Raw genomic sequence first — 928,375 nt, forward strand, 5'->3', positions numbered from 1 at the left:
TGACGGAATCTACGCTACGGATAACTGTCAGTAGACTGTTGTAATTATTCAAGCGTTGTAATTCAGACCAACATAAATATAATTCTAGCTCGAGATTAACGATAAGCGAGTAATTGCAGGGACAAAATACTTATAATTGTTGAAACGAGACAATGCTAAATTTCAAGACATCACGAAAAGCATAATCCTTTAGATTATTTTCATTATTCTATTCATAAAATCCAAAAATAGTTTGCCATTAATTAATAAATTCTATAATATTGATTTTTCAATCAATAACGCAATTTATTTAATATAATATTCTCGCATATCGAATCATATTATTTAATATTTATTTATTTTTAGTTATCGTATATCTTTTTATATATAGATCTTTAGAACTTGAAAAATATTATCACGAATCTTTTCCCATACATTCAATTAAAAGAGAAAAAAAGCAACGACGAAATTTATTATGAAGTTGCATCAAAAATTAATCGTGAATACTCACGATCGCTCTTATAAGCTGCTTTCGCGCAGTACAAGTACCGAGAGCTCTTCTTGGAAGCACGCTCATTATTTAAGACGCGATGATACGCATCGTGAAAATGTCATCGCCGATTCGAGTCGTACCGCCGTTGTCGTCGTCGTCGTCGTCACATCGCCGTGCTTGGTCGAAGATCAGTGATTTCTCGCGTGCGCGAGGGTGGCAAATCGAATCTCGGAGGACGTTCGCGCGATCAGAAGAAGATGGAAAAGCGAGGAAAAGTCGAAGGGCCGGGCTCGCCCGAGGGTATCGAGAGGTGAAGAGGTATAGAGAAAGCCAGCCGGTGAGGGAACGAAAGAGGGTCGAAGGGCTGGATGTGGGTTTGGGCGACGTGCGAGCGTACAGAGGGATCCAGAGGGGTAGGGTAGGGTAGATCGTCGGAAGGGTGACGAACGGGGAGGGTTGAATCGGCGCTTGCGTGGTAGCCGGTCCTATCTACTTGTCAGCCAAGCAAAGCTGCCACCACCCCGGTGCTTTGCCTCTCTCTCGCTCGCGACGCCGCGCTACTCGATAACAAACTCTACAGTACCAGTACTGTCACGGTACTCCGGACCACCGGATCGCCCACTGTCCGTCGCCGATTACCGGTGGCACATCGGTAACGCAAACGAACGTACAAAAGGATCGCGATCCACGCGACGCTCTTACAAACTCGCAGCTACGCGCACGACAAATTTGGGACTTACATGCTTACGTGTAATTTCCTCTTCGTTAATTTCGCGAGAGGACGTGTGCAACTGGGAGACCTCTCTCTTCCGACTCTCGCGTTTCCTTTTTTCCTCCCCCCCTCCCCTCTCTTTCCTCTCCCTCCCCCCTCGGAAAGAATCCTCATGCGATACGTCTTCGATCGTAGCGTGCGTCAAGATGCGCGTTGATTGATCGCAATCGCGAGGACTGACCGAGGCAACTTTGAAGTTTTATTCTTCCTCTTTCAAACTCTTCTGCTCGTTCGTGCTTCCAATTTAAAACTTGCATTTGCGATCCACTAAATCCATATTTGTTTTCAAAAGTTTATAAGATCAATTAAAAAAGTTTAGTCGTGATGTTTGATACGTATGTATATCTAATTTGCAAAGTACTACAGATTTAAAATTGCATCTTATTTGGTTACTCAAGTAGGTAAATGGAACTTTCAAACATGAATGTGGGTTCAGTGGATACAGGCGTTATTTGGCAGATCCAGGACTGAATTTCCTACGGGCTAGTTTCACCAACGTCGATTAACGCAAACCGTGATTGACTGAGGGTTGGCTGTACTAACGTCGCTTAGGTTCTGACATCGGTTAAGTCAATTTTCTCTCTCCCTGTTCATATCGTAGGTAGAACTATGATCTACAAAGAGATAGCCATCGCTGAGCCAGATTTGCTCGACCTACATGATTGATGCAATTCGGCTCAACTTCGTTCTCCATCTACCTTACAGAGAGAATGAATGACGTGATGATTAGTATAATCAGGGAATATTTCCAGAGAATATTCCCATCGACAACACGTCAAATTATATTCTGTATTACAACTGACACAATCAGCAAAAAAAAGGATTAATTAAACTATGGTTAGCGTTAATCAACAAGCCAGTGAAACTCGCTTTTTGAAACTTGGCTGTCTTCAGCCTCGAAATAAACGGTCGACAGCGGAATCGTCCGTCCACTTTCCCGTTCTCTTTTGTACGCTGTTGGTTATGGTGTATAACTTGTTGCTCGCAGGCAAACAAACGTGCAGTGACCGCGGATTGCAATTTTACATCTTCGAACCGGTCATCGATAGCAGATTGCCATGCTTGCTTTCGGAGAAGCCTTTTTTCTATAATTCCCCGTCTCCGTTCGATACAGCAATAAAAATGAAGACCCGTCGACACACGTCTGTTATTCAGAAGTGATAGAGGATGAGAGAAAAATCGAGGCAAAGAGAAAGAAAAGGAAGGATAGAACAGAAATATCGTAAAGGATATACGGTATCCCGATCGTATCCTACTGTCGGCCAAGCTTCCTCGTTATTTGCGGCTTAGGATGGCTGTGGAGCAAACATAGCCGTCGCCACCATTCTCCGATATTTGCCACTGCGATTATCCCCTTTTCTCTCACAAGATCATGGATATTCGTCGCGACGATCTCCCTCGATCTCCGAGCTGAGAACTCGATTGCTAGCCGATTATCGCCACCGGCGGAACAGAGGTATCAGACAAATTGAAAAATTCGGAACCATATCCCTCGAGTCTTGAAATCTCGATCTATTCCTTCGTGAGAGAGTTCGAATCGACTACGGGATATTATCCACTGATTGAGATTATACCGCGGAAATGAAGTTCCTCTCGGTTTAGGATAATTTCCAACTCAGGCGATCTTAACGTTGATCGTCCTTCGAGAGATCGACATCAAAGATGCTTCGTAATGAAGAGATCTATTAGAATATGACAGAAAAAGAAAGAGAGAGTGTATGTGTTTGCATAAACATTAGTTAAAAATTATGTGGTTCATTTAATATGCTGCCACTTTTCAAAAATAGAATTAAAAAATAGAAAGGATCGCTTAATTCTTCGCTAAATTTTATTAAGTTCAACTATTCTTAATAGAGATCAATCTACGCCCTCTATGACAAAATAACATCTCGATAAAGATTTACATTTTGCAGCAGGCTTCATCCGCATGTTCTAGTGCTTATGTTCGCTTTGTGCCTCCTTTCTCGCATACTGCAGGAAAAATTCGATTTCGTAGGATGGTGCGGTGGGATGACAAATTGAATTTTTCTCAGTTGTCCTCTACCGATCCCAGAGGAGCTCACGAAGTCCGTCCTCACGAAGGGTTTTATTTATTAAAAAAGGGCAGAGTCTCGTGCTAAGGCGCGCGCATCTCACTGTCGAGACTGACACTCGATTTCAGGAAGCGAGCAGCAAGCGCGATAAATTGACCGAGTAAACAAGACGAAAGCTCTTTGCGGTTTTCCCATCGCCATCCCTCGAGAGAAAGTGAGAATTAACTAATTACTGTGTTAAATGTAACTGGAATTGTACTTTTCAATGCATTCTTATTGATAAAAAGCGTGTGTCTCGTAAAATGTGAATTGCCGCGGAGATTAAGTAGTTACGGATAGTATTGGTCTGACCATGACCGACTTTTTTCACTGTTTAAAATTCAACCGTTGACTGGCCGCTTTCTTAACGAAGTTTGACGTGAGAGAATTAAGTAGCTATCGATAATAACAAAATTTAATTAATACCCCATCGCGTTTCTTTAAGATATTAAATGTTTGTTAAAATTTAAGTGATATCGGATTAAAATTGAGTAGACGTAAATAAGAACCTTCTTCAAAAATACTTTTTTGCGTGAATTTAAGTTATTCAAGATTAAGTTATTCAAAGATTCCTATTCTTTTTAGCATCTTTATTAACAAATAAAATCTGAATAAGAATTTTTTTCGTCGAGTTTCGATTGTTTTGCAAAATTGTGCTTCTACTTTTTTAAGAAGTTTCGCTAATAATAAATGCATCCTTTTTAATAGCGACTGTGCAATAAAATTAAGAAAAATAAATATTCAGGCATTCCTTGAAATATACCTCACTCTTAACTTTGCAGCGCCGAGAACTTTTGTTAGGCGCTTCTTGTGTCTTGGCAAACTGCACGAGTTAAACAGTTACGAATTGCTTACACTCGACGGTGTTACCCGTATTTCTCCCGCGTCCCAAATCCCGTCGTCGATTTGTAACGTTCTTTATTGCGAATGGATTTTGGGGAACAATAAAATCTCAAACTGTTACGCTCGCCACTGGGTGAAACTAATTTTTCTATCATTCAAAGCTCCGGCCATGAATTCCCTTTAAAGCCGCGCGTTCTGGAAAGCTGATGAAAAAAATTGAGTAGTTAAAGATTAAAGTTCATATATCGCTGATACTTTTTGTCATTTTATAATTTTTATTTTATTATAGTTAAATTTTTGAGAAAGGAATTATATATAATAATCATAATAATGTAAATATCAATTGTTAATATTAATTAGAATTTTATATATATATATATATATATATATATACATATATATATGATGTTTTATGTACGTAGAATATTAATTATAAAAGAAACTTTAATTTAGTTTTATTGTCATTCATAGTACCTATTATATTTTTATATGTATATTATAGAAAAAAATATCGATAATAGCCTTTCGCAAGATGCAAAAATACTTTAAATAACTTTTTTAAAAAATATCGTTCTCATATGCTTTCAGCAGTTCCTTAATTTTTTAACAAAATAAAGAGACACAAGCACTACGTTCTTTCGGGTAGATTTAATTCGCATTCTTCTTGCCGAGGATCTGCCACTGATTTGCGACGCTTTTTCGACCGCAGCGAACATTCCGAAAAGCTATGAGAACTTAGGAATTACTTCTTCCAGTGAACTTAACACGTATATATCTTTCAGCATCTTTAGCGAGAATTCTTTCAGAAGTTTCTACTAGAAACGCTTGGAAATTTTTACGCTTGATTTTTTTAAGAAAGAATGTTTCGTACAGTTAAAAGTACCTATAGGATCAGCTAAACATGATCTTTCTGAGATTTTCATAAATTCCGTTATCAAGCAAAAAGAAATCTTGAAAGATAAATAGTCAGATAATTCGTTCAGATTTGACTTATATTTCGCGTACACTTCTCTTTTTTTTTTATAAATTAATATAAATAATCGTAAAAATTAAAGTTCACGCAGCTATAATATATCATAAATCGTTTCTTTCTTTGCTTATTTTACATACAAAAATTTGGAGGATTTAAAAAAATTGTAATTTTTAATGTATTTCTATGTATTTTTCTACATTCATCTTCCTTTACCCTTCTCTTAATTAATTTTTCAATGTCCAGCAATTTCTCAGGCAATTCTCCAAGGGAACATTTTCTCGTTTTCGATCCCTTGTAACTTCATTGCTTACCAGGCAGCTTTCGAGGCCTTGTTGCACGGTAGAGAAAGTTGGTTTCCCTTTGGGAAGACGATCATCCAAGAATGGGTTCTGTTACACGCTTTGTTTGTTCCTTCCCTAAAAACATCGGTTCGGCCCGGCGACCGTTTAATTTTCCCTCAGTGCGCAATGTCGGCAATTTCCGAGAGGGTCGTTAACACAGATCGCCAATCCTCCTTTGTGCTCATCGCCGACAGAAAGAGGTTACGATCTTCTTATCGCAAGCAACTAACGTGACACTCTTTCGGATTTATCAGAGCAAACAAATAGAGAACGCATACGAGACTCCATCAGAAATAACAGACTTAGCAATCTTTCAGAAGATTCAAACCGTCATCGTATTTTTTCTATCACTCTTTCTTTTTTGCCTTTTTCTTCTTGTTTCTCTTTCTCACTTCAATATCGAAAGAACGACAGGAGAAAAGAGGGGCCAGGGCGATTAATTGGAAAGCCGACGCGGGGATTAAAGATCCTGGAACCGCCCTTTTCTCTCGCAGCGGCAACGGCAGTGGCTCTTAACTGAAATTACGTCAATTGCGAGTGCGGTTGCACATTATCGACCAACGTAATTGGGTATTCGTTAGAAATAAATGGCCGTTAATGCAATTTTCGGCAGATATATCTCTCCCTCTCTTTCTCTCTCTCTCTCTCTCTCTCCTCCCTCTCTCTCTTCTTCTCTCTCCCCCTTTTCCTCTCTTTATCTCTCTTACATCTCCGCTAGTAATGTATACTTATCCAAGTCATGCTGAAATCAAGAGAAACATTATAAATCCAATAGCGTGCGTGGTCCTTCCTCTTTCACAGTAATGATCAGATGATTTAATCATTTACTGCACCGGCGAGAATCACCGAGATGCTAACGCGCTAACGGAGGGAAAACTTGCTACAAATCATCGTCGCAAAAATCAAGCACGATGTCGTCGTTGCGATATACCACCATCTCGTTGTTGTCCCAGCATCGTTAACACCGAAGACGGTCTTGTGATAAATTTCCAGCACATAGCGAAATAAATTGCATCGTGGATCATCAGGTAAGTTCCTTTCTCTATTGAACCTCATGTCGTAAAATTATGAGACTTACAATAGAGGTGAAAAGGAGATCAGTATAAAATTTTATTAGTTACGAAAATCCTAACAAATTTCAAAATATATATATCCGATAAAATGAAAGTCGTATCACTATAGAAACAGATAAGAATTTTCATAAGCAGAATATAATCATAAGCTTGAATAAAATAAGAGCATTCAATTTTTTTTTACTTCTTGAAAGGGATCGAAACCATATTTTTATCTATGGCAATGTTCCAAAATTCACCGCCAGCGTTGAAAATCTATAGTTTATGTTACGTGCACAGTAATTTTCAGCACTGACGGTGAGTTTTGGAACACGGCCTTCGTTTTAAATTTCAGTTCTATCTCATATGATGCTCAAAATAATTGATTATTTCAACAAGAGCACGAACGTGCTAGTCATTGTCTAATATTACAAGTCTTACGATTCCACGAAATGCGATATCACGTTTCAAAATTTCCTATCACGTTTCCACGTACGATTTCATGGCGGTTGGCTCGAATGTTGCCAGTAAACCGACGATACTTTCGGAGCGACCTCATGCTATAATGGCGGTCGTGTAATTATCTGCGATGCGTACTGCATTTAATGTTGTTTGGATGTCAATGCCGCGGGCAGAGGGGCAACGGGATTGGTAATTGTTGTTTACAACGCACTGCCGCGCGTCATTGTGCTATGATGATGGTGTCCTGATGCATAGTGAACGTTACGTTGATGGGAATTGACGGATTTTATTAGCGATGCAGAAGAGAAATTGATCAAATTGTCAATTGTCACATGTGGCTTATCCGGCGTGTACGTTTTAACAAAAAAAATTTGTTCCCACATGTCGTCGCAAAGTGTTGAACAGACAATGATTCAAACAGAGTACATATTTTTTATTAAATTACTTGACGTAATTGTTACGTGTGATTATTCGACATATTTTCATAATTTTTCTTTCTTTATATTACTATTATTTTCGTTTATATCTTAAAAAATTATTAATCACGATAATCTAAAATATAAGCAAAGTACATTTAAAAAAATGAAATTATTTAATATAATTATTTTGAGATAATTCGCCATATTTTTCACAATTTTTTCTATTCCTTATATACGTATTATTACTATTACTTTTTTTTTTTAATTGTCTCTAATTTCGTCACAAAGTTACCGAATTATCGAACAGCATCACGGTAATCGAAAATACAAAAAGTACATTTTCTTATTAAATTATTTAATATAAATATTACGTGATAATTCGAAAATTATAATTTTTCATAATTTTCTATATTCTTTATATTGCTATTACTTTCGTTTATAGTTTTACACACATCGCAGTCTTGATATTTCAATGTAGAATTAATTGCAGCGCGGAATGAATTTCGCCATCGCAAATAGCGATCGGCTTAAATCCGGTTTACGCAAATAACCCGATTCAATATACTTTAGCAAACAATGAAATACCTATACCAAACACAATTGCTATATATTTTTAGGATTATTTCGACGATCCGCCGTGAATGTTTCCCGTGTTATTTCAATGGTGAGATTATTTAGAAAATTATGCGATCATTCCCGTGTTAAATCATATTGCGCGAAAGTACGATTAGAGCAACTACGGTTACGCGATCTCTCAATTCCTGCGAAATTCAATATTCTAACGTCGAATAGAAGTGGCCCTGTATCTTCTAATGTCAATATGTATTATCTCGGCAGCTGCTCGCCTATGTATAAGGGTTGCACATATCTTTTGCGCCCGGCGTGCACTTTTCGCACGAAGCTGGATAGTCAATATCGTCTAGATAGATTAACGATCGAGTTGTTCACACTAGATTGATATTATATTTGACTTTCTACCGATCCCGCCGTTCTTCATCACTGCGTCACCACGACAGGGAATTCAGCGCGCAGTTAATAAGTAATAGCAAAGTCAAAGAGATAAGCCAATAACCGACGCGCGATCTTGTTAAATCCAAAAGTTTGCGCTACGTCCACATTTCAACGCTGTTCCTTATTAACTTGGCGCGAACAGAAAAAATTGACACGTATTCGTGCATAAATGTATTATAAGATTTGCATTCGTTATTAAAAATAACGTTTTTTTGGTGCAGCGTAAAATATAAATAAATGTACTAACCCGTTACTGTACGTCTGTGATATATTTTTTTCATTATACCTTGTATAACATCGTTGTAAAAAGATAATGGAACACGTTCGACTTTTACATACGAATAACGCCATTACAGTCTGTAATAAATGATAGACACGGGCAATGTCGACATCGAAAATATTTTTGACACGCTCTGCAAAAAGTACGAAGCAAATTTTTGGGGACACGGAAAATAAACTGCCTGAACCTTTTTCACGCTTTGAAATCTAGTTTTTCCGCATGGAACGCGGTACAAATGTATCTCGGTTGAAGTATCTCCCGTGACGTAGAGGTGCAAAGCTTATCCGTTCCGGGCAGCTTTTGGTATTAATCTGACTGGGCATAAATCTTTCGCTAATCCACGTAACGGTGTAACTCCCGGCTAACACTACATTGACGTTGTCATTGTTGCTGTAGCGAGAAATACGGAACTTGTTGAATACACGTATTCGAGAGGTCCGCAGTTACAGAGGAGTAGCTCGAAGTACTCGCGATTACCCATCCGCTTTTATAGCCGGTCGATCGACCCTAAGTGCTCCCTTTAAAGGGAGAAATCGAGCAATTCACGGATCGCGCGCGCGATACGACTAATTTACATTTTAACCGGCCTGATTCCCGGGAGAAAAATAATTGCATCGATTCCTTTTAACAACTTGGTAACTGCTTTGCAGATTATCTGTCTTACATTGACGGAAAAAATCCATATTCGTTTTCTGTGAAAAATAATCTTTCTTGTAAAAAAAAAAAAGAATTATGCAATCGTCCACAATTTACCAGTTATCTTTTGACTTGTCACCAATTATACACTAAAGTAGTGTATAATTTTGCTGAAGTAAGTACTTACAAATTCAGCTAAATATTGATCTAAATATAATTTTATTGGACTATTAAAATGATTATGTAGGATACTTAAAATAGTTGGTAGGACGTCAAAACTTTTTGCAGCATTGCTCATCAAACACTTAAATTTCACACATAATTAGTTTAAATAGTCCAACAAGATTATTTTCAGATCTGTATCTATTTAAATCTTTAGATATTCAACAAAATCGTTCTTCCTGTGTAAAAATGATATTAACAAATCATAAATATTTCATCATATTCGATTTTTATCGATACGATGTGACTACTTTTAGCTAAACCTTCACATCTTTTTTCGATCTTAAATCACTATTAACTACAAGGTGCGGAATAATTCAGACATAACGCGACAATTTTTTACATTTGCAAGGACAGTCAGTTTTCACGAGAGAACGAGGTCGGACGGAAGCACCGAAATTTTTCCGGAAATTTTACCGCGACGATCTCCGTCGCACGTGACGATTGAATTTGCCCTCACGGTCGTCGAAAACAGTCACGCAGCGTTTGCAGACTAAACCGAGCAATCTAAAATTATAGGAGCACCTGGACGGTGACGTTGCATATGGGACAGATAGGAAGATTTTATCTTCAGCCGCGCGCATCATTAATTTTCTTTCTACAAGAGTCAAGAGAGCTTTAACTTCCCGTTGAAAATACAAAGCCGGACATCGCGTCATTATCACGTGCGCCAGCGAGTCACCGCGACGATGTCATGACGTAATCTTTATCCTAATAAGTTAACACTCGCCATTGATTGATGTTTATTTCGGGGATGGTATGCCGTAACCGACTTGCATGTTAATTATCGGAGCGTCGCCCTACATTTTGCCATGCGGAAATAATCCGCGGCATCTCGTTTCCGGTTTCGGATGGAGAAGAGCAAGGGGCGGTTGACTGGCCAGAAGCGCACCTCGTAACTTAATTAGCGGGAGGAGCTGAGGTCTTTTTCCATCCGCTTCGATCATTCGCCGGATACAAGCGATTGTACAAAGTGAGGCGTTCCGGCTGCAAATTGAATCTTTCGTATCCCGATTTTACTTCTATTTCTTGACAGGATAATTCAAATTTCTTGCATTGGATATAAAATACTATTGCTTAAATATTCTTTACTGTCTTTTTATATTTCCCTCTATATTTTCCAATTACAATTTTTTACTTATACTATTTAAATAATAAATTGATCTACACTTACATTTGGTCCATTTGGTATTAGCTCGTATTGGCATTATTACCGCATTTGATTTTTCTCTCTCTGTATTTTTTTTCTGTTATATCTCAAATTTATGTTACTGTCATAATTTATAAAAATTTACATTAGAGAAATACTACTTTGAAGAGAAATGCTTTAAATTAATGTTATTTAATATATATATATATATAAAGCTAAATATTTATTCCTTTTTATATCCCGTTACATTGCATCTCGCTTGCCCATGCCCCTGCGTCTATCCTTCCATAAATAATATTCTTCTACCCTACATTATTATGCTCTTCGACTTTCATCCTTGACCATAAATCTCTTAAGAGGAACTCCACGTGAGAGAGACACTCATGAATTAATTATTTTTTCGCATTCAGTAGCGCAAATTTATCTAGCTCCACACAAATCGAATAATATCCTGTTTTCAGTATACAAATCCGGTGTTTCTAAACGGAAAAGTCACTTCACCTGCCTCGTTTCCTACCTACTTGTACATTCTAACTTGGAATCCTCGAAACCCTCGGGTCACATTCGAACATTTGCGACAACACCGCACAACCCGATTGAATATAACTGAATGGAGAACGTCACCGGCGCGCGGCGCGCGGCGTTGCGGGAGAGATGTTTTCTCTAGCCTTAGAGAAACGCGCGCCGCTCGTGCTGCGTTCTGTATTTCGTGTAAAACGATGTAAAGTATATACCATGACTTCAAGTAGTGTGAGATTTTTAATCTTGGGAAGAGCTCCGTCCTTCCGGACGGCACACCGGTAGAGAATACTGCGAAACTTTATCAACCGTACCGTCGGAGATGGGCCGTCGTCGTTACTTACAATTCTCCATTATTAATCGCTACGTCGACAGTGCATTATAATTCGTCGAGCTGCTATTTAATTTGGCGAACGTTTAACCGATAATTTTTAACCGATAATTACGAGACATTCATTTTACGTAGATATTTCGTAGATATACGCTAAAGCTCACGATGTACTTCAATAAACGTATATTGCGTATCTTTTATTATAGAAATAAATGAATACAGCACGAAGGCATTACATTTTATATTTATGCGGCAATATACATCTTGGCGTAAATTAATTTGAAAAGTATGAATTATTATGTGCCCTTAGTGGATGAAGAATGTATTAATAAATTCGCGATATCTTTGCAAAGATTTAAAAAGATTTTCCACCTTTTCAGAAGCTTCTCGCTTCAAAGGAGAAAATGTAATGTAATATCATTTTTTCATGAGAGAAAGAAAAAGAAAGATAACTAATTATTAATTTATGCTTGAAGACATGTTACTTAAATTTTTTAAAGATACCACAGCTCTATGAATGAAAAAGGACGTAACAAAAAATAATTATTAATTCTTTAACATTAAATTAAACGTGGAGACGTCAAGCTTAAAATTAAATTTCAATTTTTAAGCGACATTGTGCATTCAGAAGTGAATTTGAAAAATACTCATCATCCAAAACTCTCTATCAATTGATCATAATTCTTTTACTACTCGCGGAATAAAACTGATTTTATTCCAAGGAGAACGTATAAAATATACCGCTGTATTATGCAAATCTGCCACTTAATCCATTTGTTAGAATATTAACGCGTTTCCGTTCCAAGCAGACAGTCGAGACTCTAAACGTGAGGGAATATACTATCCACAATGTGACATCCGTGTCCACTTGTATATTTAAAATTGCCATGCGACCTTTACGCCTCGTTCGCAAATCATACGGGAATTTACGCTCGTAAAATTCATTCTCAACATTTCCGCCAAAAAGTAACAAAAGACAGAAGCGGCAAAGCGTATAGCGATAACGACGACGATGACACGCGAATGCCACCTCAGAAGATATACCGGAGATACGCCTTAACATACTCTTCCGCGAATTCACGGTTAGATTTTCCGGTGTGTCGCGCGGAAATCTTTCAAGCTCCGCGTAAAACTTTACCGCGATCTCATTTTGCGTCGACCACATTTTCACGCTTTTACGCTGACGTATTTTCCCACAGACGTGCATTGTTCAATTCGTATTTGCTTCAATTCGTTCGCGGGCACGAGGCAACCGCAGATGGGACGTATCAAAATTAAATAAAGTCTACATCAGACAGCTTTCTCGCAAATGCGCAATTCATAATTTAGTGATTAAACTAAAAAAAAAGGAAAAAGGAGGAAAAAATTTCGCAAAATGATACATAATATAAAATTCCTATATAAGCTTATTTATAGTAAAATTGTTAAATTTTAAATACAAAAGCGGAGGAAGCCATATTTAGTAAAAGTGAATACTTAATAAAATTTTTGCATGCATCTTACAATTTCCAGTTCAAGCAAATTGCGCGCCGATTATTTGTCAATCTTGCAACTTAGACTTAATTGAAGATGGAATAGATTTTAATTAAATAAATAACGTAATGATGTAACAAGTACAAATAATGTCCATTAAGATCATATTAGGTGTTGGAATTAATTCGTAGCGTTTTACAAGTGATGGGAAGTACTTTCATTAATGTATTTTTTAATGCTCATGTGAAATAAATAACATTCTTTCATTAAAAAACGCTACGAATTAATTCCAACACCTAATATCATCGTAAAATGTAAGAAATACAAAAAATATTTCTTATAAATCATTTTGTTAAATGTCTCTTCTTCTCGTACATTTATTATAGGACATAATCAAATCATATTTCCCACGGATATAGTATATAATCTCTAACACACTTATTTGATAGCTTAAAATTAAGATGTAATAATCTGTAACGGTAAAATAAAAAAATCACGTAGCAGAGCGCCAGGAATTTTAATTAACGAAAAAATTTGAATTAGCACAACGTGTGATGCGAATTATGCGATAATTTCTCGCTTGCGATCTCGCTCGTCGCAGTCGAACGAATAGCATGTATATCTCGTTATGCGGCTTGCAAAATTCATGGAAAAAAAAACTCGCCCGAGATTGCGCGCCGGGATCGTTAATTGATAAAACTAATCACGCCGTTCGCGCGCAACCGCGACGTAACAATTGAACGGTTCCCCTCCCCCTCCCCCCTCCCCCCCCCGGAAGTTTTGACGTGGTTTTTCTGTCAATTTTGAGTTAAGAGTGGATCATGAGTGCGCACGTGTAAAGCCATTTTGATGTAAAATGGAACTCGTCTAAATGGACTCCAGCGGTGTAATCGGGCCATGGTCGTGGCGTTTGTTTTGCAGGATACCTCCGCCATTGACGTCACTATACTGACGCTGTAAGCGGTACATCAGCAACACTAATTCATACTCAAAGAAGTTGTTGAGACAATATTATTGTTGAAGCAATATGAGTGAAATGTGTTACAATGTGTTTTATGAATTTTCCAATAATGTATTCTGGACGATAAATATCATACAATATTGTCATTACATATTTGTACATTATAAAAAAAAATCTCCGATTTTTTCCAATCTTAAAAAGTCAAATTTTTCCAATTACAAATTTGAAAAATTTATAATTACATTTAGAACATTGTTTCTTTTCGTATATTTCTAAATCTATTTATCTTCTTACGCAATTAATTAATTCATATCAAAAGAGTCCTTTAAAAAATGTTAAGCAGTTCTTTCTTTAAAATTACCTACAAGCAATTCAAAGTCTTTTAATACTCTATTTTAAAAAGTGCCTTGAATTACGTACGGTCTTAAAACGACACATCAATTTTTTCCTCTTACGCAGTTAACTAATTCACGTAGGTTCCTTTAAAAAATCTTAAGACATAATTTATTCTTGAATTTAGAAAATTGCAGGCAATTCAAAGTCCTTTAACTTTCCGTTTTAAAGAGGTGCCTTAAATTACACCTTAAAACGACACGTCAATTTTTACGTTCACACCTAGACACAGCTGATCGCGTCTGTAACGGAAGCGAGATGAGGATTTAGCAGCCTTCGTCATTAAAGTTCGAAGTTCATTAGAGGTTCTCCGGCAGAATAACTTTCTCCCAAGTTGTTACACTGTTCGCTCCCTCTTGTGCGCCTCCCCCGCCACCCCTGGAGAACTTAAAAGTCTTGTTCTCGGCTGCTCCTCTTCTAAGAGGAGAGATACCTCTCTCCCCTCGACAATGTCTTCGGTGCGAGTCATGTCATTTTAATGACACGTTTCCGATTGCTTTCGTCGAGAGAAATGTCGGCGAGGAGCGTCGACCGATGAACACTCACGAGATTAAGGAGAGGATTGAGTTTAACGTTCATCCCTTTTTTTTCCCTTTTACGGACAATGTCGTGACGGAATGATATAATACTAGATGTCAGCCGGTCCCTGTCTCTTGTTTGAGAAGGATATATAAATTCGCCTTTGAAAACTAATAAAGCTTAATCTAGATTTATAGAAGGTCGTATCCGAGGATGGCACCGCAATGCATGTGGCTTGGTTTTGGAATTTTGATGAAATTGTGTCATAGCGAGGAAAGTATAACAATGCATTTACAACATATACGCGTATACACTCGTATGTTGTACACGTAACATGGGTACATGGCGGCTGTACATTTTCCGTCACAACCGATGCATTCATAGAACACGCGCAATTGACAGATTTTAAAATCTCCGTAAATCGGATAATTCCACGCGGGATATTTTTTTTTTTTTTTTCAGTGGTCGTAGTTTTAACATCGATACAGCGTATTTGATAATTGGAATACTACGCAATTTTATGCAAGCAGGGGGGGGCTGTAAGATATAAAAATATATATCATAAGCACATATAAATTTGTAAAAATATAACGTGAGACATGATATCTCTGAAAGTGTTATTTATTAAGCTGATATAAATAAAATAGGTTGTAAACTGAGAGAAAAATGTTTGATATTTGTAACTATAATTATATTATTATAATTATGATTATTACTATTATATAATAATAATAGTAACCGTATGTATAATTCTAACAACAAATGTATACAGTTGGCAACTTAAAATGACTATACTTACAGTTATAATAACTATAAAAAAGTTAAAACTATATTTTTTATGGCTCTCCCAAAATATAACTAAAATTATAGTCATTTGAATCATGTTTGTAGTAATTTCAATTTTTTTATGGCTATAATAACTGTAAGTAGTTGCTTAAGTTTCCAACTATATATATTTGTTGCTAGAATTATACACCTACTTACTGTTATTATTATTATTATTATTATAGAAGTAATAATTATAATTATAGTAATATATAATTATAATTACAAATATCAAACATTTTTCTCTCAGTGTTTACTTTCATACTTAAATTAAATATAACGTAATTTCATAAATTATAATAATAAATAAAATAATCTAGCTGCGATTGTAATCATGTAAATAATAAAATTTTATACAGAATAGAATATATTTATATTTATATATAAGTAATATAATTAAAAAGAAATTTAAACAATTCTTAATACGTGTAATATTCCAACAAAATTCCCATCACTAGTTATTATTACGACATACATTACGAATAAACAAACGTTTGAATTTCTGGAATAAAATCCGCGTGAACGGATGGACGTTGACGCGCATTTTAATTAACGTCACTTCTCGACGAAATAATCTACTTTTTTTTTAATCTCTGTTATCATGCCGCATACAGTTACGATGAACTGATCAAAAATCCCATGGATTTTCGGCGCCGCCGTGGGTTTCGACCGCGTTTACGCGATGCGTCCGAATGCGTTCATCGATCATGTGCGAGAGAGTTAAATGCACCTGTGTGTCGCTCGCGCAATTTGACAGGGCGGTGCTTTCAGAAAATCGATTTGCCGGTAACACGCGGGTCGATGTCACCTACAAAATGATGCCACATCAACTGTCATAGACAATTTATTACCGGCCTTCCAAAGATCTTTTTACTTACTGTAATTGCAACGTCGCGCATGGTACATGTTCCGTTGTTTTTATATTCATTTTCTCTTTTTCTCGTTCTCTTTCATCCAAGCAATTCTTTAGAAACGTAGATCATAAGGATTGCATCGTTTCATATTCTCGTTTGACGCGAATCCGAGCTGGCTCGGTTTAGATATCGCTTACTAGGCGAAATAAGAAAAACTTACATCCCCGACAATGTACGCCGGTAAAACTGTGTCGCGAGCATTTTGGTGGACTGCACTTTTTAGCGAGATCGTCGGGACACAACGTATGTCGAAGTAAATTTATGAGCCAATCCGCCATAGCCATTAATTTTTGCATCTCGAAACGACGTACGGGGTTTCTGTTTTTAACATAAACGTAATTCGGTGGAAGAATAATTACTTGAGTTGCGCAATTACAACGTTCGTTTATTTTCGAAAAATAAACGAGTATTACTAATTTTAATAGATTATTATAAAATTTACAAAAATGGAAATAAGTTCTCTACGCAGGAAATGTGTATTAAGTTTAACATAAATAAGTTAAGTTTAACATAATGATTATGTTAGGAAATAACAATATTACATAAAAAATTAACACGAAAAATATAATACTGAAACAATTTGTAAGTAAATTGCGGAAATATATTTAAATATAATTTAATTATATATTAAAATTAATATCTAAATATAATCTGATAAATTTATTTACACATTTATTTTATTATTATAAGGTTTATATTTTTAAATAATTTAAAATATATAAATTTTATGTCATTTGTTACTCATAAATTGTATTATTTTAATTAAAAATTGAATATCAATATAATATAGAATATTTAAATGACCACATTATGTTAAATTGACACTTGGATACATTAAAAATGCAATACAAAAATTTTAATAAGAATCGATTTTAACACAAATACAATTTTTAAGTAAATACTTCGATTGACATTATATATAACATGCGTGTTCTCTTCTTTTTTTTTGTAACTGTTTATCAAGAGACATTTATCAAAATAAACTTCTTGCAGCGCATTACAAATATTCTACATGATTAATCGGTTCTCTAATAACGACTTATTTTTGCGTCAAAACAACACCCGTCTTAACTGGAACCATTAATTTTGCGGTCACGTATTTTAATAATCGTGGAATTTTTAAATTATTTTTCATCACAATCTTCCACAATGTTGTATTTTTATCCTCCTATTGTAAATTCTGATGTTCTTTATTAAAAGAAACGAAAGACGTACTTTCAAGTAAGTTAATCTAACGTGTTTCTGTAGCACTTTTGTATACGTAGATAACAATTTCGTTTGTGTTCTCCTGGATCTTCCAACAGAACATCCCAGTACGAACGCGACAGCTTGACAAAGCTATATCTTTTGCTCCAAGTTTGCAACGGATCACTTTTGTTTCTTTTAAAAGTAACCCATATGGATAGTTTATTGCTCTGTCTTTAAATGACAGAGACAAATACTTTCCAATAAGATTTTTTAAATGTTGCACATAAATGTGTATAACGTACTCTTACATTAATCGGCCAAAACACATTATTGTTATCATTGTTGTTTTCTTTGAATAACTTACATTTTATACTCTGCATATAAAAGAGGCATAAATATTAAAATATTAAACAATATTATATATAATATGCAGTGAGTGTTATATATTTAAAAAATTTATCCAAATCTCCCCTCGTACGCAAATTTTTTAATTGCATTTTGAAGGTTTTCATCGGTTTATTAAAACTGTACTACACGTAGCCTCTGAGAGAAGATTCTAATATCAATAAAATTTAATATTAATAAAGTCTGTCTTTATTGACGACAAAATAAAATAATTACTGCAATAAAAAAATTGTTGTAATGAAAAAGTTACGTTATTAATTATACCGTTTTAACATTCTATCAAAATTTTATATTTTAAATTTAAATCATTTTTTAAATGAATTATTTAACGTAATATCAATGTTTTATACAGTATTACGTTATTCCTATTTTATGCATGCACAGAGGTGACTTGCAATAGTTTGTCGATACAAACAGCAAGGCAACAGCCATTCTTTCCGAATGGCTTATAGGAAAGACCGCTTTGCAGATTATTAAAAGCTACCGTCAACTCAGATTCCGTGTGACAGATAGGAAATGCCTATAGCCGTTAGCGTTCTCCATTTATCAAAAATCGTACACGCTACGTCAATCTCGGAAATTGAGGCATCCGTCAGTACACGTCTTTTCCACGGAATACTTTAAAATATCTACAATACATCATTTGCATGTATCTTATTTTATGCGTTCATAACGCATTTTATAAGATGCAATGTAGTATAAAAATAACTACATCCGATTCAGTTTATCCGATATGAATGAATATGAACTTTGAACACCGTAAAAATGATATAAATGCAGTGCTGGAAAAAATCTGGTTGTATATAAATTGAAAATCTAGTAGATTCAAAAATTATCAAATAATCATCAAATAATACGAACAATGAGAGCGTTGCACAGCGCAATTTATATAACAATTTTAAAAATTCACATTATATATTAAAAACAAAGATTAGTAGATTCAATATATCTATGGAAAATAAACGAAATCCTCCTAAAAATTATCAGATGATTATCTATTTCCTTTCTGGTAAATATATCAGAATTTCTTAATAATGATAATGCTAAAATAAAAAGGAAAGTCCAAAAATGACCAAATGGATCATTAACTAATGGGAGGACGTATATTATATCTAGTTTTGTATAATTATATACATTTATTATATTATAATTATATACGAAAACGATCTAGCTATAAAATATCCAATCCAATTATGATAATCAGAAATTCTGTTCTCACCAAAATGCATTTTACCATATACGTTTTGTTGATATAATTAAAACATTTTTCTCGATGAGCGTAATCTATTTCATGAGCGCAATATATTTCGTACAAAAAACGTAATATTTATATCAGTCCAATAAAAACATCGTACATCCGATCCTCTTTATAGACTTGAAATATTAGTTTTCTTTCAATCGTATAAAATCAGAAAACTTTCTTGTAATATAAAATCGAGAGGAAGAATATCAAATTCTGTCAGTGATTGTGGAAAAAATCGCGATATAAAGATTTATTAGAATATTCGATGTAACATATAATGTATCATGATAGTGTATCGCGTTTTATTGAAAATACAAAGTTCGACTATCTCATTGACAATATGTTGAAGAGAAGATAGTGAACTCTTCGCGATTTATAATACTCATTTCGGGTTGAGTTAGGAAAAGCCCCGGCACGAGGAAAGTTTAGATAGTTGGCCCAGCGGAGGCGATCTGCAACATCTGGTTACTGTGTAACTTAGGGATGGTGATGGTATTGTAAATATGGATATTGCAAACAATTATCCTATTCGCTTCCGTGATAAACGGCATTTCTCTCGCATAGATTACACATACTACTTGTGCGGTATTCTGCAAGTAATTTCTCGAGTAATTCTAACATTTCATGCTCGTTTATCAGTACGATATTAATTGTTGATGTTTATTACATAATTACGATTCCATGAAAAGATAATTTATATAATTTATATAATTTGCCTTTGAAATAAATGTAAATTATTATTGCAAACACATATGTATTATTTTCCAATCCAGCCGTGGCTTTTCCAAGTTTAATTACTCTCCATTTCCTGTTTCGCAAATTGTATCGGCCCGATATGGAATATTCCACGCTTAATTTACATTTACCACCAGTAAACGTTTCGCTTTACCGTTCTACAATTTCCTAAAGTAGTAATAAGTCACTTAAAAATACTTTTGCAAGAAGATAACACCCAGGAGACAGACCGGATGAAAAACGATTAGCGGAAGAAGCGCCATGCTATCGCTTATATGAAGCCGGCGTGAATAACGACTTTCGCCACGTTTAATGTATTACTGATCACGAACCGTGTTTTATGAGTTTGATAACGTCGACGATACACAGCGACGGAAATTTGACACTTCCAAACCTATTGTTCGCAACTTTTTTGTTAAGGATCAAAAGTTGTATCATTTTATGCAATTATTAAAACATATTTATACATTTAGTTTATGGCAATTATAAATAGTGACAGCGATAAATTATTTGATTTAAAATACGTGCGAGAATTCAATAATATCAGATAATTAAAATAATTAAATATAAATTTGTATCAAAAGATGTTATATATGTATTAATATTATTAACAAATTTAATCTTTTTTATGATGCAAACGTAACAGAGCGTTTAATTTTATGTCATTTATTTAGCGACGATATTTGTTGTTGTGCGGATATATGCAATGTGATCTCTTCATGAAGTTAACAGAGTTTGTAGAGATAAAAATAGAGAATGTAAATATGAAGTAATAACTGAATATCGATTCCAACGATATATTTTAACGTTTTAATGACGTATCAGTAACAATCTGAGTATTTTTGGATTATGACGTATCGTTCCGGTCACTTCACATTACAATCGTATTTTTCCTTCTAATAAATAATACATATGCTGTGACGTGCGAGTTGTATGCATAAATAGATTTTTGCATTTTATTCTGTTTATCTCACTTATCAATCTGACAATTAATAAAAGAATGCATCAACGAATATTATATTAAATTATCGCCAATCGACAGATATCTCATATTAAGCTTCTATTACTCTTCGAAATTATTAAGATTCATTCACCCCTTTATAAGCATCAAATTTTTTCCAACAAGCACATTTTGAATATCTTTTCTTTCAAAAAAAGAAACTTGAACGTTATGAGGTATCGATATCAGACACAAGGTGCTAAAACATAATGACATTGAAGTTGTCGTGTGAAGAAGATTAATGTAAATTGTTTCGAACTTGGGACAAAATACACGTCATTATGCGATAGTCCGTCTATCTTGCAACTACAACGTAGTAATTGTACATCGTATCATACTGGTGAGAATTATCCGATTGTTATAACATTACTCCACACGGCGAAATGTATTCGCGCGTCTCAACTTTTATAAAAGTACACCTTGCCCTACTTTGATAGATATGTGGTTAAGCTGGTAATGATCTCCATTTTGTGCCTTATCGCGCGTACGCCTGCAATGGACGAGAAAGTTTTTTTTTTTTTTACAAAAATGACTTCATTCTGAAATTACGTCATCCATTCTGTGGTAAAAAATTTGACTTTTCATAACTTCCTGCATAATTTAAAGCAATTTCTTTATAAAAAAAGGCACAGTTTAAAGTAATTTTTTTCAAAAACAATTTAAAACATACAATTTACCCATAAAAAAAATTTCTTTCTTTTAATATGCCCTCTATGAAACAGATATCGTCGTCATCGCAAAGACCAATTACGCTCGAAAAAGTTCTCGTATGCAGCACGAAGGGTGATGCCAATTTATCTTTATGAGGTACCGCGAATACAGCACTGAAACGTCTTGCAAATTAGATCGCTGATACCGTCATGGCCCAAACCCGTTTCTCTTGTCTATCTGTCTGTCTATCTCTCGTTTCGTCGTATCCGCCGTGCCGTACGAATAATAACGAATCCAATGAAGCGAAATCTCGAAGCGGCGCTACGTGCGCTCGCAACCGCTGAGAAATATCCGCCGCCTGTAGAAAAATGCAGGACGAAATCTCTTTACCTGCTGCTTTTCTTGGTAGGAAGATTCCGCTTGGAAAATTGCGACCCCTCCTCTCTTCATGTATACGACGAAAGGTTCTTCCTTCCTTCCTTCTCATTTTCTTACTCTTCTTATCGCGTATTGCGTATACGTAGTATCATATTGAACATGCCGTACGCTTCCCCATACATTATCCCGTTCATTCAAACAAGTGTATAAGTCACGAAAATTGCATGCGTGACTACTCCCTTTTTCTCTCTTTCTCTCTCTATTCATATCGAATTCAATTCGCTCGCGAAATTGTTCCGCTGATCCGACAACATGGCAATAAATGCAGCGAATCGAAAGAAATTCAAGTGTGACGCGAGATATTTCAGCGATAGTAAATAGAAATGTCATCTTTTAATATATTAAAAGATTAATAAAAATATTCAGATTATCCAGATCATGTCAGTGATATCGAAATCATATATTAATATCTCGCAGATTATCTACAGTTTTTAATCGAACAAATTTAATATATTTATAATTTTGAGAGAAAATTGGTCATATTTACTTTATAATATATTTCTATCTACTCTATATACATTAAATTATATTTAATACGATTGTTTTGAAATAAAATAAAATATTCATTTTTTTTTATCTGTAATAATTATATTGCAGATAAAAACACTGCAAAGAAGAGTTTGATTTTGATTTTAATATATTACAATTGAAAGAAAAAGAGAGTGAGAATTAATTATTTTTTTAAATGAATCTGAAAATAAAATAATTATGTTGCAGATAATTTTACAATTCAGAAAAAGAAAATTATTTTTTAAATAAATCTTTCTTCTGTGATATCAATACCTATTTTATTTATTTTTTTTTTTAATATTCGAATTATGTCATAAAATTAAAAATATTCGTCATATGAAATATCCAAAATAATTATTCGTATTCGCTTTATCTGGTCTGTAAAAAATGATGTTGAAATCGATCTTCGTGCAATTTGCTTTTCATATAACATATGGTATTTTTGCAACATTTCTAGAATAATAGCCAATATATGTTCAGAATTACAATATAATTTCAATAGAATTAATAAAAGAAAAAATAGGAATTATAAAGCTTATTTTTAACACAACCGAGTCAGTGTGTTTTCCATATTAGAGTGTAATTGCTTCTTGTACTACGTATCTTAAATGACATTCCACTCTAATTGTTTTCATATTAGAAAATTATTTTTTACAGTTGTGTATTATGTTCTTGAATCACATTCCACTCTAATTGTTCTCTAATTGTTCTCATATTAGAAAATTATTTTTTAGAGTTGTGTATTATATTCTTAAATAAAAATACAATACTGAGCATTTTACAGACGATATAATAGTAACATAAAATCAATATTTCAAATTTTATTAATATATTCTTAATATCACCAATTTCAGTTGAGAGAAGATAATTTCTCGTAAGAACTGAAGTGGTTAACTCTTGATTTCTCACAGAAAAGCAGCAGGTGGTTTCTAGATGCTTGAGAAAAAAAGGAGTAGATAGTCTCGGATCTTTAGTAAAGAAATGGTAAATGGATTTATTCACTTTTTTTCTTGTACAAGTAGTAGCAAAAGTTAGATGAGTAGTTGGATTTGGAGATTTAGTAAAAAAAGTGCAATAGGATTTAGAACTTTCTAAAGGAGACTTAGATAGCAATCATTGGTAAAAGTTATAACATTTGATACGGGGTTCCAAATTTTAAACATACTTAGAAAAAAGTTAAGCTGATTGAAGACAAATCGATCTTGTAAGTTATACAAAAGCATTCCGAGTTTTTAGTTTAATTTGCAACCATGAGCTTCGTATTTATTCACAAAGAGCGTCACTGTCTATTTCGTGTTTCATTTACATACAAATTGCTACGTATATAAATGCATGTTTTCTTATCTTTGCAAAATATTTTGAATAGAATTGTATACAATGGTGCGCCATATGCGTCTATTTTCGATTGCAACAATCTTCTTTGAGGCATATTTCTTGCACACTTTTGATGTGGCTTTTACACCTTTCCATCGGGCGAAATTCGCTGAGTGCTGGCTCTGCGGGTCGAAATAGGTAATAATCCCTTGATACTTGGGATACGCCGAGCCAAGAACGACTTTCCACAGCCCCAGCGTTGCATTGCCTCATTCGCCTCTTAAAAGCAGCACTCAACGGAACTCATCTTGGTATTAACGGTGTGAATAGCTACGGCATGAAGATATTTGCGCTAATGAGCAAAAAGTGCTACATTGCATATAGGGTGGACCAAAATAAATGGACGTTTCTAAGACCTAATTTTAAAAGGTGACACATATTTGACGGATTGATCACGCAATTTAGTTATTATATTATGTCTATATATCGAATAAATGCATTTTTAATAATTCTGTTTAAATTGTTTTATAATAAATAATTATTACTCTTTTAACACAGGAATAGTCACATGTGTTTTTATATCCCAGCGGTGAAAAAATATAAATTGTTATAAAATAGTGTTTTGTTACATATTGTTTAATATATTTTCATTTTTTTAAATAATTTTTATGACCCTTTAAATAAACAATTCCATTAAAAACCGGCAATAAACAATTATTATATTAATTAAGATATTTATTTTTAAAAAAATACTTTAAGATATTTATTTTTTAAAAATGTCATTTAACATGCACTTATTCCGTTTTAATTTATTTGTTTTCCACTTACTTTTTTCAAAAAATTGTGATTAAATCTATGTTCATAACGTTTTCAAATATTAACAAATTGAAAAATAATCAATAATATTAGGTGTTGGAATTAATTCGTAGCGTTTTTAATGAAAGAATGTTATTTATTTCACATGAGCATTAAAAAATACATTAATGAAAGTACTTCCCATCACTTGTAAAACGCTACGAATTAATTCCAACACCTAATATATAATATATTGTTAATAATAGTGATTTTAATTGGGATGTAAAAACTTCAAGCGATTGTTCACATAAAAAAAAACATGATGGCTATTCTCGGGTTAACAAAAATTATTTATTGCATAATAAAATGATAAGAATTCCATAATATACTTTATTGCTCAATAAAGTATATTATGGTATTCTTCTAACAAAGACGTATCAGTATACGACAAATTTCATTCTCACAATGTGAGCAGCACAAAAATTTGAGGAAAAATTCTTTGTCTATCGCAGGTACACGTCCAATACAAGTGACTGTCATTTGTAAAGCAAGCCGCGCGCAGTCAATTCGATAAATGTCGAAGAAGTCGGAGATCGATTCACATACATTGATAGCTAGCTACCTACGGGATGGTCGCGTTCAGACTTTGTAAAGTTCACGCGAGCCGTGAACGCGGATGTAATAAGACGAAGTCTTGAATGGGACGCTCTAGCAAATTGAAGTTATCGGATAACTCTTCTCTCTCGCCTTTGTCATTCTGCATAGTACAGTAACAAAGACAGATAGGACATGCTCGCTCGGAACTCCGTCTACATTTCGCAATTTTTTAACTTCTCATCCGTTTGCCTTAACTTCATCTATCTGCCCTTCTCATCGCACCCTATCTACATTCATCGTTGTAGTAACGTGTTGCCGCAAATTGAAGTTACTAAAGTAATTTTTTTCTCGTTCCGTGCTGGCGCTGCAAAATGGCTTGTCGGCAAAAATGATATAAAGGCAGCTTTCCCTTTTCACCTTCATCAACGCTAGCCACACATCTTCATCGAATTAACAGGAAAACTTCATTTATATTCGTAAACTTGGCATGTTGATTTGCGTGATTATCCAATATTATTTCATTTTTTATTATACTTCTTTAAACTTGAATATATAACATATTCTCTCTCTCTCTCTCTCTCTCTCTCTCTCTCTCTCTCTCTTTCTCTCTTTTAATATTATCATTTTATTCAAATAAATTAATTATAAAAATTAAACTTTTTAACGTGGATTAGCAAAAAATTTTAATAAGATAAATATATTTTTATTCGCAAAGGAATACATTATTAAATTTATACATTATTAAATTTATAACGTCAAATTATACCCAATTTGAATTATTTTTATAATAATCATTTTTAGGTCGCCCCCTGCTTCTACACATTGTTAATTTAACTAAAACAATAGAGTTAAACAATGTAACTCAAGGAAATATATTAAATTTGATTCAAATTTAGTTTGTTATTTACTAAGTGCATACGTATGGACGTTATTTACTTGAAACCGCACAAAAGGATTGATTTACATTTTGATACACATGGAAGTTAAAAATAACAGAACGTTATTTAAACTCAAGAAATTGGGTTACCAGTATTCCTTTGACATCGAACAGTGTAGTTTAAATTTAGTGATTCCTATTTACAAAATAATAAGGGTTGGGTTACAATATCTTAAAACAACTTTTCCTTTAGAACTTCACATTTCATTGCAAAGTGTCATGGATTTATTCGATTGGAGAAGGATATAGATGAGTGTTGGTAAAAGTTGGACACACATGAAAGACGAGATCGGTGACGTCTATAAAAGAATTTTAAACTTTTATCGCACTAAGGTCCACGGGCAAGTTTGATCATGCACCCTATGGTTCTTTCTTCTCGCGGAAAATATCGAAGGTTGGATCGATGGCGATCGATACCGTGAGAGGTACGCGATCGCAGAAATATGTGCGCAAAAAGCAGGCAAACGTTAACGCAGCCGAGGATAATCTTGTTAGAGCAGCATGACGCAGCCTCAAGTCATCCGCTTCTTTTTTACGACGTCTATGTGCTAAGGGGAAAGCGTCGGGGAATCGACGTCTCTCTCGTGATATAACAATTAGGCGTTGCATGTAAAGTAAAAATTTTTTCGCGAATATCGTACCTTCCATAAAGGATCGTCCGTGTTTGACGTCGTGGATTCTTACGCTCGCGCGACACGGCGCGACGGCGGAAAGATTGAGATTCGATAAGCTTAATTGCGCTCCACGTGTTGTAAAGCTTATATTTACCGACGACGACGACGGCGGCGACGACGACGACGACGACGACGACGACGACGACGACGACGACGTCGGTGAAGTTTGCAAGTTATAACGGTTACACGTTTGCTCACCGCGCGCTTACGTGTGCGGCATACGCATCACTCTTTCGCATTATCCGTGATCTATTTACGGAATGTTACATAGCACGCCGCATTATATTTGCCTCCACCTCGTACCGATAATGGCGACCGATAAACTACGTTGCGAGAAAAACACCTCGGGCTGCCGCGGCTTGTAAAGAACAGTTCAAGTTTTCTCACGTCAAACAGGAGAGAGAAAAAAATTCATTAGAAAAGTCTCTCTCATTTTTTACGATCGTGTCGTTTTAAAGTTGCTCACGCCGGCTGTTATCCCTCATTCTTGTCTTTTCCAACCCGTCGCTGACATTTATTTTCACCCAATAAGAGTTGATGAAGCGTCGTTTACAGCCTTTTGCGTCCGATGAACCGAGGAGTTTTTGGATTCGTGCTTTGCGCGTTCCCGCGAGCATTAACGCGATGAAATTACAGCACGTCGAATCTTTGCGACCGTCCGCGAACGTAAATCCTTAACTCTTTGCGCTCCAAGTGGCAATTAGGTTGCCGTTGAAAGCGCTGAAAGTGATTCGTCCTGCAATGGGTCGCCTACGTATTTTATTCATCCGGTTGAGCTTTCAACGCTTTTATTAGGATACTTTCTCTAAGCAATAATCAATTTACGGATCGTTCACTATCGTAGACAGTATTACTAAAATGTTATATTCGCTAATATAACGCAAATGTTCGTTTCTGTTTGTAATAATGGCCGTTAATCTCTTTCATAACGCGGAAATCACTACGGATAACGCGGATTGACTTTTATAGACGTCGTAAAAAGTATGTTATGCTTTATTTTGTCCAACGAACATTTCAGAATCTTTGTGGCCGGTAATTTAATCGTGGTTATCCTAATGTTGACACCACCGTGATATAGCTGCTGAAACGTAACATGACGTCAGTGCCGGAATTATGGCAGAATGGTTTAATGCCAATTACTCTAACGCAATCGTTTTTAAATATTCAAATTTCATTTGCAAAACACTCGCGTGTACGTAGCTGCACGTATCGAATTTAAAGCTGTAACTCGATCTGTTTTGCGGCACCACATTGTTCGTGGAAAATCGGAAAATTCCTCAGGCGAGCTTCGCCGGGGTTTACTCAGTACAGAATGCGTGTTCGATAAAATTTCATATCCACCGGTGCGCCGCCGGTTTTCGTAGTCGTTTGTATCGGTCTGTCTCCCTGTGGCAGATCTGACATTACACGCGGGTCCGCCCGCGAGAATATCCCGCTCATGAAACATTTATGATGCGGAGAATAGGAGAAGAGAAGAAGCCCCGATTTCACCGCGCCATACGAGATCAACGCTGCCGATTTCGGGTCACCACTGTGAAGGATGTAAATCGCGCGTTGGCGTTCGATAGCGTGAAAAATAGGATATCGCCCGATATGATATCCTAGTCAGTTAGTCGGATGCCAAGTATCGAATTTTGAACTAGGTATGCAACGCGTTTTCGGATAAACGATCGTCGGACAAACGGCCGATCTATCGTTCTCTGTATCACGTGGTATTGACAAGAGTTTCCGTTAACAATCGTAGGTATATATATATATATAACGCCGATAACGACGCTGAAATATAGCAATAAAAATTATTAACGCTATTTCAATTTTTACGAGTGCTCTTCACATAACGAGCTCTCTTAACAAATATAATTTAATTATTTTCACCTGCGATTGGCTTTTATTGCAAATCGATAAAATATAATTGTTACCCGTCGTGATTAAATCTCCTCACCCTTTAATAAAATATTTGTCACGGGAGAACCTTGATTTTAATTAAGCTCCACTCATCGTATGTATTTTTGAAACACTCGTCAGATTTCTATCATGCGCATTAGTTTTTATTAATTACATTGTGTATTTGTCATGAGATGTTTTGTAAAATAGATAATTCAGAGCTGCGACAAGCTGAATTCTCTCTAGTCGAATTAAAGCTTTCCGGTCGATTGAACATTTTGTAACGAGACATTTTGGATGAGACTCCACCGCAAATGCATCGGTATACGCGCGCGACAATCTAATATTTATTATAATCACACGCTAAATTAACTCGCGTATAGCTCGACTGCACAACGTTCCGTCGGTGAGAAACGCAATGGCATCGTCGAGAACGTCGACGTGCCGTCAACGGCTGCACGTCGCGTCGGCCAGGAGAGGAAAATTCACTCGGACAAATTAATTAATTTGCGTGTGGTCAAATGAAAAATGGAGAATCAACGGCGGTAGTCGACGGTTTGCGGATCGTAGTGCAATTTTGGCATGATTCTCTCTAATCCGTGCAAGGATCGCGATAAACGAGTCTCTTCGCAATCGCAACGTTTTTCACGATCAAGCAATAAAAAATCCTCGTCATCCCGCCCTTTAGCACGGATTCTCTCATACACGGAGGGACTTATTACTCTACCGCCGTATCAGATATCGATTCCCCTTCTCCACCCATGAAATGGCGTTATTCGTATCAGCCATATCGCAGCGGGACGCGCGAATCGAGCTCGCCAATATATCCATGCAAGCGATTTCACGAGCGCGAACGTCGTCATCAAACATCCGCGTGAATGGAAAATCAAATCGCCTTCTCTCCTTTTTCCTCCCCCTGACATAGCGCCACGGTATTACCTTCTGCTAGTTTCCTACACGTACGCGTAAGCTTTAGCGCCGAGCGAATTTCGATAAACACGCGGACGATATTTGACGCGGAGCGCGAAATAAAAAGTCGCAGAATTGTCACACGCGATGATGATTTTAACTCTCGGCGCAACTAGCTTATATTCTGTTGTATATCAATATCGCTGTAATGTCCTCAATTAATTTCCAAAGACGATTTTGCACTGAAATATTTAAAAAATCAGCTAAATACAGAATAAATAATTATATATAAATAATTATATTATAAATAAATAATTTTGCCATTAATAATTACATAAGTCGCTCAAACTATTTGTTAACATTAAGAATTTTTGCAGCATTGCTTGAAATTCCCACATAATTATTTTAATGTTCAAAAAAATTATTTTGAGATCTGTATTTAGTTGAATCTTAAGATACTTGAGCAAGATCGTATTTTCTGTGAATGAAAAGAATTACTACTTCAAAAAATGATGAGATTTAATTAATCTGAATGACGAGATCTGAATAATTGTTTAACCCCCAGAGCTGACCAAATGACAATGGATTTGTAAGATCCATTTAAATTATGTTAATTAAAAAGTATCAATTAATTTCAAACAAAAAATAAATGCTAAGTATATTTATCCAAATTTTGAATATAATATTAAAAAATTGAATTGTTTGACATTTTTAACAAAGAGATTTATAATTGAAACGGTCCAATAGACTCTCAACTTAGAGGGTTAATTAAATTGCACATTGAAAACGCACTAATTTATTTCCTTTTAGCGGACTCGTGAAATAAAAGTGCATATAAATTACTTGCCTGTTTTTTAGTAAACAAACATAGAAGAAACATAAATTATCCTCAAGCTTAAAAACATTGTAATTTAAATATTAAGTTAAATTCTACGATTAAATATTTTAAAAGCAATTACTTAAGTAACGTGCGGGTAATCACGGTATACCGTTGTACAATTGTTCATCAAATATACAACTGCGCTTTAATTACTATCGCGGTCTGCATTGGAGCCATCCATTGCACCGTGATCTGCACTAGCTGATTTCTTTCTCTCATAGATCACTGACGGAGATATTTCATTAGTACGTTTTAAACACATCTGACCTACATCACTACGAATTTGATATGCTAAGCTGCCACCTGCGCCATGACTCTCCATAAATCTTCAGCGTACAAGCGACCGAGACAAACTACGTCAGCTTCCAACGCTACGCCGAAGATCTGCAGCCATCTTGGCAGCCGAATTCAAACATTCAAAGGGTGAATTACATAGCTAAGTCGGGATCTTAAAGCGACAAGCCGCAATTTAACCGCGCATCGATCGGGCTGTCGTTTATCAAATGTATTCTATGCAAAGTCTCGGTTCAGTTTGCCATGTGGCACGAGAACCAATAAAAGACTTTCGCAAAACTGCCCTGCTACAACTACTTTTTGCACTCATCATATTTTATGTGCTTTCCATGTACTTTTCGTGCTTTGTGAACTTTTTATATGAAATAGCATCTTGAAGAAAGATTCAACGAAACGGATCTCTCTGAGAATACTTTCGTGTCGCTTGGGAAAATACGCAGATGTTGCAATTCGTCTTTCAGCGCCTCGCCGTTGCCTCGAATCGACATATTAATTTTCCTTAAATAAGTACAAAGTTCTATGCTCGCTCAAATTTCCAAGTAAATGTTTAAATTATTAAAAAGCAAACAAATATTTCCCGCTTGATGTTCGTCGCACCTCGAGTCAATTACTCTCTAACTTCACCCGATGTCGTCAAATAATTAATCAATTAAGATCGCTTGCGTCCCCTCTCGGCAGCGACATATTACATTACAGCAATTAGAGTAGATGAAGAAAATTGCACCCTCAGCGTCTGATTCACAAAGGTTTCCTACTATTGCTATATGCATTCACACATATACAAAAGTTTTAAGCACTCGCAACATGAGAAGAGCACACCAACACAATATTGAAAGTATTGCCTTTACCTATTCTCGTTCAATTTCGAATTCCGTTGTCTTTCGACGACGAAATGTTAGTCCGAGTATCCGGGTCACTACTTGTCCATTTATTTCAGAGACGAATAAATAACAGCGTCAATACACGGATAGCTGCTGAAGAATTCTCGAATTCAGTCATTTAGATTAACGGTACACGAAGTTTAGACACATAAACTAGATAAATAACTCACTGATTGTATATGTGTGGAAATGCTGTTAGCTTAGCATACGTCGACCTTATCACTAATTTAGTTAATACCATGTGGAAATGTATTCCTTTTGAACCTTAACTCCTTCATCCGTGATATGTCTCGGCACATTGACAAATCAAACTTTTTCATCAAAAATCTCCATGGTCGGGTAGTTTCAAAAACTTGTATTTTTCTATTTACAATATACCATATGTAACATTGACACAGTCAATATTTTACTTTTAAATACCGCAGCATATGTATGAAAAATGTATTTTTTATATTACAAAAATCCTTTTTCTCGTCTATTAATATCTAACGTTTTTTTAAAATTTTGCATGTATATCGCTTCTTTACTTTAAAAGCGACACAACTAAAAAAAAAAAATCAAATTTCTCAGAAAAAAAATTATTTTTTAACTTGATAGAAAAGTATTGATTAATCAAATAATATCGGTAAAAGAAATATATCCTTAACATGATCAAGTGCCATTTTTGTCATTTTCGTTTCATAACTTTTGAAAACTTATTATCCTTTTTAAGTTATAGAAGAGAAGATGATATTACACCCTAGTTACATTTTACACAATAACTTTGTTAATAATTAATATTTAAGTTTAAAACTTAACAATTACATTAATTTATTAAAATGTTGAACCAATTCTGGACTTAAAGTTACGAAATATTTATTACTTAGAATACTATTAATAAAAATGTAGTGAAATTGCATGACTCGAAAAAAAATACGAATAGTAATGTGGTTTTCCATAAAAATAATCTTAAAATAATTTGTTTAAAAAATACTTATTACAAAATTAACAAGTAAAATATTTTAAAATATATGCAAATGAATGTATATACATTCACATAACTGCTGCATATAAACTGTTCAGTACTAAAAATAGTACACGTAATATAAACTATAGATTAACAGTAGAGCTACAATCGATTATTAAATAATTATTTTGATATAAAAACCTTAAAAAAAGAACCGTAAGTAATCAATAGAAGGTCTATTGTGTGATGCTATTGTTTAAATTTGCATAATTCAAAATATATACAATCAAATAAAATATTGAATAGCAAATAACACACTCAAAAATACATATATTCGTGTGATAATACGCTTAAATTTAAGAAAAATGAGGAAGTAGGTGAAATTAAATGTACCTCACAAACGTTTCGAAATACTTGAAGTAAAAAATATATTATAAGTGCTAGCTATTGAGTATTGATATATCAACGTCATGATGTAATGGCGAGCTACTGAATAATACTAATTCCATAAGTAATCATTAGGATTTGCTATATAATAGCGGAGATATTAAGGGAGGCCACAATATATACACTGGCCATAATACCACCTTCTCCTCTAACTTTTTTTTTTAATCATCCTTTTCAGGATCCTTTCGATGATTTTTATTTTTTTAATTTAAACGTTTTTTTATGTTAAAATTAATTTACTTATGGTGATAAATGTAAATAATGTTTATTTAACTCATTAATAATAGTGATACAAAAATCGTTTCTTGAATTATTATTATTACTTTTGAAGTAAGAAAACAAAATGCCCTAGATTTAGGATTATTTATATACATCTTGGATGTAGTATGACTGGATCGATTCTCAATCCCAGTCGTCATCATTAGCTAGTTCCCTTGAGTCTTGTTGACGACTCGGTTAACTTTGGTTTCAAATCTACAGTGGGTTTTGTTTCTTAATCGATTTCACGTTCTTTTCAAGATAAATCCCCTCCGAATTCTTTCGTAATCTTTAGCATGCAACTGCATGTTTAAGAATTGCTTTTAAACTTTCCATGACACTTGTTTATCTCAAATACATCATTATTTGTTTTTGGGTCCAGACGACCAAAACTTTATAGACGATCACTAATTACAAAATGTAGTTTAGACATATCGCAATTTTTTTCTTGCGATAGACTGGATTATTAAAATAATTTTTCGAATATTAACATAAATTTCCAAACACAATTTTAAATTTCCGAAATTATGGATCTTTAAAATTTAACGATACTTACGCAACATGAGATACACGCTTCTTATGGTTCGCGTACATTAACGCTAAGATTAGTAGTAAGGTGACTATCTTCAAGTACTTAGCACGATCAATATGCATGCCGCTAACCAGATCTTATATTCCAGCAGCAGCAGTCGCTCGAAAGTAAATAGCCCGAATATGCGAGAGATTTACTTCGCGACGCGATTAAACTTACAACTTCTAACGACATGACAAGAAAGCTTGCACGAGAAAATCTATATAAGACATTATTATTCGTGCATTATCAGCAAGAATTATACAAAGACATACATCTAATAATATACTCGATGGCAAATGTTAATATTTCAAGTAGAATACATTAAAGAATTATGATTTTGTACTATATTAACCCATCAAATTTCTTCAAAAGTTCTACGAAATTGTAAAATTTTCCATGGTTTTATCAGTAATAAAAGTGATAAAAGCTGTTGTTATTCGAGCTCCATTTATTTTTATATATTTATGTATTCTTAAACTAGACAACTTTTTTTTTAGCACGTCCTACTTATTTCAGATGTGCATAATGCGTTGGTGGTTTTACGTTCAAAATGCGAATGTCTTTCCTAGTACTGAGACTTATCCAAAAGAACTAATTTCGTATTCGCGGAGATAAAATACGCGGCGATTTAATGAAACGCACCGGTGTAATAAAACAGTAGTTTCCCGAGAATTATGATCGTCTAAAATCCGCTTGCGATTTCTTCCATTTTAACCGTCTGGTCTTAACTGCGCTCGCAAACCGTGTTCTCATCTTTAAATACATCTGGCTACTAATGGCAGCATTATCGGCTTAAATAATCGTTCCAATTTAATGAAAATTAATTCGAACCCATAGTAATTACTTCAATTTAATCAAAAAATAAAACGGCGCTTTATAGGTTTTCTCATTATCAATTTACACTCTAAGTGCAATTCATACTCTAATTGTAAATATAAAGATATTCAAAATTGAGTATAAAAATTTTGCAAAAATATTTTCTGCGATTCAGTTTTCGAAAAAGGATTTACTTCAAAAAGAAATCTGGGACGCCGAGTATTACGTATTAAATATTTGGCATGAAAATATGTTTAGCAAAGTGCGGCTAAAAAATCGCATGATTTTTTTTGAAAAAACAAACTTAACATTTTCTCAATTCAGCTTTGAAAGTCATTGCTTTCTCAATGTGATGTTCCCTATCTTGATTGCTTTACACTTCGATAGATCGCAACCGTAATAGCCGAGGTACTCCGTAACGCACTTAAATTCCCGTACCGATTACGCTACTTGCATCAATTTATTTCTGCTTCTTTAGTGAAAAAATTCAATGCGCGTTAACGGATAAAAAGCTGTTTCAATTACTTTCTTAATTTCCAATTCGGTGCAGCTGCACCGTAAACAAAATTAATTATCGACTAAGCTAAGTAACCGATCGATTGCACATTATGTGTACGGTCTTTCTAAGCCTTGTTATGTTAGAACAAATTTACAAAATTCTCAATAATTTTGCCGATATAAAAAAATCTTCATAATTATTATCTTTTCATATTTAAACATTCATGCAATCCTTTGCTCTTTCCTCTTATTAAATATTATTATACATATATTATATATATATTTTATATATATATATTTTATAATTTTTTAAAACTATATATTATTTTCCTGCTAAACATATCGTACGTTCTACGAAAAAATGTTGTTACATACTATAGTTACAGTTGACCCAGTTTGGATAGCCTAAGCGTTATCGAGAAATTACGATAGATCGAAGCTTAATAAATATTTCTGTGCTGCTAGAAAACTATGCGGACATTAATTTATGCCACATTAGAGAGAATCGTTTAATTTTCGTTGTTCGAAAATAAAGCATCGGTCAGGAAGAATGTATCAAGAAAGGTCCGTCTACCTCTGAGCTCAAGTAAAATATTATGCGGAATTTTGCGTTTAATCTGAACGCTGAAAATTATGTTCAAAGAGAAGAACAAAAAGCAGTTGGTCGTATAAGAGGGTGGAGCAAAGGGACGGCAACCATTCAATGTTAAAGGAAAATCGTCATTTTATTGAAATGAGGTGTTTTCCGGGATCGGGAAAAAGATCTCACAAGAGAGAGAGAGAAGAGAGAGAAGAGAAGAAGAAGAAGAAGAGAGAAACGAGCACCATAGTTTTATTCCTCGTCTTGGAACACTGCCGATGATACGCTCGATATAACATGAATGGCGAGGTAAATAAAGGAGGATGATCAACACGACTGGTAAGTAAGCAGAATGCAGAGGAGAAGATCTCCTGGACATTTTTCCACGCTCTTACACACAATAAAGAAGTTTAGAAATCGAGAAATACAGCGATTTAGTCGCGCAGAAAATACTCTTATCACACTAAAACAATTTCTTTTATTAAATAATAGGCAATGTATTTTCATTGTTTAATCTGTCAATTTTATATATATAATTTTAATTTATTCGTATTAATCCATTTAATTGCGTATCTGAAATATTTCTTCTTAATATTACTCGATTAAACAAAATAAGATTGTAGAATGTAGAATACATGCATGCATTACGAGATGATAAAGAAACAAAAAATACATACGTATGAAACAAAAAATCTGGAACAAAGTATCTATTTATAGCCCCAAGAATATATCGGATACTAACAAACGCTTTTCTATTATAGAAAAATGATTGACAAAAACCGAAAAAGAGAATAACAAAAATTAAGTTTTATTTAGAACCTAAAAATATTCCCTGTACGGTACAAGCACGACAAGTGTTACAATACTTGTGCACGTACATCGACACTTCAACCTGCATGCAGACACGGCATTTTTGCTTCAATTCCAACCTCGCAACGCGACGAGAACAGTTATTGATTCTCGCGATTTCAATTATAAATTCTTAATGACGCGGTGAACGAATTCTCTCGACAGTTGGCCACGATAAAGTCATTTAGTATAGTATGTGCTTGACGCATTCCAATTTGGTTCTGCGAACAATTTGCGTGTAAATAATTGCATACGCTTAGGTATCCCACGAATTCAAAGAAGGAAAGTGCAAATGTAATTCACTTTGCTTGCCCTCCAAAATTAATCTATCCAATACCTAACAATTATACCGTATATGACGCGTAAAACATTCTTTATTCGATTTTGCACGAAATATTTTAAAAGGCTCCTAATTGAAAATTCAGTTATAATCTATCGCAGCTGAAATTTTCTAATGAAGTTTATTTAAAACTACCTTAATTAAAGTCAACTAAATGAACTTTTATTGATAAAAGGAACACTTAATTAAATTTTTCATCATTATGAAAATACCAATTGTTACAAAGATATCATGTTTTTCATCATTAAATATATTTGTTTCACGTTTAATGAAAATTTTATTAAGTGTACGCAAATCACTTTTCAAATTTCAAAGCACGGTAACCGAGCGTGGAAAATTTTATATAATGGTGTACCGCTTTTTATATATGCAATATTTATGACATAGTCCTATTAAATTTTTACATTTTGAAGTTCATTTGAAGTTTCGTTTAATTATAATTAAAAAATGATTAATTGTGACATTTAAAATAGTTTATATTATATTTTCTTGCATTTGTAAATCATGAATTATTTTTGTAAAAAATAGAAAAACATTCATATATACAAAAAGAAGAACGAGTCATGTTTATTACTGTAGCAACTCATACAGTATGATTTTAAAAAATTCTATCTTCCTTTATTCACAAAAATATTACACAAATAAATACTTGCGAGCACAAAATTTATAAAATGTAATCATTCTGCAGGATTTTCCTCTTATGACAGATTCGTAATTATTTTCAGTTAAAACCAAAAAAAATGTCAATTTTGTAAACAAAAATTTGTTTAAATATTGTAAAGTATAAAAGACTTTAAAAAATAATTATCTAAAAATTTATGAATCTAATTTCACAAAAAGAGATCTCATTATGTAAAAATCTAGAATGTAAAATTTGAATAATATCTAAAATTGGAATGTATCAGTCGAAGCTAATGATAATGAATCAATTTATGAACTTTTTCTTTATCACTAGATATTGAAATAAAAACTGCCATAATAATTATAATTATTATAATTCAATTGATAACGTCTACAACGAGAGTTAATTACAATTGCGAATGTCTATCTATGCGACAGGTGAATCAGTGATAGATCCTGGATGCGAGTTGTCGTCGTTAATCAAATTACGTCGTTTACGTTTCTAGGTAGCACGTAACATTACTGCTATCGGTCGAGCCGTCTGCCAGATGATTCAAAATACATTATCACGAGATAATGTAAAGCAAATTTCTTGCAAAGTGGTATCACTTTGGGAAAATCACCGACGAGATTTCGTCGACGTTACCGAAGCATCGCAAATATGCAAATATGGGAGTTAGGGTAAACAATTTAGTGACAAAAAGTGTATTATTTGTAGAGTGTATCATATCTAATTCTATGAAATTCCACAGAAAAAGTATTCTAAAAAATTATTGGTTGCAAACAGATATTAATGAGGAATTTATATAATATAAATTGACATAAAATAATTTTTTAGAAAAAAAAATTATCCTAAAAATATTTCTTGACTTTTTCCATTTTCCAATCTCTTATAATCTCTTATAAAAACGTTTTATCAATTTTGTTTTATTTTAATTTGGAACAATTGTTAATTTTGCAGACACAAGTAATGGATCCATAATTTGCTGATTCTACAATTATATCGGAAGGTAAGCTTCCTACTTCGGCTTTATCGCTTTACCTAGCGCGTACCAAACTTTACTTTCAGCTTTCTCCGTATGAGATATATTTCCCGGAAAGTAATTTGGTGCATAGTCTCTGAAGAGAGATATATGAGATAGTTCTATAGCTAGAACGTCTCCTCCTGCGCGTAGCAACGTTGAAGAGAGTTTGTAGTAATTACAGAAAATTAAAAATATGAGCATCATAGAAATTTCACGTATAGCAGCACGTTTGTAATATATACCGTACATACGACGAATGTATCGCGTGTCTAATTAACGCGTACGCTTAAACTTCCAAGTATTGTGTTACGCGTATCATGCTACAGTGAAATATTATGATGCCTCATAAAATATCATGTTGAAAAAAATGACACAAACTGTCAGCTATGAAACATTAAACCATAAATGGATATAATAAACATTTGTATAATAAAAGCTAAATATAAAAAACCGCAAAATTTAATAATAATAAAAAAAAACAAATACACATAGCTCAAAGAAAAATATGCATTAAAAAATGAATAATTAAATAACAGTACTGGAATAAATCGACTTTAATCCTTCTGTTTGTAGGATACAGCATCAAGTAGCCTACAAACAGAAGGATTAAATGATTAATCTTCCTTTCAGATTAAACGAATCGATGTAGATAAAGGTCTCGGCATTTATCCCACACAGAGAGAACAAGCCATACGCGTGGAAAAAAATACGCAGGGAACGCGTAAACATGCTGGTATCCGGGAATGCAGGGTAGATAGAGGGTGCGATACCCATAAGTGAGATTATACATCATTCTGTCAGACGTACATCGTTAGAGGCATTTATGTCCCGACACGAACCGTCTTCGAAACGCACGCCTGATGGCACATTTTTTTTTCTACGCTTTTTCTTCTTCCTCTTTCATTTCTCTCGTCAACCCTCACAACCCCGATCGTCTCTCGCGTCTCCGTTTCTCGATGTCGCTTCGAGATGCGATTCGCACGATGCTCCTGCGCCATTCAAAAAGTCAACGTACGAATACGTTTCTTGGATTACTAGATTCTGCTCTTCGCTCAAAACGACTTCGCATAATGGATCGAATGGACGGACGTTCGTGCATCATCCCTCCTCTTTACCTCATCCACACCCTATCTCGCATCACCCTCTGGTCTTCTCCAGCAAGAGCTAAGACCTCTCCGTTTCAATCTCACTCGACATTATTACGTTTTTCATCGCTACTACTACTCTCGTTAAATTCCGTTCACATAATCCAAGATTTTTCGTCTCTCGGTCGAGCTAGGATTTTTATGATATATCTATCAGATAGATCGCGCGGTTTCCAAGCACCTTGCTGATAAGTCACAAAGAACTTACAAAATTAGACAAAACCTAAAGGAAAGAGAAATATTAAACTACTGATCATCGTCAATTTTTGTTCGTTTCTTAAGTCTAGTCTATTTTTCTTTGTATTTTTAATCTTAAAATAGTAGAAAATATTTTCCAAGAATATTTGTCTTTTCTCATTGTATTACGTCATGCTGCAGTGTCTCGGTTGATTTTTTTAATAAAAACATCGATATAAGCGGTGGAGAATTTGTTCTACGGAGCGTAGAATCTGTCGTTTTACGTCATAGGAAAACCTCGTTTCCGCTGCCGCGTTAAGCAGATAGCATAGATACGTAGTTGCTGGCGAAGCAACGTGTTACCCGTTCAAAATCCTTGTAACATCAGTACCTACTATACCCGATGTAACAGTCGTCTTCTCCGCCATTTCCCCGGTCTTATTGCAGGAAACGTCGTTTGCGACGCCGGAATCGCGCGTATGCGTTTTCGCGTATCAGCGTTGCAGCTCGAAGTGAAGGGCGGCAGAGGCGTCACGATGCTAAAATGAAGATTGAACGCCCAAATAAATCTGTTTCGACGCGGAGCCAGCTGTTTCGCGCGTATTTTACTCGCCCTTCTCCCTTCTTCCTCCGCCTGTACTATGCGTAATAAATTCAAGCGCGAAAATTTTTCCTACAATCGCCAAAGCTAATCAATCTATCGCGTTCGCTCGATATCTCGAAATATTTTCTCTGAACGCGAAGAACGATGACCGATAACGCTTTCGCAAACACGGATAGACATACATATATTTTCATTTATCCTTGCATCGTAATATTTTTGATTCACGTCTTGAAAATGTATTCGACTCGATACTTATTTAAATGTTTATTAAAAAAAAAAAATCATAATTCAAATTTCCTCTTTTCGTATATTATGTGATTTAATAATGGCATTATAAATTTTTAAATATGTAATTTTTGATGTTATCGTGATTGATATACACACATAACTAAATTTAATATGAAATTTAAAAAGCTCTCAAGATTACTCGCATCTTTTTATAGCCATCAAATGAGGCAAGGAAACTGAACGATGCAGAAAGATTTAAAAAAGGAGTGATTTTAAAGTAAAATGTGAAATGTTAATAACGGAATAAATTACATTTTCATCGAAGATAGAACAAGTGCAGTTAACGCTAAAGTTCGTGATACGTCATAGCGCCAGGAGCTAATAAAAGCACTCATTCATTCATTCATTCATTCATTCATTCATTCATTCATTCATGCTATACAACAAGGAAAAATATTCGCCATTCTGTCTTCAACGTTGCATGTTCAGATTTATACCACTGTATTCCGAACTATTCGTACACGCGACGAATTTCGTGCTCCATTATTTGATTGCGGGCTGTGGCGCTCATCAGCGAAAAGCACAGCAGGACACATCAAGGATGAGGAAAGAATATCGCTAATGGAGGTCGTGAGATATTAGCGTGCTATTTTCTCGTGCGACCACCGAAGTTTCCGCGACTGCGGAAACGCATGCAGTGACGTCGCGCCGGTGACCCGAATCGTGTCGACGTGCACCAATCTGCAACGTTTATGTGTTGGTGACTCGAAATTTAGCCCGCCACGAAAATCCAGTCTAACGAATTTCTAGCCTTACTTTTTGTATCCTGGCATAAAATTTTCGTGCCGCCTCGAAAGTTTGATAACGTCGTTACTCGCGCGCGTTTGCACCACGTCCGTTTGCATCGCGCGATGAATTCTTTGCAACATTTCTTCTCGCCTGCCCGTTGGAGAACTGTGAACCCGCAGGTGTTTATAGCGTGCCCGAAATTAGCGGAGAAGTTAGTCGCCCGACTGCTATTATGATAAATGCGCGAAAGTGTCGACCGCTCATAAATGCGCGATATGTCGCCACCTTAGAGAAGATGTGATTTATTAATCGCAATATAATTGAGATTATATTGATATATGTATATACAATTTTAAGTCATTCATAATAATTAAAAGATAATTAACAAGAAGATAAATTTATAAACAATAATTGGAAACTGACGTCGTGACTTAAGTACTCATATGATAACTCGCAAATTATTAAAAATTTATAGTATTAATATTATATGTAATATGTATATATTAAAAATTTATTTCATTCATTATACATCGTTAATTATTATTATATTATATAATAATTATAAAATAATAAAAATGTATTATTATTATTATATAATAATAAAAATAACATAATGCATTGTAATGAATTTTCAATTTAATGAGCTTTTACTTTTTTGTTCTTTTCATTTACAAATCAACAGTCAAATGTGCAATGTAAAAAAATTTGTCTTTTTCAAACATATTCGGAATGTTATATATAAAATTTAAAGCACATTTGGATGAGCAGATCAATATAAAACAATTATTATTATCTAATGAGATACATTATTCGCATTATTATAAATTACATGTCTAGCCATTTTCAGCGAGTAATTTTCGAATTAATCCAAGGGAAATAAAATATGAAAATCTGTAGAGTGAAATTGCAGCTCTCTCTCTCTCTCTCTCTCCCCCCCCCCCCACCTCTCGTCCACTTTGTCGACAAAATATTTTATGGAATTCAAATTTGAGAGGAGCTCACGTAGCGTTTATGATCTTACGAAACTCCGCAAAGGTTAAATATTATTCTCCCCGCGTATTCTGTACGCATAAAACGTGCATGTTGAAATATGCTTTTCATATGCGAGCTAAATGTCAATCTCTCTTGATTTTTTGTTCGGAGCCCTTAACTCCAACTTATGGAGATCCCTCGAATCATGTAAAGTAAAACTCAGTCTTCAATTGTGCGTTTTCTCGATACTTCAAAGTTTACGTCTTTTTTAAAAGCTTTCCATTATAATGGAAAAACATGACTTCTATTTATGAAATACATCCTCCTCAGCCGTAGCATCAAATATCGAAAGATAGTCAAAGAAAGACGTCAAAGCAAATTTTCTTTTCTGATTACGATTCCATTTTCTTCCAATAGTTTCCATTCGAAATGCTATCCGACATCTTTGTAAAAATACAATTCACCTCCTCTCGCGAAATATGCACATATCTCATACATACTGTTTATTATGCTGCACAGTTTTTCTTTATACATCTAAAGTTGTCTTGTTTAAATCAATATATATAAGAAAATTTATTACAATATCTGAATAATTTTTTATAATTTTTTTGTAATTTAGTACACTGAGAAAAAAATACTTTTAATAAATATTTAGTTCAACACTGCCAACTAAAGACAGTAAATAAATGTTTGTTTAGTAAAAAAAAATGATTGTTAAATCACACAAATTAACATTTCTTGTATCAAATAAATATATCTTTACATTTAATAAATATTTAGTTGGCAAGTATTCAACTAAATATTTATTAAAATTGACTATATTATTTCTCAGTATATCATAAAAAATCTATCTTTCTAAATTGTACTTTGAATTTTTTATCAAACATGAAAATATCTATTCCGTTGTCTATACTTTGTTACGAAAAGCACGTTTACAGTTTAAGCTTACACAAGCTTTAAGCGAAGCCGTTACGTCCAACATAGATCAATCTGCACCACGATGACATCATTACAACTTCATTTATTCCACGTGATTTACCCTTAGCTTAGACATCGCCGGGAGGGGGAATGAAACACGATTTTAATCTCGGATCTTGCCTTCTCATGGAAACAGCAAGTTTAGAAGCATCAACGCACAAGAATATCATCATCCTCTATGTTCCTCTAGCGAACAATCTTCCCCGCTATCTTCATTTCGTCTAGAAAATATAAAAGAAGACCCTACAAAGACATCGCAGGGTCGACGAAAGGTTTGAGCGAAAGATAATATTTTCTGGCTTCTAAGCGCAGAGAGATGATGCCCCGCGCGTTGATCCTCGTGTCCGCATTATGGACATTCTGATTGAGCACCACAATTCAACCACGATAGATTCACCTAGCACTGTCCTCCAACCAGGATGATGATTATTCCGTGATCTAATAGCACGTACCGTCGCGCCCATTGTATGTCTCTCGGAATAGTGAGACGTGAGTACTTCCAATGCGTGCAGCACATACAGGATGCTTCTGAAATGCTTGGTCAAATTGCGGAAATAAAAGAAACGAAAACAAAAAGACATAGTGTAAATTGCAGGCAATCCGTTAAAACTTTTTACTGTCGGAGACATCGTTAATTTCTCATATCTGTGTTCATGCTTTTTGTCTCAAAACGACGTTGGTTTTCTAGCAAAGTTTGAACACTTGCCATTTCACATTTTCGTTTAACCTTCTAATTTAGATTGGACATTTGTTACAATCAACAATATTCGCGAGATATGTCTACAAGATACAAATAAAACACAATTTTGCATGTTATCATTTAAAAATAGTGCGTTTCGGAAACCTCACAAAATTCGTCATTCGCTATCGTCGTTATGTTATGTAATAGTAGCATCATATTGTTCAAATAAATAGATGATCGAGTCACTTACTTTTGTGATTTCTGTTATTGCTTTATGGCTGTACACATTTTATTGCGGGCTGCTGTTACAATTTTATATCACCCTGAGAGATATAAATCTGTCGAGAGATTGCTAGCATATTACTCATTGTTTTATACAAGCCGGAGTTTTAGTATTCAATAAAACATTTTTGATAAAAAAAATGTGGATAAAACAGAGAAAAACATTTTTAAATATTCTCTTATTAAAATTTAGAAAATTTTGAAGTTGCATGCAGTTTTATATTAATATCTTTTATTATACTTATTAGAATATTTAAATATTTCTCTATCTGATTTTATTAAGTAATGTATGTACTTAGTAATTTCTACTAACATGACTGTGTAAAACCACAGTTATGCTAATAGAATACAACGACATTTTACGCTAACAATAAGAATAAACTGCGGACCTTGTAAAAATTTTAATTTTAATTAATTTACTTAGTTTCTTAAAAAAATATCTTAATTAATTTTTATCATAAGTTGACTAAAAATGAAAGAGAAATATTTTATACAATAAGTATACTTAATCCTTATGTGTCACATGCTATAATAACATGAATGCGAATATATATGTGCACTGCGCAAACTACCAAGCTTTGAATAAATTAGAATGGTACGCTTCTACATGAACAGAACGCAGTCGCTTATGTTAGAGCTGGATTGCAAGCCTAAACTATCTGCTGTAAGAAAATCGTGTTGGCGAAACTTACTACGGTACTTTTCGTAAGCGCGTTAAGACAGTCCTTAATTATTCGGAGTTTGCTTTGAATTATAGATGCCATAGATGCGTCCAATACATATAAGCGTAACCTTAATGTTGACGGAAAGAGCTACTTGCAAAATCTTCGCGCTCACTAAGTTGACGGCAAATTGAATCAACAAATTTATCGAATTAACGGCGAACCACGAAAGTGGAGGCTAACTGTTTCTCGTAAACGTAGCAACTTTATGGCGAAATCATAGACGCAGTAATAACAATAGACCGAGCTGTATCAAATAGAGAGAATTAAACAGAAACATAGAATTGCCATACCATTCTCTCTCTCTCTCTCCTCCCCCTCTCATTCTTTTTCTCTTTCTCTCTCTTCTTTTGTGTGCATGGAAGCTTAGCAGGCTATCCCTTTTCTTGTTAGAGAGATACAGAGATACAGCACATAAAGTCCCTAAAAGTAAGAAGCCGGTTCCACCAACGCCGATTAATCCTAATCGGGATTAATTGTCAACTAATAATTGGTCAACTTTATTAAGCAGCAAATGAGATTGATTAATTAACACCTATGGCATCCATAAAGTTAACTGGCGTTGGTGAAACCGGCTTTAAGAATTTAATCTCTTTCCATGTTGTCTTATTTTTCATTAGCTTGATGAAAAATAGAAGAATCAATCAGATGATAACTGAGCGTGAAAAAATTGAAAAGCAAATGTGAAATGCGTTATACAAATGCGTAAGTACATGTGTACGTATATGTGCACATACACATACAACCTTTTTGCAGGGAATAGAAGTAGCTAGTTATTGTAACTGCCATTAGTTAATTACTTAGGTGCCTTGTTGTAATAACAATGCAAATTTTTGTAATAATATTTTTATAATAATGTAATATCAGAATTAAAACTGTAATAGTTATAACTAGTCAATAATTATAATAGTGGGTTGAGAAGTCATTCGTTCAAACAAAAACAGTTTTTGTAACTCGTAATTTGTAACTCATTACTTATTTTTTTTTTTCAATAGCGTAATAGACAATTTATTTTTGAAAGTGACTTTTCTTTATAGCGTAATCTCAGGGTTTAGTTAGTTATCATTACATAAAAAAATTGCAATATCATTATCAAATTATTATTATAAAAAGTAATAGAAAAGTAATGCCTATTTAGATTGGACGCAACAAGCGCCAAGCAGCGGAGCAGCAATCAATCAGCAAAGCGATATTTAGTAGCATAAAAAGTACTGCCTTGTTGGTTTGTTGCTGCTCAACTTGCTTGACGTTTGTTGCATTCAGTCTAAACTAGGCATAACTCTTCCATTCCCTGCCATTTTTTCAAACTAGAACATTGGCCAAACTCTTACTAGGGACTCTGTGGCAACTGTCTTCTATCTCTTTGTAGGTGATGTTTAAGGTTGCGTTTAGAAACTTCACTCGAATGCATCTAGGTATCATTCTATTCTTATATAACATTCGGTAAATAACAAGGATAAAAAAGATATACTTTGAATTTCTGAATGCACCCCAGATCTTCCGCTTTACGCTCGGTCTATCTTTTCTATATTTATAGACGAAATGTCGTGTAAACAGGCAATTTTTGAAACGTGAGCTGAGAGAACAAAAAATTCGTTTTTTACGATGAAAATTCAAGAAAATATATCTGTCGTTTGACCATGCTGCGATCTGCTGTTACGACAATGTCGATAGTCTCGTCGCATCACTTGTAACGAGGAGTGACATTTATGTCTCGGGAGCTTAAAAGTCAAGACAGGAAAATCGACTTTGGTTCACGAAGATCGTATAAAACGTAAAAAAAAAGGTGATGCGTGTATTTTGTGGCGACATTTCCCGCACCGCTAAAACAATTCGTACTTTATTGGATCTTAAAATTTTATTCAAGTTCAATCTCGCGCTTTTTACGACACAAGATTACAATTTAACGAGGAAAAAGAACCGACTAACAATAATCGAAATTATTATGATACTAAATTGCAAAAAAAAAATAAACACAGGAAAAAAAAAGAAAAATTAAAAATGAGGAAACAATAATCACGTCGTGTCTTCTCTAAGCTGTAGAGTGAAAAAAAAAATTTTTATCTAATCCAAATATATAATGTTACTGCAATGCGCATTTCATAAACACGTACGAAAGTAATTTTCGACATTACCTCGCTTAGTCAAGGGAATGGAAATGAGCAGAGACTACGTCATAATTATAGTATTCATCAAGGAATATTTGCATCATTTACCGGATAAGGCACTGCAAACGGTAGAATTCCGCACGACGTTGCTTAACCTGCATAAATCCTCGCATTGTGTCACTATTAATTAAGTCGATTGCAGCTGACCTCTTATACGTTACAGATGTCATAGTTCTGCTTTTGATTGTAGGTCAATTGCGCATTAACGACGAGTTAATCACGAGTGCACCCCCAAGCAGTTCCAATCCCACATGGTCATAAATGAATTATTTCCTAATGCGTACGCCCAATGGTTACGATTCTAATTAATGATTTAAGCGTAATAATTTGCAAATCAGATCGTGTATAATCTTGTCTGCGGCAAAATTTTTGTAATAATGTTACAATTATAACGATTTAATGATCTAAATTTGTCACGTGGATTTAGATTTTTAATATTTTATTGTAGTATATGAATTATTACATGTGTTTACTCTTAAAAAATAACTAACGTACGATTTAAGCTAAATGTTTGGAAATATTTTTTAAAAATTGAAACACTTTTTAAAAATTACTTAAATATCCAAATAATGTATTTTTTAACATAATAATTCTTTAGATCTGAACTGTTACTGAACCTAAAAAGTATTGTTAAAAATACATATTGTTATTATGAATATCTATTGAGTAAGTATAATCACAAAAATGTCAAGTTTTAAAAAGTATTTCCAAACTTTTGCTGTGTGTATATTATAAATAATAAGCTGCTTTCTGATTTGACGCTCAACAGATAAAATACTTTATTATATCTCATGTAGCACAACTAAGGGTTTAATTATGAGATGTTTGATTTTTTTCTTGAGAAACTTAAAAGCGCATGTAACATGAAAGCAACGAATTAACTACCAGTGTCGGCCTTTTGGACACAAATTCCAGGCGGCCTGCGTCCTGCAGAGGGGTAAATTAATGTAATTCCGTGCAAGTGACAAGCACACCGTGCCGTGGTAATGCACATATTTGTTCTGCCGAAAATACAGGCCGGGCCATTCCTGAGGAATAATTGAATTCCCACGGAAACGGTCGCGAGACTGAATTACGAAAATGCAGTAGAGATGCACAATGTGGGTGATTGGAAATGCAACGAGTATGTTGTTACCGAACGAAGATTGTGTTATCGAATAATTCCATTTCCACGAAAATAAGATGTTTTAACGAGTAATATTTTTCATTCTAAACAAGTCACAATTCTATTGAAGCTAAACAAAAATTCATAACGCTACTTCTAGATATTTATATCATATCTAAATATTTTTGGCCACTATACCATTAGAGAGATAGAACAAAGTTTCAGCTTTAAAAATATGTTTTTTGAATTGCGATATAATGATTTTTAATGGAATTATGAATAATCAAAGTCAAAATGTTTCTTTTATTTAATTTAAGATAACTTAGCAACAAAAAATCTTAGGAACATTTTTGAAAAATGATTTTATAGAGAAAACTTTAAGCTCTTACATTAGAAAGTAGAAAATTTTTGCAAGTTTTCTTTGGACACGTGACAAACCCACAAAGTGAGAAGAAAATTTCCCATTTTATCCAGTTCGTAGTTTTCTATGTATAAAAATTACCAAACTCACAAAATTCAATAGACTTTTCGAAAGTAAAGATTTTAAACTTTAGAATTCTTATTTTTTTAAATTTTGTAACGAAGTTATAGATAGCTGCTTGAATTTGGAAATTCGTAGCGCTACAAACTTTTATTCCAACCTAATAGTTGGGTATCTTTCCATGTTTAATCTCGCAAATACCTACAGAAGGAGAATACATAGAATCGAATAGCAGAGCAGAATCGACAAGACAATAATTTTTCATCTAAATTCCATCTAAAAAGAAACCGACAATGTCATCAAGAATAAAAAGTGTTATAACAATAAAAAAAACATTTTCATATAAAAGCGACTTTTTCTGATGGCAGTTTATTAAGTTGCGACAAATACAACAGAGCACGGATAAGTCTTTAATGTTATAAAATTGCGATTTACAATCCACGAAAGTTCATATGGCGACGTATTGAAACATTAAAACACGAATTATCTCCGAAGAAGTTAATGTGAACTTTTTCGTAATATCATAAGATTGGTACGTCAATTAAAAAACTTAATTATGTCGTGCGTGTCGTATCACTTTCACGTGTCAACGAAATTGCGCGAGGCAATTTGTTCAATGTTTAACGAGCAAACTTCTATCGTGCCGATGATGCAGATCGATTCGCCGGCGACAAATTGATTTCGTGCCTGAAAGATAGCCATCAGCAGAGTTTAGGAAGGAGATGCGGAAACGAACTTCTTCACGCGCACGTACAACCTCGTGAAAAGAAGCCTTGAAGACGGGAATCGTCGATCACCTCGTGATGCGGATCGCATCACGCGCAGAATAATGGGCCAATGCAAGCACGATGGAAATCATTTTCCGGAAAGTATTAATAATTACGATCGATCGGATATTTATGGAAATAGCGTCGGCGACAGCGATACGCGGCGCTCTCTTCCACTAAGCCGATTGCGAAGTTTCGCGACGGCGATAGCGGAATTATGGGAAGAAAGCAATAACGACCTCAAGATTTATGATATAGCACAAAATATACCCGGCTAATGTCCCCGCGGGGTCGCCTTTTACTTTCTGCCTACATCTCGTGCGCGAACGCAAGGTAGGTATCCACTAAACATGATAATGTCCATCGTTTTTCTTCTCGAAACGTCGCCCGGTATTATTTTCGAGAAAAAACGCGAATCGATGCTTTTAAAGCGTAGGTCGGTGCTTTTAAAAGGACTTATTCTCACGAGATTGTAAAAGACTCGCTGTACGATGGCCTCCGCGCCGCTTTTCTCACCTTCTTGTCATCGTCGTTCTCTACGAAGCGAGACGATCTCGCGCATCAATCACGATAACAAAACCGCGTCAGAATGACGGCGAGATATTGTTGCTTCCCCGAGAAACTACAAATCTCTTTTTTTTTAACTTTCTATTTTGCATTGCTTCATCTCAATATGAAACGCTCGACACTTAATTACGGTATAAATTCGTTTATTTGCGTCTACATTTCGTTCGCAAATAATTTAATTATAATTAAATTAAAATTAATTAAAATATTGTGTAAGAAATGCATCACACAGGCGTACATTCGATATGTATTATAATACAATACACAATCATGTACAACTGAGAGTTAATTGAATGATTAATTCTTTTATAAGCTATCAATACGCACGATTGGAGATTCATTTTATTAAAATTGGAGCAACTCGATATTAATCCTATTATCCAAGTTAATTCCTTACTACCGAATGTTCGATTAACCTCGTTTCTCTTCGTCTCTCAACTTCCTCTCGCCTATTTAGCCCTCACTAACTCTCGACGGTCGTATCTCGTCTTCTCTCACCCGCCTCTCAGTCGTTAATTATCTTAGCTAATAGTATTCTAGTTCGATTATATTGTTAAATATCTTAAATATTTCTCCTGTGCTATCCTATTCCTTAGATAGCTATATATTTACTTACAAATTTTCGTACATAATAAAATATATACATAATTTTATCGTAATTTTTATTTCCTGCACTATTTTATAGATTGAAGTTTAGAATTTCTAATTTAACTAACTAAGAACAGAATTAATTATACTGTCACAATCAATGTGAATTCGCGATTGATTGATGTGGCATCATTTAACATAATAAATAATTGAAAAAGATAATAATGACAACGCGATAAAAATATTAAAAATTATTCAAAATTATAAATCAGGAAAATTCGTAAATTTAAAAAAAATTTTAATTAGTTGTTTGACATAAATTATGACTCATAACGTCCAAAAACTTAATGTATGTATGAATAGTATAATATATGTTCAATAAAAAATGACGAGATCAAAAATAAATCTTCTGTACACATAATTATAATTAAATTTTTCATATTTTCAATATATGTTCACTCTCGTAAATTTAAAATGATTTTATAAAAAATATTTATACTGTAATTTATACTATAATTAAATAATAATAATACAATAATATTATTCAAATATTAAATACTCAATTAAATAGTATTTTTAATATAAGTGACATGTAACTAATTATATGGCATAAAATATGTAAAAATCGTATCTAATCGACAACAGTTACATACATATACTTCAAATTAAATATTCTGTGTGTGATATATTCATCTGCTTCAGTCTATTTTAAGACAACGAATCTGTATCATATTTTTATAATGTTAATTTAACATTATACATGTACATAATTCTGAATATATTACATTTCATATTATTTTCACGATTCGTTACCTCCTTTTAAAATAAAATTTAATTAATCACTCACCGATACGATGTGCAACAATGGAGTTGTAGATCATATAAAACTGCGTTATCTGTGAAATAAAGAATCATAAATAAATATACAAGATCCAAATTACAGCAACACCCAAAATAATTAATATTTTACAAAATAATTCTCATCCATATCAAATTTTACACTTGTACTTCAAGATATTCCATTATTCATTTAATAGAATAATTATTTTGAAAATAACTATTATTTTATAAAAGTAAGTTTTGTATTTCATAAATAAAACTCTTTTTTTTCCGTTTCTCTTTAATCATCCAAATAAATAAACCGAGTAAACAGAATGACTAATTTGTATAAACAATATAGAAATAATTACTCACCCAAGTTTGCTCCACCAACGCCGAATGCATCCCACGCTCCTCTTCCTCCTCTCAAGCTTCTTGATTGCAGTTACACAACACGCACTCGCGAAAAGCTGGTTAATTACGAGCGCAAACTCATTATTGAATACGTTAAGGAATACAACGATCGCGATACGTTAAGTAATATGTCACTTTGCACGGCACTCCCAAAGTTAAAGCTAATTAAAATTCAATTTGGTATAAATTTCTACAATTTCTACCACTAAGAATGGAAGCGATATCAAACGCACCGAGTAAATACTTGTGCACATTTATATGTTAGTTATGACTTGTGGTGATATACTATTTTATAGATACAGTGAGAGCAAAAATATTCAATTTATTCGTACAAGGAAATTTATTATAAAAAAAATCTTACTTGTAGAAAATAAACATCAATTAACAATTTTATACAATGAATACATTCCGTTCTAATAAACGAGCTTCGCATGTATTCTTTATTTTAGAAGCTAAATTTCTCGTCTGTACAAATACTTTTTGAGCATACAATTTTTAATAGATATTTTTCAGATAATATATTTTATATAATTAATATGCATCTTTTTGGTATGTATAATTTAAAAAAACATACAGTCTATTTTATTCTTTACGAATAAATTGTTAATTATCTAACAAGAAATGATCGTCAATTAAACATCGAATCGACGTCAAATTGATGTTGAAATCGTATTTATTCGACATCAATTCAATGACTCATTTTTCGCTGGATAATATTTGCTTTTTAAAAATAAAGATCTTTTTAAAATATTTTCTTTGTACGAATACTTTTTGTGCTCACTGTACGTAAATTTAGATAAGAAATACTTTTGAAGTGACTAAAAAGTCAGATTAATGTAAGATATATTTAAATTTAATTATCACTCGTAAAATATTGTAACAAAACAACGATTTCGTTGTACAATATTTCTGTCCCGCTTCGATCTCTTCAAGCAAATAAATCGTGCAAAAATATTTACTCCAATAAATAGCCATTGCTTATACGAGTCGTTAAATGCGAGAGTTAATTAATTACGCGTCCGATAACAACTAACTGTTCACGAGGAATGATCGCGTTCTTCTGTAGCTCTTGTCATGAACGCGTTTCGAGGCATAATAATACACAACACGGAACGTTGTGTCGTTGGAATTTAAACCGCGCGGCGTCCTTGCATAAATAAACAATACGTACGCCGGAAAAGGAACTGTCGAGACGCTAGCTAATTACACCGTTGGAAATATTAACATGCGCATTATAGAATATGTAAATCGAATATTCCGCTTCTCGAATTGATTCCTAACAATCTTAACGCACAATATGAGCTCATCGTTTTAAATTATTCAAAACAAGCGACGATTCGCGTATTGCTCTGGGCTTTTAATCCGAAAACGATAGACAAGTTATGTATAACTCGACGATAAATTTAAAGCGCGATGCTCACGAAATTTGTATCTGAATTCAAGAATGGTCCGAATGTGACGAAATAAAAAAAAGTATGACAAAACATGAATTTATAATTCTCATTGCCTCCATTCCAACAGCTACATATTTTAAATAAACAATAGCGCGAAATATTAAGTGCGATAAATAGCCGATGATTTGATGTATATATGCAATTATAACTTATATTAATATATAATATTGAAATCCTGATAAAAATTTATCTTAGAATTTTTATACGAATTGGAATATTTTTCAGAAATACTCAAAAATAGTCGGAAAGTTCACATCTTCTCTCAGAATTTTTTATACATATGAATTCTGAAATATTGAGATTTCTCATCCCATAATTTTTAAAAAATATTTTGAAATTTTGTAGATTTTATAACATTTCATCAGAAATTATACTTACAAAAAATTATAGAACTCTTTCGATATTCATAATTAACATATATTTATATGAAAAATTCTAAGAAAAATTTTCACCAGGGAACCTAAGTGAAAAACTCGGAATATTTGATCTACATTAATTTTGAGATAAATAATTCACACGCACGAATTATTTTATAATTATATCGAAATTGTAAGCGGCACGTGCCGTGACTTGCTTGCTCAAATGTCAATATCTGAATAGTATTTAGCAACTTTGTATATTCACAGATTAGGGGAGATCTCTAATTAACAAGGGTAAATACAATATTAACGTTTAATTTTCAAAAATATTATTCCTTTTAGATGTTTTATTCCGTACTTTCTTTGTTCTAGTCGTGCCAAGAGGTGCGCTGAATTTTAGTCAGATAAACTAAAATTTTCGTATGCTTAAATTTTGATTATTGTCTAAAAAAAAATCCTTGCTTACGTATTAATTAAATGATCATACTACCACTTACAAAAAGCAATATATCTAAATAATATCTAAATTTGAAATTACAACTGCGTTTTCAAAAAGTGTTAATTATATCTCGATCTCCCCTACTCACTTTATCAATTTTGCATGATAGAAAGTACAGAAATGCATTCAACCGATTGCTAATATGTACATGCATACATATGTATACATGTTGTCTATAAATGTATCACATAATCTGACAATGAGTGTATCATGTAAATGTACACCCAGAAAGGATGTTTTGTTCAATTTAAAGAAATGTTTCTTTGCTATACGGTTAAAGAAAAAATTTCTTTGATTTGTGAACGTCATTTCTTTGATTTAAACATTATTTTTTAGTGTTAAATAAATAAATTTTATTCGATTAAAAAAAATAATGTTTAAATGTTAAAGAAATAACGTTCACAAATCAAAGAAATTTTTTCTTTAACTATATAGCAAAAGAAACATTTCTTTAAATTGAAGAAATCTTTTCTCTGGATGTATCAGATGAAAAGTATCTTAGTCATAAAAAAATTACACACAGAAAAATACATATTCTAATTGAATATTAATTATAAATTTCAATTAAGTATTTCAAAAGTTTATATTGTGGCGATTATATTACCACTTTGTCTGCTAAACGCGCAACAAGTCCTCGGAAATATACACACGGATTCTTAATACATATAGGAGGCATCGCCGAGTGGCTTGTCGCTCGGTGCACTTGACTCGTGATCTATAGATCTGGATTCGATCCCATCTTCGCCCATATACGCGATTTTTGCATTTAAGGAGCCGAAAATGGCTCTATCTGGTGATTAAGAAAAGCCAGCGCCGGATTCGGCGTTAAACTGTAGATCCATCTAACTGACTCCGAGAATGGATAAATCTATTATTATTGAAAGTGAGAAAAACAAGCGAGCCTCTGCTCTTCGAAGAGGCTCTAAGGCTTGATACATATAACGTTCTGGCACTATGATCTCCAATAGAGAGGTCTAAAAGTCAACCAGGGGATATAATATAATACATGTTACATACTTCGTTCACGAGACTAATAGTAGCACCTTTAAATTTGACAGTTACTTTTACCATTCTTCATATCGCTCATGCATTCAAAGAGAAATAAGACAATGTATAACGCATTCACAATTATACACTAAATTATAGTTAAACGATGGCTCTAAAATGCATAATTCCTTTAAAAATTTGTAAATGTATTTAAATCGCTAAACCGAAAAATTTTAAATTGTTAGAATCATAATAACAAAGATGTGATAGCAATAAATAATGACAAAAACTAATATTTTGCGAGAGAAGAAGATTCGGGAAAGTCACAAGCGACCGAAAGTACGAAATCGGAGAGTCGATTTTGAAATACGATCCTTGTAAAACATGTGCTTCGAGATAGTTAAAGCTCACTTATTCATTTTTTTCCGATATAACCGAGGGACTCCCGCGTACACAGATCGGATATAGTTGTCATGCGAGTTCGTAATTTCATTATTTAATCGTAAAGTCTTACCAAAAAAGAAAACACTGTGAAATAAAGATGAAGATTCTAACTTTAAACGATTTAATTCAATTCTTGCCTCCAACGGTCACATCCCGGTATCACCAAAATATATTCGCAAATTATTAAGTTCATATGCAAAAATGGAAGTTATGTCCCTGAGATTAAGAGAAGAATTCCGATGACGCGCGCGATGACCAGGCTTGTGAACATTTGAAGGGAGGGCAGGACGAAAATCCGCCTTGTTCGAGTCCAGTTTTTCTCATATTTCTATTCGAAGTGGCTTGGACCATTCAAGGCAGACTAAGCAAGGGAGAGGCAGAGGATCGACGTGTTGGAAATGTGGAGTTGGAAACGAATGCTGCAGATTCCATGGACCACCAGACGTACCAATATGTCCATCCTTTTAGAGCTGGGAATAAAAGATCAGACTATCCACTATGTGTAGCCGACTACTATATGGCCGATGCTTCGGTCATATAACCAGACGTGGAGATGACAGTCTTGAAAAATTAGTAATCGTTGGCAATGTCGAAGGAAAAAGATCACCAACCGATCCCCACAACCAGATAGATAAACCAACTAAAAGAAGACAACTAAATTCTGCAGTGCAATAAGGATAGCCACTGACAGAAATCGATGGAGACAATTCGTTTGCTTCCAAATTACATCAAACGGAGATTTTTCAATCATAAAGGATCGACTTGAAAAAGAAATCATAAGTTCATCACAAATATCATATTTATCAAAATATATATTTTGAATCCTAATAAATCTAAAATATATTTCAACCAAGATTATTAAATTAAAATAAATTTAATTTGCTTATTATATAAAGTCGCTCCTTCGATAAAATTTTAAAATGTTATTTTATAATATTCTTCAAAAGAAAATAAATTCTAAGTACATAGTAATAATTAAATTTTTTTTTAATTTACAATAAGTATAGAGAATTTTCTTTTAAAATTTACCCTGAAAATGTAGTAGCTCTGATACAATATTTTAAAGATTTTTTACCATGCACTTCAGTAAAATTAATCAAACTTATTTTATATTTTATTGTAGTTTTATGAATGAATGAGAGAGATTTACATTAAAATTCTTCGAAATACAATATTATTCCACAATCATTTTCAGGGTAAATTCTAAGAAAAAATTCTCTCTGTATATATTTTTAAATTGTCAAAAAAGCATTTTTTCAAAATAAATGTCACTAAAAAAAATACTTTTCTTAAAAGTACATATTTTTCTGTGTGTATATAAAAATGATATATCATATAAAAGTATTGCTTCATAGCGGTTTTATTCATTTTGTTAAATTATCGAAGAGTATAACAAAAAAATAAAATGCAGTATAAAAAATTGCAAAAACTATAGATCAAAAAGTAATGTTCATTGAGCTGTGACTATCTGTGTGATTTAGATAATACGTGTAGATATAATTACAATCAAGAATAATTACTTTATGGCCGTAATGCCTGTTCTATAATAGAGTTGCAAGCCATAAGCCGTAAGAAGTCCTAATCGATTATTTTTTTCATATTCGACTGTGATTGATCAATTTCTTACGGCTTATGGCTTGCGACTCTATTGCAGAATAGATTTAACTCTTATAATTAGTTTCAAAGATAAAGACAAAGTAAGCAATCTAGTTAATGTACAAAAGATTGTAAATATAAAAAAACCTGCTACGAACAAAATAGACGTACGAATCTATCGTTGTCAAATTATTTTATCATAACGCTTGATTGTTAATTATAAATTTAAAAAAACTGTCGTGTTTTCTAACATTTGTCGCGCTCGCATGTCAGCACTGTAGACAATGGATACGATATGCAAAGCGACTTTTAAAAATATCACGACCTGCTCGTTCGAATGTCAACGTCCGAATAATATTTAGTGACTTTGTGTACAATGCGCGCAACAACAAACTCCAAATATTTCCTTTTCAGATGTAAAGTGCGCGAACGTACGTATTTCTATAGTATACTCTAATTTCCGTTAAAATAAGTCAAATGGAAATGTGTAATGCCTTGTTGAACCAACTACTGTTATACGTGTGAAATTGATTTATTATATTATTAAATGTACATACGTTTTGATCCACCATTTCGGATTCTTTTCAATATAATATTTAAAGTCCGTCTAAATATCGTTTTGATTACGTCATTTATACTTCCTGATATAATGATATAATTAAAGTGTGCGATAGAATGAAGCAATGGTTAACTGTTTGATCTTTAAGATTTATCTGATCACTATCTTTGACTATCATTATATCAGAAAGTATAATGACGTAATAAAAGTGATATTTAGACGGACTACATCCAGTGGTTGACTCAACAAGGCATTATATATTTTCATTGATTTATATCAACTTTACGTACCATTGCTTTCATATTGTTAAAGTAAGTACTTTTAATTACATTAAACAAATCTTACAGGCTGTATTGCTAATTTTACATTTATTATACCATTCTAACGTTAAAATAAGTACTTTCGACTATTATCAAACAGATCTTACAGGTGTATTACTATTAAATGACAAATTATTTTGACTGATTTAGAAGAACATAACCATTTAGTGTAAAGTATATTTTTACATATGCTGTTCACGTTCGAAAGTGCGGTTTAATGCATATAAATGCAACCGTGGATTCCTGAAACGTGCATAATTCATTTTATACCTTTTATCAACCTTTCCACTTCTATCGTAATATATCTATGAATTTCGCGATAATAATACTTTTCAACGATGTTCTGCGCACTCTACCATTTCTGTTTCAAAATTTATATGCGCAGTATGCTTGACGTAAAAATGGTACAATAAATATAAGAGAAATGAATACCGTCCGCGTAAAGTACAATGTAGATATTAAATCATACAAGTTTTACATTAAATTTTTTTGTTTTTCGCATGATCTGTCAGACAACTTGAATTTTATACTCTTAAGCCCAAATAGTTGTATTATATTTTTATTATATTTCGATTATTCTAAAATCATTATACACAGTCATAAATTTAATTTCTTCTTTCTTATTCTGATATCTTCATGGTCATACTTCAAAAAAGCTATACTACTGGTTACTTTGGATAAAATGATTCGAATCATTTTTGAAGTGTTAGTAAATCAATAGTATTAATTCCATTGACTTCAAAAAATTACAATATATAATTTCATCCTTTAAGAAAATGGAACAATAACCTTGTAGTGAGAAATTCAATTTTAACATTAAAAAAACCGTAAACGAGTTAACTTCGGAAAAATGAGTTTTATTACTGAAAAAATTATAACTTTGTAAATTTATAATATTTTCAAATGCATATTTCGCCTAATCCTCTTGAAATGATTTACTGTATGCTCCGATCATTTTGACCTACGGTGACCATGAAGAGTTAAAAATGTATATATATATATATATCTCTCACAATTCTCCTCTATATAACATAATTGAACAACAGGTATATCAAATTAAAATACTGTTAAACGAGGTCAAAATAAAAAAATCATAATATAAAAAAAATGGAAATCATGAGAATAATAATTTTGAATTACAAGCAATCAAAATTATCCAATAATATCGATAAATTTAGTTAATTATAAAAAAATTTATTATTTTAAAAAAATTATTGGATATATCTAATAAATTTTTATGTAATCAGGATAAATACATCTGTCTTAGAAATAATATTAATAAATTCACAATACATTGCTTAATACGCACAAAAATAATTTATTCATTGGTCAATTTAAAAAAGAGCAGATTTCTTCGTAAATTTATTTTGTAAAACATTAAATTGTGAAAAATATGCTTAGCGTTAGACCCTATCATGTCTCTTGATATTTCGAAATGATAACAAATCGACTAATATCGCCTTGAAGTTTGTCGGTATTCTGTGCACTATGCACGAAGTTTCAAGTATTATTCGAGTGTTGACATTCAAGTGAGCATGTCACAGTATGAGCAGCATATCTTATTCATCATCTATCAAAAAGCAGTCGTGATAAATACTAGAAATAGCTTTCTACAACATATACAATTAGTAATCAAGCATAAAATCATTTTGAATTCATATATTTCGCATATTTCGTTTGTCATGCTAATTTATAAGATTTGCGAATGTCAAATCTCATAAATGATGACGAGAACCTCTGTACTCCTTTCGAATTCTCTCTACTTCTGTTGCAACATGCAAAAATAAAAGGACAATAGATAAAATCGCTCGATTTCTTCAAAAAAATTAATTGTAATGTAAATTATAAATAATGTTATAGTTATTTGAGTCGTTATAAAAATAAAATAATTATAATACAATTGATATTAAATAATTAGAAAAAATATCAGTAAATCTATATATATAATTTGTTACATTTTTTAGACAGAAATCAACTTATTTTTCGCATACTCCTATCGCGATTAATGCAAAATGTCATGTAATTATTCTGATAAACAATAATAATAATAAGCAAGCGTAATAAATCATATTATTGCAAGTGTTGTGTAAATGCAACAAACGAATCTGAGAGCAGAAGAAGACCTGTGGAAAACATCAAGTGGTAGTGCTGTAATCAGAACTGAGTAAATTATTACTTTTTATTTGTTATTTAAAAAAATAATTATTTGTAATTTCATGTACAAGTAAAGATAGAAAAAGATTTTTCTATTTACTTCGAGCATTGCTACAATTTAGAAATGTTTCTGTTTTTTATAGCTTAACATGATTTCAACGTAAGGTAAGATAGTTACGAATATGATACAATTTTAAACAAAATAAAATAATCCAATTTTCGAGGTTCAAATTTTCGAGGTTCAAATTCTTATCTCATTATAAAAAGTATTAAAAAATATCAAATAAGAAAAAATCAAATTTAAACTTTGAAAATTAGATTCAAATTTTATTTCTTTTAGAATTGTACCATGTTAAATTGTACCTCTAGTCACAATTCCGTTAGCTGCGTGTCATATTGAGATGACATATTATCTTTTAACATATTTAATCTTTAAGTTTGTGTTACTCAATCAACTTAGTAAATATTTTATATTGCTTATCAACTTATTAAATATTTTATGCACAAATTGTTAGACACAAAAATTTTTAGAAAACGCTATTAAAAGAACATCATAAAGATATAACTCATTAAAAATTTTATTTGATTCAATTCTTTATAATAAACTTTTATAAGCAAATTATAATAAATTCAATTTTCAAATTTATTGCTCAGAAAATTAAAGAGAAACCAACGAAGAAAAAAAAGTAAAATAAAACTTAACAAGTATAATATCAATACTTTTATAATATAATATTTTTAAAGTTTTTCATGATGTTCACATCCTGATATGAACAATAAAATTTGAAATAAAATATTTACATATTATGTACATAAATTTTTAAAGATAAATAATTATCTTGAACATAAAAAGGAAGATAATAAGTTACATTTTATATTCTGTCCCTTCCTAAATATATTGTTAATAAAATTTAAGATCTATGATCTGTCTATAAGTTTTTACGATTAAATATACACGCTAATATAATAAACCAATATTTAGAGATTCTTTCAATATGCATTTTACAAATTTAAACGATAGATAAAAAATATCTCACTGTCAGAGAAAATATTTAAACTAACTTATTTGATAAAAAAATTGATTAATATTTATTATTTATATCTGTTCTTATAATAAATAAATCAATCTTACTTTCAAATTTTTTTATAACTTATCCATTTTTATTCATTAATAACTTGGTTTTATATCAGCTAAAATAATAATGCTAATGAAACCTGAATTTCAACTATCTCGTATATTGCGATAATAATATTGCAATATGCTCCGCAACACTCCAGAATAAACTCCAGTACATTGTCACTTTTTTATTAAAAAAATATTTCATTTTTCTTCCTCAACTACTTTTCTTCCGACATCCTAATGATTTAATAATTCTTGCTGAGAAGTTAATTTATGTCTACGAGGTACGGATACGTGCAAGAAGGAAGCGTCCCTTCTTGCAACATCTTTATATCGTGTGAGAGTGTATAGGTGATGTTATCTACATTATTATACGGTATCGTGCGGAAATTATATTGCAGCATATTGCGCCGGACTGGCAGAGTGGTACGTACACGCAGAATGTTGCACGCAGTCTATTGATCCATATTTTCTTGTCTCACAGCGTGATTTACAACCACCGCTGGGACAAACGCCAAATTGGACAATATTATTCCCACAGAAAACCGAAAGACGGATTATAATGTAATCGCTTTTTTGATTCTCTGTTCAAATAATAATCTCTAAAAATAAAATAATAATTGTAATCCTCCATATTTAAAAATATAAAAGATTATATTACAAACATTAATTCTACATTACTTATTTCGTGAACACGCAGTATACATTTTTATGTAAACGTGATACAATAAAAATCGAAAGAAATCTTTATCGGAACTACATGTCGAAAAGAAGAGAAAAAACTTATATAAAATACTCTTTAATAAATTTTCTTTATTGTTATAAAAGGAATTGTATTCAAAACTATTTTATTAAAAAGGAAAAAGAGCTGACTTATCTTTTAGTATTTATCAACAAAAACAGAAATTGATGAAGCTTTATATAATTTAAACAAAGACGATCTTTGTTCCGTAACGTAGGATTAAATTTTGTGAAATATTATCGTATACAGCTCGCTTAGAATTATTCTCTCTGCTATCTCGTCCGTGCGCGTTGTTCTTATTCCCTTACACCCTATACATCTTCCCAAACACGTACATATTTTTCCGGTTTATCGCAATATAACTTAAAGCAGGTGTATGCGGCTTGTAAAAAGCGCCGAGTGTGCGACGGGGAAATCTGGCTTCTTCACCGTGCTCGGCACATCCGTAGTGCACTTATACACGCATACACGTCCCACGACTATGTTAACGCGCGCGAAAGCACGTATGTATCCGTAGAGTTGCCGTTGCTGCAACGAAATCTGCCCGAGTCGGCTTATTCGGCCGTCGTAAACCGCGAGTTATAATACGCCCACGCTCTCTCACTCTCTCTCTCTCTCTCTCTCTCTCTCTCTCTCTCTCTCACTCTCTCTCTTTCTCTCTGCGGCGCTTCATCGGAATATAAAGCTAAACTGATATTCTCTGGCAGGCTTTCCGTTTATGGCAGCGAAGGAGATCTACGAGAGTTATGACGTACGTTTATCCGAGAAATATTAAGGAGAGATAACGTATCACTTATCGGGGATCATGCCCCGCCACCCTCATACGCTCCAAAAACAGATCTCATCACGACTGAGCGGATCACCGACGGTATCTGAGAGAAGAGATGGAGTATCTTAGACGTTATCCGTGGGACTCGTAAGGAGTTCAGCAGCCGCGCGAACGTAATTCAAGTTTGTCCGTCTTTCGGGTCAGTGCGCCTGTCTGCGCTGAAATACCACGGAGATACCTTCGAGCTGCCGCTCATTCGCGTAAGAATGGCCAAGTTATAATTACTGAACGGAATCAAAGAGTACATCATCGTGGGAATTTCTTTCTGGAGAAAGAGACGATTAATCAAATAGATTACGCGACTTGAATTATCCTTTTCTTTTTGTTTCTTTTTTTTTTCATGGAAAGTAGGAAATGATGATTTGTTAATCTTCGATTACTTCGGAGAATTATACGATAATGAGATCTCGATTTATGAGAGTAGCAAGCTATAAATAAAGCTTAATTTTTTTTCTTAAACTTCTCTGACGTCGGAAAAAAATTTTTTTTAATAGGCTTTATTTTTCTAAATTGTGGTCTGATGTCAGATGCAATAACGCGGGTCGTCAGCGAGATTAACAAAAATCCTCGGACGGTAGATGACCTGTAATTTTTTTCATGCGACGCAAGACAAAGAATGAAAGAGCTTAGTTAACATGCATACTATATTTATTCAAAAGTTTTCGTCCGCCAAGTTGACGCCACGGGAAAAATATGGTTGCATAATAGCAAGAGTATGTGCAGTATAATACTCTTAAATTAATCTGTATAAAGATAAACCGAGTAAGGTTTATTTTGAGATAGCGTATCTCTTACAAAGATGTTTATTGATGAGACAAAAAATTTTGCATTACGTTCGGACAATTAAATTTTGCAATAAAAACACATATCGTCAATAAAAAATGACATTGAATCAAAGATTGATGTAAAATTATCTTTTAAAAGTGTGAGTTTCAGTGATAATTAAAAATTAAATATTTGAGGATTTTATACGCACGTCTGCGAAACCTTGATGGTTCCGGAAAATGCCGTAAAATTCGTTCCGTCGTTCTCCGTGAATGTCTCACGCGGATTACCGCGAAAAGCTCGGAATTCTGACGTAATATGCATCACGTAAAATTAGAACGGTTTTGCCTTTTATTATATGCACGAAATCATAAGAAATTGTAGAGAAATGTTATGAGCATAAATGTTAATGGTTATTATGGCAGCAACTAAAGAATAAGCAGTAAAAAATTGTTATTGACTTATATTTTCCCCCCCTCTCTCTCTCTCTCTCTCTCTCTCTCTCTGTCTCTCTCTCTCTTTCTCTCTCTTTCTTTATGTATAAAAAAATTAATTCATATTTTATCTATACCATTTCATTGCATACAAAATTTCTATAGCTTAGTTTTCATAATTCAGTTTTTATTTGTAAATTTAGTCTGTTAAAAATATACTTTCTTATTAAGTTAAGTCCAATACATGCGACGATAACTTTTATAGAACGTTTTAGGCTGGATATGATCAAGTATCAAGTCCTCCTTTACACAGCGCGGTGCAAGCTATATTATTATTATTATACTGTATATTTATTATATTTTAAAAAAATATTACATAACAAGGTCTTTTGTTATTCAATACAATACTTTTGTTATTATATAGGAGATAATATACAACAAACTATGGATTTATAGATAAATTAGTTTGGCAGGTAGTATTAATGTTATGACGAAGTTGACAACCTCAAAGTTTCTGCGTAAAACGCACACCGCTACGTTCCATCGTTCGGAAAAGCCGAGCACATTTTATGCAAGCGAAAACTTTCAGTCAGGCAAATTTACAGAAGATTACGACAAAGTTTTTTCATAATGCCAAGGTAAAAGTAAGATGGATACGAATAGAGATGTGTAAACCGACCGGCATCTTGCGCTGGATTACATCAAAGCAAAATCGCGTTACTGATACAAACTTACCTCCGCAAATGTTTTTCTGTTCAAAACAACTGCAGCGTGATAAATAATACAGTTACGCAAATTTAAATTACAAAATATAATTAATTAAATGATAATTAATAAACATAGACAAAATGTATGCAATTATGAAACTCAATGTGATTAATATCTCATATTAATGAATAATGTATATTACAAAGCATATCAATATAACGCTATTAAACTACTATGCTATGTAATTGAAACAGACAAACATGATGTAGGAATAATAAATGCTTCATAGTTCAAAGTTTATATTTAATTATTGTGTCAAGAAAATGTTAAATATAATTTCTTTAATTAATTTCCCGTATTAGATTTTACATTATTTAGTACATTCTTGCTGTAAATATATAGAAACTTGCGTCTCAATGCAACCTTTAAATAAATTTAAAAGTAAGGATATTAAAAAATTCATTATAAAAATTCATTTTTAGAAAAGGGGATACAACGTTTTTTTATAATTAAAATGAAATTACTTTTTAAATAATACTTTTAAAGATTTAAAATAATTTTGATAGATTTGATTTAAAAAATTTTTCAGAAAATAATATAATTTTAAATACATAATACAGAATTTAATTAAGCAATAGTAAATTAAAATCAACCGAAAAATGTTCAAACATAATAAGCAAGGAGGTCATATCCGATAAAAACTTTGGTGCTTAATAATATTTTTGAGTGAATTTTTACGATTTCCAGTTCAAGCAAACTGTACGTCAAATATATTTGTGGGTCTTAAAACACAGTTAAAATTTAATTAATTAATTAATACAAAATTGTGTAATTACACTAATTAATTATATTGGATACAATTACGACCGATTCAAGCATCAATTGAACAAAACTCGACTTGAACATAATAATGCGATATTACACGCTCAATTCTCAAAGGGCTTTCCGTTTAACGAGAGAAATATTTTCGTGGAGTAAAACGCCGTTCGTAAAATGTAAGCGCGCATTTACTCGTAAATGAGAACGACTCAACCGACGACGGCACTTTCATACATATAAGGCTGCACTCCTTGATGTTCAAAGGACTGAAAATATACAGGACCGACCTCAACTGACAGGTTAATACGACAATATCGTCGAACTAATACTACAGATACGAGCGCGCCCGACGCAAGATCATTGAATTTCAGAGGACATTTAATAATCGGGCGGTTGGTCTCTCTGTTCCGAAGTAGAAGTTCCAAAGTGCCTGCGATAAACAAGTGCCTCCAATTGACGTCAGTGCAAGAATCTAAGCAACCGCATAGTCAATGAAGGAGACGAGACCGAGGAAAAAGCTTTCGTTGAAATCGCTTCGCTCGTAGCTGGATTACTCGGTCAGAGGAAGGAAACCGACAACTAGTCCGGTTTTCACGTAGCGAAATCTACTTGTACGAGTTTCCGCAGAACGTCACGATTGTATGGAGAGAAGCAGTGGTCAATTCTCTTCCAACCGACAGCGTTTCCATTCGCGCGAATACTCTCGCTGCCTCACGATTCCAGCACGACTAATTCTTTACTGCGAATTTCACGAAAGAATCTAAGGAGCAAGTGCAGAAATTCATTATTTTTAATCATTACAATTTTCGATCAATTTATAAACCCTAACCATTAACTATATCTCTACATGGAAAGAATGATTTTTAAAATATCTAAAAAAATTTAGCTACATAGATAAGTCTAAGACAATAATTTCGTTAATCTATTCTAGTCTAAAATACAATAATTATGTAAGACGCTCGACCTGGTTCCGAGAATATCAAAACTTTTTGTAGCATTGCTCATCATACTTGAATTTTCTACATAATTACTTTGATGATATAACAAAATTATTCTCCAATCTGTATCTATCTAAGTTTTTAGATGCTTCAGCAAAATCGTTCTGTCTATATATATGGAAAAAAAGAGGACAAAAAGAAAGATAGAGAGAAGGGAAAAAGAGAGAGAAGTACTAACAGATGTACTTAACGAGCCGAAAACCTCACAAAATAATAGTGAGGTAGTATGTTATACGCTGCCGCAAACAAACTACTGGTTAATACGCGGTTTTAATTAGACGAAGTATCGTAATTAGTAGTAACGTTGCGGCTATAAACTTGTGCGGCTTTGAGATTACCTTCGTTTGCGAGCTCTTATGACAATCTCTCGATATATTATTCTGGTAATTAAGATGATTTTATAATTAATTAAACGATTAAAACTCATTGAAAGTCGATTTGAAAAAAAAAAGTTTGCGATTATTTTTCCAACCCGTTTCAATATAACTTATAGATACTGCAGTATAATTCAAATTACTGCCAATTATATGAAATACAATTGAGGCATGCTGACATATTTCGTTCCATTGTGAATAAATTTGCTCTGCGTATAGCCAGTTTTAGCTGCTTTTATTAAGGGTAGTTTAAACAATTTTTTACATTAGAAAAAGACAGAGAAAAACAATTCATGTTAACTGATTCACTAATTTTGCTTTGTCCCCTTTCATGAATTTTAAAATAAGAAATAAAAGTAAATCAAATTACAACTATAGATTGATCATTTCTATCTCTTTTTAATAAAATAAAGTTAAATATAAATTAATTGTCTTTGGATGAAATCAATTTGTGGCGATTGAAGAAAAGAAATGAGAAATAGTCGTCATAGAATTCACAAAGTTTTCAAGATGGTGATAAAATATGATATTTTTAGACATTTGATTAATTTAGATCTGGAAACGTAAATGACTAAAAATCGTGCAACGATAATATTATTAATAATATTACACGACGTTTATTTGGGATCATATGAAATCTTTCTAAGATATCGCCGCGTTATTCGAAGGCGCTGTCGAAGAGGCCTCTTCGGATTTAAGTGGCTTTGCGAACGGATATTGTGGATCTCTAATTTATGACGAAGACGGTATGCGAAAGGAATTTCTATGGTATAGCTCACAGGCAACTACGTGTTACCTGAGAGGTAACCAGAGAACAGCTAAGGCGCCCCTGTAAATTATTTGATTAAAGAATAGGGAAACAGCTGCTCTCTCCCATAATTCTTGAAGCAATGTCGAGGCGCTAATTATTTTTCATTACTAATTATCAAAATAACTCGCTCGTGAAAACTTAAAGGGAAACCGCTAGTAATACAACATGATGTATTCAATTTTCTACACCATAAATAAGATACACAGGGAGAAAGATTTTATACTTATCCTTACAAAGCCGGCGCAATTTTGGCGTTTCATTTTAGCAATAATAAAATACTATAATGACACACAATATCGTCAAGAAATATAGAATAATTTACAAAAGTTGTATACTTCTTTCTTTTTCAGAATTGAGTTATGTCAACTCCACTTTAACAAAACCGTCGGGATTTCTTCGATAATCCTTCCTTTTTCCTTCTTTTCCCAAGCATAGATATATAACGATGATTAAATAGTCCCTTCAACATTCACAAACCGTTGTAGCATTGCTTAAACTGAGTCGATGCTCCTTACAGTAAAGTATCTTATTACCAAGCTCGTTCTAAGTCTCTTATTACCGATCGTCAAAATGGTTCGCATCTTATTCAGAATTTTAATGTAAAGAGTAAATTACAATCCGCCGACGCGTTTTTATTAATATGACATAAAATTATTACACTGAATAATTCCGATAAAACAAAATGAAAATATATATTTATATAATATATATTTATTTGAATGTAAATTTTTTATATTCAAGAAAGATTATAATAACACAATACTGGCAATTATCTAATAATAGTCGCATATATAAATAATTATAAATATTGCATAAAAATTAAACTTTTACGTAAGACAATGCAAGAACGTCTAGTATATTTATAATCTTTGAAAATCACAATTTCCGGGAGTAAGAAACTTACATGGGTTCAATTTTAAGCTTTGCACGAAATACCCATTCTTAGTTAGGTACGAATAGTTATCTCGAGACAGCGATGTTTCGATTCTAGAACTACATCTACCAGTTGAAGCAGCATTACAACGAAACAGTCGCGTATAATGAAGTGTACACGTGCAATGTAGCGCAACGCCGCCCTACTCCTAATAATGCTCTTGCATATGTATTTATAATGAATTTCGGGAGCATTGTGCGAACATATCATGTGTTTTCTAGGCTGTAAGAGTTGCCTGCAGCAACTCACATCGACTATAAATCATAGTCACTGTCGAGAAAATTGTAGATATAAGAAACCTCTTATATACGAACTTCTAAGGTCTGACCATAATCATCCTTTTCTACTGAATCTTTCATACTACAATTTTCACCATTATAAATTACCTTCAAAATTAAAATTTGCACTTTTTGTTAATTGTATTTATATTCGTTATTGTACGCTCGTACAATATTTAAGAAATGAATACTCTGCAATTCTTTTATTAATTATAGTTCATATCGCCGCATAATATAATTTCAAACATAATTTTATTAAATACAGTCGTGAGAGATAACTTTAACTGCAAGGAAATGTTGTAGTATCTAAAATATGATTATTACTTCAAATAAATTTTAATAAAATAATTTACTATTAAATTAAATTTATCTACAACTTCATATAAAATGCCAAAATTCTTGTCAGAATTTTTCTATATCTACTAATTCATATTTAACTACTACTTTAAATTAAAAGATTTAGATACAATCTTACTCAGCTAGAATACTCACGCAGCAATTTTTTTTTGTTACTTATTTCTACAAAATGTTATTTGCATAGAACATTGCGTGTGTTTTAATATACAAAAACCAATATATTCTCTCTTTTTTGATCGCGCGTGCGTTACATCGACGTAAAGCTCGCTGCGCAAAAATAGAACGAACCACCGATCGAAACGTACCGAAAAAGTTGAACGCGTAAAGTTCGCCGCATATATAGGTCGTCGAAAAATTCCGGGCAACGTTACGAACCCCGTGTGTGTCTGCCATCCGCAACGTTGGCAAAAGTTCGAGAGCTGGGAGTGCAGCAGCTTTGTGCCTCTGTCGCGCACAGCTTTTCATTAAACGCGCGCGTCGCCTTAGTCCGTCGCGCCGTTCACATTTTCGTCGCGTTCCAAAGAGAAAGAGAGAATCCTAGCACATACAATTTTGGCGAACGAACGCCAAAATCTCTTTTCCCCTCCATCGGATGCCACGTGAAAGTCGCACGTGTACTTGATAGAATGTAAAATTTAATAGGTCACACGCGCGCACTCACGCTCTTAGCATTTTTTTTCTTTACACAGTTCATAGCTAGGATGTAAAAGCGACAGCGTGTACAAGAGTCAGCAGTCGGCTGATACGTTATCAATTACAGACACGAATTGACAGAAAGAAGAATTGCCAGATATCGCGATATTGGCCGACATGCGAAAATTCGATGAAGCCCGAGAAGCGAGCGTGGTAACGATCGACGAGTGAGCTCAGGTTATCGGTGTTCGACCGTAAGGTCTGTGAGAGGCAAGCGAACGTATACCTTAGTGGAGACGTTGCTACACTAACTTTCATGCTCGTCGAATTGCACGGTTTCACCCAAAAATCCAATACGATTCTGACGGTCCAATACGCCTCAATAATTTGAACGTGGATCTAGATGAATCTATTACGATCTTCTATTTCAAGCTAGTTTAGCGTACGCAAATTCGATCTCAATGACAATCTACGTTCATTTTACTTGCTTGGGATAATTGGAACAGAAACTATTATACAATTATTGTCGGAGAGTAATTTGAGAACTTTGGATATTAGCCTATTGTGTCCTAAATGGAAAATCCTTTTCGAAAAATATCAGAAGATCTTTACAGGTAAAGAGAACTGAATTTAATTCTGAAATTAGTTTTGTTAAGCAATAAAATTTAATTATAAAATTAATTAATTCAAGGGAGTTGGTAATGCTATAAACATTGCTATAACATGATAAAATTGTGAGTTTTTACTTAGATCTGTCTATTGAGATTTTTCATATAATATATTAATATTAATTAATCATATAATATAGTCAGTTTTCTTTATGAAGTGTAGAACTCAACAAAAATATAAACACGGGACATTGTATCAGAATTTTTTCAGTTTGTATTATGACAACCAAGAAACGAAATCATTTCATAACTCGACCTTACACTTGTCATGAACATATAAACAGTGCATAGATTGATTCCCTATGGGCCATTTCTAAGCTCAGGTTGGTCGAAACACTTGTTGAACGTAGCGTGAACCCCTAATAATCCTCTAACCAAATTGTATGCTTCGTATAACCCACATCGCGTTTCGCTCGATGGCGCGAGATTGTACGCGTAACATCGTGTAAATTTTTATTTTCATTGAATGAATTGATTGAATTGTTTCGTCATCCAGTGAGCAAACAAGTTTGCATATACAATGTATATAAAACGATGAAACGCGAAACAAAATATATTCAACGATATTTATAACTAAAAAGTTATTAAATTTCTAATTGCCCACACAGTTTAGTTAACAGAAAGATAAAATAGACATATCATGATAGAATTTTATATGTAATATTTTTTTTATTTTAAACGCATGCAGAATATTGTTTTATAAATTACATGTATAATAATTTTTGTACTATTTTTGATTGATACTTTCCAAATAGAACAACAAATCATAGTAACGTCAAAATGACGACAAAATGAATCTAAAAGTGATTTTTAATAATCATTTTGGAGTCATTTTTTTTTAATGTAATGTCATGCTGTCATGATTTTTTATTTCTGTTTGAGTTTGGATTTAGAAATTCTTGTCGTTTATTCCTCAAAAATACTTCACTAAGTTCCGTCATCTCTACATTTCAAAATCCTAAAATTCAATATAATGCCTTTTTCCATTTTGAATAGTCCAAGAGAGATATGTATGTATAGGTATGTAAAAGAAAATAAAAATCCTCGCAACAACTCAACATTCCGCGATCCCTCTGGACTTTACAATTCACAAGCTGGTGTATACACAGTGCACAAAAGCAAAAACAAAAACGCTAGTTGCAACAAACGAGTCGCGAGATTGCAGACGAGGGAGAAGTCGGTGCAATGAGCACGTATGTACTCGTTAAAAGTGCAGCATGGCGTGGCTAAACTCCAGAAGTCAATAAAGAGAGTGGGTAGGTTAGCGCAATTGCTATAGGAGCAACAAAATATTTCACGTCCGCTTATGGAGAGTGACCTCCGTAGGCGAGGTTCGTAAAGTAATATTGGATTACCTATCGGCAACGTGAGTATTTTCGTACGTCACACCGTACATTATCGATGCTTTTACCGTTAACGATGAGCTTTTAGAAGCCCCTTTTCGAGGTATCGTACATACGCTTCACGATTCTCGCGAGGAGGACGACGATGAATGACGTGACATCAGAAAAAAATGTTGCTTTCGTGATACTTTTCATGACACTTTTCGCGACGTGCGGCAACACAATGGCAATTGTGTTAATAAATATATACATATAGTATATATTGTGCATACGAGAATCCAAGGACTCCGAAGCACGATATGTGTATCGACGACAAGCAACAGCTGGGACATTAACCTGGATACATGAATATAAGTTCATATCGCCAATAAAAAGATAGTCTCTCTCTATCGTATAATATTAGCATTACGTCATTCGATCCTCTCGAGTGTGCCCGATTTTATTAAAATTCTCCCGCGCCTGTGCATCCGATGACGTTCAAGTAAGGGTAAACAAACACGTCACTTGATCACTTAGGATCAATATGGAAATCCTTTTTTTGCATTGTTATCGTATATCCTCGTTAATACATGTAATTAAGTGTAACAGCACAACGCTGCATATGTAGAGATTTCCTGAAGGCCATAAAGAGGAAGGATATGTTATGTTTGTAAACTGATGTTAAATATGCACATGGGTGTCAGAGTGTTAAATAGACAGTGAAGGTAAAACCGTAGCCTCATACCAAATATAGACAAATGTCGCCTATTATTTTTACGTGCATTCTATTAATAATGAGATAAAGGATGTACTGACAAAAAAATTGAATTTATTGACGCATGTATAATAACTATATTGACGACTACTTGATGAAATATAAACGATTCATAATTTTGATTAAAATAAGAAATTAATTGCATGAATTCTGGTGAAAATAATAACTTTTGGTTAAAATACCAAATTGTTTAATTATGAAAGTCTGTTTAGTTCTATCGATATTCCTTTAACCATATATGTTGCATTAATTCATGCTCTGTTATTATAGTTATAACAATCAAACATTTGAGTATTATATTACTACATACTGTACTAACCAAATTCCAATCGGTAATATCTAAATGATTCTGATTGCGTACCAAGATATTTAATTATAATAATCAGAATTTTTGTTCATTTTTATCAAAATTTACTTATCCAAACATATTGTGTTAATTCAATCTATGATTATTTTTTCCATGTGCCTATTAATTACAGAAAATAATCTTTATTGGAAATTATTCAGCGCTATTGATAATATTAACAGAACAGTTTAAAAATCCATATTGTCGTCAGCGTAACTAAATCCATCTTTTTAGAGAAAATCTCTTACAATATCGTATTAATCTCGCTAAGTGCATGATTACGCTACTCTTGTGTACCGCTAACAAGCAACAAGCGTCATTGCAACGCCTCTATTACATTTTCTGATATGTGAGCTATGTATATTGTTCCGAAGTTTCTGGTATACTGTGGTATAGTACGTGTGACTAACTAAAGGAGCTATTACTGTATACTGTACACTCGCTGACGGCGAAGTGTCTGTCATCTCGCGTTTAATTAATTACACGTGAGAACTTAACGTCGCGCAGGCGTGTTTGCCTTGGTGGTACTCTTGGCGCGATGTTACAACATTCGCGCGCATCATCGTTACAAGTGGTATGCCACGATACTGCCTGTGTAATTAGATTTATGATCATGCTTTGGTACCGCTTAATTCTTCACCTTATAACGGCCACCATGGTTAAAGTTTCATTAAACTGAAAAAGAGAGAGAGAGAGAGAGAGAAAGAGAGAGGGGGAGAGAGAGAGAGAAAGAGAGAGAGAGCCTCGGACCAGATATGTATGTGTATGTGCACTAGTCCGCGTAATCGCGCATTAGCTCCTCATGTAATTATAACATAGCAATTAGTCAGCGCGAAAGCGGACTCGACGCTCCGGCTGGTGGCTTCGCTTCTTTGCTGGAAGACCTGCGACCGCTGCGGTTGAAAGTTTTACGAGCTAACATTTTCGCATCCCATTTTTCGTCAACCGCATGGCGCACCGTTCTACAAAAAGGAAATCACGCCATCCGGTTTTAGACTGCCGTTCTTCCCGACCTACGTCACTTAAGCTTAAAGTACGTCTTGCAACGCAAAATGAATTAATTTAATATCAACTTTTTTAAATTATCACATTTTTATATAAAAGTGTCGCAAAAACAGAGAGATTACAAACTCTAAATTAAACATTTAAAGTAGCCAATGTTATAGTAATAACAAGTATTTTGTTATTGTTCGATATCTTTAATATAATTACACATGGTGTAATAATAATAATATGCTTCAAACGTCTGTTTATTTGTGAAAATTGCGATTACACAAACTCAGAGAGAAATCCATTTTGGGAATGACAATGACTGATGTATCCATGCATGAAGCCCGCAACTGTACCGTAACTATTCATCTAGTTGTATCATACACAAAATCTACAATCGTGTTTGCCGATTAACGAATTAGTTAATCTAATCTCGAGTTCTTCGGTTACGCTAAATGGATGTAATCCGATATATGACTAACACAATCGTGCTTGCAATTTTGCAATAACTTTGCGGAAATTCGTAACGATAGTTTGCTGCATTGCGGGATTTTTGCAGTACTTAAAAAAAATAAAATAAAAAGGAAAAAGAGAAAAACGAAATGGCTGGATCATCGCTACTAACCGAGAGGAAATCAAACTGTGCCATTCATGATGTTGAAAGAGCATAAATTTCAGTAAACTTTTATCCTTTTCCATCATCCCTTTCGTTCAATTGATTTTTACCCTACTAGAAAAAGATTACGTAATCACTATTTCGAAAAATTTGTATGAAACTGCTCGTCTTTTGCTATTCTATTTGTAACAGGAAATTACATAACCGAGTCACAAGTTCTCCATGTTTCTACTCTCTATTGGTTTAGACCGATTTGGAACGATTCAAAAGCCAAGAACGTTCTCAAGAACTCTATAAAAGCAAATGCAAACGGAATATATATTTTCTCTTTGATTTCCTGACCTTTCGTTTGCAATCAACTAATACATAAATTTACATTTGCTTTGCGGAAATATCAAAGCAATGAATTACAAAAGTGGTCAAATCATGAAATTCATATAAGCATCTTTTTTATAATAGACAAAAATTCAATATTTCTAAAATAATATATTTTAAATTTAATCAATACGTTTAAATTGTCTGAACAGTCTTTAAGATTAGAGAAGATGGTATTATGGGTAGATTGTGGCCTCCCTTAATACATATCTCTATTATATAGCAAATCCTAATAATTAATTATGGAATTATTTCAATAGCTCGTCATTACACCATGACGCCAATATACTAATACTCAATAGTCAATATTTATAATGTATTTTTACTTTTAAGTATTTTGTAACGTTTCTGAGGTACATTTAATTACACTTATTTACTCATTTTTCTTAAACTTGAGCGTATTATCACACGAATACACGTATTTTTTAGTGTGTTCTTTGCTTTCAACATTTTATTTGATTGTATATATTTTGACTTAGACAAATTTAAACTATAGGCCTTTTGCTAATGTGATCCTCTATGGATATTGATTACTTATAGCCTCTTTTTTGAGGTTTTCATATCAAAATAATTATTTGATGATCGATTAGTTCTACTGTTAATACTGTAAAGTTTATATTATGTGTACTATTTTTAATACTAAAATTTTTAGTACTAAAAGCGTTTTTTCCTTCGAATTATTATGCAATAAATCGCCACATTTTTATTAATAATGTCCTAAGTAATAAATATTTCATAACTTTGAGTCCAGAATCGATTCGACAATATTTTAACGAATACAGTTGTCAAGTTTTAAACTTAAATATTGAACTTAATTATCAATCAAATCAGTTTATTGTGTAAAATATAATTGGGATGCCATAATACCACTTTCTCTTATATGTATTTGCTATAAAAAGTCAAATTTACATCACAACATTTTTACATCGCGAAGAAAAAAGCAAATACAAATAATTGTTATAAATTGAAAAGACATTAAACTTGAGAGACTAAAAGTGTTCATTCCATATAAGCTATTCCAAAATGTTTCAAACTGTAGATTTACAAAGCCCAAAACGCTTCGATGAAAAATTTGTATCAGAAATAAAAAGCAGCTTTTCTCTCTACCATTCCGTTTAAATCCGTTGATCGATATTACGATACGTCGATTTTAAACGAATTCCAACATGGGACGATGTGTCTCGTAAACGAGCGATGACAATTCGATTGGCTTTTAGAATTATCACTGGCGACGAAACGCGAAACGCATCACGCGACAATCGTCACGGTGATAACGATCATATCAGCGTTTATGCTGTGCGAACGATTATGCGAACAATGATCTGTGTCGGAATCGTCGGTCATACCGCGAATGAGTCCGCACGGACGCAGGATGATGGGAACGAAGTGAATGCCGGCTCATCGATGATCGTTATGCCGATTGTCATCTCCGGAACGTTATCCGCGCGCCTTGCGAATGTCTCATATACGTATAATCTGATCGTATGAAAAGTTACACACTCTTTAAACATAAAGTACTTTTAACTCTTAAACGTCTTTTCGGTATTGCTACAGTGACCGTATTTAAAAAAAAAAATAAAAGACAAATTAGAAAATTTTAGGCCTATGTTCTTATGTTTTCAAATCAATTTGTGACTGTCAAGAATCTGTATTATAAAACTTTATGGCACAGTATAATCAAATTGAGATAATGCGCAGTTTTCTGATAGTTCAAAATTGATTCGACTGTATTGGAACAAAACCTTAATCTGAAATAATAACAGATTCGAAATAATAAAAAAATGAAAACAACTCTAGTTTGAATAAATTTAATTTACAAAATTAAGAAATATAATTAACAAAGACAAATTGTATTTATATGAAATCGTAAAATATTTTCCACAAAAAAAATTTGTAAAAATTTGTTCACACCACTATAATATAATATTATTAATATTATAACACCACTATAATATAATATTATTAATATAATATTATCTAGACATTGGAATGCTAGTTAGAAAAGAATTTCCCGTAATGTCAAAATAAAGGATAATAAAGACACAAAGTTTTGAAGAAACAAATAAATCTAAAGGATAGCTACCTAAAATAAAGGATTGTCCTTTACAATAAAAGACAATATGATCACTGTAGGTGTTGCATATATTCCACTTATTTTTTTAATGTTCGGTGTTTTTTTTTATAACTTTTGTTTATAATTTTTTATTCAGTAAAAATTTTTTACAGTATGTTCATTTTTATGAAAGTTATATATAATTAAATTGGATATACCAATATGTTGCTTCCATAGTGAGACGTTTAACACTGTCTATTACGACAATCATATATAAATAACACATGCATTTTCTCATTCGAATGTTAAGAATCTTACCTTAAAAAAATGGTGCTGGAGTTTGACAATCATGGATTCAGCAAATTCGGCAATCTAAAAAACAAAAAATCAATGAATGAAGAAAATCGTTTTTTGAATAAAAATTTTAATTTTAAAAAGATGATACAATATTATACTATAGTATACGTATAATATAATATATGTATATTATATTACATTAATATAGTAATGTATAATTCTATCATTAATATCTTGTTTATAATTAATATAAAGAATAAAGAGAGCAAGAGATTAAATTTAAAATAAGATATATTGATAAGATATATTGATTAAAATATATAATCTCTTTTTTTAATGTATCTTCTTTTTATACATATATAATTAAGTAGTAATCACAACATTATATATATTTTACAAGTTTATAAATCTTAAAAGAGGAGAGTAGCTCGACAATTTTTAAATATTTTTTAAGAATTTGTATAAATATAACTACTATTTTTTATTTATTTATTTATTTCTTGACATGATATAAAGAGCTGTAAAAACTTTATTGATGTATTGAGAAATTTACCAATATTTGTGCTTAAGCGACGCGCTATTAATTCATAAAGCTAATCGTCTTAACGCGTTCTTTGATATTCCGTAAATATTACAGCTCGATAATGTAATTTTATGATATCATAGCTTTAATGCTCAACTTTTTTTTCTAATATATCTGTGCTTAAACTAGATAATGCTTCTATATTATTAGAGAGTTCGCCATAAACTGATAAGTTTCATTACTCTATAATTCGTGCAACCAATTGCGTTGATTGAAATTCTCGGTGATAATCGAAACAATTTATAAACCTCTTTGAATTTTGTAAAATCATCCGAAAAGCTTGTTATATTCACTTCGAGGACAAATTGAGGACCAGTGAAGTAATATCGTATTACATCGGAATACCTGTTGCTTTCATTGGCCACATTCGTTCGCGATTCACTGACGAAAACTAGCGAATTGCAGTCACGAGACTTTTACGGGGAGTCTGTATTGAGTTAACGATTAACGTTTCTCTTTTAGTTCGCTTCGTAACGAACCTGCAGTTTCTAACTTCCAAGAATATCTGATTTAACAATTGAGCTCCTTTCAAGAAACGGAAAATACAATATTTCACATTTTTGCATTGAATACTTTCTTAATATGTAAAATACAATAAATAAATACATGCATACATATGTTAGTTTTAGGTACAAATGCATAAACCTTATATTATTTAAGTAAAGGAGCCTGCACAAATTTTATTTTATTTAAGGATAACAACAATTAAAATTTATCTTTAAAATGTCTCTGAGTGAAGGCCTACTTAAAAAACAAAACGTACCATTAATGAAATCTTGGATATTGTAAAAATTCGCTTGCACCAAATACAATATAAAGAAAATAATGTATATATACATATGTACGTGTTATATTATTTTCATAATATTACATATTGTTTTTTTGCGGAAGTGATGTAACGAATTCTAATTTTCAAACTTCAAATAATGAGAAATTTCCTTTTTGCAAGTTACGTCCATTGATACTTTTGATTAGCCTTAAAAGAACTACGATTGAAATTTTATTCAATTCGATCAAAATTCAATTTCCATAAGATTTTTCCTATCTAGGAGTACAACAAGAAAGTATACCTTCCTAAATTACTTTACCAATAAACTTCTTATCCAATGTCGACTAAAAATTTATGTTATAAATTCTATCAACGCATAATAAATTTGCTAACAAAAGTAGAAAAGCTCTTCAATCAAATAGTAAACGGCGTAGCCAACTACCAAAGGTAGTCAAATATTGAAAGTTCTGAACATTTTTAAAAATTTAAAATTTTTCCCTTTTACAGAGATGCATTCTGCGCAAAAATATTTTTCTCAATAACCGCATAATATCTGCAAAGTGTCGAAATATTTTACAAAATGCGTGTTTTCCAATAGTTATCGTACATTCCAATATATTTCAGACATAAAACGTAATATTTACTGAAAGTTCTATCCTGCTTTCTAAATGCTAGTATTTTACGAATAATTATATCTACTTTACTTGAAAAAGTTAGCTAAAATTTAATAAAATAGCAAATCGTATTAATTTATAGATGAAACTATTCCAATAAAGAATCATAATTATGATAACACTATAATATATACGTATCAATCTATGTATCAATAAAATGTAACCGTAGAATATAAATATAAATGATAAAGAAATTAATAATTTCTTATGCAAAAATCATCTTCTGTTATGTTTTACGTATGTAACTAAAAAAAATTTAAAACGTAATACGAAAATAAATCCAATGTTCCACACGAGCGCGCGTTTAGCGAAACGTTGTACTGTTATATTGGTTTGATTGCATTGTGAAACTTTTTCTCAGTTATCGCATGTGCATATATCCTAATACAGTTCACTGCCTTTGCGTGACCCATTTTATTGTAAAGAAGAAAGAATAAACATTCGACGAATAAAATATAGGGAGCTCATTGACGATTTTTAACGAATAGTTACCTTATTCAAAGTATCGCTGCGCGACGTTGATGCATGCTGATGATAAATGTTGTAATTTTAATACACATACGGAAAATAAACTTAGAGTATAGCTTTTACATATCTAACGAGCAGAAATTCTTTGTACACTCACGATATTCTCTGTAAACTCTATATCGGGAAACATACAAATATTACTACATGCAAACTTGGACTGCAAACATGTAATTTCATGGATTGCCTTTGGATGAAACGTTCAGCTATTCAGTTTATTTCAAATACTCCTTCGCTGAACTTTCCTTTAACTTTAAATAAATTAAGTATTTGCTCTTATTTTGTTCCATCGTTATCAAATTGTTATAATTAGTGTTATAAGTTATGATTAATTCTATTCTTAACAATCTCTTAAGATATTTTATTATAATTTTTTTTTAACTCGATTAAAATAAACTCTATTAAGCAAGCTTAAAGTGTATTAAAATTGATGATTGTTGAAATTTTGTTTTCAAATTACATATTAATAGAACCCGAGTAATACTAACGGAATCTATACATAGTTAAAAGTAGTATATTTATTTATTTTTTTATACTTTAGAGGAGAAGTGTCATACTAGATTCGCGAAGTTAGCATGCCGTATTTTCCATTTTGATTTTTTAGTATAAAAAATACGGAATTTTTTTTATATTTTTATATTACTTTTGGGTATTTATTAAGTTAGCACGACATGCTATTAAAATAAAAAAATTATGAGTTCCAATAGCATTTTTCATAGTTCCAGTTCCTTATAAAAATAAAAAGAGTTCTGCATTTTACTAAAAAATCAAACCGAAAAAATAGCAGCCGAAACTCTGTTTAAAAATATAATAGTAGAATATATTATACATATATAAATCTCTTTGCTAAAACTAACAAGAAATATCACTGAAATTGCGATAAATTATCAGTACAACACTTTTTCTCAAAGTAACGTGCTTTTATATAAACTTAAGCTAAATACTGCTATAAAATTTAGACAGTAAAACTATTTAATCCGTCGAAGACATACGTTCAATAAAATAGTAACATTACAAGAGCAATAACGTTATGGAGTAAAGCATCAAGATTTTTTGGCTTCCAGTTTCATACAGCAACAGGTATAAAGAAACATAGTATGGTAGGCGAGAAGTGAATCCGATAGATTCTTTATCTCATGTACCTTATATAGACGGAGTAAATACTTAGAAATTGATTTTTCCAGAGTTTTAGAAGTTTTTTTCAAAGTTTTAGTAACTCGTCTTCGAGTATCGTATTTTGATAACTCGGAGGTTAAACATCAAATTTATGTTTAAGATATACAATTCTTGATACAATGTTAACATATTATACATAAATTTAAAGTCTGCAAACAGTAACGCGGAGATTTTTACAAACGTATCTGTTTCTACAAACATTAATTATAACATTTCTGTCATGTAATGATATTTAAAATAAATATTTTATTTCGAACACAAGTTTTATTCTGAATATTAAGAAAATATCATAAAATCCTTCTGATAAACAATGATTTTATCGAAGCAATTTTGCTTCATAAAATTAACACATCTTAAAAAGATTCGTTTCCTGTAAGGGCTTGTAATAAATTAAATATATATTGCGAAGACTTATTAATTAATTTTTTAATTATATAATCTTAATATTATAATATCCAATAAAGCTTCCCATGATTCACGTCGAAATCAAGCTAACATCGATTGATTTTTCGGACTGTTTGATTTAATACCGACTATATTTTCTAGAGAAAATCGACGTTTTATCAACGCAGCATTGATAAAATGTCGATCTTCTTTCGAAGATCAATAGAACATCTAATAGATATCAAATCAAACAGTCCTAAAAATCAATCGATTTCAAATCAACTTGTCAACCCGGGCCGATTTTATAATTATAAGATGTATTTTTATGACATCCCTATATTATCCTTATCCAGAGCCAATAATTTCATAATATTAATCTTAATTTTCTATACAGGCTCTAGTAACCGACCCAATAAATATATGTATAACAATAACATTTACAACAATAATATTTTCATTAATGGCATTTTATTATATTGCGTTTTCATTAATAACATTTTTGTTACATAAATACATTGTATTCATTAATGACAATTTACTGCTTTTATTCCGACTCTAAATGTTAGATATATTATTACATAAAATTTATGAGAGTAACGCCATATGGCAATTTCCAGTTGGCTAATTTAAGCAATTGTAACTAATGCTTTATATTTCAATGGAAGCAATAGAAAAGCGATCTTATAGAAGTTTTCTTATCAGCTTTCATAAATGTAATCATGACGGCCATTATAGTCAGTACCATTTAAAGTTTTAAGCATGCTAGAAAAGATCGAATTATACAAAGGATCGAGGGTCGTAAATACGTGAAGCATTTGTAACAGTTTAATCCTAGAGACGATAGAATTACGTAGGCACCGAGACATTCGTAAATAGTTTCAAGTTTTCCTATTAATCCTTTGAAAAGAGTATAATGCATATTTCATTAAGTTCTTAAATAAAACTCTCTAATTCACTGAAAATTGAAGTAAATCGTTAAAACTCATCCTAACTACCAGAAAATAGTTCCTTCGTGCGCAAAGCGAAGTTTTAAACACAGATTAATTCCGACGAATCTGCGCCATGAATATCAATCAGAAGATATTATCGCGTCATCAAATTACATAGTTTTTAATGTTTATATGTTAAATAAATACAATATACAAAGAAATCCAGGTGTTAGAAAAAATATTTTTAAAAGTTTTTTTTCTGTCTACACGATAAAACATTTTTTATCATATTTCTTTCACTTAAAAATATTTACAAATATTACTTTACGTATAAAACAAGTTTCTTTCTATCTTATACAATAAAATCTGTATTGTTTATATTTTAATTCAATATGCGTTAAAATATATCCGCATAGATTTTCGTGTAGAGCTATAATAGCTTTAGAGACATGTTTAATGTTCTGTTCGCACATTTAAGGGAATGTCGAAGTCGTATAGATTACATCAATCATGATATGCCCGAACTAAACGCGTGTGTCGATGATATTTCGTGATTATCGTATTAGGTGACTATGATTAATGAGATATGATGGATCCATTTCCGGACTGCTTGATAAACTGTCGGTAGGATTTCGGACCAATTACACGCATGGATAGCCTCTGATATGTCAAAGCATCGAGAACGTGTATTACTCGATCGCCCGAAGACACTGGATTTCGGGTAAACACCTCTGCACATGTGGGTGGGTACCTCTAAGGTTACTATACCGTTACACACACGCGCGCGTTGGAATTAGCATATGACATGTGTGTCCTAGAATCACGATAATGATCCGTCACATTGATTCACCTGAATAAGGACGTTTACGCGTAAGAAAGTCGCTTTCAGACTTTTGGCGAGAAATTGAAAGTAGTTGACCTATTATGCGCTGCACGTTAAAGTTAAAAACTTCAACGTAAATAGTAGTCATCTAAGTACATTATAAGTTTCAAAACTATTATATTCAAGTACACGTTCTCGTGAAAGAGATTCTCTTTAAAAACGTACAACATCAATTGTAGAAAAAAATCAGACGAAACGAGAACGTGGTGGAATGCGCGAAAAGTAAAATTGGAAAACTTATTGTAAGTACTTTACTAACCACAAATTGCTGCGTTTTATATTCCGGTACCAACTTATTAAAGTTTTACGATTAAAAAGTTTCTTAGAAACTGTCTTGTTTCGTCCTAGGCTAGGTATTAAGAAAAAAAGAGTTATTCGCGAATCGCTTGACGATTTTTATCGGCAAAGATTTTTCACGGTATCGCCACGAATATTTCATTGACGGTACGAAACAAGTTTTCTAATAGTAATATACGATATACTATTACGCGAAAACCATCTTATCGTGTTACGTTGGTTCCGCAAACGCATAATGTAACGCAGTTATGATGCCGGGAAGTGCATAAGTGCAGTCAGGTGCAACAAAGAGTATGCATACGTACGATATGTATGTATACTTTATATTGTGTATGCTGTATATCCTTTGTCGTACACATTTGCCACCATATCGGTATACGTGTACGCTTCAAAGTATACTCGACGACAGTGTTTTCTCTCAATTTTCGTGACGTGCGCACAGCTGAAAGCACTCGGTATATATAAACTTGTCCGAAACGAGCTTAAAATAATCATACTTCATGATATATGTTATTCCCTTTAACAATAAAAAAAATTGCGGATTAAAAAGTAAAATTTCATGTACGCCAAAGAAATATGCTCAGATACACAACTGATCCATTTGAGCTCAAAAAGTATTTACATTCTCGAGTTCTTTTTGAATTAGCATAATCTATTCCAAATGAACTCAAAAGAATTTCTTTCCGATAGTCAACAAAGGACTCCATAAAAATATATCTTTTAAAACAACATCTCTTAAAATATACTAAAAAAAGATACTAAAATTTAATAAATATTTGTTGAAATAGTTCTAAGTAAATATTTATTAAATGTAAATATATTTATTTGATATAAAAATCATTATAATTTGATTTAACTATCATTTATGTTTCAGTTCAAATACTTATTTACTATTATTCGAAGATATATATATTTTAAGGTTTAAATTTTCTTTTCAATGTAAAATTCAGATTTCGCGTCATAAAATATACGCTTGTAGAATACGTAGAGGAAAAAATAAAAATGCTTTTATTATATAATTCACAAACCGAGTTATCGATTGAACTTGATCGGTTATTGAGATCCGATAATCTCAAGGTACATATTTATTAGTGTTTTGTGACCTTGCAAGTGTCTCGTGAATCATATAACATATACGTATATAAAAAATATATAAAATATGCATTTGAGACATTACCATGTCTCTTGATGTAAATTTAAAGTAATGTGTGTGTGTATGTGTGTGTTTCAGCAATATTTTTATATTTCAATAAGAACATTAAACATTTCGTTCAAATTATCGGAACAGTAGAAACAGAAAGAAAGTAACAGAAAGAAAAAAATTAGATAGATTTAAAATTTTTTAATATATTTCGAAGTTAAATAACAAAATTAAATTCCATTAATTGGAACGAGTCTGAAACTGATATTCTCAGCAACTTTCTTTGAGAGAAAGATTAGCAATCAGAGTTGGATATTCAGAGGGGAAACTTACAAGTGGAATTAAATGCACCTTCAAAGAACTAATACAACCCACGGGAGATAAGACGCAGAATTATCTGAGCAAAAGGATTACTTCATATCTAAGATTTGTATATATACGAACAATTGCAAATTGTGCAACGACGTGCGAAATAGTAGCGCTTATCTATTTCAGACTATTCTATATACTAGAGAGAAACAGAGAGACCCTGACTTTTAATCCTATAAATATAAATAATGCCTTATAGCTGCATCATAGAAAGGGAATATATGACATCCTGCTACAATTCATAAAATTTTAGTCTTATCGAGCTTTAAATAATGCTATTACTCTCGAGAATTACATTGCCATGACGATTTGCACTCGCGAAACAGGCAGTTATTTTTATCTTGACTTTCTTGACGGGACAATATCTCTTCTTCTTCACCGCGCTCTCCCATTTATCTCGGTCACAGTTCCGCGACTTGGTCGCGGTGGTGAATTTGTACTGTCGAATACCATTCTCTCGACGACGAAGCGTTCAAGCTGTCCGAGACGTTATTAATCGCTGTATCGTTTTAACCACGTCCAAGTAGAAAATTGGATTTCGTCGGCAGACGCGCGATACATGTCGTTCGCACGCACGTCTTGATAAATTGTCATGAACTTCGTCATCGTTGTGTGTTGTACGTCACCAAACCTGCCACAATATATACGTGTACATTTATAATAATTTCACTCTACATAACATTCATAGTCGACGTGATAACACCGAAAGTGTCGTCCGACATATTTGTATATTAACCTCTGTTAAAGCGGAATACACAATAAACAATAATAGTTGAACTATGCTCACGCGCGCAAAATATTATTTATTATTTATTAATACTAATTCAACCATATATACGTAAATAGAGTTTGCTACAAAATCTTAAATAAATGTACGAAAAAATATGCTTACATAAACAATATAATTAACCAGTTATCACACTAATGCGAATTCGCACCAGCAAAATTTTCACTTCGCTGTAACTTTTTCAATTTATTGCTTTCTTAATTAACAATTTTTTGCAATAAAATATTTTTGCTTAATTTTATTATTACTAATGGGTTGTCAAGAAAATTTTTAAAAAAACCTTCCAAAAACTATATAATTGAATTACTTTTGCTTTTTTCGTTTCAAAGTTACACGTGATGAAAAATGGAAAAGCCAAATTCGCACTAGTGTGATAATAGTGTGACCACGACTGAAATTTGGTAACTGAAAGTTAATCCTCTGTCGGTTTAAAGGCACCATCGATATTTTAATTGCAAACTATAAGCTTTAGTAGATAAATTTAAATCTGTAAAAAATAAACCGATTTCTATGATAGTAAAAATTCGTTAAAGCTTTAACAAATATATCAGAATTTTTTCAGAGTTTTATATAATCCGGAACAATAAAAAAATTTGTTTCGTTTCTCGAAGACTCCTATTCGTAACGGATGAGTTAAAATTCCATGTGTTGCGGAGGGTTAGATAATAATTTAAATTTTTTTATCTTTTTTAACGTAAAAATAAAATGTAGAGAGACTTCCTTCATTAATTAAGAGAAGAACTTTTTGATGCAAACTTTGTTAGTATTTTTCTCGTACGTACTTTACGAACACCGTGTAGGAGCTTGAGATATAGTCGAGCACTTTCCACTTGCTTTTATTGCAACGAGAGGGAATGTTCGGCCGTAAGATGCAAGAAGAGAAGGAGATAGAATGAAGGAAAAACGGTTAATGTGATGTACAGTCCATGAAAAAGCGGGAGAAAGCCGAGAGGATTCTCGCACAAATGACGATGGCGTTTCACTTACCGCAAAACAATAGTGATAATATCGTGTACAATAATGGAAATAGTTCAGGAAAATTATAATGGGCCGGCAACTCTTACAACTAATGTTAAATGATAATAATTCACGTGTGCTGATTAAAATAATTTATTAGTAAACGTGTAATAATAATGAATGAATAATGAATAATTGTATAAACTTTTGTCACACATGAATTAATATTTAATTTTGTATCATTATTATTATATGTTTTGTATTTATAAAATTCCGTACAATTTTAATATACAAAATATATTTCATATATAAAATTTAAATTTACTGTATTAGAAAGTTATATTTCTCGTACGTATTTGATTTGTAAGATTTTATTGTAACATTGGCAAATAATTTCAATCCCTGTATATTCGCAGTATTTAAACCATTGGATATCTTTTTATTGTCCACTTCAGTCAAAGAATGCATGATAAAACGAATGTTCAGTAGTTTTAGAATACTCTTTGTAATAAAACAAACATTGAGTTCTAGAAACTGTATTATCCCGTTTTACGTATTCTTGCGGTTGGTTCAACAACGACAGATCTTCCTGCGAGAAGTCAGTTTTTATTGCCCTCTCCGCGTATCTTGGAGGAAAATTACGTCCTGGTAGATACAGGTCCGTTTGCGTCAGACGCAGCATCCAGCGTATCAAAGTGAGATTCAAACGCCCGGCGAGCTCCTTAGTATGTATTTCTGCACGAACTCATCGTCCAATACTTACTCGACTTTCTTTTACATCGCGGTAGTAATTTCCTTGTATATATATTATATCAGCATCTCGGACAGAAGCTTCACTTCTGTTGCCCAAGCGATTATCCCGCGATCGACAAGTCACTTGTCATAAATAGGGTAGTTCAAAGAAAGACCTAATCATAAATAACAAAAAACATCTCAATCGCTGATCTACTTTAATATCGAAATAATTCTACCTAATATATGTTTTAAATATTAATGGTTCACGCATTATTTTACTTAAGAAAATATCTTATCTCTGTTTTTACATTTCAAGTTTAGCATTTCAGTTTATATTCTTCGTCACACCACGTGATAATAATAATACTAATAAAGGGGAAGCTTAACTGTATGAAATGCAAAATGACATGCAAATGGTTCGGTACATATAAACGTTGCTGATCCAGATTTGGCTGTTGAACACGAGCAGCATCACTACTAGACGCACACATACTATATTTACCGAGCTCGTCCGTACAATAGGAGGACCCTAATTAAGATTAGACAGCCGATACGTTGGTAGAATACATCGAATCGTGTACATATCTTGTAATAGAATGTTAGCAAGATTTTATCAAATTTTACGTAAAAATAAAAATGTAAAATTCGTCATACATATTTTAAGTAAAAAGACTGCAACCTTTACATATAAAAAAGAGATAATAATTAATATAACCGAGATAAATTAGAGAAAATGTATATCATTGGAATTATTTATTTTTTAAATTAAAATTTTGTGAACCTGTTTCTTAGATTAGAGGATTATCAAATTTAATTTTCACTTTCAACATGATGAAGACAGAGTCTTTACTGTAAACTGCACAGACAAATATATGTATTTGCCAGAGGCAATTTAGATTAATGCTCTTGATTAAATGGTCCGGATCAGATGGACAGCGTTGTAGATATGACAGACGAGCTGCGATTGCATCTGATAGGAACACATAGTAACCACCTGCCGAGCGTTTAACTCTCATTTTGAAATACCGCTGCATATCATCTTGGCATGCTGCGTGCGCGCAATCCCGTTGTACTAACAAGTAGAATATATAAGGTTGTATATCATCATACAATCATGTTACTGTCGTGTGCATTCGAACTAACTTTATGATGTATTATTTAATATCTACTTTGTAATATATAAATTACTCGAGAATAATAAAGGCTCTCTAGAGAATATATATTGATCACAAGTGCCAATCAAAGTCAACATTAGGTATTTGTACGCAAATTCAAATTCTTTATTAAATAACACATTAATTAAATTAATTATTTATAATTTTTATTATTTGATAAAGAATTTGAATTCGCATATGAACATCTAGTGTTATCCATAATTGGCTTTGTACCTTTGTGATATATAAATTGTTTATTTGCAAAGCTGATTAAATATCTGAACAGTGCTCACTATTGCAGAGAATACGTAGAAAATAATAATAAAAATTTTAAATATGCGTTTATATCTTAATGAAAAATTGTAGTTTTACTATCGGAATAGAATTGCAATGCAAAATTATAAAATATTTCTACAGTATTTTCAATAGTGTGAAATTCAAAAAAATATATTAATATTTTGTTTGAAAATGAATAAAAATTATCCTACAATAAACATTATAAATAACAGATAAAAATCAAGTGCAGCAAAACTGAGAAAAAGCAAAGATTAAAAATCGTGATAGAACTCTAGTAGGTAGCTGTCTGAAAATCGCAATCATGCTTGTGTGACGACGAATGCGCAGAATTTTAATCCTTGTCGCGCTGATATGGCGCGTCGTGTTGACGTAAAAAATATTCGTGATCGACTGGTCATACAGGGCCGTTACAATAACGCTTGATGTTACGTCAATAACAATCTAGGTCACGCTGGAAGATTTCGCTTATTCGTAAAAAGTGGATTGAAGTTTTACAATTTCACGTAGAAGTTGTAGCAAATCTACGAGGGCAATTTCCGATAAACTGACATCGCCAAATTCTAAACCTTGAAATCGCTTTTCTCGTCAGTGGCGAATGTCAAACAAGTACTTTTATTACTTTTGACTTTATTCTAACAATATTATTATATGTATTTTCTGCATATCATAAATTGACATATCTCAAATTGAAAAGTTATAACTTTTGCTTTGTGTATATTAAAATTTCTTATTATTTCTCGTATAAAGATTTCTTAGTTTCCATTCTATTAATTCTTTTACGTATCATTTTATCATTCCACATAACAATTAAAATTCGTGGTAAATCGATTCAATATAACATTCAGATGTATATTTTTTTAAACTGAGAACAGGCAACAGATGCAGCCTTTAAAGGTCAGTCAAGCGTAACCTGAGTAGTATGTCAGTTCGCCAATAAATATAGACTTCTGTCAGTGCGGATAATTAATATTGATGCAGATTTGGTTATCCCGCAATTCAATAGTCCACGTTCGATTCAGTTCACGCCTTATATTGTATTCGGTTGGTGAGAAAAATAGACTAAAGAATAGACAAGAACGCAGCGGACGGATGAAACGCTCTCACTCTGTCTGACGCACAATGGTCTTTTACTACTTGAATTAGGCCGAACGGCTGAAGAGCCAACGAGAGTCGCGAATCCAATTTACATCGGATATCTCTAAAATTCATGCAACAACAAGGTTTTGTCCTTGCGGATATTATTAGTTTCATCACATAAGTCCCATCTTAAATGAGGTTTGTAAAAGATACATCAAGATTAACGTACACCTGGGTATTACAGAAACTGTGTTCTATTCGCGAGAATCCTGGCAGAGTTCGCCATCCAATTTCTATGTTGTATGCCTAGGCAAGGTCGGATCTACATGTCCCGACGGATTTAATTTAAAGTTTGTACGTTTTATTTCACCGTTTGCGATGAGGTTCTTACGCACGAATGAAACTTTTAACATTTACCTTGAGCAAACGACGCGCCGGAAGTTTGACTCGCAAACAGAGAGAATCCTCAGTGTCGGGCCTAGAAGGTCGGTTGGCAAAGTTTCTCCTCGCGGGTATCACTTGTTCACATTACGACTTTCGTGAGCGAATCTTTCGAGCGTACAGGTTGCAATTTCCCTTTTTAATATTACGACGATACGCGACATGCGATACATATGGACAGAACGCTCTTTAGCATTCCTCACGTCACGCGCAAGACGCGCAAGCATACAGATGCAAGCAATATCAATGCTTTCCGTTCTTTTACTCTGTACTTTTTTTCTCGCCACTTCTTTCTTCTAACTTTCAAAATTTTCCTACTTCTTTTCAAAAAGAATGAAAACTTTTAATTGTTCTTTTTTATTAACTACTTCAAATACAATACATTTAAACTTTAGAAAACAATTTGTTGCTTCCTTCTATTTTTAATTCTTTTTATTCTTTTCATTTTGTGTGTGTGTCTTAATTTTCAAAAACTTTACCTTTCGGAACTACAAAAAAAGGTAAAATAAAGAATATCCTATTTTTTATATATATTAATTCAGATTGAATTATTTAAGCATTAAAAATCTAGTTTTGACCATCATGGCCATTACTTTTATTTATTATTGTTAAATTTTCAAATGTACGGTCCACTAAGACTCTTATTATTTTTGCAAAAAGAAATGTGGCAATTAGATTGGCACGTTGCGAAAAGATGCTTTGCTCTAACCGCGGTGCTTCATAACTGACACGAAATTCGGATCTTGTAGCTATTCCACTGCATCTCTATAATCTTCGAACACGACCGCTCCGGAATTGCATTTACCAATACCTTGCAATGTCCGCAAGCGATCTAAACTCGACGAGATTCGCTCTAGACGCGTTCAAAGTAATAAGAAACAATGTAGAACAATAACAATGTACGGTCTAAGAGGCTCACTATGTTGGATATTGTAACATTCACATCACAAAATGGGATATAAGATACGTGCGTAGATTTTCAGCTTCCTCGCAGGAAGAAATACATATTTTTCATCCCATTGTGCTGAGCCTTTGTGAATGTTTCGCGCAATAAATAATGTTTATTTTACGTCATCCCATTGCATCGATTTTCTATGGTTCGATCGAATAATACGGGTCCCGCAATTGAGAGAATTCGCTTGAATTAGTGCATCCCAAAATAAATTGCATTAATTACCATTGTACACTGTACGCCGATTCTATTCTTTTTTGCGAAGATAATCGTGCAAACAACGATGAATGCTGCTCAGATACCAACTGTATTCTTAAATCGAGTGGTTTTAAATAAAATATTCTTCCAATGTAAAAAAATATTTTTAAAAAAATGATAATTTGACAACATAGAACAGTTTTGCTGAAATATTTTAAAATTTAGCTTAATGCAGATGAAAATAATTTTACTAGACCATCAAAATAATTATGTAGGATACTCAAACTGGTTGCTGGACTGTCATAATTTTTTGCGTTGCTCATTATGCTTGAACGTCATACATATAATTATGAGTCTAAAAATTATGTTCAGATCTGTATCTAGCTAGCTAAATTTTTAGATTTGTCAGTAAAATCCTTTTCTCCATAAAGTAAAAAGATTTTATATAAAATGAAACAAATTATATAAAATATAAAGTAGTATAATATTTTTAATTAAACATAATAAATATAATATTATTATAATGTGTAGAATATAATCGTGTTAAATTAGATAAAATATTTTCTCGTCGTTGAGCAAGCCCTATTATCTTGAACTAATATTAAGAGGAATTCGTATAATAAGTTTGGAACTCGAGCAAATTTTAAAAGGAAAAATAAGATGACAGTTTTCGTCACTATGCAATTATTTGTCGTAAAAAAGCGATTTTATCAGCCTCCTGAAATGGGGATTCACCATCCATCGCACTAAATCACTGCCAACGCTCATAATTATTCTCGGTTGTCCCAAATTGACCTGGTACCTGTTGACCCTCGAAGATGATTTGCATCAACTTCATGCATACCTATCTATTCCCAAACCGAGTCTACAACAAAACGAAGGCAGGTATTTGGGTCACGACAAAGTAAATGGGCAAATACTAGAATATAATATTGAAACCAGTAGCACTTGGAATTATTCAGAAGAAGGGAAGGGACTCTTCAATTCCCTAGCAAATATCTACGCCTGATTTAAAAACGAAGGATTCGCTCGTTTTCGCAAAAAATCCCTTCTTTCTTCTCCCAAGGACGACAAATTTATGACTCAAATTATTCCTAACGTACCTCGTGCCTCACCTATAATGTATACTTTTACACTGCTATGCTAGAATTATTTGTATTTTCAAAAAAATACAAATAATTTTATAATTAAAAAAGTTATTAAGAGAGATGAAAAATAGTCAATGTAATTAAATATACATAATATAATTAAAAATAGATGTATTTTTAAGAGAAATATAAAAATGATTTTATAACTAATAAATAATAAATGCAAAAATATATTTATATATAAATATGTAAAGGTTTCATCAATATGTGATCTACTAACAAAATGGCTTCAAGAATAAATAAAAAAACAAATTGCAAATGTAAATCATGACACTGACTGTTAATAGTGCTTTATAGAAATAATATTGATATTATATAAATTAGATAAATGAAAAAATTCATAATACACAGCATCGGTTCACATTGACAATTTGTTTTCGTCTAATTAAATTTAACTTAATACTGAATGCGTTTAATAAGAACATGTCTTCTTCAATCTAGTTCGTGTACGTCCCGATAAATGTCTAGTTACATGATTTAACAGTAAAGTTTGGAACCTTGCGCGAACTTAGCTAAATTAGCGGCATGTATAATATATCAAATCGCATAGACATACGAGATTAATTTTAACCTACTCGCGGACTTTACTAAGCCCAGGATCAACGCGGGTTTAAACTCAATCTCTGTTAAACGTACATTGCAAAATCAGGTGTGATACGAGACTAAAATTGGCATCATTCGAAGTAAATTAATTGTTATCTAAAGTGTAATAATATTACTTTACAGATTTTCTACGATAATCTCTCGATAATGCCCCGCGGGAATCTAAAATATCCAATTAACTCTTGCAAACTAATTCTTCGGCACACTGTCTTAATTAATACACTCAATTACAAAATTATATTTGCCTGTATCGTATAACGTAATACAATGTATCAAATAGCATCATGCTAATTTGATAAGGTATGTTACTCAAGTAAAAATCATTTTAAAAGACAAATGCTTGGTCACAGAAGAAAAATGTTTATTTCAATTGTAAGGGATCGTGAGAGCGGTTGTTACCATGGAAAATGTAAAATATCGCACAACGATAAAATATCCGTACATGAAAAGTAACGTGCAGGGCTGGGTCCTATGCAACTGCTCGATCTATCTGCCAGACTTTTTCGGAGAAACGTTGGGCGCTGTATTTGACGCGAATGATTTAAACGCAAAGTTAACAGAGCAGAATTTACGATCGCGCAACATCCTATCCATATGGTCGATCAATCTTTAACCGTGTTCATCTCTCCTTCCCAAAATTTATAATGGACATGAAGGGAAACCAGGCGATATTTTTCGATCGATCCAGTTGTTGCTTCCATATGTAAAGAGTATGATGTTTTGCAATTCTCCATATTCAGAAATTTTAAAATGATCTTGCAAATATATTTTACAATCGTGTTTTGTAAATTTTGCGCGCAACGTCAATTTATTAAAATTAATTTTGGCAACGTGCATCAAATACGATAGCGACTGAACTAAGTAAACAGTAATAAAAGTATAATAATAGGCATAGGTCTAGAACTTAACTTCGCAGCAATCCATCGCGAATTGCTACACGCGTATAGATAATTTTCCGACTGTATGACGTAATGTATCACATAAGTTTTATAGAACTAAGGAAAGAAACTCGCACAACGTGATCGATTGACTTAAGCTTCGACACTCGACTCATTTCTTAAAGTAGAGTACTTAGAGGGAGGAATTGAAAATAAGCGAACGCAAACAGGAATGAAAACGCCGCGCACATTATTTGAGGACACGGGCTGCAATTTGACGGTGAGTTAATGTATTCCATGAATAAGATATAACAAATTCGTTTACTCGAAATAAACCGGAACACGTGACGACGCATACGAGTTGCGTCATTCCTTTTCTCGTTATTTTCTTCGCTAAAATGTTTGCACACCTCGCCGTTTCCACATAGTTGGAAGATTTAATATTCTATATGCATCGCGTATGTACGTGTAAGAGAGACTGGAACCGTCGCCCCACCGCAAAATGTATAATGTTAATTATCACGTCAAAGGGAAGAAAGCGGGAGTTTAATTACGATGGAATATTTTACTTGGCGTATATATCTTACTTCTCTGCGCTAATTGTGCGCCAGCTCTGTAAACAGATTTCTAAACAGATATCATTAAAAAAAAAAAGAATGTATGACCGCTTGGTTGTGCATTCACGATCGCATTATAAGTGTGCCACTCACGAAACCGACCGCGTAACGATCGCCCGTGTTTCGCCGCTTTCACGATGAATAGAGATGCACTCGTATATGCAATGCGCACGGTTTAACTCTTTTGCGACCGAGCACTTGCCGCAGTACGGGCTGTTTAATTTCACCGTATCTCCGTACTCTGATTGAGCCCTTTTACCATCTTGCACAAAAGCAAAAGTCAGTGGCATTGGAGTACCATCTATTCTTAACCAAGATGCAATGCTAATGAATTTCTTGTGTTAAGTGAGATAATTAAAATATTCTCAGGTTAATATTCCTGTTTATGAAATTTTAGACGAAAAGTTTAATCGGCATTCATTGAAAAGAGTTGTATTTCAGAAAAATATTTTGCACACTCGCGAAATTTTATGCCTATACTAATCTATACTGATTCAAGCACTGAATGATTTAAACTGAAAGAAAGGATTGACTGAATAATGGCATAACATTTTTAATTGATTGCAGCAGCCAATTAAAAATGCTATTTCATATTTATCTAATTTGCTGCAGCCAAGTCTTTTCTTTCGGTGTAGGATAAGTTTAGAAAATTAGTTATTAGGAGAAAAACGGAAAAATGTTAGAGTTTTACATGAGATTATCAATAATTAGTAAATGTGATATTACTGTAAATTAATTTAAAGTGTCTGAGAAAATATTACAATATTTAAGATACAAAAAATAAGAAAGAAATGTATATTTAGATAATTAGTAATATTTATGTACCAGATTAGCCATTAATTATAAGATACAAATGCAAACATAAGAGAAGAAATTGTATAAGCTAAAGTAATAAATATTCTGTTTTACTAATCTTCACTGTTTATGTGTAAATAAAAAAAGATGAGAATCATACATCGTAAACGTCTTATTCCAACGCGCGTGGAATATTTCGTAATACTTTTCGCCGCATTCTTTTCGTAATATGCTGAACTCTAATAAAAATTTTCATATCTGAACGGAATGGTCGTTCGGTAGCGACCAATTTCTTTCATGATATTTGTAATCAGGAATTCCAGTCAAGTTATGCGATGGACTTATTCCACCAGATGGTAGGAAAATATCCTTGAAAATGCACAGGCCTTAAAAATACGCATAGTACATAAAACTTTAGCGAACACTAACGAGACGTTTCTAGTTTTACGACCATCTTTCCTCTGTTCTAATAAAGCTTTGTTATAGTAGAGTGTTATATAAGATAGAACTCTGAATACTAAAAATTATAAAAATTGTGTTATTTTTTTATTCTTTTGCGTACTTATATCGATTATATTTTATATGAAATGCCTGATTGCGCACAAATGAAGTTTTAAAAGCCAATTTAATATTTAATAGTCCAGATTAACGTGAAATTTTATATTCATTAAAGCTTTGATTGGCTTACAATTAAATAGAAATGCATTATTGTAATTGGTAAAATTCCTTTTTCGTAACATTTAAGACAGTCTATATAAAATTTTCTAAATTCGCGAAGATACATCAGAGCAAATTTAACAGTAAGCTAAGTGCATGCACTTCTTGACTGTTGTTTCCATAGTTCTCGAAGTATTTCACAGACTTGCATTGGCTAAACTTGTCTTATAGAATACCTTAGAGATATATACATTCACAAAAGCAAAAAGAGGCATACATTCACAATGGAACATTACGTAAATGTTCGTAATAAACATTAATATTTAAAATCAACGGTTTGCCTCCTTATGGGAATACGAAGAAAGTGGATGTGAGCCAAGTAGACGAAGGTGGAACATTACAATAATGCCGAAAGTTGTAGCGACGTGCATTATTGCGATACCGATGCAGCAGCACTCCCTTGGGCGGCATATTCGCCATTGCAATAATGTATGACGACACGCCTTTGAACATCGAAACGAGCCTTTGAAATTTACAGTGCAAATTCCAACATCTCGCGCCGCATTATTGCAAATGTCGAATATCATTCCCGACGGAGCATAGTACCGAAGTACAGTAATATACTGGAATCTTGGAACGTCCCTTCTCTCCTGCACAGCTAAGATTAAGCGTACGACTGCATTCTAATAATAGCAACATTCTAATAATTTATTGTATTAGCTCGATAATTCAAAAAGAGCATATAAGTATTTTTTATGAAACTTCTATATAAAGAATGCTCTCTCTCTCTCTCTCTCTCTCTCTCCCCTCTCTCCCTCTCTCAAGAATACAGTGTTAACCATTCAAAAACATTAAAAAATATTTATTCAAAATATTTACATTAAACATATTTTGGTCCATATTTATATCCCACTTTTATCAATAAATTCCCGCATTTTTTTTTATATAAGTAAAGTGCGAATATGAACTTTTGAATCTTTAAACCTATGCCTTTTGTTTCAATATAATATTTAATATTTCAAATTTGTTTTGGATTTAAGTTGGAGTCACGAATTATACTACATAAAATAAAAGTTTAATTTAAATGTGCTTCTTTTATTTTCATAATAAATTTGATGTATTTAATTGCACATGCTGTAGAAAACGAAAACAATTATATTTATTTATTCTATTTTGTTTAAAAATAGCTAAAAAAATAACACTTTCTACAGTAAATGCAACGTAGAATTAAACATTCATGCAGTGCAACGCATTTCATTCGTACATTTCATACTACATTTTACAATTTCCGTTGCAATTATCTATAAAAATACCTGTCCGTATACAAATTAAAGTCTTTTAAACTCTATTTCTATAATAAAAATGTTAAGATTTCACAATCTTTCTCGAAATAAAAAATATTTTTCTAATTTATATACGCATTTTTTTCAATTATGATTAATTTCTGTAAAAAATTATATCTTCAGCATTCTATCCAGTTTTTACACAATTTAGGAAACATAATGTAAAAAATTATCACTCATTTTAATCTTTATAATATTGCTGGCGTATATATATATATATATAATTAAGAAGTGATGTACTCGCACATTAAAACTGTTATAAAAGTATCCTTAACAAGAATAAAATCGATGCAAATTTATATGGACCATGAAAATTTGTTGGGATAAGCTAAAGTTGTTTCACGCGTTATTAATTAATTTTACGGGAGAGGGTCCGTGGGAGAGTCTTCGTGAATATAGAATAAAACTCTGCACTTTACATTATCAAGTGAAACCTGCCAACCCTGTGACACATTAACGCCTTCTGCACCGCACTCGGCCTCGAAACTACAGGAATATTAATCAATTTTCTAAACTAAAGGCAATTCTCTCGCGTGAACGAGCAAACGTCAGTTTTTAAGAGCATAATGTAATAATCCCCAACAAATATTCTACATTCCCCGAGATGTCTTGTTTCCGTACAATTCACTGTTTCTCCAGGGAAACCATGATGTATCGGTTTACTCGACATAAAGTCGTTTGTGTAGAACGTAAATCGCAAGAATCGTTCGCGTATATTTCACCGCTTCTGACGTCATAATTCAAGATGGCTGGCCTAGGTGTATTGCCGACCCTTAATCTCATACAACTCGTACAACAATGAGATCGAAGAATTCAAAATTACAGCGACGGTACGATTAAATGGAAGCAAATGATTATACGGCTAATATGCAGCGCAGTCACTCAAACGATCTGACAAATCACGCCAATATAATTTCAAACAAATGAAAAATTTTTTTACATTTTTTTCACTTATATGTCACAGTTATATTACTTGTTACAATAAAAATAAAGTAATCAATATTATTTCGATTAATGCAATAATTTATAATAGGTAACAAATAAAATTTGACATTTTCAATAAATTGGAGAGTGTTCAAACGTAGATAAATGATACTTAAAATTTTCAATGTGCAAAACGATCATTTTTCGTTTCAAAAATAGTGCTTTAAATGTAATATGTTTGGTTTACAAGAAGCGAAAAATATACATCCATTTCGTCATTTGCCACGAGCTAGTTTACTCAACGTCGTAAATGAGTCGACAAATATTATGATTTATTGACAAATAGTAGTTTGCGAGTTATGTACATAATTACGAATTTGATTGCAAATACAAACAGGAGGGTACATTAACATTATTGTTCGCTTGTAAATTACTACGACTGAAATTTTTCAAGCGATGGTAATCGAGATTGATAGGAGTTTAATAATGCATCAGAGCGGCATTAATCGAAAATGCAATAAAAAATGACGAAAAGGAATTTAAGCATGTGTATTATAAATTATTTTAAAAAAACATATACGCTCAGTTTATTATTAAATTTTAATATTCCATATCACAGTTAAATTAATTTTCGAATTATTTTTATGTGACGGCACAAAAAAGCTGAAAATTAATGAAAGTGTTGAGGGGATTTTTTTATTTCTTTGATATAACAAGTGCAATCCAAATATACTGACATATAATTAACGAATGTATGCAACATCGATACTTTAATTAATTTAATGATACTTAAATATTATTCGTTATTCTACAAAAAATCTCATTTTGTTAGTATAATAAAACAGGAAATAAACTTTGAATACATGTAGCAAAATTGACGAAGGTACATCTACATTCAATCTTTAATCAATAGATTAATTAATATTTATTGCTATTATCCGATAATATTTTAGTAACGTATCGACAGGATACTGATATGTAATCACCGAACCTCCCCCCAGCAAAAAACTAATATGTATAAAGAAACAATTGGAGCTTGTCTCGGATGAATGTCGACCGGTGATAACAAGATTAACGCCTATGCAGGTATATAGCATAGCTATCAAACACAAACGGTCGTCAATGGGCGGAAATTTAGCAATATTGGGGATCGTTGTACACAAGTGTCAGTCGCGTCGACGATGCATCTACCCTTGTCTGTCGGTTTTGATTGAAACAACAACATCTCTCTTTTAGACGGATATCGCTTCCGCACTTGCGTATGCTTACAATTTGGTTGCGTCCACAAATATTGAATCCCTGTATCAAATATACAGCTGCAATTCGTCGTTACGAGTTTTTCGCGCTGTCGGTTTGTCAACCTTACGATTTCGTTATCGCTTAAAAGCCGTATATAACCATTTATAAAATTTGCAGCTAATCAATCTCGTTCTCTTTTTTTTCTTACGTAATCTTATAGCCGCATACTTTTTGGCATATTTCAATATTAGGACGAAGAAATTTTTTAAATTACGGAAGAAATAATGCGCAGAATGCACACTACTACCCGGTCATCCTGACTATGTAAATTCTATTTTCCTTTTTTCCTCATCGATTTATTTTTCCAATTTTTTTTCCATTATTTCATTTTTTCTCGCCTATTTTTATCGGTCAAACAACTATACCGTTTTAGCACTTGAAAATCGATGACGCTACAACGAAATTTCTCCCGGATTTGCGGATAAGTTTAAAGTTGCCCCCGTCGCGCACTTCATATATATCGGGCGTAACGCGTGGACCTAATCTTTTGATCCTATAAGCATGGTTCAGCGTGAAATCCTTGGAAGCTGAAGAAGTTAGTTACATGGGACTAATGGAACGCAGTAGGAGCTCTGGATAATGGACGACGGTATGGCATCGTAAATAGTAGATGCACTTCACTTTACAAGAAAATCTAGTTTTATTTTTGAATTTCGCATCAGATCTTCTAATGGAAAACAAAAAAAAAGTATATACAGAACAACGGAAATTTACGTGTAATATTCAGAAATTTATGACTTATCCGAAACTTGATTCCCTGCCAAATATTATGTATGTATATCCCGCGGTTATTGTATACATTATATGTGCATATCTGAAGAATAAATCATAAAATTATTACAAATGCAAATAATGCAAATAATTATATTAGCATAATCAAAAAGAAATAATATCTATCGTTTATTTTTAGAGCAATAAAATATTCATTAGAGTATTAGAATATTTGTTTCAATGTATATATTTTCCTTAATTGTTACGATAAATTTCGTTTTAATTCAAGCACCTAAACGTATATTTTATTTCGCTCTGTACATATTTTGTTTTATTAAAAAATCACATGCATAGATTCTGAATATTAAGACCCCTTTGAACTGTCACAAACACTGTTTCAGAAAAAACTCATCGCTCACTTTTTGTCTATGTGACTGGTCATAAACTTTAAAGCCACGTAAACCTTTTTACTTCTTCGAGAAGAGATTAGTCTCTCGTTAACGCGTTTTTTTCCTGGCCTAGGAAAAGCCAGGAGAAGAAGAACTATGACGGAGATATCTTTGTCGACGAGATTCGGCCGTTTTAAATCGAAAGCAAACGATCGTGAATTTCGAGGATCTCTACTACTGGCAGCTCGCGATTTAATCGCGTAACAGTTTGCTCGGCTTTTCTTTCCCCAGAAATAGATTTCCGACGTGTCGATTCTCCCTCGTTCCTCGTCCTCCTCCTCCTCTACTTCCCCTCCTCCATTTTCCACTAACGGCGGGGAATTTATGGAGTTTCGAGCACGACCAAGAGCGCAGTTTTCTGCTCGTGATAAATGCATCCGCTATTGTGAAATGTATATACACGCGCCTCTCGCAGAGGCTGCTACGTGCGCCTGCACTTTCAATTTTGAATTGGCTCAAATACGGCGAGATTTAGTCGACCGCTTTTGGTCCCAAAGTACAAACGACCGGCACAAATATTCGCACAATTTCAGCCTATTAAGCAAATAACGTCTACTATAACGTACAACTGATCGTAATTCATCGAGCAAATTTTCCTTGCACGATTTGTAGTTTTTAAAATCGTGCGACTAATTTATAGAGTGATATGAAAAAAAAATCGCCCCATAAAACTGTCAAAAATAAAATTTTATATTAGTACAATAATATAAAGAGCTCTAAATAATAATAATTACACTGAAATAATGATAGTATAATAAAATTATTTTATATATCTAAATAATAATTGTATGAGTTTGATATTCAAATCTATTTTTTGAAATTCGAAATCTTGACATGTTTTGGCTCCTTGATTGAACCATCTTCAGAAATTTCAAAAAATTTTTTAATTACAGGTATGACTTCTTTTTAACATAGAACGTTTTATATAAAATTTTATAACAATTTATTAGAAAGAATTTCATTTATTGCTGTCTTTATAATTATTATATAAAGATTTTACATTTTTCTATTATTAATTGTAAATTAAGTGAATTGATCGCGTAAAACAAATTCAATAGGTATATTTCGAGGTATATTTGTTATAAGTTTTATTAACAATTTAAAAAAAAATCACTTCTCAGAAACTCGACAAATGTTATTTCTTTTATCAAATTTTCCTTTTAAATATGATAAATATTAATAGTATTTAAAAATAGTTTACGTTTGCACTTTTTATAAAGTAAGAATTTATTTTTCATTTTCTTTCACATTTTCTAAATCCATTCGTATTTCAGTGGTTTTTTTTTATTAAAATATAAAAATTGTTTCATACAACAGGACAAAAGTCTATTTTCCATTATTGAAGTTCGAATTAATTTTCCTTTCTCTCTCTTTGAATGAATAAAATATTTGATTGCGAAACAATGTTCCTACGAGACGCGCGAATTTCCCGTAATACTCAAAATCGTTTTTTCTCCGATCGGCTATTACAGAGACATTTTCACGTCATTGTGATTGCATCATTGTGAGAGAAGACGATTTTACAGGGGCTGTAAAATACAATTTTTATATCCTGCTGAGATGTGAATCGCCAAGTAAACGAAATTTCAAGAGTTACTTCGCTGACGCGCTTATCACGTTCTACCGATAAATTGTGACTGTATCCATTATTACAGTATACAAAATTTATCAAATTTTGTAACAGTATAAAGGATTAGCTCTTAGTACATACAATGGATCATTCACATCCTACGCATTTCTCTCCTTTGAAATATTAGGAAAAGATATTTTTATTTAAATTGATTAAATAAAGTTTCTATCGTTTCTTTTTTTTAAATAGATATATCACCTTATAAATATTTTCTAAAGACGCTAAAGTATATATTTTATTATTAAGAAACATTTATAATTTTTGTATGCTTGTAAAGTGATGAAACCATTCGGACAACATTATGTGAGATAAAGAATCGAAAAATCATCATATTAAGGGTTAAAACATATAATAATTCATTTAAAACTCTATTTTAAATAGAATATTTTTATTTTTTTTTTATTATTTCTATGTGTTTATAATTGCCAATAAAATTTTGACTTTTACTCATTTTGTTTGTCATGTTTGTTACGGTGATGATTGACATACTATAAAAGAAAATAAACGCTTTCCTTTAAATTGGGAGAAACCAGTGATCGATATCAAATACGATTTACGAAGCTCTCGTTACGTGCCGACAAATCGATATTCACACAATCGATATTCGGTTCCGTTGATTTAAGTTAAAAACGCAACACGGCGTCTACAAAAGTCCGTTTGATTGGCTTTTATTCTTCAGTCGTACAGAAGCGCTCGTTTTTCCTGCCCCCCTTTGAAGTTTTCATGAACAGACATCACGCTTTTGCGCCCTCCGGGACTTTTTCTTCAAGCGACGCTGACTGTTAGAAAGTTGGGAGATACTTCTCTATCGTGGAAGAACGATTGTTTTTCGACTCCCTGCCGGACGGACATCGAAAAATGGTGATGAGGAAGAGAGCCGTGGGGCGGGACACTTTTTCCTTGCTAGCAGGGAATACGTGGGATTTGCGTCATGTGGTGGGAATAAAACTTTTAGTTCTTGGCAGTCGGCCGCGCGCGCAAAAAGCCATTGTGACAACAATCACTATATATAAGACAAATTTTTCGTATTGCCACAAGAAAAATGTTGACTTCCCTCGTGAAAATATATTTAGCCCCTTACATATTTCCGTATATATGATTAATGTTGCAAGGTAGCAACAAGAAACATTCACGTACACGAAAAGTTTTACATTTTAAAAAGTGCCTTGATAAATTGTTACAAAAAAGGAAACTAAAAATTAAGATATAAATCAGAGAAATATGATACCTATCTCTTTTCTAATAATTTCACGGAAAGAATGATTTCGCTGAAATATCTAAAGATTTAGTTATATCTGAAAACGATTTTATTGCGCCATCAAAATAATTATGTAGAAAATTCAAACATAATGAGCTACAAAAACTTTTGAGCAACAAGTATATATATAATTATTTTGACAGTTCAACAAAATTATTTTTAGATCTGTATTTCACTAAATTTATAAATACTTCAGCAAACTCGTTCTTTCCATGTTAAAATTAAAGTTATTATAAATTCGATATATGCACAAGTCTTTAATTACAATCAAAATTTTTATGACGTAAATCGTGAAACTTTAAAGCAAAATTTTCAATAGAGAAATAAGATAAACTCAGTCTAATTTCACCGAAAATTCACATTCCGTTAAATCATTTGTAATTCATCGAAATAATAAAATCGCGCAACGAACCATGGAAAAACAGTGGCTCGTTACGGTGTATTGGCGTTGCTATCAAACGTGAACGCTATTCGTCTGGAAATTCAATCAGTTTAAACCAAATGGCGAGTAGGTTCCGGTGAATTCAAGTTAATGAAACGTTCCGACACTATTGGAAAATTTAATAGAGTGCATACGACCTCCTAAGGCAATCTCACGACGGCGTTTGTTGTAAACGCATCTATTTTTCGCACACCCCCGTGGATTCATTATCAAAATTGATTGTGGTAGTTGCCCGTTACAATCCTGATAATTGCCGATCGATTGTTCCAATTTCATTGGTTTCGTGGGTTACCATAAACGTGACACCTCGCATATCCTCTCCGTGCGTGTATAATTCTCTTGAAATTTATATTTAACACAAAACTCAATATTGCAATTATACTGTAATCGTAGACTATTGAACTTTTTTATATTATTAATAATCTCTTAAAAATTATTTTTTTTTTAATTAAAAAATTCATAAAAAGAATTTAAGAAAAAATTGTAATATTCATGAGATTATCAGGACGTTAATAAAATTTCAATAACAATAAGGATTTTGCTATTTTTGTGTTTACCATTACATTTCTCAATAGTAAAAGTAAGTATTTTTCTTCAATATAAGATCATCTATGAAAGCAACGTTTTAACAAAATCTTTTTCCGCGTTTCAGACATACGTACGAAAGGACTGACATCCCACAAAAAAAACCAGCAACCTCAAAGTCCATGGAGTCTCGGAGCAGAAAATTGCGCAAAATGGGGACTATGAGAAATTCTGAAATAGAGATGGAAGTGTATGAGGGGAGTAACCGGCGTTTATCGGCCAGGTATTGACCCTGCGTCTATCAAAAACGAAAAAAGCTTCGGATCCGCTCTAACGAAGACAGACTATGATACATTATTTAATCAGATGATAAATAGCGAACACTGAAGACGGAAAATACACTTTACCGCGATGGAGGCTCACGTCGATCAAGCCGCAAACGCAACTGTGGAAAATCCAGTCTTCTTCGATGTACCAATCATCTTGAGAGCTATCGTGCTCTGTCTTCTCATACTCATCACTATTGTAGGTGAGTCTACTACACACACACACACACACACACACACACACACACACACACACATACACACACACACTCACTCTCTCTCTCTCTCTCTCCTGCTCGCACGACATTTACTTTGCAAAAAAAATTGTCATTTTTTGGAATAAATATTTTATTTTGAAAAATTTTTTTTTTTCAAATTTAATTTAACAATTAAAAAATTAATATTACGAAAAGGAACTTTATTTATCTGCTTATTTATTTAAATTCGTATTAGTTTAATTTGTCTCAATTTTTAATATTATAAATTCTTTCGATTAGATGTTATATTATTGCTAAAAAACCAACATATTTTTATATATTTTTGAAAGAAATTAAAATATTTTTTAATGTGTAATTAATTTAATATCTATTATAATAATATTTTAATACACTATTATTTAAAATATAAATAAAATGTCTACATTGCGCGTATAAAAATGTATTCATATCCATTCATTAGCTTCTGTATTGAATATTGAAATACGAGTCGATAAGTTAAAATTGAGAAGAACGATATTTCAAGAGTAATATATAGTCTCGCGTTTTTCATACCTTTAGAAAAAGTTTATGACACACGTCAATATGAAGGCGGCACCCTTCAAGACTTGCTTTTCACAACTCGGAAACAAGCCCTTAAAAAATTTTTATGGACACGGTATTCTTGCGCGCGGTATTCGCAACTGATTATCGCTGTACATGCTGTAAATCGATAAAAATAATAATGAAAACCGTAATTGAATAAATAATACATTATAGGTTTTCTTGTTTTATCACGGAATATACATTACGTTACGTGATATTTTAACTTTGCTTTTTTAATTCAATGAATATGCCGACTCACTCTTCTGGATAAAACACTCGCGTAATACGAGAACAATATTTTTCGTGGACTGGCCACTGGATTGTATTATAAACCACGCAATTTCTCACTGTAATACACGTTATTTATTTTCCGATAATATGAAAGATTGAGAATGTTGTTATATTATGTTAAAATATTATGTTAAAATTATGTAACAATGAATAGGGAGAAAGAGAAAATAAGGTATATAAAACACTTCTTTCTACACATTGTTTTTTATGTTTTTTATGTTTTATAATTTGTTTTATATGCTAGTCGTTTAAGCCGATCAAAATGTCAGTGAGCCTCTTAACGCCGACTATGATATCCGAGTTATTCAGATGCGAAATTTTGAGACTATGAGTTATTCAATGCGAAATTTTAAAAACAACAACACTGACGCATTCAATAATTTAAATTGCTGGTTTGAATTGCTGGTATTTTTCAAACATTTTTGCTTATAAAAATCATAAGTTTGCAACATTGAATAAAAATCATAGTATCATTTAAATTATTTAAAAGATAATTTGTTGGGCAATTTCAGAATTCATTTTTAATGCAAAACCACTTATGTTGATGTCAAATCATATAATAAAAATTTTAATTTTATCTCGTTAATTTTTATCTTCTTAATTTTTATATCGTAAAGATTATTGATGAACAATGTTAATATAAATTGTTTACAATAAAATAATCTTCATGTATTTAAAAAATTTCATAAAAAAATTATTTTATTTTAAATAACTTATAACAACATATTGTTCGTTACTAACTGTTAATCTCTTCTAATTAATTTTGTATTAAATGAGCTAGTCATTGCCATTATTATTATTTTAAAGTAAGTTACTTAATTAAAGTTAACGTTAAAAGTTAAGACACTTTTTAATTAGTTATCAATGAGCAGAAAGAATGTCGTGGTCAAAGACATTTTGATGAATAGATAATTTTGTTGGCGCCGCTAAATGTATATATAATGAATCGACTCATTCAAGCTGAAATCTAAAAAAAAGAAAAGTTCGTTTCCTTAATTCGAAGTCGATTCGACCAATTTATCTCTCGTTTTTATTCGAATGCTTCCAACGATAATTACCGACCCGATTTTGGCAAGTCATTTTCTTTTGCATGCCAAACTTCCGATCCAACAGTGTCTACGAGGCAATTGATCTCACCTCGATTAATCGTTCTTCTTGCCGTAATTATATGCCATCAAGCCCCAAATAACTTCACCCCTTCCGATCATCGTCAGCATCATCCACGCGGAGGCGACCACCCGATAGTAATACGTTAGTGAGAACAATGGCAAAGATCGCTTGGAAAACGTATTAGTTCTCCAAGGCACATAATATATCATCAAGCGGTGACGGTTATCACAATATCCAGTCGCATGCTTTGCGTGAATGGGGTTTTCCGCGAGGCAAGCGAACTAACATTGTTTTACGACTTGTATTTACTTAAGTACAACCCTTTCCTGCCATGGCTTCACCCTCAAATTCTCCTCAGCAATACCGAGAATAATAGAACGCACTTTAATATTAAAATCTCTGATTGATTATTATCAACGCTAAAGACATTTTAATATGAGCATAACGTATGATAAATGACTTTCATGGGCTTCGATAAATATTTGTCAAAGACATCAGCGATCATCGGCAAGTATGATTAATATGTCTATAATCATTACGTAAGATATTCCATAATTAGCAGAAAGTGAACACGTAAAGTTATTTACACATGCTGTTAACGCTAACTTTGATCTAGATATAGAATTCCGCGGATAATTTACACTATCGCTATAATTTATTCGCTTTGATTTTTCATCGATGTCATTCGTCGACTATTAAATCTCGTGAAATAAATCTGTGTGAACATCTTTGACTTCCCTGAGGATATATTTCTCGAAAGGGAATAGAGTTAAAAGTTATTGAGAAAACAGATAAGTTTATCGCGCTCCGTTGTAACATCGTGGATAGCGATGTAACCAAGAAAGATGCGAAAAAGATCCGCCAGCAGCTGTTGGATACATCCACACACATACGTCCTCCCAGTGACTTGACAAGGCTCGAAGCACATTCCAATATTAGTATAGTTCACTAGCTAACTAACAGTTCGTTGAACATGACGTCAGCTGCCATGAATGTGTCTGCTCTTTCTCCTTCTCTCCCCTGGTGTAGGGTAAATTTTCTGAACGCTTGGCGAGGCACAAAACCGTGAATATCGTTGCGCAAATGTAAATTAAATAATCCCCTCTCATCCCCCTCTTCCCTCACACAGTAATCACTGCAAATCGAGCGAAACTTCTCAAATGCAGCGGGTTGTACCAACCGCATTCGTTCATCTCTCTTCGGGGACGCAAACAGCGGAGCACGTAATTTAGCGCAAAGTTCGCCACTAGTATATACGTGGAGGTAATTGACTGTAATCGAACAAATACGAGAAATCAGAAATAACTGTAATTTGCGAAGATCTGATATCGAAGAATAATAGGTGTCAGATTTCTTTTCCGATAAATCGCAAATTGAAAAAAGAAAGTAAAAAAGGAAAAACTTCCGATATTTATAATACAAATTGTATAATAATAGTTTTTTACAGGAAAATAAAAACTACTCAATGAACATTGCATAATTTCGAAACGTAATCACGTATTAATATTATATACAGTATGTACACACCACGTGGAAAGAATATATATTACAGTTTTTTTTATTTATGTAGAAAGTAAAAGTTTTTCTCTCATAAATTCAATTAGATCATAAATTCAATTAGTGTAAATATACGCATCACGTACCATAAAAGAAATCAAAGTTTAATTCAATTATATTTTGCTTTTGAATTACCAGCGTTAAACTTTTTTTATGAAAAAAAAAATGAGTTTTATTAGAAATACACGTTTGAGAAAAACATTTCTTGATATATACATCATGTATATGATGTTGATAGGCATCTTGCTTGTTCGTAAAAAAAATAGCAAGCCGATAGGTTAGACCGCCGACGCGAACTGAATGTGTTACTCTACCTTGCCCTTCGATCGTATAAAGGTTAAACGATGCGATGCGAACACATAACGTACCCCGCATGAAGACGTAATCAGACATTTCCGATAGTTATCGTCTCTCGAGAAACCTGGGGTTGCATTTTCAATGAAACTAGGGGAAAAAAAATATAGCCTTAGGTTACAGGAAAAATATATATATAAAGTTACTTCAACAATTACGAGTATAAAAATATCAATCATTTTTCATCATTATATTGAAAAAGATAAAAGTAAATTGTGTTACATTTAATTTTAAGGTTGCCGGTGTAATGTCAAAAGCGGATATAATATGCAATTTATTTACGTGTCGCCGTTCTATACACGAAAATAAATGAGTTTCCGCGCATATGACAACGGTCGCGATTGATAAAGCGAACTTGTAGCATTTGCCGTCTACTCCGGTTTTGGTTTATTAATCAATAAACGGCCATATAATTCAATTAAAATCTGTCCTATGGTGCGGCAACGAAAACAAGTTATATGACTACACAGTTATTGGATAACGAACCATAACCGCAGTTTTCGGCACGTTTTACAGGTCCACTTTACATCGATCGCGCGTGTGGTCGTGTGAGAAATTCGTTTATCTGCGCGTAGACAACGAGAATAAATTATGCATTATTTCTGCTTTGACATGATAAAATTTTAAATAGATATTGATGTTAAATCCATGTATTCGAAGATTATGAGGGACGCATGATAAATTTGTATGAAGGATAAATTTGAAATATCGATAATCGAATTAGATCGAACGTAATCTAAATCGCGTTGAAGAGTTATATATAAAAAAATATAATATATTTTTCATAAGAAATTTATTATCAAACTCTTCCATTTTATGAGGAATCAAAATCTATAAGTAATTTTATCGCCTCAAAATCGTCTATTCTCATATGTAATTATCTTATTCATTTGTCACATTCCCAAAAGCTCTTATTATCCACGACAAGAACATTAGCTACTATAATTTTTTATTCTCTTAACAAGCTCGTTTGCATAAATCTGATGAATTTTTCGTATCATCTCTCTGCGCGCAATTTGAACAATGCGAAATATACATCTCGACTACCAAAGCGTTATTCGGCTTTCGGAAAAAAGGATTAATGTTTTTGACGCTTAATACCCCTTTTCATTCTGCAGATTTTTCTGTCGTCCAAAAAAAAAACTGCATCGATCTAAACCACGTTATTGTATGTTGAGTTTATTCCCAAAATTGCGCTCACAACAATGCATAGAAACCATAAACCGCATATGAAAATTATCGTGATGCAATGGCGATTTATTTATGATAACAAGAAAATATTCTTACTTTTTCAATCTATTGTATTTAAAAATTATTTTATACGGATATTAATATTTAACATGATAACTTTCTAGAATCTCATAAAATACTCGTGATAATCAAAATAAATCCCGACGATTGTAATAATTTTAATATTTGTACCATTTCTCTCTCTCTCTCTCTCTCTCTCTCTCTCACACACACACACACACACACACACACACACACACACAAAATATTGGATGATTTTAATAATTAAAATTTTAAGAATAAATAATTTTTAATTTAAGATTATATGAAAAAGTATTATCTGTATAAAATTGATAACTAAAATTAATAACGGAATGTAAAAAGACAAGAAAGAGAGAGGATAAATATAGCATTTATTGTAATATTAAACAATCTATAAATTATCAAAATCTACATATTAATAACAAATATAAAAATATCTATTATTCATCATCCAACATATGGTACACAATATATGCAAGAAGCATTATAAAATTCTTTCGCTGAAAGTGTCTTTGACAAAAAGCTCGCTAAAGAATCGTGGCGTCAAGCCGAGTTTAGCACAACAGATTAAAAACTGCAGACTGTAAGTTATTTCTTGACAAATAAAAATAAATCGTGCACTGCGCGTGTCTACTCACAGCCTTTCCCAGCTTATCCGTATAAAGCTTCAGCTTCGGATGGGAATTCTTTTTTTTTTTTTTTTTTTAGTACTGCAAATATACTGCTCTTTAATGGAGTGTGAGAACGAGGGCGCTTAGATCTTCGCCAGTTCGTTGAAACGTCTCTCGGTCCTGGTTCCTCCTTCTTCATAGGAGTTAATTACGCCAAAGTAAAACGTCGTGCGCACATTTCTTTTATCTGTCGCAACCGCGGCGATTATACTTTTTCCCGTGGAGACATCCGATCGTGCAGCTGCAGCTGCAGCTGCGGTTGAATCGCAATGTATTTAGTACGCGCATCTTTATCGTTCTCAACCGACTACGTCTGAATTGTACACAAGTGCACACAACCATCGTATGCGGATATTGTATTTGCGGACACGTAAATGCGAAACTAATGGACACGAAAGGAAAGAAACTTGTTCGACATTTATAGAATTGTAATTCTGTCAAACATTTATATCGACTTACGGCGGTGAAAGAGAGAAAGTACGAATTACATGGCTTCAGTCGTTTCTAGAAGTTCAGGCGCTCTCTAATTTAAGCAAAGTCTATTGTCGTTCCCCCTGAGAATTAAATTTAATTAGTACACGTCTAGACTGCGTTATGTAGTCTTCGGAGACTTGGACTTAGTTGCTATTTCTTCCAGTTATAAAACTATTGCTTCTCTACCGGGAATCCAATTAGGACATATCTTTGTAATTAATAATTCTTTCATTTTAACCTACACACGAAGTTATTAAGTATTTAATATATTATTTAAAAAAAATTAATATATCGTATTTTCGCAAAAAAGTGACATGTAAAAATTATTGAAAAGAGAAAGAAAATTGTATATTTTAAGATTAAATATGACAATATTAAACTTGGAACTAATCACAAATTGCTTGTTTCAAGTTCTCTAAAATTATAATGTAGATATTAATTTTGTTATAATATAATATTACCCCTAAAAACTTATCTTTATTTGTGTCATTTTTCTCCTGTCATTTTTTTTTAAGCATATGAAAATCCAATTTGTATTACTTTCTCTAATTAAAGGTTGAATTAGAACATAATCCGTAAAAAATACAAAATTTGAAAAATTTCGACTTGTGTAACTTTTCTTGCAGAGGTGCAGTATACAATCATTATGCTACAAGATATTTGTAATTTCCTTATGGTTTATAAGAATACGATATCTATTATCTTGTGTCATAAACAGCGATAAGTAACGCGATTTCTCTACGCGAAAAATCGGATGGAACATCAGTCGTTCGGATAAAATGAGAGCATAAAGTACCACGATACGCAAAACGGCGTGTACTAGCACGATGTAATATCCTCGTGAATATAGTAACATGGCAGCTTGAGCTTCTATCCACTTCCCTTAAACACGCTTAAACTGGCGGTGGTCGAGTACGTTTACGTAATACATGAATGTAACATTGCGTTACGAATACATGAATTCCTCTACCATAGAGAAAACCACACGAATCTGAAAATTTTGATTACCGTCGAGTTTCGCGATTACACACAATTACAAGTTTAATCAAGCCGCAGTCGCACCAAAAAAGATTGCGCTCGTAATCTACACGAACGGTTTTATTCGTAAATTAATTTTATTCTTGTTGCAAACATTCCAGTTTCTTCTTCATTGCATTTTTAAGAACCAACGGTCGAAGGACAGAACGAATCTCTTAGGAATCGTATTTCTTATTGAACAGCAATTCAGGAACGCTAACGTTTTAAATTTTTAGTAACTTGCAATTTTACGAACAAGGTAATTTAATTCTCTTGCTGTTTAAAAGATTCAGGTAAAATTCGAAGATTGCTCGACTTGCATTCTAAATAGAATTTTTTGCGTAACTCGTGGTAAGAGATAACAGAGTATTTAAAATTCCCTGAAAATTCCCAGATTTTCCAGATATCTTGTTCAAAATTTCAGATAAAATTAGAGAATTTTTTAATTTTGAAATAAATTAAAGTGCAAGTAAACTATATGCATTGAAAATTAGCAGAAGATAGAGTTTTCACAAAACTATATCTATCTTTTTCTCTAATTAGAGCAGCGAAACTTATGTAAAAGATAGTATAAGAAATATTTATTACAAAATAGTATCAACTACTTTATTCTGTTCACTGTCTTCTATTGTCAACTTGATATTTTTTAATAAAAGTTCGCGAAATACACGAGAATGTGCGCGGATGTATTATATATACCGTACTTATTGCTACACCCAGAGAAAGGTTTCTTCAATTCAAAGAAATGTTTCTTTGCTACATGGTTAAAGAAAAAAATTTCTTTAATTTAAACATAATTTTTTTAAATCAAATAAATGTTTTTTTTATTTTATTTGATTTAAAAGAATAATGTTTAAATCAAAGAAATGACGTTCAACATTTTGTATTGTCAAGAAAAATTATTAAAGTAGAAGAAAAAGATAGAATTTAAAAATAAAATTTAACCTGAGACCCAATACAATTCCTCGAAAAAAAATTGTCATTTTCAAAGATAAAAAAAGAACCAAATTTTTCTAAATAGTAAACATTGTAGATAATCCCTTTGCAAGACTTCATTATTTGTTTTGACTTGTTCTCGTCTCAACAATCTCGAGGTGTTCTTACTTTTCATTGACTTCCTTCGACTGACCGTCATATATGGCCGAGACATCCGATCGACAGTTTCGTATTGTCCCAGGAGCGCGAGAACTCGATAGTCTCGATACGAACTAAGGAGTCAAGAGCGGCAATCGGACAATTTTCGCGTAAATGCGCACACGATCGATCCGTGGCACGTTACACGCCCGTATAACACGTCTAGGAACGTACGAGTGATTTCGTCTATTCCGAATTTGCGGAACTTGATTGCCGCTATTCAGACTAGCTATCAGGATTGATGGTGACTGAGCCTGAATTTGCCCCTTGCAATATCAATTACCGAAACTATTATTAAAGAATCGAAAACGTGACAGGCCGTGAATTCAATTTGCTTAACGACTTCTTAATCTTACGTCATTCAACGCAAATTTCGTAAAAGTTATACCAGCGAATCCCCTCTGCCCGCCTTTCGTGCACCGATTTTGCAGAACGATCTTAAAAATATTATTCATCGCGCAACTCTTTTTTATTATTTCCGGAAGAACAATTTTGCTGAAGTGTTTAAAAATTTAGCTATAAATACAGATTTGAAAATGTTTTTGTTGAATCATCAAAATAATTAAGTAGGAAACTGAAACGAGCAATCTTATAAAAAATGTAGACATTTTAGCAGCTAGCTTGAACATTTTCCATTATTATTTTGATAATCCCATAAAATTTTTTTCAGATCTGCATTCAGTTAAATTTTTAGATGTTTCTGTAAAACTGTTCTTTTCGTGCAAATATTTGAAGGAATTTTATTTTATCAATTATGTATGTCAACTATAGAAAGAAAGAACTCAAAGTCGACAAGAAAATATTGTTTTCGTATCTCTATTCAGAGAAAAAGACATAGTAGTAACAACTATATAAAAGTTACAACTGCAGGTGCAAGTTTTACATGTAGATTTAATGTATATACGAAAAGTTTTACTGAAGTATTATATTTAAAAGTTTAGCTAAATAGATCTGAAAATAATTTTATTGATCAAAATAATAATATGTAGAATGCTTGATAATAAAGAAACAAATAATTATGTAGAACGCTTGATAATAAAAAACGTTGATAATAAAAAAAGTTTTCATATTCCAATAACCAATTTAAATATAATTATTTTAATGGTTCGAACAAAATTATTTTTTTTTACATATATTTCTAATTAAATTTTTCTTCAGTAAAACTTACTTTCTTTAGCAAAACTATTTTTTTTGCCAATTTTTAATTACAAACTGCAAACTGTAAAATAATTTTTTCAAAACTACATACATTAATTCTATACAGATATGAAACTTATGTAGCTATCATCTTTACAGTTGCTATCATTATGCTTTTCTAATTGTTTCTAATATATTATATACATTCATATCTAAAAGAATATTAAATACGAGAAAAATTAAATAATTAAAACACGACAAAATTAACTAATAAATAATAAAATCGAGCAATAACTAATAATAGACAAGCAATAATCACTTACCGAAACGCAAATCAGCAGCAGTTGCCTCTCCCGATTGATTCATTACGTCCATTTCCTCCATGCTCCACAATGTTCCTGGATACACCGGCGACATACTTCCACTGGAAATAATAGAAAATTAACTAATGAGTAACAGAACTGAGCAGTAGTAATACAGTACAATAATAGTCAAGGAATAATCACTTACCGAAACACCAATGAGTTGCTGTCATCTCTCTCAGTTAATTCATTATGCCCATTCCCTCGACGCTCCTCAATGTTCCTGAATTCACCGGCGATATACTTCCATTCACACTCCTGAATAATAACGTGAAATGCGGGATTATGACATGTCCGTGGTACAAATCCGCACGTCAATTCGATACGACGCGACGGAGAGTGATCGACATCGATCGAGGATTGACTAGCGCGTTCGCGCCTTTTTTACTCAGAACTCTCGATATTTCCCGCGTAAACGCCAAACACGTCAAAATGGTGGATGAGTCGCTCGCGCATTTCGCGGACGGTCGCGATCGCCGACTCCGACTAATTCGTCACAATAGCGATCCCTCGCGATACTCCCCTCGACGTTCTTCGATCACGACGATGCTCTCTCGCGTCCTGAATGATGAAAATCTTCCTCATCGTTCTAACCGCCCTCACCACGCTCGTCGGATGAGCGACAAAGAGAAAACGAAAACGCGAAGTGACGCGACACCCGTTGATCACGCATACACCGAAAAACGCGGTCATTCGCAGCCGTGCGGGCTGACTGATACGATGAAATGATCGACCATCGTTAAATTCGACACTCCCGATCTTCATTCGTGTGCGGAATTCACCCGAGATGACTAAAAAGACGCGATAATGCAAAGCAATTGCGATCCTACTGCGCAGTACGTGTACCGATGCCGTTTGACTCGCGAGAAATGTGTAACTAATTTGAACCAATCACGTGATTTGCGGCCAACTTCGCGCGCTCATGCGACGCGGTAAACTTGTTTTCCAGCAGCCCAACGTCTTGATATGTTGAATATGTGAATATAAAATGTTGTTGAATAGATATTAATTATTATATTAAATGATTAGAAGAAAATTCAATTATTAAGATATTTTATAAGTTTGCATAAAATATAAATATTATATAAATAAATAAGAAATTTGTTTAAAGCTTGTTCTATTTCATATATAATATTTATATAATATACTCAAATAACATAATATTTAAAACGCCATTTAAATCTAAATCAATACTTTAAATAATAAAAAAAAATTATACGATAAATGTCTAAAATTTTTTAAAACATAAATGTTATATAAATAAGAAAATTGTTTAAATATAATGTATATTAAATAAAATTTGTTTAAAACTTGTCCTATTTCGTATATAATAATTTATATAATATACTCAAATAACATAAGATTTTCAACTACTTTAAATAATAAAAAAATTTTTATTATACTCGTAAGTCTAAAATTTTTTTAAAACCCTTAAAATAATTGTCAAACTATGTATGACGTAATTCTTATTTTTTTCAATTATTATAAATATATTATTATTTAAATATATTATTATTTACATAATATAATTGAGCACATATGTGTCCCCTTAATAAACAGAATAGTTATAAACAATAACAATAGTTGTACATATTGCTGGAATAGTATTTCTATGTAATTATATTATTCTTACTATTCACGATGGCACATATTTTTGTTACAGGGAATTTGTTCGTGATAGCGGCTATTCTGTTAGAGCGAAACTTACAATCTGTAGCAAATTATTTAATTGTCAGTTTAGCTGTCGCGGATCTTATGGTCGCCTGCCTCGTAATGCCTCTCGGAGCTGTTTATGAGGTACGTATTAAGACTGTAAATTATTATCATGCATTTTCTCTACAGACAAATTATGCCAAATGATTGGCAAAAAAGAGTGCGAGCTTAAAATTTTTTGCAAATTTGACAAAATGCGACGTTCGCGAAATTTGTGTAAGAGGAACGATTCATATTTCCATCAGCAATGTCAATGCCAAACTATCGTTGTCAACAGGAATAATGAATATTGCAGAAATTTTAAAATATGGTGGACTTGACCTTATACTCACATTTATAAAATACAAAACGATAGTAAAACATTATATAATTTCTGTATTATAATAACCTTTACATGAGAAAGAATGGCTAAAACATTAAAAAGTTTAGCTAAATACATATAATTTTATTGAGTTATCAAAATAATTATGTAGCATGTTTAAGCTAATTGCTGGAATATCAAAATTTTACAGCATTACTCGTCATACTTAAATTTTCTACATGATTATTTTGATGATTTAAAAAATTAGTTTTACATTTTTATACTTATGTTAATTTTTAGATACAGCAAAATTGTTTTTTCCAAATAGCAATGAGTAATTTGGCAATGTTCAATATTTATTAAAGAGTTGGAAAAGTTATTTTCAAAAAAAGTCGTTACCATTATTCGTTATTCATTGTAAAATATCATTACACGATACCCAATAGAAAAAGTAACTCGTTAGCGTTATCAAAAGAAGCATTCAATTAGAATTTCCGTTACCTTTTTACTGATTTTTATGATCTTTTTTTAGAATGACATCCAATTATCTGTATCGCTAATTGACTACTTCAACACGAAATATCTAATAATTATACATATATAATTAATTGCAACATGGTCAAACATAACACTCCCTTCTATATACATATATGTATCTTATGTATACAAAGTAACGATTATATTCATTACTCAAAAAATGTGACTTAAAAAGTACAACTGCATTTATTATCAATAAAAAATATAATATCGATACCAATTTATTACTAAAATAGTAAGTATAATTATAACGGCGTAAGGCATTACTTCTCTAGATTAAATAATTAACTTAAAACATTCATCAGTAAGATACATTTTAGCGTACATATTGGACGACACGTGTACATTAATTTTTTTACATTTTATTACAGCTCGCATTCGCGAAATAAAAATTTTTCAGTAAAACTGTCGAGGTGCCGGCCAATCTCTTCGTAAAAATACCATTCTCTTTCCGCGCATTACACTTTCATTAAACATTAACTTATAGTTCGTTGCAGCCATTTACAAGTTATAACATCCGTACGAAACCACGTGTATTCACACTCGTTTCTTACACGGTTTTACGACAAGTCATGTATTTGTGAAAAAAAAATCAGTACGAGACGCAGTAAACGCACGCATTCTTCGTGGATTTTGACACTTAAACGCCAAATTCTTTTTAACAAACTTTGCGAGTTTGTTAATTACGTGACGACAGCAAAATATTCCGAGAAAGAGTTATACATCGCAGTTGCGATTGCAGCAATTTATTGTGCTCGAGTTTCACAAATTTTCGCGGGGAATTTCAATAATGAAAAGAATTACAGAAAATACGAATTACGCAGAAGAATTTAACAATAATTTATTAACAAGCGAGACTTTGATTCGTGAAAATTACGGTAAAATTCACAATCAATTACGTATAGTAATTACGATGAGATAATTTACAGTGACGATCACTTTTCATATATGACACGTCGCATAATTAAATGTTTAATATTATATATCGAAATTTCGGGAAAATACAAGTGGAATTTTAACGCACGCATTTTATTAGAATTTTATTTCGATCGTGGCATTTTATAAATGCCACAATCTCAAAAAAAGACTTTAATGTCACGACTGCGATGCTTTAAAAGCTGAAGCAGTTTTCTACGCCGAGATATCTCTTATGTTGTTTCCAGCGCGAATGCAAACAATGGGGAACGTTGTTACACATATACATATTCAACAATTAACGCGCGAGTATACAGAGATAACAAGCGATATAGCTATGTACATACAAATGATTAGCTTTCGATTCTCTGTTCTAGAGAAATGCGCTGCGCCGTGCATTATATTTAATAAGTGTCAGTAAATAAGCAGAACCTTACATTTTACACCATAACAGGAATAACATAAAGTTTAATTATAGCGACGTTATTTAATTAATAAAAATTTCAACTGAAATTATTTTTTACCGCGAGAGATAATACGTGCATCCTAGCGTGATCATCACGTTATATCTTCAATTACGATTCGTTTTTAAGCACGTTCTACACTTGAAATACAGCAGAATTGATAAACGTCAGGATAATACGCAGAAATTCGTGCTGATGATACGAATTTGACTACAATCGCGCTCTACATAATAATATTTCCTTGTACCCGCTTTTCATTCTGGAATATATCCATTCAACCTGATTATCCTCTGTTTAACGGAATTTTTCCGATATATATTATATATACATCCTTATTTAAATTCCTCGTTTTCCTAACGCAACTTTTAAACACAGCTTCTCATATCTTATCATATACTTTGCGCTTCTGCATGTATCTCATCTCAGTACTTTTTTTCTCTTCTTTTCTCATTCCACTTTTCTCTCATATTATATTTCCACACTCTCGCTACATTTTATGACACGCACCGCGTCCTTCTCGCTTTTCACAGACGTCTCCAGCGTAAAATAAGTTTCTCTCTTCCCATCATCATGTTCTTTAAGTCCTCTTCATCGTCGCTGGCGTGTCAATATCTCTCCCGCTTTATCATTAATGTGGTGCAATTTTATCTCAACTACCATTCAGCCGGCGCATTAACAATTTTTACCGCCATGTACTAGATCGACGCGCGCATCCATCCTCTTAACACGGACACGTAGAAATTTATACGTCTGCCGTTTAATCCGAACATTTGATGGATGTCCGCTTTACAACCGCCTCTTTCACCCGTTTATCGGCGGACGCCAGAAACGTGCACGCGAACGACTTCATTAACTGCGCGTGTACACGCGACGCTTGATTAAACCCTTTGGAGACTCTAGAAGATGCTCGATATGAGAAGAATTGTTAAGAAGGAGATTTGCGTCAACGTTTTAGCCGCGATTGTTGTCGGTAATCGCACCCAACTAACGCAAAGTAATTTCTCTGAGTTTTAATCAGTTACATAATTTATTCTAACATTTTCAGACTTTATTTAAAAATAAAATTTCTCGTGTGATTTTATTTATTCAAACTACTATTTCCTTTCAAGTAATGTTAAAGATGACTACAAAAATGTAGTCAAAATATTCATGAAGAAACTTATTTGGAATTTCATGTAAATTTTATCAAATTAATATATTGATTATTAACAATTTACGCATCATTTATCGCACTAACTCTCAATTTAATTTTCCTTTTGAAGTAATACAATCTTTACAGTGTACAATTTCTGTAAACATTTCTAATAATCTTCCTTTGAAACGAAATCTTTGAAATCTATATCTCATGATTTCCAAAATCGTGTTAAAATCTTGCTCTTTCAATTTCATTTCCAACTTTGAAAGAAGGAAATAGTGATCAGGGAACTATAGATGAATACAATGGATAGTCAAGAACTAGGACACTCTTAAGTTCACTATTTGCTCTATCATGGTTTTCTCGACGAGCATAAAAAAAAACCTATTCTTATTCTTTTTAGTTTCATAAATAAATAATGTAATGTAAAAAAACTCAACAATAGAGTTAGAAAAGTTTCGGAGAACAGAATTCCATATTATTTCAATGGATATATAATGTAGAAAAAAAGTATAGAAACTTTTGAAAAGGATCTTAATTCAAATTTTAAAAAGAAAGTGGACGCGGTAAAACTTAAATTACTTTCCGCTTTTTATATTTTATAATTACGTATACTTCGATTTAAAGGTACAAAAATATTTAATCTAAAGATTACTGATAAGATAAAAATACAAGGAATTTAAGTTATAGGAAAAGTTTAATACGGATATGTATATAATACAAAAACATCTTCATACTCTTATAGAAATTTGATACTAGTACTAATCAATTTATCAATTACTTAATATTCAAGTAAATGATTATTAGATAAGCGATTGACTATTACTAGTATTAAATTTTTAATAATTTCACGTATGATAGATTGTATTATACCATCCCTTGTCGCAAGAATCTTTGCGATCCTTGATGTTAAAACTGCTTCTCCATCGACTTCCGTATGCTACTTTTGAGAGGTGTTTATATTTCTGGAAGATGGATGCGACTCATCAACTTCCGGAATGTTCTAATCTCAAAGTATAAAAGAATGGATGTATATTGGCGAAGAGAAGCCGCTGTGCTGAAAGGAGGACAAGAGACGATTGGCTTTCAACGATAGATTCCAATACCATGAATGGACTTTTAAGCAGGCATGAATCAGTTCTCTTCTCCGTTTTCTTACCAGCTCTTCTACAACATCACTCTTACTATCTTCCTTCATGTGTTTTCCGTTGTCCCTCCGTCGACCATGGCTCAGCTCGGATGTTTTCCCTTTCGACCCTCAATCCGTATTTTCTCATGCTCCCTACTGCGTGGAAAACTGTCGCCTGAAACTATGTGCAATCCTTAACATATTGATCAATCGAACGCAATACATACATATAGAGTGAATAAAAATAAATGTTGTTTATCCAACGATATTTGATGTATAAAAAAATAGCATTAATTTTTGCATTTTCATAAAAATATTATGATAAAGATGACACGATCTTGAGAAGAATTCTAGTAAAGAAAAATTAATCTCAATATGACGAACTCAGCTTTTTTCAAAAAATTTAGTTTTTATCAAAACATTTTTATTTACTTTATTACTTATAATTATTTTATCAATAAAGATACATATACATTTACTTAATACCGTAGTATTTCTTAATGTCTGGTGTTTAGATTGAATAAAAAATATGCTAGGATATGTTCATTTTTATGAAAATTATAAGTAAAGTTGAGTATGCCATACATAATGTATTGCACCCGTGATAAAATAATATATTGTGTGTCATGGAAAGATTATTGATGCTTATTAGAGATGAGATTAAATAACTTACAAGTAGATTGAATCTGTTGGCGCAGTTTCAAACTCTTTTTGAGTTCTTTATCTTGATAAAGATGAAATAAAAGTCTTTCTTCCAATTAGACTTGAACCTCAGATACGTTCGATCCTTTGTGAAAAGTAAAAACTTTATGTTTCTCCGAATCAAAACGTTTGTATAAAGCAACAAATGTTATAAAGATTGTAATTGTAAATTGAATATTATTAATTTTATATTAACAATATTATGTATTACTACAATTTTTATATTATGTTTTTTAAACTAGTAATTTCATTCTTAGAAAGAGTTCGAGTATTATTCTTAAAAGATTCGATTTTTTATGATAAAAAGTTTCGAATCTTGTAGAAACTCGTTCTAAAATTCGAAACTAAATAGAGAGAGTGGAGATTAATGACTTTATAAGTAATATACGAAATATTTCTTATGAATATCACTCAAAGCCTAGAAAATAAAACTTGATTATTGGATTTGACTTAGATTTTTAAATATGTATTAAACTTGATTTCTATTCATATAATGCTTATATTCTAAAAATTCTAGATAGTGCAGAGTTAAAAAAAAATGCAGTCGTTATACGTCATTAACTTAGAATTCAGACACAAAAGGAATTCTTATTCTAAACAAGTCTGAAAAAATTTCTTTTTCCATCTAAAAATGAACTCAGAATTTATAACATATGACTGAATTCTTTTTGTATCTGAGATTACTTTCATAGCTGGGACAATGAGCGAAAAGAGTCAATGGCCATTTAGTTGGAGGGTTTAACTTATTTCGAAACACTGATGGAAATCTTGTGATTCCCGCATCGATTTCTCGCTATGCTCGCACGGTACGCTAAGCTCACGCTCTCTGATGGATAATTCTGTTTATTGCAGATAAACTCGGGATGGTCACTCGGTCCGGAGCTCTGCGACATGTGGACTAGCAGCGACGTTCTGTGCTGCACAGCCTCGATATTGCATCTGGTGGCTATCGCGGTCGACAGATATTGGGCAGTCACCGATATCAATTATATACAGGTTAATTAACGCCGTTGCGGTTATCGAGAGGAAGTCGGAAATTGTCCGGGATACGATGCGAACGATACGGTCTTTGTTATCCGCTGTCGCTGACACTGCCACTTGCCACGCCACACGCCACGCCGCGAGATAGGGAAGAGCCGCGCGGGAGTTGACATAATCGAGATCGTGACGCGAACGGAACTACATATCGTCTCGCAAATCTCTTTGAATACCCAGAAGATCGCAACATATGGAAATACAATTTTATCAATTCGGGAATGGTGTGCATAGGATTTCAATAGGATTTGACGCGCGAAAATCTGTGCATTGCAACTTTATATAAAGTATCTGGGAAAATTTTCCATCGCTCGTTATAATTCTTCTTTTCCACAGATTTACACGTATTTTATAATCATTCGCAAAAATTTAATCTTCTTCTTTTCAGAAATTTTCTAAATTTTCAACACATTTTCAGTTTAAAACCCAGACGAACGTTTATTTTATTCCTCTATCTATCGAAAGTGTAATAAAAGTCCGATTCTTCCTCGATATTCAAGTCTGCAAGACAGATATTTCAGTATACTCGGATCTATACATTTACTGCGAAATAAGGTCATGAAATCGCTCATAAATTTTCGTCGAAATTTGGGCGGAGGCAAATTTCTCTCTCTCTTTCTCGTGCGCGCAGGCTGATGTAACGAGAATTACAGGGAACACTGCTCATGAAGTATGAAAAAGGGTAAGACCGTAAAGCGAAACGACCAGGATATCCCGTCCATAAATATGTCTGACTGGTATGAGACGAGTATGTTACGTAATACCTTTGGTACATAGCCTCTCTCTTCTATGGATGGTTCCGAGTTAGTTTGGAATTAGCTTAAAGCTCGATAAGCTGCGTAGCGATCAGCCAGCCTGGTCGAATTTAATAGCTAACTTGCATTTCCCAACTGATGGAAAGAGGCGTGTATCGGCCCCTTAACTGGCAAGTCAATTATCTTGCAAATAATGGAGCATGTGAGAAATTGGCTTGAATTTATGTATCCGGCGAGGAGATATGCAGATAAAGCAGGCGCCGCAATTTTCTCAAACAAGCGGAATAATTATAAACTCTCTTTCTCTCTTCAACTCTTAAAAAAACTAAGTGTATGAGCAAATCTAATTAAAAGTTTAATTTACTGATGCAAGACAATATTCTTAGTAATGCACGCGATCTCGCGGGAAGTATAAAATTTATCGAAGCAATAAAGTATTATGTTCTAATTTTAGAGTTTTATAAAAATGCATTGTAATAATAAAAATTTATGTAACATAATATTTGTAGCTTACACCACTATATACAAAAAATATATTGTATCGAAGTAATAGCATCGTAAATATTTAAATGGCACGTACTAAAAATTACTTGAAACGTATGTAAAAAAAAGTAAAGTTAGTTATTCTTAGAACTAAACTAAAGTCAGTTAATCTTAGAACTAAAACTTAGTTCAGTTAGTAATAAAGTTTACAGCTAAAAATAAAATGACGGAACATACATCATTAACGCTGCCTTCCCATTTTAAGGCAAGGAATCCGAGAAGAATCGGCATCCTGATCATCACCGTGTGGGTGGTATCCTTAGGAATCTCATTAGCGCCTCAGCTCGGATGGAAGGATCCTGATTATTTGGTCCGCATAGCCCAAGGGACGTGTCTCGTGTCGCAGGATCCTGCATATCAGGTGAGCGCTTCCGGAGAATTGCGAGCAGATCCAAAATACTTGATTAATATTCGTGACTATAGGAAATGCGCTCGTGTATTCTCGCAGACTAGAAGTGTTAACACTTCGAAAAACGCATTTTTCGTTCTGCGTAATTACACGGAATTTTTAGTTGCTCCTAATAGTCATAGACAAACTTTCGTCTCTTTCAGAGAAGATCTTTCAGAGAAATTATAATACACATATCAGGACATCTCAGTAGAAATTCATCTTTCATTATAGCGATATGAATGTCACCTAGAGCTAACTTATAATTTTTTAATGTGGAAGTGTATGATATATTTATGACGTATATTATTTTTAAAAAATATAATAAACTAAACACTGTATAAATAAAAATAATTAAGTATAAAGAAAGATCGAAATAAAACTTTGGTGCCTACCAATATTTATATGTACATTTTAAATACATCTTCCGACTATATAAACTATGCGTCAATTATGATCAGACTTGAAACGCAATTATAAATTGAAGCTAAAATCATAATGTTATAAATTAAATTAATCATCAGTTTAAAAATGTATATTATTTTACAGATTTTCGCAACTTGCGCAACGTTTTATGTCCCACTTCTAGTTATTTTATTCCTGTATTGGAGGATATTCCAAGCGGCGCGAAAAAGGATTAGGAAGAGGCCTGGCACTATTCTTCAGCCGCCGCGTGAACGAAGAGGCATCCTCAGGCTCGTCACGAGAAGGTTGTAGCCTTTTTTGTTCCTTTGTTGATGTTACGATGTCAGAATCCCTATCTAAATCTGAAACGTGTAATCGAAGATGTCACCTTTCGTAATTGCAATAAACTTGAAGAGCTCGAGGGATAACAATGCGCTAAGCCACGTAGAATAAATCTCACAGTCGAGCTGCTGAGAAATGGCGTAAATCCTTCACAAGATTTAGTTTGCTCCCCTAATATCTTGCCAAGAACGCATTCTTTATGGGGTTCATAATTTAACTTGTAAATAAATATTTTTATAGCACGCAGTATTTTATCTCAAGTGACTTAGCATGCTCTAAGCATTTTTATCTCAATGACCAGTGCAGGCCTTTACTACGAGAACAAAGGTATGATTTTACCTGTTGATCGTTCTATCATAAAAAGAATATTATCACTGCTTAATAGTTATATATCTTTTGAGCTCTGTCGCTTTTAAAATAAATTTATTTTTAAATTTCAAAATAAGTGTTTGATATTATAAATATTAATCTGCCATAAATAATTCTTTATTAATATTATTGTATAATGATTTGATTAATATCGCTCCGAAACAACATTGTTGTAATTGTTTTTCATCTTCAAATAAGTATAAATAATCTTATATCTTTCTATCATTTCTTTAGACTTCTATTAAACGGAAAATAATTTTTCTATTTATTCATCTTGCTTCAAAATTCATTCAAAATTCACGTAAACTCACGAACTATAACTTTGCAACATATTATTTCTTTTCTAATTATTTGATATCAATTTTAATAATTATGAACATAATAATTAGTTCTATTATTAATTCGTATTCTATAGTAATAGTAAATTAATGTATCTTCTGCAATTAGAATCAGAGAAACGCTGTATCCAAATACATATGTATTTAAGAAATGAATATACGACTCTTCATATATACAGCCATCCTTCCATCGCTTCTTCACCATCTTTTCTTTCATAAAAATTCTTAATATCGCCAATCCCAGTCGTTATTCATGCAATAACAAATCGATGATGGATGAGCTTCTCTCATTCCCTCCCCTTCTCTCTCTCTCTCTCTCTCTCTCTCTCTCTCTCTCTCTCTCTCTCTCTCTCTCTCTCTCTTTTGACCAGCATAATTATGATTTATCTGGTGATAGGCCGCGCGAGGAGTCGACGGCGTTCACCATCACGAGAACTACGCCAGACCACTCGTCCATTTCGCCGGAGAAGTCATCGTCATACAACGGCGCGAATGCCACACCATCGACGACGGTAACACCGACGGCGATCTCGACGACGACGACCACCACCACCACGACGACGTTGACAAATCCGACCAGCACGAGCCAGCAGCCGGTAGTCAAGTGCACGAAGCGCACACGCGAGACGATCGAGTCGAAGCGCGAACGTAAGGCAGCGAAGACCCTGGCGATCATCACCGGTGCCTTCGTCGCCTGCTGGTTACCGTTCTTTTTCACCACGCTGCTGCAAGCCACATGCCAGACTTGTAAGCCACCCGAAGTCGTGTCCAGTGTGTTCCTATGGCTCGGATACTTCAACAGCACCCTCAACCCCGTAATTTACACTGTGTTCTCGCCGGAATTTCGGCAGGCATTCAAAAGGATGCTGTGCGGTGGTACACGGGGACTTCGCTGACAGTGGATTTAATTCCTTTGCTCCGTGCGCGCGACCGGATAAAGAGGCTACGTGAAACTTTTGTATATGTATATATATATATATATATATATATGCACTCGCTTGCTATCCAGCGGTTTCCTCGGTGTTGTGTAATATCTGGATGCCCAACTCTAAGTATTGTTATATTAAATGAATACTCGCGCGGTTTTCGCTGCGTATTTTAGATGCGAGAATATTGAGAGAAATCAACAATTAATATTATATTTATTTTTAAATATTTTATCAAACGATTCTCAAAGAAATTTAATAAGTATGTCTCATTTACAGGTGCAATTATTATCTTATCTTGTTAATGCATTCTCTATGTTTTTATTAATGATGTCTGAATACTATCATCAATTTTAGGATATATTGTTCAAATCCTTGTATCAAAATCAATTCAGTCAGCATCTAGACATGATGGACAGTGTCCAACACAATACCATTTCTTCTCCTTACAGCTGTTCAAAGTAATCAAGCCCGCGCCGTTTCTCTCGTAAATATTATTAATGAGTATAACTCGTTCTCGGAAATTGAAATTCCACTCGCGATTGGCGTTAATTACATTTAATGTTAGTCAACAACGATGAGAACGAATCTATCTTAGATAGATATTTTTGCGAAACGCTTCCCTAAATCACCGAAGAATCAAACGAGCGACAATGGTGCAACATTACTCGCGATTTTGTTTAAGCGGGCGAAAATATTTCATTGTGTATTGAACATAGATATTTCAATTTATAAATTTAATTCGCCAGAATAGAAGTCAGAGCACATTTTAATGCGTAAACTGGCCGGCACACATATGACTTACAATTAGTAAAAATTCTTGTCGCTCAAAAAACGTAAGTTTAAGCTACAATTATAGATTTTTTTAATTATATAGGATAAAAATGTGGATAAGCAGAGGGCCAGAGTATCTAAGTAATATAGATGCTTAAAATTCACAATCTCCAATATTCTATTTAAACAAGGAAAATGTGGACGAAAATGGATAGTGCTTGTAGTACTTAATCGTAATATATGAAATAGTTGACATAATTGAAGTGAGAATACATACGTCTCGTATTTTGTCGTCCAAAAAATTCTTTAAGATATGCTCTGATAATGTGAAAAGAAAATCGCGAGGAGTGCTTTTACCGAATTATAATTGTACAGTATTGTGTATAAGCGGGCGATAGTGTTTAGCGATCATACTTCCGAGCATTATTGTTAAAATAGGTATGTATAAAAGTTTTCGATCTTGGCTTGCCTCCAAAGTACGTACGTAATGACAAGTCTGAGTGTACATTAATTGAAATCGCGACAGAACGAATACATTACGAATGAGTGGTAGGATTCCCACAGATCTGTATGTATGTGTGTGTGCGTATGTTGTGTATGTCGCGATCGTGTATAAAAGTCCACCTTTGAATAAAGACGCAACTTCAAGCTCGACTCGTGCTAAATACATCTTTGCGCTTTTCAACTTGATTCGAAGTTAAAAGTACAGTCTTATACAAATTAATGTGTGAACAAGAGATAATTTTTAGATTTATATACATTTATTACATAAAAAGAATTTACATAATGTTTATTACTGTATTTTTTTATAATTGTATTGTATAATTAATATGTCCTCTAAAAATATTGTAATAAACACTGTACATCATTTTTATGTAATAAATGTAATAAATATAAATTAAAAAATTACCTCTTATCCATACACATTAATTTGGACAAGACTGTACTCTTTGAGAAATTTCTCAAGTGCAAAAATTTTCTTGCCGCCTTACGAAGATTTGCTTACACACAACTTTTCTCATACGGAGTTTTTTAATAAAAAACTAAATAAGAAACATCCAACACGAGCAACAGAATTAAATAGAAAGGTCGCAACATTCCCTTTAACAACGTATGCGTGTGTGTGCATTGCAGATTTATTTTCACGAATTACGCTTACTGTAAAATAGATAATAATTATAAACGAGAGACGATTATAATAAATATAATATGAAGGAAAGAAACACAGATGTGGCAGTAAAATATTGCGATCTAAGCTTATATCGTGGATGCAATGTTAGAATCAAAAAATGATTTCACAAATTACCTCTGTCTAAAGACAAAATTATATGATATCTGGAAATGTAACTTTAGCCTTGCCATTCAATTCTGCGTCTTATAGACGAACGTAAGCCTTTGAATTTACGTAGTAGTAGGGTAACACATCCAGTACATACTATAATAATACTACATAATATGGCGAATGTTTAATTTACAGAGCAACGACTGATCGGAATCTGCGTTCGCATATTAAATGAATAAGAATTGAAAAGTGACACTTTTTGTTTGTAATGTCTACTTCGAAATGTCGAATACAAGTGCACATGCATTCATTTCGTTTTTACGTCAACTTATGAGCCACTAGGTGCTCGTTTAGAAGTAAACATAGTTCTAGACTAATTATAATGTATTAGGCAGATTGTGATAAACGGCGACAATAGCTTTCTCTTCGTCAGAAATGGCAAGACTTTATTCCATCTATTATAATTTTCAAGTATACACAAATTAACATAAAATAAATGTTTTCTCGCTTAAAAAAGTTATAATAAAGAATACAGAAGATATATATATATATATATATATATATATATATATATATATATATATTTGAATTTACTTTTTATTCGTATTCATGATAATTTTCTTTTGCTAACTGCTTATTATTATTATTATGAGCTAAACAATATTTACTGAAGTAAAATGTAGAATTAAAAAAAAAGAAGAATTACTAACTAATATATATATAAATTTTACTTTTTGTATCAGTTTAGACTGCTTAAATTAAAAATGGATAAATTTTTTTCATTTCTGACGACAATTGTTGCTGAAATGACGGCAATATCAGATACGCTTGCGCTATCTAATTATATCACTGGTTGTCGTTTTACTCACACGACATGACTAATAAAATATAACATTTTCTTCACATTTATTTTTTATGTAAGTCTCCAAGCAAAAAAGTGAGACGTTGTCTGCCGAACATTTTCAGCAATTTTTAGGGACGTTGAAAAATCATTGACATCGCAGTAGCTCAAGAAACAAGAAAAAAATTATGTTACGAATATTTTTATTGCAAGAATTAAATTTATCGCGAAAGATTATAAGAGTACCTACATTTTTGCCTGACAAAAGTTGAACTTTGCAGATCTAAATATCAGTCAAAGGACAACAAGCCCTAATAATGTTAAAGCATTGATAGCATTGCTCGGTACATCGAACAATGTTTGATGTGGTTAACACTCATTAATAACGTTCTGTCAAAGTGTCATAACAAAATTGATCAGAAGCAATTTGCATTTGTGAAATGCGAAATAGCTTCGACGATATACGCAGCAAAATGTTCAGTGGATAACGAGATATCGGATAGATAATGACGTAATCACGTAATGCTTGTAAATCGACAAATAATCGTATCAACGATCGTTTGCGTTCCTGCAAATATTGCCTCATGTAAGAGATATGGGAAAACATTAATGAAATTACGAGCGCGTTTTAGACGAGAGCCGAGCGCGGAGAAGCAATGAGATAAAACGGATGGTAGTCGGCAAGATAAATATTATCCAGCGAATTAAGTCTATAAGACCACGTAATCATCCAGATGAAAACTTGTTGATATAAATGCCAGGTATTGTTGAAATCTTATGGAAGCATCGAAAGAAAATAGAGGAAAAAAGGAAGAAAAGCAATAGAAAAGAATAAGAGATGAGAAAAGAGCGCGGACGAGACATGTATTTACAACGATGCTTCATGTGTATTTGTCTTTGCAATCATAAAATGAAATAAATCACGGAAAAGTTTGGAGAAACTTGCCTGAACTTGCTTTTCGTGTTTACAACATCAGCAATATCGATATTTCAAATTGAAGATTTCCATGGTTCTATTTACATGGATTGTCGCAGAAGTATAATTTTGTTTCTTCACATATTTTTCATTCCATTATTTCCATTATCCACTTATTCGATTTTTTCCATCACCGACTGTAACTCGTGAAGCATTTTTTTCAACTCCTATACAAAAAATTAAATATAATATATAAGAATTAAAAAGGCACATTTATATTTCACATTTCGCCTCTCCTCAAATTTTCAGAGACATTATATATTTATATTTTCATTAGATAAATGAGCAGGGATGGCAAATAACGCGTTACTTGCTATCTCTGCAAATGAGGTATACATATGTATATATGTATACATATGTATATAATCAGACAATCATATTTAAATATAATATATAGGTCATAAAAAACTCTTTCTTTAGATATCCTTTTTATGAAAATTTTTTAGACATTTACGCGGGATGTTATGTTTAAGATTTATGTATCTCTAAAAACACATTCCAGTAATATATGATGCATTAACGAAATATTATATCTCGTTTCATGACGATATTTCAAATAAAATTGTTTGTGCATTATAAGTTCAAGTTAATGAGCTAAGCAACATTGAGATTACTATATGAAATATCCATCAACGCGATTATAAGGTTTAAAATAACGAACGGTATATAATCCTTCCCTATCGCATAATAGTCCAAACACGTACATCAACTAAAACTGAGAAATGCAATTCATATTAATGAATACTATTTACTCATCACATCGCATGCTTCATCTTCTTATTGTGTATAAAATTGCAGATCTAAATAATTTCTCTCACAAATAAATTCTTTTATAATATATAAATTATTATATAAAAATTGCGAAAAGTAATTAAAATACATAATTGTTATTTAGTTAAATCGCATATATATTATTTGAAAACAGATTTGTATTTTAAAAGTTTACATATTTATTTTATAAAATTGGATTTTGAAGTTGCTTTATGAAAATGAAAAATAAATTGAAGAAAATAAAAAAATATCTATCAAAAAATGACGTAATTAAGAACGAAATAACAACGGGATATTTTTTTAAAGTATATATATGTATATAAAGATTACCTTGATAAGTTAGTGATGTATGTATGAGGAGAGAGAAGAGAGGAGAAATTATTAATCAATGTATTAGGTTTAACATTTTTGTTGCATTTGTCCTTCAGAAGATGAAAGAAATTTTATGTTATACAAAAAGTTGAATCTAAATAAATGGTAAGTTTTTTATGTAAGTGTGTATTTATACACATCGTACAAAAACATATGTACAAAAAATATAATTTAATATCACAGTTGAGAGATAGTACAGAATTACTTTTAATTCGTTCCATCTGGTCGCGATCTGCCTGCAATTTTCGGCATCTTTTTGTTCGTTGAATCTTCTACTTCTTTAGGCTTATAATAATGGGGTGCCACTTCGAGCAACCATTTGCTTTCAATTTCTGTCACCTACACAACACGTATATTTGAATCACAAAGATACAATCTTTTATAAACTTACAAATTTAGACTATTGTTTTATATTTTATATTATAGTATATACCTGACGCATAAATTCCTTGGTAGTGAGGACAAGTTCGTGATAAAGAAGCCAACGCGGAAGATCTTGGAACAGGGAACTATTTGGATGTATCGCGACTTGTTGATTATGCTTTGCAGTTTTGTAACAACCTCCCTTCGATAAACGTGCTACGTGATAGAAATAACCAGCTGTAATAGCCTAAACAAAAGATTTTTCCATTATTTAAAAAATCCATAATATCAGCACATTATGATATTAACCTTTCTAATATTAATTGTTTCTGTAATTCCCGAGACCAATTCCATCTCGACACGCTGCATCAAACCTACTAGCTGTTCTCTAACATCTCTCGCCCGTTTCATGGATCTGAAAGATAAATCGTGAGAAATATATTTTGTAAAACTTTGTTAACATTATACATATTGACATACCTGTGTTGTATGAAATTTTCATAACACCAATGTGTACTAAAATCACTCTGTGCCCATTGATTGTACACATTAAGGAGAGTGAGATGATCACCGCCAGGTACATGGAAATTCTTGCGTGCAGCATCCGCATGTATAATTTTATCCTTCGGTCTATAAAAGATAGCGCCATTCACCGAAAGCATGGCCGCAATGGTAGCCACCTCTTCCGAACAGCGATACTTCTCGCTGGCTAACAGCATCTTCGCCATCATTGGATCCAGTGGAAACTCAGCCATTCTACGTCCAAGTTTTGTTAGCTCTCCACGATGATTAAGCGCACCTAGTGCGTACAACTGTTCCATCGCCAAGATCAGCGTTTCGGGCGGTGGTGGATCCAAGAAATCGAAATGCATCAAATCATCTATCCCGAGAGCTTTCAAAGTTAGCACTGCATTACCTGCAAATATCATTGAAATACAAATTAAATTTAAACAAGAATAATTATATAACTGAAAATTTTAGCAAGATACATCATTGATTCTTACCCAAATTAATCCGTTGTATTTCAGGCACGGTGTTATCTTCAAGCTCATGCTGATAAGCCCAAGCTGTATACAAACGAAAGCACTTTCCAGGTGCTACTCTTCCGGCGCGTCCTGCTCTCTGATTCGCGGACGCTTTGCTGATCGGCACGACTATTAAACTCTCCATGCCGGTGCGTGGATTGAAATTGTTCTGCTTTGCATAACCAGGATCTATCACGTATACTATGTTGTCTATAGTTAATGAAGTCTCCGCTATATTTGTCGCCAATACAACCTTAAAGATAAAGATTTAAATTTAGCCTAAAAGATATTTCAAAAAATTATCTAAAAAAAAACTTTAAGAAAAATATTACCTTCCTCGCGCCAGGTGGAGTTGGTTGAAATATTTTTATCTGCATATCGCTTGGTAGATTCGCATAAACAGGTAAAATTAAAAGTTCTGCCAATTTGCTTCCTAGTCTTCTCACTCTCTCTTGTAACATTTCCTGACATGTCTCGATTTCCTCCTGCCCTTTAGATAGAAATATATTTCGTTACGCCAAGTAATAGGATTTTGAATAATCCTAATGGCTGCAATACAGACTTTTGCATAAAGCATAATGCATAGTGCGTGAGAGAATTAACCAATCAAAATTCTTCTCTTCCCTGAAATGAAAAAGAGGAAGAATTCTAATTGGTTGATTCGCTTATACACTATGTGTTATGCATTTTGCAAGAGTCTGTGCTGTGGCCTTAATACTTACCGGTCAGAAATACCAATATATCACCCGACGGTTGCGTTATGTGAATCTGAATAATCGAAACTACGCACGCTTCAATATAATCTGATTCCGGCGCTTTTGTGTAATAAATGTCGACAGGAAAACGACGTCCAGGTATTCTGAATATAGGAGCATCGTCAAAGAATTCACTGAATTTTGTAGCATCCAATGTAGCCGATGATACCAGCAACTTCAAATCAGGACGAAACCTCGCGATATCTTTCACCAGTCCAAATAAAATGTCAGTGTGTAAGGTACGTTCATGTGCTTCATCGATTATCATTACGCTAAAATGTTATTTAATTATCATTATGATAAAAAATGAATTATTATAATTTAGAATAATAATGTATTAATATTTAAAGTCTAAATATTACTAACAATTTCCAAGTATGTATTGAAGATTATTATTGATCCTTTATTTCTATTTTCATGTTTTCTTCTTAATTATTCTATTAACAGTATACACATAGATACCTGTACGACGCTAAATCGGGTTCACTGAGGAATTCTCGGTGTAATGTACCGTCAGTCATATATTTGATACGGGTACGTTGCGATGTGCAATCTTCAAAACGAATAGCATAGCCAACTTCATTACCCAACTTAACGGCCATTTCATGAGCTACCCTCGCAGCCACTGACATAGCAGCTACTCGCCGTGGCTGAGTACATCCAATAATCTTACCGTCGTCCGCGAATCCAGATTCGTACAAATATTGTGGAATCTGTGTTGTCTTACCTGATCCTGTTTCACCTTCTATTATTAAAACCTGAAATACAAATGCATAATCCATCCTGTAACATTGTTGTTAAATATTCTATCTGCTTTCTACCTACCTGATGATCTTTGATAGCATGTATCAAATCCTTTCTGAAAGGATAAATAGGCAAACTTTTCTTTGTCTCCTGTATCGTTTGTAAACTTTTAACATGCGCGGGTGGACTTTCTTCCCGTTTCTTATCCTTGTATCCAGGCATATGGAGCACTTGAACAAACTCTATCATCTCATCCTCCATGAGAAGATTATATTCTTGTTGAGCTATAATAGAAGATTGTAAGCTTACTTAATAGAAAGACAAATCATATAAACAATTACTTATCTTTAATTTAGTATATACCTTTCCTATCTTTAGCACCAAAACGAAAAACAGCTGATGACATCTGATCTGATTCCCATTTACTTTGTTCAGATTGCGGTGGTTCCTTTTCCGTTGTATCAGGTTCTGGCTCCGTTTTACCCTTCTCAAGAGGCATATGATAACGTTGCATACGCTCAAGTTCCCTTGCTTTCTCATGCTCCTTTGCCAAGTGCAGCAACTGTTTCTTATGAGCTCTTTCATGTTTTTCTTTTTCTGTTAAACTATAAAATGTAAAATAACTTATTAGATCAATAATTATATTTTAAAAATATTAATTATATACATAGCTCATCCATAAAATTACATGTTTTCATCAAATAAATATTCGTCATCAAGAATATCAGCTTCTAATTCTGCAACTTTGTCCTCTTTACGTTTCTCTAAGTATTTCCTACGAGACTCGATTCTCAATTTTGGTATCAGTTTATCTTTCATATCAGTCTCTATAATTTTAAGTCTCTTTGCTGCTTCGGCTGCAGATAATAACAAGCAATAAGTAACATCTTTTAAAATATTAAACATTCATAGATATTCTTTTGACAACTTACCAGCGCCGGATCCAGGGAGCGTAGCAACATTACGTCTTTTACTTTCATCTTTGGCTCTGAGACGACTAGCAAAGCTATCTCTTTCCTTAATATCCTTTTTGCGACGTTCTTCTTCACTGTCTGTATCCTCACTCGAGGATTCTTCTCGTCTATATTTACTCATTTTGGAAAGCATATCGTAGGTTATGTCCACACTTTTCTTTTCACTCCAAACTTTGGAATCGGAAAATGTAGCGATACTATCGATACGTATAATCAAAAGTAGACAGTAGAGTAGTAGTGTACAATAGGCACAATAAGTACTTAAAAAATATTAGTTTTTACGGTACTAGAGAGAAATCTGAGAAAGGCCAACCTTTTTCCTATTACTGTCGAAAGTCGAAATCACCCGTACATTAACGCCAATACATCCATTTTCAGTTTAGGAACTACGTGATTACATATATTTTCTAACACTATCGACAAAATTATATCATCAAAAGTAAATATGATGTGGTTCGTCTCTGTACTAAATCCTCAGACTAAAAGCGTGCCGATTATCCATAGGAGGAATATATAATAATTTAAAATAGGATCTCAAATGAAAAAATTTTAATTTCGCATCTTCTGCATATGTAAATAAAAGTTGTTGAATTTTAATAAATGAAATTGAAAATTCAAACAAGTTAATTAATTAGTGAATTTTGTCTTACAATATCTTATAAAATTACGAAATTATTTTATGCAGTTTCTTCGTGCAAATTTTCAACTCGTTTTTATCAAATATAATTACTAGTATGCATGTACAGCTGATTTTTTGGTATCAGAAATAAATGTGATGCGAGTCCTGTTAAATCGCAGTACTATAAATCACGCTAAATTATTTTAAAAAGTATAATATAAATTCTAATCTGTAAATCATAAACAAAATAAAACATTTTTTTAATATAATTTCTAATCCATATTCCCAAGCATATTCAAAATTTTGAATAAGAAAGCAGTTTTTTTCAATCCAATTGCATCCATTTGAATCTAATTGAACCTAATTGAATCCAATTAAATAAAAAAAAAGTATTCGCTATTTAAAATACGCATTCGAATAGAAAAAAATTTCAATTCATTTTAATCCATTCTCGTTTGTTGGGTATTGAATTAGTAAGTAAAATTTATATTAATTTTATATCTAATTCTTAAAATATCTGATACTTTTTTGTGTAATATAGAATTCGGCACTAGTATGCAAATAATTCGTTCGATGTTTAGATGCGTTCCAATGTCCAAATTTTATTTTTAAAGTATCGTGAGTATAATGCTCGATAAAATAATTGTTACGAATTATTTAAAATAAAAAATATAAAATAAGTTCCAGAAACTTATTTAAAATATTAAATAAGAAATAAATCAGAAGTGTTGTTGTTTAAAATAATGAATACTAAATAAATTTTTTATTTTAGAATAAGATGTGAATCCTGAGAATTTAGTACAGAGACGAACCACATCTACTTTCGACGATGCGATTTTATCGATAGTGTCAAAAAATATATGTATCACGTAGTTCCCAAACTGAAAATCGATGTACTAGCGGTAGTGTACGGATGATTTTAACAGGAAGAAGGCCGACATGGTCTTTCTCAGGTTTCTCTCTGACGATACTAACATTTTATTCTTTTCTGTTAATTAACCGATTGGTAGGCATTTGTGGCGCGGCTTACGGAGTAAACATTGATCAATTTTATTACGCCGTCTATTCAAATGATTCAGGATATTTAAATGCATAATAGCGCCGTACAGCATGCCGCTCTGTGAGAAGTTTATAATTTCCCATTGTCGATAAAATATTTATTTTCTTTGTGAGTCTTAATCGTGTTCACAATGCTAGAAATCTCTCTAAGACGAAAAAACAATTAAACAATCACATTGACCAATTGGTGAAATGATTTAATTAATATAATAAAATTTTAGTGATTTGATAATTCTTTCTCCGACTCGAAGACTTGTAACTACAGTCCATAAAAATAAAGGTTGCTATGTAGTTGACATCCATTTTCTTAGATGGCGCTAATGCGCGGAAACATTTCGCTATTACAAGAAAAAGGCGGCATAAGTGCAAATAAGTGGCACCATTTTCTTTTCTCTATTAAATCGCAAAAATAATAATACAAATCTGAAGATTCGATTCTTTTTTCCATATTGCAACTTTCTATTTTAGAAAGGTAGAATATATATTGCGTTTATATATAAAGTACGAAATGTATATACATATAATACAGTATATCTTCATATGCTTTTGAGTTTTTCATGAGTATTTTCTATACAGAAGCTGTGCGTTTCGTGGATCATCTGCAGATGTCCAGATTCATTTATTAGAGTGCATATCCGGTAAAAAAATTTTCATGCATGAATATGTATAAATATTTATAAACATGCATAATCATATATGAAATATGTTTATTATACATGTTCATACATCTCTCTTTTCCTGATGAAAATAAAAATCGGAGTGTAAGTCAAATGTAATGAGAGAGTAACAAAAGCGTAAATGAAATTTCTAGAAGGCGAAAATTGAAACAATGGAATGTAAAAGAAGCATTTACATTTTGATGTTTCAATGTTCGCCTTCTGGAAGTTATGCTTCTGTTACTCTCATTACATCCGATTTACGTTCCGATTTTTACTTTCATCAGGGTTTTTTTGTAAAATTATTTTTTAGTGTAAGAAATATTATTAATAATGTGAAAACATTAAAAATAATTAAAAGAGTAATTTTCACACTATTTGTTTTAGAAAAAAATCAAGTTTGAAAAATGTAGAAAAATTACTTATGTATAATTATACATATACAAAATTATGCATAATTGTATATTAGCAATTTTTTTTTATATTTCTTCAAAGTTGTTTTTTTCTAAAATGGACATTGCAAAAATTAACCCTTTAATTATTTTTTATGTTTTCACATTACTATTATTATTTCTATTGCGTTTTAAAAAGTAATTTTACAAAAGAAAGAGAGATGTATGAACATGTATGAACATATTTCATATATGATTGTACATGTTTATGAATATTTATGTATGTTTATACATATTTATACATATTCATACATGAAAAATTTTTTACATTTCATGTGAGCATTGCAATTCACTTCATTAGGTTGAAGAACAGTCTGATATCTGATGAAGTGAATTGCGATTTATTCATCACGAAACGTTAACATTCTAATAATAATGGATCTCACTAAGATAATCTGCGAAGCGTATAGTTTCTATATATATATATAAATCTTTATATATTAGGTGTTGGAATTAATTCGTAGCGTTTTACAAGTGATGGGAAGTACTTTCATTAATGTATTTTTTAATGCTCATGTGAAATAAATAACATTCTTTCATTAAAAAACGCTACGAATTAATTCCAACACCTAATATATATATATATATATATATATATATATATATATATATATATATACTCGTATATATTCATATTTACCAATTTTTTTTACAATTTATATTAATATATGGTTGATGCTTATAATATATACATTAATTCAGAAAACTCAATTTTGCATCATTTAATCATTGAGGAAATAGTACGCTGACCTCGTCATCTTCCGCATTGCATTCACCACCCATAACTGCATATAATGACAATGCTTGCAAATAATACATTTTCACAGTTGACGTACATTTGATTACAAAAGGAAAGCAGGTACGAGAGAAAATATGAACAGACGGCTATATATTATATCGATTTTGAACTCAGCGGTGGCGTCAGGTGTCGCAACAGCCGGATGACGTTAAACAAGAGCGTCGAACAAATTTTACTAACAATAAACAAAATTTAAATGAAATTACTTTGTTAATTTATAATTATTTATATATATATTTATATTATCTTATTATTTTATTATTTGTTCTTTTAATTGATTCTCTGATATGATATTCCTATTATTCTCAAGTAACTTCATAATCTGGAACAATTATTACATAAAGTAATCAGATTTCACATAAAATATTTACGCAAATTCCTCAAAGCAGAAAAAAAATAAAAGATTTATATCAATTAATTTGACAATTTAAATTGTCCCTTTTATTGTGTATTTCAAGGTGCCCTTTTATTATGTATTTCAACATACAAAATTGAAGGAAAGAAATGTACTATTTTTAAATAGAAATTAATTAATCATAAGCTTCTTCTTGCATTAAATAGTTTTACAATTATGTTTATAGAGAAATCTTTAAACCCTTACAGAAATCTAACATTGGCCAATATTGAAAACACCAATTAATTACTTATTTTAAGTATTAGGGGCATTATTATTCAATACTTTTAGTACTCAAAAATTCAAATAACTAACTACCCTGGAAAAAAAGATTTCTCTCTCATGTATAATTATACAATAATTATATAAAAAATTAACATATATTTATATACAATTATACATAATTATATATAAAATATGTCTATATATAGAACATTTTTTTCCCGGGTAATTACTGTCTTTTAATAATAAATTGACCAATACTAAACTTTCACCAATATTAAATTTCTGTAATGTTTATACAAATACAAATAAAGGCAAATGATTTTTTGAACCGTTAGACGAGATATTCTAATGAGCTATTGAACAAACCGTTATCGCGTTTCAAAATTCAGATAAACCGGAGGGAAAACTGTATTCGTATAAACGTATTCATGTGTCCGACGACTACGGCACTGCCTGCTCGCCGGGCTAGCAGTTGCTCCTACGCTCGGCGCCGCGTCAGTACATGCGGTCTCGCCGCAGCGTGTGGATTGTTTCTTTGCGATCAGGTATTCCTCGACTCGTCTATCCTGACAGGCTCTCTCCTTCACTCTCGTTGACTCGCGACAATCGCGTGCCACGCTCTCGTTCACGCAAAGCTCTCCGCAAAGCTTGACTTTCAACGCTAATTACTTCGTCCTTCTTCATTCACGTGTGTTTCGATCCGAAGGATCGAGGATCATGCCAGCGGACGCCGAACTCAGCAGCCTGCTCAGCAGGCGGCAGAGGATCAACGACGAACTCGAGGAGGGCAAGGAGGTGAAGAAGCAGTACAAGTTTGTGAACGTTTATACGGAGTTCCATGAGCTGTCGCGCCGCGAGATCAAGCAGTACGAGCAGACCTTCAACAGGTGAGTATTTTCTCATTCTTCACTTCTTTTTTTACTTGTTTGTGAGTAGGTAAAGATATCAATAACAGCAGATTGAACCTGGCAGTGCAGCGACGCGTTTAGCTGTCCGAGGTTTTAATGTATTATTATACTATAAAATATAATTAAAAAGATTAAAGGGATGTTAAAATTGGAAATTGTCGAAATTATGAAATTAAGAGGATTATTGCGAGAGATAATATATTTTTATTATTATATTTTATATGTATTTTGTAATATTAATAATAAATTAATAACAGAAAAGAAAATACCGTTAAATGTGTAAATGAAATATATAATAGTTAAATAAATCATATAGATTTACGTCTATATTTTTGTGTTATAAAATATTCAAATAAAACATTTTTAAGCTTTCTCTTTCTTTTATTTTTTTGTTGGAATATAAATTTAAATATTTTTTTTGTGAAAGATAGTCACAATTTTTTTTCGCTTAAATATATTTACGTATCACTGTTAGAGCTATATTTTAGTATATATTTTAGTATTATCAATTTAATTGACGTATTTTGCTTAGCTGTTTATTTTTACGACTCAGCCTGGAATACAACACGCACGTGTAATCAGATGGAGATAAATGTTCCTTCGTGTCACGAGTTGGGATGTCATTGAGAAATATTATTAACGATAAACACTTTCGAATCAAACGCTGATTGTGAGTGAACTTGTTTTATATTTAACCGATATCGCCAAGAAATTATTCATACTGTCAACCTGATTCAATGATTTACTGACGATCAGTGATTTACAAAAAATTTTATTAAGATTAATTTTTCTAAAATATAGTCCAATTGAAAAAGTGATATAATTCAATCCTGATGAAAATAAAAAGTGAAGCGTAAATCGAATGTAATGGGATAGTAACAGAAGCGTAAACAAAATTTCTAAAAAGCGAAAATTGGAACAATGAAATGTAAAAGAAGCATTTACATTTCTTTTACATTTTGATGTTTCAATTTTTGCCTTCTGAGTTTCGTTTATGCTTCTGTTACTTCAAACAAAACAACAAGTCATTATGATGTCAAAATGATGTCAAGTGACTTCAAAATGATTATTAAAAGTCATTTTTTAATCATTTCCAATTCATTTTAATGTCATTTTGACGTTATCGTAACTTGTTTTGCTTGGGACTTTCTCATTACATTCGACTTACATTCTAATTTTAATTTTCATCAAGGAAAATCTACACGGAAAGAACAGTTTTACTATAAAGTTCAGATACTAAAGTAATAAAAAATTTAATTAAACGCAGATCTAAAAATAGTTTTGTTGGACCAACAAAATAATTATGTGGGACATACAAGCTGGTTGTTAGAAACTTTTTACAGTATTGCTCATTAAGCATTCTAACATAATTATTTTAATGATCAAACAAAATTATTTTCAGATCTATATTTAATTTTTTTAGATACTTTATAGCACAATCTTTCTTTCTGTATTTTTAATACAATCTACATTTCTTATCTAACTGCCTATCTTACTTATATAATTACACACTAACTTATGTGGAATTGCTGCTCGCTTTACTAATGGTATGCCGTCCAGCGTAACGACGAAAGGAAATTTAATCGTTATATACGAATTTCCTTTCTATCAGCTGAACCTAAAGTTTTCTTAATGCAATTGGTTGCGCTGATTTGTGCGGCTTTGATGCGTTAAGCTGCACGCGATATCATCACGTTAATAAATGTTGTTGTTTACGAGCTGCGGGTTTCTCTCGCCGCAGTACGTCTTCATTAGAATCTCTTTGCGGATTCTTGGTTTAGAATAGAAGAACCCTCTCACGCGACGTCTCGCAAGATTTCCTAACTAATCTGACAACGTCCCGCTGCGCACTATCATCACTGCTTAATCGCCACATCACGCGCACCTTTTGCGATAACGGACTTCATTACGGAATCCACGAAACTGTCTGTCATTTTAGGTGTCATGGTAAAACTACAAATAGCTGTACAGAAGACCTAGATAGTCAAATACATATATTTATACGTATATTTCAAATACATACATTCTAACAGTCCAAGCTTCATTCTTCATTGAGTGCTTTCCATTCGATGACACAAATCGACAGAAATATTGCTCTGCTTTGTTACTCGTGGAATGCAAAAGAAAAAGATAAAACGACGTTTATATCAATTTATGTCACTAAATGGAAAGTACCTATCGAACAATGTAAGATTTATGTATGTTATTTATTCAAGTCGGTTATGTCCAAGACAGCATTGATTTAAGTACAATGGATTGCTCCGTATCGTGTTCGTAATAGCTTCAGAGGTACCTGAGTACCCGGAGTACCCACCCTATTTCCTCCGACCGTTGTCAAACCACGTCGACTTCGAAATTCCTACCTACTCTGAGACACAAAGGGCGTAGGTACCAAGGACCGTGACGAGAGAGACGTGGCATGGGGCCCGATAGGGACCCTGAGGTCGTCTGCCCTCTTCGCACAGCTTGCGTTTCTTCTCGAAGAAATGCACGTCACGAATCTCTCGGCGTTCGCGGTTTCGTAATGACCGGAGCGTGCAATTCTCCACGATTCTCCCTGCGATTTTCTTTTTTCTCGGCACACCTTCTTCGGAAAACTACGTCTTCGTTCTTGCGTACTTCGTTAATAAATCTCAAACGTACGTTATAGCCTACGGCGATCATGGGAGGTACATTCTTGATATCGATTTTCCAAGAACGTCGTTCGTACTTTGTTACAAGATCACAGGAAATTTAGGAACAAAAAATACGAACAATTAAATTGAGAAGTGATTTTCAATAAAATGGAAAGAAATCGGAAAATTTAGAGTCTCATCTTGTATTTTATTATTTTTAAAATATTATTTCAGTCGCGTATAAGCTTTAGATGAAGAATGCATAAAATACGCAAATAAAAGATTAATTTTTTTTCAGACGGTTTAAAATGTAACCCTGACCCTTCGCTCAAAGCATTTAATATTAATTCCGAGTCGGTGATACCGCGACGAGAGAGGAGAAGAAGAGAAGAGGGAACGCAGACGTTTCGGAGAAAATATGTCGCCGTACTCCTACGATTTATCAAGGCCCGAGGTTGCAAAGGTAACCGGTTTTGTGGCGAAAAGACAAGGACGACTTCTCGACGAGCGCACGATATGAACGCACAACAATCATCGGTCCTTCCGGATGACGAATCGCAGCATGCAGGATACGCACGTGCGCGCCGCAGGCAACAGAGAAACTCTCGTGCCACTGTCAAGAGGCTTTTTCCTCGTGGATATTTAAATAGAAAGGAAAAGTCAAATCATCCATCAGTATCTATAAGAACTAAATCGATTACGGTTGAAGTAGACCATTACGTAGAGTGTGGAACAAAGCGAGAATTAATTGATATATTACATATTATTTAGTCTTCTATTTAAACATAGAAATCATAAAAATGTTATCATGACTTTATTTGTCACTTATATGTTTATTTATAAGTGACAAACGAAATTGTAATAACTATTCTATCATTATATGACACTGTAGAGCATCCTATGGAGCACACAAAAGTCAACAAAAGCAAACTGATTTTATTTTTATTCCTAATGTCAAATAAACAGTCAAATTTTGTAATCAAAAATTATCATTTTGACTTTCATGACATAAAAATAAAGTCATTTTGATTTTTTCTTGGCTTGGGTATGTTTTTTGATGTTCTATCTGGACTGTCACTTACTTATTGCTTCATTAAAAGCATCGATTTTCAATTAATATTCACGTAATCTCAGAAATCGATTGGATTTTAGATTTGTCGCTTGTTATTTTGGAAAAGATTCCACGAATGTAATTCATTTGCACAACGAAAGCATAAATGTCAGATCCTCGTCGTAATTTATCAATAATCCGATATAATCTTCTCGGTAAAGATTGAGAGAAATGTATTATAAATAATTATTTCCTTAATCAGTAACCTGATATATTCATCAGCCAGGCGTCCTATCGTCGACTAGGCTAAATATATATCTCACTGCGGTTTCAGTTCGGTGATACGTGATAGTACTCGGATGCGTTTACGTAGGCCGCGGTTGCATTATCTATCCAACATTTCCTGCACCGGAGACTGAGTAACAGAGTCGAAAGTGGCTCTTCATTGAGTTTGTTATTCTTCACGAATTTCCTCTTTGAAAATTCACAGGAAGCTGATGGAGGGCCCGAAATCGACTCTCACGATTGACCCTTCGTCGTAGACCGAGCACCTCAATTAACTGCTTAAATCCTAATTTAAAGAGCTCCGAAACTGGCGTGACATCCGCTATCCCGGTTGACCCTCTCACCTTATATTATTACTAAATGCAGTGTTCCGGTCATTTAATTAGAAACATATAATTTTCGACCAAAAAGCAATGTACATTGATACTTCACGAAGTTGATACCTCACATGTAAATAATTCTATTTCCTGTCGCTTAAAAATTAATGTTAATGCATTTTCTAACACTATCCTTAATATTACAATATTTATCATTAGTATCCTTAATATATTTTTTAATGAAATAGAGTGATGCAATAACCTGCAGTCCGTTTGTGAATTTTTTATAGTCTACAAGAGTTTATCTACCTCTAAAAAACATCACTGAAATAGAGAAACAATGTCAGAAGAAATACGTTCGTATTCCTTATTGAGAAATTTTTATCGACTTGCACTGCGACTCATGCGAGGTCGAAAGTCGAGATTTCCACGACTCGATTGAACGCGCGCTTAACTTTCCCCGTTGCTGAATGATAAAGCGAGGTGTGATCGATTCGTCTTTATATGTGTAAATGAGAAACGATGACCTTAACCCTTTCGCTGCTGAAGTAGGTGAATGCATAGCATATATATGCATTCAAGATATACTCTCGGAATCGATAACTCCACGTAGAAAGCATTGAATACCACGAAGAAACCAACATTCCATCTCTGGCTAGAGTGTTACATTCTTAAAATTTTCAAGGATTCTCACGAGGAATATTTTGTGCAGAAATATGACATATCTTCAAACGACCCAGACAACACGCACTATTTAGAAAACTTCTTTATATGTTTTTTAGATACATACATATATATATATATATATATATATAATATATATATATAAATGTGCCAAAAGTCTTTATGATGTTATTATGACGTTTTTTAGACATGCATGGTATCGTTAAGAAATAATTAGATAAAAATATTTTGATAAGAAATTTTTAATATAGATTCTCTTACATTTTTTGGTCTTCTTCAAAGGTTTAATAATTCTTAGACGCCTGCAGCGGCACGACAAACCGTTATTGCACTCGTGATCGTTCAAAGAAATCATGCGTTCCGAATATACAAACGGTATAAAAATTTATTCTATGGCTCGGCTTGCAGCGATGGAAAGCATTCGATATTCCTAGTAGTGACATCGCTAGACATTTTAAATAATGTTTCGTTGATGGGAAAAGGTACAACGTTTTTCATGGACGGCGTTTATCCCCGTTTAGGAGACGCTTCCACGGTTCACAATGCGCATCGCGATTCCTTTGGTTTTGCAGAATTCTAATCTGTGCGCTGTATAAACTTGCCTCCTTGCAATCTCACATACTAACAAGTTAGTCGTTGTGTCTCTCATAGAGAAAAAAGATACTAATTAATTATTATAGAATAGACGGAAGCTTAAGAATGGAAGAAAATCCGACATGTTTCTTTACTTAAACGGGACAATAACTTCTTCTTATAATAACTCCTCTCGCGATAAAGCATTTGCAATATAATGTGATAGTTAACAAAAGATTAATCAACTATTGAAATTCTCAGTCTTTCGGAATAAACGTGAAATATGAATTTAATTTTGATTTTATTAATCCAGTTCTACTTTTACTTCACACATCAAATTAGCGATACTAGTTGCAGTCACGCAATAACGAGTATTTAAAAAAAATACTATATGCTCATTTCAAAGTGTCGAAATTTACACAAGAAAATATAAACAATAATAAACGAAAATCAACTAATATATGAATAATATAAATAAGTGAAGAAAATAGCAATATTTAATCAAAGCAGATCTTGATACCTAATAATATTTTGGCATGAATTTTTACAATTTTCAGTTCATGCAAACTGCGCACCAATTATTTGTCGATTTTGAAAATATGAAGTAATATAAAAAGAAAATAAAAAATTTATTTATCAAGAAAATATATTATCAACTAGAACTATTATTTTTCCACCGAAACATTATTCATCGCAATTTTCTGTTCCACATTGTTGATTGTTTAAGCCCCTAAATCTTTGTTTTGTTTTAAAACTTTCTCGGAAAATCACATGTGATTTATATTTGTGATTATTCTAAATTTCGGTAACGTGAAAGAAAAAATTATGTCAGCCTTGTCCTCCTCCTAGACACGTCGCCAATTCGTCGCAGTGACGTTCTTCGTTATTCCTCGAAGGACCTTCCACCGCGGTATCGATCTTGGAAAACAAGGATAAACGGGACCAGGCGGATACGTCGCATGTTACCTTGACCCGGTTTCCTCCGAGCTACTCCTGGAAAACGTAATGCGGAGAACGAAACGTTCACCACCGAGTCCAGTCCGAGGCGGAACGATCGCGATATCGCACTACAGCGATAACGAGATCAGAAGCGCAATGGTATCGTTACGTTGCGATAATTAAGTATCTCATGTTGCAGCGGTCAATAAAAAGAAAGGTGGAAAAAGGCGCCTGCGATATCAATCACTCTCCAAACAATATACATAAATTCTTTGAATTATGTGCATTCCTTTAAATTTACGAATAAAACATTTTCTTCCCTTCACAAAATAATAATAAATATTAAAAAGTAATTTTTTCCTTTTATAGTACTGCCATTCAATTATCGGATCAAAAAAATACATATAGTGACTGCTTTTTGACGGAAAAAGTAACAAAAAGCAACCTTTTAAGCGTTAACATATTTTCCAAAAATTACATTTTTAATCAAATTTTAAGAGTAATTAAAACATTTACTTTTATTTTTCTTAGTTTATCTTTGAGTAGCTAAACTGCTTAACATGTAACAAATTGTTTTTATACATGGTTTAGAAAATTTATAATAAGAAAAGAATTGTTTTCAAGAAAGTTTTTGAACGATAGAATACAATAAGTACACCTCTTACCAAATAAAATAAAAGTTTAAACATTATTATCTAAATAAAGAAAAAAAATAAACGCATTCATTAGAATATTAGATAATAAAAAATAGATAATTTTTAAAATTATAACAAAAACAGAAATTGTATTCTTTGAATGTGGAGAACTAATTCAAAAGTAGTCTTTGAAAGTCATGTCGTCTTTTAGTTTTCACATCTATTTGAAACTTAAAAATGATAAACCTAATACTAGATCAGTATTCATTAAACAACATTGAGTCAGCAATTGTTATCAGATAAGACAACAAAAATATGAACAGAATGCTTATGTTTAACAAATTTTATGTTAGCTCAAAAAAAAGATGACTATAACGATTCCATTTTGAACAATAGTGACTTTTTAGCGATACATAAAAAAAAGATGACTTAAGTGACTAAATGATAACGCCTTTAGGACGATGGCATCAAACTACTGATAATACGTGGCAAAACTATACTATATGTTGTGAACTGTGTTAAATTAAACTAGGGCCATGTTAAACTATGTTTGACTTCTAAAATCGATTCTGAAAGATAACAAGAGAGTTACAATTTTTAACTATTTACCTCACGGTATATATCTTTTAATTAAGCTTTCACAAAGTCAATCTAAATCCGTGACACGTTTAATGTAGTAACGATCGCGTTTCATTTACGTGGGCGCCTCGGCACAATTCATGTTGATTGGAGCGCGTTTCACTTGGCTGGTTAAAACTGTCTGACAAGAGCATTCTCGATAAAAACGAGAGCGACGATCTGTTGTCCGGCGACAATCGGGCATTGAATCATTCATAATAAAGTGATGTAATAATGATATTCACAAAATCGGATAAATCGGAAATAAATACATAATGATTTTCAATTCTTATTCAAAAACGTAATCGTGTGAAATAGCATTTATAAATCTTTCTATTGTCATAAACGTTTTCAAAAAATTATTATTATTCAGCACTTTTTATTGATTTTATTGACTTTATTGACTTTTATTAATCGACAAATATTAATATATTTAAATCGAGAAGCATTTATTGATTAAAAAAGAAGAGAACATTATTAATGGAGTGCTGATTTAGTAATAATACTTCTCTCACATATCTCTCGTTTTATCTTTCTCATTTCTGCTACTTTTATCGATCACCTCACTTAACCGCAATGTAAAAATGCAATCTCAACCTTCGCCTCTCACTCTGTGAAATCTCTCTTCGCGTAGAAAGAAAAAGAGAGAGTGCGAGAGAGTGAAAGAAAGAGACAATCGTATTACTTGTTGATACCTAATGCCTGTGAAGAAATAAAAGAAGGACAATTTTAATCAAATTATTACACACACATTTCTTATTTGTTTCTTCATCTAAATGTTAATATCTGCGCAATTCTCTCTGATAACTCCAAGGAAAAGGTCAGAAACGTTTTGATTACAATTCACTTCGACGTTCTTTCAATCTATCTTACTTCTTTCAATCTAATGTCGACAGCGAGGAGAACGCCAGATTATATAATAATAAAGTTGAAATTAACTGTTACATGTTACAATGGTTATAACGTTTGTAATAACAGTTATATTACATGCTCCAGCGTAAAGTACGGATACATGTATTCATATCCATAAAGCTAATGAATAGATTAATGTTCGAACGTTTAATTGCTCGAAGCAGCGGGATTCCGGCAAATATTGATCTTTCCAGTAGAATAATTACGATTCCTCCTAATTGAAAGGATTTACCTTCTAGATGCCTTCCCGCCTACATCGCTTCAATTTCCGGTGCCTCGCACTAACGTCGTTAACTAATGCGGAAGCAATTTCCTTTATTAACTGCCGCTCTTCTGTACTCTAACGAATTTCAAAAATACCGGCGGAATGGCGGTACTATTTTTCAACCTCCTTCCTGTTCTACTTAATTTACTTAATTAGTATTATAATATAAGTATATACGGACATTGTGATAGGAAAAGTATAGCCAACGACAAATTATCGATCTAAGAATAAATTATCGAAACAAATTATTGATATAAGAAAGAATAAAATGAAATTTTTACACACTAACACTCTATTTGCTCAACTAGCTTAAACGTTACTCTTTTTCTATAAAGACCACGTCAATTTTTGTGAGAGCTTGTTAATCACGGTAGTCAAAAGGACCGGTTTGCCATGTATAAGTGGTCTTTAACCTGCTGATAGTTACGTCTCGTCATACATATAGGTCGATTATATAATATAACATGATTTCTCTCTATTGATTTATGACATTCGCGATAGAAGATATCACACTAATTGCAGTTCAAGCTTTACACTATTTTTATATCCCATATATATTTTTCTCATAAAATTAAAATTTTATTATTGATCTCTAATTGAAACCAAGTATCCAATTATGTGTCATTAATTATCTACAGATCAAGATTTTATCAAACGTTTCTACTAGTATTTTTATTTGCTTATACTTTATTTCTTACTTAGCACACTGAGAGAAAACCTGTTTGCTTATTGCAACTATAATTGCATAAAATAATTATCGTTACTATATATACTACAGTTATTATTGCTATAATTTTTTAATGATAATAATTATATTTATAACTTTACCAAAAAAATGTATCATTAATCTTTAATCAAATGATTACAATTTACAGTTAAATTATGATAATTGCATTTTTTTTTCTCAATACAGAAATCTTCGAGCGTATGATAGTTTCGATCGTACTAAATAAATAATTCAATCCTGATATACTTCGATGAAACGAGCTCACGTTCTAGAATAAGCCGTGCCATGACATTCTCCATCCCTTTTACGGAAAGTTACGATTTCACGAATTTCCGGTCGCGAAATTACTGGCAACAAATAAGATTGACATCCTGTCGAGAGACTCACGAATTTGAATATCGTCGATCGTTCCCACGTTTTCCCCTGATCTTAGTTTTCACTCTCGTCGTGTCTAAACTCCTCGATAATTAAAACATACAAACTGATAGATACAAAGATACTTCTAGGGAGATTCTCACATTTCTTTTCATCTGCATTCAGCCTTGCTCTTTTGTGAATGTTTCACGAAACAGTTATGTTCCTTAAACTCATCTCATAAAATTTGCACCAATAAAAAAATAGATTTTTCTATGTAATTTTAATTATTTTAATTTCTATTTTAATTATTCTACATTTATTACAATTAAATAATCAGCATGAATAACGAATAAATAATAGATCATATATTTTTATATTAATTAATTCCATACTTGAGACTAGAACCAATTCAATATTTAATTAATAATGTTAATGGTGAAACCATATCATGTTTATTAATTTGATAATTCCGGTCAGATATGTATTGATTTTGTCTCACAGAAGCACTCAACCGAGAGCTTTATTTTGAACTACAGGATGTTCTCCACGGATTGTATATAAAATTGCGTGGCTCGGTATTTCTATAACATGGACGTGATCCACTTAACCTTTAGCTCATGCATACGCCCACATTTTTTTCAACATTTTGCGCAACTAAAGAGCGAGATTAATAATGTCAAATAGTTGCGCGGGAAAAAGCGCCGTCGGAGTAAATCGTTTTTCCCGTTTTATATATTTACGATGCCGCGCACAGAACAACATGTAATAAAATCCCAACGACAGGCAGCTATTCTGGACCGAAATTTTTTACAGCGTGATATTTACAGTCGTGCAAAAAGTCTGAAAAAGGAGGAAGTAGCATATCGAATTGCCAGTTACATCGGCAATGACCAAAGTTACGCATACGGAAAATGCAAATTTGTCGACAAATAAAAATCTTGGTCACCTACCTATCCACTTTCTACAAGAGACGTTCTAATTATTAAATGTATTATCTTTTACATTGCGGTCAAACAGACGTTGGCCTCGTAATAAACATAAAGAAAGTCGCGAATATTAATGACGGCGTTTAAAACAATCACTATGTTACGACGTCAGTTACGGAGAACATGACTGTCGAAGGAACCAATTTTCCCACTAAAAATTATTATTTAAATTAAATCGATACCTTTCTCTAAATTGTACTCTGTACTGACAAGAGAAAAATATCAAATTTTATGCTATATTTTTAAGCATAAAATAATTTAGAATAAAAGATAATATCGCAGATGTCATTGGTATAATAAATATATTTTAAAACCCTGCGAGTGAATTTAAAACCTCGCGAATGAATTTAAAATACAACGTTAATTGACATTAAGTTGACTGTGAATTTTTTAATTATTTTTTAATCTGTATTAGAATTCAAAATCAAGATTTTAATTTACTTTTAAAATATCAATTAAACAGTTTGATTTTAATGATGAGATTTAGCACCTATTTATAATTTACTATACACACATGTAGTATCAACTCCACGTTTCACTTTCATTGTTTACTTCGCGGAATCATTAAGTCACAAAAATGCGAACTCCATTAACACTTGTGCCATTTTCTCTTTCACAACAGTTTCTCGAATTCTGTAAAATAGGAAGACTATTACGACAACATCGAGATTGAAGCAATCTCTCTACTGATTTTTCCAGTGAATTCGTTTAATGGTCGAGCCTCGTTCGACAGTAATGACATCGTCCTAAATTTTTTTTCCTTGTTCCTTCATGTAATCGCATTCAATGGCCGGCGATTAAATTACGCGCGGTATCGTGCTTAACTGATTAACATTAACTAGAGGAGACGATTATACATGCAACACATTTAACGACGTCTCATTGACTAGTGTCATCACGATGATTTATTGGTGGGTCAATCGTTGAAAAATGCCACTTCACGTAGCGAAAGGAGGTCGTGGTAAAATATTTGCCAGTCAGCAAAACAGATTTTATATATATTGTACTTAACATATGAATGCAAGTATCTATCGTATCTCGGATCGATAATTGTATTCTCAAATCATTTTCAGTGTTAAATATTTTTTTAATTATGTTAATTATACTAAAGAATTTGAGAAGAATTTTCAAATTTATTTTATAGTAATTGTAATTGACATATTTTAACGCAAAATAAAATCATTTTGAAATGTCGAACAAAAAATAAGATTTTAAAACTTTACACTTTAGTTCCAAAATACTCTTGTCTCAATTTCGTAATTTTATTGACAGAAAAATTAAGAAACAAAAGTGATGATTTTAGAAGATTTGAGATGAAAAACAATATAATAAACAGTATAATAAATAATTTTAAGTTGCTAATTGCAATTGTTAAAACCTTGCAGATTTGACGATGGTCATGATGGCTTCCTCGATCTTACCGAACTGAAGCGAATGATGGAAGTTTTGGGTGCACCGCAAACGCATCTTGGACTCAAAGCGATGATCCAGGAGGTCGACGAGGATGGCGACGGTCGCATATCTTTCCGTGAAGTTAGTTTATTTTTACTACCTTCGAGAAATCTTTAATATTTGGAACTGGCGAACAGCATGAGGAATGATCTACGATCATCTGAACGATGAATATTAATCATTCTTCTTTTGAGAGGAACAAAAGAGAGGAATGTTATTAATATGTAAAATCCAATTTCTATAATCAGATTTTTATTCTGTTTTACTAAGAAGAAAGTAAAACCATGATTTTGCACTAATTTTCAATAATTATATTTTAATAGATTTAAATTGATAACAACAAGAATAACAACATTTGCGAATTATGTTTATTAATAAACTGCAGAAATTAATTTTTCGTGAAAGAAAAAATATATAATAAATATCCATGAATTTCTGCACATTATTAAAATTTTTATCACAGTTTATGAAAATTCTTTAAATTTTTTTTGAAAATATATTAGAGATTGAAAAATGGATTTTACAACAGACAAATATAGTTTGGAAATGTGGTTTGGTTAACACACTTCATGCTATCATCTCCGAATATGGTTGACGTAAACATAACGTCTGTACGACTATCCTTAGTGTTTCTCGCAACTCCGCTTGCGGTCGTTAAAAATATTGAACCGAAATAGATTTCACTCCGTGCAGCTTTGCTCTTATGCGAAAGCTCTTGTCGAGAAACACATGCAATTTACATGATTCCAAGAAGCGTCCAAATTAAAATAAAATAACTCCTCAGTTTTAACAATATTTATAAATTTTTATTTACAAAGACATTATTTACATTTGCTCTAAATAATTAATGCTCTAAATAACAAAGCAAATGTATGTTATCTTATAAGAGATTTCAAATTTTTATATTTGCATAAAAGATAATCTTCGCTAAACTTATAATTTGTTTTTAGCTAATCAGACTTGCACATTTTATTTATAGCGAGCATATATGATACATTATTCTTAAAAATAGTAGACTTCATAACATATGTTATTAACAAACGTTTCACTCGCTGGATATTCGATGATAGTGTTCACTCTTCAAGCATAACTGTGCGTTAGAAGAGATACGTTGTAGTTCTATTTCGATTATCTACACGATAAAGTATTTTAAAAACCTTCGAAAAATTACCTGCTACAAAAAATATAACAAAAACATTTTCCTAAAAACAAATTTTTCTAGAAATTTAATTTAGCTAGAAATTTAATTCTCCGTTAATTGCCTTCACTGTTATATAACGTCAGTAGATGAAAAATGTAACATACAAGAAAGAATTAAATCGCAATCATATTTTTAATTTCAAATATTTCTCAATTTAGAAATACTCTACAATTTAACTTCTAATTAAATTTTATAACCGAACTAGGATGTTCTATAGAAAAAGTGCAAACGCTGCAGAGAAATTATCGATGCGAATGCATACCGTCTACCAAATGCTGAACTTCCAGAAATCGATTTTCTAAAAATATTCGGATATAATGATGATACGAAAATATCACGAGATTTAAACTTGCTGCTCATCGCTCTAACAATGGTGCGAAATCAATGATGAAGAACCGATGCGACGATGGTTTTGCAACACACGCCTGCGGAATACCGGAGCGTGCGAAACGTCAGCAGAAACTTTCGCTGTTAATGCAACGCGGCCGCGAGTAAGATTATGGTGTGCGGGTGTCACGTATCGTTCGAAAGAGAATTTGACTTGCAATTAATACGTAATGCACGTGCGGACATGCGGAATTGAACGTGACATTCCGTATTTCGCGAACAAAACCCGCCACGCGAATCAATCCTGCATACACGATGCGTGCACGCACAATTCGTCCCGCTGGTCGATCGCTGCCGTGATTCATTGCGTGATACCCGAGTTATAGTTTATTGCCCGGCTTACTCACCTTCCTCTTACTCATCGCGATATGAATTACCGTAAAACGCGACACGTACCCCCTTCTTTCGTCATGCTTTACATTCATAAACGTCGTAATCAAATTTCAATCGTACTTTTATTTGATGAATCATCCTTTTGTCTTCTATTTTTAGTTTTTATTTATTACTTGAAATAATCTCTGTGAGACTTTTTTTTTAACTAGGAAAACGACGATTCTTTTATCAAAATGTAAACGAATCAAGCAATAGCTGCAGAAAAATTCTTTCTTTTATATATAATATATAATTATATAATTATTCTGTAATAGTCAGATAAAATACTCGTTGTTTTGTACAGAAGTTGTTCTCTACATAAATGATTCGTATAGTTGTGTCGATGTTATCTTAAGAGTAGTAATGGAATTGGGTCATGGACTCTTATCTTAAATTCTATTTTCAAAAGAAACAACTCGAGAATTGATCAAAAGTCAGACCCAGTTTTTCAAAGTTTGCCATATATTGCAACTTTTTGATTTAAGTTCCCTGTAATTACAGTTACATCTTGTTACAGTTTCTGCTGATCTATCGTAAGGCACGAGCTGGTGAGTTAGAACAGGATTCCGGATTAAGCCAGCTGGCCAGACTCACCGAGGTCGACGTCGACGAGGTCGGTGTCACAGGTGCTAAGAACTTCTTCGAGGCCAAGGTATACATCCATATTTAGTCTCTCTTATCGCGAATACAAATATTTTTCAATTTCTTTTTATGTTGAAATATAAATTACTTAAATGTCAAAGTAAACTTCTTCTCCATATTAATAAGTTTCAGTTTCATACCTTAATACTTTTATGCGCAGAATAATGAGATAAATCAATTGATGTAAAAAAAAACGCACGTAGTTACTTTTCAAAAAAGGTGTACAATTTCCAATGTACAATTACATATATTTTTTGAAACACTTTTATGTATTTAAAATACAAAAATAATTGAAAATATAAATGAAAGATATAAATTAAGAATAAAGACTTAAATTTCTTCATTAATACAAAGAGTCAATAACTACTAATCTCATAGCCATAATAAAAAAAATATAGTTTCTTATCAAATCTCGTCTTTTATCGTCTTATTTGTTATCGTCCAAATGGATGCAACACGTTTTCTATTTACATTTACAATCATAAATGATATGGATTAGGCCCAGAAAACTACCTCAGCGTATCATGCGCATTGAAGAAAAAATACACGCGCGAAAGCGTAACTCAATCGAGACGTATTTCGATTAACGTACTTCTTTTTCGTTTCTTTTTTTCGCAGATTGAACAACTACGAAAGGCCTCGAAGTTCGAAGACGAGATTCGCATGGAGCAAGAGGAGCGGAAACGAGAGGAGGAAGAAAAAGCGGCGAGGCGAGAGCAATTCCGGCAGAAAGCCGCGATCTTCGGCAAATAATTGCGGAGCAAAAATCACGGGAGAGCGAAAGCTGACGACCCGCTCGTTAGAATGCGAAGACGGATTGTTTTGTATTGCTTAAGTTTATTTCCCATGCTCGAAGCGATATCCGACGCCAATGCTCTATCATTTAAGCGCGCTTCGAAGCGATGTGAAATCGCGATTCGATCACGGCGATTGTGATCAGAATTTTAAGCTGGAATTGAAACCGCGATATAATTTCTATGTAATTAACGCACGAAAGAAGAGTTTTATACAATTTTTATTTTTGCAAATAATTATTTCCGCCTATCGAACGATATTAAAAATCGAACTCAGAATACGAAATGATGACGCTTTCAATCCTTAAGTTCGAAAATAAAATTCTTTTATTGAAGATACAGTGAACACTGAAATTCCTTCTCCGAATTTTAAAATAAGTAACAATAGTAAAAACAATAAATTTTTTTAACTGTTGCGATTTTTTAAATATTTATTCATTTATTATTTATATACTGTGTATGTATCACGATTTGGCATTGTAATAACGTTTACTGTACTTGGAATATTATGAAATATTATGCAAAGAGATTATACACATGAATTTTATATGAGAGGACATTTCAGAAAGTGGTTAATATCTAACACATATCTATCTTATAGGAATATATTTTAAAATTGAATAGCGCGCAAACTAGATTTTTACTTGCTGCTTTAATAGCAATTCTAACATCTTGTCTCTCTCTAAAATGTTTAACAAAAATTGAAGAGCACATAGTATTCGATATTTATGTAAAGAATTATTTAATATACAAATAACGTTCAAGGACATTAAAATTCCAGTAAAGAGTTAATATCGAATAATTGGCCTGTTTTTCATCACAAATATTATATAACTATCAATATATAATATTGATTTTTATCGAGTATAATGAATAGACTGAAGACAGAATTGATATAAAAATCGATTTTGCATTATTCAAGAGAGAATAACTTTAATGATTGTTGGGTCTTCGATAGTATGAGATTCATCGGCGAACGTATCTTAATTTTTATTATTAATGACGATTATATTATAAGACTTTACTTTTTTATTCATTAAATAAGAAAAAATTCTTTGTCATTAAAACTTGTACGGTACTATGTATGGTATAATGTAAGAGAAATATGCATGTAGATATGTTGTATATTCGTGCAGGTGCGTGTGAATGTATGCCAAATCATAGGTATGCGCGTGTTGTCTCGATTAAAAAATTGGGACATCGAATAATTATTCGTGGCGCATAAAAAAAATTAATAATATTCATTATTATTATTACTACTAATTTGCATTTTTTATTCTATTTGTGCCTATAACAATACCAAACTTCGGCTGATAAAAAGATAACTGTTATGTATTTATAACTATCGCAATAAATATGAAATCAGTAAAGTTAAGAAAGTTTTCAAATATTCGGATTTTACGCTAAAATCTAAAAAATTATAAATGTATCAACAATATTTTATAATATTTATAACATTTTTTAATCATATATTACTATTTTGATTTTCTTTAATCTTTAACTTTTATTCAAAATACAAATATTTAAAATGATCAGTAATTGTTAAAAATTATTATATAATTATATCAAATGATTCCTATCTCATCGTGCCTATCGCAAACAGTAAACATCTTACTTCAATATTTTAACAGATTGTAAAATAATTTATTATTAGAATTAGTATTAAAATGTTAATACTGATATTTTTATCTTGTTTGCATTATGCAATATACTTTCATTATAAACATTTATTTGTATTTAGAGACATGTTCTGTATATAATCATGTTAGAGTAAGACACAAGAACATTTACTGTAAAAAGTGTGTAAGCTATAGATTGTAAATAGATTTATTTTGCTGCATCAATTTTTTTATGTATCTGATTTATGATAGCATTATATTAAAATTATAGAAACTATATCGTGTTGTTATCATTATAAGTGCTTAGTCGAGAAGTTAATACATTTGTACATATAATAACTGAATGAATACTACATGTATGAGTTCTTTAGCTAAAATATACACAAACAGGAAGTTGAAAAACTTACTCAACTAATACGATTATTATGATAAGATATCACGTTATCTTGAGATTTTACCAAAATTTTTATATCAGTTAAGATGGGTGTTTTTTATCAAGAGACATTATCCAGCAAACACAAAGTTACATGTAACGTGCCTATTAGTTGTAATTTCCCGCTCAACAATATAATTGTAATATAACACGTAAATTATAATGTTATATTATAATTATATTGTTAAGTGAGAAATTACAACTAACAGATACGTTACATGTAACTTTCTGTTTGCTGGGTATACAAATGACACAGTAACACAATGAATCGTTTTTGTTCGTCAACGTTAAACAAAGATGAAATGATACACTGTGTCATCTATGTCTCTCGCTGGAGATCTCTACAGCACCTAATGTTATCCCGACTTTATTTATCTTGTTACTTGGATGGGGAATCTCGTTTCACACTGCATCTTTTACATTCTTTCTGTGTAATTTTTTATCAGAAATAGAACTCTGCCATTTATCAACGGTGCCACGTATTCTTCGAGGATGAGTGTTCTAAAATATTTTATGATGTCTGAAAGACATCATAAATGACTAAGTGATGCCTTATATATTTCGATTTTGGACATGATAATGTCTGGATATAACTTTTGAATATAAACAAATATGTTTGTATTTTTTATGAAACCATTTATTTTATAATTACAATTACATGTGAAATATATGATACAATTGCATGTGAAAGAATGAAATTGTTCAAAAGATTTTAGTGAACATTTATTATCAGTTTATATGGTTTGTTTTTTAAATGATTTTTAATATTTTTATAATTTAAATGCATTTTGAATATAACTTTATTGCTTGGGAATGTTGAAATCATTAAGTTTTAGCGACCAAATTGTAAAATATTCCGGGAAAAAATGTTATATAAAAGGACATATTTTATATATAATTGTATTTAAAATATGTTAATTATTTATATACTTACATACAAATTTATATAATTATATATAATTATATATGAAACCTTTTTTCCTAGAATAACGCATTCATTCTTTAATATTTATTTTAATAATATGTATCAGTAGATTATAATGTATCTAACATCAGAATAACTTTACAAGAATACGTACGGAATAACAAAGTATCTATTTCTGACGATTCAAATTAAAAGGCATTGCTAAAACGAATTGCTAAAAAACAATGTTAGTAGAATGTTTATTTTGCAACTTATATTGGAAGTTTTCTTCATTGAGTTAGAATTATACATCCTTTTCTTAGAAATTTTAAAATTTATTTGTATAATTCACGTATAGGAAGAATTTTTTAGAAAAGATATAAATTTCCTCAGTATTTCTGTTAAATGCTCCAATTTATTGTAGAATTTATTGTAGAGTTAAAATAATATGAGAAATTATCTAAAAAATTATAAAATTATTCTGAAATTTATAGAAAAATTTTAAAAAATTATGTGAAAAATTCTGAGAAAAATCACAGAAAAAAATCAATTATACTTTATAATATGTTAATTAATTATTAACATTATATTTGACTTTAATAAATAAAAAAATGCATATAAGCGATCACAATTAGAAACTTACTCAAGCAGAACAATAAGTTATCATATGATGACAAAGTGATATCAAAATGATTCCAAAATGACTCCAAAATGTCTAAATCATTAAAAAGTCATTTTTCAATCATTTCCGATTCATTTTAACGTCATTTTAATGTTATCGTGACTTGTTGTTCTGCTTGGGTTATTTATCAGTGCTATCCAGTATAACGACAAATTGTTTAGATGTAAATGATATAAAATGAAACATAATTCACACTTATATACGTAAATATAAAGACGTAAATATAAAATACATAAATATTTCTAGATTTTATACGTGAGGCCCACTTTAGATATAATCTATAATATTCGGAATGTGAATATTTGGGGCAATTATGTTTTAATAAAATGATTTTTAAAAGATGACTCAAAAACTGGAAGATGAAAGTAAATAAAATGAATTTTTTAAATGTAACTTTATGTATAAATTAATTCAGGAACTAATATTTTTTGGAACTTTATAGTGATATCGAATAAATATTAATTAATAAATACTAATCTTCTTGAATATCGAATTACAACGTTGGCAGGACATTACTTTAATAAACATTAAATGTTTTTATTATATTTTTGTAATATCTTACTATGTTGTGATTCAACGTTTCTGAAGAAAAAACACATATCTTCAGACAGAGCAATCTCTCCCATTCTTCTATATTGTTGCGTCTTTTCTAACAGACCGATCTTCAAACAAGACGAGGCACTTGGTTGTATTTCTCGTACCGTTTGCATCGACTTGCGAACGAATCCGGTCAGAATATTGATAGTCTACATCTAGGAAGTCGGAATTTTATCACACTTAAGAAAAGAGGCGAAAAAAAGTTTTAAATTAAAGTTTTAATTTAAAAAAATATGCAAAATGGATAATTTTTTAAATAAACAACTATGTATTTTTTTACACCAACTGATTCATCTCATTATTTCGTTCATAAAAGTATTAAGATACGTATCAAAAAGTTAATAATTTACGAATTATTTAACTTTTTATATCAATATATGTATCAGAATAAAGTGCAATGTAAAATATCTTGTAAACTATATGTTTTTTGATATCACTGCCTTAATTACTTTTATATATGCAAAATAATTAAGGGCATCATATTGTATAAAAAAAATCATACAATTCCATTTAAAAAAGTGAAGGTGACCTTCATATCTTTTTGACGCCTCCATTTAAAAAAAAATCTTGAAATACATCCCTCTCGAAATCATTCCACTTTCATTTGAAACATTTTTTTATATCATCAAAAATAAGCGAGATATTTCAGATGGTAGACTTAAAGTGGATCACTCTGTATATTTTGTATATATTTTGTATAAATTTTATTTCTTCAAATGTTTTCTATGTTATACACGATCAATATCAATCAATACACAAAATTCTCAATAAACAGAATTCTGTTTCGAATTTGCGTGAATTATAAATCGTTTAAAATAAGCTTAATAAATGAATATTATTGTATTATGTACATACACATACATATACATACACACATATGACACCGATAATCGGGTAACATTAATGTAATCAAATGTGATTGAATTTGAATGTGTGTTCATGCTTTCTTCCATCAGTTCCACCATGATGTGTTGAGTAGAATTCCATTCGTATCCTATAACCTCATTTTGGACGAAATGCTATAGACAATAAATGTACATATTTAGTAATGATTCTCCAGTACTCCATTGTTTTTTATAATCAATATTTAATATACATTGCAATTGTATTGTTCTTGATTCTTTTTGCATAGTATTTCATTGTTATTTATAAATTACGGAAATAAAAAACGGTAAATACAGTATCGTATGTTCGTATATCTATATTTATCTAGATCGTTATCTTATCGGAGCACAAGTATAAATATTGAATTTGGAATTGCTAACATATTGTATTGCTAACGTATATTTGGCGTTTGTACTGTGTGATTATCATTTATACTGAAAAAACAGAGAAGTGATTGGAATTAACGAAAAAAAAATCATGGCATTGGGACAGGTGTGCATACAGTGATTATCAATAGTATTTTGCAATAATTTTTTTTCATCAAGCAATTGTACGAAATGATGGGCATAGAGAATACTTTTGCAGATAAAGGAATTGACAAATCTGTACAAATCATTAGCTGCATATCCATCCTTGAGCAGTGCACAGATTCTGGGCATTCCAAGTGGTAGATTATCCATACAAGGCTCATGGACTCAGAGGAATCTGGAAAGAAAGACAGATCAACGTTTCTTACAAAATTATGATTTGAACTCAGACTTGACACCAATTTCTACCGGATTTCCAATTGATATTACTACAGAGTATGTAATATATTTTTTTATAGTATATAGACAAGGCATACTTACAGGGATTATTTAAAAGGAGACTTTCTTATGGGAGGTATGGAGCTTTCCATATCCAGAAGTCTTGTGAATGTTGAATTCCACATCCAGAATTCGAGATATTTAAAAAGAAAATATGATTTTGACAAATTTTGAAAAATTTTGAGTGATTTGACAAAAAACAGTATTTGCTTAGGGTATATATGTAAAAATATACTTTGCACATAACATATAACAAAAGAGATAAAATATTTGTATTATTTTGAAATTTTGCCCCTCCCTCCCTCCCTTCTCTTCCTAATTTGGATGAGGTACTCCGCACTCAGAAAAGTCTCTGTTCCTGCATATTTAATATAAATATTGCCTGTATTTAAAGATATCTTTTTCGGACAGATTAATGTCAACTCTGACGAAGAATGAAGAACGTAGAGCTGTGTTGCGACAAGCCACAATTGATAATTCTACAAAGCAGTTTCTTGAAATTTGGGATAAACAACATTTTGTGAAGAATTATGATCTGTCTGCTCTAGATGTCCATGGGGATGTTTACACAGATAGTATAAGCTTCCACCTTTTATCTCAAACTTTTAATTTTTCTAATGTACATTAATTGTATGCTTTTTTGTAGCTGAATTTCGTTCGTTTGAATGGTCTCCGGATAATACCAAGGTTCTGTATATAGCTGAAAAGAAGCTTCCTAAGTCAGAACCGTTTTATAAGCAAAAATCATTGGATAAAAAAGATAAAGAGAAGAAAGAGGATGATGAAGTAATGATGGTAGGATTTATTCCTGATTTTTTTAAATAATTATAGAGTTCTATTTGTATATATCTTGTCTTATTTAATTTTCTTGATGTCAGGGTAATGAATATATATACAAACCACACTGGGGAGAGCAATTAGTAGGTAAACATCAATCTGTTATTGCTGTCCTTGATACGACGTTGGATACCATTACGATTTTATCTGGAATACCAGATGAACTTTCTCCCGGTCAAGTGATTTGGACGAAAGATCAAGATGTAATCGGTGTTGCTTGGAAACATGAGCCACTGCACTTAGGCCTTACTGCGTGCACCAATAGATATTCCTGGGTATTTTTATTGAAAAACGGAGAATATCGTAAGCAGCATTTAAATAATTAATATATGTAATAGCAGATATGAAATAACAGAAAAGAAATGAATAACTTATTGTGTAACAGGGAAATTGTCTGATGAAGGATGTGCTGTGCACAGTCCTAGAATTAGTCCTGGTGGAAATTATCTCGTGTGGTTGCAGAGAGAAGCAGGTGCTGTTCCACATCATAATGCGCAAAAACTTATGTTGCGAGATTTGAGAATGGAGGAAGATAATGTAATGTATTAAAAATTAGATTAATTATAAACGAAAAATTATATTAAGGAAAATATGTTTAATATTTTAAGTTTTTAATTATTTTGTTTTACATCTAGAATATCGAGATTGTGGAAGCAGTGCGAATGAGTAAAACAATCAATTCTAACAAACAGTTTTATGGAATATATGGTCGTTTACCTCGTCGTTGTTGGAGTGATGATTCTCAATACTTATTTTTCAGTACAGCTCAAAAAAACAATCTTGTCTCATATATCGTGAATATAAGTAAGATACTACAGTTTTGTTGATTAAACTGATTTAATATTTTCTTGTCACTTAAAAGAATAATGAATTGTCTTTGCAGAAACGAAAGATGTTATTGAAATAAAAAACGATAAAAGTAGTCTTAGTATATTGGATGTAAAGGGGGATGTGATTGCGTTTTTGAGTACTTCTTTAACGCAACCTTCTAGTCTTATAGTAGGCCGTTTTAAGAGAGAAGTGGCAAGTAATGGCGACATCTCCAGAATTGCGATTACAACTCCAATGAAAATTCATGGTTTCGAAGAAATTATATATGAGCAAAATGAATACAGTTATGATAATGATGACAGCATAAGTAAGTGGATCGTGTTACACAATTTCTCTTGGTACTGCAAATGTAGATAACTTGGGACAGCATATATTTTTGTTAAATTCAATCATGGAATCCATCTATGAGTCTCTAAAGAAAGTTTAAATTTTAACTCATGGATGGATACCACGATTAAATTTAACAAAATGTTGTCCCAAGTTATCTACACTGTCCCAAATCATTTACATTTACGGTATAGCTAGTTGAATGTTGCTTCTTCATTTTTCAGAGCAATTCAATTATATCTATTTCGGTCCAAAAAGTGGTAAAGATCAATCGGTACCTTTTGTCGTTATACCACATGGAGGACCTCATAGCAATTTTGTTAACGTATTTTCTTTAGAATGTTCTTTCTTGGCATTAGCAGGTAAAAAATAAATCATATCTTTCTTTTTACATAATATTTAAGAATTTTTTTACTAATTCCGTATAATTCAGGTTTTGCAATAGTGCAAGTAAATTATCGTGGTTCTACGGGAATGGGCAGCGCAACGGTAGAATATCTTCCAGGAAAAGTTGGAAACGTTGATGTAAAGGACTGTATAACTGCTACGAAGGAAGCTATCAAGAGATATCCCTGGCTCGATTCTAAACGCATATGTCTTTGTGGTGGATCTCATGGTGGATTCTTAGTAGCACATTTGAGTGGACAAGCTCCTGTAAGTATATCAAACAATTTATACAATAATATATTATACAATAATATATTAATTGGAATATCTACTTAAAAACTATTTTTATTTTAGGATCTATTCAAAGCAGTAATTGCAAAAAATCCGGTAATTGATATCTCCATCATGTTCGGTACATCCGACATCCCAGACTGGTAAAGAAATATTTAATACCTAATAATGATATTCCTCACGTCCTAATTATTCAATATCCCATATTTGTATTTCAGTCGCAATGCTCTGACTAAGGAAGAGATAATAGCGTATCTTCATAATATGTAAGCTTAATTATTTCAGATGTACCAATAATCGCGATTCTAAGCTTGACTGAAATACATAATCTTCTTTTTATTTATATATATATATATATATATATATATATGTGTGTGTATATATATATATATATATATATATATATATATATATATATGTGAATTATTGTGACAATGGTTTACATCGTGTTTGCCTGGCAAACATGTTTATATTCGCATCAAGTTTTTTTTATTCACACTAATGTGATTTAATTTTTCATTACAGGTGCACACACGAGGCAGGTCTTCTTTGCAACATTGTTACCGGTCCATGGCCCGATAATATTGACATATTCATGAAAATGAAGAAGTGCTCGCCCATCATGTATGTCGATAAAGTCAAAGCACCGACCTTGGTCTGCATTGGAACGAAAGATTTGCGAGTACCATCCTCTCAAGGAACGATGTGGTATAATCGTCTCAAATCTAACAATGTGAAAACTAAGTAAGTTGACATTTATGTATGCATGCAAAAATGCAGAAATGCAGAAGATATAAAATCCTTGCATTGTTATTAATTGATTTGATGTATGATTAATTGATTGATTGATCCTGACACAGGATGCTTGTGTACGATGACAATCATCAGTTATCAACTGGATCAGCTGAAATAGATCACATCATCAACGATTGTCTGTGGTTATTGGAGCATACGTCTAAAGAATCGGAAGACACAAAATAATTCAAAACGTTCGATTATATGTATGTATATACATAGATCTTTATTATCACAAAATGAATATTTACACAATTTTATTACATACATTTTATAGATTTACGTAACATTTATCTAACATTAATCTCCAAAAATATATACGCGCACATCTAAGATTTGTATACATTTTATAAAATTTGTATGTTATATACGTACAAAAATTTTATATATATATATATATATATACACATACATATATATATGTGTACACACACATATATATATATATATATATATATATAGATATGTATATAATCGCGTATATTCAAGTAAGACGTAGCATTATTAAAATATGCTACAATACAGTAAATTCACATACAATTCGTCGCGAATGTCTATGAACACAACAGATCCCATCAAATTTGTTCTTTTTCGAGATATGTATTATTGCTATATCAAACATTATCGTACTTAATACAAGATCATAACTTAATACAAGAAATTAATACGGATGTGAAGTTGATGAGACATGTAACTTTAAATTTAATTAACATAGTTAAAAAATATTATACCATTATTTTGATTTTGACAGAAAGTTTATAATATTCCATCAACTACTAAAAAGTTATTTTGAGGCCTCTTTCTTCGTTGTAGTTTTCAATGAAAATTCATGTAGTATTATTTCTTCAATATTTATTTAAAAATAATACAAAACGTAGAAATATACAATTCAAGATTCCCATTTTCCTACTGCAATCATAAGTTATGTCAGAAGTGGGAATTGTTATATGAATTTTCTTACAATACGTTATTGAACATTAATAAAGGCATACGAAAAATCTAATTATCTCTATATGCAACAAAAATATGAACTATTGATTTTCCATTTGTGACGTCATAATTCAATAAGGCTGCAATTAAAAAACGAAACTTTAAAACTATACAGAAGAAAAAATAAATTTAATTGACCTATCTACTAACCATTACATTTCGTATAATCTCACTAATATACAATAAGAAACGATGATTGTGTGGTTAATATAACTGCATGTAAATGCGTGTAAATGTACTGCATGCAGTGGCGCAATTGGATGTGGACGGTGAGCAACAGTGCTCCAAATGTAATTACTTTGGTTAAAATGATTGAAATATATGCATGTAACAATTTATTGATTAATTAAGACTCTCATCTTTATCCATTATCAAAGGACAAAGGATAATTGGTGTTGTGTAGCTTTGCATCCTAATCATAACTGACTTATCTATAATTTGATTAGCATCTGAAGCTGCACTACATTCAGTTCACATTTCCATGAAATCGACTACACAGAATCAAAACTGATATATAAAAGATCTGTTAATTTATCAGAGCGTTTTCTTTAATAATAAAATCCAGCTCACATTTTGGAAAATAGTGTATGAATGTAGAGAAGAATCGATCTAGTTATATCACTAGATGCGCGACAACGCAGCGTCTAATTAAAACATTAGACGGTATGTTTTCACTCTCATATTATCAGTTCATACTTGGATTCAATAACTTACGATCTGGCAGGATTGCTTTGTTCGGGGAACAACGAGTCGTAACTGGGTGGTAGATCTTTGTCCACGACAGGCGAGGACATCGCGACCTCCAACATGGGAGCCGTTGGCACTGCGCGATTGGATCCCTGAGCTCCGTCCGCGTCCGGCAAGGAAACCGGCCGCGAGCATACGTTCGGACCGGCGCAATCCGATGACCAGCACAATTTTTGTGATTTCTTACAGATCCATAGACACAAAATGAAGATAATAAAGCAGAGGATCATGGTGGTGACTGCTCCTACAGTGACTTTTGTGGCAGTATTGTTCTTGGGATATCGATCATTGACGCAATTCACCTCATCCGAGCATATACTAAAAGGACAATTGTAGACCTTGTCACATATGTACTCCTTCCGAATACAATTGTTATATCCGACCGCCTGGTAGTGCTCGGAATTTGCCTGATCGCATTCTGCAAATTAATTATCAATAAAATAATCATATCACCCATTTGTTACAACAATGACACAACTCAAAAACTAAAGCTTTAAAAAAAATAAGAATTAGAATAATTATTTCGAATCATTAACATTTTATAATATTAATTTTAAAATTAAGTTTTATTATAATATAATAGCAGATTGTAGAGGAATACAAGTATATTAACGATGTATCAAGATACGGAAATAGCTCACAAACCACGTGACTTCTTTAAAGAAGATGAAAGCCACAAAAGTATTATAAGTAAATGTTATAAGCTACAAAATATATATATATATATATGTAAGTATATTCTTTTAAATTATCATCTTCCTTTTTTGCTTCAAATTTTTGTTCTTTTTCTATTAAAAAAATGACTTTTTGAGTTGTAGCAAATGAACAATTATGTTTGTTACATTTAATATAAATATGTACGTTAAAAAAGCATACTCATGTATGGGGTATAAACTATCGTAAGGTCCAAGGACTGTCCATCTGGTACTCTTTCCTTGGAAATGAATATTTCAGTTTCTATCGTAGCAGAGTCCGATCGAATAGACCACAGTTTCGATTTTTTAACAGGATCATATTCCGCGTATATGTCATAATTAGGTGACCGGCTATCATTTATGTTACCCAAATTGTCCTCAGGCTCAGGAACCGGAAGGTATGTTGTCTGGCTGCGATCTATCTCTCCACAGAACTTGTTTGTGTAAAAACCATCGCTCCTCTTGAACTAATAAGAGGTTTATCAAGAATCTGATATGAGAGTTAATTCTAATTGTATTTAAGTCTGTTTTTTTCTATACTCCAGGATTGAACTTCTTGCATGATTTAACTCTTTCTCTTCAATGTGAAAAGAAAAAGGAAAAAGCTAAACTGTACAAGGGAAGTTTAGTTCAGAAGTATGGAAAAAGAATAGCCCTTGCATTCACTTACCCGTATGTAATCAACACACCGATCGCCGTCACGACGGAGAAACATCTTCTGAATAACCGCGAAGAGGCCCTCGTTTTTGCCAGTCCGGAAGACGAACGTACAATTGCGATTGGCCTTGACGACCCAGTGATCGAACATGTGGTGCGGCATGACGATCGCCGCGGCGCCGTGTTGCATGTCAAGCATGTGCTTCTTGTTCAGGACATGGCATATCTTTTCGTTCTCGAGGCTATCTACGTGAACGTGCAGAAGTGAGGTTAAACGAGAAAGAAAAGGTAATCTTCTATTGGACGATTACTCGTGACTTACATTCGACGTAATGATTGTAATCATAACTGTCGTAACGCGCGCACGAGCACAGGTGCGCGATCACGATCAGCAGGTAGACGACGCCTGCGTCCCGGGCCATCTTCGGGTCGCGACCGCGCAGAGCTGGATGTCACAGGGCCATACAGGTGACAGAACAGGATGCGCGAAGAGCGGGGCCAAGTCTCGCGGGCACCGACGATGAGGAACACCGTGCGAAATACCGCGGCGAGGAGCGCCGAAATTATTTTCGTGGAGCCGGAATCCGGAGCGGATTGCGTGATGTCGTTACGCGAGATGCGTCTCATGCGTCACGCCGTCATCCATCCGTCATTCCGTCCCCCCACGGGGGTAACCAAACAAGTCCCGACGAAAGTCGACCGACGCCGCTGCCTGCATTCGAGCACCTTCGAGAGGATAGACATCGATCGCGCGATCGAGACCTCGATGAGAGGGCCGTGTCCCGCTTCTCGGCGAGCGAAAGAAAGAGAGATAGAAAGATCGCTTGATAATTAAATAGAAACGAAAAAAATGCTATGCGAAGCGAATAGAAAAATCCACATGGACTTCGGCGAGGTAGAAACGGGCACCACAACTGTCAAGTGGCTGGAGATAGTTAACAAAAGTTGCGTTAGTGTCCTACTTCTTGTCTATATTTAATATATGTTCTTTTCTATCAATGTATTAAATAATTAACTTATCTTTATTTTTATTCTTCTCTGGTTTTGAGAACTAGGAAAAGATAAAGAGTAAATTAAATCGAGATTCGAAGGTAATCTATATCTATGATAGAAATGGACGCGATTTTGAGGGTTTTTATTAGGATTGAATTAAGAGAAACGTGATTAAAATATTAATTTTTTTAATTTAAAAAGGGAGCGGATTATTTTCTATACATTTTAAACTGTATAAAATGATTTTTTAATATGTCTAATGTCTAGTTGTAAAAAGGAGGTTGTAACATCAATTAACTTAAAAGAGAATGCGTCTAAAAATAATTACAATGTCAAAATTTTTAATTCAAAATTAACTAAATTATTTCCAGCTATATAAAATAAGTTTTGGACGTGTTTAAATATTCGAAAAGAGAAGTTGAATATAATCCTTTTGAATGATTAGAAGGAATTATAATAATGAAATAAAAAAGTTGTTTTAAATTTGTACTTTATTTGCTATTTGCTTGTAAAACATTTAGCTCTGTGTAAAGCACTCATATTGACTGATTAATGATGTATTACAGATCGAGCAAATTTACGAGGCTCGAAGAGATTCGTCTACCAATCCGCTGGATCACGTGTTTGAATTATGTAGCTACTCTTGGACTTTACTTCCTAACCATGCGTACAAGTGCAAAATATACTATCGACCATTCATGCCATTCACTGTAAACGTAGATTACTTTACGATCGTAAATTCAATTGGCGAACGTGCGGAAATCCAAGTCCGCGGAATGTGTATTGGTATGGAATTCTTTCCAATTAATGACGTCGAAAAGAATCTTTATCCTTCCTTTCTTAGTTTCTTTTTTTTTAATCTAATTTAGGATCATTAGCGTTTTAGAAGGATTGTGTTGAAAGTCCGAAAGTTTAATCGGCGCGCAATCATATCTGAAATAAATTTGATTTAATAAAAGTACTTAATATATTATTCGAAATATCTAACTTTGACCAATCAAGACCTTTTCTATTGTACTTTATTCATTAATATTTTTATTCATTAATATGGTCTTAATATTTTTATAAGTCTTAATTGTCTTTATTCTTTGTTGCCACACTTGGACATATCCAATCCAATTCAATTACTCATAATTTTCATAAAAATGAATTATATTGTAACAACTTTTTTTTTTATCAAAACGCCACATTAAGGAATATAATGGTAGCATTATGTATTATCTTTATTAATAAAAAAAATTATTACAAGAAAAACATTAGAAAAGAAAAACCGAATATACCATTGCATCCTAAAGTGGCACAGAAAAATCTTTTGTAGTTAAAGTTTTCTTTCAATTTCTGAAAATTTTTGATGATAAATTCTTATGGAGTAAAAATAATTGATGGAGCCTGTCAGAAGCGTCTCAGAAATTGATCAATTCTGTTATTTTGAAAATTTCATAATTTTAATATTGAGCACTCAATTATACCTTCATCAATTTTTTTTGCTTTTTATTTCGTGTTGATCAGCTTGAGAAACTCCATCAATCATTTGTACTTCAAAAGAATATATCATTGAGAGTTTTCAAAGTTTAATACAAGCCTTACCTAACTACAAAAGATCTTAATCGAGGTGTTCCATTGTTAAAGCGCAACAAACCTCAACAGAAGTATTTAAAAAGAGACAATTATGATCTTATATTTCCGTTGAAAAGCATATGTCATCCTAGGCTTTTAAATAAATTCAGACCCTGACAATTTAATTTAAGTTATGAGTCATTAATTATCGACATATTCTGAAATTGACAATATTTATGATGAATGTTTCCGTCACCGTACGGCGTTAATTGTTAATCATTTACGCACGCAGGACCTGTGGTCTCCTCGTCCGCCACGAGATTAGTCATGATGTGTACGAACGAGAATCGTGAAGTGAAGAAACGGATTAGACTCGTCAATGATTCGAAAGCCACGGCGACTTTCATGTTCGACTCGCTTCGAAAGCCGTTTGAAGCAAATCTGCGACACGGACACATCGGGCCCTATTCTCACAAATTCGTAACAATTACTTTTGCACCACGGGAAAACGGGATCTACGCGTGCCATTTTCCGTGCCTAATTCTGAATCACGTAATGGGAAAATTTGAATTTTCAAAAAGAACGTAATCCTCATTGCACATGAAATGTCATATTATTTATAATTCGATTTTTCAGACTTTAGTAATTAATTCTATACCAGTTCTGTATTATTTTATTAAAAATAAGTATTTTATGTACAAGTAAAAAGCAAATGATATGATTCGCTTTGTACATTTTATGCGCGTCACCTTGTATTTATGTAATATTTTTTTGATCTATACTAAAATATTAATATGTAATATGTTTTCGATTCACTAAGATATTTACCATTCAGTCGAAAAAATTTTACTTCACGTGTCAAGAAAGATGTTTCATAGAAAGATGCTTACGTGATATATATTTATGTTGATTCATTTTTACAGAAACCGATTATCATAGAATTATACGGCTACTGTTGCACAGCGTTGCGTAAAACGAGCACACAGACCCGTTTTAATTATCCTACGAGATTAAAAAATGGTTTCGAAGGATATACAAGCGATACTGTTGTTGCCATGCAAAATCTTCCTACGGTTTCTTCGTCGAAAAATTGTATCGATTTCGGTCAGGCCGACGTAGAGGCGGAAAACGCTGAGCGAAAAATTCCAGAAACCCTGTGTCTTACTAATCACAGCCAGTCCGATGTATTAATTAAATGGGACCAAGGTTATTGTTTATCAAATCAATATATGCTATTATTAGTGCTTTATTTTACTTACTACTTATCTTTACCTTCTTATCTTACCTTTTCAACTTCTTACATTTTTACTTGTAAATTTGTTTTAAAGACATAGAAATTAAAATTAAATATTGTTAATATAAGCACAGACCTATTCTTCTGTCAACAATTAATTAATTAGATAATTTTATATATAGATGTTGAAGGAATTTTCATTATAACACCCACTGTCACGAGAATACCGGCGAACCAGACGGCTCTGTTTGAAGTCGCGTTTAATCCCGACCGAACAAGCAGTTTCTTTGCGAGAGATCTCGTTGGAGATGTTTTTGTTAAGCCGCAAGAAGATCGCTTTGGAGAAGAAACTCTGACATTCCCTGCAATCACAACCGTGCGGCTAATAGGTGCGTATTCTCTTTCTTTATTTGACTTTTACGTTTACATAATGCCACTCTTATCTAATTCCTTTTTTTTTACATAGGTCACTCCTTTCGCGTTTACTCCGATGGTTGGATTCCTCAGTATGAGATACCTCACGTAGTTAAGATGCCTCCTTGTGTACCCTCATCGCCGACATACGCCACATTTCTAATACGAAGATACGGGCATTTACCGCTGATGTATCGCTTTGTACCGCCAGCATCGAGTCACTTTGTCGTGAAGCCGATGATGGGCATAATTCATCAGTACTTGCATTTAATATTTTATATGATCCTAATTGCTCGAATCTAGCGTGAAGTCTCACAAAAGCATCCCGCAAATATCACATAAATAACACTAGTTTACAAAAAATATTTTTTTTTTAAATTATTTTCATCAGAATCGTTATTTAAAAGTCTATAAAAGAAAAACACTATATCTAGTTCGAAATAATTTTTTACTGTAAACTGTAGTGTAATTTATCGTGATATCATATTATCTTTACATTCGTTTTACATGACGTTTATATTTATTTTATTTTTTAAAAAGCATTTGAAACGATTTATATTGGTATTCTGTGTTCAATATCATCTCTGTATACATTAAATATATTTTCAATTTTTATTCGTCAATGATGCATTGTGATCCTTTTCAGAGATTATCAGATCATTGCAGTCTGCATGTTACCCGGAAACGATGATAAACGCGTTTATATGGAACGTTGGGCAATACGTTTCAATGGAAATATAAAATCGGAATGTTTCATAGATTTTCAGGGATACACGGAATATGCGGATGTCAGTTTTAGTGATCGGAATACCGTGAATTTCGCATCGACGTTTCCAGGCTGTCAAAGTCTGCAGCAGTTTTATATGCGAAACGTCACTCGACATGTAATAAAGTAAATTTTTGTGATATTAATATTAATTCCATAGAATACATATTAATATTTAGCAACAAAAATTAATTACATAATGAAACACTGTATAAAGCACCAATGAAAACAATATGCATTGTCAAAATTTCTTTAATGTGGTTGCCGTGAATTAATTAAATTTCAAAGCATATAAAAATTTTAATTATTAGGTGTTGGAATTAATTCGTAGCGTTTTACAAGTGATGGGAAGTACTTTCATTAATGTATTTTTTAATGCTCATGTGAAATAAATAACATTCTTTCATTAAAAAACGCTACGAATTAATTCCAACACCTAATATATTTCTAATAAAAAAAATTATATTTCTATTATAAAAATTAATTAAAATATTTTTAAGAAAATAGACTGTTAGTTTATTGTTGTGATTGTCTTTGATTAATATCCATTCTTTAGTTATGAATTCATTAATGTGACACCTGAACTTCAAATACAAAATAGAAATGGCGAAATTTACTCAAACGATATAATTACTCACAAATGGTTATTTTGTCCTACAACACTTGGAGATTACGAATTTGACATAAACTGCATATTGGTCGTACTGAAAGATGGAATTCCCGTTGGCCCTAACGTCTGCGTAACATTACGTGTAACAGGAAAATGCGAATCTGGTGTTCTTGTGGTAAATTAATAAATAAATAATAAAACAATAGCAAGATACAAAATAAAAAATAAATAATTTTTAAAAATAATAATGAAATATAATAATAAAAATTTTATAGTACAAAATTTTAATAATATATTGTATATTATTGTCCAGTCAGCGCCAGATGAATTAAATTTTGGAATTCAGGCATACAAAGATACGAAAGAATTAAGTTTTCACGTATTTAACTTGAGTCCCGTAAACATCTATTACAAAATGACATGTATTCATTGCAATTGGCCAATTGGAAATATAAAACGTGATGTAAAAATACATCCGATTGCGGACACTGTTGTTGCCGGAAAAGATAAAATCATTACTGTTCTTATCACACCTACTACTCCGGGATTTTATGAATTTTTTATTCAGTATTTTGTGAGGATGAGCTCTGATATAAACACAGATTTAATTCTGAATCAGATTCCGAGAAATATTTGTAAAGTGAGCTGTTTATGTGTATTGCCTACTTTGAAGGTAAAATGCTATATGCATAGTATTATTTTGCATTTGCCAATAGAAACTCATTTTTTAAAATAATAATTCGACGAAACATATAATAGTAATAAATATATAAATGCCCATTTTTCTTTTTAATAAACAATAGGTAACAGATTTGCAATGTTACGGATCTTACCCAGTGAGCAAAATTTTCCTTTGGAAGCTGATGAAAATAAACATGTACTTACATAGAATTTCTTGTTATTTTTCGATATAAACATAATTTAATATTTTAATCATGTGTGTATGGTCTAATTTATACAATGCTTTTTTACTAGCGTGCTAGTCTTCTAGCGCGAACTAACAGCTAAAAAAATATAATTCTATTTATTTATATTTTTTTTTTAGAAAACTAGCAATTAAAAAATATAATTTATTCTAGTTTGTTAGAAAACTAGCACTAGTTGCTAGTAAAAAAGTAAAATTATATAAATCAGATCTGTACATTTCTAGGCTCAATATATTATTCAAAGATTTGCAACCAGGGACATCGCAAACGTTTTACATAAATTTTCCAGCAATGGTTTTACATAGTCCAAAGGTTATTGTAAAATTGCTTATAACAAACGTAGCTGCAATAAGTGCTTCGTGGAATATCAAAAAAGTACAGCTCTGTTCTTGTCGGCCAGTTGTAAATACTCAAGGCTGTCTTAAATTTCAACGTGCAAAGTACGATTGTTTGCATAGGAAAGTGTGTTCTATACAGCCAAAAGCGGGAAATCTTGAAGTATAAATAAGCTATAATTTTATGATTTTACAGTAATTTCTTTATTGTTATTTTATTATCACTATTATTAATTTATCATTTTAATAAAATGCAGCCAAGAGAAGAGATCTGGATATCACTAGAGCTGCGTTATTTATTATTAGGCCAGACCGAGACAAAGTGGGACTTAGACCTCGGAGATAATCGTCACATTTTTTTCATTATGATAATTGAATGTTTATCTGATTCTGATAAAAAGCTTCAGGTTTTAAACGGCACGCATTTCAAATTTCAACATGTTTATTTTGGAGAAAAAGATCCTATCTATCAGGTTATTTTTGTTGCATTTAAACATACAAATAACGTCCATAACGTGAAAATTTTTCAGGTGTGTTGGGTACTTAATAATACAAATCACATTATCCCGTTTTCTATAAATCCAAGAACGATGTACGAAATAAATCAGGAGTATTGCTATAAAGTTTTTTCCTATGAGACTCCACATGCAATTGCGAATCCGCAAACTTCTGTTCCGATCCTTTTAAAATTTCAACCAAGGAAACTCGGCATATTTAAAGTACATATATAACAAATTTAACACTAGCTATACGCACTAAGAAATTCCAGAAATTCTAGTGCAATTTGCTAAATAAAGATTTTTTGTTTTTTAATTTTTTTTTCTTTGAACCTATATATCTCCTTAATTCTATCGCTTTTACACATTATGAACCTGTTCCTTAAGCAATTCTCCAATTAAAAAAAAATTAATTGAATTATAGTCATTTTTATGGAAATTACGATAACAAATATAGGTGGGGTTCTATGGACCCGAATGTATATAGCTAAGGTTAATAGATAAAATTAATGAATACATTTTTTTTCCAAATAAAAATTAATATATCTCTCTATTGTTAGGGGAAATTGCGTTTGACTTTGGGTGACAGAGAAGAAGAACTGACACTCGAAGGCGAATCTTCCTTGCCACATGAACCAGCAACAATTACAGAATATGTTCCAAGCGAACAAAGCTTCGAGGATGAGGATATTCCCATATACTTTAGTACTGACTGCATAAATATTTCTCACATAGCTACACACAGCCATGTAGTTAAGATGATTATGATACATAATAATTTGATGCAAGACGTACTTGCCTACGAATGGAAAAGGTTTACTTGAATTAAGCTATATGGATTGTGGAATAAATTATTGAACTGAAAAGTGTTTTCTGAATTGAATTAATATTTCTGCATTACTCTATCAGACATGAGACATCTGAAATAATTCACGTGGAAATTTATCCGTCAAAAGGCTTGATAAAACCAAGGACTGTCAAAAGTTTCCATGTAACTATATATACTAAAGGCTATCCTTGCATGATTGATATTAATATACCATGCGAGTTTATTAATACTAGCCAAAGGCGGATCTATCAACGAAGTGTATACATTCTCGAAGGCTTGTATCAGGAACTGAAGGGACAGTTTACTATTACGGAAAAAGGCATCAGCGTTCCAGTAAATAAAATATATAAATTTCTCTCGCAAAATGTTAAAACTTTAAAATGATTTAAGAAAGTTTTAATATAAAACTCGTAGAAAAATAGTCCATTTTATGTAAAAATACAAGTTTTTCTTTAAATTTATGTACCTTCTTTTACCTCTAGAAATTACCGGTGAAAATCTTGGAAAAACCTCTGCCATTTTACAAAGCCATAACAATTCAATGTTCTATCTATAGCGTAGAAGACAAATTCCTGAAAGTTAGTCTAATGGAAGAATTAATAAGTGCGCCGCCAAAAGGAATATGCATTGAGGAAAATGAGAGAACGATGACATTCGGCAAAAAAGATATTAGTCGAGCTTCGTTTATTATAGAAGGTCTACTGTGGTAAATCACTTACTTTCCAAATATTATAATAATAAATAACAGAGTAGATTAATTTATTTATAAAATGAATGTGTGTGTTTTAATGATACATTTCGTCACATTTTAGGGAAATAGTCAACAGTAAACTGTTCGGAAACATAATGCAAAACATTTTATGGAAAAAATCAAATTTATTTTATTCGCAATTTAGAATGAATTTGCACGAAAGAAAAAAATTGATACAGAGATCGTACATTTCACCACCCCGAGCGTTAATTAATCGTATACTTGAAGAGGTAAGATTTTATGCTGGGAAACGAGCGTAGTAAAGCGCACTAATCTGCAATGCTAAAGATCCCGGGTTCGATTCCCGGCGACACAAAAAAAAATATTTTCATTATAAAAATATAAAAAAATGAATGTGGTTGGTAATTTCAAAAATATGAAAAGAAAGAGCATAAAGAACCACAGCACAAGATGTAGTTAGTGATATTTAATTATTCTAATCTTGCATTACGAATTACAATAAAAACATTAAACGTTTCGGCCACAATCTGACCATCTTCAGTAAAATTAATAATATTCTTAAGACGCAGAATTACATCAAGTTGGAATCAAATTCAACTCTCGTGTGTTATAATTGTAAAGATCGTGTTTGCAAAATCAAAGCGACGCTGCTTCATATAATCATGTTAGAACGTCAGAAGTCATGTAGTAAAAAGTGTAGAACGAGAATTTCCAGATTCTAATTTACAATAATGTATTTAATTATTAATATCTTTTAAAACGGAGTATAAAACAAAGGAAACATTACCTGTTTTACAGCAAAATAATCGATGAATTACAAGTATACTCATTTCACAGATAGAAATTTGTCGTGACACTATGTGTTGTTATTGATCGTATCACATATTTTTCGGCTATTTATATCCATGAGTCAAATAGTTTGGAAAGTTCTAGAATTATTTATTAAATGCGAGGGAGATCTTTCTTTAGAAGAGAAAAGAAGAAGAAATTCTTTCTGAGAAATTAAAAAAACTCGCATATATTCATGGGTTTAATATAGCCTATAAACCGATGAATAAATTAAATACAATTAAAACAGGAAAAATATGTGATACGACCAATAACAACACATAGTGTCATGACAAATTTCTATTTGTGAAATGAGTATACTTGTAATTCATCGATTATTTTGCTGTAAAACAGGTAATGTTTCCTTTGTTTTATACTCCATTTTAAAAGATATTAATAATTAAATTATTGTAAATTAGAATCTGGAAATTCTCGTTCTACACTTTTTACTACATGACTTCTGACGTTCTAACATGATTATATGAAGCAGCGTCGCTTTGATGCAAACACGATCTTTACAATTATAACACACGAGGGTTGAATTTGATTCCAACTTGATGTAATTCTGCGTCTTAAGAATATTATTAATTTTACTGAAGATGGTCAGATTGTGACCGAAACGTTTAATGTTTTTATTGTAATTCGTAATGCAAGAATAATTAAATATCACTAACTACATCTTGTGCTGTGGTTCTTTATGCTCTTTCTTTTCATATTTTCATTATACATTCGTATCTCCTTTCGGGAGATAATGGCAAACATCGAAAGTGTACCTAAAGCCCAAGAACAAAGAAGGATGTTAAAAAGAGGCCGATTTTTGCCCAAAGATGTAAGTAAAAGGAATAGCGTTTTTTGTAATAAAAGTTCGGGATCGATAAGGCAACACCTTAAAAATTGGATGATATATTTGAACATGATATATTTGAACAAATTTCAATATTTTTATTTACTTTTTCAAGGTGTTCCCCAGCCACGAACTTTTTAATAATTTTATCATATTCAGAAAGTCAAAATCTACAAAAAAATATTATTTCTTTTACTTACATCTTTTTAGGCAAAAAACTGCCCTTTTTTGAGGAATATTAAAAAAGATCCGATTTTTGTCTACGTTCGGAATCGACATTAAATGTAGGTCCCATATAACTGTATAACAGTGTAACGCACCACAGACTATGCTAGAGAAGTTACCAGCTAGAACTTATCTTCTTGTGTGCAGTTGAGTTGATCGATAATAAAGCAACGCTGTGAGATATGGCACGTTCCAAGGCATATAAAAACTTGGCGTACCAGCAATGCCACTGAGCGTCAATAGAAAAATCATCAGATCAATAGAAAAATGGCCAGAAAAGTCCATTCTGCGATCAGAACGATCATATTTAAAAAAAAATTTTTTTAAATCTTTAGCAAATTGTACTGGGATTTCTGGAATCCCCAGTGTGTATAGCTAGGGTTAAATTTATTATATATATATATATATATATATATATATATATATATATATATATATATATACTTCAAATATGCTAAATTTCTTTGGTTGAAATTTTAAAAGAATCGGATTTTTAGGATTCGATATTCAAAAAAACATTAATTGCCTTTATTTTGCAGATGTTATTCATCATAATGCACGAAGAATTCGCTTTAAAGACTGCACATTTAATTCAGTCCACAGATATTAGACACATAAACTACTTGAACATAGTACCTAGCATGAGTAGGAAAAAGTCAATTAGACGAGGTATATGTATAGATATATTAAGAAATATATTTTATCTTAAAAAAATAATCATTAATCTTCTTATTTCTTGTAACTCGTTTTAGAAACGTCGTTGCTACAAGACATATCCTCTTCTATGGTATCAGGATTATCCTCAACCAGAATATCTTTCAACTTATAATTATATACAATAGCCGGAAAATTATATATAATTGTTGCTGCTAACTATTCGTTGCAATATAAGGATCTGCGATCCTCCTGAACACTGCTAGAAATTTGTCTCCTTCGTTTCTGGTGACTTTCTTACCTTCCTCAGTGCTTTCATATAATTTTTCCACTACAGGATCCGCTGCCTGTCTCGAAAATTTGTCAATGTTACCATTATATAAAGAAAAAAGAAATAAAAACAGTTGTACTTACCAAATCCTGCTTAGTAACTTCTTCAAACAATGGATGTTCTTGGAAATGTTGAAGTATCCATTTATGTAGATCTTCTACATCCGTTACAGTATATACAATAGCCTATGTAATAATAATTTAAAAAAATGAATTCTTATAGAAGTAATATATAACAAGTATTATAGCTGATATTCATAGTCTGTTCTTATATTTAGTTCTTATATTTAAGATTGATCTTAAGTATGATCTTAAAATGTCATAAATCAATTTCAGAACCACACATATTATCATCTTAAGACATTACTTAAAATGATCTTAAAATAAGAATGATTATGAATACTAAATTATGAATACTAGTTTATAATAAATTCGTAAGTAGAAATAATATAAAGTATAAACGATACTTACTCCCTCGGCTAAAACATAAGCGTATTCTGCCAGCAGAGATTTATTTATTATCCTCCATTTATGTTTCGATTTCTTGAAGTGTGGATCTGGATATAGGAAAAACATCTTCTTTAGCTACACAAATAAAAAGATACAGATTAATGTGTAAGCTGTTCCATCCTTTAATGTATATCAATAATTCCCTCTATTTACCTGTCCTTTATAGAAATAATTTGGCAGGTACTTCATGGCGTTTGTTCTTAAACAGGCAATATTCTGATATTGGCCAGGATTTTGTGATCGTAAAGCAGCAATGCGATCCATAACATAGTCTGATACTTTCACTCTAATTTCCATGCCGAGTATCAAATTATCCGGGAACATTGGTGACAGAGTAACTGAAGATTAATTCATCAATTATTTTGATTTTCTGGTTTTTACATTCTTTTATAAATTATCTGGTAGAAATTAAAACAGTAGTCATTCTGCCACCTCACAATTTATGTATATATTTTTATGTATATATTTTTCATTTCCATATAACATTCATATAAATCTTGTTTGTATATGTAATAAATTAAATTAAATATATTAAAGAGAAAAGAAAGAACAAATTACCCAGCAATCCTCCATAGCCACAACCAACGTCTGCAAATTCTACATGTTTCTGCCTTTCTAGTGTCTGCTCATCATTACTTTGAAAATACTGTGGATATAAGGTACTCCAATCCATTAACTCCGGTTTTATCGGACTGCAATGATAAATGATAAACGGTAATGATAATTGTTGTAATCTTATAATCATAATTAGTTATTAATTGTTATAATAAACAATTTATAGAAAACTACTCACTATTCAATGCAATGATCGGCTATCGGATTCGAATGCGCACGTTGTCTATAATATTTCTTTTGCGGTAATGCCAGCGTCGTCGTCATGATTACGATACTGCTAATATTTTTAAGTCGAAGGAACACTGCAAAACGTGTTATTCTTCCTTTACCAACGTAACATGTCAAAACATAAATATATTTTAAAAGGTTATATCTAGCCAATAACACACATCTCTTTTAATCACTGCATCTTGTTCCAGCACTTCAAAGAAATTGTATTTTAGCATTTCGGAAACAAAGAAAAACAGAGTATAATTAAAAAAGACAGATTTTTTTTTTAATATTTAGAACAAAACGAGAATGCAAGAAAGAATGAACGCAGAAATGTAAAGAAAGTACGGCTTAATTAAAACCGCTCAACAATGTAATGAATCTGTTATCCTTACATGCCACGAATTGCTAATAACGAAGGCCTGAATATGGATCTATTTGTATATTTTCCAAATCTGTAGTATTTGTATATACATTTGTTACATACACGTGTATATATATTTGAAGTGCAGAAAAAGTGCGGCTCGCACGTGCGCGGGACGATCAGCTGATCGAGCGCGCCACCTGTGCCGCCTGGCGGACGACGGCAGCACTAATGCATAACGCGGCGTGAAAGAAAGACAATAGACATGCCTTTGCGCACGGTGTAAGATTCTCTCTTTTGTTATATTGCAGATGCGTCGTCATCGTCTTCCTCCATCGCCGCCGCGCGACCTTGCAACGTATCAGTGAAATATGTAATCGCGGGTGGGAATCGTGATTCATTTATGTAACGCACGACGCGGATCGACGCCGGTTTTGGAGAGCGGTGGACTCCTCGGGGGAATCCCTCTGTCCAGGTGAGGTTAGGATCTCGCAGCTCCGTTCCTGCGACATTGCTTCTTTGTGTCTCGTCTCCTCTTGGGTCCGCGATGAATCAAGATATATATTCGCGTACTTACGTCATCCTACGCGGACGCATCTTTGTCCGTTGCGAACGTTTTGTGTATTCAGATAAGAAAACGAGTTGGAAATGACTGCGGCGTTGCGGTGACAGGAAATTGTCTGTCTCCCTGATGACAAGTGTCATTTTCTAGAAATGAGCGTATCAAATCAAAATGTTATGCTATTCATGATTCATGTTGTTGAGTTATTTAATTATACTTACCTTATAAAGATTTAAGTAAATGGCTAATTATTTCATCACTAGGCGTAAATTCTTTTTGAAATAGTAAAAATGGCGAAGAGAACAGGGGAGAAAGAGGAGTACAAAAAGAGAGAGAGAGAGAGAGAGAGAGAGAGAGAGAGAGAGAGAGAGAGAGATTCTGAGCATTCATTCTGAGAATACAATGGAATCTGTAAATTAGATTTATTTATACTGAAAGAAGATTGTACTAAATAATAAATAATTAATAGTTCTAATTGAATATTTATTAAATGTAAATATATATATTTATGTTTGGTACAAGGACCATTAATTTGACTCAACTCTTATATTTTTTATTTAGATATAAATATTTATTTTCTGTAAATAAATGTTACCTATACAACACAGATAATTCTAGTAATATCGCAGCAACGTTGCAACGTTCCAGAAATATTGTAATAACAAACGTTGCAGTAATGTTGCTACAACACTTTTGTGAAATTATATTAATATTATTTAAATAATTATTTATTAAAATTCATCTTTTGTTGTTAATGTAATATTGTGAATTGTTGGCAAATATAGGATGATTATTGTTTAATCTTTAGATATTACAACTTTTTGAACAGTTATTTAAATCTCTTTTCATTATTTCAGGCACGAAAGAGGTTTATTTATTATTCATGACGACATCGAACCTTTTGAGAGAACGCTGTTTCATTTAGTTGGTAAGTCATCTTTTTCATTTATTCGACCAATGTTAAAATTAATTCAATTACGTGCAGATGAAAAGAAATCATATTTTAACGGAACTAATTATAATCATAAATGAATTTAAGAATTTTAATTTTGCGACAAAAAATTCCTTTTTTGGAATTCACTGTCAAAAATATTAATTTAAGAGATTTATTTATATCTATACAATCTAATTTGCACACTTCAATTATTAGCGTCAATTTTTATAACGCTATTACATTTCTAAATTTTTAGTTTAAAGTTTGAGAAGTTGCGAAAAGAAAAAATTCAATAAGTTGAATAATAATTATTGTGAATCTTTATTATAAATTAAAATATTGTGTTAATTTGACATAATAATTAATTGTTATCAATTAATGATTATTTACTATATAATTATTCCTAATTAATATTTATCGTATAGTTAACAGTAAAAATAATTACCGGACTAAAAAATGTAATCGCACTCAACAATTATATAGTTGATCTACTTGCATAAAATTAATACTGATATTTATGTTTGCGCTTCATCCATGTAGAAACATCGTACGATGCATTGATTGCATAAATAGAATGTAGATAAGTTCCAAGAAAATTGCATAATGCGATTGGTATTTACGCTCCAATCGATGATCGTTAAATCGATGAGAAAGATTGTTAGTAGATATGTACTTGTATATATGAGTATTTTCTCAAACTGCATGTCGATTGATTGATTTGTACCGATGGGAAAGTACAAGAGTCTTATGCACGAACTGATAGTTTCTCTTATGCACGAATTAATAGGAAAACTGATAGTTTTCATTAGTTATAGCAAAATTACCGAGTGCAGATAGACGTAGAATTAATAATTTCGAATATTTAGTAATGTCTAAAAAAACACAAATGCAAAGAAACACACTGGAAAAAGAGTTTAGTAATTAATTGGAATTCACGTTGAAAATCGACAAATTAGAATTTTTCTGGTTGAATTTTTATAGTTTTATTATAATTTAGTTGAAATAACCAGAATTTTTATTGATGTAATGAGAATCTTCTGATTCATTTTTTAATCAGAAAATTTTCTCAGTACAGAATTTAGCTAAAAGAATTGTTAACTAAAAGGCTTATTGCAATAAGAGTTAATTAAAGATAAAACATATTGTGTATCATTATGAAGCAATAAATATTTTTTAGATAAAAGATATATAATAAAAAATAAATAAGATAATATTTCTCACTGATTGGTTTCAGTGGTTGTTAATATTATCAAAAATTTTGCATTCGAATTTTTTTATGAAGTAAAATGAATGCAGACACTATTTTTGGACGAGACAAATCGTCTTACTTTTACTATTGTGACATAATTGTACGCAACCGTGTTGTGTTTGTTGCGTTCACACTTGGAGTACTTGGAGTAACTTGAGAACCGCTGGTTCATGCGAACCTCGCGTGCCGAATACGACAAAGCCTGTGAGCGATCGTATGTAAATATAAATCGGATGACATACAACTCTAGTTACTCGTCGAAATCGTAATATACAAAACTGTCTGTCGCGAAGGAGAATGTACGAAGACGACTCAGAATCCGAATCTAACAATAAGAATATCTCTGTAAAATGGAACATGTCATGGGATCCTAGATTGTGGTTCAACTCCGTAGATCCCAATTTGGTAAATACTTTTGAAATTGATTATATTTTCTAAAACAGTGTTACAAATCGTGAAACACACCGAGCTGATAGTACACAGTTCTATTTTGCAAGCGAGTCAAATTTCTTGTGTTTTATTGATAATTCCGGGTTGGGAAAGTGAAATAAAAATTTGATGAGAAAAACAACATTTCGCATATATCTTTCTCTATTGTCAGAAGTAAATAGGTCGAGCTTATTGGATCGTACATTTTTTATATATTGCTGATGCTATTGTTATCAACCGAGGTCTTCTCAATGTGTACTACTTCTTTAGATATAGTAGTATAGCGAGTATCATTATGCCGTTTTGCGTAAATAATATTGTGGTACAAGTAATATCTTTATATAATTATCTTAATTACATTTCTCTGAAACAAGTAGGACTCGCAGACCTGTCTTTTTCTTTATTTAAAAATTATTGTTCGTGTTTTTTATCAAACTTTATTATTAAAACAAAATTAATTAATAAGTTTTAATTAATGGTTTAATTAATGGCTCTTTCTTTCGTATACATAGAGATTGCAAAAAGTTTGTTGCTGTTCTGTATCGATATAATTTAATCAATCTTCTTCTTGACTTTTTTCTTTTTCTTTCTATTCGGATAATGAAATTTCGCCTCGTAAATTGTTGTTAGCAGCCGTTTACATCTCTCGTACCGTTATCTATTCTCGCCGTAAATACATTTGTGATGCTACATTGTTCATCGACATTTGTTTAGTCTGGCACAGCTGATGCCATTCAGCGATCAGCTGTTCGTACTTATATTTGGCGCGCAATTCTTGAGTTGTCGATTACTCATTCTCTGCATTATGCGAATAACGGAATAAATAAGGTACATTTCGAAAACTTTGACCAACTTTCAAACAAGATTTCTCTGATAAGTATGATCCTGCCAAATGTGATTTGTAAAGATGTTTTGTGGGCAAAATAGTTATAGAGAAATCGAATTTATAATTAATACAATATTTATACAATATTGTTTATGAAAAAATTTAATCGATATCTTTATCATAATTTATATCTTTATTATATTTAATATATACTAAATAATTTATAATTTTTGTTGGATTTATTAGAGTGGATTAAAAAAAGCATTGAAAAAAATATTATTTCACAGCTTAGGTTTTTATTGCATGTTCAGATTTTGATACGAGAATTTTTATATTAAAAACACAATATACGTTACGTACACTGAGAGAAAAATGTTTGGTATTTATAACTATAATTACATATTACTATAATTATAATTATTACTGCTATAATAATAATAACAGTAACTATGTGTTAGTTCTAGCAACAAATTTATGTGATTGGCAATCTAAAATGACTATAATTATAATTATTATAACCATAAAATAATTGAAATTATCATAAAAATGATTCAAGTGACTATAATTTTATTTATATTTTGGAACAATAAAAAATATGGTTATCTCAAAATATAACTATAAAATTATAATCATTCGAATCATTTTTATGGTAATTTCAACTATTTTATGATTATAATAACTATAATTATAGTCATTATACATTTGTTGCTAGAATTATATACATAGTGACTGTTATTATTATTATTATTATAGCAGTAATAATTATTATAGCAATACGTAATACGCAATTACAGTTACAAATACCAAAAATTTTTTTCTCAGTGTACACACACGATTTCTATATTTATCAAATAAAATGTGAAACGAAGTTGCCATACATAGTATTAAAATGTGCGACAATAATACGAGCCAGTATTCAAATCTCTATGTAAATATTATTATTAGCATTCTCGTTACGAATCTACCGTTAAATAAATGATTCTTATTTTGTTGATGTTAAATGCAATCTTATCTTAATATTTAGTAAATTATTTCTTTGAAAATGGCACTCCACATGAAGCAGAGTGCTTCATGTGGAGATAATAAATTATTATATATGAAAATTTATTAATAAATCAAGATGTATAGATATCTTCTAAAGAACGCATCCGGATGTTTATTATAATAGAGATAAAGAAGGGCAACGTCTTCCTCGACGTTCGCTCTTCTACGTCCTCCTACGATCATGACGTCGGTGTCTGTTTCCCCTCTCTTTCTTTTTCGCACTACCTGGCGAACGGCCCCGTCCACGTGGACGGATCGCCCACGCAAGTGTCAGGTGTTGTTACCTCGGTCAATTGTTCTCTCGACCGCAGTACGCGAAGGATGTTGCGCTGCTCGGCATCGTACGAGCGCCGAGCGAGCCAGCCGCGCGATTGAACTATCGTTATCAATCTGCGGTTTTCTTCATCCTAACCGTCCTGATTTCGCCATACAGTGTACAAGATACTTTCGTCGTTCGCTTATATTTCTCACTCGGTAATACTTCTCAAGAACGTGAAGAGCAAATTGAAAATAGTGAAAGAGAGAAAAATAGTGAATAAAATACTGAAAAAGAAATATTTGGTAATAAATAAATAAATTAAAGATTTGAAAAATAGTGAATAAAAATTTACAAAAATTGATAAATAAATAAATTAGATATTTGAATATCGTATTTGTCGATGTGTAATGATGTTTTTTGTGACAACCGTGTGAATTTCTTTCTAAAAGGATTGTAATGGTGTTCCTTTCGTTAATGAAATTATGATTGATAAAAAGGCACATAGTATGAAAGGTTCTATATTTAGATGCGATAAAACGTGTCATTAATGCAAGATCCTTCGAGTCGAGAAAATTTCCAGTGATCAGGGTATGAATAATCATCGAAAAGATTCTCGTTAACGATACGCTCTTCGATTCTTCCTACAATTTCTGACATTTTTGCAAATTACGTGACGTCAAGAATCGTGACTAACGACGGTGACGTATATCGCTTCGTTTAGCGAATGATTAAAAGTCCAAGCCTTCGATCCTTGGCCTCGATCTACTTTGCCGTGGTTTATGATGACTGTTCTACTGCGCCCTTAAACTAAATTAGACGGCAGGAGTTCTCACGATCGTTTTTGTGATTTCTAGACAAGGGGTAAATTTTACATTTTGCCATATTTGCTGTTACAATAAAATGACTGGAAGATATCTCGCTATTGTCTTTGTAAATATATCGCTCTAGATGTATAATCCCTAATTAACGTTCTTTCAGAGATAGCAGAGATAGATTTCTTTATTTGCGAAAATTGCTATCAAAGTGTTTCTCTAGTGGGATGATAAGTCTTGAAATTATACTTTCATAATTTTAATAGCTCTCAGTTTTATTTTTTATATTATTCTAATCTAAAGATGAAATGTTTCTGGGTGGAGATTTCAAAATTAAATCGTATTTCATAAAATTGATCTTTTGGTATCTTTACAGAAGGAAATAATGAAGTAAATAATAAAAAATTTTTATGGCAATTATTACGAAATATAGACAGTACAGAACAGTTACATACTGTTAACGAATACGTAGCGCATTTAGCCATTTAGCGCTATCACAAGGACATTATTTGCAAGTCGGCGGTGTAAGTTTTAATATTTGTGCTTCGGACTTCTTACTGTTCGATCGTTTTTCCGTCCTATATATTCGCGACATGTGGCCTGAATTTGCCCAATTTATTTCTCGCAAAATACTCGATACCGCATAGCGCGAAAATAATTCGCGGCACGCATACCAACAGGAATGTCAACGTTTTTGATGAAATAACCTGTCAATTTTTTAAATAAAATCAATGTCAAGTGACATTGCTATGAAAAGACATCATCTATATAACGAACCTCATTTCGTATGCGCTCTGCTATCCCGTTTAGTTTCTGCATTTTTAAAGAATTTAGCAAGTCAATGCTGTTTTATATTTAATATAAATATTTCACAGCTTATACACAAATATTTATATATAATATTATATAATACATAAACTCCTTAAATAATTGAAATAGTAAAAAAATGTATATCAGAATTTAAGATTATTTTCATTAACATTTTTTAATTTATTTTATTTTATTATCATTTTGAAAACAATAATATAGTAAAATAAAATATTAAAAACATTTTTGAGAACATCATAATAAAATGAATAATATAATCTAAATCTTATTATTTGCCAAAAAAATATTTTGCACATATTGTCAGATGCAGAAACTTGACTGCTTATCAGATACTTAAAAAGGAACGATATGTGTCGGGCTGTGATGATAAATAATCATCAAAGAGAAGATAAACCGCGCGTGCAAAAGCGTTGGCAAACATGCTTACAAACGCACATTTACCTTCATCTTTCTTCGGTAGTGCAGTAGTCAGTGAAAGCGCGAACTCTATAGTGCGTAAATCAGCTGATCGCATCGATCCTTCCGTGCAATCGATCATTACGTTGATTGGTCTGATTACTCTGACCGAATAATTTTACTTTAGAGTCATCCGCTTAATTGCGTCTTTAATTCATCAATATCAAATCGTGAATTATTGAAATCGTGTCCGTGTTATTGATCATTTCAGAAATGCAGAAATCGTTGATTGATAATTTCTCATTTTTTAAGTATGTATATTTGAAATATTTATTACAGTCGAAGTGATCGTTATCATTCTTAGCACAGATCTTTAAGGAAAATCCTAAAGACATCCAGAAGACATTTTTATGTTTTAAAGATGTTCCAGGATCTTATCCCTCAGATAAAGTGTGCTGCGTAAAATGTCAAAAGTTATATTGAGCTACGTGAGAAAATTCTATTTGCTCGTTTCGCAACAGACGGAAATCGTAAAAAGTAACACTCTGTTTTATTACTCTACTCCATGGTGACAATCGTTATCTTTGCAAGAATGCAATTGACAATAATGCGTAAATACGAGAGTGTAGTATGTCCCGACTCTTCCGAAGGACTCGATGTAATTGGTGACAGATATACGCATCTAATCTGACGTAATATAAATTTTATTACCAAACACTTCACACAAGAATATCTAGATAAATTCCAAGTTATGTTCTAGACTTATTTATCTATTATCACACAAAATGAAATGTCTTTCATCTATTTGATCGTTTTAACAATACAGTAATAGAATAAAAATTATTGATAAAATAAGGACAAGAAATAAATCTTTTTAATTAATTGATTTAAAAATAATAGAGATATGCAAGATAATTAATGGTCTGTTAACATTATGATTCCGATTACCGTCATTATAACAAATCTCGAGGATGCGTTTCTTGTTTTTTAAATTTTTACCAATTATAGCTTTACGCGATCGATATTTGCGGATGAAAAGAATGGTTTTGCTAAAGTATTTTTAAACTAGATACAGATCTGAAAATAATTTTGTTGATTCATCAAAATAATATGTAGGACGGATTCAAGCATAAAAAGCAATGTTGCAAAAAATTTTGATATTTTAACAAAATTATCTCGCTAAATTTGTAGATACTTCAGCAAAAAATCGTTTTTTCCGCGTGTGTAATTTTAACGCGACATAAACGCGACAGTCATGACACATACACAAAGAACGATATCACGTACCACGCTTCGAGATATCCTTGTAGCCTTGAGATTACTGAGAAGAGAGTCAAGGAAACGAATGCAGCGAATGATTAGTCCTGTGTTCTTGCGAATGCACAGTGATCTTCCAAGAATCGCACTTGGCACGACATAGTCGCGACGTTTTACATTAAATTCCGCTTCATCGAACGTGCTATTAATCAAGCAATTATGAGCTAACTCAAATGAACGCGTCTGGTGCAACGTTATTATTTGAAGTGTGACAAATCTGAAACAATGCCACAAATACGTAATCATGGGAATCCCCTCCTTCTTTCGCTACCGAAAATTTCAAAATCATGGTTTATTTGCAGCGCGAATAAAAAGTGTAAAAATTTAAAATAACATTCGATTCCGGGACGATTGTAAGTGATAAATAAATCTTTTTACTTAAACAATCCGAATCATTTATCGAGAAACTATCGTCCTCGAAATGTCGCATTTGCGAACGAAGAATAGAGTGCTCAGTGACAAGACCTACAAACACGTTACTGGGACAGGAGAATGTCGCAGAAATCAATTTTCTCTGTTGAAAGGACGGCCTCAAAACATCGTACATCGTCTGGAGCATCGGTTCCATGAGGTAACTTTGCTTGGAGAAATACACACTATTATTATTAATGCTTTCTCATAAATATCTCATTAGAGACTGTTGTCACGTAAGGAGAACTGTATCCCTCATTTTAGAAATTTGATGCAATTGTACATTTATTTCTAAAATATGTTAGATGTCTAATGTAAAGATACACGAAGTACTACAGTAACTTGTGCGTGCATACATTGGAAAAAGCATGTAGTTGCGTTAATTGAAATTCTGAAAATGGATAAATCAGAATTATAATTTTAGTTGGAATAATCAGAATTCTGATTGATATGATCAGAATCTCCTGATTTATTTATTTTCAATCAGAAAATTTTCTGATTGAAATGTAACTTAAAATTTTTTTTTCTATTAAACGTGTACATGAAAAGAACGATTTTGCTGATAGAAAAGATCTAGAAATATCTAAAAATTTAGCTAAATACAAATCTGAAAATAATTTTGTAGGACTATCAAAATAATTCAGTTCAAATATTACGATAATGCTGCAAAAAGTTTCAACATTCTAGCAACTAGTTTGAATGTTCTTACATAATTATTTTGATGTTCAGTAAAATTCTAATCTGAAAGATCAGTATCTAACTAAATTTTTAAATGCATCAGCAAAATCGTTCTTTCTGTGTAGATACAACAGGTGATAAACTCTTTCGTACGTGCAAATCTTATTGATAATTGATCTCCGTAATATAACAGGAAACTTAAGTGCATGCCAGAAGTTTAAAGAAACAAACGAGCGACTTTTCTACTTCGAAGAATTCAATTATCGCGTGTTCTCGCGCATTTGTTAAAATTTGTTGTTACGCACCGAGATAAATTACATAGTCTGACCGTATGTCTTTCATCAGCAGAACGCGTCATGTATTGTTTCCGAGTGAGTCCATTCTCTATTTTCTATCGCTGAATGGGTCAAGCTATGTCATTCATATTATCGCGTAGAATCACGTAGGGTTCTTTCGTTTTGGCAACGCATTTTCAGCAGTGCGAAACATACGGTTTTCTCGCCTAAAGCCTTGTTCACAATAAAAAACATAGGCAACAGGAACAAGAATAATACAAACGATAAGATTTCAATCTATGAGAAATTATGTGTATTAACAGAGAATAAAACAAGCGATAAAATTTCAACTTATTGGAAATTATAGAAAGAAAGATTTTGCTAAAGTATCTAAAATATTTATAATAGCTAAATACAGATCTGGAAATAATCTTGTTGAATCGTCAAAATAATTATTAATAGGAAAGTACGATGAGCAATGCTGCAAAAAGTTTTTTCGACAATTTTTTAGCGACTAATTTGAGCTGCATCCTATAAAATTATTTTGATAGTTCAACAAAATTTTCAGATCTATATCTATCTAAATTTTTTAAATATTTCTGCAAAACTTTCTTTCCGTGCATGCCGTCAATTATTGATTATTCATCTGTTATTCTTTGTTCCTTTTGTGCTTTTCATTGTGCATAAAACTTAATAGCGTCCTTCTATCAAGACTGACGACGCGTTATACTCTGCGCTTTCACCATAAATCAGAGAGTGGCGTGATAAAGGTACTGCTGCGATTGTACGCAAAGCGTAATTTACGCATAGCCAGGATTAGATTTCTCGAGGCAACTATAAGCGTTAACTATAAATATTACGTGCTATAGTAAAGTGGGTGTTTTAGAGATTCCTGCTGTAGATGAGTTTTGGAAAATAGAAAAAAATAATTGCTCTTTGTACATTTGCTGTTTCCCCCTTCCCCCCCCCCCCCCCAGTATTAATTATGCACACAGAATCAAGTTTTCCAGAAAAAAACTTAATTACTCAAAATAATGCGTTATCACACATGTTTTGAGCTTTTGCATGGTGCATATCAGTCTCCTCTTCACAATTAGATAGCCGCAGGTTTATTTTTGGTTTACTCTCGAGATTGCCAATGCACGCCACGAGTTTTGGGTGCGACACTGATTAATGAGTCTCCTCCGTTCCTTATGATGATGGTTAAAGGCTTGCCAAAGTTCTCAATATCATCCTTCAGAGATGTTAGATGCTTGTCGCCAAAATAAACTGTGGTTCTTGATTCAGGATATCCGGTTCAGACGACAAACATTGCGTGAGCGACTTTACTCTAATTAAAAATTATTTTCTAGTTAATTAGAATTAGTCGTGGCGCGACTTGCATCTCAAAATATTCCACCTGCGTCGCATTTCAGTAATTGTGGCTAATTATTATTTTGATAAATGCGAAATGCACGACACTACGATGGCAACTTTATTAATAAATGACATTTAATTTTCTTTCTAATTGTAGATTCAGCATTTGTGTAGTACAGAGAGATAATGTTTTTAGAATTAATGATTCTCTGTAATATCTAAAATTGTGACTTCTTTAAAGTTACGTAGTATTTATTTCAAAGTATTTTTTTAATTTCTGTAGACTTTTTAAATTAAATTTTTTTTTTAAAGGAAAATTTTTCCTTCGTTCAATTTTCAATTTTCCTTTGAAATGAGAAAGAAGTATATAAAAAAAACAGAATTCTTAATTACTATCTTATAATATTCATCGCCAATTTCTCTTTTTCTGTTATTTCACGCACAAATTTTAAACATTTATTACACAACTGTGTATCTCGTTAAAGAACGTAATTAATAAAAGTTAATGCTATTAATCAACTAATATAATTAGAAAATTTCGTTTATGTATTTATGTTTTGAGTCATGATAATTATTATGCATTCACTCACTTTCGTAAGTTCTGTTAAAAACGCTGTTTCAAATTTACAGTTTAAATTATGCCTAAGTTTAAGTTATTTTTAATTATTTTTATAGGTTGCTCCTACTTAATTATTAATTTAATTATTATATTTATTAATTTAATTATTAATTTAAAAAATTTAGAATAAAACAATTTAATTTAAAAAAGGTATTAAATTTAATTCGAATTTAATTTATTATTTATTTATAATACAAGTAGTATATATGTTAATATAAACGTGTTTATTTTGAAACTAACTATAGAAATAGATTGATTTGGGTACACATGGAAGTTAAAAAAATAAAATGTTTAAATTTTTTAAATTACGAGTAACTTTATGAGGTAAAAAATAAAATTTTGTTAACTCAAAGAGTTGAACTACCATTGCTCTTTTGATATCTAACAGTATACGTAGATCGATGAGTATCTGAGACTAAAGAATGATACGTTTGATGATTTTGAGCGCCATTCGTTGGCAATCTTCGGCATCACGAGATGCTTGATAAGAAGAATAGTTGATCGACTAGAAAGTTTCGCTTGTGATCTCACAGGCCAATAAATCTATCGTTCGATTGCGAATAGTGCGCGAAATCAGTTTTAATATTTCATTATTGTGGCGCCACGAAGCATTCACGTCCCGTTACTGATAATATCTTGCCAAGAATATTTTTGACCACAATATTAATAATAATTATTACAAGGTAAGAGCTATTACAAGTCTAAGAGCTATTGCGAGTCTAATCTTTGTCATTTTGATAGATCACGTAATTTGAAACCGTCATTGAAATCGTCATTGCTGGCAATGCGTATAAAAAATTTTTTTAATCTTAAAAATTATGTTTTATTTTTTTTAAATTATTAGATACAATCATAATATTTTAATAGGATAGAAATTAGCATTTTATTGCTTCCTAAGGATTAGTATATAAATATGCAATTCTTTGAAAATTATCGAAATGTTTTAAAAAATTATATAATATATATAATATATATAAAAATATATATAATATAAGATCGAAAAAATCGTTCAAACTTTATTCCTCTATTTTTTCTTTTAAACATATGTTCTTATTAACGTTTCTCTAAGATTTATGCCCTTTCTAAGACCATTAATTAACCGTAATTTTACGTTTCGATTAGTCTTCTATATTATAGTCGTCATCTATTTGAAGATAAAATATATCTCAAAAAATGGCTGCGCCTTATCGCGGCTTCGAGATATTGATAATCGGTTGTACAAACGTTCGCCTTGAATTTCGTATCTTTCTTGGCAGTGGTTCATCGCTCGTGATGTGTTTTATCCTTTTATTTTGCGTTAATTTACGCGAAATTGCAAAACTTCTTGCCGTCAACCAAAATATTTTTCGATCGCTATAATTACTTCCTCAATTGCTCCAGTTTATTATTCAAGATTTCCGAGTGATTCATGTATGCAAGTGATAATTATATTCGCGTGCAATCTATCCGTGTCGAGAGAAATCCCTGCGTGTGAGAGGGTAACGAGAAAGCTTCCACAGTTTATCCCCGTGACCCTTGCGAAGAATATTCTCCGCAGATAGGACTCCGCAGTGAGAGAAAGATTGACGTAGACACGTAGAAACAAGACGAGTTCTTATCTGCGACGCAAATGAAATCTTCCGAGACTTTTGGATGATTCGCGAGTCTGCTGACGAGTCTTCCCGAGGACGCTACGCGGATACCGCGATTGGAAGTTATATTATCACCGAATTCCATATCAGGCAGAATGCAGAACAGAAATGTGTTCACAACGCGTGACGACGAATTCGACAGGAATATGCGGTCCTTAAAAACTAAGCGACTTAATTCAAATATTTCTATTCAGATATTTTATCTATTTTACAAGTTTCTTGTGTAATCAAATGGGCTCTCGCGCTTAATAGATAATAGTTAATTCTAAGGAGGGATAATACAACATCTTGTAGAGGAATTATCTCTGCGTGCTGCATGTCATAACGTTTTGATGTGTGTTCTTGCAAGTCGATATGGTTTTTTCATTTCGTTGCGACACAGTGCGTCTAATAACACGCCGATGTTGCCCTCGATAGATCGGATTTCAGTGTGACGTGTCTCTTTGTGCACATAATACCCTGGAAATTTAGCCAGCGAAATGTACTAGCGTGGATAAACGAGAATGACACACATTGAACGTTTTTAGCTCATACCTGATTCGAGTCGCTTCTATTTGAGAGAAAAAGGATCGCATAAACAAGTCAGACAGGCCAACTCGTGTGACGAAACGGTATCTTATAGACAAAATGATCATTTTACATTCAACGAGTGTGCTGAATCGAGACGGTTCGAAACGTTTCGTATTCACACGTCACGTGTGCCTCTAATTAGAAAAATTAGTCCATTCTCTTCAGCTGCTTTTTTAGCACTTGCGATGGATTGGACGAGAACATGACCGTGTACTGCATACAAAAGAAGCGAAACGATTAAAATTAGTGAAAGAACAAAAGCACAGTTAATGGGAATGAATTCATCGTGCATAAATGGGATGCAGCTCGTGTAAAAAATACTAGTTCGTCGCTCTGCAACGTTCGTGAATATTTCTCATTATTCGTAATTATACGCGATTAATTGAAGTGAATTTGACACCGATCTCCATTCTATGGAGTATACGAACGAAAGAACGAATCTGTTAAATAACTGGTGGCGAAATGCATCCTTTCCATCCTTGCTATCGCCGCAAAGATCTGGCAGAACTTATGGGTCGCTTTCCTCGACTTGCCAACAAGTCATTCAATCATTTTGGAGCCGAAGCAAACAGGTAGACGATACAGCGATTTGTATGCATTTAACATTTTATGTAACATTTTTATAATATCTGTTTTATCGTCTTTGTATCTTTTATCTACTATCGAATGCAAAATAATAATATAAAGAGAATGGATGATATATATCGTCTTTGCTAAAAGTAACCTAAACTATTTATTTATCGAGATAATCAATTTTCATATTTTTGTATATTAAAAAAATCACTTCGCAATAATTCAAGTTTATATACTTAGATATTTTAATTTTTCTTTAATTTTCTAATCCAATGTTGCAAGTACTTTGCATACGGAGATGCAAAGTTTTGCAAAACACAGCTTTCTCTTAGACTTCCGTAAACACTGGTGAATGTCACAACTAGTTAGAATTTCCGGAAACATTTGAGCGGAACTTTATGAATGAAACTCTTTCATTCTGTACTACAACGAGCGTGCCAAAATTTAGTCGAGATAGCTCTTGTGATAAATGACGTGAGTAACAAGCGGTGTCGAGAGACGTCTGTTACGGTCTGACAATGATGACAGTCCGTGGCAGACTCAGTGTCTCAGATAATAGTGAGAATATTGCATCCACCAGATAGATTTTCAAAATAAACAAATCATACGCAGATGAATCATACGAATTGGCAAAATTTACGGAATCCTCTTCGAACGATGAATTCTATACTATTTTCATCGATATTTACTTCGTCGATGTTTATATCGTTGGTCGGCTTGGAATAAATAGCATTAGATATTTTAACTCAATGTTTTCGCACTCGAAGTAAATCATGCAGGAGATGTTGAAACTGCGAGTTGTCAGAATTATATGTACTATGAAGATGCTTCCTCCAACAGCAAAATTCTTTTTTAACGTAGCTACAAAAATATTTCTTAGAAATTTGTGATTCAAAAATTATTAATTACTCGTCGAAACAAAAATGTGTAATGTTTATTTTATGTGTACATGTTTTTTAAAAAAAATTGCCCATTCGATAGAGCAAAGATTCAGCTGTAAGAATTTATTTTTTGAATTGCCGTACAATGATTTTTAATTAAATTATGAGCAGTTAAAATTTTTTTATTTAATCCGCGATAATTCAGTAACAAAAAAATTTTAAACTATTATTAAAAAACAACGCGATACGTACGTATCAAATCGAGAACAATTGGTGGATTTATACTACATGCACTCTCTTAATTATTGATTTGAATAATTCTAGAATTATTCTAATGGAATTAATTCTTTTATTACAATTAGAATTTATTAAAATCCACACAGTGGAGTAGAATTTTTTAGAAATAATATCATATGTACATGTTTATTACATAGAACTTTGTATGGGTTTGAAACAATGTCATGAATTAGTTATGCAAATGGATAAATTACGTGGTAAGAAGATCATTATATACATAATCTTTGTCATATAATTATTAACACTTCATCGGTTTTCAATAACATCTAGCTGTCAGTCTGCTTACCTTTTACATGAGGTGTAATGACGTATCGATAGGGACAAGAATGTTATAATATAAACGGATATAGTATGAGTATCTTCATACAAAAGCTATTAATAATATCAACTTGTACCTGCAATAAATTGCAATAAAAAGATGAAATTACGAAGGTGACAATAAAATTATATCAGATATTTATATTTTAAACATTGCAGATTTATGTGTGTGTGTAATATTTCGACTATATCATAAAGAAATAATGTTTACAATTTTAAGTATCCAAAAATATAGAGTATTTGATAATTCTGCTGACAACGCTCGTGGGCAAGTAGAACGAACTAAATTGAGTCGAAAAATCCTCTACTATTTTGCAATTTCTGCAATAGTTAATAAGATATTAAGTACTAAAAATCGCTGAATATTGATTTTCAATAATTTTGTACTCAAATACTATCAACTTTACAGAAAAACAGCGAAACAAAAATTGTTTATTTTTCTCATAAAATTCTGAGAATTTTTTTAAGAATTTTTTATTATCGTATTTTCTCATATTGATAAAAATAGTTGCCAATATGTATAAAAAATACAATACTAAAAAGTTGATAAAAAATTCTAAAAAAATTCTTAGAATTCTATGAGAAAAAAATAAACAATTTTTATCTCTTGCAGCTTTTTTGTATATAAGTTGATAGTATTTGAGGAAACGTTATTGGAGACCAATATTCGGCAATTTTTTAGTAATTAATATTTTGTTAACTATTGAAAAATATTGCAAAATAGTAGAGAACTTTCCTCAGTTTAGTCCGTTCAAGGCCTCCTGCTCGAGCGTTGTCAGCAGAATTATTAAACCCTATATATTAACAGCATTTTTATTATAACGTAATATTTTCTATCACAAATATCATAAGGTAAATTTTACGATCATTCTTCGTTGCTTATCACATTCATTGTTCGTCATATGGGAGGTGACTTTTTTTCAATTGACTTTTCAATGTCCAAATGTTGAATTTTTACTAATCAACATTCATTTAGTCAGCACTTTGAGTTAAAGATTTATGGCAAAATCTGAAATGTAATGATACGCTTCAAATGTAATTAAAACGTTTAATACAACAATAATCTTAATCTTTTGAAATACTTGAGAAAGTTATTGTTAACGATAAAAATAATCTTTCGAGAGTTCTCTTGAACTGAAGTGAGTTGGAGCAGTGTTATACTGAACCTTTCGATTGCGTTAGAATAAACTTTAAATAGAGAACTTTTGTAACAATACTTTCTTCGATTGAGTTTGTTTTCTGAGAATATCGTTCCAAAGCGAAAATCGATTACAACTCACCCGTTGAAATCAATTTTTTTTCCCTCTTTAGCGTCGTTTAATCAGATGGCCGAAATTTAATTTGGCGAAAGCGTATAGCTTATCGTCGAATAATCCCGCAAGAAACGATAACGTTATTAATTCGGTCTCGCTTTGTTACGCATCGATGCTGCAATGGAGACACTAATCTGCCGAACGGCATCGCGTCATTTCGTTTTATGAAGCGCAATAAAGTTCCGTGTACATAATTAATTAGTTTACCAAGAGAACTTTAATTGGCCGGGATTAAGGCGAGAATCAACTGTGGCAAGTGCCTTTAAAAACAAATATATTTAAAGCGAAGAAGTATTTTTTGGCAAATGATTTAGATTCGATCCTATAATCTCATCTTATAATTTTTTTGTTCTAACTAATTTTTTTAATCCGCGGATTTATTTGCATTATTACTATCTTTTTAAAACACATAATATTTTTTGTTAACAATGCATTTATAAATGCATTTTGTTAAGAAATGATAACAAAAAATAGTCAAAATGAAGTGTATCAGAAAAATTAAATCGAATGTTAGAAAATTTAAAAATCTGTAAAATTTTGTTTCTAATTATTATTTGAAATATTGTTTGAATTTTTATGATGTATGAGTATTTTTAAAACACATATGTACAATTGTTTTAAATGTCTAACTCTGTGTTTTGTAATGTATCGTGATTTCTCGCCTATAAATTAATTCTTCATTTATTGTTTGCCATCCACGTGGCAATTGTATCAAATTCTCATTTCTCCAATTACGCTTCCGTTAGTTGTTTGATCAGTTTCTCACGACTGCTAGAGCGATTATGCAACTTTCAATATCCGAGATCACGCACGTGTCCCACGCTAAATAAAAGTTCGATTAATTCGCTTAATTACTGCAAAATGTGTTATCATGCGAGGCAAATCGAGAGTTTGTGATTCAATTATGTATGCTCTCTTGATAAAACAATTTTTTCAGTTGAACTTATAACTATAAGAACAGATAAATACGTTAGTGAACTTAAAATAAAATTCGGAATTTTATTATCACGCGCTTATCATGGTTTATAAATTGCTTAATCAAACCGCACCAAATCCACAATGTGCAACCGTGAGGATTAACCACGGAAGATTACGATGTAATTATGTCAGTGCCGCATATGTAGAACGTTATCACGAATTAGTGACGTCATTGACATGCCGTATTTCTCTCGCTATTATCTCGAAATATATATATAGATATATATATCTTTTTTTCTCTCTCTTTCTCTCTCTTATCAAGAACGGAATTCCGTTCCGAACAATTTTATGGATTATAATGTAATGATATACTTTACGTGACATTTATTTTTCTGTATAAAATATAAGCATATCATACAAGCAAAACACATTTTTTTCGACTTTTGTATTAAAAGTTAAGAATTTGCAGTTTGATTTTCACTGTGCGTTAGATGTAACGAAATATTCCTAACATTCCTTACGTAAAGTAAAAATTAAATCATGAAAAATATTTGTAAATTTTGCTTTTATGTATATGAAATACTTTTAGAAGGCTTTCCGTCACAATCAAATCAGTATTATATGACTTCAAAATTATCTTAACATATTTCATTGTCTCATAAAATATTATTTTTTCGTTTGTTACAAACATAACAAATTAATTACATACATTCTGTTTATAATACTTATAATAACAGTTTATGAATCTCAACATTGAATTAAAACAGCCGCGAAAAGAAAACAGTTTCCGAACCAAAAAGCTTACGATGCTGACGACACACAGCACGCGCCGTTACGCGATTCAGACTGTGTGTATGTACACGAAGTTAAAGAGATCCCACCGCGATATATAAATGTCGCGTGATACGTATCCACTAAACGTTGTTCTCGAGCGATTTGCTGGCGTCGTCGGTGTCTCGCTCGGTCACAGTTCTGAGTCGACATTCTGCAATTGTCTCCTAACGACGAGGAAGAAGTCGCGCGAGACATCGTGAAGCCGTTGGCCGCCGATCAGTGAGATCCAATCAGCTGGATGACTACGCGAAATTTGGAAAAAATGCTGCGACTCACCACTTTGTCGAGGGTCCGTTTTTCACGGTATACCAATGATTTAAAATAATCTTACGGTCGCGGTTCCTTGGGGAGGGATTTAACTCTATTCACAGTGGCAGAGATTGAAACTGGTAGTGGTGAGTTGGATCTTTCGATTTTGCTGAGGATAGCAAAATAATAGACTTAATCACAATCTGTATTTAATTGTGTACACTTATCCAGTTTTGGAATTTATGTTTGTACGTGTTTGAATTTGATTGTGTATTAATTTCAATGTTTAATCAATTGTCTTTAGTTTTTTAGTCGTATGATAATTTGGTAAAAAAGTTATAACTGTATCTTAAAATTATAAATTTATACTTCTTTAAAAAGCGTTTAGTCATCTTAAACAGTGAAACATACATTCACAATTTTTTCTCATATTAATTTTTTCTCACATTGCGTTTTTATAATTGTGTTTTTTAAGAAAAACTATAAATCATTATGTATTATCATACATTCATCTAATCTATCAATTAAATTGTGTTACACTGCGTTCTAAAAAATGATAAATTGTATCTTTTTTTTTTTTAAGACGCAATCATTTTAAACTCATACACAAAATTATCGCAACATAAATTTATATCAAAATTTTAATAACTTTAAGTAAGCGTAAATCTGAAAAATCTGAAAAATGGACATATTCAAAATTTTTTTTTTCATTTTCAAGGGCAAAGTCAGTACTTTAAAAAATAATTTCATGTTTATTTCCGCTTGCTATCTTTTCTAAAGTAAGGAAGAGTTACATATCTAAAAAATTACATAGTTTGATTGTGAGATGAAATGAATTTTTTGTGCAAATGATATTATAATCATTGCAAAGTACGGATTTTTTCTTGCAAATTTTAAAAAAATCAACTTGATACAATGTTTTGTTGCAGAGAGCTTATCAAAATTATATACCTATGCATTTTTATTCAATTATCATTAGCAGCGGCTAACATTATCCAATACCACGGGGAGGTTGCTGATCAAATTTTGTACAGGGTGGGCCATCTATTGGTACGTTTTTGAATTTCGTCGTATGGCAACACCGAACGAGCTACAGACCCGAAATTTTGACAGTTTATTAGTCATACCGTCCGCGGCACGAAACAACATGTTTTCTCTTGAAGAGCGTTTTGAAATTTTAAAAACTTATTTTCAAAGTCAGTGCTGTGTCGCCGAAACTGTACGAATTTTGAAAAGAAATATGGGTCGTGATAGAGCACCCACCGAAGGAGCTATACGCAAATTGGTGAGGAAAGTTCGTGAGAAAGGGATGTTAGTGGATGACATTATATTACGACTGTTTTGAGTGAAATTGGCGCCGAGGTAGTCCAAAATGTCATTAATAATTGGGGTGACCGAATGGCATACTGTAAGGCCAGTAGAGGGAGCCACATGAACGAAATCGTTTTTCATTCTTGACGCGGATACTTTTAGCTTCACAACAAAAAAAAAATTAATAAAAAATATCAATGTATGCTCATTTGATCGCATTTTTAAAAACGTACCAATAGATGGCCCACCCTGTACATTGATGCGCGCGCGCGCGCGCGCGCGCGCGTGTGTGTGTGTGTGTGTGTGTGTGTGTGTGTGTGTGTGTGTGCGCGCGTGTGTTGGATCTTCTAATTCCTGAAGATTCATTGATGGTTTTTCCAAAGTAGCACTACACCGAGGTTACATTCCATTTCACGCATAATGCGCATGATGTATCATTTTATCTTCGTTTTTTGCCGAGTGTTAAACAAGGATAAAGTACATCTTGCACATTATACGTAAAATGAAACGTAGCCTGAATAAGGTGGGGAACACCATAACCACAATTAGAGCTTGCATCAATATGTGTTTGTAATCATTTGGAAACAAAACGGGAATACCAGATTTTAAAGTGTAAATGTCACTCACTCGTTTCCTCCAACACACACATAATCCGATTAGCAACCTTTCATCGGATAATGCTAATACTGACAGTAATTGAACAAAAATGCATAGATAATTTTCATACATATCTCCACAATAAAAAATCGTACAAATCTTGATTTTTCTTAAATTCACAAGAAAAAATCCATACTTTACGATGATTATAATAATTTTTGTGAAAAAAATTCATTTTACTTCATAGAGTGTTTCAAACTATGCATTTTTTTTGAAGATGTAACTCTTCCTTACTTTAGAAAAAATGACAGGCGAAAATAAAGGTGAATTCAAAATTTATGAAAATTTTCTTAAAGTACGGACTCTGCCCTTGAAAATAAAAAAAAACTTTTTAATACGTTCATTTTTCACGGAGTTACGATTATTTGAAGCAAAATTTTGGTATAAATTTACGTTGTGATTAATTTGTTGACGAGTGTATTTATATATTTATGTAAAATATTAATATATTTATTTGCATTAAATGGATGTATATATTATTCTCAAAATAGTAGATTTTTTTCTTTAAGAAATTTGATTGTTGTAAATTTTTTCTTTAAGAAACATTTGATTGTTGTAAAGTCGAATTGTGTTGCTTCTCATCATATTTCTTTGGAAGGAATTATTTTCACATAATAAAAAATATATTTAAATATTAAAATTCGGTAATTCTACGTGTGTGCATATTTTACTCATAGCAAAGGAAAGCCGTTTTCGATTTTCGTGCTGAATAGACATTCAAAGAGAATGCCATGCGGAAGGCCAAAGATGAACGTATTAGAATTGCGGCGGCGTTCTTCCGTAATAGTTTCGATGAAGACGATGATGGGAAAGAGGACAAAGCCGTACCAACAAAAGAATCGGAAAAAAGTGTTTCACAAACAACCTCTGATGACGATTCGACAAAAGTCGAAAGAAAGACCAGCGTCACAAAAGCGGAGATTTCTTCAAAATTGGTCTCACCTAGCCTTGAACTTGTGACTTCCTCTTTATACGTGAGAGATCGCATCTTTAAATGCTTACAATCGTTGGAAAATTCCAGCTCGTCACCGAACAATGTAGACGAGTACACAATATCAGATCGTCGTAACACAAAAGAAGAATACAATAAGGGCAGTGATGTGATTTCGAAAGTCGAAACACGAAGATTATCAGTTACGGAGTCCGACGGTGTCTTCCCTTCGCTCAAACACGAAGATGTCATTACGAAGGAGTCATCTACGAGGTTTCAACCTTCATCAATCGGCGACCACCCAATGCGCACTCCTACGAAACCAACTACTACGGCTAAATCGAAGCAATCTCAATTGACGCCCGATTTCTTAAAAGTTCCTTCGAGATCTAGCGAACATTTTCGTTTCCCGACATTATCAGAACGATCGACAAGTGCGAAAGAACGCTCGGATATCGAGAAAATACATAATACAGTACCACAACCATTGATAGCCGTTATTCGAGACAGTTTCGATGAGAAATCCAGCAGTGGTCGCAGATTAACGTTGCCGATTACGAGCTCTGATTTGAACCAAACCTTACTAAAGCCTGCGATGGAGACCAGCCAAAAATCACCAACCTTTGATGATATCCTAGCTGGCACCAGCGTGAACCCAATCCGAAAGTCCAGCATAGCAAACGCAGCTATCTGTTCGAGTTTGGCTCCCAGCTTGCTTGGAGCTATTCCCGGTGTGCCGAATTCCCTCTTACCGAATGGAGACTACAATCTGCAACGAAGTGCCACGTTGTCGAATCTGTCAACCACCTCCACCACCATCAGCGACGACATTTCCATTGATAGAACGCGCCGCGGATTAAGATCGTTTCTTCGTCTTCACATACCCGAGTCGCATCCTGCGACCTGGCACGACGAGGACTACCATCACTTGCACAATCATCACCACCATCATCATCATGTGTTCTCGCACATTCACGTACCCTCCATCACCTTCACAGCACCAGCCGATGGTATCGGTCGCAAGTTTAACTTCGCCATCCGAAGGCATTCACAGGCGGTTAGTGTAGAGTCAGGATGCACGTCGTTTCGCCATTTTTATTAACATTTTTTTTTTTCATTAACACCCATTAAAAGTTTGGCTATTTTTTCAATCAAGTAAAACATTTCTGATTTGGGAGAAGCTAATATAATATGAAATATTAACAAATAATATTTAGAAACTAAAGTAGTAAATTTCTGATTAAATTAATCGACGATTAACTTGCAAATGTGCCAACAACAGTTTAATGTATGAGAATGTTTCCTCTCTCTCTTCCTCTTCTGTGTTTAGTTCTCACGTTGGCAATCACGTACGTTGAGTTAACCATCGATTAGCGTTAATTGGAATTGAAAGAGCCCTTACTCTAAATATGACGTCATATACATACGTAAGAACTATCTATTCGAGTCTGGCACGGAGTTAAAAGAGATCGTACAAATAGTGGATTTATTTTTAGCCTGAATTCTTTAAGTAATTATAATAACAGTCTTTAGCAATGAACTTCAATGTTTATTAAAAGAATGAGCGTGAAATTACATTGATAAATCGAACAAATGAGACAAATTAAAATTTTTTGTCATTTATTGAGAATGAACCCGTACGATGATAATATCACGTGTCAGATTGGCTAGATATTGACGTAAGTGACTCTATAACATTAGATTTGATTAATTCGTATACTAGCACATGCTGTGGTTAAAATAATTTGCGCTTTACATTGACACGCCTGTTTAAGATCGAACCGAGCTGAAACGATGACGATGCTCTCGTTACAAATAATAGAATGCTAATTGTTGCAATTGCAGGCCGCCGAAGACCGTCAACACTTCCGTTGTCGACATAACTCGAACTTTTATCTTATCGGACTTGTTGCATTTATAACTGATAACTAATCTGCAAGTAGGAACTGTATGTCATGGTCGTCTAATAGTTAGATAATTATTAAATAATTTAATAATTATCTTAGACAATAATTAAATTGTCTATTGTCCTATGTCATATTAATATGAATTAAATAATTTCACGAAATATTACAAAAAAATTACTACAATTAAAAAAAACTGAACGATTACATACATTTCTATGAAACATATTAATCTTGTACTACTCTGAAATTCTAAAAGTATTTTTTCAATCTCGAGATAAATATACAAAATTTAATTGAAGTTAATTACATTTCAAAAATTTTTAATCACGAACCATTCATAGCTTTAAAACTACTATTGTACCTTTAACTTAATAACAAACTGTAATCATGACTAAGATAATTTGATAAATCTAATATATCATATATATGTTAGACTATGAATTAGATCAATAAAATATCTATGAATTAGACCAATAAAATGTATTAGTGCCACGTGTCAGAGAAAATTTTGGAGACACATAACGGCACGTGTGCATATAGTAGAATTTTGCCCGACTCGGTTCTATCATCGATTTGACGGCTAATGCTCACATCATATCCGTCAACACTTGCAAATTAACACAGTGACACCGATTTTATCTCGACGTAAAGCGCGCATCAGTATCGTCTGCTTTGATGCGTATAAACTAAGCCATGCGACTGCCAGATATTTCAGCATAGTGACAAAATCAACTGCATGAAATAAACCTGATCTAATGTATTTCTATGTGTGCGTGTGGGTGCTTATATGCGTTTGTACTCCTGCATCGAATTTTTATTCAGTAGAACTCGGACCGTAGTAAACGACGAATGGTGCTATAATCCCTGTAAGCGACATTCTAGACATTGAAAAAAGAACCTTTTCTGTCAGGGTAATTCTGATTTGAGAATCAACGCTGAAGCATATTTTAGAATTTTGACTTTGCATCAGAAACCTTTACATTTCTGACAGATCGGCTTTCGTATTCTTTCATCAAGTATTTACTCGTATTTTTAGTCTAAAACGTGAATTATTAACAAGATTATTAAAAATATCTGGATTTAACATTAACAAATTTTATGTGATTTGTGTAATTTATTGGATCGTAGCGCTCTACTTCATTTATATCATACATGTTTCTAAAAAAATACAATATAAAAGTTATCAAATTCACAGAAACTCAAAAAACATGTGATCTTCCGAAAGTAGAGATTTTTAATTTTTAAACTCTTTTTTAAAATTTATATTCTTTTCATTTTTAATGAAGTTACAGCTGGTTGAATGTTGAAGTTTGTATTATGAACTTTTTATTCCGCTCCAATATAATTTGTAGCAAAGTTTACTGACTATTACTATCGCTGTTATGCGAGGGAAGTACAGGACTTTCGCATCGTAGGATTATGAGTATAATCCCGTCAAGGAGTGTATTTAGCATTATATCCTCTTACATACCGTAAATGCCAAGTCAATTTACGCGCGTAGATTTTATCGATAATATACGTCGACGAAATGTCATTAAATTATTGCCGCAGGATCTTTTGATTAAAAAAAAATAAAACACGATATTTACAAGATTATTCCTGTTTGATGTTTAACCTATATTTGTAATAACATCTAAAATGTTATAACATCTACATGTATATAAATTCTGCAACGTAAAAGTCTGTGCACAGATCTCAGAGCAAATTCGATTTTAATCAGATTTTATCGTAAGTATTATCTGAACGCGCAAAATTTTTTGTTACTAATTAGCTTATATGAAATTGGGCATGAGAAATAATATGAGCGTTGAACAAATAATAAGAGAAAAGTGGATGAAATTATTTCGAACAAAACAAAAAATTGTAACGAAAAAAATGACACATGTATAAAATAAAAAATAGAAAATTAATTAACATAACAATTAAAAATAATTAACATAATAGGAAACAATGAATAATAAATAATAAAGTTAATTCACGCAAATGGAGCATGAAAAAAATAATTCTATTTCTTTTATTATGCTTTGCAAAATAAATAAAATTTACAATTAACATTGCTAACTTTTGTTCCCAGCTTCACTGCTTTCTCCACACAAGTACTTAATCCCTTATCATTCGTGTGTCACTCATTATCACTGACCCAGCATTCCATTTCGCAAGATTGAAAAACGCAAGCAGCGTTCTCTAAATCTTTTGTCGCGAATGGAGAACGTATGCTTTGCGTGCAGTTGCAAACTAAATTGAAACGATTACAGTTAATATATAACACGCAATTCTTTCACGCATACTCATTGCTGTCGTCATTAAAAATCATAAATCCAATATCGTTCGAGAACAGAGGAAAAACTCGGCTGGATAATACCGATCTCTGTTTTAACGCAGAATCGAAGCAAGAATGCAAAAATTTTTTTATTTTACTTTGAAGTTAAAACTGGATGCTATTTACAGGCGCGAGCTTTAAGGAAAAACCGAGAAGTATGAGTCAGAATTTCAGAAATCTTAGGAGGTATATTTTTTGATTTATTTGCTTGGATTAATACTTACGAGATTGCCTTCGGCGATTCAAATTGTCTTCGGTGCTTGCTCCGCATTCCGATAATTTGAAAGCTTACTTCTGTAACATGTTGTGGCTCAGCTGCACCATTTGCGTCGAAGCATAATATATTATTGAAAACTAAATTAAATAGAGGCATAGATGTACAAAATTTAGATAGTTTTGAGTGAAAAGAGGTTTGAAAGATGAAATTTAGATAAACCCAAAGAGATCCAAAAATTTTTTACATCTTTAAATTTTGTACTCGACAATTATGATATTTTTGAATAAAGGAATTGAATGGTGCAATTTGCTATATATTTCGTACATGTATATGTGTTTTTTCTGTGAACAGCGATTGGATTTACTTAATTTTTCTCGAGTTTTTCTAACGGATTTTTAATAACAGCAGAAAAATTGGACATCGAAATCTCACGATAATCATTCTTGATTTTTCTACAGACATTGCATCGGACTGACTCGATGGTATCGCTTTGTTACCGATCACTCGCGAGCTATATCTCAGATGATAATCTCGTCGGACTGCAGAGCTTCCTCGAAAATAAGCGAGTGCAGGTCGACGACAGAGATGAAGTAAGTGATCATAAATCGCTCGAAAAGATGTTCAAAGATCGTGTGCAATCAGAAATTCCAGAATATTAAATTATAATAACAGTCGACATAAATAAATGGTAAAAATCTCATTCTCATGGGAAGGAGTAGAAAATTTTGAAGGAGAAATAATAATCTAAGAATAATTTATAGATAGTCTCTGAGTTAATTAAATCATGAATAAAAAATTCATGACTACGTGAAAGAAAGTTCTTCCTGTATTCATTGTTATATTTAAGCTGTCGAACTCTCTTTGACAAATTATTCTTTTATAATAGAACGGTAGTACCGCCCTCATCCTTGCAGCAACTAAGGGAAAAATACACTTTGTCCGAGAACTCATCAATCATGGAGCGGACGTTAATGCTGAAGACGCGGTTAGTATTCGTTTGATTATATATATTAAATAAAAATTACATATATATAAATAACAGTATATTTAACATAATATATAAAAAAAAACAGTATATTTACATTTCTGTATAATTTCTTAGGATAATTGGACAGCGTTACTGTGTGCAGCGAAAGAAGGCTACACCGAAATTTGTCTCGAATTGCTCGAGCACGGCGCCAATTTGGAGCATCGAGACATGGTCAGAAGAAGTTGCATACTTACTAGACTGGCATAATGCCATTAATGAAAACTCATTATATTTGCACAAATTCTATCCTCTTTCGTTATGTTAAGAGTTTTATTGTCTCTTTTTCATCGAAATTATTTCCTTTAAAATACAGAGATATTCCAAAATTCACAACTCGAAATACTAGCAAGCAAATTCTTGAAAATTTAGTTAAAAAGTTATTTGTAAATTTTTATTTTATACAGTAATTTTTTAGATACACAGATTTAAATATGCCAATTACAGATTACGTTTAAACCTGACACGCGCGTTTTTATGGCACGCGCGTACAGTGAGTAGTATTAATGAGTGCATACTTCAACGGTGAGCTTATCGGGTGACCGTCTAAATAGTTTGTAATTGGCCATATTTAAACCCTTATTATCTCGGAAACAAATAACTTTTTTTACTTATTTTTTTAAAAACTTGCTACAGTATTTTGAGTCACGAATTTTGAAACACCCTATATTAAGATTTTTAATATATTATAGTATATATGCACATTATTATTTTTTAATAATATCCTCTATTTTTTTATTATTTAATATCACTATATACTTATGTTTTTTGTCGATCAATTTGTATTTTAGCTTTCAACAGAAAGATATAAATATCTTTGTTTAAAAAAATTAACATTGTAGATAAAAAATTGAAGGAGTTTTTTTATTGCAGGGTGGATGGACGGCACTCATGTGGGCGACATACAAGGGTAAGTCGGCGACGGTGACGATGCTGCTGGGGCGCGGAGCTGACGTCAACGCGCATGGAAATTTTCATATATCCTCGTTAGTATGGGCCGCTGGCAGGGGTTATACTGATATAGTCAAAGATCTCATTGCTCATGGGGCGAAGGTCAATGTCGGCGACAAGGTAATTGTCAGCGGATGTATTACAGATTTGATGGCCAATGCTTTACTCTTGGGATACTCATGCTTTATTTTTTCAGTATGGCACGACGGCACTTATATGGGCGTCGCGCAAGGGAAACATAGAAATTGTTGATAATCTTCTTAAAGCTGGGGCCAATGTCGATACAGCAGGCATGGTAAGATCGATAAATCATAAAAAAATAATACGGAAAAGTGATGAATTCCAAGTTGATGAAAAATAATACGATGAAATTATCGTGAATAGAAACGTTTTAATATATTAGGTGTTGGAATTAATTCGTAGCGTTTTACAAAGTATTTATAAGTTTTAAAAGTACTTTCATTAATGTATTTTTTAATGCTCATGTGAAATAAATAACATTCTTTCATTAAAAACGCTACGAATTAATTCCAACACCTAATAACAAGAAATATTTCAGAAACTTTTCTAATTTTAGATATCAAAATAATTTATGATATTTATGTTCTATTAACGCTTTTCTTTGTAGTATTCATGGACTGCTTTGGTTGTGGCAACCCTCGGTAATCACGTGGAGGTGGTATCGCTACTATTGGAGCACAAGCCCAACGTCAACGCTCTAGACAAAGATGGTTGTACCGCCCTAGCGATTGCCTGCCGTGAAGGTCATCACGAAATAGCGAATGCCCTTTTAAATGCCGGTGCTTACGTTAATATTCAGGATCGTACTGGTGATACGAATCTGATCCATGCGGTTAAAGGTGGCCATCGAGGCGTGGTGGAATCACTGCTGAAAAAATATGCGGACGTCGACATCGCTGGAAAGGTACGAATCAACTTATTTTTCCTCATACTCGCGTATCTTCCTCGAAGATCGACTTGGAAAAAATTATACTTTTCACCGTGCATTGCGGTTCCCAATTATTGATCATTTCGGTAAGCCGGATTGTTATGCATATCGAGAGTTCCACATGGTGAGATATGTCAAACTTGTTAAAGTAATCACTAGATTCAAGTGATGGGTACTTTAATAAGAAACAATCTTATGATAACGATCCGGTTTTGTGGTATCCTTAAGCCACTTCGAGCTAGGTTCGTGACACCCTCGCAATACTTTTGAATCGTCCCAATCGAACTAACGACCCCGTCCGTATATATTTTAGGATAAAAAAACCGCAACTTACATAGCAGTAGAAAAAGGCAATATAGCGATACTCAAATTATTACTAAACGCTAACCCAGATCTGGAAATTGCTACGAAAGACGGCGACACGCCTTTATTACGGGCGGTTAGGTCGCGTAACGCCGAAATCGTGCAATTACTTTTAGACAAGAAAGCCAAGGTCTCGGCTACGGACAAGAAGGGCGACACTGTATTACACATAGCGATGCGCGCGCGATCAAAAGCAATCGTTGAGATATTACTGAGGAATCCAAAGAATAGCCAGTTATTGTACCGTCCGAATAGACAAGGTGAAACCCCCTACAACATCGATGTCAATCATCCCAAGACGATGCTTGGTCAGATATTCGGTGCTCGTAAGTTAATCAGACGGATGCTATTATTCGTGTCACGTTATTATTGGTAACTTAATTCACGATATGTGGAAAACATACTTTTAATGTTTTAATTCATTTTATTAAAAAATGTGATAAACGTTACAGGGCGCTTAAATACTAATGAAGATAATGAAAACATGCTTGGTTACGATTTGTACAGCAGTGCACTAGCAGACATTCTCAGTGAACCATCGCTTTCTACACCAATAACTGTCGGGCTTTATGCTAAATGGGGCTCTGGGAAATCATTTTTACTGAACAAATTAAGAGGTATTATCAAATGAGTTGTTACAATGCTATTTAGTAATTTTACGGAATATCACAAAAATTATTTCTATGAACTGATAATTCTTTGATGAATTTGTAACAAAATCTTTTTTTAAAAAAATATTAAAAATTCAAAATTTAATTTTAAATGGAATATTACGTTATGGCAATTAAAACTTTTCGAGTATATACGTGAGCTTTATGAAAAAGTACTAACGATTATTATTTCAGAGGAAATGAAGAACTTTGCGCGACAATGGATCGATCCAGTATTCCAATTTTCTTCCTTACTCTTTTTAGTAGTAGCTCACGTATCCCTACTTGTGGGTATCACACTTGGCCTTGCCTTACAATCGTGGATTATTGGTCTATCGTCTGGAATAAGTTTACTAGTTGTCGTTTATATTTTTCTGATACTTGTCTGGTATGCCAATAAGAGGTAAGGAAAACAGCAAGGAGTGAAGTTCTATTTATTTCATATACAATGTCCTAATCGAAGATCTGTAATCATAGATACGATTGGTACTGGCCATATAATCTGACAGTAACGCTCACCACCAAGCTGAACGCTCTAAAATTGCTATTGCAAGTGATCTTTTGTCATCCACCAGGCAGCCAATGTCATGATGGCATAGCAGTGCAGCCGATAAAGTTTTACTTCACAGATCAAACCCGCGTGGGTACGACTGCTGCCGGTGAGAACGCGGTCGTGCAGATGGTTGGCTCGCTGTACGATTCTGTTGAGAATGACTACGGTTCTCTGTCTACCAGATTATACAGAGCATTTCGGCCAAAACCGGATAAATCGACCACTACGTGGAAATGGAGGCGTTTATGCTGCTTGCCTTACGTAGTCATATTTGAATTCTGCTTATGCAGCTTGCTTGTCGGTATTTCGATACTTACGGTGTACCTCGTAGATATTTCCAATAATAAGTGAGTAATTATATGTCGAATATAAGTATTCTCTCTTCGCTTTTATTTACTTATCTTATATTATTATGTGTTTAGATCTACAATAGAGCGAGTTACTGCTCACATTATCATGATATCGATCGCCTTGGTATTGGCCATAAGTATAATAGCAAATTTGTACACATGGAGTAGAACACTGCAGGCATTGGTTTTTTCACAGAGGAGACATCTTCAACGTAGTATATCAAAATTAGAGACTCTGAAGAGCGAAGGATTCATTCAGACTTTAAAAAGCGAAGTCAATTTAATGACAGAAATGGTAAATTACTCATCTATTGAGATAACGATTAAAACTTTGCTTGCAATAGTATAGCTTTTAATTATGATTTTAAATAGGTCAAGTGCTTGGATAGTTTTATGGCTCAACAAAGTAGACTAGTTGTAATAGTGGATGGTTTGGATAGTTGCGAACAGGATAAAGTTTTACTCGTTTTGGACGCTATACAGGCCTTATTTAGCGATAACGGATATCCCTTTGTCGTAATACTCGCAATTGATCCACATATTATATCTAAGGTAAGCAACTTTTAAAATAAAAATGTTAAAAAAATCATAATATCAATTTCGAGACGTTACTTTAATAATAATTATCGTCCGATACTGTGCGTGTAGGCAGTAGAAGTAAATAGCAGAAGGCTATTCTCGGAATCAAATATCGGTGGTCATGATTACTTGCGGAATATGGTACATTTGCCATTCTACTTACAAAATAGCGGTTTACGTAAAGTCAAGGTTGCGCAACAGACTGCTCAATACTACAAAAAGACGGCATGGACGGAGGCTGAGGAGAGTGTTAATTATACCGCGAGCAGCACCATGCATCATTCGGTATCGAGTAGAAGACTCAGTACGGAATCGGCTATAATGAATAGCAACGAAAAATTGAAACCTCAAACTAGAAAGGGCAGTAGAAAGATGCGATTGAGTGAATCGATCGCTAGCAGTATTGGCAGTAATTTGAATCGATTGGGCGGCGCGCAAGATCTCAATAAGATGCTGCTCACTGATGATTATTTTAGCGATGTGAATCCCCGCAGCATGAGGAGATTAATGAATGTCGTTTATGTTACCGGTAATGCATTAATGCATCACATAATATTACAATGTGAGTTTATCTTATACATATATATATATTATCTATCTTTCTTTTCCAGGACGATTACTTAAAGCATTCCAAATTGACTTCAACTGGTATCACTTAGCTAGTTGGATCAACATTACTGAGCAATGGCCTTTTAGGACATCTTGGCTCATTCTTCATTACGATTTGTATGAGGAAACTCTGGATGATAATATGTCACTCAAAAGTCTTTACGATAAGTATGTGAATCTTATATAATATGTAAAATTTTATATAATATCTTTTTCTTACATCGTTTTTGTGTATATATATATTAGGTGTTGGAATTAATTCGTAGCGTTTTACAAGTGATGGGAAGTACTTTCATTAATGTATTTTTTAATGCTCATGTGAAATAAATAACATTCTTTCATTAAAAACGCTACGAATTAATTCCAACACCTAATATATATATATATATGTATGTATGTATGTATGTGTGTGTATATATATATATATATATATATATATATATATATAATATATACTATATTATATATATTATATTATTTTATTAGGGTGCGACCGCAAATTCCAGTACTGAAAGAGGTACAACCACTTCTCGAGATAGATAGAGACGAACGCAAACTGGATGTTTTTCTCACTTTCCATCGATCCAGCTTACTCATTAGTGATATGAAAATATTCTTGCCTTTCACTATTAATCTAGATCCGTACATTAAAAAAAAAATAAAGGAGGAGCAACAAAGTATAGAGGAAGATATGAATCTATTTAATAAACAAAGTAATATTTGGCATGGTCATGGTGTTCCGTTTGATCAATGGGCTCCACAAAGAAACACGTCGACAAATCGACATGCGAAACTTGTCAAGCAATCGAGTTTGCAGGGATCCGTGCCACCGACGCCATCATGGGGTTATCAACCAAGCTTCGAATGGCAAGTTCCGCCAGCTTGGGTGCAAATGCCTTCCATGGAACCAATGACAAAACCGCTTTCCGTAACGACTACGTTACCGGTAAATTATAACATTGTAAATTAATTGTACGAATACTTGCTGTTGAAAAGATGTGACTTATTGCTTTATTTGTATTTGCAGTCCGAAATTCTAGAAATAAAACTGTCGTCCTTATCAGTGAACGGAGTATGTGATCTGATCGACAAAATTGAAAGTCTTAATTTGATACAAACACCGATATATAAGCAAGCCATCAAAGAAAACAATATTAATGGACGAGTTTTATTACACTGCGATTTGCAAGAACTGAAAAAAGTAATCTTTGGAATGTTACATCTTTATATTTCAAAAAGAAGTTTTTAAATACTAAATATATTTATATGTTTTAGGTATTTAAAATGACTTTTGGAGATTGGGAATTATTTCGCATGGTAATTGTATCACTACGTGAAATGGAACTCTCGTCATTCACATATGAGGAAGGTCCTCGAAGTGTTCGATTTACTGTAGGATCCGAACAAATTTTACGCAAAGGTATATTCGACATCTTTTTTTTATCTGTTCCTTTTTTTATTCAACCATTTTTTGAATCATTTTTATTCGTTATAGATCACGCCTTGCCAAATAATTCCATACGTGTGTCTGCTCACGTCGAAAAAGAGAAAGGAGCATCGAGAACGGATGGATCAACTCGCCGTGATCAAAATAAACAATCTATCATGGAAAAACAGGTATATAGGTATTATTAAATTACAAAATAATAATCCTAAATTTACAAATTGATATTATAATTGAAAACTTACAAAAAATTTTTTGTTTATTTACATTTGCACTTGGTATCAGTTTCAGGTAAGCTGTTGTACTTACTTTAAGAAATAAAAAAATCTTTATATTTAATTTTATTTATTTATATATGCAACAAGTAAAAAATACTATCTGTTGTGAACATGTTAAAATGCATATAATTGTATTGTTTCAGGTAACATTGGAGGAGCAAATGATTTGCGGAGCACTGCAGACCTTAAATGAAGAAGCTTGCGAAGATGTTTTAGATGTGCCATCGCCAGCGGTGGCTCCAACAACAGACTCACTTTCTTCAGGTGAGCCTACTCCCCTACCACTTACACTGCCTCTGGTAATAGTGCAAGAGCCACCGCAGCCTGACCAAAACAGTGACACCTCCGCCGAATACAGTGCTAACGTTTAGTCAAATCTGAAATAGGATGACTGTAGGATGATGTATATATATATATATATATATATATATATATATATATATATATCCGTCAAGTAATGAATGACAGTATAAATCGCTCACGTTGCGTATATCACAAAAGCAGAGATTTTTCCGGCGTGACTTCTATCGTGCAACGACTAGGCATCATTATCACTGCATTCAAGGACGGTGCTTGCCATTTTGTGATATTAAAAGAAAAAGAAAGATTCAAAGGACATACTTCATCCTATTTAGTTTTATTTATACATCTGTATGTCCGTAGAACATTACTTGACAGTATTAGCGACAAAAGATGTATATAGTCGCAATAGCACTCGACAAGCCAAATAAAATGGTTATATAAATATACTGTTACTGTAAGGCCATTTGTAACTTACAAAATGAAAGGCTATTCTCTGTAGAAACATGTACAAATTTTCTTAAAGTATTCATGTGCCAATGCGAGAAACCAATGATACATATCGCACGAAGAAAGAATAAAATGAAAGCCATTAAACGATTGTAATAGGACTATTGTATTGCGTATTTGTAGGACTAGTTTAATATGATGCTCATTTTATAAGCTACACTGTTAAAAATATATAAAATTTTTAAAATTATATTATTATATTAAATTTAATGTATTTATAACTGAAAAGTATATATTTGTGTACATGTATGTGACATTTAATAGTGCTTTTCATAATATCAATTTTATTAAATTTAATATACTTTCCAATATATCAAATATTTTATATTATAATATCAAATATTTTATATGGATTTGCAGTTACTTTATAACCACTACATGTTACATGAATTCATTTCGAAATTTCTAACAGTGTAGTTTAATGTCGATGTATAATGCCATATTGAATAAAAAAAGATTGCATTATTAAAAAAAATCTAGTCGGTAATACACGAGCATACTCTACTGCATTTGTAAGCATTATTATATAATATTTAAAAAAAATTTCAGAAGCACTACTCTCAAAGCTAATCGTTTGATGTTTTCTGTGAACAATTCATGTACAAAAGACTGTGATAACGCATTGTTGACAAAACAAATATCTCGTGTGAAAAATGTTTGTGCTAACCGAGGCGACGTATAACAATGTATTATATTTTTAAAACTGTTGTATGTAAAGTGATCGTTGGCGATAAAATTAAAAGTTGCGTCCTATTACTCCGGTCCACATTATTTCCTGTACTAAATGTACACTATGAATATTATTGCTAGATTATTAACTATGTTATGAACAGTATTATGTTATTACGAGAGCAAGTGGCAATAAAACTTTCTTGGAAACCATATCTGATATTACCTTCTTTGCGTCTAGAAGTCTTCAATTATTATTATCATGACCAAGCGTTTCGAAGAATGAAAATTGAAATAAGAGAATTATAAAAAAAATCGAAAAACGTATCTTTTTATCATAAATTTTTCCGATAACTTGATAAATTTCTATATAAAACCTTTGTAAGGAATAAATCTATTTTATGATTTGGAATTAAATGACTTCATAATGTATATTATAGTTAATTAGAACACAGTATGATAAGCAAATATTACATGGGCTTCTGTTTTAGGACCTGTCATTTCGGTACACGATACGGAGTATGTACTGCTTCAAGCCAGTCCGCTGTTTCACTGGGTACCAATTAATGACGAGCCAGGCAGTTCGGATGATAGTTCGCACGACTCTACCATGTTCCTTCAACGTACCAATTCTCAGCGTAGCATCACATCTCAACGAAGTACGAGGTCCGCCTGCTCGCATAAGACCCTAAAGAGAAGCGGCAGCAACATTAGCACTAGACCGTCCTCGCTATTTATTTCTCCGCCTTCGTCACCGAAACCTGCGATCAGATCGAAATCGACCGATGAGAGGTGTATGGGGAAAAATATATCCCAGAAGATCACACCATCGTCTGTGTCTATCAAGAGACGCTCGTCCTCGACGTTTAATGATGAACTAGTGATATCGGTGCCTACTTCCAGCCTGGAGAAGTTATCAAGGTTGAAGGACCGTTTAATTGGCACCGCACCAACGGCGGGATCACCGGCAACCGGTGGTGAGAGCGATGATGAGTCTACGCCACTAGTCTCTGAAATGTCCACGCCAACACATTCCCAATCAGACAGCGTGTTCAAACATGACTGCAGTGCAGAGAATAGCAGTTCGCCATCGTCGAACAGGAGTCTACCGCGGGATGGAGAACGTCGAATAGACCTGGATTACTCTGATACCGTGAGTCTTGTGATACGCGAGTCCTCGAACGCTCAATCGCAGTCTCGGCATAACACCAAGACGCGGAACGACACAGAGACGCCTGTCTGACATCTGTCGTCTTCTATACATGATAACACGCGATAACTCGGCGCATTGTATGTTTGATTGATACCAATGTGATAAAGATGACTGGCATCTGTTGAGCATCTGTAATTCTATTTTGATGATAAGCATCGAGATAAGATATCTCTTATGTAAATATGAATGTTGGGACGAGCAAATTTTTTATAGCTAGAATGTTGAACGTGTTCATCTGCTTAGTATTTTGGAGAACGAACGATGCCTTTTTGCGCAAGTCGTGCAATAATCCTTAATTTAGCGAAACGATCTCAAGATATACGATGCCGATGCGACCATTCCATGTAAATATTAATCAATGCATTTACGAATGCAGATATTTATTGACATTTTCTTTTTTATACTGAATTAGTACTGAAATGTGTTGAAATATGGGAAATGAGGAATATTTCCTGATGTACAGTATATACCAAAGTACCTTGTTCCCAGTAATCAATTTGAGTCAATTCATAATGTCAGTGCAAATATAGGTGACTTAAAGAATAAATATTGAAAAGAGTATTTTAAAGAAGAGATAATTTAAACGACCAGTACACGATTATTGATTAGACTACATATCTAGTATAATTTATAGAATTCTATCCATAATATAATCAAACAAAAAATGCAGAATGTCTCAAAAAAATAACTTATACAAATTTTTACTTATGTATTATTTTATATTTATTTCCAAAGTAAAAAGTTTTTATAATGAATTTTATTAGAATATTGCAACATGAACACTTGTTCGCCGCTTTAATACTTCTTTATTAATTTTGGTATATTTATTCTTTATCGAATTACGATGTATTACTAGATAATCACAGAGAAATGTAAAGAATGTGTTAATGATACATTTGTTTTATTAATGGCAAAAATTGCAATTACATAACATTAAATATTTAGGACACTTTAGGACGGAATACATCAGGGTATTGATCATTCATTACAATATATTGTAAACATGTATATACATATACATATATATATATATATATATATATATATATATATATATATATGATTGTATAGATATATTAATTTGAAAATAGTGTATATATATACACACACACACACACACACACACACACGTCATTCATTTCTTTTGACATTAAATATAATAAAATATATTCGATCAAATACAATACATTGCAATAATATTAAATACTGTATACAATACATTTAGACTTACAGAAATGTAGTACATAAAATTGAACCAATTAAGGAGGACGAATGCTCTCTACATTATAACTATTATAACAGACATTTACATGCCAATTAAATACAAGGATAGTCCCGCTTGTAATTAAATGCATTATTTGCAATAAGTATTACGTAAAAGAGAGAGTGGCATATCACGTCAAAGCGGTAGCTATGTCCTTGTTATATCAGATAATAGAATGTTACAATCATACAGGTTTAAATTAAAAAACCGGAACATCCTCTATACATATATATAAAATAATGACATAGCGTGATGATATATCTATTTATTCTACTTTAATGCGTATCAAAATTATGGCATAAAGAAAAGAAAATATACGAAACAAAAAAGGAACAAAAAAATTACAAAAAATCTCAGGCTAATAATAAGACATATATATGTGTATATATATATATATATATATATATATATATATATATATATATACTCTGTTATAAATATACATAAAAATTCGATTTCATAGTTTCGTAGGCATGGAATAAACATGAATATCTTTATAGCTGCATTGAGGCACAAGTTGTGCTTTACCTAAGACTGGCGATGATTCGCGTATTAATTTTTTTATTCGTCTATCGATTATTGTCTCTTTCATTTATTATGATACATAAATATATTATCGACAAATCTTACAAAGAATAGATAGAATCAACATCATTAGTTGACGTCATTAATTATACCAAATCTAAAATTTTTTATCGACAATAGTGTTCTCAAAAGTTTTGATCAAATCTACTTATATAGCACAATTATTTATGTAATTTATATGATATTATAACGGGAATGTAATACTTATATTTTTAATCAGTCACAGCGAATATGATTTTTTCGCTTCTAATATTCGCATAATTACATGTTTGTCCATCGCACGTTAAATTCGAAGGCACAATGGTTACTAATATAAAAATGCTATCTTATAAATGCATAGACTTAATATTTAGACACGAGCAATACATATTGCCTCACGTAGGTTTGTTCGTTTTAGCTGCACTCCATAATTAAAACGAAATGAAGTACATTTATTCTTTGCAAATAGAAAGAAAACATAAAATTGCAAAAAACAAACGTAAAAAGTGTTTAACGCGAATAAACCTTGCATACATACCTTAATAATACATGTTGGCAGATTATAAGGTCACTTGTTTTATCAACACATAATCTTAAGATAAATGCATTGTATAATTAAGGAATGTTCGTGATGCTATAAACAGAAAGCTTACCTCATTATGCAAATTCTTAGTCGGCATAAAACTGCTCTACTAATAGACATAAAAATATTCCAGTAGTAACTTAAGTAATGCCTTCCCAAAATGGTACTCTGCTTTTTATATTTAAGTAACAACTTAAAACCCTTTCATAACTTTTTAACATGTAGTTTTTTACATGCTAAATTTTAATTGTCACGATTGTCATGACAAACATTACTTTGTAAAGCAAGTAAAAAAAGAAAGCTATAGGCAGTCCGAGGAAGACCAAAGTAAATATATAGTCGTACGTTGGTGCTACTTTCTCACGCGTTGTATATCGATATTATTTTTTTTCTTTGTAATATTTAATAAATATTTTATAACTGTGTGGTAATTACCGTCTTTCTCGTGATTACTGTATGCTTAGTTGGTGTTTGATCAGGTGCTGGGCTTTGCGACGGATCCGCTACTAACCAAGGACTAATGTCTGACGCCGCTTGACTCTCATCCTGCAAAATACGTCTTTTAATGCCTTACTCTGAATTAATTTGTCTGGATTGGTAATAATAATTACTTTTAAAAACTATCATTGTATAGAATATTAATAATCGTGGTCATTTATATTAACTATCTTTAATGACCAAATTTTAATAGTCCAACAAATTATGAACTCTAAGAATATTCAATATTTTACTATTCACATACACACAAAGACAACTTGCACGTGGGATACAAAGCAAATTCTTACGCTTTCACCAATACGTCCACTTACTCTTACAAAATAAAATCTTACTTTCTTTTTACGCTACGATTAGCGCTAAATGATAAATTTCTAAGACTTATTCTAAAAGTAAGTTTTTCATTCTTGGTGAAATCAGGACGTAATAGACGAGACTGCAAGCGTTAAAAATGTAACTGACCTTGTGTGTAAGTGTCGTAGTGGTCGTTTGTATCTCCTCAGTTTTAACAACCCGTGCTCCGGCTTTTTCTGTATCCGTCTCGACTTTTTTCTCTGTTGTAACCGGTTGTAAATCTTTGAAGGGATTGAGAATACCCAAGAATGGGTTCGAGTCTATGAACGGATTGGTGTTCTTTTTTTTGTCGTCTTCTGGTTTTGCTTCCTCTTCGGAAGCTTCGGGCGTATTAGACGTATCGATGCTATCATTAGTGAACGGATTGAAAGGATTTTGCGATTGTTGGTTCGATATTTTCGGGCTTAACGATGTAGTCTTTTGCTCGATCTGTCCCCAACTGTCCAACGAAAAATGCGTTACAGTAACAGCATCGTCCATAGAAGGATTTACTGCTGTTGTCGCTCCGCTCACAGAGAGAGTCAATTTATCACCACCCTATTTGATGAAGAAAGCAAGAAAGCAAACACATTATGGCTGGCGTCTAGCATAAAGCAGACATAATAAATAATATAAACATAAACCGCAACGGAATAATAATCTTGACAAAATTATTACTTAATAAGTTATATTAAGGCAAAAATACCTTAAATTTAAAAAGGTGTAAAATATAAAAAGAATATAATTAATGTACACAATTAAAAATACGATCAATATACACAAAAGACATACAATATAAACGATTCAAGCAGGACAAAAACTATAAAAATAGAGAAAATTGTAAATGAAAATTAACGATGCTTACCACGGAAACGATAGTTGCCGCATCCGAGTGTTGATTTTTCTTTGCAATCACTCCAGAGCTTTCTGTGGACGTGATGGAGACCAAATTCGAGTTTTTCCCCTGCTCAAGAGTAGCCTTCAGTATGTTACACTTTAGAGATTCCGGCGGAATTGGTGTTCGAGGGGGTAACGATGACGTTCCACCCACTTGATTATTAGGCACTAGCTGTACTTGATTGGTGATAGTTTCAACTGCCAGACTGGTCTTCATAGGTTCTGACTCTTTCTCGCTATTGCTGACCGTCGTCTGGTTCCTGGCCTCTAGTGGTTGTTGATCTTTGGCGAGAGATTTCAACAGAGAATCTACCAAAGGCGATGACGTACCCTGAATACTCGAGGAGTTCGAAGATTTTGTACTGGATCGATTCGATTGACGTTGCAAGGGTTCTTCGTCGGCTGAAAATATAATATAAAAAATAATAAAAAACATAATATATAAATGATATTCGAAATATTACAGATTAAAAAATCAGAGAAATAATTCTTAATAGTTTAAATGATCTTTTTTTACGTCAAAGTTTAATTATAAATATTTTCCTTATCAAAATCTAAAATATTTAAAAAATATCTCAATAAAAGAATATTTTTTAAAAATATTCTCAAAATATAATTTAGTTCAAATAAACTGAAATATAATATTTTATCATCTATTCGCATTTTTAAGCAGCTTACGAAAATTTCTTTTTTTTAATAATAAAGTTTAATAATAAAGTGTTAAGTTTCGAAATATGAGATTGCCATCATTATGTTAATTCAAATGTATTTCAGCTCACCTGGAGGTGGAGAAGGTTGCGGCTGTTCTACCTGTTGTTGCTGACGCTGCCTTTCGCGAAGAACGTGACTTTGTCGTCGCGCATATCTTTGACTCGGTCGTCGCTCGAATTGCACAGTGCGACGCGCCCGATTCAACTGCGTCGTCTGAAATTCCGTTTTGCCGCTGTAACGAAAACGCGAACCCATACGGAAAAAGTTTTGACGGCCGCTAGTTCCCTTGACCGGTGCGCGTAGACGGAAAAAAGCATGATGTTCCACCGCGCACTTCCATAAATGCTTGCAGGCTTTTTCATTCACCAATCTAAACACGAAAGTATGCTCCTGCTCGCCTCTGCCTTCATCGTCCTCTTCTACGACCACCAGCGTCAGCTTTTTTTTCTTGAAGTCCAAACGACCGATCTTTGGCCAGAAGAACAAGCCTATCTTTTGCGTGCCTTCAAAAACCAGGATGCCGGTTGGAGTCAAGCCCAGAGAATACTCGCAGGCGTCTTTACCAAGAACAATGTGCATGTCGACACCATACATATCTAGCCATTTAGCCTTGCTAAGATATGCGGATTCTGCTTGGGCCGGGCTGAGACCAGAACATTTGATGTATTCTTCCAGAATCTCCAATTCCATCTGTTCCGTTTGGCCTGGTACAAAGCGGAATTCCGATACAGTCGCAGCACTGTGCATAGCAGAATCGTAATCTCCTAATTCAGCTAAAAATTCCATTTTTTTATTGTACAATCATTTGTCACATGATGACAGCTACAATTTTATTATAGTTTAATTTTATTAATAGTAACAAAAATTAATAAAAATATTTTTTGAATAAATCAATATAATAATAATTAGAGACAACATAGGATGTCGGTGTGAAATTTAATTTAGAAAGATTTCAAACAATACGCAAACGTTTCGATTCAATTTCGGATCTTTATCAATGCTCGTGATTAAATTAGTCAGCTAAGTCATAGTGTTGTGACAACAATGTCATTGCATTTCCTGGCACAATGATCGTCGTTGTCACGACATTACAATTTAACTGACTAATTTAATTAATCACGAGCATTGATAAAGATTCAAAATTGGATCGAAATATTTGCATTTATTATTTGAAATCTTTTTGAATAAATTAAATTTCACATCCTGCTGACATCCTGTATTGGCTCTAATAGGCATTATTATTGTATTGATTTATGTCAATTGAACCATAAAAAACTTATTTTAATTCTTGAATAAACTTACATTGAAGAGCTAGAGCAGCTAACTGAACTGCAACTTGATGAGGACAGTGAAGTTTGCCTTCCAGAACATCTTGCTTCAACTGCAAGAAGAACTGGTACCGTGTCAGCTCCTCACGCAACGTGTTTGGTTCCGAAGAATAGAATTTTACTTTTAATCTGAGCGTGTACGGAGGGCCAACTAGATAAAAAATTATATAAGTTTATGTTCTTTTGCTTTTAAAAAAATTTTTTTTAAATACACACATACTTTTAACTTGTTTCTTGATAGGTTTTGTTGGATCTAGCCAGTGTTGGACATTATTGCTGTCTGTATATTGAAGTCCAAAATAATCCTTTTCAATTAAATCGAGACTATAAAATACTTGCTCATATAAGTCACTAGCCAATGCTTTTTTCTGCAAAAGAAGATTAACAATTATAAAACAACATAAGTACATATATATATATATATATATATATATATATATAGAGAGAGAGAGAGAGAGAGAGAGAGAGAGAGAGAGAGATGGAATTTACAGGATGGAGCATGAAATGTGTTGCATAATTTGCTTTATATATAACAATTTATTTTTAATAAAATGATAGAATTAACATACAATTAATTATAAAATCTGGAAATTTTATAATTAAATGTGTTAAATGATTTGGCATTTAGTGCATCACTGTATGTAAAAGCATGTTCTAGTTTTTAGTCTGATTGATATGGTATAGGTATGGACAATAGATCCTTTTAATCTCATGTTTTTTTCTTTATATTCATGATGTTTATGTGAAGATACAAAAAACATTAGAAGAGCCTATGACAATTAAGAGTAAGATAGAAAAAAAAACTTGCCGACAACTCTATGGGCAGATCCGTGCCATCCAACAGTACCACCCTGCATTGCACAACATTTTTGTTGCTGGGTAATCTCTGATTCTTGATCTGCGACGAAGCGGTTTGACCGCTGACACCACGCGCCCTCCGTCGTGACAGGAACCTCAGCATCCTGGATCCTCGTCAAATCGAGATGTCCATCGACCTACAGATAAGACACGCAATCTGCTCACTCTCCTTCTCTTCGTCGTCGCGATTACCACTCTTTAATGATAACCACCTACTAAATTTGTGAAGATTCCAACTCTGAAATCTCACGGCGTCTGCAACAATTCACATCAACCAGCACCACGTTCTCATATTCTACACCTATACGAAGATTACGTAGCGGCCGCGCCGCACAACAATAGCACACATATATCTAGTATCTACACCCGCATCCCCCCTCCCCCTTCTCACTCATGAGCGCGCATACGCCCGACGGCGGAAAACACCGGACGATGCTTCTTCCTGATGAGTTTCGGAACGAACATTACGAATGCATAGAGGTGTCAAAGAGGCGCGAAAGAGGGGTCCTTCGTAAGAAATTTAAACAATTGCGTGCTGTGTAATACACGAAATCGTTTAAATTTTCAAAATTTATAGTATTGTTACTCATTAAATTGCTATCAGAAATGTACTCATAAATAAATGTTAGTTGTATACTTCTAATTGTAAGCATATACTTTATTAGTGTAAGTACTTTAATAAGTATTGAAATTGAATTTACTGATAGATTAAAGCGTATTTTTTCATATATTATTAAAATAGTTCTGTGGAATTATAAATTATTGTGTAAGATTAAAGTATCTATATGCAATGATTTGATAGAAAGAATAACTTCATGAGAGCTAAAACGTTACATTTTTTATTTCAGTTTTGTCGAGATACTAAACATTATTAGTGTGTAATGTAATAGTATTTAAACTGGCTATTATATTGTAGGTATTCTAATTATAGTATAAGTATACATAAAAAAATAAACATTTGAAAAATGATATTAATGTATAATAATTATAGGAAATTAATATATAATAGTTATAGGAAATTAATATAAACATAAATAATTGTAATTTTTTTTATATGAATATTTATTTTTCAAAATGTAAAAACATCCACTTGTTGATACAAAATATTTAGTAACATTTACATCTTTTTTATTTATTTTAGCATTGTAATAAGCATCTATAATAAAATATATTATCGTCAATGTATAATTCATATCTCTATCTTGTCAAAATAATTAAGAATTATATTGATATTAATTACAATATAAAAGTATAAAATATTATTTATATATATATATATATATATATATATATATATATACATATATATACATATATATATATATATTAATATGTGTGTATACTACACATATATAATACATATATACTGTCTTATAATATATTTTCATATATAGGGTGTCTATTGTCTAATAAATATACATAATACATACTTTTTATAAACAAATAAAGTGAATAATTAGAAAAATTCTGTACTGTTTTCAATTTGCAATGATTAATGAGAAATTTATAAATAAATATTTGCGAATCAACATACATTTACACCCTTTAACGAACAATGTATAACATTGTCTCTTCTCGCTGAATCTCACAAATATTCATTTCATTCGCAGATCTTTATTATTAATTTTCATTTCTCATTAATTATTAGTAAATCACAAAGTTAGAGATACAGAACTTTTAAAAGATGTAATTATATATATAGATACACAATAATATAATATAAATTACCCTATATAACATGTTCATAATATGTTATACATGTATGTTATGTATGTATAAGTATATTATATACTACATATTTTTTTAATTTTATTGGAAAAAATATCGTTAGTGCCATTCGGTATTGACAAAACAGTGGTCGAGTTATAGAAATATTTGAGATATTCTACAAATCGATGAGTTTGAGTCGCAACGGTGATTTCACCGTATTTACAATTTGGCTCTCATGTTCGAGTGGTCCATAATGCCATTCAATCCGGAAATTTCGTATGACCTATATATAAAACAAACATACTTTTATACATTATGTTCTTTCCAATTTACAATGTATGACAAAAATAATTTGAAGAATATAATATTTTCGCGATTGTTCCGCATGAGAATTATTTCGAAAATTAATGAAATTAATTTAAAAATATACAGCTCGATTCGTATTGACAGCTACGATTCCTATTGACAAAATGATTATTAAATTTTGTACAAAAAATTGTGTTAACAAATTAAACGTTTAGCTAATTGTTAGAATGAATATTATAAAATTAATACTTCAAAGAAAATATGAGGAAATATCACAGAGAGAGAGAGAGAGAGAGAGAGAGAGAACGAGAGATAAAAAATAAAAAAAGGAAATCGAAAAAATAAAAATAATTACATCTGTTTATATATATAAACAGATGTAATTATTTCTACCTTAAATTACATACATGTGTAATATAAAGTAAGATATGGAGATATACTTTCGAATTCTTAATTTGTGGATGTAGCAACCAAACGGAGTTGGAGAAATTTGTTTTTAATCTTTTGAGAATTCATAATCATTAAGATGCTATGTGATTTAGAAATTATTAATAGTTAGAAATTATTAAAAAAATAAAAGTTTACAAACTTTCAAGAGTAATATCTCGAGCTCCATCTCAGCGAATCTTTGTCCAATACAAGCGCGAACACCATAACCGAAAGGCATATATGCATAGGTATGCGTACTCCTATATAATAAAAATTCGGGACTATTCCGTATCCATCTTTCGGGAATATACTCCATAGGACGTGCAAAATACTTAGAATCCATCGAAAGCACTGCGTGACAAGCCATCACATTTGCCTGACGATATGAAAAAAGAAATCATGAAGAATGCAATCTTATTTCATAACGTAAAATTTCATTTATAATGTTTTATGAAATAGAGAATTATAAAATAAAATTTAAAATGAGAAACTATTTGATTATGAACTAATTATAAGCTTCAAAAGATTAATAGATAACTTATATTTCCAACAAAGAACAAATATAGATCCAATATCAAACAATTAACTATAGAAAAAAACTTTCAGAGTTTGTTAATGTATTCAATAGTCAATTGCTTGACACAATATTTATGTTTGCAAATAATATTTTATGTTTGCTTACTGAAGCATTTAAATCTTATTTTTCATTTAATTTAAAGGAAAATTTTTAATAGAAATTTAATGGAACGAATATTTAAAGTTTAGATATCAATAATGAGAACAATTGATATTGAATTAAATTTGACAAAAAAATCGATTTAAAATTTTGTAAAAATAATTAAAATTCTCTAAAGTTATTTATCATATTACAATGACATTGCTAAACTTTTTAACCAATTCTTTTTCCAATGCACATTTTTATTTTTTTAATACTATAAAAAATATTTTAATATTAGGATTAATAAAATATTAATACGTCTTAAGTTGATTTAGATAAATACTAGAAAAAACGACGTACTCCTTTTGGTATCAAGTATCCTCCTAAACAAACATCTTTCGGCATATTTCTTAGAATGCCATTAGTGATGGGAAACAGCCGCATACATTCTTTAATACAACCCCTTACATATGGTATCTTTTCCAAAAGATCATGTGTAATGAGTGTTGTTTTGTCAGGTAACACAGACATTACTTCTTTTCGCAATTTGTCCTGTTTTTCCTTATTACTTGCGATATAGTATAGCAAAGCGCCAGCCGCATTGGTTGTCTATATAAAAATGTTATTTATCTTTAATTATATTTTACTAATTCTATTATTTTTATTACAGGTTTCTTAATTCTATATTATATCTATTGTAAATTTATAAGCACACAGATCATGCATTATATTCCGTTTGTATATATAAATATATATATATATATATATTTATTTATTTGAATTGTTCTAAGCAATATGTATATATATATATATATATATATATATATATATATATATATACATATTGCTTAGAACAATTGTTGAAAAATTTGTGATTATTATTATGTATCATATTATTATTATTTGCCGGAATATTATTATGTATTGAAAGATCAATTTCATTTATAAAAAGTATGATTACACAATAATGCTATTAAGATCGTTCCTAATAATTCACAAATCAAAATTGGATTAAAATCTATACGTTTACCGTATCACTGCTCATCAATATATCCAAAGCCATTACAAGGGCTACTTGTTTATCGATACACAAAAGTTTTTCCAATATACTATAATCTCTATTCGTGTTGTCTTCTAACTTCGAAATATTGTTCTTAGCATATTCGATATATTTCGCGGAAATTCTAAAAAAAATAATAATATTAATTATATTATAAAAATAAATGATAGGCGGAACAATGCTAATTATGATAAGTTGTACAATGAAGTTTTGAAATTAATTCTCGATATATATATATATATATATATATATATATATATATATGTGTGTGTGTGTATATGTATAAGTTATGTGTAAGCAAAATACAAAAACAGAAATAAAAGATAGTAGAAATAAAATATTAGTTTACATTCTAACAATAAAAAAATAGGACATGGGCCATTTTTTAATTCACAGTTATTCATTATACGAAAATATTGAAGAATAAAGATATGTATGAAGATAAAAATGATTAAAAGTAATAAATTCGCAAGATTTTTGCAAATATAATACATTCTCTAATATAGTGTAACTAATATAAATTTCGATACTTACTCATTAATTTGATCTAATGCTTGGAACAGCTTTTGATAATTCCATGTATGGTTTATTTTTAATAGAGATGGTACATTTTCTATACGATACGTAAGATTGAACATTTCCTTTACGCAATTAATCATTATTTGTGGTTCCGAATCCACGGCAAGATTAGACTTTAAGCACCCCATTCGGTAATTCAATGCGATTAAACACATTGCTGTAAAATATACATAGAAAATAAGTTATTAATTATGATGACGTGAATTTAATATATAAACAAAATTTGTATTATTTTTTCAATGTTTTGCTTTTAAAGAGAATTATTAAAACATGGACGGTATAAATATCTCGCATTCATATACACATACTTACTTTCTACACTCCACTTGTATAACTCATTCATAAAGTCATCTGGCAATTCCAATGTTTTAGGATCTCGCAATGTCGACATTTTATCCACGAACTCACTAGTTATAGCGTGAATTTGTGTGGTGTGCGTTTTCACTGTATTTGGCCGCATCATGTGCGGACTGACTTTCGATCGAAAATCCTTCCATGATTCTCCCTGACTAAAAGCAGAAAAGTCATTTTTATTAACAGAAAAAAAATTGTATGTAACTCATAAGCTGACATCAGACAGTTTACTAGAAGATATTAGCAGAAAAAAGAAATAAAGAAAGAAGTATTTAGAAATAGAGATTTTGTTCGGTATGGATGAATTAAAAGCATGTATAGAAGTTTGATTACTTATATTCTTTTCAATGGTATTACTGACCTTGTTGTGAGACCATATTGTCCCTTGTAAATGTCTTTTCTGTTTTTGCGATAATTGTGTAAGGGCTCTAAGGCAATTCGTATTGGAATTTTGCCTTGCAGCTGATACATACTTTTACATAATTCTGGACAGAATAGGAAGATACTTGGTTGTTTCTTTAGACCGTCAAATTTAACGATATTGCCGTACTTATCATGCAGCATTCGCATAAGTGTCAGAGTATTCACATTATAGTATTCACCTGTATAATATATATAAATAATTTTGATTTATACGAATGAGTAAAATCAAGAAATAAGAAAACATATTTAAATGCTGAATACATTTGCTTCAAGATAAGATAACAGATCTAACAATAAGATTATATTAAATATGTCTTCTATTAAAAATAATTAAATATTAAAAAGTTTTAGATAAATTAAGAATTAATATACAAATTGGAAAATATAAATGAATAATAATATATGGACATATAATAACATATTCTATTTTTATTTTTATTTCAATATATTATAGATATATATATATATATATAATATATATACATATATATATATACATATATAATATATATAATATATTCTGATATATATATATATATATATATATATATATATATATATATATCAGAATATTAAAAAGTTTAATAAATAAAAAGGATATATAAATAACATAAATAAACGGAGTTTTATTCGATCAAAGCAAATCTTAATGCCTAATAATATTTCTTTGTAAATTTATATATTCAAGACAGATAATCAGGTATAAACTGGAAAATGTATATAAATTCACGCAGAAATATTATTAGGTATTTAAATCCACTATGATCAAATAAGGTTTCTTTTTAAAAGTTTACATATAATAAATAATAAAAAATTTAAATATGTAAACTAACTCGAATCTATTTATTATCTGTTATGATTTTGTCATTATTTATCTAAGTCATTATGCGATTGAAGGGCATATTAAAGTAGAAACAATATACAATGATAAAAATAAAATATCGTATTGATGCTTAGCATTGTATATTTAATTTTTATATTGGCATATTAATTAATAACTAATCTGAAGATTCTTATTTATTACATTATATATTCGAAATTGCATATCAGTCAATCTTGCTTCAATTTTAGATACGAATTTGAATTTGAATAACAACGATTAATGATTTCATTATAATAGGCATCAATAAAATAACTCACCTATGTAAGGCAGAAATCTGAATAAATTGCCAATCAAAGGTAATGCTTTTGGACCAGGAATATCCTCGGTCGGTCGTACGTGTTGCAAATTATTGCTCATGTCCACTATTTTATTATATCCTGTCGGATAATTTCTGATCGATCTTATGCGAGATTGCATTTTTAATGGCAAACACATTTCGCGAATAAAAACTCTGGTCCGCGTCATATTTAATCGGATTTCTTTTGATTTTCTACAACATATCAATATCTACTTGTTCGATAACACTGAAAGTTTTATCATTGGTTCATTATGATTAAAGCCCGGTCCCACCAATATAAGACTAACTTTAATCTCAGTTTAATTTGCTGTTTACTTTTTCTAATTCTCATAATCAGAAAAAGATAAGAAGTAAATTGAAGCGAGATAAAAATTAATCTAAGTATAGCGTTGGCATTTTTATGGCAATATAATGTACATATCATTCAAGAAATGTATATTTGGGATATCTGTTTAAATTAACAGAAAAACCACAAATTTGAGACACAAATAATTATTAAATATCATTTCTGTTACATATTGTTATATGCATTACGCTTTTAATAAACGAAGGAATAAGATTTATATTTTGTTTCTGTATAAATATTAAAACATTAAAACATAAAAATTTCGTACTCAATTTTTTTTATCCCATATATGGAAATTTTTTTATTTTCAATAAAATAAAAGATAATTACGATATATATTACTAAATTTTACATGATTTATATTAATATATATTGATGCTAATAATGTGGAAAAACAATTTTAATTGAATATTTACTTAAAATGATATTCTTTCACAAACTGTTCAATTCTAAATAAGCACACATAGTATTGTAAATTTATGAGATAATTTTTATCAAAGTAATATACAAATGATATTAATAATAAAATATTATATAAGCATAAATTCGTAATATCATTCTTTAGAAAATTGTTGCATGTGCTCAGATTTAACAATCAATTCATGGAATATTCTAGAAAAGAAATACGTACCGTACTGGAGTATAAAATTATCTGCTCACTTGTACCGTACGTAGTGATAATGCACTATCAGAATTAAGAGCATGTATCTAACACTCGATGTAATACTATGTCAAAGAATTTAAAAATACGAAAAATTAAAAGAAATAGAATAATTTTAGTATATCTTTCAATTTTTTTTTTACAGATTTAATGATCGACAAACTTCCGATCGACAGTCTTCCAATCGACAAACGTTCTTTTCGATATTGAGATAACTTGCTCATTGCGTACGAAACAAAAGTCAAATTATATCTGAGGATTTGTTCTTGACCTTAATGATTTTAATACCCGGTTCTTAACAATGTCTCAAATATCACAATAAATTCGTAAACATTTAATAGGTCACAGAAATAAAATCGACAACTTATTTTTCTTTGTGTAAATACATTTTTGAAAATAGAAAATTCTTTATAATACAAGAAAAAAATCGACTTTTATATCGACTTCTATTACTTTTCCTTTGCTATAATAATTTTATTTGTGTGCATCATATTTTGTAATTTCTTTCGTAAAATTACTCAGTTACAATTTCAATCAACATATTAAGTTCATTAATATAAAAGTTTAATATTACTTTTATACGTTAACATAAAAAATTAAAGATAAAAAAGTTACCAAATCTTTTCAATTGAGTTTTGTTCAGTTTTAATTCTGATGACAATGTACTAAATTGCTTTGCTATTATGTTGTCATATAAGTAAATATATATATTGTGAATATATTGTGAATTTACTGTGTGTATGTGTGTGTGTATTTGTATGCATCATATATTGTACATATTACAGGAGAGAAATTTCTCAAAATATTGAGCTGTTTTACAGTATAAAATAAGTTTATTATAATCTTAATGCACCTACTTAATGTAGCTAACTTGTATTGTTATCTAATAGCTCTTGTGCTCGAAAACAGTCGCTTACAATTTTCCATTTATCGCCTATAGCCGTAATTAAAAAGGTTTGATTGAATGATTTTGAATTCTTCTCGTCATATTTTACTTGACCGCCGATCTTGACAAGAAATGTTAATTGGTTGGCTACCTCTGGACCTATTGTTAACATAGTACAGACACAACAATAGAAAATTTTTGTTTTCGCGTATTATTGAGATAAATATTTACATAATGAAATAAAGTATGTACAAGCATTAAAATAAGAGAAGTTATTTAGATGCGACTGGGAATTTATTTCTATCAAACATAAATTCTATCAAAATTTAAGTTGTAAAAATTAAGATACAATATATAATGTGCAATATTATTTAATATTTATAAACTTCTATTTGTTGTTTGATACATTTATAGGAAAAAATATAAATTTATTATAATTTATTTATTTAGTGCAGTTATTGAAGCTGTTACCTGTAATTGGTTGAGCATCAAGAGTATGAACGGTATGTTCTGAAGGTGGTAAATCTGTCCAGAATTTTTGTATAGTTTCTTTGCCTGTTACACCATTTCCATTCCATATCAGAGTAGCGGTATCCATATACATTCTTGAAATCAGCTAAAATTATATATTAATTATATTAATGTAACATAATCAAGATATAATATATTTAACAATATTATTATTACTTACATATCTCCGTTTGTCTAAAGATTCATAATATAATTTTGTGAAGTCTTCTGCAGTACGACAAGCATGGTCAATTTTAGCTTTCAAGTCCTAAATAAAAAGATGTAAAAATCAGGAACAAATATTCTAAGTATATAATTTAGCAGCATAATTAATCACTTTTATAACTTCTAATTTTAACAGAAGTAAAATCGCCAGAAAAATAATAGGAATTCAATGATTAGTATCCGAAATAATTCAGTCTTATAAATATGTTAAATGTATAGATGTTATTTATACACATTATATATATATAACACAAATTATTTTGCAATTAAAAAAAATTTATATTTATCTTTTTATTTAAGAATGTACAAAATAATATTAATCTTTATTTAATTATAAATCGAAACAATAAAGAAAACAATGAAAATTGAGATATAATGTTGGGGTGTTAAAAACACCTCGCGAGTAATTAAAAAAGTCTGGAAGGAATATAGGGTTAACTATACATTTTTATGAATTAGAAAGACATAATTATCAGCATATAAAACATATAGATTTAAACGTAATCAACAAATAAAATGTGTTATTCTGCAAAACAGATGCTTTAGTAGTAGAACAATTTCATTTAACAATGCACAAATTGTTTTTAAAATTGTATCATATATGAACATATTGATCGTAGTTTGTATATATGCTGTAATACCTGCTCCATTTTAATTATTACATATGCTCAAAATCATATAAACTTTTATATTTTTAATCTAATAATTTTTGCATCAAACGCATAAAATGCATAGAATGCAGAAACTTGACAACACTTGACAATAGGACAGTATGGGACAATAGAAGACATCCTAACCTTTTTTTTCCGACGAAATCTCCTGTACATACACTACCGCCATTATATCCATTTTATAAAAATGTGCATTACGTAGTACACCCATATTGCGACTTTGTCGATAAAATCATAGTACCGAAACCGAATACAGTGCGCGTCCGTACTATATCCACATATTCTCAATGGATAACTTGCTATATTTACTAGGTTGTAGTCTGTTCTATAAATCCTCGAAATATTTTCTCACAAGAAATCAAAAAAATTTAAACAAAATTTACTCTGAAACTGTTATGATCTTGAAATATTTAATACTTAGTAATTTTTTATAGGCATTTACTCAGGATTTCAGTTAAAAAGTAGAAAGACAAAAATTTTATATTTTCATCATACAATTTATTATTATCATACAATGTACTATAATAATTTATCGGTCCCGTATATGTGAACTGTTCATAATGAATAATTGATTCGCGTCGTTTAAGATTTAATGATCGATCATGAATGAAATCAAAACATTCGATACATATGAATATTCGCGCGACAGATCATATAAAACTTTATATATATATATATATATATATATATATATATATATATATATATATTATATATATATATATATATATAAAATATAATATTATATAATATATATATATATATATATAAAATAAAGGGTGATTTTTAATCACATACATTAGTAAATACATAATATGTAACAAAAAATGTAAATTGTTAATTTTTCTTAAATAATTTAGTGTAACAGCATTTCTTATAAAACTTTTTTCCTCTGATAGAGATAATCGCTTTGAATCTGCATGTATGAACTGCATGACTAGAATATGTTAATTACTGAATAAATTTTAGTTCATTATATAATCATTGTCCCTCTTTCTCTCTTTTTCTCTTTCCCCGTCTTTCCCTCCTTCAATTTTAATTAATTCGCTTATTATTAATACAAAGTAATTATGTATTAATGAAATAATTTTTATTCACTAACATATATTTTATTTTGATGCAAAATGTAATATTAAAATAATTTTGCACGCATTAATATGTATATTTTATTTTTTTAGGTACTTGTTTAAAATATTGTTTAGAGTACTGTGTTTTTGTTGTATGTAATTAAGCGTCACCCTATGTATCCAAGAATGTCACGAGCGCAAAGAGATTTTTTCTCGTCTAGTATCTATATTGAAAAAAATCTCTTAGAAATGAGACACTTCCAATTATAAAAATAATCTACAGTTTTCAAAACTGTCGACGAGTAGTGATGGTGTTAATAAACATACTGTTCGAATTATTTCAAAAATATTATATAATTCTGCGAATATGGAAGAAATAATTAAGTTATAACAATCTTAACAACTATTAAAATCTTGAAGAATTTTGTCTTAATTTCACAACATTTTTCTTTAAATGTTTTAAAAATAAACAACAATATTTAAAATTCTGAATATAATATTTTAAATTAATTCTAATAAAACACTGATTATATAGTTTTTTATAACTTAATCTAAACTTTAAAAAAATAATATATATTCTATATGGAATGCTATAAAGTACTTCTGTTTCACGAGAGGTTTTAATTGTTCATGGCTTTCAAAGTTTTCAAAAATTTCAAAAATTGCATTGTTAAGATTATCATTTTTTGAACAAAAACAAGTTTTTTAAAGTCTTGAAGGGGGGGATCTGAGATTTCAAATGATGCCTAAAACGATAAGAAACGTCACAATGACGGAATCGCTCAAGATAATGGAAATCAAGTACACATCACTACTAAAGCAAGTAGAATTTCGCAATGTTTGCTCTTAGACGAAATAGACGACAGTCAATCTCTACTTCCAACACATAAGTAACTTCCTGGCTTATAAAGCGCGCATCAAAAATTAAAATTTAAAAAAAAACCAGGAAAAACTATATATTACAAGGCTATGCTTCAAATTTACTACCAGCGTTGAAAATGCTATGTGCACTATAGATTTTCAATACAGGCAATCAATTTTGAAACATAGTAGTCACAGTCACGCAGATCTGTCGCGCATCACGTTTATTCGTTCATTCACTCGTTTACACGCATATGATCAGCCGCTTCCTTCTCGTGTGTTATCTCCGGTCGCTACGACCGCCGTTCCTGTAGCCGCCGCGTCCGCGCGAGTTGCTCTTTGTCGTCGGCGCCGACTTCGTCGTCGAGTCCGACGAGGAGTATCGCACCGAGGTACCTGAACCGCTGCCACTGCCGCCGCTGCCTCCACCGCTGCTGGTGGTGTTGCCGCCGTTGCCGCTGCCTCCACTGCCGCCGTTTCCGCTCTTTGCGGTCGTCGAACTTGCCGCGGATCCGCTACCAGCAGTTGTTGTGTTACTTTGACTTGCCTACCACAAATTGCACGTATTTTACTTCATTCATACACTGGGTGTTTGGTGTTATTGAGATGGCGAGATACTCAAGTTATATTAATCTTTTCCTATGTTCTATAAATTAGACTCGATATAATACATTAAACCTAATTTACATGATACTTTTTTTTATTAATTAGTGTGTTAGTCTTTTAGTAAATAAGAAAAATAGTTAAAAGAAATATAATTTGTAAAATAAATGTTTTAAACTAAATAAAATAAATAACTAAAAGTTTTAAATAACTAAAAAATTTTATTATTTGGTAAAATTATAATAAGGATTCGTTATTCTCATATCAAATTAGCTCAAGATATGTCAGCACTTTCATATAGTAATTTACAATTGACAAAGGCGAGGAATACAGAGCGATCCCTCTCGATATTGCATTTAAGAACGCAGTTTCGCATACTATTTTTGTCGTTGTATTTTTAACAGACAAATGTACATATCTGGAAAATAATAGTTCACGTTTTTAATTTACGTATTAAAGCTATTTATCTACAATAGACAACGACATTAAGTGCAAAGTTTAAAATGTCTTAAAATGATTAAACAAAAGCGCTAAGAATAAGCGATCCCTATTCATGGCGCTATCCTTTAATTTATGCTTTACACTTGATGTTGCTATTCAAATACATATCTAAATAGCTTTTGATATACATAAAATAGGAACGTTAAATGTTAATGCCCAGCATTAAAATTGCTTGTTAAAAAAAATAGCTATAAAAACGCTGCGCAAAATAGCGTTCTTCATTCAATATAGGAGGGATCGCTCTACATCATCTTTCTCGTCACTGCAAAAATCATAAAATTATTATATAAAAACACTGACGTATCCCGAGTGTAATTTGATACAAGAACAACGAGAAGAACTCAACCGAAGGCGAAATAAATAATTACAAAAATTCGTGCCGCGCAGTGCCGCGCTGACTCGCCGACGGAATCGTCACGGGTGATGTTCTTAATGAGTTATGTACCAAAGGCTGCCGTCCTGGTTGACCCGAGATACTGTTGGCATTGCCGTTGTTGGTGATGCTGTTGTTGACGTTGCTACTGGGCGGGCCGGAGCCGCTCTGATCCCGATTAACAAGCTGCTGTACCAGCATTGGATTCGGCTCGCTCATGTTCACCTGCTCGTTGATTACCATACAAAACTCGCCAATCTTCTGGATGTCACCATTCTTCCCCGAATAAAGGGTCAGACATTGTCGCCAGACGGACGCGTAGCCCTTGGTGAGCCGTACTATATCACCCGGCATCAGGAGTTGTCCAGGTTCGTCCCAAATGGAGACGTTCATGCAAGCGGTGCTGTCAGCCACTTTGAACGTTCGAACTTCGCGGTTCTCTTTGGTTATGGTAGGGTGGCTAACCTCCAAAACGATAAACACTACGTTGATGTTCTTCTGCCCCGCGCGGATGTCCTTTATCTGCACGTATTCCATCGTAATCCTCCACAAAATCGCGCACAGAACAAATATATATACAGACATACACACTCTCTCTCTCACACACACACACACACACGCACACACACACACACACACACACACACACTCACACACGCCACGCGCGCGTATCGAAGGGCGGATCGAAAATAACGGAGTAATGTCCTTACGGGAGGTGTCACCGTTCGGGTCTTGCGACGTGATTTGACGTGCTTTCTTGCAACGTGAAACAGCACCGACGATGACTGGACGACACCGTGTCGTAGGGTAGGTCGAACCGCCCCTCTCCCCTCCGCAAAACCTTCAGTCTTTTCTCTCTCGCTTTTTCAACTGTACTGCTCGTGCTATCCAGAAAGATTTTTCTTGGTTCGAATCTATGCGCTTAAGATGTTCGATTCGAATTCGACGGAAGCATCAGACAAAGTGAAAGAGAGCCAGAGCCGTCATCGGGAACGATGCGCGCCGCGCGCTGCCATGTTGCGCGCGCCACCTAGAACGCCATCATGTGGCACAATTACGAACTACCGTTTCGGTTTGATGACAGCGACAATCGTCGATAGTAACATCATCTATCAAACGAGGGAGAAGTTTTATGCTTCAGTTGGTGGCCCTGGATGAAACGACGACGCCGCGTAGTTCGTGGCTTTTTTGCGTGATAGAAATCTTATCGTTCGGCAGTGAAATAAGATTTGCGAATGGATTCATGAATTCGTTGTACGACAGGTAGTTATCGTATAGTTAAGATTTCTATAATTATGTCGCGAATAATGCGGAGAGAAGCCAACCAAATGAACTCCGCGACGATAACGATGTTGACTCCGTAATCCCTAACCTTTGATCCTCGAATTAATTACCACTCATGAGATTTTAATCTGTTATTGTATTTATTTCATGTGTTAATCGTTTGAATATTTTAGATGAAATGCAAAACGAACATTATCGCTTAGAATTTGTTTTCTGTAAGGACAATTGTAATTTTGTGTCTTCGCATGATCGCATGACTGAGATTATCCGTTTATCCGTACGGCTATTTATGGGTGTTTTCCAATAAGAGACGCAGATTATTGTTTATCTTCTCTAATTGGATGGCCCTGTCTCCACATTCGAAGTTTGATATAGTCAACCACTTTTCTCTGCCTCTACTTTTTACTGTATAGCTATATAAAAGAGTAAATGGAATACAAATGCTTGAATTAAACTGGACCAGAAACTTTTAAAAATGATAGATAATGCGATGCTCGAACTGAAGGAAAAACACATCTACCCTGGCCAAATCATTATACGAGACGTAAGAGACAGATGACAGGGTAATATAAGTTGTTTTTTTTTTTTAGGAGATACAGTTGACATTAATCATTTTTTCTTTGTTATTTATTGAATATAAGAAGTAGAATAATATTTAGAATAATATATCAACTGTATCGAATTATAAATCTGTTTTATATAGCTGAACTAGTATATACTTTTGGAATTTAAACTGAAATACTTAGATGTTTTTCGATATTTGACAAAAGCAGGAAAAAAAATTCTACAGTTTAATATAAAAATAAAAATACTTTGTTATATCCTTGTCGTTTGTTAATATTAATCAAAGATAAATGATTCACTATATTACACTGTTATCATTGTTTCTGGCTGGAAAGCACCCTTTAATTAGATAACTCAATTACAATAACAGGAGATAAATTTTTAATTAGCTTCAATTATCATTAATTTTGTTAAAGCCAACACAATGAGTTATCATCGAGGAAGTGGTAATAAGCCGAAAGGCTTCGGCTTCAGTGGCTTCCAAATGTCTGGAACAAAAAGAAGTGGCACAAACATACCTCCACCTCCACCAAATTCTACTCTGAGCAAACAAGGCTATCACACGATGAATGCCATTACGGAAAATGCCTTGTCCGCATGTTGGGGCATGCCTAAAAAGCGCAGCAAGACCGAGGAAGAGTTAGTATTACAATTTCATATATAAACAACACATTTACAAACAAACAACTACAATTATAAGACTCTTTTATATAAGCTATTCTTGCTTTAGTTTTATACTAGATCTAAATGTATAAACCAATTATATTTAAAACAATTTTACAACAGTTGCAAAGCTGCTTTTTCTGCTAAACACAACTTCTTTTGAACGCAATGTTATAAAAAGATTATGTATATATTAAACATTATGATCCCTATTTAAATTCAGATACTTTGAAGACGATGACGAACCTCCAACTTCATCGTTGGAATATATACCCGCGCCTGGTTCTCCCACATACGACTTGATGAAGAAATCGGCAACGAAGGATGACAGCGATAGTGAGGAGGATACTTTGGATGCTTTTATGGCAGGTATTGATGCAGAAGTGAAGCGGAACACTTACGCGGCTCAGCGTGGTGATAATCGTAAAGAAGATAAATCTAAAGGATTTCGAGCAGATATTGATGGAGAAGACGATGAGGAAAGTTACTACAGGTATAAGTTTATTAGATATTATCAATCACACAAACTTAAAATGTTATATGATAAAATATACAATCCATCTTTTTGCTCCTTAAGGTATATGGAAGAAAATCCAACTGCTGGTTTGCAACAAGAAGAATCCGATCAAGAGATTGAATACGATGAAGACGGCAATCCCATTGCGCCACCGAAGAAGAAGGAGATCGATCCATTACCTGCAATTGATCATAGTGAAATAGAATATGAATCGTTCGAGAAGAACTTTTACAACGTGCATGAAGAAATTGCAAGTTTAAGCAAACAGCAAATCGATGATTTAAAAAAGACTCTGGGTATAAAAGTATCCGGACCGTCTCCGCCAAATCCGGTAACAAGTTTCGGTCATTTCGGTTTTGACGATGCTTTGATTAAAGCTATCCGTAAAAACGAGTACACACAGCCTACGCCTATTCAGGCGCAAGCGATTCCTGCTGCTTTAAGTGGCCGAGATATAATAGGTATAGCAAAAACTGGTAGTGGTAAAACTGCAGCATTTATCTGGCCGATGTTAGTGCACATTATGGATCAACGCGAATTGAAAGCTGGAGATGGTCCCATTGGTCTGATTTTGGCGCCAACGAGAGAATTGTCTCAACAGGTATTACAATCTCATTTTTTCTTATACGATAGAATGTTTAAAGAGTTTACCATGAATGTTTTTTTATTTTTATTTTTTTTATAGATTTATCAAGAAGCAAAGAAATTTGGAAAGGTTTACAATATTCAAGTATGTTGCTGCTATGGAGGTGGCAGCAAATGGGAACAGAGCAAAGCATTAGAAAGCGGTGCAGAGATTGTAGTCGCTACTCCTGGTAGAATGATCGATCTAGTTAAAATGAAAGCAACGAATTTAACTAGAGTTACATTTCTAGTTCTGGATGAAGCTGATAGAATGTTCGACATGGGGTTTGGTGAGTAATATACACGCATACTATAATATACACTGATAAGAGAACGCGGAAAGAGTATCAAATTTAATATTAAACAAAAATAATTTTGAAAATATAAATTTTTTAAATAATTATTTTTGAAACATATTAATGTAAATAAATTGATGTGAATAATATAACTTTATTATAAAATTTATTCTGTGTAGAATATTTTTTATATCTTAAATAGTTTTTGAGATTATTGAAAAACAAAGAGATTAATAAGAAAACTATTTTATTTATATTCACTTCTTAAAAGTTTGTTTTACACAATTGATATTTTCTCAATTCGTTTATTGTTTCATCTATATGTATACAAAGTTTTTTTATGTTTAAAATCAGAATTTGATACGTTCTCTTGTGAGAGACTATATCGATTACTATCAAATCTATTTTTCCAAATCTTATTTTCTTTTTTTATAGAACCACAAGTACGATCTATATGTAATCATGTGAGACCTGACAGACAAACATTACTATTTAGCGCAACATTCAAAAAGAAAGTGGAGAAGCTCGCTAGAGATGTTTTAACAGATCCCATTAGGATAGTACAAGGAGATGTTGGTGAAGCTAACACTGACGTAACGCAACATGTTATCATGTTCCATAACAATCCTAGTGGTAAATGGAACTGGTTGTTACAGAACTACATTGAATTTCTAAGTGCTGGCAGTCTTTTGATCTTTGTCACTAAGAAGGTGCGAAAACTAAGCACCCTATAACTATAATACAATGTGAAAGGGATGTGTAATCTAATATTTTTCCCCTACATCAGCTGAACGCGGAAGAACTTGCCAACAATCTCAAACTGAAAGAGTTTGAAGTATTGCTTTTGCATGGTGATATGGATCAGATTGAGAGAAATAAAGTGATTACGGCTTTTAAGAAGAAGGAAGTCAGTACCTTGGTCGCTACTGATGTAGCAGGTAATTAAACTATTAATTTTATATATATAAATATGAAATTCTCATTTTGTGAGACACTCACAAAATCTCATTTTTCTCACAAAATCTTACAATTCTCATTTTTCAGCGCGAGGCTTGGACATTCCACATATCAAGACTGTCGTAAATTACGACGTAGCACGAGATATCGACACACATACACACAGAATAGGAAGAACAGGACGAGCCGGTGAAAAAGGTACGGCATATACTCTTGTGACGGAAAAAGATAAGGAATTTGCTGGACATTTAGTGAGAAATTTGGAGGGAGCAAATCAGGAAGTGCCAAAGAGCTTGATAGATCTGGCTATGCAAAGCTCATGGTTCAGAAAATCAAGATTTAAAGGTGGGAAAGGAAAGAGTTTAAATGTTGGTGGAGCAGGACTTGGTTTCAGAGGCAGACCCAATTCGTCAAATTCGGTATATACCATAGCAATAATTTATATAATTGGTTATCTTCTAGAAAAATTGGAACAATAATTGTATTTTAGGGTGGATCGACATCACAGGCATCCAAGGATATCAGCGAGGTAGTTAAAAAATTGGAAAGACATGGACCTGGTAGCGACAGACTTTCCGCTATGAAAGCTGCTTTTCGAAGTCAATATAATTCCCAGGTGAGAAACATATAATTATTTTTATAAAATGTATCTTATGAAATTAAATTTAGAAATAGAAGTGTTTCTAATATAATTTTTGATCTACTAGTTCCGAGCATCATCAGATCACACTTGGGAACAGACGATCACTCCACCTTCCGTGATAATGCCGCCTCCACCAACCGTTCCACCACCGAAACCTGCAACCGAAGATAATCAAGCTTCCAATTCCTCTGGACCGGAACGTAAAAGAGTGCGAAAAAGTCGATGGGAATGATCAAGTTAGTGTATTATTATTTGTGCATATTATATAGCAGGTATACGTTATATTATAATGAAACGGTAATGAACTGACAAACTTGTTTTATATTACAATAAAATTTAATTTTACCAATTCGTATGAAAGAGCTATCGCTATTCCAAACTCATATCTGATATATCTAACCATCAATCCGATCGATCCGATCCCAGCTTATAACTCTATCAACGACATGTTACTCTTATTTTGCTGTAATTTTACGGAGGTCAAACAGCGTGCAGTTCCTGTATCGATCTGTAATCGCATCTTTGAAGGCGCGCGTAAGCAATTTGCTTAGAGTGAATCACTCTATAATTATCCCATAAGCAGCCGTGGCCGTGATCGTGTATCAGCAATCCTTTTAATTTTGTACCCCTAATTACGCCTTACAAAAGTGATTGTGGCTATCCTTCCGGTAATTATGCTAAAAAAACAGTGTTTATTTTTAATTTCAATTTATTAACAATTTACACATATATAGAAAATACGATACATACATTTTTATTGAAAAAAGAGATAATCCAATCTCTATATGTGTAATTTTAAAATTATCAAAGGTTTGGAACTTTTATAAAAAAACATTAAAGAAAATTTAAGAATATTTTATGAATATTAAAAAAACATAATGCATAACTGAGACGATATATGTCAGAATCTTGAAGTAACTACACTCTATTTTATCTACTATGCCTTTGTTTTTCTGAAAATATTCACTATCTTCATTGACATTACCCTCGTGTATGCGCGCGCGCAAGCCTGAATAAGGATAAGTGTTCCCTTAATATGGTGATTAAGCTAAAGGGTAACGCTCATCGATTATGTACTCGACAATCGAGTGGGATGTTAATGACAGTCGGTAGAATCGCTAACACGTGTCTCCACGTCATTAAACCACGTTGATACGCTTTGATCAGAGATGTCGGCGCGTGGTACTGCAGTGGAATTTCTAATGCCCGTGAATCGCCCAAGATCCGCATTCACGGTCATCTGCCAAGGTCGCAAGAGCATTATCTCTCTTTTACCTTGTTCGATTCCGCGCTACTGCATCGTGTCGATTCTAGTCGAATTCGCTATTCCTTCAAGAAACATTAGTGAATATATTTATGATTTCAGGTTTCTTATCCAAATTATATTGCAGCATTTATTTTTAAATGATCTAAAGATTAAGATTCTTAAGGATTTATATATTGCGGCATTGCAGGGCTACTCTTTCTTCTAGTCTTTTCCGTCTGTTGCATGTGGATCGTTGAACCCAACGACTTCTTCGCGGCGTCTATATTTTTGCCACTAAACTTTTCCATAGCCCTAGTATAAGAGCCGGTACAGATTCGCCCCCAGACTTTCCGGTCTTCCGAGCATTGCCTATTTCTTCCTTCGCTACATGTTCGTTGGATATCGCTCTTCTTTGTGACTCTACAAATATCCTCCTTCTCCAGAGACGTGCTGGAGCCCGTAGCGACTTGGACGTCTTCCCATGATATATTTACGTCAGATTGCACGCTTGATGGTGTTGGGCAACTGCTGTCACTGGACAAGGAGGAGGATCGAATGAAAGATGGTGGTACTATCAGCTTCATTTGCTCCTCCGATTGATTGTCATTCGAGAGTGGTTCACTTTTTGCGCGAGAATTCTTGCAACCGCCAAGACTATTATCTTGATTGTCATGGATAAGATTGTCATTTAAAATAATTTTTGCAATCGATGTCCTTTTCCTCAGATTTTCCAGATTTTCTTTGGAGGTACTCTGGGAATTATCCACCCGCTGCAGAATATCCTTGAGATTTACATTCGCGGGATCAGGACTAAAACTCGATTTGGTTCGTCCGATCTTAGATATTTTAGGTCCGGGTTTTCCATTAGTCGCGGCAATAGTTTTTTTCGGCGTTTTACAATTGTCGTCTTTGGCTGCGACATTTATGTCCGAATATATGTAATTAGGTAATCTCTCCTTTTGACGTACCGAAACGGTAATTCTCGGTTGCATTTCTAATAGTTTCGGATATTTCTCTTCATTTTTGTCCATTTTCTCTTCATTTCTAATCACTTTCTCGAGTGTTTCCATCTTGCCGGACATAGCACCTTTCACGCATTGCTTATATTTCTCGTCTATCGTAGTATCGAGACTGTTTTGAGTATTCGCATTGTCGACGAAGATACTCTGTTCGTTACTCTCTTCAGGTCGCATGAGCGACCATCGATCTAAGGATAAATTTGTATCTTCGTTCTGAATCAATGCTTGCGAAACATCGGTAACACCTTCCTCAGCACTCTCCATGGAATCTTTTTCATTTTTCGCGAGATCGTTCTTCGTACTGTCATGAGTCTCGTCCTCATTGTCATCATCCTCGTTGCCAGAATCGTTATCGAGGCTCTTCAAGATGCCCTCATTCTTTTCGTTGCGCTTCCTAAGCTCCTCCCAATTCTTTCGCGGCTTGTAACTCGTTTTTCGCCTGACGATCTTGCTCTCGGTGATATTGATGTCCGGGATAAAGAGACGCAATGCCTTCGTGCCGGTTGGAAACGTCATCTCGTTGATCCGCCTCTCAGACATGATTGCCCTCAAACTTGTCTTCGTGGCGACCTCCTGATGCTTGTTGAAGGCAGAGACTAATTGCGCTACCGTATACTTTGGCTCCTCGTTCTCTGATTCCGTGGAACGGTCTTCCTTGTCAGACGCCGCCGAGTTGTTGGAACGACTCGACACGTCAGAATGTTGACGTTCGCAAGGACGTTTGTCCGCATTGACGGGCATCACGTTGCGGCACAACGGCATCTCGTCTGAATCCTCTGTCAGAGTATCCGACTCGACGGACTTGAGAGAATCTAGATTCTCCTCGGATTCCGAGGTAAATTTCTTCGAAGTTTGCGGTTCTACAGTTTTCGTTGATCGCGAATCATTATTCGACTTGACGCAATTCCGATCATCGCTGCTGAAATTTGATGTCTTCACTTCTGTCGACGAAACGATTGACATATTTTGATCAATCTTTCGCTCAATCTTATCGGACATTAAATCAATATCCGATTTTACATCGACGATCGAATGATCGTCACTGATCGAGGAAGCGAATCTAGAAAACGCAATCTCAGCGCCGAGTTGCTTGAAAATCGGCAACATGTCCTCGGTTCTCGCATAATGGTAGCTCTTCCTTCGCCGTTTCAGACATTCCAGACTTCTATAAATATCCAAGACACCCTGAGACTTCGACAGGGATCTTAAGCCGTACAGTTTCTCGCGGGACTTACTAATTACGAGGTTCATCGTAGCGACGGCACCGGCTCGTTCGCAGTTGATCGCTGAAGATCCATTCAGTAGACATGCCTGAGACTGAACGCGATTCAGACTGCGTATCTTTGACAATATACCGCGACTTAGGCCGTGATTTAGATTAGCCTGGGATCGGCTCTGAGCTTTATTCAACAGTCCTTGAGTTTGTTCTTGGTTCAGCAGACAGCTCTGGCTTGCGCAGCTCAAGCTGGTTCTGGAGGAATTCAGACTGGCCTGAGAATCCGCCGGACTGGCGAATCCCTCGCTACCTACCAAACTTGAGTGACTTCCAGTTAGACGATGGCTCAGACACATTTCGCTTTGACTGAGCGTGCAGTCTTGTAAGCCCTGTTGACGATGCTGCTGATAATTCTGATCGCTTTGAACATCCCCCTGACAGAGACTCGCCTGGCTGGTCGTCTGGCTTATCAGCGCGGCCCTTCTTAGGTTCTCGCGACTGACCACGCGCTCTAAAAGAACCTCCCTCGACTTTGACAGATACCTTCGTAGATGCGGTGACGCCTGTGTCGGGGCACCACGCAACCAGTCATGGCGCAGGCATTGCTTCGCGGTCATCCGTGCACTTAGAAAATAAAAAAATTAACTTAGTCATCATCAATCATAAAGATAATAATTTAATAAATTGAAACATAATAAAATAGAATATTGTATAATTATGTAACTTATAAACAGTAAGTAAGGCTATGTTGGTTACTAGACTATATAGGCTATATTGAGTACAATTATTCTGCAACGATGTAAACTATTCCAATGTTTCGAAACATTTCAAACTTTCAAGATTCTTCAGAATTCATAATTTTTAATTATATCTGAGAATTACGAGTCGAATTTTTACGACGAAATGGTTTGAAAGAAGAATTCAAACGTCGATTATAATAATTGATACCTTGGGTCTAGCACCAAAAGCTTCGCGACAAAGTCCTTCGCCTGCACCGAAATATCCTCGAACAGCTCTTCAGGGAAATCCACTTCTCCTAAAGATATATTTTGGAAAGTCTCTTGATCGGTCTCTCCGCCGAAGGGCGAGAAACCCGTCAACAATACGTAGGTTGTGACACCGAGCGACCTGGAAAAGGGGATATTTTCGAAGAAAACCTGATCTACATCTACACAAAAAGGATAACGAAACACACCGCATTTGGTCTTACCACATATCGGCTGCCAATGTGATTGGCTCATAATGCAGTATCTCAGGCGCTGGAAGAGAAATGTAAACATGATTGAATATATGGAAATGTACGCAATAATAGTAGTATTCACCGAGTTCACGTGCCGAGGTCTCTCTCCTCCGCACGTTCACGCTTATTTCGTGTCCAATGACCTCATACGTGACGTCACGTGGATTCGCAAGCAATCATTTTTATTTACGTATGAAAATCGTGGGCTGATGAGTGTAGATGAGAAGAATCGGGACAAACCGCATTTGGGATGATGCTGTGATTTTACGCATCGGAATTTTTCGTTTCAGAGTTTTGGCGTTTGTCGCCTAATTGCGAATTCAGTTAGATGCACTAATGTGCATATTGAAGTCATTCTACACTGCAGCACTGATCCAATCTGAATATATAGATAAGAAAAGTGAAATATGTCTCATGATAAATTGCCTAATACATATTTTATTAAATATATCCAGAAAAAAGATTCATTTCGTAAGTCGGGAAAAAGAATTTTTTGTTACATTCTCTGTGCTATCTGAGGAACTTTCAAAACAAAAAACAATTATGTTCTATTTCCTGTAACTAAGGAAAAAAAATGTTTACATATAGTATTTCATCTAATTTCTTTATGTAAATAGAACATATATACATATTAGTTTAGGCAATTAAATAAATTGTATATAAAGCTTTTATATCAATAGAATATATCTATTTTAATCTATTTATATCTTTCATTTTGTTGATTAATATCCAATGAAAAATATATTCAGACATAGCTTAGATTGGCTGAGTTCAGTTAGCGCTAGTTATCTCGCTAAAACTGCGGAAGTGTGCCAATTTTCTAATTTTTTATCCTTGTTTCCAATTAATGAAGATTTATTTTAATATTATTTGTATCATTAGAATGATTTGTATCATATATATTTATATATTTTTAATATCTTGATTGTATATATTTAATACAAAAGAAAAATAATTGAAATGATTAGCGAAGCCAAAATGGCACTATCGGCGTTTTTTAGTGTCTACATTTATATTAAATTTCACACCTTTACGTCGATTTGTGTACAATGACTTTAACGTTCATTAAGCGCATCCAATCAAATTCGCTATAAGATTGTCAATATACCCTGATAGCAAAATGTTAACAATTTGAGGTCGAATTAGCAGGAAATTCGATTAGATTTTGACTACAAAACCATAGCCATCTGTGTCCGTATTTGGCTATGAATTTGACGACAAAGCTTGCTGACAGGCTATGCCAGCAGATTGATGACAGAAACCGAACAGAGTCTGCTCGAATCAGGTTCTATTTTCAATCTGTTCTCAATCTGTCGTAAGATTATGTAAGACTGCTCAGTTTCTGCTACTAATCTGCTAGCATAGCATGTGTAGCAGGCTTCATCATATAATATTTCTAACAGCAATTTACTGACAATGTCAGATAATACAAACAATTTGTTGCCTTTCTACAATCAAAAATTGGTAGCAGGCTCTGCTCAAAATCTATCTCACAGGCTTTGCTATTAGGGTAGTTATCCGATTCTGCGTGAAACCCCCCCGAAAAATTTTAACACGAGCAAAATGAGGAGATACGATTGCAATAACTTCCAAGTTATCGCCGTCAGATCATCAGATCGGATTGCCTCGACTGATAATACAATTTTAAACTACCCACCGTCGACTTCGCTGATTCTATTATTTCGTAGACAGTATGCGATCGTGCGCGGTAGCGACTCGTATAAATTAAATCACACAGCGTTTTACCGGTTCTGCCTGTTAAATAGACGGATTTGGAGCAGCTTGTCGTAACGGTTACCACCTCCGACATCTCGCTGCTTGACATTTCTCTATATAGCGAATGAGAAAATGAGATAAGTGGGCGGACGAAACCGATTGAAGTTGACACCGGCAATGATTAATCGATAAATAATTTTCAGCGGGTCCGAAGGAACGCGTCACTTTAAATTGCAAATCATATTTGGACTTATGACGGATCCGACGAAGAAGCATTGTTCCCGCGAGATCTCAATTTTCACAAGGGACGGAGATAAAGAAAGAAAGAGAGAAAAGAAAGGAAAAGATCTCATACAAAGGAGGAACGTTAATTCATTGGCCGTCTGATTTTGTTATTTATTTCGTTCCGCGACATAAAGGCCACGACGCGTCGATTACCTTGCCTGGAAACGGCACGATTTGAAGAGACCGACGTCAATTATATAGCAGAAGGGAGGAGGGAAAGAGAGATCGAGAGAGCTATCACTGTGCGTGTGCGTGTGCGTAACGGGGCTCCCAAGCTTTATTAAAGGCGCACGTCTGCGAGCAATGAGGCTAACGTGTCAATTAATATCGATTATATTTGCGATCTCGCTACGGTGATCGTCAATTAGCGGGCCCAGATAATGATCGGTAGCAATTAAGCCGCGCGGCAAAGAGCAAAGAGCGCGGACGTACCACCTGGACGAGTTCCCCTTCAAAACAACGTCACGGTGACTCCTTGGCACCGAATAATACCCGATGCGTGCTGTCTCTTGACAGCTATAATGTAGCAATTTATATTTTTATATTTTTGATTAAGGGAGTTTGTCAAGCCGCTATCAGCACCGATCTCTCAAACGGTGATCTCTCAAACGGTTAGCTCGAATTGTTGCGCTTGAAAAAGAGTTATAAAGCATGTTAAACTTTCGAAATCTTAAATAATATTAATACGTCGATTTAGTACGTCGCAATAGAATATGAAATGTTATATTCTTTTTATTCATTGTAATCATAAATCGATAACCTTTATGATCTTAAAAAATTAATTTTGTTCGAAAATTGATTTTACCATCATTTGCGTCTTTTTCATGCGACTTTTATCAATTTTATTTAAAGCATTTTTTTCTACAAAAATAAAAAATTTTGGGATCCATTAAAATGAGACTCTGTGTGTGTATATATTTTTTTTCCAAAGTGAATCCGAACCGATAACTTATGTGTGCCATTTAAAAATTAAATTTCCCATCGATGTGTTAAATAAATGAGATTATAGTAAGTACTAAGAATTTTAGAAGACTCACTCACCGACGTAATCCGGCGTACCAAGAATCTCTCGGACTTCAGTGCCCTCGAGAATCACTCTCGAAATCTCGAAGTCGCATAGCTTAACGTCGCAATCCGGAAAGGAGCCCATCATGACCAGATTTTGAGGCTGTAAAGAAATCAAGGAAAAAAAGATTTCTACGCACACATATAATGTATGACAAAAATGGAAATGTTTTCTACCTTCATCACCCTGATTTTTTAAATAAAAATTTCCGAGGCACACGAGAATGTGCATAAATTATGTTATACTTATTGCTAATCGATTGTCAATATTTTGTATTTAAAAAAAAAAGATAAAAGAAATAATGTTATAAAAAAACAGAATTTAAATTTAAAATTTCAAAAATTTTCCTGACGATGAGTATCAATAAAATTCCATGAAAATCTTCAATTTTCGAAGATAAGAGAGAAATTCTTGAAAATTCCGGATTTTCAAGGTAATAAACACTCTGTATCTAGATATATATGAGATTAGTATTATATATTGGTACAACTTTCTTAATTTTTTCTACTTTCTTATTTTTTTACTTAATAAAGTTGATCTGTTTAATTTCTGACAAGCTAAACTATTAACCGCCTCATCGTGCAATTAAATCACCTTGCAAATCTTATCTAGGAAACAGATACCTAGTTTTATGGACATCGCGTTCGTATCTCGAAGAGTTCAACTATCTATCGCCGGTTTTATTGCGGTCGTAACCAAAGGGATGCGATCGGTCTTCCGCATGTTCGCGCAGATAAGGGCGCGCGAGAATATTAACGGCGTGAGGAAGCGATTTCTGTATCACGTTACAGAACGCCTGGTATCATTGCCGGTTCCGCTGGTGAATGGAATTTCGATGTACGCGCGTCGTTTAGATTACAGAACCGCGATACTATGACCGCGCTTCGACGATCGTTTCTGAGATGCGCACGAAGATCAATACATAGTGCATTCTTCCGCATCCGGTAATCGTCCTTTACTTCGAATTCCATGTTCGTTTCGAGAATGACTCCGATATATCTCGCGACAGAGAGAGACAAAGGAGAGTTCAATGAGCGCAGTGCGGGACTCAATGACCCAGCTGGTCACCTTTGATGCGCCTACACGAAGAGAACTATCTTAAAATTCAACCTGAAAATATAATAGTTGCGGTACAATATTTTAAAGATTTTTACCATACACTTAAAAATTAATCAATCTTATTTTATATTTTATTGTAGTTTTATTAATAAATGAGAGAAATTTACATAAAATTTTGCGAAATGTCCCAGAACCACCATATTTTCGGAGTAAACTCTAAGACAAAATTCTCTCCGTGTAGAGACCTTTTAATAAGAGTCTGGAAATGAAGAATTACTTTTAATTGAGCTGCTATATTTTAACAATTCCTGAGAAAAAGAAAGAGTAGAAGATAGAAATAGATAGAATAATAAAGAGATAGAATAATAAAGAGAAAGAAATAGAGAAAGAGAGAAATAGATACAACGGAATACCAAAGAGAAGAAAGTAAATGTATCTTCCTATGTTCTTTTTCCTCGCAGATTTGTGTTAAAATTACTACCCTGCATATACAAAACTGCTCGTGTCCAGACTCTTATTGGAGGATCTCTAGATGTGCTATTTTTATAATACGACGATCTGATAAATAGTAGTATCTGTTATCAATATAAATTCTATCTCGATGCCGGTTACAACCGGGTTGCTGTATTCATTACGACGAAGCGGTCAAATCGGTCGTAAACAAGGGAAATAATTAGTCGCGAAAGTCATCGGACTGGCATGATATTATCCCAAGATAATTTATAAAAACGTATCAGGTATGAAGGGTAAGGAGCATACGAACTACTTGCGCTAACGATTTGCAGCGGATCGTACCGTTCAAAGACACGCCGACAATCCAATTACCATAAATCGTCAGTAGTAACCGGCATGTAATGAAGGTCGCTGACTACCGAAGGCTGCATTATTATAATTGCTGACATAATCTAGATCGCAACAATCTCGATTTGACATATTTTATATTCTATATATTGATTAATATCGCGGCTTTCACCAATCGTTAAATCATTCGATTGAACACTAAGAGAAAAATGTTTGATATTTATAACTATATATGATTGCACATTAAAAATAATTGTAAAATAATTACAGAGTTAGAAACTCTATTTTTATAATTTTACTACTATAATGTTAGTAATAATAATTATAATATTTAATAATAATTACATTTTATAATTCTATATATAAAAAAATACTAGTTGTAAAAGAGTTCTAAATCATCCTTTGATTTTTACATAGACGGAGAAAAATATTTGATTGAATTAACTGGAATTTTGATGATCAATGAATGATCCGGAATTTTGGAGGGGGTTGAATCTACTAGAGTTTTGATAGAATTCTAAAATCAGAAATCTAGTAGTTTTTACCAAGATTCTGGATCGTTCATCTTTTCCATCAGAATTCCAGTTAATTGAACCAAACATTTTTCTCCGTGTATAAATTTATTCAGAAATATTGACATTTATTCTTTAAAATAAAGGTCATCATGTTCAATAATTAATTATTCGCCATTATATGACCAAATCCGGCAACTAGCAGACTAATGGCGAATGATTTATTGAACATGATTTTTATTTTGAGAAATTAATTGCCGTTGTTTCTGAAAAAATCGAAGGGTAATTCGCAATTTTTTTTGATAACTTTATTTATATTTATAGTTATATACAGTTAACATCGAAGATTATCATGAATCATAAAAAAAAATAATTATATTTATAGTTTTTTTCGGCGTAAAAAACTATAAATATAATTATTTTTTTTTAGTAACGTTATAATAACTATGAAAATAGAGTTCCCATAATTATTTTATCATACAATTAAAGACACAAATATCAAACACTTTTTTCAGTGAACAATCTGACCAATGAATGCATGTACATCGCATGTATTCGCAAGTGGAGCAACAACTCGATTGAGCAAGATACCATAACGTGGTAACTATCCGTAGGTGTCAATGTATAAAGATCGTTCGTTTTCTTTTTTCATGGTAAATAGGAGCATGCTTATCGAACGTTCGGCTCGTCTGAAGACAAAGCGCGACGGAGGACGACCCTTTTTCGAGCGTCGTCGGCGTTCGGCTCGGTCAGCATCATCATCGCTTTAGCGGGAGGAGCCTTGGGCATTTTTACGTAGGCGCGCCTGAATATTCAAAGTTTCTCTTGGCCACGCGTGCGACTAATAAATAATGACAAAAGACATAAAAATAAATCCCGCCGGCCCTCGGAGATACGTAATTCCCTCGACGGAGCCATTATGTGGTGGGAATATTACGCGGCTGTGCTCTTTGCACATCGGACTTTACAGACGCAATAATATCGCACAGAAGTTTGCAAATGCGTGCGACCGAATGACAAGCAGGCCACACTAATGAGAAGACTATAAAGAATAATGCGACTCGCAATCACGCTCACTAATCAAAACGGCAAACACCGCCCATCTTCGTCTGCTGTTCTCGATCTTCTCGTTGCCTTTTTCAAGAGATTTATTTTCCGCCAGATCTCGTTTTTCCGTGAAACGACTGTCGATTGAGCAGATAGTGCGAAGTAATTCTCATTCAGGCCGGTCTGCTGCTTGAGAACTCGAAGAGATCGGATGACGCGATCAAACGTAGTGCGTTGTACGCGAATCCAATTTACAATGAAAATAGGAAACACGATTTATATTAGGTGTTGGAATTAATTCGTAGCGTTTTACAAGTGATGGGAAGTACTTTCATTAATGTATTTTTTAATGCTCATGTGAAATAAATAACATTCTTTCATTAAAAACGCTACGAATTAATTCCAACACCTAATACAATGCTCTTCATGCCCCAGAAATAATAATCAATTATTTAGACTATGATATTGAACCTGTAGAAGAGATTTTATTCTTGATCCCGTATTGAAATTGAATAAATATCTAATTTTAGAAACATTTAAACAAATACTTAATTTTGTAGAAATATAGATTAGGCCACTGAGTAAGCTCTTCAATTTAGAATAAAAATGTCCAGTGACATTAACATAAAAAAAATAAACATATATTTCATATATACGAGTGAAATTGTACGTTAACTGTTACATTTTGACCTTTTAATTAATCACATCTATATAAATTTCGCAAGTTGCAAATGACGAATCCGGAGTCTGATCTCAGCGATCACCTTGAGCGTGTGTTTTGTTAATCAATTTCTTTTAACATTATGACATTGGTAAATATCTGATGATCAGCTCTCCGCACTCTCAAGAACGATACGATCGACAAACCCACACGGATTGATCGACGAAATCTTTTCGCGTTGATTAAACAGAAGTGTGGGCTCAAGCGATATGTCAAAGTCGTCTGATCGGTCAATTGAAATCATTTGTCCCCTCCGTGAAATAATTCAATATGAAATAATTCATATATTGCACCTGACTGAACCAAATCGTGGAAAGATCTAATATATCTCAGATATAAAATCGTATGCCATCAAGTGTTACAGACAAATTAATTATCTTTCGATGTATCTAAGTCTAGAGACCCTATAACAGTCTGGCTACGAAATGACAAACTTTTGATTAGTCCGTCGTTTTTGTTAACTTCAGGGAAACGTTCCAAAACTCAACTCTGTCAACTCCGAGTATCTGTTATCCTTGTTCAATATTCGGTAAACAATAAAGATAAATTGACAGAGACGGGTTTTGAAACATTGCCATAAGTTAGGATGAGTAAGATATTATAAATTAGAATGAGAAATCATGTATGAAAAGAGAGTACTCTCTAAATCTGAATCAGTGGATAGCCACTAATTACTCAGTGACATACTTAGCACTGCTAATCAGTGAAGTTTAACTAAAAAAGGGAGAATGTTTGAGCATTATATAACTAAAATACTGATTTGCACGTTAATTTCAATCTTCCAATACCAATATTCATTAAATTTAAGCACTAAAATAAGGTTAATTAGATCACATAATAAAGATTAGCTAGTAAGGATCTCATATTTAATTCACTGATTACCAGTGGCATACATGGATATCAGATTATCCACTGATTCAGATTTAGAGAGTATATATTAATAAATTACAAGTTATTTAATAATGGGCGATCGAAAGCATATATCTTCATCCGTTTTGAACTTATTATTTATTACAATTTTTTCTTTCCTATTTTACATTCGATTCGGCTCTTTTTCGAGTCATCATCAGCGAATTACGATTAATTTCTAACGGTCGTCGCAATAGATTTCGATTCAAGTTTGCAGCTGAGTACATCTTCAATTCGATGTTTGAAGATCGCAACAGTGTGTAATATTTTCTCTCACTCTTGTTTTGACAAAAGTGTTCGTGACCAGACTCTATTATAGAGTCTTTATCTAAGTCTTAGTCTAAGTCTTTATCCGAACACTCGATTCGCCGCTCTGCGTCGCGTTGCACGATTTCCCTCGCGCGCGAAATCTCGAGTTATCGACAGTTGCTCCGGTTATGGCAGGCCAAACGCGGGTATCTCACGGAGGAGGTAAGAAACCAGGTGGTGAATCACCGAGAGTGCGTGCACAATTGGCGAAGGAGCAGGGCGTGGCCGTCGTTTCACTGCAATGCAAGAAGCCGCGCGCTCCGTTTTCTTCTCCGCCTTTTTTTCCTCTCCTCCGCGTCGCGAACTCTTCGCGATCTTTCGTAGTGATCTCTCCGCTTGGTGCAATATCTCTGCGACGCGCTCCCGTAGACATCGTAATGTGGGCGATATCAGACTCAAATGGCATCCCGCGATGATCCGACACGAGATCAATGGTCTGTTCTTTCAAACTGAACTTCATCTTGTCTCCTTTTCTCTCCACGTTGGAGAAAAGGAGGAAAGATGAGTGATGGAGAGAAAAAGAGAAAAAATTTACAGTACAAAAAGTTCAATTGAAAAGAACTGATCTCAAGCTATGATTCCAATCATCTGTACTAATAATCTGTTTTAATTCTTTATGAAATTATTTCGAATGAATTTCGATCTTCGGAATTATTTCGTTCTTCTTAAAAAACATAATAGAAATCTAAAAAATATAATAATTAAATAATTCTGATCGAAATCCATTCCGAATAATTCCATAATAAGTGCTCTGATCCTCGTCGTTTTCTCTTTACATGGATTCTCCGTGGATTTTACGTGAACGTTTGGATGCAGCGAGATTCCTCATAGCTCTGGCGAAAATAAAAATTGGAGCTTAAAAGTTCAAATGTCAAGATGAGAGAACAACAAAAACGTAGGTAAATGAAGCAGGAGGCAAAAATTAAGACAACAAAACATAAAAGAAGACGCTTCAATTTTCGTTGTTCCATTTTTACCTCCTAAAAGCTTCGTTTCTGTTATTCTCTCCTTTGAAATCTTCGGTGTGAAACCCAACTCGAAAGAGTGAAATCTCACTCTTAAAAACTAACGACTGAGCCTTGACTCTTTTTGAATACTGGCTCAATTGTCACTCTTTGTCACACTCTTTAGAATCAGATTCTATTCCAAAGACTTCAGAAAGTACAGAAGTTCGATTCCGATTTTTATTTTCGCCAGGGTTTCTGTTTTTCCCCGCACGGTTCTTCGCAAGAAGAGAGAGGAAATCGCGCACGTGGAGCAAGGTTCGTTCAGAGTTCATGCGAGAACACTCAACAGCGCAGCTCCTTTTCTCTCTCTTTTCCTCTCACGTGCTATACCTATATGTCGCACCGCCAAATACGGCAGCGGCGTGTTTATGGAGCGCGGGAATAATGTTCACGTCGTACGCAACGACGCGTACGAGCACTCCGTCGAAGTGCTTACGAAATAAATCAGGTGGTACCCATTCGTCGGGAACTTGAGCAATGAGCAGCTCGTAGTAGGTCAAAGTTAATTTATTGCGTCATCCCTTCGCGCGATAAAACGTCAATCGACCCATAACTGATTCGCGCGATTAATTTCGCTCTTTGAATTAATCGCGTCGGTCGACCAAGGGTCGACCGGGACTCTTTGTTTCGCACGAGAGTAATCGAACTCTCGGTTTGGTGTAATGTAAATCGACCTTAGTTGCGCGCGAAGATTACAAATAAAAAATTCACAAGCGGACGTTGTCGAACGACGTCGAGTATCTCACTACTTTGCTCGAGGATGTCGCTCGAGCTGCTAAAGGCTCGACGATCTCGCTTTCTGTTCCTCCCTCTCTTTCTCTTTCTCTCTCCTTCACGAGCTACTCGCGCGAGGATAACGAGAAGGTATCTTCCCATCCGTAACGAGCGATTCCGACGACCTCGTTGAATCAAAATGCACTTTACGGTATGAAGCTTCTGCATCTCACAGCGTGTTGTTGTCGACAGCTTATTTTTTTCCGCTAATATCCATATGGTTTTATAACCTGGCACACGTTCACCTCGCAATGCTAATCCGGCTTGGTGTTGTTCATTGTGTTCTTTGATTAGTGAGTTGATGATAAAATAAAATGTGTGTAAAGCCAGAGACACACAATGCTATAAAAAGTTTTGGCGTTTTAACAATCAGTTTGAGTATCCTATATAATTACTTTGATGGTTCAACCAAATTATTGTCAGATCTGATGTAATGTAATTATTGTCAGATCTAGCTAAATTTTCAAATACTTCAAAATCGTTCTTTCTGTGTAAATACTTTATACAAAGAAGTCTTTAATATATACTAATTCAGTGCGAATGACCAAATTTATCATAAGAAGAATCTCAAATTAATTCATGCTATCATCATTCATGATATCATCTCAATAAAACGTTATGCTGAAATGATGATATATCTTTATATGGATACATAGAAACGCGGGCTTCTTTTCTCTGAACAGCGAATGAAATCAACACTGGTTGACTTGGAACAAAACATTGCTCGCGGAGGTGTCTCAAGTTTCGAGAGTTTCTTCGGCTCCGTTTTCCATCCTCGTTTATCGCTGCAAACATGACGTGAACCACAGCATCCTTTTTTTTTCTAGAATCTATACGTAAAAGCAAGTTCAATTTCCGTGGATGTCGAAACAATCCGTTACGTTTGCAATAGATTGAAAACGAGATAAAGCTAGCCCCGTGTATTCGATTTCGTTTGTGCTCGGATGGTGATTTTTATTCTTTCTTCTCGTTGAATCGCATCGCGATCGAGAAAGCCTTATGATCGACATCGACCGTACACAGCAATAAAGGGCAATTCCAATTGTTTCCAAGAGCTTATCGTTCGTCATTCCACACGATCGATAACGACTGATTGTAATTAAAACTCTCCTCCATGTAAACTCTTACCGTGTTAAAGTGATTCCTTAGTAAATCGAGTTACCAGTTAATCGAGAAATATTTAATTTTTTTTATATAATGAAATTTAAATACTTGAAATTGATATATGCAAAATTCTCTCGGTAGGTTAACGATGAAATAAAAGAGAAAAAAAATGTTGAAAATGTAACCTTTCGTATAATTTAAATAACAGATAAGGCTCGCAGATGCTTCTTTGACTAATTGCACACAAATCTTACCATAGACTTTTCTCAAAAACGAGATTATATAATAGTTTAAAAAATTACGATTTTAATGGTCACAAAAAAGTAATAGGTCAACGACCATTCTCGAAAAACATTTACATGCATAAATTTGGATATAAATTTAACCTCGAAAAGTAAACATAATCTCATCTTGTTTTCCTTTGATGAAGATGCAGTTCTTGATTTATTATCCATACTATTTCATTAAGATATACACGTAGTTTTAATATTTTATCCAAATTATTTGTAATAGATTGCAGATATTTGTAATTTTAAATGGGTCCTGGTGAGACACTTCAAATTTTCGCATTTTACTAAAGAACACTTTAAGTATATTATTTCTACAGAACGTCCATTATTTAAAATCGAACATAGACATAATAAGAATAGAATTACATATTTTCCTAAAGTAATCGCTATCAGTTTAAACAGAGTGACGTATCTTGAATTATGTCACTCTGTCTTTCTCTTTCAACAGCCATTTAATTATTAAAATTAGTGGTATCACATCAAGTGGAACAAATTCGACAATTCGAGAAGTCACACATGGATCAAGTTATTTATGAAATTTCCCAGCATTTTCCTCGTGCTTCCTCGTCATGTGCAAGCACAGAGAGAAAACAAAATTTCTGGCGGCGCAATCGATTCCGGGATCCGGATACACGAGAGAAACGTGACAAGTTCGCGTCGACCTTTTATGGGTCGAACTTACCTTGATGTCCAAATGGGCGATATTTCTCTCGTGGAGGTAGGCGAGTCCTTCCACTAGTTGCCGCACAAAGTGTACGACGTCACCTTCAAGGGGCACCAAATCGCCGTCGATGAGCGTCTGTAGATCGCCTCCGGGCGCACTGAAAAAAAAAAAAATCATTGTTTCTTAAGATAATATCAGAGATGAATGGAAATCACATCACTAAGCAAACTATCGTTATTATTCCTGCTTCATAGTTCATTATTATTCCTGCGCTGTTCCTCTAACAGTAGTGATAATTAATATTGCTAAAATTTGTGTATGTAAAACGAAATATTAATTTAGAAAAAAAAAAGAGAATAAAAACGTAGTACTTACTATTCCATGACTAAGATAATTTCCTTCGGCGTCTCGTAGACATCGTGCAACCTAACGACACGTGGCGATTGCGAGCACAGAGACAATAGAGCGATCTCGTGTCTCAGTTCCGCGCTACAATCGGCGTTGAATCGGTTCCTAGACGAGTACTTGGCTGCGTAAAGTGTGCCGGTCGATCGCGACCTGCAGCGATAGACTCTCGCCCACTGACCGCTGTTAAGTATAACACAAATCCTTCGTTAATATTTATACGAGAAGAAAAGAAAGGGAAAAACATGTAGACCCTCTCCAGCAAGATGTAACCCTGTGATATTCCATATATTTTAATCTCAAATCAACAGTTGAAAAATCACTGGAGATAAATTGTATAAGATATGGACCGACGCGCGCACGTGCGAGGATAAAATGAAGCGTAAAATGATGGAGAGTGACGGTACAGTTTATATTTGCAATTGTCTGTTGCTCGTTCGATCGGATGTTCCGATGCAGCTTCAACATTAACATCGATTGGCTTTGCGTTTTCACAATGAATTCATTTTATCCTTGAAAAACAAGTCGATGCCCGAACGCTACCACCTTCTCTGGCATCTTTTCTCTCTGAGTGACGTTTCTTCTCTCTTTCCTCCACTCGCATTCTTCTCTCCGAAAAACGCTCCGTTTCCAGAAGACTTTCAGTCATCACCGATTTGCTGTACAGAATATTTTCTATGGAATATTATTAATTTTATTTTCTATTCGATATCATCGCGGGAACCTTTTGGTGTTTTATTTTCGACTTTCCTTTCATGAGAATTTTGTTTGCTATTTTTGACGACGTTCCTCTCAGTATTTTGACAATGTTCTATTCGCAGCGCTCTATTATGGATGATGGACGCTCTATTATGGAATGATCCATATTATTAACAATCGCGGGCGCGTTCTTCATGGTGCTAAGAATCTTGTACCCGCCATCGAGGATTCCGGTCGTCTCTTCGGCAAGGTCGACACAGCGGCGCCTGGCAAGGCTGTGCCTGTAATGCGTACCTCACGTTTTCACCCGTGTTCAAGTAAGCAAGCGCTTTCATCCACGGGAGAGTGTGTTACATAAACGACGATGAGTCCATAAGATAAAATCATAGACGGTTATACCATTAACTTTCTACATTGAAATCATAAATATCCTGATGTTCTATTTTTTCCTCCGTTCAAAAAGTGGACGAAGGACGAGGAGTCTTTATGAAATTTATTTATGGTTTTTTTTATATTTTTGGTTCGTAATCGATTAATTAAAATCTTTAAATTAAAGGAGGAAGGGTGATTTCATCGAGTTTAATTGTAAGATCGAGAGCCGGAAGTTACGGTTGGGGTCGCGTCCAGTGAATTGCCACGTAAAACATGCCTCGCGTGCAAATTGATGGCGACTCATCGCCGCGGCAATATTCGCGTCCTTTCGCGGTCGCGAAGATAAGGATAATGAGCATCTGATAGCGCGCCACGCAATTAACTTTAATCGATTCCAATTTTAAGGCCGCGCGCCGGTGTACCCTGAATTTTTCCACCCCTCCCGGATCCCGGAGAGATATCCGATACGTAAAAGCGCAAAGACGAAGGAACAAAGGAAGCGACGCCAGACGAAGAGGGCAATATACGCCGTAATTTTTCCTGCCCTTTACCTCGGGACTCAAGGTTCGTTTCCAAAAGTAATTACCGCGGGCACAGAGTGGGTATTAAAGAACGCGCGCGCTCACACATATATGTACACAAAGAGTTGGATCGACGAGACACACGTCTAGCCGCCGGGATAATACCCGCTGTATACGGCGCAACGATTAAAGCATTTGTTATTATTAAAGATCGGTACGGCGGTGTAATAATAGAAAATTGGATTTTAGCGATTGGTCGCGTAATGACGGTGATGAGGGAAGTGTTGAAAAAATCAAGCGGAAGACTCGCGGCTAAATAATTTATGAAATTTTTTTTTTTGCGCAAGGCAGCTTCGATTTTTGCTTCCGTTAATTGTAAACGTAGATAAAAAGTGTCTTAGTCGCTGAGAATTGTTTCAATTTGAGTTGCTGATATTTTAGATTAAACCTATTCTTGCAATCAATTTGAGCGTTCTGCTCTAAAACTTTTAGAGTGAATTGTCACTCTAAATAGATACTCGAAATTTCACTCTTAAAGAATGAAAATTAAATCACTCTTTTTCAAGACTCAATTTTCATTCTTTAGAGTGTGATTCCACTCCAAAGAATTTAGAGATAATATAACATAATTATTTTTATGATATAAAACAAAATTATTTTTAAATCTGTATTTAACTGCACTTTTAAATGTTTCAGGAAAACTATTTTTTTCATGTGTTACAATAAGAGTGGTCTATTTCCCCGGATGTAAAATTTACATATCGGTACCAATATTATCATTTTATCGTTATAGGGTTAATCAATAGAAGTGTCAATCTCAATTTTTATTATTTATACATGAAAAAATATAGAGGAGGAGGGGGAAAGAAAATTCATACAGTCGATACGTAAGACGCATAATCGCAACAAATCCACACACAAATATCTCCGCAAACATCGCGATTATGTCTGCAACTCGGTCCTGGGGCTATTTATATACGTATTATGCGAGACGCCTTTGTGCTCGCTGCAGCAACAGGTAAATCAGCTTCATTAGCGATGCAAACGCGCTGCGAGGAAATCGCGATGGTTGATATCGGGCGCGCGCATGAAGTTATCAGTGCCCACACCGACGTTAACTAAGAAATTAAAACGATGCATTAACATATCCATGAATATGAAAAGCCTTAAAGTCCATAGGAGTGAATTCTCGCGCCTCTCGCTCGCGCGTTCTCTTGTCACACCTCGAAAGGGAGGCCACTGTATCTGTTTCGGTTAATAACCGTGCGATCGATACCGTCCCGATTAATCAATACCCTGCCGAGAAACCGGTACTGTCTCTTTATATATATATGACGTTGTATCCGATATTTATTGATTTATTTATTTATTCACTTCGTTGAGACATACATGACGTGCAAACGCGACGAACTGAGCGAATTGCTTTGAGTCCGAATCTGCTTTGACACACTTAAAATTTCCAGATAATGATAACAATCGGCACTTTACATTTCGAGGCTTAATCCTCCGACGCCAAAATCCGTAATACAGTTACTGACGCTGGATCTGTAAAATTTATTTATTTAATTTATACTATTTAAAAGACTAATTTTCAAACAACTAAAATAACATAATTTATATAACAAAGAATGAATACTAAATATATTAATTATTGAGAATTTTTGTGAAAATAATATATATATATATATACGATGAAAATTATATATATATATCAGTCGAATTTGAAAGAAATTTATAATTGAGTGGTCCGGTAAACCCATTATCAGCTTTGGAGAGTTAAAACAAATTCGACATTATTATTCAGAAAATATTCGTTGCACACGCAGGAGTCATTAAATCAATCAATTTTACAAAAACGAAAGCCCGACGACAAGATAACGACACGCGAGTAAGTCACGAACGGCGTCCCACCCGTAAACGCCTGCGTGCGTGCAACAGGCGCATTTCGTGCGACTCTAAATTAAATTATTAGCGCGAGAGAAATTGCAGGTTGGACAATTGGTGCCCTATTACAGACGACCCGTCACTACTGATCGTCGGTGATCATTACGAGCCTAATTCGCGCGGCGATTAGCGGCGATGCAATAAATATGATTAATGCGCGACGCGCGTCACGTATCGTTGCGTATATTGCTACCGTGCGTAAAGCTTTGACAAATTACGCGTCGCATCCGAGGGCGATTAATCATTGTGCGTGGCTCGTTGCATGCGATGCGAGCCGCGACGAAGAACGTTGGGAGTAAATAACGCGCGACTCGTGAAACTGCCAGCCGATTTTTGTAAGAAGTTCATTTAGAAATTCAGCACATTCCGGATTTATTATTAATCCTTCGGAGCTAAGGATGCACACAGAAAAGTACATTAAATGTTAATTACTTGTTTAAGGTTAAAGTATTTTTAAAAAATGCATGTATCCAAATTTAATTTCATCATAAGCATCAAATTTATTTTCAAAATTCAATAGTATTAAATTAAAACAAATTCGATTTAAGTACTTCGATTTACTATCGAAGAAAAAGTTTTATGACAAAACTCATTTTTTGATAAAATTTTATAAAATTCTTAAAAAAAAAATAGATTCTTATTGAGATAAATAATAGTGAGCTAAAATTTGTAATAAGTACACTTTAAAATTTTATTATCAAAAAATATTCTTTATTAAAGATAACCTTGACTAAAAAGACTAAAAAGAAAAAAGTAAATTGAGTAATTACTTTTCTTACAAAACAGTAGATTTTTTGTGCGTGGATCTATCGGACTTACTCAATTATGAATCTCTTTATAAAAAATGATTAAGCAATTCAATTTTCTTTATGTACATCCGCAATTCTTTTTGAATTATTTTTATTATTAAAATATACTTAATATTCATTCTATACAAGGCATATCATTTTGGTTCCTTGAAATTAATTGATGTCTCTTAATTAACATAAATTAATTGGAGATCCAGCATCAGTAATTATGTCTTTGGCGTTAGTTCCAAAGGGTTAATTTCTTTTCAATCTATATATTAATCTATATATTAATACAAAAAACACATATATTACATTTTTCAATCAGTGTTTTATAAATTCATATTAGATAAATCTCGCAGTTTCCAGTTTGCACGACTCTGAAGAGTCGTATTAAGAATCGTATCGTGAACCAACTTACCTTGCAAACGGTTTCGGATCGATCTCGTAGTGCTCTGTAATAGGTCCCGTCTTGACCACCCTGGCGAGCTGCGTCTCCTGGACAAGGACTAATCCCTCCTTCACGTGTTTCTCACTCCACTGCACCCTGCATCTTCCTCTGCATCTTTCCTCATTGATCGCTCGATCATTCCGCTTCGTCTTCGCGCATTTCGCCGGGGATGCTTGCAAGCTACGACGTTGCGGTCCAGGCGACGTCTTCCTCATGGATGACATTGTGGGCGCTTGATGACTCGACTGATAGATCATGGCAGCTGGATCGTGGACTTGGTATAATATCGTGTATTAAAAAAGAACACGCGTATATATATATACATGTACAATATACGCAGTGGAGACTTTAACGCTTGGCGCACTCGCGGTTTCACCTAATCTCTCCTTCCTCTCGCAAATTTTCGCAAACTTCGAGCGATCTATCCAAGCGCGATCTATCCAACCGCGCCACTCCGACGTCCAAGCTCTCCGTTGGACTCGCGGACCCGCGATCTCGATTCGGACGATTCGATCCGCACTCTCGCTTTCGATTTTACGATCTTACGGCCTGCACTCTTCGCGTTCGATCTCCTCTCGATCGGCCACGCACACGGAGCGAGCCGAAGCGCGCGGTGTCATTCTATCATCGAGAAGGCAACGGCTCTATCTCGCTGTGCGATCGATGTCGATCTTCACATCTTGCGGCCGCGCGCGTTAAGAAAGAGAGAGGGAGAAAGAGAAGAGAGACAAGAGATCGCGTGGCTCACGGTCCAGCGCCGAGTCTGTAACTGGCCGCTGCTGGACCGGAGTCAACGAGAGCACGAATCTCCTTCCGCGCGCTCCTCTCCGATTCGTTCTCTTCCTTCTTCGCGCGTCGAAGAGCACGCCGTGAGTCCGACACTGATACCGACACTCCGGCCGTCTCTCTGAACTCGCCTCCCCTCGATCCTCCCGCATCCTCCTGCCCGCGACTCTCCTTCTCCAGGGTCAGCTGGAAATCCTCCTCGCGGTCTGACTTCGTAATTATAGGTGAACATGAAATAGCGCTTCAATATGTAAATAAAGTAGCGGGACTCATTGTTCCTCTCGCGCGAAAGAAAGAGACGAGACTCGTGCGCTTTGACGATTGCAATTTTATTACCGATATCTATAGATATATAATTCGCAGTGAAATTATCCGCATTGTATTATAATTAAACGCAATACATCTGTCTTCTGTAGTTGAAATAGTGTACGCTTTTGGAACTTAATGTGAGATAGATATATGCTTGAGATTGATGACAGAAGCGAAAAAGGGAATTCTAGTGCAACAATAAAAAAACAAATTTAATACATATTTATATTATATATAATACAAAATATTAAAAATAATTTCATATAAAGAGTAGAGGAAAGTGAAAGCATCGACTGTGAGTTTTTGTGATCGAATCCCTCGGTCGAACTTTTATGCGCTACATTTCAAGTAGCTTGACATGAGGACCTATTTAATCGGGCTAACGACCGGTCGATAGGCCACTCGTAGAATAAGAGCCAACTACTGTATGTGCTACTTTTAAATAGCGTGTCCCACTGCCCACTCAGTCCTCGAAACGTCCTACTTTTTTGAGCTTGCGTTCGCGGTATTCGTGACACCTTAAAAATTAAAGAACAGCGTTTAATTAGGTGTCTGAACCTACGCGATATTGCCGCTTGGCTGAGTCTTTAAACAGTTTATGATTGTTGGGAATTAATCAAGCTGTGACGTTCGCGAGTCGATCAAATCCAAGACACCAAGAATATCTCAACTGTCGATGGGCATCACGGAAGTGTCAGCACAAAGAAGCATCCTCGATCGCGTTACAATTGACGCGCATGCAGGAGTCATTTCGGATGGAACCTGAAAAGGAAGTGGCTCTTCGCGTGTCAGAAATTCTTTTTTCTTCTTCTTCATCCCCGTACTCTCCTGGAGGACATCTATGCTGCGATCACTGTACGACTGGATTCCACCTACGTCAGAGAAGATACTCCACAGCATCACCGTCGTCACTACTACACTGCCAGAAATGGCGCTGCGAATACAACTAAAAGTAGCAGCAGCAACAACGATGACACTGATAAATTCGCATCCAGTTCGGGAAGAAATGGAAGAAGCAGAAGAAGAAAAAGTTGTTTTGTTACAATTAATATTATTTAAAACATCGTAATGATTGTACAGATTGTATAATCGTTCAAAACTTTTCGCTTCAAATGATCCATTGTTGAAGTTATGGATTAAACTTTATATATGTAATTTAATAAGCTTCATTAGAAAAAAAGTATTGTTCTAAGAGTTTTAATCGAAATTTAAATTTTCCAAAGTTCAAGTTTCAGACCCAACAATGTTCGGTTTATTTAGAATTTTATATTGTATTTTTATATACAGAAACAAGAGCTCGAATAATGTTCTCCTACCTCTTCAGTTAAAAAATATATTAATTTATGTTAAATTAATATAGAATGAGAAAGCGAAAGAGAGAGAGAGAGATATTCATGACAATTAAAAGATATCGGTTCATAACGAGTTTCAATATCCCACCAGAGATGGAATAGATTGTCTTTTTATTCGCATCTCCATCGGAGGAGGAGTTCTGCCCGTTTCAGGAAGAGATCCGTGTAACCAGATCGACCTTTAACTTCTCTTGTTACAATAATGGACTGGTCGAAGGGCCGAGTAATTGGAAATTACCGTGTCGTCGCGCATGGTGGATCACGAGAGCACTCTCAAGAGCGCGCCAACAAAAATGCGTCCACATTGGCGTCGGGCACGCTAATGCTTGTTCCTATCAATACACTTCAATTTTCGTCTCAGTTCAATTAACTCTTTATTTTTTTCTAAAAATATATAAGGATGAAGAAGTTGAACCGAGTTAAAATTAATGTACACTGAAGAAATGGACATAGAAATGGACATCGCCAGAAAGTGTCTTTCTGACAATGGATTTATCGAAATAATCGCAGGATCGTTCGGGATAATCCGGAATAATCTATTCCGATCTTTAAGCACGTGAAAAAGTTACAAAAGTCGAGAGAAAAATCTTCGCTGGTGTCGCAAAGAGAGTCTCTCAATTCGACCTTTTCGTGAATCGACTCCCGCACTCCCATACCACTGCGGATGAGAGAAACAAACACGCATGGTTCTCGGCGCCATCGGAGAACGGAGGTCGGCCGATTTTTCGCGTTTGGCGCAAACATTTTCGCTCTTTATGCCGGACGCGAGAGATAAGTGCGCTTGTAAAAGCGTCAATGTGTTAATGAACGCGCGAGGAGGCCTTCAAAGTTTTCATCACTTCCCGGAAATGTACCTGAGGTGTCGATCTGACAATGAATTCGATTATCGCTCGTTATGGAATGTGTGGATTATCGCAAATATTTCGAAATAATTGAATCGATAAGATTCATTTATTTCGCAAAAAGGGCACGAATTATATCAAAATTTTCAAATTTTCACGTTTAATAAGTAGTAACGAAAAACTATTTAATTTCAGTTCCAGTGAAATATAAGTATGAATTTTGTCATACGTTACAGATACTTGATGTTGTAATTTATCACAGGTTTGATATTTTTGAAAATAAAATAATTAAAAAAAATATATCAAACCTGTAATAAACTACAACATTTCTGATGTAAGAGATAAAAAAGGTATTAATCTTGTGAAAATTTCAAAACACAAAAACTTTGAAACTTGCATTATTATTTTGCTTGAAAACTATAGAAATATTGTTTAAAATCGAAACTAAAAGGTAAATGCACTCTTTCTGTTACTTATTGCTCATTTTCAATCTATTTTAAACCACTAGAATAAGATTTACCAGACGTTCCCGTTTTCCGAACAGTATCCGAATTGAACTTTGTGTTCCCGGAATGTCTACGATTTTCTTTAAATATCTCCGAATTTGTCATTTGTTTTTTTTAGTTATTGGCACAAGAATGATATTGTTATAACTTATTTTAGTAATAGATTATATTAAATATATCCAAGACTGCTTTAATATCTCACGCTATCTCGAGTAATCGGTTAAGCCATCCGTTCGTCAAGAACGCCGAAAGTACAGTTTTCTTCGTAACGTCATGGAAAAGTGGAGCTGAGTTCAACGCCATGCATCGCGTGGGACTAATGGTAATTAGGTTGGACCTGAATGCACAGAAGATATTGAGGAGAAAGTGCCGCTGTATTTGCGGATGCTCATAATCGAGAGAAGCTTCCACGCCTGACAGAATTTACCACCGATATTGCAAAACTGAATCAATGCTTTGGAGCTTTGTATCAAATACATCGATATACCATGTACCTTGTAAATTCGATACCAATATAATTGGCGACTTTCAATAGAATATAGAACTATTAATAATATATATATCATTCCTCGTTCTCCCTCTTCCTCTCTCTCTTCCCAATTATCCGTATATAAATTGAGATAAATTTTTCTTAATTGAGGAATTAACTATCCTTTATATTTCGCGTCGAATAAGGCTCTGATTATCGGGGTGCAAATCTATGCTGGCGTAAATGGCAGACGCGCGTCATTCGCGCGAGTCGAGGTGCGCTGAAAGGAAAGGAAAAAAGAAACTGGTTCGAGCTGGTCGTCAAAGGTAGGTTCGAATCGCGAATAGACGAGTGGCTACCCATATCCTTGGCACGATCCGTGCCGGCGGTGGCGATCTCGCTTGGTGCTAATTGCTGGTACTAATTGCTTGTCACCGCACTCGTCGCGGTGCCGGGATACTCGCACGTATTCGCTTCTACGTACGACACCGAATACTCTTGGGGATACGAGGCACGCCGCATACGCGACACGATGACTGTCGATTCCGACAAAGGACCGACAAAGAACATTCCGCGAAAGTTTGCACAGACGGTGTCTCATGGGTCTTTACGCGCGCGATACGCGAAATGCTCGCGCGAGCGCGAAAGCGGAGGCCGTTGGCACTTTGTCGCTGCCGAGGTCCTCGGCGATTTATTTCTCCGGACATGAGACACTCGGATAATCACACGACTGAGATCCCACGGAGATCGCCTTCGTCTTCACGGAATCCCAATGTCGCGATATTGATTTAAGAGGAAATCGGCTTAAGTGGATCTTATTGTGAAACGATCCTCGCGCGAATTAGAGAAAATAAGATTTTACCTAATATTTGCGTGCGCAGAAAAAGGAATACTGTCAATTGATTGCGTTAAACTGAATGTTTATTTTATAAGTGTTGAAAGTTTTCTTCGAACACCGAAAAAAAAATGTGAGGGTGCATTATTTGGAATTCTGATTAAAAATAGACAAATCAGAATTTTCTAGTCCATTTTATTATAATTTCATTTGAGATAAGATTAGAATTCTGACTGATATGATTAAAATTTTCTGGTTCTTTTTCAATTAGAATGTTTTCTCACTGCACCGATTGGATACTTTTAGATGTAGAGGAATAGTCATTTATTCATTTCAACTAGGGTTGTCATACATACCTTTTTCTATATACACCATAGATACCATCCTCCTTTTTTAAGATGTTTAGAGATGTCTAGGAGAAATTTATGAAAGCATCTAGGTTTCAGAGAATCTTCTAAATGTTTTACTTTGACTCTTCCCGCGCTACTCTATATTAGTCTGATTTATAAGTGTAATAAACCTTAAACCATAAGAAATTAATCAATCACAATCTGAGGAGAATAATCGATTTTGGTTAATTTTTTACGTTAAATTAGTACTATTAATGATCGATTAGATGTGAAAAAATTATTCATTAACTGTTATGATCAATTTTATTGATTTAAACGCATTTTTATTTGCGTCCAAGATTTTTGATCTGTAAGTTCTAGTTTTGAAAATTTTAATATGACAATCTTAATCTTAAAAAGAAGAAAATTTCCAGTTTGCAAAACAATCATTGCCGAGCTTAATCATTTTACCGGGAGAAACCTCAACGAGAAGCTTTCACGAACACATTTAAAATATCCATAATTTATCTCATGCTGTGGACAAGTATATTTTGCTTGTCCCACCGAGAAATGGCTTCGCGAGAGTGGTTGGATCGGTTTTTAAAATCTAAATTCGCACTTTCCGATGTACATGTACATCAGAGAGAAGGCGAGATCTACATCGATACGCGCTGGTAATGTTATTCATGAAGCTTGTGTGCACGGATGCCGGCAAGTATTAAAGCAAGGGAGAGATATTTTAGCCGACGCAGATTCTATTTCGCGATGTCGGACGTCAGCGCTTGTCACTGTCATCAAGAACACACTGGAGAGGAGAGGTGCAAATAACGCGGTTTCGCACTTGAAAGTTCAATCTAAAGGGAGTTTCGTCTAATCCAGAGTTCTTCAACTGGTCTTCACAAAGGATTTCAACATATAAAAATATTAAAGAAAGTGAAAAAAAGCGAAAAAATTTTAGAAATAGATAAAACAGTAAGTGAAGTGTGAAGTAAAAAGTATTTAAAAATTGTTTTGGAAAATTGTTTCTAAAAATTGTATTTCGGAAAATTAGATAAATTATATATATATTGTATTTTAACCCAGGATATTTTTCAACGCAGGAGCCAAAAAATGTTTTGATACCTTCGAAAATTCTTTAGCTATAAAAGCTTTAAAAGAACGAATTAAAAAATTAATTCCAAACCTTCAAAGTTTGACGTATTTCGAAGCTTCGAGGCAAAAGCCTTTCTTAAAAATTATTTCATCTTAAAATATCGAAGTTAATTTCAAAAATCTGAATTCTTTTATTAAAGCTTCTAGTCTTCCAAATTGTCAAGAATAATAATAAATTAATTAAATAATTTAATGTGCGACGAATTGAAAAAGATGCAAAACGCTAATCAACGGTCTAATCTAATCCATAGAAGCGCGAGTGAAGATTGGCTGGTCTCGTTAATCAAACTCTCTTTTTCACATTACTGGACTACACCGCGCGTTATGCAGTTAATTCTGCACAAATCCCCCGCATTCGCGTGAACGTATACACGTTCACCTCGCGGTGTCCGAAAGGTCAAATCGCCACTTTCCAGCGGCCGATCGTGGCTGTCGCGATCGATCGGATAACTCGGAAAAGCCGTGCAGAGGGCCATTTGCAGAGGGAAAGAGAGACAGGACGTGATTCTGCGAGGTCGGCTCTATCGTGCCGTTCGAAATCAATTATCCCGGGGATGGTAGACGAGCCAAGTGTGCGTACCAAGCTCGCAGGTCGGCGCGCTTAATGATTTCTGTTTATAGGCCTACCTTCATCGCGCGCGAACGGCAGATGCGATAAATTTGTGTCGCGCGTCATTGTTGACTTTGATGGCTCGTTATTTGCGGCACTGTCCTCGGCACGATACGTTGACGTCTTCGCGCGCAATAAAATCGGTACGTCTCACTTTCGTATCGCCGCGCCGAGTTGCGTCGCGACGCGGTGCGGCGGGACGGGACGGAACGGGAACGAAAAGCCGGCGCCGACGACCTCAAGAAGTCTTCCGGCACGGCTACCTCGGGGGAAAAATCTTATCGGCGATTTACGAGCTTGACGCGCGACCGGCTGGCCGACCGGCGAGAAAGAGAGCTTCGGGCGCCTTCCATTTCAAGCACGGAACACGTGGCTCCTTTTGAACATCCACGTACTTTTATCGCACACGAGTAAAATTAGAATCTCAGAACGATATAATAAAAGCCCGGCGAAGTGCAGGCTTGTACCGAGTGGTCAACAAGCGACAACTATAAATAATTTCAATCGTCCTCGTCGAAATGTTGGCACAAATTACAGAGTTTGGTTTGGAAAAACTTTTACTTATATATAAGTGTCGTATTTTATCTTTGTTAAGACGGTATTTACCAAATTCGGCAAGAGCACGGAGTATCGAATTTGTGAATCCCAAGGCCCGAATGTTATTTGCACAACGAAAGGAACAACGGTGATTGCGAGGAATGCAAATTGTTGACTATTAAGGAAAAGCGGCACGGTGTGTTTGCACTAAGCGCGTAAATGCGTGCGTGCGTTGCATGCACGTGCGGGTTCTCCATGATTTACGATCTTAGAATTAGACACAATAGAAACGACTCTCGCGTCTAATAATCGTGGCTTGTCGCCGTATACGGGACGAGACTTGACCAATGCGAGCGTTGCCCAGAATTTGCAAATATGTGCTAAGGAACACGTAAAAGTTAATAAAAAATCGCTTTATTTTAGCTTAGATTCTCAGTGTCAATAAACAGTCAAGTTTTGTCAAACAAAAAAATCATCGATTTGATTTTCTCTTGACTTGGTATATTCTTTAGATTTCAACCCTTTGGGGACAGGCAATCTCATTTGGAGACACCCCTTTTTATTTTGTAAACTGCTTGCTCGATTTGTCTGAAACTTGACTTATGGAATAACTTGAATAATACTTTATTCGAATCTGAAATTATAATAAATAAAAAATGGTTGATTTAATATATATGGATAGAATTTTTTAAAATAATTTGATTAACATAAAACTCGATTTTAGGAAATTTTTAATTGCGAAAGAACATTAAGTTTTCAGTTTTGCTTCACTTGAATCTCATCAGTACTACATAAATATTATAGTATTGATTTTCAAACTGACTTGCAAACTCTGAATCCTTTGACACTAGATCTTCTTTCATGAAGATTACTTTATTACTCTTTTGAAATTTGATATTTCATATCGAAAAGAAGTTTTGCTAAAGTATCTAAGAATTTAGGTAGATACACATCTGAAAATAAATTCTACTATCAAAATAATTATGTAGGAGACGACCAAACTGACTGCTAGAGTGTCAAAACTTTTTGCAGCATTATTCATCATGTTTGATATTTCTATGTAATTATTTTAATGATCCAACATAATTATTTTCAGACTTATATCTAGCTCAATTTTTAGATACTTTAGCAAAATCGTTCTTTCTTTCGTACAGGAAAGCTACATTCAGCGATATTTATAATATTAGGTGTTGGAATTAATTCGTAGCGTTTTTTAATGAAAGAATGTTATTTATTTCACATGAGCATTAAAAAATACATTAATGAAAGTACTTCCCATCACTTGTAAAACGCTACGAATTAATTCCAACACCTAATAGAATTTCCTAAAACCGAATTTCATCAAATCAGATTATTTTGTCGAAATTCACGCGATCAAGAGAAGTCAGCAACTTTAATCGTTGCATTAATAACGCGGCATGCGATGAGAATCGGCTTTAAATCCGTCAAGATGAAAATCGGTCTGCCTTGTAATTAGAGACTCTCATGCCGCCCGTTTCGAGAGTTCGAGCGATTCCGCGTGCCCATTATATATTCTTCTTTCTTCCTCCCTCTGTCTTTGTCTTTTTCAATTGCAACTCGCACCCTGACCCGCGCGCTAATTAACGAATTATCATTCGACAGCGGCGGCGGCGCGACTTTATTTGGTCGCGCCAGGTGTTACGAACGGCACGCTGGCGTTGATTTAGCAATTTCTAGGCGCCACGAATTGCCAAGTAATCGCTCGTCGCCCCCGGCAATTTCCATTATCGGCGTACCGAGAGGCTCAGAGTTCGCGAAGGCCGTCGTCACGGCGGATAAAGTGGAAAGAGACATGCAGCCTCCGTCGTCGTCGTCGTCGTCGTCGTCGTCGTCGTCTCTCGTTTTCCTCCCAAATTCGACGCGGCGTGTATGAAAGCGTGGGAAATTTCAATTGTGTATCTCGCACTTCGTATTGCTGAACCGACTCGGCGACATTGTGAGAAAATTTCTTTATCGATAGTTAACGATAATTTTCTCCTGAACAATTCACAGATTACGTTAATATTTTTCGTCACAATATTTTCGTAAAAATATTTGCAGTTTATAATATTTATTATTCTGTTATTATTTACAAAGTTTTGTAAATGAAATGCGAATATAATCTAAGATTCGCAATAATTTTGTTTCCATTCTGTGACGGAAGATCGGAGTTTGCTACACGCGGTTAATTTCTGAATTTCTTGAATATGCAAACGCGTGGGCATCTCAAGGTGAAGCCGCGCGGTTTTGAGCGCGATTATATCACGTTTCATTCAATTGCAAAACGCGCGATTATAGCGAGCGCACTGTGATTATCTATTAAAATGGCAGTATCTCGCTGTATCGACCGATTACGTAGTCCCTCGGTGACACAATCGCATTAATGTATAGCTGCGGCTTCTCCGTTCATCTCATGATTATTGCCGATGTGATTTCGGCAAATTTACCGAAACGAAGCGATTGTTGCGCAATGAAAAGAAAGGAGCTTCGTGAGACATGAAAATTATATACAGTTGAAAAATTTATGTCAAATTTAACATACTTATCTCAAATCCATCCAAATTTTTGTATTATAATTTAACACAAAATGAATATATTAAAAAGTAACATAAGTAACATAATTTAAAAAAATTACACAACAAAATAAATATATTAAAAAGTAACATAAGTGTTAAAAAATTTACACAACATTTACAAAAATGTAACACTGGTACAATTTGTAAGCAAATTATGGAAGCACACTTCTTAAATTAACGTTTGCAATATGTTAAATTAACACAGTTTATTTACCTTAGAATTAAGGTAATATGATAATGTTTATGAAGTAAACTATCTTACGATCCTCCGAAAGTTCGAGACATTTTCCAGATCTCGTAGAAAACTTCTTAAAGATGAATCATCGTGGCAGCTGTGCCGTTGCTAATGTACGCCTATTTATAGGATAAACGACGACGTTCTCGGAAAAAGTGTTCCATTCACCATATCGGTAGGCAAACACGAAACCAGGGCTCTCTCTTTCCATCGTGATTTTAATCGACCAACAAACACGCGTGCAACGCATCTCCCGCAGACGGAGATTTTCCACGACGTCCCAACTTGAAATCGCATCGCTATTCCATCCTGCGGTCGTCCCTCGCGTGGTCCGCGAGAGGAGGCGTTGAATTATTTATAATAACGCCGGTAGGAACAACCGACGGCATTAATGCGCGAAATAGATTCCCTGTTTTCTTGTCCCGGGTGCGTTGACCACGCACGTAACGCTAGGACGTCCCGGGAAGTCTTGTTCCGCGCGTTATTTACGGCAGAATGCAAATTCAGCGCGTAATTTATCCTTGTGAGAGAACGCTTCCCTTATCTCTAAGTGGCGCAGCACACTGGATGGATGTAGCGCCTATAAATAAAAATGACATAATTGATGAAACAAGAATTGAAAATTAAACGGCACGAAAGCGAAAATGCTTCTTGAGTATAAGTTTTCTCTCGTGTTGCGACACGTGTAATTCTAAGGTAATGTGTGAGAGTAGCCTTTCACTAGGCAACCCGTTCGGCATCGTTGCACGTCGAGAGATTGACGTTCAACACGCAAAGCGCGGATGTTATTGAAAAATTAGAGGGTTTGTTTTTTTATTGCTGCATTAAACTACGCGCTGGAACTTTCCTTCTTGCTTTTTAGTCAAATTTCAAACGTACTATTTCACTTAAATATGTGTAAAGAGGGTACATTATTTCAGTTATAAAAAACGGATCTCAGCATTGCCGAAGAGACAGCCGGGAGAAAGAAACTTACGCGTGGTTGATTTGAACATATCTGCATTTATTTCGTACTGTATTATTAAAATTAATACAATGACAGAAGTATTTACAGGAGGTTTTTAGCAGCTACATGCGCGATCGCAATCTTCGCGATTAATTATTGTATAATAATAATATATAATAGCATAATATATCATAATTCTATAGAATATAATAATAATAATAATAATAATAATAATAATAATAATAATAATAATAATAGAGAATATATCGGGCAGCGCAGCGCGTCCGAGTCGCACGGAAGGCAAGAGCCGACGCTTTCTTCCGCGGATTTCAATTAACGCGAAGAAATGAAGCGAAAACTGATTAATTCTAATGACATATCACAAAGAAGAAAATAAATAACCGCGAATTCACCGCGACAGAAGCTAAGTCGACCCTTCCCGGGATCGCACCGCCCTCGCCCGTCGTAGCAAAATTATATTTTATACATTTTTATTCCGCTCTTTGATTCTCGGAGACGCATTGTGAACCACATTCCCCGGCACACATACGCGTACATATATGCGTCTCGAGAGGAAATGCACGCGTTAAAATTGTGCGTGTACGCGGCTTGTCCGCCTGCGCGTTCGATGCATTATATTTTACGTGTCCGATGTTCGCCGTTAACGAACATCCGGTGGTTTTTCGCACCGATAGCCAGACCACCGTAGTCGGAGAGGCTGAAAAGCAGTCGCCTGGGTCCACGAGATCAAAAGTGTTCCCCTCGATTCAATTCCACGCGCGATAATTGAAGCAGCCGTCGAAGAGAAGACATCACGAGACTTTCATTTCACGAGTTATACTCCAAGGGTGTTACTTTCACATCCCTCCGATGAATTAAGATTCGGCGAAAATTTTACATTTTCATAGTCTAAACGGTACAAGTTCTCGAAATAGTCAACGTATCAAAAGTGTGTTCTTTAACTTCGAAGAGAACCACCAAAAACCGTATCACATCGATTTCTATTTGCAATACGAAAAAAAAGTTCGGGAGTATTGCTAAAAATTTCGTTGCGTTAAAAAACATATCAGTTATATATTTACTGGCAAATACCAGGACCTCGAATATCCCGTGGATTTGTGTACAAAGAGATGATACAAATTCACGGTTGAACGAGCCTCTCATGCTGCTCGAAGCCGAGGCTCGCCAACCAAGTCCGTCATTTTTGCAGCGCTCTCTCGTCCGCTCTTCTTTCTCGTCTCGCTCGGCGAAGACACAGGTCGCTCGTTAGCGTCTCGCCAACGAGCGTGTGTCTGCGGCGAAATGAACGAAAATTAGAGGCGCGAAAAAAGGGGGAGCGAGCGTGAGAAAGAGGACGGAACGTGTTTATGACTAGCATTCGTTGCGCTACGCGAGCGAGCGAGCGAGCGAGCGAGCGACTCAGGCGTTTCAATTTGTGCGCGATGATGAATTCTGTGGATAAATAAGTTTGTATGTACAATTATGATTTGCGCGTCCACGAGACGTCGGAGAGCAGACGAGGTTGATCGTCTTGGTTCTCTCTTTCTTTATCCTTCCGCGCGTGACGAACAATTAACAATTTTTTAAGTAACAAAAGAAAAGGATGCAGATTCATAAAGTATATTTAATAGCACGATTGAGAAAATATTTAACAATAGGGAAAATGTATATATACGTGATATATACCACCCAGAAAAATGGTCCCGTCTTTGTAACGTGTTATGAGAGCTGAGAGTTTTCGGTGGTTCGAGAGTTTCGAATTTACCAACGTCTGAAGGACTCGATCCCGCATTGTTAATTTCCTCCATCAAGACCGTATTATTCTCGAGCTAACCAGAATTAGAGACGCCTAGAAAGCTCGTCTAGGCTTTCAATTTTGATTTCTCGCGAAATCGGGCGCAATTAAGGCACTCTTCACACTTCAGACGTACATTCTTTCCCTGCTGTGCATCATTGTCTCGTGACTCGAAAAGTCTTGCCGCTCGTATCGGACAAGTAAACGTAGGCACTGGCGACGTGCGTCGTATTAGCGAACACGCATCGTAATTTTCTTTAAGGAAGGCACCGAAATGTATTTATCTGGATTGTCATTAGCGGTTGTTATATTCAACAACCGATTGATATGGCGATTCGTTCCGTCGATGGAATCGCGTGCGATGCACCAAGATACAATATTGCTAGCGAGATACAATATTACAGGATTTTTCCCGTGGTTAACTTACTCGAATGCTACTGACATTTTCGAAACAAATGCAATGCTTTTATCAATCTATTATTGTGTGCTTTCCAACAAGTGACACAGATGACACGGTGTGATGACACAATGGATCATCATATCCTTGTTGTTTGTCAATGTTAAACAAAGATGAGATGATCACTATATCACTTGTTGGAAGGCATACATTAATACACGAATGCCTGCTTCTAAAAATGATACTTTAAAAGTAGACCTCTCGAAATTACAATGACGTTTCGAATAAATATGTAACACGCCGCGTCTCAGTGCACACGCACGCAATGCAGTTCGAGTTTTCTTAAACTCAAAAGGCCGATTAATCAGTCTATCGATAACGGCAGTCTAGGAAGAGCCATCTTCGCTCTAGTTCTTGATTTCAAACGCTTCGTCGGGCAGTGACGGCGGAATCCGTCAGGACGAAAAATCGCCGTCGAATCTCGACTATGGATCGACTATCCTCGTATATGGCGGAATGCGTTCCACTCATAGCCGAAATCTAATGGGTGTCGCGATGACTCTGCACGACCTTTCCTTCGGATCTCTGCCGTCGCCACCTCGGTGCGAGACTATCTTATGTGATGAGCATCTGCAATCGCAAGCACCTTTTTGCAAGCCACGAACACTAGCGATTTGTTTTATCGCTCATACATTCTCTGGTTATTCGAATATATACATCAAGACCACTTTCTTCGAAGCCGATCGCTTCCACGAAGAGTCAATGCATACATGCACGCACGCACGCACGCATACATTCGTATACGCATTCACATGCTCTCTTACAGTATTTACAACAGCCGTTTATTCGCTTTGATATGATACAAGCTACGATCTCTCGTCGGTACCTTCGCAAAGGCACGCGTATGTAGGAAGGCATTGTATACGTAGGATTCCACGATGCGACACGTTTCGCATGTGACTACGTTGTACGACTCGCGCAGCCGTACGCACACTCTTTACAATCGGTCTCGGCTTCCCGAGAAGTCCAGCGAAAGTCGGGACAGGAGCTGTTCGAGAGGCTGTTCAAGGATTCTGGAGATCAGGCTTGGTGTGGTACGCGTAACTTTTTGTTCTCGCTACGAAATACTGCTTAATAATATTACATGCATCACGATCGAGTTACAGGATGCCGCATCGCAAAATCTTCTGATCGTGTTAACGACACGTCGCCTTTACCGAATTTCAGCGAAAGTAATGTAAGAACATACCGCATTTTTCATGCTATCATTTCACGTTCCCCTAACGCTATCACAGCATTATGTGCTTCACGAAAAATAAATTCAGAAATAATCCCTTTCTTTTACATACAATATCGCATAACGTCGAAGCTGTTCTTTATCGTTCTAGAAATCAAAGGATCCGTGAATTCGAATATATTTTTCACAAAGCTCATAGTCCTTATAGAAAGATGCGCAATCCTGAACCTTCCTAAGAACTTTCTCTGACGTCACAGCCTTCGCAAATCTCGAGGAACTTCGCCCGTCTCGGTCCCCATCTTATCCTTTGTTCGCACATCCCTCGGGTACGCCTCGTTGCTCAAAAACCTCCCTTCTACTCACTCCATTCGCGTCACTGTACACGTGATATATTACGCGATATGTACAATCGCCTCAAACTCTCGAACTTCCGATCCCTCGGCAATTCCTCGAAGAGGCTGCCAGAGATGTCCGTCCACCTGCGCATGAATATAATTCAACGCCGACACCTGCCGACGCACAGCTGGACGGCACAGTCTTACGAGGCCTCGTGCACCTGGAACCGCCGAATCCGCGCCTGCACTGACTCGCATTGTACTTCGCTGTACCTGGTATATCTGCCAGCACGTACGGGTTCCCTAATAACTACCAAGTTGCCGCCCCGTTCGCGGAGCGCCTCCAGACCGGCCTTGTTGCCACTGCCGCCACGCAACGCCGTCACTGTCGGCGGCGTCGTCATTGGGATTTTCGCTATTTTCACCCCAGACGAAGTCGTCTCCGACGTGAAGCGGCTGAGCGCTTTACTGACGACGCCACTGCATTCGCGTGGCCAAACTCTGGTGGCACGGTGATGATGATGATGCCTCTGTTCCCACCTATCGGCGGTCGCGTCAGCGGCGGTGAACGGGAAACTCGCTCTACCTTGACTCTTACCGTATAGAATAAAATCGAGAGAGTCGTCCGAATAGATGCTACTGCGATCGCTCGAGCTATCGGTTGAGATCTCGGATACGGTATCGCTGCCGCTGTCACTACACTGTTGCTCGGTCTCGCCGAGGATGAACACGGGCGTGCACTTGAACACCTCGCCACCACCAGCCGGCATCGTGTGGGTGGCAGTAGCGCGACGTTGCTGAATACTACCATTGGTGTTTGACGATGATGACTCGATGATGACGATTTCCGGTAGGGCACTGCCGGAGAACTTTCTCGCCAGCGAGTCCATGTTCCTCTTGAAAGTATCCCTACGGTCCGGGCTCAGCCCGAATCTGATGGGTTTGGGCAACGATCTTGAGGCCGAGTAGAGGTTCTCCGTGTGCGAGGAAACGGCGCGAGTGCCCGCCGCTGACTTGGAAATTTCCGCACTGTGGCACAAACCGGTCGTGGACGACCGTTGCTGCTTCTCACCGTCGTTCTTCGACGTAGACGAGACCTGACCTTGATTGCCGTTCGGCAGCTCCGACGAGGCACTGTCCTCTTGCGGGGGCGTCGTCGAGGAGTCGAGAACAGCAGCGGGACTGTCGTCCGACGAGGGGCACGTCGTCAAAGGCGCCAACGGCTGCTCGAACATGTTAAACCAGGGATGCTGGAGACACTCAGTCACCGTCAAACGTTCACTGTGAACAAGACAAGAGTCGCTTGCTTGAAGAGAACCGTTTCCAATACTTTCGAAATTTTTTTTAGAATTAACCCTACAATACTTTCATTACAGTATACACTAATTTTTTTTACACTGTGTATTATAACTTTGGTGTAAAATGTATAAGATGTATATGAACCCAAATGTGTATGTCATATTTAATGCTGATTCAGTCAACATTTTATATCAAGAAAAGATAGAATATTTTCAGTCCCTGATAAAATCCCTGATAAAAAAACTCTCGAAAACGCCAGATTTATCCAAGAATTAAACACTTTGTTATAATATACTTATTTTTATGCGATATTTTTGCGAAAATAGAGTGTCTCAGAAACATTAAAGGGCCGAACTTCAATTTGATGTTGTATTTCTAATGATTTCCCATTAGAATGCTGAAGATAAGAGACGTGATACGATTATATTGGTTACTTTACACGCGGTGCTCTTAAACAAATGTATCCGAACAACAGGCTCATTCCGCGAACAACTATGTTCTCGTCGTCCTCGTTAACTCGAGGAGCGACAGAGTCAAAGGGTTAAGAGACCCGTCGCATAAACGACCTCCACTAGGCGGACCGGAGCATTTATCGACGGTGGCCATCATCGTGGCGGTCCCGACGGGACGTTTTCACGTGGCTGTTTCATGCTGCGTGTATGCCATCCGCGTATCGCGCGGACTGCGCAAAAACCATTATGTTAGCTAACGTATCGGTCGACTTCCGGCATACAGAACGGCGCAGGATATCTTCAATAACGGAGCAAAGAATTGTGTAACACGTAAATGCCGTGGAATGCCGGTCCATGGAGGAGATACTAAAGTGCTTTAGGAGGCGACCCCCCCTTAATTCTGGGACCATCAAAAAGGACCCGAACAAAAAGTCTTCATATAAGAGCATTATAACTTCTCCACGTTATTCGCACATTTATATTATGACATTCAAATCGACGTAAAAACGAGCGGTGAAATATAATATTAGAATTTTTTTACCGAATGGATTAATTAATTTTATGAAATAGCAAACAAAATTGAATAGTTAACGATAAAATTTATGTAACGATTATATCGTGATCACGAGCGAGTAATTTTACACGACTGGAAAATTTGAATTAAACATAACATTAACATATCTCAGTATTAACATATCTCTGTATTAATTTAATACGAAATGAATATATTAGAATGTAGACACAAATATTACGTAAAAATTAATACAAAAAATTTTACGCTTTAACATAATTTGGAAAAGTTGTAGAAGCTTATTTTTTCAAAAATTGATATTTATATATTGATATTAAATTAACACGTAGCTTAATTTTTACTTGTTTATCTTAGAATTCCTGTTATCAAATTATATTTTTATATCTATTATTCATAAGTTATGTTATTTTTCACACTACGAAATGTCAAACGTCAATATAAACACAAAATATTCAAATAACTGTCACATTATGTTAAATTAACACTCAGATACGTTAAAAATTCAACACAAAAATTTTAACACAGAATTTAATTTAACATAGAACCGGTTTCGACACAAGTACAAAATGTTTTTATTGTGCAGATCACGCTTATTAATCATTAACTTAACAAATTAATTTCGCAATCATTTGCATAATTTAAATGCATAAAATGCAAGAGAGAATGATTAAGATACATTAATGTTAACGCATTGTACATGACTTGACGCATAAACAAACATAAAATCAATTGCAAAATTTTCTTTCAGCGACGCGTGTTCGAAGCCTTCTTCAAGACGAAATATGGTAATTTGCAGATCAGCGATGAAGACTGCTATTCAACTTCGTAGGATACGACGATAAGTCATGCGGGTTCCGCGCGATAAGACCCCCTATGTTTGCTCGAGAGGAAGGACGCGAATAATTCCGGATAGCAACTTCCTCTCAGCTGTCCAAGCGATAAGGAAACCTACGAGGTCTCTCAGTCTTTCTTTTTTACAGCGGAACTCGCCTTCCTCGACATCGGTCTTCCCGCTTCGAAGAAAATCACCTCGCGAAGCGACGTGGCGCCGATCGTTTTTCTCCCGCTCGCGTACTCGCGACCGAGGATGAGCTCGATGATTGACCGATGATAGTTCTTATCCTCCGAACGAACGAGCTAATAAATGCATCTCAATGGAATCACAATGTCGCCATTGTACACGGCTAATCCGCAAATTATTAAAAGAGAACAGCGAGATGGACCTTCACAATTTCGAAGAAGACATCGCGCGATTAAAACCGGGAATTGATGTATATAATTTAATTCAAAACGCATTAATTTGCGCATACATCAGTTTGATTTATTAAATACTTACGCTTGTGATTTTTATTCGCTTTCATGTTACGTTTCGTATAATTGAATGAAAGGCGAAGCCATTGCAATAACACGATGAAAGTTAAACCCGAGGCTACAGGATATATCTCGCTCCTAGAAATCCATACAATAAAAGACATCGACGGGACTAAGAATCTAACGTTCGTTTCTACAAATGTAAATTAACTTTAATCTCGGTTTAATTTATTCCTTATTTTTTTTTCCAAGAACTAGAGAGAGATAAAAAAGAATCAGTTAAATCGAGATTAAAATTAATCTACAATACATTGATACGGTTTCGGAAAGAATTTCTAATATCGAGACAAAAAGTATTCTTTTGAAGTACTTAATCTCACGAAATGTAAAAATAAAACGGTATTAAAATAAAATGAATAATTTCTTCTCCCTCGAATTAAACAAGATCGATTTATTGTCTTGGAGACAAGAATGACATTGAGCTTATATATTATTCTTACGCGTTTATAGTATAAATAGAATAAAAGAATCAACTAATCAGAATATTTCCCTTCCTTTCTTCTCGTTTCACGAAAAAGAAGTTTGATTGGTTGATTTTCTTATGCAGTATGCGTTATGCAAAAGTTTGTGCTGCGGCCATTAATAATATAATTGGATTCAGAAATCTTTTCTGTGAATATAGCAACCCACAAAGCGTTTCGGCGACAAACAGGAAACGTTTCTCATGGAGGGAACGCAACCGTTGCAAATTTCTCGCGAGCGAATGATTTTCCTCCGAATGCAACTATCAATGAACGGCGTTGACCCACTGATACCAAATCGCTCTCAACGATCCCTGATGAATCGTTACCGTCATGCGATGTCATCATCTCGGTTACAGCACGGAATGTCGCGCCGCCTGCGCAACGATATGTCTACGTGACGCGATTGTTTTCGTTCTAGGAAATCGGCTGACATACCGACATAACTAACAATGTAATCGACGCGCCGCGAGCGCGTGTTTCGCGTGCTATCTTCTTTCGCTTCGAAATAAGCGCCGGGCATTCTCGGTAGATCGCCGCAGCCTTCCGCGAAAGAATTGTTTTCACCGGTCCAGGAATGCTCGCGCCGGTTCTTCGGTAACGTGCTCGATGACACCCGCCTCGACGAACCGGATAGGCGACTAACGTCGACCGACCGAGCGATACGGTGCGGGAATTACGATGTGGGTGCGTAACATGCAGTATATAATTTGCGGCGACGACGTCTCGATCACAGCGGGACAACGAATGGAAATCTTTCCGTCGAATCAAGTGGAGTATATGAAGATAAATGGCGAGTAGCTCGCCACGATGATCAATGAATCTCGCTGTGAATTTGCGTCGCCACGCGAACGTTACGCGCATATTTCACGGCTTGTTCTAATCGTATCCGAGAATTAAATTCCTCGAGTCTATCTTTTCTTGTTTACTTCGACTTCCGCGTTGATAGATGGAAAGAACGGTTTTACTGAAGTATTTAAAATTTTAACTAGACATATTGATATGAAAATAATCTCGTTTGGGTCATCAAAATTATTGCGTAGAACACTTAAATGTTAATGATAATGCAAAATTTTTAATATTCCGGCAACCAGTTTAATCGTGCCACATAATTATTCTGATGATTCAACAAAATTATTTTCAGATGTGTATCTAGCTAAATTTTTAGACACTTCAGCAAAACTGTTCTTTCTGTAAATTAATATGGTAATCGAAGTAAACGGGGAAAGACAGGTTCGAGGAATTTAATTTCTATTTTTAGTTTATCTGTATTTAATTAAAGTTTTATATACTTCAGCAAATCCGTTCTTTCCGTATATCAATGCGGAAATCACAGTAAACGAAAAAAGTCATATTCGAAGAATTTAATTTTCATTTTTCTTTTTGTACCTCTAACTAAACTTTTTAATACTTCAGCAACGATTCTTTACACGAAAATTACATGTTCTAATTTCATTAATCTAATATAATTACGTTATTATTTTTCTATTGCGACAATTGAGGAGCAGACTTTCAAAATGCGTTTCGTCAAAAATTGTACTTTTCAGAAAACGAGAAAGAAACGCAGACAAGAAAATTACGCACTTTACAGAAAATAACAATATACCAATCAGGATGTGAAATATTAAACAAAACTGCTAAAAATGTTTAACAAACGCATTTTGTTTCCAGTTAAAAAACATAATACACCTCGAAATATCTATATTTTTTCAGCGTATAAATTAAAGATGAAAAAATGCTTTCTGAACATCTCAGAGTAGCTTATTACATAATATAAGTCTTTCAACATTGAACACTATCCGCCATCTCCAATTAAAACAATGAAACTTTGGACAAAACGCATTTTGAAAGTCTGCTCTTCAATTAGATTAGAGCTAAATGATTAGAGCTAAAAAATTCTCACTACGTTTAAAGCTTACTTCGGATCTTTAACCATAAGTTTGCGCATAAGATCACGCGCTTCTTCGGAGACGTCCTCGAAGAGATCGTCTGGGAAGTCCAGGCGACATCGGCTGATGTTGCAGAACGTCTCCTGCTTGGTGTCTCCTCCGAACGGCGAGCATCCCGTTAGCAGCACGTAGAGCAGCACGCCAACGGACCACATGTCGGTCGCCAGGCTGATCGGCTCGTAATTCAGAACCTCCGGGGCTGAGACACACACGGCAGATGAGCCGTTATTATAACGTGAGATTCATTCCGTGATACATCGAACCCTAATGCTCGTCGAGATGTGTGTATGTGTGTGTGCGTGTGTGTGTACGCGCGCGCGCTTGTAAGTCCCGGTAATTAAATTCGAAAAAAAGGAGATAACGCCTCTTCTTTCCCCCGGCCTTTCTGCCATTACGTCGTCGCGACCGCTATTACGACGCGCTGATGCTTAATGGAGCCACGCGTGTTCCTCAACGGGATAATAATAATTGTAACTACGGACGTATTAGGCCCCGAGCGCGAACTAGGTAATCGCCACGATACGGAAACGCGGTTGGCTCGTTCATCGCGTAATAGTCGCGCGCGAGAATCGGCCACTTTGTATCGACTCGTTTCCGACCGAATCACGCTACAGTTTTTCCACGCCCTCGGCGAAATTATCCGTCCAACTTAATCGCTACAAAGATCCACGAGCTGTTTTTTTATCGCGTGAACGGTTTCGCTAATTTCTGCGAATGATCTCTGAGCTGATGCTAACCAACCGATTAAATCTCACCGGCGAGGAAATAACGATCGGCTCGATTAAAACTGATCTTTCCTCTTTGTTTCTTTTATTCGATATATATATATATATATATGTACTGGAAAAAGAGTTTTGGTATTTGTGACTATAATTGCATGGTAACGTAATTATGGTTGAGAGCTCCATTTTTACAGTTATCACTATTATAATGTTAGTACAGGAAGGATGGGAATTATAGAACATTATTTTGCTTTATCGATGCAATTACAGTCACAGCAGTCAGAAACTTTTCTCTCGGTGCATAATTTTGAAGTTGCGCTTTAAATCTTCGTGTAGCAACAATTCCTTTTTTTTTGCAACATTAAATTTTGAATCTCATTCGAACACAACCAATAAAGATAAATGTCTTTAACGAGTTAAGCTGAATCTTAAGTACTTGTACAATTCTGTGTAAATTTTTATACGTATGTAGTCCTTTAAACTGCGCGCCGAAATGATTTTTCGGTCTTGAAACGCAATTTCTACTAAATCGCAGTAAAATTACGAATTAAATTGACTTTAATTTAACAATTTCATACTTTTTCGCATTTTAAACGATCTCATAATAATACTGAATGACATATTAAAATCGATAAACAATTGATCCTTTTTTTTTTTCGGGACAATTTCATTTTGTAAATGTCAAGAATGTAACCGGGACAGCTCGAGACTTTTTGATTTTCTCCGTGGGAGATTATCTTGTCTCACTATTGCTCGACACTTTCGTTCACTTAAAGCATGACTGTTAGATGGTGCGATGTAATCGATTACGAGGATCGTAAAAGAGTCCTGATCGATCAGGCGTGCAGAGCCCGAATACATGCGGTTTGCTAGTTTACAATTAGGCGCGAAGTAGCTTGTTTCGTTCAATTATGCAACATACTTGTTTTCCTAATGGAACTACACAACACGACGATTTCTTAGCATCAAGCAGATCGCAAACGTGGAACGCACGAAGGTGCGACCCCGACGTCGCACTCCGATCGACTTTCGAGACCGGAAATCACCGGCACGCACACGTTCACGGTCCGCATAAGGCGCCGCGTTAAAACGGGCTCGCTTTATCAGGGTTGTGGTCTGTTATCCTCAGTGACACGCACAAGTCCAAAACGCTAGGGAAACGCGCAGGTGTCAAATACGATTGCGATTCTCGTGCGAACTTTCGGATATTTATTCCTGGTGCGAAAGAGTCCCATCGCGATCGCGTTTTGCGATGACAAGCGACATATTCGGAGACCATTGCTCGAGTAGAACGAAATGAAATTGCGTTTGTGGTAAATGTATAGAGTAAAAAAAACAAATAGAATTATTCAAGTAAAAGATTGCCCATCATTTTTCGACAACTTTTGATTTATCCGTCATATTCAGGACGGTTTAAGATAGAATGAGATAGATATATATAAAATAAAGTGAGCTGCATGGATATTTCGTATTTTATTTTTTATAACGGACTCTGACCAATTTTTTACCTGAGAATTTTTTAAGTACTCACCGACATAATCGGGCGTGCCCAAAATTTCTCGTATATCTGCTCCGTGACTGATGTACCGTGATATGCCAAAGTCACATAGCTTTACGTCGCAGTCTGGAAATTCTCCAGTAAGTACCAAATTTTGTGGCTGAAACATTAAAAAAAAAGGCGAGAGATAAAGAGTGATTCAATGAAATAAGATTGCTACAAAGTAGATCGTGACTGTTTTAACTGTACGTTTATAATTTCTCGAAATTTCCTTAAAGACGGTCCAAGGCGTGTAGCCTTGTGAAAGGCGCGAACGAGAAGAAAAAGAATTGAGCAGGTTTTATCTCGTGGTAATCTCCGCGTGACAATGCCAATTTCCTGCCGCGAGATAATATGGAGAAAGTAAAGCTTCCTTTCAGGACGGTCGCATGACGATTGCTCTCCGGCATATTTTCTCTCCCTTGGCCGTTAACATGGACAAAGCAGCCCCAGGTGTTTTCGTGGTCTCGGCCAATTATCAGAAGCACGCAAACGGGCCGAGACACTTTTTCTACATCGTACAACATCTCAGGAATTTCAGCGCCACCGTGTAAATATAGTAGTAAATTACACGGCTTATAATTATACCCATAATTATAAGCCGTGTAACCATCTTTAAAGAGTAGAGACGTACATACGCTCATGCGATATCGTTAGTTCACGACTTGCGGTTTAATTGTAGCCGGCACGGCGCGGCTCAAACCGATCTCACATCTCGGTAGAATTTTAATTCAAGTCCTAATTACTGAAAGACCGCCCGATACACCGCTACTTCAAACAGAGTTCTGAAAAATAATAACTTCCGCGTCGACTGTTCGCGATAGGGATTTTTACCGGAGCGCCGGTGGATGATTAATCATCGGAAGGGGCGAGGCGGAGAAAGGCAAAGGCGAGACATACGTAACGTACAAGACATTCTTTTTTTTTTCGATGATCAGGTGGAAGAGGGGCAACGAACGTCCACATTACAATAACATGAGTCCGCGTAGGCGTCTCGCGCGAGGCATAATACCTGGAAATGTAAACGATTCCGCGATAAGAAAGGTCGTCGCGTGGCCTAGGTGCAACTCTCGTTGCCCACATCACATCGTTTCTTCCTCTCGCATTTCGCGCCGACTCTTTCCTCGAAAAACAATCGGACAATACCAGAACTGCTGCGGGTAGAGGCTACGGACGAGGCTCGAGTCCTCCGAGAAGAACGAGAGACGAGAGGAAGCCGAATCATTGCTGATCCATTGTCAACGCTCCGTGGCTGGTTTACGACCACCTAGGTTGCTTGAGAATTATGTCTTCAGTACCGGATACGCGACTCTTAAAGGATGCCATTATTGATAAGCTTTATCAAGGAAAACACGTGGAATGATAAATCACTTACACTGGAAAAAAATGTATGGCATTATTTTAATTGGAAAATAATCTTGTTGATTTATAACGACAGTATTAATGAAACAAACTTTTGTTAAAACAAGAGTATTTGTTTAATAAATAAAGTTACTGTTAACGAAATTATTTTCAATTAAAATAATGCTGTTGATATAATATCATTTTTTTTTTTAGTATAATCACGTTTTACCCGATTACTTGATTTTTTCGCGCGAAAGAAAGGAAGCCGTTGGGGAATAGTCGACAACTCTGTTTCATTCGAATGTTTATGCGCAGATGTTTGTTATCCAGCTTGCGAAGGGCCTAATGAAAGAGTACGACTCACAATTACGCTCATGGGAGTGACAACAATTGTCGGCCCTACTAGCCATAAAAAAAGAAGAGTTAAAAATTGGATTAGGGTGAGACTGAGACGGTCGCGAGGGTAAATGTAGGCCTATTCAGACCTTTCGTTTATTGTCGTATTGTTAATACTGTGCGATTTGTATTAATAATACACAGCTTGAAGAGCTGGAAATATCGAAAGCTCATAAGTGTGTAATAAGTACAATAAATATTATTCTAAGCCGACTTACTCAACCATCGATCCATGAATAACTGACTTTAAGTAAAAGATCACTTTTGTTTTTATGTTATTTTCTTATATGTCTCGCAAATCGACAAACAGGATGATGATTGTAATAAGTATAATAAGTGTTGTTACGATTTATAACCAGCGTAGATCAGCGAATAGGTTATTTTAAGGAAAATGCCACTTTTATGTTATTATGTGTCTCGTGATTCGACAAGCAAGATGATAATTATCGAAAGTTTAGATGCATAACTGATATTAATATAATTTTTTATAAGTCATCATATAATAAGAGAGCGACGATGCGTTAAATGATACGAATTATAATAAATATTATAATAAGCATAAAAATTTAAAAAAAAAAGAGCTCGCCTCGGATAGTCGAGAGATTTAAACTGATTAGGGTATATATTTTTCGCAATAAGTTCTGTTCAGTGTTTTAAGATGCATATTAATATCATCATTAAATCGATGATCATTTATGATATTATTACTTCAACTTCAGTTTATGATTGTGTTTCAAGTCCAACAGTAAAAGCGGCACGTAGTTACATAATCTAAAAAATGTATTTAAAATTTATAAATCAATAATTACATACACTATTTAAAATTTACATATACAATATAAATAGTATTAAGCACTAAAATCTAACTTCGATCGCTCCTTCAGTTACTTGATTTATAAACGTCCATTGAGAATCCATCGCGGTTAATAATAAAGAAAACTTAGAAAACTTAACTTAAATTCAAGTATCATTATCCTTATCGCAGGTGATGCAGAATTTGCGTGATCGACGATACTATTTTTTGTTTGAATCGAGCGCAAGAAATTGCAATTCATGCCCAGCCTCATGACTTATTCCTTCTCCCCGACGTGAAGTTGATAAATTTAAATAACGTCCACGGCTTTCCGATGCAGAATTTTTGCACGTGATGGCGCGGAGGACTACCGGAATCGAAGACGCAGAACACCGTGTTGGTGCACGAGATGCATACAAGATGCGACGAGGACAATTTTCGTAGTAATCGATCGACTCGCCCACATCCAATCACAAGGCCGAGAACCGACGAGACGTCGACGCTCGAGAAACCCGGCTGCAAACTTCGCGTGTAATGGTTAATTATGGAAATGTCTTTGTTCCTTATTAGAGACACTTCCTGAACTCGAAGCGTGAGCTCGAGATTGATTCCTACGCAACGCGCGTGCATACATCGAAAGGAAAACGCGACGGAGCAGCCATGAATGATTCTGATTTTCCGGTTTCCAGAAAAATTATTAGTCGTTTCAATTATCCGGAAGCCAGACGGCGAAATTTCGTAACAGCGTAATGGGAATTTACTAGCTAATCTGCTATCGATGATATTACGACATTGATAAAAATATATGTATAACACGGAAAATATGGTGTGGCTGAAATATTTAATTTAGTTAGATACAAATTTGAAAATAATACTGTTTAGACCATCAAAATAATTATACAGGATGCTCAGACTAATTTCTAGAATGTTCAAACTTTTTGCAGCACTTATCAAGTGCTTAATCGTTCTACATAATCATTTTAACGATCCAACAAAATTATTTTCAGATTTATATCTAGCTGAATTTTTACCTACTTCAGCAAAACTTAAATATTTTATACTTTCCGTATAGATAAACAGATATTTTATTAATTTTGAAATTCTCAGATACAAATCTTAATTATACGTTCCCTCTTTGAAGGATCTAGTAAGTGGAATAAGAATAAGCGTATAAATTATACGAAAGATGGGACGCACGAAAAATGAGAAATTAGGACGACGTCGCTTTTTCAGCCAAAGATAGTCTCGTTCTAGTTGAAATTTCGAAACAGAGACAAAACGTGACACAAAGAAAAACCAACCTGCAACCTCATGGCGTTACGGAGCCGTTTTTGAATCGCATTATTCGTCGTACGTCAAGTAGCTCATGATGAATCCCAGTCACGTTCGACTCGTAACTTGATTTAACGAAACGTAACACACAAACTGAATCCTCGAGCGTGTCGAGTGCCTTTGTTCCATCCACATCCTTTTACAAACGCGAGACGTTCGCTGCCCGATAAATCCTCGCTCCAAATTTCGACGGCTGCGCGTACCAAATTGAAACCCAACTTTAATTGTCGATCTTCAATTATTCATCTTGTTACGTGCGAAAGCGTGTTACATGAACATGCAAATGAATCAGTCCTCATTTGAATAGCGATTCAAATCCTGTTTAGTTTGCGCGAAAGTGACGCACGGGCACATACACGGAAAGAACGACTTTACTGAAGTATTAAAAAAATTTAACTTGTAGATGCAGACTTGAAAATAATTTTGTTGCGCCATTAAAATAAAGTTATGTAAGAATCATCGCTGTAGAAAGTTTTGACAATTTTTATAGCAACCAACTTGAGCCGTTCTGCGTAATTATTTTGATGGTCCAAAATATTCAAATCTAATCTTTCGTATCTAACTAATTTTTAGATACTGTTAACGAAAGACCTGATGCTACCTACACGGCACGGTATGCATTTTTCGAGGGGACACACGTCGATCTTGGCGTCCATTACACGCTCGATGCCAATCTCGCGCCACTTAATTTAACGCGTTCAATAAACGACGATTCCGACGCAGCGCACTCGTCATGTAATCGAGGTAATTAATCGTGACGTCGATTCGCTCTTTTTCCTATCTTATAGACTGATGCGAGTTGCTTCGAAATTTTTTTTCTCATCGCGAAAGCACAGATGAGCACTTTCCGCGTGTCTCCATTATACTTACTTCGCTTTTAATTAACAACGCGAGATGCGTAACGTAGATCCTTCGCGTATTTCAATACAAGGTGCTCGCAAACTCTTCGTTCGAAACTTCGTATCTGATATAAGTAACCTATTGGCAAAAGTCATTATAAAATTTTTGTGACAAAAAAAAACTTATAATTTTTCTCATTCGAGAAATCAATAAGATTTTTTTTTAATTAAGAAAAATTCATTTAGCAAAATGTGTATAATATAGCGTGAAAGATACAATTTCTCTCTATTAAAATAAAAAGTATTGATTTGTTTTGCAGCTGGAGAAAGGATTTTAGCTGATTTCAGATCGAACTGTCTGCTATTTTTATTAAATGACTATGTATAACTGTATTTGCAACAGTAGCTTCTTTTATACTTTTCTCTCTACAAAAGCAGAGGATTTAATAACTTCTTTCGCAATTGGATTCACTTTCCTCTCTTTATTTCATAAAGTAAGGTGCTGTTTCAGCACATTTTTAAACCGTCAAATTAGTAATTAAGAAATCTAGGATTCGTTCTCCAATAGCGAATTTACTTATATTTTTGAATATTGCTGCTTCTGTATATCAGCTACTCATCTTTAATCGACTCGAGTTTGAGATTTTCCTAACAACAATGTCGATCAACAGCTTTCGACGAAGCTCTTCTGCGCAAAGAAGATCTCGGTCGTAATAAAATATACAATTCGAAAATACTACCTTTCACTTGATTATCTTCGAAGATAAGAGAGACCCCCGGACGAAAATAAAGCGTGACTATAGATCAAATCAATCATCTTTCTTTTTTTGCAATAGGCACGCTTCCTGCAATGGCTGCAACAAGCTATCTATTTTACCGTTCTTACGCGGTCTTGCACAACTTCGAGAAGTTGGTGGTTTGGAGCGGCGTGCTCGACATAAATATCGATCGAATGCACTCTTGCGAATTGTAACAGGTGTTCCTGCGTCTCGCAGCGGGCATCTCTGTCGGATGTTAGCGCTTAAGTGCCACGACCCGCGCAAAAACGATTTGCAGGAAGGATGCGCGTCATTAAATCGAAGCCGACGTTATTCACCTTGCGTCTGTCACAAAGAATCACAACTCGCGACAATTCTCACGGCCGTCCGTATGAGATTTTAACTGTGTCGCCATATGCGATTAATATCCACTTCTTAACTTTAATCTCACTTTAATTCACTCTTTATCCCATTTGGAATTCTTAGGAAAAAAAAATAAAGAGTAAAGAGTGAACCAAGATCAAAGAGTTGGTCTATCTTGGTAGAAATGGATAAAAGACACTATTAAATTCATAATGTCGGATTATACTCAATTTGAGTTAATTTGAGTTTTTAATCATTTCTCTATAAATCGTTCATTGCTCGTCTTCAATATATCATTAATTTAATTAAAACAATGGAGTTAAACAATTTAACTTGAGAAATGTATTTGATTCAAATTTAATTTATTATTTACTAATTTATTATTTACACTAAGTGCTTACGTTAATATGGACGTTGTTTACGTCGAAACTAATCACAGAAATGGATTTATATTCTTGACACACATGGAAGTTAAAAATAACAAAATTATTTAACGAGTGTATTAGGTTGCCATTGCTCCTTTATCTAACAGTATAAAACATCTATTCATAGAATTAGATACTTTACATACATTTTATGCAATCGAATTCTACGGTCGTCTTGCCTATCGGAAGAGCGAAAGCGAGATTTCACGGGGAGTTAACAGGGCAAATCTCCACGTCATTATCCGGCAAAGAGTACATTGTTCCCGCAAAACGTAAGAAATCATCCGCGGGATAACGGTGTACCTTCCGTCTTTCAAATGTGTTTCCTTTTCAGTAATGTACAATGCGACATCACGTGCACGAAAAGTCGGGCGAGAGATATTCAATCAGCGCAACGTCAGGAAGAAGGCAGGGGGGCCGGGAAAGGGGAACCTTTGTGTAGTTACGCTCACGCATCTCGCACTCATTAGGCGTGTCAATGAGCGCCTGTGATTCGTAATTAGCCCGCCGATCCGCTTAACAATGTGTGACACTTCGTGAGCCGGCTGTACGTGAGCAAACGGCAATTAGAAGCGTGAGCCTACGAAAAAGGTAGACGACCTGGTCGCTTTACCCGCTTTTCACCGCGAGCGCAAATCCGACTGTTCGCCACTTCGGGACTAACATTTTCGAAATTAGAACCTACGAGCTAAAGATCTCAAATACGCTTGTACGCTCAACGTACATGCAAAATGCGTGTAAATAAAAATACTGATCAAAACAATGAATGATTATTTTGTATCTAATTGTTTATTACTTAGTTCATTTAGAGCAAAGTGAATAAGTGTAATTTCGAATAAGTGTAAATATAGATAAACTTTATGCCAATCATTATAGTCAATTATTCTCCTCACATTCGACTGTCATATTGATTAATTTCTTATAACTTAAAACTTGTGTAAAACTATTCTCTAAATCTGAATCAGTAGATAATCACTGATATGCCACTGGTAATCAGATAAGTGGATTAAATGTGAGTTCCTAACCTAGCTAATATTTATTATGTGATCTAACTAACCTTGTTGCTTCAATAAATATGATGTTGGAAGATTGAAATCAATGTGTAAATATCAGTATTTTAGTTGTAATATTCAAACATTCTTCTTTTTTAGTTGAATTTCACTGATTATCAGTGTCACTGGGTAATTAGTGATTATTCACTGATTCAGATTTAGAGAGTATTGTAAATCGGAACTAATACGAGATAACGTGGGAAGAATCAAAACAAAATGCATATTTAGAAAATCTTCTGAAATCCCAGGCGTTCATAAATTATCCATTTATATACTTTTGAAAAATTCCCTCTGAATTAAAAAAAAGAGAGAACAGCAAAAAAGAGAAAAGAGAAACGGATGACTCAACCTTAAGCGACGTTCTGTCTCGGAAACAATTAACCGATAACCGAACTAGAGCACAACCGTAATAATATATGTATTACAACACACCTTCCGAATCCTTGCCTCTCGCACGAGGTAAGGCAGTTGTTAAAATACGCACCGGGTGAGTTTGTGCGCGAACGATCAATATCCGCGTCTCGGTACTTTCATTACGCACAAACCAATCCTTTCGCCGAGCGATAACTGCGAGAGCCCTCCGTTGCCTCTGCCCCTCTTTTCCTCTCACTCTTTCTTTCTCTCTCTCTCTCTCTCTCTCTCTCTCTCTTGTTTGTTCGAACTTGATTGCGTGTCTAATATGCCGAGGCACGCAACAGTTTCGCACGCGCAGCCTGCCTTCCCCTTTTCTCGGCCACCGGAAGTTTCAATGAACGCGAGAGACGTATCCTCATAAATCCGTCGGTTAAAAAGCGTTGGACCCCGTAGACGGTTCGTTCGTCTTCTTTCACGCATTAATTTTTTCCTTCCAAAAATCTTACGTCGCCATTCCTCGATTTTCAGGCTCCGCATTCAATGTAATTTCCTGTTTACCCAATAAGAGATTTTTTTTTTCTCTAAATTGGATTGCTTAATGAAGAAAATAATACATGGAAAAAAACGATTTTGTTGAAATATCTAGCTAGATAAAAAAGCTAGATATAGATCTGAAAATATTGTGGGATTATCGAAATAATTATATATTGTCTAAATTCTTTGGATCCCACTTTAAAGAGTGAAAATTGAATCAGTCTTGAAAGAATATGGCTTAATTTTCAATCTTTCGAGATTTCACTCTTCAAAGTGGAGATTCGGTTTAAAAATTTTAGAGAGTAGGAATCTCAAGCATCATTTTCAAGCACGATGATCTTGAACAATGTCGCGAAAAGTTTTGACACATTTTACCAGCTTAAGCGTCCTACATTTCTTGACGATTCAACAAAATTGTTTTCAGATTTATATCTAGATAAATTTTTAGATGCTTTAGCAAAATTATTTTTTCTATATAATCAAAATGATTGTTAAAATATCAAAATTTTTGTATTATTTCTCCTCATCATGCGACCCACATAATTATTTTGATAATTCAATAAAATTATTTTCGGATCTATATCTTCAGAAAATTAGTTTTTCCGTATACTATTTATAATGTTGTTGTTACGATACAATCTTAAATCGAAAGGAATGAAGTAGAAGGAAATGTATTTTATAAATAATAAAATATAAAAAGAGTTATATCTTTTTTCATTACCTTTAATTATCTTAATGAATAGCTGAATGAATAGACTTGATGTTCTGAGGAAATTATTTGCGCTGTAAAAATTATCTACTGCATGCGTAAATGCATATGTGTGGTAATAATTGATAAATACGCCGGTTGATAACATATATCGCGACGACACACACGTTTTATCTTTGCGTTATGGTAATAAAGCGGAATACGACTTGTTCGCTCTTAACAAACTCGTTGACCATTGTATTCGTGATGCGTGAAGTACGCATTAATTCGCGTCTTAATAGCCTAATAAATGTAAATGAAGACATCCTGTAGTATCTTCCAAATATAATTTCGTTGAATTATCCAAAGTATTGGATTACCCACTCGAAGATTACATATATTCATTAAATTACGAATGATTAATTCCTCCAGTCTAATTGACTGGCTCGCGTTACGCAGAAATACGATAATCGACAATTTGCAGGAATTCATTCGACGAATCGGTCGCTAGTTCTCTCCGATTCCGCGGATGGATAAACGCGAATTGCCTAATTAAAGCAAATCGGACATCCGTCGCTTTTCATCGGATTTTCCAAGGAAAAGAGGCGATTGACCCCACTCGCGAGATTCATCAATGAATGTCTCGTTGGCCTCATAGAACTCTTACTAGGAACTACATACATCTCACGATGGAGAGCTCGGTTGAGAGGGATCTAAATGTATACATACATATATATCGCAGTCTGTTCATTAGGCACAGCAATATATTCGATGAAATCGATTCATCGGATTCTTAATGGCATGCCCGAGTGCCACCCCGTAAATCTGGCGAGCTCCAAACTCAACTTTATGACTCTGGGATGTCCAAGTGAATACCGCGAATGCGAAAGAATTGTTGTTACACGAGTCCAATGAGCGAACAATATTCTTATCCACCACCGACCAGATTAAATTTTTAAGGCGTATTCTCTATATAGAAAAAATTTTAGCAAAACCATTCTGTGTACTGATTGTGAATTCTAGCTTTTGTAAAAAATAAGTAAAATACAAGCCAATTTCTAAAATACTAAAAATTCATTGTCAAAGTTTTCACAAGATATTTTTTCTGATTTTTATACAGTCCGGAACAACATAAAAATCTGTATACTGAAGCTCAAGATTGCTGATGAAAGGTACAAGATTTTACAAGGCCGAAGATTAAAATAGAAATATGTAGCAATATATTTTCTTGAACTCCGTTATTAATCACTCGTCGTATGACAAAGAGAAATACGTATAACGTTTTGAATACGAAGAAAGACGTTGATGCGACGCACATCTCGACTTACAATCATTTTCGTTTTTAATCGTACAATATACAGAGAAGCTAATATTTATTTCTGTTGTTACGTGGAACCAAGTCGACATCGCACACAATTCAACTTCACATTTCGACTTCGCCAGCTGCAAAGATCAACCGACGTGATCATCGTCAGATTGTCGTCACTACAGAGGACTCGGTCGTGTGATGTAACATAGCTTTACGTGGCACAAACGATTATTACCTTCTCCGCTATGTTACTCGGCAGTATTGCTGTTGCTGCTGTTAGCGAAAGCGAGCACGTGAAACTACGACAAGCACAGTAAAACATGTTGCAATTACTTAGACAGCATTTCGTTACGGGAACGCCATTCGCTTTTTGTATCATATGTCGCGCGCACGTTTCATGATTTCCTTCATTGTTCCAAATGTGTCTCGTCGAAACAAACAAACGTGGATGTCGAAATTTCGGAGCACGCACTTCTATCTCCCTCAAGCCACCGGTTTGATTTTCAGTCAGATAGTATAAGAGTTAAACATAGATCCGTATAGATAACGCATACCAAAAAATAGTATACCATATAAAATAGGGGTCCATAATATTATACTTAAATAATTCATTGGCAAAAATGGCGGTTTCTCCACTTGAAAATTTTTTTCATAAAAGTGAAGAAGTTAATGTAATTATTTTTCTTACTCAAGTTTCAATAAAATCTTTTTTTTTTTCAAAAATTAAAAAAAGTTCTTTATTAACAAAATGTGTATAATATAACGTAAGAAAATACAATTTCTATTTATTAAAATAGAATTTGATTGGTTTTGCTAGAAAAAAAATTTTGATTTTAAAACAAAGTATTTGCCATTTTTATTAAATACGATAGTTAAATACTGATAAATACAGTTGTATTTGCAACAGCAGAGATTTGAGGATTTAATTTTTTTTAATAATCGTAACCTTTTGCGTATCAAATTATACTAAAAGAAATACAAAAACAATAAAGACCATCAATAATAATTTGAATACAATGAAATATGATATGAATACCTTAGAAATGATTTCATTTGTCAGTTTTGTCTTTGTAGTTTCTACTGCGCAACAAAATGAAACGACATTACTCACTATGTTCACAACGAAATATTGATGCTAATAACATTCTGTAGACACATGCTAATTGCACAGCATATTGCTGGGGTGATTAGATTCGGAGAGAAAGAAAGAGACTCGTCGTTTAAGATTAGCTTCTGCCGCCTTGTGGCTGTCGCTCTTGGCCAACCAAGTTTTCATCTTACGACACGTAAAAGGCTACTAATTGACCGAGAAGTGTGACGATAAGCGACAAAAAAAGATACGAGTAAATGCTCCAAAGTCTTGGTCTGTCACGCGGTGAAAGGATTAGCTGCTCGTTAAAGAGCGTTAATTGAGAGTCCTTGGCAGACTGCAAGGCAATTTCGAGAAAAATTCGCAAAATTCGAAGGGAACGCTCATTTTCGACTCGTGACACCTACACGATATCAGGTGAAAGCTACAAACATTATATATAAATTATATTAAATATGTAAAATAACTTTATATATAAAAATAATTATAATTAAAATTATATATAAAAAGTAATATATATATTTTATTTATATTTACATATATAAATACGATTAAATATATATATGTATATATATAAAATAGTGTGGCTCTCTTGACGCGAACTTGGCGCAGTCTATTCGGTGCTGATTTTATCGCCGATATTATTACGCGGGTCTATTATTAGCGGGCAGTAATATGCGTGGCCCGACACGCGACTTGCCCACGTTTATCATCGCCCAGGCGATTTGTTGCTCGAATAAACAAGTCGTCGGCGCATTAAATCCGTAGCGATAAATATCTGCATCTACGAAATATCGCACAACCAAGATTGTCGTAGGCACTGCTCCGATCTACCAAGTGAAGAGAGAGACCTATTTGTGATCAAGAGACGATTGCGATCAAGAGAAAAATACTCTCGTCGAGTCGTCGAGAGAGAAAGAGCTGCTTTAACCGAGGTGAATACACGATTATTTTTCTTTGATCAATCGTTCAACGTTCAACGTTGCTTCAGATATATCGGCAAGAATTCTTGAGAAATCTCAAAAACACACGCATTACTACATTATCAACGAATCAGTTGCATTCTTTTTCACGGTTCGTTGTACTCCTTCAATACCTTCCGCGATACAACAATTAAAGATCGCGAATAAGGACCGAGTCGACTTGGTAATACACTAAAAAGGAAGGCTTCCGTATTCTGACAGAATAACTAGAAATTCCAGTTTGCAGTATGCGGTACGGAACTTTTATCGACGTTTTACGATCGCCATCGTATAGATTTCACGGGCAAATGCACGAGTCATATTTCCTATTTTTGCAAACTGCCCATTTGATAGAGCGTGCCCTCAGCGCGAACTGACCGCTCTTGTCTATTCTCGAATCAACGGCCGGGCATTCCGCGGCTAGAAAACGGCCGCCCGCAAAGGATAAGCCGCAGAATGGATCTTGCAACCGGATAACGGGAATGATGATTTTCTCACAAATGCACACACGCAATTCTCTTGAAAACTTTTTAAAAAAATCAGCGTTATATTCTAAACTATAACCCTTATAGTCTTTTTCCTAATAAAATTTAATGTAAACCAACAACAGTTATAAAATTAGTTGTCGAATATGTCGTTTTTTACTTACGTTTTGTTGTTTAATCTTATCGATCTATTTTCACTTAATACAGAAAATTTATGTGGAACTTAATATATTAATAATATTAATATATTTAATATTAAACGGTCCACTCTTTTTGTGTTAACTTAATATAAGACAAATATATTAAAAAGTAATACAAACATTATGCAGAAATTAAGAATGTAACACTTTAACACAATTTGGAAATAAATTGTGAAAATATATTTCTTTTCGGTAAAATTAACATTTATTCATTCATCTTAGAATTTTACTTTTTAAAACTATTTTATATTTTCAAGATATTTATTTATGTATTCGCGTAATTGTCCTATTTCAATACTAAACAAAGTCAATAGTCAAATATTAATTTAACAGAAAAATATTCAAATAAAAATTATGTTAAATAACATTCGAGTACGTTAAAAATTCAAGATAAGAATTTTAACGAGAACCGGTTTAAAACAAATACAAAATATTTCCTTACTGTGTTACGTCTTTTTTCTTTGTGTCTACAAAAATATTATAAAATGATGTAAAAAAAACATACATGGCTCATAGACAGATCTCTCGTTTCATTTGTCTACTGCGCGAATCTTCGTTCTCCTAATTAATATTTGCCAACGTTCTCTACGTGATGGATGTGCGTGAGTAACGTTTGCAGCCGAGTCATCGCGGCGGAATGCAAAACGGAGCATTAGGATCGGGGTTCGTGGCTCTGGGAAAGCACGAGAGAACACATGGAAAGACCGCAATTAACACGACTTCGTCGTGCAAATTCTCGAATTTGCACGGCCGGCGGACGCCGAGTTATTTCGTCGCACGCGGCGACGGTGTTCTCAGCGCGTCGCGGCGCGGCGCGTCGCGGCGCGTCGCGCGTCGACGGATATAGCTGCTCCGTTTCGAGCACGGTGAACTAGCACGGTGTGAGGCCGGCTTTAGAACACCGGCGCCCGAAAGTTCGTGGCCGTTGGCCAAGAAGGCCGCTTTGGACATCGGCCAAGGAATTCGCGTGCATTTTTCCATTCATAACCGCGAAATCTATATTTAGCCGCGGCATATCGCGCGAATTCGTGGCACGGCGTTATTTTTAGGATGAACCCGAATGCGCTCGTTAACTTATTCGTCGGCCAATTGCCTTTCTCGGTCGGTGCTAGTAGCCGCGCGTCTTACGTTTCGTGCACGCAATAAGATGAACGTTAAATCTTTTCCTCTTAAAACGCAGGATTAATCGCTTTGAGAAAAATATTCCGCCAAACGGCGGAATCGAGATCGCGCAAAATAATGATTATTCTACAGTAATCGTTGTCGAAACATTTTGTAAAAAACATTTTGTATGTGTTGAAAGCGGCCCTTGTTAAAATTCTTGCGTTAAATTTTAAATAGACTCGAGTGTTAATTTAATAATTGTTATTTAAACATTTGACGTTGACATTCAACATTTCTTAATGTTAAAATAATATAATTCCTGAATAAATAAACAAATAGCTTAAAAATAATATAATTTTATAACATAAATTCTAAGATAAATTGATAAAATATGTTAATTTAATATATTAGAAAAATGTCAATTTTATTGAAAAAATATACTTCCGTATTGTGCTTATAAATTGTGTCAATATAATATCATATTTTACGTTAATTCTTTACACAATATTTGTGTTACTTACATATTTATATTATATTAACAAAAAAATTTAGACCGTTCGGGATACGTGAAGTGCATTAAATTCAACACAAATTTTCCAACTGTATTTAAATATCGTTGACAAATAATAATAGAATAAAAGAAACGAAAGATCATTCAAGTCGGTTCACAACAGCTAAAATCAATCAGAATTCCTCTCATCATAATTGAACATCTTGATTAGAATTCTAATTGATACGATTAGAATCTTCTGATTCGTTTATTTTCAACGAGAAAATTTTCTTAGTGCATTCTTATCGTGAAAATTCCATAAAACTGCGCCTCGTTACGAAAAGAAGAAAATTACATCAGCTGTGCAAGCTCGTGGACAAACAAGAATAAATATCGCGTCAAAGTTATACGCACATAAAATCTACCGTCCATCTCATTGTATATTTGCTGTGTACCAACGGTGCAATGTACGTCTAAAAGAATTCCGTCGTGCATCCGCTTTGATGCGCCGTCACACGTATGAACAAAAGCCATGCGATTCATCGCGACATGTATTTTCGCAATATGCAAAGCCGATGCTCGTCTCGGCCGGCTTCCAAGACATATCGACCGTCGTAGCTTCATCGGCTTATTTTTCTCGGCGTTCTTGAATGACCGCGCGAAAAATAAACGCCATTCGCTCTCACAGGTCAATGAATCGAAAAACGTTGCGGAGCACATCTGAATAACGATGATTCACTGCTAGTCGCCGAGAGAAGAGACTGTATTATTCTTATCCGTTTAAGCTAATTAATCGCCGTCGCTTATAGAATTCACGATCCAAAAAATATCGCTTTTGCATTCTTTGAGTCTCGAGAGAAAATCCATTATTATTTGTAACAATGCTTTTGCTGTTTTCCATCAAGCTACACGATGACAATGTAATACAAAATGTTATAATTGTGACGCAATGTAACACTGCTCGACTATAAAAACTATTAAGTACGAGTGTATGAAATATTATCAAATGTATATTATCAACTTTTCCAAAAATTATTTCATAGTCATGGTTATTTTATAAAATATTTATTTACTAAAATCATAAAAAAAAATCATCGATCCTGAGAAATATTTAAATATAATTTAAGTCTAAATTAAAAAATTATTAAGTCTATTCTAGATATGCTATAATATTGAGCAAGAGTTGAAAGCAGCGTTCCAACAATTACTTCACATGGTGTAATACAATGTAATACAGCGTGCCCTTAACTAGAAAACAGCAAAATAATTATTTAAAACACTAAATTAGAATTGCGAATAAATTGAAATTGCATAGCTGTACCGCAATAACAACACCCGTATCACCATTCACACGCGAAATTATCTTATCAGTTAGAAAACATTGAGCTATCAGGATGACTTGGTTCTGCGTAATCATCAGTTTTATCGCAGCGGCACAGGATCGATAAGATGCCGCAAAGGTCGATACGAACATGCGATATATTCAGCGTGATTTTTCACAACTGCGAAAGAGATTCGATTACGAAATAATTGATGACGTTCATATATAAGTAACTATAGTTACATTCCTATAAATCTTGTAAATCGCGCAAAACGACGAAAGAGAGAGAGAGAGAGAGAGAGAGACGTATTTATTGGTTAATGATAAATCGATGTGATTAACGCAAAATCGCGAAAGCCAAGTAATTGGATTGTATAACTGCCGTCGTCGTTATACGAGATACGTTTAAAAGGACATTCAGGATCAAGAGGTGGAAGTCTGAAACGCGTGCGAGAGCCTGACATGTGCGTGTCGCCCCGTCGGAACATTATTAATACAACTCGCTCGCCTTGGCTCACCCATATCGATCACGGCGATAATCGATAAACACGTACTTCATATACCTACGCGCGCACGCGAGTGCGGTGTGCAAATCGCAAATTGCAAATCGCAAATTGCAAATCCTCGCCGCCAAATAGGAAAGGACTGGTTGGGACGACGCGACGTCGCACGCTCGCACAAAACTTCTTCATCGTCAAAGTTACGCGTCGTCGCAACCATCCCTCGCAAATTCGATCGCTTCGCCGATGGGAGAAGAAGAATTAAAGTTGCTCTCGTCGCTTACTTATTTTCAACGGGCGACACGCGACACGCAATAATCAGATAACGAGGCATATGAAAGTTGAAATGAGATTTATTTCTGATGATCACCACAATGGCAGTCCGGCGTGATAAACAAGTTATTTTTAGCCCCGCGAGGATCACCCGATTGAAAATATTAACGACTCTTCGGTTCAATTACGCTCTTTATGGATCTCCGTTCGGTGATCTCGACTCTCTTGTGTCGAATCAGTTATTTTTAGAGACCCTATAAGAGTATCCCTGATAAACAAAAGTTGATAGAGAGCGATAGGATTTCTATGAATTTATATCGTTTTCAAGTTTATATCATTTTCTACACTGAAAAAAAAAAGATTGATTGCTGCAGCCATATAAAAATGCTATGCCATATTTTACTATCTAAATTGTTGCAGCAATCAATTTTTTTTTTGTTTCAGTGTATCGTTGACATCCTCATAAGCATCACGATGGATCGAATATGAATCCTATCATATTTTATCGGATTCTATAAAATTTGTACAAGATTCCTAAGATCTGATTTAAATTAGTGAATTCACGAATCAAATTCCATGTATTCGAAACGATAAGATTTTTCTATCATTCTCCATCAACTTTTTTCATCAGAGATTAGATGAAACTTTTGATTAGCTCGTTTCGTTTTTGCCAACTTCAGTAAGTTAGAATGAATAAGATGGTATAAATTATAGAATAAGACAGCGTATATAAAAAGAAGCGATATATGTATCCTTCTTCCTCACTCTTGTTTTGACAAAATTGCTAATGGCCAGACCTTGTTGTAGGATTCCTACTATTTAGTTCCTGCTATTCCTGGTTCCCAAATCCCACCCGCCTGAGATTAAGCAAAACACCCCGGCTCAATTACGCGACTTTTATGAAACATCACGCCGCTTGAATGGAGTTCTGCCTGCGACGAAAAATTATTTTTAGTCTCACGGAAAATGCTGGGAGAAATCCGGGAACTTGACGCGAAAACGTCACGAAGCGAGCATAATACGGCGGCGAAATACGGGAGGTTATTTTCGTACAGACGCCCTCGACGCCGCATACAAAAATATTTCGTGGGACAGAAACGTCCCATTCGCGCCCAATTCGTGGTGGAATTCCATCGCTATGAGCTGTTTCGTGGCGTTCCATCATTTTCGTAGGCCACGCACGTGTTCGCGTCGGTGTCATCTTTAATAGAATGCATTGTTCGTCGAGCTGCGAAAAAAGAAGTTGCTTGCTGACGTGAGTCGCAGGTTCGATGATTACGACGGAATTCAGAAACGTCGAAGGGAGAGGCGCGTATAGGATTAGATGAATCATGGAGGAGTATATGCCGCCCGATCTATTTTCATTTCTTCCACCGCAAAGTGTCAGGTGACATAACGGCGTGGATGGTAACGCAAGACCGATTTTAAATGCTCTTTCTATTCGCTTTTGTGTCTCTTGACGAGATGTACATGCGTGCACGTGCAAAAGTGTACACGTGCAAAAATGCTCACGTGAAAAAATGTCGGTGCGTAGCTCTACTGATAGAGTTACGTTTGCCGACCAGGATTAACTTGAGAATAGTCGACTAATTCTTTTTTACGTAAACGACCACCTGAGATGCTTTTACATTCCAATTAAAAGTCATTATTATTTATTACATTGTGCATTGCCGATTGTTCTACACTTTATTAATATTTGAGATTTATATATATTTATGTATAGATTTATTTGATATTTTCTTAAAAAAATTTTAATAAGTTCCTGGTCAGGAAAAAGTAAAAAAACTATTATAAAAGAACTAAAATCTTTTTTTAGCAAAAAAATAATTAAACTTCAATTTTTTGCTGCTAAGCGCCTAAGGTGCAAAAATCAATCCATATAATTATTCATAGGTTAATAAAAAAAATAACTTTCCTATTGGAAATTTAATAAGTATTTTTTCTATTTCGTTTTGTTTTGTAAACCAAATTTAAATCTGTTTTGAATGTTTTTTTCTTTGTTTTTTCTTTGTTTCGTAAACCAAATTTAAAAAATCTATTTGAAGTGTTTTTTTTTGCAATTAATTGATTGATCGTCTCGAGATAAACACAGGAAATATATACTTTTCATTTTATAAAATATATATTTTTCTAATTCAACACAGTCAATTAGATATATATACACAGTTCACTGCCTTGTTTTTCAGTCGGTACATAGATGTATATTTCCGCGAAAATGTAATAAGATACATGGCAATATCAAGGAGAATGTCAACCTCGCAGAAAACGCTGAGAAGTTTATCTGCCTTGCGAAACGTATTGCGTGTCACGCAAGGTGTATACTGTCAGCGTACAGGAATCGTCCCTGATCGGCCGATTTGGCAGAGAGAACTGTCGTGCACGTATGCGTTTACATAACGATCTAGGTCGATCGTGAAGACTGCGATACGGAACATGCATAGCTCCGTGGAGCTGAGAAATTGCCAGAGGCGCCCGAAATGTCGTCGCTCTCTTGCCAGAGAGTTTCTTTCTAGCGACAGCTCGCCGAGATTCGGTGCGATAAAGATGCCTCGGACGCGTCTTTGGTCGAGATTCACAAACACTTTTCGAAAAGAAAAAAAAGAGAAAGAGAGGAAGAGAGAGAGAGAGAGAGAGAGAGAGAGAGAGAGAGCGTGGTGAACCGTTTCTTCTTCCTCTTTACCGCGATAATTTCACTGATAAAGCTCGGAGGTACACCTCGTTTTTCGAGATATCGTTCTTCGTAAAAATTATCTTTATCGCATCGAAACAAATCGCCAGCTCTTTCATATTATTGTTCCCATCGCGATAATTTGCAGTTACTTGCCGAGTGCCAAAAAACGCCTCAGGTGAAGCATTCTGTTCTCTGTGCACTCTCCTCCAAGAGTGCGCCAGAAAAATGAGATAAGAATTATTTGCACGAGCGACAATCTTCATCCGTTATCGTGCCCGGTTTGTTATTTTTAACGTCTAGAGATACCGAAGAGGCGAAGTCACGACGAGTACCTCGCTCGCGTTTCCACGGGTTATTCCCCAATCTTGCAGTCGCAAAAAACGGTATCTGGAGAAATTTATTATCGCTGATAAAACTGTGACGCACGCTGTTCAATTCATAAGGTCAAATTATATCCACAATTTGTGTTATTTTTTTTATCATTTATTTTATCAGTCATTACTGTTTCCTCAATATGTCGTTAATTTAATTTAAAACAGTGGAGTTAAATAATTAAACTTACGAAACTGTATTAAAGACTCAAATTTAGTTCATTATTTACTAAGAGAATAATTCTTTAAAAATGAATCAGTATATTATCACTAACTTTAGTGCTACACTTATAATTGATGTAGTTATCAGCAAATATTAACCGTTTTACAGTAATAATTCACTTTTAGAAGTTATAATTTTCTACAGATTGAATTTGCAAAATATCATAACTTCTAAAAATCAATGTTTTATTACTGAAAAATAGTAAATATTCGCTGATGATTACATCAGTTATAAATGTAACACTGAAGTCACTGATTCACACTGATTCACTTCTAAAAAGTACGTCAATGTGAACGTTTAATTTGAAATTAAACAATTCAACCACAGAAATGGATTGATTTATATTTTTGCACATAGAGTTAAAAATAACAAAATGTTATTTAATTCAAGGAATTGAGTTGCCATTGCTCCTTTAATATCTAACAGTGTACGTACTATCGCGAACAAATACACCGCTCAAAATATTCGTTTGTGATTATTTTTCAATCCACATTCAAAGTCAAGAAAGTTGCTATTCAACATTATTTCGAAAATTTTAAGCATTATTTAAAAAAAACTACAAAATTATTATAATTGAATTTCTTTCTTTCTTTCTTTTCTTTTCTCAGAGAGAAATCGGTGCGCTGGGTATATTTATGTCCTTTGACACAAATGCAATTTTGAATATTAACAGCCACACCTTGGACAGCCGGTCGGCGTTAGGCCCGTCTTTACCATAATATAATTTCGAGTGTTTGAAAACACTTACCTTGATGTCGAGGTGAGCCACGTTCAGGGAATGCAGAAAGGCTATCCCGTCCAAAATCTGCTTTAGTAATCTGGCGACCTGCCGTTCCTCTGGAACTTCGTCTCGGTCGAGTATCATTTGCAATTCGCCACCAGGAGCCCTGTCACAATAAACATTACCTGTCTCGCACGACTTGCACAATATTTACGTTTAGCACGTACATATACTTTTTTTTTGCGCGTCGGTTTGTTCCATAAATTCATTCAAATATACACAGCGCACTACGCGTCGGACGAATCAGCGTAACATATTTTTACGACTGATACCGCTAGCGACATACGTACGTTTAAATCACGAGTTTACACTTTTGTCCTACTTTTGACTACTTGAGTAATTAACTGCTGTTACGACATAAAGAAAGTTACACGTTATCATTGTCGGTAACCATCATGTAATTTTATTTCGTTTTTTTCGTCACAGCACAAATAATCTAAATCAGTGATATGCAATCTTTTTTTAATCTTTAAGTAGGGTCGTATTTCGATATACAATCAGATATACATTGAAAATTTATTTCACGTTACTATACAGTCGGAATACGACCTAAGTAGGTAGCCACGGTGTACTCGTAGTTATTTTGGAAACCTTATTCAAAAATTATGCACGATTATCTTAAAAATTTTCTTCGAAAAGAAAATAAAAAGTATTGCCCAGAAATTTTAAAGTTTATTACTTTTATATTTCTCTATCTCATAAGGGTAAATAAAATAAACAATAAATTTAACGCTCTATACATAAAAATATTAAAAATTACAAAAATAAAATTTTTCGAGGTTTTTTTCTGGGCATTCCATCTACCTAGTTGAAGATTAAAGATAATTTTCAGGGGATTATTTTCAGAAATAGGTAAAATTTTGCTAGTCGCATGTTTATTTGTAAAAAAAAAACCAAAAAAAAATTTTATTTTTTCAGCTATGAATCGACAAGCCGCAGGTTACGCATCACTGATTTAAACAATAAACTATCTCTTACTATTCACGACGATTCAATCTAAAGCCAAATGATAAACGAATTTATTTTATACGAAGGATACGTTCAAGATGATCCGACTAGAGAATACGAGCGATTGAGAAACGTCCTTGTACTTACAGCTCGAGGACGAGCACCATCTCGGTGTTGGTCTCAAAGACCTGATGAAGAGAGACGAGACGAGAACAATGGGCGGCGGCATCTAGCACGGCGACCTCGTGAAGCGCTTCCGCTCTAAGCTCCTGGGCTCGTCGTCGCTTCCTCAGAAACTTGGCGGCCCACTGCCTGCCGCTGGATCTCTCGCGGCATCTCCTCACCGTCGCGTATTTACCTCTGAGGAAGAGAAACACATCGTACATTAATCTTAATAATCACGTCGCACACGAAAAATCGAAACGAGGTGTACTAGCGAAGAACCCGAGAAGCAAAACGTAACGTAAGATACGTAGACGTGTAAGACACAATGGCAACACATTTGTAATTCTAATTCGAAATCTTTCAGAAATGAATATGATCGCACTAAAGTATATTTTTATCTTCATTTTTGTAATTCGGCCAATCTGCAACCGTATTCATTCTCTCGATCGTTCGTTAAAATTTCATTCTCACATCATTTTTATCCAAGATTGTGAGATCAGAAACGAGAATATGCACGAGAAAAATTCTTGCAAAATGTATTAATATGAAAATTTTAAATATTTGAATAAAACAACACTTACGATCGATCAATAATTAGGTATAACAAAACTCTTCTTTTATTTTTTTAATTAACAAATAAACGTATATCTAAAAATAAATTATGCATAAAAATAAGCTATGACAAACTGTTAATATCTAATAATATGAAAATAAGTGTGACTTAATATTTCTTCGAAACATGAAGATAGAACAATAAGTTGTCGAAATATAATTTATAAATCAATTTAAAATGTGTTGTTTTGTTAAGAAATATTTCTATTCAAACATAATTTACAAAAACAACTTTTGTTGCGTTTTCTCGCTTCTGATGTCATAATCCGAAATAGTAATGATGAACAGAAATCTTAAAAAACATTAATTGCGCGAGGTATATATAAATGTTTCAGTCTCGCCGAGCGAATAATTAAGTTTCATAACTTTAGGCGTAATCGCGACTTGGACGATTGACGTGTGCGTTCGCATCGACGATCGCCGTAATTCGTTTCCACTGGATATCCACCGGCATCGTTAATAAAGACATTAAAAAAAGATAAAAGCAAATAACATACAATATCATACGAGGAAGTCGGACACCCGCAAAATAATCCGTCGCTTTCACTTTTTCCGTTAATAACGCGCTTCGTTCCTCCCTTATGCTTTCCTGATTACAGAGAACGAGGCACGCCGAATGATTTTCTTCGCGGAAAAATCACCTTTTTTTACTCTGCCGTGCTAAAACATTACGGTGGTTGCACATAACGCACATCTCCGATTTGTGTCGCATAACCCACCAGAGAACGAAACGCGAGAAACAACGAAACATGCAATACCACGATAAAGTCTCGAAACTTTCAATTTTTTCCGCGGATAGCTGTCGTAAATTCAAACAGAATAACAACAAATTGCGATCGCGAATTGGAATCCCAGATTGATTCGCGAAATTAAACGCTTCCGCGTAACGTAACAGCGATATTGCGATTGATTGCGATATCGAATCCCGCGATTTGATTGCGAAACTTTACCACCAATTATGCGGAGAACCAGGACGTCCTACATACAAAATACATGCTGTACGTATATCCAGTATATATTTATAACATAAAACAGGATACATTAAATCGTAGTCGCACAAAATGTAAGGCGGTGCAGACTATATTTTTTTTCATGGAACGATATTTTCACGCGCAATAACACGAACGATGATGCGATGCGTAATAATACCGTTATCAGCTTTGATGTCACAAGATTGCGTAAGCTCCGAGAGAGTTACGTGTACAATTCGTGCAATTTCGAATTATTGTATTTATAGGCACAGCCGTTGGATAATAGAGGTATCAAAGGTCTTCGAGGCGATTTCTTCCGAATTAAATGGTTTGGCGAGCATCGAAATGCTCGGAACGGGCGAAGTGCGATCCACCCACACGAACGCGAACCCGTTGTAATCCGACGATCTAACAACCACTAGAAAGTGAACTCGCTAGGGCAATGCACCTATGCTCACGGGCCTAAATTCGAGCAGCGAGGTAGTGAAAGCACTTGTGCGTATTATTACATAAAGGGCTTGCCACTCAAGGAAGTTCCTTCCACGCGCATTCCTCGGAAACGGAGAGCTTTAGCGTCGATAACAAGAACCATCCATTTTCCTGTTTCTGAATCTTATTTCATTCGACATAAGACTGATACAGCATGTAACATGTATGTCACAGTTTTCAAACGACACGAATATTCGTTCCCACGTCTAATTCTTTATGCGTAATTACAGGAAGGATTGGCGACGCGATAAATCTAGATACAGCGACCGAAAGGGAAATCAATGCGTACGAGACAGAAAGGAATGTGGGAAGTCGATCCATTATGTCCAAAAATGGGAAAGTGTGTTCGTTTAAGGGACAGAGAGAAAGGAAGGGACATGGCGAGGGACTCTCGTGCGAGGAAAAATATTTTTCGGAGGTCCGTTAAAGGCGACGGAGAGAGATGGTCACCGGGTCAAGGGATAGATGGTATTCGAAAGGACCGCTCGACAGGCGTCAAAGTAAGCATCATTAGTGGCCATTGTATCATCCGGCGGTATCCCACAGAGCGCAATGATGGAGAATGGGATAGAAATCGGAATGCCGCGTCAATATCTCTTACTCTTCTCACACTTTTTACTTAAACGACGCTACCGCGCGTTATGCGCGAAAGTAAGGAATCGTTGTGTAGAAAATGAATTTTAGAATTAGCATTAAAACTAAAGCTTTCTTGTAAAATTTCTGCGAAACAATTTCACATTTCTGCTCACCAAGTTTCTGATGTTTTTAATGTTCTTATTGAGGATGTAAAACGAGAGAGAGAGAGAGAGAGAAGCAGAGGAAATAGTCACGGGATAAATTTATACGTCAATATTTTTTCGATCATCTACGAAAGAAAGTTTCATGTGGATACTAGTTTTTTTTTTAATGTTACTAATTATTAATCAACAATAATAATATATATAAAATTAATCGTACTTTCTTCTTAATTTATTTACATTTATCTTATTGATATGTAGGTTGGCAAATGCGAGCGCGACTAAGAACAAATAATCGTCTCTTATCGGCGTTGTTATCTCGTTCTAATTACTGGTTGTTAGTTGTTACAGAGGCAAAGTTAATGTATCTCCCTGGATGAACAAAGACGAGTAGAACACGCGCCACAACATACCCATTTTCATGATCACGCTGATTATCGAGCGCGATAGAAGCAGATGCGGGTCAACGATCGTCTCGCGATTTCAAGATTTCCTCTCTGATCAATTAGCGATCTAATCTCTGACAGACATCGCAAGTTTTTGTTTTTTTTTTTCATTCCACGCGACGACTTCTCTTCTCGGAGGGACGCTAACTTGATCTTCGCTAACTGCGACTCATGCACATTTCACGATATATGCAATTTAGCACGTTAAGAGGAATGTAATTAGGCAGAATTTTTCAAAGAGCTAGTTGAAAGGCAAAACGGATATCTGGAAATATTGCCGCGTTCCATTCGTGAGAGAAGACTGCGGAGAGATCGTATCGATTTCATCGCCAAGCGAGCTCGTCGAACTATCTATACCAGTTTCCACACGGTAGATGAATACACGTACGTATACGTACACGCGTTTAATCGGGAAAACACGTTCGGGAACCGTTACATCCGGCGATCGTATCGTGTATCGCAACTCCTCGCACGTCGCGAAAGGCATAATCACGATGACGCGAAAGAGAAGTCGCTAAACTCCACACAAACGACGGCCTTGAGTCGTCCCATCGAAGTCTCTCCTCCTCCAGCCTTTGGAAGAGAAGAGAGAAGAAAAGTGGTGGGCGCGAGATTCCACTTCCGCGAAAAGCTGTCGCATCAACGAATGATAAGCTGTAACGAATCGGGATATCATCGGGCGGTGGATAAGAAACCGCGTTCTGGGAAGAAGAATCGCTCGTAATCTCCGTCGCCGTTTAATGGCCCCCACAACTGTAAATCCGGCATCACAATGTTGACAACGACGGAGATTATTATTATCGCAGTAGTCGCCTAATGGCCCCGTCGCACCTGGAGATTAGCCACTCCGTGGCGAACGAGAGCCCGGGTTAAAACCACCGATTATTACGATCTCCAGTAATTTCTTCGCCGAAGAGAAGGATCTTCTCGCTTCTTCTCGCTTCTCGCCGCTTCGATATTAAAGACGGAATCTCCGCTGCTCGCGCGAAGCAATCGAATCGAGACGGCGAAGGAAATTGTCGCGAGCTCGACGAGAAACGACGTCTGGATACGATTTTGTTGACAGCGAAGCTGTTAATTGCCATTCGTTTCGCACGCAACAAGATCGTTTGCCAACGTATCATCTGCTTGCATTTATTTCCAGGTAGACTGTAACTCATTAGTTTAAAATTGATAATTTAAATCCGTTTCCTGTCCAGGAATTCGAACGATCGCGAAGCTATGCAATCCGGTTTAATTTTACATATGTTATTATTTCGTTTGTCAAATCTGTAATCAGACATAACGATTCCAAAGTTTCTTTAATGAAACGACAGGTGTAATTCTGAAAATATAGCTTAAATTATTGGACTTTTTTATGGTATGACAGTGAGACGCATCTGCAAGGCGAGAATGGCACCAGCGAGTGGAAGTTGATCGGGTTCGGATTGCATAAATTTTAAAATTGCTTTAAGATTCCTTCACCTGTCCTTTGCAGCTGCCATCGGACTACAGCTTGAGCTTAAAAAGTCCCTCTCACAGGTATGCAGGTGTTAGCCGCGGAAACTTCAAATACTTCGTATATCGTCCAACCGCGTATATAACCGCTGTTTTTAAAATGACAAACAAAAACGAACAAATTTATGTAATTTACCAAGTGGTGTTTTAAAAATAAAGAGATTTCTTTTAAATAAAAAAAAAAAGATTAAATGAGATCAGATGTTCTAAACTTTCATTTCGAGTCTCTCATATTTCATTAACAATCGAACAGTCGAAGTTAAACGGAAATCCACGTTGCATTGGCTAACGTGGAAATTGAAAAACGATTTCCCTTTTTTTGCGCACTACGGCATCGACCTCGCGGAAACGTCCTCGTCATCGCATTGCCTTCACCAGCTTCAGAGCCGAGTGGAACGTAATGACGAGATCGGCGAAGATGAGACGCGGTAATGAAGCCCTTTGTTGCCACGCATGGAGGCTCTCCATGACGACTTCGGCTTGAAGAAACGTGTTTCTCGAATGACTCGCGAAGTATTGTTAATTCGTTATTCCCTTAAAATTTCAAAACTTTTCCCGGGGATACGCAAAAGCGCTCTTACGAATGGTCGATAGGGAAGTCTAATCAACGGTATCGAAAGCAAATATAAATTCGACGTAATGCAATCGAGAGTGGCCGGTTAGTAAAAGATTACGACTTCTATTAACGTTTACATGCGTCTCTCGTGCAATCTGCAGACGTAATTTAACGCCAGGCTAGCTGCAATGCGATTCAAACCGAAGACCTTTGATAGCATCGGCTATTTGTGTCATTAATAGGGTCAACGCATAATCCGTTCGAGCGAGATTAAGATTGTACCTCGTTACCGCGGCCAATAACCCGATTGAACGTTGCAAGATTACATTCGCGTGCGAGTAATAACGCCTGGTTACGATTGGTGTTGAGTATCAATCTATTAATTGGCGAGCCACTTTATTGCAATCAGCGTTAAGGTCGATTTGATGCTAACTTTCACGATTTATATAAGGGTTTCTCCCTCATTATGTTTATTGTATAAAATAAAAGCCTTCAGAAGTAGACTTAACCCCCACCTACAGCTATGAAAACTATTACACCTAAGTTCTAGAGAGTCCTGTTTGAAGTACAGACTGTAAGTGAACTTCTGCCTTATACCGACTGATAGTGATAGGTTTAAAGTTTTTTTTTTTATCAATTTAGAACTACAGTACTAATCGTATAGATTGTATAATCAACTAAAATTTTCTCTTTGGATCCAAATGACCCGTTGCTGTAGTCGAAGGTTAATCACGGGCAAACTATTCCAAACTATTTATCAACGTGCGTCGTGGATCTCGAGAGGTTCCCAGAGAGGTTCTAGCCGGTCTCTCTCTCATTAAACCTCTCTCTCATCTGCCAGAGTGAAAATTCTCGTGATCTATTACAGGTGCAAGCACGACGAGAGGCTTGAGAGGTTAACCCGATTTCTTTCCATGGCATCCTTCTCGTGGGGAGTGTTGCAACTCGCAATGCAACACTCCCGCCGTCATTAGCCTTCGTCTGGTTCTCCGCATGCGACGACCACTTTGCGGCTCGGACGGGTGAAATCCGAGGAAAGTCACGGGAGGATCGTGACAGGCAGGAGGATGCGCCGAGGGCTTGAGAGTATCGAATGGGTCGAGGTTTCCATCTCGATCCTTTGCCAAGGTCATGGCCAAATACGCAGGCGTCATTAACCTTGACCAACTACACCGTCGCAGCTTCGCGCCATCACGGAGAAATCCCACGAGGGTAGTCACGCGCGAGCGTCTTCAGGCTCTTCTCATTAAGTTTGTTTTCTATTGCTGCACTGGACTGCTCTGGAACTTTCCTTCTCACTTGTCCCAAATATCAATCATTAATTTCATTTCAATCTTTAAGTGAATAGATAGGGTGTTATAGGGTGGCCACAGCACCCCAAGTTTTCTTTGAAAATCTTTTCAAGAAAAATGAAAAGTATCGCTCATAGTATGTCTTAAACTTCATTGTTTTTACATTCTTTTATCTTATAAGAATATAATTAATGTAAATTTATAATAACTATAACATACTGCGCATCTTTAAACCATCTACTTAAAGATTAAGTGCAAAAAGTATACACTAGTCAAAGAACCAGGCCTATTAAGAGTGAGTTTAATTCCGTCCAGGAATAGAAGACAATTTTCGACTCGACAAATCACAGATCGCAGATTGCGAGCTAGATGTTTAGGAATATCTTTGATACACATCATGCAGCAACGTATCATCGCCGTACATCATCGTCGAGCACTTTGAGGAGCTGGGAAAAATTATCTTACTTTCCGCTACAGCGAGCATTTCATTCCGGGGAATGTAATTTCAATCAACCCGGGCATACCGTAGATCTTATCGGGGACATGTGCTTCTCCACGAGAGCGCGATGTTTTCCCATGTTACGAGTTTATCGAGCGCCATTTCGAACACTCGCGAACTCGCGGAATATTCCCGCAGGGAATCGGGTTCTACCCGATGCGGGAATTAAGGCTCCGCTACCTGCTCACGACGTTACTTTGCATTTCCGCGGAGAAATCGTCGGTAGCGACCGTCGTCCGCAATTTCTCGTTCGCAAAGAACGGTGGAGTGCAATATTTCAACTATCTCTAATTCTAAATACGATTTATCGACTTTATATGCAACGTATGCGCCATATAAGAAATTGAATCTTATACATTATACTTTCGCAAATCACTTTGCTTGCGGCACAGGAAGACGAGGTTTGTAACGACAATTAAGTTTACTCGCTGTAATTAACTATCGCGGAATGGCGATCCACATAACAAGAGATACGGGCGCTATCGCGTTTTCCCATTCCAATTCTGGCTTAAAGCAGTTAACCAACGAGAAGATACAGAAACATAAGGAACGGATTCCAGAATGCATTATCGTTGAAGAGAGCTTGGTGGTTCCGCAAGCATGGCGGTTCGTCGACGGCTGCATCGACTGAAGCGAAATTAACGGAATCGATTGAAGGCATGGCTAATCGTGCTATCGAGAGAATTTACCGCCATAGATCAAAGATCGGTGCGACTCCTCGAAGCGAAAAATGCAGGGTGGAACGAGTGGTGCTCAATAATCTGTAAAGTCTTTAATTTAACAAACTCCCTTCTTCGATGTGTCGATCGCTGCACCAGCCGACTAGCGCGTAGCTAATGGCACCCATGATCCTTCAAGAGCGCTTTTCACGAGTTTGAAACGCCCTCTCATCTCCGCCGCCTGTCCGTGTACGGAGCGTTACCGAGCGGTAGCTATAAGCGCGTTTAAGCCCGACGTCTTTAAGGATGGGAGGCCCTCGCTTTTAAGGATGACCCCCGGCTAGCAAAACATCATCACGACTACCGGCTTCCCCTTCATCTTCGCGCTTCTCTAGCGTCTATCATTATCATCGATTTGCAGGGTCGGCCGCTGGATGTTGCGAACATCCTACGGTTTACGATTTCTTTTCGAAAAGCAACGGTTTTACGTTTCGTTAAAATTCATTGACGATTGCGAAAATTGCGCTTATACCACTTGCGAGATAAACAGTTGTGCGAAAGCTGTTTATGTAAAGTCCATTCTACAATTGCGTAAGCGTAGTTGTAAGTAATTGTAAGGATTGACCAATCATAGTTGATTATAGGAAAAATATTCAACTGCATACTGAGAAAAATGTCTGGCGAACCAGAAAATTCTGATTATATCAATCGGAATTCCGGAATTATCACAACTAGAAATTTTAACTAGAAAATTTTAATTCGTCCATTTTCAATTGAAATTAATCCAATCAGACATTTTTCTCTGTACGTGATTGATCAATTCTTGCAACTAAGCTTGCGCAATTGTAGAATGGGTGTAAGTCGTGAGTTGCAAGGTGGATATCGCGGCGAGAGATTTACTCCGGTACAAAACTGGATTGAGTTCAGAATGTGGGAGACCAAGAAACAGAGCTAATCTCCCCTCTCTTGAATCGCTCGCGTGCTTCCACGGAGTCCCTATCTCGAGAAGTCGCCGCATCATTCCGCGCTACTATATTTACCGCGCATCTACTGATTTTTAACGACGTCCCGTGACTTCCGTAAGAAGCGAAGATGGATCTCTAGCAAGTCGGGGCCCTTTTTGCGATGTTAACATCATCAAGCGTCCGCCGGCATACCTTCACGCGGCAAGAAAGCGGCCTCTCCGAGGAGGTCCGATCCCCAGGAAGCTCGAGGCTTTCCGAGAAAGGAAAGGAAACCCAGAGGAGGAGGAGAGGAACTACCGTTCGTGTCCGCGGTGGCGAAGGCCTAATTTTACGCCCCAGGAATCAAGCCGACCGGAGGAGCGACCTAGCATCGCGGCGTGCTTCCTTCTCCTCTCCTCTCCTCTCTCTCTTTCAGTTTCTTCCTTCCGCGGAAACCATCGGGTGCTTTACGAGCTCTCTGAACCACAAAGAGTCGCCACCGAGGGAAGCTCGATCGTTCCGTTACCGTGCTTCCGCGATCAAAGAAACTCGTTGCCGTTTCCCGTTTCCGCGGAACATCTGGCGGGTGTATTTGACTCGCGGCGAATTGCCATGTCACAGATTGCTTCTACGACAGACTTCTGTACCTACTATAACTAAACTGCTCACTTCGATTATTTGTATGTAACAGAAAAGGATAAAAGTGATTCTGAATTGTTCTTATTTTTAATCCACCTATGCACATATACGAGGATGTATGCTAAAACTATACGAATGTGTCGTACGCATATCAAATTTTTTTAAAATCAAGAATTTTAATTTTCCTGAAAATTCCTTGGCTTTTTTCTGATTGCCCTGAACGTTTTCAACTTCCCTGATATTTTTCTGATACCCAGTTTATAGCGAACCTGGATTTATTGTATATTATACATGTATCAGTGGAAATAGAAGCCTCACTCATATCACGGAGACGCTGCTCAACATCGGCAAAGTGATCGAACAAAGTGAGCAGTCTAATTCTAAAACTCTGCGTTTCTAATTTCGATTCTTTAATGGTTCTGTACGTCGGAGAATTTTGAGCGGGAGGTATGTAAATACTCTCGTACGACTTTCCGATCCGACTGACCCTTTTCCCTGTTTACCTTATTCACGGCGCCGACCTAAATCGACCCAGATCGATCTTCCTGTCGGAGGGAACATGGGCCCTTAATCGCTTACTTTCGTTCTACCACTGGCTGCGCCCGGTTACAAGTACCTTACGCTTAATATTTAGTGACACAACAATACTTTCACGATGTTTGCTTCTCTTAAGCAGCGGCACGGTAGTTATTATTTGCGAGTACCGTTTCTCACCGATATTTTTCGTGTCAGTGCAAATCTTAGGCCCGTATCACGACTCGATATTAATTCGCTGCAAAAAATAACTGAATAGAATCAAGGCTACTAAATGTATCGATATATCCGTTAGGGAAAAATCGATTTTTCTCTCGCCGAGAATACGCGATATACAGGTTGACTCCTGTATGAAGAAGATCCTTTCGAATCGCGTAAACGGAAGCGTCTCGACAACGACTTAACGCAGTAGTCCCGTGGATGCTGTAGAAAGTACATACTTTCTCCGTAGCGTCTCTCGCGAGTGTTTCATATGGGTGCGTATGACTTGAGACGCGCATATTAAAGCGTCTCTCTGGAGAGATTATGTCGCTGCACTCACATATATATATATGTTACACCGTCACAGGTGCAACGACGAATAACTATGTGCGCGCTCCTTGGCTTCTCGCTATCTTGCGCGCGATCTCCTCTCTCGCCTTTCTTTCCTGCGCGTCTAACGTCGCGAGGAGGACAAAAATCAGCTTGGACAGTTCCTGGGAAACATCAGCCGATTTTATTGTCGAAACGTAATTAAGATACAAGAAAACATAGTGTGTACATACATGTGTTATCGTAGAAATTCTGACATGTCTCCGGGCGGTAAGAATTATAGACCGCAGCTATGCCCGACACAATGAACGGTTCAGAATTATCTGATGGCTCGAGCAGAAATTGCTTTAACGCGGCGACTCAGCGCAAAGCTAAATTAAATTCGACTCGCGGCGTTGATGAGAGTGGTGATGTTCACCGAATTCTTAAATTAATAGCTCTACAGCTGACGCGATGGATCCATTATGGATTGATTCAATTATAAATCTATTTGTCAAAAATGTCAATCTTCTTTATGTTATGCCTGCAAGAATTATTCTTGTTAAAGTATATACTTAGTAAGGATTCATTCTTTCTTGTACAAATTATGTCATTTTAGTTCTTCGAAATTAATTAATACTTTTAATTAATACATATAATAATGAGGCAAAAGTGTTAAATTTTAATAAAATTATTTATAAATTAAATAAGTCTTACAGGCCATGTTAGTGGTAAGTAAGTAGGTTAAAGATTTTGACGTCAGCTCCGAAGGGTTAAATATTGAATTCTCCGTCATTGCATCTAATTATTGGGACCGTTGAGGCAACGTTTCCCGCCCGCATATACGTATCTGTAATTTCGTCCAGGAAGGAAAGTCCCGTTCCCACGAACGCGCGGATTTACGGAGCGTGGCGCGACTCTCAAATCTCCCCGCAGGCCCATTAAAACTACGTGTACCACGTAGCGCGGATCAACGACCCCTCAGGGGTCAGGCCTGTGGCGCGTTAACTGCTGGTTAGTGCAGTGCAGAGCTGGCCGCACCAGGAAATCGGCGCTGACACCGACGTTACACGAGATAGACAACTGCTGCCGTCGCCATCGTTGTCATCCCTCTTCGTTGGATCCTTTAAGGATCCATCCATTAGACTTCCTAAGTGCCTAAACATGCCAGTCGGTTGGTCGATCGGTCTGACGACGTTGCTCGTACGACAGACCTTTTTCTTCCTTCTCTGTCTCACCTTCTGTCTCTCGTCCTCTTCTTCAGGATTTGCTCCTTTCTCTAAGCATCGCCGTTCTCACTTCATCTTCTCTCGTATATATTTTCCTTCTTTCTCTTTCTCTCTCGTTCTATCTCTGGCGCTCCTGCCATCCACCTCCTCACTTCTGCCTTCTTCGAGGGTCATCGACATTCGCACACCGGGCGACATTGTACGCGACCGCTGCGTGTTTCCTGGGTCGTCGCAGTTCGATACGCGCTCTCGGCACGCACCTCGCACAAGATAATATCGGACAACTTCTAATCATGAACGTGCGCATATAAAATAAATTGTACAAATAGACAAGTCTGCGCGGCCACAGTAATTACCGCGGTATAACTCGCGATTTAACGAGGCTGCCGTCGAAACGTCATGATTGTAACGCCCAGTGTTCATTAATAATTCTATACCGCGCGGAATCGCCTCCCGCGGAACGATTGCTCCTAATAATGTGGAGCATAGGCCGCGGGACACATTGTTACATGGATCCTCGTTATCGAACGCGCGTCTCGCTGAGAAAACAACCGGGGTACACGCTCGTCTCTTTGCGCGAGGCTCGCAATTTCCGCATCAGCCTGCTTCAGTTCTCGAGCAGCTCTCAGCCTCGAGCAGCAAATAGTCGATGGAAGAGAGTTTACCTTATTACATAGTCCGCAACGCAGAAACCGGAGCGACTTACTCTCTGGCCGCCATTAATTACGCCCGACCACGGCAGTAATTAAAGAAATTAGCGGATATCTAGGCACGGAGAGGAACGACGTCACCATCTCATCGGCGAGCTGCTGCTGGCTGCTGCTGCTGGCTGCTGGCTGCTGCTGTTCTCTCTTCTCCTGCACCCTCCTCTTTCTATTTATCTCTTGAATGCAAATCCATTGTGCAACGAGTGCGACTAGTACGTTGGACTAGTGTTACTACCAACGGAGAAATTCGTTCCAGTTGCGTTCGCTGCTCGTTAGCCAATTGCACAACGTTGCGCAACAACGTCCTCTCCTGTTGTGGCTCTTCCTTTTTTTTCTCTCTCTCCTTCTTGATTTTGCACGCATCCCGCGTTCATGACTTTTCTCAGTTGAGGCAGAACATGGGTTGTGTGTGAAATGGCGTATTATTTCGTGGGACTCATTAATCAACTTATTATTAAATACCGAGAGACATTCATTTTCCATAGTTCTATGATTATAAACGGATTAAATAAATATTTCTAGTTATTAAAGCAAAAAATGCCACAATACAAACTGAAACATCAGGTTCGCGCAATACGTTCGCTTCAATTTGTTCTGCGAAAACTTCCATGAGTCTTGAAACGTGAGTGTTTCAAGTCAAAGAATTCAGTGAAATCCTTTGTAGTAGAGCGTTTTATATATAATTTTGTCGAATCGTAACTACGGTTTTTATCAACCGTGTTACGATAATAAAAGACTTGACATGTAGGTCACGGATCATTTCGCCATATCCTCATCCTGCGTGGCAGATGTATCGAGGTCCGACCATTAGTCTCCGGATTCTTAAAAGGGGTATTAACTTAATTGGTGTTGTTCGAGCAGCGCGATTAACCGCGATCTTCACGGTAGGTAGCGTAAGAACGCTGTCGTTCGTCCGGCAATAAACAATAATTGGTCGGTCGAGTTCACGAGCACGAGAGGAAGGTCGTCCAGCATCCGCCGGATATCTCGGAATCTCAACCGAGAAACTTGAATTCCACGTTAATCGAGCGTGAGAGTTAAGCGAGAGGAATCGCAACTAAGTACAGTTTAAGTTATCATTACTTCATTCGAAATTATTAACGCAAAGAGACATCCTCACGAAGATGTGAGAATAAAAAACTAACGATCGGTAATCCAGAGTTGTATATTACGTCACTTTTTTATCTTATTTTCAACTATTTCCGGTACTTGAAATCTTTCATTTTATTTGCATATTTAATGGATAATATCACACGCTGCTGCTTAGGAAAAGACTGACATTTGCATAAGTGACACGTCGCCTTACTTATTACGTAGTTATTCGCGGACGACACGTAGTGTCGAATGTATCGTGTTGTTTTCTGAAACTGGAAGTTCGAAAAATACACGGAAGATAATGTATCTAATTTTACTGCAGGTAGCTGTGCGAGCGTGTAGAAAGTAAGATACTTGAGCCTAGCTGTTCTACAAGACTGGTTTTGACGGGAGATTAATTGCATATCGTTGGGGCAATGGCGGCTAGCACGGCGTAATTACCCAGGTACGAATCGATGTTGAAAGTACTAAACGTATAATGAATATGGACTTGATAATTATAATGGCCTTTTATTTTCGATTCGTTCTATCGGAGGCGTTCGAAGTGACGATTATCTCACAAATCGTAATAAATTTTCTCTTTAACAAACGAAATACCTTTAAGTCTCAGACGCGAATGGAATTTCAGAGTAGATCAGTGCGAATAAGATCGCGGCTCTCGATCTCTGTAGACTGTAAGCTGGCGGGAGAGCAGGAAGGTAGCGAGGTGTCCTTTGTGTCATCTCGATGACGTGTGACGGCGTCGTGACCTCTTCGTGGTCGCGTATTATTACTGGCACACGTGCACGTCGTGCTCGTCGTGCTCGCGGGAACGCAGCAAGCTGCGACGTGCAAGAGTTGTCCCGCAACGCGCGAGAGACCTTTCTAATCGGGGAAGACCTCGTGTACTCGGACTTGGGGACGCGCGCGAATTTACGAGCAACATGACCGAGCATACGTCGCGTCCGTTTACCGATCCTGACATCATAGGTCTGTTTTTCCTATGGCTGAAGTATACTCTAAATTTTTCAGAGTGAAATTTCACTCCAAGAAAAGTGATAGTTGCGCCAGTCTGGCAAGAGTGAATTTCCTAGGTCAACTTTAATGATTAATTTCGCGAAGCACAACTTTTCTCTGCCGCATTCGTTCGTTCTGTGCGAAAACACGTGAAATGAGCCTAATTTCGTCAAGATTGAATGTAGGGGAGGCTAGACTTAACATTTATCTTCAACCTCTGCTTTCGGAGAAATGAAATTATTCACTCTTTGCAGAGATTGAAAATTGATTCTCACTTGGAGTGATTTTTCACTCCCAAAAATTTAAAGAGTAGGGTACACTTTGAAAATTAGTAAAGTGAAATAGCCAGTGTATATGTTTGTCAGCCAAGATATATGTTTAATATTTGATGAAATGGACAGTTTTAGCGGAATCTAGTGCAGAAATAAAAAAAAACAGAACTCACATCTCGTCCCAGGTTAATACTCGTGAGATCTATTCCCGAGATACATACGACGCGGCGGAGGACCTGTTTCAGTAGGCGCGAGGAGGCCGTTACGGCGCGAAAGCGGGAAGAGATGCTCGACGCGTAAATCTCGCCGCGCGTCTCGTGTGAGAGGAAACGTTACTCTGATTTTTCACGATACGGATATTCTATTCAGTCGCAACAATTCTCTTTGACTGAAAAATTCAAATCAGATGCAGAGGAGTATTTCAGCCCAAGCGATTTATTCGCGCACGGTACACCACGGAAACGGTACACCACCATAAACGTCCGCAACAATGACTATTCTCTATTTCCGCGACAGCCTAGGCTCGGGCATTAAAACGCGCCAACATTGGACGGTCAAGAATCGTTTCACCGCGCTTCCTCGTCGTTACGATCGGACACACGAGCGTGGTTCCGTCGGAATCGAATGGGAAAAGCCTCGTCGAGACTGAGAATGACGACTGGCGAGTTAAATGCGTTGCCGCGAATCAAGCGGATACTTACAAAAGCCCCCGTGGATCGATCATCGCTCGTTAGCGCCATTGTGTCGCAAGACTGCGACGTGCGTGCCGCGTTACGCAACGCACGCACGCACGCACGCACGCACTTGGTTTGCGGCTCGCCAGGATCTACACTGAGAAAAAGTACGTCGGGTGTCGCGTAGCGGTTGTTTTGTCTCCTTCCACGCGACAACGGACGTGTCGGTGTGCGCGTGTCACTATTCGATTGATGGTGCCTCATGGCAAAGCCATGATCTTTTACGATGCTCACGAATACATAATTGGACGTAATTGAACGTAATTGAACGTTACAGCGGTATATTATAGTAACCTATTACGTGACGTCGTTAAAGGACTGCCTAATAGAACGACTATACTAAACGTATTGAGAATTGTTACCAGAGAATGTCGTCAAGTTGGAAAATTAAATAATACTAAATGACAAACTAATGATGACTCTTGTACTTAATAAATAATATAATTGACGTTATAAACTCTCTTTCTCTCTCTTTCTCGAATCACTTATATACTACAGAGCTGTAAAGCTTCGTTCTCTTTCTTTGCGTTTTATAATAATTTATTCGCTAAAAACGACAAATCGCACTTTATTATTTTCTTTAACAACTACCGCATAACGTACTGTGGAATACAGCGCGGAATTAATGTTGACTCTGTAACGGTCCGATAATTGGGCTGTCACTCGTATTTTCCTATTAAATATCATCGATCACATACAGTGATAATGAAGAATTATTGGAATGTTATATTAAACTCATATAGTTATCTCTATTCCTTTTACTGTAATTACAGCTGACGCGAGTATACCTCGCGATTAAAGTTACACGTTCCTATCATGTAAAGAGCCGGTTTGGCACATAGTCACGCGATCGTGACATCAATGAAACGGATCGATTACTTTTATTTATTTTTATTGCTGTGATGAAACAACCAAGGAGTCAGTCCCGCGACGAACTGATGAGATGAAGTCACATGATCGTTACATTGTAATATGATCTGGACAAAGTTCCACTTAACCCTTTTCGCTACAAATGGCACAGATGGCAATTTACAAAGACGTTATCATCGATGCAATAACTTTACATAATTCTGTAGTAAATAACTTTACGAAAATAGTTATTAGATAGATTATAGTAAAATTATAAAACTTAAGTAACCATGGCGAAACTATATAATTTTCTCAATATTCTAATTCCGTGGTATATCAGAGAGATATTATTATAATATATTACGAGAGAGTTTCAAACGCACATGAGCGACGTCGAGACCGACTTGGGGAAAAATCTTGGAGTCGTGATCGCGCGATTGATCTGTGATCCTCTTATATCGTCTCATTCCCTCGCGGGAATCGCTCGAGAATCGCAGTTAAATAAATAAAACCGCTCTCGTAGAGAGATGAGAAGACAAGGCGGTCGATAGGGGAATGTCGAATAGTACCGGAATGGTAATTTTATAGGCAAGCTCGTTTTCCGCGCGCAGCGCTTGACCTTTGGCCTTAAACCCCTCCTTCCAGCTTCCGATTCTTCATGGATGTCACGCTCGAACAAAGGAATGGACGAAGAAGACGAGCTCTCTTAAGCAGGCATTTGGATGCCGCGCACCACTTCAGGGTCGCGTACGAGGTGGAATCTGCATAGAGTAGCTTTCGCAACGAGAGTGCGTGCTTTCGCGAAATCCTTGACTCACGCAATATCGTCTCTTTGTGATCAAGTTCCAAGCGCACGCTCAGGAAAAGGCAACTTCCCGTAAACACAGAGAAACGTCTTCTCCCCGAGGTCGCACCGGCAATGACATCTCTGACCCGACTTATATCGCGCTTCCAAGGTTCGCATTCCACGGTTTAAAGATTCTTTCAGACATTACTCGCGAAAAAAATCTCGAAAAAAATTAAATCAAGATCAAGATTCTTCGTTAGCAAAATTATTGTCGAACCCTCTAAATTCTTTGGAGTGAATATCACCGGCCGTTTAGAGAAAACGTTTTATTGAATGCAGAGCTTAGAAAGCTCTTGACTGGCTCGAGTAAAATTGTAAAAGCATTACTGCATGGAAAAATCCGAGATACGAACAAACGTCTTTGAAAGTCGAAAAAACTAAACCAAGATCCCAAGGTCTTCAATAATATTTGCAAAATTATTTAATCGTCCAACTTAGACAACTTTTAACTCGAGAGGTATAAACTTCGAGAAAAATCGCGCACAGAAAAAGACAGCACAGAAAAATCCAACTGACGCATGAGATCATCTAGTCCGTGTCACGTTAGGCGCAGATCATCGGTGATATACACCGAAGCAAGGTCGTACCTCGTTAGCGTTGTTGATTACACACGAGTGATCGCCCGTCATCTCCCTCCCGAACGCGGGGGGTGGGAATATCACGTGTGCGATGTCGTAACATTCGCGGTTATCCGGCCACGTCGAGATAAGTTCCGCTGCGCCAACCGCAAAGAGTCTCCCCGTATGAAGCGGCTTGGACTCGCCTGCGGAATGCGGCTGATCGGGTAAAAATGATAAAAGTCCTCCCCGCTAAGAAGGACTGGCTGCTGCGAAGCGTGTGCGCGCACGTTAGACGTGGAACCAGGCTCTATTCCACATCGTGTTACGTTAACTACAACAAGCTGGCGCAGAAAATTATCGAGATACATTTCTGGAACTATTTCTAACCCTTCGGAGTTGATGGACTCCCACTTAATTAATCTTAAGAAATCTCTTTGTAAAAAATGTCAAACAATTCAATCTTCTCTATGTATTCTATAAATTGGATTATTCTTATTAAAATATAATTAATGTTCATTCTTTTTACATCATTTTGATTCCTTGAAATTAATAAATGCCGTTCAAATAAATAAATAAATAGTCTTAGATACTTAAATAAAGTAAATAGATCTTACAGATTCAACATTAGTAACTGCACTACAAATCCAAGTGTGTGCCTTCAAATATGTGTGATTTAATTTTACAAGTAAACATAATACACTATACTGCACACACAAAAATAAATTTACATATTTATACGTGTAGTACTGATATTTTTGCATGCAAAATTGACTCACGCACATAAAAGAAGACACTTATTATACACACTGAATTTTTAGTGTGTTACAGATTTTGAACAGCTCTAAATCAATACTTAGATATAACTACGATTTGTAATTTGCGTCATTTGTCAGACAAAAAATACGGAATTACGTAAACTACCTCTAGTATCATTTTAATCGCGATATTATTAGAAATACAGCAAGAGAAATTCGAAATCGCGGTTTAATATTAGATAATCGTTTCTTCGCTACAATCCTTTGTTTCCGTGTGTTTTCTACGCTATATTAGAACTGATTATATGACGATTGTATAACATTCCATTCCTTAACATTCCATGAAATTCCCCTTGTAAAGTGGATGCTGTGGATGCTGTGGAAGAGTAATTTTCCGCTATCCCGTTGACGCTATTCCGCGGCCATAAGAGCGATAAAGCTTCCGTCCGAGAAATTCAACATCCGCTCCTTGACCCCTTCTATTTGCTTCTATTTGGTTTGCAAATGGTGCAGCTAGCCTAACTACCACCTGGAAGAGAACTCGTTGTTTGCACAGCGGCGAAATGTAAAACGATGCTTAAGTGTTTACATGGATATAATCGTTAAACAACTTTAACGCGACTTTATCACCAAGTATCACGCGAATATAAAATAAATATGTTAAAATTAACAGAACCGAAGGATATCTGTAAAATCACAAAGAAATAGCATTAAAGGATTATTAAGCCGACTTTCTCTCCGCGTAGGGAGTCCTAAATCGCGACAAGAAATCGCATGGTGCTTCTTTGCGCCAGTCGGATAATACGACTTGGGATACACAAAGGGCTAATTCGATCGTAACGCCGATCCGTGCTCGCTCGCTAGCTCGCGCGCGCGCTCGAGAGAGAGTCGTTCACCCGGCGCATGACCGAGCAAAGGATCTTAGACGAGAAAAGGAGGAAAATGAAGCCGGGGGAAACGAGAACGGGCCTGTTTTGCAAGCGCGGGGCGTTCACGGAGAAGGTTAAATATCATACGTAGTGCCTCGCGCTCGGAGCGAAGGAGGCCGGCTCTCTCGGTCGTACGCTCGCTCGCTCAACGATAAAGGCCGCGCGCACCTCGACGAGACTCGGCTCGAGAGACTCTACGCTGGTGATTCGCGTGAAAGTTTAGTTATGCTCGGCCACCCGATAAAAATCCTCCCGCGTGTGAGAACGCGCCGAGTGAACGCGTCGCGGTAGCCCGAGTCACTTCGTGCCGAGGATTGCCCACGCTCGAGAATTTCTTCCCCGGTGCAAGAAAATATTTAGATTCTTTTGACCAAAAAAATTATATATCGCATATATCGCGCTCCAGCAAGAAAAGTGATACGAATGAAAAATATAAAATCGTTTAGAAAAGGGGAGGAAAAATTGTACATTTTGAAATTAATTTACGGTAGTGGTAAAAAAAACTTTCAAGTGGCGGAAGGTTAATTCTTATAGTTTTATATTAGACACCTCCCAAATTTTTGTTTTTTCCTTCTCTCATTTTAAATTCCTTTTTTATTTCAATTCAATTTATTTCGCTTTCTGATGGCACTCTTGAATGTTTGTTTCACTAATTGAAGGAGCTGACGTACTTAGAATTCATACAGAATACAAAATATGAAAAATTTCGATTTGTATCGCTGTTCTTGCAGAAATGCAATACATGGAATGCCACATGGTCTGCCTTCCTCTCTCTCTTCGAGAAAAACCTTATGTTAATTTTACAAGTTGTAAGAAAAATAAATGTTCCTTCATTTGTATGCTAAATACTCTTAAAATACTCGTATCCCCGGGATACAAATGAGAAAATAGCGAGCTGTATTTTGTATCGATCCTTTTATTCCCGATGCATTCCGAAAAGTAAATAAAGGTATTGCGAATTCGCATTCGTTTGCGCGTCCGTGACGACTCGTGTCTTATCGTCGCGTGCCGATGCGCATTATTTCGTTACGTGCTCTTCTCGAGAATTGCCGATAAGCACTCCATGAAATTCCTCGTTTCCCACGTTTCCGATCACGTCTGTCGCACGCACTCTCGATTTCGAGGAATCGAATCTTCAGAAAATCACAACAGATATATTTAGCCTATTCACTTGGCTGCATTTTCATTCGCAAGCCTCAATTAAAAACTATGCCTTGCTACGTAAATGATTATTATAAATACAAATTATCATGTCACGTTCGTGTCACACGTCATTGTGTAAAAAAACTCTAAATTAAACATTTATTGAATTTATTTTTCATTGCAATCGTACTGTATTAATCATACAACATTACAGTACGTATTCATATTTTACTTTTATCGATGAATACGCATATTTGACGTGTAAATATAAACCTACAACATTAATCATTTGTATTGAAGACTGAAAATCTAAAGGAAATAAACATGTTTTCATTTTTATATAACTTCGCAGCAATTATGTCTATATAATTTCGGCGTAAAGTCTGATATTGATAGTACTTACACTTTTTGCCTATCGTAATTATCATTATAACATCTTCATTATTTAGGAGCTAAAGCAATTTCTTGCGCAAAACATACGTGTCGTGACTGCTTAATAGTCAAAATCGTTTCGAGATCATTAAAGAAATTTGTCTTTACGGAAATAGGTTCAGAGTTGTTAGCGAAAAAGAAAAAAAAATTTCCTTCACTTTTCCTGATTTTCCCTGTCACTTTTTGGAAAAATTCTCTGACCAAAACCTGAAAGATTCTTTGAATAAAAACATAGAAAAATATTAAAATATTTTATTTTATAAACAGTACAATAAAAAAATATTTATATTCAAAGAATTATTTACCTTAAAGAACAAGTTGCAAATATTAATAATAATACTTGCAGTGTGTTGCAAATGTCAAATGGAACATAATACTGATACGTTATGAGTTAAAAAACAAATAAATTACAGGAAACGTAATATATATATATACATATATCTTTATTTAGCATATTGCTTATTGAGATTTTTGTCCGTATTCGTAGTCAGATTTTATATTCAAGGCTTCCTCAAATTTATCTTTAGATGCTCAGTAGCCAATAAAACAATTCGTAGAATATCTAAGGATAAATTTAAAGAAACCTTAAATATGTACAAGGACTAATACGGGCATTAATCATTTCATTAAAACACTGTATGTTCTAATTATCATTTTAATTAAATTTAATTAATTTTAATTATGATTTACGAAATGTTCATTAATACATACATATTTTGACTTTTGCAAAGTTAAGTTTTTTCTTTTTGACAACGTCTGTCAATGGTTTTCCGCAAATTGCTCGTTGCAAAATTAAAAATAAACAAATATTTGCGTTGCTTCTTTAAAAAATTGAAAAAATTCTGTTTCATAATTTTTAAAGAAGCAAGTTAAACTTAGAATTTTACAATAATTTAATTTTACCTTATGTTACATTAATAAATTCCTTGATAATAATTTCCCTGACTTTTCCCCGATTTTCCCAGATTTCCCTAACAATCCTGAGGTCGATTAATTATCCGATAGCAAATAAGGAATCGCGAGGAGTCATGAATGTGAACGTCGAAAATAATTGCGTTTTAACCGCCGATCCGACAATCGTTCATCTTCACTCGACTGACGATTTCCTGCTGTCGATTGAAATATGGCCTGGTCCAATCAGCTCTCTTCAAAATCTTAGCCTAATAAGCGCAGTGAAACCATCAACGAAACCATCGTAGGAAATAAACAAGGTTATAACGCTTATATCAAACTTGATATTTTACGTTTTACATCTTTCTTTATTACCTACTTTTTTATATTGGGTCATCTAAAAAGTATCCGCGGTTTTTAGATGACCCAATATAATAGAATTCTAAATGTATTTATATAGATTAACATACAATAAGTTTCAAATACTGGAAAAGTCTTCTTTCGTAAGATCTAAAAAAAGATTCCGTTATTTTCCTCTATATAATTTTTTTCTTTTCTCATTTCTTTGCTTTCTTTTAAGTTTATGCCAATAAAATATAGAAAACGTTAAATACAATACATACATAACATGAATATCTGATTTATACCTTTCTGGCTGAATCTACCAGAAGTAATCTTTGATTAATGCAACGAGACTTTTTTTTCAGTGTAGATTACATTTAACTACTCTGATGTTATTCCGATAATAGTAAATTAAAATTCTTATTTCTTAATGCTTCATAAAATCACGAGGAATAGTCTGTTTACGAGTAGTGTGCGAACCGATCGTTCAGGAATTATTCTCGTGTAACCACCACGTTAAAAAGACGATCGTTAAGTGGTTAAACGAATCGGCGATAACGTTGAAGAAATTCAAATTACAAAAGCGAGTCGATCGCGCTCGCGGTCGTTATTTTAATGTCGTCGGAGATTGTATAGTCGGCTCTCCCGATTTAGGCGCGGAAATGCCAAGCGAATGCCAATAATCGGACGTTTTTATCGCCCTCGAGATTAATGCCGCTCACGAACGAGCGAGAACGAGGGAGCGAGCGGACATCGACTTCCAAATCCTGTGCACAAAGAAGAAAAAAGAAGCATAGAAATGAGGAAGACGAGGAGGTGCAAGAAGGGAAGAGAGAGGAGGAGAGAACACCCTCGACGTCCTTCGGCGGCCGCCACAGTTTGCTGACCCGGTTCGCAAAGAGCAAAAATCGATGCATCGGTGCATCGTCGGTGGGGTGGGGTGGGGTGGGGTGGGGCCGCGAATGCCGAAAAGCAAGTATCAACTACGAAAAAACGAAGAGGATCCCTTTCGATCCGGTTCTTCCGGACCGCAAATGGCGCAAATGTCGTCCGGCACTTGGTAATGAATAACTTGTGCATCGTCGTCGAGGTACGCGTCTCGGAACGGAGATGAGCGACTGTTGACTCTCGACTCCCGACGCAGGCAGAGGAAAGGAAATGTTACGCCTGCAGATATTTATAGCACCGTTCGTTCTTTTACCTCGGAATCTCATCGGCGCGTGTAGGACGTTGCAGTCCAAGTACGCGTCGCGGAGGTAATCAACATTTTCGCTGTCTCTCTCGATTAAGACCTAACTAAAAGGCGAAAAGGCGGCTTTATTAGGAATCTCCATAATCTCCGTCATCACGTGTTCCGTAAACGGTACCGATGAATCATGATTAGCCGAGGAAGATGTTACGTTAAATTGAGAAGGCGCATCCCGCGTGATCCTCCTCCTGCGTGAAAACCAAATCAAGCTGTGCGTGAGTCACACGTGCGTGTGTCTCGAATCGTCCGCAGTCCGGCACGGAATTATCTTTAGCAGCTATAATTTGAAGACGTTCGGCTTTCTCTGTTCTCGCAATTCGCAATTCGAGACCGAGAAACACACTCCTCATTTCGCGAGTTGTCGCAAACTGTTTCGGTCGCGACAATCATACGAGCGACATTGTCCGATCTTGTTGAATCGAGCGCGCGTTACAAGCACGTAAACGGTATTACTAGTTTTTGCAAGCATATAAGTATACGCACACAATCGCTCCGCCGTCATGTTCCCGCATTTTATTATACCGGTCTTCCAGAACGTTTCTTACCAAGAGGCACTTGAACTTTCTTAGGTGTAACGCGAGCAACCTCGAAAATAACGGTACGAAAAGTCACAATGCGATGATCTTTCCATGATTTCCCGGACTTCTCTCTCTCTCTCTCTCTCTCTCTCTCTCCCTCCCTCTCTCCCTCTTTACGCTCACAATTTTTCTAATATCTCTTCAACTCTTTCGTTCATAAGTAATTCTTTTATCTTTATTATTTTCATTTCTGTATTTTTATATCAGTAGATATTATTATTTAGCTTTATTTTGTATTATTTAATACTAAAGTATTTAGTACTGTTTTTCTTTTCTATTTTTTCTACTTGTTATTCTTTTATGTTCTTGCTCTAGAATATTAATATATATTTATTTATTTCTTCTCTCTCTCTCTCTCTCTCTCTCTCTCGTCCTTCCTCTAGTGTTACGTAGTGATGCGTATACAAACTTAAGTCTTTGTTATGTTCAGGTTGGCTGCCAATTGGCGCAGCATGATCGAGGTGACTGACTTCGATCACGCGGAACGCGAAGAAATGAGGCGAGAAAAGTGAATCTGGCAGTGCCAAGAAGACTCAAGTAAATTGGCCTCGATAATATTGGCGACAAACCGGCAACAAAGTAGCCAAGAGCCTAATGATTAGTAGTACAAATTCTTAGGAATGCAAAATACCGCTAATCTCGGTTATAAACTTATTTACCGATGGTAAATTTTTGACACGTCGCGCGTCGCTTCGTAATACATGGCAATCTTGTCAGAAAACGTTAAACGTTATATATTAAATTGACATTATAATTCGGCCGGAATGCGCTGAATGTCACATGTCGCGTGCAATATTTCATATAAATTTAACAGAATGCAAAACTATTGTGGAAGGTACTATAAATATTTATCGAATTACATGAATCGCTGAAAACTGAGACGTTGCATCATTCCCGCTTCAACAACATTTCCGTTGATGTGATAAAACAAAAGAAAAAATTAAGCTTGCTGACAGCAGAGGTTTGATATGATTAATGCGACTAGATATCTTTAAATCCAAAGCGGACAATTTTATGTTAAAAGGAATGCAAGCATACATGGATGCAAAGATAAATACAATAATAGTAATTGATAAAAAAAAATATACATTATTCACACAAAATACACAAACATACATACTTTGGTAGTGGTTCATCGTTAACAAGTTAAATCTATCGCCCGTATAAATATTTAGAAAAACGCAGAAATACGCGACATACTTGTCCTACACGCTAAAAAGAAAAAAAAATCAGTGTTGCGTGCACAAAGTGAAAGAAGCGTTGTACTTGGCTTAATCCTAATTCAATGCGATTGATACTCAGATCAAGCGCGTTCTTTCAATTATTCCCACTCTCCTCAAACGAATTATAAAGGAATTCTGTCCAAGGATATCAAGTTTCGCGCAACGTATTATTACCATCGCCAATACCGCAAATATGTAATGAAATGTTGGGTGCAAGCGCAGACAGGCATGACAGATTGACAATATCGCTAACTCTCGTCGGTGATTTCTTCGATTTGCGGCGAGTTATCGAACCGCCGTGACCGGCAAGGCTGCGACCAAGGCCTGCCAATTGGCAACAGGAGGCATTTTAGGGGTTAAACAACCGACGTGATTACGTAAGGCTCATTTGTGGATGCGTCGTCGTCGTCGTCGTTGTAGCTTCCCGAATATGGCCAGACACGATCGAACAATGCGTGCCTGATTTATTACACCAACGGACCGTTAATCTTAAACAAAGATTCGAGCCGCGCGAATCTCGACTCTCTCGAGAACGAAGAGCCAAACGGAGATCGACCTTGTGCGGACCTGCGGTTGGCATAAATTAACACCCACCGAAATTACATCAGAACAAGACGAAGGGAGTCGGAGGCAGTCCGGAGAAAACTCGTTTGTAACTTTTCATTTTTCGTATGCACGAAGTACAATCGCGATCTTGGCAATCTTGGATGATAATAACGATAATGCATTATCGCTGTAGTCTCCGTGGTATCTTTTTGTAGATTAGATTGTAACACAGAGAGAGAGAGAAAGTAGATTTGTACAAAATAATTCCAACGAGAATAAACCATGTATTACTTAGCTTCGCCACCAAATTACGTACCCACATTAACGATTGCAATATCAGTTCTCTACTAAATTTCTCATGCCGGAGTAATGTAAGCGTCAGAGTTGCAAGATTCAAAGATACATGGATAATGTATCTACGTGTCGCTCGCGTGCGTGCATTCCTCGAGAGACTTATGCGTGCATGCGTGCTTGCGTGCGTGCGTGCGTGAGTGCGTTCACGCGAGAGTTCAGACGACGGCAGACGTAGGATGGAGCTATCGAAAATCTCAAATCCCACTAACCCCGTTGGCGAACTACCAAGACAAGGCGGAGGTAATGGCGTGCACCTTTCGGCGTGGATTTCTTTGCGAGAATTTATTTCTTCTATACGTGCGAGACGGATACGAAATCGCGATGGGAACGTTATATGTACACCGTCGTTTGCGGCAGAAATGCCGAAGGTATGCGCTGAGAGAGCCCAGATATCTGCGCTACACCGGAATAACCATCAGACTTTTCTGTGATGCACAAATTCAACATTTCGCTCGGATGACTGAGATATGTGTGAGCACAAAGTAATTCACAGTGAGAGTAAACGCGACGATGATTCTCCAAGTGAATCAGTTTTTATTTCAGAGATCCTATAAATAAAACAAATCTAACTTTCGAAAAATTGAAAAAAAACGTTCTAGTTTTTGTAACTGTTATATTAAAAATAATTAAAAATATGAAAAAAAATGCCACATTATCTTATACATTATATGAAATATATCACTTTTAAAACTAATTTTTAAAGCGAAAATTAATTTTGGAAATATTGACTCATATTTTTTTTCTTTTTTTTAAGTAAATGAGCACTTTTGTACATATAACGTAGTATTTTTAATTAGGAAACTCTGTAAATGTAATGGCAGACTTCTAAAGATATCATAAAATAACCGTTGTAGTTTAAAAAAAGATGTTTATGTTGAAAGATTTAGACAATTTATAAAAAGACAAACTCGTAACCTGAAGTTACGACAAATTATGAAGTATTTTTACAGATTATAATATAAGGAAAATATAAATCATCATGATGACATCACTGTTTCTCATTGTGAATGACAGTTCTGTAGATCTAGTACGTAAGAAAGGAATATGTTTGATTAATGTGATTTTAAGAGCAAATTGTGTCTGTCTACCTTTCTTGATTCTGAATCCATGTCTCAATTTCAACAAAAATTGACTTATTAAAATTTCTGAAATAACCGATTCAAGTTCTGTGCATCCGGCGCACTCGACTCATTGCTTCCGAGGCAAAAAACGAAGGCGTAATTACATCATCCAGCATGAATCAGGCGGTACTTTAATTTCTTTCGACTGATCTCTTTAACTGAAAACATTTTGCTAACCGCTAGTCATGCGAGTACCCGTTGCGACGATGCAGAAGTCGCGTGACTGCCGCGTCCGCTAAGTGGTGATAAACACGTTTCAGTATTTCAAAAAGTAAGGACTAAAAGTACTAAAAACACTCGCTTTTAAACCCTCCGCGCTAAATACACTCACTTCCGTCGAGAAACGTTCATTCGCGCTTTTTTACCACGACCATTTTGTAACACGGAGCTGTTTATATCCTCCCGGATGATAGACAGAGATGCGAAATAAAAATGGCGATTATACGTAATTAGATAAAATAACTATCTTTCATTGTGAGCTTAGCAGTTTCCGTTTAGTATACGTAGCGGATGCTACGATCATCGAGGAAAGAAACCGTCGCTTTCGAAACCACGAAATGCGATTGTAGGCCAAGGCGCATGACCGAGTCTGACGCAAATTTAACGGAAATTCGTCGGTGCAGGTCCGATGACCGTACATGCAGTTGGAGTACGGCGGCCTACATCTACGTGTAGATTCATCGCGACTTTTTAATGCGCGACGCCATGACTAATAAAGTGCGCCGCGTTTCTTTCACGCGCGGAAGAAAAACGAAAGTGCGCTAATAACGCAATCAAACGGACGTGCCGGCCGATTCATACCGATCGTCAATGGAAACTTTCGTGGGAGTAATTAAGCAAGAACCGTGCAGAGTTATAGGACTCGAATGTGTAATTCGAGGAGAGGATGTGCGAAATTAAAAATGTACTCGAAAGCACCTTTTCTTTAAATTTAATTAATTATGTAATTTATTTGTGATTTGAAAATGGCTTCAAAGCGAGCTGAAACACATGTAATTTAATGTATGATAATTTTTCGTATATTATTAATTTCCGCGCTCGATTCTTATTTGCATTTTTTTATATCAGCTATTAAAATTTTTAAACCTCGACACAAAGCTTCGCCGTTCTCCTCCTATCTTTTAGCACCTCTCTAAAAAGAGAGAGGCGGTGAACCTGAAACATCACATTCAAATTGATGCCATCATAAGCGATCGATTGGCGAGAAAAGTACCGATTCTTTCTTGCCGATCTTACAGGCTACTTGCTCCGTGAAATCACAGTTCGTGAATCGCGCATAATCAGCATAAAGTCTGGTATCGAGTTCTCGAGAAATTGGGTTATCTAGTACTACCTAGACGCGTTAGACGATAGACTGCCTTCGCAGCTTTAAAGGCACAATTCGTTGATCGTCGATCGTCGAAAGCGTATAATTTCGAGAACCGATAATGCGCGAGCGATGGAATTGCTCTTTTCCCTTTTCAGTCTGCGCGTGCAGCATCCGATTTCCTTTCGAACACAATTAATAATTATAAACAACAATACGAAGTTCAAGGAATCACGAAACCACTTGTACAAATGCCTTCTTGCGCTTTGCTTTCGTGGAAAGAATCGATCGAACGTGATCTATGATTCGAAACAATTTTTCATGTAATACAATAGCTCGATTCAAGATTCGCGAGGGCGAGGAAACACAGATTTCGCGAATCATCCCGCGCGAATCGACCTTATCGATGGAGCAAAAGCGCCGGGTCAAGAAATGCTAGAACGATAATGACTCGTCGAATCGAAGCCTCCTTTCTATCGTGGTCGGTAATTCAATCTCCCGTTCTTCGTTTTCCGGTATTCAGGATAGCCGGAGATATTACGACGTGAGAAGCTGCTTTTTCACACGTTCTCCTTGGCCGGTCGGCATCAGGATGAACCTGGATGCGTAAACATCCTACGTTCGCAATGTGCGTTAAAGTTACGGACGAATGTAGAAAATCTCGCGAACGACAAAAATAAATTTCTCATCTCCGAGTGCGCGTCATTTTTATTAGATTAACTCGCGTGAATCGTGTTAATTGGGAATAATTTGTAATAATGTCACTTTTAACGTAATCAACCCTCCTCAAAGCGGATATCAAAATTTTTAACACAGATGTTAGGTTTACTGATGTTAAGTTTACTGATGTTAGTAAAACCCGTTTAATTTAAGTTGAGGCTGAAAGGTGCTAATTAATTTCAAGAATCCAAGATAACATAACTCGTATAAAAAAGAATTAATATTAAGTTTACCTCTTCAAGTGAACAAGAAAAATCATATTCAGTCAACACACATCTCGGTGCCTATATTTATTTTAATAATAATAATTTAAGTTTGCAAAAATACAATTGTATTCGAGATCCATCATTAACTACAGAAGATTAAAATAAAAAGGCAGACCTTGAATTTTCCATCTCTAACTCTCATCTCAATTTCTTGCCTTGATTTGTATGGTAATTTAACTTGATGATGGTTTATCAATCTCCTTATATCTTTTTAGCTTCTTTAAAATATTTAAAATTGTTCTAATAATTTACGCAATACAAACCGTGATATTAATAAAACCTTATCACAATCACAAGATGTAATTAATTAACGATTTAATTAATATATCGAAGAATTTTCATTCTATATCCTCGTTTTCCTTTCTTTTATTTAAACATACCAATTATACACTCAGCAAAGATATTATTATCATAATTACATATTACATAATTATACGATAGTCCAATAAATTTGCAATTCGCAAAGATATCAAACTTTAAGCTTTCACTTCAGTCAGTACGATAGTCACTCCTGATGGTTAATTTTGATTCTATTACCATATCTCTCTGAAAAAGTACATTCCTTCGCTTATCCATCCCTGTTCGTAAACACGGATCATCAGGCTTCTGCTCTTCGTCTTTGGTGCGAATTCCTTTCTGCGCGAGATACGAATTAATCCACTTAAACCGGCTCCGTTACCACTCACGTCTACCGCATACGTCGGTCGGTGACATCACCGAGAACGCTCGCGGCTCCGAGTTATTCTTCCTTACGTCGGAGGTGCGGACCGTGCGGTCGGTCTCGCGGGTCTTTTTACACGACGGTGGCATTCCAGGTGAGGCGAATCGCCGCGCGCGCGCGCGCGCGCTCTATTCTTGGAGGTTGGAGTACGGATCCGAGCGTCCGTTAACCGTGATAGCTTCTTTCTCGATGAGCCCCCGCGATAGCGCATGGCATATGACGTACGTGGCGACCGGCCTCGGCCATGGGACAGAACCTTGCGATTCGTCATCTCGGTCGAGTGATTTATTTCCAGATACTTTCTATCACGGCATGGTCAGGCCGGTTTCGCCGGCATCGCACCAAGTCGTTGTTACTTGTAAGAGAACAACCCTTTGGGGAGATCGGGGGATCGACCCGCCGCGATTTTAGATGATCCCCGTGATGACCTCTTGAAGCGGCTCGCTGCTCGTCGCACAGTGATTTCGCGACGAAAAATCTCTTCGCGCAGAAACTACTATGTACTCAATCTCGCCAATTATCAAGCCGTAAGCTTAAAAAAGATTGATGGAGCCGTTCGTGAGCCGTAGCAAATTAATATTTATCAAGGTTAATGCTATTAAATAAATTGTACGTTTATCCACTTTCCTTAATAAAAAGATATTAAAGTTTTAATATCTTATAATGGAAAACATAAAGGCATGTGTAGCGCATTGTGACTCCGGATTTCACAAGAAACACGTTTTAGAGAATAAAATTTAAGAATCTTTATTACTTATCTACATAAAAGTCTTTTATTTTTTTCTCATTCTTGCTGAAATATCTAAAAGTTTAAATATAGATCTGAAAAAAATTTTGTTGAGCTATTAAGATAGTTATGTAGTTTCAAACTGATTGCTAAAATGTCAAAACTTTTTTGCAACAATGCTTGAATTTCCTAATTACTTTAACGATCTAACAAAATTATTTTCCGATTTGTATGCTAAATTTTTTAATTTCTCAACAAATCATTCCTTCTTTTGTACATGTTGAAAATTACAAGTTTCTATCAATTGTTTAATTCTTAAAGCACTCTTTTGCCACACTTTCTCGACTATCTTGACTTATTATTCTGACTTCCTTACCTACAATTACTTTGTTTTCGGCTACGATTGCCTTTAATATTCTTAAATGAGCTGCTTCACGGGCACCTTCATTTATCATTACAAACTTCTAAGATCCACATAATTTCTGCCTCATCAGCTTGCCGTGAATTAATTACTCCATGCTAATAGATCTAAGTTGCTTACAGCATGATATAATGATAGCAGACATGATAGAAGATGCAAATTCTCACATATATGATCAATAGATAATAAATTAAAAGCGATAGACATTCGTTCAAAGTTGACTGCAATCGAAGAATCATCCGCATTTGATTAGCGATCGCAACTTATTATGATAACATTATTATGACGTCTGGAAAGTTGCTTGACCGTCGAAGCTGGTTAGACGTAGCTGCATTACGTGCCAGTTTTCTTAGGTCTTTGCCCGAGCGACAGGAATAAAGACATTACGCTTCATCGATAGTAACGGCAGGGTTTAAAAACACCTGGCGGAAACACAACTTGCCATCCTACGTATGAACGGACGAGCTCGTAACAAAAGTACCCTGACAACGGAACGGGTCTCTCTCTCTAAGGTGTGGTCGATGGATCAACGATCTAATGCTCTCGATGTACCGGCTATTCTCCGGCCATCGCGTCGAGTCGATCTCCCGATCACGAATAAATACTGAAATCATAGAACAATCGTGATTCGTCCCTATCCTTCCGGAATGGCGGTGTTTTATGGATCCCATGGTATACACACCGATATGCATCAATGACTTCTCCCCTCCTCACAACGCGCAAAGTGTCCCGCGTTACGTTACATCGTTCAATGTGGACAATATGCATTTTCCATTAACCATCGTTCCATCAACTTCCTCCGTTCGGCTCTCAACGAAGTAAATCATTCAGCCCCTGACACGACAGGGAGTCATGTCAAAACGTAAGAACCGTTGATGCCATTAAGCCTTTGTTAACGTCGTATGTTCCCAGCACGCTTGAATCTTCAGTCTCACAGTCATCTTCAGAGTACCGTAAAATGGGGATTTTGGTCCAATCGGGAAAACTTTAACTCAAATTGAAAAAAAAGATATTTTATATTACTTAGACAGCATGCACGTTCAAATCAGGATATAAAACGTTTTAAAGCATGGACACAAGACTTCCGAGGTAAAGTTACGATCCAATACCTAGTCTATAATTAGATGCAAGAATCAATTTGTGATATTTTCCATTTATAAGACATATACGGGAATGTTCAAAGAATTTACGCCTGCGATTGTGTACCTATTTATGATCAAGTATAATGAATGTATTCACGCTATAGCGAGTCGGATTTACAACGGCGGTAATTTTCCAAGATCGAGAGTCAAATTACCATGAAAAAAAAAAGCCTTAGGACTGAAATGAAGTCGTAATTTTATCCGTCGCGCCGATGGTGGCGGCTAGTGAAGTGGCGAACGCATCGCCTCGGTTATACCACAACTCAACCCGCGACCTCTGGGTCTCTCTCCTCTCTCCTCTCTCCTCCTCCTCCTCCACCTCCTCCCGTTGCGCTTTTTATTGAACACGTCTCGGGAATTCGGCTCGGTCGTCGAGCGGCCTTGACTCGGGTCGACTAAGCATGACTTCGTTAATTACAACGCTGCCAGCAAATCGCTCTTTGCCGGCCGTTTTCCCTCTTCCCTTTTTCACGCCGACGCCAGAGTCGGCTCCCTTTGCGGGATTAGAGTACCTCACAGACCGTCTTGAGGCGCATAAACACGCGTTAAAAAAAAAAAAAAATACTCTTAGGGTTCCTTTACAGGAACACCAATCTACCTCCTCTCCCGAGGGGGGTAAGAATAAAAAAAATACAGAAAAAAACGCGAAAGTATAGTTAGCGTCCTGGTCCTCTCCTCGCGTCGTGGCGAGCTAATGAACTCGACGATCGTGGAGGTCGATATCTCGTAAAATGTTACAAACTGCTGTCGCTGATTGCCGACTGCATTCGTCGCGCACGCGACGAAGAAAGGAAGCTGTTTCGAGATGAGATAAAAATACCCCGGCAGCGCATCGCTCCAGGAATCGAATAATGATTCTTGCAACTTTGATGTGCGTGTCATACGTTTCACCGAGGGAACGGTACAAAGTGTCGTGACACGTTGGGCCACACGAAGATGTTGCACGCGAACGAAAAGATAGCAGTTTTTAAGAAAAAAAAGAAAAAAGGAAAGATCCCTGATAGCCAAGTTAAAGAAGAGAGGTGCGTCCCAAGAGGTAATTATAACAAGAATAATTTGCGACACGTCCACGTTCTGCAAGTGGAAATCGCGCCTGGGAATTGACTTCCTTATTGCCGAACACCTACGCGTCTCTTCGCTGCGGCGACATTCCTTCCGAGTTTCTTTTAACAACGATGGTAAATCATCAGGGCTATCATTCCCGCTTGAGTTATCCAAACCGGAAAACTCATTACAGCGCTCGTTCGGAGATAATCGAAGTCGCTCGATTGACTTCTCGCGCTAGAATTAACTAGACAGCGTGCTTAAGACGTTCATTAAATCACGCAAATCGACAAGGAAAGACGCCTCACGTTGAAAATTGGCAAGATGTTACGCGAGAAGACATCATAGGTCGGGGGAGATCACAGACCATTGTTGCGACAGTTATAATAGTCTCTTTCCCATCCGCAGATAATAATTTTAATATCAGGACAAAAAAGAAAGGGAAAAAAGGAACGTATCATGCAGGTAGAAAAAAAATGACGCGCAGGAATCCGCCGGCAGGGAATTAAGTTTCTTCGAAACGTACAAAATGCAATGTGCGATCGTGCTGATGGCGGAGAGCCGGCATCCGGCGTAAGGCGAACCTCGCATCCGGCCTGGAAAAAAAAAACGGATAACAGCCTTGCATTCAAGTGCAAATCATTTCGCAGCATTGTGCGCCGTGTCCCAACCGTGGTATAATGGTTCAAGTGTCACCCTCGACAATTGCGATGTTGTGTCAACGGCAGGGAAGAAAAAAAGAAAGAACTATTTCGCGAGTTGCCGCGCGCAGATCGTGGCGTATACAGAGATACGTCGGACTTCGTCCGATCCCTTTCGAGCTCGCCTGTCGGCGCGCGGCCTTCGGACGCGAGTCGCTCCGCTGGCAACGCGTGCGTTTTATCCGATCAGGAGAGGCAGGCGCGCCGAAAGGCAAGACGCGCGAGAAGTAATTGCGCGTAAGCACGGCTCAAGAATCCGGAATATTTAAGGCGCATGCATTATGCATTATCTCAATTAAATTACCCCGGACGACCGCCGGACGATCGCGCGCCGTATTATAATCCGGCGATTTTTCGACCGATGCCGCGCCGCGCCGAGCCGAGCTTTACGTATCGCGCAAGAAATTTTCTTTCTATTACAGAATTAACTGTAATGGTAGGCGCGGCGGAACGATCGCGTCGTCGGGTATCAAAATAATAAGTACGGGGTAGACTACGTGTACCTCTCTACTTCTTCCTCTCTGTGCGAGGCTAATTTCCCGGTTCCATTATTGCGACGGGCAGTTCGACCTGATAGAGACTCAATCTTGCCATCTTCCTAGCAAAATATTTACATAATGCCGGCGATTGGCCGTTCAATCGCGTCCGCGGTACAAGTTGTAATTTGTAGAGTCGGCTGCTCTGGGAAACCACCCGCAGTCACCTATCTCGTGCCTAGACAAAGCGAACCGCCAACGATCGACAGCGAACCACCACCAGTCTATCGACATAAGCAAATATAATAATGACCGTTGAAAGGAGAACGAATAGTTTCCACGACTGAGAAACTAATTCAGTCGATTCACTCTCGTTTCCTTAATTTGCCTTATGAGTTCTGCGAAACAGTAGCGAGCAGACGCTTCAATTCGCAATACAGTTGTACTTTCTCCGGGTTTTTCGTTTCAACCAATTCAACCAATCTCATTCACCTGCCGTTATTACGTGTAATTTCGAATGCGAGAAACGTGGCTGAAAGATAAAGGCGTCGGGGAGTCAAGGAGGAAGTACGGTGGTTTGTAATCGCGAGAGGAGCAAGGAGGACGCAAACGAGAGAGAGTACAATTCGAATTTCGCAATTTACGAGGGTGATCATTAAAAATAATTGAATGACTTAAGTCGTCCGGTGTCCGGATATGACTTCCTCTCGTTCGAAATTCCTCTTCTTGCATCATGTAACTTAATACAATGCTCGCGCGACTATTGAAACGTCGGCGAGGAGAGGAGAGCTCGCGCGCAGGTCAAGAAGAAGTGGAAGAAGAAGGAAGAGAAAAAAAATGCACTTAAGTCAAGTATGCGTGTACGTTATCGAAATGACCAGGAATTCACGACGCGATCTCGGTCCAGCTCGGTGCCGCACGTGATCGTCATAAAAGCGAGTCGGCCTCGCGGAAGCGCAAACGGGGCCCGACGACGACCCTGAGAATCGATCGAGAGTTCCCTGGCCCCTTCCGTCGCGCACGTATAAAGACGATAAATCGCGAGACGTCGCGCACGTTAAAATGCCGATATAGATAGCCGTGGAATTCCATTGAGCGGTCGAGATGGATAGGACTTGCGCTATGGATAGGAGCTTTCGCACGCCGCTAACGAACGTGTCCTCCATCGAGCCAAGTCGAGTCCGATCAATGAATGCCAATCATTCACTGGCGCCACTGCTACTAGTGGACGTTAAGGATGTTCGCTCATCGCGGAGGAATACAGCGGAAGAAACTTCCTGAACATCTGCGTGCGTCGTTAACGATTCTCACCAGTGCTGCAGTATAACCAGCGCTGACGTCAAACTTCCTGGAATAATTTTCGCCGTTTTCAATGTTATAAGAACTAATAAATTCAATTTAACCCTCCGAAGCTGACGCCAAAATCTGTACAGTCACTGACATTAGGTCTGTAAGACTTTCATTTATCTTAATCTTTTTTCCATACTGCACATTAATAAAATTATTATTATTATTTAAAAGTAATTCTACTTAATTTCAAAGAACCCAAAATAACAATTCATAAAAAAGAATAAACCCTGAGTTTATTTTAATAAGAATAAAAAAAAATTTGCAGATGATATAAAGAAAATCGAATTACTTGCTATTTCTGACAAAGAGATTTATAACTCTGAATGGACCCAATAAATCCATCGTCAGCCCCGGAGGATTAATTCGATACGTTAATGAAAATTTTAACGAGATCGGTGGCAATACTCATCACACAGATTACATATTTCGATATCCAATTGAGTCAGACCTCATTTTCATTTAAATTCGGTAAAAAAGGTATAAAAATAATCGAATTTTTAAACTGACAACTGGACTGGCAGATCAATTCGAAAATTTTAAAAAATTTAAAATAAATCAAGAGAATCAACGAATGAATCGTCCGTCAAGGTTCGCGGTTTACGACTTCTCACTTCCTGCGTCGAGTATCTGGTGCTTTTGTACACAGAACCAGTCAAAGCGTACAGAATTATATCCAAGAATTTCGTGCTGACACAACCGTTTAACCACGTCAGACATGAACGTAACGCCACTGCCCGCTGATTCATAGTAATACCTTGAGTAATCTCCTGAGCACCTTTCACAAAATCTACTAGTTGACGAGAAACTAATAAATAAATTGCATAGAACCGATTACAAGTCGGCAACGTGACACTCTACGAACATATATTCTGGGAATTTCTTTCTCGGGGCCACTCGCGAAAGCTTTGATTGTTTGTTGTGATTTTCAACACCTGTGATCCGCGATTGTGGTGAAATTCTCCTAGATCCTAAGCGTCGTTCCTGAATCAGCTGTTAAACAGAGACAAGCGTGAATATACGCTATCCACTCTATTACGCATCGCGACTGGCTTACGCAAGGATCAGATGGGAATCGTGATGGTAGAGCTGCAAAGGTGAAGGCGAGAAAAGAATGCTCAAAAAAGGAAAGAGCGACAGTGGGAGGTTAGTGACTCCGTTGAGTCATAAGGTGCGAGTGGTTCAAACGCAGTACCGCACCAACCGTCGTTCAGCTCGCCACGCATTGTGCGTGCAGGTAGTCGTCGAGGGCCCGTGAACGATGAGTATCTACGCGTGAGTCACATGGGAAGCATGCATGAAACTATTCACCGACAGGTTACTACGAGCCACTGTCCCTTACCGTATTTACCGACGGTTCTCATTTACACGAGGTCATGATAACAGCTGTTAAGATTACGATAACGCTTAATTTAGTAGCACATTTTAGTACTTATCTAACTGAAATAAATCCGATAACAGAGAATCGTTGCAAAACTGTTCTCTATAAGGCCCGGTTGCACCAACGTTACTTTGATTTTAAACAAGATTTGAAACTCTCTCTATCTCTCCCTTTCTTTTGGCTTTAAAGAGAGAAAATGAGAGTTTTAAGCCTCGTTTAAAGTCAAAGTACGTTGATGCAATCAGGCACCTTAAAAAGTGACTTCAGTGCCACACTTGTAACTGATATAGGTAATCACAGCGAATATTTACTGTTTTTCATTTTTAATAATACACCGATTCATTTTTAAAGGTTATGATGCTAAGGGTTATATTTCTGCAAATTCAATGAAATAATAACAATATTGGCTCTAATGAATTATTAAACAATCGTTATGGATATTTAAATAAGTAATCCGAAAAATGTGAATTTTAAGAAAAATTCTGATTATTCGTAAGCGTGCTCGGTATACGAATACCTGTACAACTTCTACATTCCTGCCCTTTGCTAATAAAGGAAAGACCGAATAGAGCGGATGCACGTTTCCTCGAAGCACTCCGTATAATGCGCGCTCTTAACATGGAACGCGGCGATGTACCGCGACGTCGTTGCGGTTGAATATTTCACCATGGCTATTCATCGATCGGCATCTACGTATACCATCGGTGAATACGACAATCCGACGACAACCGGGTACAACGGACCCCGGATCGGAGTGTGCCGCGCATTCGAAAATCCGACGTGACTCTTCACGTGACGTGGCTCGAGGATCGAAATCCTAAGAAATCTAGAAGCAATTAGAAGACCAAGCGGACGACGTTACTCGACGGTCATTATCTCAAGCACGCGAGATAACGGACTCGATGTCCAAAGAAATATTTACTCAACTTCGCGCTATTACGAGAAATGTTACTCCGGTACGCTAATGGATGTTAAGTTAAAATCGCCAAGCGGATAGCGGCAGCCGGTTCAAGTACTCGAATTTACAAGTTAAAGGACAGTTTCGCTTTGAAGAATAAATACAAATTTTTTACTTAATTTCAATGTTTAAAAATATGTCTCTATACCTGTAAATCAAAAAAAAATTTACAAAATTAATGAAGTAACAAAACATTAAAGAGGTCAAAATGCAATTTTAAAATGTGCCTGTTCTCATTTGATAAATATGACTGCAAACGCAAAATTGTGCGTGTAATGTTTAATAAAAATTAAAAAATAAAAAATCGTAAAATTTGAATATAATTAATTTTGTGTGTACATTTTTACAAAGTATCAAGAGCCTCTGATATAATTTCTGGATGAAAGTGAGCAACGTGATGTGAAAGAATTTTCTCTTAAAATTTACCCTGAAAATATGACAGTTGTTGTACAATATAATAATATAATATTTTAAAGATTTTTATCACGCACTGTAATCAAATTTATTTTATATTTTATCGTAGTTTTATTAGTTAATGAGAGATTTACGTAAAATTCTTCGAAATACAATGTTATCTCACGAATATTATCTCATATTTTCACGATAAACTTTTAAGATTCTTCAAAATTCTCTTTGTGCATATAATAAGCATCGCGATTGCAATGCCATTTCATTTCCTTGCCGGGTCAGAGCTTAACGGACTGTTTCAAAGGGCTCGTCCCCACATTCAGAAGTAGATTTCTCCTCTCTCGATCCCGACGCGATACGTACGTCGGCATAAAAAGAGAAATGATACAGTGAGATATGTACGAATTCGAAAAGAAAGAAAATCATAATAACTACTTTCTTCTGGCAAAGAAGACATAGAGAGAAATTTTTAAGAGACCGGGTCTTGCAATTCTGATAAAAAATAAGGATTTTGCAGAAAGTTTTGCAAAGAAGAGAAAAAAAAGATAATTACACGCAAAAATAAAACAAAAACAGAAGAATCAAATTAATTATATCTTCAATCAGAAAATTTATCATCGTGTCATTAAATCAAACAATACAAAAGAAAAATTATCTATCTGATTATCCGATCGATTAGGAATGATAAATTTTAAGAGTATTGAAGAGTGATTCAACAGTACATAGCATCGTAATTGCTTGCGTCATAAGAATTAATAAAGATAAATAATAGAAATAGAGTTATTTTAGAAAGAAAAGAAGTTTTTCTCGCGAAACCGTTTGGCTTGTTCGTGGCAGAAAATCGGTATTTATTTGATCACGCCGCCAATTATCAAGTGCTACGTATAACGCGTAGAAGATAAACTGCCGTTGTTCACTATATGTATATACACGCTTGACTTTCGCGGTAGAAACCTTTCGCGGGGAATTTGCTGTCAGGAATGCCTTCTTCGAAGCGGAGAAGGGCGCTTTTACTGCGCCCATTGAGAGAGCCCATTCCCTTTCGTTTCGCGCCCTCGTAGCATTGAATGCACCGAGAAACGTACGCCGGCTGAGAAGCACGTGTTTCAGCAGCTATACGAAGAAAACTTGTTTTGCGAGCCCTAAAAGCGCAATAGTTCATTCCCAAGGAATCCGCGCGTTCAAGTCGTCCTCGTAAAGCTCGGCTCGGCTCCGAAGATGCCGTTTCGTCGTGAAGAACCAATCTGATATATTATTCGCAATCCACGAACGCGTGTCAAGAACTAGAATAAGATCTGAATACCAAACAGTTATAAGTAAAATTTAAAACAAGAATAAAATGAATTAAGAGAAGAATTTATATTTTCAAAGCGAATCTTGCTCGATAATATTTATATGCAAATTTGCAAATAACATCTCGGCTGAGGTGATATTTTTCGTAATAAGTTCTTCGCAGCGTTTTAAGATATTTATTTGCATCATTAAATTAACGATCGATGTAATTTATAATGTTATTTTCAGCTTCAATTTATGGTTGCGTTTCAAGTCTGGCAAACCAAATCGGCGCGCAGTGTATAAAATTGAAAAATATATTTGAAAGAAATTTGCATATGAATATTATTATAAAGTTGAATTACCAAAAATGTATAACATGAAAATATATATATATATACGTGAAAGTTTGGCAGCGAAACGACCAAACTTGTCAACGTTAAATTATTGTTTAATTCAATGTCTTGACGATTAATTCGGAAGATTCGTAACGTCAATACCGTGATCGTCGTGTTCGTCAAACTCGATTTACATAAGAAATCGGCGTGCATCTGTAATTACGAAGATTTGCCTCATCCAGTAGAGAATACAGCTCGATATCTCGAGGACGCAGTTTTACTTCCGATTGTTACGCCAACCTTCGGTCGAGTTGCAACTTAATGAAGAGATATTCAATGAAGCAGCGGAGCGCGCGCGCTGTTCAGTTATTTGTCCATCCTTAATCAGTCACGTACCGCACATAATACCCCGAAGCAGTTCTAAAGGAACAGACGTGACGTCATTTGCTCCGAGATACACATGAATCACACATGAGACGCGATCATTATCGACTCGTTCGAATTACTCGTGCCCATCGCTTATGTAGGCCGTCCCAATCATCAGACTTTGGCAATTTGCTCTAATATTGTCAACTCTTTTCATTTCTTCTGACGTCTTAGTAACAATGGCAGTGCTATTTACAACGTTAAATAAAACATCGTTTGGAAAACATTCTATACTAATTTATACTTGAGTGTCAAATTAAGCATTAACATGAAGCATTGATAATTTATGAATGGAGATCTCAATAGTTCATTTTTATTGTAATCTATAATATTATATTATAGCAGCAGCATCGCAGCCTCACTTTTACAGAAATTTAATACTGACCTAGTTTAAAATTGAAAGATAGTAATTAATTACTTATTTTAAGTATACAACACTACTGTATTAAAAGCACTGTTGAGTGCTTTTAGTATTCCAAATAAATGATTAATTATTGTCTTTCAATAATAAATTGACGAATATTAAATTTTTCTAAGTCACATCATTTGTAAATATACACATACTCTCGGATATCTCGCAATCAGTGTAATTTTGTCAGTGTACCTACACAATTAAGTTAAATTACTCTATTTAAAAGATCATCCACAGATATATTGGGTCATCTAAAAAGTATCCGTGGTTTTTAGATGACCCAATATTTTCCAAATAATTGTATTTTCTGTCTATCGATCGGTTTCATAGAATTTAGAGAACCGATTCTCGAAAAATATCGCTAACGTACATTCTACAGCGTTATCGTATGCGATATTTTTCGAGAATACGACCTCAGAGCGACTGATCATCGTGACGTCACGCAGGTGTTCCCGTCTGGTCCTGTCGTTTGATGGCGATCTTGGACGACAGAGATGCACCGGGTTACGGATAAACGCGGCTAACCTTCATCCATGGACCGTTACTCTGCCCCGTCGGGCCCCCCGGCTACGGGTTATTCAGGTCTCTGGGTCCCCCATCGTCGACGACCACGACGAGAGGTGAGGACACGGCGTCGTCTCACGTGAGGAACCGCAGCATCACCTCCTACTTCCTTCACCTCCATCTTTGTGTGACTTTGCAGTTTTGAAGACCGGTAGTCACCACCGACGGAGAACCGGCGACGCGGATCGTCGGCAAAATAACACGCTTAAACACTCTATCTCCCGTCGCGTTTCTTTTGAAACTTGACGAGTTTTCGGGTATCCTTTTTTTAACAACCACGAAAAAAGTTCATCCCTATTACCCCAAACGATTGTATAAACGAGTTTGTATTGTTCCTAAAAGGCTCGTGTCTTGAATAAAATTTTTTGTAAAACGATAATTAATGATATGTCATTATTTAACGTCAGGGTAAATCTTGATTCAAACATTCTTTGTATAAAAAAAGAATTCATTCTCCGGACGATGAGTTCTTTTGAGTTACAAAGAATGTTTGAATTAAGATTAAAAGCGGTATGTTACATTTGTTTTCTTATCGGCACGTCGAAGCAAATTTCAATCTGGTCATCTACGTCCAAGAACACGCACCGTCGTGACTAAAGTTCTATATATCAAAGTAGTGCATAGATCCATTTTGGACTTACTATATATATATCCTAATAATACTAAGTGCTTATTGAACAGACAATTAAATCGAAATGGCAGTCGAAATAGCCAATAGGACAATTGTCGGCACAGATAAAAGAAATGCGCTACTTTGATAATATACACTGTTAAAAATGTATCCTTTACATGTAAATGTAGCTCTTGCTTGGTTATAAACGAAATTAAAAGTAATGAATGATTTATCTAAAAATTAAGTTACAATAGTTACTTATATATAATGAACGTGTATATATATATACGTTAAATTTATGAAAAATACATTGAATTTCACGTATATGTACACACATATACTTTTCATTACGATAAATACATTAAATTTGAAATTTAACGTTATGAAATTAAGTTCGAATTGTGACTTAAAAAAGAAAATTTCATGAAATTTTTAACATTTTTAATAGAGCTTTAGTCGTGACCTCATCTCGCATCCTGTCGGATTCCCGGCTCATATCATTTTCTTGACTTAAAACGCACCGACGCATGATATCGAGTCGACGGAGGTATATCTACGCCCTCGGGTCCTACCCTTTGATCCCATTAGCAAACTCCGTTCAAGAAAGAAATGTTATACGTTCTTTTTTAGAAGCAAGACTCCGACAAGACGGAGAAGACGCAAAAGAAAGAGAAGAAGAAGAAGGATCGAGGATACCTCTTCGCCGAGACGCGTCTTCGTTCTCGACGACGCTCGCGAAGAGGCCTACTTTGCACGTGGCCTACTTGCGGAAGACCGACGGTCACATACACGACGACTCACGAGAGGGGCCACCATCGAGAGCCACCATCGAGAGCGCGACGCGTGTCTCTCGCGCGCAAAAGAGCAGTGGAAAAAAGGCAGTGTCGAGAGAGTCTCGGAGAGTCTCGGAGAGTCTCTCGGGCGGAGATGTGGCGGCGATCGAGCTGAATTCCTGCGCGACAGGGGTCGAGCTACTCGGCGCAGGCACGTCTGTATTTTTATATAAGCCTGTAATGGTCTGTCATAAAATCGCCCGTGAAGAGAGCCTGGCGGAATCATCATCGAGTAATCGCCGTAAAACGAGATCTCACGATCATTCTTTTGGCGTTCGTCTCTCGTACAATTGATACGCTGCTAAAAATTTATATATATATATTTTTTTTTTCTTTCTGTCAAAGAGAAAGCGAAGGATTTTCTTAATTAGATTTGCGTGTTCTCGTACGTTCATACAATAGTACGTCACAACAGGATGGGTATAAGTTTCTTTCTCACCTAAGAAATATGTATGTACATAAATACGATATTAACAATCAGTCGCTTCCGTTCCGCTTCTAACTACGTGTCTAACGGAATATCGTCAAATTCCTTGTTTTCCAGCGGAGTCAAGGCTTCGTGGAGAAATTTTCAAACGAGGAAACGAGCCCGAGTTCCGCTTTACTATGCAATAAACGGCCGCGAGTTGATCTAGCTACTCGGAATCGGGACGATCTCCGCGCTCCCTTCGTCATGGGAGTTGCGTTTAATTAATCGCATCGCATCTATTCGGTTACGATAATATACGCGAGCAACGAGGTCAGGAGTACGACGAGTACGAAGAAAAAGCGTCGATGTGCCGTCAGTTGGCGAGCCCCCGTGTGCGATGTGCGATGTGCGATGTGCGATGTACGCGGTCCAACGGTATTCAAGACACATCTGTACACGTGTCGACACAATATACGAGAAAATAGGAACAATCTCCAGCGAGATCCTTGAGCCACCGTTCGCGAGACACTTCCTTTCAATCCTTTCACGACTTACGTCTTCGCCAAATGAAATGTACTGAAGCACGTGAACAGTTTGATGAGTGAATGACTTTTTGAAAGGAGACTATATCGAAAAGTAATTTGAATTTTGGGTAAAAGACAGTAAGAAAAAAAAAGAGTTACTTATCAAACTGTCCACGTATGTTTACAGAAATATTCTAACAATATACTTCTGAGTTGCCTGAAAATATAATCACGAATTTCAAAAAGAGTACAATTCTCATGTAATAAATAACAATACGGAGAGAATTTTTTCTTAGTTTATTCTGAAAATATGATAGTCGTGGGATAACATTGTATTTCGAGGAATTTTAATGTAAACTTCTCATTCATTAATAAAACTACAATAAAGTATAAAATAAGTTTGATAAATTAATTCTACTAAAGTGCATGGGCTTTAAAATCTTTAAAATATATTGTACCACAACTACCATATTTTCAAGGTAAATCTTAAAGGAAAATTTTCTCCCTGAAGAAACATCGAAAGGTTGAGCGCAACGAACGTCGTTTTTCCACGTCCACAACCTCGCTCATTTCATTTCGATTCCATGTCGTGATACTTAGATAACCAGCGGCCGATCGTGATCGTGAATACCTATGTACGGATCGCACCTCTGACCGCAGGGCGTGCGGGATCGATCAAATGCCAGCAAAATTCTTGATCGCTATGACGAGGCGTCACGTCGGAAAAGAAACATTGTGACTTGGAGTGTCGCAATCGGTAAGGTCGATCGCATGGAGCGTAACAAGTCGTAGGTAGATAACGTGCAACATAGACAAAATAGACAGACGATGTGAACGATTAAAAGAGAGAGGAAGAGAGAGAGAGAAAGAGAGAGAGGGGAGGGGAGGCGGCCCAGTCATTTCCCTGTCGGTGCACCTAATCGCAGCGAGCCAAAGGAAACCGTACCTATAAATCATGCCGCTTTCAAAACTGGTTGCGCGACGCCGACATACTCTCATTAAAGCCGCACGCTTCGACCGCGTTAATTGGACAGGGACCCGTGCCAATCAGCATCGGTACAGCTTTTCACGCGATCCATATTGTAGCCTCATATCGTCATCGTGGTATTTACTAGACGTGACACGCGGGGGTCGCGCGATTCAAAGAACCGTAGATAATCATCGATTTTTATCTCGATCGTCACGAGTGGAGATATAGATATACCGATGATCTAAATTGATAAAACGGCTAGATAAAGCAAAACCGATAATCACACGCACTCCTCGAGAGACAATCTGGCGATCTGGACCACGGTAGTATATTCGGAGTTTATTTCGTACCTCAGTGTTCTTCATACCGAAGTGGTGAGGCAGAGGCTATTGTAATCGTCGCTAGTCAAGTCTCCAAGTTTAGATTGGATGAATTTGTAAAGTTAGTACGACAATCTATTAATATGAAAAAATAATTCCAGTAACATTCTTCACAGTCCTACAAGTTCTACATATTTCACAGTTTCACAATTCCTTATAAAAACAAAAAAAAGAATTTCGCATTTTTTATACTAAGAAACTAAAATTGAAAAAATAGCAGCCGGCACTCTGTTAAAAAATAATAGTAAAGTATATTATATATATATATATATATATAGATCTCTGCTAGAACTAACGAGAGATGTAGCTGGAATTACGATAAATTATCAGCACTAAATAAAAATGTGATTACAGAGAGAGAGAGAGACAAAGGATTAACTTTGACTTTCACCCTTAAAAATACCTTCCCCCTTTTTCGGAACATAAACGACTTTTTATTTCACCGACATTTTCGAATGCATTCGCGTGCTATATAACTTGTTTCTCGCGTTTATTCTTAGGTCGAGAATCTCAGTTACATTACAATCGCCGCGAGAGAAGTTGGCCGACACAACAACTGTGTTCTAACAACACGCTCGTGACGAAACAACGAAAGGTGGTTATTACCCCAGGTTTATACCGGTCGCGCGATAATCGCCGAGCGATAGCAAACCGAACCGATTAAATCGCCTATTCAAATGCTTTTTCGCGATTACGTTAAAGCCGCCGCCTCCTCGTAACGCACCGCGGGTTCGAATCGGCGATGCGACGCGACATTAAAGTTTCCCAATGACATCTAATACATAGCAATTCATCATCATAATGGACGCTTCACGGCGCCGGTGATCTCCGTAATTACGATCTGTCGTTAAAACACATTCACTGCGCGAGCTTATGCACGCGTCGTTCTCACATCGAGATCTCTCAATGCAAACGAGCGAAACATTACATTTACGTAAACACGTACGGCATTCACCGAGAAAGAGAGAGAAAGAGAGAGAGGTAGACGTGATATAATTTAGCGCGATAGAAATCGCCATACGTTTACGGCTATTGCGCAATTAATTCGCATTATCTGAAGTTGCGCTTCCGACAGACGTACGAACGTAATCTAATCGTATGTCGAAAGTTAGCCAGTCCATTAAATCAGAGATTTGCGTTTCCGCGATCGGGATAAAAAGCTCCCAACGTACGTTGAGATTCTGTCGATGTTTCGCGCATGCCGTATGAACGGATTATTGTCGGGTCCGCTAAGTTATAAACCGTTCCATGATTTATCGCTGGATTTTCTATGGGAATGGTTCGCATTGAGATACACGCGTGCACGCGGGAATACGGTGTCGACAGATGTCGACATACTTCCCGGTCGCAGACATCGAGAATATCTTTCAATCGTGCCGCATGCGGAATTATTCCACTTTCGGGTTGCGGTAAAAAGCCATCTCCGATAGCCGCGGTGTAAAAGAAAAACGAGGTGACTCGGATCATCAGCTCTAATTTTTCAAATATGTATACAATAATAATGAAGGTGTTGGATGCGCGAGCATGCAGTTAACAAATTCCTGAATACGATTGGCTAGTCACAGAATTGTATTACACAATCGCCGAGTTTCGTATTCCATCGCAATGTGGTGCACAATCAAGCGAAATATGATACAGCGTTTCGTGTCAATGTGTTTGCAACAGATTGCAATGAATAGCGTAATTGCACACAATTAGCGTGGTGGGGGATATAAATCCATTCGATATTATGCAACGATATTTCTTGATGATCTTGTATAATCATCAGAGAATCTCGCAAAGACGTGCGTGTGTGTCACTAGTTATCTCCGTACGCACTATAAAATGAATTTAATAGAGTCACCGTTATACAACGAATCCAAGCGGTATTTTAAAACCATATGGAAGCGGAATCCAATATAATGAAACTATATAGAAACTATAGAAACTTACGGACGCATCGAGAGCGGGATTTTCCGGTGAGAACATCGTTAAACACTCGCCGAGTGTCGACATGGCAAGCCTAATGTTTGCCTGAAGAAGCCTGAAGAATTGTGGGTCGACCTGTGTGTGTTACACATACCCCGAAATGGGGCTGCATCCACAAAGTTATGCTATGTGCTTTCTACAAGTATTGGAGACAAGTGTTAGAGAGAGATGTTCACACGGATATATTTTTTTCTTTTATATAGACTGTAATCATGTAAACCGCGTAGAAAAGAAATCTTTTCTTATCTCGGGTAATCTCAACTAACTTCTTGAAACATAAAGAATTTGGGAGTTACAAAATTAGAACGATTATCAACAACCTTGTACCTACATTACAATCAAGGACTAGATAACGTTAAGTGATTGAGAGATAATGACGGCAGATTAAAAATAATGTCAACTACACTGAGAAAAAAATATCCTAAATTTCAATATAAATATTTATCAAATATAAAAATCTAATATTTATTTAGTACAAAAACATTAATTTTAATTAAAAATTACTTCTTTTTATTAAGTAAACATTTATTTATTGTAAGTAAGTAATGTTTAATTTTGGCAGTATTCAAATAAATATTTATTTAAATTTAGGCTATTTTTTTCTCAGCGTTCATGCATACATCTACGAATAATGAAATTATCTAAATACATATATATGTTTAATTTGTTTGTATTTACATACATTTATTTTTTATGTTTATATTTATATTTATTGTTTCCAAAGCAATTAAGAATAAATGAAAAAAATGTACCTATCTTGATTATTAATAATAATTTGATGAGTAATTTTCTAAGACAAATCGATCAAGTATTAATTTTTTTGCTTGAACTCGATCTCGCCGAGTAATATAACCGAATGTCAAATTGCATCGACGGCGTGGAATGCGAATGCGTCGGATCGCAGAATTCCTTTCACCGATCGGTATGTTAATTTTTCGCGCGTTATTTAAATAACGCACCGCCGCTCTCGGAACGGAACAAAGTAGAACCGGTACTGTTCAAGAGTGAATCGTGTCAAGGCACGAATGCAAATTTTACGATTGCCGGAACGAGTATCGATAGCGCGCAATTGTAGCGCGGATATATTGTATATTTCTCTAATCCTTCTATATTGTCCGATAATGAACGTCCTTGCTGTTATCTTTGGCTTTAACTGTCGAATCGATAAAAAAATCATAAACTCAAATAAAAATTGTATATTAACGAAAAATTCTGAATAAATTGGATAAAAACAAATTATTCCTACCGCAAATGGGTTACATCAAGAACTGTGTTTCAACGGTATAATAATTTTTCTCAATTATATTAACATAATTAATATATAATATTGGCATTTACGCAACAAATTTGTTAACTATTTCACGCTCTCTTAAGAATTATTTATAATTGTTAATGCACCGAGTTAGATATCATATTATTAATTAATTCAATTTTAGCTATGCTCTAGATACGTTCAAATTAATTAGATGTCTCTAGCAATATTGGTAAAATGAAATATTAGAAAATTATAAATTATAAAACAGCGTTAAATCTACTATCGGTAGAAAAGTAAATATATTTACACGGAAATGTCAACTAATCAAACTAACTGTGTGAACAGAGGAAAAGTAAAAAATCATTACCGCAAATCGGCAGAAATATCGCCGCCAAACAATTTTTTTAACATTAAGCAATATCTCGGCTTGATAATGAACGTAATTGTCAAACATGCTGACATCATTTTTCTATGTCGATAAGATGGAATGAGAGCTATAATATCTCGTTATGAAACGACAGCTGTCAGAAGAAGGAATTTCTGTCGTGGAATATGCACCTTAAACCACAAACCGCGAACTTATCCGTTAGTAGTGATAGAAAAGATAGATAACCGGTTCATAATCACTTTAAATGATAACGTCAAAGTTCGTCAAGAACGTCCCGAGGATTCCTGAGATGTTACTCATAGCGATAAAAACGCATCTGCATTTTCATATCAAGTATCTATTTTTCATTATGTATTTTATCTTAATCCATCATCTATTCAATAGTTCAAGTAATTAAATTAAAATCTATGACTCATTCGAACTTTGTCTATATTTAATTCTAACAATGTTTCTTACTCTCAGAATTAAAACGAGTATACGGGATGAGTCACAAGTTTTAAAATAAGTATATTCTTGAATAAAAAGAAGAAATAAGTGTTTCTATAAATATTAGGTTATATAAATGTTTCATCATCGAAATAATGGATACAAATAGATTTGAAACAATGCTCCAGTGTACGTCATGTTCAGGCAAATGATGAATACTTTGAACTTATACTTTTCTCTTATAAGTAAAAAAAAACCCACCTGAAACTTTTAAATAAAGTCATCATTTTATATTAATTATTATTTATTATTTTGACAATAAAGCATTTGCAATTTAATATTTAGTGTTCATAAGAACATTTGTTTTTTTTTTCTTTTTATCTAGAAACAGCTCCCAAAATTTTAAAACTAACTTATTTATCTCGTCATCTATGTACAAAATAACTATATTAAATTCTTTAGAAGAATATAATAAATATAATTAAATAAAAGATATTCTTACAACGAAAAAATTATTAACACTTAGACAAATATACGTGCATATCCATTCATGAAATTCAAAATAAATCCCAGAGATCCACGTTATATCCCAAGGATCAAAAGGCTACCGTATGAATGATCGATGTATATTTTTAAAACACCATGCATCGAGAGTGCGTCTGGGGCGGCCAGATAAACGCATGGGCCACATAGATTGGAAAGCATTTCCTCTTCTGCAGCGGCAGGCCTGGACGAGGATTCGTCCAGGATTAACCGCCGATAAAATCACATCCGCGCACGCCGTACAATTTCTCATTCGCTGAAGTAGCGGCATTCATAATCTACCCTTTCCCTATCCCGCTCGGTCGGCCGGCATTTAACGACGATATATCACGCGTCGCTTATAACGCGTGCACGCACGTGTGCACACATTTGGGCTCGATGATCTAATTTCACGAGGGGTGCAACGCACTTAAGACAGATGGGGAGGAAAAAGAGAGAGAATACCCTATTTTCGAACCAATATTTACTGGCGTACATATGCGCTCGCTTTAACGCGCGAACACGCGAACACGCGAACACGCGTCCACGTGATTTACGCACGTGTGTTGCGGTAAAACCGCAAAAACTGTTTTTTCTCGGTGCGAGGGAGAAGCGGCCGCCAATGCCGGCGCCAACGCTAATGCGGCGCTTACTCTTCTGGAATGCAACTGTGTTGCGAGACCGAGAACGCACACGCGTGCTACACGCATCACCCGCGTCAGTTAACGATGAGTATATCTTAAAACGAGCCGACGATAAAACGTTCACGACCCGAATGTTACAAGTCTTAACTTTTATCCCGTCGTCTATTAATCGCTGTAACGAGAACGATTTAGAATCTTCGTAAAATACTACACTGCACGGAGAGAATGATTTTACTCATATTTCAAGTATCTAAAAAGTTAGTTAGATACAGATCTGACGATAATATTGTTGGAATTGTCAAAATAATTACGCAAGACGCTCAAGCTGGTTGCTAGAAAGTCACAATTTTTTGTAGTCATCATGAGTTTACATAACATAATGATTTTAATGATTTCAACAAAATTATTTTTAGATTTGTATCTAACTATATTTTTAGATACTGACAAAATCGTTCTTCCCGTGAAATATCTGAAATTGTCGAAAATAAATTTCCTTACAATCACTAATGTATTATTCTTTAACGTACTCGTGTTAGAGGATACTTTGATTTCAGATATCGAAGAGAAAAGAATTGTGCTTTTACACAATTGAACAAAATCGGGACATGCAGTTCTTGTTACAACGTTCCGCGCGTGATAAGTACCCGAAAAAATTCAAGGTCGATAGCAACCTGAGATAATTCGCTTCGCTCTTCCACGACGGAAGAAACGGCGTGTCTTCGCGAGACCGGAGCTCTGCCACCAGGATCCTCGTTTCTTGTTCGGGCGGAAAAAAAGGAACTAGTCGAAAGCGAAAAATACAACGGGATGCAGCGATGCCATTCGTGCGTTGTTTAGTCACCAAACAGGGTATCCGATTAAAATACCAAACGACGAGAATAAACTGACTCCTCTAAAAATAGCTGGCCCGCCGCATCGTCACAGTCTGTTCCCCGTTAGACCCGTACATGACGCACTCGACGCCACGCATCCGGGGCTTTTTTATCATCGTGACGTTATAACGCATGCCAGCTCCGCGTATCTTCGTCTGCAGTTACTCTTATTTACCCCCACGGTCCTAATCGAGATCCTAATAATAATAATCCTACGCATATATATATATATATTAGATTGGGGAAAAAGTTTCTTCGTATTTTTTAATTCAAAATTGTACATACAATATCTTCGTCAAAAATAAATGAAATTTCAATTTAAAAAGAGAGTTTTAAAGCTTGAAATCTCTACTTTCGAAAAATTACTATATTTTTTCAGTTTCTGTGAGTTTGATAATTTTTACATCAAAAAAACTGTGAGCTGAAAAAGATGAAAATTTTTCTTTTCACTTTGAGGGTCTCTCACGTGTCCAAAAAAAAATTTACAAAAATTTTCGACTACCTATCGTGAAAGCTCGAAGCTTTTCCTACAAAATCATTTTTTAAAAATGTTCCTATGATTTTTTGTTACTGAGTTATTCGCGAATTAAGTAAAGGAGCATTCTAACTTTGATTGCTCGTAACTCCGATAAAAATCATCACACCGCAATTTAAAAAACAGATTCTTAAAGCTAAAACTTTGTTCTAACGAATAATATAATTGTAACGAAAATTTTGCAACAAATGAAAAACTTTTGCGAACAATTTTTTTTAAATACGAAGAAACTTTTTCCCCGACCTAATATATATACGAGTATATATATATATATATATATATATATATATATATATATATATATATATATATATCAACACTTGAACGCGCCTTTTGAACGTAGCCGCCTTCAAATGGGAGCTCTCTATTTAATTGATATTAACTCAGTCTATGAAACTTTACCCAAGTGAATTGGAGTACGGGATGTTTAACACAATCAAACATAATTATTGGACTATGCAAATGGGCGATGGAGCTGCCGATTGAGTTACATTTTTCTTCAACGTCTATAACGTGGTGAGAACCTATTACAGCGATTAGGGTCCAACCTTTCATCGCATATGTGCAATGTGTGCGCACACATGGCACGAACAAAACGCTTTAAACCTATTTAATATGCGTCTCGCTGTTCTTCTATCAGCGGCTAATCCTGTCATGAATGAAGAATAGTTTCGCGTTCGCACCTTTCTGTCGGTATCAAGATTGGCGATATTCCCATTATGTAAAATAAAAAAAAAAGAAAAGGGAGAGGCGCGGGAAGAAATGGAAACTGGTTCAATCGAAAAGGCACGCAATTGGTGAAAGGCAGCAAAATTTCACTGCATCGTTTGAAGTTTCCTTCTCTCTTCGATGACGTTTATGCCAATTCCACAATGTGGCAAATCGAAGTTTCACGAGACAACAACCCGTTTGGTTCCTTAATACGCGTAATCTCGTCGTGTTAGTGCGGAGATCTAGGTTTGTGGATCCGCGATATAAGGATTGATCTTCGTGCGACTACTTTCCACGATTACTGATCGAGCATCATCTAGTCGTAGAGCATTCCTTCGCGAGGGAAGAGCCTTCGACAGAGGCATTTGTTGCAATAATCGCTTCGGATTGTAGGAATGCAAGGTCATAGGTATTGATAGAAGACTAGAATAATTATGAGGAGCAGTCTTGGAGAGAATTCTTAAACAATCTAAGAAGTCTTAAAGCATCGAGAATCGTAGTCAAGTCTGAACATGGAAACTCTGCAATCAAAGAGAATGATTTTACTGAAGTATCTCGAAATGTAGCTAGATACAAATCTGAAAATTAATTTGTTCGACCATCAAAATAATTACACAGGAACCTCAAGCATAAGCAATGCTACAAAGATTTGACAATCTATCAGCTAAACCAGTTTAAACGTCCCACATTTTTTTTTATTATTTTGATGATCCAATAAAATTATTTTCAAATCTGTATCTAGCTAAATTTTACGAAATTTTAGCAAAACCGTCTTTCCCGTGTAACTGAACTTTAATAAAGTATTATTATTGATACGCCTAAATACGGTGCGATATTTTTCTCTCAAGTATCCTGATATAAGATACATTTCATGACCCGAGTCACCGTCCACAAAATACAAAATTTTATTTCACGTTCTGTTTATTGAAAGTAAATAAACAAAGTAAATAAACAAGAAGATTTTTGTATCAGAACAATATAAAACTATAGATAATTGAGCGCCATCGGGACCCGACGCGACCTCGCATCACCCACGTGAGAGAGAAAGAAAGAGACACGCGCTGGTCCACGCACGCAGCCCAATTAAAACCCACGCGTGCGATTAGCAATCGAGAAGCGGCGCGCCTGTAACTAACATCAACGGCGTCTCCGACGTGACGTCGAGACTTTCCCACAGCGCGACAATAAGCGCTTCGTCCCGAGATAAGCTGCTCGCGATTCAACTTAAGCTCTCTCCTCTTTGTCTCTCCGAATCTGATTTTAAAAGAATACCAGAGATAGCACGACGTTATATCCGTAATTATAGAGATCCTCAAACAAGAGATTGAACAACTTCCAATCTGATCCAGCATATTTTTCAGAACCTGCTTAAGATAGAATAAGATAAATTATAAGATAGAATAAGATAAAATAAAACGAGATATTTGATATCCACACCTCTCATTCCATCTTAAGCAAGTCTTGAAAAATATGGCAGACCAATCAGAAGTTGTCCAATCTCTTATACTTGAGGATCTCTATCTGCGATCTGTCGTTCCCGTTTAATATCCACGTCAGTGATCGACGACGATCGTGGAGGTTCTCGGCGCGTCTCAATCGAAGGTGAGCGCGCCCACGTGGCGGCGCTTTCGAGGCTACCTTTTAACGCCGCTTCCAACGCCAGACCGCCTCCTCATCGGTTGCTGCACCACTTGGAAAAAAGCGGCCCATTACCCGCGATGACACAATAACAACAACGACAAAGGCCGCAGCGTGGCTTACGCAAGGACGCGTGGAAAGTAAGAGGCGCGAGTATCGTGCTGTATCGATTGAGGCAGATGCTGCGCGATCCGGTTGGGAGTCCTTTCTGAATAAATCGCTCGCCGAGCGAGCGGCTCGACTTTCAAGCTCGTTGTAAATTGATATGAACCAGCGTCGCGATTATTCGGACAAATGAGTAGTAATTGGCAGGGAGAAGGGATAGGAGGAGAGATAGGAATAGGAAAATTCGCGATGACTCACGAGTTCTCACAAGTGAACCTTGTTCGGTACAAGAAAACATATGCGTTCACTGTCCGTTAAAGATGCGCTCACGACAGGCCAAAAGCATTTGTGATGCATGTTTAATTATTATTATTAATTTTCACAGTACATCGCTCCGTTACTTTAAAGACACGACTCAAAGAATGAAATTTCTCAGAAAAGAGGAAAACTATTTTTCAATTTGACAGAAAATTATTGTAATTAATCAGCGAAAAGAATATATAATTTCTTAATGCGGTTAAATGCCATTTTTGTCATTTCAATTACGCAACCTATAAAAAACGAGTCTTTTCGATTTCTTTTAAATCACTCTTTTTTTTTTTGAGTTGTGACAATTTTTTACAAAGTTAGTTCATTTAATAGAATTAATGGGTGTTTAACTTGTATAATAATAAAAATCGCGTTTTTTAAGTTGTGTTACGTTTAAAGTAGAAAAAGAGCGATATCTGTTTCGCCTAATCTTTCGTAAGTTTTAACAATAAGTTAGAGACACATTCAGCAACTAATATATGACTGATGAAATTTACGCTGGCAGAATAGTATTATCGATAGCGAATGAAGAGGCATTCGTTCGTTTTATCGATATGAAAACCACGCGATAGATACAAAAAGGGAACATACGTCCACGTTATATTTCTCGCGGCAAATGCCATTTGTTTTTATTCGCGCGGTGCGCTCTTATGACTCGTTAAAAGGATTAAATATTCAAGTACCGACGTTCCACGAGTGTCGGCCCGGTACTCCGGGCAATATATTTTGAAGACAACATCGCACACGGGGCGTAACTATCGACTAGATAAGAGAACTCGTAGATCTCTTTGCTCAGTTATTACGTGATTAGATCACACGCACCTGGACAGCGGCATTTTGCTCGCCAAACCGGATCGAGTCTAATGTTTCTTATATACATTTCGATATGGCACTATACGATGCGGCACAAGCTACACATATCATGCATTAATATCGCCTGAAACCTTGCGTTTCGATACAGTTGAGATCATCGACGAGAATAAAATATATACAAAATGTTTAAAGCTTTAATTGCGTTTTACCGGCACAATATTCATGCAAAAGAAATCATATTTTTGCGCAAAAATTTTTTTAATGTAAAGTATAATTAACTCTCTGTTTGTAATCATATTTTACGCCGTCTGCAATCTGAGTCTTTTTTGTCCAGCCCAAGTTTTTACCTTCAAAAATTGCAGAGAAATTCAGAGTTACTTTTCAATATCTCTATTACTATTGCTAAATAAAAGTTTAATTTAAATGTTGAAATCTTCATTTAATAATAATTAAAACTTGAGAGAAAACTAGGAAAAGTGGAAATTTGTTTAAAAATAATTTAGCGATAAGACAATCAAACTTTACTCTCCTCTCTCTTTTACTTCGAAGAAATTTAAGAGTAAAATTTCATTTGTAACGAGAAATGACCTACACTAAAAAAATTACTATATTTTCATAAATATTTGTGTGAATAGTAACTAAATAGTTACTAAATATAAATATACATTTATTTTTGTTACAAAAACACCATTAACTTGATTGAAATATAATTTTTTAGAGTAAACATTTTTAATTACTCTAAATAAATTTAATTAATACTAACTCAAACACATATATTTCTCAAAATTTAGTAATTTCTTTTCAGTGCGAATTGCAGACGGAGAATTAATTTTAACATGTTTAAAACTACATGTTTATTACAAAATCGTGTAACTCACAGCGCACACATATTTAGGAGACCGCTGCTGCACGCAATGAAATACATAATATCCGACCCGTGCATTCTCGGTACGCTCCGCGAAATGGAACGCGAACGCGGAAAACGACGGCGGCGTTCCTGCGAGGCGAGGCGAGGCGAGAGTATACGAGTCGATGATAATCGACGCTTACCGCCGTATTACATTGCGTTAACACAGTTTTCTCCTGACCGGCGCGGCGCGTCGGTGCGGTGAACGCCGCCGCCGTCGAGGCCGCAGACGTGGCGCCGATCTAACCGCTCCGGCCGGTGCAGCGTTCCGCTCGGCCTAAATCGCTCGCAGCTCTCTTTCGACTCGTTTGAGCGAGCGAGCGAGCCAGCCCCGGCGTAATCGATCGAACGATCGCAATGCAACAGCAACAGCAGCAGCAGCAACAACAGCAGCAGCAGCAGCAGCAGCAACGAAGGCGGCGGTTGCAGCAGCTACACGTGCTGCTGTCCCGCGATCAATTACGCGAATCCGATTCCCTGGCTCGATCGCCAATCGGATTGATCGCCACCGAACGGAACGTCACGATGCAAATAAAAGACGTGGTATTTTTCCATTAGAGGAAACGGGAGAGGCGATAAAATCGGAAGCACGTAGACGTTGTGGGAAATGGAGAGCGTGGCACGCCGCTTCCCGATCGCGCGCGCGATCCGCGCGATGATAATAATTACGTAAGCCCGCGATATCGGTGTGTGGTTTAGAACGCGAAATTATGTTACGGTAAAATAATGATTGTGTGAAACAAGGAACTTGTAAACTAACGGATACGAAATAAACAAACTGCACTTTTAAAATTTGCTGTGTGTTTGCTGCGTGTTTGATGTCTCTTATTTTTACCGCAAAAAAAATTCTAATGGAGTTTCTTGAAAAAAAAAAACCTGGACAATTTACAAGTATAAATACGCGCAGAAATTTCACGTTCGCTTTTTCCATCAAAAAAAGATCTCTCTCATGCATGCGCGAAAACTCATGAATGATTAAATGCCACGGCGAATGACCATGACGATACCATTTCCTTCCTTGTAGTTAGAAGATATACTCTTAATAATCGGAACTGTGATGTTGTAACGCATTGTTACAAACCTTTCTATTTTGATTTCACTTTCGCGACAGGAATTCACATCGCCGCACGAGGAATCGATTAGATGCAATGTCAACAAACATATTGTACAAAACATGTTTTAATATCCAAGTGTAAAAAAATGAAGACATTTATTTTCCTGCCATACCTAACAATAATTTTGCACAATTTTTAATTCTTTTATCGTCTCTCAATTTCTCATCAATTCTCATCGCATGACTCTGTTAGTTTATTGTAGCAATACAGAAATTCCTACATTTTCATAAAACACACCATAACTTATTTCAACCACCAAACCACCAACGTGTCGCAAATAAGTCGTGACGCAAAAGCCGTTGCGGCTTTTGCGCTCGTCAGAAAATACGATGACCCTAGGCGAAAGATCACGCGACGTGGCGACCTCCACAAAGTCCAGCGGATACTCTGAAAGATGATCACTCGTGCATATAGATAGACGGTCCCCGTATAATGCCTCTTCACCTTTCCAAGCCTAACGACGTCGATTCGCAATCGTGCTCAATGAGAAGGAACATCATTTAACTTGTCTCTAGCATCTACCTAGGGCGGAAGGAGGGGGAGGGGGGGCAGCAAGCCATCGCTTCTGCTATTGCAGCTTCTCTCTGTTCTGATAATCTCCAGCTACCAGTGGCTACTTTAATGTTACACATTTACGTATATCGTGTTAACAGAATTTTCTTCTCGGCGCGAACGGCCGCGGATGCCGCGGATGCCGCGAATGCCGCGCCGGCAGCGTAGTGCCTATTTAACGGTTGGCCGCGCAAACTAAGCGCCGGCTCTTTTTACTCTCGCGCGATCGGGGTAACGCGAATCAGCTGCTAGATCGTGGGAAGATCTCGCATAGTCGCAATTAACGCTAGAATCAGCGAAAGATATCCTGCTGGCATACGCCAAAAATAAATCACTGTTCTACTCTACCCATCATTTATCAATCCCAGATCATACGCAATAAATAATTATATAAACGATATTTCGATATTTCGATATTTATCCACTCACCTTCTCGAGCGATACGTGTAAAAGAGTTAAACGCTGCGTGCATGTGAATAGGTATAGATCATAGACTCACCTGTAACAAAAAAGAAAACATTCTCGTTATAGTTTGATTGTTGGTTAGCTGCAAAGGATTTAGCTAAAGCTATTTAAAAATTTAGTTAGATGTAGATAATTTTGTTGAACTAATCAAAATATTTAATTACGTAGGACGCTCAAACTGATTGCTGGAATGTTAAAATTTTTTTGTAGCATTGCTCATCATGCTTGAGATTCCTATACTGAAAGAAAAGATTGGCTGTGACCAATTAAAAATGCTATGCCACACTGTGAAGAAATGTAATGAAGCTCGTGGTTATAAACGAAATTAAAAGTAATGAATGATTGAACTGAAAATTAAGTTATGATAATTACTTAAATGTAATGAACGTGTGCATTACAAATTTCATAAATTTTCATGAAAAATACATCAAATTTCATATACACAAATATACTTTTCAGCTATGAATACATTAAATTTAATGTCCTCATGAAATTAAGTTCAAATTGTGCAACTTATAAGTATATTAAATTTCATGAAATTTTTAACAGTGCATATTCAGCCAATCTTTTCTTTCAGTATACAAAATTATTTTGCTGGACCAAGAAAATTACTTTCAGATTTGTAGACCCAGCTAAATTTTTAGATACTGCAGCAAAACATTCTTCCGTATGGTTTTCATGGAACGAAGCGCGAACGCGGAAAGTGAAACGGATAAAATTAGACTCGCGCTCACTCGCTGAAAAATCGCGGAAAGCGCCGGTTAACGATGATGTGCCACGGAACGATGAGCAGGAGCTAATAATAATTATTACTCGCGGCACTTGCAATTATCCAAGTGCGTGGAATCATAGACGGGAGAACTGCGAGCGGCGAGCGGCGAGCGGCGAGCGGCGAGCGTCCCACACACGACTCGTAGTTTTCGCCGCATTCAGGTCATCAACGGCTTGACCGTCCCACGTGAAAAATATTCCGCGCGAACGAGCGAGCATTACCGAGCGTGCGAGTTACCGAGCATTACCGAGAGTGCGCGCCTACGATATCAGGAAAACCGGTGTAGCACGCTGCACGTCGTCCGGCGCGATACGACGACCTGCACAAGGCTGGAGACGTTTAACGAGACGTCCCACGGCGCGGTTGAAAATATGCATTTAACCCATTGCACCCAGTCACCTCCCAGTCATCTTTGCGAGCGCGTTCTCGGTTCTCTAACTATCGATTTATTCAATTTACTGACACCGTCAGTACTACCATCGTACGATCGATGCTACCCTACCCCGTCCAGCGAAGCGCAGCGTGTAATTAAACATATATACGGTGAAACTTACTCGAAATGAAGTGTACCTACGCGAACAGGTTCTTCAAAGTATATCTTATCTTCTCCAGCACGATTATACCACGAAATGTCTATTTTTTTCCGCGAAAGCCGATTATCGCTACGACGACGTGTTGAATAAATAAAATGTAACCGAGCGAATGTCGTAATTATCAGTTGTTAAGAGAATCGTAAGAAGCAAGGGATACTATCGATGGTATTAAGCACTTTGTGCTTGATCGCCTTCGCGCGTTTACGACGTTCTAAATCGACGGATCACTTCATCCACGCTCCAATGGTCGTAAAATCGGATTCGCGCTTCCTAACGTATGCAAATCCGCTTGGAGACTCGTCGCGGGGCAGGAAACCGTCCTCGAAATCGGTCAATCTCCGCGATGAAAAGCGAACGTGTCGCGACGTTCGTAAACGAAGCGCATAAAAATATGCTAAAATAAAAAGGAATTAATGGACGACAGTTCGACAAGGGTTAACACGTACAAATCAGAGACGTTTCTTCAAGCAAATGTCATCGCGATATTTTAATATCGTGATAAATGTTAAGCGCCGGTGATTTTATCAATCTTTTTTATCAGTGAGAAGTTTGACAGACGCCGAGCTCAATAAAGGTGCAATAAAGGTTACCAGTTTCGACCAGTTGGTACGTTATAAAATGATTTAGAAATCGCCATATTATATCTTGTCTGTCCGATGCAGCTGCCAGCAATCGTGGTGGCATCTTCGCTTTAAAAGATGTCGCCTTCTAAAACCGCACGGATACATCCGCCGCGCGGTAAGTTTCGCTCGGTCGCCACAGGCCGGTGAAATTGATTTCGAAATCGACCACGACGGCGGACACAACCGCAGAAATTTGTTGCAATCGATTCGCCGTCATTGCGCGAGCGCGTTTAAATCCCCGTAACAGCGCGATTAAGGTAAAACGCCATTTAAACAGCCAATTTTCTCGCGAAATCTTCCTTGCGTCAACGCGTTCGACCAAAGTGCGGCAAATTTAATGGCATTACCAGCTATTATGACTTATGAGATAGGATAATCGTGAAAGATCACGGAGAAACGAACGCAAAGAGATAAGAATTTAAAAAGCTACATTTATTTGAAATTCACATTGTAACGATCTCTGTGATCTACTATACACAGTAAAAAATATTCTGCATAATATTTCGTATTAAAATCGATTATTGAAATCTTTGTGCTAAATTTTTAACAGATCCAACTGCCAATTAAGCAGAATGTGATGTCGTTTAAATGTTTTATTTCAACATTAAAATAACATAATTTATGAGCAGGTGAAAAACAAGTAACATAAAAATGTGTTAAAAAAATTTATGTAAATTTTAAAATAAATGAACAAAATGTATTAATCCAACATATTATAAATGTTAATTTTACTGAAGAAATACGCTTCAGTAATTTCTACTTACAAATTGTTAATTCATCTTGTGTTAAATTAACACAAAAATTTGGGTCAACCATATATCTGTTTCCGACTACCGACGGTTTATCGAGATTGAATTTTTTTTATCGAATAGTCGCACGCGATAAAACAACGAAATTTCCGCGTTTACAACTTGCAGTAAACTAGCGTGTCGCACGCGTCTTCGAGTAACGAGAACGAAACATAAAACAGAACATAAAATTTTAACATACAAGGCCCTCGACATTTCACGAAGGTAGAATATCGAATTTTGTGAAAACAAACGACCAATCGATCGGAGTGAACAGTCGCTATATTCGCACTAATTTCTTTCTCCCCTGTATTTCCTTGCTCTCAAGAATCCTTTTTTACATACCGTCACTCGCAAACGTTTACACCTCATCCGATAAAAAATATGATTTTACAAAAGTAAATAGTACTTATACGAGCAATCGACTTCTCCATGCCCACCTTGGTGCCCGCAAAGTGTACACAGGTGTGGCCGCTGGTTTATGCCGCTCGATTTATTGCTTTCTTCGTTTATTGCCGCGCAACGAAAGATGTTGTTGACGGCAGTGCAGTAACAGCACCTTTCGACCCACGATAATATATTCTTTATCGTCCGCGAATGTCAGGCTCTAGGCCGCGCTAGAGATGCGTGGATATCTCATTCTATCTTATACATAATCTATATCTCATTCAACCTTCAAGCAAATCCTGAAAACTATGGCGGACCAAACGTATAGTGTTCAATCTTTTACTTGAGTATCTCTGGGCTGCGCCGGCTATGCTCCAACCATTAATTCTTTTGTCTAAATTGGCAGATTCGTATCTAATTGGAATTACCTCAAGGCGTTTCATGTTACGTTTCATGTTGCGTGCGCGTATTCTATTGGCGATGAAAAGTGAAAACGCTAAATTAATCTGACGTCTACGTGAAGCGCGAGAAGCGTGAATTCGTCCAAAATCTCGCTTAAAACGAGTCGTGCGTTGTATCTGTATTGCTGGTTGTATCTCGTTACGTGTTTCGCGAGTTCCTCGAATCACGTAAGGTTATTAAAAAAATTACTCGCGATTACGAAGAGCAGCCGCGTCCTCCTTGCGATTAGAGCGTGCATGTTGCAATTGCATGCAAGACGCGCACGCACACGAGCGAGCTCGTCAGCTGTCGCTTTTCGCGCTCGCTCACTCGTCACGAGGAATGTGCGTGTCGGAAGAGAACCAATTCTCAGGTTTCAGCTGACGATTGCCGTCCGATCGTCCGGTGGTGTTGTTGCTAAGCATAATCGTGGAACGAATGGAGAACGAGAATCCTACTTCAAAATCTCTTTTTCAAAAATGTCATTTCGCTGCTGATAATTGAAAAAGCACGAATATCTTAAACGAAAAATGTATGAACGCTGTATGAACGAATCTTTTTCGTTTTAGATCGAAAGCCTTGTTCGATAATGCTTGTTCAATTATAATAGACGAAAAAAACAGTTTTGCTGAAGTATCTGAAAATTCAGTTTGATACGGATTTCAAAATAATTTTATTAGACTTGGAATAAAATTGTGCTCAAGTTGCAAAAAATTTGACGCTTTAGCAACCATCTTAAGTATTTTACACAGAAAGAACGATTTTGTTAAAGATCCAAAAATTCAGCTAGATACAGATCTGAAAATAATTGCGTTGAACCATCAAAGTACACTATACAGGATACTCAACTGAATGCTAAAATGCCACAACTTTTTACAGCATTGTTCATTATTGTCCTGCATAATTATTTGAATTGTCCAGTAAAATAATTTTCAATCCAGTGAAATTTTATTTCAGCAAAATCATTCATTCTACAAATAATTATTTTAGACAGTCCACTTAAAAATTATTTTCAAATCTGCAGTTAAATTTTTAGATAAACTCTTTCAGAAAGACTATTCTTTTCGCAAATGAATCGAAGTGAAATCAAGTAAAATGTAATGGAACGTTACAGATTAATGGAGTTGCCGTGAACGTTGCAATGCGACACGTTCGGTGCAACGCGCTTATTTATCCAGCAGAATTGCGTCAATGCGAATTTTACTCGAGCACCTCGCGCTACTCGCCGTATGGTCGGTATAGTATTGCTGTTGCACGATTGTAACGCGCGATTAGGGATTGCAAAATGCTAACGCTCGTGAGGTATTCGACGTGTGCGATCGGAAGGTTTAGAGAGTATCGAATGTCGTGAAATTCGCGCGATATAAATCTGGCACGTAGAAGTGCACCGTGCAAAAGCAGGCACGCACGAAATCTCGGGCGAGCGCGTGCATTGCGCGATTGCGAAAATGGTCGCAATGTCGGCCAAATATAGCCTCGCGTGCACTTTCCTTTCGCGATGCAGGAGCGAAACGCAAAGATATACTGCTCACGCAACTGGCCGATATATATATTGTATATATACATACATATAATAACGCAATGCAGTCGTAGATCTTCGAGCAATCGCGATCAATCGATACACAAATTGCAAAGATGCTCCCAAAGAAAGACGTAGTATATAAGTAAAATGTGAAACAAAATTCCGATATCTCTTTTCAGAACGGACAACGAAAGCGCGAGTGAAAGTCCTGTAAAGTTGACACTTTATGTTGCCACGTGCAACCAAAATTCGTAATGGAATGTGAGGCTCACGGAAACCAGTATTCAGTCTCGCTTTCATAATCTGTGTGACCGCGGTGGAGGATAAATTCGGTTCTGTCACTAATCCAGTAAAATCCACTCGTATATACAGTTTTACGTAACACGACGCGGAACGATAACAGAACGTAACGAAAATAACAATAGCAAAAAAACGTGTTGCGCAATTCAATTATTTCCAACAGCATTCCTCACAGTGAAGGATTTAGTTACACTCAATTTGTTGAAAATGCTCTCTCCGCGGGAAATATTTTCACACATTGGGTATAGAGGTTGAAAAGGGGATCTTAAGAAGGGGTTGCACGTCTCGATCCTCTTTCAGTGAGACGTGCAACCCCTTCTTAAGATCCCCTTTTCAACCCCACGCGATGTGTGAAAATATTTCATGAATGCTCGCGCTTTGTGAGGGGACGCGTAAGACGCATTCTCCCGGTCGATTGACCCGCATTACATCGCCAGGACGAGGACCACGCAGCTGTTTACTACCGTACCGCGCGCTGCACTGTCATTCGAATCTGGGACGGAGAAAGAGAGAGGACGGTAAGACGATATATCTCGGTGAACTATATCGATCGTCGTCGCCCGACAACTCTGGCACCACCGCGGGCTCGGGCTCGAGCTCGGGCTCGGACTCGCCCTTGGGATTCCTGCGAGGCGTGGGTGAGCGCGCCTGCCTGCCTTTTTATTTGCAGAACAACGATCCGGAGGGCGATCGCCGCGGTTTACCGGATCGTTCCGACCGGATCGCAGCACGCGCTCGCCGGAGCGTAACTTTATTTTTACCTCGGCCGGCCGGCCGGCGCGGCGACGAGAACTGCTGCTGCGCAACTCCCTGTTCCGCGAAGCCACTTCTCGCCCTGCACTTTACGTTTCGTCTTTAATAGTGCCAAGAACATTTATAAGAGGAAACGATACTTCTTAAAATTTAGTACATTTTTTTTTAGTTTTACCAATTGTATAAAATTAGCTTAAAGCTTCTCAAACATACGTTTTTAAACAATACGTTACAAATAAATGTAGGTACACTGAAAAAAAAATATAGTCAATTTTAATAAATATTTAGTTGAATACTGCCAACTAAATATAAAGATATATATATTTGATACAAGAAATGTTTATTAAAATTGAGCAAAAAAGTAAATAAATAAACCTTTCCATGTACATTAATATTGTAGGTGCGTTCCGATATCACATTCCTCCAAGTCTAGAGTCGAAAAGTGTCGATTGAATTTAAACAAAATTGTAATGGAAAGCGATGTGTATCAATTTGTGTCAAAAGTATCGTCAGGTACTTCCTAAAAGAAAAGTAGCCAAGTCTACACAAGAAAAATCTCGTTGCTTTATACATGTTCGTTACTTTAACAATAATTCTCACGAAGAAGAATAACGCTCTTTGTTTTGTCCGAGACGCAGTCCGAGACGTTAATGCGTTCGCGTAAAGATAATAGGAGCGAAACAAATGTATCCATAGTTGAAGAATCGTAAGAATAATACCGTGACCATAACTCACTACAATGAAAACAAAAGGAAACGACAGGTACGTTATTACGGTGTGTAAAACAGACATTCGCGGTCGGATTGTGCGTCGGAAACGGCATGAACACGCGGCGGCTGCTGGTGTACCACCAAAGCCTCGGAATATAATCTCGGAAATCGATGCTACGCAGTGTCTTGCAAATGCGAGAATAATAGGCTGTAAGAGGGAAGAGCAGCAGGTAGCAATAAATATCTACCTACGGTGAACGCGTTACAAGCTCGCGGGACTCCAGAGAAATCCCGACAGCGCGCGCGTTGCCGCGCCGGCACCGAGAAACAATAACGGCCCCGTTAATACGTCGCTCTTTCTTTCGCATAAGCACCATGTACGCACCATACGCACGCATGGCAAAATAAAAAGGGTTTAATACGCCGAAGCGGCGTGCAGAGAGTGGCCCCCGACGACGACGACGATGATGATGATGATGACGATGACGATGACGACGACGACGACGACGTCGACGACGATAAGCAAGCCGGTAAAACTTGTCCCGTTCTCGACTCGCGCAATTCCTCCGTGTCCGATGTAGTCGTACGCGTCGCAATTCCTACACAGAATGGAGTCGCTCCGTGGAACGCGTAGGCTGATTACGGGCCGTAATCGTGCGCGTAATTGCGCCAGTATAATCAAGGGGACGCGCGCGGAATGAAAAATCCGCGTCGTTTCGCTGCGCGGCGGATTTCACGCTGGCTTTTGCGGCCGATCGATTATATCCGCGCGCGCGTCGAGTATTCGATGCTGAAACGAATCTCTTTCTCGTTGATAATAATCCATTCTAGATTCGCCAAAGAGACTATCTAATTTCCAACTTTGAATATTAACTCCCCGGAGTTGACACCAAAATCCGTAATATACTCTGATACCTAACACTGATACCTGGGTCTGTAATACGCATTTATTTCACGTTAGTTAACACTAAAAGTGCCAATGTTTTTTGCTTACTACGAGAATCAAACGAATAGATTATTCTGAAAATAAAGAAAGTGATAAAAAATCAAATATTTCATCAGTATAAAGGATAAAATATTAAAAGGTAAAAAAAATTCAGAATCTTATCTTTTTCTATGAAAAATATATTAATTTAAAAACGGTCAATAATGACTGCTTGCTATCAATTTTTAATATTAAAAGACACTAATTAATTTTAAGAGAGGATCAAGAGATGATATAACTCGTATAAAAAAGAATAAATACACTATAAATACGTTTTAATAAGAATAATGCAAATTTACAGATGTAATATAAAAAAATTAATTTTTTATATTTTTTACAAAGAAATTTAGAATTGAACGGGTAGATTTATCTGCAGCTCCAGAGGATTAATTTTACATAGCTTGAAATTAAACTGTACTTCAAGACATACATCAAGATTACATGATAAAACTCGAATTAGTTACCTATCTGCAAATTTTCCCAATTATATTTATCTCATACAAGAAGAAATTTATTAAGAAGCGCAACGAGTCTTGTGAAAACATAATGAAGCAACGTTACTTAACTTTTCCACTAGCCACTCGCATTGACGTAAGGGCAAGTGTGTTGCGACACGGCGAAAAATGCGGACAAGGTTGTTCCCTTTCGAATAGACCACCACAATGGAGATGCGGAACTGCAACGCGAGCTGACGAAGTGACAGCTTAGCGAACTGGGACAACTAGAACGTCGAGTTACTACTTTCAAACGATTTCTGGACATATCGTGGCTGCCCGCGATACGCAATCGGCATCTCCAAGAACCAGTTGTCCGCGCAAAAAAGACATCGTCGAAGACCGTTATTTGCGAGACTTTCTATCCGCACACGGCGACTTCGGGAATATAACCCGCCGGCGGGAGAAAAATAGGTAAATGAGAAAATCTCTTCGAGACCAATATAGGTATATCGATCCCATCTGTCATACCCGATCGCCGCTGGCAGCTAGTTCTCGCGATCGAATCGGATAACGATCTAAAAATTATACACGCATTACGATTCCGGGAAATCGGCATCGCGAGGGATCAGCGAGGAATAAATTCCGCTATGAAATATGTACAACGAGATAGAGTCGGACGAAGACAGAAAGCTGCAGTATGAGACGAGAAACGATTGCGGCGGCGACGGCGACGGCGACGGCGACGGCGACGGCGGCGGCGGGTTTCTTCGTTAAAAGACCCTATGTGCACCGACCTCGTTACTACGCGGTCGCTCCCCTTCGGTTTCCGTTCGGTTAACCGTAAATTACAACTGCGACTGGTGTGTAACGAGCATAATGGCGACGGTAGTCGGGTGAAGGTCGGCCAACTCGAGCGCGGGAAGCCGACGAGTGAGCGACAAGAAGCGGCATGCGCTACGCTCTACGCGCGATCCTTCTTCTTTTTTTTCTCTAGTGGGCAAAAAATTGATGGAAGAAATGGACCGTTCGACCGCGACCGATCGCGAGAAAGAAAAAAAAAATGAGCCGTCCAGTCGCGTCGTTCAGGGATTTCGCGCGAGAGAAAACCAAACCGTTCGGTCGCGCATCTTTGCAACGCGCTGTACAATGCGTGTCTGAACTAACCTGCACTTTCTATGAATTACATGGTGACTTCGCGCATCCCTTTTGTAATAAAAGCTCCCCTGTTTTCGAGTCATTTCCGTAGGGATTTCGCAAGGTAACTCTAACCCGTGTCACAGACGGGATTCATTATGAACGACATTAATAGTAATGGAGTTCACAATGCGTCAGTAATAAATAATTACGAGCATACATTTCTCCGTCTTCGTGCTTGCGGGTTTTTGTCACTTTTTTTTTTAGAACTCCCTCGTTTCAGAATTTAATTAAGTCGGAGGCGTGCGAGTCAGTGTCGAGACTCCCAAGGGAGGTCGGGTGCTTTTCCGATCGCGGCAGACGTGGGCGTGAAACACACTGAAACGTGAAACACGTAAAAATATCTTTGTCTCCAGAATAGAGTGCAAGTCGCTCGAGAGCCAAGATGCATTTTTCATTCCTGTTCGGCCCATGGACCGCGTCACTCGACTTGCATTCTCGAAAATCAGATTAACACCGCGAAGTTGTCCGACGCCCACGCTCTCCGCTTTCTGGTTTAAGAACTGGTTTTAAAGGCACGATTAATCGCGCAAATTCATTAACGCTTTAAGCGCCGTTTGTGGTTATCTGGGTATGGACGACCATGGGGTTTCTCGCTGGATAAAAAGTTGACCATTTAATGCACATGCTCTAATCCTGTGGTGGCCATATAGAATTTTGAATCTTCCGTCGTCGACCTAGGTCTGAATTTTAATGTAGATTTTTATATTATTTGAGAATTTATAAAAATCTAATAAACACTTTTTAAATACTTGTGAAAATTTTAACAATGAGATTTTTCTATCAAAAATAGAAGGAAGATTGTATTTTATTTATTTTTTACAAATTTAAATTTATCTAGCAGAATTCACAATCAAAATATCGACTGTCTATTTCTACCAGTACAGATTAACTTTGAATTCGATTTTATAATGATAATTATTATTTACTTTTATCTTCTTCTAGTTCTAAGGATTAAAGATAAGTTAAAGATAAGTAAATTAAACTGAGATTAAAGTTCATCTATATCGATAGAAATAAGACTTTGAAAGTCTTCAAAGTCCAACTTCGCCGGCGGAGGATTAATAAGCATTTGCATGTCATAAAATGCCATTCGTTTTATTTATGTCAATGCATGTGTTACGGGAAATTTGATTAATTCGGGCATAATGCATAATGGCCGGCCAATATGCATAATGCACACCTGTTTTGGCCGGCCATAATAAATGCCTGCTATAATAAAGCAGACATTATCCATATTAGCTAGCCGTTATGTTCTCGAAATCCCGAATTAATTATGTTTTGCTCTCTAACACATACATCGAAAAAGAAATTTACTAAACCTTCTTACATATTTCTTTAAATAATATTAAATAAACATTTGCTTATAGTAAGTAAATATTTATTCAATAAAAAAGTTGATAGTTAAATCAAATTAATGACTTCTGTATGTCAAATAAATATATGTTTATATTTATATTTAGTAAAGAACTATTCAAACAAATATTTATTAAAATGTAGTATTTTCGATATATTCTATTATCCAAAACAAAGAAAAGAAATCCCGATATTTAACACTTTCTTTCGAAATAAAAGGGCATAAAAGGCAGAATCTTTAACGGATCTAAAAATATCTATAATATATAAGGTTAGTCTTAAAGCGAAAGATCAAGTTGGACTAGATGAGACTGTAATGAAACGAATTGAATTGTTACAGGATCGACAAATCCCCGTCGATAGGTACAAAGATCCCCCGTCATCAGCCGCTTCTTTGAAAGTTCTCTCCCTCCTCCCCACATTACATTGTTCGAGACTGTATCTCGTTACTACGCATTCGATAAAACAAAAGTAACAAAGGACCGCGCGGAGTAGACGCATGAGTCGCCGCCACGATCGAGATAAAAGCCCGAGATGCGGAGAAGCAAGAAGCAACGAAGAATCGCCGATGGATAACGCGCATTTCGCGCGCCACGTTTGTGCGTACGAATAAAGCCTCCTCTCTCACGGAGGAGAAAGAAAAGACGTACACGAGGAAAACGAGAAAAACAGAGGCGTTATTTGTATTTGAAAGCGCAATTTCAAGATTCCAACGAGACGAAACAAGCTTCGATCAAGCTCCGATCCCACCCGTGAAAAGCGTTACACGAGCGGAATTAAGATGAAAATAAGATTACAGCGCACACGTGTTCAAGGAGTAAAAGTATCTCAAGACGCGTGTGACAAGACCGACGTGGCCGTTAATACGCTCGACGCTGAAACGTGATGAGCGTGGCACGACATTGGAGCGTGCAAGCGAGAGCGGGCCGACCGCGACGTAACCCGAGGATCCGGGCGAATTCGAAAGTTGTTGCGCCTTCGCGAGAGCCGACGTCGAATCGACACTTTCCCATGTTCGGCGACGGCGGACGAGGGCGGCAAAGACCTACGAAATAACCCTCCCCCCCTCGAGAGAGTCGTGACGGCACAATGGTGCGCGGAACGGTGTGATCTGGGCCAAAGGTGTCCCGCCGTAAGGGATCGTGACTCATAGATCACTGCAATATCGCCAGCGATCCAACTGTCGCCCTTCTCTCTCCCTCTCTCTCTCTTTCTTTCTTTCTCTCCACCGTTTAGATTCTTTCTGCAACTGGCGTGTGTCGTAATACCTTGACAACTGCGCACACACCAGCGATTTTCCTTTCTGGCGTCGTGATCGTGCTCTCGTAGATCACTCGAGTGGTTGAACATTTCCCGCTTGATTGAGATTCGCCGATCTTTACACGCCGTCCAGATATGTCAGATCTTTTGACTATCCGTTTCAATCGCGACACATTTCTCGACGGGCTTCGCAATTTCTAGAGCTTCACCCTCCCCGTCCCCCGCTACTTCTTTCTTGGCAAATAGATTTCTGGTTCAAAACCATGGTACTATTACACAGTCAAAAAATATGATACCACATGTAGAAAAAATCAAGGTATACGTTTAAGTCCTGCTTGCTGCCACTAAAAGCCAATTTTGGAGGATTTTATTTTTTCTTTTTTATTCGACTGATAGTTAATGATATCAACAATATCTAGAAAAAATTTCATTGACTTTTATCATTGCGAAGATATTTATTTCTAAATTTATAGAATTTTACATTACACACACAAGTTGAAGGTATAACCTTATTCTCTTTTAAATTGAGACACTTGCGTATAAGGCAGCAATTTAAAAATCGTTATAATTATTAAGTAAACAATTGAGTTTGTTCTCGTAAAGTTTCATTTAAACTGACCGTATTAGTTTACAAAAAATTTATATTCTTCAATGAAGAAAAGCTAGAATATTAATGTCAAATGGACGATGCGTGTACATCAAATGAGCATCTTACAACTTTATTTTGTCATTTGGAAAATATTTAGTAACATAAAATTAATAATAATTATAGCATAAGATATTGTTAACAATTTTTTTACATATTATTATGAATAAACTGTATCTATTGATTAGGAAATAGCACGAGAACCTTCTTAGGTCCAGTCAGTTTGACAAAAAATAAATAAATAAAGAAATAAAATCCTATAAAATTGGCATACAATGATAACCAGCAGGATTTAAGAAAATGTATATACCTTGATTTTACATATAGACGGATTTTGTTATGAAATCGTACAAAGACAAGATCAATGACCAACGGTCAAGAAGGAAGTCGACTAACCCCCCGCTAAACGACAGCCATCGTGACTATGAACACGATGTCTTATTAAACAACCCTTCTGTGCACGATGACGGCGATTATCACCGGTGGAGATGCTGCGGTTGATAAAGCATGTCGTGTCGAGGCGTCCCGTCGCCTTAATTACGTTTATCAGTTCGTCCGATCAGAACGTCGCGATCTCGTGAAGTTTCGAGAGAAAACGAGGGAGAGGATCGACGGGGAAAAAGTACGACCGATGGGCTCCGATCTTCACGGGCGAGAAAATACGCGATCGCGATGACGAACAATCACTGTCTTTCCCTCTCAAGGTCGCAGCTGCTGTTGCTGTCGTCGTCGTCGTCGTCGTGATCATTGGCCACGGATCGATAACTACTGCTGGAATTGCTCACAAATAGTCAGCGATTATCAGTCGGCTACGTCGAAGTTGGATACCAGATTCCTTTCAGGTATCTTCTTTCGAGGAAGAAATTAATGAATAGAAATTAATGGATACCACTGAATACCGATTAAAATACCGCACATCGTTTAACACAAATATTAATACATATAAATAATAAATATGTAATTACTCATTCTCTAGCTAGCGTGTTTAATGTCCATTCCTATCAATGTAGATTAACTTCAATCTCGGTTTTAATTGATTCTTTATTTTTTTTTTAATTCTCAAAACTACAGAAAGCTAAAAAGTAAATTATACCAAGATTAAGATTAATCTATATTGATAAAAACAGACATTAAACATAGAGAATGAGCAATAACATATTTGATATTTATTAACGTTACACTCTGTGTTGAAGAAAAGAAAAGCAAATAAATAATGTTGATGAGATACACAAGGTATTTAAATCAAAATGTCATAGAACGTCCAAAATAAGCAGCGCATGCTTATTCAGCCGCGGCTGAATCGACCAAAATAATGTGGATGGGAAGGTCCTACCGCCAACGCGTGCGTCGAAATTAATAGAATTCGTGAAGCGTCTTTCTCAAAAGAGAGAGAGAGAAAGAAAGAAGCTTTGTCATGCTAAGTGACTAAACGCGACTGCTGCATGCACAGGAAACATCCTTAAAAGCCTAACTGTGCACAAGGTCCGACTTACACGACAAGGGACTTGGAAAGGGACAGCTGTTGCTTATCGAGAAAAACAGTTGGATCTCACGAAACGTTTCCTATGCCGAATCGTCGCAAGATTAAAGAAAAACATTCTGTAGCGTCGATTGCAACGTGCCGCCGAAGAAAGAAATAACGATCAGCTGATGTTCTCGTATTACACATTTGTTGAAATCGATCTCGAGAAAGTTTCGAGGAATTTCTTTGCATTTCTAACGTGCGTTTGTTGTATGAAATAAAAACAAATTATATTGAACTATAAAATCTCATTCATATCAAATATCAAAGTGTTTCTTTTAAATCCTATAAGATAGACAGTCAATATTATTATACAATATTTGATATTATACGATATTCACAATAATACTGATCGTCTAGAGATTAATATAAACTTCCAGACTATTTGTTTTTATTTATTTAAAGAGGACATCAATTATACAATAACATTGAGCGTTGAGGGACAGTTTTACATGATTAAATAAAGAAACCTGTTGGCGTAACTAACTTGATATCATAATTACGATGTCTAAATGAATGAATTAATATTATATATATAGATATAATTAAATATTTCCCCAGCATTTTGTTTCTAAAACAACGCTTGCTTTAAAAAATAAATAAATAAATAAAGCTACCACGCGACAGCTGCACCGCTCGCTGCGACGACAATTGGGCAAACACAATTATTTGGGGCTCCCAGATAATTTCGGATGCGGCAGATAATTTTATTCAAAGTCGTATCAATGCACTGAATAGACGCCGATCGTTCGCATATGGCAAAGTCTCCACCCTCCATTTAAACGTCGAGGGATCATGACGGGTATCGAATCGATTTACCGAGCGCGGCCCGGTGATCTCGTTTTCCCCTCTCGACGGAAGGTCGTCTTCGGCGACCGGATCGCGCGACACAACACAAGACCCGAACAAGTGGGCAGGCAGAACAGCCTGTCACACTAATTGCAAAGTGCCGTTACCGGGCACTTTCCAGATGGCATGCCCGTTCCTGTCGCATTAACTCGTCCTGAACGCACGCTCGTCGTTCGATCTCATGGATTGGATTTTTCCTTCCACTCGATCGCTTCCTCTCCTTCTCTCCATCTTTCCTTTTCTCTCTCTCGACATCGTCGCGGGAAACGATTTCTCGTAATCAGAGCGACGCTGCCAACAGGAAAGTCATGTGCACGCGGCGATTTGTCCATTGAACCCAGTTAAACCCAAGTAATATCTTACGGATGCTTACAAACGCGCATTTGTTTATCGCAAATGTGTTTCGGCGTCGGTATTAAATGAAATCATTTTTCTTCTCGTATGAGTTTGATATGAAGATATACATCGTTGTCGCAAGAGTCGAGATCAAACGGCAATATGATGTTATCTCTGTCGCTTTGTATTGAAGCTAAACGGACAACACAGACTGGCTGTCTTCCAGCTAGGACGAACTGTGTTGGGTGCTTTCCAGCAAGAGACAGATGATACAGCGTAACATAGGCCGATATTCATAGTCTATTCTTATTTAAAGACCATTTTAAATAATGTCTTAAGATGCTAATACCGCTCTATGAGCTTGTAATATCTTAAGACGCTCTTAAATATGAGAATCAACTATGAATACCAGCTACAGTAAATCATTACATCCTTATTGCCAACGTTAAACGAAGATTTTACAATTATTATATCATACTGTCTCTTGCTGAAAAGCACCAATTTAATTTTTTAGTACAACACCAGAGTGCATTACAATCTTACATTCATTACTACTTATTTTTGTTGAGTATTTAGCGTATCTAGACTTAATTTTTAAGTGTTAAGTTTTTTTGAAAATTAAAGTATACATTTTTCAAGGTTAATGGTTTTACAAAATAAGCATGGCTATCAAATATGTTTTAATAAATTATTATATTTGTTTAAAGTAGATAACACTGACACATTTTACACGCTCGTACATTTTACAGTGTCGAACAGTGTAATACACTGTGCCACAATTACAACACTTCGTGTTGGACAGTGTTACACCATGTCATCTGTATATACGTTATTGTTGGAAAACAGCCTCTTTGTGTCTTGCCATACAGTAGCTACGTCCCTGGCCGCAAAGCGAGCGAATATCTTTGAACACATGTATATGTATCTTTCGTCATCCACACGTATCTCATTTGAGGGGGTAATAATCGTGACGCGACGTGCCCCCTCGAGAAATGATATCGGGTACCGACGCGATATCACACATTGCGCCTCAAGGAAACATCGCGCATTATGTGATATCACTGAATTACGAAGCGCCGCGCGCCGCAGGAATTTAAACGCGCGACATTGTCAGGAGAACACTCTTTATGATATCAGGTTGGACTTTAGAATATATACGAAGGCGTGCGACAGGAATAAACGAGGTAAAGAGCAAGAGAAGCCTGGACGGGGGCAGCAAGCGAGAGAAATCTCATAAAAGAGAAAGAAAGGGAGAGAGGACAGGGTGACAGGAGCTACTCCGAGAGGAGCAAGTTTGGCGTGGGTTGAAAATAACTCGTGGCCAGGCGAAGTATGCCAAGACTGTCCGCTGTGCACTTGCCATTCGATATTTATATCCTTATAAGTAAGATACGCTGGAATACTTCTACCACTAGCAATCGAACGATCGTACAAAAGGACGAGCTACGCCCGGCCGAAGATATACATATACCGGCCACGAGAAAGCCAATATCCCGGGACATCTCGGAACACAATTCGTTTTACGAGCTGCACGCGCAGAGAGGAGATCGCGGGTGTTTATTTTCCGCCGGGAACGGAGACCCGCATAAGGGAATTCCATTCCCTTCGTTATCGTGCTGGACACGTTCGCGAAGGCCATCGCCGCACCTTCCGTTTCTACCGGAAACCGCGCGAGGAAATATATATACACACGCGGGAGATATCATCTGATAGGGCCACTTTCCGTCCATCGCAAAGGGCGTCTTGTTAATATTCGCCATGGACACGAGACGCGGAGAAACAACATCGATGTAAATTACGTAAATGTAAAACTGCCACGCTCTATTCATATCGCTAGCAAATATTCTTTCTTTAATTTCTATAGAGAAAAAGAGCGAGAGAGATTCGTAGTTAAGTGGTTGATATAATATTACCAACGTCTCTACTTCGACTTATCTGGAATTTGTCGAATCGCTTTACACATCTCATCCGGAAATTCTCAAACAACTTTTACTGAGGATATGTATGCACGATTCAATATTCCACGGAGCACGCGATAAACATTTTCGCTGATTGAAATGCGTCGATGACTCTCGAACGCCGTTTTTCCATCATGCATAATCATCTTTAGAAGATGACTGTACATACACACGCGTTATGTTATTCTCAAGCGTGTGTGCATAAATGGAAGAACACTAGAAAGCGTTCGATGAATAAATCATGCAAGGACATAGCCTCGAAAGATTAAAACACGCTTTGACGAGAATCTCTTGAACTTCGAGCCTTTTAACAACCGTGCTCGTAAGAGATTTTTTTTTTATGTTCGTGAGACACGCGTAAGAGAGAAAGAGATAAGCTACTGTATATATTTCGATTTTCATAATGTAAAGCGTTTTTTAATCTTTTTCAAAAACAAGCCATTTCTCGAAATACATTATATTAAAGTGTTAAATTCATAATGTCAAATTATACTTATAATTGAGTTATTTTTAATCATTTCTTCAAGTCATCATTGCAATATGTTCTTAATTTAAATAAAACAAAATTATACAAGTTTAAATCAGGAAATGTATTAACTTTAAATTTGACTTCAATTTAATTTAATATGTACTAAGTACACACGTTATGACTGGTGTTTACTTTGAAACTAAGCAATCAACCACAGAAATGCATTGATTTACATTTCGACAGACATTATAAAAATTAAAACTAACAAAATGTTATTCAATTCAAAGAATTGCTTTGATATCTAACAGTATAATATACCTACTTCAACATATCTTCTCTTATCAGATACTATCAACACAATATTCAGAAATAAAAAGTAAAACTCTAAAACTTTGTTTCATTTTATCGGTTTAAAAGTAATTTTATTGTAGTACTATCGCTTTAGTTAAAATGAGAATAGTGCAACGTAATTTTCACAATACATTTTTAAAACATTTTTTATTTTGCGCGTTATTTCTAAACTTTTCGCTTCTCCCTATCTTCTCTAAAATGTTTACGATACACTTGGAAATTTTTTGCAAAACATCAATTGAAGAAAAACAGTATAAGTAAATCGTCTGTTTTCTATTCTCGAAATGAATAGGAATGACGCGCGATCATCGATGACGCGCACCGACGACGATTAATGTGGCAATGAAATCATATTTAACGCAAGAGGCAATTTTGCAAATTGGCGGATGAATCGACGCACATGCTCGATATACATAAAACGCCGCGTCTTGCGAGCTTCTCTTGCCGTAAGTATCGATTACGCGGCCAGAATCGCTTAATTGGTGGGAAAGGAATGCTCTCTCTCGCTACGAGTTTATTTACATTCGCCCGCGACTAACGCTCCCTAAGGCCGATATAGACGTAATATTTATACCGAGACCCCTCCGTAGCCGACGTTTATGGCGTCGGCTTGACGATTCGTGCACGCGACTGAAAAGTCGGCGGACTGACAGCGCGCCGTTAAGCGACGCCGAGGCTGCTTTACTTATCGCCAGTTTACTGTATGAGCGGTCATGAATAAGTTCTTCAGGCTGGAGCACAGACCTTTGCAAAACAGATAAAGTATATGAAAATCAACCAGAGTTTTTTTTTATTTCGTAGAAAGGAAGTAAAGGACTTTGATTGGTTCATTTTTTTAATGAATTATGCAAAACTGTGCTCTTGCCCGGCCAGTTGACGAACGTACACAGTAAAACACATACTCGACGTACTGTATATACGCAAGTAATAATAATTAATTTTTTTGAGTATTTCTCAAAAGTTCACAAATCCGCAAATCTATCACAAGTTTATTACAAACATCAAATTTATTCTGAATCCTCCTCTCTAGGGAGTTTAATACTTCAATCAACATTATTAAGTTAAAACAAATTCGATTGCTTATTACATAAAGTCTTCGCTTCTTCGGTCAATTTTGTAATATTTTTCAAAACAAAAATAAATTCTTGTTTTGAACATAAATAATAAATTTTCATTTGTAAATATATGTAAGTATATTCTAAGATTATTATCAAGACAATATTCTTTGTTAAAGATAATCGTTACTTAAAAGGCAACAAATTGAGTAATCACTTTTCTTGGCAATCGAATGATGTTTTTTGTGTAGAGAGAGAGAGAGAGCAACCGAGCCTTCGTAGGGAAATCTAGTCGCACGGCGGGAGGCCGCGCGATTTCCGCGCGGGCGAGAAAGATTGCGCAACGCCAAATCCTTATTTGTGCGGGAAGGCGAACGAAGGAGCGACGGCATTCCGCATACAATAATTCGTACAACAGGCTCTGTGCGCACGACGCGATGTCGCAAACGCCACGAGGCGGTAAGATAAACATTGACGCGATTTGTTTGCACTCGATTGCACGTACCTACTCGTGATAAAGGAAATGGCGGACAAGGAGGCGAGGGAGAGTGTGAGAGAGAGAAAGAGAGAGAGCTCGTTGAAAAATGATATCGGGAAGACTTTATTTGTAATATTTAATATGGAGGCGATACGATATGTCACTCGCAATTGGGATACGTGTCGCTATATTGAAACGCGAATATAAACGCGTGCGTTGTGCATTCAACTGTCCAGCTGTGATTTTAATTTATCCGCTTCGACGTGCGATATCTTGCAAGTATACTTCCGAGAGAACTACTAGTTGAAATGTTGTCCCACTGATTATATAATTTCATTTGATTTTTTATACAATTTCATCTCATTACAAATTTTTTCTTCACTACATTTTCTTCACTATGAAATCATTTGGTGAAATAAATTTTTTTTTTTGTAAAAGAAATAAACGATTTTATTTTGATATTACATAATGATTTCTCGCGATTGCATATAATTATCGAATTATACATAGGGATTTCATATGAATTTTATAATAATGCTGAGGACTCTGTCTCACAATTACATTAAGTGATTACCCTCTCGCATACTTCAAATCGTTTTCTATTTAAGACTTCAAACTTATTTGGCTGTTGTGAAAAATAAAAAAAATTCTTCACAAAAGTTAAGTAAGTCTAAAAGTCTAAAGTCTTAAATAGATTTGAAGCCGCAACTCACAATCAGATTCCCTAGTAATTGAAGAACATTTCACTATCTTCTACTGGTTTTGCGTTTTTTACAACAAAAAAAATACAATAACATGACAGCGATAAATAATAACAGGTGGCTTGATCTTTCAAGTGTTTTCCATAAAGTTGTGCTTACTCTGGAGACAACGGTAGTAGGTATTTGTCGAGAAGATTAAGATTTTCCATTTGTACATTACAAAGTTGCCTCTCTTTTTGTTTCTCTCCGCTTTTCATGAGAGACGATAAACTCTAACGTAGTTTACTGCACACAAAAGCGCGTCAGGAAGCTGAAGTTTCTAAGAGAATCCAGTGCCTCCGCAATACAAACTATAGGAAGAGGGCGAAGCGGCGCGGCAGTTCCATTTGCGTACACGGACGTCGAGATAATCGTTCGCGTTATGAAATTATTTGCGCTCGCGCCGGGTGGATCTCGTGAGAAATTCTAGAACGCGGCAGGTGTTGGGCAGAGCGCGGCAGCGATTATTATCTGATACTTTTCATTCCTCGCGCACCGTCGCTGTCACGAAGCGCGGTGATTGACGGTTTGCATAAATCTTGACGGTGCTTAACGCCATTCAGGAAGGTCCCGGGCGCGTCCGGTCGTTAAAGAGCATTATAATAACGTATTGGGAGAGAGAAAGAGAGAGGGAGGGGGAAGAGGAAGTCGCACCACGCGTCGCGTTCTCGCAGTTATAAAAATTCCAGGACGGAGACAGTCTAACGGTAAATTAATCGCAAGATTATTCACGAAGACGCTCGAGTTTGCTAAAAGTAGTGTGATACAAAAAAAAAATATATATATATATATATAAAACACGTATATCGAAAGTATTCTCAGGAGAGAAATATATTAGAGCCACGCGAGATAACTGGAGAATCTCTTCTAATTCGCAGAAATTTATTTACCGACATAATATAAGCTGCGGATAAAATGTTTAGCAACTACCCGGCTTAGCAATTATCGGATATTATATCTACGTGACGCGTTAAAGTTCATCGAGAATTTACGATAGTTAGATTTCCAACAGCTCGGTGCGGCATGTAAGAGATTTATACGCGCGGCCGGTTAATCGTTAATTAGCGTTATCGCTATTAATCTTAAACCCCGGGATTTTCCCTTCGCTTTCGTCGTTTCGCTCGACGCGATTTTTCAGCTCGCAATCTCGCCACAGAGGCTGCATCGATCGATGACCCAACACGATCAACAGTCATTTATTACCCACCCAAATGGTCAAAGAAAACAATGTAACGCTGTATTGAATTTCTATACGCAGACAAGTTTCTTATTTATTTTCAATGCTACGCTATCGGTCTCGTTTTCCTTTGCATATTTGCTCAATTAAAACATTCCATTCTTCCTTCGTAATCGACATCGATAGCTCTCTAAAGTATCGCATTAGACTTGTTTTTTTTTTAATTAACTTTTTTGCACGGTACATCTTTTCTCTTTTTTTTTCCACGTTGGAGAGAAAAGATAAACTGCACAAGAAGTTGATCTAAAACGAACAGATCTATTGTAAACTGAATAATCTTACTACCTATGTCGTGCATAGCCGCAAGCAACTGTATGCAATTTGTTGTTCGTCATGAATTGAGCATCATCGTTATAGAGAATTGTGGGAAACCGTACGTTTGAATCAGACATATGGATACCACATTCCAGGATTTCTCCCCGGACCCATTTCCTTTAAATGCAACGGCCATTCACAGGACACGCAGCTTCGGATCTGCGTGCCATGTGAACTGTGGTGGGCCCTGAACGGCCTTGCATAGTTTCGGAAAGAGTCCGTTTTGAACAGTTCTCCTCCTCTCGTTCTTTTCCGCAACGGCTTCGAGAAGAGAGCAGCGGGAGTCCCTTCCAAGCGAGGTCGTAAAAGAGTGTATCGACACGAGAAGAACCAAGTCTCGACCTCGATCTCGCAGTGGGAGCACTTTCTTTCACGAAGAGGGCCCCAGGGCCGAGATAAAAATGGCTCGGGGCCCTGCTCGACAAACGAAAACGATTGACGCCGTGTACCACGTTGGGTATACTATGGTTTTGGCTTAAGGACATTCTCCGAAGAAAACCCTTTTTCTTTCTGAAGCTTACAGAATAAGTTTGTTTTAGTATCCTGAATACATGTGCTTTAAAACTCAATATCCGGAGCGGGATTAAAAATCGAAATATTCCACTTTTAAGTTGAAGCGTTTAAAATATATATACATATATATATACACATATACATATGTATAATATTAGGTGTTGGAATTAATTCGTAGCGTTTTTTAATGAAAGAATGTTATTTATTTCACATGAGCATTAAAAAATACATTAATGAAAGTACTTCCCATCACTTGTAAAACGCTACGAATTAATTCCAACACCTAATATAATATGTATCATATGTATATATATATATGTATGTATACAAAGGATTCCTATCTAAAGCTTATTCAAAAGTGGTCTTTTTATTCACTGTGAAAGTTTTTTTTAACAATTTTTTGAAACAATGAGATATAAAACTTGATATCACAAGGAATAATATGAAATTTATCTGAATATGGCTTCCAGTATTTATTTTTAAGAAATCATTAAGCAAAGTAAGTAACACAGTAAGTAAAGTCGCTATTTTTTCGACCGGCAGCAGTAGCGAAGACGGCATTTTATATTGTATAAAAAAACTTGTATAAAAACATTAATACTTATATAATATCTTATACTATATAAAAGAGTGAAATAAATTTTCATAAAAATTTTCATAATGGTGAGCACTAATGTGAGCACTCATTAGGTTGAGCAATACAGTCGGAGAACGTCCTTAAGACTCAGCTTAAAGGGATCCTAAAGTCGTCTGTTTTATCAATTAAACGCGATACTTTCGTAAACTTTACTCTCTAAATCTGAATTAGTGGATAATTACTGATATCAGTGCCAAGTATGCCACTGGTAATCAGTGAATGAAATGTGAGATCCTTAATCCAGTTGATTGAATTAACTTTGTTTTAGTACATAAATTCAATGAATATGATATTGGAAAAGTGAAATTAATATGCAAATATCAGTGTTTTAGTTACATAATGCTCAAACATTCTTCCTTTTTTACTTCATTAATTACCAAGTATGTCACTGAATAATTATAATTATAATTGTAATATAATATATAACATATTATAATAATAATATATAATATTAATACATAATATATATATATATATATATATTATAATATAGTTATATATATTATATTATATTATAGTTATAATATTATAATTATAATTTTAATTATAGTGACTATCCACTGAGATTCCATTCAGATTTAGAATACAAAAATTATTGCGTCGATGTCATCTACGTGTGTAAAGTCTCATTTAATCAGTAAAACAACAATTCCTTCAAACTTCAGTTTTCTTCAATTTAGAATCCTCTTAAAGAAAAATTCATGTTGTCATTGTTGCCCGAAAGAAAATAATTTAGTGAAATTTTTTGTCGCCGCAACTGTCGAATACCAAACGCAAAGTCCATTAAAACTCGCGCAATCGTATTAAAATTACATATATCACGCAACTCCGTCTCTCTCATTACGCTCGTCCATCATCCTCTTTCTCCTTCTTCTGATGTTCTCATGAAAGTCACACGTTTTGTTCTCATGCACGTTTAAAGCTTCATATATCTCACTATGGTTGTATATAGACAAATAATTCTTCTTTTTATTTTGAAGAAAATTTAGCATAAACGGTGGTAAAATAATGTGAACGAGAATAGATATATATGTTTAGAAGCTGTTACTTTCTTGCTATGTGTAACGATCTACAGCAAGAAAAGGTTGCATTAGTATTCGCCGCGGTAGATCACTAAAAAATCATAGACACGCGTGAAATGGTTCCATAACGAGCGTATTTCCGTCGACGCATGTGATTTAACACGCAATTACGCAAGGAAAATCTGCGAAAAATTAGTTAAAGGTAAACTGAAAAGGTGCGAATAATGAACGCGTGTTTTTTTTTATTATATATAACGCACATGTCGTAATGCGATTATACGACTTTAATACGACGATTAAATGCGGACGTAAATACGACGCAAAATTTAGTGATGATAAAACCTCGCTCGTCTCTGTCTCTCGTAAAACGAAAATCTTATAAATTTAATAATTTAATATTCCCGAGATAACCCCTCATAATTTTTGTTTCGCGATTAATCGCGTTAAAAGTTGATATAATTGTTCGTACATTATCGAATTCTATTGACCCCTCGCGATGTATAAGACTTAAATCGCGCGTAAATAAGCCATTAAAACGATATCTTACGATACTGATAATTGAATTGATAATTTGTTGCGTGCTAAAGTTAATCTGTACTTTATACCATTCGAATTATCTTCAAGACATAATATGCCTTATCGTTATATTCTTTTGTTATATGCTACATACATGTATTTCAAAAATCTTTTGCGCTTGCACTTCCATTAAAACTGCGAGTAATCGCATTGAAACACGCGCGTGTCACGAGATACTAATTACCCGCATCTCGCGTTACCTTGCACGCATTTATCACCTTTAATGATAGATCGTACGCTCTCACACAATAGCATCAAATCGCGTCCCCTTTTCTCGCGTACACGATCGGATAATTTATGTAATGTGAGAAACAGAAGATTTCTTACGCGCAAGAATCCTTTGTAAATCATATTTTTTCACAGCGAGACCTTGTTTTTTTATCTTACTTCATTAAAAAAGAGCAAATCAAAGATGGGATGCGATCGAAAATTGATCTACAATGTCAGATATCAAAAGAGTAATGGTAACCTATTCCATTGAGTTAAATAATATTTTATTATTTTTAACTTCCATATGTAGCAAAATGTGAATCAATCCAATTATATAGTTAGTTTCAAAGTTAACAATGTCCATTTTAATGTATAAATTTAGTAAGTAATAAACTAAATTTGAGTCAAATTTAATACAGTTTCTTGGTTGAATTGTTTTACTCCATGGTTTTAGTTGTTTTATAAATTAATATCAGCAGCGGCTAATAGAAATGAAGTAACTCAAATTGAGCATTTGTCATTATGAATTTAACAGTATATTTTGTACGAATTTTGCTGATTCACTTTACATGAATCTCTGATTAATAATATCGTGAAAAAAAATATATATGTATATATTTTTATGATTTAAAAAATTCAAACTCATTTTCTGGAAAATTGCGTTTTTGTAGCGTAGCAAATATATTTTTCTCTTTATCAGTCTTCCTACTTCATATTTATATCTATGATCTTTCTATACTCTCTCTTTCTACTACTCTTCTATACTTTCTACACTCCTTAAAATTTGATCCAGTCCGAATAATTTTGGTTCAAATTTTAAAATATGTTTAGATAAACATTCATGTCCAGAATATTTTAAGATATTTTTAAGATATCTTATGTATAATACTAATTTTGATATGAGTATTAATTGGGTACCAAAATTTGAGTCAAAGTTATTCTATAGTAATATTTTTTATTCTAAAGTTATTTTACAATAATATTTGTATAATTTTCCATATTTGCGAAATTTGTATATAATTATGATTTATATTAACTATATTAATTGTCTTTTCAGACTGTATTCAATTCTATTAAATTTTCATAAAATTTTTCCTAAAATCATTTGAATGTATGTTCCTCTTTTGTCTTATCTTTTATCTATATCATGATTCTATATTTAACGCCTCTACACGTAAAAGTATTTATCAAAAAAGAATTTCAAAAAATAATGTCAATATTGACTTATAATTTTCATGGTGTCCTCTCTGATAAACTATTTCACGACAGATAAGAATCCAAATATATATACTGAAAAAAAATCTTGTAATTGTTGACAAATGTTGAATGAAATAATTTCAATCAAATATTTGGTAATATCACAATAAAATTTCTTTTCTAAATATTCAATATAAGTTTTAACAGACATAATAATATAATCAACCGTATGATAATTATCAAATAGTTACAAAATATTTAAATAATTTTTGATTATATTAATCGAAATTTAACTGGCATTTTACATTCAACATTTTGAATTATTTTAGAGACTTTTTTCAATGTAAATCGCAAAGAGTGAATTTGACAGAAAGTCACACTTGTGCTCGCACACAATACACAGGTAGGATAGCCTACCTATCAAATATCACGATAACAAAACGTTCATTCTCTATCGGCATTCATTATGGCAATCGACTCGAGCGTAAATATTGATAGACATCGAGCGCATAGAAGAGGTTAAGCTCGACCTCGGGAGGTCACCGGAGTCGCGGTAGGTCGGAAGCGGCCTAGCCTCGTTAGGTTACGCGAAGACAAAGACAACCTGGCAGGGGGGAGCAGAAGGGGGGAAAAGAGAGTGGAGCGCAATCGAGGGAATAGAGAGGCGAAGGAAGCGGGGAGAGGGAGAGAGAGAGAGAGAAAGATGAAGCCGCGTGTTTCAAGTCGTGGCTTACCGTGCGAAAGGCTGTTCCTCGACCTCGTAGAGCTCCTCGAGGGTCTGTTTCGAGAGAAGTCTCTCCAGTCTCTCGGGCGTGGGAGCGAGATGCCCCGGGATGCTGGTAGTCTCGAACAGGCTGTCCGCGGTCATGGCCGTTGCTGCCGTCGGCGATCACACAAAAAGGAAACACCGAAACTCCACGAGTCTTCGTTCAACGTAGCACAAAATCCCAAAATTCGGCGCACACACTGATAGCGTTACTGACAGAATGTCTTTGTTTATCCTTCCTCAAGTCGTTTCTTCTCTGTCACTCGCAGTCGATTTTCTTCGATCGCGATCGTGGTGGACGAGAGCGAGCGAGCGAGCGCGCGCACGGGGCGCGCTCGTTTCCGTCAACGTTGCCACGGAGGACGAAATATCGCGTCGCTATCGCGCGTAATAAACGTCACGACCGCAACACACATTTCAGGATACGAAGCAGGATGCGGATCGACTCTCGACTTGAACGTAGCACAAAATTCGAATCGTCCAGCGAACACCGCCGCTCACGCGTCTATCGCGTGAAGTTGTCCGCGCGCCGCGCTCGCACTCGCGGGACACTTTCGGAACTTACTTCTCTTCGTAACGGACTTCGTAACGGACTTCGGGGAGCGAGGATCGGAGAAACGTATGTCGTGCACTCGCCGTTTCCGCTTTTAGGCTACGCGTACTGGATCGCGGCAGCCGAAGCACACGCTTCTAAATCCCTGACTCGAATCCTTTACCACGCGCTCATCCAAACGTTCCGACGGTCCACCGACAATTGCGCCTACCACTCGCGTCCCCACTACCGCGCCACTGTCTGCTGGTACGGCCGAGCCGACTGGCTAAGTAGAGGGAGCAAGTGGAGTGGGAGCAGTCACGTGACGCGCGAAGTCCGCCGAACGCCAACGAGCGCAACCGAACGGTACGATTCGAACGCGCCGCCCGTTTACTTCCTACTCACTCTCGAAATCTCGCCTAGAGCATGTATATGTGAACTTCGGATTCAAAACCTTTAGGCGACGTATTAATGTTCCCGGATTCCTCTGATTTCCACTCCTACGCGCATACCTAACCCGAACGTTAGTTATATACATACCTGACTTTAGCAAAACAGAAAGAAACTCTGTAGGATAACTTGCTGTTGCATAGGATTTTTCTCGTCATCGATTTGGCCGTTTTTCTTCTTTCTCTCTTTCTTTTTTTTTTCCATTACACATCTACATTCATTGTTAAAGAAAAAGATGTAAATAGTAAAAGTATATAAGTGATAGCTATACAAGTTTTATTTGTGCAATTAATACATATAATTGAATAAACTATTTAATAGTTGATTACACACGCACACATATAAAATAGTTTATTAAAATATGTATAATATATTGATTCTACATATATAAAAATATTAATATAAGAAAATAGTAACATAAATTCTAAAACAAATGAAAAAAGATAAATGTTAATAATTACGTTGATATATAATATATAATTTTTACAATGTTTTTATAATATTTGTGTTACTGTCGATATATTCATCTTGTGTTAAATTAACACGAAAAGAATGGACATGTGAAATATATTAAATTCGATACAAACTTTTTAAATTACTACATACAATTTTTTAATTTCTACAGTTTCTTCCAATCTCGCGCATTCAAGAATAATAATCAGATAAATACACGCACGTCGTTATTATTTTTAAAATATCGATAAACATGCATACATCAAGATAGAGAATGTATCCGGTTGTTGTTGCGTTCAAACACTATGATTCTGTTCTAACAAGTTGTAAGCGGCAAACTTCATTCGAATCGTTTGAATTAAAAGGTAGTTGCGCGCGGTATATCGATTTAACAGCTCATGCAGCCACAGGCGTCATGATAATTTTCCGTTCTATTTTACATCGTTAATATCTAGCATTTCAAAGTTCATTGAATATGCGCGCGCGTGCAACAGGACAAGCGCGAAACTTTGCGCGATAGCCTCTCAAGTGTGGCTCATAAATAATTTATCGCTTTCCGGCATCTCTTCTTCGGCCTTTCGAAATTTTACGCACAATCTTGACTAGACGAGCATACCTCCCTCCCCTCTCTCTCTCTCTCTCTGTCTCTATCTCTCCTTCCGCGTATCCTTCGAACTCCCATATCCTCAAAGCTTGGCTGTATTCAGAGCCGGTAAATTGAATAGCTTGCAGTCTCACTGCCGTAAACGGTCTTCCTTACTTCTCAGAGTAGCAAACAAACGCGAAGCCAGGAGGCCTGTAAAGCATGACAGGATCTTGTCAACCACCGTACATGATTACGGCGAGCGAACATGAATAATGGAATGCATAATTTATCGGTTTTGCAGCAAAAGACTAACACCGCGGTGGAAGCAACGGGAGGGATGGAGGCAACGGAGGCTGGGGAGAAACGGGACAAGTATGTGCTGCGATTACGACTATACCTTGTGTACATTATAGATTCTTTTAATAAGCCGCTACTTAAGGCTTTCAATGATTAAATAAATCAGGCGTTCTCGATAAGGATGACCGTTCTACGTTTGTTTTCTACGACAACGTTGTATACTCATGAAGCTGGCTACTCGAATCTAGATAACAATAGCAATAGCAATAAATCCCAAATAACACAAAAAGTTTATTCGCATTGTTTGAAATCTCTTGAAATTTTTGCACTTAAAACAAAGTAAATATGTACTCGGATGATGAAGAGAAAAAAAATGAAGCTTCTGAGTGCAATAAGTGCAAGCGACATGAACAGACTCAACTCAGCAGAGTCTAAAATTGGGTTATAATGCACAATGAAAAACGCAGACAATAAGAACAGGGTGCGTCTTAAGCCTAATGCACAGACAATAAGGGGAAACAAGAATAGTAGATTTACAGAAATAGGTTTACACCTAATCTGCACTATATTATAATATTCCGATTTCTGATATAAAAATCCATTATTATCTGTTTCTGCTATCTATATTTAGACTTAAGGTGTCTTTAAGATAACTTTTAGACAATTCTCACAAGGATATCTTTAAGGTCGGATTCATGATTGATTTTTATATTTGAGATTATTTTAAATACAATCTTAAGTCAAATAGAGGGCTATATTAGCATCTTAAGACATAAGACAGTGTTGAAATAAGGACTGACTATAAATATCTAAGACGTCTTTTAGATGTCTTATAAGACGTCTTGTGACCCGATTTTCGACTTTGTATTGTGTGGGCAGGACGAGTTGAAAATCAAGAGGGATTGATAGATGGATCGCATTACGCTCGTTACAGTTACGCACGTATTTTTTCCTTTTCTCTCGCTTTCGTCGAGAGTAACAGCATAAACAAGAATACATAGTGCCTTGGGCACGTTTCGACGCACGCATCGATACACAACGCAATGGTAAATCAAACGCGAGCTGAAGAGTTCAAGTACGCAATATGGATGAAAAATGGCCTGCAATGTAACAGTTTAAACGGAATTCGGGGCAGGAATTTCGGTGTGTCCCATAGAGATAAATCTTCTCCGTTCTCGTCACGTCAGACAGTGAAGTGAACTTCTTGAACGCCTCGGGCTCCGTACAACGTATACATGCATGCCGGATCGTAAATGGCTTAAATCGTGAATTGTATCGTATATCGGAAGATATTTGGAGCGCGTGCTCCTTGCCTAATTATGCGCTCGTTATGATTACTGATTATTCGAGAATGCTGTTTCGAAGCAGTAGCTGACTTTTCGTAGTTTAACAAATAAAATATAACGATGCTATAGAACAAGAATAGAATAAAAATATAATAATTCACTTTTATAATTATACACGCACATAATATACTAGAGAGAATTAACTTGATCAAGTTGTATTTTGAAGAGTCGATATTTTGATTATAAATTCTAACACATAAATTAATTAAATCTGTAAAAAAAATAAATGAAATATATAATCCAACCTCTATGATAGTAAAAACTCGTTAGAAGTTTCAAAAGTATGCACAATTTTTTTTCAGAGATTTTTATATAATCCGGAATAATATAAAAATCTGTATTAAAGTTCAAAGACCCAAAGATCAGTAGGTTGCTGACTGCAAATGCAAAATTTTTCACAGCCGACGAAGAGTTAATAATATAATGTAGCAATAAAATAGTAATATAAATAGTAATAACGCAATAAAATATTTTGAACAACCGACAATCACGCACACGATGCGCGAACATTTAGACGGGAAGTACGCGTGTTGTATGTGCAATTTTATGCGTTAAGGCACTTATGACCTCGTGTATACACATTCGTCACACTTTATACACGTTCGCATTCGGTAAACTGCACGCGCGTGTATATATAGGTCATGCCACAACGAACAAGGAAAAAGCGAAAGAATGCTGCAGTAACATATGTATATGTATTATGTGTCGGTAGATGATGCAGATATCGGCAGTTGCCGTTCGTATTTCGTTGGCCAATCGCAACGTGTCGCAATATCGCGTTCATAACGATTAAAAAATGCGACGTCCTACTCTTTCGTTCTTACGTCTCGCTCCTCGAGTCTTCCTTTCATCTTATACATCCGGAAAGATTCCAAGAGGCGGTGACGACGACAACGACGCAGGTGATTCATCGCACATCGTGGTCTATCGTCCCGAATGCGTTCATGCAAGTTTTCTAGCATTGGCATCTGACGCACGCAGCAAAATTTGCCGATGCAAGAAGAAGAAAAATATACAACTCGACTGTCTACAAACATTCTCGTTTTTCTGCTTTAAGATTATTTTGCTTAAGTACAGAGTCGGCGTCGAGAACGCCTCAAAGGAGCAGTTTACTACGCCAAGAAATAGAAAAAGCGGTCTTTTATTTTTTAAATATAAATAAATTATAAGAGCTCGCGGTAATTAATACGTAAAGAATATATTTACAAGTAGATAAAATATAATTCGCAAACAATTAAAATGTATTTGTCAACAAAGTTAACTGCAAACATTTCAAGATTTTGAATTTGGCTCCTTTTCAGTGAAAAGGTCAAGTACAACTATTATTATTTTTTACTTTTGTATTTATTAATTTTAAAGTTAGTATATAAAAATATTATATATCGTTAAAGGCGTATAAAAATACGAAAGATTAGTAAACTTAAGATCGTTAAAAATGTCAACACGCAGGTAGAAAATGCAAAACAGACTTAAATAAATATTTAATTTCTTTTCTTCAACCTATTCCGTCGATTTTATTATTTCTCTGCTTCTCACAGTATAATATTAACGTTGTATGATAAATAATTTTCATTTTAAAATTAAAAATGATTAAAATTGAAATTTATTCGAAATATTTAACAAATCAATTTGAACTATGAAAGTAATTGGTATTTACAATTGGACTGCAAGTCAAAACTCAATGTGATCCGAAGAACAATCAAATGAGTTAGAACATCAAGAAAGTAGATACCTGACACAAAAGAAGCGGCTCGAAAAACGAAATGATTGGCCCGAAAGAACTATTTTGAGGAATCGTCGTATGGCCTTGTATATCTAATAGCCGCAACTGTCGGAAAAAAATAACCTTAGTTTAAAATCTTCAAACGTTTCTCGGAAAAAGGGATTTTAAATAATTAAATAGAAAGAGATAGACATTATCTTTCTATTTTTTTGACCAATTTTTACACACATATGGCGCAATCTTAACTTAAGAATCAATTATTACTGATTATCGATGATGGCTTGAGTAGACCGAAATATCCGAAACATCGTCTTATAATGGATGTAACTAAGCTGTAAATATATTTTACATTGTTCATTTTTGGCGACTATTTATTGTTCTTATTTGCCCTTATAAATTTCTATTATTTGAATTTCAAGAGTTCTATTAAATATCATTATTTATTGGAAATTAAAAAGGATTTTGTTCATCTGATTGGAGAAATAACTGAATAATCATTAAAGCAATCATCTTCAAGTTTTATCAGCCTACACAGAAAAGAAATGATCTTTGAAATAAATTAGAATAAACTCGTTCTTTTTTTCTTAATGATTAAAACTAGATTTTTGTTTTGCAACCATCGTAGCGACATTACGGATATCCGAGCCCATTAACGTTGACTGTTAACATTGGCGCAACACGAGATAATTAACTTCAACCCTGCATTTAACTGTGTTTAATGCACGTGCGGGAAGGAAACTATTTCGAGCTCGTGGCGTGTCGACAAGGAAGTAATATTTCTAATGACGTTACTGGGGCGTGCTAAGTTTCGTTACAAGATACCACCGTCAGTATATTAAATGTAGACATTAGTCAGTTAATGTTTATCAGTGAGAGAGAGAGGGAGGAAGAGAGACGGTGAATGTCGGACGCAGAGATTTAATTGGACCATAACTCATCTCGCGCAGAGTCTTCCTCTCCCGGCAGGTTAACGCAAGTTGCGTCGCCGTTTCTTTTCGTACCCGGTATTTCTTGGATCTTCCCGAGTTTTTGCATACTGATATTGCCGATGTGTATCCCGCCGATAATCTTGCGATACGCGCAACTCTCGGCGCGACGCAGTTTGATCTCACAAAACGCAAAGGTAATAAATAGGGATAACGCGAAAAGGAATCTCATAAAATCCTAAACCATATGAGAGTTTCAACGACGTTCGAAATCTCGTTGACAATAATAGACGCGGAAACAAACGATACAATAACGTATTTTGTATATAAGAATTATACGTGTATAAAATATACTTTTCTTTCTATCAGCCTTTATCTTTGTGTACGATCGACTTTTTATGTAGCATTATTTTTCGTACCTGCGAGTTATTTTAATAAACATATTACTTTAATAAATTATATATGTATATCGCTCCCTTATTTCAAAAGTGATACAATTAATAAAAAAATGATGATTTGAAAAACGTGATTTTCGAATTATTATACCATGGGTAGGCATATTTGCGTTATAAACACGCATTTGGTTGTCGTTCTAAAAAAAATGTTCGAGAAATTCTCGCACGAACTTGTCGCAACAGGTCGCAATAGGAAAATTCCATCGAAATAGTAACCGATGCGCGGGCTCCCTAAATCGCGAGGATTGGCTATCGGGAAATCGCACGATCGAGTATGATTGGGCCAAATGCCTTCACCCCATCGCTTTAACGTCCTCGCGATCCGCGCGGAGTTGTCCAGTCACAAAATATAGTAAAATATATATAGATACGCTGTACTTCTGACAGTTCTTCGGGCAGGACTCATTTTTGTAATCAATTATTAAATTATCGTTAAACTGTGGAAGGACGTTGCATGTATACGTGTAATGATACATTAAATTTGGATCCCCTCCCCCACACGTATATGAGTTAAGCAAACATTACTCTACATCTACATCAAAATAAATGAACTTGATTTAATAAAAGAAATCAAAACGTCACACAATTCAAGAAAGGTTTTTCAAGAGTCGTGAAATCAAAATGACAGAACAACATTTGATTATACTAAGAATATCTTCTTTTTTCTGATATTATTTAATTAGTTAATAATTTCTGTGGAGCTATAAAAAAATAGTTCCCTTTTTCTTAAACTTGATATTTTTTTCGATGTCTCTTCTGAAATAAAGGAGCGATATTTCGTTTCACGAATAAAAATATCGATACAAAGAAAGAATTCGAATACGGCGGCTCGACGTAGATTCCGGTGGCAAATTTCAACCGCAAATACCTAAGATATTAATTTCTCAACACAAATTTTCCAGAAACATCAAATTCTTCGTTATGAAATCATTATGATTCTGTCGGGAACGTCGAGGATATCCGATGCGGAATGATCAATAAACTATTCCTCCGTTGCATCCGGAATATTCCTCGGAATTCCGTTTCTCGAGATCGAGGAGCGGAGGATCAGCCACGATGGCGAGACGGATGACGGACCAGACGGACGCCTCGCCTCCGTTCGATTCGATTCGGGCCCCGAACTTGTGAAGAGAATCGACGGGCTGTCCGTGAACGTGGCTAGAATCGTGTTCGCGGACATTTCCTGCCGACTCTTCCGGCGCGCGTCGAACGTACACGCTTAACGGCTATACAAAAAGCACGCGCGTCTGCTTTGTCCCGTCCGTTCGTTTTCGTGACCGGGCGCCGATCGTCGAGGTTGCAGCTTCCGTCGTTGGTGTCTCAGGGGAGAGAGAGGTCGGGAGGGAGAAATTCCCGGTAACTTTCCCTCCTACGCGCGAACGGTCGCGGGGAGAGAGGCGGGATGGCTCTAGCGATGGGATCAACCCTGATTCTTCATTACCTATTTGACTCACAGTCGAAGATCAATATCGAAATGTAAAATATGTCTTAAAGATGTTTAAAAGATGTTTTCGATGCGTTTCCTTTTATGCATGATGACTATCTTTTTACTCTTATTCTTCGCCAAGTGTTAAACAAGGATAAAACGATACATCATGCGCAATATGCGGAAAGCTCTTATTAAATATTTTTGGGAGGGAAATATTTCACCTAAAAGATGAAAAGACATCCCAAGAAGAACGAGAGAGTCAAATTAGTCGAAATAATGTCAGTTCGATGTCATATATTGATCGATTATTGACCGAATTTATGTCGTTTTTTTAGATAACTTAATTAATATGATATTATTTTTACTTTCTTGTTCTTCCTCTTCGGATCCTTTTATGTTCTCCCACAAAAAGTCTAAAATTAGGATATAGGTACGTCAAAAGACGTTCTTTAAGACAAGAGCACGATAGACAATGTCGGCCGACTATTGCGTCGTTGATGTAAAGTCAATGACAATACATGTATAACTGCGCATGTAGATACGACACAATTTTAATTGTTTTCCATTAACGACGCTGCCATCGGGCGATACGCTGTTTATCGTATATTCTTCTCCATTTTACAAACGCTTTGTGTCTCAATTTTAAACTTTTTGTTGTCTAAGAAGCTAATTGTCTACAACGCAACGGTTGCGTTGTATTTTGAGTTATATCCACTCTTTTGGCTCTTTTGTTCATTTCTATTCTATTAATGTAGATTAACTTTAATCTCAGTTTACTTACTTTCTCAACTTACTTTCTAGATAACATACATCTTTTAAAGCCGGTTGTTCCATCTTCGGATAAATTATGTGATAATTTACCTATTGGATAAACAAAAGAGTAAAACAATAAGAGTATAATAGAGTAAAAGAGTAAGACAATGAGCTGAAGTTTATCGAAAGGTGAAGCAACCCAGCCTTAGTCATCTTTTAGATATCTTATGCAACGTTATCCAGGTTTTTTTTTAAGAATTAGAAAAAGATAAAAGTAAATTAAATTGAAATTAAAGTTAATTTACATTAATAAAAAAAGATCTGTAAATTCCTGTGACAAATGAGCTGGACACTCGGGCTTGAAATCACATACTTTGCGCGAAACTTACAATTGACGTAGAGATACTGCGCGTAAATACAAACACGCGAGACACATTGTTGTGGCAGATTTACACGAGATTACCGGTTACAACCTCTCGTCTGAGAATTTTCCAGCAAGTCTTGATTCGCAAGAGTCGAAAGAGATCCAACAGCAAAGATCATACGAACCTCGTGTCTGGAAACGCCCAAAGAACACACAAAAGTGAACAAAAAAGTTAAAATAATTCTATTTAAATTTTTAACGTATATACAAATAAATAATCAAATGTTGTAATCATAAACCATGTTGACTTTTATGACGTCAAAATCATTTTAACTGCCTCTTAACTTGGTGTGTTATGTACGGGACGAACATATTCGCATTCTTAATAGATGTTAATTTTATTTGTGCCCTTAAATACTTTTTGGCGATCCTCGAAAGAACGCAGCCACGCGATATATTTATCTCAAATATTTCTCTCCACCCGCAATCTCATTCTATCTGAAATGAGGTCGTAATTCAGGCACTCCTGCAATGACCCTAATCGCCATTCCTGACAGTGTCCGTATTTCAAAGTGCTAACAAAAAAAAAAAACGTGCCATAAATTCCTGTTCGGCCCATATCTCGTCGAGCTCGACTCCCTATAAAAATCGAGAATTTTATTACGCATTCTTCTCTGCCCTTATAAAGTTCATCGATTGCTCGATAGCGGCGAATAGACGGTGAATCGGATCGGGCCCATCACTATCGGGGCCTGGCTTGTGTACGGGCCTTTCTAATCCGTTGGTTTGAACGAGTTGATGTTTTCGCGCCAGCTAGTAGATGCGGTAACAGACGTGTTGCCTAGCATAAGGGGCAAGGACGGCCGAGGCCGACCGAGGCTGGTTCGCTTGCACGGGAGGAAGTCAGAGCCGACAGAGCTCGAAGAAAAAGAGAGAAAGAGCGAGCGATGGCGAGAGGGGGAAGGAAAGACGGGGGAGAGGGGGGGGGGGAACCCGGACCGCTGGATCGGGGTGGACTAAACAGCAACGACCGCGCGCACCCACGTGCGTGTGAGTCGCCACGCGTGATATGAACACTACGAACTCGCTATACGAAGGCTGGCGCTATGCGAAGGTTACTCTGTGTGCGTGCGCGTGGTTACTCGATGCAGCTCGATGCCACCGACACCGGATCCCATCCCGAGGAGTCGACTCGAGTCAGGAGCGAGTTAGGAGCAACGTGGGATTTTACGAAGCGTTGCATCGCGATGGAATTCCGTTCCCTCGACGCGAGAGGACGTCTTTCCCCTCCGATGAGCGCGTCGCGTGCCGCGACGTCCGTCTCGAGAAAAACGATAAACGATTTTGCAGTTTCCGATACGTTGCCCCTTGAATTTAAACATCGCGACTAATTCTTTGAAATTGTATTGTTACGTATAGAAAGACGGGACGAATTGAATACACGATTGGAGCGGAGACGGATCGAAGGAGCCTTCGGGCGATTTCAAGACTTCGACGGATTTGAAATGGAATTTCAATGACTCTATACGATGAAACTTACACTTGCACGCTCCTTTTTACGTCAGCAAGTCCGAGTAAGTGAGTAATAAATGGAAGCCGTCGTTTATTGCACGGAATGCGTGCATACGCAGGTGCATCGTCGCGTCGACACAACACGCGCAAACACGTTTGAGGAATGCATAATTTATCCAATTTAAATTATACCACGGCATTCTCTTGGTAATCATTTTTATTTCTGGATATCAACAATATTATAATTTATTTTTGTTGAATATGTTTGATTATGTATACAATCTTCTGAAATTAGCGAATCAAAATACCACAGCAAATAAATTCTTGAAAAAAATAAAAAAGTATTATATTGTTTTTCATTTCGAACATTAGTTTTCGAGATATGAACTTTCAAAGTGATCAATTATAGATTACCGTTAAACGACGTCTGTCCGTGAATCGCCAAGTGCGATCATTAACATTTACCGATGAAAACACTCAGACAGGCAGCCGTTTAATCACAATCTATGATTGATCTTTATATTCCAAAAATAACTGTTCGAAAAGAAAAATAACAAATATTTATTCTTTTTGATAACTTATTTGTTGTGGTATTTTGATTCGCAAATTTCGGAATCTTTTAGAGGAGCATCTTTAAAATCACTTGTGTATTATATAATTATTGAATGCGATTATTACTATATACAGGATTTTATATGCACGATTATATACTTTATTGGTGAATCGCTACGCTAATCTGCTCCATTCCTTATGTTCACCGAATGACTTATCAGAGCTTCTTTTTCTCTCTCGGAAACTTAATGTCGCATTCGAAACAATCGGTTTTTTTTCTTGATGCACACATCGAGATCATGCAGCACGTAGTCGTTCTTGCAGACGCAGCCCGAAATGCAGTTCCTCGGGCAGGGCAGAGTCTCTCCCATTTTTCTATATTGCTGTATCTCTTCAAACAAAACGGATGTGCTGAAGATTCGCTTATTTATTCATTCTGTTTGTATTTGCAACTTACGAACGAATATCGCAGAGAAATATAGTAGATACTAAAGCTAGATCGGATAATCTACCAAGTGTTTAGTACATCATGGGACTTAAATAATTTAGATCGAATTTGAGTTATAGCGAATTAAGTACGCGATGTAACGCAGCCAATGACATATACGAAAAATAGTGCGAGACATTGGCAACTTTAATGCCCGATTCTAAGTCAGATTAACTTTAATCTCGGTTCAATTTACATACTACCTTTTCTATCAATGTAGTTTGATTTTAATTTTAGTTTAATTAATTGTTCTGTTTTCAGTTCTAAGAATTAAAAAAGGATTAAGAGTAAGTCGAAGGTGACTGAGGTGAAGGCTACGATCCACTTAATGCTACGAATGCTTTGAAGCATTTTTTGATTGGTCAGTAAAATTCTTTCTTCCGATGGTCAATCAAATTTTGAAGCATTTATAGTGTCAAGTGGACCGTCCCATAAAGTGATGTTACATAAATGTTGTGAAGCATACTCTGATTGGTCAATTAATAAAATTCTTTTATTCGAAGGATCAAATACTTCAAAACATTTTTAGTGAGACTTTGACCATACCTAAAGTTAATCTATATTGGTAGAAATGGCAATAAGTACTCGCGGTATACTAACCTGTTGCGGGATTCTCACGTCTTATTGACAATTGTCACTAACTAGCAATAGTCAATGAATGAGAATTATGCTTTCCAAGATTGTCCTGCTATTGACTATCACTAATTCACGATAGCGACAATTATCGATAAGACGTTTACTGATATAAGCTCCGATATCAAAATACCGTGCACTAAACTAGTATATAAATTCTTAATAGAGATACTTCAATAGGAAGGAGTATGTCTAGTTCTTTTGGAAAGTCGAGTTTTACTATTTCTTTTTTTGCAGTGTTATATATTTGTGTTCAATTGTACAACCAACTCGTTTACATTCAACATATATACGTATCTTATTCCGTAATAAATTGCTCGTATGAAAACTCAAAATATATAATCATAATATGGAGCAATGATTAATCCGTTTTCAATAACGTTCTATCAAGATGTTCGACTTGAAGTTTACATTAGTGATTTTGTGTCTTTAATTACAAGGATTATTTTAATTATTACGATAATCAAAGACAATGAAGGTATTGCTGTTAGGCATTCGAATATATGAGCGACGACCTGCTAATCTTTTATGGGGAATTTTTTAAATACATCTTTCCCTTGTATTCGTTTCAATCTAGTTCTGAATGTTTTCCCAAAATGTACATTATTGATAAGGGAAAAAAAAGATACATATCCAAATGATAATGAAAAGCCACTTGCCAATTATATTGTATATATGTAGCCTCTAAATGAGTACTTATTGCATGTTGATGAACTGAAATATAACTATAATTATTTACTAATATAAGAATGTATGCATTAACTAATGTTTAAACTAAATATTTATAACCTATTTGACATTTTCCCTTTCAAAATAATATCAAATTTTCTAAAGTGTCAACAAAATTTAACGAGTGAATCATTATAGTAGTTATTACGTATAGTTGAAACAACTGCTATTTAAATTCAATTGATCATCTTAAATCAGATTAATTTTAAATCACTGGAAAAAAATAAGATTACATAAAAAAAAAATAGAAATTTTGACATTACAAATATTTATATGTGAATAATAGAAGAGATTGGCACTACAAAACTACAAGTGTCTTGACGTGCCTCATCGGTCAATCGGTCGATTAGCCAGAGTACGGGCGATGGAACGAAAGCGACTATATCACAGAGAAGCAGCGATGGTGGCGGTAACAGATCCTAACTACCAAATCTTAGCAGCAATGGCTCTCTGCATTAAAACGTTCTTGCTTCGCTGTTTCATGCGCTCAATGAAGTACTCCTTGCCTTCCAGGTTATCATCGACAGGTTTGACTCCGTCAGTCTGGCAACAAACGAGAGTTAGTTGGCTCGTGGCGTGTTCTCTCGTGGCTGATCATCATCATTATTTTCTTCATCTGTTATTCCTCGTTTTTATCATCAATCAGGTTATCATCATCATCGTAAAGATGAGATTATCATTTCGTAGGTTGAAACCTGAAGTCTAACCAACCTTGGTACTAGCTGCATCGCCCCCCTCTCCCTCTCCCCACCTCTCATAGTCGTCATCGTCCCTCTCTTCTCCTTCGCTCAAGGGCCCAGCTTGTCTCTTGTTAGGTGGCACGGTTGTGCCACCGCTACCACTCTGTTGATGTTCAATGTCGTCGCCTCCTTCGAGCATCTTGTTGATCTTCTCCTTCGCTTCGTCGACCTTCCTCATCGGATCGGGTGAATAGCTGCGATCGCTATATCGATCACGGGACGAAGCACGACGGTCCCTGAAGTCCCGTCTGTCGCGAAAATCACGGAAGCCTTGTTTATTATGAAAGAATCTACCACCACGATTACCGCGACCGCCTCGACCACCGCGATTATTAAAACCACCGCGACGATTACCGAAACGATTATTGTGTTGATTGTTGTAGAAGCGATTTCGATTTTGGAAATTGTTGCCACCACCACGATGATTCGGATTGTTGAAACCTTGGAAACGTGGCTTGTAATATGTGCCGCGATTGTTGTATGGTCGGAATTGCCTCTTGCGATAGTAACCCCGATCACCCGACCTACTACGGCTACGACTTCTGGTGTATGACCTAGATCTCGATCGTGATCGCGATCTACTGTATGTACCTGAAGGAGATCTGCTATACTTTCTCTCATAACTGCCAGATCGTCGATTCGAATATGAACGTGAGCGACTGCGTCTTGGTGATCGAGATCTAGACGATCCGGAACTAGAGGCACTGCGAGATCGACTACGCGAACGTTTTCCTGGACGATCCCTACTCATACGTTTACTCATGCCGCCTCTGCTGCTCGATTCGCGTTTCTTCGGAGTTTGTCGATGCTGACGCTCAGTCTCACTGTCGGAATCGGTTCTTGGACCTTTGGCTTGAGTCTTTGCCGTTGGCGGAGGACGCGGTGGTTCCGGTGGATGTCCAGTTCCGCTATTTTGACCAATCGGTTGGAATTTGCCGCCCAAATTGTTGGTAGAAGCAAATTTGGTCGGTGTAGTTTGTGACACAGATATAGTAGAATCCTTGTACGATTGGAATTTGTTCTGCGGTTGCGGTGTAGGATACTTGACGGGCGCTTGCTTTGGCATTGGAGGCTCTTTTGGCAGCGGTGGTGGTGGTGTCGGTGTAGGTTGCGGTGGCGGTGCTCTTTTCTCAGCAAGTTCGCGTTGCATTTGCTTTCGTATATTCAAAGATTTCTCAAGAGCCGCACGTTGTATTCTTTCTTCCAATTCATTATCATCGTCCTCGTCGCTATCCACAAAGACATTAGATTGTACCTTCTTGTTATCTGGTTGGACATCTTGCCATTTTTGTGAAGAAACATCCTTTTGTCTGAAATCATGCATAAATGTAAATTTGCAGCACAGTAAAATATAAAACAATATCATTCATATTATATATTATATTTAATGTAAAATTATATTGCATATATCTTTAATTACTTACCTAGCAGCTTGTGCAGCCTTCCATTTAGCATTTAATGCAGCGGTGTCTAGCGTAGGAAGTTTCGGTTCGGGATGAATCAATTGGGATTCTTGTTCAAATATGTCTGTTAGTGGCTTCCTCTGGACTTCTGCAAACATTTTAAACATTTTAAATTATGATGAGATCGTACATCATTATATTTTAATATACATTAATATACATTTTATAAATATAATACCTTTTCTCTGTTGCGCAGTCATTGGTACCCTGGATTCTCGCTCGTGATATGCCTTCGAAGCTTCGTCTCTTTCCCTCTCTCTACGCAGCTCCTCCTCCTTGCGTGAACTTTCAGCGAGCTTCTCCGCGTTGCTAAGAGGGGAAGTTATGTCATTATACTGTGCTACATACCTAGTAAATATAAAAACATAAGTAGAATACGATGTCTGACGATCGCGTGATTTCCATTCATTTGCGATAGCTGAGGATATGAAAACAGCGTAAATAAAAATTATACAACACGAGTTGAAATCAAACTGGAAGGTAATAAAAAAAATATTAAATTCATTATTACGACAAAATTCTAACAATGATTCCAACCTTTTAAGCGCCGCACAGTCTTTCTCAACTTTCGCATAATAAGCACTAAGCTTGGATTCTAACTGTTCCAAATCCGGCAAAGATGATTTTCTCAATGCTTCTAAATCTCGTTCGAGCTTGTCCTTGTTTTTACGCTTTTTCCGTTCTTCCTTCTTCTTCTTCTTACGACTCTTCTTGTCCTCCTTTTCTTTATCTTTCCCCTTCTTTTCCTTCTTCTTTTTCTTCTTCATTTTTTCGCTTTCAGAGTGTTTCTTTTCCTTTTCCCTTTCTCTCTTCCATCTTGCTGTCTCTTCTAAGAATTTTCTTACCTGTTCGTAATAAAAATATAACATCTTGCATTAATATTTATGTTACAAACTTTGAAATATGCAAATAAACAAACTCATAAATTTATACTTGCCTTATCTTCATAATCAGAATCGTCCTTGGTTTGCTCGAGAAACTTGCGTACTTTAATTTCGTAGTCATCCATTTTCTCGCGCGCATTTGTGGTGTAAGAGGCCGGTGCGATAGTATCGTGAGTAGTGGCAGCTGCAGCAGGAGGATTATTATACTGAGCCATTCGCTTGCTAAGTGGCGAAAGCGAACTGCGATGATCTTTCTTATGTTTGCGTTTACGATTTGGTGATCGAGATGCCGATCGTGAGCTTCCTGACGACGATGAGCTGCTCGAATCTGAACTGGAAGAAGTCGAAGATCCGGTGGATGAAGAGCTTGAACTGGAACTCCATCTTTGTCTTTTCTTTGATCTAGATTTTCTCTCCTTTTTGCGTTTCTTTTTATCTTTTTTATTTTCTGCAACGTCATTCTCAGTGTCGAAGTTCTTAAAGGTATCCAGAGGATTCAGTGACGACGTGAGAGTCTTAGATTTTATATATTCAATAGAATTTCGCGCTTCCTCATGATATGGCGCAATCGCCAAACAATTTTCATATGCTTTTTGAGCATCTTCGTATTTTTTCTCATCTTCATAACTGCGTCCTAGAGCAACCAGTGTTTCCGCCATATATTTACGAGCATTCGCATGTGTCTGATTTAATTTTAAGGCTGTCTCAAAGTCGTCGATCGCTTTCTTGAAACTTCCACTATTTGCATATCTGTAATACATAGTATATTAAATACGTTTGTGCATATATTAACATAACTAAATGCGTGTATATTGTAATCTTCAGTCAGAAACTTACAATGCTCCTCGAGCGACCAAACCCTCAACGTTGCGAGGATCAACAGTGAGTGCTTTATTGAGACACTGGAAAGCTTCGGAATGACGACCGGCTTTGAAATGATCTATTCCCTCAGCGACACTTCGGAATGCCCACTTGCTTGCTTGTGCTTGTCGCAATTCAGTAGCGTATTCATTTGGTGGAAATCTTTCTCTACATATCAATAAATAAACGTAATCAGGAATATAATAATATAGCCTGTATTTTATTTGACGCTCATAACGCTTTTAGAATAATTTCATCCTTATTGTTTGTTAAATATCAAACAAGGATCAATGATGATCACGAACGTTATGAGCGTCAAATGAAACTGACTTATAAAGTAACTGAGTTTGTCTATCAATAAATGAGTGTATGTACAGAGTGCAACATTTGAATCGCTCTAGGCGATCTCAGAAACTAAGAGAGATAATACAGAAAAAAATTTTATATAAGTTGAAAATGACTCGACTTCAGCTACAAGAATATGCAATAAAAAATAGTGATTCCTATTTAAAAAAAAAAAACTCATGTTGATCTTGAATTGACCATAGTAATGCTCTATATACAAAATCTGTTATTTTCACTTTTTTTTCCCCAAGAAAACACCTTTTATATAAAACTTTTTCCTGTATTCAATTTATTGTTTCAATACGATTTCGAGTCAATAGTCTGTTCCAGAGCCTTCCAAATAGTCACGTGATCGTGTCCCTACCAAGATTTCAACGGTAAGCAGATCCCTCTCAATATTACCCCCTTCAAGGCTACCTTCTAGTCTTTCCGCCATGCGCGTTCAGAGCCGTCGCAAACAAGTATGCAAGTATACAAATATAATTCTTAGACTCAAAGATTCCAAACGAAAATAAAATAAGTCACAAATATGACTTCTTTTACTTGTATCTCTTTCTCGGTACACGTATCTATCTTTCGATGAAAAACCGCGCTGAACCGCTATACGAAATAATACGCCGCGTCGCTGGTGCACAGCCACGAATAGAGGAGAAGCATTGAATCCATGGTGGGGGATAAGCAGAGTGAGAGGTGAGGGGATTTAGGTTAGGTTGCCAGAATTAGTAGGTTCTACTCTGTTCAATTTAGTTGCAAAAGAAGAGCTAAACTATACAAGAAAGTTAAAAAGAACAGACCGTTGACTCGGAGTCGAGTCAGTAAATCAAATACGCTATTAGTTTCTGGGATATCCACCTGAACGAATAAAATGTCCCATTTGGTATATGTATGTATGTATGTATGTATGTATGTATGTATGTATGTATGTATGTATGTATGTATGTATGTATGTATGTATGTATGTATGTATGTATGTATGTATGTATGTATGTATGTATGTATGTATGTATGTATGTATGTATGTATGTGTGTGTGTGTGTGTATATCTCGGAGCATTTTATTCGTCCCAGGCAGATATCTCATACATATGTAGATGTGTGTAGTGTGTATGTGTTTATTTAAATATATAAATTTTTGGCTGTAAATATATAAATGTTTACCTCAATCCAACCATATTGGAATGATTTCCTTGTCCAAGACCGATTAAGTCACACAGATATTTTATGTTGTTTGGATTGTTGAAGCCAGTACTATTCTCCAACAGCGTTTCATAACTCTGACCTTTGTTGTCGATCGCTTTCCTACACCACAGAAAAAAATAATTATTAAATATTGCAAACATGATGATGACCTTTGCCAAAGAGGAAACCAAAGCTACTTCGTTAACGGTAAAACTAAAGACTTGATAATCATGACAACCGAGTCCTTATTGATCCTGTCCATAAAAAACATCGCCCATTTAGCAATTCGTGTGCGCCTGCTCTTCGACATCTTGTCGTATTCCATATACTTTTCTGCTGTGTAAGCACATGCATACTTGTGTGCATTATTTGCTGTAGTCTTCCCACATACACATATAATAAAGTATAATTATTCATTTATTCCTGCACAATGGTGATTTTTCACTTCGATCTGCATGTATTAATCAATGATACAATACTAATGCCAAAAGTGCTTTAAATACTAATTCGATTCTTCTTGATTGCATTAAAATATTATACAACTTTTGGTATTAGAATCGTTCAAAATCTACGTTTATACCGTTAAGAAGCAGCAGGGGTCCGAAAATGGGATACGGTGCAGAAGGTAAGATTCCTTTTTTTATTAACAAATATAATCTCAATGTTATAAATTTACATTGATAACGCAACCTCAGTATTATGTAAACTCGTCTCTCACCTTTCACCGTTAAGACGCATATTTCTAGTATTTTGTAATCAGAGGATTTTTTTTTCTCAACATAAAAGCACACGGCCTATCATCAATCGATGGTGTGGTTTCGGTTTTTACAAGTTTTTTTGGTGCGATAAAATAAATTGCATAACCCTAGGATAGGTTGGGAGCCACGCCTGATATATTATCTTCCAAGGCGGACCAAAAAAATTTTTTAAGATGTAGAAGTTTCGTCTGTTTGCATTTTGTGATGTCAATTATCAATATGACATCACTTTTTTTTATTTGTCAATATAAGCTGTAAGTTTAAACATTAAGGCATTATTATGATAAGGCGCGATTCTTTTGAGGATTAAAAGTAAAAAGGTTTTTGGGCGATTAAGACTCGAGTTGTTTGGTCTCTGCTTCAAATCTCATAATATTTCCTCTATAGATTATAAATCTATTCCACCTTACCTTCAACAACGAAAATTACAATCGAACATGAAAATATGGATACCTCTTGCTACGATACACGATTTGCGAAAAAGATTATATTAGTATACATTTTAAAAAAATACAATAACACACATATAGATATATAGATATATATATATATATATACTTGATATCTTTATAAGAGACCAAACAACTTTAAATCAGTGTTATACCTACCGTCTGTTGCATTCATTTTGACCGCTCAAGGCTCTATGTCTCATACTGGAAATTCAACCTCAAAAGTCATTTGCGCCATAGTTTGGCTGGTGCTTTGAGAGTAATATATCACAAACGTAGAGAGAATATGTGCGCAATAGAGCCATGTCAACCAATGCTCAAGGTTTGAATTCATTTGTATCACATTAGAAATTCATCATCATACTGACTATCAACTTTTTACGTTACATAGAGTGTCTGGCACCTAAATTCATAAAAATGTGTAAGAGGAATCAAAACTAATTCACCTAATTTTGTTAGTATCAGTGCTTCTGTTAAAAAGTTCGCCCTTCTTTTTTCACCATGCCATATTATTCTTACCTTCAATTTATTTATTAAAAAAAAAAAAAAAAAGAAAAAATCAAAGACAAACTGAAACGAACAAAACATGACAAATTATATATGTAATAATATAATCTATTGTGATATAGAATATACAATTAAAAGAAAAAAATCAGTATGGACTTTACATCTAAATGTACCACATTTAATTTCACTCACTTCAATTTCAATCACGATTAATTAAAAAAAAAATTCTATTTCAGAGTGCAAATACTCTTACATACAGTAATACATAACGAACAAAAGTGACATCACAAAATGCTCTCATTGTTTATCATGTGAATAGAACATCCCCTGGAGATACATAGAGTCAACTTACAAGAGTTAGTGAAGCATATTATGGATTCGGTAGACTTGCAATTACATGTAGTCAGTTTATTGTGTTAACTTACTTGTAGGCTTCTGGAAGATCATCGGAATGGATAAGTCCCATAGATGGGTGTGGTGCTTGCCCTTCCCGGGCAGGTACGTTCATAACTGCAACAACTCGTTCGGCTTCAACGTTAACTTCACTGACTACGACGCAGACGAGATCATTTGCCATGTAGCCTCTTGTAACACCTTTCTTGTCCACCGCCGGCACAGTGGCCGTATTTAGTATTAGTGCCTAATAAACACAACATACAAAAATTATTAAATACAAATAAAATCAAGACACAGCAATGTATCTAAATATAAGTTGGCTAATTGCAAATACTCGAAAAATTATTCTTTCACGTATATACACAATAACGACTGAACCATTTCCAAGTAGGTTTAATCGACATTTTAGATTTGAAATACATTAAACATAATACATAAATCACTAAAAAGCAATATTTTTAAGTTGACATGTTGACATACCTTAACTCCTAATTCAGTAACAACTCTAGGACAGTCACTGCAGTTACAAAGCACCTTCAGAAGAAGACCTGCGGCGCTTTTACCCATTACTTGTGCGAATATCACATCCCCAATTACTAAACTCTATAAATTAAGTAAGCAATATCAAAATTAGAATTGCCACAAGATTACTTAGAAATTAATGCATTCGTTTCCTAATTCGTATATCATTTACCTCCAAAAAATTACGGATACGCTGGGACTTCTCCATAGTGACAAAAGTATCAAGTGCAGGCACTGTAGCATAAAATTCTGAAACATGATACGTGGACATTACACGACATTGTGCGATATTAGGTACATTGCATTTAAATGGAAAAATATATATATATATATAAATATATGACATTGAAAAATTATTACCTTCATCTGCCAGCTCTGGCTTGTTACTGTCTGAAGATTTCTCCAAGTTTGCTTTATCATACAGGTCATCAGCTTTTTTAGTGAGAAACTGTTGAAGCTTTAGACGTTTGCCTCTATCTCCAAAGCTGTAAAGTATAATTTTAACAAAAGAATGACAACAAATTCCAGATAGTGCGTCTCCGTCTAGATAATTTCAAATGTGTGGTCGACATATACCTCAGAGTTTTTTGTCGTTGTTGATAGATTTCAAAACTAGGATCCTTGAGATTGAGCATGACTAGCTCATTTTCGTTGCGTTCTCCTTCCCATACTTTCTGCAACTGCTGACCATGGTAGTTCAACGCTTGCGCTACTAGACGCGCATCCATTGATTCCATTCTTGCTCAGCAAAGAGACGAACCTAATCTGCAAGACTATGAAAATCGTCGCGTTTGAATTATTCGTGTCTTTCGATCGCAACGGTGAGAACATTCAAGTATGCCCATTATGTTATGTGTCCAACAAAAAATAAAGACACAGGCATATCGGCACATTGTTACATGGAGGCATCTCTAACCGTTCTCTCATGCATAAAAAAACTCTTTTGAGCGCATGACATCCAATGACCAAGGCAACGTAGTGTCCGCTAAACGAACCGTAGTCCAGCAAATTTCTTAAAAGTTACCCATCTCACATGTCTCTATTTATTACCGCATGCACAGTCGAGTAAACGTCTGGCGGTATTTGTGTGGAACTATTGGAAGGTCGCAGGCATTTTTGGTGCGTCATCACGCTCTCCGGAAACAAAGCGACCACGCCATCAGCGAAACTTTTTATTATCCAACTTTATGTCGAGGTAAGCATGCTCCTCGGGTATATCGACTACATATGAAAGTGTTGTCGCAGTTAATCCAAGACAACGTGGTATATGTATATGTGTGTATATATATATATATATATTATATACATATATATATGTGTGTGTGTGTGTGTGCGCGTGTGTGTGTATATATATATATGTAGGCAAGATACGCGAGCTATATTGATTTCTCCTCCTCGACAAGATGGTCGTTGAAAATCCGAGGGATTACGGGAACGGCATCGGGCGCCATGACGCATCGATTTCTCTCGCCGTCGTCGAATCCGCCACCTTTCCAACGCACGTTTCTCGACCGCCCTCAACCAGATATTACGCGAGTGTTACTTACCGCTCACCTCGGCGCTTTATGTGCCGCGAAGAGAATCCAGTAAAGAAACTCGGGCAAGAATTACGCCGCGCTACGTGACATCGTCGGCAGCGAACAAACGCGAGCACATACGTCGAAGAACGTCGCACGATTCACGGATTGTGACGCGGCGGAAACGATGATGGTGCGAAACGATCGTGCGGCGCATGCGCAATGCGAAACTACCTTTATCGAACGTCGAACAACGTAGAATGTGGTCGAATGCCAGCAGCCAGCTAAGCCAGCCGCCCACACACACATATAAGTGTACCGTGGTGTGCCGCGCCCCACATGACGAAATAATTCTTGCCAAACGATCTTTTGTAATGTTAATCTAGCGACACAGACTGGTATTCATAATCGGTTCTTATACATATTTAAGATTATAAATATTATAAATACAATTTTATACTCGTATTCATAATCAAGCCTTATATTTAAGGCTTCCTTAAATTTATCTTTAGATATTCTACGAATTATTTCATTGGCTGCTGAGCATCTAAAGATAAATTTAAGGAAGCCTTAAGTACAAGATCTGACTATGAATACGGGCATCATATTCGTATTCATAATTAAGCCTAATATTTAAGGCTTCTTTAAATTTATCTTCATTGGCTGCTGCGTATCTAAAGATAAATTTAAGGAAGCCTTAAGTACAAGGTCTGACTATGAATACGGGCATTAAGGTGTTTTCCGATAAGCGACTCTGCAGTACAACATAGTGATCATCTCATCCTTGTTTATCATTGGCGAACAACAAGGATGTAATGATGCACCGTGTTATATGTGTCTCTTGGAAGGTACCCTTTAGTCCATTTCAGAACTCATTAACGCTTAATTTATTATTCTTCTTCTTCTTCTTCTTTTTCTAGGCTACGTTCCAAAACTTCCTCTCCGAGGAAAATTTTACTCGAAATATCTAGTACACGTAACGTATATTATAGCATATAGAGTAAAATCTTCCTCGGAGAGAAAGTTTTGGAACATTAGCCCTAATTTTGGAAAGAGATGAGAAATAAGAAAGATAGGAGGAGAGATAAGAAAGTTGAATCTCGATTAAAGGCTCTGCTCAATAAAAGGAACAGGGAACTGAGAACAGAGAATAAGAATTTCAATCTATCAGAAATATTCCACAATACATGATTTCTGATAAGTTGAAATTCTTATTCTCTGTTCTCTGTTCCTTTTATTGTGCGGAGTCCCTTAAGCGTTAATCGTGAGTTGTGAAACTGAGCCTTAAGCTATCATAAACCAATGGCTGTGTTTAGCAGAAAAACTAATCTGTTAGCGCTTAATAATTCTTCAATATAATTGGTTCCTATACTTATATCCAGTGAAGAACTGAAGGCAAGAACCAATCATATTAAAGAATCACTAAGCGCTAACTGATTAGTTTCTCTGCTGAACGCAGCCAATTAGAATCATAACTACAGATACAAACGTCGTTTTATCTTCTTTGACAGGACTGCTAAACAGATGTACAAGTTGTGCACAAAGATGCATTCACAGAAGGCAACCCAAATTAAATTTTAAAAATCAATTCTCTATTTCTGTAACACGAATTGCATAGTCTCGCTTTTATTAGATTTCTTCCGAAACGTGTACTGTATAAATATACAGTAGCTCTAGAAAAAAGTTACAATTCCCTGAAACAAAAATATTTCTCTGATTGTAACTTTTTTCTAGAGCGGAAATGCAAAAAGTAAAAATTTTTATTATTAAGTTGATTTAAGTTTTTCACTTTTCACGTTTTGTCCTAAAGAAAATGTTATAAATCAGTATCCTGATACGAAAATGGCTCTGTATGTACTGAAAGATTTTAACAGCATCGAGAAATAAACATCATCCAACGAATGGTTTCAAATTTTCGCCACACGAAAATTTCTCTAAAAATTGCTCCCTAAAGATGTTTAAAAAATAACTTATTTAAAAGATAAATAAAAATATTATTATTAACATGAGCAATAAATATGTGCGATAAAATCCCTTTTATATAAAGTCATCATATGCGTTAGCGATTGCCATCCATTTTGAAATGAATAAAAAAAAAGAACAATACTTTTCTCCTAAAAAAAAAAGTAGCCCAAATTACATTAAGATGATCTTGAAATAATATATATGATTTTTGTTGTAAACTGCGCAACTCAAGAAAAAATTCAGTTAGAATGGAATAAGCCACGTTTTAATAATATAATTTAATATATAAATGATACGTTTCATAACAATCGAGAATTTGCAGTAATAAATTATAACACAGCAAAGGTACAAAATATTTCTTATTTTGCAGCTTGTAAAATAAGTACAATAAACATTGTCCCGTTTTATATTGGAAAAATTTAACAAGCTAGCTGAACAACGTTAAAATTATTCAATAATAATTCAGTCTTATCTAATTGTGTATACTTAATAAGTGACATTTTACAATATATTGTCATTTCTCATATTTTTTAATAAAAATAAGTTTTCAAATATTCCTACTGTCGACTGTAAAATGATGTTATTATAATTAATTATATAATTTTAAATTGTCTATGTATAATATATTATTCTTGCAGACATTCTAAAAAATTTATTCCTTATGGAAAGTGATTTTCAGGCATTCGTCTTTCATCATTAATTCATGAAATATTCGTGCGAAATTTTATCGCAACTATACATTATTTATTGACCTACGTAAATCATCAATCACACAAGAGAGATGTATATAAACATTCTTATTTCTTTCATTAACTTTTCTTCTTAATCTTTTCTTTGTTCTTTACATCCACATTCCAGTAATAAAGAAGCTGTGTCACTATTACAGCGTTTGCTAAAGAGGAACACACATACATTAATATCATAGTGGTATCACCAGTTTCTTGAATAGAGGTAAAAATTCTGGCAAGAGAACCGAAGAACAGCAAAAAACATGTTGCTGCCGATAACTGACCGGTACTTCCATTGACATAATTTGTATAAGCTTGTATAAACTGTAATCCCATATAAAATCATAGATTAATATATTTGCAATATATGTGATATAAGAATAACCAATTCTCAAAAGTAGTTATAGTTCTGATAATTTAATTTCTTACCTTACTCATAAGAACAATGGGTATATTCATGGCTTGACATGCCCAAAGAACACTGATGGGCGTTAATCCACTATTAGCTGTAGAAATTACTGCTATATAAGCAGAAAGGAATGCGATTGCTTTCGCTGTGTCTCCATTATAATGCATTACTAGGATTGCAATGATCAAAGTTTGAAGCCCTAAAAATACTCCATCTCCCCAGGCACTGAAATTAATATCAACATAAATAAAAATAAATTTATGTAAAAATAGAAAATCTTGTATGTTCACACATACGTACAACTTTTGTATTTAAAAATTATTCACCTAAATGGAAATCTACTGCAGAAACTATAGGAAGACATCGCGGTGATAGCAAATAAATCCAATAATACACTGAAGATGTTGATTCCTTCGCCACTTTTATTTTTTAGAATTTTTATAATTTGAGGTACTTTCACTAAAAAGAAAAAACGGTATAGTTAGGCCTAAGATAAGAACATTTTTAGGAAATATAAAATAAAGACATATCTAGACAAAGCATGAGGTAAGAGTATATTTAAATAAAATAAAATGCTATACACAAAATAGTTACAAGTACATACATAACTACCCTGATAGCAAAATGTTAGCAATTTTGGGCCAAATTGGCAACAAACTTGATCAAATTTTGATTACATAGCTATCTGTGTCTGCATTTAATTATGGATTTGTCGATAAAGCCTGCTGACAGACTATGCCAGCAAATTAGTGGCAGAAATCGAGCAGAGTTTGCTCGAATTAGGTTCTGCTCAATCTGTTCTTCTGCTGTCAAGTTATACAGGACTTTGTTCGGTTTCTGCTGCTAATCTGCTGGCAAAGCATATCTAGCAAGCTTTGTCATATTTCTGACAATAATTTGCTAACAATGTCAGATAATACAAACTGGGTTCAATTTGTTATCTTTCTGCAATCAAAAATTAATAGCTGGCCATGTTCAACATCTGTTTCCGCAGGCTTTGCTATCAGGATAAATAATATTCCTGAGAAAAAATGTTTCATACATAAATATGTACAGGGTCCGGCAAAATGATCTCCCACATTTTGCACCGCCACTGATTAAAATGTGGGAGATCATTTTGCCGGACCCTGTATAATTGTATAAAAAACTGACATACAATTATATATAATTATATGCAAAATATGTTCATTTATGTAACATTTTTTCCCAGGATTTACATTAATAATACGTAAAAAACTATATTATTTCTTATGATAATTACACTTATTTTTTAAGATTGTAGTTGTTAAATAAAATACTTGAGTTTATATATTTTTGAAACAACATGAAGTAAGTATCTTTATATCTAAAATCTAACATAACATACTAACCAAGAAAGGAACCTCCAATGATACCCAATCCTAGAGTTTTGCTCAATGTTATCTTGAAACATCCAACTGAAACATTTTCAAAAGAATCATACTTTACGTTCTTGTATGTGTGATTATATGTGTTTATTAAAAAAATTCATTTTTAATCTCAACGATTTCACAATAAGTTACCAACAAATTTGAATGCCACATATACAAAACAGTCAAACATCGCGCAACAATATCTAAAATTATGTATAAGACAAATAGTGTTCGATTTTTAATAAAATTAATTAGTCACTTAAACTCGAGTATAATTTTAAATTTTAAATGTCGAAAATATTACTGCTATCATGTCAGAAATAAAATGTCGTAATGAAATGAAAAATCGTAAAAAAGCTTGCGATAAAAATAAAATGTAATATTATTCGGGGCGAACATACCGTGGAAAAAGTTGAACTTGTCAAAGTACTCTTTTATGCATTCTTGAGTAAACAAAAGTAACGTCACTTTTTTGATATATTGTGCCATATTGCCACAATTTGTTCCGTCTTCATCGACTGCAATGTACTATTTTGCGATGTAAAATAAGAGGCTCAGACCAGATGTCCGTGAGATCTCTTGCGTTATCTTAATTAACCAGTAAAAAGGGACAAAAAACTATTCTAAAAGCAAGCCAACAGTGCCAACTCACATTATTGGCGTGCTCACGGCACCAGTAGTAAGATTTATCAGTTACATAAAACAACTTTTTGAGTGATCTCGAATGATAATAAGGCTGTGTTCCAAAATTTATTGCCAACACTGAAAATCTATAGTGCACGTAACGTGAACTATAGCATTTTCAGTGCTGACAGCAAATTTGGAATACAGCCCAGAACAAAGCACGAAAAAAAAAATCGGGTTTTTTTACTTTGAAATGGAAATTAAGTCAAAATCTTATTTATTAAACTATTTTATTACACTGATTTATTATAAATTTTTATTGATTATTTTGTTCATAGATATTAATTATAAAAATAATGAAATCACCTTGATCATTTGTAAAAAAAATATAGCAGATAGATAATTTAAAATATAGAAATTATTGAAAATATTAATTTAATTTTATGATACAAATAGACGATAATTTACCAGTAATTCACATTGTATAAATAGTTTTGCTGGTTAAGTTCAGAGGTGCTAGTATCTAACTTTCAATATAGCGACATCTATGTTATAAAGGGCTCCGCACAATAAAAAGAACAAGAAATCGAGAACAAAGAATAAAAATTTCAACGTACCTCAGACTGTGTATACACAATACATGATAGACACAATTCTGATAGATTAAAATTCTTATTCTCTGTTTTGTGTTCCTTTTATTGCGCGAGCCTCTTAGTCTTTATTTTTGCTACAATTAGATCCTGCATCCAATGGAGGAAATATTAGGAATAGGAATAAATATTAAGATTTCAACTATCAGAAACCGTGTATTCCAGTGTAACTGATATCTGTTAGATTGAAATCTTAATATTTATTCCTGTTCTTAATATTTTTCTATTATGCGCAGGCCCTTATATTGTTCAATTGACGAGAATATTACATTTAAATATTACTCTCAGTAATAGCAAGGCATTATACCAAATCAGGAAAGATAAAAAAATAAAGGTGCGATTTTCTAGATCAGTATTGGAAAATCTTATCAAAAAATCTACTTTTCCGATAAGTTAAGAGAGAATTATAATTTAAAATATTTTCGGTCCCTTGTATTTCTGTCCCTTTTACTTCACCGATCGGCATTTAAGCTACGCGCGGATTGGTAAAGAGGCAAGCTAAAATTCGGCCGCAATGTGCAAGTAAATCTCAACACTGTTTCAAATTATAATTTCCGACTTATCGGAAAAGTAGATTTTGATGGTGAGCGTTATACGAGCGAGAAATCATTCGAGCAATAACAGAATCAATAGGTTTTATACTCGATAGAGTAATTAATGTATACCGAAGATTGGCATGATGCGTAGACAATTGTTCTGCACTGAAGACGATCCAAATGAGTACGAGATGCAGCAGCCTATAATGGAGCCGTGTAGATTACTTTACAAGCGAAATGCTGCGCTCCTTATATTATCTCTCCCAGATGATTCTTGTTAACGAGCTCTCCATCACGGCTTTATCTGTTCTTTCACGGCGTGTTCTTTCACTTTCGCAATTTTTGTGATATATACGTGGAATATTTATATAATATTCTGAACATTTCATCAACATTTGAATATTTTGTAACATTTCTTTCATTGTGTCGTGAAATATTCGATATATTGGAAAATACAAATCGAATTTTCTATGAATATTTAACATTAACTGGGTTATTTCATGAAAAGCAAATATCTGAAAGGCAGATAAGATAAAATTAATTAATTATTTATCTAAAAGGCAGACAAGATAAAATTAATTTATTATTTAAACATAATAATAAATTATACTATCATATAGATTATATAGTATCTAATAAATTTAATTAACATTTAAATATATTAATCAGTGTTAGTCGAGTTATTTTGATAAAAATTAAAAAAATATCAAAGTCAGAAAAGCAAGCGATCAAATATATGATGTCTCTTCTAATACATTTGTATTTCTTAATGAAAATATAAAATATGATAGAATTAATATAAAAATATATAATTAATATAAAAAAAACCAGCCCCGGAAAGTCAAGAAGTCTCAGGTTCGAACCTTGGCTAAGGTAATATTTTTCGCAATAAGTTCTTTACAGTTTTTCTAATTTAATTTATGGAGGATTATTAGCATCTCAGATTGATTATGTTAAAAGTCCGAAGATTTCGCACAGTCATATCTGAGATAAATTGATACTGAGAGAATTTAATATCCATATACAGGAATATCCATAATACAGGAATTTTTCAGCGCGCAATCATATCTTAAATTTAACAAGGAATATATTATTCGAAATATCGAATTTTAACCGTTCATTGGCAGTTATATTTATAAAAATAACAATTATATAATAATTAATAAAAAATATAATAAAAATAAATATTACGAAATTTTATCACAATTTAATTTTTATAGTGGAAAGTTCAAAGAAGTTAAAATTTTTGGAGAACTGCGTCGTCATTGTGTTAAAGAACATTTTGATTACTATGCGCCAAAGGTCGCGCAACCTTGACATTCACTCTCGGTATAAATAATAATATACACTTATAAGTTAAATAAGAAGTAGATAATATCTCAATGGTATAAGATATGTCATGGAAGAAATTTATCACATTGAAAAATAAGTTTAGATAATTTAATTTAATTTAATTTAATTTAATTTAGTTTATTGCAAAGCTGTAGAAAAGATATGTTAACAGACTAATAGACATAAAGTATGATACAGTAGACTACAGTTCACATAAACATAAATACAATAGATAATAATAACTAGCAAATGGTTAGGCGTCAGTAAAATTGCTGTTACAAAGCCTACCAGTAACAAAACTAGAATAAAACAATAAGAGGTAAAACTAATAGTTGAAAACACACACACACACACACACACACACACACACATACACTCACACACATACACACACGCGCATACACTCGCAACATACCAGTTACATCAGTTTGAATACTGTGAGTGACGCAATGAAACGCGAGGTAGCGGAACGAAAGGATGATAGAGAAGGAGAGGTTTTTATTGAATCAGGAAGGGATTAAAAATGTTTGACAAAGATATAGGAGACAGCAGCACGGAACTTAATGGACCGATATATGGGAAAGGATAAATCTTGGTATCTGGTGACAAGAGAGTTAAAAAAGGAATGAACTCAACTGAAGGAGACATCGCAGATATAGAGGAATATTAGAGCGAAGGAGAGAAAATACAGTACAGGTGAAGAATAAAACATTGCCAGCCAGATCTCTGATAATACGGAAATACGTGGTCGTATTTACGAATATAATAGGAGAAGCGAAGACAAGAATTTTACGACGAAGGGAATAAAGAAAATGTAAATGAGTATAAGCAGTCCGACACTTGACGGCCACGTGTGACTAGAATGACCATGAAGAGTCAACATCACATCAAGAATCTTAATAGAAGAGGCGCGAGGAATTGGAATAGAATTAAGAGAAATGGTGACTGAATAAGAGATAATAAGGAACCGACAATTAGCAAGGATGATTTAGAAGGATTTAGATGCAGGACATTATTAGTGGACCATTCGGCGATAGATTTTAAGTCTGCATTCAAAGCAGAACAAGTTGCTATCAAATGAATGAAAGGATTTGAGAAGAATACGTCATACATGAAGAGCTCGGAGGACAGAGAAACATTAAACAAATCAGAGATATTAAAAAGTAAAGATGCGAGAATGGAACCTTGGGGAACATCCGAGAGAACGACACGAGTAGATGAAAAAAGAGGAAAAGGATTATATACGAGGACTTGCTGCGTATGATTTGTAAGAAACGAGCAGATTAGCGAGAGAGCAGGGTGGGAAAGACCGTAACTTCAGTTTAGCTAAAAGTAGATGATGATTGACGAAAGACTTTGTGAAGTCAAACATGGAAGTAAACGATGGAAGTAAGGCGATAATTGTCGAAATTACGAAGCATGACGTCAGAGATGTGAAGTAATTCCGTCGTCGTGCTGTGAGATCGACGAAAACCGGACAGGAAGGAAGGATATTAAAATTGGAGACAAAGGCATTAAGCTGTGAGAAGCAGATATATCAAGCAGCTTTGAGAGGAAAAGGGGAAGATAGGGCGAAAAGAAGAAGATAATTAAAAGAAATTAAACAAAGATCCATGTAACGATACAATATACATGTATGTGAAAATTTCAAACAGTAACTTTTAAAAGAAAAAGTAAACTTACTTTACTTTTTTATATGTCATTTTATTATTTTACGGTAATTATTTCATGGAAATTTGTTCATGTATGTATATATTTGTATAAATATGTATGTACCTACATATATCTATACGAATTATTTTCACATATACACGCGATGATACGTAATCGGCAACTTCATCTTTTACTCGCCGATGCTGCCCGTCAGCAACAGTAATATGTCAACCACATGGATTTTTTGTGTTTCTCCATTCCATTAATGTTTCGTTAAACAAATTCCTAAAAATTTCTAAGTATCGTGGGAGATCAACGCTGCGCTCGCGCGCGCCTTATCTCACACGCGATCAACGCTAAATTTAGTGTCAGAGACGGAATTTGGCCAGTTGCCGAAAATAGACCAGTTATCAAACGGAGATCGAGATTTATCCCCTCTTGCCCTCTCATAATTAGCGATACCAGGTCGAGCGAACGATTCATCAGGCTACCACCTGCCGCGACTTCTCCACGCGGTCACGGAGATGCAGCCGTGTAAGTAGGTCAGAGTGCATGCAAAGTCGAGGAACGAAGTGTGGTCCGATTAACCACGTGATCGCTTTGACTTCCTCGCCTATATTCTAACGGAGCCGGAGGTCGCACGGGGGTGTGCTGCGGGGGTGTGCGGAGGTGCCTGGTACGCTCCTCGTTGCGCTCTGCAACTACTACCCGTGAGGCTCACGTGTCCAGGAACGTTTCGTTTGCTATTATTGCCCAGGTTAACGCAATCGTTTATCTTCTTCATTGTACATGTACGCATCCCCCAAGTAACAATTAGAAAGTACTCGAGAGCATGTCTTATCACATATCGGATATCCTTACAGAAATCCGACTTAATACCTACTGGAAGATAATGTTTAATTACCTATTTCGAATCTTAAAAATAGTGAACAACAGTGCTCTTAGTATTTAAAATAATTGTAATTAATTATTATTAATCAATAACAATTTAATACTTCCAAATAACAAGTTGATAATTTCAATATTAAATTTCTCTATAAAAATAAATGTATTAATTTCATTTATATAACAATTTTTTAATCATAACTTTATAGTTTAATAGTATTTGGATGCTTTGTCAGAGATAAAAATTACTGAAAAAACCAATATCTTACTTCAAATAAGACTTATTTTTGGGTACATTAGAATTATTGTTTTACAAGGAAAAAAATGGACAAAGCAATCTTATAAAGATTCTGTTACAATATAATTAAGGCAGTACAGCAAAGAGTTTCCTATAAATCGAACTTTTTCTCCAGTTAGTCTGAGCTGATTGGTTCCTTTTAATGGTTCGGGGAAGAAGCGAGGGAGATTTTATTAAACGATTTCCTTGATAACGCGGCGAGGTATCAGTGCGATCTTACTATTTCGATAAGGAGCGCCTTAAAACACCCCTGAGGCGCGCGCCTGCGAAATATCAGATTCTACCACCTCACTCGCGTGTATCCACATCGTCGTCGTTCAGTCTTGCCTCCACTTCCATCCGGGAGTGTTTTTCATCTTCAATCTCCGAATAGTCTACCGATCTATCTCGCGACTACTAATTCTTCACTTGATCCTCGAAACGACCTCGATCATTAATTGGTTTTGCAAATACATTTACTCTTTGATATCTGCAAAGGATGTATTTATTGGGACAACAACGAGGATTCAACAGGTATCAAAAGTGGCGCAGTGAGCTTTTTTACGAGCTACTAAGTTTTAAAAATTAAGCACATGCTCTTCATTCTCGCTTCATTCCTCGCATTAAATTATATTTTTGGAGGCGCGTTCAGATCCCCTCCCTTCTAAGGGAATTTATTAAACGTTAAATAAGAATATAATACCTGCGGAGCAATATACAAATAACAGAGTTAAAATAATATGTGAGTGGTGTATTTAGGTGGAAATTAAGTATAATCTGGAATTTTTCTACATTGAACATTAGATAATCCTCACATATAATTGAATCATTGTGCACATTTTTTTTTCTTTGAAATAATACTAATAGGAGTATTAAATAATTAGTTATAGCATTCATATACAATTTTTTAAATTAATACTTACAAATACTTTTTAAAGATGTCAAAGTACAACTGCACTAAAGATGTAAAAATCACTTAATAATTTAAAAAAAATAATGACAATTAACATGAACCTGCAATATGGGACTAGAAAATTATATTATTAAATTAGTATGAACGAAGAGTTCAGATTAATTTTATTAGAAATAATACATATCTTCAGATCTGATCTAATAAATTGTAAATGTAAATATATTTGCAAAAGCAATTTCAGATTAAAACAACGGCGCTTCCTTTGAGTACATCTTTTGCTGAAATCAATCGAAGATGAAGAACACATGAAAATTAACGCATTTGCGCGGGAAGCTGTGCGGTAGGTCCACTACATGAATGCCAAGGATGGGTCCTCTTCAAATCTGGAAAGTTCAAGCGAAGAAAAGAAAGACAAAAAAGAAAACATCGAGAATGAAGATGAAAATCCCGGAGAGGAAGTGGTGACAAAGACGGTTGCGATAGATTATAATATCAAATCCCTCAAAGGTTTGAAATATTTATATAATCAAGAATAAATATATAAATAATCAAGAATAAGTATATAAATAATATATTATAATCATATATCGTTTACAATTTTCGTTAAAGAGGAACCAGACTGCCTGGAAAACAAATGTGAGTCGTCTTTAGAACTGCCTTTAGAACCAACCCTTCGCGAGCGATTTTTGCGTATTAAGCAAACTGTGAAGGACGCTATAGCTGCCCATCGTACTTTTATGATTTACGGCAAGTCACGGGTCATTCGCGATTGCATGTTGAAGCGAGGATGGTGTGAGAAATTTTATCGCAAGAACAGCGGCGGTAATAAATCACGTACAACTTTATAATTACTCTAATGGACGATTTTAGTTTTTTTTTTTCAAGTGCAGCAAAGTGCAGCATTCTTCTACGTTGCAGCTTGAGCACAGTCACTCACTTCAACTAATCAGAAATGATTTGACTAATTATTTCTAATATACCTAATATATCTTTGAATTGATAACAATGATTTCAGGTGATCAAAATTTCAACCTCAATTCTAATCCAGTGCTTCTACTGGCTGGTATCGGTGATCTAAAGAATCATCAAAATGAACGTTTATTGATGTCGAGGATGCTCGCCAATCACACCATTGACTTTCTGTGGAATACTGGGTCCGACTGGCCCGGATGGCCTACCCAAGATAATAAAAATACTGTGTTCAATCGATATTGTCGAGCTGGCTTCACATCTAAGGTATCACATACACATCCATGCAACTATTTTTAACTTTGATGAAGCATTAATTTTTACACTTAGAAAAAAGTAGCAGTAACTATAAAGGTAACAATTATACAAGTTTCATATATAGAATTAATGTATAGTTAAATAAACTATTTTATAGTTATAATAATAATAATAATGATAAGTATGTCGTCACCTTTATAGTTTCAACCTCTGATTTTTCTTTGAGCGCAGTTCACGTATAATGTAAAACAATAATTTTTCTAATATTAGCAGAATACTATTTGCGAATAATTTCTCTCAAAAGCAAAGACGAACTTGACCTTTCGTAAAATTGCTTTTTTTTAAGCATAGAGATGTTTGCAAAGATTGGCGAGAATGCACGCTTTTCGCGAGCGTGACGGCGATTGTTAAGAATAAAGCTGCATGTACTTCTTTGAAAATCAATTATTCAGGTGGGCTTGTGTTCAAGCGTCAGGCAAATGCATTGGCATTACGAAGCTGGAGTGGCTAACACTTTGTTTCCACGTTGCTACAACATATATCAAAGCGACCAGATGCACGCTTTCGTCGAGGACTTTCAGTGAGTTTGCCGATAATTTAAAAAAAGAAAGACTACTTTTCACTACATTATCCAAATTATGGAAATATTTAATATACATAATTGTTGATAATAAAAAAAACTAATCAAAGATGCTTCATTAGACTCACAGGCTGTCTGAGTCTCTTAAAATGGTTGGTGGACAAAGTCAATGCTAAGGACGAAGACGTTGTGCGTTCACCAACCGGCACCGTGCCTCTCAAAGCTCTTGACTTCGCGATCAAAAGATGTAGTGACTATATCAGCGCCCAATCACATGAGGACATTGATCAGGAAGGTGAAAAGATTTGGCCTCATCAGTGGGATCAATTTATCAGTTGGTATTATCAGATAGTTCACGGTCAAGCTCTCTTCATTCGCACCAACGTGCCCTTCAACGTGAGATATTTATTAGCAAATAATCTGTTTCTCTTCATTTACTTATAAGCATTTATTCTCTTATAATACCTTTTTATTATTTGAAAATATATATCGTACTTGTCAGAAATATATCCTGGCTTCGAAGCACGTATTAAAGAAGATGAGAAAGTACTGGCCACAGATTGACATGGACGGCGTAATGAACATGTGGATTCTAAAACCTGGGAACAAGAGTCGGGGACGCGGTATTGTTCTGATGAACAAGCTGGAGGACGTAGTAACGAAAGTAAATCCAACAGGCAAACCAGACACGCAATATGTCGTGCAGAAATATATCGGTAATAAAACTTTCGGATTAATAATTTCAATGGAACGCTAGCTGATTAATGCAGGTGTTTGCTTTTCATTCGTTCAGTTAAAAATAATCTGATTATTTCTGTTAGAACGACCGTTACTGATTCATCACACAAAATTCGACATAAGGCAATGGTTCATCGTGACGTGCGCTCAACCTTTAATTCTCTGGATGTATAAGTACGTAAATATATTAAGAGTTTAAATAAGTCACGACATATCGTAACGCTCACGCTAGAACAATTAACAAGCACAATAGCGACTCAATCGTAAGGAATGATAACTTTAAAAGTAGGGTAATAATCAATTTATGCCTCGTTGACATTAAAACGCGCAATTCTGTTCTCCAATAGTCAAACTTGCGGATATAAATATCCAGACGGTATACACAACACAATGCGCTATCTGCAATTATCGCTAATAAAATAGCAGCCAAGGGAAAAAGACGTTTCGTCGAGCTTATTGCTTGTTTACAGAGAAAGCTATCTTCGTTTTTGCTCGCAAAAGTTCAGTCTGGATGACTTTCACGAGTCGATTCATCTGTGCAATCACGCAATTCAATGCAAATACAATAACTGCGGCGACAGGGACTCTGCTCTACCTGCGGACAATATGTGGGACGCAACAACATTCAAAAAGTTCCTCAAGTATGATTTACATCACATAAAGAATCATTTCTTAAGCATTTCTTAAGAATTTCTGTTATGTAACTATAAGTACTATTTATGCACATATAGTTTTTTTTTTTAATAAAGCAATATGCAAGAATAATTCTCATGAAAATAATTCTCTCTTTTTCTTAGATCTCAAGGTCATGCTGATGCGTGGGATGAACAGATCTATCCAGGAATGAAGCAAGGTTTGGTGGGCTCGTTATTGGCTAGTCAAGAGGCCATGGATCGACGAAAAAACAGTTTTGAATTGTACGGCGCTGATTTTATGGTCATGGAGGACTTTTCCGTATGGCTGATCGAGATTAACAGTCATCCAGACATGAGCTACTCCACCAGTGTTACTACGCGATTGTGTCGACAAGTGATGGAAGATACCATTAAAGGTAATTAAAAATCTAATCTAAACATTACTATCTTCCTTTTACATTATTGCACTGTTATGATAAAAAATTGTACTTTTACTGGTACAGTCGTGGTAGATTTTCGAGAAGATAAAAATGCGAGTACTGGAGATTTTGAGTTAGCATATAAGCAAAGAATGCCGAGTACTTGCCAACCGTACTTGGGCGCAGCTCTGTCGCTTCACGGTACTCGTATCACCTGCGAGAAGAAATCGAGTCTGTATCAAGATTTTAAATCTAACTTAGTCGCAAGATCTCCGATGGTGAGTGAGGCAAAAATAAGAGATGATATAGCATTGCTAGATCGAGATCGAATTTGATTTATCCATCGACAGACGAAAAAGAAGTCAATAGTACATAGCAACATTGGGCCAGTGATTGTCGATCTCATCGAGGAACTGGAGATTCAGCTCGATCAAAAATTGTATTCTTGCAACACCAATTCGCCGAGGAAGTCGAAACCAGCACTTCCAGCAACTGCACCGACGAAGCCTTTAAAGGCGATTTCTGATGAGAAAACGAAAACTATGACAAAAAGTACTTCAGCAGATCTATCAACAACACCTATCAACAAAACAAAATCACTTACTCCGTCCAAAAAAACTAACACTCAGGTAATTATTATTTATAATTATATTAGAGAAATTGATTCTCTAAAATTAATGATTATTCAACTTGCTATTATAATTATTATCCAAGCAAAACATCAGGTTGTGATAATTTAAAAAATGAATGATGTTAAAGTAAATCGTGATTAATCGAATGACTTTTAATAATTACATTTAATAATGACATTTAATAATGACATTTTGAAACCTGACACTTTGACGTCATCATGATTTTTTGTTCTGCTTGATTAATATTTAATCTTATGTTTTATAGACCCACACTAAATCTTCGAATAACGAAAAAAGATCTTCATATAAACCGGCGCGAAAGTTACGCATGTCCACTAACACTGCAGGCAACAAATTGGATACATCCTCGAGACAAACGTTGATCTCGAAAATCATGGCAATGAACAAGCCGCCTAAATCCGAGAAACCATTGAAAAAAAATGAGGACAAGGTTAATAATGTTAATATTAATATACAAACTTTTTGTTATTAAATTTTTATTATTACTAGAAAATTAATTAACGAATTTTATTTTCACTCCTGATTTCTTTATTATTAGATCATCAAAACCGCGATACGAGATGCCATGAAAAAGTACAAAAGAAACGTGACTATTCGGCCAGAAGTACCGCTACTGCCTTCTCTACTTACACCGCCAATTGTGAAAGTCACATCCGTGTCGATGACGAAAAGCAAGAGTCGCAGCTTCCCTAAAAAACAAACGCATAAAAAAAATAAAATTTTAACAGACATCTCCGATATGTACGCTGTCGGTTTGAGTCTAACCAAATAATCGAAAACAACCTGTCAGTCACTCGTTGCTCGTTATTTTTCTCTTTACTGTTGATCGATTCTCTAATTCTATCTACAAGTAATATATGTATACAACTAATAAATGTTACAATTATACCCCTAACAATCGTTTTACTTCTATCTGTATGAAAAACATTTTTTTTAGGATATATAGTTTTATTAAAAAAAAAGAAATAAAAACAGATCTTCAAGCAATCGAGATAAATTCATTACAATCCCGATTTCAATTATTTGAATTACATTATTTGCAAAATTTCCAGTCCGATAATATTAAAATGTTTCCACAAAAAAAAGATTTTGTCAATGTTAGCGCATTCGATTGTAGAAGAAATAATACAAGAGATGAGACGAAAATACACGTAAGAAATAAATACGCGAAGAAAAATATTGAAAAATTTACTCACAATAAAAATAAAAATGATAAAAAGGTTTTTCCTCCAAAAGGTCAATTAGAATGCCTAGATTTTAAACATTCTCAATTAGAGAATGCAAACAACAAGAAAGAAAATTATTTACCACGTTCCCGAAAAGTACGAGATAAATGAGATTCAAAAGCCAGGCTTTCAAAATCCTGCAGTAGAGAAATACCTGAATGAGTCAATGAAGAAAACATTGAATAGATATAAGAATCACGATGACAAATGAAAAAATTTAATTGAATAAAACGTTAAGAAAATTGAGAAGACATGAAATATATATATATATATATATATATTATATCTTCGATCGTGATGACGTTTGTTGGTCGTGAGTGAAGATTCACGTCATGAAATATGAATGTAGGTCATCGAGTTACACGATAATCGATAAAAAGTAAAATAGAAACAGTAAATTGTTGCTTTCGTAGTAAATTGTCAAGTCAAAAAATCACATTTCGCATATATATAAAAGAAATATTGAAATAAAAAAATTGAAAACGTAATTTTTACAACTTTGAAATTTAAACATAAAATGCATTGTGAGGGTGATAATTCGGTAGTTCGTATTGACAATCAATCTAAATGGCAAATAATTTTATCTTCGAAAAATTGCATGATCAAAAAACATTTCGAAGGTTGGCAGGTAGACAAGTATTAAAAGAATGGATTACAAATATATTCACTATAAATTTCCGTGATTTATTTTACTCTATTAGCAACGTCGCTTCATAAAACCGTAGATATGTCCAAAAGATGTAAACCCCGATGAAAAAAATTTGCAATTGATTTTAACTGATTTTCCAAAATTGAAGATCAATTCACAACGTGAGGTAGAGATTCAAACACAGATAATCAAAACCGCGGATGCCGAGATCTGTTGCAATCGTGAAGATCTCAAAGAATTGTTAGGAGATCAAGAGAGCGATCAGGAAAAAGGAAACATAATATTGACGGATTATTTAAAATTGATAACAAACAACGAAGCCAGAATAAATCTTCTACTGAAAATTTTAATGAAAGCCGTGGACGAGCATAAATGCTACGTGATTTGCGGCACGTTTCCAGTTCTAAAGAAACCCTTGACGGATAGAGGTTGGATTGATAAAAAAGCCATCAGGAAAATGATATCAATCTCTCCTAATACATATGAAGGTTATATTTTTTATATTAATTTATGATCATTATCAATTATCAATTTAAAAATCGATGTCTTTTTTCTTCAGATGGTTTACAGCAGTTAGAAAAATTACTCCGGATTCCTGCGGATTTTATATGGCATACGAATAAGAGACCTTCTATAAGAACGGACGACAAGGCTATTGTGAATAAATTTGCTGGTAGCTATTTTACATCCAAGGTAATTCGATTCATAAATGCATATGCATCATGCATTGCAAAGCAAACAATTTTTAATTAGCAACATATTTTTAGATTGATATGTGTAACAACTTGGAAAAAGCCTATTGGTTTTACGAAACTGGTGTATCTAATATACAATTTCCTCGATGCTATAATTTCTATCAAGTAAATACAGAGCGAGTCAGGACAGGTGGTACAACCAAACAGTTATTCTACAAGCAAAAATAAGTCAAAATATAGAACAATTTTTGATAATGATGCGAATACGAAAAGTTTATTCTATATTTTTTATTTATTTTTGAATGTAAAATAACTTCTTGTATTATTCTTGCATATAGAATAACTTCCAGTTGTATCGTTCGTCCTGACCCACTCTCTATTATGTGTATATGTATGTAAATTATGACATTAAAATGTTAATATATACATTACATTACCTTACATTTATGAGAGTTATTTGAATAGTCAGCGCAAATGGAGGAATTTGTACAAGATTATTATATCACTGCATGTTTCGGGATTTTAAAATGGTTTATGTTACTCACCAACTTGGTAGGACCGAAGAATACCTGGTCTCCAAATGGAACAATCCCTATAAATGCGATTTCGTTCGCCTTAGAACGCTGTGAAGAATATATAAGGTTGTAAGCAATATTACTGATTTATAAAATTGTATTATAAAAATACGAAATATTTTTAGCATTCAAATACACGAGGACATAGATAGAGATTGTAGGTATACGCCTCCTTCTGCTTGGGATCAATTTTTAGATTGGCATCATGATATATTATACAAGCGCGGTATATTGAAGGAAACCGACGAAGTTGACATAAATGTATGTATAAATATTATAGTGCGATTTCTCTTTTTTAATACTGATGTGCAACAATTTAAAAGAAAAGGACAAATATTGTTAAAGAATTTTGAATTTTACAGGAGCTTGTAGCATCTGTGCATGAGATAGTGAAAACAATGATAAAATATCGACCGCAAAGTACCATCGACGGTATAAGAAATATATGGATTTTAAAACCAGGTGACGACAGTTTAGGTCGCGGAATTGTTCTAAAAAATTCTTTGGTTGATATCATTGCCAAGGTAAACCAAGCAGCGAAAGAAAATATCGAGTATGTCGTGCAGAAATACATAGGCACGTATCATTTGCATTTAATGTTAAATATTATGTAAAATAAAGTTTTTAACCGATGTTATTCATCACATTTGCAATTACAATTTGTAGAGCGACCATTGCTTGTTCATAAAACAAAAATAGACATCAGACAATGGTTTCTAATAACGAGTACACAACCTCTTGTCGTATGGATGTTCAAGTACATTTATAATTTTTTTTCTTAATTTCGAATTTTTATTGCAGAGAATTCTTAATAAAACTTAAGTTATTTAATCAGGGATATCTTGATACGATTCGCTTCAAAAGATTTCACTCTCAGTGATTTTCACGAGTCTATTCACTTGTGCAACACGACAGTACAGTTGAAGTATCGACAGTTACCGAGATGCAATTCTGACTTACCTAAGCAACGTCATTGGAATCTTCAAAACTTCAAGAATTATCTCCAGTACTTTTTATATTATCTCTTATGAGAATTTAAAATTGTTCAGTTAATCAATTAATTACCGATTTAGATCACGCGGTCAAAAATTGGCTTGGGAAAGAATTATTAGACCGGGAATAAAACAAAATCTGATAGGAGCGCTTCTGGCATCACAGGATAATATGGTAAATCGTAAAAAGAGTTTTCAATTGTATGGCGCTGATTTCGTCGTGGCCGATGATTTTTCGGTGTGGCTGTTAGAAATAAATACAAATCCACGATTGCATCCTCCAAGCAGCGAAGTTACCGCAAAACTCTATCCGGAAGTCATTGAAGACGCAATGAAAAGTACGCTGATTACGCAGAAATAAAAATATATTTACATATAAAGTTACATTATTATATATACGTTACAATCTTTAGTAATCTTGGATCGGCGTAAAAACAAAAAAGCATTCCAAGGAAAATTCGAATGTATTTACAAGCAACATAATCCATTTTGCGGCGTGAATATTTTGGGACAAGGCGTGAGTCTTGGCATTCGTGGCAAGGGTTTATTCGTGACGCCGAAATGATCAACGTAATATATAACTATAATAAGTAACTGTATAAAGTAACATTGCTAAAATTCATCTGTCAGAAAGTCTATATCGCAAAGAACTGTCTCAATCTCTATCATAATCGGTTAGATATAACGCAAGCAATTTTGTATTAGCATATAAACAAAATATCATAAATTACCATCTACATGTATAAAAAAAACATTTTCCTTTTTTATATTATATGCTGTCTAACACATGGTAAATGGAAGAATAATCAAAGAGCAACATTTTATTAAAAACGTGTTTATGTTACAAATAACAATGCTATAGGTATACAATCCTGTATAGACAAAATGTTTTTCTTTTTACGGAACAATGTATACACGTTATTACACGGTTAACGTAGATAGGATTATGTCACGCTTCACGTATCATTCATTACTCACGTACAAAATCATTTTTGCAACTTTTTAAATCGTTATATTACTTCATTTGATTTTTTAATCGTAAAACGTATATCGTTCCATTTTGCCGCTTTGCAGAATATATTCTGCGTCAGATCGAAATAATGTACATTATTTAGATAATATATAATCTTAATATAATTGTAAAATAGTTGTCCGGTGTTTACAGTGTTTCCAATAAAAATCATTGCGAACATTATTATCGTGGAGGTTGTTCATAAAAAACAACTGTTTAAAAAAGGGAAATAATGTGAGCGTATCTTCCATTAATAAATTCCATTCGGCCAATTTAACTGTATAAACAATCAATTTACTATTATTGCAACATGATCTAATGTGATATATACGATTTATTTTACTGAAATAAAACCGATTTTTATATATCGAAATGATATATAAAATAATAGAATAGAGGACCTATGATGTACAAATAGCATATGTATAAATCATGGAACACATCTAAACAAGCTAGAATATGCTTATATCAGTAAACGAATTAATTACACACAAAACAAAGTATGATGTACAAAGTGTGATAACTTTACATTACAAACTTATTCGTTCATACTGATATTAGCATAATCTCATGTAACATGAAATCCCATCTGTATCTGTGTTGAAATCTCACAAGATGAGAATTGATTATTTAATTTTGATGTATGCTAGTATCAATCATAAATAAAATTCCTTCTTGTATGACTTCAACAAACATTTGAATACATTAGGGTGAGCTTCGTATCTTATATTACAGCACTTATCTATGTATCTATATAAGTATACTTATATACCTACATAGACACAATTTATAATAACTATTCTCGCGAATCAAGTACGAAAGATGACAAGATTTCGTGTATATATCACATGTAAAACTGCATGAAACAATACAAATACTAAACTTACGTAACCGATTTTAATGTAAAAGATAACTTAGGCCTTGAATTATTTTTGCCTAAGATCCTCTTTTGCTCCTCCTTAACACGCTTTTCATGTTCCTTTCTCATTTTTTGCCTTTCTTCTTCCATTAATCGTTGTTCTTCAACCATGGCCAACCTTTCTTCAGCCTGACATTATAAATGCAATTGTTGCATAATAATACCTCACACATACATTTCGTAAGTTATATTAATATCGATACAACTTACCAATTTCTTCTGAGCCTCCTCTATCTTTCTGTTGTTCTCCTCCATAATCCTCTCTAGTTCCTCGCGCTTCTTCCGCTCTTCCTCCTACAATGACAACAAAATAGGTTTACACAAAGCAATGATGTTGTTGATCACCATCTGTTGTTACATCGTTCGAAATCATAGTGCTGCTATGTCAACAGCCTAGTGTTACACATCCTAAGAACCTTTATGCAGGAAAGTTTGGGATATATAAAATTTAAGTCGGAGTTCGAAAAAAGAATGGTTTAGCACGAGAAATAATCACAGAGAGTGACACAAGATGTGTGTCTAAACAATGTTCTTTTTTTTTTGTGTCAAACATATTCTTCTTTTGAGAACCCAGCAAACGCTGTTTATCTCAGACTGTCCAAAGATAAATACAATAATTTAGGATGTTACTTGAATATGAGAAAAGATTAATCTTTTATAAGTTTATACAAATTAGTGTGCATGCAAGAATATACATGAAAAAAAATGTAATTTTCTTTTTCATAATACCGTTCTGACAAGTGCATAATAAAAACTCAATGTGATAAGTGTATATGTATGTGTTTCTGTGTAATATTATTTGTAACATTATAACTATAGGCGAGATTTCTAAATGAGGTCTGTATATAATAATTCAGAAACTAATAGCCTACAGTACATTAATATGAATGGTTGTTGCCATCCGCCCGACCTGTCGATGGAAATTCGTTGTGTCCCATGGTAATAATGTTTTGCGAATCTATAGAATGAACCCTAACATATGGCTCTCTCTGGTACAAAGTGTCGAAACAAAGAACGATGATAATAAGATCGGTATAAAATGAATTATGAATATATAAATTGGATAATACCTGAATGAAGCTCACGCCACCACGTAGGGGATGCCTTCTTCATCGAGAATCATTCAGCAGTGAGTAAAAAACCGGCATCTTCTGTTGGTAGTCAGTAAGGAAGGTGACCTATATATCGCTAGGTCGTGCTTTGTCGCTATGGGATTCTAATTCTGCCCCCTTAAAGTCTCTATTTTTCCCATTCGAATAAACTTTTTCCCAAACTTGTAGAGATATACATATTCGATGCAAATCCAATGTGCAAAGCGCAATGAGAGTATAATCTCTAACAAATTTGTTATCAGGATTGTTGCCAATCAACGAGTTGACTTTTGAAAGTAAATGTTGTGCATAAACACAAAAATGTAGCAGCAAATAAAATCCTAATCACGAAATAAAATAAAAAGAAATTTTGTGACAAAAAACTATTAGAGTTCTTTGATGTGTAAATTACATAACAGAATGCTTCACTGTAATTCAATGTTATACTTTTAAGTAATAACTATTAAATAAAATAAAAAGTTAAACTTAAAAAGTGGAATAATACTGCAGAAATAAATTATTAGGCATTATTGCGTCAATATTGAATTCAGAAGACAATACTTATTCAATTCATAGAGAATATATTCAAAATATTTTTTTCTTAAGCAAGATATAATGATGTAAGAATCATAATCATAAAAAATGATACTTTTACATTTCTATGTATACATCATAGTTTTAATTATATTATATAATTAAATCAAGAAAGTCTAAATTTATAATGGATTGTAAACTATTCTTATTTATACTATTTGACATATATGTTTTATGCAACATCAATAACGTAATATTATCACTACAATGATTTAACCGATTAATAACTGCTCAGGGAAGATATATACATTATTACCTTCCTATGCTTTCATATAAAAATAACTTTATTTCATACTCAAGAAAAACTTCTCTTGTTTGATAAATTACAAAGTTTGGGATTGTTACTTTTTCAATAATATTTTCTCTTCTGCTCTGTTAAAGACTGTATGATGTGATAATGTGGACAGTCACACACACGAACATTTTTTTAAGCTAGCTCGAGTAAGTATATAAGAAGCCTGATATAGGTAGATTCGCCAACATGCACAACAATTTTAGAAACTGAGTGGACACTGCCGATTTAAAGAAATCAGAGCAGTTTAAGCACAACTTCTAGAACTGTTGACACGAACGTCAATTCAGATATCGTGTGATGAAAAAGGTTATAATGTTGTACAGAGATATATAAATATATATATATATATACATGGTACAATTTGATCATAAATAACCGATACATGCGCCTATGTAGCAGCATTTCTTTCATAATAATATAAAGTACAGCTTCTCAACAACGCGACCTCAGTGGATGCTGAGAAGTTGAAGCAATGTGGTTTTTCCGCTTCATTTCTTATGATATAATTGCGAACCACAATGCTTCTAGCCCAAACGCTGTGATCATAAATTAAAACTAATAGAGAGAAAGAAAGAGAGAGAGAGAGAGAGAGAGAGAGAGAGAGAGAGAGAGAGAGTCGATTCCACAAGTTCAATCATACATTTTCCTAAAGACAGTACAATTTGCAAATCTTGTAATTTTAAACTATAAAAATTTAAATATATAAAAAGATTTGCAAATTGCACTTGATCCGGCCTAACAATTACAATTAACACTAATATTTTCTGAACGTTTTCTTTATTTATTACAGATTTGACAGTCTTCATGTAAACCTTAATATATAGTTCCTTCGAAATATTTATATTATAAATAATATTAGTTAAGATTTTAAACTTTGCAAAAATACATTTCTACATATCTCTCAGTTTCAGAAAAGTCGCTAAAGGAATGCTAAAATTTATTTCCTGCTGATCATAACAGCGCTTGGGCTATCACTGACCAATATTTCTATGGATAGATCTTACCTCTCTTCGTTTCTCCTCCTCTCGTAGTTTCGCTTGTCTCCATTCCATTTCCTCCATCATTTGACGCTCCATAGCCCTCTTGGCTTCTTCCACCCGCCTTTGCACCTCTGCATCAATTTCTTCCTTACGTTTCTCAAGCTCCTCTTCTACCCTCTTTTGTACAAGCTCTTCTATACGTTTGGCTGCTTCTTCTTCCACCATCTTTTGTTCCACCTCGCGTTGACGTCTGCAGACAGATAAGCAGCGATCTTCTTCCAGAACACTATTTTGAAATTATTTTCTTGTATAAAAATAAAGTTAATAGCATGCTAAATTTTAATTAGACTTGTAAAAGTTACAACTCTCAGAATCAATTGATAATAATTTAAACAAACATTTTGTTGAAAATAGTAGCGGTAAAAAAAGATGTTACAAAGTTTGATACTTGCAAATGTATCAAGCATATTCTTTTACTAAAACATATTATAATAAACTGATGAACTTTAAATAGATAAACCACCACCATGAAATAATTACACATTCTTACCCAACTGAGCTCGTAGTGAAGATTTTGTTCATTAATTCTTTCTTTTTCCTGATAACACAATTATAAAAAAAACAGCGTATAACAAAAATTTAAATTAAGCAAAATAAATATACATGTTCCACTTGATATACACAAGAGAGAGGAAAAGCAATATAAGAAAAGAGAGAAAAGGAGAAATGCATTAATATATTAATAGTTTGTTCTTTTCTTCAATCTTAACGCGATTATCAAGAGGAACATTGTCGACATAATTCAACGAATATACCTTTGCCGCTCCATTTCCGCAAGCCTTTCCACCTCGTCCATCTTTCGATCCCTGTCCCTGTACGAACGTTTCTTGTGACTGACGATGTGCACATCATCTGATACATCCGTACCAGTGCTGGACGACGCGGAATGGGATCGTTTTCTGAACAAATGACCAAACAAGTAACATTAATTGTTTATTGAACTGAATGTCGCCAAGAAATGTATGAAAAAACAAGAATTTATAACGGCGACAATAAGGCTTGATTTTTCATTTTCTCATTAACTTGTGTATATTTAATCTCACTTAACTTGATGATAATATAAAAATGATATTTTTCTAGCTATGATTAATCAATAAACTGATGTAATACACAGTGAATCATTACATCCTTGTTATTTGCCAATGTTAACATAGATAAAATGTAATATACTGTTTCTTGCTGCATCTTTGTTTAATATCAGCAAACAACAAGGATATAATGATTTACTGTGGTTGCTATCTTTTTAGGAGACTGAATAACTTTGAGTGTTTTCCAGTAAAAGACAGATAAGAGTGAACGCTTTCCGTTTAGGAGACATCGACACAAAGGTCATTCTATTCTTGTTGGTATTCAACAAATAACAAAGATAAAAAGAGAACAGTCAGTATTATTTTTTTTTTGCTAAAAAACATCCAAAGTTATTCAATCTCTTCAGATATCAGTCAGTATTACACTGTGTCATCTGTCCTTTAAGTACTGGAAAGCATACAAAATGATCAGTTTAGCCATAAGTAGAGAAATACAATTTTTACATTATCAGGTTAAGTTCATTCTGACGAAAATAAAAATTGGGGTGTAAGACCTAAGATACGCGGACAATCGGTAGATTCGTACAATTATGTTTCCATTTATTTATTTTTCGCTTGCCGCGAACACGTTGTAAACGCACGGGATGCGACAAGATGGCCGCACACATGGCAGATCGAGACTTTCGCAACGAGCGGAAACGATGCACTAGGATGCGGCGATCCACTCGTCACGGATGACACGTACCTGGACTTGGAGCTGCGCTCCTTCGGCTTGTCCGAGTACTTGTTGTTGGAGTGCTTCTCGCGCGATTTGGACCGCTTACGCGAATGCTTGCTCTTGTGACGCCGTCTGCTCGGCGATTTCGATCGAGAACGCGACCGGCCCATTTCTTCGAGTTCGATCGTTTTTCCACTATCTGATGCAGTCGCGATTCCGAAAAGAGTTGGGCTGACCGCCTTGGACACGAGACGACGCGAACTCACTGCCGCGAGACGAGACGAGCGATATCCAAATACCAAAGCAAACATCCACACACCATTATTCACTGCGCACTTCTCAACTGGCAGCCATCTTTAAATCACAAAGCTTCGACCGACGACCAGAGAGAAACCTGAGAGAGGTCATGTCGATCTTTTTCCTCTTACCTCCGTCGATATCATCCGTACACTACTGCCATTACACTCATTTTCATTTTGGGAACTACGTGACTACATACACTTTCCAACACTATCGATTAAATCGTATCGTTGAAAGTAGATGTGGTTCGTTTCTGTACTAAATCCTCAGGACAGAGCATGCTGATTATCTATAGGATAGTTTAAGTGTCTTTGAACGAATAAATTTTAATTTCGCATCTTCTATATACGTTAATAAAAATAGTCGAATTTTAATAAACGAAATTGAAAATTCAAATAAGTCAATTAATTTAGTGAATTTTGTCTTGTGTAATATTTATCTTATAATATCTTATAAAATGACAAAGGTATGTTTCTTTATGCAAATTTTCAGCTGCTCTTTTTCACATTTCTTTTTGAAATATATAATAATCGCAAAAAGTGCTAGATATAATATGAAATGTTGTATTTTATGAATCACATAATACGATTACTAGTGTGATTAATTATTTATTAACTACAACATTTCGTATTATATTTGGCATTCTTGGCGATAAGATTTTAAAAAGTATAATGTGAAAAAGAATCGCACGATTACCTGTTTGTACGAATTTTGGTAAGGGAATGACTGCGCCGTAACTACGCGTGACGTAAACATGGCGCGCCGCTCCGTTCCATCCCGTGCCACTTCGTGCCATCCCATGCCATCCTCACCCCAAGGTCGCGTCAACCGTCTAAAATTAACTATCCAAATATTAATATATTGGGTCATCTAAAAAGTATCCGCGGTTTTTTGTCACTAGATGGTGTTGATGATCAACCCATCTAGTGACAAAAAACCGCGGATACTTTTTAGATGACCCAATACATAATACGAAGTAAAATAATATTTTCTTTACATTTTTAATGTTCTCCGATTAATGAAACAATTTCTTATATGTATCTAGTTTTAACGGCGCGAGTCATTTAATGTGATACACAATTATATACACCGAGGAATATGTTTCCTTGATGAAAATAAAAATCAGAGAGTAAGTCGAATGTAATGGGAGAGTAGCGTAAAAGAAGCGTAAACGAAACTTCTAGAAGGCAAAAAGCTTCTTTTACATTTTGATGTTTCGCATTTTGCTTTGTGTGGCAACAACTGGCACAATTCTATTACTTGCATGGTTCTTTTAAACGTAATTAATAATTATTCGCGTAGGGTATTTTTAATATTCCAACATTATGTCTCAATTGTCATTGTTCTTTTTAAGAATTCATACTTAAATAAAGATTAATAAAATATTTTATATTCATATGTGTGTGTGTGTGTTTGTGATTTATTATTTTATTGAAGTATGAATCATTAAAAAGAATTATGAAAATTGAGACATAATGTTGGAATATCAAAAATACCTCACGCGAACAATTACTAATTCGTTTAAGAGAACCATGCAAGTAATATAGGATTGTGCCCGAGATGCCACAAAGCAAAACGCAAAATGTACGGCGATATCCGTTTGTCAAAATCATGTAAAATATGAAAAATATAATTATATAAATCGTTGAATAAATCATTGAATATTTTTCGTCGTTTGAATACGCGATAGTTGGGTGTAATCTAAACAACATCTGGCGAAAAGCTCGGTAGGGGAAGGGGGTCACTGGCGACGAAAAGCGATGGGACGCGGAGCGAAGGCGTAGGGGGGCAAGGTGCGGTGGTCGATCGTCATCACTTCGGCATTCGCTCGGCGACTTCGCGGCGAGATGGATGTGTGGCGTGAGGTGCTCGCGCATTAATCTACGAAAATTAGAGATTCACGAACGCGAACTGATAATTAATTACATAAGGATGCTCAAATAGTAATATTGCTTGAAACTAAGGTGTGTATTCAGAATTATATCTCAATCTTTATTATTCTCTTTGATAATTTACGTTCAAATAAAGATTAATAATATACATTCTTTAAGTAAAGATAAACGCAAACATTTTTTAAATTATGAAACAATTTGGACTAAATATAATAATGGATATAAATAGAAACATCATATTATACACTTACAGATGTGTTAATTAGATATCTAAGAGCGGTATTCATAGTCCGTTCTTATTTCAAGACTGTCTTAAGTAATGTCTTAAGACGCTAATACGGATCTTTGATTCGTGACTTCTTAAAATTCTACTTAGACGGTCTTGAATATAAGCCCTGACTATGAATACCGGCCTAAAATATAGATGAGTTGTGTGCGTAACGAAATAAAACGTAAATCGTACAATAAAGCATCGTGTAATATTCATCGAAGAATATTAAAACGTAACGAATAGATTATTTTACTGATTTTGTAATAGCCGTTAACGTTAATATTTCGACAGTTAGACGGTTGGCGCGTGACCTTTGGTTGGGGATGGTACGGGGTGGCACGGAACGGCGCGTCATGTTTACGCCTAGTTATCGCGCAGTTATTATTCTCTTACCGAAGCTCGTACAAACAACGTAGCCGTGTCGCAGCTTTTTTTCACATTACTTTTTCGAAATCTTTTTCGCGAAGAATGTCTAATACAATACGGAACGTTGTATTATACTTTATGAATAATTATTCGTACTAGTAATCGTATTATGTGAATATTCATAAAATACAACATTTCGTATTATACCTAGCACTTTTTGCTATTATTATACGTTTCGTGAAGAGGAAATGTGAAGAGGAGTAGTATGCGACACGACTACTTTTCTGTACAAATGATATCACACGAGTCATAGAAAAGCAATGTTGATATGAATACTCTCATACAAAAAAGTCGCAATTCCTGCTTTCACAATTAATATAGTTTAATAATTTAATTAATTTTTTATTTTTGTGTATCTTTCGTTACGATCCATTAAAAAATTAACCGTAACTTTGGAACGATTTATCGTTAATAAAAGAAACATTTATCTTTTTTATTAATCTCTTTTTTATTGACTCTAATCATATCTTATAGATATCATCTATTTATAAAAAAAAGATTCAGCCCTTTTATCTGCTCTGATTTTATTTCGCAATGATAACGAATTGCAGATGTATGTTTGATGTTCGTTTCTAAAAATTAACCGATTGCATAATAATTGCATAGTAATATGTAGATAATAGCTATATATTATATTTTTCAGATTATTTTCCCTCTCACGGGTACACCTTGATGTGATGAGGGTGATCAGTACCCAGAGGATATTTACACGAAAAGAATGGTTTTTCTCAAATATCTTCGGATATGTCTAAATGTCTAGATAAATTTTTAGATATTGAGTAAAATCGTTCTCTTCGTGTAAAAATCCAATGGGGAAGCTAACGTACCCTCGTCGCCGATTTACTTGAAAATAAACGAACCGCAGCCGGTTCGTCGCGCGTTTCGGGAGTGCCGTTCAAGTAATCGGATTCAAGTTATAGTCCGCGCGCGATTATAGTTCATTATTCGCAAGTGTTTTACGCGAGTGTCCTGTGCATATTCTGAGAGGAGGAGAAGATCTGGGAGAGACATCGGGCACCGGTGGAGCAACCTTGTGGTAAATATTATTTTTTACTTATTAAAAAAAAAATTAATCTTTTTTCGCTTGTTTTTAAATCATTTTATTTGACAATGATTTAAAAATGATTATTTTTAAATCATTGTTAAATAAAATAATTTAAATAATTCTATATTCAATAAAACATATATTCTCTAAAGTAATAATATGTATTCTCTAAAATAATTATATATATTTTATAAAGAAGATCTTAGCAAAAATAAATTTGTATACAATTTTTGAATAATTTTTAAGTAACTCTCCTTTTATCTAATTTAGATAAAAAGAGAGTTACTTAAAATTATAGATAAAATAATTATATATATTCTCTAAAATTATTATGTGTATTCTCTAAAGAAGATCTTAACAAAAATAAATTTGTATAAAATTTTAATTTTAAAATAATTTAAATAATACTTTAAAATTTTATATAAATTTATTTTTACTAAGATCTTCTTTAGAGAATATATATATAATTACTTTAGAAAATATACAGAGTGTTTAGAAACTAATAATAAATCTTCGCATTGGGACAGAATGGACTAAACTGAGAAGAAAAATCCTCTGCTATTTTGCAATTTTTGCAATTTAACAAGATATTAATTGCTAAAAATTGTCGAAAATTGATCTTCAATAATTTTTTACTCAATTACTATCAACTTTACAGAAAAACTGCAAGAGGCAAAAATTGTTTATTTTTTTCTTGTAGAGCTCTAAGAATTTTTTAAGAATTTTTTAAGAATTTTTTAAGAATTTTTTAATACATATTTTCTCATGCTGTTAAAATCGAGAAAATGCAATACTAAAAAGTTGATAAAAAATTCTGAAAAAATTTATAGAGTTCTATGAGAAGAAAAAAAAAACAATTTTCATCTCTTGCAGTTTTTCTGTAAAGTATTTGAGTAAAAAATTATTGAAAACCAATTGAAAAGCAATTTTTAGCAATTAATATCTTGTTAACTATTGCGAAAATTTCAAAATGGTAGAGGACTGTTTTTCTCAGTTTAGTCCAGTCTCTATGCAAAAGATTTTTCATTATTTTTCAAACACCTGTATATAATCATTTTAGAGAATATATAATTGTTTTATATATCTAATAAAATAATGGGTACAAAGTTCGATGCTTATACAAAAATTATATTTTCAAAATTGCACGATTATTTTTCAGCAAACTGCATGCGTTCATATAGCAATTATTATTTTTTTAAGTAATGATTATTTCTTTACTTTGTTTTAATTTGAATTTTAATTTATTTGTTACAGAATCATCGACGTTGCAGATGTAACTCCACTGTTGCGCATCGGGTCGGTGAGTGATAAATCAATATTTTTATTAACAGATGATAATTTTATTAGTATATTATGTACATACCTGAATACACACATGTATGCATGGATTTAATAACAATATACGGACAAATATATGTATTGCATACATCTGTTTCCTTAAAATGAACAAATTAAAACTGATTAGAATAAATTTAGTTATGTATGGCTGATTCTCTGGCGAATTTTATAGATCTATCGAATTTCTAAAAATTAGCTTACAGAAAATAAGTTAGAAAATAGAGAAATTTTAAATAGAGAAAATTAAACTTGAAGGAGAAATTAAACGGGATAATGTGGCAAAGTATGAACTTATATATAACAAGAGCATTGATTTCTTTATTTTTTATAATTGTAAACTTACGCTACATGTTATTTAGAGTCTACAATTTAATAAATACCCTAAATGATTAATACACCGTATATACGTATATAGAATCATACAAAACAGTTGAGAAAAAAATCTCGTCGATGTATAATTCTTTCCACATATCTCTCCTTTTCTCTTTTTCATAAATTATTTTCATGAATTATTGTGCCTTTAACAGTTATATAAATAATAATAAATTCTTCGGTGTTTTTTGTACACGTCTCGAGAATGGTGAAAGTGCGCGAAAGATCGGCAGTTTTCTGCATGCGATTCTCGACATCGAGAAAGATAAAGCCGGGGTGATAGAATTACGAGCTATCGCTTGCTGAATTTTTATGAAGTTTGGCCTGTAGGATAATTTTAAAGCTTTATCGAATTGAGGTAAAAATTCAAAAATTCAAAATAGTAGATTTAGTATGACGAACGGAATTTCAAAAAAGTAATTATTATAAACTCGGTTTTAGGAAGTTTTTAATTCTAAAGTAACATCAAGTTTCCAATTTTGCTTTGAATAGGTACTGATTTCCAAACTGACTTTCAAACTCTGAACACTGATTTTGAACATTATGACACTACAGCCTCTTTCATAGAGATTATTATCTTTTTAAAAATTCGATATTTTTAGACTATATTCAAACTCAGAAATGTTTAGAATCTTCTAAAATCTAATTTGCACAATAATCAGATTATTATCTTGAAATTTAAATTTTAGAATTCTGAGACCAGAATCGAATTCAGTGTCCTTTTTAGAAAGCAAAGTCTTCATTAAGTTACTTTATTAGAAAGCTCCGAGCCTCAAAAGATTAAAATTAATTGATTTTATAAAGTTGTTATTTAACATGACAGATTCGAACATGAATGGGATAATAATTGCATTTTATACTGCAAAAAAATTACATGTAAAATTAAAAATTTTAATGGATAATTTTAGGCTCCATTATTAAAGGTGTATCTTTATATAGATACACCTTCATATATAGATACATCTAAAATCACAACTTACAAATAACATTATTTTTTTTATAGTAATTAAACAATTGGCGAAATTAAATTTACAATTAAAGTTAAATTTATAGAAATCTTTACATCTTAATTCGCTAACGAATTTCATAAAATTTTTCTTAAGTTATTTTATTGATATGTATAAAAATATAAATATTATGGTATATTACCATTTTATGATATTACAAAAATTTGTACATTTACATAGAAATTATAAAATATACTATTATTGTTGTGTAATTTTCTGTCAAACATAAAAATATATTTATATACAATTAGAGATAAAAGTAATAATTTTTATTAAAAAAGCACAATTTTATATATTTTCAAATATTATTTTTATATTTATTTTTCATGTAATTTTACGTACTTTTCTACAATGTACGAATCGAATTGGTGCGTCTCTTTAAATTGTTTTGCACAATTGTGATTTACGCGTTAACGGAGTAGACTATTCTCAGGGACGTTTTCGTACATGGTGCTATCATTCAATGTCTCGTAAGATATATAATTATATATAATTTTATATATAATTTTATATATAAGTTTATATCTAATTGTATATAAAATATGTTTTATATACAATTATATAAAATTATATATATTTTTATATAATTTTATATAATTATCTACAAAATATTTTTTCCCGGGAATGTAATATCGAAATATTTATGTTAATAATCAATTTTTATTAATTGTCGGTAACGTCATCGTTCTTCATATTCCCGAATTCCCCGGACCTCATTGATAGTTACGAAAATTTATCCAGGACCGACGGTCTTTAATAGTATCGTCGGTGTTGGCATGTTTCTGTCCTCAAGATTTAGTATAGAGACGAACCACTACTTTCGACGGTACGATTTTATCGATAGTGTTGGAAAGTATATATAGTCACATAGTTCTCAAATTGAAAATGGATCTATTGGCGGTAGTGTATAGGCGATTTCGACGGTAATAGGAAAAAAATCGGCATAGCCTCTCTCAGATTTCTCTCTGCTTCGTAAAGAAATGTAAAAATTCGAAACTGGCGCTCTAATACGTATACAACGACTTTCAACAATCGACTGCAAGCGGCGTCCCTGCAAACGCATCTGATAAGTTACGTATATATATTTTGTGCCGATGACACTACACCAATGAACGGTGAATTTGTAGTTTTATGTATATATATATATATATATTTCTTGTTTACAGTTTAATACGTATTTTACTTCCATTATATAACTGCAAAAGCAAATATGTAAAAAAACAGGTGAATGTTTTTTAGGCTTCCATAGATATTTTCAGTATAGAAGTTATGCGTTTCGCATGTTTTCTCGGTATTCAGATCCATTATTTAGTTTAGAATGCATTATTTAGAATGCGCTTCATGAATATTGCAGTTTACAAAATGTGAATATTTTAATAATGATCTAAATACGTATTATGGAATTATTCAGAATGAATTCCGATTGGAATTATTCAATTATTCCTTAGATTCTTATTGTGTTTTCTAGAAAAACGGAATAATTCCGATTGGAATTCATTTTGATTGCTGATCCATAAAGTACCCTTGACTTAATCCGCGAACATAGCTTTTGTGAAAAAAAAATAAATATGCAATATAATCTTTCAATTTCCTGCGATTTCATAAATTTGTAAAATCTAAGATGAAAAAATTGTACAGTATATTTATTGTAAAAAAAAGAGAGTTAGAGGTTTTTTACGAAATTGTTGTATGGATAATTTTGTAAAAAGTTTTTATCAAGTTTCATCATTTTTTATTAATGTTATGATATTATACATTACATTCTTATAAAAAATGAAAAATGAACGGAAAATATATACATATACAAAATCAGATTTCAGAAATTATTGGGTTGGACAAAAGTTTATATCGCTACTTCATTTGTATCATATCTATATTAAAAAAAATTGTTAAATTTTGAAAAATTTAACAATTATATCATTTGATAGAGCACATTTTCATTTTCAAGAATCTGTTTTTTTTTCATTTGCGGTAAGATAATTTTTAACACAATTATGAATAATCAAATAAATACTTTTATTTAATCCACACTAAATAATGAAAAATATTACAAATATTTAAAAAATAAATAACTTTGTAAGAAAAGCTATAAGCCCTCCACTTTGTTCAACCGTAATTTTCTATACGTAAAAATTATCAAACTCACAAAAAATCAAAAGACATAGTCACCTTTCGAAAGTATAGATATTTATTTATTAAGCTTTAAAAAGCCTCTTTCTTTAATTAAAATTTCCTTCATTTTTAATGAAGTTACTTAAACTCTGAAGTTCGTAGCACTACGAATTTTCGTTTCAATATATTCTACACAATATGTAAATCAGCCTTTAATCTAGAATAGCTGTAGTGAGTTTTTAAAACTTTTGCCCCAAGCTCTGAGTTATGACTTTAATTTCCTTTAAATTTTAACTGGGATTTAACGGCACGGTACGGCACATCCAAAACGGTCTGAAGTGATTAACGTAAGTGCGCGTCTCGATGATCGTTGCACTCGCGCCACTTTCAGAGCTTTCAGCCACTTGGAGAATCGCGCGCGCGCGCGCCGATTCGAACTTGCGTTCGGTCAGTTCGATTCCGGCGCGTTCCGCCGGTTTAATTACCGCGCGCGGCAGCACTGGTGCCGGCTGGTGGTGTTTCACGAATTCACGCCGCCAGCTGTGCCATCACTGCCACCATCTCAGGTCCCAGTCCGTCATCCGTGTCCGTTCGTCCCGTGGTCGCGCCATTCCGGTCCGTTCCGCTGGCGATTGCCAGAAAGCAAGATGGCGCCCGTCTGTTTGCGGATACCTCTGTCGTGGATATAAATAAGCGCGAGGAAGAAAAAGGGGAGAAAGGATAAAAAGAGCAGTGCCGAGAAACGCGGTCGCGGACGATCGCGCGGTCGGTGCGACGGTCGTCGTGATTGCGCGCATCTCGTCCGCGGTTGACGTCAACGTCGCCACGCGTCGCGGTAACGTCGCGTGAAACGCGTCGGTGTCTTCTTGTGTTCTCCCGTGTCGTGTCGTGCTCCGTCCACTCGTCGTTCGTCATCGTCGTCACGATCCGCTGTCCATCCGCGTCGCGAAACCGGCAGCGAGATCATCCCGCGTATACCTACCTAACCGTGAACCGTCGTAGCTCCAGGAAGGAGCGCTCCCGCGAACGGTGCCCACCTGAGGAATGCCAGATCGGCCGCGATCTTCCCGGCAGGTCGGCGGATCGGCAACGCGGCGCGACGAGTGAGCGAAGAGAAGCCGTTGAAAAAGAAGAGAGGAAAGAGAAGACCAGGAAGGAGACGAGAGGGAAAGAAAAATAATAAACGACGGAGTGCGTGCTCTCGTGGGGATTCCCTCGCGAGACGGTGATCGCGGTCGCTACTCTCCCGTGACGTATGTGTGTCGCGGAGGTCGTTTGTCAGACGGGTCGGTCGCCGCGAGTGTCTCCGTCGTTCCCGTCGTTCCCGTCGCCGTTGTTGTCATCGTCGTCTTCGTCGTTTTCGTCGTCGCGTCGCGAGTGCCATCGGCGAGTGCGATCTCGATGCGCTGTCGCCCTCCCCTGGAAGATCATCCCCTCTGGACGCCCGGTGGTATCAGCTGCTACTGCTTCTGCTGCTACTACTGCTGCTGCTGGGACTACTAGCCCGGCAGCTCCCTGCGAGGATACTCTTCCGTTGGAGCGGTGGGGCAAGGAGGCGCCGGAAGCAGCCGCGAGTCCGGAAGCATAGCGAAGAAGATGGCCTTCAACGAGGTGAGTGAGGTGTACCTGTACCTCTCTCGGTCTCGCGCGCATCTTGTCTGCTATACCTGCGTGCTTATCTTGCATGCGTCTCACGTCACGCGTCACGCGTCACGCGTTCCCGTTGCACCGCGATCGGGTCGTTCGATCCCGCGGGGTTGACCCCGCGACCCCCAAACGCCATTCCTAACCTAACCTCCCTTTCTGCGCACAGCTGGTAGTACGCTATCAACTCCCCCTTTGCTCCTCCCGGTGTCTCCTCGCGTCCCTTCGCTCTCTTCGTCCCAAACCGACGTCACTCTCTCTCCCTCTCCTTCTCCCTCTTCTTCTCTCTCATTAATTGTTATTATCTCTGTTATTTTATTTATATTTTGTATCTTTATATTATTTTGTATTTTAATTGTGGTTGTTAAATTGTACATTTTCCCAAAATTTGAAAGAATATTATTCTAGAACGTTTAATAAATAACGATACGTATCGATTCGTATTCGATAAGTTTGAAAGATAACTTGGCATTCAGCAAAAATTGGTCTTATGTGGGCGTAATTTGATGCATTTTATTATTTGGCATCAAAGTGTGGCTTTAAATGGATTCACAGAATGAGACATTTAAAATTCTGTTCGCATTCGTGGAAACATACATAGGTATGTCGAACTGGGAAGAATGAGATTGCTATTTGTGACAATAGTTCGTTAATTAAAAGTTCATACGCTAGTTCTAATTAGAATTGACATGTGTATTATTATTTGTAATTATACCACTGATATATCTTTTGTATATGTAATTTCATAATCGTAATCCCTCTAATTAGACGTTGCATATGAAGTATTAGGTGTTGGAATTAATTCGTAGCGTTTTTAAATGAAAGAATGTTATTTATTTCACATGAGCATTAAAAAATACATTAATGAAAGTACTTCCCATCACTTGTAAAACGCTACGAATTAATTCCAACACCTAATAACTATGTTAGTTACTTTGTATTCAGATAAATTATTTGTCAAGGACATTCGCTCTATCTATTTGGGATTTTATTTGGCGTTAAATTTAGATACATATATATATATGTCATGTAACCGTCATCGCGTTTCAATATATCTATACTAAAAAATTACTAAATTTTAATGAATATCTGTTTGAATAAATCTAAAGCCCATTCTACAATTGCGTAAGCGTATTGTAAGTGATTGTAGTTGTAAGAATTGTTTAATGATAGTCGAATATTTTCCTCATATTTAACTGTGATTGATTAATTCTTATCACTACAACTACTTACAATTAATAAACTTAAATAAACATTTACTAAATATAAACATGTATTTATTTGATACTTGATACAAGAACCATTATATAATTTAACTATTATTTTTTATTGAATAATTATTTAATTATTGTGAATTAATGTTTGCTTAGTTGCTATTTAAAGAAATATTAAGGTTTAGTAAATTTTTTTTCAATGTAATTAATCGTGAAAAATAATCGTTTTATAAAATATACGCAAAATCAGAACAAAACCAGCAAATTCCTTAAGTAATACTTTATTGATAACGTGCACTTAATTGTCTCGGGTCCTTGAGAAGTTGCGATAAATGCCATTGAAACACAACAAGATTTTATCAGCTACAATAATTCTATCAGTTTGATGTAGCAGAGTCTCGCGATTGGTTCACCGTTATATCACCTTGCTATCGCAACATTGCGTAACTTGCGGAATTTACGATCTATTTTGGACCGCGCGCTACACCGGTTTCACAAGCCACAACAATGACATTAATGAGCCTGTTCGTTGTCGTTGTCATCCCGTCAATTTTGATGAGAGAGCCTTGCATTCTCGTCTCTCGGCAGATGCTCGCTCGACCATGCGATAGCGCGCTACACGTGTTTACATCTCTTCGCAATCGATTCAAAAAGAAGGAAAGAGAACGTTTGATTAATCGAGCCCCCGTGTTTTCAATGTGTCAGGATTCATATCTCCTTCGATTTATTAATGCGATTGATCTGACGTCTTAATATAATCTTACAATTAGTCGACGTTATTTCCTATTTCGAACACACCTGAGTTTCCGCACAATGGAAGATAATATCAACCCTTTCGTGAAACTATGGGAAATTTCCCATCATTTCTTAGGATATATGACGCTCGGTAGACTCGCATTTTATTATATCCACTGGTGTCGTGGCCAACTAACTACTTTTAGTAGCGTTCAGGGACTATATTCTTGAATCCATGTTGCATACAAAAATTTATATAACATATACACTGAGAAAAATAATTTGATTATATCGACAAGATGTATATATGCATTTTGGTGAAAACTAGCAGAATTTTTAGTCATTATAATAGGATTTGATATTTTTTTAACTACAACATTTCATAGACTTAATTATATCGATTTAATTAATATTTTCCAGTTGGAATTTATAAAACTTCTAGTTATTCAGTAATTGAGATAATCAGATATCTCATTATGATAACCGGAATTCTGATTGATATAATCAGAATCTACTTGTTCGTTTATCTTGAATCAGAAGTTTTTTTTAAGTGTAACATATACAGTTCTCGTGTTCTGTTTTTAATTCCTGGAAGTTACATATTCCAAAACGTAATATTAATATAATAGCACTTGAAATATTATCAGAAATCTCAAAATTTACATAGATTTATGTGCATTTAGCTGGTTGCAACGATTAGAGCTCAATAAAAAAAATACATCAATAAGAAATGCTGTACATTTAACAGGAAAGAATTAATCATGCTTGTCTGATAATTTTGATTCGTTCATTTTTGAACAGTTATATCGGTTGAAAAATTTTCAAAAATTTTCATTTAACGGAAGATCTTTTTCTCACAAGTTTTATACAAGTTCTGATATTTCTGATAAAACTGCACTTTAAAACCGTGCTAAATCCACACCCATATTTTTCGGTAAATATAGTATTTTTGTATACGATATATACTTTTCGAGATTAAGGCCGTAGAGGATTTCACCAAGGTTGTGCCAAGAATTGTTGTGACGAATTCACAATGAGGCTTGAATGAACGATAACTTACCTCTCACCGTCTCTTCGGCAAACGTTATCGTCGCTGGTGACGCATGCACATCGCAATCGTACACTTGGAATCGGTTTTATCGCGAGCGTTTATTTTTCGCTGCGTTGACTCGTATAAAAAAAAAAGGAGAAATAAAACGCGCAGCGATGCGTAATTAATACACCGTGATCGGATTTCACCGATAGCCTGCTATAATGTTACGTACAGATTACAGTTCGAAAGCCGAGTGTGATAATCACACGGAACGTGACTTCTGTTCTCACGTTGCTCTTGATACTTTCAACGAAATATGCATATATGCGGCTCTACGACACGATTCCGACTTCTTTTCTCTTCGTGAACGCACCAGCTTTGCGCAGTGCCAAAAGATTTCGTTCTTTTTGCGAGGAACACAAAAGTTTTTCATTTCGATCGCTCCTTTATGCTGAATAAATATTATTTTTATCAAGCGTTCGATCAGCTTGAATGAAAATTCCATCTTAGATGTAAAGCGATGTCCATTTGTGATTGCTTCGGATTTTTGATCGATGATCATGAGGTGATTTCTATTATCTCGGATTCATCAGCGCATTCTTCAAGATTCTTGTTAGTATCTTATCTCCGTCGTATTTGGTGAGACGTAGATGGTTGATTCATCCATCCATCGAGACTTGTAAAAGAAAGAGTCACAAACAAAGCTACCTGCGACTCGTTGATATTGATCGAGATGTCATATATAAGTATATAGTGCTATTTTCCGTTCCTTTGACGTCTTTTATGCGCAATACTACGGCTTCGTTCTCGTAACGCCGATTACTTCTCCCTTTCCTCTCTCTCTCCATTTTCGCAATAGCTCGTATCCATCTCAAACGAACCTGTCGAGAATCAGGCCCCCCCTTCAAACTTTTCGAGTATCCTGCAGAAGTGCTGCAAGCTGTAACATCTGCACTGTACGAGTACACATGCGTATTCTGAATCGCAAAACTTGGAAGCGAATTAAGAGAAGTTTTCTCGCGAATTCCAAGCGGACTTGTTATTGACATTGTTGTCAAAACGGTTGTTGTCTCGAAACTTCCCTGAAGTTTGCATTCTACTATATTTCAGTAAAAATTCGGTAGAGCATTTCGTACGTATTGCCAAGTGACGTTACGGAAATCGTAAGTTTCTTCATACGACATTAAATTTTTATCACTTAATGTCAGGAAAGTATTTTTCACGCTCTAATTGTATTTTAAACGTTAGAATGGTTTTATTATCCTCGGTAGATGTGCACGAAGAATCACTAATATCAATTCTGTTCTTATCAACTCACGCTTAAAAATATCTTTGGTCAATACACACACATACACACACATACACACATACACACGAAACTACTTATTGCTGCGCATTGTTCTCCATCCGATTTTATCGTATCGTGGTTAAAGACGTGTGCACGTGAAAGGTACAGCTATATACCGTTATTACGTGGGCCGACGAAGCTTCGGCAATGTCATCGATGTCTTCGAGTTTTTTTTTCAGGCCATCGCATGTATGAAATTCGTGAACGCGTAAACAAGTTACTCTGCGACTCTTTTCATTAAAGCGACATTCAGACAACTTATTTTGCGGTTCACTTAATTGCTTTAATTTTCTCTCTTTTATTGGATGCAACTAATGCTAATGAGTGTAAAGCCTTAAATACACACTCTAAATCTGAATCAATGGATAATCACTGATATCAGCGCCAAGTATGCCACTGGTAATCAGTGAATTAAACGTGAGATCCCTAACCTAGCTAATCTTTATTATGTGATCTAACCTTGTTTTAGTGCTTAAATTCAATGAATATGATATTGGAAAATTGAAAGTAACGTGCAAATATCGGTATTTTAATTATATAACGCTCAAACGTTCTTCCTTTTTTAGATCAACTTCACTGATTATCAGTGCCAAGTGTGCCACTAGGTAATTAGTGACTATCCACTGATTCAGATTTAGAGAGCCGTGAAAAGCACAGGCAATAGAAACTGGGAATAGACTTTAATTTCTTATAAAAAATCGTGAATTCTAGATTCTGGTATACACGCACAGTTGGAAAATTTGTGTTAAATTTAATGCATTTTTGTAAGCAATTAAATTGTTCGAGATTAGCATTTATAAAATAGATTTAATGGAATAAGTGTGCGTACAACATGCAGAATGATTACAATCTCAACGTTTCACAAGGAAAGGTGATCTTCAAGATCATTTGGAAGTTTCTCGAATGATGTTTAATAACATAAAATTTCTAGACGGTTCTCACCTACATGCCGTACACACATTTATTCCATTAAATCTATTTTATGGATGCTAATCTCGAACATAAATAAAAAAATGTTTTTTTAGTGTAGCGATTTTTCTGATAGGTTGAAAAGTCTTATTCCTTGTTCTCTCTCTCTCTCTCTCTCTCTCTCTCTCTCTCTCTCTCTCTCTCCTTTCATTGTGTTGAAGATATGACAGATTATATTACAATGTTTCAATTATATGATGCAAATCTTCGTACAAATCTCATGTGCTCGCTTACGTATTTGAAGTAAGATAACTTGATCAGAGAGAGTCGAGCTAAAAGATCGAAGGTAACGTCAATTTATTGCGTGCCGCGAGTAAATCGCTCCAAGAAGGAGTCGCGTGACAGTGATCGCCACTGCATTAGCGTTATGTAAGATCCGCGTTACACAGCTATTTAGTGGCTCGCATTTCCTTGGACGCGCGCCGCACGTATGGCAATGTAGGCCGGATGCGACGAACCGCATTCTAGCAGATGCATCGATGTATACACGACCCAGACCGTGGGCGAATACGCCGTGGATAGCTTAGAATCGAACTATGGAAATTGACAAAGGCGGGCACATCCGTGATTAAATCCGACACTCGCGCGCGCGGACAATGCACCATTGTATTTCGTTTCCAGGTGTGTGGATCTCGTTTCCTGGTAAATTAAAACTTGCCGTTTTATCGCCGCGATATCGCGTTAATATTTTTCAAAGATATCGACGAGATGCGACTCTCGCATCATTTGTTTTACCAATTCCGTTTTGTAATATCTAATCATAAAAATAATCTTCTTTAAAAAAAAAATAAATAAATAAAAAGGACTTAAGTATATGCACACACACACACACACACACACACACACACACACACACACACACACACACATACACACGCACATTTCTCGGAAAATAATTTGTTAAAATAATTATTAATATTATTAATATTTGCAAAAATAAAACACAAATGATATTTTAAATCAAAAGAACAGAGAGAGAGAGAGAGAGAGAGAAGAAAAAAAAAGAAAAAAAAAAGAAAAAGTGATACGCGTTTGCATATAGATTTTACGCGCGACGCGAATAAAATCGTTTTTATTCCGCGTATTCCGATAAGGAAATCCCTTGGATTAGTAATGGGTGTAATTTCATTAATGCACGTGCTGCAGTCTATAATTTAAATCACCTGCATCATCACCATAAAGACGAAACGAACGCTATGATTTTTCCTCGGCAATTCCTTGCATGCGCATCGCGCTTGGCCACGATCCATTTTATTTTCGATATATATGCGCTACCAAAAAGAAAAGAACGTACTTTACGAACATGCGTTATAAAACATTGATAAAAATTGACGGGAGTCTGCTAAATCTTGACTCACCGAAATCGCTGAATAAAGATAGCTCTACAAATCATTTGACTCCAGTAAATTCTTTCTCTCAATGACTATAATCTTTGTGTAACATTATCAATGATTTTGAAAGGGTTCGATCGTATTCCTCAAATTTTGTTTAATTACAAATAGAGTGACTCGCTACTTATAGTCAAATGGAAAAAAACCATTTTTCATTTATTTTTAGAAAAGATAATACAACATAAATAAAGTTGAAAACTTAGCATCATGATATATATATATATATATATATATATATATATATATATATATATATCATGATATTGTCAATCTTTTCGGAGATGCAGTATGTTGTCATAATATGTGCGCAAAATAATTGCTAGTCTGCGAATCTCTCTTCAGTACAACACGAATTTTCCTTCCTAGACATTTAAATTTATGATTATGCAAGTCCTCTGGGTAACCTTATTTTACGGAAACTTAATCGTTGCGATATAGGCTTGTTTCATACGAATTTCTCAAATTTATAGTGTAATACGAGATCATTTCGTGTATTTATACGCGAGTTAGCTAGTTCTGAAATATTCCAAACTATTGAGATGGAATAAGACAATTCTGAAATGGGAATATAGAAAACTGTATCATTATTATTAGGTGTTGGAATTAATTCGTAGCGTTTTACAAGTGATGGGAAGTACTTTCATTAATGTATTTTTTAATGCTCATGTGAAATAAATAACATTCTTTCATTTAAAAACGCTACGAATTAATTCCAACACCTAATATAATCTTTTCAAATCTTTAATTTTTAATTTTTAATTTTTAACATCATATATTGTTAAGAATGAAAAGACTAAAATTTATTATTATATTACAAATGATATATACAATATTATAGGAAAAATTAACAGATTGTCAATTATAAGAATGTGCCATCAATAATAAAGTTTATACAAAACTTTATTGATCTACTTTAATTATTTTTCTGTACTCATCTATGGATATCCAAGTACAGTTGCCTCTTTTAGCATGGCCAAGATAGAATCCAAAGTCTCTTCTCCAGTCGGGATAATTTCCTTAGAGGGCAACAAAAAGCCGTATTCACCTTGATCACGTAATTCATAGGCAAACAGGAGGGGTGTACCACACGTAAATTTAACCCAATCTACAGAACTTCCGTAAGCTTCATCTAGAAATAATAAGAGCCACATCTAAAAAATATCTATAAAAACATAATAAATATCTATAAAAACATCTATAAAAATAGTAAGTCTAAAGAATCTATTTTTTAACACAATTAAAATTTTCTTAAACTAGGAATGCAATTGTTGCAATTTTACAATGCTTTTATAATAGGAAGAAGGGATTTTTCACAACAAACTATTCAAGCAAAATAAAAAGTATTTAGATATATATATAGATATATTTAGATAAGATAGAGAATTAAATACAAGATAGAAAATTAAACACAAGAGTAAATACACACAATATGTAACATAATAAGTAACGAAAAAACTTTATTGGTCTGAATTGGATTTTAATGCTTAAATAATATTTTGGTGTGAATTTATATATCCAGTTTTACAACTGCGCGTCGAAATCAATTGTCTTCCGCAATCTTAAACTGAAATGGCGTATTGGTAAAAATATCCTAAAAAACTGTAAATAATTTATTGTGAAAATATCATCTACACACTACAAGATCTGAACCTCTTTATTAGTGACGTGATAAATGTCTTAACCAATTTGATCGCTGAGGTGATATTTTGTCGCAATAAAGCATATATAAATTTGTTTCATTTGTTAAAGAATTAAATAAAAGAAGATTAAGTAAAGAAAGTAAGTAATTATAATTAATATGCTCGACTCTTTAGACATCAATGATTGTAGAGGAACAGATAATTATACAGTTTATGCTTAAAAATGAAAAGAGAAAATTCATTTATTTAATGAAGGGAGAGAGAGAGAGAGAGAGAGAGAGAGAGAGAGAGAAAGAGAGAGAGAAAGAGGAGGAGAGAAAACAAAATAAATAAAATTTTTTGTACACACATATTGTCTCGGCAATATTTCCGACAGTGTAGCTAGTTCCATATCTCTTAGCGAGAGCTATCTTCGCTTTCAAGCTAATATCATTCTGAAAAATTGTTAAAATTATGTAAACTTTTTATGTTTCATTATTCATATACATTCATATATCATAGATGTTTCAAATTATTTCTTATAAATAATTATATTAAGCATTATGTAAGAAGATCATATGTTTCTTCATTCCCTTGTAGATATGTAGTGGGATGATCAATCAAATTAAAAATTTGCCCCATTTACAAACAATTCGAAATTTGCATCAATCAAAAATTAACTTTAAATTATTTTTAGCCGTCATTATGAGCAATGAAATCTTGTATTTTTACAATGAAGATTAATGATAAATGTAATGATAAATATGCAATAGTAACATGAATTGCATCAAATTTGTTTTGTGTAGAATTGAATCAATTACTAAACTAATTGTTATTAAGTTTATAAAAAGAGTTAATATTGTCTTCTTAATATATATATATATATATATATATATATATATATATATATATATATATATATATATATATATATAGGAAGTCTCTTTATACCAAAATTGGATATATGTTTATTTGACATTTTCGACTTTTTTTATATGCTGAAGTCGCTGTAGCAGTTTTGCATTATAATATATATATATATTATGAAGAGACACTTTGTATATGATCATGTTTGCATTGACTCATAATTTAGATAACGATATTCTGAAAAAAGAGTCTAGTTATAGCTAATTAATATTGAATGATAAATAATTTTAATTAAATAATTTTAACTAAATGTTGAAGTAATATAAGTAAACAATATTAAATATTTAGTAAGTATTAAAGTATAAGTACTAAACAGTATTACCAATAATATTTACTAAAAATATAAATATTTGTAAAGGTAAAATTATGTTTAGTTATATTATCGGAACGTTTAGTTGAAATTATTTCATTCAATATTTGATGGCTAATAACTAGGAACTTTTTTCAGTGTACTATCACTACTATCTCACATATATTAAATACAGTAATAACAATGTTAAAATATTTTACTAATGCAATACTGTTTCTTTATAATTATTTTATTATATGTTTCTCAAAGCTATAATATATTTGTTTTATAATTAAAATTACTCACCAAGTCGTTGTAATTGTCAATGTGTTCTACTGTGTAACTATAAGGGAACATTAATAGTTGCGAGTAACTATGGAATGAGAGGTATATGTAAAATTTGTGACAAATGGATTTGATATATTCGGATAGACTTTTTATTTCAATATCGGAGAACGGCACAGGCCCAGGGTAGGTCTCAGTGCATGGGCCATTGTCATTGCTTGCATCTGAAGATATCAAATTATATATATAAATATTATAAATATTCAAAAATATCAAATTCTAATCTTAATATCATGAGCTCTCCAAAGTCCATAAAATAATCTCGACTTTTTATTATTATAGATATTATATATTCAATTTTTTACTTTTTTTAATATAATTATTAGGTGTTGGAATTAATTCGTAGCGTTTTTTAATGAAAGAATGTTATTTATTTCACATGAGCATTAAAAAATACATTAATGAAAGTACTTCCCATCACTTGTAAAACGCTACGAATTAATTCCAACACCTAATAATTTAATATAAATTTACTTTGCCATGTGTAACCCCAGTTTCTGTTAGGATCAGTGCCATAACAGTTATCACCATATGGCTTACGTGTCTTCCTCCACATTCGGTTCTGAAATAAATTAAAAATATTAAATAGTAATTAAACATTAATTTATAAGTTACTGAATGTTTTATATTTTCATCAACGCCATAATATTTACTAACTTTGATCACTTTTTTGTTATCTTTTTTTAGCATGTCAAAAAAAAATGACAACTTATATGTTAGTCTATCCAAAAGTAGAAAGTAAGAGTAAATGGTTTTTTTAAATAACCTTATAATTACTCTGAAAATATAACTAAAAATGTTAATTTTTGTTACTACTTTAATTTATCGAACAATAGATTACTTTTTGTCAATAAGAAGTCGTCACTATTTTTTTGCTTCGATGATTAGAAGAGCAGCGCTAGACATTAAAAACCACGCTTACCGTGGTGTACGTATACACGTATCCATCAGGATTGCACACTGGGAAGATATACCAATCGTGACTCTCAGCTAGATCTCTGACGTCTGTATTGTTACTGGTCAGCAATTGATCCAAGATATACAAAACAGTCGCCGGCGCGATCCATTCTCTGGCGTGAATGCCACTCTCGAAAAAAACTCCAGGATTATTCTGTTTAAAGGAAATCTTGACACCTTTAATTTCACGACCCTCATATGATTTACCGGCCACGACAGTTTGTACTATGTCGGGATATTTCTTTTCCAAGTCGTCTAGATAATTGTAAATTGTATCGAGAGTATGATACTTTGTGAAATCAAATATTTCTGATGCTTTTGCGATTGTCGCTTGATTGATTAATGCCTGAACATTTTCAATAGAAACTTTATAGGGTACTTGGATCTGTGCCATCAATTCGTAGAATTCGGACAGTTTCTGCGGAGCTACCATAAGTTCCGCCTGTTTATTCGCAGACGGTTCTCTCCAGAAGGAAAACTGTAAACGATATTTAATTTTGTTTATTTTGAAATATAATATTAGTTTAAAAAGTTACATATTTATCAAATTTTATATTTTCTAAATGTTAATTAAATAATGTTATAAAGGACTTTACACTATAGTCATATGGCGGTCAAATTGACTGAAATTGTGATATTTTATTATGTGTTCTCTTTACATCAATTTTTCTTTACATCATCGATTTATATTTTATTATTCTGTGCATATAAAAATATTTACTAAAATACAATTAAAAAATGAATAGAAGATAAAGATTTTTCAGTTCGATTAGATCCAAAATAGCAACTTGTCTGTATGGGGGGGGTCCTTTGTAAGTAAAAAACTGATTATATAAATTTTAGAAATTTGCATACATTATGCTGTTTTTATGAAGTTAATTTTTTTTTATCTTATAGCTGATATAATCAATACAAATTTTTTTTCGGATTTTAGTTAATATGATCATTATAAATGTTATAAAAAAGGTAGCTTTTTGTGCAAAATATATTAATTTGCGTTTATCTTTATGCTGAACAATCTACTCACATGATCAGGATCCTTTGCTATCTGCTTGAGCAATTTAACTTGCCTGTTTGTAGTTATATTAATTTTGAGGACCTTATAATCGTCAAAAGTAATCTGTTCGGCGGTCACCAGGCCCATAATCGTGCATAATATTATTTTCCACATGATGAGTATAGATTTCTTTAATTTTAATGCACGAATATATATTAGTCTCAGTTATCGTTAATATTTTCACTGATCTTGATCTTGACAATGTTGTCAAGGTCATGATCCTGAGTGACCTTCAAGAGGTTTTAGAGCCATTATTTGTTATTATTTAAAAAGTTATTAACAAAATAAGTTTTATAAATATAGAACATAATTTTTAGATATAAGGTATACATTTATAATAAGTAAACCTATATAGAGGGGGGGGAGGGGAATCTCGCTTTGTGTTGTAAACTGTAATAAACGTGGATTCAGTATAGGTATCGCCTCCTACCGCGGTGGAAGGAGGATTCACTACAATATTAAGTGATTTTATATGCTTTTAAAATTGTTTAACAAAATTAATATAGCTGTGTAATTATATAGTTTAAAGAATATACAATAAAGTCAAATACATATATCATTGGTAAGAAATTATTAAGTTAGCATGACATTTTATTAATATAAAAAGAAATTACAAAAAAAATGAAACATATTATACAGTATTCATTTTACAGCAGTTTAAAACGAAAAGCTAAGTCATTACACAGAAAAAATGTTATGGTTACCACAACTGGAAATAATGATAATTTTCGTTAATATATTTAGTTGTGATAACCGTAAGATGGATATGTATCTTTACAACCATAGTCATTAAGATATGCTAATCTTATAGTTATCACAGTCGTATTATAGTTCTTATATCCAAAAAATATATTGGGCGACTTTTGGTCGTGGTAACTGTAGCTATTTTTCCGTGTAGGAGAGACTGGGGACGGTTGTAACAATTTTTAGAAATATACATATATTTCTTTATTTATGACATATGTTTATTTCTTTTAATGCTCATGATGCAACAACTATTTAGCTTTATGGTACTATTTGCAAAAAGGTATAATTTTAAGCTTTATGAGTTAATTTTAGTAATTATAGGCTTTATGGTACTATTTGCAAAAAGATATAATTTTAGGCTGTTTACGAGTAAAATATTAAAATCTGAATTAGTACATCTTGTTCCGATTTGGGGCAAAATGAAATAGAGCTAGGAAAAGTTGTAACATGTTCTAAAAACAAATTATCTACTCTAAAACAGAAATTCACTGCTTTAAAAACAAATTATTTGTTCTAAAACATAAATTCACTGCTCTAAAAACACAAATTCAGTGCTTTAAAAATAAATTATCTATTCTAAAACAGAAATTATCTTCTTATATTATTTTTGTTTTTAAATCAATAAATTGATTATTAAAAAGCAGTGAATTTGTGTTTTAGAGTAGAGAATTTGTTTTATAGCAGTGAATTTGTATTTTTAAAGCAGTGAATAATATCTATTATAATAAGAAATACTAAGATTTTATTAAGACCGACATGAAATTAAATACTAAGTATAAGCCTACTAAGTATATTTAAACCTATAACAATCAAAGCTAGACCTTCTCAATGCTTAAATAATTCACTGTGAATTATTTAGGCATTGAGAAGATTTAGCTTTGATCGTTATGAGGTAATGTATCTCATGTCATGAGGTAATATTTTTCGCAATAAATTTATTTAAGGTTTTCAGCATATTAACATCTTTATAATATGATTGGATCGAAAATTGAGAATTTGCTTGTCAATATAATTTAACTTGTGATATTATTGCAATAGTTTAAGGCCCGATTGCATCAACGTTACTTTGATTTTAAGTAAGGCTTAAAACTCTTTCTGTCTTTGTCTCTTTTTGGCTTTAAAACAGAACAGATAGAGTTTTAAGTCTCACTTAATCAAAGTGACATTGGCTTAATTGCGTTTGATAAAGCCCGGAAAAATTTCAACGCGCAGTTTGAATAATTACAAAAATATGATATATATATATATATGCATGTACATATATATAGGATATAGATAATTCACTATGAATTATTTAGGCATTGAGAAAATCTAGCTTTAACCGTTATAGCTAGCCAATATGCTTTACTTAGTATTTAATAAGAAATACAACATTCGCAGCATGAAAATGTGATCTCAGCACGCGCTTACATCACAATCGTATACGTGACTGTGACATATTTCCCAACCTGAATAGTCGTCAACTTAAAATATTTTAGTTCACGAAACAGAGCGATACTTTTTTCTTGTCAAATCATTTTTACGCGAAAATGCATCGATTCAGTGTACTTTTATCAAAATTTGAGGTGAGCGTGTTCTTCTTAATATTTACCATTAATTATAATGGTGTTACAATGTACTCTGGCGATGCAGTACTTTTAATTCCAAATCCAACTCAGATGTTGTAAAAACATTTATATAAATATATTTGAAACCACTTAAAAGACATCAAAAAAAGATATGCACATAGCTTGAGAAAACGTATTTTAGAATTAATAAAATGAAAACATAATAAAAAGCATTTTGAAAGTTTAAAGAAAAAAAGTATAACATTGTAAATTTATACTTACATGGCTTATCTGAGCACTCTATATTATGCTTATAACTTCTTTTATATGTGACGCACGCGTGATTGATGTCATGAGGCAAACGCAGGCCTCAATATATAGATACTGACTATTTTTCATCTTATCTCTTATCATTTAAAAGATATTTACGCATGGTTACACATTGTTAAAACTGTCCCCAGTCTCCCCTGTCATGATGATGTCATGAGGCAAACTCAAAATATAAGGTATTGATTATTTTTAATGTTCATATGATCATTTTATCTCTTATCATTTAAAAGATATACACATAATTACAACTCATCTTTTCTTTTATCATTTAAAAGATATACGCATTGTTACACATTGTTATAACTATCTTCTACGATAAAAAATCATTTATACATATAGTTTGCTTCTCCAGAATCATAAAAAATAATTTATTTTTATTATATTTACAATAATAATAGTTTATTATTATTGTATTATGTAATATTATATAATAATATATAATTATTATATGATGAAAATTATTTTTTATTATATTATGATAAATTGTAAATTGAATTAATTGTAAATATATTAGGTGTTGGAATTAATTCGTAGCGTTTTACAAGTGATGGGAAGTACTTTCATTAATGTATTTTTTAATGCTCATGTGAAATAAATAACATTCTTTCATTAAAAACGCTACGAATTAATTCCAACACCTAATAAATATAAATTACATAAAGTATTTTTGAATATTTTATGTAATTTATATTTTTTGGAATTCGAGAAAAATAAACATTTATTAAAAGGTTACGTGAACTTTACAAATTGTACAAATTGGGCATAATAATATTAGTCATTTTAAAATATTTTTTAATTTGTAATGAGTTTCGATAAATAATTTATTTACTAAGTTTGTTTTGTATTAGATAATTTCACATCAATTTATTTTATTATTTGCTATTTTCTATTTTTCCTACTTTTCCACATTAATTGTTATACATTGTCATTTATTTGTTTGTTATAAATATATTAAAGTAAGTACTTATAATCATTTTCATATTCAACACATTATATTTCGAATTTATAATATACATTGTTACAATACGTGAATTCTTATATCACGTAAGCGATCATTTGAGATGATTTTCACACTTTAGTAGGTTTCAATAGGTTGGACTACGAATTTGCGTCATAAATTCTTTTATTATGCACATTAAGTCTCACGGAAACTTCAACTATAAAACAAATATGAATTTCTAATTGATACAAAAAACTGTATGTTTCATCTTTGAGACGCTGGGATGTAGAAAACATCCCAGGTACTATTCTCGGATTATAGTTTAGTGTAAATATATTTATTAGGTGTTGGAATTAATTCGTAGCGTTTTACAAGTGATGGGAAGTACTTTCATTAATGTATTTTTTAATGCTCATGTGAAATAAATAACATTCTTTCATTAAAAAACGCTACGAATTAATTCCAACACCTAATAAATTGTGTTGATGACATATCACTACTAACAAATGAAAATTATAACACCGCATGATGTCAAATTCATACCCTTATTTTGTAGAGTTTTTATTTCTTTAAGCATGGCTATGATAGAATCCAAAGTCTCTTGTCCAGTCGGGATAATTTGCTCAGGTGGCAACAAAAAGCCGTATTGATATTTATTACGTAATTCATAAGTGTAGACGATTGATTTATTGTATGTGCCTTTGATCCAATCAACAGTATTTCCAGAAGCCACATCTAAATATAAAATGAATAAGTTTAAAAATAAATCATCCTGTTGTACATAATTATCAACTCGGAATGTGTTCAATAATATTGTTTCAATTTCGCAATGTTTTTAGTATGATAAAAAAAAAGAAATTCTTTGATAAATCAATCGAAAAAAATATAAAAGTATTTAAACATGGATAAGATACAAAGACAGATAAGTAGATAGAAGGGCGCAGAGAAAAAGAGAGAAAGAGAGGGAAAATAAATTAAATTTTTTTCTTCAACATACATATCTCGGCAATACTTCCGACTGTGTAGTAAGTTCCATATCTCTTTGCGAGAGCTCTAATCGTTTTCATGCCAATATCATACTAAAACATCATAAAGATTAAATATAAACTTCGTAATATTCTATTATTTTTATAAATAATTATTTGAATTAATTAGAATCTTCAATTATTCCAATACAATGTTTCAAATTGTTACTTATAAATAGTTATGTTAACAGTAAGATTATGATGAAATTTTTTCTTATTTCGTAGTCACGTGCCTAAAAAATATTTGCAAAAATTTTCGATTATCTAACGTGAAAGTTTAAAATTTTCCCTATAAAATCATTTTTTTTAATATTCCTTTTTTGTCACTGAGTTGTCCATGGGTTAATTCTTATAAAAAGAACATCCTAACTTTCATTGCTCATAACTTTGTCAAAAATTATCTAATTAAAAAAAAAACCAAATTCTTAAAGCTAAAACTCTATCGAACGGTATAATTGCCAATTTTTTAAAAATAGAATGTATATAAATTTGAGTTAAAAATATATGATATTACTACTTTTAAAACAGAGATTTTAAGCTTAAAAACTTAAAACTCTAATTTTGCCAAAAAATACGATATTACTATCCTTTCAACTGAATAATTACAAGAAACTAATTGTTTTATTAATTTAATACTAGTTTTTCATACATAAATATTTTATTTTAGTTTCTCAAAGCTATATTTATTTTACAATTAAAATTCTCACCAGTAAGTTATAGTTATCAACACGATCTGCTGTATAACCATAAGGGAACATCAATAGTTGCGAATAGCTGTGGAGCGCAATATACACATAGAAATTGTCGGAAATGGAATTGATATATGTGGACATGCTGCTTGTCTCAATTTCGGAAAACGGCGCAGGTCCGGCATAGATTTCAGAACATGAGTTATTGCTAGCACCTCCAGCTGAAATTGTTAAATTATACATAAATATTAAGAAACATCGAGCACATTTTAATATAAACTCTCTAAAGTCGATAAATAATCTCGACTTTTCATTAGAATATTATTTGATTTTTGATTATTATAGTTTTCTAATATAATATAAATTTACTGTTCCATTTGTAATTCCAATTCCTGTTGAGATCACAGCCATAACAATCGGAACCGTAGGGCTTACGTGTCTTTCTCCAAAGTCGATTCTGAAACAAATTAAAAATATTCATATAATTAAGCGTTAATTTATAAATATGTTAATAGTTAACAATGCTTCATATGACATTATAAAACAGCACTTACTGTAGTGTGTGTATACACGTATCCATCGGGATTGAACACTGGGAAGATATACCAATCATGACTCTCAGCCAGAGTCCTGATCTTCTTGTTGTTGCTTGTCAACAATTGATGCAAGATGTACATGGCAGTTGCTGGTGCGATCCATTCCATAGCATGAATGCCACTTTCAATAAAGACTCCAGGATTGTCCGGTTTAAAAGAAATCTTGACACCTTTGATTTTACGTCCCTCATATGTCTCGCCGCCTTCTATACTTTGCACTACATTGGGATGTTGCTCTACCAAGTCATCTAGATTCTTGTAAATTGTATCGAGATCATAGTAATTTTTAAAATCAAATTTCATTGATGCATTTGTTGGCATTGTCCGATTGATTAATGTCTGAACATTCTCAATATAAACTTTGTATGGTGCTTGGATCTGCGCCATTATGTCGTAGAATTCGGGTAACTTATGCGGGGCTACCATAAGATCCACTTGTTTACTCACAAGCGATACCTTCCAGAAGGAATACTATAAATGATATATATTTAATTTGTTTATTTAAAAGAAAATAATGTTAGTTTAAAAAATTAATTATATATTAGTCAGTTTTTGTCGTCTGAATGTTGTATGATAAATAATTTGACAAAAACAATAATAATTACATAGGACTCTTAATTTTTAAAATATAAACATAACTAATCAAGGTTAATGAGAGCCAAATGTAGGTAATCAAGAAACGTAAGATCTTGAAATAATGAAATTTACGTATATTCGATAAATGAGATGTCTTCTTTATTATGAACGTTTCAACTCACTTTGGAATACTCTTCAGCAAAATAGCAATGCAACAAAATACTCGCATACCCAAAAAGGATCACTTGCGTTTGACTCTCATTAGACTTGATTTATAAAGGGTGTTTTTTTAAGCCCGATAGATTTTTTTAAGCCCGATAGAACTTAAAATTGTAAAAACTAACACAAAAATTAAATTATAATCAAAAAATTTTTTTAGTCGAAACATCAATGCATGGCATAATAACATTTGAAAATGATTTCGGGCATATGGCCACCGCGGCTGTTTAATTTAATTTTTTGTTTTATTTTTTACAATTTCAAGTTCTATCGGGCTTAAAAAAACACCCTTTATTAGTTATGTTTATATTTTAAATAATTTGATGTGAATAAAGTTGATTTTATAAATTTTTAATAATATGTGTACGTTATGCTTATTTTATGAGATCAATTTTTTAAATTTTGTTAATGCAGTCATATAAATGTTACAAATCTCTTAAGAGATTAATTAGAGATATTAATTAAGAGGTATTAATTTGCCTTTATTTGTCTTTAATCTTTATGTTTGAAAGATCTACTCACTCCATCTGAAATTCGTTCCAAACGCTTAAACAACTCATTCCGCGTCGATGTAGTCGTAGTAATTTTGAAGACCTTGTAATTTTCAAAAGTGATCTGCTCGCCGGCCACCGATACCATGATGCATAATATTATGCTCCACATGATAGTCACAGTTTTCAATTTTAATACAATATCAACTTTAGTTAATCTTTTTGCGACATATTTTAAGTATTTTTTTTTATTTATAGCAAGATCATTTTTATAAAATGCAATTTATATTTACCTAATAATTTTTGGTGTGGATTTGGTTTGTTACAAGAAAATAATTTAATACTGTCAGATATTAAAAGATAACAGTTATATATAGTATAAATTTGATATGGTTTGGAGCGCGTCTTAACAAGCCCGTGTCTCGTAGTCGACTCTGATCTCACGTTCTCAAGTTCGATCACTCGCATCTTTCGCGAATATTCTCCGCACACAAAATATTATGTTATTACCAAAATATTATGTTGCTACAATTTAAAAGAATCGGTTAACTTTTAGATTTTCATGGAATTGCTGTTTTATGATTAACGATTACATATTATATTATAAATTTCTGCACCGATAGAAATTATTTCGACTCTGCTTCCTTTAAATCGAAGAAATGTAAACAGTCGCTGGACACACGAAATTAATGCGTTTAAAAAGCTTATTGTCTATGTTTTTTTGAACAATGGGACGTGTGTACAGAATTTTTGTGTACGTATACTCTGTGTATTTGTGCTGTGTATGTACGTTTGACTCTCCAGAGTCGTGGCGATGTAATCGCCATAAAGTAAATATTGATTTTTGCAACATAGTATTTAATTTTTATAAATTTATATGATTTATGAGTAATTCGTTTCAAGAAAATCGCTCACCTTTTTGTAAAACAGGAGTACTGACAATTAATAATAAATAAATTTATGTACAGTTACACTTTCAATTTCTTGTAGTGAAATCTCGCTCCAAGAAAGTGAAAATACAATCACTCTTCACTTTTTAAAAAAAAGTGATAATTTTTTTTTTAATGAAATTTCACTCCTTTGGAGTAAAATTTTATCAAATTTTTCCAAAAAGAATGAAAATTGTTACTCTTTTTCAAGAAGTGAAATATTCTCACTTTTTTTCAAGGATAGTTATATTTTTACTCTTGGAGTGAGATTTTACTGCAAGAAATTTAGAGTGTATATAGTAACACAAGAGTATTTTCAGAAGGAAACCGAATATATTAAAAATTAAAATTTTATTTTAAAAATACATTACGTGTACTAAAATACAATTATTTAAATGGCGTCCAATTATAATTGAAAGATTTGAAGGTCCTTATCTAAGACCGAAAATTCTCTTAAAAGACATGTTTCGACGACAAGCTATAATCAATAATAGTAATAGTTGGACAATGATAAGTAATTGCATTTTAGTGCATGCAATGTACTTTTAAAATTTTAATTTGAAATATATCCGGCTTCTTTCTTTCCAAGAACTGTTGACGACTATTTTGTGTAACTCACTGTACATACTAAGTACAGCACACGATGTTAAAGTTGCATTATCGTACGAATTTGTGCTATCGCGATAATGAATCTTATCACTTCAAAATTGTTTTATTTTAAAGTAAAAGTGTGTCAAACATTTGTGCACCTTGAAAAATAATTTCATAGCTACTCTTAAAAAATAAAATCTAAGTGATCGTATCTTTGTATTCCTATTCATTCTTTTTATTCCAATTCAAGTAGCGGCTTTAATTTTCTTTAAACAAATAATGAAACTACAAAATTACGCCAATTACAATCAAATTTATGCACGTTATGTAATCTAACTAAAAAATAATATTATTTCAAATATTATATTTTTTTGTTTTAATCCAAAATTTAAAAATATTTAATACAATTTAACGCTACTCTCTTCATTTAATGTGATTAGATATGGATATCATATATATAATATATGTATATTAGCAGTACCAAGTTTTTTAATATTTTTCAATTTTGGGTTAAAACGAAATACTATCATTTGCATTTAAACAACATTTATTATTTTTTTTATTCAAAATTCGAAAAAATATATCACTTGAATTGAGTTAAATAATATATGTCCATGAATTTGTTTTAATTGACGCAAAAATTTTGTGATATTGGAATAGAAAGAATAAATTGAAATATAGAAATATTCATATCATTCCGTTTTATTTTTCAAAAGTAATTACAATGATTATTTTTTGAGGAGCTAGTGTGCTTGGCGCTTTTTTATCTTTTTTCTGAAAAGATAATTTTGTAATTCTTTTTTATACTAAATTTGTTAGTTAATAAAGATCGCAAAGTTTAACAAATAAAAATAATTACATTAAATATTGCTTTTCAAAAATCTGTCGAAAAACAGCGCTCTTTGCTTGAATAGCACACTTGATTCGCTAAAATTTTTCTTCTCTGTCAATATCGAGATAATAACTGGTAAAATTTGTCGTCATAGCTAAATAGCCCTGACAGTAGGTATAGTTTTACCTGGAAAGTCTCGAAGGAGTTTTGATATTTGGTATAATAATTTGATGCTTTTATAACAAATTTACATTTTGCCATCAAAAAATTGACGCGCCATATTGGAAAAAGGTTAAAAATCGGGGAAAAATTAATTTATCATTCTAGATATGTCTGTCGACAAAAATACTTCTATAACAAATTGTAGAAGAGAAAATTTCCCACAAATTATGTCTAATAAATTTTTTTGTCAGATTAATAGTTTGTCCGTAACAATCCATCAAAGTGACGTAAATTTTTTTTTAATATAATAATATTAAAAATACTTTTTTCTATACCATCCAAGAGGTAAAATATAAGGCGCGTTTTTTTACATGGTTTTCGCAGTAGACCTACTCCACAGTAATAAATTAATTTTATTTTTGAACATTTTTGGATACTCATTGGACTGGATTTGCTGATTTCGCAGACAATGTTATCAGAAATTAATTGTTTTTTTTTCCTTTCGAGCAATAAAAATAATAGGAGTGGTACAGAATTAATCCATGGAAAGTATTGAATCCATCTAATGTTTGCGTATTGAAATCTGTATTGTTGAAAATGAATTGAGGAAACGCCTTTTCGTCAATCTTGAGTGATGACCGCATATTGATTTTTTAATAGTTAAAAATTATGATTCTTTATATGAACAGCAAAATTCCAACGATGATAATATAATATTTTTAATAATTATGTGAATGCGTTTCAAAATATAAATGCTACCATTTTGACTTCCAATGATGACAAAATAAATGATTTGGTCTTACGTAAAAATTAAACAAGAACAGTCCACTTTTTTTTCCATTTTGCCACAGAGCCATTTGTTCTTCAAAATGATATTTTCGAGTAATATCCGTAATATTTCGGGCACAATGCAATGGTTTGAACATCCATCAAAAAATTATCCGATGGAGGATGGGTCTCGTAATAAGAGTTGAGAATATCTTCCAATATAATCGTTGCCGCCGCTTTCACAATATGTTTTCGTTCTTTTTTGGAGTTCTTCTTCTTCTTCGGATACTTTCTGTTCATATGTACTATTTTGTTCATGCTTCTGTTAATATTTTATAACCGATATTACGAAAACATATACCTTTAGCATCAACAATTTCTTTATAAACAATTCACACGGGATGCTATGATAAAATCATGAAAACGAGAACAGTGACAACATGATGCTAGAGTCGCATTAAACAGCTATCTACAAATTCGACACGGTCGAGGCCACAGACTTATACAAAGACAGAGCATAGAGTTATCGGAGCACAAAAGTAACGAGCTTTTTTTTTTGGAGATAAGAAAGAGAAATGAAGCCTATCATATTGTGAGCCATACTTAAGTATGAATGACACGTTATTTGTATGTATGTATAATATATTTTGTGGGTCATGGTCGAGGCAGATGTACGTATGTGAAGGGAACCCCTATCTTAGGCAGTCCCTTAGGACAAAATACTCAAAAGATTTACTATCTGATTACCTAAGGCCTGATTACCTATGCCTATATTGAACCATTACTATACATATACTCGTATAGTGTAATGTAGAAAACGTGGAAAAAAGTATTATAGAAATGTTTGCGTCACTTTGAGGGATTGTTATGAGCAAACTATTTATCTGACAAAAAATTTATTGAATATAATTTGTAGGAAATTTTCTCCTTTACAATTTGTTATAGAAATATTTTTGTCGACAGATACACCTGGAATGAGATATTTGCGACAAATTAATTTTTCCCCAATTTTTGAGTCATTTTTCCAGTACGGCAGTTTCAGCGCGTCAATTTTTCGAAAAATGTAAATTCGTTATAAAGACAAATTACATAACTATATCAAATACTAAAATTCCCTACTTTTCAAGTAAATCTCTTTTTAGTTCCTTATTGCATAAGTTAAAAGGAAAATCAAGTTCTATAAAGCTAGCAAGATCAAATCAACAAAATCAAATCGGATCTATCGGAATTTTTAATACTTATTTTATACTAAATTGTACTATTAGTGATAATTTTACTACCATTTCAAAAAAAATCGATGCTGTTAGCTTAATATTAAGCTGGCATAATCAGTTTAAAATATAAGAAAAAAAGAAAAATAATATCATAAATTAATGGGACTGAATTTGTACTAATTTGTAATACCACAAAGCAATTATATATAATATAATTATTATATGATGAAAATTATTTTTTATTATATTATGATAAATTGTAAATTGAATTAATTGTAAATATAAATATAAATTATATAAAGTATTTTTTTGAATATTTTATGTAATTTACATTTTTTGGAATTCGAGAAAAATAAACATTTATTAAAAGGTTACGTAAACTTTAAAAATTGTACAAATTGAACGTAATAATATTAGTCATTTTAAAATATTTTTTAATTTGTAATGACTTTCGATAAATAATTTATTTACTAAATTTGTTTTGTATTAGATAATTTTACATCAATTTATTTTATTATTTGCTATTTTCTATTTTTCCTACTTTACATTAATTGTTACAGTTATACATTGTCATTTATTTGTTTGTTATAAATATATTAAAGTAAGTGCTTATAATCATTTTCATATTCAACACATTATATTTCGAATTTATAATATACATTGTTACAATACGTGAATTCTTATATCACGTAAACGACGACTCATTTGAGATGATTTTCACACTTTAGTAGGTTTCAATAGGTTGGACTACGAATTTGCGTCATATAAATTCTTTCTATTATGCACATTAGGTCTCTCGGAAACTTCAACTATAAAACAAATATGAATTTCTAATTGATACAAAAAACTGTAAGCTTCATCTTTGAGACGCTGGGATGTAGAAAACATCCCAGGTACTATTCTCGGATTATAGTTTAATGTAAATGTATTTAAATTGTGTTGATGTACATATCACTACTAACATAATGAAAATTATAACACCGCATGGTGTCAAATTCATACCCATATTTTTTAGTTTTTGTTTCTTTAATCATGGCTATGATAGAATCCAAAGTCTCTTCTCCAGTCGGGATAATTTGCTCAGGTGGCAATAAAAAGCCGTATTGATCTATATCACGTAATTCATAAGTGTAGACGATTGATTTATTATATATGCCTTTGATCCAGTCAACAGTATTTCCAGAAGCCACATCTAAATACAAAATGAATAAGTTTAAAAATGAATCATCCTGTTGTATATAATTATCAACTCGGAATGTGTTCAATAATATTGTTTCAATTTCGCAATGTTTTTAGTATGATAAAAAAAAAGAAATTTTTTGATAAATCAATCGAAAAAAATATAAAAGTATTTAAGCATAGATAAGATACAAAGATAGGCAGATAGAAAGGCGGAGACAAAAAGAGAGAAAGAGAGGGAAAATAAATTAAATTTTTTTCTTCAACATACATATTGTCTCGGCAATACTTCCGACTTCGTAGTCAGTTCCATATCTAGTTGCGAGAGCTGTAATCGCTTTCATGCCAATATCATACTAAAACATCATAAAGATTAAATATAAACTTCGTAATATTCTATTATTTTTATAAATAATTATTTGAATTAATTAGAATCTTCAATTATTCTAATATGATGTTTCAAATTGTTACTTATAAATAGTTATGTTAACAGTAAGATCATGATGAACTACTTCAAATTTTTCTCACCGAATTGAATCACTTACTATTAAACTATTAAAATTGTTGTTAAATTTATGTGAAGAATTATTTACTTCTCAATATACATATACAGAGTGATTTTAACATATTTCGTCACCCATCATGAGCAGGTAGAGTGAATCGAACTGAGTCGAAAAGTCTTCTACCATTTTGCAATTTTCGTAATAGTTAACAAGATATTAATTGCCAAATATCTTGAATAATTTTTTGCTCAACTATCAACTTTATAGAAAAGCTGCAAGAGACAAAAATCATTTAATTACTTCTCATAAAGTTCTTCAGAGAATTTTTTCAGAATTTTTTAATACCGTATTTTCTCATGTTGGTAAAAATAAAAAAGTGCAGTACTAAATAGTTGATAAAAAATTCTGAAAAATTTTTTAGAGTTCTATGAGAAGAAAATAAATGATTTTTGTCTTTTGCAGTTTTTCTATAAAGTTGATAGTATTTGATTAAAAAATTATTCAAGATCAATATTTGTCATTTTTTAGTAATTAATTTCTCATTAACTATTACAAAATGGTAGATGACTTTTTGACTCAATTCGATTCACTCTACTTGCCTATGATGGATAACGAAATATGTTAAAATTATTCTATATATATATATATATATATATATATATATATATATATATATATGTATATATATATGTATATTGACATGTAAGTTAGGTGTCGTATTTTTTAGCTCAAAATTATGTGTAGAATATATTCGTAAAATATGAATGAAATTTAAATTTCAAAAAAGAGTTCTAAAATTTAAAATGTCTAAATGTCTCTCGAAAAGGTTACTATATTTTTTTAGTTTCTACCAGTTTGGTAAGTTTTATATATAAAAAATTACGAGCTGGAAATTTTTCCAAAGTGAGAAATTTTTTCTTATTTCGTAGGCCTGTCACATGCCTAAAAAATATTTGCAAAAATTTTCGATTATCTAACGTGAAAGTTTAAAATTTTCCCTATAAAATCATTTTTTTTAATATTCCTTTTTTGTCACTGAGTTGTCCATGGGTTAATTCTTATAAAAAGAACATCCTAACTTTCATTGCTCATAACTTTGTCAAAAATTATCTAATTAAAAAAAAAAACCAAATTCTTAAAGCTAAAACTCTATCGAATGGTATAATTGCCAATTTTTAAAAAATAGAATGTATATAAATTTGAGTTAAAAATATATGATATTACTACTTTTAAAACAGAGATTTTAAGCTTAAAAACTTAAAACTCTATAATTTTGCCAAAAAATACGATATTACTATCCTTTCAACTGAATAATTACAAGAAACTAATTGTTTTATTAATTTAATACTAGTTTTTCATACATAAATATTTTATTTTAGTTTCTCAAAGCTATATTTATTTTACAATTAAAATTCTCACCAGTAAGTTATAGTTATCAACACGATCTACTGTATAACCATAAGGGAACATCAATAGTTGCGAATAGCTGTGGAGCGCAATATACACATAGAAATTGTCGGAAATGGAATTGATATATGTGGACATGCTGCTTGTCTCAATTTCGGAAAACGGCGCAGGTCCGGCATAGATTTCAGAACATGAGTTATTGCTAGCACCTCCAGCTGAAATTGTTAAATTATACATAAATATTAAGAAACATCGAGCACATTTTAATATAAACTCTCTAAAGTCGATAAATAATCTCGACTTTTCATTAGAATATTATTTGATTTTTGATTATTATAGTTTTCTAATATAATATAAATTTACTGTTCCATTTGTAATCCCAATTCCTGTTGAGATCACAGCCATAACAATCGGAACCGTAGGGCTTACGTGTCTTTCTCCAAAGTCGATTCTGAAACAAATTAAAAATATTCATATAATTAAGCGTTAATTTATAAATATGTTAATAGTTAACAATGCTTTATATGACATTATAAAACAGCACTTACTGTAGTGTGTGTATACACGTATCCATCGGGATTGAACACTGGGAAGATATACCAATCATGGCTCTCAGCCAGAGTCCTGACCTCCGTGTCGGTGCTTGTCAGCAATTGATGCAAGATGTACATGGCAGTTGCTGGTGCGATCCATTCCATAGCATGAATGCCACTTTCAATAAAGACTCCAGGATTGTCCGGTTTAAAAGAAATCTTGACACCTTTGATTTTACGTCCCTCATATGTCTCGCCGCCTTCTATACTTTGCACTACATTGGGATGTTGCTCTACCAAGTCATCTAGATTCTTGTAAATTGTATCGAGATCATAGTAATTTTTAAAATCAAATTTCATTGATGCATTTGTTGGCATTGTCCGATTGATTAATGTCTGAACATTCTCAATATAAACTTTGTATGGTGCTTGGATCTGCGCCATTATGTCGTAGAATTCGGGTAACTTATGCGGGGCTACCATAAGATCCACTTGTTTACTCACAAACGATACCTTCCAGAAGGAATACTATAAATGATATATATTTAATTTGTTTATTTAAAAGAAAATAATGTTAGTTTAAAAAATTAATTATATATTAGTCAGTTTTTGTCGTCTGAATGTTGTATGATAAATAATTTGACAAAAACAATAATAATTACATAGGACTCTTAATCTTTAAAATATAAACATAACTAATCAAGGTTAATGAGAGTCAAATGTAGGTAATCAAGAAACGTATGATCTTGAAATAATGAAATTTACGTATATTCGATAAATGAAATGTCTTCTTTATTATGAACGTTTCAACTCACTTTGGAATACTCTTCAGCAAAATAGCAATGCAACAAAATACTCGCATACCCAAAAAGGATCACTTGCGTTTGACTCTCATTGGACTTGATTTATATTAGTTATGTTTATATTTTAAATAATTTGATGTGGATAAAGTTGATTTTATAAATTTTTAGTAATATGTGTACGTTATGCTAATTTTATGAGATCAGTTTTTTAAATTTTAGTTAATACAGTTATATAAATGTTACAAATCTCTTAAGAGATTAATTAGAAATATTAATTAAGAGGTATTAATTTGCCTTTATTTGTCTTTAATCTTTATGTTTGAAAGATCTACTCACTCCATCTGAAATTTGTCCCAAACGATTAATCAACTCATTCCATGTCGATGTAGTCGCAATAATTTTGAAGACCTTGTAATTTTCAAAAGTGATCTGCTTGCCGGCCACCGATACCACGATGCATAATATTATGCTCCACATGATAGTCATAGTCTTCAATTTTAATACAATATCAACTTTAGTTAATCTTTTTGCGACATATTTTAAGTATTTTTTTTTATTTATAGCAAGATCATTTTTACAAAATGCAATTTATATTTACCTAATAAGTTTTGGTGTGGATTTGGTTTGTTACAAGAAAATAATTTAATATTGTCAGATATTAAAAGATAACAGTTATATATAAATTTGATATGATTTGGAGCGGGTCTTAACAGGTCCGTGTCTCGTAGTCGACTCTGATCTCACGTTCTCAAGTTCGATCACTCGCACCTTTCGCGAATATTCTCCGCACACAAAATATTATGTTATTACCAAAATATTATGTTGCTACAATTTAAAAAAGTCGGTTAACTTTTAGATTTTCATGGAATTGCTGTTTTATGATTAACGATTACATATTATATTATAAATTTCTGTACCGATAGAAATTATTTCGACTTTGCTTCCTTTAAATGGTCGAAGAAATGTAAACAGTCGCTGGACACACGAAATTAATGCGTTTGAAAAGCTTATTGTCTATGTTTTTTCGAACAATGGGACGTGTGTACAGAATTTTTGTGTACGTATACTCTGTGTATTTGTGCCGCGTATATACATTCGACTCTCCAAAGTCGTGGCGATGTAATCGCCATAAAGTAAATATTGATTTTTGCAATATAGTATTTAATTTTTATAAATTTATATGATTTATGAGTAATTCGTTTCAAGAAAATCGCTCACTCTTTTGTAAAACAGGAGCACTGACAATTATTAATAAATAAATTTATGTACAGTTACACTTTCAATTTCTTGTAGTGAAATCTCGCTTCAAGAAAGTGAAAATACAATCACTCTTCACTTTTAAAAAAAAAGTGATAATTTTTTTTTAAGTGAAATTTCACTCCTTTGGAGTAAAAATTTACTCCAAAAAGAATGAAAATTCTCACTCTTTTTCAAGAAGTGAAATATTCTCACTTTTTTTCAAGGATAGTTATATTTTTACTCTCTTGGAGTGAGATTTTACTGCAAGAAATTTAGAGTGTATATAGTAACACAAGAGTATTTTCAGAAGGAAACCGAATATATTAAAAATTAAAATTTTATTTTAAAAATACATTACGTGTACTAAAATACAATTACTTAAATGGCATCCAATTATAATTGAAAGATTTGAAGGTCCTTATCTAAGACTGGCCGAAAATTCTCTTAAAAGACATATTTCGACGACAAGCTACAATCAATAATAGTAATAGGTGGACAATGATAAGTAATTGCATTTTAGTGCATGCAATGTACTTTTAAAATTTTAATATGAAATATATTCGGCTTCTTTCTTTCCAAGAACTGTTGACGACTATTTTGTGCAACTCACTGTACATACCAAGTGCACACGATGCTAAAGTTGCATTATCGCACGAATTTGTGCTATCTCGATAATGAATTTTATCACTTCAAAATTGTTTTATTTTAAAGTAAAAGTGTGTCAAACATTTGTGCACCTTCAAAAATAATTTCATAGCTACTCTTAAAAAATAAAATCTAAGTGATGTACGTATCTTTGTATTCCTGTTTATTTTTTTTTATTCCAACTCTAGTAGCGGTTTTAATTTTCTTTAAACAAATAATGAAACTACAAAATTATGCCAATTACAATCAAATTTATGCACGTTATGTAATCTAACTAAAAAATAATACTATTTCAAATATTGTATCTTTTTGTTTTAATCCAAAATTTAAAAATATTTAATACAATTTAACGCTACTCTCTTAATTTAATGTGATTAGATATGGATATCATATATATAATATATATATATTAGCAGTACCAAGTTTTTTAATATTTTTCAATTTTGGGTTAAAACGAAATACTATCATTTGCATTTAAACAGTATTATTTTTTTTATTCAAAATTCGAAAAAATATATCACTTGGATTGAGTTAGATAATATAATGTCCATGAATTTGTTTTAATTGACGCAATTTTGTGATATTGGAATAGAAAGAATAAATTGAAATATAGAAATTTTCATATCATTCCGTTTTATTTTTCAAAAGTAATTACAATGATTATTTTTTGAGGAGCTAGTGTGCTTGGCGCTTTTTTATCTTTTTTCTGAAAAGATAATTTTGTAATTCTTTTTTATACTAAATTTGTTAGTTAATAAAGATCGTAAAGTTTAACAAATAAAAATAATTACATTAAATATTGCTTTTCAAAAATCTGTCGAAAAACAGCGCTCTTTGCTTCAATAGCACACTTGATTCGCTAAAATTTTTCTTCTCTGTCAATATCGAGATAATAACTGGTAAAATTTGTGTCATAAATAGCCATAGACAGTAGGTATAGTTTTACCTGGAAAGTCTCGAGGGAGTTTTGATATTTGGTATAATAATTTGATACTTTTATAACAAATTTACATTTTACCATCAAAAAATTGACGCGCCATATTGGAAAAAGGTTAAAAATCGGGGAAAAATCAATTTATCATTCTAGATATGTCTGTCGACAAAAATACTTCTATAACAAATTGTAGAAGAGAAAATTTCCTACAAATTATGTCGAATAAATTTTTTTGTCAGTTTAATAGTTTGTCCGTAACAGTCCATCAAAGTGATGTAAATTTTTTTTTTAATATGATAATACTAAAAATACTTTTTTCCATCCAAGAAGTAAAATATAAGGCGCGTTTTTTTACATTGTTTTCGCAGTAGACCTACTCCACAGTAATAAATTAATTTTATTTTTGAACATTTTTGTATATTCGTTGGACTGGATTTGTTTAATTGTTTTTTTTCCTTTCGAGCAATAAAAATAATAGGAGTGATACAGAATTAATCCATGGAAAGTATTGAATCCATCTAATGTTTGCGTATTGAAATCTGCATTGTTGAAAATAAATTGAGGAAACGCCTTTTCGTCAATCTTGAGTGATGACCGCATATTGATTTTTTAATAGTTAAAAATTATGATTGTTTATATGAACAGCAAAATTCCAACGATGATAATATAATATTTTTAATAATTATGTGGATGCGTTTCAAAATATAAATGCTATCATTCTGACTTCCAATGATGACAAAATAAATGATTTGGTCTTACGTAAAAATTAAACAAGAACAGTTTTTTTTCCATTTTGCCACAGAGCCATTTGTTCTTCAAAATGATATTTTCGAGTAATATCCGTAATATTTCGGGCACAACGCAATGGTTTGAACATCCATCAAAAAATTATCCGATGGAGGATAATGGGTCTCGTAATAAGAGTTGAGGATATCTTCCAATATAATCGTTGCCGCCGCTTTCACAATATGTTTTCGTTCTTCTTTGGAGTTCTTCTTCTTCTTCGGATACTTTCTGTTCATATGTACTATTTTGTTCATGCTTCTGTTAATATTTTATAACCGATATTACGAAAACATATACTTTTAGCATCCACAATTTCTTTATAAACAATTCACACAGGATGCCATGGATAAAATCATGAAAATGAGAACAGTAACAACACGATGCTAGAGTCGCATTAAACAGCTATCTACAAATTTGGCACGGTCGAGGTCACAGACTTATACAAAGACATAGAATTATCGGAGCACAAAAGTAACGAGCTTTTTTTTGGAGATAAGAAAGAGAAATGAAGCCTATCATATTGTGAGCCATATTTAAGTATGAATGACACGTTATTTGTATGTACGTATATTTTGTGGGTCATGGTCGAGGCAGATGTACGTATGTGAAGGGAATCCCTATCTTAGGCAGCCCCTTAGAACAAAATACCCAAAAGACTTACTATCTGATTACCTAAGGCCTGATTACCTGTGCCTATATTGAACCATTACTATACATATACTCGTATAGTGTAATGTAGAAAACGTGGAAAAAAGTATTATAGAAATGTTTGCGTCATTGCGTTTGAGGGATTGTTATGAGCAAACTATTGATCTGACAAAAAAATTTATTCAATGTAATTTGTAGGAAATTTTCTCCTTTACAATTTGTTATAGAAATATTTTTATCGACAGGTACACCTGGAATGAGATATTTGCGACAAATTGATTTTTCCCCAATTTTTGAGCCATTTTTTCAGTACGGCAGTTTCAGCGCGTCAATTTTTCGAAAAATGTAAATTCGTTATAAAGACAAATTACATAACTATATCAAATACTAAAATTCCCTACTTTTCAAGTAAATCTCTTTTTAGTTCCTTATTGCATAGGTTAAAAGGAAAATCAAGCTCTATAAAGCTAGCAAGACCAAATCAACAAAATCAAATCGGACTATCGGAATTTTTAATATTTATTTTATACTAAATTGTACTATTAATGATAATTTTATTACCATTTCAGAAAAAATCGATGCTGTTAGCTTAATATTAAGTTGGCAGAATCAGTTTAAAATATAAGAAAAAAAGAAAAATAATATCATAAATTTAATATCATTAATGGGATTGAATTTGTACTAATTTGTAATACCACAAAGCAATTATATATTTTTTTAATGAACATTGAATTGAACTAGATTTACAAATTTTTTTTTCATTTGTATCTTAAGGAATTCAATATAAAGAAAAAATGCTAGCACCCTATATTGAAATATTTTAAATCTGCAAGTGCTGTTTCAAATTTCTTTGTACTTGTTTTAATCTGAAATAGTACCGAAATGTCAAATCTATTTGCGATTTAAAAATATCTTCAGAAATAACGAAGTTAGCTCTTACTTTTATTTTGATACTCAATATAATCATCTCCTTAAAGATACAAATGAAATAAAAAAACGGTAAAAACAGGTACAAGTGATGCCAAATTAGATGATATTTATCTTTTTCGGAAAGTAATGTCTTAAAATGAGGTGATAGTACGAGTATTTTTTCCAAATTTAATTTTGAACCTTATGAGATAAAAGAAAATGGTATAAACAAGTGCAAACCGAGTTAATGTATAAAATTGATTGCATGTTAAAAATTTCTTTTTTCAAGTTGAGTGTCGGGTTCACATTGGTTTTGTTGTTGAGGTCGCTAAAATGTAGATTGTAAGTATATACTAATAAAGTCATTTTAAAGAGAAAAAAATGTAAAATGTTACTTAACTTTTACTTTCAACGGTATAAATTAGTATAAATTTAGTTTTTGTTCATTTTTGCCCTTGTGTTATTTTTTTATGGTCCTATATCAGTTTAAATATTAAACTAGCATGTTTTCTTGGGAATGACACATAATACAGAATTGTTTTGGTAGTGCAAATTAATACAATTTCAATTGTATTGATTTCTGATATTTTTCTATTTTTCTTTTATTTTAAATTGATTCTGCCAACTTAATATTAAGCTAGCAGCGTCACGATTTTTTTCGAAATGGCACACAGTACAAAATTATCATTAGTAATACAATTTAGTATAAAATAAGAACTAAAAATAGGTCCAATTTGATTCTGCTGATTTGGTCCTGCTAATTTTATACAGCTGGAAAATCATGGCACCGAGGATACACCAGGGTATCGTATTTCCCGAGGAGAACTTTCAGATTGGAACACAACACGCGCGCGGGAATTAAATCGCGATGCATCGCGCGGAAATTTCGTACGGTCGTAAAACGTTACGGACGTACAACTCTTCTCATAATATCGAGTAACAGCGTACGTTGTGCGTGTGTACGTACATAAATACTGGTGTTCGTGCTTGTATTTATCTATGGTTGCTAGCAAAGCATATGGCGCCTGTAGCCGCGCGCTTATGCGTGCTCGCGTATGCACGTAGGTGATAACGCCGTAGTCGCGTACCTAACAGTTAACGCAGACCATATACGCCTTTGGCGTATTTAACGTAGACCATAGGAGGAGGCGCGAGAGGGATGGTCTAGTGGGATGTCTGGTGCGCATTGCAACGTAGGCCACGCACGGCTGGCTGCGGCGTTAATCTCAGAGCCAATGTATCGCGCCATGAAACTTCGTTAGTACGTCGGATTGATTACGCTGAGGACGCGGATAAGGGCACAGAAGACTATGCGCAACGCCTGTAACGACCCGACACGTCGTAAGAGACAGAAACGCGTTAACACGGGGCAAATTATCGACCGTAAAAGTGGATGCGATGTTTTGCGACGTATAATTAAACTTGGAATGCATACGCGGTATGCGTCGATGCACTCAACTGGCTTCGGGGGGTTTCTTAGTATTTCCTCGCGAACGCTTATCATGCAGGACGCAGCGTTGGGATAATTAATAATAAGCAAAATAGTGTAGGCAGGTGCTTCGTATTCCGTAATAGATAACTGTCAGGAACATGATTAGATTAACGAAAACCGGTTCTTTTTTTACTTTATGCTATATGTAATTTCAGGCTTTTTGATATTGCGAGACGAAATTTTTATTTGTTTTTTTATACAAAAATTTGTTGCAAAAATTCGTATATCCGTGAGAACGATACGAAAAAGAGATTGTAATGATAATAATCTTGGCACTCGGTGATCCATAGCAGAAAGCTGACAGTTTAATGCAGAACAGTTACGTTTGAAAGTAACCTAAGTAGTTGGTTCACCTGTTCGGTCAGACGCGATCGACGATAAGCAAATATGGTCTACACGCTTGATGGATTTCCGTATCAACCGACATATGTTAACTAGTGCGTGGCTTATGGATTTTTAACGTCTTCCCGAAATTATTGTCGCCAACGACGATTACGTAATGTCGTAAAGGCGTGACTATGAAAAAAAGTTCGTGTAACAGGTTTTCATCTACGGTGAAAGGAAAATTCCAATTCCGCGGCGATGCGTTGCACGCATTCGAATCAAAATGAGACTCCATCTAATGCGGAAAAAAACTCTCATAACGAAGATAAAGCGCATCGTTGCCTTGATGAGCTCGTCTTCTGATGACTGCGTATATTTAAACGAAAGAGAACAAAGAGGTATAAAGATTAATTCATTAATCCAGGCAGACTAACAAAACGTTTGTCTTTCTCCCAGAAATCTTTTATAGGATTTTGCTCACATTATTTATGATAGGAATAACAGTGAAGTATCGTTTCTTCTATGATTTTTCGGCGCAAACTTGACAAATTGTAATTAATGGATTCGGCAGGTATATAAATTTCAATAAGAATTTTAAGCACAGTGGCGAAATGGAGAAAGGGATGTCGTACGACCTCTCGCGTTTCTCGAAAATGACCTTTGAAAATTTTCTCGGAATCCCCCGACTTTCCGCACCCAAGTTTACCTTCTCACTCCGTCATCGCTGCTCTTTGAAACTTCTGTTGAATCGCGTTCCATCCCATCCTTCCACCTTCATCTTGAGTGCGCTCTTGAACCTCTTACTTGATCTCGGTTTCTTACTGGTGGCGTTGCCATTACTTCCCTGTTTTCCCGTCTTGAAATTCCTCCTGGCTAAAAAGTTTGGTTCGTAAAACAAACAAAACTTCGATTCACCGCTCGAGATCAAGGACGAAGGGAGAAAATTTATTATGTTTCTTCGAGATTCCAATGTGTGATTTCAGGTATATTTATGGAATACGCTGGACCGTCTGATATTCTGAAAATTTTAACTACAAACTTTACCGCACGAATCGGGAAATGTAAGATCCGATAATTTTTTTTATTTCGCCGCTGCGTTTAAAATTTTCACTTATTACTTGCCAAATCCATTAGTTAAATTCCGCCAAGTTTGGGATAATACATTTAAAAAATCGCAATCCATAAAGAATGCATTGTTATTAATTTCTTTTTTATTCTTATTAAATATTATTGATTCTATTTGCAAAATGAATCTATCTGACTTCTATTTCAATTTCAATAATATAAAAGAATGCGATAGCTATTCCTGAGGCAATAATGCATTGATAATGCATTATTACCTCAGTATAAGTTCGGAGCATCTCACTTTTGCTGGCATTACCGTCTATATAGCGATGGTAATCCATCATTCTGCTGAAGCTGTCTTATTGCAGGAAAGCATTATGAACGATATCTATAAATCATGACAGTACATTTAGACCGGCAGCAAGTGTTTCCATGCGAATTCATATCGGCACAAAAGTATTCGTTAATACCGCGGAAAGTTCTGAACTCTATTTGTAAAATGCGTCGGAGGTAGAAGTCTGAAAAACAACGTGTTTAGTTTCAGTAAGAGCAGTCGATTGGTCGATTGCAACGCTTCTGAAAAATGCAACACACTCTTGTCATCTATGTACATTGAGATAAATCGCATAAATAAATCAATCGTGACTCATTGCTGAGTTCTTCAGCTATTTTTAATTTGTTTTACCTTCCATTTACACTCTGCGGAAAATATCATTGATAATACAACATTGTACTCTTGGAGACTGAATTATAGAGATAAGGTTATAGAGAGAGATAGAGAGCCATAAAAAAAGTGGAACTTTCCGCAAGATCGAAAGATTTCCGAAAAATTCATTTTATTATTGACTACCGTTAATTCATTAGTATTCACGGTATTTGTTCAACGGAAAAAAAATATAAAACGTGAAGAGAAATGGCCGTTGATTTCACGGGTCGTTGATCAGACATTTAAAGAAGGATGAGCTACCGCTCAGCCGGATCTTGAAATAATATATAGAATAAATTTGCACCTTGGTTAACAAAAATGTAGTAATTCACGATCTCGCCGTCTGATGGCTATATCTAAAAGTCATTGGCGGAACGTAAAAAAAAAAAAGGAAGAAGAAATATGGTCCCGTGCAGGTATTCCTGCCATAATTGAATTTCACACGAGAGGAGTTAGACGTTAATTCACGCTTCGTGCTACGAGAGGAGGAGGAGGAGGAGACGACGACGTTGGCTGCAACGGCAACGGCAGCGGCAGCGGAGGTACTCGTAAGGAGAAAAGCATGGAGAGGTAGGATCGACGTTGATTGAAATCCAACGTTCGCTCGTAGACCTGGTTTTATTTTCGCGATCGTCGATGGGAGACCAGGACCTCCCTCGTCAGTCAGTACCGAGCCTCAAGAGGAGAAAGGAATTCCATTATCCCAGAGGACCGGATCTCCCTTGGCCAGAAGCGGATTCCCCGATCTCCTCTACCCTTTCCCTTTCTTCTTTCCTTCTACCAGCCAGCCTCCCGCATCTTTCGCGAATAGCCCTCCCGCTGCACGGGATACCTCATTTCCTTTATCCACCAGCCTTTCTCACGACCCCGCGATTTGCACCAGCTGCTGGTGCACCCGCGGAACAGATAAAAGCTGCCGGTCCGCTGCTGCTCAAACTCGACAAATTGCGTGTCTATTTTTTTTTTATCGGCAAACACGATCGACATCGATTTCCTCTATTTTCAGGATGTTGAATTCCACGTGAATTGAATTGTGGCGACCGCGCCACATGATGGTACGGCAGCGCTGTTTAGCAGGAGCGTTCACGATAAAGCCATATCGTGTTTGCTAGATGATCGAACTCGGTAGATTCAAGGTTCGAATAGGGATAGTGCTCATGTTGTGTTACGTAATTAATGCATACAGATGCGTACACGTTTATAGACGCGGTTATTACGTTATAATAGCAACGTACCGTTATTACCTACACTAATATTCTAGTTTATTTAGAATTATATGTAATTTCCTAAGTTATATGTATTAATCTCTTATCTTCCACTCCTATACTTATGTATTAACTGTTATTTATTAACTCTTGTATCTTCTTCTTCTTCTTGAATGTACAACAAGCAGGAATATAAATGTCTTAAATGATCAAGCTGGATCTTAAATGCTTAAATAATAATTCGATGTGAATTTGTATATTATACAAGTAGTCATACAAGTATTTAAATTGCGCGAATTGATTTTTCGATCTTGAAAACGCAAACCCGACTGAACTACAGTAGCATTCACAAATTAAATTGATTAGCAATTTAATAATTTGATGCTCATAAACATCTTAATGATGCCGAATAACATATTAAAATCTGTAAATAATTTTATTGCGAAAAATATTATCTTGGCCGGGGATATCTTTGCATTCCGTGCGAGTGTCTTCACCGTTAGACTATCGTTGGTATTTTAATTAAGAAAAATTTTTCACAATATTATTTTTATGAAAGTTGTAAACAATCAAATTAGGTATGCCATACTCAAAGTGTGTCGTTTCTGTAATGTGGCACCGAAGAATTAATTCTGACAGAAATTATTAAGAACGATATACTCTCTGTATAACTGTATAATATAATAGTTATTTATGTATGTGATTATAACGAGATTTAAAAATGTTGAGGCTCGTTAAATTTTTATTCGTACTTATATTTACTTCTTCCTATTTTAGGGAACACATAGCTATTCTTGTTAGCTATGCTGCTATGTTTAACACATTATCACAATTTCTTGTATTGTCGGTATTAGTATATATAGCTAAGATCGTATATTTTATACATCTGAGTATATTTAACGTTTAACAACTGTAATCTTTCTTGGCGCAGCCATCAAAGCCTCATATTATCATTTTCCATTAGTATCATTCCCGATAAAGGAATCGTGACGAGAATCGGAGATTATCAGTTCCTTACCTTCTAAAAGCCACTGAATAATTCGACGCCTCGCTTTACCTCGTACTGGCACTCGCTGGATAATTAAAGAAAATCGATCGTCCAGCATCCCGTCTGGAATCTTCTGCTGTATTATTTCACGTTCGGGGCATCCGATCGGATGACGCGGTCGAATGGAAAATGGCAGCGTCCGTTAAAAAGTAACATTATAATGATGTACTTTTACCCTCTTCTCCGTGCTTTATATTTTTATATTTAAACCTTTGCGATCCTGCGAACACGGCACGCGCAATCAATGATTGTGCATAAAAAATGACTTTGGATAATCTCATATTTTTTACAATTTAATCGCCCTTGTTTTCTTTTTCTTTCTTAAAATAATTTAGTAATACAGTATTGACATTGCTGATGCAAACGAACTCATGATAGGAAGCCGTACGTGGCGGATTTAAAACCAGAAGACATCGCATCCCACATTTCATGAAGAATGTACGTGCGTCGCAATGATCTACTTTTGCTAACATTTCGTACGAATATTTGGACACCCGCATTGCATGTCGAAGAATATCGAAAATTCCACCAAAAATAGAATTGGGTCGACCGGTTAAAAATGCTTGAGATATCTCGGCATTTCCGCATTACTTTCTAACACGTTCCACTTTCATAGCTATTTCTCGACAAAAGTCGAGGAACATTGTCTCGTTTTGATAAGCGGATTTGAATATGAAGGGCCCCAAGGGAACCTCGGCAAACATGAGAAAATACGTTAATTTGCGAGGCACGTGCGAAATGTTTGGGCGCAAATTGTTTCAGAAACGACGTGAACGATTACATTAAATAACTTTAGGAAACGGCGAATTCGTATGAATTTCACGAACCGTTGATTTCCTGAGATATGTATTATTATTTTAAATGACAGTACGAAAGAATTTTACAAACACAGTTGAAAAATTTGAGCTAAGTTTAATACAATCATGTGTCCCAAATGATTCAATTTTTGTGCTAATTTAACACAAAATGAATATGTTAAAAATAACACAAAAAAAAGTTAATATCACAAATACTGAGACAATTTTTGTAAGCATATTTTTTTAGAATTTACATTTTAAAACATGTTATTTTTATGTTATTTATTACTAATAAATTGTACTATTTTTTATTATTATTTAAGAAATGTAGAATATTAATTTAACATAAAAAATCGTGCATCAAATTGCACGATGACATGTTGAATTAACACTCGAATACGTTAAAAATTCAACACAAAAATTTTAACAAAGACGCACGTGTTTTGAAATAATAATTTTATAAAGTCGACTACGCTTCTACGAATAATAATAAATCGCCAAGTCACGCGTATTTTGAAAACAACATATGACGGCGCTATGTAGCAACTTCACATGTACATGTAACTTTTGCGTATGGAATATGTGTATTTCATTACGCAATTATATTTAATTAAAAGCAATTTTATCACGTATTAATAATGCAGTCGTATTATGTGCGACAGCACGAGAACGTCCGGTGCAGCCAGATGGCTCCGGTAAATGCGATAGATTCCTTTCCGCGTTTTTTCACTGCAGCACCGATGAAGTTGTAAAACAGCGTCGTCACGTCGACTACGAAAAAGTCATTGTCGGGGCGTGGAAGCAACGGTACTCGTTCTCTCTCGCACAGTATCTTTTCATAGAAAGACTGCAGATTCCATTGTAGGAATTCTCTTTCTTAACGCCAACAGTGTTTTGAAATAATTCACGCATCTAACATTATTTATTATGATTTAATTGACTTTATCAATTAAATCATACGGAAAACAATCACCAGTGCGTGATCACGCGATGTATAAAATAGACTAATTCACTAGAGATAATTATCTCAAAATTGCATTTAATTTCTTTTACGACTGATTAGAGCAAATTAATAATGGATATTGTTCGTAGACGTCTGCTGCACATTCTTGTGCTTTAAATAGAATTATTATAATAGAAAAGTGAAGATGTTATATATAAGAAATATGAATAACATTTTTAATTTTATTTTTTAATTTTAATCTTATTTATGTTAATTAATTTGTTTGCATGAAATTCTGATTGAGATTAGCGCGGTATTTAATCGCTGTAATCGAAGCAAATAGCAATTTTACATGCCAATATAAAACGTACGTTTTTGCACGAAATCTAAAAATCCGTGATTTCCGGTCAATTAACTGGCGAAATACTATTGTGAGAAAAAAGATATCGAAGAAAACGTTTTTATCTTTCAGAGAATAGAGATCGAAAAGAAACGAACAGATGGTTAGAATAAATATGATAACATTAGGAATACGCAAAGCATCCGCTTTTGCTGATTTTAATTGAAAGCGTTGCTTTATCGCGTCTCTCTTTTCACGATAAAGTATGATGTGCCGCATAGTCGATCAAAAGAAATTCCGCTAATTAATTTCAATCGCATTCTTTTTTTTCCCCGATTATAAATACAACTGATTTCCAATGCATTTAATATTGTTTTGCGTAATATATGAATCGTGCCACAGCAAATCATTATAAGTACCAAAATGATGAAAATGCATTTTATTATATGAGTGGGTTATAAATGCCGCATTCTATTCATACTAATATTTGGTATGAAGTGCTGTTACGAGCGGAAAAAATTGACCAATTCAAAATGTTGTAAGTGCAATTGGCATTTTTACTTATCGTTAGACTCGCAACGTTTTGTGACCTGCACTTTACTTAGATCTACAACGTTTGGAAATTTAAGCAATTTTAACACGACTTTTTACACTATACCATTATTTAAAAATTTTTGTAAAGATTAATTGTTCATATCTTTATTACGGTAATTGTCGAATTTTAAAAGTGTTTCCAAGAAAATATGTTTTTTCATTTTCTTGAAAAATTTTAAAAATATACTTACAACGTTTTGCTTTAGTATACGCTTCATGTATCGTTTATCAGGTTGTATCGCGAAATATCCAACTGATTTCTGAATCTACTGATACAATGTAACATTTTTATCGCGTCACTAAAAGACGATGGAGACTGTCGGATGGAATATATATCGAGCGAAGGTCTTTGCCCTAGGACGCGGCGGTTCGTAGACGGTCGATGGCCAGGGTAACAACCGAAGTAGACGTACCTTCCCCACTCAAGGATTTCTACCCTTTTATACAGACTGACTCGCATCGAAATTGAGCTTCAGACGAACCATTTTAGTTTCCCCTGTTTTCGTTTCGACGTCATGAGATTTTGTGACATTATTAATAATAACACATGGCAAAAATATTTTATATTTGCGTTAGAAACGGTCCACTCAAGTCCTTTAAAATTTTATGTTGAATGTTTAGTACATCTGAATGTTAATTTAACATATAATGGTGTTATTTGAATATTTTATGTTAAATTGATATTCAACATTTCTTAGTATTAAAATAATACAATTTATGAATAAGTGAACGAATAACAAAAATGTTTTTTTTTTAAACGAAGATTCTAAGATATTGAATAAAATGTATTAATTTAACGTATTATAAACAATAATTTTTATGAAGAAATGTAATCGCTAAATTGTATTACATTTTTTTGTTTTAATTTTTATATAATATTTGTGTTACTCTTACGTATTTATTTTGTGTTACTTTAATACGAAATTTATACAAAAATTTGAGTGAATTGTTTAGAATATATATTAAATTTAAACAAATTTTTAACTGTGCAAATATTATACATATTTGCATCATATCACGAGTAAACTGAAATCTGTCATTAGTGAATGTACATTTACATGATCGATATCGATTTCTGATATTTGACAAATTTAATTAAAAGATAATGATCTTCCCCAGTAATCAATAGCTCTTAATACCGCAGCTTCTTTTCTATGGCGACTTTGATAACAACGACATAAAAGAAAGGTATCAGGAGATGAGTATCTTTAATTAAGAAGACAGTTCTAATCAGAGTCAGTTTCGGCAAGTGAATCTCGACACGCCAGACTCAAAGACGAGCTGAATCGCAGATGCAGCGTACATTTAACTCGATTGAGTATTACCGTCTTACTGTTATACACATGGCGCCCATTAACGAAGACAAATAAGTTTCGCGAAGGTCAACAGCTCGCATAATCATTGCTCAGCGAGAAAGTATTCATGTAATCTTAATAGATAATTTTAAAAGATAATGAAATAATTCTAATTTCAAATATAATTTATTATGCAATATTAGTATTTAGTATTTAATATTATTTAATAATTTACGACAATCTATTCGCCTGGATTATATCTTTTCTTGCTCATTACACCTCTTTGCAAGATGCTAAATTTAGTTCTTCAGTAGTAGATCGTTTTCATCGCACGCTCTGACTTCCCGTAGGTCTCGCAACATTTACCGGCGTCACGTAACGCCACGTAAACTCCCTTTCTTACGCAAACGTAATTTATCTCAGCGATAAAAGTCCTCGTGTCTATCGATCCCCGCCATGATGTGTGGACGCTTTTACGGGAGACGACTTTAGAACGACGTAGCTGGGAGACGTGAGTGCACGGTCCCGTTGTGTACTCTTGAAACCACTCGTAGACTAACGAAAGATTATGCATTTTCATCATCACGAATGAAGATACCGCGGTAGAATAAGTAGCTCAACCTTCCTGTGTAACCGCGTCGCTGGCCTTTTATACAATATTATAAAGTCTTAGCAGGATCCTAGTCAGCTTGCTATCGCTCGCTGTCATTGTGTTGAAGGCTTAGTTCCATTTAACCAATTTAATCAATTTTATAACATACAATAACAAAAAAGAGAGAATAAGAAGGAGATATGTCTTTCATGTATAGTCTTTATTTATTACATATAATTTAATAAATAAACTTAAATCACACTTTTTTAATGAATGTTTCTACATAAAGTTTTACGACTTTCAATTAAGATCTGAAACATCGTAGGATAATAATTATGGTTATCTATTTTTTGAATGAATCTTTAACTAGCTGCTTTAATGACTTCTTTTTATGAGGAAATAGTAGTATAGAGTGATAGCCGGTTTTATTGACGATATGCATATTCAAATTACGTGAAAGAATGACAGTCAATTTCTCCAGGAAAGAAATATCCGGTACAACAGAGCTTAACCTGAAAATAATTTAATTTTCTTTTCTGTCACTTAGGATATTTTTTGCATTCTAATTAAAAGGTCACTATTATTAACTACATTTTGTATATTGTTGATTATTCTATAATTTATTTGAGACCATTATATATGTAAATTTATTCAATATTTTCTAAAAACAAAAAGTATGATGAAATAAAAAAAATTGTGACTGAGCTTCTTCAATTTTTTATTATTAAGATAAAAATTATCCTAGGTGAGACTATTTCCGAGTTAATCTTGACGACTTTTTTTGAGTTAGCGACAAACTATTGTGTCGAATATTTTCATTATTTTTTTTTTTCTCGACTTCCGACGGAATACTAATCTGAAGGTGGCAACAGTGGTAGCAACGCAAAGGTAATGGAAAATACAAATACGCGGAACGCGAACAAATACGCCGAGTTCGTCGTTATGAAAGAATGACGTAGGAACCCATCGCGAGTTATGCATCGCTGATCTAGAAAAAACCGGCTCCTCTAATGTCGGTGTAACTTGCAGTTTCGTAATTCTCGGTCGTTAACAAAGGAGAGCTGCAGCGCGACGACATACGCCTTTGTCTTGTGCCTTGCGAAATGGGCTCCATGAACATTGTCGCTTAGCATGGAAGCAGATATAAGTATATTAAGCTCGTGACATATGGGACATACTCCTCGTCGTACTCGGTTGGCGGGATACGAGCGTGAATCACAGAGACGATATATACCTGCGAGTGACAACGATAATAGAGTGCGTTATCGCTACGCTATTTTCGCGCGTCGCACGATAATACTTGTTTGCACGCCAACATCACCACGTGCTTTGTATTCATAAAACAAAACGAGATCCGTTCGGTCGGGATGAGAATTTCATCTGCGTTTTTCTGCGAAAACTGCGAGTCACTCGTAGAGATAACGAAATCATAGGAAGAGAATAGGAAAAATGTTGAAGCTCTTACACGAATAGAAATTCATTCCTATTTATCTATATAATCTTACGTAATTGCTTAAAATTCCTCCGAAAACACGTAGAATTTTAATTGCTCGACATTATGTTTCGTGTTATCTGTATTAACAAATATTTACAAACAGCATGATATAATACTGCTATCTGCGTCTCTCCATATTTTGTTACATGCTCGTATTCTCGCGTATATTTACCTACGTTTCTAGCCAAGTTCGAAAAGGCAAACATAATTAACGGGCACACTCGGCGTTTTGGAGCATAATAATCGTACTGTTATAATGGTATTGTTATATTGCTAAATTAAACAATTTTTTTTCTGGAGGAGGAGATTTTCTACAAATAAGAATTAATTTAACACAAATTAAGAGAGTATTCGGTCAAGGTAAAGCCTTGGTGTTTAATAATATTTTGGAATTTTTATAATTTTTGTTATTTGTCAGTCTCGAAACAGTCCTAAACTGCTGGAGTAAATCACTTTAATGTAAATATGTGAACCTTCAATTACGAATTTGTTCTTTGGATTTTTTTTTAATTGTCATTGCTAAGTCGATTTTCGGCGCAAGCTTTTTTTAATTAACCATTAGTCGTTACTTTATGTCTATGTATTATGTTGGAACTTAATTACGGAACTTTCAATTACTGCAGTAAGAGTTCTTTCCTATTCCACGTGTTCCATACGTTAATTCTCATACAGGCAAGGGGGCTTTTATTTTCTCACGTTTTCGGACGCATCCCACGAGCGATTAATATTTTAACCGCCACAGCGCGCATGTGTTAGAAATGCAAGCACAATGTTTACGCTATTCGTTGTATACAGCGGCCACGCTCGTCCGTCCGGCCGACCGATTAAAATTCATGGACGGATTCAGGCGATGCGTCGCGAAAGAACGTTAGGACGAACGTAGGCAACCGTTATTACCGTCGTTATTTTCTCTCGTTTCCAGTGTGGGTGAGCTTTTTCGCAGACAAGTCGGTGGAAGTAAGCGTGCACGGCACCGCGAAATTGTCTCGCGACTTAGGCGCCGGCTGATTCGCTCTGCATTTAATTACTTTCACGGTACCTACGCTATATTTTTAAGTGGGATTATGCTGATCTATGGCGCAATACGAACCGCCGCCGCCGCCGACGACTTTGCACTTAATTCGAAATTCCTGCGTACGCTGCGAGTCAAATATCGCGTTGTCTTGCCGTTATTGATTTGTCAGCATTCCAAATTGCAAAAGTTGCTCCGAATTAATTCCGTGAAATACAGCGAATGTAAAAAGAATCCATAGAGGAAAGATTTTTTTTATAAAGAAGTTTTATCAAAAAATAAAGTAATTAATTATTTATTAATAATATAAATTAAAAATAATTAATAATTAATAATTAAAAAGAAATATGTTTTATTATAAAAGAGCTTCGTAAAAATGATAGTGTTCATGCTTTTAGAAAGTATACATTTCTCGAATACAAACACTTTTTGTGCACGTAAATAACACAATTTTTTATTTTTACTTATTGTTAAGACAATAGTTTTAATTATTGCATATCTTTTTAGGTAAAATAATTTTGAAAAATATACAATTTTTTTAATTCTTTGTTAACAAATTGCTAATATTTACTTTCTAAAAATAAGGTTTTTTTAAAAGATATTTTCTCTGTATGAACACTTTTACACTCTTTTTACACTCACTATATACTTATGTAAGATGTGTTAAATATACGTGCATTTGAATTGTACTAATCTTTGTATTTTCTGTCTTGTTACAGGTAAGTTCTTTTCCTGTTTAGTCTAATGCATTTCGGGGTGAGTGATATTTTATATAATTATCCATATTTTTTATTACATATTACAATTGTTACATATTCATTTAAAACACGAAATTATATCAGGTTATGGTTACGTAATTTCCATCAGAAGAATTTATGGCTTTCTCAAAGGAAGATTTCGGAACATTTGCAATCATATACTGAAATTTTTACTTCCGAAATATTTACTTTTGAGAGACATTCAGCAAAATGGAAATTATACGAAATGGTGCGTTGCTGAAATTTTCTTATTATCTTTCCATCCGACTTCCTTGCGTATATAATATCCTACGTTGTAATATAATCCAGCCGATTCTGAAACATTTTTCTTCCAATTTATCATGACGAGCTTCTATTTTCATAACTTTTCTGCTATAACGGTATTTTTTATCTTGCATGAATATTTGTGAACGTAAAAGCTCTTGATATCAGAGGTTAAGAGAGGAAATTAATTTCTAAATGTACATGCTAAGCCTAAAAGCCGCTTACTTTGCTTTACACAATTCTACGGAAAACTTGGAAGAGATTTTAAATATAATATGTAATATAGACCAAGATAGGTACTTTTTCTTTTTTGTTATAAAACAGAATGAAATTACGTCATAAAGAAGGTTTTCCTGACGTGAATTCCGTAAAATTGTGATTTGCTGTTCTACCTTAAAAGCGATAACAGCTTCTCCAGAATGAGTCATCGCACTTTGGTACGTTTTTAGTTTCGCGAAAGCCATATTGTAACGCTCGTAATATGTACTTAAAATAAATACACGAGTGGAGCGATAAGATGTCTGACAAAATTACTCGTTTAAATTCGCAATGATAAAGAGTTACGCGAAGGTTAATTGACGATTAAAAGTGCACAATTGGCGATTCCATGGTGTATAAGAATAAATAGGTACGTGTTTTCCTTTTGGCCATTCGTATAACAGATGCGATCGGTTTTGTGGAGATTTCATGGATTAGAGAGGATGCGACGATTTCCAGCTCTCGAGGCCATGAAGTTTAGAGAGATTCGGCTGGCAACTACTAACCGCAACATGGACCAATGAGAGGGACAAAACTTGATTCCACGGGATTACGCTCCTGGATGAAGCTGGGAATTAGCCTGGGAAAGCGTAACGAGCTCGGCCGTTCCGCTAAATGAAATCATGTAGATTGTATCTCGTAGATTTTAGATTCTACTATTAACGTCATTTTTAGAAATTCTTGAAGAGCGAAAACTTGATTAATGGATTTCCGTTAAACACAGAGAACGTTATATATGAATATATTTAACTCGGTATATGTTGCAAAGAAGTATCTCTTCAATATAGAACGCATTTTTCGCTACCAATGAACATCAGGTAACAAAAAAAGTTCTGTTGTTTTTCCGAATCTATTAAGTTTAATGCATAATATAATACAAAAAATTGCGTTACGATATCAGTAACATTGAAAACGAGACGCAGAGTTGTAGAGTCTAACTTATGTACAGAAAATTGGAAAGGAGGTATTATTGTGAAAATTGATTCGAAAATGAATACTCCAACCTCAATTATTCGCACTTGTGTGCTGTCTACATGCTGAATTTAAGCCTAGAACGACGGCTTAAAAGATATGCTAGGCTTTCTGAGAAGGCACAGCCTTTAAATTGGAATTTAACACATACAAAGTGAATACCTGAAATTAGGGTACTCATTTTCGGAGAATCAATTTTCACAATGGCATCTTCCTTTTCAATTTTCTATATATAAGTAGACTCTACAGTGATTTCGTTCAACAGAAAACACAGCTTTGCAAATATTGTAAGATTCTTTAATATGATTGGTTTATACATTTAGATCCAGAAGAACTAAGGACAAGAAAGAACGACCATATTAAAAAATTATACAATTACAAAGCTACTTTTTCTGCTGAACGCAACGAGATATGTTTTATTTTCAATGTCACTGGTATTAAAATACAATCTATCGGGTTTTTTACGTCATAAACGCACATTAAACTTTATAATTCTCGAAAACCGATAGAATTTTTTAGTTGATGTTAAACACGATAAATGATAATACACATAAAACGATTATTTCAGAAATGATTATATGTTATTAAACGCTATTACGGTAATTGGTAACGCAAGTATAGATATTAGCAGGTATCTCCAAACACAGGAGTGTCAAATGGGCATTGTTCTACCGATAAATTCAAAACGAACATAATAAGAGCGGCCTTTATAGGCCATGTGACATGTCGCCAAGGCGATAATTTATACTGCGTCGATGTATAAACCCGACGCGCGTTACCATCGTTTGTTCGTATTTTTCTCGCGACCGACGTGCACACGATAGTTAAACGTGTCTCGAGTGCCAAGTTTTCCTGATTTCCCGTTGGTCCGTTCGAGCGATCGCGAAAAGGAGTGTATTTCTTTGATACGTACGTATCAACGCTGTGCGTTGCTGCGAGATTTATAAATATAAAGGCGAGCGCATTGCGCGCATCGCTTCTGTACTTACCGCTTAGGCTCCTGTACGACTATTTTTGCGAAACAAAGGATAGATATAAAATTTATAGTGGAGTTTTATACGTAATAAGGGTGAGCTAGCTATGCGAATGAAAGCGCCTCTGGGGAGTTTTTCTTCGTCAAATTTATGCAATCATTTGTTTTCTTTTTGTCGCAGCTTTACTTTCCTTCCTCCAGTTTGCAAACAGATTCTTCAGAAAGAAAACGATAGGTAATATAATCATGCGTAACATTACGAGACATCATGTATGTAGCAGCATTAATCAAAATAAGTCTCAATTCATTTCACGAATTCGAAACAAATATCGCTTCCTTATTTCGAAAGTGACGGAAATAAAAAAATTGGGTTTTCTCAAAGGGGAAAAATTATTTTTTAACTTGACAGAAAATTAATGAATAATTAAATATTATCCATAAGAATAATGTATTTTTAATATGATCAAATTTTTTAACATTTTTATTTCACTTAAGAAATTCTTAAAACATTTTTTCTCAGTTATGACGATTTTTCTAAAATTAAATTAGTTTATTTTTTATGATTTATGTAAGTCATTCATGTTAATAACTCGAAAATCATGTTTTTTTAAACTATGTCACTTATGGAATAAAGAAGCGATATGTCGAGGACTTTTATCGATTTTTACAGATATATATATATATGTGCGTTTTTCCAATAAGGTCTCCATTGCTAATTATAAGTTCAATATTATGCAGTTTGCCACTGAATAAGTACGTAAACCAAGATAAGTCGCTTAATGACCGTCCGACTTACCCGCAGCTAGATTTCACCTGATCTTTTTTTCTACGCAATTAACATATTTTTCCCTTAATTTTTCTGATTCCCGTGATGAGAGACGAAGCGTAGGACAGTTAAATTGCCTACGTTATCCTCATTCTCGATGCAAATCCTCATCCATGTCGAGATCTCGTTTATTGCAGCGGCCAGTCTATCTAACGGGTGTTCTTTTATGTACGTAACGGCGAATGTTCAACGTCCACGACACGAATTGCTATTCGTCCCACGGGAATCGTAGCTCCGCAGCGATTATTCATCTTTCGGAACGCCGGGCACGAAATCCCGATAATCCTGGCATGCCAAGGAGCGGACACGCGAACACAATAATTTAGAATCGGGACCGAAGGTTACCGTTAAAAAGGATTGGAAAGATGACATGATGTAGGCTTTTGGGATATGTGTGAAAGGAACTTATCTCAAACCTACCGCCGTACAGTATTTCAGTATTTTGGAGAGATTAATTGAAGTCGCATTAAGAAAAGTATTTGATATTACTGACTATAATTGTATAATAAAATAACTATGATTAGGAGATAATTTCAAATATTAAATAGTATTAAATATAAAATATCAAGACATAAATGGTAAATAAAATAAATTTTTATTCAGTAAATGCAATTGCAGTTGTAGTGAATATAACTATGTATTTTCTTAAATTTATTTAATACTATTTATATCTAATATAAATTTTTATAACTATTTAAAAAGACGAGATCGGGTCTTCTTTTTTATCTTTAATGGATGTACAAAATAGATAAAAAAGTAAATAATAACACATGGAACTTCTTCCTCTCTATTTATTTATAGATGAAAAATACAATAAAATTTACTGACTTTATAATTGCAGTAAAATACACAACGCTTTAATCAGTCGTAGGTAGGATTGAATAATTAAAATTAGTTATTGTGTAGAATTCTATGCGCTTAATAGTAACTCTTACTCTCGATTCGATCTATCATCTGTTATTAATGTCTATCGTACAGTTCATTTTGTTTTTCAATTTCTTATGCAAGTATTATTTAAATTATAGTAATTATCTGATTTTGACAAGTTGATTAATAGCAAGTTTTAATTATTGAAAATAATTGAATGTAATAATATTTTACGCCCATATACAGAAAAACTTTCTCCTTTCTCTGCTTACTCCAATATTTTAAAACAAAAATTCAGCATATACTTATATTGCAATTATTTTTTATCATTTTTCCAATTACCGAACTGTGATAAACAATTTTTTGTTTCATAATGAGATATTTATCAGATGCATTTTTCTTTGTCTCAAGTGATACTACGTTTTGATATTAGTAAACAATGATACATGACATTTTATATCAGCATATCAGATTAGTGATAATCTGTGAATAGGTGATCTTACAAACTTGCGTCATTTCATTGGATTTTCTGCAATTCTGAAATGCCAGTTGCTTCATTCGTCGTCTCCTCTGACTCACAATGACGCAACATAGATGAGGAAACGCGTCTAGCCTTTGTGGCGACATTGTGGATATCCTGATATATATATGCGGAAAGTTGGTCGTCGGAGTCTTGTCTGCAGATTGAGTTTATCTGAGAAGGTCAAGTTTCCGAAAGCCGATTTCAGATGTTTTGAATCATTCCCATGATGGAAAATGAAAATGGAAATTTTAAACTGTTTTTGTCTTGATCGAAGTTTTTTGAGAGAAATTTTTTTTTCTTCTTAAATGGAAGTACTTAAGTAAGTTCAAATATGATCTTGGATATCTCGTCTCTACTTAAATAAGATTTCGAATTTGCTTAAGCCAATAAATTAATATTAATGACTTTTGAAAATATTTAATCGTTGATATTGGAATGACATAAGTGTTAAATTATTAATAAATTATAATAAACGAAGATCTTGATATATCTACAAATAACAATGCATAAAAGGAAGTATTTTGTGGTATAATTCTTTCTATATATGATTTATGAATTTCGAAGGGTAATCGAGTTATGATGAATGCCGATTGAATCTTCTCGGAATTATACATTTTAATGGACTGATTCATCAAAATTTCACTCGCGGGCACATTTATCTTTGATGAATCAATCGTCTGTATGGAAGCTCGGCATTTTTATTACAGTATAGGGTTAACTTTTGGCGCAAGACGATTATGTTTTCTCTCGTGCGTATGATAGTTAAGAGAGATGAAATTAATTTTTTTATCTTACTCTACAGGCAATTATGTGCGTGTGTTCGCATGGGTAATGCAATAAATAGCTCCAGTAGTTTTTAATGGACTCTCGCTGAGGGAAGCGGTAATCCCTGCACTGTATTCCGCGTGTGTTGGTCGTTCCTACAGTCCTCGGGGAAGCATTAATTAACGTTAATTAATTTAACATACTTAACGTCAATCCCTTGTCTGGGTTGCGAGGGAACGGCTGATATCCGGACGACGCTTGAATATCCACACTGCTTCTCGATTGTGGTCCAGGTCGCATGCTTGTGCAGAGCTTTAGTTTTCGCATTATCCGCTCGAACTAATACCCTCGCGATTTCGATGGGTAATCGAATCGAACAATCAACACGGAAATCCGGTACATTGCTATCGATAACCGATTATTTCGTCATATTCGAGATAATGTATCTATTCATTTTTTATTCTAACTTTTATTATAAATTAGACATAATAATTGTGTAAAATACATCAGGAATAAAGCAATATGTAATTTATAATACAATATATGAGAATGAGTTAATAATTGTCCGAAATGTATTTATAAAATTTATTACAGTCTCAAGACAATTTTATATCTGTATTATTTTTCAACACAACTCTCGCGATAATTATTAACTCGTAAATAAATGATATGACGAAATATCAGAGATACATCGTAAATCAAGGAAATTGTATTTTGTAAATTACCGAGGTAATTTTAACTTTATGAGTTCGTCTCTTGCCTACAATTCAAACTCAATCTCATTATACTATTCTGTGAATCATATTCAGAGAGAGATATTTAAAGCTTTGTATTAGGTTCAGTACCACGTTAGGAATTTTGAACATAAAACTTCTAACCAATGACGATACTGCCGCGTAATTTCGTAGTCACTATGGGCTTCCAAGAAAGTTTTCACATAATTCGCGAATGCGAGACTTAGTTTGAATATTCTTGGCTTATATAAAACGCAAAAAATTGACCGAGGAACAATTTTTAACTAGCAGGTTGTCAAGCCCTTCTTGCGTATACAGAAAAGATGTAACAAAAGAAATCTATGTCTTAAAAATCTAAAGAAATGGTGAAGAAATTTGAAAACTTTCTCTTATATTCGATTAAATTAACGTCTATAATTTGCAGACATAAATATAGCGCAGATCCACCATCGTGAACGAATCCACGCTGAGAGAGATGAATTCAGCGAGAAAAATAAGCACTTGTCCGAATTTAACTGGCGTTTACACACGGGTGCAGAATTGCACCCGTTGGAAATTAGATGGTGCACAACGGAGACTCATCTGTATTTGTACCTCCTTGACACGATTGATCTTCCGTTCATTGATCCATACGTTGAATTTCCTCGGTTGCTTTCAATGCATCGTAAGATTCTCCGCTGCGCTTCATTCTGGAGAACCGGTTTTTCGTGCTTGATTCACGGACCGAGGTCTGTAACTACCGTCACTTCACAGAACTTCATTTTGGTATGTTTGGTTTTTTTTCCGCATTCTGTATCTCGCGTCAGATAAAAGCTACAGGGTGAAAACTACGCCCATTTTTTTCGCGCGCTATACCGCATCTCACACCGGTAGATTGCCATTTCTCGAAACGACGGTATCTCTTATTTCGTGAGAAGTCGTCCCGTGAGAAAAGAGCTGTCTAAGATACGGAATGTGTCTCCTCCGAGATTGTAATTCGCGAGCACTTCGTTTTATGCAAATCAATGATGCGAGGCTCTTCTAGCATATTTTTTATTCCCTTTCTATTTTTCGAAATTGTTTTATATATTTACGCCGTAACTCTATTTTACAATCGAATGAAATGAAGAAAAATACGAATCGAAACAACTACATGAGGCGTGGATATTTAATATTTAATATTTGATGATTATGATTGTTATGTAATATTTACATTTCATCGTTTTCGAATATTTTCCATCCGAAATTATTATCAAGTGATGTGGAGACCCGATAAATTCTAGCCAAGCTTTATCTCCCAAACTTATTTCGCGCCAACGGGTTGGATGCACCCCGGTATCATCAATCCCTCGCATTTTCCAACGTCTCGTGCATCCACCCAAGAATCCTCACGGTGTCATTCTGACGCGCGCCCTGAGGAAATTGTCAAGCCCTGACGACTGATACGGATTTCGTTCCTTACTTTGCATCGCCTATCTTGACGGTTTCTAATTTATCTACATCATCGCTCTCGACGAATGCGCAAAAACGATGGCTCCGCGACTCTACGGTTCTTAACTTTGTAACTCTTACGAGCAAATTTCTCAGTTATCGCATTTTCAATGCAGTTATCTAAAAGTTACCATCTGATAAAATATCAATCGTATTTCTCGGAATACTTGCAGTTTTCTCGAGAAAACATTATTCAATTATACAGTACGTCGTATTTTATTTAATTTGATAACTTTTTTTTAATAATAATAACGCTCATATTTTCTATAGAAATTATTTGAGAATTTATTTCAAACAATTTCAGAATTTCTTTTACATAATAACGTTAGCTATTTGTATACGCAAGTCCGTCTCCCCGAATTTTGTTTGGCTTTGTATTGGCGGAAATGTGTTATTAACTTAATTTACTAGCACACTTTTTCTGTACTATTTATCCAAAATTTAATTTTCTTACAGTCACGCTCGTAACGTTTGCTCTCTAGTCTCCAGTATATTAGCTTTAGTTTTGCGCCACTCTCGTTTGTCTCTGGTACCGCTGTGAACTTTTCTAGACAGAAAGAAACTTCTTGTTTGCGAGTTTATGTCCTCGAGCCTTTTTTTAGCAAGTAACTTTGCATTAAGGGATGCCTAACGAAGCAGTTGTCGAATTTAAAAAAAGAAATCTGAATAACCAACAGCTTCAAGCGTTATCTAGACATTAACTTCTACGTTTCTATACTATTATCATATTTTTATTTATATATATATATATATATATATATATATATATATGTATATTTGTGTATATGTTTATATATGAATTTATGCATTATATGTATATGTTTATGAATTTATGCATTTTTTTCTCCAAAACTTATTAAACTTCTTTTATTTGCACATATGTTATATGTTATTTACGTTGTTATTTCGTTTTAGATTAGATTTATAAAAGCGGTATTTTCTTCTATTTTTTATATGGTTTAGTAAGTTTAACAATGAAATTCAGTTTTCGACGGTAATGGATTACCGGTTGTTTTCCAAATCTGTAACGTGTAGTGAATTGTAATTTATTCTCTCTCTACCGTCTCGAGCTTCTCGTTGCTTTGCCCTCTTCAATCATCTCTCGTAAAACTCAATCGTCGTGAAAGGCGCTTCTTAAATTTGAAGATTATATTGTATCTCTAAAAAAACAACTTATTTAAAAAAAGAAAACAATATACGCCAGTAGTAGATAAAAAAATTATATCGAATATTACATTTCTTTTAATATAAAATGGATACAAAATAAATACAATTAGCTAAGTACTTCACAACGTGAGATACATAAGATAGACTAAAAATGACTAAAATGTACAACTGGATTGTAGTGAAGAAAAAACTTGGCATATTATCCAGGTCGCATTAAAGCGTAATATTCTATAAGAACCAATATGTTTTCATAGTACGAAAATTATTTGCAATACGAATTGATAAAAATTTTTACATATAATATTCTGCAAATATACACAATACATGAAAACAATAATTCAATAAAGAAGAGATGTTAATAATTACTTACTAATCCTGTAAATTCGTTATCTATAATGTATAATAAATGTATATGTATAAGTATAAAAAAACTAACGAGCTCGAGAATTGTCAAAATGGAGAATGATAACGTTAAATGCTTTAAACAAAAAAATAAAAAAAGAATTTGCAATACCCAAAACTTTCTTAAAATAACTATTTTATTATATTTTTTTTAAATTATTGAAATTAAAATTATGAAAACCGTAAAAACGATCTATCTGCAATTGCAATAGTATTCTATATTTGCTTCATATTCAATAATTAGCTTATTATTTCCGTGAATTATTAACCAGTAAATTGCAAAAAGCGAAGATTTATAATTTTATTATACGTTTTACGGTTTCAAATATTAGGTGTTTCTTTCGTCAGACCACATTCTAACTTATACATAACCGTCATGTTCTCGTTGTCCACACCGAAAAATCCGTACCAACCCGTTCAGCCACGAATTTTGATTTATCTGCTCCGCCGTCACGACCTTCATGCTCGGTACATCGGCCTCGTACATCCTCCACCTACCACCCGCAATTTTCCATCCTTCCGAATGAGGAGGGATAGATAGAGCAAAAGAGAGAGAGAAAGGGGGGAGGATGTTTTTTGCCAAACAAAGTAATTCCACCAGCAGACACCCCCACCAGTTTGTCGGCCGCGTGGCGATACACGTATCCCCTCTCTCGATAATCGTCGACGGTGGGGATGCATTCGGGGGTGGTGACGGCGGCGACTAGGGGCGGCTGGCCGGATGGTTGGCTGGCCGCTAAGGGGTTGCGTCGCGGCGCCGCCGTTGTCGTTTCTTGTGGATTCAGTCTCCCTGAAAGAGGAAAGCTTTCAGTTGATGTGCGACCACCCTGCACGCGACATCTACATCGTATCGTCACTGCTATCCCTGCAAGCCGTGTGAGAAGCACCTGCTACTCCCGATCGAAGGGGTGCGTAATAACACGCGAGCGACGAAAAGGACGTGAGAGGTAATTGGAAAGTACCGTGCTCGTGATTTAATTTAATTGGTTTTATCTACTCGAAAGGGTGTGCCGGGAAATATTGATCCCCACATATAAACCATTAGAAAAATCTTTTTATTCTTCTAATTATTAATGTCATTTATTTTGTACATAATATTACGCTTACGATTCAATGAATACATAATTTCAATATTATATTTATCATAATTTTATATCGATGACAAAGAGCGAAGTCTTTTTGTTACGCTTGTAATCGAATGAATATATAATTTCAATATTTATTGATATCATTTGATATGGATGACAAAGAGTTTTCTTGAAAAACGAGTCTGAGAGAAAAAAATAGGAGAATATTATGAAATTGTATATTGTATAATATATCGAGATTTGAACGTTTGTTAAAATGGTTATGTTTGATGAAAATCATCTATTTACTTTCCGGCTCATCCGATACATTTATAATTCTTTATTTAAATCCTTTTGCGTCTGATGGATGGAGGTTAACAATTCATATATATATATTGTTCATTTACATACTGGTTTTTGTTATGCAAATACATCGTGCAGTATGAGTCACGTTGATACGCGAACGTGACATTGCGAGTTATGGCTAGGCGTAGATGGAAGTTTCTTCTCATTATGCTGGTTCACCCTCGACCGATCATGCAACGGTTCAAACGCGAAAAATCACAGCATGTGCGATCACTTTTCCAATGACTAAGACTAAACAGAAACTTGTCCCTCTTCGCAAAAATATAGAACTTTTCGCGTTAACGTATTTCCTGTTGACCAAGCTCGAGTCTTTATGAAGATACAGCGCCTAATAAAAAACAAAAAAACAAGATTATTTTATTAAATTCAACTAAATTATTTCGGCACTTATTTAAGCATTTTATATAATTACTTTGATAATCTAACAAAATTATTTTCAGATCTGTATCTAGTTAAATTCAGCAAAACTATTCTTTTTGTGTAGAAAATAATTATTTCGCGTCAGAAAAAACACTACCGACTGTTTTCTCTGATAAAATCTTTGGACTTTAATTGCACGAAGGTTTCCATTATTTGTTGCTCGATTCAGCAAGAAATAATGAATTCACGGCTATCATTCTTGTGTCAGGGATCATCAGATTCCGCACGGTAACGTTAGAAACCGTTTCGTGTCCCGTAAGACACCGTGAGGGTAACACGTAATGGAACGAGGGGATATCTAACTATATCGGTACCGATTTCCGCGACTTGTTGAGATGGGCGTCGCGTGACGCAACCGTTCCTCACTTTGAGCACATCTCCTCCTGGCAGAGATATCTCCGTTCGTATTGGAACGACTTCCTCGAGCGAGATCCTATCCGAAGACTTTCATCTGTGAAATTCGACGAAATTTGCTGGAATCTTTGTGGATTCCAATGTCATGGTCGACGTTAAAGATGCTATTATTATATCCGCACCGCTATTTGGTGACTTTGATCCTAAATATTCGATCTGAAAAATAAGAAAAATACTCCATTATAATACATACATATTACATTATAGTATTAATAATTCAATGAAATTTTAAATTATATTGTAGATACTAATCATCTTTCAAACAAGTTTCGATTATTTGTTTATCAATATGTATTCTACTCTTGATGTCTTTTATAATTTTATTGAAGCTCTTCTATAATAAGTTTATTTACTTTTTGTCTCAGTTTATTTTTTGTACTTGTTGGATTCAAATTTGTTTATGCACATCCTCTCTGTGAAACAATCGAGTACACAGTCAATATTTTAGTTTCAGTTTTGGTTTTGTTCAGAGAATCAAAGCACACTTTCATTCTATCCCCAATAAACTTGCCTTAGGTTTCTATATACTCGCATTTATTACAAAATTACTCAACTAGTTCGATTATTCGAGAGAAAGGCCTCAAGCTATATTACGCGTAATTACATTGTCATCGCATTTTAATAATGATGTTACCGATATTCTCATAAACGTATGACGCGAATAGGGATAACGGGATGAAGCGGTAGTATCAGACGACTGGCGCGGCGAGTGAATTACGTAGGAAATTGCGCGATACCGTTTTGCAAATTGAATTTTCAGGCAGACACGATGCGCCGCGGTGTCTGAAAGTGGGCAGGCCGGTTTACAGGCAAACCCGATAAGTTCGGATAAAGTGGCTTAAGCGCGGCGTTTCCTTTGTCTCGTCATGCCGGCTCTCCGACCACGGGAAACGCCTTTCCTTCCACCCACAAAGATTTACGGTGTCTATGGGGAAGAACTTTGATAATACTCGCGCCGGAGCGTTATAGGGTTGGGGATCTCTCGCAGGGACGTCTGGCGTTTTCCTCGAGCGAAGTAGAAACGCATGACCGTGCGGAAGCGAAAGAAGTATCGCCAGGAGACTCGACGTTTCCGTAGGAAAAAAAAATCTTAGAAAAAAACAGAGAAATAGCACGTGGCAGTTTTACTGCCAAGCTCTTAACGTGAATGTCACCTCTCGCCAGGTAGAAATAAAAGTCCTTTTGATTGTCGGTTATTTTCTTTTTATTGTTCTCATGATTTCACGATTAGGATATTCTTGTATCTTCAAATAATTGACTTAGTGTAACAAGAAGAGTATATTAACCCCTTAATCATCTTTTTGATACAGCTCATTCGATTTTTTTCCAATATTGTTTTTCGAATGCTTTTTCCATTGCTTGTAACTTTTTTTATTAATAAAGATACACATTTGCTTGGTACTGTTGTTCCTTAATGCCTGGTTTCCATTGAAAAACATTTTTTTACAATATATTTATTTTTGTGGAAATTATAAACGATTGAAGTAATATCAATGTGTTGTTCCCGTCAGGTATTTAAAGATTAAAAGAACTTAGATATTGATAATCAACTTAACGTAACCAAGAAGAATATACAAGTATTAAGAAAACTTAGATATTAACGTAAAATAAATACTGGAAAAGCATGTTGCTGTCGGTCATTTCGTCGTTGTGATCAGTAGTTTGATCGTAGTCAATATATCTTTTAAGTTTATATTTTTATCTCAGATAAAAAATAAATAATATCCTACAAACATCTGTTCAATATATCGTGGATTACTTTACGAGAGTGTAAATTATCCAGCAATATAAAATCATCGTGCGGCTATCACAGCCGCGTATAATTTACCTGTTGGGCAACTAACGTTAATAGGTGGATAGTACGACATTAATTTTGTCGCGGAAGAGTATCACGAAACTGGTTGCGTTACTGACATTTGAATATTTGCGCAGTAGGACGGGTTTGTATTTTTCAGCAAATTCCACAAGTTTGCCACTATAGATTTCAAAAAATTAAGTATACAATTTACTTTTAAATCACTTCGCACACTATGTATATGTGGGCCATGCTATCGACGTGGAATCTAGACTCAGGTGAGATTGGAATTTAATCTTCGTTTCCCAATTTAACGACCTCAAGTTTGAGCGATAAAGCGCTGCACGTGCGAGATAAAAGAATTTTGTTTCACAAAGTTTTTATATTTGTACAAATAAATTTGCACGACGAATCGATTGAAATTATACACTGGAGAAAAGGTTTTTCATTTGTGGCAATAATTGTATAGTAAAATAATTATGGTTAGAAGACCTTTTTCTAAATAGTTATTACTTTATAATGTTAATAATAATTATTATAGTTCCGTATATTAAAACGACTATAATTTTCTAAGACAGCTATATATTCTCTTTGATGTATAGAATTATAAATATAATTTTATATATATAACTTATATATTTCTTTATATATATATATTATATATTATATTATATACTAGTATTGTAGCAATGACTAAAAAAATAGAGGTCTTAACCATAATTATTTTACCATGTAATTAAAGTCACAAAAACTTTGAAAATGTTACCGTGAACTTGTCACGCTCTGAACTGTAAAATTTTCACATGATTCACGTAATAACTGTGCATCCTCGACGTAATCGTGGTAATTCTGCAAAATCTGATTTTTCATAAATGCATGCGTGCGTGCGTACGCGAGCCGTGCAAGTGGCATGGTAGTTTCGATCGCTGTTTTTCGTGCGTGGAGTTTCTTTACCTATTAGGAACACGCGAGCCATTAGGTTATATCGGACGATGCAGGCAACTACCTGGAAATTGGCTCGAGAGTTATTTTCAAAAATTTCTCCTGCCAAGCTCTAGCTCTCAATTTCCCATTTTTCTTCAAAGCTCATTGACCCCACATCTGTCTGTTCCTCTCACTCTAACGGCGCGTCCTCGCGCAAATAGGAAATAGAGTATTGACTGTTATAGGCCGTCGCGGGTCATTGATCGTTCCTAATGAAGAATCGATCTAATAATTGATCTTTCAATCTTTCGAAACGAAAAATAAAATATACGAGAGCAATCGCATAATTCCGCACAATTCCGTATACTCAGCTTTTGGGATTAACGTGAATTTTCTAGATATCCCTCCGCAATTCTGAAAACTTTATTAATCATACAACTCGTACAGCTTGAGCTTACCGTTGTTGATTAATTGTGCTATATCGGAGAAACTTTATGCGGTAGTACAAGTGGGCAAAATCAAGATACCGTTGATATGCAGGATGTTGTTTGCTTTCCCTTGTTGAACGAAAAAGATAATTCTACTTTTGCCTAACATTAATATTGAGTAGCAAAACTTGTACTTTGATGTGTATTGCGTCCAAAACAGCTTCCACTTTTATTTCTGTTTATCTGCGTAGTATCATTTATTTACTATCACAGCTTCTTGCTCACAGGCTTTATTTCGTTTGTTTGCGAAGAACACATTTGCCGGAATACCCAGTCATCGATCCCACGTTGACGGTAAATGTACTCTGTCGTATTTTTAGATGACGCTTCAGGCAGGTGGGAAATGCTGGAGACAAGTCTATTTCCGAATACTTCGAATTCCGCGGATAGGTCGGATAGCTGACAGTCGGACAGCTAGATGAACGTCACTCTCCAGCATATTAGATTTGATTAGATGGTTATTTCCGCTGATGAAATTATCGATCGTCATTTCTGCCAATCTCATTAAGTTGTTAAATCGTCTGCAAAATGCATAAATTAGATCAACCGCTTTTGCCGCCGTAATTATTAAATAAAATTTGCAAAATTGTCCATTGCAACCTGCTACTTACACTGTGCAAAATCTGTAATTATCGAGAATCTCTTTTCATAAAATGCCTCAATCTATTTTTATTAATTACGTTTCCAATCTGTGTATAATTTAGAATGTTATTCGGTAGTGATATTAATTGAAAAAAAATTATATTTTATATATATATATATATATTCCGCAAATAATGGGTTAGCAGAAGCGAGAGTATATTTGCAAATTGAGTGACTCACTCTGTTTATACTATTTTGACGTGTGCATTTGTCTCGATATGTGCTCTCCGCTTCACTATTCCGATATGTGCGACACGTTCGTGCATCCTATACATAATACACCATGCTTGCAATTTGACAGCAGACTGGACGGTCACCATGGATAAACGTGTGAAATGTATATAGTTATGTACATCATACCTTATCAAAGTCAGGCATATATCGTTCGCATGTGACAATCGGTGAAAATTTTGCGGTATGCGGTGAGAGAGTTCCGAGTTTTCGAAACATCATATTTAATTATTACATATAAAACATGATTTTCGAGCTAGAAAATCACACGCGTGATATCACACGCGAGGCAAGTTATTCAATTATATAATCAACACATTTTACCAAAATACATTTTATGCTCGACAACGTATCGCAATCTGCCTGACGAACAGATTAATGAGCACTGATTGCATACGATTACAGGATTTAATTGTCCACAAACTCCATTAACGAAATTAATCTAGATGACTCCTGACTGCGTTCAACCACTGATCGAAACATTTTATTAAAGTTGTATAATCATATCTCGTTACTGAACGTTTATCATCTTAACTATTATTACTACGAATCGCTTTGAATGATAAAATTTTCTGTCCATTAATACACGTCGGCTGGACTTCCATTAGTCGGCGATGGCGAAACACACGCGGAATTGAAGTAAACGAAATGCACGTCTATCATCGAATAAAACACCATCGATTAATTTAACGTTCTGTAGACTGTTCGTTAGTAATTTATTATTGGATACGGATCAATGCATCGTTTCATAATAATAAACTATTAACCTTCCAGAACTGACAGCTTCAAAATCCATAATACAATTACTAGCGTTAGATAGAAGAGCTATTTAATTTGTATATTAATTAAAAGGCACTAAGTAATTTCAATAAATAAAAAAATAACATCTCTCTTAAAAAAAGAATAAATGTTAATGTACTTTAATAATAATAATTCAAAAATTTCAGATAACATAAAGGAAACGAATTGTTTAACAACAATTTTTTGATAAAGAGAGATTTATAATTGAATAGATCCAATAGAGTCATCAGTTCCGGAAGGTTTACGTTAATATTTTATCTAATACAGATAAAAAATACAGATAAAATTTACCCCGAATAGTTTATACCCACAGTTAATCTCAGTGTTATCGCGTGTTACGGGTTGCTGGCGGGGTTCCAAAAATGTCGAACGCATTATGAATTTCGACGCGACCGGAAAAATATGTACAGGTGCAAAAGCTCGCGTCTGAGTGCCGTTTAATGGAGAACCGAGAGCTCGAATAGGTATCCCGCGGCGAACGACAAGTTTAAATGAATCTGTCTGTTGCAAACAATATGCCCTCGCCTTGATATGTGTACGTGTCCTCTTCTCTCTCTCTCTCTCTCTCTCTCTCTCTCTCTCTCTCTCTCTCTCGATAATACCCGGAGAGTTTGACATTGCCACTACGGATTTCTATGGGCCAGTTTTCCATGAATCCTATCGGCGGTCGACAGACAGTCGCAAACGCGTCAGACAATACGCTCTCGTAGCTGCGCGACGGCTGTCGGAATACCATCGGCGGTTATGTTGGACATGTCTGAGCAGTGAAATTACTTTTTCGAATGAGAGAACGCGATATCTATGTTGTCGCAATGGACTCTTTCTGAACCGAACTCTCCGTACGTTGAAGTTGATGCAGCAGCTGTTTTTAACTGTTTGCGCGATACAATTTTGAAAGTCGAGCTTAACGTAATATAAATTATTAATCCCCCTTCTCTCTTTTTCTTAAAATCTCACTTTATTATCTATTTTGTTTTAGTTTTTCTTTCTTTATTTTTATTTTTTGCTTATATCAATAAGCTATTATAATTGTAATAATTGCTCTTTTTTGTAGTAATATTTTCACGCTTTAGGAGACGTAATCAAAACGTTTGATAAGATCCTGATTTGACGATCCTGATTTTCTCTTTCAATCTCTCTCTCTCTCTCTCTCTCTCATTTGCTTGCTTGTCCGTTCGCTCGTGCAACAACGTAGGCGAAACGGCAAGTAATTAGCAGCAGATTCTGTATTCAAATATTAGTCCGCATGCACAGTGATTGCTGAGTGATAACCTTAATTAGTACGCCTAATAGTCTGTATTTCCGAAAATACATAGTACAGAAAATAGAGAGGTTTTCGTCCCATATTTCTTCCAAGTACAATTGCTAACCGCGCGAAAGCTGCATTTAACTTTTTATCGCAGATATTAGCATATTTTTTATTTCGTGCATTGTTTGTTGGCATTTCCGACAATTATCGGGCGCATACTCGTTGCAACCGCGGATCGCCGCAGTATTTCAAAAAAAAAATGGTAGTGAAACCGGTAATTTCTGTAACGCCGGCGGCGACCGTCGCGCTTTGTTCCGATTGCCGCCGTTCAGAACAGGCGCTTTTTTCCACGCGCCGCAAAAGTTCGATAAAGGTGGACATCGCGTACATGTTTCGTGTCGGCGTGACTATATATTCCGCATCCATATTGGCCCTCCCTGGGGGATGCACATGCACCCCCACCCTCACCCGCGTCGCGTCGACATCGTATGTGTACCCACACGCGTGTACATGCGTTATATAAGCAGGATGCGTGTAACGCTGGATGCGAATTTTGCGAGAGAACAGGGATACATAAATCCTGCGTTGAAAATATACGCCGACTGGGATTGCATCTTTTTTTCGTCTGGTTGAAAATTTAGCGCATCGGTGAGATTAAACAATCTTTGCTCCGCTGCTCCGAGACGTTTGGAAACATCTGTATAACGAGCAGTTCGTAAACAGTTAGAAATCTGCGAGCGCAGTTGGAAGATCTCTACAACTAGAGACACGTCAAACAACCGTAACTGTTTTCATTTCTGCGAGATGCGACGAAGATGGACAATCGAGCAAAATCATTCGTGTCTAACGATCGTTAGACGCGAGGTAGCCTGCGAGGTAGTCTGTTTCGCTATCACTGCTCGTAATTATTGTTAATTAATGAAGAATGAATTAATGACATTGATGCATTGAGATCTCAAATCAGCAGAGGAGATGGCTAGCCTATAGTATAACATGACTGATTGGAATTTCCTGTGCGTGAAGAAGGAAAGGAGAAAATGGAGTTGCTAAATCCATGATGTTTTGATACGATGACTTCATCTTTTCTTGCTCGACGTGATCGTAAATCGTCTCTGCGGCGAGTTTTCAATATCTTGATGCGATATACCACTGTAATACCTTCTTGTCCAATGTATCGTAAATCAAACATGAGTGCTCTCATCGTTTGTTGCATGTGAAGCGAAATATTGTTTGGGCTCGAACTCTTCCAGACGGAATATATATAGATATATATATATATATCTCAAAGAAAACGCGATTTCGAATTCCTTTCACTAAGTATTGCGGGCAAGAAACAAATAAGGAATTATTAGTGGAACTATAAGCTCACCTATGTACGATATTTAATACAAAAGCGAACTTTCTCAGATCTAATATTTTATTTTACAATATAATACGTTATTTATTGAATCTTAAATTTTTAACGAAATCATGCTCGTTGAAATGTACCATTTTCAGTAATGAGATGCGAATCGAGCGAGATGGAAATCCTGTGGAATTGGAAGTCACGCAAACGCGAAAAGCAGAGTAGCGTAATGTCGCGGAGCTGAGTATTTCTTGCCGAAATATTTGTCTGAATTTTCGTCGTTCTTGCCGTTGTCCTTGTCATTGCCGGAGCAAGAAACTCACTCGATTTCGTTCTGCAAAACAAGGAACGCGGCGGAAACTTTATGCGCTCGGCTTTACGAGCTGGAACCGACCTTCGCCCAAAATCCTTCGTCACGAATAAGGACTGCGCTGCTCGAGGGCAATGCAGTTAATGGAAAATCCTGCGAAACGGTGTTTCCTAAAGTGAATCAACCAACGAACTCTTTCCGCAACGAAAATCTACAATCACGAAGAATTTCTTGTTTCCATATTGCAATATAAATTCTTTAAGCAGCATTTTTTACAACAAGAAACGTGAAAAGAGAAACGTTCTGCTCTGAAATCTGAAGTCTGAAGTTTCGGTTTGGTATTCGAGAAATACTTGCAATCAATTTATGATAATCAATATTTTTTTTAATACATAGGAGACAAGATGTCAAATAGTAGTAAAACAAAAATATATATATTTGATTCTCTCGTTTCATTTGCCATGGGCGATTGTTCGTGACTACTGTATCAATAAATTTAATTGATCCTTTTTTCTACAGCCGATTTCAATTCAGTTAATTGGAAAAGTTACCGCTATTGAATGTCGATTGATGCACGAACGAAAACGCACTCGATCGCGGCCAATCTCTACTTTTTCCTTCCTCTTTTTAATGATTAAGTCTGCAGCTTATCTTTTTAATAACGCAATTAGCTACTTTTGCTACAAATCGATTAACGGTATTATCTAGTTTGAATTTTTCACCATAATTCCTGGTGGAGGCAAATCAATCGATGATTAAAAACTTTTTTAATCATCAAGATTTGGAACAACTTTACTTTGTGATTACATTCACATTCGTACTTATGCTGTTTATGCTCGAGAGCCATGAATAAATTAATCGGTTTCTAGGGGCGACAAAAATGGTAAATTGAACGATATCTCAACACCGACGTTACGTAACAGAATTTCTAAAATTGTAGCAATCGCATTTATCTTTGACTATCCGTTAGAAATTTCTCTATACAGTTTTCCGGTTAAACAACTTATCTCGATGTATCGCATACACGCTCCATGTAGCTTTCCCGACACGAAATCGCGGGCGTTGATGATCTTAACGAAGAGCGCGTAGCGAATATCACGGTGATTGCAGTTCAAGAGGCGACCGGGATTCACGCGCGACCCAATTCGATTACAAGGCGATGTTCTGGTTGCAATTATTGCAGCGACGCTAACCGCGTTACGTCGTGCGTTAGACCGAGGGGTCCCACCTGCCACGAGACATCCGGCCAATTCTCCATCAGCCAATCAGCTCGACCGAGTTCGAATAACTATTCCAATTAACAGTAAATACGTACGGTACGATCTACGGTATGATCTAACGAGTCTTCTGGAGGACATTTCGTTGTAATGGCTTCTCGTAGCTCGTAGGACGTTACAATCGCCTGATCGTTGTACCGCTTACGTCATTTAACTCTTTATATAAATGTTCATATCGACAGCTTCATTCACTTGGATTGACAGCCAACGCGTCGCCCACTTTGCCTGAATATATTGTCACGATGCCTAAGTGTTAGTACGTTTCCTCATCGATATTGGTTTCGTCAGGAATTGCAGTGATTACAGATAATTAATTTTTTGCATATTTTTATAATCACTCGTTATATTATTAGGTGTTGGAATTAATTCGTAGCGTTTTTAATGAAAGAATGTTATTTATTTCACATGAGCATTAAAAAATACATTAATGAAAGTACTTCCCATCACTTGTAAAACGCTACGAATTAATTCCAACACCTAATATATTGTACATTCGAATCATGCCTAGTTTTGTGTGGGAGCAGGAAAGGAAAAGGATATGTTGAAATGTATGGTAAATGTAAAACAACTTTTGATATCACATTTTTTTTATAACGGTGTGATGATGAATATTTTAGTCGGAATATTTTCGATAAATAATCCATTTAGGAAGTCGAAAATAAAATTTAAACGTAACTCTCGCGTAATATATTTCTGAAATATTTAAAAAAATATCTGAAAATATGGATTACGCACGTATTTAATTGCAGTAAATGTAGTCATGACAAAGTTATACATATGTAGTAATACAGGTGACAAGAATGGAGTTCATATATCAGATTGAAGAATAGAGAGAAAGAGGGACGAGGCTAAAACGGTACTTTAAACAATTTATCGGCGTTGCCTTAGATCGACGTAATGGAAGGTTACATCCCTCGTATGCAACGTGTGGTAAACGATGTTTACAATGAAAATCGTGGTTTGCGGAGATCCGATCGACGTTACACAAACCAAAGAGAAAGAGGAATAGCTGCCACGTTAAAAGCTGGCGGGGGAAGCCGAGAGAGGAGGGAGGGGGGGGGAGAAGAGGGAGGGAAAGGAAGAGAAGATGAATAGCCGCAGTTCGCTGCACCTGACTATTTATAACAAATCGATAGGTACCGGCAGCCGGTGCGTTCTTCGCGTGCAGTGTTTCTCTTATTTGCGAGGATGGTTCTCGCGTTTCAAACGGTTGACCTTCGATGTAACGAGCATTTCTGATTCCGTTACAATTTAATTGTCAACAAATGATTTTTTTATCTGTCGTAATCTTTCGATAGTTAACTCGTTATCGATATTGAGTGACATAGTATTGTTATTTTACGTTCCAAAAAGGCTACTCTTAATTAATTTAATATAAGATAATGTGGATTATGTAGTCTAATGTCTCCTCATAACACTTATAAAATATGTAATAACTCAAAAAACTGCTCAAAAATTGAAATTATTTATCATGCTCTCTATTATAATACTAATCATCAGGGGATTCGAAATGATATATACAGGGTGTCTGGAAATAATCGCCAAATATTTCATGGGCAGGTAGAGAGGATTTTCTTCTCATAAAGTTTTAAGAATTTTTTCAGAATTTTTTATCTTTTTTTCAACTTTTTAGTACTGCATTTTCTTTTTTTTTTTACCAACATGAGAAAATACGGTATTAAAAAATTCTGAAAAAATTCTAAAAAAATTCTCAGAACTTTATGAGAAGAAAATTAATGATTTTTGTCTCTTGCAGTTTTCCTGTAAAGTTGATAGTATTTGAGTAAAAAATTATTCAAGACCAATATTTGGCAATTTTTAGTAATTAATATCTTGTTAACTATTGCGAAAATTGCAAAATGGTAGAGAACTTTTCGACTCAGTTTAGTTTCCTCTCTATCTGCCATGAAATATTTGGCGATTATTTCCAGATCTGTATACAATAGACTAAATTTTTAAAAGCTTATCCCAACTTAGCATATCCCCTTAACAGATCCCCTATTAATGAATGATAGTATAACTTAGTGCTGAATCTATTTGTCCAATTTAAATACAATGAATGTTCTAAGATAAATCAAAAAATTTATAATATATTTTTTTATGATATCGTATTAGATTGCATAAAAGTGATTTATTGCGCACAATCCAAGAACGTGATACAATTTAACCACGATCGATGACTCACTATGTCAGTCCCGGTAATGTAAAAAACTGTACTTAAGTCTCCGTGTTATCGTTGCGATGCATTAGTCATCGAAGGCCACTAGCTAGGATAAATAATCGTTTTTACGCTAATTACTAATTGACGTCGTCACTGTTGTTGACCGCAAAATTGCTGCATGTTGGCTTTACATTCTCACGTATTACGTTCGTACTATCTTTTGATATTCCACAAATAGTCTTTTCAAACAAACAAAACTCGTGTAGGGGGGAAAGTTCGTAAGTCGTATGTGTTGTAAGTTTGTTGCGAATAATGCAGATACATCGGAAAAGTGAGTGAAAGAGAATACTTGGCATACAAAGATAGATATTCTGTCGATATTAGCGGAAAATCCTCCATTGTCTCGTTCGAATCCCGATTCGTGATATCAATCACCAATTGCTACATCTGCGGTTTTACTGTTGTCTTCCATTACGCGGTGGATTCGCCCAACGAAATTAACGGGAGAAAATCCGAGAAGGATTTTTCGCTCATTCGATTGCACTTCGGTTACACCAGTAACTACGCGGTTTCCTACGGAATTCGCAAGCCGCGATGATACCCTCGCAATGCAGCCGTGTTGGCTCGCAATCGTCAGAATGAAATTAAGTCTTTCTTCGCGAAGCAGTGAACCGCCTGTTGTGTTCATGTGTATGTTTGAGTCAGGCGAAAATCAAGCTGAAAGTCGAGCTGAGTTTTTTGAAGCTTCAGTGTTGAAGTCGAAACACAATTTATTTCACAGCAACCGTTGCAGTTTGCTACTCATTTTGATGAAAGACTATCCTTTTGTACCTAATCTTTAAAAACATATTTTGTAACTAATTAATCTTTAGAAAAATATTACGAAAAACGTTACGAATTTGCTAAAATAGGTTTACTTTTAAGATAAACGAGATGAAAAGTTTTGCTCTTTCGAGCAAAACTTATAGATTTCGAGGAAATATATTCTCCTGTTCTCCAAGAGTTATAAAAAGTTTGAAGGTCTCTCCATCCACCAGGCGCATGATTATCTCACATTTGTTGTTGACTGTCACGACGAATTGAACGCACGGTATTTTAGCTCGGTCAGTCGAAGTGGACGATCCAAATCATGCGGCGAAACGAGGAGTAGTGAGGTCGGCGTATTTTTGAAAGACCATCTTGTTCGTTTCGCGTGCTTACGGTGCGCGATAGACGTTCGACATGTTTGCCGCGATGGTGCTGCACAAGCATAACAAGCATAACAATGGCAACCACTCGAATCATCACGCAAGCAACAACAACTCTACTACCAACTCTACCAGCAATCATCTTAACAACAACAATCACATCAATAACAACGTCAACAACGTGAACCAGGCTTTTAACACGAGAGCGGTAAGTGGAAAATACTTACATCGAAATTTTATATCCGACATGCATCAGCTTTCTCATTAAAATAATACTCATTAAAAACCTCATAATTGTACAAAGAGAGAAAAATTCGTATTGTATCAAATACTTTAGACAGAGGGATTATAGAGTACTATTTTGTTTTATTCAAATAATTCAGTAGATATTCATGTGTCACATAACTACTTTCGATACAAGAATGTATTGTTACAACCACAGAGTGATACCAATTATACTATACGTAGAAGTTCTTTGAATATACAGAATGAATGTAGTTTACAAAAAACTGAAGAGGAAAAAAGATTGTGATTGTGGAATAGGAAGGGAAATGTGGAATATATCGTAATATTCCATAATCCACCTATTCCTATTTGTGTGTGACCACCTTCTTTCTTGTACCATTTTTAATTTTCAACGAGAAGATTGAAATTTATTTGAGTTTCGTAAAGAAAAAAGCATATAAATCTCACCGTTTGATAACATATTCGTTTAAGACAAAGAAGCAGGTTCGCTTTTCAATTTGATTAAGTAAGTACTTCTTTATGACGGCGCGTTTCTATAGGAGATTATTTGCGCGATCGCGCACGAGCAGTGAGTCGCGAGTCGTTAAATGCAAATTTCGCGTCTTCCAACGGGACTGTATTTCTCAGAATGAATCGTCTCGTGAGTACCGGGTTTCGGCAAGATTTAGAAGGATTTTTATCAGCCGAGCGAAAAGACTCGGCGGGATGTTCCTTTCAGTTGGGCGAGAGGATACGGAGAAAAGAAAATTTTTCCGCTCGGAGGGAAATCGCATTTACGGCGCAAAGGGTGAATCTTATCTTTCGCGTTGCAGAAACGATTCCGAGGGAACGCAACGATTTTGCTGACATCGTGGACGATTTTATGAAATGCGGTCGCGAATTTAGTTTTATCTCATTTTTTTCCTTTCCTTTTGTCATTCACTCTATTTCCTCTCGTTTCATTCATCTTTCTGTGACATTCATCTTCCTCGTTTTGTCAAAAATAATTACTCCTGAAAAATCTTCCTTATGCCACGACATAAGTTATTCCTTTTCTTATTTATCGTTTTTTTTTCCCTTACAAAATTGTTTATACATGAGAGAAAGTTTTGGATATTTCTAATTGAAGGATAAAATATGGTTAGGAGATTTATTTTTATAGTTATTATTATAAAAATATACTATTAGGTGTTGGAATTAATTCGTAGCGTTTTACAAGTGATAGGAAGTACTTTCATTAATGTATTTTTTAATGCTCATGTGAAATAAATAACATTCTTTCATTAAAAAACGCTACGAATTAATTCCAACACCTAGTATAATGTTAATGTAATAATAATATACATAATTCTATGTACTAAAAAGAATACGTGATTGGAGTTCCTAACTGCAACATTTTACCATGCAATTATAGTTACAAATATCAAAAATTTATTTTTGAAGAATAATCTTTTATTATATGTTAAAACTGAAGCAGATAATGTTTAAGCAAAAATTTTTATATTAGACAGTAATCCCCTTTTAATTTGAAACAGTTGTATCAGAAGATTCGCCAGGAGTGATAAATTGGAAACTGAAAATTTAAACTCGATTGTAAACGCGGCGCTGTGGTTAAATATAAATGCCACCGCACACAATATTACCCGACGTATCAAACGGAGGATTATATCGGTTTAATATTTTAGAATCTCCCCGCGAATCTTCTATTTCATGCGACTCGTTAAAGTGGCGCAAGGTATTTCAGTTTCAATTTCCCAGGGTACACTCGACTGAAAGATTGGAAATTGAGAATTCAGCGAGTGGTTGATATCGAAACATTCCGAAATATGGTAGCGGGAATCGGCACGGTGTAACGTGATGTGACAGAATTTGTTTTATAGAAGCGGTAAAGCGCGGTGAGCCCCAAACGAGAGATAGAATTCGTCCTGTTACGAGAAATCTATTTTTCGAAAGCTGATATTGATTTTCGATATTTATATTCTTGTATACAGTTACAGTTGATTCTTTTCTCCAACGAAAAATTCTCTCCACTGAAATTGTTTTTGCCAATTCTTTTTTTTATTTCGTTTTAATTAGGATCCTGTAAAAAATTAAAATTTTATCAATTTTACCATTTTCTTTTTCCCACATTATTGTTACAATTTTTATAAAATTAACTGATAAACATCTAACAATATACGATTCCCGTTTGGAATATCCGCTTATTTCTCGCTTTCACCATTTTATTTTCGAATTACGGTCTCAGTTTATTATTCAACAGCATGATCTGCATCCTGTTTGCCGTTCAGCGGGCAGTTTATTTTTTGAGTAGACAGGGGAATAGACGACTACGAATGAGTTAATTGCATCTGTCGGTCCACCCTTGCTCAAAACCAAGAGACTCAACTCCGAGAGGGTTGCATGCAAATGAAGTAGGGAGATTAAGTCCTTTGTGCTATTCGATCCTGATAACGAACATGTTAAAGGATTCGCTATAAATTAACAACTAGATTAAACCGTTCATCGTCTTCACAGCCTTTCGTCTTCCTGTCCATCAACCTCCTTGTGTTTGAACTCTAAACGATCACTCGGCGAGACGTTGTCTGGATTTCTCGAATATTTAATTTCCTTCATGGAAGATTTTGGATCATGTGACGCGATACTGGCGCGACAATCTGGGACAAATTTTATAAAATTTGCGATAAACTATCAGTATACAGTAGTGGACAAAATAAATCATACACTTTTAAAGAAATTGAATTTGTTTGTATAACTATTTTATTAACAAGCAAGTAAATTATATACAAGAAAGCATTTAAAAGTATATAAATAAGGAAAATGTCAAATAATTAAAATTGTGCTCAATTCTTTTGTAAAAAATTTATTTTTCAATATTGATATTATTTAAAAATACATTTTTTTTACAAAGAAAATAAATTTTTTAGAAAAGAATTGAGCACAATTTTAATTACATCACATTTTTAATTATATCACATTTTTATTTAAATACTTTCAAATGTTTTGATTTTTTTGTATCAAATAATCTATTTGCTTGTTAAAAAAATAGTTATACGAACAAATTCAATTTCTTTAAAGGTGTATGATTTATTTTGTCCACTACTGTATGTCATGAAAACTTATTATAAAACAGATAGTTGATTTTCCTGTCTGTGTTATTACAATCTCATTATTGCAATTACTGAGAGAAAAAAAAATGGTTGGAATATCCATAATATTTAACTATAATTTATAGTCATTTTTTGGGACAACCATAAATTTATAATTGTTTTGACTATATGAATTACAATAATCCAAACACTAAATTATTATGACCATAATATTCATTCAACTATCAATTGTATGGTTATCTTACACTTAAATCATATTTGCCTATAGTAAATTATACTATAAAGTCTAACTATACATATAAGATTATTGTTACTAACTTTATAGCAATAATAACTATAAAAATGCTTCTAATCATAATTATAGTCAGAAATACGATATACTTTTCTCTGTAGTGTAGCAGCTAAAATAACTTAGGTTATTATTTTCATCATTATTGCGATGCAATCGTAATGTGATTTTGTTGAATTATTTGATCTTTCTTTGGAAGATTGAGTGTAAGTGGCTAAATAAACTTTGGCAAAAAAAAACAAGGTTCTCACGTCCCACCGCCCCTTAAACGCGTTCGAGGGGTGAAAGCGCCGCTATATGATAAAAGACAAAGGCAGTTAAATATATCAAGGTGAAGTGGAGTATAACTCGTTTTTACCCGAAGAGAGAGAGAGGCCTTTTCAACCCCCGTCGGCCGATTCCCTTGTTGTTTCATTGTATCTTCCTACCTATCTTTCGCCCTTCACTCTCTCCATCGTTTCTCAACCGCTGCGTAATTCGATTTCGAAACACGGCGAGACTTCGCTTTGTGCGACTTCTCTGGCCCTTGTCTGCTTGAAATAACTTCGCAAAGGGTTTCGATCTGTTCGGACATTCAGTTAGACCCTCTATGTATAATACATTATATCAAACAGTGCGAGGAATACTTGATGAACATAGAAAACCGGAAGCTTTGCGATTCTAAACTAAAAAAATATGATTTACAGACTTAACCAATTATTCTGCCTTGAAGATAAAAACTTCAAAGCGTCTAACTTCAAAGATAGTCTTATTAGATTTCCTCTGATATTTTTTATGTAAAAATTGAATTTTTATATGAAATAAGAATGACTTAAAAGCTCAATTAATTAAAATAATGTAAAAATTAAAATATAAGCCACGATAGGCTTTGCTGCTAAGTTATATTCTGAATATAAAATATAAACATATGAATTTTTATAATTTATCAAAATAAATATTACGCAAAAATTGTTTATTGCAAAATTTCATATTTTAGTGAGCTCAATTTATCAATTCAACAAAGAATGGGTATGATTAAATGTCAGCTGTGATTATAAAAACGTAGCCTTTAATCCCATATAAAAGGACAGAGAGAAATGTCGATTGCATAACAATAAAAACCAATCGGTTAAGACGCAAAGAAAGAAGGGACCTCGATTGCCCTTTTCAATATGACGATTCCATTACGAAGGATCAATAAACTATTATTCCCAGCTTATGGCGGATGTATGAATAGTCACTGGATATCAATATTTCCTTCGTAATAAATATTCAGAGATTCAGACTAAATCTTTATGAATATATGTACTGTACGAGCTATCGATTCTTTACATCTGCAATTTTTTTTTTTTTTTTATCGAATTGGCCACGTTCCAATTATTATGCAAAATTATTCATTCCCGCGTTTGTATTAACGATTTTGTGTCGAATGACGCGTCGAGGAAGATTCGGAGCGTGTTTGCAAAACGTTGATGCGTTCCATTAACGCGTCGGCGAAGCGAGACGGATCCATCGGCCCGAAAATTCACTCTCTCGCCGATGCTTACCCGAGGGATGATGTTACCCCAAAGGGGGGAAACCCCGGGCGGCCGCATCTCGCCCGCCTGTTGCCAAGGTTATGCTCGAACAATCAATGGACCCGGCTGTAATCAGCGCGATTATAAACGGGTGTTCGCTTAACGCGCTGTCGGTCGCCATCATTAATGCTCGACAAATTGGCCGGCCATGCCGTTTTTGCAAATAGTTAGCGCGCCGATGGGAAAAACGCCGTCGACGTCATTACGGCATTGATCGTCATTTCCGGGATGGAAGGTGATTACCAGCAGCGACAGCCAACCGACTATTTCGAGAATGACTTTGAGCTCGTTCGCTATTTACGTAATTAGCTCGCGAATTAGTTCGTATACGGCACATTATCTTCCATGCTTTTAATCACGCGCTGTCGCTTGTCGAGTACTCGACGGTTTTGGATCGACTTTTGTCCGTATTATTTCGACTCAATTACAGATTTATTACATTTACATAATACGCGCGTTAATGAAATAGAGTAAAAACTCAAATAAACATTTGCGTCGTGCATTGAATAACGAGTGATAAGAATATCAAGTTTAATTTATGACACGATTTTTTGCTGTCTAGATAATACAACGGGAAACGACACGGGTCGTGGCAATTATTTCATGACTGTCATAAAATAATTGCTTCTCCATCTTTTCCGTTGGTTTTATACAGACATAAATCCTGAAGTTTCGATACTGTCATCTTATCCTGTGTCGCATTTTCCTCTGTCGTTTTCTGTTATATAGTATCAAGCCGACTCACAAATCTCTCTCTCCTTCTCTTTCTCCATAAAATATACGAATCCTTTTCTCTATATTGCTATATTACGAATAGGTTGTATTACTGCTCTGTATTGTCGCATTACCATTGCAGTCATCGTTTGGCTGTCTTCTGACATGTGTACATAAAAATGGAAACATGCATTTGCACTCGGAAAATACATCAAATAACATGGGTAAGATTTAAAGCTTAATTTCGGAATCTCGTCAATATTTTGATTTTATAAATTGCGATTTCACCTACAACTTTTAAATTGTCGATTTAGGCAGATCTTTTAAATTCTTGTATATTCACGGAAAATAAAATTTTCAAAGTTACAGCTCATCATGGTTTGCCGAAAGTGTATTTGCTGCTGCAATAAAAGAATTTATTCATTGTTGTTACTTTATCGGTTTCTTTTTAATCAAATACTCTTGTCTGCTATGATCATATCGATTACAAATCGAAAATTTGCTGTCCTACCTGACAGATGTAACTAACGCAGCAAAAATGTATAAAATCATAAATGTTTAAACTTCATTAAAATCGCTTACCTGTGATATACAGTCACTTACTGAGATATACTGTTTGCATTTATGTTATATGCAAACAATACCACACTTTATGCCGTATACCTATTATTATTATCGCATTATATCGCGAAATGTGCGGAATTGTCGTGACAGCACTAGATTCAGTAAACTGTTAAAATCGAAGGATAATGCAACCGGAGATTGGCACGTTGAAAATGGAGCATGCCGATATGTTTGTCGTTCGGATAGTATACACTCGATATTACATCGAACAATCGATCATCGCCCGAACACGAAGCTTTTCGCTCGAACGTGTTTCGCTATAGTCGGGCGAAGTTTGGATACTCGTTGGACAGAGAGAGAGAGAGAGAGAGAGGGGGGGGGGAGAAAAGCGAATACTGGATACATCAAGGTGTCGGAGAGAGTCGACAGAAATTTTTGGCAAACGTGTCGAAAACTCATTTAGGATTTTCACGACAAAAGAGGGAGCAATGTACGACTTTTTTTGTTCGTGCACAGCCGGTTACACAACAAAAATATTATCTCGTTACATTGCAGTCTTTTTTCTTTTTTATTTTATCGCCAGTTGTTATCGTTGCCAACGTCAGCCCACTCGAAGGCACCTTAACTGCTATCTTGTAATGCACTTAAAATCCTCGTTAGAATGTGACCGATAAGTCAGGAGTAAATGTAATATTACGAAATACAAATTTATATTTTATATTTATATTTTCTTTGACGCATACGGAATTTATTTAAATAAAAAAAAACCAGCTGGAAAATTTAATCTCATCCAATATTTTCAAATTTGTTTCCTACAAGAGTCTCTCTTTTTTTCCACTTTTTCTGTCGCAAGAAAGAATTTCAAATTAAGGTAATGTGTTTCATATTACGGAAATCAAGGAGGGAAAATTTTCAATAAAGTTGAGATAAAATTTACTTTTTACGCATTTTTACATAGAAGTTCCATTTTGAGGAAGTTGGTGCATCAGTTAATTAGCTAGTCTCAGAGTCGCGAGGAGTAACACCGTTAAACACTTACGTTACCTCCCATTAATGCACCCTACGTGCACTTCCCGTCGTTGACCGGCAGGAAGCCGCACTACACCCTGGCCTTACGGCGAGAAGGAGGGAGGCTACCTAATGGTAACGATGTAATGACCTTACCGGCGCGATGTACCTTCCGGTTACGAGTTTCCTGATGTCGATGAGGATTACTATATCGTCGCCTCAGGTTGATCGTAAAATTCAAACTTTCCCGCCTTTGAAAGCACAGTATTTGGATAACTGGTTTTATGACGAACAACCGCCACGATCTTGGATCGAGGGTTTCCTGTTTAAGAGCAACTATCAATAATTAATCAAATTTCGAACATTTCACGGATTCGCAACGACGAAAAAATATTATCTTATTTTGTACTTCCGCAGTTTCTAAAATCAATGCAGCGAGTATATTACGATAATATAGACGAAAAATTACGTTATTTTACTAAAATAATTACGCATTATCGAGAAAGTTATACTCTATGAGGACAGCAAATTGTAACTTTCGTGATTATATTATTTTCGAATGAATTTAACATTTGAAATTTTTAGATTTCTATTGAAGTTTTAATTTTACCATTTACCCCTTATCTCTGAAATTTAATTCCGAATGATCAAAGTTTCAGAAATATAGATCCACGTTGAATGTTATAACTTTCGAGAGATGCAATTTCCGAATCTAATTTTCATTCTTGAATTGTTGCATTTATTCGATTGTCTTGGATAGAACACAACTCCAAATTGAACTATTTCTATCGTTCATTGATTTCTCAACGAATTACATTATTCAATTACTGCGGTTACCGGAGTGCAATGATCTTTAGACTTATGACTTATAACAAGTATTCGGAAGACTGTTTCTCCTTAAAGATATGTTACACGTATTTTTTAACAAAATGAAAAAAAAAATGTTAATTATTCTATATTGTATTTAAAAGTAATACAAAAAACTTGGCGGTGATTTAAAACTTGAATAAAAATTATTTTGATAAGAAGTAGACATATTTTTAAAAAATAATTAAGATAAAATGAGAAAATCATTTTAATTGTGGAATCGTTAAATAGATCTGTTTCACATGAATTAACATTCATTTTCATATAAGCGAAATATAAATTTTTCAATTCCAGTTTTACTTTTTGCAGAAACCAACACGTCCTTAATAATATTACATGTTCTATTCACAAAAATCATTTGATTCGATACAATTTATGTAACGCAATAATATTCGACATCGAAGCTTAGATTACACGATTGTTTTTATTCAACATTTTTGTCTTCTTTTTTTTTTTTGGTGCGTTAAGGTCGATATTCATTCTATGCATTTCGCTTCTGGCGGCCTCGACATCGCGACGCTCCATTTCTCGTGGTAACTCGCCTCTCGAGGTTTTACTAAGCAGCAATTTTCAACGTGTCAATCTTCCCGGCGAAATGGACCGTTCGGTTTTCCGCTTTTCTTCGCTGGTTGTCCGAAACGTTTTACCGCAGCGTGACGCGCACTCAACTAGACAAACGGATAGGTGGAACGCATAGATAGATAAATCCAGAATTACGACCACCGCGGAATATTTATGATCGATGAAGGATATCGCGTGCGAGAGAGATAACGTAAAAAATATCATCATGAATATATGTAAACGTGCGGTGTACTACGGCGATGTATCATCGCGAGGGTTCCAGAAGTTCCCTCCAAGATGAAACAACGACAATTCAAGGAAATTAATCGTACTTTTTTTATTTTATTCACAAATTTATTGCTAGCAATTTTATCTCGTTTGCAATATCGAGAATAACTGGCGCAAGCGATTATAAAATTTTATAAACAGAAATAACAAGTTCTACCTATATTTAACTACGAGATACATTCGAGTTTGCATTGCTATATAATACGTATTGTAATACATGTTGTCGTACGATATACATCTATTTAGGTATTTCTTCGAGTAGATGATAAGTGACCGAGTTTTATAAAAATGTGCCACAGCTCTAGCGTTATTGTTCGAGGAAAGACCTTCAGACCCAACGAGAACAGAACGCTTTGCGGCGTCGAAGCCCCCGCCATACTTCACATTTTCTTTCACGTCAGTGCGCATTCAGCTTCTCATCTTTCCATACATGTGAACGTGTATATCGTAGCAGCCTCCGTTTTGCTTTACTGCGACCTCGAAAAATGTAATATCTCACCTATTCGTCCTATCTTGGCATCTTCGTCGCCACCTCCATTCAAGGATCTTCGGGAATACGCCGTCAAAGGCTTGGCAAGCAATAGCGGAATTGGCAAGCTTTCGATGCCCCGAATAAACCCCGCTGTCTATCGATATTCCGTCGCTCGAGACCAAGTGTCATCAAGTATTTACTGACGTTTGTGTCAGCTTCATGTTTTATTTGTCAGACAGTCGAGCGTCATGGGAACTGCAGCCTCCGCCATTTCAAAGGCTTGCCACGGTAAACCGAGGTGTAAATATTGCTTTTCGAAATTGTCGATGTGTGCCATGTCCCATAAATCATGATACCTACTAGTAAGGAAATATTTATTATGGAGATTGAAACGTGTCTTCATAAAAATGTCGGTTAGCAACTTGAGGTTGAAGCTCATTGAAGGAAAAAAGATGGCATATAAATATATTTCTTGTAAGGCGATACGCCCGGATTAACTTTCTCTCGTAAACTTCCAAATTCGTTCTAGAATTTTATTATACATTGGAAAAAAAAAAAAACAAATTTGGTTGTATTAATTGGAATTCTAGTTGAAAATCGACAAATCAGAATTTTCCGATTGAATCTATTCTAGTTAAATTAATCGGAATTCTGATTGACATGATGATAATCTTCTGATTCGTTTATTTTCAATCAGAAATTTGTTCCAGCGTAGAAAGACTTTTGGCCCGCGCGATATAAATCCGTTGTTTCCGCAATTATCCGCTCGTTACGGTAAGTAACGCAGTAAGTACGCGATTCATCACTCACATTTGCGGCGTATCGAAGAACGAGGAATCGCAAACAGCTGACAGTGCCGTTAACGTTCAATTCCCTGCAATCGGAGTGGCAAGTCTATACTCGGGCCTCTGCAACGACCGTAATTCGCGCAACGCGTGTTATCTGTCACTCGCGTTGTTCGTCATATATACCGCTGTGAAAGTACTAGAATTACTCGCGTTACTTCTCCTCGCGTGGCTCGAAACGTATCGTACGTGGGTGCTTTGCTGCTCGAGCGACTCCGCCGCGCGGAAAATCGCACGAGTCGCACGCATCGCACCGTCTTGACCTCGTCAAATGTCGAGGCGGCATTTGAAAGGAACGACTGCCATGCTCTTTAATGCCAACCACTTTCAGCCCGGCTGCCTGCTGCTGCTGCTGCTGCTGCTGCTGCTGTTGTCTGCTGCTGTCAGTCGGTGGGATGTACCACTATGGTATTTGAATCTCTGGCGCCGAGATGATGGTACGATTGTCGCGACACGTCGTAAAACTTGCAAATTTTTCGGCCCCTTTTATTACGTCTCTGCTTAGGAATTATTCTTTCATTGCGACAATGTGAATTTTTCTTACATGCACTGAGAGGAAAGTGAAGTTTGATATGTGTGACTATTAACTGCATGATAAAATAATTATGGTTAGAATTTTATGGTGTTATTATTACTCTTATATTAGTATTAATAACTAACGATAGGTTTTTTCAAACATGAAGAAATTGTACTAAAGTATGATAATTTTAGATATTAATGTAATAAAATATCAGATAAATGGTAAAATATCATAAATGGTAAATAAAATAAACATTTTTTTCTATTCGGTAAATGCTACCGTAATTGTAGTGAATATAACTATTTTCTTAAATTTATTTACTATTTATGTTGTAATAATAACTTAAAATATGTTTAAGAAAAAAGTAAAGATTTTCAAGCATTGTGCATCATTATTATTAATAGCAATTGATTATATTTGCACGATTAACATTATAAATATATAGTTGAAAATGACTATAAATTATAGTTAAATTATGATAATTGCAACCATTTTTTTCTCTCATTGTAAAAATTCCATACTGTATTTTTTCCACATTTAGATAATTTCTGGAGTTAATTTTTTCTCCCTTTTTTTTTATCTTCGTGGCTTGTCTTCGGGGAGAAGAGATTTAATAACGTGAGGCGATGTAAATTCTTAGGATAATGACACGTACACACATTTACGGGAGGTCGTATCGACCCGTTAAGCGCGATGGAGTACATATATCGAAGCATATATAAAAGCCGAGCAATGGCCGCGTTATCGTCGATCTATATTAAGACTGCTGTAAAAGTGAATATTCGACCGCTAAAGGACTGTCTATAAACAAATTTCTGCACTTTAACGCTCTGTCAGATTTTACGTCTTACAGTTTTAAAGGCTATATTATCTTCCGACGCTGTATGATTGTTTTCTACATATATTTACGATCTAATTAGCTGTAAATTTTCTTAAATCTTTTTCTAGATCCTTAATAAAACAATTGACATTAACTATGCTCGACATTCTCTTAATCTTGAAACATAATAGTAAGCCTTAAGTCAAAGGAAGTCAACCAGTCATAATCAATTATTCTCTTCACATTCAACTGTGATTGAATAATATTTTACGGCTTATTAATCCCATTGTGTTTCGGGACTTACTGATTTCTTGAAAGTAGACAAATATGATATTTGCGTAATCTCGATTTGTCGGCTTATAGTCAACGCATTGTCCAATTCGCGTATTGTATAACACATAAAGTAGATGCAAGATAAGATAATAGCACAGGAGCGCAAAATAGAGCGCGCGTGCGTGAAGTTAAAAGACGATTTATTACCGTTACTGCCGAAGACAATAGTCGTCGGACTTTACGTAACGACGAATTGTCATGGAAAATGCTCTAGACGTGGATGACGTAGAGGTACGTGGATGGTCAGCTGACGAAACGATCAAATCTCCGTCGTGTCTGCATCGAATCGTGAAAGATTTCATGTCACCAGGGAAAAAATGGATGAAATAAAGTTGACGTATAATTAAATGATTATTTTATTTTTTTTTCTTTAAATGATTATTTGAAGAAAAGTCGGCGACTAGTATCATCAACATACAAATACACGTGAAACTGTCCTACATTTTTGTCATCTACAACGTTGATAATAATATTGATGACAATGTTTGATTACAATGTCTCTTGATCTGGACGAAATACGCTAAATAAGTGTAACATGCGCGATCTTATAAAGTATGTGTGGGATGTTTGATAATTTACCGGTACACTGAAAGAAAAGATTGGCTGCAGCAGCCAATTTTTGTTTGCGTTAACCTATCCTCAATGTCAATGTAGGATTTCGATAGGTCTAACGCAAGCAAACATTGGCCGCCCATTAAAAATGCTTTGTCATATTCAGCCAATCTTTTCTCTCACTATACACGACAACTTATATAAGAAAGTTGGTTTTCGCAAAAGGAGAGAGAGAGAGAGAGAGAGAGAGAGAGAATATTGATCGGTGACGAGAGAAGACCGTAATGCAAGACCGGTTATGTCATTTCGCGGTGGCGCGGCGGGTTCCGCTTTAATCGGTATTTCGTTCCGCCAGATGCGAAGGAATCTTTCTTTTCCTCCGCGTTGCTCCTCGCGCGTAGCCGCGTATTGCACTGTAAGTCGCTGCGCGCAGATCGTTCGCGTGTCGGTCGTTCGTGCTAGCCGCGCGCGATATATCTCGTCGCCTTTCACTCGACAGTACCTCGCGCCATTGTGCAGCCATAGTTGCTGGTTGCGCAACGATATTTTAGCTCTAGCATATTGCAAAATGAACGCGCTCGAACGCACGAGCGCGGCTCGTCATCAGCGCCGGCCGCTCTCGTGTCGCAGCTGTCGCTTGATTGTCTTCTTCCGGCACGGCGCTGAGATGCCGCTCGATACAGCGAAATAGCCGCGAACAGCGAAGTGAGTTGTCGCCTGGTATTACACCAGAGACATGGAGCATGGACCGCGCCATCCGTGTGTAAAATCGATCGATAAAAATGAGAGAGAGATAAGACCGTGAAGACGACCAGTTTCTTCTATCTCTTTCTAAACCAATCACAATATCTTAGTAAGAGAGGGAGAGTGATCTTTGCGTCTCCTCGCTCTTTCTCTCTCATTTTTATTTATCACATTCGATACACTGTTCAGATACGGATGGCGCGGTCCATGCTCTTTGTATTACGTTAAGAGCGACGATTTATGAAGGAGAGAAGGTTTATTCTACATAAAACACTGCATGCCATTCTATAGAAGATAGCGCTCAATTTATCCCGAGACAAGGTCTACGTTCCGACTCGTGAGATTCATCAGGATTCATCGCGCACACCGACGACATCATTAAAATTTTATAACCGGATGACACACGCGGCGTGAATCATGCACGGTGTGCCTCGTGCTCGTCTATCGTGAAACTTCGTCTATCGCGTTCGCGATAACTGAACCTTCCGCCTACCTACGCGAAATTTTGTTCCGCTCCATAACTCAGACTGGCAAAGCCGCGATGTATCCTGAATGTCGCGGGCCCAGGTGCACGAAAGTGAACTCTCCGTGCCCCTACCTATATATATTCCTGATACACCGCAATAAAGCCGTTTTTGTCGTATAAGTCGACCAAAATTTAAAGCCGAGCCACGGCGCATCGCCATTTAAATTTCGGTCTTGCAGTTGCAGCACTTTATTCTAACGAGAATATACCACGAGTCTCTCGCAATGGTTTCTCGCGCGATCGTATTTCTCGCCGGCTTTGTGTATTATTCAAAAAAGTGCCGCGCTTTTAACCACTCTTTCTTTTTTAAACCGTCCATGTTACAAGGATGGTCGCACTAACAACTTGCAACTCGAACTCGTTCTAAAAGTAGCGCCGTTTATTTTTCTTCATTATATCACGTGTTCGCAATGCGCGACAAAATTATTTGCATTAATATTCGTACCGATGTCTTACATGTAATAATTGTACATGTTTTGCATTTAAATTTGCACTTACATTTTTTATGTTAAATTATATTCAGTTCGAATTATTTTTAATCATTTCTATATTAATATTGCTATTGCTTCTACTTGATAATATATATTAATTTAATTAAAACAACGGAGTTGAACAATTTGAGAAATTTAACTTAAGAGATGTATGAAAAAAATTTGTAATAATTTTAATTAAATTAATTTAATTTTTTGTTAAAAAAAAAGTAAAATCAATTTCATTAAACGTTGTTTAACTACATCTAATAAATTTGATCTTTTAAGATTTAACAGTGATTTTCTAGTCGTTACGCGTTTAAAGAGATTAGAATTTATCTTTCGCTATACTCGCGATTCATCGGACTGTGTACCGATATGTATTATTGCGACAGACGAAATATCATGTGCTCTACTCTGGACACGCGTAAAACCTAACTAACGTGTAAGAACATTAATCGATGTCACGCTCATACATCGAAAGGTTTCTATTGATAGCAAATCGAACGGCTGGCATCATGGATCGTGGAAACGCTGAGACTTATAGATACAAAATCGGTTTTGAAATGGGTCATAGCTGATTGCTATATAGACGTGTCAAAAAGATATATATACGTACATCTAAAGAATGTTGCAACCGAGATCGAGATCATATCCAATACTCCGATTCTGTAATTCTTAACTGCAATGTCGGTATCGTTGCGTAAGTATTATATGTAATAAGAAAACGACGTAACCGCAACAATACCGAATTGTTGTTAAACATTACGGAATATACGATATCGAAATCGATCAACTTTTTTATTTCTTGATTATTATAGGTTTGACTACATGATCTGTAAATTTTCTTTTTGAATAATATTTCATGTTATATTACAATTATATATTATTGAATTAAGTGCACTGTTAGAAATGTAACGAGCTCCCTTTACATGTAAATAAAGCTCGTGATTATGAACGATATTAAAAGTAATGAATGATTTAACTGAAAATTAAGTTACAGTAATTACTTAAATGTAATGAACGTGTACATTAAATTTCATAAAAATTTTCATGAAAAATACATTAAATTTTATGTATATTTTATGTACACAAATATACTTTTTAGTTATAAAGTAAATGTAATGAAATTCAGTTCAAATTGTGTAACTTAAAATTTAAGAACATTTCTAACAGTGTGACTCCAAGAGAAATTAAATACTCATTTGGAGAATATTTCCCACTTTCGCCAATTAGAAAGACTTTTACACCCATTAAAATATACATACGCACGTATCAAACAATAATACATTTGAATATTTTTCTTAGCGATCGCATCGGCGCCATGAAATCGATAACACCTATCTGGAGAGAGAGAACAAACGTGATTCCATCGCATTGCGGATGGAAGTGCTGAGACGGCTCTTATTTCACGAGACACGTACATATACCAACGTATACCAACGTATACCAAGTCTCCCGTGTAAAATTTCCGATGTTAACTCGTCTCACAGACACAAATCATCAGTTCTTAGCCGCGAGTCGCAAACTTCAAGACGTTTCCGACTTGCCACGCGAAAGAGCACGCCGATCGCTCACAAGTGGATCTTCATCCATATTTATCTTCAACGAGCGCGCTAAAAGCTTCTTCGACGGGACGATAGTATTTCCCATTAATAATACATCGAGACAATAAATCCTAGAGTCTTATAAAGGATCGCCGATGTTAGTCTATCTCTCGACGAGAAAATCCCATTTTTGCACCTTTTGGATGGACCAGTAGTAACCATAAAAATATTATTTATTGTCACATATTTATTCATTTAGAAACATCTAGCCATCAATAAATTCCAATTAAAAAGACGTGGACTGATAATACATATTTGTTAGTTTAATTTGAAGTGATATGTGTTCTTTAATTTGCGCAAGTGGATTAATTATGAAATATCAATACAGATATATATCATAAATTTATATCTTTCCGCGTCAGCTGTACATTAAATGTAATATTATATTTTCACTCATATTGCTCTTCGTTACACACCTGTTGCTCATTAGACACAATATAGCTTTAATTTTTTAGAAGTTATTTTAATTCTTTTAAATATTCAAATTAATTTTTTTTTATACATCGATGAACTTAATAAATACGATTTATTATCGACTCGATGATTCCGTCTGAATTAATGATTTAGCGATCTTAAAAGTACTTGTCAAACTGTACGGCGTACACAAAAGTAATCTGGAGCGATTAAGCATTGCTCGCGTTTATTGTTAGAGAACTGATCAAATGGACGATATCGAAATAAACGCGTCTGACTGTAGTCTGTGTCCCTGAACGTTACTCAGGCATGATATCTGAACAATGAGACAGACGTCGCCATTGACGTGACTTCCTGTTGTGACTTACGAAGCCCGCTGCTCTTTAATCTACAGTAGTTGATTTCGTTCCACTTCTGGCAGCTTGAGAGTGATCCCTTTAACTGCAATCGCAGGCCGAAAAAACGGATAATTCAAAGTACGAGTTCGTACAACTCGGCAATTATTATTATCATATTTCTTCAATTAGTGATTGAGATTAAAATTATGATGAATTAACTAACAAAATGAAACGATATATCTATCTGCGTAACTTACCACAAAGAAGGCTCGTGATAATCCAATACAATTATTTTGGAATAAAACGAAGTAAAAAAAAGCGAGATAAAACGTATAATTTATTAACTGATATATAATAACTTATTATCATTTATATGTTTTCTGAGCTCTCATTACATGAATTAAATTTTAATGAGTCTGTAAATTACAAAGAAAAAGATGTGCATTAAATGATTAATAATGTCGGCAGTTTATTCGTTTCTTCTACGTTTCACATATTAATGTCGAGAATTAAATTTTCTTTTGATAAGGACTATCGTGTCGAAAGGACGTAATTATGTTAAATTTGCCGTAATTACATATAAATGAGAAATGGCTGCTCCGCGTTGCTCCGGTTATTAAACGGCATTACACCATTGCGTTTGAGCTGCCGGCGAAGGATAGAAAGTGAAGGGATAGACCGTACGAATTAAAGGAAAGTATTTGGATTCGTATCATTACGGTGCTCTATAAATGTCACGTCCGAAAAGCATGTAATTAACAATTCCATTTGGCGTATTGCAACATTTCGCAATAAATTTCTCGCGATAAATGTCTTTCTCTCGCACACTAAAATTTTCTCTACTGTTTCTTACGCGTCACTACGATGGCCGCACATATGATTACTTTTACTACTGCTTAAAATACACTGGAGTGTGGTCTGTGTATATACGCGCATCGTGCTGTAATTTTACCGACTACTTTCTTTCCGCGATCCATGTACATCACACGTAATAATTACCGCCGCGATATGATGCCGGTAACAAGCCACATATTACGATTGCGAGGAACAATGAAAAATAATGCGTGTCCGCGTTCGAAGAGAAAGTTAGTAAATTAATATTTATTACATTTCGCGGTCGTGGATAATCGATAACCATAGCCCGAATGAATCATCAAATTCTCTCATTAATTAACAGATTAAAAATGAGTTTTCATAATTATTTTTCGAGAATATCTACGCTGCAATTTATCGATTCAGGAATTAACAATTAAGGCGAGTAAAATATTACTAATATGGAGAAAATTAATTAATTTAATTTTCGAAACACGGAATATAGGTATTGTCTTTACAGCAACATTATTTCTCATTATTCTGATGACACACCTGTGATCCGTGAACTTTTCTCTCTCCCTTAGTCGATTGGCTGTCTCACACAGTTTTTTTAAAATAGAAAGTAGTATAAAACATGTAAAAAACGGTATAAAACAACACATACGTCATAGTTTGATTTTAGATCCTCAAACGTTATTTTTATAATCATCTTTTACGAGAATATACATGAATATGCGTTATAATTTATTTATATCATTTCGATATCGATAATTAATATAAGCAAAGTATTGAAAACGAAGAGACTTTATTATTATTTCAATTTTCGTATCGTGAAATATAAGCTATTGTCTTTACTGCAGCAATGTTATTTCTTGTTATTCTGAACCACCTGTTATATGTAATCAAAAATTTTCTCTCCTTTAAATCGACTATCGCATACAGTTATTCTAAGATAGATAGAAAGTAGCAGTGCAACACAAAAATGGCACATATCATAGTCATTAGTTTGATATTTTAAGTCTTTCATCAAATTTGATTTATCATAATTTGTTGTACAAACTAGCTGATCTTAACCATCACGTCTAATAAAATCTCATTAAAGAACGAGATAATTTTATTAACCCGTGCAATTAAGATATAGAAGAGCATAAATTAAAATATCAAGGCGTAAATTAAGCATAAATTAAAATATCATATCTTTTTGAAAAACGAGCAAATACAGGGTGGGCCATCTATTGGTACGTTTTTAAAAATGCGATCAAATGAGCATACATTGATATTTTTTATTAATTTTTTTTTTGTTGTGAAGCTAAAAGTATCCGCGTCAAGAATGAAAAACGATTTCGTTCATGTGGCTCCCTCTACTGGCCTTACAGTATGCCATTCGGTCACCCCAATTATTAATGACATTTTGGACTACCTCGGCGCCAATTTCACTCAAAACAGTCGTAATATAATGTCATCCACTAACATCCCTTTCTCACGAACTTTCCTCACCAATTTGCGTATAGCTCCTTCGGTGGGTGCTCTATCACGACCCATATTTCTTTTCAAAATTCGTACAGTTTCGGCGACACAGCACTGACTTTGAAAATAAGTTTTTAAAATTTCAAAACGCTCTTCAAGAGAAAACATGTTGTTTCGTGCCGCGGACGGTATGACTAATAAACTGTCAAAATTTCGGGTCTGTAGCTCGTTCGGTGTTGCCATACGACGAAATTCAAAAACGTACCAATAGATGGCCCACCCTGTATATTAGGTGTTGGAATTAATTCGTAGCGTTTTACAAGTGATGGGAAGTACTTTCATTAATGTATTTTTTAATGCTCATGTGAAATAAATAACATTCTTTCATTAAAAAACGCTACGAATTAATTCCAACACCTAATATATATAGTTAACTTAATAAAAATTCGTCTTTAATTACATTCATACAACGCTACAAATTTCAAACGTTTCGACTTACAAAGTCATCAGTGATAACAAAGAAAAACATATTTATATAACTCCATGTCAACGAACTAACATATGATAGATAATAAAAATTATCTCTAGGCTAATCTTATTTATTCCTGCGTTAAGATAATACGGATATTATCGAAATAAGTATCAAGTCAGAAGTTTCAAAGTCCTTAATTGTAAAATTGTGTTTAACTAGTTCTTCTAGTTGTCATCGAGAATCAGCTCAGTCAACAATTTCATATAAAACGTTATTCCGAGGATCTCTTCAACGACTATCCTACTATATTCTGTACCAAAGTTTTGAGAAGTTCTAGAAGAGCATGCTGAATGTCTATGGATAACACCGTCACGTACACCGGGTATAGTTTTCTTCTCGCGGTGACCACTCTGGTGCCCCTACTCCGCCTACGGTGTCCCACGGCGAGCCACAGCGAGTCTCCCGCGCCTTTCTTCGTGTGGCTGCGATCCGCGTGTCAGTTCGAAGGCAACCGCGGACAATAACTGACAGCCAACCGGTCAGTCGGTTGATCTCGATACCTCGCGACATATTCGGAATCCGTGGTGCGTTCGCGATACCGAGAGTCGAGTGGAAATGTGATGCGCGTGGCAGTGATTTGGTGACCTGGTGAAAATATTGGAGACGATCAGTGGTCTCCGGATATCAGTGATCGATAATTGTGGGCGTGGACAACGATTGGTGGTAATTGCTTGTGATTGTTTGTCAAATATTTCCGCGATCACGTGGGAGGAGCGGATCGTTGTTCCATCAGTGACCTTATCGGTTGAATCTCATCAGGGGTTTTAAAATTTATCTTAAAATTTACTCTAATTTTTAAATGATTGCAACAGTAGAGCGATTACTTGTAACACGTTTAGTGGATTGTCTTTTAAACTATAGGTTAAAAATTGGGAAACATTTTTGTGTGTCTCATGTCTCGTGACATTGATAAAAATTATTGAACATATGTAACCACAATAGGTACAACCGCAACATAAATTTGTTATTTAACGGTGCTGAAATAATCACGAAATACAGAGGAAACGCATTCTCACCGTTCGCCGACGGAACGAGGCTCTCGATCACGATCGATTTCTGGAATGGCGAACTGGTATCGCGCGAAAACGCAATATAGGAGAGGAAGCGTTGAAAAACGAGAATGAATATCCGGTTGATAAACGCATATCACACTGGGGCGCGATATAGGAATGTGCGTTTGTGAGTGAGCTCGTGCGTGTGTACAATGTCTGTTGCAAATATACAGCATATGCTATCGGGATGCACATTTGTTCGTTACGACTTCACGTTCGATTATCCCACAGTAAAATGATAACGACGATTCGCTAATTTATTGCTGTCAGTTTCGCTTAATGCGACACGTACGAACCTGATGATGTGTTGATCTATCTGTAATTTATAAGATTCCAATTCATTCGATCGAGTGCGTGATGAAGTTATTAAATTTCGATATCAGTTAATTTCCTCATTAAATACTTGCTTTTACTGATAAAAAAAAATGCACAAATAAGTAAAAAGTGCCAAATACGATCGAGTTGGATCTTAATACTTAATATTCCTTTTATGTAAATTTTAAATACTTTTCAGTTATGTAAACTGCTTATCGATTACTGTCGGACTTGAAACGCAATCATAAACTGAAGCTGAAATAATACAATATCACAATATATAAATTAAATTGATCTTTAACTTAATAATGATATTAATAAGCATCTTAAAACACTGTAAAGAATTTATTGCGAAAATTTTCACTTGGAATTTTAATCGATTTTAAATGGACGCTATTTAAACTAGGAAATTTCGAAACGTGATATTAGAAATTTCCCCTTGATATTGAGAAGTAGGAAAATACTTGGAAAGGCTCGAAGTTGCAATTTTACATGGAAATAATTGATTGCATTGTGTGTTTACGACGGGTAATAATTAATTCCATCCAAGGGAACGGCTCCGTGGTTTCATTTGTATCTTGCATGATTAAATAGGTATGACCTGGTATGGAGTAGACACTTAATTCGTGAACATTTATTTTTCGTTACCAGTCCGACTAATATATCTTATGTTGGCTTCTACGAAGCCAACGATCGTTTGTTTTCCATTCACACGAAACATTTGTAACTAGCAAATTACTGTTTCGCTTTATTGTGAGAAAGCAAAACAGCAATTAATAAATGAAATACTAACAAAATAATGACATAGTCTAGCAAAATGGGAGCAAATTCAAGAGTGTAATGTTCTGAGTGTAATATTCTTTTTTCATTCTCAATTCCAAACTTCTGTAGGAAACAGAAATTTTGTTTTCTGTCTACATAGACATTCGCACGAGATTTGTGACTAGCAAATTGCCGTTAGATTTTGCTTTATAAGCAAAACAGCAATTAATAAATAAAACACCCAACGAAATAATGATACAGTTTAACAGAACGAAAGCAAACCCGGCAGTGTAATGTTCTCTCAGTGTAATATTCTTTTTTATTCTCAATTTCAAATTCCTACACGAAATCTTTTGAAGCGCGTGTGCGATTTATCCGTCAACCAGGACGTTCGTACGGCTAAGTAAGGTAGTGTGTTTTCGGGCACGGTAGGTTAATTCTCTCTGCGGCGATGGTCGAGCTATGTAGAGCATAAAACGGCCGATTCGCCTCGTCCGTGTTGAGGGCTAAGGAGAAAGAGAGAGAAAGAGAGAGAGAGAGAGAGGGCTGCTCGAAATAATTATCCCTTCTCGGGAGATGGGCACGGTTCTCTCCGTGATTCCGTTGTCGAAGATAATCCGCGAGAAAAGACCGCAATGTCGGCAGATATCTAGGAGTTCTGGGAGCAAACTACCGGCGATATTTGTGAAAATTACTTGAACTTGTAGTACTTTGCGAAAATGTTCTCAGTGCTTCGCTTCTTTAAAATTCACTCTCCATTCGTTGCAAGTAATTGTCCGCATTTTATACGTAGAGAACGTTTAACGTAGAAGAGTTCATCTAAATGTTCATTCAGGTTTTTTTTTTCCTCGAGTTTCTATTCAAATGAAAGTCCCACGCATTTTATCAAATTTCTCATTTTTCGCGAAATGTTCACATTTTCTTCTAAAGCCTTAAACGCTTTATTCATGCTGCATGATTCTTTTCCATAAGAGGAGAACTCGCGAAAGGCCGACGCTTTGTCTTGCATCGTAAAAAAACGTGAGAAGTGCATAGCAATGGCATAGCAATGGCGACAACACAGTCACAGCTGTGGCGTTGCAATTCGTTCGCGAGAGCTCTCGTACAAAGGAAGCAAATCTTGAGGGTCGCCTCGTGGAAATGAGTGAAAGTGGTCATTACTTAACTGCACGCTCGCTTTACGACAGAAAAGTGTTTTCTTGCCGTCAATTAGTCGGAAAACATCCAGCGGCGTTGTCTCGCTTTGTTCCACTTAATTACCGATAATGAAGAATTTTCTTAATCACACCTTTGTCGCAGTATCTATGTCGAGAAACTGAATCTTTAACGTACCGTCATTGTTTCCGACTTTCGGATACAAATAATAACTATTTTCGTTTTTCAACGTTTTTCCATGAAAATGTGAGAAAAACAATTTCTGTAAGAAATTAAACTGCCTCGCGTGTTGTCTCTTGACAAGCGTTGCCAACACAAAACGCTTCAATCAAACCGTTCTTTCAGGAATTAGAGAAAAACAGGTTCCTCCTGAGATTGATCTACCTTTCTAATTAAAATACCTACATACAGCCACTTGTTGAGAATTTTTCCTACGCGTTTTTCCTACGTGGGCGAAATAAATTTCCATCTCATAATATCCGGTTTATTTGTTTCATAATCTATCCCACCGAGATGATTTAGACGCCGGAAAAAAAAAAACGGTAGACTTAGCAATAATCAGTCACGTTTTGCCGGTTGTTATGTCACTTTAGCAGTTTGTGTAACGCCTTTCTCGCATTAAAAATCGGCCAACCACCTGTCACCCCTTAATTATGATTAAACGTTTGAGACACTGCATACATGTCATATATCGTGATACACATCGTATATATTGCATATATATATATATATATATATATATATATATATATATATATTAGGTGTTGGAATTAATTCGTAGCGTTTTTTAATGAAAGAATGTTATTTATTTCACATGAGCATTAAAAAATACATTAATGAAAGTACTTCCCATCACTTGTAAAACGCTACGAATTAATTCCAACACCTAATATATATATATATATATGTCTATATCATTACATTTTTAAAGTTGAAACACTCCTTATGCCAGTTACGTAGAAATTGGTATTAAACGTTTTATGTCTAATGGTTTTTACACGCGAATTTCACTAAAAACGTTATTTCGTAATGCGTGTATCTACAGATTTCTTGTACCTCGCGTGCGTACGTTTTGAAGAAAATATTAGGCGTCACAGTGTAGGTACTTATTTGTCCGCGGAATTGCATAAAAAACATGGCAGCCGTGTTTTCATCGGGAACGAGGAGAAACGAGTTTCGTCGAGATGATCGCGTTATCGCGTATCCGTCGCACAGGACGGCCGATTATCCGCGCCGGCTCGCTCACTTTCACTGGCCCCCAGCAGGAAAGAGAAAAGCGATCGAAGAGTACACGGCTGAGATGTTATATAAATTAGACATCTCGTGAATTTTTTCAGCGCGTTGGTGCGTATCGGAATATCGATCTCGCGACAGGATTGCAATTTAGATCTCGCGGAGAGGCCATAACTTGCCTGCCGTGAGCGAAACTGTTGTTAAGCGCTCGGAAGCGAGTATTTCATCTGTCACTTTTATTCTTTATTTATATAATAGGAATAACTTTATTGAGCGCAATGTGTGGTTGATATTTACATTACATATATTAGATATATTAATTTTACATAAATTAGTAAACGAAAAAATAAGTGTATGGTAAAAATAGTATTTAATAATACTCGGTCCACAGCCTTGCTTTAAGAGGCCCTAAGCCATAAAGCTGTAAAAAATTAACCAACTACAGTCGATTACTTTCTCATATTTAACTGTGATTGATCAATTTCTTAAGGCTTTACGGTTTACGACCTTTTAAAGCAAGGTTGTGATCCTAAAGTAGTAAGACTAAGTAGTAAATAGTAAATAATACACTTACTACAAGTAAAAACTACACTAAAAACTAAGTGCACAGTAGATGAGGATGCAGCTGTGATAGATGGTCAAACCTTAGGAGCTTATGGATTCTATACCCGACTTAGGTCAGAACATATTTGTGTTTTTAACTTCGATACACAATATCTCGAGAACAATGAAAGAAATATTTCAAATAAAAGTTGTAGAGTTTCAAGAGGATCAGCCCAAATTAAATTAGCCCCAACTTAAGCCCAAAGTCTAAGTAGCTTATCTGATAATCCCCTTCAAATCCTACAACTTTTATTTGAAACATTATTTTAAATGCATCCCGAGATATTTTATGTCTAACAATAAATTAACACGGTCAAACATGTTTCCAGCCCAAATCGGAAGTCCATAAGATCCAAGATTTGACCTAGAATAACTCTAGAATATTTCAAACGTGAGCTTTCGACTGGAAATGTTAATTTTTTGATATCTACATTTGCAATGTAGAACGTTCCTTGTTAGAATTATACGACTCCTGCAATGTTTATTTTTTAAACTCACGCCTTCGCGTGATTTGTTCGCATCGTTCTCGGTATCCAGATTTCTGTATGCAGGAATTCGCTTAATGTACACACAATGCCAGGTCGCGTGCCGAGCTGCCTTTCTAAAGCAGCGGTAAAAGCGGACATCTTACCGTGACGTCTCTACTAGAGACAGCTATGTCGACAGCTCCTACGCGAATTGGACATGTCGGGGTTCCCGGCCTGTCGTTCATCGATCGTTAAGTGTATCCTGCCCTGATAGTATCGGATCCACAGAAGCTCTCGATACCGCGGGCGATATCCACTTGCGTAACTTTTACATCGGTAGCTGGCATAACGGTATCCAAGTTGCGCCTACCTCGTGAGAATGCTACAAGCTGCGATTAGAATTACTGCGTTTCTTCTTCGTACGCGCTTGGTCGGTTTTCAGTAACAGCTGCCGTTGTACGCACGGCGGAGCTCGAAATTCTTCGAATCGGAAAATCTCCGCTTTCCCTACGACCGCGGGAAGAGAACGCCACGGGAATAAATTGACGAGCGAGCAATTTCGTTCGGTTGCATTCTGTTTAGATCGCCGCGCGTGATCTAAACACGTTGGAAAGCTTCGGCTCGCTACTATGAAGCCTACTTCATAGTTGCAGCAAATAATTCTTCGATAAGCTTCTTGTTGCAATTGTCTCGTCGTAGATTAAAGGATTTCGAGAAGACAAATCATCAAAATCTGTGAGAAGGAGGTTTTTATCAAGTTTTTTTTTGTGGTATAATAGGTGATAAGATGCAACAGAGCGCATCCTTTCGTCTCTTCGCAGGGAGTTATATTTCCTCAAAGCTGCTGAAGTGTTACATTCTTACGCGTATCATCTTGAATCTAATTACTGGAATTATTTTCGCGTTGCAGAGCGTTATTACTTATTACCGATGCCGCGAGCGTTAAAAATTCATTACATTTCCTGGTACTTCTACACCCGACTTTTCTCCACGTCGCACTAGATTCTCAATGTAAAAAAACTCGCATGCAAAGTCAGCAAAGTCCTAAACGGGCGAGATAATATTACACTTGCACGTGCATACCCGCGCATTAAATCGTAAAAGAAATATCGGTCACTGACTTTCGCTCCGTTCAATGCACGAATCAGAAATATACTCGCTTCTCCTGTATATCTGTATACGCCGTCTAATTGTAGTCTGCATTTCCTGCTTCGTCCATTTTTTTCAATAGCACTATTAACTCACCATCGGTAATGTGAAATTTTTACCGATTTTTTTCGTTTTTGCAATCTCGTTATTCTACATTTTGTTTGAAATATTTTTTGTTTATTAGGTATTGATTTTTTGCTTATACAGTATCCATTACGTCTGATAAAAAAAGGCATCAAGTAATCTTAAAATACCCAGAATCTGTAACTTTAGATTTCCAACAGGAAATATGGCAATATCTCGGGCATCAAGTATACGTTATTTTTTTACAGTTTGATTTTTTGTATTTGTAACACTGAAGACATTTGTTTATAAAAATTACGACATAAAACGGAGCAATTTCATGGAGTTAAGCCCTAAACAAAATACAAAAAAAAACAACGATAGGAATAAACAGCATTTAAATTCGTCGGAAATTTTATCGCTATTGCCTATTCCGTGTTTCGATCTGCATTAATTTAATTCGATGCACATTAACAACTAAGGTGGTAGGAAATATTAAGACTTTATTAGTGCAAAATCTCTTCAAAATTAAACAATTTTCCATTTAACCCCCCAGTAAATTAGAGAAAGAAATAATACTGCACTTTCGCAATCTATTAACAAAACGGTCAGGACCATTAAAATACTATTTATAATTCGAGTTATTTATAAGAAGTTTTATTGGAGAAAATTGATCTCACACTTTTACATATATTTTTTAAAAATCAATAAAATTTGACCCGTCTACATTGTACCAATCTTCTCGTTGTATTTGACGCAGCAGTCTGCGAAAGTATATAATACTTTTTTTCCGTGCACGCCATAAGAAGATGGTACAGAGCTGTCGATCTCACGGTACATAGCGATCCTAATAAAGCATGCTTTCGTATCCGCCTACGCGTCACGATTAACAATTAACGACAACAGCGTAACGAATGCCAAGCGGCGACTCACCTTCTCGGCGTGTCGCCGCGCTTAGGAAAGTGCGTCGTCGTTGTTCGCTCACGTACAGGTAGTCGAGAGTCCCAATTATTCCGGAATAACGGACAGCCTAGGAACGTATACGTGCATGCACACGCATACGCACACGCAGGATGTATGGGACACGTGTGCGTGTGCATTTCGAAAAATCGTCGCGCCTGTTACTCCGACGCTCGGTTATCGTCTAACGGTGACTGAGATCTTCCGGACGTATAGCGTATGCGTTAGTATCGCTACATCTTCTAAACCTGTCGAGTTCTGTCCACCTTTCGAGCACGCGTTTCCTTTTCTTTTTCGGTCTACGATTTTTCTTAACCCTTCGTTACTCGCGTGCTGTGTCCAGAATACTTTTACGGTGGCCATGTGTCCTTTATTGTAAAGGACAAGCCTTTAGTTTAGGTAGCTGTCTCTTGGGTTTATTTGTTTCTTCAAAACTCAATTTCGTCCTTTATTTTCCACTATTGTTCTTTACTTTATTTCGATATTACGGGAAATTCTTTTCCAACTAGCGTTCCAATGTTCTTTTCTAACTAGCGTTTTAATATTGTATTGGGTCATTTAAAAAGTATCCGCGGTTTTTTCATTCAAAAATTGAACAAAAAACCGCGGATATTTTTTAAATGACCTAATATTAATGTGCAAATTTTTATGAGAAAAATATTTTTCAAATTATAATAATTTTACATATTTTACGTACTGAAGATGACCATATCTTGGCCGAAACGTTTATGTTTTTATTATTTTTTAACAATTATTTAAATTTGTGGTTTAAATATGTGACTTTCGCTAATGATATCCTGCGTGTGGTTTTTCTGCTCTTTTATTTATTGTTTTGAATATTTTATAGTTTCATGCATATAAATATAATTTGTTTTTGTTAATTATATTTCTTAACTTTTTAAATTGAATTTATTCAAACTAGAGTTGTTTTCATTTTTTTATTATTGTATTTCAAACCTTTTATTATTTTAGATCAAGGGTTTGTTCCGATACAAAATCGAACCAGTTTCAAACTATCAGAAAATTGCGCTTTCTCAATTTGATTATACCGTGCAATAAAATGTTACAGAGCACAAATTCTTGAAAATCACAAATTGGTTAGAAAACATGTGGGAACAGAATCCTAAAATTTTCAGATTTGACCTTTATTTTGTTAAGAAAATATGATCACTGTAAGGATACTCCCCAATCTTATAAATTCGATAATTGTATAAATGCTATTTATACATTATTATTTTTAGCGTAAATTATTTACAATTTAAAAAAAAATTGCATTTATTTTAATCTAAACGCTCTAAGGAATCTTCATCAATAGAATATTATTAATCTTATTTAATTGTAAATTATCGAAGAGAACAGTGAAAATTGAGATGTTAGATATAGTAAAAAGAAATCCATTATTTTTCCAATAGATTACTAAAGCCATCTATTGGAAAAATAATGGATTTCTTTTTACTACACCTAATATAATGTTGGAGTGTCAAAAACGCGAGTAATTATATTTAAAAAAAAACACGTAATATAAATTTAAAGAGGAATGTGAATTTTGGATTATTAAAAGATGAATAATGATTTGTCGAATTTCGAACATCTCCGATACCATAATTATTACGTTCGCATAATTAATCAAAACTCAAAACTTTAATTTCAATTTGATTTATCATGAGTTGACTGTTTTTAGAGTTAATATTATACGAAATTTATTCGAGCAATTTCGAATATAAAAGAATCTTAGCATCAGTGTACAAGTGCAATAATTTCGTAGAAATATCCATCAACGATTGAACGAATTTGATCTAAAAGAAGTAAAAAGCAACATAAATAGTTCAATTATGCACGTAATGCATTCTTCTTTTGTACCTGGTACATATATTCTCACGTTTTCACTGGTCGTGGCGAGGACAAAGGCCAGGTTTCACGGCGGTGACCGAAAACGAGAGTCTACTTGAAAATGAGCAAAGTAGAAACAATACGTTATCGTATTTCAAGCGGTTCATCTTTCGCCAGTTATTATTCACGTTTTGTTTCAAGTAGCCACGTTTATGGCGCATCATACAGTGACACGAATCTACAAATTCATACTGCACGCGATGTTATACAATTCAATTCCGAGTTCAAGTAGAAGAAGAGATACATTCCTATATTTTATTCATCTGTATAACTTTATTGTTAATCATCCAAAGCTGACAGCAGGTTTATTGGACCCACTCAATTATAAATCTTTGTTAAAAAAAATTCATACAAATTAATTTTAATCTTTTAATCGTTATAACACCAGATTAACATCACCTTTCTAGTCTTTCGAAGTTCGATAGCTGTGGGATACTCCGACCAATCATAGCATTTAATAGCAATAAAATGAATATGTATATATGTGCGCCGAACATGCGATGCATTTATGTAAGATTTGTTGTGAAATCTGGTTAGCGCGGATGTGTGTTACGCGTGTCATAAGCGTGATTAAAAAAGCGTGAAAAAGAGTGAATGAACAACGCGGAGCGAATTTCTAGACATTCCCGCGGTTATAAAGCGGAAAGGCCGAGCCGTGACCGGTCTCGCTTCCGCTTGTTCGAGAGTATCTGCGCCAACTGCAAGTTAATCACCGTCCAACTCGGCGATTTAATGCCGCATCAGGTATATCGATAGTGCAGTGAACCCGATCTTCTAGGGTGATGGTGCGCACGCGGACTTTCCGGCGGAAGCTGCCACCCTGAAAATTATTCGAGCGTGTCGGATGGCGCCCGTGCGATTGCGAGAAACGAGTCACGATAGCCGTCTATTTTCTCTCTTCGCAATCGATATATCGGCCAAACGATCCATTTATTCCCTTTGTCGACGTTGATCCTCGACACGATCACCCTCTCTTTCTCTTCTTCTTATCCAATGGCACTGATACAAAAGATCACGAAGCGATCGCCAATGTGAATATGAATAATGATTCTCGAGCCAAAAAGAGAAAACACAAGATTTAAAGATACGGTTAAAGATTCAAGAGTACGATATCCTCTTCCAAGGCTCGTTACTTTTTTGTCGTCCTTTCTTCTTCGTCTTGTCTACGAGAAGTAAAGCTATCAAAGCTAGTTCACATAATTTATTCTTGTTGTGACCGAGAATTCTTTCGTCGCGGCTCTTTGCCAATCGATATTCCAGCCACGTGCCATCGCAAAGCCGAAATTTAATCTGATCGCGCCTACGCCCAATCAGCCTTAACTTCCTCCCCCCATTTCCCCGGATTGACCTAGATTGTTGTCGCGATTGGTGTTTTCTATTTTTACGAGGAAGAATTTTTACGTTTCACGTTTGGCACTGAACTTGTAACACTTTCTCGAGACGTCAGTTAATCCGATTGCGACATCTTCAGCTCCGTGTAATCCAGGTTGAGTTACGATAATGTTAGTTGGGTGCAGTTTTATGGTTTACGACATAATTTTGCACTAAAACCTTTCCAGAGATACGAGAATTTTTGTAGCTATCGAGTTTTTTTTTTTTTTTTGCAATCAAGTAAAACGTTCTTGCATCGCTAGCAATAAAAAAATCGAGGAGGTGCACTTCTTGTTCCGTTAACATCGACCGTGTTGCTCGAACTCTCGAAAACGTCCGTGAAATCGATTTCGTTTACGGAGAGGCTCTCGAGAGCGGCCCATGTTCTGGAGCTTCATTCGCGGAAAAAGCCGCAATACAACGTGGACGATTGCTCGATTCTCTTTTTCTCTCTTTCTTTCTCTTTCTCTCTCTCTCTCTCCCTTGTATTGGATGCCCTTTTTGTACCGCTACATTTTTATCGAACTATCCTTGGAACTTCTTGCTGATACAGTCGCGTCCTTTACCGGCACTTTGTTCTGCCCCGGTAGCTTAACGTTACATAACGAAGAACGACAGAATGGCGATAGGAAGCGCAAAAAGAAGCCAAAAGACTAACGGAACTGTAGCTTTGTCGGAAAGCGTCTGCGAATTACAGCAGGATTGTTTTTATTTTATATAAGTAGTCTGTAGATGTGCTAACATTCTAATCTTCTTCTCGGAAAAAGATTCACGCAAATTAAAATATTATTCCAAATACCGATCCACTAAACATGTTTTTGTAAAATTAATATTTACCCGAATCATAAGAGAAAATAAATGTTTGTATTATTCTAAATGATTTCTTAAAATCTTTCTAATTACAGACAAATCTAATTACAAATAAGCCTTGTTAAAAGCTTCGAAAGACATATTTCTTGAATAAAAACAAGATTCGAAAAACTCCAGAAAAACTTCAAAGTATTCAGTGACGAGACACAAATGTGCGCGCGTTCCGATGATGAGAGGTACGCGCATTGTGCCAAGGACCACTGCGATTGGACGTGCAACGCGTTGACGTAGCTTCCTCTCTCTCTCTCTCAAGCAATCAGCATCGGTGTCATCTGCAGCAGAGTTGAGAATCAAGGACGAGCCCAGCGGAGTGCGAAAGATGCGAAACGGTGGACAAACAGCGCAGCAAACGGCGGTAATGACGCCGCCGCATCTGAACGGCTCAGCACAGTTCATATCGGGCGGCTATGTAACGACGGGATATTTACCGCGTCAGTCCTGGACCCAATTCCAGGCTGTGCCGCAGCATCCGACTAGGAGCGGCGGCCGACCCATGTCGTTGCCGCCACCCCCACCTCCTTCCCGACGAGACGCTGGCCAAAGACCTTGCAACGGAGGTCCGGCCAATACTAAGAACACATCCCTGCCGGTCCCCAGATCGGTTACCCATCGGAGTACCACACCCTCGGTGAGTTCAAAATTCACCCGGAGGCTCTCCAAGGAGAGCGTCCTTCGATTTCGGATTCTCTTGAGCGGAGCGGAGTTTGTTTAAAAAAAGTCTCTTGAGAAAAAGATGATGACAAATAATTCATAAATCTTTCGGACGTGAGCGAAGTCTACAGACTGAGATCCAGACTGTATCTAGAAGTGTTGATAGATGATGAATATAAAGAGAGTACGTCTGAAAGAAATAATCTGTTTTTTTTTTGTTTTTTTTTTTATGTGAACTATGTTGTATAAACCGCATTTTAGCGAATGATGGGAACTATTCAGCTTCGGATCGTTATCTCTTCGCGGTCGGTAGTTATGCAGTACTTTATTGGACGCATAAAAGGAGGAAGAACATCACGAAATCGGGAGCATTCCGGTGGCGAGACGTAGAGTACGAACGCCAACTTAGGAGTTTGTAGAGAGAGTTTTCTTGGAACCGGCCCAGAAAGCCGCGATTCAAGGAATACTTTCTTGCAGCACAATTCTGAAATCGCTTGAAAGGGCAAAAGGGGCGAGCAGAAAGGGATGTCGATCTGCATTTACGAGTTCACATTGCTGAATGAATTGAAAGATGACACACATGGAAGTGAAAAATAACCAAATGTTGTTTAACTTAAAGAATTAGGTTACCACTGCTTTGATATCTAATGTCTATTTTTATTTGTTAATAATTAGACTTTCACATTGACTTGCAATAAACATGTTTAATATCGAGGTCTAACTACTTTATCTCTCACATGTAGTATTGCGGATATTGTTTCACAATATCTGAACGATATTTTAACAGCGTCAGGTTTCGTACAAGATAATTATTGAATCCGTTTTTTCCATAATCATTCATATATTCATAAGCACGTTCAATTGATCACTAATGAAATTGTGGTGTATAATATATGTCTTAATGGAACTTTATTTTGAATATCTTGATAAGGCTTTTTAATACAAAATTCGTATTTACGGTTGTAAATGTGATCGATATAAATTCTTATTGTGTTTGGTGTGGTGTAGCGCGAGTATCTTCTCCCCCGAGGTCTTAGAAAAGGGAACTTTGTCCGATAGTAACTGAAGCATCCCCCGCCCCCCCCCTTCCCCGTAATCTCTTCGGCGAGTCGAAGGACTTCTCAAGAACGTCCCTGTAGTACGATTTGGAGAATGGATTCCAGATCGCCGCGACTACAACTGCAACTGCTGTTACGGATATCGCCCCGGATATAAGGGATGAATTCAAGAGCGATTTACTGAGTATATCTTCTGCTTGTACAGCGCATCTGGAATTTATAGTCAATTGTGTAGCAGACATGAGAGCGAACAATAGATATTTCACGAATACAGCATCTCAGATTTACGGTTCTACAACCGATGTTAAAAGTTCAGCGTCGAAAACATTTGAAGATCCAAATATCCAGGATTTCGTGGGAATCTTGAGATTAAAAGGTTCAATATTCCATTTGATACGATCCGGACATTGAAGTATTTTAATATCAAAAGTTTGCAGGATATCACTGGCTTGTTGGGGACCTTTAATAATGGAAGACGCGAAAGTCTCACGAAGGTTCGAGAACTTATTGGAAGTTAACTAACGCTTTAATATTTTACTAGAGGTTTCGTAACGCGGTTTAATTCACTTGCTAAGCCGATTGGCAATGGTTCGGAAAAAACGAACGATACCCCTAGGCGGAGAAAGAAAAAGGTATGTAGAGAATTATGTGTTGTTAATATCCAGGAGAGCATGTCGTAAAATATCTAATTCTTACAGCCTACAAATATCCGTGCGGAAATATGTCGGAAATGTGTCTTTGATTCAGTATTACATCGGGGAAATTGGATTTTTCGCAAATCCCATGATAGAATTGAAAATTAATTTCCTGATTGAAATTAATCCGACACATTCTCGCCGTTTTTCCGATACTTATCACGAGGATAGGATAAGAACCTGCAGTTTTTTGCACGACGTATTCCGCGTTAGTACGAGAAATTAATTTTCTCATTAATTAGTTCAACGTTTCTTGCCATTTTCCCAGATTTATCGTTGCGAAAATGATGAACTTGCATTTCCTCTTTTTTATACGCTATATTATACAGTCTATCCGTGATCAGCTATTATCGATGTGTCTATATCTGGCATATTGATAGGTCATTTTACAATTCAATTATAAGTTGAAATTGGCCCGCTGATGAAAACTGGTAGACAATAGGCAATACCTACATACAGAACGTGATAATCCATTTGCAAAACATTTGATGGGTGTCGGGAATATAGCGTCGCTTGCTCATGCATATTCCGTGACACTGATGCGTAATAAACACGTGTCTGTCTGGCTACTAAAAATTCCCAACACTATGGCGTTGCAGTGTATTCACGTGGAAAATATTTGTACTCGCGTTCGTGCCAGCGTGCAATAAATGATTCGGGGTAGTCAACAGTTTCGAGCTGTTGAAATTGTCCTCCGCATCGCCCTCTGACCACATTTAAATTGTGAAAAAAAACATACAATTTTTACATTGTTGATGACTTCCTTATGTATATTTAAAATTTATTTAAAGTTTTTTAGCATATATTAACATCTCTTTAATAGGATGCCTGATTGAGTATCAAATTATTAAATTGCTTGCCAATTTAATTTGTGATATTACTACAATAGTTTAATTGCGTTTATAAGTCGAAAAAAACTAATTCAGCGCGCAATTCAAATGACTATATTATATTTGATATATAAATTCACACGGATATTATTTAAGTATCTAAAATCCAACTTCAACTGTTACAGGCTTTAAACTCTTATTTATTCACATATATGGCCTTAATCGTTTATTATTCCTTGTGTATGTTTTAAATACAATATCAACGATATTTATTTTAATAATGTATTTAATTTAATTAACGAATTTTTGTATTGAGTGCCAACGTGGCTATTACCATGAAAAAAGAAAAGGAAAAAGAAAAGGAAAGAGATACTTGCCATTCTCCCCGACTCTCAAAAAAATCTTAGAAAGAGTCTCTGGTGGTCTGCCAGTCGTGGATAAAACTTCGAGACAGACGCAAACACGTATCGTCTCGCGAAGGGAATACACGTGAAGATCTGCGACGGGTAGGATTTGAGAGACCAGTTTCGTCCGTAAAGTCCGAACCTCAGACGAGCTAGCTCTTAACTCGAGCGTCTGAAACCCGAGCTACGTCGATACGCTGGAAAGTGGTTGAGGTGTCGCATTTCGGTCCAGCCGATCGAATGTTCCGAGACGAAGCCGGAGGTCGAAAAAAGTCAATCGGTCGGAAGAAACGGATTCGAGACAGATAATAAAAAAATGTGTTGAAAAATTAATTTAATTTTCTTACGACTGTTTCGCTAACATCAAAATTCAGTGAAAATATATTTTGTTATTCGATGATTTTTAAATTGGGAAGTCAGTCGACCGCAGGAAATTTCGTAAAGTTGCTAAACTTGGAAGAGGCATAACTCCTAATTAAAAAATTGCAATTCGCAATAATAAACTTCGCATTAATAACTTTGTATTTCTCTGTTTGGACATAACGTTTACGTAACGCGTAATAAATTTATCGGATAATTCATTTCTTTTTCGAAATATTTCATATTTCATGAAGCAATATAATAAGATAGCAAGATATTTAACATAAATAATTCAAAAATATTTAACACGAAAAACTATGCCTTGGCGTTGCTATCTCTTTAATCTTTAAGTAAGTGGTCTAAAGATACATTAATAGGAGTGGAGTCCAAAACATTCCAAGCTTTTATTTTTATAATTATATTTTTTACTGATATTTTATATCACAGTTCAACATATATTAGTTACATCCTTATGAGACAAAAGAATGTGGAAATAATAAACTTTAAAACTTTTAGACATCTGGGAAATACTTTTTATTGTATTTTCCTTTTTCAGAGAGAGAGAACAAGAAGTTTGTAAGAAAACTATGCCTGAAGTGCTTTGCTACCTCACTGCTATCTACTCGCTTAAAGGTTAATATCCAAGTAACACGCAGTACCATAGTAACGTTAAATTGAGTTGAAACTTTTATCAAGTTTCTCAGTCAAAACGTCATCTTGACAATTAAGTGTTACTTGAGAATATGCCTATGAATATTATCGTACAATATATTTGTTCTAGCAGCACCAAGTTTTTTATGTTACAATATATTTTTAAATTCTTGGATTAAAATAAAAGAGACATCGCCACTTGGATTGAAACATTCTTGAATTGAAGAATATATTGGGTCATCTAAAAAGTATCCGCGGTTTTTTGTCACTTAGATGGGCTGACCATCGACACCATCTAGTGACAAAAAACCGCGGATACTTTTTAGATGACCCAATATATCACCTGGGTTGATTTCGTTGACGTCGTGCGCATCGCAGAGCAATGGTCATAATGAAGTGAGATGCGGACAAGAGAGAATTGCGCGGCTGCAATGCGAGTGTGCTTCGGTGCAGCATGGAAATACCGGTGTAACAGGATTCTCGTGGACCGCAAGATCTCGCGCGGAGACCGCTCTTTTCTCTCTTTCTTTTTCTTTTTCTTTTTCCTCTCTCTTCTTTCGGCCGAGGCCAGTGCAAGGTCGACACTCTCACCATATCGCCTCACGCGTGCGGACTCGCATGCATTTAGGAAGGCCACACGATGCGATCGAAACGAAATATCCAGTTACCGTCGAATAATCACGGTGCCGTGTTTGCTTTTGCTTGTACATTGCTCTATGGTGGAGATCGTTAAGTCGCCGCTCTCTCGTTAACTTGTCTTCGATTTGATAACGCAAAGAGACATGAATAACATCCAACAGGGACAATGTCTTCCAACGAGAATAGCAGATGAACCGTTAACAGAGTTGAGCTTTTCTCACTTCTACTCATTTTGCATTACATTACTTAATAGTAGACTACTGCAACGGTGGGTTTCAACTTAGAGATTCCTAGTAACGGATTAAATACTTACATAGTTAATTAAACACCTTCAGACAACTTTTCATTGGTCTGTCATATTTACAGGACGATGCTTAAGATAGAATATATGCATATGGGAGAATATCTATCTCATACTATCTTAATCCTTCGCAACTGAGATCTTTATCATTGATATTTATGAGTTTTAGGTAAATTTAAATTTGTAAAAAATGAAAAAAAAATACAATCGTACTTCTATGGTAGTAAAAATTCATTATTAAAGCTTTAATAAGCACACAATAATTTTTCAGATTTTTATATAATTTGCTTTGTTTCTTGAAAATCTTTATTGCTGATGGAAGTTAAAGCATTTGGTTTGCTCTATATATATATATATATATATTAGGTGTTGGAATTAATTCGTAGCGTTTTTTAATGAAAGAATGTTATTTATTTCACATGAGCATTAAAAAATACATTAATGAAAGTACTTCCCATCACTTGTAAAACGCTACGAATTAATTCCAACACCTAATATATAGGATGGCGTTCATTTCTTACTTGAGAATTTCTAGGCTAACTCACATTTCGTAAAAACGAAGAAAATAAAATCCTAAAGTTAAAGTAATGAGAAACGGTGAGCTAATTTTTGGTTCGCTCTTGCAGTAAGCTTGATTGTTAATTTACTGTATTACGATAGATTCCACATTGAAACGTAAGGTTAACATTCTCGTGTTTCACGTACAGCAGCAATTTACACCAAGCTTTTCTCCGATATTGCTCTCGCATTACGTCGACTAGAAAAAATAATTTCAACGCGTTAAGTGCAATCTCGCGAGAACGTACGCGCGCTCAATTATCCGTTCAACAATATGCGAGCGACTGCATTTTACGACTCGGTTGCGGTACTTTATACCAGATAGATTCGCGGGGTCGAACCAAAACTTTCAATCGTACGTGCGCGGAAACAATTCATCCGAGACAATTTATTCACGCGACTTATTTTTCCTATGCACATAGGTGCGTACTCGTCGATTCCGCTCTTGTCGAACCATAAACAACCTCGAAGGCAACCGCGCTTTATGTTTATGACGTCGAATATAAATTGCACCCAGCAGAATGTGCGGCGCGTAATGTCCCATTCTGAAGGATGCAGTAATGTTTAACTCGCCCTGTGCCTTCACACGCGCAATGGTACCTGCATTCTATACGTGCAATCCTGCGTGCATAAATAAACGGTCACGGGTGTGTACAATATACATAACTCGCGTCGCACCGTCGCAGCCTCTCACCGACAACAACATCGAAAATCCTTTCAATTCACGATAGCGATACGATAGCGATGTACCGTCGGTATTGTCTCGAACGTAAAATTTATTTAATTTCGCTTCTGATAAGGTCATCTATTTTAGATAAAACGACGAGCTACACTGTCCAAACTAATCGTAATCACGATGATAAAGCCTCCACGAGACTCAGCGTTAAGAATAAATGTTGCCACCACGATTATCACTTCTCCGGTTTTCGACCTCTCGCTTTTTTAAATCTTCAATTCTCCGGCAGACGGAAAAAAATCTCAGGCTGTAATATTCTAAATTTTAATCTTTTTTAAATCCTCCGTTGGCAACATGGAGTTTGACTCTTCTGTTAGCAATAGGAGTATTCGAGGAATGCAGCAAATTTCTTTATTATTATGGATTATATACTTGTCAAAGCTTTAATAATGAGTTTTTATCTTCACACAAATCGGATTGTATGTTACTTATTTTTTTTATAGATTTAAATTTATCTATCAGAATTCTTAATCAAAATATCGATGGTATCTTTGAAGACTTCAAACACTGTTGCTGACATTGTCATTGATAAATGTGCGCGTCAATTTTCTTCCGGTTTCGGAAAAGAAATCTCCGATAGGAAGGCAAAATTTGATAACTTTTTTTTCGAAAAAAAAAAAGGGGGTAAGGGAAGGTAACAATTTTCAATGATAATCAATCCTCGACAGGAGAGCCTTCAACACAACACCAGACAAAAAGTAGTAATCGTGGCTTAACACATTTCAATGTATACAATCATCGCTTATCATTCGGATAAAAATCAGTCATCGCGACGCTTTGAAACGTCATAGGTGATAAAAAGCTTGGTTAATTATGAGCGTGTATCGTATCTGCGTTTTCTACCGCGATAAAAACGTGTCGACCGTAACGAGAATGTCGCAGACAAAGAAGTTTAAATTATTCGCATAGTGTGATTACATTATGGAGTTTCCAGTAATTTTTCTGAAGAAAAACTCCTCCGCCACGACTTCTTATTTACGTTCGTGGACTATAGGATCGTCAGATTGATATATAGTCCCTTGAGTTAAATTCTACGTGATAATTTGAACGGGATGCTAGAAGCACTTCGATCGTCGAGCTTTTCAGCTCTCCTATCGCCTTCGTGCCGGCGAAACGATTTATAACGCGCACCTTGCGTGCCATGCGGTTTCTCATTATCTGGTATCAGCGGCAGAATGGCATTTCACGATCAAGAAATTGCGCAATGGATTCGAATTCCACGCGTCCGTTCAACTCCGCGCGATTAAACGCGCGATCGGGGGAAACGCATTATTCGAACTTCGATGATCGCGTTATCACTATTATATCAGCAAACCGTGATCGAGTAATTCTACGTTCGATTCACGGCATCGCAAAGCCGTGTCTATAGGTGCAGCAGGTCAGACAATTTCTGTGTAGCGCCGTTTTTACTCCCGACTGCTTCTAATCGAAGATACAACAAAGGCACAACAAAATGCATTTCATCATGAAATTGAATCGATTATCTTATTTCTCGATAACACAGTCTGATATCAACTTTCACTATCATAAATTACTTTTAACCAAGGTTCATTTGAAACGTATAATCATCATTAACTCTTAGTACACACCTTAGTTTTGGACATCCTTATTACACACGTTCGGTCATTCGTGTTTTATATTAATTTTCATCACTTTTACAAGTATAAAAGTTATTCAACGATTTTTACGTTTTTGACATCTTTAGAAATATTTGTACAGTTGTATATTCACAACAAATTGTATATAAATTGTTATAATTAAATATAGTTAACAAAATGAGAATAAATGCACTTTTATACAAAAATGTAAAACTCTGAAATAAAAAAGTTTAAAGGAAATGGTTCAATATCTTAAAATAGATGTTCTAAAGTACAAAAAAAAAAATAGTTTGTGTCGAAAAAATTAAGTTATTGAGTAATTTGAAAATGTTTTTTAATCTGCATGAATGGCTATAAATTGAAGATATATTGCATTTACATTTTAAACAATGCATTTTATTATTGCTATTGTGTTAAAAAAATATTATAATTTATTAGGAAAACGTTGTTTATAACATTACAGACAACATTTAACACATGGGTGCAAGAAACGATCGCGATTATTAAAGACTAATATATTGTCCAAGGATTGAATTCTTTTTTTAATAATTCGCGAAATATTCCCGCAACACAAACGAGAATTAGTTGAAAATAAAGAAAAAAATAAAAATTTTTAGTTACAAAAAATGTAACACACTTTGGGTCATTTGTGACTCAGAGGTGAACTTTGGAGTTATGCTAGTTAAAGGATATGCAACGAATTGAGGTCTTCAACGTAAAACTTGTTCTCTGGATACCAAACTTTTTTTTAGAAATAGAAAAGAGACCGGTATTTAACCAGGTGCTCTAGTATTTCAAAGAAAAGAAATGCACAGGGCACGAAGGCTGCCCAAAGGTGTGTATTAAGGGTTAAAAGAAAGGAAAAATCATATTATCGAATTGATATTTTGTATTGTACTTTTTAATCCCTCTTCCGGGCCGTAAAAAGGAGCTGCAGTCGATAACGCATTTGCATTTTGATCGCCGTCCCGAGTGTGCGGATAGGCAAAAAATTATAAATGTAAATACGCGAGGCGTTAGCTCGGAGAAGTTATGCCCGGGCGGAGTATGCAAAATTCGCGCGTTACATGCCCGGCGGAAGCGCGCATTCGTTATTCCTTTTTGCGCGTTTAACGTAAATCTGTTTCCCGGTTTATCTTTGTATATACACAAAGAAGGTTATGGCGCCGCTATACTCGCGCTTTTTTACCGGGATCTCACGACGAGTGTCGATGAGCAATTTTAATTGCTGGCGCTCTTCTCGCCCGACGGACCGTTGGAATTGAAGTCTCGGAAACGAGGACGCGGGTAAGATCGCGAGCGATGAGAAGACGGTAAATCTATTGGGGCGTTATTAACTGGGCGGTTGCGTATTACGCTACGTAATGCGGTGTCGTCTCCATGCGAAAGCGCACACGTACCGTATACTGGGTTATAATAACGGCGACTCGGTCATTCGGTTTTAATTAAATGAATATTCATGCGAACTTCCCGCACTGCAGCTGTTGGAAGAGAAAGAGAGAGGGGGGGGGGGGAGAAATGAAACAAAAAATAAAGAAGAATTGAAAGGTCGTAAGAACGTCTGTAGCAGCGTCGGTCGTAAAGATGCGTTTTTACGTTCATTCGTTCATTCGTTCATTCGTTCATTCGTTCATTGTTGTTCTAACTTCACGATGACGGCGTAATTTGCGGTGCAGTTAAGCTAGAAATTTGGAAAATAGTTGAACGAGCGTACGTTACCGCACGCCACGTGTCGCCGTTCGACCTCGTTTACGACGAGAGTAATTCATCGGTCGAGAGAAGGAGAGCCGCCGAAATTAAAGTTTAAACGACACTCGAGCGGAAATACGAGGCTCACGTACTCGCTCCGTTGTTAAACGAGGGAAAATTATCTGGAAAACACTCGGACGTATACTTGGCAGTTTGCGCTCTCCAACGAACTTCGCGAACGAGACGCGAATATATTTGCTCTGCACCCGAGAAAATCCCGAGAAATATTGTCCTTTAAATGCCGACGAATCGCAAAGAGATTTTATTCGCTTCGTTAAAGCTTTATTTTATACCTTAATCTTTTCAATTTAATTTAATTGACAGCAGTAAATGTGTACCATAAAGAGAGAGTTGCACGACTATTCTCTATGCTAAAGATCCACTCAAAATACGTACATTGGAAAAATAATTTGGTGATTGCATTAATTGGAATTTCGATTAAATCTATTATTTATAATTCTGGTTGATATAAACTGAATTCTGATTGATATGATCTGAATCTTCTGGTTGGTTTTTAATCAAATTTTTCTCAGTGTATCAAATTTTATCATTTCTCAGAAAGTCACCGAGAGTATTTTTGTTACGACAACCTCTTATAATAGACAGTTTGAAATCTTCTTTTAATAGGCTGTCAAAAACTATATGTTCTATATAATGGATACGTGATTAAAAGAGATCACCATGTCTTTGACAAGACACAGTGGAAAGAATGAGAAAGTAAGTGAAAATCGAGAAATGTTTAATACAATTAAGCGAAGAAAGGCCATATTTGGTCCAAGCGAATCTTAATTGATTCGGATCTTAATAATATCTCACAATTCAGTAACAAACTGCGTTCCGATTATCGGTCGATTTTGGAACGATCCCAAATTGAAACTGGAACACATAACATCACAAATTAAATTGACAAGTAATTTAACAGATGCTAATGAGTATATATCTTAAAATATTATTTTTAATTGACCCTATATGTCGGAGAATAATTAGATATAAATTAAAACGCGATCAGAAAGGATCTTGATTCGTTTATTTATTTTATAGAAAGAGAGAGAGAGAGAGAGAGAGATTCGACAGGGATGGATTTCTCTCGAATTTTTTGCGACGTTCCGTACATTCGAGAATCCGCGATACGGATGTCGCGAATCGTCGCGTATCATTCCAATTCCGGATTGCCAGGGCGTGCTTTTATCCGCTCGCTTTATTATTGTCAATATTGACTGTGTTGATTGACCCTAGAAACACTCGCTGCGTCAGCCTGCACTCGCCTCTTGCCATTCCGCATCGCATCGCATCGCGTCGCATCGCATCGCGTCGCGTCGCGTGAGAGATGCGCGGGTGATCGTAATTTTCTATCGGTTGTTGGGTGAAACGGAAAAAAGTGACGCCAAATATCGCTCGATGGTTTCCGATTTATAACGAATTATCCACGTGCCTGTTGTCTGCTTTTACTCATTCGAATTCCAACGAGAATATAGGCTGATGAATGCATTTACGACTTCGCGTGCGAGAGAGAAAGCACGAATAGTTTTGATATAGTTTGACCAAAGAGTTTGTGTGCCACTACTAATTCACATTTAATCCCGCATAACTTTCTTCATACAAATACTATTGCGTGCTTATATGCGTGTGTTTTAGCTAGTTTCTGAATGTATATCCAATTGAATTGAATCGAGCAAATTTTCCAACACGGTAATCACGGACACACGCAGTAACTTGATTTGTTTCGCATATACGAGAATCAAATGCGAACGTAATTTACATATAATCGAGAGAAACCATTTGCACGGGCTTTGTCACGCAAATGCAAGAAAAACTAACGATACTAAAGCCGAACGAAAAAAATCGCGTAGTATCGCGCGTTTAATATTACTTTCGCTCGCTGCGTTTTTAAGATGCAATTCAGGTTTTACGATTTGTTATGCATTCAGATTCTCAAAGAGCAATTCAAACATATGATAATGAAATTCTCCTTTGGCATACAACAACCTGTTTGAGACACAAAGATATTCTGGGTTACTTCTCTAACTCGATTCGACCGCAATGTAGCTCCGCGAATTTCCTGTAAAAGTGAAGTTAACCAGTGCAATCTCGCGACTGTTTTCACCAGCTCGCAGCGAGATACGGAAGTGACTGTCTCCAAATCGAAAATAAACAGGTGTCGTTGCTTTCGAACTGTTGGGTGCTATTTGTTGCTTCGAGCAAAAATTTAATTTACAATTTGTTATTTATGATATCTTGTTCCAAATGAGGGGATACGCAATTCAATGAAACAACGATCCAATTCACTTGAATTGGATCGTTGTTGCATTGAATTGTTAGACTATTGCAAATAGATATCGGGCTGTTCCCATCTGGAGGGAGAACAATCGCAACTCCTTGGAATTAATGCGATCCCGTTGTAGTCTGACAGTCTTGAGCTTCCTGATGAAGTTGGAACGTTTATCTTGGAAGGCGGCGAGTCTATTCGAGCCTGTCTCTTAAAAGGACGTCTGAGACGAAATTTCTTGAGACGCGGTTACACTTCTTAATTAAGATGTGTCAAAACGATACCAAACTTCGTGTTATCTGGCAAATTATTTCAGTCGCTTGTTCAACGGAGCGATATCGCTTAAATGGGATCTTCATCGCGCGGCGTTAAGGGAAAAGGATTTTGGAGAAATCTAACTTAATTCGAGTATATATTTAATGAACATTGTACGTAAATGATGAAGATTTAATGTTAAAAGTTCAACGTGAGATATTTTTCCAAAAGATAGATATGCTCAAATGTGACAGCAGATGCGTCACATTTGTATGAATTAATGTCATTCTTCATTAATCTGTTATTCATTACGTGGAATAATTCTACAAATTATATTCATAATTATGACTTTAATTTAAAATTAACACATGGTCCTAGTAGATATAATATTTTATATCTATGTAGAAGTATCTATGTTAATTTGGGTCTTTGTATTAATTCTGCGAATCCCCCGTGATATTAATTGAAAATTAATGCCGAGTGTAACATATGCTCGGACGAGAAAAGCTGCTGTAGCACTATAATCCAACTATGTGCTGTATAATTTATACATATATAACGTGGTTAACTCGCTGACATATTACTATTGTGCTATGATATATTATTTATTGTATTACGCAATTTTGATGAGGTTTTGTGAATGACAGTCGTCTACAATGGTATAAAGCCGGTGGTCGTTAATTGAGTGCCCTTGGTAACCCTACGTCAATTTTGTCACATCCGCTGGCCATATCTGGGTCGAAGATAACCCGACAGCAAATCTATATGCGTTATACAGCGTGGCGTAACTAATGCAGTTTAAAATAGGCGTGTCCATCAAAGCGCAAGCCGCTCTACCCAACTAATCTAATAAGATGAGAAACTCTGTCGGATATCTCAAGCATCACATTATGGCGCCACAAATGTAACATCCCGGAAATTCTCGTCCTTAATATCGTGTAGATCTCATTTATAAAATCGAATAGCCTTACTGATGATAAATAATACTTTCTGATGAAGAATCAGAGTTTTCCAACTAAGCGAGAATATAGAAAAAACTGAATCTCAATTTTGCTAAATAATACCAGTGAAGAGGACGTCCGTATCTTATTTATGCGACGCGAGGGTCTTCGTCGCAACCCTTGAAACGTGACCATCTTTGGCCGTCTACGTGGATTTCTTTGTGACAGCCATTAATTAGAATCTGTGTCGCAAGTTTCAAACGAGTGATCTCTTGTCCTATTCTCGTTCATCCTCGCTATCACTTGTATGAGCACGAATCTGATTACATACAGTAACTACATCCGTAACTTGCGATTGCGGAAGTGAAGTTTTTTTTCTCTCACTAATTGATATATTATTGTATTATATTGCGATAATCCGTGTCAGAATTATTCAGCCCAAAGCTATTTTCGAGTGTTTCACATAATTGCTTCAAATATTTCGCGTAAATTGTATGCGAGTACAATAATAATGTTGATAAATACGCTCGCGACAAATGTGGTTAACAACGCGGATTAATGGCTTGGCAGAACAAGCGATGGGCTGCATTCTGTCGTGTAATAGCCACCGCGAATTTGCAATATGTTAATTTTTGATAATCTCCGGTTATTACATAATGAATCGCGATAATATTAAAATAATAGCAGGCCTGTCCAATTTAACTCCGGAGCCAAAACGCAAAGCCGTTGACGTAAAAAAATCAATAAAAAAATCTGCTAAGTGGTTATATGAGATTATAAAGTGTTGATACACGTCTGAGCGACGCTTATCAACACTTTACGAGTCCATGAAATCTTATTCAATTGAATTTTTTTGTGCTCAAATTGGAGAAGCCTGATAATAGTAATACAAAGCGGGTAGTAATAGTGCAATTTTTAGTACGTCACACGACAAACTCATGTAAATACCAATTTTGCGAGAAAAAGTCGATGACCTAAGTTGCATGAAATGAAAAGTCGAGATCCGACGACGGGAATCAATGACCTTTAAATCTATCAGCGCGATAAAACGCTTCGGCAGTCACGAAACATCACCGTCAGATATATGAGGGAATTTGCAAAGCAAATTTTCCGGATTTTACCTACGGTCGCGAATTTTTATTCCGTTACCCTTCGAAGCTTCGCTTCGCTTTAATCTCGCTGCCATGATATGAGCTTTCAGTTTACCGACTTTCTGTGTGATTGCGAGCGCGAGAAAATGAAGAGTCAACGCTTCGTGCACAAAGCTCACGTGCATATTCATTATTAGCCTGGGTGCCGACAAATTAGCGTTTCCGACGTTTATCAACGAAAGCGTAACTGTCCAACGAGTGAAAGTAAAAAGGACTCTTTATCTACATAATTTGTCAGCGAAAAGATTGTAGTGTTATACCTCTTAAGTTACAAGTACCTACAATTAAATGGCTTACTGGTCTTGTTCTATTAAAACTAAAGTCAACTACAAGAAAAAAAATGAAGCTTCCTGAAAGAATCTTAAAAATGTATGACGAATTATACAGATAGCTCCGTGGAAGTCGTACAAAAGATGCAATATTTAATTACAGTAAAACTTTTAAACGTTGCGTTCACGACAGCGTCATTTTCTTCAGACTATTTTGCCATTTCGTGCTCTCGTTTGCAACACAAAGAACGTTACAAAAACAGCAAAAACGTTATCGCTCTATAATTTTAAAAATGACATAACTCAAAAAAATTTTTTAGAAAGAGGGAAAAACTATTTTTCAATTTAACACAAAAAATAATTAATTTTATAGGTAATCAAGTAATATTGACAAAAAATATTTTTAACATTATCAAGCGTCACTTTATCTTTTTCGTTTCATAATCCTTGAAAAACCATCCTTTTTGAGTTGTGAATAGTACTATTAACGCTTTTGATTAGCTGTTGCGAATGCGTTTTGCATGTTGTGGCTTATTTAGATCTACAGCCCTTTAGACGTTTTTCTTTCCTGAAACCAACGTTCCTGCATTCTGTAACAGCAATAATCCGTAAAACGCGAAAGAAAGTTTGAAAATCCGGTCTAGATAAATCCCAACACAGATGAAATGCATTCGCTTGTCGTGACAACCAATTAAAATGTATGGTCAATAATATTATTGACACTTCTAATTGGCTGTCGCGAGAAGTTTTATGAATACGATTTCAACTAACGTTTAATTGGAAATCGATGACTGTCCTGTTAGAAATCTCACTATCCAGGAGAATTGAAATTTTAATTTAGATCTGTTCGCTTGAAATCTTTAAAAATTTTTTCTTAAAATAAGATAAATATATAAGGTAGAGCGGGACATTTTCACAGAATTCAGACCAGAGATAGTATTTATGTTTCTAAACAGCACAAATTCAACATTCGAAGGTCATGTTTACGCTTTCAAGAAGCAATCGTGTTCGTGCAATGTAGTTGTAAGCCGTCACTGCAAAGGAAAAGTAGTTTACTGCTGTAGTTGAAGCTTCTGTGACTGAAGTTGAAATTGACAGAATAGTCCCACTCTACTCTATTTGGACGTTGAAGAAAAAGACAGAGAAGACGCTGAGTGCAAAAATTGGAAACAACATGGACAGATTTATTGTTGTGTTCATTAAAATAAAATCATCAAATCTAATCCTTTTACTGGAAATCTTCCCAAAATTCAAAGAAAAATCAACGCATGCACTTAGGTCATCAAAATTTTCAACTAGAGACTTCCATGTGTCAAAAAACGACCGTAGAAATAACGACTGTAATTGTCAAAATTACGCTTATCCTAAAAAACGAAGCAACTTAGCAAGGTGAAGCATTTCTTTTTTCATCACCACAAAGTCCATTTTCACCGTTTCGATTAAAGGCTCGCTATTCAACACGTCGAATATATTTCCAGATAACAGCAGGTGGAAAAGTGTCGCGGAACTTTTTTGTCGCCGAGACGCGGAAAGTGCGAAATAGCGATGGCGATAATTTATTAACGCCTCGACGGAGAGTAACGTTAACTTCTTAGCGCAAATAGCTTTCAAACACGAAGAAGAAACATATGCAAGACGTTCATGCTGCAAGTCTAAATAGCGGATTAGAGGGAAGGACGTTTCATTTGTCAAACTGCTTGTGCTGTGAGATATCCTGTTACTATAATTTGCTGTAAGCGCGACTGGGAAACCAATGATCCATGATGCTCATGTTCGTATTTCATGATTTGCGAGATATCACGTCGCAAGAGATTATTAGAGAGACGTGAGTTATTTAAATTTTACGTAAAGAAAGTGAAGTCAACGATTCATACGTTAGTATCGTAAGACCGTTATGACATCATGTGTCATCTCGCAGAAAAGAGCCAAGGAGAACCGCATTACTGTGGAACTGCATTTATTAATTCCTGAAGGCCACGCGCACATTAACAAAGAAGAAAGTCTTGATTGCCTGAGGAGTCTCGAAATTTCTCAATATCCCGTTACATTATTGCGTGACGGAAAAATGCGCGGAGCTTTTTACGGAAATGACGCGAGACATAGGAACGCGAAGACGATGCGGAATGTCGAATGACCAAGGTAGTAATCGGAGACTATTGAATTTCTCTGTTACAGAAGGTGGACCCCGAGCTGATATTTACCAAACAGGAACGAATTGGGAAGGGTAGCTTCGGTGAGGTTTTCAAGGGTATCGACAACAGGACCCAGCAGGTTGTGGCCATCAAGATTATCGATCTCGAAGAGGCGGAAGATGAAATCGAGGATATACAGCAGGAAATTATGGTTCTGTCACAGTGTGACAGCCCATACGTCACCAAGTATTATGGATCTTATCTCAAGGTAGGTAAAAAAAGTATACTCTTCTTTGATATGTTTCAAAAAAACTCTCGATTGTTACTAGGGTCGTCAAATTATATTTCCTCTGATAAAATAAAATACAATACTAGCCAAGACACTCCTCTTTTTATCACTGTTCTGTCCCAATGAATCGCAACCGTATAATCATATAGGCAGAAAAATAAAAGGTTGCTCGATCGAGGGCACTTGCCTGTTACGCCCCATCATTTTTCATACAGCAAAGAATAGGAAGGGCTTGACGGTCGGTTAACTATTGCTTCCGGCTCGGCTGTGTCGTGTCGTCCGTTGCTTCCGCTTCCTGCGTGAGGTTCAACGAGCACAATCGGGAATATCACAAATCCCCGCGATTCGTCCTACGACGTCGTAATAATAAACGTGATTTTTATTCCGCGATTTTAATGTCTCATTATAAATTATTAATTTATTAAATTTTGAATAAAATAATTAAAATTAATAGAATTATTAAATGTTTCTGTAGAAAATGTTTATATATTTTTTCAAAGAAACGCATATTGTAATAGCCTTGGTAGAAACTTGATGCATTTTTTGAGCAGTTACTGTATACCAAAGTTACGTAAAATCTGAATCCATTTACTAAGTAGAAACACAACAAATAATGAATATTAAATTGATTAATAAGCAATTGATTAATAACCAACTGCTCATGAAACGGACATTGTCCATTTCCTACTCAGTATTGGCACAACTAATGAGAATACAGTAATATTAGATAGTAACTGGATAGGTGTTTAGCAAAACTACATACATTTCTTATACTTCAGCGAGAAAACATCCATATATTTATTTATTGTACAATAATTTTTTCACAATAAAGTAATAATAAGCCTGATAGAATTATTAGAAATCGATTGAAAAGAAAATTTTTTTTAAGGCTCATAATTGTCTAAGAGAAGATAGTTGCTCGCTTCAAACGAATGCGAATTTATTACCGTTCTATCGTGTGCGCCGGGAAAATCATGTCGATCAACGGGATCGAGATCCGAAAGGATCGCTTCGTTAAAAGGTCGCGGGCGGTCGTTTGCATAAGTCTCGTGTTCCGCTGACTTAAACCTGGTGAACCACGACGAGGAGATTTTACGTGATTGTCGACACGCTTTCAATGGTGGTTGAGAAGTGACGGGTTTTCTCGCTCATATCGTTCTGTTACATTACGAGCAAACTATTTGCGATGTTGTTTGAGGAGAAAAGACAAGAGAAATATGCATTAAATGAATGCATTTCAATCTGCAGAAAATCATGATGTCTGAAAATGAGAATCAGTGTATCATTACTGAAAATCAGTAAATATTCGTTAATGATTACGTCAGTTATAAGTGTAGCACTGAAGTCGCTGATTCACTTTTAGAGAATATACATATATTATGTATTTTTTTATATTCCTTAAACTGACAATTTCATTTTTAGAGTTTGAGTATTACTTGTTGAAAAAATTCGATTCTTTAAAAATTGCCTTATATAAGAGTTATAAGTATATTTCAAATTTCGCAGGTATTCACATTTTCAAATTAACTAACTGATCGAGATTGATTACTTCGCAAGTACACACAATGTATATGAAATAGTACACACAATGTATATGAATATTACTCGAAAGAAAATGAAGCTTGAATATTTGATCTTTAAGTACACATTGAATTTGATTTCATTCCTAATAATAGCGGTGTTTCTTAATAGTGGCAAGCAATTACTTGGCCTAAGATATTGTAGTAGCGACGAATAAATCGTAAACCTCAATCATAAGCCCTTTAACAGAGTGTCGAAGTAAATCTACGCGATTGTTATCGAGGATTGTTGAAGGACCGTTAATTGCAGCGAAAGGGGAAAAATTGTACGCTGATCCCTCGCGAAACTGCAGGACGAGAAAAACGGATTACTCCTACACGCCCTTCTATTAACCCTCCTTCGTTTTCGTGGCTAAAGACCGTGGAAGCTCAGTGTGATTACTTATGAAATGAAGCGACGCTCGATATCGCGCCCGGCCGGAGAGAAGTTTCCTTAATGACCGCCGCGAAACGATCATTAACGATCGTTAGTTAGTCGCTCCCGCGAGCGTGAATATACTCGGGTTGAAATATACTCGGGTTCTCGTCAATTTGCACCGCGACGTTCGCGATTTGAAAACTGGGCGCGGGCGTTCCCGCTCACGCGCGCTCGCATAAATAATTGTGCAAACATTAAGCGATCGTAATTATCAAGCTCGCTCGATTGATATTACGAAAGAACGCTGCGATCTGCAGCGGAGCGTTACAAATAGCACGACGAGCTGTCGACTTAAGGAGGTGTACAAATGTATATAATTAGCGTAGTCACGAGACGATTAACCCAATGAGAGATCTTATTTATCACGAGGACGAGAGATAAATGGTTTGATTTGTGCAAGGTAAAATCTATTTATTTTATTTAAGCGATGGAAACCCGCGACGGAGGAGGAAACATGTCGCTCCGGTAAATGTCAAAAGCCGCAGACGAGGTGTCGTGATATTTCCGCGTCCGCACCTCCCAAGCTCTCACCGTTGAAATTTTTCCATTCCCCCCGCATGATACGAGAGGAACAATGGCGCGTTTCCGCGATGACACATCGACGATTATTGGAAAGATGAAAGAAGGCGCGCGGGTGCCTACGCGTCCGTCTACGCGCCTGATGTCATCGTGTAACGGATGTACCCTGGTCACCTCGCTACCGTCTCGATCGCCGTAGCTTTCCTGCCTTCGGAAACTGTTATTAAGACAGGACCAAGTCGGTCAACAACGGTTATCAAGTGACGGCGCTCCTCGGTAGCTTGTTCACTATAGGGTGCGCAGATATTTTCTTTTGGAGAATTCTGAGCCTTTAAAAAAATATTACCTATTTTTTTACATACGTCACTTTGTAATATACTTTAGAAAATATTTTTAATAATTTTACCAACTTGTTATTGCATTATAAAAATTTATTAATAAATAGCGGATGCTTCCTCCTTTTCGACGTGGAAGGGAATTCTCTATCTTTCTAAAAAAAATATTGTATTTTTTTAAATATATTATTTTCTAATATGTCTTAAAAATATTTCTAACTTATTATTATTTTATTGAAAAAAATCATAAATAAATAGTGAATGATTTTTCCTGCAGCGCTTAAAAAAAATATGTGTGTACACATACATTTTTCTCAAAACCAGAAATATTTAATAATTTATTAACTTTTGTCATGACTCATTGTTTCTATAATACCTCACAAGTTGTTAATAATAACCTTCGTCGATTGAAAGAGATTCATGTGTTTGCTCACGTAAACAATCATCAATAAGAGGTACAGTGAATTCATATCTCGTGAGACATTCAATCTCGTGGGAACTGCAATTTCACCTCGATTACGTTCATTTATAAGATACCGTAGAAAGAGTGTCTGGACTGTTAGCGTTTATGCAGATTGCGATATTTATTTCAGAAACGGTATGAGAATGCGTAGATGACAGTACGTTGGGTAAGTTAGACGAACGAGACAACTCTCGCAAGACTTAGCGGCACTCCTTCGGATTTCTCAATCCGGATGTGTCATTTATTACGAGAGCGTCCCGTCGTGATTCTTCTCTTGTTTCCTCTCACTGCTCGTCATAAGAGAGACGGCCAGATATATCACGTCATTATTGATCTTTTAAAAATAATGTTTCGAAGCCCTCAGATTAATAAAACGATCGCTACACGTGTAGCTCATGTTACTTACTTTCTGTTTATCGTTCACCACACGCATGGCTCTTCACGTCTCAACATCAATTTTCATTATTAAAATCGTTGCAAGCGAAGTAGGCTTATACGTTATGTAAAATCATTATATAATGCGTTTTTTAATAACGCTGCAGGATCCCAGGGGTGTATTGCAACAATTAGCAGAAGCATTTTTGTGAAATGGAATTTTACTCGCGGCGTGTAATATCTGCTCTTTGTATATATGAATAAAAATCCGCGACGCTTCTTCTCTTTTATCCTATTATATTCACGGTTCATTGTGCTCCAAACAAAAGACAATACCCGCATTCTGCACCCGAATAGGAACGGCGCGGTCGAAATTTTACGAATGAACGAATATAATTGCACGGAACTCATCTTGGCGAAGTCGTCTTTCTTCTTAATAATGAAATCACGGTATCTTCGCCGTTCCGTTTATTAAAAATTTTTCCGTACGGCTTCGAATCAAAGAATGAGATAGTCGTATTGTGCATCCATCATCCATGATCTCGCGAACAAAGCATATCCGTAGACAGCACGTGGCCAGAGATTTTCGTCGAGATTTTCGATTTTAATTATTTGCTATTTAATTTTTCTGTGATCGCGGATACTACAAACGTCAACGTCCAAGGAATGTCAAGTATGTCATGTGTCAATTTTCCAAATCATTAAAAATCACGTGATTCTACCACTCTAGTTTAGCTTTGCGGCCGAGATTTACGGTCAGTTGCTCGATCGATTGGCTGGAAACACGTTCCCCGATAATAGCGGGTCGAATGAAGAGGGTGCTTTAACTCTTTGTGACCTTACGTTGCGCTGCACGTGATGTTGTGCTTTATCGTGAGAGTTATATCGTCGTTGTCATCGTGCATGAGGGAAAGCTTCAAGTGATCGAAGTCACGAGAAGTTACGAGCGTAGTATTTAAAGTTTGAAAAAGAATTCATTTACACGAGAGAGAAAGAAGAGAGAGAGAGAGAGATAAAGGTAAATTGCTATTTGTTGTAAATGTACGTTCTAAAAAGAACGTACATTCTTTTAAGTTGGTTCTTTAGTAAATCGAATTACCATGGAAATGTCTAATTTTTTATATAATAAAGTTGAAGTACCGAAATTGACGTGTGCAAAATTCTACGTAGATTAACGAAGAAATAAGAGAGAAAAAAGATGTTGAAAATGTAACCTTTCACGTATAACTTAGTAGTAGATAAAGCTCGCGGATGCTTCTTTGATTAACTGCACGCAAATCTTACCATAGACTTTTCTCAAAAACGAGATCATAATAGTGTAAAAAATTACAAAAAAGTAATAAGTCAACGGCCATACCGGAAAGATATTTACGTGCATAAACTTATATATAAATTTAATCTTGAAAAGTAAACATAATCTCATTTTCGCGATGAAAATGCAACACTTAATTTACTCGTATCTTTCATACTATTTTATTAAGATATACACGTAGTTTTAATATTTTATTCAAATTATATAGATATTTGTAATTTTGGGCCCTGGTGAGACCCCAAATTTTCGGCACTTTACTAAAGAACTTAAATGCTAATAAACGTTACAATTGTAAAAAGAAAGTAAATAACAGAATTTAAATTAGGGCTTAGCGTTTAAACACGGCATTTTACATAAAACCTGCATCCTATAAAACGCAACATGGCATGCAAAATAGAGACAAAAACGACGTTTAGCGTACGGGTGATTAATGGGGCTAGTCAATTTCTCTTTGCTCTTTTTGGAGCACTATGCCCTTTTATACCTTCGCTTCGCAAAATGGCAGGAGTGTCATTGGCATTGACGAACGACGCGACGGAATTAATCTTTACTTTGGATTCGCGCTTTTCCACGTCACACTCCCGCATGACTAAAACACCGAATTAAATGTCGATAAATTGCAACTTGTTCGCGAGTAAATCGGCTTAACTGCATGTGTGCGATCAACAACTTTTTTTTCATAGCTGAATTAGACCTTTAAATCTGCCGATTTGCACGAGTTTAAATTTTATCTTTTATTTTACGTTTTTTTTTTAAATCGTATCGAGTACATTACTTTATTTTTAAATACAATACAGTACAATTTTTCTTTTTAAGCGTACAATATTAGAAATTAGATTCAAAATTTTATACAAAATGAAAATCTAATGTTATTTCATTCTAAAAAAAAATGCAATTCCCGATTATTGTGCTTAAAAAAAAAATTGCAATTTATTATTGCATTCGATTATGGTGATTATTGTATTCCAATAGATCTTCTGCCTCCAAAGCATTGAAATTAAGCGCCTCTGTCGTCATTCGCCGAGAGTGAAAGCAGTCGATTACCGGACTCCGTCAATTAACCATAATTGCCACGAAGGAGGTGGGGGTGAGATGTAAGGGGATTGAAAAATAATAGTCGAGTACGCGAGGGGCGAGTCTATTCTCGACTCGTGTCGAACGAGAGATCCAGACCATTAGGAAATTGGCCGACTAATAATAGTTCTGTTGCAATGCGTAACCCGTTATGTAAACTGACTCCTTAAAGTTTGTCTTTTTTTTTTTTTTAAATAAAAAGTGGCATATATAAAAATATACAGGGTGTTTCTCAAATCTATCATCATAATTTTTTAGATACGATGAGTTCACCAAATGTTTCGAACAAGTTTAATAGAAAAAAAAAAAATTGACTTTGATTTTTTGTAGAAAAATAAATAATTTTGAAATTTTTTTCTTTTTATATATTTTCTACATATTTTTTTCTTTTCATATTCTTGCAATACATAAAAAGATGAATTCATCGATATATTATTATATAATATTATATATAACGTTTTTTATTCGATCTCAAGATAATTCAATTAATACACTTATAATATAATCCACGAATCTGTCGTTGATAAAATAATGAGACAAACGTAAACAAACATAACTGTAGGTGAAACGTACACTTCTCATAATAGTCATCGAAATCATACAGAAGAATTAAAACACACATAAAGTGGCGACTGATTTGAGGAACATCCTATATATACGAGATATACTTGTAAGATTATATTTTAATTTCACTTTCAAATCAGAGAAAGAATTACAAGAAAGAGAATAAAGAATCATACAATTAAATAAATTTCCGATCAACGACGACTCTTGATCATGATCTGCCCAACCAATCTGTTCTCGAGCGAAGCTTCTTAATTCACAGTTTGTCGATTAGAGATTGATCTGCAATTCACTTTCTTATTATCCCCTTATTCCCTTCTGGATTAATTCACACGATTATCTCAAAATCGATACCTCTGATAACGTTTTTAGAACAAGTCGATAAATCGTCGTCTGTCATCCATCCCATGCTTCTTTCTGTCGAAGGAAGACAAAGAGAACAGAGGGATGACACAGCAACCCTCTGTTCGTGTAGAAATCCACAAAAGGCTAGTCGAAATCGAGTTGAACGAACCTTCTCTCGATGGCAACGACGACGACGACCACCTACCTCGAGAGGATATCGATGGGAAAAAGCGGGGCGCTCTTCGAGCAAGCCTCCTGACCATACGACGGTGATAAATGGTGCAATTTTATGGGCAGCCAATGCTCGCCATCCTGGCGAACGTCCTCAGTCCCGCGCAGTCGATCCGCTTAAACTACGAAAATTATTTGCCATAAAACGACAGTGCGCGTCAACTACACGGACGTCAAACGAAAGCCAAAGCCAAGACTTATGAAGAGCCTCTCGCGAGGAGATCCCGTAAAAGAAGATGGATATGAAGAATCTAAGAACATATGCTCACACGAGGCAATGCGTCCTATGTTTATTCATTCCTCTTCTTCCATGAATTTCTTTATCTCGAAGCGTTTGATATTTCATATCTATCTCGAGATTTCGTTTTACTGTTGGATCACGTTGAAAGAAAAATATTTGATGACTATAATTGTATGCTAAAATAATTGTAGTTAAGAACTCAATTTTTATTGGCATCACCATGATTTTAGTAAATGTTATATTTGTAGTCTTATTTAAAAAATATAAAGCTGGCACCGAAAATGAATTATAATTAAATTACAATCGTTGCAACCATTTCTTTCTTTCAATATATGGAATTCAACATTCGACGTAATACAAGCTTTACACGATTAGTATTGTTGACAATATTTCAGTTCAGTTTTATGTATAATTGTGAAACTATATTGCCGGAAATACCAGACGCGCTCTTTTTAAAGCCACAAAAAAACTACAATAGTAAACGAATTGGCCAATTACAGTAGAAATCGTAAGACAATAATATGAGTAATAGCAAATCCTTGTTGATTTCTTTACTGATTACATCTTAAGTTTTTCTGTTCAAATTTTTTTGCGTGCCATAGTTCTTAACGGACCTTACATGGTCGATAATAATTAGAGTCCGTCCGAAACAATAATTAAATTTCGGTTGCATATCAATTTCAGCCAAAGAATATAAGTACTTCTTCTTCATAAACACCATAATTTAATTATTGAAACAATAATTACACAATTATTAAAATTAATATTATGAAGAAGAGCTATATGGTTTCCAGTTGCAGTAAAAGTTTCAGATTCCACTAATAATATTGTCAATATAAATACTGATAATATTATCAATGATGCTCCAGATTTCTTGATTCTTGAACCGTGGTAGGAGATAAAGCTGATGTTCAAGAATGAAGAAATCCAGAATTACCATCAATATTCTACATCAATCCATTAATATTAACCACACGATCAATAATATGTCAGTATTAGTCGTTACTGACATATTATTGACAGTATTATTGACCGTAAAGTCCATATAAAAGTTTTTACGACACGAACGCAGTCATTCGCAAAGTTCTCCCAGAACGTAAGCAACTCCACGCATGAAAGGGGTGATGTTTCGTTTTTCACGACGCGTGCATTTTCGCTTGGCAACACTTGGCAACACGGAGAGAAGAGTGGCGTATAATATCATACGATAATGCGTAATTGCAAGGCCGCGACCGACGGCGCACCTCTGGGGGTCGGCCGAGTGACCCGGGAGGGAAGGAAGGGAGGGATCAATTAATTATTTCTTTATAATCGATCGAGCGAAGGGCGTAAATCTTCCAATATCCTCACGCGGATCATTAACTCGGGCCGCGCTGATTATTAACGCGCGGTAACTCATCGGTTTTATCGTTCTTACGCGCCGCACCACTACAGTGCCTTCGCCGACCACCACAATTAACGCGCGTCGTATAATTTATCCGATAAGTCGCACAGTGATTGGTCATCGATGTCGGATATAATTACCGCCAGAGGAGAGGAGGATCCGGTCAGCGATGACGCGCGTTGCCTTGGAGCAACGAGCACGTTGCGCTTGTGGAAAATTAATAGGCCAATGCAGGAAACGGCGGACGCGTTTTTCCTTAACGGGTCCGCATTAGACGGTAATTTACGGGCTGTTCAAGAGGGCGCGATAAATCTTCATTACCGCGAACAACACCGCGAAATTAATCATATTGCTGTTCGTTGTTAAGCAGAGGTCATCTTACCCCCATGGCGAGGATGTTGCTCGCTTCTCGTATCGCTGATCGTTACTTCGTCGATCGATCTCTATCGTGATCGGAGTACGACTTGAACGATATAATAATACGCAGTCACGCAACATGTCGTCATTCGAGTAAAGAAAAATACGACATGATATTAATATAAAATGAATATATAATATATAGAGATTCTGAGAAATAATTGTAATACTTACCCAGTTTTGTGAATAAAAATCTATTCTTCTGAGGGGAAGAGGAGTTGTCACGTGAACCTAAATTGTTGAGATGTCTCTTTTACGTTACTATTTATTAGGTGCGCAACTAAGTTCTCGCTGTTATTTTGATGAAAATACATCAAAATAACAGCGAGAACTTAGTTGCGCACCTAATAATTAGGTATTAATATTACGCTACTAATTAGGTATTGGTTACGTAACTAATTATCTTAAGGGGACTCACATACAAATGATTTACAACATAAATGCAATTTACGGAACGTCGACACGTCACTGTATATGCTACTACGAACGCGGTCCGATTTACGCTCACAATGCTCATGAGCATCATTTATCCTTGTTGACATTTGATAAACAAGAATGAAATGATTCTTAAGTGTCGTAAACGTGAATCGAACCGGAGTCTACATCAACTACTGCACGAACACATGCGCAAAGTATTTTAATCTTTCACATTATGATATCTGACCTAATTTTCAGAATTCAACATTGTTTGCTCATGTAATCCGCAGTTCTGGCTGCTCTCATTTCGTACCAACAGACTGGAAAATTTTTGAATGAAGCAAATATGAACACACGTTGATAGCTTTATAACAAAGATTTACATTTCTTGTGGATATATTAGACGTACAGTCCCTGTAAAGAAAATTCAATTTGGATGTATGTTTAATATTTACACTTCAAATAAATTGTATATATATGAAAGTTGTATTATATATATAAATAAGATTATATTTTTGTTTAATAACACATTTTTGTATTTTATTTGTTATTATTTTTATTGTTCAAAATTAAAATTTAAAAAATAATAGAAAATTTTACATTTTTCTTTTATAAATACTTTAAATATTTAAAATAATTTATGCAAAATTACATTGCATTTACTAATTAGTTACAAAGATATAGAACAAATAAATATTTTGTTTATTTACTGAACCATTAATTCATGCATCGGAATATAACTACGTAAATAATCTTACGAATACGTAATTATATTTTTTATATTAAAAAATTGAGATTTTTATCATTTATTCATGTAATACATTTCCATATATATTTTTATTAGAGCATAGATTAAAAAAATACTACTATTTATTAAAATAACTTAAGATCCAGATAGTAAACCGTTATCAAATTTGTCATTACTTTTAAACGTGATTTAAAATGATCCATAATATTTTTTTATAATTTTATCATTATTTTGAAAATATGTATAAAACATCCTTAAATTTTTTTTTTCCCGACATGAACTTTACCAATCTGAATTACAGCTTCTACTTTAATTGTGTGGAAAAGAATTATTAAATCTAATGAATTGTGCAATTAAAAAAATACCGGGCTATATATAGGAAATAATTCAATAGGTAGATAAAACACACACTCCAGAATCACCAGCACAACTCGAGATATTGTATCCGTAAAGATTACTGAAATTTTCTCAAGAATATCAACGTAGCTAATATCTTCCGGCACATTTTCCTTAATTAAGGTCTCAAGGTCCGGCCGTGATCGGGAATAGTGATTGTTCGGTGAAGCGATCTATTTTCGTTAATTGGCAGCCGCTTGAGATGCTGCTCCGGATCTTTATTGTCGGAATTACCGGAGAGTTCGCCCGTAACGCATCTTACATTACGCCGATGGTTCTCAATCTCATCCGTATTTCGTTCTGCTTGACAGGGTACGAAGCTGTGGATCATCATGGAATATCTGGGTGGCGGCTCGGCCCTGGACTTGATGAAGGCCGGTAGCTTCGAAGAGATGCACATCGCCGTGATATTACGCGAGGTGCTCAAAGGGCTGGATTATCTACACAGCGAGCGTAAGCTCCATCGCGATATTAAAGGTACGTTCGCTTGATAAGGCACGAAAGGTGTTTATTGGTACCTTAATGCTCTTCATACACAGAGGCTTCTAAAGATAGATCCTATTGATTCAATTTAGCAAAACATCAAATGTTGATCAATATTTCGTCTAAAATCCGCGTGAATTAATTGCGTTAACTGTAAACGCTATTAAAAAATGTTTATTTATTATCAATTTATGTAGAAATTACAGAATGAAATTTATTCGTTATTAATAGCGTTCTTAATTAATTAATAATATACTGCTTTAATTATTTTTCTATTGGTTTAAAAATGAAAGATTATATATATAATTCGCATGGAATTTTTATTGATTTTATAGCGGCGAATGTTTTACTGAGCGAAATGGGCGACGTCAAGTTGGCCGACTTCGGTGTAGCCGGTCAGTTGACGAACACCACCAGTAAACGAAATACTTTCGTCGGCACGCCGTTCTGGATGGCACCCGAAGTCATCAAACAGTCCGCTTATGACTCCAAGGTAATTGCGTTAATTAAATTTCGCTATATACTACGGAATGCATCCGTCCATTGCTATAAACCAGATTTAATATCCAGATTTAAGTTTATATATCTACATGCGTATTTCAAATATCTTTATTTATTTTTTGAAATTGTTTCTGAATATACGTTGTTATCATTTGCGTATATAAAATAAAATCAGTTTATCAATCTTCTTAAATGTGACGATATGATTTTCTCTTCCATTTCTCTTTGCTTTTTCGCTTCTTTGGAAATTGGTTTCAAAGTGGCACAGTCACATTTTCATTAGCATTTCATTAGCAAGTGGTAACTTCGCGAACACTTGCAGGCTGACATTTGGTCTTTGGGCATCACTGCGATCGAACTCGCGAAAGGAGAACCACCCAACAGCGAGCTGCATCCCATGAGAGTCCTCTTTCTAATACCCAAGAACAATCCACCGCAGCTAACTGGGAATTACACAAAACAATTCAAGGAATTTGTCGAAGCCTGCCTCAATAAAGATCCTGAAAACGTGAGTATATCGTTATATTCATAGCTGTCTATATTTATCTATATTTTATCTAACGTCGAATCGTTCAACGTCTCAATAATCAATAATGTAACCAATAACACTAGAAAATTAATTTAATGAATAAAAAATTTCGACATATGAGAAACGTAATCGATTTTTATTTTGATCATTGTGCTCCTCATATCTGTGCAGAGGCCGACGGCGAAGGAACTGTTGAAGTTTCAGTTTATCAGGAAGGCAAAGAAGAACTCGTACCTGATTGACCTGATTGACAGGTACAAAAAGTGGAAGTCGCAGCGCAGCGAAGAGTCGGAGACCGAGAGCGAGAATTCGGATTCGTGAGTATCTTGATTCGCGTTTCTGTTACGCTTCTTACGAAAGTAAAAGCCACTGCTTGTTATTTTCATACGTTACGTATGTTCAGGATCTTCTTTTTTTCTGTCGTTAATTCCACAATAAATTTATATCTCGAACGTGCAAGAAGAAGGAAAACCAGTTGAAGGTCGTTTATCAATCGCGCGGTATAATAGGCCACCATCCGAGGTATTAAATTGTAACATACTGTATTACATGTTGTTCAGGGAGGAATCCAAGCAAGACAGCGACATGGACGAGCCATGGATAATGACGGTGAAAGGCCCGCATGGGGTTAAAGGATCCGTGATGCCTATGCTGCCACTAGATGAACAGCCCGCATCTCTGACCCTAACACACACGAACCACAGATCCTCTAATCACAATCAACCGAATAAACCACACGCGAATGGTGCCTCGCGATCGCCGCCGAAGGATTCTACGCTTATTCATTACAGAAGCGAGTCCTCACAGAAGCGAGAGTTACATGATGGTCTAGCGAAACACGTGCCTGTAAGTTGCTGTTCCAATAATCAATTATTGATATCTCATATTTATATTTATGTCTCTTTCTTACTTTCTTTTTTATTTTGTAGCCCCGACCACATGAAGCCGCACCTCCACCACCAGTGGATACGAGAGAGAAACGAGATGAGAGAGACTATCGTGACTCTAGCCGAGAGTCTACGCTCAGAGAGTCAAAGGAGATGCGCGATAGTCGCGAGAGGGATAGAGAAGTCGTCAGAGAACGAGAACGAGACAGGGAAGGCAGAGATCGGGATAGAGCTAGCAGGGACTTCAACTCACGAGAAAAGAGGAGAAACAGTAAACCAGACGTGCCCATCACTTCGATGGCCGATCATAGACCTAGCGAGGACAAGCAAAGGCCCAGAAGTTCACAGGAACTCAAGCATCCGCGAAGCGTTGCTTTGTCTGGTGTCGTTTTTCCTCTTCTTTCCGAGGTATTATAAGTAATACTTAAAATGGTAAAAATATGAAAAGTGTAACAAGTTAAAACTACCGAGAATTTATGAAAATGAATTTATGACTTGTGTTTTCAATAATATTATAGCTTCAACGAAAGCACCAATATTCGGTGAGAGACAATAATGGCGAGGGCGGTAGTGGTGGCAAGAATGGCGGTGCTGTAGAAGAACTGCGAAGCGCTTTCGAATCGGCGGAACGCACGTCGCCGGGGATGACAGAGTCCCTTATCCGCGAACTGATCAAATCCCTACTTCCTCCCAATCATTCTGAAGGGCGCCTATCTATGCTAATGGAGAAGGTTATTTTAAGGTAATATCCTCTTAAGAAAGTACGCACCTCGGCGGTACATTTGAGCAAAAAGAACAACGTGCTCTTTTGTTTTAGGGATACGTAGGGACGCGAGAGGACAAAGGTCCGCAAGAGACTGTGGTCCCAAAATATCCTAACATTGTAAAACCATACGTTATTTCTCTCGATTATCAATTTACTAATTAATACGAGCCGAGCATCGTCGATGAGTGGCGATTCCGAACGTGAACGTGAAGGTGCGAGGGAAATGTGTTCCTTGCCCCGTCATCCCATTCCCTCCCCGCTCTTCCCCTTTCTCGCTAATCTATAAAGGCCGTACTACAACGAAGTCTATCGAAGTTTTACGAAGTAGTCTACTGAACCGCCCCATTTTCATCTGCCTACCTCATCGTAGGATAATAATACGTAGATGAACGGCAGATACACGCAAACACGTTGTGCCAGTATTCTTGCAGTTCCTACTCGTGTAATTGTCATCGATTTTTTTTCTGAACTTCTCTAATGAGTTGTTCTACATTTATACGATTCTCCATGTCGGTTTGTCGCCCGACAGTTCATTTCAATCACGAATTAATTTATCAATATGGAATTTGTATATTCTTGACTTTTAAAAAATTTGTTAATTTTTTAATATTCACGGCTTTATCATTTTTGAAAGTATAAATTAAATGAAGCTGCGCATTACAATATCCAAAGGATTTTATGTGAAACTATATATTTTATATTAAAAAAAACTGAAAAGTAACGTATTTAATGAAGAGTTATTCATTAAAAAGTATATTATTTTTAATATACTGTTAGATGAATGAAAAGAACTGTCAGTCGATTCCTTTTTTACTCTACTTTAGATATTGAAACGTACTTCATTATTAATAGATTAATTAGAGAGAGTATCGAGGAGAGTATTCGATTTAATAGTTACCCTTGAAAAACCTTACCCTTAAAAAAAAAAAGATAACACTTTAGCGATCTTATGGCAATCAGTTACGAGTAGAGAAAGGCGGAAAATAGACGGCAGCGCATTGCGAAAAGGCTGAATCGAAACCTCCATTACATGATAGCCTAATAAATATCTTTTAAACCTTCTTCATGTTCGGCGTGAACATCGATCTGGCGATACGACAACAAAACTAAAATTGTACAAACTCAACAAAAGGGATAGATGAAAAGTATTCGATGACTTGGTCTTGCCTCACACACAATATAGATACGTTTGCAGCATGCACTAGCGAGCTATCTCGAGCATCTGTATAAACGCGATCTCTGTAAGGAAAAAAGTTTTAATTTTGTAAAGTTTTGAAGATCATACCTTTTTATTGATATTTCTCTTTACAGAGGGAATATTTAATAGTTCTAAAGAAAGAAAGTAGCAACAAAGCAAAAGAAAAAAAGATGTATTCTTTGAGTAGATTTCTTCCCGTGGCTTCCTACGCTAGTGCATGTTTCGAACATGAAAGAAGAAAACTCTAGTGCACGATACTAGAGAAATTGTAAATATGTATGTAGCGCGATAAGATAGTCTTATTGTTCTGATCGACGTCTTTGCCAACCGGTCGCACAGCTCCGTTAAACGATCTTGTTACGAAGAGAAAAAGAATTCTTTTTCCTTCCTATGATCACATCGTTCGTCATTAAAGAAGATGATAGATATAGAATATAGGCAATATTGCCATTACAAATTTATCAAGGGCTTTTATCGTTTCGTGTAGTTTTCGCTTATTGCATAAAAATTGCAAGTAAGCTGTTACAATATTTCAGAAACCGTACGCGACGTATATAATAGCGTTTAAAAATATATATAATTAATTTCTAGTTGTGTGTAAAACCCACCTGAAAATCGTCGAAAAACAATGCTATTTTAGAACTCTATCATCTCCAGTATATGTACATCTGTGAAAGACGCTTCGATCTTTCCACATCGCGCCTTAATATCTCATTACGTCATTAACTTAGAATAACAGTGGAGTCGTCCCACGTTAACGTGTCGTTAAACTATCTGTACAGTATTGCCGAATAGTAAAATGCGATTCGATAGTTTGAACGAGAAAGAGAGACTTCGAGATAAAAGCGCCTTTTATAAAAGTTTCAATTCTTTGAGACAATGACTGACGTGGAACGACTCAATAATCGATTCAAATGGAGTTTAAACCACACGAAGAGGGTACGAGGAGAGTTTTTTGAACGCGCGGTGCGTTCGAACAGCGACGACCGGTTTAATTTTATATATATATATATATATATATGTATGTATATGTATGTATATGTATGTATATGTACAATACACACATACACATATATATATATATATATATATTACACGGAATTTGAGTACTGCCGTTCTTCCAGACTTAACTTGCGTTATAAACACGAGTATTTCTCGTATTCACCGCACTTGATTTTCACGATCGAGTCTGAGCTGCGATGACTCCCGCGCAGGGCGTCGACACTTAATTCAACGTTGTTTGTAAACTAATGTATTTTATAAAATATATGATATATAGAGAGAGAAAAAGAAATTCCACACACACATACATACACACACATACACACACACAAACATGTTTACACTTGCGTAAAAAATAGAGTTATATAGAGGATGTCAACTACGGGATGGTCGGAGAAAAGTCTCGCTCTTCCGACGGAACATAAGGACCATCCTCCGTATGGTGATTTAAAGGAAGATACAAAAGGGTGATAGAGCAAGAGTGAGAAAGAAGAGGAGCGAATTTGTAAACGAGGATACGTCAATTAACGGCAGAAATCGCAAAGTAAAATGGCAAAGAGACTTAATTACGTTACCGAGTTGTGGTTATTCCACTAATCTCTATAAAATAGACTATGTGCATAATTTGATGGTTTTCCTTTTCTTTTTTTTTTTTTAATCAGTTTGTTTTTTATTTAGATAATTATGTTTAACGAGAAACAAAAAAGAATATTATAAAAAATTTTTTGCTCTACTATCACCTTTTCTTTTTCTTCGTTCTATTTCTCTATCGCCCGTTTAGATGGGGAATAAGTCAGACTACATGTATCGATTTTATTTTTAGTTGAGTTATTATGTTTATTATTCATTTACATTGTATTGTTAATATGGTCATCTTATGATTAACTGATCAAGCGATTTTTTTTTCGTCTTAGCCGTGAAAAAATGCTTTTATGGCAATCGAAAAAAAATCGTTTGACAAAGCTCGACATGATTTGACTTCCATGAATTATTGTTGTTTCCTTCGCGTTTTGGATTAAGTTTTCTGGTCCTTACGACGATCGCTACCGTGAGTAGATCTTATAACGCTGCCATAAATGCTTACCAGTTACATTTATGCGTTAGTATCGCGTACGAAGGTATATCCGTGCGAAAGAGTTCAAGAGAGAAGACTTAGCTATGTAGGCTGTGTAAGCAGTATGCTTGTTAAAAAGAATTATCAGGTCACCTGCGGAGTAGCGATCGACTTTACGTCCAACAACGATCATTCGTTTTATTGAAAATATTTGTTTCCTCTAATGGCCGTTTTCAGTCGACGGCCACTTGTATATGCAGACTGTATGTACGAAACTATGATCTAAGAGTATTAATCCGCTAGCGACAAGATTGGACAAAAGACGCAATTCATTAAGAAAGCACTTAATATTTACGTTTAAATTTCGAATCATAAATTTACATCAAATAAATTTGTTCAATTTTCTATTTTTGGCGAAATGTCCAATATTGCCACTGGCGGGATATTTTCATTTCGCCACTCCCGGCATAAGTGTGTCTGTGACGGAATTAAAAATCTTGTAAATTATTTTAATCGGATAAACAAGGATAAAATCAAGGTACAGTTTCTTTTATTTTCTTTTTGGCTTGCTCGTTCGATCTTGACCGAAGAATTCAACATGTTTTTAGTCGAACGGACTTTTGTTCAGAGTGCGATAAAAGGTACGGAAAATTGGGATGTGATCCGATAGTTTGAAGAACGGAGTTCTTCACGGAGGAGTTTCCCGAAAAAGTTCACGATCGAATGAATGTTTTTATGCTGCCGGCTAAGAAATTCCTGAGCTTTCGTCGAGTATGTTTCGTGCGTATGATTCAATGCTGAAACTGTTCTTCTGTTTCTCTGCGTATGCAGATTGACGGACGAAAAAGCGCCGAATTGTTGTCGATTTTTCGAAAGCTCGTTCCTTCCCCTTAGTTTATATGGCTGATCGAAAGCGAGAGTTCTTATTCAATCGAGACAGCGGTAATTAATTAGAGACAGAACATCGGCAAGCGCGCGAGATCGTCTGCTCGTGCGATCCGGAAATCGTACCACATTCAATCCGAATTACGCGTCCTACTGTATCCTAACACAGCACTCTTCTTTGTATTATACTCTAGCTACTATCCAATATATATTCAGCGTTAAAAAAACACATCGTGGTAACAATAACGCCTCTTGGCGCGCGTAGAGTATACATATATAAATATATATATTATATATATAAAATATATAAATATATATATTTTTTGTATTTTACTTCTACCTCTTCTCTCTTTCTTCTTCTCTTTCCTCTCTCTCTCCTCTCTTCTTCCTCTCTCTCTCTCTCTCTCTCTCTCTCTCTCTCTCTCTCTCTTTCTCTCTCTTCTCTTCTCTTCTCTCTTCTCTCTTGGCTGCGTTGGATTGTATTATACTGACTGTATGTGGCATGCTGAGGGCGTGTACAAATACGAAATAAAGATGAAGTAAACTACAATGAGTATGTGGTGAGTATTTCCTTGGACGATTTCGTCAATGATGCATCACGCGGTTCAGAAAGTTAATCATGTTACCTTTTTCCTAACGCGGGTGAAAAATAGAAATTTTTTATGTATATACAGGGTGTCCCTTTTTGCCAAGCGTTTTTGTGTAGATAGAGCAGATTAAAGTGAATCGAAAAGTCCTCTATCGTTTTGCAATTTTCGCAATAGTTAACAAGATATTAATTATACTAAAAATTGCCGAATATCAATCCTCAATAATTTTTTATTCAACTACTATCAACTTTAGAGAAAAAACTGCAAGAGATAAAAATTATTTTCTTCTCATAAAATTCTAAGAATTTTTTTCAGAATTTTTCATTAACTTTTTAGTATCGTATTTTCTTATTTTTATCAACATGAGAAAATACAGTATTAAAAAATTCTGAAAAAATTCAAAACTTTATGAGAAGAAAATAAATCATTTTTGTGCTGTTTTTCTGTAAAGTTGATAGTATTTGACACAAAAGCGCTTGGCAAAAACTTAGATGACTACATATATAGAATTCTATATATGTACATATAAAAGATTTTTCACGTTTTTATTCTGAGGAAAAAGTCACATGACTCTCTAGATAAATTCTAGAAAAAAGTTCAATTTTATTATTTTTAATAATTATAATTTGAATAAATCAATTAAAATCGATCGAAGCGGATCTTAGTGCCTAAGTAATTCACACATAGTTTAAATTTAATATCCTATTCTTGCAAAATTTACATATGTACATAAATATGTACATATAAATTCACATTGAAATACATAGTATGTACCAAAATTCGCTTGGACCGAAAATAGGATTCTCTTCATTGATTTATTATTTTTTTAACGCGACGCAACGTTAATTTATATCACACGTATTAATTTAAAGTTTTAACGCCGACACTTCCTGGCGATGATGGCGACGTCGTCGCAATGTGATACCAAAGAGCGCAGGTCCGCGCATCGAGAGATGGTCCACGAGGTCGGGAGAGACGCGGAGCCCGGAGGGCGTTGCGATTCTCTCGAAACGCGTCTCTTTCTTCGTGCAGTAGTCGACAGCGTCCCGCGGGTGGTCGCGATCGAAGTACCAGAGGCGGGAGAGCCGACGAACTGTAGGGAAGGGCAAAGAGGGTGTCCGCTCTCTCTCTCTCTCTTTCTCCTCTCTTTTTCTCTGAGTCTCTCTCTTTCCGTTTCTTTGTCTATTTTTCTGTCTTTCTCTTAAATTCTTCAACATATCGCCGTCTCCACTCCTTTCACCAGAAAAGAGAGACGTATGTAAAAAAAAAAAAATGCACCCTGCTCGTACCAGAAAATTGCTTGTGACTCTTCCAAGAGAGACGGTGACAAACGCAAGAAATTCTCGTCTCGCGCGTCTTTTGTATTTGTATAAATAGAGCGGGACACACCTCTCTCGGCGACGAAATACGAGAATCCCGGACGCGTCCCCGGAAACATCCCCGCGAAACTCCGGGAGGTCCGCGGCTACCCACAACAGTGTTTACGGTATACCGCGGAGTGATCGCGCCCACCAAGAAGATTCACGTCCCGCCGGGGGTAGTCCTCCTCCCGAGGGAGTCGGCGCTTCATCCCTCACCCTTACGATCCCGGCAGCTGCCAGTGGTACCCGGTCTGCCAATCTCCGTCGGCGGGATCCAGCAGCATCCCTCGATGTTGTCGCGTCAGGTATACCGCAAAGTGCATCGTCGCGATACTGGTGTATGTATCTCGTCCGTCGCGACGCAACGACGATGCGCGACGCGACCAGACCAGCTAATCGACAAGATATCGTCTCGTCGGTTTTCTCTAATTTCTAGACATTCCAATACGTGATTTTTAGATCTCGAATTCCGGATGTTTACGATATACGTATACATTGTGTATGTTGATGTTTGTACGTATATATGTGTGTATATACATATACGTGAGGACACGCGAAATGTCATACCATTTGGTTTATATATTGTATATAACACATTTTTAACATGATAGGTATACGAGACTGGTATAGAATTAATTACTAAAATTAAATGATATGACATTTCGTGCGTCACTTGGTATTTCGTGTTGCATTGCCTCGTTCAGTCACGCTACCGATGCCGACATCGGAAGCAAAAGGGATAGAGAGATATCTTCTGGAATCGTTGCACGAACATCTAATTCGTATTGCTAATGATGCTATTTCCAGCACGATAATGTGATTAACAATATCACACCAGCACTTTGCGTATGAAAAATCGAAACTCTCTTTAGAGCTTTTAGTTCTCGTGCCATAACGCTATCACACCTATGTGCGCATTCGATCGGAATTATTTAGATATCCTTCGTTTATTTCTCTCCAAAGCAACATTTGCTCGCTGTTATCTCTGTCGCGATCAATTCTTTAACTGTTTCACTACCACACCCATTGTCGCGTCTAGGGCTCCAATTGTTTCTTGTCCGGAAATTCATCAGCGGGGTTGAAACGGTTCTACTTCATTGCTCGTTTATTTGGTGACATATTTATATCTGTTTCTACCTATTGACTTTAATCTCGGTTCAATTTAGTCTTCTTACAACTACACTGAAAAAAAGAAGTCGAAATGTATTTGTAAACAAGTGTAATGTTTTATTCGATATTTATTGATAAAAAAAATTTGACTGTGATGAAAATACGCATTTCTGTGAAATATGTCTCATTAATTATAAAAAAGAAACGAAATGGTTTATTTGCTAGAAATAATATTTTACTCCGTCGTATTTAAACAAGGATTTATTAATGAAATAAACATTATATCCTACAAATAAATTTTAAGTATCTTTTTCTCGGTATAGAATAAGCTGAAGAATAAGTTGAACCAAAATTAATATTAACTCTTATACACGATTAGATTGTTCATGTCCTGCATTTTTCTTTTCTTCAAAAAATTGGAAGCATCAAATAATTAATTATAATACTTGTATAGAAATCTTTTAACTGCGCAATCTTACAAATACTTTTTAAAGACTGTTAAAACTGTGAAAGAACCACTTAAATAATTTTTGTATATTTGTTAAAATAATGAAAATTGACCCGGGACACGAATAACCCATCGTGTGTACTAAAGGATCGGAGAGTCATCGTGCGTAGGGTTAATGTACATTGGTGGAAATAGGCATTAGATATTCTATCCACTGTTGCATTCACTCGTGGCTCCAGGCTCCAAGATTAGAGCGGAGCGAGCAATTCGTCGCCTCCGGGAGTACGCGCGCGTGTCTAATCGCCACGCGCGTATCAGCGTCGCGAACACGTGTTCCACGCACGGTGTACTTATTTCGGTGCGACATCAGAAAATCGCGAAGCGAAGCGCAGAATTCTCCTCGCAGCTTTCCGCGGTCGTCTGCGGAACTCAGCGCAGGTCTTTAAAGCTATTACAGCAAAGTGATGACGAAAAGGGTTTCTCGGCGATTGGCCGAGGATGATCGATGAGCAGATAATGGATTTATTCACGGTACATTTCGCTCTTATGCGTCAGAAGAGAAGAGAAAAAGAGAGAAAAAGATGGATCCTCTGAGCACGATGCTTCGATGAAAGTGAATGGATCGATTAAAGAAAAATTCATAGATTTATATTCGGTGTTATCGTCTCTCGCAGATGATTTATTTTTAAATTAGACGCTTCCAGTTTTTTTTTTTTTTTTTTTTATATCATAATATCAAGAGGAACAATGAACAAAAATGCGCTCTATTTATTCTATATCCCTCATCTTTAACACTTCGACTGCCATACGGATTTTTGTATCGATTTCTTGGCGCCATGCTATTATTTTTTGTATAATATAATTTTAAATAAATTTTGTCATATTAAAATACGTGTTATTTCTAATAAAATTAGTTTTTAGTAAAGTTTTTGGCAAAGTTGATAAACTCCAGAATATACCATATAAAATCAAAATGCAAATTATCTCAGTTTTATATATATAATCTTAGTTTATATACAAAAAATAATAGATAAAAGTGTGTTAAGTTAACACTAAAATTGAAATGACGGCATTACAAACCCATATTATAGGTACGTTAGATACAGAATAAAAAACATTTTGTATTTGTATTAAAACCGGCTTGTTAAAATTTTTGTATTGAATTTTTATTTCCAATTGTATCAATGTTACATTTTTGTGTTAATTTTTACATAATATTTGTGTTACTTTCTACTCACCTTGCATTAAAATAACACGAAAATTTAGATTACAAATTTTTCAAAAAACTACACATACATAATGGTAGTCAAAGTGTAAACAAGAAGGAAAAAAATCGCTATTTAGTTTTGGAATCTAATTTTAGATTCTAATACAATCTAATATAATCTTACAAAAAAAATACGATCTTTGACTTTCTCGAAGTAATGGAACATTGTGCAGCTGTATTTGACAATAACGTCACGTCCAATACTTATGCCGTTTCGCGTAATATGCTTGGATTTCGCACGTATTGATACGGCGATATCTCTCTCGAGCTCGAGTTTCCACACAGCAGACTCTCACGAAACGACATAAGTTAGTCCGTTAGGAGCGAAAGCTCGGTATTTGCACTTTAATAAGCGAGATAACGGGGCCGCGCGTGCGTCTTCCGGGGAGGACTTTCCATGTAATATGAACGGACTCGTATAATTGAACGCGGAGAAGGCAGATTCGTAGTATTAGATGTACGTGCGCTCGCAATGTGCCGTTTCGACGAGGAGGACCGAAACGTGATGGGTCCATTGAAGCGTGGATTCGAGAGAGAAGAAGAGGTAACGCGTGAAAATAGCTCGTAGGAAATGTTTCGTAGCGATTTTAAAAGTTTATCTCTTCTACCAACTATATATATTACGATAATCCAATACTATCCATCACTGCGACGCTATCTCTACGTTTTCCGTCCAGAAGAAACCTTTCCTTCTGGTGAAAAATGACGAAGAAGACCTTTCACGGCAGAACGATCGTGCTGCGTAAATTTACGTAACGTCTCGACGGCGTTCGAACAAATAAATTTCATCTATTTCTGAGTCCAAGAAACTGTTTTTTTTATCAGGGAAATTGAAAATGATGAAATCAAGGAAAAATCAGGGAATTATCTGAGAAATTAAAATGCTTGAAAGAAGTTTGACATGCATACATCATATTTAGTTTTGGAATACTATTGACTTAACAATTAAATGCAAGCAGTGTCAGCAACATTAATAGTAATTTATATTAAATTGCTATATTAAATTGCTTTCTCAACAAAATATTTGTAACAGTTTCTCAAATCAGGACGAAAATACAAAAAATGTTTAAATATTATTGAATATCAGGAAAGACCATGAAATTTTATTTAGAAATCAGGAAAAAGAAATTTTAGGACGAGAAATTTTTGGCAATCTTGATAATTGTCAGTGTTGGTGTTATAAATATTATAAAATATTGTATGCTGAATATAATTATAAATATTATAAAATATTGTCTGGTGTAAAAACAACATGATTTAAAAGACATAATGTTAAATCCACATCATGTTGATGTTTACATCAACATCAATACGGCGAGAATGATATATAATACTCGTGGTGTTAAATCCACACCTATATTTTTTAGACTCACACCTATATTTTTAAATCCACACCCTTATTTTGCACGCTTCGTTGTACCCTGGCACGTGTCCGAGATGAAAGCAGCAAGGACATTTCCGCGTGGAACTTCGTATCGCCGCGGTTCTGAACGAACGATATTCGCCTTCCAAGATCCGCGCGCGTAATTCTCTCTCTCCCTCCCCCCCCCTCTCTCTCTCTCTCTCTCTCTCTCTCCGTCTTTGGCTGCTAAAGCGTAACGCTCGGCACACGCCAGGTAGCTGCGCTTTAATTACTCATTTTTCTTCACCGCTCCAAAAAGCCACCGATGTGTAATAGAGCCGGCGCAGGGCTCCTCCCGCCGCGCGCGCGCGCGCGGTCGGAGCGGAGCGGAGCGGAGCGGAATGGAGCGGCAGTGAATCCCGGCGACGCGCGAAGCGCGGACGTGCCTGGCGTGCGCGCGTTTTATCAGCCGGCTGGACGTTCGCATGTTTATACGGTACGAAATTTTTTTTTTTTAATCCAGCCGTTTACGCCGCTCGACATCTGATCTTGATCAACGCCTTGATCTGGATCGTCGGTCGTTCAAAAAGCATTTAAACCGCCGTAACAATTTACTCCCCGCCTTTCTCCAATCTTATCGTATTCGTGGTGTACACACGGTGTGCTCTCTCGCAGTGCTTTGTATGTATATCTGAGAGGGGGAGGGGGAGGGGGAGAGGGCTTTAAAATTCCAGTTCTTCTGGTTTAACGCGCGTGTATCTCACGCGCTAATTTTGACCAACGTCGACGGATACCGTCGGTTGTTCCATCTCTAACTTTTACTACTCGCCTCCGTTCAATTTTATTTTCGCATCGACGCGCTCGACGCGCAAAAAAGTTGTTAGATATACCGAGCTTATCGTTCGCGGTCAGTACTAAAAATAATATATACGTAAAAAAATGTAACGAATATATATATCTTTGTCACGATCCAACGATTCGACGTTTTTTACCTCCCGCAAGCCGTCGTTAAACGGTTCTCGCGAGATTCTCCGCGATAAAGGCCGATCTGATAAGGAACGACGTGTCATTCTCACGTAAGTGTCATCGTCTGCGTCCTTCACTCATTGCGTAGTTTCCGGCCCATGTACGATCGCGAGACGCCTCTCGCGACGCCTCTCGCGAGATTTTCGCCCACGTCGCATTGCGATGTGCTCGAACAATTCCAAAGATGAGAATAAGAAATTCGAAGTAATGTCATATTAACTGAAACATGACAAAAAGTGACTTATAATGAATTCAATCACTCGCTCTACACTATATTAATACATATTAAAGTTTGCTTTGTATAAAATATATCTAAATGCAACAGTGGCATAATACAATCAACTTTTACAATGAAATCATACATGTCCATTCTGTTAAATAACCTGGCAATATCGTTATCAAGTAATCAATCGTTTAAAATATTTACATATCTTTACTCACCTTTACTTTAACTTTATTTAACTTTGTTAATGTCATGTAGCTTTTAGTCTGCACTCACACGTCTAGCAATGTAAGTAAAGCGTTCGTTAATAAACTCGATCAATAATCGGGCAATATGTTGTCGAATTGACATTATTTTGACTTTCTTGTTTTTCTTGGAAACGCTACAGACGGTCTCCATCCATCATGCGATCCATCATGTCGATTTACGATTTGCGCAAATCTGCATCTCTTTGTCGATAAAGAGTCCGTTCTGAGATCGGTGGTGTCAAACCACGCGGTGGTGGCAACCGCGAATATGCTCAACAACAAACTCGTTTCTTCACGCTGTTCACACTCGGTAACGAGAGCCCGCGGAAGCCTACTCGCGTTAATTATCTCTCTTTCTCTCCCTCGTGGCTGAAAGATAATTCCTCGCGAATCTCGCGTCACGTTAAATCAGCGTTTTCTACCTATCGAGCTACCATGTTGTTTTCTAAAGAAACTACATTGAGAGAAAAGTTTTTGATACCTATGATTATAATAATAGGATAAAGTATTCGTGACTATTAGCTCCATTTTTATGGTTATCACTGCTATAATATTATAATAATTGTATTTATAGTTCTACGTACTAAGAAGAATGTATACTTGTCCCTGAAAATCATAATTTTGATATGTAGAATTGTAAATATAATTTTATATATATATATATTAGGTGTTGGAATTAATTCGTAGCGTTTTACAAGTGATGGGAAGTACTTTCATTAATGTATTTTTTAATGCTCATGTGAAATAAATAACATTCTTTCATTAAAAAACGCTACGAATTAATTCCAACACCTAATATATATATATATATATGTGTAGTTATTAATATAATCTATTATTGTAATCTAAAAAAAGAGTCTCATTCGTTTCATGTATTAAGAGAAAAATTTTTGATATTTGATAATTATTATTGTTACAATAATAATTATAAAAATGAATCCTTAATTATGATTTCACGAAATTGCACTCACAAATATCGAAAACTTTTCTCTTAATATATAAAACGAATGGGGCTCTTTTTTTTTAGACTACAATATAAAAATGGAGCCTCTTAACTATGCCTCTTCCATCACGAAATTGTACATACAAATATTAAAAACTTTTTTTTCAATATATGAAACGAATGGAAACTCTTTTTAAATTTAATGATGGAGTAATATGAAAAAATTTAATGATGCTGTAATATGAAAAAGATTTGAATTGGCTTCGTGTCGTGAATTCGCTTGAGAATTTTTTATTCTTCTTGGCCCCGTAGCTTTAAGTATTGTTACAGCAAATAGAGAAAGAGAGAGAGAGAGAGAGAGAGAGAGAGAGAGAGAGACTCAAGAACGTCATAAACTGGATTAAAATCTGTGTCGATGGCTCGTGATACAATTGCACGACATAATACTTTCTTCTTAGAGACGACTTTTCAGACATTCTCTGTACAACAGATCACAAACGCTCGATTCAACGCCGTTGGATTAAATGCCATCGTAAAAAACGACCTTCGCACGAAAAGAAGCTTACTTCTCCTTTTTCTTTTCTTTTTTTTTTATTTTCACCATTCTACTTTGACTGCGTTATCCATAAACTGTAATGACGTAATTTAAAAAAGAGCGTGTTTGATTTCCGAGTAGAGAGATAGCACGTCGTCGCGATATAAGTCATTTTCAATTTAAACCAACTCACAAGCCAGAAGGGTTCTTTAGACAGCTGTAAAAAATCTGAGAGAAGAGTTTGTGTGAAATCCAGTTAACCCTCCGGGGTTAACGTCAAAATATTAGGTGTTGGAATTAATTCGTAGCGTTTTACAAGTGATGGGAAGTACTTTCATTAATGTATTTTTTAATGCTCATATGAAATAAATAACATTCTTTCATTAAAAAACGCTACGAATTAATTCCAACACCTAATATAATACAATTATTAACGTTTGTGAGATCCTTTTGATTTGCTGACTAAAAGGCACTAATTAATTTCAAAGAATCAGAAACGAGTTGTATAAAAAAAAAATGAATACTAATTTATTTCAATAAGAATAATCCAAATTTGTGCACATACGTAACATAAAGAATACATAAATGAATAGACTCACCATCAGCTTCGGAAAATTAAAGCCAATAATTTACATCTCACTTTTATTGATAAATGCGCACATTTGGCATAATTTGCATTTGGCTCACATACGCTGTTAAAAATTTCATGGAATTTAATATATTTTTAAGTTACACAATTTGAACTTAATTTCATGACGTTACATTATAAATTTAATGTATTTAACTGTAACTGAAAAGTATATATTTGTGTACATGAAATTTAATTACTTTTCATAAATTTAATGTAACATTCATTAACATTTAATAACCACTGTAACTTAATTTTCAGTTAAAACATTCATTACTTTTAATTTCGTTCACAGCCACGAGCTTCATTTACATGTAAAGGAAGCTCGTGATTATATTTCTAACAGTGTATATTGCAGAATCTTAGAAAGAAATGCGTACGCTTAATTAATAAAAGTGAGACGTCAATAGAGATTTAAAATCTCGAAGATAGCAAAGTGCTTGGATTGAATTGGGAGAAATATTTTTGTCACGGACAAAGAGGTAAAACTTGTAGATCGTGAAATTCTTGATTTTCCTTCTCGAAGCGAGCTAGTCGCATATTTTAATGTTCCGCAACAGTACGATATTTGCATTCGTGCGAGAGAAAAACTACGCGGAAGCGCATACCACTGCACTCTGAAAAATAATTCCACTCGCGATCGCCCACGCCGCGGTTGGTCGGCGTGGTAATTATACTTACGATCTAGTTCCGGCATGTCGGCGACCTTCCTCCTCCGTTTCATCACAGAGGAATCTCACGATGTGAGTCGCGTTGACGTCAAGGTGGAAAACGAGCGTGATCTCGTCCTCGCGGATAAATTTAGCCCTTTAACGCGCGATTTTAGGGACGTCAATCCCTCTGACCTTTCCGAATATACGACGAGTGTGCCGCGGAATTTCTCTGGACTGGCAGAAGTGAAAAATTGGGATAAACACATCGGGAGAAGCTTCTCCGCACAAGAAAAAGCTCACGAGCTTCGGAAAGAACAATCGATGGCATTTCCAGGCAATTGTTTCAATCATCCTATACTCGGAGAAAAGGATACGGTATAGAAAAAAAAAATAGATTGGGTGGATCAACAAAGTTAGAACTTGCTGTGCGAGTTTAATCATCTATAACTAAGAAGATTCGATGGTTCAACAAAGAAATTACGTCTGTAAGCAATTAGTATGCTAATTCAGCTAATTCTTTGCTATTATATAAAAATTATTATATGAAAATTATTACATAACATAAAAAGCTTCCTTCATTACAATTTACTGCAATTTATTGACAACTTCGTTAATTTAATTTACGTTTTAAAAAATTACAATTATAAATTTGTCGAATCAATGAAGTTTTTAGTTGTTTTAACAAATCTTTCTTTATGTATTTATATATAAAAGCAATTACAAAGGTGATAATTATACAAGTTTTATATGTAAAATTAATATACACACATAATTTAATAAACTATTCTATAGTTATCGCAATTGTAAAATAATGCAATTCAATCGTGCACATTTTATTCGTGTACATTAATTCTACGTACATTCTGCGTATAAAACTTATATAAAGTTGCTATCGTTGCAACTGTTTTTCTTTGAGTGTAAAAGTTGGATTAAACGCAACTCGCACAAATCCCTTGCGGCCTCCGTTATTTTTTTTTTCCAATAAAATAAAACGTAATATTCCGAGTGAGACAACGGTGATAACAAGTACGATAACGTTTTTTCAAAAAAATCGCCCAGGTATAAATATCAAAATAGGTCACCCGCAGCCAAATGCACGATCGAGCGAGATTTCCCAGCGCGAGCTGTCCGAGCAGCGGCGTAATGAAGACGAAGAGGAGAAAAAAATTGCAATAACGTAACAAAGAATTTGATTTGAAAAATCGCGACGTAATCGCGCGTTCTCGTCGAGTCTACCGACACGCGACAGAAGCCAACCAACTCGATCGCGTGAGATCCAAGAGGGGGACACGTTGCCGCCGCTCGAAATTAATTCGATCGGCGTCGATTGACTCGCATTATTCGTTGTGGCACGTCGCGATATGGGTCGGACGGACGGACATTGTTACGTGACACACGAGGCCGAGGTGGAAGCTGCGCTAGATGGGAAAATGAAACGAGGGAGAAAAGAGACGTGACGGGGCTGCGTTACGAGATGAATGAATAGTATTATCGCGCATTCGCGGCGCGTGGCTAAACGGCGACTTCACTTCGGGATTATCTGATACATCCGAGCACGATTTTTCAATCGAAAAACGATACTTGCGGAAGCATTGTAATTAAAACACACCCATTCGCGTTTTACGCGTTTTACGCGCGTGGAATTATGTGCGATGTAATTACCTGTATAATTAAAGTAGCGCGTTTCTTTTTTTGCGACAAAGACAAAAAACGCAGAAGATCGTATCGCTGAATACGAGAAGATACCTAATAGGTATCTGTATCTTTTCTTTAATCCCCCCTAGAGTAAATTTTTTGTAATCGGTTTCCTGATAGTCACGCTATTCTGACTGTGCTTAACTCTTGGTATGTAATCTAGAATTTGCCTAATGTTTTTTTTTCAAAATATTTGACTCGTGTGCGTGAAAGATACACACGACGTGCAGATAATAAATATTATTTCTACGCCGCATATATAAATGTAGATACTCATCGTCGCCATGAGTTCGTAAAATGTTTTTATAACATAATATAATTTTAAGTAAATTATTCATATTAGAATTTTCTATTAAAAAATGTGCTTTTTAAGTGAAAATTTTCAGCTAAATTAATAGGCTTTCTCAAAATTATATAATATTATAATCAATGCAAAGTAGTCTTGATTCAGTAAATATATAAATGGTGTATTGAAAAAAATTTACAAAATCTGAATACATATTTCTTTGAATAATACTATAGTAAAAATAAACATTTACTTACTTACCGTAAATATTTACACAATAAAAGTGATAATTAAATCAAAATGAATAGTTTTTGTATCAAATAAATATATGTTTACATTTAGTGAATATTTACTTAGTATTATTCCGATAAATATTTATTAAAATTTTTCAGTGTAATAAATAGAAAATATATATGTATTTAAATTTATACATGCGATGTCCTGGAACCACATAGGTTTACATCCAATTAAATACACACAGAACAGCCAAAATGTTAATATCGATTTTTCTCTAAGAATCTAAATTGGGATTGAAATCCGTTCGCAAGATTTGCATGGTTCACACGATATTCGCTCTTAAATATGCAATCTGACCTTACTAATTTTGTGCGCGGTTTTTAATGCATCCAGAATTGGCGCGTCGTAAAATAATTTCATACGAGCGTGTACTAACCCGTCACATCGGATCGATCATTTTAATACACCTTCGTTCTCACTTTTTCCGAGAAACTGACATACGATGAAAACGATTCGACTGTCACTGTACGTACATGTACCAGTCCGGAGGGCATCGATTACCATTCGTTAGTGGCAGAAAGAAGAGCGTTGCAGTTCGCGAGTGTGTCCAGTGCGATTCTCACAGCTCTCACAGTGTTCTTCTCTTCCTCGTCAAGAAGATACGCGATCTCACGAGTGTGAGGAACGAAGATATAGCGCGAGTGAAATGACGTGGTCCAGAGACGTTAATTTCAGAATTTTTCTTTTTCTCATTAACATGATACGCGACAAGTGCTAGAAACGAAGATATAGCGCGAGTGAAGCGACGTGGTCCAGAGACGACGTTAATTTCAGAAATCCACCGCCGGAGATGCCGCGATCTCTCGCCGCACGCGCGCACACGCGCGTGAGCAATTCAATTAAGGAAGCGCAGACGTGCGTGCCCGCTCGAGCCTGATCGCGCAGCGAGATAATTTACGTCGTACTCCTCCCCGTGGGATGAATGAACGTGACCCACGCATTTTTTCCTCCCGCTCGGGTCACGACGCAGAGAGAAGAAGAAGAAGGAAAAAGAGGGGTAGAGAGAGAGGAGGCGAGCGAAGGACTAAAGAGACGAGGGTGGGGCGCGTGTAAGAATTGTACGGACTTCAAAGCGTCCGATAAGACCCGCCCGTCGTGATATCGAGCACCGAAGGGATCCCGAATAATTCGCGCCCGCGATCTCTTCTTATCTCTCGCGACGAGGAATCGAATATCCTTGACTGCCAGGCGACGTCCGATTTATAGCGTGTGTTGCGCACGCGAACGATGTGTCACTCATCAAGATAGATTAAGAACAAGGAAAACAACGACGCGTTGCGCGCTGATCGTCCGCAAAGATCGCCAGCGCACGCCGTGATAATCCTTCAGCGTCTTTTCTACCGTAATGTAAAGATAAAAGTGTGCGTGTATACAACACACAGATTTCCGGTCTTACTCGCGCGAGGATCGAGCGTATCGGCGCGTATCGGTCCCCCGATTTCCCGCGCGGAAGCGTCTCGCGATTTCACGAGTGAGATAGTAAAATCGTTACAGTCTAGAGAGAGGGGAGGAAAAGAAACGAGGAGGTGAGAAGAGATGAGCCGAGGGCATCTGCTCAGCGTGACACACGCCAATGGTCTCTCCCCCCCCCCCCCGCGATACGGATAGATGCGACGTGGGAGGATCGTTATCGGACGGGTAATAAGGTCGAGAGCAATTGAACTCTTGGCGCGACGTCGGTGGATTTTCTCGTTGATCCAGAAGAACGGACGACGTCGCCTTCCGTCGATTATGGAGAAGAAAAGTGGAGGAGAGGCACGGCCGAAGATCGAGATCGTACGGGTCTCGTCCATCGAACGTAGCCACTTCCGACCGCTGGACGGGGTGCAGCTACGAGCGACCTACAGCCACGTGCGAGTGGGTACTTACTGCCCGGAACCGGAAGCGGCCGGCGGACCGACCGAGAACAAGCCGCTCGTGCCGATCGAACAGACGCGACGCTTCAAGAAGTGAGTCTTTTCGTCACTTCTCCTCGATCAATATTAAGGCCGGAGCACAGATCTTTGCGTAACATGTAATAAAGTATTAAAAAAATCAACCCTCACAGGAAAAAATGTTTGGTTGATTTAATTAGAATTCTGGTGGACAATGAACGATCCAGAATTCTAGTTGAAACAATCAACATTCAGTATAGATCTAAGCAGAAATCTAGTAGACACACACACACACACACACTTATAACTAAAATTCTGAATCATTATTTTCTACCAAAATTCCAGTTAATTCAATCAAATCATTTTTTTCCGTGCTCCAATTAGTCTTTCATGGAAAGAAATGAAATAAAGTTTTGATTCATTTTCTTATATATTGTTAGACAAACGTAAGCACAATAAATGTAGTAAACTTTAAGTCTTAAGGAATTGACCAATTAATTATTCTTCTCACATTCGACTGTGATTGATTAATTTCTTATGGCTTAAGGCTTAAAGCTTAGCTAATATCCTAGTAGAAAGCTCATTATCCTAGACTCTATGGTCTTACTTTCATCACGAAAAAAACGCGAAATATTTTGTTATCGCGATAGGGCGTAATCAGTTTTGCGAAGATAACAACTGTCTAGCCGATCGATAATGCCATTTTTTTTATCTTGTGTCTCATATCTAATGTGTCGAGATATCTAATAAATTGTAAAAAATAGATTTTTTATTATTAATTCGTTTTTAATATTGCACGAAATAGAACTATTTGAAAAATACTATATCTTTATAGAAATTTGGGACCAGTATCAAGACTGCTGAGACGTCGTCATAACGCGACATGCCTTGCCACCAAATCCTGTGATAACATTTATAGCGTGAATAGGAATAGTAATTCTCTGGACTGGAGAGTCAACCAGAACGCCAACGAACAAGGTAATTCATTAACTGTGACTCATAACATAGTTAACGAACTGGAGAACTCAGGAGTCGGTCATTCAATTACGGCTTGTTCACTTCTTTCAAATTTTATTTTTTTTTCTTGATAATTGCACATCTAAATTTCTTTCTCGATATAATTTATATACAATAAATCCATTAAAAAAAACTTTTTTTATTTAAAAAGATAATGCCTACTATATAGCTAAGAAAAAACAAATTTCCAAAAAAAAAAGTTTAAATATTTGGAGTCATTAAAATTTGTAATATTTCAAAATGCAATGTTGGTATAATAATCGATTATAGAAAAATAAAAGTATCTTCTTTTAAAGTATGTTCTTTATATGCGTTTTGTCTTTTTTTCTTTATATTTCATCTTTTATAAGCAACTAAAAACTTATCATTTCAATTCATAAAATTGAATTCGATTTTCATCTTCCATACAAGGGAGAAATGTTTATCAAGTTCAGTTTCATTAGATAGATTAAATCAAATTAATTAAATTAGTTAAACGAGTAAAATACTTTCGTCATTTCTGCGGATGCGACTTGTGGAAAGATGTAATTTTGAAGCTTCGATTTGTCATTTTTCGTTCTTTTCCCTTCCAGATCTACAAGCTAGACAAAGCAGCAGCCTAGACTGGAGAGTAGGAAGATCCGTCACTTTCAGCTCCAACCAACTCCACTGGGGAAATACGACGCGAAGCGCCGAACAGCTTTCCAGAAGCACGCCTCTCACTTCCGATCATCTTCAGACACCGAGCACGAGGTATGCTAATCCACGTCGATGCACCTCGCGTGCAAACTCGTTTCATGCACGCAACGAAAGCAAATAATTTATGACAAGCTCCTCTGAGAGTGCGGCCGCCGAGCAGAAAAGTATAACGGTAGACTTTTGCGAGTCAAGAAGAAATCAGCGGGCAGTAATAATGGGATGAGGGCGGGGGAGGTTTAGCGAGAAGCAAATCGCGATAACGTCGTGTACACACAATGCACACGCAACGAGATGGATACCAAGAAAACGCATTATTCGGTTACATTGGAAACAGCAATTAATTTGCTAAAAAACAAAGCGGGTAACAACATTCGCTCGGAAGACATGCGATGGGAATGTAAAACTCGACGGAAACGCAGTTCGCCGCGGAAAAAGAAGATAAATTGATTACACTTTTATGAAATAATTAGCGAAGTGAAAACTGCGCGATGTGGGTTCCATTTATTCTGGGATTCAAAATACATATAATTAACATATTGACATAAAAAGAAAAGCACATTTAAAATTCCACATATCGCTTTTTTATTTCAAAAGTAACGCAATCCAGAAAATTAGAATTTCCCAGAAAAGGAGAAAAATTATTTATCAATTTTCTAAAAAATTATTGACAAATCATGTAATCGATAAAAATAATATATACTTAATATATGATCAAATGTCATATTTGCCATTTTCACTTCACAACTTAAATAAACCCTTCTTGAATTTTGACAATTTTTTTAATTATTCTTCTTGAGTCGTGATGATTTTTATAAAATTGGAAGCATCAGAATCGAGAAAAATACATAAAGAAAATGTTTATAAAAACCTACATTAAAAAGTAAATTTTTTAATGAAGCAACATTTGCCATCGATAGAATAGATTTATATTTGTAAAACATATTTTAAACTGAATTATAATATATCTAACCAAAAAAACGAAACAAGTTATAGGAAACAAGTTATACGATAACTGTCGAAATGAAATAAATGTAATTTTGTATTAATTTGAAATAAGAGGAGAGTTTTCGTTACATTTTACAAGTGTACTCTATCAAATGCAAATATTGATTTATTGAAAAATGTATTTTACAAGGATTTTTATTATCTATGTATTTCTTCGCTTTTGACATCATCAGCCTAAATATCCGTAGTGAATGTTCATAAAAGCCTAAAATTAGTTCACTTTTGATGATTTTGATAAAATAATATTTACCTATACTGCTTATGATAATAATTTCAAAGTTATATTTTTTAATTATGACACTTTTAAAGTGAAAGAATAATATAGTAAACATCTCAAAGAGAGAAAAAGGCGTTTGAAAAATTTGTTGTCAATTATAAATCATTTTCATTATATTATATTTCCCTCGTGTCGGATATAAGTATCATCAGATGGTGGTGAGTGACAAAAGTATCACTTTAGATCGAAACTTGTGTCGCTATTGAGACGACTCTCCCCACGCCTGTCCCGACCAGGAAGTAAAGGTTCACTGCAGTCGTCGCCGACAATTTGCCCCTGGGTCCAAGTCGAATACTCGACGGAATCGATCGAGGGAGGCAAGCGAGAGGAGTCGCAGGAGAACGATGCCAGCTTCCAGCAGGAATTGCAGTTGAACGAGCTGCGGAAACGGATGGCCGGGATTGCCTCCACGTCCCAGGTGATTGGTAATCTGCGTAAATGTCCCGTTCCGTCCCGTCACGCGCAATAATCGATAGTCGTCTAATTATGCATCCATCGTCTAATAATGGGCCCGTCGACTCGTATAAGGAAAGTCAGCAAAAGGAATATAGAGCTGACAGCGAAAATAATTGTAATACATTTTCGATGCCTGGCTATATATTTCTTTTAGCGTATAATGTTAAAAATATAATTATTATTATTATCATTATTATTGCTAATTATTATAGCATAATAATTATATAAATGGAGCTCTTAATCATAATTATTTTATTCAATTATATATAATCATAAATACAAAACACTTTTTCTCAATCAGTGTGAAAGTGTAATAATTTTAATAAGATTGCGATTTATCGTTAACTTTTTTTCCAGGAATTAGACTCGTGATAATCTCAATAATATTCATAATAATGTAACTTTACATTTATAACAATCTTAAAAAATTCTCGACTCTAATCGACATTTGCTCTGAAATTTTCTTTTGCAGGTATTTGCGAGTTCAGCGTACTTTAAATTAGTTGTATACATCTTTATCTAAAATTAACGTAATTAAATGACAGAAACTTGATTTTCTTCATTTTGAATGTCAAAAACCGAGAATATGTAATTCAAAATTAAGTAAGGTAAAAAATATTTGTTATGAATAATTTTTCACAAAGCAATTTTTAAAAATGTCCGGATTCACCGCGAATATCAATTAGGATTAAATAAAACATCCTCTGATCTTCTTATTGTAATAGCTAGATTAAAAAAATAAGACAATTTTGAAGCTCGACCGATTGTTCGATCTTCTTATTGTAATAGTTAAGTAACGATCAATCAGACGAACGAATTTACGATCGCTTAAAGATTGCCCGATGGCGTCATCCGGAACGGAGCTGTATCGTAGGTGCGCCCATTAATAGCTTCCGGCACGATTGCTCGAAATAGAATACGATGAGAGGAAAAACGCGGCGGATAACTCTCCATTTATTTCGTCGAATGATTGAACTCTTAGCGCGTCCTTAAGCCATTCATCCCGATTCGCACCAAGTTACAATCTCGCCGCGTCGTCGCGGTGTTCGCACTAAAACAGGTTTTATTATCTGTCAGATCACAACAAAGACCACTACTAAGGATGGCACAGGACAGAATTTGCCACGACCCAGGATTCAAGTGCAGGAACCCGAATCCGAATGTAACCATCGGAACGTCCACACAGCGTAAGCTTTCACTCTTCTCTCGCTCTTTCTTCTTTCTCCTCTTCCTCTTCCCTGCAACTAAATTCGGCTTGGGAGATTTTATACCATCTGTATAGAATTGCGTAGATTCTTAGAAGAAAAAAAAAATGAAGCGTGTACATTGATTCCCCGTCGCGTACACTAAGCGCAATATCCAACATCTACGTCCAACATCTACGAATACATGCGTTTCATAAGTTCCAAGGATGAGCGAAAGAAAAGTTTCCGGATGCTGCGAACAATACGTATAAAATGTGAGGGAGACTTTTCTTTCGATATTCATCCCGCTAACGCAATTCCCTCGCTGCACTCACATTCACTCAACTTCACGACTGCATGTGAATCTTACGTTTGCTGTGATTCTCGCAAATGAAACGAAAGATTTTCTTTTATGCCATGTATATACCACATCCAATAAACAATTATATGTCTCCTGCATTGTAATATTAATCTACACCCTAGCAAAATCATTGCAAGACTTTCATAACTTAAGCACATAAATCGCTAACCAATGATTTTTTGAACGTAATATCTACTGGAAAAACCCTGTCTAAAAATTAGAAACATTTTTTATAACTGGAATATATCTATATAATGAGAAAAGAATTCATATGTTAATCACAATTTTTTTTCTTTAATATTTGTCAATAAAGCAATTCACATATAATTATAAAAACATTCTTCGTGTACAAATAATATAATGTTTTATGTTTTTAAAGAAAAAAATAAGATATTCTCTCTTCTAATATAATAACATTAAAACGAATGTTGTACTAATTCGCAAAACAAATCGAACATTTTGTATATCAATCGCTAAAATAATTTGTATATAATTTACAATTTTATAGAATAACTGCCTTTTCTCATGTTTAATATTTGTTATTGAAGCAATTTATATAATATACATAATTGTGAAGATATTCTTCGTGCAGATAATTTTTGTAAGGATCCATATAAATATACATTTGATTCTAAATGTAGAAAGAAATATTTCTTAATAGTTATATAATATTTAATTTATATATTACAATTTTTGCACGTTTCGACTGATATCTTTATATATATATATATATATATATATATATATATATATATATATATATATATCATTCTCTTTTTATATTTTCATTCAAATATTATCATCCATTTAAATCAGGTTTCATAAAAATTTATGCGTATGTGATATATTTGTTTTTTTTTTTTTCAATAAAAAAAAACACGAGACTAGAATGTTATATTTAAAGGAAAACTATTTCACTCACAAAGAGAATGTTGTTGTCTTAATTCGGAAAAATATAATATTGGTCGATTGCCACGAAACAATAATGCCGGATTTAAAACATGAATCTTTTTATTCTTTTTAATCTTTTCAACAGAATAATATTGAACCAACAAATCATACAAAGAATCATGCTACTCGTAATATGTACATAGGAAAGTGTAAGAATAGCCATCATAAAAATGATTCAAGTATTTATGAAGACGACATATCATGACTGATCTATAGACTAGACAAAGATGATTATCTTGTATTGGGATTTGAATTAGAATACCTTCCTGCGCACCAGGATCCACAAAATCTATCGTGTCTCCTATTTTCGGTGTGCCTTTGGCATCTTGTGTATGGAACTGTATTATCACATCGAGCAGAAACTCGCCATTCTCACTGGCAGAATCATCCTCGTTGTCATTGGTCAGTGTACCACTATGAGACAACATCTCATCTGAAGACGAGGAAGTTTCATCTACGATATGCTCGTGTTTATTCGAGTGCATACCAACATCTGATTGACTATCGAGGTATCTGGCTACCTTTCTTTTATCAGATGAATTTACTGGGGAAGCATCATCGGTTCGTTCTCTTTTCAATTCTCGACGCGTTTTATTTGTGTCCGGGTTGACCTCACTAGTCGAGAAATCTGAGGTCAACGTCCGCGTTGATTCGTCTGAAGTATCTTTCAATAACGATTTGTCATATAGCAATGTATAACAGCCCGACGACCATCTCTGTAACTCTAACGTCATCTTAGGTCTCTTTGTTTTTTCAGGCACCAAATCGAGTCCTGTATATTTCTTCAACAATTGAAAGAAGGAGATAGATTTAAATAGATCACAGAAATCTCTCAATAGTTTCGGCAAGGTTTGTTCGTCAGCTATTTCATAGTGACGTATATCCGGCGGGCCTGTCATCCGCCAGCTGATATCCTGCGATGTTAAATCATTCGCAATTTGTTGATACACAGATTCTTTCAAGAAGCTTTTAAGAAACGTATAAGATGATATCTCGACATCCTCTTGAATTTGGTCCATTATGTTGCGTTCCAGATAATCATTGGCAACCCAGGAGTGCAAGTTCACTTTGGTAGAACTCGGTTCCAGGAAAGCTGGTTTGGCTGGTTCGTGTCTGGGTGATTTATGGAAATCCTTTTTTAACGGGCCGTGAAACCAACCATTGATCGACCACCTGCACTTGTCATGTGCCAATACCTCGGCTACTTGATGATAAGAATTTTCCACTACTTCGAAGAACACCAGGGAGTTATATTCTGGAATTAATGATTTCACTATCTTCCTAGGTGAACCTTCTTCGTCCGTATCGAAAAGATCTAAAGCACCACCATCTTTCTCTGACCAATCATCAGTTAGATACAATATATAAGCGATTCTTCTATCAATCATGTTATCATCGTGACATAACAAACGATCTGTATTATGATAACGGGCGCTCGACATCAAGACCTTTCCGTTTAGCTCAATGTTCATATTGCGGCTCATCCATGATATCAGATCTTTCCGAAAAGATCTGTTCAGCATTTGAATATACTTGTCAGTAAAGTAATGCAGATCCTCAGTTTTTTCAAACTGATAGAGATCAAGGACTTTGCGTATATAATCATGACGTTCCAATTCGCTTTTTAAGTTCTCTAAGATCTTCTCGTCTCTTAAGAAGTTTGATATCTTACACACTTTGAAAGGCTTCGATATGATCTCTAGATTGGCGCTCTTAAAATCGCTTTGGGAGTGCCAGTGTTTTTTGAATTCTTCTTGAAATTTAGTATCGTATATGTGCTCCGAAAATAACTGATCCGCCATACTCTCAATTTTTTCTTGTTAAATTTAAAGACAAACTAGTTTCTGTCAAATCTAACATAAAAATCTTAAATCTACAAATCTTTCTTCCTTAATTACAACTTTTCGATAAAAAAGATACTCATGTTATGCACACGACGCTATTAAAATTCTTCTAAGCTTGCTTAATTCTTTACAATATAAAGCATGCTGCACCGTTTGACCTAACCTCTTTACGGATTTCAATTCGTCGATCCCGTTGGCAAAGTCTTGTCGGCGTGTCTTCAGGACGACATCGGGATCCTGGGTGTCTAATCCTAGGAGATGTCCTCGTCGAACAGAAATGTCAATCAATCGTCCTGGTAGGTAAATCCACGTGGTATCCTAATCGTGCCACGTGTGTCCTGCGAACAGCAAGTCAAGACGCCATTAAACCGTCCACGAAACCGTCACTCGGGACGATTATTACGATCAGACAATTCGGACAATTCTATTGAATTCTACGTACCATAGAAATTGCGGTTGGGATTTCACAGAAACTTTCTCGTACCTCCGTAACATAACATACGCGGCGACACCAATAATAAAAATAATATCAATCTAGCATAGTAGCACCTCTAGCGGCTCGAATAATCATTCATGTACTAACCTTTCGAAAAATATCCTTTCCATCGAAGGTTGCTCCAGAGGACACGATCTGTGTATGTACGCCAACATTAGCAAATATTAACACAACTGTATATCCATGCATAATTATCTATATGAATATAAAACAATATTTAACGAATGCACATAAAATTGGCATGCATTAATCATGAGTCTGTTCTTTTTAGCTGAACTTCTTGCACAGTTCATCTTTCCTCCTTTTCTCTTCACGTTGGAGACAAAAAATGTACCTTGTGGAACTGCAAAAAGTTTAGCTAAAAAGAACAAGCCTCATATTATCCAAAGCCTGTTCTACAATGCGTTCTTTGTTTCCTGCTTTTTATCTTTTGCTTTTTTCTCCTTTGCAACCGTTTTATTGATAATTATCCCAGATAACATTTACATTGCATAAGATATCTAAAGACATCTTTTAGACATAAGACGTCCAAAAGATGTCTTTTAGATATTTTATGCAACCCAGCAAAGAATGGATTAAAATGGATTGAAATTTTTTTCTATCCGAATGCATATTTTAAATAGCGAATTTTTTTTTGTGGATTTAATTGGATTCAATTGGATGCAATTGGATTGAAAAATTGCATTTTCTATTCAAAATTTTGAATTGAACATATTCACAAGCATAAAAAAAGCTAATATTATTTTTAGATTGAAAGGCATAGAGATATGCTCCATTCCTAGTAAATGAATAAAAATGCATTCAGAATTGAAAAGCATTCATTTTAACATTCGTGAATCAATATTTCTGAAAATCTGAATCCATTTCAATTCATTTCAATCCATTCTCATTTGCTGGGAACATAAATGTTATCTGGGATATTTCCTGCTACGTATTTCTTTCGAAGTTCGTTAATTTTTATCTCGGGCGACATAAAACAAAAAACTGGATAAGAAGCAAGATGTAAAAAACAGTAAAAAGCAAGTAATAAAAAACAAAAAGCACATTATAGAATAGGCTTAAAGCTTGAAAGCGGCAGAAATGTAACTTTCGCGATGAGCACTTCATCTGGAAACGAGGTGAAAAATGCAAAAGTGATCGAATTTATTAGAATATTTCTAATTTTATCGGTCAACACGTAATATATTTGCTGACTTGTGATTTTCACGTCGTTCGAAGATACGCAATCGACCTCCAGTTGTAAAGAACAAACCTTATGGTGTACATCCAAGGACTTCGATTCTTTCTCTCGGTTACTTTTATAAAATTTCCAAAAATTCAAATTATATTTTTACGTCTTTAAAAATTTAGTTGTAAGCAGACGTAAGGTTTAGTCGTTAATCGCGCACGGACTATAAACATTAATGTAAAAAGATGATCCTTTCTCAGTTTGTGAAAATTTCCGAGGAAAAGAATCGAAATCCTTGGGTATGCATACGTTCGAACTGTTTGAAATTGGCGCCGCTTCGGCGCTGCGCTGTCGGGCCGTTGGGTGGCGCTGGCGTCGCCGTGGCAACATGGCGGGCGCGTGTCACATTTGACGGGTGCCGTTGCGTGGTCGCGTGGAGAGAAGAGACTCTCGGAGTACGGTCCTGGGACCGCTGTGAATCGGCTCCGAGTGACCGAGTGTGGTGCGTCGCGACGCGACGGACGCGTGACGTCCGACATCGTCGCGAGGAAATCATCCGGCCGGCCATCCTGGAGCCCGACACCTGGGGGACGCATTCATATCGTGAGTAAATAATGCGTTTCGCGCAACATGACAAGTCCCGGCCGCGAACTTACGCGGTCCCGTTCCCTCGCCGACGTCTTTCCTCGTCGAGACGCGATTCCATCGATTCCCACGTCGTCGCGGTGTACGTGCAAGTTGCCTGTGTTTGTTGCGTCGCCAACGCCGAAGCTGAGGGTGGGGTTCTTCCGGAGTCGCGGATAAACACGCGTCCCCAGGACACGCAAGACCTTCGCAGGACCGGAAATCTACCAGTGTCCTCTCGTTTGTGCCGTAAACAGGTGTTTGCAGTTGGTTATATCGTTAATATTCCACGCCGGTCTCTCCAGGCGACATTTTCGAAAACCTTCTAGATATCCTTCTTATCTGTAGATTTCGGAGCTGGACGACTGCGCCTATTCAGGCTGCTTTCCTTTTTGGACGGTTGACGCGAACGTTCTATCCTTCTTAGCATTCAATGAATAATGATTCATTCATTCAATATGTATAAAGCCAGAACGATACTTACTTGTGTCTCCTAAAAGGAAAACAGCCTCAAAGTATTTCAATGATAAGGGCAAAAAATCTGAAGGACAAAGATCGGAGTTATCTTTTCTATCCGAGATTCGGAATCATTTTACTCCAATTTAATCGATATGTGTACTGAGGGTCAATTGTTTATCTTAAAAGCAGGCGAAAATTACAAAAGTGGACAAATTTATTAGGGATCAATGAATTAAATTATAGTGGCATTCTGAGAGACGCTGTTAGCGTTATTTGTGTCTACTAATATATGATGGAGACAGAATGATGTAAATAACGCTAATACGTCTTCCCGAAGGCACCCTATAAATATTCTAGTAAATTTATAATTTTTTTGGTCAACATCTAGTGAATTCACTTTTGACATTTTCACCTGAGATCTGTTCTTTCTTCCTGCACTAAACTATTCTAGAACTCTCTTTCTCGCTTTTGCCAAATCAAACATGTACCTTATTTTAAGTTCCAAAAGTGTACACAAATTTGACCACAGAAAAGACCTAAGTTTCAGACCTGGTTACAAGACAAGTAGTAATCCCCTATTTACATGGTGCTTGCTATTCCTTTTTATTTAGCACAATGCAAATGTTAATCTCGACGCACTTGATGTGGCTGGTGAAACGTTAAAAGCATTGATAGCATTAAAAGATGTTACATTTTCTAATATATGAATTAATATCGTTGGATTTATAGGCAATTACTTGTTGCAACGTTGTACCTTCACGTTTTCGTCAGAACATCCTATACATTCGTCGCGTCATTTACAATATGACACATTTAACGTCACAACCGAATGCGAGTCATCGATCGATGACTCGTCGTTCCTACACGAGGGATTTGAACATTCGTCTCTAAGAGCAAGGGAGAAAGGGCGGGAGAGATCTCATGTTAATTCAACTCTATAGATCTCGGCTCGGAGATTATCTCGAGCCGGCCTTGAGTCGATACTTTCCTCGCATCCTACGACGAGAATGGGCCTTCGAATTTTGAAACGTGTCGGCATTCGTACGCGGAGGCGAATCGTGGAGTTTATATACATATATCGAATCATTCGAGTCGCAGATTGTACGACTATTATTGATTAACGAGTGCAGTCACGTGTGCCGACGCGACGTCGTTTTTCTTATAGTCCACTTCAATGTCGTAAGCTGATGCTTATACCTTGGCGTGTGGCTATCTCGAAGCGCAGATCCGTGCGAATTATTTCCGGCGAAGATCTCGATTATCAATAACGTTCAGCCGCAATTCACGTGTGAACCTCCCACGAGCTAAACTGATCGAGCTCACTTTCTGTAAATTTCTTATTTTAGAGATTTAATATTCTTATTTTAGTATTACACTATTGGCAAATTTGTGATGAATTTAACATTTCACATTTAAAGTATTTAAAAATTTAACTAGACACAGATCTGAAAATAATTTGATTAAACTCAAAATAATTATTTAAGACTGGTTGCTCGAATGTCAAAGTTTTGTACATACAGTTGGAAAATTTCTATTAAATTTAACACATTTTACAGTCAAATTTTTGCATTAATTTAATACAACATGAATATGTTAGAAACACAAACATATAAAAATTAACACAAATAATGTAATTTTGATACAAATTGTGGAAGCACATTTGTTTAGTAAAATTAACATTTATAATACATGTTTTAAAACTACATTATTTTTATTTTATTTATTTATTTACTCATAAATTACGTTATTTTAATACTAGAAATATTAATATCAATTTAACGTAAAATATTCAAATAATATAATTATATTGTGTTAGATTAACATTCGGGTATGTTAAGAATTCAACATAAAACATTTTTAACAAAGACCAATTTTAACGCGAACATAACATTTTTTTACCGTATAGAAATTACCTTATAATGTTATCAATTTTCTTTGTTTTGTTGTTTCGTGGAGTCGATTAGTTTCACCTTTGAAAAGACTCGTATATCCCGGTTGCTCCAGTTTCGAAAGAATAGTTACTTTTCTAGTATAAATTTTAACGTCAACGATCTTTTATTCCAAGCGCGAGATAAAGTCACGCAAGAGTCGGCAGCGTATAAGTAAAGCACTTTAGAACGATCGATAGATCGCATGGGAAAAGAACGCGTTCTCGATAGGAAGAGATCGTACACTAATCGTTGCATCTCCCGCGAGATGAGATGGGTCATTATCCTTTCTTCTCTGCATCGCTCGCTGATAGGATACCTCCGGAGTGTCGGGTGTCGGATTTAACGACGGATTAACGACTGCGCCACTTCAGTCGCTAAACTGTCAATCGCGTCATTAAGGTTGTAGTTGAGGTTCGACGTACGTCGATTAATGTGTCCATGTACGCGTGAACCGTTACGTGCATCTGTGCTTGAAAAAAAAAAGCGGATGACACGCCGAGACCCATTTATTTATTTTTTACGCGTTGAAGATTAAATTAATCGATTATCAATAAAGATTGAGACCAAATGAAAAATCACCTTTGTCCTAATTTAAAAAAAAATAAAATCACGGTTTTTTTTTTTTCAAAATGTAGAATTATTAAATCTAAAAAAATTACAAGTTCTTTTTTCTCAGAATTTAGAAATACGTCTAATTTGTAAAGAGAGATAAAGAGGGGAGCCAATTAACGTCATTGTTTATTTAAGCTTAACAATAGATTGAACTTTGTATCGTAATCGTAAAAATCGACTTCGAATTCGTGAAATTATATTTCCCGATTCTTTTCGTAAAATACTATCCTATATTTTTCGCTCGCACCTGCTGATGGCGAGGTCGTGAGATCACTCGGAGACTGTGAGAGAGTTTGATCAATGACGTACGAGCTTTAATAAAGCAATAACGGTAATGTCCAAGAGTCCGAGGCTCGCACACGTCGCTCACTTCATAACACGTTAAACATCGCACGGATTTCAATGAATTTTACAAAAGTCTATCAATAAAAATTTAAAGATTGTGCACTCAACATCGTGACGAATTATAATTTTGATCACAAAATTACAAGCTCTCGAGAGTATTGTTTGTACGATTCTTTTTTTTTTCTCAAAAGTTTTTCATTTATTATAGTTGCAATAAAAATTGAATATTAAATAAAACTTCTCTTTACACATCGATTAGTCTTTTTTATAAAATATTTTTTAACTTTATTAAAGAGTTTACAGAACAGAAAGAAAGAAGAGAAAAAATTTTTAGTTATAATATTTTTGATCTGTAAAGTTTATTGTTTACAAAATTTTTTAAAGACTTTTAACTTAACATTTTGTGAGATGCGAGAAAACTGTAAGTGTTTCTAAACTTATGAACGGTAAGGTACAATTTCGAATATAATACCACTTTGAATGAAATAAGATTTAGTTCCAAACAAGACTTATAAATAAAAATAAGATCAAGATTTCAATTTTTAAAATTTAAATCTGCAATGGTTTTTCCTCTTTGATGGTTTCCTTTAGTATCCTTCGTACAAATCAAGATTACTAAACTTGATTTATGGATCATAGAAAATTATACATATCTGAAATATTGTTGGCTATTTTATAACTTTATATCGATGAGACACGTTGGAGTAGTCACAGCTGGTCACCGACGACTGGCGCAGTATGCAATATGTTAAAATTGTGTCGGCCGCATTTCCTTCTCTCTTCTTCGCGATAGCAGTATAGCGGCTGGCGGCAGCATTCGATTCGCTTATTGCATCGTCCGTTCGTCAGTACAGTGCTTTCGAGTGCGGCGTGTGCGAGATCTCGCGCCGAGAGATTCTCGGGTGACCGGTCCTCCGCACGCGTGCACTGTTTACACCAATCATTGTTCCGCGCACGGATCGTTACGAGAGTGACTCTCGACTTTGGCTTCCGGCGATGGTGCAGCGAGGTAATCAAAATGTATTACAATGCTTGTAAGTCACGATATTAATTCGAGTAATTGCGAGTGATTGGCGATCGATGGCCGACTTAACGACAGACACGTATATTTTACTCAAGGCATACATTAAAGACGTACGAATTTTAGGCACATCGCACCTTCGCGAAAAGAGTCAAGAATACAACATTGTTCAGGAAAGAAGAAAAAAAAATTGTATTAGGTGTTGGAATTAATTCGTAGCGTTTTACAAGTGATGGGAAGTACTTTCATTAATGTATTTTTTAATGCTCATGTGAAATAAATAACATTCTTTCATTAAAAAACGCTACGAATTAATTCCAACACCTAATATTTTAAATTTAATAAATTTATTACGGAAGTATTGAACATAAGTTAACTTTGACTCGCTGTTTATTTACAAGTAATATATAGATATTAATTTTGTTATATTGTTACCCTTAAAAAGTGCTCTTATTTTGATCTGTTAGTTTTCCTTGTGTCATTTTCCTTTGGAAAGTATTCAACTTGTATTATTTTTCCCGAAGGCCGATACATTTAGAATACAATCTGCACGTAATATGAAGTTTGAAAACTTTTTTTTTTTTGCGGACGTGCGATATGAGAATTATTTGTATTTTTATTTTTGCGTGAACATAAATAAATCTTCTATCGATCTTTTCTTCATAATTTCTTAGCTCGCCTCTTCGGATATTTAACTGTAATTTTACTGTAATTAACGTATATGTATGGACTGATTGATAACGGGAATTTATTGTCGGCAAATACAAGCGTAAATTGCAAATTTTCGTTTTACCGCTCTAATCCGTAGTGCAGTTACTTACTCTCGTATGATCGATGTATCGCGAGTACAGCCGCGATAAAGCGCGCTCGACATGACGCAGCTGCCACGTTGCAATTGCAAAGTGCAATGGGGCGATTGCCGCATAATTTCTTTCGACTATAATACATATTCCACGCTGTCGTATACGGGATTTAGGCTAATCCAAAAGCGTGTACATAACGGCTTGGAATCGCTTAACGGTCGTTTCAAATTAATTGTGACCAATGCAATTCAGATTCTCAATTAAGATTCTAAGTTTCCGTGCTGTTGCGTGCAAGTATCGTTTTCTAAATCGCACGCTTTATCTAGTCTGCAAAAAGACTGATTCGATCACGAGTTTATGAGCCGAATCATTTATCATTTAGATTTCTATAACGTCTTGCCGGAATTATTGACTTTAATTCTATTATCTTAAAATATTACAAACATGATTGTACTTTAGAAGTGAATTAGTACGCGTGACGATTTGTTTATGTATATATAAATGAAACTAAATTTCATTATTTAGACGTAAATTTATTCGATGTACTCTCTAAAATCTTTGAAATGAAATCTAACTTTAAAAAGTAAAATTTTGCTCTTAAAAATTGACAATCGACTATTTCTCAACATTACACTGTTAGAAATGTAACCACGAGTTTCCTTTACATGTAAATGAAGCTCGTGGTTGCTCGAACGAAATTAATGAATGATTTAACTAAAAATTAAGTTACAGTAGTTACTTAAATGAAATGAACGTGTACATTAATTTTATGAAAATTACATTAAATTTTATGTACACGTACACAAATATACTTTTTAGTTATAAATACATTAAATTTAATGTAATGAAATTAAATTCAAATTGTGTAACTTAAAAGTTAATAACTCGTATAGCTCGTGTAGCTCAATTGTCACTCTTTAGAATTAAATTCCACTCCAAAGATTTTAGAGATTTTATGTAGTTTATTCGATTATATATATAAATACTCGTCGGATGTAAAATTGAACGTACGGAAGTGACCTTATCGCTCGTCGAAGTGCTAAAACAATATGAGCAATTCATGCAGCCCCATTAAAAAGAGCGACTCGAGCATGCACTTGAGCGATAGCTGATGTCGTTCGTGAGCGCAGTTTATTTTTACCCCGTAATGGACATGTGCTAAATACGATCGCGTCATCTCCATCGTCGGGTATTGTCGATTTATTTATGATCCCTGATCGTCAAGACACCTTATTCGTTCCACGCAGAAAGTTGTTCTCATCCGACACCATGCCTCGTAATTACAATAGCGTCGGCTGATGCGAAACTACCGTATGAACCCCTCCCCCCCCCCCTCCCCTCTCACGCTCTTTGTTGCTGGTTACCCGTTTTACACGAAACACCGTATAGTACGGTACGCATACCGGTTCTGCTGCCGATCGATAAACAGGAATAAAGAACCGCACGATACTCGGTAAAACGCTCCCCCGACGTTCCTCCGGAAGCGAGTAACAGCCTCGAACGAAAATTTTTTTTGTGTCCTGAGAGAGAAGCTCATCTCTTTTTTTCTTTTTAATAAAATTACATTACACTTGCAGAGCAAAATAACGGGACAGAGTCGAGTGAAAAAAAAAAAAATGTGCTTTTGTCTTTATTCTGGACATTTTGGGCAAAAAACTTGAATCGCAACTGTGGATGTCGCGGAAGGCTAGATAAACATTTCTAAGAGAAACGATACGTCTATGGCACTTTTATTGGGGGTAACTATAATTGCTGGCCCCCATATGTGGGACATAACACGCTCTTAAAGGCAGTCACAACAAGCTCGCAAGCCTGTACTTATTTATTGTGTAACGGTGATGCCATTAACCGCGCCAAGGATTACCCCGGTGACCCTATTTGCGTTTATTTCCTACCCAGCTCTCATTGTGATCGTCTCGTGTCGGGAAAGAGAATGGACAAGAAACCCCCTCCCCCCCCTCACTCATAATGTAGTCGATTTTATATGCGCTCGTCGGGCTAATATCTGGAACGTAACAGGTTCTTTTATGGTGGGTCCTCTACGCTCCGTCGCGAGGCCCGCCTCCTCACATAATTTATCGTATTCGCGTGGGCGTGCGTGCGTGCGTGCGTGCGTGCGTGCGTGCGTGCTGCGAGACGCACAGGCAACCTGCATCCCGCGACTCGCTTTCCCTTTTTCGGAAATCCGGTTCCCCCTTTTCTCCCCTTTCGACGAAAAGAAGATAGAAGGCGTGCAGAAGATAGAAGGCGATGTCCGCGTCGGGACACCCCTGTATTGTTCTTCCCTCTCGAATGTGAATATTCGAGACGGAAATGAACGTCCGATGTTTCTTTCCTACCGTTGCAATCGTTCCTTGTCTCACGCGGAAATCGCGACCGCAAAACGCTCGAAAATGTCAGATACGAACTGTGACTCGCTTTACATTTCGCGAAATGTCACGCATTATGCGCGGATATTTATTGATATAAAGATTTCTATGGATATTTATAGGAAAAGATGATTTTGTTGAGGTATCTAAAAATTTAGATGGATACGGATCTAAAAAAATTTTGGTTAAACCATTAAATATGATATTTGACACTTAAATAAACAAATAATATAAAAATAATGTAATTTCAAACGTAAATTCTAAGATAAATGAGTAAAATGTTAATTTAATATTTTAGAAATATTAACTGAATTGTTAAATGTTTTACTGAAGCAAAAATGCTTTTATAGTTTGCTTACAAATTGTTTCAATGTTACATTTGTGTTAATTTTTTGTGTAATATTTGTTACTTTTTAACATTGTTTTGTGTTAAATTCATACAAAAATTTGAGTGGACGATTAGGAACATATAAAATGTGTTAAATTTAACACAAATTTTTCAACTGTGCGAACAATTTTGACATTCTAGCAATCAGCTTCAACATCCTACATAATTATTTTGATGGTTTAAAAAAATTATTTTTAAATCTGTATATCTATCTAAAACGTTAGAGCAAAGCCGTTTTTTTTTTTCAGTGCACATTTCGTGTATATTTAATACTAATCTGAAATACGAAAATCTGTAAGCATGTTGTACAGAAATACAATAGTTGTCGACTAACTTTTTGTTCGAGCCTAATGTTTTCCTCGTCTCAATAGAATAACATTAATGCGCACACGATTACGATTACACGTATATATGTATAGCACGACACTCCATAGAACGACACAGATGCACGCAATCTCACGCACTCGTCTATTTCCACGTTATACATCTATAACAAAAACGCCGCTTTGTAACCGAAGATGTAGAGCATAACATTGCACACGTGATCGCGACATCTCGTTGCATGTGCCATCAAAACTGTTTATAAAGAAGAGATGTAGGCCGATATTTACAGTCGATTCTTTAAAACTGTCTTAAATACCGTCTTAAGATATCATAAGCCACTTACAGAGCCATAACATCTTAAGATATTACTTACTAAGAAGATACTTAAATTAAGAACGTACTATGAATACCGGCTATAGATATAATTTCCGTAAAAGTTAACACAGGAAAAGCAGTCCAATGAATTCACGACGCCTTTTAACCGTCCATCGTTTTCCATAAATGCATTAAATAAAGTGCGGGCGTTTCACCGGGAATTATTCTGCGAAACGTTTGCACGACAAACTCCAGCCACTTCGCTTTCCGCGAGGCTTTCGACATCGCGAATAATTGCTGAAGCTCATTGTGATTCAACAACGGAATGCATTTTCGTCAGCGTCGCGCTTTGCGCGCTTGCGTTCAATTTGGGTTCATTTTTATTCATACGTCATCATGAAAATCAAAGCGTAGAATACGTTCAATGTATAATTTATTTTTAATTCCCACTCATACATAACGTTGATTAATAAGACTAAAGACTAGGGATGCACCGGATATCCGAATCCGGTATCTGGTATTATCCAGCATTTTTTTTACTATCCGACCGGTTAGTCGGATTCATTAGTATCCGAAAATATATCCGGTTGAAATTTTTATATCATTAAATTGTTGATTTTTTATTATATAAATGTTCTGTAAATAAATATTCATATATTCATAATGGTATAATATCTTATATATTACTGCAAAAACACTATTTGTTCTCTCTATAATTATCATCCCTGTTGGTAGTCTTGTTGAGTCCTTTCTGCTCTTTTTACTCTTTTTTTAGACATTGTCCCGGAATCCGATCGGACATCCGACTCGAAAAATTGCCTTCCCGAATATCCAACCAGATATCGGATATTCGATGTTACGTTCTTTTCGGATATCCGATATCCGATAATTTTACGATCCGATGCATCCCTACTAAAGACATTTGGAGTATTAAGCTCTTCTCCCAAAAAGCACAGCTTTGATACAATTTAGACAGAACCGGAAAGGCAGGATGACTCTACTCAAATACTTGGCGCAATCAACGCAATGACTTAAAATACAGGAGCCGAAACGATTCTTTATTGTCTCGTTAGTACCAGTCTGGCAAACCCACGCTCAATTTAACAAGCACGAGGATTCGTTAAAGAGTCCTGATTGCCTCGAAGCCGAATCGTATTGAAATCTGTACACACGTACATAAAGCAACGATCTCGATACGAGATATGATATATAATAATATGTTCCTGCGGCTGTAGGACAGAAATGTTTACATTATATCTGATCATTAACGCGTCATATCCTCAGAATACACCTTTAATTAGAGTCACATGGGAGATTAATGACGTGTAATTATAGCGATAAAATGCAAGATATGACTTAAGTCTTGTGATCGCATGTCAAATTTTGATCCCGATAACTTTTTAAGTAAAGCTAACAATATTTTTTAACAATAGCTCTGAGATGTAGCTTCTTCAATGTGGAATTTGATCGAAGTTTCTCTCTTTTTCACCACCCGATATGTAACCTTCCGCTGCAACGTACGTGAGTCTTTGTACATCTTATTTCCTGCGACAACAATGTCGATGATATCGCAAAGAATGTTTTTATGGACGAGTGGACAATTAAGTGTTCCTCCTTCAGACAATGGCAAATCTTTCCGGCACATATTTACGATAATTTGCAATAATTAGTTCTTCTAAGACCCAATTATGAACATTGATCAAAGCAATTGCTTCATGCGGTTATCATGTAAAAATTATTAAAAATTATTAAAATGGCAGTTTCATGTAAATATAATTAATCTATTCAATCGCGGAATTGGAAACGCTTTGCCAGCGGTTATTATTACAATTTTAATATTTCGACGGGTAGTCCAATTTTATGACTAACACCATTTGGTTTTTCCTGCAATCTCGATCATATTGCATGCCATTTTCAGCGCATGTGCGCATCAGCCGGAAAAGTCATTTATGTAGTCCCTTCCACGATGCCAGTGGATCAAATGCTGATAAATATATGCAACATTGCGTTGACATAATTGGCAATATCAAGATTACAATGCGTCATGCATCCAGTGAATCATCGACATTCTCTTTTTGGTCAAGATCTTTAGACTCGCTTAAACCTCCCGAACTGTAGACCGTCAAAATATTATATATATACGCAGCTTATAATAACACACCAGAAATGAACAGTTAATTGTAAAGAAGAATAACACAAGAGAAAGGATAGAAAAGCTTATCATTCAAAAAGAGATCAGGAGCCCCCTGATTTAGCTGACACAATTTTTCTCAGACATTCGTCGCGACGTCCCTCTCGCCCTTCTCTACGTTTCTCTTTTGGCCTGTCGTGGCCAAAGGAGGGGCGAGAGTAAGAGTATAGTTCAAATGTCATTCTGGTTTATTTTCGTTTATATATAGACACGAGAGAGTTCAGCCGGTGTCACTTACCCCTGAATACTGGCGACGCTCGTCCGATGATTTTCAGAAAGCGAGGAGAAATTCCTCCTCCGTGCGATTGGGAGTCGCTACAAAGATCTCGTCGTACATGATAAAGAACATGCCTGATAGAATAGAAACGCGACTTCTAATGTCAAAATTAGTAATATAATTATACAGTTGAACGATAAAAATGTATAGTCGATTATAGATTTCAAACTTTTTACCGTTTTTCACGTCGGTGAATTTTGCGCCACACTAAGCCGTTCGCTCATGCGTATATTTTCTCTATTTTATGTTGGATAGAAAATGGAAAAACGGATTCTAATATCGGCATTTAAACCTTTTAAAGGCGACAGTGACTTCCTGTTTTAGATTCTCTCTTCCTACAATTAATTTGTTCATTTCATAATTTAATATCTTATAAGCTCTCGACCGCGATAAAATTTTTATCTCTGTTGTTTGATTAGTGGCTTTAAATATGCATAAACACTTGGCTGATGTTGGGTTGAAGCAAGAGTTGGAAACATTAAGAACTTCAAAATTTAAGGAACTATAACTATATATGGTTAAAGATGAACGAAATTTAAATTTAATGAAAGAATTTTAAAGCTTAAAATCTTTACTTTCGAAATATCATTATGCTTTTTGAATCTTTTTAGACTTGTAACAATTTTAAAATTCAACCTTAATTTAAAGTTTAGAAAATTTATCATTTTTGTATATGATACCATTAATGTAAATTAATATTTTAATAATTTTAATTTGTCATGTACTTATATTTTTAGAATCTTTGCTTTTATGATTATCGATAAATCATGTACATTTCAATTTTTATTTCATTCTACCTTTCTCAAAACAAGTCCAGCCTAGAAGATAAATATTTTCCTCGTTTTAAGTTCATACAGGAAACGTCGTGTCAATGTACTCCGTGATGAAATAAGAAATCATGAGAACAAACGGCATTTTGCATTCAGGTCACGCGTGACAGATGCAAAAGAGTCTCCCGTTACACGCTTCCTTTAATCGCTAGTCATATATATAAATTGTCTATTAATTAGCGTTACTCGATTACAAATGACGTTTATAACGACACAGCTCATTGATGCGACACTTTGATCGCTAGCGATCTAATCTTCTTCTTGTCTGTGTATACAATAACTGTTCGTTTCAATGGTAGGCATAAGTAATGAAAAGAAAAGAGGAATAAATGCACATGGAGATTCAAGCTTTCACGCAGAGACAGGTGTAGTACATCTTGAATCAGACGGCATATATGTTGGCATGTAAGGTATTTTAAGATTTTGAAGATATACGTAATATTTTACGTGTTATACACGTCTTTCGATTTTATACAGAGAATATTTCATTCTCTCGTGATTTCATTCTCTCGTGATTTCATTTGTTTGCAAAATCATCGTATTTTCACGGATTTACTGAATCCGAATTATTCAAAGCCTACCAAACTTGGTGCACGAGCTATTGACTCATCGGTCTAAGATAAAGGCTGAGTGTACAAAATTTATTCATACTTCTAACAATATTTTTCCAATTGAATACACGTTTATGTGACTTCAAGATGCCGCTGTATTAATATTAATATTTTAATATTAATTTAACACACATTTCTTATTTACTACCATCTATAATTATATATGTATAAATCGAGACACTGCATTAATTTTGTATAACATTTGTATTGTAAAATTTGGGAAGATCCTTTCAACTTTGTCGAAGATTTTTATTAAAAAACATATTTTCTTTAAAAATGTATATTTTATTGTAAGAAATTTACTTAAAATTACATTAAGTACATAAAAAATAATAGCAGGAATAGAAGGAATTGTTTATAAAAATCCGTGCGACAGTTAAAGAGTTAATTATATATTATATAATTAATTATATAATTATCTTGTAATTAATATATAATTATATATTATTAATTGTGTATTAATTATCAGGATATTATTAGTAACATACATACACACACACACTTAGGTAATATACGTGAGTTAGATTTTTTAAATATGCTCCACGCGTGAAATTATTCTTTAGACTCGCTTATGTCGAGCCTCTGTCGCAGTGCGACTACTATATCGCACTTGAATTCATAGCTGCGCTCTCGGCATTCCCAGACGGCAGCTCTTGTTTCACGCCACTCTCATGCTTTCAACTTTTAGATCTTATTTACGTTCTTAGTGTACTTTTTCGCGAATTTTATCAGCATGCACGAAACTGTAGAATGTTGCACCAAGAATGTTTTATATCGATTTATATGAAATCTTTTTTTACACAAATTACGATTTTATCATCGACTGATTGTGTAAGATATTTTGTCAGACTCGCAATATGCAGTTTCATGACTGTTGAAGACTGACCGATTCGATCGTTCATAAAGTTTAATAAATTTTAAGTTACGTAAATCTTAATTCGCGAATGAATTCTGATCGAACCACAAATCATCGTTCGCGAAATTTTTGTTCCCATCGATGGCTCGCGTTCTTCGTGACGGAGGGTCATTTGTTGAGCGTCGTGACAAGCGTTATAATTGTACAACGAGAAGGAAAAAGGACCGGCTATAGGTCTAAGGAACTCTCTCGTTCGATAAGCGCAGAACTTTGGATTCGGCATGAAACCTGCATTTCGGGTTAATGCTTCGCGTGGCATAAATCCTCAGTCAGAGAAAGATGACTCCATGTCCTCTCTCTCTCTCTCTCTCTCTCTCTCTCTCTCTCTCTCTCTCTCTCTCGTACTTGACGTGATCTTCGTGATCAAGCGTCGTTTGTTCGCGACGATCTCAGCCGAGGGTCCGCTGAAATTACGGTGGTCCTGTGAACGAGGAGTCCCGAGTTCGACGTGAGGTCTCCGGGTCGTTAGCGCGCGAGAAGTCGCTGACATGACTCGGGACCATTCTTGGTGACGGTGCAAACGAACCGAGAATCCGACGACATGAATCGCCGATCCCTTCGACGACATCCCGGATCTTGTCGGTTTCATTTGCCGAACCCATAAATCTCGCCGGGAGACGCCCGAAATAGAAGAAGTTGTAGAGAAAACCCTTGCTTGAATTATCCGGAAGAGACGGAAGGTTTCCGCCCCGCGGCCGTTCGTTTGCCTCTCTGTAACTGATCTTTCAAGGCGGTGAAATAAGGGAAAGGATAAATTGTGTCTTCCGTCTTACTTCCGTTTTCTCTCGAATTTACACAATTTCTTTCGTTTGCCACGCAAACTAGAATGATTTAAGAACAAGTTTTATTATGAATAAATTTTTATGCAAGAATTGAGTATAAATTCTGAATTTTGTTCGCTCGAGATGAGACTTGTTGAATATAATTTATTGCTAGATCAAGAATCTCTGTCGAAGTTCCAGAGTTTGGCATCCGTCGTAAATTTTAATTTTTATTATAACCTGAGTTCGTGCATTCCTTGGAAACTTTCCGCAGAAAAGTCATTGCGTTTTTTCGGGAACTGTTATCTCAAAAAAATAGACGAGTCATACCAAGTTATTGAAAATACAAATAAAGCGTAATAGTCTTTTATGCCCGTCTTTTATAGGGTGCATGTTTTGTTACGATGGTGAGCCGAGTTTCGGAAACAGACGTCTTACAATGCCATGAAGAAGGAGAAACTATTACGCAGGCCATAAAAGCGCTTACGGATTAACGATCCGTAAAAGACCACGATGACAGAAACCAAAAGGAGTTATTAGCCCTCACCAACGACTTACGCGACACTTATCCGCTTGTTTGCATGTAAAATTGAAACTGCTTAAGTCGTTTACTCGAAGACACGTTATTTCGATCGTTAAAAACCTACTTGGAAGAACACCGTTTATCAGTGGATTCTTACCTTTGGGTTTCCCTTCCCTTGAAAAAGAATTCGCTCATTTGCTACAACGACACAACTCAGAAAACAAAGAAAATTTCCACAAAATCACTTTTGAAGCTTTTAATCATAAAAATTTCAGAATATTAATTTTGAAGTGCAATTTTAGTATAACATAAATTACCTTAGATTTTCTTACTGAAACTGGGGACAGGTTTCAATTTTTTTATGAAATATGCGAAGAAAGATAAAGATTTTTACGGAAACTAATTATTTTATAAATTGTTTCATTATGAAATATAAAAATATAATATTTTCAGTGTTTATCATTGTATACCTAAATTGCTATCAATAGCACATAAAAACTGCAATACTTATTTTGCTATGCAACGAAATGAGAAAGAATTGAAATCGAATGTCGAATAAGAAGAAGGAAGTACAGATAGATATAGCAGAGGTTAGAGATAAATACATGAAATAGGGCCAAAGACGTAGTAGTTATAAGGAATAGAATAACAGCCCTAATGGTCAAAGTTAGATCTTTAATGCTTAAATAATTCAATCTGAATTATATTTCAATCTGAATTACTGTATACTGTATATGTACATGTATATTATGCATCATATTTGTAGTTATTCGCACTGCATGTCGAATTAGTTTTTCAGACTTATAAATGCAATTAAATTATTAGTAATAACGCGAATTAAATTGACAAGCTATTTTAATAATTTGATGCTCAATCAGGCATCTTGTTAAAAAGAATATACTGAAAAATTATAAATAAATGTATTACGTATAGTTTAGTTAAATAAATTAGTAATTAGTAAATAAACATGGAAAAAAATGTTTTTCATCGCAGTTAACTCTGATTAACTGAAATTACATTAGCTACTACAGCTATGAAATTTGCTAATTACATACAAAGGATTTGCTGCTGTAGCTATAAGGACGTGATAGCAAAGTATGCATGTCTGTTACAGTCAATTTATTTAGCAACATGAAATTAGTTGTCATAGTTATCGGATATGTCCGTGTAAAAGAAAATTATCTCTATTACAGCTAAGTATGGTTTTTGCTGAAACTGTACTTGCTACCAAATTGTCTGCTGCACAGAAAACGTTTGCTGCAATCAATACATCGACATAATAGCAAAATGCTTGTCCGTTACAATGATAATATTTAGGCCTCGCAGCTAATAGAAATTAGATCTCGCAGACACGTTAGGTGTCCATATATAATATTACTACTGAATTTTTTTTTTACTGCCATATCTCATTTTTTGCTTGTGACAACTAATCTTTTTTTAATAACATAATATAGTCTCTTTTTTTCGTGAATTTATTGCATATAATTTAGTTGTCATTGGAATGAACAATTGAGAAGCATAACGTCGTAGTTGTGTTTTTCAACTGTTCGTTCCAATGATAACTAAATAATGCATTGTTAGACATGGATTCTTAAGATGATTATCAATGGAACGTGGTAATTTTAAAGTCATTTACTACAAAACCATCAATTTAAGTTGTTTAACCACAGTAAGAAAAATACAATATTTACCTTATCATCAGATTAAAGCCTAGCCACAAGTTAACCAGAAAATGAAAAACCAAGCTTTAATGTAATAATTAATTATAAAAAAAATAACAGTGTTTTAAAGAGAGTATTCTTTTTTGCTTTCTATTCTTTTACCGCAATCAACTCAAGGATAATAATTTTTGACGCATGTCTCTTTCCTCGTTATAGCGAATAAGTGAAATAATATTTTTATTTCTGATAATCTCTTCGCAGTTTATTTTCGTTGAACAGAAATTATTCGCGAGATGATTCTGAGACTTTCAAATATCTTTGGAAAGCAATAAAAAACGGATTGAATTCTTGATGTCTTAATAATCAGGTTTCGTAAAAAAAAAAGTCGAGGGTGTAAGACATGACGATTTCACGCAAGTTACATGAATGCGACCGGCTTTTGAAGCGCGTTTCTCCTCGAGACGCGCGCGCGTGCCAGGTACGTGTATTCACGCACGCAGTCCCCTTTAAAATTCGTGTGCTCTTCCACATTCGTTCACGCGTTAATGTCCGCGCAAAGAGAGAAAAAGAGAGAAAGAAGAGTGGTAAGGAAGGAAGGAGAGGCAGGACGCGGGGAAAGACGCAACGCCGTGTGCCATCGTGGTTTTTTGAGTGTTCCAAAAATATACCCCCGACTCGGGGAAAGATAAAGGGAAGACCGACTGGAATGGCGGGGGATTCGGCGGGAAAGTGCGAGAGAGATGGAAAAGGAGGATGCGTCGAAAGAGAAAGCGAAAGAGTTGCAGTGGCAGAGACGAGATTAGGAATGCCAGTCTTCGGCAACTAGTCATCTTAGAAACGTGCTCGTGAGTGCCACGGTTTCGACAAAAGGCAAGCGAAAAGGAGCGAAATCGCAACCACCGATACGATTTGACTCCTTCATTCTTCTATCCTGCGATTAACATAAATAAATCAGTGCGAATCGCGGTGAAACTGCACTGCAGATATATCTTCCTTATTCGCGAGATCGGTTGAGATGTATCGAGATGACGCGCTTATGAATACATTTTAACGATAAAGATATTGGTAATAATTTACAATTACGAAGGAAATTTTAATCTCTGTAATGCCGTTTCTATCTCAATGTAGCTTAATTTTAATCCTGGTTCAACTCTTCATCTTTTTCCAATTGTATTATAACATACGTTCCTACCAATGTAAAGTAACTTTGATCTCGTTTTAATTTTATGCCTTTTTGATTCTTAGAATCCAAAAAAGATGAAAAGTAAGTCAAGATTGAAGTCACGATGGTAGAAATGGGCGTAGGAATTGTGAAGAGGTGAAGAGCAAGTTGAATCGAGATTAAAGTTAATCTACATTGGTAAGGACGGGTATAATTCCCAGCTGAAGTGATTGAGTTAGAAAAACAGGATCGAATAATAACATAGCGCAGATACAATAACGCTTGAAATTGCATTTTAACGACGCTTATTGCCGCTCGAAATACGAAGCGAGTGTGTTGCGCGTGCAATATCATCCCCTTTGACATTCGCAGATCATCTTGCGATCGATATATCGGCTCGCGGCGACCGCAAGCGATCGTCGCGCTTGAAGCGCAATCCACAGTGACGCGTTCGCGGCTAAGGATGCCCTTAAAAATCGAGAGCGGCACCTACACGGTGAACCCGGTCGCGAAAAAGAATGTCTCCAAGTTCCTCCCCTGGAAACATTGGCGGCGAAGGTAGGCAGTGAGAAAGAGACGTTTGCAAAGGATTGAAAGAAGCGAATTTCTAAGACTTTAACAATAGAGATCCCCGTTGCTCCAATAACTAATATTGCGTGCGTTGCACTTTTACATTGCATGTTTTTTTTTTCTCATAGAGAATAACACACCTTTTTATTTGTATTCAGGTGGGCTACGACATTTTTTTCACATTTTTTTCAAGTGAATAACTATTGATACAATTGACGTTTAACGTGTGGCATTAACAATTAATCAATGATAAGTTAATGTTCCATTGACGCAACGCGCGATACGTTATAAGCGTCCCTTGGAGCCCTAGATGTTTCACGGTGACCGATTAGAACGTGAATAGGTATTATCGAGATTCATTAGCGGCGCAACGCAGCGGTCCACATCGCGTATCCATTCCTGATGATACCGAGACGAATCTAGTATTCGAGAGACACTCGATAGACATCGAGTGAGAATGAATCCGTCAGAATATCTTCACGGTCAGCGTCGCCTTATGAGAACGTCGAGGTCTCCCGAGCTGTAGGAATCGTTACATGTTCGTGTGGAATAATACTTTGACATTTTTCCATCTACGTGCGTCCACGCATACAAACACACGCTATCTGCTATCATCGCCATCATCATCGTCATCGGCGATCGAGCATGATTCGTTCACCTTGCACACCTTAGTCTTGCTTGGCCGCACGCCTGCACCCCACGTTGCACTTTAAACCGTTAACTTGCAATTATGTCAGCGCCGATTTCCGCATCGTAAACAACATTGTACAACACCGAACAGTCTTACCTACACGAGCGACTCGTTTCTTCAATCCGTTATGGACGCCGTATACATTACACGCACGAGTGCAGTTTGGAGCTCGGCGTTTTTTTTTTTTTTATCGAAGAGTCACATCGGTGGCAGTGAAAGCGCTAGAAAGTACATTATATGATATTCATATGTCTTAAAAAATAATATAATTTGGAATATGTAGAAAATGAAGGAAGGTTTATTTATTGTACAATTACGTATTGCATACTTAAAGAAAAAGACGTGATGACAGCAATTATACAGATGACAACTATTTAAGTTTTATATGTAGATAATTAATGTATATAATGTGTAATAATCATAAAATTATTTATTCAATTATGTACGTACATCAATTTTGTATAATGTAAAACTTGTACGATTGTCATTTAAATAATTGTCATAATGTTTTTCTCTGAGCGTACAATTATATATTATAATTGTACTTATAAATGATAACAGCCTGTAACGGTTTGAGAAACGAGACACTACATCTCATATTGTGTGATTTGTTTCGAAGAAGCTTCCCCTGTTTCTATGTACATTACATTTTCGCGATTACATGAGCGAGTAAACGTGCGACAATCATTGATGGACGATTTATTCCTTTTGCGCAAGTTTAGTCGCCAATGTGAGAACAATTCCATTGCATGTAGTTTGATCGCATCTGATATGCACCCGCTTATTACTGATCCGCGATTATATGTAAAGGCTCATTCTTTTCAGTCGCACTCTGTGATAATCTCTTAATTTTCTCTCTTCAAAACGTACGTCTGTTTGTTATGAAGAAAAGTGCGACCGAAATGAATGGACCTGTAGTTGATAACTCCCATGCGATTCGCGGCGAATGACCGATGCTGTTCGTACAATTAGCGCGTGCAATTAACACCGGCGCCAATTTGCCGACAATTTAATTTGCGCGCCGGAGCTATTTGCACAAGTCTCTCGTCTGTGAGCGACAAATCAATTGCTGGAAGCTGGTGCCACTCTGCAATAATTCTTGAAATTCAAACACTATTTTCCAAACGTCTCTTTGCCGATTAGATAATGAATATTTAATTCACAGTCTCGCAATTACATTTCTGATGAAAATTCTTTTTCTAATTTTCATTAAAATTCGGTAAAAAGATCAATGGCGAAGGTTTTATCATGCATAAGATAAATGTCCCAATAATTAAATTTGGTGATTAAAAAATTAATGATATGAATTGTTTGAACAGTATAAATTTGAAATTATTCAGATATTTGTTTAATAACAGCAAAAAATGGTAAATAAAAAAGTTAAATATTTTGTATTAAATTAAGTAATAAAAACATAATTTTATTTCGAATTATTGAGACAAATTATTTAAATTTAATTAATTAAATTTAATGTCGCAGAGACAGTCGTATTTTCACTCATCTTGAGACATAAGCTGCGTTTGGACAATTTACGTGCTGTAAGCTTGATTATATATCTTCCTTCCACATATAATGAACAATAGAATGAAGTTTACAGTATGTGAGCGTCGAAACGCAGCCATAGTGTCTACATTTTTTAATTTTTAAAAATAAACACATTATAGGCTACATTCCGAAAACGTGCTTTCAACGTTATCGCCGTATCGATGAGGTGGTATATATTTTGGTATATACTTAAAGTATACCAAATAATTTATCATTTACCAAATAAAAAATAAAGTTGTCTTGTTCATTTTTTAAGTAAAATTTTTTTCCAAAAAAGGCTCTCCCTCCCTTTAAAACATTATATACATGTTTTTTTTATAACTAGTTTTGTTTATTACTGAAAAAAAAAACGATGGTTTTTGAAAGAGGACCACTGAACATTTACCGAATAATGCATTGACGCTGAAAGCGCGCTCTCGGAACGCAGTCCAAGTATGTTTTGTTAATATTATAAAAAACTAAAAATTAAATTTTAAAAAGTTTCAATTCAATTATTGGTGTAATCGATATATATGGTATAATATATATAATTTTACTTAAACTTTTCTTCTTTTTTTTTTAATTTACATGTTAGTATTTTTCAATAATCGACAAAAGTTTTATGAATATTAATTCCTTTTGTAATGCTATTAATTAATAATAAAAATCATCGTTTTCCTTTGCCTATTTAATAATACATTGGAAATGATCCTATCGTGTTACAAAAAGAAGATCAAATTTTATCAGATGGTTTTATTAATTAATAATAATACAAAACTGATTATACCTTCTTTAGTCATTGGGACATTTACCTTATAATGCAACTTGCGAAAAAATTGGTATTAATACGTATTTCGTGACTCGCGGCAATAAAAATCTGTCTTATTCATTGTCTTGATATTATTCAGAAAAACACGAAAGTCACGGCGAAATTAATGAGACTGCCTGCGCATAACGTATGATGTTTGCCTTCGTTAAATCATGAATCTGGTTATTGCACCGCAAAAAAAAAAAAGACTTTCCATTCGGATTTCTCCGCGTTATAGGCATTAAACCGCGCTCCTGTCGGATAGTTATGCGAATTCGATATCGTTAATTACTCTCCTTACGTCGGTAATGAGAATATCCGGCCGGTTGACGCCACGTCGCAGAGCTTAACTCGTCGCGCCGCGGTGAAAGAATTCTGAGGGAATTCTCGCGACGAAACCGAGAGACCAACGAGACCTCCCGCTCGTAGCCGGGAGGAACACCGTTGTAAAATCTATTTTTGCTGTCTCCGAGATTCCCGGCATCAACGTTATGTCGTCGAGTCTCTCGGCAAGATCCCGTCCCTCCTCCGTCCCATCCAGCTGTAATATTATACATGCAGAATGCTCCGGTCTGTCGAGAAACCGACAGTCCGTCGGACACATTGCGGTGCCACCAGCTTCCATCCACGATGTTCTCGAGCTCCTTCGGTGATATACATATATGACGAAAGGAAACAATCAGAGACCAACCATAGCTTATCAATTGCCGTTACACTGCACGAATGTCATGTGCAAAAAAGCAGTCGCGGCGGTCGCTGGCAAATGCTAATTCGTGCCGCTTTCTCGCTTCCTTCGAGACGACGTGACATTCACAAAAGAAACAGAGAAATGTAACTTGTTCCGTTGGACCTGGCATAAAAACCATCAGAAAGCGGTCATTCTTTAAGAACGCGTCTCGTTATCAATCGAGGTCGCTCTCCTGAACTCTTTTTAAAACTTTTCCAAAGTCAATCTGTGTCAAAGTCTCATATGGAAATATTTACTTGGTGTCAAAAAACTATTTCTGTTAGTATCGCTATACAGAGTGTCCGATAATAGACGCACTTGGTGAACAACATGATATATTTCTTGTTGAAAAGAGCTAAAGTGATATTTTTTCAGAGTTTAATCAGAAACCAATTTTTTTTAACCTGCTCTATTTTATCCGCTCTATTTGACCAAAATGTAATTTATGTTTTTATTAATTTTATTTAAAAATTTTTTTAGAGTTTTTTAATCATATTGATTCAAATGATATGATTGTATAATAAATTTGAACAGACTAGTATGGTTTGTAAAGTTAAACATTGTCTTGACGACAAGTGTCGACATGATTTAAAATTTAATTAAAATAACGTATATTGAAAAATAATCTATTATTTTTTCGAATTATTATTTTTAAACCCTTGTGGCCTTGAGCTATGATAGATTAAACTCTCAAAAACAAAAGTTAACATGTCAATAATGTGAAATTTTGCATCTTCCCGTTCAGCAATCTAGCTTCAGTGCAGATTTTTATTTTTTATATTATTCCGGATTGAAAATCTGAAAAAAATCGCATCGAATTGTATTTATAGATTTATCTATAATTCATAATCAAAATTATTGAACCTTGAAAGTCCAAGTTTATCAACAAGAGTATCATATATAATAATATTTATTGTGTCACAAAAGAAATGATTTCCTCTTTTATTAAGGGGAAATCATTTTAATTGGTAGCCGGGAATATCAATATACGTTCACCAATGCGTTCACAGGATCGCACACCATGTATTAAGATACGCATATGCACGCATAAATATCGTAACCGCACCGAGCTCGAGAACGCTCTGACACGCGTGACAGCATACGGGATGAGAACCGGACCTGTGCAGTGTGCACGAGGATCGCGTGGACGAGGAACGGCAGCCTCGGCGCGGTGGTGGCGAGGTGGCGGGTTTGGAGGACGTCGACGACTCCTGTACCGCGACGGTGACGTCGTCGGTACCCGGAGCCGGTGGCATCCGTTCACATCGACGCACTAGACCGCTCTCCCTGGCAGTGCAACCTCTCAACTATCATCGCCTCGACCCGGACCCTCGACCGTCAGCGCAGATCGCCACCAGGCATCACCCCAACATGACCAGTCAGGAGAGCATCGGCAGCTGCAGCCTGGACGTCGACCGCTCTGCGTCCGACCGATCAGGTTGGCTATTCCGCATTGAGAAATACGTAATCCTCACGATTATGTGACACGTTACCAATAACAACTTAGTAATCGTCATCTTATTATCGAGAATCATTTAATCGTTCTACGGTTAAATTATTCTCTGACTAGACAACTTCACTGATAACTTCGTCACTAGATAACTTGAAATAAAAGTAATGTTACTTGAAATGATCGAATTATTTTTATTTCTTCATGTTGTCTAGTTAACAATCCCCTTAAGTTGCGTATCCTTTTGAAAATATTCAAAAGAAGGAAATCTGGAGATATTTAGAATTCGTAATATTTAAAAATCGGATAATTTGTAGATACAAATAACTTAAGGTTTGGTAGAGAGGGAATTGGAAAAATTCAAAAATTGAAATTTTTTAAGTAAATTATAGATTTTTTAGATACTACAGTTTCTAGGAAGAACGTTATGATTTTTTGAAAAAAGAAGAAGATAGCTTTGCTGTAAGATAGTCTTCCTTGTCGAAGAGAAGGATCGTTTCTCGTAGAGCTCGGTCGGGCCGAGAATGATTAGAAGCATCGCTCGAGTGAGGAAGTCATCCCGCGGAAAAAAAAGTGGAATGCACTTGAAAGAACATGGGATTATATCATACAGTTTATCTGTAAACCAGTTCTTTCAATTATTCAAAAATGTTCACTTAATTGACGATGAAAGCGGTACATTAAATATCCAACAACTGTCCCTTAATCAGAAAAGTTTTCTCTCATACATGGAAAGAACGATTTTGCTGAAACATCTAAAATTTAGCTAGATACAAATCTAAAATAATTTTATTGCCATCAAAATAATTATATAAGAAACTAAAGCATGATGAGTTTGAGCGTCCTACGTAATTATTTTGTTGATGGTCCAATAAAATTATTTTTAAATCTATATTTAGTAAACTTTCAGATACTTTAAAATCGTCCTGTTTCCATACGTATAATATTTCACATTGGTCTTTTGCGAAAAGTAATCGGGCGTTAATTACAAATTCAAATGCATCGCGAATTAGTAAAATTTCTCGGGAAAAAAGATTAACTTAAATTTAAAAAACTTATCTTTTGTATTGCGATCTCAGGTATTTTATAAATCTTTACTCGAAATTCATGTAGATTTTCGATGCTTCAAGGCCGGTGAGGGTCGCCGATCTCTCCACCGCTACTTTCTCGCAGATTGGCGGACGCTTTTTGCTCAGTCAAAATGCCGATCGGATTTAGACTACAGGCGAGTTTGCACCAAGTGCAAACGCTTCTTTTCCTCGTCGTTGCCAAGAAGGCATCGACGAGGGAGTCTCTCTACCGCGAGAGTCTCTGCTCAGTGTTCCAGAACCGTCGCGGTAATTTAGACGAGCGTGGAGAACTGTCGTTGGCTCATCTCAATTCCGCGAAGTGCGCCGGTTGATCGTAGTCGAGTACTCTGACCAAGCTGAATTTCCATCCGGTTGTTTCGGCGTAGCGAGCTTGGAACCGCTCCACCGGTTCCTAGGAAATAAGGCCACGTTACGACTATGACGCGAATAAAATTTGTATAACGCGAACTGGCGTGTGCATAGTACGTGGGCGACAGTGCTTTTCGAAGGTGAATGTCTCGTCAGTTCCGAGCAGTTGGCTCGCAGACGTTCGTCGTTAATGAGAGTACAGTGAATCGTGGGATTTCGTGAACCTAAATAAAAGCAGTAACAGAAGAATCCGAATGTCGACAAATTTAAACATTTCTATTGCGGTTCAATCTACGCAACTTTAGCTCGTGATCGTTATAGTAATAGAGCAGCCAAACTTACAGGATTGTAATATTTCTTTCGACCGCGCGGTGTGACGTTCATGATAATTTCTACATATTTCGTTTTTAATTTTTGAAAGTAGGAGCCGAAGAAGATCGAAGAATTTTCGCGAATGCTAGATCGAAATTTCCGCTTTCAGAAAACACCGTGGACTCCGTGTCCGAAAAGACTCTGCACAGTCTGAACCTATCGTGCAACGGTGAACCGGTGTCGCCACCCGAGAAATTGGCAAACGGCAGCAGTGAGACATTGCAGAAGTCACATCTTACCCCCGATGAGAAGAAGCTGAACGCCAGCAATGTTCATCATGGCAGCCCCGAGCCAGAGCTGACGACAGCGAAGAAGCCTAGTTACTTGGGATTGGCGTGCAGTATAAGCGGCTACTCGGGAATCACCAGGTACGATAGTAAATTGAGGGAAGGATTCCGCTCGAGAGACAGCAGTCCTGGCACGAGGCTGATCACGAGGGACACGAGTCCTGCAGGTTTCAGGTGAGGCACTCGCGTCACTTTTTACATCGTGTGAAATCAGTAAAATGTACACGCGAATCTCGATTAGATAAATATCTGAAAAAATTACAGATCCAACGAGAATCTCAACGTTCCGACGCCCCAATATCCGCCTAAGAGTCAATCGATATCGCCGTTAGCGATGGAGAGACAAAACGGATTCACGAACGGCGTGAAGGAGGAGTGCAAGGTTGAGACGTACATAGAGAGCAGAAATTCGATCAGCATGACATGCCAGGGTTACTCGGAAGTCGACAAAGCAGTGTCGTTGCACCCAACGTTTTCCGAACTCAGTCCCATCAGGACGAGCACTGCCTCTAGCAAACGGAGTCCCGGATTGTCGCCAATGATGTCATGCGGACAACAGAACAAGTCTATGGGGACAGGTTTCTCCTCTCCGAAGCAAGGCGTCACTAATCGTAAGGAAAATTCTTTTTCATAATAACTTTAATGTATTAAATTAGAGAAATAAAATTATATAATCTGCTAAATTTATTTCCCTAATAGTTCTTAAGTAATTTTTTTCATATACTTTCTTTGAACTGAATTTAAAAACTTATTCTGTTTTTTATTATTACGAATTAATTTCGACGTATATCGCCTCAAGTTTTTATTTGTATTAAGAAGAACGAATTTCAAAAGTTCCACAATTATAGATCATAAGATTTCGGGAAATTACAATGTTAAAGTTAATGTCCTTGATGAAAAATTCTTTCAAAAGCAAGTAATCCGATATAATTTACATTTGTTACAAATGTATATTATAAGCAAAATAATTGCAATATTGTTCGAATTTATTCGATATACAAATGAATATAATATTTAATTTATCCTTTCACGTCAATAGGTCATGTTACATTAGCTCTATTTATGTTATGACATCACCGTTGATGTTTAACAATTGTTGTCTTTCGATGTATGTAAGGGGTATATGTGCGTTATGTAGTTAGTTTGTTTTGTACTGTCTTATTTGCAAGTTCTGTTATATATTATAGTATATTTCCTTTATTTGCTATTTCTTATAAATTTTATTTTGGATTTTCTTTATTGTTAGCAAAGAAGATTCTAAAAAGCTTAAAGATTTTGGCGTCAAACAATATCAATATTTTTATATCAATTGTTAAATAATTATTTAAAAGTACGCACCAATATCTTTCTAGAAAGTGAATTAACTCTTCTATATTATTCCTTATATTTTATACTTATTTTAGATTTTTTTTATTTAATTCTTTCCATTTATTTTGCAGTTTCAGGTGCATCGTTTAGCGATTCTAGTATTTTAAACGGCTCGTCAGTAGAAGTTGAAAATCAAGTGTTAAACACTTCGTCAAGCAGCGAGAAATCCTTTATTCAACAGCGAGTGGAGCGGCTGTACGGTCCAGGTGCTCTAGCGCAGGGTTTCTTCTTCAAACGCAGCATCACTAAGCTAAACACCAGCGACAGTAGTTTCAATAAATCCAGTAATAACAATGACATTTCGGCAGACAACGCGAACACGGAGGAATCGTTAAAAAATTTGCCTGTTCTGCGACATTTGCGCCCAGAATTTCGAGCACAGCTCCCTGTAGTCAGTAGTAGAAAACCCACAGACGGCACGGAACAAGTTATAAAGCCATTACAAAGGTGAACTCTATGTTTTATAAGTAAAATAGAAATTAGTTTGGTGAATTTTTTCCTATTTGACAACGAAATACTTTTACGTTTTCAGGATAACGCCGGTGACGCGGAAAACCGAACAGATGAGTCCCCCAACTATAAATTCACAGACCAGCGTAATAAGAAGGATTCCGATTACCATAGAAGGTGACATACCGCAACGTGATACGACTAGTAAAAGCATACCTGATCAGCAACCAGCCGCGCCGAAAGTAGTGTTACCTGTATTAGAATCCAGCGCCAGTTTGACGAACATAGCGAAACAAGCTCAAGAAGCGGAAAAAGTAGTCGAAGAGAAAGATGGTCATTATTTTATGAAGGTAATTAGAGAATAAATGCGTATATTACACGATGTAAAACTAATATTAACAGTAAGAATTCATACATATTGTGCTTTCAGTTATTGAAACAAGAGACAGATAGACTGCTGTCGTTGGCTGCATCTGCAGAGGCTGAATTAGCCAGCGGCGATACTGCACTGCCAGAAGAGGCGGCTGGTAAGCTGCGATCTGCTGCAGGAAAAGCTAGATTGTTAGCCTCGCAGAAGATGCAGCAGTTTGAAGGATTGTGTCAAAAGAATATCGTAAGAAAATTTCTAATTTTATTATAATTTTAATATCAAACAAGTAATAAAATTAGCGGCTCATATCTTGATATTCTAGAATCAGGTGCCAGGTGAAGAATTTCCAACGACAAACGAAGACTTGGCTGGCTTCTGGGACATGGTGATGCTACAGGTTGTTCAAGTAAACGAACTCTTTGACCAGATAGAGAAACTGAGGAAGTCGCAATGGCAAGAGGTATGAGCAAATATTATTGTTGATACGGAATCGACATCTAATTTTTCAATTTATATTCCTTCTTTTCAATAAAAATCAAATTCTTGTATAATATTTTAATTCTTCGCGATTACACCTTCAACACTTTGTTCAATATGCACATAGGTCGTGCCAGACAAGAAAGCCGCGTCGGCCTCGCAACAGAACGGTAAACATCGAGTCATACCAGCGAAACACAAAGCGAAACCGACCGCGAACAGCGAGGCGAATAAAAAGGCGCGCGAGGCAAGGGAGCAAGCACGACGACAAATGATTGAAGAACGAAGACGAGCGATGCGCTCCAACGCGCAGAATGTCGACAATTCCGTCGAGATCTTTGCTCCCGAAACGTAACGATAAATTGAGTTCGAGTTTGATCGAGCGATACGATCGCTCGTCATTGCGGCTCCTAAGGAATATTAGAGTATATAGACCGTCAGTTCGAACGCGAAAAGAAAAAGAAAGAAAGGGCTTAGCTCGTACACGAGACGGTAATGCAATCAGCTTCGGCAAAAAGAATCAAATTCGCTTGTTATATAATTATCCATTCAAAATATTATCTTTCGCTACGTGCACGCGCGCGTAAATTGCACGCGAGTTATGCGCGGCGAGGAACAGGAAAGTATTAAGCAGATAGATCATGTAATATGTGTTGAAGTTGCTAAAAATTTAATACTACTGCAGATAAGAAAGAGGATATATACACGCGCGTTAATGAAGGGCAGGTGTTTACGTTTTGCATAAATTTCTCATCTTTTTTTCCATCGAGCTTCGATGTATCATCCTGAGCATTCTAGCGCAATAACGTGACACGACGATGATGTGTCGCTTCTTGTCCATAGAGATGTTTTATAAACGAAAGGTGGAAACATTTACTGTAGCATTTTATCGAATTGTTTTTCTACGTTACGTGTCTCTTCATGGACATTATTAACTTATATTTATATAAATAGTAATAAGTTGCGTGTGTGCGGCAGATGTTAGAAACTATAGCGACTGAAGAAGGTATGTGGCCCTGCAAGAATCCTCTAGTGGAAATCAGTCACATTTTAAAAATCAAGAGAGATGCAGCGCGTCTAGGTTAAGGATAAAGAAATGAATTTGAGAATTTGTAACATATATAATGATTTGATATATATAATACTTTCTGATGAGAAAATGCATTATTTACTAATTTATTCAGGATAGATTCCATTTTGATAATTCACAATTTCCTTAACTTAGACAGGCAATTTATTACGTAGCTTATGTATGTAAATAGAATTAATGAATATTCACATTTGCACAAGGCTGACTCTATGCCAAGTGTTCGCCTAATAGCTTTTTCTATCAGACGTCGATAAAGTATCCCTCATTGAGAGGTATTGTCAACAGCAGTTAGGAGTAAAAAGATTCCTATTATTCTTATTATCGTATATATTGCGCGTCTTACGGCGATAAATATTATTTTATTATTATTGTTCTAATTATCACCGTATGTAATTACATTCTCACATCTCCCGCGCGAAACATGGATGTATAATTTAATTCCGTTCTCTTCAGAAAGAAAATTCCGTTTTTCAATAATACGATATTTCCAGGTTTCGCGTGTACGAGATTCATCGCGCCAGGAACACTCGATGGCTAACATACTTTCTGATTCTTTGTAAGATGATTATATTTGATAAATCATGGAATATTGCACATAACTCGAAATGTTTGTCGAGAAAAAGAAAAAGAGAGGGAGAGAGATGTATATCGGATGCGAATGCGTGGCAGATGCTGATAATATCCTCATTATCGTGACGGATCTCTGCGACGAGAATCCGACTGTGATCGACGTACGTGTCACATCCGCCGAATTTGACATTCCTGCGACAAGAGTATCTCTCGTCATTATACGATACCCTTTTCTTCGCGTAGTTGTACGATAGCGTTACTCCTCGGCGTCCGATCAATGGTCAGCGGTTCTAACGGCAAGTCATCAACCAAATAACACTCGTACTCTAAGTAAATAATCACACGCGCGTCGTCACACGAACTGTAATCGTGATTTTGTTATAATGTTACATTTCTTATTATAATTGCCAATTACACTCGTTTCTTATTCGAAATTTTCATACAAATTCCCGGATAATTTATTGATTGTTGATTCCCTTGGTGCCTTCATTATTTATATGTGTGTACATAATCGACTGACAGCCGATAATTTCATATACATATACCTATTTAAGTTATATCATTCGACTGAATTTCACGAAATTTGTTGAGAATAAAATGAATAAATTCCATTATATATATTTATCAATCAGGTGTGCCTGGAAACAGCGTGAAAAATTAATAGAGTTAACAAATGTTGAGAAATCATTAGATATATTCTTTCGTTGCGACAGTAGAATACATTCACCTTTATTCACATCGAGTGAACGAAAAACATCCACGTTTTATTTTATACTTTTCTTTACATATAAAAACATGTATAAGATATAAAATAGGAATTCTCTGCAGAGCATCGTAGGCGTCAGTATAAATTGCGGCAGTAAGTGTGGGAAGACGGTAAGTACATCCGATACTTGATCTTCATGCGTACAATACGTCGCGTATGACATTCAGCAATAATGTCCATTTCCCTCGCAAGCCCATAATTAAATTATTCGTGCAACAATTTCAACCACGATAAAACTTTCGTCTCCATTCTGCTGCGCGATGAACACAACGAGGTGAATATTTCTGGTTGCACTGGTTTTCTTCTATTTCATTTCGACGCTTCGCACCGTAGCACCCATTACACGGCGAGGCCAGACCCCTCGCTGATTTTATTTGCATGCTCAGGCTAAGCATATTAGGGTCTTTCCTTCGTTCATTTTGTCCTGGACCTTGTCACTGGCCGTCGACTTCTCTGCTTGTCCGCTAAAAGCGGCGCAGACGAAGGTGAGAGCGACACCGATCGCCGCGCTATAAAACGCCCAACCTGGAAGAACGATCTTTTTTAATACAAATAAGAAGAAAACATTTTATATATGCGAGACTGGATCTTAATATTTTTTTAGTAAATTTATATATAGTTTCCAACACTTCAAACTGCGCGTCAACACAGTCAGTTTTGAAACGCAGTCCTAAACTGAATAATAATCTAGTACATTAAATTGATAATCGATTTAATAATAATGATCATATCATTATTATTAGTAATTAATTATACAATTAAATTTATTTATTTTTATATTTTGTAGATTTTTTTATTTAATTCAGTCAACACTAGTCTAATTTTATTTTACTTTTTTTGTGTAGTAAACGAGAATCTAAATAAAAAAAAATCATGATGACATCAAAATAATATCAAAATAGCTCCAAAAAGATTATTGAAAGTTTTCATTTTTCATTTCAAAAATCACGATTTCTTTTACACTATCGTGACCTGTTTTGCTTAGAAAACAATGGCTACCACAATTCTTAGAACTGATATTTTTTATAACTGTAATTATTCAAGAACCATCTCTTAAAGAAAAATATAGAAATCCGACCGAAAAACTAATTTTATAATTTTCTAATTTAATTTACCAAGACTGCAGTTTGCGAGATAGAAGGCATCGGCTTCAGGACCGCAGATCCTCTGTACTCTCTCAGCACCCCAACCGGCAGGATACAGAATCATCCCAAAAAGATATAGTATTCCTATAAAAATCAATGTGCGAGACTAGAACGATAATACAAAGTACGCTTTGCACAGATGCGTTTCCCGGTTATTTGATTTGTAGAATCGTGACAATGAGATCGCTTTTTAAAGCATGTATATATACATATATATATATTCGTTGATTATTCCGGGCACAACCTTTCGCCACAATGGAGATTGCGTCATTCGCACTCTCGAGATACCATTGTCAGACTGAAAGCACATTACGCACGTGGAATACCCAGCTGCAACAAAGCGATCATTGCTTTCTGAGATCTAACGTCATTCTTACTAATGTCACGCTGAGAAAAGGCCAACAAGCTTTATATGTACATATATCGGAGCAAACGTATATAAGTTTCTTACGAAGAATTGCTGGAATCTAAATCCTACTACACGCGTGAAAGAAAAAGAAATACAAATCTCTTTATGAAAAACATCGCCCATCACTTCAAGGATTATTTCAGCCGCGAGCTAAGAAGCTTATAGTCGGGGGGTTTCATCGTTTCGTCATCCCATCATCTCAATCCTCGCCTCTGTTGAAGAGGCAACATTACCGGCAACGGCTTGCGCCACTCCCGCCAGATTGAAGATGCTCTTGCGGCCGATGCTCTGCACGCAGCATCCGAGCAAAGCGGCTATCACGGTCACCGACATCGCCGCCAGGCCCGCGGACAAGAAAAACAGGGACGCCTTCCAGCATCCCGGGAAGACGTTGGAGTCCGTCGCAAAGCCGTCGACGTTGAAATTCGCGCAGTGCGTCTTGCCGAATAATCTCGTGCAACGATTGAAGATCCCGACAGTTGGTGTATATAGTTCCGTGCCGTTTTCTATAAAGTTTTGAGGCAATGAATGTGACGATATTAAGGGCTATTTCGACACACTCCGATTATCTTTAAATTAACAACGACAATTAACTTAAAACAATATTTCTAATGGACAGTTTTATTGTTTTTAATATCCTTGTTCTGCTTGGGTATTACAGTTATATAGTTATATTTTATGGTTATATAATTGGATAATTTTATTCGTATTATTTAATAAAATAGTGCTGATCGATTAAGTTAATCGGAATTGGTCGAAATGATTCTAATGATTCACTACAATTTATCTCGATAACAAACAACGGGAGGTAGAATTTCGACATATACTTTATTTGAATCGGAGAAGCTACTTACTTGTGTCCTTAATGGTCGGTGGTCCTACAAGCCATCTGGGAGTGATGAGGCCTGATAAAACTGCCATCAACGCTGCCAGAGATAAGAGCGTCCATAACAGACTGCGTCCAGTGACTATCACATAGCACATGCTTGCCGATCGATTGATTCTTTATGCCATTCTTAGATCGCTCGAAACCGTGTCTGGAAAAATCAGCATATCAATCCGTGATAAATTTTACATCTACACTCAATTGGACGCTAAACATTGCAATTACTGACATACTTAACGAATTCTCATTTGTTAAGAATTCTTCAAATTCCCGCTAAACAGGCCTCTACCGAGATTCGTTTTTAATGAGGGACTGTGAACGAATAAATGCCTCTCATATTAGTATTTCGTGGAAAACGCCGCGTCGTTGTTATTCGTGGTTCTCTTTCGAGCGCGAGCATTAAAAGCGCGGCTGCGATACGGAACGAAACACGAAGGATACACAGATCTCGGGTTACGGCGCAGCGGCCAACAGTTACCAACTTTTTATTCTGATTTCACGGAAATCGTGAAAGGGCACGGGTGCCCCTCGCCTATATAGAAATCACTCGACCCTCGGATCTAGCTCACGACACCGTGGAATCACCGACAAACGGACGCCGTAAGACATCCGTTTCGTTCGTGATCGACTCTGCGATCAGACCTTTGCGGTCGTCCCGGGAGATAGCGGTCTCTCAAAAGTGCCGCCAGTAATTTTCTCGATTGGAACAGCATAGATTAAAGTAAGACTTTACGAAGAATTTAATTATATTCTTTCAATTGAATTTTAGGAATTTTCAACTTGCGACGAATTTGATTGATCGCAGAAAGAATAATTTTGCAGCAGCATCTAAAAATTTAAATTTTCATTCAGATTTGTATCTATTAGCTGCGCAACTAAGTTCTCGCTGTTATTTTGATGAAAATGCATCAAAATAACAGCGAGAACTTAGTTGCGCGCCTAATAAATTTTTAGATACCTTAACAAACGTACGTTTCTTTCGTACGAGGAATGCGAGAAAAATTCCTGAATAATTTTATTAGTAGTGGTTAAGGGTGTTAAGCGTTTTCTAATTTATTTATGCGCGAGTGCATTAATATGAACTTAATGAAGATTTTTCTTTTAAAAAGATGATCGATGAAAGAGATTAATTCAAATCAATCACTGCTCGTCCTAGTTTTCAACCGGAATAGCCCCTCTTCCCAGCATATTCGTGGGCGGCGCCTTTTCTCCTTTTATGCCACACGTCTTGCTCGAGATCACTCTCTCTCTCTCTCTTTTTTTCTCTCTTTTTCTCTCTCTCGCGCGCCTCTCAAGGTTTCCCTTGTGCTCTTCAAACCCACAAACTTTAATCATCCTGGCCTCTTCACCACCAATCGAAAGGTTTACTTTGATCTCCAGCGGTAACGAATCAACAAGGCAAAATGCAATCTGTATATCAAACGTGAAAAAGAGTGCTTTTGAATTTTTAATACAAATAAGCGAAGAAAATATATCATATCGATCAAAGCGGATGTCTAATAATATTTCTGCACGAATCTTACAATTTCCAATTTAAACTGCGTGCCGATTATTCGTTGAACTTGCAACACTAGTCCTAAATTAAAAACAATTTAATAATAATAATATTAATAATAATAATTGACAAGCAATTTAATAATACCAATTAATTAATTCGATGAATATCTTAAAACGCTGTAAAGAACTTATTACGAAAAATATCCCAACCAGAATTCGAACCTGGATCTCTCTACATATTTCGTGATGAACATTTTATCAATTCTACCATGAATTTTTTGTGCAATCTCATAAGTATTCGTGAGTTTAAAGATTCGTCTCTTCGAGCTGCACGTCAAACTTCGAAATTGGACCCAAATCAATTATCGAGAAGAAAACATTCAACAGTATTATCAAAGAATAGTATCAAAGAAATTCGTTGGCACTCAGTGCTGTTGTCGCTTTTATTTCCGACACTCTCTGCCTGCGACTCGCAACCACTTCACAGAACGTGTTTACTTAGGATCACCCCCTAATCGCTGTTTATATTTGCGTTGTCTCGAACCTCGTAACATAAATGACTCTCTCTCTCTCTCTCTCTCTCTTTAAGACGTTGATGCATCGCGAGGGTGTCGTAAGAAAACATTCCTTTGAACCAGATTAATCAATCTCTTCAGCATTTTGATCATATAAAAATCGAATCATATAAAAATACTTTACTTTTCAAACTGTTAAAGCATTGTTTCCAAATAACTATATAAAAAAGAAAAAAATACCAACTACCTCTCATCCCCCTGATATAATCCACCAATAATGAAACGATACTTAATTAGCGCCGCCATCGTCGAGCGAGTTATCGCTTCCACTTAAGCGATTTTCCATCGCGTTTAGCTCCTTGTTTCGATAGTCCGCCTTCGCACGTGATTAAGAATTAATGAACCGTAGCTCAATCGTTCAATTGACAATCTATGCAACTCGAAACGAAGAGAGAGAGAGACAGGCGCTGCATTGGAGATTCGTTGCGTGGGCCGGCTGCTGAGAGTGCCGAGTGCTGTCTGCCCGACAGCATGCAGCTGCTCATTTTTCCTTATCCTTTTTATTTTAATTACACCGGCTTTATTGTTACGTGCAGCGCTGCCACGCCTTCCCATAATGCGATACCCCCTTTCGCCAAGACCGCACTCGCGTGCGCGCGAGCCATCGAGTCGTGGAATTAATTCTGAAACTCGTAGACGTCGAGATCTCGGCGCCTGCGGCGTGAAAATTTTCACGGAATTCTCTCTTCCCAACTTGGTGTCCCCGCTTTAATTACCATCGTTTATCCATTGGCAGATTTTTTTTCACTGCGGTTTTTTCCCTCCGTGTAAATGTTTAAAAACGCGTCTCTTCGCGAGAAGAGGACAGGTTTCAGCGTCGTGCTGAGATCGACCGTGCAGACACCAGAGATCTGGGCTTACAAGCGGATTATTAGCATTCTCCGTTGACTTACGGCTTTTCGGCCGTGAGTTACCGGACAGAGGACCCATTGGTGGATGACTAATGGTCGAAGCGTCTGTGCAACGAGGCTGGAAAAGAGGAGGGACGATATTGCATTCCGCGAAGATGCGTGAGCGCCGTGAGCCGAATGAGAGATTCAGATGCCACCCACAGACGGTCCTATAATAGGATCCGGAACGTACTGTATAATCCTTGGCGAGAGAGGGTAAAGAATCCAGGAACGGAATTTTAATTTATCGCTTACGGAAAGGAAGACAGTACGTCCCGGTCGTAAGCTGTCGTGAAAGAGAAATCATTCGTCTGGAGGTGGTTCTCTTAAAGGATCCCGTCGATGACGGGATTAACGCGACGCGGATCATCTTAATTGTTCCAAGAGGGGCCTCTACCCGCGGCGTTTGAAAACAAGGCACCTACTCTCCTTATGTAATCTCGCGAGTGCGCCATATGTGAGGCAGCTGTTGGACAGGTGCTCTCTTGTCTTTGTCCTCTCCCTTAATTCTCCTCGAGATCCAGTCTACGAGGAGAGGAAGAGAAACGGAGAGAAGGAGAGAGAGAGAGAGAGAGAAGGTGAATCACCCTTTTCTTTATTTTTTTTTACTGTAGCTTCACCACGCCAACCAATCTCGCTTACCAGCGATTTTACCCGTAGTGATTTATCGCAATTCCGAAGGTGATCGTTTTCTAAACGATCGACCAATCCTAGACCCGTGCCAAGCGTGCGACCGATCTCCCTCCATCCAGGGAAATCTACATGAGACGTAATTAGACTTCCAATCGCCTCTGTGAGTCATTCGACATGAGGCGTGTAACCAACAAGTGGAGCTCAACATGCCAGTTGATTATTGCCACACTTAAAGTAACGTTCCTAAAAGAGAATTATACAATTTTATTTTGAATAAACAGTAATATAAATTATCGTACGTAAGAACGTGGAACTTTACGAGATCTTAAAATATATATTTCATGTATATACTTTATTAACTTCAGGATATTCAAAATATCCATCTTTTATGCTTGTTCCCGCCGATGTAGATTAATCTCAATTTAACTTAATCTTCATCTTTTTCCAGTTTTAAAAATTAAAAAAGGATGAAGAACAAATTGAATCGAGATTGAAGTTGTCTGCATCGGCGGGAAAAAAACCGATCATAAGATGGATATCACGAATATCCTGAAATTTTGTAGTTCGCAGGATGTGTGTGTAAAAAAACATGAGGCGCTCACATGCCTGTAATAAATGTTTGTCGTTCATCATCGCGACGATTATCGGCATCGATCAGCCGGAAGTGCGCAATGTACGCAAGAAATTGCTTCCGAGTGTGAGAATTCACGCGTGATAAGCGTGCCTGGTGTTGCAGACCGCAATTCTAACAACGGGATAATTAAGAAACGACGACGACGATCCTAAGGCCTAACGGTGATTCTCGTTAACTATGAAGACCCGATTAAGATAACCGCCAATAGGTTTTAGCGATGCGAGCGATCCATCGAGAAAAATCTTCGTACGATCGTACAACAAATTTGATTTTTAATTTCTAAATCGATATGTAATTTTCGCGGATACAAAAAAATATATTATTGGCTTTCTTTCCCTTTTCTTCCCTTCCTTACTTTTACTGTAACTTAATCAGTAGATGTTTTTTTCTTTCTTGGCATTGTCAGACGAGATAAGTTGTCTTCACTTTATTCTAATTTCACGATTTACATAAAAGAATGGAATACGACTGTAATATTGACTACCAAACGAATATTTTTCTCTCTATCAACTAATATATCACAATTTATACAACACTTCGGACTACAATAGATATTAGATGTGATTATAATTGCGCTGAAAATCTTATGTTCTACTTTTCTTGTATTTTTAGAGAATAACAATGTTGTCAAATAATTTGATTTGGTTTAACAACACGACGAACCCTAACTTTGTTAAATAGTTAACAAGAAACGAACTAATGTAATTTATTTGATTGTTTTTAAGGTCTTTACTCTTATATTTTGTAACATTGAAATGACCCGATCGGAGTCGGAACATATGTAATTATTACAGCTATTATTTTGTTTACTATATTGTGTTCTTTATTATTTATGTCGTTGGCTCTTTGCCCTCATTTAATTCTACATTCTTTTACCCTCATAGAGCCTCATGTTATTTTTCAAATATATTATTGGCATTTTTAGAACAACGCACCGTCGTATCAGTCGAAATGCAAAATGGCGTTTACAACAAAAAGCTTTGCGACTATTGTAAAATTTTGTAACATGATAGGTCTTATCCTTGCGTTACTTGAACTTCCAGTCACGCACATAGTTCGCGTATATGGTGTTTAGATTGGACACGCGTTGAAAATGATCCTCTGCGTTTATCGGCAGCACTTGCCGCACTCTCGGGTGTACACGCATACAAGTTTGTTGTTAACGAGCTTATCTCGTGCCTCAGGAAGTTGCACACTTGCCGCCCGCGTCTGCGTGCATATTTCTACGCACGGCATTAATCGCCGAAGGCGATCGCAAGGCCAGCACGATTAGGTCTGCCCGTTTTAGCTATGCTTTCCTGCGCTCGTCGTGTTTCAAGCGAAATGGATGAGACGAGTTTGAGTTCTCCGGAGAAATAGAGAGAGAGAGAGAGAGAGAGAGAGATGATGCTTCAGCATATATTATTACTTTAAGATAAGCCCTTTAGGTCCGATTGCACCAACGTTACTTTGATTTTAAATGAGGCTTGAAACTCTTTCTGTCTCTTTTCGGCTTTAAAACTAAGACAGATAGAGTTTTAAGTATCGTTTAAAGTCAAAGTGACGTTGATGCAATTAGGCAAAAAACATACATAAATACGACTTTCGATAGAAAAAGTAATAAGAAAAAAAAATATATATAGCGCAAAATATATGTAATAAGCGCTAGTAATAAGAAAAAAAAAGAAGGAAATTAAAAACGATACAAAGTAAAAAGAAATCTAATTTAAAAAAAGTACGTAATAGTAAAATTAATGAAATAAAGAAATCGATAACATAAGGAAAGAGCAAAAATATGAAGAAGAGAGAGAGAGAGAGAGAGAGAAAGTGAGGACGAAACGAGGGATCGAACGCAGAGAAACTGTTGTAACTGAAACGATGAACCCATGAAACGATGATTCCACGAACGCCGTTAATCGCCGCAGTTGCTCGAAATCGAGATTATTTCCGCACTCCTGCAAGACTCACGCGATCTCGTTGTTTCACGACGCACTTAGAATCATGACGTTGCCGCCGCTGCCGGTTCTGCAAGTAAGATAAATCAACGATGGATTCAGAAATATCTTTGGCGACAGATTATGTTTATCAAGCCGTTCGTACCAAAGAATAAATTTATCATTAATTCTGTAATATAAAAAAATGATGATACTTTTCACAAAATCCTTCCCAGTTTTTAAGATGCTTATCATCGTTGATATCATTAAATTGCTTATTAATTTAATTTGCGATGTTTATCATCGCAGTTTCAGTTTAAGATTCGTTTCAAGATCAAAAATTAACGCGTACAGAACTGAATAAGAAAAATAACGAATTTTGTTAGATTTCATTTTACTGATATAAATTGCGGAAAGAGGGAGAAGAGTGATTTCTCGCAGAAAATTAGATACTTCTTGATTACTCTCCCTGTTAAATTCCTGTGATTACGAAAGGATGTGTTAATACGAAACTCCTGGTTCACTATTGTGAATTTGTTTATCATTTTTGACGAGCATCGCTGCCGGATAGTATTAACATTCTCTAACATTGCCGGGAGCACGCACGCACGCACGCACGCAGGCGGCTTCATTTATGCGTGCACACGCACGAACGCCCAGCCAATTTATATTTATGATGTATCGGACCTCGATGACACAGCGACTGGCTATGCTGGACTCGAACCAGCGTGGAGAGAAGGCTAGGAAGAAAGGACAAGATAAGAGCAATAGACAGAAGAACGACCGATGAGAGTGGGAGGGAAAGGAAAGAGAGAGAGAGAGAGAGAGAGAGATGAGAGAAAACACCCACGGAATGTAAAACGTTTCAACTGCTTTTTCCTCTGTGGGTTACTACCACTTCCGTTCGACTTGATTGCGAAAGAGCGAAAAATTCACGACGGACAATACAAGCTCGACATGCTAAAAAGGGATACGAGATTACACGAAACTGTATCTTCCATAAATTAAAATCTCTGTTTCAAATAAATCCTGTTTGTAAATTAGAATTCTCAGAAATCAGAAATGAGAAACGTTCTAGCGGAGATCAAAAAGAAAGCCAATCGTAAAATCGTTAAAGTTGAGTCCTCTTCGTTCCCCCCCCCCCTCCCCATCTTCTCGTTTGGACGAGACATTCATGGAACTTATATATTCTCTTTACCTCCTTTTTATTCTTATCAGGAAACGTATTAAATGTTGACGTCGTCGTAAAAGTAGCCGATTCGATTGGCGGTCATTACTCTTCCCTACAGCTCATTATTCTGCCAGCTCGCCACGTGTTCGGTCGGCTCGCGCATTTGCGTGAAAACGAAACACGCGGTGCATTTTAATGATCGTTCACGGACGTCGACTTAAATAATGCGCGCCCATGCGTGACGCTACTCCTTGAGGAAGGGTTCTCGAAAGGTTCTCGAAGGAGAGAAGAGCGGATTTCCCGATAAAGTGGGCGTGACACTCGTGAGAATCCACTTTACGATTTCGATTCATAATCACTGTCGCTTTAACATGCAGAGGACGAAAATATTATACATTCGCATTATTCGGAGAATTTCCTGCTCGTCCCTCTCGCAATTTTATAATACAATGTCATTACAGTTTTTTTTTTTTTTTTTTTTTTTTAAGAAGAATTAAAGCTATTTGAGTTAGAATAAGAAAACTGTTCAATGGAATGCAAACACTCTAAATTTTTTGTTTTCAGTGAAATCTCATTCCAAAAAAAGTGAGATTTCACTCCTTTGAAGTGAAGTGACTAAAAATTGTCACACTTTTTCAAGAAGTGAAAAGTGATTGTATTTTAATTTTTATTTTCTTGGAGTGAGATTTTACTGCAAGAAACTTGAAGTGAAGATATTACTATTTAAGTTTTATTTTTTTACGAGTTTCATTTATTAATTTTTGATACAGTTTCTTTATTCGAGAGGTATAAAAATTCATATCATTAATTTTTTTAATGAAAAATAGTATCACTTGAATTTTATTTTTCTAATTTGGTACAACCGTTTTTGTTCAAGATATAAAGAGGGAATATCATTTAGATTTTATTTTTTAATGAAAAAAAAAATATATATATATATAAGAAACGTCATTATCGTCACTCGGAAAGGGATGTGAAAGATTCTATGCATCACAGAATCTGAATCAATTGGTGCTTTTAACAGTCGTTCATCGTATCTCAACGATGAAGTGATTGCGAATAGAATGCAATTCTTTGAAGATTTTTACTAACAATAATCATTATTGTATGTACAAATATATTATAACATTTTTCTGAAATCTCTCTTTTCCTCTAATCTTATCAAGTACTCTCGTATCTTTCCGATTAACTTTTTCGATTCGTTCATCATTTCGTGTCTCGTATGTACCACCATTGCTCTGACCCACTTGAGAGTCGAAAAGAAAAGACCCGGTTCTCAAGCGGGGAACACCCTTTTGTTCCATCAGTCGCTCTCTAGACGCAAGTCGCTCGCATTCCTTTCTCAAAGAAAAAGAAGAGCAAGCAGTCCCCTTCCGCGTTGGAAAAAAAAAGGAATAAGGTGAATTTACAAGCGGCTGGTAACAAGCGATCGACCGGCTGCACCGAGTTGCATCGGCAACATCTGGAAATACGATTTGATCTCGGACGATCTCTCCAAGTTTTTGCGCTTTATCGTGCCCGATGCAAAAACTGCTCAATGGAGAATCGCGAAAATTTTTAAACTTGGAAAAAAACATAAGATTAATTTAAATTTCCTTCCTCTCTTTCTCGTGTCATTAAAATAAAATAAAATAAAATATCTCATCATAACTATTACGATTCTGAAGTCGCGATTTATTTCGAATGATGTTATATATTTTAGTATTAGCTATAAAAAATCGTGAAATTCTCATACAACGATTGCAACGAATACCCTTGTCAACAGACTATCCCATTTCACTGACAATGAGCAACGAGGAAAATCAAATTCCATCATGATTTGGTCTTTGGAAATTAAATTTCATCTATATATCTTATTTTACATCACTCATCGAATATTTTTTTTAAACAAACGTAAACGTGAAAAATCAAGCGCGTTCCGAAGAATTACAAGAACAATAAGATCAACCAGCCAGAGTAATGGAAACTTGCCGGTTGGTCCATGAAACGTATCAACGACAAAGCGGTTTAATTGACGTCGCAATTTGTACCAATTTAGCGCCGCCCGAAATTAATATTAACGATCGCGCGCGGACAGCAAGTCATGTCTCCGAGTGTAGAGGAACGAAGTGGACCGAGAAGAAATTCGAAACCACCCCGGGGTGCATAATTCATAATACCGAGTGATTACGGCGCGCCCTGACATCGTGATGTAAACACTCGTAAATCGATGCAATCGGTGAGAGACTCGAGCGGAACGCGAGCGAGCGAACGATGATTCTGCATGACGAGAATCTTTACTCCTCGTAATGATAATCCCTTAATCCCCAATGGATTGGCGCAGCCAATAAAAATTTAAGTAAATTTTTGTTTTACTCCGATCTCCTCCGAGTAACTCGAGGATCTCGTGCAAAATAATTATTATTCTCGTCGAAAGTTCCCCTGGGGGAATTTCGTGGAGGACGCTACTTAAAAATTGAAAATTATTATGTTCTTTACAATATTGTTTAAATAATATATAATATTAAGAAACTAGAATTATGGAATAATATAATTAACAGTAATTTGAACAATGTGGCTGATTGTTCGTCTCATCGAAATTCTTCCGTCGAGAATTTTGTGAAGAACGCTGTTTTGGAGAATGAAAAATTCCTTAGAAAATTCCTTAGAAAATTATATAATAATAATACTACACAGACCAGAAAGAATTCACAACAATTATAGAATAATACAAGCGACAATAATTAGAACAATGCTTACTTTTCGTCTCATCGAAATTCCTCCGTCAGAAATTTCCCGGAGAACGTTGGTTGAAAATTCAAAATTACGATATTCCTTAAGAGTAATATTACACAATTAAGAAACTGCAATTATAAAGTAATAAAAGCGACAATAATTGGAACAATGTGGGCTTACTTTTCGCCGCCCGTCTTCCGTGTTTAACCCAGCGCGGTTTCTGGACAAGACCGGCGTCTCATCGACGAGTAACGTTTCGTGATTTATCGCGTATCGAATACCGGAAGTTATCGTTTCGGTTAAACACGCGCGATTCTTCGATCGTGTTTAATCGCGGACTCGAAACGCGCACATAATCCACCTCGCGTGCAGCTCACTGGACGCGCAGGGCACGACTGAAGAAGTAAGAACGGCGTTCGCCGAAGCGGCGGTATAACGAGACGCGAACTTGTCAGCCGCCGCATGTATAAGCGGGGGCAGAATCGGACATGATAAATATCGTTTCGAGCAGATGGATCAAGACGAAACGAGACAGCGAATATTCGTTCATTGTGATAACGAAAACTTTCGAAGGCGCGTCCGGGATTAAAAAAATGCAGCAGAATTAGGCAAACGTGTAATTTACATGTATTCTAAATAACTTTGCAACTCTCATAATTCGAATTGTATTATACATACGACAATGTGCAATTCTAATTCGACAGTGACCTAATTATTCAGATGAATACTCATTATTGTTTAACGTGTAATTATGTCAAAAAATTAGAAGAGCGAGTCAAAGTCTTCATTGATGTTTTGACAAGTTGGAGGAGTTTTCGAGGGTATAATCTGCGGCAGTTGTGAAACTAGCACGACGTATGTATGATTTAAAAGGATTTCCCTCAAAGATCAAATATATCTGTTTCAAAATAAAAATGAGTTACGGCGTCAAATTGTTCTTTATCAATAGCGATGAGTAATTTTGTTCCAGCAAGAATGAAACAAAAAAATATAAGAATTGTTTTACACTTCAAATATTTCTTTCTTTACCTTTATCATTGTAAATGTTAAAAAAAAAAAGATAAATGTAAGAATATAATTAAATATAAAATTTTCGTAAGAATAAACAAGTCCGAAAATTTCTATTTTTTGGAGGGGGTCTTTGAAATACTTATCAAAATTAAATTTTTTTTTTTTATATCTTATGTGTCAGAGAAAGCTTTATCACGAATTTTTGAATGATTCGAACATGAGAAGACTTTTTGTTTCCTGAAAATTTAATTTTTGGACTTATTAGGTTTTTATAAAAAAACTCTTTAACGGTACTTTCTCTCTACCTCCCTATAAAGATTTATGATTCTAATTTTGTTTTATTGGTCAAGCACGCGCGACATCGATTTAGCACAGCTTGTTCCATCATAGCACGAGATGTGTCATCGATCGAACCCAAGAGTTTCACGGCCACCATTTGTGGCGCCGTTAGGGGCCCCGACACAAATCATTTTGATAATCGTCCGCAGCGTCCATATATAATTACAGACTTTAATCCCACAAAGCCCGACAGAGCCAGTCTTTATCGCGCGACTCGATCTTCGCCGCCTCCTGTTACGCAACCACGCATCAAAGTTCGTCCAATACTTTTCCCGAAGGCTTTTCTCCATCTCTCCCTTTTTCCCCTCTTTTACGCGTGGCTTCATAGGGGTTGATCACCCCTATATTTCCCAAGCATCAGATTACATGTCATGTTCACGATAAGGGGTGTCGTAGGCGCCATTGCCCTGCGAATATAACGCGTCGTATAAAAGGTCGACTTGTTTCGATTATAAAACGAAATATTAAAAATAAAGAATTTCTATTTTGAAAAAAATCTATAATAATAGTAACCCAACAATTGTAAAAAACAATTTTTTTTATATTTAAAAGCTTGTAAATGCACCAAATGTATTGGAAAAAGAGAGGGACTTATTATATAATTATTGTAAAAAATAATACTTTTTTGTGTAAAAAATAAATAAATAATTTTTTTAAATCCCCTCATACAAAATATGTATAAGCAAATTTTTGTAAATCAATATTTTTTAATTTCATGATTTAAAATCTCGAATTCGTCATATATATATAATTTTGATAGTGTTCAGCAGTATAATGTTTATTTTACAACATTTGGAAATTTCCTTCGTTGAAATAGAATTATTCTTTAGATTTAAAAGTATAATCCAATCGACACAAAGCATTTATTAAATGCTGACTCCTGTTGAAAGCGACCATTATATATAGAACGCTTTTTCATGCGCTTTATGTCATTTTGTTTCTTTTCTATCACAATAGAAATCGCAAAAACAAACAATATTAGGAGGTTAAACATGTCAAACGGGAAAAGTAATAACGCTGCGTCAATAAAAGACCGAGAATCCTCAATAAACAGTTAGTATTTTTGTTAAAAAAGTTATAAGGAGTTAAAAGAAGAATACAGACGTTTGTAGAATTATTACAATAAATAATACATTAAATTTTGTATTAATATTATTTGTCATAACAGATTATTCGAGAAGGAGTTCTCAAGAAAATTTTATTACGGAGTTTTTGACGCATTGCGAGGAATACGACATAGAATCGTTACCTAGTTTTGTAGTAAATTTCCATAAATATTACCATATTAGAAACCTGTTTATAATTAATGTTTATTATAGAAATTGTTCTTTTACAGATCAGAGATGGCACAGAGCAATACACGAAGATTGAATCAGAAAAGTAATAACGAATTTGACAAACTAATTTGACACATTAAAGCCATCGTACACAAATCAATGTAAATTGATGTGTATTTAACATAAATATATTAAATTGCGAAATCTTCAATACACTTTTTTGTGTGCCGTTTGGTAAAATATGTCACACTGAAAAAAATCACATCGAAATTATATAACTATAATGTAATTAAAACAAGTAAATCACATAACAGATTGTTTCAAATTAGTACATGATTTTTTTAAATAACGTAGTTTAAAAAAATCACATGATATTAGAAATAATTTCATGATTAAATCATTATATGATTTTATAATTATCAAATTTTTAATAATTATATGATAGAAATAGAAGAAAAGAAAAACATATCATCGTTCAAATTACGTGATTTTAAAAATCACGTACTGATTTGAAACAATTTATTACGTAATTTACATATTTTAATTGCACGATTTCGATATGTAACTTTATGATGTGATTTTTTCAGGGTGCATTTTATCATTCAAGATATTTTCATTTCATTTTTACACTTAGACTAGATTCAATGTGCTATGGCTTTAATATGCATCAACGCATTAAAGCATCTAATCCTAAATTTGCTACAAGTATTCCAACTATTCAATGTTCGGATTTTGAAATTCACGTTTATTTTAATCAGAGTCAAAATGGACGAGGATATCCTTAATTTTTACGTTTCTTTCGAAAATCCTAAAAAAATGGAGACTATGCGGAAACTAGAGTGTAAAGATAAGTCGTGAATATACACTAATGTTTATTAATTATCAAATTTACAATTAATTGTGACATTCGCCTTTATGTGCTCTGTAATGTTTTTCATGTTGCACGACAGGAAGTGTCGATTTGCATCCTCGATGCACTGAATACTACGCTGCAGAAATATAACACTATCACGGTGCTTAAGTAAGACAAAATTTGAAAATCGATCACGTAACTTGACATTGTGACAATGCTGATTGTGTTCTAGATTACCCAGTTGTCAGATAAATGCCTATGGTATCCTGCTGATAGCACACATGCTGACGGAATTGGAATGTTTGAACGATTTGAATCTAGATGACAATCCGAATCCGCAGGAAAATTATTACCTGCTTTGCGCACCGGCAAAAAAGTGCATCGCGAATTTCAATAAAATCCCGTCCAATATATTGGGTCATCTAAAAAGTATCCGCGGTTTTTTGTCACTAGATGGTGTTGATGGTCGACACATCTAGTGACAAAAAACCGCGGATACTTTTTAGATGACCCAATAATTCTTGCTTCATTTATAAATTATATGAAAAAATGCATGTTCCAGTTTACACTATCTATCACTGAGGATGTGTAAATTATCCGATAACGGTATACAAAAAATCGCAAACGAGTTGAAGTATCAGGATCCACCAAACGAGCCAAAATTGATCGCTCTCAATGTGGCGGATAACGATATTACAGACATTGGTGCCGAGTATATCGCTGAGATGCTTCGAACTAATCGGTTATGTACTTTTCAAATGTTTCTCAGATTTCCAGTTTGATGGAAATTCACATTAATCTGTCCCTGCGCAAAAGTAGCTTTAATAAAATGTAACGTTCGCTACATGTTCGTAGATCTTTGCAGAGCGTGGTGTTAACTGGAAACAAGATACAAGATGACGGCGCTTCACTGATACTTCAGGAACTTGTCATGTATATTTTTGACAGTAGCGATTAAATTAGACAAATTTCTTAATTTAGGCCGCTATCTTTAATGATATGACGCGATAGGTCCTCTTTGACTCACGAAGAAATCGTCGGCCTTAGACGTCGCAGATTTATCAAGCTGGAGAGCAAGGTTGATAGATCATCTCGCCGTTATTTTATTTGTTAATAAATTAATGATTATTATTATTATTATTACAGTTGGACAGTCGAGATACTCAAGAAAGGGAACAATGGAGAGAAAATGGAACACGGCAATATCGAAATATGCATCAAAATTCTAAAAGAATAAGTATGTTTAGCGCTTTCCTGCAATTTGTTTTAAAATTCGTTTCATGATAGTTTTCAAAATGCAGCGAGTCAAGATAGTTCATTAAAGATGGGAATGCCACTTAATTCTTCGTCGATATCGAACAGCTCTATTCAAGTATTTCTAATAGAATTTTTATTATTGTTCTTTAATACACCATTAATGTTCCGTAATGTATCATTAAGAAGTGTAAAATATAATAAAATATATTTATAGATCTCAAAAAAGCTTTCGGACAACGATATTGGTCATCCATTTACAAGAGAAACAATAGCAATAAACAACTGCGTGATAACTAGTGGAAATTTGAATTTGCAACATTTGAGTCTAAGTTGTAAGTTGCTTTTATATTATATTAGGTGTTGGAATTAATTCGTAGCGTTTTACAAGTGATGGGAAGTACTTTCATTAATGTATTTTTTAATGCTCATGTGAAATAAATAACATTCTTTCATTAAAAAACGCTACGAATTAATTCCAACACCTAATACATATACATATCGGCTGATTTCTAAGATACTAACAACTTATTACTACAAATCACGTATATCTAGTTAATCGCCTGACGAATAAAACGTTGAAGAAACTGGTGTTATGTCTGTACTATCAGAGTTATATGCTATTAGATGATTACACCAGAGGGTTGCTGCATGTATTTTTGGAGGTAATCTTTTTTTAAATCATATAAGGAGCAGATTTTCAATGCCAAATTTTGTCAAAAATTTTATTTTTTGGAATAGAAATGGCGTAGTGTTCAGTGTTGAAAGACTCATATTATAAGTTTAAGCTACTCTGAGATGTTCAGAAAGCATTTTTTCATCATTAATTTATATGACAAAAATATACATTTCGAAGTGCATTATGTTTTTTAACTAAAGACAAACAAAATGCATTTATTTAATATTTTTAGCAATTAATATTTCACATCCTACTGATTGGCATATTATTATTTTCTGTAAAGTACGTAATGTTGTTTTGTGTGCAGAGTTTCGTTCTTTCTCATTTCCTGAAAATTACAAATTTTGGACAAAACGCTTTTTGAAAATCTGCTCCTCATATGAAGTGCCAATATATTCAAGATATTTTTACTTTACAACTTTCTTGTCCTTGTGATTATATAGGGTAATGACATCGAGAAAGATGAAGACTGGATAATGTTTCAAGAACTTTTGCGTCGCAGACGACAGAAGGATCAAACGTTGCAAGATATGAACTTTAAAGACTTCAAAGATTCCATCGCATCGATTGAAAGCTTACGGAGCAGAATCAGTGTACGGTTAACTCAATGCAATAATTTCTCTTAATCGATTATTCTCTTTAACCTTCTTTATTTCTAATATTTTTCTATTTAAAATATTTTTAATCGACACTTCAAAAATCAGTATTAATTTATTTTTTTTAATTAATCATTTAATTCTATACAAAGATTATTTTACTTCAATTTTTTTAAGCGAAGATGTGCAAGTTACGTGAGTTAACATCACACATTGTTGTAGGAAGGTATTCGTTTATTTATTACAGTTTATTTATTTAGAGGAAATCAGTAAGAAAAAGAGATTGAAAGAATGGGTTGTATTGTGAATACTGCATAAAGAATGTTGTCTGCAATTTCATTCAGTCAGCCAGTGCTGACTTCGCATAACTTCTTCCAGCAAAATTATTATTTTAGAAATTCTTTTTTTCTACAGATTCGTGATTTTTCAACTGAGCTCATCACACGTGAGGAGTGGTATGATCAATGATGCAATTATTCGGAGATCTTATTGGATGAAAATCTTATCTTATCTCACAATGCTCAGTACACGATACCCTTTGTATCCGAGCATGAGCTCCGAGCATGAGCTACCACGAGACTGCATTGTCACTTTCGGTCGTTGCACTTCGTGAAAATGTTGCTTCACATCGCTACCGTTGCTATTCTCGTTAATATCGCTATTATAGAGCTAGATTCCTTTTACTCCCTTCCATCGAAGAAGAATTTGGATATGGATTTCTTATCAGAGGTAACAAGTCGCATCGACGTTACAATAACGAAGTACGATACAATATTGTAAAATCCATATCGCGCATTTATGTTGTATTTTACAGTTTTAGAAATCAATCATTTTTCTGTCAAGTTATTAAAATTGCAATCCATTCCGTGATTGCTACTTTCGTGTGTGTTCAATATTCGTGTGTAAGAGTAATAAAAGTAAAATAAAAGTGAAATATAAAATCGTGGAGTTAAGTAATTTGTATGTCGCGGCAGAATTAAAAAAAGTATTTTTTTATTAAATAATGTGCATGCAATAAAAGAATGATTTGATAAAATCAAAATAAAGTTCTACTCATGCTTTCTATTTGACTTTACATTAGGAATCAAATAATGTTTTGTATGGCGGAGATAATTCTAAATTTAAATAATCGCGCCAATCGATAACACTGACATCTAGTCGATATTCTATTTGTTGCGTCATCTTAAGCTGCATTTACAATGAAATTTTAAGGCGTAAAACTTTAAACCTTAAGCCGTAAAAAAATTGACTTATCATAATCGCTTTATTTTCTTCACATTCGACTATGGTCAATTTCTTATGTTTAAAAAATCTCATTGTAAACGCCGCTTTATGCTGCATAATTGTATCACATGTTATATAACCAGTACAAGAAACACTCCACGAGAAAATGCGCAAAAATGTGTGGTCGCAGACTTTTGGATCACTGGCTTTTTGTTTCTGATTTAGATTCTACGAAACAGAATGCGAACATATGTTTTACAGTTATCTTTGAAAAATAAATATTCCTTTATCGGGATATTCCTGATAAGGGATTAAGATGATGTGACATTAAGTAAGATGATCACGTGACCTCCACGTGAAGATTAAAGATGCCGACGCAAACTAGTGCAGAGTGTTCCGACTAGTTATATCGATTGTACTGTGTGCGTTAATGTTAAGTTCACCGTTTTCTTATGATCGAATCCATGACTCGCAAATCTCAAACGATCTCCGAGAGATTCGAAAAATACTTTTTTGAAAAATAGTCTTTCGTAATCTTCTTTCGTCTCGACATTCCGGGGCTACTATAAAACATACGAAATAATAATTCGGTCTTGGTGTAATTCTTATCGATAAAACTTATCTCTGAATTGAGTCGCGTGACGAAATCGACACGAAATCGACAATCCACCGGCGCAATGATGTTAGCCGGAAGTCACGTGTAATCCGGTTATCTGCGACTTTCAAAAATGTACGAAAACTTGTTCAAGAGTCCGCTGCACCGCGTATTCGTGTACGGCACGTTGAAACGAAGCGAGCCGAATCACAGCCTCATGAAGGACACCGCGAATGGCTACGCCAAGTTCCTAGGCCTCGGCAAAACAACGGTCCAGTATCCTTTGGTGATCGCCACGAAGTATAACATCCCGTTTCTGCTGAAAAAACCCAATACTGGCAACGTGAGTTGAAAAAGAACTTAGTAGTACAATTTATTGGCGCAATATTAATCTAATATACTCATACAATGTATGCTAATGTTTACGGTGTATTGTCAATGAATTGTGCTAGGGGAAGTCTTTGAATTGAATTGGTTTAAATCTTTCATTACCGTCCACTTTAATTATATCCTTACTGCTTGCGATTTTAATTTCAATTTAAAAAAGTTCTTATTTGTCCCAATCAGAAAATGATAATGGAATCGACATCGAATCGACGTTGATTCCATTATTATTTCTGATTGGAGTAATGCTACGTAATATCAATCGTAATAGAAGATTTCTTTTAAACAGTACGTGTTCGGAGAGATATACGATGTAGATTCCCAGATGTTGAAAAGATTGGACGCGTTGGAGGAACACCCACAGTTTTACGAACGAACGGAAGAAACAGTTTTGCTGGCGTCAGAGACTGCGCTTAAGCCTGGAAAAATCTTTGAGGAGGTAATGAACTTATCGACTTACGCATCCTGACGAAAATAAAAATCAGAGCGTAAATCGAAAGAGGAAATAGTGACTCAAGGCTAAACGAAACTTCTAAGAAGCGAAATTTGAAACAATGAAACATAAAAGAAGCATAAACACATCTTTTACGTTTTGTTATCTCAATTTTCACTTCTTAGAAGCTTTATTTGGGCTTCTGTCACTCTTCTTTTTATATTCAGCTTACACTCCGATTTTTATTTTTGCCAAAATACATACAGCAAGCATCTATATTTTTCTTCTGACGAACGCACTCCTTTCAGGTCAGCGAATCGACGAAAGCCTGGATATACTTTCTGCCAAAATTCAAGTCCTCTTTACTAGACGGTGCCATGTACGAATCTTACTCTAACAATGGAAGTCATGGGTTGAAGTATTGCGAGAAGTATGTTCGCGATCCATCCTATGATCACAGAAAAGAGGTGCTATAAATTATTGCCGGCAACTTTTGTCTCTTTGCAGCAACGAGGAGGCGGCGAGCCTCAATGACGTTCTTTGAATGTTCAATTGGGTGCGCAGTCATGACGAGCGCATTCTCATAATAGATACCGTTAATCCTTGTAAATTCGGGGAGTGACGGCAGAAAACAATGAGTAAAAGACTGTTTTGTATAATCCTACGCATAGTGGCATAAAGTTTTAAAGCTATGTTTTTAAGAGAAAGCAATTCCATCTCTTCTAGATAATTAGATAAAAATAATTTATATATATATATATATATATATATATATATATATATATATATACATATATGTATAACTTCATATTTGTGATACAACTGTATTAATTCTATATTTTGACTAAATAAAAAAATCGATTTTTTAATTTTACAATCTTTGTTTTTAAAAATAAAGTTGTAAAAAATACAAGATTCAAAAAATTTGTTGGTTTTTCACGCTTTTAAATGTGGCGCATATGCTGAGCAAAACGAAGATGTCGCATGAAGTGTCTGGAACGATGTATGTATGAATCTTTACAAATTTTTACAAGTTCCTTTTAACATTCCTTTACTCCTTTATCCCTTCCTTTTGAGAAAAATGAAACGTAGATAAAAATATATTTTATGTGGAAGGGGGGAGAAGGTCTGATATTCCCTTAACAACGTAATAATTCCATTCTTTTAAATTTTTGAGAAGAAAAAATTAAACGACAGTGATATATAAAATAAGATTTTGAAAATGAAGGAACGGAAGAAACATGGAAATATCTCGGTGTGATTGAATTTTATTAAATACGTCACGTACGCTCGCATCCCACACTTTCGCGCACTCTCACTTCCTGTCATTCTATCGCTCGCTCTCATGTAACAGTAGCGATAAAATTATTGTATCTCAACTATTCTGTAACAAAGGGCAGGCTAGTCCGCGTTGCCGCGACGATCAAAATTAATTCGAAACTGTCTCCAAGAGGCACCGGTATTGCGCGTTTTCGCCACGTTATTAAATTAAACTTCTCCTGGCGCTACAATTAATGCGATGTTAACTCCATTGCCGACGTATTTCCGATCTATGGATCGTGTTCATCAAAAGTCGATCGGCCAGATCGTTCGCGCACACAATTAAGTAATCGTATGCTGCGTTCGGGAATTGGTCGATACGATACGGCAAATTAAAAAAAAAAAATGCTCGGAGGCAGTACGTACGAGTTATCCTAAGAAATTTATTTATAAATAATCACATTTTATCACACGCTATACAAGAATTCTTATTATCTATCGTTTCCGTATGGCATTCCCCTCATTGCGTAAATAATACGCGTCACCCCGCCGAGGAGGATCCGCCAACAACGAGAAACCGTCTCCCAAGAAACGGAATCGATATTTATTTGCCGCATATTCTCTTTATCGTGAGAAAGAATTATCAACAAAAAGAGAATACAAATGTCAACAAAGGCGTACATAGGATTTCCATTTTATGTTTAACACGAGTGTATGCGTATGTCTTTCTCCCTCCTATTATTTTGTACACAACACCACTGCGACACGGTAGCTTGTGTTTTAGGTTTTTAATTAACTATTTTGCCCCTCGTTACTCTCACTCAAAGTTGCGTTCGTGTTATTTCTTCGTTACCCTTATTGATTCCGCACCGTTCGAAAGCCCAGCCCCACGAAATTTGATTAATAATATACATACAATATATATATTTATAGCTTAATTTATCTAGAAATTTTCGTTCGTTGACCCACGTTGCCATTTTGAGCGAAGCGACACTCTCCTTCAAAAATGGAGAGAAAGAGAGGAAGAGAAAGAAAGAGAGAGAGAGAGAGAGAGAGAGAGAGAGAGAGAGAGAGAGAGAGAGAGAGAGAAAGGATCCAAGAAGCATCTCGTGATCCTTCGAGACTTATTCAAAGATAGCTCTCACACAGAATCGCTCAGATTAATCGTGAATTTCGATCTCGACGTTATCGTGCCGATCTCGAAGCTTATCGTGTTCGGACATCAACGTGATCAGTCCTATTTACATCGATAATACTCAATGAGAAGGCATCGATCGTGGCAGTAATTATGCACGCTAAATTAAAAGTAGCACCGTATAAAAAAAAAAGAAAGTGCGAATATACATAAAATACCTTAACGAACGATACTTTTTCTTTAGACTACAATCCGCGCGTAACGATAACATATACTCGCGGTAACAACGTTGTTCCGATCCGACGTTGTTTCTTTTCCCTTTTTTTTTTTGAGGATTCGAACGTCGGAATCCATTCTTCTATCGTCCTGGCGCTTTCTTGGAAGCAGCATACTACACACTATGCTGATTACAAAATCAAATATAAAAATCGATTTCCAACCACGTTGTCTACACGGTATGAAAATAAGCTTGCGCACATGCGATATTCATTTCGAGTTAGTTACAAGGTCCATGAGCGCACGTGTGTGCAAATACCTAGGATCGACGATCCGTCCCGCGATCATTTCAGAATCGCCAACGAGAGAACCGGAATTAGCATCCTCGGAATTTCACGAAGTTGGGACGTGTGTACGTGCATACACGTTCTATAATATACACTGCGTCCTAGTCTAGAAAATAGATTTTCTCGATGAGGTTGGGCCACGAAGCAGGGAGGGGCGACGATGTGATATTGATTGCATGTTGTTTGATTCCATCGAGACAGGCATTTTCAGCTCTGATCTTGCGACAAGGCGCCGTACTTGTTGCCAAGCGAGAGCTTGGGTGTTTGAGCTTGCGATTCTGATACGTTGTACGATCTACTGCCACCTCGGTTGCGAACTTCCTCAAACGCTCCTTCCTCTCGTCGTCTGTAATTAAAAACACTCGTCATATATTTGAGCTCAATAACACTCCATTAGCAAAGCTAATGGAACATTATTATGAAAACTTTGCTGTCATCTTACCGTCTACCCCATGGACCGCTGCCATTATTTTGTTGCTGGGGCTTGGAGTTCAACGTAGGGAAGTATTCCTCGCTATTTATATCGGGTGCGACATTTCTCCCTCGTGGTCGCGGACTAGCGAATGTAGATTGATTTCGTAAGTGTGGTGCTTTGTAACTACTTCCAGTGGAGGCAGCGGCGGTGGCGGCGGCGGCAGCGGCAGCAGCAACAGGGGGTGCGGGCGGTGTCGGCACCACCTCCGGTGTTTCTGGTGGTAAATCCGGTTTTTTCCATGGTCCCGTGTACTTTGTACCACCCTCACCGGACTCGCCATCAGAACAGATTTCACAGGTACCCCTCTCGTCATCCGATTCTGCATCAACGCTATCATTTATTGTTAAATGTCCGATTTTTAAACCACTATAATCCTTTTTCTCTTCCTCGAATTCTTTCCATTCGTCTTCATCCTAAAAATAAAATACACTCGTGACATATTTTTGCTTCCTAATTTACCTCCAACTATCACTACAGCGATTCTTTTGCAAATCATGTAGTTCTCATACATATTATATCCGTGACTCATGATAAAAGCTACTTCGCAGCTCGTAATGCTTTCACATTTAACTTTTATATTAGAATTATTATAAAATTTTCAAGAAGATAATTTTGAAAAATTACGAGAATGTGTTCAATTAATTGTTACATTGCATATTTTGCTCCTTGTCAAGTATTTACGAAGAATCCAACATCCAACCCATTTTTCCTATTACAGAAAAGGAGGAGGAAAGGGGGCGGAAGGGGGGGAGGAAGCTCCAAAGAACACGTGTACGTGAAACAGCTGCCGAAAACGCGCGTGAGCGATCTGGCATATCCGATGATTACGTAAGGCATTTACGAGACATCCGAGGAACTTTCCGGGAACGTCGCGCGTCATCGCCGTCAGCTTTCCACGCGACCGTTCCCCCTTCGTGGGAACAAACATGGCAGCGCCGTGGCGTAGACACGAGGTTCCGGAATTCCGTGATAAAAAACGCGTGGACGGATCACCGTTCCCGTCGCTATCCCTGTCACCGCCTTACCTCGGTGTGCTGAGACTCCTCGCCTTCGGGATTCGTTGGCTTCTCCTTCGGTTTCGGCTTCTCAAGCCGTTTGCCCGTTTCTTCTAGTTTCTTGGCGACCTCGTCGGTAGTGGCGAATTTCTTGCCCTTGGCCTTCTTTCGATCTTTCTTGGCGAAAAAATCATCCAGATCTGCCATGGTGACGCGACGGAGTCCGGATGGCGTGGTGTTGGACGACCGGAGGGGCAGATGGATCTGCGACGCGTGAGAACGTGCGATTACGGACACGCTGAGAACACGCTTGATCACGGACTGATCGTGGTCGTGGTATCCGCTGCGCTCGTCCACATGGGCTTGCCTCCGCCGGAAATCGGCAGCGCCGACCTCGCCGACGCGCGAGTCAAGCGCGCGCCTGAACGTTCGAGAAGGAACAAATTGATTGCGCGAGCAAAGCGATTGAAAGTTCTCGCTGACTCGAAAAAAAATGAGGAAAACTCGTCTCGTGACGTTGCCGATATTTCGCGCAGGTCACAGGTCGTCTCTCCCCTCGATCGACGGAACGCAAAATCGCGCGGGTCGCGTGAGGCGCGTCGTCCGTCCAGCAAAAGATTGGACGCTCTGAACACGAGTGTTCCTAACCTAAAAACTACGCGTCTCGCTGCGCACAAGATGGACAACCAGTCTGTCTCTCGACACATTCGCGAGTCCAGCGTGAGGAACGCGTTCACGCCGATCAGTCGGCGACGCGAATTCTCACCAGTCGCACACCTCCGGTGAAAAAAACGTCCCGTGCGAGGCGCGCAAGAACGTAAAGGTTAATTGTTTCCCTTGTGTCATTACGGGGATAACAGGTAGCGCCAAACGTCACTTCCGGAATACGAATGATCGAATGGTCGAAACAGAACGCACTTGCGAACTGTGATTCTCTTTTTTAGAGAACAGAAATGCATTTGACAGAATGCAGAAAGATGTTACTTGTTTCTACGCTTGGAATATACATGTATTTCTTTTGTCAAGAATATCTTTTGAATGTTGGCGTAATACTTATTCCAAAAATAACTTTTGAGAATGATTTGTGTGAAATTAGAAAAATGACGGTACTTTCAAATGCATCGAACATTCAAAATTTGAAAATCTCCAGATGAGATAGAACTTTGAATTGTAGATCTGCAATTATATTAAGAGTTAAACTTTGTAGGACTTGAAGTTCAATCATGTTATAAGAGTGACTGTATTGTCTTTCTCTGTTCCAAAACATGATTATTACTCAGGAAAAAATATTTTATACGTAATTATATAAAGTTATGTAAAATTATATATAGTTATGTAAAAAATTGACATATTTTATATACAATTATCCCAGCAAACGAAAATGGATTGAAATGAATTGGAAATTTTCAATCGATCCGAATCCGTATTTTAAATCCATAAAAATGGATTGGATTCCATGTAAAAAAAATTACGTGTAAAAGTTTAAATAAATTAAAGTAATAATTACATGAACTTCTATAGTTATTATTTTAAATTTTTTATACACAAAATATACGTTAGCTATAAAATGAAGGAAACGTATATGAAATATATATAAAAGAGATTAAGAGATTAACTTGTTAAAAATAAGTAATTTATATATGTGTAAAATTTATTGTACATATTTACGTAATTATTTTTATATTTCTTTTAACTATTAAATGAAGTAGAATTCATGATATACTTTTATGATATAACTTTATTTTACTTAGTTGAATTAAAACAAAAAATTTCTTATTCTTAATTCTAAATAAAGTAGCATTTATGATGCATTTTTAAATAAAACGTTGAATTTTCTACTCACAATTTTGAATTGAATAGCATTTATAGCTCATTTTAAAAGAAAAACATTTTTTTATTCAATTGGATTAAAAAACTGGATTTCCTATTCAGAATTTTTAATTGAGCAGTATTCACGATGCATACACATAAAATACTATAATATTATTATATTTTTAAATTGAAAAGCATAGAAATATATCCATGCCATTCCTATAAATAAATAAAAATGCATTCAGGGTTGAAAAGGATTTATTTTAGCATAAATCCGTATTTCTGAAAATCTGAATATATTTTAATCCATTTCGATCCATTCTCGTTTGCTGAAATATATAAATATACATATATAAAATATGTTCATTTATATAACATTTTTTCCCGGGTATTTAGAAACTTCAGAATAATTTTGGATGATACAGTAACTTTCCATTTGATGATACAGTATCGTTCTATTTCTGTTACTTAATTTCTGACTGTCGAGAAAAATAAAATGATTATCGCTGTATTGTTCAATCTCTGATGAAAACAAAAATCGGAGCGTAAGTCAAATGTAATGGGAAAGTAAGAAGCGTAAACGAAATTTCTAGAAGGCGAAAATTGAAACATCAAAATGTAAATGCTTCTTTTATTGTTCCAATTTTCGCTTTCTAGAAAAAAAAGTTTCGTTTACGCTTCTTTGTTATGAGCCTTCTACAATAAACTGAATAAACCATTAGTCATAAATCAAAAGTCAAAAGCTAAAAATTGACGTACCACAGTCTTCAATTTTTAGCTTCTGACTTTTGATCTGTGACTAATAGCTTATTATAGAAAGTCCATTACATCCAATTTACGCTCCGACTTTTATTTTCATCAGCGATGCCTAATATAACTAATTTTATTATTATTTCGAATTTCGAGAGCCTTGTCGTTTAAACTTTGTTAAATAAAATGATATTTGTGTCGACTTTTGTGTCAACTCGTGCTTCTAATGAAGAAAGCATCCCCTAATTACTTAAAGACTAATTCCCAGCAAACGAGAATGGATTGAAATGAATTGAAATGGATTCAGATTTTCAGAAATATCGATACACGAATTTTTAAAATAAATGCTTTTCCCGAATACATTTTTATTCGTTTATAGGAATTGCATGGAACATATCTCTATGCCTTTCCATCTAAAAATAATATTATTACTTTTTCCGTGCACAACACGCACATTGCGAATACCGTTCGAATACAAAATTTTCAACAGGAAATACAGTTTTTCGATCCAATTGCGTCCAATCGAATCTAATCGAATCCAATTAAATCCAATAAAAAAGTATCCGCTATTTAAAACACGCACTCGGATAGAAAAGAAGTCAATTCCATTTTAATCTCGTTTGCCGGGATGTAAGATCATCAACTCGAAGCGCAAAATTAAATATACGCGCGATGACGAGCTCTCCCCTGTCGCGTCCGAAGGAATGATGCTGCGCATGCGCGGCCCGGCGCGAGTCCAGCATATACCGCACCGCGCTCCGCGGTGTACGCAGTATTCACTATTCGGCATTCGTTGACGCGATTTCTTTACGGTTGTGCCGACCACCGGCGCGACGGTCCGTCTCTCGCGTATCTTCTACCGTCACCGAGCGCCAAGAAAAAAACGTGAGCGTTTCCTCTGCGACGTTTCCTCTTCCACGGCCACGGAAGCGGCCGGAGTTCGGTCGGAGTTCACCCCCTCCCCCCTCCCCTCGCCCTTCCCCCCCCCTCTCGAAGCTCACCCAACACGCGCGGCGGACCAAGCCACGATCGTGCCGGGTTTGATGTGTAACGTTAACGACACGCCGCGGGATGAAGCTCACACGAAACTGCCTCGGCAACATCGGCAAGATGTTGGACTTCTACTCGCAATTCAACCCCTCGCCACTCTCGATAAAACAGTTCATCGATTTCGGTAAGTCCTCGCCCTACCCTCGGCCCTACATTTTGTACGTGAAAGCGCAGCTTCGGCCTGATCAACGCGTCACTTTTCGTCACGTTAGCGCAGTGTAGTGTGTATAGCGTTTCACATCACGTTACGGCTTGATCGCCGCACTGCTTATTATGTCAATTAAATACGATTGAGCGAGATGCTTCAATTCCGGCCGAAGCGACGCGGCCGGAGTTTTTGGCTCCGCACTGTGCGGTTGTTTAAATTTCTTTAGCGGCGATGATTATGATTATAATAATCGATTAGAATACTTATATCTCAAATTTCTATATATCTCATCGGAAATCGTGAGCATTGCACTTCTTGCAATGTTTCACGTATGTTACACTGAAAAAAAGTTTACTAAATTTTAATAAATATTTGTTCGAATGGCACTAATTAAATATTTAAGAAAATATATTATTTAAAAAGTGTTAAATTTTAATAAATTTGATTTGAATGATCCTAAATATTTACTAAATGTAAACATATGTTTATTTGATACAAAAACCATTAATTTGATTTAACTGTTATTTTTTATTAAGTAGATATTCATTCATTGTAAATGTTTATTTCATATAAAAATCATTAATTTGATTTAATTGTTATTTCTTATTAAATAAATATTTATTCATTGTAAGTAAATGTTTTTTACTTGGTACTATTCAAAGAAATATTTATTGAGTGGAGTGCAAAAATTCATGCATTAATTATGTAAAGTTTAAATAGCTGCAATTTTGTTAAAAATAAACGAAATTTAGATTAAACAAAGGTTTTAAAGTTTGAAATTTCTACTTTCGAATGGTTACTATATTTTTTGAATTTATGTAAGTTTTGTAATTTTTATGTATAGGAAACTATGAGTTAAACAAAACGAGAAATTTTTTCTTCACTCTGTGGGCATGTCACAAAAAAATTGCAATTTTTTAATTTCTAATGTAAAACCTTAAAGTTTTCCTCTTGATTTTTCCTAAATAAAATCGTTTTTAAATAATGTCCCTACAATTTCTTGTTACTGAATTGTTGCGAATTAAATAAAAAGAATATTTTGATTTGATACTTTGATTATTCATAACTCCCTCAAAATCATCACAATTTAAAAAAACAATTAAAAAAATTATCTCAGATTGTATTTCAATGTTCGAATGTTTCGGCGCACAGTCACATTTGAGATCAATTAAATTCATGAATCAAGAATATATTATTCGATCTAACTTTGATCGATTCTAGACGCTTTCTACTATATTTTATGTTGTTAAAAAAAACAGATTCTTATAATAAATTCCCCTATCAGATAAAGTAAGATTTAGATTTTATTTTATTTTTAACAAAAATAACAGCTGTTTGTATAAAAAATTGGGCACAAATTTTTGTAGTCAGCCAATATTTAAGATTTAATAGATTTATTTTCAGTGTAATATTTGAGCTTTTTATTTTTTTTTCTTTCTTTTCTTTGAGATAAATACTCATACTAAATGTACATTCGAATCATGACATCCCAGATATATTAAAGATTTTTCGGAAATTATTCCTAAATACTAAATCGTTCTTAAATATATCTCTAACACTTATAATCCGAGAAGAAATAACATTTCTAAAGCGATAAAGATCACGTAGTAGTTAAAATTATCCCGATTTTTAATAATTAAAAAAATATTATCTATTCTGTAATGACAGTTTCATTTCGACACGACTTGGAGACCTTGGTGCCCCACGTGAACGTCTCGTAATGCGTCACTGAATTTACGCGTTAAACAACACAACGAATACTTATTATACTATTCCGCTTCCCGTGTAACACTCACGCGTAATATACGTGAATTGATGAGAAATTCAATATGTTTTAGAACATACGTAGGCTTTTCTTTTTCGGATATCGCAGCGAAAACTCTGGTTTTTCTTTATTCCTTTCCTCTTTCTTGCTAATTAAAAGGGTCCCCGACTTGTCATATGACTCTCGTTGATAAGGAATGACACACGCATGATGCAACTCGCTCCGGATGTATAAACAATCCCGACTGTATTCCTTTCTATCACGCCAGCGAAACATTCAGCAATGTTTATGCATATATGCATAATGATCATAAAATATTCACGTGATCAAGAATGTATCAAGAATGGAAGTTATGGTTTCTTTCTCCCTCTCTCTCTCTCTCTCTCCGTCCTTCCTCTCTCTCTTTCTCTCTTTGATTAACTTTTAAAATCAAAATTAATAGACTATATGTAAAATTAACGTAATTACGTTAAAAATTAATAAATAAAATTAAATATAAATCAAAATTATATAAAAAAATTATATCTATGAACCAAAAATTTGATTAAAAATTAAGTTAAATTGAAGCGAATGTTTAAAAATATCCCAAACATTTAATTAAATTAAAGTTGTTATAATTATTATAACTTTTATAATTACTTTAAATAAATTCAAAATTAAAGTTAACTCTCCGCCAAATTGAAATTTTTAAAGATACCACTAACATTTTTAATAATAAATTTAAATCTGTAAAAATAAATAAAATGTAATTCTTTTATGTAAAATCTCATTATAGCTTTGACAAGTATATCAGAAATATAAGAATTATTTTAGATTTTTGTATAATGCAGAATAATAAAAAAACTTTTATTTCTTGAAGACTCAAATTGCTGAGGGAAGAATTAAAATTTATGTTGCCGACAGAGAACTCAGAGAGTTAAAAATATCTGGAATATTGTAAGACACGTAGGCGAATCATGTAAGTAATAACAGAATAAGCGTTTTTTAGTAAGACAAAATTAATGAATAAAAACATGATATAACAGCAAACTTTTAAGAGAAGCCAATTTACAAAATTGCAAATAATGAATATGAGATTTCTCAAAAGAATAAGATATTTAGAGAGATACAGAGAAGTATGTGTGACGTCAAGGAACTATTCTTTAAATCAAGATTAATAAGATGGCATATGAGAAGATAAGCGTAGTTTCGAAATGAAAATGGGACAGGGACGGCTGAGATCATTCACCTATATGACTTCCAATGCATGAATATGTTGGGTGTTTTGTCTAACAGTGGCTCAGAACGTTGCTAAACGTCACGAGTAAACGTCACAGGCTTGTTTAAAGGTATCCTATGCTCCAATAAAGTTCATTATAGCGCACTTTATAAAAGTGCATGTCATGACTGTTGCTGCCTATTGACCTCTGGCGTGTTTTATTGATTAATAGCAACGAGAGGATGATTAATATACAATTACTGGAAATGCATGATCTGAAATTTGTACCGGAAGTCTTAGTCATATATTATGCAGAATGTATGGCACGTGTATAAAACTTTGAGAAAACGTTTCTTGAGAAAGACTTTTATTTACAATGCTATTATATCGCGAATATATCATATATTCCTCATAATCTCGATTGACGAACAATTATACATGCGTCACATCTTGTACTTGTGATTTCCATTTTCCTTGAATGAACAGAATGCTAAATTGGACATGCATTATAGAGAATCTATTTAATTTTTATGCGAATAATACAAACATCAAGGTACTGAATAAGTATCGTAAAGTCTTAAATATAATAAAAAAATAGACAACAAGAGGGAAAACAGAGAATAAGATTTCAACATATTCGAGACCGTGCATTATTATATAAATCTCTTATTCTCTCTCTCTCTCTCTCTCTCTCTCTCTCTCTCTCTCTCTCTCTCTCTCTCTCTCTCACACACACACACACACACATGCACACAGAGCCTATGCTTTTCATTATGTATAAAGCTTAACTCCGTTGAATAAGTGGATTTCGATTAGAATTCATGATCAAGAAACGTCCGTCGCTTTGGAGTGGGTCAAGGTCGCAGGCATGTTTCATACATTTGGATGAAGAAAGCCTGTTTCAGTCACTGCCATTGGCGACAAGGTTTCTCTGTGAGAGACTTAAAAGAGCTAAAATAGAATAATCATGCATAAACATAGTTTTATTCCACTTTAGAGTGACTACCCACGACTTGGCATGAATTCGAATGATACCAAGAACAGGAGTGTATCCACGTCTGGTGGAATTTGTACCCGCAAACGGTGTCGCCGTAAAATTACGCACGCCCACATGCGTGCGTTTGACGTGCATCCTGCTTAAAATACGCACGTTGCAAGGTACCGCGAAATCGATACATTTTCAAGGGCAATATATGGTGAAAATAGAAAAATATGAATCGATGTCTATATCACTTTTCGTGATTCTGTGCAAAGGAACATACATTGGCCAAGGAAAGTGTGGATTGAAAGTTTAACTATCGGAACTATACTTTGCATAATAAATTTCGAATTTAATTGGAATTATAAATACTAAAAATTTATCCTTTTTGCTTATAAATGTTCCTATCATTTAAAGGTTTCTTTTTTACTTTATCATACACTGTTTTTTTTAGGAAATTTACAAATTTGTTTTTTGAAAAATATTTTAAAAAATTTTTTTAGGTAAATTTTTTTTAGATAAATATTTTCAAAAATTACTTTTTTCTTTATCTATTATTATTTTAAGATAAATTTACTATTTTTCTATTAAAAATATAAATAACTTACAGATCTATTTAATTTCTGCGTACGTCATATGCACGATTCATGATTTCGGATCTGTCAGTGGGCTAAAATAAAAAAGATGAGACAGCATTTTAATCAGAACACTTGTGGTAATCAAAACTATTGTTGGAATTTAATTTTTTCCATTGTTTTCGGGACTCGAACAAAGTGAAACAAAGTGAAAATCGAATTCTTCTTCTAAAAACGTCTTTTATTTGTTTACTGAACGAAATGAATAATTCTAATTTTGATAATATTTATTTAAAATGATGTTTTATTTTTTAGTCCATTAAGTGATCAGCAATTTTGGTCGCAAATAAACCATGCACATGATATAGATAGAAATCAAATGCATTTATTAGTTACTCATATTTTTTTATAGAAAAAAATAGCAAGCCTCTTGAAAACAATAATAAATAAAAAATAAAAAGTAATTTTAAAAAATATTTATTTATTTTTCAAAAAAGATTCTTAAAAACCTATTAAAATAAAACAAAATGCTACAAATAGAAACCGCCTTAAAAATTATAATTTGCCACATGTACAAAATGGAAGCTATTTCTCTTTCGTTTTATTTGTGCGATATGTACTCAGTATCGGTGATATATATTCCCGCGTTGTATTTGTGTTCTATTTATGTATCGTGTTAACGTAATAAACTTTTATTAGAGATTTTTTTCACATCGCGGGGCAAAAATCATCTATATTTGTGTATTGCACATGTTATCGCCACAAAATTATAATTCATACGACTGATTTTTTTCTTTATTATGCACATTCATTATACATTCGAGGAACATAAGTCATAATAAACATCTAACATAGTATATTTGACGTCACTTTCAAACGCGATTAAGATAATCGGATGAATGTGGCGTTGATTAAAATTAGTGAGTACTTTGTATATTGATGTCGAGCAAATATACCGCTCGCAAACGAATATTTTATTCGAAACCGAGTTCTTGTAATTTCTTTCGTATTATTTTCATTGACCCAATTCTATATTTCTACAAAATATTTTTAGTAATATTATATGTATGTTCAATGGTTATAAGGTTAAGGAGAAGAATATTTATTTATTTATTAATATTTAAAAAAGATGCCTAAAAAAATTTCAATAACAGTCTTGACAAAGTCAAAACAGTAAACAAAGCCAGAATAAGCAAATTCGACATTGGTTTTTAAAAGTTAAATTATGAAAAAAAACGCGACGTGCTTCATTGTAATAGGTGAAAATGTTAATACAATCAGTCTATCAATATAACATTATACTGAAGCATGCCATTTTAATATACAATACAGTTAGCATTATGAATAAAAATTAATTATATATTGCTAACAGCAACTAATAAATAATTACTATTATGATAATTATTACTTTATTGAAAAAAATTGTATTGCTTTGATTTTATAAACCATCAAAGTTACGAAGATAAACAATTTTTATTATATTACGATTTTAATTTTGAATTATTCAACGCTAATAGTTCTGCAAAGCTATATTATTAATTGTGTAAGCTTCAAAAAGCACATACTTCACTTATAAAATAGATTAAAACGCTAAAATGAGGATTGCAGGAATATTTTAAAAGAAAAATGCATGTAGCTACATATTCGGACAAGCAATGAGGAAAGTTCTAAAACCGCTTGAAGTTGAAATTAAAGTTTACTTTTCAAGATGATCCTTCTTTCCGATAGAGCATTTTTGGAAAGTGGGATATTCTTATCGCAAAAAATGTTATCTTTGATAATCTAGCTCGATACGTAAAGAATTGTTATCTTTATGCTATTTTCATTTTTTTGAAAAAATAAAAGGTGATATGGCAGGCGTATTTCTAAAAATCGAAGATTCATCTTGCTACAACGAGCAGTAAGTTGAGAGACATTCGCATCTCCCTCCTGCAACGAGAGAGATCACGCGCGGGAAACAGCTGTTCAATTTTATACCCATCTGACTTTAATGCATACATCGCACCAATCGTGGTGCGTTGGTAATCCACTCGAAACCTGGGCACTCATCATGCACTACTATCGTGTCTGTTATCTTTCTACACCTTGTGCTAGTTGTGCTTTGGCATTTACTAATAAACAAGTTTATGACCGCCCATATGTGCAGACCTTCTATATGTATAGACCTTCGACCATGTGAACTGTTAGTATCCCCCACTTTTTGTGTGTATATATATATATATATATATATATATATATATATGTATGGGAAAAGTGTGTAAATGCTTTGAATTGAAATGAAGATGTACGTCATCTGTATATACAAATAAGTGGAAATAAGAATAGAACTCCATTTAGGTGTTTATAGTCGATCCTTATTTTTAAGATCATTTTAAGTGCAGTCTTAAAATATAAATCAATCACACAACAAAGCCATATTAGCATCTTACGAAATTACTTAAGACGGTTTTGAAATAAGAACCGATTATGATTGGTGTTCATAATTGGTTCTTGTATTTAAAACTGTTTTAAGTACAGATGTCTTACGATGTTTACTGTCTTAAGATGTCACGAACAAACAGAGTTGTTATTATCCTAAGATATATTACTTGAGACAGTCTTGAAATAATAGTCGAATATAAATACCGGTCTTGATTTTAATTTTCAATTCGATAGTTAGGCCATATAAATTCAAATTATCTTTAGTATGTTGGAAATACATTTTTGACGTTTTAAATATATTTAACAGATTTTTCTTGATCATTTAAAGGAATCTGATCTCATTTTTCTTGAAGACTAAGGTCTTTTGAGAAACTATAATAAATATGATGAGTAAAATTCATTATTTACTGATTTATTAGTTAGTGAAAAATAAATAATATATAAATATTAAATAAACATTATATGAATGAATTATATGAATGATAAATATTAAGAAATAAATTCAAATTAAATTAAACAGTCAGTCATTGATTTATAAATTAGGGGGAATTCAGAAAATTTGACCATATAGGTGAACCATTTCAAATATCTCATTGAGTTGTCAAACCGCGACGTATGAATCATTTTGATTTCTCGAAATATGATAAATAGTTGCCGGCTTAATTATCATGCATTTGGCACAAAATTTAAATGAAAAATTTGAAGTAGTTCAACTCTATATAGTCAAGTTTCTCGGACTCCCCCTACTATATATTAAATCAAATTAGTTATAAATTTATTATTGAAAGTATTTTAGATGTGTATTATTGACACGTTTTTACGATTTTATTTACACGTTTAGGTAATGGAAACGCAACATCAGCATATCAGATATGAAATAAGCATTAAAAACTTATACAGATATAAAATATAGACTACAGAAATTATATGTGAATTGTATGTAAATGGTAGACATAAGGGAACTATTCGAATACGAATCTTTATGATTTGAATCCAAACTATTTTCGGAAATGTCGAATCGAAAACAATAATTTAAGAAGTTTAAATAACGAATAATATGTCGACAGCCTTATATTATTATTATCTACATATTAAAGTTTAACCTAACACAATAATATTATGTTTTAAAGTAAATATTATGTATTACAAAATATTATGTATTAAAAGTTATGTTTCAGTTTGATTCGATTTGATTTAATTCGATTCGATTCGGATAAAATTTTGTCGATTTGATTCAAAAAAACTTTAATTTGCACATCTTTTAAATGTAAGTCTATTTTAAATCCATTAATAAATCATACAGTACAAACAACGACGTGATCCAACATGACAACTTTTGAGACTTGAAATTTTTACTGATTTATTTTCACGGAACGCTTTGCCTATACTGTCTACATACGCGAGGATACTTCATCCATGTATGCTTTTTGCACTGGGAGAACCCAATTATGCTATTCCTTATTTGCCGGTGCCGATCCGGTTTCTTGGCTTCGTAGAAATGCTCTTGGAACACGTTCTTGTTCCATTTGGTAGACGATACTCTCGCAGATGCTTTGTTGTGTACAGGTTCTTATCTCTCGCTGCAATAATGTCAATCGTTTTAAAAATGCAAATAAAACATTTTACCATTCCGGGAAAGAATCAGCTATCGATTTCTCTGTTTTATGTTCCATTATTAGGCAGTTATATAAAGTATTGCTTATTTTTGCAAAAAGGTAATAAAAAATCTTTCGCAACGGTTATCATCAAAAACTTGAATATCTTGAAATTTTATTTGTTTTATATTTAATATGAGACAAAACTGTTTACATAATACAACGATATACGATCCTGAACGCGATAATGATTAATCGATGAAGTCTTTTCTACACGTTATGGAATTACGCAGAATTCTCACATACAGAATTCTCACTTACGAGTGTATCATAAACAGATTATATAATGTACATTGTACTTACTTGCTGCTTTTTTTAGAAAAATGTATAATTACTTATTAACAGAGTTAACAAATTGCAGAATTATCACGTGAAATTATTGATAATCACGTGTTTACAGCGAATATATAATTAGCGTTATCAGAAACATATTTAAAATATTTGATTTAAAATATTTTTCTGCAAAATCTTAATTTAATACTTTCATTTTTCCTTATCAGAGAAACTGATAAATATATACACAATAATCTCTATATCTGAGTAACTGAATAATCTGTGAATTGGCTGTATACACTATTGGCAGAATATAAAATCAAATGTTTAGACTGTCTGTGATCTGTACTAATACTATATAAGATTATCTGTGATCTATATTGACAGCAATCAGTATTTATTTCTTTATGAAATCTTTAGAAGACAAACATTTTATTGAAGGAAAAAAAAGAGAATAACATATTATAAATCAGTTCTTCATCCCAGCTTTCGTTATCTGTTACTTCAAACATAAATAATGTCAAGTATCTACACCGCAAAAAAAATTGATTTTGCGGAATATGTTTCACGTGATCGTTCTGCTTTTAGAGATTACATTATTAAAAATGAACCACAAGCTTCCTTTACATGTAAATAAAACTTATGGTTATGAACGAAGTTAAAAGTAAATAAATGCTTTAACTGAAAATTAAGTTACAATAGTTACTTAAATGTAATGAACGTGTACATTAAATTTATGAAATTTAATATACTTTTAATAAAATTTTACGAAAAGTACACTAAATTTTATAAATTTTCATGAAAAATACATTAAATTTTATGTATATGTACAAATATATAAATATATATATATATAATATATATATATACTTTTTAGTTATAAATACATTAAATTTATTATAATACAATATCATGAAATTACGTAACTTAAAAGTTAATGAAATTTAAGAACATTTTTAACAATGTATGTTAAATTAAATATGTAACTTATTTAATAAAGAAATATATCAGAGAGAGAGAGAGAGAGAGAGAGAGAGAGAGAGAGAGAGAGCGATGGTTGACTGATTGTCACGATTAAATAAATTCAAAGTTAGATCTCGAATTTCGTTGCACTTGTTATTCTAGTTTAAAGGTTACATCATAACCCAATGTTTGCGGTACGTTTTGTTATATATATTGTAACTCGTCACACTCGTTTTGTCATATCGGTTTACATTGGTCATATCGGAAATCGTTGATAGGAATTCACTTGATAAGTTTTTCATGAAAACGTTTGTTTTGAAAGAACATCGCTTTTATCGCATTTTAACTTCTATCGATTGTACATGAATTGTACACATCAGTTAATATTTCTTTGTGAGTGTGCGTTTTGAATGTATACCAATCGTAATAACAATCGTAATAACAATCGTACAATTAAGATATTAAAAAGATTATCCCTTTCATGCGAAGCCAACTAAATTTTTTATTTCTATTATGACTTAGAAAAAAATAATTATTATCTATGATTACAAAATGCACATGTGTAATCAGAGATGTTTTTGTTTTGTCGAAGTAATTACGTTAATTACTTTATCTTTTTTTATCAAGATTATGTTTATATTTCTCTGATTCTAAAAATTAAATGATTGCATTTAAAAAATAATAAATTACTAGCTTCTTTGACTACAATTTATTTCATATAATTTTGCGGTACAAACAATGTCATAAATATAAATGCAAAATGATCCAGGTAAGAGTCACAGGTAATAAAACAAATAGAACAATAATAAACGTATGCGCTTATCATTTTTAGAAGGCCACGGTATACATCAGTTCTAATTTTGCACATGCCACTGTGGTCTAAACTTCTACATGTTAATGCAGTGACACGAAAGTAAAGCGAAGTAATTTTCGTTGTTATCTATTAGCACGTGCAAATGAAGCCTTGGTAATACGATCACCGTATCTCACGTATAAATAATTCAACGTTAATTGTAGAAATCAATTTATCATAATACCTCATGTCTAAATGTATTTACTCGGAAAGTACGTTACTCCGCGCGAATATCTCTCGAGTAATCCAATTATCAACATTTCTTTCAGAAAATATTTTTATTTTATGTATATTTCTTCTCATTAAGGTTTTACAGTTGTCAAAGATAAGATTATTCAAAGAGAAATATATTATTCATCACATAAGATTATTCAAACAGAAATGATTTATCGCGTTCGTTTTCACGAATTTTTAAAGCAAGAGACAATTACCAAATCGCAGATGTATTCGTTTTAACTATTTTTTTACATCTCAGGTAAAAATAAATGTTTGATTTCATGAAGTGCATATTACTGCGCATAATGTATTATTCTATCTTTGTTTAACATTCGATGAACAAGAATAAAATGATACATCACGTATTTCACGGAATGCAGCCAGAATGCGCTGAAGTATTCAGAACTTGGGAAGAAAATGGAAAAATTGAATATATCAGGAAATATCTACAACTGAGCGAATAAATCTAGGCTTTCATGTGCAATTTTTGAGAATTAGTTACTTGGCATAATTGAAGTGCTTTTTGCGTCACTTTGTGCAACAAAAAACTGATTTACACTGATTTGGCAGACTGAATATCATCAATTATATATAGCATAGGAACTGGGAACAAAGTTCAAAGATTCGTTCGTCTCAGATTGCCGTCTCATGATCATAAATAATTGATTTCGTTTGACATTATTTTTCATTATCTATTGAGATTTCGAGACTTTCTTTTTTCTGACTATCGCTATTAGCGAGTTTGCGTGAGGAGTGCTGAGAAAGTATGGTGAATGTTTATCGTATTTCGGCGACCCGAAGTGATCGAGGTGAAACGCAGATAACATCCTTGAACTTCATTTCTGTCAGCCCTTATCTATTTTAATTTTTATTAGGGCGAAATCTCTGGACAAAAAAATATGCGCGTTTCATTGAATTACATTGTAAACGATACTTACATTTGAGTAGCTGATATGCAAAAGCTGTAATTGTATTCAAAAATTAAATACTGAAACCCCTGAATTTCTTAGTTCCTTGATTACGAATTGAATGTTTTAAAAATATGTTAAAATAGTTATAAAATCACGGTAAAAAGGTAGGTCTGATTGTAAAAAAAATTAATTCTCCAATTCTCTATTATTGTAAATGCATTACATTCATCAATCATATTTAATAAAAATGGCAAACTTTGTTTCAAAATCAGTTAAAATCCTTTCTTCAACTACAAAGCAATCAAGTGTATTCTGTTTTAATAAATAAAAATTGTATTTCTCATGCCATGTTATACACGTTTAATTAATTAAAACAATTACTAATAGCTTGAATGAAAAAATTATACAAATTATACAAATTTTTTCACTCTCGCCAAAAGAAATTTCAAGTAAAGATAATGACTTTTGTCAATTTACAAGAACTGTTGCTTATTCATCTTACTCTATTCGTTATATCGTCTAGAAGTCTTTTGTTAGCTAAAGTCAAACGATAATGAACGATAATATATTGTAATGTGGATATACAGTGCGCATACCAATTTAACCATCGCAGTGCTCATTTAAATAAAACGATATTCTTATCTATTGTTCTGTTTGGCATACTATGTCATTATGACTCAGAATAAAGAGCGATGAAACATTCATTTTGTTGTTTGTGCAAGTGGATTATCCTATAACAATTGAGAAATGTGCATATCATTGTGGACAATGTTATTGTATAAAATGAGATCACTTTATCAACGAATTTACGCCCATTTCTCTGCGCGAGATAAAGTGTGCCCAAATAATGTCAATTTCCGAGGGGAATGTCCTTTTTGCTACTTTCACAGCGTGTCTAACAGCGCCTGTTAAATTCTCAGCAGTTTGAATAACATTAATTTACAAAAAAATTCTTAAAAATATTTTTGAACAATTTTAATAATATTTATTTTAAAAAACGACGATTATAATTCTCTTCTATGGAATGTCATCCACGCTCAGAGTCTTCTTAATTAATTTATGACATCTATAAACGTCATACACACACAATTTCAAAGCAAGTAGAACTATACAGTGATGTACTTTAGAATTTATAAAATGTAATCTAAAATGCAAATAATATGCAGTTGCTAAAAAATTAAAATTAAAAAAATCATAATCATTTGTGGTTTAAGATAATTATATTACGCGATATTGAAAAGTTTCAATCCGATCAACGGAGATTCATTGGACGATGAATGTGAATGTCAGGACCGGCGTGCGTGATGAGCAATGAGCACATGCAGCATCATAGGATTTTCCGCTATTCAATTTCGCTTCGTCAAGTGGAATTTTATATAAAAGCAAAAGACTGATCTGCGTCTGGCAGATAAGGGCGTTCAATTTCCTGGCAATTTCTCGGCTGGTCGCTTCTAGAATCAAATCGTGAGAGCCAGCCGCGATTCTCTTCGAAATTCATGAAAACCTAATCTCGTTTGACGCCCACGAATAGGTATTCGCATTTCTCTCAACAGCACGAAGTTTGTAAAATTTGCGCAAACTTTTGAAACCCACAAATTTTATGAATTGTATTCACTGATATAAATGTATAGAAATATGGATTGCTGATTAACATTGTCAAGATGTTCCCAATTGAACGTTCATCATTTTACAAAAATGTTACCGCGCGTTCATAATAATTTTATATTAAAAACTATAATAGAGTATATCGGGCAATGAGAGTATCAAAACAACGCGGAAATTGATATGCAAAAAGAATATAATTATCAAATAATATTTACATAATATAAAGATGTGATTGTCGGTACCACTATATTTAATTAGGCGGCAAATAAGGTGATACCGATAATCATTGTACATCTTTATATTATTGTAAATATTATAATATTTGATAAATATATATTCTATTATAGTATTTAATTTCGAGAGCACGATTAATATTTAAATTTTATATTAATGCATGATGTGTGTGTGTGTGTGTGTGTGTGTGTGTGTGTGTGTGTGTGTGTGTGTGTGTGTGTGTGTGTGTTTAACGAGTATGCTCGTGTGTGTATAATACGTGTCTATAATACGCTTTGGGGAATTTTCTTTATAAGATGACTGCGAATATGAAATTTTTAGAGTAAAGACTAATCATCAGAAATGTAGGATTTTAATTTTCACTTGAATGCTACTCAGGTATTATTTTATCCATGTTGTTCACTGAACGTTAAACAATGATAAAATGAGACATAGCACTTGAGTGAGAATCTAGAACACCCCCTAGTACATATCAGTAATTGTATCATTACTACGTAACGTCACATCTTTTTCTCCGTACAAGGCTACGGTTCACTTACTACTACAAATGCTTTGAAGCATTTTTGATTAATCAATTAGTAAAATTCTTTCTTTTTGTTGATCTATCAAATGCTTTGAAGTGGCGGAAATAGTTTTAAGTGGCGGCTTCCATTTGAAATTAACTATAAAACAGAACTGTGAAACAGTTTCCGTATTAATTTGATCCAATTATATGATAGGAATAAGCGTATCCGCCATTGAAGTAATGACGCAACCTAGATCTTTATTAAGGTTGATTAAAATTTTGTAAAAACTCATATATTTAGCTTCGTTATTTCTTCAATCTTTCCAATCTTCCGTTGATTACACTTTGCGTGATAAACAATCGTTATCAATTGCCTTCCCTAAGAGAGAATCAATGAATGAATGTGCTAATCTCTGTTGAATACGAATTTTTAGATGTCAAGGAACTTTTTTGTGCGTAACAATAAATGTTAATAATATTTAGTTGTTAAATTGATTATCAATTTAACAGTTTAATAAAAAGATATTATTCCAAAATAAATATTACGAGACCTGTTTGACGATCGTTTGACGAACAAATGTTTTTTTAATGCTTATATTATGAAACACATTTATGTTCATGTATTTCACATAGATTTCTGAAGCTTGTTACGAATCGCTTGTTGCGGTGGGTTGAAAAATCGCATTTTTTTTAGACTCTCGCAGTCTCAAGTAACAATCTTCTTCTGTTGCATGCTTACCAGGTCGAGGTTTATTTTCAGAGCACGTATGCAACCCGGGAACATGTCTCAAGTATATCTATAATAAATAATTGAATTTTCACTCCAACAAGGGAAGATAAGGGATCGATTTATCGATGTTTACTCGAGCGTGCCGATACCAAATATTTTATGGACGATTGGCCGATGTTTCCGTCAAGTTCTTTTGCAACAGCTACTTTTCGCGTGTTTAAAAATATAAGTAATACGTTTCGTTTTAGGATAATACGTGTAACAAAGTTCAAGAATGTGTAAAATTTTAACAAAGAAGAATTTCCAGTGGAAAAACTTCAACTTAACAGTAGAGAAAATTGAAATGAGGAATTTTTTAAATTGTTCTAATAGCTTGTAAATTGAGCAGCGCTGATGTTTAGCGAAGGCGTGTTTAGCAAAGAGCATAGGTAAAACATAACTATAGTTCGTATTTGTCAATAGTAATAGCGACACGTCGTTAAGTAGGTCAATGTATATGTAAGTTGATGGATGTTATTCGATTGTATTGATTTTTTTATGTATGGACAAGTTAATGATTTTTATTAACTTCACTTTAATATTAAATTCAAAATTTTTACGTGGTTCTTTACATATGTTTTTTAAAATTTTTCGCGTATATAAGAAATAAAAATATTAACATAACGTTAATTTGATCATTATTAATGTAAAATATTAAATTTTCTAAGATTTTTTTATGTCAGAATTTGTTATATATATTACATGATCATAAAAAGTTCCATTAATTTTTCGTGAATCAGCCTTCAGTAGCATTAAAAAATATACAATTAAACTAATAAGAGGCAGTCCATCAGTTACAAATTTAAAGAATCAACAATATTGATTAATAATATTGAATCAATAATATTGACGTACGCATTAATATTTTCACAATCTTACACGATCGGTGTTATTAACTACATTTCAGCTTATTCAATTTTATGTACTTAATTGTGCAAATGGAAATATGAATGCATCCTTTCGACAGACATTACGCGATAAATTTATACTATTAGGTGTTGGAATTAATTCGTAGCGTTTTTAATGAAAGAATGTTATTTATTTCACATGAGCATTAAAAAATACATTAATGAAAGTACTTCCCATCACTTGTAAAACGCTACGAATTAATTCCAACACCTAATATAAGTACCAACAAATATTGACAATATTATATTAATCAAAAATGTAAAAAATGAATGTGGTTATAATTTCAAAAATATGAAAAGAAAAAGCATAAAGAACCACAGCACAAGATGTAGTTAGTGATATTTAATTATTCTTGCATTATGAATTACAATAAAAACATTAAACGTTTCGGTCACAATCTGGCCATCTTCAGTAAAATTAATAATATTCTTAAGACGCAGAGTTACATCAAGTTGGAATTAAATTCAACCCTCGTGTGTTATAATTGTAAAGATCGTGTTTGCATCAAAGCGACGCTGCTTCATATAATAATGTTAGAACGTCAGAAGTCATGTAGTAAAAAGTGTAGAACGAGAATTTCCAGATTCTAATTTACAATAATTTATTTTATTATTAATATCTTTTAAAACGGAGTATAAATTACGGAGTATAAATTAATATAATTATTAATTATATTAATCGTGGAGTAGAGTATTGTTGATGATTTAGTGACGTCTTAATTCTCGAGAATTAATATCGTTGTCTGATAGAGGATATTCCTTATTATAGAAGGTATACTTATGTTCAAGAATTAAAAAATATTATTATTAGAATTAAAAAATATTATCCATCTATCAATATTAATCAAATATGATCAATAATATTATTCAACATTTGTTAATACTGATAATATTAATCGTGTAAGATCCTTACATAACAATGATAAAATTATATACACATTCTTAATTTATCTGTGACGAATACCTCTTATTAGTTAGTCAAAAAATGAATATATTTCCATCTGATCAGATCCAATCCTGAAATAATCGTAATTTTTAATCTCTCTCTCTCTCTCTCTCTCTCTCTCTCTCTCTCTCTCTCTCTCTCTCTCTCCCTCCCTCTTTTTCCCTCTCCCTTCCTCCTCTCTATCTCTCTCTTTCTGAATAATATTAAGCTGTAAAAAATAAAAACACATAGAATATGTGAATATTGCTCTTGATAAAGATGTATCAAACGTCATTGCCAGCGCTTAGCAAAAAAAAACTTATATTACTATTACAATTATTATTATATATTGATACTTTTTTAGAGAATTACATATTAAACAAACGACATGAAAAGCCTTTCTATTTAAAATAAATTATAGAAATGACATATTGTTGGCATTTTATCAATTTTTTATTTTAATATTAAATTAGTTTTAATGTTATAGCTTGTGAATATTTTCACTTTGCAGTTTGTTTTCCTATCGATCCTCACGATAATTTGTTGCTTTTTTGAGATGTACTTCTAACATTCACGAATATATTTTGTCTGATAAGCAAAAAATACGAAACAGAACCTGTTTTGACAAGCACGACTTGCGATTGCAGCCGTCTTGATGACTGTTAATATCAATGTGTTACGCAAAATGTTATTAATCAACAAAGAAAGAATTTGCGCAAAGATCAGAAATAAAATGAAGTGCTTATCAAATAAAATGCGTGATCATTAAAATTTTATTTCTCGTAAATTAAGATATATTATGAATTTTATATTTGTATATTAAATTCTAGAAAAAGAATAATAATTTCAATTATTCTATAAAATATTTTCATCGATTAATAATTGATTATATCGGTTATATGTTTATTATTACATTATTTATGATTAATATTTGCAAATTGTGATTATACCGTCAATGTCTTTTTCAGGTCTAAGCGCCTGTGAGAGGAAATCTTTCATATTCTTGAGGAAGGAATTGCCGGTTCGTCTCGCCAACATCATGAAGGAGATCCATTTGTTGCCAGAAAACTTACTAAAGATGCCTAGTGTTGGTATTGTAAATAATTTATATATCACATCTTTTGAAGAAATAATACACTTTGAAAAAGTCGATGTCAACGATGCCACTTTAGATAAGTGAGTAATGTGGATCAAAAATTTGTTGGGACAGATTACAAAATGCTACGAATTACTAAACAGAAATCTTGGATTTCTTACAGATTTTGCCAAGCTCTAATAAAAATACGGAATAGGCATACCGACGTTGTTCAAACAATGGCACAGGGCGTTTTGGAACTGAAGGAATCCCACGATGTGGACATTCAGACTGAAAACAGCATTCAGTATTTCTTGGACAGATTTTTCATGTCCCGCATTTCCATTCGTATGCTGATCAATCAACATAGTAAGTTCATCGAACATTTCTTGAGTATAAATTTTAGTATAAGTCGCATATTTTACCGCGCTTTATTGATGCTTTTTTTATTATATTTCAGCGCTCCTTTTTGGTGGGCAGTTGAACGGGCACAGTAGACACGTGGGATGTATAGATCCATCCTGTGACGTGATCGGCGTCATTAGAGACGCTTATGAGAACGCACGATTTTTGTGCGATCAATATTATCTGGCTAGTCCGGAATTGAGAGTCAAACAGCATAACGGCAAGTTTGAACAAAGTTGATTATATTAGTGTTAGTAAGTAATTTGAGACAAATAATTTTCTATAGAGATAGATTACAGTTCCACAATTTCTATCTTCTACTTTATCTTCATACATGTTGTATGAATAAAGAATTATGATTATGTATGTATGATTATGTTACATTTTACTATTCGATAATTAATAAAGGATTATTAGTAAAGGGTTGTAAAAGATAATAACGATCCGATATAGGTCCGGTTTTATCAATATAGGATTAACTTCAATCTCGATTTAATTTACTTTTTATCTTTTTTTAATTCTGAGAATGAGAAAAAGCTGAACAATAAGTTAAACTGAGATTAATCTAATATTGGTGGAATCGGCTCTAAGTTGGTCATAATTGTTACATGATCCGTTTTTCAGAACTTGAACGCAGTAGTGAGATTAGGATTATTTATGTACCAAGTCATTTGTATCATATGTTATTCGAACTCTTCAAGAATAGTATGAGAGCTGTGATGGAACATCATGGATGCGACTCGGACAATTATCCGCCACTTGAGGTTTTACTAGTGCGCGGAAAAGAGGATATTTGCGTGAAGGTAGAACGAACCGTTTCATTAATATGGCTTAATTCCTAGACAATGCGTAATTAGTTCGCAGTGAATAATTATCACCGTTTTACCATCTGCTTTAGATATCCGACAGAGGTGGCGGCATTCCTCGTTCACAAATGGACCATTTATTTAAGTACATGTACAGCACTGCTCCACAACCGAGCAAATCAGATGCTCATACGGTACCGCTTGCAGGATACGGTTATGGTCTGCCTTTATCCCGATTGTATGCCAGGTATCTGCATGGCGACATCGTATTGCTCAGTTGTGAGGGCTACGGAACAGACGCTATTATTTATCTAAAGGTAATATTTAAACTTGTCAAAAATCTCCAAGGTTACATCTAATGAGAAACACTACATGTCCTATATATTATGTATAATTTCGTTTTGGTTGCATTTTATATCATAACTGAAAGCTTACATCTTCAGGCTTTATCCACCGAGGCAAATGAGCTATTGCCGATATTTAACAAGACCTCGTCGAAGTTTTATCGTACACCGGTACCCATTGCGGATTGGAGCAGTCAATGTGGTGGTGGGATGGCAACGAGGCAACTTAGTATGAGTCACGCTCAAGGCCATAGACTGCCTCATGGGATGGAAATCACTCATTTATAGCAAAACGCGATCGATGCGGATCAGAAAACGATTGAGTGAGTAATTTATAATAGTACGATGTACACTCGCAAGTTCTTCTTTTCCTAAAGCACTGAACTTACTTCTTTCTTTTTCAGAAAGTTCAGACAAATATTCTATCCGCGTATAACAAAGGATATTTTAATAGGAAAGCTAGATCTGTATTCGAAGCCAGAACAACTATTGAAGGAATATTCTCTACAAATATGAGAAATAACTGGTTATTAGACGAATAAAACACTAAACATATTGGCCAAAGATAATATTGATAATCTCTTTCTTGTGCCGTAATTGTATTACATATCAAATCAATTATACAGATTTGATAATTGAAACTTTTGTTTTTCACCAACTCGTTTTTTTGTGGTACAAGCGTAGATCATCAGATTATCTACTATGTGTTCTAGCGAAAAAAATTGTGACACGGTTTACAATTGATATAAAAGGAAAAAAAAAGTGAATTTGATAAATTTTAAACAAGTTATAATTCATTTTATAATGAATTGTTGCATCCAAACAATTGGATTGCGATTATTTGTAATAATAGGCTTTGTATGGCGGAATGTATTCGATCATCTCATAGTTAATTATACTACAGACAATATCAGCATTTCAATTTGAGATAGCATTTTTTGTTACATTATAGCTCCGAATGTCGAACGATGTATCCTGGATCACGTTCTGAAATCTATTAAAAAATATAATTCTTCTGTATCTATACAGATACAATAATATATGCTAATAATATATATTTTAATAATATGATAACATATTTATTAATGATATATACATTATAATAATAGATTTTTTTCTAAAGAATTTTTAATACTGAACGTTTTTATTATATTCCTTTTTTTCGTATGTTTTTTTCCTTATTTTATCGAATAATTTTCTAAAGAAAAGAATTATTTATATTAAATATATTTTTTAGATTTTAGAAGGTTGTCTAGAAGACTAATGCAGGTTACTTCCAATCGACTGTATGAGACTCGTAACAAATTGCAGACTGTGATGTAACATGAAATTTTGATTTAGCTGCTAGACAATTACATCTGTTAGTGTAAGCATGCACAAGATGTGCATGTATAGCAGATAAATTATAATTTTACGGCTATATGCCTGGTATTCCGTACAATTACAGAGAAAACTGAGCGAAGAGAAAATACTCTTTCGCGAGAATAATATTTTGTATCGGAAAAATTTATGGTCAGCTAACCAATCAGCTACTTTTTAATTATATTTTCTATAAGCAAATTAAACTTATACGGATCAAAATTATTTCTTCGCGAAAATTTTGGTACGGATCTAACGCATTCTAAGGTATCTGTGTCATTGAGGTATCTGCAACTTTAATTATATTTTGATAATAATATTTTTTTTTGTATAAATAATACATTATGATAGAAAAAGGTAATCAATGTCAATAATTAGTATTTAATTAATTAAGTAGTAATTAATTAATTAATTTGTCTTAGTTATGTAAAAAATTAAATTTATATCTAATAATTAAAAACGATGTCTCTTAAATTTATGAAAAATGATTATAATTATTTGAAAAATATATTTAATATTAAAATATATAATATATAATATTGTATTATAAATCATGTATTTTTTTACGTAATATGTAAAAGTATTTTAAGATTTATCGATTTTCTAATTACTCGAAAAGTAAAAAATTTACTTGATCACACAGATATCTCACAGAGTGATTTTGTAATTATTTTGTAAATTTATATATAATATTATACGATATAATGTGTTGGGAGAAGAATGTTGCAAGCGCGGAATGATGAGTCACTTGTGAATGCTGTGTACGTTTTCTACGATGCTACAGTTTTTTTAAACGTAATTTCGAAGACATAGATTAAGATAATATGCTGTATCATGAGTGTGATAATTCTTGTAACATTTTTCAAAAAATGTTGACAGAGAATTCCTCTTTCTGAGTGATTCTAGAAATGATTTAAATAAAGAATGTTATGTACATATGCTATGTTGAATACAATGGATAAGTATGTGAATTTGTTAGTTACGACGAATTTATTCTATATTCGTGCATTCGACACGAATAGGATGTTGTAAAACATTGTTAATAAACAATCTCGGAACAAATGTGAGACGTACAGATTATTTCGCATCGTGAGAAACTAGGTCAAGCTGTCCGACCCTTGATTACGAGTTTCTGCTAATTCTTAAGTACGCATAGCATCTGTAGTGCGTCTGATAAGGGCCCGCATATTATCAAGGCAAACAATGAATCTAGGACGTCATGTATACGATGGTTGCTTCCCAAATAACTCACATTTCATGTATGTAAATTAAATACCCATATCCCGTTACACACTCCTCTCGTGCTATAATACTGGAAAAACACAGCGCCTATAAAAAGTCAAGTGGCTGAGTCGGAGAACACATTCCGTGTGTTATTCTACAACGAAGTTGAGGCGGCACCCTTTGAACTACCATCGCAGAAACAGGTAAAAAGATAAACTGATATTTTTCATAAATCTGTTGTAGAAATTCGTTTTCTGAATTAATTGTCTCCAGCGTTTTTCTTTTGTTTATCTATGATTTTTCGCAAGCAAGTGATCGATGTGACTGTGTGATTTGCATGTGTAAAACGATAATCATACATGGATAATGTTTATAAAGAAACTCAGGGAACAAAAAAAATCATAAAGATTCAAAAGAAGATTCGACATTCATGATTTTGTAATCAGTACACTGTTCATATTAAACAAAATATGCAACAATCTTGCAACTATCCGATATCTGGATAAGAAGGAATTATCTTAATCTAATTGATATAATTAGGTGACAAGACTGTCTTATCGAGATTTAATTACTCAAAGATTAACTATAATTGAGAGTTCGTGATTAAAAATAAAATTACAATAACTGATCGATAAAGAAGAACTTTATGATAAGACAATGGAAAATCGACGATACATATTCGATAAGAATAAATGTATATACAATAATGTATAAAAAATTTAAAAGACATACGAAGTATAGCTAATGATTAACTGAAACAATAAAATGAAAATTATTTGAATCAAATGAAATTAAAGAACTATATACCTAAATATAAATTTAATCAATTTCTTTCGATTTAATTATCGATAGAAAACATATCATACGTAAAAGAAGTAAAGTTGTTTTAGACAGAGTAAAATTGTTTGACAGGAAATAAAATCACGTTACTTTATACGGAAATAAAAATTTAATAGCTATTCGACGATATATCAATTTCACTTCTGTCTCATATATTGCAAATACTTAAAATTGTGCACAAATCAGATTAACGTTGAAGAACTTCACTTTTGTTTAAATCCATATAAAATTTGATTTCCATATACTTGCCAAAAAATACATAACATCATATCATTCTTTTTAAATCGACGTTATTCTCCTTGGAATTAAATATCGCAATATATTATACTTGCAATACATTTTAAATACAAATAAGTTAACTTTTTCATATTAATCTCACAAACCATATGAATATATACATAAATATTATTACAACGATATGAATATATACATATATATTATTCCACCTAACTATACTTGATTGCAAAATCAGAATCTATGTCTTCATATATAGTCTCAAATGTACAACAAAGAATATATTTTGAAGCCAAATTGAAGACAACATCAAATTGACAATAGCAATGCGACGACATATTGATGCTAAATGCAGATCAGATCTGTCTCTGATAGAAACAAAAAACGCGTGTTCTTGATACTGTTCGATTCTTGCGTAATACTAATATTTTTTCAAAAACAAATTTGCTTAAAATTTGCCACTCTGTTTTCATATGATCAACATATCTATTTATTATTTACTTCTAAGCTGTCATACATTTTGTCTAACGGAGATTATTGCACATTTACAGTTAATCTTGTAGAAAATATCTTCTGGGAGATTTTTATTATAAGATTATATTATATATTATATTTTTATAATATATTTAGAATACAGCATTTATTTATTATTATATAATTTTATTAAAATGTTTTATTATATGTAAACACATAAAAAGTCAATTTTAGTTTAATTATAAAGCACTTGTGAATATATATATATATATATATATATATATATGTCCAATTTAAACTTTGATAAGCTATTGAATGACTAATTGTGTCAATTTGATTCCTATTGAGTGAGCCACGCGGCTTAATGTGATAAAGTCAATTCTTTTCAATGTAATCTTATAGACAGAAAAAATCCGACATGATCTTAACTTGATCGATTGGAGCTAAAAATGTTCTGAATTATATGTACTGATTGTTATTGGTGCCGTGTGCATTCAGTGTTTAAATATGAACGAAACAGTAACTCACAATCACAAGTGTTCCTGTCTCCAAAAGGTAAGCTAATCAGTGAGAGACGATTCTTACGTAAAAAGAAAAACTTAGTAATATCAGCTAAAATTAGTTGCTTAAAATTTTGCTGTATTATTAAAAGTTGTCTATTGAAAATAAAATACATTTGCTGTCGACGTTCAACTTTATTAGTTAAAATTAAAAGCATACTTAACGTGAAAATAGTTAAATAAGTGGCAGCTATTCCTCACTATCTAGCCACGTAACCGAACATTCCATTCGCAATTGTTTTTCGAACGTTGTCGGTTTTACTCTAGTAGAGAATATTTTTCGCTGCAGCACCTAAATTATATTTATAGCAGTTAATAAATTGAGCTTTGGCAACAACGACATTAGCTGTTCCTTTTATAAGGACATATTTTAACTAATACAATTATATTTTAATTGCGTTGAGACTAATCTTTTCTCAGCGTGTATATATAAAACCGAACATCCAATCTATGACAATGCTCATCAACTTTACATTTTTCTTCAAAAAAATTATATGTGCTAACTATAATTATAACAAAAAAGAATATTTGCGATAATTACGTCGATTGATGATTAACAAAACTTGGTTTCACACATTAAAATTATGTGAAAAATTCGATTTTGTACAGAGAATCATTATGTGGAAGATAATAGTGTTGTGCGCGATCGTGAGCCTGGCAGCTGGCCAGAAGGCTCTTTACAACAACTACAAAGTCTTCAGAATGATCCCGACCACAAAGACGCAACTCGAAATTCTGCATGAAATGGAAAATGTTAATGATGGAGCTGTGAGTAAATTTCTTTTGAATTACAGATACGTTTTGCAAATATGAGTAATCAAGAATGTCTGCAGCGAGCTTCATTCTAGTTTAAGATATACACATACAAGTAACATTAATATCGCATATAATGCTTGCTTTACTTCTCAAAATTACGAAATTAATTTCGAATTTATATTAAAATATGATTAAGTTTTAAAATCTTAGAAAATTTTGAGAATTCTAAAAATCTTATACAACTGTAAAGTTACTTAATTAGAAAATGATTTAAAAACTCAACAATAAAAAAAATAGGCAAATAATTTACTTTAACTTCAAAATTGAACTTGGTAATTGAATTTCAACTCTTATAAGTGAGATTAAATGTTTCTTACAGTTCTCCTTCTGGGATTCTCCAAGTATCGTAAACAAACACGTAGACTTAATGGTCGCCCCGCACAAGTTGCCTGAATTCTACGAGAAGATGTCAGAGAGCGATATACCCTATCAGATGCACATCGACGATGTCCAGAAGTTGATTGATGAAACAACTCCTAAGACTCAGACTCGGTCAAAATCGTTTGATTTCACCAGTTATCACACCCTCAACGACATTTACAAGAAACTGGATGACCTAGCCAAGCAGTATCCCGACAAAGTGCAGACTGTCGTGGCTGGCAAATCGTACGAAGGGCGCGAGATCAAAGGTGTCAAGGTTTCCTTTAAAGCTGACAATCCCGGAATTTTCATCGAGAGCGGCATTCACGCCAGGGAATGGATCTCACCGGCAATCAACATGTACATCTTGCATCAATTGATGACCAGTAACAATACAGATGTCAGAGAGCTAGCTGACAGTCACGATTGGTACATCTTTCCCTCGTTCAATCCCGATGGATATGTGTACACACATACTACGGTAAAAGCTCCGTTTTGTAACGTTACACAAAGCGTGATTAATTTATTTCAATAAATTTTATCTGCATATATTTTTTTGGATTTCCAGGATCGACTTTGGAGAAAGACGCGTAAGCCATACAGTTTCTTCTGCAAGGGCAGCGATCCCAACAGAAACTGGGGCTACAAATGGAACAGTAAGTATCCAGATCTTTAGCGAACAATAAGTTCTCTCTCTTTCTCTCTTTCTCACAGTCAAGAATAAAATGTTATCAAACATTCAGATTGCAGGTGTTTGATAACATGTTATGAAATGTCCAGATTGTTTCGAAGATTTTGAAAAATTCTGAAAATATTTGTTAACATTATTATAATTTAATATTTTCAGCTGGAGGTTCCAGCAGAAACCCATGTGCTGAAACTTATGCCGGCAGTGCACCCTTCTCCTGCATAGAAACAAAGAGCCTATCCGAATATCTCAAGTCTCTCTCTGTTTCTAAAAAAATTGGCGCTTATATATCATTCCACAGCTATTCGCAATTATTGTTGTGGCCATACGGTCACACAAGGGATCATCTTGATAACTACGACGATTTGGTAAAAAAAAACTTTAACATTTTAAAGTAATATAGAAAATCTTTCACAAAAAATATTTCATAAATTAACAGAACTTTTTTTTTCTTCATAATTATTTTTTTCTTTATAATTATTATTTTTTTTCATATCATCACTTTATTATCTGATGAATTGTGCGTCGCTCTTCTTTTTCAAATTAGAAAAATTTGGCAATCGTCAAATTTAGCATTATAGTGTCATTAATATCGGTTTGCAATAATAATAATTTACATAATCTTTATATTTTCAGTACGCCATCGGCAAAAAATCGATTACAGCTCTCAAACAGAGATACGGAACTTCGTATAAAATCGGAAATATTGCTGAGGCAATCTGTAAGTGCAAAAAAAGCTTTTAATTTAATTTGCTTTTCAATATACTTTAAAATATACTTGAACATTTTGTAATTATCTGAAATGATTTACCAGAGTTAAAAGTCTCTTTTTATTTTTATTATATACTTTAAATTCTAGAGCGTAATCTGTTAATTGAATATAATTATTCGCATTCCGAGATTAAAGTAATCGTATTTATAAAAAAAAATATAATTTTTTTTTCAAATTGATGTTCTTATTAAATTATTTTTTCAGACATAGCTACTGGAAGTAGTATGGATTATGTCAAAGGCACTTTTGGTATACCTATCACCTACACCTACGAGTTGCGTGATACAGGTCGTTACGGCTTTTTGTTGCCTCCTGAACAAATTATCCCGACTGGAGAAGAGACTATAGACTCACTCGTAGCAATGTTTAAAGAGGCAAAGGCGCGTGGATATTAATAAAATATTTAAAATTAACGTAATTAATTTATTGTAAATACTTTATTATTTCGATGTATGATAATTTGATTTTATTTGACAAAGTACGAATCCCGCTTTCCCATTCTACTTTGTAATCTAACAGCAACAATAAATTTTAGTAATATATAATTAGCATTATTATTCGACCAATTTGAGTGAATCCATTCAATTAATTATTTAATTAATTATAGAATAATACCGCGATAATAGCCACTAGATTTTCACGCGATTCTCTTTTATTGAATGCAAACGAATAATTAGAATAATAATTATATAAATTATAATAAAAAAATTAACACGCGATTGTTAATTTTTTTGGATACTTTTATTTTAAAAAATCTTACACATGAGATTTACATCATGAATCCAATATCTTTTATTCAAAGAGTCCCAATTTGTACAATATAGGAACGTTATATGTATTAGAAGTAATAATTTGTCGAAACTTTATGTAAAACTCGGTGATCGTTGATATTATAAAATCAGTTAATTATATTAAAGAGTTCATATCATATATAAATTTGAATCAAAGTAAATATAAGTTTATAAATGAAATTTGTACATCTATATCATATATTTATATAATAAATAAACTATGATGTATATATATACTTATAATTAAATAATACATTTTTCATTTCTATAAAAGGAAAAAAATAAGAAATAAATGGAAGCATACGTAAATTTCTTTAGACTACATTTCAATATACACAGTGAAATTCTATAACATTACGTAACATGAATTATACATTTTCAGTAGTTCATGTTATGTAATACTATAAAATTTCAATACTAGCAGCGTATATCGGAACGTTTAGAAGATAATTCCACAACCTCTGCCTGCACTGACTATACTAATGTTTCTATAGGAACACTACACAATGTGTGAAAGAGACTGTCAACGTCAATCACATATCGGCTAAAGTTTTGAATATTCGCTCCAGTGTCGAGTGTGTCCACATTTTCGTTAGTCAAGTTGGTCACAATGTTTTTAGAAATAACCTTGCACAACTTCAGACTTTGGACTTTAGACTATTTAAAAGATTGTTATCGGACAATATTTAGTGTCAATAATTAGAAGAATTAAACAAAAAGAATAGTTGTTTAAATAAATAATACTAGTTTTTTTCATTGTGCAAAAATGGCGCGTGTGCTTGTAGGTGTAAAAAGAGTAATTGATTATGCAGTGAAGGTAATGTAATATAATCTCTATATTAAGGAAAAAATTATAACATTATGAAGTCAAAAGTTTTTTCTAATAATACATTATCGTAAACATTACATATGTATTCTATAATAAATTAAGATTTTAAAAATAAAAAACATCATTTTACATTTTGTACGTATAATGCTTACAGATTCGTGTCAAACCGGATAAATCCGGGGTAATTACAGATGGTATTAAACATTCAATGAATCCTTTCGATGAGATAGCTGTAGAAGAAGCAGTCAGAATGAAGGAAAAGAAAATAGCTCAGGAAATAATAGCAGTTAGTTGTGGACCAATGCAATCGCAGGATACAATCAGGACTGCACTTGCTATGGGTGTGGATCGTGGAATTCATGTAGAAATATCTGGTCCTGAATATCAGACATTGCAGCCTGTTCATGTCTCAAAGATACTAGCCAAATTGGCACAAGATGAAAAAGTGGATTTGGTGATACTTGGTAAACAAGCCATAGACGATGATAACAATCAAACCGCACAAATGACTGCTGGCGTCTTGGATTGGCCGTCTGGCACTTTCTGCAGCAAGGTAAAAAGATAAAATTTATCATGTTGTAAGATTATTTTAATCTTCTTTCTTATATATCCAGATTGAAAACAATAATGGCGAATTGACTATTACACGCGAGATTGATGGTGGATTAGAAATCATCAAGATGAAAACTCCAGCAGTGCTCAGTGCCGATCTTCGTCTGAATGAACCACGATACGCGACTTTGCCAAATATTATGAAAGCCAAGAAAAAACCCATTAAGAAGATTACTCCGAAAGATCTTGGAGTAGATGTGACATCGAGAATTGAAATACTGTCTGTAGAAGACCCACCAGTTAGGCAGGCTGGTGCTATAGTACCAGACGTGGATACCTTGATAGCCAAATTAAAAGAAAGTGGCCACGTTTAGCTAAGTCAGGATAATTGTAAAAAGAACAAAAATCATCTTGTAACTTTTATATTTTGATAACTTGTTTTGTATATAGTATAATGCTTTTGTACATCATCAGAAATTGTATATGATATATATTTCAATATAAATTTGTACCGCAATGCGCGTGTGCGCTTATAGGGAAAAAAGAAATTTAAATATAATTAGGTATACATATTTAATAAAATACTGTCTATATATACACGAATTTTATACATATATACGTACATATATATGTAAGTATATACATATACATAAAAATATGTCGTGCACTTTTTTAACGTTTTACAAACGAATATTCAATCTATTTTAAAAGCGGAACAACATTAAACATATTTTTGAAATAGTATTGTACCTAAATATATACATATAAACGTTATTTTGTAAAAGGTAACATCAATAACGATATTATAAATATATCCTTGTTCTGCGCGTCAAAGTTATGATGCAGATCATTACGTTAAATTCAATGTCACATTTAATTGACACACGTTCTAAGTTTTCTAAGAAATGGTAATTAAGCTCGTATGGAACATTTTTCTATCGACAGAGACTATGAATAATATACACAAGAGCACCTTATTAATTTCTCTGTACTTCTACTTTAATATAAGCTTAACGTATTCATCAAAGAAACATTGTTAGCTATTGTTGCCAGCAATTAGTAAAAATATTTGTTTCCACCAAATACTCAATTCAGAGAAATATTTTTATTTCGTTTTCATAACTTATGTATCCATCAGATCAATAAAAAGTTACATGTTTTAAATGATAGGATACCATTTAATTTATTTACATAGTAGTTAGGTGTGGAAATGAAGAAAATGAACTTCTCGCAGTAGCTTAACTTATGTATATATTATTTTTAGTTAGAAGGAAAAGAGAAGAAAAAAGTATAAATTATGGAAGAAATCAAACCTTTAAGAGAGAAATGAGTATAATAAATCTTCTTGAGGAAAGATCTATCATCAAAATATACCTGCTGTTGATAGACATATTCAAAACGTATGTATCTGTATCAATAGTTCTGATTTAGAATGGATACTTTCCTGTTGCGAGGCCTTCATTCGAAAAGAGCGAAACAAGCGACGTGACAAACTTTCACGTTCCCTCTCAAATAACACAAGGTCTAAAAACAGATTATCACTTGTTGTCAATATATTTCCTTTAATCTTATTACTCCTATATAGAAAAAACAGGCAATTTATATTTCTGTTCCTAGCGGCAATGAATATTAAGGAGCATACTGAAACAAACTTTTTTGAAAACAAACGTTGCTCATGTTCCTTTGGTAGATACGCAGCTTATTTTATATGTCAAAGAGAGAAAATATTATGTGAGAGAAAGATACATGAATATTATAATATAATAAGAAAATAGATTATTTTAAAATATTATATATATAAATACTACCATCTTTTTAAATTCTTTGTTTAGTGCTTCATCCAAGACACGGCAAGAAAATACGTCCAATCGAGACTAGTATGTTGCTTATATATTAGATATTTACCGAATTGGTATAGCATGATACCAATAACATATTGGCTAGTATTTGTTCTATATCCATAATTAAAGAATAAACTATACCTCAATACCCGTATTAATCATAATTCGAGGAAGTGAATGTTCAATGCGTGCATGATCGACTAGCTTTTCGTATTTATCAATATTATTATATACCAATGATATATCCTGGAAAAATTTTTTTTCTTAATTCGTTGAATATTTCAGTGTCATTGACATTAGATAAAGCCCTGCATAAAAATTCATTGTATTATAACAGTCTTTTATATTTATATAGGCTTTGTAAAGTGTCTTCCTTAACAAAAACTCGTGCAATATTATTACATTAAAACCTTCCAATCGAATCTGCTATTACTGGTATGAGTGATCGGTGGGAAAGGAGGAGGATGGAGCTGCCAGCCGTTAATATCTTGACGTGCCGTCAAACATGCCAAGTAAGGTACTCTTTGAACTAATCTAGTGACTTCAGCAGCCGGGGGTATTCTACCACCGGTCAACTGTCTGGTGCAAGCAGCCAGAGAAGCGGCATGTGCTACTATCAAAATATTACCAACTGTACTCTCTATAATTTTCTTGATCAGATCATAACTGCGTTCATAATACTGCGCGGCGTTCTCTTTTGGCGGAAGTTCTTTAGCCTTCACGATCGGATCGTAATCGGTGTCCACATTAAAACCCGCCTTTGCCAACTCCTCGGAGGTCATCCAAACGGGTATACCGTTTGGATACCATGCCAACCATTCTATCAAGCCTGGTTCTACTTTAACTGGAATATCAGACTCTAATCCTTTTAAGATATGGGCGAGCGTTTGAACGCAACGTAATGACGGCGACGTGAAGGCTACGTCTATCTTAATACTAGACGATTTCATGGCTTCGCCTACCAAAGTTGCTTGCATCTCACCTACAGTCGTCAGCGGGCTATCGTTTTGGAAATCCTGGATATTCCTGGATGGTACTTCTTTGGGCATGTTCAAGTCACGACGTACGTAACAACCATTCGATTCAAAACAATACGGGATCCACGCGCCGAAGGTAAAATCCACCCTCTCGCCGTGTCGACATATGAAGATCTCCCTAGAAGGTGTTTCCGGCGCTTCCGACGCTGCCATCTATTCGAAAGCAACAGATTATAAATTTCCCCAATGATTTTCTGCAAGATATATTTTCTAGAAATAATTACCGGCTCCCCTGAAGTGGGAATTCCATCAGGAGTATCGATGGAATCGCTTGGAGACAAAACTGGTGGTCTTCTGACTTTTGGTATCTCCTCCTCTTCCGCGCTTTCATATTTATTGTCGGTGATCGGCATAGTGGCATGCAACGTCCACGAGTCCGATTCCGCAGTCCTCTTGGTATGATTCAACGGCAAATGACCCGATATACCGGTCAACCAAGAGACACCTTCCACCCAACCGTCCGTGGATGCGTTACACGCTCCTTCTGGAACGTATATGTAATCACCTACTCTCAACTCTAATTCATCGTGTTCTCGTGGCACGTGGGCGTGTGTCACTTTATGCACATGCGAATTCTGTAATCTCGAATCTCTTGAATATAATCTGAGCTCCCAATTGGCTGTTGCAGTTGGTCCTAGTTTCTCAACCATCGAGCGGAGAGGTTGAAACAAGTTGCTGGGAAACTGGTAAGCCAGCGTAAGGTGCAGAGACTTTACTTGTGGTTCGGCAGTGATACCTAAAGCAGCAATTTTATTGACGTAGCGAAGAGCAATGTTCTTCAACCATTCTGCATTCACGTCCTTGACGAAAAGGCCCATAAAGTTAGGTGATACATATGTCTCCAGCTCAATATGTTCGTGCAATCCATCCTGATGAACCACATTCTCAAGAGTGTGTATTAATTCTTTTGTGAACTCATCAGGAGCCTACGAAAAATATTTTGAAAATAACAAATTGCATATTTGAACACAGATTTTCAAAATATCCAAGACAAATAAATTACAAATAAATACAAATAAAATATCTTACATCAAAGAAGGAGACAAGAGTAATGTGCGGTATAAAGTTGTGAGCACCGTTCCATCCTAGGTCTTTACTCTCCGACCAAAACAGCTCGAGTTGTTCAGCTAACGGTCCGGTAGGGCAAGCATATAAAACATATTGCCGTTGAGTATCAGAGTCCAGAGTCGGATCTCTTACATGAGCCAACAACCAATCTGATGCTAATTGTATGCCACGGTGTCCTGTTGCAGCTAACGCCTTTTCCCTGAGAATATACAGGTGATAATTTTCATCAGCAAACGCTGAGTATAAATATAAATTATCCTAAAATTTTTCTAATAATAAATAAACGTATCAAATATGCATCTTTCAGTATCAAAACTGCCAGCAATGTTTCAGCAACAGTAGCAACTTTGGGGAACGCAAAGAAACACGTCTTGTTTAAAGGGCAAGAATAATCTGTTTCGTCCGAGCAACAACTGGGAACAAAGTTAATTCGATCAAGAATGAGTCTCGCAAGACAAGGATACCCAAAGCTACGTTTGACAGCTGTTTGTTTACAGTGAGTAGGCGACGTGTGTTTACGCGGGACAACGTGCCACGTGAGCGGCACAGTAAACACGACTTCTTATGTTCGCGGGGACTATACATACGCCCGGTGTTTCGGGAAGCCCAGCTGCAGAAGCGTTTGCAACGGCGTCAAGTGCTGCTTCGAAATTTTTGTAGGAGTTGGATTTTTCCGCGGCGGCAGCGTCGCCATGACGGCATTACTGCGTTCGTTGCCCAGGTTGGCCAATCACCACGCGACTTTATGCGGTACAAATGCAAAGGGAAGAACAATTTTTGAAATGCCCGATCATCGATCGAGGCGGGACGTTCAGTGATGAAAATGGAGTGCAATGTTATACGATATTTCGAAAATGTTCTCGAATGTAACAATTGTAACTCGTCGTGGAAAACAGTTGACGATATTTTAGTTTGTCCTGAACATTATATCAGATATCAGATAGCGATATAATCTGTTTTTGTACGCAAGATATCATAATCATATCGCGTGATCAGAGATCTTTAAAGATTTGATTCAAGTTAAATTCAATGTTAATAATTAGACGATTTTAGAAATTGAATATTAATTGAATAATTTTACCAAATAATTGTTTTATATAAAAACAATTAAATTAATTTAATTTATCGATCATGTTCTACGAAATGTTTAACAATATGAATTTATATTTACTGAGCAAGATTGACCCTTTAAAAAATTTAACGAGATAAATTCAATATTAATGAATGATGATTTCAGAGATTAAATATTAATTTATTTTAATAAATTAATTAAAAATCGATATAATTTTTGTTTAACAAAAGTTGGAATGCTATAATTTTTTTAATTGAAGTTCTACTTTCAATTTTAAATGTTTTTCTAATCCTTCAATATAAAAACATTTTTTAAATTGTTGAAGCTTTATTTTCAATTTAAAAAATTTCTCTTCTTCTTTGATATAAAAAAATATCAGGAAATCAGTAAAGCAATCGGTTAAGATTTCAGATATTCAATCTCACAACTTGTATTTCATTCCTTCTTCTCCTTCATCCTGTATTTCGCAACAACTTTAACAATAGCACACAATTGATGCGATTATTATTATCTAGAGTTAGTGTAAAAAAAAAAGAGAGAAAACGATGATACGTGGATTTTATATATTTTTGTTTTGCATTCGTTACGGCATCCTGTTACAAACACTCTTCACGCTGCAGTATTTCAATACAGAAGTAATAAAAAAGTATAGTGTATACATATATATATAATATATATATCTTTATCTATATATATATAATATTTATATATAAAATAGGTAAAGTAAAACGTAATATACACGTTATTGCTCGTCTCTCATGGGATTCTTCGCTCGCAATTCATACATCCTTTATACACGGTGATCCAGATAAATTGATTTAGACTCACGAGCACATTTATAACAAATTTTTTTTCCGCGCTCGTCTCAGAGAATTATATCTTCTATGTGATTCTCTTATCTCTCCTTCTCTCCAATTAATGACTAAATCATGAGAATTTAACCATTACAAAATTACAACATTTTAACGCAAGCATTTTCGATTAGATGAAGCAATTTCGTATTATAACCTACGGTATTAATAATTAATTAAAACAAGAGAGACTCCAATACGTCTAAAGCGTACACGTAAAACTGTGGGCGCGAAATATCCATTATAAATAAGCGAGTAGCATGAATAAAATAAAAGAACTTTTCACATTATCTTACATTATCTCTGTTTGGATAGAGAGTAACTTAAGTACTATTTTTTTCGAGAAATTTAGAATTTATCGTTAATGAATTAATAGAGAGATAAATGTGAATTAAATAATAACTATTATCAATAATTTTAGATAATGATAATATTATATTACTATTATTTAAATAAAAAAGATAATAATATAATAATATTGTATAATAATTATTTAAACTATCTCTCTTTTTTTCATTTAAAAAGATTTAATTTTTTTAACTCGACAATATATCATGTTGCAAACACTTCGTTTTGTTTTATCCACACTACTATACGTGTCTATTCGTACAATTGAGAGCTAGATTACTTTTACTAAAACAATAACAATTGTCTTCCAACTTGGAAGTTCTCAATGTTGCACGTTCTAAGATATATGACGTCGCAACAAACGTCCTATCCTGCAAGATTCATATGATTTACAAATTCATCAAGATTGCGTCGCAACTACAGATCATTCGCAATATAACCGCCGTTTACAACATTCTAAACATCATATGTGATTTATATTACATCATACAATTCTTGTGCTATATTTATCCGTGTTTATTATTTCGAATTTTCATCGCGCTATATTTGTGCTGATCCATAAGTTGCAACATAATAATAAATCATGCACTTTTCATCTTCGAAAATCAAATTAATCGCTTTCATAAAAGTTCCCGTCGATTTGAATATCGCTTATTACATTTACGACCGTCTTCGTAAAGACTCGCTTTCGATCCGAAGATAAATCGAACTTCAATAGTAGGTTTGCCGGAAATTATCATTATATTCTTCATATACTTAATATATATCGTGACAGAACCATTAAACAGTTTCCATCATATTAATTCCATCATAGTAATTAAACAATTCCTTCTATGTCTACCATCGACAGATAAAATGTTAAATAAGTTACTATGTATCAAGATATGATTTTGTCATTAAGAGTTTGATTTATGCACAACTGCTCGCGGACTCTAATCGATTATAAATAAAAATTAAACTAATAATATATGAAGATACGATACTATGAATTAGGGGCACATATTTTTTCATGTAAAAACATCAAAATGAAAATCATAATTAAGATCTATTGAATTGAAACTATGCGCGTAAGAATGGACAAATCATGATATAAAAAGACTTTATATCATGAGACTGTATCATATCTGTAAATTGGAGACTGCACATTCTCTGCTCTTAGCATCTGTGCTCCATTAGAAAGAATTGAATTATATTAGAATCTCTCTCCAACTCTATATTTTTTTAATTAGATACTTTAGAGAAAAAGAGAGAGAGAGAGAGAGAGAGAGAGAGAGAGAGAGAAAGAGTGTGTGTGTGTGTGTGATATGAGAGATTCAACTACCTCCCTCTCATTCTTTCTAAATCGATAATGATAACTTCATAAGAATGCATAATCTTATTATGTCTATGAGATAAACTAAGCGAAAAATGATATCCACGATTCGATGTACGATTAATTAGAGTGAAGTTAAAAGTCAAACTCACACACATTTCTCATGATTAGGTAATTCGCTCTTGTGAACGTGCATAAATTAATTTACATAATTTTGTAAGAATTTTCTTCAAACAATATGAGTAGGTTTAGGCTCTGTAGAATGTAAATCGTGAAATTGCAATAATACATTATTGGCATTATTATGATTTCATGATTTTTCTTAGATATCTTTCATCGCGATTCTTAGGCTAGTTTAATAGCGATGAAAATATATTGGTGTAATTCGCACACATATTTTGCGAATAGACAATGGGCTTCATATAGGTACTTGCACTAATTGACAAAATACTCGGATCTGTAATACTCTCAATAATATCGTCAACATACATATTTCGGCGAGATGATGTCGTTCGAATAAAACGGTCGCCCGATAAAAACTCGGGGGAAAGTTGTCGTCCATTATTTCATAAATGTTGTCCGCTTTATCTCGAACGTGTACTCCTTTTTACCGCGATCGCATCGCGCACCTGCGAAATGTTCGCTGTTAACGAAATGTCGCGATACAGATGATGAAATTTATCATTTCTACATAAAAATCGTAATATGCGGATGATACAGTACTTGTTCGTCAGACTGAGAAACATTTATGTGACATTTATCTGATAATAAGAAAACTTATACTCGCAGTATAATAACACGAATATTCATGTGGGAAAATATACATTCGTTCTGGAAAAATCTCTTTTATTTTTGATGCATCGAAATCTTTTTTTTTTATGAGTAAACGGAGAATGCAAATTGTTTGAAAAATTTTATCAGAATATTGTAGAAAGTTTTAGAATCGTTTGATATTTTTAGGCTAGTTCTTTCAACAATTAAAATATCTTTCTTTAACAATAATTTTCAAACATCTAGTGTAACATTGGAGAATTCCTTATATAAGAATAGATTTTAAATATATTGGATCTAAAACAAAAAAGAAATTCTATAGCATAAACTATTATTTTTACTCAAATATATTTTGGTCCATACATATACACTGTCGCTTGATTCTAATGCTTCAGGCGCAAAAGAACTGATGCATATCAACAGCATGCGCAATACGTGGGCGAAACTGATGTCCAAGTCGATAATTCAAGGATTGTAAATTAAAGAAGAACTGCTGCTCTTCACGGTCGGTTTCCTCTGCTCATTGCAAGATATGATGTCGATTTGGAGATGTATGATTTTCCGTGTTTTGCAATGATAAATAATAATTAACATTCTCTAGAATTTCAGAATATAAACTTATAAGTAACAATGCCGCGATAGTTACGAAATGAATTTACTTTCAAAATACAGAAGTTTATAGAGACATCGAAATGAAATATCGAAGAAACGTCGCGCTCGTCCGTTTCCATTTACAATGAGAAGTTATATAAAAAAAACGTGGTGTAAGAATCTAATTTAGTGTGATAATATGATTCACCATAATTTATTTTTCACCATAATAATTAAATATCGGGAGCGCGCGAACAACTCAACTGTCAATAAAAATAATTCGAAACTGCGTTACAAAAGTAAAGTGATCGTTTGATACAACCAAAAGCAAAACGCTCGAAGCGGCTATCTAAACGGGACAGGTATTGCATACGTATGCGATGTCAGTCTCATAATTGGCAGTGAGCATTCTCGGAATATGCTACCGAGGTTCGTTTATAGTGTATTCGTTGTTCAGGTCATTCGAGTATTTTAGTGCGATTCAAATTAGGCGTATTACGATAGTGAGGGTGGCGGGTCCCAACAACACCCTCACACACAGTGTGTATGCATGTGATTGAGAAGTTCTATTCCGCGGTACAAAACGATCGACGCGAATACCTGAACACGCGTATTGACCGGACTGTCCATTTGCCACGTATCTGGATACTCGCCAGATATATATGCGATTCGAGCATCTAATACTGAAGTGATGTTATGCAAATTTTGAGAGGATGTCAGATATTTCTATTATTTTACTTTTTAATAATCAATAAAAAATAATTAAGTAAACAATACTTAGACTGTATGTGTTTAGAAAGGTATCACAAATCAAATATTATGTTAAAAAAATACAGAAATCAGAATATATATTATAAAATTATTCAATTATTTCCTAAGTTTTTATTGTACTTTTTAGAGAAAACGGAATAATTCCAATCGGAACTTATTTCCAGTAATTCCATAATATGTGTTCTGAGTGAAAAAGTATAAAAATTTACAAAATAATAAGACCTAAAATAATAAGAAAAGATAAAGTCTCAGCCCTTTTTTGTTTTCTATGACTTACATGCAAACGTTTCAAAATAGTATTAACGTTTAAAGATATATCGAATAGTTACAATTGACGAGTTTATCACGCAACGAGTTCATCACGAGTTTATACTTCGAGATAAAATTTGTGATCAGCGATCTACAATCAGCATATCCTGCAAATGTATACTTTTCTAGGATAAATTCGTTATTCTTCCCATCTTTAGAAACTTCGCTCTTGCCCCATTATTAATTTAATTTCATATTCATGTTGATATTCCCTATTAACCGAAAAGTGCGTGATCATACTAGCAAATCCTGTTCTCCTAGTTTCCTTCGTATAAAAGTACACAAACATCCGTCCCCGAGAATGAGAGCACGAAGGAGGGCGAAGAATCCCACATGGCGATGAAGTCATAGTCGCTCGTAATCCGTTTGAAAACCTGGATCACTCGCTCCGATGTTATCCCGGACGTGGAAGTATCACAAGACCGGTGATATCCGCGTGGGCATGAAAATCCGTTTCCGCGATTCGCCTGACAAGTTCGCACGACGAATTTCCGCCTGTTGCGAGCGAGAAAGCAGAGGCTTAACTGCTACTTTCGTCGTCGTCGGAGACTCCGCTCGTCGGAGAATTCCTGCGTCATTCCCGATCTTTGCTCAGGTCGGAAGGCAAGTCGCTGCAGCCGGACATCGCCGCTACCGCCGTTGTCGTCGAAGTCGTCGTCGTGGGTGACCTGGAGGACATCCTGGAGGTCACCGGTAAGGACAATCCCGCGCTCATCGCGACGTTCAACGGTATTGTGATGAACGGCTGGTTCGATTGCGATGAGTTCGTCGCCGGTGCTGTACCTATAAGGAAATCGCAAGGGAAAATCAAATGAGACGCACCATCGCGAAGAGAAAAAAAAGTGCTACATTTCCTGCTCGATTCTACCTTCTTTGCGATCCAATCCGCTTTTTCCACTTTCGACCTATCTACGAACATCATGTTTTTGCAAAATCCGCTCGTTCTATTCGCGAATTTTCGTAGAATCGATAAAAGAATAATAAAAAAACTGATGATGCTATTTATATTCTGACAGACTTTCTTTAAATAGAGGAAAACTCCCTATTATGAGATAAGCACCTAATATGAGATAGCGGTGTTTCTGCTAATTAAATTAATAAACTATCTATTGATTCCATCATGAATTTATTATTTTTGGATTGAAAATTATTTAATAGAAAATTCATTATTAGATCATATCTGTAGTCATTGTAAAAATTTTAGAATTTCGATGTCTTCAAGTTTCATTGAGATGAGCCTTTAAACTTTGTTTATTATTTAATAAATAAATATTTGGCAATAAATTCTTCATGTAGTGATAGAGTAAGGTACTAATAGAAAAATACGGGATATGTTGAATTGTTTAATTATATAAGTTAGATTTGATGATTGTAAAACCATAAGGCGTGAAAATTGTAATATGAGATACCCAGGGTACTTCTAATATGAAATAATCTGTATGCCTATGTTATAGTGAAAATCGTTGCTAAAGAGTAAATGTTATTGTATAATAATAAAAAGGATAACCGGAATGAATGTTAAGAGCTTATTTCTGCGATGCTTGATTCCAACTATCTGAAGACGAATTCTGAATATAATCTATCGCATGCTCATTTTTCATGAACGCTAGCTATGTTTGTTTGCATTTTAGAAATATGAAATAAAGTTTTTTTTAATTGCAATACTGATATATTTTGCGTTTTACTATCGATTTCTCGGGGCATCTCATATTAGGAGCACAATTTTTTGACTTTGCGATTTGCTCACTTTTTACATTTCTTTAATTTTCAAAAAAAATGGAATTTGAATTAAATTTTATATAATGTTATCTTAAAGCTTATTAAATTTCCTTCAAAATAATCTATTATTTTTTTAAATTCTGCCCATAGACTTCTGGCATTTATCCAAAAAACTCGGTATCTCATAATAGGAGCCTTTCAGCTATAGCTTTTATATACATTAGCAATAAACACGGAAATTGAAACCTCGATGTGCAGCCATAAATAATATAAGGTTTTATCTAATAAATCATCATTGACTACAATATTGATCCAATAACAGTCAATATATTAACCTGACGTTGAATTATAAATTAGATGATAAATTGGATGATAAATCCAATATAATTAAATGATAAATTAGATCCAAGAATGGTAAATAATAATAGTTAATAATCACAAATTAGAAATAATATACTAAAAAAAATTTCTGGTTGAAAATGGACGAACAAAATTTCGGTCACCATAATTAAACATCTGACTATCTCAATTAAAATTCTAATCAATGTAATCAGATTTCAACTAGAAATTTTTCTCAGTGTAGACGGTGTTTATATACATCCAATATTCATTCAAGTCAGATATTTAAAAAGTACAGTCTTAAGATGTGACAAACAACCGAATCGTATTAACATATTAAGAGATTACTTAAGACGGTTTTAAAATAAGAATCAACTACTGAATACTAGCCTTATATTATCTTTGCGCGGAAAAATCAAATGTACATTTTTTTTTTAATATTTAATTATTTATTGTATCGCAAAATCGAAAGTACACAAAAAAGATAAAATTAATCTTTCACAAATAAGTCGGATGCTTAACAGTATTCCATGATTCGTCATTTACCGTTGCATCCATCTCTCATGCGTTTCCTCCTCCTTATTATTCCTACACCGTCTCGAACATAAACGCCGTGCGAAACGCATTATACATTAATCTTCACGATCGGCAACAACGAGCGACTTACGTTACGTAAATTTATTAGTCATAATCTCGCATCCAGATACGCAATTGTCACCCGATGTTGTCGCCGGTGATTCAGACGAGGCGGAAAATGCGCGCGAGCGATTTCCGAAGGTTCTTAGCCTCCGACGTAAAACTGATTCCTCGCGAAACAAATCCTCTGCCCGAGTGCCCTCGTCTCACGTAAGGGCATTTCGTAATGCGTTAAATGCGTACCGTGCGACATATATTGCGCAAAACAGCCCGTGACTCGCGTTCCTCCGCAACGTGGCGGAGGAAAGAAACCTACCTCCGTCTTGAGATATTTGCACCGGTTGCCCGTTTTGTCCTATGCCGAGCAAGACCCCTGGACTGGGCGAATAAATGACACTCTGAGGCACCTGGTACATAATCCCTGCAGAGAACGAAGGCACATTTCCTAGGAAATCAAAGAGGAATTGAGCGTGTGAGGGGTTGTAAAGCCACTGGCTTTATGATATTTCTCGCGAGAAAACGCACCGAGGTACGCAATTGCGAGCGTACACTTGTGACGTTAAAGTCCCGCACGCGGTTTGGACATATTTTAAATATTTTATGTACTCTGCATGCCTCCCCTCCCCCTCGATATTTTTGAGTTACGAGATAACTCCGTTTTTCTGAACGCGAAGAATAAACATCGACACGTATCCGAGAATGGCGAGATATCGAATGACGTAAAATACAGAGAGAGGCTTCGTGTATATCCCTTATTTGTATCGAAATTGTGAAATGCATCGTTCGACGTTAAAGTTAAACTTGTTTTCTTTCCCCCGATATACAGATGTATATCGTTGAGAAAAACTTAGGAATGGCGGCCGAGTCGAGGCTTCAAACCGGACCACCCAAGTGCAAATCTGCGCTCTGATTCACCTATATCTCCTATGAATTATTACATTTCATATGCGTGCCTCTTGTACAGCCATATACGATAAATTTTCAAGAGATATAAATTGAGAGCAAAAAGGAATAATTAAAGAATTACAATCACGCACAAACTAGGAGATCATTTACCGGGAGTAACGTTGGCATTTTTTTCAAGTTGATGTGCTCGAATATTCGTGAAACATGATCGAAAGTTGTTAATAATGATATTTATATTACAAATTGAAAGTAGCGTTTTTCAACGTTTTTTAATTTGCGACATAAATAACGAGTCAAATTTATTAAAATATGTACGTCATTAAGTGCACACGCAAGCTTCAGTGTTTAGTAATCTTTTATTAGATATCATCAATACGACATTCAGAAATAAAAAGTAAAGTTCTAAAGTCTTTATTTTATCATTTTAATAGTGATTTTATTAAAACAATAATATTGTTTTGATTAAAATAAAAGTAAATGTAATATAATTTAATAATTTTCACAATTTTTAAAATATCTTTATTTCACGCTTTACTCGCTCTTTTATGATACATACTTCTAATTTTCTTTCCTTCTTTTTACCTTCTCTAAAATTTTCACGGTACATCAGTATGTCGCAGCATATCAGTTGAAAAACTTTTGATATCTAAAGTAATAACTATTTCGAATCTATAAATAGCATCTAATTATATACTACTTCATGTTTGATACTCAATAGTTTACCAATCAAGACGCAAATAAAACTCTTGGAAAATACCAGGGTCATTTAATGTTGATACAAACATTCCTTATTAAGCATATTCAATGCTTGAAAATAAATAACATTATTGCAAAATACTTTAGCATAACATCCCCCTGAATTTTGTCTTATATACTCAATCACGAATCTCTATCAATATTTTTACAAAACTATTACATTAATACTCAATACGAAAAGCGTCTGTTAGCTTTCCTTATTGAGAACAACCTTATATAGATATATATTTACACGATAAAAAAAAAAAACTCTTGCATGTGTTTTCTACACATCTCACAACCGAACAAACGTGTCTAATTAAAGGCGGACTTGCGCGGTACACATCCATTCATTTGCCCGATAACGATGAGATTTCTCGCACGCGCCTTCATTATACCGCAGGGATAAATTATGCATACGTCGCCCTCTCTCATATATAGGAACATAATAAGTCATCGGGTCGGCTATCATCGAATTCGCGTGAACGGGACGGACGGGGACGACGGGAGCGACGGCCGCGGTGTCGGCCGAGTCGCGAGGAGGGAAAAACGGGAAAAAAAAAAAGAAAAAAAAAGCGCGATCGCGACGATCGGTTAAGCAGCGCGATAGAATGGCATCCACGCGACGCATTAGCATCGATATTTATGTGTACACCTGCATCCGCGCGCTCTTAGCGGTGCGACGCGAACGGAGCGGCTTTCGACCGGATCCTACTTCCCAGTTAGGCAGCACGGTTGTCGTCTAAGTTTGGTCATCGCCGTGCCGCGCGCGACTGCTTGCGTACTCCCTACACGGATAACCCCGTCATCGCTCGCACGCCTTTCGCATTTTAAACGTCTCCTCTCTCCCTCCCCCCCGTCCCGTTCCTCCACCTCCTCCTCTTTTACCACTACCACCACCACCATCACCTCCCTCCCACCTTTTCTCACGCTTCGTTCCCTCTTTCTCCGTCTCCTCCTCTCCTCCTCTCGTGTCTGCCGCACCGATGCGTGCACTGTACGCGAATGTTCACCCCGCCCCGCTCGCGCTTACTTTACGACGCTTACCTCCATCCGACCAGCTGTTCGTTATCAATGTGCGTTGAGGTCAAGCGCGACGCGAATGGTATCGACGACAATTAGACTACTACGCGATTAGCATACAGACGGCGCGGAGGAGGACGGCTGCTTCGACACGCTGATTTTGCAATCCGGCAATCTCGGATCGTTTCTTAATTGCGATCTTGATAGTTCGAGACGAAAACGATTTCTACTTTTGGCAAAGAGGAAAGATAATCGGTAATAATACTATCGTTCTATGAAAAGATCGTTCTATTTACCCCTCCGGTCAAGATACACAGCTTACGTTTATGTACATCTAGTAATTTTCAACAATTTGCAAAACACACGTTTGCAGAATTCTATAAAAATCTATTGCGTGGGAGGCCTATCTTTCCATGTGGAACAGCGAAAGGTATCATGAATAATCGCGGCCGTGAATGACAGAAAATCGACGTAACCGCAGAACTTAATCCAAGTGTACCTTGCGCAAACGCTAATAATCGTGCCCGTGTAGTGACGAATGATATGGTTTACTCTGTAATAACGCGACTGATATTCAAAAGTGTTCCGTTTCTCTTATGGAGATTTGCAAACCTTGTTGACTCAAGGAAATGCACGAATTAACGAGATCAAACATACGAGTATGCTGTTCTTAATCTACGTTTCCTTTCCGCATGTTTGTAATACGTAATTTCCAAGGACGCGATAATTTCCTACTATTTTTGAACAAATATATCGCAATAGAAGCCGTGTATTTAAATGTTTACAATGCTTGACTATTCGGAAAAAAAAAGTATAATTTTTCATAACTTCAATGTAAGTTGAACGTATACATGAAACATCCAAGAGAAACACGAAATTAAATCAGCATCATGAATTAACGAAAATTGCTCGAAAATGATTTCCTAGGCAGTTTTGGAAGAATAAAATTTCTAAATAATATTTGTGTAAAAACGGACAAATCAGATTTTAAATATAAATATTTTATAATTACTTCCGAAAACATTTAATTCTTTACTTCTTTAAAATTTTACGATTCTAATATTTTATAAAAAATCTATATTTCTAAATTTTATATACAACTTTATCGTATACCTTCATAAACATTTTCCTATCGGAAAGACTGTGGACATCTATTTATCTCCATCGAGACTTCAACTTCTTAAATCCTGAAATATCTCTCTTTTGGAGGAATAGACGTCTAATCCTGTTCAAACAAAGCTCGGACAAAGATAATTAAAAATAAATTATAATTAAAAAAAAATTCTCGCTCTCGTATACGCGACGAATGCTACATATATATATGAGTCGTATTCATAGTCAGATGTTATTCAAGACCGTCTTAAATACAGTCTTAAGAAGTCACGAATCAATCAGAAGTGAGTATTCATAATTCGATTCCACAGTTTCTGATGGACTGAAATTCTTATTCTCTGTTCCTTTTATTGTGCGGAGCCCCTAATACAGCTCTCTGAATGATTCGTGACACTTCAAGATAGAACTTAGACAGTCTTGAATAAAGGAATGACTGAATACCGGCCAGAGGGCCATATTAACGTCTTAAGACATTACTTAAGACAGTCTTGAAATAATAACGGACTGTAAATACCGCCCCTAATATCTTAGAAAGCGTACAGTATATTCGACGCGTACCAGGGTTCATAGGGGAGGACGAGAGAAGCCAGGCTTCATGAATTCTAATCCAAGCACAGCTGTTCTCCAACGATCCTCGCGATCCTATGGCGAGACTCACCCGAATGATTGGTAATCTTGAGAGGATCCTTAGGGACGACGGGAGAGTCACCGTCGCTGCTCTCGCCGTCGCTCTCGTTAGCGCAGACGTCGGATCTGGGCGACGCGCCTTCCTCCTGAAACCAAGAAAGAGAAGAGCGATATTATCGAGTATCCGCCTCGAATACGATTCGTCGTCAGCGGAGCAAGGCGAGGGTGGGATCGGAGCGGTTGGATAACGCGGGGGTACGCGTTCTCTCGCAAAGAGGATCATTGTCAGTCCGAACGACAACAGCGACGCAAGCAGAGAAACGTAGATACGCTACCGAATGATACATAAGTACATACATACAACAAACGTGTGTACCTATCTACCTACCTACCTACCTACCTACCAACCTACCTACCTACCTACCTACCTACCTACCTAGCGGACGGAGAGAGAGATGCGCGAGCATCTTGTTCGCGCTCCTTATATGGCCATCTCTCACGGACTCCACTCGCGCGAGTGCGCTCGATGCGCCCGCGGAAAAGAGGTATCCTCTTCGCGGATTCGCTCGCGACGGGGATTCTCCCTCGAAGCCGGGGAACGCTTCTTGCGCGAGACTTTCCTGCCCCGTTTGCGCGACGGGAACTCGTAGCAGAGTTTGCTTGTCGACAAGCGAAAGAGCAAAATACGTGTACAGACCGGAGCACAGAGAATCAACCAATCATAGTCTTTTGGGCTTTCTATAAACCATTGCGTAAGCTTTGAGTCTCAAGCCGTAAGAAGTTGACCAATCACAGTCAATTATTTTGTTCACATCTGACTGTAATTGTTGAAAGCCCATGAGAGAATCAACCAATCAGAATTTTTTTTAATGGAAAGGAAAGACTCCGATTGATCGATTCTCTTGTACTTTATGTATTATGCGTTATGCGAAGTTGTGCTCCAGGTTTATCTCATGTTTCTTATTGCTTCGAGTAATTAATATATTATAGGATATATATATATAAGATTTCGGACTTCCTGTTTCATCTGCCGGTTAAACGTTGACTACTATAATTTATTTATTTTTGTCGTGAAAGCTGACACTGTTATAATTGTAATTGACGTAAATATGAAAGAAATCCTAACGATATACTTTACCATTACAGTTCTACCGTATTACGTTGAGTGATATGTGTAATAAATTTGTAAATGTTATAACGGATCGATTCTTCTTTTACAGCAAAGGTCAAAAGAATCTCTTCATCATAAGAAATTCCAAATCTTTAGACTCTTCACTTCCAGTAACATTTTCAATCACATACGTCGTTAAATATATACGGAATTACAAACAATTAATTTCCTCCAGTTATATTACTGTAAACTCTATTGTTAAAGATCTCACGACTCGAGTTGAAGAAGAATACACGTTTTTCGTCTTGCAATTTGCTCCGATCCAGCGTTGCACCTATCCAGCGTTGTGGCTGGAATGCGTGTGCGAATCGTCTCACATGCTCGTCGAATCGTCCGTACGCGGGAAGTCGAGAAAGTGCGGTACCAATTGGAAAGCTCGAAAAGTCGCGGCGACGAGCGCACGGCCGCGTTCTCTCGCTTCCGTCTACGCGCCGTGCGCGTTTTTCTCACTCATCGCTTTTCCTACCCCGCCATTTACTGCGGAACAGGCAGGAGGGTGCGCGTGTATGTGTAGAGAAGGCGCGACAAAAAGCAACATTCCTGACTCTTAACTCGGGCTCTATATAAGTGTCTGCCATCGCGAACATTGCCTGTATATGGCGACAACCGGGCTTTGACAAAGGTGACCGTATATGGAACTCCGCTTCCACCTTTCGTGCGTGCGTACGTGCGTACGTGCGTGAGTGCGCGGTCTCGTTCCCTCTCCCTCCCCGCCCCCTCTCTCTTTCTTTCTCTCCCTCTCTCTCTCTCAGTCTCCCTCACGGAGACATCTCGCGAGGCCCGTTCTCTATTCCTCTCTCTTTCTCTCCCTCCCTCGCGTTTACTCCCCTCCCCCTCCCCTCTCTCTCTCTTCTGCGAGGCGATACACCTGGACGCGCGTCTTCTTCGTCTGCAACCCTGGCGAAGAAACAATCGAACGAACAAACGAACGAATGAGACGGCATTCATGGACATCGTTACGCCCATTAAATCATAAACCGTTCTTTGACCTCACAGTTGCCCTCGGGATATCGAAAGCTCCATACGCATTTCCGGTACCAAGAATACGCGAGCGCCATCTGCGAGTAAACCCTGAGAAAATGCACCCTCCTAGCCGAAGAAATGGACGAAGGAATGAACGAAGAATATCAGCATAATCAGAAAAAAATCCGACAATTTCTGACAATTTGTAGATCAATATTTGCAGCTACCTTTTTCTCTTCGAAAAACAAAATGAAGAACGATCTCATGACGGACAGGATGGCATTCAATCGAAGAATGAGGATCTCTCCATAAACTGCATGTTGTCGTACGCCATCTTGACTTACGTTTCTTATCCTTTAACTTTTACTTCCGCTTCCTTTAACCGGGCATCAGGCATTTGTTATTCACAACTTTACTCTCACAAACAAAATCACACAAACGCAAAAAAGAGATAGATATAGTTTACAAGCTACGTGCTTAATATAAACTTACATCTCGCGTTTGTAAGTTTGGATAAAGCGTTATGTCGTACTGACATAAAATAAAATCATGGACACATTCAACGCATCGTTTTGTATTTTGGGATACAATATTCGTAATCTGCATTAATTATTACTTACTATTAACGCTAGCTAATGTACTAACAAAACATCATGCGATAAATATTACCTGCATCCATATTGCGCGTAAGAGATGCAACGTATCTGCTATTCGCTGTACTGCGATGGCTTTTTTTTTTCAATAATCTCGATCTTCACGAAGATACTATTCTTAATGTTTGACTTCAATCGAGACGCGATATCATCGAAATCATGCTAAACTGCTTGTTCGACATTCTTCGTGCACATGTATTGTTATTATTAACTAATTGATAAAAAAGATACATTAAGCAATAGCCAGATGCCTCTATTAGAAATATACCGAATGCGTATTATTTTGATTGAAACGCAACCTACCTTCCGCTTCCGTCCTCGCGCGCGCATCTCATCTTCGTGCATTGAATGACGTTGTTATTTCCCAGATTACTGCCATGCAATAATAATATTGAACTCTCGATATAATATACATGATAGTCCTAACGCACCGTTAGAAATAAAGGAATCCCTAACATACTGCGGAATGTTTCTGGACCTCTAAATATATCCCGAACCAGATTGTCAAAAATAGGCATATGTCGGGCCCGTGGCCGAAACGCGAAATATAAGATTGTAACATCTCCGTTACTATTCAGAATCTTTTACGAGTGACTCAACGGAGTATTTCGCAAGAAGAGTTTACGCGAACGTATCTGGAAATATTTCAGAAGTCAGAATAATTCTCAAAGAATTATCAATAATAGCCGAAAGAGTTTCACATATAATTATAGAAAAAAAATTCTCGTATGTATCGTGAAAAATATTCTATAATATTTTACTTCTCCATACTTTGGTGAGATTCTTACCTCTGAAATTTCTCCTGTTATTTACTTGAAAATTTAAAAGCTTATCTCGCACAAATCAACAGAATTTTTTCAGTTAAAAATTAATACGAATTCGCAGAAGAAACTATAAATTTTGTGAAATACCTACCTGGCCCGCGAGAGTAAATGACATCGGTAAGATCGTGCACAATGAGAATCTATCAGCAGAAAATCAAGTCACTTGATCGCAGGGACTATATTGTCAAAGATGATAAAGGTGAAATTTGTATGTATGTATGTGTGTATGTGTTTTCATAGGCGTAAAAATATATAAATATTATCACAGTATTTTTTACAGTTACTATGCTATGTACAAAAATGCTAAAATACAAACTAATCATGTGAAAGAGCCGCATTATTCGCAGATTATCGTTAAAATCATAATCGATATTATTATTATTATTTGTACTCTCTGCATGTCGAGACGCGCGGTAGATTACAGTTTCTATATATCTATTTGATTGGGTCCTAAAGGCCCTCGCTTCCCGGCCTTGTTCCTCTTTTTACCTTTGCCTTCTCCTCGGTTCTCTTTCCCACGATATATAATACAGAATATCAGCAAATAATACATACATACGTACGCATGCACAATGTCGATGAATGGGATTGATATACAGGAGAAAAAATTGTGGGGAGAGGGGATGGATTAAATTAAAAGGTAATCTAAATACTAGCTACTTATTCTGCGAGAAAAGACAATCCAAATAACTACACATGCCAGTTGCGATACACAACACGTTACACGGCAAACAATAAAAAAAAAGAAACAATGGACGAGACACAATAATGCTCAATAAAAAAAAGAAATGCGTTACAGTATTAAGCGTGCACCGCCGAATTCGCACTCACACCACCGATTCGATGAATCAAATTCATTGTCGCATGATTTTTCGAATAGTGACTTTTTCTCCTCGATAAAATCAATAGAGATAAATAAGTACTTTAAATATCCCTCGCGAAGAGAGACAAAAGGAGTATTTTCTACAACGCATGTAAAGTACACGATATAAAAAAAAAAAAAAGAGTATCGACACCGACGCTGCGAACAACATCGGCTTACAATAACGATATTTTTTTCTTTTAATAAATAAAAAATGTCGACTTCCTCAATAAATAATACGATATTTAAGTTAAATAAAAAAAGTAAACAAAAAAAAAACGAAAGAGACAAATAAAATAGAGAGCTGTTGGACGAACAAGTACTAGATGGAGTACTCGAAATTCTATCATTATTTTCACCGAGTAATTGATCACACGATGTGTTACGCTATATATTTATAATCTATAAAATAATTAATTAATTAATCCATTAATTATATATAATAACGATATTTTTCCTCGCAATGTCTTTCTATCGCACGGTGACTCTCGTTGATGCAAATACTATCGTATTTCATCTAATATGCCGAGCTTTGGACTTCGCCTACCACGGAAATCTAATCATATATAGATATTGAACGACATTCATCTCATCGACAATCCGCTCAATCTGATTTCCGAGATCATCGATCACGATCCGTCTGCAATTTGTTTCTAAAATCGCTGACGGCGGATTTGCATTCTTTCGTTATGTAATCGTTGCAAAATAGAAATCACTCTATTTTTCACATTTCAATTATACAGCGAGCTTCTGTCGTTCCACCCTTTCGCGCGCGAGATCACAAAATTCAAAGCACGCAATATTTAATCGAGATTCACCAATATGTACATATACACAATCTGTCTCAAAAGTTTTCGAACTTTATTTAAAATTCAATTACTCGTGTGATTTTTCTAATTTTATTTATTAATTATTCAAAATATATTCCATCTGAAGTAATAAAGTCTTTATAGCAATTGTATAATTTTTTTATATTGTACACTTTTTCGAAATGAAAAAAAATAATCTGATTCGAAACCATTTGTATTTCACAATTTTAAAAATTGTATTAGAGTATCTCTTCACTATCAACTTTGGAAAAAGAATGAAAACGAATACAGTAGACGATCAAACACATTTTTTGTGAACACTGTTTAATATTTTTGTTCAATTATTCTTCTTGACGAATTTAAAAATTTTTTACTTTTAACGATATAATAAATGAATTACATAACGCAAAAAAAAATGTAACTTTATAGAATTAGGGACATTAAGTTTCATAGAAATCATTTCACACTATTTCAATAGATAATATATTAGATGACATGTAGAAAAAAAGTTCGGTAACTTTTTAGATAGACCATGTATATATAAGAAGGCGATATACATATATTTACTTACATATATGTATGTAACACGCGTGGATATATATTTAAGTATATACATTTGAGTAAAAACGTGTCGAAAGATTGGACTAGATTTGCGCGCGCGGAAATCGATCGTGTGGTCACACTGGAAAAAAAATATTAAATTAAAAAAGAATATTTGTTAGAATAGTTCTAAGTAAATATTTACTAAATAAATATATATTTATTGGATATAAATATATATTCATTTTATACAAAAACCATTTGATTTAACTATTATTTTTTATTTTAAGTAAATATTTATTTACTAAAAGTAAATGTTAGTACTATTCAAATAAATATGTCTTTAGATTTAGTACATTTTTTTTCAGTACATATAAGACCAAACGTTGAAGAATACTCGATCGCAAGGGAAGCCTACAATCTTTTGCGCGCCCATCGTATATAATTTAATAAATATCATACGTGACTCTACGGCACGCTCGCCGGCGCGATACAAGTAATACATCGTCTAAAGGGAAATTACGTCAGTGTTATATGCCCAAAGAGAAATTATTTCAGTATATCTACAAGCCGCGCGCGACCTCGCGTTGGCGTACGTTAAAATAGTTGTACACCGTATTTCTCAGGAAAGCAGAGTTAATTGTGAAAAATGACCCAAACACGCACCAAAAATTTGCAGGATGTGTTGAAGCATATTTTAAAAATACGAAAAATGTTACGCGCGGACATCTAAACGATGATTTGTCTCATTTTGTAGCAATCTGGGCTCTAAAATTCGCCAAATTAGACCGTTGTTAATTAAAGATTCTTTTAACTCCGCGCTCAAAATGAAATATAATTCGACCAACACGCACCGCACAATATTTCACGAACGTCACGATACCTAATCGTAATTCAATTCGTACGTAACATAAATTGCACAAATTTTCTTGTAAATAACAATAACCATTACCGCTCGCGTTACTCTCAATCAAACCGAATCCACGAGCATCGAACGAACACGAGAAAAATCTCTCTCTCTTCCGAATATGTACTACATGAAAACTCACAGCAATTTCACGCGTTTCAGCATCGTCAGCATCGCTGATCGAACGTACGCGACGCGATACAAATTGCTTTAAGCAATTTAGAAGATCCTAAAAGGTGAAATGCGGCGGGAAGGGAGGATGGAGCGCGAAGGGCCGACGAGCGGCGAGCGCGTACTACCGTTGGGGGTGCGAGTGCGACATATGGGGATGGTAGGCGGCGTGATGGGGCGGCAGAGGCGAAGGGCATGATTGCTGGTATGGGCCTCCGGCGAGCATCGGGCCCGGGCTCGAGCATGGCACGAGGTGCGAGCTCGGGGAAGCGGCGGCGGCTGCCGCCGCGTGTGCATGCGCTATGAGGTGCGCGTGCTGCGCGTGCGAGGGTGGCGCGTGCTGCGAGCCCGGCGGCGGCGGTGGCGGCGGTGGCGGCGGATGGGCCCCCGCGGTCGGGCCGCCCGCTGGCCCGCTACCGGGCCCGGTACCAGGATACCCGGCGTGCAGCGAGCCACCGTGCGGCGAGCCGTACACCAGTTGCCTTACTTTCTGCTCGTCGTCGGCGATGTTGTACGTCAGCTCGGTCTCCTCGAACCCGGTTGCTGACATCCTCTGGTCGCCCGACGAACCCGACGGCGGTGGATCCGGACTGTTCAGACACGTCTGGATTAGCGCCTTCCCAGCATCGCTTGTGATCATTGGTTGCAGTTTGCGCGTCGCGAACGTATACACGTGCCCGGTCTCGCTCGCCACCAGTAACATCACTTGCGTACCGGTCAGCGTCGACAGCTCGTATGCCTGCAAATGTGACATCGACAACTTCGTTAATTCTATGATAAACGTATTTACGTACTTAGTTTATGTTCAGATATTTTCTGTTGTTACTTATTCATAAAACTATTCGTTCATTTAGATTCTCCCTCCTCCATAAAAGATTAGAAATTCTCAAGTAAGAGATTTAAATATGGTTTAAATTCTAAAAAAATATAATGGATCAATCAGAAATTGTCTAAACAACTTCTGATTGATCCATTATATTTTTTTAGAATCTGTACTTAAGATGGAATGAGATGCGTAGATGTTTCATTCTATCTTAAATAGATCCTCAAAAATATAACAGATCAGATAAATGTTCAATTCATTATTTGAAGATTTCTAATAAAACACTAGAAAAGACACAAAGGTATTTATTTTACTAATGTATTGTAAACATGATCTGCTTTTTTTGTGATAATCTATTACTTTGTTGCGTGAGATATTCTTTTTGCGTGACACATTTTTACTATCATTACGATAAACTGTTGATGTAATGCTGATATTCGACTCACGAAATATTAAAATATATTTTCCTTGGTTTTTAAATATTAAGTATTAATGATATCCATATCAAACATCCAATGTAAAAAATAACTGAAAAACACTATAAACGCGAGTAACGAAAACGTAATCATATTGCATGCCATTTAGATGACATCGCATGATTATCAGATAAATATTTTTAAAGTAAACAATACATACACACACACACACACACATATCCTATAAAGTGTAAAGCTTTTATACATCTACATGCGTGATTTTGCAACGCTGGTATAGATACTTATAAATGTTTATAAGAATCAAATCGGTCAATGGTTTTTAAATACATTTTTTTAATATATCATGAAGAACAGGAAGAGAATATTGCTAATTTTTTTATATAACTATGTTTTTTCCAAACAGTTATTTAAATTTTGATAAGAATTCTGACATCTTTATGCCAGCAATTTCCATCATAAAGCAGAATATTATCAGTTTAATAGGTGACGAAATTAAATTGCTCGTAACAGATAATCAATATTCTAATTAAATTTTAAGGATATAACGAATATATATCATCACTAACGAGTCAAGTATATGGTGTAATGCGTATACCTATATCGATGTAAGCAACAATATGCCTATTATTTTCTTTGCTTTTTAACATTTTACGAAATGTGTGAAAGCTGAAATTCAAATTTCTTTATCGAAAAGATAAGTCGTTTAATGTTTTCTTTGTTAAAACACAATTCAGATAATTTCTAAAACAACTAAAAATGTGTATACATGTTTTGACACGGATACTTAATTAAAATCTAAAAGTTAAAAAAAAAAGTAGTACTTGATCAATTTTAGATGGTTACTCATCGTTCTTTATATATGTACCTCATTAATTATGCATGTTTTTTGTAAATACAATTCCAATCGCGTGTCTTTAATTAAACATGAGATCATAAATTTAATCATTTCCGAAACGATGATGTGAATGAATTTAATTCAAAATTCTTGTCTAAACATATACATAATATAATTTTACATATTTTAGCGTTTCTGTCGATATTATCTCGACGTTTTTATTTATAGTACAATTCTTTAATATATATTCTTCATAATATAATTTATTTTTTAATCTACACAATTTAACATCTCATAAAAAAATCAAAATAAAGAATGCAAAATTATTTCTTCAAGCATTTTTAATGCAAATTGTGTCATTAATAACTCGATAAATTAACATATGTAATTTCAATGTATCCTAATTATTTATAAATCTCGATCTCTAGATTATAAATATAAAAATGATTATAAATATAAATAGTTTCACAATTTATATATCACGCTTATGACAAGTTTTTTTTCACTAAAGAAAGAGATATTTATTTAATATAGTAAAGAACATAAACGTTTTATTGACGTAAGTAACAGGATAAGGATAAAGTAACAAATTGGAAGGCGAGAGAAAAAGAGATAACGCATTTTAGAATTAACAGTCGCCTTTCTGTACAAACAGCCAATTTTATTTAAATCTATTCACTCGAAAATACATATACTACAAAAAAGAGAAAGAAAGAGAGAAAAAAGAGATTAGTTTAATAATATTACTCTTTTTTTTTATGGAACAGTACTCCGCGATCTCAACCTTTTATGTTTATAATTTTTCAAGCCATTCAGATATCTTTGAACGATATTATCTAAAATGTTTAGTGATTGATTTTTTTTAAAACAAATTTAGTAACAATTTAATAACAATGTATTTTTAATTATTATTCTAATTATAATACATAAAATTAAAAAATTTTAAATACGGTGACTGAAATTTTTTTATGTTTCGTGCGCTTATAAAATACATTTATCTACTTTTTAATTTGAGTAAAAAAATAGGAGCAATCTTCATTATCTGTACACACATTGATTTTAACAACGATTAATTTAAACTGATATTTGATTTTAAATAACTAAACGTTAGTAAAGAACAATTATATTATTAAAGTGTAGAAAAATGTAATGTAACAGTATTAAATCGTAGAAAAGTATGAGACAATAGTTGACGAAGATACAAAAAATTATAAAAAAATTTGTCAGGATAATATAACAGAGAAAGAAAAGGACATATTTTATCGAGATTGTGACAAAAATAAAAAAAAGTCCTAATAATTATTTAAAAATTTATACGATTGCTACAATTTTGGAACCAACCAACCTTAATTCTCATTCGCGAGAACTTTAGTACTTTACGTAAGAACGTCGATGGAAAGATCTTTTTTTTAATGAAGTAAAATTTTTGTCATCATAAACATTTGGAAAATTTAAATTATATGAAACGCGTCCAGATATCTTATATTTATCTATGTTCATCCGGTTATTTATCGGTAAAAACAGCAATTAATTTCGTCAATTCGAGATACAGTGACAAGAGTTTGGCAGTGCAGTCTCGAAATGAGATTCAATCGTGTTGTCCTCCTCGTGCCTCTAATAAAAGAAAATGAAGGAATTGGAGAGAGATTTGCTCTCCACTCTTGGGAGAGATTTAGATTACAGTCTCCGACAGAGAGCGGTACAGAAAAAAGTAAATCGCAATGAACGCTAACTGGCAGCTTCAAGTGCAAGCAACCGGCTTTCTTTAGCAAAAGCATGTAATAGCCGCGGAAGAGCGCGAGTACTGTCACTCGTAAATCGCGAGCGCGCACGCGCTGGAGCCATCCGCGCAGCATCCCGTCATCCCATTTCCCGACTCCCGACTCCCGACTCCCGCTGTCGTCGCGATAATCGGAGAGAAAACGCACGTGAGACATCGTACTGACATCCTACTCCGTTGGCGTACTCCGATTGCTCCGACGTGTCTCGTCGACGTGAATACTATTTTCACAGAGTACGACGCGCGCGCATACATACATGCACGCACACGCACACGCACACGCACATTCTCTTTTTGTTTTCTCTTTCTCTCCCTCTCTCGGAGCACTTGAACTATCAAGAGTCAAGAGACGAGAGAGGTAGGTAGACGACGCTGCATCGAGTTGAGTCACTGCGCCCTTAACACGATAACAGAGACTCGAGAGCGAGAAGCCGGTACGTCCATCGTGCAATTACATCAGTGATCAGGTTGCGTGGTATATACGCAATACAAACCTTCTTCATAATGCCAGTCTTCCTCTTGGAGAACGTGGTGTATCTCCGTAATTTATTGTCGATGTACTCCATCTTAATTTTCACCCGGCCCTTAGTCTTCTTGCCATTCGAAGGGGGTGACTTCTTCGGCTGGCCTAGACTGGTGAAGGACTCGTCGAGATTGTCGGGGACGCAGTCGCCGGGCATGCCGCCGGCGGGCATGCCCTGCGAGAGCGATTGCTGCCGTGGATTATTACCGTCGTCGCCGTAGCAAACGTCGGAGATGCTGCGCTTGATACCCCGTTGAACGGGTCCGACGCCTGGCGTCGCGGCGCCCGCGGCTGACATCATGGTGGCGCCGCCGCGGCCTATCTGGGAAGCCGCCGCCGCCGCAGCCGCCGCCGCCGCGAGCTGGGAGGTGGACGGTCGGCCGTAGATTTCCGTGCCAGCATCGCTCCCGATCATCCCCATGCTGTAGCCGAGGCTCGTGTACCGACCGTCTCTTCCGCCGCTAGGGTTGTCCATCGCGGCGTCGGCGCGCACATTTAATCCCTTCCCCACGACGGCGGCGCCGATTCTTCGCGACGGAATCGCTATCGCGTGCGGAACTCGGCGCAGTGTCCACCACGTGATCGATCATCTAGAGGAACACGGGACAACAACGCGCACCGCACGAGCGCTCCCCGCGAACTGAATGCGCCAAGCGGAGTATCGTAACTTGACCTACGTGTGCTTAACCACAGCGCCCAGGCGAGCCACGACGGTGGCGGCGGCGACGGCGGCGTGGCGGCAGCGGCAGCAGCGGCGGCGGCGGCGGTGGCGGTGGCGGTGGCGGCGTGGCGGCGGCACCGATCAGCCGCGCGATGCCTCGCTGCGCTGCGCTGCGCGGCCCGAACTTCCCCCCACCGTCGAACGACTACGCCGTAAAAAACTAGTCCACTGTAACGCCATGGCTATGACGAGACGAGGATCCACGCCGAAATCGATATCGAAAAATCTCCCGGACTTCGTACTGTCCCGTTCGATCGGCAGATCGTCTATACGTATCTTCGTTTGGATGATATTCGGCCACGAGTGTGGCCGCGCAATGGTACATCGCGCGCCGAGAGGGCGTCCCCGGCTGCCATATTTAGAAGTAGACGTTACCATATTAGGGAAAGTTTGCCAAATATGGTGAACAGAGGTGGTCCTTCCTTTTCGAATGATCGTACGGCGCGCCGCTACGAAACACCAATCCAACTGACAGTAGCGCTTCCTGCACGCCTTTCCGGCCCCCCCTGGCCGATCTGCATTTCTGCTATACGTGACCGCAAATCGCGGCGGCCGACCCGTATAGCTGTATTACGGAATGTAAACTTTACTTCCGAGTTTATTGTACCGCCGATGACGCTACCGTCCTCGCTACGTGCGAACTTTCGGCATGGTATTATCAAAATGGATGGAGGGGCGAAGAGGGTGGAACGTGCGTGCCTTTAGGCAATGTCTCGTTCACGGAACTCTAAACGAGATGTTGACGATATGTTACGCTGTCATACAAACTTTACTTGCGATCGACAAACATTCGTTACGTTTCGCAATTGACTTACCAATACAGTTTCATTTTAATCTCGGGGTTCAACTAATTCATCATGTTTCAATTCTAAAAATTAGAAAAGAATGAAGAGTAAATTATTGAATTGAGATTGAAGTTAATTTACATTGATAGGACATCGCCAATGTACTTTAATTTTAATGTCAGTTCAATTAACTCTACTCTTTTTAGTTTCAAAAATTAGAATAGGATGAAAAGTAAATTGAATCGAGATCAAAGTTATACTATATTGAACGGGAATGATCGAAAAATTATCTCACATTGATTTATATCATGCATAATATTTTTAAGTCATTAAATATCATACAGCTTGTATTTAGATTTTGAAATCGTAATTGATGATTTTCACAAAAGTATACCTATGAAAATATTACTATTTAAAGTAGGGAGCTTAATGAAAACTTGAAAGTTATATTAATTTTATTCATTTCGTTAAATATATATGTTTTGCAAACTTATTCATCAGCTTTAAGACATCCTATGTACATAGAAAATTAAGAAATTTCTTCTTATATACAGTGGCACACAAAATGTTGTATTACTTGATTTATATGTACAAAATATTTATTTTTAACAAAATTGATGCAGAACTGGACAAAATGCCAAGGAGCATTTCTCTGATATATAATTAATTATCAAAGCCTGAAAAAACTGAATAACTAAATAATATGATATTTCATGTGCTGACCTATATATTAATCACATAATAACAATATGTATATATTTCAGTTTGTATATAATTTATTAAACAACATCAATATTTTCTAAAAAAATTTATTACTAGATTGCAAAATACGATTGTTTTAATACTTCATATAATGTCTTATTTTACTGAACACTTGAAAACATTTTTTTAGAATTAACAAAAATTAAGATTGTTCACCAGATGATATCGCGCGAGCGTGAGACATAAGAGTATCATGTATCTCGCGAGCATATGCCACTTGCGCGCGCACTGTCATTAGAAATTGTGGATAAGACAACGCTGGTCCCTCCTGCGTGCTCACCGTGTCAGTGCGAGTTGTTATAACAGACATCGGTAAGTATCGAACCGAACTGGAATGCTGGGACAGACATTCCACGGAGGTCTTCAGATGCAGCTCTATCTGGTCACAAATGGAATAGAATTCTTCCATATTCTTGTTAAATCGATGATCTGGCTGCTCTATACCCTTCATGGTTCCTACATCGACTAAGCTATTTTGATGTAACGTCTGCGCCGCAGTTTTAAGAGCTATGGCTAATGATTCCCTCAAAGGTCCAACCAGAGATTTTACTTTAGAGATATTATCGAGCTTGTCCTGTGTTTGTTGTTGCTGTTGCTGCTGTTGCTGCTGCTGTTGCTGTTGTTGCTGTTGCTGCTGAACTTGTTGTTGCGTTTGTTGCGCCTGTTGTTGATTCTGGGGCAACTGAGGATTTACCGACTGTCCCATTTGTCCCACACCCATAGCACCTGGCTGTTGAATCGGCGGGATGTTCATCTTGATCCTATAATTTTTAATTTGCCATGTTCAATATATCTAATATGGAATGAATAAAATCTAATAAGAGCAAGTTTTTTCTGGAAGTATTTCTTGAAAACAATATATATCAAGAGTTAACCAATGACATTAAACTTCAATTGGATTATGTTTAGAAACATCATCCTTATGTCTTGTATCTCATTTTATCCTTATTTTTATTTAAATCTTAAAACTGGAATAGAAGGTAAATTAATCGTAAATTAAATTTAGAATGTAATATCGTAATTTAAATAGCATTAATCGAATAATAATATATCTCAAAGAATTTATTACGAAAAATATTACTCCAGTCACAGGGACTTCAAACCTGGACTTCTCGAGGAGAGCATCTTTTTTGCAATTCGACCACTTTATCAATTTCAAAATACGCCTTTTCGCATCTCTTACCGATTTTTAAAAAACCTTGACGTCAGTGACGAATCCAAACGTATATTTCTCTTTTAGTTGATTTCTGCGATTGAATATTTTCTAAAAATATCTTCTTATACCTTAGGATACTTTAGGAACACAAGTCTCTTGTTATCATTCTTCTAATATCCTGTTTCATACTATTTTTGCAAAATAGCGAGTGTATACTGTATGTACACAAAGTTTTGTAGGTTAGGTAGACTTTCGTAATCATCGGAACAGAAAAGAATGCAAAGTGCAAACCAGTGCAAACCTCAGTCGCGGCATTCGCGCACGCGCCGTAATGAATTACTGTGAATCGTGCCTTAACGTCAGGCGACTCCTCATTGGCGATTTCGTCGACGAATCAGCTTGCACGGCGACGAAGGACCGAGTCGAATCACGCATGGCGTCCGGGGGGAACCGACGCCATCTAACGACTGGCATTCTTGCTCGCTCCCGCTGGTAAAACCAGGGCCATCGTCGAAGAAGCGCGTAACTTCCTCGTCGCTCCCGTCGGTCCTGTTGTTTGGCGGATCGTGCGTGTTTAACTGTGTTTCTGCAGTGGCTACTCCTACCTAAAGTCGACTAAGTCGTCGCGTTAAGTCCGTTATGGCGCGTGTACGCCGTATGAAATGATAGGCGTGGGACGAGGCTCACTGCGTGCCGGCCAAACGTTTGGGCGAACGAGCTAACCCGTGTGTGTGCGTGTTGGCAACGCAACGAGCGACGGCGGTCAACCATCCAGACACGGAGGACCCACCACTGTGCGCTGTGGCGGATTCCTGTTACACGGCCACCCCTCTCTACCCCGCTCTCCTGCAGGATCGCAGGTAACGTATAGTAACGTAGCGAGCGAGCGCGAGCGCGCCATCCTAAACCGCCGCTCCGCGCCGCGCGCGTTGCGTTCGTCCCGCCAGCTGCGTCCCCGCGGCGAAAATTCGCCCGTGTTTATGTTTACTCCTTTAATTACCCCCTCCCCCGCCACCCTACCCCTCGTGTCCGCCTAGCCTCTGTACACTCGTCTCCTTTCCCACCTTTCACGATTTCCTCGTCGCTTTTCGCCACGCGCCCGCTTCTTCGTCTCGGCGTTTCTCTCTCGCTCTCGCTCTCCCTCTTTCTCTCGCTTTCGTTCTTGCTCTTACGCTCTCCCCCCTCCTCTCTCTCTCTTTCTCATTCTCCTTCCCTCCCTCTTCTCTCTCTTTCTCTTTCTTTCTCATATACATAGACGTTTTTCCTCCCTGTCTCGCGTTCTTCGCCTATTAGCGGAAACAAACGTTTCCATTTTTTTTTTTATCGCCGGATTACGTTCGCGGCAACGCGCTCAGGTACTCGGTCCGCTGTGTAGGAATATATACAGAAAAGTGCTCGTAATGTACTCGCGATGATAATTGTGTTATATAAACTTTGTATTATCATGTGACTTTTTTTCTTCTTGTTTCTTAATTGCTCCGATATGTTCGGGAATAGCAATAGATACGAGACTTGCAGCATATTCAGTTTAATTAACGGAGTAATTGTCAAGTACAAACAGTAATTGTACACACCTTTTCGTTGTGCACAACTTTATACTTTGAACGAATTATAGTAAAAATATAGTTCTTGACTGTATACAATTAACGCACGGTACGTTATCGAGATATAATCCAATGTAAATAAATTAATTGCAAAGAATTGTTTTATCTCCTGCTTGTTGTTGCTTTGTCGGGGTTTTATATTCGTAGATAAAAATTATTTCTGTGATTGAAAAAGAGTGCTTGTCTTAAACCTTATGTCCATGATGCTAAAAATCGATTCGGGATCTCAGAAAAAGAATTAACAGAGAAAGAATTAATTAAGTCACATATTTGAACAATTTGATTACATTATCAATGTAAGTGATCAATTCTTTTTTCATCTGAGATCTCAGTCCGATTTCTAGCATTTTGGACACAAGACTTTAACATTAATGGCATCTAGGTACATAGCTGTATTCTACCAGCCACTCCATGCTGCCCATAAATGCCATGGCACAGAAAGTGGTACCAGGATCAGAGTCAGGATCGATGAAACCCCTGACTGGCAGCGGACTAAGCTATGTCACGCTGCAACCACCCAGTCAACCACTTAGTCTGGTGCAAGACCATAGACCCTCGGTATATCAGACTCCACCATACATAGGAAGTAATATGGAAAAGGAACCAGAAGCAGAGAAATTAATTCCAAATGGTGTGGAGATTACGAAAACTGAAACCGAGCAAGACGTGCCTGCTGTTGTAAAACAAAATGAATCCAACAGAAACAACAACCTGAGTCCAGAGACTCCTGCTCAAGAACAACCATGTGAAATGCAATCGGAACAAGTGCTAACTTCTTTAATAGAGTTTCCAATGAATACTCGTAAGTAACATGTTATTCTTTTTAATTCTCTACATGTAAATTAACATTTTCTTGAGAAAGAATATATTTAGTAATAGAATGTATCTAGTAAATAATAAAAAATAAATATTATATATTCTGTTATTAAAATTGTATTGTTTATCTTACATTATAATTATATGTGATAATGTATCTATTTAAATTGTTTTGTGTGAAGTAAAATTTAAAATAAAATGAATTAGATGAAACACATAGAATAATATTACGCGAATTTAAGATCCAAAAACAAAATATTAATATAAATTTATATTACAAAATAAAAAAAAATAAATGCAAATGTTTATATTTATATGCAATTATATTTATTTTTATAGCAATATGCACACCAGCACAAAACAAAGTTGAGGAAAAGAAGGTCCCTGTAAATAATGGATCAAAGGAATCAGATGGCAAAACCGTTAATACTTCTGTACATATAAAACAATCTCCTCATAAGCCAGAAGATACACAAACTAAGAATGATGTTCCAAAGGCAAAACCTACAAATCAGAATCTGAAAGTATCGAGCGATAATGCAGCTGCGACATTAACTAGTACATATAAACCTGACGCGAAAGTCACTACCTCTCCGAAGACAACCAAACGAAAATCTAGAGAACTGAAAGATTTGAAGGTAGCTACAACTGTAATCACCGATGGAGCGAGTAAACCTAAGAGAAACCGGATTCAAACACAACCCTATCAAAGTCCATTACCGGAGATCGCTTTACTGGTTAAAAATCTCAATAAAACTCCTGGTTCTAAAGCGCCTGACGACAAACTCATCGTGTTTTATAAGTAAGCATCCCATTTTACAAAAATATTTAAACAACTTAATATCTTTATATATTTATGAACGAGAATTAATTATTAAATATTTATTATTAGAAACGAATTTTTGGCTGTGAGGAATGCAGAAGGAAGTTTTTATGTTTGTCAAGCGATGCAAAATATCTATAAATCAAGCAGACGCATTCGCATACGATGGTTGTCTCAAGATAAAACCAATGGCGAATTCTATTCACCTGATTTCTATGATACCATCGGTATTATCACACATTATTTTTATTTATAGCATTATTATATACTTATCATTATTATATTAGGATGATATATGTTGTATTTATCTTTTTTAATTCGATCTCTTTTAATTTTCAGATTTTGATTGTATATTAACAAATCTAAATCTAAACAAAGTTGACAAACATAAATTCTGGCTAACCAGAATAGAGCTGTTACGTACAGAAAATATCTTAAAACGGGCTATTGATGTTGAGGCTGGAGTGTCTGAGAAACCTCGAGTTACAGAAGAACATCCTGATGGATGTAAGTAATAATATTACAAAATGATAATAAATTTTATAGTGTATTGTCATAAATTTTATAGTCTATTGTCTTATGTACAGTTTCACATATCAAATGAGTAATTGCAATGTTTATTTCCGCAGTGGATCTGTCACTTTATAAAGATGAGTCACAGTTGAAAAGAAGAAAAAGCTTGCATAACGAAAAGCCAAATCGTAAAAAGTCTAAGCGAATTGGGAATTCTACGGACGACGACGTAGATGACGAAGAATCTGATCGAAATCGGAAAACGTCCAAAGCGAATCGTGCGAAGAAACGATCGGTCAAAGCATTGGCGATCGCTAAATCTGTCGCGAAAGGCAGCAGTAGAGCAGAGAGAGCGCTAAACAGAAGCACAAAGTCCGGCAGTTTAGACAACGATCATGTTTCTACTACTGCTACTAGTACTACTACTGCAGTTGCCACGACTAACGCGACTACAGCTGCTACAGCAGTTGCTGCTAGTGCTCCTGCAACTACTGCTACTACTACAACTACTGTCAATCCCGCTACCAATTCCGCCGTGACGGATACCAAAAATAATATAGAAATGAAGAAGTTGGATTTAAAGAAAAACGGCAAGCAGCAAAGTAATAATGGCACCAGAGGGGTTCCGAGAACAAAACCTGGAGGTATGAAACGTTTTACATATTATACGTTAAAACGAATTCTTTCTTATTTTTCAAATATATTTTATGAAGAAAACAAATTTTTTGCAAAAAATTCTGCTATTCAATAGAATTTTATAAAACAATTTAAAATAATTTAAACTTGATATGATAAGAAAAATGTATAAAATATATACATTACGTTAATAAGATATATTCAATTGACTGAAAATTTGAATTATATTTCTTAATAAAATTAAATTAAATTCGAAGGTTCTGCTCAAACCACGCAGCAATCCAGTAAAATAGCAGGACGTCCGAAGCGTGTGGCCGCTACCACCGGTGTTGTTTCGTCCGAGGAAACTCCTTCTTCAAGGAAGAAACCACGTGGTCGGGCATAAAATTAACTTAACGTTGCTTTTTTTTTATGCTACAGTTACAGCCGAGTCTGTATCGTAGGCAATATGTACGTGTGGTACACCACTTAAAATTGCAATCAATTTGTTATGTAATATATACTTATGTATATGGATCTCAAGATTCTTAAATGTATCATGTGTGCTGCGATAATATTATAGTCCAATGATACGGGATCAACGACTTGTATCTCTGATTCGTCAAGTCGCATTTGAAAAAAAAGAAAAGTAAAAAATAATAAGAAAAAAAAAGATTCAGAGATTTATGCGAGCGATATTGTGATATCATACAAAATTTGTACATATCGTCTACGTCTCAGACTCCTTCAGGGGAAGAAAGTCACGGAATGTGTGGGAATGGTACCTTGAGTTGAGTAATAACTAATCTACAGGGTGTCACATACTAATGCACTCTTGCAATAGTCTATTTTTGATGTTGTGAGTGAACCGTACGTGATTCAGTTAATTTTAATGTACACTTTCCATTGGATATGATATATACTATGTACAAATACACATGTATCTGGGAGAGGTAGGAGTTATATGTATTCTGTAAAACAGAGAGAAAGAGAGAGAGAAAGATACAGAGTTAAAAAGAAATAGTATCGACAGAAAAAACGAGAATAAGCCCGAGTTTTACCGATCCGCCGAGCTAATCTTCGGTTGATCGATAAAAGATTTCGAAGTACAATACATTACTGTACATTATGCTGAATCCTTGCTGTTAAAAATAGCACGTATAAATGGTCCAGCGCCTATATAAAGACAGGCAGAGTAAAGAAGTGCCCTGAATTGTCTCCTTGTCAAGCCAAGGATTCGCGAAAAATTCGTGAACGGAAAGTAGCACGTTGCTTATAATTTGTTTTTTCAATTTGCACTTACGATGGCCCGTTGTAAAATCGCAGGGTTCGTAATTGAAGATTGAAAGATTGAGAGAGAAAGAGAGAGAGAGAAAGAGAGAGAACGAACGAACGAACGAGAGCGAGAGAGTGCCACATTATTACGATTTTAGTTACATAGACGTAATTTTTAGAGAAGAAAGAAACAATACTTATTTAGAGTGATAAGTCTTGAACTTTAATTGTATAAATCTTGATTTATGTATGTGTTAATTTGAACCTTTTTTTTCATCAAAGGTTATAGAATGACGAAGTGTATATTTAATATCACATGTTAGATGATATGATACAGTTATGATTTATATATATATTTCGCCAAATTTATATAAATTTACATATATTTTAATATAGCATATTTTATATTCTGTACGTTTGTTGCGGAGAATGTAATCTTGTGTCAGTGAATTTTTTTCCATCGAGGAATCGTTAAGAACGTATATCGTTTGATTGTGTAATGTGTAATGAGACATGTGTGTTTCTCTTTTTATACACTATGACCATAGAAGTATGAAGATCTTGCGAAACAGATAGATTATTTATAATGTTTTGAGAGAGATCGGCAACTTCGAGTATTAGAAGTGCTCGTCGACTGCGATAATTTTCTTTGATTAGATTCCGTGTTGGAATATGTGTAAACGTATTTTATACATCGACCGTTAAGATACTGTCGTTCTCTTGCTTGATTTCGCCCGGACCCGTGTATATAAAGCGATTAGATAATCAAAATTGTGCATACAAGTGTTACTACCGAGGAAACTTCCTCGTAGCGTTCCGAGTGAAATTAGGGCGATCACATTGCAATTCGCTTAGCACGTATCACAAGACACCCGCTTTTCATTTCACATAAAGTAATTTTCAATTCTCTCGATAATCGCTTATTGTTTCTTAATGATCATGGACGCTATATGTTGAGCGTAAACGCACGATCTATGCTTTTAAAAAAAAAACGAGAGAACAGGCATATCGACCTCTGCTCGAAAGAAAAGAAGATAGAATACGACATTATTATAACTAAATGGTTAAGGTGAAATTTTTGATTCTCGAGATGGGACACGCATACACGAGTAAGATATCAATCCTGTCATACTTGGTCCATTGCACATTGTATTTGAAAAATATACGCATACAAGGCATATTGTATGAATTTAAGTAAAAAATTCTAATAACAATACACACGCAGATTGTTTGCTCATCTTATCTTATTATTACTCAATTTCGCTTTAAAAACGCTTGATGCATTTTCTCTTTTTTTTTTTTTAATCAAAAAAAGAAAGAAAGGTACAAGCGCGATCAGCAAAATGTGCAATCAGTATACGCAATTACGCATAATTGTCGACGTGAAGACGATGATAACGCGTTGTTCGCTTGCTCGCATTTTCTAGAGATCGTTCTTCATTCCGACCTCATTAAGTACGACTAAGATGTGTTTAATGAAATGTAATTCGACGTTGCGCGAGAAATTATTTTTTCCGATTCAGAAAGAAAAAAAAATTTATCGCCGGAAGACTTATCTACTGGATCCTCTTCATTCTTACATGTATTCGACTTTCATCTCAAACCTGCACTCCGATAGCTCCGATGGACGAACGTAACATCATCAGGTGACGAAGCCGTCGATGCTTGCACACATTTGAAGATATCAGGTGCCATTCGGGACCGAGTTAAATTACACAAATGCGACCACGCTAAGGGATTATGGAGGAGCGTTCTAGACTCGCGTAACGATTAAGTGTCTTAACGTTAGCTCTTATTAGATATATATAAGTGCTTCGGATGCTGGTTTGCTAAGGTAATCAAATAAACTAACTGTACGATGTATATATTCGTTGACATATATCAATCGTGGTATATGCATACCGCGTACGTAGGACTCTAGTGATCATATCTTTCTCGCACCGCGCATTTCTTTACGTTTTCTTCTCGACTTCTACTTCCTTGCAAGATCGTAAATTCTCTCCTTCTTCAAATACAACATGTACATATTTCTCATCGGACATTCGGATCGACTCTGCATGCGATTTTCTCGTTGAATCCCAGTAAGCACCAGCTAAAACTAACAACATCAATATTATAATTTCACACTGAGGCTCAGTTTCATAACTCACAGTTAATACTTAACCGAGGTTCAACTTGTTTCTCATCTCTTTCCAATTTTAACTTTAGAAAGAGATGAAGAATAAGTTAAACCTCGGTTAAGAGTTAATCATGAGTTGTAAAATTGAGTCTGAGTAATATCAATCTAATATAACACACACACACACACACACACACACACACACACACACGTTTTACATTTGGTACTTTTCAGCAAGAGACTTAGTGTGACACAGTGATCATATCATCTTTGTTTAACATTGACGAACAAGAAGAATGTATAATGATTTACTGTATTACATCGATCAAGCTGATCCCTTGCTAAAAAGCATCCATTGTTGAATGTGCAACTATAACATTGATGTTATATATTGTTTCCTTATAAGCACACAATTTTCCTAGAACGTTATATGAATATTATATACCTTTTTTTTGTTATTCATATAACATTCTAGGAATATTCTATCTTACAGAATTTTAGTGATGTTTATTGGGCTGGAATCTCTTCTTCTTTCCGCTGTCGATCGCGATAGTAAAAATTCTTAAACGAGCGAACACGCGTGAATTTTCTCGTCTTTTTTTTTTTTTAATTAACTTTGATTAAGCTTGCAACTTTTACGCGCGCATCTCATAATTGATAAATTAAAATGCGAAGATTGCGCGTAATTGAAAACTCCGTCATACATGATATACGTGATTAATTCGAAGACAAATCGTCCTGCATTCTTATCATTAAACGCTACCTTCCGTGTCATCGGGATTTTCTTTTCTAATGTTATTACAACGAAATTGCGCGTGATTGTACAAATCTTATAATTGCGATGAAAAGACGCGAAAATAAGACGTTTATTAAGCAGGAAAAAATATTAAAGACACGAACAGCACATAGCCGTTTGTTATAACGCGTGACAGGATTAATATATTGAAAAAAAAGAGAGAATAGCACCGTTAAAGATGTGGGAACGATATGATGACCGTTTAAACGCAAATTGAATAAGTTTCTGTGCTTGTAACCAGTTTCGCCGAATCTGCGCGATTCGCGCGTTCTCCCATACTATCTTAATTAAGTAGAGAGAATTTTATATACCTGTAGAAAAGAAACGTCCTCCTTTTTCTCTCCCCGGGGAGACGTTTCTTCCTCTAATTATTTCGACAAAAGTTGTTTTGTCTCGTAAGATAATTGTAAGAGTAAGATAAGCATTTTACGATCGAATAGAGGGTGAGATACATATGTATAATTAACTTCACGCAGTTCACGCAACTCTCTCGATGGCGAGTCGAAAAATTTGACGCAGACACGCAAAAGTGTTTTGTACAAAGGTCCTTTGGTTATGTATGTATAATAAAGTGACGTCCAGAAATATCGCGGGTGATCGTTTCTTTCAAAGCGACAGTGAGGTAAACCTTGAGCAATCCTTGCTCGAAAATAGAATTTTAATACATAAAAACGAACGTGGTTTATAAATCAAAACTTATGAAAAGAAGAGCATAAAAACCACCGCAAGATATTGTTTACGATATTTAATTATCATTATATTAATAAAATATTAGATTGTGGCCGTTTCGGCCACAATCTGGCCATCTTCAGTAAATTCACAATATTCTTAAAACGCAGAATTACATATATCTGCTTTAAATTCAACCGTTGTGTAATGTAACTATGTATAAACGTGTTCTTTTAGCTTGTGAAGATGCGTACAACAATATTGCAGTGCCAATTGTCATATTGCGAATTATGTAGAACAAGAATTTCCAGATTCTAATTTAAAACATTTTTTACCTATCATTAATATCTTCTAGTCGAAATGTATGAGAATAGAATCGTTACCTGTTTTACAGCAAAAAAATGATGAATCTTAAGTACATCCTTTATACAGATGGAAATTTGTCGTGACATTGTGTTATTATTTGTCATATCATATATGTTACCACTATTTATATATATGTGTCAAACGTTTAGATTGTTCTAGAATTCTATAATTTATTTATTAAGTGTGAGAGAGATCTTTCTTTAGAAAAGGCAGATAAACCTTCAGTGTCACTTTGCTTATTGATATTACTTATTTGGCTTTTATGTATTAGGTGTAGTAAAAAGAAATCCATTATTTGTCCAATTATCTTTTAAATATATCTTTTAATATATTAATCTAAAAAATAAAATCAATGATTGTTCAGTATTCTAATATTAATTGATCTTAATGATTCTTCCACGAAATATGTTATGTCCCTGGTGAAAATATTTTTTAAAATTTTTCATATAATTTTTCAAAATTTCTGTACAAGTTTTAAAATTTTTCTACGTTTCTGTATAATTGTATAACATTTTAGAAAATGTTTTAGACTTCTTACAAATTGGAATACTTCAGAAATACTGAGCAAGTCCGCATTTTTCTTGAAATTTGTTATATATGTAAATTCTGATAGTTTCTCATTCTATAATTTCTGAAAAAAAATAAAACTTGAAGTTCAAGCTATTTTTTTTTCAAAAACCTTATAAATTTAAAATATAGAAAACTTAAAAATATTATGAAATGTGAGAATTTTTATCATCAGAGATCACATGCATTAAGCCACGTGATTTAATCCAATAAATAAGTACGAGTGGCGTAGTATAAAAATGTTTTAATAAATATCAATAGAAAAAAAGTTACAGAAAATATCTACAGGGATTACAAATGTCGATATATAAAATTACATGTCCCGCAACATAATTATCTAGGACCCTTACATTTGTCAATGTATCTAATCTTAACATTAGTCTTAATCGTAATGTTGATCGCTATAGCTAAAGGTAATCGTAATACTCTTCATTGTGACACCCAATTGTGAAATATTGTCGATTTTCATAGATCCGTTCGCACGCGTATCCCTTCGCGCGTTACTAATAAATATTACGCCATTTAATCGATAATTCCTGCGGCGGGTATTGATAAAACGTCAAATCCGAAAAATACTGGCTGCCCAAATACGGGACAGTCTTCGCTCGTGCGACGAGTAGAAGAAAAATAATCGATTTTTGCAAAACTGGGACCAATATATTCGCGAGTACGAAACGAGTTCTAGATTACAAGGCACTAGTAAGAACTCAATTGTCACTCTCTTTTCAAGTAGTCATTGTACTTCGCGGATAACGAGAGCTTTATTTGTCGTAATATAAGACTAGCAAGATATACAGGGTGTACCACCGCTAAGGCATCGTTCTTTAATAGCAAATTGAGACGAAAACAGCTGATTCGAAGGCTTATTTACGTATCTCTCGAAGACGTGTTCTGAATTCAATTCCAGAGGTTCGTCCCATATACTAACTTTTACAGCTTTTCTGATTCTAAAGGCATATTTCGGATAAAAAATGTTGCCCTTTATCGCCCTAAATATAATTTTGTAATTATTCAATTTTTAACATTATACATTCTTCGAACCAAGTCTCGAAATTAAAATTCTATCAAGATTTGCTCGCGAACACGAGATTAATCGCCTCATAACCTAATTCTCTTCTTTCAAAATTTAATTTGATTTCTACTAAAACTTAATTAAACAAATTTTTTTAAATCGCACTTTATCTTTTATCTCAATCTTTTATCAGTACTCTCGATATTTCCGCCAAACAGAATTTCATCTAGATGACCAGAAATACATTACTGAAATATTACCTGATAGAAGTGAAACGCCCTGTATATGAGATTCAAGCGTTTTTTTTTCAAAATTGCGCGTTTGCTCGGTTACTGTACGGGTATACAGCACCATCAAAGTTGCGTTTGAGAGTTTTCTAGGAATACTACGTCGATAAAGAGAATTATAACTCTCTGGTTATACAGGAACATTTATAGTGGAGTCTTTTATGTTTCGAACGCTTTGCTGTTGTTACGACTCTAGGCTGTTTCCCTTAATCGTAACGCTTGTGTACTGAAAAGATTCTCTTTGGGATATTTTCTATATACAATGATGGATAGCCGTCGTATCGCACTTGAATTGAGAAAAAGCGACTGCATTTTTCTTTCTTTCGTTCAAAAATGTAATTTTGCACAATAGTTTGTGTGTTGCTTTTCAATTCCAGAAAACACGATCGTAAATATATGTACAGTAAACATATTTTGTCACTAAATTGCGATCCTACTCGGTTGACGTTTCGTCACTGTCGTAATATGACGTACGTACTATAAGCCTGAGATTTGTAGTAACTATCATCTCTTTGCTCAAAAAAATCTGCATAGATAATATATGTTACGTAATTTACATCGAACACGCATGTCTTTCTTCAAGTAAATCGCAGTGCTCTATTTTACTTGCAATGTGAAAAAAAATTTTATCTTGACGCTTATAAATTTATAAAAAAAAACTAACGAGCACCGCAAACATTTGTACTTGTCGATACCCGAGAAAAACTCAGTCGCTTACATGAAAAATATACGATTGCGCGTCATTTATTAAAAGTAGATATTCAAATGATAATGAACGTATAAAATAGTATGTATAATTTGATTCGACCTTGTTCACGAAAACAAATTAGAGATTCAATGAACAATTAGTACACGATTTTCTAAAATAATCAATACATGTATATAAAAGAGCTCGAAAATAAAACACGTCACATCGAGTCCTTACGATATAATTTTCAAAAACTATTCGCGATATGAAATACTAAGTCGTTTTCCTAAATAACAATAATATAGATACAAATTAATTATACCTCGAGAATTCCTTTCTAAAATTTATTTGATCGTATTGTAACGATTTCTAAATTCAAAAAAAAAAAACTCGAAAGTTGAGTATATTTGCTGTGCCGATTAAACCAGAGCCTCGGCGTGATAGTGATGATAGTGATGATGTATGTGCTCGTGGACGTGTCTTCGACTGGACGTGGCTGCCACCGCATTTTGCGAGAATTCACGTTCGAGCCAACGCACGACCTGCGCCATCGCTCGAGCCTGGTCTTGCTCCCGCGTGGCGTGTTTCAGCTGATGCTTCTTGCTCGCTCTGCCACATTGCGTATGAACGAATTGCGCGTCATTGCGCTGCAAATTGTTGTGATTGTTGGTAATGGTCTGATGATTAGCCGTTTGTTGATTATTATTCGGAACGAGGTTGACGATGTTGCGATGAACATTGCTGCTACTGTTGGTATGCTGCGGCGTGTCATTGTAGATAGTTGGCGCGATCACGTTACGATTCAGTAATTGCGAATACGTTGCGTAAGTCTGGGGAGAGGAATGTGTCACATTGTTCCTCGGTGTCGTGTGTCGCGTTTTTCTGAGATTCGCCGATCGCGACTTGACCGGCGTTTTGGGAAACGACACGGAATGATGAGTGCTTTCCCGGATTGGTTTGTGATAGTTTGTATTCGCTTGACGAGGCTCCAAAGAGGTGTGACAGTCCTGATTATTATGATTCGAAGTTTCTACATGGGGACTATGAGATGGAATGCGCGATTGTTCGTTTTGATGCCGTTTCCTGTAGACAAAAAAATAGATTCAATTGGCAAATGTATTGAATTGAAGAATTGGGGAATTTAATTAAATAATATTCAAAGATATTCAAAAAAAATTGTAATTATTTATTATGTGTATATAGATACAGTTACTGTATGAAATTTTAATACGCGCTATGATAATTTTACAAAAGCGATCGCAATTAATTTACCTTGATGTATGAAAACTGAGATTATTTTTCTCCATATTGGCCTGAATAATCTCCAGCAGTTGTTGTCTTTGTAGGGCGCCGCTGCGTTTCCTCTGATTCGTCGTAAGAAGCGGCGTTAATGGCGAGAACGCGGGGGAAGTGTCACTATCATCACTCACATCACCCTCCGAGCTGTTTGAATAGGGAGATGGTAAATGGGGCACCGGACCGACTCGTCTACGTAGCTCCTCTTGCTGCACTCGATTCGTTCTGGCGTTCTCGTCGTCGTCCTCACTATGTGTCTCCACTTCTTTTCGTTCAGTCTGCAATGAAAATCGAAATAACGATTAAAACAATCGCAAGCAATAAAACACCAAACGTAACACGAATAATGACGTATTAAATAAAACGTGTAATTTATAAAATGATAGAAAAAGGACACAAATGTATTTTGTTATTTGTATAAAAAATGTACGAAAAAAGAGTTCGTACGTGACCTATTTCCGCTGACATATTTAATTGATATTTTATTATATTTAAAGTAATCGGTTATAAGTTTTTGCTGAATCCAAAATTAAAAATTAATGATCAGATTTAAAAAAAAGGAAACACTTTTGAACATTAAAAAAATAAGATTTTTAAATATTTACATGCAGTAAAGATTAAAAAAAAATGTAAATATTTGAAAAAATTCATTCAAAAATATTTGCTTTTTGGAATCTGACCAACAACAATCTTTAATTTTAGACTCGGCAAAAGATTAGAAAAAAATCGCAAAGCTTAGGTAAGCCATACAGGATCCAATTACCTTAATTAATTTAACATGAGACAACTGCAAAGACAACTTGAATAAAATTAAGAAAATGTTACATACAAATCTTGCGAGAGAAAACTTTCGCAAGAACATTTTATCTCTTTATTCTTCTTATGCCTTCTTCTGCCGCGATTGGTATTCTGAGTCGCGTATCGCGTGCATGGCTCAGATGTCGGAACGGCTGATCGCGGTTGCCGATGTACATACATACATACATAACATACGCAACGTGGTACATACGGAGGAATGTAGGTCTCACCTGACAACGATACCGCGTTGCTCTTCTCCTTCTAGGAACTCTGCTCGCGCCATGCCGAGTAGCGGTGGTAGTGGTGGTGGCGGCGGCTGCTGCTGCTGCATGACTACACGGGGCGGCGTGTTTCAAATGGCAGCAGGACGGATTGTGCTGGTGACCGGGCAACGTAGCAGTCTGTGATGTTTGCGTGGCATTTAGGCAAGTGCCAGCGGCATTGCGCGGCGCCTGGCTGCTGCTGCTGCTGCCCCGCTGATCCGGCGACACCGTCAGTTTCACCTTAATTGTCTTACTACCGCACGGCGGTACTTGTATCGAAGCGCCTAACGTATCGTAAATGGTGGTCACCAGACCAGCTATGTCGTCCTTGGTGATCTTCCCGTGCCCGTCAAAGTCGTACAGAGTGAAAGAGAACTCCTGCCGCCTCCTGTCACCGTCAGCGACCGACACGTCGCACTCGAATTCCTGCAACGAAAACGGGATCGCTCGGATTAAGAAAGAAAGTCATGTCAAGTGCGCGACTCTAATAACTATGGATAACATAATTACATGGTAAAACACTAATCTAATACCAATATTGTACATTCCTTTTTCACTTATATAAATGAAATCAATATTTTCTTGGAAATTCCCATAAATTTAATTAATTTAATTGATAAGATAATTATCGATCTTTCTTATTTTGTTGTAGTTGCTTGAAAGCACTGACATGAAAAAAAGTTACTAAAATCGACTTACTTTCCCATCTAGAATTTACTCACATTTCAAAGTAGAATTTGTTATCTTCAAGATAAACTAAAAATGCACTCGATTAAAAAAATAATTAATATTAACTTAAGCATAAATAAAAACAAAAAATAAAAGAAAAATAAAAAATTATCATTATAACATTATAGTAATTATAACATCCGCTGACTTCTTATAGAGCCATTCAATATCACTTTTCATTTTTAATATCATCGAGAGTTTTGTTTATTTTAAATCTATACTATAAATCAAAGTATTTCACCTCAAAACTAAGCTGTTTCGTTGTACCGCAGGTAGGCTGTTCATCATTATTGGTAGGTCCAGCAGGTACGCCCGAGCTATCAGCCGCGACCTGGGGCGACTCTACGGGCGAGATTAAAATCGGTTGCGACTCCGTCGTCGGTGGTGACGAAACGTTGCAGGTCGTCGGGACGCCCGTAAGCAATTCTTCGGAATCGCTACCTTCTGTATTGGTCCCTACAACTGAACAGGTAAGAAAGATTTATTATGCGGGAATGCAGAGGCTATTAAAGCTTCATTTGATCTACGCAACCGAATCCTTCTTTCACCATCAGGTACAATAAAAGGAGTCAAGATTAGATTAGACCTAATCGTCGTGTTTTTTTTTTCTTTTCAGTCTTAAGAGGAGCAATTATTTCTCGAGATCGTTTTATTAAACATAATCGTGCAAACCTGCGCGATTGGGCGCGGCGCGAGCCAGGAACGCAATCGGGAAGCCGTTCTCCGGTCGCTCGCTTTCCCGTCGCGCACGATCACGATTTCTGCCCTCGGGCAAGACAGGCAGAGGAGCGAATAAAAGGCGGCATTTAACACGCATCGCGGCATCCGCGACCGGTGGCGTGTTTGGTGCACAGGCGGTATTTTTACGCTTCCCCGCGCAGACAGTCACGCGGCGCGACGTTCCACCGGGGAGGAAGCCTTTCGGCGACTGGTATAACCGGGGAGGAAGCAGCTGGAATTCTAACCAGAACCATCGAATCTTGATGCTGCTGAGTTTACGCACCGGCGAAGGCGGCGAAATCTCGACTTTCATCATTTCAGGGAACAGACATCTCGACGCTCGTCGAAAACTGAAAAACAGTTTGCTTTCACGTTTGCTTTCATGATGATCGACATCATGAATACACTCTCCTGTATCTATTGTTTCCGAACGGCTGATAGCTTGACAACAATAATTGAAGGGCTCGAAGCCCTGTAGAAGCCTATCAGCTCCATTTATTTGGTGAAAATAACTTTTCGAGTGTAATATATCAAGTATATTTCATTCTTTTGATATAAAAAATAGCTCCGACAGCTACAAATAAAATGAATCTCTACGTATTTTTCAACGGTTTTCGTAAAATATTTATTAGCATAATATATAATATATATAATACGTTGATAAAGCAGTTTTCTGTTAATACTATAGTAAATTAAAAAAAATAAAGCTGATCGATTCTCTCATTCAATCATTAATTCTACTTCGATTGCCAAACTGCATCTTGTTTTTCGCAACGTCCCACCTTGAATGGCATTTCGACCTACGTCCTGAATTACAAGTTTCGATTTTATCGTTAACTATTGTGTAATAGGCTGTAAACTCGTTCTACCTAATAAACACAAAGCACGAATGTATGTACGATAGACGTGGCTGTTAAAACTCTGACGAAGACGCATACATTTCAATGTGTTACATGCAGAAGTGTGCACAAGAAATACACAAATCCTCCGACATTTGATGTTTATTATTAGTATACGCGAAAATTGACGAACATTCGTGAAAATTACAACTTGCTGGAACACATTACAAATCTGTCTTCTGAAATTGTGCGAAGAAAGAAATACGTCACAATATTAATCTGTTATCAGTTTATCAATGTTTCCTGTTATACTAATTGTAAGATTATTTACAATCTATTATTGACTTTGTACATATATATCATTTGTAAAGTTAATAGCTTATTCTAAAAAATTCACGATAAATGAATAACTTTAATAACGATCTCAGAACGCAACTAATGAATTATACAAGAATAATTGAGACTCATGGGTCATCTCACGTATCGATCTTCAAAGATTTATCATGTTGTCGCATTATTAAATATTGTCACAAATTTCATGAAATTAAACATAACAGAAGTATATAATTATTATTTATTTATTAAAAAATATAAATTACTGAATAAAGTTTGAAAAATATCTATCTATCTATCTATTTAATTAATTTTTAAACGAGCTTTCTTTTTAATAATTAAAATGTACTTTTCATGAAAACATCCTTGCTCCCATTTTTACTTATTAATAATTAAAAAAAGACGAGTGTTAATTAGTACGTATAATCTGAACAATTTTATTGTCTGCATATTTGAGATTCGTCGGATTCGTGACGGGAAATTGAAGAATTGTGAGTAAGAAGCTTCTCTCGAGTAATTTTGTTGTCACTAAACGCACGCACCGCAATTTCCGCGCTATTTTCAACGACGCGCTACGAGACAAGCGTACAGACTATAGACACAAGCCGAAAGCTAAGAAAAGTGTAAGTGTGATGTAAGACCACGTGGTATCTGCTTCGATAATATCTTGGCATTATCCACGACGGTCATTCCTTTGCGGCGGCACGATTGATCGTACAGACGCCACCGCTCATCACATTCTTTTTTTTCCATATTGTTTTTTCCGTCGAACCTTTCCCTTTCCCTCCCGCAACCTGCATCACTCTTTAACTACTTCTCTGGGTTTTCTCAGGTATATCGGACTGTCGTCTTTTACCTGAGTATGAAACTTAGGTACTTAAACTTTATCGAGAAATACACAATAGAATGCAAATGGAAAGGAGATATTTTATCATTATTATGATAAGTCAAGACTTGATTATTTATTTCATTTATTATTTGTATTTTAATTATTTGAAAAGAACATCTCATTTAAAAATCAATTATACCTCGAAGTTTTTCTTTTTACGTTTCTAAAACTCGATAAGTTTCTAAAACCTGCTTTCTAGGAAATATACCTGATAAGAAAATGATCTAAGAGCAGCTTTACTGATACGACAGTTTTCTTCGGATTATCTCGACTGGTGTATTTTAATCGCGGCATTCTTCAAATAAAACTTACAAAAAACTTATCATGTTGACAGGCGAAATATATAAATTGAAATAACCGGTATTTTAATATATAAGTTAAATGTTAATGTAAGAATTATATTATATCTTCTGCAAATATCCGATATCAGTAAAATTCTTTAAGGCGAATTGAGTTTTGCGTAACGTCTATATGATAATTGTTCTTTTCATTAATTCACGTTATTAATATACTTAAAAAATATTTCGTAAACGCGATTCATTATGTTGTAATTACACCCAATAAATACACAGTGAATGCAAAATATAATCGTACAGAGAAGATTTTTATTTAAAAAAGTCTTATTTGTAAAAAAATAAACATTAATTAACAATTTATTAACAATGAGAATGTCCTGTCTTAAAATAAGTAAAAGAATTTTGCAAAAATAGCTGTTCGTAATTTTAGACGCTACATTTCTCGACTGTATTTCTTGTATATCCAAATAATACAATTTTTTATTCTTGGTTATTATTAAGATAATATATTTCAATTATTAACGTTTTAGGTAAAATAATTTAAAAAAATATATATTTCATTCGTTATTAATAAATTACTAATTAACGTTTATACTTCCTAAAAATAAAATTTTTTTTAAATGCCTTCTTTGCACGAATATTTTTTGCATTCATTGTAATCAATTGTGCAATTTGAAAATATATGAGGTTTACGAACGAATCATTAAACTAATGAACTGTGTTGTACATTATTATCAGAAAAAGATTAAATCTAGTTAAATAACAAGGATATATTTAATTAAATATTATTTCACCTACGAAAGGAAATATGAGAAGAATGACTAGAATTTTTTTAGATATCTCTAAATAAGTCAGGGATGCTTTTCATTTAATGACACAATTCGACACAAGTGTCGTTCTATCTTTGTTACTCTCTGAACGTAAAATACCAGGAAAGATAGAATGTTCGTGTCGATTTGTGTCATTAAATATAAAGCACAGATCTGGAAAATTTCATTGGAAAAAATGTAGTAAATTTCACATTTTACTGTGCCGGATTTTATCCAATAAAATAAATTAAAAATTATAAAAATGATTAATTTATAATACTAAAATATATTTAAAAGTAAAAAGATAATTTTACTTTTTCTTTAAAGACCAGTTTTTCCGGCTTTTTCAGAAAATGCCTATTTTTCCAGAAAATACTGGGTTTTACGGTTCACTGGCATGGATGTTACCCAAAAAATGTGGAATTTTGCCAACTCTGAAATAAACCAAGTATCAGTCAAACATGTATGCGATCTCGCATTATTTATATTTTTACTGCCAGTTTGTTAAAATCAAAGATTCGTCTGAGAAGTTAGCAGAGATATTGACAAAGACTTGAATCATTGTGCATTTTTTCCTTTTTTCACGGTCAATTCGGACACAACCCGAGAATCTCAATATCGCAGCGTGCGTCCCGAAAAGAAGGAGCGTTCATTACCAGAAAAGGGTCTGTAGCCAGCGAGGAACCTTGCTCGCCACCACTTTACCAATCCGGTAGCCATGGGACCTTCATGCGTGCATGGGTACGTTCGTGCGTGCGTGCGTGCGTGACGTGCGTGTATGCGGGCGCGATCGCCGTGATCCCTCTACACTTTTAACTCCCCGCTCTTGAATCGGCGGCACACTTTGTTCCTCCTCCGTAACTACCGACACGCCGCCCTGGATGCATACGACTATATACGAGGTATTCGTGCGACGTCCCTCGCAACTTCCGGTTAGGCGCAGCTCCCCGCAGAAACAATCCTCTCCGCACCCCTACACGGTCGATTTGTTATCCAACGGTGAGATCCATAAATCATCAATCACGAGGGCCACAAACGTGCGTACTTGGGTCGACGGTACGTACGGACCATCAAAATTCCAAGCGAGATAGGATCGCCGTCGCCGCCGTCATAAACGCACACTGTACGCACGTGCTTGCCGCGATTGCCGCGATTGCCGCGAAGCGTACCGAGCGAGTCCGACGAATAGATGTATACTCGCGAGAGTTACGAGCGGACGACAGTCTCTCTCTTCACGACACTCGAGAACGTCGCGTTCAACTGCCGGTGGAACTGATGGAACTGATGGAAGGACAGTGCGTTTTTGCCGCTCCACGCATGGAGGCAAACTGCGAGGCGAATCGCACGGACACGAGGTACGGAGTGAACCACCTCCTCGTCCACCACCACCGCGCCTCTCAGGCTCTTACTCCATGCAGGTACAAACCCGCCTCTTTCGCGGTTCGGACACGACTACGGACGCTCGTCCTCGCCTAAAAGCACGTTCCCCGTAATTCCCCTACCTACCCGCGCGCGCCATACCACCACTCTACGTCTCTACCACCGTCACTGTCGGCAGTGTCGGCACGGCACCATCGTCGCAGTACTCGCAGCAGCAGCAGCAGCAGCAGCCACCATCGTACCATCCACTATCCAGTCAGCCAGGCAAGGCAGCCTGCCCTGCCAGTCTGTTCTGCCAGTATTCCTCGTTTCGTCGTCGCTCTGCGCTCTGTGCTTTTCGCTCAGTGCCGAGCCGAGGCGGCGAGGATACCCGGACTCCAAAGGTAGGAGGCAGCGGCGGCGGCGGCGGCGACGGCGGCGGCTCTTCAACCTCTACCTACCTACTCTCCTCCTCTTCTTCTCTTATTTTCTCTTTCTCCTTTGCATACCCGTTCGCCAGAGAGCCAACGCTGCTGTCTTCCTACAAGAATCTCGCGGTATGAACTGTATGAAGCCCCGTTTACACGACCCAGAATTGTAACAGTACTCTGTGTCCATATAATTATAGTACGCGCACCACATACGCAACGTTTCTTTTTTTAATTCATATATATGAAAAGTTTCCTTATTTTTCCTTAAAAGCTTTCCTTATTTTTCTATGAAACTTCTCTAGAAATTAAATATATAATAATTTAAAGTCTAGTTTTGATTTTTTTTTTTTGCAAATTAAAAATAAAAGGATCCTTTTTAAAAGTTTTAATGATTATATTAAAGAGTAATTTAATTCGATTCGTAGACTAATTATAAATAGCGGGGACGAGCTTAACGATGAGGAAGGATTAACTTGATGCTATTACTCCGAGTTTCGATGCGAGAAGAGACGACGCCGTCAATCTCGGAGATTAACGCGAAACTCTCTGCTGATCGTCACGTTCGCCGAGTGACAATCGACCTTCATTACTTTCCGGTACATCAAATTAGATTACTTTCCGGAAAATCGATTGCGTTGGCTTCGTATGTGTTCGATCAGGATTGTCACGTAAATTCCTCATCTTAACATTCTATAATTTTTCCCTGATTTCCGAACAAGATTTTATGAACAATAAGAATTTTAGTTTAGATCGTACGTGTTAGAACACAATTAATATTAGAAATTAAATGCCTATAACAGTCGAAGCTGAATCTTTAATGTTTAAATAATTCAATATGAATTATATATATTTAATACTATATACATTGTTAGAAATACTTTGTTTACATGTAAATGAAGCTCATGGTTGTAAACGAAATTAAAAGTAATGAATGATTTTTTTTTAACTGAAAATTAAGTTACAGTAATTTAGTTAAATAGAAACTTGTATATTAAATTTCACAAATTTTCGTGAAAAATACATTAAATGTCATGAAATTTTTAACAATGTATGTACATGCATACCAAGATTTTATGATTTTCTTTTTAATAATATTAAAAATTTTTTTCTTTTTTTGTCCTTATTTGGAAACCATCACATAACATACGTTTTCCACTGAAAAAACTTGTGCAACACTGGTGCATACTTGAGTGCAATTGAATGCAAATCGATTTACATATTTTCATTGTTAATAAATAATTTAACTCTTTTAACTACATATTCTTTGTTGTCACGATAACCTCATAATCTGAAAAGGATTAAATTGTATATTACGTACCAAAAATATGTGAATCCATTTGCACTAATTTTTCCGGTGGAAAACGTTATTTCTGTAGATCAGTTCTTTTTAACTGAATTTTTGGCACATGTCAATCATCTTTTCTCTTTCCTTCTCCAATATGAAAAGAAAAAGATAAACCATGCAAGAAATTCAGCTAAAAAAGACGAACTTTATGTGACGTCATATACACCCCAATTTTCGTTAAACAAGATTATGAGACATTCTCTTAAATTATTGTTTCATTGATTAATTCACAATCTGACGTTCAACCTTTTCACCAACGGCGATAAATGAGGAAAAAAGTTAGATATACTTCTTCTGACATAAAATATGACGCTATTTATCTCGTGATCGAAAAATTGACCTGAATTATAGTAATCACGCGTTATAGTAATCACCCGAATTTAACGACGGTGCACGAAGATCGATAACCAAAAGATCGAATTCGTTATTTTGCTCTCGTCCCGCGCGAGTATTCGCGCGGTAAATAAGCTGATCCCGTTCCCGCGTGTGTAAAATTACACGTAGAGAAACTTAATCGCACGATTGTTATTAAAAAATAAAAACAAAGAGAAAGAGGAAACCCTAAACTTCCGGTCTGTTTCCGTTGTAAGAATCGATACCCTCGTCATTGAGATCACTTCGGTGTTTACGTCGACGACACGCACGTCATCGTTTACAAACGCGCGGTTGTGTTGTTTCGACGCTTCAATGAATCACGAGTCAGACGGGGAGATGAAAGACAGTGACGGGGGTAGAGAGAAAAGGGGGAGAGAGAGAGAGAGAGAGAGAGGGAGGGAGGGAGGGAGGGAAAGAGAAAAGGGGAGAGCGGGGATGGTGGGTGACAGGCAAATTAGAGAAATGCGCTCCGATTTCGCATTCTTATACTCTTTTCATCGAGATATTCTTTATTTACATTGCTTCACCGAGAGACCTGCTCGGCTGAGTGCTGCGCAATACTACTCGGAAAGTCCGTCCGTGTCAAAACGGTGATACTCTTTTTGGAGACTGTACCCGCACGCTATTATCTCCTAGCGGTGTTTCAGAAGAAACATAGGCGTCGCCGCCGCCGAAGGAGTCCCAGCTTGTGTGTTTCAGGATACCTTTCATCTATACATCGACGATTACCTTCCATCCCTCATCCATTCGTCTCTACTCTCCTTCTTCTCCCTAATACTAATGCGCCGTGCGCTACTGTTAGCAACACGCTCGATCGAAATAAAACAAAAAAAAAAGGAAGAGAAACAATTAACTTGAACAAAAACACGACAGGCCTCCTTTGTATGCAACGTCCCGCGCGCTGGCTGCGTAAGCGCGAAATTAAATATTATACGTCGCGAGATATAGGTACATATATACTGACACCTCTACGCTTGTACATAGTCCCTCGTCAGTCCCTTCTCACGTTCTATGGTGTAATATGATTTCAAAAAATAAAATATCAAGTGAATCTTGAACCTTCAAACGTGGCTTTTATCTGGAGAACAATCGTGTAACTTTTACCCTAAGGAATCGTGAAAAGTGAAAATTTTTTTGTATATACGTACATAAAAATTGTCATTTTTCACGCTTTCGCTCGGGAGAAAAAGTTACATGGATCGCAATTGAATTCTAGCTCGTGTGACGAATAAGAAAAAGGAAAAAATAATTTAGAAAATCAATTATAGTTACACACTTTTGTAAAGAAAGTTAATTTCGTTAATAACAATAAGACAAATAAAGACAATTTCTTTGATAAATATAATATCTTCCGAAGAAAAGAAATATTACAATATTTTAATGTCAATAGTAATTTACATTACTATGTCAAATGGATTTCTCAATAAAATGTTCAAAATTTCTGAATTAGGACGAAAATATAGAAAATTAAAAAATACCTTTGATGTGTCAGGGAAAAAGTTATGAAATTTTGGGATAAAGAATTTATTACGACTCTCATACCCTTCACTTAACATAAAATACATTCAATCTTGATTCGAGGTATTTTAATCAAATGCGTTTCCTTTATATTCTAAATATATTCTAAAAACCAACGAAATTTGAAACGTATCGATGGAATACTCACGGAGTTGTCATATCTTAAAATGGGTTGTACAGTCCGGATCGTACGGCGGAAATGTTTGCTGACGCAGCACAGATTCTCCGAGAAAGAGAAAGAGAAAGAGAAGAAGAAAGAAAGGGAGGCGAGTAAATATCGCGTAATTCCGTCGTTTGGAATTTTCTATTCCCCAGGGGGCGAGCCCCCGAATGGCGACGCCATTGAACGACCGGCCGGTCGGTCGGTCGGTCGGTCTTCCCGAAGCATCCCCCTCACACTCCCTATACAGAAAGGCTCTCTACCCGAACCCGCCATGCCACGCTGCGGCGTGCTGCGCCGTGCCGTGCCATCCTCAGCCGAGTAGCGTGGCTAGTTGTTTCTTTTCTTTATTCCTTTGTCGGAAAGTCGGCGGCAAGTCTCGTTTTTAAGAGGCGGCAGAGAGAGAAAGAGAGAGAGAGAGAGAGAGAGAGAGAGTTGGGTGAACGATGAGCGGAGTGGCGCGGCAAGGGGAGGATAGAGGCAAAAGGGAAACGGCGGCGAGCCTGCGGTGGTTGCGCGGGGAGGTTCGGAGGGAGCAGGATGGTGGCTCGGTGCGGCTCGGATAGGGGCTTGAAGGGGGGCAGAAGGGAGCACCGCGCCGCGCGACGCGCTGACTGTTCGCCGGTAAGGGGAAATAAAACGCGCGGCTCAAAAACGCGGGTACAGACTAACCTCGAAATAACGCCGGCAACATGCACGAATTCTCTCTCCTTTTCTCTCACCCTCGCCTTCTTCTCTTTCCCCCTCCCCCTCCCCCTCTCTCTCTTTCTCTCTCTCCGTGTTGAATTCAAGTCATCTATTAATAATAAACTATTTCCAGATGCGTCTTGTGCCACCATCAAGGAACACGCTCTCTTTCTAATTTCGCCTAAGCGCTTTGATCTCGCCAGTGATCACCTGTGCATCAGATAAAGCGCAAAAAGAAATCAAAACCGATTATAATTCGGGGACGTTCGATTCATATTAGTCACATCAGTCAACGTATTTTTAATCCCTTAGCGGACAAATGCTTGTCTCGAATGTATCGGAAATTAAACTCGATGGTATTATGTCGATTTTAATTATCTGGTTGCAAAAAGAAGAGACAGAATCCGTGAATCCGTGTATCCGCGACGTCAGCGTCGCTAATTACATGATAGGGGGATGAAACTTATTGTCATGCCTCGTAAAGAACAAAAGCTTACAGTAACGTTTGCAACGTTGCTGGAATGATCTGTGCTATATGAGATGAGTCGTAGGGTTACTCGATTGTACTCTTCGAAAGAGAGTCACCCTTTTTAAGGTCATACTTGTAAGGTCTAATTGTACATTTATCAAAATTATACTAATAAGAATTGTCAATAAGAATTATTTTTTGTCCTAGAAATTTTACTTTATTAAATACCTACATTTAAAGCATAAAAAATATCTCTTCCATCGTTTTTTTTTAAATGTTCATTATATATTCTTTTCTCGTGATTAGCTGCATTTAGCAAAAGACGCAGCTCTGCGATTGGTTTATGCATTTAGATTCAGTGAGGAACTAAGAGCAAAATCAATTATATTAGAATTTTACGATAATTGCAAAACTGCGTTTTCCGCTGAACACAGCCATACATTCGAGTACGGTAATCCTAGCGGATCGCAGGATGTCATCCGGTCGACCGGTCGATCGATGATGTCGGCCGGCTGATTGTCACGAGCATTTCGCACGATCGCGTCGATTAGACGGTAACGGCGTCAAAAGGGCGAGGTAAATATTTATCGCGAGAGAGGGACGATTTGAGGAGGGGGCGGGAAGAGGAGAGGTCGCGAGATGGACGGAGGCCTCCGAGACGCGCCGGACAGGACAGGATACGGAGAAGGCTATAATACAGTTTTGCCGCGAGCGAACGCGGCGAGAGAGCGACTCGTCGGCCAACCGGCGTCGGTCGGTTTTGCTTGGACTCTCTCGGCGCGGTTTGCCGGATGATACCGGCGGGAAAAAGGAAGAAAGAACGAGAGGGTAGGAGACGGTGGAGGACTACGGCGAAGAGACGTTGGAGCGGAGGAACGAACGAACGAACAAACGGACGAACGAACGGACGAACGAACGACCGAACGAACGAACGAACGAACGGTGGAACCTTGGTCGTGTTACGGCGCGGGGAAAAGGAGGAAACGGCCGGTGCGTTTGATCTCAGCCGCGGGCGCCGACAAAGCGAACGTTCGTCCACTCTCCTACAACGGCGGACCGTCCCTTGGGTGCGCGCGCGAGAATCGCATCCATGTGTTGACCGAGAAAGAGAGGAAAGCTAAACGAACGGTAGAGATAGATAGATAAATAGAGAGAGGGAGGTTGAACGAGCGAGTAATGAGCGAGAGCAAGAAAGACGCGAAGCGGAAAGAAGAGAGAGAGAGCGAGCGGTACGGCAAAGGACCGCGCAAAGAGCGAGAAGGATAGACGGAATCGGGGTGGCTGAAGTGAAAGAGAGAGAAGTCGATGAAAAGGAGGAAGATCGTATCCCGGTGATGGAAAGAGGGTTCGAGGGGGCACGAGGGATCCGTTCCACGATTCATCGTGTTGTTGCGCTCGCTCTAGCATGGCGTTTCGCCACGCCACTCCCTCGTGGCGGTGCGGTGGTACCCACACACAACACACACACACACACACACACATACACACACCACACATGCGATGCACGCGCGCATCATCGGGTTTGCTATTAATAAATAATGCTCTCTGTAGTCCGCATTACAACTAAGATTCCTTCCCACACTATCATCATAGTTGTGTTGTCGTCGTCGCGGGGATGTATTCTCGATTTCGAATAACTCGACCGCTCGTGAACTCCGTTCTCTCTTTCTGTCCCATTCTGTCCCCGATCGACACGATGGACATGCGGTCTGTCGGTCTTGTGACATCGCGGAGGGACGCATTGATGTTCACGGCCTCTTTTCCCAATGTGTTGGATCTATACGTGTGAGCGCGTTTCGTGGGATCGCCACGAAGGAGAAACGCGTCAATTATTTCGAGAAAAAGTTGCACCGGAGAAAACAGTGAGATAAAGAGAGAGAAACGAATTTCCCGAGATTCAGCAGTGATGATGTTTGTGACCTGATGAGAACTTTCTTCTTTTCACGATATTACTGAATTCATAATGACATGTTGACTCGTCTTTAATACAATAATATCAAGTAATTGCACATTAAACGATGTAATGCCATTTTAATGTATTTGCGTATGCATTAAAATTGCATTATCGCGTCCTTTATTCTCTACCCGTTTTCTCATAAAGTCGTTGTTTGAAAAATGTCGCAGGAACTGATAAATTCAAGTAATAAAAACAATGAGTGTCAAAGCTGATCAAATATTCAATCTTTGTATATTCTCTACATTCAATATTAGAAGACTATTCTCTTTAGTTGAACTTCTTGCACTTTATTTTTTTTTCTTTTTCGTTCTACATTGGAGAGGAAATTTCATTTCAGCATTTTCAGTTTTTCAAACTAGAATGTGTGAAACTTATATTTTATACTATAATATTCTATACTATAATCGATAATAATGTCCGCTTAATTATCGCCTAGATAGACCGTCACGTAATTATACGCATTTAATTCGCGGACGCAAAAATAATCGAATTACAAAATTCCCGGACGATCGATAACCCGACGATAACCAAATAACGTGAAACGTAAATGATAAGAGAATGCCTTTGAAGTCCCCGGTTTCCGCGCCCAATAAACCGACAAAAGCAACCGCAGCGTATTATAAATTACGGTATTCATTAGGAAGGCAATAGTTGCGCGCGGCGCAATAAGAGAGGCATTAAGCCCAAGAACCCGCTGTATATATGTCTACGTGGTACGTATCAGAACAAAAAAGAAAAGGGAAGAAAAAAAGAATTAGAGAAACGTCGAATTAACGCGAATGATTCGAGCGCGGCTTCCTCGAAAGTAATCGGGATCGGCGATAGAGAGCCTGCGATAGCGCGGCGAAAAGTCCAAGAGGCATATATTTCTTTATGGCGACACCGAGACATCGTGGTGCTCGATCGACCACACTCCACGACGAAGAGTGTTTTCGTTCATTGAGGACCTTGTGTTCGTTTTATTCCGGCCGCGGAACACGACCGTGGTCGATTGGACCGTTGCCCGGTCGAAGAAGAAAAATAGAACGGCGAGAGAAAAAGAAGCGAACGATATTCGTGGAAGATTTTTCTAAAAGCGATCGCGATAAAAACACAGAACTCTCGGAATTATCGAGCGCTTTAATGTGAAGAGGAGGGGAGGGGGAGGGGGGAGGGGGAGGTGCGTGTGTTCGCCGTAAAATGCGAACTGATTCATCACCTTTGGCACGTATATTGATTAAAGAAATGAAATATGGATATACCGATAGATAAACATGAATTTTCGAAAGTTGATACTTTTTGAAATGTGTTAAATTATTTATTTTAGAAAAATTTTGTAGTTTTTAGATATAATTAGGACTTGAAGATAAACGATTTTAAAAGAACATTTAACTTTTAAACTGATAAAATTTGTTAAATTCAACGAAAACACGGTAAATAATTGTATGTTCGGAATCTCTTTTCCATAATACGTTTAATTTTTTTCTCCGCGTCAAAGAACGTTGTTTGTGATACATTACGATAATTCTAGTGGTTCCATCTGACGGTTGAATTTGTAATCCGGTATGCCGACATACAGTTACATGCAGGTTGGATGATTTTTACGCGTAAAAAAATATAATTTTTTGAAAAAAAAATATATGAAATTTTTTTATTGTGTCAATTAGAAAGAAAATATATTGATAAGATTACTAATTTTTAATTCAATAATGGAAATATGTTACTTATTTGAAGATATGTCTTTGCAAAAAATTCATTGAATTATACTTGAACATATAGTACAAATATGACGAAATCGTAATTTCCTTAAGATTAACAATGTTTTCATTAAAATCATTGTGTGTTACTAATGACAAAGACTTATGTACAAGGAAACCGTCGGATTGCTTCTCACCGATTTCGTTGGACTTTGGATATGTTGTGGAGCATAAGAAATATTAAATTCAATATTTCCTTGTTAAATCATAAAACATTATTTTGAAATTATAAGTCTATCTACTAAGATCCACAATATTCCATTGAATACGCAAACATTGGCTGCGTTCAGCAAAAAAAGCAGCTTTGCAACTGTTGTAAAATTCTTAAATTAATTTATATAATTTGTTTAAATTCAATGAGGAACTAACCCAGACAACACAGAATATTTATGACAAATATTTATTAATATTCATTTTTTGAAATGTTGTATAGATATTTTATACATATTTCATATAAAGCTTTATTCGAAATATTATTAAAATAGATTAAACAAGTTATGTAATATTTATGATAAATATAAGTAAATATTTCTAATAAATATCTTTTACTTGAATTATAATGTCTCATTAAGTATTTTCATAGCATTTATTATATATACAACATTTACAATAAATATTTATAATAAATGTTTATGATCTGCGCAATCTAAGACCAAAAATATTTACAAAATGTTCAAAATAAATCTTATAAATATTTATAAATATTTTGTAAATATTGTATGTTGTCTGGGAAGGGCAAGATCATATTAAAGATTTTTACAACAGTTGCAAAGCTACTTTTTCTGCTGAACGCATTGAATACGATGCGAAGCAAGGAAATCATTTGTTTTGTAGAGCTGGAAAAAAGAGCGCCGTAACCAGTGCGACATTTATTGACCTTTCATACACTGAATGTATGCGTATATACCGTATATACGCGTATGGCTGCGTGGCGATGAACCGTGACATAAATTACAATAATTCCGCGTCGGCCGCCGGCTCACGGCGTCCTGTAATTCGTTGCTTAATGATAGCGGCAACCGTCGAAGCGATTCGCGTAATTTCGCGATACCGGTTCGTTCAAAACTCTAAACCGGTATTACGACGACAAATTACCTTGAGAATGAAATAGAGAGGGAGAAGGAAGAAAAGGAAGATCCTAATCGATTTTAATAATACGAATCGCTTTTTGCGTATTATTCGTAAATTGTATATAATGCGTCATATGTGCTAACGTCATTCATGAATCAAAATCTCCGTTTCACCTACAGTTGATTGTGTCAATAGAATTCAATTGGACACCGGATGAGCGGAGGTTGCGTGTCAATAAATTGCTATATAAGGAAACGACGCTGCGATGACGGCTTATTAGCTAAGTGCAGTTTTTCCCCGTTAATGATCGTGGCTCCTGGCTCTTCTTCAGATGCTATTAGCAATATTACTGTAAGTCTTTGAATGAAGTTGCGATCCACGGATTTAAAAGATGTTTATCGATTAAATTGTGTAATTAAAAATATTATATATTTTTTTTTCTTGATGCAAATTAAAAAATTTTTTAAAGTTTATACATTTGTAAAATTTATGTTTAAGATGTAGTTTACATAATTCATAATTTGTGCGCAAAATCTATCCGCTATCTATGTGATAATATTTTTCGTAATAATAAGTCTTTTTTATTGTTTCAAGTTACTTATTGGCAATATTATTAAAATGACGATCATTTTAATTTGTGACGTTATTATTTTCAGTTAATGATTGCATTTCAAAACTGACAGTAAACGGAATGCAATTTGTATAACTAAAAAGTGTATTTATAATTTTTATATAATTATTATTAAACAAGATCTAAGTTTTAATTATATTGATCATTTCTTTACTTATTTGATTTATTTCCTTTAAACAATAGAAAATGAAGATACTATTGGTCGCTGTTGCATCGCTCGTAGTCATCGAGATTGAAGCTCATCCAGGATGGTCGACTTATCCTGGCTTCCAAGATCGAAGAGGAAACAATCCTGGTCACGGATGGGGATATCCACAACGAATTGAGCAGCAAAACAATAAACTTAATACTGACATCGAATGGGTATGCCAAAATCCAAGGACAAACGACATAGTACGTACTTATACAAGAATCGCAACAATTTTGAAATCCTCAAATGTAAATATTTTTGTAAAGAATCAATCTTTTATGTATCGAAAAACTTTTCGAATAATCATAATCATCTATATGTATATACCAGTAATAATTTTCCAAGATTAAAAAAATTTTTTCGTACAACTTCTAGTCGTCAAAAAATTAAAGAGCGAAAAAATAGTTAATTTTTTGACACTAAAATTTGTGCAAAAAAATTTAATGTAAGTTATATAATATATGTTCTTATAAAATGCAAATATATTATAAAAGTTGAAATACATTTCGTGTTTTGTAGATGATTATTGCCTCCGATAACACACGACATACACCGCAACAAAATTCTGATAGGGAATCATGGTGGCAGTGGCATAATGTTCCACCAGGGCACCAATGGCAGCATCATCAACATGGAAATCGTTGGAACAAACCAATCATTATCATTCAAGAAACTCCAAACACTGATAACAATTATACGCCACTTCCAACAACATCGAAAACTCCTAATAACGTTGATGAACAAACAAATTCTCCGCCTTATCATGGTGGAGAAGGTTCTATCGATATTAGAGGCGGGCCAATAGAATAATCTATTTTTATACTTTTTATTTAATTATATTGACATATATATAATGCATATTCTATATATATATATATATATAGTATATTGGGTGGATCCATATATTCATTCGGTTTTTGTTAATAGTGCAAAAACGGAGAATCATATCATTGATTAAAATTCATTCTTTGTATGAAAAAAACTTGTTTCATTTTACCTTCAAAAACCGAACGAATATATGGATCCACCGAATACTATTAGGTGTTGGAATTAATTCGTAGCGTTTTACAAGTGATGGGAAGTACTTTCATTAATGTATTTTTTAATGCTCATGTGAAATAAATAACATTCTTTTATTAAAAAACGCTACGAATTAATTCCAACACCTAATATATATAAATTAAATAATATGGTTATTTAACTTTTTATGAATCTCATAAATTGTTTCTTGTTTATGTTTAAATAATGTATAATATCGATTTTCATAATTATAATATCGATTTTCTACAGAAGCCACGCTGTGTTATACATTAATTTTTAATAATTAATAAATTTTAAATAAATAATTAATTAGTTATTTAAAAAATGTTAATAAATATTAGAAAAATATAATATTAAAATTATAGCTTATTATAATTAGTCTTAACATGTAGATAGAAGAAGAAACATGTTTATACATATATACATATATACTTTTTTCATTTATGTAGGTCACAAATTGTAACTTTAAAAATTTTGAATAATTATATTTAGATATCTGTATATTATATTTAGATATTTATATATTATATTATATAAAGTATGATAATGTTCCATTATTTGCAATAAAAATTTTTCAATACGTTATATGTATCATGCTTTAATCCCGAAACGCAATATAGTAGACTGTAGCACAGATTTTTTGCATAACACATAATTAATAAAAAAATTCAAATAAAAAAATCAACCAATCAGAATTCTTCATTTCTTTTCTTTCCAAATATGAAATAGAAAACTTAGATTAAAATTGATTTTCTTATGCGTTATGTAAAGATACTTCGACCTTAGTCCGATCGGCTTGTAATCAGCAAGGTTGAACATGTATTAAACATAATATATCATACATGGTTTTTTTATTTATAATACCATGTATTATACGTATTTTTTTATAGGTTTTATACGTATTATACATAATACACAAATGTATTATACACATGTAAGAAATGTAAGAAATTATTCGCAGTTCTAAATTACCCGACTCTGATCAGACGGTTAGTATGATATATTATAGGCTTTAGGGAGACTCAGAAAATCAGAAAGCAGAAAAGCAGAAGCTAATCAGAACTCACGCTGCTAATAGGCACTCTTCTATTTTCTTTTCAATGCGAGTTTTGATTGGTTTCTTTTCTGCTTTCTGCTTTCCTGTCAAGGTGTGAACTGTCCTTTAAGCTTTATTGTGGCTGTGTTCTAAAATTTACTGTCAGCACTGAAAATCTATAGTTTACGTTACGTGCATTATACATTGTCAGCACTGACAGTGAATTTTGGAACATAGCCTATATCTATGTTTCGGGAACGCAGTCTATATTATTCTAAATCTAATATAATAGAAGACGATCCTTTACAGTTTACAAGTTTACACTTTATTACTTCCATTGTAAACGGCTCTTTAAATACTGACGATAGTACTTTTGCATGATTATAGACATTGCAAAATTTGCATATTTGTAGTGCATTACCAGTGATTGCCAGTACTGGATGTATTTTCTGTCGGAGTTTCTGGTATTGGATTAGTACTGAGCAGTGTTAGTTTATTCCAGTTTATCCGCGAATGCGAAAATATGGCAAGTTCGTCACGGTAAGCTTCACGAAAAATGAATATTACTTTCGAATGTTGATCGTCGAAAACAATCGTCACGAGTCACGTTTAATATTTATCTTATTATCGCAACTGAAGTAAGGTTAAGATTACATATAATTATACAGTTTTATTTACTATTTAGGGAACACTTTATTAACATAGGAATAAATTAATCGTCATAAGGTTAATCTGTGATAAAAATAAATATAATCTTAATAGTTAACTCAAAATTAACGATTGTAAAATTATGTTAAGCTTCGATATAATGTTAATAATTAGAAATAAAAGAATGAACAATTTATTTGTCTGTTGACATTGGCAGAAACATGTTATAGATTTGTTTGAACTTAAGATTTATCTAAATACGAATTATTCGTACGAATTATTCGTAAAAATGAAATATTTATTCTTACAGAAATGCTACAAATAAGGTTTGTTGTTATGCACATCCAGATGCCCCACTTATAGAAGATTATAGGGCAGGAGATCAGATTTGTTCAGAATGTGGATTAGTTGTGGGAGACAGGTAAAGCAGTCACAGATACAAGTATAGATCTCCAATAAATTTGACACATTCATACATTTTTTATGTCTTAACAGAGTGATAGATGTAGGTTCAGAATGGAGGACGTTCAGCAATGAAAAATCAGGAGTGGATCCATCACGTGTTGGTGGTCCAGAGAATCCACTCCTCAACAGTGCAGATTTGTCTACAATGATAGGACCAGGAACAGGAGCCGCATCTTTTGATGGCTTTGGTACTGCCAAGTATCAAAATCGACGTACAGTTAGTATTCAATTTCTTATTACTTTATATGATAAAGTCATTGCTAAAAAAAATTTTTTTTTCAGATGAGTAGTTCTGACAGAACTTTACTTAATGCGTTTCGCGAGATTAATGGTATGGCAGATCGTATCAATTTACCGAAAACTATTGTGGACAGAGCTAATACGTTGTTCAAGCAAGTGCACGATGGCAAAAATCTGAAAGGTCGTGCAAACGATGCAATTGCTTCTGCATGTTTGTACATCGCTTGTCGACAGGAAGGAGTGCCACGTACATTTAAAGAGATTTGTGCAGTCAGCAAGATAAGCAAGAAAGAAATTGGTCGATGCTTTAAGTTGATTCTCAAGGCTCTTGAAACCAGTGTAGATCTTATTACAACTGGTGATTTCATGTCCCGATTCTGTTCCAATCTTGGCCTTCCTAATATGGTACAGAGAGCCGCCACACATATTGCTAGGAAAGCCGTGGAAATTGACATTGTACCTGGAAGATCGCCCATCTCTGTTGCCGCTGCAGCAATTTATATGGCATCACAGGTATGTGAAATCATGGTACATTCTATAATTAAATAGGCACTATTTTATTTTCATGCATTCTTATCTTACACAGGCATCGGAAGACAAGAGATCACAAAAGGAGATTGGAGATACTGCTGGTGTTGCAGATGTCACAATCCGACAATCGTATAAATTGATGTATCCGCATGCAAGCCAGCTCTTCCCGGAAGATTTCCGATTTGCCACTCCAATCGATCAGTTACCACAAATGTAAAGCCAAAAAGGCTTTACTTTCTTCTTCCGAAATATATTTGACCGTTTTAAAAAAATATTTTTTTCATCACAAGCATAATCGAACACGTATAATTCAATATTTTATTTTTATCAACAGGGTACATTCCTGAATAATTTATACGATTCAATATTCTTTGCTTTACTGCAAGTATAATATATAGTGATATGTTGACATTTTTCTTTTTCTCTTTTTATTTTATTTTATTCAGATTATACTTTTCGAAAACATAATGGTGCTTAGGTGAAATATATTTAATGTTCATATTCTATTATATTTTATATTTTATAAAAAATGCATCATGTGATTTATACTTCTTCTACATAGCGTGCAAACTCAACTTTCTGTTATTTCCTTCTATTTATAAGTTTATAATTTGTAACACGAGAAGAAGCCCATTCAGTTCTGCACAGTTGTAAACTGATAAAACAATTTTTTTTCAATTGTGCACTATTAGAAAACAACAATTCTTCTAAGAGAACTTTACGTTATTTGAAATACATGCATATACAGGGTCCGGCAAAATGATCTCTCACATTTTAATCTTTAATAATTTAAAAATGTGGGAGATCATTTTGCCGGACCCTGTATATAAGATATATATATATATATATATAAGCTTATAGTTGATAATTATATAATTAATCATAGTTATATATTAATTATATAAATATACAATTTTCTATAAATTGTACAATTTTTTATGTATATATAATTGATATATAAACTTAATTAATATTTATAACACCTATATTAACATAAAGGTTTAGAAAAGATATTAAGGGAATCTATACAAAAGAAGGGAACATGAACCTATGTATACGTGATGATGTGCTAAATTCTACATTTTCTACAAAATTCTTATATCTCTTTGATAAACTTGATAATGTTATTGATAATCCGAAATTATTTTTCGCAGAAACACAATTGTAAGTTCCAACACAATTAAGAAATATTGTACAATAAAAATAAGGTTGTATAAAATTTGTTCTGTGATATTTGAAAAATGAAAGGAGGAGTAACATTACTGCAATTGTCTATAATTCCCCAATTTATATCCAATGCGCGATATTTTTTAATATAAACTTTTAACATAGTAAAGTATATCAGCTGATTACTTGTTGCATTATGTATTAATCCCTTTGTTTTTAAGACAATAAGTTTAAATTTGACTTCCAAGATACGATATAAGACTTCCAAGATTTTTTATTGATAAGCAATTTTTTAATAAAATAATTCTAGGAATAATTCTAGATTCGATTTTCATTACTCCTCCAACAGGCATTTCCTTCCGATAATTAAATAATAAATAGAAATTCTTTACGAAAATATTTTGCGATTTTGCAAAGTTATTTTAACTGTCGATAGATAGAACGCAAATATACATAACACATTTCCTTGACCCATGAACTGTATTTTTTTGCTGTGGGAAATTATAAATGCATAGTATAAAAAATGTAACTAAAGACGGATTTTCATTTTCCATATACCTTTTTTTTTATTCCTCTTTTCTTTCCTCTTAAAATCTATTTCAAAGCATAACTGAAATAATAGTTTTACATGTGATTTTCTCTGCACCAAAATTTTGCTCGGGCAATACATTGCATGCTTATTTTAATATAAGAATTGGTTTACGCGCTTTTTGTTCTCCACGTGACACTTGATTAATGATTTTCATGTAGTCATGTGATGTGCCAAGTATGAGCTAGAGGGACAGAGAAGCGCGAGAGGAGACTTGTTTACGTTTTAAAGGGAGGGAGGTGACTGGAGTAAAGAAATTGGAGTAAAGAAAAATTTAGAATAGAGAAGTCTTGTGTACAAAATAATTTAATCTGACATGATTAAATTATAATAATAGGAGGGAACCTATAAAGGAAAATTTGTAATAAAAAATTCATGTTTCAATTTTATATTCAAAACAAATAAAAAATCTTTTAATTTAAGTGGACTGGTAGGTTTTTCGGCTATACTTTTTTCATTTATATCAATACATATATATTATACATCTTCAAGAGAGAAGAGAGTTACTTGAGAAGAGTTAACCTTAATCTCAGAATAAAAGTCTGATAAATAAGAACAAAAAATACAAAAAATTGAATTCATAAATCTAAATTAATTTAATTTATACAAATATCTAATGCTGCTCTAGTAAAGTATAGAGTTTTATATTGTCAAATAACAATTTTTCATTTTGTAAGCGCTCACAATTATAAAATGAATATAACGCCTCCCATCAAACCACCGCGAGGGATCAAACCAACAAAAGAAACGGCAAGTAAATCTTATAATTATAGAAAACTTCTCTTATTTAAGTTATATCAGAATAAGGTGTCATGTGTCTTGTATAACTTACAGAGTGGTTTACTGATCTCAGTCATCCGTGCTTTATCAGCGAGTGAAACAAACGAACAACGTGAGATTGAGAAAGCCAAGTTGGAAAAGGAATACAAACGAAGTGATCAACGACTGGAAGAATTGGTTTCATCACATGATCAGGATCTCATGGAAGTTATGCAGGTATATATGAATATGTATATTTGAATTTAACAAGAAACTTGGAACTTATTGTAAGTATATATTGTGTTATATATTTTTTTAGATATTCAGTGAACTATCTGAAAAAGTTACATCAGCGCGAGAAAAAATTCATGCAGTAAAGGAGAATCTGAATGCCTGCAAACAATTATTGAGATGTAAACGAGAAGAGTTATTGAATTTATGGCTGGAAGGAATAGAACATAAACAAGTCTTACATCTTCTGAAAGATGTGTAAGTTATACATACATACAAGTTATACACTTTTCTATCACTGCGTTGATAGAAAAGTGATACATCAAAATTAGCAACTTTTCAGTAGATCATTTAAGAAATTCTGAATATACATATATTTGAGATATATGTATATCGATACATATTTGAGATTTTAAAAATGTGTTTTCAATTGTTAATTGAATATAAATTAATTTTTTTAGGACTTCAGATTCATATGGACGTATGATAACAGGTTTAACTGAGCCTGAGCTATTACCATCCAATATATCACATGATACTTTAACAGATCAACAATCATAAATCTCATTATTTTGTATATATATATATATAAAAATAATTTTACAAATTATATATATATATATATATATATATATATATATATATAAAATATATACACACGTATAATATATAATTTAACAAATTATAAATTTACAGTTTCTCACATAACATAAATGTAGAACCAAAATAATTTTTTAGAATAAGTTTTTATGTTACGTAAATTAAAATAAAAGAAATTTTATGTACATTATATTATAGTTAATAAAGTTATAATTCATATTTGCTTCCACATTATTCAATAGCAAAATATATATAAGAATTAAAATTTTCGCTTGAAGTTTGACGTAAAACTAAAATTTTAAATTTTTAAATTAAAAATTTTTGAAATTTTAAACATTATTTCTTATTTTATAATTCTCTTAATTTTTAATATTCTTAATTTTTTAAATATTTTCCCCTAATATTATAAGAATTTAAATATTTATGTTTCATAGAAATATTTGCCTTATTTCAATTTCTTACACTTCTTGGAATTTCAGTTAATGTTTATTTTATTTTTCTGATGTGCATGTTTTAAGAATTTAAATTTTCGCGGTTTACAAAATCGATTAAAGCGTAACTTGATGAATAATTAATTAACTATTGTCAATAAGGTCATTAGCTTCTTTATCAATCAATCAGAAAAATATTAAAACAATTAAAAATTTTAGAATCGCTAAAAATTTAAATAAATAATCTCAAAAATTTAATAAATATTAGGAAAACATAAATCTGTTATAAAATATTTAATAATTACTGAATATCGTAAACGTACAATTTACAATAATTTTAAAATTACAAAAATTATTATATTATTTATAAATAATAATACATGTATGTGGTCCAAACAGTCATAATGTATGAATATTTAGATATGACGCTGTACGCATATCTAATTATAGTGTAATTTCACATATGAAATGAAGCATCCAATATTCAAGTTCAACACACGAAGTATCAATGCCATAGGAAGGTGGCGTTTCTGCTATTTTCGTAAATTGCGAATCAGCTGATAACGTATGACACGAATGTCCAAAGGACGATCACGAAAATACATATGACTCTTAAGTGATTCTGACTTCTGATCATTCCAACTTCTTCTGTGTCATGAGCAGTACATCTGGCAGGACGCGTGTCCTTCAATAAACAGTTTTTTAATTATTTCGTTTTCTTTATATGTCGGGTGATTAATTATTTTGTACAAAAATATACGTGTAATCGATATAGCACAATTAATACAGACGTGATATTCAACAAGTTTAATCAATTTAATAAAAATGACCAGCCAAAAAACAGTACCGAACGGTGTAAAATTCCTTATTGGTGGGACATCTGGGTTTGTGTGCTTTTTTTATGTTTATTTTGGACATGTGACATCTAGGAATAAATGCGAATCTTAAAAAATATGTTTATGTTGTTTGATAATAAGAGAATTTCGTAATCATTGAGCTAGAGTTCAAAGATCAAGATTACATTTTATCAAAATTACTTCTTGCGAATTACATAACTAACATTGTTAGTAATTTAAAATAGAAGAAAAAAGTTGAATTTGAATTTTTCATGATGATGCAATCTGTTTGTATATATTAATGTATATATATCTTATTTGCATACTATAAATAGAGGTGTAACCCTGGATAAATTAATATAGCTTCTCTTATAATATAGCGCCATTAAAATCTTAATTTTTAATAATTTATAGAAAATTTTTTGTATAAAAAGTAATATAATCTATGTTGTATTAATCTTTACATATTATTTCAATTAATTTATGAAGTAACTGATTTTATTTAATTTTTAGAAAATAAAAATTAATTAATTGTGGTTTAATCCTCTTTAAATCTATACAATAATAAAATTTTATCAAAATATATCCTGATTATTAACTTTTATTAAATATTAACTTTTATATGTATTATAAAATTTAATTGCTTAGACCAAAATTGTAATTTCATCACAATTGCGTGTAATGCACTCAAACAGTCTGTGATAATTACACGAAAAATTCATTAATTAACTCGTTTGAGTACCAAAACAGGTTTATTGTACTAATTGAATGAGAAAAATTTATTATATTCGGATTGTTGGAAAAGCAGAATAAAGAAAAAGAAAAGAAAGAGCTAGAATTATCTGATAAATTATCTGTTAAAAATTACCCAATAAATTTGGAATTTATATTTTTATTTAGATAATCGATGAAGGACATATATATATATTTAATTACAGCATGGCAGCAACATGTTTTGTACAACCATTGGACTTAATAAAAAATCGCATGCAATTAAGTGGCACAAAAACATCGACATTAAGTGTTACATCATCAATTCTGAAAAATGAAGGCGTTTTAGCATTATATTCAGGCTTATCTGCCGGTTTAATGCGACAGGCTACATATACCACTACTAGACTTGGTATATATACTTGGCTTATGGAAGTTTCTTCGTAAGTTAACTTTGCATATAAGATTTTATAATTATATAAGAATTGAAGTAAATTTATATCAAGTATGTTTGTCTTATTTAGAAAAGAAACGCAACCAAATTTCATTGTAAAAGCAGTACTTGGTATGGCAGCTGGTTGTGTCGGAGCATTTGTAGGTACACCCGCTGAAGTAGCTTTAATTAGGATGACAGCAGATGGAAGATTACCTATTGGTAAATTTTTAATTTTTTTCATACAATAAGATTATTACTAACTTTGTATATGTTACTAGTTTAGTATACATATCCACGTACATATTATAGAATTTAAACATTTAAAATATTTTAAATGCAGCTGATAGACGCAATTACAAAAATGTGTTCGATGCATTATTCCGTATAATTAGAGAGGAAGGTCTTTTTACGTTATGGCGTGGCGCCATTCCTACTATGGGAAGAGCTATGGTTGTAAACGCAGCACAGTTGGCATCATACTCTCAGGCAAAACAAGCATTGCTAGATACAGGTATTGTAGACACATTGCATTGTTATTTGATCTTTTAAAGTTATATAAATGATACTACAATGATTACATTTGTTTTATATTGTGTTTTTTTTTAAATAGGGTATTTTGAGGAAAATATAGTATTACATTTTGCAAGCTCCATGATTTCTGGTTTAGTCACCACTGCCGCTTCTATGCCTGTAGATATAGCTAAAACAAGGTATTACACGATAAGTTCATGATCGTTTAAAATTCAATTAATTCATATGATTCTTAATATGTGATTAACATATTTAATGATCTTTTTTCAGAATTCAAAACATGAAAACAATAAATGGCAAACCAGAATTTACAGGCGCAATTGATGTCCTGACTAAAGTTATAAGGAACGAAGGATTGTTTGCATTGTGGAAAGGATTCTTTCCATATTATGCACGTTTAGGGCCTCATACAGTCTTAACATTCATTTTCCTTGAACAAATGACTGCTGCTTATAAAACATACTTGGTATAATAATTGCAATTGTATGCAATTGCAAAAAGTTATCAATGATTTAAAGTTTCAAAATCTTGTTTCCTTTTTGCTTTATCAATGCTTTCGTATATTTTCAAAAGCATTATTTTAATAGTAAATCCATTTTTTAACATATATACTGTAGAATATTACGCACACAATTGCAATATCATTTTGTATAAATATATATAGAATTTATCATGTAATAAAGATTTTTATAGTGGCTTTTATGAAATTTATCGGTTCTAAAATTATTACTTTCTGAAAAGTATATCCTCGTATTTTAATTGAAGAATGAAATATAAATTTTCGACTCAGTGTAAGTTTAATTTATGCATTTTTATTTTCTGCCATATGAAATCATACGCGATATATTAAGATATTTTGCTATTATTTTGTAGAGAGAGGAAGATATATATTATATTCTGTGAATATGTATGAATACAGAGTTTGTCTGGTACGAACTTAGTTTTGTATAGCCATACCATTTGATTCAGCCATTTAGTTATTATTTTCAATGTTATTTTATATAAAACTTGTTTTAATAGATGTATATTTTGAATATTCAAATTATAATGAGCCGATATTGTTATTAGATATAAAAGTTCAACAAATGTAAACTAAAATAGTGTGCATTAAAATGTATTCAAAGTAATGTGTTTAAATGTATTAAATATATATTAATGCAAAAAAAATGGTACAATAACATTGTATCAATAATATTGTACTAAAATAACAAAGATTTAGCAATAAAAATTATATTTTGATTGTAAGTTTACTACATTTTATTTCTAACAAGAAAAGTTCGGCAAGTGTAAAATAAAATTTGAAATTTTGCATGAATTTGAAATAGATGACCTAATCATGAAAAAAATTATTTTAGTTGCTGAAATTTAGAAGTGCAACGCCCCTTTTGAATAAAATCAATATTTACATTTATAAACGAATCTCGGAAACAATTAGAAATGCGAAACAATGTTTCCAACAAAAGTTTCATAGTTTTGAAAGTACTTTTGTAACGACGTGATTAGATTTTTGAAAAATGTTAAATTTTGCAAAATATCCCTACTAACTAATCCCTTTTTCTTAAATTAAAAATTTTATTTTATGTAAGTGTGTTTTCAGTTTATTTCTCAAAAACATATTTACGGAAAACACAACTATTTTGTACACAACTTTATCATATGATTAAATTTAATGTAAAATAAACTATTTAATTGCAAAAAATTTGAAAATTAGATCTATCTAGGTATTCTAAATTCATGCAAAAACTTTCTCATTTCACATTTTTTTTATTTTACACTTGCTGAACTTCCTTTGTAAGATAAAACAAAGTATTTTATCAACAAACTTTGAAGATTAAAAATTAGACATAAATAATATAAAAAATAATTTTAAAAAATTACATTTCTACATAATTATGTTTATTTGACGCGAGAATGATTAGTTTCCGATAATTATCGCGTGATCAAAATTTATACAAACTTAAAATTGCAAAATTTACGGTTTTGCCTTATTGTATCTTGAAATTAATTTCTTTATTACATTATAAATTTTTGCGACGAAAATTATTGACAAAACGACAATACGATAGTGTAACAAGTGTGTCATGAAATCGATGCTGAAGCTCAAGAACGTTCGATTTAATTCGCATATATATATAAAACGGAGCAAATGTGGTCAAATATTGATTAAAAAAATGTCGGATATAATTTTAATATCAATGCCTCGTCATGTCGCAGCATGACTAGTGTGAGACAGATGACGGAAGCCTTGCACAATACACGCAACCCTTTTGGCGGCAAAGAATAATAGATTCGCTTTTATCATGTCACACAAATATTTAAAAATGAAATTCACTTCATCGTATAAATTATTATACGAATTGACAATCAATGCAATATAATTGCGATAAATTAAATATTGTCGATTTGAATCTCGAGATGAAGTTATATTTGTGATGTAGTTTCTGTCTTTGAGGTTATAAATACTTTGCTGTCAATAATTTTTCTTATATATTTATATTTGTGTGTGTATAAATATATAAATATATAAATATATATATATTTATTTATTTATAGTTCTTATTTTATATGTATATATATATATATTTTTATGGCTATTGCCCTCATACGAAGATCAATATTCGACCAGGTATTTATTAATAATTAAATGTCTATATCAATTAAATAATTAGAACTATATAAAAATATGAGACTATATTAATTCTCTTGTTACACATATTAATTTTACACAGTAAGAAAGGAAACAAGCTAATTAAAATTTAAAAAGTTCTGAAGAAGTTCTAATTTTACATAATTAAACAATTTTTTATTAATTCTTTTCATATTTCAGTATACATCTGTTGTATGATAATTATCAATCAAGAAATTTGTATAAATTAGTATAATTATGTCAAAGAAAAAAAGAAATCATGATTGGGGAGAAAATGGTTTCGAAGATTGGGTGAGTATATTATATATATGTAAACTTAAATTATTAATTTGTATTATTATATTTATTTATTTTTGAATTATTTTTTAATGAGTATAATTTTTTTAATATTTGTCAGGGCGGTTATATGGCTGCAAAGAAAGCTAAATTGGAGGAACAGTTTCGCGATACAGCTAGCAAAGAGTTTAAAGAATCATCGAAATTGTTTGAAGGAATTGCGATATTTGTTAACGGTTATACAAATCCAACATCGGATGAGTTGAGACGTCTAATGATGATGCATGGAGGAATATATCATCATTATATGCGTCCTAAAATCACGACTCATATCATAGCGTCTAATCTGCCATATTCTAAAATAGTGTTATACAGAAAAAGTCAGAATCCAATTCCTATCTGCAAACCACAATGGATCATTGATAGCATAGCAGCTGGAAAGATTTTGAATTTTCAAAATTATTTACTTTATTCTAATAGTACTAATTTACAGCCTCAGTTGGCATATAAATTAAATAATAAAGATAATGCTAGTTCAATCATACACAATAAACAGAATATTGAGAAGCCTGAAGCAAACACTGTTTGCAAAGAAACAGATATAAATAATAAAAATATATCAAAACACAATGTGTGTAATGATGCATTGAATAATACAAAAATAAGTGCACAGTCTACAAGGGATGCCGAGTTTTTGTCAACGTTTTACAGTAACTCGAGATTGCATTATATTTCTACCATGGGAACTATGTTTAAAGATTATGTGAACGAGTTAAGAGATAAAAGCGACGGAGTTTTTTCCGGTCTTGAACGTTTAAAATTAAAAAGTACCAAGAATGCATCAACTTCAGTTACTTGCGAATCAGAATCCGAAGATGAGACAATTTGTTTTACAGATAAAGTTACAGGTAAAGCGAACCATAAGCAAAAACCTGTAATAATGCATATTGACATGGATTGCTTTTTCGTATCGGTGGGAATTAGAAATAAACCAGAATTGCAAAGTGTACCGATAGCGGTAACGCACGCAAAAAGCAACACGTTTTCAGCGAATTACAACGGCAAGGAAGAGTTTGGATCGATGTCAGAAGTAGCTTCGTGCTCGTATGCAGCGAGAAAGGCTGGCGTGAAGAATGGCATGTTTCTGGGAGAGGCGTTAAAACTGTGTCCAAACTTGAAGACAATTCAGTATGATTTCGAGGGTTACAAAGAAGTTTCATATATATTGTATGACACCGTGGCATCCTACACTTTAGATATCGAAGCAGTAAGCTGCGACGAAATGTATGTTGATTGCACGAAAATTCTTGAAGCATCTGGACTTTCACCATTAGAATTTGCTACTATAATTAGGAATGAAATAAAGCAGAAAACAGATTGCCCGGTATCCACGGGATTTGGTAATAACAAGTTACAAGCGAGATTGGCGACGCGGAAAGCTAAACCTGATAATCAGTTTTATCTCAACGATAAGAATACAGAGACATATATTCAAACTTTTAATATAAGAGATTTACCAGGTACTTTTGAGCGATCAATTCATTTACATTATTTTGTAATGGTGAATTATATTTAAAAAAATCTAATCTGTTAATCGAATATATTGGATTTGTATTCTATAATAAGTATAAACACTTGGCTTTAATTTTTTTCAATCATTTCATTATCTTTATTAAAATTAAGATTTAATTCGTTTAATCTTTTTCGTCTTTTTATTCATAGGAGTTGGCGGAACAACGACTTATAAATTACATAAAATGAATGTGAATATATGTGAAGATTTGCAGAAGATCTCGTTGGGAGTGTTACAAAAAGAATTTGGTAAAAAGTTGGGAGAGCAGTTATACAAGATGTGTCGTGGATTAGATGACACAAAGCTGAATCTGGAATATGTTAGAAAATCTGTATCGGCGGAAGTTAATTATGGCATAAGATTTCAGAATAATGGCGATGCTATCGATTTTTTGAGTGAATTATCTGTGGAGGTGTGTAATCGATTGACAGCAGCTCGTGCAAAAGGTAGATGCATCACGCTAAAATTGATGGTCAGAGCTGAGGAAGCACCCAAGGAAACCGCGAAGTTCATGGGCCACGGTCTTTGCAATTATATAACAAAATCAAAAAATCTTATAGCAGCTGTTGACGATATTAGTATCATCAAAAAGTAAGTTTTTACTATTCTATCTATCAATTTTATAATTTTTTTAAATATATATTTTTGTGAAATAAGTACATGTTTTATGATCTAGGGAAGTTATAAGTATTTGGAATCAGTTGCATTTAATACCCGAAGATATGAGAGGGATTGGAATACAAATATCCAGATTAGAAATATGCAAGACTAAGCAAGCTAAAAGTAATTTAATCAACTTCTTTAATAAAACGAAAAAAATACCACAACCGTGTGATAAAATGTTGGAAGATGATAACAAAGATTGTGTCTCAGTCGAGAAATCTAAACCGGATTGCTCTAAAGTGCCTTCAACAGAAACATTAAGAGCAATAAAAGAAAATTGTGATACAGAAATTAGTAATTTGCCGTTGGAATCGATAGAATCTTCTGAATCAACCGATATAACAATTCCAGTCGAACCATCGATGATAGCAAAGAAAAAGTTACACAATCCTAAGATAAATGAAAATATTACTAAAGTGAAGGATTTATTTGGAAAACCCAATAAGAAAACAATACAAAAGCAGACGTCTCAAGAGAATTTCTTTAAACAAGTAAAACCAAATAGCGGAAGATCATCGAAATATAATATACCGCGAATACAAGATATCGATATGTCCGTGTTAATCGAATTACCCGCAGATATAAGAAATGAGATACTTGACGAATATAAAAGAAATAAGAAACAAGCTAGTATGAATATCGGGAATACGGATCGGATAAATGAAGTTTTACATGACGAAGAAACTTCAAATGTACAGAATTGTTCGCAAGTTGATCCGGATGTTTTATCAGTTTTAATGAAAGACGATTTGCATCCCGATGTGCAACGTGATGTGCAGATGTACTGTGATATGAAAAGAGAAGCGAATAAAGTTAATTTGAAAGAAATAAATAAAAAAAGCGATAATAAGCGATTGAAAGAAACAGGTGCGTCTTCAAAGATCAGTGATAATCATAGAAATAAAGAGAATGCAATATTTAATGTAAATAGCACTTGTATAGATGAAGCAGAACGTATATTACAAAAGAACGCAATGTATGAAAAGGATCAATTGTATGAAAAAGATGCTATCGAAACAACATCTACATCGAATCAAATCAATCATGTTGATAGTTCATACAATAATGTTACGATAGATAAAGCCGATACCTTTATTTTACAGAATTTAAATATTTTACATAACAATGAGAACGTAGATAAACATCAGGAAATGTTGATTAATCTTGTGAATCATCTCTTCACCCTTCCATTACAACAGGTACCACATAAATTATTTTATTAAGACAAATTATTAAATAGGAACTGAGTTCTAGCATTCTATTTTTGAGATCTGGTGCACGTAACTGTCGCAATTCCAATTAATATTAAATATTGTATAAAATTATTTCTTAACAATACAAATTGTTTACCTGTTATTGCCATAATATTGACATATTAGATGCATCAGAGATATCTATTTTTTCCCCTATACGTATATATTTATCAGATCATTTTTACAAAAACTGGTGAATTCTATTTGTTAAGATGTGATGTCTTATCTGTGAATATATTTAATGCATTGGTGTTCAGATCCCCCGATCTGTATAGAATTAGCAGTTGTAAAATATATGTTAACGTCATGAACATGACCATCATGCCGAACATTACATGGTAACTGTGACATTGGCACAGTAACGAGTAAAGTTATGGAAGATACAAGTCTGATGATAAAAAAAGTGTGTTAGCAATATTTCATGATAATTATTAGCTTATCACAGTACGTTGCGCGTTAATTTTATATTTCAGTATTTTCAGTTTCAAATTTATTCTTATTGTACGTTCGGAACATGACTTTAAGAAAACTTAATTCTAGTTTCAACACAAACATGAATTGTTAACATACTTTATACGTGAATATCAAAATAAATATTAATAAAAAAAACTTTCAACTTTTCATATACTATATTAAATAAGTAAAATGGACAGGAAAAAAAATTGAATTAATTTAGCAGAATTTGAAATGCCCTATTAAATTACCGCAAAATAATGCACTTGAGACTTTATCTAATAATCTTTAACAGAAAATCAAATAAAATCCTCTCTTTTTTTCGATAAGCAGTTTGGAATGAAAAATTTGTTGTCTTTCTCTTTTTTTTCTTGTTTGTCTTTACATAATATTTCTATCAAATAATATACATACGCGGATTATTTGAAAAATTACGTATATTATGTAAAGATATTTTTTGGCCTCAATTAAAGTAAATATGATATTTTTATAGGTAAAACTGCAAATACAAACATGGGTTACTAAATCTAATGTCGTGAATGAAGTAGACTTCCTGTCACTAGCGGCGTTTCTTAGCATACTTCCAGAAAAGAAACGTATCGAAGATTTACATGTCCTGTTGAAAACCATGTACAGGTAATCTATCTTTAAAATATTTGTTATAATAGACGCTTTTCACTTCGTAACAAATGGATAATAAATAATACAACGATGCAGATTTTAAGAAACAGATATCGCTTTACTCGCTCATGATCGATAAATAAAAATATTCGGCATATGATACATTAAACTTATCTATCTGTTTTTTTTTTTTAGATGTACAACGAAAACTGGGAACTGCATTTGGCATAAAACATATAGAAGAACCGTGAAACATGTTCAACGTTATATGCAGATCGAATACAACAACAATATAATGGTACCGTTGATCAGATGTAATGATCCGAGATGTAATAACGATAATTGAATTCGAAATTCGTAAATTTAATAAATTAAATTTCTACTAATGAATGTGTAATAAGAAATCTATTTACAAGCAAATGTGATATCTTTAATTTCAATTGAACGCAATACCGTTCTTTATCTAGAGAAGCTAATAATACACGACTCGTTTAATGTATGCCTTTGGAAAAGTTTGCTCGGTCTTGTATAAATTAGTAAGAAGTCAACCTCGAATTCGTGTATTTCTTTTGTAATATTTATATATATATATATTTTTTTTTAAATATATTTTTTCGCTTTATAATCGTTACGCGCGCAGGGATGGTGAAAAAATAGAAAGGGGTCAGATGAGCGTTTACTACTCCCATTCAGTTGTTCCCGGAGGTTTACACGTTAGGTCATATAAAACGCGTGAGATTCCGGGCACCGTGGATATTTCAGTTACCATCTTTTTCACCACCTATGAAACAATTAAATTATACAATTATTCTTAATATATTAAATAATTAAGTGCATACGTGTATGCATGTATATAGTGTCTCAAAAAGGTCAGGACATCTGAATATCTCGAAAAATATAAGTTTTACAGGAAAAAGATCTTTTTGAACCCTACAACTTTTGACTGAAACACTTTTCTGTACAACTTATTTTCCAAGATATTCAGGTATCTCATTCTTTTTGGGACATGATACGCTGTACATAATACGCTATATATAGAATATAGATATGAAAAGATGAACTTACATGTATTGGCAAATCTTTGCCAGGAACGGCAGGCATGCCAGTCATGAAATCATTAGTACAGAACGGCCTAAGCACGACGGAACGTTGGCATGATAATGTTCGACATGCCGTGTCGCGGTCAAAATGTATCGGTATTAAAATAACGGGCATCTGACTAATGGCTCCCATACAACCATTAGAAGCCAATACTTGATTAGCTAAGTGGTCCGCCTGTCGTAACGTCGCTATCACATTCGAAGTGAGATACGTAGGCGTGATATCTTGAATTGGATGATGAAGCTGCGGTCCAAAGATGTAGCACACACGATTTACATTGTGACACACGCGTGGAATTAGTTTCGCAAGGAACAACATATCCTCCCACTCCACACCTTCGGATACAGTCTCCTCACACGATAAACCTACTACATAGCTGTAACTTCTTCGATCACCCTATACAAATAAAAATTCGAAAATATTTCAATATCTGATAAAATTAAAAATCAAATATTTCGATATTAATGGTTCTTGTGTGATATAATTTTCAAATACCTGAACTCCTACGCTACGAATAGGCAAGAGAGTCGCCGCGATATGACGATGACTCGAAACCCTGCGAAGTTGCTGGCGTTCGATTTCGCTCGTTGCGCCTTCCACGCGATTTAATAACGCATGTTTTTTCTGAAGCATCTGTTCGTATTCGGCCATTATTTTTACTATAACCTGGAACAAGTACAATTCATATTAATGATCCATTGAAGAGACGATTGTGAAATTTTAATTTTTTTTTTATTTTACGTTTGTAATACCTGTGTTTCGGAAAAGTCCTTCTCTATGTAAGGTTCATCCGCGCAAAGGATTCGTACTGCAAGTCCAGGACCTGGGAACGGATGACGCGCCACAAGTGCCGCCGGTAATCCGAGATCACATCCCAACTGTCTTACTTCGTCTTTATGAAAATCTTTCAATGGTTCAACTACATATCCTTGTGTTCGTAATACTCTCACAAGTTCGCTGTCATTATGATGCGTCTTTATAGCATCTGCTTTACCTAAATGAATAAAAGAAATTCATATTTTTGCAATACGAAAAAACACAGGAATTTATAAAAAATTCAAAAAATAGATTTACCACTGACTAAGGCGCTTGCACTTTCTATTAAATCAGGCCTGAGAGTGCCTTGCCCAAGAAAAATGTCCTCTGGCTTTAATCCCATTTCTGCCATCGCCTCGTTTGCGACTCTTATAAAAACATCACCTATAATTTTTCGCTTTTCCTCTGGATTAGTAGTTTCGCATAACATCTTGGTTAACCTGGTTCTCGGACTACTAGCTGTACCACACATTCCTTTATTATTCGTAATATTGGCGTTCATTACAGGTGCGACATTGTCCAATGGGACCGTCGTTGTTCCCTGCATGAAATAACGACCAGCATTTACTACTCTTAACGTGACACACAATTGGGCTAAACTTTGTTCCACGAATTGCGTTTCTCCTTTACGCATGAAGCCGTTATTAATGTGTAGAGCTATAACTTGCTCCTTACTTAAAGCTTTTTGTAACAAAGCTGCACACACTGTTGAGTCCACACCACCGCTCACTAATAACTGTAACAATTTACATAAATTTAAATGAAATACCTCTCTTGTTATCTACAATATTGCAACGTTATTTTAAGAGCTTGAATCTTATTTTGAGTTAGAATACTTATTAATTACATACCAAAACTTTTTTGTCGCCTACAGTATTTCTGATGTATTGGATACACTGTGCCTCCCGATCGCGAATTGTATAATTACCCGTAAGGCCAGCGATACCGAATAAAAAGTTATGTAGCATAGATTTTCCATTAGACGTTAAATCCACTTCCGGATGAAATTGTACGCCATATAAATTCATTTTATCACTCGCTATACCTGCTATAAAGCTTGACGATCTGGCAGTAGTACGAAAGCAATCGGCCACCCTATCTATACTATCTCCATGGCTTAATAGTACCATTTGCTCTTTATCCAAGCCCCTAATACAAACAATTCATCATTTATTACATTTCTTTTTAACAATAAAGAATGTTTTTCATAAAGAATGTTTTTATAGTTCACAGACAAATAAGTACTTATTTAAAATCATTTGATATTTTCAACATAATTTACATACTTAAATAACAGGCACTTGGTATCAACTTCAACAGGAAACTGGCCATCCTCTCGAATTTCTCTCCTGGTTACACTACCACCGAACTCCTTATTCATCATCTGCATCCCATAACAAATACCTAATACAGGAATTCCTATTCGGAAGATATCAGCATCATATCTGGGTGCATCTTCCGCATATACTGAACTAGGACCACCAGAAATTATAATAGCTCTGAAAAGATCAAAGTAATAATAATAATAATAATAATAATAATAATAATAATAGTAATAATTATATATATATAAATTACAATTATAATTTAATTCAAATCAACCCTACTTGTATGTGCAGTTATGATAATTAAATAGTAGTATGAAACATGTATATCTTACTTATATCCTTTCTCCTGAAGAGTAAATGCAGGTGTATCAAGTGCCAGAATTTCACTATGAACATTTAATTCACGAATCTTTCGGTCTATTACTTTCCCATATTGTGCACCTGCATCTAAAATAGCTACTCTTTCATCAACAATGTCCATGGCTACTTCATCGGCACCATTATTTCTCTCAACGCGAAACAGCAATCCATCGGCACTTTTTTCCATTTCAATATTACGTTTATTAATGTTAATATTGTTGCTATGTTATTAACCTGTAATAATTTGAAAAGAATAACAGCATTGAATAAAAAAACGATTATAAATTATAATAAAATTATGATTAACATTTTATTATAGTACAAGAAATTAAGATAAATATATACATCATTCAATTTTATTTTAAAAAAATACAATCCTCTTCCCATTTACGCATAAATAATAATGCTCAATTTTTTATTTTCTATTTAATAATGTGATATACTTGAATATATATAATTATTTTACTAAATAAATTGTATTAAGTCAATTTTCTGTACTCTTTAATCGTTGCAGTAATAGTCTTTATGATTATATAACTGAACTTGCTCAATATTGTTTTTACTCAATATCTTTATCAGAGACATTGATAATAAAGTACAAGTATATTAATGACGAAAGCATGAACAATAAAAAAACTAAATGAGATAATTAAATCAATATATACTCCAAACATGCAAAATAAAAGAAAAATTTTGATGCAACAATGAAAGAAGCTCGAGTTCTTAAGAAAATGGAATTGACAAACTCTATATCTACATGTACAATTATACTTTACTATTAAGATTTCACAAATACTCGCGTGTTCAAAACATTTATTCCAGATCATAGAACTTTATATCAACAAATATTGATTTCGAAAGATATTTATTCTTCCATCAATATATATTCCAACATATATTTTAGATATAAGCAAAGTAGTTTTTCATATACTTTAAACTATATTGTATATTTTCTTTAAATGCTATTAAATATAATCGATTTGATTATAATAAAAAGTTTATAAAATATTAACAAAGATTAAATACTAATAATCTTTTTATATAAAACATAATTTCTTAATTATTTTTCAATATGTTTATACTAGTAAACAAATCTCTTTTAAAGCACCTCCGAAATTAATTTTATTCTTTAAAACATAATTTTTTGTAATATTAATACAATATTATATACACATATATATATTTTATATATAATACATGTTTTATATATATATATGAATATGTATTTTCCGAATATATGTGTTAATAAAATAAACGCATGCAAAATAAAAGAAAAATTTTGATGCAACAATGAAAGAAGCTGGAGTTCTTAAGAAAATGGAATTGACGAACTCTGTATCTACATGTACAATTATACTTTACTGTCAAGATTTCACAAATACTCGCGTGTTCAGAACATTTATTCCAGATCATAGAACTTTACATCAACAAATATTGATTTCGAAAGATATTTATTCTTCCATTAATTGTACAAAAAGTGACAAGAGGTACAGGTGATGAGAACGTCACTGTCTCACATGTTAATAGATATCTCGACGAGTAATTATACATCTGTAACACTTGTCGTTCGCCAGCTGGACGATACGCTCGACACACCCTATACACGTGCTCGAAGAATTGCGCTCGCGAATTCCGGCTGTACTTCGCGGAGCCGCTATTTGGTTATTTAACGAAAAACAAATCTCACCGGGTGTGCGAGGTGCGCCTCGGTGGTACGTTTGCGTAGCGAATCCGCAAACTATAGGTTATCTCGAGCGTTGTCGACTGATCGGGTGACTATCGTTTGGCTTACCGGATCGTTTAACCAGAGGCACCGCTCGTGAAGACCACCGAATAAAGTAAAACTAATCACAGAAGAACAGAACAGACAGACATCAGACGAGGCGGCCATTCGATCGCCACAATGCAGCGCGATCGTTGACTGCTTTCAAGTAGCGGTCGCGCAGGTGCGCCAACTCTTGCGCCGCGAAATTCCCGCAAGTCGGGGATTATGAAGTCACAAGTCACGCATTATTGTTGCGTGAGTTTTCCTTAGAAATATTAATTATGTATACATATAAATGATTGCGATTGTATCTGTTTTTTGATAGGTTAGAATCGTTATTCTTTATTCCTAATTCCTTATTCCTTGTGCCTTACTTTCATAATTTTTAATTTTTATCTTGTTTCAGGGTATACAATTGATGGTCGCAAAGGTGAATTGTATGATCGGCGCCATATTGAAAATTAGACACTAGCTGCGTTCAGCGAACTCAACAATTGAATGAGTGCTGTTATTGGTGTATTCTTTTAGATCATCCAGGGTATGATCAACGTAATGTTGCAAATGCTTTGAAGTATTCTTTGGTCAATTCTTTCTTCTGATTGGTCAATCAAATGCTTTAAAGCCCTTCATTATCCTTGTTTATTTTTATTTTAAAACTTACAAAATTTAGAAATTTTGTTAATTTGCCTCCTGAAAAATAGTTTTGAGGTGTAAAATGCTTTGAACAAATGTGCATACATTGCGAAGTTGGTTTGCTCATTCTCAAAGCAATCTCCCATTTCTTTTTAAATTAGACTCCTTGAAGAAATAATGAAAATATACGGATTGCCCAGATTACTGTAAATTTTACATTGATTCTGTTCGCGTTGCTTGCATTTTTTGCACTTAGCATTTTCGCTTTTTCTCTTTTCAACGCCCAAATATATATCTATTTCATTTTAAGTTCAAAAATGTTTAGGGATTTCAAACAACGCGAACAGATTCAATGATTTCATTTTTTGTTCTTGTATAGTATCCAGTTAATATAGATCTGTGATAACGCCCGCATGCACGCATAATAATGAATATACCTATACATAAATGCAATTAATAATTATCAGAATTTAATTAGATTTTTCTTTTTAGAAGGTTTTTATATTTTTTTTATATTTCATTGTGTCAATTTTCCTCTTTTAAAAGCTTCGTTTACACTTCTCCATCACTCTTTCCTTATATTCGATTTAATTTTCGTCAGAGCATGAATTAAAATGCTCATATCAATGTCAAATGATGATACTGCTTAAATTATATATTATTAAAAATTATAACGATAGAAGGGAAAAATTCAAATATCTCATAATATTTTTAAGAAATTTATCATATTTTATAAATATAGAGAATTTTATAAAAATTTCATATAATTTAGAAAGATTTCCGAAAAATGCTTCGTAAATTTCTTCAGATTTTATAAATTCTAGAATATATTTAAAAATTTACATGTTTAAAGAATTTCAGAAAATATAGACTTTCTCAGTATTACTAAAAAAATGTTCCCATTTGTGAAAAAAATTTGATTCGAAAAATTTTTTTTAAATACAGGAGTACTTTGAAAAGTTATGAAATTTATTCCAGTTAAATAGCAAACAACCATTATTATTGTCATCATGTCAAAATGTTATCATAAATATTTATTTTGATGTCAAAATTATTACAAATGATATAGCTCGAGATATAAAAATTCTGACAAATTATATAAAAAATTCTAAAAAAAATTTTCTTCGGAGAAATTAACTCCCAATTTTTGATGAGTTTGTTCTAAATATGTCGTTTCAAAAAATTGCTAGAGATAATGATAGTGATAATTATTACATGATCCCTAACAAAAGACAACAAAAGACGTTATCCTGTATTTGATCATCCTGTATGTGACAAATACTACTATACAATAATAATTGGTGTCATTAGCATACACAATATACACAATAGACATCTCGTTCGAGGAATATCACATCTATATGTTATGAAAGTTATCATAATGTCCCTCAAATGGTATGTGTTCTATGGAATAGTTATGTCATAATATTCATAATCTAGATTATGAATTTGCGTATATTGATGTATACATTTGTATTTAATTTATATAATATAATTGTAAAAATGTTAACATACTTTGAGATTAAAATAGGAATGTATAAATTTATATTTTTAGTAAGACACACATATATATATATATATATATATATATATATATATATTTCTTAAATTTATGCTTTTTATATTTTTAATAAGACATAAATAATCCCCTACAGCGTGAAATATTGCATATTATTTTGAGATTGCAATATTTCGTAAAATTGCTGTAATATTGTAGCAATATTCCAATGTAATATTCAGGGAAATATTGCATACTTATTGCTATAATATTATGCAATATTTCAATAATTATTAGTTTTATTAATTGCTAACATATTATATATATATATATATATATATATATATATGTATATATATTGTGTGATTAGCATCATATTCCAAAATATATACAATAAAGTTATAATAAAAAAATATTCGGGGATCTAGAAAACACATCCAAAAAAGATTGGGAATCTCTACTCGCTAACTCGATTTGCATATACATTCTATTGTAGGATTTCTGAATGTTTTTTCTTACAAGAAGTGTACCCCTTTCAAGATTGCGTACTTATTTACTGAATTGTAATATTATAACAATATATTGCAATATTTTTCACAAAATATTAAAATTACAATATTTTGCAATATTGATATAATATTTTCAATGAAGTATTAACATTCCAATATTGCTGCAATTTTTATAATATTAAAATATTGCACTATTAAAATATTGCAATATTTCGTTCTGTAGGGAACATAATGTAACGTATATATTTCATAAATATATTTTTAGTAAGATATACTAACATAACATAATATATATATTGTTCAAAGAAATTTTTTGAACATATTTCCGATACGAGATATTGAAATGATTTCCATTTCTAAAAATTTTCTCCAGAGTTCTAAAATTATTAGAGATTTTTAGACGCATCCCGCATTTATTCCAATTTACCATATCATAGATCATGTCTGAAATTAAAAAAAAACATATCTCAGGATAATTAATAATCTCCTGATTACTAATTATGTCACTCGTTAAAGGAAATCACTTATGACTCGCAGACGACAAATTATACAGAAAATACACTCGTTCCGCATTGTTCCCGAATACTGATTCTAGCGCAAGAACAAAAGGTACGATTACATGTGGCATTGTCACAAGCTAGGACAAATTGTATTACAGTATTTGCAGCTTAAAACTAACAATTTTTATTGCAGCTTGTTGAGGATTCTTGACTTCCAGGAGACAGTTAAACCAACATCGAATTTGCAAGCTACTGTAATGACCATCTTAGCAGCGAAATAATTGAATATTCGTGTAGTGTCTCGTGTTTTGCGAAAACTTATTAATTAATTCTTCCTAGATTAATCCTTCTGTCCATTCTACCTGCCTGAAACACATGTGATTACAACTGATTCGACGTGTAACGATTATTTACTTAAAGTAGTATTTACGTAAGAAACGGTCAAGGGTAATTGTAAACTATAAAAGATGTATCCAGTTGAATAAAATACTCAGTTTTGTGAGACACGAATTCCTAACAGCGATAAAATTATGGATAGATCAAATTTCTGTTTATTGGCCATCTTGGCCATTTTGGCGGCTGTTGTTGCCGAAGAGTTATATTCAGACGAATGGGATCACATCAATCCCGATGATATCTTGCCGAATGATGAGCTTCGAAATCAGTATTACAATTGCTTCATGGATACTGGCCCGTGCATGACAGAAGATCAGAAATTCTTCAAACGTACGATATTTTATTATCTCTAGTATAAATTTAATTTTATAAACGATAAATACAACTTTTATTTAGTAATAAAAGAAATTGTAAAAGTATTAATATTCTAATAACATTATTATATAATCTGGACAAAAATATATTTATTTTTTATTTAATCCTTTACTTACTTTAATGAAAATTTCATTTCGTACATAGTACTATTTAAATATAGAAAAATCTCGATTTAAGTACTTATACCTATATATCTAGGTATATTTTAACATTGTGTATAAAGAATATAACAAAAATATTATTAAGATTAAAATGGATAATCTCTAATTTAATTAATAACATTTATTTTAATTTTTTGTTCATGCGTATAGAAATATTTCTCAATACATTTTTTATTTTCTCAAAATATCTACTAAAAGATTTGGAATAGATAATATGATATAATTGTTATAATAAAATATTATAACAAAAGAATGTTTATATAATAGGAAATTACTATTATTTCGCACAATTTTCAGAAAATATAGAGTGTCTGGAAATTTGTAAATTAAAATATAACAATAAGAAAGTTTTAAAAAATTTGTAAGTAAAAAAGTTATTCGTAAATTTTTATTTTAAGCGATAGTTTATGAAATAAAAATAATAATAAGGGTTTATCTTAAATCCTACTGCTTGAAATAAAAATGTACACATAACTTTTTTATTTCAAAAACTTTCTTGCTGTGATATTTTGATTCGTGAATTTCAAGACATCCTGTATGTGTATCAATAAAAATATCTGAGATTTTCTATTTTGCAGAGCATGCCGCTGAAGCGTTTGCAACAAAATGTCGAAAATGTACAGAAACTCAAAAAAAGAATGTAGAAAAGATAGTCATATGGTACACCGAGAACCGCCCTGAGGAATGGCGTGCCATGGTAGAAAAGCTTTTGGAAGAGGCGAAGAAGTTGAATATTACACCCGTCGACTAATGTTGCCAAACAAACAGCACATTTCGCATTATCATGTATACTTAATTGTGAAATAACAAATAATGATCTCGCATCCATAGTAGTTTTCCAAGATATTAGCTGCAATATACGATACAATTATGATGTAGACGCATGCGAGATTTAGCAGTATTACATTATTGTACAATTTTAACTGACAATAAAAGCCGTTTTGTGACGGGTTGAACGTCTATGTACCTCTCAACGGGTGCATCGGCAATCTGCAATTATAAATCATGATGGTATTTATCATCGAGTTATCTCTGCGGATTTTAGTTCGCAGAGGAAAAAGCGACAACACGACTTTTTGTCACTTCATCCTCATTAATATTGGTATCGGCCTTACGCATGCGTCGGAAATGTATTTCATTGTGGAGCGCACGTTCATAGCAGCGGAGGGGTGATATACTTGGTTCAGACTCTAACCACATCAGCCTAAATCATTTCTACTAGTCGCGAGATAATGCTCGGGAAAGAGACATTCGTTCCCGATTGTATACTCTGATATTATTCCAACTGAAGTGTTCATTTCCCGAATTCGTCATGAACTGTCGGTCCTCAACGAGAGAATCGATACGGGTAGTGGAACGGGGTGGCTGCAGTTTACTAGGGTGACTAACACACATCGTAACGCGTTTGTCATATTAAATTCGACGATTCTTTCCAAAATCGACGAAATAACTTTTATAGAGGTATCACGGGGTTATTGCTTTACAATAACAATAATTTGTCAATAATTGATAATGTAACAATTTTGTTGCTGATATTTCCTGTAGCGGTCGGTAATTCGATCCCGCCGATGACAGGATACACGCTTACGTAGTGTATAATGGTGTGTAATAATTTTATCCGCGCATCCCTCATATACTCGAATATACGCGCGGGGTACTCGTAATTATTTGATGAGCTTGCTTGAAAAAAACAACGCCTGCTTATTCTCATCGCGACGATTTTGCTGCAGTGCCAGATCGAAGTTCAATTGATGCGTAACGCCCTCTCATTCTGGACAAAAAATTGGAATGCGACGAAAGTTTGTTCTCCATTCCAGGTATTCCATTAACTGATTAATTTTTCCCTTGCGTGTAAACACGAGCGTGGCGTATTAATGTGTAAGCGGAAAAAAGAACATGCAATAATTTGCATTCTGAAAGAAAATAATTTAAACGTCATAAATACTAATTTTAGATGGTAAAAAAAATAATGACATCGTCATTGTGTTGAATCATGATAACTGGAGAAGATACTTAACACGAAAGAACGTGAATTTACGAGGTGATAAAGCAGGTATTTGTGCCATGATTTGTTGTAAGATATTTTGAGAAAAATCCTACAATTTATATAATGATTATTTTAAAATAAAACCCTCCTCCTATCCTTAAGACTTGATCTATTAACAAAGAGAGATTCAGGTATAATATGTATCTCACGGATTTAGAAAATTTGATATGTATTAAGATAAAGAGTTTGACGTCGTATAATACGTAACATACATTTAAATGCCATGAGTTCAAGGATTGAACTTATAAAATTTTAAAATTTAAAATAGTCGCACGCATGACGGATATCATAGTAAACAGCCAGTTTTTGCGTGTTAAAATCAGCTAGGCGATATTTTTTTTTTTTATCATTTTTCTCGATGTCTATTACTTTTGGCATTTTCATAATTTATCTTATGACTTTGCAAATTAGAAGATATTTCAAAAAATTTATTTTTGTGAAAATTATAAACATTATTATTACATAAAAATTCACAATTTTCATTAAATTAAACAGTATATTTTATTATAAAAAGACTAACATACATTTTATTATAAAAAGACTAACATACATTTTAAGCTTTAAATAATTTGTCTTCTATCATTGTTCTTTTATTTCTATTTTTTATGACGAAAGTTCATAGTTCTTACTAAAAAATAAATTTTTTTAAATATTTGCAGAATCATCACATCATAAATTATGAATACAAAAAGAAACATTGAGGGAAATAATAAAAATAAGATATTTGCATCTAATCGGTTTCAAATATGCAAAAATGACCGGCCGTTTACTATAATATTTATTACGCGTGCTATTTCAAATTTAAAAATTTTGTAATTTCAATCCTTTGATCCATTGACAATTAAATGTTACGTTTCATAATATCAAACTTTATATCTTAATATATCAAATTTTTCAAAATTTGCGAGATACGTGTATATCCTGGATCTTCCTCTGTAAATAATAAAAAAGAAAATTTCGCTTCGAATCAATTAATATGATTTTTCTTGCATTCTCGCGTGTTCGCATGCTTCCTCTCGCATAAATTGAGGAAACCTTAATACAATGCAACATCGTGTATTGTGTTATAAGGATTAACACGTCATCTACAATCATATGTATCACATAAATTATATTATGTAATGATCCATATATCAATCAATTTTTTAAAGTTTTGTATTTCGAAACGAAATTAAATGTGACGAACGATTTTATCAGACATGTACATCGTGCGAAACTATATAACGAGAGATTTTCGATTTCATATATGTATTTTATATTATACTTTGAGTTCATACCAACAAAGAATCATATATTTTTTTCGAAAATAAATAATATATATACATTTCTCTCGCCCTTTAATTGTTTGTTATTCATATGATTTTATTCATACGTATGTTATATATAAGAGACAATTTATAAATTTATAAATTTTGCAATTAAATAATTTAGACAATTGCAAAATAGTAAATAAAATTTCGACTGCTTTTATTTTAATAAACACTTGAGAATTATTTGATTAGCATTAAAATCATTTCGGAAGCGATAAAATACACTTGTGGTTTTGAGAGAAATCCGGCTACAATAATGAAAAAAATAAGATAAAATAACTGCTATATATTGTACTGTGATTCAACGGTCACGCTCAATAGAAGTCAGCTTAGTTAGCTTAGTAAGCCTCTTTGTGCTGATAAGATTATACTTTTATGTTCGTATTCATACTCAGATCTTATTTAAGATCTTTTTAAATTGATCTTCAGATGCTCTATTATTATTGGCTATAACAAAGTATCTAAAGCAAAAACTTAAGAAAGCCTTAAAATATCTTGAGGAATTATATCTTGAGGAATTACATCTCAGCAATGAAAACGTCCAACAATTGCAAAATAAACGTCGATCGTATTCGGCAGAATATTTATTTTTGTAACTGTTGGAAATTTTCTTCGCCAAGATAGAACTATTCCTTTCTAAATCTAGAAGAGTATAATCCAATCAGTGTAAAAAATACTAATATGTATGAGATTGGCGCGGCGAAACAAAGTTTATTTATATTTATGACTTTGCTTCATTTGTGATCGATTCCACATCGGAAAAGCACAAACTGCCTTTTATTAATAGTACAGAAGGCGCACGAGAAATTTTTGATACAAATTTCTTGCAAAATACTTAAAATATTACGTCATACCACTTATCCAATTTGTCGAATTAGTGAGGATGAAGTACTAAATATATTTAAAATTAGGCGAAATCGTGCGTACGCTACTTGATCATCCTTTCGTAAATATTGTTCTGCCGAACAATGCCTTTCTGTTAAACGCGGTTGTTCTTGTTTTTCTTATGTGATATAAAAAATAAACTATATTTTATCTCTCTGGTTATCGTCTTTCATTGGCAATATACTCTCATTTGCAATATATCATCTAATTTTATAACAATCGCGTACATTTATAGAAATAAATTTGAAATGTTATTACCTTTAATAATATATTTTTTACATGTGTGTGATTTGTAGATATACAAAAATATCAAATATAAATTTTAAATATAACAAAATAAAATGCACCTCAATAAAAGATAATAAGAATGATAATAGTTGCTTTCCATTTACATCGATTCTCAGATAATTTTCACTTGTGACGTCATAACTCAGTTGAATGCATGTCCCTTTATGCATTCTGGTAAGTGAGATTCAACTGAATTTTTATTTATAATTTGCACCAGATCGAGATCGTGTGCTTCAGAGGATCTCGTAAGCTCGCTTCAAGCTGAAATTATGAACTTATTATCACATGTGATAATTTTTTACTAAAATAAACAAGTAGCGACGTCATTAATCTAAGTGTATAAAATATTCGGCTCACTTCAAACTCAGTTTTATTAGAATAAATAAATGAAAAGGAACTAGTATCCAAATACATCTATAAACTATAAATATCACAGATCTGTTTTCTGTGGCTGAGCTAGTGTAAACTTTTGCAACTTAAAATGAGATACACAGATTGTAAGTTTTAGCCAATGCTTTTAGAGCGGATTAAACTATGTCGAAAAGTCCATTTTTTTTTATAAATCTTCTCATGTTGGAAAAAATAAGAAAATGCAGTACTAAAAAGTTGATAAAAAATTCTGAAAAAATCCTCAGAACTGTACGAGAAGAAAATAAATGATTTTTGTCTTTTGCAGTTTTTTTGTAAAATTAATAATATTTGAGTAAAAAATTATTCAAGACCAATATTTAGCAATTTTTAGTAATTAATAATTGTTAACTATTGCGAAAATTGCAAAATGATTTAAATAGTAGAAGACTTTTCGACTCAGTTTAGTCCGCTTTATCTATACAAATGTGATTGGCCAAAACTTATGGGACACCTTATATATTTGATTTTCATTTGACGAAAGCGAAAAAGAAAGTTCTAGACCAGGTTCCATTATGTGATTAAGTTGTGTAAGTTTAACCTGATGTTTCATCAAATGGGCTTCATCCATGACGTCACAGATGAAGCCTATTGGATAAAACATCAAATTAAACCTAACCACAAATTAACCAGGAAATGAAAAATCAGATCCGAATGTAATACAGTCTAGTGCAGAAATAAAAAATATATTTCATATATTCATAACATTGTCCTGACAAACTATCCTAACCAACTTTATCTCACAACAGTATAGCATAGTCCAATGAGAAAATTCAAAATGAAGAAGAGATTATTGTGGTGCGGTTTCACTTTCGCCGTCGTGCTTCTCATCCTTATGATTTCGACTGAGAGTAACATCATCCAAAGAATACCGTTTCTCGACGTGACGACAGTCAACGATATCAGATGCTACGATGAAGTTTCGACTACAAAAAGCAGCCTTGATTTTGATTCGGAAACAAGTACGAAAATTATTATCTATCTTTATATGTATTAAAAAGTTTGAGAAAGTAAGTTCTTGATAAAAATAGCATAAATCTTCGTATAGAATAACTTTTATAAAAAAATCATGGTTGTAAAAAAAATATGAAATGTGTATTTTCAAATCAAATATATCAAATCCATACATTTTATCATGCAATCATCAGAAATTTATTACATTTTGTTTGATTTTGTACAAATTGATACAGTAATATTAAATATTAAACTTTCCCTTTATATTTCTGTGTACAGTTTTTTTTCAATGCTTTAGATTGTTTTTCGTATTGCCATTGAACGATTCAACTGAATAACCGATGCTCTAACCGGTGTTTTTAAAAATTCGAGATATTAATATATACTCGTATTATATTAAAAAGTGTTATAGAAAAAAAATTAATTATTTTATTATTTTTATTAATTAATTTCTTCAAAAGAGATGACAAAATTGAATGAGCTAGGATCTAATTTACTTAAAAATCGTTTAAATTACTTAAAAAATTTTTTGGAATCTTATGTATGATTCGACATATTTTAATAATTTTAATAATTATAATAATATTTTCAAGATACATAAAATTTAAGAAACTTTTATCTTTATTAAGCAATTAAAAAATTACACATTAAGAAATTTGTATAATTAATTTTAATACGGTATTTTAATATTGATTTAAACGTTTAATTTACATTTCTTGACGAGATTGTGAATATCACAATAAATACTCCGATTAAAAATTGCAATAAATTAATATGACTTAATAAATATGTCAACATACATTTGTAATAAACATTATTTACATTTCTTATGCTTTAGATTATATCGATAAGCCAACATCAGGTAGGAACATCTTCTTCCATGAGACTTCTTGTTTCGGCGACGAGGGCCTGACATTAAATGCCCGACAAGCTTGTGCCATAGAATCGGCAGCACGGATGAACCCGTCAATGACCGTGTATTTGCTATTCATCAGTAAATCGGAGTTCTCGAACAGTACACGCGAGATCGTCAGGCATCTTCTTAATTATTCCAATGTCAGGATCCGTCATATCGATCCGCAGAAATACGTGAAGGAGACGCCCTTGGATGCATGGTATACCAGTGGCGTCTTAAAGAAAAGCCATTGGCCGGTCAGTCATATGTCAGATATACTGCGTTATCTGACTTTGTGGAAATATGGCGGTATCTACCTCGATCTCGACGTAGTAGTCACCAGTTCGCTAGAGAATTTGACAAATTTTGCTGGCGCAGAGGACTGGGACGATGTTGCTGCCGGCGTCATGGGGTTCGACTTGTCGAAGCTGGGTCGACGCGTGGCTGATGCTTGCGTGCGTGATCTCAGAAAGAATTTTCGCGGCGACGTCTGGGGTAACAATGGACCCGGAGTCATCACAAGGACATTGCAGAAACTCTGCGCGACGACATATGTGAGTATTGTAGATATTGAAAAAAGATCTGGAACTACAATAATAGGAATTATTTATTTGATCACGTCTAAAAGTTTTAGTTAAATGAATTAATATCATTATTTACAACACACACAACTTTAGATATAAAATAGTATATATAAGAAAAAGTGAAAAGTGGAAATCATTTCTTATTAGAAAATTTTCTCATTAAGAAAATTTATTAATATTTTCATCTTAAATTGATTTTTTTCTTAAATTGATTGTAGATTCATAAAATATAGGATTATTGCTTTGAAAAAAATCATTAAAACAATTATTAAATATAATAAATTTTTATTTACTGACGTAAAAAAATAGTTCTGATCGGCGTAGCCTATCTGTGTCGGGTCAGGACGATCAGACAGTTTCGGAAAAGTTTCAGAAAATAAGAAAATAAAGAACTATTATTTGATTTTTTGTTATATAAAAGCTTTAAACTTTATTCTTCAGCTTTTTATTATTTTTACGTTTTTTTTTGGAATTTTTTATGAAGGGCCTGTAAGTTTTAATTGGTATCAGGTTTTTTGCATACATTTAAACAATATGTAAAAATTTTTATGTAAAAGAATGAAAATTATTATCAGTGGACCGCTTTAAAGTAATCGATGAAAAAAAACTTTTGCGCATGGCTTCGCATGGAGCCGATTCTGCTGGATTGAAACAAAAAAAATTCAAAATAATTCTCAATTAATATACTTTTGGCTATAGTAGGTATCAGAATGAAAGAAAAATATTGAAAACTAAAAATGACGTCACTTTGAAAATTAAATTTCGATTTTTGCATATTGGGCTATTTGATCTTAAGATATCATGGAAATCATGGAAAAATTTCGAGAAAAACGTGTCTTACATGCAGTTTATAGAAAGAATTTCTATCAGGTAATCCAGACCCCGTAATAAAGAGAATCCTCATCTTGCTCGAACATGTCCTTTTGAAAGACCCTCTTCAAATAATAACGGTCACATGAAATATACCTGCGACTATACTATTGTACGTAACATCCTTCTCGCTCGGCGAGCATATCGTAAATTTATCCCTTCTAGCCATTGTAATTTTGTAAGTTTTGCGAATTGGAATAAATCCTTTTGCGTTGTACATATTTTCCACAACATATACTTGCGAAAAATGCAAAAAAAGTTCGATTTTTTTAACCTGTTACAGTAGAATATCTTCTTGAAAAAGAACCAGATTACATCAGTAACTATAAAGTATAGTATGCACGTATTTAAATATACCAAAAACTTTATTACAATGTCATTATTTGTTATATAATATGAACTGGAAATTTTCAATATATCTTTTCAGTAGTTATTCATGTATGCATAATAACACATTATTTTAGCTAAATTTTACATAAAGTAAAACATTAGATAAAAAATAATATGTACTGTTTTTTAAAATATATATTACTTGTCATAATTAAGGTGATTGCCGCTGAAATGCCGTGATCCCGTTCTTTCCTATATTATAGGTTTACAAAACTTCATAAACATTTTTAACTGTACAAAAATTTTATGAAGTCGAACAATCAAACTTTCCAAATTATCTTGAAAGAATTAAAATTGAGAATTTTATTTCAATTTTTAGAAAAAAAGACTGAAAATGTTTTGGTCAATATATCAATAAATTAGACATTAGACATTTGCTTTTATTAAAAAGATGTAAATAGCTACAACATTGTAAATAGCTACAACATAGATGATTTTAAATATTATTTATCAAATAAATAGACAAATTTTTTATTTGAGAATGAGGAAACTGAATTTAATTCATTTGTTGAGCAAATATGATATGATAGCGATGATAAGTAGGTAGAATAAATTTGAATACGTCATTTCATGGCATTAAGAATTATAGGTGTTCTTAACTCTTTCTCTCTTTTTTTCTCTCTTTTGATTAAACAAGAGAGATATATTAACGTGTACAAATAAATAACAAAGTCTATTCGTTGCGAGTAAGAGACTCGCTTCAATTTAATTTGTTGGATTCATCTCCAGCGAATATGATCCATTATTCTCTTAACATAGAATCAAAGACATAGATTTAATCTACAGGAGACAAGTATTACAAAAATCTGTTCTTCTTTGTTCAGATAATTCTCGCTAATTTGCGAGAAATTAATGCACAGAGAATATGCATTATTATTAAAATTGTTATAAATGGATAACATAATTGAATTTTTTCTGCAACCTTTTATACGCATAAAATGCACTCTAGATATCAGAATCTCGAAACATGCGATATCTAACGCAAATAACAAATCACAAACACAGACGTTTAACAGATAACGGATGTTATAAATAATAATTTATAGCAGTGCTATAAATAATAATTTATTCTTTACTTAAAGTGCGCAATTTTTTATTTGTGCGATTTAATCTAGTTGTACATGTGCTGTTTTATACATTAATAATAATTATTAATTGTTTCAATTGTAAATAGTTATTTTTTTCTTTTTTCTCTCCTCTTATTTCTTTATTATATGTTCATTAGTTATATATTTTTTATTTCATAATTACTTGAGTTTCTTTTAGTAAAATTAATATTAGTCTTCTTTTAAAGAATATAACACTTTTACTTATAATTACATATTCATTTCATAAATAAAATTAAAAAATTAAGAATAAGCTAAAAAATAAGTTAAAAAATATTTTTCTGTTTTATAATTTATTTTTTAGGCACGTGATATGACAACCAACCGTTGCCACGGCTTCACAGTATATTCGCCGTCGGTTTTCTATCCGATTCATTATAAAAAATGGAAGAAATATTTTGAGATAAAAGACAGCAATGTGACTTTGAAGATATTGAACAAGGCGAAAGCGATTCACGTATGGAATAATTTGAGCAAGGCCGAAAAGGTGCGAGTGAATAGCAATGTACCGTATGCCGTTATCGCACGGAATTATTGTCCTCATGTTTTCAATAATTGCGGCAAAATATTTTGAACTTAAGCATAGGTAGGATAAAAAATGGAATACTTATTTCATCTCACAATATTGAAAATATTCCATATGAGAAAACATTTCACGTAGAATGAGATTGTCTAAATGCAATCGAAAAAGCGATAATATTGCATAAAATGCATTTAACGAGACAAAGGCTGATTTAGAAAAGTATTCTATTCACTCTACTTTTTTTGTGAGCAATAAATTTCTGTAAATATATTTTATAACGTCTGTTAAAGACCAATGCCATTTTAAATATTATACTATGAATTATCATGTTATTGAGTAATAATAATAATAATAATAATAATAATAATAATAATAATAAATCGCTGCATGATGCAGTTGTAACTTATAATCTCATATGTTTACATTGAAGATGAAATTTCAATATACAAGTCAGATGTTGCTTATCATATTGATCGCTTGTGTAATATGAATAATAGATTCCCATTCTCTTGTTATGAAGACAGAAAAATCTATTTTTATACTTAAAGAAGTTCGTCGCTCATACTTTTCCCATTCGAATAAAAACGAAACAATTTTGCTTATTTCCGTCATACAATATTTCTTAAAATAAAATATATAACATAAAATTACACTCAATATATAAATTTTGATCGTTAAGATAGTTTATTTCCGAATGAATTTTCATAATGTTACGTATATGTTTGTAATGAATATATTTATTTACGTATATATTCACATTATATTTATATAACTCAGTTTCACATATATTTGAAATTGATATTTGTTTTAGCAAATATTATATATTACAGATTGTTCTAGTCCAGTCTATTCAGTGTAACAGTTTTTAAAACAAAACCCGCTAATATCAGTCCGGGAAAAAATGTTTCATATATAATTATACAATATATAAAATATATTCATATATATAACATTTTTCTCGAGAGAGCATGAAGAGTTTAAGAATGCGTAACATTTATGTATGTATGTGTGTGTATATATATATATATATATATATATATATATATATATATATATATATATACATATCATTATGAATTATGAAAAATTATAAGAAAAATTTTCGCCGAGAGTCTATTGTAATATAAGAAAAACTTTGGATGCATATCGAAATGATAATTACATACATAAACGGATCAGTACAAACTATTAAAGATAATCAATTATTGCTAATATTGTTACAATTGAAAAATTCAGTACACAGCCATAAACTCAATTTTTTAAGAATTTGAGGATCTTAATTAAAATTATATTTTATGAATCTATATAAGGTTAATTTCTCCAAATTCTTAAAAAAGAGATAAGTCATCATTGAACTGAATCTTTTGATCGTGTTGTATTGTAGATATTATAAATATAATAATGTTATTATTATTAACAACTATAATTACTACACATAGACAATTTTTAATACCAAGCTATCGTAACTTCGCCGAAATTTATCTTTTTGCAAATTTGCAAACGATGATGTATCGTAAGATATATCTCATTGATAAAATTTCAATATAAATGTTACGATAATTAATATCATGGCTGTGCAACTTTTAGTTTATGGCCAAAAATAATGACACGATTTATACGCATTTATCATAATCTATAGGTATTTATAGGTATCTATAGGTATAAATAATCTATAGGTATTTTTATTCAAATATGGACATAAATCTGTAATATTATAAATATATACATACATATATCCGCCTTTCTTTAGTTTTTTTCGTTTATTTATCACACGTAATTGGATTTTGATAATAATCATATATATTTATTTTATCTAATATCTTCGTTTAATAATTTTCTAAAATAATAAATTTCAATTCAATAATAATATTTTTGATAAAAATGTTATAATAGTGTGTTAATATTAAAATATTAGTGTATAAATTCATTAAATTTGTTACTGTTGATTATACCTATAGATTATGCATATATAATACGTCAAACAAGTTCAAGTATACTTAGAAATTAAGAGAAACTTAAAATTGGAAAATGTAATTTAATCCTTTGTACTATTTTACATACATTGTAAAGATTATAAAATCACATACAATAATGTAAAACAATAAATTAACAAATGTTGATAACGAATGACAAATGTATTTTTATCAACATGCCTTATTAAAAAAAATACGTTCTATCTTAAAACATGCGCATGCGCGTATGTTTTTAAGGAATTCTATAAACTGTAAAAGTACTTCTGAGTGTAAGGACTTTAAGTTGAACAAAATTTTATAAATTTTGTATTTTCAATATACGATAAAATAATTTATAATATCTTAAATGTGACACTTAATCTATTCCTACATATAAAAAAATCTGTAATATATATCCTTGGAAAAAGTAAAAAAATGTATTTTATGAATGAATATATAAGTGAAAAATATATACAAAAAAGCCGTGCATTATTCATTTATTCAAGATTAGATTAATTTATTGTATATTCTTTTAAAAATGATCGATGCGATCAAGAGCTGTATATTTGTCAAGATAGACGAAAATATAATACAAATAAAATATATTGTACAATTATTAATAAAATACACATAGAAATTTTGTTTTTTGTATTTCATATCATGATAACATTTTCTATTATTTTTTTAATTCTTTGCAAATTTTGAATGTATTTCGTATTTTCTTTGCGTAGTAAATGTATTAAATTGTAAAAATAATACGCAGGAAGTCACTTCATCGTTCATCGCAGTTCATCGCAGTTCATCGCTTTTTAAAAAATATATTTTAAAAATATCTTATTCATGTCCAGGAAATTCGCCAATTGGCGCACGTAAATCTCATTCACTTGATCTTGAATAATGATTCGCTTTATGCGAAGATTATTAATACCAATGCTGCAACGCTATATATGTCACGTAATAAACTATAGTTAAGGCTGCGTGTTGTGAAGGCCAATGTTTGGTTACGCGAACGAAAGCAAAGATTGTGCAAAAGGTTTATTTTCCTCTGTGAAGCTTTACCGTCGAATAAAATTTTAGTTATATTTCTTGTTAAATCCTTACGAAAATACTTTTTCTGTACTTACGTAATTTATAGTATTTCCTCAATTAAAGATAATTGTATCGATTGATTTTTATTGAAATGGTTGTACATATAATGCGTCGTTTCTTGAAAGATTAATTATTTGACGTGATTCATCGTGATATAATTATTCTTCATTACAGAAAGTTGAACAATTTTGCAACTCCTTTTCGAATACATTCTAGTTTTATGCGTAATGATTCATCATAAATGTCTAATCCATTTTCAATGATTTTAGAGAAAATTACTTTTAAATTTAATTAATATTAAGTAATATTAATTAAAAAAAATTAATGCTAAAAGTTTGCAAGTCAAACAAAATTCGAAATGTTCCTTATTCAAATAAAACGTAAAAAGTTCTTGAAATGAAATCGTATCTGTCCGTAGTCCGTTTTCACATCGTTGAAGAACGATAGACGTATCTGCTGGATTATGAAGACATCAGTAATAATCGAGCAGTTGAGAGCTATTTGTCGCACACTCGTAGATTATGTAACAATTGTATTACAGTACAGTTACTACAATTGTTTTTATATTCCATATGTTTTAATAAAAAGATCTTCAACAAGAAATTGATTTCCAATGTAAACAAAATAGAAATTTCAAATAGAATTATACGAATTGTGTAAACTTTCACAGATTGGTTGCAAATGAACACTGGACAAAGTCGTCTGCAGTTATGAGGAAACAACGCGCGTTTTTTGTATTGTGCTGTCTACTTGGATTAATGATTATTGTCTGCATTTTTTGGGAGGACTTATCGATGGTATTGTTCACCGTCATCTCAGCCGATCATGTTTCCTGTTGGTACGGATCCAGTGATCCAGATATCATGGAACTTGGAGAAGGAGAATGGGGTTAGTTAAGCTATTATAGATTTTACTTTTCTTGTATTTCAAGTACATATAGAATGGAAATTTAATTTTATTAAAATAAAATAAAATAAAGAAACTCTCTCTCTCTCTCTCTCTCTCTCTCTCTCTCTCTCTCTAAAGTTTAAATATTAAAATATTAAAAATATTTTTAAAAAATTTTGAATTATCAAGGCGAGAGAGAGAGAGAGAGAGAGAGAGAGAGAGAGAGAGAGAGAGAATATGAAATAGAAAATTACATAAAGAATATATCTTTCAAATATTACATGCTTTTAAAAAATATATATGTAGACTAAATATTTAGAAAAATTAAGTTAACAAAAATAAATAATAATTATAATGGAGCTGTTAGAAGTTAAGTATACAATTTTAAATTAAAACTCAATTGTTATTTATTTTTATTCTATAAGAAATCTTATTAATTGTATCAATATTTGTTTAGCATTTAAAGAATTTATCTTAAAAATTGAACGTAAAAGTTGGTATTATCGCAAACGATTTTTGTTTGATCAATATTACTTTATATTGGATAATAAAACATGGCAATAAAAAATGATAACAGTATGAAAAAAGCGATGCTATTCTCTTCCATTTATAGTTAATAATAGAGAATTAAGTACGTGGAAAAATTCCAAATTAAAATTAAATAATACATTTTTCCAAATTTATATATTTTATATCTTACGCTAGTAATAAATTATTATATCACGCGATAATATTAGGTGTTGGAATTAATTCGTAGCGTTTTACAAGTGATGGGAAGTACTTTCATTAATGTATTTTTTAATGCTCATGTGAAATAAATAACATTCTTTCATTAAAAACGCTACGAATTAATTCCAACACCTAATAAATTATTATATCATGCATATCAATAGACTTTGCAGTTATCTATATGCAAGTCATTTGAATTGATTGTGAGATATAATTATCACATAACAAATGTATCGTGATATTTTTAAAATGTATAAAATTCTACTTCAACTGAAGTACCTAAAGATTATCGACAATGACTTCTATCTCCTTGTAATACTTACAGCTGCAGCGATTTGCATATTCTTAAATATATTATTTTTAAATAACTTATGTCGACATTTTAGTCTTTTATCGAACATGTTTGCAAAAATATATATATGTAGGGTGAATCAGAATCGTTGAACCAGTTTTTTATCCTATGAAAAAATTATCGACTATACATGTTATAATCCAATTAGGTATGAAATGTATATGTCGTTGCAGCTGCTAAGTTTTACGAGTTATTGTCGACAATCTTTATATACAGTTGAAGTAGAATTTTAAAAGTATCACGATACATATACTCTGTTATGATATATTCTTTACAATTGTAAACTATAGACGACTCGGTGGTCTCTATATGCCACTGATTTAATATTAAATCCTTGATCTATAAATATCATCAATTTTAATATGCAATCATTTACATTAATTACAGTAGAATATTCATGAGAATAAAAATATGCAATTATAAATCATTCTGTGCACTTAATCATGTTTGTGTGTATATAATAGTGTTTTAGAATTTATTCTTTTATATAATAACAATATAAAAAAGTGTAAAATTTTATAAAATGAATTCATTTTGCGATAATATCAAGATTTTGTCTTTTATTTTCAAATGTTTATTATTAATTTCTTAATTCTTAGATATATTTAATTATTATTTAATTATTTAGTATCTTTTTAAATATTTAGTCTCTTATTAAATCAATATGTCTATTTCTGAAAATCAACTATAACTCAGAGAAATATTTCAATTGTGTAATAGATATATGTATATTTATTTTATAAGTTATAAATTAATAAAATTTATTTTATTATTATTTTAAAAAATAATAATAATGTATAAAGAGTTCCCGAGAATCATATGTTTTTAATTACTTTCTGTTTAAACGCTTTAAAGGATAAATTATTTAAATTTCTTCTTCATTATATTTTTTTTTCTTAATTTTTAGACGAACAAATGTTGATACCAAGTAGATGCATATTTTTCCATGAGACCACGTGTTCACCGCCGAATCTTACGCCTCAACAAGCGTGCGCCGTAGAATCGTCGGCTAGAAACAATCGCAATTTAAATGTCTTTTTGCTTTTCTTTGCGACGAAGCAATTTTCTGAGAAGTCTAAGAGATACATCAAAATCTTAGAAACTTATGATAATATATATATAAGAAGAATACGTTTGTCTACATATATTATCGATACGCCAATAGAAGACTGGTTCTGGACAAATATCCGTAGATTATGGGAAAATAAAGATTGGCTACATAAAGACTTTCATGATTATGTCCGGATGTTGACGTTGTGGAAGTTTGGCGGTGTGTCGTTGAATTTGAACAGCGTGGTGCTGACGTGAGTTGGACGATTATTTCTTATCTTCAAGACTTCAAAGTAAATTCAGCAACGGCAGACGAAATTAATTGATAATTTTCTAAGAAATTTTTCGTTAATAACTAACGATATATCTTGAATCAACATTTATATTCAGTTCTTATTTCAAAACCGATTATTTATTATAATGTCTAAGATACGGCTCTTGTAACATCTTAAATTTGTACTTAACAGTCTTATATATAGAAATCAACTATGAATATGAGTTTTAAACTCTGTGAAATTCAAAATGTCACAATTCCAATATTTTGTGTGTACGAATACGTAAGTGTCAGTATCAGTCTAGCAAATTCGCTGCAACAATTAAATAATACGTAGGCTGCTGGAAAAGTTTCTGCAAACAATATGAAAAAAAACATGTAAAATTCGGTAAATGGCTTTATTGTTTTTCAAAGTATTCGCCTTTAAGATCGATACATTTTTGCATACGCTCAAACCAATTTTCGAAGCATTTTTTCCACTCTGAGGCTGTAATCTCAGAAATCAGTGTACGAAATTTTCAACAGCTGCTTCAGGCGACTCAAATCGCTCACCACGCATCTTCTTTTTAATGTTTGGGAACAAAAAGAAGTCATTAGGTGATAAATCAGGTGAATACGGACAATGAGTTATTAATTCGACATTTTTACTGGATAAAAAATCAATGATTTGACGTGCTGTGTTGTCATAATGAAGGATGATGCGACGATTTCGATTTGTTCTACGCAATTCATTTATGACTTCTGGTGAACAAATTGTTGTATACCAATCAGTATTTACAGTCCTTCGATCCTCTAAAGCCACGGTTGTCACATGTCCGGTATAACTAAAGAAACAAGCAATCATTTGCTTGATAGCACTGCGTGAACGAACAACTTTTGTTGGTTTCGGTTCATTTTGAAATACCCAAACAGTGGATTGTTATTTACTTTCGGACTCATATGAATAGATCCATGTTTCGTCCCCAGTAACGATGTTGTAGACCAAATTTGACCGACCTCAGTTGAATTTCTTGAGCATTTCTTTGCTCCATTTAACACGAGCCTGTTTTTGAGTTTCGGTCAAATTGTGTGGGACCCAACGACTGCAAAGTTTCCGTACGCTCAAGTGATCATGCAAAATCGTATGTATTGCTTTCATGTCAATGCCTAAGGATGCTTGAATCTCGCGGTATGTCATATGCCGGGCTCGCTCAATTATTTCACGCACAGCATCAACATTAATGGCAACAACAGACGTGGATGGACGACCTTCACGGAATTCGTCACAAAGAAAGATACGTTCACGCTGGAATTCAGCAAACCAATTATAAATAGTCCTATTGGATGGTGCTTCATCCCCAAAAGCCGAATGAAGTCGATCGATGCATTGTTTCGGAGTTAGATTACATTTATAATCGTAAAAAATCATTGCCCGAAAATTTTCACGCGAAATTTCCATTTTCTCACAAAATAACTTTTTTTAAAATACTATGCAAACAAAAGTTGGCTTGGGTACAAACTGTCAACTGAATTATATAATAGATTAAAAATACGGATATGATAGTAGCAGAACGTTGGTGCCACGTTGGTGAAAGTATTAGATTGCAGAAACTTTTCCAGCAGTCTAGCATATAAACGCATTTAGGTTTTAGTAAATAATTAAAATTTATATTTAGATCACTGGACAAGCTAACTACTTTTACGGGCGTGCAAGACAATCGAGATATGAGTGTCGGTGTATTTGGCGTCGACACGAGTACAAATTTTGGAAGAAACTTTATCGACGCTTGTATGGAAATTATTAAAAGTACAAATGCAAACAGCTATTTACGATACAATATCACAAGAGTTATAGCCGAAGCCGTATGGAAACTCTGTTATCAGCGAAACGTGAGTATGATATGAATTTGATTCATTTATTGTTAGCAAATAACTCACTTTCGTTAACGTGCTTCATCACTTCATGACGTATAATAATTCTGTCTCTTTCTTGCATGGTTTCTCACTCTCATCCTCAGTTTCACATTTCTCTTCCTCTTTGTCTCTACAATTTAAATTAAAAAATATTATATAAAACAAACCTAAATTTCTATAATTTAAACCATAAAACTTTTTTATTGTATATATTAACTGCATACAGGAGAAAAGTTGCTTTCCAACAGTTGCAAGGCTGCCTTTTCTGCTGAATGCAGCCATTTTTTATCATTTGCATGATCATTGGATTAATAAATCTCGTCACGTTAGGACGCATCATATAATTGATATATGATGTGTAAATAATGAAATCTCTGATAAAAAATTTTTATATTTTCATATTGTTCAGAATATTTATATTTTAAATTTATGAAAATCCTTAAACGTATTTCAAATTTTATAAATTTTTTATGATAGAATGAAAAATTTAAAAATATTTCAAAATTCATATATAAAGAATTCTGGAAAAATGTTGTAATTTTGTATAAAAAATATTTCAGGAATTTTTCTAAAAAATTATATAATTATATAGAATTCTAAAAAATTCTAAAAAATTATATGAAGGATTCTAAGAAAAACTTTTCGCCAAATTTAAATTACAATAGGTTGATATGTGTGCGAAAAAAATCATTTTACATTAAATGCAATTAATATGTAACAGAAATCATTTTACGTTAAATGCATATTACCTCATTAGACAAATCTTTCCACGTATTTCACAGGACAAGGAATGTCGGCAGTTTACGATCTATTCACCGGAGAAATTTTATCCCTCATTTCCTGATTCGCGGGAAGTTCACACAAACAAAACAAGAGCGAAAGAAATGCTGAAAATAGAGAAAAATGCTATGACGATTCATTTGTTGAATAATTACAACCGAAGCACAGAAGCATGGCTTTCAAATGTAATAGCTTTCAAAATGGCAGCTGAACAAAATTGTCCGAAGATATACGAATTAGTCGGAAAAAATTTTTTGAACTTATGACTTAGTATTATATTAATTGATACGTAGCACGTATTGCAAATTGATACGCAAATATATCTGAGTAAAGTTTATAATAATTATTATTTGTGATGTAGTTTATATTGAAATATTAAATAAAAATATTATATAAGAAAAAACTTACTGTTCTATATTTAATATTAGGTGTTGGAATTAATTCGTAGCGTTTTTAATGAAAGAATGTTATTTATTTCACATGAGCATTAAAAAATACATTAATGAAAATACTTCCCATCACTTGTAAAACGCTACGAATTAATTCCAACACCTAATAATATTCTAGCCTTTCATTTATAATAACTTTATAATTGTTTTTACATTTTAGCATTTATGTATAAATATTTTCCACTTTCATAAGTGAAAAATGAAAATATATACACAGTGTCCTAAAATGTCAAATGTGTGCTCATAAGCGGAAAAAACTGAGTCGAAAAATCCTTTATCAATTTGCAATTTTCGCAATAGTTAGGATATTAATTACTAAAAATCGCCGAATATTGATTTTCAACAATTTTTTACTCAAGTATCAATCTTTAACAGAAAAACAGCAAGTGAAAATTATTTGTTTTCTTCTCATAGAGTTCTGAGAATTTTTTCAAAATTTGTTAATACTGCATTTTCTCATGTTGATAAAAATAGTCAATATAAGAAAATACAGTAATAAAAAAATTGATAAAAAATTATGAAAAAATTCTTTGAGCTCTATGAGAAGAAAATAAACAATTTTTTTCTCTTGCTGTTTTTCTGTAAAGTTTATAATACTCGAGTCAAAAATTATTGAATACCAATCAACGATTTTTAATTAATATTTTGTTAACTATTGCGAAAATCACAAAATGGTACAGGACTTTTCGACTTAGTTTAGTCGTCGATTTTATCAGCATACAAAATATTTGGCGGTCATTCTGGGATACCCTGTATATGCTAAGATTATTTCTCAATTAAATTAAAGCCTCTAAATACGTTGAAAATATTTATTTTCAGATGAGATATGATGGTTATATTCAGAATATTAATACAAAGATTGAATGGGCGTTCAGATAATTATTTGCCTATGAGCGAAGTTAGATCTTTAGATTTATGATAAATTTAGAAGAATAGCAATAATAACAATGAGTTCACTTATGTTTTTTTGAATATAGCCAATAAGGATATATAATTAATAAATTAATAATTCTGGATAAATTATCGTGGTTTGTTCGTTGTTAAGATTTCAGGGGCTCGTTGTATTGATATAAATTTGTTAAGAATGTTTTATACATATTTTCAAAATAATAATAAAATTATGAAAAAATTATAAATTATTCTAAATCAATGTTTAAAAATAATACGACAAATTTGACGGTTTACTATCTGAATCATAAGTTATTTTAATAAATAATAGTACTTTTTTAATCTGCTCTAATAAAAATATATGAAAATTATTAAAATAAATAACAAAAATATCAATTTTTTTAAATATAAGTTATACATTGTTATATTCAAGATCATTTACGTAGAATTACATTGTGATGTATGAACAATAGTCCAGTAAATAAACAAAATATTTATTTGTTCTATCTTTGTTCTGTCTTCGTAACTAATCAGAGTGAATCGCAATAAAATTTTGCATAAATTATTTTAAATATTTAAAGTACGTATAAAAGAAAAATGTAAATTTTTTAATCATTTTTAAAATTTTAATTTTTAATAAAAATAATAACAAATAAAATAAATACAAAACTACAAAAATGTGTCAAACAAAAAAAAATCTTATTCACACAATTTTCATAAGTATATATAATAGTTTATTCGAAGTGTAAATATTAAACATACTTCCAAATTTAATTTTCTTTGCAGGAACTGTATGCATCTAATACATCCTTAAATCATTGACTTAAATCTGTATAATTAGTTCTTAATGCAGTATTAAAAATTGATAATTTATTATCATATTTATTATGTACTTTATAAATAAAAATGCATATTTACGACGCAACATTAATTAATATCATATATAAATTACTCCAAAACTACTCGATAAAAAATTTTTTCTACATTAATATGTATAAATATATACAAACATATACTTAAATATGCATAAATATTCATAATCATATATAATTAAACACGAAAACTGTCCATATAATTTTTTTTTTTGTAATACTTTAGTGTACTGAAAATAATATTTTTTTTAAGACAATGAAAAATAGTTAATGAGACAATTTTTGTATTATTTGTTGATTTTAGAAAAAATCAAGTTTTGAGAAAAATACAATAAAATTTGCTCATACATAACTATGTATAATTTTACATATGAGCAATTATATATGAGCAATTTTTTACATTTCTCCGAATTTGATTTTTTCTAAAACAAACAATGCAAAAATTAATTATTTTTGATATTTTCTCATTATTATTATTATTTTTAGTATACTAAAAAATAATTTTACAAATGAAAAATAGATGTATGAATATATCTCATACATAATTATATATCTTTATAAATATTTATACATGATTATGTATGTTTATACATATTTATATATATTCATACATGAAAAATTTCTTATCAAGTATTATTATATATTCTCTATATGTCGTTTACATGAATAATTAAATAAATGTAGTATAATGGTTCTATTTTCGATTTTCCTGTAATTTTATATATGTAAATTTATATAGTTTAAATTATTAGTTTAATTTATATAATTTAAATTTATATTTATTTTTACTTAGAATACATTTTGAGAAGGAAAATCGTCATTCACGTCCCACGAACTTCTCTATTTCAAAGCTTTTTAAGGTTCACATAAAAAGAATAAAAAAGGTATAAATTTTGATCACAAAAACTATGCTATAATTTATATTACATAAGAAAACAATTTTTATTTTTATTTTTAATTAATTAAAGCAGAGAATAAGCAAATTATCATTAAATTATTTTCTATTTTTATTTATAATTTTTATTTTTATTTTTAATTAATTAAAGCAGAGAATAAGCAAATTATCATTAAATTATTATTTTCTAATTTACCGACATCAAAAAGCTTTGAAATTGTAAGAAAAAAAAACAGGATTTGAGTGATAATTTTTTTTTTCTTTTCGGAATATATTCTATGTATAAAAACACATAAACTTATGAAATTATTGTAAGTAGAAGCGTTATTGCATATATTTATTTTATATAGAAATTCTTTATTACGTAAACTTACGTTTATCGTACGTGATATCGTTCGATTTATGATGTCATTAATATTTCATGCATAGAAATGTTTATTATATGACGTTCACGTTGAATTATCAATTTTTTATATAGAACTTATCTCAGTAATATTTTCAGAGAGAAGCGGATCCGATTTTACAATTTTAGTTGAGGTTAGGTTGCTACTGAATGACAATATAAATAGAGACGCAAAGAAATAAGGAAAAATTGTCAATACGTCACTTACGTATGATTGCGACGTATGTATTTTGATAATCTTTACTCCCATTATCATTTCATGAATAAAATCGTGCGATAACCGCTTGACTTGATGATAATTTTCGCGCTGAGATTCGATCATTCGATCATTAAGTATCTGATGCAGAACGTGATACTGCTGCGCGTTTCAAGAACATTGACGACGCGAAATTCAACCGTTCTTCTTTCGCACAGCACACGTATCGGACAATTAAGCACGTTAGACGTAATGGCACAACGAATCTTCAAAGGCGATAATGATAACTATAATGGCATTACAATCGATTCCGTTGAGGAGACCTGCGACAATAAAATATTTACACAGCGTCTCAAAGGTAGAGACGCATTTTGCCTCATCTCGTATCTTTTTCTATATTTAAGATATATTTCTATTTAAGATATTATTAATTATATGCATATAATATTATGTATTGTAAGAGGTATATATATATATATATATATATATATATATATATATATATATATATATATATATGAGACTGTATTATAAAGAAAATTTTGAACAATCATTTTCTTTTCAAATTTGCTAAATTTTACTTGTAAAGCATTTATAACAACAAGTTAAAATTATTTTTTCATTGAGTTCTCATATTCCATGTTTGTTATCTCGTTAAAAGGATATTAAAGAAATAAATTTAATATATTATAGCAGAATATATTTTAGAAATCAGAAGAAATAAACACACATATAATTTATAAATATCAGAAGAAATAAACATACATATAATTTATAAATATTTTTATAGATTCTTTAGAGCAATGGATAAAGGATAAAAGACGCACTATATGGTTTCGTGTGCACATACCGCATACCGAGTGGATTCCGATATTAACAGGGCATGGATTCATCTTCCATCATTCCAAAGAAGAATATGTTATGTTATATCGTTGGTTACCTACTAACGAGGAATGTAATGTCCCAAAATATGCACATACATACTTAGGTGTTGGTGCGTTTGTGTTCAATAAGAATACTTGTGAAATTCTTGTCATTAAAGAAAAATATGCTCCTACTAAAGCAAGTTGGAAACTTCCAGGAGGCTATGTAGAGCCAGGTAGCTTAATATAAGACATTATGCACATATTAGTTCACTGTTTTGTATATATATGTATAGACAACATATATATTTATATTGTCAGGAGAAGATATTGAAACAGCAGCCAAGAGAGAAGTTTTAGAAGAAACAGGAATTCAGGCAGATTTCAAATGTTTAATATCTTTCAGACACGGGCATGATTATTCTTTTGGATGCTCGGATATATATATGATCGCGTACTTAACACCTCAAAATTTTGAAATTGATAAATGTAAACGGGAGATTTCAGAATGCAAATGGATGAAGGTAAATGTTATATTACAAGATTTTTTTCTTACATTACCAAAAATCAATAATTATATTTGTTTTAAATTCATACATGGTCTTAACAAAATCTGCAAGTATATATATTTGATAAAATTGAATTGTGTTACGATACTAATGTGCAGTATCTATATCCCTAAGTGTTGCATAACTGTTTCAATTTATAAACTTCTATTATTTTTCCAGCTAGGTGATTTCATGCAACATCCAGAAGTACATGCAAATAACAAAACTTTAGCAGCAAAAACAATAGATTTTCTTCAACATCAAATGGGCATAGTTGCTAACTATGGAGTACATCCCATTACTAAAAAGCAGATATGTGTGTATAGTGTGCAGAATACAGACTCTGAAAATACATCTGTAGAATAAACTTCGTCTTTAGAAACAAATGTGTATATACATATATAAATAAAATGAAATACTAGAGATTCTAAGTAATTATGTAAAAAAAACATGCATATATATATAAAGTTATTTTGTTATTACCGTTTTATAGAAATAAATATATAAGATAACAATAGAGATAATATAACTAATATAATTAAATATTATATATTAAATATTGTAAACAAAAGATTAAATTTTTGTCTAATAAATTATAATCTTAAGAAGACTTATTTTATATTATATCACATGTATCACAATAAGTTACATAAGATCTAAGTTTTTGTGTGCATTACAGTTATAAATATTTTTTAACTGTCTCACAATTATTATTGATATACTATGCTAAACAATCTGCCTTAAAGTAAGTTCCATCTTATTTGCTTTATAAGATTACACTTATACGATTATATTTATATTATATTTTTTTGATTACTGTTATATAAAATTCCCGCAACTCGCGGTTTCGCGTAAAGTACGCGATAGTGTCGCTGCGCTTGTTTTAGCGCCGAGACACTACCGTGTCTTTTGTAATACTTATATGTCTCAACATGTAGTTACCATTTAATTTGTAATAATATTAGAAACGTGTGACATAAATTTTAATAATACTGCCACAACCAGGAAAATTTTACAAAATTTTAATGATAAACAGTAAGAAAAACTGTATGTAAATACATTTCTATCAATTATTGTAAACTATTAATACAATTTTTGTCAATTAGTATTTTAATTGAATTTAATTTTCTTAAGGAATCATAGAATTTAGTGCGATGAGCGTTACTACTGTGGCAATAATGGGTGGCATACACCACTGATAAAAGGATGGACGCGGAGCTGCAGTCATAGAAAGAATAACCCAACTCGTGAAACGTAATATATTGCTTAATATAAGCGAGCGGTATCCTTTATGCTTAGGAGAAATCTGTACGATACCTAATGTACTGCACCCAGCCAATATTATCCAACTTACTATATGGATAGGATCTTCCGTGGAGAGTCTCATATCGTAGCTGTAATAAGTAAGTCTAAGTAAGTCTTTTCGTTAACTAATTTTTATGAAATTTAATTCCGATTTTAAGAGCCCTGTTTTCTCATTATAGTTAAAATATGATTAATTGATTATACTTTTCGCTTCTATCACAATTTGATATTATTATAATGAGAAAACGGAAGTCTTAAATCGAGAATTTTAATACATACCTGAAATTTTTTGCCCAAACTAGGACAGATGGAACTGCTGGGATTGCAGCAAAACTATATAACAGAAATAGAAGAAGACGATTGTATATCTCTTGACCAATATTTTTCTGACTAGTAGTTAACTGATCGTTTTCTTCTTCACTTTTTGCATTCTTCCAACGTTTAAACAAATTGAAATGTTGGAGTGGGGCCAATAATATGTCCTCTAAATAATCTTCGTACATCCTTGTTAATTTTAAAAAGTGAAGAAATACCGAAATGAGCATACTAAGAGCTGCGCACGTTATTGGAATTAGAGATTGTACGAAAAAAGTTGTAATATATGGCAGCTGATTTAAACCACTCAATAACCAGTCCGACCATGTTATTGAGAATGCTATTGCACGTGCTAAGAACCTACAAAGAATATGATTTACAAAAATATTTTAATTCATTAATTTGATCATTTTTTCAATATGCAATTAAATACAAGAGAATATTTTTATTTTAGTATAAATAAAAGAATTGTACCTGACAGCTATTCCATGTGCAACAGAACCAAGAAATATAACAGAGAAACATACACCGACGGCAGATATACCAATAATACATAAAGCGATGCAAGTTTCATACGTAACGTTGAAGACAAAGGATAATATTATGGTAATGATTATTGTCGGTAGCACATCTGAATTGTAATGTACCCTTAAAGAAACGATAAGAAGGAGTAAACTGATAATAGTCGTGTAAAGCAATGGCCACCGATCCCGTACTCTACATGAAATTTTATCGATGATTCCTCCAGGTTGAATATTAATCATATAAATGCATTCTGGTTCTAATGTTACTCTTAAACTTGCTGTATCATTGGAACGTCCATAGAGAGTCTGCATTTTCATCGTTTTCGGACCATCGTCTCTGCATTGTAATTAAATATATATAAAAAAAGCTTATACGAAACTCAATTTATTATGAAATACACTTACGTATTCGTGAAGATTTCCAATTGAGTCGATCCTACATTCGATGATTCTATTAACTCGACAATGGCATGATGCTTAATACAATTCAGCGATTTGAACTCGATTGTGACTGCGTCTATGATGTTGGGAAGTGTTATATAATATCTTATACTTCCCTTGACAGTTTCAATTAAATTAGGTCCACGAAAACCAAAGAGATATTTAGGATGTAAGAATCTGTTTCTTGTAGATTCCATTCGATTATTATAAAAATAGGAATCAAAATTGACTGTAAGTTGTTTCTCTAAATCATCGGGAGTTAATTTCACAATGGCATGAGTAATGTGTGGATATTTTATCTCTTTTATATTTAAATCAACAATTCTTCTCGATCGATATAAAGGATCGGGTAAAATCCTTGTTTTATTTGTCAAACTCCAACCCCATTCACTGAAAAATACATATATTAAAACTTATTAATAAATAATAATTTCTTTCATAATAAAAGTATATAATTCAATGTTACCAAATTCTTTTTTGTTCTTGTTTTTTTAATGCTGAACAAACAAACAGCCAATCCTTGCTTTGTAAATTTATTGTATCAATGGTTAAGAAATCAGATTTGTGAAATAGTTCCACCGCAAGATATATAACGGATGATCTTTTAATTCCGTTATTATTCCAGATATACTGTTGAGGTACACTCATCCATTCAGCGTCGGTTTCAAATCGAACTTTGTCTGGATAATGATACATTTTTTTGCCAGAAGTGTGCTGAAATTTTATACATTAAAATTCATTAACTTATTTTAGCAATTCCATAATTTATAATTATTAAATATCTTTTTGTGTGACTGTGCGATATCATATATAAGTAATTGAATTGATTAAATCCTGATTTTATAATAGCATCTATAATAATTACTTACTTTTAAGAAATGATAAGATAAGGACTTCATTTTTAAATCAGGATTTGATGTAATTTTAGGCGGTTTTTCCAACTGATTCACAGAATCAAATAGCGACCGCACAATTACAAATACTAATTGTTTACACCATAGAATACTTAAATGATCCGTGGATTTCCAAACACATGGTACACTCGTGGAAAGAACATTTATATCCGCCATACGATCGAAAGCTGCGATAGAAGGTACAAGTATATCACGTGGTCCACCTCCAACTGACACTATCTTTACTCCTGCATCCTTAAGTTTATGCAAATGTCTTTCCAATTCATAATAATAATTTGCAAAGACACTATCAAAAACTAAGAAAGGAGTATGAGGAGTAGCCAAATTTATTATCATATTTGCTAACGATGCGTTCATATTTGGTGCTAGTAACAGAGCTCCTTTTGCTATAATACCACCCTGAAAGCAATGCCAGTAAATTTCAATCATTCTTTATAGCACATATCTGTGTTTCTTACCATAGAATGACCAATTAGTACAACATTATCCATTTTTCCCTTATACAATGCTAGTATTGCCTTTATACAATGTGAGACATATTCCGTTTGTTCCATAAGCACACCTAGCATTAATAAAATTACAATAGCAGTTGGTATTATATACACAAATATCAATATATTAATTTTTATCAATATATTAATTTTATCAATATATTAATTTTTTAAATATTTTTCTGTCATACCTCCATACAACGCAGAATAATCCTTACTGAATGAAACAGTAAAAAAGTCAAAATGGAAGGAAGCTGTGCGACTTTTTCTTAAACTTACTGAAGCAATAGATCGTACTAAAATAAAAGAAAAAAAAATAAGTAAATAGACTTTTGAATATCTGTTTTAAAATAATAAAAATCTGTCATCAAACTAAATCGCTAATATATAATTAAAGTGATATAAACCTTGCTCATGAGATCCAGCATTGCCTGGTATGAAAAGAACTGGTATACCAGAAAAATGCATTCTTCTCAATTTTTCGGTTAGAATGCCTTCTCCATAAGCATACAATCCAAACCGTGGATATTTTGCTTCAATATCGTTTTTCAAGGATATTTTCTAAAATATAATAAATTATTTAAAAATTCACAAAAAAATTTATATACATATTTAACATTCCACTAAAAATATTCTTTGTTTTTATATTTAATAAATAAAAAACTCGTTATTATTTCTTCATATTCTGGTGGAAAAATGAAGTAAACTATCTGATAAGTCTAATTGAAAAAAACAAACTTAATAACACTTAATAAATTAGAGGTCTGATTTTTATAATTCAATCAATATATACTTCTTATTTAAATAAAATATATTAAATATATATTAAAATTTGACAAAGACAAGAAGGAAAGTTCTAATTCAAACTATTATAGTAATAAAAAAATAAACTTAAGAGTTCTAAATAAACATATTAAAAAAGTATAATCTCTATTCTTATAGCAAGCTACCTCCAATAATTCATAAAAAGTATAGTAGTAAAGTTGAAAAATGTTGTAGTCTCATGTATGATTTACAAATTCACATACCACATATTGCGGGTACTCAAACATATACGTCATTTCACAAGTATTCTCCTCAAAGTCAGTGACATATCTCGCAACCCCGAGAACATACAGTAGAGTGATCATAATAAAAAACGGTGCCAGTGAACCATAGATAATTATCCATTTGAATGAAATCATTTTGAGTACCTGTCCACTCTCGAACCTTTAAGTAGAAAATATTTATTATTTGCTTTAACACTGACCGTTTAATACTGACATTTCTATCCTTTGAGATCTTTAGAAGAAATTTTTCATAGATTACAATTTGGATAATAAACTTAAAATTATATAAAAAATAGAAAGTATAGAAACTTAATCAATTTACTGAAATATAAAAAAATCTTATAAAAATAAAAAGTATATACCAGGATAGATTCCTATTACTTTCATCTGATTCGTCGGTCTTCATTGAGACTATAGGTTATAATTTCTTGTGATATTAAAAAAAACGCCAATTCGAATAAAATTTGACGCATGCGCAGCGCATCATAGGATTGATTTCATATCTCATTTTCAATGCAGAAATGCCGAGAGCGCCAGCGATTGATTGGTTTTTTTTTTGGAACTGATCAATCGCATTTGCTGTTCAATAGAATTGACCAATCATGGTTAACATTAATCGATCGATTAAGGGTGCGGTCCACTTGACGCTACAAATACTTCGAAGCGTTTGATTGACCAAGGAAGAAAGAATTTTACTTGAATTTTAATTGACCAATCAAAAAATGCTTTGAAGCATTGTAGCATTACTGTCTATTTCCATCAATGTAGATTAACTTTAGTCCGGCTCTACAATAGATTTTTTTTTTAAGCCTTAAACCATAAGGAATGGACGAATCACAATTCAATTAAGCTTGATTGCACCAATGTTACTTTAATTTTAAGTGAGGCTTAAAATTTTCTCTGTCTCTTTTTCACTTTAAAATGAAATAGAGTTTTAAATATCGCTTAAAGTCAAAGTAATGTTGATGCAATCGGGCCTTATACTCCTCGCATTCGACTGTAATTGGTCAATTTCTTACGGCTTAAAGCTTAAAACACCTATTGTAGATCCAGACTTAATCTTGGTTCAACTTATTCTTCCTCTTTTTCTAATCTTCATAACTAGAAAAAGACAAAGAGTAAATTAAACCGAGATTAAAGTTAATCCACATTAGTGGAAACGGGCATAAGTGGACCATAGCCTAGATCGAAGTTGATGAGGTCGGTCCTAAAGGCTATTTCATGAAATGCTCAAAAGTCAAGGAACGCAATCATTTTTTATTGGTCTATTAGATGATCTAAAAGAATACACCAATAGCAGCGAGCGTTTACGGATCTGTTCCGCAACAGTTGAGTCTGCTGAACGAGACCATTGGCTGCGCTCGCTGTTATTGATATATTCTTTTTCTTATTGATATATTCTTTTTTTCTCTATAAATTCTTTGTTCTCTGTTCCCTTTTATTGTGCGGAGCCCTTAATGACTGCAGAGTTATGATTGGTCTTCAGATTGGTTGTCGCAACCAACTTGAGATTGGTTGCGTGTAGAATGGGCTTAACGTAAATTGTAAAGGTTTAAACACAATAGGCACAGGCAATAGTATAGGCAACAGGGAATAACGAATCATCTAATCAGAGCTCTGGGATATAATATCGAACTTACACACCAGATTGGACGACTCGTTATTCCTTATTCCCTGTGCCTATTGCCTGTGTCTATTGTGTTTAAGCCTTAATTTTTCGGCGTTGGCAAATGAATTTTGGAATACAGTCTAAGGCTGTATTGGTCCATTTTTCACTTTCTGCACATTTCTGCGCGGCTAAACATTATGGCTGAACTAGTCGAAGCCGTTGGACCACGTGTTTTTCATTGATATGTATGTATATAACTGGCAATGAGATATTTTACTTTTTTAAATTTTTATTAAGACTATTTTTTTCTCAACATAATTGAATAAATTAATTCTTGTCTAATTATCATAATAATTAAATAATGTAATAATGTTGAGCATGTCGGTATTGATACGCTAACGATTGCGTTTGTAATTACCGCATGGTCGCGATCAAACAGAAGAAGGATAAAAAAGAAAACAGAAATATTGCGACAAGTGCACAGAGCAGATAGTCATTTAAGTATAGACAATACACACGGAAAATGAAACGAGAGAATTCAAATTCGCAAGTGAAAACGCGAAAGCGGAAACGAACGAGTTCTGAAACAGAGACTATAGAGTCGTCAAAGGAATTTAATTTGAAGGATCTATCGAAAAAACAAATTCTAGAATGTATTTCTGCGATTTTTCATATGACTCAAGAACAGTTAAAAGAGAGGAACAATCTTCTCGCTGAGGAGGCTCAGCCAATATTTATACAAGTGACTAGCGTCAGAGTACCAGAGATGCCTCGTAGACAAATGAGAATGTAAGTGAATTTATAGATCTTAAAAGATTTTCTTTCTTTTTATTAAAACTGCACATGATTATATATTGTAATTACCAATGGATCCTTATGAGATTTTCTGATTATAAATCTTATAATGATGATACCTTATACGTAATAAAAATTGTTATGTTTCTGTCAAATTTCTAATTAAAATTTATATTTCTCTTTATAGATTGTTGCCATATTCAATAGTGGCTCCGAATGATGAAGTAGCTTTATTCGTTTGCGATTTAGAGAAAGGAAGAAGAAAGGATTATGAACCAACGGTGGAACATTATAAAAATTTATTAGACAAGCATGGATGCACTCGTGTGAATGAGATAATACCTATAAATCGTGTGAAAACCGAATTCGATCAATTTGAATTAAAGAAAAAGCTTTTATTCAGTTATGATCACTTTCTTGTTGATGGTCGTATTGCTGGCCATATGTCTCATTTATTAGGAAAAATCTTTTCCAAAAGACGAAAGCTACCAATTTCAGTCAGAATGGAAAGCAAGGACTTGAAGCACGAGATTGATTATGCATTGAGAAAAACCAGCATGCAGCTTCATTCCCATGGCGATACTCATTTGATGCAAGTAGGGAATACATGTATGAAAAAGAAAAGAGTTTTGAAAAATATATTGGCCGTTTGTGAAGAATTGTCTAAAAACTATCCTGGTGGTTGGACAAACATACGAGCGCTCCGATTGAAAGGCACAAACAGTCTAGCATTGCCTTTTTATATGACGTTAAGTAAGTTGAAATATAGATTTAATTTATTGACGACATGGATTGTTTCTTTAAATAAATTTATAAATTTCAGAGAATAAAAACACTGTTGATCCAAGTACAATTGCGGTACAGCCAAAGAGACCTAAAGCTTACTGTGATGTAGAAGGAGAGCTTTCAACATTTATAAGTAATACTACAGTCACGGTTAAACCTGAAGGCACAGTCATCGTCAAAAAGGAACAGACCAAGAACAAATCAAGTAAAAAAATTACAAAGAAAAAAGCTGAAAATTGAACGGAAAATTTCCAATAAAATGGAAATTTGCTTTTTGCCCTGATGAAGTGGACTGCAAGGCTCACGAAACGTTAGTATTCCAAGAATGGATCTAAACACGGAGAAAATCTGTGAAACACACAACAGTTATATAGAAAGCACCCGTGAAAGTCTCAAGAATATTAAAATGGAAATTTGTTACTTTGAATTTTAAAAAATCTTGTAAAAAAGTAAGAAATAGTAATCACAAAAATTTTCTAAATACATAATATTATATGTATGTTATTTAAGTTTAATATTAATTTAATCAACATTAAATATCAAATATTTTTATCGTCTCTAGTTTAATTATTGTATCTAAGACAATAATTAAATAAACATATAACATTACTTTAGAAATTATTAATATAACTCTACCTTTTTAAATTTCATGAATAGAAACTGTTTTTATGCTATTTTTATTTTTTGTTTAATTTTACTTTATTTAAAATTCTGAGATTAGAATCGAATTCAGCGATTTTCCAAAAATCTTTAGAAAAGATTTTCTGTAAATTATTTTATTAAAAAGCTCTTCAAAGAGTTAAATATTATGCTAATTATATTAGAGGATATTATTTTTCTTGGATACCATTATTTGATTAATAAAGGCATTATTGCTTAACAAATAATTTCTTTTTTATTGATATATTAGATTATGTGCAAATACTTGAAATTGTGAGGAACATTTTCTTCCTAATACTAATAGTCAATACAAAATAGTCTGATCCTTCTTAGATATACTCTGATATCCATTAGCGGGTAATGTTGGCAAACTGTTTGCGACACCGTTAGAATTTTGCAAACTCTTGTACACATTTGTCGCATCTATGACTACTTCGATCTCTTGAAAGTTTTGAAGTCTCTGAATATCCTTGTCTCTCCTCAGTCTAGTATTGGGCAACTTTCGTAGTTTCTGGATTTGATGCGAATTGACATCTAGCTCCTTGCAACACAGACATAACAGAGCCTGATATGTTAACTCGCTTCGTGGTAATTCTACCTCTATAAAATCTGAATCCGCTGTATTGGCAATCCGGATTTTCAATACCAATTCTAAAAATATATTAAAATACAATTTTATATATATATATATATATATATATATATATATATATATATACTATAGCTATAATATATAATAAACTATATATAGTTCCTTTAAAAATTTTGTTTAAATTTATTTTCTCATCATCATAAACTGAATCAATATAAATATAACAACTATATTTTTCTCAATAATAATGATAATATTATAAAAAAAAATCATGGTTTATTTTTTCTGGCTAAATTTAGAATGTCAAGTAACTAAAGAAAATGTATCAATTTATATCGAACCGTCTTGAAATGCTGAGATGAGTCTGCTTTTGTCATATATGTTATTTCTGGCTTTTGAAGAATTTGCAGTAGCGCGCAAAAAATCTGATGGAGCGTACGCGGATGGAGCTGAACGTAACGATGTGTCATACATGATTCGCTCGATGTCATCGTTTGTGCTTAGAAGATATAAAATTTGTTGATTGCTACAGACAGATGCTGGGGTTTCGCCTATCTCAGATCTTATATTTTTATCGGCACCATTTTTCAAGAGTAAGACAGCGATGTCTAAGTATCCCTCTTTACATGCCCAATGTAGTGCAGTCCTTGAGAAACAGGAATGAACAAAAAATGAATAATATGATGTTATAAATATCTTAATATGTAAATCTATAACAGTTAGATTTATTTATTCTGTTACTAAATTACAGTATATATGTATATATAAAATTCGTGTACTTCTATATTAAATTATGTATGTATTATGAATAATAGTATCTTATAATATTAGTAACAGAATTCTTTTAAGTATAATGAATAACACAGGTCAAAAACTTTTAACAATTTAAGACTAGTGTTGTCCTTGAGCTCAGCGTCATGCATTACAATAAAACACAATGAATTGAAAAGTAGACACGATTACTGATACATTTTAATTCAAGCCAAAAATATTCAGCCCTGGACAACACTGATTTAACTTTTACATTGGCATTAGAGCCCATTTTTATCTCGAGCAATAGAATGCAAGTTATTTCATTTAATGAGTACAAGCGAGAATGAATTGTACAGGATTAAAAAAAATTCAGAAACATGTAAATATATTTTTATGAGTTCTGCGAAGCTATGAAAGCAAAGCTGAAATGACAAGTACCATCCACTGACAGGCTCTCGCGCGTTAACGTCAACACCTAGAGTCAAGAGATCTTGGACGGCTTCGGTGTCACCGAGGCAGACCCTTTCCCTTAAACGCTCTTCGAGTACTCTTTCCATTTTGCAACGATTTACATGCACCGCGCTATGATATGTCACATATTTGTAATATTACAGGCGAACGAGGCAGCTCAAAGATGGAGCATCAAACGTACGGTAAGCATAAATATAGGCCGTGTTCTGAGACTTTGAAAATCTATAGTTCACGTTACGTATATTATAAGATGAGTATAGATTTTCGTACTGGTTGTGTATACAAACATCGGAACACGTCCAGTCTGAAATTGTTGCTAGCAGTCCATATTATATAGTCAAAGAGAAGAACAGGATTATTCTTTATCCCAGGCTATTGAACTTTTCTTACAAGGTTCATCTTTTTTTTTCATATTGAAAATAAAAAAATAAAAGATAAATCTTATCTGAAGAATATTATTATTTTCGTACTGGCAATATATACAAACATCGGAACACAACAATTCAGTTTGGAACTACTAACAGTCCATATTATATAATAAAAAGAAAGAATAGGATTGTTCTTTATCCCAGGCTGTTGAACTTTTTATAAGATTCATCTTTCTTTTTTTTTTTCATATTGATGAACTATGCAAGAACATCGAAGAACACTCTCTTCGAAGAATATTATTATTATCATTTATTTATTTATTCGATAAAATTTTCCTGGGAGGTAAAATTGGTCTGAATGTAGTTTAGAACCGAATTCTCTTATTGGCTATCGCATCGTCAGATCAGATGTTGTACGTCGTGTGAATGCAGCATAATATTGTTCTAAACGGACCATCGGTTGGTAGTGTCGTTACTAGACTTTCATTATCATATGTTTTCCGCACACTGTTGCAAGTGTTAACATTCATACACCTGCGAGCTGTTTAAGGCAGTGCAGACTCATCGCCGAAAAAAATCTCTACTCCAAAACACCGTTTTATTCTTATCGTGGAGGACTACGCGGGGTTAATTTTGCGATTGCTTGACGTACGTTGCGCGAGCTCACCACCCCGGCAATATGATTATAACGCTGAAAAACTTACAACAGCAAACCTTCACGATAGAGATCGACTCGTTGCAAACTGTAAGTAAAATTTGGCAAGATCTAGCGACGGAGCTGACTTTTTCGAGCGGTTAACGATTCAGATATTTGCCTGTTATCAGGTCAAAGATCTCAAGGAAAAGATCGAAACGCAGAAAGGCTTCCCTGCCGAACATCAGAAGTTGATATACGCTGGTAAGGATTTTACAGCATCAAATAACCTAATACATCGGGAACATTATCCAACCATTAACCGCCCGGCGTCAACACAGCTGGGAGAAAAGCCGCGTTAGAATAATATACTGACTGTTGTGTGGCCCGTATATGTTTAAATATAGCTCCCTCGGGGTAGGAATGATCTTGCAGAAACGCTCATAGGTTATGTTTCCGACTCGCACACGTTGGGGTCTGACGATTTTTTTTTTTTTACTTTTATTATTGTAACGATGTGCAAACACTTGCAGGGAAAATATTAGCGGACGAGCAGCCTTTAGCAGAATATAATATCGATGAGAAGAAATTTATAGTTGTTATGGTAACAAAGCCTAAAACTGGTGCTACACCTAAAACAAGTGAAGAACAGCGCACAGAAGGTGATAAGAAGGAGGAATCTACTAGGTAACTTAAGGATTGCGATATTTTGTGTAAAGCACGATAAATATGCCATTTGTTATAAAACGTTTATTATATCAAACATTAATTACAACAAATATAATTGCCAAATATTATTGAGAGAACAAAATGTTTTTTTTTTTTCAGATTATATACAGAATAAAAATTAGTTTACTTCATGTTTCTTTATCTTTCTGTTATAGCTCGGCTACTACACAACCTAGTTCGAACCCTAATGTTCAGGATACTACACGAGCAGCTAGTAATGTGCAAGAGCAACCCGTAGCAGCTGCTCCAGCAGCTGGTCAAGCAGAAAGTGCCTTGCTAATGGGGGAAGATTATAATACTATGGTAAACAACATTATGGATATGGGGTACGTACGGAGAAAAATGACATGCTGAACTGCAATTATTAGTATTTATATGATAATCTTATTGTTTGAATTAGATATGAACGTGAGCAGGTCGTACAGGCGCTACGCGCGAGTTTTAACAACCCTGATAGAGCTGTCGAGTATCTCATAACAGGTATACCAGCGCAACTCTTCGAGGATCCACCTGAAGATCCGCCGGAAGCTCAAGAACAACTTCAGGATCAAAGTCAAGATCCATTGGCCTTTTTACGTTTGCAGCCACAATTTCAACAAATGCGTCAGGTCATTCAACAGAATCCACAGCTGCTGAACAATCTTCTTCAGCAAATCGGTTCCACTAATCCTGCACTTTTACAGCTTATTTCTCAAAATCAGGAAACATTTGTACGCATGCTCAATGAACCTGGTTAGTCTAATGTATGCTTAAAACATCGTCGTTATTGTAATTGAAAATAACAGATGATAATTATATAATAATAATATATATAATTTGTTGTGCCTTTTTTCGTATAGCGGAACCTACTACGGGAACGGGGGCGCGAGTTTTACCATCTGGAGGAGGCGTAGGACCTGCGGCTGCAGCTACTGCAGGAGGCGCTGTGAATGGTGGACCTGGTGCGGGTGCAGCAACGGGCGTAGGATCTGGTTTAATACAGATAACACCACAAGACAGAGAAGCTATTGAGAGGTTGAAGGCATTAGGTTTCCCAGAACATTTAGTCGTACAAGCATATTTCGCATGTGAAAAGAACGAAAATCTCGCTGCTAACTTCCTACTTTCGCAAAACCTTGACGACTGAATCATTCATCTTGATTTTGCGCGGTGTTTCGAGTAAAGAACGGGACTGACAGAGGGTGGATGATCGCACCATTATCATTTTTACCTTACAATAATCATCTTTATTTTGTATATAGATATATACAATATCTATGCTATTTTATTTGTTGTAGATAAAATCCTGGTGTGTTTGGTAAGCGATTGAATTTAAAGATAAGCGCATACCATAACATTACATATATGTCGATTCTTTTAAGCATTGTTTCATATTTTTAAAACATTTCATTCAATATCTAACATGTTTATGAGAGAAAGAATTGTTGCTTACAGCAGATGATGTTATAAAATCCATCCTTACAGCCTACAAGTGCTCTAAGATCTTATATTTCTTTAATATATATGGAGCAATATAATTGCATTTTTATATGAGAAAGCCTTACGAGCCTTACTCTGCAGAAGAATACCTTGCAGTAGTTATATATTGAGGGTTGGGCATATATAAATTGAAGATGTGTTCACTCTCGCGTAAAGGTATGTTTTATACATATCTAAATGTTTGCATGTAGGTATAATAAGTGCATTTTGTATATTTCTCGGCTTTCTGATATAAAAATTATAGAATGCATCTGTTTGGGTATGTGTACTTGCATATATTCGTATTAATGTATGTATGTACAAAGAGATTTTCTATTTTGAAATGATAATACCGGTAAACTAATTTAAATATTAAAAAGCTCTCTTATGATACAGTCATGTTACAATTTAATAATAAATTGTAATAGTTTGTCATAAAATAAGTAACTTGCCACACACACACACACACACACACACACACACACACACACACACACACACACACACACACACACACACACACACACTCACACACACACACACAGGGTATCTCACAACTATCGAACTACCTTTCTTCTTAAGGACATTCTTGAGATAATTTTAAGATGAAAATCTTAATACAAAAATGAGTTGAGGCTACAATAGTTTTTGAATTGTAATTGGTTAAAGATAGTGTGTAATTCGAAAATTATTATAGTTTCGATATTTTTGTCTTAGAATGTTCAAAAGTAAAATGGTTTTTTACTTATAAGCATGTAAAGTTAGCTTATAATTCAAAAAATTATTGTAGCCTTGACATTTTCGTATTAAAATTTTCGTCTCAAAATTATCTCAAGAATGTCCTTAAGAAAAAATTTGGTAGTGTGAGACATCTTCTGTAGATATATATATATATATATATATATATATATATATATATATATCTACATATATGTGTGTGTGTGTGTGTGTGTATATATATATATATATATATTTATAAAATCTTAATCTTTGGAACTTAATAATTATGATTTAAATATAACATTACATTTTTTTGCTAATAATGTGATGTTTTTTGCTTATCAAATCATAATTCAATAAGACAGTTTAGCTACTATATATTTATTAAATAAAAAAACCCTTGAATACATTGTTACACATATAATATTGGAATTTTATTAAAGCTCGATTACGAAACAAAATATACTATTTCAAATACGACATGCCTGATGTCTTTCTTTTTACAATATAAAACAATTAATCTTTTTTTAAACACAAAGAAAAATTTAATTTATGTATCACATAATAACATACATACGTATATACGCATTTATGCATGTTACATAAGTAGGAAATTCTTAATTCTTAAATTTGTACCATACACAGTTACTTATTAATATCATTGAAACAATAATAAATATTGAAAAATTTTCATCGCTCTTACATATATTTAATGCAAAAATAATATAAGGAATTATTCGTTGGAGAGTTATAGTAACAATGCATAAAATTCCAATCTGTTTGTTATGCTGACGAATTTTATCCCTCCTTTTTTATAAAAATAGAGAAATTATTAATAGAAAAGAACTGCTGTTAAAACAGAACACATTCTCTGTTGTGTGCTCAACACACTTGTAATACATAGTATAAATGAATAAATTACGATTTCCACAAAGCCCGTTATATTACTACTAATAACTTTATAGAAGATTTGAGCACATGCACTTTGTTTTCCAATGCTGTAAAGACTGCTATACATAGACATCTAAATGTAAAAACATAATTATGATACCTAAAAATATATGTATCTTTATTCTCTAAAAAATGCAATAATGTTAACATAAGATATTTTATTAGTAGAGATGTTTATACTTTTATAATTAAAAAGCTTCACATACAGTAGCCTTTTTATGCACCAATATAAAAAAAAAATTAATTATACAAATAACCACAAATATTATAAATTTGTTGTTAAAAAAACAAAATTCAAATTTCATTCATAAGCAAAATTTTGTTTGATAATCTAAATCAATTTTACAAATATGCATAAAACCATATAAAACTTCAAGAAATTTATATTTACAAAATCATATATGTACAAACTAGAAAAGTAATGTTTTTTATATTTTACATTATATTATTTACAAAAGTTTTATGAAGTTGAAGAAACATCAGTCCTTTGTAATATTATACCTTTGCTCTGAAGATCCTTCTTAGCTTCTTCTATTTGCTAAAAGAAAAAATAACAATATTAGATAATAATATATTACATGTACAACTATGTCTTCTAAAAAAAAGATAACTAACTCGTTGAAGTTCAATGGCTGCGCTTTCACAGTTATTAAAAGTGAATACCCTGAACAAGACAATGGTAATTGCATATAGTCCAAAGAGAAATAAGGAGGTAATTGGAAGGAAAAGTATAATTTCACGCCATTCCTTGACAAGAACAGAGTTGCTTGTAATTGTAGCAAACCACATGCCAAAGATTATAGTTGCACAAGATAACCATTCTAGTAATTTTGTCATCTATAAAAAAAGATTTGTATCATTTCCCAATTACTTATCATTTTTATCAAAATGGAACAAAATATTTATTAAAGAACAATATTTGATTTTTTAGTCATGCATGTAAATAGGTTTCGGAGATAATATGCATGTCTATAAATTTCATATTATAATATACATATATGATAAAAAATAAATTTTACTGAACGTTTTTATGTCATTATCAAATATTAAAATATTAACATGTGTTTATACGTACTTTCTTAGTCTTAACCTCAAAAACCTAATAGATACAAAAATAATCGAAAGGAATGTGTGTGATGTCACATGTGTAAATTGAGATGAAAGCCAAAACATTAAGCCCGTATTGGACTACGCGTCGAGATTTGCGACTGCTAACCAATCAGAATGAAGAAATATTTGTCCTGATTACGCAAGTTCTGTACGTCTAGTTTTACGTTCTCGAACCTCCTTACTCATGAAAACTGGACAATAACTTTATTCTAGAATCTAGATTATTCTCATTTTTTTGTATATTTGGATAATCTTAATTATGCTGAGGTAATTTATGATTTCAGAAAGAAAAAATACAAACATACTTTCTTCAAATATATTTTTGTTATTTACAAATATTTATTAAACCATAATTTATCAAATGGTGATAACCATTTTTGACAACCAAGCATGTTATTCTGAACCATGTATTTCCAAGTCCAAAGATGCAGATTGTTTTCTTCCAACCATTTCTCTTTAGCTGCATTTTTATCTAGAATTTCTTGACTGACAGCTATAGCTTTGAACGGTAGTTGATTTGCTATTTGATTTAATATTTTCTTTACCTACAAAGAATTTTATATTTCAGTATATTTCCATTTATTTACATTTTTCATTTAGAAGGTCTTTCTAGTGTCATGTCCTACTTAATTTGTATTGCTGTGTATGGTGCAAATAAGCAAAAATTTGCAATTTTAACACCAAAATTTAAATTCACGAAACTTAATAAAATATCAGGAAATCAAAAAGATTGCATTACTTAAAATTCCAATTTTTCAAAATTCTAAGAATAGTGATTTCGAAAATTCGGAAATTTGAATCATAAAGATTTATTGAAATCAAATTCATATATAAAATCAATATTATTGTGTTATTTTTCGATGTCCTATTGATGATAAAAACATTTTGAAAATCAACAAAATATTGTAAAACAAGATTATGCTATTTAAAATTCCAAGAATTTTCTAAACATGTCTTTGAGATATCTTTTAGCCTCACATGTGCTGTCTGGATAAGTTATTTTAAAAAATGTTAAAAAGCAGTACATTATCAAGATACCTCAAAATATTCACAATGGCCACCAACTTCCATAATGACTCGTCCTGCTTTAATAGGAGTAACATAATGGTCAATAGCACCTTTACCTCCACCCATACGATGTCCTTGTCCCTAAAACATAATTATTATAGTAAGAAAGTATTTCTTTAGTATTCCATATTGCATGATCTATTATAATTGATCTATTATAATTAAACCTTTTTTGTAACTGGTTGCCACGGTGGATCCACACGCCAAACTGCAAACATTCTTTGTTGATCGAGGTTTCTACCAATTGTTAAACGTATCATCTCGAAATGACCATGTTTCAATCTACCTCCTCCTGTAGCCTATGATTTAAGAAAATGATAATATATTTCTAAGGTTTTCCTTATCACTAAGAGCTATAAATAAGAACTGTCTATGAATACTGTCCTAAAAATAGTATTTAGAATTTATTTTTATTTTCAGTAATATTTTAATAAAATGCTAACTCTGATTGGTTTATATTTTAAGTTGTATTTAAGATGGTCTTAAATATAAGAATCTACTATAATACTAGCTTAAATGTATCAAAAATACAGACTTACAATGATACCAAATTGTCTGTACATAAGGAAATTATGTATTTTTTCTGGACCCCGCATGTACCTTAGTCGCTTTTGCATTTTGGGAGCACGCATTCCTGATAGAAACTGTGGAACTCTTTCCATTATCTTGAGTTTTGCTCGCTCCGGAAATTCAATATCTGATGAGCATATATTAAATATAATATCAAATGAATTTCTTCAACATTTATAATAATATTTATCTATAACTGTGTGATATACTTACCGCCAAATTTTATTGGCAGAGGAAAGACCTTTAAACCAGCTACTGGTGTTATAGATACAGATTGCCATGCTATAAAAATATTATAATGTGAAAAATACCGACAAAAATCCAGAGAGATATTTTTAACCGTATCATATTGAAAATACTTACTGGAAAGTAAAAGACGTCCCACGTTCTTGGAAGCTTGTAACATTTTAAGGTTAAAAAGATATATCTTTTTAGTTTATAGCTATATGAATCGCTGAGTAATTCAAAGCAAAGAAATAATTTTTTCTTGAATCTTTTCTTTTAATTTTTGCTTCAGTTATCTCATAAAACAATATTTGCAAGCAAGTAAATGTATATAAACATTTTTTTGTCTTTTAATTTGTCGAATAGGTTTATATTTCTTTGTATACTAATTAAATCATTAAATCTATTAACTTGCAATTGTACTTAGAATCTTCGTTTTTTCTGCTTGAATGTCTAAATATATTTATCTCATTATAATTGCAAAAGTTGTGGAGATTTCAAGCAATGCAAACAGTGAGCAACAATGAGTTCTTTAGCCACCTGTCGGTAAACTATGTAAATTATATTAATAAAACTGTATATAGACAATTGACAAAAGGGAATCCTAAAATGAGTGCTTTTTCATTTGATGACAAGTCGAGATATAAGTGCCGTTCTATTCTTCTTGATATTCAGAGAGTGATATAGATAGAAATTCACTATCAGAGAGAAATCTGGAGAGACCATCTGGAGAAACCTGAGAAAGGTCATATCAGTTTTTTTTCCTGTTAGGGATTCCACACAATAAGAGCAATAGAGAACAGAATAAGAATTTCAATCTTTCAGAAATCATGTATTATGAAATACGTAGTTTCTGAAATTGGTTGAAATTCTTATTCTCTGTTCTCAGTTCCCTGTTCCTTTTATTGTATGGAGCCCTTTATCGTCCAAATTGCCCGTGTACACTACTGCCAGTACATCCATTTTCAATTTGAGACCTACGTAACTATATACATTTTCTGATATTATCGATAAAATTGAAAGTAGATGTGGTTTGTCTCTGTACTAAACCCTTAGGACAGAAGTATGCCGACTATCCATAGGAGGAATAGTTTAATGGGTCCTTGAACGAAAAAATTTTAATTTCGCACCTTCTACATATATAAATAAAAGTTGTTGAATTTTAATAAACAAAATTAAAAATTCAAAGTTAATTTAGTGAATTTTGTCTTATAATATCTTACAAAATTACGAAGTTATGTTTCTTTATGCAAATTTTTAACAAACATAATTATAGTATAATATATATAATTATATATAATTATAGTAATAATTACTAATATGTATCAAACTCTCTATATATAATTATCAGAAACTTATTTTATATTTTTTATTTTAAATAATTCGTATATTATTTTATCGAGCTATAATCGGCTCATATGTAAAGTTTAAAGAATTTCTGAAACACAGAATAATTTGCAGTAATAATAGTGTCTTAAATTAATTTATTAACTGAAAAATTAAATAATGATTAACAAGATATTTAGTACTTTTAGTCAAAGATGTATTTAGCACAAATTGTTTCACGATTATTAAGAAAATTTGCATGTATCTTTATACAAAAGAACATATGTATATAGAATATATTTTATATTTTATATTTTAATATTAAAATATTTTATATTTTAATTATTACATTTTATCAACCTTTATTTAAGTATGAATTATTAAAAAGAACAATGAAAATTGAGACATAATGTTGAAATATTAAAAATACCCGAATAATTACTAATTATGTTTAAAAGAATCATGCAAATAATATAGGGTTATGCCAGAGATGGTGCACAAAGCAAAACGCGAAATGTACGGCGATATCTCTTTGTCAAAATCATGTAAAATACGAATAATTGAATAAACCGTGACTATTTTTCATATGCAATAATATTCTGAGTATTCGAACGAACGTTCGTCGCGCGGCGAACAGGGTGGGGGAGGGTGCCGCGCGGCGCGATGATTGACTACGTCATCACTTTGGCATTCGCTCGGCGACCTCGGAGAGAAATGGATGTGCTTTACGAGTCACTCCGCGTCTCCCGTTAATTAATGAAAATTAATCTACGAACACAAATAACGTAAGGTTGCCTAATACTAAAGATTAATAGGTTTCGTTACACATGCAGTTTTTGCTTTATTTCTTAGATTCATTACGTACATACATAGCTCATGAATATTTTAGATATTTCATGTGTTCTCACATGTATGGTATATATAAAAATGAGATTCTTATTATTTCATATTGTAGCTTTTTCACTTTGAATTGTATAATCCTGTCACTTTCGTGTTGCTCTGTAATCTTAATACGGGAAAAGTAACAAATAAATTATATTTAAATTACATATTTCTAAATGTATGTGCATGCTATTTAGTATTTATACGTATTATTCCATTTAGTCGAAATTGTTTCATAATTTAAAATAATTTTTTGCATTTATCTTTATTTAAAGGATGTATGATATATTGTGAATCTTTATTTAATTGTAAATCACAAAAAAGAATAATAAAAATTGAGATGTTGGGATGTCAAAAGCACTTCAAGTGAGTAATTATGTAAAAAAAACTACGCTAGTAAAAATCTTTTAACTGTTTGTCTTTTGTCAGCACATTGTAATTGATACGAAATATTTAAAATTAGCCGAAAATTGGAACAATAAAATGTAAAAGAATTTACGTTTTTTTACATTTGGATGTTTCAATTTTTGCCTTCTACAAGTTTCGTTCACGCTTCTGTTACTCTGTCATTACATCCGATTTACGCTCCGATTTTTATTTTTATCAGGGTAATTTTAAATTTCTAAATCTTTTATAAAATGAACGTGAATATGTTCCTCGGTGTACACAATATATAATTATGATATCACATTAAACGATTCGCGCCGTTAAGACTAGATACATATAAGAAATTGTTTCATTAATCGGAGAATATTAAAAATGTGAAGAAAATATTATTTTACTTCGTATTATATCGTTAATATTTGGACAGTTAGACGGTTGGCGCGCGACCTTGGGGTGAAGACGGCACGGGATGGCACGGGGTGGCACAGAGCGGCGCGTCATGTTTACGCGTAGTTACGGCGCAGTCATTCCCTTACCGAGATTCGTACAAACAGATAGTCGTGTCGTCGTGATTCTTTTTTACTTATACTTTTTGAAATCTTAATCGCGAAGAATATCAAATATAATATAAAATATTATACTTTATGAATAATTAATCATACTAGTAGTAGTAATCATATGCGAATATTCATTAAAATACAATATTTCGTATTATATCTAGCACTTTTTGCGATTATTATATGTTTAAAAAAAAATGTAAAGAAGAGTGGCCCGTGCGACACAGCTATTTGTCTGTATGAACGGTATCACACGAGTCGTAAAAAAGCAATGTGAATACTCTTATGCAAATAACGCAAAAAATTCTTGCTTTTACAATAAATATAGTTTAATAATTTAATTTTTTGTGCATCTTTCGTTATACGATTCGTTTAAAAATTAAACTTTGAAACTATTTATTGATAATAAAAAAAACATTTCTCTTTTTTAGCCTTTTTATCTGCTCTGAATTTATTTCACAATAATAACGAATTGCAGACGTGTGATTGATATTCATTTCTAAAAGTTAACCGATTGCATAGTAATATATAATAGATAATAGCTACATATTACATTTTTCAGATTATCTTCCCTCTCACAGCTACGATTTTGACGTGGTGAGTGGGATCAGTACCCAGAGGATATTTACACGAAAAAAATAATATATATATATATATATATATATTAGTAATTATGTTTGGTAAAAACGGGCTAAAAATTTACATAAAGAAACATAACTTCGTAATTTTATAAGATATTTTAAGACAAAATTTACACACTCTAAATTAACTTTGAATTTTCAATTTCGTTTATTAAAATTTAACAACTTTTATTTGCATATGTAGGAGATGCGAAATTAAAATTTTTTCGTTCAAGAACTCATTAAACTATTCCTCCTATCGATACTTTAGTCCTGAGAATTTAGTACAGAGACGAACCATATTTACTTTCGATGATACAATTTTATCAATAGTGTCAGAAAATGTAGTTCACAAACTGAAAATGGATGTACTAGAGGTAGTGTACGGACGATTTCAACGATAGGAAAAAAATCGTCTCTGTCAAGGTTGTATATATACAATATAAGATATGGCAGATAGTATTAAGTTGATGACGATTATAAAATAAAAAGAATTGAATTTATTTTATGCTTTTATTCTACCAATATAACACTATAATATATAGCATTATATAGTTTGTGCACTGAATTAGTTTTCACATGTAATAATTTTATACATAAATTATCATTTCATGAGTCATCAAAGTTTTTTTTCGGTATTTGTTATCAGCAAGTCAAGTCCTTTAAGCATTTTTATTTTGAACATTCTCTAAAGTCTTCTTAATAAATGCTTCCCATTCTTCGGGCTTATTCTTTGTATACCAATCAGTTAAGATGTCCAAAAGATTTTTTTGTTTTTCGGTGCATTTTTTGCATTGCGTTTGCATAGCTTCACCTATAACCCCTGAAATCACAACGACAAATTAAGTTTCATTTTTATCCGTTTTAAAAAACATAAAAGATTTAGTTTTAACATAAAAGATTAAAAATAAAATTCATAAAAATAAAAAAGATGAGAAAAAAGAATATTTGAAAATCGATATTTAAAAATGCACAATATTTCTCAGCATTACTAGCAAATCACATGTATATCAAAGTAAGAGTTTATCTTTTGTTCAGCATATTTTTAAGAAACTTTATTCAAAGAACGCAGCAAAGTGGTCAACCTTTAAATCGATAGTTAAAGACACCGCGCGCACTGTCTATCGCGTTAGATTTTTACTATTTTAATTTAATTTTATAATTTTTCCAATAAGTTATTTTATCATATGATTATATATAACCAATCTATTTGAACACTTTTATTAATATTTGATTATTAATTAACTTGTTTATTATTTGTTTTCTATTTTTTATTACACACATATTTAAATATTTTACATTTTTCATAAGAAATATTTTTACAATATTTATTTGAGAATAATCTATTTTTTACATTGAGAATGTGAATTGTAAATTTAAAATTGGAATTTGACCAATTATATAATTTTAATTTCTGTTTTATTTCCAATTATTAGTTAAATTCTAATTTCCAATTTGCAATCCTTTTTTTTAATGTTAAAATTCATTTTTTTCAATTTTTTCATATAATTGCCGGATAAAATCCAATTACCGATAACAATAAATGATGAATTATTCAATTACTTATTCGACAAATTAGTTAATGGTTAACATTTCTTATAGTTTAATCTTTAATAATCAAAAAAAGCTTTTTAAATTTTAATATACATTTGAAATTAATTGAATATTTCCGTTTATTTCCGTTTACTATACTTTTATTTTTAAATAATGAAATTTAATAAGGACTAATTCAAAATTATTAGAAAAATAGAACAAATGAGAGTACGGTACTTGATGCATAAAAATTCACAACATTAAATGATTAATCAATTAAAACATAAGTATATTTAGCTTGCTTAAAAGTCGAATGATCCACATTTGGAGCCATTTTTAGTAAAGAGTTAGAGAAGAGATTTCCTATAGTCTTGCGTAACAGGCAAATCCCAGCTCAGACTCAAAATCATTTAACGAAATTCACAAGCCAAAGATGATTAAAAAAAAACTTGCAAGCAAAAGTGCAAGAGAACAATTAAGATATAACGATTCTGACTTTGACGCTGTTAACATCGTTCTAATATCATGTCTTTGTTCTTAATTATTAATTTTATCTGATTTAACTATTTTGTTCATTTTATGTTCTTTTTGGACTCTTGCCTGCAGGATTTTTTTTTAAATCACCATTGGCTTATAAATCTCGTTGAGTGATTTTTGAATCTGAACTGGGAATTCTTTGTATATCGCTAAGGATAGCTCCAAATATGGCCGAAATATTCGACTTTTAAAAAAGCTAAATATATTTATGTTCTGATTTATTAATCATATTTGATTTGTAAATTTTTGCGCATCATCAAATATCGCGTTGTACTCTGATTTGCCTTATTTTTCTAATATATAATAATTTTTTATTTCTAATTCAACTTGTCGTAGATCTCTCGTTATAATCATTATTATAATTATACTCGAGAGTTACAAAGCCTCAGGTATTTTATTTTATAATTATTTCCTTATAATTTAAGAAAATTAGTTTTAATTAATCACAAAGCGATAAAGAGAAAAAATAATAATATGATAAATATGAGAATACATTATATATACATTCCGTGTACATTATATATATATATAATGTAAGAAAAGAATTACCAGCAAAGAATTTTGCATCTGCAGTCTTGCATGGTGCAATGCCCAAGAAACAGTTGTAATATTGCGTTCGCAATTTTTCGTTTGCCAAAATTTCATTAATATTAATATCGTCGTATCGATCCGAATAAAATTCTTCCTCTGCGAATACACATGCCAATGCAACGGCGATGATCGTTACGATGAGGCTTAGTCGAGCCATTGTTTCTTCTATCTTTGCACAAACTCTCAATAGAAATACTGAAGTAATCAACCAGCTATTCATTCCATTTATAGACATTAGACGTGGCAAAAAAGTCGTTATGTCAGACAAAACATCTTACACCAATGACAACGTCTTCATTAGAATGCAAGAAATTAAAAGAAGATAACTTTTTGCGAGAATAGAGGAAGTCTTTACAGGAAAGTTTCTTTTTCCTTCATAAAAAAGATAATAAATTACAATCGATTCAAGCTTGAACATGAAACAATTGAAAAATGCAAATTTAGATAAAATTGTTTTTTTTTTACATATTATATATTTTTATTGTAACGTTTCAATAAAACATTTAAAGAGGTATGTTTATATAATGACATAACATTTTTTTATTTTAGTTCATAAAACATACTGTCAAAGTTATGGAAAATGCAGAGACCCCTGTCTCTCAGAAAGCACAGAGAGTTCAAAAAGAATTCAAAAAGAATTCAGTTATTACGTCATTAGTTTAGAATTCATTTTTAGACATAAAAAGAATTCTTTTTCTGAACAATACTGATATAAGAATTTTTTATCCGGAAACGAATTCGGAATTGTTAACATACGACTGAATTCTTTTTGTGCTATCTGCGTTTATAGCATTTTTTGTTTAATAGCTTATATATACCGGGTTGGCAATGTTACCTCATAAAAATAACTCGTTATTTCTTTATTATTTATTATCGTTCTTTTTAAAAAGTAACTCGTTACCGTTACTCAAAATGTAACGAGTCATTTTGGCTAGTCGCTTTTGTTTAGATAATGCGAACTAAACTGAGTCGAAAAGTCCTCTACCATTTTGCAATTTTCGTGATAGTTAACAAGATACTAAATATCATTGATTTTTGATTTTCAATAATTTTTTAAATATTGAAATATTATCAATTTTACAGAAAAATAGCGAGAGACAAAAATTGTTTACTTTCTTCTCATAAAGTTTTGAGAATTTTTTCAAAATTTTTTAATACCACATTTTCTCATGTTGCGTTGGTACAAATAAGAAAATGCAGTATTAAAAAGTTGATAAAAAAATTCTGAAAAAATTCTTAGAGTTTTATGAGAAGAAAATAAATGATTTTTATCTTTTGCAGTGTTTCTGTAAAGTTGATAGTATTTGAGTAAAAAATTATTAAAACCAATATTTGGCAATTTTTAATATTTTTGTTAATAGAGGATTTTTCGACTCAGTTTAGTCCGCTCTATCTACACAAAAGGCGATTGGCCAAAACTTATGGGACATCCTGTTTATATATAATATATATACATCTACTTACTATATATAGCTCATTATCAATTATTAGTAAGTATATATATATGCTGATTTATGAATGAGATATAGTTGCGGACGTTAAGAGATAAAGATCAAATAATCTTTGTCTTTTAATTATAGATAATATATGAATTATTTATAACATGAGGTATATTTCAATTGAAGGTCGTGCGTTGATGATCGGATATATCACGATATTGTAAAAAAGCAGGAAAACTACGTGATGTGTACGTTAGTCATAAGTCTAAAATACAAGGTGCATGAAAAATTCTGAGAATTGCAATTAATCAAGATATTATGTTTGTTTGTTGCGTTTATATTGTTATCACAAAAAGACATTCTTATTTTTTACTGTTGAAATAAGTAAACTTTTCCTACTATAACATTTTACAACTAGATTTCACTGCATATAGCAAAACTAGGAAGTCTTTTTTTCTTTCGATATGTATGGCTAAATTAGCTTATGAAAAAAGATGAAACAAATATATTTCGGTGTGTAAATAATTCAGCAAAAAAACATTCGTTTTTTACATTATCTATCATTTCCTGATTTCAAAGTTCAAAATGCAAAAACAAGATTCTTAAACTATGACCATAATAAGAGTATATTATTTACGACATATTTACATCATAAATGGTTTTATCTAGAATTATTTGTCTTGTTTTATGTCCAATTATCTCTCAAAGGAATTTGCTAATAAGAATATTAATATGCTAATAAGAGATTAATTTAATATTTATTTGTAATAAAAATTAAAATTATGAAATTAAATATTATGATTCTATTCGGTGGTCCTCTTTTTTTTAAACATATAAATATTTTTATAATATAAAACAAAATTTAAAAACATATTCTTTTTAGATGGGTCATCCTTCGTGGATATATTAGCCATGGAAATATCTATCCATGGTTATGTTTCTCAACACGCTTTGTGAATGTAGAAACGCATCAATATATCTTTTATCGGTAGTTTCGCAAAATAAGTGTATCTACTTAGTTCCATGCCATTAGAACGGACGTTAGTGCGCTAGTGTACGGGGTTCCATATCCTATGTAATTCCTATTTTCTCCTTGTCCTTATTTTATGTTTTATCACGAAAGAAAAGAATTGTTTAAAATCGAAATCAATGCCATTAAATTTTTTACTTCGAGAAAGAATTAATGAAAGATTTATTTTTTTCCGCCTTCACATCACTCTGGTCAGGGTATCGATCATATAACTTTTTCTTTAAAGCAAAAACGTGAAAAGTGAAAAATTTTATGTATGTGTGTGATATATATCTACATGCATGCATATATGTAATTTTCATCTTTCACGTTTCCACTCTAGAGAAAAAGTTACACGGTTGATACCCAGAATTCAATGATATATACATATTTATTCCTATCTTTTTTTACGTTGAACTTTGTACTTTAAACCTGCACAGTGATAAGTAATTGATCACTATCTTTTCTCTTTTCTATCATTTTCATACTATAATTATCACACTATCATTGATTTCGTCAAAGTGAAAACAATTGCGATTGCGAATATCATTCTTTAAATCTGTTTGAAAAAAAATATTGATATATCATGATGCTCAGGAAGGTAAGTAATGCCAATTTTTCAAATTTGCTTGATTATTGAAATCACACATTACATCATTTCTTCAATTTTTTTATATTCCATTTTTATGTTCCATGATAGCGCACTGTTATGTTACTCGGATTAATTATTCATTTTTACATTTTGAAATAAAAAATTTTTTCAGGTATTTAATCTAAGATTGTACCAAAATGTTGTACGATCCTTCTCAACAACTGCTGAATCCACACAAGGATATAATTTTGGTTGGTATATTTATGTCTTACAAAATATAGAGTATATGAAGATTTATATTAGACATGGTTAGATGAATAACCAGAATATAACAGTAGAATATTAAAAAAACAAAAACGATTTATATGTTTATATATGTATATGTGTATGTATATATGAGTGTATATATATATATATATATATATATATATGTGTGTGTGTGTGTATATGTATCCCTAATAACACACTTTATCCAGAATACAACTTGTGCTGTTATAGAATATGTATATAGAGTGTTAGAGTGTTAGTTATATGTATATAGAGTTAAGTATATTGCCAAACTCAACAGAGCGATTCTTTGGTTTATTTCAAGTAAAAAAGTCCATATAAACATCCTAAACGGCTTAGTTTCCGAAATAAGAATCCATTGACAAAAAGCTAGTCTTTATAGAAAATCGCATGGTAAAAGTCTCTGTACACGTTGAATGTGATAAGGATATAATTGTTGGTTTTTCAAAATTCTCCAGATGACATAATTGCTCACATTTAATGTCCTAGCTATTTTCCTTGTGCTCGTTTCTGGATGTACTTCGATTTCATTAAGAATAGCTTCCTCTAGTACTGGTGTTCTAACTGTCATAGACTTTTCAAGATCAATAGTATTCCTTATGTAAGAACTCTTTTCTCAAAGATAGCGGTGAATATTCGCAAATGTTTTACGACATGATAAATTGCGTTGGTGATATCTTTCTGCATAAATACGCCTTGCCTCACGTGAGTTACCATTTTTAAGACCGTAAGCAAAGTGCATATCTGCCATTTCAAAATTTGTAAACTTAGGCATGATGAAATCGATTTTAATGGACTGAAACAATTTGGCTCGAAAACGTATGTACAAGCTAACTGACCTGCAGTAACATCAGAACTGAAGTCTATTTTTGATTTTGTGACTTTGATTTTGACTTTGTCACTTTGTTTACGGTTGTGCGAATGGTAACTCATGTGAAGCAAGGCATATTTATGCAGGAAGATATCTCCAACGCAATTTATCGTTTCGTCAAACATTTGCGAGCATTCACCTGTATTTCGGAAACTAAACCTTTAGGACACATATTTATGGACTTTTTTTACTCGAAATGAACCAAAGAATCGCTCTGTATGTATATCTTGAGTATGGCAACATACTTAACTAACACTCTGTATATGCAGAAATATTCTTATTTACATAACGTGATACATATAAGTAATATGTCTAAGACTAGATAAGCTTGAATTAAATGTATCAAGAAATAGGAAAGCACAACATTATTATCTGGTTACCGTTTCACATTATTTACTTTTATAAACAAGATTGTTCAAAGTACTTCTTGAGTAAGACAAAAAATTTAAACATTTCAAGAGAAAACTGAAATTTTTTATATATAATTTTTTACACTACAATTTTTTGCATATCTTTACATATTACATATATTACCTGATTTTAAAATATGGTTATTACTATCTCATTGAATTGTTTTAGAATTATCAGATACTCAAAAGGAAATGCAAGAGTTAGCGCGGAAGTTTACAAAAGAAGAAATTATTCCAGTAGCTGCAGAGTACGATCGAACTGGAAAATATCCATGGGACATTATTAAAAAGGCGTGGAGTATTGGTCTTCTGAATAAACATATTCCACAACATTGTGGTATGCTTAATTTATCAGAATTTATATTATATTATGTATACATATTTTACTATAAACTATTATAATAATATAGAATAAGATTGATAATTATAATTTATTCTAGGTGGTATGGAAGCTAATATTTTTGATTCATGCTTGATTACGGAAGAATTGGCTTATGGTTGTACAGGAATAATAACTGCAATAGAAACCACAAGTCTTGGAGTAAGTTTATCAACAGTATTCACTTCTAGATCATATAACAATCTAATTCTTTCAGCAAATTAAAAATTAATTTTTTTAAATTTTATTAATTTCCAATTCTTTTAAAATTATATATTTTAATTTATTTAATATAGTAATCGTACATATATATATATATATATATATATATATATATATATATGTGTATGTATGTATATATATATCTTTTTATTCAGCAAACTCCAGTTATTATAGCTGGAACGAAAGAACAGCAAAAGAAATATCTTGGAAGACTTGTAGAAGAGCCACATGTTGCGGTAAATCTGAAATTAAATTTATGAAAATTAAATTAAAGTTAATATTGCATAAATTGAATAATATTATTTATAGGCATATTGCGTTACTGAACCTGGTGCAGGATCTGATGTAGCAGGTATTAAGACCAAAGCTGAGAAGAAAGGAAAAGAGTGGATAATTAATGGTACCAAAATGTGGATCACAAATGGTGGTGTTGCGAACTGGTATGAAACAATATGCTTTATTATTTAGTATTAACTTCTAAAGAGACAATATATTTAATTATATATATATATATAGTATTATATTAACTTCTAAAGGATATCACTTACACTTTTAACATAACTTCTTATTGAACAGGTATTTTGTTTTAGCGAGAACAAATCCAGATCCAAAAGCTCCAGCTAATAAAGCTTTTACAGGTTTTATTGTGGAACGTAATAGTGATGGCTTAACTCCCGGTCGTAAGGTAATTCTTGATGTGATAATTTTTTATTGATATCTTATTTAAACGTTTACTTAAATTTGTACTGATTTATATTTTTTTTTTTTATATGTTAAGGAAATTAATATGGGACAAAGAGCAAGCGATACGCGAATGATAACATTTGAAGATGTTCGTGTTCCTGAAGAAAATGTATTGCTTGGAGAAGGAGAAGGTTTTAAAATAGCTATGAAGACTTTTACTAGAACCCGATCACCGGTAATATTCCATTAAATCCATCTATTCATTAGGTGTCAAATAAATATAGATAATAAGATATGTGCAAGTATATTTTTACATTTAACATTTTTACAGGTAGCGGCAGCAGCTACTGGTTTAGCTCAGAGAGCTCTAGACGAAGCAACAAAATATGCACTGGAACGCAAAACATTTGGTAAACCAATAGCAGAACATCAAGTAATAGCTTTCATGCTAGCGGATATGACTATTGGTATTGAGACTTCTAGAATGGCATGGATGAAAGCAGCCTGGGCTGTTGATAAAAATTTATCGAATGCTACAATGCTCGCTAGTATTGCAAAATGTTATTGCAGTGATGTAGCTAATAAATGTGCTACAGACGCTGTACAGGTAGAGTACAATACAATAACTTATATTAATGAATTTTTTATGAAACTATACAGTTAGCAAAAAGGTGGAGTTGATTCGATATGTTTTTATAATTTATCGTATATGACTTTTTTTTAGGTTTTCGGTGGTGCAGGTTTCAATTCTGAGTATCCAGTAGAAAAGCTTATGCGCGATGCCAAAATTTATCAGATATACGAAGGTACTGCGCAGATTCAAAGACTGATTATATCGCGTGCTCTTTTCGATGAAGCTAAACAAACGAACAACTAAGTAACTGTACGTCGATTTAAATTGCATCATAAAATTTATTTTTATATTTATTATATATGTAGTATTTTTATAAACTACAAGATAATTGGGAAGTAACGCTATTCATATGAAACATCGTTTTCGTTATAATTATTTTTTCAAATAACGACTTGAGATAACGACATTATATTATTTTGTTTTGATTTATATTGATGGTAATGTAGTTATATTTTTGGGTAAGTATAACGAATATAAATTTTATTATTATTTTATACATGTACGTGTATGAAATGTACATAAGTGAGTATAAAAAAAGAGTTATGTTTGATCATATTGAGATTAATCATAGATTTGAGGTAATTATAGGTTTGCTGAATTGGTCAATTAGTGACATAGATAATTGGATGCTACTCTGAAAAAAAATCAATTCGGGGAAAAAATAACGAAATTATAACGATTTGATACTTTTGGAGTAATGATAACGCTAACGAATTACTTTTTACAATGAGTAATCAGATATGGTAACAAATTTTTAAAAATAATTTAATTATGATGATAAATTTATATATATATATATATATTTTATATTATATATTGAATTATTTGATATAATATTCGATTATATATATATATATATATATATATATATATATATATATATCGAATATATTATACATTAATATAAATGTTGAATTTTTATACTTAGTGATATAATATACATATGTACACACACACACACACACACACACACACACAAATAAATAGAGTCCGATCGAAATTTTGGTTTCGGTCTCGATCAGTTTTGATAAAAAATTGAGATTTAATTTCGATTTTCGTCAAAATTAAGAGAAAATTTCGGTGGGTAAACCGAAACTGTACAAGTTGCAATACGCCAGTGAGTGTTAAAAAATAATTGTTTGATTTTAGCTATTAATTTGTTGATTAAGTTTAAGACAATTTGAGTCCAAATTTTGGATAATATCTGCGATAATAATAATAATTGTAATTTGATTTCTTTAAAAGTTGAAGATGCAATATTATTATAGTTATAGTTATATTGTTATAATTCGATAATTTAATAAAATCTTATTAAAAATACTAAAAATAAAGGTATAACTATAAAAATATACCATATATAATTCTGCCATTTTACAAAATCAATAAAAAAATATCTTTCTCTTAAAATTATCAACACTAAAAAAAATTATAATTAATTTAACCTCATAATATAAAGTGAAACTGAACGCACAGCCCCCATTAATAAATGTAAAGAATTAGATAATCACTCCATAAATATAAATACATATCCCATAATTGTTAAAACAATAATTATAAATAATAACGAATAATTTAAATAATAAAGATTAATAATATATCCATATAATAATCAATTGACTATTATTAATAACATAAATAAAATAATTGGAGTAATATAATATATTAAATATCTTGATCTATAAATTACAAATACTTGTTTCTTAAACAATTTAATAGCATCTTTGAAAGGAATTCAAACTCCCCTAACTCCTACTTTATTGGGCCTCTTACGATCCTGACTATATGATTATCCTAAAAATCTTTTGCTCTAATAATGTTAAAAATGCCACCTTAATACATAAATTTCTAAAATAATCTAATTAAATTTGATAATATATAATTTAAATATGTTAAAATTATTACTTATATAATCTCTCTATTATTCTTATATTTAATCGATTTCAATTCTGGTTGAAACAAAATGTGACTCCGTTAATTTCTCTTTTCTTTTCTTTTTTTTTAATAAGACTTATCTAAGTTTCGTTTTCGTTTTCGGCTGAAATTGAAGGACGACCGAATATTCGTTTTTGGTTTCGGCAGGAGATCAAAATGTGATTTCGGTTGGACTCTAAAAAAGAGAAGCCTTATTAGATCATAGCAGATAGTTAATAGTATTTTATATGTATATATTGAATTTTTACATATTGTAAATGAATGTTTAGAAAGTTGAAATATAATAAAAAAATTTCTCGATTTTATTTAGAAAAGTACAATGAAATCCATTTTAATAAAAAAATATCGTAAAAATTGTCAAAGATTTAAGAAAAAGATATATGATACGGGACGTTAGAAAATTGCAATTTTAATTTTTGACATATATATAACTGATATATTATCTAATTTCGTATGTACGTATTTTCTGAAATTCGCGAAAGGACTTCATTTTTTAAATATTAAATTATTTTCAATAATTTAATATTTAAAAAATAAAGTCCTCAAAAAGACTACAATTTACAAAAAGTTTTTCTTTTTATTTTAGAGAACTCGATAATACGAGTTTTTAATGTGTTCAAGACATTTATACTTTCTAACAATAAGTCGACGAAAAGAAATCCATTTGAGCCCTTCGAATCGAAATAAATCGAAGTCTCCACACAAATCCGCGCGTTTTTGTAGTGAGCATAAAATATAGATTACACAATCCGTGTATACGTATACAATTAATCGACAAAAATGAAAGAGACATGACGCGAAGACAGCCAATCTCTATCTTTTTCTGTGTAATACAACAGTAATATTGATAGAAAGAAAAGGGAGATTGTCCCTTTTTCTCTCTTAATTTTGTTGATGACATTAGACATACTATTTAGATACGGATAGCGTGGTCCATGTTCTACGTCTTTGATCGTGAATAACTGCCGTTTTGAAACGAGCGCGGTTTCGCGACAGACGGCGCTGGTCGCGTCGCGACAAGGAGTGCGTTAGTCAAGTGCATTGTTCATTGAAAACGTATTACGGCCGCATTATGTCCGTCGGACCGTAGCCTTTTTCACGCGGTTTTACTCGGTGAAGTCGCGCGTGACGAGTTATGCAACGTACGCCGCGTAAGGGCGGCCCGCGCCGGGCGATCGGACACCGCGGCAGCTGACCTACTTAGAGCTCGGCCTATCATCGTCGTACCTCACGACGCGGCGGCGAATCGTGTCGCCGAAGCACGCGAAAGGAGAGGTTCGTGACAGATCCCCGGTGGTTCGTTAGAACGGCCGAAAAAGCCGGCCCGCACGAGTCGTTCCGCGGTACCGTCGTCTCCCGGATCCGCGGAACGACGCAGGTCGCGATTGCGGCTCGTCGGCGGCGAAGGTAGCGGGGCCGGGGACGGATACCTTTTGGAAATTGCGTCTTTCCGCCCGCGACGGAGCTCGCCGATGAGGCGCAGGGCCGTAACCGCCGTAACTTTCCGCCCGGCTCCGGCCTTTCTGCACCGACCGGCCGAGCCGGCGTGTGAATTCGAATCCTCTTTCTGCCTTTTCTGCTCTCTTTTCACCTTCCTCCATCTCTTATCTCTTTCTATTTCGACGAAGCGACGGAGGACTGTTTTTGTCTCGATAGCCGGTGGCGAGCGAGAAAGCGAACGCCGGCGTACCTCACTATCACTTCATGTATACGCTCGCGATTACGCGGTTTTCCCTTTCGTTCGGCCACTGCCGTACACACGAGCGCTCGGCGTAACGGGGTGGGGGCGGGGGAGACGCCAACTAGACGGCGATACGAATCGGAGCGACACGCAAAGATCGTCACACGCACATGACCCTGACCTTCGCGCTTTATTCCCGAACGACGATCTTCGGAGCAATTTCTGCGTGAATTTCAGATCGCACGGTATGTAGACATTGTAGACTGGAGGGATTCATTTCCCGCCGTCGCGTCGCGCGATCCGTTGATCCGTTCGCAAAGGAGGCAAATTTTCGTTCGTCGCTAGGAGGATGAGAAAAAGAAATAGGAGAAGAGGAAGAGATCCGCGAATGAAAGAAACGAAAAAAAAATGCGAACGTATGGCGGGCGGCGTGCGGCCGATACGGTCCTGGCGGTTCTCGTGCTGTCAGTGCGCGACAGTGCGCCGGACGCTCGCTTGACTTAGGGAGTGCCCGTGCCGATGCAAAGTGTAAGTGAAGTGGCCTACAGACCTACATTTGTCTAACGTTCCATTTTTTCACGGGCCGACGGGAACGGGAGGTTAACGAATACCGCGCGCGTTACCTCCGCTCTTTTCTTCGGTAAAACGTGGCGTGTGCGTGTACCTGCGATGCCGCCGTCCCGTGATATACCAACGTTCGACTGACGAGACGGACGAGAGAAAGAGAGAAAGAGACTGAGAGAGATAGGTAGTCGAGTAGACAAAGATAGAGAGAGAGAACGGCTGGGAACGAGCGAGCGAGTGAACCGTGGCGGTGCGGTGGTGCAGTTTCGGTACGTCTCGGACACTGCGCTCTGACCAGTGTGTAGTCGTGAGAGAAAGAGAGAGAGTGAGAGGGGGGGGGAGGGAGACAACTCGTGAGCCTGCGCGAGAGTGACGGAGAAGAGTGACGGAGGCGTGAGAGAGTGAGAGAGTATGATAGAAGAGCGCACGAGAGCGAAAGCGAGTGTACGAGACGTCGGCGGGAGGGAGGGGGAAAGAGTAAAAGATAGAGAGTGAAAGAGAGAGAGAGAGAGAGCGCGTGGAAAAAGAGAGAACGAAGCGCACGTTACCGCGAAGAGAGAAAGAAAGAGAGAACGAGAGAAAGAGAGAGAATGAGAGAGTGAGAGAAAGAGAGCGCAAAAGAGAGTACGTAAAAGAGTGTAGGTGTTCTTCCTAGGAGAAGTGCGTGCGCTCACGGGAACAACGTGCAAGAGAAGTGGAGGGAATCCTGTCTGTCCGTTTGTCTATCTGTCCGTCTATCCGCCGGGACACGCGAGGCCCGGAATGGCTGCGAGGACAGGGGAGGGCGAGGGTGAGAGCCCCGCGACAGTCTTCGACAACAATGCCGGCATCGTGACGACGGCGGGTTCCCTCGCGGAATCATCCACGTCGTCTTCGTCCTCCTCCTCCGCAGCCGCATCCGCCACCGCCACCGCCGCCGCCACCGCTGCCGCCGTCGCCGCCGTTGCCGCCGTGGTGCCAACGGTGATCCTGACAGAGAGTACCGCTACGAGCGCCGGTAGTCTGCCCTTGGGATCTCAACAACAAGGCAACCTGCATCAAGTACATCAACAACAACAACAACAACAACCACAACCACAACAACAACAGTCGCGACAGAGAGTCAACCTAATTGCCGATGTACCCGTCAATGATGTCACAGGTAACCTCAATGACTCTCGCTCTTCAAGTCTTTGTGTCGCTAATGTGCCGCTTGCCAACCCCTCTTCCCTTCTTTCTCTTGCCTAGCTTCTTTCTCGCTCTCATATCTTCTTTCTCGCTCTCATGTTTCTCTCGTTTCTCTCTTTCTTTCTTCCCGTCTCTCCTGTCTCTCTTCTTCTCTTTCTTCTCATCCTCTTCCTCCTCCTCCTCCTCCTCGTGTCTCGAATCCTCTGTCGTCTGTTGCATCGCGCGCGCGCGCGCATTGATGCCGCGTGGATTCTCGAGCCACTTCCGAATTCGCGGGACTCTTTGTTTTCATCGACATAGGCTACAGAGAATGAAAGCTGAGATAGTTTCCTCTATAGAATAACTAAAACTCGAGAGAATTAAAAGCAGAACAAGAAACGAGACTTAAAATATAATAAAAGAAAAATAAAGTTTAAATTATATATAAAATGACTGAGGTACTGAACTTGTTGCGTAAATTAATTTATATTCTATCAATAATCACATCGAATTGTTTTATTCAAACCTAATCTCGTAAACTCAAACTGTTGACAACTGTTTCGACTACTTGTTCGAGCCGTCCGCAGAAGAGGGATAAATTTAATTATAAATAAGATTTAGTAAAAGTGAAGCGCTTTTTAGTAAGCTCCCAGAATAATTAGAGCTGCTCACATGATGGTCTTCCGACCATCTGTGGAGAATCTGGTTGTGCTGACAAATGGAAATTTAAGAAATGTAAATTTGTGATACAATTTGCTTAACGTGCACTTGCTCGCGTGCGATACGATTCCCAAGTCCAAGTGCCTTTGATCGGAATCACTGTCACGTGGACTAGGCTCGTGAAGAGCCCGCGTAGAGACAACGGCTCCGCGTTCCTGATTTAGTGCCGACTTTTGCGTAGCGATGTTGTGTAGTGGCGCAACAGACGTTTCGGAGCGAAATTCCGAAGTCGAGTCGCGCGCGCGAAGTCTCTCCGTCCGTCCGTCTGTCATCGTCTCGAATTTAGAACAGACAGCCTTCAAGTAGCTTCTTTATGAATGCCGCTGGTTGCAGCATACCTCCCTCCCAACCCTTCGCGAGCAAAATAGCGGTTCGTCGAAACGAGATTCGGCTGCCTTTATTTACGTCGACGCTGCCCCCCTCCTCTCCCTCTCTCCCCCTCTCCGTCTTTCCCTCCCCTACTTCCGTCTTTTTCTCCTTTTTCGTCTCTGCTCCCTCACCATCTCTACCCCTTTTCCGTTTCTCTTCCTTTCCCTTTCTTCCGTCACGACACGAGAAACTGAATTTTTCTCGAGCGATGACTTATAGAAGTGAATTCGGTAACTTGCATTACACCAGGATTGGTAAAAAGCATGTTTTAAACATGTTTCAAGTTATTTAAAACAACTTAATAGACGTTTTTAACATGTTTTAAACATGTTTTTTTTTTGTAATACTGTTTAAAGCGTGTGTGTGAAGCATTAAAAACATAATGTTTCGTTCTTTAAAAAAATATTATCTTGTTAACCTTGCATTATTTAGATTAGGATACTAAAAACTACTATTTATAAAATTGATAAAGTTAAAAACATATGAATATTTTAAACAATTAAATGCTCAAAAATGACTTTGTTATCATTTAATAGACATACACATATATTATTTCATTGTCAGAGTTAATTATATTGCATTTAGATACTTTATATGAGGCAGCCTTTAATTTACGGATCCAGTGTAGTGCGAGTGACCGAATTTTTGTCATAAGTTTCCATAAGTGACTCTCTCTGTCCTCTTTCTGACTTCTTTTCATTCTATTTCCCCTTTTTCTTTCCATCGCCCTCCTCGTCTGTACATCGCTTTTTTTTCCTCACTTTCTGCATTTATTCGAGACGTCGGTGGTGTTACGCGAAGCTCGTTTGCAAAAGTATCCGCACGCTTCTGCCCGGATACGACAACTCCACTAAATCAATTTAAGCGGAATAGACTGGGGCAAGTGGCAAGTCGAGTTTCGATTAATTTAAAATACAGGTGCTAGATAAAGCGACGAGCGTGGAGAGAAACGGAGGTGGTTATTGCGGTCTTCCTATAAATAAATAATTATTAAAAGGACACAATAGATATCCAAAATTTGATGTTTTTGTCGAATCCATAAAAATTATCAATAAATTTATCAAACCAAGTTTTTGTTTTAATATTTGCCCCTCTTCCACTTGTCCCAGGTCATCCGTCCATTTGTCTAGTCACTCCGAACCTCTGCTCTACCTCAGCGAAATCTAATTGTTAAGTTGCGTGTTCTTGGCTATTCTTACTTTACTATTGCTCTGTATGCTTTTTTAAAAGAGCTTATTACATGTATTTTTAATTCGATTATATGATGAAAGCAAAATATTTTTTTCGTGTTAATCTCTTCTGTCACTAACACTTTTACATGTGTAATCGTGCATTAAGAAGTATATCTTGTACAAACAAATACGTAAATGAGAAATTCTGAATTCTGAGTGAGGTAATAGCGACTTGTGTACGCCATTGTACCATAAGTATTGCTGCATTTAAAAATGTTTTACCTGTACAACTAGTTAAAAGAATTAGCCAAAGAAGTCAATATAAGTCAAAGCAACAAAAAAATTTGATGAAAATTTGTCGTGAATATGTCTTGAAACCAACTGCGAAAAAAACAAAATAATTTGGCATATTCAGCGCAATAAGCACATTTTGCTGCAATTTTAGATAAATAACTTTTAAACGAGTAAGTAGATAAAAACTTAGTATTATGGTATGGGATGGTTTATTCTATTGTTTCTTCTCAAAGTTATTATACAAATGCAGTCACAACATAATGGCTGCCAACATAATTTCAGACACATTTTTGCATTACAAACAGATAAACAAAATACAAAAAATAAAACAAAAATAGAAGTGCACTTCTAATCTATTCTAAAGATGGAATCACATGATGCTCGATCTTGAATGATAAGCATGCATGCTACTACACGGAGAGAATTTTTTTCTTAGAGTTTACCCTGAAACATAGTCGTGGAACAACATTGTATTTCGAGGAATTTTAATCTCTCTTTATTCATTCATTAATAAAACTACAATAAAGTATAAAATAAGTTTGATTAATTTTACTAAAGTACATGGGAAAAAAATCTTTAAAATATTGTATTGCACACTACTCTATATTTTAAGGGTAAATTTTAAAAGATAATTCTCTCCGTGTATGCTTGCTTTGATGCATACAGTCTGACGTTTGATAATAAATATGAAATTAGCAATTGTTTCTTTTTTGATTGGTGCATGCAAGGAAATAAGCTATGAAGTAATCTATAAATATAAAAATCATGTATATGCAGCATGCAGCGTTCAATCCATGAACGAATTCTAGCATACATCGAAGCAAGCATGACTGTATGTTATCATTTAAGAAATCGAGCATCATATGATTCCATCTTAACCTTATCTATGCATCGCCGCTTCTATTTATAATAACACATTTCCTATTCTATCTAGGATAAGATAGTAACGCATTTCCTATTATATTCTATTATAAATAAACTTATTAATATATATGGATAAAAAATTTAATTTATAATACTTTCTCTATTATCTAAACGCTTCCTTAAATTTGCAATTAAACACAATGCGATTTTAAGATCTTAACTTTATAAGAATTAAGGCAAACAAAAAATTAAAAATTAAATAATTTTTAAATCAAGAAAAAAATTGTGTTTAAATTTTACAGACACTTAGACGTAGTAATAGAACAATCTATGAAATTTTTCTAATTTTGTTAATGCTTAGAAATGTCTGATGTATGCATACTTAAATGCTGAAGGAAATCAACTGACTCCGCGAAGACGTGCCGGACGAGAACTCGTAGTTGAATCTGCTCGCATAAAATTTGCATGTGATTTCGACATACGAATTAAAGTGGATAATTAATGTCACGGAGGCGTCGGACGAGCAGCTTGCTTCACTTTTCGTGCTTCCGTTTTTTGTGATTACTGCAGAATGGACAAAGGCAGATGGTTGTTTTCGAATCGTGAAAATAATTCAATTTATCAACGATATTCATTGCTGTGGATAAATTCATGTAAAAATATCCATGTAATTTTAATATTCAAAAAAACAAATTCAGCCAAAGATTAAACATAAAATTCTCATTCACTTTCAAAATTCATATCAAATATATTACATGACACTTCTATCATTTTTCCAAAAATTATTTTTTTAGGCGAAAAATAATATAAAATAACGTTTTTTTTTATTAGATAGTAGACAGTGTTAACAAATATTTCCGAGAATAGTTATTAAGTTTGATATGGATAAAAAATTTAATTTATAATACTTTCTCTATTATCTAAATGCTTCCTTAAATTTGCAATTAAATTTTACACAATGCGATTTTAAGATCTTAACTTTATAAGAATTAAGGCAAACAAAAAATTAAAAATTAAATCATTTTTAAACCAAGAAAAAAATTGTGTTTAAATTTTACACAGAGACACTTGGACGTAGTAATAGAATTTTTTTTTTATCACGTAGTGATCTGTAAAACTATCTCGAAAGCAATGATTAGAATGTTTCTAATTACTCGAAATTTGTCAAAATGCTTTTATACATTCGTCGTAATTCATGAAGCAGACATTTTGGTACTCCTGTTACATATTATTATCCGCAACGCGCAACAAAGATCAAGATTAAAACGCTTAACTTTCTGTTACGACTACGTTGCCTAAGTAATTTATAACCGGAGCGCTAATTGTATGTCTCTCACGTGGCTGATAATGACGTGACACCTGCCTATGATCGCCGAAACCATACCCGGAATTGTTAGCACGCGAGATCGCCGCTCGTTTCCGGTAACGATGATGAACGTACGATGACAAACGATAAATACTGAGTTGCGAAGCTCGCTCGTGCTTGCATTTTAAGATAATTTTACAAAGTCCGCAATATATCTCTATATGCTTAATCAAAATCTGTAAAGTAGATTACGTATAAATCACACATATCGCAAAGATACATACATTTTTCTAATAATATAAATTATATTTATTTTCTATTTTTGTGCACACACATAAAAAGTCTTGTACTTGCATTCTCGCATGCTTAACGTTTAAGTAACTTGACGTTTAATTGTATTTATACTATATTCGAAATATCACCTTACAATGCTACGCAGCTGTGCAAAATAAAAGGAATGGGGAACGGAGGACAAAGAATAAAAATCCATCAGAAATTGTATTCCACAGCACATAGTTTTTGATAAACTGAAATTGTTCTTATTCTCTGTTCTCTGTTCCTTCTACGTGCAGCTCCTAAAACTATCAAAATTTGATAATTGTCTAATTGGCGAAAAGAAAAGAAACGATCTTATTTTATGAATATCACACCTGAATGTATTCTTGCGATTTTCTTATCAAACTGCATATCCTTTTTCGGGTGGAGTGTGAAATCACAATCGACCGTCACTTGACCAACAGCACGAGTGTCGCGAGACGAGTATCGCGATAGATAACGTAGGAAGTGACATAAAATTATCAGCAGGAAGTATCGCGCACTGCTTCGCTCCTGTCAATTTGATAATGACGCGCGTGAGATTCCACCATCGGAGATATTCCGGTTGCAATTTTACAATTGCCACGCATATACTAAGGACGGCTTAATTTTGATACCGTCAATTTAACACGAACGTAAATCCGTCATTATTGTTTACTGAATAAAGATTGTTTTTGGAATAGATCGTATAACGTTGATAATAATCAAATAGAAAACGTTTAGAACTGACATTTAATAAGATATAAGGCTTTAATATGGAACGTTTGGTAATTAATATACATACCGGTTTATCAATATGGAAATTGATATTTTCATGTTCATATCTGAACTTATACCTTTATCTAATTAGTATCTTGGTGTATAATTATACATGAATTTAAATATAATTTATGAGAGTGTAGAAATTGAAAATGGCAATGAATTCTGCAAAGAATTGGCAGTGAATTTTGAAAGTATAATCTATTTTTTGTATTTTTGAGAATTCTGGTAAATAAATTTAAATTTCTAAAAAATAAATAAAATACAATCCGATTTCTGTAATAGTAAAAACTCAGTGTTAAAACTTTCACAAGTATGTAAGAATTTTTATTATGTACTACTATGCATTAGTGCCTCCAACCAAATTCGCTGTATAATTTTTATATCGATAATTATATTTTTCGAAACTATTGGAAAAGGTGCAGGTTATTTTGGACAGATAAAATTGCTTAATACGTGTATTATTATATTAATTGAACAAGTTGTTAGAGAAAAAGATGGTAATTCTTTGCTTCTTTCTAAACTTTAATTTCAAATTATAATAAAATCTATAAGATTACACACAACTTATTTAATCTTACATTTAATGTAAAACACTTGAAAAAAAAAAACAGTTTGAAAATAAGAAAAGTTATTTAAATGAAAAAAACCATTATGACTTAAATGCTGAATAATATTTAGTGATAAAATGTAAAGTGGGATCCTCTATGCGTTTTTACAGAATCTGATACTTCAGATCTATTTGAACTTCCCATGCTGAAATTCTGATTGTAGAAAATTCTGATTGTATTGAGATATCAAGTTTAAAAGTTTTCTTCGTGAATATTTTTTGTATCTCTTCAATCCCGCTTCGCAGATATCTCTATAAGAATTTAAAATCATTTTTAAATAATAACCACAAAAATTTTTAACGAAAAACAATGCAATGCAGTCTGCTCTGAGCTTACAATATCCGCTTATTATTATGCAGCTCAATATTAATAAAATTTACAAATTCAATTTATAATATTTTAGTAAAACATAATACATTGCATTTGCCTTTTCTTTTGGCGAACACAATAAGTTTTTGAAAAATGGAACTGATTCAATAGAAGTGTGCCAATCGTTCCCCAATAATTTCGTAGAAAACTCATAAATTGAATATGATGCCTGTCAGGCGAGAGGCGGCTAACTTTCAAGTTTTTGCTCATTCAGTCTCCTTTTTTTTTATTTTTATTTTTTTTTTGTGTATTTTGTATGTAACTGCCGCATTTTCGTATCTCGGACCATTCAGTCTCTTTTACTGTCATCATGAGAATTGCTTCATATTTCTGCATTGTATTCGATGTGATTGTTTACGGTTTTTTCCGTTCGGTGATATATTGGACACATGTCAATTTTGTGTTACGACCAAAAAAGGAAACGAAATCCCGTTGTGCTTTCGTCATGAAGTTTGGCGCGTGGCAAGATGAAAATCAATGGAATTTCCGGTAAAAATATAATGAGAAAGACGGAGAGAGGGACGGATGGGATGCATACAGGTACATTATAAATAAGGGTACATCAACGTCTACCTGCTGCGTCAAAGGTACACTTGTTGCGCATTTTCCTCGAACGACACACGCTTCGCGTACGATAAATCACGATTATGTGTGCTCAGTCAGGAACAGGAAAACCATCCCCTACCTTTGACACGCATGGAGAACGGAGGAGGGAGAGGAATAAAGAAAATTTCACGTCTCTTCGATGAGGGTAAATTGAAACTGTTGGAAATCGGATGTTGTGCACACGCAAAGTGCGACGACGGTCGCACTTTCACTTTGTTATTACATAAGCAGGGATGTAGCAGGGATGAAGATTTGGTTACGGTCGTGTAACAACCGTGAGATTGCCCAATTGTCTCTCAAATATTTTACATCGCTGTCAAACGGTGTTTATACAATGAGATTTTTACGATGTGAAACTTAAGCTTAAGCCCTAAGCCGTAAGAAATTACGGAGGAGACGGATCATAGTCGATTATTCTCCTCACATTCGGCTATAATTGATTAATTTCTTATGACTTGAGGCTTAAGTTTCACACCTTAAAATCTCATTGTAGATACGCTTTGCGATAACAATTATGTTATCTTTCATCGTATACCGAAATCGCTAAACAAACGCAATTTTATCACTTAAAATTACAAAATTGTAGAAAATTTTGTAGAACTGGGAAGAGATGAAATTTAGCTTTTTCATATTGTGCGTTTTCCTCGCAATTCCACGTATTTTTCGACGTACTTTTATCAGATTCTGTATCTGATTCGAGTGAATCTGCTTTTAATACGAGAATTCAAAGAACACATTCACGAACGAACACGTGGCGAGAGTCGTAATTCGTTGATGTGAAAGTTCTGTGACAATGTAAGATTTAAAATTTCATTCGAACATCCGCGCGAGAAAATACTCATTGTTAGTTTTGTCTTCAGCATTTTGTGGCAGCACATGGAAATAGAGGTCACACGTGTCTGACATGTGTCGGTTTTCGAAGGTTAGCTACTATACTTCTCGCCTTCAGCGCGCTTCTGTAGAAGACGTCCATGTTTAGAATTCCCGCGGATGTTCTCGCCGTCGCATGTTAGACGTATGGAAAGAAACACTGATCCGCGTTCGATGCAACAATATTGGAAGGACACGATGGAAGGTGTCTTCGATGAGCGTTCTGATAAGGCAAATGTTGATAAGGCAAATGTTGATCACTCCTAACTCACAGATGGGATGATAATTCATAGAACACACGAATAAAATGTTTTCCCTTTTTTTGTTCGATGTGTTTTCGAAAGTAGTTAACGTAACAATGGGCACGCGTCTCTCTTTATCCTTCTATTTTTTTTCTTGTCTCGTTAATCCTTTGCTTCTTCGCCATTTCTCTATATTAGTTCCGGTTAACTTTTCATCGGATGACCTGACTGCTCGTCTTTAATATAACGCTATTGTCAAATGACACTATAAATATAGGTTGTTTTACAGTCTTCTTCTCACAGTTCGTCATAGATATAACAAAAGAAAAAGATATCTACTATCTCGTTTGTTTCTCGTTAGCTATTGTTATTGCCTTTACTGTTGTCCCAATTCTCTCAACAGGAAACGATCAAAGGGACCCGACTTTTGTTTGGTTCTTGTATATTTTTTGCAGGTATTGCTGAGAGATGAAGGACAGATTAAGTATGAATATTTCAGTCATAGAATGTTTCGTACAGTGGAAGAGCTTCTGGTTACTTGTCAAGCATTACAATTTTTCTTGATACAAAAGTTTGCTCAAAGAGCAGAATTGTTACAAGTTATGCAAAGATTTTTGGCAAAAAAAAATTGCAGATTTATGGAATAAATAAAACCTGTATTATGATTACGATCTTATTTCCTTTTTTTCCATTTTCTCAATTTCGTTTCATGATTTCGTTTATTACAATTTATTTCATAAATCTGCAATTTGCCAAAAATCTTGATAGGACATAACTTGTAAAAATTCTGCTCTCTGAGCAAACTTTTGTATCAAGACATTTTGTAATGCTTGAAAAGTAATCCGAAGCCAAAAGCTTCCACTGTACGAAACATTCTATGAATACTTCAATAGAAGTGAATTTAAAAATCGATAAAATAGAAAACACAAATTTCAAGACTTAAATCAGACTTCACATATTTATTTCACTTAATGTTCGATTATCTCTAAGAACGGAACTTTGCTTACTCAACGCTAAAGTACCAGAAAACACCTCGTATTCAATCAAGTCATAGAAAAAAGAAGAAAGAAAGAAAAAGAACGAAGAGAACAGAATGGTTAGATCAACTATATTCCGCCTCCTTTCTGTTTGGCGTAGGTAATAATTAGGGAGGTGAAACAACCGTCTCTTAATCCGCACGTATGATTAAAAGAAATGAGTCGTCCGTGCGTCTCTCGTCGTTTCCGCCAATTTTAACGCGCGAAAGGATCGATCCTCCCTTTCTGTCTTCTCTCTTCCACGGTTTTCTTTTTCCGTAACGCGTACGTACCTCTAGATCGGTGTGTAGCCGGCGCGTAAACGACTCTCCTACATGCGCGGTTTTTATGGCACCGCACACACGTTTACCACCCACGCCGTTAAAGACGATGGGGCCGTTTCTCCTCCGTCCGCGGCCGCGACTATTGAATCGCTTGACCCACTTTGATAAACTCGCATCGGAATAACTCAATAGTAACGTGTCGCGAGTCGGCAACAGTAATTATTATTCAACGTCCCTCGGGCCGCACGCCGTTCCGCGGGATCGCACAAATGCTTATCTACGCTCATCAATTTATCTATCATAGATAGATGGATAGATACTCGCGTGATCGGGATGCACTTGACATGGCTCGTTGTTTGAATCTCGCGTAATTAAAACGCGCAGCCGTCGCGATCATTTTTCGCAACGGTACGAAATGCGATGCATAGCCAGCTCCGCGTAAATGGACAATCTTCGAATGAAAGAGAAGATTCTTGGAAATTATACCGGAAAATGTATTTTAAATGTCTCTTTCTCTTGTTGATTTCTCGATCTTTCACGAATCTTGATACTTCGATTTGCATTTGCTTAGAGATAATATATGATGTCTTCCTTAATTGGTGATAGATATGCTTTCCAGCATTGAAAAGAGAAGTGTTTAATTTTAAAATGTTTTGTTCTTGTATCCATTTTTTAAATCCTTCAAGATGTTTTGTTTTCAACTTTTTCAATAAACAAAACACTACGTGTTCGGATTGAAAACACTATATTTTAAGTCCAAACACGTATAGTGTTTTGTTTATGGAAAAAGTTTAAAACTAAAATATCTTTAAAAAATGGAGACAAGAATAAAATATTTTGACATCTTAAAATTAAATACTTCTTTTTTTAGTGAGGATGTGAGAAAAATGTATTTTTAATATTATGTGCGAATTTGTAACAGGTAATTCCATATTATTTTTTGAGAAAACGTAAATAGATTAATTTAAAAAGTAATGCTTAACACTTTTAAGAAAGAGAGAGTTTAGTGATACATATATATTTTTAAAACATTATATTTTTGATAAATATTAAGTTGTATTCGGTTCAATTAAGACTTGTTCTAAAAGAAATTATTTAAACTTTAACTGGAAAATATTGTGATAAATATAACAAAATATAAAAAATTATTTACGTAGCAAGATCGGAAAGTTCTCGGGCTAACCATGGAAAATTCGATACGATGTGTAGTATTTTACTTTCGCATGAATTATTAAAATATAATTGATAAATTTCTGATAATATTTATACTGTACATAATATAAACGCGCGTAATTTTCAAACCTTTCATATTTCAATATGAAAAATAACTATTTATAGAGATAATAACGCTAATGATATTTATAGATGCAAAAAAAAAACTTTAATCTCTCTACATAGCTTTCATCAATATATGTCTTCTTATCAAATGTGAATACCTAATTTTGATAAAACATATAATATTATTTAGCAATATGTTATAAACTAATTGTCACAATTTTTTTATTTTTATAAAATGTTTAATGTCTATTTGTATTTGTCTTTGAATAGGATTTTTTGGAAAATCCCCAAAAATTTTGCGTTATAATTTAACGCAATTTTATTTTATTTCTTGAATCCATTTTAGGATCTGTTATTTTGAATTTTTATGTCTTGATATTATTTTTCAAAATATCCAAATTATTTTTCAGTGTTTAGTAATTCAAAAAACCCCATAATAGTTTTATATTACATTTTGATAATATATTTTGTTTCTTGAATCTACCATATTAGATACGTTATTTTGAATTTTTATGTTTCGATCTCATTTTTTGTATTCGATAATCCCTCTAATTTTTAAAAATAACTAAACAATATATCCCATTTGTAAAACGATCAGAAAGGATTGAAAAGGTTATCAAATAAAATATAATAATTACAATGCATTTTTTTTGAAGACGTATTTTATGAATGCATCCGAAGTAAATTTTTTACCTCAACTACTGACTTTTTATTATTTATTTTGCGGAACTTTTAATTCTATTCTTCACGACTCGTAGCAAAATTTGCCGTCGGTTATGCTGACAAAATTCCATCTGCCGTCGCGTGGCGCCCTCGCGTTGTTATCAATAACTAACATCTCTCTGATATATCTGATACGAGACCGATATTTATGCAGCATATATCCACGTATTGCGATAGACTTAAACGCGGCTCACATTCGGCCAATTATCGTGCATGCGAAATTTCCTTTATTTTCTAAAACATTTACCAAATCTTGCCAAACGATTGTGCGTGCTCTTGATATCGATTTCTCTCTGCGTTTTAGATCGCACGCTGAATTATATACGCGCATACTTAACAAATGAAAGAAGGCAATGTTAAAGTCTTCTCTTTAACATAGCCTATTCTAAGTATTAAAAAGTTTAACACAAAAGAAATGTTCGATTTGCTTAATCATGCGTATTTAGAATATGGAACGATCGGTGACAGAACGGAATAAGAATGAGATATGGAATCACCGATTGACGATACAATAAAATAAGGAGTACAGAGAGGAACATAAAATACCTTATATATAAATTTATAAATTGATTAATATATTTTAAAATTATTGAAATTTTATATATATATTTTATTATATAATATACACTACCGTCAGTTTAGGACTAATGTGATATAATCTTAAAACACATAATTTATAGTAAAGTTATAAAATAGTGCAATTCTGGTAATTGTTTTTTTTACTTAATTATATCTTGAGGGTCATATTATAATGCTGTGAAAAATAAAATTGGACTTGCATATATTTTAAATAAAAAGAATACAAAATTAAGTGTTTCAAACGTTTGGTCTTAAACTTTCTGACGGTATATATGTATATTTTATTGTACGATTTAATCAAACATTTTATATATTTACATATAAACATTTTAAAATGTAATGTACATATTAAAATGAAACGTAACGAATACCGCAAATGTAGGCAGCTTGGGACAGCATTTATTTTCCATCCATGAGTCTCTAAAGGAAGTGTAAAATTTAAACACTTTTTAGAGACTCATGGATAGATTCCATGATTGAATTTAATAAAAATACATGCCGTTCCAAGTTACCTATATTTACAGTACATATAGTTATATTTTAATACGGGTATATATTAAAATATAACGAAGAATTTACTTCATACGTCGTTACTAAATGTTAAAATTTTAAATACTATTAAAATTGCGATTCATATAATTCAGCGAAGCGATGAAAGACTATCGAGCCGACAAAATTGACAACTGCGCAACTGATGAAATTGATAACTGCGCATTTTCAGTAATCATTCATCTAAAATATAATTTTTCGGATATCACTTGACATATTATAGGTATGTCGCATTTGTGAGCGATTCTAAATACAATGTTCGATCAGCCTTGCTGCACGAGAAGCCAAGGTCGCGTCCCATATTTTTGCGAAAATTAATCACGAACTCCTGTCAGTGTTGCAAAGATTTTGAAAAACAAGCGAATGCGTGATTGACACGCTCGCGCGCAGCTCTTTGATCACTCGATAGTGCTGCTCATCTTTACGTCATCAGAGAATCAAAATTATATAGAATACTAATAATATAGAATACTATTAGGTGTTGGAATTAATTCGTAGCGTTTTACAAGTGATGGGAAGTACTTTCATTAATGTATTTTTTAATGCTCATGTGAAATAAATAACATTCTTTCATTAAAAAACGCTACGAATTAATTCCAACACCTAATAATAAGGTCATCCATTACATTAAGCGAAATAATATGCACTTTGTCGATCGAGAAATGAAGATTTTTTAAAATAAAATTTAATTAGACATAATATTTTCTCCCAAGTTTCTCATCAATCCAAATAATTAAATCATTATTTATTTTAATGCTTGGCATTTGCTGTTAATAATTCCTGCTTGAAGTACCATGGAAACATTTACGCAAGGAACATCTAGGAAACATCTAGGAAATGGAAACATTTGTTTCTCTCGTTCGAGACAAATGAAAGACTGAAGTAACATTAATCAGACATAATTATATTAGTCATCTCAATTATTTCTGCAGAACTAATTTTCATTATTTTCACAAGCTCGCACATCGTTCGCCAGTGCGCACATATAATTTTCAAGTAGCGTATTTAATTTTCAAGTCATTCAGCCGAGTTCCGCGCCAAGGCGCTGATCTCGCTTCGCCTCGCCTCGCCTCGTCTCGCCGCGCATTAAAACGCTCCATCTGACTCCGAGCTGCTCCGAGTCGCGCCGAGTCTCGCCATCGCGTCCCATCCATTCGATCCATCGCGCGCTGATCCGCGCTCATATGGTACGTTTTCTCGTGCCAGTTATGATGAATTCGATTGGGTAATACCGACGCACCGCACCGCGCTGAGGCACAAGAAATGACGCCATGGGACACGGTCTGTGGTTTTTAATACGCGTCCTACTTTCCGCTATCTCTTCACGGGCATGGTGCGGCGCGGGCGGGGCGGGGCGGGGCGGGGCGAGACGAGACGAGACGAGACGAGACGAGACGAGACGAAGGAGCGAGAGAGAGAGAGAGAAAGAAAGAGAGTGAGAGTGAGAGAGAGTGAGAGCGAGCTTCTCTGCTCGACAGAGTCGGTCTCCTCCTCCCCTGCGTCGCAACTCACCGGGCTTCTCTCGTTACGCTCGCGCGTGAAGAAGCGTGACGCGATTGGCGCGTGTCGGTAGCTCAGCCTCTATGCTTCTACCATTCCGATATGACTTTGCGTTACTATCTTTTTCCCTTTCACCGTTGCTATTTCCCTCTCTTTATCGTACGCGCGTCACCAAGCCTTCGCCAGTAGCTATCGAGATAGACCGGACGGAGAAGGAGGAGAAGGGGAAGGAGAAGGAGAAGGAGAGATTTGCCAGGTAAATGGCAAGAAGGAGAGAATGCGCGAGTTACAGCAGGAGGGAGGGAACGGACGAGAGGAGGCGGATAGAGAGAAAAGAGGCGAGGAGGGCGAGAACGCGAGATAACGAGGCGCGCGCGGCGCGTGTTATATATGGCTAGGACTGAAATTGAAAGTGGTCGTCCCACTGGCCCACTGACCTGATTACCCACTGACAATGACACGAATCCTTGCCTCCCACTGCACTCCCCTTGCTCTCCCGTCTGCACCGTCTCTCCTCTCTCTCTCTCTCTCCCTCTCCCTCTCTCTCTCTCTCTCCCTCTGTCCTTTCTCAGCCGCGAGTACGTGGACGCGCGCGGGCGCCTTTTCGCATCTATCGTTCACCTCGACGACGACGGCGGCGGTGCAGGCGCAGGCGTCGTCCACGTCTACCACGAGGACGCGCAGGTAACGCTTTTTTATCTCGAGTATCTATAAATTGCCGCGCCACGCCGCGCAAATGGAGGTCGCGATGCGCGAAGGCCACGAGGAATGCAACAAGTGCATTTCCGAAATGACGCGCGCGGCTTCCTAAAAAGGGAGCAGCCCTGATTTCATTCCCGGGGACGGGGCCAAATGTGACGCGGTACGACCGAACAATCAAGGGACCTTGCGATCAAGGTAGGGAAAGAATTCGGGGTCGCGAGATGACGCAACAATCCTCGGAATCTGGTGTGGGTGGTTGGAAAAATTGAATTTTTTTCATCGAATATTTAGGAATTCATGAAGGACAAGGACTTTTGAATATATTGATAATTGGGGTGGCGAACGTGTTCCAGTTTCCACGTAGGACGATTCCACAATGTCGCATGTATCCGTCCTACGATCCGTATTCATATTTAAACGACCCACTTTGGGGATTAGAGAGATCCAGTCGTATATTGTTCAAACGCGTAGGAAGCGAATTTTTCGTGAAGCGAATGAAAAAGAGTAATTATTTTACGATATTACTCTGCCAAAATTCTCAAAACTCTCTGAAACTTTTAGAGAATTGTCACTCTCTGAAGAGTGAAATCTCATTCTTAAAGATTGAAAATTGAGCCATTTTTTTTATTCAAGACTCGCTCAATTTTCTCACTCTTTAGAGTGAGATTCCACCTCAAAGAATTTAGAGAATACCAAAGTCTATTCCTCGTTGCCAAGAAACGTCCAACTATTAACAGCCTGATGAGATATTGATTTGACGATCCATCCATTTTAACGAGCTGAGTGCAGCATCGAGATTCTGTAACTCTCAACGACAATATTGATGATGTTATATTATCCTTACGCAAATATCATATATATGGTATAATAAAATATATATGATGACATAATAATACCGACACTGTTGTTAAGAATTACAAACTCTCAAGGCAGGAATTACGGATTAATCGTCATTTGAAAATTCTCAATAATCGAGTGATCGAAGTTCGATCTAGTGAGGCGTGTCAGATGAAGCATATATCTTCTTCTTAGCGGAACGAAACGCTTTGGAAACGGTCGCGCGCTCGTGGGAAGTTTCGTCGGCAATAAATCCTGACGGATGGTACTTTCTCGGGAGGTGTTCGGGAACAAATCGAATTACATAAACGTTTCAAGAGCGCTCGACCGTTTTCATAATATACATTACCGGCTTTACTCATGCGTAGAAATGGCGGCCTCCTTTTTGTCGCGCGCCAGCTCCTCCCATCTCGCCCATTAAATCATGCCGCTTATTGAAACACTCTCGTGAGGCTTTTTTACCGTCGTGCCCACCGACGAAATCCCGTCTTACATTTTAATTAATTCGTTAAATAAGGTAATCCCTGCAGCACCGTATGTTTCTTTTATTATAGGAAGGGCTCTCTGGGCCCTTTCTAAAAGTGTCGTAAGCTTGTACGAGATAGGAAAGATCGAAGGTATATTAATGCCGATGAATTTAGAAAAATCAAGAAATTAAATGTCGAATATATATATTTTTAAACGATCCTTTTTTTGGAGTAAACTATTAGAGAAAAAACGTCATTTTTAGCAATTACTTATACTGAGAAAAAGATACTAATTATTCGTCGTATAATTGGTAAAAAAGTTACGATTCAAAGCTCCACTTTTATAGTTATTATTACTACAATGTTATATAAATAGTAATAATAATAATTTATAATATTATCTATAAATTCAAGAAACATATAAAATATTAGAAAATGACTACAAATTATGGTTAAATTATGGTGGTTGCAATCATTCTTTCTCTTATAATAGTACGAAAGGAAAGGTCCTTTACCAATACAAAGCTTTGAATGCTGCGAAACAACATGTTTGATTACCGAAGATTACATGTTTCTTGAAGCGTGGTTAAGTAATATTGACAGGCGACATTTCGGCTCTTCTCAGGCAGGTTATTTCATTTGAACATCCGCAGAAAGAAAACAGGATGCGGGCACTTCTTACCCGCTCATCGTTCGTAATACTCTATCGTAAGCAATACTCTATTATTTCTCTCTTAATTGAAACGCGTTTATTGAAACACATTTCTTTGCACTCGAAATAGAACATTTTACCTTATTGACTTGTGCGCCGAAGTCATTATCACTTGGTCACGGTCCGGCACTAACATGGTTCGAGATACAATTTCCCGGTAATCATTTCCAACATCTATAAACAACATGTTACAGAGTACTCGGGTATGCGGCATTACCGGTCTCGGGATACAGTGTGTTGTAGCCTACGTTAATTTCCTGATAATTGCATATTGCTTTTATGAGTAATCCATCTGCTCCATCTGCGTTTACGCTTTACAATTCGGTGTGCTCTCGAAACAATTACAGGCGAGAATTACGTACATATGGCACCTACATCACCGAAGCTATTCTTTGAAAAGCTAATTACGCTTTCATGTATTTTAGTCTACAAAATTAAAAGAAAAAAAAAATTGTTTCGTAAGAATAAGTTGATAAAAGTAATAACTTGGTGAGATAGAAACCGTGAAAGAGATATTCTTCGCTTAGGTCTTCGCGAAGAAGACAAAAAGATAGAAAGAGATATTATTTTCAAGTTCGATCCATATATAATATGTTGTACAATTTTTAATAAAGGTTTCAAAGTTTCATAAGGAAAGTCTAACAAATCAATCGAGTTTTTCACTTTAAATTTACTCTCTAAATCTGAATCAGAGGATAATCTCTGATATCAGTGCCAAGTAAGCCACTGGTAATCAGTAAATTAAATGTAAGATCCCTACCTAATCTTTATTATCTGATCTAACTAATCTTGTTTTAGTGCTTAAGCTCAATGAATATGGTATGGAAAAATTGAAATTAACGTGCAGATATCGGTATTTTAGTTATATAATGCTCAAACATTCTTCCTTTTTTAGTTGAACTTCACTGATTATCAGTGCCAAGTATGCCACTGGGTAATTAGCGACTATCCACTGATTCAGATTTAGAGAGTGTATCGATAGTGTATACTGGACCTGATATGTACCGGCGATCATTTGTGGTTAAGGCTCTGGGCTTCTCTCCTCCACTCTCGCTTTCGGCGCGAAAGAGATGCTCGATTGTTCAGTAAGATTTCGTAATCCTTTTTCCAACCTGGGCGAGCTCTGCGACCAGCTCACAAAGTGCACACATGCACACGTTCCCACGTGCTTTCGCTCTCCTGATGACTATGTCGCGAGAGTTGTCTGTTTCTGTGTGTACGTATATATATATATATATATGTGGCCAAACGTGGTTCTCGCGCGTCCGCCTACTTTCGCTAGTTTGCGTAAGAAACGTACCGTTGAAGAAACCGAATACGCGTATTCGGTTATCGGTGCAGGTATTCGATAATATACCCGGGATGATGCGGTTTCTAATCGACAAATGTGTATTTTTTTTTGTCTTAAATATTTATCCATGACTAAATCGAAAGTTAGATTTACGAAACTATATAAATTGCTCCAGATAGATGAGGAGCAGACTTTCGAAATGCGTTTTTGTCGAAAATTTGTAATTTTCAGAAAATGAGAAAGAAAGAAATTACACTTTACAGAAAATAATACTGTGCCAATCAGTAGGATGTGAAATATTAAACGTAATTGCTGAACAATTGCTAAAAATGTTAAACAAATGCATTTTGTTTGTTTCTAGTTAAAAAAACATAATGCACTTCGTTTTTTTTTCAGCATATAAATTGACGATGAAAAAAATGCTTTCCGAACATCTCAAAGTAGCTTATAGTATGAATTTTTCAACACTGAACATTACGCAATCTCTAATTAAAAAAAAAATTTTGGATAAAACGCATTTTGAATGTTTACTCCTCAGATGATTATCTATTAATCTTTGAATTTTGAAATCGCAATTTATGCAGAAGTCTTGCCATTTGAAAGGGTGAGATAAAAATTTGAAGAAATAATAATATACCGACTATTTTGAGGGATATTTATATCAAACCAAATAATTTCGGTATCAAATGTTCTAATACTATATAGCTATAATTGATGAGCAATTTACGACTTGTGCGTCGCATTTACCCATCTTGAATTTTTTCCGACTCATTGGCTCAATTGAAAATATAAAATCATATTTTTATTTTATATTTAATGAAATAAACCATATTATGCGACACGTAAGATTTTATCCCGGATTTTATCTACAATATTTCTAAAAACAACCCTCTGAAAATAACTCTTCTAAAAAAAAAAATTACGCATTAGTGCTCTAGTGAATTCTTTTATTATGTTTTAATTTGTAACTCTTGAATTTCGAAATGGTGAAATTACTGAACTGTTAAACTTTCTCGCCTCAAAAGTTTTCGCGTCGAGATTGAAGAACGTTGACTAATTTTTCGGCACTGTTTACAAATGAAAGTGAAATTGTACACACTTTCCCTTTGTCTTGTAATCAATGTCTGTCATTTTTGCCCATTATAATATCTTTCCTTAAAGGATTTACATTTTTATAGCGGTAAATGTTACCCAAAAAGAAGCAATCATTAATAAATTATAAAAAGATTAAAGATGTAGATAATTTTTTAAATAGTTTTCAAAATACATATAAATATTTTCAAAAATGAAACAATTCTTTTTTACCTACGTATCATTTACTATTTTATATTTTACTTTGTTTTTCTTATAATTATTTATACGTATTTTCTATAATTTATTATTCTACGTTTGAAACACTTCATTCTTTTAATGAATTTTTTTCTTTCGCCAAATCGTTGATCACTGAAAAACGTAATGAATATAAAAAAATCGTACACGATTATAATATCGGCAAATTGGTGCAGTTTCGCGTGCAGTTTTTGATTCGTCGTAGACAAAATGTTTCAAGAGAAGATCACAAGTCGCGAAAGTCATCTCTCTCCTCCAATTCCTGAGGTATCGGTGCACTCTCGTTCATTGAATACGTGCTGCATTGCAGGACCTTGCAGCTGCAGGCCGCGGCTGCATAAATCCGAACGCCTGTCTGACTCGAGTAGGCAAAGGTCTTCCCGTATGAAAATCGAAGGACGCTCGGCGTCCGGCCTCGCGCTTTCCGCGCGCATTGCGTGCAGCGCTCGAAATACATGCAAAAAAGAGGAACGCGCCACGCACTATCACCCCATCCATGCCATTTCGATGGAGGTCACCCAGTGAGTTAAGTGGGTCTCGACCACTTGGTTAGTGTGTCACGGCGTACTCGTTACTGAATAAACTTAATCTCAATACCGCAGTTAATAAGCCAATCGCGACAGACTCACGCGATTCTCTCTCTCTCTCTCTCTCTCTCTCTCTTTCTTTTTCTTTCTCTCACGTTATCTTATTTTTTATTCTACGAGGACCGCATTTTTCGCGAATGTTTTTCTCAGGGACTGTCATAGTTGAGAGATGACAAGTTATATCTTAGGCCAAAGATTCACCGAGAGTTTCTCGCAAAAATAATTTCGCATTTGAATTTCGCTAATTTAATGAATTAAGATGTGTGTGTGTGTGTGTGTTTTGTCTATATTGAATTTTAATGTTAGCATTATTAAATTTTAATGCTGTTATTTCCTAATGTTGGTTTTTCGAAAGATATCTATAATAATTACGAAGATATATATATATATATATACTAAAAATTAATTAAATTTGTTACGAACAATGTGCTCCGAAAATAAAATTTAAATGAACTTTGATTCTCAATTAAATTTAAATTATTTTTGCTTGAAATTTAAACAAAATTTAAGAGATTAAATTGCTAAAATATACAATGTCAAAAATGAGGAAAAAGCTAAAAATATATTTATTAAACCTTTCGTAAAAAGTTAATATTTATTAAAGAATTATCACTACATATAAGAATAATCTCTACATATATATATCAATTTATTCATGCATTTAAGAGTGATTTATTTAAGAGTAGTTAAAATTTCAAATAAATATGTTGTTGTCACAAAGTTACGTATTATCAGAGAAAATATAAAAATTGGTTGCGCTGTTTTCCTTTTACTCTTATTTATGTGCTAGCTTTTTTTTTACATCGACGAAGTATGCAATAAGTTTTACATGATTTCAGAAACAATTTTCGAACAATATTAAGGCGAAGTTTGGTCTTCCGTTTCGTGACACGCAAAGCTCCTTAGTGTCCGTACACCTGAGCTCTTAGTCAGGAATTAAACTCCTCGACGTTCTTGTTATAATGTGACCCAGACATGCGATAATGTGTCTTATGTCTTTTTTCAGAAATATAATCACGTTGCGATCGGATATTTTCCAAGCGCGCTAAATACACGCTGTATAAATTAAATTGGTTTGTTATTAAATGCGACTAAAATAATGTCAGAATATTATTTTATACGTACGCGATACAATAAAAAAAAAAAAGAAATATAATGTGGATTAGTAGTATCATGTAATTAATCGCACCATATAAGCGAGATTAAGGATTATTTTGTACATATTTCCAGAGTGACAAATTATAAAAAAAAATAATATAAATTATGAAAAAAATTACTATTCTAAATCAGATTATTCTAAATCGTCGATTGTGTGATGGTAACGCGATTAGTGATCGTTCAAGCAATTGCGAATGTTTTGCAAAATCTATATTTATTCGGGTTTCATAAAATTTCTCTTATTGCTATATTCCATCCATTTGGATCGCCCGTCCATCTCGGTGACCCCGTTTCGCCCACCGGCAGTCGATTTCGTGAGCTCGCAATTTCTGTAACTCGTGCGCACGGCTATATTGATTATATTATGAGGATTGTTCAGAGATGCGCGCGAACAGGTTTATAACTATAATTTAAAACCAGTGCAAGTGGGATTGTGGCATATTGTTCTCTTTTTTTTTTTATTAACGTATTATTATCATACTTGTACTTGATGAAAAAGCGACGCTTGATTGCAATGACGAGTAAAATAGTGTTGCATTACCTTGGATATATATTTAGTAGTGAGAATTTATGTCTCCTTGGGGTTGATTTTGTTTCTGGCATAAGATTTGTGAAAACAAACGCGCGCGCGCGTGTGTGTGTCTAAATCGTTATTAAATTGCAGTGTGCGAAAATTTATTTCTAAGTATTAGGAAAAATCAAAATAGACTCGACGTATCGAAAATATAATTTATGAAAAATTAAATAAATATTATATCATTATAAAATAATTTTTCAAAATTATATACCTATAACACCATATATACAACATATATATCATAACGTAACGAATTTTATCATTAAAAATATTTTTTATTTATTTTAAAGATTGCTTTAATATTAAAGAAATACTTTTTAATGTTAAGTTACGTTTACATATTACTCGTTGAATTATAATTCACATATTATATACAATAAATTAAGCATTTCTTTCGATAACATCCTTATTGGGAAATTCTTAGTATATAAAGGATTAATAATAGACATGACGTTCGCTTTGTGACGCGTTAATGATCATAATCGCCGGTTTTGTTAGAGAACCACGATCCAGGGCAAGAAGTTTCTACGTAGCTACGTCCGACGTGGCAGGTTAAATCATTTTACTTTCATGTCGGTCATGATTTGCGACTCTGAAAAAAAGTGACATCGGAAGAGGAATGGAAAATAGGTACATTGAGTATATCGAAATGATTTCGCGAATCCACCATGGTGTTTCGAAGGCAGACTGAGAGTGACCTTGGGCTCGATTTTGCTTCGATCCGTTTTGGCAATATTACAGCACTCCTCGATTACCTGCGACCGTCGCAAAAAAAAAAAAACCGCAAGTCAATAATCACCAACGTACGGCCGCACAAAGCGAACCACGATGGTTCAAAAATCACTCTTCGGATTATTAAACACCCGAGACGAGGAAGAGATTCGCGGTAACTGATCGCGTGGTGGTTACCTATACAGAGTTTTACAATTGGCTCGGCGGTATTGGACCATTATTGGCTATCAGACTCTTTATATTGGTCTAATAATAGTAGTCAGAACTGGTCCAGCGTTATTATAATTGAATAATAACTTGAGCTCAAGTATTATAATGAACGATAATAATGAGCTATGAACAATAATGGCTCAAGTATGACAAACAAATAAAATTACAAATAAAAAGAAGTGGTACTTTGATATAAAAAAAAAGTAGATATAAGTTTGAAATTATATTTATTTCATTTTTTATTACAATGTGCATAGTCATTCACTAGATATGGACGAATATTTCTTATAATAGATACTTAATGGCTATAATGGCTATAATGTTGGTCCAGGATTGATCCATTATCGTATACCATATTATCGTAAAAATAAATAGGCATCCGAGATTATTTGCTAACAATAAGCCAGTATTGAATGACAGATTCTTGGCTAATGGATAATCGCCATAGATCGACCAAGCATTGGCTGTTGTAATGTCGGACTGTCTTGTATGGGCTGTTTTATACAGGAGCGCGATATAACATTCAAAAAGAAATAATCCAAATCCATCGTGAAAAGAAGCCTCTATATATTTATTAAAACGAGTGATATTACTTTTACATAAAAATATTACAATAAAAATGTATCAACGATGAAAAATGTCAGTGATAAATTATTATTTCTTTCGGTATTCTTGATAAAAAAACGGAATCTCTATATATCGATAAAAGAATCTATGTTGAATAAAAAATAATTCGACAGAACGGAAATTTTCTATTTGAAAATACAACAATAAATTTAAATTTTTATCTTTGAATATTTACGTCGTGCTAAAAAAATCCGCGACAGACAAATGTATGATGTTCGAATTAATAATTTGGAGTTTTGGCAATATTGCATCCTTTGACGTTACATTAACTTTACCGGAATTTTATTACTCGAGGATCGCGTATCTGGTACATGGCCGTATTATCCTTTATTGAATTGTTGTGGCCGAAAGTAGGACGTCGCCAGGAAACTCCGTATTCAGTCTATCTGATAATGAAATATTCACTAAGATTTTTCTTGCTGCCATTTCATAGGGAAATGTTGTAATTGATCGACGTCTATTCCAGACTGTGACTTTAGCCTGCCGCATAGAAATATAGAAACATGGAAGAACATTTACGTGTCTCGGTATCCAATAAAATGTGAATATTGATGTAACAACGTCGGACACTTAACTTTACGCTCCATAAAAGTGTCATTTGATTTTTTTTTAAAACTTCATGAAAACCAATTGTAAATAATATCCCCCCAGTTCCCTCCATGATTCAACGGTTTGTATCATCTTGAGTACGTTTTTATTCGTCTACGTTTCATCCAGAACATTTCTGAACGTTTTATCTGATAAACATGAGGCTTCTCGTGAAAACGCAATATTTTTTTGACCTTTCGTAGCAAGATATTTCCATTTGTTAGGAAATTATAATGTAACAATTTTAGATTTCGCATTTTTAAAAAGAATTCGATGTTTTTCTTGCAAAAGGTTGAATTTATATTAGCCAAATTATCGAAAGTTTTATCTTTTGCGGAAATATGTACAAGTGTGATGAAATACAGGTGTCTGAACAGGGGAAAACCTTTATTAAAGGCTTGAACAAAATAGTGAATGCGAGAGAGAGAGAGAGAGAGAGAGAGAGAGAGAGAGAGAGAGAGAGAGAGAGAGAGAGAGAGAGAGAGAGAGGAAGAGAGGATGGGAGAGAGAGAGAAAGAGGACGGATCACCGCTGGATAAGAATGTGTGTCTAGTTTAGTGGGCAAGTAGGTCGCGAGGGAAACCAACGGCGACGTGGGTTACGCAACATAGTTCCAGTGTTATACAACTATTGACTCACCGGATTAACAAGCAGGCTGGGTGAAAACGAAAGCTGAGTGCCCGTCAGACCGCCTTCGCTCTCCTCGCCTCTCCTCGTCTGATCGTGCCTCGCTGAGCCACTTCACGCCTCGCCTCACCTCGTCTCGTCTCTACTCTCTTCTCTCCTCGCCTCTCCTCTCTTCTCCTCTCCTCTCTTCTCCTCTCCTCTCCTCGCCTCGCCTCTCCGCGTCTCGCCAAGCTCTTGCGAGGCGCGTTGACGTAGGCACGCGCGGAGGTATGTATGCCTTTACGTGAGAAAGATTACGAGGAGCGAGGAGTGATCAAGCATTCGTACAAATGGCGTGGATAATTAGACACATCGTTTAGCAATCAGCTCGTTCACTAGGGATTCACGTAGGAAAATTCATTCGTGCGTTATGTTCCGCTAAACGTAATACAAATTGTACGAGAAGAGATAAATATAACATACAAAATACACGAGCATAGATGTATTATCATTATTGTTGACAGGTTGTTTCTTTAAAAGTTACTTTGATTTAATGTGATTCTTTGAATGAATTAGCTAAGCAAAATGTGTATTGTAAAAAAATTAAAACATGTTAATTTTTTCCTATATATAATAAAATATCAATGGATATGTTTTATACATGTCATGTCAGGAGATAAGTGATATCAAAAAGAGCTGAATATATCTTGAAATTATTTACAGTTATGAAATTTATATTATATAATATATATATATATATATATAAAAAGAAAAAGTTATTAAAAATTATAAGTTGTTGGAATTATTCTCAACAGACACAAAAGGGTTAACAGGAAATAATTTGAACATTAAAATGATAATAACTGTATAATAACTAAGACACTAAATTATTATGTAAACTGGTGAATTAAAGAATAATTTAATTAAAAATTAAAGGTATTGAATATAAAATTAAATGAACACGTGTTATGTTATTATATTAAAAATCGCTTTAATAAAAAAAATTTGAAAAGTAAACTTTAGCTTCGCCAGCATTTTGCTGTGCTTTTCGCCTCCGCTTTTTTCAGTGGATGACGATCCCGAGTTTAGCGCTTTTAATTGACTGGCCTTTAGATTCTCGGTTATCTCGATGCCTCGGGAAAATAGCTACGATAGAAAGATGCAAATCGATCTGCATATTTTTTGACGGATGCTGTAAAAAGGAATCAGGCCACTCGCGATGTGGCGCGTATTTCAAGCTATATAAATTGCAATACCTACAAAAGTTATCAGCCGCCACAATTCGATTCCAATGTATTTTTTGGTCGCTTGTTATATAATTATAACTTTATAATAATAATAGTAAAAATATTTATAGTTTTATACTCTCTAAAACTTTTAACCCGGCGTGAGCTAGGTGGTAAAGTACCTAAAAGTACTTAAATCTAAAAATATTTCATAAGATACAATGGATCTCCCACTAAAAACTACAAATAAAATATTCAAAATTATAAGAAAATTATATTTATTAAAATTTTAACAATTTTCAAATTAGTAACAATTTTAAACGTTGAAGAGATCAATGATTTTACAATAATTATCTTAACTTTCATTACAACATTAATTTTATTTATCATATTTAAATCCCTATCTAATAAATTTATTAACCGATTCCTCCTAGAACATCAAAATAATTGAAATTATTTGAACTATTACACCCACATTCATCCTAATTTTCATCGTTATCCCCTCAATTAAAATTCTTTACCTTACTGATGAAATCTTTAATAATAATTTATCCATCAAAGCTGGATTGGTCACCAATGATATTGAAGATACGAATACTCTGATTTTCTAAATATTGACTTTGACTCATTTATAATCCTCACTAACCAACTTATAAAAAATGAATTTCGTTTTCTTGATGTTGACAATCGATGTATCTTCCCATTTAACTTCCCTATTCGAATCCTGTTGGGTGTGACATATCCGAGCTCACGCCGGGTTAAAGTGAATCTTACTCTAAAGAGTGAAATTTCACTCTTTTAAGGATTGAACATTGAACAACTCACTGGCTCAATTTTCGCTCTTTAGAGTAAGATTCTGTGTTTGTACGTGTGTGTGGTGTGTAGTATTTTAAAAATATATCTTTACAGTGAATACAGAGGTATCTCTCGTTTATTGAAAATTGTATTTCGCGAAATCGCGAAATATTCCGCGCAAAGAGAGCCTCGATCAGCTTCAATGCTTTCCCATACTTATCGTGGCTTGAGCGAGTCGATTCTTACCTCGATCGAGAACGAAGTAGCAAAGGCGGCGTTGCGTAAGGCAAGTCGGCTTTTGCTTAACCGATTTCAACCCAAATGGTCGAGAACTTAAGTGTTCGATCGCGACTTAAGTGTTCGGAACAAGGCTCATCTGATCCATTCCTTTTTTTTTCCTTCTCGATCTCTATCTACACTCCATGTAATTTGCACTCCATGAGATTCGAGTCTGTCCGAGAAGATTGTCGTTCATTTCGTGGCATGAGTTTTACAAAATAACCAAGCATCAAAGAAAGACACGGGGGTTACCGCTATTTCCACGTATTTACCCCGTCGCGATAGCGTGTAAACCTGAACATAACCGTTTTCTGTTCGAAATCATGACGTGCGTTTTGACGTTTATAGCCGTTTGCCTTGAGCCCTTGATTACACTGATTATACGTAATGAGTTACGTCAATATAATGTAAGAGCTGAGAAGTGAAATTTGATTCTGAACACACGAATAAAGGTGTTGGTTACAAAGTACACACAACCGTTAAAAAAATGATATTCTTTTAAATATATTCGAAAGGAAAAAATTTAAGACAATGTTAATTACAGAAGAAAATATTGTCAACGTCGAAGCAAATCCCTCTGAATAGATTCCAATATGGTTTTATTGTACTATATGTGTATTTTCTGTTATCTTTTATTGGGAAATTAGATTATTATCTATTAAACGTTATGGCCTGTGATTGTAACGTCATTTTCGGAGGAGATTTCTTTCCCTGACCTACATGTGTTTGGTAGAACAGATAAGACCTCGTAACACTTCAAGGATAATTTCCAGTCAGTGTTACTGAATAACTTTATGTAAAAGCGTTACTTCTTCTCTCGCGTTATATACCGTCATACGAATGACGTGCAGATCGATAAAGTCTAATATGCCGATGAATTTACACTCGATGATCAATAATTATTATCCATTAACGGTGCATATGCAAAGCCACGATAGTCGTAATAGTCGTAATAATCTTGCGCCTACGATAATTATCATGGCACGCTTTCAAAATTATTCTATATCGATTATTTAATTTATTTATTTAATTAAGTATTAGTCAAGATATGATGTTATGAAGAAACAATTTGAAATGAACTTTCATTCGCGCTCCTTTATTTACACGTTCGTGGAGCAAATCAGTCGCAAACGTTTTAATTTCCTCGCTGAAGACGATTAAAAAATTAATTGAAACGCGCGTCTTGTCAAAATTATTTGTTTCGCAATCAATTTTCAATGTCTAAGATAAAAAGACCTCTTTTTGAAATATCAACGCACGATTTACACCGCTTATTCCCTCTTGTATTTTCTTCTCCGTATTTTCTCATTATTGTTATTAATTGTTGAGTTAACAATTAGCAGGGTGCTGCGTAAAATCAGATCCAAACCAAGCACGAAGGAAAGCGAGTGAGCAGCAGCTCGCTACAATAAATGTACGGCGGCACCACATTTGTCCTCATTGAAGCAAATCCGTTCGTTCGCATTCGTTCGCATTCGTTCGCGCTCATTCGCGCTCATTCGCTTCGTCTGAATCCGGTTTAAGATAAACCGTGCACATTGCTATTTCTGGCTCGGCACGGATGGAGTCACTTTCGATTCTTTCGATGAGCGTCCGACTGCTCATCCAAACCAGTTTCGCCGTCTTTCCTCATTCGAATTAGCGACGGCGACGATTGTGTCTGCACTGCGGGAGGAACCGCCTCTTATCTGTCACCGGGCCGCTCGCTGTCTTATCGAGCAACCGGATCGACGAAGAAGGTAATGCAGGTCGCGCGATACACGCGTTTTGTTTTCTCGCTGACTTTACCGACCTACCTCAAATTACGCGCGAGACGCGATCCTTGTCGTAAACAATAGCTGCGCTCAGCAAACTCAACAGTTGAGTGACGCACGCTGCTATTCTTCTAGATCTAAAAGTCTAATTGGATGATCTAGAAGAATACACCAATAACAGCGAGCGCTCACTCATTGAGTCTGAATAAGAACCTACCTGGGACGCGTTTAAATTCCTAGGTATTCGTAGTCAGTTCTTATTTCAAAATCGTCTTGAGTAATGTTTTAAGATGCTATTAAGATTTGATTGGCTCTGTGATTGGCTTGTAACATTTTAAGACAGTCTTAGAATCGTCTATGAATAGACGTTGGCCTAAAATATCTTTTGCAAAAATGTCTTCGAGGTTCAACTTGTTTCTCATCTCTTTCCAATTCTAGAATCATTCATGTCGATTTATTAACAAAATAAAAAAATGCAAATCATGATGAATGAATTCGCGTGTGATTCGTACACTGCAAACATTGAACCTACAAATCGTATGAACCTACACTGGCAAATGAATAGCAAGTAGCGAGAAAAAATTGCGCGCGATTTGGCGCTAAGACTTTCGATTTCGCTTCGAAAACGATTGAAGAGAAAGAAAAATAATGTGGAACGATTTTGAAATAGCACGTGAGCAGTGTTCTTCACGAAACACGAGAGTTTATTTACATGACAACCTTTTCATACGTCGACGTAACGAAGTAAAAACGAAAGAATGAAAAGATACCCACGGCTTTCCTCTGAACTGAATAGTTCTGAATATTTCTGAATATTTCTTTTTGCTCTTCGTTGTAGCAGTTTCTCTTTCGTAACGTAACCGATTCAATTTCAATTTCTGTGGCTCTCTTAACACAGCTTCTCTCTCGAAAAATAAAATGTTAATCGTGCGAGCTATTTTACATCGCGGTTTCGCAATAACTCTCTGATTGAGTATGGAAATGTATTTGACACCGAAAAGAACCGGTTTGCGCGCTCGATCGCGCGCTCCAGCTAATCTTATACACGATGCCACATCGCTTACGCGTATACGACGCGCAATAGAAATTGACACTACGTTAGCCGTTAACGCTGTAGATCATTGACAGAATGATTTAGTAATCGCGGGATACCGAGCCGGTCGCGATGGGATACTCGTATACAAGTACGTACCTACCTACCTTTCGTGCACAACGAAAGCCGACGTTAAAAGGCGATCACCGAGAGGCTTCTTTCCGTATGGCGTAAGACGGGAGGACGGATGTACGCAGTACATTAACGCCGCATCATTTCTCAATTTTTTTTTCATTTCGAATCTGACAGCCCTTCCTTGCGACACGTTCGAGAAATGCGCTGCATTTCAAAAGAACCGATGGATTTATTCATTTAAGACGATTCTCCGAAACGATGAGTTACCAAAGACATTACACGCTATCCCCCCCCCCTCCCTCCCGTTTCCTGTGCCTTTAAACCGAAATAGTGAAATCGGCCCCAAAAGTCCGTTACGTAATGAGGAAACGTTAAACCTGAGGAGGAACCTGTTGACCAACGTCGGAAGTATTACGTACCGTATTACATTCACTGGAGTATATAATTCACAGCGCGGCTCGGAAGCGAAAGAGAGGCTGCGATTTGCTTGGGAAAAAAGAATTCCTTATAAACTTTAAATTATTCTAACGAGAACGTTGCGCACTAATGAACCATCGACAAGTTAATTTAATCAAATTATAATAGAATTTATTTTATATTTCTAATAATAGAATTATTTTAAAAAGTTTGAAATAAAAGAAAACGGTGTAAGACACAAAGAAAAATGCATGAAAAGTACGATAAATACGAGAAAGAAAAGCCGCTTAAGATACAGTTTCAAGTACAATAATTCAATCTTGGGTGTATCTATTTGAATTAGAAACTAAACTCATATATCTGATGTTGAAGGCTAAACACGTGTCGTCGAAGGAAGTCGTCAAAGATGAGCTCCGCTATTTCGAATGAAGGGAAGAAAAGGAAATAGAGACATCTTCTATTTTTCTCCTTGTCTGGACACAGAAAAATGTATACTGTACGCAAATATTAATTGTTTCAAGTGTTTATTTAAAAAATAAATATCCGCAAATTATAAATTCAATTGTCGCGTAAGTATCAAGTTTATTAAAAATACATTCTGAATCCTAGTAAGCTTAATACTTTAATCAAGATTATTAAATTAAAATTAATTCAATTTGCCTATTATATAAAATCGTTTCTTTGATCAATTTTATAATATATATATATATATTCTTCCAAAAACATTAATTCTCGTTTTGAATATATATAACAATGAATTTTTCTAAAATTTGTCATAAACATTATTTTAAGATCCATTACCAAGGAATTAATCTTTGTTAAAGATAACCATTACTAGAAGAAAGAAAGTAAATACTTTTGAGTAATTACTTTTCTTAGCAATAGAATGATATTTTTCTGTTTGCGTCTCTCGCGGACACGATGATTGTCGATGGTTGTCGAGAGACTACTATAGTATAATTTCGTGGTCTAATAGAGAGAGATTCGTTTTGTACGCGAGCACATTCTCGCACTACGGACAAGAGTACGAAGAGGGCAGGCAGGCAGGCAGGCAGGCAGGGAAGAGACGATAAATGAAAATAAACTGTTGCAACAGTTTGCCCACTCTCCTCCTCCTCCCCCTCCCTATCCCCCTCCTCTCGTCCTTCCTCACCCTCCCCCCCCCCCGCGAGCCGCCCCGCAACCGGCGATAAGTGGTGCCGCAAGGGGTTGTGGGTGGATGATGACGGTGATCAATAAGCGGTGACATACTTACCGAGTAAACCTGGCCCAGTTTCAGCTGACCTCATTCCATCGTTCCTCCCTTCCCCTTCTTCGCCTCCGCCATTCGCCATCCACTTCTGCTTCGACCCCCGTCGCGCGCTTCTTCTTCCTCGCCTGCTCGCGCGCTTCCTTTCTACCCTCCCTCTCGCCAGTTTTTCCTATACTCGCCGCTTCCAACCCTTTGACGCACGATGCATTTCTCACCTTGCCAGAGTAACGTGTATAAATTGTGGACATTAGATGATAACTTTTATCTTTAAAAATCTCTCTCTCTGAAAATTCTAGTCGTACTCTTATTATTGTTGTTATCACGTTATTACGTAATATCTAAATCTTGAGGTATCGCTCGCGTGTTTTATAATTTGTAGATAAAATAACATTCTCAATAAGATAAATATCCGGCAATTAAAATGCTATTACGTTATGCTTTTATTCGTAGGTATTTTTCACGTGTATCAGATCCAGCTCTTTAGTAAGTCAATATTATAAAGATCGATAAGTACAATTGATAGTACAAAGTATATATTGTAGACTTAACTCGTAGGATCACCTAGATCGTGGATTTGATGGAAAACATATTGATTAGCCACGTAGTTATCATTGATATATTTTTTTATCACGAGAATGTCACAGAAATTATATGATTCACAGCGCGAATTATCGTCTACGTAAATATAAACGCTGAGGCTTATTTTATAAATTAGATCGGGATATTACGACTCGCGCGGAATTGTCTGACGAAGTCCGAGTTGCGCAGTCTGACCTAATTACTATTCGTATCACATTCAGAAGCTTTCATTTGCATAACATGTAAGCGCTTTATCAATATGTATTCTTTTCATCCTTTTGGCCCGATAATAAGTTTCGTTCTATTTATACAAAATGATACATAGAGGGGGGGGATACGGAGGGGGGGAAGGGGGATAACATATGCGATGACCTAAAAACATCATTCTAACAAAATACTATAATTACAAAAGCTTGACTTTACACTTCGCCGGGATTTATTCCGACTGAATTTTTTTGTAGGAAAAAATGTCATTAACGCAAATCACTCAAAGAGACTCTGTTATTAGTGCTGGATACACCGCACAGGATCTTCGATCGTACGCTACGTGGAAAGAGTCTGACCTTTAAATCCGTGACACGGTTAAACCTTCCGTTGCAATGAGCGAATGCGCGCTCTTGATTCCGAGAAAAGCGTTTATTTTTATTGTCATCGTAGAACGTAATGTGAGAAATTTGTTTATCATTAGATCGATCATTATCGATCGATAATATACATATATAAATATACATATTGGGTCATTTAAAAAGTATCCGCGGTTTTTTCATTCAAAAATTGAACAAAAAATACCGCGGATACTTTTTAAATGACCTATATATGTCGCGCAGTTGCAAATATCGTATTGCAGTTCGTTATTTATGTATTTTTGTCTAAATATCATTACTATATATTAAAGATTACTATATCTTGTCTAGTTTCTACATCGTGTTTTTACGTCAAGTAGTGTATTATTCATGGATGACTCCAGTATGATTGATATGGAGTACTCCATACACTTAATTTTATATCTGTATAATATTTGGTCGGGGAGAAATTTAGAAATTAGAAATTATAATTTAGAAACATAAAAATGTCACTACATTGCTTGAAGGATGCAATTTTTACGTGACAATCCCGAGATCAGAGATCTTGTACCAGAAATTACCGTCAAATTTATTCGCGTTCTTTTAATGATTCCTACATCAACTTGTTCGAATGAAAGATCATTTTCTTATTTAAGACATTTAAAAAGTTATCTTCGATCGACAATGAAACAAAAACGTAAATCATTTTGCGACATCATACATTTATCGAAAAATGGTCAATTAATTAAATATGGAGAAGCTATTAATAATTTCATTTAAAAAAAAAAAAAATTAGAGCGGCTACTTTTGTCACGTAGAAAAGATATGTATGAGAAAATATATTTATCCCCCCCACCTTTCTCTTCTCTCCCTCAATTTATTCTCGGGAACCACCATACACTGAAAAATTTTACTTCGCTGCCCCTGGTATTATATTTATTATTGATGAAAAATCATTGTGTATTAATAAATTGCTCATTACAGAGAAAAAATTGTTATATAAAAGCACTCCTTTTAAATCATTTTGAAACTTTTCTATTATTTACTTAATATTATAGCACTTGAGTTGACGTTAGAATTAGGCTCTTTTAAATAAAATCTTCAAAGTTGAAACGCAAACGTATTACAGGCAGATATCATAACAGTTACTTTTCCCTCGCTTTCTCGTTACATACACATTTCACGTCAAGTGCAACAATAGTTCTTAGCTGTTTTTGACAATAAATAATAAAAGGATGAATGAATTACGCGAGCGATGTAGACAATGATGTGAAATAAAGAAGTTATGTAAAATGTTGAACGTCGAGATCGAGGGTGTGAGTCCTCAACTTTCGGCTAAGAAATACATAATGATACTCATCCCGTCCGATCTCGTCTTACGATGGTGTTTTCGGTAATGAAGATAAGTCCGGTCGTAATTACGCCGATCATTAAGCAAGTCGGACGAACCGTCTTCGTTACTCGGAACAATTATGCATTCATTAACCGCCGACCGGCCCACACCCTCCTCACATCTCCGCCGGTTATTTATCAGATATTGCGAAATGATGACGAGGTACTCGATGTAGGAAATATGACGTGAGGGTGAAACAGGTAATTGGCGATGCTATCGCATTAATTTGACGATACGGTTGTCCGTCGCGCATCGGATCGCAAATATCGGATCGTTTCGTAATCCTTAAAATTTTCATCGCCATTGTTTCGTGCGTCGGCTCGAACTGTCCGAACGTAACGGCGCTGTATTTCCTGTGGACGCGAATAATGTATAAAACGCGATCGATTTTCATCGGGCACAGAACAGAACAGTCGATGGTTAACCGACGAGTCAACACCGGGGAAGCGGCTACGGGGAAGGTGCGCAACTCGTCCTATCCGTGACGAAACGCTCGGCTGCGTTAAAGGCTGACCTTGAATGTACTTATCTACTGATGGGAAAGACCGCTCGCGAGTGGTTGCTACGCGTGTTACTCGGCTTGTTCTGAATAATTATACAGCTTGTGCGTACCGCACGCGGGTGCCATACAATGTATAAAATACTGCGTGAGCGTCGTAAGTGAGACGAGGCGATCTACGATATTTCAACTTCCTAGAACTTGTAGATCAAATATAGGCAAAAATAGAGCGGCGAGATGTAAGACAGAGCTCAAATAGAAAATACATAGACGCGAAGAGAAAGTATAAAAGCGTCAGAGACTGTTATAAAAATATTGGAACAGTGAACAGAATGGTAGCAAAAGTCAGTTTTTCTCTATTTTCATAATCTATGACTTTCTGCTACCATTCCGTTTATTGTTCTAATTTTCAACTATTTTGATAAATCTTAGTTCTATAATTTTCGACAACAATAATAAGGATAATAATCGAAAGACACAGGTCTCAGTTTAAAATAAAATTTACGATATTTAATCGAATCTCGAAGATGTCCATAATCCAAAAATTTATTAATACATTTATTTGTCTTGATGCATAGTTTCTCGGAAAGACAGACTTCCCGAATTGGGAAGAGCACATTTTATCGTGAATAAATAAATCTATGGATACTACATAAGTAAACACGACGTTCTCTTGGGTGCCGTGCAACGATCTAAATTAGAAGATGGTCCAAACCAATCTGCAGTTGCCTGAATTTCGTTCAGGCCGTGGAAATACAATCGAGCCTGTCCCAATGGCTTTTGTTTCCTCTTAAAAGATACAGTCGAACGTCGTTTCAATTCTTCTTCAATGACATTCAATGAATAACAAAGACGGAGCGACGATTTGAGCAGATCGTGTCTCCTGAAAGGAGAGCAGCCAATACTTCATCGCAACTCCCCTCCCCCTGCCCTTAACCGAAAATCCATTACGAGAGGCCGCGAACGAGCCGTAATTCATGACATGACGCATACGCATACGCATATGCATACACGCATATGCAGGCAAGGGAAAGGTGCCCTCGCCGCGGTCCAGTCCGCGCGAGACTCGTCTAACAGACGAGAACAAGCGAGAACGAGCGAGAACGAGCGAGAACGAGCGAGAACGAGCGAGAACGAGCGCGAACGAGCGAGAACGAGCGAGAACGAGCGAGAACGAGCGCGAACGAACTCCTCTCCCGCGAGTGTGCGCGGAGAACCGGGAGAACTGTGTCAAGGGCAGAGGCGACGGGGCGGCGGAGCCGAAACGAGACGGAGCGAAATGAAACGACGAGAGTTTTACCTGCCCCTGGCACTGTTCGACTGTCCGCGTCTGCCCGCGTCTGCCCGCAAATCCCGAAATCTCTCACCACCTCCCGCTACAAAATCTCTTCTTTCTCCATCCACTCCACTACTTACCGTATTCCGTCATTTCCACGAACCTCATCGAGATCATCGGCTTGAAGATCGTCGGCGAGTCCTTTTGCACACGTCATTGGAAGAAATGAGAATTATTAATCACGATGCCGACCGCATTGATCCATCACGGACACGTTTTGTTGCGGTCCATCCAGGAATTAGGAGTAACCTCTGCGTTGCCTGATATACGATGGGACGAGGATGCCGAGTTTAAATAAGATTAAATTTGTTGTGCACATAGCAGTAATATCATAAATGTCGGTGTAACAATATGATAATAATAAATGAAAATTGACCGAGCAATGATCGATACAAATAAGCGGAGAAGGGCCGTATTCGATCAAAGCGGATTAATGTCTAATAATATTTTTACAATGAATATTACAATTTCCAATTTATGCAAATTACACCCCAAATATTTGTCTTGTAACACAGTTCGAAATTGAAGCTGAACTAATATCACAAATTAAATTTACGAGCAATTTAATAATACCGATACTAATGAATATCGACCATTAATACACACGATTGGGTCATTCTTTCTTTCTTTGAATATATTTCCTTTGTTTGAAATACTATAAGGAGGCATTTGGCTAAAAAATAGTTAATTTTTTCCTTTCTTTAAATACCCTACTTCAGAAATATTTTCCAGAGATATTTACCGGATAATAAATTCAATAAATTCATTGATATGTACAACTATAAAAGATTTATATATATGTATATATATACACGATAATACGATGGTCCTCGTAAAAGGATAAATAACATAAAAGGGATCAGTTGGAATAAAGTCAGCGAGATACGACTGAAGTTTGCGTGAGTTATACGGAGTAGAAAATTGATCAATCATAGTCGATTATTCTTCTCATGTTCGACTGTGATTGGTTAATTTTCTACGACTTGAGACCTTACGACCGCTACGACTTCCATTATAGTATTAGAGATCATTCTTAAGAAGCAGAAAAATCGTAAATGATTCCCAGTTCGCCGTGCGTTATCATTTTTATTCACTTCGTCTACGTATACGTTAAAATCAGATCGCGAACCTCCGCTCGACCTCCGACCCCCAGGTTGGAATTTGGATCAAGGAGGACTCTCTGCTCAGCGAGCGTGACGCCTTTATGGAACTTGCACACGGAACGACCGACACCCGCACTCGGATTCTAGCGAATCAATCGCGCGAACAGGATCATTATCGACTTACGATTTTACAACGTAACTCCTAACCGTCATTCATGATTGATTTCTTGTCTCTTTCCAGTTCACTAGAAAGGGAGGCTTAGGAAATTTGTTGTTGATTGTTTGTAACGAGAAATGAGAAACACTACTTATTTATTAATATATCATCTGAGACTCGGGAAGACTTGGAAACAAAATGCATATTTTTTACGTAAAAGTGAGAATAGGAATAACAAGTTAAACTAGTTGGCGATTACTAAATCGCTGACGAGTCATAATAAGTATTATTCTATGGATATGAGTCACTCTTGCATTTCTAGGGTATTGGTGGTCAGTTAATAATGCTTGCAATAACGGCAATAAAATTACACAAATACTGCCGTGTATTTCACATATCGTTCCGTATGTGCTCGTAGAGTCTTTTAGAGTCTTTGGTCCGTGTCGGCAATACGTATTTAGTGTATTTTTAGTCGTTGCATTTCGTTGTCAAATAATTATTTCGCGTGATTATATGACGCAAACGTTTTTTAGGCACTGGAACGACGTTGATTGTGGGTCAGTAGAAGGATAAGTCAACCGGAAGCTTAGAGATAGTTCTTCTATTGGAAATATAATACTTTTCTAGCAGGATACGTACGAACTTGTGTGCAGAAAAAGGACGCAACTTTGCAAAAGTATTTGCGGAATTCACAGGCCCGTTTAATACTGTCTATTAATCCATCACAACCTATCGTATCTCCGAAAAATTCCGGCGACCCTGATTAGATCTTTCGAGATTTTAAGGGCAACGTAATTGAGTGAAAGCGTGAGAGAGCTGTTTTCAACGAGTATTCATGGCAGGCTTTGAACCATGGAAGGGTCCATGTGAGTGGTCCTTCATCGGTTTCAATCCGTACTATCTTATTTTTTTATATTTACAAAACACGAGAGAGTTACAACATAATCATTTTTATGTTGTAACTCTTGCGAGAGTGAAATCATTACATTTTTTCAAGATGTATTTCAGCCAAACGGACTTTCGTCTAAGTGAAAGTCACTTTTTCATAATTATCATAATAATCGTATAAATTAAGTTATTCTTATCATATTTATCTTATTGATATTTGGACATTCTTCTGTTATATACACTCAAACGCGCAATCTAACGTTACCGGCTACAATACGATGGGCTCGAGAGAGGCACGCTTGTCCGAGCCGCATAACAAAGTAAATCGAAATCGAGTGACACAATACCAGGTGGAATTGGGACAACAGCGATATATACGACCGCGCAGAGGTTTTGTTGCGGTACGCCTTTTTTCGCTCGGCGAGCGCACGGACGGATCTCGCGACAGAGACGGAGAAACGGACACAAAGGTGGCTGAGTGCATCGAAGCGAAACGCACGCACGCACGCACGCTCGCACGCACGTCTCGACACCGCGTTTCATCGTATATGCACGCCGCGCCGCCCGGTATACATCTCTTCTCAGCCGCGACTCGAGTGAATTCCGACCCGAAGGGACAAAGAAATCCCCGCGCGATTTCTTCCGGAAGATGAACTTCCTCCCGCCCTTCACTCTCGTGTCCGCTCCGGTAACGCGAGCAAGTGGCTTCTCCATTAAATTTCGTGCCCGCCGACTCTGCGTTAACGGCAGATCGATGTTATACATAACGAATACATTTCGATGCGGCAGCGACTTCGATCGCCGCGGACAATTTATTTATTAGGGTTATACTGCACTAGGGCTATACTGTTGACCGTTACGTCGCGGTTACCATCATTTTCTCGATAAACGATATTAAAGTTTAGGGTCTCGATTATTTTTTCCCGAAATTGTGCAAAATTATTTAGAATCGACGAGTAAAAAGCTCGAATAAATGCAATTCAGTCTTGTTTACTTGATTTCAAGTAAACTCTAGTTTTACGGCGATTTTTCGTTTGAGGTTCAATCAGTAAGATGTTCAATATCGAAAGTATCTATAAGTTGTGGAAAAAAAAAACTATTATAGCGCTCGATAGAGCTCGGAGTTTTTATTAAGAAAAGCTGAGATATTATATTGCCAACAATAGCAAAGTATTTTTTTAAATAGACCCTGACATGCGACATACATATAACGGGTTTGAAAATTGCTGCGATTTTCGGCTAAATAGCAGCCTTATTTTGTTTTCTTTGTGTCGCGACGAGAGCACCACATGGGGAAGCCAAAATTAGGACAGCGGGTGCAATTATTATACGAAGGGTCTCGCGCTGGCGAGTCTTTTTGCCTCTCTTTAAGAGTCACGGGAACGTGGAGGAGCGCATCGGAGTGGAACGCACTGCGTCTCGACACTCTCAGTACTTATATTCAGTCTACGCGTAAGAGAAAAAGAAAGAAACTGGAATCGTGCGACTCAATGCCGTGTACTAAATCTCAATTGGAGTCGCATCCGCTTTCTGCGTTTCTTTCATTGTCCATTACGTCCGCTAAACTGATAACAGTAATTTCTGCAATTACAATATCACGTTATCGCGTTGTTATTTCGTTGGTTCTGCCGTCCAATGAGATAAGTAAACGTATCTCGGTACACCACCTAAAGTACGCGCCCCGAAAATCCTAATCGAAATATCTTCCTGTTTCTTTTAAATAAATTCAAAACTACATCTTTACTAAATACGATGCAAGAAGAATATAACTACTAATTTAAAAAAAATTCGACCAGTTATTAATTTTTTGTTTACATTCAGTATTTGATTATTTCATAAATTTTAAATCGCATTACATGCAAAATTGAAATTGTTCAGAGAAAACTATGCAAGAATATTTACTTTCTTAATTCATTCCCAAATAACCGTGTCAATTGTGCATTGAGAACGAATGGAATATAAATAAATGCAGATGCTCGTCTAAAATTCATGTATAGCCTTTTCATACCGTCTGCATCTTAGGTATGTTTTGTGTTTCGCGGCGAGACGCATATATATATTTTCGTCTCTGGCATTTTGTCCGCTCCGGAAATATTTTTTTTTTTTTTCACGCGGAAAAGAAGAAGTCGCGAAAGGGGACGGCACTCCTCTGCGCCGGCTGTCTTCTGCGAGTGTCTCTTTGACGAGTATTCGCGGCGTGGCGAGCGGCGATGCGAGGCGCGCAATGTTTAAGGTTCTACCTGTTATATTCCGTGGCGTGTCAGCCTATTTATATCGGCCTAGATTCTGCTTTTACATCGCGAGCCACAGGTACGCGCCCCGAGGAACACCGGCGCGCCGCGAGATCCTCTCTCACGATAAGCGCGCAATTAATTTTTGCGAAACTGCACCCTCGCGCCCGGCGAGCACGTTTTACGCGTGCACGCGCCCGCAACCCTCTCCGCTCTCCCCCCCCCCTCCCCCCTTCATCGTCGAGTTACTGGTAGCTTACTGGGTAGCGCGCGTGAAACGAGCGTTGCGTTTTTTGCACAAAGGGATCGTGATTTCGCGCCATCTTGAGAATGCGTATTTACGTGCAGGTATTGAGATAGCCAGCAAAAGCATCTAAACGATATACTATTATTAGATGACCGAGAGTCGTTATGTTATCGAATGTATCGCCACCAAGTGTATCGTGGGTAATAAAATTCACATAGGCTTGAGTAATTTAGTTCCGAGCCGATTAATTCTGAGAACCGTAGAGTTGCGAATCGGAAATAAAATATCCGAACGATTAAAAGAAATCGATTCCCTAATTGTACTTGCTTTAATTTCACATTTGTGTATCACTTTCATTTAGATTATTTTATGATTCTTGTAAAGTGTACACAGCGATTATATTTAATTCTGTTAAATTAATTGAAGAAATTAATTTTCTCATTGAACTCATCATAACTTGATTATTCAACAATTTTAATTAACTACACATACATACATATGTATATATATTATATATATATTTTATATATATATATATATATATATATATATATATATAAAACTGTCTAAATGCGCGATCAATTATGAAAGATATTTCATAATGACATGAAATGATAAGTTAGCTTGAGAGCAGAAGAGGAAAGACATTGTATACTTGAAATCTTATTAAGAGAAATTTTTTTAAACTTTCTCTCGTGTACTTTTGCTGCCGACTGTACCGTAGGATTTAGAGAATCGTCTCTTGTGGGCCAGGTTCGTTGTCCTCCATTGCTTTTTTACCGTCCACGACAAAGGGTTTTAAGCGTGCTACATACCTGCGGCAATTTAGAGCTTTCGATAGAAACCCTACATGCCGGCTTGCTTTAGCGAGTCATCACCGATTACTTTATCACGCTGCTTATTCGGACGTTTTACGAGTTTCGTAATTGGAAGATACGTAAAACAATGGCGATCTCCCTCTCGGTGTGACTGCGATTTCCTGGTATCGATATGTTCCCGCATTGCGCTGCGTGCGCGAGATCAGCGCGAACAATGGCCAAGCGCGTTCTCGCATGCCGCTCGGAAAACGTTATATTTTCCCACGTCGGCATCCATCGAGCATGGCCTACTTGGCGCCGCGTAAAAAGGGCTCGGCTCTAAATCGGGAGCAAGTTTACATGGCGACCATCGCTCCGCTCTAGCTTTACGGATTATTCACCGATATACTGGCGAGTGAGCTCGGCGGCGTCTTGGTTCCGCGGATGCTAGAGATTCTCAAATAAGAAATTAAACAAGCACTATTTATGCCTGGTTATTCTTCGATTTTAATCAGAAAATTCAGTCAATATTGGAATACAGATTTCAGTTAGGACTGGCCAATTGAGACTGGCAACCCTATTGGTGGAATTTTAGGACTTTGGGGTTGAGACCGAAGCGTAAACCAAGCATTAGACTCCTGATTGATCCGCCATATTTTTCAGGATGCCTGTTTAAGATAGATAAGTAAGATAGAATGAGATGTCCCGAATGGATATCCTGAAAAATATGATGGACAGAAGAAGATATGGTGTCCAATCTCTTACTTGAGAATCTCTTACTCGAGATTGCTCAATAAAGTTCTGTACTTATAAAAGTAGTACGTTCTTTGTCTGAGTCATATTGGACTTATCATCCAACAAAGAATTAGTAATTCTTTAATATAATATAATTCTTAGATCCAACATGGCGGATTTTTGCGCTACTTTTATTAATGTAGAACTTTAGCGTTTAATGATCGGATCCGACATTTACTGAGCTACTAGCATCCTGTCGTTAAACACTTTTGTAAATTTTTTATATCTTTTGTAAAGATGGCTCATTAACAAGAGCATTCTTGTCCTTCTGATTGAGATATACGTTAAGATAAAAAAAGGATACAACTTTAAGTAATTGAGAATACAATTATTTGCCTAATTACAAAACAAGAGCGCCCTGTTTATGCGATATTTCAAGTACTCCAATTATTTCAATGACTGAATCTCATAAACGATGAAACGCCACGGCAAATTGGATGTGCAATATACCGCAAAATTCCGGACTTGCGAAGTGAATCTGTATAGAAAATCGATGTTTTCGTAATTATTTTCATGGCAAAGTCAAATACATCGAACGAATCCTACATTCTAAAAAATATCGATGTAGATTTATCACCATGGTGTCTATTGGTGCTTTCTAGCAAGAAATACAGTGATGATTTCAATTTCTTTAACATTTTCAAACAACGGGATGTAATGATTCATTGAGTTACACTGCATTGTCTGTGTCCTTCGCTGGAAAGCAACCTTATAATTTTTACTGTGTTAGTATTGATATTAATGAGTTTTAAATCTACACCATGCTGATGTTGACAAACACCATTATGATAAAAATTATACATAACATTATGTGGACTTAACACCACATCGGTGTTAAATCCACATCGCTTTTTTAAAAGGTACTAAAAAAAATTTCTGGTTGAAAATTCAATCAGAAATTTCTGATGAAATTTATTAAAATTGTAAAATAATCGGAGATAATCGGAATTCTAATTGATACGATATTTCTGGTAAAACCTATTTATTACAATCTTATTTTTACCAGAATAATTATATTAATCAGAATTCTAGTTATCTCAACTAAAATTCTAATAGACTTCGAATAGACGAAAAAATTCTGATTCGTCCATTTTCCACCAGAATTAAATACTATTTAAAACAACAAATTTCTTAACGGCATTCTAAATTAGGTCGCGTTATAACATATAAAAATAATCCAACAGGCCAACATTAACAATAAGTTATCTTTTCCAAGTAGAACCTTAAGAGAAAAGACAGTCGAATATTGTATCGAATTATACTCTCTTTGTCTATTGTCTATCATTAAAATTAAATTCAGTCAATTACTCCTACCGCTTATCCTTTTTAATTATATTCCACGTATAATATAATTTCCAGATTCTAACAGGAGTGAATATTCCGACATTAACACTTTATTCCAATCAAACCATTTTTTCTCCAGCTAACCATAATTTTTGCAAAATTGTAGCACGGACATGCCTAACAAAATTCATCGCATTAACTCGACAACAACCGCTGACACAAGATTGCGCGCGCGCGCGCTGTTTCTTCGAGTCGGTCGGTCTCTCCGCTGCGCCGGGGTACTCTCGACGTGCGAGGTGCAATGTGCAGCGTGCAACCAGGCGTACGCTGTGCGGGGGCTTTCGTGCGTGGAATAGGCTCAAGGCCTACGCCGCGCCGCGCCGCACCGCGCCGGTGTAACGCCAGAGTAATCGACTACTTACGGCATACTCTGCTACTCTGCCTACTGCTCACTGCCGGTATATACACAGGTCCCCCGACGAGAGCTACCTGCTCGTCTCCTGATCAGCGATCGATCGATCGTATCTGACGAGATCGAGGATTCGTAGAAAGATGTATAATAGTGCGTGCATAATAGTCGAGTCATTCGCCGAGTTTCATCCCCACCGAATGCTCACCGTGACGATCCTCGCGTGTAGATACGTCCGGTAGAACGTCAGCCTTTAGAATGGAATCTCAGAGAATTGCAATACTTTTATGCGTGTAACGCGAATATATATTAATTTATTTATGTATTGTACGGTGTGAATGTTAATCGAAGGTGTTAAATTGAATTTTTTAAATTGCTGATGATACTGCTGTTAATGTTTCGTATTACTTGAGAGGTCATATTAATTGAATTATGTATTGATCGATAAAGTTGTTTATGATTAGATTGTTATTAATTAAAAATGTTCCTTCTGTCATTAAAAAAAAAAAAAAGAAATTTTGATTGAGATCCTTTTATTACACAAAAAAACAAAAAATAGGAATGCTTCTTGATGTATTATATTTTAATGAGAATATTTTATTGAACTGCAGTTGATGAAACAAATATATATCTTTTTCCTGGCTCCTAACTATCGCTAAATAAAACGAAGCACGCGGAGTGAATCATCAATAGGATCTTCTTTGCACAATACGCGTGCTCGGCGTGCTCGTGGATGCCGCCTTTTAAGTACGCATTTACAATACGCACGCCAACTAGTATATTACAGGCGGAAGAAAAAAATATTTATTCTTGTGTCTCAAAAACCTGACCTGACAATCAATTGTAATACGCAACTTTTTTCGATCTATTTCCGATCATGCAATCACTTTTTCCGCCCTAGGAAATAAATTATATGATCGATACTCTACTATCGATAACAGGAATATTTCAGTGGCAGATTCGAGCTTGACGAGTTGTAAATTTTGTTTGTCAGCACGATACCTTCATTCTTTCTAAATACGTTAATTTACGATGTTTATATAAAAGCATCTGATAATTATTTCTGGAATAATTTACAACTCGTCAAGCTCGAATCTGCCACTCAAATATTCCTGTCATCGATAGTAGAGTATCGATCATATAATTTATTTCCTAGGATGGAAAAAATGATTACATGATGAATTTTCGTTTTCATATGATATTTGTAATCCAAAGTAATGTAAAATGTAAATAATGCAAACAATGATAAGTGAGAATCAATCAATATGTGGATAACACAAATAAGCGGGAAAATTAAGGGTAAGACTTTATTTGATCAAAGCGGATCTTAATGTCTACTAATATTTTTGCATAAATTTATTATGCAATATTTAGTTTATGCAAACTTAAATTAAACCTGAAGTGTCACTTCAAATTAAATTGATATATAATTTAATTTAATAATGCAAGCAATAATAATACTGATACTAATGAGCATCTTAAAACACTGTAAGAAATTTATTACGAAAAATCTCAACCAGAATTCGAATCTGGATTTCCCTTCGTTCCGTGACGAGTGTCTTTATCAATTCGATCACTGAGGTATACTTTTCGCAATAAATTCTTTACATTATTTAAAAATAGCATCGATATTATTAAATTACTTGTCAATTTATAATTTTATGTATTCCAGTTTTAGTTTTTAACTGACTATTTCAAAACTGACGAACAATAATCGGCGTAGTATTCACTGGAAATTGTAAAAATACAATATTATCAGGCACCAAAAAATCCAACAGAGAACAATAATGCAACATGTTGTATTTTCAAAATTTGACCTAATTGATTTTTTTCTAACGACAGATTTGAATTCAGCACCACAAGATACATTTAAAAAACGTTTCCATTTCTCGTAAAAATTACTTATTCAAAACATCTAAATTAGTGATATTAAACTATGAACGTATCTGTTATCAAGCAATGCAATAGAACATTGCATGCTAAATTTAAACCAATCCAAATATCTGATATGATATTTTCATAAATCTAGTCACGGTATTTACAATAATTTTTGTAACTTCCGTTCCTGACGGTTACATCATTATTTGGGAAACATGCGCTACGTATGTACCTATTATTCCGGAATTATATATATATATTGTATTTTATGAGGGAGAGATTGCGTTTGACCTTAAGAGATAAATCTCGAGCGTTGTGCTTATTATAGCCGTTTCACAGATCGTAATAATAATATCTGAAAAATAATGTCTGAAAATAGACGTTTCAGGCACGATAGCTTCTACGTACGTAACGTTGTAAATTTTATTCTGACATAGCACTCACGCATTTCCGCACGAGAGTACGGGTGCGTACCATACTTCTTGCCGTTCGATGTGCATTAATTGGACGGTAAGACCGAGCACGTTCCCCGTGCACAAGCGGAATTCCAGTCTAGTAACCATACGCGCGATTGTCGGTTTAAACCCTTTAAAATATTTTCCACGACATAATAATACAACCTGGCGTACGTGAAATATTTTTTTTAATCAAGTTCGTATCGACCATTTCTCGATACTCCTTGCATCTTAAGTCTTGGAACGTACGATCGTGGGGACTTGATCGAATTATGGCCACGAGAGTTTAATTGCCGCTATTACACTGAGAAAAAAAATTACACTGAGAGAAAAAAATTTGTTCAACGAATTAAACACATTTTGTCGTTTGCAGATTTTTTTTATTCGACAAATTTTATTTAATTGAATTTAATCTTAGTCTGCTTAACACATTGAACAGTTTGTTAAGCAGACTACGGTGTTTATTTTGTTGAACAAATTTTTGTTTCTCAGTGTAGAAAGAAGAAAAACAAATTACAAAGAGATAATATAAAAATTTGCCGATGTGGTAAATATTTGATGGAAATGATTATTAATTTATGCATGTGAGAAATAAAATATTTTTTCTGTTTGATCGCCTTGATGAATCTATCAATTAATCGATTATTAATTACTTTTTATTTGTAGTCATTACTTAAGCAAAATGTAAAAGTTTACGAATGATTGTTGAAGAAGGAAAAGAAGAAGGAATAGATGTAAAATTAAGAAAATAAGTCAAGTTAACTTAGGCCATTAATTTAGTTCACTACGAAGAAAGTTTTTACTTCAATTCGAAGATAATATACGCGGTAATAAAATAAAAAAGAAAATTTTGATTTGCAATTTTTTCTTTAAATATTTTAGAGGATAGTATTAAACATTTCGAACGCGTTCTTTGTTTTGTAACGATTACACCATTTGTGATTTTACAGAAAGAGGGGATCGTGACAAATTTAGTTGTACGAAAGGGAACTCGTTGCTACATAGGATTCGGAAAGCGCTGGATTAAGGCAATCATCTAGATCACGCGGCGATCATTGTGAAATGAAACGATCCCTCGCGATTGGATCATCGGGATTCATAAGCGGCGCATTGATTTGAGTCATCGTACGCTCGATTGTTCACTTTTCTCGGAAAAAATCCGCATAGGCTGATGTTTCTTCTCCATTCTCGTTTACACAATGTAGAAAAGGTATTAAAGATTTTCTCATGTATACACAATGAGATTTCACGGGTTTGTGAGGAAGATTTTCGAATCATCCACGTTTAAATCACTTATCCATACAAGAAAACCTCGCAAAATGTCAAATTCTGATTTTAATTTTGCGTATAAATAGGTAACATAAATAGATTCTAAAGAACATATATGTGTTTATAAATAGATAAATTCAGAAAATATCAATTGTTGCTAAAAACGGTTTTAAGGAACGAAATCACCTCTGACATATGTAAAGCAGTTTTTTGTTTTTTGTTTCGCAAGTTATTCAAGATATAAAAAAATGTTCTATACAAAGTTTTAGTAAAATTAGTTCTATTTAGCCACTCAATAATATTTAAAAAAATTATTTTGTTTTAATTTTAATTTTTTTTATGTACTCAAAAGTTCATTAAAATAAAAATTTTTTCGGTTCGGTTTCAATTCCAGTTTAATAAAATATCAAATAAATGTTCCAGTTTCAGTTTCGGTTTTTTTTTTACCATTATAAAAGAAAATCGACACTGTAAAAATTATGATTTTTTTAACGATATTTTTTCTGTTCTTACTCGCTTTATTCTACTTATTCTTTAAATTTATTCTATTAAGGAGAGGGAAGGAGAGGAGGAAGAAAAAAAAAGAAAGAGCGTGTTCATTCGTTAAATTTAGCCTAATAGGAGAGAGACTAACTGATCACGTAACTGAACAAAAATTATGTAAATATTATTTTAAGCACATTTCTCTCGGTCCTTTCTTATAATTTATTTTATTCTTATAGATAGATCTCATTTATTACATAAATAATTCATATAACAGCTTTCAGAAATATCTCAGAAATATATCAACTGAAAAGACATTTCATAAAAGTTGCGCGATATGTCTGCAATTTCCGAGATAGCTCTGAAATAGCAAAATGTCTGCGATTCTTGAAACTTTGAAAGGTTACTGAAATGTTATAGAAAGAGAGAATCTGCATTTTTTTTTAAATATAACCAAAAAGTTACAGAAATAGCTGAAATCTTTTTGAAATATTGCCGATCGTAATCCTCTTACTCGAAAGGATTACGGTCAGGAATCACATTTCTAAAAGTTTCAACTATTTCTAATACTTCAAACATTACATTTAAAAACGTATAATATTTAATTGATACTTAAGTAATGTTTAATATTATTATATCGACATAATTAATTTAAATATCATTTAAGTATCAACTAAAAATATATTTAAATATCATTTCTGAAGTACTTAAAATTGATCAATAATTTTTTGTGGTCTGTTTACAGATTACAAAATTTATTGAAATGAACTTAAAGTATTTCTCAAAAATGATAGTTAAATTTGTTTTTATTAAGAGGATTACAAGTAACTAAAACATTACAATAAATATTATGTATAAAATAATGTTGAACATGGTGATTTGGGCGAAGGAACGAGCAGAATAAAGATTAAAAACAAAGATAAAGATCAAAGATTAGAAAATGAAAAAAGAACTAAAAAATAACCGTAATATTTTACCGGTTTGGTTACAGTTTTGGTATTACTTGGGTATTGTAAGTTTTACAAAATTTGATTACGGTTTTGGTTTCCGTTTACTAAAAAATTCATTTAAAAAAAGGGTTCTGAAGGATTTCGATTTCCGATTTTAATCCGATCCGGATCTCTGTTAAAATATGAATTTGACACTTCGCGAAATTTCCTTGTTAGTTCGAGAATGATTTATGTAAACCATTTTGAAATATGATTATGAATCTCACTCTCTAAATCTGAATCAATAGATAATCACTGATATCAGTGCCAAGTATGCCACTAGTAATCAATGATATGTGAGATCCCTAACCTAGCTAATCTTTATTTTATGTGATTTAACTAACCTTGTTTTAATGCATAAATTCAATGAATATCTGGAAATTAACTGGAAATTAACGTGCAAATATCAGTATTTTAGTTATATTGGGTCATCTAAAAACCGCGGATACTTTTTAGATGACCCAATATAATGCTCAAACATTCTTCCTTTTTTAATTGAACTTATTGTCCGGTGCCAAGTATGCCATTGAGTAATAAGTGACTATCCACTGATTCAGATTTAGAGAGCAGTGACACGAGGATACGAACTAAAAAACATACATACATCATTTTCGATGTAATTCTGTAAAAATTGGAAGGCGGTCTGAAGGATTTAATGTTGAATTAATAATTGATTTAATGTCTGTGTGTGTGGAAGAAAAGCAGTATCTATGTTTTATAATTTTGTTAAGTCACAAGGGAGATGAAATTCTTTCATCGTTTTTTAGATGCAAGATCCATGTGAAAATTTTCTTCGATTGTGATGTAAAGTTACTTTTACCATTCATATTTTATTATATTTCACAACAGCCAAACAACGAACGTAAGCTAAAATGTTCTGATATAATTGCTAAGTGTGTGGATCGTTTCGTAATTCTGTTAAGTAATCTTGATGATTTACCTGTAGTTATCTGATATTTACAATAAAACATTATTTTTAATAGAAAGCAACAGATATCGATGTAGTAACAGGACAACTTGGTGTATTTTGCAGTATTATTTTGAGATAACTGATAAAGTACGCACTTGACCTTTGCTCGCTCCATTTCGAAAAGTCAGCAATTTGCTACCGATAGACATGTTGCAGTCCCTCGCAAATTCCCTCGCTATTCTCGCAAATATTTCAGCAGCATATTTGTAACTGACGTGTTTATACACGAATACAACATCATTTCAATATCCAATCAGTGTGCATATTAATCGAAATGTCAAGTTGGTCTCTATAAACTCTATCAAATTTTGTGGATAAATAGAGGCTGATGGAGTGTCGTTGTCGCGTCGTGAAGGAATTAGAGAGGGCGATAGAGCTCAGGACAAACAAGCGGAGAGAAAGCGGCATAAGCAAAATAGAGAACCACACCCCTCTAAGAATTGTTTGCCTAACGATTACCGCGCGACAATATTGTCATGCAAAATCTTAGCTTGCAATTCAAATTATGAGACTGCGTAAGTTTAATGCATGTGACCTCATAGTACAATAAACGCAGAGGCTCGCAATCTTTAATGATATAATTGCCCCTAATTTCTTCCACATCGCAGGGATCAATAATTATCCCAATTTTAAGGTAACAAAAATCTACGAGAGGGACACACATTTACTATTTCTTTCTCTTTTTCAAGAATTGTTAAAACATGGCGAACCAATCAAAAGTGATTTTCTCAGACTAGAAGCTCCTCTACACTTAATAATCTTATCGATGGATGTTTTTTCCCAAGAAACAATGAAAAATAACATTTTAGAGAGACCGTATGATAATAATATTATCGGGAGAATTTTTTTTTTCGAAACATTGCGACACGACGACTTTCGAATCTCACTGGGTGAAGGGTACTCAGGAAGGGAGGAAGAGAGCAAGCGAGAAGAGGAGAGGAGAGGAGAAGGACGCTACTCTACAGAGTCTGACCTACAGAGAACGTATTAGCAATCGGATAAGCGAGCCCTCTGTGTGACGCTTAGTGGGGGCGGGCAAGGGTAAACTGCATACATGTATCGACGACAAAACGTGATAACGGTGACGGTGACGGTGACGGCGACGGCAGCGGTGCCGCCGTCCAGACAAGGAGAGCGAGAAAGAACGAGGAGGGGGAGGTGAAGCACGGCTTCCCGTAGGTCGTGGGACAGGGCGGGTGGAGAAGGGTGGTTACAGAAGGGCGCGGTAGCGGGAAGGGACGTGGCGGAGTGCGGTCAAGTGTACTGGGTAACTAGGTCAATGAGAAAACCGAGAAAGAGCGACGTTGTTGTTGTGGGAGCGCAAGCGCAATCGCGCATCCGATCCCCGACCATGTCGATCCTCCCTTTCTCCCTCCCTTCGTTCGCTCTCTCCCTCTGTTCACCCTCTTTTCCGAAAGTCCTTCCCGAAAGATTATACATCCGTTTCTGTAATCTAATTCCTCGTCTCTCTCGTACATGCCAAATTCATTTTCCTCGTTGAACGTAACTGCGGAAGATGGGGGGTGGGGGGGTGAAGGATTTCAATGAAGATATCAAGATATCATTCCGTTGTTTATGAGGATTCGCGGAAAAATATATCCCTCAGAAAAAAATTTACGATGGAATAAGCACATTTATTACTACATAAATGTAGTGAGCTTTTTCTCTGGAGGTTTCTTCGTTCGGATCTTAAATAGAGAGAAGATATTTATTTTATTGATATATCCCATTATAAAGAATTCTTTTTCTGTAAATGTTTTACTAGCTGCGCCGTCGTAGGTCCAAAGTCCCGTTTTTCCAAAGCATCCTTTATGGCATCAGCTATTAATTGCAAGTTTATTCGGAGGCGATCATAGTTCAATCGTTCTCCTCTTCAGGTTCGATACACTTCACGCTGCAAATGTTTTGAAGCATTCTTTGATTGGTCAATTTGTAAAATTCTTTCTTCTAAGATTGGTCAACGAAGTATTAGCAGCGTTAAGTGGATCACACCCTTCAAAATGACGAGAATGCGTATTATCGATCGCAGTTGCTTCTTCGAGCTTCAGCATCTTTTATCCTGCGTGTCAGCGCGATGACAAAACGCTTATAGACGTGACAATTCACAAAAGATAATTGTAAGTAAATTTTCACACGACTTCGTAAATGGGACATAAATACAGCGACGTACAATGAGGTTTTAAGGCGTCAAACTTTAAGTCTTAAGTAAAAAATTGACCAATCACAGTTAAATGTGGAAAGAATAATCTACTATAATTAATAAATCTCTTACGGCTTGAAACTTAAAACTTAAGTTTTACTTATGTTGCGTGAATTTTGGCGATCTCGATTATTAATGTTAGATACCAAACACGTCGATGGCTGTTGTCGGTATTACCGAAAAAAAAAAGAAATTGCAGAATTGACAGAAACGTGACGTGATCTCCACACTAAAAGAAAAGATTGGCACAGCATTTTTAATTGACTGCAGCAGTCAATTTTTTATTGCATTAGCCTATCCGCAATGTCAATATAGAATTTTGATAGGCTAACGCAATCAAAAATTACCTGCTGCAACCAATTTGCTGCAAAAATGTTACATCATATTCAGCCAATCTTTTCTTTCAATCTTTTCAATGCAGTCATACAGGAAAGAAAAGAAAAATATATAATAATTTATTATCATATACGAACGAGCTAAAATAAAAATTTGCTCACTCATATCACAATGAATTGGCTCATTCCTCATATTTAAATATAAATCCAAAGTAGTAGACTCGTTAAGCTAGTACATAGTAGCATACGTTTCATAGTAAAATATGTATCGATCAATGGCGAGATTATCCGTTGTCGCAACAAGTGTATGAATAATGTGCATATCGTCGCTAAACGCGCTACTTCACTTTTGCCAATTCACTTTTGCCGACGTTATCGTTAATACTGTCGCGCTTACAATAGCAAACCGGCTCATTTACGTACAGACAACTTCGGGCATCACCGTCGAATTTGCTATCGTCGTGCTCTGTGTTTTATCGCGTGTACGCCGATATTTGTATATTGTTTACCCACCCTCTTGAAAAATATTTCGATGTCATGAAATTTCACCGTGTTGTTGTTGCGCTCGTCTCCTCTGTCTCTGGGGTAGTAGATAACGTAACGACCCCCTTTTCATCGCGGGGTTCCAAGTGTCGCGTCGCTTGGAATAAAACGCGGTGTTCGCGCACGCGCCAATCTCGTCTGTGTGAGAGTGCCGACATTTTACCACACTCGTACACACACACGCATGTACACACACACACACACATATGGAGCGCCGAGCAGTACAAGGTGGTCCAAGTGCATCGGGTAAATGGGTCAAGCGAATTAATTTACGCTGGCTGGCAAGCCGCGCTTCGTGTCTCTCGCTACGCACAACAAAAACAATATGGAACGCCCCACAACGTGGTTACAAACTGAGCGAGACTCGCAGGATTTCGCGGAAAGTATAATATATATATTTCGTAAACACGAAAACCGCATTAACGCACACCGATCTCGTCCTAGATAAAAAATAAAATCGCAAAACTACTTTTGTAATTCCGCGAATAAATAAATCACATTTTGTCGTATCCTGCGATTTGTATATGTTTTTATGTACTCCGTTGTGGAAAATTCTTATCCCTCTGATTATATTCTAATTTTAGATATTACTTATCTTGAAATTGAGCCGTTCTCACAAAAATAATACATTATATATATGTGTATGTGTATTATTTTATATATATATATAGTAATTTTTGTGTGAAAAAAACATTTCCAACTCTATACAGAGATTATGTATATTACATACATAAATATATATATATATATGTAATATACATAATCTATGTATAGGAGAGTTGGAAATGTTTTTCACACAAAAATTACTGTTTAAAATTCAAAACAGAGTTCTCTTAATTAAAATTACCAAGAAATGTGAAGGGAATACGACCTTTCAAGTGAAATTTCCGGTGTCTCTCTCAACATGACCTTAATATGCACAAAAGTTTATGTGCGTTTTACTTGACGTTACATCTTTGAGCGAAGATTTATCTAGCATTACGAATACGCGTTATCATAACTTCGCTTAGTTATCATCGATGCCTCTCAAACGTCTTCCGGCAAGAACGCGACGGAAACTTATGCACGCGATTGCCTTATCACGTAGAACAAACATTGCAGTTACAATGTTGCACGATAGTGCGTTGTGAGTGCTGGTTGTATTTATTTCCGCGTGAATTACCAAATTGATGTCGTAATAATCTATTAGCGTGGCGTGGGGGAGGGGGGAGGGGGGGAGGGGGGATGATAATCCAACTCTCGCAATTTGCGTCACATATCATAATTAACACCACAATTTAAACAGTTCTCATATGTAGCGTGAACAAAATAATATTAAGAACATAAAATAACGTGACAATTGACTCAATTATGTTATTTGGCGAAGACAAAAGGTATATGCGTCGCCAATATTCATAATGTTTAAACTATCAGTACATTACGCATTACTCAGATATCAGATGCTGATATTATTATCTCGTATAATTTGAAATATTTGAAAGAAAATCTTTACGTAATCAATTTTTACAAATGTATTATGTTCCTAATGTATTATATTCTTTTCAAATTTATAAAATAATATTCATGATAAAGTAATATTTTTTTAAGAGACAAATTAAACTTAACTTAAACCTTAACTTAAAACTTAACCTTAACTTTCTAATACTATAATACATAAATAAAAAATTATTAGGTGTTGGAATTAATTCGTAGCGTTTTTTAATGAAAGAATGTTATTTATTTCACATGAGCATTAAAAAATACATTAATGAAAGTACTTCCCATCACTTGTAAAACGCTACGAATTAATTCCAACACCTAATAGTTACGCACTTCTAGTTTAAGCATTTCTTCGCTCGTCAACCTCAGAAGAAAAATACCTCAATTTTTCACAATAGCAGCACCCTGTAGTGCGAAGTCTTATTGCCAAGATGGCGGGCTCATCTTAGAAGGTACATGGAACGCATATAGATCTCGACTGCGTACTTGACGTACGTACTTGAGTACGTAGTCAGAATTACTCTCGGTGCATATAAGGAGCGTGCATACAAATATACGTGCAAAGAGAGACGCGTAGCGATTCGCATGCGGATCCGTTGGTAACATTGGTGCCAGCCCGAAATCAGGTCACTCGTATCAAACTGACCTACATACCGTTATCATCCGTATTATCGTCTTTGATAAAGCGTTTATTAACCGCACGATTATACACTAGTGAAAGATCCATAAAGGACGTTTTTATCCCTCCCTCTTTCTTTTCTCTACAGTCTGACTTGATATTGCGTGTTTGCGATACGTTGTGTCGTCAGTTTCCTACTACTGTATGTAATTCCTGCAATAGCCTTTTAGATACTTAATCCCAGATCAAAATAAATTTTTCTAATTCTCTCTCTCTCTCTCTCTCTCTCTCTCTCTTCTTTTCGATTTTTGTATCGCCGTAAGTTGATTTCCTCCGTTTCCCTTCGAATCTGGTCGTTCGACGCTTGTCGCTTATCGATTTAATTTCTTTTTACTTATCCCTTACCCGCCTTCGCTTTGACGGTCGCGATGGTAATAATAATTCAGGGTAAAAACGCCTTATCCCTCTCTTGCGACGTCGCGCTAAAAATAACAGGCAACAAACGACGCGGCTGACCTCGTCCTGGCCACCGTCCTTCCTCGATGCTTCGAACTCTTCAACTTGATCTAATTACACATCCGCCCCCGCAAACTTTTGAGCGAGATCACGCGGACGCGTATGTTGAAAACGGTCGAGACTTCTCGATATTCGCCTAATACACGACGCGAGATGTCCTTGAAAGAGCGCGAGAGAAATCCCGGAAGGCTAAATAAAAGATGACCGATTGTCGCACGTTATATATCATTTGTCCACAAATTTGTGGACAAATTAAATAAATTCAATATTGAAAAGTATTTCAAGTGAAGAAAAATAATTCAACGTTTCAGTGTGTCATACGTGGAAAGAACGATTTTGTTGAAATATTTAAAAATTAGATACACGCACAAATCTGAATATAATTTTGTCGGACTATCAAAATAATTATTAGAAAACTCAAGCATGATAAGCAACAAAAAATTGTTATGTTCTAGTAATTAGCTTAAGTGTTTTACATACAATAATTATTTTGATGGTTCAACAAAATTACCTTCATGTCTATCGAGCTAAATTTTTTAATATTTTTAAATAGAATATGCTTATAAGTTAATAGTTATAAGCTAAAGCTTCAGCAAAACTATTCTTTCCGTGTGTCATTGAGATATTATATTAAAAAAAAAAAAAAAAATTATTTTTTAAACTGTTTTTCAAACTGTTAAGAGGATATTTTCAGACATCTGTTTTACTTTGTTCGATTAGATTACATTTTTTTCAACATTTAAGTTTTAAGAAAATTATTCCCTAATCAAACATATTATTTCTGACTCAGAGAGCGATATTTTTTTCCTTATTACTACGTCATTGTTATGTATCGCTGCTCATTAACTTATCTTTATCTTTGTCAATAAATTTTTCAGTATGGAACACGTTGCGAATTTTTTGCTAATGTAAATTTGAGAAGAACATATTTTTGTAAAACCGAATAAAATGAAAAATCGGAAAATATCGAAATTGATCGATTAAGAAATCAAATTACATTGATTTTCATAATTTTAGCGATATCCTTGACCTAGAAAAAACCGTGGAGGAAGCAGTTTACTGAGTTTACATTTTGAGTCAAAATAGAACAGACATTTTTGTTGAATCATCTGATTTCATCAGAATTGTCGATACTTTTCCCTTCAAACTTAATCCGAAAAAACTTTTATTGTTATTAATATTTTATTCATTTCTTTTTTTACATTATGTCTCTTTATAATTGTGTATGAAAATAAATTTTAAAAAATCCATCACATTAAGGTAATAGAGAGAAGTAATTTAAATATTAAATAAGACAGTTTAAAATTAAACTTTACCAGATGACACCGTTACCTTTTTATCGGCATCTTAATCTGATGTTATTCATAGTCTGATGAATTTCTCTCAATATTCATTCATGTATAAAAAGATAATTTATAAGATAAGAAAGATAAGAAAGATAAAATCACGAATTATTTCACGTAATTTGATTACAAAAGTATTAGGTGTTGGAATTAATTCGTAGCGTTTTTAATGAAAGAATGTTATTTATTTCACATGAGCATTAAAAAATACATTAATGAAAGTACTTCCCGTCACTTGTAAAACGCTACGAATTAATTCCAACACCTAATAGTATTCCATAAGATTTTAAAGATTCAAGGTATTTTTCACTTTATTTTATTATTACTTACATCACTTATTTAACGAGAAAGGAGAAGAACATTTGTCGTTATCATTATTTAAGTTTACATTTTTATATATAAATATTGAATATTTTATATTATTTGAAGACGAAAGAGAAGAGAAATTGATCGAGTGATCCGGATATGTCATTTGAGATTTTTAGAAATTTTGAGATTTTGAGCAGTTTAGAAAATGAAAGAGAATGCAAGATTAGAAAAGCCCGTCGTTGCGAAAAATGATTGACGGATGATGACGGAGAGATGGAGGGAAAAGTAAAATCTGACATTGCATACAGCAATACGCGCAAGCAATACTCTCTCGTGCAAGCGAAAGTGCAAGCAAGAATGTCGAGAGTAATCGCCACGCGGAGAGAGGGAGAGAGTGAGAGAGTTGGCGGTTTAACCTCACTCACGGCATGGCGATTCGCTCGAGTCTCGTCGAGAGCGAGCGCTTGCATCTCCATCGCGTAACCGCTCGACGTAACAGCCGTAACTAGTACCATTGCCAATGAAAGCCGACATCGCGGAAAGTAAAAGCTGATGAGCCAGTTTTCGCGCGCGCGGCCGTTTTGCGACGAGAAACAGAGAGAGAGAGAGAGAGAGAGAGAAGCGCTATCGTGACGATAGCGTGCAAAGACCGGCCAGTGAATGAGAGCGAAAGACTTTCGCTCATTCTCTCTCTCATTGTTCGACTTTCTGAATTGGTTTAGAGAGGTCGTTGTATATGCGCTGCCTAGAGATGTTTAGAATGATAAAGATTAAAGAGAAAGGGGGGGGGGGGAAGAACGAGTGTTTATTACGATTTTAAGTGGACCATCTAAAAATCTGTACACATGAATGTAACGTTACAACATGACGAGAAAATAAAATAATAAAAATTATATAAATTGAGAACATAAAGAGAAAAACGAAATGTGACAAAGAGAGAGAGAGAGAGAGAGAGACACTCAATTTGGAGAATCTGATTAATGCATGATGTATTGTTTGATTCGTCATTGCGGTTACTTCAATGAATTAATGATAACGCGATTTAGCGTGATTTCATTGCGTTTAATTTTTCAGTGCGTATAATTAGTACGCAACAGTTCATTAATGCATCCCCCCAATGTATCTGATTTTGTACAAACGAGATCTCTCTAAATTTAAAATATTTATTTAAAACAACAAGAGATATTCGTACAGTGTATATTTCGAATTTATATAGTTTCTGATTCGAAATTATCAATTTTCACTGACGAATATTTATGCTTAATTTATTCAGTATTAATTAGAATTGCATGAAATATGTATGACCGTAGTCATTATAATGCTCGATCGTGTCACAAGATTGATTAAAATATAAGGTGTCTTTTCTGATTATGAAGTATCAAGATCATTAATGCCTAAAGTTTTATTCGACGTGAGAAATTATTTATTATGTATTATATTATTGTTATTATATTATGTTAATCGCGCAGTTGACTGGTTATTCAAATTATGATTCAAAAACTTTCCCTTATATTATAAAACTCAATACTGATGGAAAGTGCGTTTGCGAATACGTAACGTCCATTGCAATTAATGACGAACGATACGTCATCTCGCGAAATCGTCAGATATTTGCGTCATCTGCTATGGGAATAAACTCATTTGGCATATGCCTCTTCGGTTTCGTGTTTTCGTAAAACGTTTGCTTCCTCGACATGCTGCACATCGCAAAAATTTTACCTTCGCTGAAATTGCGGCCGTCGTACGAGTCACATAAAATTTTATACGTGGATATGTCACGTAATCATTGTACGTCCAGTTCACACACACACACACAACCGGAATTATTTCTCCAAGAAATTACTGGTCATTACGGTTACCAATCATTATCATTGGCCTTACCTTTTGTAGCGTCGAGCTTCACATACTCGATTCTCCCTTTGCACGACCTTGAAAATTATCCTGCTCGGATTCCCGCGTGAAAAGAAACATTCCACTCGAGATATCTGCCTCTCGTAATCGTATTAAATAATTTTTCGGTCAAGGTCGAGATCGATCCCATGATTTTTCCTAATCTCAATAGCTGATAAAAAAAGTCTGGTTTTACGAAGCGTGCCGTAAGTGTTGTTGTAATTGTCGGATGTTGCGTGTACATAACTCACGCCTAAATTACATGCGTTGAATGCACGAATTTGCATCTGTTACATGTAAAATAGCGCATGAATTTCGCGGAACGATTTACTCGAAACAAAATATTCAAGTTCCTCTGTTTGATTGAAAAGAGTATCATTAAATTTAAATATTTAGTAGTTCTATATCATCAAATTGCATTAATTCTTTAAATATTTTCTGTAAAAATTTTTCTCTACAAATTCAAAAAATTAAGCTTTTCAAATCAGTGTCGTTCGTATAAGAATAAACAGATATATCGATGTTTATTATCGTTGGAATTATTTATAAGGGATATGATTCTGATTGAATTTAAAATATCTCTCCCCTTCGTTTGAAAGATGTGTGATTTTTTTGGCAAATTCACACAAAATTTGTTATTCTTCAAATTCTAATTATAACTTAGATAAAATAATATGATTATGAATTGACCCTCAAAATGACAAAACAAGAAGTTTATTTTTGTAGCAGAACTAATATATCATCATCATCATCATTATCATCATCATCATGATATTCAGCGGGCCCGGAACATTGGCACTGTATATGTACAGCCATGTGCAAAAGTATTAGGCACTTACAATTTTCTCGCATTTTATGAAAAGTTAAATATCTCGGCGAAAAAATCTCAGAGAGGCTTTCGACGACGCATTTTAAAGTGTAAAGATAATTTTTTATTTAGTAAGTCGAATTAAAAAACATTTTAAAAGAAATAAATTGTTGCACAATAAAATTTCACATAATGAAAAATTCGATATCTTTACGAAAAATTATCGTGTGTTTTTCAAAAAGTGCTTTAAAGCTTAGGAAGCCTACTTTTAGATATTTTCATATTAAATTTTGTTTGCTGATGATGAATGATCATTGAACTGTGCATTAAAGTAAGACAAAAATATTGCAAAGATATCATTTTTCAATTTTACGTAACTTAGGAACAAAATATATTATAGACAAGAGATTTGAACGCAGATTTAAAGCTCTATTTTTATGCTTTAAGATGCGTAGTCGAAAATCGCTCTGAGATTTTTTTCGCCGAGATTTTTATAAAATGTGAGAAAATTGTAAGTAACCTAATACTTTTGCACATGACTGTATATGTATTTGTTGTACTTAAAACTAATAGATTTCTATTTGAAGTTTGACAAAAGCGAGATAGAAACAATCTAGTATTTTAGTACAGTCCAGTACAGCGACAAAGCCCATTGATAGCTTTTTTTCCTATAACTTTTGTATACGTGTTGTAACGTTTGTCATCTCGGAAAGCGAAGTGATCAGTCAGTCAATTTATCGCTTTTTTTGTAAGAACGAAAGAATGATTGATCGCTTAGCTTCCTGCCACGCGGTAAACATTTTCGCGTCCCGTGTATAAGAGCCAGTATAAGCAAAATACATATAAAAAAATGTAAATAAATAAATAAATAAAAAAAAATATATATATTAGAATACAAGTTCTAAATTTAACCATTTTCTACGTATTGATTTTGGATCAATTTTGATCATTTTTGCACTTTCTCTACTTCGGATAACTGCGGTGAAAATTTCGACATCTTTTTGACACGTTTCGGCACATCTTTAACCAGTGTTTCTTATTTCTTATCATTACAACCATGCTGTGCGCGTGCCTTGCTGATACACAATCATAGGTATGATCCACTTTATACTGCAAATTTGAAGCATTCTTTGATTGGTCAATTCGTAAAATTCTTTCTTCTGATTGGTCAACGAAGTTAAGTGGATCAGTGTCTCCTGATTTATAATTGTAATGTAAATGTCTTACTTTTGTAAAGATGATTATATAAATGATTAGGTTACATTTTTCTATTAATGATTGAATATGACCCAATATATGCAATAATACCGGTTCAGACAGTAAAATACATTCAAGTTTAATTTATAGCTAAGCCATAAAACTTTAACTATTCGAAAAAGTAACTGTCTGTGATGAAAGCCATTGGGAAAAAAAAAAAAAGATGTCAAAATATATTGTAGAGAAAGGCGTCGAGATATACCTATTGCGCCAGTTGTAAGTCCCTTTTTTCTCTCGACCTTTTTCCTAAACTTTCTAAAAACAGCATGATACAACGGCACGTGCAAGAAATTAAAGCATTTAATGACTGCCACGTTCCAGCTTGTATGTCTATTTTCCTCGAGTAGAATCATTTTAGGATATTTCACTATCGTATGATATTCTGTTCGATTCCGAGTTAGCGTGGCAGAGTAGAACGACTTAATTCTAGATCCGGCACGCCCACTCATTGTATTATTGCCACAAGTCCATTAGAACAATAAAATCTTTCAATATTTCTCTGCTGCCATTGCATTTACTGAACAACTTTTACAATATATTGATCGGTATAAATTTCAAGACAACTCTGCTGATGTCCATTTTTACCAATGTTAACTTTAATCTCGGTTTTATTTAATTCTTGGAACTATAGACAAAGATAAAAGTAGGTTAAACCAAAGTTAGAGTTATAATCTTCATTAGTAGAAATGCACATCGGTATCGATTTTAGTATTTTATCGTACTTACTGTTTGCCGACTGCAATGCAAAGATAGACAAATAGTTTTGATAGATACTATTGGCAGATGCGTCGTTTAAGTATCTTTTCTTTTCCATCGAGTTATTTTTGGAGTTCGGTAGAAAGAAAAGGATCGTAAATAATTTTTGTGAAATTTTTGTGAAATTTTTGTGAAATTTTTGTGAAATAAAATGAAATAAAATGAATAATGAATAAAAATGATAAATATTCATTAATATTTAATATTGAAATTTTTTTCGTACACACTACACAGATAAAAAGACTACTCTTAAATCAAACATAATAATTATATAGGAAATAAAAAAATTTTATTATAAAGTTCAGTCACGGATAATGCTTTTTCTACGTGTAAATCTCTCGAATCATTCGAAGAGAGAATAGTAGCGTAAAAAATTAAATATTGTCCAACACGTGTATCTGTGAATGAATATTCTTTCCCTTCTGTCTTCTTCATATTCAATTACGAAGAGAAGAAAATCGTAATTTTTAAATGTGCAAAATAGAGTCAAATAATTTTTCATTTTATCTACGATTTTAGATTAGATCAGACTTTAGATTCTCTTCTTTTCTAGATTTCGCATAGAAAAACAGTAAAACAATGCGTTGTTCACAGTTTTTGCGCCTTACCCGCGCATCCACGCAGCTCGATCGAGGCTAAATGCGCAACACCTTCGCATTCCAACACATTCGTAACTCAAAAACCACCGACGCGTGGTTTCTCGATGGCTCTACGCTTTTGTCGAGAAAAACAATTTAGCCACAAATAAAAGAAAAAAAAAGGAGAATACAATTCGCGAAGAGAGAGAGAAAGAGAGATAGAGAACGAGGGGGAGAAAAGATTGGCGATAAATCGTTTTTCAATGATTTCTCGTATACAATCTCATATATTTTTCTCTCTCATTCCTTTTCTCTCACTGATGGACATGTAATAACGCGCGCGTGTATGAATGAGCGCGCAAGCGCAGCTCGCGATATTGTAACATTACATTCGTCGATGTATCGCGCGCGCGCGCGCACGCACGCATTCACGCATCGCGAAGACGCATATAGAGGCATAGATACGTCACGAGAGCACACCAGCACGTGGTCTCGCGGTACCCTATGTGGGTAAATGTGTCAAGGACGTGCGAACTGGCCTGCAAAACAACGATTCGCGTTTCGTGGATGTAACATTATTGTCTCTCTCTCTCTCTCTCTCTCTCTTCTCTCCACCCTTCTCTTTCGCTCCCGCTGTCTTCTGTTTCCGAGACAAAGCAAATGGCGATTTTTGCGAAATCTGAGAAATGGGTCACGCGCCGAGGACCAAGCTTTTTTTTCGAAAACCCTCTCACGAGGGTTCTTCTCATTCTGCCTAAATCGCGTTTACTTTCATTATTTCGTTATTGTCGCTCGAATTGATGAAAAATTGCCGCTTTGTCTCAGGTACATTTGTCTAGAAAAGGGAAAATCTAGGTTAAACAAATATCGCTCCGGGTCACTCCATCGTGCGAACGGCACGCGAGGCGTAAATAATCGGTGACAGCAAAAAAGAATAGCTTTGTTACGTTGGTATTTGTTTCCGTCGGTAAGATCTTCATAATGCCTGTTTTGGAATGCCTGAAGCTGAACGCGCTGATTTAAGTGCTCCGCATTTTCGTAAACGTAATACAAAGAGAATCTTTCTCTCTCCCTCCCATGGCGACAGAAATTCATTACGTTAATATACGACGTGTAATCGCACAATCGGTTAGATTTTACTTTTAGTTTCGAAAATGGGATTGCGGAGTGGGGATGGGCCTTGGCACACTTTGCACACCGAGACACACACTGTTGGTGGCGAGAGAGCGCGAGTGCGAGAGAGAGAGAGAGAGAGAGAGAGAAGAAACAGAGACGCCACACATCGGTACGCTCGTATTCTCCGGGACGAATATTACAAGCTATGATTCCGCAGCATGAAAGTAATCGCATCTCGAGAAACGAGCGCTCTTATCGAAATCATCCTTCCCACTCTTTATTAATAACGTACATTATTGTCTGTATATTTTTCTCAATTGGCCCAGCTGCGACGAGCGTGTTATCCTGTCTGCGTAAATTACCTTATGTCCTTTTAGTGTCCCAATTCAGAAGATAGATTGTTTAAAAAGAAAAAAAAAACATTTTGCTTTTTCTAAAAAAGAATAAGCCTTTAAACTTTGTCAAACTGAATTGTTACGTCGTCACATCAATACTTGACTGAAGATTCATCGGAACCTACGGCCCTCTTCGATACTTAGGTTTTATCGATATGTATGCGATACTTAATTGCCGTATGCATATAGTTTTATCGATTTATTAATATTTTGTCCTCAAAAGACTACCGGCACATTTTTTCCAATACTCCGATAGGTAGTAGATATTACAATGTTCTCCGTGACCTAAATTACCTCAATTCAAAACAAGTTATCTGAGTTTCTGAATCTGGTTCACTTGTTTTTTTTTTTTTTATCTTTTATTATGCATCTCATAATCAGTTTAACTGCAATTTGCATTGTCTTGGTTCAGTAAATTATTTCAGTGCCCTACTTTAAAGTACAACTCGACGCTTCCTTTTTTTTTTCTTTAAAGTAAGGCCATTCGATCTTATCGGATGTTATTGGATTTATATCATTATCATTATTTTATTACTTGTAGCAAAAGATAAACAACGTATCTTTCTAATATCCGTAGGTCAGTATTAGATATCGCGATCTTTTTTTTATTTAATTATTTATCTACTCAATTAGCCGTATCTACGTTAAATGAAAATATTTCACATTTCTTTCGGAGGAATCTACATTTTTACTCGTCACCATTGATAATAATTAGATCAAGATTCTTCAATGTGCGGATTGGAATGTGTTCCTTGGCAAATTTCGAACTTCTCGCTATATACAGATTTTCTCGAGATGCGCGAAGTATTCTCGCGTGGTCCATTTCTCGCATCGCCGCGACAATTATTCCGATTGACGTCGCACGTGGACTCACGCGCGCATCCATTTGCCCGCGGAACGTTTAAAAGATCACTGCGATGCTAATTGACCTAGAAATCAAGCGTAATGCCGATAATGGTCGCATAATTTCAGTCTATACGGGTAAAGGACTATATGTCGCGGCACCGTGGCAGGCCTTGTCACCGTGGCTGTCGTTATATCGTGTCGAGTCCTCATAAACTCATGTAACGAGTTTACACCGCGAGTCGCGAAATATACGTGTTGTACACGTATAAGCGTAGGGTGTAATATAAATACGGAGGAGGAAGACGAAAGGCTCAACTCTCGCGTCGCGATACGTACGCGATACTTTCGCTTACGACGAATCGCTTACTTCGTCTGTACCACTTTGTCTATAATTATTCCTCTCTCCCTTCTGGGTGCTATTAATCGCTCGCGATAAGTAAACCGATGAGTAAACTCGCTAATACATCGCACCGCGTCGGCGGCGGTGAGAGCCGATTCTGTCGACGGTACGCTAAACGATATTATTATTAATTGGAGCGTTGCAATTGTATCATATTACGTAAGGCCGTGACACCGAATGTGACACTTCGGAAATTGACGAAACTTATTTGAAATAAAGAACGGGACATTTTTCTCTCCCCCTCCGCCCCTTGTTTTTCCTTTTCTTTTTTTTTATTAACTCACAACCGACTCGCTGCAATTGCACCCGGTGCCGTAATACTCAAACGCCGCATTGCGT

The 928,375-nt window shown here is 34.6% G+C and overlaps 60 protein-coding genes and 12 long non-coding RNA genes across 141 annotated transcripts; 39 read left to right on the top strand and 33 right to left on the bottom strand.

Annotated features, from left to right (window-relative positions):
- Positions 1–921: 921 nt before the first annotated feature.
- Positions 922–131,980, top strand: 5-HT1 (serotonin receptor). 9 transcript variants are annotated; one of them, XM_087413882.1, is made up of 9 exons: positions 922–1,222; positions 6,192–6,501; positions 38,866–38,914; positions 105,768–106,169; positions 117,809–117,942; positions 123,894–124,037; positions 125,580–125,735; positions 126,312–126,472; positions 127,614–131,980. In XM_087413882.1, exons 4-9 carry the CDS (start codon positions 106,052–106,054, stop codon positions 128,110–128,112), a joined length of 1,212 nt encoding a protein of 403 aa, XP_087270008.1. In that variant the 5' UTR covers positions 922–1,222; positions 6,192–6,501; positions 38,866–38,914; positions 105,768–106,051; the 3' UTR covers positions 128,113–131,980. The 9 variants fall into 9 exon arrangements, with proteins under 9 accessions (XP_087270008.1, XP_011053662.1, XP_087270007.1 ...); XM_011055360.2 differs by lacking the exon at positions 38,866–38,914; XM_087413881.1 differs by lacking the exon at positions 38,866–38,914 and having other exon boundaries at positions 6,211–6,501.
- On the bottom strand, positions 47,481–117,352 carry LOC147907267 (uncharacterized). Its single transcript, XR_015547564.1, has 3 exons — positions 116,107–117,352; positions 52,379–78,108; positions 47,481–52,080 (listed from the first exon to the last, which is right to left on the bottom strand). It is a non-coding gene; the product is annotated as an uncharacterized LOC147907267 (long non-coding RNA).
- LOC147907268 (uncharacterized) lies at positions 121,789–125,636 on the bottom strand. 2 transcript variants are annotated; one of them, XR_015547562.1, is made up of 4 exons: positions 125,552–125,636; positions 123,013–123,126; positions 122,370–122,520; positions 121,789–122,267 (listed from the first exon to the last, which is right to left on the bottom strand). It is a non-coding gene; the product is annotated as an uncharacterized LOC147907268 (long non-coding RNA). The 2 variants fall into 2 exon arrangements; XR_015547561.1 differs by lacking the exon at positions 125,552–125,636 and adding an exon at positions 124,841–124,928.
- Positions 131,981–133,179: 1,199 nt separating the features above from the next.
- On the bottom strand, positions 133,180–137,449 carry l(2)37Cb (DEAH-box helicase 16 lethal (2) 37Cb). 2 transcript variants are annotated; one of them, XM_087413873.1, is made up of 13 exons: positions 136,978–137,449; positions 136,734–136,902; positions 136,409–136,650; positions 136,127–136,329; positions 135,764–136,059; positions 135,269–135,573; positions 134,879–135,036; positions 134,526–134,799; positions 134,002–134,437; positions 133,831–133,936; positions 133,592–133,768; positions 133,364–133,497; positions 133,180–133,252 (listed from the first exon to the last, which is right to left on the bottom strand). In XM_087413873.1, exons 1-12 carry the CDS (start codon positions 137,150–137,152, stop codon positions 133,366–133,368), a joined length of 2,673 nt encoding a protein of 890 aa, XP_087269999.1. In that variant the 5' UTR covers positions 137,153–137,449; the 3' UTR covers positions 133,180–133,252; positions 133,364–133,365. The 2 variants fall into 2 exon arrangements, with proteins under 2 accessions (XP_087269999.1, XP_011053659.1); XM_011055357.2 differs by having other exon boundaries at positions 133,180–133,497; positions 136,978–137,448.
- Positions 137,450–138,544: 1,095 nt separating this feature from the next.
- On the top strand, positions 138,545–140,806 carry LOC147907269 (uncharacterized). Its single transcript, XR_015547563.1, has 3 exons — positions 138,545–138,806; positions 138,919–139,169; positions 140,633–140,806. It is a non-coding gene; the product is annotated as an uncharacterized LOC147907269 (long non-coding RNA).
- An 891-nt stretch (positions 140,807–141,697) lies between these two features.
- Positions 141,698–159,839, top strand: Swip-1 (EF-hand domain-containing protein D2 homolog Swip-1). Its single transcript, XM_011055356.2, has 4 exons — positions 141,698–142,110; positions 154,481–154,628; positions 157,025–157,159; positions 157,768–159,839. Exons 1-4 carry the CDS (start codon positions 141,941–141,943, stop codon positions 157,900–157,902), a joined length of 588 nt encoding a protein of 195 aa, XP_011053658.1. The 5' UTR covers positions 141,698–141,940; the 3' UTR covers positions 157,903–159,839.
- Positions 159,840–162,892: 3,053 nt separating this feature from the next.
- LOC105145648 (acylamino-acid-releasing enzyme) lies at positions 162,893–168,455 on the top strand. 5 transcript variants are annotated; one of them, XM_087413877.1, is made up of 14 exons: positions 162,893–163,566; positions 163,634–163,866; positions 164,281–164,444; positions 164,516–164,664; positions 164,748–165,009; positions 165,092–165,243; positions 165,342–165,510; positions 165,590–165,844; positions 166,089–166,226; positions 166,298–166,518; positions 166,606–166,685; positions 166,761–166,808; positions 167,068–167,286; positions 167,403–168,455. In XM_087413877.1, exons 3-14 carry the CDS (start codon positions 164,285–164,287, stop codon positions 167,521–167,523), a joined length of 1,974 nt encoding a protein of 657 aa, XP_087270003.1. In that variant the 5' UTR covers positions 162,893–163,566; positions 163,634–163,866; positions 164,281–164,284; the 3' UTR covers positions 167,524–168,455. The 5 variants fall into 5 exon arrangements, with proteins under 5 accessions (XP_087270003.1, XP_087270002.1, XP_087270000.1 ...); XM_087413876.1 differs by having other exon boundaries at positions 163,649–163,866; XM_087413874.1 differs by having other exon boundaries at positions 162,897–163,555.
- Positions 168,173–171,063, bottom strand: LOC105145643 (uncharacterized). Of its 2 annotated transcripts, XM_011055341.2 has the most exons (5): positions 170,749–171,063; positions 170,440–170,672; positions 169,951–170,236; positions 169,042–169,492; positions 168,173–168,407 (listed from the first exon to the last, which is right to left on the bottom strand). In XM_011055341.2, the coding sequence occupies exons 1-5, from the start codon at positions 170,846–170,848 to the stop codon at positions 168,392–168,394; spliced, it is 1,086 nt and encodes a 361-aa protein (XP_011053643.1). In that variant the 5' UTR covers positions 170,849–171,063; the 3' UTR covers positions 168,173–168,391. The 2 variants fall into 2 exon arrangements, with proteins under 2 accessions (XP_011053643.1, XP_087270014.1); XM_087413888.1 differs by having other exon boundaries at positions 168,173–169,492.
- Positions 171,064–171,074: 11 nt separating this feature from the next.
- On the top strand, positions 171,075–182,084 carry LOC105145644 (cilia- and flagella-associated protein 65). Of its 7 annotated transcripts, none has more exons than XM_087413867.1 (18): positions 171,075–171,375; positions 171,986–172,205; positions 173,269–173,528; positions 173,900–174,182; positions 174,393–174,599; positions 174,677–174,881; positions 175,271–175,516; positions 175,947–176,175; positions 176,314–176,673; positions 176,804–176,877; positions 177,151–177,424; positions 177,519–177,980; positions 178,319–178,572; positions 178,668–178,920; positions 179,070–179,293; positions 179,400–179,568; positions 181,736–181,865; positions 181,949–182,084. In XM_087413867.1, exons 1-18 carry the CDS (start codon positions 171,277–171,279, stop codon positions 182,023–182,025), a joined length of 4,026 nt encoding a protein of 1,341 aa, XP_087269993.1. In that variant the 5' UTR covers positions 171,075–171,276; the 3' UTR covers positions 182,026–182,084. The 7 variants fall into 7 exon arrangements, with proteins under 7 accessions (XP_087269993.1, XP_087269995.1, XP_087269992.1 ...); XM_087413869.1 differs by lacking the exon at positions 181,949–182,084 and having other exon boundaries at positions 177,519–177,734; positions 177,792–177,980; positions 181,736–181,948; XM_087413866.1 differs by lacking the exon at positions 181,949–182,084 and having other exon boundaries at positions 181,736–181,948.
- On the bottom strand, positions 181,873–184,288 carry LOC105145645 (tRNA (guanine-N(7)-)-methyltransferase). 4 transcript variants are annotated; one of them, XM_011055346.2, is made up of 8 exons: positions 183,911–184,108; positions 183,695–183,726; positions 183,484–183,607; positions 183,249–183,382; positions 182,844–183,028; positions 182,652–182,765; positions 182,265–182,366; positions 181,873–182,197 (listed from the first exon to the last, which is right to left on the bottom strand). In XM_011055346.2, the coding sequence occupies exons 3-8, from the start codon at positions 183,567–183,569 to the stop codon at positions 182,066–182,068; spliced, it is 753 nt and encodes a 250-aa protein (XP_011053648.1). In that variant the 5' UTR covers positions 183,570–183,607; positions 183,695–183,726; positions 183,911–184,108; the 3' UTR covers positions 181,873–182,065. The 4 variants fall into 4 exon arrangements, with proteins under 4 accessions (XP_011053648.1, XP_011053646.1, XP_011053649.1 ...); XM_011055344.2 differs by lacking the exons at positions 183,695–183,726; positions 183,911–184,108 and adding an exon at positions 184,149–184,288; XM_011055347.2 differs by lacking the exon at positions 183,695–183,726 and having other exon boundaries at positions 184,003–184,123.
- Arms (Ankyrin repeat-rich membrane spanning) lies at positions 184,214–224,088 on the top strand. 5 transcript variants are annotated; one of them, XM_087413862.1, is made up of 23 exons: positions 184,214–184,354; positions 185,299–189,484; positions 192,838–193,106; positions 211,260–211,391; positions 211,688–211,786; positions 211,904–212,002; positions 212,702–212,899; positions 212,976–213,074; positions 213,408–213,704; positions 214,042–214,417; positions 214,544–214,708; positions 214,937–215,144; positions 215,219–215,641; positions 215,717–215,939; positions 216,017–216,196; positions 216,293–216,752; positions 216,835–217,000; positions 217,319–217,778; positions 217,860–218,033; positions 218,108–218,252; positions 218,328–218,448; positions 218,691–218,818; positions 220,525–224,088. In XM_087413862.1, exons 3-23 carry the CDS (start codon positions 192,957–192,959, stop codon positions 221,274–221,276), a joined length of 5,055 nt encoding a protein of 1,684 aa, XP_087269988.1. In that variant the 5' UTR covers positions 184,214–184,354; positions 185,299–189,484; positions 192,838–192,956; the 3' UTR covers positions 221,277–224,088. The 5 variants fall into 5 exon arrangements, with proteins under 5 accessions (XP_087269988.1, XP_011053652.1, XP_087269987.1 ...); XM_011055350.2 differs by lacking the exon at positions 192,838–193,106 and adding an exon at positions 206,104–207,414 and having other exon boundaries at positions 185,299–185,369; positions 218,328–218,449; positions 218,698–218,818; XM_087413861.1 differs by lacking the exon at positions 192,838–193,106 and adding an exon at positions 206,104–207,414 and having other exon boundaries at positions 185,299–185,369.
- Positions 224,038–228,810, bottom strand: yrt (erythrocyte membrane protein band 4.1-like yurt). Of its 4 annotated transcripts, none has more exons than XM_087413878.1 (8): positions 228,492–228,773; positions 228,230–228,416; positions 227,642–227,789; positions 227,396–227,572; positions 226,162–226,797; positions 225,351–225,784; positions 224,615–225,043; positions 224,038–224,203 (listed from the first exon to the last, which is right to left on the bottom strand). In XM_087413878.1, the coding sequence occupies exons 2-8, from the start codon at positions 228,380–228,382 to the stop codon at positions 224,072–224,074; spliced, it is 2,109 nt and encodes a 702-aa protein (XP_087270004.1). In that variant the 5' UTR covers positions 228,383–228,416; positions 228,492–228,773; the 3' UTR covers positions 224,038–224,071. The 4 variants fall into 4 exon arrangements, with proteins under 4 accessions (XP_087270004.1, XP_011053640.1, XP_011053639.1 ...); XM_011055338.2 differs by having other exon boundaries at positions 226,162–226,866; positions 228,496–228,708; XM_011055337.2 differs by having other exon boundaries at positions 226,162–226,866; positions 228,492–228,708.
- Positions 228,811–229,651: 841 nt separating this feature from the next.
- Positions 229,652–236,195, bottom strand: LOC105145694 (putative cytochrome P450 12b2, mitochondrial). Of its 2 annotated transcripts, none has more exons than XM_087413908.1 (9): positions 235,957–236,195; positions 234,939–235,171; positions 233,737–233,977; positions 233,334–233,530; positions 232,977–233,178; positions 232,413–232,566; positions 231,743–231,991; positions 230,885–231,100; positions 229,652–230,272 (listed from the first exon to the last, which is right to left on the bottom strand). In XM_087413908.1, the coding sequence occupies exons 2-9, from the start codon at positions 235,144–235,146 to the stop codon at positions 230,165–230,167; spliced, it is 1,575 nt and encodes a 524-aa protein (XP_087270034.1). In that variant the 5' UTR covers positions 235,147–235,171; positions 235,957–236,195; the 3' UTR covers positions 229,652–230,164. The 2 variants fall into 2 exon arrangements, with proteins under 2 accessions (XP_087270034.1, XP_087270035.1); XM_087413909.1 differs by having other exon boundaries at positions 234,939–235,205.
- Positions 236,196–236,350: 155 nt separating this feature from the next.
- On the bottom strand, positions 236,351–238,520 carry Nxt1 (NTF2-related export protein 1). Of its 2 annotated transcripts, none has more exons than XM_011055333.2 (4): positions 238,405–238,520; positions 237,564–237,650; positions 237,344–237,488; positions 236,351–237,031 (listed from the first exon to the last, which is right to left on the bottom strand). In XM_011055333.2, exons 1-4 carry the CDS (start codon positions 238,432–238,434, stop codon positions 236,853–236,855), a joined length of 441 nt encoding a protein of 146 aa, XP_011053635.1. In that variant the 5' UTR covers positions 238,435–238,520; the 3' UTR covers positions 236,351–236,852. The 2 variants fall into 2 exon arrangements, with proteins under 2 accessions (XP_011053635.1, XP_011053637.1); XM_011055335.2 differs by lacking the exon at positions 238,405–238,520 and adding an exon at positions 238,249–238,398.
- A 592-nt stretch (positions 238,521–239,112) lies between these two features.
- Positions 239,113–242,381, bottom strand: LOC105145638 (SOSS complex subunit B2). Of its 2 annotated transcripts, none has more exons than XM_011055331.2 (2): positions 241,756–242,381; positions 239,113–240,753 (listed from the first exon to the last, which is right to left on the bottom strand). In XM_011055331.2, exons 1-2 carry the CDS (start codon positions 242,266–242,268, stop codon positions 240,487–240,489), a joined length of 780 nt encoding a protein of 259 aa, XP_011053633.2. In that variant the 5' UTR covers positions 242,269–242,381; the 3' UTR covers positions 239,113–240,486. The 2 variants fall into 2 exon arrangements, with proteins under 2 accessions (XP_011053633.2, XP_011053632.2); XM_011055330.2 differs by having other exon boundaries at positions 241,679–242,381.
- LOC105145640 (ATP-dependent RNA helicase DDX42) lies at positions 242,352–247,580 on the top strand. 2 transcript variants are annotated; one of them, XM_011055332.2, is made up of 10 exons: positions 242,352–242,490; positions 243,948–244,170; positions 244,418–244,687; positions 244,772–245,312; positions 245,397–245,625; positions 246,067–246,341; positions 246,419–246,569; positions 246,676–247,007; positions 247,079–247,204; positions 247,296–247,580. In XM_011055332.2, exons 2-10 carry the CDS (start codon positions 243,956–243,958, stop codon positions 247,461–247,463), a joined length of 2,307 nt encoding a protein of 768 aa, XP_011053634.2. In that variant the 5' UTR covers positions 242,352–242,490; positions 243,948–243,955; the 3' UTR covers positions 247,464–247,580. The 2 variants fall into 2 exon arrangements, with proteins under 2 accessions (XP_011053634.2, XP_087269892.1); XM_087413766.1 differs by lacking the exon at positions 242,352–242,490 and adding an exon at positions 242,810–242,946.
- Positions 247,581–247,922: 342 nt separating this feature from the next.
- On the bottom strand, positions 247,923–272,843 carry LOC105145637 (uncharacterized). The gene is made up of 7 exons (XM_011055329.2): positions 269,367–272,843; positions 264,592–264,804; positions 264,235–264,373; positions 254,995–255,121; positions 251,923–251,971; positions 251,661–251,840; positions 247,923–251,336 (listed from the first exon to the last, which is right to left on the bottom strand). The coding sequence occupies exons 1-7, from the start codon at positions 269,651–269,653 to the stop codon at positions 248,657–248,659; spliced, it is 3,675 nt and encodes a 1,224-aa protein (XP_011053631.2). The 5' UTR covers positions 269,654–272,843; the 3' UTR covers positions 247,923–248,656.
- Positions 272,844–280,916: 8,073 nt separating this feature from the next.
- On the bottom strand, positions 280,917–401,354 carry LOC105145636 (uncharacterized). Of its 2 annotated transcripts, none has more exons than XM_011055327.2 (6): positions 400,526–401,354; positions 314,721–314,933; positions 313,593–313,731; positions 292,962–293,088; positions 290,679–290,907; positions 280,917–285,925 (listed from the first exon to the last, which is right to left on the bottom strand). In XM_011055327.2, exons 1-6 carry the CDS (start codon positions 400,657–400,659, stop codon positions 284,848–284,850), a joined length of 1,920 nt encoding a protein of 639 aa, XP_011053629.1. In that variant the 5' UTR covers positions 400,660–401,354; the 3' UTR covers positions 280,917–284,847. The 2 variants fall into 2 exon arrangements, with proteins under 2 accessions (XP_011053629.1, XP_087270303.1); XM_087414177.1 differs by lacking the exon at positions 400,526–401,354 and adding an exon at positions 330,124–348,963.
- Positions 401,355–413,269: 11,915 nt separating this feature from the next.
- On the bottom strand, positions 413,270–423,588 carry LOC105145635 (uncharacterized). 7 transcript variants are annotated; one of them, XM_087413757.1, is made up of 14 exons: positions 423,435–423,588; positions 422,464–422,660; positions 422,248–422,372; positions 422,060–422,136; positions 421,846–421,968; positions 421,395–421,609; positions 419,235–419,375; positions 417,709–417,900; positions 416,925–417,621; positions 416,588–416,832; positions 416,166–416,296; positions 415,949–416,075; positions 414,496–415,834; positions 413,270–414,327 (listed from the first exon to the last, which is right to left on the bottom strand). In XM_087413757.1, exons 2-14 carry the CDS (start codon positions 422,622–422,624, stop codon positions 414,208–414,210), a joined length of 3,693 nt encoding a protein of 1,230 aa, XP_087269883.1. In that variant the 5' UTR covers positions 422,625–422,660; positions 423,435–423,588; the 3' UTR covers positions 413,270–414,207. The 7 variants fall into 7 exon arrangements, with proteins under 7 accessions (XP_087269883.1, XP_087269882.1, XP_087269881.1 ...); XM_087413756.1 differs by having other exon boundaries at positions 416,166–416,335; XM_087413755.1 differs by having other exon boundaries at positions 416,525–416,832.
- Positions 423,589–423,664: 76 nt separating this feature from the next.
- LOC147907270 (uncharacterized) lies at positions 423,665–425,508 on the top strand. Its single transcript, XR_015547539.1, has 2 exons — positions 423,665–423,802; positions 424,916–425,508. It is a non-coding gene; the product is annotated as an uncharacterized LOC147907270 (long non-coding RNA).
- Positions 425,509–425,710: 202 nt separating this feature from the next.
- LOC105145634 (mannose-P-dolichol utilization defect 1 protein homolog) lies at positions 425,711–429,939 on the bottom strand. Of its 2 annotated transcripts, none has more exons than XM_087413764.1 (5): positions 429,837–429,939; positions 427,877–427,942; positions 426,833–426,965; positions 426,527–426,731; positions 425,711–426,421 (listed from the first exon to the last, which is right to left on the bottom strand). In XM_087413764.1, the coding sequence occupies exons 1-5, from the start codon at positions 429,847–429,849 to the stop codon at positions 426,179–426,181; spliced, it is 660 nt and encodes a 219-aa protein (XP_087269890.1). In that variant the 5' UTR covers positions 429,850–429,939; the 3' UTR covers positions 425,711–426,178. The 2 variants fall into 2 exon arrangements, with proteins under 2 accessions (XP_087269890.1, XP_011053625.1); XM_011055323.2 differs by lacking the exon at positions 429,837–429,939 and adding an exon at positions 428,299–428,643.
- A 4,221-nt stretch (positions 429,940–434,160) lies between these two features.
- On the top strand, positions 434,161–439,917 carry LOC105145632 (tubulin glycylase 3A-like). 4 transcript variants are annotated; one of them, XM_087413760.1, is made up of 14 exons: positions 434,161–434,388; positions 435,000–435,274; positions 435,377–435,589; positions 435,783–436,003; positions 436,447–436,574; positions 436,697–436,970; positions 437,077–437,290; positions 437,396–437,486; positions 437,783–437,953; positions 438,110–438,363; positions 438,451–438,644; positions 438,717–438,995; positions 439,264–439,449; positions 439,558–439,917. In XM_087413760.1, exons 2-14 carry the CDS (start codon positions 435,121–435,123, stop codon positions 439,789–439,791), a joined length of 2,613 nt encoding a protein of 870 aa, XP_087269886.1. In that variant the 5' UTR covers positions 434,161–434,388; positions 435,000–435,120; the 3' UTR covers positions 439,792–439,917. The 4 variants fall into 4 exon arrangements, with proteins under 4 accessions (XP_087269886.1, XP_087269887.1, XP_087269888.1 ...); XM_087413761.1 differs by having other exon boundaries at positions 435,009–435,274; XM_087413762.1 differs by having other exon boundaries at positions 434,162–434,388; positions 435,377–435,514.
- Positions 439,918–440,762: 845 nt separating this feature from the next.
- LOC105145693 (tubulin glycylase 3A) lies at positions 440,763–443,654 on the top strand. The gene is made up of 7 exons (XM_087414103.1): positions 440,763–440,873; positions 440,971–441,382; positions 441,454–441,587; positions 441,662–441,754; positions 442,055–442,230; positions 442,290–442,425; positions 442,527–443,654. Exons 1-7 carry the CDS (start codon positions 440,763–440,765, stop codon positions 442,776–442,778), a joined length of 1,314 nt encoding a protein of 437 aa, XP_087270229.1. The 3' UTR covers positions 442,779–443,654.
- On the top strand, positions 442,914–443,721 carry LOC105145630 (tubulin monoglycylase TTLL3-like). The gene is made up of 4 exons (XM_011055315.2): positions 442,914–442,921; positions 443,000–443,170; positions 443,238–443,494; positions 443,570–443,721. The coding sequence occupies exons 1-4, from the start codon at positions 442,914–442,916 to the stop codon at positions 443,719–443,721; spliced, it is 588 nt and encodes a 195-aa protein (XP_011053617.2).
- A 254-nt stretch (positions 443,722–443,975) lies between these two features.
- Positions 443,976–450,239, bottom strand: Arglu1 (Arginine and glutamate rich 1). 5 transcript variants are annotated; one of them, XM_087413811.1, is made up of 7 exons: positions 449,881–450,239; positions 448,863–449,006; positions 448,598–448,645; positions 448,072–448,333; positions 445,298–445,381; positions 445,056–445,216; positions 443,976–444,445 (listed from the first exon to the last, which is right to left on the bottom strand). In XM_087413811.1, the coding sequence occupies exons 1-7, from the start codon at positions 450,162–450,164 to the stop codon at positions 444,442–444,444; spliced, it is 987 nt and encodes a 328-aa protein (XP_087269937.1). In that variant the 5' UTR covers positions 450,165–450,239; the 3' UTR covers positions 443,976–444,441. The 5 variants fall into 5 exon arrangements, with proteins under 5 accessions (XP_087269937.1, XP_087269936.1, XP_087269938.1 ...); XM_087413810.1 differs by having other exon boundaries at positions 443,976–445,216; positions 449,881–450,238; XM_087413812.1 differs by having other exon boundaries at positions 443,976–445,216; positions 448,072–448,297; positions 449,881–450,237.
- Positions 450,240–457,209: 6,970 nt separating this feature from the next.
- On the top strand, positions 457,210–550,332 carry LOC147907271 (uncharacterized). The gene is made up of 4 exons (XM_087413851.1): positions 457,210–460,227; positions 507,014–517,220; positions 530,863–531,158; positions 541,778–550,332. Exons 3-4 carry the CDS (start codon positions 530,985–530,987, stop codon positions 541,949–541,951), a joined length of 348 nt encoding a protein of 115 aa, XP_087269977.1. The 5' UTR covers positions 457,210–460,227; positions 507,014–517,220; positions 530,863–530,984; the 3' UTR covers positions 541,952–550,332.
- LOC105145629 (zinc carboxypeptidase) lies at positions 467,691–474,828 on the bottom strand. Its single transcript, XM_011055314.2, has 7 exons — positions 474,721–474,828; positions 472,115–472,273; positions 471,053–471,565; positions 470,605–470,692; positions 470,092–470,294; positions 468,940–469,024; positions 467,691–468,079 (listed from the first exon to the last, which is right to left on the bottom strand). The coding sequence occupies exons 2-7, from the start codon at positions 472,256–472,258 to the stop codon at positions 467,886–467,888; spliced, it is 1,227 nt and encodes a 408-aa protein (XP_011053616.1). The 5' UTR covers positions 472,259–472,273; positions 474,721–474,828; the 3' UTR covers positions 467,691–467,885.
- On the bottom strand, positions 475,269–481,307 carry LOC105145628 (zinc carboxypeptidase-like). 3 transcript variants are annotated; one of them, XM_087413847.1, is made up of 8 exons: positions 479,598–481,307; positions 479,336–479,522; positions 477,977–478,489; positions 477,792–477,879; positions 477,441–477,643; positions 476,706–476,787; positions 476,252–476,443; positions 475,269–475,925 (listed from the first exon to the last, which is right to left on the bottom strand). In XM_087413847.1, exons 2-8 carry the CDS (start codon positions 479,474–479,476, stop codon positions 475,867–475,869), a joined length of 1,278 nt encoding a protein of 425 aa, XP_087269973.1. In that variant the 5' UTR covers positions 479,477–479,522; positions 479,598–481,307; the 3' UTR covers positions 475,269–475,866. The 3 variants fall into 3 exon arrangements, with proteins under 3 accessions (XP_087269973.1, XP_087269974.1, XP_087269972.1); XM_087413848.1 differs by having other exon boundaries at positions 479,336–479,468; positions 479,598–481,306; XM_087413846.1 differs by lacking the exon at positions 479,598–481,307 and having other exon boundaries at positions 479,336–479,591.
- Positions 481,862–489,044, bottom strand: LOC105145801 (zinc carboxypeptidase). Its single transcript, XM_087413849.1, has 8 exons — positions 488,824–489,044; positions 488,562–488,714; positions 487,438–487,950; positions 487,253–487,340; positions 486,902–487,104; positions 485,251–485,335; positions 484,803–484,992; positions 481,862–484,609 (listed from the first exon to the last, which is right to left on the bottom strand). Exons 2-8 carry the CDS (start codon positions 488,709–488,711, stop codon positions 484,606–484,608), a joined length of 1,233 nt encoding a protein of 410 aa, XP_087269975.1. The 5' UTR covers positions 488,712–488,714; positions 488,824–489,044; the 3' UTR covers positions 481,862–484,605.
- A 653-nt stretch (positions 550,333–550,985) lies between the features above and the next one.
- Positions 550,986–598,679, top strand: LOC105145800 (Germinal centre kinase III). The gene is made up of 11 exons (XM_011055618.2): positions 550,986–551,245; positions 562,508–563,100; positions 579,760–579,984; positions 591,136–591,301; positions 591,643–591,800; positions 592,131–592,316; positions 592,509–592,654; positions 592,898–593,183; positions 593,267–593,632; positions 593,743–593,966; positions 594,042–598,679. Exons 2-11 carry the CDS (start codon positions 562,792–562,794, stop codon positions 594,049–594,051), a joined length of 2,076 nt encoding a protein of 691 aa, XP_011053920.1. The 5' UTR covers positions 550,986–551,245; positions 562,508–562,791; the 3' UTR covers positions 594,052–598,679.
- Positions 563,107–577,945, top strand: LOC147907272 (uncharacterized). Its single transcript, XR_015547557.1, has 2 exons — positions 563,107–567,269; positions 567,448–577,945. It is a non-coding gene; the product is annotated as an uncharacterized LOC147907272 (long non-coding RNA).
- Positions 598,680–598,827: 148 nt separating the features above from the next.
- LOC147907273 (uncharacterized) lies at positions 598,828–611,778 on the top strand. The gene is made up of 3 exons (XR_015547555.1): positions 598,828–600,385; positions 600,540–600,593; positions 611,211–611,778. It is a non-coding gene; the product is annotated as an uncharacterized LOC147907273 (long non-coding RNA).
- A 146-nt stretch (positions 611,779–611,924) lies between these two features.
- On the top strand, positions 611,925–652,854 carry LOC105145798 (uncharacterized). Its single transcript, XM_011055613.2, has 13 exons — positions 611,925–612,730; positions 613,491–613,633; positions 614,245–614,404; positions 615,816–616,050; positions 617,166–617,275; positions 645,663–645,973; positions 647,906–648,257; positions 648,348–648,694; positions 649,523–649,898; positions 649,984–650,251; positions 650,332–650,514; positions 650,594–650,731; positions 650,876–652,854. Exons 1-13 carry the CDS (start codon positions 612,390–612,392, stop codon positions 651,101–651,103), a joined length of 3,192 nt encoding a protein of 1,063 aa, XP_011053915.2. The 5' UTR covers positions 611,925–612,389; the 3' UTR covers positions 651,104–652,854.
- sud1 (Prolyl 3-hydroxylase sud1) lies at positions 617,906–622,619 on the bottom strand. 2 transcript variants are annotated; one of them, XM_087413845.1, is made up of 4 exons: positions 622,402–622,619; positions 621,012–621,059; positions 620,871–620,912; positions 617,906–620,766 (listed from the first exon to the last, which is right to left on the bottom strand). In XM_087413845.1, the coding sequence occupies exon 4, from the start codon at positions 620,384–620,386 to the stop codon at positions 618,707–618,709; it is 1,680 nt and encodes a 559-aa protein (XP_087269971.1). In that variant the 5' UTR covers positions 620,387–620,766; positions 620,871–620,912; positions 621,012–621,059; positions 622,402–622,619; the 3' UTR covers positions 617,906–618,706. The 2 variants fall into 2 exon arrangements, with proteins under 2 accessions (XP_087269971.1, XP_087269970.1); XM_087413844.1 differs by having other exon boundaries at positions 621,012–622,619.
- A 228-nt stretch (positions 652,855–653,082) lies between the features above and the next one.
- On the bottom strand, positions 653,083–666,059 carry LOC105145799 (LHFPL tetraspan subfamily member 2a protein). Of its 3 annotated transcripts, XM_011055617.2 has the most exons (6): positions 665,823–666,059; positions 665,667–665,741; positions 655,583–655,765; positions 654,962–655,234; positions 654,290–654,403; positions 653,083–653,699 (listed from the first exon to the last, which is right to left on the bottom strand). In XM_011055617.2, exons 3-6 carry the CDS (start codon positions 655,710–655,712, stop codon positions 653,557–653,559), a joined length of 660 nt encoding a protein of 219 aa, XP_011053919.1. In that variant the 5' UTR covers positions 655,713–655,765; positions 665,667–665,741; positions 665,823–666,059; the 3' UTR covers positions 653,083–653,556. The 3 variants fall into 3 exon arrangements, with proteins under 3 accessions (XP_011053919.1, XP_011053918.1, XP_087269976.1); XM_011055616.2 differs by lacking the exon at positions 665,667–665,741; XM_087413850.1 differs by lacking the exons at positions 665,667–665,741; positions 665,823–666,059 and adding an exon at positions 655,848–659,055.
- On the top strand, positions 659,366–660,655 carry LOC147907274 (uncharacterized). Its single transcript, XR_015547556.1, has 2 exons — positions 659,366–659,443; positions 659,658–660,655. It is a non-coding gene; the product is annotated as an uncharacterized LOC147907274 (long non-coding RNA).
- A 3,560-nt stretch (positions 666,060–669,619) lies between the features above and the next one.
- Positions 669,620–672,159, top strand: LOC105145795 (uncharacterized). Of its 2 annotated transcripts, XM_011055609.2 has the most exons (7): positions 669,620–669,864; positions 669,978–670,200; positions 670,269–670,494; positions 670,594–670,711; positions 670,932–671,041; positions 671,499–671,648; positions 672,066–672,159. In XM_011055609.2, the coding sequence occupies exons 3-7, from the start codon at positions 670,447–670,449 to the stop codon at positions 672,117–672,119; spliced, it is 480 nt and encodes a 159-aa protein (XP_011053911.1). In that variant the 5' UTR covers positions 669,620–669,864; positions 669,978–670,200; positions 670,269–670,446; the 3' UTR covers positions 672,120–672,159. The 2 variants fall into 2 exon arrangements, with proteins under 2 accessions (XP_011053911.1, XP_087270125.1); XM_087413999.1 differs by having other exon boundaries at positions 669,620–670,200.
- A 3-nt stretch (positions 672,160–672,162) lies between these two features.
- On the top strand, positions 672,163–675,211 carry LOC105145796 (putative gamma-glutamylcyclotransferase CG2811). Of its 2 annotated transcripts, XM_011055611.2 has the most exons (5): positions 672,163–672,380; positions 673,625–673,813; positions 674,144–674,293; positions 674,596–674,717; positions 674,795–675,211. In XM_011055611.2, exons 1-5 carry the CDS (start codon positions 672,267–672,269, stop codon positions 674,829–674,831), a joined length of 612 nt encoding a protein of 203 aa, XP_011053913.1. In that variant the 5' UTR covers positions 672,163–672,266; the 3' UTR covers positions 674,832–675,211. The 2 variants fall into 2 exon arrangements, with proteins under 2 accessions (XP_011053913.1, XP_011053912.1); XM_011055610.2 differs by having other exon boundaries at positions 672,165–672,380; positions 674,596–675,211.
- Positions 675,212–675,539: 328 nt separating this feature from the next.
- LOC105145794 (protein CDV3 homolog) lies at positions 675,540–679,562 on the bottom strand. The gene is made up of 3 exons (XM_011055608.2): positions 678,746–679,562; positions 677,688–678,133; positions 675,540–677,591 (listed from the first exon to the last, which is right to left on the bottom strand). Exons 1-3 carry the CDS (start codon positions 678,920–678,922, stop codon positions 677,453–677,455), a joined length of 762 nt encoding a protein of 253 aa, XP_011053910.1. The 5' UTR covers positions 678,923–679,562; the 3' UTR covers positions 675,540–677,452.
- A 2,462-nt stretch (positions 679,563–682,024) lies between these two features.
- On the top strand, positions 682,025–704,281 carry Pdk (pyruvate dehydrogenase kinase). 2 transcript variants are annotated; one of them, XM_087413993.1, is made up of 8 exons: positions 682,025–682,451; positions 700,199–700,406; positions 700,490–700,674; positions 700,766–700,930; positions 701,335–701,513; positions 701,609–701,833; positions 701,960–702,183; positions 702,269–704,281. In XM_087413993.1, exons 1-7 carry the CDS (start codon positions 682,349–682,351, stop codon positions 702,146–702,148), a joined length of 1,254 nt encoding a protein of 417 aa, XP_087270119.1. In that variant the 5' UTR covers positions 682,025–682,348; the 3' UTR covers positions 702,149–702,183; positions 702,269–704,281. The 2 variants fall into 2 exon arrangements, with proteins under 2 accessions (XP_087270119.1, XP_087270118.1); XM_087413992.1 differs by having other exon boundaries at positions 682,028–682,451; positions 702,265–704,281.
- Positions 696,708–776,432, bottom strand: LOC147907275 (uncharacterized). Its single transcript, XR_015547598.1, has 2 exons — positions 775,368–776,432; positions 696,708–698,516 (listed from the first exon to the last, which is right to left on the bottom strand). It is a non-coding gene; the product is annotated as an uncharacterized LOC147907275 (long non-coding RNA).
- Positions 706,393–709,732, top strand: LOC105145792 (zinc carboxypeptidase). Its single transcript, XM_011055604.2, has 7 exons — positions 706,393–706,546; positions 707,161–707,319; positions 707,687–708,208; positions 708,296–708,383; positions 708,575–708,783; positions 709,052–709,136; positions 709,392–709,732. The coding sequence occupies exons 1-7, from the start codon at positions 706,499–706,501 to the stop codon at positions 709,580–709,582; spliced, it is 1,302 nt and encodes a 433-aa protein (XP_011053906.1). The 5' UTR covers positions 706,393–706,498; the 3' UTR covers positions 709,583–709,732.
- Etfb (Electron transfer flavoprotein beta subunit) lies at positions 710,536–712,526 on the top strand. The gene is made up of 3 exons (XM_011055603.2): positions 710,536–710,795; positions 710,962–711,360; positions 711,422–712,526. The coding sequence occupies exons 1-3, from the start codon at positions 710,745–710,747 to the stop codon at positions 711,731–711,733; spliced, it is 762 nt and encodes a 253-aa protein (XP_011053905.1). The 5' UTR covers positions 710,536–710,744; the 3' UTR covers positions 711,734–712,526.
- Epp (Ecdysteroid phosphate phosphatase) lies at positions 713,029–716,033 on the bottom strand. The gene is made up of 4 exons (XM_011055602.2): positions 715,893–716,033; positions 715,267–715,504; positions 714,462–715,163; positions 713,029–714,390 (listed from the first exon to the last, which is right to left on the bottom strand). The coding sequence occupies exons 1-4, from the start codon at positions 715,997–715,999 to the stop codon at positions 713,599–713,601; spliced, it is 1,839 nt and encodes a 612-aa protein (XP_011053904.1). The 5' UTR covers positions 716,000–716,033; the 3' UTR covers positions 713,029–713,598.
- On the bottom strand, positions 716,783–740,421 carry bs (serum response factor blistered). 2 transcript variants are annotated; one of them, XM_011055601.2, is made up of 5 exons: positions 739,698–740,418; positions 735,816–736,067; positions 728,460–728,574; positions 724,341–724,469; positions 716,783–722,113 (listed from the first exon to the last, which is right to left on the bottom strand). In XM_011055601.2, exons 1-5 carry the CDS (start codon positions 740,199–740,201, stop codon positions 721,905–721,907), a joined length of 1,209 nt encoding a protein of 402 aa, XP_011053903.2. In that variant the 5' UTR covers positions 740,202–740,418; the 3' UTR covers positions 716,783–721,904. The 2 variants fall into 2 exon arrangements, with proteins under 2 accessions (XP_011053903.2, XP_087270120.1); XM_087413994.1 differs by lacking the exon at positions 724,341–724,469 and having other exon boundaries at positions 739,698–740,421.
- On the bottom strand, positions 741,991–743,410 carry LOC147907276 (mediator of RNA polymerase II transcription subunit 29-like). Its single transcript, XM_087413995.1, has 2 exons — positions 743,178–743,410; positions 741,991–742,755 (listed from the first exon to the last, which is right to left on the bottom strand). The coding sequence occupies exon 2, from the start codon at positions 742,746–742,748 to the stop codon at positions 742,137–742,139; it is 612 nt and encodes a 203-aa protein (XP_087270121.1). The 5' UTR covers positions 742,749–742,755; positions 743,178–743,410; the 3' UTR covers positions 741,991–742,136.
- Positions 743,639–752,298, top strand: LOC105145788 (hypothetical protein). 2 transcript variants are annotated; one of them, XM_011055597.2, is made up of 7 exons: positions 743,639–744,010; positions 745,137–745,556; positions 745,910–746,372; positions 746,463–746,620; positions 746,733–746,900; positions 747,023–747,550; positions 747,800–752,298. In XM_011055597.2, the coding sequence occupies exons 2-7, from the start codon at positions 745,166–745,168 to the stop codon at positions 747,925–747,927; spliced, it is 1,836 nt and encodes a 611-aa protein (XP_011053899.1). In that variant the 5' UTR covers positions 743,639–744,010; positions 745,137–745,165; the 3' UTR covers positions 747,928–752,298. The 2 variants fall into 2 exon arrangements, with proteins under 2 accessions (XP_011053899.1, XP_011053901.1); XM_011055599.2 differs by lacking the exon at positions 743,639–744,010 and adding an exon at positions 744,054–744,803.
- On the bottom strand, positions 753,543–763,167 carry nkd (NKD inhibitor of WNT signaling pathway naked cuticle). The gene is made up of 5 exons (XM_011055594.2): positions 762,929–763,167; positions 758,628–758,848; positions 757,625–758,083; positions 756,573–756,874; positions 753,543–756,383 (listed from the first exon to the last, which is right to left on the bottom strand). Exons 1-5 carry the CDS (start codon positions 762,990–762,992, stop codon positions 755,720–755,722), a joined length of 1,710 nt encoding a protein of 569 aa, XP_011053896.1. The 5' UTR covers positions 762,993–763,167; the 3' UTR covers positions 753,543–755,719.
- LOC147907277 (uncharacterized) lies at positions 756,379–757,428 on the top strand. The gene is made up of 2 exons (XR_015547599.1): positions 756,379–756,478; positions 756,647–757,428. It is a non-coding gene; the product is annotated as an uncharacterized LOC147907277 (long non-coding RNA).
- LOC147907278 (uncharacterized) lies at positions 763,547–771,293 on the top strand. 3 transcript variants are annotated; one of them, XR_015547597.1, is made up of 3 exons: positions 763,547–763,690; positions 763,831–764,658; positions 768,281–771,293. XR_015547597.1 is itself a non-coding variant. In XM_087413997.1 (3 exons), the coding sequence occupies exons 1-3, from the start codon at positions 763,548–763,550 to the stop codon at positions 768,320–768,322; spliced, it is 390 nt and encodes a 129-aa protein (XP_087270123.1). In that variant the 5' UTR covers position 763,547; the 3' UTR covers positions 768,323–771,293. The 3 variants fall into 3 exon arrangements, 2 of the variants coding, with proteins under 2 accessions (XP_087270123.1, XP_087270122.1); XM_087413997.1 differs by having other exon boundaries at positions 763,831–764,035; XM_087413996.1 differs by lacking the exon at positions 768,281–771,293 and having other exon boundaries at positions 763,831–767,790.
- On the top strand, positions 773,574–775,825 carry LOC105145787 (uncharacterized). The gene is made up of 3 exons (XM_011055595.2): positions 773,574–773,731; positions 774,195–774,404; positions 774,721–775,825. The coding sequence occupies exons 1-3, from the start codon at positions 773,594–773,596 to the stop codon at positions 775,009–775,011; spliced, it is 639 nt and encodes a 212-aa protein (XP_011053897.2). The 5' UTR covers positions 773,574–773,593; the 3' UTR covers positions 775,012–775,825.
- A 225-nt stretch (positions 776,433–776,657) lies between the features above and the next one.
- Positions 776,658–779,645, top strand: TfIIB (transcription factor IIB). The gene is made up of 5 exons (XM_011055593.2): positions 776,658–776,818; positions 777,237–777,347; positions 777,422–777,608; positions 777,674–778,144; positions 778,218–779,645. The coding sequence occupies exons 1-5, from the start codon at positions 776,802–776,804 to the stop codon at positions 778,377–778,379; spliced, it is 948 nt and encodes a 315-aa protein (XP_011053895.1). The 5' UTR covers positions 776,658–776,801; the 3' UTR covers positions 778,380–779,645.
- A 395-nt stretch (positions 779,646–780,040) lies between these two features.
- Positions 780,041–781,710, top strand: Sec8 (exocyst complex component secretory 8). The gene is made up of 5 exons (XM_011055592.2): positions 780,041–780,348; positions 780,596–780,668; positions 780,753–780,914; positions 780,997–781,166; positions 781,370–781,710. Exons 2-5 carry the CDS (start codon positions 780,612–780,614, stop codon positions 781,467–781,469), a joined length of 489 nt encoding a protein of 162 aa, XP_011053894.1. The 5' UTR covers positions 780,041–780,348; positions 780,596–780,611; the 3' UTR covers positions 781,470–781,710.
- Positions 781,711–782,462: 752 nt separating this feature from the next.
- LOC105145782 (mitochondrial 2-oxoglutarate/malate carrier protein) lies at positions 782,463–785,698 on the top strand. The gene is made up of 6 exons (XM_011055590.2): positions 782,463–782,823; positions 783,714–783,929; positions 784,011–784,141; positions 784,263–784,433; positions 784,533–784,632; positions 784,724–785,698. Exons 1-6 carry the CDS (start codon positions 782,765–782,767, stop codon positions 784,923–784,925), a joined length of 879 nt encoding a protein of 292 aa, XP_011053892.1. The 5' UTR covers positions 782,463–782,764; the 3' UTR covers positions 784,926–785,698.
- Positions 785,699–786,215: 517 nt separating this feature from the next.
- Positions 786,216–792,325, top strand: Rev1 (Rev1 DNA directed polymerase). Its single transcript, XM_011055589.2, has 8 exons — positions 786,216–786,905; positions 787,007–787,079; positions 787,281–787,391; positions 787,498–788,896; positions 789,099–789,540; positions 789,626–790,811; positions 791,812–791,954; positions 792,135–792,325. Exons 3-8 carry the CDS (start codon positions 787,338–787,340, stop codon positions 792,283–792,285), a joined length of 3,375 nt encoding a protein of 1,124 aa, XP_011053891.1. The 5' UTR covers positions 786,216–786,905; positions 787,007–787,079; positions 787,281–787,337; the 3' UTR covers positions 792,286–792,325.
- Positions 790,681–797,493, bottom strand: bur (GMP synthase burgundy). Of its 2 annotated transcripts, none has more exons than XM_011055587.2 (9): positions 797,337–797,493; positions 795,517–795,778; positions 795,143–795,355; positions 794,708–795,005; positions 794,115–794,592; positions 793,793–794,034; positions 793,536–793,706; positions 793,005–793,436; positions 790,681–792,720 (listed from the first exon to the last, which is right to left on the bottom strand). In XM_011055587.2, exons 2-9 carry the CDS (start codon positions 795,729–795,731, stop codon positions 792,619–792,621), a joined length of 2,151 nt encoding a protein of 716 aa, XP_011053889.1. In that variant the 5' UTR covers positions 795,732–795,778; positions 797,337–797,493; the 3' UTR covers positions 790,681–792,618. The 2 variants fall into 2 exon arrangements, with proteins under 2 accessions (XP_011053889.1, XP_011053890.1); XM_011055588.2 differs by having other exon boundaries at positions 797,232–797,493.
- A 3,419-nt stretch (positions 797,494–800,912) lies between these two features.
- LOC105145779 (ejaculatory bulb-specific protein 3) lies at positions 800,913–802,384 on the top strand. The gene is made up of 2 exons (XM_011055586.2): positions 800,913–801,175; positions 801,960–802,384. The coding sequence occupies exons 1-2, from the start codon at positions 800,980–800,982 to the stop codon at positions 802,130–802,132; spliced, it is 369 nt and encodes a 122-aa protein (XP_011053888.1). The 5' UTR covers positions 800,913–800,979; the 3' UTR covers positions 802,133–802,384.
- Positions 802,385–802,477: 93 nt separating this feature from the next.
- On the top strand, positions 802,478–808,806 carry LOC147907279 (alpha1,4-N-acetylgalactosaminyltransferase 1-like). Its single transcript, XM_087414104.1, has 3 exons — positions 802,478–803,434; positions 807,069–807,281; positions 808,112–808,806. The coding sequence occupies exons 2-3, from the start codon at positions 807,083–807,085 to the stop codon at positions 808,804–808,806; spliced, it is 894 nt and encodes a 297-aa protein (XP_087270230.1). The 5' UTR covers positions 802,478–803,434; positions 807,069–807,082.
- Positions 808,807–811,475: 2,669 nt separating this feature from the next.
- LOC105145775 (alpha1,4-N-acetylgalactosaminyltransferase 1) lies at positions 811,476–821,051 on the top strand. 4 transcript variants are annotated; one of them, XM_087414162.1, is made up of 5 exons: positions 811,476–811,605; positions 815,353–815,570; positions 817,559–817,955; positions 819,631–819,844; positions 820,651–821,051. In XM_087414162.1, the coding sequence occupies exons 2-5, from the start codon at positions 815,393–815,395 to the stop codon at positions 820,912–820,914; spliced, it is 1,053 nt and encodes a 350-aa protein (XP_087270288.1). In that variant the 5' UTR covers positions 811,476–811,605; positions 815,353–815,392; the 3' UTR covers positions 820,915–821,051. The 4 variants fall into 4 exon arrangements, with proteins under 4 accessions (XP_087270288.1, XP_011053879.1, XP_087270287.1 ...); XM_011055577.2 differs by having other exon boundaries at positions 811,492–811,704; XM_087414161.1 differs by lacking the exon at positions 811,476–811,605 and adding an exon at positions 814,534–814,626.
- LOC105145776 (uncharacterized) lies at positions 818,360–824,504 on the bottom strand. The gene is made up of 3 exons (XR_846104.2): positions 824,364–824,504; positions 820,618–820,755; positions 818,360–819,998 (listed from the first exon to the last, which is right to left on the bottom strand). It is a non-coding gene; the product is annotated as an uncharacterized LOC105145776 (long non-coding RNA).
- On the top strand, positions 824,255–826,372 carry LOC105145778 (uncharacterized). Of its 2 annotated transcripts, XM_011055585.2 has the most exons (5): positions 824,255–824,376; positions 824,570–824,709; positions 825,142–825,450; positions 825,536–825,738; positions 825,943–826,372. In XM_011055585.2, the coding sequence occupies exons 1-5, from the start codon at positions 824,366–824,368 to the stop codon at positions 826,126–826,128; spliced, it is 849 nt and encodes a 282-aa protein (XP_011053887.1). In that variant the 5' UTR covers positions 824,255–824,365; the 3' UTR covers positions 826,129–826,372. The 2 variants fall into 2 exon arrangements, with proteins under 2 accessions (XP_011053887.1, XP_087270290.1); XM_087414164.1 differs by lacking the exon at positions 824,255–824,376 and having other exon boundaries at positions 824,448–824,709.
- PGAP1 (GPI inositol-deacylase) lies at positions 826,091–831,289 on the bottom strand. The gene is made up of 11 exons (XM_011055574.2): positions 831,164–831,289; positions 830,781–830,961; positions 830,160–830,313; positions 829,944–830,048; positions 829,720–829,823; positions 829,217–829,660; positions 828,814–829,061; positions 828,312–828,737; positions 827,857–828,243; positions 827,347–827,742; positions 826,091–827,156 (listed from the first exon to the last, which is right to left on the bottom strand). Exons 1-11 carry the CDS (start codon positions 831,205–831,207, stop codon positions 826,892–826,894), a joined length of 2,754 nt encoding a protein of 917 aa, XP_011053876.1. The 5' UTR covers positions 831,208–831,289; the 3' UTR covers positions 826,091–826,891.
- Positions 831,290–832,497: 1,208 nt separating this feature from the next.
- Positions 832,498–834,878, top strand: LOC105145773 (ribosomal L1 domain-containing protein CG13096). The gene is made up of 4 exons (XM_011055573.2): positions 832,498–832,655; positions 832,850–833,199; positions 833,393–833,958; positions 834,029–834,878. Exons 2-4 carry the CDS (start codon positions 832,934–832,936, stop codon positions 834,229–834,231), a joined length of 1,035 nt encoding a protein of 344 aa, XP_011053875.1. The 5' UTR covers positions 832,498–832,655; positions 832,850–832,933; the 3' UTR covers positions 834,232–834,878.
- Positions 834,861–836,714, bottom strand: LOC105145771 (ankyrin repeat domain-containing protein 40). The gene is made up of 3 exons (XM_011055571.2): positions 836,435–836,714; positions 835,585–835,889; positions 834,861–835,302 (listed from the first exon to the last, which is right to left on the bottom strand). The coding sequence occupies exons 1-3, from the start codon at positions 836,551–836,553 to the stop codon at positions 834,956–834,958; spliced, it is 771 nt and encodes a 256-aa protein (XP_011053873.1). The 5' UTR covers positions 836,554–836,714; the 3' UTR covers positions 834,861–834,955.
- Positions 836,715–837,325: 611 nt separating this feature from the next.
- Positions 837,326–841,310, top strand: Rad23 (UV excision repair protein Rad23). Its single transcript, XM_011055570.2, has 6 exons — positions 837,326–837,580; positions 837,661–837,733; positions 838,003–838,156; positions 838,354–838,524; positions 838,599–838,930; positions 839,038–841,310. Exons 1-6 carry the CDS (start codon positions 837,515–837,517, stop codon positions 839,322–839,324), a joined length of 1,083 nt encoding a protein of 360 aa, XP_011053872.1. The 5' UTR covers positions 837,326–837,514; the 3' UTR covers positions 839,325–841,310.
- Positions 841,311–841,692: 382 nt separating this feature from the next.
- Dpm3 (Dolichyl-phosphate mannosyltransferase subunit 3) lies at positions 841,693–842,560 on the bottom strand. Its single transcript, XM_011055569.2, has 3 exons — positions 842,403–842,560; positions 841,943–842,164; positions 841,693–841,865 (listed from the first exon to the last, which is right to left on the bottom strand). Exons 2-3 carry the CDS (start codon positions 842,162–842,164, stop codon positions 841,788–841,790), a joined length of 300 nt encoding a protein of 99 aa, XP_011053871.1. The 5' UTR covers positions 842,403–842,560; the 3' UTR covers positions 841,693–841,787.
- Positions 842,561–842,739: 179 nt separating this feature from the next.
- Positions 842,740–845,176, bottom strand: LOC105145768 (mitochondrial ribosomal protein L16). The gene is made up of 6 exons (XM_011055568.2): positions 844,439–845,176; positions 844,289–844,357; positions 844,045–844,202; positions 843,673–843,804; positions 843,476–843,586; positions 842,740–842,982 (listed from the first exon to the last, which is right to left on the bottom strand). Exons 1-6 carry the CDS (start codon positions 844,479–844,481, stop codon positions 842,767–842,769), a joined length of 729 nt encoding a protein of 242 aa, XP_011053870.1. The 5' UTR covers positions 844,482–845,176; the 3' UTR covers positions 842,740–842,766.
- Positions 845,177–846,312: 1,136 nt separating this feature from the next.
- LOC147907280 (uncharacterized) lies at positions 846,313–848,893 on the top strand. Of its 2 annotated transcripts, XR_015547571.1 has the most exons (4): positions 846,313–846,411; positions 846,784–846,874; positions 848,012–848,046; positions 848,275–848,893. It is a non-coding gene; the product is annotated as an uncharacterized LOC147907280 (long non-coding RNA). The 2 variants fall into 2 exon arrangements; XR_015547572.1 differs by lacking the exon at positions 846,313–846,411 and having other exon boundaries at positions 846,778–846,874.
- On the bottom strand, positions 848,569–850,941 carry LOC105145767 (putative odorant-binding protein A10). The gene is made up of 2 exons (XM_011055567.2): positions 850,689–850,941; positions 848,569–848,892 (listed from the first exon to the last, which is right to left on the bottom strand). Exons 1-2 carry the CDS (start codon positions 850,885–850,887, stop codon positions 848,732–848,734), a joined length of 360 nt encoding a protein of 119 aa, XP_011053869.1. The 5' UTR covers positions 850,888–850,941; the 3' UTR covers positions 848,569–848,731.
- Positions 850,942–853,243: 2,302 nt separating this feature from the next.
- Positions 853,244–859,504, top strand: Mcad (Medium-chain acyl-CoA dehydrogenase). The gene is made up of 10 exons (XM_087413920.1): positions 853,244–853,779; positions 853,943–854,021; positions 855,509–855,676; positions 855,780–855,880; positions 856,096–856,176; positions 856,250–856,380; positions 856,517–856,625; positions 856,719–856,859; positions 856,956–857,231; positions 857,349–859,504. The coding sequence occupies exons 1-10, from the start codon at positions 853,765–853,767 to the stop codon at positions 857,499–857,501; spliced, it is 1,254 nt and encodes a 417-aa protein (XP_087270046.1). The 5' UTR covers positions 853,244–853,764; the 3' UTR covers positions 857,502–859,504.
- Positions 859,234–860,791, bottom strand: LOC147907281 (uncharacterized). The gene is made up of 2 exons (XR_015547573.1): positions 860,621–860,791; positions 859,234–859,365 (listed from the first exon to the last, which is right to left on the bottom strand). It is a non-coding gene; the product is annotated as an uncharacterized LOC147907281 (long non-coding RNA).
- A 202-nt stretch (positions 860,792–860,993) lies between these two features.
- On the top strand, positions 860,994–893,552 carry LOC105145805 (uncharacterized). 2 transcript variants are annotated; one of them, XM_087413922.1, is made up of 2 exons: positions 860,994–862,576; positions 893,442–893,552. In XM_087413922.1, the coding sequence occupies exons 1-2, from the start codon at positions 862,198–862,200 to the stop codon at positions 893,444–893,446; spliced, it is 384 nt and encodes a 127-aa protein (XP_087270048.1). In that variant the 5' UTR covers positions 860,994–862,197; the 3' UTR covers positions 893,447–893,552. The 2 variants fall into 2 exon arrangements, with proteins under 2 accessions (XP_087270048.1, XP_087270047.1); XM_087413921.1 differs by lacking the exon at positions 893,442–893,552 and adding an exon at positions 866,362–867,931.
- Positions 893,553–928,375: the final 34,823 nt, after the last annotated feature.

This window comes from Acromyrmex echinatior, chromosome 15 (genome assembly GCF_024713525.1).
Source record: "Acromyrmex echinatior isolate Ae372 chromosome 15, ASM2471352v2, whole genome shotgun sequence".
In the NCBI taxonomy this organism is placed as follows: domain Eukaryota; kingdom Metazoa; phylum Arthropoda; class Insecta; order Hymenoptera; family Formicidae; genus Acromyrmex; species Acromyrmex echinatior.

Excerpts from the sequence above, each read along its gene's own strand:
- LOC105145778 (XM_087414164.1), top strand. The coding sequence starts at position 824,448 with ATGATAATTTTCGCGCTGAGATTCGATCATTCGATCATTAAGTATCTG. Across the intron at positions 824,710-825,141 it reads ATTTACACAGCGTCTCAAAG|ATTCTTTAGAGCAATGGATA; the intron begins GTAGAGACGCAT and ends ATATTTTTATAG. Across the intron at positions 825,739-825,942 it reads CAGAATGCAAATGGATGAAG|CTAGGTGATTTCATGCAACA; the intron begins GTAAATGTTATA and ends TTATTTTTCCAG.
- LOC105145767 (XM_011055567.2), bottom strand. The coding sequence starts at position 850,887 with ATGGCTCGACTAAGCCTCATCGTAACGATCATCGCCGTTGCATTGGCA. Across the intron at positions 848,893-850,688 it reads AGATGCAAAATTCTTTGCTG|GGGTTATAGGTGAAGCTATG; the intron begins GTAATTCTTTTC and ends TTGTGATTTCAG.
- LOC105145636 (XM_011055327.2), bottom strand. The coding sequence starts at position 400,659 with ATGACCGCGGACAGCCTGTTCGAGACTACCAGCATCCCGGGGCATCTC. Across the intron at positions 314,934-400,525 it reads GAGGAACAGCCTTTCGCACG|AGGTAAATACGCGACGGTGA; the intron begins GTAAGCCACGAC and ends TCTCTTCCTCAG. Across the intron at positions 293,089-313,592 it reads TGGCTCACCTCGACATCAAG|CCACAAAATTTGGTACTTAC; the intron begins GTAAGTGTTTTC and ends TTAATGTTTCAG.
- LOC105145805 (XM_087413921.1), top strand. The coding sequence starts at position 862,198 with ATGGCTGCGAGGACAGGGGAGGGCGAGGGTGAGAGCCCCGCGACAGTC. Across the intron at positions 862,577-866,361 it reads ACCCGTCAATGATGTCACAG|AAATGTCTGATGTATGCATA; the intron begins GTAACCTCAATG and ends GTTAATGCTTAG.
- LOC105145638 (XM_011055330.2), bottom strand. The coding sequence starts at position 242,268 with ATGTCTGTATATATATTTGTTCTGTGCGCGATTTTGTGGAGGATTACG. Across the intron at positions 240,754-241,678 it reads ACTGCGCGGCACGAATTTTT|GCAAGTCAAAGTAACACAAC; the intron begins GTAATTATTTAT and ends AATTTGTGGTAG.
- LOC105145775 (XM_011055577.2), top strand. The coding sequence starts at position 811,622 with ATGTACCGTATGCCGTTATCGCACGGAATTATTGTCCTCATGTTTTCA. Across the intron at positions 815,571-817,558 it reads ACTTGGAGAAGGAGAATGGG|ACGAACAAATGTTGATACCA; the intron begins GTTAGTTAAGCT and ends CTTAATTTTTAG. Across the intron at positions 819,845-820,650 it reads AACTCTGTTATCAGCGAAAC|GACAAGGAATGTCGGCAGTT; the intron begins GTGAGTATGATA and ends CGTATTTCACAG.
- LOC105145771 (XM_011055571.2), bottom strand. The coding sequence starts at position 836,553 with ATGGAAAGAGTACTCGAAGAGCGTTTAAGGGAAAGGGTCTGCCTCGGT. Across the intron at positions 835,890-836,434 it reads CGAGAGCCTGTCAGTGGATG|GACTGCACTACATTGGGCAT; the intron begins GTACTTGTCATT and ends CTGTTTCTCAAG. Across the intron at positions 835,303-835,584 it reads CATCTCAGCATTTCAAGACG|AATTGGTATTGAAAATCCGG; the intron begins GTTCGATATAAA and ends ATATATTTTTAG.
- LOC105145632 (XM_087413760.1), top strand. The coding sequence starts at position 435,121 with ATGAATGCCAAGGATGGGTCCTCTTCAAATCTGGAAAGTTCAAGCGAA. Across the intron at positions 436,575-436,696 it reads GCTTTCGTCGAGGACTTTCA|ACTCACAGGCTGTCTGAGTC; the intron begins GTGAGTTTGCCG and ends ATGCTTCATTAG. Across the intron at positions 438,645-438,716 it reads TAGTCGCAAGATCTCCGATG|ACGAAAAAGAAGTCAATAGT; the intron begins GTGAGTGAGGCA and ends ATCCATCGACAG.
- Pdk (XM_087413993.1), top strand. The coding sequence starts at position 682,349 with ATGAAGCTCACACGAAACTGCCTCGGCAACATCGGCAAGATGTTGGAC. Across the intron at positions 682,452-700,198 it reads AAAACAGTTCATCGATTTCG|GTCTAAGCGCCTGTGAGAGG; the intron begins GTAAGTCCTCGC and ends TGTCTTTTTCAG. Across the intron at positions 701,834-701,959 it reads ACGCTATTATTTATCTAAAG|GCTTTATCCACCGAGGCAAA; the intron begins GTAATATTTAAA and ends TTACATCTTCAG.
- LOC147907271 (XM_087413851.1), top strand. The coding sequence starts at position 530,985 with ATGTTTGCCGCGATGGTGCTGCACAAGCATAACAAGCATAACAATGGC. Across the intron at positions 531,159-541,777 it reads AGGCTTTTAACACGAGAGCG|CCCGGCTGCCTGCTGCTGCT; the intron begins GTAAGTGGAAAA and ends AACCACTTTCAG.
- LOC105145640 (XM_011055332.2), top strand. The coding sequence starts at position 243,956 with ATGAGTTATCATCGAGGAAGTGGTAATAAGCCGAAAGGCTTCGGCTTC. Across the intron at positions 246,342-246,418 it reads TGATCTTTGTCACTAAGAAG|CTGAACGCGGAAGAACTTGC; the intron begins GTGCGAAAACTA and ends CCCCTACATCAG. Across the intron at positions 246,570-246,675 it reads GGTCGCTACTGATGTAGCAG|CGCGAGGCTTGGACATTCCA; the intron begins GTAATTAAACTA and ends CTCATTTTTCAG.
- LOC105145799 (XM_011055616.2), bottom strand. The coding sequence starts at position 655,712 with ATGTGCTATGTGATAGTCACTGGACGCAGTCTGTTATGGACGCTCTTA. Across the intron at positions 655,235-655,582 it reads ACCGACCATTAAGGACACAA|AAAACGGCACGGAACTATAT; the intron begins GTAAGTAGCTTC and ends AAAACTTTATAG. Across the intron at positions 653,700-654,289 it reads TCTCGCAAACTGCAGTCTTG|GTTGGGCGTTTTATAGCGCG; the intron begins GTAAATTAAATT and ends TCGTTCTTCCAG.
- LOC147907276 (XM_087413995.1), bottom strand. The coding sequence starts at position 742,748 with ATGAACATCCCGCCGATTCAACAGCCAGGTGCTATGGGTGTGGGACAA.
- Nxt1 (XM_011055333.2), bottom strand. The coding sequence starts at position 238,434 with ATGTACAGGAGATTTCGTCGGAAAAAAAAG. Across the intron at positions 237,651-238,404 it reads GATTTCGTCGGAAAAAAAAG|GACTTGAAAGCTAAAATTGA; the intron begins GTTAGGATGTCT and ends CTTTTTATTTAG. Across the intron at positions 237,489-237,563 it reads CTTTAGACAAACGGAGATAT|CTGATTTCAAGAATGTATAT; the intron begins GTAAGTAATAAT and ends ATATAATTTTAG.
- LOC105145795 (XM_087413999.1), top strand. The coding sequence starts at position 670,447 with ATGGGAATGCCACTTAATTCTTCGTCGATATCGAACAGCTCTATTCAA. Across the intron at positions 670,712-670,931 it reads GCAACATTTGAGTCTAAGTT|TTAATCGCCTGACGAATAAA; the intron begins GTAAGTTGCTTT and ends ACGTATATCTAG. Across the intron at positions 671,649-672,065 it reads GCTTACGGAGCAGAATCAGT|ATTCGTGATTTTTCAACTGA; the intron begins GTACGGTTAACT and ends TTTTTTCTACAG.
- LOC105145693 (XM_087414103.1), top strand. The coding sequence starts at position 440,763 with ATGCATTGTGAGGGTGATAATTCGGTAGTTCGTATTGACAATCAATCT. Across the intron at positions 441,383-441,453 it reads CTCTCCTAATACATATGAAG|ATGGTTTACAGCAGTTAGAA; the intron begins GTTATATTTTTT and ends TTTTTTCTTCAG. Across the intron at positions 441,755-442,054 it reads GATGCTATAATTTCTATCAA|TCAGCGCAAATGGAGGAATT; the intron begins GTAAATACAGAG and ends TTATTTGAATAG.
- bs (XM_011055601.2), bottom strand. The coding sequence starts at position 740,201 with ATGGACAACCCTAGCGGCGGAAGAGACGGTCGGTACACGAGCCTCGGC. Across the intron at positions 728,575-735,815 it reads TCGCCGACGACGAGCAGAAA|GAGGAAGGCGCGTCGCCCAG; the intron begins GTAAGGCAACTG and ends TCTTGGTTTCAG. Across the intron at positions 724,470-728,459 it reads CAAGATTACCAATCATTCGG|GAAATGTGCCTTCGTTCTCT; the intron begins GTGAGTCTCGCC and ends TTGATTTCCTAG.
- LOC105145801 (XM_087413849.1), bottom strand. The coding sequence starts at position 488,711 with ATGACTATCATGTGGAGCATAATATTATGCATCGTGGTATCGGTGGCC. Across the intron at positions 487,341-487,437 it reads ACGTGTATACACACACTACA|AATCGACTTTGGAGAAAGAC; the intron begins GTAAGTGCTGTT and ends AATTTGTTTCAG. Across the intron at positions 484,993-485,250 it reads AAGTATTGCCGAGACAATAT|ATGTGGCTTCTGGAAATACT; the intron begins GTATGTTGAAGA and ends TTTTGTATTTAG.
- LOC105145637 (XM_011055329.2), bottom strand. The coding sequence starts at position 269,653 with ATGATCTATCAGTCGAGTCATCAAGCGCCCACAATGTCATCCATGAGG. Across the intron at positions 264,805-269,366 it reads GATCCGAAACCGTTTGCAAG|CGGTCAGTGGGCGAGAGTCT; the intron begins GTAAGTTGGTTC and ends TATACTTAACAG. Across the intron at positions 251,337-251,660 it reads CTTTTGGTGCTAGACCCAAG|TGCACGGATGACCGCGAAGC; the intron begins GTATCAATTATT and ends TTATTTTCTAAG.
- Swip-1 (XM_011055356.2), top strand. The coding sequence starts at position 141,941 with ATGCCAGCGGACGCCGAACTCAGCAGCCTGCTCAGCAGGCGGCAGAGG. Across the intron at positions 142,111-154,480 it reads TACGAGCAGACCTTCAACAG|ATTTGACGATGGTCATGATG; the intron begins GTGAGTATTTTC and ends AAAACCTTGCAG. Across the intron at positions 154,629-157,024 it reads GTCGCATATCTTTCCGTGAA|TTTCTGCTGATCTATCGTAA; the intron begins GTTAGTTTATTT and ends ATCTTGTTACAG.
- Rad23 (XM_011055570.2), top strand. The coding sequence starts at position 837,515 with ATGATTATAACGCTGAAAAACTTACAACAGCAAACCTTCACGATAGAG. Across the intron at positions 837,581-837,660 it reads AGATCGACTCGTTGCAAACT|GTCAAAGATCTCAAGGAAAA; the intron begins GTAAGTAAAATT and ends GCCTGTTATCAG. Across the intron at positions 838,525-838,598 it reads AACAACATTATGGATATGGG|ATATGAACGTGAGCAGGTCG; the intron begins GTACGTACGGAG and ends TGTTTGAATTAG.
- LOC105145800 (XM_011055618.2), top strand. The coding sequence starts at position 562,792 with ATGCGAAACGGTGGACAAACAGCGCAGCAAACGGCGGTAATGACGCCG. Across the intron at positions 563,101-579,759 it reads ATCGGAGTACCACACCCTCG|AAGGTGGACCCCGAGCTGAT; the intron begins GTGAGTTCAAAA and ends TCTCTGTTACAG. Across the intron at positions 592,655-592,897 it reads GAGAGCGAGAATTCGGATTC|GGAGGAATCCAAGCAAGACA; the intron begins GTGAGTATCTTG and ends CATGTTGTTCAG.
- LOC105145798 (XM_011055613.2), top strand. The coding sequence starts at position 612,390 with ATGCGACGTGGGAGGATCGTTATCGGACGGGTAATAAGGTCGAGAGCA. Across the intron at positions 650,252-650,331 it reads ATGGTCATTATTTTATGAAG|TTATTGAAACAAGAGACAGA; the intron begins GTAATTAGAGAA and ends TTGTGCTTTCAG. Across the intron at positions 650,732-650,875 it reads GGAAGTCGCAATGGCAAGAG|GTCGTGCCAGACAAGAAAGC; the intron begins GTATGAGCAAAT and ends ATATGCACATAG.
- Arms (XM_087413861.1), top strand. The coding sequence starts at position 206,158 with ATGCGGAAGGCCAAAGATGAACGTATTAGAATTGCGGCGGCGTTCTTC. Across the intron at positions 212,900-212,975 it reads AGGTCAATGTCGGCGACAAG|TATGGCACGACGGCACTTAT; the intron begins GTAATTGTCAGC and ends TTATTTTTTCAG. Across the intron at positions 217,001-217,318 it reads CTCAAAAGTCTTTACGATAA|GGTGCGACCGCAAATTCCAG; the intron begins GTATGTGAATCT and ends TTATTTTATTAG.
- 5-HT1 (XM_087413882.1), top strand. The coding sequence starts at position 106,052 with ATGGAGGCTCACGTCGATCAAGCCGCAAACGCAACTGTGGAAAATCCA. Across the intron at positions 106,170-117,808 it reads CATACTCATCACTATTGTAG|GGAATTTGTTCGTGATAGCG; the intron begins GTGAGTCTACTA and ends TTTTTGTTACAG. Across the intron at positions 117,943-123,893 it reads CTCTCGGAGCTGTTTATGAG|ATAAACTCGGGATGGTCACT; the intron begins GTACGTATTAAG and ends TGTTTATTGCAG.
- bur (XM_011055587.2), bottom strand. The coding sequence starts at position 795,731 with ATGGAAAAAAGTGCCGATGGATTGCTGTTTCGCGTTGAGAGAAATAAT. Across the intron at positions 794,035-794,114 it reads TGCAAGCGCCTTAGTCAGTG|GTAAAGCAGATGCTATAAAG; the intron begins GTAAATCTATTT and ends TTATTCATTTAG. Across the intron at positions 793,437-793,535 it reads TTCGTAGCGTAGGAGTTCAG|GGTGATCGAAGAAGTTACAG; the intron begins GTATTTGAAAAT and ends TTATTTGTATAG.
- PGAP1 (XM_011055574.2), bottom strand. The coding sequence starts at position 831,207 with ATGAAGACCGACGAATCAGATGAAAGTAATAGGAATCTATCCTG. Across the intron at positions 830,962-831,163 it reads AGTAATAGGAATCTATCCTG|GTTCGAGAGTGGACAGGTAC; the intron begins GTATATACTTTT and ends TTCTACTTAAAG. Across the intron at positions 829,824-829,943 it reads TTATTCTGCGTTGTATGGAG|GTGTGCTTATGGAACAAACG; the intron begins GTATGACAGAAA and ends TATTAATGCTAG.
- Rev1 (XM_011055589.2), top strand. The coding sequence starts at position 787,338 with ATGTCAAAGAAAAAAAGAAATCATGATTGGGGAGAAAATGGTTTCGAA. Across the intron at positions 788,897-789,098 it reads TAATATAAGAGATTTACCAG|GAGTTGGCGGAACAACGACT; the intron begins GTACTTTTGAGC and ends TTTTATTCATAG. Across the intron at positions 790,812-791,811 it reads TCACCCTTCCATTACAACAG|GTAAAACTGCAAATACAAAC; the intron begins GTACCACATAAA and ends ATATTTTTATAG.
- LOC147907279 (XM_087414104.1), top strand. The coding sequence starts at position 807,083 with ATGAGAAAATTCAAAATGAAGAAGAGATTATTGTGGTGCGGTTTCACT. Across the intron at positions 807,282-808,111 it reads TGATTTTGATTCGGAAACAA|ATTATATCGATAAGCCAACA; the intron begins GTACGAAAATTA and ends CTTATGCTTTAG.
- LOC105145644 (XM_087413866.1), top strand. The coding sequence starts at position 171,277 with ATGCTATGCGAAGCGAATAGAAAAATCCACATGGACTTCGGCGAGGTA. Across the intron at positions 174,600-174,676 it reads CACAACCGTGCGGCTAATAG|GTCACTCCTTTCGCGTTTAC; the intron begins GTGCGTATTCTC and ends TTTTTTACATAG. Across the intron at positions 179,294-179,399 it reads ATTATAGAAGGTCTACTGTG|GGAAATAGTCAACAGTAAAC; the intron begins GTAAATCACTTA and ends GTCACATTTTAG.
- Sec8 (XM_011055592.2), top strand. The coding sequence starts at position 780,612 with ATGAATATAACGCCTCCCATCAAACCACCGCGAGGGATCAAACCAACA. Across the intron at positions 780,669-780,752 it reads TCAAACCAACAAAAGAAACG|AGTGGTTTACTGATCTCAGT; the intron begins GCAAGTAAATCT and ends TATAACTTACAG. Across the intron at positions 780,915-780,996 it reads ATCTCATGGAAGTTATGCAG|ATATTCAGTGAACTATCTGA; the intron begins GTATATATGAAT and ends ATATTTTTTTAG.
- LOC105145794 (XM_011055608.2), bottom strand. The coding sequence starts at position 678,922 with ATGGCAGATCTGGATGATTTTTTCGCCAAGAAAGATCGAAAGAAGGCC. Across the intron at positions 678,134-678,745 it reads AGGAGTCTCAGCACACCGAG|GATGAAGACGAATGGAAAGA; the intron begins GTAAGGCGGTGA and ends TTTTATTTTTAG. Across the intron at positions 677,592-677,687 it reads AGCGGTCCATGGGGTAGACG|ACGACGAGAGGAAGGAGCGT; the intron begins GTAAGATGACAG and ends TTTTAATTACAG.
- Etfb (XM_011055603.2), top strand. The coding sequence starts at position 710,745 with ATGGCGCGTGTGCTTGTAGGTGTAAAAAGAGTAATTGATTATGCAGTG. Across the intron at positions 710,796-710,961 it reads TAATTGATTATGCAGTGAAG|ATTCGTGTCAAACCGGATAA; the intron begins GTAATGTAATAT and ends TAATGCTTACAG. Across the intron at positions 711,361-711,421 it reads CTGGCACTTTCTGCAGCAAG|ATTGAAAACAATAATGGCGA; the intron begins GTAAAAAGATAA and ends TTATATATCCAG.
- LOC105145773 (XM_011055573.2), top strand. The coding sequence starts at position 832,934 with ATGAAACGAGAGAATTCAAATTCGCAAGTGAAAACGCGAAAGCGGAAA. Across the intron at positions 833,200-833,392 it reads CCTCGTAGACAAATGAGAAT|ATTGTTGCCATATTCAATAG; the intron begins GTAAGTGAATTT and ends TTCTCTTTATAG. Across the intron at positions 833,959-834,028 it reads GCCTTTTTATATGACGTTAA|AGAATAAAAACACTGTTGAT; the intron begins GTAAGTTGAAAT and ends TATAAATTTCAG.
- LOC105145782 (XM_011055590.2), top strand. The coding sequence starts at position 782,765 with ATGACCAGCCAAAAAACAGTACCGAACGGTGTAAAATTCCTTATTGGT. Across the intron at positions 784,142-784,262 it reads AGATGGAAGATTACCTATTG|CTGATAGACGCAATTACAAA; the intron begins GTAAATTTTTAA and ends TTTTAAATGCAG. Across the intron at positions 784,434-784,532 it reads ACAAGCATTGCTAGATACAG|GGTATTTTGAGGAAAATATA; the intron begins GTATTGTAGACA and ends TTTTTTAAATAG.
- LOC105145792 (XM_011055604.2), top strand. The coding sequence starts at position 706,499 with ATGAACGAAACAGTAACTCACAATCACAAGTGTTCCTGTCTCCAAAAG. Across the intron at positions 707,320-707,686 it reads AAAATGTTAATGATGGAGCT|TTCTCCTTCTGGGATTCTCC; the intron begins GTGAGTAAATTT and ends TGTTTCTTACAG. Across the intron at positions 708,209-708,295 it reads ATGTGTACACACATACTACG|GATCGACTTTGGAGAAAGAC; the intron begins GTAAAAGCTCCG and ends TTGGATTTCCAG.
- LOC105145787 (XM_011055595.2), top strand. The coding sequence starts at position 773,594 with ATGAGCGGAGGTTGCGTGTCAATAAATTGCTATATAAGGAAACGACGC. Across the intron at positions 773,732-774,194 it reads ATGCTATTAGCAATATTACT|AAAATGAAGATACTATTGGT; the intron begins GTAAGTCTTTGA and ends TTTAAACAATAG. Across the intron at positions 774,405-774,720 it reads ATCCAAGGACAAACGACATA|ATGATTATTGCCTCCGATAA; the intron begins GTACGTACTTAT and ends CGTGTTTTGTAG.
- Arglu1 (XM_087413811.1), bottom strand. The coding sequence starts at position 450,164 with ATGTTTGCTTTGGTATTTGGATATCGCTCGTCTCGTCTCGCGGCAGTG. Across the intron at positions 448,646-448,862 it reads GCGGAAATGGAGCGGCAAAG|GAAAAAGAAAGAATTAATGA; the intron begins GTATATTCGTTG and ends TTGTGTTATCAG. Across the intron at positions 448,334-448,597 it reads TTCACTACGAGCTCAGTTGG|TGTTCTGGAAGAAGATCGCT; the intron begins GTAAGAATGTGT and ends ATTTCAAAATAG.
- LOC105145768 (XM_011055568.2), bottom strand. The coding sequence starts at position 844,481 with ATGTTACAAGCTTCCAAGAACGTGGGACGTCTTTTACTTTCCA. Across the intron at positions 844,203-844,288 it reads TCTGCCAATAAAATTTGGCG|ATATTGAATTTCCGGAGCGA; the intron begins GTAAGTATATCA and ends TATGCTCATCAG. Across the intron at positions 843,805-844,044 it reads ACAGACAATTTGGTATCATT|GCTACAGGAGGAGGTAGATT; the intron begins GTAAGTCTGTAT and ends CTTAAATCATAG.
- TfIIB (XM_011055593.2), top strand. Across the intron at positions 777,348-777,421 it reads GGATTAGTTGTGGGAGACAG|AGTGATAGATGTAGGTTCAG; the intron begins GTAAAGCAGTCA and ends ATGTCTTAACAG. Across the intron at positions 777,609-777,673 it reads AGTATCAAAATCGACGTACA|ATGAGTAGTTCTGACAGAAC; the intron begins GTTAGTATTCAA and ends TTTTTTTTTCAG.
- Epp (XM_011055602.2), bottom strand. The coding sequence starts at position 715,999 with ATGGCGACGCTGCCGCCGCGGAAAAATCCAACTCCTACAAAAATTTCG. Across the intron at positions 715,505-715,892 it reads GGCTTCCCGAAACACCGGGC|GGAAAAGGCGTTAGCTGCAA; the intron begins GTATGTATAGTC and ends GTATATTCTCAG. Across the intron at positions 714,391-714,461 it reads TTCCCACTTCAGGGGAGCCG|ATGGCAGCGTCGGAAGCGCC; the intron begins GTAATTATTTCT and ends GCTTTCGAATAG.
- LOC105145796 (XM_011055610.2), top strand. The coding sequence starts at position 672,267 with ATGTTGCTTCACATCGCTACCGTTGCTATTCTCGTTAATATCGCTATT. Across the intron at positions 672,381-673,624 it reads ATATGGATTTCTTATCAGAG|AGTCCGCTGCACCGCGTATT; the intron begins GTAACAAGTCGC and ends AACTTGTTCAAG. Across the intron at positions 674,294-674,595 it reads CTGGAAAAATCTTTGAGGAG|GTCAGCGAATCGACGAAAGC; the intron begins GTAATGAACTTA and ends CACTCCTTTCAG.
- LOC147907278 (XM_087413996.1), top strand. The coding sequence starts at position 763,548 with ATGGAACTGATGGAAGGACAGTGCGTTTTTGCCGCTCCACGCATGGAG. Across the intron at positions 763,691-763,830 it reads CAGGCTCTTACTCCATGCAG|TGTCGGCACGGCACCATCGT; the intron begins GTACAAACCCGC and ends CACTGTCGGCAG.
- nkd (XM_011055594.2), bottom strand. The coding sequence starts at position 762,992 with ATGGCTACCGGATTGGTAAAGTGGTGGCGAGCAAGGTTCCTCGCTGGC. Across the intron at positions 758,849-762,928 it reads TGGCTACAGACCCTTTTCTG|TTGTAGGGACCAATACAGAA; the intron begins GTAATGAACGCT and ends TTACCTGTTCAG. Across the intron at positions 758,084-758,627 it reads CGAAACAGCTTAGTTTTGAG|GAATTCGAGTGCGACGTGTC; the intron begins GTGAAATACTTT and ends TTTTCGTTGCAG.
- LOC105145779 (XM_011055586.2), top strand. The coding sequence starts at position 800,980 with ATGGATAGATCAAATTTCTGTTTATTGGCCATCTTGGCCATTTTGGCG. Across the intron at positions 801,176-801,959 it reads AGATCAGAAATTCTTCAAAC|AGCATGCCGCTGAAGCGTTT; the intron begins GTACGATATTTT and ends TCTATTTTGCAG.
- yrt (XM_011055338.2), bottom strand. The coding sequence starts at position 228,382 with ATGCTGAGGTTCCTGTCACGACGGAGGGCGCGTGGTGTCAGCGGTCAA. Across the intron at positions 225,785-226,161 it reads GCAACCTTCTCCACCTCCAG|CCGACGAAGAACCCTTGCAA; the intron begins GTGAGCTGAAAT and ends TTATATTTTCAG. Across the intron at positions 224,204-224,614 it reads CTACGACACTTACACACAAG|GATGAGAGTCAAGCGGCGTC; the intron begins GTCAGTTACATT and ends CGTATTTTGCAG.
- Mcad (XM_087413920.1), top strand. Across the intron at positions 854,022-855,508 it reads CACACAAGGATATAATTTTG|AATTATCAGATACTCAAAAG; the intron begins GTTGGTATATTT and ends GAATTGTTTTAG. Across the intron at positions 856,860-856,955 it reads TTACTAGAACCCGATCACCG|GTAGCGGCAGCAGCTACTGG; the intron begins GTAATATTCCAT and ends ACATTTTTACAG.
- LOC105145628 (XM_087413847.1), bottom strand. The coding sequence starts at position 479,476 with ATGTGGAGCATAATATTATGCATCATGGTATCGGTGGCCGGCGAGCAG. Across the intron at positions 477,880-477,976 it reads ACGTGTATACACACACTACA|AATCGACTTTGGAGAAAGAC; the intron begins GTAAGTGCTGTT and ends AATTTGTTTCAG. Across the intron at positions 476,444-476,705 it reads CGGAAGTATTGCCGAGATAT|ATGTGGCTTCTGGAAATACT; the intron begins GTATGTTGAAGA and ends TTTTATATTTAG.
- LOC105145635 (XM_011055325.2), bottom strand. The coding sequence starts at position 422,624 with ATGGAATCAATGGATGCGCGTCTAGTAGCGCAAGCGTTGAACTACCAT. Across the intron at positions 416,833-416,924 it reads ATTCTGATTATGAAGATAAG|GTAAGAAAATTCTTAGAAGA; the intron begins GCAAGTATAAAT and ends TATTACGAACAG. Across the intron at positions 414,328-414,495 it reads GCGATGCAGCTAGTACCAAG|ACTGACGGAGTCAAACCTGT; the intron begins GTTGGTTAGACT and ends GTTTGTTGCCAG.
- LOC105145629 (XM_011055314.2), bottom strand. The coding sequence starts at position 472,258 with ATGTGGAAAATAATATTATGCACGATTATGGGCCTGGTGACCGCCGAA. Across the intron at positions 470,693-471,052 it reads ACGTGTATACGTACACCACG|AACCGAATGTGGAGGAAGAC; the intron begins GTAAGCGTGGTT and ends AATTTATTTCAG. Across the intron at positions 469,025-470,091 it reads TTGACAATTACAACGACTTG|AATGATATTAGCTTGAAAGC; the intron begins GTGAGTAATTTT and ends ACAATTTTTCAG.
- sud1 (XM_087413845.1), bottom strand. The coding sequence starts at position 620,386 with ATGGCGGATCAGTTATTTTCGGAGCACATATACGATACTAAATTTCAA.
- LOC105145694 (XM_087413908.1), bottom strand. The coding sequence starts at position 235,146 with ATGACGCGGACCAGAGTTTTTATTCGCGAAATGTGTTTGCCATTAAAA. Across the intron at positions 233,978-234,938 it reads CAGATTTCTGCCTTACATAG|GTGAATACTATAATGTGAAT; the intron begins GTGAGTTATTTT and ends TATATTATACAG. Across the intron at positions 233,179-233,333 it reads ATACAAGTGGAGTGTAGAAA|CAATGTGTTTAATCGCATTG; the intron begins GTAAGTATGTGT and ends TATATTTTACAG.
- LOC105145643 (XM_011055341.2), bottom strand. The coding sequence starts at position 170,848 with ATGGCCCGGGACGCAGGCGTCGTCTACCTGCTGATCGTGATCGCGCAC. Across the intron at positions 170,673-170,748 it reads TTACAATCATTACGTCGAAT|ATAGCCTCGAGAACGAAAAG; the intron begins GTAAGTCACGAG and ends ACGTTCACGTAG. Across the intron at positions 170,237-170,439 it reads GGTGTGTTGATTACATACGG|TTCAAGAGGAGCGATGGTTT; the intron begins GTAAGTGAATGC and ends ACCTCTTATTAG.
- Dpm3 (XM_011055569.2), bottom strand. The coding sequence starts at position 842,164 with ATGACAAAATTACTAGAATGGTTATCTTGTGCAACTATAATCTTTGGC. Across the intron at positions 841,866-841,942 it reads CAGCCATTGAACTTCAACGA|CAAATAGAAGAAGCTAAGAA; the intron begins GTTAGTTATCTT and ends TTTTTCTTTTAG.
- LOC105145630 (XM_011055315.2), top strand. Across the intron at positions 443,171-443,237 it reads AACTTCAAGAATTATCTCCA|ATCACGCGGTCAAAAATTGG; the intron begins GTACTTTTTATA and ends TTACCGATTTAG. Across the intron at positions 443,495-443,569 it reads CATTGAAGACGCAATGAAAA|TAATCTTGGATCGGCGTAAA; the intron begins GTACGCTGATTA and ends TACAATCTTTAG.
- LOC105145634 (XM_011055323.2), bottom strand. The coding sequence starts at position 428,386 with ATGGCACAATATATCAAAAAAGTGACGTTACTTTTGTTTACTCAAGAA. Across the intron at positions 426,966-427,876 it reads CATTGGAGGTTCCTTTCTTG|TGAAAGTACCTCAAATTATA; the intron begins GTTAGTATGTTA and ends TTTTCTTTTTAG. Across the intron at positions 426,422-426,526 it reads CCATTGTTCTTATGAGTAAG|TTTATACAAGCTTATACAAA; the intron begins GTAAGAAATTAA and ends ATGGGATTACAG.
- LOC105145645 (XM_011055344.2), bottom strand. The coding sequence starts at position 183,569 with ATGACGACGACGCTGGCATTACCGCAAAAGAAATATTATAGACAACGT. Across the intron at positions 183,029-183,248 it reads TGGCTATGGAGGATTGCTGG|TTACTCTGTCACCAATGTTC; the intron begins GTAATTTGTTCT and ends ATTAATCTTCAG. Across the intron at positions 182,766-182,843 it reads ATTATTTCTATAAAGGACAG|CTAAAGAAGATGTTTTTCCT; the intron begins GTAAATAGAGGG and ends TTATTTGTGTAG.
- LOC105145648 (XM_087413874.1), top strand. Across the intron at positions 165,010-165,091 it reads ATTGAAAAACGGAGAATATC|GGAAATTGTCTGATGAAGGA; the intron begins GTAAGCAGCATT and ends ATTGTGTAACAG. Across the intron at positions 167,287-167,402 it reads TCTAACAATGTGAAAACTAA|GATGCTTGTGTACGATGACA; the intron begins GTAAGTTGACAT and ends ATCCTGACACAG.
- LOC105145788 (XM_011055597.2), top strand. The coding sequence starts at position 745,166 with ATGCTGCCCATAAATGCCATGGCACAGAAAGTGGTACCAGGATCAGAG. Across the intron at positions 745,557-745,909 it reads AGAGTTTCCAATGAATACTC|CAATATGCACACCAGCACAA; the intron begins GTAAGTAACATG and ends TTATTTTTATAG. Across the intron at positions 746,621-746,732 it reads TGATTTCTATGATACCATCG|ATTTTGATTGTATATTAACA; the intron begins GTATTATCACAC and ends TTTAATTTTCAG.